Below are 1,086,827 nucleotides of genomic sequence, written 5' to 3'. Positions count from 1 at the left end.
AATAGGATTGGTATCAAGATGCTGACGTCATTAGTTGTATGCAATGCCAATCACAGCAACTTCCTACCAAGAACTGACCTTCTACGGCATCTTTCCCAATCTGCCTATCAAAATAAAATCCACTTCTCAGTGGTCCTTTTATCCCAAAAGCTGCTGCCTCAAAAGTAGAGAGCTTATTGCCCTATTAGATTACCTCCTCCACAGGCCATGATGGAAAAGAAAGGTTTCTAGCCCATGGGCAACAATATCTTTTTACTTAGGCAGATGCTATGGTCTGAATATTTTTGTCCCCCTCAAATCCATGTGTTGAAACCTAACCCTCAAAGTGATGGTACTGAGAAGTGGGGCCTTTGGGAGGTGATTACATCACGGGGATGGAGTTAATGATGGGATTAGTGCTCTTGTAAAACAAGGTCAAAGGAAATGCCTTGCCCCCTTCACTATGTGAAGGTAGAGGTACTGTCTATGAGGAAACTGGCTATCATCAGAGACTAAATCTGTCTAAGCCTTGATCTTGGACTTCTAGTTTCCAAAACTGTGAGGAATACAGATGATCCTCAACTTACAATGGGGTTATTTCCCAATAAACCCATCAGTAAGTTGAAAATATTGTAAATCAAAAATGCATTTAATACACCTAACCTACTGAGCGTTATAGCTTATCCTAGACTACTTTAAACATGGTCATGACACTCAGCCTACAATTGGGCAAAGTCGTGTACCACAAAGCCTATGTTAGAATAAAGTTATAAAGAATTTTTGAATCAAAAATCAAAATTTGAAGTATGGTTTATTGTTAATGTGTATCACTTTTGCACCGTTGTAAAGTTGGAATGTCATATAGGTCAAACCATCATAAGTCGGGGACTGTCTGTAAATGTTCACTGTTTATAAGTCAACCCATTTTTGGTATTTTTGTTATGGCAGCCCAAATGGAATAAGGCAGCAAGTAAGTTACCAAAGTAAGAACATACTTCTGAGATCCTGTTGATCACTGCCAAGTTAAAATTTGATATACTTAACTTTACAATGACCCCATGAGATAGAGGGCACTGAGGCACAGATGAATGTGTAAGTAAACTTTCCACTGTCACAGGGCTAGTAAGAAGCAGCTGTGATTCGTACCTAAGTAGTGTATCTTAATGAGAACTAGATGAAGACTCAAAGTTATTAGTAGCAGGATCATATAATTTATGTGAATCGGGACATTTTTGATAGTGGAATGGGATGCTATTAATAACTTTTTTGAGATGACCGTCCTGAGCAAACTGGGACACATGACCCTCCCAATTGTTGAAGTTATAAATTATTGTTAAATTTCCGTCACTTCTGTAGCACAAGTCATTCCACACAACAGCATGTATCCTTGCTGCTGTCGATAGGTCTGATCCAGGGTGTGGGGACAAGAGTGACTTTGTTTGAAATGCTAATCTGCCATGTAACTTCTGACTAACCCCAAGTCCAGGAATGCTCCCAAAATGTCTAGTCGATGTATTACTCTTTAAGTAGGAACACCTATTCACTGTAAATTTCCTCCAAAACAACCCTTGATGCTGTTGCAGAAATCATAGGCTGTGACACCTGTAGCCACCTAAACATTCCTTCCAGAGTACGTCTATTTTCCCCAAGATATAAGCCCTGGGTTTAGAGGGTTAGCCCTGGGTTTAGTGGTATAGAGATCTACCTGTCTTGCAACCACCCAAGACCACGCTTCTTTCTGTAAGTTACCCTAATGAATCACCCAAGACCAACAAACTCGATTTTTCTGCATTTTTGGGTTCTTGGCTTCTTCAGCATTTGGGGGTTGCTTTGCATATACAGCCCTTTCACAGAACACAGGGAAACAGACTGAGATTCAAGACTTGCCACCTGATATTTATTGCAGAGTGCTCTTTAGGAATAATAACTGTCAGGAGTGAGGAGGCAGGATTCTACAGAGAGATAAATTATGCTGCATCGTTAGCAACAGAATCTTCAGACAATCTTACAAGAAGTACAGAAGCCGGGATGGCCCTCCAGAATTGTCACTGTTGAGGCTAGAGGGTCATGTTTCTATCAATGAATCAAGAAGTCTTTGGATATCACTGAATTAAATCCAGAGAGGAGGGTTAATCTTGGGTGAGGCAGCAGCTCCCTTTAACCAGAGTGCAGTTTTTGAAGTGGAACGTGGCCTAGAGCCCTCATCAGTGAGGGAAGAAAATCCTTTAGTCCTGAACAAGGATCTGGGCAGTGTACCAAAGGTCCTACCACACATACTTTTTCAGTTTTCCAAAGACAAAGAAATGAATGGCCTTCTTTCAGCTTCATGCCTCCTCTTTCTCATCCTCCTTATTTGGTCTTCCTCCTCTAAACAACCTATAAATGTTGGGGCCAGGCCTCTTTGCTGCATTGGCTCTCTAGGTGATACAACATACTCCTGTATTTTTAAAAGCCATCTACCTATAAACCACTTTCTCCCAAATTCAAATCTCCATCCCTGACCTCTTCCTGGAGGTCTAAACTCATATATCAAACCTCCATTTGGATGTCTGATGGGCATTTCAAATTTAATAAGCCAAAACAGATTTCTTGATTCTATCCCATTCCGCTTTGTTCCTTTCTCAGGCCTCTTTATCTCTGTAATGATACAACTATGCAGCCAGAAACTCCAGCTAAAAAACTTACGAATCGGCCGGGCGCGGTGGTTCATGCCTGTAATCCTAGCACTTTGGGAGGCCGAGGCAGGCGGATCACAAGGTCAGGAGTTCAAGACCAGCCTGGCCAATATGGTGAAACCCCGTCTCTTCTAAAAATACAAAAATTAGCTGGGCGTGGTGGCGGGCGCCTGTACTCCCAGCTACTTGGGAGGCTGAGGCAGGAGAATTGCCTGAAACCGGGAGGCAGAGGTTGCAGTGAGCCAAGATCGTGCCACTACACTCCAGTCTGGGCGACAGAGTGAGACTGTGTCTCAAAAAAAAAAAAAACAAAACAAAACAAAACAAAAAAAAACCTTACGAATCATTCTTTACCTTTCCCTTACCGTGCCTCCTGTCTTTTGCTTCTAGCTCCAAAATAGTCCACGTCTTCACCTAGTCCATTTCTACTGACACTTCTCCTAGCATTCCATCATTTATTTTGTAAACTGCAGTAGTATCCTAATTAAGCAATTTGTACCTACCTTGACTCCTTTACAATCTATTCCCTGTCCAGAAGGTGTAGTAATTTACAATTACATTTTTATTTATTATAATCAAATAATACAAATATATCATTTAAAGGGTCCAATAATAAGTTTGTCATGAAAATAAACACTTCCCACCTGACCGTCCCCAGATGCCACTCCCCAGAAGCTACTATTTTCAACCTGTTTAGGTGTTCTTATTGGTGTCTCTTTTCTAATTAAATATTTTTAAATCATATACTGCCATTTCTTGATTTTTAAAGTCATAGACATTTTCTATTGTTATAGATGTAAAATGAGAATTTGTTACTCATAACTGCACTAACCTCCCAACATACACATTTACACAGACTTCCTGATCTCACATCCTCCAATATAGTTCCATCAAAATTATTTTGGTTAAATCAATATTTAATTTTCATGTAAATAATTATATTCCTTGTATTTTTTTTATTGTTCTAAAATTAATTGCCTGTTTTCTGTCATTATCATTTGCTTAGTTTTCTAACTACTCATCACTAACTCATCTTCAAACACACTGCTGGAGATGTGTATTATTGTGTGTGTATTGCTGCTAACTACTCATCACTAACTCATCTTCAAACACACTGCTGGAGATGTGTATTATTGTGTGTGTATTGCTGCTAACTACTCATCACTAACTCATCTTCAAACACACTGCTGGAGATGTGTATTGTATGTGTATTGCTGCTCTAACCAATTACCACAAACTTACTTACTTAAAATAACACAAATGTATTATCTTACACTTTTAGAGGTCAGAAGTCCAAAATGGGTCTCACTGGGCTAAAATCAAGGTGTCAGCAAAGTTGTGTTTCTTCCGGAGCCTATAGGGGAGAATCCATTTCCTTGCCTTTTCCAGTTTCTTGAAGCTACCCACATTCCTTGGCTTCTGGATGCCTTTCAGCAATTACGTCTCTCTGACCTCTGTTTCTGTCATCATATCTCCTTTTCTAAGACTGACCTCCCTATCTCCCTCTCATGAGGACCCTTATGATTATATTGTGCCTACCTAGATAAACCCCTCCTGTCAAGATCCTTAATCACATCTACAAAGTCCCTTTGCCATATAAAGTAAGATATTCACAGGTTCTGTTAATAAGGAAATACAATCTTTTAAAAAAAATTTTTAATGTTAGAGATGGGGGTCTCACTATGTTGGCCAGGCTAGTCACCAACTCCTAGCCTTAAACAATCCTCCCACGTTGGCCTTTCAAAGTGCTGGGATTACACATGTGAGCCACCATGCCTGGCCAGGACATAAATATCTTTGAGGGACATTATTCTGCTTAACAGAATATATTTCTCTCAGTATGGTCATAAACATGAAGTGATCTGTCAGTTGCTTCTTCCCTCCCTCCCTCCCTTTCTTTTTCTTCCTTTCTGCCTTCATTCCTGTCTGTTCTCTCTCATCTAGGTAGAGTTTTTTTTATGGAATTCCATATGTTCCACTTTGTTTTTTGAAATGGAGTCTCAATCTGTCACCCAGGCTGGAGTGCAGTGGCGCAATCCTGGATCACTGCAACCTCTGCCTTCTGGGCTCAAATGATCCTCCAACCTCAGCCTCCTGAGTAACTAGGACCACAGGCACACATCACCACGTCTGGATAATTTTTTGTATTTTTGGTAGTGATGGGGTTTCACCATATTGCCCAGGTTGGTCTCAAACTCCTGAGCTCAAGCAATCTGCCTGCCTCAGCCTCCCAAAGTACTAGGATTACAGGTGTGAGCCACCATGCCCGGCCCCATACCTTCCACTTTCTTTGCTTCTTCCGTCATTTTGGTGGGAACTTCCTGGGGAATAATAAGAAATAATGTTTCAGGAGAAATTATTATTGAGTCATGAATTATCATGTCATTTAATTGATAACAAATTTTCCATTGTTTTTTGTTGTTATTCCTCTCTGTATTTCTTATTAGTTGGATGTGGAATCCAATTTCTCATTTGATTATTTTTCTTTCCTGTTTTTCTACCCCTTGTTCTTTTTGTTCTCTTTTCTGAGAAATTTCTTCGGCTTTATCTTCCAGGCCTCTATTAATATATGTATTTTAAAGTATGCAATATTTTTAATCCCAACACCTATTTCCTATATTGGATTTAGAGATTCAATACATTTTCTTATCTATCTGAGAGTATTAATTGTGGTTTCCATTGAAATATTTTTCTTTCTTTCTTTGTCTGTTTCTTCAGAGCTTACTTTTTAATTTATGATTATTGTTTAGTTTTCCATCTTACTTGCCATAGGCTGTACTCAAATGCTTGGAACACTTGAGTATCTATTCATATTTAAGAATAAGACATTAAAGAAACCTTCTATACACTGTGCATCAGCAGGGCTTGTTTATTCACCAATTGGCAGCCTTTCCACAGAGTGGTAAAATGGGGACCTGGCTGTTGTCATTGGATAACTTCCTTAAAGTTGACATCTGTAGGTTTTTCTCTTGGGACAACTGATTTCTCTGGGGAGGAATTTTCCAACCTCCTGCCTTGGAGGCAGAAATCACATATCACGATGTGATGGAGGAAAAGGAGCAAGAGGTTCATAATTTAGCATTTAGCCTTCGCTATTTCCCATTTTCAGTCCAGTGCCTTTACCCTAAGGATAAGGTTAAGCCTTTGAACCCCCTAGGAAAGGGTTCATAGCTGTTTTTTTGGTTTGTTTTCTTCATGAACTAAATCTGTAGTCTTCTGTCTGGAAAGGAAAGAGGAGTCTCATGGCAACCTAGCTGTATTACAGTTCTTCAGAGACACATAACTAATACTATATACGAGAGGCAATTTATTAGGGAATTGACACATGATCACAGAGGTGGAAGTCCCACAATAGGCCATCTTGCAAGCTAGAGCACCAGAGAAGCTGGTAATGTGGCTCAGTCCCAGTAGCCTCAGAACCACGGAAGCAGAGCGTGTAGCCCCCAGTCTGAGGCTAAAAGCCCAAGAGTTCCTGGGAAGCCACTGGTGCAAATCCCAGTGTCTAAAAGCTGAATATGGTACAATCTGATGTCCAAAAGCAGGAGGGAAAAAGGTGTCTTGTTCCAGAAGGAAGAGCGCAAAGAGAGAGGATTCCCTTTCTTTCCTGTTTGCCCCAGCCTAGCCCTCAGCTGACTGCATGGTGCCTGCCACACTAAGAGTAGGTCTTCCTCTCTCAGTCCACTGACTCACAGGTCAATCTCCTCTGGAAACACCCTCACACAGATACAGCTAGAAACAATGCTTCACCAGCCATCTAGGCATCCCTCAATTCAGTCAAGTTGATACCTAAAATTAACCATCACATTGGTGATGGAGAAAATCTAGAGTTGGAGTTCTAACCGTTCCTTATTCAGACTTTTGGCAAAATGATCCTTTATTTAGTTCCAAATGTCACCATCATTTTTAGAAGTATCTTGTCTTTAATTTCTGAAATTTTCAGATTTCTGGGAAGGAGGAGTGTATTAGGATGAAGTAGGGACCCTACTTAGGGGCCTGTGGGCAACCCCCAAGCATAGAAATAAAGGAAAATATTGAGTTCCTTCAAGGAAAATTCCAGGAACCTAGCTAGTGCTGAGAAATAAATAAGCAATTAAATAAACAAAAAGGTAACAGTAGCTTAAAACAGTAGCCCAAAAAAAAAAGTCAGGAGATGTTTTATTCCTTATAGAAACTTAAGATATTAACATATGACCTTGAGTTGTTTTCCAGAAACCCAGATCCCCCTCCAAACAGATCTACTGTCCAACATGATTTGGCCCCTGTCTACAGATAAGGGGAAACTGAAGACTAAATCCTGACGTCTGTTCTTTGTTCTAAATTTCTTCCCAAGGGGCCTGGAGGAGATCACACCCCTGAGCCAGAGCTAATATTCTTTTCTGCTGATCCCAAATTTTTAGACAAAGCTTTGCCTCCTTAGCAAATCAAACATCAGAAAATCTTTGAATCCACCTGTGACCTGTGCCCCCACCACTTCAAGATGTCCAGCCTTTTAAAATCAAACCAACGTATAGCTTCCATGTAGTGATTTACGATGTCACCTATAACCTCTGCCTCCTCACCTTTAAAAACTCTTACCTGTAAGCAATGTGGGAGTTCAGGTCTTAAGCATGAGACCTGCTCCTTGTTGGTGCCCTACAATAAATGCCTCAACTCTCTCTTGCTGCTTTCCCAGTGTCAGTGTTTGGCTGTGCTGTGCTGGGCAAGCAGAAACCCGTACAAGTCAAGACAGTATGGCTTGACTTGTTTTTTGTTGACATCTGTTCTGAGTTAAGTTCGTTATTAATCATTTATCTTTTTTTAGCTTTCAAAGTTTTGTAAAATCTCATTAGCTGTTAGTAGTATTATTTTTTATTTTCCTCCTATCATTTTAGTAGTTTTTGAGAGGCAGAGAAATATAAATGTACGTATTTGATCTTCCATGTTTGTCCACAAATTTCCAGAATGATTTTTTTTTTTTTTTTGAAACCGGTTCTCCTTCGGTTGCCCAGAGTGGAGTGCGATGGTGCCATTATGGCTAACTGCAGCCTCAACCTCCTGGGGCTCCGGTGATCCTCCCACCTCAGTCTCCCGAGTAGCTAGAATTACAGGCCACATAATCACGCCCAGCTAATTTTTGTTTTTTTTTTTTTGTCGAGATGGGTTTCTCCATGTTGCCCAGGCTGGTCTGGAATTCCTGGGCTCATGTAATCTGCCTGCCTCTGCCTCCCAAAGTGTTGGGATTACAGGCGTGAGCCACCGCGCCTAGCCAATTTTTAAAAATATACTGTTTATCATCAGATAACATCACCCTCCTATTTAAATACCTCACTAGCTTTCTACCAGGTCCTACATGATTTGGCCCCTGTCTACAACTCTAACCTCATCTTGTAATCATATTCCCCCTTACCACATTATGCTCTGGTCAAAAAGTGTTCTTTTTGCTCCAGCCTTAGGCCTTCGTTTTTGTTATTTTATGTGTCTGAAATGCTCTTTCCCCTGTTGGTGCAAGGTTTGTTCATCAGCACACTCAACTCTTCAGTGAGACCTTTTTAAATCTTAGTATCTCTATAATCCAGTTTTTTTTCTTTTTTCCTTTTTTTTTTTTTTTTTTTTTGAGACTCAGTCTCAAAAATCTATCGCTCTATTGCTCAGGCTGGAGTGCAGTGGCACGATCTCAGCTTGCTGCAACCTATGCCTCCCGGGTTCAAGCGATTCTGCTGCCTCAGCTCCCGAGTAGCTGGGATTACAGGCACCTGCCACCACGTCCAGCTAATTTTTGTATTTCTAGTAGAGACGGGGTTTCACCATGTTGGTCAGGCTGGTCTTGAACTCCTGACCTTAAGTGATCTGCCTGCCTTGGCCTCTCAAAGTGCTGGGATTACAGGCGTGAGCCACCGCGCCTGGTCAATCCAGTTTTATTTTCTTCATAGCACTTATCATGATCAGTTAATTAACTTTTTATTTCCTCTACTTCACCAGCATGTAAGCCTCCAAAGTCCTGAATTTTGTGTGTTTTGATTACTGCTGCAGCTCCTGTTCCAAGCAAAATGCCTAATAGACACTCTTTAAATATTTGTTGAATGAAATAAAGGCTGAATGACATGATATTTGTGATTTTGGGCTAACATGGTGGCTCACACTTTGGGAGGCCAAGGTGGGAGGATCATTTAAGGCCAGGAGTTCAAGGCTGCGGTGAGCTATTATAGCCACTGTGCTCTGGCCTGGGTGACAGAAAGAGTCCTCCCCTCTAAAAATACATACATACATACATACATATATACATACACGCATGCATACCAAGATATTTGTTATCTTGTAACCTTGAGGAAAGAACTTGGTATCCTCCACCTTCAGTGCATAGCTGGGAGCTTGATACCTAGCAGCATTATAAGCCCTTCATTGATACTAAAATAGAGTGCTACGCAGCAGGCCCTACAGGGAGTTTGTAGACTACTGTTTGCCCCAGGACCTGCCCTATGAACTTATTCAGATTAAGTCTGAATGACCTCAGAGCCCAGTTTTCTCTCCTAGCAAATCAGGAGCAGGAAACCCGATGGAAGAAGGAAAAACTCGGAAATGGGAGGAATGCAAAAATGACTACATCTCCCAGAATGCACTGCACACAGACCGGCGTCGAGCGGCGCATGCTGGGATTCTTTCTTTTCCGTGGGCGTAAGGAAGTGCTTTTTGAATGAGGTACTGCGGCCCGAGGTGTTGGAAGTTCCTAATTCTTTCCTCGTTAACTGTGAAACTCTGCGTGTTGGAAAGGACTGGCCTCAGTCATCAGGCCGGGAGAGGTATTGGACGCCGCGCACGCACTCCTCTGCCAGCGAGGCCCGAAGGGGAAGCCTAGCGACGCGCAGTGTGGCAGCTGCTGGCCTCTGGGCCGGTAAGAATTGATGGTCCCCTCCCTCATTCCCCAGGCCCAAAACCTTGACCCACTTAGTGCCTGCTAGTTTCGCGTCCCTGGCTTGTGCCTTTGGCGCGGAACGTTTGGGAGACTCGGCCTTGCGGCATTCTGACTTCACCCACCAAGTGCCTAGCCTGGCACTGGGTACCTTCTTGTCTCTCACTCGCTTCCTCTGAGGCGCCTGGGTACCCTCTTGTCTCTTACCCGCTTCATCTGAGTCCATGCCCAAGTGCATCATTCTGTGTCTGACCGTGTCCCAGCCACCGGAAGAGAATAAACTCCGGGTGTGACTTTAATCCCACTGGGGGCCCGGGAGAACTGCCTTCTAAAATCAGAGACTATATCCATTTGTCTGGAGAGAAATGAGAAAAATAAGGACAATGTAGGGAGGTATTTTAAAGGTAAATTTGTTTAAATGAAGGGAATAGTGCCATTACTTTTCCTGTTTGATTTTAAATAGTCTTTAAACACTTTTATGTCAGTAGTCAGCACTTTATTTGTCCATAAAATCCAAAAGTAACTACCTTTGGATTTTACAGTAGTCTTTGACAACCTCAGAGAGATGAGATACCTTGCCCAAAATGACGAATCTGAAATTATTACCCAGTTCTCTTGACTCTGGAATAAGTGCTTTTTTCTACTATACCACTTCTGCTTTTATTCTTGGGGCTGAGGATACAGGCTGCGGAGCATGACGGGGTTGGCATTTTGGCTTCCACCTTTTTCTGCTTGTGGTGACCTATCTGAGCCAGAATTTCTTTGTGTAGAACGATAATAATAGCACTTAAATTAGTGTGACACATTTAAGGCTGTTTAAGTGTTAAACTCTGCTATTAAGATGTGTTTATTTACCCTCCTCAATATAATCAGCTTCAGTGTTCAGTATTTAGATATATCAGTTGATAAATAGGTTTCTTTTCTTCATTTTTTCTTACCTGATTTATCTTACCTGGACAATTTTTTAAACGTTATTTTTTCTCTGCCTTGGGCCAGAGACATTTTTTTGAAATATTTTATTTTAAAAATTACTTGTTTTCATTATTGCCTTTTTTTTGAAAACATAAACTTGAAATTTTGGTTGATATTTATAAATAAGTTTTTGTATTTGAGGAACAGTAAGTACATTGAAAACTTCTTCATCAAAATAATTCAGCGTTAAAGACCAAATAATTGTCTCAAATCATTTTATGAAACACATTTTTCCTTCAAATCTTACTTTGAAATTTAAAATAATGTTATGTTCTTTTCTAGCTACTTGTCATACCATGCTTTCCTGTGATATTTGTGGTGAAACAGTAACCTCAGAACCAGACATGAAAGCTCACCTAATTGTTCACTTGGAAAATGAAATTGTATGTCCGTTTTGCAAGTTGTCAGGTGTGAGTTACGATGAAATGTGTTTTCATATTGAAACAGCTCATTTTGAGCAGAATACACTTGAAAGAAACTTTGAGAGGATAAATACTGTACAATTTGGAACTTCAGATAACAAGAAAGACAACACCCTACAGTGTGGAATGGAAGTTAATTCAAGTATTCTTTCAGGTTGTGCATCTAATCATCCAAAAAATTCATCTCAATGCCTGACTAAAGATAATACTTTAAAACATGAAACCTTTTATTCAGAGAACTTAACTGAATCTAGAAAATTCCTGAAAAGTAGGGAAAAACAGTCTGGCCTAACCGAAGTAAAAGGATCTATTTATGAAACAACGTACGGTCCTCCCGAATGTCCATTCTGTGGAAAAATAGAGGAGCATAGTGAAGATATGGAAACTCATGTGAAAACAACGCATGCCAATCTTTTAGACATTCCATTGGAAGGTAAAGTTTTCATTTCAATGTAAATTATTATAAGTTTACAGCCTCAATTTAATATGTGGTGGTCTAAAAGTTGGTTTGTAAGTCAGCTTACCACAGATGTGTTTTGAAATCCATTTTATGTCTATAGCATTTTTCATTTGCCATTATTGAAATATAAAAGTACATTATGGAAAAGAATTTTGATGCAGATATAAAATGTTTCAGCTACATTGAGAGTAGTTTTGGAACTTTCTGTCTAGTTTCCAGAGGGTATTCTTTTTATTGTCACTAACCCAATAGCATCTGGACTGTCCTGGACTCTCTGACTTTGCATTGAGTTCTAGTTTGACTCCATTATTCTGTTATGATTGGAGAACAAACTGTCTGTGATATCAGTTCTTTTAAATTTGTTGAGGCCTGTTTTATGGCTCAAGACATGATCTGTCTTGGTCATGTTCCATGGGTACTTGGGAAAAAAAAGTGTATTCTGCTTTGTTGGGTGGAATGTTGTATGTATGTCACTAGATCCTGTTGTTTGTGTTCAGATTATTTATATCCTTGCTCGTTTTTCTATAGTAGAACTGTCTAGTAGTTCTATCAATTTTTGAGAAGGGGTTGTGAAATCCCTGATTATAATTGTAAATGTATCTATTTTTACTTCCAGCTCTGTCAGGTTTTGTTTCATGTATTTTGAGGCTCTGTTGTTGGTGTGTACACATGTAGGATCTTAGGTCTTTTTCTCATTGTTGGACTTTAAGAATTTGTCGGGCCAGGTGTCATGGCTGTTGCCTGTATTCCCAGCAAGTTGGGAGGCCAAGGTGGTCAGATCCCTTGAGCTCAGGAGTTGGAGACCATCCTGGGCAACGTGGCAAAAGCTCGTCTCTTCAAAAAAACAAAAACAAAAACAAAACACTAGCCAGGCCTAGTGGCTTGCATCTGTAGCCCCAGCTATTTGGGAGTCTGAAATAGGAGCATCACCTGAGCCTGGGAAGTGGAGGGTGCAGTGAGCCGTGATCACACCACTGCACTCCACTCTGGGTGACTGAGTAAGACCCTGTCTCAAAAAAAAAAAAAAAAAAAAAAATTGTTCTGTATTTTGGATACAAGTTCTTTTTTGGATGTGTATTTTGCAAATATTTTCTCCTAGTCTGTGGCTTGTTTTTTCATTCTTTTAACAGTGTCTTTCATGGAGTAGAAGTTTTTAATTTTAACAAAGTGCAACTTGACAATTTCTTCTTTCATGGATCATGCTTTTGGTGTTGTGTCTAAAAACTCTTTGCCAACTTCTAGAAGTTGGATAGTTTTGCATTTTACATTTAGATCTGTGAATTATTTGAATTAATTTTTGTAAAAGGTATGGAGTCAGTGTCTACATTCTTTTTTAGTGCATTTCTCTGATTATGAAATATCTTGTATGTAGTTGTTTTAATTTCCTCTATTATGAACTGCATGTTACATTTTTTGTACACTTGAGTTACATGGATTTTTCACCTGGATATTGTCAAATATTTTTTGAGTTTTTTTCAGTTGCTTTTAAAATATATTCTCAATACTAATCCTACAGCTGTATTCTATAAGATGTTGCTTATCCTTGAATTTTGTGCAGTATTTGAATTTTGTTTTTGTTTTCTATGTATTGTCTAAAAAAGTATTCTTTACTCTGAGTTCAAAAAGGTATTCTCATATATTCTAAAAACTTTAATGTTTTATATTTTCACTTTTTAAAATTTTTTCTGGAGTGTGTGTGTGTGTGTGTGTGTGTACATGTGTGTATTTCGTGAACTTGGGATCTAATTTTTAGGTTTTCTCTGTACAGAAACCAGATTTATCTCTGATTTATAATATAGTTTCTGTCTTTTATTACATTTTCATATCTGTGTGGGCCAGTTTCTGGTCTCTTACTTCTGCTTTATTTATGTATGTGACTTTTGTTTCCTTATTACACCACCATTTTAATAACTATTTTGTAAAATGTCATCAACATCAGATAGGACAGTTTTTCCCTTGTTCTTCATTTTCATTATCAACTTAGACTTTCTCATTCTTTTGAGTTTTATAGCCATATTGTCAAGTTTCATGAAAACTGTTGTAATTTTGTTTTAAATTAGATCAAAGTACATCTCCCCGTTAATTCAGGTCATCTTTTGTATCCTTTAATACAATTTTGTGTTTTTTTGTTTTTTTTTTTTTTTTGAGATGGAGTTTCGCCCTGTCACCCAGGCTGGAGTGCAATGGCACGATCTCTGCTCACTGCAACCTCTGCCTCCTGGGTTCAGGCAATTCTCCTGTCTCTGCCTTCCAAGTAGCTGGGACTACTGGCACCCACCACCATGCCCAGTTAATTTTTGTATTTTTAGTAGACAGGGTTTCGCCATGTTGGCCAGGCTGGTCTGGAACTCCTGACCTCCGACAATCCACCTACCTCGGCCTCCCAAAGTGCTGGGATTACAGGCATAAGCCACCACGCCCGACTTTGTGTTGATTTTTCATTGTACATTTGTGTTAGCTTTATTTCTGTATAGTTTATAGTTTCTGTTGCTTTTGTAAATTAGATTTTTTCCCTCTCATCTAAGAAACTTTTGCAGTTTTATAGAAACACTGTCAATTTTTATAGATAGTTGAGGTATCTAGTCTTATTCAACTATTACTAATTTTATTTTATTTTATATTTTTTGAGACAAAGTCTCATTATGTCACCCAGGCTGGAGTTAAGTGGCATGATCATGGCTTACTGCAGCCTTGACCTCCTGGGCTCAAGTGGTTCTCCTGCCTCAGCCTCCCAGGGAGCTGGGACTACAGGCCTGCACCACCACGCCCAGATAATTTTTTTTTTTAGTGGAAATGAGGTCCTGCTATGTTACTCAGGCTGGTCTTGAACTTCTGTGCTCAAGCAGTCTTCCTTCCTCAGCCTTCCAAAGTGTTAGGATTACAGATGTGAGCCACTGCATCTGGCCTGTTACTAATTTTAATAATTCTACATTAATTCCCTTGAATATTCTAAGTAGATCATTTTATTATCTGCTAATAATGAAAACTTATGGACTGCTGCAAGGAAAAAAATAAGTGTATTGATTAAAAATGCCTGAAAATCCTTTGCTGACACAATGTTTCCTGTAAGTTTCTCAGGACCAGTAAACTGGTGAATTATGGTAGTCTTATGAGTCTGAATGTTTAGTTGAGTTTAAAAAAGACCTGTTGTCATTAGAAGTACAGAAGTTAAATAGGAAAATAGCTAGGTTTAACCAATGTTCAGTTATAGTAAATGGAACAGGTGAATTTGCAGGTGGTTTTTAGGGAATGATTATCATATAGAGAAGATGCATGGAATCTGGACTAGAAAGTAAAGAAAAACATGAGGGTGGTAATGAATGACAAAAAAATAGGGTTTGTATATTCTATATAGGAGGTTTTAGTTAGGTCAAACAGTTTTTAGAGTGGTAGAATTAAAAGAAGTGAGATGGAAGGATAGGTGGTCGGGAGTGATATTTGAAATTGAGATTTCAGAGGTGGTTCATTTATTAGTGATAACAAATTATGGGTATAATTTTTGTCATTCCGTGGGTAAATTAGGGTAAAGGAAAAGATTATTGGAAATAAAGGCATAGAACTATCCCTATGGATATTGAAGTTGCTAAGAATGATCATAGTATAGGGGCTAGGAAAAGAAGATTTTGATCCAGGTGTTAAAATTGCTGCTAGTAAATGAAAGGAGTGTCTAAGACTTCAGAAAATATTAGGCACTAAGAAAGGTAGGCAATGCCATATTATGGTGACATGAATTATTACAAAAATGGGGCCTAAAACAGGTTTGACAATGATGAAAGGGAGCAAAGGGGATGCCTCTTCTAGTTCTAGGGCCCTGAATTGGCAAGAAAAGTTGCCTCTGTGTTAGGGGGCTGTAGAGAAAATGGGATGTCATGAACCAACCAGATTTTAGTTAAGAAGGTGAAGTGAATATTCAGAGAAAGATTGTATGTATAGAGAAGCTGACTGATGATAGATGATATTTCTGGAAGGCATTGGGTAGGTATTGGGAGAATAGGAGGGGTAATAGCTTGGGTCAGATCAGTGGATGTCCTTCAGATATTTAAAGATTGTTAAGACACTGCCACTGAACAATTAGATTGGATTCATAGACAGAACAGTGTTGGTGGTTATGTCAACCCTAGATGACTCCACCGGACGATGATGGCTAACCTCTGAGGCATAGTTTAGATTCTGGTGGTAAAAAAGGTATACAGGGATATGAGGTGTAGTGTGGTCTAATGTTGAGGAAGGTTGGTTATCACTTAAAACTAGAAGGGATGGAGGGTTTGGCTTGCAGTAGTGTGATGATCAAAGAGATAAGCAAAGGCCTCCTTGACATTGGCTCTGACTCTAAGTCATATTATGGTAGAGAACTGGCTGAAAGACTTCTCTTATATCCCCCAGCATTACTTATGGAAGCTGTAAACCATTATTTCTTAGTGCAGATTTTGGAAATATTTTTTGAGTGCTTATTAATACTTCATTTTCTCTTGAGCTTTGCCATTGAATTTTTTATTCCAATGATTATATCTTAATTTTTCATTTTTTTCATCTTTCTATTTTTGCTTAGTAACTTTCTGTCCTGGTTTCAAAGATTCAGTTCCCTCCTTTATTTCAGTGAGCATTTCGGACATACTTATTTTACTGTTGATAAGGATGACTGTAGCTCCATTTCTTCACAGGTAACTTTTTCAGTTTATAGATTTCTGGGCTATTTTTCTTGGCATTGCAGCCCCCAATGAGTTTATCAATTCAAATTTTAGTGTTCATCTGTTCTGGGAGTTTTATATGATCCCTTCCCTGTGAAGCAGTTTCATGGTTCCTTCACCCTGGCTGTTCACAGTCTCTGCTTTCAGACCAGGCCTTACATATACGGATTGATCCATGCTTTCACTCTGCGTTATACACACAATTCTGGGTCCCTCTTCTATGTCCCCTATCTGCTAGGTCTTGGTCTTATAGATGGACCACTTCTGTTTTTGGCAAGCTAGACCTGTCTGCCTGCAGTGCTATGTGATGGATGTAGCTCTTTAATCTCCTGCTCCTGTGTAGACAGTATTACCCTAATTCCCAGCTTTATGCTGAATGTTTAAGTTCAGCACCTTAGCACTCTGGTGGGTGCTGAGAATTTAGCCCTAAAAACCCATATCTAGACTGGGCCCTACTTACCGCTTTGGTTTTCCTTTCTGCTTCTCTTGTTTTGACTACAGATCTGAATATTTATTATTAATATTTCCTTTTTTTGGAGTGGTGTGAGAGGTTTTGCTATGCTCAGCCTTCTATCTTGACCCTAGAACTAGAAAAATAGCTTTTAAATCCACTACAAAGAGCTTTTACTTATATAAGGTTAATAAGTGGTAGACAGTCTTTGACATGGGGTGAAATACCTAAAAGTTAAAAAAATAAAACCAACTTGGTTGGGCATGGTGGCTCATGCCTGTAATCCCAGCACTTTGGGAAGCTGAGGCAGGAGGATCACTTGAATCCAGGAGTTTGAGACCAGCCTGAACAGCATAGTGAGACCCCAGCTCTAAAAAAAAAAAAAAAAAAAAAAATTAGCTGGGCGTGGTGGCGCATGCCTTTAGCCCCATCTAATTGGGAGGCTGAGATGGGAGGATTGCTGGAGTGAGCCATGATGGTGCCACTGCACTTCAACCTGGGCAACAGAGCAAGACCCTGTCTTAAAAAAAAAAAATTGAAATTAAAAAATAAAAACAACTTAATTATGTCTCTAATACAGACTGTGATCAGCCACTCTATGATTGTCCTATGTGTGGGCTTATATGTACCAATTACCATATTCTTCAGGAACATGTTGACTTGCATTTGGAAGAAAACAGCTTTTGCCAAGGTATGTTTATATGTTTAAAGATAAAAATATCATTTAATTTCTACTTTCCAGGACACATATCTAATTTTTAGATTTGTGACATGGAAAAAAATATTTAAAAATACATCTTTTCCTTTAAAAGTGTTTTATTTACAAGTTGAGGCCATTTCTTTAGCAGCTAGAAGTAACTGCATATTGTATTTGGTCAGCAAAAATTGTTGAACTAGAAAACTGCCATATGGCACCTAAAATTTGACAAATGAATGTGAACTATATAACCAAAACATCTTTCAATGCATCTTGAGCTGCTTGAGCAGGCTTCTAAATGACTTATTGGTTTTATTGTGATTCTATAAAAGTTTTCCTTTCTCCCCTACGTTTTTTAATAGTGGCTTTGTTTAAGTAATTATTATGGTGTCTTAGAAGTGGAAAAATTCTATATGAATTTTAGAAGCCCACTGAACGAAAATAAAAAGTAGATCCCAAGAGAAACCAATTGTATTTTACCCTATTGCAGTTTTTTAAGGTACGTAGATAGCTTCTATTAAGACAGAGGTCTTTAGTGTCCAGCGTCAATGATCTTAGTGCCAGTATCAGTGTTCATGGACAGTGTTACTGCTCACTCACCCTAACCCAAAGTTGAGATTATTGGAGCAAAGATGGAAAAGTCCTCTGCTCTGGTGGTTTCTGAGTGCCTGCTAATTCTTACTCTTATTTATGATAGGCTTTGTATGAGCACATATATTACACTGTAAACGTATAGTGGGTAATAAGAAAAAGATATGGTCTAAGTAAATCACTGTAGATAGCCTCAGGGGACACTAAACATTGAATGTGACTTGTATATCTCCAAGAATGGAAGGGTGACCAAATAGGAAGATGTAGCAGCAGCTGAGAACTTTGAAGGGAAAGGAATAATATTCAGTGATATAATTAAAACATCAGGTCGAGGGGTTAAGGAGACAAGATAGTGGCCAGAAGCCACTGACAAATGGATCTGGGGGACACTGAGTAGAGAAGATGCAGGGTGACTGTTGCAAAGTTTTACCATTTTCAGGGGCCAAACAGTAATTAAATTATTATCTAACACCTGTACTTTATAAATGTGTATTTTTATGCTCTTTATTATTTTCTTTTTCTCCCCTAGTATTTCTTGGAAAAATCAATCTGCCTTAGTTATGTTAAGGAGTATCAATGAAGGATGTTACTTAACCTTTTAAAATTCCGGTTTCCTCAGTAAACAATAATATCTACTTCATAAGATTGTTATAAAGATCAAATGATATAATTAATGAAAAGTGCTTGTCACAGCTTAAACACTCAGTGAGGCTGGACATAGTAACTCATGTCTGTAATCTCAGCACTTTGGGAGGCCGAGACTGGTGGATCACCTGAGGTCAGGAGTTTGACACCAGCCTGACCAACATGGTGAAACCCGTCTCTACTACAAATACAAAAATTAGCGGGGCCTGGTGTAAGGCACCTGTAATCCCAGCTACTCGGGAGGCTGAAGCAGGGGAATCACTTGAACCCGGCAGGCAGAGGTTGCAGTGAGCTGAGATCGCACCATTGTACTCCAGCCTGGGCAGTCAGAGCAACACTCCGTCTCAAAAAAAAAAAAAAAAAAAAACAGTCACTATTAGTTGTCATTTAGTTGGAGGTTATTCCTTACTGAAGCAGTTCTAAGTTTTGCTAGATTTGTACTCAGTTCCAAATCATCACAGTCATGAATAAATGGCAAATAATAGCATTTACTCTATTTTAAAAACATGTATTAAATAATAAATAATCTTTGATTATAACAGTTATTTTATTCTGAACATTAAAAATACCTAACAGGCATGGATAGAGTCCAGTGTTCTGGTGATCTACAATTGGCTCACCAGCTTCAGCAAGAAGAAGACAGAAAGAGGAGATCTGAAGAATCAAGACAAGAAATAGAAGAATTTCAGAAGCTGCAGGTACAAAGATTAATAAGAATTATAATATTTTGATTTGGTAAAGTTATTTTTCAAACATGCTTTCAGGACTCCAGTATATTATTTTTGTCCTTGTTATTATTCAAAAAAAAATTTGAACATGTTTGTAACAGCCACCATTTATAAATATTCATTCTAGTCGGGCACAGGAGTAATCACTTCACATATAATATCTCAAAATCTTTACAACAAATTCATGGTTATTTTAGGCTCCTCCACCCCACCTTTTTTTTTCAGATGAAGAAATGGAGACAGAATGGTTAAGTAACTTGCTCAGTGTCGGGCAGCTAATTAGTGATAAAGCTTGTACTCAAACCTGTGTAAGCTGATGGGACAAATTAGGAAACCAAGACTCAGAATTTAAGTGTTTGTATAGATACTTGGAAGTGAAATTTATACCTAGAATTAATGTCTCCTGAGTCTTAAATTATTTTACAGATCGCAATTTCAGGCATTTAGAAAGAACTATTTTATGGGAAAATGCTTTTTTTATGATATTTAAGGCTTCATTTATCTTAGGTGGGTGATTTTACCTGTTGGACTAAACTGGCAGCATCTGCTATATTTTTAATGCATTTAAAATTTTAATGTCTGTTTTCCTTTTTTCAATCCTAATTTGTAGACTGTAGTGTTATCTGTGCTAATAATGCTCATAGATTTTGTTGTTGTTTGTTTGTTTGTTTTTTTGAGACGGAGTTTCGCTCTTGTCACCCAGACTGGAATGCAATGGTGCAGTCTCAGCTCACTGCAACCTGCGCCTTCTAGGTTCAAGTGATTCTCCTGCCTCAGCCTCCCAAGTAGCTGGGATTATAGGTGTGCACCACCATGCCCGGCTCATTTTTTTGTATTATTAGTAGAGACGGGATTTCATCATGTTGGCCAAGCTGATCTTGAACTCCTGACCTCAGGTGATCCCCCGCACCTCCCAAAGTGCTGAGATTACAGGCCTGAGCCACCGTACCTGGCCTATTGCTCATAGTTTTTAAATGTTCTGTTTTTAGCGATGATAGGATAGTGCATAAATAAAAAGGGTTTACAATTGAATAGGTTTGAAAGTGTTCAGTTAAACAGGTTTGTATACTTTGGGACTTCTCAAAACCTTTAATATACTAATGTGCATGTACATATCACAATTTTTCCGGACGTATTTGACCTCTCTTTTTTTTCTCAAACATCTCACATGGGTATTGTTGCTTAGAATGTGCTTTGGAAGACCTAATGTAGGATTTTTTTTCTCACTGGTGACTCATAATACTTGCAAAATAGGAAAGAAAATTGGCTTTTCTTAAGACCTTTATGCCTTATGTAATTTAAAACATGATCAATACAAAAAGTTTCCAATATTTAAGGAGATTATGTAACTTTGCAAGTTAGTCGTTTAGGTCTCTGAAAACTTTTCCATGGTTTTATACATACTATTTGAGATTCTCAGTCCAGTGTACAAAACATAGTTCATTTATTGTGTAACATGACTGACTAAATGAATTATGGATTAAGTAGGCCTTTGTGGACTAGATTGGGAACCAAATAACAAGGACTGACAAGTTTCCTTGAAAAAATCAGTAATGCATTCAGAACTCTTCTGCCTCTCCCAATACCTGAGGTAGAAAGACAGGATCCACGAGGTCAGGAGATCGAGACCATCCTGGCGAACACGGTGAAACCCCGTCTCTACTAAAAAATACAAAAAACTAGCCGGGCGAGGTGGCGGGCGCCTGTGGTCCCAGCTACTCGGGAGGCTGAGGCAGGAGAATGGCGTAAACCCGGGAGGCGGAGCTTGCAGTGAGCCGAGATCGCGCCACTGCACTCCAGCCCGGGCGACAGAGCGAAACTCCGTCAAAAGAAAGACAGGATCCTCTGCTTTCCCTACTTCAGGAAAAGCAAATCTCTTGCCCCTGAGATTGATTATAAAGAAGTGGTTGCTTATTAAGTCAATACTTTTTTTGTGTGTATGTTATTAGTTTTTGTAAAAATCTTTAAGTTACCTTGTATAAAGTCTATAAACTAGAATGTTTCAACATGTTTCCAAATAAAATTATAATAAGTTTCCATCCTCATAGAGTTACAGGGATGTAAAAAGTCATTTATTTTTATGTTCAATAGAGACAATATGGTTTAGATAATTCTGGAGGATACAAACAACAACAACTACGAAATATGGAGATAGAAGTAAATAGGGGAAGAATGCCTCCATCTGAATTTCATAGAAGAAAAGCTGATATGATGGAATCATTAGCTATTGGTATTGATGATGGAAAAACAAAAACTTCCGGTGAGTACTTAAACATCAGTCATTGTTTTAATATTGCTTACACCACTGAACTAATAATGAGAATCATTTTAATTTTGCCTAATTTTCATAATCCATCTGTGCACATTATTTTTTTTAAAATGTGTCATTTTAAAACCTCTGAATTATTTTTACAGTAAATAATTCACTTAAAAATTTACTTTTATATTGTGTTACTTGACATTTAAAAAACTGCTCTAGACAGTGCTAAGAAAAATATAATGTGAGCCACATATATAATTTTAAATTTCCTGGATCCACATTAACAAAAGTGAAAAGGAACAGGTGAAGTTAATTGTAATAGTTTAAACCAGTGTATCCATTACATTATTATTTCAAAACGTAATCAATATTAAAACTATTACTGAGACATTTTACATTCTTTGTACATTCTTCAAAATCCATTGTGTATTTTCTACTTTATAGCACAACTCAATTTGGCAGCCACATTTCAAATTCTCCATAATCACAAATGGCTGGTGGCTGTTTTATTGTTTGTACATTTTTAGACACTGACAGCTCTATATACATTGTATCCTTTAACTCAAACATCCTCTCCTGTACTATTACATATTCCAAATAAGGTCACTGTTGCTTAGAGAAGTTACAGTGACTTTGCCAAAGCAAGGTTACACAGCTGGTTATTCCTAATCATATCTTCCTTGCCCCATAATACGGCTTTTTTCTGACAAGTATTAAAATTTTTTTCTTTGTATATATTAATATATAAACAGACTTTTTATGGAAACAAACTTTGTTACTGCCACCCAGATTTTTTGAATCTTAGTGTTTTGCCATATTTACTTAAAAGTTTTTAAAGCTTCAACACCTTTCATAGGTATTCAAAGCCCTTTATGTACCCTTTTACTGATTCTAATTTGCCCTCCCCACAAGGGAACTATTATCCAGAGTTTGATATTTATCAGTCTCATACATGCTTTAGTACTCTTACCGTGTATGTACACTTGCATAAAATATTTTGCATGTGTTTATATATAAATGGGATACAACATGTATGCTATAAATTGTTTTGCTCAAGTATGTTGGTTCTTACAGTTCTACTTCATTCATTTTAGCTGCTGTATAGTATTTCCTTGTGTGAATTATAGCTCATTTACCTTGTTTTCATATTGATGAACATTTAGATTGTTTCCAGTTTTCTACTCTTATAATTTATTAGCATGTCTCCTCCAGGAGTTTCTCTAGTATTGCATCCAGAACTGGAATGCTAAGTTAAAGGGCATGCAAATCTTCAACTTTGTTAAGGTTATTGGAGAATTGTTTTCCAAAGTGCTTGTAATCTACACTCACACCAGTGTATTTCACACACTGTATGGTGACACTTTTAAATTTTTGCTATTTAACAGGTTATGAGATGATACATGTTTTAATTTGCATTTCCTGGATTACTCCTGAGTTAGTTTCCTCTTGAATGAATTACCTATTCTCTTCCTTTCTCTGTTCTCTATTGGGTAGTTTGTTCTTACTGATTTATAGTAGTTCATTAAGTATTCAGAACACTATTCTTTCATTAGTTATATGAGATGCAAATATCTTTTTCAGGCCTATGGTTTGTGTTTAAATGTTATATATAGTGCCTTTAATTAGAAGTTTTGAATTTGAATATAATCAAAGTTCTCAATCTTTCTATTTATTATTTGTGTCTTAAGTAACTCCCCCATCTTTAAGATCACAAATATATACTTTTACGTTTTCTTCAAATATTTCTATTTTGCATTTCACATTTTGATTTTTAATCCTCCCAGAATTTATTTGTATGTATATGTTGGAGGGAGGAGAAAGAAGATAGGAATCTGATTATTTTCTCCTTATTTATAACAGTCCTTATAGCAAGTATGTATTATTCTTATTTATTTCACTACCATTTATTGAATCTATATTTTCTCCACCTATTTGTAATACTGTATATTATGGATTTTCATATATCCATGAGTCTGTTTCTAAAGGCTGCCTTTATATTTTTTCAGGGGTCTCCACGTAAAAAAGTTCTCACTATGGCATAGAACATCCTCCAGATGTGTGATATGATTCATTAGGGTACAGGAAGAAAACATATCTGTAGAAAAGCACACTGCCCTGTAATATAGAAGTGATTTACTGCCAGAGATTTTTATTTTTCATTAATTATGCAAGTGTTAATTAAGCAGCTATCATTTAAAGAGCCTTCACTATTATACTGCAATCTCATTATAATTTTAACAACAGAATATAACTGAAGATAAGTTTACTGTGGAAAATGTCTAAAGAGATTTAGGTGCTAAGGAATAAAAAGTATAAGGAAATTTCCCCCTAAAGCAGTTGTATGATGTTGCTAAGACAGTGTGGCACTCCATCTGATATGTAACATATATACTTAAATATACTAGAATGTTTATTACTTTTCTTTCTATTTTTTCTGTCTGCCACCCCACCTCATTATTAAAGGGCTGTCTCAAATCTTGATCTCTTAATCAAAGTTCTATATATTAAAATCTACATTTAGCTTCCTTTTTCTGAATTCCTAGGGTACCCATTCATTCCATGCTACAACATTTAGTACTCAGTTATATAGTATTTTAATTGTTGTTTTTCTTGAATTCAAGTCTTTCTAAGTTCTTTGGAAGTGGTTATAGTGATCAGTATTTCTCCTTTTCATGGTGCAAGGCACAGCTACAACTATTGGTTCATTTAATTGTTTTTATTTATTGATCTTTTATTGTCTTTCTTAAAGCTAGAAACCCATTTGCTTATAGGAAACCATTCAAGCAAAAAGGATTTAGTTATTGTCTTTGGTGCCACAAGCTATGAGAAAGTTATGGGGAATATAAATAAGATCTCCCTACCCATATAGGCTTCACAGAGTCTGTAGAGCATGTAAATATACACAGAGAACTATAGTATTCTGTGACTGAATGTGGCTAGTACCTTGGGGACACAAAAGCAAGGTTAGAATCAGAAAAAGAGTCTATGAAGACAGTAGCATGTGAAGGATCTATAATTTTGAAACATAAGGAGAGTATACTAAAAGCAGGAAAGGAACAAAGTCAGATGTCCATTGTCCTAACACCTTGTTTTTCCATATTATAGCACTTGTTATAGTTGGGGTCCATGACATTTTAAAGGATATTATCATATTTATCTTTTTGTACTTAGCACTTAGATAGTGCCAGGTGTATAAAAAGTACTTAGCAAATGCTGAATTTGAAAATTATAGTTTAAAAAATTAAATTGAATTAAAACTCCATGGGCCAAATTATGTTTAATGTGTTTAGTTAGGCCACAGCCAAATTTAAAGCAAGAAGAGTAATGTGAAATAAAGGTAAGTCGATAGATAGCTTTCTGTGGACTTCATATAACATAGATTAGAACTATTCTAATTAGGTTTATAAGGCTGTTAATAAGATTCCTAAGCCTATTGTTCTGCCTGAAGAAAAGTTGTCTTCTGTTGTCTCAAACAAATTAATTCATCTCCCCAAATAGCAAAATGGAATAAGTTACTAAAGGGTTGAAATTTAGTGTATTGGAGTATGGGATATGTTTATTATTCATGAAGTTGAGTTTTTAAATGAAAACATTTGTGTTATCTCATGCTTCAAAAATTACAGAATAATCTGCAAAATAAAATCTTAAATTACAAAAAAATTAAAACTGTTAGTAATAGAAAGCTATTAATATTTTTTGATCGGGAGCAAATTGATTAAGACTGAATGATCTCCTGTAGTCTATACAATAAAATGGAGAGACAAGAAGAACATTCATTCAACAGTTGTACTTTATGTGCTGGGCCCTGCAGATGCAGAAAATTTCAATGAACTGTAATAAATAATATGCTAGTGTGAGGAAACTTGGACTATAGTAACAAGCAAGGGCACAAACTAAGGTTATAGCAATAAGAAGGTGAAGAAGATGGAATTGACAGGATTTAGATATGGAGTGTGAAGGAGAGGTTGATACTAAAAATGTATGACATAGTCATATAAAAGTGATAATGACTGCTTCTAAATCTCTTTTCTACTTTAGGAATTATTGAAGCACTTCATAGGTATTATCAGAATGCTGCCACAGATGTGAGGCAGGTGTGGCTTTCTTCAGTGGTGGATCACTTTCATTCATCTTTAGGTGACAAAGGTTGGGGTTGTGGTTACAGAAACTTCCAAATGCTACTTTCATCATTATTACAAAATGATGCTTATGATGATTGCTTAAAAGGTATGTGAAATCTAGTACTCTGAACTTGTCATCTGATAAAATACATATGATATAGAATGATATAGCATACATAATTAATAGCTTTAACAATTAGCAGATATTTATATAAGAAACCTGAATTCTGGTTAGAAGAAGAGAAAATGATAGAAGACGTCAGGAATAACTGTCTTAAAAACTGTAAAGTTCCCCTAGTACATGATGCACTGCTAAATGATATTATTCAGTACTTTATTAACAGTCATGTAATATGTTTGCTTGTGTAATTTTAGGTATGTCGGTTCCTTGCATTCCAAAAATTCAATCTATGATTGAAGATGCATGGAAGGAAGGTTTTGATCCTCAGGGGGCCTCTCAACTTAATAACAGGTTACAGGGAACAAAGGCCTGGATTGGAGCATGTGAAGTATATATACTCCTGACCTCCCTAAGGGTAAAGTATGTACCTTAAAACCTAAATAAATGTTATTTCCTTATCTGGGAGCTTTGTTTTTTAAAATTTTATTTTTTATCAAAGAGATAGTTTAAAAATAAAATTAAGTAGCACTGAATTAAGTAGTATTGAAAATCAGTAACCTATTCACTATCTTGTGCTCTCCTCTACCCTCAAGTCCTGTCTCTCAGAGGCAACTGTCACTTCCATTGTTTTTAAATAGTATGCTTTCATAGCTGTTTCTTGGTTTATGAGTTTTAAGTATTGTCTGTTTTAATATCTTATACTTGTTTACCTTCAATCCTTCTAATATGATTAAACCTCAGTTTTTATTAAAATCAGAGTTTACATCATTTTATAAAGTCAGATTTTATTACACAATTGCATAAATATTGCTTATTGCTGATTTTGTTTTCTAAAATCATTTATAATTTTTTCTTGAGTTAATAATTGTGTTTCCTTTTCTCTTTTACTATAATATGTGACGACATCATGGCCTCAAGTTTTTGCACCCCACCTGTCATGTAATCTGAGGCTCTCCTTATTCTTGAACACATCCTTCTTGGAGCCTTCTGTCCTCTTTGCTCCAATCTGGACTTTTTGCCTTCTAGATCTACAGCTATTATCATGTAGCATTTGTTCACTCTGTGTGTGTGTGTGTGTGTGTGTGTGTGTGTGTGTGTGTGTGTGTGTGTGTGTTAGGACCTGGATTTGTCTTGGATTTCATGTCTCTTTTTTAGGTTACTTCCTTTTGCTTGAGCACTTCCTTCATTAGTTTCCTGAGAAAGGGTGCCTAGTCATTATTACTTAAATGATAGTTTGGATGGCTATATTATTCTTAATTCTACAATCATTTTCACATCAAATTAAGTTTCTATTCTTCTGATGTCTAGCGATGAATATTACTATTGAGATGGTAAGATGTGATCAGATTCTCATTTTTAAAATGTATAACCTATTTATTTTCTATGGAAGTTTTTCCAGTCTTCTCTTAGCCCGTCATAATTTCATGATATTATGAAATTTCATTGTGGGGTGTAGGGCTTTGATTCATTGTGTTAGGCATTTGTTTTTCTCTTTGAATCTGGAATTGTGAGTTGTCTAAGATCTTAGTTCCATCTAGGATAGTAGGTAAGAGCTTGAACTTTGGAGTGAGACTGCCTAACCTTGATTCATACCTTTCCTACTTAATAGCTGAATGAATGAGCTCATCTGTACCTAGGTCTACCATTGATAAAAGAAGGTATTAATAGTAGTTAGACAATTAAATGGAATAATAAAGTGCTTAGAACTGTGACTGGCACACAGCGTGACTTCAGAGGTTAACTATTGTTGTTTGATAGTTATAATCCCTCCGTTTTCTTTGTGGAACCGTTGATAGATGGCCACCGAACTTCTCTTTTTTTTTTAATTTATTTGAGACGGAGTTTTTGCTTTGTTGCCCAGGCTAGAGTGCAGTGGCGCGATCTTGGCTCACTGCAACCTCCGCCTCCTGGGTTCAAGTGATTCTCCTGCCTCAGCCTCCTGAGTAGCTGGGATTACAGGTTCCTGCCACCATGCCTGGCTAATTTTTGTATTTTTAGTGGAGACGAGGTTTCACCATGTTGGCCAGACTGGTCTTGAACTCCTGACCTCAGGTGATCCATCCGCCTCGGCCTCCCAAAGTGCTAGGATTACAGGCTTCAGCCACCGCTCCCGGCCTGAACTTCTTTACCTTCTAAGTTTATCATGTCTTTTTCTTTAAAATCTTTGCCTTTTGTTTTATTTTCTAGATTTACTCAAATTTATCTCCCAATTACTGTATTGAAATTTTTATTTTCACCATTATGTTAAGGGGTAATTTCACAGCATCATTTTCTTTATGGTTGCAAGATTTCTTCCAATGTTTTCTTTCTATTGCCTGCATTTTGTTTGTTCCATATTAATTTATTTTCATGTCTGTTACTTTAGTCTTTTCTATTTTGAAAGCTTTCTTTTAACTTTTGGAAATCCTTAGTTGTCCATTCAGAGAGTGAAGAATGAACATTAAAAAGCTGATTTAATGAAACATTAAAAAGGACTGCATAGAGCTTGCAGATTAGCAGATTTCATTTAAAAGTCTTAGGTGGAAGGTTACTATTTGATTGGGGTACTCTCAAAGATCATTATATAGAGAGATCTTTTCCCAGAAGTTATCCAGAGAAGAGTTTTTCACTTTCCTCCCTAGAGTTCCTGCATTAGTGGAGGGGAGAGTTAAGGTGTGATTTGCCTTCGAAGCAAACTTTCAATTAATCTCATATTTTTAGCCTCACTTTTCTCAAACCTTGTGCTTCTAAGCTTTCAGCCTCTCTCTGATTTTGAAACATACAGTCTCCATTTTCTTTTCTTTTTTTTTTTTTTTTTTGAGACGGAGTCTGGCTCTGTCGCCCAGGCTGGGGTGCAGTGGCCAGATCTCAGCTCACCGCCTCCCGGATTTACGCCATTCTCCTGCCTCAGCCTCCCGAGGTAGCTGGAACTACAGGCGCCCGCCACCTCACCCGGCTAGTTTTTTGTATTTTTTAGTAGAGATGGGGTTTCACTGTGTTAGCCAGGATGGTCTCGATCTCCTGACCTCGTGATCCGCCCGTCTCGGCCTCCCAAAGTGCTGGGATTACAGGCTTGAGCCACCGTGCCTGGCCCATTTTCTTTTATTTACTTGGATATGTTCTCTGTGCTGCTTTTCATTTTCTGAAGATGTGAGCTTTTTTCCTCTCTATTCCCATTCTCTTTGTCCTTGGATGTTTAAATCATTTTCTCCTTCAGTATTGTGTCATCGGGCTTTTAAGAGGAAATAGAGATAGATGTCTGTGATCATGTTTAATGGAACATTTGCCTTAAGCTTTATGGCTTTATATTTTCTTTTATGTTTGTTTCTAAGTTATTTAACCAGTGTATCACATTCTTTTTACCACATTAATTGATTAGATTCAGAGGTAAAAATATTTCTTTCGTTTATATAGAAAAACTAATATTGTGTGTATATATAACAACTTTCTTGAATTATTTAAATTTAAAGAACTATTTTAATGCCCTCTAAATTTATTTCTGCTTTCCTCCTTTTTCTTTTTGCCAATCTGTTCACACTTTCAGATTATATATACTCTGTCATGTTTTGATGTTTTGAGTTTTAAAGTAATTCTTTTTCTTTTTCTTTTTTTCTTTCTTTTTTTTTTTTTTTTTTTTTGAGACAGAGTCTGTCTCCAGTTTGTCACCCAGACTGGAGTGCAGTGGCGCAATCTTGGCTCCCTTCAACCCCTGCCTCCCAGGCTTAAGTGATTCTTGTGCTTCTGCCTCCTGAGTAGCTGGGATTACAGGCATGTGCCACCACACCTGACTAATTTATTTATTTATTTATTTTTATTTTTAGTAGAGACGGGGTTTCACCATGTTGTCCAGGCTGGTCTTGAACTCCTAGGCTCAAGCAATCCACCTGCCTTGGCTTCTTAAAGTACTGGAATCACAGGCATGAGCCACTGCACCCAGCTGTAATTTTTGTCCAGCTTCTTTCTTGGTACCTTAAATAATTTAGAAAGCTTTTTTATTAATATATTGTGAATATGTTTAACAGTTATTTACATGTCTTTTTGTTGCTCTCTATATGAATTATACTCTGTAGGGTACTGTTTAATTAGTATTCTAAATGTAAATATGCAAACTGCTAACCCCAAAACATTCTTTTTACTTATAAACAGTTTATCCAGAAGTTTATTTGAGCACTTAAAACCCAGTAACCAGCATTAAATTTGCTGAGGCTGAGGTTAGCAATTTGAATGTTTTAGAGATTTTATTGCCAAGAGAAACAAGGACAGGATATCTGTGCTGTAGTTTAAAGTGATGATAAAGCTGTCAAATGCTTTTTAGTTGTACCTGACCTTTCAAAAACAGTCGTTGAGTAGTATAACCAGTGTTTCTGGTTAAAAAATTGTTTATTCAAGGGTGACTTACTCTTGAAGGAAGAATACCGCAGTGGTCTGGTGGAAAATAGGAGATACATGTATAGATGTGGGTACACACACATTTTTTATGATCTTTGCAATTATTTTCTGTTACAGAGATTTGAAGTATTTTGGGTCTATTTGATATATACAAATGGCTAATGAATTAAAATCAGAAATCAGCTTCTAACTGATCATCAGGGTTAGAAACTAGAATAAATACTGTGAAAAAATTATGTGTAGATGACTTTTTAAAAATCAAGTATGGTCATTATTTACTATTCATGGAGATTTTATTTATCAGAAAATGTTTGTAACCTTTAGGTTAGTCAGCAGACTTAATATGAAGTTCTTTAAATAGGTAGCTAGTTAGAGGAATAGTTAAACAGGGAGAATTGTTAAATAGTTATCCCCCACAAAAAGGAGTTTTTGAGAGAAATAATAAAAATTTGTATTTACTTTTCTTTCTTCTTTTACAGGGAAGTAATGGCTAGAAAAAGTTAGTTCTAAACTAAGAATTTGTTGTATTTGATAACTCCATCAATGAAAATATTTTAAAATGCCCTTTAAATATGCATTTTGTCAATTTTTAATAGGTGTCATATTGTTGATTTTCATAAGTCAACTGGTCCTTTGGGTACACACCCTCGCTTATTTGAATGGATATTGAACTATTATTCTTCAGAGGGGGAAGGGAGTCCAAAGGTAGTGTGTACATCTAAACCTCCTATCTATCTTCAGCATCAAGGTTAGTATTAATATAACTCATACTTGACAATGTTATTTGTAAGATAACAAATTGTTGCTTTTAGACAGGTTAAGGTTTCTGTTTGTTTGTTTTTTTAGAGAGAATTTCGCTCTATTGCTCAGGCTGGAGTGCAGTGGCACATTCTTGGCTCGCTGCAACTTCCACCTTCCAGGTTCAAGTGATTCTCCTCAGCCTCCTGAGTAGCGGGGATTACAGGCGCCTGCCATCATACCTGGCTAATATTTGTATTTTTAGTAGAAACGGGGTTTCACCATGTTGGCCAGGCTGGTCTGATAATAGCAGAGAGTGTTATGACATTAATCTGTCTAATTTTTCAGAGCTCCTTTGACAGTACAATACTGTCTTAGGAAATTAAGATGATATTTCTACAGTACTTTGTTGGGTAATGAAGGTTGATATTCCTGACATCTTCAGGACCTTTTGCACTTGTTGTTTTCTGTTTTTGGTTCACTTGTCCTTCATTGTTCATCCCTTATCTTCTTGGGTCTTTACCCACATGTCACTTAAGTGAGGCCTTCCCTGACCTTGCCTTACCTTACTTAAAAGTGGAACTCAAGGCCAGGCATGGTGACTCATGCCTGTAATCCTAGCACTTTCAGAGGCCGAAGCAGGAGGATTGCTTGAGCCCAGCAGTTTGAGACCAACCTGAGTTGACATAGTGAGACCCTGTGTCTACAAAAACGTAAGAAAATCGGCACATGCCTATAGTCCTAGCTACTCAGGAGGCTGAGGTGGGAAGGTCAGTTGAGCCCTGGAGTTGGGGGCTATAGTGAGCCATGATTCTGCCACTGCACTCCGCTGTCTCAAAAAAAAGTACAACTCGAGGCCGGGCGCGGTGGCTCAAGCCTGTAATCCCAGCACTTTGGGAGGCCGAGACGGGCGGATCACGAGGTCAGGAGATCGAGACCATCCTGGCTAACACGGTGAAACCCCGTCTCTATTAAGAAATACAAAAAACTAGCCGGGCGAGGTGGTGGGCGCCTGTAGTCCCAGCTACTCGGGAGGCTGAGGCAGGAGAATGGCGTAAACCCGGGAGGCGGAGCTTGCAGTGAGCTGAGATCCGGCCACTGCACTCCAGCCTGGGCGACAGAGCGAGACTCCGTCTCAAAAAAAAAAAAAAAAAAAAAAAGTACAACTCATCCCAACATCCCACCACTGGCATTTTCTTCATTTATTTACCTCGTTTCTAGAGTATCTCTTCCTATTAGGATATAAGTTCCAAGAAGGCAGGCACATTTGTCTGTTTTGTCTGCTGTTATATACCTTTGTGCTTGGAATAGTACTCCACACATAGATACTTGGTAAATTATGAATGATGGTTTGGATTGACAGGAATAAACAGAAGTAAATATTAGGAATTTCATTGTTTAGGGATACAAACTATAAGAGGTTAAGCTTCCTCCACTGATTTCTAGCATTTATAGATTTACTTTTGTTTACCTTTTGGAATCATGAGAATTTTGTTCTAGAACAGTTTTTGTTCTTTCATTTGAGATAATTTGAATAAGAAGGATCAAGGGATTGGGAAAGGAAAAGTAAAATATTTGGCAGAATAAAAGCAGAGTTTTTTTTTGTAATGAAGCCTTTAGAAAACTAAAGTTAAATGAAAAAACTGAAGTAGAACTAAACTCTTATGTCTTAGGAGAACTCAGATACATATGTGTCAGAGAGTCCGACTATATATTCTAAACACACATATGCTCACACAGCATATATACAGAGACTATTTGTATAACTGTAAGTAGATGTGACATATGTATAACAAAAAAAAAATCTTTTGATAGGTCACAGTCGAACTGTTATTGGAATTGAAGAGAAAAAAAACCGAACATTATGCTTACTAATACTTGATCCTGGATGTCCTTCTCGAGAAATGCAGAAATTGTTAAAGCAAGACGTAGAGGCTAGCAGTCTCAAGCAACTTCGAAAATCTATGGGAAATTTAAAACATAAGCAATACCAGATAGTGGCAGTAGAGGGTGCTCTTTCTCCAGAGGAGAAAGTTGTAAGTATCTAAATATTTATATGTGAAGTTTGAATGAGATGAACTTAAAAGTTTAAAACTTTTAGTTTAAAATCAATGTTATCACTTTTTTCTTTTTTTTTTTTTTCTTTTTTTTTCCCTCTTTTTTTTTTTGGAGACAGGGTCTCACTCTGTTGACCAGGCCTGAGTTCAGTGGCATGTGATCATGACTCACTGCAGCCTTGACCTCCCAGGCTCAACCGATCCTCCTGCTTCAGCCTCCCGAGTAGCTGGGACTACAGGCACATGCCACCACACCCGGCTAATTTTTATATTTTTTGTAGAGACGAGGTTTCACCATGGTCCCCAGGCTGGTCTCAAACCCCTAGGCTCAAACGATCTGCCCACCTCAGCCTCCCAAAGTGTTGGGATTACAGGCGTGAGCCACTGAGCCTAGCCCACTTTGTATTCCTTAGTACCTTACTCTGTTTCATTAAGTTTGAAAAGACATTTGGTTTTATATGTTTTTAGTTTTCTGGAATGAACATATTTATATTTGAAATGGTACTTTAATGACTTTCTATACTTAGAGCTTCATAAAAGTATTTAATGTCAGGTGAGCAATGAATAATAGAAACATATAAGAAAATCTAACTTAATCCAAGGAAACCTAACTCATATTGGTCTTATAATTATGGTTTATTAATATATGATTCTTGTGATTCCTAAGGCTCTATTTTATGCACTTGGGCTTATTGGATATTCACATTTCTAGAATTTAACTTCATTAGAATTTCCTCTTGTCTTTATTCCTTGCAGTTAAGTGATGCACACAATATTACAGAAAAATTTCTAGGAATTGAATCCTAGCCACTACACTGTCAGGGAGGGACATAATATTATAGAAAAATTCCTAGGAATTGAAAATTTTCCACTTGATATGATAGCACATCAAGTCTAGAAAATGTGTAAACCCTAAATTAAGAAAAAAAGCTCCAGAATACTTCACATTGATGTATTTCCCTCTAAAGATAAAAGACACTGAAGACTAGAGACAAACAGTTATGGAGAATAATGGGATCATGGGGGAAAGGACTATAAGTTTTTGAAATAATGGAGCTAGAGTAATCTTTTCAGCCTCGTAACATGGGATGTAAAAGCAAGGATTGTTTAAGAGGTTCTTTAAGTTACTTATGATACATTAAAAGATTTCTTTGTAATGATTTAAGTATAAAAATTGCATTCATTTTTTTTAACCCTATCATTAAATTGTCCAGAGAAAGTTAAAGTTTTGTTTTAATTATTTTAAAATACCAAGATGCTTACTCACCAATGTACACATTGAGAACATTTCATACATTAATTTTTTTTTTTTTTTTTTGGAGACCAACACTCACTTTATCACCCAGGCTGGAGTGCAATGGCTTGATCCCAGCCCACTGCAGCCTCTGCCTCCCTCCCCGATTCAAGTGATTCTCCTGCCTCAGCCTCCCGAGTAGCTGGGATTACAGGCATGCACCACCACGCCCAGCTAATTTTGTATATTTAGTAGAGATGGGGTTTCACCATGTTAGCCAGGCTGATCTTAAACTCCCAACTTCTGGTGATCCACCTGCCTTGGCCTCCCAAAATGCTGGGATTACAGGCGTGAGCCACCATGCCCAGCCACATTAATTTTTTTAACCCTATCATTAATTTGTCCAGATAAAGTTAGAGTTTTGTTTCAATTATTTTAAAATACCAAGACACTTGCTCACCAGCGTACACATTCGAGAGCATAGGTGTGGTTAAATATTACTATGGAGTCTTGCTGAACATTTTAGTTAGCTGTTATCTTTCTGGTCTTGGAAATGGAGCTGTTTATGGTGTTAGAATACTAAAAATGTGCTCTCTGCACTGTACATTTGATGTTCTAGTTTTCTGAGTCATGAACAGTAGCTGTGCTTTAACTGTAAGAATCGTAACTTGGCTAACAATGTGTAACACTGCCAGATAGAAAAGGAATAACAATAATAAATATAATAAGATTTTAATTATAATAGATTGAAATAACACTTGTCTAATGCTTATTCTGTACTATGGGCTATCCTAAGCACATTACATATGTTAACTAATTTAATCCACACAACAGCCCTATAAAGTAGACACCATTATTAATCTCCATTTTATAAAAGAGGATGCTGAGGCAGAGAGAAATTGTATTCCTAAGGTAGCACAACTGCTAAATAGAGAGTCAGGATTCCAATTTAGGCAGTTTGCATCTGGAGCCCTGCCCTATATTGCCTTTTCTGTAAGGATACAAAACCTCATAGTCATGTTTGCTGAGCTTTTGTATGAACAGTTTCACATTTCTTCTTGAAAAGATATTACATTTTGAAAAATGAAAAAAATTTAATCTTACTAGTTTAATATAACTTATTTTTTTTAGCATCTGTTTCTTATAGTGATTCTGTCCTTTTTAACAGTACTTTATACTGTAGGAATTCAGCCAATATTAATGTGCCAAGTGTTTTGCAGATCATCAGGTGGAAGTCTGCAGCTTTATCTAAATTAGGGCAGAATAGTAATTTTACTTTTATTTCATATTAGCTTTTATAACTAATTTTTTAAAAGTCTATTTCTTCAAAGCAATAACTACAATTTTTTAAATTATAGGATTAAAAACAATTTTGATAGTTTGTGGTATCCCAAAATATATTTATAACTGCATTTTATGTTTTGTTCTTCATATTTGTACTTATGATGAGTTCTGATCTTTTAATAATCATTCAACTATTATAGAAAAAGAGTGATTGGTTTTCAAAAATTTTTTTTTTATCTTGGCCACTGTCTTATAATTACCATAAGACATTTCTACCATAGATATGTTTTGAGTGTCTACTAATTTTAAACCCTGTTCTAGATGTTGGAGCACTTGTTTAGGTGAAGGGATTTATTTTAGACTATATCACCTAATGCAGTTCAGTTAAATAGTAAATACAAATTTATGCAATAGCCATGTTCCTTAATTCTTTTTCACATTATGATATGCAGTTTTATTTTTATTTTTATTTTTTATTTTTATTTTTTTGAGACGGAGTCTGGCTCAGTCACCCAGGCTGGAGTGCAGTGGCTCGATCTCGGCTCACTGCAAGCTCCGCCTCCCGGGTTCACGTCATTCTCCTGCCTCAGCCTCCCAATAGCTGGGACCGCCGCCACGCCTGGCTAATTTTTTGCGTTTTTAGTAGAGATGGGGTTTCACCGTATTAGCCAGGATGGTCTCAATCTCCTGACCTCGTGATCCGCCCGCCTCGGCCTCCCAAAGTGCTGGGATTACAGGCGTAAGCCACCGCGCCCGGCCGATATGCAGTTTTAAAGTTACCCCACTATATTCTTAATTTTCCATTGTGTCATTCTTGTATTCTCAGCTTGATTTAACTTAGTTTTAATTTAGCTTGGTTTGACATGTCTTGATTTGGAACTCAGGTTTTGAAAATAGCACAAACATTGAAAATTTTTTTGAAGTGACGTTTTTAAGACTATAATGAGGGATATGCATAATGTTTATAAAGTTTCTCTCTGCACAGCCCTGTCTTCCTCTAGCCTCCTCTGTTTTTGTTCATCTCTCTCTGACTTTGAGCCAGCATTTTACTTTTGACTCATTATTCCATAAAAAAGTGACATTTTCTATTTTATACTGTTTTGTCTTTATCTCGATAGGAATTTTCTTTGTTTATGTCTTGACTGGAAAAATGTTTATTCCTAACTTTATAAGTTTGAGAATACAATTTTTCTTTAGGAATTTTCATTATTATCTTGAAAAAAAAATCCAGATTTTATTTTTTATGTTAGAATGACAACACATATTCTAATTAATTGACTTATAGCTTAAAATTGTTTTTTAAAATTTCTTTTCAAGGTCAGGAGACAAGATTCTCAAGTCTTTACAGCCGAGAAGATTCCTTGAAGAATCAAGCATTTCAGTACTTGAGAACAATGCTTTGTTTTCTAAATGTAGATATTGAACTCCTTAACACAATTATGAATCTGTGAATTCTCTAAGTCTTAACATAATTTAATTTCTAAAATGCCTGTGTTAATTAAGTTATACCTATCATACTTCATTGTTTGGTAAGTATTTCAATAAAATGTCTTGTTTTTGCATTGTGGATTTTGTTTTTCTTATCTATGTTTCAGAAACCAGTTTTATTTTATAGCTATAAGCTAATATGCATTGGGTCCTTACTTCTGTTAGGTACTCTTAGTATGTTACATATATTACTTAGTTTAATCTTCAGAATAGTTCTGTGAGACAAGTACTATTATTAACCCCATGAAGAAGCAAGCTAAAGCCCTGAGAGGTTAGTAATATGCCCAAGAAAATAATCTTGATCCAGGGTATGAACCTAGGCTATCTCACTTCCAAGCAAACTCTTACCATTAAACTATTTGGCTGTCTTCCATTAGAGAACATATATAATAAAATGTCTTCCTCACTGCTTAGAAATAATATTTAGCAGGCATAGTTCTATAAACAAGGATTTGCTTTTATTGTTTAACTATACAACTGTGATTTAGAGTCTTGTGTTTAATGTGTTCTGTAGAAAAGAAACTTTCCACTTCTTGTTGGATATGCCATGTGTGGTTGCAACCAAGAATCCTGGCCAATGTAATTCATCAAAAAATTACCAGAAGCTCACAGTCCATGGGTAGAACTTAGCTGGAACCAAACCAACATTGGAAACTAGAATATGGTCTAATTTATAGAAGGAACAATCTGGTTAGGAGCCCATAATTTAGATCCCAGAGAGGCTACATCTGATTGGCATGAGGCTATCTAATGGGACAGAGGCAGTTCCTCAAAAGGAAATCAGGGTAGATAAGGAAATGGATATTAAGCAACAAAAAAGAACATGTCTACTATGTCGTGAAAATGAATAACAACCAACATGAATGAAGTCTTGTGAATTTTAGGTATGCCAACAAAGATTGAAAGTTGCACTTCAAGAATGAAATAGTATTGCCAATTTAATTTTGGAAACCATCTTTCCTGATGTTCTGTCCTTCAGACTGGTAACCAGTTTTCTTTCTTTTTTTTTTTTTTTAATTTTTTGAGACATGGTCTTGCTCTGTCACCCAGGCTGGAGTGCAGTGGCACGATCATAGCTCACTTGACCTCCTGGGCTCAAGCGATCCTCCCATCTCAGTCCCCCAGGCGCAGTTTTCTACTTTATATCCCCTTGCAGTTATCCTGGGTTTTTTTGTTTGTTTGTTTGTTTTCTTGAGATGGAGTCTCATTCTGTTGCCCAGGCTGGAGTGCCAGTGGTGCGATCTTGGCTCACTGCAGCCTCCACTTCCTGGGTTCAAGCGATTCTCCTGCCTCAGCCTCACAAGTAGCTGGGATTACAGGCATATGCTATGATACCCAACTAATGTTTGTATTATGTTTGTATTTTTAGTAGAGATGAGGTTTCGCCATGTTGGCCAGGCTGGTCTCAAACTCCTGACCTTAGGTGATCCACCTGCCTTGGCCTCCCAAAGTGCTGGGATTACAGGTTGAGACACTGTGTTACCTGATAATGTGATAACCTCCTAACTGGTCTTCTCTCTCATCCATCTACACTGTAGCAAAATGTTCTCAAATACAAATGTTTGTGTGACTTTCTAGTGTAATCCTCTTCACTGTTCATGGGTAAAATCCAGACTTCCTACACACTATAGCCCTGCTTTGCCCCTGCAGGCTCATCTCTCACCACTTCTTGCAGTTGAAATTTCATTCCTTTCAGCCAAAAGTCCTTTGGCAGGATGCAGCTGATGCCACCAAGAACCTTCTCCCATAGCACTCCACCTGCTGGCTCTTAGAAGTGCTTCCTGACTTGCTGAAGTCTGAAGTCAGTCATCTTAAGTGTTTGACAACAATGTTACTCCAAGTGCAGATCTGTGATCTGCAAACTGAAGGTCTGTGGCAAGGTAAGTACAGATGTTGAGAACTGCTGTGTCATTTTATTTTTAAAAAACAACAGTAATGAATTGGAATTTTTTTTTAACTTACCAAAATTCCTTTATCATAGAATTTGAGAAGCACTGTTCTGTGTTACCTGTAATATTTGTATCATAACACTTGCTAAATTGCAATTGATTTTACATTTCTATTTACCTTTTTATAGTTCTCTCTTCAGTGAAAGCTCTATGATTTCAAGAGTAGTGCCTAATTTTTAGTCATAGCCACAGGTATATCTGGTACATATAGGACTTAAAAATGTTTTTTTAGTGAGGGAAAATAATGTTTTAGAGAAGTAGTGCTAGAGAATATAAGTCAAGTCTCTGGCTGTATCCAGCTAACCATATCTGTGCAAAGCAAATCATTTTTCCCCAATCAGTTCAAATCAATTTCTGTAGGATGAAAGAGGAGTCTGAGAAGACTTTGAGAAGTAACAAAAGGGTTAAAAATTTACCAGCCTGGCTAACATGGTGAAACCCCATCTCTACGAAAAATACAAATAAAGCCAGGCGTAGTGGCGCGCACCTGTAGTCCCAGCTTCTCGGGAGGCTGAGGCAGGAGAAACGCTTGAACCCAGGAGGCAGAGGTGGCAGTGAGCCGAGATTGCACTACTGCACTCTAGCCTGGCGACAGAGACTCTGTCCCAACCACCTCCCCACCAAAAAAATAAAAATAAAATAATTCAGTGTTCCCTACAGTTTTAAGCAGGTGATGGAATTATGATACTATCTCAAGCAGGAAAAATGAATATATATGCTATACAGTGTTTGCACACAATATCACAGTCACGACCATAGGTAATTACAAAGGTTTAAGAATACATGCTGAGATCAGTTCTTAACAAAGGTTAACAATACATTACTTTAGTGACAATATTTTTTGTTTTCATACCCCTTGACACTCTTTAAAAAAGTATTGATGTTTCCAAGAATTTCCTGTGGGTTGTATCTTCCAGTGTTTGTCATATTACAAATTAAACCTGAGACCATTTATTTATTTATTTTAATTGTTTTACCTCACCTGGACCATGTGAAACCTAAGCCCTTTTAAAAACAAAAATGTACAAGCACATATTCCATTATCCATAACCCTCAGAACAATGATGTGATTGCATGTTATTTAGCCTCTGGAAAATCCCATGAGTATCTTTCAATAAAAATGTTAGTATTTCTACATATGAAATTTCAAGCTTGATATTTTCAAGATTGACTTTTGCAGTTGAATAATTTCTGACATGTGTATGTATATACACACACAGAAAAGTGTAAGATTAGTCTCATATAAGGGGTATGTGTGTATCAGTGTCACATAAAACCAGGCTAATTTTATGTTTATTAGTCATAATCATCTTCCTCATCTTCATCTTCCTCAGATTCTTCATTCTCAGCTGCAAGTAGAACTGCTTCTTGTGCAGCCCTGAAAGCTTGCTCCTCCTCCACACTGGGGTCATCCATTTCTGTAATTTCTGGTCCACTGGGGTATTCTTGATAAACTGGTGGTGGAACTGGGGGTGTATAATTGTCTGGACTATACTTATGACCCCAACCTATGTAGAAATTTTCAAACTTTCTGTAAGTAAAAAAAAAAAAAAGGAAAGAAAAAAAGATCATTATATAATTTCTCAGAAAAATGGACCCTTCTGTAATATTAAAGTACTTAGAATATCATGGTCCTATAATTTAAAAAGCAATACATGTAAAATGCTAGAAGTAAAATATTCCTCAATGATTTTTCTACCACAGGGAATTGTTTTCATTCAAACTGCTTAAGCTGGTTAAAAAAAAACTGTGGGACTAGACACTGTTAAAATGTACCCTACACCTAGACCACAAGCAAAAAAAAAAAGCCTTTCTTCCTTCAATTATTTTCAGGGGAGGAAAAAAAAAGTCATTACCTTCCACAAAGTTAGAAAGATTTAAAAATAGCTAACCCTGCAGACTCCTGCCTGGGCAAAGAGTTGGGCTTGTAGTTAGAAACCTATGTGTTACTTTTTTTAGGTATGACCATAGGCAATCACAAAGAGTTTACCTGGCACACCAGACTTGGAGTACAATGCATTGCTGTCTTTATGGGAAGTTGCAGTCAAGGATGCTGGCCCCTTTGGCTAGTCATGCTCTTCAATGTTTGCATTCCTAGACCAAGTGCTTCCATTCCTAGGTCTCTTTATCTGAGGCCTTCAGCAGAGACCTTTCCAACCCCTCCTTTCTCTGCTCTCTGTGCTCAGCACTTTTTCACTTCCAGCCCCTCTCATCCTCCTCTTGGTCTCCAGGTCTGTAAAACTGCAGGAGCCATTTGAGGATTCCCTTGTCAATGAGATGACCCCAGCACCTCCACATCTATGATAGCCATATCTGTGCTGATCCACCTGACTCTCCACTAGAGGGTCATTCCATGGGGGAAAATGGAACGGGGATGTCAAAGCTTTCTCTTGCTTATACTATCACAGTAAATGATTGAAGGCTTAACTCTCATTTTTAGCTTGTTGTGCTTTAATGGCTACTCTAACACCTGGCTGCTCAGCTTTCTCTCCAGATAAGCTAAGCTTCTGACACTGGGTTATTAGGAAAGAAATGGAAACATAAGACAAATAGAAGTATATGTTCTAGGTAAGGGATAAAATTATTTTCAGTGTCCTCTTGATCTTAATTCCTTTGAAAGCGATAGCCTATTTTAATTATCTTTTATCAAGATTTCCAACAAAAATGATCTGAGATTTAAACTAATTTAAATACAGCTTAGAAATACCTCCATTAATCTTCTAAGTGAATGAATAAGTCATTACCCAAATAATCATTGATGAAAAACCATATTTTATTTCAACAAACTGATAATTAAGATGAAAGGGTAGAAGTCCGAATTACTACTTAATGTCCTGAATTTGATGTTTTATTGTGTATCACAGATGTTATTTTAATAAATTTTATGCCAAACACACATAATATGCCAAAGATGCGTTAAAACGATAGTAGCGGCCAGGCATGGTGGCTCAAACATGTAATCCCAGCACTTTGAGAGGCCGAGGGGGGGTGAATCATGAGATCAGGAGTTTGAGGCCAGCCTGGCTAACATGGTGAAACCTCGTATCTACTAAAAAAAAAAAAAATACAAAAATTAGCTGGGCACAGTGGTGCATGCCTGTAATTCCAGCTACTGGGGAGGCTGAGGCAGGAGAATAGTTTGAACCCAGGAGGTGGAGGTTGCAGTGAGCTGAGATCATGCCACTGCACTCCAGCTTGGGTGACAGAGCAAGACTCTGTCTCAAAAAAACAAAACAAAACAACAAGAAGAAAACAATGATAGTAACTTAACATTGTAGTGGTTATTTATAATTTCCAGAGCTTAACTAATCACAGAAATGGCTTTATAAGTGGTCAGATACTTACTTGCCATTGGAGAAGGCATATGCTCCAGGCCAAAGGTTGGATTGAAGGACTGCAATAGCATATTGTGGAATGAGATTTGAGGATAACCGTGTTGTCCAAGGGGGTATATTCTGAATCTCTGGAACCCAAAGAGAAATGCAAAAGCTTAATTCCTGACTAGACAAGAATCTACTGTGTAAGCTATTTTTTAAATCCACACATGCATGCACAAACACAGATACACACATATTTGATATAGACAGGAAAAACAGCAGCAGCTTAACAAAATCAGGAGGGTACTTCATGAATGTTTTGGAACAATGGAATTTGAAATATATATCTCCATTTTTGCAACCAAGACAAGAAGTTTTATTAAGGGAAAGGAGGCTTGTGTGGTAGAGTGAGTAGTATTTGATGGCCTAATGAAAGGTATATTATTATTAATGAGATCAAGGGTTGCAAGCACAAATACTCCAAAACTGAAGGGAAAGAAATAATATAGGAATGAGAGTAGAGTTTTTAAAAACCAGGACCAAGAATATTTATGCCATTTGTTTATGGTCTGCAGAATGCAAGACAAGAATAATAAAGGAGACAATTGTCAGCATTTCCAGAAAGCGCTACAGCCAACTTATGTTTCCTCTCTACATGACTCCTTCAACCTCTGTCAGACAACATTGATGTGGCCAGCTATATTCTTCACTCCCTATCATCCCAGAACACGAATGGGAAGAGGATGAGACCTTGGCTCTTGTTCACTTTTTAGAGCTTTCCAACTCTCATATTTACTATATAACACACATAGTATATTATGTTGTTTGTGTGTCTGTGTGTGATAATAGTTATGTAAAATAACCTAAATCTTCAGAGATTGGTGTCAAAAGAGGAGGTCCCACTTCCTGTTCTATGTAGTCAGGCTCTTCTTTTTCTTCATCTTCTTCCTCTCCTTCCTCCTCTTCTTCCTCGTTTTTTTGTATGGAGTTGAACCAATTACAGCGACCCTAGGAATGAATGTTGCAAGATTTAGTAGTCTAATGGGGACCTTAAAATTTCAGAACATTCATTTGAATTGATCAGGATGAAGCATCACTCTGGGAATTTAATCGATTATTCATTCATTCAATTCTATGTACATTTTCCAAGTGCTAGTTTCATCTAGGTTGTTTCAAGGAAAAAGCCATGCTATTTATTTTGAGAATTTGCCAAATTCTTGAAGTCACAGAATGTGTATTTTAAAATTATCACTTATATTTTAAAATTAGCAGAACCTTAGTGAAAAAGGTAAGAGTGTTATTTTACTGGTTTGTGGTAAATAATCTATGAGAGAGCTGAAGCTATTATGATAATTATTATTAACAATAACATTTAAATGTGGTAATAAGATTATTTATGGAGGTTTAGGGTTTATAATGTCTCATTTAGTTAACTCTTATGTAGAGAAAGCTAAGAGTATCTCTTATCTAGATCAAAGTATAATGAAGATTTTCTACCTGCAGATGAGGTAGTATAGCACAAGGGTTAAGTGGATGCACTGGGTCCATTCTGTGCAGTCTCACATCTGATTCTGTTCCTTATTAGCTATGTTCCTTTTGTCACATTTCCTAAACTCTCTGTTTCTATGTCCTCATCTGAAAATTGAGGATAATAATACTGTTTCATGGGGTTGTTGTAAAGATTAAATCTTATACACACACACACACACAAACACACGCACACCTGGAACAATAGGTGTTACATAACTGCTATATAGCACTGTTACTTTGTTTTTCGTTTTTGTTATAATCCCTTACTGTTCTTGACATAAAAGCTACATGTATTATAGAGATAAAATTAAAGAACTGTTTTCAAAATTAATGTACCCATCTATATTAAACATATAAAAAAATTGCGTAATTGCAGAACACACAAATCTAAATCTGTACATCATTTGTCAAATGTTCCACAGAAGAATGTGTTTTATTTTCAAATAGAAAATAAAGTCTGCTTGGAGATCCCTGGGACCTTCAGTTATATAGACAATTATATAGACACCGGAATTTTATATTACTCTGCATTTTTGGCTGTGTTTTTAATTATCTCTTTTCCTGCCTATTAAATAGAATCCAAAGGCCTTTATTTTGTGTATCTTCATGCATTATAGTGATAATTTAATGAATATTTGCTTAATTACCTGATAAATTGAGAACTGCAAAGCTCCTACCTGAGAGAGAATATGCTGTACATGATGAACCCAATTGGATAGGGATTCTACTAGATCAATCACTTGGATGCCTTCGAAATCAGGGTTTTCCTCAAAGCTATTTTGCCCACCTTCTACCTCTTCTTCTTCCTCTCCTTCCTCTTCACCAAACTGATAAAATCCTAGAGGACTGACGTGGGTTCCTGCTGAAATTCGGGCAATTTGCGCTCGTAAATAATTACTCTCATTTCCTGGGAAAGGTGGGTAGCTTATGACGGGAGCATCCAATCGCCCAGTGAAAAATTTCTTGATTTTTCTTGCAATTACAATTTGTGCAGGTATAACTGGTGGTAACTTCACCCATGGTCTTCCTGGTTCATTGCAAACAAAATAGACATATTTGTTGGCACCTGTTCTACTTTCTTCTTTTGGTATAGCCTGTGGGGCCTTGTAAAAGGATTTTGGTAATTCATCTTCCTCATCTTCATCAGCTTCACTTTCTCCATTGTCCCTCTCTTCAGCCACATCTTCCTCTTCCACTTCCTCCTCATCTTCCCCCTCACGAAACTCCACTTCAGCTACAATATAATTCATTTCCAGACCCAAGATCTTTCCCCAGAAGCGGCATCTTTGGATTGGGTGGGTGTCAGTAAGCTGTTTGAGGGCAAGAAATATGCGGTATGTCTCATCTGTGCCCAAACCAACTCCAGCTTGTTCAAAATAAAAAGCTGACTCCATTACATTTGGAAGAGCGTTTTCTGCCTGCAGAAACAAATGCTGTGGTTAAAATTTATCGATAAGACAAATGCTTGCTTCCCTTGTCTTTTTTATGTATCTTGATATTCTACTTTCTCCACCACTTCTTTGACATTTCTCTCAAGATTTAGATCAAATTGGCTGGGCACGGTGGTTCACACCTGTAATCCCAGCACTTTGGGAGGCTGAGGTGGGTGGATCACCTGAGCTCAGGAGTTCAAGACCAGCCTGGCCAACATGGTGAGACCCCCGTCTCTAATAGAAACAAAAAAATTAGCTGGGCATGGTGGTGCCTGCCTGTAGTACCAGCTACTTGGGAGGCTGAGGCAAGAGGATCACTTGAACCCAGGAGGAGGAGGTTGCAGTGAGCTGAGATTGCACCACTGCATTCCAGCCTAGGCAACAGAGTGAGACTTCATGTCAAAAAACAAAAATACTTAGATCAAAGTATGATAATTCCTGAATATCGGTTCTTCTCTCATTATTTATAAATGTAGCTTCTCTTGTATCTTATACTCATTAATGTATAATAGCTACCTTGTTTATGTGCATATCTTAGGTAGAGAAAATTTAATAATCAGTATGAATAATAAAAATTCAACATTCCTGTTTTATAAAAAATATTTAAGTGACTCCCTTACTATCCTAAAATAAGATGTAGAATAACTATGTACACATATATTTAGAACAAAATATGGTTTTACATATGTCTATATTACTATATATCTTTAAAAATAATAAACATTTATTAAGTGCATGGTTTTATATATATAGGACCACTAAAAATTAATATAGTATCCTGTGTAATGTAATGTATGGAATAAATAAAAGGAACATATAATAAAGTACTCATGTCTATACTTGAAGCCATAATGTAGTCAGATGCTCCTCCTACTTATAATAAATTATTTTGAATTTAAAATGAGAGAAATAAAAAAATTCCACAAAAGAAATACAGAGAAATGAATAAGCAGAGTCTCAAATGAACCATAGAAACACATTTGTGAAGGCTGGGCATGGTGGCTCACGTCTGTGATCCCAGCACTTTGGGAGGCCGAGTCAGGCAGATCACAAGCAAGACCATCCTGACTAACATGGTGAAACTCCATCTTTACTAAAAACACAAAAAATTAGCCGGGTGTGGTGGCGGGCACCTGTAGTCCCAGCTATTCGGGAGGCTGAGACAGGAGGGTGGCGTGAACCCGACAGGCAGAGCTCACAGTAAGCCGAGATCACGCCACTGCACTCCAACCTGGATCACAGAGAGAGACTCCATCTCAAAAAAAAATAGAAGAAAGAAAGAAAAAGAAACACATTTGTGAAAAAGTAGGAAAGAACTTCAACTATAGGTCAAGAAAACTTGCAAGACAAACCTTGACCCTCAAGATGAAGAACTTGAGAGCTCTGCTATTCTTACAAATGATATGCTATTATTTATATTATAATTGTAGTGTCAAAATAAGTATAATGACTTTTTTAAATCCTCATCGCCTTGATGTAGGATTGCAAAAGTCTTTCCTTGACATTTGCTGTACCTATCCTATTTGGCCCTTTAGAACTATTTCATCTTAAGTCTCTTTAATTGCTCCCTTATTTCTTGAGCTCCAAATGTTGATGTTGTTAAAATATCCTTTTCACTTATCGCATCTCTCAACACTTTATGCTTGGAAGAGTTCTCCACACCACTTCAAGTGATAAGTGGCTGTTTAAAGTTTCTTTAACTCTGATTTTCTTCCATATTCTACACATATTTCTAGCCACTTCTGATAAATTTCACTTAAGTATTCTAAAAATACCTCAGTTTAATATTTAATTCACGTTTCTCTCAAAGTTTTCTCTTTTTTCTATGTACTCTTTCTTCACCAGTGACATCTCAGTTTCTCACACCAGAAAGTTTGGTCATCTTTGTTTCCTCTGACTTCCTTGACCTTCAATATTTAAGTAGTTAGATTCCTATTGATTCTAGCACATAAAAATTTGTTGGCATTATGTCCTCCTCTTGTATTCATTTATACTGCATTAGTCACCATCCTCACTACTTGTGCTATAGCAGAAGGCTTCTAACGCTCTCCTCCCGGCCCCATTCTACCTTTCTTTTTTCATTATCTTTCATATTATGATCAGAGTTATCTTTCTAAACCAAAAGTCAGACCATGCTATTCTCTATTTAAAAACTTCTTACTGTTTACAAGAAAGAAGTTACTTATCAACGCACAAAGAACAGTCTGGCTTTAAGCACTCTGTTTGCTTCATTTCCATCAATCACTCCCTCAAACCCACACTTGACTTTTCCAAACATCAAATAATCTTTCCTGATTATTTTATTGTTCTTTTTTCTAAGAATTTAATTTCTAAGAGTCTTCACCTGGTGAACTCCTGCTTATCCTTCATGGCCCAAATGAAATATTACCTCCACTAAAAAGCCTTGCCCAATTACCAATAGCAGAGTTAGTTGTTCCATTCTGTCATTTATCATGTTGTCAAAACAATATAATAATAATTGCTACTATTAAGTTCCTATTATAGGCCAAATCCTTTATATATACTACCTCCACCCCTCAGGTTTTTGCCATTTGATTGTCCTTAAGGCTTGGAAAGTTTAGCCTCTTGCTCAAAATCACACAACTAGCAAGCTAGTTGAACTAGGATTCTAACTCAGATCTGGCTAACTCCAAAGCCCATGTTTACTCCATCAAATGAGGCTAGCTCTTTATTGCATTAATCAAATGGCTTTCCAGTCTTTTTTTGCCTTTTTCTAAATTGTAAGCAACTTAAAGTCAGAAAAGTATTTTTCCCATGTGTATCTCAGTACTCGGAATGCAGTAGTCACATTGTGTATCAATAAATGGGTGAATGAATAAATGAATGCTGAAGACTAAGCAAATGAATTCTGGTGTGGTTAAAGGCAGGAATAAAAACATGAACACTCTAAACGTAAGTCAGGGACAGGGTTGGTCATGTAGTTCATATTTCAATGCATCGGAGAGACCTCTCTGTCTATCTGTTCCTGCATCTTTCTACTTTCTGAGGTGGAGCTTTTAATCTTCACCTGATGACTCAGCTGTTCCAGGCTGTAAAGCCAATCTTATCCCTTATGAGGAAGATTTATGGAATCTAGTTAAAGGGCCCAGGTCCCATGATCAAAACAGCTTATTTGTATTCTCACCCCATATCCTAGTTTTAGGACGCAAAGTCCTACCTTGTAATGCTGTGCCTATAAAGGGCACCCATTCTTACCCTGAAGTCTGAAGTTTCTTTGATTAACTCCTGCATGAGAATGCCTGCCTATCTGCCTCATCTCCATATGCTGTTCACTCCCAGACTCATCATCACTGGATATGGCTACAGAACCAACTGCCACCTTGTTGAAACTGTCCAATGTCAACTCCTTGACACCTATCACCTGTTCCTTTTGTATGAGTACTACAGATCTTACTGTCAGTTAGCTCTCTCCTCGTAGGCTGCTTAGCCTAGAGACAGCATCTACTGTCTCTCTTCTCTCTTCCCTGACAGAGTGCTATTTTGAAAATACCTTACTCCAAACATCAAATTTGAAAGTATATAGACACATCTTAAATAATCTAGTGGTAACAGAACGTAAGTTCAGCAGATGTGTACAAATTACAAGTATATGAGTATTTAGGAAACAGAATAGCCAATACTATTATGAAATATTTGAAATTAAAATTTCTTTGATATATAAGATTTTATTCTCTAATTATAGCTTTTTTCAATCTCTGTCACCAACTCCAAATATTTTCAACATTTTGTCTATGACGATTTAAAAAAGCATTTTACTCCTCTCCTCTTGTATTACGTCCCATTGATGTAATATACATAATATCAAGTCATAACATAAGGAGCTTGTCTTAAAAGAAAATACAAATGACATTAGAAGTGCTTCTGAATTTTCTAATAAATATGCAACTGGATTTAAAACCTGATTTTTAATTATCTAACATTTATTCATTATTCAACAAATCTTTAGCAAAAGATAGCTGTACATCTAGATCTGCACCAGGCACCTTGGAGAATATAAAATGTGAAGAAATGCTTTTCTCTAATATTAAGAAACTTAGCATACAAACCTATAACAATCTGTTTTAGCTTGCAAAATACTAAAACACAGTATGATAAAACAAGAAATCCCTAATCAAGGAAATGACTAGTGTGAAATGAGGTTGACTAAAGAAGGCTTGAAATACTTTCCAAAAATAAGATGCAAATACTATGTAAGAAGCTATAAAGGCCAGGTGCAGTGGCTCACTCCTGTAATCCCAACATTCTGGGAGGCCAAGGTAGGCAGATCACTTGAGGTCAGGAGTTTGAGACCAGCCTGGCCGATATGGCGAAACCCCATCTCTACTAAAAATACAAAAATTAGCTGGGCATGGTGGCACGTGCCTGAAGTCCCAGCTACTCAGGAGGCTGAGGGAGGAGAATCGCTTGACCCTGAGAGGTAGAGGCTGCAGTGAGCCAGGATCGTGCCATTGTACTCCAAGCCTGGGCACCTGTCTAAAAAAAAAAAAAAAAAGCTATAAAATACAGTTGGTATGAATTTAAAGCCACAGCTATTCATCCCAAATAAAATCCTAAGATTTAATTATTAAAATTTATAGTAGTGACTTACTATTTCATCTTCCAATTCTTGGTCAACTCCTTCCAAATGTCCCTGGAGAAAAAGAGCCTTTTGCTTTTCTGCTATTTCATATGTTGGAAGCATCTCATTCTCATTGTGGAGTGCATCAAATTTTTTACTAAAATGTGCCATCTTCACATCTTGGCTAATATTTTCAAAGATGTCGACAGCATTTTCAGGACGCTCATTTAATATCTTGGTCAACATATTAGAAAGATGATCATATCTATCCAAACAGAAAATTCCAGATAATATACATGTCAAGAGCATTTGAAGAAGCATTTTTCTTTGACATTTCTGAGGTCATTAGATAAATATAGACGTTAAATGAAAAACAAAAAAAGAAAAAATATAGCTTAGGTCAATTAATATAAAGTAGGCAATTATTGAACAGCTATTTGCAGACTCAGTTTGTTTTTAGGGAACTTCAACAACTGAAAGTCTTCAGAGATTTTCAGTGGATAACACTTAAGGTAATTTCTACTATGCCAGAAATAACTTATCCTAGAGTTTTCCTCAGGAAATGATTCTAATATAATAAGGATGTTTAAGTTATTAAGGAAAAACATTTTAGAGCATGATACATATTCCACATCAGGTACATTTTCACATTTTATTTCTGAAATTACAATCTTTTGGTTATATATTTAAAAGTGATTAACATTATTTTTCACTGTTTACTATAACTTCTTTTCCATTCCCCTTCCCCTGCCCTCACCCAATCCAATTTGATTTCTAATCCTGTTGACTCTGTCTTTAAGATCTGTTCTCTTTCTTTCCATTTTTTTTTAAAAGCCAATTGGTACTTCAGTGTTTCTCAGAGCATCTTGCATTTCATATTGTAACATCCACTTACACACAACAAAAAAGTGCCATTAAATATTACTTACCTTTATTGAAATGTGATACAATCTAACATTTTGTTCTATTCTATTACAAACACTGCCCTAGATTTTTATTTCACAACTGAATTAGTGAAATTGCCTCTATCCTCTCAGTAATTTATTACATTTTATATAGAACTGCTAGTGTTTGCTTTTTCAAATACCAGAATTACAAAGTGAATGTTAAGAGGCCAAAATGTCTGTCAAAGTGTTCCTGTGTCCTGTCAAAGTGCTCTTTTCTTGAGAAAAAACTCCTCTGTTCAATGTGGAAATTTGTATAAATTCCTTCTATGGTGGATACGCATTGTATCTCTCCAACTTTGTTTCTAATTATTAGTTCATTTAGACCTTCTAATAAAATTACTTTCATATATTTGCTAAGTTCTACCTGGGAGCTTTTGCTTGCTGTGAACCATATATATAATTTCTCTAAAAAAATAATTTAAAACTCCTTTCATTCTTAGGGACTTAGCACTCAAGTCATTCCCCAAAATCATCCTTCCCTGGTTCAGAGGGGTTCTTCCTGAGAACAATGATATGCTGCTCTGAAATGTTATTACATTATATATTTCCTATTCAGCAACTGCAGTAGGTTCTTCACGGCCAAGATTAGGATTTTGTATATCTCCTCTCTTATTATAGTGAAACAAAATAAACAGTTGTTCAATAATTGCCTACTTTCTATTAATTGACCCAAGCTATATTTTTTGCTTTTTCTTTTTCATTTAATGTCTATATTTATCTAATGACCTCAGAAATGTCAAAGAAAAATATGTATATTATATGGGAGATCAATGTAAAGGGCAGTTAAAAATATTATACAGTATTTGAAGAATATAAAATTCCTTCCTCAAATAATTCTTGTAAATGAACAGAAATGTTTTGACTAGGAGTTTCTTTAAAACTTCATCAAGCTTCCTTAATATTCATGCACTGTTGAAACTCATGGAGAAGGCTGGGCGCAGTGGCTGCCTGTAATCCCAGCACTTTGGGAGCCAGAGGTGGGTGAACCACCGGAGGTCAGGAATTTACGACCAGCCTAACCAACATGGTAAAACCCCGTCTCTATTAAAAAAAACAAAAATTAGTCAGGTGTGGTGGCAGGCACCTGTAATTCCAGCTACTTGGGAGGCTGAGTCAGGAGAATCACTTGAACCCGGGAGGCGGAGGTTGCAGTAAGCAAGATCATGCTACTGCACTCCAGCATGAGTGACAAAGTGAGACTCCGTCTCGAAAAGAAAAGAAAAAGAAAACTCATGGAGAAGACTCCAGACGAAAAACACTGTTGGTTATCGGGCAATAGCTGGGTTAATAATGAAAGGGTTTGATCTGCTTCAATAGCAGATGTGGATGGCATCAAATTAGGGACTCTCAATCCAAATTTTCATTTTATTTTTCAGGTTTCAATATAATGCATATATGTGTTTTATTCAAGTCCACACCTGAAAATGCCTTTGTGTCAAATTATGAAATATATGCATTAGGTTTTCATTTACAATTATAGTTTTTTCTATTAGGGAGGATTAACAATTTATTTTTTTAATGGAAGAAAAGGAGCAAGCAATTCTTTCCTATAGCCTTTTAATTCAATGACGAAAAACCATTTTCAGATTCCATATTTCAGTCAAAGATTGTTTAAATTGCCATGAAAAATAGCTTTTATGGCTGTCAAATTAGATCTGCATATAAGAGATGGAGTTAAAGTCATCTTTTACTAAACAATTTTGAACTGCAGGCACTAAAGTACTTAGAGGATAGCAGTGAATATTATGGAAGATATTCACTTATTACCTCAGAGACAGCATTTGGAAATAAAATTAAATTTAGATATGTAAGTAATATCAATTATAAAATATAAAATAATTCAATAAAGAAAAAGTTCTCATGTTTTTGCATTCAGTTTTAAATTGTTAGTGAACTCACAAGTATTTGTAATGTATTCCTTTGCAATTTTAATAGTTTGTAAATTCATGCTTGTTATCTAACATAGGGCAATATGTCAAGAAGTTTATATCAGAAATTCAAGTAGAATCCACTACAGGGTAGCAAATTACATTCTTGCAGCTTAAGTAAATTGTAGTTTAAAATATTAACTAATAGGCTGGGTGTGGTGGCTCACGCCTGTAATCCCAACACTTTGGGAGGCAGAGGCAGGCGGATCATGAAGTCAGGAGATCGAGACTATCCTGGCTAACATAGTGAAACCACGTCTCTACTAAAAATACAAAAAAAAAAAATTAACTGGGTGTGGTGGCGGGCGCCTGTAGTCCCAGCTACTCGGGAGGCTGAGGCAGGAGAATAGCGTGAACCTGGGAGGCAGAGCTTACAGTGAGCCAAGATCGTGCTACCGCACTCCATCCTGGGGGACAGAGCGAGACTCTGTCTCAAAAAAAAAAAAAAAAAAATTAACTAATAAATAGTATTTCAAACTGATCTCACATTTCATGAGATTTCTCACATCATACATTAATGTTTTTATTCATTAGACTTTACAATTTTATCTCCTATATCTTAAAGCCTAGTAATAGCTGCAAATATTTGCCACAATGTATACTCAGTAGGCATTTAATTAGTATTTACTGATTAATCAGGAAGCACCCCAATAGATTATGGTGAAAACTTGGGAATTATGATTTATATACATTGGTTTTCATGCATAGTTTCTGACTTGTAAGTCTCATACCACTTTTCATTTCTCCCCAAGATAGGCCTTAGAAACAAAGTATACTCTAACCTTTCTCCATGTCTGGCCATAATGAAATTCTCTAACCTACTTTGTCTGATTGACGGTCATAAGACCCGCATTTCAAAAGAGGTCCTGCTCCATATCAAGGAGGAAAGAATGCTCCACAGAGAGGCCAAGAAGAATCTGGATAGGCCTTGCTGGGTCTCCCCACTCAGTCTCTTAGCATTAGATTTTACCCCTGTAAGTCACATTTCTACACAGTCATCAATCATGCCTATCCAATAACATCTCCATAAAAGACCCAAGAGAACAGGTTTCGGGGAGCATCTGCCAGCTGAACACATGGAGGTTGCTGGAGGGTGGCCTTCCCAGAGAGGGCATGGAAGCTTTGCACTCCTTACCCAATACCTCTTCATATGCATCCTTTGTAATATCCTTTATAATAAGCCAGTAATATTAGTGTTTCCCTGAGTTCTGTGAGCCACTCTAGCACATCAGTCGAACCCAAGGAGGGAGTTGTGGTTGGTCAGAAGCACAGGTTAATCAGCCTGGGGCTTGTGATTGGCATTGGAAGTGTGGGGAAGTCTTGTGGGATTGAGCCCTCAACCTGTGGGATCTGACGCTGTCTCCAGGTGGATATGTCAGAATTGAATCAGAGGACACCTAGTTGGTGCCCACTGCAGAAGTGATTGCTTGCTTGTGGATAGGAAAACAGAATCCCAAACATTCTGTCACAGAAGTCTTCTGTGTTGAGGCTGGGCGCAGTGGCTCATGCCCGTAATCCCAGTTACTTGGGAGGCTGAGGTAGGAGAATCACTTGAACCCAGGAGGCAGAGGCTGCAATGAGCCGAGATGGTGCCACTACACTCCAGCCCGGGCGACAAAGCAGACTCTGTCTCAAAACAAAGACAAAACCAACAGCAACAACAAGAAGTCTTCTATGTTGGTTGTTGTAGAGTGAAAGAATATAAAAAGCATTCATTTCTTCTTACTCGATTAATAGTTGCTGGCATTGTGCTACCACTAAGTATATAGTGGTATACAAAATTCCGAGTCCCTACCCTCTGGGGGCCTGCAATCTAGTGGGAGAGTCAGATAATCAAATATAAGTCTATCTCTCTGTATATACAATTATAAATGACATTAAATGCTATGAAGAAAAAGAATAAGCTTTTTAGTAGTGTTCCATGGAAGTTGAGTTCCGAAGAATGAGGAGCCAGCCAGACAAAGACTTAGAAAAGAAGCCTTCTGGGCCCAGGGAACAGCCATGGGGCTGGAGCTTAGTGATGGAGGGAGAGGTAAGAGTCCCTAAGTGTTGTCAGCCACTGGAATCTTGAGCAAATTAGGTTCTCCATGACTTGGTCTCCTCATTTACAAAAACAAGTGAGTTGTATTAGATGTTTTCCAAAATCCCTTCTAGCCCTAAAATACTATTGACCCCTATCATTATGTAACTCTGGAAGCAAAAATCTATAGCAATCTACATTGTCGTAAGTTCTAAAATTAAAGCTATAATGGGATGGGCAGAACATATGTAGACTATTGATCATCACATTTTAAGAGACTTGGATAAAATGGCATGTGTTCCAGGTGGCTTGTATAGTGACCAGTTCTCCTAGTTTGTGAGGACTAAGGGGTTTCTTAGGATAAAGAACTTTCAGCGCTCAGCCAAACTGAGATGGTGGTCACCCTAGCACAGCCTGGGTTGGGAACTCAAAAGCCATGCAAGCCATAGCATCTACAGATGAGAGACATATGATTGCTTTCACTGGTAGACAGTTATTTTTCACAAGTATCCTGGAGAGATGCTTGGACTTTATGGTCTTTATGATATCTTTCAAGCCCGAGACTCCATAATTCCTAAGTTTTATTTTTTGTGTATGCCTAGGATCTTTGAAGAAGCTGCAGGAAAAGCAAAAAAAAAAAAAAAAAGGTTAAGAAAAAGAAGGCATAAGAATCTCCATTAATGACCTGTTGAGTCATGTGATCCAGACTTATGTCATTAACTCTCTTTTACTAATACAATCTTTTCAAATATATTTTGATTCACTCACAGAAACACACTCTCACACAGAGATACTCACACACCCTCTTGCTTTGCCAAACTTTTATCTTTTTTCCCTCTGAGACTTACAGATTAAAGCCCGACTTGCTATTAGTCTTCAGCAGGTAAGCCTTAGCATTCTGAATGGCGGTCTCAAGCATGCTGGGGGCCCCTTCAGAGCCCCCAGGCGCAGGCAGCTGTAAATCACAGTCACTGTTTGAGTCTGCCTCCTGAAAAACGTCAAATCTCAGCTCTTTCTGTTTAGCATTGTTATAGCTCACGTCCCTTGGTCCACACGGGTGGGGTTTGGGTTGCTGAGACTGTTGAAAGGTGTTTCGCTCTGACTGGCTTGTGTGAAGAGGAACTGATTCTCTTTTATCAGATGATTGTTCCAAAGGATCAGGATAAGGTGTTCCAGCTTCAGGAATCACACTCGTGGTCCTGTGTGACTGAGGTGGTGCCGCGAGGTCTTGTCTGGCCGGAGCCGGGGGAGAAGGAGTGGAAGAGGGCTCCCGCCGAGAGAGAGGAGCGGGTGATGATGTTTCTGGCCCCGCGGGGCCACCCAGAGGCGTCCTGGCTCTAGACTGGGGGCTCCAAGGACGGCTGCTTCGGGACTGGCGTCCAGTTTCTGGCCCCTGCTTCGCCTCCAAGGGCTCAGACGACTCAGGCTCAGAATATTGGGGAGAAGCTGCTGTCTTTCCTTCCCATGACCGCCTTGCTTCCCCTAGTTTTTCTTGGTTTTCTTTTTCTTGCTTCGGGGAGGTTGAGTCTTCCATGGAAGCAGTTCGAGAAAAAATGTTCTGGATGAAAGGGGCGTGAAAATATGGAAGAAGGCAACTCAGTTCAGTTACTTTGCCGCGGTCTCTTAAGCGATTTCTGGGTCCTGGTTGCTCTGTAAGTTGCTGCGTCCTATCTCCATAGCAACCCCAGGCCGGGTTCCTCTCAGAAAAACACACAGCGCCCTGTTGCCGGGATTCGAGGGCGGAGACTGAGAGAGAGATGAAAATCCTAGCTTTGTGATTTGGTATAACCTCGTTCTATCGCAGCCAATCCGACTTAGACTAGACCAGTCTTGCTTGGAAACTGAGAACTCCAGGTCCTGCGCCTTGAGCACAAAGCAGGAAGAATGGCGACCCCATGCGAGAGATCTTCAGGGGTCTGAGACTTTGATCCAAGTTGTGCTGTGAGGAGCGAGTGGTGCGTTAGTGGAGAGACAGTATATCCATGAAGCGTGTGTGTGGAGGGTGTGTGTGTGAGAGAGAGAGAGAAGGAAGGGAAGAAGAGAAGAAGGGAGGGCGGGAGGGAGAGAGGGAGAGAGAGGAGAAGAGAGGGCGGAAGAGACCGACCTTGGTAATCTTGGAGATGCAGGTGACAACGGGACCCCAGTGAGCTGACCATGAGAGCCCAAGCCTCACATTTAGCGTGCATCACCTACAACCAACCAACTCTAAAGACTCGGAGAATTGACAAAGCAGTCCTGAGTTTTGTTCTTCCTGCTTATAAGGAATCTCCTGATGATTAGGCAGAATATTATACTTGAGGATAAGGCAATACAGAAAACTTATAAATAGGCAATTCGTGGGTTACTCGTTTTCAAATTAACACTAAACTATATTGGCATAATATAATTTTTATTTGATAATGTAAATGTAAATGCATAATTTTGCAATGATTTAAGGTCAAGATTATGACTATTCATTTCTAGTATGCAGTCTCCAATATGAAGAAGGTATAGAAGATTGGATCATATCTGGACTTAATTATAAACCATACATTAATTAAAGTATTTAATGTTAATTATTTGTTTTGTACTTCTTTCTCTTTTTAAATATACCAACAAATACTTGGCATTTGACAGTTTACATTGATATAACTTATATTTAGCAAGATGTTGCTCTAAATTCTAACTTCATGGAAGAACATAATACTCTCCTCCATTCGGTGTGGTGAGGGAATCACAGACTAAAATAAATTTGATAAAAACTGTGTGCCCACATACAAAATGTTGAATATAACTTCTGCTGGCACAGATTCTTTAAAGTCAAATGTCTGGGATTTAGAATGCTCAAATTTCTAAAAACAAAACATTAAAATATACCAGAACAATAAATTCTGAGGTCTTTTGGTAATTGGTGCAAGAAGTTAGCATTTTTCCCCCTTAATTTCTCTCCCTTGCAGTTGGCAAGCTGTAACGGAGGCTTTTTTTTTTTTTCTTTGAAAGACAAGCCAGAGGGCCAGGTGTGGTGGCTCATGACTGTAATCCCAGCACTTTGTCTTTTTTCATGCAGGTAATCCCAACACTTTTGTCTTTTTTCTTCGAAAGACAAGCCAGAGGGCCAGGCGCGGTGGCTCACGCCTGTAATCCCAGCACTTTGAGAGGCCAAGGCAGGTGGATCACCTGAGGTCAGGAGTTTGAGACCAGCCTGGCCACCATGGCAAAACCCCGTCTCTACAAAAATACAAAAATTAGCTGGGCATTGTGGCTAGTGCCTGTAATCCCAGCTACTCTGGAGGCTGAGGCAGGAGAATTGCTTGAACCCAGGAGGCAGAGGTCGCAGTGAGCTGAGATCGTGCCACTGCACTCCAGCCTAGATGACAGGCCTGGACTCCAGCCTGGGCAACAGACTGGAGTCAAAAAAGCCTGTGTCAAAAAAAGAAAGGAAGAAAGAGAGAGAGAGAGAGAGAGAGAAAGAGAGAGAGAAAAGAAAGACAAGCCAGAGAAGGGTAGTAAGGCCAGGAGAAAGAATGCATGAAGGAACAGACGTAGCTTGCTTATCTCTCCAGTTTAGGAGTGAAGAGCAACTGAAAGGAAGAATATAACTGTCCGTTATTATTCCTGCTTCATTTTCAGTCCAGAGCTTTATCTTGACTCTTGACTCTTGACAAAGCTTTATCTTTGATTTGACTTTGACAAATCCTAAATTTGCTTCTTACTGTTCTTAAGATAAAGACTAAAGCTCTTAGCCTACTTATGTTCTCAGTTTTGTATTAAGCTTCATATAATGCTGACCTCATAAAAATGGGTTGAGAAGTGTTTCCTCATTTTCTGTTTTCTGGAATAGATTATCTAGAACTGGTGTCATTTCTTTAAATGTTTAGTAAAATTTACAGTGAAACTGTATGAGTTTGGAGACTTTTATTTTAGGTGGTTTTTAAACTGCAAATTCAAACTTTTAAGTTGTTATAGGACTGTTCAGATGATCTCTTTTATCTTGGATGCATATTGGTAGTTTGCAATTTTAAAGGATTTTATGCATTTCATCCAAGTTGTTGAACTTAACGTTTGCAGAGTTCTTTGCAGTATTCCATTCTCATCCTTTTAATGTTTCCGGGATCTATAGTGATAGCTCCTCTTCCATTCTTGATTTTGATAATTTGCCCTCTTTTTTTTTCTTTGTCTTATTAGAGGTCTATCAATCTTACTGGACACTGTTAAAATTAGCTTTGGGTTTTATTTATTTTCTCTATTATTTTTGTTTTCAATCTCATTGATTTCTGTTCTTATTTGTTTGCTTCTCTTTACTTTGTATTTATTTTGCTCTTGTTTTGCTAATGTCTTGAAGTGGAAACTTGGATTATTGATTTGAGATTTCTTTTTTTTTTTCTGATGTAAGTGTCTAGTGTTTGGTGGTGGTTGTTGTTGTTGTTGTTGTTTTGAGACTCAGTCTCACTCTGTCACCCAGGCTGGAGTGCAGTGGCACAATCCTAGCTCACCGCAATCTGCATCTCCCGGGTTCAAGCAGTTCTCCTGCCTCAGCCTCCCGAGTAGCTGGGATTACAGGTATCCACCATCACACCCAGCTAATTTTTGTATTTTTAGTAGAGATGGGGTTTCACCATGTTGGCCAAGCTGGTCTCAAACTTCTGACCTCCAGTGATCCACCCACGTCAGCCTCCCAAAGTGCTGGGGATTACAGTTGTGAGCCACCGTGCCTGGCCCTAAGTGTCTAGAGTTTTATATATTCCTTTTAAACATTCATTTTTACATTTTTATTTTTATTTTAAGTTCTGGGCTACATGTGCAGGATGTGCAGGTTTGTTACATAGGTAAACATGTGCCATGGTGGTTTGCTGCACCTATCAACACATCACCTAGGTATTAAGCCCAGCATGCATTAGCTATTTTTCTTAATGCTCTCCTTCCTTACCCTCCACCTCCTAACAGGCCTCAGTGTGTGTCATTCCCCTCCCTGTGTCTGTGTGTTCTTATTGTTCAGTTCCCACTTATAGGTGAGTGCATACGGTGTTTGGTTTTCTGTTACTGCATTAGTTTGCTGAGGGTAATTGCTTTCAGTTCCATCCATGTCCCTGCAAAGGACATGATCTCATTCCTTTTTATGGCTGCGTAGTATTCCATGGTATATATGTGCCACATTTTCTTTATCCAGTCTATCACTGATAGGCATTTAGGTGGATTCCATGTCTTTGTTATTGTGTATAGTGCTGTTATGAACATACACATGTATCTTTGTAATAGAATTATTTATATTCCTTTGGGTATATACCCAGTAATGAGATTGCTGGGTCAAATGGTATTTCTGTTTCTAGATTTTTGAGGAATTGCCACACTGTCTTCCACAATGGTTGAGCTAATTTACATTCCCACGAATAGTGTAAAAGCATTCCTATTTCTCTGCAACCTCACCAGCATCTGTTATTTCTTGACTTTTTAACAATTGCCATTCTGACCGGCATGAAATGGTATCTCATTGTGTTTTTGATTTGCATTTCTCTAAGGATCAGTGATGTTAAGCTTTTTTTCCTATGTTTGTTGGCTTCATGAACGTCTTCTTTTGAGAAGTGTCTGCCCTTTAAACATTATTTCAGCTGTATCCAACAGATTTTGACATGTCATTTCCTTTTAATTCAGTCCAATATACACTATTTAAAATTTCCGTTAGACTTTCTCATCGAGCTGTGAATTATTTTTAAGTGTGTTATTTAATTTTCGAGAGTTTGGAGATTTTCTTTTTTTTATGATTAATTTATATGTAATTCCATTATTGTCAGAGAATATACTTTGTATGATGCTATATTAAGGTTAAATTTCTGATTTTGGATTTATTTTCTGTGGCATTCACACAGCTTGTTAAATCTGTATGTTTATGTTTTTCACCAAATTTTAAAATGTTTCAGCCACTATTTTTTTTAAAACATGTGTTTCTATTCCACACTCATTCTTTTGCTTTTTTGCCCCAGTGGCATAAATGTTAGATCTTTTGTTGCCTTTCCACAGATCCCTGAGTTTCTGATCATTTTTTTCATCTATTTTCCTTATGATGCTAAATTATATAACTTCTATTGACCTATCTTCAAGATCATTGGTTATTTCTTCTTTTGTTTTCATTCTGCTTTTGAGCCCATCTAGTGAGTTTGAAAAAATTTGTTATATTTTTCCATTGTGAAATTTTTTTAATGATTATTTATATCTTTAATTTATTTGCTGAGGCTTTCTATTTTTCCATTTGTTTTAAAGGTGTTTATAATTGCTTCTTGGAGTATTTTTATGATGACTGCTTTAAAATCTTTGTTAGGGAATTCCAACATTTGTGCCATCCTGGTGTTAGCATTTGCTGTCATTTTTCATTCAAGTTGAGGATTCCTGGGTTTTTGGTATGACAAATACTTTTGGATTTTATCCTACATATTTATATTTTTGGAGACTGTGGTTCCTACATAAATCTTCTATTTTAGTAGACAGTCAATTTTCCTAAACTCATAACATATGTCCAATCCAATTTTGTGAGCTATAGTTTGAAAGTCCATTTAGTTTTCAAAACCTATGAAATAAAATTCTGGTCTGCCTCTCTATGTGCTACTCAGAGGTCAATTTAAAACATGAGCCGTATTCACCCAGTCATTCAGTTCTCATACCCTTTGTTGTGTTGATTCTTTTTTATTTTATGCATGAATCACTTAGGGTTTGCTTAGTAATTTATATACAGGTTTAAAAAATTCACCCTCCAAACCCATTGGGACTCCCCGGTGTACTCTTTACCTCATTCTGTAATGGGGAGGGGCTGGTGTGTGCAACCTTTTTGCAACCGTTCACTTAATGCAGAATGGGAAAGAGAGAAACAGACGCTGCCTCTGCTCCTGTTAATGCAGGGTGGAGACAACTGACAGGACTCTACCTCACAGTCTTAAAAAGGCTCAGTGTGTGTGGCAGGGGATAGGATACCACCTCTGTTTGTGCTCATGTAGAGTAGGGACAGTTAAACAGGCTGAAACACATTGGCTCTACAGTACCCAGTGTGCAGGAGGCAGAATGTGGCTGCTTCTTTGGGTTTGACTGTAGTAGAGTGGGTAGAGTACAAATAGATTCGGTTCTGTAGGGCCTTCGTATTCCTAGTCTTTGTCTAGGGAGAGAAGACCCTTCCTAAGGCTTTTCAAAGTCTGGGCACGCTGGAATTTCCACGTGTAGATTTCTCTAGTGCCATATTTGGATATATAAGGTGGGGGGGGAAAATCCCAGAGAATTCACCACTGGGTTATTCCTAAAATTCTGTGATCTCTGGCCAGTCTTCCTTCTTTTCTCCACCTTTCGGAATCTTCTGATAGTTTATTTTACTTGGGGTTTTTAGTTGTAATTAATGGGAGTAGAATGGTATGTGCTTACTTTATCCTTCAGTGATCAAGGGGCTAAAATCTTTGAGAAACGAGAGGATTAACCTAGGAGTTGGTCATTAATTACAGTAAGAATAGATAATGAAGGCTGGGTCCTGTGGCTTATGCTTATAATTCCTGTGCTTTGTGGGACTGAGGTGGGAGGATCACTTGAGCCTAGGAGTTTGAGACCAGCCTGGGCAACAGAAGGGTACCCTGTCTGTACACAGTAAAAAAATTAGCCAAGCGTGGTGGCACATGCCTGTAGTTCCAGCTACTCAGGAGGCTAGGGTGGGAGGATTGCTTGAGCCTAGGAGTTTGAGACCAGCCTGGGCAACATAACGGGAAACTGTCTGTATAAAATAAAAAAAGTAGCCAAGCGTGGTGGCAAGTGCCTGTAATTCCAGCTACTCAGGAGGCTAGAGTGGAAGGATTGCTTGAGCCTGGGAGGTCGAGCCTGCAGCGAGCTCTGAGAGTGCCACTGCATTTAAGCCTGGGCAACAGAATGACAGAGTAAGACCTTGTCTCAGGAAAAAGAGGAATAATAATAACAGTAAATAGATAATGGGTGATACGAATAGATGACATGAAACTCAAAACTGAGTGTTTTTATGGAGGAGAGTGGGCTAATAATCTGAAAGGAGCAATAAGTAAAAAGGAAGGCAAAACCCCAATAGCGAGAAAGAAAATAGCCACGACTTGAGTTATAAGGGAAGCATTATCTTAGAAATGTTCATAGTAGCCTCTGAGGATCATTTGTATTTCTGTGGAATCTATTGTAAAGCCATCTTTGTCATTTCTGATTGTGTTTTTTTTGGATCTTTTTTTCTTTGTTAATCTAGCTAGCCATCTATTGATTATTTTTATCCTTTCAAGGGACACGCCTGTAATCCCAGCACTGTGAGACTGAGGCAGAGGATGGCTTGAGCTCAGGATTTCAAGACCAGCCTGGGCAACATGGTGAAACCCCATCTCCACCAAAAGTAGAAAAAATTAGCCCGGCATGGTGGCTCAGGCCTACGGTCCCAGCTACTTGGGAGGCTGAGGTGGGAGGATTGCTTGAGCCTGAGAGGCAGAGGTTGCTGTGAGCTGTGATCACACCACTGTACTCCAGCCTGGGTGACAGAGCAATATCCTGTCTAAAACAAAAACAACAACAATAAAATAGAATCAACCTTTTGTTTAGTTGGGTTTTATTTAATTTTGTTTTAGGTCTCAATTTCATTTAGTTTTGCTCTGATTTTAATTATTTTTGTATGCTAGGTTTGGGCTTACTTTGTTTTTGATTTTCAAGTTCTTTTAGGTGTGATGTTAGGTTGTTGAGATCTTTCTATCATCTTGATGTAGGTGTTTAGCACTATACATTTTCCTCTCAACACTGCTTTTTCTGCATTCCAGAGGTTTTGGTACTTTGTGTCACTATGTTCATTTGTTTTGAAGAATTTTAAAATTTCTACCTTTATTTCATTGTTTACCCAAAAGTCATTCAGGAGGAAATTGTTTACCTTCCATTACTTGGAAAGTATTTGCGTGGTTCTGAGAGTTCTTCTTAGTATTGATTTCTATTCCTATTCTACTGTAGTGCAAGAGGATACTTGATATGATATAATTTTGTTTTGAATTTCTTGAGTTTTGCTTTATGACTGAGCATGTGGTCAATTTTATAATATATTCCATGTCTAGATGAGAAGAATGTATATTCTGTGGGTGTTGGGTGGAGTATTTTGTAGATATCAAATACTGACTTTAAGTCCAGAATTTCTTCATTAGTTTTCTGCCTCCATGATCTGTCTAATGCTGCAATACGGTGTTCAAGTCCCTCCACTATTACTGTGTGGAGGGAATTCAAAAAAGGCTATCTAAGTCTTTTTTTGGATCTAGGAGTAATTGCTTCATACATCTGATTGCTCCAATGCTGGTTGTGTATATTTAAATTTTTTTGTTGCATTAAATCCTTCATCATTACGTATTTTCTTTTTTTGTCCTTTTATACTGTTGCTGGTTTAAAGTTTGTTTTATCCCATGTAAGAATAGGGATCCTGGCTGGGCGCGGTGGCTCAGGCCTATAATCCCAGCACTTTGGGAGACCGAGGTGGCCAGATCACAAGGTCAGGAGTTTGAGACTAGCTTGGCCAGCATGATGAAATCCTGTCCCTACTAAAAATACAAAAAAATTAGCTGGGTATGGTGGTGCGCGCCTGTAGTCTCAGCTACTCGGGAGCCGAGGCAGAAGAATTGCTTGAACCCGGGAGGCGGAGGTTGCAGTGAGCTGAGATGGCGCCACTGCACTCCAGCCTGGGCAAAAGAGTGAGACTCAGTCTCAAAAAAAAAGAAAAAAAAAAAAAGAAAAATAAAAGAAAAGGGATCCTGCTCTTTTTTTTGTTTTTCATTTGTGTGCTATTTTCTCCATCCCTTTACTTTGAGCCTATGAGTGTCATTCCATGTCTTGCTAAGACAGTAGAAGTTTGGATCTTGTGGTTTTTTTTTTTTGTTTTTTTTTTTGAGACAGAGTCTTGCTGTGTCGCCCAGGCTGGAGTGCAGTGGTGCGCGATCTCGGTTCACTGCAACCTCCGCCTCCCTCCCTGCGTTCAAGCAATTCTCCTGCCTCAGCCTCCCAAATAGCTGGGACTACAGGCGCCCGCCATCACACTCGGCTAATTTTTTTGCATTTTTAATAGAGACGGGGTTTCACTACATTGACCAGGCTGGTCTCCAACTCCTGACCTCATGATCCGCCCGACTCGGCCTCCCAAAGTGCTGGCATAATAGGCGTGAACCACTGCATCTGACCTGGATGTTGTTTTTTAAATACAGTTTGCTAGTCTGTGTCTTTTAAGTGGAGTGTTTTGAATGTTTACATTGAAGATTAATATTTTTATGTGAGGTTATGGTGTTGTAAGCTGTTGCTTTGTAATCTCCATTGTGTGGTTGCATTGTTGCATCTGTGGGCATTGTACTTATATATGTTTTGATGGTAGCAGATATTGTTCCTTCATTTCTGTGTTTAGAACTCCCTTAAGCCTCTCTTATATGGCCGGTCTGGTAGTAACAGATTTCGTTAGTGATTGCTTACCTGGAAAATACTTTATTTGTGCTTCATTTATGAAACTTAGCTTGGTGGAATATGAAATTTTTAGTTGGACTTTATTTTCTTTAAGATTGCTACAAACAGGCCCCCAGACTCTTGTGGCTTGTACAATTTCTGTTGTGAAGTCTGCTGTTAGACTGATGGACATCCCTTTATAGGTGATATGGCTCTTTTCTCTAGCTGCCTTTAAGATTGTTTCTTTCATGTTCACTTTGGAAAATCTGATGACTATATGCTTTCAGGATTGTCATCTTGTGTAATATTGACAGGAGTTCTCTGAATTTTTTGTGTCTGTGTTATTTAATTCTCTAGCAAGCTTGGGGAAATTTCAGACTATATCCTTAAATATGTTTTCCAAGTTACTTACATTCTCTTCTCTCTCATGAATGACAGTGAATCACAAATTGATTGTTTTATGTAATTCCATATTTCTTAAAGGCTTTGTTGATTTTTTAAAATCTTTTTTCTTTATTTTTGTCTGACTGGGTTGATTTGAAGGAATGGTCTCTGAACTGAGAAATTCTTTTTTCTGCATGGTCTGGTCTGTTGTTAAGGCTTCCAACGGTAATTTGAAATTTCTGTCATAAATTTTTCAATTCCAGAAATTCTGCTTAGTTCTTTCTTAATAAAAGTATGTCATCTTTCAAAACTTGGATCATTTTTCTAGGTTCTTTTTGTTAGATTTAATTTTTCTCTTGAATCTGGTTGAGTTTTTTGGCCATCCATATTCTGAATTCTATGTCTGTCATTTCTGACATTTCTTTTTTTAGGATCCATTGCTTGGGAGCTAGTGGGGTTCTTTGGAGGTGACAAAATGCTGTGGCTTTTTTATGTCCAGAGTTCTTGCACTCATTTTTTCTCATCTGGGATAGCTGATTCTTCTCTCCTTTTTAATTTGCTATCATTTGGATGGATTTTCATTATTTTTTAATCTTTTTCCCCTTAGGGATACAACAGTGGTGTGTATGATGTCTGATCAATTGGCTTCATTTCTAGGTGCTTTTAGGGTGCCAAGGCTCTGTATAGGTTCCTTGTTTGCAGCTAGGTTCATGCAGTGACTTTCTCAGACGTTGCTTGTTGTAGCAATGTAATTTTGTTTTGTGGTATAATTTAGGCTGCCTTCCAGTTGGTAGCACTTAACAGTGAAGGCCAGGGGATAGGCTCCTACTCACTGTATTTGCCCATTTTTATTTTAGTGCATCTGAAGCAGTGTTCTGGTGAGGAGTGGTGGAAGACAAGACATGACTCTCTCTCTAAGTCCATTCCTGGGCCTTGGTGGTGTCTCCTTCAGCTACTGGCACTTACACTCATGTTACCTTTGTCCTAAAGGGGGCTTTGGCAAGCTGTGCTTTCTGTATTCCCTTAGGGGCAGTCAGCACCAAGGGGTAGTCACCAGGCAATCCATTACTACCTGGGACCCACCAGTTCTCTGTGCTTGCGGAAGTCAGAGGGGACTGTGGGGTTGTCTGTGTGAGATCTGGTGATGCAGTTGTTAGAGATTTTCAAACCGGAGTGACTCCATCTTGAATAGGGGCTGGGTAAAATAAGGCTGAGACCTACTGGGCTGCATTTCTAGGAGACTAGACATTCTTAGTCACAGGATGAGATGGGAAGTCAGCACAAGGTACAGGTCATAAAGACTTTGCTGATAAAACAGGATGTGGCATAGTAACTGGTCAAAACCCACCAAAACCAAGATGGCGATGCCGGTGATCTCTGGTTGTCCTCATTGCTCATTATACGCTAATTATAATGCATTATGCTAAAAGACACTCTCACCAGCACCATGACGGTTTACAAATGCCATGGCAATGTCTGGAAGTTACCCTATATAGTCTAAAGAGAGCAGGAGCTCTCAGTTCTGGAAAATCTCTGCTCCTTTCCCAGAAAACTCATGAATAATCCACCCCTTGTTTAGCATATAATCAAGAAATAACTAGAAATATATTCAGTTGAGCAGCCCATGCCACTGCTCTGCCTATGAAGTACCCATTCTTTTATTCTCTTATTTTCTTTATTAACTATCTTTCACTTTGCTCTATGGACTCAGCCTGAATTCTTTCTTGTGGAAGGTTCAAGAACCTTCTCTTGGGGTCTGGATCGGGACTGCTTTCCAGTAACACAGTGGCTCAAGCATGGGGGATCCCCAGAAAGGGCAGTGGTATCACGGGTGTGCAACTTCTATGACACCTGCAATCTGCAGTTTTTTAGCCCAGTAGATGGCTGTTAAATATGATCTTTTCTGTTTACCCCAATTGCTTTTTAAATTTATTTTCATAGGCTTTTGGGGCACAGGTGGTAATTGGTTAATGAGTAAGTTCTTTAGTGGTGATTTGTGAGATTTTGGAGTACTACCACCCTAGCAGTATACACTGAACCCAGTTTGTAGTCTTTTATCCCTCACCCCCTTCCCACCCTTTCCCCTGAGTCCCCAGAGTCTATTTTATCATTCTTATGCCTTTGCATCCTCAGAGCTTAGCTCCTACTTATGAGTGAGATCATATGATGTTTGGTTTTCTGTTCCTGAGTTACATCACTTAGGATAATAGTCTCCAATTACATACAGGTTGCTGTGAATGCCATTAATTCATTCCTTTTTATGGCTGAGTAGTATTCTAGTGTGTGTGTGTGTATATATATATATAAAACAGTTTCTTTATCCACTCATTGATTGATGGGCATTTGGGCTGGTTCCACATTTTGCAATTGCAAATTGTGCTGCTATAAACATGAGTGTGCAAGTATCTTTTTCGTATAATGACTTCTTTTCCTCTGAGTAGATACTCAGTAGTGGGATTGCTGGATCAAATGGTAGTTCTACTTTTAGTTATTTAAGGAATCTCCACATTGTTTTCCATGGTGGTTGTACTAGTTTACATTTCCACCAGCAGTGTAAAAGTGTTCCTTTTTGCAACACATCCACACCAACATCTATTATTTTTTGATTTTTTGATTATGGCCATTCTTGCAGGAGTAAGGTGGTATCTCATTATGGTTTTCATTTGCATTTCCCTGATAATTAGTGATGTTGAGGATTTTTTTCATATGATTGTTGGCCATTTGTATATGGAGTCAAAGGAGATCATCTCAGAGCTTTAAGATTTGACTGCCCCACTGGATTTTAAACCTGCATGGGGCCTATAGCCCCTTTGTTTTGGCCAATATCTCCCATTTGGAACGGCTATATTTACCCAATTCCTATACCTCCATTGTATGTAGGAAGTAACTAACTTCCTGTTGATTTTACAGGCTCATAGGTGGAAAGGACTTGCCTTGTCTCAGGTGAGACTTTGGACTACGGACTTTTGAGTTAATGTTGAAATGAGTTAAGACTTTGGAGGACTGTTAGGAAGGCATGATTGAGTTTGAAATGTGAGGGCATGAGATTTGGGAGGGGCTGGGGCAGAATGATATGGTTTGGCTGTGTTCCCACCCATACTTCATCTTGAATTGTAACTCCCACAATTCCTATATGTTGTGGGAGGAACCTGGTTGGGGGTAATTGAATCATGGGGGTGGGACTTTCCCATGCTGTTCTCATGATAGTAAATTTGTCTAATGAGATCTGATGATTTTAAAAATAGGAGTTTCCCTGCACAAGCTCTCTTTGCCTGCTGCCATGCATGTAAGACGTGACTTGCTCCTCCTTGACTTCCACCATGATCGTGAGGCTTCCCCAGCCACATGACACTGTAAGTTCATTAAACCTCTTTCTTTTGTAAATTTCCCCTTCTTGGGTATGTCTTTACCAGCATCATGAGAATAGACTAATACACCTGGTCTTGATGAATCTTCCTATTTATTTTGATCCTCTAAATTCTCTCACTAATGTTTTACATTTTGTTGTGTAAAGATTTTGCATTTGTTTTGTTAAGTTTATTCTTATATGTTTTATTTTTTGGTGCTAAGTGCAAATTGCATTTTATCTTAATTTGTTTTTATCATTATATAGAAATATAATATTCTTGTACCTCATGAACTTACTAAGAATTATTTCTAGAACTGTTTTTGTAAACATCTTGAGAATACAATATTAAGTTTTTGAGAATAAAGAGAGTTTTATTCCTTCCTTTCTAAACTGGCTGGCTTTATTTTCTATTTATTTTATTTATTGCACTGGGTAAAACCCAATGTTAAATAAAAATGATAGGAATGATCCTTACCTTGCTCCCTACTTTGAGAGGAAAGCATTTAGTCTTTCTCCATTATGTGTGATGTTATCTGTAAGTTTCTTGTAGATCTTCTTTATCAGGTTTATAAAGTACCTTTCTATCTTAATTTGCTGAGAATTTTATATCAAAATTGAGTTTTGATTTGGTCAAGTAACTTTTCTTTGCCTAATATGATGCTATTATGATATATTTTCTTCATTGTATTGTGTATTTCATAAAACTAATTTTTGGATATTTAGACCAACTTTGTATTGATGTGATTCATTGCATTTAGTCATCCTGAATAATCCTTCATTTAAATAGCTGGATTCCACTTGCTAATATTTTGTTAGCTATTTCACGAGGTATATTAGTGATATAATTTGGCTGTGTCCCCATCCAAATCTCACCTTGAATTGTAGCTCCTATAATTACCTTGTGTTGTGGGAGGGACCCAGGGAGAGATAATTGAATCATGGGGGCAGTTTTCCCCATACTGTTCTTGTGCTAGCAAATAAATCTCCTGAGATCTGTTGGTTTTATAAGGGGAAACCCCTTTTGCTTGGCTATCATTCTCTTCTCTTGTCTTCCACCATGTGAGAAGTGCCTTTTACCTTCCATCATGATTATGAGGCCTCCCTAGCCATGTGAAACTGTGAGTCCATTAAACCTCTTTTTCTTTATAAATTACCCAGTCTTGGGAATGTCTTTATCAGTGGCATGACAATGGACTACAGTAAATTGGTGCCAGTAGACTGAGGTGCTGCTGTATAAATATGTGCTCCCACACATTTCCAAGGCCCACCTAGAATCATTTTCTCTAGCAAGACTTGGGGTCTATGGGCACTAGCCAAGGGCACTAGTTCAAGACTCATCCTTCCAAAATCTGCCCTCAGCTAGTTCTGATCTACTGCTATGCTGCCACTGAGTCACCTTGGTGATTTAAATATTTTATAAGACGTTTTAGTTTTGGCTCCCCCAGGAAGCAGTCTAAAATCTACATGAAGATGAAGTACTCTTAGGAACAGTCTGTGAGGAAATGAAAGCAGCACGATTGGGCAGAGTCAAAAGTTGAACTACACTGTAGTTGTAACAGAGACAACAGGTATTTGAATAGGAAGCTAAGGAGCTGGGATGCCCTTCAGAATTGTTCTAAATTGAGAACGTTTTGTTGCTACAGATGTGAATGCATGACAGCATTTATGCAGTTGTAACTGAGGGAGGTATAGTCTGCACATCGAAATAAGCTTTTATTTCTTTTCTTGAATTATATATTTATACATATGTATATATTTTTAATAATGGCAAAAAGAAGATGAAGGATTATACTTCTTCATTGTAAATTAATTGTGTAGGGTAAGTGGAATAGGTGAAATGTGAAAGATAAGAGATTCATAGACGAGTCTCTTGAAACACTTCCTTCCCTGGTAAGTCACCAATTTGGAACATGTTGATCAATTTTTCTAAGTTATTTATATTAAGGAAGTATTATTATCCTAATTTTACAGATGAGGAAATTGAAAATCAGGGGTTCAAGAATGTTTTTCAAGCTCTCACAGTTAAAGAGCCTATTATTCCAATTCTCACTATTTTTTCACAAGTCTGACCAACTGTATCATATATCTTCATACTAAGCAATGTGTCAAATTTCAGTGATGAACTAAAATATTAAGATTTAAATACTAAATCTTCACTATCTTTTTTTCTCTTGTGCTCAAGCTCCCTAGGGCTGGCTCAAAAGCGTGGAGCTTCATTATCAGTTGAGTGTCAATGTCGGAAAGAGAAAACCCCAACCCTCCTATATAAAAAGTACACGTGCACAGAGATACTTCCTATCTCAAATAGAATCCCATAAAATTAGTTGATAGTAGCAAGGAAAGGAACAACACATTAAATGCATACCTTTGAAGATTTGCCTAACTCTCTCCTTTAACATTATTTTCATGGCTTTAGGGTCAATAATTACCTTTTGTCTTTTAAAAGGAAAATAATTATCTTGTAAACAACTTTAGTAACAGATCCTAGTTTCTTACAAGGAACTTTAGAGATTAATCCATCTGACATCTTAAAAACAAAATTTAAACATCAGAAAATATATCCCAAATAATATCAAGAGTGATCAAGAAGGTTTCCAAAAAACTTTATCCCAAAAATATAGGTGAAACATGTTCTAAATCTGTATTTTCAAAACAGCCTAAGTTCCATCATATAAACAAAACCACCATATATGGAGTATAATTCGATTTAATTTCATGATTCTACCACATTTAGATATGTTTGGACTGCGTGTGACCACAATCAATAACCTATTTTTCAGTGTCTTGGGCTTGTAGCAACAGCTCACATCCCAGTGATTTCCAGGTCCTTTTATCATACAGATAGTTCGTTTAACTATCTCTTTGGGGCCAGCAATAACATGGCTTCATTTTGTTCATCCATTGAGCACTATCATTTCAGCAATGAAGACTCCCTTGCCTGAAACCCCATGTGGTTTCATTTACAGGCCTTTCTACCTAATGGTCTTGGAGATTGAGGTCACGGAACCTGAAAGCTGCCTTGATCTGCTGAGGACTATGGTGAGGTGAGTGAGGCATTGGTCTCAGGTGCAAACTTTAAGGAGGCACTGAAACTCACTAATGAAAAGAAATAATATTTTAATGCAATATATATAAAAATCAAAATTAATGTAAAATCTATGATGTACAAAATAAACATCAAAATGTTAAATAACACAAATTTTTCCTTTGCTTCAGGCTCCAATATGGCTCTGCACTTCACTGTTATTTAAATATGTGATTTAATAACCCTCCCCACCTTTGTAATAATCTTAAACCTTGAACTTTTGCTGGCATTTTTCCACCTTTTAATACTGGAGGGGATTAGGTGCATTCCCAACCCAACTCACTTCCTTTCCTCCCAACTGCAGATGAAGTGGCTTGAATTCCACATTCTGACTGCGCCCCTCCCCCTGCCACCGCCACACACACACACACTCACACACACATTTTTATCCAAGATTTCTACCATTAGAAAGAGCCCCAAGGCCACTTCTTTGCTTCAGTATCAAAAGATCTCCTAAGCAAAATTGTGTTTGAAGTAGAAAAGCAAGTTATTTCAATGTTTAGATGAATTAATTCAGGATCATTTTAATCCAGTATATTTAAGAAGAAGTCTAGTTTTTATTTCTAAGGACATATTTAGCGTAAGCATTCACACTGAGACCACTACCTGGGCCAGGTCACCTGCACACACAATTCGTCTTGCCACCTGCACATGGAATTCATCTTTCCAATAAAAGTATAAAAAATAGTTTTTTTTCTTTTTTTGTACAGTTTTAGCCGCAATAGTCTCATGTCTTGAAAAATCTAAGTTTTGTTGGGATTTTTTTTCTTTTCTTTTTCTTTTTTTCTCTTTAAATATTAATGCCATTTGGGAAGCATCTAATCAAAATAAACCATTTCTGAGTCTTTGAACTCAGTATTCCATCTTTTAAATCTGGTGCAAATTACAGGAATATAAGACTATGACTGTCTTTTTACCTTTTGAGTTAAGACCAACTAACATATCTGAGTTACCATATCTTTGGCAGTTTCAGTGTCCTCTGTATAACCTATCCTTAACATTCTAACCTCATAACTTATTAATATCACTAAATAACTATTATTTTTGCCCCACTTCACCCATCTCCTACCTCATAGAACCACTCTTGAACTTGTCATTATCTGAAAGAACTTCTCAGAAACCTAAGTCTCTTATGCTTCTTTCCAATCTCAATCTCCCAGGATTCAAATTTTCTCTCTTTTCCTTATTTCCCATTAGGAATAATCTTTGATTTTAAAAAAGAGATATGTAGCTTCCATTTCTCCCCACATAAATGCTTCCTTTGACTTATTTTTTCATCCAGCTTAAATTCCAAGATACAACAGTTTAAACATGTTCCCATGCATCTTCAACTTGATTTCATTTAGTCATCCAATAAATTACTACATGAATAATTATTTCAGATTTCAATGATTATTTCATCCAATAATTGTTTAGTATAGATTCTCTACAAAGCTATAAATATAAAGCCAAATAAAACACAGCTCCTGCCCTCCAACTGGTCATTTCAAGCACTTCTTTTGAGAAGACTCCTTGGGCCATCCCAATCCCAGGTTAACTTGGATGTCCCTCCTTTCTGACCCTGGAGCACCCTGTAAGTTTTCATTCAATACTGTATTTATGTGCACAGAAATGTGAGAATACCTTAAGCAGACAGACTACATCTCTTGTCTTTTATCATCCCACTGGCTAGCATGTGCGCATAAGGTTTGGCTGAAAACAATTTGACTAAATGCAATTTGACCAAATGCATAAAGCAATTTGGCTAATAGATAAATTTTAGGCAGAATGGTATTGTAAACAAATATTTGTTACTGGTTTTAAAATTTGTAAAATACTGGTATACTGGGGGTAGAGTGTGTGTATGGCAATTACCCAAAGCTTCGTGTATCTTAAGTATTTTTATCCATATTTCTAAATTGGCAGAGGGACGCTCCTTTTGTCACATTTTCGTTTATCCCAATCTATATATCTAACAAATTATGTATTTTAAAAATTACAGGGGCCAGATGTTGTGGCTTATGCCTGTAATCCCTAGCACTTTGGGAGGCCGAGGCATGCGGATTGCTTGAGCCCAGGAGTTCAAGACCACACTGAGCAACATGGTGAAACCCTATCTCTACAAAAAATACAAATAATAATAATAGTAAGCCAGGTGTGGTAGCACATGCCTGTAGTCCCAGTTAATTTGGCAGCTAAGGTGGGAGGATGGCTTGAGCACAGGAGGTCAAGGCTGCAGTGAGCTGAGATCACGCCACTGCATTCTAGCCTGGGTGACAAGTGAGACCCTATCTCAAAAAAATAAAATAAAAATTACAATGTTACAAAAGAGTAGTACAAAAGGACTTATTCATGTATACACTCAACAAGTATTTACAGAGTGCCTGCCCTCTGCTAGGCATTATTCTCAGAGTAACAATAAACTGGGGAGCAGACAGACAAGGTCCATCATCACATGTACATTCTGGTGGATCCCACTTTTGAACAGAAATGACTAGAAAAACCTCTGACTAGAAACTTACTCAACCAGATACCAATATCGTACATCTTTAAGTTGAAGGACTTATGTTTTCTAATGTACTTTTCCATTTTGATTTTCCAATATAAATGGGCACTGTCAAACAATAATAGGAAATAAATAGGAAACTGGCCATAAACAAGAAGAATGCTATTAAAAATCTGAGATTTAGGATTGTTGAAAGGTTTCTTTTTCTCTTAAATAAACCCAAATCAATTTTCAGGTCCATCCTTCTACTCAAAGGTATATTTGAAGAACTGGTACATTATCTTATAATAATAAAAGCAGGAATATTAATGATCTGGCAATTTTATTGGCGTTTTTAAGATATAGTTGTAATAAGAAAAATTTTAATTTATAAAAGACATTGATAAATAGCAAGCAAATAATTTTTCAATAATATATGTGGTAGGAAGGGATTAGTTTGCATAGAATATAAGCTTAGTATATAATTGACATGACCTTTGCTCCCATCCCACTTCCTTAGCCTTCCACAATATGGCTCCAACATGACTTTCTAGTCTTATTTTCTGGTAGGCACCTAACAACTATTGTTCTCCAGGAAATCTGACTGAAAAAATTATAAATATAATTTAAATTATACATATATAACATAAACAAATAAAACTAATTTGTTGAAAGCAATTTGGAAATTGGCCTAAAGCTACTGAGAGAATGGTGGCAAATATGACTTTGATTGAAATGCCAAGTTCATCAAAACTGTAATTTCCTAATCACTAATTTTGTTGTTGTAAGTTTTATTTTAGTATTGGTATAAGAGCGCATCGTAAGGTAGCTTTGCAACCCTTTATCTTTGGCAAATATTTTGTGTTTACCTTTTTTTTTTTTTAAATTTAAACTTAAAACTTCTTTTATGTTTTATGTTTCCTATTTATTTGCAGCCAATAATCTCGTGATGCATTGTTCATTATGTAAAAATTGAAAACAATCTAAATATTCAACAGTGAAGGATTTTCAGAGCTAAATATCCTTCATCTTTGTGTAGGGAGATGAAGAAGTCAAGAAAACTAATAGAGATTATTCTGTAAAGGAGAACAGCTGCAAAGGTAGAGATAGGTAGTAGCTGTAAGAGGAAGGTCTAGCAAGTACTTTTTAAAATAAGTAAATATGTAGTAGAAATGGCCAAAAGGTGGAAAAACAAAACTAAACATAACAATTATTTAAAAATTCATCATGTTAATTATGTAAGGAAATTAAAAAGCTTTGGTGGACTGGGTAGAACCTCTTCTCTCTCTTTTTTACTTCAATTATTTAAAAACATCACCACTAGTCTCTCTTTTTCTCACTTGCTCTCTCTCCCCTCCCCTCACCTCCTTTGCAGCAACCCACTGCTATCTTTGTCCTCACTTGGTTCAGTATTCCTGGAATATGTAACTGCATGACAGGATGAAGATCAACAACTAAATACTATTTAGCATTGATGGTTCAGGACCATGGACAGCACTCATGTTGGGAATGGGGCTTGCTGAAATTGCAATGACTTTGTAAGTTTGGTCTATCACAGAATAAATTTGTTGGCGTGGCTACAAATGGATAAGGTGCTCACCAGAATATTAAAACTCATGGCTGAATTAATTTTTTTTCTTCCCTTCATGGAGGGGAGGAAAAAAAAACATTAACGCAAAGAAAGGCTGGCACATAATAGCACTCAAATACCTTAACTGAAATGAACTTTTCACCTTAATGATAAAGAGTGGCTCAACATGTAGGTGTATTTGATGGCTCTTTTAAAGTGATCATTCCAAATCAATAACAGAAAAGGAAATTTGTGTATTTTTTTTTTTACTGTGCTGTCCATGGTGTCAATGAAAATAAGGTTGTTAAAAGTTGAACTAAAAAATGAGAACTGAGTTGAGATTCAGTCACTAACACAGGATAATGCAAATTCGTTTTAGACATAAAATTAAAAACATCATTATTTTTATGACAAAATTTTAAAATCCTTTCATGACTTTGTCCAACAATTTAAATGACCCCATCATCCATCCTCTGACACAAGTAACTTAAGTGAAAGGTTACTTGAAACTTCACCAATGGAACCCTGAAAATTTAATGATATACCTTTCTGGCAGCATTCTTTCATCTTTGTCACCTTGATACAGTTCCTAAACAGAAAACAAACTAATGCTACTCAAATCTACATGTTTACATAAACTCACATTTTATGTGTCATCTGTTCTGAAGAGTCTTTTTCTAAAATTAGTCCCTACAGGTCTTGAAGTGTGTGACTCTCATTTTGACACACAATCATACAATGGCTCCAACTTTTGCTGCCTGACTCATATGTCCTCTGAAAGACAAACATTGAGAGCTATTTGAAGTAGTTCATTTACTTTTCTGTTACACATCATTACACCTAAAAGGGCTGCCACACAAATATTGAACACTTACAAATCATCGTTTTTCTGGAATACAAGAGTGTATCTCTTTGCTTCTTGGCACATGTATCTCTGGAGTATGACAGTACAATCAGTGAACTCATCCTTTAAATTGATGAGATGTTATTATCATTCCTCTTAGTTTTACCTCAACTGGGAAATGTTCACATAACCATTTAGATGTGTTGCCTTAGATCAGCATTTATCCAACTTTTTCCCCAAGGCATCCACCTCTGCTGGCAAAAGTGCAGGAAGCAGGATCTAGGAACATTATTCCAAGTTGTAGATGGCAAATAGAACATTTCTTTGAACTCTCATGCTTTACTTTAAAATACATTAGAATTAATTTTGTACTCTATTCTATAATTCATTCATTCAACAAATATTAGGGGCCTACTGCATGCCAGGCATTATTACAGGGATACAGTAGTGAATAAATATATTTGTGTTTGTTTTTAACCTAGTAATATTTTAATACAACTGGCACAAATAGAAAAACAAAAACTTTGCCAAAGCAAAGAGCAAAACTGATAATCCAAGATGGAACAAATATTGCTTCAAATACTACTAGTCATGCTATTGCAACCTGAGAGTATATTTGCACCCATTTGAGCAGCATAGTCTTGGGCTAATTCCCAGAATACAAAGCCAATGGTAAATATTTACTCTAGATGAAAATATCTGAGTTATTAGAACTAACAAGGTTGTCTTCATTTTACCATTAGATTCTGCCTTTAGGTTCTGAAATGGCAAAGGTAGACATCCACTTTAATACCTGGAGAAATATATAAAGCTAATTCTTAAAAATCACATGAAGGGGATGGGGCGTGGGGTATCATTCTTGACACTTCAAAGTTAAGTCTTGATTTCAGCACCACATTGCTAACAATTGCTTTTTTTTTTTTTTTTTTTTTAACCTTAATTGAGCAGCTTCTTCCAGGTTCTTATGTATCTGCTGATCAGCTTCAAAAATATGGGAAAAGCAAAATCTTACATAGGACAAACTTTTGGATTTCTCCCTGCATCGAAATGCTGAACATTCCTGTTGTTATTCCATTCTATTGGTCTGGGATCAAGGTTGACGTGAAGATTCCTTGAAAAGTATTAAACTCCTCAATGGTAATTTTATCTTAAATCATTTGCTTTTTGATTATAAGGTCTAACTCCAATAACAAATGATTAATATTGCTGTCTGTGGGTATGTGGCATATGTATTTTTTACTGGAGGCAGCTCTTTATAATAGCTTTATAAATTTAAAATAGCACAAGTGATTTCCTGTTGGGGTTAAGAGTCCTCCAAAACTGTAGTGACTGAATAACTTGCACGAAGCCTGGCTTTCCTACCTGGAGCCACCAAGTCAATCATCCGAAATTACTACAAAGAACTCTATGTGCATAGATGTTAATGTGTTTCTCTTGCAGACGATGTACGACCACCAAAATTCAAACTCCTTCAGACTGGTTAATTAGAGAAAAGGTAAAGAAAATACCAAAATATATAGACTTCACAACTATAGGACAGTGGTTCTTAATCCAGATTGTGTATCAGAATCATCTGTAGAACTAGTATGAGATTTTGCTGTTTTAAAATTCAGATTGGAGATCAGTGTTCGTAAATCTAACCTGAGAGGGGCCTAGGAATGCATACCTTTTAGAAACTCCACAAATGATTCTAATTTAAATACTCTAAGACTGCTATGGTTTAGATATTTGTCCTCTCCAAATCCCACATTGAAATTTAATCCCCAGTGTGGTGGTGTTGGGAGATGCGGGCTAGTGGGGTGTTTGGGTTATGGCAGGTAGAACCCTCATAAATAGACTAATGCCTTCCTGTGGGGAGCAGAGGTAAGGGAGTTCTCACTTTACTAGTTCCCACCAAAGCTACTTGTAAAAAAAACCAAAAAACAAAAACAACCCTGGCACTTCCACCCTCTCTCTGGCCATGTGATCTCTACACACATAGTGCCCCTTCCCCTTCTACCATGAGTGGAAGCAGCCTGAGGCTCTCACCAGGTGCAGATACCCAATCTTGAACTTCCTGGCCATCCAGAATTGTGAGCCAAATAAATCCTTTTCTTTATAAATTACCCAGCCTCAGATATTCCTTTATGGCAATACAAAATGGACCAAAACGAAGGCTAAACTTCATTTTATTCCTGATCATAATATGGGCCTCCTGGTTTTGTGAAGACTTAAATTTAGTGTGCCTAGAGGCTAGAATCTAGATGGTTTAATGTGCTAGTCACCTCAGTTTTCTCACACTTCATATAAAAGACAATGCTTGAAAACCAGAAGTAGCCACAGTCTCCAGCACAGAAATTCCAAGTTACTCCAGTTTCCTGTGTATAAACTCGCTCATGTGCACAGCACCAGCCTACCTTCAAGTCTTGGTGTTATAGGCAGGTTCTCTCTCAATATTAGGTGATTTTAAATACGTAACCTTGTGCTCACCAGTAAGAAGCCTTGAACATTTTATATTTGAAATTTTAAGGTCAGTTTATTAAGTTCAATGATGAAAGCTATCAGAAGAATATTCTCCTGAAAATAATTTTTTCTTAGAAAAAAGAAAGGAAAACGAAACCCTCTGAGCATAGCCACAGATGCTGTGGCAGTCAAGCCTCTCTGCAGATGGGGACAGTTCATTAGTCAGCTGAGTCACTCTCTGGGTCAGCAGGATTATAGTCTGGATCATCTTCATCATCCTCCAGCTCCAAGTCATCCATTTCTTGGAACAAAGACTCATCTACCTCCACGTTGTTTCCAGCTGGAAAAAAAAAAAATCACCTTTAGTCTTATACTCAGAAATAAAAGATACAACTCATTGGCACTACCAAACCGAAATCTCTAAATATGCATGTGAGGTAGGAGTGATGAAATCCCAAACTATAATTACTATATATCATACCAAAAGTGATTTGTATTGGTCAGTAGAGACTCTGAAATTTAAGAGCAACTTCATGTTTCCAGTTCATAATCTAAAAATCCAGTTATTAAAAAGAGCTTACTAGAATTTATAATGTAGCATGTTATAAGTTGAAGACAAGGATGATATGTTCTCATGGTTATAGAAAATTATCACTGACCATGGGACCTGTATGAGGAGTTACGTCTTCCAGTAGTGGCAGATAAGCATTGTTAAAGCTCAGCCATACTTGTTAATTAATTGATTTGATTTGATCTTCATTCTCACCCAGTTCCCCTTTTAACCAATGGTATGCCTTCAGTTACAATGTCTAAAGCCTATAGGAAACAATACCCAGGCTCTGCATTAAACATCTTCACTCTTTAGTGTGTCTGAAGTAGATAATACAATTAAGTCCTGGCCAAAGAATAACCGGCTCTGTCTAGGAGACATAGCAAAGGCATCATGGAGTAAATGAAGTCTGAAATATCTTCATGATAAATTTGAATGCACCAAGAAGAAAAGGAGCCAGGAGGAAGCAATTTTAGGTAGAAGTATATGCAAAGGGAGAGAGAAAATATAAGACCTTGAATAATTCTAACTGGAAGATGAAATTCCTGAGAAAAAACACCTGAAAGTAACATAGATGAAGGCCAGACTGAGAAAGACTGTGTAGGTCATTCTCTCCCTATAAGCAGTGGAAACCATCAAAGGATTTTAAGGAGAGAAATTTTATGATTAAATGTGGGTTTTAGAAATACCATCTCACAGGGAGTGACTATAGAATAGATAATGGCACTAGAAGGAGGAAGAGATTTAGGGAAATAATTTAAGAAGCTACCACAAAAATCCAGGTAAAAATGACAAAACATTTAAATCAGAAAAGGAAAAGGTATCAAAAACTTTAAAATGTTGCCTGTCAGTAAAGGCCTAGCTTAGATTAGAAAGCATTTAGCAGTAAGCTGTATCAATACTGCCTCTTAACCTTCTTCAGCAGGTAATTCAGAACAAGGCTGAAAGGCCAGAAGCTAAAGGATTCCCAACTGGCAAGACAGACACAACAAAAGGTTAATGAAGTACAGAACTCTAGAGTGCTATCAGAGGTGTGACTGAGTATGGAGCCCAGTTTAAGAAAACACATGTAGGCCATAAGCTCCCAAGGGGAGAGAACTGGCCCATACTGTACTCTGCTGCATCCTCGGTGGCCAGGACAGTACAATAAATATTTCTGAATGAATGGATGATGGATAGATGGAAGAGAAGAGGATAGGTGGTAGGAGAAAAGCACAAGGGACTAGATGCTCCAAATACATTAAGAGTCATATGAAAGGCTGGTGAGAGGGAATGCTAGACGTTAAACATCAGGTTTTTACAAGCTCCATGACAGACCATGGAATAGTTTTCACAGATCTGTGATACTAGAAATTTGAAGAAAACAGGTCACCTGAGTCACAATAACCTGGTTTACTAGTTGTGAGGATAGTGTGATCATCATTGTTTATCTATTTCTATCTTTGATATTGCTTAAGTTATCAAAAAATTTAAAATAATGTTGCTATAGAATTACAACATTCATTTAAAATGTATAAATTGGTCAACCACTAGAATTTATTCTCCAAAATGTATTTTTTAACAGCCTTGGGAGGAAAAAATGTACAATAAATAAAGTTCAGTTTGATTTTCATGGTTCAAAATTAAAGAGACTACATTATATATATGTGGAATTATTATTATTATTATTATTATTTTAATAGAGTCAGGGTTTCACTATGTTGCCCAGTCTGGTCTCAAACTCCTGGGCTCAAGCAATCCTCCTGCCTTGGCTCTCCAAAATGCTGGGATTACAGGTTTGAGCTACTGTGCCCATCCTACATGTGGAATTCTAATATTATCTTACCATCCTCCAAGAACTGGATATCAGATGTGTCAAGATTATGATCCGTTTCAAATAGTTGTTTCCCTTAAAAAAAAAAGTATGTTTAATTCAAATGGCATAGTTTTTCTCCATTTTCACCACGACACTTAGAAAGCAAGTTTGAAAACCTCTTTTTTCTGTGAATTTCAATAAATTTCTGAATGTATTCAGTAGCTGAGTGGCATATGAAACGTATCTGCATTAAAATGGAACAAGTGAAAACTCAGTCTGCCTCAGGGTACTAGAAAAACAAATGGGTTTGACTCTACTACTTCTAAGACATGATCCTGAATGTCCTTCTATCATAGGATCTAGCAATTATAACACTTAATCAAAGATAAGCCATAAAAATTAATTACAAATGATGAGTAGAGAAATATCATCTGGTAGATATGTTTTCTCTTTTTGTCCTAGATGCCTATGTATATTATTTTCTTACAGAAATCTGACCAAATGATCCTCTTGCTATGTAAAAAATGATACAGGAGGGTTTAGGAAGAACAGGAATGGCAGGGAAATCATACCACTTAATTTATTTTTTCCTGCTTGTTCTTCTTCTTTCATCCTTTTCTTTTTAATTTCCAAGAGTTCTGCATCAAACTTGGCCTTCCAATTTAAGAAATTCTCAATTGTAACTGGAGTACCATGGAATAATTGCTTAGAAAATTAAAAAAAAAAAAAGTCACCAGATTAATGAAACAGCAGTTTAACAAATAAATCCTAATAGTATCTTCTAAATAAATAAACATAACCATTTATAAGAAAAACAGAAAAATTAATGTTTGAGTTTTTGAAATATTTAAACTGATTTCTGCCTGCACTGGCTACTCTCACTGGTTTTGGCAACATACTTTGGAGTAGTCCTTTTTTTTTTTTTTACTTATTACAAAAAACAAAGATAATATGCAATGTATTCACTGTATTTACCACCATAGCTATTCATTGTTAAGAAGAAAAGTTGTTGCTGTCTGATATGGTTTGGCTGTGTCCCCACCCAAATCTCAACTTGAATTTATCTCCCAGAATTTCCATGTGTTGTACGAGGGACCCAGGGGGAGGTAACTGAATCATGGGGGCCTGTCTTTCCTGTGCTATTCTCATGATAGTGAATAAATCTCATGAGATCTGATGGGTTTATCAGGGGTTTCTGCTTTTGTTTCTTCCTCATTTTTCTCTTGCCACCGCCATGTAAGAAGTGCCTTTCACCTCCCACCATGATTCTGAGGCCTCCCCAGCCATGTGGAACTGTAAGTCCAATTAAACTTCTTTTTGTTCCCAGTTTTGGGTATGTCTTTATCAGCAGCATGAAAACGAACTATTACACTGTCAATAATGACATGTTTTGAATACACATCAATTTCTAATACTAAATCATTGCTTTGTCACTTTATTTCAAAATATGAGGGTTTCTTTACATTTAGTAACTATTTAATTCACTGTAGTATAGGGGATTTATAATTCTAAACTCTATACCAAGCTTGTCCAACCCATAGCCAGAGAGCCACATGCAGCCCAGGACAGCTTTGAATGTGGCACAACACAAATTCGTAAACTGTCTTAAAACATGTTTTTTTCTGCAATTTTTTTTTTAGCTCATCAGCTATTGTTAGTGTATTTTATGAATGGCCCAAGACAATGCTTCTTCCAATGTGGCTCCAGGAAGCCAAAATATTGGACACCACTGGCTCTATATCATAGGTGAAATCTTTATACTTCTTGGTCTTATCTGCATGAGTTTTACTAACTTTTACTGATTATCATTCATTACTCACGCTATGCCACCAACCAAATGAAGGACTTCTACAATTTTACTCTTAGTAAAACTTTACTAAAATTTACTTTTATTTATTTTTGTGATTTCCAAAAAAAAAAAAAGGCTGCTATTGATTAAAAAAACCCTCAAAACCCAACCAAGCAACCAAAAACCGATTTAAGAAATAATAAAAGAAAACAAGGCTTTTAAATATACCTTTTCAGCTTCTTCTGCTTCTTTTTCTTTTTGTTTCTTTTCTTCTTCTCTTCTAGTTTTTATCTGATCTACTATTTCATTCAATTTTTCTTGCACAGCTGTCACTAGAGTAAAAATCATCACCATACCAAGATTTTCTTCAGCCTATGTAACGCAAAAACGTGATGAGGAATAAACTCTCAGAAAAATAAAAGTCTATACATTTATAATGATTACTAATTTGGTTATACCCTATGTTCATACAGTTCAATAAAAGATCATTTAAGTGAGCATATATATAAATAATAATATCTTATTTGAAAAGTCATGTAAATGTGCCATATCCAACCTGAAATAGATACTGTATTTCAGCAAATTCTGTTTAATAATCATATAGGTAAAATTCAGAAAACTGTTTCCTCTAGTAACTAGCAACATCCTTTCTCCAGCATGTTTTCAGTATTTTAGATCTTTCTATTTTAAGAGCCGTGACAATGAACTGCATTTTGAGGCCAGAGTGATTTCTAAAATAATAGAATAATAAAGAATGTAAGAAATACTGTAGTTTATCTATATCAACCTTTTTTTCTATAGATTTGAAATGGTTTAAAACCAAATATAAAAGCATCTCAAACTCATGAAAAGGATATAACTCAAAAGGCTATTAGGAAGGTGGTCATTTGAAGGCAGAAAAAAGTAACAAGATAGGGTTCCAATGAAGAAGACAAAAATAATTTCAAAATATACTAGCCAGAATCTCAGTGCTAGAAGCAGAGATTACTAAACATTTCTTTGACAGGGCTGGCCTCAGCAGTATCTGAATAGGTATTGCATCTCCTGGGCCCTCTAAGTACTAGGCTTCAAGCTAGCTCCTACAATGCAATTCATTGGGGCTTCTCTGTGGTGTTTCTATGCTAACCATCCTATATCTATGACTAAACAAACTTCTCCTGAGTGACAAACCCATATTCAAACTGACTATTTTGGGGCAGTGACTTGATGTCCCACCGTCATCTCAACACAAAACCATCATCTTCTCCTCAAAACTTATTCCTGGATGATCAATCTCCGCAAATCACACAACCACCCACCCAGCCTGAACATCCCCATCCCATCATAAGCTCCATCACTGCTACTGATCTATTCTTAAAAGTCATTTAAGTCTGTCCATCAACACTGTTATAAGCCTAGCCCGGAGTACCAACATTTTCAGCTTGGAATACAAGAAACTCCTAACTGGTCTTCTTAAAAGCTATGATCTTAAAACCTAACATCAACCTCCCCTGACCACTCAATACATACATACGTAAACACACACACACACACACACACACACACACACACACACACACACACACAGAGAGAGAGACAGAGAGAGTCACAGAGAGAACTAATCAATTTATAAACTGAAGCACCACAAAACTGATCTAGTCAGTCTCTTGCTTAAAACCCCTTCATAGCTTTGCAAACCAATCAGGACCAAATCCATATTTTGTGAACAGTTTAGAAGACCCTTCAAAGAAGACAGTAGCCTCTTTAGTTACGCCACTTATCACCACTAACTTCAAATCCTAAGTTCAATAAATTTTGTGTGACTAGAAGTTCTAGGAGAAATAATCAATCACTTGCTCTCTCTTACCTCAATATCCTTTAACAAGTTTGTTCGTCTACCCTGAAATTCTTCTACTCTATTTCCTGGCCAACTCTTCCTACAGCTCTCAGCTACTCCTGGAAGCTTCTCCAGAACTTTGTGTATGTCAACCCATATAATCTTATATTTCATAAGATTCCATCATAGCATTTTTCATACAGAATGGTTTCCAATTTGCTAATCCACACTGCTCACTAGAGAAAAAAAAAATTCAATGAGACCAGGGATGGTGTCTTTCTTGTTCACTCAACCTAATGCTTGACACATTTCAATAACAAAACTTTCATATCCAATAAAAGTAGGATATCTTTTAGAAAAGTTAAGTATTCCAATAGAAAAGCAAAAAAATAATCATTCACATGGAAACTGGACAACTCAGAAGTCATACTAGTTTCACATCACTAGTATTTTTTAAATGCAAATTATAATTACATTCCATTTTCACCTTGTCATCATTTTATGTCCAAATGAAAATATCTGGTATTAGCAGATGTGGGAAAACAGATACCACAATGACTACAGTGAGATCATAAATTGGCACAACCATTTTGAAGGCCAAGTTAGCAGTATGTATGAAATTATTAAGTATGCATTCCCTTTAATCCAGCAATCCTACTTCCAGGAAACACTGAACTAGTATACTCATCAGCAATTCTTTCTTTTCATTTATTCAACAAACATTTGAGTGTCTATTATGTGCCAGGCACTAGGAGTACAAAAGAGAACCTGCTCTAAGGACTTACAAGTAGTGATACATAAGAATGCTGAAAGAATTATATACTAATTTTTAATTATGTGTTAATTATATATCAGGCAAAAATGAGAGACAACTGTAAATTGTTTTAGAAAAAGAGTAATTACATATACATACAATGAGATTCTATACAATAACCAAACATAATGACTCATATATGTTTAACTGAAATGAAAAGATGCTCACATATATTATGTGAAAAAGAGGATGTTATAAAACATTACACATAAAATGATCTAACTTGGATGGGAGAGGGGGACTATGTATATAAGCATAAGGAAAAAAAGTCTCACACTAGATCACACCAAAATGTTAATAGACAATTAATTATACATGGTGGGTACAATTAATAATAATCTTTATTTTCTTCTTCTTCATGATTTTTTGTATCTTCTGAGTTTCTGTAATATGAATTTATTATTTTGATACCGGAAAATTATAACAATTATTTTCTGGAAAACAAAGGACAAATATTCCCTGAACACACCTGAGGCTCAGGAAGGTGTCAAAGAAATCAAAACAGCCTTTTTGAAAAGAGACAGTTTGAGTACAAACAAAATATTAAAAACATGGAAAAATTCACTTAGACTATATAATTTACATTAAGGTGTGACTGACTGAATATAGCATAACCATCCCAGGTTCTCTGCAATGTTTTAGAAGATGTTTGAAGAGCTGGGCAAGGTGATTCATGCCTGTAATCCCCGCACTTTGGTAGGCTGAGGCAAAAGGATCACTTGAGCCCAGAAGTTCAAGGCTGCATGAGCCATGATCATGTCACTGCCCTGCAGCCTGGGTGACAGAGCAAGACTCTGTCTCCAAAAAAATAAAAATATTAAAAAAAAGATGTTAAAATTAGCATAACTTTATGCTAGGTCACAAGGTGAATAGGGTCCAAGATCAGCAAAAATTCCTATCTGATACATCTTCTTTCACTCCTCATTGTACAACAGCTCCAGATATTTTTATAACATCAACATTTTGGTGACCACTGGTCTTTAGAATATGTAAGTCATGTCTAAGGTGGAGATATGTTTTCTGTCAATTCTTCTTAAACAAATAAAGGTAGAACTTCTAACTTTAAGATAGTGGTATAAGAATTTTACCCCCCTCCCTACTCTCTACTCTGAAGAGCCCCATGAAAACTCTACCCAAGCATGAGTATATTTTAAATACCTGCCAAGCCCAGATTATGGGTAGCCTATCCCACAATAAAATTAATCCAGTAAAACGTTTTTTAATATCCATTTTTATTTCCACACAAGCCTCCCCTCATAAAGGGGTCATAAGCCATTACTATTGTTTGTAAGCTTCGGGAGGAGGAGAGATGGGAGAAAAAAATCAATCGCTAGTACTTCTCTCAGACTATAGGCAACTAGCGTGTAACAAGTCAGAGAGGGAAGAAGTTTTAATTTTTTAAAAAAGTTGAAAATTGTAGCTACATATGGGACTAGGCATTCTAAAAACCAAATCAAAACACTGTTTACAACTTAAAGTACCCATTGGACTTTTTATCACTCATGACATGAGCGAAAAAGCCATGGGGCTGACTGAGTTTCAAGCAGGGGCACTGGGACAAACTCTATTACTCAAATTTTAAAGGGACAGTAGGAAACAAAAATAAAGATGTTCTGTGATTATGTATCATGAATTCTGCTTGGTCAATGTACTATTTACACAATAGCATTTTCTAACTCTTGAAATTAATATGTAATATTTAAGGCCAACAAATGCTGCTACAAAACATAAAATTATTATTTCCTTACCTGTAATGCTAGTAATTTTAAAATGTCTGAGACATCATTATCTTCTAGGTTTTCCTGGGAGAATATTTCATAAAGGGGAGCTTCATCTGGGTATTTTTCACTGTATGTAAACTTGAGGGTAGTCTGGACAGCTAAGACATAAGATAGAGTTTGATGTGAATACCTTAAAAATATACAGGTAGATATCTTTGTTGAATCAGTAAAAAGTAGCACAACAGATTTTCCTATGAAGAAAAAGGTAAGAGGCCAGATGGATAATCACTAATGTAAACAACACATACCACAAAGAGATAAGTGAAACAAATCATGGGATTACCAAAAATCACACTTACACATGAAGCACATTTACCACTTACTGGTATTTTACCAGACTGCATGTCTGAGAAAGAGGATGAATAAACACCACTCATTAAAGACCTTTCCTAAGATAAACAAAAGGCACTGAATACAACACATTTTTAAAAACTACTACCGTATGCTGATTTTCAGCCTCTACCAGAGCCAGTTCCTACCTGCAGAAGATCTGGCTGTAGCCCTGGAATCTATATTTAAATCCACACAATGTCAGCAGGGCTAATTAGTGGCTGGATGGCACCGTTTTGACCTCGACAGTATAAAAGGTTGTATGGGAAACTTTTAACCTAAGTCATCTAGATATTTATTCTCACTCACTCTTTAAGACTGTGTCAATTTACGGATCTCACACTTGTACGGAAGTAAAACTCCTATGGGCATGTCAGTGCAAGGTGCCTCTCTGCAGCGCAGGCCACTGAGTTCTCAATTCCACCAGGCAGTCTGCGACTAAGGAGTAGTACGAAACATTTTCTGTTAAGACTTTTTATTACAATGATCTTTTTCCCAGAGTGCCATCTTTTGTGTAACTCACATTTTATATTATTAAAACCTACTGATTTTGATGAAGCAATACAAATTTATACTGCTCTTCATGGACGGGGAAAAAAAGCACCTTAAAATTTGCAGGTTGGATATTTTATTTTTCATGTTATGATATTAACAAGGAATTTTATGAACCAAAAATTGCAAAAGATTATGTGTTAGACGTCAGTAAGAAACAGTATCTTCTGGCATTTTCCTTTCTTCTTTTATTAGCACATTTTTAGTTTTATTGCTGCAACAAGATTTTTTTTTTTCATTTTATTTCTTCCCCAGCTTTCTTGAGGTATACTCAACAAATAAAAATTGCATATATTTAAGGTGTACAATATGATGTTTTGATATACATATATATTGTGAAATGATTATCAGAACCAAGCTAATTAACATCACCTCACATGATTATGATTTGTGTGTGTGTCTATGTGGTGAGAACACTTAAGATCACCTCTTTTAGTAAACTTCAAGTATACAATACAGTATTATCTATAATTAATTACAGTCATATGTTGTACATTAGATCCCCAAACTTACTCATCTTGCATAACTGAACCTTTGTACCCTTTGGCCAACATCTCACCATTCCTATTACCTCCCAGACTTTAAACAATCAATGCATTAAAGAAGAAATTTAAAGGGAATTTTAAAAATATCTTGAGACAAAGGAAAATGGAACATGGCCAGGCGCTGGGGTTCATGCCTGTAATCTCAGTACTCTGGACAGTCAAAGTAGAAGGATGATTGCAAGTCAGAAGTTCAAGACCAGCCTGGGCAAGAGAGTGAGACCCCGTGCCTACAAAAAATTAAAAAATTGAGCTGGGAATGGTAGCATGTGCCTGTAGTTCTTGCTATTTGGGAGGCTGAAGGTGGAAGAACTGCTTGAGCTCAGGAGTTGGAGGCTGCAGGGAGCTAACAGCACCATGGCACTCTAGCCTGGGCAACAGAGTGGGACCCTTGTCTCTAAAAAATATTTAAAATTTTAAAAATTAAAAAAAAAAAGAAAATGGAAACACATCATACCAAAACTTATGGGCTGAAGCAAAAGCTGTTCTAAGAGGAAAGTTAATAGCAATAAATGCCTACATCAAATAAAAATAAAGTTCTGAAGAAACAATTTAACATGCCCCTCAAAGAACTAGAAAAAGAAAAAATGGCATGAAATCAGCACAAGGAAGAAAATAATAAAAATCAGAACAGAAATAAACGAAATACATTAGAAAAACAATAGAAAAAGTCTAACAAAACAGCTAGACTAGAAAAAAGGGAGAGGACTAAAATAAATAAAATCATACATGAAAGAAGATATTTTATAACTGATATCAGGGACGGGGAGATACTAGTTATAGGATAAAAGGGTTAAGACAAGATGAGTAACTTCAGGTCTACTGTAGTGCATTATTATTACAGCTAACAATAATGTACTGTATACTTAAAAATTGCCAAGAGATTAGATATTAAACGTTCTCACCAAAAAATTAAAAAGTAAATTTAAAAAATAAAGTTTATCATTGTGGCAAGTTAGTTTCTTCCTCTTTTCTATCAACAGAATTTTATACTTGATTTGTTTCACGTGCATTATATCCTGAGAATATTCTTTAACACTTAGTGTACATAGTTAAAAATTAATTTTCACCATGCAGGTATATTAAAATGCATTTAACCATTTAAAAAACTAAGTTTTTTTTTTTTAAGTAACATTTACTGATTCTAGTATAAGTAAAAGACATTCAGTAGAGAAAAGTTAGGAATAAAATAAGGGAAAAATAAAATCACAAATAATCCCATTATCAGGAAGAAATCGCTATGTCCATTTTGGTATATTTTAAGTATCTTAAAAATATTTCATAAAACTACATTTTTTTATCTGCATATATCTACATTTTAGACAAAATTTTATTTATAGATGGATGAAATTTTGCTTAAAATGTACATATTCACATATAAATATAAAATCTCAAAAATGAGAATACTTCCAAGTCTTTATGCAATACCATCATATTTCCACTTTATGTCACTGTTTATTAGTTAAGAAAGAAACAATGATATTACAAACATCCTTGTATGTATTATTTTGTATTATGATACTGTGCTTAGAATAGATATCCATAAATACAGTAGTCATTGTATCAAAGAATATGAACATTTTCAAAGTCTCCTGCTTCATGAGTCCAACAGTTCTCCTGAACATGTGTATTGATTCGTATTCCAAAGAGCATAATGCTATCTGCCAATACTAATAATTTACTGGATATATTATTTCAGCTTGCATTTTTAATTACCTGTGAGATTGTTCTTTTAATGCTACCTTTAGAAATTGTACATCAATGCCCTTTGCCCACTTTCCTACTAGTTTGTTCACTAAAAAGGAGTTTTCGGGAAAAAAAAGTACAATGCAGGATTTAGTTTCAAAGAAATAATTTTGAAAGTATGGAGGATAATGCACGGAGTATACTTATTTTATAGAGCTATTACTAGCTCCTAATAAAGCTATTACTCAGAATATGGGAGCTCTCACAAGACATTTTTATATTTTAGTTTTCCATTTCAGCATAATCTTAAAGAAAATTTTATTTGGATTATTTACCCGTGAGCATCACCGCACCATTCTGGAACCTACAGTGGCATCATATGAAGCCCAAATCATGCCACTGGCTTATTTACAAAGGAAAATTTTAAATGGTTTGAAGAGCAGTCAGTATAGTATTTACTTCATGCTTTACAGCATTATAGAAAATTTTTTAGATACCAATCTGCAAAAGCATATTGGTTATCAATTTGGTAGTAAATAAATGTATTCAATATCCTTTTAATTCAGATTTCAATAACGTGTGAATGCAAACCTCATTTTCAAGTACACTAAACAGATTTGGAGTTATCAAGCAATACCATAAAAGTTGGCTATTAACGACTGCTCCTGGCAGAATTTAGGTTTCTAGCTTCAAAGGGGGGGAAAAATGTGTAGGGTTGTTAGTTTCAATTTACATAACCTTTTTATCAAATTATCAACTAATGTGACTAAAAATAGAAATAAACTTCAGATACCATTCCCCCAAACAACTCCAAATTTAATTTATTTAATATTAATTTATTGGTTTTTATAGTTATATTATTTCAAAAGAAAGAGACAGAAACTTGCAGATAGGTGTATATCTAGCCCCATTTATAACAGCAAATGTCCAGTGAACAATCTAAATGTTCAGAGAAGAACAGCCATGAAAAAATAAAGGAACCACACAACCACTGAAATATGTTTGCACGCAAAGTATTGCTTTGAACAAAACAAAAGTCTCCTACCTTTTCTCCATCTGCTATATTGTTAATATTACTATTTCACTTTTAAAAACTAAGCTTATTGTGCCAGACTATATTTCATTAATTTCCTCTCTATTTCCCTAGAAATCATGTTCACACAGTAAATTCTGACTAGAAATATACAACATTCATAGTAGATTCGTAACAGCCCCTTAGCACCTCCACACTGGCAATATCCAGCATAATGCCTACAGAATGAGTGAAATTCCTGAGAAGCTTAGAAAAACCACAAGTATTTTTTATGAGACTTACTTTCATCATTTTCTCCAGCCTCAGATGTCACAGTAATGGTGAAGCTGGGTGGATTTTCTGATAATACTGCAAGAAAATACACACAGAAGTTATTGAAATGCCTTCTAAGGCAGATGCTTTTCCTTATTAGCAAATTATCAGTCCTGGAAACTGGTCCCTAGGCTATATTTCCATTTCCACAAATACAGACTAAACAGAACACTGAAATGATAAAATTACCGTCAACTTTCTATTTAAATGCAGGGTTGTCTTTAATCTGGAAAGAAATAACTATTTTATAGTTATATTATGTTAACATAATATAACTATATTATATTATATATAATAATATATAATATTTTTAATATATTTATATATAATATATATTTTTTATATATTTTTATATATAAAATATATATGTTTTACCAAGTCAACTAAAATAATTAAGTAGTTTACCTTTTATTTTAAAATCTCCACCTATACATGGAAAATTACATTCTTAAAAAAATCCCAAACATAATGGCAAAGTTTCATGTTTCCCATCTGAAACTACCCACTGATATTCATGTTTCACTGATTTTTATACTTAGGTATTGTGAGATATAACTCAGAATCTCCCTAACAAACAGTAAATACTGATTTGTTAAAATTAGTGTCTTCTTGCTGTCATTCTCTACCACATCATCTCTAAAACCAAACTTTCTTTCACACATGCTTACTAAGCCTCTACCATCTTTCACAGAATTATAAATCAATTAACTATGAATGTAAACATCAGATTGCACGTAATTTACTCAGCAAGACGAAACATGTAAAGCAACATTTATATAAATAACAAAGTTTTGTATGTCATTTTATAGCCTATTGTCTATCTAATACTAATCTCTGTTTATTATCTATTCCTCAACAAGAACGCTGTAACAACTCTATGAGAGCTCCTAGATCAGTATCTGGCAGTATCTAGAAACTCAATTAATATTGCCCCAATAAAAGAACTAAATGAATAGAATGAAAGGAGGAAAAACAGCAACGAAGAAAACTTGTACTCAGAACCATCTGAAAAGTAAACAAGGAAACTTCAAGCCACCAGGAATGGCTGCTAAGCCTATGAGAAAAGCCTATGTCTCATTTGCTGTCCAGGAAGCACTGGTACCTGTTAAGGCTGGCAGCAGCTCTGCAGGCTTTTTCAGAAATGAAAGAGCAATAGATCACTGAAGAAGCAATCATGGAAACTATTCAACTTTTCCTACCTAGGAACTTTCTAAAGCCATTATAAATATATACTATCAACAGTATTTTCTGGCTGGGCACAGTGGCTCATGCCTATAATCCCAGCACTTTGGGAGGCCGAGGTGGGTGGATCACTTGAAGCCAGGAGTTCGAGACCAGCCTGGCCAACATGGTGAAACCTCATCGATATTAAAAACAAAAAATAGCCAGGCATGGTGGCGCATGCCTGTAATCCCAGCTACTCCAGAGGCTGAGGCACAAGAATTTCTTGAACCTGGGAGGCAGAGGCTGCACTGAGCCAAGATTGTGCCACTGCACTGCAGCCTGGGCGACAGAGCAAGATTCTGCCTCAAAAAAAAAAAAAAAAAAAAAAAAAAGATAAATAAAAAACCCCAAACCAATTATTTTCAAGATAGATGTCTTCATTTTAATTGAATTTAAGGTACTTTAAGAAATGATGAACACCTGTGATTACTAGAAAATTGTTAGATAAAAGACTCAGGAGATTCATATTTTAATAGGTCTTGGGGAGTCCAGCCCATGCTGAAAAAAGTTTCAGCCCACCGAAAGGTTATTATAATAGAGCCATAATATAGTTGGCCTCGTCTATATTTTAACAAATACATGTAAAATATAGTTGATGTATTTCATTCTTATTTCCTTTCATGACCAACTTTAGCAAGTCATGAAATGTAAACACTGCAACTATAGAAATAAGGGATCAGCCCAATGACATTCTAACTTATTACCACTTTCTAGAACTCCCTGAAGCTATAGGTCAGGGGTAACCAATACTCAATTACAACAGGTAACATTTATTGAGCATCACTTTGTGCTTGTGCTATGCTATGCATTTACACGAAAATCCTGTACTTCTAGCACAAGACCATGATTTATACTATTACTATAATTCACTAAATTTTCAATGCCATCAAGTATGAGATACACTTTACGTACCACTAAGAAATTAAAATAAGCTGCCAACTAAACCGACATGTAACTGATTATAAGACGAGTCCATATTTCAGAGATGTTAAATGTAAAATATGTCTTAAAAATAATTAAATGTGGCCAGGTGCCGTGGCTCAAGCTTGTAATCCCAGCACTTTGGGAGGCCGAGACGGGCGGATCACGAGGTCAGGAGATCGAGACCATCCTGGCTAACACAGTGAAACCCCGGCTCTACTAAAAAAATACAAAAAACTAGCCGGGTGAGGTGGCGGGCGCCTGTAGTCCCAGCTACTAGGGGAGGCTGAGACAGGAGAATGGCATAAACCCGGGAAGCGGAGCTTGCAGTGAGCTGAGATCTGGCCACTGCACCCCAGCCTGGGCGACAGAGCAAGACTCTGTCTCAAAAAAAAAATAATAAAAAATAATTAAATATACTATCACCCCAATTTTACAGATGTGGAAACTGAGATACAGCGCTTTTAAATAATTTGTCCAAGGTTATCAGGTAGTAACTGAACAAACAGAATGAACTATATAGAGCATCATTTAAAAAGAAAACATATTTCCAGCTGAGAAATTCCAAGGAAGTCATTTGAGCTAGGCTGTGAATCATGAGTGGCATACTGGCAAGCAGAGATGGAGAAGGGAAATGCACTTGAGGGCACCGTGGAAGCAAGGGCCTAATGGTGGGAAAGCTAAAGATATATATACGGAATAAGAAATTATTCCGTTTGCTGAACTTTTATGTGAGCGAAGAAAACTAGGTGAAAATACAGTTGAAAGTTTAGTTGTACACAATCTTTTTTTTTAGCAATAATCTGATCAGAATTGTTCTCAAAACATAGGAAGACAAATCTAACAACAGTGCATAAAATGAAAGGAGGGAAACGACTACAGGCAGTATGAAACTAGGTCACTATTGCGATAATCCAGGCAAAGGTAATGAGGTCCTGAACTAGGACGGCAGCAATGGGAATAGCGGAAAACGGTGGTGATGATATTTTAAGTTGGCAGGCTGCAGGCTGAGCATGTGATGCAACTAACAAATATGAGTAATAACAAAAAAAGTCAGACATGATATATTTTAATGACACTTCAGGACTTTCAGTTAGAAGTGTTGAACATGCAATCAGAAATGGGCGAATGGTGGTAAAGAGAGCTGGGCTTTAATTCAATTTGGGATCATCTACACAGAGGTGATAGCTAAAGCCATTAGACTAAATGAGATCATCAGAAATGTAACACAAAGAAAAAAAAGCCAACATAAGCTTTGTAAGGAATCCTCAATTTGGAGAACAAAGTAAGAGGAAGTAGTAACAAACTCAAGAGGTAACAGTGTTATGAAAATCAACGGAAGTGAGTTTCAAGAGCAGGTGAAGAATGATTCTCCTCATTCTACCCCATCCTGCCCACTGTCTCTTGTCAGTTTCCTAGCAAGCAGATTTCATCACATTGTTACCTGCTTACAGCAGCAGTTCCCTATCCATATACAGTGTGTTGGAATGAATTGTGAGAAAGGGGTAGAATCACAGCCAGCACGCTAAAAAATACGCATAACTCAGTCTATTTCATTTGTGAAGTCACCCCACCTATTAGAATCTGAGTCTGATGTGGCAGTGTCTACAATATGCACTATATGGTCTGTGTGGGAATAAAACGGGCAATGAACTATTGCCCTGTCAGATCACATCTAAGTCCCTGACAAAGCCCTCTGTGATGTGGCCCCTGCTTATTGGTCAAGTCTCATTTTCCCTAACTCTCACTTCTCACTTCATGTTCTAACAATACCCAAATAACTTGTCCTTTGAACATATTCTGATCCCTCAGAGTCCTGCTTCTGCATATGTGCGTCCCAGGCTGGAATACCCTTTCCCTAGTCTCATTTACTTGTTAACTTGTCATTACACCTAAATTTTCCAAAACAACTCATCCCCTCTCCCTAAATGTATCTGATGTCTGTTTTCCCAAGCTGAGATCCTAAAAAAATGCATATAGTAAGTATCTGGTAAATGAGGAAACCAAAAAATATGGGAATGTTAGCAAGAATATCAGTGAACTGCCAGACCTGGGGAGCCAGATAGAACAGGGAGGCAAGATGGACCAGAAAGAAACTGATGAACTATCAATCCATGAGAAATCATGAGATGCATGTTCAATAAAAGCATGGGAACAAAAGAACTAAAGTGTACAAAGGTTATGGGAAGGAGTAATTTTCAGGGGCCAAAATGTTAGAGATGGCATTTTCAAGGTGTGGCAATGCCCATGTGCAGCTAAAAAAAAGTGGAAATCAAAATCATTAGTGGAAAGAGACAAGAAATTATGAAGCCATATTAGTGGAAAAATCAACTAAGATGGTATTTCTAGTAAAGAGTATCATATGTTTGTTTTACAATTATAAGGTATAAGGTATTTTCACTCACATTATTTCTCATTAAACAGATATAGAGACTAAGGCTTGGAGAGGCTAAGTGATTTGTCCAAGGACACTACATAAAGTTGCCACTATAGAGAAAAAACGTGAAGCAAGTACAGCAAAGAAAAAAGATTTTGGGAAGTACTGCTAAAAGTCCCCCAATATCCACTCTCCCCTTATTTAAGTTATGCCACTTTTAACTCAGCATACTGACTACCCAGAATAAAGACTACATTTCCCAGTTTCATTTCCAGCTAGCCCTCACCAAATGACTAAGTTCCCACTAAAAAGATGGAAGTAGATATGCCCTCTGACAGTTTCCAGGAAATTTCCTTAAGAAACTTGCCTTCTCTCACTTCTCTCTGTTCTTCTTCCTTCCTTTATTCATCCTACTTCCAGGAAAGGGAATGTTACCATCTTGGCCATGAGTGTAAGACTACATCTTAGGGATGACAGAGAGCTACATTAGAAGATGGGTCCCTGAGGAGTTCTTGAAATAGAGCTGCCACAACTCTCTTGCATGTGCAAGAGCACATAAGCAAGAGCAAAATAAGTTTTTACCTTTTTAAAAACCAATGTTATTGGGGGTTTTCTGTCACAGCTGAATCTAATCTTATTAAAATAAGTATTTTTTAAAAACAGAAAAAGGGATATTTCAAAGTTGGGCAGTAACTAAAATAGGGATGGGAAAGTTAATTAATTGAATTCACAGAAATAGATAATTCCTAAGTTCTGATAAAAGACTAATCCCATTACCATGCATTACTGTGAGTTAGGGTAAGTAGAAGAAAGATTAGTCTTCAATAAGGATGCCAGACTTCCACCACTGTAAGTAATTAAAAATACTTTTGAGGGCCGGGCATGGTGACTCATGCTAGCACATGATGACTCAATCCTAGCACTTTGGGAGGCTGAAGTGGGTGGATCACTTGAGGCCAGGAGTTCAAGACCAGCCTGGGAACATAGCGAGACCCCAATCTCTCCTAAAAATACAAAAATTAGCCAGGCATGGTGGCACATATCTGTAATCCCGACTACTTGGGAGGGTGAGGCAGGAGAATTGCTTGAACCTGGGAGGTGGCAGTTGCAGTGACCCAAGATGGTACCACTGCACTCTAGCCTGGGTGACAAAGGGAGACTCTCTAAAAAAAAAAAAAAAAAAATTGAGAAAAAGAGTAAGCTGGGCCAGATGCAGTGGCTCACGCCTATAATCCCAGCCCTTTGGGAGTCGGAGGTGGGAGACTTCCTTGAGGCCAAGAGTTCAAGACTAGCCTGGGCAACAGAGCAAGACCTCTGCTGATACAAAAAATGCAAAAATTAGCCAGGCATGGTACTGCGAGCCTGTAATCCCAGCTACTCTGGAGGCTGAGGTGGGAAGATCACTTGAGTCCAGAGGTCCATGGCTCCAGTGAGCTGACTGGGGCACTGTGCTTCAGCCTGGGTGACAGAGTGAGACCTTGTCTCAAAAAGGAGAGGGAGAGGAGAGAGGGGAGAGGGGAGGGGAGAAGAGAGGAGAGGGGAAGGAAAGGAAAGGGTAAGGAAAGGAAAGGGGAAGAAAGGAAGGAAGGAAAGAGAGAAAGAAAGGAAAAAAAGAAAAAGAAAAGAAAGAGAAAGAAAAAAGGAAAGAAAGAAAGAAAAAAGAAAAGAAAAGAAAAGAAAGAAAGAAAGAAAAAAGAAAAGAAAGAAAGGGAAAGAAAGAAAGAGAGGAGAGAAGGAAGGAGGGAAGGAGGGAAGGAAGGGAAGGAAGGGAAGGAAGGAAAGGAAGGAAGGAAGAAAGTTAGCTGTTGGCCATAGAGGAAGGGCAGAGAGACGTTAGGGGACAGATGGTGGTGAAACTGATAGAATTAAAGATTTGTCAAAAACAGGGATAAAGAAGTAGAAGCTAAAAGGTACATTAAGAGATACACAAATCACCTTTAGTTTCCACAAAATACGAGAGAGCCCATATTAAAATAAGCACCTCTGGTTGTTAGGGAGTGTCTGACCTTTCAAAAAGTATCACTTAGAACAAACTGCTTTTACAAGATGACTTCTTACCTATCTCAAGATACAATTATAACTGTCAAATGTGAATGGCTGCTGCTTAGAGGTACTGATAAAGAAATACAGGATTATGTACTCCTCTTTGTAAGGCAAACAGAATTAAGGAAACTTGGCTTTTGGTTAACCTGATGCCAACAAATTTGTTTCAATAAAACTCCCCACAGCCAGAGATTTCAATACATAAATTGAAATAACCAAATTCTACTACCTTAGCAGGACCTTGTCAAGTGAAGAACTACTGAAGGAGAATGTGGTATCAGGAGAGTCCATTTATATTTTGGAAGACTAGTTGTTAGGAGGGTTGGATCAATGTGCAATCAAGCTACAGAATAGGCAAAAAGAAGAAATTGTATTATGATTTGTTATAACCACAACAAATGCAACACTGGACCAAAAGTACTTTGCAAATAGTCAAAGCAATTAATTCTGAGGTTACGCTAAATCTATGTGCCTACGTCTATGGGCTGGACTGTGCCTCTTCAGCATTCACATGGGGTTACGTGTACTTAACAAATGCTTCTTTGTCAGGCACTCAGTCATCCATTTAAAAAAAAAAAGTATATTTCCTTCATCAATAGCATTGAGTATTAACCAAATTTAATAATTAAATGTGATTCAAAATGAAGTTACAAAACCTCATTTAGTGTTCCTTGGCCAACTGACACAAGCAAGATCTCTTTCTTAAACCTGGCATGAGAATACAAAAGTATGGAATCATAAATACAAAAGAAGGCTTTAAAACAGCAAATCTTGCAAATCTCCAAGATTTTAAAAGATCAGACATGGAAACATTTTATTTCAAAATCCTCTGCCTTTTCCCCAAGAGGTTTCATAAAGAACTTGATCACTAGGAAGGCAACGTTCCCTAAGAACTATAAATAAAGACATCTCATTTTAATTTATTTATTGCAAAGCTTGTAGAACTGTTGACAGGAGTTACAGACAGATGGCTTATCTGATAGTGCAGAATACCTGAATGCATCAAAAGATTCATAAATTGTCTTTTATTACCCTGGCTCAGAATCCTCAAGCACTTGGGCATCTGAGAAGAATTTCACATAGTGAACTATACCAGAGCTGTCAGGGCCTAGTACAATTTGAAATACCCACAAGATTATTTCAGGGTTAAAAACCAAAAAAAAGGTATCAGTTTTATAAATGCTTATATGCATAGGATTTAGTGAGGGATAGCTTATGTCCAAAGAAATGAAAAGAATAGCATATCCTGCTTTCTTGACTCCGCCTACAGTGTTCATATCTATTATGTTTCCAAAGTTCTGGAAATGACCAAACATGATTAAGAATATATCCAACAACTGACCCTATATTCTATTTTAGACACAGACATATAAGCAAGGATAGAGAAGGGAGCCAGACTCCATACACACTCACCCAGTTAATGACACTCTCAAACCCCTCTTCACTCATCCCCTTAACATCCTCACAGCACAGATGTACTGCTGGTGAGAGAGAACATGAACAGGACTGGAGCTATACAGGGATAGCTGAGAGACATCTGCCTGTTGGCAAAGCAGAACAAAATTTGCTACCATTGCAAGCAGTGATCAAAAGGTGGAACCAAGAAAACTAAGCTAAACGATGAAAGGGGGAGGGGTTGGAGTTTATGAGTTAAAGTAATATACCTTCCACAATAAATTCTGACTATCAACCATAGGCAACACTCAAAGGAAAGGATGGCGAATGTAAATGCACACACCTAGTTTCTACTCACTCATATTGGCTTTATTTGGCCGCTTCTCAAATCTCAGAGGAGCCATATTGATATAGTTATGTAGCATTTTTATAATCATCCGAAACATGGCTTAATAGAGAAATCTCATCCTCTAAGTTATACCTAATGAACTTCTCATTACAATATTTTACATCAGCCCAACCTATCAAGTAATCTTCTGCTCTCCCCAATCTCAGCTGGAGCTGAATCCCAAGTCCCATATGTCTGGAAGGTGAAAGAACAGGCAGGCGTTCCGGACGTAACTCTTAGTACCAGCCCTGCCGCTAACTCGCTGGCGGACAGTCCAGAGCAAGCCACTTAGCTTTCCTGAGCCCCCAAGACCTTGACTTGTAGCAGGATCCCCAGGCTAGATGATGTCTAACCTCCCTTCCAATCTAACAACCTATGAATTTATAGCGGAACGAAAATTTGGGCCACATTATCCATTAGGCATTCTGCTGAATGCTAGATTTTTTTTTTTTTTTTTTCGTAAGAAAAGAAACCCGACAGACTTCAGGGACTATACTACTCTCAAAACCTATCTGAGTAACTGAGAACAGTACTCTGAATCCCATAAACTAAAACAGCATCGTATGAAAAACAGTTTCTACCTTAATAAAGGTGAAAATGTGAAAACTAACATCCTTGCAGCTGTGGAAAAACGAATCTCACTTGGAGTATCTTTTCTCTTAATGTATTATAAATCTCAGGTTGCTGTAGGTTACACAGAAACCAAAGTAACCCCGACTCAATTTTCAGGCCTGACACCTTCCAGCATCACCCGGACTTTTAGATTTCAGGGACAAGCAGAGAAGGGGGAAAAAGTCACTGGGTTGCTGGTAAGTGACTGAAGAACTTGAGAAGAGTGGAGGGCAAGGTGGCCGCGCGGCCTCACGGTCCCCTTCTCCACCCCAGCCTAGGAGGCCCAGAGCTGCGGCGGCTCCTGCCCGTCCCACTCCACCTTGGGGCGGCTGCAGGCTTGCGGCCGCGGAAGTCACCTGTGAAGGAGTCAGGGTAGATGGACTCCAGAGCCTCCAGCTCGTTGCGCTGCTCCTCGCCGTAATCTGTCATCGTGGCCCTTGCTCTTGCCCATGGATTGCCCAGACACCTAGGCGGCGCGCAGCAGCCCAGACAGCTGCAGCGCCGGGAGAGCGGGCGGCGGCCAGGCGGGCGCAGGCGCAGAGTCCCCGGCTGGAAGGCCCAGGGCCCAAAGCCAGACCCGGCCTGCTTAGCTACAGTTAAGCGCCGGCCTCTGCCTGCTCTCTACTTCCAAGTTCGACTAGTTCTGCCTGGCCAGGGGGGCACTGATTTGCTGCCTGTCCCACACTCGCTCGGGACTTGCTGGGACGGTGCGCGCGGTCTGGCATTTGCTAAGGACACCTACAGCCGGCTGCTGGGCTTTGCAGGCCCTGAGCCTTAGAAACTTCTCAGCGCGGCATCCTCGCTCGATGAGTCTGGGCTGAAAGGCCGGCATCGTGCGCCAGGGAAAGAAAGCGTCGCTGGTGGCCGAGACTGGGCGACGGGCATCGGGTGCCTTTTCTGGTTTCCGATTTGACCCTGTGGCGTAGGTGCTGCGGTCTTGCTACCTAGTGTGGACTAGTGGGGGTCAGGAGATTCTGCGCTTCTTGAACTCCGTATTGCGTGGCGTCCCACGGGAGTTGGACGAGGGGCTGGGACCAGGGTAGATTCCACTGGGCGGGGGAACAAAAGCTCTGCACTGCCTTGAATGAGCACGGAAGGGTCGGCCTAACTGCTTAATAAGTCGGGGTGGATCCGGGGGGGAGAAATAGACCCTAGGTCCGGCTTCTCGGTTCAGATCTTTAGGTTTAACTTGTGAATTTGTGAAATGAACGCGGCTTGACGTTTTATAGATCTCAAGATGTCCGTGACTGTGTATTTGTGAATTGGTGAGAGGAATGTCGATCTCAGTAATAACAGTTTTAATATGCAATTAAAAATTGCAGTACCCCAGGAAATATTGAGAACCTTTAATTTGGTAATACCACTTCCAAGAATAAACTTGAGCAGGTAGCATGCATCTGTGATCTCCAAGGTCATTGCAGCAATTACAAAGAAAATTTTCAAAGTGCCATGATGGCAAAAGCTAAGAAAATGGCTAAATAAACATGGTTAACTTTATGAAAAGAATATTAAACAACTGTGGTAACAATAATAAAGGATCCCATGTTCCTTTATTATAATATTGTGCAAAGTCGAAAAAATGGAAAATTTTAAGAAAATACTCAAAAGCTGTTCCCCACTTTATTTTTCTTTGTTTTGATTTCTCTGTATTAAAGCTGGTTTCACTTGTATAGTGGGAGGAACACTTTTTAAACGAAAGCTTCCTAATGAAGCCTCTGAAGTTTTCTCTTGTTGAAATGGTGATGTCCCATGGACCAGAAGGCACCTTGATCTTTTATTGAGGAGTGCTGCTTACCTATGACAGAGGAACGCTTTGGTACTCATTATGTGTTTACGGTATTAAGGGTTGATTTCAGGCATTCTTTTAAACTTTAAGGAAAAGAGTGGAGTCTCCTAACTATGATGAGAATCAAAATACATAAAGTAACTTTGCAATTATAAGTTGCTCATTTTTTTTTTTTTTTTTGGATCGCTTCAGTTCAGAGGAATTATAATGATTTGTTATAAGGAAAGAGCTGCCAGAGGAAACACTAGTGCATAAGTTCCAAGGGGGTGTCAAGGCTGATTTTTGGCTACAAGAACTGGAAAGATGAAGTTCTGTTGACCGAAATAAGTGAGGAAGACAGAATCAAATTTGGCAGGGAAGATGGCATTACATCTTTAAATGACTCCTAGATCAAAGAAAATCAAGCAAAATTAAGTTTTTTCTCCTAACAGAATAATAAAAACAACCTACCAAAAGAAATGAGATGCAGCAAAGCAACAAACATAACAAGGTTTACGTTAGAAAAAGGTTCCTTTTGGTTGCCAATTGCAATCTAGTAAATGTAGTACCTCTTTATTTGCATTCCTATTTCATTAACAAAACTTTTGGTAAAGCATCCTTTTCAAACCTTATGTATCACTGTAAATAAACCCTACATGCTTCAGAATGCTCAAGAGTGTTACTTTGATACTGGAGATGGCTCTCGTAATCAAGGAAACACATCTGCAAATCTTTGTCATACCTACATATGCATTATTAAGCATTTTTTAGTGGATCTCTAATTTCATTTTGACCATAACACATGCTTAACAGAACACAGCAAGTCCCTTAACTGAAATTGTGGAAAATTCTCATGAGGCAAATTGACTTTCTTTTAGTGTTTCGTTTTTAATTGGTAGTTAAAGATGTTATAGACCAAGTGTGTTTTAAGCTCTGCAGGTAGGCAAACGGTGTGAGCCATTGATATGGTTTGGCCGTGTCCCCACCTGAATGTCATCTTGAATTGTAGTTCCCATAATCCCCACGTGTCACGGGAGGGACTAGGTGGAGATAATTGAATCACGGGGCCGATTCTTCCCATCCTGTCCTTGTGATAGTGAGTTCTTACGAGATCTGATGGTTTTATAAGGGGCTTCCTTCTTCCCTGGGCACTCGGTCTTCTTCCTGCAGCCATGTGAAAAAAAAAAAGGTGTGTTTGCTTCCTCTTCTGCCATGATTATAAGTTTCCTGAGGCCTTCTCATCCATGCAGAACTATGAGTCAATTAAAAGTCTTTCCTTTATAAATTACCCAGTCTCAGTTATTTCTTCATTGCAGCGTGAGAACTGACTATGATAGTCATCATAGGATCTGGAACCAGAAGTAATAAACTCAGCCTTAGTCATTTGCAAGATACGTAAGCTTATAAGATAATTCCGATGACATGAAATAATTATAAGCATGTTTGTAAACTCCATATCAACATTATTTCCTGATAATTAAATTCATATATCATCTTATAAAGCATTGCTATTCTCTGTTCATCTTTATTGCTAATGAAGTATGTCCCTAAGAGATTCATCTTATTTGTATTCTTCTTAGTTTCTTCTGCAGGTAATACAAATTAGTAGTTGCTCTTTACTAATACTATAAGCCTTTAAAAATTACTTTGATGTTTATTTTTACTTTTCTGTGCCTGTGAGTTTTCTAGCAATCACACTATCAGAAGCTCAGTGTTGAGAATTCCCTATTTCATGCTTAATTTTAATTATTAAACAGTTCATGTGGCTAATGTTTCATTTACTCAGGTATCTCAAAGACTTTACCAGTCACAAGCACAAAGAGCCATATAAAATTTTAGTTTTGTGTGCTCACCTGAGTAGATATCTCTTCAAGGGTAGTGAATCTTAGTAATACTTTCCAGCCTAACTCAGTTCCCTGGCCTACAATCTACTCTGAGTCAACACAGAAGCCAGAGTGGTTCTGTTACAATGTAAACCAGTCCATATCACTCCTTTGCTCATAACTGCCCCATCCTCATCTCAGATTAAAACCATGTATTTATAATATAGGTCCTAGAATCTGGCTTCCTGATCCTCATCCTCACAGCTCTTCTTTCTGTGTCTTAGTCCATTTTCTGGACTAAGCTTATAACAGAATACCCGAAACTGGGTAATTTTATTTCTTACAGTGCTGGAGTATTGGAATTCCAAGGTCAAGGGGGACATTTGGTGGGACCTTCTTGCATGTGGGGACTCTGCAGAGTACTGAGGTAGCACAGGCCATCACATGGCGAGGCGGCTGAGTGTGCTCACTCAGGTCTCTCTTCTTCTATTCCATTACTCCAGCCATACTAGCCTCTTTGCTGTTCCTCAAGCATGCAAGGCAGGATTTCCTCCTAAGGTCTTTGCACTTGCTGTTCCCTTTGTCTGGAATGCTGTTCCTCCCATACCCATATGTGTCACCCCCTCACTTCCTTCAAGTCTTTCCTCAAAGGTCACTTTCTAAATGGGGTTACCCCAACTAGACCACCCTACTTAAAATCACAACCCTCCTAGCACTACCTATCCTCTTTAACTCATTTTATTTTTCCCATGCTACTTTAAAATTACACTATTTATTATGTTCATACTCTTTCTCCCTCTAGTAGAATGTAAGTTCCATGAGGGTAGAAATTTTGTTTACTATTGTATTTTGGCATGTAAGGCAGTACCTAAACAGACTAGGCACTCAGAAAATATTAACTCTCTGAGTGAATGAATGAATCCAAAAGACTGGTAACATGGTACAGTTCTAAAAACACTGGACTGGGGGATTATAAGGCTAGGTTACAGGTCTTTACAATGAATTTGTCATATAAATTTGGGTAAGAAACAATCTCTCTGGATCTAAGAGCTTCCCCATCTATAAAACGAGGGAGTTGGGTAAAACGATCTATGAGATTCCTTCCAGATGTAAGAGCGTATGATTCTCAAGATCATGTTTATATTGCAGTCAATTTTGTGTAGACTTCAGAGGTAGCAGTTAACTTCTCTGACCCAAGGTGCCTTGGCTAAAGGAGTAGTGGTATGGTTTGGCTCTGAGTCCCCACCCAATTCCCATCTTGAATTGTAATCCCCATGTGTCAGGGGAGGGGCCTGGTGGGAGGTGATTGAATCATGGGAGTGAACATCCCCTTGCTCTTCTCATGATAGTGAGTTCTAGTGAAATCTGATGGATTAAAAGTGTGGCACTTCCCCCACCCCTCACCACTCTCTCTCTCCCCACCATGTAATACGTGCCTTGCTTCCCCTTTGCCTTCTGCCATGATTGTGAGTTTCCTGAAGCCTCCCAAGCCATGCGGAACTGTGAGTCAATTAAACCTAGTTATGAATTTCCCAGTCTCAGGTAGTTTTTTTTTATAGCAGTGTGAAAATGAACTCATACAAGTAGTATTTATTCATGGAGTTGTTTTTCTCCTAACAGCCTTGATGCTAATGTTCTTGAACCATATAACATATAGGGGCCTCAATTCTGGGTAACAACAAAGCAGGGACAACGCTAGGTGTAAGTCAGCTACACTTCCAGCATTGCCTCGCATGTAAGAACAAAGTAGAAGGTGGGAAGACAAGAAATAAAGTTTGTACATGTTCCTTTCCTCCTACCCTAGTAATAACCATTTTGATGTTCTTTGACTTTCCTCCTCTTCCTCTTTTCCTCTCCCTCTTCACCACTCTCCACTAACCCCTACCTTTGCTTTGGATGTGAAAAGGATTGAGACATGGGGAGAAGAAAACAAAGGAGCAAAAGAGATAGAAGATAGGGTTAGTGAAATGCAATATAAATGACTTTAAATGTATAGAAAAAACATGAGAATTAAAATGAAAAATTTAAATGTAAGTCATCAATTCTCTGGCTTCCTTTGAGAAAATACAGTGAAGGGTTGAGTTGGGGTTACCCCTAAGGTATGTAGTGTCCTGGTGGCAAAATTTTTTTGTACAGTCCCTGTCTCTATAAACAATCTTATATAATTGTATTTAAAAATGTATTTTTAAAACTCATGGGCCCTTGTAAGATATAATGACTTATTGATGAAGATTTGGAATAAATAATAGAGAATTACTGATGGCAGCGGGAGGTAGACAGGTTCCTAGGTGGGAAGGGGCAGGTCCCCAGTGAAACTCCATCTTCAAGCCAGGGACAGCCTGAAGCCTAGGGGCTGGGCTATCAGTTCCAGGTGAAGTCTCTAACCTGGAGTGAGATTTTCCTTGATACCTTTGGACCAATTAAGTGGTGCTTTTTCTCAGCCCACCCATGGACCGATCAGCATGCACTTCCTGCATTCTGAGCCCATAAAAGCCGCTGGACTCAGGCCAGCTTAGACACTCATGGCTACTACCTGCCTGCAGATGGTAGCCACACACTTTGGGTGTCCTCTGCGCCGAGCGCTGTTCTGTCCCCAATAAAGCTCTTCTCTGCCTTGCTCACCCTCCAGTTTTCTGCATAACCTCATTCTTTCTGGATGAAGGACAAGAGCTCAGGACCTGCTGAACAGCGGGAGCAAAAGGAGCTGTAACACTTTTCTGGTCCTTGCTGAACAACAGTCGGGAGCTAAAGGGGCTGTGACATGTTCCTGGCCTGCTTGCCGAGCTGTGGGCGGTGATATGCTCCCAGACTGCAGAAACGAAGAGGGGCAACCCTTCCAGGGGCCTAGATCTTGGGATTCCCCAAGCCAGAGCTTTAACACTGTAGTCCTCCCACCTTCTGCTAGGGCTGGGCGGCTGCCCCACATGACTGGAAGCAGCCGCAGGGCCGGGCCAGAGTGGGGTGGTGAGACTGAAAGACCTGTAACACAAACGGGCTGAAACACACTCCCTCAAAACATGCCCCCTATCCCTGCTGCCCACACTGCAGGTGACAAGAGGGAGAGAAGAGCTGTGGCCATTCTGGAAGCCCAGACCTCGAGGCTCCTTGAGCCAGGGCTGTGACACATTGTAATACCCTCTTTGGAGCTCTGTGGTTCCTGGAATCTCTGCGTTTTGGGGTGCCACTGCATTCGACTCATCCAGACGTTGGTTTCCACAGTGGAAGCTGCTTGCGGTATGTCTGGTCGAGCCACAGTCTCGCATGGTGACGGTGCCAGGAGCTACCCGCCCTGCTGCAGCAGCTGGCATGCTTGCTGTGTACAGTGGCCGGACCCCGTACTTGCTCGCTCACACACCCTTTGCCGCTCCGCACCTGTTTCCCTCTGGGCAGGCATAGGATCTGGGCCGGTAGCGCAAGCGAGCACGGCCTGCTGGGCCAAGTGGGCTGAACGAGCCCAGCAGGAACAAGCAAAACTCAAGTAGAGGTACCACTGGCCACAGAGGTGTCCAGCCGGTAAAGCAGCACCTGAAGGATCATGTGACAATGCATATACATTTCTTTTTGTTTAATCTGTTTGTGTGAAGATTCTCCATGGTGTCCAGGCACCATCTTTTCCTATTCAGGAAGAAAAGCCATCTCTTCATGTTCTTTTCTTCTATTAGTAAAGAGCAACTACTAATTTGTATTACCTGCAGAAGAAACTAAGAAGAATACAAATAAGATGAATCTCTTAGGGACATACTTCATTAGCAATAAAGATGAACAGAGAATAGCAATGCTTTATAAGATGATATATGAATTTAATTATCAGGAAATAATGTTGATATGGAGTTTACAAACATGCTTATAATTATTTCATGTCATCTGAATTATCTTATAAGCTTACGTAAGTCAAATGCACTGCTGTCTAATTTCATATCTCTCACCATGATTTAGAAGAAAAAAAATAAGCAGTGCTGCTACACACAATCCCATGGCTGATTGTCATTTCTAGCAAAACAAAATCGTTCTTCTTGCCTCTGCAGTATTTTGTACACCTTATTTTGTAATGCTGGTCACATCATTACTCATTAAGCTGCGTGATTCATCCTGCTGCTCCTGAATACTGGCTTCCAAAGTCTTTCTGAAAAAATGTTCTTTATTGATGACCACAAATGGAAATTTTACCCAAAGTATGCAGGAAAATGGGAATGGTTATTTTCTAGTCAGTTAAATTTACTACACATCTTCCAACTATGTCTTTTCTTGAATGCCTTAGGCCATAATCACTACATTCCTAAAACAGTGTCTCTTTTAATATCGCTGCACCCCACCTTCTACACTTGGCCACCAAGTGGGAAGACGGGAGAAGGTCCTAGGGGTGATGCCAGATAAATAGTTCCATTTCAGTGCAGGGAATGTCTTTGAGCAACCCGAGAGAACACAGGTTCACCACACTGATCTGAAGCCAGAGAGGACAGCAATCTAAGACCCCTCAAAGCCATCAGCGCACTGGTAGTAGACACACCACCCCAGAGGATGGCCTGATCCGCGGCACACAGTGGAGACCACCCTGGGCCCAGTGCAGCGGCACACCAAGGAAAGGACCTGCTGCTGCCACCACCTCACTGGCTCCAGGGCTGCGTGTGGGAGTTGGCACTTACCCCTGGCATGCCACACTGTGGGAAGAGGGTCGAAGAGTGCAGGGATGTGGGGAAGGGAAGAAACGAGTCCCCGCAGTCTGGTCTGGCTCAGGGCACCCCATGCCAGTGAGCCCCAGACAATTTCCCAGAAGGAGCTCAAAACATCAGGCTCCCTGATGGCGGGCAGTACTGAATTGCCTATTAAGTTATTATTCTAGCTCTGCCGGTAATAACTTGGATGAATTTTGCTTTTTGCATTATCTTCCCCATGCAATATAAACCTGTCTCACAGGACAGCATAGGATCTATTAAATCATCATTGGACTAAAGATGCTTATTTTGCAGGCAGCTTTTCCAAATTCAAGTTATTTCAACATGAAAGAATGATGGCAGGCATAAACTTATCAATAATAGGCGACCTATTACTGATTTATGAAATTTGTGAAATCAAAACACCATGTAGATCCAGAGATTGATTGATTGTGCTTTGGCATTTGCTTTCTCACATTTCAAATGCTAACATATGTCGACATTATGAAATAATTTATAGTAAATCTGTTGATGCCACTAACTGGCAACTACAGAAGAAAAATATATTTAAATGTTTATTTGCAGCTTAAGGTAAAACATCTATAAATGCATATAAAGTTTATATTCAGGTCTTTCTGCACTTTAGCACACTTTAAAATATTAGAGCACATTGAATTGTATTCATAAAATGTTATGTTATAGATATATTTGTTTTCCAGGAGCAATAGTTTTGCCCAAGGCAGAATGTCAGCACATATAGAATCAGTTTGCTTGTGTTAGAAATGACCTAGAGGTCTTAATCCAGGGAGTCTCATTCAACAGGCTTGTGGGTTCATAAGCTCCTGAAGTGTATTGGTTTGTATATTAGCTTCCTATTGCCACTGTAACAAATTACGACAAATTTAGTGGTTTAAAACACTGCAAATGTATTACTTTATAGTTCTGTAACTAAAAGAACAGTATATAGTTACTACTTTTCTGGCACAGGTCAGACACAGATCTCAGTGGGCTAAAAGCAAGGTGTCAGCAGAGCTGTGTTCCTTCTGGAGGCTCTTGGAGAGAGTCCATTTCCTGGATTTTTTCAGTTTCTAGGGACTGCCCACATTCCTTAGCTCATGACCCCCTTATCTTCAAAGCTAGCCATGGCTGATCGAGTCTTTCTCAGGCTGTATAACTCTGACACTTTTTGACACTCCTTTTCTGTTGTCACTTTGCCTTCCCTCTGACTCGGATTCCTCCTGCAACCCTTTTATAAGCACCCTCGTGATTACATTGGGCCCACATAGATAATCCAGGATTATCTCTCCACATCTCAAAATCCTTACCTTGATCCATCTGCAAAGTCTCTTTTGCCATATTGAGTCACATTCACAGGTTCCAGGGATACGGACATCCTCTGGGAGCCATTATTTAGCCTACGACAGTATTGAGAACTCTGAGGTATGTGAGCTGGTGTCTGTGTGTATGCACTGGATATGTCCTCAAAACAGCTTCCCCAGAATGGCTCTTCAAAGGGGTCTGTGATTCAAAATGGTTTAATCAACCACCTTTGCAATTTAATCACCCTCTCCTTTCTCGTAGAGGGGAAAATTGAAGTCCCAGAGAGATTGACTTGTGCAAGACAACATAAATGATAGGAGATGGTATTTTCCTGATCCCTGTTTTGACACTTCATAACTATGGCCTACCCAAAATAAATGGACAGATTACAGTAGTGCCATGCCTATGCCATGCATGAGAAAGAGAACACCTGAGACTCCAGAGCAGGTGTGTGGTCAGTCTGCAGCGAATAGAATCATTGCCGCTGGCTGTTGGGGAGATTGGGTCCAATGTGATGTCCCAGTGAGAGTGGACAGCTGACTTTGCTAAGAAGCTTAGTGCCTTGAAAGTGGGCCCTGATGTATGCAGGTATGATTTAGGTGGAAAGAGAGCGGCTTATGTGATATGGCAACACACAGAACCCAGGATGTTTCAGTTACTCATTGACAGAAGTATTAGGAATATCCTCCTAACACCTACAAGGCCTTGGAAGATTGATAACATACCTCACTGCTGTATTCCAGCACAGTGCTGCAGAGTGCAGGATCCAGGGCTGGATTCTGGCTTCAACTCTTACGTGACCCTTGGCACATTGCTTAATTTCTCTGTATCTCAATTACTTCTCTGTATCTTAATTACTGAATGAATTAATAAAGAATTAATGTTATTTAATGTCATTTCAGCAACTTACTGTCAATAGGTGACTATTTGTCACTGTGTCGAAAGGTGTAACTAGGATAATTTGTTGAAAGTAACTGGCATACAGTGAGCACTACATATTATTTTTACTGCTACTGCCATCACCACAAATGGCGCAGATACCTGTTTTGACCACTAGGTGGCAGAAGAGGAAACCATACTTGAAATTCATGCTTTTTGTTTTGTTCCTGAAATTCCGGTATACTGAAATTACAGAAGCTTAATCATACTTGGTTGTTAGTGCAGAAAAATAATTCAGGTCAGGAATAATACAGTTTGCCTCTCTGTATTCATTGCTCTTCGGTCCAGACATCACATTTATGGATTTACGCCCCCTAGCTGAAGAAGCCAGTTGTGTAGCTGTCTATGCTCCTCAGCCTGCCAGTATCTGTTCTTTATTGACTGGTACTAATTTTCCATAGACTCTATTTAGAAGTTAAAGTTGTATTTCCACACCTTATGTTTTCGAGATAGCAAAGACCTACCTAGCCTTGCATTCAGAAGGCCTTTGGTTGGCCATGATACTTCAAAGTTTTATAGGATTAATGTGATTTCCCTTTGTGCTACAAACCGAATGCAAGAAAACAACTAGTAAAATCTCACTGTTGTTTATTACAATCATGCATTAGAATTTGTACAGAAAATGAATGGAAGACTGAGAACAGAGAAAAGAGACACAGAGAAGGACAGAGTATAAATTAGGTTCTACAATTCAGCTTTGGAAAACAAAGTAAGTTGAGTAAAACACATCTACACATTGGTTTGTATTTGTCTCCTGGGAAGGAGGCAACTTAAGTCATGGTGGCACTGTGGAGGAGCTAATGAAATTAAGAAAGGAGCAGGTTTATATATGTCAAGCTCCAGGTTTGATGTAGTAGCCAAAGGCATTTGGTAGCAAAATATAAAGTAGTATTAGCACATAATTACTTTAATTATATGTTTTGTAATTACATAAATCCATTAAGCATGAAGGGGAAGGAGTACCATGTTCATAATGAAAAAGTTTCATTTAACTAGCTGTGGAATAAAAAATGCTATAGACCATAGCCCCCCACCCCCAAAATACTAAAAATTCAATTTATTTGATCTGAGATAATGTACTGTATGATGAAATCCCAGGGGTATGTACTACCTTTTAAGTGTTCAATAGATGCTATAAATCATTCTGAAGCCATGTAGAAGGGCCAATGAATACTTAGAATCCTTTGCCAGAAAGTTATAGGAGAAGATCATGATTAACTGGCTCAAAATATAAAATTTTTATATCATGCACTAAAAGAGTTTGATGTAGAAAGGGCTTCAGAAGCTAGTGGATATAGTTTCCTGGTATTAGGGTATAAACAACTATTAATATTCTTTCTGATGATGTAATGCTATAACTTCAAATATTCTTTGATTTTGTTGTTAACCGAAAATCTTATTGAAGAGTCTTTACTGTGGTATAGTTCCTGACAACTAATAAATTAATTCTGAGCGTGGTTGAAAGTGTCCATTTAACTAGTATGTTCCAATACAGAGGGATATAAAAAATTATCAAGTATATAGAAACAGAATTTTAGAACTGGAGCATTAGAACTGGAGCAGACCTTAGGGAACAAAATGGAAGTGACATTCCATATTTACACAGCTCATTTGTATCAGAGTGAAACTAGAACCCTAGTTGCCTTCCACAACGTACTTCTATTTGTATTTTTAACATCCTTCATGTAATGTCATGGCTTTCCTTGATGACTTGAAAAAGGTCAGTACATTAACATTCTTTTAAAAGTGGAATGCCAGTAAATGTCTTCAGAGAAAGCTCAGATTCAGAGTTGGGGATATTTTCCTTCCAAGAGAAGTAACCTGGGTCTACTACCATTTCAGAAAGCTGTGTGCATGTTGACCTGTATATACATAAACATAAACATAAAAATCATACTTGGTGTAAAAGAGACCTTAAGCACTTATTTAGTTCAGTTATTTTCTTCCAAGAGGTAAAACATTATCATCCCTTTTTATTGAATAGATAAAAAAGTCCAGGCCCCAGGGAGATGGACTGATTTTTCCTAGGTCAGGTGACAGATGAGTAATGGTGAGGGCAGGACAGTTCTCCCAGCAAAGAACTACAATATGCAGTCTCTTGTTGGAATACAAAACAAAACCTGAAAACATATCAATTTCTTTAAAAATCATTTTCTGCTTCTTCTTCTTAAGTTCAAGGACCCAGAACTTTATACAAAATAGAACCTTCCATAATTGTGTAAAAGTAGATTACCAAGTAATTGATTGCATTTTAGATAGTATAGTCAAGTTCCTTGGTCTCCTTGAAAGTGAATCTTGAAAACTGGATTGACTATTGGCAGTTGGTCCACTGTCCCGTAAGTATTGTTTTGACTAATGAAATAAATAGAAGCCCTCAGATAGCTTGTTTTTGCTAATCAGCAAGTTGCTTCAGTGAATGTAGCAAAAATCAGGCACGAGTCACTATATATCACAGAAATAATCGAGATAAATTAGAAAATTGTCCAGATACTGTAGGCTGCATTTAGTAAAGCCAGGCAGAGCAACGTCAGGCAGAAATTACTCTCTTTTGGAGTTACAGATAATGGATATACAAGTACAGGTTGCAGTTTTGGTTTCACAAATGGAATTTGAGGGCAAAGGTGCAATTTGGTAATGAAAAGGTACAAATGGTATCTCTGTAGTGCAGCACAGTGGAGAAGCTTCTAGAAGAAACTTTATATGTAGTGGCCATAAAAATGCTCCTAGTACGGAGGTGCTACAAATAACACAATACTAATAATGATACAATAATATATCATTGTCCCCAGGTTGTAGTAGGATAACTCAAAACCTTCCTGCATGGGCTTCTCCCTCACATGTTACCGGATTAGAAAGGGGTTTCTGTCCTGCTTCCCAAAAGGTCAGATATTTAGGTCTGAAGAAAGAGGCGGAGGCTATGAAAAGTTCTGGATATTATATAAAGGTAGAAACTGATAAAACCAGAAAATAGAGGCAGGAAAAACAGTGATAGAAGACATGGAATGCAAAAGAAAAAGAGAGAAAGTAACATTTATTGGCATCTATTTTGATGAAAGACACTGTGCTGAACACTTTGTATTCTCATGTTTAATTCTCATAATAACTCTAGGAGGTAGCTACAATGTGCAGATGACAAAATAGCACGCAGAAATATTAATTTTCACACAGCTACTAAGTAACACAACTAAGATGCAAATTTCCACGTGACTTCACATTCCACTCTAGGCATTACCAGACCATTGGCAAAATTTCAAAATGAGAGATTGGCACAATCATCTAATAAATTGATTTTAGAAATAATATTTGAGATGGACTTACATAAACAAATATCAGAAGAGAAAGAAAAAGATGAAGAGATTACTTTGAAACACCCTGATCATAAAAGCCAAGTATCTGCTAAGCAATCTGACTTGAGAAGGGTGCTGTAATCAAGGTTTTAATTCAATATCTCTTGATCTGTCTTCCTCATTATCCTCATCCACCCTATTTCCAAGGGAGCTATAGTGACCTCGCAAGTCATCACCCATGCATAAAAGAGTGGGTACTGAAATATCTTTCCAGTCCTGACAAGAAGGAATGCGGATGTGTTTGACATCTTCACTCCCAGGAATGAAGCCAAATAGCTGCTTTATGCGATGCATGATGAGGAGCCGAGAGTGCTGCTCGGCTGCTTGTTCAAAGAGCTCTCTCTCATTCTGGAGGTGGCTGGTCCAGTAGCAATGTTGCAGAGAGGTGAAGGGAGAGCAGCACCTTGCCACACAGCAGGAGACTAAGACAGCAATGGTTGCCAAGGTGATCAAAATCCAACCCAGCATCTTCACATCATTATTAAAAAGAAAAACAGGAAGTATCAATACATCAAATATTCAAGCAACAGCCATGGGAGGAGGGATTCCTACAAACTAAAATATGAGCATAAAATTTGCTTTTCCCATCTTTAATATGTCAACAACGTTTTAATGATATGATTTGGAAATAGATCTCATGGAGGGCATAGGCCCAGCCATTTCAATTTGGTTTTTGAGTTACAAAGAAATTTGACCAGTTAACTTGGAATGGATTCTAAATACAGTCCTTGAAGTGACAGATGCTATAACCCACCAATTAACCTTACATATGATACATACCTTTCTTTGCTTTTAGTTCAACCTTACTTCTCAACTCTCAGGTACAGGCCTATGCATTCTTTGAGTGTTTAATAAATATTTGATAATGATGGTGATGAAAATGATACGATATATAATAATAGTAACCTTCTAAGGTGTCTTCAATGATGTACCAACGGGTGTTCATTGATATTTCTTCCTGAGTTGCTCTTTCCTCTTTTGCAGCTAAAAAGCAAGTCAGTGAACAGACTCATGTATCTAAATGTATTCTAAATAGCATAGTTGGCTGGGTATGGTGGCTCATACTTGTAATCTCAGCACTTTGGGAGTTCAGGCAGGTGGATCACTTGAGGCCAGGAGTTCGAGACCAGCCTGGCCAACATGGTGAAATCCTATCTCTACTAAAAATACAAAAATTAGTCGGGCATGGTGGCACATGCCTGTAATTCCAGGCACTCAGGAGGCTGAGGCACGAGAACTGCTTGAACCCAGAAGGCAGAGGTTGCAGTGAACCCAGATCATGCCATAAAAATGCTCTGGTGACAGAGAGAGACTCCATCTCAAAAAAAAAAAAAAAAAAAAGACAAAAAAAAATAAATAGCATAGTCACTGTGCCATGTAGTACATTATTGTTTTCCTTTTCATTTCCCTTGTCCTCAAATAATCATTTGCTGACCAGTTTCATTATGTGTCTTTGAAACATACTTTAAAAGGAAAATGAACTAGTTTTTGAGACTATTTAGAGTTGGCTTTTAAAGATTGACTCAAATGGCTGTTTTTTATTCTTAGAATCTTTTTTTTTTCTTTTCATTTTACTGTTTTCAATATTTTGCACTTCTTATGTTAAGTGAGAGAGGTAAGTTCCACATATTTGGGGATGGTAGCAGTATGCAGTCACAGTCTGGGTATTGAAGGCCTCTTCTGCATCTTATGATTTATCAACAGGCCTGGAGTTTCCAGTGTATGCACAGTGGGATAGTTGTACTCTATGGAGGTTAAAACCTACAAAGTGATATTTATTACCATTTAACTAAACAGAGGCCAGCATGGCGGAGGAAAAACCATCCCAGATGCCCATTAATCTATAAACAATCATTTACTGAGCTCCAGGTTGACCTTCCCCTGTGTGTAATACATATGCTTGGTTATGGGGAACTCAGATGTGAATAATTAAAGATGCATTCATTTTCTCTGTGATTTTTAAGCCTGAAAAGGGAGACAAATGAGCAAGCCAAGAAATATGACACAATGGGATAGTTTTTGATATGAGTAATCAGAGCACCCGAGGAAGCACAATGGAATGAACTCACTTAAGGGAAAGGAGTATCAGGGAATACTTCCCAGAGGAGATAATGCAAAAGCCTAGATTATTAAAAAGAAGTTCACCAGATGAAAGAAGGTAAAGCGAGTTCTAAGAAGGTAAAGAAAAATAGCATGAATAGTTGGCAGAACCTCAAGACATTTGGACTCACATGCTCGTAGGAGTCATGTAAAAGTGGTCAAGGGCAAGATGTTGAAGCCTTGCATGTTATGCCAAGAAATTGAGTTTGTTCTTAGGCTAGTAGAAAATCACTGAAGGGCTTCATATGCAGTAGGGAAGGGATCTCATCATTCAATTTGCACTTAGAAAGATATTTTTGGCATATGTCTAGAAGGTAGATTGAAATGGAGTGAAGTTAATGTCAGGAAGATACTTTAGAATGGGACATAGGCAAAGAAGATAATTGAATTTAAGGCTATTTTGTCTCACAAAAATCTAACTGAAAAAATAACATATATTAATGAAATGTGATTGAAGGTTGAGACAGTCACAGAAGACGGCCTAGTGAAAAGGAAATAGCATGATCTTGGGATATCTTGATCCAGTTTATTAGCCCTGAATTATACAAGTTACATAAACTTTTTGAGCTTTGATTTACTTATCTGTAAAATGGGGTAGTAATATCCATCTCTCAATATTATCAGAACTAGAATTAAGATATGAAATATTTATACAGTATATGAAAAGTACATCAATAAATGTAAGTTTTGTTGTCACAAAACCAAACAACCTACTGGCAATGGTACTCAGAACTGTAAAAGTGTCTTTTCACAGAAATTTGTGTATGCATTTAATAACACATTTTATTTTGACTTTAAGAAAATCTTACCAATGCGTATTACAATTTAGCTTTTCTTAAGCAAGAAAATTATTTTAAGTTATACTTTATTGATTTTCTGAATTTTCACATATTTTTACATAGCTCCTCTGAGCATTAGGGCTAGTATTTTAAAAGTTAAGACAGAGCATATCTAATGGTATTTCTAACTTTTTAAAAACTGGGCCATATTGCAATAACTTGATATTCTGTGTCTTGATGGTAGCTTTTCCCGACTAAATAACTTTAGCATTTCTAAAATGTAGTAACTCTAAGATTACCAGTGAAAAAATATGCATGCCTTTGCAATAAGTAGTTTTAAAAAGCTATGCTTTTACTATATGACAGTGGTTTCAGAATGTGTTTTTTCCTCAAATCCCTTGGAGAAATTGATGACAGCCAATGTCACTCTTTCTACTGACAAAATGCACAATAGCACTTTAAAAATTTAACCTATAAATGTAGTAGGGTTCAGGCTTTCTTCCTACCCCACTCTACTTTCTGACATAAACCTATCCATAGACACCAAATTTAGAATCACAACTGGAATTATTTTTCATTATAATTAAGCTTCCTATAATTTTAGATGAGATAGTAATACATTAGAATGCATATTTAAAGGCCGGGCGCGGTGGCTCAAGCCTGTAATCCCAGCACTTTGGGAGGCCGAGACGGGCGGATCACAAGGTCAGGAGATTGAGACCATCCTGGCTAACACGGTGAAACCCCGTCTCTACTAAAAAAATACAAAAAACTAGCCGGGCGAGGTGGCGGGCGCCTGTAGTCCCAGCTACTCGGGAGGCTGAGGCAGGAGAATGGCGTAAACCCGGGAGGCGGAGCTTGCAGTGAGCTGAGATCTGGCCACTGCACTCCAGCCTGGGCGATAGAGCGAGACTCTGTCTCAAAAAAAAAAAAAAAAAAAAAAAAAAGAATGCATATTTAAGAATATATATACAGAAGATGGGATTTACTAATATAGCAATAATATTCATTATAATATCTAAAATCTATTGTTCTTAATATAGATTCTAGAAATCATATCAAACACTTCCAATATATTGGTAAATGTATTCCTCACAACAACCCCATGTGGTAGGTGCCATTAATATCCCCATTTTACTCAAGGTTTTGCAGGTTAATAAGTGGCAAAGCAAGACTAAAACTCAGTTCTGCTGACTCCAAAGCCCAACATGCTAACTATGTATATTCGCTCAGTAGAACTCACTTTGATGAACAGTATCTAGTATTGTATTCTATAATCAGAGAATATGAGAAGCAGTAGGAATCTGCAATGTTTCCAGTGACTATAGTTCTATGGGATAACATAGCAGGGGGAAAAAAATCTACTTACCTGTGACTGGTATCTGTGCAGAAGAGCTATTTCATCTCTTACTAGGATCACGTCAGAAGGAGCTGATCTGCAACATGGAAACCCAGCTAGGATCTCTTCTCGTTTGCTGGCACTGACATTATCAAATATTGGGTAATGGTCCACAGATGCAAATTCACTTGCTGCACATTCATAGTACGTGCCTGTCAGCAGGGTCACCGCCAGCCAGGTTAAAGGAGCAACAACTGCCCTCCCAGTGATGCTGAAGAACCTAAGGCAAGCCAGCTTGCACTCTAGGGGGCTGATTCTCCTGTATGGAGGGACACAGCTGCAGCAGTATTCACCGGTAATTGTCCACATTTGGCTTCTCAGAGCAAAGCCAGCAATCAGAAGGATCAAGGCAGGAATGACAAGAAAAGCAGAACCATAATAGAAATTTTTTCCAACCTGACAAGGACAGCTGAATGTGGAAGAGGAGAAGAGCTGTTGCCCACCAGCAGTCAAAGCTGCAATTAAAGAATTGATAAATATACCATTTCTCTGCAGAGAAGACACAATACTGTTGAGAGTTGGGCCCATCGTGGGAAGCTCTTACACAAATCAGCTTGTGGCCCTTTCTGATCATTAGACTCCGCCAGCTATAACCATTTTATGGGATCTTACTTGTTTAACTGGTTGTGTCAAGTGATCCAACATCCTTACATGTTTAAAGGATTCTAGCATCTTTCCTTGTGTACTTTGAAAACGCTGAGCTCAGATTGATTACAGCTGAAAGAAATTGAGAGCAAGCTCCTTTAGGTATGAGTGAAGGGAGGAATTTCTTTTTTTTACTATAATTAAAAAGGAGGCTCGCTTAGAAAGCAGGCTGCCTCCATCTTTCTGTGTGCTGCTTTGTATGACACAAAATGCTGAGCACCAGCAAATAGAGCATTGAAAGCAAAACGAGACATTCTTAACCTTGTACTAGACCAGCATCTTGTCACCATAAAATTATCATAAAATTATTAATGGAAATTATTAAATACTAGAGCAATCCAAAATTTAGGGCTGGCTGGAATGTTCCTAAGGGTTCTGCTAGAAGAGCTCAAAAGATTTCCCGAAGGAAAGAACAAGGCTAGATGCCCCTAAAGCCAAATCACAACAAAATATTCTAACTTTGCATAAAAATTTTAAATCTGCTTGCATTCACAGAATATTGCTATGTGCTGCTTAAAATTTTAAGTTGCAGATTTGCTTATTGGTATCTTTTTGTTATATGAAAATATGATTTTTTTTTTTTGAGACAGAGTCTTGCTCTGTTGCCGAGGCTGGAGTGCAGTGGCCCGATTTCGGCTCACTGCAAGCTCCGCCTCCCAGGGTTCACACCATTCTCCTGCCTCAGCCTCCCGAGTAGCTGGGATTACAGGCGCCTGCCACCTCACCCAGCTAATTTTTTTGTATTTTTAGTAGAGACGGGGTTTCACCGTGTTAGCCAGGATGGTCTCGATCTCCTGACCTCGTGATCTGCCCACCTTGGCCTCCCAAAGGCTGGGATTACAGGTGTGAGACACCACACCTGGCCGATATTTGGTTTTTAATAAAGTTATATATCTGAAAACAAAAAGTAAGATGTAAGATGTTTTCTTTGTGTATTTAACCAGTAAATATTTATTATAGAATTTCAATATAAAGGGCACCGAAATAGGTTTGACTGGGTTTATACAAAGTGAATATGATATACATTTCTCTTCTCAAATAAACTTTTAACTGAACATGGTTAAACACATAATTAGTGAATGGAAAGGTAGTACTGAGAAATTCACCCAAAATGCAGTATAAACAAACAAAGAAATAAAATAATTATTTTTGAAAACAGTTAAGCAACTATACAATATGTCTAGTAGGAGTTCTGGAAGAAAAAAGGAAGGAATAGAAAGGCAATATTTGAAGAAGAAATAACTGAGAACTTTGCAGAATCAAAGAAAAGTTCTTATATCCGAAGAATGTTGGGTATTCTGAGCAATATACAGAAAAATAAATGCACAACTAAACACAGAGTAAAACTGCAGAATGTGAAAAATAAAGAGATTCTTTAAAACTATCAGAAAGAAAAAAACAGATAACCTACAAAAGAAGGGCAATGACTGACAGCAGACTTCTCATCAGTAACAGTAAAGACCAGAAGACATTATCTTCAGAGTGCTTAATACCAGCCAAACTATCATTCAAGACTGAGCAAAATAAGGACACATCAAGGCTAAGGGAATTTACCATCCACAGAACCTCATTAGGAGGGTTACTAAAGGATATATTACAGCAAAAAGAAAAATGAGCCCTGAGGAGAGACACAGGAGCAAAAAATAATGATGGGCACAAGTATAATCTTTTAAAAGTCCATTCACTTCAGAAATAACTAATTTTTATTTCAAAAGTAACAACTAAAGCAATATATTATTATAATAAGATGTCACTACATATCTACTAAAATGTCTAATATAAAAAGACTAGCCATACCAAATGTTGGCAAGGAGGCAGAGCAACTGAAATTCTCATATACTCATGGTGGGAATGTGAAATGGAGTAAACAATTTGGAAAATTGTCATTTTATTTAAAAGGTAGCCATACATCTGCCATATAACATAAGCACTTGTCTCCTAGTTACTTACACAAGAGAAATGAAAGCACATGTCCACATGAAAACTTGCACATGAATGTCCATAGCAACCCTATTTAGAATAGCCAAAAGCTGGAAACAACCCAAATATTCATCAACAAAGGAATGAATCAACAAAGTATTATACATTCATACAAAGGAATACTACTCAGCAAAAAAAAAAAAAAAAAAAAAAAAAAAAAAAGGATAAAACGATTGAAAGTAACGGCAAAAACCACAATTACATTTGTGCCAACCTAATATATATTAGTAACATGAATGAATTCAGAAATAATTTTCTGGATGAAATAATTCAGGAAAAGTACATAGTGTATGATTCTTTTAATGTAAAATTTTAGGAAATGTAAATTAATCTATACCGACAGAAAACAGACCAGTGCTTGCCTAGGAAGTCTGGAAGTAGGGATAAGAAGAGAGGGATTATAAAGGAATATGAGAAATATCCCTTTGTAATTCTGGGGTTGTATCAACTTGTGCCGCGGAATTTTAATTTAAGGAGGTGACTGAGTGACAACACAAAGAGGCCAATGCCATTTAAATAATTTATTGCCACATAAGATCATGGGGGCACATCAGGTTTGGTCAGGGGACAAGAGGTGGCAGGGAAAGCCTAGCTAGAGCCTCTATTGGGCACTGTGTGGAAAAGGCAAGGGAGGTCAGGGAAGACACTTAGGGTTGGCTCACTTAAACAATTCTGATTGGCCTTGGGGCACAGAGGCTATCCCTGTGACCTGGGATATTGCCTGTGACCTGGCCATAGTTTATTTAAGGGAGGATAAATATTGGCTTGGTAAATGAAAATTAGATAAGGAAGTGGTTCAGATTATGGGCTTTGATCACAGGGGTGATGTAAGCAACTTGGCCATTATTTGACCTTGTAATTAATGGATGCCGAATAGACAAATACAGAATCTGAGAAAACTCAACTAGAACAGGGATGATGGAAATGTTAATTACATTGATTTATTTGGTGGCTTCCGGGGTATAAGTGTAATCACTAAAAGAATAGAAATCCAACGCATAGATCATTCAAAAAAGAGGAAATACAAAGAGAATATTGACAAGAAAGGAGAGAGTAAACAATGGAAAGAGGCTGGTAAAGAGAAAACAGAAAATAATGGTAGAAATGGGACTAAATATATCCATAATCACAACAAAAAATTTTTTTCAACAGCTAACAATCACGGACACTAGTTACTGCTCTAAGAACTTTATGTTATTTAGTTCCTACAATAACCCTATGATGAGATACTAATATCCTCAATGTTTTTACAGATAAGAGGACTAAGGTGTGGAGAGATTACCCAGGAAAATTGACGTGGCCCTTCCGCCCATCACACACAGATGAGCAGAAGCGCCAGGATTGGGACTCAGGTGGTCTGACACATGCTTTTAACCACTATTCCAGAGCTAGATTAAACTTACCTACAAAGTCACTGGAAAATAGAGTCATGCTGCTTACAAGTGATACTCTCAAAACTGTACCACAATGCTTGAAAATGAAGGTACTGAAATATATATCAATGGGAGCAATAATATTAACAGAAGGCAAAACTTAACTAAAAAGTGTCAAAAGGAATAATTTTGGCAATTGTCAACTTGTGTGTCTGTGACTGCATAACTTTGAAATATATAAAGCAATAACTAATCAAATTATAAAGAAAAATTCTTACAATTATGGATATATATGTGTGTGTGTGTATATATATGATGGAGTTTCGCTCTTGTCGTCCAGGATGGAGTTCAATGGCACGATCTCGGCTCACTGCAACCTCTGCCTCCAAGGTTCAAGCAATTCTCCTGCTTCAGCCTCCCGAGTAGCTGGGATTACAGGCATGTGCCACCATGCCCGGCTAATTTTTTGTATTTTTAGTAGAAACCGAGTTTCACCATGTTAGCCAGGCTGGTCTCGAACTCCTGACCTCAGGTGATCTGCCCACCTTGGCCTCCCAAAGTGCTGGGATTACAGGCCTGAGTTACCATGTCTGGTTGGAGAGATATTTTTAATATGCTTTTATCAGAAATGAATCAATCAAGTAAATATCAGAAAATATATAAAATGTACAAAGAACAAACTTAGCAAGTTTTGTCTGAGATTTATATATATGTATATAAATAATATGTAATGTATTTACATTTCAAAACAGAAAAGAGGTCTTGAAATGTTCTCAACACATAGAAATGATAAATACTCAAGATGATGGATACCCTAAATGCCCTAACTTGATCATTGTATATTCTATCCATGTACCTCATAAATATCATGTATCAACACAAAAATTTTAAAAAGCAAAGCCTGAAGTGTATATAGCAACATGTTTAGTAAAGCTTAATAGTAAATACCACATCTTTCCTTAGGCTTATAATTTAATTTTTATTTTTTACATATATATACATTTTGAGACAGAGTCTCACTCTGTCACCCGGGATGAAGTGCAGTGGCACCATCTCAGCTCACTGCAACCTCCGCTTCCCAGGTTCAACTGATTCCCTTGCCTCAGCCTCCCAAGTAGCTAGGATTACAGGTGCCCTTCACCACGCCTGGCTAATTTTTTTTTTGTATTTTTAGTAGAGATGGAGTTTCGCCATGTCGGCCAGGGTCTCGAACTCCTGACCTCAGATGATCCACCAACCTCGGTCTCCCAAAGCGTTGGGATTACAGACATGCACCACCATGTTCGGTCTCCTTGTGTTTATAATTTTATATTTAAAAATCAACTTAATTAAAGTATAGATGGTCCCCACCTTACAATTGTGTGAAGGCGATATACATTCAGTAGAAACCCTACATCAAACATGCATACAACCAATCTGTTTTTTTATTGTCAGTTCTGTATTCAATAAATTACATGACATATTCAATACTTTATTATGAAATAGGCTTTCTGTTAGATGATTTTGCTCAGCTGTAGGCTAATGTAAGTGTTCTGAGCATGTTAAGGAAGGCTAACTTAAGCTGTGTTGCTCGGTACGTGAGGTATATTAAATGCATTCTGAGTTCTGATTGGTTTATCGGGATATAACCCTATCACAAATTGAGGAGCATCTGTATATGGGGAGTAAGGAAGTAGAGAAGGAAACTGTAGACCATTCTTTCAGGGAATTATGTAGGAAAGGATGGAGCATTGATTGATTAGATGTCATTATTGGATTGTAAAATTCTTGCTGTAAAGGAGTTTGTAGATGATAAATTCCCAAGTTTTACTATTGCTTACTGTTGAAAGAACTAATCACTTCATCTGCAGTGCCAATGTGTAACTTGTCAATGACTGTGAATGATTACATTCATGAGTAATCAATTTTCTCAGTTCTTTTGTGATGTTATAATACTTCAGACTAGTGAACACCAGAAATTTATTTCTTACAGGTCTGGAGGTTGGGAAGTACAAGATCAAGGTGCTGGCATTGTTTTCTGGCAAGGGCTCTTCTCTGCTTCCAAGATGGCACCTTGTTGCTATATCCTCACATAGCAGAAAAGCAACAAAAGTCTAAGCTATTTCCTTCCAGCCCTTTGATAAGGTACTAATTCATTCACGAGGGCAGAGCCTTCATGACCTAATCATTTCCGCAAAGGCCCCAACTCTTAAAACTGCCACTATGGGCATTAAGTTTAAACACGTAAGTTTTAGGGACATTCAGACCTTTGTCTTCTCTGATAGTTTGTGGGTGATCATACAACCCACAGATCAGTGGATGTCCTCCTTTATTAGCACCTTCCCAAGTGTCTACTCTGCTGCCCACGTATTCCCAAAGGACCAGCCTAGGAGCGTAGCACAATTCACCATTTCCTTGGGTTGGTTGACTGCAGTGCAGTTTGACTAGACTGAAGAATGCGTCTTTCTCCTAACCCCAGTTCCAAATTTAGTCCTAACAAGACTAAAGAACTCTTAGTAAAACACGAAAAACTTTGCTTATGCATTATCTTGAAATAATATCTTGAATAAATATCTTTCGTAGTTGGCTGCCAGGGCAGACATTATAGATCATGTACCTGCTTGAAACATCATCTCTGTGCTTTCTTCTATTTAAGAGAGGAGTGCTTTTACATTAAAAAAGGAGTCTGTGGAACACAGGGCTCACTGGCATCCTAAGAGATGCTGAAGAATAGTAGGCTTCATAGTCTGAAAACCAGTAAACCAGTGTTCCCTGTGATAGTGAGTACAGCTGTGGTCGTGCAGGTTGTGCTTTGTACAGTAGCACCTGGCAGGGTCTCTGCTCCTTCCTCAAGCTCTGTGTCTTGACTGGAAGGTCATGGGGCAAAGGTGAACCATGTCAGTCTGAAATACAAGCTGGCTTTTTCTAATACACCCAATGACATCCTGAATTCTCCCGATGGCCCTAATGTGACCATACCACAGCCATTAGAGTTTGGTGAAATTGATTCCAGTACTGCCATCACCTCGCAGCAAGCACACAGGCCCTTTCTATGTTATTCTCTGCAGTATCTAACTCAGAACTCAGGATTGCCCACAAATTGACCCAGCAACATGCTGTCACTGAACCTTAGTAAGCTTTGTGAGTCGTCTCTAAAATAGTTTGCTCTAACATAATTAGAGTGTGTGCAGTACCAAATATATCTGATTTGGAATCATCAAATTTAGTCCAAATCCCTTCTTGTTGCCAACATCCAGATAACCTTGAACACATTTCTCAACCTCTCTACTTTTAGATTCTTATCCTGTAAAATGGCCACAATTACAGTAATATTTCATAGATTGTATTTGAATTAAAATGAGATAAAGAGAATGCAAACCATGTTGTAAACTGTAAATTTGATATACATATAAGTTGCTATTAATCGCTACTAAAAAACTCTCCACCCCTACCCCACAACCAAGTGAAATTAATTTTCCTGAGATCATACTGTCATAGAACATATGCAGTCATGGAAATACCGTAGATATTGTAAAATTCCGTTCAATTTATCCAACTACAAGAATAACCTATCGTAACTAGTCTTTATATAGTGCATTTAATGTGTTTTACGGCACACCTGTGTCTTTGATTCTCACAATTATTCTGTGAGGTGGGTGATATTGTTGCCATTTTGCAAATGTGGAAACTGAGCCATAGAGCAATAAAATGGCTTGCCCGAGGCCACACAGCCAATAAATGGTAGGGCTGCAACAGCCTGAGCCTTCCAAGTCCTCCTAGGTTCTTTCAACTACACCACACTTTTCTTCAAAGTATTCTTGAGTCTGTCCCTTTATAGCAAGAATTTGCCAGAACAAATAGGACGAATGGACTCAAACTATAAGTAGTAGAAAACTACTTTCCTAAACTGAATTTTCCGCTTCTGTTTCTGGAAAGATTTTGATCTTCCTCTGCACCCTGCAGTTGTCAAGGTGAAAGGATTTTTTATTTGAACTTTAAGTATTTCTGCATAAATAAAGAGAGCCTTCAATAGCTAACGTCTCCAGAACTCTCAAAAGAAAGCTAAGGGCTTACTTCCTCTACCAGATCATTATACTTTATTATACTGTAGAGCACCCATTTTGAACAACAGTTTTGTAAGAAAATATTGCCCGTCCTATCACTCCTTAATGTTGTTGATTGCTGCTAATGAAAAGAAAAAAAGGTTACCAGATATATTTCAATACTGCAATCACACAAGATAGGGATCTATGGTTTTGGGGACAATATGATAACCATTGGTGTAATTAAGGGATCAGGTTTGAACTCAGGATTTATTACCTACAGATTGCTGATCTTGTCTCTCTAATTCTTACAACAATCAATCCAAGACTGAATAATGCTAACATTTAGATCTATCTTGGATTGCAAAGGTTTCTGTTTATGATTTTAAAACAATGTATTGGCATGAGAACAAAACACCACTCTTGAACTCCCTTGGGCTAAAGAATTTTTTGTGTCTCAGTGCTTCAGGTCTGACTTCACATTATCAGCTTTTATGGCTCTAGATTACAATTCATCCTTACAAATGAAGCAGTTATTTGATCCATGGTAAGTTACGTGGCTATAAGAAAATCCTGTTGTTATGTTCAGCAAAGAGCAAAAGCAGTAGAGTGCAGAAGTAGCACTCCTGTCTCAAAGCAAGGAAGAGCTTACAAAAACAAAACAAAAAGACCTGGACTGATATACCTTTAAGAAACAGACAAAAGAAGATAAATTGAAGATCACATTCTTCATCTATCAAGCACTATGTCTCACGCTGCACACCGAAGACCAGAATACCATAAAATAGTAAGATCTTTCTACAAAGAGATTTTTTCTACTTCAGAGAAAATGTTTTCTTGAGTGATTTCTGATTTATTTTAAAAAGTGATGCTACAAGAATTTTTAGTGGAGGAAAGAGAGTGTTCAGCGAGGTGAATCATAAATGCCACATCCAGGAATAATTATGATTATCTCCCACATAAAGAATAATCAATTCTTTATACAGACTTTAAGGTCTTCTTTTCTGACTAATTATATCCATACGAGTGTCAATTTTTTTTTGCCTCTGACAGAAGATATGAAAATATTAGCAATTTTTTGTATTTCATACTTCAGGAAATAGGAATTTTTATATATATATATATGTATGTGTATACAGGTATATATATGTGTATATATATGTGTGTACATTTACATATATAGTTGATTATGTGTAAAACTGAATAGAAATAGGTCATCAAAAAAGGATTGCCTTTAAAAATGTTTCCTAGTCTTATTGTAACTTGGTATGTAATATTATCCTTTCTATATATTCCAGGTTAAGAGTTATTTATAAACCTTACTTTTTTGCAGATTAGTTTTAAATAACATTCTTTAATACTCTCTTAGTTTTAGCCATTCAGAAGCTACAGATACAAAAACTCATTGTTAACTTTAAAATTCTGTTAATTATTTCAGGAGACTGACGGGCATTTGATATGATTAAGTAATTTCAGACTTGGTGTTTAGAATTGTAGTGACTAACTGGCATACTTCAGTTTGAAATGCCTGCGGATACCTCCTCTGGCATTCTGGTATCTTGATTTATTTTCCTGTGGGACTCTCAAGTGCTAAAGATAAATGATACATACTTCCTATTATACCAAAATCACTTGATTTTATAACGCAGTTAAAATGTATTTTTATCCTGATACATTCATAACCTACTGAAATAGTTAATGATGTTCTCTCAGATATTCACATGATTATTTTTATTGTTTTAAAAACTATGAAGATAAACTTATGTTGACCTTTCCTAGCATCTGTGGTATGGATTTGAGACCCAGCTGAACAGGCAGTTCAAGGTACAGTCCTTGGCCATGAAGCAGAATAGAGAAAGCTGGCCTTTATGGGTACTGAACCAGAAACTCAGCTGGAAATAAAATAGGTTTCAATATATAATAGTGCCCACCCATCAGGGACAGAGAAGAAATTCCATTATTTCAGTTTGGCCTTAATTATAAATGGACACAATTTTGGGACCATGGCATGTAGGTAGGGTATAATTTTTTTTTACTTTTATTTTTTTCAGATTCTTTTGTTTTACTGGTAGTTACAACAATCTCATTCTCTCTCTCTCTCTCTCTCTCTCCTTCACCTTTGTTTATCTTTATGCTGTAGCATTAGTATATGGCAGCACTTTGTCTTCTGCTGTGGCTCTTATATGTTAGGCAGACTTTTCATTGATAATTTACCAGCATTTCTTGTGATTTATTATTAGGTTCTTGGAAGAATCCTAAGTCAAACCTAAATTGTCTTAAGCTTTAGTTTTCATTTATAATTTACTCTAAAAATGGGACATATTTTGGAGATCTATAAGGAAATATCACTTTCCCCTTTTTTCTCTAAGTAAAAAGAAAAGAAACTCAACAAATTTGCTGCTACATTTGGGTTTATCCTGAAGGTCTCCTTGGCAGATCCGGGAGCCATTAGGGATTGTGCAGACTCCTGAGAAGTCTTATCCAATTCTTCCTTCCGACTGAAAACATGGCTGGCATATATTTTAGAAAAACAGAAATTTATGTTAGAAATTAGTATTTTTAAAAAACTGTCCTCCATGAAAATACATTGCAAGTTATCATGTAAGCAAATGCATAGAAGGATGTTCTCATGTTGAGAAATTCATTTCATTTAACGGCTGTCTCTCCCCCACCCCACATCAATGTATCCAAATGTTAATATAATTTGTTTTCAAAAGTGCGAATTGTTGCAATAATAGGAGGAAGGAAAAATTGTACAGATGACCTCTAAGGCTACTTCAAACCAGATTTTGTAAAAAAAAGAAATACAGTAGTATACTGTCATAACTTGCCTGTAACAAGAAACTACCCCTTTTTCTCCAGAATAAAGATCTCTTTGTCCTTACCTATGGAGCTCTGGTTGCCCAGCTGTGTAAGGATTATGAGAAAGATGAAGATGTGAACCAATATTTAGATAAAATGTAAGTGGAAGTCCTTCATTCTTCTTGAATGTCTGTTGTTTCTTACATCACCTGCATTCTTGCTGCCTCTGATGACTTCCCTTGCTTCATTTCACCAGCGGTTCTTCTATCTCAATTAATCACATCTGAAAGCTGAACATAATTTCTTACAAGTGCCATTTGGGTTGATAGAATAAAGTAATAGGAAGGAATTTTTTCCTACAAATATCAAGTGTGGGATGTTTTCTCTTTAGTTAGAAATCATTTAAGTGACTGAAGAGTTGCTTATAAGCAAAATATGTGGTAAAATTGAAATTGTTCTATTAACAACATGAGGGAACATCAAATTTTATTCTTTTCAGAAGTCTTTTGTTCTAACACAACTCCTTCCAATATAAATATATGCTTACACAAGCACAGACCATCTATTGAAAGATATGCAATAAACTCATAATGGTAGTTTCCTAAGGGGAAGATGGAGAAAATGGGAATTATGAATTAAAGGGAGAGTTTATTGTTTGAGATAGCATTTTTATTGTTTGAATGTTTTTTAATCCTTACTATGCTTTTCTTAAAAACACATTAGGTAGAAAAACTCACTTCTTCCTTTTTAAATGAGACCCATTCTCTTTGTCTTTATTATTGGAGATTCCTCCTGCACAAATTCTACCTTTTGATTTTCTCTGAATGACTATGTGATCATCAGATGATTGCCAAACAATAAAACATCTGTCAATGGTTTTTGAGCTTCTTAATTATAAACTCTAAAGAGGACTCTAACAGAGGAAAGACTGGAAAATATGTACTTGTTAGAAGATTTATCTAGGCAGATTGAAGGGGAAATTTAGTCTAACATTTTAGAGCTTTTTAAAAGGGTTCATTGTATTTTCAGTTGAAATACAGAAAAAGACAACATAAAGATTGAAAATCTTTTTTAAAAACTCTCATTTTTCTTCTTTCTGTATGCATATTATTTTTCTTTTTAAAAAGTTCTAATTTATTTTGTACATATGCTTTTTTTTTTTTTTTTTTTTTTTTTTTTTGCATTTCTACTTAATTAGTCAAGGGCATTCACAAAGAAGAGAACTGTCCAACTGTCCACCTATAGATTTCTCGGTCACTTTGTTAGCTGAACTGTCTATAGCTGTGAGGAATGTTAAGGTTATTTTACACTAAGGTCACACTTAAATATCTGACATAGCATTTCCAGAAATTACTTCATTTTATTTGACTTACGTTAAACTTGCATTGTTTTGTGAAAAAGCTGTGAATAATAAAAAAGCTCACTTATTTGACTAAAAAAATACCTTCGGTTAGCTAATTGAGTATACATTTAACAAACATGAATGAAATATTAAAGAATAAATTTTTGAGAAGCGGCAGAAAGATGTTTCCTTAAGAAAAAAATTCACATTTAGATTTCCTTAATAGCTTCTGCTGAGAGCCTCTTACATTTTTAATTTATAAAATATCTAGTTCGCAGAAACATACCCTTTGACCAAAGCAACATGTGTAGATATAGCACAGCTCATTAACGTTTTGGCTTCTGACCACTATTCCCAGTTGCTGAGCTATGGATATGCAAAGTGATAATTAGAAAACACTGGAAATATTTTTTAATCCTGATACAACTATTTCTGTAGAGTAGACATGTTGATTGTTAAAAGTCTTTGCAGCGTGAGCTTCTTGGCTGAAATTATAAACCATTTTTCTCTAAAGTCAAGGAAGCTAAACTGAATATTTCTATCCACTCAGAAATATAAATAGGATATCTCACAAGATTCATTGAATTCATAAGCACTCTCACATCAAATCTGTCTCCCTCCAACCACCTAGTCACCAAACATTTCATCTCTTTTTAGAGCCTCTGGAGTAATCATTGCCTCTGAACACTGGTGTCTCATTGGGCGTTTTGTGGCTCCACTGGAAATCGTTTCACTTGTCTATGTACATGTGGCTGTGAAATTAAAAGACCAATTTTGTGATAGAGGTTTGGCAAAAACAGTGTTCCATTTGATTTCCACTTGAAGGTCACATTTTCTCAGCTAGATTGCATGTTCTTATAAGACAGAGACTCTGACCTTTCTTTGTATCCTTTTGGGAAATTTAGTCGTTTTTCAGTTTATCTTGTTGAAAGTGTGTGCTCAGCCACCTTAGCTACATATTCAGTGTGTGTATAATCACATCTCAATCGAAGGTTCTCAAAATTGTACTTCAGGCACTACTAGAGCTATTTTCTTGGGGTGGAGATAATACAATACCTTCCCCCAAGTCCCATAGTTTGTTTCCCTGGAATGAAAAACGAGGTTTTTTTTCTTAGTAAACTTCAGAGTCTGAAGTTGCCGAAACTTTCACTGACAACAAAAATTTGTTCTGTTCCTTTCTTCCCCTCCTTCCAGAGCTCATCCTGGAAATGCCTGCCCTTCTACCCTGATAACAATGCTAAGAGAAGAGCGAGCATCCGGGTATCACATATGTAGCAGACACTTTAGCTAGACTCTCATTTGATTTCCATCATAGCTAATGATGAGAAAATTAGTTGCCACTGAGAAACATTAGGCTACAGACACCAGCCTTCCTTAATTTTAATTTACATTGTCAAGTTTGGGCCAGTCTTGATTCTAGGCAGACTATTCTGCTTGTAGGAGACCAGTTAATATTTCCTCGGTGTGTTCCTCTCTGCTTCTGTGGTCTGTGGGACGAATAAGAAGCCCACGGCCAAAAGCCATTTTGACTCTTCATATTTGGTATGATTTGTGATTCTCTTGCACAAGTGCTAAACACACAAATCCCTTCTTAAAAACTGATAGACTTCACTAATTTCTTAGAATTTTCAGACCACACTCTTTCCTTCATCCACAGGGGTTACGGCATTGGAACACGGCTTGTAGAAGACTTTCTGGCTCGATCCTGTGTGGGAAGATGCCATAGTTATTCAGAAATTATGGACATAATTGCCCAGGTAATTATGTTTTTAGCTCTGTCGATATGTCTTGAAAATCTCTGATTATTTTTAAGTTTGGTGGTTTTTCTGCTCAGATTGGACGGGTTCCATCTGCATTCATTGTCAGGTGCTGAGAAAGGAGATTCTAATTGAAAAGCATTTTATTTCAGCACAGAGATAAAGCTACTGTGAACTGAAAGATGCATTTAAGCAACTATAGATTTTCCTGACTACAGGAGTGTGTAGAGTGTATGTCTTCTAGTGGGAAAAGCGTTTTCAGAAGGTAAACAAAAGGGGAGTGCAATAGGGCAACCTGACAACATGCATGCCCCAAACCAGTTTCTCTATGATCATTTTCAGCACATGGAGGGAGATGGTTTTTGGTAGTATCAGAGAATATTGTTTAGTCATTCCCAGAGTATTTTCCCAAGAGAAAAATAGAACTTCCTGTAAATATATTTGTTCTAAGAACTTTCATAGCCCTGATATATAGAAGACAACTAGGAATTATCCAGGATTAGCTCACTGTTATTAGAAATTCAACTGGAAAATGCATCTTCAGCCAGCATTTAAAAAATCTTGGCCTATGGTTATTAATGTAGTGTTGTTAATTTGTAGGAGACTCAGAAGATACACGTCTCCAGGTTTACACAACTGAGCAATTAAGTCAGTCTCATTTTTTTTTTCCTCTCCTAGTCCTTAATATTGTTATATATGGCTGAACTGACTCTGTGCATGAATGGCTGTCATTCTATACTATCATGCTTTCTGAGCCTAAATGCAGTTTTACATACTCTTTGTCTTTCATTGTCACAGTAACCCTCTGAAGTAGGCAGAACTGGAGTTACTATCCCTATTTTCCAGATAAGAAAATTAAGTTCCAGAAATAATATGATGAACAGTAAATAATAGTATATGTGGGGAAAAATTCTACATTAAAAAATACAATCCAAATGAAAGATTTTTCCATTTACTGATATTATTACTTGTATTATTTCATGGCTAGTGATAATGCGGTCGAAACTGTTATCTGAGTATCTTCCAACCTTAGCGCAGTGAGTTTATCACACCACTAACCAGGTTGAGGAAAAAAGTCCCTTTCTATATTGTCAGAATATAAGTAAGATCCCAAAACAGTAGTTTGAAAAATAAAATAAAACATTTTTTTAATGAAACTAATTATATGGGCAATACTACAAGAATAACAGCTGTTTTAATGGAAAGTAAATACTTGTAATATATAAATGCAGATGGTTGTGTTTTGTTGCATTTCTAGTTGGTAGCCCTCTAGGCTCTTTGATTAGTAAGACACAGTCTTTCTATATGAGGATAATTAGATTGGTTTGAGAATGACTCCCTCTTGATCTTTGCCAAAATTCATCCCATTAGCTTAGTGTGGGCAAAACACTTGAGCTCAGGAGATCAAGACCAGCCTGGCCAACATGATGAAATCCCATCTCTACAAAAAAATACAAAAATTAGCCGGGCGTGGCGGCACAGCTATAGTCCTAACAACTCAGGAAGCTGAGGGGTGGATGACTTGAGGCTGGGAGGTGAAGGTTACAGTGAGTCGAGATCATTCAACTGCACTCCAGCGTGCGTGACAGAGTGAGACCTTGTTTCAAAAAAAAAAAAAAGAAGAGAGAAAAGTTTAAGATTTTGTCTTGCAAATTCATACGGCGGTAGAACATTGACCAATAATCTGAAAACTTACAGAATGTGGAAAATAAAACCTGACTCATGTGTTTAAGGTTGTTTGATAGACTTTGAACATTTGAAGAAAATAATTTCAAGGGCGATTTGGAGACTTCATTCTAAAGATATGTTAGCACAACTAGCAAAAATTTTTATTCCTCTGGATATGTTTGTATATGTATGGTACACATCTTTTTCCATTTATTAATGTATTCACTTATTTATTTAAGAAGATGATTAACAGAGCAAAAGAAAAATCTGTTGAAAAAAGAGCAGTAACCAACTGGAAGTAGAAGCATATACAACCTCATTGCTGAGAATCTGGAATTACATTCTATCACACGATGTAGGGTCAGAGATCATCTGAAATATGCTCAATATTGTAAATGCCCTTGGCCCAGAGAATATTGGCTGATCCAGTTAGAATAGTGCAGTGTAATGGGAGGATTCTCTGGTTCTTTCTTACTGTCTATTCTTGGCACTGAGGGCACCATCCAAATCACTGCAAAGCTTCTGAAGGAACTCAGAAGAAATAATTCCACATATTCACTTTAATTAGAGGAACATAAAGGAACAAGGCTTCTCTAGTAGAAAATAAAAACGATAACTTTTAAAAATTAGTGCCATTAAGTTCAAAATAGCTGCTAACAAATATCCCATATAAATCCTTCCTAGAGGTGTCTAAGAAGTTTCATGTAAAACTTTCTTGCTACCTGTGGTCCTCAATCAGGATATTTCTCTATTAGCCGCAGGAAAATTACAGAGCTGAAAGTCAAGTTAAATATGCCAATAGGAAGTACATGTTTATGTGGGGTGTAATGTAGGCCTTCTTACCAGGTAGATACTCAATAAAAATTAGTTGAAAGAAAAGAAAAGATGAAGGGAAGAGGGGAGGAAGGAGGAAGAAGGAATCAAAGCAGTCTTTTGTTCAGGCCCCTTGGGAAGTTGCTTTTCTTCTGCAAGAGGTAGCCTGGGAATGCTCCTCACCTTGCCCAACACATTCAAGGGCTCCTCGGGTCCCTTCCATGAGGAACTCCTCACTTTACCTGATAATGAAGTCTTCAATATGTGGAAATAGAACAAGAGTTCTTTCAATGCTCCAGATTAAAAAAGAAAAGGTTGAAGAGGAATCGAGTAAGAAATGTTCTATGGAGAGCATAAGAAAGAAAATGAATTCGTATCTCAGCAGGAAGAGACCCATGAAAAAAATCCAGAATGTTCCCCATTTAGAAATTATATTCAAAAATCATATTCTGTTTTCAAAAGAGTAAAGAAGCTTCTAATGAAATTTGACCTCCTAATGGTACACAATTTTCACCAAGTTAGAAACAAGTCTGTTTGATTCTCCCCTATTAGAAACATGTACAACATCTGCTTTCCAAATATCCCTTCTCTAAGCTTTTCATGTCTTATCAACCATTCTGATGAATTCCTTCCTGTGTCTTCTGTCCTCAGTGAACAGGAAAAAGATCCACTTCCACTCCTATGCAACATTCTTTCTTGTCAATGAGGAGAATATTCATCACCTTCACCCTTCTCTAGTGTAGGACAGTTGTCCCTGCTCTTTGCACCTTCCTTCAAAGGCCTGATGTCCTTCCTCTTAATCATTTTTACCTCTCCAACAAAATGTTCCTTTATTTGTAGCAATAATGTCACCCATTTAAGGAGCATTTTGACAAAGATGAAAGGTCAGACTTTAGTTATGGACCTGCCCACTGAGGCTTTGTTAATAATTAGCAGCTTTCATTCAAACGTCGGGCCTGTTGGCAGCATTATCTCATTAATCCTTGTAAACTCTGCTCAGAGGAGGCAGATGTCAAATGATACAGTCAGTTTTACAGAGAACTAGGCCAAGTTCAGAAGAAGTTTACTGTAGTCACATGCTGCTCCCAGAGCATGGCAGAGTCAGGAATAGAACCTAATGGCTGTGAAATTTGTTTGACTGCCCTCTCAGACCACACACTTCTACCGAACACCATTATCATCCTTCTCAAGTACTGAGCAGCTAGAGACCATGGCAGCCATAGAACTCATGATCTCTGTTCTGTCTCCAGGGAAGGAAAGAGAGAGAAGGAATGCATTTAAAGAGAATTGACTAGATGAAGAAACCTATGCCCAGACAGGAGAAGTGATCCCTGCCTCTGAGTTAGTAAAAAGACTGCATGTAGGAACAGGTTTCCTGAACTTACGCTGCACTCTGCACACCTCTGCCTTTGTGAGAGAAGGACTGTGTAACTTCAGGTATTCATAACATTCCTCTCTCTTGTTCTCCTCACTTGTTTTTTTCTTCAAAGAGGAGGTTGGTCTGTCATTAGGCCTCTGACGATGTCTTTTAACATGTAGTAGACCTGTAGTTGCGCCGTCTAGTGGTCTGAAAAGAAATCCCACGGCAAGGGCCAAATCATTGAAGGCAAAAATCTTTAGTTGGCCTTGCATTTTATATATAAAAAAAGATGCCAAGCTAATTATAAAGTCTAGTTCCCACAACATTAAAATGCATCCATTTTTAAAACAGAATTTTATCATATACAACAACTTTTTGTGGTGGTTACTTCAAAGTACAACTACAAATATTAAATAAGACTAATTTATTTTGAAAATTAATGTCAGCAGCATTATAACACGATATTGAAAAACTTTAATAGCATTGATATTTTCTTTATAAAAGTTCAAAGTAACTCCTACCTATTACCTGTATTTCCTTTATAAGAACCTTCTGAAATAAAAAGAACATCTATCATCTGTCATTAGCCCCATTTTACTGATAGTATAATTGAGACTTATATGCTATCACCATGGACACAGTAAGAACACCCAGCTTAGAATTTAATTCTTCTGACCTTATTGTAGTTTTTCTCTACGAACTGATTATTTAAAATGTGTCTTTAAAGATTTTTTTCTACTATGATAATTGTTCTGAGAAAAATTTTGTAGTTGGTCTAAATGAAAATGTGTAATGTGCAGTAGAATTACCATAGCTGATTTTAGTTGTAGTAATGAAATATTAGATAATTTAACTTACTTACACACCTGTATATCTTTCTGTTTATTATAAGGGAAAGCAGAAAGTGCAATTGCACCTGTCTCTGATCAAAGAACCAAAAACCTCCTATATTTTAGGGTTTCCAAACACATTTATGATAAAACAGTTTTGTTATTAGGAGAAGCTAATTAGAGATAAACTTGATCATTTAAATCAAGATGATTACAAAGGCTAGGTTTGACAATAACTATAATCATGTTGTCTTTTGAAAGTAATTTGGACACAAGGAGCTGCGATCCTCATCAGTAGATGAGCACTGGCCTAACCATGTCCAATGTAGTGGAGATTAAAAAGGAAGAGTCCACATCCTGCTGATTTACATTCCCACTGCGTGACTCTGAGCAAGTTGCTTAGGCTGTCCAAACGTCGGTTTCCATATTTTTCAGAAGAGACCTCTTTCAGCTGTCACTCTCCTGAATTTCGGGTATTACTTTCACTAGCTACCATCTGCACATTGAATTATAATCATAAATAACTGAGTGTGGTGAATGTAGCTTCCAAAGCCTCCTGCAAAGCATCCATACCTTCTAGTTACTGACAGTATTTATAACTGCTTGGCCTTGCACAAATTATGTTTGTCAAAGTTGGGGAAGCTTTTTGCTCTCAAGTCCATGTCAATATGATGATTACTCTGAGGGACGTGGGGGAATTTATCATTTTTCAGTGTAAATATCACATTACTTTGTTTTCACTGTAAGAGGGGATTTTTAAACACAGCATAAAAAGACTTTAAAAACTTGAAACCCTGACTTTTAGGTTAAAAAAATCAGCATCTAATATACTGTGCTTGTTGGAAATTCTGGAAAGCAAAAGAGGAGATCTTTTCCTTTTATAGTATAAATTGAAATTTTACCTTAATTAAATAATGTGAGCAATGATTTTGGGGGATGAGTAATAAAAAATCAAGGAAATGGTCATAAGAAGCAATATGAATGAGGGTGCCTAAAGCAACGAAGTAAATCTAAGTGGTGAATTTTGTAAGCGAAAACTCTAGGGCAAAAGATTTAAGCACATAATCCAGAGAGAAAACAAAATAGCAGAGGGAATTTTTTTCCCAGTGGATAAATCATTTTTATTTCAATAAAATGGTCCATTTGAGATTAGAGTTGAGTATATGCAGAAAAACTTCAGCAAATCATACTAGTCACATACATTTTTTTCTGCTTCTGATCTGAATGCACAAGACTGCTATGGACTGAATCTATGGGATGAATGAAAACATTTCAAGCCAAAACTCCTGAGCCACTTTAGAATGGAGACAGCACGAGGGCTATGATTGCCAATCTCCAATACAGATTTGTGCTCAGAAGCACTGATTTGACACTTCAACAAGGATATCCAAATCTGATTTTATTAGACATTTTCAGAGGGGAGACCCACAGCTTGGAAGGTGAGCCAGAGAGGGTTCAGTCAGGAGATGGGAATCACACAATTATTTCAAAATGAAAGGTTGAGTAGAAAACATTATTAGCTATTTACAGGGGATTAGTTACTGAGAAAGGGGGAAAAAACCACACTATAGAATTTAGGGGTGAGAATGAGCACCCAAAGGAGGAATCCTTTTTAGACAGAGTTCCACTTCTTAAGGAGGAGCAAGCCAACAAAAGGCATGCTAGAGACAGAAGAAAAGCCCCTTCTTCCTGCAGTGTCCCTGCAACACCTTCTTCTGGCCAAGGACAAATGTTTGCATGATGGAGCTCTAGCATTACAAGCAGGGCAGTGAACAGTAGGTTTTAAGCTGAGAGGCAATAATCTGACAACCAGCACAGAAGCCATGAGCCATCCTGATTGTTACTTACATTTCTATGGCCATCTTAAATTTTGGTGGCCTCGTGTTTGACCCTATTACACCTGCTCTCCCACGCTGGAATGAATCTGGCCGCTCAGTGCAAATCTAGCTGTCTGGTGGAAGGAAGAGATGGCAAAGGAAGCCACCTGCTTTTATTGCTACAGTGGTGTCAACTTCCTGCCACTGAAGACACAAAATAGGCTGAAGAGCACAATTTTCAGTGTGCAAACTTTTCTTCTGAAATAAAGACTTTTTGTTAAATACTGTGAAATTTGTTAAATACAACCACTACCTCTTTTTTCCTATAAATTTCTTCAACTTCTACAACCAAATCTATGTTCCCTTTCTCAATCCCTCCAATGAATATAAATCTACTTTCTCTATTTGATTACTGTTGGAAGTACTGTTAAATGACACTGTGGCCAAGAACTCCAGAATATCACCTGCCAATAATTTGTACTTTCTTCCCTGGAAGCCCAAGGTGGTGATATGCAAGGATAAATGGCAGACTGGCCCTTAAGCTACCACCCAGTGAAAGATGTAGCTGGAGGCTTAGACTTAAAGCCTGCCAGTGGGCCTCATAGGCTTTAAATTAACCAAGTTCACTTTCTGAAATCTTCATTAGGTCTTTCTGTGCCAAAGGGAGATAATTAGTTTTCATTACGTGAGGCAAGAGTTGTAGTGTTAAGTAAGCAAAAATGACAGAGCAACCTTGCACAGGTAAGGGAACCCATGATTAACCTTACTTAAACTATCTTTATTATGAAAGCAGAGCAATGTAAGTCTGCATTTTAGTTTAATGTTTCAATCAGTTTGTGAAGTTCAATTTTATCGTGTTTTGTGCCTGTTGATCTTCCAACGATTTGCTGTTGACCAGCTTATTTTGTACATAATTCCAGTCTCCATCTAAAGAAAGCAAAAATGTTTCACAAAAATGGAAGTAATACAGTTTCCCAAAGTTATGATAATACTAGTAAAGTTTTTAAATTTGATTCTTTATTGTATTAACCAGTGAAGTTATCTTTCATTTACAATTTCATTTCCCCATCAGATCTGTAAGTTTTTCCAAAGGAGGGATCATTTATAGCATTCTTGGGATTTGGTTCACCAGGTAAATCTACACCTGTTGACATTTATTAAATATTGTTGAAGTGAACTTAGAAAATACTTGAAGAACTTTTCACTCATCTACATCCTGTTGCTCCTCCTAGTCTGTCCAGAAGAGGGCAGTGGTCCACATTTGTCTCTAAATGAAAGACTCCCACCCTGTCTGCTCAATACTAACACCACATGCAGAAGCTGCCCTCTTATTTCAAGCAATATTCATTACACTGAAAATTAGCACTCTAAAAGTACCTGGCTGTTCACAATAACAAATCCACAACAACAAGATTTAAACTGCGATAGGATCCTGAACAGGAAAATAACTGATTCTTATTAAATAATGATAGCGAACTCAACTTGATAATTTTATTGAAACATTTGTGTTTTCTATTATTGTTTATTATATTGTATTTTAAAATTAAATATAAATCAAATATAAATAAATTATAATTATATTAAATTATATATTTATTATTGTTTTTCCATTATTATTTATTATATGAGTGTAGTATGTTTCAGAAGAGAGATATTCATTCTGCTACTCTGAGGTCAATTGTGATTTCAAATGCAGATATTAAGTAGGTAATCAAATCATTACATAGTGCGCTTCATATTATTATGGAAAATGCTTGAAAATTATCCTAAAATTCATCATGGAGCCAAATTGTTTTAGGTAGACTCCTTTAGGTTACCAGCATTTAGTTTATGTCAGATCTTTAGGGTTTATCGTAGAGATATTCTGGGACACAATAATCAGACCCCATGAAAGAACAAAAATTGGAAAATCCTTCCAGTTTTAGTCTATCTTGAACCCTCAGCAGCAAGCCTTTGTGGTTCTCTACTTCAGTCCTGTGCCATTTTCGTGACTCAAACCTTCTCTGCTTGTTCTGCTCTTATAATTACCTAATAATATCTTTCCATTTTTCTTTTCCTTCTCTCCACCTCATTGCTTCTGGTGTTTCACAGTTTTGTTGCCTCATGGCTTCTGCTTACTCTTTTTTCTCTGGGTGTCATTTGCATTCTGCCCAATCACCCAAACTGTGACTTTCTCTATGTGTTTCATATTTAAAGTCCCCAAAAGAGAGTCTTTAACCTGTCCAGCCAATCACTAGCCCTGTGTTAGGTAGAGTTTCATGCTAGCTCACTTCCAGGGCCCTAGCCAAACTGTGAACTGACTGTCCAGGCTCAAAATGCCCACCCTAATCCATTAACTGTGGCCAGAATGGCAGGATAATTAGACAGAACATGGCAATCACAGGGAGCCCCTCAGGAGGGGAATCTGGGTATGAAAAACATTCCAAGATTTTCCAAAACAGGACAAAGTAATTGATAAATATCTTGTTCCTTGTCTAGGAAATTAGTAACAGATATATGTGTGCGTGTGTGTGTGTGTATATATATATATATGAGTCTCACTTTATCTATGAATCTTCTGCTCACAGTATTTATCTTACTGATGCTGGTGTTTGTTTTTCTTTGTTTCAAAGCTAGAATTTGGGGCAAATAACTAGTGTTGCAGACTCCATTTAGTATGCTAACTATAAGATATTGAAGTAGAAAAAACTGTCTTTGTTATATATTTGCAGATAATAACAAAGAAAACAAACGCTTCAAAATAAAATACCTCTGCACTTGGAAGCAGTCAAGTGAAACCACATTGTTAATGCAAAGTAAATATTTTAGACCATTAGCAAGAGTGGGGCTAACATTACTCAGGACAGTGAGCTCAGAGGAACGGTTGGTAGAAGGGAGATAACCAAATTCTCCTAAGAAAAATGATGTTGTGCTACAATAGATAGTATTAGGTTTCCCTTTGAACTTCTTATAAAGGAATGAATTACAAAAGTTTGCTCTGGTCATCTAATCCTGTGGGGTTTTTTCTTTTGTTACTCTTTTTTCTAAGTCTTTTTCCGTCATTTCTCTTGACATTCTGTGTATTTTTTTTTTTCAAAGAATGTTACCAGAGATAATCTGATTTTTAATGTGAATAGGGAAAAGTGCCCAGATAAAATGAACTTAAACCAGGGTATTCAAGTCAGAGACAGCAACATATCTTAGGCTGTTTTTACCTTTCTCTTAAAAAAGGGGTGGGGTGGGGTGGGGTGGGGTGGGGTGGGGTGGGGAGGCGGAGTTCCTTATGCTTCTGTATTTTACTTACTTTGCTTTCTTTTTTTTCTGATTATATTTGGCTTCCTTAATTTTCTAAATAACATGTATCTTAAAAACAAATACTTCTCTAAAAGTTACCGTATTTCACAATTCTGGGTCTAAGTCTAGATGTAACACACCCGGTACAATGCACAACACTTGAATTTCGCTGCCATCATAATGCTGCGCACAAAATGGGGAGGCATTTTTTTCCTGTCCTCTGAATGTTCTTTCTTTTACTAGGATGAATATTTAAACCTCAGTTTTAGAGTTGCTTTCCATTCCTCAACACTCCTTCTCTTACACACAACAACTTACTTTAAGGTATAGGCTCAGAAATGCAGCCTGGGGGCCATAAAATAAAAGACTTAGGACCTGTTTATTTTCATGCAATCTCTGCCCTTCACTTGGTTAAAATCTCTCACTGATATTGTGAAGACTGATTTTTGCTCATGGTCCTCTGAAAAAGTGACTCATTCATGCTGCATTCACCTCATGAGGGCTGAAGGCACATCACGGCAACTGCCTACCTGTTAACCTCACCAGATGACATGTAACTTTTGCCTTGCAAGACACAGAGAGGGGATTCTGTGCTCTCCACATAGATACTGAAGGCAGATACGAGTGGTGGACAACTTCCACTCAGCTCCAATCTACTTTACCTCGAGCAACACAGTGCTCTGTCTACCAAAAGCAACCTGACAGGAAATCCCTAAGGGAATCCTGGGAAGCAGGAGGGTGCATGGAGGTTACCCCATATTAACTTCCATCAGACAGCCAACAGTTGTGACTCTGTTCATTACAAAGATGCTAAAATTTTTTGATATCTCACCACTGTCTTATCTTAGAATAACATGTAAATAGATACTTGAGAAATTAGCTGTTATTGTACATGCCTCCCACCCCAGCCAAAAGATTGAAGTAGGAAACCCAGCTATTGGAATGGAACAGAATCCCCAGGGTCTAGTAAGATTTGCAACCCAGGCATTCCTTACAATGCACAGAGCTGAAGGGGTACAGCAAAGCCAAGTGACAGGTTCAGTTATTAACTTGAAGAGTCGGGACAAATGTGGAGAATGCAGGTTCACAAACAGGAGACCTGGTCAGAGAGAGCAGTTCTCAGCACAGTGTAAGCAAGGGAGGACCCAAGGGTTAAAGCACCATATATGCCTGATTCTCAGCATTTTGCTAAGATTACTCATCCCTTTAATCCCTCAACAACAACAACAACAAAGGAAGCTCATCAGATAAGCCTAAATATAAAATCTTTCTTTGCTCTTACTGTTTTTCAAAGGCTAACTCAAACCCTAGTTGTAAGAGCCTATTGAATTGCTTTTCTTTTTTCCACTCTTTTCAACATACTATATTAAAATAAAATAAGTGGGAGCCCTTGGTAAACAGGAATTGAATTCCATGGAAGTCACAGCCCAACACAACACAACATTCCAGAGAAGGCTGGCATCACAGTTAGCTGAATGTCAGACCATTTTCCTATTTAGTAGCAGTTTTGAATAGAGAAGGGAGCGGAAATCAATTAAAAGGAAAGAAAAATTCTTTGTGGTAATAAAATTCTCAATATTTAAAAAATGATGAATATTCATAGCAAAAGCAAAGCAATTTATAAATTATTTTAAGACATCTTACAATTTGGGTCAGAAATATAGCAGAGAGATTATTAAAAATATGATACTTGTTTAAACAAGCATAACCACTTAGGCTTGTTTCTCCCCACTGAATAGGCAAGAACTGCCTTATATAATCACTCACACATTTGTTCTATTCTGTTTTGTACCTCTGGGCGGGATGAAAGAGGAAAAATGTAGGAAATTTTCTTTTGTGGAAAAGCATATGCGTACAGCCACAAGCTCTGTAGATTTTGAGACTGATTGGATCAAACCCAGAAGGCCACATCCACCATTATGGCAGAGTTCCAACATGAAGGCAAAGCACCTGCAAGGGAATTACCCTTAAACTTTTATTATGACTGCATTTGCATTATATTATTTTTTCTTTGGTCACAGAGAATAATCTCTTAGGGCTTGATTCTTACTAATTCTACAAGTCACTAAATAACTTAGCACTGCCTCTCACTTTCCTTATGAATGTCCATCTTCCATTTTTGTTCATAATCAGGACTTACAAGAAATCTGGCTGCATGTAGATGTCATTTTTGCTCTATTACTAAAAATGCTCTAAGGGAGAAGTTTTTTTAAACTTTATGTTCTGGGATACATGTGCACAACGCGCAGGTTTTTACATAGGTATACATGTGTCATGGTGGTTTGCTGCACCTATCAACCTGTCATCTAGGTTTTAAGCCCTGCGTGCATTAGGCATTTGTCCAAATGCTCTCCCTTCTAGGGGAGAAGTTTTGAATCTTCCGAATATCCCAGCACATGAATATCTAGGCTGCCCTGCCTTTGCATTGAAGATTATTGGTTTTATTTCTGCTGTTTAAGTTATTTGGATGAAACTCATGTGAAACTGACTCATGAAACTGTAGGGAAGGCAAAACTTCACCTCTATCCTCTTAGGACTTTTTTTAAAAGTTATCCTGAGAATTAAATTGACAGGAGACAGATCAACAGAAAAAGAAGCATACACATTTACTTAATACATAGCATGGGAATCTTTAATAAAGAAATGGAGGCCCAAGGAGTTGAACACTTACCTACTGAATTAGACAAAGAATAGTAATTTGCAAAAAGGCAACTAAATTATTTGGGGAGGCAAGAAGAAGATAATGATTTTAATAAAATCTGTACAGAATCCTCTCAGCCTCACTTGCCCCTCCTTGATGATAAGAGTGTTGCTTTATTTCTAGTATAGGGAGGATATCCTTCGCACGGGAATTTCTTCTCCTGCCTTTAAGAAACAGCAGGAAGGTCAGAGCAATCTTGTGACTGCTGCTTTTCAAGTGCCTTTAACTCAAAAGAATGAGTATACATGTCAAAGTGGTAATATTTTGGGGTGGCATATTCTGAACTCCTTTAAAACAAACCTAAGTGGATTGAAAATAACAATAGCTTTGGGAACATTTTATTAATGTAACTATTTACAATAAAATTCTTTATTAAGAAAAGAAAACCATGAAGTAAATACCCTGGGAAACAAAACCCTAAAGCAAGGTCTGTCTGGGTCTAAGGATTCAGAGACACATCAGGAACACCAAATTCCAGGCCATCCCTGCCTGGTGTGATGTTTGGTTTGTGTCAGAAGTAAGATTTGGTTCAGACTTGCATTGACCTCTCAGTGATACTCCAGGGCAAGGGTTATCAATTCTAGCTCCTACATAGAATCCCCTGGAGCTTTCCAAAAAAACCTGACGTTCAGAACTTACTTTTGACCCATTAAATTGTGGTCTCTGGGAATAAGGCACAGGCATTAGAACTTTTTAAATGCTCTCCGAGTGATCCTAATGGGCCTCCACTGTTTAGAAGAAGAGTTCCCTAACTGTGTTCTATGGAACTCTAGGGTGATTCCTGTGGAAGTGAGGCTGCAGGTTAAGGCTGCCACTCCTCCAGACCCTCCATCCAAATTCTACCCCTAGTTTCCTCTTATTTTATGTCTTTTACATGCTTCAAATAAATAAAAATCCATTTGGGAAAAAAGTGGAAAACACTAGAGAGATATGATAAAAGTGGAACAGTTTTGATTGAAACAAAGTCCATCTCACCTTTAGTTGGGACAACAAATTTGTCTGTAGGGAAAGAGGTAGGGAAGGAGGCCGTGTTTTTGAGGACATTTCTCAAAAGAAGATGGAAATTGACCAGTTTGTAAGCATATATTTCTTTAATTGCTTGACTTCATGCATAGGGTCGGTGAAACCCACTCACAGTTAGCCAACTGTTTAAGGAAGTAACCCTTCTTAAAACCCTGATTACTATCCCTCGTGCTTCCTCCGTGACACAAATACCAACGAACCCCCTGAGAGAAATAATTGTGTTCTGTTGAAACTATCAGAAATTATTGTGATTGCAGAAGCACATGTCTTTATGATAAAATATAGGCACAGAATGTTTTTACAATGCAACTAGTCACCATTTTATAGGTTATAAACTGCCAAAGAATGCATTTATCTTGTTACTCAATATCATGAGTTCTTATTTTGCTGACTTAATCCTATCTCTTAAAATGACCCAGTGAATGTGATTAGGTGAAGTAATTAATTCATTTTCCCATTTTAATCTCAGTTTTCATTGCAATTTAAAACTTGTGAAGATTTCTCTCTGGAATTGGTGTGGTTGTAGGTTCAGGAAACCTGAAATTCTAAAAAGATAGCTGGCCAGACGGAAAGAAAGGTGCACTCTAAAATATATAAAAATTAAAGTTTGGGGATTATTTGAAATCTTTTATAAACTTTCCACTGCCAAAAATTCCTTTTGTATCAATTGTCATTTTTATCTAAGGAAATTTTTAAAAAATAAAATGGAAAGTTTACTTCAGTGATACAGTAGAAATACAGTTTGAGTATAACTATCCTAAGTATTTAGAAACCCAAGGTGAAAAGCTGTTCAGGATGGGAAAGAATCCAGGGGCCCAGACAGAGGCCAGGAAACTTGGAGATAGACCTCTATTCCCAAGAGGACACTAAGAATCCAATTGACTGGGAATTCACACACTACTGACTGTAAGATTTAGGACAACAGAGTTGAAAGAGACTTTGAGATGTACGAATTCAACATCCTCATTTTACAAATGAGGGAACATGCTTTCAAAAGTTATATGAACAATCAAGAATATACTAAAGTGAGGCAGAATTTGTGTGATGGAAATTAGGATTAGACAAATGTAGGTCCAAATTGATGCTCAATAACTTAACAATGGCTTAACCACCTTAGCCTTTTTGGGCTCTAGCATTATTTATAAACATAGAAAAGGTAATACTTCCTTCCCAGTATGCTTGTGACACTTAGATGAAACAAGAGCCAAGACTTCAAGTTGACTTAGTTTTTAAAATTAAATTAATGAAATTCCGGTAGTAACATAGAGTGGTTTAGTTTTAAATTCAAAACAATATAGTTTCTTGAAAATGATATAGCACAGAAAGGAAAATAAGTTGAAAAATTTCCAACTCTTTTATTGAAATGTAAGAAAATGATTCTCCAGAATGAAAGAGTAAACTTGTAGCAGGAAAAATTGTTCCAAAAAGACCTACCCAAAGGCCTATTTAACATTTTTGGACATGAAAGATAAAGAAACCAATGAGAATATAGGATAAAATGTCATGTTAGTAATAAAGAAAAAATAAAGATGGCATCAGACATCAAGGTGTGGCACCTCAGCAATATTCAATGACAAAAGACAATGAAGTAACGCTTACAATACACTCACGTAGAGAAAGTATGAACCAGACAAGCTGTCCTTCAATTAGAGAACAGGCCAACAGGCTGAATATGTAAGAATTCAGGGAATAGCGTTCCTATGAGCCTTTGCTAAGAATGATACTAGAAGGTAAACTCCAGCCAAGCAGGAGGTGATTGACGAAACTTTAGTAAAATAACTGATTTCATTTATTTTGTTGTGTACCTTATGAAAATTTTCAAACATATACAAGTGTAAAGAGAATAATGTAATGAATTCCATGTACCTGCCATCCAGTTTCAAAAGTTTCCATATTTTGCCAATCTTGTTTCATCTTTCAGCTTTTTCCCTAAACTTTCTTTTTTCTAGAGTATTTTAAAGAAACTTCTAAACATCATGGCAGTTCACATATAAATATTTAAATATACATCTCTAACTGAAGAACTTTTTTAAAACATAAACCAGCACACCATTATCACACATAGCAAAATTAATAATTCTCTAAAAATCATCTAATATTCATATTTTCCTAAATATCTCAAAGATATCTTGTTACAGGTGGTTGTTTTGAAACAAGATACAAATAAGGTCTATATAGCATATCTGGTTATTAAGTCACTGATATCTCCTTCATTCTCCTTTTTTAATACTGTTAATCTGTGGGGAAACTGAGTCATCTGTAAAATGGAATGTTCTGTATCTAGATGTACCTGGTTGTTTTCTTGTGGGGCTAATTGCCTTGTTTTCTGTTACTCACATTTCCTATAAACTAGCAGTAATGTCTAAATACTTGATTAGGTTTAGCTTTTTAGGCAACAATATTTCACAGGTGGTACTGTGTATTTGTTCTTGCCTTGCCTCCTAAGGCACGTAATATCTGGTTTGATTTTTAGTGATGCTAATATGGATGAGTGGCTTCAAATTGCATAGGTCTGACCCCATTCTGCTTTCACCTAATAGTTTAGAATTCATTATTTATTGTCTAGATTGATTATGTCATCAGAGGTTGCAAAATGTTTACTTTCAAATTCTGAAAAGCCCTATAAACAATAAAATAATTAGTAGAGAGATAAAATTAATAAACATAAGACAATAGCTTTTCACATACTCAGATAACAATCACTTAGAAAGATGTAGTGGAAAAAAGAAACCATTTACAATAGGAACAAAGAAAACACCTACAAATAGAGTTTACAAGAAACATGTAAAACTTACATGAAGTAAACTTTAAAATATCCCTAAAGGACAAAAGGTATCCTTGAATGAATGGAAAGGCACCCCAAAGTCTTGGACAGGTTAATGACCAATTCAGTAGATCTGGAGTGCAGCCCAAGATTCTGAGTTTCTTACAGCCTGCTTTCCCCAGAATAGCCTGCTCTGTGCTGTAGAGCAGTTATTCTCAAGATGTAGTCACTAGACCGGTAGCATCAGTATCACCTGAGAACCTGTTAGAAATGCAGATTCTTTTGCCTCACTCCAGACCTACTGAATCAGACACCCTGGAGGTGGAGTTCAGCAATCCACATTTTAATAAGCCCTCCGGATGATTTTTATATGGACCAAAATTTTAGAACCACTGCCTTGGTGTTATCAAATTTAACTTGAACTGGAATCAGCAAGGATTATGTTAAACTGCCGGCTTGACTCAACGGGTCTTAGATACTGTCTGATTCTGTATTTCTAACAAGCTTCATCGTGATGCTGATGTTGACGGTCTGAAGATAACATTTTGAGGGACAAGACTAGAAGAACAGTCTGTTTCCAGCTTACTGAAGGCCAGCCTAGTCTGAAACCCTCGCTTGCTATTTTTTCCTAGATATTAATGACAAATAATAGCTTAATGTGTTTCTCCTCCCAATAATATGTTTGTGTTCCTTTCAAACAAAATTTATTTTAAAATTTTTAATAATTAAAAGTTTAATAATTAAAATATTAAAAAAATAATTAAAAGTGAATCTCCAGCTTTGGTGGAGAAATTTTAGAGAGATACTTATCAGCATCTATCAAATCATGCTATAGATGCTATACTGCTAACTGGAACCTAAGGAAAAAGAAAACATTATTGAAGAAAATGTTCTCTATGCATAGTGAGAATGTATAAATGTATAAATACAATTTGCCTCTAATTTTTGTCTTTTTATAAATTTTGATTTTCATGTTAGTGTTCAGGCTCTATCGCTTCATATTGCCCCAAAATTCAGTGACTTAAAGCCACAAACATTTATTTAAGCTCATGATTTTTGGGGTCATGGAGTTGGATAGGACATAGCAAGGACTTCTCTACAAAGCCTGCAGCCTCCACTGGAGTGGGTCAAATGTTTGGAGATGGCTGCAATGATTTGACTAGGGCCATAGATCTGGGGCCTTTTGTTCTCATTGTTGGTTGGACTTCCTGGTCCTTCTCTATGTCACGTACACTGGGGCCTGAATACTTAAAATGACTCCTTCGCTCACATGTCTGGCTCCTAAGCTAGAATATCTGGGACAATTGGAGCCATTGGGATCTCTCTCTCTCTCTCTCTCTGTTTATCTTTATCTCTCTCTCTCTGCCCCCACCCCCTGCAACTGGCTAGCTTGGGCCTTTTCAGAGCTTTGTAGTCCCAGCGTAATTGCAGTTCTTACACAGTGGCTTTTACCAGACTGTTGAGCATTGCAACATTGTAAGAGACCAAGGCATAAACTGTGATACTGCTTAACAACCTACCTTCATGTCTGCCATAGTTGAATGGTTCATAAGGTCAGATTCAAAGTGAGGATAACAAGACTACATCTGCCAGAAGGAGCCATTGAACCATGTTTAATTTATCACATGTGCTGGTTAATTTTAGATGTCAACTTGATTGGATTAAGGGGTAGCCAGATAGTTATTAAAGCATTATTTCTGGGTATGTATATGGGGGTGTTTCCAAAAAAGATTGGCATTTGAATCAGTGGACTGAGTAAGTAAGGAAAATCTTCCCTCACCTAATCTGGGCAGGCACAATACAATCCACTGAGGGCCTGGGTAGGACAAAAAGGGAGAGGATGGACAAATTTGCTCTCTCTCTCTCTCTCTCTCTTTCTCTGTCTCCCCTCGAGTTGGGTCACCAATCTTTTCTCTGTCTCCTGGAGTTGGGTGACCAATCTTCTCCTTCTCTATTGGCCCTTAGAAATAAAAACTTCAGGTTCCTTTGCCTTTGGCTCTGGGATTTGTGCCATCAACTCCCCTAGTTCTCAGGCCCTCAGACTCTGGGGCTTAAGCCACGCTACTCACTTACCTGATTCTCCAGCTTACAGGTGGCATATCATGGGCCTTCTCAGCCTTCATAATCACATGAGCCAATTCCCACAATAAATCCTCTTATATATATATACACACACAATATATATATAGCACATATATTTTGGTATATATTTGTTATATTTTGTTGTATACAATAATATATATAACAATATATATTCCCACAATAAATCCCGTTTCATATATATTTGATGTATATATACACATGAATACACATACACAGACATACACACACATACACACACATGCACACACATGTGTATGTATGTATGTATATATACTGTTGTACTGTTGGTTCTGTTTCTCTGGACAACCCTGACTAATATACCACTGTTAAACGTTTATTAAAATGAGAGACCCAGGTACACCAAAGATAGCCCAAAATTGCTTAGCTAGAACCAATTTAAATCCAAAAAAAAAAAAAAAAATCTCACTGTAAAACTTCTGAAAGTTCATCCCAGCCGAAGAAAACCCATGGTATATTGGCAAATATGTCATATTAGGACGTCTCTTTTTTTCCCAGAGAGCCAGTTTTTAAATCTTCATCACACTCTGCTGTTTGAAATCCAGATAACATTTCCAATATTTCAACCTCACAGCCCCTCACCACCTTCACTGACTCCCTATATAAAATCAGTAGTTCTTCACCACGACTGCACATTATAATCACTTAGAAAGCTTTTAAAAGAAATTTCAATGTTCAGGCCCTAACCCAGAAAAGTTACATCAGGTTCTTAGGAAATGGGACCAGACATTGAGATTGTCAAAGGGCCCCAGGTGATTCCAGTGTGCAGCCAGCATCGAGAGCTGCTGACAAACACAGATAGATGCTTTCCATCAAACCTCTCACACCAACCTCTTAGCTTTTTCTTAATGATTTTGGGATCTAAAATGAGAGAAGTCCAGGCACTACCCACAAAGGAAGTTAAATATCCCCTGGCTTGTACAACAGAGAAAAATGAGAGGGAAATATTAGAAAATTAAGATAATTACCTTAGAGAATTCAGAACCACCAAAGTCTAAATAGAATAATATAATTAATAGTTGAAGTACCCGAAATATATCATGTGAGAAGCGATAGCAGTTTTCTGCTACCCAATGACTTCTAGATTGCTTTAAGCAGTTTTTAGAGTAAATCAGTGGATCATCAGGCTTTGAAACAACTAATCTGAATCAATAATGTCATGGTTCTCTTGTTAAATGTATACATTTTCAGTGATGCTTTAAAGGTCTCAAATAGAAAACCATGCAAAAGTTTTAAAAGTTGCTTTCGACACATTTATTTTACAATATATTACTTTAAGGTATAATGCATATAATTATGTAGTGATTTGTCTGCCATGTCTTTTTGTAATCTTTGTTAAAGACCTTTTTTCCGCACTTGATATTTGATATGAATAAGCTGAATGTATCCTAAAGCCGAATTAAGTGGTTGAGCCTGAAAAAAGGAAGGAACTGCACAGGAAAAACAAAAGAATCATATATATGTGTACACAATTTATTCATGGGATAAATTGGACAGAATCAGCATTAGGTGCCATGCAATTTTTCCTTGAGTATATTCCTTGTATGGGAAAGCATCACATTCTTTTCAAGAGCATTCTGCAATCCTTTCCTCTTGTGTAATAGGGTAGTGGTGGTAGGGAGAAGACAAGATCTTCAGGGAAAATTAGAAGTATAAAAAGGGAGTCAGCCTGGGCTTGGGTTAACTCTAGCCCAAGGACCCCCTCCATATGCTTCAATTCTAGACCTGGAAGAGACTGTTGTGGCAGACATTAGTATGACCTTTGGGTGCCCTCTCTAGATATCCAAATTCAGGGTGCCAACGTCCCAGTTCTGCGGTGTAACCTCCTCTGGAAGATCACCCTTGGACCAATGGAGACTCCTCACCTGGAGTTTTATGAGGAACGCTCTCTCTTGCCCCGGAACGACTCTCGGCTGCAATGGAAGCCCCAGAGCACAGTTGGGTCAGGAGGAAGCTGACATTCCAGAGCCCCCATAGGTCAAGCTGAGGCTGAAGTCCCAGAATTTCCTGTGGGATTGATTGAGACTCCACTTGAAACTGCATTCTTTCTTGTGTGTATCCTGCTAATACATTTCTCCTAAGAGGATTTCCTTCTTAATAAATCATGTATACACAGCTCCCTGTGTCAGGCGCAGCCTCTAGGGAGCACATCCAAAGACAACTAATGGTCCACACATCTTAAAGTCTCTGCTATCAAAGCCGGCTCATGCTGCTGCCTCCGGATACCCATTCCCTCAGGATACTCAAGAGCAGACACCAATTTGCTCTCCCTATCTTGCTCCACTGCTCCCAGGACAATTCGTGGGACAGATAAGTTTTCTTGGACTTGTTTTGTTCCTGAGTAAAGGACTGTTAAAAAATTTAGGACCAGGAGTCAGGATGAGAACCTGTTAAGTGGCTTCTTCCAGAGGAGGAGGATGAGCTCCTCTGCTACTTATGAAGCTGCAGCACCAAGTACCCAGCCTGCCGGCTTCTTGCCAGTCAGCTTGGAGTTTCTTGAATGAGGCAGTCATTGTCATGAGTGTAAGCTTTCTGAGTGCAGAAAGTCCCTGGAGTTGAGGGTAGCAGAAATATGCCCCAGATATGACTCCTCAATCCTCAGTTTCTCACAACTAACCTACTTCTATAGAATTTCTGTTTCAGCCTCTCAAGCACTGCAAGAGAGGCATGGGCCTTGGTTCCTATGTGTATTTTTCCAGCTCAGAAGACACTTAAAGGCAGACAAACTTCAAGTCAAGAAAGATTAAGAAAGAGAATTCTTTGCTGAATTTTGTCTCCCTTTATTCTGAAAACTCTACTCCTTCACATCCCTAATCCCTGTTCTGTCCCTGCCAGATACACACACAGACGTCTGACCCTGCACCTCCAAGTTCCCAAAGATATTGTATGTAGAAAAAACACCTTTTTTAATTGACATTCACACTCAACACTAAACACTGCTTGCCACCAATTGTATGGGTTTTCTCCCACGCAATTGGCCAATTTCTCCCACACAATTGGCCAATTCTCCAACACCAACTGGATATCTTAAATTCAATTCTGGCATTAATCGGCATTAAGTGCAGACCCCCAGCAGGTTAAGGGCTCAGTCCCATAAGACCTCCCCCAACTTCAGACACCAGTCACAAGCAGTAGCTTCCAAAGTTACTCACATCTTCTATCTGACATGGCTACAAAGCAGAAGTTCCAATGAGTCTCAGGAAAGAGCTTTATTTACTTTCATCCATCTATCATAAAAGAATATAACTCAGAAACGGTCAGATGGAAGAGATGCACAGGAACAGGTTTGGCAGAAGGGGCATGGTGCTTCCACGGTCCCTTTGGGCACACCACCCCTCATGTATTGAGCAACGCAGAAGCTCTCTGAACCCTGTCCTTTGGATTTTTATGGGAAGCTTTATTCTTAGGCATGATTGATTAAATCATTATCCATTTGTGAGCGACTCAACCTTCAGCCCCTCTCCCTTCCCCAAGGTCTGGAAGTGGGCCTGAAAGTTCCAACCCTCTAAACACATGGATGGTTCCCCTGGCAACCAGACCCCATTCTGAGGCCATTCAGAAGCCACTAACCATCAGTCATCTCATTTGCATACTACCAGACACATCACTTGGGAGGTCCCAAAGGTTTTAGGAGCTCTGCACCAGGAATAGGAAGAAAGATCAAACACATATTTCTTCTTGTAAACGACAATAACATAGATATGTTCTGGGTCCTCTACTTGTAGGATTCAGTTTGCCACCATGTTTCATGTTAATAAAAAGTTAATATTCAGTTTTCTCAAACTAGGAGACATAGACTCCCACTGATATAGGTATGAGCCACAGCACAAAACATAGTTCTTTTTTTAAGCACAATTCTTCCCAGAGATTTAAGGAGAATTTATGTACATATACACATACACATATGTATGTATATACTGACGTGGATATAGTACATTGTAGAATGCAAGATTTGCATTATTTCTGATAAATGTAAGACTGCAATACAGTTTTATGCCAGTACTGCTTTGGACAGTGTCCCCAGACCTTTAGTCAGGGTCAGTTTACCCTAGTATAGTCTGAATGTTTGTGTCTCCCCCCAATTTCATGTTGGGGGAGAATGTTGAAATCCTAACCCCCAAGCTGATAGTATTAAGAAGCAGAGCCTTTGAGAAGTAATTGGGTCATGAAGGTGGAGCCTCCAGGAATGGGATTAGTGCCTTATAAAAAATGCTCAAGGGAGTTGATTTGCACTTTCCACCATGGGAGTTCACTGAGAAGGCAGCAAGCAGTTTGCAACCTGGAAAATTGCTCTCATCAGAACCTGACCCACAATACTTGTAAGGGTCCACTAAATGTTTTTAATTTCTTTTAAAATCAGAAGAAAATACATAAACTTTTAGGCTGAAGAAAATGCTAGTCAATGCAGTTATAAATATATAACTTTTATCAATGTTATATATTTATCAATGCAGTTATAAATATATATTTCTATATATATATGTATTTGTTACTACTACTTTGAATGTAGGAAGTGGTTCACAAAGGCAAAAGTACATAAAGCTCACACAAATCATGATGCAGCTCTGCTTCCAGGGATGTATTTTCAGTATACAGTGAAAACGTGAAAAACTTTCAGTTTCAGGCATCATATTCTTGCAACTTTTCATTTTTGAGAACTGAGGTCTTCAGATTCTGAGGGAATGAATTCCAGAATTTCATACATCCTTAAAAGGATAGATTTGAAGGACAAAGATTCCTGCTGATCACACTGCAGGAGCCACTGTGTAAGGCAATCTGTATTAAAAGTAACTTGCTCACTCACAAGCCATTGCTTCTGCCCCTAAATTCTGCAACCAATATTTACAGAGACCAATGAGCCCTCTCACATGAGTCTCTCTGTTGAATGATAAAATCTTAGATCTTGGAGCAACATTTGGGCCTACTGAGCCCAACTCTCCACCAATGCAAGAGTATCTTTGTCACCCTTCAGCATCAATTTGAGCACATACTGATGCTCCACTTAAGACCTTCAAAGCAGTTTCCTTTGTGTTATTGTCTTGTAAAGATACTCCAAATGTAAGAAAATACAGAGATACACAGGTTACTGGTGATAAGTTAGGAGGATCCCAGAATGAGCCTCCCACTCAGCACCATGAGTCAGTGATGGTGGATGAGCTACACATTGTGGGCAGTACCCACAAGGACCATTGTCGTCTCATCATCCTCAGGGCTAAGTTCCAGACCATTGTCCACCACTCTGTGGAGGGTGCTGTAGTGTTGCCGGCTTTGGTGGAAAGAATGCAGCTCTGAAGCAGCCTCCCAGGCAGCAAACGTAGGCATGGGAAAAGGATCTGGCCTCTTGTTTTCAAAAAAGCATTTCAGGTTCCTCTCGCTCAGCTTGTTGGCATAGTCCAGAAATGTGTTTTCCAACTGCTCCTTCTCCTTTTGTGCATATGTCTTCCAAAAACTCAGCTGGAGGTAGCTAACTTTAGATCGGCAGCGAGCATAACATGTGGTGAGCAGAGAGAAGAAAGATGCTGAACAAATCAGGCACCATCCTATAATCTTAACAAGAAAGAAATATTGAGTACACATGAAAGCAAAGTAATTTAGGGAGCTAGGGTGGTATTATTGAGAAGTGTATAGCTAAATTATTACCATGTTCTTTGGCATACCTCATTTGAAATCATTCATCTTAATTTGTAAACACTTTAAACTCACTTTTTGAATTTATTAGGTAAACTCAAAATAAAGTTAGGGTTTACCTAATCTCTATTCTCCTCCCCAACATTGCTGGTGCAAAGAAGGCAGGCAGACGGAAAAGAGTACAAAGTATAGATTACATAAGACTTACAGAAATCAAGCTCAGATAGTATTAGCTCTGAGAGGAAAATATTCTGAGCATAAGTAAATGTGGTCATTTGAGCAAATGACCAGCTCTTCAGCCACGCATTTTTAGGCATTGATAAATGTATATACATGGCTAGTGACTGATTTTTTTTCTGTCATTACTGTCCATGGAAAAGGGAGACAGACGATACAATCAGGAAGCTGAAGCCATAAGAATTTAAAGGCTGAGAAAAAATTAGGATCATTAAAATCTTGAAAATGATTTGTCTTGATTTTTGATAATTAGAAAAAACAAACTGTTTCCTGAATATGAAACGGTTCAGCTTTTCTCCCCTGGATCTTAAAAGCAAAAGTTTAAATAGCTCAAATTATCTTCTAACTTTTTTGGCTCTAATTCTGTTTTCACAATTGGAATTAATTTTATGTTTGGAAAACTAACATTTTTTTCAAGGTGTCTCTTGACATTTAGTTTAAATGATCCTTAATATTCTTTAGCATATGAGCCTATTTGAAAATAGAAATAATCTACAAATGAGCCCATTCAGACCATAACAAAACCACAAATAAGCTTTAAATCAGTGGTTCCCAACTTCTGGCTCAGATACAGAGTGTCTGTGAAGGGTCTCAACCTCTGCACCAATGCCAACTCTGGACTGGCACTACTCAGGTTTAAATCTAAACTTTCCCCTTACTGTGCATATTCTTGTATCTCAGTTTCTTCACTTGTGAAATGGGGGTTACTCACCTTGAAGGGTAATTTGGTGGACCTAATGAAATCATGCTGGACACATGTATTCATTCAGTTTTAGCTAATATTATATGCTGCTATTCTTCAAATGTATATACACTTATGTAATTGTGTTAATGAATTCATAATATCTTTCTGTACTTATAATTAATGAGTGAGGCACAACTACCATCATGTGAAAGTCCTTGAATGGCTTGTGGTTGGCTACCTTGTATCTTCCTCTTTCCTTCATTGTCTATCTTCCTCTTTTTCCACAGCTGAAGCTTCTGTACGCCATCTCATCTCAGTATCGGAGCCAGTTTCAGCTGAGTTATAAACTATTCCATCAGCTTCAGGTCCCCTTCTCCCTTTCACATGACCTTTGCATTGACCGATGCTTCCCCTCAATTCACAGTACCCAGAGTCAAACTAGAGCATGGTGGATGCTTCCATAGCAGCCCTCAATAGTGTCTTATTTTGCATATGTTCTCCCCCAAACCCTGGCAGTTTTCCTCATTGACTTGGAACACCTACTGTGTACCAGAAACTTTATGCCCGTTTATGTCTATCATCTCAAAATCTTCCAACTACTCTCCAAAGTAGGTGATATTACCACCAACTATGAGAAAACTGGGACTCAAAGAGGTCGAACCACTAGTTCTAGGTCACATAGCTGGTGATTGATAGCGTCAGCATACAAACCCAAAGCCAGACAATTCCAAGACTGAGCTCTTTCCACTACTCCATTCTATCTTCCTTAAGAATAGAGACTCATCCAGCTAGAATTTTTGTTTATCTGCCCCACCCATGGATGAATGTTCTTTTCCACCTCCAGGCACATGTCCAACTATTATTGGTCTGGACTATATGTTGCCTCCTGCCTATCTGAACCTCTGTATTCAGCACCTGCTGTTGATACGACTCCTCTTGCCCACATTCCTTATGCATCTTCCCACAGGAATCAGCCCCAGGTCCTTCTCATTCTGACGAAGAATCAGCAAGTCAGTGTGCTCAGTCTAAGTTATGACATGATGTGCATGGTTTCCAAGTGCCTGTGTTTAGGGCGGAGAAGCTCACACAGTGATAGGTGTTTGGGCCTGGCACTGACTGAATGGAGCCTGGTGCCTGAGGACATAAACCATAAATCAATCATTCTATCATAAGAGTTGTAAGTTATACCCTTCTTCAGTAAAAGACACAAGACATTTGGGAGCCTGATATATTTTATCTAAGATGTGCTTTATGCATTAAAGAAAAGATTTTGTTTTGGAGAATTTTTTGACTTACCAATTTATGAAGAGTATGACTTTACTGCCAACCAGCTTTGGAGTATATGATTTTAAAAACAGACTTTGCCTTGATGTGTTGTTACCAAGGCAAATCCTTGTTGAATAATGCTATTTCAGTGCCTTTATTCTGACGCAGATAGCGTTCCTGACAATTTGTAGATCTGCTTATCAACTCTTACCGCTTGTTTTGCTTTTGGGAATGCAATTCTTACTACCTATAAATGGGAGGTCAGTCCTTCCTAAGGCTGTACATCTGGATTTGTGTTCATGTGCCTGGAGGAATGACAGGCTACTTCCCTGCATCAATTAGGTAAAGATATGATTTCTTTCTGTTACATAAAACAATGCCCCAATCTTGAGCTTCTGAAGTAATTAAGAACCTCTTTAGCTGTATAGCACAAAGAGTATAAAACATAATCTCCCTAGAGAGTACGGTCACTTTTTCACAGAAGCTATTTAAAAACTGCTGATTCCTACTTTACAAGGGAAATTCTTCTCAATCTTGGTAATATTTATACACAGAGAGAGCGGTTGCCAGAAATCATTCAAGAGACTCTCTACACTGATTATATTACACGCAACTTTGAAAAGTATTAACTCATTTCATTCAGCTACATTTTAATAGATGAATAATATATGTGTGTGTTTGAGAAACGAACTTGAATATAAATAATTGACAGAAGGCAGTAATTTCCAGTTACAGCTCTGCCATTAACACTCAATTTATGATTTAGTGTTAGACATTATTTATTTACAAAGTCAACCCAGAGAGAATGTTTTAAAGTACTTAAGTATTTACTATTTACATATGGACAATCCAGTGGATATTTTCTTTTCAGAACCGGAAAAGAGATAATCCAGTCAGCAACTTTACTGAACCATCCAGCCTTTCAAAAGCTTTTCCTGAGATAGTCTCAATGCTGCATCAGGTTTCAGTTTCCATTTAGTTTCAAAATATTCGGACAGGACACAGACTCAGCCCTGGCTGAAAGGAGGACAGAGAGAATACTTCAAGCTCATGCTGAGAGAAAATGGCGAGTTTGTGTTTTCTTACCTGAGATTGGGCCTGAAGGGACAGTTTCAGTTCTTCATTGATGGTAGGTAGCATGCTAGTTTTGCCACAAGAAACTTTGTGAAGTTCTTCCCAGCACTCTTTGGGCTTACCCTTGCAAATCAGCTCCAGGAGTCCCGAACTTCTCGTCCCGCTCATGGCACATTCATAGAAAGTTCCATTGAGCAAAGCCACAGAAAGCCACATCACTGGAGCCACCAATGAGCTCAGAGTGATCTGGCCAAGGACGTAGAAGAAACGGCAGCTGTGGCCTCTGGGAAAGATTTTCCTGGGATTCACACAGCAGCCTGTGAAGAGTCTCCATGACCTATTGTTCAGAAAGAATCCCAGGATCAGTAACACCCAGGCAGGAGCAAAGAGGAAAACCAGCCCATAGGTCATATTCTCAGTGCTGCAGGGGCACTTAAAAGCCACAACAGAAAAGAGACGCTCACTTCCCACGGTCAGCAGAGCCATGAAGCTGTAGCCAATAACAGTTTTCTGATTAAGGAAGAATTTTAAAATGCCCTGAAAAGCATCCATGTTGGAGATGCACAAAGAGGGAAAATGCTGTGCCTTTGTTATTGGCAGAGCTGCTGTGGCAGTAGCTGAGAGTGGAGCTCTTTCTTCATCAGAAACAACAGTCCTTCTTCTCAGACTGAATTGAGCCAGATAAGGAAACAGTGTCATTCCTTAGGAATGACTGTTTCTCAACATGTTTAGATAATGCCTCCTACTGGTGGAAATAGGGCTGTGATACTGCAGCCTAAAGGCTGAGAATAAATTCAAAGTGCACAGGCTCCATTTTTACATTCTTTCCATGTGGCTTGGATTGAAAGTCAGAAGAGAAATTCTCACTCATACAAATAATAGTCTAGGAATTTTCCAGTGTAAGGAATCAACATTAACAGAAAGAGGTTTCAGCCGATTGATCAGGAGACAAATCAAATCTGCAAACCTTGAATTTTTTTCCTCTTGCTATGACTTGAGATTTGGAAGACAGGGATTTGCTTTCTTTTTTCATATATATAAATACACATGAAAATTATATATATATATGTCAATAGCTTTGGGGTACAAGTGGGTTTTGGTTACATGGATGAATTATGCGTGTGTGTGTGTGTGTGTGTGTGTGTCTATATATATATAGAGAGAGAGAGAGAGAGAGAGTGCTGAATTCTGAGATTTTAGTGCACCCATCACCGGATATGTATGTGTACCCAATATGTATTATTTTATCCCTCACCCCAATTCCACTCTCCCTCTTTCTGAGTCTCCAAAATCCATTATACCACTCCATATGCCTTTATGTACCCACAGCTTAACTCCCACTGATAAGTGAGAACTACAGTTTTTGGTTTTCCATTTCCAAGTTACTTTGCTTGGAATAACAGCCTCTAGCTCCATCAAGTTGCTGCAAAAGACATTATTTCATTCTTTTTTATGACTGAGTAGTATTCCATGGTGTATATACACTACATTTTCTTTATTCATCAGTTGATGGTTACTTAGATTGCTTTCATATCTTTGCAATTGTGAATTGTGTTGCAATAAATATACATGTGCAGATTTTTTTTTTAAATATATAATGACTTCTTTTTCTTTGGATAGATACCCAGTAGTGAGATTGCTGGATTGAATAATAGATCTACTTTTAGTACTTGAAGTTCTTTCTTTAAGAACTAAAGAAAAGTGCGGTGGTTCATGCCTGTAATCTCAGCATTTTGGGAGGCCGAGGCAGGTGCATTGCTTGAGCCCAAGAGTTCGAGACCAGCCTAGGCAACATGGTGAATCTCCATCTCTACGTAAAAAAACCCAAAAAATTTTGGTTTGACTACATGCACCTGTAGTCCCAGCTACTTGGGAGGCAGAGATGGGAAGATTGCTTGAGCCCAGGAGGCTGAGGTTGTGGTGAGCCAAATCATGCCACTGCATTCCAGTCTGGGTGATAGAGCAAGACCCTATCTCATAGATAAATAAATAGAAGGAAAGAAAGAAATCTCCATACTATTTTTTATAGAGGTTGTACTAATTTACATTCCTACCAGCATTCTACCAAAATTCTGTTTTCACCAAATTCATACCAATATCTATTGTTTTTTCCTTTTTAGTAACAGCCATTATTACTGGGATAAGGTGGTATCACATTGTGGTTTTAGTTTACATTTCCACAGAAAATTAGCCTCTTACAAAATTCTATACAAGTAAAAATAGTATTTTTATTTATTTATTTTTATACTTTAAGTTCTAGGGTACATGTGCACAACATACAGTTTTGTCTCACAGGTATATATGTGCCATGATGGTTTGGTGCACCCATCACCTCGTCATTTACATTGGGTATTTCTCCTAACGCTATCCCTCCCCCAGGCCCCCAGCCCCTGACAGGCCCCATTGTGTGATGTTCCCCTCCCTGTGTCCATGTGTTCTCATTGTTCAGCTCCCACTTATGAGCGAGAACATGTGGTGTTTGGTTGTCTGTTCTTGTGATATCTTGCTGAGAATGATGGTTTCCAGCTTCATCCATGTACCTGCAGAGGACATGAACTCATCCTTTTTGATGGTTGCATGGTATTCCATGGTGTATATGTGCCACATTTTCTTTATCCAGTCTATTATTGATGGACATTTGGGTTGATTCCAAGTCTTTGCTCTTGTGAATAGTGCCATAATAAACATACATGTGCATGTGTCTTTATAGTAGCATGATTGATAATCCTTTGGGTATATACCCAGTAATGGGATTGCTGGGTCAAATGGTATTTCTGGTTCTAGATCATTGAGGAAATGCCACACTGTCTTCCACAATTGTTGAACTAATTTACACTCCCACCAACAGTGTAAAAGTGTTCCTATTTCTCCACGTCCTCTCCAGCATCTATTGTTTCCTGATTTTTTAATGATTGCCATTCTAACTGGCATGAGAGGGTATTTCATTGTGGTTTTGATTTGCAATTCTCTGATGAACAGTGATGATGGGCATTTTTTCATATGTCTGTTGGCTGCATAAATATCTTCTTTTGAGAAGTGTCTGTTCATATGCTTTGCCCACTTTTTGATGGGTTTTTTTTTTCTTTGTAAATTTGTTTAAGTTCTTCGTAGATTCTGGATATTAGCTCTTTGTCAGTTGAGTAGATTGAAAAAATTTTCTCCCATTCTGTAGGTTGCCTGCTCACTCTGATGATAGTTTCTTTTGCTGTGCAGAAACTCTTTAGTTTAATTAGATCCCACTTGTTTATTTTGGCTTTTGTTGCCATTGCTTTTGGTGTTATAGTCATGAAGTCTTTGCCCATGCCTATGTCGTGAATGATATTGCCTAGGTTTTCTTCTAGGATTTTCATGGTTTTAGGTTTTACATTTAAGTCGTTAATCCATCTTGAGTTAGTTTTTGTATAAGGTATAAGGAAGGGATCCAGTTTCAGCTTTCTACATATGGTTAGCCAGTTTTCCCAACACCATTTATTAAATAGGGAATCCTTTCACCCTGCTTGTTTTTGTCAGGTTTGTCAAAGATCAGATGATTGTACATGTGTGGTGTTATTCTGAGACCTCTGTTCTGTTCCGTTTGTCTATATATCTGTTTTGGTACCAGTACCATGCTCTTTTGGTTACTGTAACCTCATAGTATAGTTTGAAGTCAAGTAGCGTGATGCCTCCAGCTTTGTTCTTTTTGCTTAGGATTGTCTTGGCTATGTGGGCTCTTCTTGGGTTTCATATGAAATTTAAAGTGGTTTTTTCCAATTCTTTGAAGAAAGAAGGTGGTAGCTTGATGGGGATAGCATTGAATCTATAAATTACCTTGGGCAGTTTGGCCATTTTCATTATATTGATTCTTTCTATTCATGAGCATGGAATGTTTTTCCATTTGTTTGTGTCCTCTCTTATTTACTTGAGCAGTGGTTTGCAGTTGTCCTTGAAGAGGTCCGTCACATCCCTTGTAAGTTATATTCCTAGGTATTTTATTCTCTTTGTAGGAATTGTGAATGAGAGTTCACTCATGATTTGGCTCTCTGTCTGTTACTGGTGTATAAGAATGCTTGTGATTTTTGCACATTGATTTTGTATCCTGAGACTTTGCTGAAGTTGCTTATCAGCTTAAGGAGATTTTGGGCTGAGATGATGGGGTTTTCTTTTTTTTTTTTTTTTTTTTTGAGACGGAGTCTTGCTCTGTAGCCCGGGCTGGAGTGCAGTGGCCGGATCTCAGCTCACTGCAAGCTCCGCCTCCCGGGTTTAGGCCATTCTCCTGCCTCAGCCTCCGGAGTAGCTGGGACTACAGGCGCCCGCCACCTCGCCTGGCTAGTTTTTTGTATTTTTAGTAGAGACGGGGTTTCACCGTGTTAGCCAAGATGGTCTCGATCTCCTGACCTCGTGATCCGCCCGTCTCGGCCTCCCAAAGTGCTGGGATTACAGGCTTGAGCCACCGGATGATGGGGTTTTCTAAATATACAATCATGTCATCTGCAAATAGGGACAATTTGACTTCCTCTTTTCCTAATTGAATACTCTTTATTTCTTTCTCCTGCCTGATTGCCCTGGCCAGAACTTCCAATACTTTGTTGAATAGGAGTGGTGAGAGAGGGCATCTTTATCTTGTGCCGGTTTTCAAAGGGAGTCTTCTCATTTCTGCCCATTCAATATGATATTGGGTGTGGGTTTACCATAAATAGCTCTTATTATTTTGAAATACATCCCATCAATACCTAGTTTATTGAGAGTTTGTAGCATGAAGGGCTTTTGAATTTTTTCGAAGGCGTTTTCTGCATCCATTGAGATAATCACGTGGTTTTTGTCTTTGGTTCTGTTTATGTGATGGATTACATATGTTGAACCAGCCCTGCATTCCAGGGATGAAGCCGACTTGATCATGGTGGATAAGCTTTTTGTTGTGCTGCTGGATTTGGTTTGCCAGTATTTTATTGAGGATTTTTGTATTGATGTTCATCAGGGATATTGGCTTAAAATTCTCTTTTATGTTGTGTCTCTGCCAGGCTTTGATATTAGGATGATACTGGCCTCATAAAATGAGTTAGGGAGGATTCCCTCTTTTTCAGCTGATTGGAATAGTTTCAGAGGAATGGTACCAGCTTCTTTTCATACCTCTGTGTAGAATTTGGCTGTGAGTCCATCTGGTCCTGGACTTTTTTTGGTTGGTAGGCTATTAATTATTGCCTCAATTTCAGAACCTATTATTGGTCTATTCAGAGATTCAATTGCTTACTGGTTTAGTCTTGGGAGGGTGTATGCATCCAGGAATTTATCCATTTCTTCTAGATTTTCTAGTTTATTTGTGTAGAGGTGTTTATAGTATTCTCTGATGGTAGTTTGTATTTCTGTGGGATCGGTGGTGATATTCCCCTTTATCATTTTTTATTGTGTCTATTTGATGATTCTCTCTTTTCTTGTTTATTAGTCTTGCTAGTGGTAGATCTGTTTTGTTGATCTTTTCAAAAAACCAGTTCCTAGATTCATTGATTTTTTGAAGGGTGTGTGTGTGTGTGTGTGTGTGTGTCTGTGTCTGTGTGTCTATCTCCTTCAGTTCTGCTCTGATCTTAGTTATTTCTTGTCTTCTGCTAGCTTTTGACTTTGTTTGCTCTTGCTTTTCTAGTTCTTTAAATTGTAATGTTAGGGTGCTGATTATAGATGTTTCTTGCTTTCTCTTGTGGGCATTTAGTGCTATAAATTTCCCTCTACACACTGCTTTAAATGTGTCCCAGAGGTTCTGGTACATTGTGTCTTGTTCTCATTGGTTTCTAAGAACATCTTTATTTCTGCCTTCATTTCATTGTTTACACAGTAGTCATTGGAGCACGTTGCTCAGTTTCCATGTAGTTGTGCAGTTTTGAGTGAGTTTTTTGCTCCTGAGTTCTAATTTGATTGCACTGTGGTCTGAGAGACAGTTTGTTATAATTTCTGTTCTTTTACATTTGCTGAGGAGTGCTTTACTTCCAACTATGTGGTCAATTTTGGAATAAGTGCAATGTGGTGCTGAGAAGGATGTATATTCTATTGATTTGGGGTAGAGAGTTCTGTAGATGTCTATTATGTCTGCTAGGTCCAAAGCTGAGTTCAAGTCCTGGATATCCTTGTTAATTTTCTGTCTCATTGATGTGTCTAAGATTGACAGTGAGGTGTTAAAGTCTTCCATTATTATTGTGTGGGAGTCTAAGTCTCTTTGTAGGTCTCTAAGGACTTGCTTTATGAATCTGGATGCTCCTGTATTGGGTGCATATATATTTAGGATCATTAGCTCTTCTTGTTGAATTGATCTCTTTACCATTATGTAATGGCCTTCTTTGTCTCCTTTGATCTTTGTTGGTTTAAAGTCTGTTTTATCAGAAATCAGGATTGTGACCCCTGCTATTTTTTTTTCTTTACATTTGCTTGGTAAATCTTCCTCCATCCCTTTATTTTGAGCCTCTGTGTGTCTCTGCACGTGAGATGGGTCTCCTGAATACAGCACACTGATGGGTCTTGATTCTTTTTTTTTTTTTTTTTTGAGACGGAGTCTCGCTCTGTCGGCCAGGCTGGAGTGCAGTGGTGTGATCTCGGCTCACTGCAAGCTATGCCTCCTGGGTTCACACCATTCTCCTGCCTCAGCCTCCCGAGTAGCTGGGACTACAGGTGCCAGCCACCATGCCCAGCTAATTTTTTGGTATTTTTAGTAGAGACGGGATTTTGCCATGTTAGCCAGGATGGTCTTGATCTCCTGACCTCGTGATTCGCCTGCCTCGGCCTCCCAAAGTGCTGGGACTACAGGCGTGAGCCATCACACCCAGCCGATGGGTCTTGACTCTCTACCCAATTTGCCAGTCTGTGTCTTTTAATTGGGGCATTTAGCCCATTTACATTTAAGGTTAGTATTGTTATGTGTGAATTTGATCCTGTCATTATGATGCTAGATGGTTATTTTGCCCAGTAGTTGATGCAGTTTCTTCATAGTGTCAGTGGTCTTTACAATTTGGCATATTTTTGCAGTGGCTAGTACTGGTTGTTCCTTTCCATGTCTAGTGCTTCCTTCAGGAGCTCTTGTAAGGCAGGCCTGGTAGTGACAAAATCTCTCAGCATTTGCTTGTCTGAAAAGGATTTTATTTCTCCTCCACTTATGAAGCTTCATTTGGCTGGATATGAAATTCTATGTCGAAAATCCTTTTCTTTAAGAATGTTAAATATTGGCTCCCACTCTCTTCTGGTGTGTAGAGTTTCTGCAGAGAGATCCTTTGTTAGTCTGAGGGGCTTCCTTTTGTGGGTAACCCAACATTTTTCTCTGGCTGTCCTCAACATTTTTTCCTTCATTTTAACCTTGGTGAATCTGAGAATTATGTGTCTTGGGGTTGCTCTTCTCAAGGAGTATCTTTGTGGTGTTCTTTGTATTTCTTGAATTTGGATGTTGGCTTGCCTTGCTAGATTGGGGAAGTTCTCCTGGATAATATCCGGAAGAGAGTTTTCTAACTTGCTTCCATTCTCCCCATCACTTTCAGGTACACTGATGGTAGATTTGGTCTTTTTACATAGTCCCATATTTCTTGGAGGCTTTGTTCATTTCTTTTTACTCTTTTTTTTCTCTAATCTTGCCTTCTCACTTTATTTCATTAATTTGATCTTCAGTCACTGATATCATTTTTTCTGCTTGATCCAATCAGCTACTGAAACTTGTGTGTGCTTCATGAAGTTCTTGTACTATGGTTTTCAGCTCCATCAGTTCATTAAAGTGCTTCTCTACACTGGTTATTCTAGTTAGCCATTTGTCTAAATCTTTTTCAAGGTTTTTAGCTTCCTTGCGATGGGTTAGAACATGCTCCTTTAGCTCAGAGAAGTTTGTTATTACTGACCTCTGAAGCCTACTTCTGTCAACTTGTCAAACTCATTCTCCATCTCCAGTTTTGTTCCCCTGCTGGTGAAGAGTTGTGGTCCTTTGGAGGAGAAGAGGTGTTCTGGTTTTTGGGATTTTCGGCTTTTCCGCTCTGGTTTCTCCCCATGTTTGTGGTTTTATCTATCTTTGGTCTTTGATGTTGGTGACCTACGGATGGGGTTTTGGTGTGGATGTCCTTTTTGTTGATGTTGATGCTATTCCTTTCTGTTTGTTAGTTTTCCTTCTAACAGACAAGCCCCTCCGCTGCAGGTCTGTTGGAGTTTTCTGGAGGTCCACTCCAGACTCTGTTTGCCTGGGTATCACCAGCAGAGGCTGCAGAACAGCAAATATTGTTGTCTGATCCTTGTTCTGGAAGCTTCGTCCCAGAGGGGCACCTGCCTGTATGAGGTGTCTGTCAGCTCCTACAGGGAGGTGTCTCCCAGTCAGGCTACATGGGGGTCAGGGACCCACTTGAGGAGGCAGTCTCTCTGTTATTGGAGCTCTAACACCATGCTGGGAGAACCACTGCTCTCTTCAGAGCTGTCAGGCAGGAACGTTTAAGTCTGCAGAAGTTGTCTTCTGCCTTTTGTTCAGATATGCCCTGCCCCCAGAGGTGGAATCTAGGAAGGCAGTAGGCCTTGCTGACCTGTGGTGGGCTCCACCCAGTTAGGGCTTCCCTGCCTCTTTGTTTACACTGTGAGCATAGAACTGCCTACTCAAGCCTCAGCAATGGTGGACACCTCTCTCCCCACCAAGTTTCAGCATCCCAGGTTAATCTCAGTCTGCTGTGCTAGCAGTGAGCAAGGCTCTGTGGGTGTGGGACCTGCCAAGCTAGGCACAGGCTTTGGAGGGAATCTCCTGAGGGAGGGAATCTCCTGAGGGAAGGAATCTCCTGTTCTGCCGGATGTGAAGACCACGAGAAAAGTGCAGTATTTGGGCAAAAGTGTACCGTTCCTCCAAGTACAGTCACTCATGGCTTCCCTTGGCTAGGAAAGGGAAATCCCCTGATCCCTTGAGCTTCCCACGTGAGATGATGCCCTGCCCTGATTTGGCTCGCTCTCCATGGGCTGCACCCACTGTCCAACCAGTCCCAGTGAGATGAACCAGGTATCTCAGTTGGAAATCACCTATCTTCTCTGTTGATCTCACTGGGAGCTGTAGACCGGAGCTGTTCCTATTCAAGAATCTTGGAAGTGATTCACAAGTAAAAATATTTAAAAATTTCACAGCATAGGATCAATAAATTGCAAAGCTAAGGGTGAAGCCATATTTCCTGACTATAGACTCCATGTACTTAACCATTGTGCTGCAATGCCTAGAACAGGGTATTTGTTTAGTCTGCTAATAGTTATTTGTTCTAGACCAAGTTTTAGTAATTTTGTTTTCTTCTTATCAGGTTGCTTTCAAGATGTATCTGGGAATTACACCAAGTGTGACCTGTAACAATTCAAGCAGAAATGAATTTTCCCTGATTCTAGACAAGAATCCTCTGGTGGAGTTTGTGGAAGAGCTCCCTGCTGGACGATCTTCTCTGTGCTACTGCAACTTGCTGTGTGGGATTATCAGAGGTGCCTTGGAAATGGTAAAGTTGAATAAGTGAAGAATGAATGAAGAATCTCTTAGTCCTTCTAAGACTAAAATAAGATAACCAATATGCATAATTCATTTTGCTGGGTACATTAGTTATCTAATAACGTGTTACAAAGTACCCCCAAAATGTAGCAGCTATAAAAACAAACATTTATTTTCTCACACAGTTTCTGAGGATCAGAAATCTGGGAGCAGCTTAGCTAGGTTGTTGTCACTCAGAGTCTTTCATGGCTTAGTACACGTGCAGTCAAGCTGCTGGCCAGGGCTGCAACCTCTGGCAACTTGACTGAGGCTGGAGAATCTACTTCCAAGTTCACTCACACACCCCCAGTGCCTTGCTGGCAGTTGGCAGGAGGCTTCATGAGGTTCCTGGCCACATGGACCTCTTTGTAGATCTAATCACAACATGGCCACTTATGTGGCCAACCCTGGTGCCATGGAGGAGTGGGTTACCTAAGGGTGTGAATAACAGATGGTAGGGATCATTGGCCATTTTGGAGGCTGGATTTTACACCTGAATTATTAATTGGTTTAACTAAAACAGTTATTAGTATCTGCTAAGTGTCAGGCACTGAGTATACACAGATGAACAAGACATAGTTGCTGCCTTTAAAGAATCTTTCTAATGGAGAAGTCAGATGCACAAATAAGTATAATTAAGGCTATGAGAGAACCTGTGGCAGGAAAAACTTCCTAGACTTCCTAAGGAAACTCTAAACTGGCTTTTGAAAGAAAAATAGGAGTTAGATAAAAGCCTTGGGTAAGAGGAGCAGGAGAAAATAATACAATAGGTAGAAGAATCAGCATGTCCAAAGGTACAAAAAGAATGTTTCAATCAAGGAACAAGGAACTTGAATTAGTTCAGTATGACTGACATATAAATTGAGAGACAGATTGTCATGAGAAAGAAGGCTTAAATTCTTTACGGAAGACTGATTTTAAGAAAAGGAGTTCATATGACAAGCTTGGAAATTCAGATTTTTACATTGGAAGCAACAGACATCAATATAGGTTTAAAAACAGTGGAATAATATTTTGAAACTTGTGTTTTAGGAATTTCATTTGCTTATCAACCAAATGAAAGTATATCAGAGGGAACAATGCTGAAGGAAAGGATGAGGGCACTTTGGAAGTTATGATGGTAACCTCAGGTAAAACCAGAACAAAGCCTTGACAGCAGGAATAGGGAGAGGAAGACCATTTGAACAACATCAAAAAGATGCAACAGATAAGGCTAGGTTATGAACTGACTGAAAGGAACAAAATTCAGAAAAAGATTCAAGAATGATTTGTAAGTTTCTGAGCAACCTGTAGAGATGGTTGTGCTATTAAACCAAGAGGAGCAAAACCAAGAGGAGTACATCTGAGCTTGGTAGAGACAAAGTGAGGAGTTAATTTTGAGCCTGCTGGAGTTGAGGTGTTTAACACACGCAAGTGAGGCTATCCAGCAAACTGTTGTTTATCCCTGTCAGGAGTTCACAGAGAGACATGAATTGAAGAAGCATTAGAATTGGAAAAGAATGTCTAGGCAGAGTCTGTAGAGCAAGAAGAAAAGGGAGTAACAGAACCGTAGGAAGCAATAAAATATAATAAGTAGGTTAAATAGATAGCACAAAGGCTGAAAAGGATACCAAGAAAGAGAAATCAGAGGGAGGAAAAGAAGGAGTCATAGAAACAAGGGAGGAGAGCATTTCAAGAAGACAGAGTGATTAATAAGAACAAGTACAGCAGAGAGTCTAAGTTAAACTAGACCTGAAAAATATTCACAACATTTAGGAACCAAAAGACCCAGGAAAGCCTTGGTAAAAGCTCCTTTGGGAAAGTGGAGGGAAAGAAGACAATCTGTCAAAGATTGGTGAGCCAACAACAGCTTAGGAAGAGATGACAGTCATCAAAGTCTCATTTTTCCAGAAGCTTAGCTATTAAGAATGGTGGGACCAGATAGCAACCAAAGTCTTGCCATGTGTTGAGCTACCTAATAATGAGGCATGCATGTGATTTTAAATTATTTGTGATAATTAGGGGAAAACAGAATAACAAGTACTCCAAAAGCATAAAACAATAGAAACAATGTATTGTTCACACAGATTCTCCATGCTTCCACCCTAGCATCTTTTTAGACTTGTCCTATAGTCGGTGGCCATGAGATCAAGGAAGGGGTGGGAAAGCATTCTGAGCGTTTATGGGCAAAGGGAGAAACCATAAAACCAAGTCAAAAATAGGAAAAGAATGTCTTCTACTTTCATAGATAACAGTTGATTATATTTGCTGAATGACAGCTGGCATCAGACCTCATGTGTCCCCAAATATCCAAATAGCTTCAACATTGTCTGCCTGTTAATTTAATTTATTTTCTGTTAAATTTTGACAAAGACTTAAAAAATCTTATGGAAGAAAAAGTTGAGGATGAATTTTGCTTCTGTATTTCCAAGTGCAGTCTGCGTCCTTCTGTTAAATGGTAGGCATTGCAAGGCTGGGCCCAGTATGAGTCAGATAATTTGGTACACTAAGGGTTTAACAAATTGAGGCTGACTAGCTAAGGAATTCTTAGTGAGAGAGGGGAGTGAGTCAGGTAAGATTCAATAAATATCAATTAATTTCCTGCTACACGTGAGCATTTTTCACATATTATTTGCTTTTACTTGGTGCTTTTACTTATTTATCTTATTTTTCCCAATAGAGCAAAATAACTCTGAATAAATACACTATTGGGGGTAGGTCAGCAATATCATGCTGCTCTTATGTGGACACATGTTAATGAATAAAGAAGTAAGCCCTGCTTACTTCAGTGCCTGGGAAATGGGAAATACCTTACAGAGAAAAAGAAGGCCTGAGTATCAAATATTCATGTCTGTAATTTCAGTCTTCAATTTTATATCTATAATTCATTTAATTGATATTATTCTCAAAGCCTTCAAACCATAAGTGACCGCTAAATGTTGTTAGGATAAGTGATTATGTTATTTAGCTAATGACAGAATGATTTATGGCAAATCTGTTTGAGAGCAATCATTTAAGAATCCATTTATTCCTGGAAATTCTGCTGACTAAGCACACTGGGTCAAGGCTATCTTTGAGCAGGGAATTTGTGTTCTTCTAAAGATGGATCCATAATTCAGCCTTGCACAGTGAGCTAAGCTTGGCAGAGTCTGGGTGTCCCAGTCATCCTAGTTGGCCTGGACCACCCTTCTCTTTGCAGAGTCACACCACAGAGCTGACACACAGCTGTACCATCTCTGGAGGACACTCAGTAAAGGGCCCTTTATCCACGAACAAGCTTTTTAAAAAGTCATTTCTTAAGGAACGTAAAGAAAGCTGACAAAAGACTGAGAAAAATTTAGTTGTTTGTTTTTTAATTAAATGACACAGACCTGTATTTTTCTTCTTTCCTAGGTTCATTTGGCTGCTGATGTTACATTCTTGCAAGACAGACTAAAAGGTGACAGTGTGACAGAAATAGGAATAACATTTCTAAAAAAGCGAGACGAGAAAAAATATAGACGGAAGAAATGAAGAATAGCACGGAAAATGCCACAGGGTGGCTAGTTGAGTTAATATTAGCTAAACATGTATAGACATAGAAATTTTGAATTGCTTAATAGCATAAACTTTGAAAGGCTTATAAATCACCCAGAAATTTGAAATGCAGGGCACAAAAATTTAAAGTTTTTTTTTTCCTTTTTCTTATAGATCACATATTTTCAATCTCATGTCCACAAAATTTCATATAATGTGATTTTCTCATGTATTAGCTTGGCTTATAGCTTTAGCCTCCTGATGCTACCCTTGATTTGTAATCACCAAGTCAAGCTATTTATTCAATGATAATTTTGAAACATTATAAATAACATTTAATTTTAATTTATTTTATTTAGTTTTAATATAGCTGATATTAACCAAATTCCTTCCTTTTCTCATAAAATATTGCTTGATGGTCAGGCCAGGAAACCTCTTAAATAAAGGATAAATAATATTCTTTGAAAATACTTTCTTACCCCAAAGCTTATTAATTTAGAATTTCTACTATCATTTTAATCCCCTAAAAAGTCTTCCACAGAATGTTTTCTCTGTGACCAGAACACATTTAACATTCATATGTACTGAATTAAATACACAGTAATCTTCACCAGACCATTGGCACACAAGGGCAGCCTACAAGGCAGCCCAGAATCTACTGGGCTCTGCAGATAACTCACAAGTACAAGTTATGATTGGTGTGATACTATCCTACAGAATTGGAGAAAATATTTGTAAACTACATATCTGACACCCTTGTGTTATTAATAACCAGAATATATAAGAAGTTCAAACAACTCCATAGGAAAAAATTAATAATCCAATTAAAAATGGACAAAAGATCTGAATAGACATTTCTCAAAAGAAGACATACAAATGGCAAACAGATATATGAAAAGGTGCTCCACATCATTGGTCATCAGAGAAATGCAAATCAAAACTATAATGAGATATTATCTCACCTTAGTTAAAAGTGACTTTCATCCACAACAGGCAACAGTGAATGCTTGCAAAGACGTGGAGAAGAGGGAACTCTGGTACACTGTCGGTGGGAATGTAAATTAGTATAACCACTATGGAGAACGGTTTGGAGGTTCCTCAAAAAACAAAAAATAGAATGATCATATGATCCAGCAATCCCACTGCTGGGTACATACCCAAAATAAAGGAAATCAGTATATCTAAGAGATATCTGTACTCCCATGTTTATTGCAGCACTATTCACAATGGCCAAGATTTAGAAGAAATCTAAGTGTCCTTCAATAGATGAACGAATAAAGAAAATGTGGTGCATATACACAATGGAGTACTATTCGGCCATAAAGAAGAATGAGATCCTGTCATTTGCAACAACATGGGTGGAACTAGAGGTCATTATGTTCAATGAAATATGTCAGGACAGAAAGACAGACTTAGAATGTTCTCACTTATTTGTAGGAGCTAAAAATTAAAACAGTGGACTCATGAAGATATAGAGTAAAATGATGGATATCAGAGGCTGGAAAGGGTAGTTTCAAGAGAAGTGGAGACGGTTAATGGGTACAAAAATCTAGTTAGATAGAATGAATAAGATCTGGGCCAGGCATGGTGGCACAAGCCTGTAATCTCTGCACTTTGGGATGCCAAAGTGGGAGGATTGCTTGAGCTCAGGAGTTTGAGACCAGCTTAGGTCATACACACACACACACACGCACGCACACATATATATATTTGGGTTTTTTTTTTTTTTTGGCATACTTGTGCATACCTGTGGTCCCAGCTACTCGGGAGGCTGAGGTGGGAGGATTGATTAAGGCCAGGAGGTTGAGGCTGCAGTGAGCCATGATTGTGCCACTACCCTCCAGTCTGGGCAATAGAGTGAGACCCTGTCTTTAAAAAAAAAGTACAAGAATGAATAAGATCAAGTATTTGACAGCACAACAGGGTGAGTACAGTTGATAATAACTTTTTGTACATTTAATAATAATTAAGATTATAAATGGATTGTTTGTGAGAGAAAAGATAAATGCTTGAGGTAATAGATACCCCATTTACCCGATGTGATTGTTATACATTGTATGCCTGTATGAAAACATCTCATGTACCCCATAAATATATATACCTACTGTGTACCCGCAAAAAATAAAAATTAAAAAATAATCAAAATAAATAAAACTGGTATAAGTGATATGTTAGTAATAGACGTCAACTAGGATTCAGGAGCCTATTCTGAGTCCCTGTCGAGTTCTGTTTCTAGGGGCTTCAGCTGATCCTGAGTAGTGACTGATCCTGGGCAAGGCACATAATCTCTCCATCTCTCTCTCTCTCTCTCTCCTTTCTCTCTCTCTCTCTCTCTTTCCCCACCCCTTTAAAATCAGGACATTGGATGCAATAAAGGTCTAAAACTGTATCAGTGGGTTTAAACGATATAAATGATCACTGAAATTCTACATTTTTGGACTTTAGAACACTGTAGGGAAATTGTTTGTTCTCCACTTACTCAACTGTCTCTTCAAAAGGACATTACAATAGGCATAAAAGAAATAGGGCCATTGGCACACAGTTGAGGCATCAATGGAAGAACTTTCAAGCCTGCTCCACAGAAAACCAGGAATAGAATCTGGAAGAAGATATCTGACATTAGAAGGGGTATCACAATGTCATGTATTTTAAACTGATACCTCCATAAGAATTCTTGCCTACAATCTATCCTAAAGCTTCTTTTTAGGATTTTTTCCATCTTCTGCTCAGTTGCCTCTTTCTCATTTATAATATATGCATTTCTCCCAGGAACCCAAGATATTCATGCCTAAGGCTCTCTCTCTTAAATCAGCACCCAACTAACTATCCTGAAAATACTCCAGGTCTTGGAGTATTCTCCTGCCTGTCTATACCTTCCTCTTCTTTCTCTCCTAACCCAACCATCAAAAGTCCCTTGGCCCAAAGTCTTTGTTCTCCACCCTGCTGAAGGCAGCTTAATCTGGTATTCTCAGTGATGCTGGGTATTGGAACTGATGATGGCTTCAGGATGAGGCTTGTTCCCCATCCCTTGTTTTTCTCACTGTGGAAGGAGGGGAGCCTCTTGGCATTGAATATATTAGAATTATGAGAACCACCAATATAATTTTATATTTTCTTATAGCCATATTAAATAATAAAAGGAAATAGGTGACATTATTTTTATAGTTTTAATAATATATCATTTAACTATCCAAAAATTTTTATTTCAACATAGTAATATAATAATAAATATTATTATCTATAATAATAAATTTCATTATTACTATTTTTGGTAGAGATGGAGATCTTGCTTTGTTGCTCAGGCTGGTCTTAAATCCTGGCCTCAAGTGATCCTCCCACCTTGACCTCTCAAACTGTTGGGATTATAGGAATGAGGTAACCACACCTGGCCAATATAAAAATTATTAACGAGACATTTTATATTATTTTTCATACTAAGTCTTTGAACTCCAGTGTGTATTTGACATTCTTAGCACATCTCAACTCATGGTAAATTTTCAAAGGCTAGAGTGAAATGTAGTTCTACCAAAATAATAAAGTTGTGTTTAATGGTGTTTAATAGCCTCAATTTTTGAATCTAAATTAATTAAAATTAAACTGAATTTAAAATGCAGTCACACTAGTCACATTTTACATGTTCAATAGCCATGTGTGTCTAGTGGCTACTCTAATGGACAGCACTGGTCTAGAATTCCCGGTCAAAGATTTGTTGTGTCTCCTTGACCTTTGATACAAAGAATGAATGGAGAGGATCCAGTACCATGGAGAGAAAGAGAGGAAATGGGTAGAAAAGAAAAAAATAAAAGAAAATCAGGTCAATAAGACTATCAGAGACCCATGAAATGCTCTCTCTCTACCAACTGAGCGGTGACCCATAGAAACAATAAAGAGAGATTACACATCCTTCCCTGGGCTCCAAGTATGTTTTCATCACCATTGTGTAAAGCTGGGTTTCTCTGATAAAGAGCCTAAGGACCTTATACAGCATAACTACACAGCATAACTACAGGGTTATATAATGTTTTTATTTTATATTATTTTATATTTTTATTCTATAAAAGCCTTTAATCTGAACCCAAAACCTTGATTAAAGCAGAGTTGTTTCGTCACCTCAGCAAAGCAAAAGAGGAGGAAATGTTTGGGGCAGAGACGTAGTGCAATGCTCTTAAATGACTACACCAGATATTGCCCAAGCTATTAACTGAGGAGGCCTGCTTTGGTTGTCTATTCACTGATTGCAGTTGCCAGGAATCAGAAATACCTGCCTCAGCGTCCTGTACACTTATTTATTGTCTTCTCAAACCTCTCAGTTTCATTTATTAGCTGTTAGGAGCCTGGATCTCTTTAGCAGTTGGAATGAATGATGGTGAATAAGTGGACAGTTTCCTCTTCTCCCTGTTTATGAGAGACAAAAGGAGAAATTTGGAAAATCACATGCTTGAAGTAAGAGGATGATATTAAAACTTTTGTATCCAGAGACTACTTTAAGAAAAATCTGCTACTACTTTAACGAAGATCTGCTAAATGTTAACTAACACAGTAAATGCTAAATGTCACTGTTAAGTGTCTCCCACTGGGCTGTAGACTCTGGGTAGTTGTTATACTTCAGTTTACTTCACCAGCTTTGGAAGCTAATATCTCTTCAGTAACACTGAAGGAGTCTGTGATGGATGCATCCTCCCAGCTCTGGAAACTTCATATGACAAAAGACTCTGTATCCTTCTTGTTAAGAGAGAAAGCCAAATTTTGTTTACTCCACTTAGTTGCATATTCCTTGAAAAATCTGACCAGTGTCTGCATTTCTTCATCCTAATAAACCTTCCAGAACTTTAGCTGGACATAACCAGTGGTCGACCAGTAGGGTCTATGACAAACCACCAACAGACAGGGAGGGATGTAGCAGGTACAATGTACCAGTGTGTGATCTCAGAAGGAAATGGTCAATTCTTATTCAGTTAGCAAGTGTCACCCTAACATTGAAAACAAGGCACAGCCATAACAATCGTTAGCAAAATTTTACTTTTCATTAGAAAAGAAGAACTAAACAAAACAAATCAAAAGTTGGGGCTCTTTCACAAAAAAAAAAGTTAAGAAATAGGCCTTCTGGGGGTAATTCTTGTTCTTCCTTGAACTCAGGCTCTGTCTTTCCCAATTAAATCTTTATTTGTGTCCCAGGGATGAAGTCAACTTGATCGTGGTGGATAAGCATTTTGATGTGTTGCTGGATTTAGTTTGCCAGTATTTTATTGAGGATTTTTCTATCGATGCCCATCAGGGATATTTTCTTTTTTTGTTGCGTCTCTGCCAGGTTTTGGTATCAAAATGATGCTGGCCTCATAAAATAAGTTAGGGAGGATTCTCTCTTTTTCTATTGTTTGGAATAGTTTCAGAAGGAATGGTACCAGCTCCTCTTTTCACCTCAGGTAGAGTTTGGCTGTGAATCCATCTGGTCCTGGATTTTTTTCGTTGGTAGGCTATTAATTACTGCCTCAATTTCAAAACTTGTTATTGGTCTTTTCAGGAATTCGACTTCTTCCTGTTTAGTCTTGGGAGGGTGTATATGTCCAGGAATTTATCCATTTCTTCTAGATTTTCCAGTTTATTTGTTGAAATCTTTTTCCAGTTGATTTGGGGTGGAGAGTTCTATAGTGTCTATTAGGTCTGCTTGGTCCAGAGCTGAGTTCAAGTCCTGGATATCCTTGTTGATTTTTTCTCTTACTGATCTGATAGAGGTGTTTGTAGTATTCGTTGATCATAGTTTGTATTTCTATGGGATCAGTGGTGATATCCCCTTTATCATTTTTTATCGTGTCTATTTGATTCTTCTCTCTTTTCTTCTTTATTAGTTTAGCTAGTGATCTATCTATTTTGTTAATCTTTTCAAAAAACCAGCTCCTGGATTCACTGATTTTTTGAAGAGTTTTTCATGTCTCTATCTCCTTCAGTTCTGCTCTGATCTTAGTTATTTCTTGTCTTCTATCTTTTGAATTTATTTCCTCTTCCTTCTCTAGTTATTTTAATTGTGATGTTTGGGTGTTGATTTCAGATCTTTCTAGCTTTCTGATATGGGCATTTAGTGCTATATATTTCCCTCTTAACACTGCTTTAGCTGTATCCCAGAGATTCTGGTATGTTGTCTCTTTGTTCTCATTGATTTCAAAAAATTATTTATTTCTGCCTTAATTTCGTTATTTACCCAGTAGTCATTCAGAAGCAGGTTGTTAAATTTCCATGTAGCTGTGCAGTTCTGAGCGAGTTTCTCAATCCTGAGTTCTAATTTTATTGAACTGTGGTCTGAGAGACAGTTTGTTATGATTTCTGTTCTTTTGCATTTGCTGAGGAGTGTTTTACTTCCAATTATGTGGTCAATTTTGGAATAAGTGTGATGTGGTCCTGAGAAGAATGTATATTCTGTTGATTTGGGGTGGAGAGTTCCATAGATGTCTATTAGGTCTGCTTGGTCCAGAGCTGAGATCAAGTCCTGGATATCCTTGTTAATTTTCTGTATCATTGGTCTGTCTAATATTGACAGTGGGTATTAAAGTCTCCCATTATTATTGTGTGGGAGTCTAAGTCTCTTTGTAGGTCTCTAAGAACTTGCTTTATGAATTCGGGTGCTCCTGTATTGGGTGCATATATATTTAGGATAGTTAGTTCTTCTTGTTGCATTGATCCCTTTACCATTATGCATTGCCCTTTTTTGTCTTTTTCTATGTTTGTTGGCTTAAAGTCTGTTTTATCAAAGACAAGAATTGCAATCTTGCTCTTTTTTTTTTTTTTTTTTTTTGGCTTTCCATTTGTTTGATAAATCTCCCTCCATCCTTTTATTTTGATCCTATATATGTCTTTGCACGTGAGATGGATCTCCTGAATACAACACACCGATTGGTCTTGACTCTTTATCCAATTTGCCAGTCTATGTCTTTTAATTGGGGCATTTAGCCCATTTACATTTAAGGTCAATTAAATGTATGTGTTATGTGTGAATTTGATCCTGTCACCATGATGCTAGCTGGTTATTTTGCACAATAGTTGATGCAGTTTCTTCATAGTGTCATTGGTCTTTATATTTGGGTGTGTTTTTCCAGTGGCTGGTACTGGTTTTTCCTTTCCAGATTTAGTGCTTCCTTCAGGAGCTCTTGTAAGGCAGGCCTGGTGGTGACAAAATCCCTCAGCATTTGCTTCTCTGGAAAGGATTTTATTTCTCCTCCCCAAGGCTGGTTCAGTATATGCAAATCAATAAAGGTAATCCATCACACAAATAGAACCAATGACAAAAACCACATAATATCTCAATAGATGCAGAAAAGGCCTTCGATATAATTCAACATCCCTTCATGCTAAAAACTATCAATAAACTGGGTATTGATGGAACACATCTCAAAATAATAAGATCTATTTATGAGAAATCCATAGCCAATATCATACTGAATGGGCAAAAGCTGGAAGCAGTCCCTTTGAAAACTGGCACAAGACAAGGATGCCCTCTCTCACCACTCCTGTTCAACATAGTATTGGAAGTTCTGGCCAGGGCAATCAAGCAAGAGAAAGTAATGGTATTCAGTTAGGAAGGCAGGAAGTCAAATTGTCTCCGTTTGATTGTATATTCAGAAAATTCCATTGTCTCAGCCCCAAACTCCTTAAGCTAATAAGCAACTTCAGCAAAGTCTCAGGATACAAAATCAATGTGCAAAAATCACAAGCGTTCCTATACATCAATAATAAACAAGGAGAGAGTCAAATCATGAGTGAACTCCCATTCACAATTGCTACAAAGAGAATTAAATACCTAGGAATACAACTTACCAGGGACGTGTATGACCTCTTCAAGGAGAACTACAAACCACTGCTCAAGGAAATAATAGAGGAAACACACAAAAAAATGGAAAAATTTCCATGCTCACGGATAGGAAGAATCAATATTGTGAATGGCCATATTACCCAAAGTAATTTATATATTCAATACTATTCCCATCAAGCTACTATTGACTTTCTTCACAGAATTAGAAAAAACTACTTTAATTTTCCTATGGAACCAAAAAAGAGCCCATATAGCCAAGACAATCCTAAGCAAAAAGAACAAAGCTGGAGGCATCACTCTACCTGACTCCAAACTATATACAAGGCTACAGTAACCAAAACAGCATAGTACTGGTACCAAAACAGACATATAGACCAATGGAACAGAACAGAGGCCTCAGAAATCATACCACACAGCTACAACCATCTGATCTTACACAAACCTGACAAAAACAAGCAGTGGGGAAAAGGTTCCCTATTTAATAAATCGTGCTGGGAAAACTGGCTAGCCATATGCAGAAAACTGAAACTCGGCCCCTTCCTTAAGCCTTATACAAAAATTAACTCAAGATAGATTAAAGACTTAAATGTAAGACCTAAAACCATAAAAACCCTAGAAGAAAACCTAGGCAGTACCATTCAGGACATAGGCATGGGCAAAGGCTTCATGACTAAAACATGAAAAGCAATGGCAACAAAAACCAAAATTGACAAGTGGTATCTAATCAAACTAAAGAGTTTCTGCCCAGCAAAAGAAACTATCATCAGAGTGAACAGGAAAGCTACAGAATGGGGGAAAATTTTTGCAAAGTATGCATTTGACAAAAGGCTAATATCCAGAATCTATAAGGAACTTAAATTCACATGAAAAAAACAATCTTATCAAAAAGTGGGTGAAGGATATGAACAGACACTCCTCAAAAGAAGACAATTATGTGGCCAACAAACATATGAAAAAAAAAACTCATCATCACTGGTTATTAGAGAAATCCAAATCAAAACCACAGTAAGATACCATCTCACGCCAGTTGGAACGGCGATCATTAAAAAGTCAGGAAACAACAGACACTGGAGAGGATGTGGAGAAATAGGAATGCTTTTATACCGACAGTGGGATTTTAAATTAGTTCAACCATTGGGGAAGACAGTGTGTCAGTTCCTCAAGGATCTAGAACCAGAAATACCATTTGACCCAGCAATCCCGTTACTGGGTATGTACCCAAAGGATTGTAAATCATCCTACTATAAAGACACATGCACACATATGTTTATTGAAGCACTATTTACTATAGCAAAGACTTGGAACCAACTCAAATGCCCATCAATGATTGACTGGATAAAAAAAAAATGTGGCACATATACACCATGGAATATTATGCAGTCATAAAAAGAATGAGTTCGTGTCCTTTGCAGGGACACTAACACAATAACAGAAAACTAGACACTGCATGTTATCACTCATAAGCGGGAGTTGAACAATGTGAACACATAGATACAGGGAGGGGAACATCACACTCCAGGGCCTGGTGGGGGGTTAGGGGCAAGGGGAGGGAGAGTATTAGGACAAATACCTGATGCATGTGGGGCTTAAAACCTAGATGACAGATTGATAGGTGCAGCAAACCACCATGGCATACGTATACCTATGTAACAAACCTGCACATTCTGCACATGTATCCCAGAACTTAAAGTAAAATTTTAGAAAATCTTTATTTTTCTTCCTTCTGTTTCTTTTGTCTTCCATTTTTTAGCAGACCTGTGGCCACTACAGAATCTTCTCTTTTTCCTTTTCCATGGAATCTTCCTGGAACTCCTTACTTTCTCTTTTATTTCCTCTTCCATTTTTTTAAATTATGCTTCATGTAATAGACATTTGTTAGCTTCCTATATCTTCCCCTCTTCTAATTCAGTGACATTTCTCCTTAGGAGCCACCATTTAATTAAACAACACATCTACTTCAGGTGGCTCATTCTCAGTTTAAAACCACTTCTTTGCCGTCCAGATCTAAGCCAGTCCACACATGGTATTCTCCAGACAACAATCAATAGTTCTGGCATGGCCCAATTGCTGCAATTTTTACTCTATGGTTATGGAAAGAGGATCTCTCTCTCTCTCTCTGTCTCTTTCTCTGACCCACCGCCCTGCCACCCCGCTTCTTTCTTATTCTGTCTGTCTATGGAAATAGTTGGCTCTGGTTCCTGCTGACATAGGGAGGTTGAGGAGGATGAATAAAGAGAAGAAAAGCCTGCCCTGCCTCTGGAATTTCAGTTACTCGCCTCAATAAATTTACTGTGTTCTTAAGAGAATAGAGTTAGGTTTCTGTTACCTGCAATCAACAGGATCCAAACTAATTAATTTTCTGATTCTCTCATCTCTATTAATAGCAATGCAACAAAGTTCATTGTATGACAAATACATGATAGGTCAGATAATCTGTAATATATTTGAGAATACCAAAAATATTAATTACTTATTATTACATTTTCACATGGTTTAATGTTCAATGAAATAAAACTTGTATTTGCATGACTCTCCTCTTCACAAAAAGGAAACGTTCACAGGAGTAAGAAAATAGAAGTTGCATTATGTTGTACAACTACTCAGCACACAAGACCTAGAAAAGGGAGATTCCACAGGGAGAAAACACAGTTTTGAATTGGTGGTACCTCTTAAAATAAAACAGCCAAAATAATTATACATTTCAGGCCCTTGCTACACCTATTTCCACTGGAATCCTAAATCACATCAGGAGTCACTAAGGATTCTAAATTCAGAACAACCCTCTCATTTCAGGAACTATTCAGTGATATAAATCTTTAAAGCCAGAAGACTGTATTTAGTGACTTGCCCTTCTGGTGTAGTGTGTGAATCGCATAGATTTTGATGACATGGAAGAAATGTTAATTCCCAATGGATATCAAACAATTCAAGCACCTGGAAATGCTGATTTTTAAGATTTAGATTCAATTAACATTTTTATCAGATGCCGGGCATATGTGGTACATCGTTTACTTTTCAACAATCTGTGAGGCATTAAGTTTGTAGTGGGGGTAGCTGTGAAATTACAAAGAAACTAAACTTGCCAGTGCTTTAAGCTCATTAAGATGTGCAGCTGGTGAGTACAGGGAGTTGGCAATGGCTCCTGAGGATCTTGCTTAGGGGGCTGAGTGAGTGGAGGAACCACAGGAGAAGTCAGCTAAAAAGAAGAAGCTGATAACCTTGGAATACTTTGAGTTTGAGGTGACTTTGAAACATCCAAACAATACCAGGAGCTCAGAAGAGAGGTCTGAATTGAAGATAGACTTCGGAGTCATCAGCGTATAAACAATAGTAACAGCAGTGGAGATGAATGGTAACATCTGAACAGGATATGGACTTGAGAAAATATAAGGGGCAAAGATAGAATCTTGAGAAATACCACCACTCAAGGGGCAATAAGAAAAGAAAAGAGCAAGTCAGGCTGAACTTTCAGCCAGAGATGTAGAAGGGAGAAACTGGTGAGACCAAAGTCAAATTTCAAGGAAGATAAAGGGGTCAGAGGTGTTAGATGCCACCGAAAAGCAATCAAGTTAGGCCAGAAAAAGGATGTTGGAACTGGTGTAGAGGAGGTCTTTGCATCTTAGCAATTTCAGGACAGTGGTGGAGGCAGAGGCCTCATTAAAGATAGAGGAGTCAACGGGAGGTGAAACCCTATGTGCAGATAATTCTGTTAAGGTACTGGACTGTAAATGGACTCTGAGTGCAAGGTTGGGCTGTTTGCTCTGTTAACTTTAGTTTTGTTGTTGTTGTTGTTGTTTTCCTTAAGAATCCAGGCATTTGAAAACATAAAAGAGAGGGAATAACTTGTGAGGAAGTGGGAGAGGGCAGGATAAAGATGATGGGAGAAAGGTTTGACTCTGAACTTCATAAATATTACCCTTTCTCCTTAGAAAGCCATGATGAAGTTGAAAGTGGGCAGATTAGGGGATTGGATTAGAGACGTGTGGGGAAGACGCTGATCAAGCTCATGACCGCTGGCCTTAATCTTCCCTATGAAACATGATTCAACGTCTTTGTAGAGATGTAGGTGGATAGAGGTTGGATGAGGATACTTTGTGCTGTAGAATGCTGTCCATATTCTCAGCACTTAAGCCCTCAAAGTAGAAAATAATCCAGCCTTCAGAGTGCACGATCATGCAAATGCCTGGGAAGAAAATACACATGACCTTTACTTCCCTGTGCTCTGATGAATGATTCTTTACAAAGGCACTAACATGGGGATGACAGCCTGCCTAGATATACTTACCTGAGATTCCCCATGGATCATAAGTACAATTTCCTGTGTCTCCAAGGAGATGGGAGATTTGATTGTAGGCTGTCTTAGGGAACTCTTCCAAACAAGGAGCAGATTTGTGGCTACACAATTTCCCCAAGTACTCTTGCATCTAGAACACGGAAATGTATACTGTTTTGAGCATTCTAAAAATGCTCATAATACACACATAGAAATGACCACTGAAGAAAGCCATAGAAAGCCACATATTAGGACTACCAAGGCTTGTATAATGATTGTCCCAAAGATGTCAAAGAAATGTGAAAAGCTGACAAATGCCACTATTGAAAAAAAAAATCCCCAGAAAAAGCAGCACAAGAGTTGGAGTCACTAAGTAAATAGACCAGAGATGATTTTTACTGCTGTAGGGGTGCTTAAAAAATGAGATAAAGAAGAAAATTTCTACTCCCACTGTCAGTACTCCCCCCACTGTCAGTGTTCCCCCAGAATCTTATCTGTGATTGTCTTGTGGCTGCCTAAGATGTTTAGACAGTCTGGAAGAACTTCAGGTCAAAACTGTATATTTTTTTGCACCCTAAACAGGTGAAAAAATGCCAATTTAAACCTTTCTGAACACCTGCTGGGTGGTGTCCCTCATGAAGATATCAAATCAAAATGAATGAATGGAAGAAAAAGGTACCAATACTGGTTGCTCAAGTCTAGACAGCTCAAAGGGCAACTCTTTATCAAGAATACCATGTTTCCGGTCCTGGCAATTATGATGGTACTTCCATGCACGAATTCAGCCAGGTGTCTGTTGGCAAAGATTTGTTCTCTACTATCTAAAGTTAAACATAATTAAACTAAGTGTTGATGATATTCCTGGTAGCTACCTTTTAGAGGCAGGAATATTTGTGGCAAATTTAGGTTGGAGACAGAAATAGAAACTATGTAATCTTTGTCAGTTCTTTCTAGTTCTGGGATGGCAGACTTTATAGGAAAAGCTATGAAGATAAAATTTTATGACTAAAGATGGTCTTCGAGATGATATAAAATATTTAATCTTTTTCAGTTAATGAAATTATGAGCCCTGCAGGGTTGATTTGATGTCATGAGGAAAATCTTAGGGAAGAGCAAATTGAATAAATACTTACTAGTATATGGAATTGCTTATTCTTAGAGAGACATGAGTGCTCTAGTTCCTACTAGGTCTTCAGTGACTTTCATCACCTATCTCTCTTCTCTTTCCACTGGCTCCTTCTCCTACATCTGAAAGCATGCTCAAGTTTCTACCATTCTAGAAAGAACATTCCCTTGACAATTCTTTCCTAAGAGTCCACCAGTGTCTCCCTCATCCTTTCACTGGCAAACTTTAAGAAAACATGTTGTGGCAGAAGGATTGCCAGTTTGGAAACTGGACGATCCTATGTTAAAATGCTTACCTTGTCACTGACTAGACCAGTGGCCTTAAGCAAGTCTCCTTCCCTTGAGTAAAATGGCACAATACTATAATACTTCTTTGAAAGATTAGGTACTTAATGACTGGCACCCGTTGTTCTCAGACTTGTTGATTCTTCATTTGCTGACACATCCCAATTGACTGCAGTCTGGTTTCTAATCCCATGTTCTACTGAAACTTTATTTACTGTCACAAATTACATCTTTATCTCCCCAATAAAATCAGCATTTTATTCCTGGTCTATTTTTATCTCTTTACAGTGCCTGACACTCCTGACTTCTCCTTCCTTGGTTCTTTCTTCTTGATAGGCTTCAGAGAAATATCTCCACCTTGATTCTTCTCCTGTATTTCTGCTGGCTAATAATTCTCAGTCTCTTTCAGTCTCCTATAATTCTTCTACCTTCCCCAAATGGTGGTATGCATGTGGCTCTATGGTTGGCATTTTCTCAAGGTAGATGTGTTCCCTGGATAGACTTTACACAGAAAACTTCTTTTCTCTACCTTCTTCACCGATCTGCTACTATTGCCTAATAGTGACTGCAACTACATGTCCCATAAGCATGTATTTAGTGTGCCCTAAACCCAACTCATTATTTCTTTTTCTCCCTGCTAAATCTGTTTTCTCCAAAATTTCATTTCCTAGTTAATGACCCCATTGTCAAAACTAAAAAGTTCTATTTATTTCTGACCGCTTTCTCTCTTTCTATTTACATCCAATCCATCATCGAGTTCTTTTAATCCTACATCTCAAATTCATCTTGATTTTCCTTTGCCCCTTAGTTGAGGGCCTCATCTGTATTCTCAAAGTTACTTCTAAGTGGTTAGAAACCACTGGCAGTTACTCCCACCTCCATTTCACTCTCCACACTAAAATCAAGTGATTTTCATAAAACACCGATGAGATAGTGGTACATCCACACCAGAAACCTCTCAGAAGTATTCCTGTCCATTTCCAGTTCATACTATGCTCCTTATCTATCACATGAAGTCCAACTGATCAACCTCCTGCATATGTCACCTACTCAATGAAAACTATCCTTACTGGCTCATGTCCCCACTCCACCTCTAGACTGAGTTTTCCTCTAATCTCCAACTCCCTTAGTGTCTCTCACATGTCTCTACCCTATATGTTGAGTATTTTCCTGCATGTCTTTCTTCCCAGATAGTCTGTGAGTTCTTTGGCAAAGAGCACATATTATCTGTCTTTGTACTCCCAGCACCTGGCACAATCCCTGACACTCAGTCAAATACTCTATGGTATTTTTATTATGTTATAAAATTGCAGAATGATTGAATAAATGAGACGATAATCTACATGTGTAGTTGCACTATTGCAGAAGATTATTCTCCATTTCATATTATGCATTAGGTTTTCTACTGTTAATGTCAAACTTTTCATAAAAGATTCTCTAACTTACCAATATAAAATCTATGGAATGCACCTTTGTAATTACAGACTCATTTGGTCATGAGGACATCTAGGATATCTTGACTGGTCATGGACAAAACCATATGCTTTGTTTTGCTCAAGAAAGTGGGGATTAGTCTGGAGACCATAATTTTACTGCATATTTCCTGAGTTATATGCTGTCCCCTTTAATTTTCTGGTATCACTAAAGTCTTTGTGACAAATGGGGTAAATGTTCTTATTCTACCTATCTTTTTGTTCCCTCACAGATTCATTTTCGTCAAGGCTCGTGCTTTAAGATTAAAACCATATGGACTATAATAGAATGGAAGTGTGTACGTAATCAAAGGAGTTTGTTTTACCCTCATAGTAGGTAAATTGAAGTCATCTTAAAATAACCACAATAAAAATGCTTATTATATCACAAAGGCTTCCTGAATAACTCCCCTCAACACCCCACCCCTAAATGTCTGTTGAGTAAATTTCCTATTGTCAGTACACACTGCCACTGCTTTAGTTTTGTTTTTTCTCACCACAGTGGTGGCTTTTTCTTCTTGCTCTTTCTGAAAACCAATTGCCACTTTGTTCATTATGTTATGTAGGATAATAGTAGCATGATTACTTAGCATATTATTTTTGAGATATATATTAAGTCGGAAAAAATAACATGTCTGTATTTTTCTTTAAACTAACAAAAAAGATCACTCAAATGTGACAAAATATGGTAGATGTATTTGTATTAACTAAACTAAAAATAAAAACCACCAAACGTCTATCAATAGAAGACTGATTGAATAAACTATAATATATCTAAACAGAATAGAGTGCTATATTGCTATTTAAAAAGTAATGAGTAGCCAGGCACGATAGTGCATGCTTGCAATCCCAGCACTTTAGGAGGCTGAGGCAGGAGGTGACCTGAGCCCAGGAGTTCAAGACAACCTTGGGAAACAGGGAGACCCCCATCTCTACAAAAACTAAAAAAATTAGCCAGGCATGGTGGCACGCACCTATGGTCCCAGAGAGTTGGGAGTCTGAGGTGGGGAAATTGCTTGTGGCCAGGAGGTTGAGCCTACAGTGAGCTGTGATCACACCACTGCACTTCAGTCTGGGTGACAGAATGAAACCCTGTCTCAAAAAAAAAAAAAAAAAAGTAATGAGTAAAATCTTATTTACTGCATGGCATGATGACCACTAGAATATATTAAGTTAAAAAACGAGGTAGATAAAAGTGTACATCATAAACTAACATTTATCTAAGAAGGAGGGATTTTATATATATATTTTAAATGGAAGGCTAACTCAAAACATTTTTTAAAAGGCTGCCATTTGAGGGAGGAAACAGGGTGGATGCAAATGCAATAAGGATAAAGGCCAGACTTCTCAAAATACACCTTGTTTATTGTGTAAAGTGATTTGCACACTTATTTGGATGTATATTGTGGTATAGAGAAAAGTGGTAATTATGTTGATGCTATTAGGACCTGGGATTTTTGGCATGAGAAAGGATTAAGAAGGTGAGTTTGTGCTCCATACCACTGTGGGATGACTATAGCTAACAATAATGTATAGTTTCAAATAGTTAGAAGGAGGAATATTGAACATTCCCAATACAAAGAAATGATAAATGTTTGAGATGATGGAAATGCTAATTACCCTAAACTGATCACTGTACATAATATGTATCAAAACATCACTATGTACCCCATGAATATGTACAATTATTATTTGTTAATAAAAAATAAAATTTTAAAAAGTTTGATAAAGTTAAGCTAAAAAGAAAAAACCTGTAGTGCAGAATTTGAATTCGAAACTGTCAGTATGAACTCTTAACAGTTTTATCCTTTAAAAATTCTGCATATGACAACGAAAGCACAGACAACAAATTTAAAAAATAGATAAATTGAATTACATTAGGATTTAAAACTTTTGTGCATCAAAGGGCACAATCAACAAAATAAAATGCAATCCACAGAATGAGAGAAAATATTTGCAAATCATATATCCGACAAGGAGTTTATATCCAAAATATTGAGGAACTGAGACAACTCAACATAGAAAACCATAATGATTAAACAATAGGCAATGGACTTGAAGAGACATTTTCCCAAAGATCTACAAATGGCCAATAAGCACATGAAAAGATGCTCATCATCACTAATGATTAGGGGAATGCAAATCAAAACCACAATGAGAAAACAATTTACACACATTAGGATGGCTACTATCAAAACACCAAAAAATAACAAGTGTTAGTGAGGATGTGGAGAAATTAAATTCTTGAGAATTGTTGGTGGAAATATAAAGTGGTGCAGCTGCTATGAAAAACATTATACTGGTTCCTCAAAAACTTAAAAAGAATTGACAAAAGATCTAGAAATTGCTCTGCTAATATGTCTCACAAAATTGAAAGCAGAGTCTCAAAGAGATGTTTGTAAACCCACGTTCATAGCGGCATTGTTTACATCATCAAAATGTGGAAGCAACACAAGTGTCCTTCAATGGATGAACGGATAAACAAGACATATACATACAATGAAATATTACTCTGCCTTAAAAAGGAGGGAAACTCTGACATGTGCTAAAACATGGATGAATCTTGAGGACATTATGCTACGTAACACAAGGCACTCACAAAAGGACAAATACTATATGATTCTACTCAAATGCAGTACCTAGAAGTAGTCAAATCCACAGAGACAGAAAGAATGGCAGTTTCCAGAGGTTAAGGAGAGTGTGGAGTGGGGAGCTATTGTTTAATGAGTACAGAATTTCAGTTTGCAAGATGAAAAGAGTTCTGGAGACAGACATTGGTGATGGTTCCACAATAATGTGAATGTACTTAATACTACTGAAATGTACACTTAAAAATGGTTAAGATGATAAGTTTCATGTTATGTGTATTTTACCACAATTAAAATTTTTTAATGAATCAAATGTCTGCAAATAAAGGATTGATTAAACAAACAAAAAAGACATTTAAGGAGCATTTCAATTGTGCAATATATAAACTTTATTTAAATCCCAATTCAAACAGATACCCGTATGAGGTAAGCTTGAACTTAAATGCTGGCAGGATATCTGATGATGTTAAGTAATTCAGGAATGGAAAATAAAATATTGTATGTTCTCACTCGTAAATGGGAGCTGGCCGGGCGCGGTGGCTCACGCCTGTAATCCCAGAACTTTGGGAGACCAAGGTGGGCAGATCACCTGAGGTCAGGAGTTTGAGACCAGCCTGACCAACATGGTGAAACCCCATCTCTACTAAAAATACAAAAATTAACCAGGCATGGTGGCAGGCATCTGTAATCCCAGCTATTCAGGAGGCTGAGGCAGGAGAATCGCTTGAACCCAGGAGGCAGAGGTTGCGCTGAGCTAAGATCATGCCATTGCACTCCAAGCTGGGCAACAAAAGCGAGATTCCATCTAAAAAAAAGAAAAAAAAAGGGTGAGAGCTAAGCTATGAGGACACGAAGGCACAAGAATGATACAATGGACTTTGGGCACTCGGGAAAAGGTGGGAGAGGGGTGAGGGATAAAAGACTACACACTGGGTACAGTGTACACTGCTTGGGTAACGGGTGCACCAAAATCTCAGAAATCACCACTAAAGAACTTATTCATATAACCAAAGAGTACCTGCTCCCCAAAAACCTATTGAAATAATTTAAAAAGTCACTTTCCAAAAAAAAAAAAAAAAAGGAAATCGTTGTTATTTCTTAGATATGATGGTGATGTTGCGGTTTTTATATGGGTCCTTTCTTTAGAGATATATATTTATATGTTTACAAATGAAATGATATATTTGGAATGTGCCCCAAAAATCTGGTAATGGAGGGAAGTGTGGGAACATAGATAAAATCGGCAATGAGTTGATAATTGTTGAAACTGGTTCATGGGTACATAGAGGTTTATTGTCTTATTTTCTCACTTTTGTTTATTCTTGAAATTTTTCTCAATAAATATTATTTTTAAAATGTTAATAATTGTCAAATCTTTATCTATGGTGGTTCATTATACTACTCTATTTTTCTCTGTGTTTATATAGTAGTCATTATATAAAGTAAAAAAAAGTCCTTCATCAGAATGATCCATCTATACTTGATGGTATCACCAGTTTTTTTACTGCCTCTCCATGTTCTCTCCGGCTAATTATCCTATGATGACCGTTAAAGCCTTCTGTCACCTGCCCTCTGCCTTTCACTCCGGCTCTTGCATCTGGTGCTGGGGCAGTGTTGAACTAGTTTGGTTCCTAAATACACAATACTGTTCATGCCTCCGTCCCTTTTCATAAGCCGTTCCTTCTTCCTGAAATGCTCTTCCCCTTCTTTACACCTGGTAAACAATCCATCTTGCAAAAACCTCTTCAGCGTTTAAGTTCTCTAAAACCTTCCCATATCACCCTTCTACTCCTTAATTAACTTGTTAATGTGTATCTTGCTTCAATCCATGCATATCTGAGGCAGGTCCCAGGCAAATTACCACTCTACTATTTCTCTGACATGTACATTATATTAATCTGCACGAATCCCAAAGTGTTATAATTATTTCATTATAGGCTTTTCCTGCCCCCACTAAACTATAATCATGTAGTGAACGTTTGATATATATTTCTGCAATCAAATTGGCTCCTGCTTTAAAATGTTTTAAGTGACATTGTGAATAGAAGCAATGGTTAAAACAAAGGAAATCTTAATAACTAGAATTTTTTTCATACTGTCAATTAGTAGAGGCAAAATACTAACCACCATAGCTGCTTGAAGTGGTCACTAGAGGTTTAGTTTCACATCAAACACTAACAGATTCTTGTCAAAGAGCACATTATTATGACTCCAGTCGTAGGATTATTTTGAATCTGTTAAGAAAACATTGGAAGATCTTAAATGGAGATTAATGTCATGTAGATATGTCTTTCTGTATATGCAATGACCATATTTGGGGGACCCCATGAAGAGAATTAGCAAAAGATGTAAAACCCTGATTAGTAACACTGGTAACATTTACCGATTCTTTCCATACATTTTGGTGATTATTTAAGTAATTATCTTGCTTCCCTTTTCTTTTTTAACTTACTTTTAAAAATGTATTCATGCAAACAGTTTAAAGATCCAGAAAAGAGTAAACATTTGCCTATACCTCTCCTCCCCTCCCTGACCTCCACCACTTCCACATGTGCTGCCACTTCCTGCTTCATAACAGCAACTCTCTCTACACTTGTAACCAATTCTTCTGGTATTTATTGTGTTGTTGTACGTAGCATGCTTATAGCCCTCTCTTGATTTTTCTGTTTGAGCCATTAGTTTTTTTTTTTTTTTTGAGATGGAGTCTTGCTCTGTCACCCAGGCTGGAGTGCAGTGGTGCGATCTTGGCTCACTGCAACCTCTGACTCCCTGGTTCAAACGATTCTCCTGCTTCAGCCTTCTGAGTAGCTGGGATTACAGGCACGTGCCACCATGCTCAGCTAATTTTTGTATTTTTAGTAGAGATGGGGTTTCACCACGTTGGCAAGGATGGTCTCGATCTCCTGACCTTGTGATCCCCCAGCCTTGGCCTCCCAAATTGATGGGATTAAAGGCGTGAGCCACCGCGCCTGGCTGAGTCATTAGTTTTTATAATACTTCCGCATGAGAAAGACGAGGCTTTCTCACACACAACCACCACCTCAACCACACACATAGGGATATTTCCTGATCATCAATCCTACTACTATAGTAGGCTCTGAAAACATATCTCATCGCTTTCAGTTTTTTTCTATTCATTATGAGTCACTCAGTCCAGCACACATCAAGGGAGGGAATTAATCTCTATCTTTCATAGGAAAGAGTTTCAAAGAATTTGTGGGCATGCTTTAAAATGACCACACTCTATCTAAAAGGGGTCTCAGTGATTTTTCCAGTAAAACATTAAGGACTCATAGTTGTATTAAAATTTTAACGTTTTTCCTCTCTAACTCTTGAGATATAGGGCTAATTGTATTACAGAGGAGCTGATTTTGCCATCACGTAGTGTGCTTTCCTTTCACCATCAGCTTAAGGATTTCCTTCTCCTGTATCTTGCATGGGGCCCCTTGTTTCCTTGATCCCATTACTTCCCCTTCTTGAGGGGGAACCTCACTTTTCCAAAAGAGAGCATACTTTACTAACTTCCTGATAAAGAGTGAATAGGAGATAAAGTTTGTAAGTGTATGATCATCCAGCTTCCAATTGTTTTTCAGAATTGCCGTGCCATTTGATTCTTTATCTTGGCCTGTTCTTTCTCTATGGAAACCTTTAGGATTTTCCCCATATCCTGAGTGTTCCAAAACTGCACCATGATGAATCTCAATGTGTCTGTATCCTTCCGCTGTACTGATTAACTAATGGAATTCTTCAATCTAGAAATCCATGCTCCTCCATTTGAATTATTTCTTTGATAATTTCTTATCCTATTCTCTACATTTTCCCTGCTTTCTCCTGGAATCTTATTAGTAGAATGTTAGATCTCCTAGACTGGGCTTCTAATTTTCTTTACTTTTGTTTCTTTTCTATCTCTTTATCTTAATCCTTTCCTTCCTGAGAGATTTCCTCAATTGTATCTTCCAGACCTTCTACTACATTTGTAATTTCTATCATGTTGCTAATTTCCAAGAATTATTGCATTTTCTAAGTGTTTTAAAATAGCATTCTGTTCTTACTTTTTACATGTAACATCTGTTCTTATAACTCTAAAATCACTAATGGTAGTTTAAAAAAAATTTTCTTTAAAATGCCTAGTTTCTGCTTCCTCCAAGTAATTGTCTTTCTGTTTGTTTTGGTCTCTGCCTTTCATACTTTTCCAAATCTCTGGAGGTACTTGGCTATCCACTTATATTGGATAAAATGTAAACTTTGGTGGAGCTTGTAGATTATGGGCTTCGACATAGGATAAATTGGGCGATTTAAATGTGAATTTCAAAATGGTCATTTTTTTGAAGTCACTTTTTTGGGGGCAGTCAAATTTCTGATGAAGACTCATCAGAAGTGAGTCTTCTGATCCCTTTCCTGGAGAATATAGGCTTCATTTCAGCCTTCTGAAAGCCAGGTGGGAAAGAGAATTGCGGAAATAAAATTTCAGTGTGTACATTTTAACTTAATTTCCATTTGTTCAATATGGTGTCCCTGCCTTCAGTTATACCTATTGTCCCTCAGTCCAGAAATATTTTTGAAAACCTATATCTAGAGCTTGAAGCTCCCATCTTCTGCTAGAGTAGGGAGAAGCAGTTGCTTGGCTGCATGGAACAGGGACCAATATCTGAGGGACAATTTTCCTTAAAAAGATTTTCAACGAATTCTGCTTTTAACTCCACCTCCAGACCCATATCTAGAGGTGAATGGTGCTGCTAATTCCTGAGAATTTTACAGATTCCATGGTGTAAATCATATTGCTTATTGTTTTCCACTTCTGGCTTGGGTTTCAGATTTTTTTCCCTCAGGTCTATTAGACCAATTATCAGTTACCATCTATGTTTTTTTGTTTGTTTGTTTTTTGGTTTTGTTTTTGTTTTGAGACAGGGTCTCACTCCCGTCGCCCAGGCTGGAGTGCAGTGGGGAGATCACAACCCACTGCAGTCTCAACTTCTCGGGCTCAGGTGATTCTCCCAACCCGGCCTCCCCAGTAGCTGGGACTAGAGGTGCGACCCATCATGCCTGGTTAATTTTTGTATTTTTAGTAGAGACAGGATTTCACCATGTTGGCTGGACTAATCTTGAACTTCTGGGTTCAAGCGATCCACCCACCTTGGCTTCCCAAAGTGCTGGGATTTGTGTGAGCCGTGGGGCCTGGCCACCATCTACTTTCTAGCTCTCCAAAATTGTGCTTGTTTTTGTTCTCCTTCTTGTTCTCTGCTTGCTTTATGCCATTAAAAAATATCCCCTTTTTTTATTGTGGTAAAATGTGAACTTTCAAATCAACAATTTTGAACAGAAGTACCTTTTCCAAATATTAGTCATTGCCAATGATCGTATTTACCAAGCACTACTTTTAATAAGTCTAAATTGTTGAATCTCAAATCAGAGGGGGAATATGAAGGATATGGAATAAAGGTGTAGATTTTTTTCTTTTCTTTTTCTTTTTTTTTTTTTTTTTGAGACAGTCTCGCTCTGTTGCCCAGGCTAGAGTGCAGTGGCCTGATCTTGGCTCACTGCAACCTCTGCCTCCCGGATTCAAGTGATTCTCCTGCCTCAGCCTCCAGAGTAGCTAGGACTACAGCCTCCCACCACCATGCCCGGCTAATTTTTGTATTTTTAGTAGAGACGGGTTTTCACCATGTTGGTCAGGCTGGTCTTGAACTCCTGACCTTATGATCCGCCCACCGTGGCCTCCCAAAGTGCTGGGATTACAGGCGTGAGTCACGGCGCCCGGCCTGGTGTAGATTTTAAGAAAATAAAACTGACAATTTTAAAGAGTGAGTTTATCATACATCTGCTGGGAAAGTTAGGCAGCTTCTAGCTGGGATAAATGTGCTTGGCAGCCAGGAAAGATTGTGGAATTCTGTTGGTATGAACAGGGGCAAGCAGACTTAAAAGTTAAAGAATGTGGACTTGTTAAAGTTAGTCCTCGTAGATTATATACGAATTGAATAGGAACACTTGTTTCATCAAGAAATATTGAGCAGAACTGGAAGTAGAGAAAGAAGTTAGGATTGTTTTGATTTTTAAGAGGAAAAACATCTGTTTTTGATTTTATGCACTGCCCTCTCTCCAAGTGCTTTTAAGTATCTTTAAAGACGCCTAGATGCAAGATGATCTAGTCTCCAGGAAATAAACCGTGTCTTAAGGAATCCCCTATGCATCCATCTACTTGCTTGGCCAGTGAAATAAGTTGCCCTACAACTTGACCATATCTCAGATATGAGTTTATTTAAGTTGTCTTTTTTGAATTAGACGATGTGATTTAAGAATATCGTCAAGTAAATTAAACAACTGTTGGTGGCCATCTGCCTCTGATTATCTGAGGTACCATTTTCCAAACTGTGTGTTCTGGGAAATATCAATAACCCCTAAGTTGGTGAATACTATATGGAAAAAAAACCTGTTTTTGTTTTTTAAATTTTCTTGCTTTACTATATATAAGAAAAATATGAAATATATTTATATAATTTTATAGTGCTATATATAATCTGCCATTATGAAATGAAATGCCATACAGAAAAGACCAACAAATAACATTAGCAATCACCTGATTTATGAACACATGGATTTATGAACACTCTCACACGGTTTTGAGGTCTAGGAATGATAATGTATTTACCAAAATGCCACATATGATTTCAAATTTATTGTCTATGGTTATATATCTTGTGTCTCAACATTTCAAGAAATATTTGTGATTCTTAAAAATTTTTTTCGTCTTAAAATGAAAACATATTTAATTTTTCTCATGTGTTTTTATCAGTTTTGTTGCTATTTTGTGGGAATTACAAATAGATTTTAAAAAGTCTTCAGAAGTTATAAAATCATGCTGGAAAGAGGAAACATACAGTTTTATTATAATACAACAAGGTTTATGGTCAAGTGTTACAGTAAGTTTGAGAGGTAAAGTCATAGGATTCAGAGGAGAAAGTTACAGTGGACTGATACAGTTGGGGCACACACTGATGAGGAAGTATGATTTGAAATAGGACTTGGAAAATACTGACAGCTGGAAGATTGTCCTTCTCAGTCTCTCACACTTTCACATGTCTTGCCATATGCCAAGATTGCAAAGCTCTGACTGCTTTTTACCCAGGCCATTTCTTAGAGTTGTGTTTGCAGCAAGCAAATTTAAGAGTTGAAGTAAAGTCTCCTTTTTGGACAAAGAGCAGGTTTGGTTATTAGTTCCTATGAAATGGCAGTTCCCCCAAGCTCATTGTTCTCTCCAGTAATACAACCTGCTGTGTGTGCAAATATCCATCTTAGTTATCTCTGTTGCCCCTGTAGGGCTTAGGGACAAGGGGAATCAATGCAAACATGATGCTCATGCTGTTTGTGCTGTTGTGATTAATACAATTTTTGTCACTGGACTAGACATTTCACCTCTTCTGCCAAGTTTCATGATATAGTAATAGACTATTAGCTTGTAAATAGGGTAAAATAAAATTCCAGACCTGACATTGGGGTAATGAGAGAAAAAAGAAATCAGTTGAATGGAGAAATGCGACTGAGCCAGGTATGTTTCAGCTGGTTGAATGATCAGAAGGCCTGACTGAGTCAGAGATTAGATATTATTACATAATATTGAAAAAATAAACATAGGTGAGATGAAGTGAAGGGGCTGCTTGGGGCACTTCCCAAAACTCTATATAAAATTAGCAGATTTGTCTAAAGAGACTGTGACCTAGAAGCACAGCTCTCTTTGGCTTATCCAGCAATAAATGCAGCTTGTGTCAGAAATTGAGTAGTAGTCTCCTTTAATACATGGAGCTTAGAGTCTAGATTTGATAAAACAGATAATGGGGATCTCTCAGTCTGGGTGATAGGATGTGTTTTAGGAAAATTGATCCTGCATTTTCATGAATAGACATGTCTCAAAAGAAGATATACAATGGGCCAACAAACATACGAAAAAATGCTCAGCATCACTAACCCTCAGGAAAATGCAAAGTAAAACCACAATGAGACACCACCTTACTCCTGCAAGAATGGCCATAATTAGAAAGTCAAAAAACAATAGATATTGGCATAGATGTAGTAAAAAGGGAACATTTTTACACTGCTAGTGGGAATGTAAATTAATGCAACCTGTATGGAAGACAGTATGGAGATTCCTTAACGAACTAAAAGTAGGTCTACCATTTGATCCAGCAGTCCCACTACTGGGTATATACACAAAGGAAAGAAAGTCATTATATGAAGAAGACACATGCACAATGCATGTTTATAGTAGCAAAATTCACAATTACAAAGATATGGAACAAACCTAAATACCCATTGACCAATGAGTGGATAAAGAAATTGTGGTATATATACACCAAGGAATCCTACTCAGCCATAATAAGGAATGAAATAATGTCTTTTGCAGCAACTTGGATAGAGCTGGAGGCCCTTATTCTAAGTGAAGTAACTCAGGAATGGAAAGTCAAATACAGTACGTTCTCACTTGAAGTGGGAGCTAAGCTATGAGGATGCAGAGACAATACAGCGTGATATAACAGACTTTGGGGACTCGGTAGTGGGGAGGATGGAAGGGGAGTGAGGGATAAAAGATTAAATATTGGGTACAATGTACACTACTCAGGTGATGAGTACACTAAAATCTCAGAATTCACCACTATAGAATTCATCCATGAAACCCAAACCCACTTGTCCCACAAAAGCTACTGAAATAATAAAATAATAATAAATAAATGTTTTTTAAAAAAGAGAGAGACATTGCAGATATATAAACCAGGTAGGAGACTATTAGAGTAACCCAGGATCAGAGGAGATAGAGTCTGTGAAATTTGGAATTCATCTCAGCACCTTACATCTGACCTTTTAAACAAAGTAGTACAGTGCATTCAGCTATGGCATCAAATATTACTGAAGAAACAAATAAGTGACTTTAAAAGGCGGAAAATTTCTGACAGAAAGAAAAAATAAGGAACCACCTGAGAGCTTCATATATAGCGAGGATTTGGTTTGTTTTGATCCACAAAGAGTGTTAAACTAAAATTATTTGTGGATTTTGGGTTCTTGGTGACTGGCACAGTTTAATACATAAGGAAAGATCACCAGAACACCATGAGCATGCCGAGAAGAGGTCTGAGAAAGTTAGTTTTCCATAGCAACATTGGTTTGAGTTAGATTCTTAAGCTGCCACTATTAAAAAAAAAAAAAAAAATCTATCCAAGGCTGGGAACGGTGGCTGACGCCTATGATCCCAGCACTTTGGGAGGCCGAGGTGGGTAGATCTCCTGAAGTCAGGAGTTCGAGACTAGCCTGGCCAACATGGTGAAACCCCGTCTATACTAAAAATACAAAAATTAGCTAGGTGTGGTGGCGGGCGCCTGTAATCCTAGCTACTCGGGAGGCTTGTTTGAACCTGGGAGGTGGAGGTTGCAGTGAGCCAAGATTGCGCCATTGCACTCCAGCCTGGGCAACAAAAAACAAAACAAAACAAAAACAAAAAAATTCTATCCATACTGAATCATACGGAATGAAATATTACATTGAGAAATATAACAACCCCCTCCTGTACCACCACCAAAAGAGAATGAACTGAAGAAAAGAACATGCCAAAGGGATGGGCCATTGTGGAGAAACCCTGAAATGTCATGTTGGTGGGGAATCCTTTAGGACTTGATACTGATTAGTATGTTTTAGAAAGCACTGTTCAGTAGGAATGTAATGGAAGGGACCTTCATTTGGGGCTCTGGGTAGCCAGCAAGTTTATTAGATTAGATTTTCAGTAGCCTTTTCTTTTCAGCCCTGGTTATTGGAATCTAACTCATTCTCAAGCCTTAGCTAAAATATTTCTTCTTTAATAAAATTTATGTGAATGTTCCTAGGCAGATCTGTATTCTCAAAACACTTTGCTTATTCTTTTATTATAGTTTTTTTTTTTAATTCCCATTATGGCTAATTATTTACATATTTGCCTACTGATTCTTTGAGAGTAGAAGTGACATCTTATTTCTCTCCTTTTCTCATCCCTTTAGCCTACTGCCTTATAATAATAACAATACATTTTGTTTACTGAGCATTTTCTAGGCATTATCTCATTTAATCCTCACAAAATCATCTGGGTAAATAATACGATTATTCCACATTTTACAAATGCTGAAACTGAGATTTGGAGAGGCATTTGAAGTCACATCCTTAGTAGAGGCCAAGCCATAAACCCAGAGTTATCTGCCTCTAATGTCTGAGCTCTGAATCATGGGATTATAAAGACTCCCACATACGGTATCCCCTCTCAATACAATCAGCTCTCCATATCCATGTATTCAACCAACTAACTATAGGTCAAAAATATTTGGAAAAAAATTTCGATAGTTGTGACCGCACTGAACATCTGTACTGAACATGTACAAACTTTTATTCTTGTCATTATTCCCTAAACAATACAGTGTAACAACAATTTGCATAGCATTTTCACTGTAGTAGGTGTTATAAATAATCTAAAGATGATTTAAAATAAACAGGAGGATGTGCATGGGTTATATACAAATGCTACACTATTTTGTACAAGGGACTTGAGTATCCATGGATTTTGTATCCATAGAGGGTCCTGGAACCAATCCTCCACAGATACTGAGGGATATTTCTTGAATGGTTGAAAGTAAATATATTAAGGAGTAGATGGTGACCCTGAGGGTATTAGTTAATTAGGGCCCAAAACTTGACAAGGAGGGTCACTGAAAAGTGAGTTGCAGAGTTTTAAAAGCAAACTGTGACCACTGAATATACAAGTTCACTTATCACCAGTATCAATAATTTTATCACACCAAGTTTCTCACATAATATTCTCCTAGCAAAACAAACTATAAAAAAAATGTACTCAAAGTACCATAAGTAAACTCATGCACATCACGCATGCATGCCCATACACTTACCATCTGACTTTAATTCCACAGTAACACATTCTATTTGGTCTTAGGTATCTTTCCTTAGCTCAAGGGTTAGGGCTACCTACATTCTAAAAGAGAGCATCACTTCCTGTCTTTTAAGTCAGTATGTTCTTATCTTCTGTTGATTATCCCAGAAAGTCTAATGGTCAGCTTCAGTCATCAGATCATTTCAGTGTTGTAGGGCAGTGGTCCCTAATCCCTGGACCATGGACTGGTATCAGTCCATCTCCTGTTAGGAACTGGGTCACACAGCAGGAGGTGAGCAATGGGAGAGCAAGTGAAGCTTCATCTGTATTTACAGCTGCTCCCCATTACTTGGATTACTGCCTGAGCTCCACCTCCTGTTAAATCGTCAGCATCTAAGTTGAGGAATCTAAGTTGCATGCTCCTTATGAGAATCTAATGCCTGATGATCTGTCATTGTCTCCCGTTACCCCTAGATGGGACCATCTAGTTGCAGGAAAACAATCTCAGCGTTCCCACTGATTGTGCATTATGGTAAGTTGTATAATTATTTAATTATTACAATGTAATAATAATATAAATACAGTGCACAATAAATGTCATGCACTTGAATCATCCTGAAACCACCCACCCTGACGCCTGTCCGTGGAAAAATTTTCTTCCAAGAAACCAGTCTCTGGTGCTAAAAAGGTTGGGGACTTCTGTTGTAGGGAATGTGTGAGGTAGCTGTTCAACTCATTCAGAATAAAAGCCAGAGTGCTTATAGTGGTCCAAAGGCTTACATAATCACATAATCAGTCCCCAACCCCTTTATCTCTCTGACTTCATGGCCTACTTCTGTCTCCTAATTCGCCATTCTCAGACCACCCTGATTAACCCTTCACGCCTTCAATCTTTGCTCAAAGTTTGCGTTTCATGAAGGCAACAGCTCTCCATTCTCCAGCCTTTCTAATGCTTCTTGGGGTGCTCTCCTTTTTCTTTTTTTCATAGTATTAATCTTCTCCTTACATACCCAATTATTTATTTATTTATTTATTTATTTATTTATTATTATTTATGCCTGCTCTTTTTTCCTCCTCTTCCCCCTAGAATGTAAGCTCCACAAGGACAGAGTTTTGGTTTTGCTTCATTGACGTATGCTAGAACATGCCCAAATGTATCAGGCACTCAATAAATATTTGTTGGTTTAAGTGAATGAAATAATAACGAAATCCTACGAATTAACAGGAAGAAGACTAAATATAAAAAATCGGCAAAAGGCTTGAATAGGCGTTTCATAAAAGAGGATATCCAAATGACTAGAAAAGAGATTTATAGATGCCTAAAGCCTGTAATGATTGGGGAAATGTCAATTGAAACCACAATGAGAGATACCATTACATATTCCCCTGACAAAAAGTAAATGACTGGAAATACCAACTGTTGCAGAAGTGAGAAGCAATGAGAACTCTTATAGTGGTATAAATCGATATAATCCTTTATATTTGATATGATACAGCAAACTGGAATATGTGCATACTCTCATGCTACCACTGATTCCCAGAAACACACTCTGAAGAAACACTTGCTCGTGTTTCTCAGAGTAGAAGTCCATGAATGTTCATACCAGCAGTGCTGATAAGAGCCAGAACTGGGAACCCAAGTGTCCATCAGCAGTTAAATGGACTACATTATGATATATTTGAACAATAAAACACCACACAGCAATCAAAATAAACAAATTGTCCTAGACAAAACATGGATTACTCTCTTAAAAACAAAAAGAATATCACAAAAAAATTATCAGAGCATGATTGTATTCATTTAAAGTTCAAAAACCAGCAAAACTAAGCATAGATAGTTTAGGAATGTACTCTTATGTGGTAAAACTATGAAAAAAGAAATAAATGATCACTTCTCACTTCCAGGTGGAAAGAGTTGGAATTGTGAAGGGGTGTATGAGGCAGGGGTTGCTGGGGTGCTGGAAATGTACATTTCCTTTCACTCTTTGGTGGTTACAGAGATGTTTGCTTTGTAATCATTATTAAATTGTACCTAAATGTTTCACATACTCTTCTCTGTGGTTCGTATCTCATAATTTTAAAAATGACAATAAATTGCCTGATCTTGTAGGATATGCCTTTCATTTGGAACTTCTTAATATTCTAGTCCTTGTGGCAAACAGTCTTGAAAGAATATTCCCTTTTTTGATTTGGATCTTTTAAAAAATTATTTTATGTATGTATCTATTTATTTAGAGACATGTCTTGTTCTGCCACCCAGGCTGGAGTACAGTGGCGCAATAATAGCTCACTGCTACCTCGAACTCCTGGGATCAAGTGATCCACCCACCACAGCCTCCAGGGTAGCTGGTATTACAGGTGCACAGCACCACACCCAGATAATTTTTTTTTTTTTTTGGTAGAGATAAGATCCTGCTATGTTTCTCAGGCTGGTCTCAGAATTCCCGGTCTTAAGCAATTCTCCTGCCTTAGCTTCCCAGAGTGCTGGGATTATAGGCATGAGACACTGTACCAGCCTGGATTTCGGTCTTTTTCGCTGGATAAGAATATAATACGATCAATTCCACAGTCCTTACATTGCAATTTACAAGAGATATTTCATAAGTAGGTAATGAAGAGAAAGGGACAAAATTAAGTCAACTAAAGGCTTTGCTTTTGGGATAGGCTCAGTGTGTGAAGTGTGCTAGGCACTCAGTGGGAGTGCACTGCTGTCAAAACAGGCCCTGGCTACTGCTGCTGGGGCTGACTCAGAGAGGGAGGGTTTCTCCATCTTCTGTCTTGGGAGGAATAATTTATTGTAGGCCACCTGGTAGATAAGATGCAGGATGCTGTGAAATTTAGAGTTCCAAGATGTTTTTCAGCCAGAGACATTTGAGTATTTGGCAAATTCTATTTTCAGATACTCCCCTCAGGACTTGCTTCTTTAGTTCATTGAGCATTGATATTTCTAGCCACGGCTTTGGATAAAGCAAGGAGGCCATTCTTAATCTTATGCCTTGCAAGTTTATTATCTTGCCAGTATTCAATAAAATGTAGAATCATCTCTTATAACAATGTGGTTGTTTTCCAGCAGATATTAACAGCAGATTCTGCATCTGAATCTCTTTAAAGGTTAAGGGTTCAGGACAGCATAAAGCTGGGGGTGATGATGAAGAATCATTTGGTAAACAAGCACATAAATACATACTGAGTATAGAAATGTTTCTTTAGCCCATGATGCAGCCTGTTTGGGCCAGGCCCAGACGAGTGGTGATTTCTGCCAAATAGCAGTGACCTTGTTCCCACCAAGAAATAACTTACGGTGTCTCAGTCTCACCATGTTTATTCAAAGTGGTCTTTGCTATTAGTAGTTGTTGAGTTTCAAGATAAAATGTCAAATATTGAATGTCACTAAGGATATCCGTATCTCTTCTGCCCACAACGCACATGGGCTAGGAAGGGAAAAATCTGAGCCAGTAACAAAAACAGCCAGTAGCCACATTAAACTACATCATCTGGGGAGCATCCGTACCGTACCTTTGGTTTTGCCTTTATTGACATGTAACTTTGGATTAATAATGTAACCTCTTTAACTTTCGATTCATTGTTTGTAAATGTGAGTGAGGTGTTTCATGGGTATCCTGGAAACTTGTGAAAATGAAATGAAAGATGCAAAACTGCTTTGTTGACTGTAAAACTCTACACCAGAGTAACGTTACTTATAAAATTTTTCTAATTATACATTTAATATTTATTATTCATTACAACAACCCCAAAGATCAAAAGTGCATGAAATTAAAAAAATTCCTGCACCAATCTTAGTCTTCAGAAGGGACCACATTTGACAATTTCGTGCTTACCTTTCTACACTTTATGAATGTATGTGCATGTGTGTGGGGGCTGGTGGGTGGGGTTAACAAAAAAGGGATAATATCCTACTAACCAGTAAAATACTATGTAGCAATTTTTCTTTTTTTGAGAAGGAGTCTCGCTCTGTTGCCCAGGCTGGAGTACAGTGGCGCGATCTTGGCTCACTGCAAGCTCCGCCTCCCGGGTTCACGCCATTCTCCTGCCTCAGCCTCCTGAGTAGCTGGGACTACAGGCACCCGCCACCACGCCTGGCTAATTTTTTGTATTTTTAGCAGAGACGGGGTTTCTCCGTGTTAGCCAGGATGGTCTCGATCTCCTGACCTCGTGATCCACCCGCCTCGGCCTCCCAAAGTGCTGGGATTACAGGCGTGGCAATTTTTTTTAATGAAGTAAATTGTCACATGATGACATGGAATAATGATATTTTATGTGTAAAAGTTACAGAACAACATTTATCATAGTGTTTATGCAGACACAGAGTTCATACATGGCTACTTCTGAGAAGAATATATTGCAAAGGAATGAGGTAATTTTATTTTATTTCTCACCATTCTCCACCATTACGATTTTTTTCTTAAGCACATATATTTTCACAATAATTATTAAAGACTGTGCAAGAGGAGGTGGAACATGAATCAACAAAATAGAGACAATATGTTACTACTGAAGATGCAAGTATAAGTTATACAACATTAAAAAATGTTTTGAAAGGGAAGAATGTACAAAAAGATATTGGAGGCTGGGCGCAGTGGCTCACATCTGTTATCTCAGCAGTTTGAGAGGCTGAGGTGAGGAGATTACTTGAGCCCAGGAGTTCGAGACCAGCCTGGGCAACATGGAGAAACCCTATTTCTACAAAAAATACAAAAATTAGCTGGGCATGGTGGCACATGCCTGTGGTCCCAGCTACTCAGGAGGCTGAGGTGGGAGGATCACTTGAGCCAGGGAGGCAGGGTTTGCAGTGAGCCAAGATCTTGCCACTACACTCCAGCCTGGGTAAGAGTGAGATCCTGTCTCAGAAGAAAAAGGAAGAAGAAATTGGAAAATGAAATAAAGGAAGTAAAAATGAAAGTAGGCAGGATATGATTTTCAAAAGCATTCTTTTAGGGAATGAAAAAAAAAAAACTGATCATGCTGTTTCTGCTGCCAACTTTCTTGTTACACATGACTCTCAACAACAGGATATTCTGCCCTGAAGCTTAGTTCTCTTTAATGGCCTTATGCAGGCAAGGTAAACAGAAACCAGCATAAGCGTTTGCCAAAAGAGGAAAAAGGGCTAAATAAGACCAGTGCTCAATTATTTTATAAAGTTTTTGTATATCATTTTTTAAAATTCAGAAAACAGCCATAAATTTGGGGAATGGACAGGAGTGACAAGCTAATGGAAGACAAGGATTGCTGAAAAGTCCTGGCATTATAAAGTTACAGAATTTTATCTGTAGATATAATTGCTCTCACCAAATCTTTAGAGCCTTTCTATCAATAAATCCTGCCACGTCTATGTACAAAGTCTACCCTGAATCTATCTACTTTTTCCATTTTGGTCCCCATCCACTCAGTTCAAGTTCACTCCCACCTATTTCCACTGCAGTGGCCTCCCAATTAGTCTCTCTACTTCTACACTGGCTCTCCTGCTTCCCATGTCATTCCTTTTCTCTCAAGAAAAGCAAACTGTCTTCCTAAAATGCTCATATGATGAAAACCAAAATCCTTCTCTTGGTTTCCAGGCATTGCACACTCAGTCCCTTGCTCATTTTTTCAGTCGCCTTTCAGGTTTCCAACTCTGCTAACATCTTTTTCACCCTAGTCTTTGCACATACTGTTCCTTCAGTATGACTGAAATGCTCCTTCTTGCTACCCTACAGGATTCAGTTTTTAAAAAGCTTCCCCAAATCCCTTCTCCCCTAATCTAAATCAGGTCGCAATTTGCATTTGTTTGTATGGTATTGGTTTTATCTGTATGACTGAAATGCTCAGTGTACTTTCAGAATGACTGAAATGCTCGTTCTTGCTACCCTGCAGGATTCAGTTTTTAAAAAGCTTCCCCAAATCTCTTCTCCCCTAATCTAAATCAGGTCACAATTTGCAATTATTTGTATAGTATTGGTTTTATCTGACTTCCCAACTCTGTTGAAGCTGCGTAACAACACTTGGAGGCTCATAAAACCATCCTCTCTACTTTTGTGTTTATTTTAAATTTACCATAACATATAAGTTTTAACACTTTCCCTCTGATCCTATAAACTAAAAACAACAGTTGTTGCCTGCAATTCTTAACTACTTTTTCTAATTCCATATTTTAAAAAGTTTATTTTCCTTTTCATAATTAATTTATTATTGTAACCCCATTAGAGTCACAAAATGCTCTAATTTTTGAATGCCCACAGCAGGTTCGGCTAGAAGCCCAATGTGCCATCCATTGTGCTATAGAACCAGTTAGAATGCCATAATCTTAAAGTTCCTAACAAGATGTTGTAGGCAAGAAAATGAACTTGAAATTAACATCAGATAACCTAAAAGAAATGTCTGAAGTTCAATTGTTCTGTCACTGTTTTTGCTCCAAAAGTCTTTTATTTGAAAAGGACTCTAGAACAAGGATATAAGACTTATTTTAGTCCTAGTTTTTACTTTGGATGAATCATTTTCTTTTTTTGTTTGTTTGTTTTAAATAATATTATAAAGAGGTTAAGCTCTATATTTTAATTTCATATATAAAATTCCACAATTTGGAAGAAAAAAAGCAGTCCTAAAAATATCAATGTTTATTTTTTCATAAAGCAATAATTCAAAACGACTTTTTTTTCTATTCATTCAGAAGGTCATAACCCAGGAGTGCTGTTTATACTAGATGAATCTACAAAGCCAAGAACAGGAATCACTGTATCTCCTTCAGTAGACCTGATACTCTGAGTCTTCTCTTTTCTGTTAACATATTTGTGCAACATGCTGTAGTACGGGTCCTTCTGATTGAAAGTATACAGTGATGAAATTTGCTGCCACTCTTTAACGCTCGGAGTGTTACATTCTTTCGGATGGGAGCCCTCAAAGAAACATTTAACATTCTCTTTTGCCAATTCAGTTGCATGCTCTGTGGCTTTACTTTTAAGGATCTGCTGCTCCTGTTCCAAATAGATTTTCCAGAATTTCAGCTGCAGAAAACTAACTGGAGACAGGCATCGGCTGACACATGTAAAAATCAGAAGGACGATGATAACAGCTGCTATCAAGATCCAGCCCAACACCTTAAGAAAACACAAAATAGTAATTTAGTTACTTTTTTTTTTTTTTACAAGAAATTTAAAAATGCTCAGATAAAGCTTCAACTACTCTCCAGTTACGACGATGAACAAGCAACAGTTTTAGGTCTTAATTCCTTAAGAGTAAGGTGTCGCAGTAACCTCCCTCGACCCCCAGTACAACTGCTTGCTTGAAAGGTCAACTCTAGTCCAAGTTATGCACTGTGATTCTGCCCAGGGAGGAGCCCATACCACTCCCTTAGAACTCAAAACGTGGAACTTCTGCAAATCCTGGGAAAGAAGTGTTCATTTTAAAGAACTTCTGAGCTTTCTAAGTCCAGATGCAATGTGGGGTGCTGGCTTTACAGCCAGACAGACCCATTTTATTGTATAGACGCCTTTAATTGTAACAATTCTTCTGCTTTCTACTGACTGGGCAAACTACTTAGACTCAGTGAAGTCGCTATATAGTGGAGATATGAAACTATTACTTGTAATGGCAAAACCGCTGTTGTGAGGCGTAAAAATAATGCAGGCGGTCAAGGGCCTAGCGCAATATCTGGCACAGAGTAGGTGTGCCCACTCTCACTCCCACTTTCCACGATTCATGTACAGTGGCAGATACTACAGGAATGCTTTTTTCTCCTTTTCATGCGTTTTATTTAGATATTCGTTTGACGGCAAATTAGATGCAAGGAGCCATTCTAGATTTTCTTAGGCATTGAATATCTGGAGAAAAGTCACCGACTTTTCCCTCACCCCAGACGCCCAGCGAAATCTCGGCCCCTCGGCTCTCCCCAAACGCCCCCAGTGCCAGCGGCAGACCTGCGACTGAGCCTTCAGATCCTTCAGGAGGTCCTGCACGTCCGACGCCTTGGCCTCGTGGCAGGGCACCAGCGGCAGCTCCGCGGCGCAGTTGTGGTCGCGGTCGAGGCACAGGCGCTGCGCTAAGACCGCACTCCCGCTGGCCGCGCACTCGTAAAAGGCGCCCCCGAGCAGCGCCACGGCCACCCAAGTGAGGGGCGCGAGCGCGGCGGCCGCGCTGAGCTGCGCGCACACCAGGAAGCCGCGCAGCCCAGATCCGCAACTCGCGCGGGCTCTGCAGCCGCAGCCGGTGATCAGGCGCCACGTGCGTGCGCTCAGCACATAGCCCAAGAGGAAGAGCGCGAGCGCCGGCACCAGCAAGAAGACCAGGCCGTAGGGCAGGTTCCAGGCGGCGCTGCACGGGCACTGGAACACCACGGTGGAGAAAATGCGCTCCCCGCCCGCCGTCAGCAGGGTCACCAGGCCGTAGCCCAGGGCGCTGTGGTGCTTGAGGTGCAGGTCCAGCACTGCCCGAAACTTCTCCATGAGCCTCGTCCCCCGGGACGTCGCGGACAGGCCCTGATCCTTCTGCCTCTTCGCTGTCCTGCTTGTCAAATGGTTTTGGTGGACTGGGGACCGGGGCTTTCCACTCTGCGAGAAGCAACTCTTTTAAAAGGGAAGAGGGCTTCTCAGACCTTCCTAAAGTTTCACTTTCTCATTTCAGCCACACCAGTTCTGGTTAACGAAGAGAACCAGGCAAACAGACACCCCCTGGACCCTTGACCTCTCTGGCACCCACCCCGTTCCAAAGGCAGAGGCACCAGTTATCTTCCTCCCCCAATTCAGGAACTCTGACAGAAGATTGACCTTGTTCCTTTGTTACCACCAATCTGACAACGAACCAGGAAACTACCTTCTTGACCCACAGCCACCAGTTGGCAAAACTGGGAAATACCAGATTTTCCTCTATTGCAGCCACCCTAGTCACTAAGCCAGATCACAGTAAAACCAAATAATTATCGAAAAACTGACTACTTACGGGAAACATTATTCAAGGACAAATTTCTGGTTCCTCCTTCATAAGCTAAATCATAGCAAAGTCCAGCTCAAGTTCTGGTACTTCTATAACGTGCGGCACGCTTTCCGTCTCCCTCCTGGACAGAACCACCAGCCTAGTTCACACTGACTCTTCTCTCCTCTACCTGATCTCCTTCAGGGCATTAGAGCAAATATACTGTATTGATTTACTCATCAATACAATGTCATTTTCTTTCAGGTATGTCATAACACGGTCAGTGTTATAGGAGGGTAAAATTCTGACTCTGACCACCAAGCTGATCAGCACAGAAGGGGATACATGATTGTTCAAAGAATACTAGTTGAACCCAAAATTGCAAACTGCAGCTACATCTATCTAATGTTGTTGTTTCCTCCACCTTCAGTTTTCTGAAGGCAGCATTGTTCTGACACAAACACTGTAACCACTTTTGTGATATTGACTCTTACTCTGTGTGACTCCAGAGTAGGTTACAGTGAGCTGAGGTGTGCTTGAAAGAACATGGAGTTTGAAGTCAAGCACATCGTGTCTGTGGTGTATTTAACAAGTATGACCCTCTGAGACACAGCATCCTTATTTGTAAAAGAAGGATAACAGTGCCCACTTTTCAAGATTATTGATATGAGTAGATTGAGCAGCATATGTAAAGTGTCTTTACCTATAGGGTATGTCTGTTAAATGAATGCTCAGTGTGAGAGTTTACCCCTTACAATGCAATTTGAGGAATAGACAACAAATAATTGCATTGTACATAACTTAACAATCTTGATGAATACTGAATTTTGAATTTTAAACCGTGGATCCATTCAGTGGGTAGTATTAAGTGACTCAATATGACTCTGCTACCTTAAGAGAATTGGTGTACACCTTAGCTGTCTGCTTCACCACAGGCAGGGTATCTGGATATGGAGCTTGGGCGGGCAGTTCACAATGAAATGGTTCTTATTGGTGCCCATCCACTAGGCTTGCCTTATTTTATCTGGGAAGAATAGGTAGCCCGTGGAACCAAATGAATTGTTAGAGAAGGGACAAGAAATTTATTATTATTTTCTTAGTCTAACTTGCCTTCTTAACTACTCTCCCTCCAACACCACCAGCAGGGTGCCTAGCATAGTGCCAAATGCTGTCATTCCATAGTGGTGTGGTAAATAGATATCTTTTTCTGTGTGTTTAGAGGCTAACCCCAGATGAGGGTCTTCATGGTCACGCAGGAAAGTTGGAGCCCTCTTCTCTGAGTTTAGACCAGATACTACCAGGCTTCCTGTCAACTTGCAGCAAAGTTGCATGTTTGAAGCAAATCACTTCTGCTATGACCATTATCTTTGTAATTTTTCATCTCCCAAGATAAACTTCTTCCCTTGTGCCTTGAGTAACTCTCCTCCTACTGCTGCACTCTTCTTCACCTCTACCATAATACTCTATTGTGTCCTCTCTCCTCCACCCTTCCCATATTCCATCATGCACCAACATCAGTATATCCACAACCTTTGTGCAGATGGCTTTATCCAAATCTCCTCTAACTGAAACCTAATAAAAATGCACCCTTCTGTCTTCTTGAGTGAGATTAATTTATTCTCCCACATCTCTCAAACCAAGAGGGATGGCTGGCATTTTCCTGGTTACCTACTGATAGCCATCCCAGGGTTTTACCACTGTGCTGTAATAGTTTATCATCCACTAAGGCTCAATCTAATCAGCACCATCTCCTCCTTCACCTCATTCCTATGGTCTGGTTTTGTTCCCTTCATTTATTAAGACTCTAATGAAGTCCATCACCTTCTCTTCTCTGGCTTCTGTTATTTAGTCAATGATTTGTTTGAAATATGTTTACTTACAGAAACTTTAATCTATCAGCCCCCTCCCCCAAATAGATTAATTCGTTTGTTGACCAGTTATTAATTAGTTCATTTGTTCATTCAGTCATTCATTTAGATGTTTAATAAACACTCAGAACATGTCAGGTATCTATCAAAAGTACTTGGAATTGCTGGATACAACAAGGAAGAAGACACAGGTATCCAGCCATCTTTGAACTTATAGTAGAGATGATATAGTAAATGGAGAGAAAGGGTTCTGAAGATTATGCACAGGATAAATTGGAGTTAGAGAGTGTCCTGAAAGAGCCTCTATGAGAAAATGACATTTAATCTGAATGAGTCTGGGGTACAAAGGAGCTTGGTTGGAAAGAAGGCCAGAGTGATGGGAGCATTGAGAATGACAGGCAAGTTGGCACATCATGAGGCCAAAGCTGCAGGTTGGAAGGTCAGGTTTAGGTGCTTCATAGACCAGAATATGTAGTCTGAAATTCTGCCTCTGAAACTTATCACAAGCTGAGCTGCATCCTGACATTGTGAGCTTCTGTCTCTAAACACCCCTTCCTGGGTTTGCTGTTTTTGTACTCTCCTAAACACAAATCTCCCAGATGCAATGATCATTCAGAACTTAGTACACGTTTCTATAATTGAGAGTCCAGGATTTGCCTGCCAGCCTGAATGTTTCCCCAGCATCTGGCTTTGAGTCTAGTACCTTGCCATCCACTCCCACCTCCACTGGATTGACTGGTTCTAGCTCTTGGTCTATTGAAGATTCCCAGCCCTCCATACCCAGCTCTGTTCTGAGAGGATATTGCTCAGAAGTTCAGCCCTTAGTGGAAATTGACTAACACCCTAATGGTGTGGAGAGGTTGACTAAATAATATTTTAAACGTCTTTACACTTTTGAAAGGCTGTGATTTGCTTTAGCTGTTAAGAAATGAGTAGTAGAATGTCGTCAGCAAAGCCTGAATCCTGTCCTCTTGCTCTCCTCCCTGGACAGCATGAGCTTCACCACTTGCTCCGCCTTTTCCACCAACTACCATTCCCTGGGCTCTGTCCAGGCACCCAGCTTCATCGTCCGGCTGGTGAGCAATGTGGCCAGTGTCTATGCAGGCACCAGGGGCTCTGGTTCCTGGATCTCTGTGTCCCGTTCCACCAGCTTCTGGGGCGGCATGGGATCTGGGGGCCTGGCCGTGGGGATGGCCAGGGGTGTGGCAGGAATAGGAGGCATCCAGAATGAGAAGGAGACCATGCAAAGCCTGAATGACTGTCTGGTCTCCTACCTGGACAGAGTGAGGAGCCTGGAGACTGAGAACTGGAAGCTGGAGAGTAAAATCCAGGAGCACCTGGAGAAGAAGGGACCCCAGACCAGAGACTGGAGCCATTACTTCACGACCATCAGGACCTGAGGGCTCAAATCTGCGCAAATACTGTGGACAATGCCCGCATCGTTCTGCAGATCAGCAGTGCCTGTCTTGCTGCTGATGACTTCAGTGTCAAGTATGAGACAGAGCTGGCCATGTGCCAGTCTGTGGTGAGTGACATCCATGGGGTCCACAAAGTCACTGATGACACCAATGTCACTCAACTGCAGCTGGAGACAGAGATCGAAGCTCTCAGAAAGGAGCTGTTCTTCATGAAGAACCAACCGCGAAAAGGATGTAAAAGGCCTACAAGCCGAGACTGCCAGCTCTGGGCTGACCGTGGAGGTAGAAGCCCCCAAATCTCAGGATCTTGCCAAGATCATGGCAGACATCCGGGCCCAATATGACAAGTTGTCTGGGAAGAACTGAGAGAAGCTGGACAAGTACTGGTCTCAGCAGATTGAGGAGAGCACCACAGTGGTCACCATGCAGTCCACCGAGATTGGAGCTGCTGAGATGACACTCACAGAGCTGAGACATATAGTCCAGTCCTTGGAGATCGACCTAGACTCCATGAGAAATCTGAAGGCCAGCTTGGAGAGCAGCCTGAGGGAGGTGGATGCCGCTATGCCCTGCAGATGGAGCAGCCCCATGGGACCTGATGCACCTGGAGTCAGAGCTGGCACAGACCCAGGCAGAGGGACAGTGCTAGGCCCAGGAATACGAGGCCCTGCTGGACATCAAGGTCAAGCTGGAGGCTGAGATCACCACCTGCCAATGCCTGCTGGAAGATGGTGAGGACTTCAGTCTTGGTGATGCCCTGGACAGCAGCAACTCCATGCAAACCATCCAAAAGACCACCATCTGCCAGATAGTGGTTGGCAAAGTGGTGTCTGAGACCAATGATACCAAAGTTCTGAGGTATTAAGCCAGCAGAAGTAGGGGACCCTTTGGGGAGCAGGAGGCCAATAAAAAGTTCAGAGGTGAAAATAAATAAATAAATAAATAAATGAGTAGTTGAGTCTCACATTAAGCACAGTGTAAAGCCAATGGTTATGGGTTCTCTTTGGTTTCCTTTAACTGTAGTACTTTGTTTTTCAGCACTATCATTTTCAATGTCAGGAATGGGTTTCAGAAACCACAGAGCATTTCTTGGAAAAGAAACTTCTTGAAAGGAAATGCACATACCCACTGTGAATCTGAAAGTGTCTTGCATTTGTCTTCATGTGTGCTAGTTCTCAAACATTGTTCTCTGCAGCTTTCATAAGAATGCAGACTAATGGCATGACCCTGCTTGGAATATGACTGCTAGATTCTAATACAACATTAGTCTTGGCCCCAAGACCTTCCAAAAGGAGTAAAATCAAATTAGGATTCAAATATCATAGGTAACATGTGCAAGAAGAAATGCCAGATGCCAAATTAACAAGTTAGTTTACAAAATCTGACACTCCTACTCTCAAAGGGAATATCTTTCTGAATGTTAAAATTTGTGGATGTATTGCTCATATTAGATAACATATTTGAAAATCTGGAACATGCTGTTATCTTGACGTATTTCACATGTTTATAAAAGTTTTTCCAATGGAAGTGTAAAGCAGAAGGAGGGAAAGATCAGACTCTTTCCTTGGCACAGAGCCGTCATTTGTTAAATGGCAATCCCATGACATTTCCAAAAAAATCTCTTTAAAGATTTTTATTCCTCTCTTAGCATGAATTTCCTACGCCTATCACAAAAGTTTTAGTATTTAGTGATTAACACACTAATTTTTTTTCTTGCAGCAGATGGTTATATTAACTTTGTTAAAAGAAAAACCATAGCCACATTAAATTTAACAGAGTTTAATTGAGCAAAGAATGATTCATGAATCTGGCAGCCTCTTGAGCCAGAGTAGGCTCAGAGAGAATCCCGTGGAAAACTTACAGACAGAAAAAGGAAAGTGACGTATGAAAAACGGAAGTGAGGTATGGAAACAGCCTGGTTGGTTACAGCTTAGCGTTTACCTTGTTTGAATACAGTTTGAACAGTTGACCCCCTTTGATTGGCCAAAACTTGTTGACTGGCACAACAGTAGGTTGCAGTCTGCTTACATTGCAGAGAAACCTTTAGGCTGAACATGAAATACGTAAGGAGGCAGCTTTAGGCTAAACTTGATTTAACAACTTAGAGAACCTAGATCTGGCCAAGTCTCTGTTGACATCATCATTGCTACTATTGTTGTTGTCACTGCCATCATCAACATCATCTGATACTCAGAGGCTATTAAAGGTCCTAGTTAGTTTTCCCTCTGTGCTTTTTACGACCTATGTCTATTAGCAATTTTGGCGAAATAATGTTTGCTCATTGTCTTAGTCTTTCAGTCTGCTATAACAAAATACTTTAGACTGGGTAATTTATAAACAAAGAATTATTTCTCACAGTACCGAAGGCTGATCAAGATGCTAGCGGATTTGGTGTCTGGTAAAAGCCTATTCCTCATAAATGGCAACTTTCCTGTGTCTTCACATGGTGGAAGAGACAAGGCACCTCCCTTCAACCTCTTTTGTAAGGGCACTAATCCCATTCATGAGAGTGAAGCCCTCATGATTTAATCACTTCTCAGCAGGCCTCACCTCTTAATACTATCATATTGGATATTAAGTTCCAACATAAGACTTTTGGGGGGACACCAACATTCAGACCATAGCACCCATCAAATCAAATTGTTATTTCAAAGGTGAGAGAGAGAGACACAGAGACATAGAGAGAGATAGCCACGATATATATCCACAAATTTATACACCCACAATATATATCCAGAATATATCCACAAATTTTAACATTCAGAAATATATTCCTTTTGGGATTAGGAGTGTCAGATTTTGTAAATTAACTTGTTAATTTTGGCATCTAGCATTGCATCTTGCCCATGATACCTAAGATATTTGAATCTTAACTTGATTTGACTCTCTTTGGAGGGTCTTGGGGCCAAGATTAATGCTGTATTACAATCTAGCAGTCATATTTCAAGCAGAGTCATGCCATTAGTCTGCATTATTATGACAGCTGCAGAGCACAATGTGTGATAATGTGTGATACAGCATTTATCATCACAAGCCCAGCTCTCTTGAACTCAAATTTCCTTTACTAATTTATGATATATGAGCAGAGATATGAATTTCCAAAGAAAACAATCATAAATAACAAACAAGATTAAATAATAAGAATGAAGAAAATTAAAATAATTTAATAAAACAAAATTTTTAGTTCTTCAAATTATAGATGACACTATTATAAAATCTCAGAAACTTAAATGAACTCTATGGAGAGCATAAACTCTCATGGAAGAGCTTCCCAAAAAGAATGCATCACTTGAAACTTGCTAAATCGTCAAGTTGTAGGGTACTATTTAAATAAATTATGTAGTATTTATGCACAGAATACAAAGTAGATCCATACCATTGAGGTAGATCTGTATGTGCTGGTATGGATGAAAAGACATGGAAGACGTACTAATTGGAAAAGATAAGCAAGAACATTTCAAGCAATTCATTTGTATACGAAAGGAAATTTACTTTGCAAGAAAGCAGAAGAATGGAATCATGTCTTGGAAAGTACTGTGGCTATTGACAAATATAGCTTGGAACTGTGGCTATTGACAAATACAGCTTGCAGCAATCAAAAAGATAAGGAGCTTACTAAAATTTGGGAGAAATTTACAGTCAAAGAAATCACAAGCCCAAGTAGACCTATGGTCTTCTGACATTACATAAGTAGGACACGCACTAAGAGAATTACACAGTTCCCAAGACAAATATATGCCCATTAGTACATGACAAAGGAAGATAACAGAAAACCCTCCAGAGGGTGGAGTCCTGAAAATCAAGGAACATTTCTGTATACTCAAGGTAGGGACTTTTATGGCTTTTGCCAAGTGGTAATTTAGTAAGCTTCTTATTTCTTTGATTCCAGTAAACCGTATTTGCCAATATCCACCATTCTTTCCAAGACATGGTTCTCAGATATACTCTGTCATTTTGCTTTCTTGCCCCATCCTCCGTGTCTCTCTCTCTCTCTCTGTCTCACGCTGTCCCTCTTTCCCTGGTCCTCCCATCCACCCTACCTTCCTCTGTCTCTTCCTCCCTCTCTATCTAGATCTCCATGTCTCTCTATCTTTATCTCTCTCTTGCCATTACTGATACCCTGAATATACATGAGTCTATGATTTCCTGTGGAAAAGCCACAACTTTAATTTGATCTTTGCCCTGTGTATTTATCCAATTGAATACCTTAATTTTATCTGCCCTGAAATTCCTTAATCTATTGAAAGGCATTATCGATAGGTGGAGACACCATACTTTTAATTTTACCTTTCCACAGGTTATTTTAATGGGCTTCATCTTTCAAGGCTTTCTCAATTTCTGACTTGGTATTTGGAGTTTAAAGCCTGTTCGGATTTCCAATTTTGCAAGGCCCCAATTTTCTGAAATATCTCCATTCTTTCTCATATTTATTAACCAATCAACCAATTCTTTTTTTTTTTTTGAGGTTATAAAGCCTTGCCAAAAAAATAGCTAGTAGTTGCCAACACATAGTAGACACATTATTTTCCAATCCTTTCTCCTAGAGTCGTATTTCCTTTAGCTACATAATCTTCCTCCAAGTTAATACAGAAGTTGGCTTTGCCAACCACCACATAACAAGAATTGTCATCTATCTAGCCTCCATTATCAATTTATATGCTGTCCACCACTGAACTGCCAAGGCCATGCCACATATTTTAGGGTTTTTTAATTAAGAAAGCACCCTGCTTCAAATACCAATATCTGTTCAGAACTATCCACAAGGTTTCACCTAACTGCAATGGAAAGAGGAAGTATGGTTCTTTCCCATGCCTTCAAGGCAGAGAACCTGACATGGACAAGTACAGGAAGTCTCCACCACATCTATGACCAGTCTTTCTAAATAGTTCCCCATCCAACCCTTCACTTTTTTTAGCTGCATTTTTTCCTTATTACATGTAGCAGTTTGATCTTTCATTTGTTGCTTGTTAATTTTTGTTCATCTCCTCCACTAGATTATATATTCCAAGAGGGCATGGGTAACACCTGACTTAATCCTCTTTTAGTTACACAGGTCTTGGCATAGTGCCCAGGACATTGTAGATGTTCAGTACATATTTGTGGGAATAGTGAGTGAATCAATGAATAAATGAATGAGAAGCGGGCTTAGATTTTCTCTTCTCTTACTGCAGAGCCAGCACCATGCCTATTTTATTCAGCTCAGAATGTGAGCCCTTCTGCACAGGCCACGCCGGTCTGAGCACATCACATAGCTCACAATAACATTAGGAATCTTGAATTGCCAACCCTGTGAAAAACAGTAGGTAGCCTATCCATGGAGGAACAAGGCAACACCAGGAAGAAACAGGGTCATGGGTTAAGTTCCAAGTGCAGCTGAAGGGCCACCTGGACACCTACTCCCACCCACTTTGTAATCAGAGTTACCAAGCCACATTGTGGGATGGTGGAGGTGCAGGCCTGGGCAGAGCAGGGACTGTCCCAGACTTCTTCCTGTTCTCCTTCCTATTCAGCTCAACTGCTTTTGTCTTGTTTACTCAGTACAGTTCTCTTCCCCACTAATTCGACTCCCCATTGTCCACCATCTTTCCATACCCACACATAACTGAATTATTTATGGGAGAGATTTTTCTTTTAACTTTAGCTGAGAGAGCAACCCAAGGGCAAGAAATATTTTTCTGTATTTTACTTTTAGATTTCTTTAAAAAGTTAAAAAAAAAAAAAAAAGTTCACCTCCTTTCTTGGAAGCAATGAACCAATCTTGAATAAGTTTCATTCACAGGTAGATTCAGAGCTTGACTATCTGTGACTGTACTTTGGCATGATACCTGACCTCCTCTGGTAGTGCCAGGCACCTGCAGTACTTACCTTATTAAGGTAATTTAAGTTTGACTGCTAATGACACTCTCTGGCTCTCCTCCAGACTCCATGACTATTCATCCAAGTCTCCTTCATAGGCTCTCCCTCCTTCTCCCAACCATTAATATTGGTACTCACTAAAATTCAGTACTTTCCACATACACACTCTGAAATAATCTCCTTTTGGCACCACCACCGATTAGACATGTGACCTTGAGCAAGCTAATAGATCTCTCTGTGCCTCAGTTATCTGTAAAATGAAAATAATATTACCTGCCTCATTGGGTTGTTGTGAAAATTAAGAGTTGAAGCATACAACATTCTTCTAATAGTGCCTGGCACATAGTAAACACTCAAAAGTGTTGGTAATGATCATTATTCTCTTTTCCTACGGCTTCAACAGCCAACCTCTATGTTAACATTTCCAAATATTCATCTCCCTTTCCTAAGTTCTACATGGGCATTTCTAACTGCCTAGAAGATATCTTCACTTATTTGTCTAGCAATCTCTTCAACTAAAATAGAACTTAGCTTATGTTACAACTTATTTTTCCTGAGTTTTGATGTCAGATAAGGATACCAATCTTTCAAGCTAGGAAACTCAGGGTCACTGGTGATGCCACTCCATTTCTTGTGCAGCTTAAGTGTGCTTCAGGTCCACCCCTCAGTGTGGACCTCTCCTCTCCAACCTCACTGAATGTGGTCCACATTCTCATTACATCACCTCACTGCAGTATATGCAACTCAGTCCTGTCAGAATTAACTTCCTGAAAAATGAATTTGTCGTTTGTTATTGGTGGGGATGCAAAATGGTGCAGCCACTTTGGAAGGCAGTTTGGTAGTTTCTTACAACACTAAAATACTCTTAGGATACGATCCAGCCATCATGCTCCTTGGTATCTATCCAAAGGAATTGAAAACTTATGCCAACCCAAAAACTTGCAAATGGATGTTTATAGCAGCTTTACTCGTAATTGCCAAAAGTTAGAAACAACCAAGATGTCCATCAGTAAGTGAATGGATAAATGGTAAATAAACTATCACATATCCAGACAATGGAATATTATTCAATGCTAAAGAGAAATGAGCTATCAAGCCATAAAAAGACATGAAAGAAACAAATGCATATTACTAAGTGAAAGAAGCCAATCTGAAAAGGCTACATACTGTATAATTACAACTATTCTGGAAAAGGCAAAACTCTAAAGACAGTGAAATAATCAGTGGTTGCCAGGAGTTGTGGGGCAAGAGGAATCAGCAGGCAGAACATAGAAGATTTTCAGGGCAATGAAACTAATCTGGATACTCTAATGGTGGACAAAGGTCATTACACATCTGTCCAAACATGTAGAATGTACATAAGACTGAACCCTAATATAAACTGTGGACTTTGGGTGATTATCACGTGTCAATGTAGGTTTATCAGTTGCAACAAACATATCACTCTGGTGGAGTGTGTTGATAATGGGGGAGGATATGCATGTGTGGGAGCAGGAGGTATGTGGGAAATCGCTATACCCTTCTCTGAATTTTGCTATAAACCTAAAAGTGCTCATAGAAAAATAAAATATTTTTAAAAGTGAATTTGAGTATACCCTAGAGACTGTTATGCACCATGTGAACGGGATGCAGAGTACAAAAGCTCGTATTGTTCATAATTGCTATTTTTAAAAAGCTGGTATAAAGGAACTGTTAGTAAACATAAAAACTGATCAAAGAAACATAAGAACTAATTTTAAAAACCAAAGAAAAATTATACAACAGCAGACAAGATAAACTGTGAAATAGTCAAACAAGAAAATACTACATAGCAATGTAAATAAATATTGCTACAGGAACAATCAACGAAGGTGCATCTTTAAAACAAAACATTGAGGAATAAAACTTAAACACAAAGAAGATGTTCGGCATGATTTCACTTATAAAAAGTTCAGAAATAGTCTAAATAGACTATCTTTTCTGAGTATGTATACATAAGTGAAAAAACTAAGGAACAAAAAATAAGTGATTAAGAATCAGGACAGTGGTTATCATTTTTGGGGCTTTCATGATGTATGACCGGGGAGGAGATGAAGGGTTTTCACAATGTTATATGTTACAGAGGTGTTTATAATTATGCTTTATACACTATATCTGTTTTAATGTTTTAGTATTTTTTCCTCATTAAGGATTATACTTCTTAATTTTTATGGCAGGAGAAAGAAAGCAATCCAATTACATTATTTTCCAGTTGAAAACCTCCGATACTTCAGTTGTCCAGAGGACAACTTCCGTATCCCTACATTGGCAAAGAAGCTTGTCCCAGACTTGTTCCACACATCTCCATCCCACTTCATCCCATGCACCCCGGTTTCCAGCACCACTGACCCCCTTACATTTCCTGTGCATACACATCACAGTCTTCCTCAATACCATGCCTTCTCACTTCTTTTTCTGACTTTCTTGAATGGCATTTCTGTTTTTCACCTGGCAAACTACTCTGTTCTTTCAATACTCAGTCTGACGTAACTTCTTCGTTGAAGTTATCTTCAAAACCCCCAGAATTAACATTTCTTTCTTTCTTTTTTTTTTTTTTTCTCTCATACCATTTAAAAAGAAATAACTGTGCAATAGTTCTTGACATGCCTATTGCAACGTTCCTTTCCAGGGATCTGTCTCTCCTACTATGCTGGGAGCTCCCAGGGATTCAGGGCCTTTTCTCATTCATCATTGCTTCCCTGGGTAGAGTCAGCTGCTCTCTGCCCACAGCTCTCTTCCCACACACGAAGCAGCCCTCACTACACTGCATATTATCTTTATCTACTTACAGAGCTGTCTCAAGTTATGTTGTACAACTTTATGAGAATTAAAAATGAGATAGTATGAAAAGCCCAGCACAGTGTTTAGAATGTTTTAGTTTCAGTTACATTGTTGTAAAGGTTTTTTTAAAAAGTAGTGACTCAGAAATGTGCTAGAGGGCGCTGATTCACTGTTTTGTAATAGACTATTGTACTCAGGTTGTTAACATTTGACTTGCTTATCCAACCAGGTGCCAAAGAAAGAATCAGATTTTTAATAAGCAAAATATCAGCCATTTTTATTTAATAAATTAATTAATACAATTCAAGTGTCTATGTCTATAGTTGACTTGAAATTATTTTGGGGAAGAATAACACAACAACCAGATTGATGGCCGATGGCATAATGTTGCTTGTTTTAGTCCCTGTTTGTCTATATCCCCCAACGTAGTGTTTGTCTGTCAAGCAGTGAAAAGTCAAAGCAGGCAGTGTTAATTTTGGCAGTGCCCCAACTTTCCCTAAAGTAAATAAATGCCAAACAAGGTGTTTCCTCAACTGTCAAATGGGAAGGGTGAACTAGATCATCTTCGGGGTCCCTTTCAATTCTAACATTCTATAATATATACTTCTAGTTCATTAAAGAAACAGGCATGACCTCTTTAAAAAACACACACATACATATATTTGACCAAGAACTGACAAAATTCATTGAAAAGTAAACAACAAAAAATTAAAATCTGCCTTAACAGAAAAAAAAAAAAAAAAAAAGAAGCAGCAAAACCAAACTGGAGTTCCATTTATTCCTTCCATGTAATGCTGGGTTTGAAAAAGCAATATGAGTGACAAATGATTGGCTGCCTGAAAGATGTATTGATTGTGAAATATTTTCTAGTTTCGTCTATATCTCCACATCTTCCGTTAATAATTATTCTAGCTAAATCTTCTCTTCTTTAGGAGAGGATGATAAAGTAGGTTTATGTTATATAAAGCATTCATCAGCTGATTGAAAGCGTTTTACAATGACTCCATTCACTTCAACCACCTGAAAAACCACAAACATTTATGACAAGAAGTCTTAAAAGTCCAGGAAACAATACCAAATTAAGAGATGGAGACTGTAGATACATTTATTAGTAAATGATTTGTTTTTATGTTTATGAAGCTCAATCGAAGTGACTCACAGTTTGGGTGCAAGATGAGAGTAGACACAAAAAGCGGAAGTCTGGTTTTGCAACTGATTATCTTATGATGTCTGTAGGCTGTGCCGCAGGATCCTAAACTATGACAAATAGTTGTAGTATTTTCTAAAATGTGAGGATGCTCAGTAGTCTATTTTTTGTTTTTTTGATACAAGATCTGACTCTGTTGCTCAGGCTGGAGTGCCGAGGCCTGATCTTGGCTGACTGCAACCTCTGCCTCCTGGGGCTCGAGCAATCTTCCTACCTCAGGCGTGCACCATCACACCCAGCTAATTTTTGTGTTTTTGGAAGAGACAGGGTTTCATCGTGTTGCCCAGGCTGGTCTCGAACTCCTCGGCTTAAGCTATCTGCCACCTCAGTCGCACAAAGTATGGGATTACAGGCGAGAGGTACCTCTCCTGGTCCAGCAGTCTATCTTTAACAAAGATGATCTACTTTGACAATTATTTTGCTTGTTCATTTAAGTTTCATGAGATTAAAGGTAAACAATTATGGTGAAAGTTTAATAGTTTTGATGTAGCTATGCTTATAACTCAATATTTCTAATGATTATAATGTAGCATTTTGAATACTTTAAATAATTAAAATTCAAGTTTAGAACATTGTTTTATTTTGAGCTTTATGCTCTAATCCATAATTACTGTTGGCTGTATGTCTCTTACAGTTCTTAGCCTATCTGAACCTAGCTTCCTAACTTCTAAGATGCGGCTGTAGCTATTATCTTCCTTACAGTATGCAGATGTGTACAAATTTCTTCAAACTTTGCTAGGCTTCAGTAAGACTGCTATTATCATTGCTCTCCAGTAAGCTTTAGCATAATAATGGTGTAAACTTGGACTAGGCAATGTTTTTATGAATTATAGCACATTTTACAAAATAAGCCTTCATGTGGGCTCATTACATACCATTTAAGAAACAAAACTTCTTTTACAGAATTATAAAATATTCTTTCATTCCCTACTTCTTCCTCTGACATCCAAATTTTTTTTTAATTAAAAATGACCTCTCTTCAGTAGTGAATTCACAAAGGTCCTCTCATCATCCATAAGACTCTTAAAACATGCACTAGGCAACACAGAAACCCTATTTAGAAGTAGAGAAAACATGCAGTAAGTTATATAAGATATTCTCCCTGCCAGGGTCTTTTTCAGGAGATCCAGTGTACTCTGAGGTGCCATGGTTGACTCTCCACGTGTGCAGGTGTGGCAGAAAAGCCAGCTGAATAACCAACCCTCCCAACCACACTGCTTGCCCACACCCTTTACACCCACACCACATTGTCCTATGTTCTCTAGGAAGTCTGCTTTGCTGGCATGGCCATGCTTTCTGGATTGCACAGTGTCATGAACTCAGAAGGCATTCTTATGGGCAATGGCTGAAGTTTAGCAACAGTCTGTTGATTACTGGTGGTTTACAACATCCCACACAAGTGGTGTGTTATTTTAAGTTGTGCTTTGGAAACTGGGCTCTCTATCCCACTTGGGACCACCCTGTGTTTAGCAGTCATATAAGCAGCTGCTTGCTTACCTTGTTAACATCTGTCTTTCACATGTACCCTGTCCTGGAGATTGAATTTTAGGGCCTCCCCATAGCTCAGAGGTGACAGTGTTGAAACAGCTCCAGGATCTAGTTGGAGCATCTCTCAGGGCCACAGTTCACAGCTAACTGAGAGGTTAGTGATGTTAGCTCATTATAAGAACTATGTTCTTTCTTATCTCATTCAGGCTGCTATAACAAAAACACCATAGACTAGGTGGCTTACAAACAGAAATTTATTTACCACAGTTCTGGGGACAGGGAAATCTAAGATCAAAGCACAGCAGATGTGGTACCTGGTGAGGACTCACTTCCTGGTTCACAGATGGCCATCTTTTCACTGTAGCCTCACATGTTGGAAGGGACAAGGGACCTCTCTGGGGTATCTTTTATAAGGGTACTACTCCCATTCCCGAGGGCTCTGCCTTCATAACCTAATCACCTTCCAAAGACCCCACATCCTAATACCATCACATTAACGATTAGGTTTCAACATATTAATTTTGAGAGGAGGCAAACATTCAGTCTGCAGTAAACTCAATGTTAAGGTCTTCTGGGACCAGAGTCTTCTGTACTCCATTCAGTCATTAATCCACCAATTTATTTATTCATTCAGGCAGTCAGTCAGTCAATTCATCAAGCATTTTTTGATTACCAAATTTTTTTGAATGCATTTTTTGAATGTCAGGCACTGTGTAAGAATCATGTATATACAACGAGCAAGAGACACAATCCCCGCCCTAAAGGACTGTAGTCCAGTGACTTTGTGTCTTCTAAGAGTGAGCCACCTAAGGGCAGTGTTCAGTAATAGCAATCAGTTTTCAGTTGTTACTGCAATTGATATTTCAATTGTGATAAAAAAAAATTCTGTGAATTAATCTTTCAAAAGAATCACGACTTCCTTAGTCCTTTTTGTATCAAAAAATATGGAGGTTTCAATATATAGAGTGCTCTAAGAATTCTCCTCAGAACTCCATTAAATGGCCTGGATTCATTCCTTTGTCAGTAAAACAAATTCCTTCAAGAGAGGAGTAAAGGAGTTTAGAAATCAAGATTATTAAGGAGATAATAAATAGAAATTCCTTTTATTTCACTGGAGGTCTCTGATCCTGGAGAAAAGTGGTAAACAATAGACACTGAAAAGTACAAAGTGAGGAAAACTGACAAGATTTCGCTTTACACAGAAAGGTACTTCTAGTGCTTCAGGTGTCCTGTTACTACCATTTCTTTGGAAGAAGAAAGGAGTGCCTAGACCATTGAAAACGTTTTTTGTTCAGAAAAGAATTCCTAAATAAATACTAAAAACACATCTCATTATTTAATTTGGAATGTGCTGGGCTGGCTGACTGTTTTTAGAAGCCCCTTTCTTCAGAAATTCTACTGAAATCATGTGAACATTCTTTGATAAAGACTTCCCCATAACAAATTTCTAGAGATATGTTGAAGGAGCAGCACTTTTACTTTTCTGATTTAGAAAGTACTCCAACTGTCTGCATTAACCACAATGCTTATATAATTGGAACTATTTCTTTTTTAAATTAAATGGAGCGAGGAAGAGACCCTCCTGCCCTGGAGCCTGGTCTACTTCTCCAGTCTCATTTTCTATCACCCGCCACTACATATACACCCTGTACTCCAGCTATACCATTCCAGGTGAAGTCCCTAAACAAGGCAAGCTGAAAATACAAATGGCAGAAATATTTGAACAATTTCCTGGGCTTATTAAGGGATAGCCAGGATGACTGGAGCAGAGCCATGGCAGGCAAACATGCTCTTCTTATAAGAAATAAGACTCAGACACCTATACCATTAGGGATCCTTGACTCATTATCTTTCTGAGCAATACTTTCACAAAATATGCATTCCTTTGGCCACACATTTTGCCTGTGGGCTAGGAGTTAAACATTCCCTCTCCAGACTTATTCAAGGAGCTAATTGTCTTCTACCCAGACTATGAAAATGGCCTCCTAACCTCTTCCCCATTGGGCTCACCCTCTACACTGAAGCTAAAATTGCCTTTCTAAAATGCAAATCTGATTATTTAAAAAGAAAATTCTTTAATGGCTTGCCATTGCTTGCAGCAATTTCTAAGTAGAGGGTACCCCTTCCCCGCCCCACCTCACCCCAGGGAGTAAACATATGGAATATGGGGGCATATCAGAACCATCTCAGGGATTTTTCAAAGCTTCACACACACAGGTATGTGTGGCATCATCACCACCCCTCACCCATGTCCCTTTTGCTCCCATACACATTTCCCATCCCATGAAAATTGCTGCCATGCTTGCTGAGTGATGGGTGTTATGTTGTAGCCCTCAGTTACGCTGAGGCATAAAAATGGTTGAGCAGCCGTCATGGCAGAATAAAGTCCAGATTCCTTAGCATGTCCTACAAAGTCCTGCACAATAGCCTCCCTGCTTGCCTCTTCAGTTTCATCTTCACCCATTCGCCATCACACACCCTGTGGGCCAACATCACCAGTCTGGAGAATTCCTGAGCCAGGTTTGCTTTTCCGTATTTGTTTCTTTATTCTATTCTATTTACCCAGAATGCACTTTTCCTCTCACAGCTAGTAAATTTCTGTTTAACCTTTAAGAAGGCATCAACAATTGTATCTTCAGCCAAAGTCTGCCCCTGGATTCCAGGCTTGTACATCTCCACTTGGATTTTTAGAAAGTATCTTAAACTTAACATGGCTAAAACGGCCTCCTGGACCCACTTCCCACTACTTATTGCTCCTGCAGTCAGCCACATCCCCAACTCATAATCCAAGTCTTTGTTGCAGTCTGTGAGGGTATGTATGATCTGATCCTACTCCTATCACCCTCCCCTCACCCACTCTGCTCTAGCCACACTGGTCTCCTAGTCCTGAACACACCAAACACATACTGAGCTCAGGGCCTTCGAACTGCTGTTCTATCTGGAATGCTCCTCTCTCTTAGATGTCTCTGTGATTCATTCCCTTATTTCTTTCAAGTGTCTGATCATAAGTAATCACATCAGAAACCACTGTTTATGGGACAGTATCAATTCACCATCACCTTACATCCCCTCCCCTTGCTTTATTCTCCACGGTACTTACCACTACTTGACATCCTGCACTATTACTGTTATTATTTGCTCCCACTAAAACATAAACTATATGAGGGCCAGCTTTTATTATTTCTATTCTCTACCATATCTTCAGTTCCTAAAACAATACTTGGCATATAGTAGATGCTCTGTAAACATGTTACTGTCATTCTTGTTATTTGTTAACTCAACTGAAAAGTGATGTGGGACTTCCATTTAAACATACTGCACTCAATATATAAATTTTCTTCAGTTCCTTTCCAAAACCCCATTAAATTAACAGCAAATAGATTTTCAAAATGACACATAGAATGGAAGTGGAGACATCAATAAAGGCTAGCCTGATCACATTTAAAATTATGGCCCCCTCTTCCCAGTCTCCTTACCCTGCCTTTTCCCTCTATAGCACCTATTATCTTCCAATAAGTATAAAGAAAGAGGGGAATGGATAAGAGAGCTAAATCTTCATTAGTAGGTAGTTTTAGACCTTACTGTAAACAAGTACACAATAGATGTAACAGCCAAAAGATTTAGAAATTGGTTATTTCTGGGAAGTACAAACTAAGAATGAGAAGGGAAGGGACAGAGAATTTATTGTTTTGTTTTTTAAATAAGCTGTCTAGTACCATTTTACTTTTTCAATCATGTATGTTTACAATTTATGCCAAATAAAAATTCAATTAACAAAATCCCAAAACCAAGAGGGAAACTGTATATCCACGAAGAAAAGTCATAATACAACTTTGTCTATTTTTATTCTTTACATAGTGACTACATGTCTTGTTGAACAGAATTTGAACATATTAAAATAGATGACAAAAACTAAATATTTAGACTATGTAGTGGAACGTATGATTTATCACAGTCATTTCTTGAAAACTTATGAGTACTTCATTGACATTACATGCATAAAGCAAATATCTAGCTGAAACATTGCTGAAAAAAAATACGTCATTTGGTCAGTAAATTAAATAAACTGCAGAAAGAAACTATTTAACATGAAGCTAAAGAGAAGAGAATCAAGCCAATGGGCTTTGCCACAGACAGGGAATACACAGGGAACAGGGAAAGGATCAGGCTCCCCCTGCTTGAGCCTTGCTTTCCTCATCTGTAGATTTAGGGGTCTCAATCAGGTCATCTCAAGTTCCTTAAACTTGCTTAAAAAGCACCAAACTTTGAGTTAGACCTTGACAGACTTCCCTAACTCCTTTTTCCCCAAATTAAGCTATGACAAAGATGACCGTATGTCCCAGTTCACCTAGTATAATCTCGGTTTATATCTGTTGTCCTCGAATAACAATTAATTGCTCTTCCTTTAACTCTCAAATGTGCCTCCACTTAGAAGATAAATTACATGCTCCTCATACCCATGACTATATTCATTTTAATCTTGTTTTATATTTGTAAGAAATCACACGAATTTACTTTTAAGCTTACACATATAGCACTTCACAGCTTGCTTTCTCTTAATACTTGGAGAAACTTCAGATTCTTTTGTGAGTGGTTTGTGAACTACCAAAAGTTTTTTTTTAACTTGGCTGGGTGTTATGACTTATGCCTCTAATCCGAGCACTTTGGAAGGCTGAGGCAGAATCGCTTGAGATAGGAAGTTTGTGGCTGCAGTGCGCTATGATCGCGCCACTACACTTCAGCCTGGGTGATGGAGACAGACCCTGTCTCTAGAAATAAAAATAATTTTTTAAGAACTGAGTAAGTCAAATGTAAATTTTCCTTCTCAAAAACAAATTATTCAGTATGCAAAACATTCTGTTAAGACATATTTTCTGATAACCTTAGAATATGTGGTACTAAAAACTATGACTAAAATATTTGCGGAAGAATTCATTATCTTAGGTGATATATTTTAATAAAATAGTTCCAGAACACGGCCTTCTACCTGACTTTGACAATAAAAACAATGTTCTCAAAAGAATGTTCTCTCTGAAGATTCTGGGTCTCATCTACCATCATAGGTCTCATCTACCATCACCTGAAATAAGCTAATCAGTTACAAACAAGGAAATATACTTAAAAAAAGAAAAGACAGGTTCTCACTCTGTCTCTAAGGCTGGAGTGCAGTGGCACAGTCATGGCTCACTGCAGCATAGAACTCCTAGGCTCAGGCAATATTCCCACCTCAGCTTCCCAGGAATATACCACTTTTACTGCACTGACAAGCTCTGTATGCTAGTGATTCTCAAATTTTCTTTAAGGCTAGGACCAAGAGTCCTGCCAATCCCCTGAACAACAGCTCACACATTATCCAATGAACTTGAAACACTCCTGTCATAGTGAGCAGCACTGAAACAGATTCCATAATTGATTACTCAGTTTCAAGGCAGATTCAACATTGCTTGGTTTTCAAGTTACAAAAAGTTGCCTAGTTTTACTCAAATATGCACTATCCCTGATAAAAAACATGTTTCATTATGAAGAGCTGTGATTTATTTCAGCATTTTTTCCCCACTTAACCACTTAAGTCACTGCCTGAGGAAATTTCTCTTTAAGGAAATAAATACCAGGTTCATTAGAAGAAAAAAAACCACATAATTTTAATTCATTTTGTTTTAAAGATGCATATCTTTAAAAAACTACTTTAAAATGAACTAATATGTTAGACTGGATCATGCTGTGGTGACTAATGTATTGTCTAGCCTTAACCTAATGAAAACAAAAGAAAAGCGAGTTTGGCACTCACTTGCACTTTTCATCTCTGTTAGAAAGTATGTCTCAGTTTGGATCTGAGATCAGGTTTGCTTGGTAACCTCAAAGAGTAATTTTCCTTTTTTTGTTTCTTTCAAAATTTCCTTTTGATCATTTCAGACAGTTCATCCTTTTGAGTGAGAAAGAGTAAAAGAGAGGAATGTTGAGTGAGGTTAAGTAAACGGAGAATCTGTCACATAAAGCAAGTTTAAATCCTAGTAAGAGCATCCATGCAGGACAAACGGAAGCATTATTCTTTTGAAAACATTATTCTTTTAAACAGTGTGTAATGACATCCTCCCTAGAGACTTTCCATGAGAGGGGAAAAAAATTACTTCCTCAGAAGTCGTTTTCTGGATTCCAAGCATAATAAGTGAAGCACAGTTAAAAGTCAAACTTGTGTTTTCTTTATGCAAGAAGGTTCAAAATTAGAACTGCAGAAAGGTACTTATAAGTTTCTCCAACTTGTCTTTTGGTTACATACTGGTATGGCTGTGAACTAAAAGAGCAAATAAGAGGAAAGGTTACTGTTGTTACTTTACACCTATAAATCAGTGAGTGTGTCCTTACTGTAAAATTTGAGCTGAACATATTTTCTGTTTCAAAGGAGAAATATATGACTCATATATGCTGAATGTATGATAATTTATTAAGTTCCTTTTAAGTATATCATTTTCTTATGCTCAAATGGAAACTATGGATTATTTTTCTAGTATTGTATGCTGCTGTTACCTTCTGAGGAGCTGATTGAAAATTTTATGCTTTTGAAAGTTGGGTGCTACTTAAATATCAGAAGTTGGCTATTGTTTTAAATATTTAAAATGTGTTTAAACAACAATTAAGGTTAATAAGCAGAGAAAATACTTTTTTTGATTCAAATACTATTTTACACATTTAATGAATATACATCCAAAAAAAGATCTCTCTTCAAAAATTTTGGAAAATGTTAATGCATTTTGAATATAATGGAACAGAGAAGAAAAACACTAGAGAAAATTCACAATTATGATGTTTATTTAGCAAAATAAACTTGAAAAAGTTTTCCTATTAAAAAAACATAAGAATCATATCCAAGTTTTAGATTCTCCATCTTCTTTGGTATGAAAATCAACATTCATAATAGAAAATATTTTATTTTGAAAGGTTTAGTCATTGGGTGTACAACAGTTTTCCATATAAGGAAAATACAGTATTATCTGTAATCATTTTACTTATTGAACCACCAATGAATGCATACAAGTAACCAATTATATGTGTGCAGAGACCAGCATCAAGGAAATATTCATTCAGATAAATGTTTTCTAATAAAATATATTTTAAGTTTTTAATGATCTTCTGCTATCATTTTTTGCTATATTATCTGAATAGCCATCCAGACCTGTAGTAAAAGATCCTATTAGTTACGTAACTCAAGAAGTACTTCCCCAAGGAAGCTGACACCATCATACCAGGACTTAGCAACATTTATCTTTCAACATGACTGTGCCATTAAAATTTTTTTATATTTCTCAGAATTGTATTCTTCAGTCTTTTCCATAATATAGTATAAGGAAATTGCTAATAGCATTAAATTAATATTAATAAAACCCAATTCTATCTAAACCTTTTTCTCATAAGAAAAAACATTACTTTAAAAAACAGACTTTTTGTTTCTTCTAAAAGTAGTCCTACATGGATTGCTCAATTAGCAATGACAAACACTTCCAGAAACACCATAGGACCACCAAGCTATTTCTACTGCTTTGATAAATTCTTTGCCTGCTCCAATTTCTCCATGTTCCTGCTTTTTTGTGTCAAAATATCTTCCCTTAATTTGTTAAAATGAATCTAAGGGGAAAAAAAATCTGATAATCTGGGGTAAAGACATTTTATTTTGTATAGCTTCTTGTGATCACAAAATGGCCAGGGAATTTATATCTTCAGTGCTAACACTGTGATTGGGAACAAGAAGAGTACAACCACAATAAAACACAGCTATCTATTAGAAGAACTGCATACAGACATCTTTGGCCATGTAGGCTCTGGGCCCTCTGGAAATAAGTCAGTTGCATTGCCAACATGACAAAGAAAATAGCAATGTTCAGGATCAAGAACAATCTGGTATAGGAAGCAGACAGTGATGGGGCCCTGCTGTGAATAGTTGTCATCATCCGTGCCTGTCCAAACCGGCCTTTCATCAAGCCCCCATTTTTATGTTTTTCATATGTTACGTCTGCAAAATCTAAAAGGTCTTTCATTTCTTCATCTTCATCTATGGGTAGTTCTTTCTGTGCCAAAATCTGAGCTTTCTGTCTAATCTTTTTCTCATTGACTTCAATCTGTGCAAAAATATCAGGGACAGCATCCACAAATTGATAGCGCTTGCCTGCCCTTCGGTGTTTCTTTGACTTGCTTTGCTGCTGCTGTTGCTGTGATATGGCAAAAATCCTGTCAATGGCCTCCTCAGTCTGTCTCTTATCTGAAAATCTCAGCAGGCGCTCAGCAGTCTTCCTAAAGCTAGCTGTGTTCCGGACTCGGGACAGTATCTGCTTCTCCAGCAGCTGAAACACTGGCTTAAAATGCTGCAGGTTCTGTTCCACAATAGCAGCATAGTCCTTCACCTCAGGGACAATGCTGCTCTTGATGGCTGAATTCCGGTCAAAGAGAATTTTGTGACGATCAGCAATGACCTGTGCAAAGGCAGACTGTCCTGTGGCCTCACCTGTCCACAGGTACGTTGCGTAGGCATGTTTGCTGGTGGCTACGAACACATCCAGTTGCTGAGAGTCTCCGTGGATAGTGAAGCTCTGAACATCTATAGATGGCCCTATGAAGAGGTAAGCTGCCCTGGTGATGGGACTTCGGAGGTGCATGGTGACATTCACATAGTTTGTCCCATTGTAGGGATAGCCCCGAGGATATGTCACTGAGGCAAAGGTTGCTTTCTCGCTGTAGCCAGTATCGTCCATCCAGTACATTTTATAGAGACCATCTCTCTGCCTGATGAAAGCCCCATGGACACCATCTACCACAGTCTCCTCAAAAGGAACATCCACATTGTGGAAGAAGCTTGCTGCTGTCTCCAGGGGACTCTCCTCTCCCAGGTGTATTTGGTCTACAAGGAGAAGCAGCTGTGGATGTAGGAGGATGAGATTCCTCTGAACATTCTTCAGGTTGAGCTGGGGGTTGTAAGCTCCCACACCTTCTCCTCGGATGAAAACCACCCCATTTTTCTCCTCTGCTGCAACCACTCTCCCCTGACAACTAGCTGCCAGGTCATGCTTGTATTTAGACCATTTTGATGAGCAGTCTTCTGTGACCTGACCCTCCCAGGGAGAAAAGCAGCTCTTTGACACAGCTGGGGAAAACATCAAAACATTGTTGAAGAAGGTGTACTTTGGCCCGTACAGAGCCTCAGTAATGAAAGGCACACCATTGGGAGCAAAAGTAAATGAGTTTTGATCAGGATGTTCATGCCCTGCATTAAAATTTCTCCATCCTTTGATCCAATCTTTGTATTTGTTTCTGTGGACAATGTCATATATTGCACGTCCTCCCAGTTTTCCAGACTTGAAGGAAAGGAAAGATCTATTGATTTCTGCAGGTAGTGCACTTCCATAAGTCACGACACCCCAGTCTTCAAAATAATGCAGTGTAGGGGTGCCAAAGTCTGGAGGAGGAACCGATTTCAAGCTGGCATCATACCTGAAATTAATTTTAAAAAATTAAATGGTTTTCTGATGGAAGTGAAAATAACACATAACATGGTAATGTGGAAGATGCGACACACAAATGCTACCCAGAGCACTGGCAGCACGGAGTGGATTAGGGACAGTTCTGAAAATATCCAAGGACAATCAGTATACACAAAGGGAAACCCTTGGTGACTGGAAGAGGAATATTTCTTTATCATTTGTGATCCTTGGGTTTGGGCCCAAAATGATTTCTGCTCTCATCTCTACATGGACCATCTTCATTTGATGATGTCAGAGTAACCATCCAATCTACTGGGCCTCGTGGATTTAGGCATCTCATCCAAATTTCTGGCTGAGGGGCTCCTCTTCTAGAAATGCCATGTTAGAATCTGGACTCTAACAAGCCTTGAGCTGTAATGAAGTATAGTTCTGCAGTAACTGATATTACTGAATGTTTGGCACTGAAAGCAGTTCTCCCTCAAGATTTTTTTCCTTGAAAAAATAAACTGAAATAGAGAAGGACTTCACATATTAGATAAAATGTATCACCAACACCACATCTCAGAATATAAACGAATGAAGTTTCAGCCAACTGACTTATACTGGGGGATTTATAATTGTGCCTACCACTGACTAGCCAGGACCAAAGGTTTGGTTTTGTTTTAATCTGCAGATGATGCCATGCTTCTTGGACAATAAATCACTTCTTATTTTTATTTATGATAAATGTTTATTCTTAGTACTATGTACTTTTTCCCTAAAGTGAATCAATCACCTGCAGTAGAGTTAATCTTATTAGTGTTTGATTTTGACTGCTTCATCTGTTGTTCTACAGTCTCAGTTTCAAGACATCAGAAATTATATCTCTACTTAGGTCTAGTATAATGTTGGCTTAATAAATGTGATTTCACAGGTGTAGATGTAAGCTGAATGGGCCATCTTACTCTCAGTTTTTGGTCAGTTTGCATATTGCCATAAAGGCAGATTTTTAAGTTAGACTTAGCATTAAACTGACCTATTATATTAATCCTGTAGTTAGCTTTATAGAACTCTCTTGGTTGGATATTTACGGGTAACTTATTTACGAGTCACACTATTAAGTAATTACGTCATACTCCTGAGAGAACTCAAGGATGGTTGCATCTTAATATATTTAGTTTATCTATGAAAATAATCTTAAATTGTTGGTTAAACTATAGCCAGTTACCATTTTACTAATATTTTTTCCTCAATTTTTTATATTTTGAAAAGAAAGAATAAAGAGAAGCAAACCACAAGAAAGCTTGTTTTGGAGTTGAATGCAAATTTCAACAGCTTGAAAAGACATCAGGGATTAATGACTAATCAGTTCCCTCTAATTTTGATTTTAACTTATTGGATGCCAACAACATATTTGGCAATACTTTAAAAAGGAGACCCAAGCTTCTCTTTCTGGGCTTAAAAGATTAAGGCAAAAAAATTTACACGGTCCTTTTATTATCAAAGTGAAGCTGTCAAATACTGTCAAACACTTTTAAACACTTTTGAAAATTTAGCAACAGCTTTGCTATTAGAAGATTATAATGCTCCATTTACCAAAACAAAATATTTTACTACCTTTTTTTTGGTGTGATTATCAGAATAACCTAAATTTTGTGTTTCGTTTTATATGATTTCAAAAAATAATGTAAAATCAAAACATGTTTATTTATGAAATAATGCAAGTGTAGGACATTTCTAATATGAGAACCAAAAACTGAAAACAGTAATTAGATGTTAAACATAAAGAAATGTTTCTAACACTACCTATTAGGTACTATGCTCACTACCGGAGTATAGTGCACACGTACCACTGCATCTAAAATAAAAGTTGAATTTTTTTTTTTAAAAATAAAAGTTTCTAAGAGTTTCAAAAACTGTGGTATGAGTTGAATTGAAACTTCATATACTCAGGTGGCATGGAGAAAATATTTAAAAAGTGCTTTAGTTTTTCTTTTTAAATGCAAAAAAACAAGTGCATAGCACGAATAGTACCCTTGGGTACCATTTCTCTTTAAAGCTAGCCCAGTGTGTCATACCAGAGAAATTCCGTGTGCAGAGTGCACCAGCGCTGCCCTTTGGACGGTGTTCCTGGACCTTCCACCGCACGGTTCCTTCTGATTTGGTCAGCTAGCCAGTTACCACTGCCATTACGCATGACAAATTTATCAAGGAACACTAACTGGCTTTCTGGACCATAAAACCAGTTGTAATTTGAGTCCGCAATAGCCACAGTCCTTTGAAACCCTAGGGAAACAAGTTGGAAAGAATTAAGATACATTAAAAACTTCATACTCCTATATAGGTCTAAACAATGATTTTTCAAATCTAGTTGCAAATTAGAATTGCGTAATTGAGGGGATAAAATAAAAGAAAAATCACAATCCTCTGATTTTATTCCAGACCAGTTAATTAGAATCCCTCAAAAGGTCTTCATGATATGTTGTGTGTAAGCTTGTATTTGTTATGTGGTACCTGTCATTGGTAACAGAAGTGCTACACCTATTGTCTGCCTTTCTCATTTTCCAGTGTTCATGCTATACATGATTATATTTGCATATATACATGGGATATCCTCTTGCGCAATTTGGGTTCCTGAACCTGGAATGAACACTAGCTCTCCCACAACTCAACATGCATTCTAGGCCAAGATAATAAAATAACATGCTTTAATTTGGCTTCAATAAAGTCTAAGTTATACTACATATAAAGTTCAGGGGAGAGACTGAGTTTCTACAGGAAGAAAATTTAATTCCCAGAGTAGCTCTGCCAGTATGTACTGCTGGAAGTTAAAGGAGAGAAAATGCAAGGATCTTAAAGCCATATATCATTTTTGGAATAGGGAAGAAAAATAAAAGCAGGTAAGACTGGATACGCTCCATGTGTTCATGAAAAAAGAAGCAGCATGGGAGAAAACTCAGCCAGACAAAAAAAAATGCTACTAGAGTATCAACTGTAGAAAAAAAAAAAAAAAAAAGGAGAAATGTAGTTGAAAACAGATTGCTTTAACATAGAACCTCTTCTAAAATGTTACCATGATTATATTTATAATTTACAGCTAATGTTTTTGTTCCTAATAATTTAGTAAGTGATCTTGTAAGTATACCCTATTTTAAAATGATATTTTCTGAATCTTCTACTAGTCTGTGAATTCCTTGAAAGCAGGAGATGTGTTTTATTCCTCTTTGAATCCTCTGCCTAGTACAGTGCCTGGCATACAGATGTTCAATAAAAGTTTGTTTAATTAACACAAACATATAAATGCGGCTTTTAGACATGTTCATACTGTCTTTTCCACTTTAGGAAGTAGCCACAGACACAGCTCACAGCAAATACAATTTCTGATGTTGTTAGCCTTTAGATCTCAGCTTAAATTACAAAGCACTGAAACCTCTGAAAGGCCCCTTGCTTTAGGTAGCCTTTGTTTACTAAGATGAATTGCAAAACAGTCCTCTCCTATATGTCTAAGAAAAAGCAACAAAGCAAATTTTTTTTGAACGTAAGTCTAAACTAAATCTTAAAATGGTTCTTATGCTCTGCAGTATTTTTTGCACTAGTCCAATAATGGAGATTCTATTAATCTGTATGTATACTACCAGAGCCAAAAGATTTAAATACTGAATTCTTTGTTGTAGGTCTAGAATCACCATTTAAAAATTGCATTTCCTTGGGGAAGGAGGAGGAAGTAGGGGATATGTATCCTGATAAAATTTTCCTTTATAACTTGTTCTAACATCTTGGTCCTGTTTTAGAAATAAAAAAAGGTTACAAAGTTCTCTAGAAATGAATACATTATTAAATCATGTATATCTTTTTTTTTTAGAGCTAGTTTTCTTAGAAGGCTAAATGTCACAGCAATAAGAAATTACAAGTTTTACAGCAATTTTTTTTTACTTTTCTATACTATTTACTTCAATAAAATATTAAAATACTAAAGCTCCAACTTAAATGTGTAGGTGTAATCCTTCATTTTGAATCGTGTCTGTGTAGTTTGAAAGAAACAACTGAAAACCAAAAATTAAAAATAGGATTGATCAGGGATCACATATAAAGGAAAACTGACAGGTAATCACAAATGTTTATATTTTGCTTTCAATGATGAAGATGAGTCTGTATATGTACTCAAGTTTGGATCTATATATAAAAAAAAGTATTGAGGGGCCTAGAAATTATATTTAATCCATAACCCTCCAAGCTTTGTAATACCTAAATCATAAATACATTAGCCTCCAAAATGTTCTGGCTATAGGCAACTCTTGAATTCAATTTTTCTTTGATTAAAAAAAACTATTTAATTTCAATATGACAAACTCTAAGGACCTAATTTCTCTGCTTAGTCTAGCTCATTTTCATAATCAGAAAAAATTACAATAGTTTAATGTTTTCACACTTCTGACTCCTCACTGTACCTGGCAGGATGGTTCTATACATAAATGCGAAGTGTTGTTTAAGCCACGGATGGCCAAAGTGGTTGATGTTGAAGTGCCTCTGGACGAGAAACATGTATTGGAAGAGTGATCTAGTGGTGTAGCTGCCATATGCAACTCCTTCATAGAGGGAGCCATCCGTCACCTCCCTGAGCAAGATCAGAGATTTCTCCATGATGGTCAGAACTTGTTTGGTCCATAAGTAGGCTTCTTGAAGATATCCTGAAGGATGAAAACACATGGAAGCAATGACTAAAGGCTGTGACAAAGCATAAACAAAAATATGGCCAAATAAAACCCTCTGAGTTATCTAACTCGTTTATATTACAAATTGCATTTCGTAAAACTCCAACTTGTCAGTGTATAAATAACATCCTGTAATCTAGGTTTGTGATGGTCCCTGGTATAAGTTAAGAAGTTCTTCCTGGCTAATATGGTGAAACACTGTCTCCACTAAAATTACAAAAAATTATCTGGGCGTGTTGGCAGGTGCCTGTAGTCCCAGCTACTTGGGAGGCTGAGGCAGGAGAATGGTGTGAACCCAGGAGGCGGAGCTTGCAGTGAGTGGAGATTGCGCCACTGCACTCCAGCCTGGGTGACAGAGCGAGACTCCGTCTCAAAAAAAAAAAAAAAAAAAGAAGTTCTTGACTCTATAAATGAAGATAAACCCTTAAATGAGTATCAGTCACTTTCTGATCTTTAATAAACTCTATCACATGTAAGATCACAAATGCATATAACTTTATGTTGGCAAGAGAGGATTTGTATATTAAGATTTTAATCAGTGTTCCTAAAAAACAATACTTGAAAATATTTTTAAAAGTTTATCTCTTCACAAAACTTGCATCATTATTTTATAGAATTTGTAATAGGTTGCACATACTATAAATGCTAAACAGACAGTCTTCAATTCATATTGTCATTAGACAGCAACCTCTCATCCTTTATGTGCTTTAGATCCCACAGGATCTGAAAAGGCAGCAAAGTGGGGCTGAGAAACCAATGGAAAGGCAAATTAATAATGAAAAAATCAACTAGGAATCCTGAAACCACCAGAAAATGAGCTACATGATTTTGTCCAAGCAATTCTTCCATCTGTCACATTTTAATCTCCCCACTGAAAATCAAGTCTATAAAAATTTATAAAACCTTTTAACTCAGAAATGCTCGCTTTCTAGAATTGCTGCACTTAGTTGACAATAACAACTCCTCACATTTCTGTAACATTTATAATTTATATAGCACTGAGCAGAATCTTAGTTAATCCTTTTAATAACCCAATTATGTATTATTGCCCCAAAACAGAAAGGCTCACTTGTTCAAGACCTCTGGCACATGACTAAAAATGAATACAACTTTAATCTCAACCTAGGTCTTTAGATTTAAGGGTTCGCTTAAAAACACGCCACCCTTGAGAATAAAATTAAGCCCAATGCTTCCTGGTGTGGATGTAGCCACACTGCTTTACTGCAATTTGGTCCAACCAGCTCTGGGCCTAAATATAGGTCACAGGCTAAGACTTGGCTCCTGACTAACGCGGGCAACTCAGCTCTCAGGCTTGGGTACGCAGAGGTGACTGTTCATCATACCCTGGCCTCTTCTGCCACCTATAGCTGACATGTCAATATTCTGGATAGTTTTCGATTTCCATTCTCTACCATTCCAGTTTAAAATTCTAATTATGTTCATTCTTTTCCTCTGTGTCTTCCATCTCCCACCAGATACCAATGTGACTGATGCCTAAAATCAGGCCACTGTCCCCAGGATACCAACATTACCTAATTTTCCTTATTTGTTCCTTACAACAACCCTCTTCAGAAGATATGAGGCCATGTCTACCAAAATATTTTGTAAATTGCAAATCTCTGTCAATACAAGGTACTGATATTGTTGTTAACTGAAGCTATGCCCTGTATTTTTTTTCTGCCACCCGTATACCTTGCCTGGAACGTTCTTTAACTTCCCCTTAAGTTCTCCTATCTATCTTCAAAGTTACAGGAAGAAAATTACCGAAAGAACACTGCTCTCTTGAATTCCAAGTTAATATACTCATTTTATATTTAACCATAAGGCTTTTCATGGTATCTTTTATTTTACTCTCTGTGGTTATTGTAACTACGGTGTAATCATTTAAACATTTCACATCTGTCTTCTTTCCAACTGATTTCTACCTCCTTCTGTCCAGTCTTGTCATAAATGTGTGTACTTATGTGGGGGCTCTGGAAGAGTGTCTGCCAGGGCCACCATAACTTTAGTCAGAAAATAAATGCATAGGAAAATTCCTGCCAGGGCAAAATGACATATTTTGATTCAATCTAAACCAGTATTATTTTGGGTCACTGCTTATTATTTGGAATAATGTTATTTAGAAAGACTGAAGAAAGAAACTACTCCTCTTGTTAAATAAATAAAATTTTATTTAAGGAAATAAAACTATAGTAGATTAAATTTAAGCCCTGAGGCAGAAATTTGGCTCACCCAAGAGATCCTTTCACCATTTCATGATGGTGTTGTTTCACAGGCCTGGGGGTTTATAAATGGTTTGTTAGTGGATTAACACATTGTTTGCATTTTGATGTTTTACTTTTCTTTTCCTTTCTATTTGTTTGTTTATTTATTTATTTATTTATTTATTTATTTATTTAAGACTGAGTCTCACTTTGTTGCTGAGGCTGGAGTGCAGTGGTGGGATCTCGGCTCACTGCAACCTCTGCCTCCCGGGTTCAAGTGATTCTCCTGCCTCAGCCTCCTGAGTAGCTGGGATTATAGGCATGCGCCACCACGCCCATTTTTCAGTACAGACGGGATTTCCCCATGTTGGCCAGGCTGGTCTCGAACTCCTGTCCTCAAGTGATCTGCCTGCCTTGGCCTTCCAAAGTGTTGGGATTATGGGTGTGAGCCACCGCGCCTGACCTGATGTTTTAATTTTCTTTATGTTTTTGTGAGAGTAGGGGAAAAGGGGAGCTAGCATGAAAATTCACTTTCATAATTAAATTTTGCTTAAGTTATTATAAATGAAATTTCCCTTCTGAGAGAGATAACAAAATACAGTTGAAAGAGATTGAACTTTATGGATGGCCAGAAGTGGGTCCAAATCCCAGCTGCCTTATATGGTTGATGTGAAGATTGAATAAAATATGGAAAAAGACTAGCACGTGTCATATGCTCAGTAAATGTTAGTTTCTTTTCCTCTAAGACCCAATTAAAAGTGAAGGTTGGTTGATATGACAAGGGAGAAAGCTAGATTTGGGTAAAATCTGATGTTGGATAATCAACAAAATGCTTAATAATTCTTATGGGGAATATAATCGAGTTAAATTCTGTTAGATTTCCAAGCCCCAATTATATATTTAATATTCTAATAATTCCCTGTGATCTTAGAGCTGCTTTTCTTAAACACAATCTTAATCATTTATAGATTTCTACAGAAGTTGTAATTTAGAGTTAAAAGAACAAAGAAAATGTATTATTGGCAATTATGCAATATGTTAAGGCAAAGTAGCTACACAATCCACAAAAGTTGCTTCCAATTTGGATGTAAATAATCCAGATTGGTTGTTTTAAATATTAAGAGGGAAAAATAGTAGTGGTGTTATGATTCCCATCTGTGTGCTGGAAATCTTCATTTCAAATAACAAACCATCTGTTTAGCTTTTTAAAATTTCGTTTATTCCAGGAGGGCTGTCTTCACTGTCAAAATTCTCTGGAAAAATGAATATTCATCACTGACCCTGAGTTGTGAAGATTTGTTCTGGGATAATCACAAGCCATAATTAGATAACATGCCGGCTAATATACTAGCGGAAAATAAGGAGGAGATGTCCCTCAATTAACTAAGAGACACTGTAGGGACTACTTCATCTCATGGGTTTAGTTAGGATCTAAGTATGAACACGTACTAAGAATGGTTATAAAAATGCTTTGCTCACAACATGGCAACTACGACTTCTGTCAGCTCAGGCATCACCTCGGCTGTGTCCACACACACCTTGATTCATCAGGACTAGGCTTCCTGTGAGCAAAGCCATGCAGTTGGTGGGCTGATGATTGTGCAGGTATTGAAATCCCCATCCTCTCCTGTATGAAGTTTCATACATATACCCTGAGGCATTGGCAATCACTTCAAGAAACTTCTCCTGTTGTGTCTTGCTCAGGTAGTTGTACAAGAAGTCATAAGCAGTGGCAAAACCAACCAGGGAGTGAGCAAGCGGGACCTCATCCCAAGGAGCATCTTTCACCAACCTGTAAAGGAAAATAAATCATGGAAATGAGTTCATCAGACTCACAGCTTTCATTACACTTCTAAAGTGTCTATTTCTCAGAACTAAAGGGCACAACTGAAGATACAATCCAAGGGCTTAATGACACACAACTGACTTCCCTCCACATTATAATGAAACATATAGCATAGCTTGTCTAAAATGTGAAAATTATACAGTTAACAGTTTTCTCTCTCAGGATTCTGGCAACATCAAGATGTTGAGAACTTTTACTTTTGATTTTTTTATTCATGACAAGAAGTAGTAGAATATATTCAAAGAGATCTAAAGCATAGAACATGTGTTGGCAGGGCAAAATTCTCTGGAGTACGAATTTAACCAGTGCTCACCCCATTCCTCCTTTTTGCTTAAATAAGACACTCTCAGTTCTATGCTTATGGCCACCTTGCTAAGACAGTTGAACATATGTATTTCCTCTTATTTGCCATAGCTGGTCAATGCGAAGGTATCGTGGTCCATAATCCATGACCTCTCAATCTGCACAGACCCACTTGGTCATCACCATGGTGCGAAGCGTGACTAACGTGAGTGGGAGCTGATTCTAACTCAGAATTTTTATATCCCTCTTTCCCATAAACTGAACTGCACTGCCTTAAAGGTCTTTCAAATATCTTTGTAAGAAATCTAAAAGTTGATCTTCTGTTAAGAATTACATTGTCATTTTCCAGGAAGCCAAATTTCTGTTTGACTAGTTATATTATTCTGCAAATTAGTGTGTGGCTTGCATTAAGCAGGAAGCAAAAAAAAGGATCTTTCACAATCAGAATTCTAAGGAATTATCCAGAAAACCCTTCCCATCTGTTCAGGATGTATTTGAGTAATCTCCAAGTGAGGGAAACAAATCAAAAGTGTGCTGTACCTGTGGGAGGCAGAAGCAGCACTTAATTAGGGATGAAGCTAAAGCTTAACATTTTTTATGCCACGAACCTCTTTTGGCAATCTAGCGAAGCCTTGACCTGTTTCTCAAAATGTTTTAAAATTCATAAGACATAATTAAGGATACATGGAAATCTATTCTTTTGAAATATAATTATCAATACACATATTTAAAAAATAGTAATACAGCTAGCTTTTTTATTAAGACATGAAATACTAACATTTAATAGCAGGGATAATAACTACCATAATTTATAAGTGGTAATAAACATAAATTTTGAAATATCTATAACAACTGTAATGTAGTATGAAAATATCTGTGATAACCTGTCTGTAACTTTGTTCCAGATTCTCCCAATACCATCACAATTAGTTATCTCTACTCATGACTGGAAGAAATGTTGGATTTCAGTTAAAGTTAGTAAAAATTAAGATGTATTAGTTCTCTCAAACAAACCTTACAGACCTCAGCTTAAAAATACTTTAAAATGTTCTGAGAGACTACCTCTTCCAGATTATGTTTCTCCTTTAGAAGTTTATGCTAAAGAAATGGCCTAGGTGAGAGCTTCCCTGGTCACCCTATCAGAATTTCATCATCCTCCCAAAATAATATTTAATTCCCCCTTTTTTTCCCTTTAGCAAATATATGTATGAATATGTCTATGTATATGTATCCCCTCCTAGAACTTAAGTTCTACAAGGGCAGGACTTTTTTCTTCACTATTGTATTCGCAATTGGATCCCCAATCATAGAACAGTGTGGCACATGGCAGATGCTCCATAAATATTTTCAGAAAGAAGGAAAAAGTGGAGGAACAAACCTATAACTCACTGTCAGCCACACTGCTGACAGTGATTATGTGATCATTATGAAATCAGGAATTTGGAGAGATCCCTTTATATTTAGTAATAATTTCAGCGTTTGGTTACCATTCAGTGTTTGGTACTAAAAAGATTGAGCAGTTTCTTAGTAATCTAGTAACAGACAAAGCTGCCTTGCTCTAGCCAGTCAGCTTGCCGGTGTGTGTACTATTTGTAAACAGACGATGAGTGTGTGAATGAATTCCCAACTTCTAGGAAAAAACAATTCATACTGCACACACATTGCCAGGGAGTTGGCAATATCATCTTCACTGACTCATGGTGACTGGTGGGCCAGGCAGGGAAGTCAGGTCATTTGTTTCCCAACTTGTGTCACTGTACCATGTCATGATGCATCTATAAATGGCAGTATATACACCGACTCATGATAAAGCTGATGTCAATGAATCGCTACCAGCCATCAAACCCTCACATGTGTGATTAACCAATAAGTTTATTTTTATAGATAAGCAGAACATTTGATATAATTCTCATCCTTCAGGAAATGTCATGCTAATTTCTGTGAAAATGTCTAAGCCCCAACATGCAGTTTGTTGATTTCAAACAGTTTCAAATTCAATGAAACATTGGCATCCCAAAAGAAAAAAGTTTATGGCACCTTCAGGTCTGTCCCTCTATCATTAGAAAAGCTGACCTGTAATAGTTGTATTTCTAAAAAGTTATCTAAATCTTTTACCAACATGGTCTTACCCAGCCTTAGATACAAAGTGAAATAATGGAAGAGACTATATTTTACAGTCACAAAAACCAACGGAAATTTGCTCTTAGTTCATAGATGGCAGCTGAGAAACTATCTTATCCAATGTGATCCTGACCAGTAATAAATCAGTTCACTGTAAAAGGTGGTTAAGTGGGAAATCATTTTTTTAAAAAACCAGACAGACATTAATTTATGAATTGTATTTCAACTTAAAATATATCCATGTGTCCACACATTCACCAATCTTTTGAAGGTGAGCCAAAACCTATTCTCTGAATATGGGTCTACAGATGGAGTTTCATTGTTCTTTCCTGCCAAGAACACACATGACACATCATCACAATTTCCAGCTTTGGTTTCTTTATAATATAGGAAGAAATTAAAGATACCTGTGAGGGAACGCAGAAGCCTTCTAGATTTTTATGAGTTTTTCCCTAATCTTCTACAAATCTCATTCACACTATATCACGACAGCAATTTTTTACAGTAAGTTATTCCAAAGCTTTTAAGTTGGTTCTAGAAATATTAGCTTTTTCTTTTTGAACTCACACTTTATCTATTTATATTATTAAAACTGTCTCATTACAGGTATTAGGGAAACTGTGTTACCTGGTTTGAGAACAAATACAGCTGACACTTGCTCAGCAGGTAACTGTACTAGGGGGAACAGAAATAAATGTAAAGGGCAACCTACAAGTCCTGACATTCAGCTACCGTGTTACATAAGGAATGGAAGCTATGTTCACTGGCAAGTTAGTTAAGGGAGGTTAATTAAGGAAATATTTACGCTATTCCTCTTTTGTAAACTACACTTTCACCCCTTAGAGCAGCTGTTCTCAAAGTAAGGCCCAGGGAGGGGGCTTCCGAGACTACTATATTTTGGAGAAATCACAAATAAGAATTATTTTCATAATAACATAAAGATGTTATATGTTGATATTTGCACTGATGGTACAAAAGCAGTATTAAGTAAAACTGCTGTAACCTTAGCAGGAATCCAAGCAGGGGCACTAAACTGCCCTAGTAGTCCTTGTATGATTTTGCACTGCCATGCACTCATGTTTTTGTTGTTGTTGTTGTTTAATTTTTAAAGCCAATTTTATTTAAAAATGTCTTTGATGAAGTAGTAAAAATGATAAATTTTTATAAAATCTCAACTCTTTGAGTATAAATCTTTCTAATATCCTATGTGATTAAATGGAGTACTAAATTACAAGACTGTCACAAATAAAAGAAGTCATGCACTGAGTTGAGAGCTGAGCTAGCTGGGTTTTGTCATGAAATGTGACAGAATGATCAACTGACAAATTATAATTATTTTGTCATTTTTACGTGACAGAATGATCAACTGACAAATTATAATTATTTTGATTTGGGTGTTAGAATAGAAATTTTCTTGAAAATAAACAAGGAAGGCCTGCCAGTTCAAGGAAAGCTGAAAGCCTTTGTTGCCAGTGACAAACTTGGAGCTTTCAACCGGAAATAAGAATTTTGGAAAATCTGTATCCATTACCAAGAGCTTAAGAGCTTACCAATACTTAAAGATTTTTCTGATGAAATCAGTGAGAACATCAACAAAAATGATTTTTATATTGTATAAATAAATGTGTTAACATTCGGTAGACTGAAATAACTCAGTGAACAAACATGCAAAATAACAAAGGCATGATGTTATAAAACCATGCACGGGTAAGACAGCCACTCCTAAGTGTAAAATACGTCAATGGATTTTAATGTAAAAGAGTATGAAGAGTTCATTCACATGGCTTCAGATTCTATACTGCAATTAATTTTTATGGAACCACTACCAGTCAAGTTTTAGTGTAGTGTCAAAGAAGAATATTCACAATTATTTGAAAAGATTATTAAAATACTCCTCCCTTGTCAATCACATATTCCTATGAAGCTGGATTTTCTTCATATACTTCAACCAAAAAAACACATAGCAACAAGCCAAATGCAGAAGCAGACACATAAGATTTGCAAAAACGTAAGACAACACCTTCCTTCTATTTTTTGTTTTAAAAAACATAGTTTGGCTGGGTACAGTGGCTTATGCCTGTAATCCTAGTGCTTTAGGAAGCCAAGGTAGGAGGACTGCTTGAGCCCAGGAGTTCCACATAGCAAAACTGTCTCTACACAAAATAACTTTTTAAAAACTAGCTGGGCATGGTGGCATGCACCTGAAGTCCCAGCTTAGGAGGCTGAGGCAGGAGGATTGCTGGAGCCCACAAGTTCAAAGCTGCAGTGAGCTATGATTGCACCACTGCACTCCAGCCTGGGTGACACAGTGAGACTCTGTACCAAAAAAAAAAAAAATATATATATATATATATGTGTGTGTGTGTATGTGTGTCTATATATAGTTATTTTTTCCTAAAAATGGTTATTTTAATATGAAATGAGCTGAACAAACAAATGTTTCAAACTTCTCAGTTTTAATTTCTAATATGGTAAACTTTGATAGACACAGCCCGAATAAACAAAGCTGTTTGAAGGCCTTGTTAATTTTTAAGAGTACAAAGTACTTCCAAGTCCAAAAAGTTTAAAAAATGATGCTTTGAATATTTGCAAAGGTGAATTTATGTGAAATAAATTAATCTGAATACAGGAGAGAGCTATTGATTTTCTGAGGGTAAGGGTGGAACGTTGGTGTGGAAAGGCATAGAGTTGGTCATGATGTGCTGTGTCTATGAATGAAGCTGTGACTCTGAAAGGAAGAATGAGCCATAACTGTTTTTCCAAAGTTGAGCAGTCTCATTAATCCAAATTTTTGTACCAATTTTAAATGGATAGTCTGCTTCTATTATCATAAATGCTTTTTAAACGATTATGTAAGGAATATAATAGTAGGCAATCTAAGAAGTCTGTATCACTAAAAATGTGACTCTTTATTTGATTAAATAACCATTAAAAGGAACTCTAAAAACAATGTTGGTATCTATTTTTATTGGTATAGATTTGAACTACAAGTGATTAAATGCTTCCATTTTTAAAATTTTCATATAGTTTTGATATATACAGTCTATAGAAAATAATTACCTGTGAAAAGATTAAAATTTAATATTACAAGGTTCACAGAATATTATTTAAATTTGTATACTGTTGTCTTAGCCCAGGCTACCATAACAAAATGCCATAGGCTGGGTAGATTAAACAACAGAAATTTATTTTTTACAAGTTCTGGAAGCTGGATATCTGATATCAGGGTGCCAGCATGGTCAGATTTTGGTGAGAGCTCTGTTCCTGGCTTTTAGAAGGCCACCATATTTCTGTGTGCTCACCTGGCCTTTCCTAGGTGTATGGTGTGGGGATAGGGCAAGTGTGAGAGAGACTGCACAGGAGTACAAGCTCTCCGGCACCTCCTCTTATCAGGGCACTTATCCTGTCATGAGAGCCCTGCATTTAGGACCTTCATCTAAATCTAATTCTCTCCTTTAGGCCTTATTCTCTAAATACTTCCACACAAGGGGTTAGGGCTTCAATATGAATTTTGAGGAGGGTCCCATTCAGTCCACAGCAACTGTCTATTTCATTTACACAAATATTGCTAAAATAAACACTTGGAATAAAAAGAAATTAGGTCTTTGAAACCAAAGATGTGCCAAGAGATCACTCATACTTATTTAAATTAATCAACAGTATACAAGAAACAAATAACTAGGAACAATAGCAGAACTCATAATTCCCCTTATAATTAATCCTATTTCCTAGTACTTTTCAGAATCTAACAATTTTATAGTGGGCTGTTCCATATGTAGCTATGTTCCAAAGGTCACGATTTGATCCACAGTATAGGCAAATCTACATATTTTTTGAAAGTGTATTTAAATGAGACTTTATGATTTGTCAGACCTTTCCAACAAAGGAGGAGAACTCCATTAAAATGATCCATGTTCTTTTTCTCATTTTCAGAATAACTATAGTTTTACCAACCTATAAAATATTTACTTAGTAAATCCATAAAGTAGAAGATTCACGTTTAAGATCTGGTTTTATACAGTAGATAGTTATGGAACTACAAATTTAAGTTAAAATGAAACAAGCTTTACAAAAATTATAAATTTACATTCAGAACACAACGGTGAACTCCTTAGAAATTGCAAACTCTAAAATTACCAGGGTAGTGCACCATCAGCTTCCCATTTGCCAGCTTTGCTGCAGCTGTGTCTGCTGTACATATGCCACACCTCTGTCCACGTGCACTTGGCCACACCATCAAAATAGGCCAGAATTAGGTCAACTCTATTTTAAAAATGTAAATTAGTCTATTCATTCTAAAAGTCTCCTGAACACAGTAACTTGATAGAAAACCATTTAATATTCAACCAAACGCCTTTGTGTGTTTGGAAACAACCTCCAGTAAGTTAAGACAGTCATGTATTACCACTCCTTTTAAAAACATGACTAATGCAGCAATGATTCATCATTTTTTTCCCTCCATTTTAAATGCAAAAACTAACCATGAATGTTAAATGTTAGTAACATGTTAAATTTGGTATGGAATTCCTATAAAATGTAGCTAAAGGGAAGTGGATTTCTCACCTCTGTGGCCTCATCTGTAAAGCACATTGGGCCTTGGCAGACATTTGCCAAGAGGATCAGAGTAAGCCTAGAAGATAGAGACTTGATCTAGGAGGCTCTGAGTGGGTAGTCAGCAATCCAAGGGGAATGTTCAGCTAATCTCTGGCCTGGCTTGGCATCCATATTCTAAGTGTTTGATCAGGTGGCTAAAGGTTAGCCCTGGCATTGTGAAACAAAATGCACAGGGAGGGAAAGGAGAGGAGGGTGTACTTCATATTAATTAAGCACATATTATGTGCCCAAGCCTCTACATACATTATGTCATTTCATCTTCTCAAGTCAACATTAGGTATTCCATCCCCATTTTATAGATTGTGAAAAGGCAATTTGGATAGGAGATTACTTGTTCAAGGCCACATAGTTAAAATGGTGAAGCTGAGAATGGAAACCAGAATTATCTGAATCTAGAATGGGTTTTACTTCTTAGTGAGGGGGAAGAACGGTGCTTTCAAAGAAAGTCACCAAGTTTGCAATAAGAACTGAGTCAGAACATGCCAGAGTCAGTGGCTCTACCAACAGCTAGGCAGAAGGGTCTATATGCTGAAACACAACACAGGGTTCTAAGCGTTGCCATTTTCATGACACCAAGACAGAACAAGGCATGAGATCTGAGAAAAGGGGCACACAGTAGAAGAAAAGATACTACAATGCTGTGCTCATGTGTTTGCTCAGGGCCCACCCAAGGAACATGAGACACCAATCATCTAGAATTCCTGAGCAACTCTTTCCCTCCCTCATGAGCCTGTGCACCTAATGTACTACTCTAAGGTAGAGTTGGTCCAGGGGATGGTGGTTCTGGTTTGCAATTCAGAACCTTGGGCCCCTTAAGGTAGTAACAAACACTATCTTCTTGATCAAACCCTAGCCAGGCTCCTCTGTGCCTTCTTCTTGGCTAGGCCTCAACCTCATTCTATGAAGAGTAAACACTAACATGTTTCTAATAGCTCAAGGTTATATCCCTGAGATGACCCTCTCCCTGTTGAAAGTGTCTGCCTAAGAAACTCAGGGCTTCCAAAAAATTTGTTTGTTCCAGTCAACATTTGAGGATAGGGTCTCTGTCTCCCAGTCTCTGTGGGAGGATAGAATTCTACCTTCGATAACTGCCACTTAGCAGACATGTGATTAGTTAGCCTAATCACATGTACATTGACTACCCTTTGTCATTTTTCTCTTTCCTGGCTCTACTAAGCCCCTGCTTGCCCTCCTCCCTTTAAAATACCTATTCACCTCTGTACAAATTGAAGTTCAGTTCAGTTTATGCTGAACTCTTTCCCTTATTGAAATAGTTACTACTGATTAAAACTTATCCTTGCCACTTTAGTGTCTGGTATTGTTTACCTTTGACACTGGCCAGGGCTAGAGTACACAGAAATGGACAATGAGCTTTCCTTTTTCAATATCTACTTTGGGAACAAAACTACTTTCCGTTTCTGGAAACAATTGCTAGAAGGGTGAACAGTATGACAGAATGGGAACTCATTGTATGTTAAGACATTTTCAGGGAAAATAACTTATGCGCCCTGAAATGTAAAAAACCATTTCCTCTCACAGTCTGTATTTCTATATTAATTAAATCACTGGATTTAATATAGCAGCATATTACCACTTAATTTCATTTTAATGCTGTGAATTCGATATTCCAAATATTAAATTCTAAAATATAAAATTTAAGTCAACTTGGCCCCACTCAACCAGAATACTGAGGAGTCAATTATGCCAGAGCAGAAACTAAAAGAAACATATTTTACTCAAATGAAAAGTATTCTAGATGATTTGTAAATAAAAAGAATTGAAGTGTCGGAATATACCAAGTTAATGAAAATAAAATGTAGAGTAGTGCTGTTAAATGGGAAAAGGCATTTCCATGTCATTATCTCAATGTTTACTTCAATGACATGAAGTATTATTACCCAAATATCCAAGCATGCCACCCAAACATAATATATTTAAATGGAATCAAACAACATTTATAATTGTAACCCCTTTTAACTGAATAAGTATGCTTTGCCCTAATATTCAACCTACAAGAAGTGAGAGGAAGAAACATATAAGTAAAAATTATTCAAATTTAGGAACAAGACCTCTATTTTGGTAGAATGGCAGAGCTCAAAGGACTACAGTTAAAAATACACTTACATATCAAATTCTAATGACAAATTCTGAAAGAATCTATTATAATGGAGAAATTTTAAAACCTGGAAAGGCAATAGGAGGGAATAACCAGGTCAGGTCTGCCTATATTGTTCACAAAAAGCATGATTTAATGATATTTACCCATTTTAAAAAGGAGCTTCATATTTTAAATATCTAACGTGTTTTACAACTATATGTGTAAAATATGTTTCAAAAAGTTCAGTTGGACAACTTATTGATGTTATCACTCGGTCAATGTCTATGCAAGCATCCAGTGATCATGTGAGAAGTCATACAGACAATTGCCAGTTAACAACTGACAGTAGTCAGTATGATTTTAAGAAAAAAAAATAAACATGCAAGAACAGCCAGGATGATGGACAGTGGCCAGCCCTGTCAGAGAAGAAAACATAATATATAAATGTTGGCTTGGGCAAGAACTGAGCAGTTATAATAACTGTATGTAGTTGACACATTTATTTACCTTATAAAAGTTTAATATAAATTTTATAAGACACATCAAAAATATGCCATCTATTTTAAATATAACATGACTCCGAAGGGCAAGAAGTCTATAATGAAGAATAAAAATCTAAAGATTCTGAACACTAAGTACTTCCCAATGAAAAAGATTTAATCAAACTATCAACCTTACAGTGCAGTCAAAAAGCTCCTCACACACACACACACACACAGAGGCCAATTAGCTGTTTAGAACCTGTGACAGGCAAAATATCAGTCCCCCAAGAGTCTATGCATACATTACCTTCCATTGGGGCAAAGGGACTTTTGTAGATATGATTAAAAACCTTGGGGTGGGAGATTATTCTAAATTACCCAGGTGGTCCCAATGTAGTCATATGGGTCCTTAAAAGCAAAGAACCTTTCTTGGCCGTGGTCGGAGAGAGATGTGACCATGGAGGAAGAATCAAAGAGATGCAAGGTTGCTAGCTTTGAAGGTGAAGGCAGGGAGCCACAAGCAAAGGAATATATGTTAACTCCAAAAGCTAGAAAAAGGCAAAGAAAAGTATTCTGCCCTAGAGCTTCCAGAATAAAATGTAGCCCTGCTAACAGCTTGATTTTAGCCTTGTGTTATACTTTTACAACACTGTAAGATCAATCTGTGCTGTTTTAAGCCATGGAGTACATGGTAATTTGTTACAACCTTTGTATGCATTTTTAGGCAGTCAAGGACTACCAGAGACTTGAGGAAATCCCATAATAGGACAAAAGAGACCCAAACGAACAAAGTGATTAATACAGCTTGGGAGAAATTAAATCATGCAGGTAGAAAGAAATTTCAAGACAAAAGAAGTTCTTGAAATGGAAAACAAAATAGCAGGAAGGTAAGTGCAATAAAAGGGCTGGGGCGAAAGTTGAAGAAACCTTGAAAATGCAAAAAAAAAAGTAAGAAAATGAAATAGAAAACAGGAGAGGGGAAAAAAAAGAAGACTGGCCCAAGAGGTTAAACATGTGAAAAAGAGGGAAAAAAAAAGAAAAAAGAAAAAAAGGAAAGAAAAAGAGATCCAAATATATCAAGGAAAGTCATTAGAACTAAAGGGCATGGGTTTCCATATTGAAAGAATCCATGAAGTACACAGTACGTGGATGAACACAGACTCATCTCAAAACAAGATACATCATCTCGTAATTTCAAAACACTGGTAACATAAAAAGATCCTAAATGCTTCAGAGTGGAATATTAGGTTTCATTCAAAGCATCAGGAAGAGTTGGGGTCAGACATCTCAACAGCAACACTAGACACCAGTATACAATAAAACGATGACTCGAAAACTCGGAGAGACAATTTCCAGACTATAATTTCATACCTAGCCAAGCTACCCTTTAAACATGAGGGAAGAAAAAACACACACAGACATCTAAGGTCTCAAAATTTACCTCTCATAAATGCTTTCTCTGGAAGCCAGTGGAAAATATCTCCACCTAAATTAGGATGTATATCAAAAAGAAGACATGGCACAAGGAATCCAATACAAGAGAAAAAAGAACAAAGATGGCTGTAGAGCGGACCTGGCCGCAAGCAATCTGCATCCTAGCAAGTCAAAAAGCTGTAGCATTACTTCTTCAAAAAGATGAATTATTTTTTAAAAATGTCTTATTAAGAATGTCTTGTTTGAATAGATAGAAAACTTACACAACTGGCTGATAGTCTGGCTAGTCATTAGAGATAAATAAAACAAAAAGCTATTATGAATCCAAGAGAAAACAGAGTTGTACACACATTGAAAGGTCATTACAGTATACAATATAGTTCAGTTGTCAATAACTTTTGCCTTGTTAAAATATGCAAACAGGCCGGGCGCAGTGGCTCACGCCTATAATCCCAGCACTTTGGGAGGCCAAGGTGGGCAGATCACCTGAGGTCAGGAGCTCAAGACCAGCCTGACCAACATGTAGAAACCCCATCTCTACTAAAAATACAACATTAGCTGGGTGTGGTGGCACATGCCTGTAATCCCAGCTACTTGGGAGGCTGAAGCCGGAAAATCGCTTGAACCCAGGAGGTAGAGGTTGTGGTGAGCTGAGATCGTGCCTAAACTCTGTCTAAAAAAAAAATATATACACACACACACACACACACACACATATATACACATATACATATATACATACACACACATACACACACATATATACATATATATGCAAACACTTGATATTCCTCATTAAAATTATGGCATATTTATAAAATATGACAGATCTATATTATAATGCAAATAACTTATCTGTGTCAGAGTGAGAGGGAGAGATGATGCAACTACAAGCCAAGAACACCAAAGATTGCCTACAACCACCAGAAGCTAGGAGAGCAGCTTGGGAAAGTCTCTCCTTCAGAGAGCCTCCAGAAGGAATGAAGCCTATTGATATCTTGATTTCAGACTTCCAGCCTCCAGAACTGAGAGAGAATAAATTTCTGTTGGTTTAAGCTACTAGTCTATGGTATTTTGTTACAGCAGCCCTGGCAACAAATACACCGACACTAAAAAACCTGATTGGCCATTGCTGCCATCTCGTACCCTCCCCATCATCTTCCTGCTGCCGCTCGAACGCTCAGTTACTCCTGTTTACTTGAAAGAGCACTTGCCTCACATTCTGAGAACATGACACGCAAAAGGGCAAAGAATTACTTGAGGAATGAAGTTTCAAAATATGAGGGACACTTTTTCACAATGGCAAAAACTGTAGTCAAATTGCCAATTTTTGCTGCCCTCATGGTGGGAAAATGTCAAATCCAAAGTGAGGTAGGCCTGGAGGACTAGCATACGTGAAATGATATTTTGCCATCTCTTAGAGTAAGGTTAATATATTTACCCACTGCTCCTGCTTTTAATGTTTTATCAAAATTTTTCTTTGATAATTTGCTTTTTAAAGGTTTTGCTGAAATTATGCAGAGCTTCATAAAATCCAGAGGCCTTTTTAAAACAGTGAATGAACTGTGGCTGATTTTACTCTGGGTGCAGTAGGAAATAATGCTCTGCACAGTTTATTCCATTCAGCCCTGGAAACCCAACATGTAATCATTAATCACAGGCCTGTACTGTTTCTTAATGAAATAAAGATGCTTCCCAATATATTTTGAGAATAAGCATTCTAAACACTAGAATTATAGAATAAAGAGGCCATCTCAAAGAGTGGAATGGTCTCCTCAGTGGAGATATCCAAGAAAGGATATTGAGAAGGGATTCTCTGGAAAAAAATTTGTATTTATCACAATGTTAAGCAGGGCTTTCAAACTACAAATATACTGTGAAATGAATAAAATGGGTTGTAATCAGTGTATTTTTAATGGAATGAAATAGAAAATAGAGGACAAGGCATAATTTAAATGCAAGGGCTATTTCATGAAACATTTATTTATATACTTATATATGTAAAGTTGAAGTTATGTGTGCATCAGCTTGTGTGTCCACTGCACTACTATTTACAACAGCAGAAACACAGAATCAACCTAGGTGCCCATCAACGGTGATAAAGAAAATGTGAGGCCGGGAGCGGTGGCTCACGCCTGTAATCCCAGCACTTTGGGAGGCCGAGACGGGCGGATCACGAGGTCAGGAGATCGAGACCACCCCGGTTAACACGGTGAAACCCCGTCTCTACTAAAAATACAAAAATTAGCCGGCCGCGGTGGCGGGCGCCTGTAGTCCCAGCTACTCGGGAGGCTGAGGCAGGAGAATGGCGGAAATCCGGGAGGCGGAGCTTGCAGTGAGTGTATATCGCGCCACTGCACTCCAGCTTGGGCGACAGAGTGAGACTCCGTCTCAAAAAAAAAAAAAAAAAAAAAAAAGAAAAGAACATGTGGTACATATACATTATGAAATACTAGGCAGGCATAGAAAAGAATGAAATCACATCCTTTGCAGCAACATGGAGCTAGAGGCCATTATCCTAAGCAAAGTAATGCAGAAACAGAAAACCAAATACCACAATACCGCATGTTCTCACTAGTAAGTGGGAGCTAAACATTGGGTACACATGGACATATAGGAACAAAAGAGAGTGGGGACTACTACATGGGGGAGGGAGGGAGGGGAACAAGGGTTAAGAAACTTCCAATTGAGTACTATGCTTACTACCTGAGTGTCAGGATCAACTGAGCCCCAAATCGCAGCATCACACAGCATACATACTATGTAACTGCACATGTACCCACTAAATCTAAAAGATGAAATAAAAATAAATAATAGAAAGAAAAATAAAATTAAAAACTAGAAACAAATAAACTAAAAAAGTTATGTCTGTATTGGGTTGTTTCTTACTGTAGGTCACAGTGAAAAAGTTTCAAAGCCACTGTCTTAGAGGGTAAATGTGATCCAAAATAAGCCACCCATCAGAGGCATACTGCTGGCATGGAGGGCTGCTTCAGTGGGAGGAACTGTGTTGAAATCCAGGCTGCCCAGGCACTTCCCAGCAGAGGGTAGGGAGCCAGGACTAAGACAAAATTCTCACCGTGAGATCATCAGGAAGGAACCCAGGAGACCAGAGAAGTTCGGAATGTTCAAAGTAGAAGGCAAATGGTGCTCTACGAAGGGAGCAGGCATGGAGACACTAAACCGGTTCACTCAATTCAGGAAGGAAAACATAATTTGTCATGGTGTGGGAAAAAAAAAAAAAACAACAAGAAAAACATCCCTTGCCCTCCAAAACAATTTTGTTTGGCTTTGAAGCCATTTACATTCAAGAGAAATAATGAAATAATGCCTGTGACAACACTCTGAACCCATAATATTTATTTTTTTGTCCTGGGAATACAGTTTCAAAGAATATGTCTTTAAAAAGTAATTGGGCAGTAGAGTGGACAAAAGTCAATTTAGAACTTTTCTTTGTGAATCGTAAAAATTGTTCTGGGATATAGTTATCTCCTACGTTGCCAAAAAACAGAATAAATAAATTTAAATTATGAGCCAAACTTGTGATCTGTCTTCGATATGCCCCAGACATTAAATACATTCCCCAGTTTTAGATCTAGAGTTACTGCCATACTGAAAATAAAAGTTAACCCCAGATGCTGAATGTAATCATATTGTCCCAACTTCTCTGACCAAGTGACAGGTTATAGTAGAAAAGCAGAGGGCAAAAGACTCAAACTGGATTCAGTAATACTTTAAAATATTTCTCACATCAACAGACTCTTGGAAGAAAGTAAAACAGTAAACTTCATGTGGTTTCTAGAAATTAGGATTTAGAATGGGAAGATGCTGAAGTTAATATAAAATATTAGCAGTACATACATATTTGATTTATTCTTATCTCATTTCCAATTTTTTTCTTGTAATAGTAAATTCACTGTAAATGAATCACAGATATGAACTAAAAATTGCTCACTAAGTTGTTACAAGCCCTAATAGCTATCCACACTTCATCAGGAACCTTTTTTCTTTTTCAGCTTGAGAAGCAGCAGCACGACTCACTCAAGCTGATGCCCTTCTCCCAGAGTGCAGCCTGCACAATGTTTCTTTGGATTCAGCTCCAGAAAGTGATTTGAGGACACCCACGTGGCTTTAGTGCTGTATCAGCACCTCAACTTCTCATTCTTCCAGCTATTCTTCATTTATTTATTGTAGTAGGACAACTTGAACTAAATATGATCTTCTTTGGATTTTCTTTCTACATTTTTCTATCATCAACAGAAAGGATATATATTGTACCTGAAAGCATATTTCATATTGGATACATTTTTTTTCCTTAAGACTGAGACACACACACAACACACACACACACACACACACACACACACACACACACACACACACACACGGTCTTAAGTTACAATGTACCACTGGCAAACAGGAAGCAGCTAAAAATAAAGCTTGAGAGAGATAAATTGGACATCTCCTCTTGGGCCCAAAGGCACTTCAATTCTGTATCTCCAAATCCAAACCTTCATTAGCATTCCTCAATAGCTCCAAGTGTTAGAAGCCCACTGAGAGATCCCACCATCCCATAAAGAAAATTCTTTGTCTCCTTCGGCCCTCAAATACAATTGTCAAGTCTTATGAATGCTAATTATTTATCACTGGAACCTAGCAATTATTTCCAATTCTAGGCTTTCATTTAGATAAACACAAAAGGCCTACTTGACTTCCTGGTTTCACATCAGCAATCTACTCCCACAACGAGATTCTTCTTCCTTTTTTTTTTTTTTGAGATGGAGTCTTGCTCTGTCGCCCAGGCTGGAGTACAGTAGAGTGATCTCGGCTCACTGCAAGCTCTGCTTTCTGGGTTCACGCCATTCTCCTGCCTCAGCCTCCCCAGTAGCTGGGACTACAGGTGCATGCCACCACGCCTGGCTAATTTTTTTGTATTTTTAGTAGAGACAGGGTTTCACCGTATTAGCCAGGATGGTCTTGATCTCCTGACCTTGTGATCAGCCTGCCTCTGCCTCCCAAAGTGCTGGGATTACAGGCGTAAGTCACCGCGCCGGCCTGCAGACTTTTTAAAAAACCTTAAAAGACTTTTAAAAAATGAGCAAGATTAAATGATGATGCCGAGAGATGCACACTTGGATGAACTATAAGGGAACACAAGGACACAACTACTGTAGGTATCATGGCATCAGGGTAGTCTTTGTGGGAAGGGAGGGAACTGGGACTGGGATGGGGCCCGTGAAGGGGCTTCGGGGAGTGACTGGCAAAATTTTATTTCTTGAACTGTGTTGTACTTACCAGGGTGTTTGCTTTAAAATACTTTATTAAGCTACACATTTTAGTCATATAATATTCTACTTTTATTTTTCAATGAAAAGATTAACATACATACATAAATCTGATCACATCACTGCCCTGTTACACCTTTCAGTGGTTTCACAGTACTTGTTAAAAAAAGGTCCAATTTCCTTTAAATGGTAGACAAGGCCCGGCAGCATCTGGCTCTCTACCCGAAGCCTCAACACTTGCTAGTTTCCTCCCTACACTGAATTTTCAGTTCCTCAAAAGCACGCTGCTTTCTTTTATCTCCAGGCCTTTGCGCAGCTACTTGTGCTTGAACAGTCAAGCACAGCTCCTTTTTCCCCTTGACGTGGCTGGTTCCTATCCGTCCTTCAGGCCTCAGCAGGAAAGCCTTCCCTGATGCTCCAATGTTGGGCAAAGTACTACTATATCTTCCCACTACACACTGTACTTTCCTAGTCATAGCATTTATCCCACTACTAGTATTAATATGCTAACAGTACTAGTATTTATATCTTCCATAGACCAACAACTCTAGGCAAAACAGATACATAACATGTCTTGAAATCCTTGTATCTCCAATGCCTAATAAAATACCAAGAACAGAGTAAGTATACAATAAACTTATATAAAGTGAATATGTGCATACATTTATCGATAAGTGAAAATTGCCTTTGGCATCAATTTATAAGAACACAAAATATAAGCGAAGTAATAAAGATAACAATAATAGTTAACACATTATGCTATGTACTGTTTCATTAACCAATCCTCTATAGTATGAAGTATGTATCATATATATCCCCAAGTTACAGATGAGGAAACTGAACCACAGAGAAGCTAAGTAACATTCTCAAGGTCACACAGGTCTTAAATGTGACTGGAACACTGGCAGACTGGCTCCACAGTCCTTGCTCTACAAACTATCGCCTCCCCTTGCTTAACAGCACCACCATTCATTTCAAAGACTGAAGCACGTAGCTTTAAAGTGAATAAAAACAAAACTCTGTTGTAGTTACCTGAGAAGGAGCACACATGGACATTACATGCGTGTAAGAAGATGAACATCAAAATTCAAGGGATCAGGGAGGAGAGAAGGCCAGGTGCAGGAGGAATACTTCAAAGACCAGGTAATCTGAGATTCTCTGCTGAGCTATGCACCAAGATGTCAAATCCTGACATTCTTCCTACTGGCCTGCAAGTAGGTCAAAGGTAAAGTGTCTCTGTGATTACAGGCTGACAGACAAACGACTGATGACAGGCGGGTCTTCAGAGTGAAAGTGAGATCAGATAAATATGATCAGCCACAGTACACAGGGCACCAAATCAATTTCAAAGTTGTATACAGATCCAGGATTTCTGCTCTCAGTAAGCTTAGACTCTCAATAAAAATAAGACAGATCATTCATTCATTCATCCATCCATTCATTCAAGATAATTAATTAGTGTCTTTGTGGCAGGTATACTATATGTGGCTCCTAGAACCACCAAAAATGCTGGGGCTACCCTCACTAAGCTCACGTACCAGTAAGGAAGACTAACAAACCAAGAATTGCAGTGCAGGCAAAACAACCTATAACAGTTTTGCATGGGTTCCTTGGAACATATGAATCACACTGGAGGGCAGGTATAGAACATGGAGTCTGGAAGGTTTCTAGAAAGAAGTTTCTTTGGAGCTGAATCTAGAAGATGTACACTCCTGGTCAGAAAACCAGGCAACCCAGTTATGACTGCAAACCAATGAATTAAATAAAAAGTAACTATAGGAATTGAGATGGATGAGGGGCTAGAGAACATGTAATGGTGGAAGAAGTTAAGGTGGATCATACTGTCTGGATGGGGTTGGAGAGAAAGGTGGAAGACAAGGTATAAATGAGTCTGGCATACTTGTAGGCAGAAAGGCCAGCTCAGGGCTGGTCTGTAAACTCATTACTGCCTAAACTCAAGGCAGAGTTGAAAATACCAGTGCCACATGGTCCACTGGACCACTGGGAAGACCACACATAAATACCTATCAGTTAAAAGCTTTAAAACAATAAAAATCACAAAATTCTAGAAAAAAAAGTAAAAAATCTCTAAGCTCTGGATGCGTGACAATAGACTGATCTTTTTTGATTATCAAAGGTACTTTTTCCTGAAGAGCTCACTTACATTCAAAAATGACAGAATCACCAACAGCAAAATGCATTCATAGAGTAGCAAGAGTGAAGAACGGAGCAAGGGGAGGGAAGAGAAAAATGACTATGGGTAAATAACGAGCATAGGAACAGCAGTGCAGAAGCCACAGAACAAGCAGAAGTGGGAGATGGTGAATTTGTAAGAATGAGCAGACATGGCCAGGAGGTCCTAAAAGTTACAGTAATAACTATACACCAAGATACCTGCTAAGGGTATCTATGAGCCCTTGCAATGTAACAGGGACAGAGAACTTTGAAAGTCATCTGTCCACACAGTTGGCAATATCAACAAAGTGAGACAAATAAAGTAGACAGAAGAAATAGAGTGACACAAAAAGATATGTAAAAAAGTGAACCATCTTTTCCCTCCCACAAACCACTCTCTCCTCCCCATATTCTCCATCTCATTTGGGTATCAAGATGCAACCCGTCACCCAGGGCACTCATTATGCCTCCCTCTCCCTTACAATTTAAGTTTTAGTACATCTAAGAATCATTTGGGGGACTTGTTAAAAATACAGGTTCTGTGGCCTACTCCAAGAAGACACGATTCAGTGAGTCTGGGCGAAACCCAGGAATCTGTCTTTTTAAGGATACTCAATATGCTGAAAGACTCACACTTTGAGAAAGAGTGTCCTATATCTAATCAATCTCTGTGTAGATTTTTCAGTCTTACATGTCTCTTAAATTTATGCTTTCTTCTCCCCACTCTCACTGTTTTAACTGTGGTCTTCATTTCTCTCCTACACTAATATTATAAGCTTCTAACCAGTTTCTTTTTTCCTGAGTCATCCCTTCCAAGCCATCCTAAACACAAAGCTTTCTAAACCACAGGCTTATGTGGGATAAGCAATGATCTGGCCCCGACTATGGTATCTCCTCCAGAACTAGCATGTTAACACTGGAAAGGAAAAGGAAAGATGGATGAGAGACACTGTGGTAAGCGTGGCTGAAATGTGTTCCCTTAATGGACATGGCAGAAGGAGACGAAGCAGTAAAAAAGCCATTCTTAAGATACCTAAGGTAAAAGGAACTACCCGGCTTTATAAAGGGCTGCATGAGCGTATATGTGTCATTATTACTCTCAAGTTACTATATACCTATAGAGCATTAGCAAGAAGTTAATGTCAGCAAGACCCTACATCTTAAGTGGTGTTAGGCATGAATATTTTATCCAAAAGATAAAGCCAACTTTTTAAAAAGTGATTATGAAGTATCAATGAAGAATATAGACATATATGCGGCGCTTGCCAACTAACATTTTTCCTTATGGTATGAGGCAAGACACGCACAAAATTCAAACATCATGCTTGCCAGATTTTTATATTAGAAAAATTTAAGACCAGATTGTAAAGACTACATGGAACTTAATATATTCATGTCGCCTTTGTTCATATGGGGTGAGGGACACTGATTTACGCCCCAATTAAAGAGGGATGAGAATTCCTCTGGCCTTGAGCACCGTTCCCTCTGACAACTCTGAAAGCCTGCCCATGTTCCATTTAAAAAGGTATCAAATGACACTGAAAGGGTGGGAGGGAGGCGAGCAAGTGAATCACTCATCACAGAGATGACTTGAGGGTCATACCAATACTGAATCTTAGAGTCAATAAACAAATCCTATAAAGAAAATTAACTGCAGATTTCCTTTCAATCATGTATGATTTATAACTGTCATAACATTTTTAAAGTTATTGTTAGAGAGAAGCATTATTAGAATAACTTTATCTTCACCTGCATTTGAAATAGATGGGGAAGAGTCGAAATTAGTTAAGCGCTAACAGTTTAGGTGAGCAGAACATCCTATTTAGGGTGTGATTGTGCACCACACAACTGTCCAATGGCACTCTAACCGGGCTGCTCAGCTAATCTGCACACCTGCCTATGCCTCTCCCTCGGCTCCTCTTCATCTGCTTCCTCCCACCACAGAGCACCTGACCTTGATTCCTGCCCAAGAATCCATCTGTAACAATGATGGCAACAACCTGTTTAATAAATGGCATTCAAGAAGTGAATTCCCAATGGCTGTGTGTTTCTGTAAATTTTAAAGAAACTGATCGTTGTAAAAAGCCTCATAAGTTATTTTACCCTTCTATAATATTTTTAAGTCTCTGCAGCAGGATAAAAGGGAATAGCTTCCCTTACGTCACAGAATGAAAAGAACAGAGAAAAAGACAGGCAGAAAGAGTGAGGGGGAAGGGTAAGAGAAAGGAAAAAACATGAATGAGAAAAAGCCAGGGGAATTAGGGGCTGGGTTTTCTGACAGCCCAGCATTTGTCTCCATGAGTCCACTTTAATGGGTTCCAGGTGCGTTCTGGGCTAAGCCGGCCAGCCTTCCTCACTGTAAGGTCATGAGAAGAAAACCTGATCTTTTTACTCACAGGGCTGTGGCTCCACATGTTGAGGCCCAGCTACATCCTCCCGGCTTTTGATTCTCAGTCTTAAATTGCAATTTTGAGAAGTAAAAAACCCGAGAAACAGCTGCAGAGGACTGCATTTGAAGCCCAGCAGGCAACGCTGAGCAAGGCAGGCACACTCTTCATTTTCATACATACAGCAATGAAACTGGTTAATTTCAATATGCTGAAGATTTTTCTTTTTTCTCTCTTTATATTTTATAATTATATTTTATTTTTGCAAATGCACCCTCAGATGACACCATCCAGAAGTTTGCAATCACAGGCAAGAATTTAATACTCAGTAAAAACACAATTACTTCTCTGTCCAAAAGTTCAACTTTCTTTGTTTCCCTCACCAGTTCTCCTGATTTCCTGTAGCTAACTGGCTCCAATGCAAGAGTGAAGTAATTTCTTCCCTCTGTGATTTATTTTCTGTCTGACGATAAGCAAGGAAAAATACTATAAAGAAAGAGAGAACTAATGAGTCACAACAAATACTTTTCAAAAACACAACTCCAGAGTGACAACATAGGTAAAATGGAGTACTGTGTGCCAAGAAACTTAGCAAGAATAAAGTTATATATTCGTACCTATTTCTGTGTAATAATAACAAACCTTTTAGTAAAACTATGTGGCAGGCACATAATGCTACGAGCTTTATATGCATTACTTCATTCAATCCTTGGGATGACCTTGTGTGGGAGGAATAATCCATATTTTACAGACGAAGAAACAAGTTTACAGAGTGTAAGGAACCTGTCAAAGGACATGTGGCTAACACAATGGCAGAGCCAAGATGCAAGGACAGATCCAAAGGCCACTGGGGCAGATCTGTTCCTCAGGGTTTACAAATTAAGACAAGGAGCCGCAAAAAGCCTGCTGCTTGGAAATGGATGCTGGATAATTCTATGTTATCAACCAGGGCTTGAACAGTAAGTGCTCTCAGTTACAATCCTATCCTAAATCTCTTTTAAATGCATTCATTCATCTTCCCATATTATTAAGTGAAATATGGTAAACTTAACTGCACCTTTCTTAAGTGATTCAGGATCTGTAGTGTTTTCCAATAATTATTTGAGTACATTTTGTTTGTTTTGTTTTTAGCTCTGGAAAAATCACTAAGAATTTGCTGAGGAGTGTAATCTTAAGCTCATAGCAACCCATCTACCAAGAGCTTGGCTAAGACAATGTATACGGATGCTGCCTGGTGGACATGCAGCCATTTCATTTTTCCACACATGCAAAATCTACCAAAGGATTAAGCTAGATTAGGAAAAAAGTGGCCTGGGCTAACCCATATATCCATCCTTTTCACCACCCCCACTCCCTCCCTGATCAAGGTTTTAGTAAACTTTGCTTTGGAGATCCTCTATCGAGGGATACACACATGAGCAAAAGAGGCATGGTCCCACTCTCAGGTCAGTCTGGTGTAAAGAAATAACACTGTGCAATTCATCATACATGCACTGCAAGGATGAGAAGGCTGCGAGGGTTCTTCATAAAAGCCCTATGGGAAACTTCCTTCTGATCCTTGGGCCAAGAGTAGTCAGTTCTACAGAGTAACTGATCCCATGGTCACTGTAAACTTCAAAACTGACTAAGCCTACTTTCTTTGCTGCTAAAACCAACCAACCAACAAACAAATAAAACCTCTCAGTGTCCACTTGTGGCCCACTCATGGTGCGTTTCAGATGCCTTTTAGCAATTGTCGCATTCCTTGTCTAGTCAATGTCTCCAGTCTTTCCCCCCTCTTTTCTCTCTCAGCTACTTCTAATTTGAAGCATAGTATTTTATGCTTCCTTAACCTTCTAGGGGAAAAGTTATAGTAGAAATAAGTTATGAGAATTTTAGAAAAGTAGAATAATATGTGCTGACCCCCCAAAATCCTGAAAACTGATTTTTTAAAAATCCATTTTAAATCTCTACTAAGCACTGTTTTCATTATTTTCCTACCTTATCATTTAGGCTCTTGAGAAAAGAAAAACTGATGGATGATTTTCAGTTATTTAAAATTCTGCTGTTTTTTTTTTTTTCAACTATCTAAGGATTGAATGCAGAAAGCAACCATTAATAATGAGGATAGCCCCCTATGCCAATTGGCATATACAGAACTTGTACGTTTTATATCGAAGTGATACTATTTCAAAAATAGTGAACTCACTTTAAGTATGAGAAAATATTTCCATTGTTTCCAGCCCTAGATTTATGATCTTAGTTCATTAAAGCTTTCTAAAAGTAGTGCATGTTAAGTTCTAATAAAGCTTTTATATAACACAGAGCCAACTGCAACTTAAATTCTAGCTTTCATTTGGAAGGCAAGATTTATAGAGGGAAAAAGACCTAATTAAAAGGGTAAAAACAAAGACATTATTGGTGATATCTTTGGCATTGTAATTTTTAAATTAATAATATTTTGCCATTATATATTGGATTAAAATAATGTATTTTTATATTTTATTTTATTTTATTTTTTATTTTTTATTTTTTTGAGACGGAGTCTCGCTCTGTCGCCCAGGCTGGAGTGCAGTGGCCGGATCTCAGCTCACTGCGAGCTCCGCCTCCTGGGTTCACGCCATTCTCCTGCCTCAGCCTCCCGAGTAGCTGGGACTACAGGCGCCTGCCACCTCGCCCGGCTAATTTTTTGTATTTTTTAGTAGAGACGGGGTTTCACCGTGTTAGCCAGCATGGTCTCGATCTCCTGACCTCGTGATCCGCCCGTCTTGGCCTCCCAAAGTGCTGGGATTACAGGCTTGAGCCACCGCGCCCGGCCTATATTTTATTTTTAAAACTAAGTTCAGCACAAGCTTAAATTACTCTGTTACTTTTACTGTAATGAAGAATGTATGTTCCCTAGCAAAAGGGAGAGAAACGGGGGAGGGCTTCTGAGAGAGGATGCAAGCACCTCTGAAAAAGCAGATATAGCACATAGATTAGTCTCATCATTCTGCGGTGCCCAATCGTCTGGATACTCAGAGACACACACAATAAAAATGCATGCTGTTATTTTTCAACCACCAGTATCATTATAAATCTATGAGATTCCTGTTTTACTTTGTAGGATATTAGACGGACAGAGTACAATTGAATATTTTCCATTTAACCTTTCTTCTTCAGGATGCTTAAGTGAATCTATAGATGTGAACTTTAACCTCTTTATTTACTAGATAGTCAAATAATATGAACCCCATTAATAAATCTGTATGCATGTATATCTCATAGGTACTTCTTTTTAATACCAGACAAATGACATATCATTGTTACTTTCCCCTAAACCTTCCTCATTGGTGTTAACATTAGATTCTTGTATACATTTTAAAAAGGGCCCAGGGGAGCATCAATGAAAGTTTTAATGGAACAAACCCAAGGGGAAAATTTTATGAGTTAAACAGATGTTCTAGTTTTGAGAGCAATTAAGATTAGTAAAATCCCAAAGGATACTATTTCCTTGGAGCCTACATATACCAAATTACAACCAAATAGGGTCTAAGTACTAGGTAGATAAAATAACAGCATCAATAATTACCATTATTGTCATTATTCTCATTTACCGAGGGCTTACTATGTGACAAGAACTGTGCTAAGTACTTTACATTGATTATTGCACTTAATCCTCCTAGCAACCCTATAAGGTAGATAGAGTTGTTACTGCCACATTATACATCAGGACACTAATGCTCACACAAATTAAGAAAATTAATCTGAAAAGTTAATTAACTAAGAGAATTAACACAGCTGAAGAGTGAGGGAGCTGGGATTCAAAGGCAGTGTGACTCCAGAGTTGGTGCTTTTCTACCACACTAGAGTGCAGCATGATACAAATGTTTAAATCATGAATGAAAACTAAGTCATGAATGAAAACTCCTTAGTGTGTGGAAATGATCCACACACTCAATTCTAAGCAGAGAAAATACTCCTAGCTGAGGCTTTAAGAACCCAATGTTTGCAACCTTTGCCCTAGGTAAACATTATAAAATTACTGGGCTATTTCTTCATCTTTGAATCCCCAGCACCTTAGCACAGTGCATGATACACAGTAGATGCTCAATAAATGTTTGTTGATCAAATGAATCAGTGAATGAACATAATTTAGTAACCGGCTTTCAAAAGAGTAGAAATGCTCTTCAAAGAAAATGGCAAATGCATGCAGCCTGATGAAACTATTGTAGAAAGTTTTTTTTTTTTTTTTTTTACTTTCATAATATTAATTATTGATCTCTTCTGTAAATAACAGCTAGTTTTTTGGGTTTTTTTCTGAAATCAAATATAGGTGAACTACATCCTAAGATAATGATAACACTCATTGTATACTTCTTGGTACGTAGTGAGGACATGATTTAATGGAGCAATTAAAACAGAGGTAGCTGAACTATAAAATCACTGAACATTGTTTTAAATTATTACAACACATAATTGTGTTGTAATTGTGCTCAATCACAAATCTAAATTAAAGTTTAAAAGTCTAAGGGTTGGGTGTGGTAGTTTTTAAGAAGTTAAAATTTCTGTGAAGTCATTACACAACACAACTTAATAATAGTACCTGCCAAAACAAAATGCTCAAGTAGCTCAACTTTCTAATTCAAGATCACTTTTGGAACTAGAAACCAGATGTAAGCGTAAATTCTCAAGATTTTACCTTGAAGGTCAAGAGAAAGAAGTCAACTGTTCAGCTCTATTAAGTCAAAAATTGGCTTTTAGTTTACTAGATAATGGCCTAGAGTTATACCTATTTCTATCAATATTGCCATGAATAAAGTGCTAGACTCCTAGTAAATTTCTATACACCTCCAGGGATCAATAAATCTGCACTTGTGGAAATTATGTAAAAATTATATTTCTTTTAAGTTATTTATTTCTCTTATCATAGAAGGAGTCTCATCCTAATGGCAGCATTCATTCATTGGTATTTATATACCTGAATATTTTACATTATAATGAGGAAATTATACTAGTCTTGTACAATTCTCATAATGTTACTATATTGTGCTAAACAATCTCCATCAAAAATGGTATTTCACCATCCATTACTTTCTTGTGAGATTAAATACATGGTTCTCTATAGGTACTATCTCTGGAATATTTACATCGATTTCTTAATTTGCCAAAATCCACTTATCTAAAACAAAAAGGACTTTAAAGAGAAAGTACCCTTCTAGATGACAAAGGTTTCTTTCTAAATAATGTCAATATGGTTGCCATTTTAAACTAAGTAATTGAACAAATCAATTAGTGGGTTACTGTAGCATTTGACAATGTAATCTGGTAATTCAAATATCAGAAAAGTTTTCATACATCTTTTCTTTCTTGGCGTCAAGAATAGAATAAGATCAGTTAATATCAGTCGAAGTCAGAAACAACTACATACGTGGCTAAGCTTTGAAATAAATCAAATAAAAAATTCTTTTCAACCTACAATATTGTAAACTTCAAAATAACTACATATACTTAGCAACAGGCCTAAAATATCAGCTCCGATATGGATCTAATGCCAACTCTTGCCTAATACTTTTCATTACAAAATTCCAGAAATTTATCGGAAAGCTTGCAAACCACCATCCTTCACCCTTGTGATATGTTAAGATGTAATTCATCAAAGTATTAGGTGCATTCACAGATTTTTCTAAGCATTTAAAATGAGCTCTCTCTAGTCCTATGACAAGAGGCAGCTTACATAATTTTTAAAAGCATATTTCATACAATCTATAAATTCTTTTATTGCAACTGAACCATAAATATATAATTAAAAACTGCATGAGTAAAAACATCTGTAGAATTCCTTGTTTAATCAACTCATCACATATCTGTTTGGAAGCATATGAAGCATTAACTATAAATTAATAAAATAAAATTAAGCTTATCAAAAAGACAGGAATTTGTTCTCAAATCTTAAAACTTCTGAAACTAAATTATTATGTAATTAGAATTCCTCACACAATTACACAATAATGTTGGTTTTCCTACAGGTCTCAGAAATCTGCTGGTTATTGGAGGGCATGTGTTTATAAATTGCCAGTCAGTCCCACCCCATTCACCTTTAGTTCCTTACGATCATAAAATGCAAGTAAGTCTTAATTACTAGAAATGTCTTGCTGAAAAAAGTTTTAACCACTTGGGGTCAATCAAACCTAACACCAGATGATAGTAATATATGCATGTTGAATATGGAGGAAAGAACTCTCAACAATCAAAATGATACTCTTTAATCAATTCCGCAAATTAGTTTTTCTTTAGATTAGGCTGCATCTAAATATTTTCCCTCTAACTTTAAACATGGAAGTTACTACATCTTTTGAAACTAAGGGCCATTCATAAGACTGGCAACACAAATAACATCTTCCTCCACACACATACACAAAGAGGTATATGAAGATCTGGCCTCTGAGATTTCATATGGATTTGTTTCTTTCTAATGCAGAGTTACTACAGTAAGAAGAAAAAGACAAAAATCTACCAACTAGGCTGCGCTGCCATCCTCTCCATGTAGTCTTTGGCCATGTCTCGGGCTTCAATGTTCTCAGGATACAGCACACAAAACATTGCCAAGGCACCTAAGTTGTTTCCATAAATTTCATTCCAGCGGGCACTGTAGTCCTTGGGATCCCAGGGAGGGAGGTATTCCAAGGGGCTGGACAGCATTGTGTGCACAGCCTCCGTGAGGCGGGCTGCAATGTGCTCGTGCGAGCTGGCAGCCCTGCGCTGCAGCTCCGCCACTTCTGCCCTGGAGAAGTACAGCATGGGATGGCTGTCATAGTTGGCATTGGTGAAGGGAATCATGACTTCTGGGTTCTCGTCGGTGATGTAGGCTGACACAAAGCGAAGCAAATATATGAAAAACACACTGGGAGCCCCCCGTGTGTGAGTCCTCATCGTGGCATCAGATCTCCAAATCTCCAAGGCAGCCAAACCATCTTCGAAAGATCCTACACGAGATAAAAAGGAAAAAAGCGTCTGTCAGCCAAGGGAACATGGCACAGGTGTGGAAACATATGAGAGGTAGAAACCATATTTGAAAATAAAGCTTATGAATTCAGATTTTTAAAAATACAGCAAAAAAATGTAATTAGGAAGAAAATAACTAAAACAAGTTCTGATTTAATAGAGTTAAACATACTACCTCAGAATTGTGTTCATTATGGAAAACAGAATTTTGGACTTAGGGAAAATGTATAATATTTGTTCAAGTAAGGAAAAAATTATTCTTGGTATTCTTCTCACATAGTATCATGAAAACAAATTAGACTGTATTTTTTTTTAGACATTAATACATAAACCACAATAACCAAAAGCTGGTAATGAACAATCATCTGGGAATCTGAGTAGACGTTACAAAAAACCAGAAAATCCTGTATTTCTTACTACAGCCTCTTTCACTGTAACTTATCTCCTTTTCCTAACATTTCTGAACCAGGGATTAGGATCAATACATCTGTAAAACTGTAAGCAGACAAAATACTATGAATAAGGTTAAATATCCTCTTTATGTGAGCAGAAGGTAGACAGAGAGAAGACAAAGGCCATGTAACCATCTACCAAGCCCCTGTATTTCCTCAGCTGACATCAGCAAGCACGTATTAAAGACCAAACACAGCGCCACTGGGACCAGCAACTGACATGCCTTCATTCAGAGAATAAAATCCCAGAATTAAAAGGCTGAAATAACATGGGTGCATTTTCCCCTTATTATCTGAAACTACTGTCTACTTTTTCATTTGGCATATGGGATTTTGGTGTCATTCAATAAGTGAGAAATGTAAACAAAGTTCACATATTTTCTTAACTACTTGATTTTTCTTCAAAGCCCCTTTTTTCAGTGGCAGATTTGTGCACTGGTTAAAAGAACGTCTTTCAAATGTAGAAACACTAAAAAAAAAAAAAAAAAAAAGAAAAATCCCCAAAACCTCAGCCTAGTCAATGTCCCACATCTGGGATAAAGCAGGCAGAAAATCCCCCAGAGGAGAGTCAGGGAATTCTTAAAATTCTTAAGAGGGGAAAGGTTATAGAAAGCAGACCAGAAAAAGACAGTTTTATGTAAATAATGAACAGTGGTTTTCAATTATTAAAGGGAGAAACTGATGGTGGAAAATCAACCTCCCAAGCTGAACACAAACTGTTTTTCCAAGGAAAAACTGCCTCATCATATTCAGAAGGAGAAAAACTAGTAATTTAACAGATACGGAAGATCAATCTACATTTTCAACTTGCTGTGTGTGTTTCCATGAAAAAGGCAATGAGGCATCATTTGAGGGTGCTACCTTATTCTGGAGTTTTTCATATTTCTACATATATGTGAAACTCAATGGCAGTGGTTTTGTAAAACGTTTTACATTTATTTCAAGAGCAGAACTTCTGATGAGTAAAAAATTAATATAGCCATACTAAATAAAACATATGAAATAGAAATAACTCTTGGACTCTGCCAGTATTATGTCTAGCACCCAAAGTCTCAAGGCGGCTGGCAGGCTGGATCCTTCAAGGTCAGAGATCCAGCCAAAAGAAATAGTCCTCTGTGGTTATGCCTGAGGAGGGGTGTGGTCTCTGGCAGCACAGAGAAATGGCTGGGTCTGAGGTAATGCTCAGTTCCCCCCAGGGGCTTATTCCTTGCTCCATTTAGAGAACAATATACCGGACAGGCACGGTGGCTCATGTCTGTAATCCCAGGACTTTGGGAGGTGGAGGCGGGCAGATCACTTGAGGTCAGGAGTTGAAGACCATCCTGGCCAACATGGCGAAACCCCGTCTCTACTAAAAATACAAAAATTAGCCGGGCGTGAGTGGGGGGTGCCTGTAATCCCAGCTACACTGGAGGTTGATGCAGGAATCACTTGAACCCGGGAGGCGGAGGTTGCAGTGAGCCGAGATCCGCCACTGCACTCCAGGCTGGGTGACAGAGCAAAACTCTATCTCAAAAAAAAAAAAAGAAAGAGAATAATATACTGCTAACAATTAAAAAAAAAAAATCCTGTATATATTAAGTCCCTAAAATTCTAAGTCTGAATGCTTTCATCAATGCAATCAGCACTGTGGGGGTTTTAGACACTTTCTCCTTTAATTGAACCCCCCCACACACCCAACATACATGCAATGAAAGATCCCTCAACTACTGGCTTTTGAATGTGTGGGAGCTCAGGTGGATAACGGAGTGGCTCCGGCTATGAGCATATGGGTAAGTAGGTATTAATATATGGAAACTAGAAATTTTCCATCTCACATTCTGTACAAACTTCCTCAAACGTGGGTAAGGTTAATTCATCATGTTCTTTCTCCTCCCCTGTGCAACCACACTCCCACCCAGGCACAGAATCACTGTATATTCAGGACTGCTCCAAAGAGTCCCTCACACTGCAGGGCCTACATGCCTAACTCAGCAAAACTCACAATATGACCCCTGCCACTTCTGCCACAGTGCTTCCAGTTACGTAGGATATGCCTGAATATATTTAAACCAGAAAAGCTGATCCTGAAGCATAGAACCTCATTAAGATGTTGTTTTGGGAAGGATGCCATCTCAACATGCCAACTGTTATTGAAGGTTCTGTAGCTATTACTTCGAACTCGTGCAAGGGAGTCAGAGCAGCAAAGTTGTGCATTACTGTACATTTAAAATATTAATTTTGGTCAGAATACCACGTTAGCCAATGCAGAACCCACAGAGATTCTGCAGAACAATCATCTGTGAAGACTGAGGAGAAAGAACCGTGGCATTCTCAATACCACAAATGGTGTACTACCTTCCCCAGGCCCCACTCAGTGTGCCCAGCCCCCAATGCTCTCCCAGCTATTAAGGCTTTTGTTGATTCACCCAAAGAGTTGATCTCTCCTGTATCTGACACATACCTGTATCACACTGGACTATTTCGGTTGTTTACATGCAATGCCTCACAGAAGGTGGGAACCTTCTTCCTCTATGTATCATGGAGCTTAGCACTGAATCTGGCATTTAAAAGGCAGCATGCTGGCTGCGCTGAACTAAACCCCTGGACTTAGGAGTTGGTAGAGCAGACCTCATCATTAAATAAGCATGGAGAAACTTTGTTCCCCCTTATTTAAAGCCAAGGCAAGTTTAGAACTTTCCAGAAAAAAGTCCCTCTAGGAAACTAATGGGAGAAAACACGTATGAAGTCTAGAAACTTATGTAGCCTAAAAACTATCCACTAGTTTAAAAAGAAAAGAAATTAAACCTAACTAAACTCTAACCCAAACTTGTTTTAGGCTGGTAACCTAAAAGAGGAAGTAATACCCATCCATCATTTTAAATCTGTCTAGAAAATTTCACTGAAAAATCTCTATTTCCAGTCATTGAGTTTTCTCTTTGACCTTCCACTCTAGACATTGTGTGTGCTCACTGTACAAAGTGCCAAAATTAAAGGAAAGGAATATTTCAAGATAATTTTAGGTGGACCAAAAATGGACAGGCTTTATGTTAATTTTATGTACTTATTTTCATGTACATTATGAAAAACTATACCACATCAAACCTGAGATTTCAACAGATACGCAAAACTCCTGTTTAAAATATATTTAAATTTAAAAGTTAAAAAAAAGCAAATGAATATGGCAAAAATTGTTGAAAGTAGTACCCAAATAACTATAGTTTGAGAAATGCCAAAAATGCTTACTGAAACAAAGGGCATTAAAGGCTAATGAGTTTACAGAGATGATCAGCCTCAACTCTCCCACTTTCAACACTATGAAACAAACACAAACACAAACACAAACACAAACACACACACTATCTTGAAACGTGCCTTCTGTCCTGGAGAAATAAGTCTGAACTTTGAGATGTTTGTGGATGATCTCTCAAGCTATTCACCCTCTATTTCATTATGTTTCAGAGACAGCAGAGCACTTCTAGCCCCTTTAAATCTTTAAGTTTCACTTGGCCCAGTTCAAGGGCATAGCATTTTCAACATGGAAAAATTACCAGTGACTCTCAGGAGCTGATGCTACTAATAAGTAGCTTATCTACAATTCAATTCTCAGGCTATTTCTGAATAATTCTATTGAGCATCATGTCCTCTGAAATTCTCTTTTTCCTCTTCTAACTCTACAACTTTCATGATCCACCTTTTCTTCCCATTCATTTGTCTTATGCCACACAACTTGGATAGTAAAACAGTCCTAAATCTATGAGGTAGGAGGATCAGTTGAGGTCAGGAGTTTGAGACCAGCCTGGTCAACATAGTGAGACTCCATACCCACAAAAATAAAATAAAATAAAATAATAAAAAAATTAGCCAGATGTGGTGGCATGTGCCTGTAGTTCCAGCTACTCGGGAGGCTGAAGCAGGAGGATTGCTTGAGCCCAGAAGTTCAAGGCTGCAGTGAGCTATAATTGTGCCACTGCACTTCAGCCTGGGTGACACAGTGAGACCTTGTCTTTAAAAAAAAAAAATCACGCTGTTACTGCTATAATTCAGTTAGCAATTTGATCATCTCTCTGCCTATATATATTCAGCAGTCCAAGTTTAGCATTACGTGTAGGCCAAGCCACATGAATTATGAATTATAATTACCTTAAGCAGATCTTCGTAAAGCAACAATAGGCCCCAAATTATTTTGCTTTAATTCTGGTTCCAATAATCCACTGCAGCTATTATGATTCAGCAGTCACACAGAAAAACTTTGTTTCTGTGATCCTAAATGCTTTTCACATATTTGATCTTTTACTCTTCAATAACTTAATATAGCAAAATAGTATTATTTGTTCCACAATAAATTTCAGAGAAAGAACTAGAACTTGCACCTCCTAAATCCTAAGCCAAGATTCTTTCCTTTAACCAAACTAATTTGTGAGAATGTTCAATAACATTAAAAGTTCCATTTTTTTTTGCCATCTTTACACAAAGAAAGCATAGACGAGTACGCCGAGAAGAAAAAACTGAACATTAAACTAGTACATCGAGTTTCAAAAAGATGTGGGTTTCAAATGATCTGGGACTGTTTATAGAATGAAACAAATGGTAGTACAAAAGTTCTTTCAATTCCACAGGTTTTAGAAAACAGAGAAATTACAAGGATGGAAGAAAGAAATCACCCTGTAGAAAGTAAAACATGCTCCAAATCAAGAGGGATTAAAAAACCCTTTTATAATATGTGCCAAATCTGAGGAACACAACATAATGATTAACAGTATGGGGCATGGAGTTGGGCAGACAAGAGCATAAATCTCAACTCTGCGGCCTCCTAGCTTTGATCAACTGACATCCCCTCTCAAAACCTCCCTTCTGTCATCCATAAAATGAAATATGCTTCATGGGGTGATCAGATATGTGTGATGCACTTACCCTAGAACCTGACATGAAGAGCTCAATAATATTTATAAAAAGGAAGATGTTTCAGACCTGCAAGATTATATTAACCTATTGATAAAATATTTTATTTGAAAGAAACTAAATCTTCACACTTTACAGGCAAAATATAAGAACCACAGATGTTAACTGACTAGGGCCAGATCATACTGCTTATTAGAGACTTAGCTGAAATTGGAACACAATGCTTCTGACTCTTCAACACATCACTCATAGTAAGCTCATCACTCACAGGAAAGGAAAGCATATGACCCTTTAAATTTTTCAAGTATTTGTTAGAGGTTTTGCCCCAAAGAAAATAATAATAGATTAAATGAGCTATTATCTAAATTTTCTTCCCAAGGTCAGTAATTTAATTCTTCATACACTAAAGGCGACCACTTCTTACTATATTCTGTTGGGAGAAAGGCCTGCCGATCTAACAGTGGCTGGGAAACACTGTCTCTGACTGGAAAGCTGTTTCTTAGTAACACACTTATATTATGGAAGGAGTACATGAAAATTTAGGGGACACTTGCTGCCACTGCAAGGCGGATGGGTTAACCTCAGTCCAGGATCTGTTCCTGGCTCCATCACTGCCATCAGTATCTCAGCTGATCATCCTGGAGATGAGATGCTACTTAATGTTAAGCTTCCCCACCTCTCACATATGTAAAACCAGAATGTCAGCATATTCGTTTACCATCAAGCAGATTGGGAAATATTTTCTGGCTTCACAGGAAACCAACACAGGAAGTGAATTATTAGATAATTGCCTGGTGAACAAGCAAAGAATCAGAACAAAGGCGATGGGAAAGGCCCTGAGCTTGGGGGCAAGTCGACCAGTTAAGATCGCTACCATAACTTCATTTGAAGGAGGCTGCTGAAATTGCCAGCAGCCGTCACAGATGCCCTTGGGATATCATTAAAGACAAAATTTTAAAAACTGAATTGTAATCATATTTAGAAAACAAGAGTGAAATGTACATCCCCTATAACTCCTGCCACCACACCTGCCAAGCTCAGCCAAAGAGCAGCTGCTCCAGTTTGCTCAACTTAATGGATGGGCCTCATAGTTAGTTACATGATTAGGAATAACCCCCACACTAGAACCAGTGTGCCCATATCTTTGAAGAGGCAGACCCGACAAATGAATGTTCCTGATGTTGCACCCTCTCCTGTGGAAAACAGGCAGACGTTGCCGAGGTTAGGCACTGTGACTCGCTTGCTCATGCTTCCGTTTAAGTCCAAGTTCCCCCCTCCTTCAGGCCTCCAGTGAAGTTTTAGGAAAACCTGATTGCCTGAGAACATTAGGATATACTAGACAGGGCTGCATTGCCTTCTCTGATCCATTTTAGGATTTAACTCTCAGAGAAACTTATTTCCAAGTGCCTTGGGAAACATCTTGTGGTGGTCTCACATACTACTTCACTGTTGCCACATATTTTAACTATAGTAATAAAATGCATATATTTAAAAAGGTCTCCTTACTTTTCTATTTCAGTTTTATTAAATGCATAATTAAAATAATTTTTTGAAGAATGTTTCCTCAATACCAAAATAAAATCTTACATTTTCTTGGTAAATTTCTGTAGTGAAATAAATCTAACCTTATTCTTAAATATGTCAAATCCTAAGAAATCTATGGCTTTGGTACTGCACAATCATTCCCTAAAATTATACTCCCTGATGTGTAAAGCCTGTGGACTCAGACAAAAAGGAAAAAATCTTAAAACCGAGAGCCCTGTTTTTTTTTTGATACGGAGTCTTGCTCTGTTGCTTAGGCTGGAGTGCAGTGGAGCAATCTCAGCTCACGGCAAGCTCCGCCTCCCGGGTTCAGGCCATTCTCCTGCCTCAGCCTCCTGAGTAGCTGGGACTACAGGTGCCCGCCACCACGCCCAGCTAATATTTTGTATTTTTAGTAGAGATGGGGTTTCACTGTGTTAGCCAGGATGGTCTTGATCTCCTGACCTTGTGATCTACCCGCCTCAGCCTCCCAAAGTGCTGGGATTACAGGCGTGAGCCACCGTGCCCGGCCAAAAGTGAAAGCTCTTAATCAAAATCAAGAATACTTTTGCTCCCTAAAAGGTAATGTCCAAACAAAAATCCATAATATGAAATGATAGTATATGGACCCTCCAAGAATTTGCACACGCTGCTGAAGGAGTAATTAGAAACCTGAGGCCACACAGCAAAACCACACCATGTATAATAACGGTGTTCACTGCCTTCAAATACAACATTAAAAAAAACTTTAGGTCAGGCTTTTATTAACTTCAGCTCTGTACAGTCAAGGAATATTTCTATCATTGTCCCCTGAAAGGTTTTCATGAAGATACTACATTTTTTCATTAATGTGAAGCCCACTTTATTTGTTATACCAGTGGATGAGAATTGTATAACTTCCTTATATTAGAATAATTCATGTAAAATATGTTTAAAATGCTCACAAACATTTTCTGATGTCAAGTCTGAAGGCTTCTCCTCCATCCACCAGAGACCACCTGAGTGAGAAATGTAGTGGCTATCACACTAAATTCATAATTTAGTGGTAGAGGTTAGCCTGGTGCATGTTACTACCAAACTGCAAACCATTAGTATCTAGCATTTCAGAGCGTGGCTATCATTTTATATGTAGAAAAAAAGTAAAATCTGTATTATTTTCATGGAGAAAAGGGAAACTAGGGTAGAGATATGAGTGTACAAAAGTCACTTATGAGACTACTGGGGCATCCAATTTTGCTTACAGAAAGGCCAAAAGAAACAATGAAATGGTTATACTTTCTAAGATAAGCTATAAATAAATTCTAGTTTATCTAGCAGTCTAACAATTAAAAATCTTCTGATTAATATTCCTTTATTACAATTTTAGTTGCTTTTAATGATGGTTTTAGAATACGCTATCAAAGTATTTTCAGAATTTTTTATTTTGATATTATTTTCAGAATAAGTTAATATTGAGCATAATTAAGTATATATTTTTAAGCTGAATCACTTAAAAAATTGTAATTTTTGCCTGTTATGCTTTGCAGTGCATTGTGATCCAGTATTAGAATATCAATTCCTTACCCAAGTTGGGGATAAGAATTTCTTATAAATACCAATCAATTCTACTATGTATTGAAAAGCTATTAAATCCACGAATTATGGGCCAGGCACAGTGACTCATGCCTGTTATCCCAGCAGTTGGGAGGCTGGGGCAACTGGAGTGCTTGAGCCCAGGAGTTAGAGACCAGCCTGGGCAACATGGTGAAACCCTGTCTCTACAAAAAAATACAAAAATTATTTGGGCATTTTGGCGTGTACCTGGGGTCCCAGCTACTTGGGAGGCTGAGGTGGGAGGATAGCTCGAGGCTGGGAGGCAGAAGTTGCAGTGAGCCGAGATCGCCCCACTGCACTCCAGTCTGGGTGACAGGGTTAGACCCTGTCTCAAAAAAAAAAAAAAAAAAAAATTAAATCCCAGAACTATGTTAGGCATTGAACATACAAAGTGGGCAAGAAAATCTATGCCTTCCCTAAATAACTATAGAATAAAAATATAAGAAAATTATGTCTCTGAGGTTTTTTTTTTTTTTTAAACTGTAGTACTGTATTACTCTGCCTGAAAATAAACATGAATAGTCAGTCTCCCTTAGTCCAAAGCAATTTATTTAACCTACTGAACTTGGCCACTAAAGAAAATTTGCAATGTTTTTTTAAAAAGTTTCTCTGAAGAGTAAAAGATTTTCTGTAAGAGTCTGAAGGACAAGCTATGGCTCTCTCGGCAATAGCTTTAACCATGAAAACACTTTTGTGGCATTACTAACTAAAAAATAAAGTATAGAAAAGAGGATGAATAAAAATAATGAAGCCAACAGCTAAATCCCAACCCTATACAGTTTCAAATAACAGTTAAACTAAACCACAAAATGCTCCTGAAAACCAAAGTAAAATTTTTCTTCCTGCAGTAGATTCCTGAAGGCAGACTGGCGAGATGGTTAAGAGGGCTGGCATGAGGTCACAGTTGTTTGTCACTGTATGACTTTGGACAAGCTATCTAAACCTATTTCTTCATTTAAAATAAAATGCTATTTGTCTCACTGACTGGTTGGGAGATATTAAATGAGGTAGCACCTATAAAGCCCTCACCACTTCATAGTGAGTGTTAAAAAAAAAAAAAAAAAAAAAAAAAAAAACCAAAAACGCTAGTTATCATTCATCTCAAAACACTATCAGTGGTTGAGAGTGCAAGCTGAAGCCAGACTTCCTGGGTTTGAATCCTAGCACCATCACATCCTTACCTACGTTCCTGTTTCCTCCTCTGTAAAATGGATAAAATAATAGTACCCCCCTCATAGGGTTTCTGTGAAGCTTAAATTAGCTGATATACTTAAAGCATTAAAATGGTGCCTAGGATTTAGAAAGTGCTCAATAAATAGTAGCAGCCATCATCATCTTCTCAATGAGAACATCGAGGTCAGTCCAACTGAAAGGAAGTGCACCATGACCCCAGGAGGAAACACTCACAAAACTATCATTCAGAGAATGCTATTTTAAAAATATGTACGATGCATTGTTTATTCTCAACCTTGCAGTCTCTTCAGGAGACTAAAAATATCAAATACTTTGAGAAATATAGAGTATTTGATGCCAAAAGGTTTCTTCTTCTTCCTGCTCAACTGCACATTTGTAACATTCAGGCTAAATATTCCAAGTAACCAAACAGATCTGAGGAAAAAAGCAATTACCAATCGACTTCTTCATCAAGCAAAGTCTATGTATAGATAAAGCTAACTGATTCACCATACTGATAAAAACATGTTTATACAGTCATGAAAAACTCTAAATGCAGAAATAGAAGTACTGACGAAATGTAACAGATGAAAAAAATTACTTATAAAACTTAAATATAATTTTCTAAAATTTTGATATTTAATCAAAATACATTTTCCACTTTCCACAAATCCTAATGTGTATTATCTTTCAACCGGCAATGTAACTCCTTGAATCTGTAGATTAAATATCTTTAATTCTGTACCACCAATTATCCCCCTTTGATTTGTACATATGAGACTTTTTTTCTTGCCAGTTGTGATGGTTAATTTTATGTATCAACTTGACAGAATCATAGGGTACACAAATATTTGGTCAAACATCATTTCTGGATGTGTCTATGAGGGTATTTCCAGAGGAGACTAAACTGAGTAAAGCAGACTACCCTCCCAATGTGGGTGGGCCGAAATAGAACAAAAAGAGAGGGAAAAATTTCTGTCTGCCTAATTGCTGGGGCTGGAACATTGGTCTTCTCCTGTCCTTCGGCTGGGATTTACACCAACAGTGTTCCTAGTTCTCAGGCCTTTACATTCGGGCTGGACCTATTCCATGTGCTTTCTTGGATCTCCAGACTGCAGATGGCAGATTGTGGGACCTCTCAGCCTCCATAATTGCATGAGTCAGTTCCCATAATCTAGCCAATTCTAGATATAGATAAACAGATGTAGGTGTAGACATGAATCTACTGGTTCTGTTTCTCTGGAGAACCCTAATACACTAATTAAAGCTGCTTAGGCCAAGCCCTTTTTCAAATTCCCGTTAGAAAAACCAAGTATCCCTTTCCTAGTGCTCACTCTCCAGAATCTCACCACCTAGGATAATACACCACACTCTTCCTCTTCCCTGACACTTTGGGAAGTTAGTTTCTGGGATACCATATTCATTCTCCTGCTTCTCTTAATACCTCTGTGGGAAATCCTTCTTATGCTTTTTTCCCAGAAAATTTTTACTGCTTAAAAAAAAAAAAAGAAAATTTTTACTGCTTTTACTGTACAAAGAATGTGTATTTCACTATCATATTTAATCCTCAAAATTATTTTATGGGTAATTTTGTTGGAAATAGATGGGGAAACTGAGATTTAGAATAGTGAAATAACTTACCCAGCGTTGTTCAATGAGTGGTCAGGTTTATTTTTGACTTCAGGTGTGTCTGAATCACAGTCAAGATTTTAGCCATTATGCCTCACTTCCTTTCTCCCTGGGGGCTGCCTGCAGTGTCTCAATCCTGGGACTTCCCGCAAGAATATGGCCGCATGGCCACACGTGGTCGTTTGCTCACTCCCCCCCCCCTCCTCGTAACCTGCTAAGGTGCTCATTTATACATCTAAAACTAAATTCTTCCAATCAGAACTTTCTTAACTTCTTCACTACATTTTGTCAAACCAATTATTTGGAAATCATCTTCATTTCTTCCTTGTCCTTTTCCTTCCACTTCCAATTTTCTCACCAAAGTCATGCTTTTTTTCCTAAGTACTGTTTCATTACTCTGCAGTTTTTCAACAGATTCCTGAGACTGTCCCAGAATTCAACATCAACCTCCAGGGTAACTTTCCTCCCTTTTACTTCTTTCCTGAATCCAATAAATATCATATACACTTGCGGGTTAGTTTCTCCATTCCTCTAGCCCTTTGTCTGCAAACTCCTATGGATAAGTCATGACATCGATTACAGATTTTCAGGGGAAGTGCCCCACAAAAAAAGTACTACTAACCTCACTTATGTAATCTAATCTGGTTCACTCATTTATGAATTTAGCTAAACCCTTCTTGACATTATGTATATTTTTGGTATGTCCTTATATCATATCTTCTAGCATAAGGTACTGTAAGTTTACTCTCTAATAATAATAATGCTTCTAAGAAGCACTAATACAATGTTCAAGGATCTACTATGTTATACGGGAAAGGGTTATATTAGCAGACCTGAGTTGCTCAAACCATACACATTCCCAAGAGAAGTCTTCAGGACTGGCCCTTTACCAGCTCATGAGAGACGAGCCCTTGGAATATTCTGCCTGATAAAGAGTTTTTTATACACTCGAGGCCTTGGGTTACATGGCAGTAACAGTTTAGTTACCTAGGTGATTTATGATAAACTCCTATCTTTGCTCTAGAGAGGCTGGAGTCTTGAGTAGCTGAAGTCAGTCACACAATTGAACTACAATAAAAGCCCAGGACACCAAGGTTCAGGTGAGCTTCCCTGGCTAGCAATGCTTTGCATGTGTTGGCACACATTGTTGCTGTGAGTACAACTCCAGTAGGAGTGGACACCTGGAAGCTTATGCCCGTTTTCTCCTGAGCTTTGTCCCATGTACCTTTGCCCTTTGGTAAGTTTAATCTGTATCCTTTGGCTATGTTAAAACATAACCAGATGATAACAAATGTTGTAAGTCCTTCTAGTGAATTGCCAAGGCTGACAGTGGTCTTGGGGACTGCTTCCCTATCCATATGCCCTTTTTCTTCTTTTTAGTTAAATCATCTAAGTTCCTGTTAGAATTATGAGTGGCTTGCCATAATACTTTGTCCCATTATAAAAGAAAATGTGATACTTTCACCACATCTTTCTCTTTAGTCAACTTTTGCTATTTTTCTCTGACTTACACCCAGAAAAATGACTAAGAATATTGCTGTTGAAATAAAGGACAAAGCAGCATATACTGGACTGACACTTTTTTTAAAAGGCTTTGGGAATATTCCAAAAATGAAATATATGGATGGTAAGCAAAGGGCTAAAAGGAAGTCCATGGGAAAGTAATTTATGGGCATTAAACCTGTAACTGCAGTATATCTGATTAAAATAAAAATTGTATACACTGGATGAGTATATATGGAGTGGTGCTTTTATTACTACACATGAAGTTCTTTTACATTCTTTACTTATATACAAGCATTCCTCATTTTTCCAGACTTCAACTACTCATCAGTGATAAAATTTACTTTTTTTTTTTTGCTATCTTTAACATTTCTAAACATTTTTGTATGTACTTATTTTGATTCTCACTTTGGTCTCACAGATGAAAACCTGTGAGTTCTTTGCCATTAAAATTCCGGCATACTTTTCAAACGTCCTCCCATGAATCATAACTCAGAATACCACAGACTTGGTTTGTAAAACAATGATACATAGATGTAGTGAACCCAAAGACGTAGGCACTGCCTTCTTAGACTTCCCCATCTCAGTTACTGGCAACCAATCCTGCCAGTAATTGGGACTCAACCCCACCCCCTCCTTTTCTCCCTTCCCTATTTCACTCTCCATATCCAAACTATCAGCATATTATGTTGGCTCTACTCCAAATCCGTCCAGAATCCAGACACTTTCACCACCACCATACAGCCACACCATGTCTTGCCTGCAACAGTCTCCAAATTTGTCTGCCTGCCTTCACTCTTACCTCCCTAAAGTCATTCTCCACATAGGAGCCAGAGTGATCCTGTTCAATCCTAATTCAGAGTATGTCACTGCTCTGTTTAAAACACTCTAATGGCTTCCCACCTCATTCAGATAAGCATCAAAGTCCTAAGCATTGCTCTCAAGGCACTAAGCAGTCTGGCCATACTGCCTCTCTGCTTTCACGTCTGACTGTCCAGTCTCTCTCTCTGCTCCAGTCACACTGGCCTCTTTATTATTCCTGCACACACGAGGTGTGCTCCCTCCCCAGCGCCTGTACATCTGTTCCCTCTGCCTCGAATGCTTACCCTAGGATATCCATGTGGCTTGCTCCCTCACCTCCCTTAAGTTTTTGCTCAAATATCACTTTCTCAGTGAGGTCTGCAATGACTACCTTATTTAAATGACATCATTACCACGTCCAACCATCACTATTCTCTAATTCCCTCCTGGGTTTTATTTTTCTTCATGGCACTTATGACCTTCTAATCTACTATATAATTTACTTATTTATTTTGTGTGCTTGGCTCTCCTATCTAGAATGTGAGCTTCAGGAAGGCACTTTGCTTTCTGCTACATCTCCAGCACCTAAAAGTGTACCTAGCATTTAGTAAACACTTAAAAAATATATATTAATTGGATAAATTTAACTGTGTCAAGATGTAAACTTTCAAATCCTCAGAGATAACTAAACATATAGTTATACAGCTACATAAATATAATTACATGAAAAGAAACAATAAAAATTTGTGTAGGAAGACAAATCATACGGAGATAAATATATTACAATGTTTAAACTCTGAAGGTTACTCTGAGTGATTATCACAGAGTTTACTGAGAGCTGTGATCATGGCCAGTGCCTTCCCAGCCTCCCCCAAGGTGCAAAGCTCCCATTAAGTCCACCTCAGGCTGCTAGGTGGCTTGCTTTACCCCCAACTTTCTTGCCATCCCATTATTAGCATGCCTAACTAATATGCCTCTAATCGCAGTCCACTGCCTGAATGTCTCTTGTTATTTCCTGACATTCCAAGGATAGTTTTCATGAGTCCTCTCTGGGTCTTTTTCTAAATGCCACCTCAAAATTTTCGGCCCATCTTGCATGGGATTAGGCACCTTACACTCTCCCTAGTCTATCCATGTCCAGACCAGCCAAACCTTCCTTTCTGCTGAATGACGGTTTCTGTGCTGACTTTCATTTAGGTTGCTCTGTTTTGAAATTTAAAGTGATTCCCTCATGTCCCCATGTCTAATCACATTCCCAAGGATTGTAATTATTATTTAATGGTTTGGTATAAGGACTTGATTAGTGTTACTGTCTGCAAATTTAAAAAATCTTTCTGTACTATTAACTTTTCTCTAGAGAATTCAAAAGAATACTCTCGAATTATTATTTCTTCTACATCTATACCATTGCTATTATTTTCTGCTAAAAAAAAACTTACTATGGCATATATTTAAGTCTATGAAATGTTACTAGTCAGGAAATAATTTTTGAGGAAAAGCAAAGCTCTAGTAGACTGCTGGAGACTACATATACTATGTAGAGCAAGATAATAATTTCTGAATTGATGGCCATGGATACACAGGACAAATAACATGCTCCTGCAGAAATATTCCAACTCAGTTCCACATCTGTAAATTGGGGATAGAAATATCTATGTCCCAGGACTGTAAGAAAGATGAAAGATAATATAAGCAAGGTGCCCAGAGCAATGACTATCATATGAACGGTGCTTAATAGGTATGATTATTTAAAAAAATTAAAAACTCCAACTGAGGGCCTGAAATATGGCCAGGTATTTAATGTCCATGTCTGTGTGCACGTACAAGTTCATGAACATTTAGTGTGGCATCTATATCCTCATCTGGGTGAATAAGTTGTCCTTATTTCATTCTGTCTTAGCATCCTGCTCTGAGAGTGTTAGCCTCATTCTTGGCATCTCCTAATCTAGGCATATACTTGTCTCTTGCTTGCATACTTCTCTACCCAAACTTTCATACCCACCCTACCCATTTTTACCCCATATCTATTCACAGCCAGATTCCCCCTAGCTACTTCTCTTCTGATCAAACCTAATGGAATTCCTCTTTGTCCACGCTGGAAAAAAAATCTCCCTTTTTTACTAAGCTTATTTTTCAAACTCTCTTCTTCTGCCTAGCCCTAAATGGATGTGAAAACTAGATGATCACCTGTCAGGTGATTCAGAATTTAAATAGGGTGTCAGGTGGTTCAGAATTTAAATAGGGTGTCAGGTGATTCAGAATTTAAATAGGGTGGGGTTGGGGAACACTTAAGATCCTTCCAAATTACAGATTTTATGAAATAACTGAGTCTTTCAACAACAACTTGTCTCCAGTTGTGCTCTCCCATGCAGGCCAAATCTCACATCCTACCAATTCACAAGCAACACGGAGACAGTCTCTTCAATTCCTGAGACAGCCTAGTTCTCTAAATGACTCTAGGTGTGACCCTCCCGGCACTTTTATCATTTGAAATCACCATTTGTCCATGTACTCTTTTAAACCTTCACCAGTAATTTCTATTGCTCTGGGGATATTTCTAACTTTCTCAGTGACTTAAGGAACCTTGATCCTATTTGTTCACTTACCTTAATTCCTACCATAAGCCTGGGGGTAGCGGGGGCATCAATTTATCTCTTGCCACACAGCTGCATACCTACTCACTTATCATCTGCAACTGATTCCTCAGTAAAATCCTTACCATTGATACTTCAAGAGTTTTGCCCCTTTCCACAAGCATTCAGTTCTTCCTTTGTCACCTATACATTTGGACAGTGACATATCCAAATTTAGAGAGAAGACAGAAAGTATGTGTTGTAAGTATAATGTCTCATTTATCTTAATACCCTTATCTCTATTCCTAGACAGAAATAAGTCACAGCGAATGTCTTGCTGGAAAGAAGGAAGAAAACAAAATATCCTTTCAGGAAACAGGGGCACACAAAATCCCAAAGTCCTTTATGGCATGTCCATTAATGTGGCTACGTAGGGAATGTGTAAGCCCAGGCAGAAAGGAGACAGAAGAGAAAACAAGCTCATTAACTGATTATCATATAAACCTACAGATTCTTCCTCTTTTCTACAATCCTTTTGGCATACCATGGCCATGTTATGGTAGGCTTGAAAGATCTGACTTACATTCTGTTATAGGTTAAATTTTGTTCCAAAAAAATTCGTATGTTGAAGTCCTAACCCCCAAACCTCTAAATGGGACCTTATTTGGAAAGAGGGTCATGCAGATTTAATTAGTTAAGATGAGGTCATATTGGAATAGGGCAGACCCCTACTCCAATATGACCAGTGTCTTTAAAAAGAGTGGAAATTTGGAGACACACACACACACACACACACACACACACACACAGAAAGCCATGTGAAGATGAAAATAGAGACTGGAGTGAAGCATCTACAAGATGGGCATGCCAAAGATTGTGAGAAGTCACCAGAAACTTGGTAAAAGGCTTAGTACAGGTTCTCCTTCATAGCCTCAGAAGGAAACAGTCTGCTGACAGATTTTAGATTTTAGATGTCTAGCCTCCACCACTGTGAGACAATAAACTCTTATTGTTTAAGCCACCTTGTTTGCAGTACTTTGTTACAGCAGATAACTAATAGAGTACTAGCTCTAGAATTTTCTCATTTCTAAAGTAAGCACTGTAATTCTTATAGTATCTATACCAATGAACATTACAGTGCCTTTATTGTGCTTGCCAAGTGCCAAGAACTATGCTACATATTTCACGTAGATTGACTAATTTAATCCTTACCACAGCCCCATAATGCAGTTACTTGTATAATTTGTATCTTCACCTTTTGAGGTGATGGAACCTGAGGCACAGAATAATTAAACTACCCAAGGTCCCATAGAATGTGAAGAAGCCAAGACATAAATGCAGGCAGTCTGATCAAATTACCCAGGAAATAACTATCTTTACAAATCATAAAGTCACCACTGTCATATCATTTCCCTACTCAAGAGCCTGTATTTCCCTCAGCAAAATGAGCAACACTCTTGTTCAAGAGCTTTCATAATCTAGCTCTGGCCTATCTTCTCAATCTCATCCCTCATTTTCTCTCTACATAAACTCCCCCTTCAGACTTACCTGCACATCTTTGCTTGAGCATCACTCAGATTTCATTCCTTTATTCCCTATGTTACTTTCTCTTATCTGCTTCACACCCAATGTGGTACTTTTCTCATTCAAAGAACACAATACTCTTTAATGAAGCCTTCTTGGCAACTCCATCCATAAGCAATCTCCCCTGGGAACCCACGTATGCATTGTTCAATATTCTTTTGAGAATTCAGGGACGGTGCCAGCCATGAAGGTGCTTATATCATCTTATAAAGTGATAGAAGAAATATTTATACAAACACTAAAATAAAATTAAATTTGCATAAGAATGACAAAGTACACTTGAAATTTACAGAAGAGCTGACACTCCTGGCAGAGGTGAAGAAGGAAGGATGCACTGAGGAGGTAGTATCTGAATTGGGCATTAAAAAGGGGTCGGTAAGAATGTGTACAGATTTCACTGTCTCTACTATACACTTAGTACTAACTATGTGCATACTGAGTTATGTGAATATACACGTTATCTTCCTGTCTCACATCTATTGTTTCAGTCCTCTCTGGATCCAAAAGGGGTTTGATTACCAACTCAGATACAAGCTGCTGGGAGGCAGGGTCTGAGACTTCTTTGTCTTTCTTGTAGTGTCAAACACCCTTGTGGAAAATAATAAAGAATATACAAAGAAAGGAAGGAGAAAAAGAGAATGTCATCGACGGAGATAAGTGAATTCCCATGACTTTTCCCTGAAGTTCTCCTTGACCTGGCAGCCGCTCCATATCTGCTTGCTCCTCTTCTTGTGCCTTTGCTCTGCTGACTGATCTGCTTATAGCGCTTTCTCCTTTCCTCTTTTTTGTATAAAATCCTCGGAGACCCAATTCATTCCCCTTCTTTTGCCCTTGGAACCTCTTCCTTCCTGCAATCCTACTGCATTTATGTCCATTCGGCACCTAATTGTTCTCACAAAGTTTCATATTCAGTTATTCTTCTCCAACCAGATTCTATAGCTCCTCAAGGCTGGAAATTATGTTATATTTATTTTGCATGCCTTCCCCTCTTCCCTCCACCTAGACATCCCCTCAAACACAGAAGTACCTGGCACAGAATTACTCAATGACTAAATCCTTTTGGTATTTCTATCACTAAAGTAAAATGTCCTTTCATCTGACTCTCCAAGTTCAAAAGTACATTGGGAAAAGTTATATATCAAAGCATTCATTCTCAAGTAACACAGATTTATCTTTTCTAAAACTTTCAATCACTAAACCAAACATCAGTGGCTTCACCAACAAGAAAAAAAGGTGTAAGCACACAAAGAAGGATCTGTAATATAACCACCCTAACACCACTAACTCCACTTCCTTATGTGCAGGGTTTATCATTTTATGGCAACTTGTAGTCTAAACACTGCCATACATAACCTTTCTTAAGAAAGAGATATTGGAAGTGGTCCAACAATCTGAAATTTGCAAGATGAAATTTAACAAGTTGAGGTGAAATTCACCTTTTAAAGTTACCATAGCAGACACTCAAATGACATTTCTTAATTTAAATTTTATACAGAATAATTCTATGCAAGCCACATGAAGTCTAGAAATTTTAATGGTGAATATCTTGGGACTGTAACAAAGCACATAGATAATGGGATGAATCCACCCTGAACAATCCTTGTTTCCTTAGAAAAAAAGGTGGATCTTAAATTTTCACGCAATAGTTTAAAGGAATAAACTGAACTTACACAAAAGCAATAGATCAATTCCTATTTTGCTCCCTATTTCTCCTGGGTTCTCATTAAAACCAAAAGCTCTAACTTACGGAAGAATTAAGGTACAGATAGAGGAGGAAGAGAACAAGAAGTAATCTGGAAACTGAATGGGCCAGCAAAGACATTCTTACCTAAGGTAACTTTGGAGGTTTTCAGTGCTCCCAAGAATCAGCTTCTTTTGAGAAAGGTAATTTTGAAAAGTATTTTGAAATTACTTTAAAACTACAGCATATAAGACTAACCTGAAACAGAACTCCAAATGCCTAAGACATTAACTTTGCTGAGCTCCATTTCTTGGCATTCTTCAAGCCACTGACCCATTATCAGCTTAGAGTGCATTTTCCAACACCTTATGCTGTATCAACATGAACTTGTTGTTAAGATACTTCTATCTTAATTTCAATAAGCCTAATTTTAATATTGAGAAAAAAACAGAACCACAGGCCTAAAACCATGGGATCAATTCTGCTGGAGATTGCATCTTCCTAACAAAATAAAATAAAGTTAGCATTCTATTTATAAAAACACCATTATTGTTTTTAACCATAAACACTGCAATAAGAAGCATGGTATGACAGAAGTTTCCAGGTTCTTTCTGACATGGGCAACATCCATATTTTAATCACATGACTGATGGATGCCCCCTACATTCATGCAGCCACTGAGATCCTTTCCCTCTCACTACCAGTCTGGTTTCAACCACAGAAAATGCTGTAGAGAAAGGTAAAAGACAAGACTTAAAAAAAATAAGGTTATCTAGAATAAAAAAGAAATGTGGATGGGGACTTAAGGTACAGTAAGGTGGTGATGGATGTGTTAATTAATTTGATTGTGACAATCATTACATTATGCATATGAATATCAAATAATCAGGTTGTATACCTGGAATGTAGATAATGTTTACTGTTCATTGTTTCTTTAAAAATTTTAAAAATAAAAAAGAGAAATATGGAGGAAAAATGACCTGTTTGGGAGAAAACAGATTAAGCAGGGAATGGAGGAGTTTTGCAATGTTTACCTGAATGAAAGATTGATCTTATATATGATCAATATTTAACCAGTCAATAAATACTTTGTTCCTATAAAAATACCAAGTAGAAAATGTAAAGGCATCTTTTATGTAAAACATGAAAATGTTTTCTTCTATATTCACATATTTAAATCATTTCTAATTGCGAAGATTTTCAACTTCAAATGAGTAGAAGTCATAAATCAGAACCCCAGAAGATAAATTTAACATCCCTTCAAGACAACCCCATTTAAACCTTTCTAAACAGAGAAGAATTCAAAGGTCTTCTTCAGAAATCCATCCTAAAGGATAAAAGCATTCAGAAAAACTTCTCTGTATTTACCATAAATCCTTCTTGATGCTTGCCTTAAGTTAATTTCCCCCTTCTTTTCTTCAGGGAAGATGGAAAACAGCTGTTCAACATTCCCTTTCAGGCTACTTTTTTCCTTCCTGACGGGTCCCTACCCTCCTTGGGAGAAATGTAACCACTGCAGGTGATTCCAAAATCCAGCTGGCCCAAGCCTGATTATCCATGGGGTTGGTGAGCCTGCCCCCGTTCATACCACCTGGAATGATATCATCAAACTGCAAAGGCCCCAAGAGAAGATTTTTCCCCAAAATTTGTGAAATTCTACAAATCCATTGGATATAGTCTGTCCTCAAATGTATTAAAATGACAAAAATAGCACAGCTTCAAGAATAAAAGTTTAGTCAGACTGTCTAGAAGGTAAACAAGGTTGTATTGCAGCTGGGTACCTTGGTCTTCACTACTGCTCTACACCGTATCGGATATTGAGTGTACCTTGGCATAATGTATTTTTAAATGACTTACTGATTTCTATCATGAAATTCCTGAGCATTTGTCACTGAGGCAATTTTCTCAGTGACAGAAACTGTCATTTCTCATTTCTAAAACTGAAAAATTCTAGAAATCCCTTTCAGTACCCCAGTCTAAAGGACTAATCTGTAAACAAGTGTCCATTTCTAGTCAGTTATTGCTTTAAATGAGCAACGTATATGGATTCATGACTTCATCTGCAGATTACCACATTTTACCAAAAAAAACTTACACAACACGAATGTTGCTACCTGCTTCAGGAATTGCTAACAAACATCATTTTTCTTGCAACAGCCATTTGACAGCAACAATAAGGCTGATATACTGCCTTCGTACTTCATCAATAAAAACATTACAGACCCACAAGCTTGGTGAGCCTATTTCCTTTACAAATTCCTTTTTAAGAGTTAGGAGGCCGGGCGCGGTGGCTCAAGCCTGTAATCCCAGCACTTTGGGAGGCCGAGACGGGCGGATCACGAGGTCAGGAGATCGAGACCATCCTGGCTAACCCGGTGAAACCCCGTCTCTAGTAAAAAATACAAAAAAATAGCCGGGCGAGGTGGCGGGTGCCTGTAGTCCCAGCTACTCGGGAGGCTGAGGCAGGAGAATGGCGTAAACCCGGGAGGCGGAGCTTGCAGTGAGCCGAGATCCGGCCACTGCACTCCAGTCTCCGCGACAGAGCAAGACTCCGTCTCAAAAAAAAAAAAAAAAAAAAAAAAAAAAGAGTTAGGAAATGCTGATTCAACTCTGTTGCCATATAATGTTTGCATGCATTAAATGCCTATTATTTAGTAGCTAAGTTTGTTATTGTTACATATGAGAAAAAATGCAAAAGCCCTGATTTAAGCAACAAACACAACTTTACAACTCTATTAATATTTCAAATGGAAAGATTTAAAGGACAGCTTCTTAAACTGACTGTATACCTTTTCAATTTCTACTAAAAGAGCACGAATGCTAATTTAAACACACACTGGGGATTTCGATATGATTATTCTGCTATCGTTCACACTAACAAGAGACAAGAGAAACTATTAAGTCTAGAAATAAAACTCAAAAGGTGGGGGTTGGCATGCAGACACATATATTCAGTTGCAAACTCTTTCTGACTCTGTCTTGGACAAAGCAGATGAGCATAAATAATCTACAATGGATATGTTACATATATGTAATTGAAAACCAACTGCCTATATGTCTTTTGTTATATTTTCTCTAACAAAACTACACTTACCTAATAGGTGTAACTATTCCCAAATATAAAATGCCAAAGCAAATTATGCTTATTTGTCAGTATTGTTCATAGCTTCTACATATTACTGAAAGGCAAATTCTGTTCCTTCAGGACTTGTTTACTAACATTTGATGACAACACTACCAAAATCATCTTTACAAAATATTCCAAGGGAGTTGAAGCAAACAGAAGGAAATCCAGTGGTAATCAATACACATTAAAATTCATATGTTATTCCGAATTAAAGACTGAACTACTCCATTCAAGAAATAAACAGATCGCCTCAATAATCTTTTCTTTTCTTTCCAAATTAAAATAATTCCCTTCTTCTTTGTAATCTCTAACAGGCTCTCTGAACACTTTTCCTCCAGCAGGTTTACACTCTTCTGGGCATCTGAAAGAGGATCTGGAATCCACACCCTCAACAGGCTGGAGCTTGCCTACACATGGCAGAAGTAAGCAACACAATCCGTAAAGGTAAAAATCCTGAAGCTAGCTAATGAGAACTGAGCAATCAGCCCAGGGCTCTGCAGGAATTAGAAGTGGCCCCACAGTGGAATCCTTAGAAGGCATGAGAAGAGATAGAGAGAAGTGGAAGAGAAGGGGGCTGCGGAAAGGGGCTCTGTAAATAGCCAGTTACATTAGTCTAGGAAGCACACAAGCATTTTAGGGAGCTAATGGTTCATGGGGAGTAGTGAGTAGTAAAAGGGATAATAAAGTAGACAATAGGAAAATAAAATGTTAGAGTCTTTAATAATATGAATTTGAAGTCACAAAGGATAAAAGTAGAATTAAATGTGTAATTTAAGTTAATCTTCTATTTAAGGTATACCACTAATGATCTGAAAATGAATGACAAGTCTTTTACCTTTAGTATCTCCATTTCCACACCCCTAAAATGAGGGTAAGACAGTAGCTCTATATCACTGTCCATTTCTACCAGGCTAAAATATTAAAATATTTGAATTCTTTGAAAAAAAAAGTTAAAAGTACTAGGCAATTTCAAAATGCAAGTATTTATGTAGCTGTATGTTGAGGGATTTTCCTTTACTGCAATTATCTAAATGCATATGAATTTATAAGCAAGAGTTTATTAATAGTAATGGTCACTCTATCCTATGCACAATACCTTCTATTTCTCTTTCTAATTTGATTCTTTTCTGCAAGACTTCACCACCAACTAATCAAGCCACTCTTCTATGCATAACTAGAAGTTGTGAAACACTAAAATGGGATGATAAGAATTTGGGATACATTTATTTACCATACACATAAAAAAGACCTTAGGCAGAATCTTGCTCGCCGCCCAGGCTGGAGTGCAGTGGTGTGACCATAGCTCACTGCAGCCTCAAACTCCTGGGCTCAAGTGATCCTCCCATCTCAGACTCCCGAGTAGATAGAAAGAAAGATTTCTCTTTGAAGAGAAATTATTTCAATTAAAAATACTATCCACTTAATGAACAGTTTAATTTTTAAAAGCACATTTCCTATTAGAATGGGGCATTAGAGTTGAGAAGACTTTGTGAAACATACATCCTTAATTATTGTTATCATCAAATGGTAGCATCAATCAGTACATCTCAAGAGTTTGGGATTTTAATCTCTACTTCCCATTCTAATTCACCATATGAATTTCATAGGAAAATAATTTTTCTTTTCAGTACTCTGGGCTTATATATAACTTGCCTCATTGCCATGTGGGCACCAACTTGAGGTATAAAGAATTTTGCTGTGTCACCCAAACATTTGCTGGTAATTTGGTGCTCCCAGAGAGTTTTATTCTAGCAATCACTATAGGGGAAGATAACATAATCCCATGAGAAAACCTTAACATATTTGCTGTGGTTTGGATAACTGCCACCTCTAAAACTCATGTTGAAACTTCACCTCCAATGTGGATGCGGCAGTATTGAAAGGTAGGAGCTAGAGGCGATTGGGTCATGAGCCTCTGCCCTCATGAATGATTAATCCATTCATGGATTAATAGGTTAATGGATTCATAGGTAATCACGGGAATGAGACTGATAGTTTCATAGGAAGAGAAACCTGAAATAGCATGAACAACCTTCTCACCATGTGATGCCTTGCATCACCTCGGAACTCTATAGAGTCCCCACCAGCAAGAAAGCCCTCCCCAGATGCAGCCCCTCAACCTTGGACTTAGGCTCCATAACTGTAAGAAATAAATTCCTTTTCTTTATAAGCTATCCAGATTCAAGTATTCTGTTATAAACAATAGAATATGGAGTAAGCATTTAAGAACTGTCTTATCCTTTTCTTAGACACATTCTTTTAGTAGGGTTATGTCACTGAATCTCTTCAGGTACCCTACCCACTCCTTCAGAATAGTAAAGATCCAGCCCCACTCAGAAAACAGAATAATAATATCCACTATAATGAAGTTCCCTCTGCCATAGATTCTGGCTCTCCTCAAAGGCCTGCCACAAACACATCCCAAGTCAATAACAGTATTTCTCTTTTTTTATTTGGGGAAGGGGCAGTGGGTGGTGAAAAAGAATAATATTTACTATATTTAGGATTCCAGTATGCTAATGGTTGCGTAATATTTACTATATGCTACAACCACAAAATGCTAGTCTTTTGGGAATTTCTTCTGAAAGAGGATCTGGAATCCACACCCTCAACAGGCTGGAGCTTGCCTACACATGGCAGAAGTAAGCAACACAATCGGTAAACGTAAAAATCCTTTAAAAGTTTCAGGTTATATAATATTTAATATACGCTACAACCCACAAAATGCTAGTCTTTTGGGAGTTCCTTTTTGAAAACAAAGACTACCAATATACTAACACCCAAATTAAAATATTTTTTCTTTTTTTCTCTACAATTATTTATTGAAATCATACTATTGAGTGAAAATTATGCAATTTCTTTCATGCAACACAGTGTGATCCAAGTATAAATAAATACCAAAATATTCTATCACAAATAACATTAAGAAATGTATAAATATTTTATTAACTGCAAAATGTACTTTCATCAATGATCTTAAAGCACTTTTTCAGAAATTAAAGAGACTCTTTACAACGAGGCACTGGGAAGCATCTGTGAAGTTAAGAGCTTCATTTCATGGATGACCACCGGGTCCTCTCAGGGCAATTCTGCCAGATATTGAACTGGAGAGCCCATAAAATCTCATTGAAAGGAACTGTATTAGCTTGTTTCTGAACTAATTTCGTAAATTAGTTGTACTAATTTACAGATGTACACACAAACATTAGTCACTAAGATGGTCCTGATCTCATATAGCAAACCTAGCTGATGTCTTACCCAGTGCTTTTTCAATAGGTCCCCAAGATCAGAAGGAGGGACAGCCTCTATCTAGCAGGATCGAGAATGGAACCTAATAAACCCATCATGGCAACTGCCTATACTGTTATCAAAGTATCTCTTGGTCAAAGTTTCTTTTCTTTTGTTTTCATTCATTCATTCTTTTTTTTGAGACGGAGTCTCGTTCTGTCACTCAGGCTGGAGAGAAGTGGCACGATCTCCACTCACTGCAACCTCTGCCTCCCGGGTTCAAAAGATTCTTCTGCCTCAGCCTCCCAAGTAACTGGTACTACAGGCGCGTGCCACGATGCCCAGCTAAGTTTTTGTTGTTGTTGTTGTTGTTGTTGTTGTTGTTGTTTGTATTTTTAGTAGAGACAGGTTTCCCCATATGGGCCAGGCTGGTCTCTAACTCCTGACCTCGTGATCTGCCCTGGGCCTCCCAAAGTGCTGGGATTACAGGCGTGAGCCACTGCGCCCGGCCTTTTTTTTTTTTTTTTTTTTTTTAGAATTCCCCTTTACTTGGTGACTGTACTTTCAGTATTTTTTAATTTGTCAAAATGTACTTTGTAGGCCAGTGTTTTTATTTAACAAAAACTTCATAAAAACTGATACTGACATCATATACATGTCAATGAAAAATAACTCTTCCCAAGTTCAAACTTGGGAAGTGCTGCTTATTGATGTTTCTCAGGTTCTGTATTAGTAGCTCCAAGAGAGCTAAGGCTGATCTCATATACCTCTGTATGTAAGCACTATCTTGCACATTTTGCTGAACCCAGAGGGGTCACTAGGTGATGGAGACATCAAATTCAATCTGTTATCTTCTCCATTTTTACTAGAACAGTCCTTACCAACATACTTCAAAAAAGAACTTGTATCTGTATCCTGACCGTCAAAGGAAGAGGTCACGATACGGAAATCTAAGTATTTGCATGAAACAAATACTCAGATAATCCTATATTTTCTTCCATGCACATTAGGGTTTTTGTGATCCCATTTAGCAATATAGTTAGAATACACTATACAATATTGTATATCACTTTCACATAGAGATTATCATTGAGAATTTTTTTAAAAACTTGAGAGAATTACTGAAAGTTTAAATTCCATAATGTGAAAAATACTGAAAATATGTATAAGTGAGAAGATCTTTCACACATTTAACAAGGCTAAACCATGACTTTCTAAACCATGACCAGTGAAAACTTTAAAAAAAAAAAAAACTTTATTACACGAAGATTCCTAGAACTAAACGCGTCATTGCCTGACCTAAAGAATTTCAGGTAAGTGAGGTTCACCATCCTGATTTTAACCAAAGGCTTCGGTTTCCATCTGAATGCCAGCCAGCTTAAGAGGAGGCTGCTGCCTTAAAGGAGCGATGAAAACGAAGAAGTTCTCAGGTCACAAACTTAGCTCAGATTCCAGCCCCGACAGATCTTGAGCCCATGTGGTATCACTTTCAGAGCTTCCCAGTCCGTGAGTCAAGCCCCCGCCCCCTCCTCTCCCCGGGACTGCCTCGGGGGCTGAGGTTTACTAACAATTTCTCCGAGTGCCGGCGGAGCCAAGGAGCGCTGGAATCCAGCGTCTGGAGAGGCTTGGGAAGCTCTTCCTCGGCTTCCGCAGCCGCAAAGTAGGGCTGCCAGCGCCAGGATCGGCACACACGCCACCGCCACCTCCCCCAACCTCCAAATGGCTGGGGTACGGAGGGAAAGGAGGACGCGAGGGTGTGCCACCCAACCCCGCAGAGTGAAGTCGAGGCCCCGTGGACCGTCGAGGAAATCGCGGCTGGGCCGCCCTGATCCGCAGCACGGAATGCGATCTCCAGGTTCTCATCGTGTTCCCGGCTCAGTGCTCGGCGTTCAAGGGGGTGGGGAGGGGCGAAAAGCTGCCCCTCGAGGCTGCTCAGCCGCTGGGGAAGTCCGTGGCTCAGTCTTCACGCATCAGGCGCTCTCTCGGAGCCCAGCCGAGCCGGGCCCGGGCGCGCAGCCCGCGGCGCTCCGCTCTCAGCCGGGGACGTGGCTCTCCGTCTCCTGCCCGTGCCGGGCCAGCCCCACAGGCTACCCGCCCGAAACTCCAGAAGAAAGTTGCGCCGCGCGCCCCAGCTCGCCCCTTGCGCGCCCCTCCGCTTACCGCTCCCCGCCGAGGCTTCGTTCTTTCCGGCGTCGCCTCCGCAGCCTCCAGAGCCAGCTCCTGGCCCTCCTCACACCAGGGCGCCCGGGCTCCCGGCCCTTTCCGAACCGAGCCTTCCGCGCCACCGCCGCGCCATGGGTGCTGGTGGGCGCCGCGCCCCGGGATGCGCAGCTGTAGCCTCGGGCGGCGCTACTGAGAGCCGGGCCGGCGCGGGCGGGTAGGTGTGGGCGAAAGGGGCGGAGGGAGGGACGCGGCGGGCGCTGAGGCTCCGCTGGAGGGGGGAGGAAACCGCAACGTCACCAGAGCCCGAGGAGGCGAGGATGAGGAGGGGGAAACGGGGACCCCCTCTCCCGGCCGAACCCCGACCGCAGGCCCGCCCCGCTTTCTCCCGCTCCTCCTCTCCCGGGACTCACGGCTCGCAGCTGTGCTCGGCCTTCCACGCCACCCGGCCCGGACTCCACCCGCACCCCTGCCCGCCAGGCCTCTTTGGCTCTAACTTGTTCTAGTTTCTTAGGACTCAAACGCTTCAGGTTCGAGAATCACACCCAAAGGAAAGGTAACTTTTGGAGGCCCAGGGGGAGGAGCTGATGCTTACACACAACTCTGGGAGAGGAAAGCGAGGAAGACGTTAAGAATCTTACTACCCGGGCTGGTGCCCACTGCAGTCTGCTCCTCCCGAATAGTTAGTTACTGCCTCTTTTCTCTCGAATTTGAGTTTACTCTCTTCCCAAAGAGAAGTTAGTTGGGGGGCGGGGGGGGAGCAGGGTTTGGAGGGGGATCGCCTATAGAGAAGCAGTTCTCTTTTTTACTTTACCAACAAAATACACTAAATCCAAGCGCACCGAGCCCTGCAAACGGAACAGATTTTAATCATAGAAGGTCAGGAGCAAAGCATTTAATGTAGGCAGCTCACAAACGGAAATTTATCTTACGCAGTGGGGGGTGTGAGAGAGAGAGAGAGATCGCTCATGCACCCAAGTTCAGGTGGAGCATTTGCAACCTTGGTAGTCACAGCCTCTTGGAGAAGAGTCCTCCTGTTTTCCAAAAATCAGCCACTGGGCTCAAACACACTCAGCCAGGTCCAACCAGGCCCCAAGGAGATGACAGGTATGATCAGGGCCATTACCTCAGGAATACTTCCCCCACCCTCCACCTCCACCCAGTGTGTTCATGTAACCTACCAGACCTAGATTGTACCGAAGTGAAAGATTTGTAGGCTACTTACCCATTCATTAGAATGGGAGATATTTTACTGGGAGCGGTGCTTTCCTCCATGAATTCTGAAGGGTACCTCCATCCAATTCCCCTGACCTCAGAGGTTCTCACTTCTATTTGGCCAAATACAGAAAAAATGTGGATGTCTCAGTTTATGCTTCTCTTTTTCAGAAATTGCATTTAAGAGGAACTCCTTACAAACAGGCCAAGAGGAAGTGATACTATTAAATTTTTTAAATGTTCGCTCAGGTAAACCACTAATTTGCATAAACTAGATGCTTTAGGGAAGGTCTGTGGAGGAGAGAAGAGGACTCTGGAAGCTGGAATTAATTTTTGGTTCAAATCCAAACTTTGCTTTTACTACTGTGGGCCTTGGAAAACTAACATCAGAGCCTCAGTTTCCTCATCTATAGTGTAACGATATAATACCTCGTTTGAACAGTTATGGAGAGGATACAATAAAAATAGCTAATGTTTATTGAGAGTTTACTACATCATATCAGACGGTCACTGTGCTAAGAGATTTACATATACTAATGCAATTATTAGAACAAATTGTGAAAGTGTCTAACTATACTATGTAATCCGTGTTAATTTCCATTTATCTTCTCAAATTTGAAAGAGACTTTAGAAAAAACATCTGGTTTAATTTACTTAACCTCTCAGCAAGTAGTAGTCTAGTTCAGTGATTCTCCAACCTGGAACTTTAGAATCAGCAGGGGAGCTATAATAAATTCTTTCTAATGGGAACCCCCACCCAAGAACAACAAATCAGAATCTCTGAGGTTAGGGTCTAAGCATCAGCATCCGCATTTTAAAATCTCTTCCCAGATGATGACAGTGTACAACCGGGATTGAGAATTCTTCAAAGGAGGCAGTACTCACTGTCATTTGCTCCCCTTTACCCTCACACCCCCACAATTTTGCTTTTGAGTGACCTGTGAATTGGCCTCTGGATGACATTCACTTTGTGCAAAGCACACCCCTCCCCCGCCCCGCTCACTCCATTACAGTAAGTCTCAACAGATCTGCTATTCTGCTTTCTGGAATCTACAGGATACACCTAGCCTTGATTCCACGGGAGAATACTTCAATTTACCTGGGTACATATTCACTCCATCAGCTTTTCTTCATCCATTAAGAAAGCTCTCAGGAGGAGATTTACTTTGCCAACATCTCTCTCAAACCTTGATGCCAATAATTGAATTCAAGGTTTCACCCAAGTGACAAAGTAGAAAGATGTTTAATGGCTTTGTTGTAATTACTGTTTTTCCCTAAGTATATCCTTGGAGCTTCTATGGCAGCAATATTACCCAGCTGACTCCATATTACAATCTACGAAATAAAACCTTAAAGTGTTAAAAGTTTAGTTGGAGACTCACTGAACTAGACAACTACACTTAATGCAGTGTTCAGTACTTAACTTGTGATTTTACTGAATTTTATTGTGTTAAATTAGGCCTCTTAGCTTGTTGAGCTTGTTGACATGTTGGGTATCATTGATATAACTGAGTAATTCTACCTCTCAATTTCATGACCTCTAAATCCGGTCTGTGCCATACCATCATTTAAGTTCTCATTCTCAGGTACCCTCCTCTGCCAGCTGACACTGGATTTGAATGCTACTGATGAACATTCTTATCAGTTGAGGACCCAGATATTACCTTGGCCTGTTTTTGTCTGTTGTCCCAGGGTAGCACCCTGTGTATATGGGTATATGGCACTTTTGCAGGATTTAGAAAAAGGTACCCCCACTCTCACCTTAGCTGAAGGATTAGGAAAAAGTGACCCCTTACTCCTAGATGCAGCCCCAAACAGCAGATGAGCTTTGTCTATTGGATGTCTTTGCTCTACTGTAATATTGTCAAAAAACAAAGGAAATGACTACTTACTGAATTCTGGTTCATGTCTACAAAATTGTGTCTTCCTTTTCTAAGTACCCAGATGTCATTCTAATAATAGGTTTATTCATTTTGTTCCCTATCTGTGAAAAGTTTCTTGCCTTGGTTTCAGACTAAGGCAAAAACTGGAACTCCATTTGTCCACCTCCAGTTTTTTAGTGTTCATCTCCCTCTGTGCTGATGCTAGCTGAGAGTCCTTGTTGGTAAACTCTCCTTGCTGAGATGGAAATTTACTAAGCAAGAAGTTAAGCTTTAGACAGCTAGGACATATTTTCCTACAAGCTTCTCCACCTATCTTTTCAGTTAACTCTTTGAAAGTTTATTTTATCCCTTACATTTAATGGTTTATTTTTACATAATAGAGAAGACAAAAAAAGGGAATTAGTTTTGTTTAGTCATCCATTTTATCTCAAGCAGAGACATCCCTTCCATGTTCTTGTCTGAACAAAACAAAATGTATTTTTTGTTGTTGTCGTCCTTAGTTTATTCCTGGCTTTAGCCTAAAATAACAGAATAACAATATTACAGGGCTGTTACAGGTATGCAGCTGCTGTTCTCCTGTTGAGTTTAATTCATTAAACTAAATTTTAATCTGCCTTTTATGTTTTACTAACCAGTCTGGTCCTTGACTATACATCTGCTTCCATTCTTGAAATGCTTTTCCTTTTCCTTCCTCAGGTCAAAATTATTCCATTTGTAAAACTGCCTTAACCTGCACCTATAGATTCCCTCATCTTCAGATCACAGAAGATCATTTTGGTTTGCTCAAGCCATACTGCCCTCTACTTGTACTTACTGATTCAGTGATAATCTCCTGAGCTTTCCCTTCCATTTCTGAGCATTCAGCCCTGGCCAGGCATCCTCCAGAGGCTTCTCCAACCTTCTGCTCAGGCCTCCCTCCCTGCCTTTCTCGCGCTGACATGCTCTTCTCCATTACCAAGAATGCTCTGCTGCGACTGCTTCATCTCCACATGACTCTAGCTTCCTGGGCTTAGTTTTCATCTTTAAAGCAAAATGAAACATTTACCTACATTCTCAATCAGAATTGAGAACTACCTCTACTGCAAGTAACAATTTGAGATTTCTGCAGGTACATACTTCCTGGCCTCACAATCTTCTAATAGGTCATGAAGTGTACCAGGCACGTCCATATGTGTCTCCTTTTATCCTCACAGGCACTGACTGATGAGGAAACAGAGGCTCTGAAGTTTAAAGTGAATTTCCCAAGCCATAAATGGTTCACATCACATATGATTATGTTTTCTGATATAAAATCTAGAATCCTTCCACTAAACCACTTGGCCTAGACTAACTTTGTATGTCTAAAGCCTCATTTACAGTTTGAGTATCCTGGCCTCAGTTGAAGGCTATTCTTCATTCATTGACAATTGACTTGAAATGGATGATTTTATATCACCTCTTATTATAAACTACCTAAGGTGTCCCAAACACCTTCCAAATTATAATATTGTTCTCTGAAATTACAAAAATTTTTGATATTTGCTATATGAGTGAATGAAATTAGATGTTTATTCTTTTCCTCAGACTTACTGAATAGACCAAAAGGAGTGTAACATTTAATATTATAAGTTCCTTCATGGTAGAGACTCTATTCTTCATTTCTATAGCCATTCCTCATATTTCCTGGCAGAGGGCACGTTTATTAAATTAGAATTAGAATTCAATTTTCAGATTGTGGCTGTGTCCCAGGCTAGATACAGTGGTGGATAATTTAATGTGTCCATCAAATAAGAGCATGGACTTTAAAGTTGAACAAAACTAGGCTGAAATCTAGACTGTCTGTCACTAACTGTGTGACCTTAGGCAGGCGAGTCATTTAACATCATTAAGTTCCACTTTCTCATCAGTAGCATTTTGATATGCATACTTTTCTCATGCAGTTTCTGGAAGGAGCAAACCAAACATTGTATATAAAATACCTGCCAAGGAATGAGAACTCAATAAACAGGTGTTTATTGTCATAACTTAGAATGGTTCTAGGGGCTATCAATGAGAGATACACCCTTCGCAATCAGTCTTGGGTGGACTGTAACATGCCTGGGCATTTTTCAGGCAGGATCTGAACCAATTAAGGTGAGTGATACCCTGCCTCTCACAACCCTGCTAAAAGTAGTTGAGGTCATGCCAATTTTTGCAATGGTTTGGAAATCAAGCCTTCTGTGCTCTTCAGGAGGAGATAAGGATTGTCCTGGCAATATTCTATAATAGTAATTCTAACCCCTGGGTGCATATTAGCATCACTTGGGAGAACCAAAAACACACCAACGCCTAGTCGCACTCTTAGAAATTCTGATTTAATTCCTTCTAGGATGAAGTCCAGATGTCCTATATGCTTTTAAAGGTACCAGATAGTTCTAATGTGTAGCCAGAGTCAGAACCAGTGCTACATAGTGGTGCTTCCCAAACTTTGCTGCACATTAGAACCATTTGGAGAGATTTAAGAACTTCTGATTCCCCAGTTATAGTCTGTACCAATCAAATTAGAAAGTTTGAGGTGTTTGAAACTGTGTGATTCCAATGTACCAAAAGTTTGGGAACCACTCACTATTAGAGTGTTACTAAATAGGCTGGGTGAGGTGGCTTATACCTGTAATCCTAGCACTTTGGGAGACCGAGGCAGGCAAAGTGCTTGACCCCAAGAGTTCGAGATCAGCCTGGGCAACATGGCAAAACTCCATCTCTACTAAAAACACACACAAAAAAATTAGCTGGGCGTGGTGGCGCACACCTGTAATCTCAGCTACTCAGGAGGCTAAGACACGAGAATCGCTTGAACCCAAGAGGCAGAGGTTGCAGTGACCAAGATCACACCACTGCACTCCAGCCTGGGCAACAAGAGTGAAACTTGGTGTCAAAAAAAAAAAAAGAAAAAAAAAGCATGTTACTAAGCAGGTACTTGAACCAAATGAAGTAGACTTAGAGAATATATTTGTCACATTTGTTCTGGTTTATTATTATATAAAATATTGTAAAGATTCGTTTTTATTAACCCAAGCTCACTAATGTATTTCTTTCTAAATACTTTTGTTGGATATGCAGTTTGGGAAAAATATTTGATGTCAATACTGGCTGAACTATTGAAGTGGACTTCATATTGCAGTTAATGTTTCACTTCAAGTTTCTGCTGCCTGAGTGTTACACATAATGAATTCCAAGAAAACATTTTAACAGCCAGGCCATTCAGACTTCTTCTGCTCAGGCGTTTTCTTCTGCTGATGAGATCACCTGTGTCAGGCAAAGAAAATCTGGGCTATTGTGCATTTATAGTATCTTTTAGATGGGAAATGGTCAACAGTTTGCTGATGTTAAACTAAAGTATGTAGTCCAGTGACATGTTTCTATATCCTTTCTCACCAAACTCCATACACTGTTGTTCTTTTGCGCTGTTTTCTTTCATTTTTTGATTTTTTAAAAGTGCCATTTTGAGTTTGCCATTTTTACTCATCTTGGCTAAATGGAAAACACTTCCATTTTTTAAAAATGCTAACATAACAAAATTTTAAAACCCAACAACAATTAAACAAATAAACAAAAAACACAGCATTCCTTAGAAGTATTTGTCATCTAAGTGAGAAAAGTAGAAGGAAACTTGGAATAATTACATTCTAACCATTTCATTTTATGAAGAAACTAAGGTTTTTTTTAAATATCTATTCTTTTTTTATTTTATTATACTTTAAGTTCTAGGGTACATGTGCAGGTTTGTTATATATGTATACATGTGCCATGTTGGTGTGCTGCACCCATTAACTCATCATTTACATTAGGTATATCTCCTAATGCTATCCCTCTCCACTCCCCCCTCCCCACAATAGGCCCCGGTGTATGATGTTCCCCCTCCTATGTCCAAGTGATCTCATTGTTCAGTTCCCACCTATGAGTGAGAACATGTGGTATTTGGTTTTCTGTTCTTGCGATAGTTTGCTAAGAATGATGGTTTCCAGCTGCATCCATGTCCTACAAAGGACATGAACTCATTCTTTTTTATGGCTGCAGAGTATTCCATGGTGTATATGTGCCACATTTTCTTAATCCAGTCTGTCACTGATGGACATTTGGGTTGATTCCAAGTCTTTGCTATTGTGAATAGTGCCGCAATAAACATACGTGTGCATGTGTCTTTATAGCAGCATGTCTTATAATCCTTTGGGTATATACCCAGTAATGGGATGGCTGGGTCAAATGGTATTTCTAGTTCTAGATCTTTGAGGAATCGCCACACTGTCTTCCACAATGGTTGAACTAGTTTACCATCCCACCAACAGTGTAAAAGTGTTCCTATTTCTCCACATCCTCTCCAGCAACTGTTGTTTCCTGATTTTTTAATGATTGTCATTCTAACTGGTGTGAGATGGTATCTCATAGTGGTTTTGATTTGCATTTCTCTGATGGCGAGTGATGATGAGCATTTTTTCATGTGTCTGTTGGCTGTATGAATGTCTTCTTTTGAGAAGTGTCTGTTCATATCCTTTGCCCACTTTTTTGATGGGGTTGTTTGTTTTTTTCTTGTAAATTTGTTTGAGTTCTTTGTAGATTCTGGATATTAGCCCTTTGTCAGATGAGTAGATTGCAAAAATTTTCTCGCACTCTGTAGGTTGCCTGTTCACTCTGATGGTAGTTTATTTTGCTGTGCAGAAGCTCTTTAGTTTCATTAGATCCCATTTGTCAATTTTGGCTTTTGTTGCCATTGCTTTTTGTGTTTTAGACATGAAGTCCTTGCCCATGCCTATGTCCTGAATGGTATTGCCTAGGTTTTCTTCTAGGGTTTTTATGGTTTTAGGTCTAACATTTAAGTCTCTAATCCATCTTGAATTAATTTTCGTATAAGGAGTAAGGAAAGGATCCAGTTTCAGCTTTCTACTTATGGCTAAGAAACTAAGGTTAACATAGATGTGGAACTGTTACCAGTTTTTGCTGCTAATTAGTTAGAAGTGGAAGGAGAAGTCGAGCCTCCTGATTACTAGCCAGATTGTCTTTTTCTCACTTCTCTTTGCTGAATCATTGGCCAAAAATGTACAACTAATTTATCCTTTTGGGAAGCGCATATTTCATATTAACTCTGGCAATTTATGAAAAAATGTAGATTCACTTCCTCCATTAACAAAATGTCAGTGCCTAAGAAGAAATAAGGTTTATTTTTGGAGGAAATCAAGTGCCTACTCAGAATGTGCAGGGGATGGCACCTTTCATTTAGCAGCGTTAAGCTTAATGTGTTATGTTTTACTTACGATGTAATTTCTCCAATATATGAACAATGTAAGTTCACATCACTACATATGTGAAATCACTAACTAAATGCCTGTCCTTGAGGTGAAATCTTTAATAAACTTTCACCCATCTTGAGTTATTTTTCCTCTCATTATACCTGGGAATTAAGGTATTTAAAAATTCTAATAAATTGCATCTTTTTATTGCATGAATCAATTTTCTGAATTTCCTGTTATTCTACAAGATAGCAGTGCTTCTGTTCATGGTGGGCAGATTAATGTTGTGGTGTGCAGCTCAGCTAAATATCATGTATGTATACACACACAAGCACATACATATATGTGTGTGTATATATATGTATATTTTAAAATCTCACTTTCTGATCAGTCATTAAACATGTGGCAAGTATCTATCACATATACACACACACATAAGCACACACATATATGTGTGTATATATATGTGTGCGTATATATATATTTAAAAATCTCACTTCTGATCAGTCATTAAATGTGGCAAAAAAAAAGCAACTGTTACAAAGTAAAAATAGACATAGGCTACAACAATCTTGGATTGTAGTATAATGGAAAAGTTACTTTAAATGAATCTGCCTGAAATTGACAAATTTTAATGTTGTCTATGGGAAAATTAATGGGTTAATTCTGGAAACTGAAAGTTACAGGTTCTGGGACTAAATTGACCCTAGAAGAAATTCTTTCTGTTTTTACTTCCCCTATAAATTTGGAAAAATCAGCAGTAGCATAAACATGATAACTTGGGCAAATCACAACTTCTTTTGAGTCTTAGTGTCCTTAGCTATAAATAGAAGAAACCATCCTACTTCGTTTGTTCTCAAGTATGGTTATACTTTAGGACCACCCAGGAAACTTTGGGGAAAAAATGATGCTCTGTACTACCTCCAGACAAATTAAAATGAAATTTCTGGGGTATGTGGTCTAGGCTAGAGGTGCTCAAAAATATGGTCCATGGACCACTGCTATTAGCATCACTGATTCATTAGTCAGCCTGGGATGCCATGACAAAATACCATAGACTGGATGGCTAAAAGTATAGAAATTTATTTCTCACAGTTCTGGAGGCTAGGAAGTTCAAGATCAAGGTGCTAGCCAATTCTGTTTCTGATGAGGGTTCTCTTGCTTGCTTGCAGACAGTAGCCTGTGTTCTCACGTGGCCTGCACATGGAAACAGAGTGATCTCTCTTTCTCCCTCTTCTTATAAGACATCATCCTTATGACCTCATTTTACCTTTCTTTAATCCTAAAAGCTCTATTTCCAAGTATGGTCACATTGGGGGTTGGGACTTACGTATGAATTTTGGGGAACAAAATTCAGTCCTAAGCACTTGAGATCTTGAAAATTTTCAGACCAATCCCAGATCTACTTAATTAGATTCTCTAGGGGTGAGGGCCAGAAATCCATGTTTTAACAAACTGCAGGTGATTCTTATGTACATTTGAGTTTGAAGACCACTGGCCTAAGCCAATAGTTCTTAACACTTAGACTGTATATTGGAATCACTTAAGGAATTTATAAAACTTTGATACCTGGGGCCCTATCACAGAGATTCCAATTTACCTGTTGCAGGATGCATAGTCTAAACAAGTTTTACAGCTCCTGAAAGTGAATCTCATCTGAGAACCACTGGTGTAGAATATCTCTGAGGGTCTTTGCAGTCTAAAATGGTGTATATTTTAATATAATAATATATACAAAATATGTATATATACAATACATAGTCTAGATAATTTTCATCAGAAGGAGGATGATAGAGTAGCTCTTTCTGTTTTGTAGCTTCAGCTATGACTCACATTTGTTGTCAGTCCCTTTTCATTAATCACTTGATGACATAATGCATTAAGCAGGAACTTTTTGAGAAGTACTATTGTGATAGTATATTTGCTAAATATAAGCTTCTTTATTTTTCAGTAAAAATCAAGGATTTATTTGATGATTAATGTGTTTCTACTGGATAAGACTAAATAAGGGTTTGGAGAGCAGCCAGAGGCTTATGAGACATACACACACATACACACACACACACACACACACACACACATATTTTTTTTTTTCCAGAGATGGGGTCTTGCTCTGTTAGCCCAGGCTGGAGTACAGTGGCAGGATCATAGCTCACTACAACCTCAAACTCCTGGGCTCAAGTGATCCTCCCACCTCAGCCTCCTGAGTAGCTGGGACTGTAGATGTGCACCATCACACCCAGCTCTCTTGAGATATTTTAAAAGAATCTTACAAATTGTGAGTCCAGGAATAATTCTGAAAAACAATCTAATTATTTTGTAAATCTCAAGTTCATTAAGCCATATAAACTAAGAAGTTATGGGTATTTCTTGATGTTAAAACTTATATTCAGCCGGGTGCAGTGACCCAAACCTGTAATCCCAGCACTTTGGGAGGCCGAGGCAGGCAGATCACGAGGTCAGGAGTTTGACACCAGCCTGCCCAACATGGTGAAAGCCCACCTCTACTAAAAGTAGAAAAATTAGCCAGGTGTGGTGGTGCACACCTTGTAATGCCAGCTACTGGGGAGGCCAAGGCAGGAGAATCACTTGAACCCAGGAAGCGGAGGTTGTGGTAAGTCGAGATCACGCCACTGCACTCCAGTCTGGGCAACAGAATGAGACTCCATCTCAAAGAAAACAAAAACAAAACAATAAAAAATCAGTTATATAATTTTAAAATCTATCTTGATATTAGAATATAAATGGCTCTATGATAAAAATTATAGATGTCGTTTTCCTCAAATTTTACAATAATAGTTGTAAAAAATGGCATCTTAAAAAATGTATCCCAAATCATCAGAACTCTGACCAGTGAATTTACTTGTGATGCAATCAGCAAAAATATTAGCACATAAAAGCAGAAAACTCAACTCATAGTTTTTCTTTTCTCCCGAAAGCACACAAGCCATTAAAAAAAATTTTTTTTAAATGTCAAATTCATCACAGGAATAAGTAACTGAAGAATCAAAATTAACTATCATCTTTAAAGTGCTGGGGCTTAATAGGAAAGTTATTAAAAGTGGTATTTGAGCATTCGACTTCCTTAGAATTCTTTTATGATGCAGCCAAGGTGGCAACCTTTTCCAAATTTATGTACATATTAAGTGTCCATACTAATGTCACAAAGGGACTGAGAGAGTTAACACTAAATTGTTACATTCACCCAAATATTCATGCTCTATTTAAAGAGGGATAATGGTGTCACCTTTATTTTCAAATCTTTCAAAAACTAGCTTTTGAATATTTTCCCCATGTTTCAATAAGTAAAATTACCAGTAAATTACAAACAAAATATTAAAATATATGTCAAGATATGACTTTTTTTTTCCAGATGCAGATGCAGAGAAATATTCCTTCCCTTTAAAATTTTTTTTAAATTTTAAGTTCCAGGGTACACATGCAGTATGTGTTTTGTGACATAGGTAAACATGTACCATGGTGGTTTGCTGCACCTATCAACCCATCACCTAGGTATTAAGCCCAGCATGCATTAGCTATTTTTCCTGATGTTCTCCCTTCCCTGTCATCCACAGGCCCCAGTTTGTGTTGTTCTCCTCCCTGTGTTCTTATCATTCAGCTCCCACTTATAAGTGAGAACATGCGGTGTTTGGTTTTCTGTTCCTGCGTTAGTTTGCTGAGGATAATGACTCCACCCATGTCTCTGCAAAGGACATGATCTCGTTCCTTTTTATGGCTGCATAGTATTCCATGGTGTAATATTCCTTCTCTTTAAGCAAGTTTTTAAGTCAAACATAATTTTGTGGGGAATCATTTGAAAAGAATGTTGCCATATGAACTGTGCTTTCTTTAGATGCTACTAAGAATGACTATGGATGAAGCTAACCTAAGAGATCTTGCCTCACAAGTCAACAGATGCCATTTTGTGAGTAAAATGAGCTATATCAACACTTAGAATGACAGATGAGCTAACATGTGCTTGAAAAGTAAAGGAAGTATTATAGATTCCCAGTTTGTAATAATAATGCGAAGCCTATCTGTTTCCACTTAATCACATCACCTGTCCTATACACTGTACTGAAATTAATGATCTCTATTACAGTTTTTATTCTGAGTGTGAAAGAATAATACTAAATTTTCTTTGTCCCTGATCTATCAGCTGTTGTTCTCTGAAATTTAAACCTGGACAAGAAGCTTCTAAATTTTACTAATATTAAAACAGTATTTGCCATATATAGGAAACAAAAGCTATATAACTACAGTAACTGAACTAAAATTATAAATAGGAAGAAAAGTATATTTAAATTTGATCATAGATGGTTGACAGTTACTCAAATCCTTAAGACTTATGATGACTCCCTTTTCTAATCTCTCTAAAGTTAAAAAATAATAATATGGAGATTTAGAAGGAGGAAGTTGTGAAAGATATCATATATGCAAACCTACAAATGCTTGTATAGTAAGTGTTCCCTATTTAGTCTAGCATGAAATCATAAGAATTGTCATGTACTCTAATAATCTATTTCTGATAGTTCCCTTAAGGCAAATGTTCTTCAAACCTTTTCTTTAAACTAAAACTAATATGGATAGGCAGATGATAAATAGAAAGCTAGATGATAAAGATATAGAAATATAAAAGTTTCACAAATCAATGTTTCTATTTTTTATTTTAGTCTATTTCATTAAAAAAGAAAGAATTTGATCAACTAAATAGATTTCAAGACCCACTAATAGATTGCGACTTGAAACTTAAAAACATTGCAGTGAGGTTACTGTGTATGTGTAGAGAGATACTGTTCATGTTTACTTTCAAAGTTTAAGGGTATAGACCTCTAAGAACTATGAAACTGAAATAATGACTTCTGAATGCTTTCTAACCTACATAAATCTGACTGATAAACACAATAAAGCATCAAGAAGATGGCTTGATGCTTTAGCCAAACAAAAGGCAAAAGTAGAGCCAACTTTGATTAAATTGAAACACTTTGTGGCATTTAGAGGCATGCTCATATTGGCAGAAGGAAACTGTAGCAAGTAGATAAGGTTTAAAGCAAGACACTATCTCTGTTTGTCCAAGGACCACGTAGCTCTTCCAATAGGAAGATCACATGTTTATGAGGTACAACAAGAAATTTTGCAGTAGTTAGAGTTGTAAGGCACCAGAGGTTCCCCACAGCCTAGAAGCTATCAGCTCATCAATGAAAAGGTCCACCTGGTTGATCTAGAGTCTTCAGTTCCTGCCACTGGGAAGGATACTTCCAAGAACTGCATTTTCTACCCTACACCTGGCATATTCTGTCACCACCTTGTCTTAGATTTTTATTAATTAAAGAATAACTCTTCCCCTCAACAAGGCTCCATTTATAAATAATTGTATGGCACTAGTATTTATGCCAATGTAGGCTGCAGTCTGCTATTACAGATGGTACTGATATTACATCTCCAAACATGACATTTTCATTTATTACTATTCACAAAGTGAATGTCATTGCCCTAGATCTCTATGATCAGAAACAATCAATAGCAGAAAGAAACAAAAAACAAACAAACAAACAAAAAATCACCTACAAGTGATGTAGGAAACAGAGTCATGATCAGGAATTTTTGCTGCATTGGATATCGGGCTTTGAAGAAAGGCAAAGACTTGCCTGCCTTCTTCCAGCAGCAAGGATTCAACTAGACAGTAAAGGACTGAAATTGGAAAGTATTTTTGTGACCTGTTCTAAGAAATCATTAAAAAATCAGATTTATTCACATACTCTTATTTGCCTGGGGACATTTTAATTGATCAGTGACTTGGGTTAATTATTCCCTCTAAATTCTACACTTGACAGCTCAGCTTAAACCTGAGGCATTCAGAAGGAAATACATCAAAATGCAACAGACATGGGTAGGGGGCATTTCTATGCATCTGCACTGACTTTGAAAAACACACACATGTGCACGTGGATTTTAACACATTTTGGGACATACGTGCATGAATTTCAACAGGCTGGGAATCATTGGGGAAAGTAGATCCTTTGAATGCACCCTTCAGAGCAGCAAATATTTCTGTGGCAGGGGAAGTAGTTTCTAAATATTTTGGATGCTTACCAATAACACTATTAAAGTTCTCACATATTTTATTAAAAGATGAGAGAGAAGAAAAACTATTTTTTGGCTTAAAAAAACTGTTATATAAGCAAGGCTCTGTTGATGGCATGCAAAAAGATAACTTGTTTTTATGGCTAAAGGGCAGGAGCCAGGGAGGGGCTCATCACTCATCAACACTTGATCCTTCTAACTAGTACTGGAGAAGAAGAAACATTGTTCTCTGGATGCAGAGAAAACCAGAATGTTAGTAAACGTGAAGGTGGGAGAAATATTATTAGTGAATGTCACACCACTCAAATAAGTAGAATTTATTTTTTGGAAACATGTTAGAAAGATACTAAGGCCTCACTAAAACCATAGCTCCATGTGGTTTAGGCAAAACTAATAATGTGAGATGGTGAAAAGAGGAGGCATCTGCTTAAGGGTGTGACTATGGATCTGTAGTAATGAATTTGGACGCCTTAGTTATTCAGACAGAATCTGGTGAGCAGAGACTACAGCAGGGGCTATGAGTGGTGAGGCTTTCTATGCCTCAGAATTGTAGGAATCGTAAAACACTCGGTGTGGCTACTATCGCTCAAGATGAGCAGCATAGGAGGGAGAAGCTAGCATCGGATGGAAATCCAGAGTTGTGGGATTCGGGAACATCCTGGCTCTACCAACAACTCAGGTTACCAGAATAAGTCACTTTACCAATGGGGTACCTGTTTACTCATTCTCAAAGTGAGAGAATTGTTTCATCTACAAGATTCCTTTAACTTTAAAATTCTATGACTCAAAGTTCCTGAGCTATGGAACTATGCCTTCTAGATCAAAATTGTCTAGTAGAAATATAATGTAAGCCATTTTTGTAACTTTAAATGCTTTATTGCCACATTCAAATATGTTTTTAAAAAGGTGAAATTAGGTCTTACAATACTTTTATGTAACACCCTATGTCCAAAACATTATCATTTTAATGTAAGTCTTTGAAATCTTGACTAGCTATGCATACTTCAAGTGGCCAATAGACACATGTGCCTAGTGGCTCTGTCTACCATATTAGATAACATAGCTCTAGCCAGTTGTGTAAAGTTCACAGGATACATTTCTCTTTGATGCTCTGAGCCATAGTTCCAAAGACTAGAACTATTCACCAAAATTACTAGAGGATCTTAAAAATGTCTGAGCCCCCCCCCGATTCCTTGGCCATGGATCATGTCTTATATCTCTCCAGACAAATCTGAAGTGCAGCCTGTCCATACCAGTCTACAGGACAGCGTTTCAAAGCCTCTTTGCTGAGCTAACAGCCTTCATGCCATTCAGGGGTGGGTTGAATCAGGGAAGCAATAGTCATGTGGTTAGCATCCTCTTCAGGGATCCTCCAGATAGTTATTGGGAGAACTATGTTTTGTCTAGTATGTGAGTTGGAAGATTTCAACACTAATTCTATGACACCATAATTGTCTTGTTATTGAAGGCTATTTAACTTTTTCAAGTTAAAATGTATTAAAGAACAATGAGCTAATGTAAAACAAAGGAGGTCAGATTGCACTTTGCCAGGATGTGTCCACTTGTTGCCTTGATGGAGCTGCAGCTGTAGTTACAGATCTACTTTTGAGCCTGCTTAATATTTGCATTGTAGACTGGTTGCGCATAATCTTCCTAGGACTGATTCTCACCTTTGAGTGTCTGCAATTTAGTATTAACAGACTAGTTGAGATCACATATCAAATTGAGGAGTCCTATAATGCTTTTATTTTACTGACATGAAAGAAGCGGGTATGTATTGGAAAATTCCCTTTTAGATTTCTGAAATCGTTTAAGCATGGACCAAGGAGGCTACTGTACTAGGGCAGAAAACAGAAATTAGGCTAAATGAGCCCTAGCCAGCATTATCCTAAAAGGAAAGGAAATAGGAGTCTGTGGCCTAACTGGAGCAGAAGGCTTAAAAGTATCAGCTGAAAAACAGTTGGTAAATAAGTAGTAACCTGAGGCTCTACAGTCTGGTCATACCTAAAGTGTTCAAATTAGAAAAATGTGAAGGTTTGAGGAAGGTACACAGAAATAGTGAGTCTCATACAATGCTGGTGGAAGTATAAATTGGCACATTCCTTTGAGAGAGGATTTGGAGGACAAATCTTTAAAAGGTATGTAAATTTGCATCCAGCAATTCCACTCCTTAGAATATATGCACATATGTGTGAAACTGTATGTATGCAAAGTTGTTCAACATGGTATTGTTTAAATTAGCAAAATACTGAAAACAACTCAAGTGTCCAATAATAAACATGCTTAAATGAATTATGCACATAGGTATGTGTGCCTTTATATATGTATGTGTATATGTAAAAATGTGTAGTGTGTGTTATATTTGTGAACAAGTACAATGGAATTGACACCAGTGTCAAGTTTGGAGTATTTCCATGGAAAGCACATTAAAAAGCCAATTACAGATTATTATATAAAACCTGTCACTATTTTATTATAAAAAGTAATGTAACCAAAAAAATGTAACTACAGCAACAATTGTGGGAAAATAAACAGAAAATTATAATTTTTATATAGGTGTTACAAGAATGCAAGTAATTTTCATATCATTTACAGAATTATGAACATGGATTTCATGTTTCTGCCCAGTGGGGTCTATTTTCAGATTAGACCCATTCTGAAGATAAATGGTCTCACCAAAAGCTGAAAAATACCATCCTTTCCTTAGATGGGAAGAGCAAGTTTCTTGAGCCACTTCCCATTTTGACAGAGTTGTAACTGAAGTGCTTGTAAGGCCAGATTATATGACAATTCCATGAGCTTCCTGGTTCCCTTACTATACAAACCCTCCACCCACTCTCCCTTAAAATAACTCATGCCTTTTGAGACAGCATGAGGGGGCAACTCTGTTACTTATACCAGAAAAAAAAGCCTGACTCAAGAACAATGACTGACCTCCAGAGCAGTTGTAAGGTCCACGTGAGGTTATGTTGTCTAAGCTCCTAGTAGCATATAACATAAAACAGGCTTTCAATAAATATTATTTACTGTTCTCCAATCTCCTAAAAAATTTTAAAGGGATTTTGATCATTAGATTTATATAGTCTGGGTCAACATTTACTTAACAAATCTCTAATCCTTGCCTCATATCTCAAGGACCTGAACTAATATTATTATTTTTTTCTTTAAGAGAAAGACTGTATTTCAGGAAATATTATATCCAAGTATTGCTCTAGGTATAGGTGTACTTTTGCAAGCCATCTGAAGTCTAGATTCTTGAAAGTGTCATATCATTCTTTAAAAGTGGATGGCATTATAATTCAGTATCTGAAGACTGCTCACCTCTACTCTAAAATATTTTCTCAGAGTCTCAGTATATGACATAGGAGTATGTTTAGATTGATTATAAGGTTTTTTTAAATTAAAAATAATTACCAAATTGTTTTACATCAGCCATTAAGGCTCACAAAAACCAAATATCTTTGTAGACAATCTCTCGCCAAATGAGAACAGTTATAAAATAAGCTAGATATCTGTCTGAATCCCCTTATGTGACAACATTAAGTGTCCAATGGTTGGAGCCAGTCAGATCTATGATCAAGTAACAGCTGTACAATGCATTTGTTCCATAACCTTAGGCAAATTTACTTAGCCTCCCCAAATCTCAGTTTTCTGGGAATATCAATGTCCCATCTTTTGAGAGTATAAGGATGAGAAATAAAGAATGTAAAGTGTTGGACCCAATGCCAGGAAGTGTAAATGCTCAATGGTAGCAAGCAGTATTATGATTGAAACATAGTTTATTTAAAGAACCTTACTGAGAAACATTTGTAAGATTTTCTGGAAATTAAGAGGGCATTCATGAAGAAAGATATTTATTCCAAGTAACTATCTATGACATAAACAGATTTATTTGGAATACTACAAAGGAAAATATCCCTTAATTTTCCACCCAATATTACCTAACACACACATGCACAATTCCATCATGACTACTCCCCCTTAGCAGTCTCTTCATTTTTCCAGAGCAAAAGTAGGACATAAAGTTCCTTCTCCTGAACCACAAGTTGGAGGTCATCATCAGTTCATTTGGAAAAATAGCCATCAGTGTTTACACACACACAGACCCACACACACAAACACACTACTCGTATGGATATTTGAACTATAAATTAGTAAAGACCTAGATTTTGATAGTTAGCTAACATAAACGAATGAGGTAGTGGGGAAGCCCAACCACTTATGTTGACCACAAGACTCATATCTCTCTCTTACCCTGTTAAGGGACTATTAAGTCCCTGATGGACTTGTCTGACAAACACATTACACAGTCATACAAATCATTCATTCTGGAAGAGAGAAAGAGAGAGAGGGAGGAGGAGGGGGGAAGGGGAAAGAAAGGAAAGAAAGGAAGACTTCATGTGTAGGGTATGTATGTGGGGTGGGCTGGAAAGCTAGGTGAGTTTTGGAAAGCCTATTTTTTGCCCACCCAGAGCTTGCCCAGACTTGTCCTAAGGCTGTGTTGCAAAATGGGTAATGATTTCTCTGCCAGGTCTGTTATTGGAATGAGTAAAGTCTCAGACCTAACATTTTTTTTTTCTTGGCCATCTTACTCCTTCAACACAAACATCTGAGGCTGTGGTGGTTTTAAGTATGCTCCTCAAAGCATCCCAAAGTTCCTGTTTCTTATTTCTCAATTTCTTGATGTTTACTATCCAGTTCAAGAGCTACTGACCTCTGCCTCACCCAGCACTAACCCTGTGGATTTTAAGTCCTTATGCATTTGAGAACCACTATTCCAAGCACAATTAACCTCCATTCAGAGTCTAGAAATTAGGATCAATAACCTATGCAAATTCAGCACCATATTGAGAGATTCTTCTGGAACAGGTGTTTTATCATTTGAGGAAGCTTGGTGTTCGGAGAACCCTTGTGATCAAGAGAAAAATGGTTCTGACCAGCCATTTCAGTTGAATTGATTCTTGGACACAGGACCGGGGTAAGTTAAGGTCTAAAAGGATTGGTTGTACCAAGGAGGCCATGAGTAGATATATAGAGAATAGTTGATTAGCTCACACAAATATATGGAGAGTGGTGACTCTAAAAACAAACACTTAAAATCAAGAAATGTTATAGCTAGGCATCTAATTGGTTCCTTTCATTTTACATATTTACAGGCAGAATTGAGGTTCAGAGATATTAACTAACTTTTCCAAGGGTTTGAGCAGAGACTGAAATGAGCTTTGTTTACAGGCCAGTGTAACCAAGGAGGTTACAGAAATTAATAAGGATTTAATATCAGGACTTAAATTTCCCATAAACTAAAGAGAACCACTGTGGGATAGAAGAACTGCAGTTACTAGAAAGGTGCATGATAAAATGTAAAAGACAACTCCCCAGGTTCTACCAAAGTTGGGATAAATCTTCCTTAAGGCCTTTGTCACTATTCATAGTTCACCAGGGTGCTTTCTGATTATAAACTGAAATTCCTAAATTTTCTGAGTTTAGAATTGGAATACTCTGATAGACAGTAAAGACTATTTTAATCAACAGAGACTGCTTATTTGAACTAAGTTGATTAAGTTGAGTTTCTAAAATCACTTACTGAGGACTCTGAATTCATGAAAAACAATCCAAGATGGTCAATATCCCTTATGCTTTTTTTTCCTCTTTGCAGAACATTATTAAACATTTCATTATTATGTAGCTATTTTATAATGAGGTAAAAATAATAAAGGTATTTATAAATAACAAACATCACTATAACAGAGTGGAATAGAATGTAGTTGTGATATATTTCACCAATAAAAATATAATCAACTATAAAGATGGTTCCTAGGAATTTAAATGTTAATGTTACAACTTAGCATATTTCTCAAATAAAAGTTTTAAGATGTGAAGAAGTATCAGGTTCATTTTTTATCTTCTACTGTACTCAAAACAGACCCTTTGTTTTCTCTCTCAGGTACCAGCAAGGGTTACTCTGTTGCTGCCAAGAGATTTTGGTAAGAGACAGCCAAACCGAGTCAGATGACTGTTCTGTTAAAATAAGAGTTTCAAGACTGTAGACTGATGAGATGGGGATTCAGTGAAGGCAAACATTCCCATCTCTGTTAGAGGAAAGTTATAATGGCATTGAACTATTTGGAAGAGAGGAGAAAAGGAGACAAAGAAGCAATCTTGCTTAATCACAACAAATGTTCTATTGAACACTATGTAAAAACAAACTATAATAGCAATAATATTAGTCAATTTGGGAGCTTTTAAACAAATGAACATTCTTTTTTAAGACTGTAAGTTCTATGTAAAATAATATAATGCAGAACAGAGACTAGACTAGAATATTTCATAAAACAGAAGAACTTTCAGGACTTTTTTCCAAATGGAAGATATGCCAGGAAAATCTTTATACAATTAAATAGTCTATGTTCGTCATGTCTAAAGGCGTGGAAAACACCCAAAAGCTATTTTTTTATTACTTGGAGTCAGATTATTTGGTACCATACACGTTTAGTGAATAGACTTGCATGGAACATAACTCATCTTTGGGAATATCATCATAGCAGTCCGGACTTGCCTGACCTTTAGAGAGCCATATACTTTTCTGTCTAAGGAATAGTCTTGAATATCAGAATTACTAAATGAGTACAAAACAGTGCCTGCCTGACTGGGTTTTTTGCTACCTCAAAGAATAGACAGTTGTGTCAGTTGGCCTTTTTTTAATGATTAATGGGGTAATGATGCTTCTGTTTAATACCTTTTCCTGAGATAATCTGGGTAGAAGCTCATGACCCTGCAAATTCTAAATTTAATTCTCAGTTCGCGTTACTCAGAATTCACTAGAGTAAGCTTTTGTGATATGAAAAGAAGAGATTCAAGTTCTTTTCTCTGAAGAGTTCTCATGTAATCATGCTTTAAAAAAAAGAATTTATTGCCACAGAAGTTAGAAGTAGAAGATTTCCACTCTATGGGGAAATAAGTCAGTCCTAGAATAATGTAGACCCATGCACATTGATCTGCATACTCTTCCTCAATCATATCATCTTGAGCAGTTTTTATGAAGGCATATGAAATGGCCTGATCACTTTTCAGTTTTCTTACTATCCTCTTATGAGATAAGTCATTTTGACATAGGAAAAAAGCAAGATATAAAATTTAAAAATGAAACTAGATTTGAGCTAATTAGTCTCTTAAAATTACAAGGTCAGATTCCTAAACACTATAAAAGGGAGTAGTATATTTAGGTATTTTAAAAAAAATATTTGCATGTAAACATGAAACAGAATTAATATGTAAGTGATTCTTTTAAAGGTGGTAAGTGGTGAGCTTTTGGTTATGGCCAAGTGAGACAAATTCTCTCTGTAAAAAGCAACTATAAAGCTGGATAAAATTGACAAAAACAATCATTTTGGCACTCTGAAAATCAACCAAAGGCACACAACAACCTGAGAAGCATTTAGGCTTGAAAAACTGCTGAATATAAGAATAATGAGAATCTGTGGCATTCTAGCCTGAAGCTACTCGCATATCCTCCCTCCCCTTACTCCTCACTTCAGTAAGGACAGAGGATTTGTAGAAGCTGGCCAGCCCATGAGGACGGGCAGCTTCTCTGTTATGATCAATGAGAGCTCACTCAATCTAGAGTGATGAGAAACGACCACTCCCAGCAGCATATTTGGTAAAAATGCTGATCTCTGAGGCAGGTAAACAGGGAAAGCCAATGGCTCTACTAGTCTGAGGCTGTAGTCACAGTTGGAGAATATTACTCTGGCTTTGTATATTTCCTGGAGAAGGCCTGAGCTAGTCACTCAATCCTGGCTACCCCTGAATTTGTTTGCATAAAAGAGAGGATAAGAAAAGATCCAGTGGTAAGTAAAAGCTGGAGCTTGAGTAGGCTTGAGAGCACCTGAACTCTTGAGTGAGTTCCCTTACCACATAGAGATCCTTTGGCAAAAGACAGAAACTTCATTGGCTCAGGGGTTTCAGCACAACCTCTATCCAATCACTAAGCCATACTGGCATGGGAAAACCTTTAGGAATCCAGGTTTAGAGATGTGTATGTATGTATATGGGAGTGTGTGTGTAGATATACTGTAGATATACATATATATGTATACATATCCATTATATATTAGTGTATATATTGTTACATATGTATATGTATGAGCATGTATATGTATATGTTTTATTATACTTTAAGTTCTAGGGTACATGAGCATAACATGCAGGTTGGTTACATATGTATACATGTGCCATGTTGCTGTGCTGCACCCGTGAACTCGTCATTTATATAAGGTATATCTCCTAATGATATCCCTCCCCCCTCTCCTCACCCCACGACAGGCCCTGGTGTGTGATGTTCCCCACCCTGTGTCCAAGTGTTCTCATTGTTCAGTTCCCACCTATGAGTGAGAATATGCGGTGTTTGGTTTTCTGTCCTTGCGATAGTTTGCTCAGAATGATGGTTTCCAGCTGCATCCATGTGCCTACAAAGGACATGAACTCATCCTTCTTATGGCTGCACAGTATTCCATGGTGTATATGTGCCGCATTTTCTTAATCCAGTCTGTCATTGATGGACATTTGGGTTGGTTCCAAGTCTTTGCTATTGTGAATAGTGCCACAGAAAAACATATGTGTGCGTGTGTCTTTATAGCAACATGATTTATAATCCTTTGGGTATATACCCAGTAATAGGATGGCTGGGCCAAATGGTATTTCTAGTTCTAGATCCTTGAGGAATCATCACATTGTCTTCTACAAATAGTTTACAGTCCCACCAACAGTGTAAAAGTGTTCCTATTTCTCCACATCCTCTCCAGCACCTGTTGTTTCCTGACTTTTTAATGATCACCATTCTAACTGGTTTGAGATGGTATCTCATTGTGGTTTTGATTTGCAGTTCTCTGATGACCAGTGATGATGAGCATTTTCTCATGTGTCTGTTGGCTGCATAAATGTCTTCTTTTGAGAAGTGGCTGTTCATATCCTTTGCCCATTTTTGATGGGGTTGTTTGATTTTTTCTTGTAAATTTATTTAAGTTCTTTGTAGATTCTGGATATTAGCCCTTGGTCACATGGGCAGATTGTAAAAATTTTCTCCCATTCTGTAGGTTGCCTGCTCACTCTGATAGTAGTTTATTTTGCTGTGCAGAAGCTCGTTAGTTTAATTAGATCCCATTTGTCAATTTTGGCTTTTGTGGCCATTGCTTTTGGTGTTTTAGTCATAAAGTCCTTGCCCATGCTTATGTCCTGAATGGTATTGCCTAGGTTTTCTTCTAGGATTTTTATGGTTTTAGGTTTAACATTTAAGTCTTTAATCCATCTTGAATCAATTTTTGTATAAGGTGTAAGGAAGGGATTCAGTTTCAGCTTTCTACTTATGACTAGCCAGTTGTGCCAGCACCATTTATTAAATAGAGAATCCTTTCCCCATTTCTTGTTTTTGTCAGGTTTGTCAAAGATGAGATGGTTGCAGATGATTGGTAATATTTCTGAGGGCTCTGTTGTGTTCCATTAGTCTATATCTCTGTTTTGGTACCAGTACCATTCTGTTTGGGTTACTGTAGCCTTGTAGTATAGTTTGAAGTCAGGTAGCATGATGCCTCGAGCTTTGTTCTTTTGGCTTAGTATTATCTTGGCAATGTGGGCTCTTTTTTGGTTCCATATGAACTTTAAAGCAGTTTTTTCCAATTCTGTGAAGAAACTCATTGGTAGCTTGATGGGGATGGCACTGAATCTATAAATTACCTTGGGCAGTATGCCCATTTTCACAATATTGATTCTTCCTATCCATGAGCATGGTATGTTCTTCCATTTGTTTGTGTCCTCTTTTATTTCACTGAGCAGTGGTTTGTAGTTCTCCTTGAAGAGGTCCTTTACATCCCTTGTAAGTTGGATTCCTAGGTATTTTATTCTCTTTGAAGCAGTTGTGAATGGAAGTTCATTCATGATTTGGCTCTCTGTCTGCTACTGGTGTATAAGAATGCTTGTGATTTTTGCACATTAATTTTGTATCCTGAGACTTTGCTGAAGTTGCTTATCAGCTTAAGGAGATTTTGGGCTGAGATGATGGGGTTTTCTAAATATACAATCATGTCATCTGCAAACAGGGACAATTTGACTTCTTCTTTTCCTAACTGAATACCCTTGATTTCTTTCTCTTGCCTGATTGCCCTAGCCAGAACTTCCAACACTATATTGAATAGGAGTGGTGAGAGAGGGCATCCCTGTCTTGTGCCAGTTTTCAAAGGGAATGCTTCCAGTTTTTGCCCATTCAGTATGATATTGGCTGTGGGTTTGTAATAAATAGCTCTTATTATTTTGAGATACGTTCCATCAATACCGAATTTATTGAGAGTTTTTAGCATGAAGGGCTGTTGAATTTTGTCAAAGGCCTTTTCTGCATCTATTGAGATAATCATGTGGTTTTTGTCTTTGGTTATATTTATATGCTGGATTACGTTTATTGATTTGCATATGTTGAACCAGCCTTGCATCCCGGGGATGAAGCCCACTTGATCATGGTGGATAAGCTTTTTGATGTGCTGCTGGATTCAGTTTGCCCGTATTTTATGGAGGATTTTTGCATCGATGTTCATCAGGGATATTGGTCTAAAATTCTCTTTTTTTGTTGTGTCTCTGCCCGGCTTTGGTATCAGGATGACGATGGCCTCATAAAATGAGTTAGGGAGGATTCCCTCTTTTTCTATTGATTGGAATAGTTTCAGAAGGAATGGTACCAGGTCCTCCTTATACCTCTGGTAGAATTCAGCTGTGAATCCATCTGGTCCTGGACTTTTTTTGGTTGGTAGGCTATTAATTATTGCCTCAATTTCAGAGCCTGCTATTGGTCTATTCAGGGTTTCAACTTCTTCCTGGTTTAGTCTTAGGAGAGTGTAAGTGTCCAGGAAATTATCCATTTCTTCTACATTTTCTAGTTTATTTGCATAGAGGTGTTTATAGTATTCTCTGATGGTAGTTTGTATTTCTGTGGGGTCGGTGGTGATATCCTCTTTATCATTTTTTATTGCATCCATTTGATTCTTCTCTCTTTTCTTCTTTATTAGTCTTGCTAGTGGTCTATCAATTTTGTTGATCTTTTCAAAAAACCAGCTCCTGGTTTCGTTGATTTTTTGAAGGGTTTTTGTGTCTCTATCTCCTTCAGTTCTGCTCTGATCTTCGTTATTTCTTGCCTTCTGCTAGCTTTTGAATGTGTTTGCTCTTGCTTCTCTAGTTCTTTTAATTGTGATGTTAGGGTGTCAATTTTAGATCTTTCCTGCTTAATCTTGTGGGCATTTAGTGCTATAAATTTCCCTCTACACTCTTCTTTAAATGTGATATGTTGTGTCTTTGTCCTCATTGATTTCAAAGAACATCTTTATTTCTGCCTTCATTTCGTTATGTACCCGGTAGTCATTCAGAAGCAGGTTGTTCAGTTTCCATGTAGTTGAGAGGTTTTGAGTGAGTTTCTTAATCCTGAGTTCTAGTTTGATTGTGGTCTGAGAGACAGTTTGTTATAATTTCTGTTCTTTTACATTTGCTGAGGAGTGCTTTACCTCCAACTATGTGGTCAATTTTGGAATAAGTGCAATGTGGTGCTGAGAAGAATGTATATTCTGTTGGTTTGGGGTGGAGAGTTCTATAGATGTCTATTACGTCTGCTTGTTGCAGAGTTGAGTTCAATTATTGCATATCTTTGTTAACTTTCTGTCTCATTGATCTGTCTAATGTTGACAGTGGGGTGTTAAAGTCTTCCATTATTATTGTATGGGAGTCTAAGTCTCTTTGTAGGTCTCTAAGGGCTTCCTTTATGAATCTGGGTGGTCTTGTATTAGATGCATATGTATTTAGGATAGTTAGCTCTTCTTGAATTGATCCCTTTACCATTATGTAATGGCCTTCTTTGTCTCTTTTGATCTTTGTTGGTTTAAAGTCTGTTTTATCAGAGACTAGGTTTGCAACCCCTGCTTTTTTTTGTTGTCCATTTGCTTGGTAGATCTTTCTCCATCCCTTTATTTTGAGTCTATGTGTGTCTCTGAACGTGAGATGGGTCTCCTGAATACAGCACACTGATGGGTCTTGACTCTTTATCCAATTTGCCAGTCTGTGTCTGTTTATTGGAGCATTTAGTCCATTTACATTTAAGGTTAATATTGTTATGTGTGAATTTGATCCTGTTATTATGATGTTAGCTGGTTATTTTGCTCATTAGTTGATGCAGTTTCTTCCTAGCGTCGATGGTCTTTACAATTTGGCATGTTTTGCATTGGCTGATAGCGGTTGTTCCTTTCCATGTTTAGTGCTTCCTTCATGATCTCTTGTAACGCAAGCCTGGTGGTGACAAAATCTCTCAGCATTTGTCTGAAAAGGATTTCATTTCTCCTTCACTTATGAAGTTTTGTTTGGCTGGATATGAAATTCTGGGTTGAAAATTCCTTTCTTTAAGACTGTTGAATATTGGCCCCCACTCTCTTCTTGCTTGTAGAGTTTCTGCCAAGAGATCCACTGTTAGTCTGATGGGCTTCCCTTTGTGGATAACCCGACCTTTCTCTCTGGCTCCCCTTACCATTTTTTCCTTCATTTCAACTTTGGTGAATCTGACAATAATGTGTCTTGGGGTTGCTCTTCTCAAGGAGTATCTTTGTGCTGTTCTCTGTATTTCCTGAATTTGAATGTTGGCCTGCCTTGTTAAGTAGGGGATGTTCTCCTGGATAATATCCTGAAGAGTGTTTTCCAACTTGGTTCCCTGTCACTTTCGGGTACACCAATCAGACATAGATTTGGTCTTTTCACATAGTCCCATATTTCTTGGAGGCTTTGTTCATTTCTTTTTACTCTTTTTTCTCTAAACTTCTCTTCTCACTTCATTTCATTTATTTGATCTTCAAAAACTGATACCCTTTCTTCCACCTGATCAAATCGGCTACTGAAGCTTGTGCATGCGTCACATAGTTCTCGTGTCATGGTTTTCAGCTCCATCAGGTCATTTAAGGTCTTCTCTACACTGTTTATTCTAGTTAGCCATTTGTCTAATCTTTTTTCCAGGTTTTTAGCTGGTGAGGAGCTGCTTTCCTTTGGAGGAGAAGAGGCCCTCTGACTTTTAGAATTTTCAGCTTTTCTGCTCTGGTTTCTCCCCATCTTTGTGGTTTTATCTACCTTTGGTCTTTGATGATGGTGACGTACAGATGGGGTTTTGGTGTGGATGTCCTTTCTGTTTGTTAATTTTCCTTCCAACAGTCAGGACCCTCAGCTGCAGGTCTGTTGGAGTTTGCTCGAGGTCCACTCCAGACCCTGTTTGCCTGTGTATCACCAGCAGAGGCTGCAGAATAGCAAATATTGCAGAACCACAAATGTTGCTGCCTGATCTTTCCTCTGGAAGCTTTGTCTCAGAGGGGCACCACATGTTCTCACTCAAAGGTGGGAATTGAACAATGAGAACCCTTGGACACAGAGCCAAGAACATCACACACCAGTGCCTGGTGGGGGGTGGGGGGCTGCGGGAGGGATAGCATTAGGAGGAATACCTAATGTAAATGACGAGTTGATGGGTGCAGCAAACCAACATGGCACATGTATACCTATGTATCAAACCTGCATGTTGTTCCCAGGTACCTTGGAACTTGAAGTATAATAATAATGATTAAAAAAATGACAGCAATGAATCAACAAATAGAAACTCTCAGGTGATAGAAAAAGGAATCAAATGCATATTCTGTATTGGAAAACTGAAGTGAATAATTCACTAGAAGCACTAAATAGCAGATTCAAAATGGCAGAAGAAAGAATCAATGAACTTGACAGATCAGCAGAAATTATCCCAGCTGAAGAAAAGAGACCTGTGGGACATCAAGTATACCAATATACATATAATGGGAGTTCCAGCACGAAACAAGAGAGAGAAAGGGACAGAGAAATATTTTTAAAAAGAATGACTGAAAACATACTAAATTTGACTAAAAACATTAATCTGCAGATTTAAGAAGTTCAACAAACCACAAGCAGATAAACCTTCTGCCTGAAACTCTTCTCCCTGGCTTTCTGTGATTCTGTACTCTCATGAGTCCCCTCACACTACTTAACTATTTCTTTACTTTGTTGCTTCGTCGATCCTTTTTTCTCAGTGACTTTTAAAGTCCCATGCAATTCATATATTTGTATACTCCACACTCGCACACAGAAATTCCGTCTATTTTCATAATCTATCAGTAAAGAGACATTCAAAACTTACAATAGGGTTTCTATATTTCTATTGCCCGGTTAATAACGTCTTTGTGGATGTTTCACTAGCATCCTAAATGCAGAATGGAGATTCTTCTTCTGTTCCATATTTCTATAATTTTATTAGCACCAGGAATGGGCAACAGACATCTCAAAACCTGTTACCTTTAACATTTCCTTTTTCCGCCGGGCGCGGTGGCTCAAGCCTGTAATCCCAGCACTTTGGGAGGCTGAGACGGGCGGATCATGAGGTCAGGAGATGGAGACCATCCTGGCTAACATGGTGAAACCCCGTCTCTACTAAAAAATACAAAAAACTAGCCGGGCGAGGTGGCAGGCGCCTGTAGTCCCAGCTACTCGGGAGGCTGAGGCAGGAGAATGGCGTGAACCCGGGAGGCGGAGCTTGCAGTGAGCTGAGATCCGGCCACTGTACTCCAGCCCGGGCAACAGAGCGAGACTCCGTCTCAAAAAAAACAAAAAAAAAAATTTCCTTTTTCCTCAACTATGTATTCAGTTGCCAAGTCATATGAATTCCACTGACCATTGTCTCCCTCCTCTTCATTCCCACTGCTGCTTCACTAGTTCAGGATTTCATTACTTGCTCGCCCAGATTGATCCTACAGCAGTAACTGGATTTCATGACTCTGTTTTCTCCTTTTTTAAATTCATTCAAAACATAGTAGTCAGATTAATATTCCTAAAGCACAGCTCTGATCATTTCACATTAAAACAACAACAAAAAGATATGATGGTTTTCCTTGGCTCATAAAATCTGAATTTCTTAGCAGAACATTCCTTTCCAAACTGTATTTACCACTTCCCTTCACCAACCCCCAATTCCAATTGTGGAAAAAATTGGCTACTTTTTTCTATTCCACTGAAATAAACCATAAGGTTTTAAAAAAAGAAAGAAAGAAAAGTGGGGGGAATGTTATTACTTTTGGGTGGGTACATGTTCCCTGAAAACTTGTAAATGTTCTAAGATTTAATATTATGTAAGTTTTTGGAAGCATAGAGCAGCCACATCAGCTATGGGAGATGAAAAGATCAGGACACGTGGTCATGGAATATGATGAACAGATGGACAGGACTGCGGTGGAGGAGATCTCACCCTGCACTTTTTCAGCCAGTTACAGACAAGAAGACAAACTCATTTATCTGCTGAACAGGAGCATGTTACCAGTAAATGGATACAGATGAACAGAGCTTCTAGCACAGGGTGCATGAGACAAATAAGACAAAGATTGGAGCAAACATTTCTGGGACACTGTTTGGCTATTTGGAGGCATAGAGGAACTTGTAGTTCCATATGGACCTGGGCAAAAATGTCTGGGCAAGCCCTCAGAGGTCCAGAGACTCTTGACAATGGGAAGCTTGATTAACTGTCATGAAGTTGCTTCGTTTTTATAAACATGCTGCTGACACCCTGTACAACACTTGGTTGGAAAATGGAAAAAGCTTTCTATCACTTTACAACTTTGTAAATAGAATAAGCTGTGTGGATTTTGCACATTAGGTAACAAAAACTGCAGTTGCTGATTGGGTGTGGGTCAAGTTGCTTAGCTGAGCCTGCCACTCTGTCTCTCTGCCTAAGCCAAAGGTAATCTTTGGTTCTGTCTGTGAATTATAATGAATTCTAAATTCACAAGATCCACATTTAAAAAATTTAACTGTGAAAGGATGCATAGTAGGCTGGGTGCGATGGCTCACACCTGTAATCCCAGCACTTTGGGAGGCTGAGATGGGTGGATCGCCTGATGTCAGGAGTTTGAGACTAGCCTAGCCAACATAGTGAAACCTCATCTCTACTAAAAATACAAAAAAGTAGCTGGGCGTGGTGGCAGGCACCTGTAATCACAGCTACTAGAGAGGCTGAGGCAGGAGAATTGCTTGAACCCGGGAGGCGGAGGTTGCAGTGAGCCGAGATTGCGCCACTGCACTCCAGCCTGGGCAGCAAGAGCAAAACTCCGTCAAAACAAAAAAGAAGAAAGAGAAAGAAAAGAAAAGAAAAAGAAAGAGAGAAAGAAAAAGAAAGAGAGAAAGAAAAGGAGGGAAGGAGGGAGGAAGGAAAATGAAGGTTATTCAGAACATCAAACACAGACATGAAGAGTAACAAAGCTCCTGTTAGAGCAAAGAACTGATGAAGTTTATTCTCTGTGGTGGTGGTTCTTTGGCTTACCTGACAAAATCAAGGTAACTGCAAATGTCTTCTAGTTTCTGAAGTTATAGTCTTCATAATCATACCAAATTTCATAATGCCCCTCAAAACTGCTAAGGGTGTTACTGAATGCAGGAATACAAAGTCTAAATAAATTAGAATAGACTGAACTTACAGTCAATGTCATCAGTGCCATTTTTTAAAAAGAAAATTACACATTTTTGCTTACTACTAATGGTCATAAGAAGAATGTAAAACCATTTCACTGTAACATATCTGAATTCTGTCTTCATCAAAACATAATTTTTCTAAATCTTTTATTTGACCTCAAGACTCCTTGTAATCATCAGTAATATCAACGCTTTTCAATTTATCTGGATGAATTCTGCAATTAGAGTGTTTCTAGTTTTATTTTATTTATTTATTTATTTATTTATTTATTTATTTATTTATTTATTGAGATGGAGTCTTGCTCTGTCACCTAGGCTGGAATGCAATGGCACAATCTCGGCTCACTGCAAATTCTGCCTCCCCAGTTAAAGCGACTCTCCTGCCACAGTCTCCTGAGTAGCTGGGATTGCAGGCATCCACCACCATGCCCGGCTAATTTTTGTAGTTTTAGTAGAGACGGTGTTTCACCATGTTGGTCAGGTTGGTCTCGAACTCCTGACCTCATGATCCTCCCACCTCGGCCTCCCAAAGTGCTGGTATTACAGGCGTGAGCCACCACACCTGGCTATTTCTAATTTTAAATGATAAATAATGATACTGTAGTAAAAGTTAGCTAAAGCAAATCTCACACAAAGCAACTTTTCTTGTGTATATTTTCCTCATGTATATGAGGTACTGTAGTATGGCAGTGAGGAGCCAGGGTTCTGGAGTCAGCTCTGTATACCAGTTCTACCACTTATAAACTCTGTGATATTCAGCTAATATTCAATACTCTCTGTGCTTCAGGTTCCTTATGTGTAAAACAGGGATAACGATAGTGCACTGTACTTACAGCACATGGGATTATTACATTAAAAGAGATAAAATGTAAACACTGGCATTATTAATAAATCACTATGATTAGCTATTCTCATTATAGTCGTGCTGTTTTATTGAATCTATAGTCATGAAATGTAGCCTTACATATAGTGCTGACAATAAAATTATTATTTAATATGACTCTTGAAAGCTGAATTTAGTAAGATTAATATTTTTTACTACAAAGACTATGAATCTAGCCTAAAATACATAGGCAGATATTTTGAGCACAATATAATTGTAAAATTGGAATTTGATGTTACCATTTTTTTTTTTTTTTTTTTTTTTTTTTTTGAGATGAAGTTTTGCTCTTGTTGTCCAGGCTGGAGTGCAATGGCACAATCTCGGCTCATTGCAACCTCCACCTCCCAGGTTCAAGAAATTCTCCTGCCTCAGCCTCCCAAGTAGCTGGGACCACAGGCATGTGCCACCATGCCCGGCTAATTTTGTATTTTAAGTAGAGACAGGGTTTCCGCATGTTGGTCAGGCTGATCTTGAACTCCCAACCTGGGGTGATCCACCTGCCTCGGCCTCCCAAAATGCTGGGATTACAGGCGTGAGTCGCTGTGCCTGGCCTACTTTTTTCTTTAAAACATGCAAGCAAATACATCAGACCATGTGTCACTCAGGTAGGTGGCATTATAGTACTAATTTTTAAATAATACTGCCTTATTTTTAACACGACTCTTAGAAATTATAACTTATATTCAGATGAGCAAGACTTTGGCTAAAATTAACTATATCACATTATCTAGCATTCTGTAGGCTTGCAGACTAAATGCTAGATAACTATTTAGATTCTGTCTAGGTCATCAAGAACTTTTTCAATAGGAGTATTTTCTGTTCATATACTGCAAGATATATATTTTTAAATTCTTCTTCTGTAAAACAGATTTACATTAAATACAGTCAAAATAAAATTCTTCCTGGATTCCAAAGGAGTTGATATCTGACTACAAATGGACATCAGGGACATTCACATGCTGAACATAATTCTGAGAGAGGTGTTTATGACTAAGTGCTGTTACAGTTTATGGGAATCCATTGTTTTGGACCAGCCTTCTGCACCCAGACTCCCACAGATCAAACCAAACCAAAATAGTGTCACTCATGCAAAGTGCCTCATAATCAAACTGAACTTTAAGGAAGCTGGTATAGCCCCAAACAGAGCAGTTTTTCCTGAAAACAGGAGATTCAAAGCAACTAGTCAAAGAGCTCAATCTTCCTAAGTCAGCATAATAAAGAGGTCTTCTCTGTTTTAACTCTTACAAGAAAAGTGACTTGTTGTAACTTACATTAACCAACACACTTTTATTTATCATTCTGTTGTCTTATTCCCACCTTACAAAAACCAACCATTCTATCATATCCAGTGGATCACTAATTCTGTTTTATAGAATGAAGTGTTGCCTGATTCTAGAATCACAAATAAAAGCCAATTAGATCTTCAAACTGTATTTGTTGTATTTTTTTCTTTAACAGTACAATCAAACAAAAGAGAATAAAACAATACCTTTTTAAAAATCTAACTTTTAAGTTCAGGGGTACATGTACAGTTTTGTTACATAGGTAAACATGTCATGGGGGTTCGTTGTACAGATTTGTCACCCAGGTATTAAGCCTAGTACTCATGAGTTATTTTTCCTAACACTCTCTCTCTTACCACCCTCCACCCTTGCATAGACCCCAGTGTGTGTTGTTCCCCTCTTTGTGTCCATGTGCTTTCATCATTTAGCTCCCACTTACAAGCGAAACCATGTGGTATTCGGTTTTCTCTTTATGTGTTAGTTTGCTAAGGATAATGGCCTCTAGCTCCATCTATGTCCCTGCAAAGGACTTGATCTTGTCCCTTTTTATGGCTGCATAGTATTCCATGGTGTATATGTACCGCATTTTCTTTATCAAGTCTATCATTGATGGGCATTTAGGTTGATTCCATGTCTTTGCTATTGTGAGTAGTGCTGCAATGAACATACATGTGCATGTGTCTTTATAACAGAGTGATTTACATTCCTTTGAGTATATACCCAGTAATGAGATTGTTGGGTCAAATGGTATTTCTGTCTTTAGGACTTTGAGGAATCACCACAGTCTTCCACAATGGTTAAACTAATTTACACTTCCACCAACAGTGGGAGGTTCCTTCTCCGCAACTTTGTCAGCATCTGTTATATTCTGACTTTTTAATAGCCAGTCTGACTGGTGTAAGATGGCATTTCACTGTGGTTTTGATTTGCATTTCTCTAATGATCACTGATGTTGAGCTTTTTTTCATCATTGTTGGCTGCACTCATGTCTTTTGGAAAGTCTGTTCATACCCTTTACCAACTTTTTAATGGTTTTTTTTTCTTGTAAATTTGTTTAAATTCCTCAAGATGGAGTAAAGACTTAAATGGAAAACCCAAAGCTATAAAAACTCTGGGAGATAACCTAGGTAATACCACTCTGGACATAGGAATGGGCAAAGATTTCATGACGAAGATGCCAAAAGCAATAGCAACAAAGGTAAAAAAAAAAAAAACCCAAAAAACAAAACAAAACAAAAAATGAGATCTAATTAAAGAGTTTCTGCACAGCAAAGGAAACTATTAAGAGTGAGCAGGCAACCTACAGAAAGGGAGAAAATTTTTGAATACAATATTTTTGGCAAAGAGAGCCTTATTCTCTGGATATAGTTTGTGAAATGTGGGCTTTATGTGAATTAAGAGACCAACAGGAAGTAGAATTATTGGTGAATCACTTCAAATGGAAAAATGAGGTAGAATCCTTTATCTTTCAGAATATAATTTGACTTTAACTCTGCTAGAAGGTAGCAGAGTGCTTTCAAGCTTTCTTTAAAAGGATTGAAATAGGGACTTGCCTACTCTGAGTAAAAGCCTTGAGAATAACATCTCATCTAGTCATTCAGTAGACAATTGTGTGATATGCTGAAGACACAGAGGCACAAAGATAAGAACTTGTCCTCAAGAATATTATAATCTAATGGTGGGAAACAAATGTGTAAATAGATTAGTACAACAACGTTCACTAAGTACAATACATTAAAATAAAGCAGCTAGGATAGAGACTATAGCAAAGAGTCAAACTTCTTTCACATATTGCAGAATTTTGGAGGGTTGTTTGTTTTTGAGAGGGGTTCTTGCTCTGTCACCCAGGCTGGAGTGGAGTGCTGCAATCATGGCTCACTGCAGCCTCGACCTTCTGGACTCAAGGATTGCAGTATTTTGTAAACTGCATTGTTTTACCTCTGAATAGGGAGCAAAAGGCATCAAGTAAAGTAATTAAAGTGACCTTTTTAAATTTAAAGGGAAATTTATAAATGTATAAGGAAAAACAGGATATATTTTTAGAGGATGCTTTTATAAACATGGTGAAAGTATATGTGGTTGAGAATGAGAGAGAGCTTGTTTAGGTGGTGGCTCTTCCACTTAGTAGATTCATGGATTTATTAAAAATCTTTCTCTTTCTGAAGCCTCACTTTTCTCATCTGTAAACTAGATATGTACATACCATAAAGATCAGTTGAGACATGCTATGGTTTGAAAATCCCCTCCAAAACTCATGTTGAAAATTAATTGCCAACATAACGGTATTGGGAGTTGGGGACTTTACAAAGTGATTAAGTCATGGGGACACTTTCTTCATGGATTGTCATTATCACAGAAATGAGTTATCTCAGGAGTTTGGCACCCTTTTTCTCTCTGTCTCATGCTCTCACTCTCTCTCACATTATCTCATCATGTGATGCCTTCCATCATGTTATGATAAAACAAGAATGCCTTCACCAAATACAGTCCCTCAGTCTTGGACTTCCCAGCCTCCGGAACCATAAGCCAAATAAATCTCTTTTCTTTATAAATCACCCAGTCTCTAGTACTCTGTTATAGCAGCAGAAAATGGACTAAGACAAGGCACAAAATAGGTCAGTGCTTTCCACTGGGATGCATGAATTTATGTGAATATATGTAAATTCTATTCTCTTTTCATTGAAAATTTTATCCTGAGGAAGTACATTTACCAATTTTCACATTAGCAGTGAATGAGAATTCCTATTGCTCTACATTTTCTCCCACAGTTGGGATTATCAGTATTCTTAATTTTAGCTATTCTAAAAGAAGTCTGGTGGTATATAACCATGGTTTTAATTTGCATTTCCCTGAAACAAAGAAATTTTATTTCTTTTACCTTTTCTTATACTTGCTGAAGAAATCAAAGACCTTTTCTTATACTTGTTGGCAATTGGGGTATCTTTTTTTGTGTGTGAAATGCCTGGTGAAGTCTTTTTGTCCATTGTTCATTAGATTTTCTTATATATTGATTTAATTTGTAGATGTACTTTATACTGGGCACAAGACTTACATATGTAATATATTCTACCATGTAGCTTGACTTTTTACCAATTAAAGGTGTCTTTTCATAAACTGAGGCTCTTAATTTTAACTCACTCTAAGTATCAGTCTTTTCCTTTATTGTAAGTACCTTTCTTTGTATCCTACTTAATATATAAACACTTAATTTAGTTCAAATATGTGTCTTTTTCTAAACTCCAATTTGTTCCAATGATTTTTTGTCTATTCTTACACCAATACTATACTATCCTAATTATCACAGACATAAGTATTAATATCCAGTAGAGCAACTCCTCTTACCTTTTCCCTCCTATTCAAGAGTGTCTTGTCTATACCTGTTTCTCTTCATTTTTGTTCATATTTTAAAGAATTGAGTTTCAAACTCCTTTTCTCCCTGTGTGTGTCTCTCTCTCACAAACACACACACACACACACACACACACACACGCACACACACCCCAACTGGGATTTTGATTTGAATTTCTTTGGATCTAAAGCTCAGTTTCAGGAAAATTAACACTTTAAAAATGCTGAGTCTTTCAATATATAAATGTAGTATAGGTATTCATTGATTTGTGTTCTTTAATGTCTCTTGGGAATGTTTTATGTTTCTTTTACAACTGCTAAAATATTTATTTTTAGGTTTTAAATATTTTTGATCCTATTATGATTATTTTCAGTTTTATTTTCTGTTGTTGCTCATCATAGAAATGAAATTTTTAAAATCTACAAGTCGAGATTAGAATTGAGTTTAACAAGGTTGCTGGGATACAATCTTATTAAACTCAATTCTAAGAACTATTGGTAGAGTCTTTGAGTTTTTTTACATATACAGTCATAGCAAATAATGACAGTTTTACTTGTTCTTTTACTTTTAGATGGAGTCTAACTCTGTTGCCAGGCTGGAGTGCAGTGACGCGATCTTGGCTCACGGCAACCTCCGCCTCCCGGGTTCAAGGGATTCTACTGCCTCGGCCTCCCAAGTAGCTGGGACAACAGGAACGTGCCACCATGCCCAGCTAATTTTTGTATTTTTAGTAGAGACGGGGTTTCACCATGTTGGCCAGGGTGGTCTCGATTCCCTGACCTCGTGATCTGCCTGCCTCTGCCTCCCAAAGTGCTGGGACTACAGGCGTGAGCCACTGTGCCCGGCCTACTTGTTCTTTTCAATTCTTCTTCCTTACCACACTGATTAGGACTTTTAGTAGTAGGTAGCCTAGAAATGTTGATAACTATTGATATGGTTCTGGGTCCTCACCCAGAACCTCATCTTGAATTGTAATCCGAATTGTAATCCCCATATATTGGGGGGTTACCTCGTGGGAGGTAATTAGATCATGGGGGCATTTCCCCCATGCTGTTCTCATGATAGTGAGTGAGTTCTCATGAGATCTGATGGTTTTATAAGGGGCTTTTCCCCCACTTCGCATTGCACTTCTCCTTGCTGTCACCATGTGAAGAAGAATGTGTTTGCTTTCCCTTCCACCATAATTGTAAGTTTCATGAGGCCTCCCCAGCCCTGCAGAACTGTTACTCAATTAAATCTCTTTCCTTTATAAATTACCCAGTCTTGGGTGTTTCATCATAGCATCAAGAGAATGAACTAATACAACTATTATCTTATTCCTGATCATAGAAAGAAAGCTTTCAGTATTTCCATGGTGTTTATTATTGGTGTTTTGTAGATACCCTGTATTTGATTAAAGAAGCTCTCTTCTATTCTTCATTTGCCCAAAGATATATTTTAATCATAAATAGATGCTTACTTTAACCAACTGCTTTTCTGCATCTAGTACAATGATCATATACTTTTTTCCTTTATTCTGTTAATGTCATAAATTCTCAGTTTTCTAATGTTAAACTAAACTAACATTGCATAATTGCAACAAACTCAACTTGTGTCATTTCATAGATACATGTTGTATGGTTATCTAATATTAAGAATTTAAGCATATCTGCTCATGATTGAGGTTGCCTGCAATTTTTTCCTCATTATTTAATGTTCATGTTCTCATATCAAAGTTGTGTTGACTTTATAAGCTAAGTTGGAGAACATCTTTGGTTTTCTGTTTTCTGAAAAGGCATAAAATCAGGGTTTTTGCTAGACTGGAAGGTTTAAAATGAGTGATTCAACTTTTTTGATTCATAAGGAGATTTTCATAATTTCTATTTCATCATGTTGAGATTTATGCAGTTGTATTTTTTGTATTTTTCTTATCCTACTAAGCTTATAATAAAATAATCAAAACATCAAATATATTTACTAGAAATACAGTTATTACCAAAATCAGTGGTAGTTGAGAATTGTATTTAAGGGTAGTTCTTTCTATTTCTTGATTATTAAGAGTTTGCCTTATTAAAAATTGCTTTTTGGCATAATTGTCAAAAACATATGTAATACTAAAATGATTAAGAATGCATTTTGTTGGCCGGGCACGGTGGCTCACGCCTGTAATCTCAGCACTTTGGGAGGCCGAGGCGGGCGGATCACAAGGTCAGGAGATCGAGACCATCCTGGCTAACATGGTGAAACCCCATCTCTACTAAAAAAATTAAAAAAAATTAGCCAAGCGTGGTGGTGGGCACCTGTAGTCCCAGCTACTCGGGAGGCTGAGGCAGGAGAATGGCATGAACCTGGGAGGCAGAGCTTGCAGTGAGCTGAGATCGCGCCACTGCACTCCAGCCTGGGCGACAGAGCAAGACTCCATCTCAAAACAAACAAACAAAAAGAATGCATTTTGTTTTGAGTTAAAATGAATAGATGCATGCAGTGGCATAGCTAGTGTACTTGATGCCTGAAAGGGATCATTTTTAATACCCCTTCCTCTGTATGATAAAAGTATTTTCAGTAATAATTTTGAAATGAAACAAATAATAATTATTATGTCCAGAAAAGAAATGCAGAGAGTGAAAGTTTTCATTTATTCAATTTTGAATATATAATCATGCTAATAATAAATTGATAAAGTACATATTTTAGTTTAAAATGCAAAAAGTTAAGGTTTAATACTTTTTAAGTACATTAGTATGGGCCAGGTGCAGTGGTTCACGCCTGTAACCCCAGCACTTTGGGAGGCCGAGGTGGGTGGATCACCTGAGGTCGGGAGTTCGAGGCCAGCCTGGCCAATATGATGAAACCCCATCTCTACTGAAAATACAAAAAAATATCTGGGCGTGGTGGTGGGCACCTGTAATCCCAGCTACTCGGGAGGCTGAGGCAGGACAATCACTTGAATCTGGAAGGCGGAGGTTGTAGTGATCTGAGATCGCGTCATTGCACTCCGCCTGGGGGACAGAGCAAGACTCCGTCACAAAGAAAAGAAAAATATTTATACCTATATACTGGTTTGCCTCAGTGAAGAATAATCACTTTATGTTTTCTAACTTTGAGCATTAACTTTTGCAAATTTGTTAATGCTTTGTCAAATTAATCTTTACATAGCCATGGTCAGTAAAATCAGTATGGTCAGATGTGTTGACTTATCTTCACTCATAGTTGATTGAAGAACATTTTTTATTTTAATTTCAAAAAGTTTCTTTCAGGTGAAATAACAGATATGCAAATAGTGATGAAATCTTTAAGAATAAATGTATCAGATTCATACAAATCCCACTTCACAATACATTCCAGAAATTATAGTACTGACCATATCCTTTTTCCCTTGGGATCATTTCCAGCTGTTTTCAAATATTTCCGCTGTTGAAAAATTTCCAATAAAATAACTTCACCAGAAAATTCATCATAAATTTCTATCATATTTGGTAAAATTCTCCAAAGCTTGTAATGATTGTGAATTATTTGAGCTTGCTTCAGGCTCAGGTCACATCTCCAGTCCCTGTGGTACTATGTAAGCCTGTATTTAAACATAGACTAAAAATAAACAATTATAGCAGAGTGATTATAAAAATGAAACAGAACTTGACTGCTTATTCTTGAAATAAACCAGTATAGCTGAGTCCATGTGCATTTGAGAGTTAGAATTACTTCCACATAGAATGCAATGTTTATTAATAATAAGTAATAATAAAAAAGTGGTAATATTCAGCTTACATTTGTTTTGTTAAATTTCAGCAACTGCAGCAGCAGTTGTTTAGAACTTAGACCAACAAAAGCTTTTTCATTTTTCAAAGAGGAGTAGTATTGTTGATGTTGCTTGAAACTGCCAGGCATGGTGATAATAAAAAGCAGAACTGGCTTTTATTATTATTTTATTTTATTCCTTTTCAATTTTCTACACACAAAGCAGCCCTTATTGCCTGTACTAGGGGTGAACTACTCTCCCTATCCCGTCCTTGGTATCCCATACCAGTGACTGGATGAGAAAAATAGTGAAGCAGGCTGAAAGGGAACACTCACTTCCTTTTAACCAGCAGGCCAAATAGTCTTCTGGAATTAAGAGATTCCAAGTAATTATAAGAAGAATAAAGTGGTTTGTTGATTTATTTCTGGAAACTTTCACAAAAATAGATATTACATTCCTTCTTGCTCCTTTACTGGGCTTGCTTGAATCATTACAATGTGTGTCATTTTTCATTATCTGCTGATACTGGCAGTGGAGTACTAGAACTTTCTTTGATGTAATGGAATGGATATACCAAGATTTTAAATTTTGGTCAGTCTCTACAGTGCCATTTGAGGTATTTCCTGGCCGTATCTGAAACTCTTCACACCCTATCACAAACTGAAGGGAGGCAAAATTTTTCTGCTCAATATGTGCACAGTCTTCTTAGTCCAGAAAGGAAATGTATGAGAAATTTGATTAAAATCTAAGTGACTCATAATGTGAATCTCAAAAAAGTGCAGCAAATGTTAATTAGTTTTAAATTCCAACACCCTAAGAACTTATTGTATAAATTGTAGTAAGTGAAATAACCAGAAAAAAACAGCACTGAATCCTTTTACAATCAGACTTTCCCCTAACCAAAATGACTGTACCTTGTATGTTTTCTGTTTCATTGACAAATTTGGTTGAAGGAACTAAACTATGTCTTTCTTAATAATGACAAAATAAACCGAAGAAATGCCCATTTGGTGCTTCCTGTTTGGTTCTGTTGATGGACTAATGTTCCCTCCTGCTGTAGCAATTGAGGATGTTTATATTCTTGACCCCTCTGCAGGGAAGCAGGAAAGAATCTGAACTCGGATGACTTGCTGTGCTTTTGGCTTTGATGTGCTCCTCTGGCCTTTGTGGCGGAAGCTCCATGTTAAGTAACAGACCTGAATTTACACTAAAAGTAGTGAAAATACCACAACAGCTAAAAGAGACACTTTTAGCTGTTGTGTCTCTAAATTTACTTGTGTAAGAACACAGTTTCTGTAGTAACACACATAATGGCTTCAGCTGCCCTCAAAATTAAGCAGGTAAAATATATCATAAAACATTTTCTAGAAAATATATAGAATGGCCAGTGAGGTAGAAAGCATAAAATAATGGGCCCACCGATAACAAACAGAAATATTTACCAAGAGTAGTTTGGATTCGAGTATTATGGATAATACTTTAAAGTTTTGACCTCCAAATATCCTGTAATACCAGTGACTTCTATCTAACAACCCCTGGACTCCAGCTGTGTGGTTCTTTCAGCATATCATTTGCCCAAGATCTTGACAAGAAAATCCATCCTCCTCCAATTCCACCTTTTCTGAAATCCCAACATCATAGGTGGTGGAAAGGCAGTTGAGGGTTAAAGTTATGATTATCCAGGTCATATCTAGGAGCTCAGAAGTTTATCCTAACCCTGTCCCTTAAACTCTCCTCTTTCTTTACTTACTGTTCACCTTATGATGGAAGAGATGGAGAAATCAATGAGATTTTATTTTAATTTTCTGCTAGGAAATAATCTTGTAAAGTCTTTGGCTCACTTCTTTTCTGTACCTCAAGGGTCAATAGCTTAGTCTCTCTGATGTGCTGTGTAACTAAGTAACTGAAGAAAACAGGGTTTGTTCTGGAGGAGAATGGAGCTCTATAAGCTGGAGATTCCAATCCTCGACTTTTTCCTGTTTTTCCCTCTTTACTATATGCACTGTAAGTATCTTTAGACCCCTTAATTTCCCTCTAGGAGAAAGCCATCTATTTCCCCTCGAGTTAGAAGGCTTCTATAGAAGGCCTGAATATTTGAAGATCATACAAATGACCCCAACAACAGCCTAATGAGTGAAGGTTAATAAATGTGAAGCATCATGAAAATCTGACTGCCAGGCGAATCATTTTGAAGAGTCTACTTACAGTTATATTTTTAACTTAGGCATTCCCTCTTTATAGATTGTTCTACTAGAATGAAGTAAGAAAAATATTTTACATTCTCATCTCTCTAGTAATTTTTCTGCTTCATTTTGCCCTTACGCACTCTTTTCCCCATTGAGAGATTTTGATACATTTTGCCTTTCTTTCCATTAAGTCTTCACCTAAATTCATGCTTTGTACCTCAGCAGTTAAGTTTCAGGGAGTGCCTAATATCCTTACATTTGACAGATGAAGAGAGAACCTAACAGTTTTCTTGGCCAAGCAAAAGAGACATGGTGTAGGACTGTAGTGAGTCAGGATTTGGCTGCCTCAGTATCCATTCAGAAGATGCCGGTGGTGCTGCAACATGGAATAAATGCACAAAACAGTGAAAAGAGACAGATGGTCCAACAGCGTTATGTTGGCATCATTTAAATCTTATCAGCAAGATACCCTAAGGAGGTGAACTGGCACAAAGATCACAGTAACTGCCAAAAAATTTCATCACTCTTGGCATAAGCAGCTCCTAAGATATTTCAGAGTTTTTTTGTGGGGGTGGGGGAGTTAAAGAAAAAGCTGAAAAGAACCCTTGCCTCAGATTTTCCTTTCATCTCTAAAGGCTCCTTAGGACTCCTGGCCTCCTCCCCTCTGAGCTCCTCTAGGATGAGGCCTGTCTTCTGGTTACTATAGTGATAGGTCAGGAAAATATCTGAATGCTTGCTCTAAGTCAGATAGCAAACTATACATGGGTTATGTATTTGAGAAGGCAGAAATGGTCCTTACGTGGAGGGCAGAAGAGAATTCCACAGCATGCATTAGTGTGGCAAACAGACGTTCTATAAACATCTTAACTTGGCAGGAGAACACCTACCTACTACTCCAGTTGCAATGCAGGACATTAGATTTTATTAAAAATGGTGATTGTTACAAGAAATCTGGGGATGAAGGCAAGATAGAAGATAAAAACAAATCATTTTATACAATTTATCTAATCCAAAAGGGAAAGAGCCCATATGTTTACGATGATACCTACCTCAAGAACTAAAGAGCTGATGGGACCTTGGAGATTATGCATTATTATGCAGTACGCACCCTGGAGTGCACATCACAACTTGTGGTGGACATTTTTCAAAAATCAAGCATGGTTTCACCCCAGACATGGGGAAGAAACATCTGAAAGTGAGGTCTCGGGACTTACAAAGTTTAGGCAACCATGAGTCTCACTCGCCAGGGTTTTTCTTTGGCAGAAAATCCAACTTTCCCGAGTGACTTGTGGGTTTGGAGGCTTTGATGTCTGAAGGACTCCTATGATGCCACCAAACATGATTCGGGGTTAGTAGCCACGTGGTTCCAGCCTTTCCTAGAAGGATTGTTTCCACCCTGGGTGAACCAGTTAAACTCTGCTGCTTCCAAAAACACACATAACCCCAGAGTGGGTGGTCTGTGTCTCTAACTAATTTCCAGTTGTCATGCAAATGAGTCATTAGCACTCCTTATTAGTGCCTCATAGTACAAATATAAAATGGGACAAATTGAGAGAAAACTTAAAAGCACAGACATAGGAGAGTGCACACAGGCAGAAATGAACTGCATGCATCCCCAAAAGGGTGAAACTCTCCCCCTATAATATTCTACTCATTATAGGGAACAGAGAAGTGCAGTGAACATCAATGCAATGGAAACAAGTAGTTGAAATGCAAGCCTGTTCTTTCCTTAAGCTAACTCAGGATCGTTGAGCTACCAATGAGAGGGGATAATGAACTTCCGGGTCACCTGGGTTGTTCTACCATTGCTGTTTAACAAAGCCAGCTCTCTTTGTATTTTACATATACCCCTGCATACAACCCTCAGAATCTCATGTAGGTTCCAAAGCTACATAAGCTGCAACTATCCTATTCTAAGGCAATTGTTCTTTCCCTGTCTTTTGTGTTGATGAAGATCTAAAACTCATGGAGTCAATTCAAACAGCTACAAGGGGGTGGAGTTGGGATTTCACCTGTGACTATTTGACTTCCAAACTCACATTCTTGTCAATAATCTAAACTGCTGCCTCCCAGCAGGTTACTTGTCCTAAGCTATTAAAGCAAACTGGGAAAAATAGTCAAAATACCTCTGCATCCCTGGATCTTGCCTGCTGTTGCATCTATCTTGGAGTCAGGCCAAACACTGGGGAAAATCTGCCCACCTGCCAATGGCAAGCTGATGAAGTAAGATATAAGTGAAGTCGAATAAAATGATGGTGAAATTAGCAGGAAAGCCTACTAGCGGACATAGCTTTGGGACTTGTGTTTCCCACATGTTAATACAGAGAAAACCCCTTTGGAACCTGGGGTGAGGGGTAACAGGGGGACCTACTAACTGCGGAATTCAGATCCCACAGGTGGGCACTTCCTTTTCTCTTTTGTCCTCTTGCTTTGCCTCTGAGGGGTGTTAATGAGTTGTGCTTTGACTGTGTGGGGGAGGTTTGACTATGCAGCCCAGAAAAAAAGAGAAGAGCTGGATAAATCAGTCATTAAAAACATATCCTGGCTGAAGAAGGATGGTAGTTAGAGGTGGAGAGAAGATAAAGGAAGAGGGAATGGGAAGAAAGGTATCATGAAAGATGCACACGATCAAGCTAAGGACCTGCTTTTCCCTTATACAAACCATGTACAAAATTAACTATAACTTATTGCCAATTTAATTTTTTTTTTTTTTTTTTTTTGAGACCGAGTCTGGCTCTGTGGCCCAGGCTGGAGTGCAGTGGCACGATCTCAGCTCACTGCAAGCTCCAGCTCCCGGGTTCACACCATTCTCCTGCCTCAGCCTCCCGAGTAGCTGGGACTACAGGCGCCTGCCACCACGCCCGGCTAATTTTTTGTATTTTTAGTAGAGATGGGGTTTCACCTTGTTAGCCAGGATGGTCTCGATCTCCTGACCTCATGATCCGCCCGTCTCGGCCTCCCAAAGTGCTGGGATTACAGGCTTGAGCCACCGCGCCCGGCCAATTTTTTCTCTCAGTATATATTTTATACCTGAAATGCTGTGCTATTAAACATGTTTCTTATTTTTCTGTTAGATTTAAATTTCAAAACTTTCTTCAGAATATTCAAAAATCTTTGTGTTGTTCATTACAAATGAAATGACATGAAATTCCATTACCCTTAGAACGAAAATGAGTAAAATAGATCATAATAATATAAAGGCTTTTCCTGGACACACTTTTGTATAAGAACATTTAAAAGCACATTTGTAGACAAAGCACACTATAGCACCTGGCTGCTAAACTAATGTCCAAGAAATAATTATTATCCGCATTGCTGCCATTGAAATGTTTTTTTATTTTTCTGGCAAGTCAAATGTGAATCTCACTACTCAATAAAAAAATAGAAATCCAAATTAATTATTAGCTTAACAGTAGAAGAATCTAATAAGATTGAGTACAGTCCTGAAGAAACACAGTGAAAGATGTTCAACTCTTATATTTCTCAGTATAGGATTTCTTACACGGTAAATGACATGACATTGCTACAACTGAAAAAAATATATAGTTTAAAGAAATCTGTTTAAAAGCTGGCTTACAACTGATGTGTAATTTTCACTTTACAAGGGAACTGGGAGGGAAAGTTTTTCACTGACATCTTCAAGAACAACATTAACAAAACCAGACTTCAAACAATTGTTATAAATCTGGGATTCCATAATCACAGACCAGTAAAGTGCAAAATACTCTTCTGCTCCCTGCATAGATAAATTATTTTCTGCAGGTGGTTAGGGGAGGACTTCCCACAGCCAGGAAGCAAAAAAATGCCCTCTACACTAACACTCCAATTTGTACTACATGGAGTGCAGTGTCAAATCAGGGAAGTTAGCCTTCTGAAACATCTTTCTGCAGTCTCTTCTCCCCTGCCTCTTCTCTCTCTTCTCTCCATATTTAAATAGGAAATCTTGGTTGAGAGTCATTTGTATGTGCATATGGGCTGATTACATTTCAACAAATTGAAATCTCAGCTTCAATCACAGGTTTGCATTTAAATCTTTTATCACTGGTCGAGGAAAGAAATACTTTATCTTGTATTTACTTCAAGCATCAACGAAATGATGTGTTTTAGGAAGAAGGCAATCAGAAACCTAAAAAATCACTCCAGGTTTATGCAACAGGTCCCAAAGGTAAATCTTATTTAATTGGGGTGGAGGGGAAGTAGTAATTTTGGGGATGGTGAGGAAGGAAAGGTTTGTCTAAAGACTCTATGGCAGAGGCTCTGCTCTCTCTGGGAGTCTGGCTGAGGCCTATAGACCCTTGGGAACATCCAGGACTTCATCTCTTTTATTTAACATCATATTCCACTTTTTCTATCATGTGAAAAAATTGTGGCACGTTGATCGTCAGGCACTACACGTACAGTAGTGAACAAAAAAGACAATGTTCCTGCCCTTATGACACAGTATAGGGGAGAAGGCAGACACTACTTAAGGAACTGTAAATATTTGTTTGTTTGTTTATTTATTTGAGATGGAGTCTTGCACTGTCACCCGGGCTGGAGTGCAGAGGTGCGATCACGGCTCACTGCAACCTCCATCTCCTGGGTTCAAGCGATTCTCCTGCCTCAGCCTCCTGAGTGGCTGGGATTACAGGCACCCACCACCATGCCCAGCTAATTTTTTGTATTTTTAGTAGAGACGAGGTTTCACTATGTTTGCTGGGCTGGTCTCCAATACCTGACCTCGTGACCCATCTGCCTCGGCCTCCCGAAGTGCTGGGATTACAAGCATGAGCCACTGTGCCTGGACAGGAGCTGTAAATATAAAAAGTTTTTGTGGACTGGGTGCAGTAGCTCAGGCTTGTAATCTCGGTGCTTTGGGAGGCTGAGGCAAGAGGATTGCATGAGGCCAGGAGTTGCAGACCAGCCTGGCTAAGATAGCAAGACCCCCATCCCTAAAAAAAAAAAATGAAAAATTAGCTACAAATGGTGGCACACACGTTTAGTCCCAGCTGCTCAGGAGGAGAATCACACACCTTTAGTCCTAGCTACTCACAAGGAGGATCACACCCATGTAGCACACACCTTTAGTCCCAGCTACTCAAGAGGAGGATCACTTGAGTGCAGGAGTTCAAAACTGCAGTGAGCTATGCTTGCATGACTGCACTCCAGCCTGGGCAACAGGGTGAGACTTTGTCTCTAAAATAAATAAATAAGTAAATAAATAAATAGATTATTTTAAAAATAAGGATTTGAAAGTGTGACCTGGGGAGCAATACCAGGAGGATGGAACAGAGACAGGAGAGTTGCAGAACTGCTTTTCTAAGGAAGTCATGTTTCAGTGACCCATTCAGCAATCTCACATAGCACACACCAGCCTGCCGACATGTGCAGCCTATCTCCACCTCTCCATCGCCTTTGCACACTCCTTCCTTACTTTCTGTTATGAGCTTAGTTGTGTATTCCTTAAAATACATATATTGAAATGCTAAGCCCTAGTACCTTAGAATGTTTCAGTATAGTTGGATATAGGGCCTCTAAAGAGGTAATTAAGTTAAAATTAGGTCGTTAGGGTAGACTCTAATCCAATATCACTGGTGTCCTTATAAGAACGGAAAATTGGAACACAGGAAAGAGACACCAGGGATGTGCATGCACAGAGAAAAGGCCATGTGAAGAGGCAGCAATAGAGTGGCTATCTCAAGCAAAGGAGAGGAAACCAGTACTGCTGGTACCTTGATCTTGACTTCCAGCCTCCAGATGTGAGAAAATAAATTTTTGCTGTTTAATTCATTCAGTCTATGGTATTTTGTTATGGTAGTGCAAGCAAACTAATACACCTCCTTCCCTGAAGGAGGACCCCTTCATCTGCCCCAACCTGCACTGTTCTCTCCTTTGTTTGTTTTGTTCTCCTCAAAGCATAGTTTATATTTTCTGACTTACCTAGTATCTAATAAGTTATTTATCTAGAAATACATCCTAGACTCTTGAAAGAGGATAAAAAAATTGACATATTCTTGCTAGAAAATCTCACTTTTACAAAAGGAGAAAACAAGATTCAGAAAGTCCCACAAGTAGAACTAAGCAGGAACACATTCTGATGTTGAGAGTAACCTTTGCGATAAAATATATACCTTGCGATAAAATATATAGGCATCTGGCTATGCATCCTCTTATGTAAGCAATCCTGGTATCGGTCCCTTTCCTAACAGCTCTGCTGGTAAAGCTGTCTATTCTTTCTGTGAAATCCGGTAATGTAATCTTTGGGCACTAATCCAAAACCCATATTTGGCCAACAAATATTTGAGTATTTGATTATGTGCTGGGTATTGTGCTGTGGGTGGTGAGTTAAACAGACACAGTTTATATCTGAGAAAATGCATCAGGTGCTATGAGAACACATAACAGGGGATCTTTTCCTAGAAAGTCAGGGACATTTACCAAGAGTAAGTCATGTTTAAACTGAGTTGTAAGGGTGGGGGTAGGATTCAGCTTATGGAATAGTGGATAGACTGAATAGAAGTACAAAGATGTGTAAACAGGAGGGAGAAAAACATATTTATGAAAACAACATGTTGGATGAGTTGACCAACATGACTGTGGTTGTTATGCCCAGACCATTTATTCCCCGAAGAAGATCACCAGAGTCCAGAGTCAAAGCTAAGCAGCAAGGATCTTTATTACAGGTTCGAACCTGGAACTCTCCCTCGCTCGTGAATCGAGACGGGCAGGAGAGCTCCCCCACTGAGCTCTGAGCAGTGTTATATAGTCTAAGAAAAGTGGGCATAGAGTTATTATACAAATCAGATATATGATTGGCTAGTGTTTGAACAAGGCGATTTGGCTAACTATGATTGGTTCCCGCCATTTCTGATATTTTGGTTCAAACTTTGAGGCGGGAGAGCAGGTTTATGGCAGCAAGAGTTTATCTTACTTAAACACGTCTTGTGACCTTGCCTCAGAACTTACAAAATCTCTGGTATGTGCAAAACAAAATCTCTGGTACGTGCAGAAAACCAGGTACTCACAGAACTTACGAAATCTCTGGTATGTGCAAAGATTAGAGAGCAGAACAAGGGTGTAGCGGGTGGGGGGCGGGTACACATCTATCTTTGTGTCCTTTCATGGTGAAGAAAGCGAAAAGGGAAGAATAAAAAGCTGAAGTTTTTTGGTTTTTTTTTTGAGACATAGTCTCGCTCTGTCACCCAGGCTGGAGTGCAGTGGTCGGATCTCAGCTCACTGCAAGCTCCGCCTCCTGGGTTTACGCCATTCTCCTGCCTCAGCCTCCCGAGTAGCTGGGACTACAGGCGCCCGCCACCTCGCCTGGCTAGTTTTTTGTATTTTTTAGTAGAGACGGGGTTTCACCGTGTTAACCAGGATGGTCGCGATCTCCTGACCTCGTGATCCGCCCGCCTCGGCCTCCCAAAGTGCTGGAATTACAGGCTTGAGCCACCACGCCCTGCCAAAAGCTGAAGTTTTGAAGGTGAATGTCAGATAAACAGAGCCTCAAGGGCCATGTCAAAGATCATATTTACCCCAAGGGCCATTGTAAGGCACTATAGTATAGGATTTTAAGTAAGACCAGAATATGACCAGATTCTCATCTCACATTGTATTAGTTTTATGACATCCATTAGGGTTTTTCAACAAATACGTCCACTTCAGACCTCTTCTAAGTTGTACTTTCCTGCCTCTTCTTTCCATATGAGACGTGACCATGTGATTTGCTTTGGTCAATGGGATGTAAGCAGAGGCTTTAAGGGTAAGTGTTAGACTCACCATATTTCCTCATCCCCTATAGCACAATAATTGGTAAACTTGAATAGCTTGGCTGCTTGTTAGCATATGTCCCTGAATAACTACAAAAACAGAGTTCCCCTGCTTACAATGAATATGTATAATTAGCTAAAAATAAGCTTTGGTTGTCTTATATCACTGAGCATTAAGGGTTTGTTTGTTACTACAGCATAACCTATCTACTCCCACTAATACAAGGGTATATGTTAACTAATCTGTGAGAAATCCTCTAAGTAATTAGCCATGTTTATTCATCTATCCTCTACAATATTTATTTTTCAATGAACATCTTGAGAATAAATGGATAGTACTACATCAAAGTGCTTAGAAAAATTAAAGAATAAAGAACCTTAGAACTGAAGGGAGTTTAGGGATGATCTAGCCTATTCCCCTCAATTTCTAGAAGACACTACTGAAGGATTTTTTTCAATGGTTTCATCCTAAACAGAAAAAGAGCGTTTTGGGTATTCTGTCCTCTATTTTAGTCATCTTTAAATCACATGTAAATATGTTAATACATATTTACTATGTACACAGTTTTCTCAGACGTTTCTGCTATGTGCTTTGTAGGATATGTTAGCATGATTCAAGCAAGTAGAGAAGAAGATGATTTAATTCATTTTACTCTTTGGGTATTTCCTTCCAAAAAATATTTTAAAATTTCTCATTTTCTATTTACTCTTAACCCTTCATTTCTAAATTAGCCAGATAATTTGATGCTGAAATTTAATTTCCTTCATTTTTTAAAAGACACATATAGCTGAGAAACACAAACTGGAGCTTTGGTGTCAGTCAGATGGTTGTAAAGTTGCTAGTTTTGCCACTTACTAGTTGAGAGCCATGGAGCAAGTTAGTTTTAGTTTTGCTTTTTCAGTCTCCTTCTCCACCTTTCTTTTTTTCTTTTCTTTTTTGAGACAGAATCTCGCTCTGTCACCCAGGCTGGAGTGCAGTGGCGCAATCTCGGCTCACTGCAAGCTCAGCCTCCTGGGTCCATGCCATTCTCCTGCCTCAGCCTCCCGAGTAGCTGGGACTACAGGCACCCACCACCATGCCTAGTTCATTTTTTGTATTTTTAGTAGAGATGGGGTTTCACCGTGTTAGCCAGGATGGTCTCGATCTCCTGACCTCATGATCTGTCCGCCTCAGCCTCCCAAAGTGTTGGGATTACAAGCATGAGCCACCACGCCTGGCCCCCACATTTCAAATGTACATAATGACACCTAGCCAACTGGCTTGTTGTGAAGCATAATAATTATAATGCTACAAAAAAGGAAATCATGAATGTCAAATGCCTCAGCATGGCATACAGCAAGTGCTCAATATATATTTGTCCACTCCTTGTTTGATCAGAGAAAAACAATGAATAAAACTTGGTTTGATTATACTATTTGGGGTTTAAAAAACCCTTAAGTAGTTGTTCTGATGGTGTATAATGTCCAAGGAAATAATAAAAAACCAAATTGACCAATAATAGTAAATGACAATTATTCTTGTTTTCCTGATATCTGCTACCAGTTTCTACTACCTCTGAGCTTTGAGTGAACAACTATTATTTCAAGAGGTAGAAATCAAAAAGGACCTATACTGAGGTAAAAGCCCAAGTGAGAAACTCACAACACTCATAAGCACAGAGTACACAAACCCAAACAACCGTACACTTTATTTAGATATGGCAATACAATTCCTTTCACGGTCTATAATAACCAGTTGAGTAAATTTGTTACTCAATACTATGTCTATGTGTGCATGTGTGTGTACATATACATGATACAAACACACACACAAACACACACACACACACACCCTTTTTGTTTAGCTTTAAACTTTATATAGAAGATTTGGAGACTAGCAGTGTGGATTTTATGTTTTGAAATTACTAAGCATTCATACTAAAAATTATCCACATGGGTTAGAGAGTTCAGCACAAGACTGATAATAACCAGGTTAAAGAATGTGTAAAGAGAAATTATTCTGGAAAGGACACATCTTGGACACATAGCCAAGAGTAACTTCCCGGAATCTCTAGAACATAATGTCTAAATATGAGAATATTGGCTATAATAATATGCCTCCTAGATTTCGACTGCAGGGAGTAGAATTGACTGAAAGCCCCAGCTGCTCTACTCTGAAATCCACTGAGGTCCACATTTTCCCACAGGCTGCTCCTGACCAATAACTGTATATAACAGAAATACAAAGGCAGGCCCAATCCCATGAGACAAGGGACGCCTCTAATAGTTGGCTTTGGCTTGAGGATTCCCCAACCGCCTTGCTAAGTTTTCATGGAACTGAACAGCAGTCTGAAATGCTTACACCATTCTTCCCTTTCTCTTTCTACCTTTTCCTCAGGGTCAGACTTGCATTAAGGGCTCTTCTTCTTCTTTTTTTTTTTTTTTTTTTTTTGAGACGGAGTCTCGCTCTGTCGCCCAAGCTGGAGTGCAGTGGCGCGATCCTGGCTCACTGAAAGCTCCGCCTCCTGGGTTCCCGCCATTCTCCTGCCTCAGCCTCCCGAGTAGCTGGGACTACAGGCGCCGCCACCACGCCCGGCTAGTTTTTTGTATTTTTAGTAGAGACGGGGTTTCACCGTGGTCTTGATCTCCTGACCTTGTGATGCGCCCGCCTCGGCCTCCCAAAGTGCTGGGATTACAGGCGTGAGCCACTGCGCCCGGCCTGCATTAAGGGCTCTTCTAGCGTCTCTGGGATCCCTTCACATTTTTTTCTCACAGGCATTTATTCTAATAAATTTCTTGCACATTTAATGCTGAATCAGCATCTGCTTCTTGGATAACCCATGCTAACATAAGCTCACAGAATTTGAGTTAAGGTACCTGCACAGCACATTAAAAGTAGTAGTAGTAGCAGTAATAATAGGAGTAGGAGGAGGAGGAGGAGGAGGAGGAGGAGGAGGAGGAGGAGGAGGAGTAGTAGTAGTAGTAGTAGTAGTAGTAGTAGTAGAAGAAGAAATAAGGAAAAAGAAGAATAAGCTTAATCAATTTCCAAGGCATTTGTTAAATATCTTCCTTTCTGTAATTAGTTTCAGGATAAGGAAGTAATCTACAGCACAACCAAATACCAATGTTTCTGGGCTAGCTATAATTTCAGGTCATTCTGCACCAAGTCCCATTATTGCCCTAGTAAAGATTATTTCATGACTTGAGGGGATAATGCTTTGACAAAATTATTTAAATCTTATTCATCTAGTATAATGTGGTTCATTAATTGAAAACTGGAACTAGTTCCCAAGGTCCAGTCCCAGGAGTTTAGACTATCCACCTGTTAAACACCAATGTCTGAAAGGGAAGTATACTCTTGAAATTACACTGTGGTTAAACAACTGATTTTAAATCATATAGATTATTATGAGTTTACTGCCAGTCTATAGTAAGGTCTCTAGATCTCAGTCACAGGCCAATCCTATTTAACATTTAGAATCAGCTGGAAAATCATTACAGAAAGATCCATGAACTCAACCATAAACCCAACCATGAATCAATGTCAGAAGGAAACTCTGATCCTACTATCTTCCATCTGCCCCTTTAAACAAAAGGTTCAATCTGAACTCCTTTTAGAATACATTTTAAAGATTTACAAAATTAAAGGTGTTATTGAGATAAACTTAAGCTATATTTTTTAACTTTATCTCAGTTTAGGTGCAAACTAAGTTCACTTGGGAATTTTAGGACAAAATGTTGTGACTCCAAACTCACTAAATTCCTTCAGAGTATGTAATGGGGAAGAGTAGAGAGCAGCAGGCATTTGTAGTTGGTTTTCGTTTTTTGTTTTAGATGGAATCTCATTCTGTCACCCAGGCTGGAGTGCAGTGGCACGATCTTTGCTCACTGCAACCTCTGCCTCCCGGATGCAAGCAAATCTACTGCCTCAGCTTCCTGAGTAGCTGGGATTACAGACATGCACCACCATGCCTGACTAATTTTTGTATTTTTAGTAGAGATGGGGTTTCACCATGTTGGTCAGGCTGGTCTTGAACTCCTGACCTCATGATCTGCCCACCTCAGCCTCCCAAAGTGCTGTGATTACAGGCATGAGCCACCGCGCCCGCCCCGCATTTGTAGTTTTTAAAACACCACATATAATTCTGATGTGAAACCAGCATGATGAACCATGACTTGAAAGCCATTGGTTGCCTAACTTTAGTCAGTATAACATGGTGCTTTAGAGTATGGGATCTGGAGATAAACAACCTGGGATCAGTTCCCACCTCTGCCCCATTACTATCTTGGTGAACATTAATAAATTACTTAATCTCTGTACTTCATTCATTCAACATTGATTTTATAATTGTTGCTTGCCAGGCTCTGTTTTAGAGGTATACTAGTAAAGGAAACAAATGGAAATTCCTGCCCTTATGACATTTACATTCTAGAGCAAGGAGACTGACAAAACAACAAAAATATAATGCATATATATATATATATATATATCTCAGAACATGATGAGACAATAGGAGGGAAAAGCAGGACAGAGAGAATCAAGAGAGTACGTGTGTGTTGACTTTTTACCCTCACAGAGTTCTGAAGATTTAACAAATTTTACATGCAAAGTACTTGGAGCTGTGCCTGGCACATAATGTTCAGTAAGTGGTAGTGGCTATTCCCTCATTGTACTGATGAGGAAACTGACTTCTAGAGAACTGGAGGAAGCTGCCCAGGCAACCCAAAGAGTTAGGAGGTGAATCAGGCCCAGGACTTCCCCCATCTCTTCCCACTCAACTTCCTCCTACAAGAATTTCACTCTGGGGCTGGAAGACAGAAGGTAAAACAACGGGTCCAGAGCCCACCTCCAGACACAGATTCCTGTACCTGAATGTAACTCTTGCTGGTGCCATACATCAGAAGCAAATGCTGCTAAATGGAGCTTTTATTTAGCATCCCTGAGAGCATGGATAAGTTAAAAGGCTAAAGAAACTCACTTTGCTTGTAGCTCCAGCCAACTCCTTAAACACCTTTCCAGAATGTTCACATAACAGGTTATCTACTGGTCTCCACTTATATCATGAATAAGTAAGCAATGGCTAAGGAAAAATGTAAAAGAAACTATAAAATAAATCTTTGACATAATTTAATATGTAATAATTTCCCTCAAAATAACACTACCTGATGAATAAAGCAAATCTGACAATTTCCTCAAATATATTTAGTCCAGAGCATTATTTTAAAGCATTTTAGAGTCAGATGAAACTTAGAAAACTTATAGGAGACCAGAAGTCAGGAAAGCAAAAATGAAGGCATTTTCTTGAGAAAATGTATTAATGGAATAATTTATCTGAGCCAAAGTCCTATGAGAGGTCCAAACTATTCTTCTAACCCTTTATCAGAATGACTAATGTTTGTTTGGGTTACAAGATAACTATAAAGGTTAAAACCCATATGATGTGACTAACCTCAAACTTGTTCCCATGACCCTCGAGTAGAAGAAAAAAGAAAAACTGAGTTAATTAAGAATTAAGTTTGAGATTGAGTAAAGGAAGGGGGAGCAATCAATTTAAACATGTTGCAAACCATACTAGAAATGATTTTTAAAAATATGATTTTCTCTATTTATAGTCCTCCATATGGTAACAAAGCAAAATCTCTTATCCTTATTGTGAAAGCACATGGACCAGAAAAGAAAAAGACAAAACATTAGATATTGGTTTAAGAGACAGCACTGACAGAAAAAAAAAAATGGGGGAAAGGAAACCATCAAGGCAGTGGCTGAGAGCCTTGAAAACAAAGATTAGTAAAATGTAAACTTGATGTAAGTTGATTTTCTCTCTGTAAACAACAGAGAACAACTATCTGCCTAGGTGGTTTAAGTTTATATATAATTCATTTCTCTATGAATTTTCTTTCTGATTCAGGACATAAGTTAGCAAGATTATTGGCACAGTCCTAAATCTCTTGTTACACTTAAATAGGCATAATAAGTGACTATATGATAGGCATGCTCACGAACTTAAAACCAAAAAAGTTAAAATCTGTTCTTTATTCTTTTTTTTTTTTGAGACGGAGTCTCACTCTGTCGCCCAGGCTGGAGTACAGTGGCCGGATCTCAGCTCACTGCAAGCTCCGCCTCCCGGGTTCCCGCCATTCTCCTGCCTCAGCCTCCCGAGTAGCTGGGACTACAGGCGCCGCGACCACGCCCGGCTAGTTTTTTGTATTTTTTTAGTAGAGACGGGGTTTCACTGTGTTAATCAGGATGGTCTCGATTTCCTGACCTTGTGATCCGCCCGTCTCAGCCTCCCAAAATGTTGGGATTACAGGCTTGAGCCACTGCGCCCGGCCGTGTTCTTTATTCTTATATGAACAGATTCACCCAATGATTGTTAATCATGTGATTAAAATTAAATATACATAGGAATTAATGCTTTCACTAAAATCAGAGAAAAAGAATGCCTGTTGAAGACTGAGCTTTTAAGATACAAAAATGAAAACAAAAGATCTATGTGTGATTCTACTGGTGATTCACTCAGTTTGTGGCTTGAGTTACTCCAGCTATGCTTGCAATTAATTTACAAAGGACTATGTACAAAGAATTTAATGATGTTTGCATTTATAGGTATTATGTAACCAATCATTATTACTAAATCAACAAAAACATATACAAAGTTCTAGTCAAATTTACCAAACGTTCCATAAACCCAGTTACAAAGCAAGTGATGGTTTTCTTCTGTTTGGCTTCATTTCAAAATTGGGTTGTAAAAGCAGAGTTTCTGCATTAGTTTCCTAAGGCTGCCGTAATAAAATACCATAAACTGCATGGCTTAAAATAACAGAAATTTATTGTCTCACAGTTCTGGAAGCTAAAAGTTAGAATTCAAGGTATTGGCAGGGCCATACTCCCTCTGAAGCCTACAGGGGAGGTTCCTTCCTTGCCTCTTTCAGCTTCTGATAGACCCAGGCATTCCTTGGCTTAAGGAGCATAACTTCAATAGCAGCCTGCATCTTTACATGGCATTCTCCCTGTTTAGCTCTGTCTTTACATGGGATCTTCTTATAAGGATACCAGTCATATTGGATTAGGGGCCCATCTCTCCAGTGTGACTTCATCTTAAGTAAATATATCTGCAATGACTTTACCACCAACTAAGATCACATTCTGAGGGACTAGAGAGGATATATATATATATATTTACGCCCCTCACTCATTAATCTCTTGCCTTGCTCCATTTTTCTGCATGGTAGTAATCACCATCCCAAATTACATTAACTCATATGTAAATGTAAGGCAGGGACTTGGCAGTCTTATTTCCTGCTGCATTCCCAGGGTCTACATATTTATATATATAAATATAAATATAAATATATATATATTTTATGCAACTCAATCCATAACAATGTGTAATTACTGTTTCACTTACATTATCTGTCTATAGAGAAAATAATAATATCTTTAAAACGATACTTTTTAAGAAAGTAAGTCTTTCCATTACAGGCTGTAAGGATTACAGACTGATGTTCCAGTTCCTATTTCCAGAGCTAACTATATTATGGGTAACAATTAATTTCTTGTTAAGCCCTTATAGGTTTCTCCTTCAAGGTCTCCCTCCTATACCTGGACCTCTCCCACCAACTGTTAACTGCTGCAATGCTTTCCTAAAATGCTCCTTATCCTTCCTCACCATTAAATTCCTTCTGTTCTTAAGGGCCAGCTGATGTCCTTCTTCAGGAAGCCTGCTCTGATTAATGACTGTGTCCACAGTGACTTAAAAGTAACTTATCTTCCTCCAAACCCCTGAGTGCTTGTGCCTGAATTATTTAACTGGCTACCATCTCACTGATATTTTTCAAAATATATTTATGGAGGTTATTTTTAAATTAAGTAGCACACTACATAACTCAAAGCTCAAAAAGCATAAAAAGTCATCCTGTCACCACTGACTTCCATATTCACTGGACCTTCACATATCACCTAATACCTTTCTCAGTCCACTCTTTTGCAAAATCTTGGCTTGGACTAGATGACCTCTAAGGTCCCTATCAGCCTGAAAACACAAAGGTCCTAACACTGAGTTTTTAAAGATGAGGGGTAGCATATGGTGGTACTTTTACTCTCTTATCCAAAAGAACCTGATTGGAAAACTAGATATATCTCTCTCTTTTTATTTCTCATTGTTGTTCTCAACCTTACTCCAGGCACTGTTGTAAGCCCTGGGAATGCAGTGGCAAATAAGACTGTCAAGTCCCTGCCTTACATTTACATATGAGTGAATGTAATTTTGGATGGTGATCATGCAGAAGAATAGAGCAAGGCAAGAAATTAGTGAATGAAAGGGGTAGAAGATACTTTTTACACAGGGTTGGAACATTCTCTGGGAGGTGCTATTTGAGAGAGACCTGAAAGATCTGGAGAAGAGCATTCCATACACAAGGAATAGCAAGTGCAAAGGCCCAGAGCAGGAAAGCAGATGGTTGGAGCACAATGTTCTGCAACAGGCCTTTTCACTTTATTTTAGAGCTAGTACATTTTGATCCTCTTCATTCGTTGTTATTGGTGCATTTTATTCTATTATATGTAGGCTTCATGATTTATTAATGGTCCTCTATTGAAGACATGTAGGTTGTTGCCAATTTTTTGTTGTTACAAGCAAACTGTTATACACAATGAAGAGTCAGCATAGCCTGGTGGAATCAAACAGAATTAGAACTGGAAACAACTCACTTTCTTTCTTTCCTTGTGTTATTCTTTATTTCTACTATATTTCACTGATTGTTTTCAGCACTAGAGATATAGAAGTGAACTAGGCGGTTCATCTTCCTGTCCTCAGGATGCTTATATTCTGGTGGGAGAGACAGGCAATCTGAAAACGAACATGTATATATGTATATTAAAAGATATAATTTTGGATAGTGATGAATGCTGTAAAGAATACTAAAGAAGGACAAGGTCTTCCTAGGACCTTGGGCAGAGCTGTGGGTGCTGTTTTAGATATGTTGGTCAAAGACAGCATTTGAGGAGGTGGCATTTGAGCAAAGTATGAATGATGAGAGAACAAGCTATATAAAAGTCTGAGGAAGTGCATTTCAGACAGAAGTGCAGCATGCTTGAAGAGCTGAGATGAGGAGGAACATGGAACACTGGAAACACAGCAAGAAAGCAGAATGGTCAGAGCACACCTAGCCAGATATTAGGAAATGAGTTGAGGCTGGACGCACAGGCAAGACAGGGCCCAGAGACCTTGTGGCCATACAAGACATTCTGATTTATTTAAAGTGTAATGGGAAACTGTTAGAAAGGGCCTTTGAAAAAGAAAATTACATGTTCTGATTTTATGTTTAGAAAGCTTGCTCTGTCTGTATGCAGAGAGGAGACTATGAGGAGGATCAGTGGAGCCAGGGATATGAGTCTTGCTCTAGTCCAGGTGAGATCTGATGGTGGCATATACTAGAGTGGACATGATAAATACGCTGAAAAGTGTGCCGATTTGGGATATATTTTGAAGGCAGAACCAAAAGGAGTTGTTGGTAGACTGAACATAGATAAAGAAAAAAAGGAAAAAGAGGGAAATGAAGGATAACTCTAAGGTTTTTGTCCTGAACTGAATGAATGGTGGAGCCATGGATCAAGATGAGGAAAACTGGAGTAGGAGCACAGTGAGTGGTTACGGGAGAAGATGTCAAGAAGGACATAGTAAGAGTTGAAAACCTGTTAGGCATCTGGATGGAGATTATCGTGAATGGCTGGATACGCAGAAGATACAACCAGCAATTGAATAAAAAAGAATTATTTTGCCTACACATAATTTATCAGTATATTTAAAAACCAATTGATTAGGTTTAACAACCTAAGGAGGGAGCATACACAGAGAAAAGGAGAGGACCACAGTCACACCCTTCCACATGTAGAGACTGATTAAAAAAAGGACTAAGTAAAAGAGATGAGAAATAGGTGGAACAAATAAAGAATGTAGGGTTCCAAAGTTACCTACAAGTCATAGGACCCAGACTTTGAGCTCTGGCTTCCTCATCTGTAAAACAGTACTTTCCTGTAAGAATTTGTAGGGATTAAATAAGATTATATATGTGAGATGCCTAGCAGAAAACCTGGCCACAATAAATATTCAATAAACTCTAATAGTTGGCAAAATTTTGAATGTTCCTTATGTGCATGACTGCTATGGTTTATAATGCTGCTTTTTTTTTCTTTCCAAAATTTATATGGAAACTTAATCCTCAATACAACAGTACTGGAAGATGAGGGCTTTGAGAAGTGATTGAGTCATGAGGACTTTACCCTCATGAATTGGATTAGGTGCCCTTTTAAAAGGGCTTGATAGAGGGAGTTTGCTCCCTTTTTGTCCTTCTGCCTCCTGCCATATGAAGACACAGCATTCCTCCCTTCAGGAGAACACGGTGTTCAAGGCACCATCTTGAACCATCTTGCAGTTCATGGCCACATCTTCACTGGATAATCAACCTGCTAGTGCCTTGATCTTGGACTTCCCAGCCTTCAGAACTGTAAAATAAATATCTGCTCTTTATAAATTACCTAGTCTCAGATATTTTGTTATAGCAGCACAAACAGACAATAACTATTGTGTTATTTTTATATTTGGGTTAATATAAGCAAAGATGAATAATTCATGTATATCTAAAAACAGATATATCTACTAATATATAAATACTATCCTCATCCATGTATGAACAAAAGTTAATACCATCATAGTTAAACATGTAAAGGAGCAATAATAGAACCCATGCTAGACAATAGATAATAGGTAATTGACCTTTTTCATTTTAGAGTGGTGTGTGTGTGTGTGTGTGTGTGTGTGTGTGTGTATGTATGTATGTATGTATATTCCAAATATATAATGACTAAGTTTAAAAAAATTATTTTCTAGACCATCTTGGAAGAAATTCACCTAAATAGTAGAGTTGTGTGTATACAGGTTAAGGAAGAGGGAATAAAATGAGCACATTGCGTGCTTACTGTGTGTCATCTAGTACAACAGATGATTTTAATTTTATTTAATTTACTCCTCATAAAAACATCATGAGATAATATTAATAAGTTCAATTTACTAATGGCTGTTCTAAACAAAATAACTTTTAGTAAAAGTAATAATCAATTAGAAAATTTAATTGATCTTATTTGTCCTCTTGATTTAAAAAATATTAACCATAAGAGCCACTATTTATTAGAATATCCATTATGAGTATCTATTATGCTCAAGGCACTGTAAATCATAATTTATATACCTTTTTTATTCATTTTCAAAAGAATGCAACAAGGCCAGGTGCGGTAGCTTATGCCTGTAATCCCAGCACTTTGGGAGGCTGAGGTGGGCGAATCATGAGGTCAGGAGATCGAGACCACCCTGGCTAACATGGTGAAACCCCGTCTCTAGTAAAACTACAAAAAATTAGCTGGGCATGGTGGCGGGTGCCTGTAGTCTCAGCTACTCGGGAGGCTGAGGCAGGAGAACGGCATGAACCCGGGAGGCAGAGCTTGCAGTGAGGTCGCGCCACTGCACTCCAGCCTGGGTGACAGAGCGAGACTCTATCTCAAAAAAACAAAAACAAAAACAAACAAAAAATGCAACAAAAAGATGGGTGTTATTATCACCCTTTTATGGAAAGTATACTTGAGGCTCAAGGGTTTATATAAATTGCTTTAAAAATATAGCTAGTAAGTCGCAAAACAAGAATGTGGACCCTGATCTTTCTCATTAAAAAGCCCTCATTCCATCTATTATGCCAGGCCATCATCATAATACTTTGACTTTAGTCTCCATGTTCAATATTCCTGATGTTTTCATTCATATATATCAACAAATATTTCTGTCTAAACAGCTCATGTCAAAATATATAAGGGTAAACAAGGTCACATCAGGTTCTATGTTACCTTATACATTTATGAGATTTACAAATCTCTTACAAGATTGAAGCCAAGCTTAAAACCAAAACAAAAACACTCCCAGAATTTCTGAGTCTAATGATTACCAGGAAACAACTTGCCTCCAACTCTTACAACATACAATATAACAGGCAGTGTTAGTGTTAGTTGAATAAATAGTAAGTGGAAGCAGCCAGGTTGTCTGATAGCCAACAGGAGAAATAAATCCACTCCATGACATAGTTAACACAGAGCTATAGTAATATGTGGTTCAGGACATTCAAAATTAGGCCAGCTGGTTATCCAAAAAACACAGGATGGTGATGGTAGATTCTGCAGTTACCATAAATTGTCACTGAATGGTCAAGGCCTTGTACAGAATGAAATAAAAAACAAAAAAAAAAACAAGCAAAAGCAATCTCTGAGTTGACAGAGATTGCTATTGAATGACTTGGAACTAAGGAATATATTCACTGCTCACACTTTTCCAGTAATTTCTCCTAATTTTATCTGAACTTGACTAAACAGTTCATATTTACATAACCCTCCAATTTTTGACTAGAAACATGTATTACCCTTTGGAATGATCTTGTACACACTTCTTTCATTGTGCAGCATGGGCTGCACAGTGTTTTGCTTTGTTTTCAATAAAATATCTGCTGAAATGCCTCTGCTTGAGAGGGTAGAGAGGGGACTGTATAAGAAAAATATTTGTAATGAAAGATGAGTTGGAATAAGGATAACAAACAGAGACCAAGATTCCTACCATTGTTTAACTTCATACTACCTCTAGAGAAAGAATTAATCATAATTTATTAGTAACAGCATCTGATTTTTAAAAACTTCTCAATTATTACAAGCATACATTATTGTCTAGTTCATATCCATATAAAATGTATGAAGAAAAGTTTCTTTTCAGAATGTTTTCTTTTTGAGACAGAGTCTTGCTCTGTAGCCCAGGCTGGAGTTCAGTGGCCGGATCTCAGCTCACTGCAAGCTCCGCCTCCCGGGTTTACGCCATTCTCCTGCCTCAGCCTCCCGAGTAGCTGGGACTACAGGCGCCCGCCACCGCGCCCGGCTAGTTTTTTGTATTTTTTAGTAGAGACGGGGTTCCACCATGTTAGCCAGGATGGTCTAGATCTCCTGACCTCGTGATCCGCCCGTCTCGGCCTCCCAAAGTGCCGGGATTACAGGCTTGAGCCCTCAACCAAATGCATTCAAAATTCTTTATTATGATATTCTCTTGAGGTCACTGAATCCATCACTGAAGATATAGGAACAGGCAAATAGGAGCATATACAATGCTTCTGCTTGACTAGAAACTAGCTATCTGTCAACTGCTGAAATTATCTTGTCACAAATTCAAACGAAGTAATGATCAATCCACACCCAAACAGTAAGGTTAATGAATGATTGGAGTGGTCAGGTTCAGATTATGCCGCATTCATTCAGCAAGCCTGGACTTAAGGTCTCCATGGGTCAGGCAGTGTGTTAGGGACAGGAAGATGAAACACAGAGCTGCTGTCTTCAGGACTCACATGCCAGTGTGAGAGAAAGGGTCATCAACAACCCAATATAAGATAGAGTTATAACTGCTATATTTTACCTCTGTGTAAAATTATATGAATACACAGAGAATGTATATTAATCTGCTCGTGCTGCCCTAACAAAATAACATAGACTGAATAGATTAAAAAGACAGAAATGTACTTTTTATTTTCTCACAGTTCTGATGCTGGGAAGTCCAAGATCAAGGTGCTAGTCGATTTGGCTCCTAGGGAGGGCTCCCCTTCTGTCTTGTAGATGGCAGCCTTCTTGCTGTATCTTCCCAAGACAAAGAGAGCACTTAGGGCACAAATCCCATCATTAGGGTCCTGCCCCATAACTTAATCTAACCCTAATTCCTCCCAAAGGCCCCATCTCTAAAGAGTATCACATTGAGGGTTATGGCTTCAACATACAAATTTTGAGGGAACACAACATGCAGTTCACAAAAAGCGGGAAGAGTTGTATCCGCCTAGTGCTGTAAAGAAGGGTACTATAGAAGCAACATTTGAGCTTGGTCTCAAAACCGGCACAGGAGGTCACCAATGGAAGAGCTGGGAGGGTTTACCTTGTAGAGTGAACAACAAGAACAAAAACACAGAAGGAGAAACAAACATAATCATTTCAGCATATAAAGAGTAAGGAGTGTCTTAGAGAAAGGAAAAAGTGAGGCAGGAAATTAGGATGAGACCTGATTGTAGAAACTCCCTGAGCGTAATGTTTATGAGCTTAAAATTTCTTTATATGGGCAGTGGGAAGTTTATGAAATTGTATGTGTAGGCATCTGTGTGTGTATGTATGTTATAATAAAGTTTGTTGTTTGGATAACAGATATAAGTTCAATATCTAAAAATTGAGTTTTTAAAAGTTTCTATGTCAAAACAATTTTAAACTTATAGAAAGGTTGCAAGAATAGTACAAAGAACTTCTGTGTACTTTTTTTTTTTTTTTTTTAGACGGAGTCTCGCTCTGTCGCCCAGGCTGGAGTGCAGTGGCCGGATCTCAGCTCACTGCAAGCTCCACCTCCCGGGTTTATGCCATTCTCCTGCCTCAGCCTCCCGAGTAGCTGGGACTACAGGCGCCTGCCACCTCGCCTGGCTAGATTTTTGTATTATTTTTTAATAGAGACGGGGTTTCACCGTGTTAGCCAGGATGGTCTCGATCTCCTGACCTCGTGATCCGCCTGTCTCGGCCTCCCAAAGTGCTGGGATTACAGGCTTGAGCCACCACGCCCGGCCTTCTGTGTACTTTTTACCCAGATTTACCAATTATTACTCTCTTGCCATATTTATTATTCTCTTTTTATGTATATATGCATGTATTATTTATATAAATATATGGATGTGTATGTGTATCTATACACACATACACATACTCGCATGTACATACATACTTTTTTTTCTGAACTAGTTGAGAATGGGTTCAAACATTAATCCCTTTATCTCTTAATAATTCAGTGTGTACTTTACAGAAATAAAGATACTCTATGCTGGGCACAGTGGCTCACACTTGTAATCCCAGCACTTTGGGAGGCTGAAGTGGGTGGATCACCTGAGGTCAGGAGTTCAAGACCAGCCTGATCAATATAGTGAAACCCTGTCTCTACTAAAAATACAAAAATTAAATGGGCGTGGTGAAACATGCTACACTGTAATCCCAGCTACTCAGGAGGCTGAAGCAGGAGAATTGCTTGAACCTGGGAGGCAGAGATTGCAGTGAGCCAAGGTTGCGCCATTGCACTCCAGCCTAGGCAACAAGAGCAAAACTCCATCTCAAAAAAAAAAAGGATACTCTATAGCCATGGTATAATTATCAAACTCAGGACATTTAACACTGATACAATAATTTTATCTATTCCAATTTTATCAATTGCCTTAATAGTGACCTGTATACTATGTCAATTGCTTTTCTTGTATAGGACCTAATCCAGGATCATGTATTGCATTTCACTTTCTTGTTTCTTTTGTCTCCCTCAATCTGGAACAGTTCCTCAGACTTTTTTTTTATTTTTCAGGAAACTAACCCTTTTTTTAATAGTGAGGACTTTCAAAGCAACAATATGTTTTAAAATCTTTATTACTGAAAAATAACTAAGGTCTTCAAGAAAGAAATGGATAGACAAGACAGAGTATTAAATAAGGGGCAGCAGGCCGGGAGCGGTGGCTCAAGCCTGTAATCCCAGCACTTTGGGAGGCCGAGACAGGCGGATCACGAGGTCAGGAGATCGAGACCATCCTGGGTAACACAGTGAAACCCCGTCTCTACTAAAAATACAAAAACTTAGCCGGGCGAGGTGGCAGGCGCCTGTAGTCCCAGCTACTCGGGAGGCTGAGGCAGGAGAATGGCGTGAACCCGGGAGGCGGAGCTTGCAGTGAGCTGAGATCCGGCCACTGCACTCCAGCCTGGGTGACAGAGTGAGACTCCATCTCAAAAAATAAATAAATAAATAAATAAATAAATAAATAAATAAGGGGCAGGGAGGAGCCTTGGGAGATCAACCCAGCTAAGATGCTATTGGGATGGGAGAGGAGGAAGGACACTTATGTGGGAGACCCAACAGGATTCAGTGCAGGTTATATACAAAAAGAAAAAAAAAGGAAAGTTTGATTCCAATTTGGGCCATTTAGTGAATAGTGACAAGGATTATAGGATAAGCAGCAGATTTTGTTTTTGTTTGATTCTAGGTTGAAGGAGATGACCAGTTTTGATTTTGAATGTTAAGTGGATCTGTGTACTAGGCAGCTGGAAATAAGACATGGAGCTCAAGTGAGATATCTAGGATAGAGATGGATTACCTAAAGGAGGATAACCCTAAACAACCCAGCTTCTGCTTATCTTTCGATTTCCCAACTGAACTCTGAACACAGCAAATACTTAATAAAGATAGCAGAATTACAACCATTTCACAGTAGCCTAAGGAAAAGGCAAGGGGTGGCAGAGTTTCATTCTAGGCAGATGAGGGCTGGGGGGACTCTGGGGATTTCCCTGAAGAATTGAGGAACCCCTGAGTCAGTCAACCAGGGCAGCTCCTCCCCTGTGCTGGGAATCAGTCAAACAAGAATTAACAGGGCACCAGAAGCACACAATGCTTTGTACCAGTGCCACAATCCCCCAACCAGCATTTCCAAACCCCAAAAGCTCTTCTAAGCAAAAAGCATTCTGGTATCTCATTTGGCAGCAAAACCTGACCTGAAATGATGTGAGGCTATTGATAGTTTACATATCCCACACACTGTAAATATTCACGTTTCACTGCATGGCTACTAATGTGTTTCATAACAAATGCTGCCTTAGAACCCACTGGGGATGGTAGTTTATTCATGGTAAATGTATTCTGGGATGACACTCTATCCCCTGTCTAAACTCCAAAACAATCTGAATTTCAAATTCATGTGATGAAAAATTTCAGATACGGAAATGTATTTGAAAAGTGGGCTAAATACTTTGCAACCTAGACTGGTCCCTTTAAATGAATATTTTGCTCATGAAAATGTGAGTGGCGCTCAAAGAAGCTTCCCCAGTCTTTGACACTTCATATCTGGAACTACTAAGGAGACCTTCCTTTCACTTCCTCTGACCCAGTTTTTTTTTTCTTTTTTTTTTTTTTTGAAACAGAGTCTTGCTCTGTCATCCAGGCTGGAGTGCAGTGGCGCAACCTCGGTTCACTGCAAGCTCCACCTCCTGGGTTCACGTCATTCTCCTGCCTCAGCCTCCTGAGTAGTTGGGACTGCAGGTGCCCACCACCACGCCCGGCTAATATTTTGTATTTTTAGTAGAGACGGGGTTTCATCATTTTAGCCAGGATGGTCTCGATCTCCTGACCTCGTGATTTGCCCACGTTGGCCTCCCAAAGTGTCCGGATTACAGGCATGAGCCATCGCGCAGGGCCCCCACTGTTTCTTATTGCAGGATATTTGGCTCTTTATTTCTGTCCCTAGGCAATCATTACAGGACTGGCTCACCATTCTGATCCAAAGTCTTCATTCTTCAGGATATTGTTTTTGCTATTTTATCTATGACCCTTCTGAATTGTAACTACTTTTAAGAATAGGGCTTACCAGCCCCCTTCCTTGACCAGCCCTCCCTTACCCCTATGGTCACCTGTCTCTTGCTTTCCTGCCCTGAGTTGTTGGGGGAAGGGGGAGTGGATGGCCATTCAGCTATCCAGTTGGTCATTTGTTTGCTTCATTTATTCATTCAAGAAATATATATCAATCATCTACAACATGCCAGATGTTGTAGATGTCTTTTCCTCAACTACACTAGGTACTTGACATACAGTAATTAACAGACATATTTAGTGTCATCACTGAGCTTATAATCTGACAAGGGGAAAGGTTATTAAATATCTACAATTGTATTAAGTGTGGCAAATGGGGATTGCAGAGTGCAACAAGAGTGTGTAAGGGGGCAGAAGTGGCCTAACTTTGTGTAAAGATTCAAGAAGTCTTCCTGAAGGAAGCAACTTTTGAGTTGAAAAGAGAATGACAAGAAGGAGGTAGCCAGATAAAGAGGGTAAAGTTGAGGGGAAGGGTGGAGGTAAAGAGAAATTCAGGCAAAGCACATAGCATAAAAAGAAGCCAAGGCAGGAAGGAATTTGTACTAAAGGCAGAAAAGAAAGATGTAACTGTGGCCAGAGAAGAGAAAGAGAGAGCACACTGGATGAGATAAAAGAATGCTGATTTTGCATGGTACAGGTACCAAAACAAAACAGAGGCCTCAGAAATAATGCCACACATCTACATTCATCTGATCTTTGACAAACCTGACAAAAACAAGAAATGGGGAAAGGATTATTTAACAAATGGTATTGGGAAAACTGGCTAGCCATATGCAGAAAACTGCAACTGGACCCCTTCATTACACCTTATACAAAAATTAACTCAAGATGGATTAAAGACTTAAATGTAAGACCTAAAACCATAAAAACCCTAGAAGAAAACCAAGGCAATATCATTCAGGACATAGGCATGGGCAAAGACTTCATGACTAAAACACCAAAAGCAACTGTAACAAAAGCCAAAATAGACAAATGGGATCTAATTAAACTAAAAATTAAACTATGCACAGCCAAAGAAACTATCATCAGAGTGAACAGGCAACCTACAGAATGAGAGAAAATTTTTGCAATCTATCCATCTGACAAAGGGCTAATATCCCAAATCTACATGGAATTTAAATTAAACAAATTTATAAGAAAAAAACAACCCCATCAAAAAGTGGGCAAAGGATATGAACAGACACTTCTCAAAAGAAGACATTTATGCAGCCAACAAACATGAAAAAAAGCTCATCATCACTGGTCATTAGAGAAATGCAAATCAAAACCATGCTAGTTAGAATGGTGATCATTAAAAAGTCAGGAAACAACAAATGCTGGAGAGGATGTGGACAAATAGGAATGTTTTACACTGTTGGTGGGAGTGTAAATTAGTTCTACCATTGTGGAAGACAGTGTGGTGATTCCTCAAGGATCTAGAACCAGAAATACCATTTGACCCAGCAATCCCATTACTGGGTATATACCCAAAGGATTATAAATCATTCTCCTATAAAGACACATGGACACATATGTTTATTGCAGCACTATTCTCAATAGCAAAGACTTGGAACCAACTCAAATGACCTTCAATGATAGACTAGATTAAGAAAATGTGGCACATATACATCATGGAATACTATGCAGCCATAAAAAAGGATGACTTCATGTCCTTTGCAGGGACATGGATGAAGCTGGAAACCATCATTCTCTGCAAACTAACACAGGAAGAGAAAACCAAACACTGCATGTTCTCACTCATAAGTGGGAGTTCAACAATGAGAACACATGGACACAGGGAGGGGAGCATCACACACTGGGGCCTGTGGGGGGTTGGGGAGCTAGGGGAGGGAAAGCATTAGGAGAAATACCTAATGCAGATGACGGATTGATGGGTGCAGCCAACCACCATGGCACGTGTATACCTATGCAACAAACCTGCACATTCTGCACATGTACCCCAGAACTTAAAGTATTTTTTAAAATGCTGATTTTTATCCTAAGAGTACTGCTCAGCCATTGAGGCAGTTTAAGTAAGGATGTGACATAATCCGATACTACTCAGCAGATCACTCTGGCTGTAGTGTGGAGAAGGCATTGGAAGATGAAGAGTGAATGTAGGAAGAATCAATAAAAGGTAAAATGGTTTTTCCCTCTTAAGACACATACACATCTAATAGAAGAGAGAATACAGAATCATACCCAAGGAGCATGACTCTGAGGAGACAGAACCTCCCTGCTCTAGGGAGGATCACACAGCCTAGTTGCACATGGGTAAGGCCAAGGCTTCCAGGAAGTCCCCGTCATCTCCAAGGAGGAAGAGAAACAAAACTGTCTCTCCAGATGGGTGCTCAGAACTGCCCTTCACCTCTGAAGGAGAAGCCCTGAGGGAGGTTGTACTCTGCATGTGCATAAATGCCTATGTTTGTGTGCTTTCTGGCTCTCTCTCTGTCTCTCTCTCTCTCTGTCTCTCTCTCCCTCCCTTCCTCTCTCACTGCTCTGCCCGTATAACCACTCTAAAATCTTTCAACCTGACCACCTCAGAAGTCCAACCACTGTGCTACAACCAAAGAATTCTCTATCTCTTAGGACCTTCTTCCATGTTTTGTATATGAATAATATCTTATTGGGATAAAAAACACAGTAAGATGATTTCACCCCTAAGTTTGCTGTCTATAAATACTGATCATTTAGGCTCTTAAGATGGCCATGAAGTTTGCATTAAGAATCATAATCATATGTTATCATATATAAATGACTTCACTCAAATTGAGAAGAATTTATTCTGGCTTACTTCCACACTCCAAGACCTTTATGCTGCCTGCTGGCATTGGGAACACTGCTGGAATTCATTCTCGAACAGAACTTTCCCTGAACTGAAACTTTACACTAAAAAGCAGCGAAGAGAACTTGTTACCATTCATTTATTTTGGACTCAGATTCAAAGGGTGAAAGAAAGGGGGGAAGGACAATAGTTCTTTGACACCAGCACTGGTAACTTAGCAAAAGGCCAAAAATGTCCTCATTAGACTTGATTGCCTGAGGCAGAAGTCAGGAAAATAATTATGCAAAGTAGAGCTTGAGCAGAAGGAGAAAGATAACATATGTCATGAAGCACATCAAGCCATTACCAAATATTATGCATGGTCCCTGTGAATTCTAAAAATTCCCAGCTCTTCAATACTGTGGAATTTTATCAACAAGCAGGATAAAATGATATATTCAGAAATTTAAGGAACTTGTCCATTTAAAGCAAGGCTTTTCTTCTTTCATTTTTGCATTTGTATGAAAAAATACTCAAATATGGAAGGAAATGAGTATTGTATTCATCAGAACTATTCAGTGTTCCAAGAAATAGTAACTATCACCTAAAATGTACTATTTGAAACTTACTATTTGGACATGACTCTGTTAGTGCCTATTATTCCTCTCATTGTGACTTTGGGTCCTGAAGTACTATGGCAAACTCTGAAAGTACAAATTCAGTAGGTTGGGGCAAAATAAAATCTCTTTCTGGAAGATGTGAAGGCCTGTCTTTTCTTTATTCTCTTACTACTATACACATCTTCCTAAGAAAAGTTGACACTTTTTTCTGGACTGAGATTTATTAATAACTGCCAAATTTAAAAATGGTTTGAATAAAAGCAAATTATTGACAGACCAACAGTTTATTAAAATTCCACAACTATATTTCCATCTAATGTTGCATGTTATCCTTGCCCACAGCCAGTCACTGCCAAAACACCATCAACGTCAGAAAACAGTAAAATGTGTTAGGTAACATTCTTTTGGACCATATTGATTTTACTTTCTCAGTTTCAATTCACAGTACACTGTAGAATTAACTATTTCAACATTAATAACTGTTAAAGATGTGCCCTAAAAAGTCATCTTGGCCTCTTAGGTGACAAAATAAAAAGCTGTGAATAGTATTGTTCAAACATTAGAGATTCTATGTGGTACAAGTTGAGTGCAGAGGAATGTCCATCATCTATCTCTATCTCTTTAGCCATACCTATACCTATACCTACCTACATACATACACATACATATATATGTATGTGTGTGTGTGTGTGTGTGTGTGTGTATATATATATAATTCAAGAAGCCTTTCAGGATGAGAATTTACTTACATTTCTAGTTCACCATACCTTTGGGGCACTTTCTTCCCTTATAGCTTTCTAAACTTATAATTAATTATAGATAACTTCTAATTGGTTCAAATTATTCTTAAAACCATTAGACAGAGAGACTGCTCATTGTTCTTCAACATTCAGTTCTCCCTTTTTTCCCCCAGAATTTTCGGTAAGCACAAAACTATGTTAACTAGAGACAAATTTCCCTCTGTTTCTCTTGCAAACCAAGTTTTGCCAGTGGCATGAGAGTGGACAAAACTGTGCAATTTCTAGGTCACATCAGAAAACTGCTTGCCTTCACTTCCTCTTTTCCCATACTTATTACTTATTAATATTTAATGTACATTGGCTACGTTATGCAAATTGATAACATCCTGAGAATAGAAAAGTGAGTAAAAATTGTTTCCATGTTCAACTTCTTTATAAACTAAGAGAGATAAGTAAAATCACAAATAGCTAGAAACGAGGTAAAACAAGTATCGTAATAGATATGCACACAATGCCTATGGGTTCAAAAGAACAAGATAATATATCTAGCCTGAGGTATCCAAAACGATTTTTTATTTAGGAGTTAATTATTAAGAAGTGTGTTAATGAATGACTAGCATAGGAGAGGATGGCTCCTTTTTTCATGTCCCACCTATCAGAATGCAGAAAAGACAAAGGCTTCCTGTGAGTTTCAACACTGGAGCTGAGTTAACTGACAGTATTACATGAACACTATATGTCAGATAAGGTGTTAATGTTTTATATGTTGAGTTTTCTATAGCTGCTGTAAAACATTATCACACATTTAGTGACTTTAAAGGGCACAAATTTATTACCTTACAGTTCTGGAAATGAGAAGTCTAAAATGTGTTTCATGGGGTTAAACTGAAGGTATCAGAAGGGCTACATTCCTTTCTGGAACTTCTAGGGGATAATCCATTTCCTTGACCTTTCCAGCTTCTAGATGCTGCCCATATTCCTTGGCTAGTGGTCCCTTCCTCTGTCTTCAAAACTAACAGTGGCTGGTTGAGATCTTCACACATTGTGTCACTCTGATTTCTTCTGCCTCCCTTTTTTACTTTAAAGAACGCTTGTGATTACATTGGGCCCACTTGACTAATCTAGGACAATATCCCTATCTCAAGGTCAGCTGATGAGAAACCTTAATTCCACCTGCAACCTTAATTCCCCCTTGCTATGTAACAGCATATTCACAGGTTATAAAGACTAGAACATGGACATCTTTCTGGGGGGAGGGCATTATTCTGCCCACCACATATGGATAGCCTCATTTAATCTTCACAACAGATTTATAGATTTGGTACTAGCATTAACTCTACAGATAAGCAGTGAGGACATATAAATGTTAATCCATTTGACTATAATCACCAAGTCAATAAATGAGAATTCAGGAATTAGAACTCAAATATTTCTTACCCCAGGGCCTAAACCCTGACAGGGTGACCAACAATCCTGGTTTGCTTGAGACTGGCCAGTATTAACACTGAATTTCACAAGCCAGGAAAACACTAGCCACAGGCAAACCATGATGGTTAGTCATTATGTCTGAACCTTTAACCCAAATCCTGGTAACAATAGTTTAACAAGATTTTATTAAGAGCCTAGTGATCATTGATCACAACTAAATTCCAGAGAGCTCTATTGTCATGGTAGACATTGCCTAACATGGCAAAGAGATGCTAGAGAAATGCCACCTCTTTCTACAAATCACTTTTTCCTGGTTTGACAAAAGTGAATTTGCTGAAAATGGTCAAGATAATTTATCCTCAGAAGCTTCATAAGCAGAACCTTGGAAGTAGATAAAAGAATGAATTTGAAGTGGAAATGCAGTTTTGTCTTCTTGTAGTATGTCTAACAAATCAAATAATCCCAAACCATTACCTATTATAGGTCCTTATTATAGGCCCTGCTGATTAATTACTTAGAATTCACTAAAATTAGTGTTTCAGATTGCATTTCCCTAGAAGCTGATGTTGGGTCAGGAATTGGAGTGTAAGTTGCTTCTTTAGGAGGTGATCCTGGGAGGCACTCATGTGGAGGTAGGGAAAGGAGAAAGGAAGGAAGGGAACCAAGTACAAAGTGTGAGGATGAGCAGGTTACTGACAGGGGCCAGCTGGGACCTTTGAGAGATAGTGTAGAACATGTATTGGAGTTGTTCTCTCCCCAAGAGGAGAGGAAGCTGGAATGTTCCTCCTCCAACTCCCATCTGATTTTGGCTAAGGATGGCTCCTAGAGTTGACTTTGGCTAAGGACAGCTCCTAGGGTATCAATTCCCTAGCATTCTGGCCTGGCAGTAGGAAGCCTTCAGCACACATTGAAACAGTGCATGCAAAGGGATATGGACAGAGCACCAACAGCTCTGCTATACTTTGCCTATCCAAATCATATTCTGAATCTTACCACTTCTCATAGTGTCTACAGCTACAACCCTAGTTCAAGCCACTTTTCCTGGACCACTGCAGCAACTACTTCAGCAGTTTTCCTGCCTCAACTCTTCCTCCCTACCTAATCCCCACAAAACAGCGCAAATGATTTTTCCAAAGCATGAATTCAATTACGTCGAATCCACCCTACCAAAAATTCAGATTCTCGCCCTACCAAAAACTCACCCTACCCTCACCCTTCCAAAAATCCAAACAGATTCTCATTGTAACTGGAATAAAATCCAGCTTCCTTATAGCCTTTAAAGCCTCACATGATCTGACCACCTTCATCTTTCTGACCTCATTTCCAAAATAAGGATGTTCACTACTCAGCCACACTACTCTTCTTTTTTGTTAACTAAACCTGTCTCAGGGTCTTTGCTCCTTTGTTCATTCTGTTTATAAAGCAATTCTTAGTGGATCTTTACATCTGACACCTTCTCACCACTTAGGTCTAACTTACATATCACCTTCACACAAAAGCCTCTCCCACTACCTTAGCCCCAGTCACACTTTTAAATTACTTTCTTTAGAGCATTTCTTGGGTCCTTTGAATTATTTTTTTACATGTTTTCATATTTATTATCTTTCTCCCCACATCAAAATATAAACTCCTAATAGGCAGAGATTTAGCATGTCTTGTTCAACCCTACAGTCCACCCTTCATATCCAAGGGTTCTGCATCTGCAGATTTAACCAACCATGAATTGAAAATATTTCAAGAAAATATGTAACAGTAAAAAATAATACAAATTAAAAAAGAATACAGTATAACATTGTTTATATAGCATTTACATTGTATTAGATATGATGAATAATGTAGAGATGATTTGAAGTATAGGGGAGGATGTGTGTATGTTATACACAAATACTACATCATTTTCTATCAAGGACTTCAGCATCCATGGATTTTGGTATCTGAAGGGGTACTGGAACCAATCCCCCTGGATACCAAGGGACAACCATATATCCCCAGTACGTAGAATGCCAAGCACATTTTAGGTATTTCAGAAATATTGATTTAATGAAAAAATAGGTTTCCAAGATTGATGAGGTTGAATGAAAAGTGCTGTCTTTCATACTGTAAATATAATTACAATATGCCTAGTTTATTATTGGTTTATGATAACCATAAAATGATGATTTGCTAAGCAAAGGCAAAACTAATGAGATTATGGAAAAATTTTCTCAGTGGAGTCCCAATTAATGAAGTTCTACTTTCATAGAGGTGTCTATGAAAATGTTACACCTATTTTTGGAATGGAAGTAAAAACGACATCTTGCAATTTTCTTTTTCCCCTTAAATAAGCCTACTCAAACTATAAATTAAGACTGTTCTCTTCGAGGGTTTAGTGATGCCTTGAAAAATAACTGAAACTAACAGTGTCAAAAAACGTATCAGTCAATTTCCAGGAGATAAATTATTGCTTTCTGAAAATCTAGACAGCTCCACTTTAAATATTTAAATTAAGGCTGTTTTATTTTATTTTCTGTATTGTGGTTTCTGCCTTGTCATTGCACATGTGGGCTAGTATAGTTGTTGGATCACATCTCATCTTACATAAAGACCTTGAAATTAAAAAATGTTTGGGAGGAAATATTTTAAATAGGAAATTTTAAATAGGAAAAAAATCAATAGATGTAGTCAGGGTTTAATAGGATGATCACAGCAGAACATAATACTCCACAGTGAGTCTGAAAGTCCTTCAAATATAAGCCAAGCCACTTTCAAGCCTTCTTTCCTCATCCACTCTCCCCCTCTCTCCCCACACCCCTCCATACCTTTGCCTAGGCTGTTCCCTGAACCTATCTCCTCCCATCCTCTCTGCTCCCACCTTTCTTCTGCCTTCAAGTCCCAATTCAAGTGTACGTTCTCCTTCTAGGAAGCTCCTCCAACTGCCACAGCAATCAGTAGGTCTTTTTTTCTGCATTCAGCTTGTACTTCGTAGAATATACCTAATATTCCTGTTTTCACACTGCAGTATGATTTATTTCCACATCACCCTCCACCCCACTGTGAGCAGCCTCTCAAGGGCATGAACAGTGTCTTTTACCCTTAAATCCTCATCACTTATCATACTTACTATAGGAAGTGCTCAGTAAGGAGTTGTGAGCAGTTTGCTCATTTAACCACCTTTAGGGCTTTGAGATGGTTTGTTCTGCATATATCATTTTGCTTTCCACTGGTAATGGGTAATACAGATGGGGTGGGAGGAGATTGGTGGGAAGACTTGTTATTCATATCTCCTCTTTTTCCTTATGTTCTTTCTGGCTTCTGGATGGGACTAGAGACTAGATGGTGAAACTCTGGGCTGAGGTTCTCATATGTTAAACCACTGGTAATGCCACGATTCAGGTACCCACTTGCAGGACTTTCCTGACATCTTCTCACTTCCCTTTACAAATACCTCCCCTATCTACCCTTCATTCCAAGCGTTCTTGTGCCCACAAGCTTTAAGAACCCTGTTTATGGCTTTCCTATCTTCCCTGACCCTTCTGTTAAACTGCTTTGACCTCAGAATTCAATCTAAGAAAGTTGGTTTACAGATTATTTAACTTACTTACTATCAATTAACTTGTTACTGTCAATACAATTCTAATTACTAAACTACTTTTAACTTGAAAACTGTTTTTTGCTAATTCCAGCACCCTGCTTCTAAGTGTTCCATATCAAATCATTTTTGGCCAGGCACAGTGGTTCACTCCTGTAATCCCAACACTTTGGGAGGCTGAGCCAAAAGGATCCCTTGAGCCCAGGAGTTCAAGACCAGCCTGGGCAGCATAACAAGACCTCATCTCTACAAAAAATTAAGAAATTAACTGGCATGGTGGCACATGCCTGTAGTCCTAGCTACTTGGGAAGCTGAGGTGGGAGGATTGCTTGGGCCCAGGAGGTCGAGGCTGCAGTGAACTGTGATTATGCCACTGTATGCCTGGGTCACAGAGTGAGACCCTGTCTCAAAAATAGACAATAAAATAATAAATTTTTCTAAAAATAGCCATTTATTAACTATTAGTTAGTTACTAACTAGTATATATATTTTAAAAACACACTTTAGACAAAAGAAATATTACCAGATAGATCACCAAGGTCACTTCTAGCTCTTTTTACTTCTTTTTGAGGCAAGGTCTCATTCTGTTACCCAGGCTGGAGTGCAGTGGCATGATGATAGCTAACTGCAGCCTTCATCTCCCTGGCTCAGGTGATCCTCCCAGCTCAGCCTCCAGACACCATCATGACTAACTAATTTTTTTATTATTAGTACAGTCAAAGTCTCACTATGTTTCCTAGGCTGGTCTTGAACGCCTGAGCTCAAGCAATCCTGTTGCCTTGGTATCCGAAAGTGTTGAGATTATAGATGTGAGCTACCATGCCTGGCCTCTAGTTCATTTAAAAAGCAACCAATACTTCATAATAAGGAGGTACAACCCAGTAAATTAAGTTTTTTACTGAATTTCAGCTATTTTAAATCACTCTTCAAACAAACACTCATCTTCCAGAATTAAGAAAAACAAACCTTCATGGTGAAACCCTGTCTCTACCAAAAGTACAAAAATTAGCTGGGCGTAGTGGTGCACGCCTGTAGTCCCAATTACTCCAGAGTTTGAGGCAGAAGAATAGCTTGAACCCAGGAGGCAGAGGTTGTAGTGAGCTGAGATCATACCACTGCACTCCAGCCTGATGACAGAGCAAGATTCCGTCTCAAAATAAATAAATAAATAAATAAATAAATAAATAAATAAATAAATAAAATAAAAATAAAAAAAGAAAAGAAAAGAAAAGAACAAAAGGAAAACCTTTAATTCACCTTGAACTCAATATCACATCTGAGCAAATGTTTTTGCTTCAGCCTTTAAATACAAGCCCAGAAAGTTATTAAAGCAAATGTTTTCATTTATGTTATTTCTTCTTTGAACTCTGTAGTTAATTATATAAAGTTAAATTATCTCATCGTTGTACGAGAGGTTTTTCTTTAATGTTTACCTGAAAAATATTTTAAATCCAAAGTGTAAAAGTCATTCCTGATGTCACCACCTCTCTTTAAAATTGTAAGAAGCAATAAGGTAAAGTCCCCTTCCCATCCTCGTCCCCTTGGAGATCACCACTGTTGGCAACTGGGTATACATCCTTTCTTAACATTTCTTGCATTTATATAGCTACATGGGTGTCAGTTAATATTTATTAAAATATAATCAGCATATACTTATTGGTCTGCAATGTTCTTTTACATCTTTCTAATTGACATGGATGTTTTCCAGGTCACTACTTTGCATCCAATGTATTCCTTTTAAAGGTTATGTAATATTCAGTTGTATATACATGCCATAATTTATCCCACCTTTCTTCTACTTACTGACATTTCATTTGTTTTCTTATTATTATTTTTTTTGTTTGCTTCCTCAACACTCCCAGTATAATAATTGGATCCTTACTCTGCTCTCAACAATGCTGCTCCCTACAAACATTCTTCCCTCAACCCTGCATCTCCCTGAACTTGTCACCTGGTCTTTCCAAAAGAACTGGCCTCACACACTATCTATATATTCATTTATCAATCATTTTTCTTTTTTTTTTTTTTTTTTTTTTTTTTGAGACGGAGTCTCGCTCTGTCACCCAGGCTGGAGTGCAGTGGCCGGATCTCAGCTCACTGCAAGCTCCGCCTCCCGGGTTCACGCCATTCTCCTGCCTCAGCCTCCCGAGTAGCTGGGACTACAGGCGCCTGCCACCTCGCCCGGCTAAGTTTTTGTATTTTTAGTAGAGACGGGGTTTCACTGTGTTACCCAGGATGGTTTCGATCTCCTGACCTCGTGATCCGCCCGTCTCGGCCTCCCAAAGTGCTGGGATTACAGGCTTGAGCCACCGCGCCCGGCCTATCAATCATTTTTCAACTCTGCAGTTTTTCTGTCTTGCTACTCTTCTGAAATTGCTCTCACTAAAGACATCCATGCTGTATAGCTGCTGCCCAATTCAGAAACTTTTCTTCCCAGTCTTCAACTCACTCAATTTGACTGCTTCTCTTGAACCTTAGCTTCCTGAAGTCCATTCTTCCCTTGCATACTGAAACAACATTCTTCTGGTTCTTTCCCTACCTCTAATGGCTATTTCTCAGTTTCCTCTACTTGTGCCACCTCACCTGTTTCTTTCATGTCAGTGTTCCTCAGAACTCTACTTTTGGCCTTCCTTTCTTCTTCCTCTGCATGTCTTCCTGGTGTTCTCGTCCATTCTGATGATGTCAACTACCATCTAAACACTAAAGATTTCCAAGTCTAACTGTAAACCCCACTCTTCTCCTGCTCTACAAATACCCAAATCCATCTGATCTACAAATACCCACCATCTCCCTAGAGTCACATGAATCTCTCCTTGTCTGTAGCTGAACTGTTGATCTCTCCCCTCTCACTATAACCCAATCTTCTTCCTGTATCCCATAACTCAATCACATTTCCACCCATCCTTGTCACCCAAACTGAACAAATCAGTCTTCCTTAACTTCTTGCCTACTTTCATATCTAGTTTTTCAATTGGTTCTACAATTTATCTGAAAAATTCTGTTGTTACTTACCACATTCCTAAAGATATCATCTACCCTTGCCTGCATTTTTATAATACTTCACAACTGATATCCCAGCCTTTAATCATATAACCTTCATATCATTTTCCATATGGCAATTAATATTTTCTGACACAGTCCATGCCAATCCCCTGTTTAAAAGCCTCCATTATCCTCTAATACCCATAGGATTAACAAATATTTATATATATAATTATATTTAATATATCATAAACATATAATAATGTATAATAAAAAGCCTTTAACTATCAGATTCCATTTTACCTAACCATTACCTCCAACTAATCTCCCTGTCTTTCAGCCATTTCCCTATGCTGGCTGGACTTCCACTTGTATTTGAGTCTTTGTTCAGGGTATTTTAGTCAACCTGGAATTTTCACCCACTCTCTCTTATTACAATTTTATTTTTCTTATTAGGACTCATCTCAAAATTATCACTTCTGAATTCTTACCCAGCTCTCTTACCAATTATAGGAATACAAATTTCCTATTCTGTGCAGCCAAAGCCCTTTGTCCACATCTCTCTTGCTGGGACAACACTCTCCTAGTATTATGATTATTGGTATCATCTGCTATTATAATGGTTTCATCTGGTATTATTTGTTTCTGTGTCTATCTTCTCCACAACACTGTGGTACTCAATGAACAAAGTCCACGTCTTTCAGATTTTTGTATGTCATCACACAACTCTTGTGTCCTGCATACAATAAACACCAACAAATGTTTTGAATTTAGAGAGTTTGGAAAGAACAGATGAAGTGGTCTGGTCTCAGGTCTATGTCTCCAATCTTCTGTGCTACAGATGATGCTGCAGAGCACAGTGGTGGCTAGAAAATTGAGCAAACTTAGAATGGTTGCTTTGTTTACTTTTTTGCATTCATAATGAAGTTCTAGGATCAGCATTCAATCAATGATTTCACTGAGGTTGGCTGGAAAAAGTTTCTCCCTTTGGGAGAGAAGTTAGCAGTTAAGAGGATTCCTTTCTGCTTTTGGAATTAGGGAAATATTTCCAATTATGAGAGACCACAAATGGGTAGATGATATACTAAGTGGGAAGGACACAGACTGTGTCTTCTCAGGATGAGTTTTAAGGAATTATTCCCAAATAGGACTTCATGTATTTCCTGATAACAAACCTTAATTTTCAATAATTGCTCCTGAGTGTAGAACAGTACAAATTAATAAAATATTTATTCGCTAGAGCTCTTATATCCTTGAATTAATCAGCAAGTGAAATCTCTGAACCCCAAGTATAAGAATCTAGAAATACTGTTAATTTAGAAATATCAGCAGTAGCAGGATATATTATTTTTTAAATCTGCCCCACATTTAGTAAATGCCTCCCCTGAGGGCACTTATCTCCTAAAAACCATATGTCCTATTTAGATTAACACATTATAATTAAAGTTTCCATGGCTGTTTAAGCTAGCCATCTGTGTGGAATCATTCAATCAATGCAGCCAATACTGCCTAAGAATCTTCCAGGTGCTAGGCACTAATGATACAGATCCAAGAAAATGAAGTTATTAGAAAACAGGTGGCAGTAACCTTTGAGTTTCCTGGTTACTGCCAAAGATTTCAAGAAATCAGAAAAGCAACATGGCATAGTAGAAAGAGCTTTGAAGCCAATAAACTGTGTTTATATCCCTACTCCATTACTTCTTAGTCATGTAACTTTAGGCAAGTCACCTGATATCTCTGGGATTTCTTAATCTTCACAATAGGGTGAATACTACCTATGTCATGGAGGGGTGAGGCAATTAATATATGAAAAGCATTTAACACAGTGTCTCTTACATAGTAAATACTCAATAAATATAGGTATTTCTATTTATGATGATGAATGAATGACGGTATTTTTCAAATCAGCCTTTCACATTTTTAAAACAGATGTGCATAGAATGGCTTGCTTACAAACCAAGTGAAGTTATGATATAGTCTTAGAGCCAAAGAATTCACAAGGCAGAGTTCTCACCTAACGGATGATGTGTTATGACAACCAAAGTATTAAGTTGGATACCGTAATATGAACTTTTCATATTGAATTAATTTGTATGTGGAAAGTAGTAAATGACCTTGATGAAATTTTGTTTTAAAACAAGAGACCTGGTTTTCTTTATTTTTTAATTTTTATTTTTTATCATGAAGGTCTAGTTGTTCTGAAAAGGTTCTTTGACCCTAGGACTATATTTCCATTTAAAAAACAAACTTCTAGTATTTTTGTAAGATGATACATGAGCTCTGGAGTTTTAAATGAATGGCAACTAACAAAATGTTTAAAGAGTTTTAGCTGCAGATCTAAATATCATACTACCTAAAAAATACACAGAAATATTTCCTTTGTGTGAAATTGCTTAATCTTAGGATACTGAGATGCTTTTACATATAACAGTCATGTTTATTAAATGGCTTGACTGTCAATTTTTGGTATAGTAACAAACAAATCACTATGATTCATAGTGACTTTTGAAAATCTATGCAAGCATTTTCATTGTTTCATGTACATTATTTTAAAATTTTCTTTTAAATTATTATACCTTGCCATTTTACCTTGCTAAAAATACAGTAGGGATTTGTCCCACCAAGCACACATTTTATTGACTATTTACATAACCAATTTAATTACACATATTTTCAACTAACACTTCCTGAATTTGACCCATTTAGCTTCATTCCTCTCTCTCTCAGATGCTTTTGTAACTTATTTTAAATATGTAAGTTTTATAGTGAAGGAACATAATATTTGGATTAGCCTTTTTATGTTATGTGAGCTAGTGGATAAGTACTTCTACTTATTTACTCCCAATTATAAACACACAAAATTTTTGCTCAAAAAATGCTGCTAGCATGAATTTTAAAAGGCATTTTTTTCCCTTCAGACTCTTATAAAGTGTGTGCCTGCTACCTCTGTGGTATGGCATTTTAGTTCCAGCAACTACACCTTTTTCCACCACTTGAAGATACTTTATGTCTAGAATAATGTTGTCCAACAAACTTTTTGCCATGATGAAATGTTGCATGAGATCCAGTATAGCAGCCACTAGCCAGACGCTGCTAATAAGTACTTGAAATGTAATTAGTGTGACTGATAAACTGAATTTTTTATGTTTACTTAATTTTAATTAATTTAAATCAAAATAGACATATATGGCTAGTGGCTATAGTATTGGACAGAACTGAATTTTTTACTTTACTTAATTTTAATTAATTTAAATCAAAATAGACATATATGGCTAGTGGCTATAGTATTGGACAGTACAGGTCTTGAATGCACGTTGAAATAGCTGGAGCAGTGGACAAATGTGGTTACTATGTCCTCACACCCCACTTCTTTCTCAAGCTATTCAATGCTCACCCATAGCAGAATATAAGTCAAGGCTCATTTCTACCACTGACCACTCTAATCCACAGGGATTATATTCTTCTCTGAAATTCTACATAGTTAGCTGTGTACAGGAAATTGAAAATTTAGTGCCAGATTATACCTTGCACAATAGTCTAACTTTAATATGCCTAAGTTTTAGCATAATATAAATAATACTGCCATCTTCTGTTCATTGAAAGCTAATAGTACTAAACACTTTATACACATCTTATTTCATTGTCATAATAGGCTTGTGAAGTATGTATTATAATCTCCATTTTTACCTGTGAGGAAATTGTGGCTCAGAAAGATGAAGTGACTAGCTCCAGTCAAACAGCTAGTGAATAGGAGAGCTGGAACTTGAAATCAGATTCATGACTGGGTAGCGACCTTGTAGGCAGGCTCCTATGAGATACGTAAACACAATTTGAGTATTGGAGCCATCATAAAAAACCTAAACCTGTCTGAGAAAAATACATTGTAACAATTACAACTTAGTGGGAATAAAAGTTTGTGATTCAGTTTAAATAAAAAAGTATTTAATTTATAGTGAAAGATCAATTCCATAGTTCTTCCATCACAGACTAGATACATCACTTTCTTAAAGACCAGTTGCTCCCTCTAGTGAGCATCAATAGGAATGACATGCCTAGCATGTATTTAAAAGTGACAACCTCAGCAGGAGCGGTACCATCCTTAAGGATCTCTTGGAAGTTTGTAGATGCGAATTTTAGTAATTACAAAAAATGAGAGTTTCTACTTTTATTAGGTGGGGTCATGGATGCTAGATATCATACTATCCAAGGGAAGTCTCCCTCAACAAAAAATGTCCTCCTTCCCAGAGGGAAAACCTATTTATATTTATCTGAGCCTGGAATTTAACATCATTTTACATATAACCACTAAATATGTTTACACTGATTTAATGTGCAATAAGCTTTCCAGGAAGGAAATTATGGTATTTCATCTAATTTGAGACATCAATTGTGAAACATAGTATTATTTAAGTATCACCAAGAAAGGAAGACAAGGAGAAAAACACTGCCAATTAAACTGTGACATGATGCATTCTTATACATAATTATTTTATGTTTTTAAAAAGAACTCTTTTAGGCTTAGTTAGACAGAAATAAAATATCATACTTGGAAATATATGGAAGGAAAGAGAAAAGCAAAATAAACTGTTAAGGTATTCTTAAAACTTCTTCATATTCAGAAAATTTACTGAAAGTTTGGCTCAGAGTTGTCAAATTCCATATTTTTTTCCAAACAATACTATCCTCTCTGCTATCAAGTGTTTTAATGATGCAATATTTCCTAAAACAGTGCTCAACTCTTCTGTCTAGAAGAGTTTTCATTCAAGCCACAAATTACGTAAGTTTTGATGTGGATACTCTTTTGAGTCTTCCAAGGAGATTAATGGAAAGTTTTAAGACAACAAACAGCACATATTCTTTCTTCAGATGGTCTTTAGTTTGTCCAGAAATGAAATTGGTAACAATAACCGGGTTCACACATGCTCAGGCAGTGATGATGGCAATGATGTAATGACTGACACATGGCTGACTGTGCTTGTAAGACACATCCTGATTTAAGAAATGTGAAATGTATTTCCTATAATGGAAGAAATACATTAACATGTACCAAGGGGAGCTTTTCCCTTTTCTTTTACAGAACTTAACAGAGATTGGGTCACCATTTCAGAAAACCTCATCACCAAGGTATTTGAATCACAAGTAGAACATACCCATACTCCATCCATGGTGATTATATCAATGAGTATAACTTTCTAATGACTTTGCTATTTCTTACAGTGTAGGCAATGTTAATGTCCTTACATATCAAAATAGGCACTATTATAAATTGCTTTTATTTCTCTTTTATGATGTCATTATATTGATGTTTTTCTATTTACATGTGTAGGTGGGTTATATTATCTATAAATTTCATTTCAGGAAAGTAAAGACTCTTTCAGAAGATATCTGTTACAAAAAGATGGCATTCAGTGTGATAGAGTTAAGAAAATACTGAATTTGGGGATCATCAATAACTGCCTCTCCTCTGAAAATAAAGAAAATATTTGGGTACTTTCCTTACAAATATTATATTAATATGCTGGTGGATAGGGGAAAGAGGGAAGAGAGAAGAAAATTGTGTATCAATTTAACATCAAGGATCGTTACTCATTTTAAGAAAGTGAGTTCACCTCCCATTCACAATTGCTTCAAAGAGAATAAAATACCTAGGAATCCAACTTACAAAGGGTGTGAAGGACCTCTTCAAGGAGAACTCCAAACCACTGCTCAACGAAATAAAAGAGGACACAAACAAATGGAAGAACATACCATGCTCATGGATAGGAAGAATCAATATTGTGAAAATGGCCATACTGCCCAAGGTAATTTATAGATTCAATGCCACCCCCATCAAGGTACCAATGACTTTCTTCACAGAATTGGAAAAAACTACTCTAAAGTTCATATGAAACCAAAAAAGAGCCCGCATTGCCAAGACAATCCTAAGCCAAAAGAACAAAGCTGGAGGCATCACGCTACCTGACTTCAAACTATACTACAAGGGTACAGTAACCAAAACAGCATGGTACTGGTACCAAAACAGAGATATACACCAATGGAACAGAACCAGGCCCTCAGAAATAATACCAATCATCTTCAACCATCTGATCTTTGACAAACGTGACAAAAACAAGAAATGGGGAAAGGATACCCTATTTAATAAATGGTGCTGGGAAAACTGGCTAGCCATATGTAGAAAGCTGAAACTAGATCCCTTCCTTACAACTTATACAAAAATTAATTCAAGATGGATTAAAGACTTAAATGTTAGACCTAAAACTATAAAAACCCTAGAAGAAAACCTAGGCAGTACCATTCAGGACATAGGCATGGGCAAGGACTCCATGACTAAAACACCAAAAGCAATGGCCACAAAAGCCAAAATTGACAAATGGGATCTAATTAAACTAAAGAGCTTCTGCACAGCAAAATAAACCACCATCAGAGTGAACAGGCAACCTATGGAATGGGAGAAAATTTTTACAATCTACCCATCTGACAATGGGCTAATATTCAGAATCTACAAAGAACTTAAACAAATTTACAAGAAAAAATCAAACAACCCCATCAAAAAGTGGGTGAGGGATATGAACAGACACTTCTCAAAAGAAGACATTTATGCAGCCAACAGACACATGAGAAAATGCTCATCATCACTGGCCATCAGATAAATGCAAATCAAAACCACAATGAGATACCATCTCACACCAGTTAGAATGGCGATCATTAAAAAGTCAGGAAACAACAGGTGCTGGAGAGGATGTGGAGAAATAGAAACACTTTTACACTGTTGGTGGGACTGTAAACAAGTTCACCTATTGTGGAAGACAGTGTGGCAATTCCTCAAGGATCTAGAGCTAGAAGGACCATTTGACCCAGACATCCCATTACTGGGTATATACCCAAAGGATTATAAATCATGTTGCTATAAAGACACATGCACACATATGTTTATTGCAGCACTATTCACAATAGCAAAGACTTGGAACCAATCCAAATGTCCATCAATGATAGACTGGATTAAGAAAATGTGGCACATATACATCATGGAATACTATGCAGTCATAAAGAAAGATGAGTTCATGTCCTTTGTAGGGACATGGATGAAGCTGGAAACCATCATTCTCAGCAAACTATCACAAGGACAGAAAACCAAACACCGCATATTCTTACTCATAGGTGGGAATTGAACAATAAGAACACTTGGATACAGGGCGCGCAACATCACACACCAGGGCCTGTGGTGGGGTCGGAGGGAGGGGTAGGGATAGAATTAGGAGATACACTTAATGTAAATGACAAGTAAATGAGTTAACAGGTGCAGCACACCAACATGACACATGTATACATATGTAACAAACCTGCACATTGAGCACATGTACCCTAGAACTTAAAGTATAATAATAATTTTTTAAAAAGTGAGTTCACGCTTATTCAGAGAGTACAGGCTTTTGAGACAAACTTTCTGGGTTCGAATCATGGATCTATTACTTTCTGTATCATTTTGGCCAAGTGACAGTCTCTCTTTGCCTCGGTTTCCTATTGAGTAAAATGAAGGTCATAAATGCATTACTTCATGGTGTTCTTATGACAACTAAAAGATGTGACATACTGGATGTTGTTTATAAAAGTGGCTGGTACATCAGGAGCAGTAAATAAGTGAAAGCTATCATTAATTATAATGGTAAAACCTACCTTTCTGCAAAACAAAAATGTCTGAACTTCTGCTAAACTCCTTGCTACCCAAGAAATCATTCCCAAAGAATCTATGATTCCTTGATATTATGGAGAAAAACCTCAGGGCTTTTTGCAGATGTTTTCCCATAGAACCGTATTAGAAAAGATTCAACTATCTTTGGGGGTGTGAAGTTTTTTTGTCAATTGCCACAGAAATGCTCTGTCATGGGCCAGTTTATCCTATATTTTAAAGTGCAAAAAGGTGATATATGAAGCATAGTCAAAATATATTTCCTCTGCAAATAAAATATAATGCTGGTACAGATACACTGTTAGTTTTTGTAAGATAATTCAAAGTTTATTTTATTCAAATCAACAAATATTGTTAAGAATCTACCCAAATCTATCCGGGCGCGGTGGCTCATGTCTGTAATCCCAGCACTTTGGGAGGCTGAGGCAGGCGGATCACCTGAGGTCAGAAATTCGAGACCAGCCTGACCAACATGGTGAAACCCCGTCTCTACTAAAAATACAAAAATTAGCCATGCGTGGTGGCCAGGGTCTGTAGTGCCAGCTACATGGGAAGCTGAGGCAGGAGCATTGCTTGAAACTGGGAGGTGGAGGTTGCAGTGAGGCAAGATCACGCCACTGCACTCCAGCCTGGGCGACAGAGCGAGACTCCATCTCAAAAAAAAAAAAAAAAAAAAAAAAAGAATCTACCCAAATCTGAGCCCCATGCTATGAAGAGTAAAGGCAAAAGAAGCTGCAACTGTGCTCTCATCCCATGAGATGATGCTGGAATGCTGGGATGATGAGACTGACACATGTGAATCAACTAGTCACTAAGAGGAAAAGCATAATTAAGTGCTAAATTGCATGTGCAGCTCATAAAAGAGTTGCAGGAATTCAGGTGAGGAAGATTAAGCAGCCATAGGGTACTTAGGAAAGAGGCACCCAGGAGAAGGGAGAATTTACCAGTTACTGTATGTATGACTTGTTAGTTAGCCTCTCAGTGTTACTGTTTCCTCTTTTATGAAATTTGACAATTTAATGCACGTAAAATGCCTAGCACATTCTAAAGTAAGACAGGTTTTTGGTAAGCCTTAGAGAATGTGTAATATCTACCTAGAAAGAGAATTCTCAGATAGCAGGATAACCTGTGTCATGTAAAAGAAACAGATATCCTTTTTAAGCCTTTTAGATACAAAAAGGTAAACAAAAAATCCACAAGTAATAGTCCTACTATAATAAGTACAATATTCTGTGTTGAATAGCAACCACAGCTTTGCCTGTATGGCAGAATAACTCCCTGAGCACGTGAGCCTTGATGCATGTTGACATTCCTAGAGAGTTCCTCCTTCTAAGCAAAGATTCTTTCTTTAAAAAAAATAGGACATAAAGTATGCGTATTTGCTTTTCCCTCTAAAATCGTTGCCCTTTACTGACCCTTCTCCTGAGCACTTGTCCAAAAGCAATCGTAACCTGAGCTTTCCATTACCTACAAGGAATAGTTTTAATCATAATCACTTCTCTAATGTGGTTTTCTTCTAGTATATAGAGAACATGAGATATAGTACTTCTAATTTTATCTCACATTCTCTGTATATTCAAATATTCCTTATCACAGCTTTACAAATGTTCTGACAAGAAGAGAAGGAAGAGTTTCTTTAAAGAGTCTCAATGCTATTTGGGGGAAATTACATTCAGCAGAGTCCTGATTATACTTACATGATCCTAATTAGAGTTTTCCTAGCATCATTGGTAAGAGTGTTAATTACACTAATTATATAACGGCTTCTTTGACAAAGTCATCTACATTCTAGGATTGGTCCAAGTCTGACACTCTTTTCTGCTTAAAAAACTAGAAGGCTTATTGGAATAATAGAAGTTTCCACTTTAGGCCGAATGAAATTATACCAGTTCAATATAGAAGATGATTTCATGGCAATTAGAAACAGGCTTTGTGAAAAGTTCCATTATTGCTTTTTATTTATACCAAAAGTAATTCCAGCCATGCATAACAGGCTCCATCACTTGTAGAGAAGAAAGCACTCTATATTTCTTTCGACAGAAAAGAAGTAAGGCCTGAAATGATTACCTTGACTTTTCCAGAAAGGAGAGAAGAATTGGAAATACAGTATTGGTAGTCCGAGGTTTTGATATGTAAACTCACCTAAATATACTGGTCTTTTCAGAGTTTGTTTGTCACACAGTGTGACCACAGAAACTTAAATTATTTGTAAAATAAAATTGTTTTCTCTGTGTTTTTCCTATCCTTTTAGAGCCTTTGAAGCATATATAGAAATTTATTCTCCTGAGTAAGAATCTATTACTATATACAGTAGAGCAGCTCTCTGTTTTGCCAGTGGCAGATAGGAAGGAGAGCAGGTGACAACCCATATGCCCCTTACTTGTCTTCTGCAAGCAGCAAGTTGTAAGCAAGAGAAACTGTTTTCTGCTCAGTTGCTCCTTTATTTAACATTTTAATAATCTATGGGATACTGTGCAAGGTAGTGTGCTAGGCACTCGATAAACAGAGGGAAACAAAACCATGATCTTGTCCTCTTGCAGTTTACGGTCTCCTCAGATATCATTTGTGGTATGTTTAGGCTTTAATTTTGTCTCTGTGTATTGCCTAGGTGTATATCTGGTCTTGATATTGAAAGACAGATTCAAGCTGTAATACATCACAGCTGTTGGGCAGAAACTCATGGGAAGCAATGAGCAAGGCAGAAGGGGCAAATTAGAAACAATTTGAGGCACCCATAGATGCAACCAAACCTTAATCCAAAGTGTATTCATTTAATATTGCTTCTGTAACAAATTATCACAAATTTAATAGCTTAAAATACACAAATTTATTATCTTATAGTGCTGGAGGTTAGAGGTAATAACCTCAAGGTGTTGGCATTCCTTTGGAGGCTCTAGGATAGAATCTATTTCCTTACCTTTCAAGCTTCTACAGGCTGCCTTTATTCCTACGATCCTGGCTCCTTCCTCCATCTTCAAAGCCTGCAACATAGCGATTTCCCTTTCCTCCCTCCCCCTCCTATTCTCCACCATTCTTTCCCTCTCTCTGTGCTTTCGTCCTCTCATCTTCTCTGACCCTCCTGCCTCCTTCTTATAAGAAATGTAATTCCATAGGGCCCATCTGTATAATCCAGAATCATCTTCTCATCTCCAAACCTTTAACTTAATCATATCTGCAAAGTCCCTTTAGCCACATAACTAAGACTGGTACATCTCTGAGGGCCATCAGCTTACTACCACACGAAGCAAATTAAGTAGAAAATAAGGTTTGCCTCTTTTACGCCTTGAGTCAACCAGCTGCATGTTGCCCTTTGCAAGTTTGTTTTCTACTTCAAGGCCATCTTTGTTGTCCATTTTAACTAGCCTTTCCTCACAAAATGGTGGTATGTTGCTCCCCCTACTGATATTTCTCTGAGGCCTTGTAACTCTCTAAGATAGCACCAGTTTAACTCACAAGTCAAAAAACTGGAACACTTCAACCAGAGACATTAACATTCCTCTCTAATGAACTCTTAGCTGATTGCTAAAGACAAATGCTTCATTAGAGCCAAACATTCCTATCTTACATAACTAAATATGATAACAAATTAAGTTCATGGGGCTGGAAATAGTTATTATTTCCTCTTTCTTGCAGTGAGGAGGCATGAAACAACATTTAGCAAACTGATCCTGGCTTAATTCCTACAGATATTATGCAGCACAAACTCTTACTTGATGCAGATCATACATAAAAAATTAGCAATGAATAATAAGCATCGCTTTAGTGGTAAGGAAGCTGAGTAGCTTTTTTTTCCCCCAGTAATCGTAGAGGCTAGACTTGACATTTTTATGTCACTTTTACTTAGAAGGGGGGAAACATTAGTTACTCCACGTAACTAGGAGCAAAATACTTCTTTTTAAGATTAATAGCCTCAAAAAAGTGAAGACCAGAAAAACATTTGTTTTCAGACACTGGAGAGCAGGCACTGTTACGGCTGTGATTTTACAACCGCTCCTACATGCTGGGAGAAGTCTCCAGATGCATCTCAAGGGTGGGTCGTCAGTGCTTTCAGACTCAGCACAATCTACATATATTTACGTAGTTAAAATTACTGTTGCTATGGGTAAATTCACAGAAGTAAAGCCCAGAGAATCCGGTTGGCTGGCAGGGAGCGGCGGAACCAATCCCGGGCTCAGCAAGTTCTCGCGATACCGTGAGATCTGCATCCCTGACGACACCGCCGCGGAGATGTTAGTGAGACTGGCGGGTGGGCGGTGCGAGCGGCGGTTAGCTCCGAGCTCGGCTTCTCTGAGGAAAACGGGCGTTCACCTGCGGTTGGTCCGACTGTTACCAACATGAGCGGCGTGGATGGGGTCGAGAGGACCCCTCCCCTCCAAACCCACAGCATCATTATTTCTGACCACGTCCCGAGCGACCCGGACGCACACCAGTGCCTGAAGCTCCGCGACCAAAGCGAGACGACACAGGTGATGGCGGAGACGGGTGAGGGAGGCTCGGAGACCATCGCGCTCCCGCCTCCACAGCCTTCAGAGGAGGGGGGCGTACGTCAGGATCCCGCGGGCCGTGGCAGTACTCCCCAGATCCGAGTTATTGGGGGTCGCGGTCATGTGGCGATCAAAGCCGGGCAGGAAGAGGGCCAGCCTCCCGCTGAGGGCCTGGCAGCCGCTTCTGTGGTGGTGGTGGCAGTGGACCGCAGCTTGAAAAAGGGCGTTCAGGGTGGAGAGAAGGCCCTAGAAATCTATGGCGCCGAGAGATCCGCGTCTGAGCTGCCGGCGGGGGCGGGGGCCGAGAACGACACCGAGGAGGTGAAGACAGGAAAGTGCGCCACTGTCTCAGCAGCCGTGGCTGAGGGGCAGAGCGCTGAGGTGGTGGTGAAGGAAGGCCTGGCGGAGAAGGAGGTAGTGGAGGAGCAGATGGAGGTAGAGGAGCAGCTGCCGGAAGGTGAAGAAATAGAAGTGGCGGAGGAAGATAGAGTGGAGGAGGAGGCGAGGGAGGAGGAAGGGCCCTGGCCTCTGCATGAGGCTCTCCGCATGGACCCTCTGGAGGCCATCCAGCTGGAACTGGACACTGTGAATGCTCAGGCCGACAGGGCCTTCCAACAGCTGGAGCACAAGTTTGGGCGGATGCGTCGACACTACCTGGAGCGGAGGAACTACATCATTCAGAATATCCCGGGCTTCTGGATGACGGCTTTTCGAAACCATCCCCAGTTGTCCGCCATGATTAGGGGCCAAGATGCAGAGATGTTAAGGTACATAACCAATTTAGAGGTGAAGGAACTCAGACACCCTAGAACCGGCTGCAAGTTCAAGTTCTTCTTTAGAAGAAACCCCTACTTCAGAAACAAGCTGATTGTCAAGGAATATGAGGTAAGATCCTCCGGCCGGGTGGTGTCTCTTTCTACTCCAATTATATGGCGCAGGGGGCATGAACCCCAGTCCTTCATTCGCAGAAACCAAGACCTCATCTGCAGCTTCTTCACCTGGTTTTCAGACCACAGCCTTCCAGAGTCCGACAAAATTGCTGAGATTATTAAAGAGGATCTGTGGCCAAATCCACTGCAATACTACCTGTTGCGTGAAGGAGTCCGTAGAGCCAGACGTCGCCCACTAAGGGAGCCAGTAGAGATCCCGAGGCCCTTTGGGTTCCAGTCTGGTTAACATTTGCCCTTGGGAATACTCCTGCACAAGGTCTCCTACCACCTTCTGCTGGACTTGTGCTTGGGCATCAGCAATGGGTATGTCTTCTACTGTGTTTTGTTTTTGCTGACTTTTCTGCACCCTCTTTCCTTTGGATATTCAGTTCTCTCAACCTCAAGATTGAGACGGTGGTGGGTATGCGTCTCCACTTCCATATGACCTTCATGCTGTTCTGGAATATCACATGCTACGAGGTCATCCTTCACGCTACTTGTAAGCCAAGCAAATGATACTGTAGATTGTACTGCCTTTATCTGCACTGCTTGGACGCTGTTTATTCCCAGGGCCTCTGAACTGGTTGCTATCACCTGGATTTCTACCTTTGGGAGCCTATTCCACCTACTCAGCTCTGCATCGTGAAGTAAGGGCGCATGCCCTGTGGACAGTTACTGGACGTTAATGAACTCAGAGGAGAAAAGCAGTGAGCCGCTTGTTCTGTGTGATTTATGCTACTTTATTGCTCTTCCTTCACCTCTAGTCACTTTCTATTGCTACCTGCCCTGCATTGGCTCCTGCCAAGGTCCCTCTCTCCCTCTTTTCCTCTGCCTTTTTTTTTTTTTGAGACGGAGTCTTGCCCTGTCGCTCAGGTTGAAGTGCAGTGGTGCGATCTCGGCTCACTGCAACCTCCACTTCCCGGGTTCAAGCGAGTCTCCTGCCTCAGCCTCCCGAGTAGCTGGGACTACGAGTGCGCACTGCCATGCTGGGCTAATTTTTGTATTTTTAGTAGAGATGGGGGTTTCACCATGCTGGCCACGCTGGTCGCGAACCCCTGACCTCGTGATCTGCCCGCCTCAGCCTCCCACTCCTCTCTTTTAAGTATTAGCTCAGAAATATTTGTAAAAGCAAGCTTTTAATTTCATTTTGGTTCTGTCATTTTCAGAGACAAGTTGTCCTGTAAAATAGAGTGCTAAAGCTCTTATGCCCCCACCCCTTTCTTTCTTCCCAACTTCCTACTTCCTAGCCCTTTTATCAGCTCCTAGAATATTTAAAGGGAGACACGTCTAGATGGGATGAAAGGTGAGATCTAGTTTATAATGGGTGGAGGAACTAAAGAGATTGTGATGGGTGCCCTAAGCAGGGGAAACTTGAACAAAAGGCTAGAGGCATGGGCTAGGTAAAAATTGGGCCTAGAATGAAGACTGTGCTGATGTTAAGAGCCTTCGAGGTAGGAGTACTTACTCCTCAATGGTGATGAATGGAGAAATTCTTTTCAGGATTGCTAAAGGAGAATTGAAGGGGTTAAAGTGTTAAATATGTTGCCTAGACAAGGGTTCTTTAAAGAAACACAACGCAAGTTTGAATGCTTGCTTGCTTGTTTTGTGACCTGATTTATGTGGGTGATTGTTATTTCATTAGGATTTAGTAAAATCTTATTTTTTTTCTGTTTCTAAACTTATTGTGAAAATTGAGCTGTGCAGACATTCTTTTGATTTCAATTGGGAACATTTGGTAGAACAATAGTCTTTACTTTCCTGTACAATATAGAGACATATGAATATTCATAACAGTTTTCAACTTGTTCTTGTTTCTGTTAAACTATATTCCTAGAAACATAGTTTGAACAACTTGGTCTTTGTTAGGCTTGTCAAATTGCCTTCGTGGAAAAATAATCTACAAAAGTGTGGTTTAATTGATTGTCTTACATGATAATTTTCCCTGGTAACAACTTAGTAAGTGATGTGTCTTTTTTCCTAAATTGCTTAAATACTGTGAAATTGCTCTGACAAATTGGAAGTGTACCATTGGCATATTTGTCTTCCTTTTTATGCATGATGGTAAAATAAAAGCATGTTGTTCTGCTAGATTTCTTATTTTTCACCTTACCCATAAATGTTATGCTTGAATGAAATTGTTCATGTTAATTAAAAATTATGGAATCATTAAAGTCCTTAAAGGGACGCAATAGACCTTATCCCAAAGAGAAGAAAACGGCATGGTACGTTTGGTACCTTCCAAGGTAGTTTGCTTTAAAATGTTAGCAGTTGCAACTGCTTACTCAATCACTTTTTTCCATATAGCTTATGCAGCACCACCTCCCCTTCAGTTGCGCAAATCCTCCATTTCTATCTCCATAAATTACATTCTCAGGTTATTCAGGCTCTTCTTTTTATTAACTTGTATGAAGGGAGTACCTATCATATGTGATGTATTCCTCATTTTCATACTTTCTCATCTGTGAAAACTTCCGTTTTTTTCCTTCAGACTTCCTCACCACTCTCTTCTATCAGATCCTTCAAGGCCTGCCCTTGGTAATTCCTCTGCCTTTTAGTCTTTATATTCCCTGTAGAGGAGATAAATGTTTCTTTATGCACTTAGTGTACTTTGCAGCGACCTCTGTTCCAGAAAATAACACATAATTATTCATTACAGTGAATTCCACAAATAGAGAAAAAGAGTAAGAAGATAAAGTCCATTTCCTTCATTGGGGAACTGGGGAAGGACTGATAAAGAATCGACAGAGTGATACAGTAAAATAAAATACAGAGATTTATATTTTTATGTTTTTCACATGTTTACTCTTTTCCTCTCAGCAGTTTGGAAACTTTGTGAAAGTGGAGATGCAGTGTATTTTACATGGTTCATTGCATCTAGCATAATGTTTTTTCTTTTTTGAGATGGAGTCTCACTCTTGCCCAGGCTGGAGTGCAGTGGCAGGATCTGGGCTCACTGCAACTTCCGCCTCCCTAGTTAAAGCAGTTCTCCAGCTTCAGCCTCCCGAGTAGCTGGGACGACAGGCGCGTGCCACCATGCCTTGCTAATTTTTTGTATTTTTAGTAGAGATGGGGTTTCACCATGTTAGCCAGGATGGTCTCCATCTCCTGACCTCGTGATCCGCCCGCCTCAGGCTCCCAAAGTGCTGGGATTACAGGCGTGAGCCACCACGCCTGGCCCATCTAGTATAATGTTTTGCACACAGTTGTCAGCAGATAAATATTGAATGACAAAATAACTCAGATGGGGAAAAAGAACAAAATAACCTAGTGCTCAGAAAGACTTAGTGAGCAAATGGAAAAATGTCAAAAAGATTTGCAAAGGCATTCCTAAATAACAATATTTCCCCTTTTAGTCATTAGAAAAGGTCCAAACACTTGACATTTAATCTTTCACTTGCATTTTAACAGAGCACTACTTAATTTTGGCTCGCCTTTTATACACTTGGTACATTTTAAGTTGATTATACTGGAGATAGAAGGGGATTAGACTCTCGATGTGTGTTGTCCAATACCGTACCTTTAGCCACCAGTGGCTATTGAGCACTTGAAATGTGATTAGTCTGAATTGAGATCTATAAATAGAAAATTCACACTGGATTTTGAAGACTTAGTATGGAAAGAAAAATGTTAAAATATCTCAATTTTTTTCATATTGATTGCATGTTGAAATATTTTTGACATTGTGTTAAAATATATTGAAAAATTATCCTCATTTTGCCATTGTTTAATGTGGCTACTAGTAAATCTAAAATTACATAGGACAGCATGACTCTTGACTTCCTGAGGAATAACTGAAAGCATATAAAATATCTAAAAATTAAACATGTTAATACTTTCTCCTCCTGAAACTTCTTGTGACTAAGGGTTATCTTGCTAAAATTCAAGGCCAATGGGTAAAAAGAAGGTGAGTAAAATTTCTTTAATGAACTGTTCTTGAGTACTTCAGATGCATTGAATATTTTGCAAAATGTACTGTGCAACACTTTCTTGATATAGGTAGGGTAGATTTGGATGCCAAATCGACACAGTTATATTGTTTTAATTTTTAGTAACATTTAAGACCCATATATTCATATTTTCTAAAGTAAAATGCTCTTTTTTTTATTTTTTATTTTTTGAGACGGAGTTTTGCTCTTGTTGCCCAGGCTGGAGTGCAATGGCATGATCTCGGCACAAGGTGACCTTCCGGCTCACTGCAACCTCCACCTGCTGGGTTCAAGGGATTATCCTGCCTCAGCCTCCCCAGTAACTGGGATTATAGGCATGCGCCACCATGCCCGGCTAATTTTGTGTTTTTAGTAGAGATGGGGTTTCTCCATGTTGGTCAGGCTGGTCTCAAACTCCCGACCTCAGGTGATGCGCCTGCCTTGGCCTCCCAAAGTGCTGGGATTACAGGTGTGAGCCACCGTACCCGACCAAATGCTCTATTTTTAGTTTACAAATGTACATGATGTTCAGAAAATATTTTCAGTTGTATTTTAACAGTTGGCTAGCAACAGAAAAGGAAAATATCTGAGTCTAGCTCTGCATTAAGTCGGTTCAATTAATGTGTACTACTTGAAGAAGCATACTTTTTGAAAATTAGTGGTCTGTAATTGTAATCTTGCAGTAGTTGTTTATTGAATACTAGCATAAGTAAGGATTGAATGGGATAATAAAGGTTGTCTTTGCCCTTGAGGAACTCAGACTCATTGAGGGGGGTACCATTCCTTGAATGTTTCCTCTTTTTCTCCAGCAAATATACACATTCAAAACATCAACAAGCAAACTCAGAGAGGACCAGCCTGGCTGAGAGGAGTTGACCATCCCCCTCAGGACTGACTTCCTTTCCTTCAACATTATTATATAATTAAAATCCTAGACTATATAGAAGTGACAGGTATGCTCTCTCTGCATTTATTATTATGGGAGGTGTTTTACTTGGAAGCAGTACTTCCTCCATGTTAAGTGCTTTAAGCTCTGAAGGGCCATCTTAATCCATCCCTCTGACCTCAGAGGTTGTCAAGACCTATAGAAGAGTTTCTATCAAGCCACATTAGGAAAAATGTGGATGTCTACTTTTTGGCTTCACTTTTTTTAGGATTTGTATTTAAGGTAATTTCTTTGAGAACAGGTAAAAGGAAACGGTTTAATTAAAAAGGAAAGGGTTATTCAGACAAGCTACTAATTTTTGTGAATACCTACATGTATTATATATGACCTGATGGGCAGAGAAGGCATACTAGCTGTAAATTAGGATTAAATCCCGGTTTTATAATTACCACATATGGCGTTTGCCAAAATAAACTACTCTGAGTCTTGGTTTCCTTATCCATAATGTAGGGTTAATAAAACTTGCAGTATAAGCTAATGTTTTAGGATGCATTTGGAGACTGCATTATAAGGTTACAGAGAGGATAACAACAGAAACATTTGAGAGCTGACTTTGTGCCTGACACTGTGCTAAGAGATTTCAAGTATTAATATAATAAAGAGGTTAGACAAACAGCAAGCATCATGTCTAGCATATAATATGCAATCAATTAAAATTTCCATTTATCTTCCTCTCAGTTTTAATTTCTCATTTAATTTACTTTCAGACAAATAGTCATGTAGCTTCATGGTTCTCAAACCTGGCTGATCATTTTATATATAGCTTTGAACTTTCAAAAAATACTGATGCCCAGACTGTACTCCAAACCAATTAAATTACAGCCTCAGGTGCAGCCGAGTTTGAGAATCATGGATTACCTTTTCTTGAACTCCTTAAGTTAGGGAATACATACTGCCTTCCTAGTTTTGTCAAATTGACTCCAATTTGCCAACTTATAAGCATCCAGCTATTGCAAAGAGCCTGGTATATCGTGGAGTTTCAGGATATCTATTTCATAGTTTTCCCCCTGTGGTCTTGCAGAATGGAATTAACCTGAATTCAGCAAAAGAGCTCTTTAAAACTCCTAACAGCAGGTGTCATCTTTGAAATTCCCTTGTCAGAAAAGGAAATGATTTCTTAGTGATATGCTTGACTTCTGTTGATCACTATTTGCTCTTTTAAAGTGTCCAAGGATGTTTTAATAGATAATTGGTATTTGTTGTTTTCTTTATTAAAGTATAATCTACATGTAGCACAAGAATGGCCATAGCAGTTTTATTCATAACAGCCCCAAACTAGCAACAGCCCAAATGTTCACCAACAAGCAAGTGAATGGACAAATTATGGTGTGTTCATACAATGGAACACCACTCGACAATAAAGAGGAACAACCTATTGATTATCAACATGGATGAATCCCAGAGACATGTTAAGTGAAAGATGTCAAAGGAGTATATATTATATGATTCCATGCATATGAAGTTTACTAGCATAGAAAACTTTTCTATGGTGTTTCTAGAAATCCCAGGGATGGTAGCCTCAAGGTTGAGGGGAGTAACGGTAAATTTTGAGCACATTTGCAGGGGTAATAGTGCTCTATATCTTGAGTTGGGTGATAACACAGATGTATCCACTTTTCAAAACTTGACCAATTATACATTTTAAGATTTATGTATTTTAGTGTAAGTAAATTATACCTCAATAAATAGATTTTAAAATATCGTTGAGAGTTTAAAAAATGGAACTTCATTTGCCCATCTCCAGTCTTTTGGCTTCTCTTCCTCTGTGGTAAAAATTGCTGACTCTACTTGCAAGATCTTATTTGTAAGTTCTTACTGTTGCATGATTTTATTTATAATTCTAATAATGAAATTACTTTTTAAAAACTTATTTCTCTTTCAATTCCAGGCCAAAATTGATCTTTCTCAAGATTCTCTTAGTTTACAAACTGAGGTCTGTCATCCTCTGGTCATTGAAGTGAAGTCTGCTAAGGACATGTCCTGTAAACAGGATTGACATTCCCTGGGGCCCTCTCAAGAATCTCTCTGAGCTTCCCTTTCCATTTATGACCATTTAGATGCTTACAAGATGCTTTTCTCTGACTTCTTCAGCTCCAACTGCTCCTTTCCATTACCCTAAAGCTGTGGATCACAAAGTGTTCTCCAGACCAGCAGTATATGCACCACTTGGATCTTATTAGAAATGCAGGTTTTCGAACCCCACCCATGACCTACTGAAACAGAACTCTGAAGGTGAGGCCTAGAAACCAGGTTTTAACCAATGTGCCAAGTGATTCTAATGCTTGCTATCAATCATTTGGGAACCATTGCCCTAAACTCAGTTGCTGCTTCTGCTTCATCTCCTGTTGAGTCAATTTCCTGAATTGTTTCCATTATAAAAACAAAGCAAAACAAGACATTTACCTATATTATTAATCACAAATAAGTTCCCTACCCTGTGGGGTCACAATTTGGGCTTTGGATATCTAATTCTGCATCAAGTACATATCTCTGTCTTCATGATCTCAACAAATTATTAGATATATCAGTAACTTCCATATATGCTCTCATTTTGTAGTTTCAGTGTCACTATTTCCATTTAATGGATAGGGAAATAGGGGCTCAGGAAAGAGAAGTGTATTATCCAAGACAAAAGTAACATGGGCTGCATTCAATTAGGGCTTCTCATTTCCAGCTAAGACACCTTGCACCATAATAAAGCAGCCTGTAACTAAATTTGCCATAAAAATATATCTAAAATCTTAATTAAGTTTGAATAGCTTGGTCTTAGTTGAAAGTTATTTCTAATTCATTCACAAGTAGCTTTTAAAAGGGATATGTTTATGTTAAACAATAGGTCTCCAAATCCTATCAGATAACTGTATCCTGTCTTTAAAAATGTAATTTCTGATATCTACTGCCTGAATTAAATTGCTTTGTTGTACTTTCCCTCAGAGAAATAGAATGGACCAAAGCAGTTCAAATATTTTAATATTTCTCTGGAGTTTGGCTGCTGCGATGTAAACAACTATTGATATCACTAATAAATAAATAATGTATATTTATTGAGGTTTAGTCAATAGAGCGATTATTTATAAGAGGCATGTAGTACTTAATTATCATCCTCTTCACCAAACGCCAACTTAACTTTGGACAATACAATTAAGAGTTGTGTTCAGATGACTTTAAAAACAGGTGCATGGTACATGTTCTTGTTGTTAACCATTTTATTTAATGGCCAAACTTCTTTTGGGTCAGTTTTGATAACTCCTCTCCAATTTCATCAACAATGAGGGAAATGTAATTTCAAGGCAAGCATTGAGCACTAAGTATATTAGGCAAGAGTGGGCTTGTTTATTTAAGGCCTTACAGCTCCCAGAAATAGAATGTTTACAAGGTGTAATCACCTTATATTTCAGGACCCTGTTTTTCCAGAATTGTTTTCTTTTCCCAGAAAATTTTTACTCTCTATTTATTTGTATTTAGCTGTTCTTTACTAAAGTATAGCTCTATCATAGCAGAAGATTGTGCCTTCTTCATCTCTGTATCTTACATTTCTTAGCATGGTAGATGTTCAATTGGAATGTGATTTCAGAGAGTGCCTGTGTTCCAGTCTTGATCCAATATTGATGAACTTAATGTGTTAATCTATTATAAGCAAAGATTTTCAGGTCAAACTTGGTTTGAAATACAGACTGTATGTTCCTCACAGAAAATATGACTTTGAACAACCAAGTCTGCTTAAAGTCAGCTATTAAAAGTATATATTTGATGCAGCTAGTTTTTTCTTAAGATATTTTATAAAGTCTTTAAAGTGATACGTGGAAGAATGTAGTAAAGCACTTTAGTTAGAGCAAAAAGGATTGTTTTCCCTATTAGCCCAAAATACCATATGCCTAGAATCATTAGGAATTAACTGCAACATAGTGGACAAACATTATTACTATGTGCCAGTGTTTCATGACTTCCTCAGATTATTCAAATGGTATCCTACTTGGTCCAATTCAACTCTTCTTTTCTTCCACAAACCTTTCACTTATTTTACATAGATGACTTTTGTTTCTGAACTGAACTTTTATACAATTACAGTTTCATAATAGAATTTGACATTGATTTTATACTGCCTACAATATTGTTTATTTCTTAGCATAAAAATAATAAAAATGAGCAAGTCAGCTTCTATTTATTGAAAGCATACTGTGAAAAACACTTCATATATATCTCATTTCACCTTCAAAATTCTGTAAGTTGTTTTATTATATTCATTTTGTATAGGAGTAAATTGTGGCTTAGAGAGGTGAAGTGACTTGCCCAAATTAAACAGCTAGTAACAGAACTGGGACTTGAAGTCAGATCTGTTTGATTTCAAAGGGTGCATCTTTAACCAGCATACAAAGGTGTGGGGTCATTCAGGTCAGGGCCTTTGTCTCTGGTTTCTCTTAAGACTGGTGAAAAAGCAGGAGCATATGAGTTTTTTTTTTTTTTTCTTTTTTTTCAAAGTATTATCACAGGCAGTGATCACAACTAGATAATTAGCCTGATTAAATGTTAATTTTTTAACAGTGATAGCCTAAATAGAGATTGTGATTCCACTGTAATAATACACAGAGTACCAAATGTATGTTGAGAAACTATGCAACAGTCATTTTATTGAAATATGATCTATTTTTGCCAAGCTGATCTATATTAGCTTAAACTTGAACTTTGAAGGCAGACAAAACAGAATCATATTATCATCCTAAAGACTACTTCCTCCCTCTAGTGACCGGGAATGGGAATATCATAGCTACAGGCATTTAGAAAACTTGATTCTCAATGTATATGCATACCTCCCTCTAGGGGGTATTTGGGAAATTTCCAGGAGTAATTTTGGTTATTACGATGAATAGGGCTGCGGCTGGTATTCATTAAGGGCGTTAGGGATGCTAGACATCGTGAATGTGAGGGATAGTACCCTATATAAAATAATTTTCCAGCTCAAAACATTCATGTAGATGAAAAATTCATTATTTTTTAAGTCTAGAATATAGCAGTTCAGTCATGTTTCACTTAACAATGAGGATACATTCTGAGAAATGTGTCGTTAGGCAATTTCGTCATTGTGTGAACATCATACAGTATACTTACACAAACCTAAATGCTATAGCCTACTACACATGTAGGCTCTATGGTATAGCCTATTGCTCCTAGGCTACAAGCCTGTGCAGCATATTACTGTACTGAATTCTATAAGCAATAGGAACACAATGGCAAGTATTTGTGTAACTAAACATATCTAAACATAGAAAAACTACTGTAAAAAGATAGCATAAAAGATTTTAAAATGGTATACCTGTATAGGACACTTACCATGAATGGAGCCTGCAGGACTAGAAGTTGATCTGGGTGAGTCAGTGAGTGAATGGTAAGCGCATGTGAAGGTCCAGGACATTACTGTACACTACTTGATACGGTTTGGCTGTATATCCCCACCCAAATCTCATCTCAAATTGTAATCCTCATGTGTCAGAGGGGCCTGGTGGGAGGTGATTGAATCATGGGGGCAGACTTCCCCTTTACAGTTCTTTTGATAGTGAGTTCTCATGAGATCTGGGGGTTTAAAAGTGTGTGGCTTGCTCGCTCTCTCTCCTTCTGTCTCTCATGCTTTGTTATGGTAAGATGTGCCTTACTTCCCCTTCACCTTCTGTCTTGATTGTAACTTTCCTGAGGGCTCCCCAGGCATGCGGAACTGTCAGTCAATTAAACCTCTTTTCTTTATAAATTACCCAGTCTCAGGTAGTTCTTTATAGCAGCGTGAAAATGGACTAATATGCTACTGTACATTTTATAAGCATTGTACACTTTGGGACACTAAATTTATAAAAAAAATTTTTTCTCCAATAATAAACCTTAGCTTACTGTAAATTTTTACTTTATAATGTTTTAACTTTTTAAAACTTTTTTACTCTTTTATAATACCATTTAGCTTAGAACACAAATATTGTACAGCTGTACAAAAATATTTATATCTTTATAAGCTTTTTCTAATTTTTCTTTTTTTTAACTTTTTAAACTTTTTTGTTTAAAATGAAGACAAAAACACACCCATTAGCCTAGGCACACCCAGGCTCAGGATTATCAATATCACTGTCTTCTACCTCAACATCTTGTCCCAATAGAAGGTCTTCAGAGGCAATAACACACAGAGTTTTCATCTTCTGTGATAAAAATGCCTTATTCTGGAATACCGCCTGAAGGATCTGCCTGAGGCTATTTTATAGTTAAGTTTTCTTTTTAATAAGTAGAAAAAATATACTTTACAATAACATATAGTAAATACATAAGCCAGTAACATAGTTGTTTATGTTTTATCAAGTATTATGTACTGTACCTAATTGTATGTGCTATACTTTTATATGATTAGCAGTGTAGTAGGTTTGTTTATAACGGCATTACCACCAATGCATGAGTAATGAGTTATACTATGACATTGTGAGGGCTACAACATTACTCAGGCTATGATGACACTAAGCAACAGGAAATTTTCAGCTCCATCATAATTTCACTGTTGGATATGTGATCCGTCATTTGCTGAAATATCATTATGTGGCACATGAATATTTCACATATGAAAACGAAAAATTTGCACTTTTTAGATATGTGTTGTATTTTTACAAGTGATTTATTTCATCTGCTCTCAAAGTATTGAATGTAAGATAAGCCATTAGTAAACACTAAGAAAGAGAAAGAAAAAGAAAGAAAAGAACTTTCAGTTAAACTGTGACACATAGCTTTCTAATTCTTAGGATTTTTATTGCATACATATTGAAAGACCTTTTGATTTTAAAAATGTAGTTTTAAAAATATATATATCACTCATAGGTATATATACAAAGTAAATTATCAGTGAAATAAACTAGTTTCACTATAAACTAGTTTCACTATTCTAGTTATTTTCCCATTTATAATAGTAATCAATTTCTATTCAAAATTCTTGAATAATTTTGATGATGACAATATATCTTAGTAGAATGTTCTAGTACTAATAACAGTATGCTTCTGGGATTTTTTCCCCCTAAGCCTCCAGTACTCATTCTGCAAGTTTTGGTACTGGCACTTTCTTGATCTTACCAGAAGATATCAACATAATATTTTCAGGGAACAAATAAGACTGATTTTCCTTCCTCGAATGGCTCTTAAAGAGTTTACTGATTGATTTTCCTTCCTCGAATGGCTCTTAAAGGGTTTACTGATTGAAACGTCAAGAGGTTGCAGTTGTCCAATCATGTCGGCAAGACTAATAGCCAAGTTCACACCTCCTGGATGACTAGTATGCCATGACTGCTGTTCTGCTGGTAGCAGTTGTAAGACACCATTGATTATATCATGGATAGTCATTTCAGAGACGTTAAAATGTGGAAGAAGAAACTGGGTTAAAAAGGGAGAAAGCTGGGAACCCTGCATGGGGCTACTGCATACCAGGACTCATTCCTGATTTCCACTGGCTCCAGGGGAATGGGTGAGTTGAACTGGCAAGGAGCAACCTACTCTCACGCAGCCTCTGGAACCCTGGCAGAAGGGAACCCCTTGACCACCACGGACACTCAAGTTGGCAGAGAGAGCTATTTAGAGAAGGGTTAGGGGCAGCAAGTCGGCTGATGCAGAACCCAGAGGGTTTGATGTGGGAGCATCTGTAGCAGAGTACAACCAGGGATATCCCCTTTAGGCTCGACTTGCTCCCATAGGAGATGTTAACCCTAGAGGAACTGTCAGATCTGAACTCTGCAGAGTGGTCTTGCCTGTCAGACAGGGCAGGTCTGACCTGAGCACCCCTTGATTTGCTGGCCTCTCCTGGGGCCCCAGCCTGGCTACTCCTGCTTGCAGAGTGGTCTCGGGTTCCCTGGGGGCCCATACCATACCTTCTGTGCTGGCGGACCATGCTTAACCAGCAGAGAGCTCCAGTGGGGTGGCCACTACAGCCATGTGCCAGCCTGCATGCTGTCTCCTCATACTGCAGCTTCCCCTGGGCTCACAGCAACTCCCCACATTGCTTTGCTAGCATGTCTGTATGGGCAGATTTTGCTTTCATTGCCCCCCAGGCATGTGGGAGTGCTGTTTACTCCCCTCCCCCTGATGACTACCATTGTAGACAGAGCCTTGGTGGGCACAGAGTCATAACAAAAAATCTCCTGAACCCAGCAAAATCAAATTAGAAATCAAGACAAATAAATTCACTCAAAACCATACAATTACATGGAAATTGAATAACTGCTCCTGAATGACTTTTGAGTAAATAATGAAATTAAGGCAGAAATCAAGAAGTTCTTTGAAACTAATCAGAATAAAGATACAACATACCAGAATCTCTGGGACACAGCTAAGGCAATGTTAAGAAGGAAATTTATAGCACTAAATTCCCACATCAAAAAGTTAGAAAGATTTTAAGTTAAAAGCCTAATTATCACAAGTAAAATAAATAGAGAACCAGGAGCAAACAAATCATAAGCATGCAAAAGACAAGAAATAACCAAAATCAGTGCTGAACTGAAGGAGATTTAGACACAAAAAGACATTTCAAAGATCAACAAATCCAGGAGCTGGTTTTCTGAGAACATTAATAAAACAGACCATTAGCTAGACAAATAGAGACAAAAAGATAGAAGATTCAAATAAACACAATCAGAAGTGACAAGGAGGATATTAGCACTGACCCTACAGAAATACAAACAACCATCAGAGAATATTATGAACACCTCTATGCTCATAAAGTAGAAAATCTAGAAGAAATGGATAAATTCCTGGATACATACAACCTCCTAAGACTTAACTAGGAAGAAATTGAATCCAAGAACAGACCAATAGTGAGTTCTGAAATTTAATCAGTAATAAAAAGCCTACCAACCAAAAAAACGCAAAAAACAAAAAAACCCAGAACCAGAGAGATTTACAGCTGAATTCTACCAGATGTACAAAGAAGAACTAGTATCATTCCTACTGAAACTATTCAAAAAAAAAAAAAAAAAAAAAAAGAAAAAAAAAAAAAAAAGGAGGGAATCCTCCCTAATTTATTCTATGAGGTCAACATCATCCTGATACCAAAACCTGGCAGAGATACAACAAAAAAAGAAAATTTCAGGTCAATATCTTTGCTGAACATCAATGCAAAAGTTCTCCACAAACTACTAGCAAACCAAATCCAGGAGCACATCAAAAAGCTTATCTACCATGATCAAAACGGCTTTATCCTTGGGATGTAAGGTTGGTTTAACAAACACAAATCAATGATGTGATTCATCACATAAACAGAACTGAAGACAAAAACCATATGATTATATCAATAGATGCAGAAAAGGCCTTCAATAAAATTCAACACTCCTTTCATGTTAAAAACTCTCAATAAAGTAAGTATTGAAGGAACATACCTCAAAATAACAAGAGTTATCTATGACAAACCCACAGTCAACATCATAATGAATAGGCAAAAGCTGGACACATTCTTCTGGAAAAGCAGCACAACACAAGGATGCTCACTCTCTCCACTCCTATTCAACACAGCATTGGAAGTCCTGGCCAGGGCAATCAGGCAAGAGAAAGAAATAAAGTACATCCAAATAGGAAGAGAGGAAGTCAAATGATCCTGCTTTGCAGACTACATGATCCTGTATCTAGAAAACCCTATAGTCTCAGCCCAAAAGCTCCTTAAGCTGATAATGTCAGCAAAGTCTCAGGATACAAAATCAATGTGTAAATATCACTAGCATTCCTACACACCAAAAACAGTCAAGCTGAGGGCCAAATCAGGAAGGAAATCCCATTCACAATAGCCACAAAAATAAATAAATAAATAAATAAATAAAGTACCTCGGGAGGCTGAGGCAGGAGAATGGCGTGAACCCGGGAGGCAGAGCTTGCAGTGAGCCGATGTTGCGCCACTGCACTCCAGCCTGGGCAACAGAGCGAGACTCCATCTCTAAATAAATAAATAAATAAATAAATAAATAAATAAGCATCTAGGAATACACCTAACCACGGAGGTTCAAGTTCTCTACAAGGAGAATGACAAAACACTGCTCAAAGAAATCAGAGATGAAATAAAGGAAAAACATTACACACTCATGAGTAGGAAGAATCAATATTGTTATAATGGCCCTACTGCCCAAAGCAGTTTATAGATTCAATGCTATTCCTATTAAACTACCATTGACATTCTTCACAGAACTAGAAGAAACTATTTTAAAACTCAAATGGAAGTCAAAAGAGCCCAAATACACAAGGAAATCCTAAACAAAAAGAACAAATATCGAGGTATCACACTACCCAACTTCAAACAATAATACAGGGCTACAGTAACCAAAACAGCATGGGACTGATACAAACACAGACACGTAGACCAATGGAACATAATACAGAACTCAGAAATAAGACTGCATACCTACAGGTATCTGATCTTCAACAAACCTGACAAAAACAAACAATGACGAAAGGATTCCCTATTCAATAGATGGTACTGGGATAACTGGCTAATCATATGCAAAAGATTGAAACTGGACCCCTTCCTTATACTATATACAAAAATTAAATCACGATGAATTAAAGACTTAAATGTAAAACCCAAAACTATAAAAACCCTGGAAGACAACCTAGGCAATACCATTCTGGACATAGGAATGGACAGAGATTTCATGACAGAGACACCAAAAACAATTGCAACAAAAGCAAAAATTGACAAATGGTATCTAATTAAATGAAAGAGCTTCTGCCCAGCAAATAAAACCATCAACAGAGTGAAAAGACAATCTACAGAATGGGAGAAAATGTTTTCAAACTATGCATGTGACAAAAGTCTAATATCCAGCATCTATAAAGAACTTAAATTCACAAGAAAAAACAACTCTATTAAAAAGTGGGCAAAGGACATGGACAGACACTTCTTAAAAAGACATACATGCAGCCAATATTCATATAAAAAAAAAACTCAACATCACTGATTATTAGAGAAATGCAAAGCAAAACCACAATGAGATACTATCTCATACCAGTCAGAATGGCTATTATTAAAAAGTAAAAAAATAACAGATGCTGGCGAGGTTGTGGAAAAAAAGTAATGCTTATACACTGTTGGTGAGAGTACAAATTAGTTCATTTATTGTGGAAGATAGTGTGGTGATTCTTCAGAGACCTCAAAACAGATATATTGTTTGGTCAAGCAATCCCATTAATAGGTATTTACTCAAAGGAATATAAATCGTTATATCATAAAGACACATGCATGTCTATATTCACTGCAGTGTTATTCACATAGCAAAGCCATGGAATCAACCTGAATGACCATCAATGATAGGCTAAAGAAAATGTGGTACATATACACCATAGAATACTATGCAGCCATACAAAAGAATGAGATCATGTCCTTTGCAGGAACATGGATGGAGCTGTAGACCATTATCCTTAGCAAACTAAAGCAGGAACAGGAAACCAAGTATCACATATTCTCTTACAGGTGGGGGCTAAATGATAAGAACACATGGATGAACAACACACACTGGGGTTTATCTAAGGGTGGAAGGTTGGGAGAGGGAGAAGATAATGAAAAATAACTCATAGGTACTAGGTTTAATATCTGGGTGATGAAATAATCTGTACAATAAACCCCAATGACATCTTTACCTATATATCCTGCACATATACCCATGAACTTAAAAGTTAAATAAAAAGAAATGTGGGGAAAAAAGGTGTGTCTTATAATCAAAGAGATATAAATGTGAATTGGGGAAATTCTGTCCTTTTCCTCCAGAACTTTATCATAAAGCTGCTCAAAATTTCAGAAAATCTATCTCAGAAAATCATTGCTGCTTATGTCTTTAGTACCTTACACCTATATCAAGTTGCATTAGTAGTTTCATACACTAGTGAGTCTACAGGTATAACCATCTAATTTATCATGCCATAAAGTGTTGGCATGTCAAAGCATTTATATTTTAAAATAGATATTTTAAAAATTACGTTCCTTTTATTTTTCCTTTAAATTACAGCTAAGTTATTATAATGACTTTAAAAAATGTGCATGTTGATATACAATATGAATTTCAAGAAAGGAAAACATGTTATAAAAAGAAATGTTATATCTAGCCAGGCCCGGTGGCTCACAGCTGTAATCCCAGCTCTTTGGGAGGCCAAGGCGGATCACCTGAGGTTGGGAGTTCGAGGCCAGCCTGGCCGATATGGTGAAATCCTGTCTCTACTAAAAAAAAAAAAAAAAAAAAAAAAAAATTATCCGGGCATGGTGGCAGGTGCCTGTAATCCTAGCTACTTGGGAGACTGAGGTGGGAGAATCACTTGAAACCAGGAGATGGATGTTGCAGCGAGCCAAGATCTTGCCACTGCACTCCAGCCTGGCCACGACAGAGTAAGACTCCATCTAAAAATAAAATCAAATAAAAATAAAAGTAAAAAATAAATGTTATATCTGATGAGTTGAGAACTATTAAGGTATTGAAACAGAGAATCATGAATTCTTGTTTCTCTTTAGTAACTGGGCACTTCCTCAACAATTGTCACTAATTTTATGGATGGGGCAGGCTATAGACTGAATGTCTTTGTCCTCCTCAAATTAATATATTGAAACCTAATCCCCAATGTGAGAGTATTTGGAGGTAGGGTCCTCTGGGAGGCAATCAGTGCCCTATAAAAGAGACCTCTGGTTAGAGCCCTATGAGATTAGTGCCATTATAAAAGAAACCCCAGAGAGATCCCTCACTCCTTTTTCCATGTGAGGACACAGCAAAACAAAACAAAACAAAACAAAACACAAAAACCAACAAACTATAGTCTAAGAACCAGGATGCAGGCCCTCACCAGACACCAAATCTGCTGGTGCCTTGATCTTGGAATTCCCAGCCTTCAGAACTGTGAGAAGTAAATTACTGTTTACAAGCCACCCACTCTATGGTATTTTGTTACAGCAGCCTGAATAGACTAAGACAGGTAAAGGAAAAGAAGATAAAGAAGAAAGTTCAACATTAAATTGGGATGGTCATGCAGTCTTATTTCTAAGAAGGTGGTTTTTCATGTTATAGGTTGTGTAAGGTTGCAGAATAGTATGGTGAATGAGTGCACAGGCTCTCTAGTCAGATTACCTCATTCAAATTGTGGCTCCACTACTTGCTGTGTAATCTTCGATAAACCACTTTATTTCTCATTGCCTCAATTCCTTCTGAGGCATAGTGAAGTGGAGGTCATAATATCACCTCACAGGGTCCTTGTAAAAATTAAATGAGATACACATTTAAGCGCATAAAAGTATATGGTATATAGAAAACACTAAATAAATGTAAGCTATAATGAACTAGAAATTATATCATTCTGAAAAAGAAACTGCTGGCCAAAGATGTAACAATAGGGGATATTTCACAAATTTTCCAATCTTTACTGTATACTTTAGTAAAGTCATTCCTGTTAGACTGTATTAATTTATGTTTGAACTTCCAGTAAATCTTTCCTCCTTGCAAATAAAAACTACCTCATGGATTTTCATGGCATTTTCTATCGTTATTTTTCCATAGAATCATAAGTCACTGATGTAGTTTTTTCTGTGTAGTAAGGTTTATTGCCAATTTCCAGTAGAATAGACTTTACTGTGTACAAAATATATATTATTCTAATATGCAAAAAATGTAAAATATAACTCATAGCTACAATTATATATCCACACACCTCAAAATGAAACACAAGGATAGTCACACTATTCATATTGGTAAAATCTTTCAAAATTTTTATTTAAATTTAAATTTTCACTTAAATATCAAGATTCATTAAAACGTTCTATGAGACAGTAACTGGGCTATACTATGGTAGATGCTACAGAAGCTGCTATGCAGTCATCATTATCTAGCTGGGATAAAATTGACCTTAATGAAACAACCAATAAAGTTAAAAAGTAGAGGATAAGTAACTACGGTCATTTGCTGTATAACATTTTGGTCAAAGATGAACTGCATATACAAGTGTGGGACCATAAAATTATAATACTCTATTTTTACTGTATCGTTCTTATGTTTAGATACAAAAATACTTACCATTATGTTACAAGTGCCTACAGTATTCAGTTCAGCAACATGCTGTTCAGGTTTGTAGCCTAGGAGCAATATGATATACTATTTAGCTTAGATGTGTAGTAGGCTATTGCAGTTAGGTTTGATAGATGTACTATATGATGTTCCCATAATGACAAAATCCCTGTCTTTAAGTGAAACATAACTGTACTAAGTTGGATGGTAAAAGTCATAAGGGCTATACAGAAATCAGAAAACTGTCAAAATGGCAAGTAATCAAGGAAGGAGGTAAAGTAATTAAAGTGGGAGGAGGCAGTTTGCCAATTAATATATATGTGACCACGGGCATGTTAACTTCTCTGTGCTCACTGGGTCTTTGTTTATAAAATCTAATGTATTTAAACTGCCTAGTACAATCTACATGAACTGAGTGTTAAAGAATGGCCAGGTGGTTATGAGTGAAAAATGATTCAGGTAACAGAGCTAATAAAAGCTGGAGATGGGAATGCTTTGAGTAGTAGAGATATAAATCTTTAAAAAATTTTGGCACACATAGAAAGAAAAATAAGTTCACATGTAATTTTATATTTTTCTATAAATTTATATAATAGCAAACTTCTTTTTTCCTCCTGCATGGAAAAGTAACTTTCATTCAGTATTCCCTGCTTCTCTTCAACTTGGCTCAGGTTATAATGGAAAAGAGTTACTCTTTCAACAGTGCAAAGATTCTTTGGAAAAGAAACAGAGCAGTGTCAATAATTCAAAGTCACAAAGTCAATTATAACACACTGTTTACTTGTTTACAAAGATGATACCTCAACAGATTGACTTCACCACACAAATAAAAAAAGAGCATTTATTAAGACAAAGAGGAAAGAGGGAGAGAAAAATAATTGCTCTCTGTTGTGTGAATCTTGTTTGCTATTTCTTATGGGATAACTGATTAGCTGGCAGGCAGTAAAGAGGTCATTCTGGACACATTGTCCTTGGTAGGCTGACTAGGCATACAAAAAACCCTGCAAGGTAGGCTGTTTCTCTGTATTATCTGCCAGTGACCTTCCATCAGTACTTTATCTTAGTTGAACCAGAGCTACACTCCTTCCCTCGCTAGAAGTCTTAGTATATATGCTGCATTCCTCTAAATCCTTTTTTTCTAAACCTGTACTTCTGAGTCTGTATTTGAAAGTGATCATAATCTGGGGTGCTCAAAATGGAGTTTCTTTTACAAAGAGTTATAATCATAACCGTTTATTCGAATATAAATGTAAGACATTAAACATAAATATGCAAAATTTACATTTCCCTTTGGTCTTGCATTTTTCCAAGGATTAACACCATTATTCTCACTCCAACAAACTAACATATTGTACTGGTAATCACTATCAAATGAATTGTAAGGGCTAACTGACTTGAACAGACAATAACTAACCTTACTTTTAAAGTAAATATTTTAAGAGACAATAGCATAGATGCCCCGGCACATAGCTGATTATTGCTCCTGTGCTGCAGTGAATTACCACATGAACACATTTTGGCAAAGATTTGTTAGCTTCACGTCTACAGGCATTATGAAGCAGGAAACACTTTTAGATTAAGATTGTAACCTGAGGAAAAGAACATATGCATCAGTTTAGAAATTAAAATCCCCTGAGATATTTCTTTCAGTACCGCTTAAAAGCCTCAATTTGTGCTCCTGTGCCAGTCACCTCTACGTAAGGAAAAACATTTTGCTACTCTTTATTAGTTAAAAGTGAAGAGGAAATATTGTCCACTTGCTTTGTAGATGTTGGCCAAATTATATAAACTTTAAAATCTGTAAGACAAATTGAAATATTCCTTTATTATGTCTTGTTAGGAGGAGAGAAGTTTGCCTTTCAGCTGCTCCTTAATTTTAAAAATAACACTAAACATAGTAACACTTCTCTTTAAAAATCAAACTCTGCTCATCTAAATTTTTTGGTAATAGCCAAGAATCCATACCTTAAAGAAGGAAAGCCTGTGAGTTTGTGAATCCACTTTCCTACTCACGAGAAGCCCTATGAACTGACTTGAATAGACAGTAACTAACCTTATTTTAAGAAACAATAGCTTAGGTGCCTTAGAAATTCATTCAGAGGCTTATAAATCCACATTAACACAGTTCTCACATGTTTGAGTCTGGTCTACATCCATTTACGTAAGTAAAACTCCCTTTCCAGATTGATGAAATTCTTTTTGTGACAAGAAGACAAAGGAATACAACGGATTGATAAGCGTAGTCACCGGCGCAGAGTTCTCGCGCGATGTTAGGACGCTACCGCTCTGACATCACCGGTTGCCATGGTAGCACCGCGGCGAGTAAAAGAGGGGTGGCGCTAGACGTTTCGGGCAGAGTGCGGCCGCTGCGGAGACAAGGAACTCTCCCTCTACCGCCAGTCTGACTTCTACCAAAATGAGCGGCCTGGATGGGGGCAACAAGCTCCCTCTCGCCCAAACCGGCGACCTGGCTGCTCCCGACCATGCCTCAGGAGATCCGGACCTAGACCAGTGCCAAGTGCTCCATGAAGAAACCGAGGCGACACAGGTGATGGCGAACACAGGTGGGGGCAGCCTGGAGACCGCTGCGGAGGGAGGTGCATCCCGGGATCCTGTTGACTGCGGCCCCGCGCTCCGCGTCCCAGTTGCCGGGAGTCGCGGCTGTGTGGCGACCAAAGCCGGGCAGGAGGATGCTCCACCTTCTACGAAAGGTCTGGAAGCAGCCTCTGCCTCCGAGGCTGCTGATAACAGCCAGAAAAATGGCTGTCAGCTTGGAGAGCCCCGTGGCCCTGCTGGGCAGAAGGCTCTAGAAGCCTGTGGCGCAGGGGGGTTGGGGTCTCAGATGATAGCCAGGAAGAAGGCCAAGGAAGTGACGACTAAAAAGTGCGCCATGTCAGCAGCGGTGGAAAAGGAGGGAGAAGCAGGGGCGGTGATGGAGGAAAAGAAGGTAGTGCAGAAGGGAAAAAAGGTGGCAGGAGGGGTGAAAGAGGAGACACGGCCCAGGGCCCCGAAGATCAATAACTGCATGGACTCGCTGGAGGCCATCGATCAAGAGTTGTCAAACGTAAATGCCCAGGCTGACAGGGCCTTCCTTCAGCTTGAGCGCAAGTTTGGCCGCATGCGAAGACTCCACATGCAGCGCAGAAGTTTCATTATCCAAAATATCCCAGGTTTCTGGGTCACTGCCTTTCGAAACCACCCCCAGCTGTCACCTATGATCAGTGGCCAAGATGAAGACATGCTGAGGTACATGATCAATTTGGAGGTGGAGGAGCTTAAACACCCCAGAGCAGGCTGCAAATTCAAGTTCATCTTTCAGGGCAACCCCTACTTCCGAAATGAGGGGCTCGTCAAGGAATATGAGCGCAGATCCTCCGGGCGAGTGGTGTCTCTTTCCACTCCAATCCGCTGGCACCGAGGCCAAGATCCCCAGGCTCATATCCACAGAAACCGGGAAGGGAACACTATCCCTAGTTTCTTCAACTGGTTTTCAGACCACAGCCTTCTAGAATTCGACAGAATTGCAGAGATTATCAAAGGAGAACTGTGGCCCAATCCCCTACAATACTACCTGATGGGTGAAGGGCCCCGTAGAGGAATTCGAGGCCCACCAAGGCAGCCAGTGGAGAGCGCCAGATCCTTCAGGTTCCAGTCTGGCTAATCTCTGTCCTGTGAGAAGCTTCTGCACAAGTTTCCTTACCACCTCCTCTTGGACCTATGCTTGGCCAACAGCATGCAGTCTTCTGTCTGCTTTCTCTTCATACTGCGGATTATCTTTTCCTTTGGTTCTTCTAAATCTTCAGTAATCAGTTGCAAGATTATTGGCTTACCTGCCCATGCCATTCTTCCTCTGGACCTTCATGCTTTTCTTCATTGTGTTAACATGTTTCAAGTGCATGGCCTTCTACGGCTTCTATGCCAAACATGATACTATAGATGTACTGTACCATACTGCCTTTCTTTGCATGGCTTGGACCCTGTCTGTGACCGTGGTCTTCTCCCAGTTTAAGTGGTTCTGTACCACAAAGAATCTTGATACATCTTCACAAATAACTACTGGGCTTCATACTTTATGCTGGCTGTGTACCTGATACCCATGTACTTATGGTAAGCTCTTTAGGTATTACCACTGCAAGACAAAACTGATATCTCAACCCAGCCATCAACCCAAATTGGACATTCCAGACTACCACCAACTGGATCCCAGCTGCCTTCCTGGGCTTGTGCCATCCACCCTACTGGTTATCTGGTAGAACAAGCTGGTGGCTGGTGGGTGACTGCTAGGCATGAATGAGGTAATAGATGAAAAGTGTTCTATGATATCACATTGGTGTTCCTGTACCTTTGGTTACTCTACATCATGACCAGCTACTGGTAAGTATGAAGCCTGTGCTATAGCCCAGCCCTACTTGCTCTCACCTTCTGGTTGAACTTTGCTTAGGCCACCATTGTCTGCCTTCAGGAACTATCTGTAGACGTAGCTCCCAGGGAGCTCACAGGAACACCCCCTACCACCAGGATGGGCAGTCATATGTGACAGTGCCCAAAGCAAGGCTGGAACGCAGTCCCTTCCAGCTTAGTCTTTCTGATTGCTAGCCAACAAACCATCCTTAATCTGAGCAACTTCTTTAGGCATTTCCTCTTTTCCCCGCCTGCTCCCACTCTGAACACGACAAAGTTGCCAGAGTTGGGGCATTGAGGAAGAGATATTTCTGGAATGTGAGACTTCTTATGCCTCTGTCTCTGTGTCTCTTTCTTTCTCTCCCTCCCCCTTCCCCTCTCCCTCCCATCCCTTCTTTTCTTCCCTTTCACTCTGAAGCAGTTTTAGCTTATGAACAGAAAACAAAACTGGCAAAGCAGACTTTTTGTTTAATTTGCTCTTTCCTTGATTGTGTTCAGAGAGGAAAGGTATGATTAAATGGGTTCCAGATCTCTTATTGCCCTTATTCCTCCACCCCACTTCCTTTAGCAAGGTCTGACAATTTCAAAGGGAGACCTATAGGTTGTTTAGTTATAGGCAGTGTTCTTTTAGGCAGGTTTTGACATCTTTATCTTTTACCCTATCCATTCTACCAAAACCTGTGTATTTCTTGAGCTTTTAGTTTGAGAAGCTGGAAAGAGAGAGAAGGGCCTTACAGTGATGGGTTCAGGACAGGTCCTGAACAGGATGTGAGCGAAGGCAACCAAAACTTAGCTTCACTCCACTTTTCTAAAGATGGAAATGCTTTTTCAGGCCTTGGACTGCTTGGAAATGACCCAAGGGTAGCATTTTGTAGGTCATTCTTCTCCTTTGTACTACTTTGTTCCTGCCCTGATGTCCCATGTGTCTTCATCCTACTGCCTGGCTTTCTTGGCCCTCATTTTTCAGCTTCTGCATTTCCTTCCCTGCTCCTAACAAATGAAGAAGCAGGCTGCAGCCTGCATTCTGGAAGATCTCCAGCCTCCTTGTAGGGGATAAGGGGAATTTTTCCCTTTCGATTTTGAAGGCTTTGACCTAAGCCCCTTTAGGGTTGAGGAGGTCTGAACACACACAGTGGAGAGGTTAGTCTAGGTTGGGAAACTGAGTAAGTCCAGAGCAGAAATGAGCCTGCTGTGGAGTGGGTTTGGAAAGGCCTACAGGAAAGACCCTGCAGGGTCAGGGGTGGGAGGGTAGGCCCCTGAGGTGCGCCCCAGGGAAGAGGAGCTGGTATTTAAATCGTATGCTTGGAGGAAGATTTTCCTTCAATTTTTCCTAAGTCCTTGAATTCACCAGTAGATTTTTGTAAACAAAACTGTAAGGGTGTTTCCTCTCGATTATCCTAGGAGTGACCTTTATATGTGTGGAAGATTAATGGTATATGCTCCTTATGTCACTGTTTTTGAGTAAAATCTATTTCCTTTCTCCGTTTCAGCCTATGACAAAATTGATGTTTACAGGCCTGCTTTTTGCTTATAATTGACAACATGTGCAAAAATACCAAATTTGTGTCCTGTGCAGTATGAAGACTTCAGTGAATATTCATTAATGTATTAGCTTGTTCTGCTCTCTGTTCATATATGGCTCTATTCTTAGAAATATAATTTGAATGTGATCTTTCAGTAGTCTGAATATTTTACAAATTGTTGCTATGTCTTGTGAAAATAACCTCAAAAAGAAAAATATGACTCTGTTGTCCTACTTGATACTTCTTGCCCTAGTAATGTACTTGACATTTATGTTCCTAAGCAGTGTAAGTACTAGTAGAATTTCTCTGTCAAACTCAATGATGATTATTAGTACTTTTGTCTTCTCCCATGTGCTTGAAGGAAAAACAAAGTGTCACTACTGTATTTCTTGTTTTCATCAAAAAATAAAAATAAATAAAAAATTCTGTTGTCTAGGTTAATTTAAGGTTGGGAAATCATTAAAGTTATCAAATGATACCAGTAACTATCATCCTGAAAGTTAAAAAAAAAAAAAAAAAAAGCAACAGCCACCAAACCTCCTAAGATTTTTCACTTGAAAAATGCTAAATAGAAGCCCAACTACAACTGCATACTCATGAGCATTATTTTTTCTATATAACAGTGCAGTTTTTGGTGGTAATTGAAGCACCATATAGTATCACTTAAAATACTGTTTTCAGTGGAAAACTTGTCTATGCAGCATCCTTGTTCATTACATTTATATTAACTGTGCCTTCCGAGGTCTAACTCTCAATAAGCTTAAGATAGACTTTTGGAAGAATTAATTATTGTGTATTCTGAGTGCTACTTACATTATTTTCTTACACCAGTGTGTGGCTTTAAAAAGAATACCAAGAAAACATGAAATAAAATGTCTAGAGACAAATGATATCAGGTATCACAACTTTAATTACCAGTAATGATAGTTTTGCTGTATAGCAGCAATGACATGAAGTTTTATTGGATAAATACCTCTGCATTCTCTGCAGTAAGGAGGGCTTTACGGATGCTGCAAAATCTGTGAAAATGAATTGCCAAGTATTTGTAGCCATCTAAGCAAAAATTTGACAAAAATGGCCCAAAATTTCTCATTTGAGTTAGAAACTTAATTAAACATACAGTTAGATAGATGCTGACTCCTGGTGCAATTGTTACTTGCAATTTCTTGCTGCAGTATTTTTTTCTAGGGCTGGAGAACTTTAAGTATTAGAGACCTAGGTTTTCTTTTGCAAGCTCTACATCCATCTTACTCCTAAATTCCCCTAACAATGTTCATCTTACCTTTTCAGTTCAGTGACTGATTTCTGCATTGTCAACCACCTGTTTCAAGCTTTATTATACATTTTCTGTGCCTGTTCTGGATGTAATCAGAAAATGTCATTTTCCCTACACTTGGCTTATTATCTGCTTTAGTCTAACCAATAGCATTCACTCTAATAGGCTGGCGCCACTTATTTGTTACAGATTAGCATGGTTTCTGTTCCGTTTAGTCTAATAAAATTAGTCATTAAGTTACTCAATTAGGCATCTTACAGGTTTCACTTACCAACCAATTGGTTCACTGCTATAGCCCTGCTCCATTTCTTTGTATTGCTTTTTCTTCCATAATTCTAGACCCCAATTATTCTTTATGTGGACCTCCAAACCTGTTAAGAGGTTCTCCCATCCTCTGGTCACCTAAAAAGTATTATCATTTTAGTCTTCTCAGGCGATAATCTCTGTGAGTAGTCGTGACACTGCATAATTTCCTGGTCCTCACACAACATTTCCTTGGGCTTCCATTTCTGGGCATTCAGCACAAGCCAGACACTTATAAAAGGCTTCTCTGACCTTCTTATCAGGCCCTTCTCCCCATTACTCCTGGTGCTGCTGCTTTGTCTCCAGCTAACTCAAGCGTCCTTAAAAGTTTTCGTCATTAACGAACAAAAACTAAAACTCTTACCTGTATTTTTAATTTTTGAGTTCCTGTCCTATAGAATCACAATTTAAGACCTGGATATTTGATCTTGTTTCAGTAACATATTCCCTGGCTTCACAATCTCCTCAAAAGATCTGAGGTATGTCAGGCACTTCGAAGTGCAGTCTCATATTACTTTGATAAACCTTGTAACAAATTTTATTCTTTCCATTTAAATAGTTGAGAAAACAGAGGTCCAGAAAGTGGAAGTAAACTGCCTAAGATGCAAGTCTCACTGCTGAGTTTTCTGATTTCAAGCTAGCATACCTTCCACACTATCACAGCTATGGTAGTAAATTTGGCATACAAATGTTAAACCCTATTGACATGAGTATTCAGGCCTCAGTTGAAGGTTATGTTTAATCATTCATGAACAGCCTTTGACAGGAGTACATTTTATCCCTTGATTTAATACAGGATTCCATACAGTTACAGATGAACACATTTGAATTTACTTACGTAATCTTGATGTTTGCTGCACATGAATGAAATTTAACAGTTTGTTCCCTTCATCAAAGGCATTGAACATTTAATGTACCAAAAAGACATTAAATGTTATACTCACGGAATTTAGCTGCTAAGCATTGTAAAGAACTGCTGACATTTCCGTTAAATTAAAAGAATATTTTTTAATTGATTAAACTTGGTGATTGCTTTTAACACATTTAGATAGTAGTTTATTCCTTTTCTTTATTAAACTTTGTTAAGCTTTATTAAACTTTGATCTTTACAAGGAAGTAACATGACCAAAGTACCAAAAAAAGTAAAACAAACTTGTTTTTTGAAAAGTCTGTGAACAGGTACGTGGTTCAAGAAAGTAATTGTCAAGCAGTCTATGTAGTTTTCTAGTTGTCATTGTAAGTAATGACCCAACTTCTCTATAGGCCCAGATATCCCATTTCCCACTAAGTTTACTCAAAGATGAGTTTTCATCACTCATTCTCCATTTTGGTTACTTCAGCAACTGAGGGAAATTTACCAAGCAGTCAAGGTGAACATTAACCCAGAATACGAAGAAAGAGTAGGCCTGCTTACTGATGACCTTGGTGTGTGTGGCTTCCAAGAAGAGCAAATTCATTATATACTTTAGGACTCCTATGATTCTTGGATCTCTATTTTACTCTCCTAGGTAGGTTTTATATTACAGATATTTAATATATTTGGCTAAATTATGAGTTACTTAAGAATAGAGACTGTGTCTTCACTTTTAATCCCTCTTATGTCCTAGAATGGCATTATTGCTAAATTGAAGTGTGGTTTTGGGCTGAGAATTTGCCCCAGTCTAGATTCAACATTGGAAGACATTATGTATCAAGTAATTAAAAGTGTGATTTTGAGGATCAAACCTGAGTTCATGTATTGCTCTCTTAGTAACAGTGTAACGTAGAGCAAGCATTGTATTTAATCACTCTGAATTTCAGTTTTCCCATCTGTACAATTTAATAATTACATGCATCTCATATGGTTGCTGTAGAGAGTAAACAAGACAACGTACATGAAGTAGCCTAGTGAGGAGTCAGCACTCATGACCACTATTTTACTGTTATTTCTGAGGATAGTTCTAGAGACCAACAAGAGACACCTTTCTGAATTCATTCCATGTGAACTGGACCATGCCCAGGGATTTTCAAGGATGGCCATACGACCATACTGGGTGAATTACTTGGTATGCTGTCATGGCTTTAACAAAAGCAGTCAAGTGTATTCCAGTCTTGCACCAATCTGGGAACCAACTGTTAGGATAGTCTTCTTGTGCTCAAGAGCCTGAAAAGATGTAAGGGACTGTTACTCCAACACCGAATATTTTAAAAAGCTATCCATGTATTTCTACCATTCAGTCAAGGTTACTATACCTAGAGAGGCAGTTTGATTTTCCACTTTATGCTGATTTGTTATATAAAATAATTATATAAATTTATTTTCATTCAAACCAGTTCGCTAAAAGTGTGTGTATTTAAAGTTATTTTTGGATATGAACATTGGTGGGGAAATAATACTTGATTTCAGTTTAGAGTTTAACAAACTCAGTTGAGTTTAGATTGCAATTCATGGTTCAGTTGAAGTTTTTACTACCTCAGTATTCCAAATACCAGATTCTGACAAAACATTTGGTCACTGAGTCATTCAGATCTTTCCTCTGCTGATGCGATGAACAGTGGCCAGCAAAGAAAACCTCCGCTCCCTTAAATCTATTTTTAGGTGTCCTTTAGATGATGAATGTTTGCCTGTATGCAAATATGACATGTCTTCTGCCCATTTATACAATTTTTTTGTTTCATATAACTACTTTAATATTTTCTTTTTAATTTTTTTGGTGCCACATTTGGATGATTATTTTTAATCTTCATATCCAATCAGAAACACTGGCACTTTTTAGAAACAATGAAATACAAATTTAAAAAACCAAATTATAGTCTTGCTAATTATAGAAAAAAACATTCATTAGAAGAAATACTGACTGCTAGAAAGGAAGGAAACTTAGAAATAAACTAAACCTCTCCTTTTATAAGATGGAAAAAACCGAAGCCAAATTTGGTGGTAACTTGTTCAGGGTCTTTAGGTAGAATGCTAAAGGGGCGCGTAGAACTTCTGACAACCGAATTCTGCCTCCCGAACCCCCGCCACTAGTCAGTGGCCCAAAAAGTGCAATTATTTCTTATTTTGGAGTTCTCATTTTTCATATTAACAGTAGTTTATAAGTATTTAAAGATGTATTATTTGCCATTTACAGAATAAACATGGATAAGGAAAAATAGCTTTATTTTTAAAAGAAATCAATTTTCTATTTAAAGCATATACGAGATAGCATCTTTCATGTAGTCCTAAGCTTATTTATGCTCATTGTAATATTCCAATGACATTCTGGACATAAACTTCAAGTATATCACTATATACTTATTGTTAAATATCAAAGAAAGCTACTGACTGTGAGGGAAAAATTTTAGTAATTTTTTTTTTTTTTTTTAACCTACCCTGAGATAACTCATCCCACAGTATATCTGGGATTTAGCTGAACATTTCCAAATTTCAACAAAATTTTTTTCTTTCCAATGCATGCATTGATATGCTCAATTCTCCACTACAATCCAGGTAAAATAATGATAGTGTTTGAAAACCAGATAGTGAAAACCAGTATGTTTTCTAATACTGCCCATGATAGACAGAGTGAAATCACAGCTTAAAGAGTAGCCAGGAACCTATACTGCAAACATTTGGCTTCAAGTATCTTGCAACAAATAGCTACTAATATGACTATACATAGCACATAGAACACCACAGTCCTGGACTGTAGTATGCCTGTAAAACCCCTTAAAGCATTTTTTCTCAAACTTTTTGTTCATTATTACCCTCCTTCCCAATTACAGAAATTAAATTCAAATTAAATTAAATAGTTTCAACTACAAATTTCTTCCCAATGAGAGGAATTAATACTGAGGAATAAGATTTTGTTGGATAGGGTGATTTTGGAAGTCCTAGGGCATATAAAAGGTAACAATGTTCAGCTATATTTAGCCAGACCAATTAAGCCAAGTCTCTGGAGGATATGTTCTAGGTCGGTGGGTCTCAAACTGTAGTGTAAATTAGAATCACCTGATGGGCTTGTTAAACCACAGATTGGTAGGCCCCACTCTCAGAGCTTCTGATTCAACAGGTTTTGGGTGGGGCCTGCAATGTGCATTATCAAGTTCTCAGGTAATGCTCTGCTATTAGTCTATGGATCACACTTTGAGAACCACTGAACTAGGCATATGTGTAAGAGTGACTGTGTGTGGGAGTGTGTGTCCCCAGGTGAATTCTAATCACAAAACTATTGTATAGAAAATATCAATAAGGTTCTAAGTTTTAGGATACTAAGATTTTAATATAATAAGAGTTGTTAAACGTCAAGATGATTTATAGAAAGGAGACCTATGGGCAAATATCAACTTCTTGGTCAATAAAACTCGTTCCTTAAAGTCTTTTACAGTATTTTTTGATTTTTTTTTTTTTTTTTTTACTGCATATATGGGTCTTCACTTCATTTTCCAATAAAGACAACTTATTTGGATATCAGTGTCTCATCGCTTGTTAAGACCAGTGGAGGATTTGGATAGTAGCCAGCTGTTTTTGAATTGCTTGAAGAGAATCTTGTAAATTTGTAGTCCAGAGGTAATTCTGGGGAGGAAAAAAAAGTTTAATTATTGCACAGGCCTCTGAATGCCTTTCATAAACAAATCAAAACTTGATATTCACTGATAGTAAAACTTATTTTTGAAACCTGTAAAATTTTAACATTTCTTTTGCTCCTTCAGTAGGTCTCTGTGTAGCTATTATTATAAGGTTAAAAATGTGTATAAACCATTCACCATTGTAACATATATATGGCTAATAAATACAAACTTTTACAACAGCTATAAAAAAGGCTTCTAGGCATTTAAATGTGAACGAGATAACCATGTCTAACAGAATATCCACAAATACAGAAACATTACTTGAATATAAGGTTTTAAGAGGCAAAAGGGATGTACTAAGTTATTTTTCACTTCCTATCTCATTTAAAACAATTTAATTTTATTCTTTCTCCCATATTACAGAAAAGGTCTATCAAAGGTCACTTAGGATGAAGAGTTAGATATCTTTCCCTATACAATTTATAATAATGCTTAAGGCAAATCACATTTAGAGATATCTCAAATCATCCCCAGAGCTCTAACTAGTGAGTTTAATTTTAATACTCTGCACAGAAGTTAATACAAAAATATGAAAGCTTATCTGAATAAAAATTTAAAAAAAAATCTCCCAGGCCCTCCTCAGAGGATCATGTAACTGGTGAATGAGACCTAATAATCTTCTTCATGGTCCCAGGAAGAAGGTTACTAAGAATACTCTTCAAATGCTTAGCTAACTAAGAATTTTAATACATACAACATGGCAACTTTCTTCAATTGAAGGAAGAAGAATCTGAAGTTCAAAAAAATTAACTAGACTTCTAACTGCAACTAGAAAATCTGGATAAAATACAAACATGAGACTGAAGTCACCAGAAAGCTAAAGAGGCAACCAAGACTTAAGATACAATTCCTGGGAAGGAGGAACCAGCGGAGAGAGGAGCTAGCACTAAGCTTCAGCTTTTCTCCTCTTGTGCTGGGATTCTGGCTGGTGGTAGGGGTTACTATAAGCAGCAGAAAAACCAGTAGAGATTTTGGCAGTCTTGCAGGGCTGCAGAGACAAAAATTGAGGGGCTAGGACCACTGTAAAGGAAGGGTTAGAGAACTGGACTCTGCCGGTTTTCTCCTCAAACCCTTTGCCAAATGCTGAAGGAAACTTGGAAACGAAGAATCCAAGCGGAAAAGCATAGGCCTGTATAAAGGAGAGTGGATGTTTTCTTTCTTAGGCATTTTCTTGGTATTGTGAAAATGGAGAGACTAAGCTCTGACCTGAGAGAGGACAGGGGACTTTGTGAGTATCTTAGACTGGCAGTTATATATTTCTGAGAACTAAGAGTTCGTATTTATGAAGTGATCTCTCTCATGCTAATCATTTTTCCCCTTAATATCTACTGTGTTTCATATTAATGCAGTTACTCTCTCTTTTGGTTACTGTTAGCATGGTATTATTTCATCCATCTTTTGATATTTAAACTTTCTGAATCCTTATGTCTTAGCTATATCTCTTATAAACAACCTTGCACTTTGGGAGGCCGAGGTGGGCAGATCACGAGGTCAGGAGATGGAGACCATCCTGGCTAACATGGTAAAACCCCATCTCTACTAAGTGCAAGGATTACAGGTGTGAGCCACAGTGCCCGGCTGAGTATTGTTATTTTTTAAAAATCAGCTATTAATTGGAGTATTTGGTCACATATATTTAATGTAATTACTTCAGGTTTAAATTAAACATTTTACTAAATGCTTTCCATTTGTCTTGCTGATTCTTAATATTCTCTCATCCCCTTTGTTTTCTTCTGGATTCTTAAATTATTTTACATAGTAGGTTGGTATATGTATATCATCACAATTCTTTTGACAGTTATTTTAGAGATTACAACATGCATTTCCGACATCAATATTGAACATAGTCTTATCCTTAATTGTTTAATTCTAGCATGTTAGAACATGTTAATTTTTGCTGCCCCACTCTGGCATATACATGCCATTGTTGTCAGGCATTTTAATTCTCTATTTATGTAAATCCCATGGGACTTTAATTTTTATTGTTTCAAACACTAAGCATTCATTTTTAATTCATACACTTACACCATATACTTGTATCACATACATTCTTCTTGCATTTCCAGTCTTCCAACATGAATTATTTTTAATTGTACCTGGAGAACAATAATCTTTATTTCCTCTAGTACAGGTTTCTGGATATACATTTTCTTTATTATTCTGTCTAAAAATATTTTACTTTTTTTTGTTATTTTTGAGACAGAGTCTTGCTCTGTTACCTAGGCTGGAGTGCAGTGGTGTGATCCCAGCTCATTGCAACTTCTGCCTCGCAGCTTCAAGCAATTCTCCTGCCTCAAATTCCCGAGTAGCTGGGATTACAGGCACCCACCACCACACCTGGCTAATTTCTGTATTTTTAGTAGAGACGGGGTTTCACCATGTTGGCCAAACTGGTCTCAAACTCCTGACCTCAGATGTATCGATCCACCCGCCCGCCTCGGCCTCCCAAAGTGCTGGGATTACAGGCATAAGCCACCAAGCCCAGCCAATATTTTACTTTTATTCTTTAAAAAGTTTACTGGGTATAGAATTCCATCAAGATTCACAGGATTTTCTTTCAGCAATTTAAAGTCATCATTCTATTGTCTTTGACTCTTCTCTGTTTCTGATGTCAGATGTCAATCTGTTATTTAATCTATATTTATGCTCTCGATTGCTTTTAATATTTAATTATCTTTGGCATTTAGCAGTTAACTCTGAATTTCTTTTTATTCATTTTGTTTCATTTCTTTGGGCTTCTTAAACCTTTGGCTTATTTTTTTCCCATCACTTTTCTCTCATCTCCCTTATTCTCTCATCTCCTGGGACTCCAATCACAGATGACCCTCAGTATCTGCAGGGCACCCCTGTGATACCAAAACCTGCGCATGCTCAAGTCAAAAAATGGCATAATATTTGCATTAAACCTACATACATCTTCCTGTATACTTTAATTCATCACTAGATTACTTATATCGAATACGATGTAAATGCTATGTAAATAGTTATACTGTATTTTTAAAAATTTGTAACATTTTAAATTGTTGTATTATGTTTTATTGTTTTTTTCCTCTGAATAATTTTTATCCACAGCTGGTTGAATCTGAAAATGTGAAACCCGAGAATACAGAAGGCTGGCCATATAGAAACCTTACTCCTTCTCACTATATCTTTTATGTCTCAGTCTCTCTTCTGTACCTTTTATGATTTTTCTCTTACTGTTTCATTCCAAATATGTTCTTTTGACCTAATTTCCAGGGCACTAAGTGACTTTTCATCTCTGTCTAATTTGCTATTAAATCCACCTGTTAAGTTCTTAATTTCATTTTTTAAATATTTAAATTCTGCAATCTCCATTCTTTTTATATCACAGTTTATACCATAGTTTTTGTCTCTACCAAATTTCTTACTCCTTCCGTTTCTGTATTTGACTATAATAAGCATGGTTATTTCTGTTAGTGTGGTCTCATATGTGCCTGGCTATTTTTCATTATGTGCTGAATTTTATATGAATTGTTTTTAGAAATAATTTGAGTCCTAGAATGATGTTATCCTCCTCAAAAGAGAATCTATATTTGTTTCTACTAATATATTGGGGCACTACTAATTTGGAATCTCCTCAATCCAATTTTAGGTATTCAGCTGATTTCAAGCTGAGTTTTAGTTCCTGTGAAAATGGAGATTTCTTCTCAATTCATCCTTATTCTAAAGTAAAGCACTTCAGGGCCTCAACATAGATTGAGGGAGTTCACCAGACCCACTCCTCCTCAGGCAGGCCCTCTCCTCCAGTTCCTATTCCTGTAGATTCATGAAGTTACTGAAAGGCCCACTCACCCTCTGTGGTGCCCTCTCCAGAATCAGCAAACACCCAGGGGGAAAAGTAGCCTCAAATGCGAGGTTCACCTTACTGGGCCTCCTCAGCTTGTCCTGGTAACTCTTCCCTAAATTTATAATATGCCTCCAAGCTGAATTAAAAAAAAAATAAATTGTCGAGCTTTTGTAGTTGCCTCCCACAGAAGTGCTGGTCCTAATTACCTAGGTTCCATATCTAGAAGATGTTTTCCCCAAAGATAAATCAATGTTGTGGGAAGATTTCTTTTTCTTAAAGACAAGAATTCTAGTACTGGTCATTGTTGTCTAGTAACAGATGAAGCTTTATAGGTATGTTCCCCCTTACCTGCAATTGCTTCAATACTTGGAATTGCAATAGTGCTGTAAGTACTGATTCTCTTACAAGACCATGTATAAACCAAGGAGTCTTCTGTGTTTTCCAGTCCCCAAACTGAATCAATAAAAAAAGAGCCCCATTTTTTAGATGAAGTATTTAAAGGCTTTGTTTTTGGTCCCTGAAACAAGAGAACAGAATAATTAAAATGGTGATTAACTAATGTTCAATCTCATAACTTTTTTGTCTATGAAGTAAATAAAACCTTTGAAACCCTGTAGGAATCTACAAATAGGCTTTGGGCACACATTAAGTTTTTGGAACAGGAATAATATTTCCTCCTTATTATGAAGTATCCTTTATTTTAAACAGAAACTAGCTTTTTATATGGTCAGTTAGTTATTATCTGAAAACTAGCCCAAACAGAGCAACCTAGAAAGAGAATTTTTTTCCCTACAATAAAAATAACTCTGTAATTCTATTATGATGATGATGATGTGTAAAGGGTAGTTAAAAAACAACTTGGTCTAATTTTCTTATTTAGTATTTATTTTTTAAAAAGGAATGAGGACAGGATTATTATTTATTGCTTTCAGTATAAATAGAACATGAAGTCAATAAAATTGGTACAAAGTTTCAAATTATTAGTCTTTTTTTTTTTTTTTTTTTAAAACATGATGGCATTCAGCCTGACCAGGACAATTTTGGAGTCAAGTAGTATAAAGATACTTTAGCTTTCAAACATAAATATTTTTCTTTCAAGGAAAGAGATGTAGGGAACCCTAACCTCATATTTTCCTTTCTTCTCTAGAGGCTCTGACTCCTCAGGCTTCTGACTCCTTGCGCCTTCATCCCCTCTGAGTTCTTCCAGGATGAGGACTGTCTCCCAATTACTATAGTGACGAGCTGGGAAAATGTCTGAATGCATGCTGTCACCAAAATAAACAACCTGTAAGACAGATAGCAGATGCTGTTTGAGGCATAGAATTGTGAAAGAGAGTGGCATTTATTTCATATAAAGAAGAAGAAAATTTCTCAACAGCCATCAGAGTATGACAATCAAAAACTGCATAAACAGCTTAAACGTCTTTAATAACCTCACAGGTGACCATCAACTTGTCTCATTTGATTCACAGGGTGCCAGATTTGTCTTAAGAAGTTATACAACACATTCACAGGTGGAAGAGAGCATAAGGTGAAATAAGTGATTTTATTCAATTTTCCTAAAGAAGAGAACCTATATGTTTACATAGATGTTTACAATTACTAATAAAATGGCCCCTGCAGTTGAAGGGCTGGTGAGGTATTAGAGACAACTTGTGGATTAGAGATTATTAAAAGTGCAAATCACAACCACTTTTCAAGAGAGTTTCTGGGCCCAACTTCAGATTGGTTGAAACAGAATCTGTGAGAGTGGGGCTACGCATGTTGAAGCTGGAAGGTTCCCTAGGTAGTCTGAGGCAAAACTCCATTGACTGAGTCCATACCTCTCAATTTTCAGATATGAAAACAGAGTTAAGGGATATGAGAATCAGCATCTGCAAGTCAGACTGCTCCATCCATTAACCCTCAGGAGTCCCCAGGGGACTGTGGCATGGTGACAGCCAATGGAGCAGGGCTCTGTTACCCCATGATCTCTCAGCTCACAGAAATTCTGGTAAATATTTTCTTAGAAGAAAGGGTTCTGCTGTTAGAAATGCACCAGTGTCCAACATGAACAACGTGATCATGCTGTCAAAAACAAGTGTATCTTTAAGTTAGTCTGTAGCAAAATTTCAGTTGTTTGTTTTATATATGAAAACTTTTTGGATGGATTGTTATCAGGATTAACATTCCACAGGCATCCTACACACTCACACACCCCCTAAATCTGTGGTGCCCTGCCTGGAATCCTTGCTCTTCTCTATCACAGATAGACAGCCTGTCTACACTGACAAAGGAAAGGCTTATTTAAGCAGAAGAATTAGGAGAGGTTTGGCAGTTCACAACTGCTTATGTCTGCCAGTGGGCGCTGAGGGCTTCTCCTCAACTGGAAAATACCTTGGGTTCAGGTTTGCCAGTCATTTTCTTCAGAAGTTCATAGAGGTGGACAGCGTTCCCTTGGGAGTACCAGCCAGGTTTATCCAGAGATGGCAGCGCCTCCTGCTCCTCATCATTCTCTGAAAATACAGTTTGACAATCATATACTTTTTAATCAAGTGAGAGTAGCCAGTTGGGCAGACCACACTTAGGGCATGGCTGCAGGACATGTACAAACAAGAACCTTGTGGGGAAAGGAGCTGACATTCAGTGGTACCTACATATTATAAGGCCCTTAAAGGTATATACTTTTTAATCCTATGGCCTTCTTAATTGGGGAAAATAAAGTTCCGGGAAGTTATTTTGCCCAGGATCTCAATGCTGGTAAGTGATTTATTCGGTGATTAGATAGACATCTGCTTGACATCAGGCCCCTACTACTACAAAATGGTTTACCAAATAAACAACACAATGAAAGTCATTAGGTGTTAATTTTTTAGAATTGAGGGTGAGGGAGATAAGTTTTTAATTAGTAGTCTATCATATTCAGATGTAAATTTTGCACCCTTGATGCCTCAAATGCTTTACCCTAGTACCAGCTTGGGGTGGGTGGGGAATGAAAGGACTATCTGATGCCAAAGCACAAGTTTGTGGACCATTCCAAGTTGTCCTCTCCCAGCACATTACCTTCCCACTCCTGTTAAAGCAGGGCTGGTGAAAGAGTCTGCCTCTCTGAATTTTGCCCACTATTCTATTACTTGTACACGAGCTGAAAAGCTGAAGAGAATCCGCCTACCAGCACGATGATAAAGGAAGACTGAGTAAGGTTTTACGAAATACATGACATATCAGCAGAGACTTTGGTAGCTGTTGATACAGCTTTGCAAACTGTATGGAAAAAAATAACCTCCTTTTTCTCCCATCAATTATATGATTTCTGATTTTAAACAGGTTTATTCTCCCCACTTTTTTGGTCCTCTCTGCTGTGCCACTAAGAAGAATCTTGTAAGATACAATCCTATGTTGGATACAGAGGTTGTGTGTATACAGAAGCTTATGTAATTAGAAGGGTCCTCTTTAAGAGAACAAATACAGTATTAATACAAAATTACCATGGTCCCTGATAGGATTTGGAAGAGATAAATGAGGGGGTCTTAAAGCTTAAGCTGCATTGGCTTTGTTGTACATCAGCCCTGGAGTAGGACAGGGAGAAAACAAAGGGTTTAGAAAGGAGGCAAAGATGGGTAAGTCAGTCATTAAAAATACATCTCTGGCAATATTAGTACCTTTAACTAAAATCGAATTTTCCCTAAAGAAACTATATGTAAAAGTCACAGACAACAACATTAAATCTCTGCTTAGTTTATAACATAAAACATCTTGAATCTGGTACTAGAGAATTTAAGATTTACAAATTAAAGATTGGTCATTATAACTGAAATGAAATATAATTTATTAATTCTACTACAAAATGAGTCAAATGTATCACAATATTAAGGTGCATTTCTGCATAACCTCAGATATTTTAAACACAATTCTAAAACTACATTTATAGATAATTAAAGCCAAATCATAGCAACTAGCAGCTTATGTTCAATAAATATTTATGCTATCCTGCTGCCATTTCAGCAGCCATTTTAAAATTCTTCTGCAAAATTAAATGAAAATCCCACTATTCTTTAAAGAAAGAATAGATAGGAAGCCAAAATCATGTACTAGCCTAACAATAAAAGGGTCTAAGAAGATTCAGCATATTCCTGGAGAAACACAGTAAAAAGTGATCACTTCTGATGTCTATTTATTTACTGAAATGTCTTACTATGCAAGTAATGTGGATTTGATGGCAATTGGAAAATGAATAATTTACAGCAATATTTCTGAAAAGACTCAGTTGATATGTAGATGCCTACTTTGCAAGGATAATGGGAAGATAATCTTTCTACTACTTATGAAAAAAATTTTAAAAATCCATAGTATCATAATTTCTTAAATGTTGAGACTCAGTAATCTAATAGGAAACAAAAAACCCCAAATCAAGTCAAAACAAAAAATTCACTTTATACAAACATTACCTCCCCTCCCTGTTTCCAGCCCCTATACTGGAGGCTGCCTTAACGAATAATTAATCTACAAGGGCAGCTGAAGCTGAGGGTTTTGGCAGAGCCTTCACAGCTAGGAAGCTGCAAGACTCAGAGAAGTATTAATTCCTGCAGTAGAGAGCCTGTTCGGACTGTGAAAGCCACAGAACTGAGGTGAAAGCTGTACAGTGCAGATGAACAAACTCAGGGAAGTTTCAAGCACAGTGTTTATAAACCCAAATAAACATTTTTTACATTATTTAGATAGGGCACTGTACTTCTTTATAAGGTCAATTGAAAATAGTTACATAAATCTCTATTTTTACATAATATTTTAAAATGTACGCTGGGCAGGGTGGCTCACACCTGTAATCCCAACACTCTGGGAGTCTGAGGCAGGCAGACTGCTTGAGTCCATGAGTTCAAGACCAACCTGGTCAGCATGGTGAAACCACAGTCTCTTCAAAAAATACACAAATTCACTGGGTATAGGGTTGCACACCTGTAGTCCCAGCTACTTGGGAGGTTGAGGTGGGAGGATAGCTTGAGCCCAGAGAAAGAGGTTTCAGTGAGCCGAGATCACGTCACCACACTCCCTGCTGGATGACAGAAGTAGACCCTGTCTAAAAACAACCCCCACCCCAACCCAAAAAACAGTGTCCTGCAAAGAGTACAATGAGGATATTGATTTTAAAAAGTTTAATTAAAAATATGTTAGGGCCGGGCGCGGTGGCTCAAGCCTGTAATCCCAGCACTTTGGGAGGCCGAGACGGGCGGATCACGAGGTCAGGAGATCGAGACCATCCTGGCTAACACGGTGAAACGCCGTCTCTACTAAAAATACAAAAAAACTAGCTGGGCGAGGTGGCGGGCGCCTGTAGTCCCAGCTACTCGGGAGGCTGAGGCAGGAGAATGGCGTGAACCCGGGAGGCGGAGCTTGCAGTGAGCCGAGATCCAGCCACTGCACTCCAGCCTGGGCGACAGAGCGAGACTCCGTCTCAAAAAAAAAAAAAAAAAAAAAAAATGTTAGAAGGGCCAGGCACGGTGGCTCACGCCTGTAATCCCAGCACTTTGGGAGGCTGAGGCAGGTGGATCATGAGGTCAGGAGTTCAAGACCAGCCTGGCCAGAATGGTGAAACCCTGTCCCTACTAAAAATACAAAAAATTAGCCGGGCATGGTGGCGCGTGCCTGTAGTCCCAGCTACTCGGGAGGCTGAAGCAGGAGAACTGCTTGAACCCGGAAGGCGGAGATTGCAGTGAGCCGAGATAGCGCCACTGGACTTCAGCCTGGGTGATAAACGAGATTCTGTCTCAAACAAAAACAAAAACAAAAAAAGTTAGAAGATATAGAAAGATAATGTTAGAAGATATAGAAAAAAATGAAGACAAAGGGGATAGATGGTGATGATAATTTGCTTCCACAGTTTTAAAATGGGGCTAAAAACAATGCTTACCTCACAGAGTGGTTGTATAAATAAATTAATGCAGATAAAAATAGAGCACATGGAAAAATGTCTGCCACGAAGTAAGTGTTTAAGAAGTCTTAGCTATAATCCCTTCAATTTACAGGTGAATAAACTGATATCTGAAAAAGTTAAGAAATCTGCCCAAAGTCACTGAAATGTTATAATAAGAGCCAGGACAAGAATGCACTTTGCCTCCTTATTCCAAAGAATTTCAAATTAGGGCTAGAAGACAAAGTAAGATGATACTCCCAGAGAGCATTTCCGAATTTGGATTCCTGGACCTGAATGTGTCCCATGGTATTGCCACAAACAGGAAACAACTATAGCACAGAATAAACCTTTATCTGTTATCCCTGAGAACACCCGCAAACTAACAATTCTCACTTAGGATGGAGCCTCAGCCAACTCCCTATGACATCTTTATATAAGGCTCAAATTTAATGCTGTTACAATCTTCCATTTATATTGAAAATAGGTCAGCAATGAATGAAGAAAAGGAGGGCTTTAGAATGCCCTTTGAACTGAATTCAAATATCTCGTGAAAAAGCAAACCTGTATTATTTTCCTAAAATTCCACTGTCCCAGTTTTAATTTAAAGCAGTCTTAACAGTTAGGTAAAATGTATTAATTGAAAACATTTTTCTATAAAAATATATTATTAGGACAATTTTCTATACCAAAGTTCTACAAGATATACAAATTATTCCTCAAATCCTTTAACTTAATCGCTAATAGATGTTTGGGTTATAAAATAACTATAAAGGAGAAAACTCATAGGAGAACAAAGCTCAAACCCTTTCTTTCAGCCTACAAACTACCAAAAAACTGACCTAATGAAGTTAAGAAACAAATGAAGTTGGATAAAGACATGGAGGAGCAATCAATTTAGGCAAATAAATAAAACTAAAGCTGTCTTAGAAACTGTAATTTATTCCTAAATATAGCTATGTTTTACTACAATGAAGTAAATCTTTTTATTTTCTTATTGTAAGAACATACGGACAAGATGAGTTTAAAAAACAGTAAGGTTTTTGACAGTACAACAGTTACAAAGTAGATATGGGACAATGATACAGTCAAGGCTAGACTGACAATCTTGAATAAAGCTAAGCCAAACTTACCACAGAGAGCAGAACCTGTGATAAGTTTTGTAGGCCAGAATCTCTAACCTCAACTCACAGTGACTGCTGCCTCTCCTAAACTCCCAAAGCGCTTGGTGTCATTACTTTATTAATGTTTAAAAATATGTATTTATGAGATTTTTTCTGAATCAGTAATATATTTACATATTTTTAAAAAGTCTTATTTTTGAACGCTATCTGGTATGCACTCACCTTTTCTGCAAAAGGCAGTCACTCTTTTATGCACATAAAAGCAAATACGAATATGAGCATATTCCTTTCCTCCATGTTTTTACACATTTGTTGAGACATAACCAACATACAATAAATTGAATGTATTTAAATCATACAATTTGATGAGTTTCAGTATATATATATATACCTGCTATGGCCTGAATTATGTTCCTCCCCGAATCATAAGTTAAAATAATAACCCCTAGTATATCAGAATGTGACTATTTAGAGATGGAGCCTTTAAAGGCTGGATTAAATTAAAATGAGACTCTCAGGGTGGACCTAATCCAATACGGTCTCCTTATAAGAAGATGAGATTAGGACACAGATAGACACAGAAGAAAGACTATGTGAAGACACAGGGAGAAAACAACCATCTACAAACCAAGAAGAGAGGGGCCTTAGAAGAAACCAATCCTGCTACAACCTGGCTTCAGACTTCACAGCCTGCAGAACTGCAAAGAAATAAAATACATTGTTCAAGCTATCTAGTTTGTGGTATCTTGTTATGGTAGCTCTAGCAAACTAATATAATACTAATAATTTTAAAATACTTTTAAATGCTAATATTAGAATAATCTGCATGAGGCTCTGCAACTTGCTATTTTTAAACTATTTTATAGCTAGCACAGTGTCATCTACCTCCTTTTAAAATATGTGCATTTCATTCTATTTTATACATGTTCTATTATTTATTAATAATAGTCCTCTATAGATAGACATGTGGGTTGTTGCCACTGTTTTTCTGTTACAAGTAAAAAGTCACAAACATGAGTGGATCTGCACAGCCTGGTGGAGTCAAACAGAATCTGAGCTAGAAATACAGTTCATTTTCTTTCTCGTCTCATTCTTCGTTTTTACTATATTTCACAGACTGTTTTAGTCAGTCGGGGTATAGCAGTGAATGAGATGGCCCAAGTCTCTGCCCTAAGCATACTTAGGGTCTCTTCTTTAAGGATGCTTATATTCTGGTGGCAACCTCTGACTTGTTAGAGGTTACTAAATAATGAATTATGATTAAAATATATTTACAATTTTTATTTCTAGGATTCCTTTCTGTATATATGTAAATTTGACTAAACAGTTCATTTTTACTTTTATAAATCCCTTCCTCAATTCTGGGCTAGACTTTTTTTTCTCCAGTTGTACATTTTCATATATACATTGTCTGTTTCTTAGCATGGACAGGTAAGACATTTTTCAAGTAAAAGGTCTCATAAAATGCCTGTGTTGGGGGCTATAACAGGAAAATTATACTAGTAAAGAAAAAGTGTGATTCTTACCCTTATCTACTTTGGTTTGTGCGGGGGTGGGGGGGTGTGTGTGTGTTTACCATTCATTCATAGTTCTTGTTTTTTTCCTTTGAAATGGAGTTTCGCTCTTATTGCCCAGGCTGGAGTGCAATGGCGCCATCTCAGCTCACTGCAACCTCTGCCTCCTGGGTTTGAGCGATTTTCCTGCCTCAGCCTCCCGAGCAGCTGGAATTACAGGCACCCGCCACCATGCCCAGCTAATTTTTTGTATGTTTAGTAGAGATGGAGCTGACTAGTTCGCTGATGGATTCAGCCTCTTTCATTCTGGGAGCTTTTAATGTTGCTGGAATTGTGCTAAAGACAGAAAGATTCCTGCACACAGCTGCCCCCCTCAGCACTAATATCCAGTGACAAAGTTCATCAGACAATTTCCCAACTGTAGCCAAGTGAAAACACTAAACAATACAGAGAAAGAAACAGCTCTGACTGGAGCTGCAGAAGGAAGGTATTGCAAAGAAAATGTGATTTGTATGTTTGACCTTAAATAAGAGGTAGGAAGTCACCAGAGAGGAAAGGGAGAAGGCATTCTACACATATCTATGCCACTCAAAGTGTGGTCTTCCAACCAGTAGCGTCTGCTTCACCAGACAAGTTATTCAGAAATGCAGAATGTAAGGTTTCACCAGGGCCTCTGAATCAGAATCTCCATTTTAACAAGATCTCTAGGTGATTCATGTGTACATTAAAGTCTGAGAAACACTGATGTTGACAGAATAGTGAGAACAAAAACTTGATATAAGAATAAAAGGCAATCATTTCAGTAGGAGTAAAGAAGAATACTTTTATGGAGTAAGTTAAGGAGGATGGAAAGGTAATTTAGGAACCAGATTGTACAATTAGCCTTAGGATGCTACAAGGAATGGAAGCCAATGAGATACTGTGTGCATGTGATTAAATATATTTGTGCCTAAGTAATTAAAAAAGATGTGGGAAATTTTAAAGAACTCAAAAATAGAAGTCTGTGCTAATGAAAAGTGTCTGAAAAGAGGTTAGGGAGGGGTTAGATAGCCTAGTGGAAAGGGAAAGGAGGACAGAGATGATTTTCCAGGTATATTAAGCAGGATTTAATGCATAGCATACTGGAGGTAAAAGGGTGAAGACAACGGAGGTTATCAGCTGGAGAATTCTAATAGATGGTTAGGTAAGGAAGACACACAAGGTGACCAGCATGTTTGGTTGTTTGTGGTTTCTAGGCGGAAGGAGAATCTCAAGCTTGATTTCAGAACACTGAGTGGAGCTGCCTACTGTGGACGAGGAACTGCGTATGAGACTCAGGAAAACAGGTCTCAGGGAAAGAATTGGGAGTCAGAGTCAGTGTACTGGTGACAGCTAAGGCCGAGAGACAGAGAGAGAGAGAAGAGAAAAGACAGAGAAGAGAGAGAGTTGGATCATGATTCTCCCAATGGCGGGCAGGGGCAGGAACTGAGCTAAGCAGCATTGGCGACTCTGCAGTGAACAAGGCAGACACGTTCCCTCTCCAATAATAATTTAATCTTGCAAGACAGAGATTCCCCGTATCCCCGCCCTCAGCACTGGCGAGGATCTGGTGACGCAGTGATAGAGAAAAGAGAGGAAGAAGATTTTGCTTGGAAGCCGCTTCTCCCCTCCATACATCTTAAGCACTGGCAGGAATCAGACTGGCGGGAGGAGCTCAGTCCTGGTATCAGCAGCTTCGCCCCTGTTACCATGACAACCGCTGACGTCAAACCTGTGCAACTCGCTAAGGCCATGCTGTGTTTCGTGATTGGCTCGCTGTGCCTTCCATCCCAGCAAGCTCAATTGTATTAACTCTACTTTAACCATTTGGAGCAATGACTTAAATATTGTGCCATTTCACACAAGGGATGATACGGGCAGTGGTGGCAATGTAGTAAGGACAAACCTGAGCAAACGGAAGTACAACTTAAAAGGGAGGGAAGGAATGAGGATGACTGATTTTTTTACGTTAGTGCAAAAGTAATTGTGGTTTTTGCTTACTAGCTTGGTTAAGGTCTGTGCTTGGAAAAGTAGCTAAAATGTAATTATGGAATATGGGAAGAGCGGCATGCTAAAATGGGATGGGGATTTAATGAGCTGTTGCAAGCATATCAAGTTTCCTGCGACTCTGGGGCTGTGGGATGTGAAGATTTTAGAAGACAGATGGAAATAGGCTTCTGAAGGTCAGAGAAATGTGAAGCCCAGAGATAAGGAAATGTCAACTATCAGTATACAGATGATAGTTAAAACCTTCCCAGTGGTAGAGAGCTGAAGGACAACAGAAGAAAGGAGAGCCAAATATAGAATGCTAGGGAATATCAACATTAAAAGGGAAAGGTAGTAGAAACGGAGGTAAAGCAGTTAGAGGTAGCTGAAGAATCAGAATCAGCAGCAGAATAAACACATAGCATGTAATGAAGTAGGGATTTTAAAATATGTGCAGTACAATCCTGTAATTAGTAATAGTTCTGGCAATCTTTTTTGCATTCTAAATAGAATAAAGTATTTTGGTTTAATTCTAAAAAATATTCTTCCACTGAAATATTTTAAATCAGAGGCCCAGAAAACAAAGGCTGGAAAGAACCATAGACATCTAGCCCTCCTGGATGTTATAAAAATGAGGTAAACTTTTCTTTTTTTTTTTTGAGTCGGAGTTTCACTCTTGTTGCCCAGGCTGGAGTGCAATGGCGTGATCTTGGCTCACTGCAATCTCCGCCTCCCAGGTTCAAGCGATTCTCCTGCCTCAGCCTCCCTAGTAGCTGGGATTACAGGCATGTGCCACCATGCCTGGCTAATTTTGTACTTTTAGTAGAGATGGGGTTTCCCCATGTTGCTCAGGCTGGTCTCAAACTCCCGACCTCAGGTGATCCATCCGCCTTGGCCTTCCAAAGTGCTGAGATTACAGGCGTGAGCCACCGTGCCCGGACAAAATGAGGTAAACTTTTCTAAATATCTGCACAAAAAGCATGAAATCCTATATATGCTGAGATTGCTAGGCACTTCACAGTCTTCATTACAGAGACTGGTAGGACTTTGGGTCCTGCTACATCAATCCAGAATTTTCATCTCTAAAACCACAGAGGAGAATGAAACACAGTAGACTGCTAGTTAAAATGAAATTTTTATAAGACTTTCTGGCTATATCCCCAAATGCACAGACAACAAAAGCAAAAATAGACAAATGAGATTACATAATACTAAAAAGCTATGCAACCGCAAAGAAAACAGTCAACAAAGTGAAAACAATCTGTAGAATGGTAGAAAATATTTGCAAAGCATACTTCTGATAAGGGGTTAATATCCAAAACATAAAAAGAACTCAACTCAACAGTAAGGAAACAAATAATCCAATTTAAAAAATGAGCAAAGGACCTGAATAGACATTTCTCAAAAAGATATACAAATATCTAGCAGCAATATAAAAAAGTGCTCAATGTCACTAATCATAGGGGAAATACAAATTAAAACCACAATGAGCTATCACCTCATACTTATTAGAATGGCTATTATCAAAAAGACAAAAGATAAGTTTTAAAGAGCATGTGGAGAAAAGGGAATCCTTGTATATTCTTGGTGGGACTGTAAATTAGTTTAGCCATTATGGAAAAAAGTGTGGCAGTTCCTCAAAATAATTAAAAATGGAACTACCATATGATCCAGCAACCCCAGTACTGAGTATATATCCAAAATATATGAAATTGGTATGTTGAGCTATCTGCACTCCCATGTTCATTACAGCATTATTCACAATAGTCAAGATATGAAATCAACCTAAATGTCCATTAGCAGATTAAAAGATAAAGAAAATATCGTATATATACATAATGGAATACTATTTGACCTTGAAAAGAAAGAAATCCTGTCAATTGTGACAACATGGATGAACCTGGAGGACACAACGTTAAGCAAAATAAGCTACGTACAGAAAGACAAATACCATATGATCTCACTTACATTTGGAATGTAAAAAAGTCAAACTCACGGAATCAAAGTAAAATGGTGGTTATCTGAGGCTAGGGGTAGGGGTTTTGGGAGATGTTGGTCAAAGGACACAAAATTTCAGTTAGGAGGAATAAATCCATAAATACAAGAAATATATTGTATATAACGTAGAGTTAAAAATAATACATTGTATATTTAAAATTTACTAAGAGAATAGATTTTAAGTGTTCTTACCATACACAAAAAAATGATAATGTGAGGTAATACTTATTTAAATAGTATCATTTAGCCATTCTACAATGTATATATATATCAAAATACCATGTTGTACAACATATATAATTTTTACTTGTCAATTAAAAAATAAATGAAATACAAATTAGAGACAGTAGAAATTAAAAAACTAAGTTTTTATACAACCCAGAATGTAAAACAATTTTTTAAAATGGTATATTTATTATCAGGATGTGCTTATTTTTAAAGTTTAGATTCCTAATATTTCCATACCATAAATTCAGTCAAAAAGACTTTCGAGTCTTTTGATGAGTATAATATTTAAAGATGTAGTTTGAATAAACATCATTATGTCAGCCCTCAAATCCAGTTGTACTGTACAACTAACAGAAAATACTGCACAGAAGTCTTAAGATAGTTACTTCTAAAGTAATCATTTTTTAAACACTCCACCCTTTTATCTCAGGATACTCTCAATTACATAGAGAAAAACTACATAAAATGCTGTAAATTATCAACATAGTTAATGCATTTATAATTTCCAATATGTTAAAAAAAACTTGGTATATTTTTAATGTGCAGTTTCACATTATTTGTATCTTTGTGTGAAATTTTAATAAAAATCTTATGGAATGGCATAAATACTACTATAGGTATACAAGGGGGTATAGATTTTCTTAGAACAAAATATGCAAACCCCACAAAAATAAAAATAAAAGCAAATTTTATTGGGTACTTACATATTTAAATGTAAGTTTGTAAAGTGGGGAAAAACATTTAAATTTTTTTCTGGTTTAATTATAAGAATACTATCAGAATCCTTGATAACAGATTATTCCTTAATATTAAGGATTTTATTATATAAGACTTTAAACCAATATATAAAAACAACACCGACCTATTTCTTTCTACTAGACTAGGGTTTCTTAGCCTTGGCACTACTGAGATTTGGGGCTAGATAATTCTTTGTCGTTGGGGGGTGCTGTCCTGTGTGTTGCAGACTGCTTAGCAGCACTCCTAGCCTCTACCCCCCTGCCAAGTTGTGACAACCAAAAATGTCTCCAGACATTGCCAAATTTGCAATGAAGGGCAAAACTGCCACCTTTGAAAACCACTGTACTAGATCATTCTCATCACCACATATGCATATTCCAGTATCTTCTATCTTAAAAAAATAAAATATGCCCTTAATGCTACATTGTCTTCCAGCTAAAACCTCAATTCTTTGACTGCATTCAGAGCTAAAATTCTAGAAAGAGCTGTACATATGCCCTGATTCCATACCTCCAATGAACTACTCAAGATACTGCAATTTAGTTTCTATCCCACCACTCTATGGCAACTGTTCACTGAGGCGCTAGTGATCTCCATCTTGCCCACCCCAGAGAAGATTTCTCTTTCCTCATTTCAGTGTTGTTTTTCTGTAGCATTTGGACTAGCTGGCTACCCTTTCCTCTTTCCTCTGACTTCTGCATACGTATTCTACTATTTTCCATACTATAATCTATGTGCTGCCACACTGCACTCTTTCTTCTCTATCCTTAATATTAGAGAATGTCAGGGCTTGGTCTAGGCCTTTTGCCTATCTACATTCTCTCTATATTTGGTTTCACATAAGCCCCTGGCTTCAAATACCTATCTATGAGCTGATTACTCCGAATATATATCTTCAGCCTAGACTTGTTCCCTTGGACTCCAGGCATATTTATACAATTTCCTAATTGATAATGACAGTTACATAACTCATAAGCATCTCAAAATTAACATGTTGAAAAACGAGTTCTTAATAGATGTAACCCCTGCTCCATATAACTTTATCCTCGTATTTTTCCCCAAGTCTGTAAATGGTACCACCACCTACTCACTTGCTCATTTCAGGAAAAAGAAAAATCAACCACCTGGAAGTTATTCTTTTATTACTCCTTTCTTTTCATCTGCTGTTTCTTTAAGTATCATGGAGCCCTGTGTTTTCCAACTCCATAATGTATCTTAAATGTATCTACCTCTCTCCATCTCCAGTACTGTCGCTCTGGACCAAACCACCACAGTATCTTACTAGGGACACTGCAGTTGCCAGGTCTTCCTCTTTCCTTCCTTCCCCACATCCAAACCATTCCCCACCCCGCAGCCAAAGCAGTCTCTTATATCACTCTTCTGCCTCAAACAACGGAACAGCTTCAGGTTACTTGTGGAATAAAATTCAAACCCCTTTCCACTGCTTATGAGGGTGCCTGCCTCCCTAACTTCACCCCCCTCCCACCCTATGACCATGTGCCAGAATGGCAGGTCTCTTCTTTGTTACTAGAATGTGACAAAACTAATCTCCTACTGGGCCCTGGCATTCATTTGATCCAATGAATGAAGAGTGCCAGGAACACTCTTCCTCTGCTCTTCTCATCACTTGTCCCTCAGGGCTCACCTTGCAAGTCACCTTACCTAACCTTTTTGGACAGAGCACCCCTGGCCAGCCACTCTAAGGAAGCCTGCCCCATATACTGTACCTCATAAGGTGGTTATTACCTTCATGACACGTACTAAAATCCATAAGCATCCCTTGCACTTGCTGATGTGCTCACATGTTCACATATCTGTCTGGTGCACAGAAAAAGGCTTGGTGCTTGACACGTGCTACAATGAGCCTCACTTAGATTTCACTGTTCATAAGCCCAACACTGAGTACTGAGCTACTATCAAATGCCTAGAATTGAATCAGGCTTTTGAATAGTAAAAATAAGTTCAAAGTAAATAATACTGTATTACCATATTAAATAAATGTATTAAATGTGTCTGATTCACCTGAACACTTTTCTGAAAAATTTTAAATTTTATTTCAGAACAGGGTAATGTGTGGCCATGGGAAAGTAAAGAGAAATGTATATTAAATATCAGTACAACCTGGCCCAGGTTGTTATATAATGCCAAGCATATTAATCAAAAGTAAAATTATAAATCATATATTATGGTAGATGCTTATATATATTATGCATACAATATGTATGTATGTTAATTTGATCATTCTCTTTAAAAGACAGCTAGATTTCTAGGTAGATCTATAAATTTTATTTCTTAAAAATCTTTTATACATTTATGTGCATTTACAACCATTAACTGTGTTTCAATTTCTAACCATCCTGGATTTATTTTAGATGGTCCTCTCCTAAGAGAACTTCTGAATGGTCCTCAAATGTTAATATATCATTGAGCTTACTTGAAACTACTTCAATAGAAATAAAAGATACAACAGATATCAAAACTAAACTCACTGTCTTTCACTCCCCAAAAACTATAACTTCTCTACTACTGATCAGGTTCTGCTTTTTATTCATTTATGTATTTATTTAAGAAGCTTTCAAGAGCACCTACTATGAGTACCTCACTCTGTTATCATTCTTTTTCACCTGTAAATCCCTTTCATTCCACCTCTCTCCCTATCAGTCTCTTCTACATGAATGATAATTCTAAATACCCTTTCAGGAAGGCCTTCCCTTTCCCCAGAGACAGGAATGTTTCATTTGTTATGATCCTCATGTGTTCCGCAGGTGCTTTTGTTCTAGAAAATAACTCAACTGATTTATCACAAGTAATCCATCCTTCAAACATTTATCGAGGCATTTATTTAGGTCCTAAAAACTAAGGTGAAGTTCATGCCCTTCATTTTTAAAGTCAGGGAAAGGCTGACATGCAAAGAAATAATTGTGATATAAAGTGGTAGCATAAAATTTAATACAAACATAGGTTTATTATCTTTTTTCTTCCCCATGAGAGGAAAGAAGACATGGCATTGCATGTAACAACAGTGCTCTGCACAAGGTTGTTAGTCAACTGTATACAGAAGAAAGAAACCAAATGTAACTTACCGAGCGTCCGGAAAGGTCTCTGACTTGGTAAGTGGGAGAAGAAACCAGGCTTCAGTGCATTTGTAATCACAACGTCAAAAAGGTCTGTAAAATCATTCCTAAAAGCAACACAATTTTTCATAAATTTATTTTAAGAATTAGAATAGGTCCATATAAAACAGAACTTGATTTTTGCTTATCTATTTTACAACAGCATCATTTATCTTTTGATTAACTTTTATATGCTTTATATTTTTCTCACACTTTAAGGTGAACATTCCATTGGAAATAGAAGGTGGTTGAGTACTAGTCTTCCTGACAACTCTTTGAAGTATAAACATAATCAGGAAAAAAAGAAAGCAGCACATAGACTCTAGGTACCAAGCTGGCTTTGGCAGTGAAGTCAATAGTTTCTAACGGTTGGAAATATTTGGAAAATCTATCTTCAAATTTGGGGGCCTGCAATTGGCTGGCTTTGTTAGCTTGAAGAGTTAACAATTTTGCGTGTTACATGGGTCCCACAGAAAGCAGCATTATAGCAAGTCATGATCATCTTTCAGAGAGTGCTTCAAATATGAAGAAGATACTTTATCTGACAATCAGTGTAGTCTTATAATGTGGTAACTTTTATATGATAATAATTAATGATTTTAAATCTGTACTTATCATTATATTAAGGATTATTTCTGATGGCAAAGGAAAGGTAGCCCTTCTCCTGAAGGACTCACTATTACAATGGGGGAAACAATATTTATGCAACATTCCAGAATACTTTTATGAATCAAACAGCAATAAATAGAAATTGAGATGAAGAAAGACTACAGCTATCTATGCTAATAAAAAAGGAATTAAAATCTCAATTGTTCATTTTAAAGTTCATTTTTGTTCATCTAAATTTAGTTAGTGGGCCCACTACTAAGATAGCAAATGTCTCTATGAGCGGCACCTTCCAAGACATCCAGGACTTTGGCCTTAATTCACCCAAAGAATGCATTATTATATATCAGCCTATATATTATTCAAAAAGCAGAAATTCTACTCACAGATTGTAAGCATATCATAGAACAAACTAAAGTCACACCTGCTAAGAACATGGAAATCATGATGCTAAAAAAGCTAGTGAAGGTAGGTTTTAAGGCTCAAACTTGCTCCATACTCACGGCAATTCGGTATTTGATGGAACTTGAGGAAACATTAGGGGAGACCTAATAGCTCACTGTGGAATCTTGCTTTGACCATAGATATTTCCTGGTATTGCCCACAAGAATAAGTATTTACACACTGAAGTCTATCAACTATTCCTATCTAATTTTCTACCTGTATTATGCTATTTGAATATCCCCTCATACTCACAAGGCATTACTGTACCATTTTATGATCACAAAATTGAAGCTTAAAGAGGTTATAAAACCTACTACAGTAAACTGCAGAGTGGGGCTTGAAGTCAAGTCTGTCTTACTTTAAAGTCTATGCAATTATACTGCCTTCATTTTCACGAATTCAATCCCATCCTGGTTGTGTTAAACAGTAAAGTACATGGCTCCACACTGAAATGACTAAAAAGTGGCTGTACTCCAGGTATCTGTGGAGGAGTATAACCTACAACTCAGTGTCCCTCAGTCATCATCCAAAGATGAGAAACCAAATTCATGGAAAACTGAAGGATATACAGTTTACCACCTTCTAGAAAACCTAAAACCCGGACATTCGGTGAGCTATGAGCATACTGGTCCCCAGTAACATTGCTTTGCTAAAATGTACTTGGTTGGGCTGCTGTCAGCAGATATTGAGGTATGTCATCAGAAAAAAAAAATCAACTTGTCACTCAGCATTGCTTAAAATAATGATATGGTCATGGCTGACACTTTTAAAAAAGCCCTGGTCTAATCTGCTATCTGTATTTCATAAGACAATGAAAACCGAATGACTCATCACTCACCCAAGGATATATTCACAGAGAAGTCTACAGTAATCACTGTGAGAACTGGTAATTAACAGAAGAATTTTCCCAGCATTCTTTAGCTGTCGAAGCCACTTTTTCACAGATTCAGGACAACTGTGTAAATATCTGCCTGGATCTCTTTTTATTTCTGGAAAATATATTCCACAGTTTTCTGAAAAATAAAAATATCATTGAGGTTTCTCTTTTTAAAGATTTTTTAACTAAATGTATTCTCTAACAAGTTAATCTCTTTCAAATCTATAGATAAAACTAAAAGGATAAGAACAAAGTTTGACCAACCTAGCAATTATGCCAATACTACTTGCTTTTTAAGAATAGTTCTTTACTTGAAAACATATTATTGTTTGAAAATGTTAGTTGATAATATTCGCTGGCTATTTGACAAGAACTGATAAACTGTTAAAACAGGTAACACAAGAAACACAATATGATCAACATTTTCAAATGCTGTAAGAGAAAACCTTACATGTGAAATATCAATTGGTTACAAATATTCTTTTAATTATTCAATGAATATTTGCTGAATACAGATAAGAAACAAATTAACATTCAGATATTGCACCAGGATCATGTCTTTGGCATAAATAGCCAAGAAGGGCGATGAGTTCCTCAGAGTCACAGTTTGCTATTTCAGATGGAACCTATACTAGGGGAGCCATTCTATAGCCTCTGAGAAGTGCTGAGATATCAAATGGAAAAATTGGTGTAAAATAGGCCAGAACAGGCCAAAAGGCACTGTAGTTGACAGGGAACATTGAATGACTCGCATCACTGAAGTGGGACTGCTTACTCTGCCCTTTTAGAGTGTCCATGGGGTCTGGCTGAGCTCCAGGGCAGATGGTGGCAGTGTTTCCAGATGTCTTGGCCAGACTTACCCATAGTGCTTGACCCAGTGCTTTTTAAGTTGTGGGTACTCAGCAGGCAATTGCAGATTTCGTTGAAATGCTACTAGATTCATAACACCTTTTAGAGATATTGCTCTCAGAGCATGATAGAACTAATAAGCAGATAAAAATAATCCAAGATTTTACTTTCTCTAATTGTTACGAAAAGGACACATGCATAGACAATAAAAAAATAGCTTAAACAGCTTGTACTGAATGATAGAGTCTGCAGTAGCTAGATATGGGATACATCTGTGACTCTGTCCAGTGTGATACACTTGAAATACTTGAAAGTTATATTTCAAGAACATCAGCACATCAGGAAGAAGAGTCTTTTTTTTTTTTTTTTTTTTTTTTGAGACGGAGTCTCACTCTGTCACCAAGCTGTAGTGCAGTGGTGTGATCTCTGGCTAACTGCAACCTCCGCCTCCCGGGTTCAAGCGATTCTCCTGCCTCAGCCTCCTGAGTAGTTAGGACTACAGGCGCCACCATGCCCAGCTAACTTCTGTATTTTTAGTAGAGACGGGGTTTCACCATGTTTACCAGGATGGTCTTGATCTCTTGACCTCACAATCTGCCTGCCTTGCGCTCCCAAAGTGCGGGAATTACAGGCGTGAGCCAGTGCCCGGCCAGGAAGAAGAGTCTTTAGTGCAACAAAACGAACAAATAAAAACAAAAATGGTAGCAAATGTTGTGGTCTGCCTCCCCACATCCATCTCCCTCTTTGCTGGGGAGTACTCTGATATTGTTTCAGGTTTCATCTTCCTCTGAGGGGGTCTGTGATGCTAGCAAGGGCAAGGGTCTCTATCAGTCTACACCTATCACAGTTACTCCCTTCTCCTGTCATTGAATTGTTTAGGAAGTGCTGGGGACCCAGGCATGGCAAATGAGACCTGAAGAGAACTCTGCTGCAGGATCCTAAAGTAATATATACCACCGATAAAAAGAAACCTATAAAGGGGGAAATATCCCCACTTCTACTACTGGACTTTACTATTATTATAAATTCTATGTAGAACTGCAGTGGTTATCATCAACACAAAGCACAAGTCTGATATATCAGAGATAGCGGAGTGGACATATGAAAGGAAACAAACCTGGGTCCCTGATGATATCACTGGGTTTCTGCTTTTGTTTCTGTTTTTGACACAGGGTCTCGCTCTGTTGCCCAGACTGGAGTGCACTGTGGCACAGTCATGACTTACTGCAGCCTTGAACTCCTGGGCTCAAGTGATCCTCCCACCTCAGGCCTCTAAAAGTGCTGTGATCACAGGTGTGAGCCACTGTGCCTGGCCACCATTGGATTTCTGATTAAGTCACTGACGAACTCTAACCACCACTGGAAGTACTGTTCAACTTCTGGACAACTTCTAGTTGTACAAAATAACTCATTTTAATAATAGCTTAAACATTAAGGATATTTATTATTTGCAACCTAAAGCATCGTGACTCAGAAATGTATTGCATGAATATCATAACCAGACCAAAAATTACAAAAGAAAGAATATGTTGCAATATGAGAATATTTAGAAGACCAAAAACAAAAACAAAGTTTTTGCTCTTTTTATATTTTGCCCTACAGGAACTTTTGTGTGTGAATCTCTAGGATCTCTTTTTAACATACCAGAGGCTATATAATACTCCTTTAAAAAATTAAAATATATTCTCTGTTTTCCAGGGAAGAGGAAGTACTAGTAAGAAAAGGCCAGTTTAAGAAACAGATGATAATAATAAATGCAAATGGCCAAGAACAGAAAAGTTTGATGAGTGGATGACTGCTAATTTCAGAGGCTGTGTCTCTCTCGGAACTTACTATACCTAAGGGGGTCAGATGTGAGATTATCTCACTTTGTAAAACAAAGCTTTTGTAGCAAGAAGAATTTTATGGGTTACATAACAAAAAAATTTATAGTGTGTAATGCTGAAAACAGGCTTGTTTTCAGAAAACTTGAGAAAAAGTTATTTTTTCTTAGCTATATGTGCTTAGTGCCATCTAGTGATCAAAATATAAATTACTATTAAAAAGCTGCTGTTAACATTTCCAAAGGAATAAAAATATAAGACGTATGCATTTAAATACAGTATTTTAAATTTCTTACCTAGGCTAATTTCATTAGTATCTCTTAATTAGTAATGTCTGATTGAAAAGAGTACAAATATAATAATTTAATCAGATAAAATTATTCTCTGAAGTCATAACGGAGATGTCCTTGGTTTGTTCATAAGCCAGACTGAAATGGACAAACTAAGACAAGCCCTGTACAAACACATACCCAGTGGTAGATAATGAGTTGCTCTTACTACAAAAGATCACTGGCTGCCATGGAGAAAATATTTTTGCCCCCTTGTAACCTCCAATTATTTAAGGAATAGGAGACATAATTATACAAATAGAAACATCTTTTTATTGAAATAAGTCAAGGTATTAAATCAAATAAGAGTTATGTTAAACATACTACAATGGATTATAACTGTCTATTAAATTATATCCCCAAAGAAACTATAAACTTCTAAAGGCAAGAAATATATCTTTCTGCTTGGCATGGAGCAAGTATTCAACATATGAATACCTAAATTAGTACAGGAGCAGACACAGGAACATTTATATTTCCCTACATTCAAGGCAAGAGTTTGATTAGTACCAGAGAGCCAAACTGAAGTGACAAAAATAATATCATTCATGTACAATTAAGGCAGCCTATGAAAAGTCATGTTTAATTATGACACTAATTAACACTGATTGAACAAAATGGAATTTAGACCTAAGATGGAAAGGAGTGGTATTGTTTGTTCGTAACTCACAAAGAAGCCTGTGTTTTCACTTAACCTCTAAAGGAATTCTATTTCACTGCCACTTTATGTAACTTATTTTCCTGGTTTTTCCACCGCTCTTAGATCCTTCGATGCTGGTATTTTCTAGGTCCAGAGGAGATTTAAAGGACATTCTTTTAAAAAGCTGATTCTAAAGAATAAAAGTTCAGCCTCCTATGTTAGAAAATTGGTTAATGTAGAGTGACAGAAATAATACCAAAGTGTTGGCAACAGTCTGATATGCACATCAAATGGCCTGAATACACCAAAGAGGATTTAGGGACCTCTCGTGGTAAAAAAATATAGTACAACCTGAATATTAAAAATCCCTTTTTTCAGTTTAACAGACAGTTGTGCCACATCACTATTTCTATCATCACTGAATAAGCTTTTTCTTGCTAACTGTATCACTACTGTTTGCATGATTTTTGGCCAGAATTTTCCAAGCTGCTGTCCGAGGGGACTAGAGATGCCAGGATGCTAACACTTCCATGGTCAGCCTCCAAATAAGGTCTGTTGTTGTTTCCATTGCATAGTATAATTTAGAAGAGATTTAAATATTTATAATCTTTACAAGTTATATAAGAGTATGCTAGTGAACAGCTAAAATGTTTAGCGATGAACTGTTTAAATGTACTTGCTGTAGAGATGATATAATTAATTTTCTGTAAAAAAGAAACTTTTTTCTTTGCTAAAAGACGCTGAAATATTTGTTGGAGGATAAAAGAGACATTTATTTTGTTTATTTATAGGTGGCAAAAAATAAAATTAAAATTTATTAAAACATATTTGCTGTTTATATAACAAAATATATGGTTTATATCTAATTTTATAATTAACTAAAGAAATCTAGAATAGATTGTTTAAATTGAAAATCTATATGCTAAATATAATGCTTGGAAAGTCTCTCAAATAAAAACTGGGAAATGAAGTACAGAATATATGAAAAAAACATAATATATAAAATTTACATTTTAATAGGATCTGATTTCCAGCTCTGTAATTTAATTTGCATATCCTGGCCCTACTCCAAAAATTCTGATTTAATTGGTTTGGGGTAGGGCCACAACATTGGTATTTTTTTTTTTTTAAAGCTTCCCAGGTAGTCCTAATGTGCTACCAGGATTAAGAATTGTTGCCCTAAAATATAAAAACTAGAATTCTTTCTATTATTTTCTTTGTATTTTGCCTGCTTCGCTGGAAATCACAGGCTCTCAGAGGGCAGGGACTTCTGAGTTTTGTAGTGTCTTCATTACCTAACGCATAGCCTTGTACATATTAGGTAGTCAACAAATCATAACTGTTGCCAATTATCTTAAATGTTATTGTGGTTGATGATCTTTAAAATGTTTACTCTTATCCTATACCAATTAAGCATGGTATTCTAGATTTAATTAAGTATTGTGAATACAGAATAATGGATTTCATTCCTCCTATGAAAGGAGGATTCCTGGAAAAAGGGTATATTATGAAATTCTTTGAAAAAAAAAATCATTCAAACAGTTTAAATGAGTATAGACAAGCTAAACAGACTCCTTTATCTCTCCAAAGCCATCAAACTGCCTGACGCTGGGCTGAATACAGTCTATCAATATGATTTTGGGTCAGCGGTATTTTAAAATTTTTGGATGTTAATGTCCTTGGACAGTATTACATATGTATTCTAATAGTTTACCCACAATCCCACCATACCATATTGTCTACACTTGGCCTAGTCAACTCCCCTGTTGGCATCAGAGTTCACAACCTATTTTTTCTCCTATGATATCGGAATGAATCATTCTAAAAGAACCTAGTTTCCTCTTTCTGACATGGTTACTGGACAGACAATGTAAATGCGGAGAGAGGTTTTTGAAGGTCTGCCTGGTTTTATTCAAAATATAACAAATCCTTTAATGAGGATGCTGACAGCTGGGAGGGTCAGCAGATGGATCTGATGACAGAATCACATACAATAACAACTGGACAGGCTGTAAGGTCGACAGGGTGACTCAGTGAGGTAAAATTTCATAGGGAGAGATGTAATCTTACCAGGTTGAAAGCTCGGCCATACAGGCATAACAATGGAGGAGGTGTTGTTTGTCAGCAACTTCAAAATACAGAGCTTACAGTTAGCTTAGGCTCCACAGTATAGACAAAGTATAATAAAAAGTTTAGAGACCATGTTTTGCAATTTATTTAGTTACTACTATGTACTTTTGATATCATGTTTCTGGAAAAATATCTGTGCTCCAGAAAGCTGGGTAAGAAGCATGTGTCCTCCTTTATAGCCCTAGGCATCTTATCTTCATGTGCTCTGTGTTATCCAATTAGGTGATTAGATTATAGAGCTACATTAATGTCAGTACAATGTTCAGAACCAGGAAAGCAATAATTTCCACTCTTTTAATCATTCTCAGACTAAACTTTGATAACTGGGTTCTATTCTACGTGACACTTTTCACAAGAAAGTGTGTCCGGAGGAGAATGATGATGTTAACAATTCCTATGCCCCACCCTAGAGATCTCTGGTGGAGCCCCAGAAAGTTACACCTGGCCAATCAGACATTTGCAAACCTATGAAATAGGCAGCTTCGAAGGACCATTTTAATCTTAGGGTTGCTTGAGTCTATGCCTGCATGGTGATGTCCAGCCAGATAACTCTTTAGCCACAATGAACACCCATTTCCACAGTGTTTCTCCTCCTCTAAAATGTCTTTGCATTTTGAATATGATCTTTCTAAAACAGACTTTCGGCAGAGTAGTGGGTCTCAAAATGAAGGTAAATTAGAATTATCCAGAATGCTTTCAAAAATACTCCTAGAGTTTCTGATTCAGTAGGTCTGGGGTGGGGCCTGAAATCGTGCATTTCTAACAATTTCTCAGATCAACTGACAGTCCAAGAATCATACTTTGAGAATTACTTCAGTAGAATACCCCTACAAAACCAGACAGCTTTTTGAAAGTCTTTTTCTACTGGCAGAACATGGTCCTCGCTATTTCGACTAGAAGTACAAAACCAGATTACGCATATTTAACGTTATCTGATAAAAATGCTCAAGTCTGTGTCTATGTTTAAAAACATTTTAAGTAAAAATCTTTTAAGTAAAATAAAATTTATTTTTATTTCCTTTATAAGAAGGATATATGTGAGGGTAAAGACTTAATGATGAACTGTGTTATGTTTTTCACTGTACTATTTCACATTCACTTTCATTTCTCAGCCTTGAGAGCAGTACTTTTGTATGTAAAGTAGAAAAAGCACACACTTTGGAGTCAAATGGCCTAAGTTTGAATCCCAGGTTTGCCACTTACAATATCAGGATTTTTGAGAAATTTACTTAAAAATTTTAATTTTAATTCTTAATTTCTTCACCTATAAAATCTCATTAAATGACGGAGAAGAAAGCCAGGCACAGTGATGTGCGCCTATAGTCCCAGCTACTTGGGAAGCTGAGGTGGAGGATCACTTGCGCCTAGCCTAGGCAACATAGAGATAGCCCATCTCTTAGAAAACAAAAAAAGTAGTGTGGCTAAAGTATCCATCTCATAGTGCTTGGCACAAAATCCCCAATAAGAATTCCCTTCCACCCCTTCTACTTACTTAGACACAACTCTGTCTGATCCTTTTGCAGGGAGCCTATCACTAGAGGTGAAATAGCCAGGATCCTGTGCCTGTTACTGCACTTCTCAAAGTAGCATTAGGTTTTAGTAGCTCATTATAATTGAAGGGGCATTTTCATGTTCTCCTACATGTGATCTACACATAGAACAGATGTTAAATTTATTGAACATAAAACATAAAAGATGTGAGGTGGACTGAGTTTCCAAGATGCACACAACAATATCTCCCACCTCACATGTCTAGAGTTGGGAGTTAATTGTTCCATTATTTTATATCTGGGCAGGTTATTTTACTGCTTTGACCAATAGAATGTGGTGCAAATGACCCTGTGTTAGTTCCAGGTGTAGCCCTTAAATGGTCTGGCAGCTTCAACTCCTTATCTTTTGGAAGCCATGTGCCATGTTAAGATGTGCAACCAATCTGAGGCTACCTGAGATGCCGTGAGGAATAGGTTACATGAAGAATTTGTGTTGTAGGTGTTCCAACTGCCAGCCCCAGCTGAGTGCTGAGCTAAAAGCTTCAACTGCAAGACATATAGTGAGCCCCTTGGACATCCAGCCCAGTCATGCCTTCAGATGACTACTGTCCCCGCTGACATCTGACTGCAACCACAGGAGAGACCCCACATGAGAAGCACCCAACTAAGCCCAGAATCCGTAAGTGACATAATACTGTTTTGTGTAGTGGTATCCTATGGAGCAATAGATAACCTAAACAAGATGCTTTGGAATAAAGTTCCAATTTTAATGATTATCTCTATGCAATTCAAGATAAAATATTTACAAATCCTTTTAGAAACAGCTGAAATAAAAGTAAACAGGCTCTAAATTGTTTTTCTTCACCTCCAAAAAATAACTCAAAGGTTTCTATTGCATATAAATTTACAAAATGTAAATACATGAAGAGCTTATGTCAGCATAAATGTTTTAAACAGTTTAAAGAAAACCAAAATTAACAAGTATTTAAAGCAAATTCTACATACTTATCACTTCTCATCTAGTTCAAATACGAAACACTTAGAAACTGAAAATAATAATCAATTGCTGAAATATGGAGTGAATATAGCAGTAAAAAATGATTATCCTGGGATGTTTGTTCCCCTGCCTCCCTGCTACCCTTTAAATCTCAACTCAAAAACTTTGGATTTTTCTTAAAAAACTAGATTGGTATTCAAAGGAATATGCATTTTAAAGATCAAATTTTATCATAAGAGTGCACTGTTTCCTTAATTAATTTAGTTCAAATATCCTCAGTTTCTTCATAAATATCTTTTCTTAATAATAAAGCCAAGAGTATGCAGAGCTATATTTCACTTAGAAGCAATCCATTTCAGAACACACATAAAGATTATAATCACAGAGGATTACTTGTTCAATGTCCAGACAGTGTATTATATAAATAGGAAAGCCCTCTCTAGCCTCCTAGGTCTGTGCCACATCTATACCTTGCATAGACACAGTAGTTAAGCAGCTATTTTAATGAGGCATTACTCTGTTTTTCACTATACTTTCTACCTATATCTGTATCACATCAGTCATATCTTCTATATGTCTTCATAAAATATCACCTGGTTAGTTACTCCACGGTAACAAAAGAAAAAGGAAAAAAAGAACATACTAAAGTTTCAAATCGGTGAGATTTTAACTCAGATAATTGTTTTGACAAAGTTATTAACTTTTTAATATAAAATCTGAAACAGAATTGATGAAATAGCATTAGAATAATGAAATAATTTCTTTGATATAACAAACATAAATATATAGGATAGTCTATGTGTAATACTCTGCAACACTGTTTGAGGAGTAATAATGCCCTAAGCCTGGGTTCTTATCCTAAAATCCATACATGGGCCTCGGTGCGTGAATGAAACCTCAATACTCTTTGCAACATTTTGTTCATCAGTGTGTTGTGTGTGTTGGGGGATCACAGCAGGTGTAGGCTCTCTACCTTTAATTAGATTCCTGAGGCTAGGGACATGAAGAACCACAGACTTAGATTCTCCTAGACTTGTACAGTACAACAAAGCAAACATTCCAATATCCCTCCCTTTGTTCTAGTTAAGAAAAATCTTATAAAAATGTCTTAGAAAAAGGAAATTCTCTGTAATAGGTAGTACAGAATTTGTACACAATTTGTTGAGGAATAAATATACTTCCTGGACTCTATATTTTTTACATGTAAATATTCTAAGTCCAATAAATTTATATTTATTTAGCATGGCTAATGAATGGGTGTTCTAGTAAAATTAATTTGTAGCTTAATTAAGAATAACCAAATATATAATATAAAAACATACATAAAATATAATCAACTCTTACTGTTGAACCTATATGGAAAAAAGAAGTATTTAAATAGATTAAATTATTGCTTTTCTTATATATGATACACTTTTGCTACAGAAAATTCATTGTATTGGGTTTTTTACTGCTGCACAACAAACCACCTCAAACATGATGGCTTAAAATAACGGTGTATTATCATCTCCTGATTCTGAGGGTTGACTGAACTCAGCCAGGCATTTCTCACTTGGAGTTGTGCCTGGGGATATGGAATCATCTAAGGGTTTCTTCACTCACTGTCTGGCACCTGGGCTGGGTGGGCTGGAACGGTGAGAGCTGGTGAAACAAACATCTCTCCACTTAGCTAGCTTGAGCTTTCTCACTGCATTTGGGTCTCAGGGTAGCTGGACTTCGTAAGTGGCAGTGGGTTTCCCTCAGAGCAAGTGTTTTAAGACAAGCAAAAGCTGCAAGACTCCTTATGACCTAGTCTTAGGAATTTTACAGTAGCACTTCTGCTGAATTTTACTGATGATAGAGGTCCAGGTCATTTTCAAGGAGCAGAAAACAGAAAAGTGTGACTTCTGGGAGGCATGATTCATTAGGGAGCTATCTTTGCAGACTAGCTACCAAACATACTAATACTTCTATGTGATTCCTGCCAGTGTATTTTCTGTTCATATCTAACTCTGTGGGAATTTTAAGGATACCATATATAGTTTTTTTACCTGTGTTTCTGTTCAGCATTGTATCTGAGGAATTTCCTATGGCATTAACATTTATTTTAAAACATTTCCATGGTTTTAATTTAATATCACACATTTTAAAATAGATTATTTATAATAATCATCCTTATAATAACTGACATACTCTGAGTGCTTATTTTGCCAAACACAGTTCCAAGACCTTTATAACTATTAATGGAATTAATCCTCATAACAACCCCATGAACAGGTCCTATATGATTCCTCCTATATGATTCCCATTTTGCAACTGAAAAATCTGAGATACAGAGAGGCTAAGGAACTTGCCCAAAGTCACATAGCTACCATGTGGCAGAATCGGAATTTGAATGCAGCCAGTCTGCTTTCAGAGCTTGTGCAATACTGCCCCTCCAGTTACAAGGCATTTGGGGACTCTATGGTAACTACAGGGTCACCACAAATCCTTACTCTTTTTTCTTTCCCATAGTACATTATGATGTAGTATTACAGTTCAGGGGTTTGGGTTTTAATCAGAATTTTAATAAGTGAGAGCTCAGAATTTGGATAAATTTAGACAAATCAGCTTCTTTTTGAACCTTACACATAAATTTATTTAAAATCTTGCAATGTGGAAAGCCTTTTAAGCATGGCATTGAACTCGAAGCCATAAAAGAAAATTGAAACACCAAATTGGATTTCTGCAGAGGAAAAAAGTATCCATCAATATGCATTCCAATTATATCTAGAACTGAAAGGAGCCTTAGAAATCACATCCTTCAACCTTGTCATATTAAAGATGATTAAGTAGCCACCACATATTTTACTCAAAATTACAGTTAGTAACAAACTTGGGTATGGAATACAGTCCTCAAGAATCCTAGTCCACTAAACCTCATCATTTATGTGTCTAAATCTATATGTTTGAGATCTAATTTATTTGGTGACCATTATCTGTTAAAGAAAAATAACTTGCGTTCCGAAGCAGAAATCAAATGTTTTAAATGGTATGCCTGTTTAGCTATATAATTATTGGATAATAATTATAAAATTCAATTCTGCTTTTCCTCAGGATTTCTGTAGAAGTTCTTTGTAGTCGCTGAACTGATATTGTCTCTGCTATTATCTGAAAACTCAGACCTTCCACTGAGATGGGAAAACAAACTCCAAATAAACGTCTCAGGTTAAGGCATAAATATTATCTCCCTTCCTGGAATACACTGCCCTCCCTCTGCCGCCTGGTGAACCTTGGAGGCTTGTCACAAGGTTACCTTCTATGAGGAGCCCTCCCCAATACCCACTCTGCACATCAATGATGGCATTCATCATGTTACACTACAATCAACACTTATAATAACCATATTTATGTATTTTTCTTTCTTCTGAGACTCTGAGATCTTTTAAGAAAAGAACCATCTTAACATTCATGCTTATACTCTTAATATCAGGCAAATACCAGAGGATTCCTAACTACAGAAGTAAGTGTGTGTGGGAAAAGCTACCAGGCAAGACTTACCAGGTGACCATAAAGACCAGAGGTTGGCAAACCACAGCCCACAAGCTAAGAAAGGTGCTTACATCTTAAAATGGTAATATAAGTATCAACATAATAGCCTTGATTTTGGCTTTTGGTGCCCAAAGGCTTTAATATTTACTATCCAGCCCTTTAAGAAAAGGTTTGCTGAGTCCTGATATGTAGTATTTAATAACTACAGGACAGTAACATAATAAAAATATAATTAGTTATATATAACACACTATTATTAGAAAGTACCAAAAGAGTAATAAAATCATCAATTTAAGAGACTTTGTTTAAAGGCTATGCAGTCTCTGAGCAGAGTGAATATTAAAAAATCATTTGTGATCAAACTAATGAAAGACAACATAAATACCTTTATGTATCTTTTAATCACAGTGGATACCCACCATGATGTAACTACTCCTCAATTATTCTCTGGCCTGGGTTCTCTATTAGTATATTCTGAGCCAGATGATGGCTCTCTTTACTCTGCCGTCTCTTTAAAACCTATCTATATGTGCCTTTGCTATTGCTTTTATGATTTTAGCACACTTTAGTTTTAGTCTCTGAATAAGATGTTCTCAGGCTCACTTGGTCTGCTTATTAAAAGAGGAATTGCAGGGGCCACAGAAAGACACTACAAGTCTAGGGCTGAAAGCTACCACTGGCAATATTTTCCCTCATGAATGTCAAAGGAAGTTGAAAGATCCAAAAAATGCACATGATGACATGATGACATCATCAGAAAGAACTAAAAAGCTTGTAGCTTGAGATGAATGAATTAAAGGCACTATTGCCTAAGTACAGTCTTACAAATTAACTGTGCAAGAAATAGGAATGTTTTCCTTGGTACAGAAAAATAAAGATGCCTCCAGGTGAAACCCGGGACAGGTTTTAGGGGCTAGCTTCAAAGAGATACACTGAAGGTTTCATTTCAAATGGTTTTAAAATGTATTTGTGAAGCACAAAACCATTTTGGGAGGGTTTTGTTTTCAACAGAAGTCAGTCCACTGACATTATCCTTACTTGAAATCTTCTACCTCCTTCAGAAGAGAGAAGCTGGAAAAAATTAGGAGAACTAAAATGGGATGCCTCGGGGCAAAGCAGACTCAGAAATGTGGCAATGCTTATTCCTTTGAAAAAAGTCACAGTTGACTTCTCTAGCTCTGAGGCACAAAGAGATAACAGCAACAAAGAAATCATAAGCTAGACATTAGGGGTCATTAACTATCAACGTCTTAAGGAAATCTGCCCCACACTGAGGACTGAAGTGCTCAATTATTTAACAAACAAAAGACCTGGAATAGAACTTTCACTGTTTCTTCTAACCTGGTTTTTCTTCTGTAGTAGGTAGCCTAACAGAATGCCAAGACAGCATTTCAGTATGTATACACTATGCTAAATTCAGCTCCCAAATCAATATAAGTAACGAAAATAATCTGTGATGGGAACCCAGTACTCATTCCACAATGATGAGTAATGAGGCTCAGAGTAAAGAAAGCCTGGGGGCAGCTCTTCATAGCCTCTGTAAGGAGTGGGCAGAGACTCAGGTAGAAATACAGTGGGAACCTGGGCATGAGGGGTTCATAGTTGAGTAATGGCTGGGTTCCCAGAATATTCTACTCTAAGCAGGACTTTTAACCATCTCAATTCCTCTTTTTCCTTCTCTGGTCTTATTTTTGCCTCTTTCACACTGCCTCTTTCCAATCTAATCAATGCAACAAGTTTATGTATTTTGGTTATTTTTTAGAATTAACAAACATAATCATAATAAAATAACAATCATATATACTTTTCAAACATAAAGATGAAAGACTTTTTAAACAAAAAATTAAGTAACTCTTTACCCGGTTAACATGAAAAAAAAAATAAAAAATAAGGTTATAAACTTCGTCTTTACCTATATAATATGTATATATGTATCTACCATCTATCTAATTAAATATTTTAAAGGATTTTTTTTTTGCTTTCTCTCTTTAGAATACATTAAGTCCACAATAAAAAAGAAAACATTTACTTCTATAGCTATAGACTTTATTGATCTTAAAAGGAAATGTAGGTACAGAAATATTTTTTTCCCACGATTTCTTAAGATACATGATCAATCTTTCAGAATAAAGTGGAAGAAATCTGCTGTAGGCAGGGAATAGGCATAGTTATTAATGCAGAGATATCAGCTCCCAAAGGATCTGAATAAAACAATATTGTAATAATGAAACTATTTTCTAATAAAAAATTACATTCTTTCTTTTGACCTAGGAAAAAGTTTGTTAAGAAAGCATATGACATAAGTGATCAGACTATTTATTTTTAAAAGGAAAGATGTCCTTTTAAAAATAAAAGGAAATTTAATTAAAAGGAAATTTAAATGAGACAAATATTTTGCATACAATTATTTGGCAAATGTTAGCAATAAACACTAAATACCCTATATGTGTTCACTGAAGAAAAATGTGAGTAAAGAGAAAACTGCACTAGACTTTGACCAATTAAGATTTTATCTAAAAACTATGGCAAAGAAAATGTTTTGCCCTCCAGATAAAAAATCAGTTTAAAACATCAAAAGGAACTTAATCTAAATGTCTCATGCCAGCAAATTAAATGATTATGGAGCAGGGTACCAGGGATGGCAGAAAGAAATTCATAATTTGCAGGTGACTTCATTAAGAAACAGCTGTTGCTGTTGATGTAAGGAGAGTTGCTATTCCATTTCTACTGAAAAGCTTCAGAGGACAAAGTTCTGTACCAGAGTAGACACACAGATAAAGTATATTACAGGATATGGTCTCCAGTGTTCCTGGGTGGTATGGACCCAAATCAGACAGTCTTGAGTCAAGTCTTAGTTGTGCAATCTCCTTGGGTAAGTGCTTTAGTCATTCAGAGACTGTTGGCTTATCTATAAAACGATCACAGTCATAACACTCACCCCATTAGGTAATTATATGAATTATATGCAATGATATATGTGAAACATTTAGCACAATGCTTTACACATAGTAAACATTTTGTGTGAGAGCTATTTTTACTTTACCAAGTTCCTCTGGCTTAAGTACAGGCAGTCGATTAACCACGAAATGCTATGGGACACACTGCATCACAGAATTGCCCTGCATGGGTACAAAATTCAAGATTTCCCTTATCAAAATGCTACTCACCTTCAAAACATATTTTGAAAAATATGCTATGAAAAAACCCTAGAAGTCCTACTGAGCGGGAGGCAGGGTGGTTCTACTTTTTGTTACTTCCAGGACAAAACACTGGGCCACATGGCCCAATGGTCTATTAGATCATTCTCAGAGGACTGAGCGGAGAAACTTGGGGTAGCTACTAAAACCGTAGGGACCACAAAACCTAATCTCCTCATTGGGCAGATATGAAAATGAGGCCTAGAGAGGCAGACTTGCCTATCATCATGACGTAATGAGGAAAATAGCAGGATAGAATGAAAATCTTGGTCTCTTTGATTTTTTCATTACACAATCCTTACTGTCATATCTACTAATCTTATTGTTTTACCCCTTTATTAAGACATTTTACAGCCTTGTTGTAAAGATTTAAATACAATTAGTGAAAAATTTAAAATGTACACTTTTAATACAAAATCAGAATAAAGCCAGAAACTACACAAATAGCTGGTTTATTCTTAAAGAAATATGTAAAATATCTGAACAGCCTTCCCCCGCCCCAATTTATTCCACACATTTAAGGAATTTCCTTTGGGAGGACTAGTACACATTTTGTGCAAGATCAGATGCTCTGTATATCTGTGTAGAGACTGTGGGGCTCCACAGGGAGAAGCTCCTGACTCAGTAAGTATCAACCTACCAGATAACACGGAAATTATCTTTCTAAGGTTAAATGTTATTTTAAAGTTATCTTGTAATTACTCAAGTAATATATGTGAACACTTGCAAATTTCCAAATATATGTTCTAAATTTTGAAACATAAAAAAAAAAAAATTCTGAAGTCTTCTCTAAATAGTACTCTCAATTTCTGGTCCCTAAACCCTAATGGGTATCATTGTTGTCATTTTAGTGTCACACCAAGCTTGTCCAACCTGGCTTATTTTTTTGTTGTTGTTCTATTTTGTTTTGTTTTAGGCTTTTAGCAGCCTGAAGACATGGTTTTTAGTTTCTGTCTGTAATGATAAGCAGAAAAGAGGGATGAGGAAGGGGTTTTACCGGCCTAATCAGAAAGAGAAACTAAGAACCCATGACTGCATTCTTTCCTTGGACACTTCTGCACTGTATACTTTGCAGATAAATTTCTAGGGACTTGCATACACACATATGTGGTTCACATTTTGGTGTGTATCTTTCCAATAAGGTGTTATGGACTTACACACATATATGTGTATTTTCTAGTACACATTTTGTGGAATTTGCTTTCTTCACCCAACAGAATGACTTCAAAATCTAGCCATGTACTTCAATCTAGCCAGGTAATTATAACAAATAATTACTGAGCACCTACTACATATTATTCATTGTTTGACTTGTTGAAAACATGGACAAAGTTTTTTCTCTCATACAGCTTACATTCTAGAAACACTTCATTCTTTTTAACCACAACATTGCAATCTAGCATATGAATACAACAGTCCTTTGGTGATTTTTTTCATTATAAATTCTGGAGTAAACAACATTGTATATGAGTCCATGTACCCATGTGAGTACTTCTTTAGGGCTTACAAGTGTGAAATGGCTGGCTCACTGCATATCTGCATTTCTAATCTTAATAATCACACTGAGTTTGCTTTCAGAATTGTTGGGGACAATAGTTTTTAACATTGTTAGCAGCATATATGTGTGCACACTTACCCCACGCTCTCATCAGGTCATACTGTCAGATTCTTAATTTTTGCTAATACACTAAGTGAAAGTGGACATCTCAGTATTGTTTTACCTTGCACTTCCCTGATTACTAATTAGGTAGGGCATCTTTTTGAATCTTTCTTAGTCATTATCTCTCATCCGTTTTACATTTCCACATTCAAGGCTGAGAATGAAATAATTACCAAAAAGCAATTTGTTGTATTCAACTGAGTAAACTGAGGGCTATTTATGAAGAATTACTTTACTATAAAAATTCAACAAACACACTCTGAGAGCACTTGGCAAACTTGGTAGTATTAACTCCTGAAGTATTTCTTACCCCACCAAAAGCCTCAGGCTCACAGCAGTGCATCGCCTCCTCTCCCTTACCCAAGTGTTTCACTGCAGGACCAAATTCCAAATTATGCAGCCCAAAGTGAGCTGGGTCAGAGGCCACTGTCTTCATGAGTTTTTCTCAGCAGGTCTATGGAGAGCTGGGAATAGGTATATTTGATGATCACCGTGTGTGTGTCAGGACATCTGTGGTCTAAAACTACTGGTGTTCTCTAAAAGGTAAATTATGATAATGATTATAGATATCAAGTGGCAAAAAATATTTCTGACAACATCGAGTACTGGTGGGGATATTAAGAATATAAAGTATCTGGAACTCACACCGTGCAAGTACTTTGAAAAATTATTTGGCAGTTCCTACTAAAACTGAACTCACAGATACATTCTATAATGTGGCAATTCTAATTCTAGGTATAGCTCTAAGAGTAACACGTAAATAGGCATGAAAATCACATGTAAATGATGTTCATGAGGCATTATTTGTAACAGTCCCCAATTAAATTAACCCATGTCTACCAAGGGTAGGATGAATAAATAAAATGTGGTGTACTTATATTAATATAATGGCATATTGTACAGCAATGAAAACTAACGAATTACTGTGACATTCAGCACAGGGACACATTACAGGAGCATAATGTTGAGGAAGGGACACTAGACGCAGGAAAATATATACTGCATAATTACGTATATAAAATAAAAAATGAGACAAAATTAATCTGTGGTGTTAGGTGTCTCTCCAGGAAAGGGACATTGGCTAGAAGGGAGCATGAAAAGAGCTTCTGGGGGACTGCAGGGCTCTGTTAGCTAAAAATATGTTCACATTTAATAACAATGTATAGTAAAGTAATAATAAAGAACTGACATAATAGTTTCATGACCATGAAAAAGAATCCAAGAAATAGAATAAAAACAAGTGTTAAATCAGAAACTCACATTAAATGAGAATTTAATACAACACTGTAAAACTGTTTAGTATAGAAAAGCAACCAGTTGGTAATTTTGTTTGTTCAAATTTGCATTAAGTGACATTTCACATTAACTTCACTATTTCCTGTATCCTACCATAAAAAGTTTTTTTTAATATCATAATCTGTGGGAAAAAATTGTGTATTAAATTAAATTAAAATTAAATTTAAAAAGCACTTGTATTAAGAAGTGAAAAACCATGTTTAGAGAAGAAAAAGTTTCTTATGAGACAGCTCCTCCTTCCCTTTTTGCATTACTGTATTACCCCTAGTAATATTTGTTGCCTTTGTACTTTCCTCACTCCTTAAGATTTTCTAGTTAAGGAAATGTGAGATAATTAAGAACTGTCACTTTTCTGATTCCTTCCGTAGAGCTTCTGAATTTATTTGCTCAAGTTAACAAGAATAATAAAAATAGTTGTCATTGTCTTAATATTTTAATGTTTATCTGCAATGCATTTATGAAATCATATACTGCAGTTCCTCCTTTCCTAGACTATAATCTCGGAACGCCATTCTTAACCTAACAAACATCATGTGACTGGATTTTCATATGACTCTGTAAATATCACTCAATCTGAACTTAAAGTGTCATTGAACTTTGTAGGCATCAAATTAATAGATTTGCATCTGTAAAAGAAAATAGCCTTTGTTTTTAGAATTAAAGACATAAACCTATTGCCAATAATAATTTTCTAAAGGTTCAAACTCTTAAAGGTGGAATCAAGAACACATGGGATCGTTGTTTCCTCATTTCCCCTAAAAACAAGTATGGTGAACAAAACTCAGTGAATTTTATTTTTTAGTGATGAGTCTAAGAACTTACAGCTTTAGATTTAAGTGTGCCAAAATTGAGAAGGAACTTTGTTCTGCTAGTGATCTATATATTCCAACCATGCTAAGCATAAGAAAAAAGGTACTACAGAAATGTTTTCTCGAAAATAATAGCCAAGTGTGTGCAAGCAAGGCCCAGAGCTAAGGTAGCAGGAGAGCCTGCATCACATGGAGGATTCCTAAACTGTCTAGACTGGTGCTGTAGCAGGTATGGGCCACAGGTGGCTACTTAAAGTTAAATTAAGTAAAATTTAAGTCAGTTCCTGCAACTCCCTGCCACATTCCAAGTGCTCAATAGCCACATGTGGTTAGTGGCTACCACATTGGACAGCCTGGATATAGACTATTTCATCTCTCCAGGAAGTTCTATTGGTCAGCACTCCTCCAGGTGTAAATTAACTTTAGTCCACGGTTCCTAAAATTATCAGCTGTAGGTGCATAAATCTACAAGTGTGGCATTTGGATCCAAATAATAAGCAAACCTGATTTGGTCCAGAAATAGAGCATTTAAAAAAGTACAGGTAATAATTATAATCATGAAACCATGCCAAGGCTTCAGTGCAGGCTAGAAGGGGAAATACTCTGCCGAGAATCAAGTGGCTTAGGCTGTACACCTGTGTTTCTTTCAGCTTCATGTCCTTGCCCATGACCTCACCTGTCAGAAGTGGCCATATATTACCTTCCCAACTTCATGGGTGCGTCAAACAAGCCTAAATAATAGTAAGCACATGTTGTTTGCGCTATTATCATTATATTAACCAATACTTTTAATATCATCAGTAAACCTGACTCTGGCAAATGCTCACCTCACTGAAGTTCTCAGAACTGGAAAGCATTACTGAGGCAGTCCCATAAATCACTGATCCCATTAAAGAAATTTGATTGGTCAATTTTTCTTCACCAATGGATTACAGAACACTACACTATATACCGGAGTGATTCTAAATTCAATTTCTATAACAAACTATGTCAAAATACATACTTTATACAGTGCTATATGCCCAGAATGAATAAACAATACTGTTCACTGAAATAAAGGTGGTGGGAATGACTTCCAATTATACAGTTAGTTATAATGGCTACAGCCAAAAAGGCAAGAGTATCATAGAGGTAACTAATTGTAGTTACCTATATTAAATTTTTTATCTGCTTATGTGTTGTCCCTCCAAGATTTTACATGTGGTGACTCATTCTGAAGGATCCTCTCATCTTACCTTCTTATTCTGTACACATCTAGTTGCAGTACCTCCTGGGCAAGTTGGTGCTTCATTCCTACTGGGCAAGTTCGTGCTGTGGGGTGCTACCATAGTACCTTACTGCTTTTTTCCATTCCCCTTGAGAACAAAGAAACTAAACAACCTTTCAGACCTTGGTTAGAAAAAAGCACTGGTAAGTTGTAAAGGCAGCTGTATTTCTGAGTGGATGGGAGAAGATGAAGGGAACATATGTGGATTTCCTCATAAGAAAAAGTAAACACGATCTGCCACAGGATTTATGCCAAGAAGGTGAAGAACTGTTACATGATATCCTTCAGCTTCTTTAGTTGGAAACCTAAAACTGCTCCAAGCTACTGGGAGAAGAGATGAAGTACGATCCATAAGGACATTAAACATCACCCAGAGAGGGAAGCTGGTGAATGACTCCACGAATAGACTTTTAAAACTAAGGGACTTACACACTAGAGCTCAACAATATCCTTCTGGATAAAATAATCATTACTTATAATAGTGTCTTACCTTTATTTAGCTATGCTTTTTAAAATAAATTTTTAATTTTAGTATAGTTTTACATGGACAGAAAAATTACAAAGATAGCCCAGGGTTCCCATACACCTCACACTCAGTTTCCCTTTTAATATCTTTCAATATTACGGTACATTTGTCACAACTGGTGAAGCAATACCGATACATTATTATTAACTAAAGTCCTCATTTCATTTAGATTTCCTTTATATTAGGTACATTTGTCACAACTGGTGAAGCAATACCGATACATTATTACTAACTAAAGTCCTCACCTCACTTCATTTAGATTTCCTTAATTTTTACGTAATGTCCCTTTTCTATGCTAGGATCCCATCCAGGATACCATATTATGTTTACTGGTTATGTCTCCTTAGGTTACTCTTGACTGTGACATAGTTTCAGACCTCCCCTGTTTTTGGTAACTTTGACAGTTTTATGGAGTACTAGTTAGACATTTCATAGAATGTCCTTCAATTGGGATTTGTCTGACTTTTTCTTCATTAGACTAGGTTATGTGTTGTTGGGTGGAAGACCATGGAGATAAAGTGCCATTCTCATGTTATATTAAGGGTATATCCTATCAAGGGTCACTGTTGATGTTGACCTGGAGGATTTGGCCGGGACAGTATTTGTCAGGCTGCCCCACTGCAAAGTTACTCTTTCCCCCCTCTTTCCATACTGTACTCTTTGTAAGAAGTACAATGCACAGGCTACCCGTAAGGAGTAAAAATTCATGCTCTGCCTTCTTGAAGGTAAAATGTGTGCATAAATTATTTGGGAATCTTTTGAGTGGTAGATTAGTCTCTTCTCCCCATTTATTTACTTGTTAATCACTTATTTATAGCAGACTCATTGATGGTTATTTTATACTCTGGGTTATAATCCCATACTACTTTATTTATTTTGTTCTCAAATTGTTCCAGCATTAGCCATTGGAAGCTCTATCCTTTAATTCCTGTGTCCCTTTTACATATCCCCATCATTATAATTTTTTAAAAGCATTTATTTACTTTCTGGCACTACAAGATGCTCTAGGTCATCTTGTATAATTCCTGCCCCAGGCCTAAAGTCAGAGATTTCTCCAAGGAGCCCTGGCTTCTAATACTAGAGAATGGTGTTAGAAACCAAGATCTGAGTGCTAGGTGACTGTTTTGTTTTTTAAAGATGCTTTTGTACATACATATTTCTCTTTCCACAACCTTGATAACAGATAGGTAAACTAAGGTTTAGAGTAGTTAAAGGATTTGCTCAGTGCCAAGGCCAATAATAGCAGTGTTGGAATAAAACTTAGTCTTCTCATGATAGTTCCCTGTCCTTTGATTATCTAATGTCTTCTGGATTAAGAACACAGCAGCAAAGACCAGATTAACAACCTATAAGAAAAAGAAAAAGGCACTTCCAGAAGATAGTCCTTTCAGGAGGGAAAATTTAATAGGAGTAACTGACAAACTCTCTTGTTTATCTAGAAGAAACAACTGGAGATTCTGTCTTTCATGGAAAGATATTTTTATATATTACGGCTATTGACTGAGGGTGATTTAGCTCCCCTCACCCCCAGGGACATTTGGCAATGTCTGGAGAGATTTCTGGTGGATGGAGGGTGCTGCTACAGAACAGCTCCTCCAACAAAGAATTACCCAGTTCAAGATGACAATAGTGCTAAGGTAGCTAAAGGAGTAAATACTAGAAGATTCTTAATCTAATTTACACTGTTCACATTCTCACTGAATTACTTTTCTATTGGTGGCTATGAGGGATCACCATGGAAGACTCTGTCTCATTCTGTGACCTCATGAGTTAGCCTATCAGAAGAAAAAGTCCCCACTTTGGTTAAGAAACATGGCTCTCAAATCAGATAAGAGACTCCTGTGGTACTTTTACAAAATACATATATTGTTTAGAGATAGGATATTCCCCTGTTGCCCAGGCTGGAGTGCAATGGCGTGATTGTAACTCATAGGTAACTTTGAACTCCTGGGCTCAAGCAATCCTGCCTCAGCCTCCCAAGTAGGTAGGACTGCAGGTGCACACCACCAGATCTGGCTAATTTTTAATTTTTTTTTCTAGGGATGAGGTCTCATTATGTTGTCCTGGCTGGTCTCGAACTCATGGCCTCAAGTGATCCTTCTGCCTCAGCCTCCCAAACTGCTGGGATTATAAGCATGAGTTACTATACCCAGCCACCTGTAGTTCTTATGTATGGGACAAATAGAAGGAGGCATGCTCTTTAAACAAGCTGCTTAAGTCAAGCAGGGCATGAGCACAGTTACATATAATGGTCCTGAAAAGGAAAGGCCTATCTCCATATAAGCCATCATTTACTGGCCACATTGACTGCTTCCTGTTTCAGGAACAAGTTGTGTGGAACAGTTAGGTGGCTTTGAATGAATGCGTGAACTTTACCAAGTAGATGGCTGTTACCCAGAAACTGTCATTCACTACTTAGGGACCTCAATTTGGAGAGGAAGTGAGTGACTGAATCCCTGTTTGTTGATGTGGTGACCACCCAGCACTTTGACAGGAGAAAGAACCCTTTTATTTACCAGGATCTCTCTTGGAAGATTTAGAAAAAGCTTGCTCACTCTTGGCACTAACAAGTTGATGAAGGACATTTTTCTGAGCAAAGCTAGGTGCCCTGGGGCCATCAATTGCCACTGCCCTCTATGACAAAATTCAGAGAGCTTTGGCGGCAGCACTATCTGGGGTGAAGCTATTTGTGGAGCTCCTAATGAAGTAGATATGTGCATATAAAGTAGTCAATGCACTGCCATATCTGATACATGTAAACTGCTTCTCAATGGTAGCAAAAATAAAGAAGAAATGTTTACCTAGTGCTTTCAATCCATCAGTCTTTGTGCTAAGTTCTTTATACATTATCTCACTGAATCTGCATAACATCCTATGAGATAAATACCATTATCAGGTTTATTTTCATATGTGGAACTTAAAAGTAATTGTGTCAATTGGCCAATGCTAAACAATCAAAAAGTAGAGCTGGTATTTGAATCTGTAACAGACTAACTCTGACACTTGGGTGCCTTCATTATTGTATTATACTGTCTTCTACCTGTACTGCAGCAACTAAAATTATTATTATTAACCACTGTACCTGGCTGTTTCTTTTTAAAACTTGGGTAGCAGAGGTAGAAGGTGGTGAAGGTCAAGAATGTTGAGTTATCCTTTCCAGTATCTTCCAGTGATTCTGTTTAGTATTTTAAATCAGACAAGATGATAATCAGAGACCTAGCAGAGAATCAAGGACTTTTTGTGGATTTTGTAAAAAGTTCAGTTGTAAGTCTCAGTTGGCCCCCAATAAAGGGAATGGTGTCTATAAACTATGGGTGGTATGTGGTTCAGGACAAAGCTGACATCAACATCATTAAACAGGCAAAGCAGATCTGTGGCCAGATGCCCATGAAGACTTATGCCTCTTCAGACCCTAGGTAGACAGCAGAGGACAGTAGAGGTGAGGAGGGCAGCTGGCCCACTACAAATGGAGAAAGGAGGTGGGGGTGGACAGGAGATCCTGCTTCCCATGACCCTCTGGCTCTGAGGCTATGGCTCTGATGGACACACACAGCTGTAGAAGAGTGAGGAGCCCCCGGACACTAGTTCTGCCAGAAATGAAAGGAAAAAGAGCTGGTCAGATGCAACTAGGTAGAACTCTGGAGAAAACATGGCTATTCCATTTGAGGATATCTGCAATACCAGAGTAGAAGAGGGGTGGAAAAGGAAGTATCTCCTTTCCCTGTCTAATGAAGAACGGTGCCTGGCTCATGGTAAGCACTATGTGAGTGTTAAAAACAGCATACACAAGGCCACACAAGTAGAAGAGGAAAAGGTGGAGAGAGTGAGCCAGCACTCCCAACACTGCAGAGTTAAGAAGCAGCAAACACGACCCAGAAAAAGTCAGCAATGCTGGTGAAATGCTCATAAAATGTCATAGCAGACAGAAGGAAACACTATTTTGTTTGGTGTAATGAAGCTGCTACTCATGTTCCCCTGACCTCAACTTTCTATGTACTATATATAATTTGACAAAATAACATCCAAATAGTTTGAGTATTTTTCTAATTGATATAATTTCTTTGTGCTATTAAAAACCAAATGGAAAAGAGAAAACTTTTTTTTTTTCCTAGATCAAACTAATCACTAATAATGGGTTAATTTATAGTTTGGGGAAAAATTTAGAAAAGATTTAAATGCTATTATGTAAACTGGCTTAAATTTTGATTAACCGAACTCTTTCCCATTGCATATATTTTGTTGTTGTTGTTAGAGAGACACAAAAATTCAAAAACACTTAAGGATTTAAATGTACTTTTAGGAAATAACAAATGTGGTATGGAAAATATAAATAATCTATTAGTTAAAAAATGGAATTCCTGAAAGTCATTGCTGGGTGATTTGAGGTTGAAGCCATCAAGGAAGTTAGATGCTTATGGAGTATATGATTAATAAGGAAAGGATGACTGTCCTTTTGAAATACAATCTCACTCTTGTAGATAGCATGATGTCAGGAAGTAACAGAATGTCAGGGATAACAGAATGCCAAGTTTAGCCCCTTAACATCCCGACAATACCAACCAATAAGTGTTACAGTAGGTATTCAAACAAACACTAGACAGATGGGTGGAAGAATGAATGAATAACTGACCAAAATGTTCATTATCAAATATGGTTACAGGCAGGAATCTGTCTCCATCTTCACCTTCCCCCTTCCAACTTGTGGCTTAAAATAGCTTTTTGGTCTCTTCTAAAGTTAATGCTAGAAAATAGCATCTCTTTGGCCTTCAATCCCCACCCACAATCTCACTATCGTTCTGTGCACATCAAATTTGCTTAATTGCTACTAGTTGCTATTGTTGATCTAAATCTGCCTACACTTCAATCTTAATCAGTGAATATATTTAGCTAATTAACAAGAGAATCTACCATATTCCAAAGATGCACCTTTTCCAACCAAAAATTTAAAAGCTGTTCTGACAGCCAGCCATCTTTCTAACCCCTGATTATGTACATTTGAAGGGGGGAGCAGAGAAATGATACGCAAGTAATCATTTCAAATACAATCATACATAAAGCAGAATATATGGATTATCAATGGAATCCCTGTATTGAACTATTCTTAAAAATGAATATTTCAGTAATGATTTGGTCACAATTTTGCCATGACCAAGCTAATCTGGTAAACTACTATGACCTCTTGAATAAAAACATGTTAATTTAAATAAAAAAGTTAAGGTAAACTTAATAGAAAAATACAGAAAACAGGGTTTCCAAAAAATTTCCAGTGTTCGAGTCAATTAATATTCTCCACGGCATAATTTTAATAGTGAAATCGTGATATAAAGTATTGGTATAATGCAAGTTATTTTCTAAGCAGTAGATACATTGTTTCTCTTACCATCATATGCCTATATTATAACTTCAGTATGTTTTATTTTATAGAAATTAACCAGATTGACATTTCAGTGAACAAGAGAACTAAGAATGAGATGACATAAAATATAATGTGACACAGGCTGATCCTAGACTGGCAAGCAAAAACAATTCATGCTACCTAGAAGTCAAAGCAGAATATAGAGAGAGCGGCAGAGTATGGATGGCAGGAAGGCGAGGTAACTTTAGGTTTGAATAATCACTGTATATCTTCCAGATTTGGGGATGGCAGCAAATATGCCACAGTATCCATCTATGACTTTTGGTTATCAGTAGTTAGAAAACTATGTTTGTATCAAACTAATAATATAAACCATAAAAATATTGCCACAGTATATAGTGTCTTATAATGGAAAAGAATAGGTTCCAGCCCCATACCTGGCCCACTTCAGCACTGCTTCTCAAAGCCACTACCTTTAGTCATTTGTTTATAACTCTTCTGATAATCTACATTCAAAACTCTACATAATATAATTATACTTGTAGTTCTTAGTTCAAAAGCCATAAACAACATCTACTGACCTCCCATTAAGAAATAAGGACTTAATTCACATTATCTTTTATTATTCTTACCCCCTCCTCCCAGTTGTTATAGTTTTATTCTTTTACTGGCCACTGCTAACTTTAAACAATATACTTCAGGTTCTAGCTGTTGTTCGATCAATTTTTAACTCCATACAACATAAAATAGGCTATCAGTGATTCTCCCCTTCCCACCAATTCTCCAATCCCCTTCTATATCTTAGCCTCTGACTGCCATTTTTACCCCAAATTGTCAACTACCCTTTCTATGCTTTGTCTCTAAGTTGTTCCTAAGAATTAAAGGTAAATAATCTGTTTACACTATTATGAATATAAATAGAATATAAATAACATTTGTTGTGAAAACAAGTAATGTGCTAGAATTACATTTCTATTTTTAGAGTTCCATTTTTATAAACTACATCATTTGAAAGAACACGTTACTAGAATAAAGGTCAAATAGATTTCCTTTTCTTAATTTTCATAATTGCTCAAAATCATGTCATATTTTTTGTGCATTTTGACTGGACCATGACCTCATTCTACAATTTCTTACTTTACCTGGAGTTCCTAATTGCTTTTACTTTATTTATTGTTGACCAAATATTCTTTTTTTTTTGAGACAGGGTTTCACTCTGTTGCCCAGGCTGGAGTACAGTGCAGTGATCATGGATCCTGGGCTTAGGTGGTCCTCCCACCTTAGCCAACCTAGTAGCTGGGACCACAGATACATGCTACCACATCTGACTAATTTCTGTATTTTTTGTATTTTTTGCCATGTTGTTCAGGCTGGTTTTGAATAACTGGGCTCAAGTGATCTGCCTGTTTCAGTCTCCCAAAGTGCTGGGATTATAGGCATGAGCCATTGTGCCTGGCCCAATTCCTCTTTTTTTTTTTTTTTTTTTTTTTTTTTAACAGTATAACTATATGTTTAAGTCCAACAATAAAGATGAAAGATTCAAGGTTTATTACAGCAGAGTTAAAATTAAAGCAAACTTTGAAAATACTCTTGATTTAAATGCTTACACAAAGATAACCATTTGCTCATGTGGTCCCTTAGCACAGAGACGAGATATATTCTCTTTATATTAGTGACTTTCAGTTTATGAAACACTGCTTGCATATATCATTTTATTTTCTCAATCCATAAAGTAGGAAATATCTTCTCCATTTCACAAAGTATCTTAAAGTTGGAGAAACAGAGAGATTTAGCCAAGATCACACAGCAAGCAAGTTGCAAGTTCCAGATTTGAAATCAAGTTTTCATTTTTAAAAAGTCAGTGTTCTTTGCTTTCACCACAGCTGCTTAACACGTGGGCTCTTCCTGCCTTTTGTTTAAAAGTAAAACATCATAATTTTTTATTTATAGGTTTTGTTATCACAACACTCCTATAAGGAAAGCACGATACCTCTACTTCTTATTTATTACTGGATATTAGGGGTCAAGATTTTAAAAAATAAACAGTTGAAAAACTGGCAGAACTAAGAGTAAAACACAAATAAACTAAAAGGCCATTACACAAACAGTTGCTAATAACAAACTGAATAGTCAAGAAAGGCCAAAGGTTTATAAGCATATTCTCAGGTAATAAATGAGAGTCTGTAAGGCACGGAGCTATTCTGTACAGCTTTAGTAATGTTGCATTCATATAAAAAGGAAAAGTGATCCCAACAATACTCTGACAAACTGAGGATATCTCACACAAATAGCTTCTTAGCAACAATCCTTGCTTTTGACTTTAAGCTCAAGGCCAACCAGAGACCACTCAGGACAACTGGGGTCTGTGGAAGATGCAATGTGAAGAAGCAGGGGAAGTTGAGCCTAGAAAAGATACACCTTCCAATAGTAGGAGGCCAAAGAAGCAGGTTTCAGCTTAATACCAGGAGGAATTTCTAATAGAGGAAATGTTTACACAGAAATAAAGACAAAATATTAGTATTCAGACCAGGTAGATTCTGGTTAGTTGTAGTTTTACACTCTCTATACAGGTGTAAGGCAAAACCTCAAAATTCAGTTACAAAGTTTTGAACTTCATATTGACTTTTTATAATATACAAGTAAACATTCCTTAATGTACTTTAAGATTTGATTTTTGACTTTATATCAAAAGAAAATAGGAAATTTTGCTTTTTAAAAACAATACCTACTTAACAGAAACATAGAATCCAATTTGAGCAACACGAAATGTCCATTTCAAGTCTTTCATCTGTATACAGTTAAACCCTAGTACTAATTTTCTCTTTTTAAAATAATGGAGGGGAATGTGTATAACCCTTTAAAGTAGAAATGACATCTTAAAAGAACATTTGAGTATACCCAAAATGGAAATTATGCCTTTTCATTAGTAATATTATCTGCTGATATTTATTGAGACCTCCTCACTATGTATTAGGTACTGTGCTTAACATAACACATGTATTATCTCACTCATAATACAATTTATCCCAATTTTAAGAGCAAACAGAGACTTATAAAGGTTAATTAACTTGCCAAAATTACACAATTAAGTCTGATCTCACATCATTTCTTAAACATCACACAAACTACCACTGTCTCTAACCACCTAACTAAGTCCACATGACAAATTCTTACCACGATATTAATGATTACCAATTTTCACTTAAGTAATGGGCTAACCGGAGATTAACTGGATGAGTTTCGTAAGCCTGCATCCTCATCCTCACGTTTGCTCATAATTTCCACCTCATCTTTGTTCCATCCAAAAACACGCGGCAATCAATGTAGCTTTCAGGAAGCAGCAAAACTGATTTGGTTTATCACCGATAATGCCCCCTGTTCCCTTGTTGGTGGGGACATTAATGAGCAATGAGAACCAGGCAGCCGTAAGGTTTGGGGAATACAAACATATAAATACTGCACATCAATATACACACTTTAAGGACTGAGGTATTAGGAGAAACACCTCATTAGATAGTAATCCTAGAAACTTATATAAACTACATTATTACACAGAAATGTTAGACAATGTTATTGACTCTTTTTAGCAATGGATTTTCTTTACAGTTAGTTTAGACAGACTGTATTTTCCTATTGCACTACATTTCATATAAAATTGGTGGTATTACGTACCTTGAGGAGAAAAGGTGTGGCTATTTTAAGGTATAATTTATTACATAAAAAACTTGTTTGAGTTAGACAGTGATGGTTGAAGGCTATTTCATCTATCAGTAAATATTTATGAAGCACTTACTAAGTAGAAACCTCTTACACTGTAAAACATTTTTCCCTCCTCTTCTTTCCCTTGAATCTCCTCTCCTTCCCCTTCCAGAGAGAAAAGGGGGCCATCACACAGTAAGTACAGTAGGGTTTCTTTTGTTTGTTTACTATGGTTAACATTTTTTAAAGACCTCAGACGCTCTTCCTTGTTTTGCATCTTGAAGCAACTTGTCCTTGGAGTTTGGGTCAGAGGTACAAATTCTTGCTAAACTACAAAGGAAGGGTAGGAGTTGTTTATTTCTCTTTCTTTCTTTAGGATATCAACTTCCAGAGCTGAATAAGGTTACATGAGGAGAATCCTACACTACATTAAAAAAATGGTTTTCACAGATATTTGCATTTAACTCAGGAGTTCAGAGACTCGGGTGTTGGCTGTAGTTCTAACACTAACTCACTGTGTAACTTTGGGGAAGTCACTTGAGGCCTCTGAGCCTGTTTCCTCATATAAAATAAAGAGCTGGAGTTAATTTCTCAAGTCTTTTCCAGTTTTGGAATACCAGGATTTCCTTGTATTCATCTTTATAAACAGGGGTAACTACTACTGAGAGCCATGTAGAAGCACCACACAGAACCCATCCCAATGAAACCGAGAACTTGTCTCTGGCACCTTCTTGGATTACTGAAATCCAGCAGACCTGTCACTTGCCCCTCAGCAGAACAATTCTTTCCAGACGTTTTACATACCACATGACTCTCACAGTTCAGTTGTCAAGAATCCAGAGACCACTACATTTTTGGCAGCTTTGCAGGTCTGAAGTCTTTCCTGTTTGATTTTATTGACGATCCAATAAAGCAGAGTTGTGTAAAAGTAGAGGCTTTCTGCATGGGGTGTTTACCCCCACGACCATTGTCATCTTTTTCCCTCTCAATTTAATTTTAGCTGTGTAAAAAAGGGCAACTAATGTGATGGGGGGTGGGGGCATGCTTGTTTTGTTTTCTTCAGATACCACTGCTGCTAACTTCTGTAACCTATGTACTGTCTTCCTCACCTCTCATCCCTCATCCAAGTAACTATCCACATTTACCCTCTGTTTCTAAGTCTACTAACAAAACAACTTATTTTGCTCTTTCAAAATAAGAAATACAAACAATTACTTCCTTTTATCATATGGTAACAATCTTATTTTCTAAGGAAAAAGACAGTATTCATATATAGATAAAAGAAAAAATACATAGATAATTAAAAAAATACTATGTATTTTGGCTCAGGGAGTGCTGACTTTCTAAGGTTGAGAACTGTGGTGATGAGAAGAGGAGAAAATGAACATATGTTGACCAGCCACTATGTAACAGGTATGATACAGACACTACATCTTAAGTAATATCTACTATAAGCTCTGTGATAGATATTGCTATTCCCATGAAGCTGAAAAAAGTATTGACAGTGATTCAGAGAGATGAAATAATCTGCCCACATTTAAACTGAGCCAGTGTATTTCCATTATATCATTATTGTGCCACTAAAAGGACAACAAACATTTCACTTCTTTATTGAAATCAGTTAAAAATCTTAAAAGGCAAAAACATACATACAGCATGGTATACAATAAGAGAATTATGTGCTTCCCCTGAAGTGATGGTATTAAGCATTTAGCTGTAACTAGGTAACTGCTCTCTACCATTACTTCATTCTTTTCTAGTTCCTATGTATGAATGGATTTTTGTATCCATCTTCCATTAAGGATGCAGTTCTATTAAAATCATTTTTTTTTCATCCTCAGAACATTTCACCATGGCCAACTATAAATATTTACTCTCATTTGACAGGCAAGGGCATTTTTAAAATAGAAAAACAGTCTGCATAACTGGTTTAAACTTTTGAACTTTATTTCGTACAAAAGAACTATAGAGAGCCAATAGTCTCAAGCACAACTCAATGTCATCCAATACTTGTTCATTTGTGTCATCTCCTCCTAAATATGAAAAGTTTCTAAATTGCTTGCAAAATAGTTAGAAATGAGAAAGAGGTATATAAAGCATAAGTATCCCAAGCCAAAGAAAATCAGAATAAAATGTGAAGACTAGGAAGACAAAAAATAAATGTAAACATACTGCAATACTGGAACTATATGTAAGTCTCAAACTGGGTTGTGAGCTTACTAGCACTCAAAATGAGGGAAAAAAAATACACATGCACAATCAATTATATAATTCTAAAGGTTTACAAGAGAAAAAATTACCAGTTAATAAATAGAAGTAAAACTTCTATGAGAATTTGTACCTAAATTTCTCAAGAGTGGTCAACTAAAAAAAAAGAACAAAATTCAAGTAGGAAAGGTATTACTACTAAACATCTCATTTCAACATGATTAAAATAATTATTAAAAAATCAACTGTAATGAGAAAACTGATAAAGACTTCTATAACTGTGAATATACAAGGACACAACTTTAGAATTTATAAAATCTGTTTTAAATACAGTGAAGTTCTAATGTGGGGCCAATGTTAATGTTTTATTTATCCATTCCAATTATAAACTTAGACTCCATTCTGCAAAATGGTAGTGAAGCTTAATTATAAATAAATAGAACAAAGTAAAAAAACCCAGAGTATCAGGTATGAAATAGGCCTTCTCTCCTTAAATCAGAAGTTATACATAATCTTAAAAATTATAAAACATATACATACATAGAAAAGACAAAAAACATAAATCTGTACTTTAGTTGAAACATTATAAACATTCATGTAATTGCTAATCGGGTAAAAAAAAAAAAAAAAGTAGAAAATTTCCAGGATACCAGAATTTTGGTTGGACTTAACAAAAATACAACCAAGGACCCTCACAGAGTCCACTTCACTCTCCTGCTACCTTTCCTGGAGCAGGTGCTGGTAGCCACAGCTAAGAGACCTGAAGACAGATCACATCACAGGACTCTATGCAGACACTTCCCAGTACCAGATCGAAGCCCAGTAGCTCTGCTGGCTGGCTAGATTCGGAAGAGAAATGGCATCACTGCAGTTTGGCTCTCAGGGAGCCATTTCTAGGGGAAAGGGGACAGCACCACATCCAGGGAGCACAAAAGAATCTGAACAGTAGCCCTTGAGTCCCAGATCTACCATCTGACATAGTCTACCCAAATGAGAAAGAACCAGAAAAACAATTCTGGTAATATGATAAACATGGTTCTTTAACACCCCCAAAAGATCACACTAGTTCACCAGCAATGGATCCAAACTAAGACTAAATCTCTGAATTGCCAGAAAAAGAATTTAGAAGGTCGACTATTAAGTCAATCAAGGAGGCACCAGAGAAAGGTGAAGTCCAACTTAAAGAAATAAAAACAATTATACAGGATATGAATGAAAAAATCTCCAGTGAAATACATGGCATAAATAAAAAAGCAATCACAACTTCTGGAAATCAAGGACACACTTAGAGAAATGCAAAATGCACTGGAAACTCTCAGCAATAAAATCGAACAAGTAGAATAAAACTTCAGAGCTCAAAGACAAGGCTTTTAAATTAACCCAATCCAACAAAGACAAAGAAAAAAAGAATTTAAAAAAACGAACAAAGCCTCCAGAATGTTTGGGATTATGTTAAATGACCAAACCTAAGAACAACTGTTGTTCCTGAGGAAGAACAGAAATCTAAAAGTCTGGAAAACTTGTTTGAGGAAATAATCAAGGACAGCTTCCCAGCCTTGCTAGAGATCTAGGCAAATACAAGAAGCTCAAAGAACACCTGGGAAATTCTCTGCAAAAAGATCATTGCCTAGGCACATAGTCATCAGGTTATCTAAAGTCAAGATGAAAAAAAAACCCAAAAAACCTTAAGAGCTATGAGACAAAAGCATCAGGTAACTTATAAAGGAAAACCTATCAGATTAACAGTAGATTTCTCAGCAGAAACGCTACAAGCTAGACAGCAGTGGCGTCCTACCTTTGTTCTCCTTAAACAAAATAATTATCATATAAGAATTTTGTATCCAGTGCAGCTAAGTTTCATAGATGAAGGGAAGACACAGTCTTTTTTAGACAAACAAATGCTGAGAGAATTTGCCATTACCAAGCCAGAACTACAAGAACTACTAAAAGCAGCTCTAAATCTTGAAACAAATCCTTGAAATACACCAAAATAGAACCTCCTTAAAGCATAAATCTCACAGGACCTATAAAACAACAATACAATGAAAAAAAATCCAAGGTTTTCAGGAAACAACTTGCAGGATGAAGAGAATAGAACATTACATCTCAATACTAACGTGGAATGTAAATGGCCTAAATGCTGCACTTAAAAGATACAGAATGACAGAATGGCTAAGAATTCATCCACCAAGTATCTGCCGTCTTCCAGAGACTCACCTGACACATAAAAACTCACATAAACTACAGGTAAAGGGGTAGAAAAAAATATTCCACGCAAATGGAAACCAAAAGCAAGCAGACGTAGCTATTCTTATAGAAGACAAAACAAATTTTAAAGCAACGACAGTTAGAAAAGACAAAGTGGGACATTATATAAGGATAAAAGGACTAGTCCAACAGAAAAAACATAACAATCTTAAATATACGTGCACCAAACAGTAGAGCTCCCAAATTTATAAAATAGTTACTACTAGACTTAAGAAAAATGAGATCAACAGCAACACAATAATAGTGGGGCACTTCAATACTCCACTGACAGTACTAGACAGGCCATCAAGACAGAAAGACAACAAAGAAACAATGGACTTAAACTATACCCTAGAACAAGTGGACTTAATATTTTTCATATTTTCAGAACATTCTACCCAACAACTGCAGAATAGACATTCTTTTCATCAGCACATGGAACATTCTCCAAGACAGATCATATGATAGGCCACAAAACAAGTCTTAACAAATTTAAGAAAACTGAAATTATATCAAGTACTCTCTTAGACCACAGTGGAATAAAATTGGAAATCAACTTCAAAAGGAAGCCTCAAAACCATGCAAATACATGGGAATTAAATAACTTGCTCCTGAATGATCTTTGGGTCAACAATGAACTCAAGATGGAAATTCAAAAATTCTTTGAACTGAATGATAATAGTGACACAACCTATCAAAACCTACAGAATACAGCAAAGGCGGTGCTAAAAGGAAAGTTCACAGCATCAAAAAGTCTGAAAGAGCACAAATAGACAGTCTAAGGTCACACTCAAGGAGCTAGAGAAATAAGAACAAACCAAACCTAAACCCAGCAGAAGAAAACAAATAATCAAGATCAGAGCAGAGCTAAAAATTGTAACAAAAAAATTACAAAACATAATATAACAAAAAGCTGGTTTTTTGAAAAGATAAATTAGATTGATAGACCATTAGTGAGAATAACCAAGAAAAGAAGAGAGAAGAACCAAATAAGCTCCATTAGAAATGGAACAGAAGATACTACAACTGATACCACATAAATACAAAAGATTATCCAAGGCTACTATGAACACCTCTATGTGCATAAACTAGAAAACCTAGAGGAGATGGATAAATTCCTGGAAATATACAACCCTCCTAGTTTAAACCAGAAAGAAACAGAAACTCTGAACAGACCAATAACAAGCAGTGAGACTGAAATGGTAATTAAAAAGTTACCAAGTATCAGATGGATTCACAGCTGAATGCTATCAGACATTCAAAGAATTGGTACCAATCCTATTGATACTATTTCAAAAGATGGAATCCTCTCTAAAATCATTCTATGAAGCCAGTATCACCCTAATACCAAAACCGGGAAAGGACATAACAAATAAAGAAAACTACACACTAATATCCCTCATGAACATAAATGCAAAATCCTCAACAAAATACTAGCTAACTGAATTCAACAGCATGTCAAAAAAATAATCCACCACGATCAAGTGGGTTTCATATGAGGGATGCAGGGACAGTTTAACATATGCAAGTCAATAAACGTGATACACCACAAAAACAGAATTAAAAACAAAAATCACACAATCATCTCAATAGATGCAGAAAAGGCAGCTGACGAGATCCAGCATCTCTTTATGATTAAAACTCTCAGCAAAATTAGCATAGAAGGGACATACCTTAAAGTAATAAAAACCATCTATGACAAACCCACTGTCAACATTATACTGAACAGGGAAAAGTTGAAAAAAATCCTCCTGAGAACTGGAAAAAGACAAAGATGCCCACTTTCACCACTTCTATTCAATATAATACTGGAAGTCCTAGCCAGAGCAATCAGACAAGAGAAAGAATAAAGGGTATCCAAATTGGCAAAGAGGAAGTCAAACTGTTGCTTCTGCTGATGACATGATCATATACCTAGAAAACCCTAAAGGCTCCTCAAAAAAGCTCCAAGAACTGGTAAATTAATTCAGCAAAGTTTCAGGATACAAAATTAATGTACAAAAATGAGTGGCCCTGCTATATACTAACAGTGACCAAGATGAGAACAAATCAAAAACTCAACCCCTTTTACTGCAAAAAATAATAAATAAAATAAAATAAAATAAAATAAAAAAATAAAATACTTAGGAGTATATTTAACCAAGGAGGTGAAAGACCTCTACAAGAAAAATTACAAAACATTGCTGAAGGAAATCACAGATGACACAAACAGAAACACATCCCATGTTCCATATAACATGGGATATTATAAAAATCCCACAAAATAAAATATCCATGTTTAAAAAATGACCACACTGCCAAAAGCAATCTACAAATTCAATGCAATTCCCATCAAAATACCACCACCATTCTTCACAGAATTAGAAAAAACAGTCCTAAAATTCATATGGCACCAAAAAAGAGCCTGCATAGCCAAAGCAAGACTAAGAACAAATCTGGAGGCATCACATTACCCAACTTTGAACTATACTATAAGGCCATAGTCACCAAAACAGCATGGTACTGGTATAAAATGGGCACACAGAAGAATGGAACAGAATAGAGAACCCAGAAACAAAGCAAAATACTTACAGCCTACTGATCTTCAACAAAGCAAACAAAAACATAAAGTGGAGAAAGGATACCCTATTCAACAAATGGTGCTGGGACAACTGACAAGCCACATGTAGAAGAATGAAATGGATTCTCATCTCTTGTCTTACATAAAAATCAACTTAAGATGGATAAAAGACTTAAATCTAAGACCTCAAATCATAAAAATTCTAGGAGAGCACATTGGAAAAACTCTTCTAGACACAGACTTAGGCAAAGACTTCATGATCAAGAATTCAAAAGCAAATGCAACAAAAACAAAGATAAATAGATGGAACTTAATTAAAGTAAAAAGCTTATATACAGCAAAAAATATAATCAGCAGAGTAAACAGACAACCCACAGAGTGAGGAAAAAATCTTTACAATCTGTACATCCAACAAAGGAGGAATATCTAGAATCTACAAGGAACTCAAACACATCAGCAAGAAAAGAAAAACAATCACATCAAAATGTGGGCTAAGGCATGAAGAGACAATTCTAAAAAGAAGATATACAAATGGTCAACAAACATATAAGAAAATGCTCAACATCACTAGTGATCAGGGTAGTGCAAACCAAAACTATAATGTGACACCACCTTACTCCTGCAAGAATGGCCATAATCAAAAAATAAAAAAATTATAGATGTTGACGTGGATGTGGTGAAAAGGGAACACATTTTCACTGTTGGTGGGTATGTAAACTGCACAACCACTGTGGAAAACAGTGTGGAGATTCCTTAAAAAATTAAAATTAGATCTACCATTTGATCCAGCAATCCTGCTCCTGAGCATCTACTGAGAGGAAAATAAGTCATTATACAAAAAAGATGCTTATACACACGTTTATAGCAGCACAATTCGCAACTACTAAAATGTGGAACCAGCCCAAACATCCATCAATCAAAGAGTGGATAAAGAAAAAGAAAATGTGATACACACACACACACACACACACACACACACACATATACACACACACCCCATGGAATACTACTCAGCCATAAAAAGAAATGAAATAGGCAGAGCAAGATGGCCTAATAGGAACAGCTCCAGTCTCCAGCTCCCAGCGCCAGCGACACAGAAGACAGGTGATTTCTCCATTTTCAACTGAGGTACCGGGTTCATCTCACTAGGGAGTGTCGGACAATTGGTGCTGGTCAGCTGCCGCAGCCCGACCAGTGAGAACTGAAGCAGGGCGAGGCATCACGTCACCTGGGAAGCACAAGGGGGAAGGGAATCCCTTTTCCTAGCCAGGGGAACTGAGACACACAACACCTGGAAAATCGAGTAACTCCCACCCAAATACTGCGCTTTACCAAGGGTCTTAGCAAACGGGCACACAAGGAGATTATATCCCACATCTGGCTGGGAGGGTCCCACGCTCACGGAGCCTCCCTCATTGCTGGCACAGCAGTCTGTGATCTAACCGCAAGGCAGCAGCAAGGCTGGTGGAGGGGCGCCCGCCATTGCTGAGGCTTAAGTAGGTAAACAGAGCCACTGGGAAGCTCGAACTGGGTGGAGCTCACAGCAGCTCAAGTAGGCCTGCCTGTCTCTGTAGACTCCACCTCTGGGCACAGGGCATAGCTAAATAAACAAACAAAAAAAGCAGCAGAAACCTCTGCAGACGCAAACGACCCTGTCTGACAGCTTTGAAGAGAGCAGTGGATCTCCCAACATGGAGGTTGAGATCCAAGAACGGACAGACTGCCTGCTCAAGTGGGTCCCTGACCCCTGAGTAGCCTAACTGGGAGACATCCCCCACTAGGGGCAGACCGACACCCTACACCTCACACAGTGGAGTACACCCCTGAGAGGAAGCTTCCAAAGCAAGAATCACAGGTAGACTCGCTGTTCAGCAATATTCTATCTTCTGCAGCCTCTGCTGCTGATACCCAGGCAAACAGGGTCTGGAGTGAACCTCAAGCAATCTCCAACAGACCTACAGCTGAGGGTCCTGACTGTTAGAAGGAAAACTAACTAACAGGAAGGACACCCACACCAAAACCCCATCAGTACGTCACCATCATCAAAGACCAGAGGCAGATAAAACCACAAAGATGGGGAAAAAGCAGGGCAGAAAAGCTGGAAATTCAAAAAATAAGAGCGCATCGCCCCCTGCAAAGGAACGCAGCTCATCGCCAGCAACGGATCAAAGCTGGACAGAGAATGACTTTGACGAGATGAGAGAAGAAGGCTCCAGTCCATCAAACTTCTCAGAGCTAAAGGAGGAATTATGTACCCAGTGCAAAGAAACTAAAAATCTTGAAAAAAGAGTGGAAGAATTGATAACTAGAATAATTAATGCAGAGAAGGCCATAAACGAATGGACAGAGATGAAAACCATGACACGAGAAATATGTGACAAATGCACAAGCTTCAGTAACCGACTCAACCAAATGGAAGAAAGAGTATCAGCGATTGAGGATCAAATGAATGAAATGAAGCGAGAAGAGAAACCTAAAGAAAAAAGAAGAAAAAGAAATGAACAAAGCCTGCAAGAAGTATGGGATTATGTAAAAAGATCAAATCTACGTCTGATTGGGGTGCCCCAAAGTGAGGGGGAAAATGGAACCAAGTTGGAAAACAGTCTTCAGGATATCATCCAGGAGAACTTCCCCAACCTAGTAAGATAGGCCAACATTCAAATACAGGAAATACAGAGAACGCCACAAAGATACTCCTCGAGAAGAGCAACTCCAAGACACATAATTGTCAGATTCACCAAAGTTGAAAGGAAGGAAAAACTATTAAGGGCAGAGAGACAGAAAGGTCAGATTACCCACAAAGGGAAGCCCATCAGAATAACAGCAGATCTCTCGGCAGAAACTCTACAAGCCAGAAGAGAGCGGGGGCCAATATTCAACATTCTTAAAGAAAAGAATTTTCAACCCAGAATTTCATATCCAGCCAAACTAAGTTTCATTAGTGAAGGAGAAATAAAATCCTTTACAGATAAGCAAATGCTTAGAGATTTTGTCACCACCAGGCCTGCCTTACAAGAGACCCTGAAGGAAGCACTAAACATGGAAAGGAACAACCGGTACCAGCCATTGCAAAAACATGCCAAAATGTAAAGACTATCGATGCTAGGAAGAAACTGCATCAACTAACGAGCAAAATAAGCAGTTAATATCATAATGGCAGGATCAAGTTCACACATAACAATATTAACCTTAAATGTAAATGGACTAAATGCTCCAATTAAAAGACACAGACTGGCAAACTGGATAAAGAGTCAAGACCCATCAGTTTGCTGTATTCAGGAGACCCATCTCACATGCAGAGACATACATAGGCTCAAAATAAAGGGATGGAGGAAGATCTACCAAGCAAATGGAAAACAAAAAAAAGCAGGGGTTGCAATACTAGTCTCTGATAAAACAGACTTTAAACCATCAAAAATCAAAAGAGACAAAGAAGGCCATTACATAATGGTAAAGGGATCAATTCAACAGGAAGAGCTAACTATCCTAAATATATATGCACCCAATACAGGAGCTCCCAGATTCATAAAGCAAGTCCTTAGAGACTTACAAAGAGACTTAGACTCCCATACAATAATAATGGGAGACTTCAACACCCCACTGTCAACATTAGACAGATCAATGGGACAGAAAGTTAACAAGGATATCCAGGAATTGAACTCATCTCTGCACCAAGCAGACCTAATAGACATCTACAGAACTCTCCACCCCAAATCAACAGAATATACATTCTACTCAGCACCACATCACACTTATTCCAAAATTGACCACATAATTGGAAGTAAAGCACTCCTCAGCAAATGTACAAGAACAGAAATTATAACAAACTGTCTCTCAGACCACAGTGCAATCAAACTAGAACTCAGGACTAAGAAACTCAATCAAAACCGCTCATCTACATGGAAAATGAACAACCTGCTCCTGAATGACTACTGGGTACATAACGAAATGAAGGCAAAATAAAGATGTTCTTTGAAACCAATGAGAACAAAGATACAACATACCAGAATCTCTGGGACACATTTAAAGCAGTGTGTAGAGGGAAATTTATAGCACTAAATGCCCACAAGAGAAAGCAGGAAAGATCTAAAATTGACACTCTAACATCACAATTAAAAGAACTAGAGAAGCAAGAGCAAACACATTCCAAAGCTAGCAGAAGGCAAGAAATAACTAAGATCAGAGCAGAACTGAAGGAGATAGAGACACAAAAAACCCCCCAAAAAATCAATGAATCCAGGAGTCGGTTTATTGAAAAGATCAACAAAATTGATAGACCGCTAGCAAGACTAATAAAGAAGAAAAGAGAGAAGAATCAAATGGACAGAATAAAAAATGATAAAGAGGATATCACCACCAACCCCACAGAAATACAAACTACCATCAGAGAATACTATAAACACCTCTATGCAAATAAACTAGTAAATCTAGAAGAAATGGATAATTTCCGGGACACTTACACTCTCCCAAGACTAAACCAGGAAGAAGTTGAATCCCTGAATAGACCAATAGCAGGCTCTGAAATTGAGGCAATAATTAATAGCCTACCAACCAAAAAACGTCCAGGACCAGACGGATTCACAGCCGAATTCTACCAGAGGTACAAGGAGGAGCTGGTACCATTCCTTCTGAAACTATTCCAATCAATAGAAAAAGGGAATCCTCCCTAACTCATTTTATGAGGCCATCGTCATCCTGATACCAAAGCCTGGCAGAGACACAACAAAAAAAGGAATTTTAGAGCAATATTTTGATGAACATTGATGCAAAAATTCTCAATAAAATACTGGCAAACCGAACCCAGCAGCACATCAAAAAGCTTATCCACCATGATCAAGTGGGCTTCATCCCTGGGATGCAAGGCTGGTTCAACATATACAAATCAATAAACGTAATCCAGCATATAAACAGAACCAAAGAAAAAAACCACATGATTATCTCAACAGATGCAGAAAAGGCCTTTGACAAAATTCAACAGCTCTTCATGCTAAAAACTCTCAATAAATTCGGTATTGATGGAACATATCTCAAAATAATAAGGGTTATTTATAACAAACCCACAGTCAATATCATACTGAATGGGCAAAAACTGGAAAAATTCCCTTTGAAAACTGGCACAAGACAGGGATGCCCTCTCTCACCACTCCTATTCAACATAGTGTTGGAAGTTCTGGCTAGGGGAATCAGGCAAGAGAAAGAAATCAAGGGTATTCAGTTAGGAAAAGAAGAAGTCAAATTGTCCCTGTTTGCAGATGACGTGATTGTATATTTAGAAAACCCCATCATCTCAGCCCAAAATCTCCTTAAGCTGATAAGCAACTTCAGCAAAGTCTCAGGATACAAAATTAATGTGCAAAAATCACAAGCATTCTTATACACCAGTAACAGACAAACAAAGAGCCAAATCAGGAATGAACTTCCATTCACAATTGCTTCAAGGAGAATAAAATACCTAGGAATCCAACTTACAAGGGGATATAAAGGACCTCTTCAAGGAGAACTATAAACCACTGCTCAGTGAAATAAAAGAGGACACAAACAAATGGAAGAACATACCATGCTCATGGACAGGAAGAATCAATATTGTGAAAATGGCCATACTGCCCAAGGTAATTTATAGATTCAATGCCATCCCCATCAAGCTACCAATGACTTTCTTCACAGAATTAGAAAAAACTGCTTTAAAGTTCATATGGAGCCAAAAAAGGGCCCGCTTGGCCAAGACAATCCTAAGTCAAAAGAACAAAGCTGGAGGCATCACGCTAGCTGACTTCAAACTATACTACAAGGCTACAGTCACCAAAACAGCATGGTACTGGTACCAAAACAGAGATATAGACCAATGGAACAGAACAGAGTCCTCAGAAATAATACCACACATCTACAGCCATCTGATCTTTGACAAACCTGAGAAAAACAAGAAATGGGGAAAGGATTCCCTATTTAATAAATGGTGTTGGGAAAATTGGCTAGCCATAAGTAGAAAGCTGAAACTGGATCCTTTCCTTACTCCTTATACTCCTTATATGAAAATTAATTCAAGATGGATTAGAGACTTAAATGTTAGACTTAATACCATAAAAACCCTAGAAGAAAACCTAGGTAATACCATTCAGGACATAGGCATGGGCAAGGACTTCATGTCTAAAACACCAAAAGCAATGGCAACAAAAGCCAAAATTCACAAACGGGATCTAATTAAACTAAAGAGCTTCCGCACAGCAAAAGAAACTACCATCAGAGTGAACAGGCAACCTACAGAATGGGAGAAAATTTTTGCAATCTACTCATCTGACAAAGGGCTAATATCCAGAACCTACAAAGAACTCAAACAAATTTACAAGAAAAAAACAACCCCATCAAAAAGTGGACAAAGTATATGAACAGACATTTCTCAAAAGAAGACTGCATACAGCCAAAAGACACATGAAAAAATGCTCATCATCACTGGCCATCAGAGAAATGCAAATCAAAACCACAATGAGACACCATCGCACACCAGTTAGAATGGCAATCATTAAAAAGTCAGGAAACAACAGGTGCTGGAGAGGATGTGGAGAAATAGGAACACTTTTACACTGTTGGTGGGATTGTAAACTAGTTCAACCATTATGGAAAACAGTATGGCGATTCCTCAAGGATCTAGAACTAGATGTACCATATGACCCAGCCATCCCATTACTGGGGATATACCCAAAGGATTATAAATCATGCTGCTATAAAGACACATGCACACGTATGTTCATTGCAGCACTATTCACAACAGCAAAGACTTGGAATCAACCCAAATGTCCATCAGTGACAGACTGGATTAAGAAAATGTGGCACATATACACCATGGAATACTATGCAGCCATAAAAAAGGATGAGTTTGTGTCCTTTGTAGGGACATGGATGCAGCTGGAAACCATCATTCTTAGCAAACTATCGCAAGAACAGAAAACCAAACACCGCATGTTCTCACTCATAGGTGGGAACTAAACAATGAGATTACTTGGACTCAGGAAGGGGAACATCACACACCAGGACCTATTATGGGGAGGGGGGAGGGGAAGGGGGGAAGGATTGTATTGGGAGTTATACCTGACGTAAATGACGAGTTGATGGGTGCAGCACACCAACATGGCACAAGTATATATATGTAACAAACCTGCACGTTATGCACATGTACCTTAGAACTTAAAGTATATATATATATATATATAAAAGAAATGAAATAGTGGCATTTGCAGCAACTTGGATGAAATTGGAGACCATTATTCCATGTGAAGTAACTCAGGAATGGAAAACCAAACGTTGTATATTCTCACTCATAAGTGGCATCTAAGCTATGAAGACACAAAGGCATGAGAATAATACACCGGACTTTGGGGACTTGGAGGAAAGGGTGGGAGCAGGTGAGAGATAAAAGACTATACACTGGGTATAGTGTAGACTGCTCGGGTGATGGGTGCACCAAAATCTCAGAAAATAAAATAAAATTTTGGTTGGAATTGCACTGAATTTATATAATTAATTTGAAGAGGTGGCATCTTTAAAATATTGTCTTCCACCAGGAACATAATATAGCTCCTATTTATTTAGGTCTTAGTTATTTCTCTCAATCTTGTACACTTGATTTTTGCACAGAAAGCTTGCAACAGATTTTGTTAATTTATCCCTAGGTACTTGTATTTTGTAATACTACTGCAAATGGCATTTCTTCAACATTTAGTTTCCAATTGATTGTGTTGGGATCTGGATATACAACTGATTTTTATGTAATGAAACAAAGTGGTGACAATAAGCCTCCTTGTCTTATTCTCAGGGTCAAAGAGAATACTTGAGCCAAGAGCGTGAAACTTTGGAGATATCCTATAATGGGATTAAAGAAGTTCTTTTCTATTCCTAGTTCCCTACTATTTTTATTATGAATAGACGCTGGGTTTTATTAATTGGGATTTTCTGCATCCACTGAAATAATCATAAATTAAACTGATATTCCAATGTTAATTTTGCAATTTTTTATATATTCTGAATTTGCTAATATTTCTGTAAGATGCTTTTGTATCTATATCACGTTGTATTCTTATTATAGTAATTTATCTAATGTTTACTATATTTATTTATCTGATATTCCTAAGTTTAGTTTTTCATTCTTATGGAAATTTTCAGACACATGTAACAGTAGAGAGGTCAGTATAACAAACTGCTATACTCATCACTCAACTTCAATAATTATTAATCTTTTCATCTATGTATCTCTCCTGTACCTCTGTTAGGTGGTCTTTGTTTTGTTTTGTTTTGTTTTGAGATGGAGTCTCCCACTGTCGCCCAGGCTGGAGTGCAGTGGCACGATCTCGGCTCATTGCAAGCTCCGCCTCCTGGGTTCACGCCATTCTCCTGCCTCAGCCTCCCAAGTAGCTGGGACTACAGGCGCTTGCCACCTGGCCCGGCTAATTTTTTTTTTTTGTATTTTTAGTAGGTTTCACCATGTTAGCCAGGATAATCTCGATCTCCTGACCTCATGATCTGCCTGCCTCAGCCTCCCAAAGTGCTGGGATTACAGGCTTGAGCCACCGTGCCCGGCTAGGTTGTCTTAAAGTAAATTCAAGACACCATATGATTTAATCCCCAAATACTTTAAGTATGTATATCTAAATAAGAATTCTTAAGCTACATGACACCCGAAAAATATAACAATAATTCTTTACTATCATCATATACCAGTTAGTGTTGAAAATGTCACCAGCATCTCCCAAATAGTTTTTTAAAAGTTGGTTTGGTTGACTGAAAATACAGGACTCACAAATTGCATTTGGTTGATACATCACTTAAATGTCCTTTAACCTATAGTTCTCCTTCATTCCTTTTTCTTTCCCTTTATTCACTGATGAAATTGGGTCATTTCCCCCACAGAACTTCCCTCATTCTGGATTCTGCTTATTGCCTTTCTACAGTGTCAACTAACTTGGTACTCTAGTTCCCATGAACTGGTAATTACAGAGGTTTAATACAATCTGGGTTTGATGTTTTGGCAAGACAGAATGTATTTCTTACTGCATCACACCATGAGGCACAAAATGGCTGAATGTTTCTTTCTTTGTGATAAGATTGATCAGTAAGTTCAGGTGTTATCAGCCTTCTCTATTCATTAAGTTTCACCTAAGTTTTAGCAGTTTTAGCAGCCATCGATGATCACTGCCTACGTCCATTATTTCATTAGGGATTATAAAGTGTGACATATCAATTCTATCATTCCATTTTCATTTTTTAAAAGCTGGAATTCTTCTATAAAGAGAAAGTGTGCTGCATCAACTAGTTACCTTGCATTAGAATTTGTAAAAGACAAATAAGATAATTGTTTCATTCTTTCCTTTTATGATTTTCAGAGTTGGTTCTCTTGCATCCTCTAAACATTGACAAATAAGACATAACACACTTTTAAGAAAACATTTAAAGTAAAATGAATCTTTTACTTATATACTATCTCTATAATTAAAATAATATATGCCCTTAATAATTTAAAATAAAAAATGTAAACACTTATCCTTTGGGGATAAATTCCTCTCGATTAGATCATTATAAATTCAACACAGTTATATAGAACATCGTGGTATTTTGACATTAAAAAAATATTTAATTGTAATAATAAACTTCTTGGTATTTTATGCTGCTACAACTAAAATTATCCACATTATCTACACTGTTCTGAAATTCTAATAAATGTGAACTTGCTTCAGAGGCATCACTGGCTAACAAATCCTTTAGGATGACAGTGATTTTCATGACATCAAGAATCTTGGTAGCAATGTTTATTCTTGTGCCTTTCCAAAAGAAATAAGATTACTCTAAGTTATCCTCAGTATGCCAGAGCCAAACCAGGACATCAAATATAGGTGTGTGTCTCAATCAAACCAGAATCTTACAATTTATTGAGTGCATCACTGAAGCTGATTTAGATTCCTGTCATCAAAGTGCCAAATGCTTGCTCAAAACCCGTTATTCTTTTTGATAACATTGGGAATGATGAAAACAATTTAATTTCAGTAGGTTAATTTTTAAAAAGGTCTTTGTGGTTTTGATTTGCATTTCCCTGATCATTAGTGACACTGAGCATTTTGTCATATGTTTGTCAGACATTTGTATACCTTCTTTAGAGAATTGTCTATTCAGGTCCTTAGCCCACTTTTTGATAGGATTGTCTTTTTCCTGCTGGTTTGTTTGAATTCCTTGTAGATTCTAGATATTAGTACTTTGTCAATGTAGGAAAAGGAATGAATGCTAAAATTCCAATTCTCTGAAGAAAGTATTAACGTCTGATCAGAGTAAGAATGTAAATCCTCCTGCCACGATGCAGTTTTCAGAATTTTTCATTTTAATGTAATATTAATAAGATAAGGAGTATTTTCACATTAATAGTGAAACAAATACACTGGAAGAATATCTACTATATGTTATTTAATATTTTAAGCTAGAATTATGCTATAAAGAGAAACAAATAAATTGGTATCCCTACCCTTACAATGACACTTCCTGAAGCTAAATATCTCTACTTATATTAAATAAATAAGAAGAAAAAAACAGCATGAACATATCTAATTTTACAAATTTACTTTGACTATTTTAGGGTCAAGAAATTATCATTTGTATAACCATGAAGATGGATACAATAATCTTTTCTTTCTATTGTTCACTGTCTTTGTGCCTTCAGACTCATAAAGAAAGAAAAATTAAAGGGCTGGAAATGCATACCAAGTAAAATAAATTTTGCTTACAGCAAGATTTTTATAAGGCAAACACTGAAATACCAAATTTATTGGGAGTTGGGGGCTTTTTCTGCTTCTCACCTAAGTCAATTAATCCATGAGTTCCCCTCCCCTTCTGAGATGCTCACATTTTGGGGGGCATCAATCAAGAGGTTTTATTATTACAGGGAAGCTGCTGTATATTTCCAGAAGTACAATAACATTTTGGACTATTCGGTAAAATTGCCTTTACCAAAACTATAGTTCTTTGCGCTGAGTTTGAAAAGTCCATTCTTCAGAGTAAAAGGTGGGGACACTTGGTAATTTGGCTTTCACATACCAGCTCACACTAGTTATAACTGCTTTAACAACAAATGACTGGAAGTAGGTTAGTTTTCTGCTTCATTGCAGTAATCTCTTTTAAGAAACTGGTCCACGTTTTGACCACTCAATTTAGGATTCTTATACCTGACCATAAAACATAGAGATGTTTACAGATTCTTTCTATCCCCTTTATGAATCAAGAAAGGCTGACTTCAAGTTAAAGAGTTCAGAAAGGTGTCCTAGAGTCTATGGCCATACCACCCTGAAAGAGCCCAATCTCACCTGATCGCAGAAGTGAAGCAGGGTCGGGCCTGGTTAGTACTTGGATGGGAGAAAGATCCCCTAGGTATGATCCTCAGCTTAACACATGAGGGGTTTCAAGCAAATTAACTTTCACTTAGATCACATAAATTTAGACCCAGTCCCACTAGTACACACACACACACACACACACACACACACACACACACACACACACACACACTTTCCTCTATGTAAAATTTACGAAAGCTGGACATATAGAGTAAAACAATCCCACTGAGTAAAGTCCTTGATGCTGCAGTGAAAGGTAGTGGTATTTTTATACTGACTATGAAACTAACCTCCAATCTCTAAGGAGTTAAGTGTATTTTAGCAAAAGTACAGCAAAAAGTCCATTTCCTTTCCAACCTCCCTGCCCTTTCAGTAGGCATTTCGGAGCTGTAATCTAAAGTTTATCAGTAGAAAATAAACAAATGGGATGCTTTAATGCCCTTTCACATGGTTATGCTTTAAAATGTCAGAAAACATTTTAGAGTATTATTTAATTACTTAGATTATTTAGTAATAAACTAAGAGCCATGATTTTTTAGATAAATTCGTTTAATTAAAAAGTGTAAGAGCACTGGAAAACACAGGGCTTGAATGCAACTGTTAATATTTTGCTTCTAAATACATTTTATCATGTAATTTTATTTACTTACAGTACATTTTACATTTAGCACTGTGGCTCACATTTAAGTAGAAAATTTATATCATTAAAGAGAAGAAAGCTCATGCATATATTTTTACCCATTTTACAATGAAACAGATGGAAGCCATTTCTAATTTAGAGTGGTGAGTTTCAATCACAAAAATAATAAAGTCTAGATTTTACAGTGGTGCCTGCCTTTGAATAAATTCTATCAAGTTTTTTCTTTAAAGTCTATAACGCCCATGAATAAAAACACAGTTAATTGAAAAGTATGTCATGAATGTTTTAAACAGTCAAGGGATATAGCAAAGAAACATAATCTATGAGAATAAACTTAATTATTTGTATTGAGAATTTGTTGGAAGTGAAAAGCTCATGTAACAAAAGACTTAGTTTTTATAGTCTTATGCATCAACTCACTCTATGAGACACTAGTGAGTATTTTTACTGAAACCAGTCCACATATTACAACAGAAACTATACTATAAATCGAAACTTCACATTTTAGTTGTAGTTCTTTGGACATTTTGTAGCACATATGTGCCCTAGTATTCAATTTAGTAAGATAAAGAACTGTATTAAAATTATATCTAAAGCTCTTATAAACGTTCTAATATTACATGGGGCAAGAAAAGGGCCCCTTTCATAACTGTACTTGGAGAAGTGAGAAGATCACAGGACAGTCAGCCAGGCAAGAAGAAAGTAGACTTTGGATGTATCTGTCCCTCCAGGGGGAACAACAAATCCTCCTAGACCACAGTGCTTCGGTGCTACCTGCTCCTCAGACTCTTCATGTTAATGAAACAAAAGGCTTAAGCAGCTGGAGGAAGGGGAGCAAGTCCCATAGGGCACCATAAAGGACAATATGTGGTTGGGAAAAAGGTGGAAGAAAAACTGTATTATGCACAAGACTGCTTTGGGCCTAAGATCCTATATCAATACCAAGTAGATGGTACTGTGTTTGATATCTTTCATTTTTTTTTGAGAATTCTTACTGCTGTAAGAGGGGCAGAAAGCTTCTGCTAATGTCAGTTGCAAGTAAAGGCAGCATTCAACTGCCACAGGGAGGAGAACCAGTAACGCAGAAAAAATCCCCAAGACCCAGGTGTACATGGCTTCCCTAAGGCTGAGACTGAGCCAGAACAGAGAACTATACCCTGCCTCCAGCCCTAACAGAAGCAAACCACAGAGTGCTAAGCAACAGCAGTCTTCTGCTAGGGGAAGAGCAAGAGTGTGGTACTATACCATCTCTGTGGTACATGCATGCAGGGACAGTTGAAAGATTAGCTGGAGCAGTAATCCTGAGGAAAACTTAGGCAGCACAGCATCTCTAAGCACTAGGCAACAACACTCTAGCACTCGAAGAATTTGAAGCCTTTGGTCTACCATAGGTAGCAAAACCCAAATCCAGCTCAGCTACTGACTAGACTGATTCAACCTCACGCAATTACAGCCTAGTAGAAGAGGCAAGTCCATTTTGAGGTGTAAATACTGTTTGCCTCAGTGCCTAATGTTCACACATGTCCAGCATTCAATCAAAAAGTATAAATCTCATATACAAAACAAACAAACAAGAGACCCCCAAACAACCCAGTGCTAAGAGACAAGTTAATCAACAGACACAGACTCACAGATAATCCACATATTGGAACTATCAGACGGGGACTTAAAAATGACTAAGATTGAAGTGTTAAAGGACCTAGTGAAACAACATGAATGAGTAGATAGGATATTTCAGTAGATAAATGAAAACTATGGAAAATTAAAAGTTTTAAAAGACCGTATCTGAGATGAGGAAGATTACTTTGGTGTGCTCATCAGCTTCTGACACAACAAAGGAAATATCAGTGCACTTGAACAGTAGTCAATAGAATTTACCTAAACTGAAACACAAGGAGAAAAAAACCATGTCAGGGGAGAAGGAACAGGGCATTCACTAACTGTAAGACATTATCAAATGGTCCAACATACTCATAATTGGGGTCCCAGAGAAAGAAGAGAGACAATGGAGCAGAAGAAATACTTGAAGAGATATGAACAAGAATTTTCCAAAAAATAATGAAGGATATCAAACACAGATCCAGTAAGTTCAGTGAGATAAATACTCCCCCTATTTCAAAATCTACCACATCATAGTCAAACGGTTAAAAATCAAATACAAAGGGAAAATCATAAAAGTAGCTAGAGAGAAAAAATGTGAGTAATATAAAATAACTGCTTTCTAAAACTAACCTATAATGGCAGAAATCAGATCATTAGTTTTCTTGGGTGGGAGGTAGAGATGGGGAGGACTACCTCCAAAGAAACTTACTGGAAACGCTCTGTATCCTGATTGGAATGGCAATTATACAAACGTATATATGTGTCAGAATGCATCAAACTCTACACAAAATATACACATTTTATTGTATATAAATTATATCTCAAGAAAATTAAATTTCTGAAGTTAATAAGACTAATTCCTTAATTTTTAAAACAATGAGTAGATAATCCTGTTCATGGATATATTCTATATCCCTTATTAAAGATTATCATGGTCATTCAATAACCTACTCATTAAGAAAGGTAGACAAAATGGTTTATTATAAAACGCGACTTTTTAGATGTATCCTTAATACTACAAGAAACCCTTGCTATCCTAAAATTGCTTATGTAGTGTTTGTAGGGAACTATTAATAATAGTTATTGAAAATAGTAAAGGGAAAACACCTGAATTCTCTAGTCTACCTAATCTTCATACAAGTTTTTCTTTTTCATTACTTTTAACATGAAACAAAACAAGAATAGGAAATATTTTATTCATTTAACATTGGCACTCTAAATTTTATATTCGGTGGTGAAAAATACATTTAATCTAGTCATGAGCATAATTTAAGTTGGTTATTTCATTAAACATGCATGTCATCTTTTCCTTCAGGATGGAGGGAAAGAATTAACACTGCTGAACAGACTTATTAGTAGGGTCAAAACAGTATGTCTATGATATTTCTTACAAAGATTTCCAAATTAGTATATTTTTTTCTACTCAGGCAAGGGAATTTAACATCTACCCCCCTACCCTTGAGAGTGGGCTGGACTTAGTGACTTGCTTTCAAAAAACAGTATGGAAAGGGGAATAACAATAACTACAGTATAGAAACATGGCAAATGCTATGTTGCTCAGGTAATCAAGATTAATATTAGCAGTGATGTCATGTTGACAGTATGTACCCCTGATATGATGTGATAAAACTAGTTCTTCACTTTCGTGAAGTGAACCCACAACTGCAGTCTAGTCATGGAAAACCATCAGACAAAACCCCAAAAAAAGGACATTTTATAAAATATGTGGCTGGCACTCCAAGTGAGAAATTGTCATGGACCAGAAAAGACTCATTGAACGTGATGATTACATGCAATGTGGTACCCTGAATGGGATTATGGGACAAGAAAAGGACATTAGTAGAAAAACTGGTAGAATCCAAATGAAGTCTGGTGTTTAGTTAACAGGAATTTGCCAATGTTGGTTTCTTAGATGTGACAAAGGTATCATGATAATGTAAGATGTGAACATCAGGGTGATATTCAGGATCACTCTATATTGTCTTTATCATTTTTCTATACATTTAGGGATTATTCTGAAACAAAGTATACAAGACAACCAAAAAACTAAAAAAATTACAAAAATAATATGTGCAGGAAAATAGGAGCCCAAGGAAATTTTCTGAACTCGGTCTGATTTTTACCACAGTCCACAGCTCCTCATACCCTGAGGAGCATACTTGCCCTCACTCAGCTTCAGTGTTGCTGTTGCTCAGCTGGAACCCTCTACACGAAGTGAACGAAGCTCTCTGCTGTAAAGGGACTCAAAGGCTGCCTACCTCTCTCATTATACCATTGGAGGATTCTGTTCTGTGTCCAAAAATCACACGGCTAGAAGGAACCTTCAGTGTTTTCCCACCCCAGATGGGAGAAGGTATTTTAATTTCAGATTGTTAAAGAGTAAATGTTCTAATTTATTTTTTAATCATATTTTTCTAAGTTTTAAATTTTGCAGCCCTTAAAACGTGGAGTGGCTCCATGTGTATTTCAAGTTGAGTGGTAAGGAGTAGCCACTGACACAGTTATAGTTTACACCTTAGATGAACACTGCCAGGGGCTGTGGTTTAGACACATACAATGTTTTTAGCTATCATTTTTAGTATATTGTGTTTAATTTATCTCCATAATGGATCACTGATAAAAGACAGCACAAGAACCACAAATTTTGAACTTTAAAAAGTTATAGAACACAAAAATGACAATTTCACAGGTTCGCTCCAAAATAATATCTGTGAATTGCATTCCTCTGATCAAATTTCTTATGTAAAAAAACTAAGATAACTCAAGATATAAATATAATTTTATCCTAATTGGTTATCCACACCTGTAATGTGAAATTGTAGAAAAGTGCCTGCAAAAAGAATCCTGAAACATCCTATCTTATCTCATCATTTGGAAACCAAATAAGAACAAGGAGAGTAGATTTTCCTAAAGGTCAGATTTCAAGAATTCCAAACATCCAGACGTGAAAACGGTTTTGACTATTTTTGATGCCTGAGTACATAAAGATAATAAATACTTTAACATTTCTCAAAAAATAATCTTTTCTTATGTAAATAAATAATATATGTTATCTGCTATACAGATAAAATGTAAACATTTTCCTTACAAAGTATATATGTTACTAAAGGTGTGGCTGGGCACCACCGTGGCTCACGCCTGTCATCTTAGCACTTTGGGAGGCTAAGGCGGGTGGATCACGAGGTCGGGAGATTGAGACCATCCTGGCCAACATGGTGAAACCCCGTCTCTACTCGAAATACAAAAATTGGCTGAGAGTGGTGGTGTGCGCCTGTAGTCCTAGCTACTCAGGAGGCTGAGGCAGGAGAATTGCTTGAACCTGGGAGGCAGAAGTTGCAGTGAGCTGAGATTGTTGCACTGCACTCCAGCCTGGGTGACAGAGTAAGACTCCGTCACAAAAAAAAAAAAAAAAAAAAAAAAAATTGTACTAAGGGGTTATACTAAAATGAACTTGATAATCCAGTATTTAATAATACACTTATCTAATACAACCTTAAACTTAAAACCACTTATTATATACTATGTAAAAATGAAAAAAATAATTTTCAGTCTTTCTATGAGGAAATCATGACATTGTATCACGTAGGAAAGGGTTCACAAATTTACAACGGGTTAGGAAATGCTCAACTACTTCAGTCATCTTGATTTACAGATGGAAAAAGTAGTGAAACCCAAGATGTGTGGATGGAAGTGATAGTGTTTTCTCTAGCCTCCTCTTCATCTTTCTACAACATAATTTCTCTTTTAAGATGTGGTGGCGGCTTTCATACGGCTGGCTATCTGTCAATAAAATCCTAACCACTAAGCAAAGTAGGTCAGAAAACTCTCACTCTTGAACTTAAACTTCCCTGTATATAGAAATCAAATTTAAAGACAACTCTTTAAGTACCTCTTTAATATCAAAACACTAAACTTACAAATTGCATATTCATGCAAATGGTTGTACCCAGTTGCTCAACACAGCCCTACTGTTCTTACCATGGGAGAAAACTCAGCATTCTGGAATAATCTTTAAATTCAAAAATAGAATAGAAACAGCAGAGAAAAGTATAGAGGATACCAAGGAGAGAAACAAGCCAAGTCAAATATAGAATAAACTGTCTTCCTGCTTTTCCTACCTAAACCACATTATTGCCCTATTCTTAGTCCCCCCAAAAAGGTAGGCTCTTAAGTTATATGACATATGGTTTAAACAAGTATTTTTTAAGTACAAGTCTGAAATCTGATTATGATGATGATGATAATAATCATCTTTACCATCACTAACACTTGCACAGCCTGGCTTGTTTTATAAAGTATATTCCAAATTTCTGACAAATAGATTATAAATGGCCTTTTAGAACAGTGTCTACTTGTAATTCCTGGTCTCAAAATCCTTGCACAAAATAATGCTTTTCTAGTCAAAGCAAAAACCATATATTTATTTGATTTTATAATGTGTACTCTTCATAAAATAATAATCTTGGCAATTAACAAATAAGCGATTACAAACATTAAAATATGTAAAAGGTAGTGGTGACAATAATATTAGTGGGTCATTTAACCTTACATATATTCATTTATTCAACAATCACTCATGGAACACCTACTATGGATCAAGTACTATGTCAGAGATTTGAAAAAAAAAAAAAAAGATGACTTCTAAGGATATTACAGGCCGGTAAAAACAGACAGATGTGTGAATCATCAAGTCTAATGAAGAGGCATGGTAGGGTGGTAATAGGCTAAATAAAATGAGACCAGAGAGGAGGAATGGGCAGGTCAATTACAGAATGAGGTTTGACAGTTTAGGTGTCAGGAAAAGCCTTAAGGGAGGAGGTGACCTTAAGCTGTAGTTTGAAAGATAAGTTGGCCCCAACAGATAATGAGGATAGGCTACATGGCAGGTGGGAGTGTGAACTGCAAGATCTTCTAAGGTGATCACCTGAAGGTACTATGAAGTATTTTCAGTTGATTTCAGAGGTACTTCCTAGAACCAGCAAGCAAGTACCAGCAAGCAAGCAGTTTGCTAAGGCTGAATTTTGGGATAGGGAGGTACAGCAATAACCAGGGTTATGTATGCTATGCTAAGAAATTTGGCTCTATCCACAAACAGTTCTTAGTAGTTTCTGAACATAGACCCTATTTAGAATTTAAAGGTGACTAAAACAAATAAACAAACAAACCCAACAGCTAAGGTGCGCTGATTACTTATTATGAGTCAGGTACTTTACATACTTTTCTGATTTAATTATATATTCACAACAACCCTAAAATAGGAACTATGTCTGTGAGAAAATGGTGGCTATGAACCTGGTACTTTCCCTGTTGGAAAAAATAAACGGTGGCGAGATAATCTGCCTATAAGCACACCAACTACGTGGCAGAAAGGACTTCAAATTCAGTTTAACTTAAGTCTGTACTCTATGAACTCTTCCTCTTGAATTAAAAAAAAATTATACACATATACACCACAATTATCTTCTTAATCAGGTCACGCCCCCCAATTACTGGTGGGGACACAAGAAAATCTCCTTTCATTCCATATCATCCCCTAGCTACGACTCCTTTTGTCTCTCCACTTCACAGCAAAACCAATAGAGTATTTATATAAAGACACTGGCCGTATCCACTTTCTAATTTCCCTCTATCCTTCTAAACTTGCCTTCCTACTGAAGAAAAGAGGAATTAGCTATGGACAATGTCACTTATGGTTCCATATTGCTAATCCCATGGCCAATTAACTGTCCTTCTATTACCCAATGGCTCAACAGGTGACTAATTCTTTTTGTTAGTTCTGGGAAACCCCTCTCCCCTATGTCTGTTGTTTTTCTTTCTTCTTTATTTACCCTTCCTCTCAACTCCTCTTCTGCCCTAAGGAACTATAAATGCTGGACTATCACTTGCTCAATCTGAGTTTTTCTTCCTTTCATAAATACCATCTATACACACTTTTAATCAATAGGTTTTATTGATAATCCTCTGAACTCCAACTGTCTGTCCAATTGTCCACACATCTCCTCTAGGACATCACATGGGTATCTCAAACCCAAGAGGTCCAAAATAGAACTCTTCATTCCTCATGTTTTGTCCATTTGTTAAAATTTCTCAATGAAAAATAAAACTTAGCAGATGGCAGGTACTATAGGCTACCCCATAGCTAAAGAGCTCATGCAATGCTGCATATAGTTGATCAGTATGCAAAACAGATAGCTAAAATCCTCAAAAGCCTTGTTAAGAAATATATTTTCCTACCGTATAGTCTTTCACACAGAACTTACAGCATGTAACATATGATATTCTGGCTAATCACTGTGCTTATTGAACTTACAGAAGTGGCAACATAATAAGCACAGACACAAAATATTATAACAGTCATAAACTGGAAACTATAACATGTTTTCATTTTTTAAATGTTGCGGAAATTGGTCTCCTGCTTCTGACAGTGGAGAACTATGCCATTTGAACAAACTATCTTACTGGGGATAACTAGAGAAGTTAAACAAACTTTAAAAAATATCTGCTTAACAGCATTGAAGAACTAAAAAGTCAATGAAGATTTAAAAGGTCAAGTTAAGGAAAAGAGAAACCCAGAAAGCTGAGCCTGGAATCTGGGGATTCTGCCTGGAATGAGCAATAACACCAATTTCAAGAAAGTAAAAGAGAGCCTAAGAAGTCTCAATCTTCAAGAGGCTTGGAGGACAAAAAATGGAGGCCAGTGCCTACCAAGGTTGGGTAGAGGCCAATAAATTCTCCATGGTTTATTAGAGGTTAATAAGCTCTCCACCTTGACCCAAAAGGCTATACTATGGAAAGAAGTCTGAACCAGATATAATACAGCTCTCAATGGCCTGAAGCACAAGTTCACATCACCTCAATCTCTGAAAATTGATGACAGGTGATTCAGGAGTGCTAGAGCCCTAGCTGCCTGCCAGAAGCAAACCTAAGTTCTCTCTGTAGAAAGTTATCCTAGACCTCAACATTTTTCTCTGTAGAAAAGTACTCTCTGTAGAAAGGAATCTTGACCTCAACATTTTTCTATAAAATTTAAAAAATACAATAGCTGGTATCAATAAAAAATTATCAGATACTCAAGGAGACAATAGAATATAAAAACAAAACAAACAAACAAAAAAGGGGGAAAATACACAACAGAACCAGATCCACAGCAGCTCCTATGGCATAAAGACAGACTTGAAAACTATAAATAATAAATTCAGGAAGTTATAAGATAAAATCAAGATTTTGTTAGAGAACTGAAAAATAGAAAAAGAACTAAATGGAATTCTAGAACTGAAAAATACAGTAACCAAAATTAAAAGCTCAATGGATAGGTTTATAAGCAGATTAGACACAGTTGAAGAGAGAATTAGAAAAATGGTTAGAAATGAGATTAAAAGAAAAGAGATCAAAAGGCAGACAAGACAATAGAGAAGAGAAGGTGAAAGATCATAAATGATCAGTAAAAATATCTTCTAAAATATGAATAACTGAAATCCCAGAAAGAAAAGAGAAAAGGAGCAGAACAATATTTTTAGAGATAATGGCTCAGAATTTTCCAAAACAAACCAATAGTGTTAAGTGAACATCTGAGAAGCCCTCCAAGGAGAATTAAAAAAAAAAAAAAAAAAAAAAAAGACACCAAGGTACATCATAAATCAAAGATGAAAAACCAAAGACAAAGATAAACTAGTAATTAGTAATCTCAGCAAAACAGATTATCCTTTAAAGAACAATTATACTGATAACTGAATTTTCAACATAAACAATAGAAACTCTAGTGCAGAAAATAACCATTAACCTAGACCTCCATTAAAAACATTCTTTAAGAATGAAGAGGAAATAAAAAAATTTTCAGAAAATAAACATCCAATACACAGATATGATTGTTTAGCTCAAATGTTACACTTCATTTGAGCTAAACAATCATACATATTCATAACAACTTGAGGGTTATGCAAGGTAGTTATCCAACAATGGCCATGGGTATTGACTTTTCCAGGAAACCTCTATTTCCCAAGTCACTGAGCTGAAACATTGCCTATAAACAATTCAAATAAATTAAAAACTAATGGAGGGTAGAAGGGTAAGAAAAGAAAGAAGTAAAGAATACCTGCTAATTTATAAAATACTGGAATTTTATCAAATGAAATCAGTACAATTAATTGATGTCAAATGATGTATATTTTTGCCTTAGAAAGTTCTATTTGGGCTGGGCACGGTGGCTCACACCTGTAATCCCAGCACTTTGGGAGGCTGAGGCAGGTGGATCATGAGGTCAGGAGATTGAGACCATCCTGGCTAACAGGGTGAAACCCCGTCTCTACTAAAAATAAAAAAATTAGCCGGGCGTGGTGGTGGCACGTGCCTGTAGTCCCAATTACTCAGGAGGCTGAGGCAGGAGAATTGCTGGAACCTGGGAGATCGTGCCACTGCACTCCAGTCTGGTGACAGAACAAGACTCCATCTCAAAAAAAAAAAAAAAAAAAAAAAAAAAAGTTCTTCTATTTGAACTAATTTTACAAACACCTTTTAAGTACAAAGTACGCCACTTTTATATCTATGCATTTGGTTGCACATATACAAATCATCAGTGATAAAAGATAATTCTAAGGATGTCGCATGCTCTGAATAGTCTTAAGTGTGATTTAATTTTCTTGGGGGCAAAAATTTATCAACCATCTTTATAAGTGCTATAATAGGCCTAATATACAACTCTGTACAGAGTAGTCTCCCCAAAACAATTAACTTAATAAAGACAAGAAAGGCGAGATACTTCCTTGGCTCAATTTCTTGGCTCAATTCTGAATAATGAAAAATTATTCTCATTTCAAGGTCAGATTCCAGATATTTCAGAATTTCAGTTCTTTCGTCTTTAAATAGAAACCACTGTGATGAAGTTTACATCAGGGAACCACTTTTATCTCTTACATAATTTAAGTAACTACTAGATATAAGATGGAAGGTCTCTGAAACTTTAGTAGAAATTTCTCATGGATTTAGATAATAACTGAATTAACTTTTGAAACGTATTATTGAGTTGGTTTTAAGAGTGTTTTATATCAGCATGTAGAAAAGGATGTCAGCAGTGAAAACCTCAAGGGAATATCTGGGAAACTGAGTAAATGGAGATCGATCCCAGGAGGGTCTCACTCTTTGATGGTCCAACACTCAGTCTCTAGCAATTCATCACAATTACTAGTCAAATATCCACTATTCCCAATACCATTTACGGAAGACAAAATCCTTCTTCCATTGTGATATCTTAGCACCTTTGTTGAAGATCAGTTGATCCATTCCTTTATGTTTTTAATTAAAACTGAACATCCAACAGCCATGTATCAAAATTGTTGATTAGGAGGAATCTGGATGGCTGACTAGGGATTTTGGATGTCAGTTATCCTCAGAAAGAAGACCAAAGACATAGGTGAATGGTCATGATCTGAATGGAAAGCTTACAGAAGACAGCCAGGATCTGTTGGAGACCCCACTGGTTGATGTGGGGTTGCAGAAAAGGAAAGCAGCAGGAGTCTGGCAGAGATTGACTCCCGAGAACCTCTGAATCCTGCATAAAGGGTAGGTTGGGGCGCTTCTCTTCTCTCTTCATCCCTGCGATAAACTGCTGACTGCCAAATTGTCAGGGAGCCTTTCACCCCTCATGTACCCAGGCAATGCTGTCAGTGGGGATTGAGGTTCTTCCTGGGGACAGAGCACACAGTGGCTAGCTTGTGTAGGTATGCCCTCACTCCACTACTACTGTTATGGATGTAGGAGAGGCATGTTTCTAATTAACCCAGTCAGACAAAAATAGAAAAGAGAATTTTAACAAACGAACAAATTCTTTGTAAAATACAGGACTATGTAAAGTCACCAAATCTATAATTTATAGGTATTCCTGAGAAAGACGAAGAAAAAGTAAGCAATTTGGAAAACATATTGGTGGAAAGAATTCAGGAAAATTTCCCTGATTTTGTTAGAGATATAGAAATCCATATACAAGAAATCCAGAACACCTGTGAGATATGATATAAGGTGAACATCACCAAGGCATATAGTCATCAGACTATCCAAGGTCAATGCTAAAGAAAAAATCTTAAAGGCAGCTAGAAAAAAGAATCAAATCACCTATAAAGGAAATTCTATCAGACTAACAGCAGATTTCTTAGCAGAAACCGACAAGCCAGAAGAGACAGGGAACTAGTTTTAGATTTCTTAAAGAAAAATAATGCCAGCCAAGAATTTTTTTTTTTTTTTTTGAGACAGAGTCTTGCTCTGTCGCCCAGGCTGGAGTGCAGTGGCGAGATCTCGGCTCACTGTAAGCTCCGCCTCCCGGGTTCATGCCATTCTCCTGCCTCAACCTCCCAAGTAGCTGTAGCTGGGACCACAGGCACCCGCCACCACGCCCGGCTAGGTTTTTTTTTTTTATTTTTAAGAACAGACAGAGTTTCACTGTGTTAGCCAGGATGGTCTCGATCCCCTAACCTCGTGACCTCGTGATCTACTTGCCTCGGCCTCCCAAAATGTGTATCTTTTTAAACTAAGCTTCATAAATGAAGCAGAAATAAAATATTTCCCAAACAAATGCAAAGAAAATTTGTCACCACTAGACCAGTACACCAAAAATGCTAAAAGGAAACAAAAACGTGATACTTGCTAAAACAAAAGCACACATAAGTACAAAGTCCACACATCCTATAAAATAATTACATAATTGAGGTTACAAGCAACAGGCTAACAATACTAGGACAGGCATAAAACCTCACATATGCATATTAACCTTGAAAATAAATACTTAAAACATATACATTAGCAAATTGGGTAAGAAAAACAAGATTCAACCATCTTCTGCCTAAAAGAGACCCACATAATGTATAAAGACATACACAGGCTTAAAGTAAAGGGGAAGAAAGATATATCATGCAAATGAGAAACAAAAAAGACCAGGGGTTGCTATTCTTATGTCAGATAAAATAGACTTTAAACCAACAAAAGTAAAAAAAGACAAAGAAGGGTATTATATATGATAAACATTTCAACTCAGCAAGAAGATTTAACTATCCTAAATATATACATAACTAACACCAGAGCACCCAGATTTATAAAAGAAGTACTACTACCCCTAAGAAAATAAAATAAAAAGCCACACAGTAATAGTGGGAAACATCAACATCCTACAGAAAACACCAAACAGATCACTGAGGGAGAAAACTAACAAAGAAACTTGACTTAAAATGGGCTCTGCCAAATGGGCAGACATCTAAAGAACATTCTACCCAACAACCAAAGAATATACATTTTTTCTCATCTGTGCATGGAACTTTCTTAGAAATTGACAGTATGCTTGGCCACAAACCACATTTCAATAGATTTTTAAAAATCAAAATCATATCAGGTATCTTCTCAGACTACAGCAGAATAAAATTAGAAATGAATGCCAAAAGGAACTCTCAAAACCAGTACTTTGGGAGGCCGAGACGGGCGGATCATGAGGTCAGGAGATCGAGACCATCCTGGCTAACACGGTGAAACCCCATCTCTACTAAAAAAAAAAAAAAAACCACATAGGTACATAGAAACCAAACAACTTGCTCTTGAATGACTTTAACAAAATTGAGGCAGAAATAAAAAAAATTGGAAACAAATGAATATGGACATGTAACATATCAAAACTTCTAGGATACAGCAAAAGCAGTGTTAAGAGGAAAGTTCATAGCACTAAATTCATAAATCAAAAAGACAGAAAGATCTCAAATTCACAACCTAATGATATACCTAACAAACTAGAAAAACAAGAACCAACCAAACCCAAAGCCAGCAGAAGAAAAGAAATAAAGATCAGAGCAGAACTAAATGCAATTGAGACTAAAATATCATACAAGGGACCAACAAAGTAAAAAGTTGGTTCTTTAAGAAGATAAACAAAATTGATAGACTACTAACTTGATTAAACAAGAAAAAAGGAGGATTCAAATAAGCACAATCAGAAATGATAAAGGTAGCATTAAAACTGATACCACAGAAATACAAAAGATCATCAGAAACTACTATGAACATCTCTATGCACACAAACTAGAAAACTTAGAGGAAACAAATAAATTTCCAGAAACATATAACCTCCCAGATTGAACCAGGAGGAAATTAAAATCCTAAACAGACCAATAACAAATTATAAAATTGAATCAGTAATAAAAGATCTACCAACCAAAGCAAACAAACAACAACAGCAAAAAACCCAGGACCAGAGGAATTCACAGCCAAATTCTACCAAATTTGGTATCAATATTACTAAAAATGTATTTTTTTTTAAACTGAGGAGGAGGAATTCCTCCTAAACTTAACATTCTATGAAACTAGTATCCTGATAACAAGATCTGAGAAGGATAACACAAAAAAAGAAAACTATGGACCAATATCCACGATGAACGTAGATGCAAAAGTCCTCAACAAAATACTAACAAACTGAACCCAACAGCACATCAAAAAGATAATTAATCATGATCAAGTGGGTTTTATTCTGGGAACACAAGGATGGTTCAACATATGCAAATTAATAAATGTGATTCACCACATAAACAGAATTAAAAACAAAAAACACATGATCATCCCAATATGCAGAAAAAAATGCAATAAAATCCAACATCTCTTCATGATAAAAATTCTAAATAAACTAGACATTAACAGAACATAAATGAAAACACTAAGAACCGTATTTGACAAACCCACAGCCAACATCATACTTACAGGGAAGAATTGAAAGCATTTCCTTTGAGAACTGGACCAAGACAAGGATGCCCACTTTCACCACTCCTATTCAACACAGTAATGGAAGTTCTAGCCAGAGCAATCAGGCAGCAGGAAAAAATTAAAGGCATCCAAATCTGAAAAGTGGAAGTCAAATTATCTCTGTTCACTGAGGACATAATTTATACTTAGAAAACTTGAAAGATTCCTCTGAAAGACTCCTGGACCTGATCAATAACTTTGCTAAAGTTTCAGGACACAAAATTAACACACCATAATTGGCTGCATTTCTACACCCCAACAATGGTCAAGCAGAAAACCAAATAAAAAACTCAATCCCATTTACAATAGCCATACAAAAACATAAACTAACAATCTAGGAATACATTTAAGAAAGTGAAAGACCTCTACAAAAGAGAATTACAAAACACTGAAACTGTAGATGACATAAACAAATGGAAAAACATCGCATGCTCATGGACAGGAGAATCAATGCCATTAAAATGACTATACTGCCCAAAGCAATCTAGAAAGTCAATGCAATTTCCTATTAAATTACCAGTGTTATATTTCACAGAATTAGAAAGAGCAATTATAAAATTCATATGGTACCAAAAAAAGCCTAAATAGCCAAAGCAATCCTAAGCAAAAAGAACAAAGCTGCAAGCATTACATAACCTGACTTCAAACTACACTACAAGTCGAATGTAACCAAAACAGCATGGTACTGGTACAAAAATGGACACATAGTTCAATGGAGCAGAACAGAGAACCCAGAAATAAAGCCATACACCTGATCTTCAACGAAGTCAACAAAAATAAACAATGGGGAAAGGATACCCTACTCAATAAACAGTGCTGGGAAAGCTGGCTATCCGTATACAGAAGAATAAAACTGGACCCCTGTTTCTTACCACATATAAAAATTAACTGAAGATAGATTAAAGTCTTAAATGTAAGACTTCAAACTATAAATATTATACTAGAAGAAAATCTAGGGGAAACTCTTCTGGACATTGTCCTAGGCAAAGAATTTATGACTAAGACTTCAACAACAAATGCAACAAAACCAGAAGTAGACAAATGGGACTTAAACTAAACAGTTTCTGCACAGGAAAAGAAATAATCAACAGAGCAAACAGACAATCTACAGAATGGGAGAAAATATTTGCAAACTATGCATCTGACAAATGACTAATATCCAGAATCTGTAAATAAGTTAAACAAACCATAAAGGAAAAAAAACCAAAAATCCCATTAAAAAGTAGACAAAGGGATATGAATAGACACTTCTCAAAATAAGACATACAAGTGACCAACAAACATATGGAAAATGCTCAACATCACTAATCATCAGAGAAATGCAAATTAAAACCACAGCGAGATGCCATACAGCCAGAACATATGCTATGAAAAAGCCAATAGATAACAGATGTTGGAGAGGATGTGGAGAAAAGCAAATGCATATACACCGTTGGTGGAAATGTAAATTAGTTCAACACCTTTGGAAAACAGTATGGGCATTTCTCAAGTAACTAAAAGTAGAACTACCCTTTGATCCAGCAACTCCACCACTATGTATATACATAAAGGAAAATAAATCATTTTATCAAAAATATATCTGTACTTATCTGTTTACTGAGCACTATTCACAACAGTAAAGACATGGAATTGACCTAAGTGTCTATCAAAAGTTGACTGGAATAAAAAAAAATGTGGTATATATACACTGTGGAATACTACACGGCCATAAAAAGTAATGAAATTGGGTCCTCTGCAACAACATGGATAGAGCTGGAGGCCATGATCTTAAGTGAAATAACTCAGAAACAAAAAATCAAATATTGCATGTTCTCCCATATAAGTGAAGTACACATGGACATAAAGATGGAAATAATAGATACAGGGGACTCCAAAAGGTGGGGGCTGGGGGAAAGCACATGTTGAAGTTACCTATTTGGTACAGTGTTAACTATTTTGGTAAGGGGTTCACTAGAAACCCAAACCTTACAATTATGCAACATGTCCACATTAACAAACCTGTACATATACTCCTTGAATCTAACAGAAAAGGGGAAAAAGATGACAGCAATGCTGTGTGTGCTGCAGGGAGCATAAAGAAAATTATAGGCTATAGCTACATCATATAGATTCAGCAAGTTGGCAAATTATTCACATGACATCCAGAATACCTGACAGACAGTTATAATGGTGAAAAAAGTCTGCAACATTTAAGACATTCTACAATGCATGGTACATTTTAACTTGGAGGCAATAAAGAATAAAGGAATAGGTAGAAAATGAATAATCATACATGTGTAAATTGTCAATTATGATAAAGCATATGAATTAAAAAATTGAATTAATGACTTGAAAGTGTCTTTTTTCTCTTTATGGAAAAAGAAAGTTATGCTTCTCTGGTTTTTGATAAGAATAAACATACAGTGAAGTCGATTTTTAAAAGGAGTATTGCAGAATAAAAATTGACTGGAATAAAAAATGTGGTATATATACACTGTGGAATACTACACGGCCATAAATGGTAGTGAAATTGTGTCCTTTGCAACAACATGGATACAGCTGGAGGCCATGATCTTAAGTGAAATAACTCAGAAACAAAAAACCAAATATTGCATGTTCTCACATATAAGTGAAGTACACATGGACATAAAGATGGAAATTACCAAAAAGTCACATAATTGTATACTTAAAAAATAAAATAAAATAAAAACACTGATCCCAGAGCAATGGCATAAGAAGGCATCCTTCTGTGGAATTCCATAACATTGCTAGTTAGTAGGTAGGTAGGAAGTAATTTTCCCTTAAAAATGTACATATCATTTAGATTTATTAATTAAAACTACTGAAGAACTTGTATTTGAGCTATTCTAATGCAAGCATTCATGCCAAGGTGTCATTCCATTCTTGCATTTACACATGGGATCAAATAAACGAAATTCCCCAATCCCCATCTGCGTCTCAAAAAAGTCACTGACTGCTGGAAAACAACAGATATTCTCTCCTGGAAATGAATCAGAAGGCAGACCATCATTCAGTAGCCAGCATATGATTCAGCAGAGCTTTGTATAACAGTATAAAGTTCAAAAACAACCCCAAAAACGCTCGAGAAGTAGTGGACTGTTTTTACCCCTCCTGGAATCACCACTGACAGCATCCATGAAGTTCTGACAGAAGAACACACGAGGATAATGACTTTTAAAGAGCAGCCAACAACAAGCATATAGGGAATCTTTCAGCAAATACAGGTAGGAGAAATTCAAATGTGTGACAATAGGTTTATGTAACCAATAATGTTATGAGATGAAAAACAGGGCATAAATACTGGCTGTGACTATTTAAATAATTTCTCTGAAGAGATAAAATATATTTATAGAAAATGATACTTTGTTCTGTGCCTCATAAGATTGCTATGTTTTTATCTTCTTGTCTTCACTAAGCAAAGGTTAAATAAAAAGCAAATTATTTATAAACTCAATCCTTTTTTTTTCTGGATTTGAAGAGAAGCTTGAGTAGGCGATTTAAAAAGAAGGAGGAAAGCGTCCATGTAGATGTACAGGACTAACAAGAAAGTTATTGTTTGAAATGCCATGTATCTTCACTGAGGTAGCACACTAAACTACTCCCAAATCTGTACTCACTTGTAATACTAAACATCTCCCAACAATGACAGATAACCAGTATTGTCAATTGCAGATTTACTTGTAATAAAAACTGTAGTAATTTGAACTCATAATATTAATAGCTATTGAAACTAGAAAGTTCTTGCAGTTCAGAGAAATGGACTTTTTGAGACCTCAAGCTGTCAATATGTGATGCTTTTTCTTTTTAAAAAGCGGAAATGTCAAATGATGAAAGGAGAAAAACTGCGAAGAGAAGTACTAAAAGATATAACTGGAAAATATGCTGTTCATTTTTCTGGATGTTACTGTAACACGTGTGAGACATTTTGTTTCTGTACTTTAATGATATTATTACTAGCCTAAAAGACGTACATACAATACATGGGATGAGAGGCTTTCAGAGGATCCTGAATAGGTGAGTCAGGTCATCTGGGTGGTCTTATTATCAGTGTTTGATTTCCCCATTAGAGTCCGTTTGAAGTGAAGTGCCTTTCATCTTTCCACCCACTCTCACCATTTCAACATGCTAATTTAGTTCAACTCTTTTTATTCTGTTTTGTTAAAAAATGAGCCCAAACTCAGGGAAGGCAGGGAGACACCCTCTCTTGTGGTTTCATGTAATTTTTTGTTATGGTCTACCGGAAAAGAATAACTTTAAAAAATGCAATTTCACATACACTTGATCCCCATTGGACTCAAATCTCTTCAACAATTCATGCTAATATTTTTTGAAGTTAAAAAACTATTTAATTTTAAGACTTCACTGATTTTTGGCAGGCAGTGTTTTCAACATAGTTTCAACTCTTTGAACCTGTCCCCATAGCTCTTTTCCCACTGCCTGAGCTTCCAAGACAGCAGTGGCCAAAGGACTGTAATAAGGTGGACGTCCATACAGTTACTTGTCTAGGGTTCCACTAACCAAGTTACGCTAACAACTGACTGGTGCCACACAATCTGACATTTTTACAGAAACTCAGAGCACTCTAGTTAACTCAAGAGATATGGGGGGAATCCTCATTTTTAAACCAAATTAATAATGAAAACATGAGGTAGAGGGAAAAGGAGCAAATATCTGGGATACACATATTCCCAAAGGTTAGTTTTGCTTTGTTTTCCATATTCTTCTACCCAAATAATCCATGTAATTGCAGCCCAAGACCTGGTCTCCTCCCCTCCATGTCTATTTGGTGGAAGGGAGGCAGTGCTATGAAGTGAGCACGCTTAGGCAAAGAGAAAAAAAAAACAAACATCCAAATAAACAAGCTATGATGAGGAAAATGCATCTGGCCTTCTTGCCAGGGAGTGAGTGGCTGGTCAATGCACCAGGGGCTACTTACACATGCTGGGCTCCTGAGGAGAACAAAAGGGGTTGTGGCAAGAGTTGTGATGTAATGTGGCCGTGGGGTGGCCTGGGGAGAGGACATGAAGCACAAAGTTATTGCTATCTGATCTCTACTTTCTTCATATCCATGGATATCTTGGATATTACTCTTAAGTGTACTTCTTATTCAAGATATGCTGAAATTTAGAAGCAAATATTATGAAAGTACAATAAGAATATCTGCAGTGTCATTCCATCTGACTTCTCTCCCCTATCTCTACATGACCAACGTCATCTTCCAAGGCAACTCTAAATTACCATTGCCTCCACGAAGACTCCCTTTTGCCCTCTTTCATATATCTGCAAATAGCACATGTAATCAGCCTCCTTTTCCCTTACTTTGCCCACGTCTTCTTTAAGACACATTCCTTTTTACTTTGCACTAACACAGCATGGTAATCCCTTATGAGGCAGACTACAATAAGCTAAGTGAAAGAAAAGATAATGGAACACATTTTTTTTTCAACCCCAAAGTGCCTACATAGTATTAAACCAACAAACTAACTAATGAAACACAATTAATTGAATGACATCTACAACCTAAAAAAAAATTTTTTAAACTCTAAAAACAAAGCTCATTAGTTTTGCCAGAAAATTAGAGAAATGGGTGCAGAGGAGAAAATAACTACAGAAAGTGAAGAACAAACACAAGAAAACAGGAGACAAATGGCAAATATTTTACATATTCCTCCCCAAAATAAAAGATGATGGAGAACAGAAGACTGAGGATATGCTTTCAAAGAAAATACACATTATTGACTTTCACATAACTTCAAAATTTTTAAGTGATGGCATGATTAGGAAAGTATATTTGTCACTATCATAATATTTTATTACAGGAGATAAAAGCTACTCTTGAACTTGATTCAAGTCAACATAATTTTTTTCTAGCCCATTCCCAACCCTAAATGCCTTTAGGCAACTGTATACATTTGTCTCTTGTATATTCTCCCACTGTTTCTTTGTATAAACACTTACCTATCCCCCTCCACTTTCACTTATATAAAAGATAGCATAAAATGTATAAGCTCTGTATCTCTTCTTTAAAAAACATACACCCTGGAAATGTTTCCATTTCAGTACACACAGAACTTCCTCTCTCTTTTTTTTTTTTTTTTTTTTAAGGAAAAGTACATTATTTCTTTGTGTAGATGCAGTGTTGTTTATTCACCCAGTGCCCTTTATATGGATACCAGTCTTGGTTCTAATCTTTTGCTTTTACAACCTATGTTGTAATGGAGTAACCTCACTCATATGTTATTTCATTGACGTGCAGAATACTGATAGGCAAATACACATGTGATTTTAGATCGATTCAAAGTCATTTTAAATTGTTTAGATTGTTTGCTTTAGTCAAACTTCTTAAACTGGATTCAGTACGTATTACATGATATTCTTAAAATATGATTTTAGGCCATGTTAATTCACAATGGTCCTCTAAGGCACCCAGAAAGTGGCCACTGAATTCCAAACGAGATGTTTGTGTTGGAGAGTGACAAAAACCAAAAAATAAAAACCACTATTATAAAGTGCTAAATGAATTGGTCATTAATAATAAGAAAGATTTATTATTTTTCTCAGATTATCCCAGACATCTGGAGCAGTTTGGAGACATTAGGAAACTATATAACATGTAACCATCACAACAGTTGTCTAACAATACTTATAAGCACTAAACCCATGCAAACTATTTGTAACCTTAACTAATCCGAATGTAGAAATATTTCAATGCCACATCATACTCAGCCACATATTTTGCCATTGAGAGTAATGGCAAAAACCACAATTACTTTTGCACCAGCCTAATATAAAGTCTGTATACTCCCTGTCAAACTAAAGTTCTATTCTGTTATAACAGCCTCACTTCAAATCAGCAAAGGGAGTACAAGTAAAACGGAAAGAACGATGTGGTTGTATATGGTTATTTATGGCTTTTTTTTTTTTAAATCCTAAATGATTTTTTTATTTTTATCTTATGAAGAAAAATGATATTAAAACAATTCATTTTTTTTACTCACCTACAAGGAATCATAGGCAAGTCAAAGAATGTAACAAGATGCCTCTGCTAAGAGTTACTAATCCTGAGGCATAAACAAATCAAACGGTGCTTTGTTTTTAGTTTGATGAGTGAAATAAAATAGAATGAATGAGAAACTATTTAATTCCATCATCAAAACCATCCCAATATTTCTCAGGGAGAACCTCTCCCTTTCATAATTAAATTAACCTGTAAAAGTTTACCAAATAAACACCATGAACTGAACAGTGTACTTTCAAACTGGTTTAAACACCACCTCACTGTTCTAGCATTTTTTAAAAAAGCAAATACAAAGTTTTGTGTATTTTTTTTTTCATCAGCATTTGTTGGAAGACTTAAAATAAGGTCAATGCAAAAATTCCAGAGCAGGAACATTATCACCTGTAGCAAGGAGTATAATGTGTTTGGGTGAATCTGTTGTCAGAGGCCAGGTAAGAAACAAGTCATAACCATGTCTCCTTCTGAGGGGAAACTGGGTGACCATGGACAGTGTTAGGATATAGGAACAGAAAGAAATCCAGGCCTCAGTGACAGCATCTTTTAATCTAGACAAAACATTACTCCAGACATGTTGCTATTTTGTTAAAATATTGAACATATTTACCAACTATTTTTAAATCTCACAAATTTTAATTAAGTGTTAACACTACAACTAAATAGCCAAAAGTAAAATCAACAGACTCTTACTGCTATTCTGAGGGGGAAAAAGTACACTACAAATCAATGATGATTTGGGAGCCATGTTTTAACATCTCTTTGGTCAATCACTGCAATTAGCCCATCATCAGACTCTGTCTCAAAAAAAAAAAAAAAAAAATTCCCGTTAGGCATGTATTGTACATTCTATTTTCAAAGATGAACCATGCATTTTCCAAATGCAATACATACAGCTTTCTACTGCAATGGTACTTGAAAAAATTTTCGGCATGTAGTAAGACTTACTTTTCCTTTTGATGCTTATTTTGCCAAATTGCATTTCCGCACATATATCTTCAATAAAATCCACAGAGAAGGTAAGGAAACAATACTTCAAGGTCAAAACTTTAGTTTATCAAAACTTAGTCCCACAGGACTATTCATATCATTGCATAAAACATAAAAATGAATATGACTAAACCAGTAAGAAAGTTATTACACTGAATCATATGAAACTGCCAATATTTGACTGTTTCTGACAACAATGGCAATTTCATATGTAACTTTTATATTTCCAAAGCCTAACTAGGTACCTAATAGAGGTAACTATATTCCTGAAGCCTAACTAAATACCTAATAGAGGTACTTATGACCAATCCTTGATTCATGGAGACTTAAAAATTAGAATAAAATGTTTACAACTAAAAATTTAAATGAATAAATGGCACATTATCTTCTATTATTTTGAACCGTAGTGGAATAGAGATTCTATAAAACACTACGCTTAAAGATAACTGAATGTATCATCTGACAACAGATATTACATCTAAAATAGAGTTAAATTCGCCCTCAAGATGTTTGTGAAACTTTTAGAGCTGATGTTTATGGATAGTCTGTGTAAGAACATGATGTGAAAATACTATGATCTTTTATGTGTCTTATATAACGTATCTTATAAATACAGCTAAAATCAGACAAGGTTATACGTTTTATGATTTAAAAAAATTCTTAATACTAATTAACCCTACTCAAAAATTACGCTGTATATTTGTAGCATGTGTGAATATGTATGTATATACATATATTTGTGTATATATTTTTATACTAATATATCAGGGATTTTATTAAATGTTATACATTAGCCTACCTCAAGTGATTAAGATTTTACCTCTTTTCCAAAAACAATGTAGTTCAGCCATCTAGTGGTAAAGTATAAAGGAATCATTCCTCTGTATTTTATTATACTGTAAAAATAAGACAGGCAGTATGGAGAAGGATTATAGATTATTTAAATTTACTTTTCCTCTTCTCTGGTGACATCATAGAGCACAATCAAGAACTCAGAGGCAATATGACTATAGAAAATACATCACTGGATTTAGTAATTTGGAGTTTCTGGTTGACTTTAGCAAGAACAATGAATGCTGCTAAGAACTGTATTAGAGTTGTAAAAGGAAACAGAAAAGTATGGAACATTCTAACCAAGAAGTATGGCTGTAAAAAGATGGAGGAAAAGAGGAGAAGAGAAGAAACAGTAGGGCTGAAGAAGGGTTCTCTTTTTGTTTTATAGCATTCAAAGTCTTCATTATGTTAAGGGGTTAAATAAAGACCTGGTAAAGAAAGGACAGAGGATAAAATTCCCATGTGAGATAGAGAGGAATAAATCAGTACACAGGAGTCAGACTGCCTTGGAGACAGCATGCTGCCTCATTCTCTGGCACGGTGGGGGAGATAATCACCATAATAGAAGAGTTTAAAGCTAGAGGACACAGGAGTTCAAAAGTTGCTTTCTAATTTTATTTTTTTTCTTATTTTTGAAACAAGAGACAAGGAAATCTACCTTATGGTGAAAAGCAGAGGCCAGGAAGAAAGGAATGGGAGTTAAATGGTATGATAAATTGAAGAATCAACTGTTGTGTGCACCTTTAAGGTGTTAAAACTTTAATCACTATTAAATGAAAAAAATTAAATAGATAGCTTCTGTATTTTCCAATCCTATATTCTCATTTAAATTCCAAATCTTCAAACTAGTTTAAGAAGTCAACTACACTGAAAGTATAATGAAAATGAAGGCACTGCATTCTGTTAAAATAGATTGTGACATACAAACCTCACTCCACCTCCTCCAAAATTTCCATTTCACCTTCTCCTTTGTAAGGAAGAGTGTAGCAGATTCAACCAGGTTACTATAATCCTGCATCTTAGTCAACAGAATTAGCTAAGTAAAATAAGTGTTTTCAATAAAGTTGGCATCAATACTCCCCAAATAACATGTTCTTATAAAACTTCAGAAGCCAAAATAAATGCATCAGTGTTCCAGAACAAAAGAATATTTGATGAGACAAAACTATCAGTTAATATCTCAATAAACCAAGAAAAGAGTATAGTGAAGTATTTTGTTATTGCTGCTTTTTAAAAAAAAAAGTTTATTTGCTGTGGTAGACTAAGCTGGTATTTATTATAGACAAGCTAAAATGAACATATTTAATTCCCATTATAAGTGGGAAAGAGAAATATAAAATAATGGTTTTTAACATATTATCTATAAATGTAACCCTAAATCCAATATCACATTTGTCATTATTTGCATGTACTACATTCTCTAGATAATACTGTGAATTTTAAAAGCATACCAATAGACCACATATATACATTACTTACTAGTCTTATATTCACAAATTTAAACAAGGAGCAGCATGTAAGCGCTCAATGTATTTCAAGTAAATAAATAAATGGATAGATAAAATTTTACTCTAGAAATGCCTTTTAACTATACAATCACTTAGAGGGTAGAAACCAAAAACAATATGAGTTGAAAACATAAAGAATCTTTCTTCCTGTGCAATTTTGAGAAAAAAATTAGTCAAGAAAAATATATATAGTAAAAATGCACTTGCATGTATGAATGTTATCAAAGATGGTTGATATGCTCATCAGAGGCCCACATATTCTGATCTCAGAGTCCTTAAAATGAGGGGGTTTGGAAGATGGGATTTTATAAGTGATGGTGCAGGCACTGAAGTTGGCAGGAATATGGGCTGGATAGTGGCCCGGAAGCAAAAAGAGGGCTGAGCAGGTGATACAAATTGCAATTAGGAGCTGCAAATTCTAATCCATGAGCAAATTCACAAAAATATAAAAACTCAGAGATGTCAAGATTTCTATTGATGACATAACATTTTAAATGCCACAAAGAGTTGTTAATGTTATCTTATTCACTCACCTATCAAAAAATCATAAAATATACAGTCTGCCATGCTTTACTTATAAAATCTGAAAGTCAATCATAGTACCTAAAATCAACCTATGTAATGGTTAAATATGAACACTGTATTTATTACACAAAATTTGATGTGACATTCTCAAATCCACATTTGATATTCACTAGATATATAAGACTCCAAGGTTCTCCAGCTTCCTTACCTTCAGATATTTTATTAGATTACAACCTTATATGACAGATAGCAATAATAGCAAACAACATCAAATAAAAACTAGCTTACAAAAATACTGCTAGACTAATGCTCCAATCTCTAAAAGTTAGGTAACGTACCTGAAACTCACTCTTGCCCAGGGACTTCTATTTCCACTGCCCCATTCTAATCTAAAACACCATTTTCAAGGCCAGGTGCAGTGGCTCACACCTGTAATCCCAGCACTTTGGGAGGCCGAGGCAGGTGGATCACTTGAGGTCACATGTTCGAGACCAGCCTGGCCAACATGGTGAAACCCTATCTCTATTAAAATACAAAAATCAGTTGGGCGTGGTGGTGGGCACCTGTAGTCCCAGCTACTTGGGAGGTTGAGGCAGGGGAACTGCTTGAACCCACGAGGTGGAGGGTGCAGTGAGCCAAGATAGTGCCACTGCATTCCTTCCTGGGTGACAGAGTGAGACTTCGTCTCAAAAAATAATAATAAAAAATTAAAAATTAAAAAAAACATTTTCTTAACCGATCTCTCAGTGGCCATGGGCTCCCTCAGTATGCTCTCCATATTAGAGCCATAGTAAAAAACACACATCTAATTAGGTCACTTGTAAAAATCCTTCTAGACTTAGCCTCTCATTGCCCTTGTCAAAGATTTGACGTTTTATCCGGGCCTACAAAACAACATGATCTAGCTCCTATTCTCTAAGCTTCAACACTTACAGCCCACAAGCCTTCTCTCAGCTTCTCAACAGTACTTTGCGGGGCAGATGTCAAAGGGAAACATCATAGGCAATAAAGGTACACGAATGTAGCAACACTTTCAACCCTACCTACCTGTGAGTGGGGGAACACTACGCTTTAGATAAAAAGCCATAAGTCCTAATGCTGGTTCTTTGTGCAAATCAAATTCCTTATCTCAATGTCCTCACCTTTAAAGAAAGGAGACTCGCTAAAAAGAGTCCTATTTGAATCTTCAAGCTGTCTGATTTCATAACTCTTTCACCACTTATTTTACATGGAGATTCCAGATTCAAAAGTTCTACCCTAATCTCTAAACTGATTTGGTGCATCAACACTAACTTCAAATATTGCCTTTTTAATTCAGGGTCTCCACCAGGCATTTGGGCTCTTTTGGAAAAACAGTTTCTCCAATAAAGTCTAGATACCCTTTCGACAGTCATCCTTTGGTTCACCTTTGTTAAAAGTGTTATGTACTTCACTATTCAAACACCATTCTGTTTTGAAAGCTCTGTCTCAGACTCAAGTTATTTATCCTACTAAAGTAGCCTTTGAATAGGTTAGTGTTCTCTTAGTACTGGCAGGGAAATAATTTAGAAGATCATAATCCTAAAAATGCAGAGTCAGTCTGGTAAAGACACACTGTCTATTTGATTTCCTGTCATACGTACTGGAAGAATAAATTAGTATATAGAAATGGCTTATAATACTCTGAAATTTTGCAGCGATGAAAACATATACTTAAGCTATTAATTATTTTAAAAATTCCTGATTTAAAATTTTAGAAGTCACCAAGTAACTTAAATTGTGTCAAACAGCTAATAATATCACCCACACCTTCAAATTCTGAACCAAATGTATAATTACTCCAAAATGTCCTGCCAGGCAAAATATATTTTGAGAACTTTGTTGACTTACTGTCCACTTGAATTTATCCATGGATTATGCACCTGTCTTATAGTAAAGAAAGAAAACGTAGAAAACACATGGAATGGGCTAAGAATCCAAACATCTAGGAAAGTCTAAAAAGAATGGTCAATTCTCATCACTTAAATGTTTAGTATATTTCTAGAGACTGAAAACACAAGACTGACTTTTCAGAATAAGCTGTAACTTACAAATTGATATCATGTAATACATATATTTTAAAAACATTTCTTTGGCTAGATCCTTATTTTCCCTGTTACGCTTTACTTTTGACTTAGAGAAATGACTACCTGTAACCCATTCAAAATATGGGTTTAAAAAGTCAGTACACTCACATATTATCTGAATAACAAACAGTATTTTGTTTGATTACTTATCTCCTATAGAGAAAAACAAAAATTTTCTCAAAAAACCATTTTAGTTATTAGTGACTTTGTTATACAAAGCATCCAACTTTTAGTCATTTCTTAACCAAAAAAAAAAGGATGCTCTAAAAAAATAAACTGTTATCATAGTAATACCTCTATTAATTAACACATCCACACGAATACAATGAAAATCAATATTCACAATGATGATCCTAATGCACTGCAAGACTGAGTAGTACCAGCACAGGAATATAAATTAACTATAATTTTAGGATCACAGTTGTCTATCACTGAATTCAAATGCTCCAAAAAGTAGACAATCTTTGGATGGCATGTATGGCAAACTGCAATGAAAACAAATGCTACAATATTTTCTATTTTGCTTTTTATCTTTTTGTAAGGATTTTTAAAAATATGATGTGTTTTGGAATAGATTATGCTTGGTGCAACATTCAAAATGTAAAGGCTGGCATACAATGAAAACTAAGTCTCCCTCCCACCCCTGTCCCCAATTTCCTCAATGAGATGCAAGTACTCTTACTAGTTTGTCTATCCTTATACAAGGAATATGAGATATTCTGTGCTACATATGTATCAATTATGTATTTTACACAAATGCTGTATACCATCTACTCTATTCTATATACTTTTTTTTTTCTACTAAATATATTCTGGATGTCTTTCATAGTCCATAACAAGGTGCCTACACCTTTTTTTTTTTTTTTTTTTTTTTGAGATGTAGTCTTGCTCTGTCGCCAGGCTGGAGTGCAGTGGCACGATCTCAGCTCCCTACAACCTCCACCTCCCGGGTTCAAGTGATTCCCCTGCTTGCCTCCACTTTTTTAATGACTGCTAATGTAACTAGTTCTTATGAATGAATATTTGAGCAGTTCCTTCTTCTGCTATTACAAATAATGGTATAATCAATAACCCTGTATATACATCATTTGCACATATGCAACTGTATCTGTAATATAAATTCTTAGAGATATAATTCTTGGGTGACTGTGCATTTGACATTTTTAAAGTTTATATTAAAGTATTGTAACAGTTTCTATTTGCAATCTCTCATTACAAATAAAGCTACATCTTTGCATAGGTTTAAGGTCATTTATAATTCTTTATCCATTATTCAACTGGGTTATTGTTTTGCTTTAAATACTTTTTAAAATAAACTTTTTATAACTTTTTATATATTAAGACTATTAGCTCCATTACATGAGCTGGAAATGTTTCTCCCAGTTTGTCATTTATCTTTTTTTTTTTTTTTTCCTTTTTTGAGATGGACTCTCACTCTGTTGCCCAGGCTGGAGTACAGTGGCAGGGTCTCAGTTCATTGCAACCTCTGCCTCCCGGATTCAAGCAATTTCCCTGCCTCAGACTCCCAAGTAGCTGGGATTACAGGCACATGCCACCACACCCAGTTAATTTTTGTATTTTTAGTAGAGTTGGGATTTTACTATGTTGGCCAGGCTGATCTCAAACTCCTGACCTCAAGGTGATCTGCCCACCGTGGCCTCCCAAAGTGCTAGGATTACAGGTGTAAGCCACCTTGTCTGGTCCCAGTTTGTCATTTATCTTTAACTTTACTTGTATTTTTCTTTATATGTAGTTTTTTTTTTTTTTTTAATGTTGTCAGATTCATACATCTTTTCTTTTATAGTTCTGGGTTTCAGGTCGTACTTCAAAGGCTTTCTGACTACATGATTAAAAATATATATATATAAAAAATATCCCCCTACATTTTCTACTAATAGTTTTATAATTTATTTTTTAATCCATAGACCTTTGATCTCTGTAGAATTTATTTAGGTATTAGGTGGGAGGTAGGGCATAACTGTATTTTTTTAGATGGCTATTCATAGGCCAAACACTACTTATTGAACAATCTGTCTTCCATTGATCTGAAATGCTATCTTTTTCATACATTAAATTTCCCAGTCTTTTTGGGTCTATTTCTGAACTTTCTATTCAGTTTGAATACCATGAACTTAAACAATGTAGATCAAAAAGATTTATAGCATACTTAAGTTTAAGAAACATAAGTTATATCATAACTATAGGAAACTATAAGATACAGATAAAGTATTTCCTCTAGATTTATTCCTATTTAATTCATTTAACAATAATTTATTTAACCTTCTCTTCCCCTGGCACATACTTTCTTTTTTTAAGGAGAAAGTTTCAAGTGGCCAGCTAAGAATTTCTCTGGCTTTAATCGAAAGGGATTTCTTTCACCCATTTTGAGTAAAGTGACTCCAGTTATTTACTTATTGTCATGGAGCTTCTGAGAAATTCGTTCTTACCCCTTTTATCTGAAGTTGGGAGGTCAAAGTGTGATAAAATCTATTTAGCAAGCTGTCTAAAAATAACAGGTTGACGCCACCTACTCAAAAAGTACATAGCCACCATTGTTCTGCAGCCTAGATAACTTTTTATTTGCTTGATTCCCTTTTAACCACATACTGGACTTAAATCTCAGGTTATCTATATTCCTTTATCAAATCCCCAGGGACTCTCCCTGCCTTAAACTGCCCACCACACCCAGCACACAAAGCATGAAAGTCTTTTTTTCATCAGTATTAACTGTAACCATAATCAACAAGTCAGGCTGTGGGACATATGGCTGGTAACTGTGCACATGCTAACTGTGATAGGAAAACGAGGAGGACATCCTTTTACTTCTGTGGTGCTCTCCAGAAGGAAGTAAGGGAAGATTTCTGCCTGGCACAGTGCTCTGTACAAACATTAGACTGCATACCAAATTGAAATAGTTACCAACGACAAAACGAGTGTTTGCTGCTCTCAAATACCATCACATAAATGTTAAAAGAAGTTCAGAAAGTATCAAAAATTTGGTTTCATTAGTTTACAATTTTGAGCTAAATTACTGTTAAAAATAAAATGGTAAGTAAAAACTAAAAAAAAAAAAATGAATTGGTAAGCATCTGGAAATGAACAATTCAAAAAATGAAACAAACTATTTTTTACTTTATGGGACAGAAGATACAAATTTGATTTTCAGATCACTGGGGATACTTTAAAGAAAACTCTAAAATGTTAAGAGGAGATTATGTAACTTTGGTAAATAAACAAATATTAGGTAAGAGATGAAAAGAAAACAATCTCAAGAATAATCAATAAGATGACAATAGCAGGACAGGACTTCTAATGAAATAATACAGGACCCATTTTAACCTCTTAAATAAGTATGAAACTTGTAGATGTACCCTGAAGTAAGGATGTGGCCAATCTTCTTAATAAGAGATAATAAAGAACAGAAAAATTTTGCATTTTGAAAATCAGCATTTCTTCTTACCATCAATTTAATGTTGGTTTTTTTCAGCATTTCACAGTGTAGAGTTACTGAACTCAGATCTTATGATCTGACAAAATTTATGATAAGGGAAACACTTTGTTGCCCATTCTTTTTATCATATCTCACCTTTCTAAACAAATTCTTTTGGGGACATTTAACAGTACGCAATTACCAATTGTCCTCTGTTGAGGACAACTGTCCAACTTCTCACTGTAGAGTGAGAAGAAGAGTTTAAAGAAGCTTTCAATCTATTATAATGCTTCAAGACAGAAACTAGAAGTTCTTATGTCCTGTAACTTTGCTCATATATTATATTTAAGAGGCATTCCATTTCTCATGCATCAATCTGATGTACGAATCAAATCTATAACTGGCACATAATACATTCTCTAATTGAGCCCTTTTCCCTCAGATCACTTCTTCACTGCTGGCAACCGGCACATTTCAGAACAAATCTAGTAACTTTCAATGCCATCAACCTAAGATCCCTTGTTTGAAAATGTCTGTTTTTGAACTATGTGCCAAACAGAACTCTCATTCTCCTATCATGCATATTTGTGGCTGGGATGTGGTGAACTAACTCAAAGTTGTCAGGGACAAATACCATTGGCTCACCACTCCTGGTTTACTTCCTGCTATCACACCCAGTCCCCTTAGGGAGTTTCTTACTGGTGTGAAGTCTAACAAACAGTTGTCCCAAAGTCTGGTGTGGATTACAAACAAACCCTAAGAGTCCGTTTACTAACTCATTAAAACTCAAAGTTAATTTAAATACACCTAAATATTTGAATTCTAAACTTAGAGTTATATATTTAAAGTAATATAGAAAACCAGGAGAAACAAATTTAATAGAGTTAGCAACTCAGTATATATGAATGAAAGTTGGTGTTCTCCTTTTACACTTTTTTTTTTTTTTCAGACTGAGTCTCGCTCTGCTGTCAGGCTGGAGTGCAGTGGCACAATCTCAGCTCACTGCAACCTCTGCCTCCCGGGTTCAAGAGATTCCCCTGCTTTAGTCTCCCAAGTTGCTGGGACTACAGGCATACACCATCACGTCCAGCTAATTTTTTGTATTTCAGTAGAGACGAGGTTTCACCATGTTGGCCAGGATGGTCTTGATCTCCTGACATCGTGATCTGTCCGCCTTGGCCTCCCAAAGTGCTGGGATACAGGTGTGAGCCATCGCGCCTGGCCTCCTTTTACACTTTAATATTGTAAGAAGAATATGTTTGTTTTCATACTATCTGTTATAAGAAGAATTCCAATTATATAAATTCCCAGGATATCCAAATATCTGACTGCAGAATACCCGGCACCACCAATACATGAACTCTGAATATCCTCATTACAAAAATATAAATGATTGTATTTATTTGGCAATGAGTGTGAAAAATGATAAAGCTCCTAATCTTTGTAAGTTTTTTCTCAAGTCATAAAAAGGTTTAAGGCATTCTACTCACACCTGTTCTTTATTACAAAGCATTACAAATATTTTGCTAATTGATATAGATTAAAATCTAACAGAGAAAACACAACACAACCAAACACTACTACAAATTTGACAATGTTGCAATAAATGACGGTCCTAATTTTTCCTGATTTGATTATAATAAAATGAATTACTATAGCTAATTTTGTTGACTGAATAACTTACTTCCTAGGCTTATCCATAAAACAATCACGTATTTTTAAAATTATACATCAAACAACCAAAATGCAAAAAAAAAAAAAAAAAGGAATGCAACAAAATATTAAATTGACAGCAATAAAAAATGGCACACTCTCATTTCTTAACTATAGCTAACAAGGACAGTGTGACTTGGAAGTTTTCATAGAATTTAAAAAAAATTTTAAGTAATAGAACTAATTCAACCTGAACAAAAACAATTAAAGAGGTGGGAAAGGCTGGGCCCGGTGGCTCAAGCCTGTAATCCCAGCACTTTGGGAGGCCCAGGTGGGCGGATCACAAGGTCAAGAAATCAAGACCATCCTGGTCAACATGGTGAAACCTTGTCTCTACTAAAAATACAAAAAAAAAAAAAAAATTAGCTGGGTGTGGTGGCGCGTGCCTATAATCCCAGCTACTTGAGAGGTTGAGGCAGAATCACTTGAACCTGGGAGTCGGAGGTTGCAGTGAGCTGAAATCGCACCACTGCACTCCAGTCTCGCGACAGAGCAAGACTCCATCTCAAAAACAAAAACAAAAGAGGTGGGAAAGTGTAGTACTATCTCTTTTAATATGATCTATGTTTCTTAAAATTCCTTTATTTTAATATTATTTCTAAATATTATTCAGAATAATAAAATCCTATCTCCAGGAATTTCCTAGTAACAGCAAAAGGACAGAATCATAGTCTTCTTCCATATAAGACACAAACCATAATGTCTATAATTGTATCCATCAAATTTTCCCACCATGAAACACAGAGAATAGTTAATCCAGATCTTTGGATTTTATTTAGGAATTTGCTTGATTTCCATGTATTCAGACAGACATATATGTGAAGAAACTGGGACAGATGTAAAGAAGGCATTAGAACACGAAAATAACTTTTAGAACTGATAAATACAGAACCTTACATCTTCAGTCTGAACCAGACAGTTCATAAGAAACAAAAAGAAACAAGAAAAGCAGTGCCAAATTCTACTTTTCAAGGTTGGAAGAACACTATTAATGTATTTCACTGCTTCCTGTTTATCTCAGCCACTGCCATCGACCCCTTTAAGCTATCATTCTATCAAGATGCCCAGCTCGCTGAAGACATTCCTGACTCTAAGGAAAAAACACAGTTTTTGCCACATACTATAAATCAAGTATCTTATTTTCCTGTATATGTTTATTTTCAGATGCTAACACATTTCAACCAAATAATCAGAAGTAAATTATAAACTCATTTAACATGTTTTAGGAGTGAAACATGAATTTAAGAGCAGAACCAGCATTGATGATATATAAAATAATTAAATGTAAAATATGAAACCTGAAAGAGGTGCTTTCAAGTTTGAGTATATGTGGTTTTTGTTTTCATGTTATTAATTTTTTTTTTCCAACTTGAAATCTCTACTACCTTTTCCTAAATATATGCCAAGTAACAACTTTTTTAAGTTAAAAAAAAAAAAGCAACAATAGAAATCAATCAAATAGTTTATGGTGTTTTGTCTTTTACAATTACATTACTAAATTTGGTCCCACAAATTCTCAAAAATAAAATGGAACTGTGAACTATACTAAATTAGTTTCATATTTTAGAAAGAGTACCCATTTAGTTCCTACAAAAAAGTGGTTTTGTAAATATCAAAGGAGTAAGATCCTAATAACAATTACATTTGTTATCACGCACAAATCAGCTATTAAATGAAACTGAGAAGTAACAAATCTGTTTTTGAGTTTTCATCTAAGTAACTTCATCAAAATTTTCCTGAAATAGGAATTCCTATATATTTTCTAGACTAGAAACATCTCACATCTACAGTGTGTGTGTGTGTGTGTGTGTGTGTGTGTGTGCTTTGGCAGAAAATGATTTACTGAAATAAGACTCTATGTAAGGATTTTCAGTAATTAAATGCTTATCATAATCCTCGACTGGAAACATTCTCCTGTTGGAAAAAAAAAGGAAAGAAAATGTGGTACTAGTTTTTATCACATAAGAAACAAAGTAACCTTTTCTTGAATTCAAATGTTGAATATAAACTTCTGTTAATGATTTGCACGAACCTTTGCAAGTAAACCTAGAATTAGAAATTCTATAAAAATAATGGTCACCTAATTCCACTAGAGAAAGGAAGGTCATCAAAAGAAATTAATGAAACATTCTCTACCGTCATTCACAAGGGTGCCAAGTTTTTCTTGAATATACAACGACTTGGAGTCCCACTGGAAAGTTGGGAAAAGAACAATATAAGTAATTTACTGAATCTCAATGAGTTATTTTAAACAATGGAGTCTTTCTTAGATAGATGATAGCTGCAGATAACACATAAAATGCCCTAGAGAGAGTGAACATGTCACAAACTGAAAGAAAATATCTGCAACACATATAACTAATGAAAATCAATATCCAAAATATGTAAGAATAATAAAAAAAACACACCACCAAAAAAAGAAAAAAAAAATCTGGCAAAAAGTGGGCAAAGGTACAAACAGGTATTTGAGAGAGAAGTAAACACAAAAAAACACAATCAACATATAAAAATATGCTCACCATCATTAGAATCAGTATCATACAAATACAATAAAATGAGACAGCATTTTACAACTACTGGTTGGCAAACCTTGAAGTTTAGATGATACCAAGTGGGTGTACCCTTATGCCCTGCTGGTAAAAACATGAAACAATTTAGAAAATAATTTGGAATTAGCAGTAAAGCAGAAAAATATATATACTTAATATTCCACTCCTAGGTATACTTCCTAGAAAGATTCTTTTGCATGTAGCCAGGAAACATGTACAAGAATGTTCAGAGCAGTATTATTTTGGATAGCTAAATATCCATTACAGATAAAAAAAATTCTGATAAACTTATACCATTGTAAACTACAGGGCAGTGAAAAATGAATAAACAGCCCCACATATCAGTACGGACAAATCTCAAAAACACAATGTTACATCAAAAAAGTATGTTGCAGAAGCAGATACACACAGTATAATTCCTTTTAAATACAGAATTTAAAAACATGCAAGAAAAACATTATTGTGGGTGGGATGCAGAGTGGTATACTTTCTAGAAGGACAGAGGGAATAAGAGACTCAGTATAATTAACTACATGAGGAAACACAGGGAATGCCGTCAGGGAGATGGCATAGGGGTTTCAAAAAGAATGGTAATGTTAAGTTTCTTTTGCTGGGTAGCAGATACACATACATGTGTTCAGTAAATTAATATTCCTCACCTTTAGTATAAAAGAATGCTATATACTATACACATATCCAAGTTTTCCCAATTTTAAATATTGAAAAAAATGGGTACCTGTTCTTGAAAATTGTGGAAACCAGCAATGTAAGGCAGAAAGGAGAGGTGTGATGTGCCCAGAAGAGCAAAGGAGGTGCTCCCACTCTGAGAAAGTATATTAACGAAGTGATGTGTAACTGCTACCACAGCATTTCAGCTAGTTTATAAGGGATGGAACATAAGCATAAGTTGATGGCTTTAGGTAACAATGAAAGGAAATTAAACAAAAGAGGAATACTTTCAAATACCTGAGAGCATGCACTGGTGGAAAAATGCCAAAGTAGCCTTTGAAACTGGTGTTCATAGGAGGGCAGCATTCAACTCTCCGCTCTGCCACCTACTGGCTTTATGAACCTGTGGAATTCCTTAACCTCCTGGGCTTCAGTTTCCTTACAAAATACAGTGGTAATATCTATCACATAAGTCTCTTCTGGATCAAATAAGAAAAGCAAAACACCTGACACAGGGGAGACTCTCAGTAAACACAAGTCCAATCTGAAGACAAAGTTGAATCAGACCTAACTATCATGATAATCATGGAATGCTATTTTTAAAATGAGGGGCAGAAGACTCAAGTGCTGTACTAGGTCTCAAAGACACAACTTTCATACAAATGGCCCTCACCTTGAAGAAGATGTCTTAATATTAGTATTTATAATGCCTTTTAAGCAAAAAACTGTCTAATTCCTATTTCTCTCTTTCCTCCCATGACAAGAAAGATCTAAAGAACCATAGCTCATAACATGACCCACATGTGTAATTTGCAAATCAAAAAACTAGATTGTAAAGTGTCATAAAGTAAAACAAACAAAGTTTAAAAACTGGAAGTGCTCTTTACTGTCTTATAAATGTTTTTTAAAATTCTGATAAACTTATTAAAAACCACAAGTAAAATGCATTTTGAAAGCACTTCAATATCATTACACTGTAGTATACAATGTATATTAAAATGCACAAGAATTTTGTGGTATCAACACTGAAAGTTAAAAAAAAAGTATACAAATAGGTGGATTTCAAATATAATTATTCTTAATACTGCTTTGGAGTCAGCTTTAGACTGTATTATTCAAAATATAATAATTGTATTATCCAAATTCTACACAAGAGTTTAATCATCATTTGTACCAAATAACACAGAATTTATTCTTTAAGTTAATTACCCACAAATTGTTACTAGTAGACTGAGAGACTTTTTTCTCCCAAAAAACCCCACACTTTGGTAAGGTCAGTTACTTCCCATAGGCTCCAAAACTCTTAACATTTCCCCCCAATATTCTTCTATTAGAATTTTTGCCAAATAACTCTTTATCCTTTTTTCTGTATTTTTAACAGCTGTGCTATAAATGATAAGAATACATCTTTTTTTGTAGTTGCATTATTTTGTCATTTTCTAAGTCATGTATGATCAAAATATCATTTACTAAATTAATCTTTAAAAGTTTTACTCTGCTGCAATTATACAAATCCTACTGGTCACAAAACTAATAATGCAATTATAAACTAACACTTACCAATGTGAGAAATCAAGATTCATGGGGAAATCAAACCAAAAGTAGGACTGAAAAAATATTCACTATCTATTCTTACTCTCTCAACATCATAGCTGTAATCAAGGGCATTCCCCTGCCATATTTAACTCATGCTAAATATACAATTCTATACAAATATAAATACTACAAAATGAAGTTCTACATGTACCCCATTAGTAAGAATTCATATATTAGTAATAATTCAAAAGTCTCCCAAAACATTGAGAAGTTTTTAGTTACACCACTCTGCCTTTTAATCATTATAACAGGCCATGATGTCCTAAAAAATAAGCATGTTTGACATGTCTTCAAAATAAAAACAAATACATTGACATTCACACTATTTGCTTTTCAATTAGCTTCTTTTTTAATTAGCAAATTCTGAACTAGCCCATTTTAGAACTGAAACAACACAGCTCTTTCAATTGTAAAGAATTAAAAACAGTGTTCACCGATTTGAGATGGTTTGGAAAGCAGACATAGTGGGATTATGCTTTCACACAAATCTTAACAAGGAATAGCCAACACAGTAGTTCCTAGTTAAGTAGTGCTATTCTCGGAATTACTCTGTTTCTCATAAATCCTAAAGAAATATATCCATAGAAAACAGTCACTTTACCATGGTGATCTTGGCTAAGATGCTTAACCTCTAGGCCTCAAATTCTTTATCTCTAAAGATGAGAATAATAATAGTACCTACTTCATGGGGCTGCTATGAGAAGTAAATGAAATAGTATATGCAAAGTTGTTAGAATTAGATCTAGCACATAAGATCTTAAAATGTCAGCTATTGAGCTGGACATTTTATTTATTTACTTATTTTTATTTTTTATTTTTATTTTTTTGAGCAGAGTCTTACTCTGTCACCCAGGCTGGAGTGCAGTGGTGTCATCTCGGCTCAAGGCAACCTCTGCCTCCCAGGTTCAAGTGATTCTCCTGCCTCAGCCTCCTGAGTAGCTTGGATTACAGGTGCACGCCACCACGCCCGGGTAATTTTGTTTTTTAGCAGAGATGGGGTTTTTTCCACCATGTTGGTCAGGCTGGTCTCGAACTCCTGACCTTGTGATTCGCCTGCCTCGGCCTCCCAAAATTCTAGGATTACCGGCATGAGCCACTGTGTCCGGCCGAGCTGGACATTTTTCTAATAGATTATCACAACTCTAAAAGATATCTGGTTTTCCATATAAACATCTAAGTATTACACACATTCATTTTATAAAAGATGTCTTGGTTCAGTATATAATTGCATTTGTCTAAGTGTCTGTTGATGGCTGAAGGGATAAAGAAAACATGGGACTTCTGTTTCCCACTACTGAGGCACGAGGATCCAGTGTTCCAACCCAGTGAGAAAACGCAGCCTTTGACTGAAGAGGAGACCCATGTAATATTTGAGAAGACTGTGAAATGCATTAGGGAGAATTTCTAGCTGCTGGCTGAGAGGCTCAATGGCACCTACTGTTCTCAGCTGCACAAAGACCAGGTGTACTATGTGAGTGAGAAGATTCTGAAGCTGGTGCCGATATCTGATTTCCCTGGGACCTGCTTCAGAAAATTCACCAAGAGCCACAAGTTTCAGTTGCACATCACAGCTCTGGATTATCCTGCACCCTATGCCAAGTATAAAGTGTGGATAAAACCTGGAGCAGAGCAGTCCTTCCCATATGGGAACGATATGTTGAAATCGGGTCTGCGTCAAATCATGAAAAATACTTCTGGCCAGGAAGTGGTGGTGGCAGACATCCCTTTGGGTTTTGGGGTGGCAGTAACATCCGTGCAAGACTGCACAAAAGGAGACCCCACCAATTTGTGGTATTTCTTCAAGCAAACATGGGTGAATATGTGCGGCACAAAAAGACGTTGACTTAAAATGAAGTCACTGCAAGGACTCACAGTGGTGTGGAAAGGCCCAGCTTCGTTTCCTGTGTTTGCGTGGATTCCACCAACGGGTTGAATTTTGTCAACACTTTAACCTCTTTAGGTCTTCTTGGCATCACTGACAAACACAGGCTGGATTCTTCTTGTACAGAAATGGCTCAAAATTGGGGTTTCAGATCTTTGTGTTTGTGACTAAATATTCTGTTTCGTATCTGAATCTGAGGGCTTCTTGTTCTGAGTAACAGATTCCAAACTGTTGGAACTAGGGACAAGAATGCTTATTGTTATCTGTGATAATACTTTGTTTTCCAAACTCACGATAACAGCACATGGGTTTTCTCTGTTGTTTATTAATATGAAAGATAGATATTGCCATATTAGAGCAGTAGGTCACATCTGAGATTTCACAAATGAAGTTTGACTGAAATAATAAAAGCAATTTATAGTAAGTGTTATGTGGTATGGAAGAAAAACTTGGTTTCAAACCCCAGTTCTGCCACCTACCAGCTAAATGACCTTGGATGAGTCATTCAACTTTAATAAACTTCATTTTCTTCTTAAAAAAAAAATAACCCACAAAACTTAAGAAATAGCTATAACCATCTACCTAAGAATGGTTTTTAGAATTAGAAGAATCATGATTACAAAGCATGTAACACAGTGTCTGGAAGATGACAGGTGTCAGCCCCCTTGTCCTTTAAAAAAAAGTGTGCATATTACATACACATACACAAACACATTAATATTATTCAGCCGTAAAAGAAGAAGAAAATTCTATTTTTGACAACATGGATGAACCTAGAAGGTAATATGCTAAGTGAAATAAACTAGACACAGAAGGACAAATACTGCATGATCTCACTCATACTTTGTAATCTAAAAAAGTCAAAATTCATAGAAGCAGGGAGTAGAATGGTGGTTGCCAAGGGCTGCAGAGTGGAGGGTCACAGGGAGATGGTGGTCAAGGGGCACAAAGTTTCAGTTACGTAGGATGAATAAGTTCATGAAATCTAGTGTACAGCATGGTGACTATAGTTAGAGATACTGTATCATATACTTAAAATTTGCTAAAAGAGTAGGTCTTAGGTGTCCTCATCAATGTGATGGATATGTTAATTAGGTTGATTATGGTAACCACTTAGCAATGTGTGTGTGTGTGTGTATATATACACACTTATATATATATATATCTGAAAATATATTGTATACCATAAATATATATGCTTTTAATTTATCATTTATAACTCAATAAAGCTGGAAACAATTTTTTAACCTGAATATTTGTGAAACTATGACCAGGGATGGGTATGTTGATCCACAGTTTACAGTACTGCCAGCAGCATATATATCAGGGAAAAAAAAAGTTTTTTAATTGAACTAAAGTCCAATGAGTCTAGAGTAAATATTAAATATAGCTTGTGCAAAATGCTTTTGGCAATAGAAGTTATATTGTTCATCAAGTAACGAAATGGAATACTACCTAAGATTTTAATGAGAAAAAAGGTCATTCTGTCCAAGCATAACTTTGCTGAGTAATAAGCAGAACTGAGGGCTCTACCAATATCTAGAGAACTCACAAGGAGTTGTTAAATAAAAAGTGGGGGTTTATGGATGCTGCAGAAAAAAATTGAAATACCATTTTCTAGTACTTACTCGGATTAGTATCTCTTTCAGCTCTTAATATTTGTATTTTAATGATACTGATGCAATTCTCAAATTTTCATTTTATAAACTTGAGTGTTCTAAAATATCTATCTAATACTCGCAACCCGAATAATAACATCTTCCCCCTTTAAGGGTCATATATGTATTTCCATTCAAGAGAGAAGATGCTAACAGGTAGGTTGAGCAGGGAAATAATTAATAAATGGTATCAGTAGTCTGTGAGCCCATTTATTTCCTGGAAGATAATATATTTTTAATACATTGAAGAGTTGAATAAATCAATGTATCAATAAGTAAATGGGATATAGATGAGTAAAAGACAATGGGAAAGTGAAGCATAGCTATGTCTAAAAAGTTATTTGTTGCTCTGAAACTGCATAGTTCAGGTTTCTGAGATATTTAAAGAAATCTCTCTAAATTCCAAAGATTCTGGGCTCTTCTTCTTTTTCTTTCCATCTCAGGCCCAACCTGAACCTACCTCTTACATCAGTATCTTCCTACCATGCCTATTTTCAGAAAAAACTATATTTGAAAAATCTTTGAAATTCTAACTTAGTAGCCAGTAGAACAATTTAAGGTACACACTTACTAGAACAACAATCACAGTTATTTTCTTTTGTGAAAACTACTTTGGGAAGAAGTTGTTGATACTAGGACCTCTACAAGAATTCCGGGTTATTATTTTAAGGTAAGGAAAGGTTTGGAAAGACTCAGGTCCAAACCAGCACCATGCAAATGGCCCTATCCTTGGGCATTCACAAGCATGAGGCAAACCATCCACCTCAATAAACATGGAAATCTGGTGTCCTGACACTCTTAGTTCCTTCATTCAGCAACATTTATAAGGTCTAGGCCTTATAACAGGCACTACTTGTATAGAGTGGAATTTCAATAATAAATAACCCATAGTCCTTGAGTTACATTCAGGAAAGAGTATAAAGTATGAGAAAACACCATTACATGATTTGGAAGATAGATCCACACAGACACTAAAGAAGCCAGAGGCCGTAAGAGGCGTTGGTGTCTGGCGTTTATCTCCATGAATCTACAGCAGGAAGTAGCTCCTGCTCCAGATTCCTAGAATCCAGCCTGGCAACTAGTATACACAGAGGGTCAGAAAAAGTCTGACAATCATTTGAGAAGGCTGTCTGATATCAGAGATATTTACTTCTTGGACACCAGTATGGTCATCATCACCAATCACAACTATGGAGCATTCCCAGACACTGCTTTGCCACTTGACATGCGTGTCATTTAACTTTCCAAAGTTCCTAACATAAAATTAAGAGAAAGCAGGGGAAGATGACAGCATGTCTAAACTTCCGCCTGATTAGCATCGTAAGTGGCAAGAGTTATTTTTGACTCATAATTTATTAAAGATAGTAAGAATTTCAGCACTAATAAGATCCCTGGGGGAAAAAAACCACTATTAATGGTTATTATATCTCTATGGTATATACATTTTATTTTCTATTTGTTACATTTTTCCTAAATAGCAATTACCTTTAAAATATGAAAGAAAGTAGGCAAAGAGGAAACCAGGGTGCAAAAAGGCCAGGCGATCTGGTCAGCATTACTGGTGGGCAAGAGGCAGGAACCAGGGACAGCAGGAAGACTCAGTAAGCATCTTTGCACTGTTAGGGGAGAGGTTTTTTGGGTGAGGTAACACAATTATTTGATCAATGGCTAAACAGACAAGGGCCCAGCATTACTGGGATGTATTTTCATTGTTAATATGATTAAGTTAAATAGCTGCATGAGTATCCATTTTGGCGATGGGTGTCCTGGTGGTCTGTGTTGCCACACAGACCCTACAGGTACTTAGGTGCCCTACGGGTACATAATATTCTACAGGTACTCATGTACCCTACAAGTACTTTACTTTGTACACTATAAATGGTGACTGTGGAGTTGTTCTCAAGTATGATAGTAAAGAGAGGAACAAAGAGATCTAAATAAAAATGGTTACCCTGTGACTTCTCTAATTAACACTTTAATTATCTATTTTATTTCTCCTTCCAACTTAGCAGAAACTGCATGTGAAAGCCAAAGTTGTAAATAGAGTAGGAACATGTGCGAATGGTTGAGAACCCATTGGGTGGCCAAGATCCTTGAAGATCTTAGGTCAAGGGGCCAAGACATTCTATATTTTTAACTCAGCTGGGTTACTATGGAAAGCAGGTGATGTCATTAAGCGCTTGGCACAGAAAACTATGAGCTCTTCAAGTAATGTAGCAATTTGTGTAAAACGGAAAATAGAATATAAAGCCCTTGTTTAAACTTTGTAAATGACTCTCAGTTTTTCTTGACCTGACCTGACGTTTCAGGGGTTTTTCATAAACACCTGTTTTTATGCATGAATTTCTCTTTTCAAACCCTCAGCAGGTATCTAACCACTAAACCACATTAGACTATTTACACAAATAGATCATTTTTAGCTTCTGGACTCTATAATAGCAGCTAAGAATGTTCTTTTAAAATTTTTTCAAGAGGAATGAGGTACAGCAAGGTGGTGGTGGAAGGTGCCCTGACTAAACTTCTTGGCACTTTTCCCATTTCTACTCTAAAAGGATGAAGGATTAGAAGAACAGGAAAGTCAGTATCCTGCCAGACCAGGGGGTGAACACATTAGCTCAGTCGCCGGTGTTTTCCCTCAGTGGGCTCTCTCGCCAACAGCTTGTCACATCAGAAATGTAACTCAGTTAAACATTAGGCCAGGGGATGTGCATAATAAACTAGTTTCCTTGCCTGAAGAATAAAACGATTGATGTGGATGACCTTTCCTGCCCCTTACCGCTGAGTCTATGAAAGAACAATAATATTCTGAATAAAGACGTATGTACCTTAAAAGAAAGTTTTGCACGAAAAAAAAACTCATAAGCAAATTAAAAACACAAATAAACTGGGAAAAATATGTGAAACCTGTATCACAGAACAGAGGTTTAAGTTACAGAAAATGTACAGGAAAAGTAGGCTAGAGAAATGGTCTAAGCTAGATACTCAACCATGCTTTTAGTAAGAAGAATGAAAATTACAACTAGACTGAGGTTCCAATTTTCACCTCTAAGGTGGACAAAAATTAAAAAGCTCAACAAAATCTAAAGAACATATCCTGTTGGTGATGCTGAGGGGAAACAGGGCCATGAATCCCCATTCCATGACTCTCTCTGAAAGATATTCAGGCTATATATACACCCACACACCCACAAACAAAGTTATTCACTATGAAGTATTTGTGTTAAAGATATGGAATCAACCTAAATATCCATCAATGATAGACTGGATAAAGAAAATGTGGTACATATACACCATGGAATACTATGCAGCCATAAAAAAAGAATAAGATAATGTCCTTTGCAGGGACATAGATGGTGCTGGAGGCCATTATCCTTAGCAAACTAACACAGGAACAGAAAACCAAATACTGCACGTTCTCACTTGTAAGTAGGAACTAAATGATAAGAAGCCATGGACACATAGAGGGGAACAACACACACTGGGGTCTTTCAGAGGGTGGAGGGTAGAAGGAGGAAGAGGATCAGGAAAAATAACTAATGGATACTATGGTTAATACCCGGGTGATGAAATAAACTGTACAATAAAGCCCCATGACACAAGTTTACCTATGTAACAAACCTGCACTTGTACCCATGAATTTAAAAGTTAAAAAAAAGTATTTGTATTAGCAAAAGACAGGAAATAACACAGATGTCTATCTATAGGGCAATGGTTGAAAAAACTATGGTGAATCTATACAATGGAGTACTATGAAGCTGTAAAAACGAATGCAGACTATCTTTACACAACGTTATGCAGTGATCTCCAATATAAACTGTTACATTCAATAAAACTTCAGGTTGGGTCATGAAAAACTGAGTCATTTACAAAATAAAGTATGTACATTGTGATGCCATTCACTTAAGAAGCTGGGAGGGATATAAATGAATGATACATTTTTTAATAAAAAGGATAAATCAAACCAATTAAAAAAAAATAGTTACATACAGAAGGAAGGTGAAACATAGGATGGATAGGTCAGTAACAGAGGCTACCCTTCTCTGAATATTCCTTGTTTTATAAATTTGACTTCAGAAATATACAATGTTTGCTGGAGCTGGTTTATATTGGCCCTTGGTGAACGTTCAGGTATTTTGTGATCGGGTTGTCTGGAAACGGACCACACCACGGAGATCAGCAAACACATTTCCTTCACCCTGAAGTTGGTTGTTAAACATTTATCAGAACACCACAGAAAACATATGTACTTTAGGAAAGTATGAAACAAATTAAATTTAAAAAGAGCATTCCTAAAAATCAAAAGCAAAATGAAACAAACCTAACAGTGCACTGAGTGGGTAGTATTACCACATTGAATCAACTGTGTCACATGACTTCACAGTACAGTAATGCACCTCTAGTGAAAATATCAAAAGTATTGCAAACATAATCAAACAGCTTCCATTTTTTTCAATGTTCTGGTATGAATATTAGTATTTTTATTTTGAGAAATTGTGAGCATCATGGAATAAACAAATGAACAACTATGTTACTGGCATGAGTACGGGGTTTTTAGCATGGGACCAAGGAGCTACAGATACAAGATTGAGGTCATTAAGTAAACACCTGTGGTCCTGAATGTGCATTGGCTACATCAGTAAAAAGTTATCATGTCTCTTATATTTAATGAACATCCTGTGCATACATTTCTTATCTCTGTTCACTAGAGAGAATGACCAACCCAGAAGCAATGTGCATCCCTAGGACCCAGACATCTAGGCACTCAGATTGTGGTTTCTATTTCCCACAAAAGAAACCAAGAGTCTGTGGAGAAATGTCTTATTGTAGATCTGGGCCAGGAAAGGTATAAAATATTAGAAGGAAAGAAGCTATTAAAAAAAAAAAACTACTGGGACTATGGTCAAAAGAACTCACAAGCCAACTGGAAGAGGAGAGGTTCTCACTGGCCAAAAATGGGTAAAAAATTCTGAACAACAGTAAGATTAATAAGTGCCATGAACTGAAACACATATAATACATTATAAACTCAATGTTTATAATGATACTCAAATACACACACCTCCCTCACTACACCTGTGGAGGATGCTAGGAGCAGCTTATTGTTCTAAATGCTGGTAAAGGCATTTCTCCTGCTTTTTCTATACACACTGTACTTCAGGGTAACCAAATAGTTGATGAAGGGGTGTTTTTCTTTATAGAAAATATCCTAGCTAATAAATAAAATACAAATGATAAAATCAGAATATCGCCATTTTATAACCTACAATAAAATGTTGACTCTAGGCAATTACCAATGTCTGGTAACACCAAAGAGACACCAGCAATTAAGGGCCTCCTGACAGAAGTATATCATTGACTCTCTATAAAGCGTTCTTGACAAAAAATGTATTTGTGTGTGTTGTGTCTGTGTGTGAGTAAATTTGTGTATCTCAAACCTGAAATCAGGTGAAAACTCTAGATTTGCCTACCAATCTCCAGAGCAGTAAATTAAGTGATAACAAATTCTAGATAACAGGAAATTGCATGAGATAGATGACAGTTTTTCAACACATGAACTGTAAGGGAGTAAAAAGTGGCACAAGACACCTAGCGTAACAGGTACTTTAGTCCATTTTACACTGCTATAACAGAATGCCACAGACGGGGTGATATATGATGAACAGAGCTTTATTCGGCAAACAGTTCTGAAGGATAGGAGTCCAAGAGAACGGCACCAGTATCCGGAGAGAGCCTTTATGCTGTAGTATCGCATGGCAGAAGGCAGAAGGGCAAAGAGGGCAAAAGTGTGCAAGAAAGCAAAAGGGGGCCGAGCTTGCTTCTACATAAAGCCCACTCACAACTACTAACCCATTCCCACAATAACAACATTAATCCACTCAGGAGGACAGTCCTCACAACCTGATCAACTCTTAAAGATCCCACTTGCCAAAACTGTTACATTAAGGATTAAGTTTCCAACATATGAACTTTGGGGAATATATTCAAACCATGACCACAGGGATATATGAATCAATGGCAATTCATGAACCTAATTTCAACGAACAATTTATCAATCAATAAAAAATATACGTGGATATGTATGTTTCTATATATATAATATAGACATGTATATATACATGTTTGTGTGTATACATGTCTATATATGTATGTGAACTACAGCATTTGATGATATTAAGAAATAGCTGATTTTTTAATATGATGATGACATTGTTTTAAAGGAAAAAGACTCCTTATCTTCTGGAAAAATATACTGAAATATTCACAGGTGAATTGATACAATATATGGGATTTACTTCAAAATCTGGAGGCGTGGTGAATGAAAGGAGAACTGAGTGACAGTGAGTTGAGATCAGTTTGAATGATAGGCATATAGGCATTTATTGTAACTATCCTCACTACTTCTATAAAAGACTAAAGTTTTCTGTAAAAAAGTTTAAAAAGCATATGAGCACAAGGAACAAAAAACAATGTAACTAATATTAACAAGCTGATGACAGAACACTGATATCAGACTACACATTCTAACTTAGGAGGCCATCATGATCACCTCAGGAGCTTTATAAAAATACAGTCTTTGAACCACCACTATCTTAATGAACCTCAAAGGCTGAAGGAATTGTGCCATTTCCCTCAGGACTGCAGAAGCGAGGAAAAGAGGTTGAGAACCACTGTGTAAACACTTTAAGGGTATAGAATATATATTATTCACCCAATATTTATTTCAACGCCTAACACTTAAGAAGCACTTAAGAAACATAAGATGAATTAATTAATGATCCACAGATGTGCAAATGAATAGGCAAGCTTAACAGTAGCTAATTGATAGATGTGAAAAAAGTCATCAGTCATATTTGATATTTTAAAAAATCACACAGGTTATAGAGTTTAAAGAGTATGGCTCTCTGTTTTGAGTGGAATGGGTTTCCTTCACAAAGCCACAGACTAGTCACTTCAAACAGCTACAAGTAAACACCCAGAGTAAAAATAGTTTTAAATACACAATTGGGTGGGGTGTGGCTAGAAAATATTCTGATTCTACAATCTGTTTTGGACAAGACAGGGCTTCTTATGTGACTAACAAAGCAAACAGCAGTCAGATTCCTTGTGCTGAAATAAGTACACTATTTGCAAAAAGGGTTGAATGTCTAAGGCTTATTCAATAAGGACACCGCATTTTCCAAAACTAAAGGGGAGTATAGAATGACAAATACCCACATATATTTACATATCCCTGAAAGAAGACATACAACCTCCCAGTATGGATTTTTCTGTGTCTCTAGTAAGTACTAACTGGAGCCAAGTCTACCGTCTGACCATGGAGAACAGTAGAATACCTCAAGCACAAGAATAATCTAATTTTAAAACTTGGAGGAGCTTAGAAACCACCTAGTCCAAACTTTCCATTGTGTTGATAAAAAAACAGACATCCAGAGAGGTTAAAGTAAAAGGCTCTGAAAATTGTTGCAATAGCCACAGATGAACAAATGGTATACATGGGGGCATAATGCTATGTATTAAGAGCTGAGAATCAGTCTTCTGAATGTTCACATGAATGACAATTAACAGGGTATCGCTCTCAATTATAAGCAAATAGGAATATGTGTGTGCATGTGTGTCACCATATATACACACAAAATACTAAAACATATGTTTTCAATAATTCCTTTCAAAACAAATTCTCCAACCTAGCATTCAAAAGCATCCACAAAGTTACCTCACCTACTTTTTCAAAATTGTGTCCAAATGAACCATAAGCCAGTAGAAGGCAGGTGTTTTCTCACACTTATCTTTTGTAGTCTCCGACAGATGTAGCAGAGTACATATTATAATTACAAAAGCTATTCCATATATAATTTCCAAATGACAAAAGAATGATTATAATATAAACTTTCCTATTCTGTTATTCTGAACTGCTATAAGAAACATCTTACACATATCTATGAGTATTATACAGAGACATATATAACAGTGTAGATTTTTTTAAATATGGCAATCAATAAAAGGCTTAAAAGTGACAGGACAGAGGCAATGAGATGCCTTATCCATTTACATTTCCACAAAGGGCTATACAAGGCTTTGTTTAAAACACAGAAAGTTGCTTGCAGGGGAGGGAAAGGGAAAAGAAAAAGGACAAATCTTTATTTCATTCACTGGTCAAACTTTCAATTATTTCAATTATTGATGAGTCCTGAATTCATGCTACTTTAATTCTGCGGAGATAGAAAAATGATGTGGCTATGCCTGTGTAAGGAACTGTCTTTCTCAACCAGTTCACCTGTATAGTCAATTTGATTTTGACTCAAAATGATGAAATTTAAACAGATAAAAAATTTGGACTCTCAACTTCCCATCTTTATTAGACTTTTTAGGATCCTAAAAACTTATTTTAAAGGTTTCCCAACATTGTTAAACAGACTCTAACTACCGAAATTGACAACAATAATGTTTACTTCCATCTTTGAGGAAAATATATTTCTTTTTTTTTTTTTTTTTTTGAGACGGAGTCTCGCTCTGTCGCCCGGGCTGGAGTGCAGTGGCCGGATCTCAGCTCACTGCAAGCTCCGCCTCCCGGGTTTACGCCATTCTCCTGCCTCAGCCTCCCAAGTAGCTGGGACTACAGGCGCCCGCCACCTCGCCCGGCTAGTTTTTTGTATTTTTTAGTAGAGACGGGGTTTCACCGTGTTAGCCAGGATGGTCTCGATCTCCTGACCTCGTGATCCGCCCGTCTCGGCCTCCCAAAGTGCTGGGATTACAGGCTTGAGCCACCGCGCCCGGCCATGGAAAAAATATTTCTAATTGGGATGATTCCTAAAGGAAACTGCAAGTTAAGCCAATATATATATTTTTTTAAACTGAAAGCCAAGTTTGAAGATTTTTTTCCCCTGAAATAAACACAGCAATCTTATGTAAATTAACATAATATGAGATTATCAAATTAAGGGGTTTTTGCAAACTCTACTGCAACTCTAAAGTAAATCCGAATTTAAGCAAGAAAATCTGAAGTCATTTACTGAATATAGCGTAGTGTTGTGAATGACGGATTTAAATCCTTCAGGATAATCATATTGCTAACTCAACTATCAAATTCACTCTACTATTCAAATTTTCCCTGTCTGAAAAATTTGAAGTATTTAATATGCTATCATATTTTAAATTTCTCTTATTAACTTCTGAAGGCTTACACTAAAATTCTGATATGCAAAACAGCGTATCTACATTTTCACCATTTTCTTTCTTTTGCGTAAGCCTAAAAGTAATTACGAATTGGGGTCAGTTATTTTCACAAAAATTTATGAACATTAACAGACACATTGATAACTTTATGTAATAACTCAATAATTTAGATGACAGTTTAAATCCACTACCCCTTTCAAGGAATTTTTTATCCGCTTTTGCGTACTACCAATTATATAATATCAACCAAACAACATAAGAATGTGCTTTTCAAAAATAAAAAGGGGGTATCATCATTCTATCATGAACCAGCCTAAACACTAGAGTAATAACTAATAAAATAAAATCACAGAAAAAGATAGTCTCTGGTTAAAACGATTAATATATATTTAAGACAAAGGGTTTATTTTTCAGTAAGAAAACAAGGAAAAGGAGGGCCCAGCCTGATCTTGTGTGCCTGCCCAACAGAACTTTCCACCATAATTAGTGCTTACCACCTTTGAGGGGAGGAGCTTAAGCTCAGGGTAACCTCATGTAGCAAGAGAAAAACAGTATAAATACCACTGAGAAGGTCTGGAGAGGTACCTTCTGCACTGCTCACCTGGGCAGAGGAGGCTTCAGAAAGCTGCCAAGGCACCATCTCCAGGAACTCCCAGCACCCAGGTAAGTGTATGCTCACTGGCGGACTTTCATGTTAACTTGCTTGGAAAGAAACTTCAGTAATTTAAGTACTAGAGTTTTCTCAAGCATTAGAAGTATTAAAGTGATTTTAAAAAATGGGTTTCTACTAAAATGCACTCAGAAACTTCTTATTGCATCAGTCTATAGATAATAGTCCTAATAAAACCAAATTGTAAAAATTTGCCCTAATCTGAATTTCAGTGTATTTTGAAACTATTAGATATTTCAAGCTGTGTCAAAGATCCTGGATTATTTAATACAGACATCCAATCCTAATTTCTGTTTCTTTTGCTTTAGGTACATCATTTTATTTTTACTTGATTACCTGAGTATAGCTTCCAAAAATAACTAAGACATATATTCACATAACTAAAAAATGATCTCTCATTTATTTATGGCACATATTAAAAACATATAGGATAGGTTAAAAAAGTAGATAACTGTATAAAGAACTCATCTGTGAAACACGAGAATAACAAAATAGGTTAATAACAATGCTGTATGAAGTTATTCTTTTCTGTTTTTCAGAATCCATCTGAGAATATGCTGCCACAAATACCCTTTTTGCTGCTAGTATCCTTGAACTTGGTTCATGGAGTGTTTTACGCTGAACGATACCAAACACCCACAGGCATAAAAGGCCCACTACCCAACACCAAGACACAGTTCTTCATTCCCTACACCATAAAGAGTAAAGGTAAACTGAATTGTATATTTTGTTCTATTAACAAGTTGGTTGCTGCCTTCTATAATCTTAATAATCTCTTTTACAAAATGTATTTAACTTCGGTGTTATTTTCAAACTTCTGAATTAGCCCAAATTATTACAACAAAGTGATCTGTGAAAAAAGTAGAATAAGAATATCCAATAATTGCAGTAGAAAGGATATACTTGAAAATACAGTAGAAAGATATACCTGCAGAAAATTAAGAACTTTTGTGTGTAGAAATCTTTTTCTCAGATGCCGTTTTTGCACAAATAACTGCACGTAATCCAGAAATCTTGATCTAATCAAAATTAATCAAGTTTAAACATGTTAAGCTAAAAATAACTGCCAATTGTACAAAGAAGATAGCTGGTTTATTTAGCTGAATACTTAAACATTTACTTTAAAAACTAATTCAACTAGCTCACAAACAGACATAAAACTGAGTCTTATCAAAAATATTTCATGCTCACCCCAACAATGAACAAATGTAATTATGAGAATTGTCAAGCAGGCAAATGAAACTGCAATTCTCATAATTACTTACATATTTTTAATATAGTTTAGTGGTAAAATGCAGAGACTTAACTATAATGTACAAGCTGTGTGACCTGCCTGAGGTAAGTTACTTGTCCTCTCATGCCTTAGTTTCCTCATTTGCAAAATAAGGAGCAGCTATCTCAAGGACTGCTGCGAAGTTTAAATGAATTAATACCTGTAAAGTGCTTTAAGCGTTGCCATTACTTCTACTACTATTTCTGTTACTCCTAGTTTTACTTCTACTACTTTTAGCTACTAATATAGCCTTCAATAAGTTAACTTTCTTCTTGAATCTGCTGCTTATCTGTCCAGCTTTCTTGGTTACTCTTTGAAGAGTACTGAGATAATACATGTAAAGCACTAAGGTTCTCAAAGAAGGGCAACTTCTAGGCCTCATATTCACTAATTTTATTTAATAGCAAATGACATGACTGCCTATAAAATATCTACTGAATGATATAAACTAACTGTAGGCTTCAAATTCCCTTTCCATAATATTTTTAGTTATATATTTTATATTGTAAACAAAGCTAAGGATATTTGTTACAAACTTTAAATATTATGCTTTTGGGAACAACCATTTTGAGCAAATGAAACTTATAGAATTATCTTTTTAAGAAGAAAGATGGAATTTAAAATATTTCACAAAAGGAAACAAGATTTGAAAATAAATGCATAGGTATACAACAGATACTTTCGAATGTCTCAAAATATAAATAAAAATTTTAAAAATTAAAAGCTAGTAGAGAAAAAATAAAAGACACAGGGACTTTCTGCTTTACTTGAAGCAACAAACACAATTTGAAATGCTATGACAAACAGCACTGCACTGGATTCAATAGTTTCTATGATCACAAATTCAGACTTTTTAATACCTTAATAAGAGCATAATAAACAGTCTTGAATTAAAAAGAAAATGCACTATTTTAGAAGGTTAAAAATACTTTGATCTTCTCTTAATATACTCCGTTATCTTGGCTATTTTTGCAGAACAAATGAAAATATCTTAACAAATGAAAAGTTCAGGAGTTGTATTTAAACTACTAAATCCACCTTAGTCTCTTTTTAGATGGCCACTCAACTACATTATCATCCATTGGCAGGCATTAATGCACTGTAACAAACACAAAAGCCCACAGTCTACACAAGTAAAACATTAAGTTGATAAAAGAAATTCAAAGAGTTACTATATAATTCCTAGGCATATCTATCCAACACAGGTTAAAAAAGAGTTCTGTCAAAACATACTAAATTATGCTGCAGAGGATTCCACAGCTGCTGGGCAGATGCACGTGCCACATTCTGACACAACCAATCACGATTTCACTTTGTGGCATTTAAACAACTTAATAGTAGTAAGTAGTCATTTTACCTTGAGGATTGTGCCACCCTAATCTTGAATGAAGAAGAATTTTTCAGATGACAACCTAGAAACAGGGGCTGTTCCCCAAGCACTCAATAGAAGTCAAATTCTTTCTTGCACTGAGAAGTTAAGGACCCATTAAGGACAATCTTCCAAGTGACGAAGTTCGCCCTGTCACTGGAGTTCTAGCCTCGGATGATGCCCAATGCACTCATTTCCATTGACTTGTTTCTCCTCTTTAACAGTAAAACAGATTTCCAATCAGACTAAGACATCTATTTTTAGTGTGAACATGACCCTTATAATCAGATTCTGAAGCAAACCTCAATCTAACATAGTGGCATTTTAAAAAATGCACTATTTTATTCCTCCAACCCATTAAAAATTCCATATTTGCAATATGTCAACATCCACTTATACATAATATAGTCATGTATGTACTCTACAATCAGTGAAATATTTGTTAACATATGGAAATCTTTTACATAAATTAATTTTTCTCACAGTCTTTTTCCTGATGTCATTTTCTGAAAATCCGTGGGGAAAGCTCTATGTTTTCAAATTGAAATATAACTCTAAGTAGTACAAGAAAAACCTACATCTAAAACAATTATTTTTCTATTTCGGCATATCTGTTTTAATGATTTGCTCTGCATTTATATACACCAAATGTTTTCCAAATCTCAGAAACATCTTTACCCTGTGCTTTCCCCATACTTATGGCCCAGTAGCATTTTTCACATCACAGGCACCATGATTTTTAGTTTAAGTTTAGTTTATCAGGTCAAGTGAACTTACAGCTCTATGAAATCAAACAATATATATTTGTATTTAGGTAAGTACTTTAATATTATTTTATGTACTTCACCCATTATGTCTAATTCTCTAGTTCTTTGTTTCAATTTTAAGTCAATAATGGAGAGTAGAAGAGTTCACAGTATATTCTGAGGCAAAAGTAAATCAACCAAAATCTAACTTGTGTTCAGCAGGGGCATGGCAGATATAAATCAGAATTAATTCTGTTTCTCTTTTATGTCTGACAGGGTAGCTTTGGCACGGAAAATTTTTATAGTTCTTAAACATTTTCTCACTTATTCTGCACTACTCTTTTTCTGCCTTTTCTGTACATGATTTTCCCAAAACAAATGTACTAAATTTACCTCCGCTGCATTTATTTTAGAGGAATTCTTCAATCCCAGCTCATTTTCATGAGTCACTGTCATGGGATAAAAGTATTATGGTGGCCATGGTTTTGTGAAACCATCTTCTCCAGCAGAGTTTTTTAAAACAAAATAAAACATATAATCTAAAACCATTTCAGACTGTTCTGTCTACATGGAATAAATGACGCTGAAATATCATGCCCCAATTCATATTTAATGTCACTAACCATCCCCTTCTATGGGTGGGTGTGTTGGGTGTGTCTTTTAGGTATAGCAGTAAGAGGAGAGCAAGGTATTCCTGGTCCACCAGGCCCTGCTGGACCCCGAGGGCACCCAGGTCCTTCCGGACCACCAGGAAAACCAGGCTACGGAAGTCCTGGACTCCAAGGAGAGCCAGGGTTGCCAGGACCACCGGGACCATCAGCTGTAGGGAAGCCAGGTGTGCCAGGACTCCCAGGAAAACCAGGAGAGAGAGGACCATACGGACCAAAAGGAGATATTGGACCAGCTGGCCTTCCAGGACCACGGGGCCCACCGGGACCACCTGGAATCCCTGGACCAGCTGGAATTTCTGTGTCAGGAAAACCTGGACAACAGGGACCCACAGGGTCCCCGGGACCCAGGGGCTTTCCTGGAGAAAAGGGTGCACCAGGAGTCCCTGGTATTAATGGACAGAAAGGGGAAATGGGATATGGTGCTCCTGGTCGTCCAGGTGAGAGGGGTCTTCCAGGCCCTCAGGGTCCCACAGGACCACCGGGCCCTCCTGGAGTGGGAAAAAGAGGTGAAAATGGGGTTCCAGGACAGCCGGGCATCAAAGGTGATAGGGGTTTTCCAGGAGAAATGGGACCAACTGGCCCACCAGGTCCCCAAGGCCCTCCTGGGGAACGAGGGCCAGAATGTATTGGGAAGACAGGAGCTGCTGGAGCCCCGGGTCAGCCAGGGATTCCAGGAACAAAAGGTCTCCCTGGGGCTCCAGGAATAGCTGGGCCCCCAGGGCCTCCTGGCTTTGGGAAACCAGGCTTGCCAGGTCTGAAGGGACAAAGAGGACCTGCTGGCCTTCCTGGGGGTCCAGGTGCCAAAGGGGAACAAGGGCCAGCAGGTCTTCCTGGGAAGCCAGGTCTGACTGGACCCCCTGGGAATATGGGACCCCAAGGACCAAAAGGCATCCCGGGCAACCATGGTCTCCCAGGCCCTAAAGGTGAGACAGGGCCAGCTGGCCCTACAGGATACCCTGGGGCTAAGGGTGAAAGGGGTTCCCCTGGGTCAGATGGAAAACCAGGGTACCCAGGAGAACCGGGTCTCGATGGTCCTAAGGGTAACCCAGGGTTACCAGGCCCAAAAGGTGACCCTGGAGTTGGAGGACCTCCTGGTCTCCCAGGCCCTGTCGGCCCAGCAGGAGCAAAAGGAATGCCCGGACACAATGGAGAGGCTGGGCCAAGAGGTGCCCCTGGAATACCAGGCACTAGAGGCCCTATTGGGCCACCAGGGATTCCAGGATTCCCTGGGTCTAAAGGGGATCCAGGAAATCCCGGTCCTCCTGGCCCAGCTGGCATAGCAACTAAGGGCCTCAATGGACCCACTGGGCCACCAGGGCCTCCAGGTCCAAGAGGCCACTCTGGAGAGCCTGGCCTTCCAGGACCCCCTGGGCCTCCAGGCCCACCAGGTCAAGCAGTCATGCCTGAGGGTTTTATAAAGGCAGGCCAAAGGCCCAGTCTTTCTGGGACGCCTCTTGTTAGTGCCAACCAGGGGGTAACAGGAATGCCTGTGTCTGCTTTTACTGTTATTCTCTCCAAAGCTTACCCAGCAATAGGAACTCCCATCCCATTTGATAAGATTTTGTATAACAGGCAACAGCATTATGACCCAAGGACTGGAATCTTTACTTGTAGGATACCAGGAATATACTATTTTTCGTACCACGTGCATGTAAAAGGGACTCATGTTTGGGTAGGCCTGTATAAGAATGGCACCCCTATAATGTACACCTATGATGAATACACCAAAGGCTACCTGGATCAGGCTTCAGGCAGTGCCATCATCGATCTCACAGAAAATGACCAGGTGTGGCTCCAGCTGCCCAATGCCGAGTCAAATGGCCTATACTCCTCTGAGTATGTCCACTCCTCTTTCTCAGGATTCCTAGTGGCTCCAATGTGAGTACACCCCATAGAGCTAATCTAAATCTTGTGCTAGAAAAAGCATTCTCCAACTCTGCCCCACTCTATAAAATGCATATGGAGGTAGGCTGAAAAGAATGTAATTTTTATTTTCTGATACAGATTTGAGCTATCAGACTCACAACCTTTCCCCCTGAAAAGTGAGCAGCAATGTAAAAATGTATGTGAAGCCCCTCATGAATTTCTAGTCAGCAGTCTTAAGGCTCTTTAAGGTTTTCTCCAATATTTATCACCAAAGAAGTCCTGCTATGTTAAAAAACAACAACAACAGCAAAAACAACCAACCATCATTAAAAAAAAAACAAAACAGAAATAGAGCTCTAAGTTATGTGAAACTTGATTTGAGAAACTTGGCATTTCCTCTTTAAAAAAGCCTGTTTCTAACTATGAATAACAGAACTTCTAGGAAACATCCAGGCGGTATCATATAACTTCATAGAACTTAAATACTTGAATATTCAAATTTAAAAGACACTGTATCCCCTGAAGTATTTCTGATGGTGCATTACTCTGAGGCCTGTATGGCCCCTTTCATCAATATCTATTCAAATATACAGGTGCATATATACTTTTTAAAGCTCTTACATAAAAAAGCCCCACAATATTGTATTGAAGTTCATCTGAATTGCAAGGTGCTTTCATCAATGAATCTTTACAAACTTTTCTATGATTGCAGAGAAGCTTTTTATATACCCAGCATAACTTGGAAACAGGTATCTGACCTATTCTTATTTATTTAACACAAGTGTGATTAATTTGATTTCTTTAATTCCTTATTGAATTTTATGTGATACGATTTTCTGGATTTACAGAACATTAGCACATGTACCTTGTACCTCCCATTCACGTGAAGTTATAATTAACACTAAGGGTTTCAAAATTCGACTAGAAGTGGAGATATATTATTTATTTATGCTCTGTACTGTATTTTTATATTGCTGTTTAAAACTTTTAAGCTGTGCCTCACTTATTAAAGCACAAAATGTTTTACCTACTCCTTATTTACGACGCAATAAAATAACATCAATAGATTTTTACACTGAATTAATCTGAAAGCAGCAGTTTGCTGTTCTCAACCATTCTTTCAAGGCTTTTCATTGTTCAAAGTTAATAAAAAAGCAGGACAATAAAGTGGTGGGTGGCTTTTACAGTTGTCATGGATATGTCCCTCTATTGGGGATGCATCTTTATTCCCACAGACCCAACCATTCAGTGTTGACTGTGAAGAGGTACCCACAAAACCACATGCAATCTGAGTCAGGGTCAAGGGCTGATGACTAGGGATAGAAAAATGACACAATCACCCCAAAGTTGTAATTTTCTCCTGGGAGGGAAAGCAGCAGGTGACAGAGAAATATGCAGTTTGAACAAATATTCTGCAGTTACTATTTATTGTCTTGACATGTTTTTAGTTATAATATTTAAAATTGTTTTGATGGCTTAAATTATACTTTAAAAAGGCAAGCAATTTTTTATGTCAATCAAAAGGCAACATTTTTTCTAAGCTGAAAAATACTACTTTTGAGCGTCCATCATCCTATTAGTTGAATCAGGACAATGTGGCTCAAGTCACTGAGGTAACATACTATAAAGGCATCTATGTACTCCTTAGAGAAGCAATCTTGTATAATCCAGGCAAAGTTGTGATTGGAAAGGCAAAACTCTGGGCTCAAGATTGATGACATCTCTGCCCTCATTCTGGGTCAGCCAGTTTTGTTCCTTAAGCAACAAGAACAAAACTTCTGCTGGCAGACATTTTGTCCACCTGTCTAAAACTACTACACTAATGATGACAAGTCACCAACCCTCATGCCCAAACCAGGAACAAGCAAAACTGGACTTCGATTCTAGGGAATTCACAGAATGACCCTCGTGGCAGGCATGGTAAAAGAGAGTGTAACAGCATAGCTTGGAATATGGGCAACTAGAGCCATGAAATGAGCACAAATAAAAGGACCTCTGAAAATGTAGGCAGAACCAACTTTATAATAATATTTAAGCTCAAATTAAATCCTAAGTAAGATACACAGCAAAGTACCTGCTTTCCAACTAATTCACTAGACAAACATAGTTTAACAAACATGTATCAGAAGGCCCCTGTTCACGATACTCACCCTTAAAAGCTGACATTTTATAATTGTGTTGTATAGCAGCAACTATATCCTTCCAAAAATCAAATGTTTTTTGACCATTGTTCTGCTGAAAAACAATTCCAAATGTAACAAATGCAATAATTCAGTTTTTAAGCATAGTGAAAAATGCTGGCAAACAATTACAATGCAGACAGTGCCTGACTTAAGATGGTTAGACTTATATTTTTTTTATTTTATAATGGTGCAAAAGTGATAAACATTCAGTAGAAACTTAACTTCAAGCACCCATACAACCACTGTTTCTCACTTTCAGTACAGTATTCAATAAATTACATGAGCTTTTCAATACTTTATTATAAAATAGGCTTTTTTTTGATGACTTTGCCCAACAGTAGGCTAATGGAAGTGTTCTGAGTATGTTTAAGATATGCTAGGCAGGCCGGGCGCGGTGGCTCAAGCCTGTAATCCCAGCACTTTGGGAGGCCGAGGCGGGTGGATCACGAGGTCAGGAGATCAAGACTATCCTGGCTAACACGGTGAAACCCCGTCTCTACTAAAAATACAAAAAACTAGCCAGGCGTGGTGGCGGGCGCCTGTAGTCTCAGCTACTCGGGAGGCTGAGGCGGGAGAATGGCATGAACCCGGGAGGCGGAGCTTGTAGTGAGCCGAGATCATGCCACTGCACTCCAGCCTGGGAGACACAGCGAGACTCCGTCTCAAAAAAAAAAAAAAAAAAAAAAAAAAGATATGCTAGGCTAAGCTATGATGTTCAGTAAGCTAGGTGTATTAAATGGATTTATAGTATTTTTGACTTAACGATGGGTTTATCAGGAAAAAACCCCATCATAAGTTAAGGAGCATCTATATTACTATATTTTGATAGAAGTTTATATTTTAGAAAACATAATAAAGTTATCATTCTTCTAAATGTGATTTTTAAAAAGAAATCTTCCATGAAAATGACTGCTACATATACACATACATATCCCTAAAAATTAATATAGCTCATATAGCCCAAATAAAATAAAAATTTCCACTCACTATAAAGCCTAAAAATTATAGAATATTTTTTAAACACAGCAAATTCACAGTGTTATATAACTTCTGGGACATCAGAATGTGTTATATAACATACTATGGCATCAATGGGACTAAGAAGACTGACATTCTAAAACCCCAAAAGCTAGTTACTGTAGAATTCAGTGCACACTTAACCTGAATTTCAATGTGAAAGAGCTGTAAGTCTCAATAGAAGAGATGAATGAGGTTCCAAATCCAAAATGTAAATTGTTTTCATTAAGATTTTTTTTTTAATCAGAAAGCAAATAAACATTACATTAAAATAAATGACCCTATGATCCTTTACTTCCTTGGAAACATTAACCAGTGACCTATCTAAACAAAGACAGACTACTAGATATTTATATCTAATTATACAAACTCCAAAATATTTAAAGACTGATAGCTCTGCTTGTAGTAACTACCAAAGGAGAAACTGACTCCATCTTGTGTTAATAAAGAGTTCTATAAACATACCCAAACTACTGATCAATGGAAACTTTCACAACACATAAATGTAATTCTGATTCATAAATAAAGCATTACTGTGCTCTATTATCAAAATGATAATTATTATTATTATTATTTTTGAGACAGAGTCTCACTGTGTCGCCCAGGCTGGAGTGCAGTGGCGCGAACTCGGCTCACTGCAACCTCCACCTCCCGGGTTCAAGCAATTCTCCTGCCTCAGCCTCCCTAGCAGCTGGGCCTACAGATGCACACCACCACGCCCAGCTAATTTTTGTATTTTTATTAGAGACGGGGTTTCACCATATTGGCCAGGCTGGTCTTGAACTCCTGACCTCATGATTCACTCTTCTTGGCCTCCCAAAGTGCTGGGATTACAGGCGTGAGCCACTGCACCTGGCCCCGAAAGCAGTTATTTTTAAAAGACATATGCATAAAGGAAAGTGATTCTGACAGATAAATCTGTTTTATGCTCATAGGTCTTCAGTTGTAAGTATAAACTAGTATAACCAGAGATCTATTTAATCTTGATATACAGTACAAAAGAAAAAATTTATATTCATTAAATGATGTTCAAAATGGTGAATTTTAAAATTTCACCCAATTTTTCTGCTTTTATAGTATTTAGAATGCTTAAAGACATGCTGAATTTTCCTAATCACCTTTAACTTTTTATTTTGCTAATGAAACTATTTATTTTGCTAAAGAAAATGTTTTGTCCAGATGCAAGTTCTGTATTCATTTTCTTTTCCTAAACTTTTGCACCCTCTGCTGGAGAACAGGTTTATTTTTCCTGAGAGAAAAAAAAAAAGGTCACTGCTATTTAATTTTCCAAAAATATTTTAAGCAAATTCATCATGTTTTTCTTTCCCAGTCACCTCTGAAACCACAAAGAAGAAACTAAGCAAAATGACAACTCAGAAGCAATATATAATTAGGTCCTCCAATTTATGACTGACTACATATCATAGTTTTAAAAAATGAGTCCCCACTTACTTTTGTTAAATAGTCCACCACCCTGGCACATAGAAGAGCTCCTGGCAGGTCAAAGTAGTTGTCGTAAAAATAATACTTTCCTGAAAAAGAACAAAAATTTAAACTAGGAACAACATAATGCTACGTGTATGTGAAATACACAAGAGTATGGCTGAAGAGACACTAGATTTTGGTTTAATTATCTGAAGAAGCCTTCATTTAAATTCAAAATGGCACCATTATTTGCTGTCACTGTTTTTTAAGAAAGATTTAAGCTCTGAGGGCACCACAAGAAAGTTAAAATATGGTATCTTGAAGCATTGTATTCGAAGATGTTTTAGTCATCTTAAAGAACATAAAAACTAAAAAGGCTATGTGCAAAAAATAAAATAGAATATGAAAAAGCCATATGACGTTATCTACGTCACTGAATTTCAAAACAATCAATTAACCTAACCCTGGAGTACCACGAAGTACTCCACACAATAGTGCTTTTTCAGATTGGTTGGCTGACCCCACCTACAGTACTGCATTCTATTTGTATGCCATTTAAGACAAATTTCAGTATAATGTGAAAATAACTGTGGTGAGAAGTAGAATATAACCATGCCATGTGAAGACACAGTGTGCTTATCTTATAAAAACTGTAGAATGTAGGACAGGTACATTCCAAGATTTCGTGGAAGAGAGGGATTTGGTTTATTCTGTATGACCGTAGGGTAGAATTACATTTGAGCCCTTCTTTGGCACATGTGACTTTTGGATCTGCTGTCCCTGAACAGACACTTTTGATGACCCATGTCACATTCCCCTGGCCCACATCTGATTTCAACCACCACTATGCTAACAGCACCATCCCACCTTGGCACAACTGTGTCATTCTCTTTCTCCTAAAGGCTCTGGAGTCCATGTGGCCAACTTCACACTTGGAACAGGTTCAGAAACCAGTAAATGAATGCCTTGCTTCCTGTTCCATGGACAGACAACTTTGGGAGGTATTCTTTGCACTTCTCCTTGGAAGTCCCAGTGGAGTCCAGCAACTATTGTTCCTATTGTCCTACCCTCTCATTCCTTCACTCCTGACTACTGGGATCAAGAATAACCACTCTGCTTTTGAGGGAACCCAACCTCATAGAGTTCCCTAGAGAATACCTGACACAAAGAAGAATCAAACAAAACTAATAGGTAAAGCCAGGTTTTATATTACATCATTATAATCGCCTGATTTTGATTCCCCCGTCCTCTCATTTGTAAGCTATGTATATGAGGTGACGGAACACACTTGGCTTGTTCTTTAGTGTTGACTAGGCACAGTGTTCAGCATATTCTAAGCACTCAAGATGTTTGCTGAATGAATGAATGAGTAATCCAATAATCAAATAGATTACTTTGGAATGCAGAGGTATTATAAGGAAATTAGAAGAAAACCACATGCAGAAGCCAGGGTTCTGTTCCTCTGAATATTATTTTGTGCCTCTGACTTCTCCCTGTAAATTTATTTTAAAATGTATAAAAAAACCCAAAGTTTTCTTTTTGTTAATTCACAAAATGGCTGTGCCAGTTTGTGTCCATTCCCTCAGTTAAAAACATTTTGGTTGGTACAGTCTTCCTGTTTTTCACTCTTTCACAGCTTATATTGTTAGGGGAACCTCTCAGGCTCTTTTTAATTCCTAAGAAAGGTTAGCATGGCTTTGCCAGTGTGAACAACCAGTGATCTGGAAGAAAAGGAAGACGATATGCCATGTGCTTTTCTGCCTCTGCTTTGCTATGCGGTAAGACTATATGACACTCCAGGACTCCCAAGACTTAGGACAGTGGGCAAAGCTTCCCAACGTTCATTAATCTGCACTTTTGTCGTATCTCTTGGCCTGACACTAGACTGACCCAACTTCATGGCCAGCTATCTCAAGCACTGTTGAAGCAGGAAGCTTCCCAGCATTGCCAGTTACATAACCTTGCTTTTCTCCTCCCATTCTTCTTCCTTTGTGGGTACTAATAGATGAAATTCAGTCTAAGAATTGAACTGCTGATGTTGAGTAAGGGTTGAGGTCTAATCAAATAATTCAGGGGGAACCGAATGAGAAGAGCTCATTGGTTTTCACCCACAACGCAAGAGGCTAAGGTTATTTGACTGTTGAACTTGGGCAGAATGTCCGCTGTGTGGACACAAAGGGGCTTGTTCAGCCTTGAGCTGTTAACTGGGCCAGGCTGCTTGCAATGCCTCACCCAATACCCACACTCTGACACTATACCACACGGAAGCTTCAACCTCTACCTCTGTATAGAAGAGACAGCTCATTGCAAATGAAGTGATTAGTGAGCCCAGTTCAACAAAACAAGCCTCTGAATCAAGATCAAGTCCCATAATCATGAAGTTTTACACAGAGAAAAACTGTTCCCCAAGAAGCTACTACCAACCCTACTCCCTTTGTCTTAGTGGCCATGGTAGAATGGCAAATGAAGGACTGAGGGGAAGGGAACAATTTATGTTAACAAAGGTTCTCACTTTTGCAAAGGTGGTATTATCTCTGCTCAAAGATGAGAAAACTGATGCTAAGAGTGACTTAGTACCAGAGTCACTTTATCCATCAAATAACAGAGCCAATATGATCCAGGACTGTTTGGCACCAAGCCCCTTGTGATTTCCACTAGACCAAGCTGTTTCTGCATAATCTACCATTTGGGGAAGATAAGTTCAAAGGGACTTGCTCTCTGGAGATCAGCTGGCAAGGAACACTATTCTTATGTTAGGTCAACAACCCGGAAAGAGATTATTAAACAAGTTGTCATTAAACATCTCTACATCCATCAGTGCTTTAAATTTCCTAAACGTACTGATACGGAATGTACTTTACAACTCTGTTCTTAACTCTGAGGATTAACATACTTAAATGTAGAAGAAAGCTACAACTATAGAATCAACTGAAGTTCCTGAAAATAAAAGACTTATTTGGCAATGTTTATCAAAATTTTAAACCTGCATATCTTTAGAGCAAGTATACTTCTAGGAGTTTATCCTAGATATATGTATGAAAGTGAAAAATATACATTCATGAAAACATCACTACAGGCTTGTCTGTAATTGTGAAATACCAGACACAACATAAATGTCCACTGCTAGGAGCCTGATGAAAAAAATCATGATACAGGCACTGAATTGCAGAGCATCCCAGCGTTCAGAAGAACTAAGTGTACCTGGTGTGTCTGTGCTGATGCCAGACTCTCCAAGATGTAAATTGAAAAGAGCAAGGTAAATACATAATCCCTTTTGTATGCCTTTAAAAAATAGGACACGAGTTGAAGACAATTACTCTTCCTTCTATTCATTTCTATAATATTTACATTTTCTAACCATGTGCTCAGATTAATATTTAATGTAAACAAACTTTAACTGGGCTGTGGAATCACAGGCCATTTTTTTCCTTCTTTCATACTTCTCTACATTTAAAAAAACTTGTATTATTCCTAAGTGCTAATCTTTAAACCAGAATAAGTACAGGTAAAAGGAGTGCCAATAAAATCTTTTGTGAACAGTATTTTGAACCGTCTGCCAAACAGAAGTCAAATACACTTGGAAAAAATACATCCTATTGCTATAAAACTGAAGCTGCTCCCTTTTGCATCCTGCCCAGCAGGGGAAAGGGGGGTCTTCTTTGTCCTGACATCGAAGGTTTAGGGTACAAAACAAACAGGAAGTGGATGGTGGAGCTGCCTCATTTGAGTCATACCTGAGCGGCAAGCCATTCCAGTGTCCGACAAGAAGTGCTTCCATTCTTTCTTGCCGTATGCCTCTGCCAGTACCTCTGGAGCCATCATCTTGGTGCCATGGCTTGCCCTGATTTTGGGAGAGGATGTACATTGCTCATTAATGGTTCCCTTGAATGCCCCTTCCTCTGTCATTGGGACTGTTGATCCCTGTTGCCACTGCAGCTAACAAATACATATAGTTTTTCTGTTTTCAACTAGGTGCCTCCCTGTTTAGGATTCTGTAAAGCATTTCTATGGACAGCTGTAGCACTTCACCGCTTTAATCCACCAAGTAGCAGGTGATTAGGAGATGCTCATTCTGAGGTCATCACTGGATAAGATACCACCCTTTTTTAGAGAAGTTGTCATTTAACTATACAAATAAGATGAACATACCTGGAACAATTAGAAAACAGCCATGTGGATTAGTGGGAAGCTGGTTCTGGAAGCACTAGAGAAAGAGGAGTAGGTACCAGAGTCAAAGCATGAGTCCACCGGGGCCACAGGAGGCACAAGAAGCACCTGGCACCCACAGGTGGATGACTGTGAGTACGCAGGACTGTGAAGACAAGAGGAGGAGCAACCTGCCTACTCAAGGACACAGCATGGCTAAAACCACATGGGGAAATCAAAGAGGAATGTGGAAAAACAGAGCAACATGACAAGAAAGTAGGCATTTTCTGTGCTCAAAATACTGCTTTTGCATCAGTTAGGTCCAGCTAAGAGAATCCTACGCTATAGAGAAATATGGTAGTTTCCCCTTATCTAGTTTTGCTCTCCCACAGTTTCAGTTACCTGTGGTCAACCTGGGTTGAAAAGGGCATAGTTCCAGAAACAAACAATTCATAAGTTTTAAACTGCATACTATTCTGAGTTCTACTGTTATATTTTATATTTTCTTACTCTATCTACTAAACTTTATTGTAGGAAAAGACATAGTACATATAGGGATATGTACTATCCGTGATTTCAAGCAACCACTGGGGGTTTTGGAAGATAATCTCCAAGGATAAGGAGGGACTACTGTAGTTGAAATGTTAATGTAGTTTATCATGAGAAATTATAATGATTGAGAGTATTATTCGCTTGGTGTTATAATGTGGTAACAAAATAATATGAAGGAAAAAAGAAATAAAATAAGAAAAGCAAATGGGGGAAAATCACAAATGGGCTCCCTTTTATAAAGCGGTTAACATTTTAGAAAGCTATATGTAAAGATCAAAGGATCCTGAATGGGAAATATGATCAGAAAAGGAATCTACTATATTGGTTGAAAGAAAGCATCAAGGAGGTATGCTAATAAATTCAGGAGAAACTAAAGGTTAGCCAGGACTTGGATGGAGAGAGACAGACCTTGTGTGAGGGGTACTGGGACAGGGACAGACACACAGAACAAAGAGAGAAAGAAACAAAGTTGTAGAAAGCTTTTCATTCTTTTAACTGTGGTTGAAGATAGCCAAGAACACTGTGAGAATCTGACAGTGAAGTTAAAGGTCAAAGACAAAGCTGCATTTACACGTACCCTATCTGTCAATGCCTGAGAAATAAACATGGAAACAAACTACAAAATACCAAAGGTGGGGCTACACCTGCTGTAGTTAGATGAGCCTTAGGGGAAGGTCTGGGGGAAAATGTGAAGGGTGTTTACATCATGCAAAAAGAATGATGCATCAACAGAGAGCATATATTAGGGGCCTGGGAGTTCTCTCCTTTGATTCTGATCCTGTTTGTATATGTAATAAATGATATAGCTTCATGGCCATGTTGACTTTCCTGTACTATTAGTACTGGAAAAAAAAACAGATGCTCCCTCCCTGGTGCCCTGTGAGAGACAGAGCAGTGACAGCAGCTGCTTCTGGACTGCTTGTCATACCCTTAGCAAAAGTTGAGAGGCTGGGCCCACTCAGAGAGGAGAGAAGTAAAGAAACTCAGCCTGGAGTGTGGGAGGAGGAAGAGGTTGATGAGACTTGGAACAGTCCAGAAAATCTTCCAGAAGGAGCTAGGACACAACAGGTCCCCCGCATGACAGGGCCAAATTTGGATAAATGGAGAAAGAGAGGGTGGAGGGTACGGACCACCAACCCCTACCCAATACCCATTCTTTCTTCCTTAACCAAAATAACCCCAATTTTATTTTAGGCAGCTACATACTCAGCTAAAACAGTGTAATTCCTGGGCTCTTTTGCCAGAAGGAGTGGTCAAGCTAAAACAGTGTAATTCCTGGGCTCTTTTGCCAGAAGGAGTGGTCAATGAGATGTAGCAAGTTGTAAACTTTCTATTGTATGTCCTACAAATATTTCTAATGAGGTAAACATAAAGGAACTAGACCTTTAAATCTAATGCTCACAAATTCATATTTAAATGGCTCAAACAATTCATACAAAGACATGCAGGCAGACAGATAATCTGTCATCTGATTAATTAAAATATTTGTATTTAACCCATACTGTAAGGGTCATACGCCACTCAGTAATAAAGTGTCTCAGAGAAGATACAATTTTGACTTCACAACTAAGTTTTATTACCTGAGAACAGTGCCATTATCTGCAAGTTTAAGGAAGTTCCCATCTTCTAGATCCAATGCCAAACCTTTGCAACTGAAATAGGAAAGTTTGATTATCAATCGATTCATATATTTAGCTAACCTAAGAAATGACAACCTATATTTTCCAAACATCATAATGCTAAAAAGGTATTCTCTCACCCAGGGGAATGGTATGTTAATCACACAATTAAGAATATCTAAGAACCGTAAAATAAAATATCTATCACTGAGCAGGTATAAAAGGAAAATTGTTATGTAGGCAAATAAGGACAGCATATTTAGTTTATAAAATCTTTAGGCTTTTCAAAACATAAATCTAAAACTCAGAAGAGAAAAAAAGAACCTGAACATCATCCCATGACTTTGTTAAACATCACAAATGTTTTCCACTAAACACACACACACACACACACACACACACACACACACACACACACACTTATATTCTACAAGTTAAGCACTTCGCCAGTCTTTCCTACACTCTAGAATTCGTCTCATTTTAGGTCAGGTTACAAGAACTTGCTCTCTGGACAAGGCATATTATTGAAAACCACTAAAAGAAAGTCAAATACTAAGTTTTATCTCCTTTACTGTAAAAGACTTGTGGGATTTGGGGAGAAAAGTGAGTACAGATTCATTATTATGAATAATAAAAGCAAAGTGGTATAATGGCTACCAAATACTAAGGGAATTAAACAAAAAATGACAGGGTACTTTAGAAGGATTATTTACTTTTGTTCAGGGTAAAATTTCCAGAGTCAGTAATTTAATACAGTAACATATTACTGTTTCTTCCTTTTACAAAAATGATACATCAAAAAAGACTAACCAAATATCAAAAGAATGTATACTAGATCAACATAATGTAGGTATTTTTCATGTGGTTTAGGATTGTTATTGATTTTATTTATTTATTTATTTTTGGAGACAGGATCTCACTCTCTACCCCAGGTTGGAATGCAGTGGCATGATCAACAGCTCACAGCAGCCTGGACCTCCTGGGTCCGGGCAATCCTCCCACCTCAGTCTCTCCAGTAGCTGGGAATACAGGCATATGCCACCACTGGCTAATTATTTTTTATTTTTTGCAGAGTTGGGGTTTTCTCATGTTGCCCAGACTGGTCTCCAACTCCTAGCCTCAAGCAATCTGCCCACCTCAGCCTCCCAAAGCGCTGGGATTACAGATGTGCCACCACGCCTGCCTGGTCTGATTTTAAACTGAACAATTTAAAGTGGCTTAGGATATTTGTTTGTTTTGTTATCTAAATGAGGAAGACAAAGGAAGCTTTGGGAAGTTGGGAGTCCTAACCCAGGAAGGGAATTCGCAGTAAGAGTCTTAGGAATGTCGATCTAAATGACAGAAAACCAATGGTCTTAATTCAGACTTACTCAAAATGTGATGATTCCTCCTTTTCTCTTATAGTTCTTAAAGGATAGTAAGCCAAACCTTTTTCTTAAAGACGTAAATTTTAGAAACAGTTCTCACTAACCTCTGAAGCTATTATGACAAACTTAAGCTATACGAAAATATCCAAATTAGTCACATAACGTCTTAGCTTATTTTCACATTTAATTAGGCAAGTCTAATTTTTTTAGTGTTTAAAGTGTTTAAAGCAGAAAACACTTTAATTCATTAAATACAAAACTTTTAATATAGAAGACATGAGTCCTTTGACTCAATTTCACATTTCACATTCTGTCTTCATAGAAGAGAAAGCATTACAGTTTTATCAGTAACAGTTAGAACCACAGGAGATGTACAGACTTAAAAAACAACAACAACAAAAAAGAACTTACCAGAAATCCCAATCCTCTGGGGTCACACTGAGCAATTCCTTATCGTACCCTTTCTCCTTAACTAGGAACTGGGCAAAGCTATTATAAATGAGCTGCAAATAAGGGGAAGAAAAACAGATTAAATATAACACCCACTACTCATTCTTAATGTCACAGACCTAAAACCCTAATGGAATTGCTGATGGGGGCAAGTAGGAGGAAGGAAATATCTGTAATTGCGAAGTTCCGCAGTTTAATTCCTCACAAGCAATTTATCAACTCCTGCATGCCCCAGGTAGCTGTCCCGTTCAAAATTATACCATCGGCAGACAATTATACAACCAAAGACAATTATTAGCCCTACTCCTGAATTCTATTGGGTTGGAGATCATAATTTAAGACTTGACAAAGCTTTTTAAACTTATTTAATACATCACTAAGATAATAAATATGCTGACCACTCTATCCATCCATCCTTGGTCCATTCTGGCCAGAAAAGCCCCAGGTTAAGGAAATCTCAGAGTGAAATACATATGGGGACCAGGCAGGTGATCTAAACAAGTCACGACGCCTCTATCAGATGTAGGAAATCATTCTTGTTTCTCCATACACACATACACGAAAACCATTAAAAAAAAAAATACCTAAAGAAAAAGGACAAAGAAAGCCTCTGGAAGCAAGTACAGTAATTACAATAATAAATACTCTGTTGATTGCTGACAGATCTTATTTCTCAACAACAAAAAATGCTAGGTTTTTGAGTAAAATATCTGGTTTTTAAGTGCTGGCTAACATTAAAAGAACTGTACATACCAAACAAAAAGTGCACAAAAGGTAGATGGCCCAACCTTGTTCTACCTCGAAGTGTTCTTTGGCCAGTGTCAGGGACACTCGAGCCTGAGCAGAACAGAGGTCTGAGTCAACCTGCACAGTGTCCAAAAGGACACACTGAACAATCCGACCCTTCTTCTACAGATATTAACCCATGACAGGTTTTGATAACATGTCATACTCTTAGGGAGAAGATGGAGTCAGAGGAGTGGGGGAAATCTCTCCTGGGTGGTGAGATTTACACTGATACTTAGATGTAGCAGTTTGCTGGGTGAATGCAGAGGGAATGGGGGGTGACTCAGGTTCAGAAACTGAGGGGACCTGCACACAGCTGGAGTAGCGGTATCAGGGTCTGAGTGTAAGGATATGAGCATGGAGAAAGCAAAGGCTCCTTGTCAAATGTCAAACTGAGTTGCTCCCTGTCATAAAGCTAATTAAAATCAGTATACATGTACTTCCATCCAGTGTAATGTGACCTTATCCAGGTCAACTGTTAATCGACCCACATTATGTTAACACTATATATCAACAGTTCTCAACCCTGATGGTGATTCAGAACCATAGGTGACACTTCTTAAAACTACCCAGAGTTTCCAAGTGTACATGGTAGAGAGGGCCCCCTCTGAAGCACAGAGAACACTGAAAACCACTGACCTGCGTGTTTTACAGATTTTCATTTACTCATTAAAAGGAAAAAACAATAAAAAATACACTGAGTCACTTTGTGGTACAAAGTACTATGGACAATAAAAAGTCCATATCATGATCCTGCTTATAAGAAACCAGTGCTGCAGGGCTAACAGATGTGAAGTGCTTAGAGCAGAGCCTGGCACACCAGCAAATCCAATTTAAGTATTTGCTATTATTATGTCATATGCTGCTAAAAACAAAACAAAACAAAAAAACAGAAACAATGCCCTGACGTGTGGCGCTTGCCCATCTCCACGGTGTAAATATTCCCACCATGGCCTGTTTCAAGCCACTAACAGCAGTTTACCTGCTTGCACAATTCCTGAATAGTTAACAACTGGCTTTCACAAGCCCCTAAGAGTCAGCTATTGTACACCTTAGATTTGCCTCTGGTTGAGGCACTTTTGAGTTTCTCCAGTTATCCAAGTGATTAGTTTACGATATGGGCATGTGATTCTAAAACACTCGAAATCTCCTGGAACGAAGGAGCCCTTTCCATCAGAGATGCCAACAGGGACAGCCACAGCTGTGTTCCTTACCTTGTGGAGGAGATTTTTATGTAACAGGAGAGAAGGGGCCAATAGACAAGGAGAGAAGCAGAGAACAGCAGTGTGAAGAAAAGCAGGGGCATCTGTACTCTGAAACCCCTGGTCTAAGCAGAAGGCTTCTTGCAGTTTGTCCTGAGTCTCTCTAGAAACCTTCATGGCACAGGGCTCTCTAAGACATTCCTCTCCCAGCCTTAGCTGTCACCACCTCACAGTCTCTCAGGACTCATAATAATACACACTCTACAGCAGTTGCCAATTGGTACCCTGTGGTCCGTATGCAGCCTACAAATTATGTTTGGTTCCCACTTAAGGTTGCCAGATAAAATTTTAAAATGCCTAGGTAAATGTGACTTTCAAATAAACAACAAATACTTTTTGTTGGTATAAGCATGTCCTATGCAATATCTGGGACCCTGCTCTCCCACTCACACATTTACGTTAACTGACTGGCATCAGACTTCTGAGTCTGCAACCTTAGGAGAAACCACGTGTCATCCTCTCTTCTACAATGCCTTTCCGAGGCCTCATGTGAATGCCTACAAAACTGAAAGGAAAGGCACTCGCAGCTCTCTGTGATGCAGCCCCCACTGACTTCTCCACCATCTTCTCCTGAAACTTGCCACCTTTTGCTTGCACCCAGCAGTTCCTGGTGCTGTTGCTCACCTCAAGGTCCTGGCCTTTATTATAACTCCTGTGGGTGAAGCACTCCTCTCCACCTCCTCACCTTGCCAGCTCCAGGCATTCCCTCTGTGTTTTAGGGCACCATACAGACAGCAAGGTGGGAAGAAGCAGAAATCCACAGCCAGACTACCTTGCTCGGTTGCCCTGGATACACTTTCTTTCTGTGCCTCATTGCTCAATGCTCTCTTAACAGTGGCTGTGGTGATGATATCTACCTCACAGGGACGTTGTAAGGATTAAATCCATTCATAGAAGCAGCATGCTTATTAGAATTATGGCTGTATCATATTGTGTTATTAAAATACCAATTACCTATTCAGTCTATTTATTGAGCCCAGTATGTGCCCAGTACTAAGTTTGGCACATAGAACACACAGGAAACTGTCACAGATGGAGCTCTAGGGGAAGTCCAACAAGTAAACAGGAAGTGTTAATATCATGTCGTATGTGCTCTGAGGAATGAAGAAGGGTTTTGTGGAAAACTGAAGGTGGGCTTAGAGTGGAAGGGCAAACTTTAGAGGGCCAAAAAAGCTTCCTAAGGGGAACCATGTTAAAGATGAGGCCTGATGGGATGAAGAGCTTTAGTGCAGAGCAAAGAGGCCCTCCAGGCACTGGCAGCGTGCAGCAAGACCCAGGTCATACTACCCATCGCAGGGGACCAAGACTCTTCAGCATTTTTGCCTGCTGTGTAAGGCTGCCTGGAGGCCTGCGTGTTGATCTCTGTATCCTCAGCTCTAGCATGGTGCTCAGCACACTGTGGGACTTAAAAAAAGATTTTCCACACCAAACATGATCCAAAACTCATAGGTTACCGTTTTCAAGCTTTAAACATCACTATTCTCCAGGTTTGCAGTTAAAAAAACTCTTGTCTTTCAGAATCTTATATTCTGAAATTTTATGATCACCTATGGACAACACTAGCTCTAACATGACAGTGGTTTAAAAATATTCTCTCCAAATGAAGGTAACTAAAGAGGAGACCCACAAAACTGTGATTCAGGAAGGATTTAAAAGGCACAGAGGGAAGGAAAACATGTATCAAAGACCTAGGGGAAGCAGTGACCGAAGAACCAAGCAGTAAAAAAGCCTTCTTAATTCTCAATGTGACTAAGGAAACCAGACCTGGAAGGTAAGAAAGCAGGAAAGTGTAACAGCAGAAAAAGGACATTAAAAAAAAAAAAAAAAAAAATTAGCATCTGGGCATAGACAACACACAAGAAATTCCAGCAGCCACTCTTTTTTGACCTTTAACGTGTACCTGAACTAGCGGGTGCAGGGACATCACCATAATGGGGTACAGCCCTGGCTGGATGTCTGCACCAGTGATCTAGAGTTCTACCCATAAACTGAGGTTTCCAAATGGTTTGGGTGGTAACCATAAAAGCAAACACTTGTCTTTGCCAAGGTACTATTCTAAGCATTATACATCTCTTACTCATTTAATCCTTGCAACAATCTTGTGAGGTAAATCCAATTATTAGCTCCATTTTACAGATGGGGAAACTGAGAAGCAGCACAGGTTAAGTAACTTGCTCAAAGTCACAGAGCTAGTAACAGCGGAGCTGGTGTCCTATGTTAGGCAGTCTGGCTGAGGAGTCCTCGCTTTCACTACTGTACTCATAACCAGCTCTTTTTCTGTCTGGATGCTTAGATCTTGGACTAAAAAAAATCTGGTAACTTTTCAAAATTAGTTTCCTTGGGAATTGGGAAACCAAAGGAATAGTGGAGGGAGGGCAATTAATTTGAGAGTACAGGTCTGGAAGCATGCATACTCCATGTACCCCTCCGTTAGGGCACAGTGAGGACCTAAACTTTGCAGGCTGTTGGTAGGACTGGAATGTATTCAAAGTGCACGGGGCACGCAGTCGCTGCGCAATAAATATTTATTTTCTTCTCTTGACAAAAGGTAAAATGAGGGCTAAGATCTTAATGACTTCTCAACTAGTGTTCCGTCCAATACACTACGCTATATACTACGCATCTCTCCCAGATTGCAGTTTAAACACTGATGGGTGGTTGATCGTGCAAATTGAAAAATGCAGCCAAGAAAAATGCAAGTCCCAAATCAAGTGGCTGTGTCCACAATCAGCTTGTGTCCAGAAAGACATGCAGAGAAGTTTCACGACGTGGGATCTTCAAGGACAGCCCCAGTGCTCCTGACCCCGCCCCTCCTCTGCTCTAGAAACCGATTCCCCAGCACGATCTTGCGCAGTTTGCCCCTCCTTCGTTCTTCCCTACCTCTCTCAACATTAGCTAATGGCTGAGCTAAATGTGCCGGTCCCCAGGGCACTAGCGCGGAGCGGAGGCTGCACACTTCCGCCCCGTCTCGCCGCTGGAGGCCTCGCTCTGCGGAAAGACTCGGCCGCCGCAGGCCCCCGACAGCGCCCGCCGCTGCCCAAGCCTGGAGGAAACTCAAGCCCCAGCCGCCATGGAGGTTGCGCGCAGTGCGCCCCGGGGAGCCCGCGCCACTCACCGGGGCGCTCTCGGGCAGGTTGTAGCGACACAGAGTGTGGTCCAGGTCGAATCCGACCACGTCGCAGGCGGCCAGGGAGAAGTGCTGAGCCATTGCTGCGCGGGGAGCACCGAGGAGCCCCTCGGCCGGGGAGGGTGCAAGGAGCTGGCTGGCGGGACGCTGCGGGACAGGACCGGGTCGGACGCGGCGGGGCGGGGCTGCGGCTGTCAGGGCACCGGCGCGGCAGCCTCTCCCGCCTCCCGCGCCCTGCAGCACCGCCCCTGGATACGCTTAGCCCCCGCCCCTCGCGCGGCCGGCGTCCTGCGCCGCCGTCCGGAGTCAGGTAGTCAGCTCGCGTCCTCCTGATACCCCAGCGCCGGCGACCTCGCTCTGTCCCGCAAGCCTGGGAACCCAGAAGGCAATAGGAGCGGTGCCGCTGCTGCACAGCTGAGACCTGTAGGCACTTAGCCCTTCCTACCACAAAATTAACCGGGAGTCTCCATCGCCTTCAGGGCGCCTCGGAAACCAGGAGATCCTGAGGTTAGACTTGACCTTTTACCCCTGTGTGCGAAATAGCGTAAGATCATGGAAAAAATTCATTCTCTAATATCCCTCTGACCCAGTTAGCCTGCGATTTGGAAGGTCTTTTCGCCCACGTGATCTTTGACAGTGGTTTAAACCAAAAACTTTGTATTCCTTGGTTTCCTAAGTGTAAAATGAGAGAGAGACCTTTCACCATTTCATACCCTGGAGTGCGTTAGAAAATAAATGTATCAGACCTCGTGAAGAACCGTTTTGCAAGATGATACTGGTTATGGAAACCAATATTGGTTATTACTTGATCATCCTATTTTGTTATTGTAATGAAGAATTTTCTATGAAAGGACATCAGACACTTCATAGAAATATATAGAGTATGCTACAGAAAAAAGAAAACTTTTGTAAACCGGGTTTAAGGTTTATAGAGCACAAAATGATTTGAGTGACATTTGCTTAATTCCCTCAAAAACTGTATAACTACTACCATTTTAGATGCAGAGAAAGTTAATCCATTACATACAATGTATGCCTTAGGGGATTTAATTCTCTTCCGGATTGCCTGATGTGAAGGACTAGCACTTTGAGATCTTTATTACATAGTGCCTCATTTTAAAAAGAAAATACAAATCTATTATGTTTATATTGCTTCAGTTTTAAATTTAAAGGAACAGTGTGTCTAATGGGACAAATCAATAGTCATGACATAATGAAAATATAATTGATTAAGAACTGCATTTAACCCTTTCAAATACTAATCCTTTTGAGGCTAATAGACCAGAGGATTAATTTAGTGCAATAGATAGTGCAATTGAGTAGGAGGACACTTATACCTAGTAGACCCATTTGAATAAAATTGATAACTTGTTCCATTATGATACTTAAAAGCCCCAAACAAATCTCTCTGGAATAGGAAAAGTAAAGAATCTTCAAGAAGATTGAGCTGTTCACTGATGAGTTCAACAACCATGTCTTCGATGTCTGTGAACCAAAAGAGAAAAGGCTGGATTGTTGGAGGAGCTGGAAAAAGCTTGTTGGCCCTGGAGCATTGACCTTGGCATTCTTCTCTGCCCCTTGCAATAGAGTGCTACCAAAGTCACACTTCCAGGTAGATGCCACGTTGAAGGGCACACGTTTCCTTGGGGAATATCTTGTTTCATGTGGGAGTAGGTGCTTTAGGTGCTTTAGGGACTTACCTTAGTAATACAAATGTAATAGTACATTCATTTTAAGAGGGAAGAGTAGAAAAGGATTGTTTTTTATTGACTTAGCCAAAACTTGTCCTTACAAAACCTCTTGAGTGTGCTGAATTGTGAACAGGAAATTGGGGGTGAGGGGAGAGAGGGAACCAGGGCACTCTTAAAGAGAAAAAGACCCCTGGGTGTATAGTCAAGTGGTCCTGGGACTGAATCTTGCCTTTACCTGCACATCTAACAAGTTATATATATTCTGCATGTTTACACAAACAGTTCTTGTGCTAGAGAGTCCACATCATTTAAACTTTGTGGGAGAATTTTGCAAATGATCCAATCCTAGAGGCTTGTACTTTCTTGAGCCCCACTCACCTTTCCTTTCTACCTCAAACCTCAGTCTGACTCTTCCAGAAATATAGGGGATGGTTCCCTTCTCTTCTCCCATTCCCTACATAACCCTGAGTTTAAATACAAACACACAGTTTAATGGTTTGATAAGGTTATTTCCAGATAAGGATATTTCATTTTCCCTGCACATTAAACTTCTATCACATTTACTGATAAAATGCCACAGCTCTTGTATTATCAACTACAAGTTCAATCTTCTACTCAGGTACCAATTAATTTCTGTTTCTTTGAGTATCATGGACTGAATTTTGTCCCCCACTCATTCATGTGTTGAAGACCTAACCTACAATGTGTTTGTATTTGACATAGGGCCTTTAAGGAAGTAATTAATGTTAAATAAGGTCATAAGGGTGGAGTCCTAATCCAACAAGATTAACATTCTTAGGAGGAAGAGACACCAGCGTCTGCAAGCACAGAAGGCCATGTGAGGAGCCAGAAAACCACGGCTGTCTGCCTGGCATCATGCCAAGGTAGGCGGATCGCTTGAGGTAAGGAATTCAAGACCGGCTTGGGCAACATAGCGAGACCCGTCTCTACAAAAAATACAAAAATTAGCAGGGTGTGGTGGCAGGCACCTATAGTCCCAGCTATTCTAGGGGCTGGGGTGGGAGGATAGCTCGAACCTGGGAGGAGGAGGTTGCAGTGGGCTGGAATCAGGCCTTCGCACTCCAGCCTGGGTGACAGAGTGAGAACCTGTCTAAAAAAATAAAGGGCTGTCTGAAGCCAAGGAGAGTGGCTTCACCAGAAACCAACCCTCACAGCATCTTGATCTTGGACTTTCAGCCTCCAGAACTGTGAGAAAATAATGTTTTGTTGTCTAAGCCACCCATTGTGTAGTATTCTGTTAAGGCAGGCTGAGCCGACTGAGGCAGTTAACAAGGATAGTTGAATCAGTGTTGTGTTAAATGTAGGAAATATTTGCCATTTGAAAGATCTGTAAAGGACGTGAACTTGGGTTTATGTTATTTGTTGACTTCTTAAAGTTGGGTACTTTTGCTTATGTGTAACATTAATACCATGCTGTGAAGTTTTAGAAGTTTTAGTTTTTTTTTGTTTTCAGTATTTCATGTACTGTTTTTTCTTATACTTGTGAGTCATGTAATAATTTAGAAATATTCAGAAATAGGAAGTTATGTTACAACTGATTTTCTAGAATTGAATTTCATTATTACAATGAACCTGCTTTTAATTGAGGTGGTACTATAATTTAGCAGTTTTAACCTTAGGTGTGACTTGTGATTAACTAGCTTAAGCTTTAGACTTCATAATATCTCACTAACTGATCTTTTGTGAATTGATAATACTGTATTTTAACATCTATATTGTAAATATGATTTGCCAAACATTTTGGGAAAGGAGGGAAATGGACTGTTTCTTTTTTCATTGGTTTAAAATATGCTTTTCTAAATATTCCTAATTAAATATTGTATGTTCAACTTTTTGTATAACCTAAGCCAATCTACATATCTTCTGTGGCACATATAATTTCTTTAAGGGGTAAGAAAAAAGTTCATTTACTAAATTGGAAAAAAATAGGAAAAATATAAGTTTCTAAAAATAGAACTCTGTGGCACTTAAATATTAGCCTTTTAGCTACATAGAACCAAATACTTATTTGTAATATTGTGCTGATGCCTTTAGATGGCAGTAGTTCTGCATGAGGAATATTTTTCATTTTTTAAGTAATCTTAAAATCTTTACATTTCTTAATTAAACATACTTCATTTTCTAGTCTCTTGATTTTCTACTCTGCTCTTACCACAAGAAAAAGAAGCCTACTTAGAAATTTCACTGTGTTTTTTTTGTGTGTGAATTTATTTTTGATGATAGAGAGGGAGGATGTAATGGGACAAAGTCCTTTTAAGTCCAGAGTTGGTTCCTTCCAGTGGGTTCTTGGTCTCGCTGACTTTAAGAATGAAGCCACAGACCTTCGCAGTGAGTGTTACAGCTCTTAAAGGTGGCACAGACACAAAGAGTGAGCAGAAGCAAGATTTATTGTGAAGAGTGAAAGAAAAAGCTTCCATAGCATGGAAGGGGACCCGAGTGGGTTGCTGCTGCTGGCTGGGTTGGCCAGCTTTTATTCCTTTATTTGTCCCCACACGTGTGCTGCTGATTGGTCCATTTTACAGAGTGCTGATTGGTCCATTTTATAGAGTGCTGATTGGTCCATTTTACAGAGTGCTGACTGTTATATTTACAATCCCTTAGCTAGACACAGAGTGCTGATTGCTGCGTTTTTACAGAGTGCTGATTGGTGCATTTACAATCCTTTAGCTAGACACAGAGCACTGATTGGTGTGTTTTTACAGAGGAGTGATTGGTGCATTTACAATCCTTTAGTTAGACACAGAGTGCTGATTGGTACATTTACAATCCTTTAGCAAGACACAAAAAAATTGCCAAGTCCCCACTTGACCCAGGAAGTCCAGCTGGCTTCACTTCTCAATCTCCCCTCTAAACAGGACACCCAAACTGCTATTGGGAATTGGATGATGACCGTTCTAGCTACTTCCTGCTGGATAGGGGCGAAGAAGGGGCCCTGCAGTTGTAGTGTCCTCCAGAGGGGAAATTTTTAGGCCAGTCAGAGGACCAGCAGGTTGGTATAGGGGTCCTCAGTAGAAGTTGTTAGTTGAGCTCATTTGGGGTTCCATTTGTAAGACCATCTGTAGCTTGATGGCCTTGATCCTAGAGGAAACAAATTTGACACGGAGGTTAAAAATAAAGGGCCCGAAGGCGAGTAATACCAAGATGGCTGTCACGGGACCTAGAAAGGGGAGAAGTCATGTCACCCAATTCCAGAGGTTGGTATAAGAGTTTGAAAGGCGTTGTCTGATTTCAGAAGCCTTTTCTGTAAATGCTGGGTGGCATCTCTTATTATCCCTGACTGGTTAGTGTAAAAACAACACTCTTCCCCTAAGAAGCTGCAAAGTCCTCCTTTCTCAGCAGTGAGGAGGTCTAGGCCTTGGCGGTTTTGGAGAGTCTCTGCTGCCAAAGAGGCTATTTGGGATTGTAGTTACTATCCTTACTGGATATATTTTGTTATTTCTTGCAAACTGTCTGAGAAATCCGTTGAGAGTGTGTGGTAGTAGGATCATGAAGTAGATAAACCTGCTATTCCACTTCCTGTAGCAGTGGCCATTTCTAACCCTATAAGTAGGGGTATTAGTTGTATGGCCCTGCGCTAATGGACTTGAGCTTTGAGGGGCACTGATAGGGTCTGATTTCTGTAAGATTAGAAGTTAGGATAATACATGTTACACTGTTAACTTTTAGCATACTTTACTTTTGTTGAAAACCTTGTAAGTTTGGGATTTTAATTTTTCTTTGCTAGTAATAAAACATTTTTCAGTCCATATTAACTTAGAATCGGTATAGATGGCTCCCTCCTGATTCTGTAAGTACTTTAAGGTTTGGCTGAGTGCAAACAACTTGCAAGTTTGAGCAGACCAATTACTGGGCAATTTTCCTAACTCTGCTTCTAGAAGAGTGCCTTATCACTTACCGAATACCCATTGTATCTCTTTCCCTTACTTGCCTGGGAGGAACCGTCTATTGTCCTGTCCTGAAGCGAGTTCCTCCTAGGTCTGGTCGGACATTTGTATGATAATTAATTAAGATTTAGATCCCCTGTTATGAAACCTGCTGGGTTAAGGATTTTTGATAGGAAGACTATGGGTTGTCAGTGGCCTCAGTATTTTCGGGCTATGCCCTTGTTTACACTGACAACAAGGTGGTATTGGAGTGTTATGGGGTTACAGAGAAGAACTCAATTATCAATTATAGGTTTTAAATTTACCCTGGCTTTTAAAGGAATAGGATATACTGTTTTTTCTTTACTGCTTCCATCTCTCTTTCTTTCTCTTTGACTTCTTTGTCTCTCTCTTTCTTTCTTACTCTCTCTTTGTCTCTTCCTCTCTCTCTTTGACTTTCTGTCTCTTTCTCTCTGACTCCCTCTTTGTCTCTTCCCCTCTCTTCCTCTCTCTCTCTGACTTTCTGTCGCTTTCTCTCTTTCCTTTCTGCTGGTCTTTCCCTGCCTCTGCCAGCTGCTTATGCTGCTGTTCTCCCCTTTCCTTCCCCTTTTGATGGCTTCGGCAGTGTAAGACTGCCACCTCTTTGGATTTTTGCACTGCGTGCAATAACTCCATGGTTTCCTTGTGATATGTAATGGGAGTTCCCCCAAAGGTTAGGAACTCCCTTTTTTCCATATTGCAGCATGAACACGTAGGATTAGATAAGCATACTTACTATCTGTAGCAAAGTCTTCCAATTACAACTGGAGAGGTGGGAGAAATACCTGGTTACAGGCCGTCCCAGGATTCCTCAACTGGTAACGGACCTTACAGGCGATTAATGCTGAGAAAGCCACATCAGTATCCAGGAGGAAGTCAATTTCCTGGCCCTGAATGGTTAAATGTACCCGGGGCTCAGTGAGAGTGATGACATGAGCTGGTGCTTGCTCCGGGAACCCTCAGTCCTGTTGTTGGATCATCTTGTTGGGGGATTCTGGCCCAGAGAACCTTTGTCCTCTGGGGCTGTGTGCCTTCCAGTGATTGCCTTGGCATAGTGGACATGGGCAAGGGGGCAGCTTGTTTCTCGTTGGACAATATTTTTAAGGTGTACTTGCAAACCACACTGATAACAAGCCCTACTGGGTGATGGCCTGCTCCATTTTCTGTCCTCTCAGAACCACCAAGGTTTGTCTGAGGGCCATGACTAAGGCTGCAGCCTTTCTCTTATCTCACTTTTCCTTTTTGGCCTGTTCCTCTTGGTCCCTATTATAGAACACCGAGGTTGCCAGGTTTAATAATGCCTCCAGATTTTGTTCAGAGCCCAGGGCTCACTTTTGGAGCTTCCTATTGATATCTGTGGCTGATTGGGTAATAAACTTATTTTTTAGGATCAATTGAACCTCAAGTGGGTCAGGTGACAGGGGAGTATATTTTCTTAAGGCCTCCCGTAGCCGCTTGAGGAAGGCAGAAGGATTTTCTTCCTTTCCCTGAGTTATGGTGGACATCATTGAATAATTCCTTTTTCCTAATTCTCCTTAGTCCTTCTAGAACACAGGTCAACAGATGTTTGCAACTCCAGTCCCCATGATCTGAGTCAAGGTCCCAGTGGGGATCCATACTGGAGATGGTTTGCTGACTGGTAGAGAATTTGTCCCTTTTTTCAGCTGTCATTCTATCATTTACTTGACCAAGATACCAGGTATCTCCAAACTCTTAGGCTGCAGCTAAAGCCACATTATTTTCACTAAAGGCCAGCATTTGACTTAACAGCAACATGACATCTCTCCAAGTGAGATCAAAGGTTTGCCCTAGACCCTGTAGGACATCTGTGTACCTATCAGGTTCATCTGAAAACTTCCCCAGGTCTACCTTGATCTGCTTTAAATCAGAGAGGGAGAAGGGGACATGTGCCCAGGTTGGGCCAAATTCCCCTCCCCCTACAGCTTGAAGGGGACATAACCGATAGCCTGGGGGGTTTGGTGGTCCCTTGGAGATTTCTTTGCTTGTTTCCTTCTGGGCAGGGGAGATTAGAGGAGGCTTATCATTAAGAGGAAGGGGAGCGATAGGGAGGCTAGGATTTGGGGGTAAGCTGAGAGGACCTCCTGTGGGATGTAAATTGCAGGCTTTGCATAGTTGTGGATTCACCTTCAGTGAAAAGAAAACTTGGACATAAGGTATTTCACTCCATTTGCCTTCCCTATTACAGAACAGGTCAAGCTGCAGGATAGTATTGTGTTTTATACCTTCCTCAGGTGGCCATTTTTCCCCATCAGAGAGAGAATATTGGGGCCAGGCCATAGTGCAGAAAAAAATGAGCCACCTCTTTTTCAGGGTTTGTGGGTCAAACTGGTCCCCATGGTTTAGGATGCATTTCAAGGATAAGCCTGTTGATGCCTGAGTGTTTCCCATCTGAAAGAAAAAACCGCCCACAGTTTTGGTTTGTTTGTCCCCCCGCCCCCCAACTACCCAAGAACCTGTAATGGTCCCCAGACCCTGCTGATCAGAATAGTTGTGCTCACCAACGCAGCAGCAGAAACCCCTCTTGCTCAAGAACCTGCAATGGTCCCTGGACCCTGCTGACTGGAATAGTTGCGCTCACCGACGCAGCGGCAGAAATACTAGTTTTCCTCCTGCACCACAAGGAGGATTGAGGAAGGTCGGATGTAGTGGTCCTTACCGATGCATTCTTGAAAACCTGCACCTTTGTCTGTCCTCATAGACCACAAAGAGGACTGAGAAAAATCGGATTTAGTGGCCTTACCAACACATTCTCAAAAACCTGTTAGAGTCCTAAGCATTCTCCTGTTAGTATTGGGACCTTACTACTGTCCTATAAAGATATTATGCCCCCAAAATGAAGTGGAGGGCCATACTCTGAGGGAGGGAAGGGATCTCCACGGTTGGAAGAGTGATGCCTTTTGTTCTCACTTCTCATCATTTGGATAGGAAGGATATCATTTCTGAGGCTCCCCGTATCCTAGCTTCAGGAATAGCTTTTATCAGGCCTTCGAGTCTGAGGAGGGATCCTAAAATTCCAGATAGTCCCGACCCCCTGCCCCCTGCCGACAGGGCTTTGGGCAAAAACTATGTCTCTGATTCGTAAGCCCAGGTACCTAAAGAAGGTAACAGAGTCCTGAAGTTTATACTAGAAATCATTCTGATGGGAGAAGCTAGAAAAGCACCAGAGATGGAGTGGTTTTTAGAAGTGGGACTAGCCTCGGAGAAGAGAGGCAAGAGGTGAGAGAAAGTTTGTCTGACAGGCGTTAGGACCCAGGAGGGGAGGGTCAGGATAGATAGGATAGATGGGCGAGTCTCGCTTGGGTGATGTGACTTTGAGAGTTTTGCACATGGCTACAGGGTCAACCAACTTTTTGTCCGGACCCCAGAGCTGAATGGCTTTCCTCTCTATCGACCCTTGGCTCAGCCCACAAGTACAGGAAAAGTGGAAGCTGGTTCCAGGCAAACCAACACTCCCAACTCCAAAGAGTTGGGGTTTGTTAGAGAGCACTTTCCCAGAAAGCCTGATACCTGTGTCTTTAGTTTGACAGCCACGCTAGTCTCTTTTAACTGGCCGATGGTTGTCTGGTGTTTAGCCCCCGAATTCTAAGGAAAAATAGGACAGAATAGCAAGCAAAAGGGGTCCAATGGTACTCACTGCTTGGCGACAGGCGATAGTCCCATTGTGGTTGCCAAAATGTGTCTGGAGTTGGTTCCTTCCAGTGGGTTCTTGGTCTCACTGACTTCAAGAATGAAGCCACAGACTTTCATGGTGTAACAGCTCTTAAAGGTTGCACGGACCCAAAGAGTGAGCAGAAGCAAGATTTATTGTGAAGAGTGAAAGAACAAAGCTTCCACAGCGTGGAAGGGAACCCAAGTGGGTTGCCACTGCTGGCAGGGGTGGCCAGCTTTTATTCCCTTATTGTCCCTGCCCATATCCTGCTGATTGGTCGATTTTACAGAGCGCTGATTGGTCCATTTTACAGAGTGCTGATTAGTGCATTTACAATCCTTTAGCTAGACGCAGAGTGCTGATTGGTGTGTTTTTACAGAGTGCCGATTGGTGCATTTACAATCCTTTAGTTAGACACAGAGTGCTGATTGGTACATTTACAATCCTTTAGCTATACACAAAAAATCGCCAAGTCCCCACTTGACCCAGGAAGTCCAGCTGGCTTCACCTCTCACTTTTGTAGGAAACTTCTTATAAAGTTGTGTCTAGATTAAAAAAAAATGTTTACAATATGAAATGAGTTCCTCTTGGATAAATATTAAGTGGCAGGATTACAATTTTTAAAAAAATCTCAAATGGTAGAGCAATGAATTGAAATTTAATTAAATGTTAAGTTTTGCTTTAAGGTTCAAATAATCAACTTTAATGATATTTGATAGGGAATGTTGATTTGCCAGCAACTGAGATGGAAATACAATATGGATAAACTCAAGGTAAGCTCAGCTAGTTCCAGGTTAAACTTAATGTCTCTTTGACTGTCACTTTATAATACCTCTCTTTGACTTTGACTGTTCTTTTGGGGGTGTGGGGCTTCTAAATTGCAGAAGGGCTAACACACTATTGAGAGGTCTGGAGAGAGGATTTTGATCCTTGGTTAATGGAATCCATATACATGGCCTTTCCTGGACTAGACCATCCCTGGTGATTTTGGGTTTCCTCTGGACTCAATGTCTGTAACCACCACTGCTGCATAAACTCTAAAACGCTTCAGTTTCAGTGTTGTCCAAAACATGTTTAGTTTTGACTGAAACCATGAGACAATTTCAGACCTGCCTCTCCACACTCAGCCAACCTCTATACTTATCTTGCAATCACAGGAAACTTTTGGGTTTGGAATCACAGAAAAAGAAGATGTATGTGCTATGATGCGGGAAGGTGAGGTCACTACCTCAGACCCTGTCTCTAGATGTGACCCACTGTTCCTATTCTAATCACTGTCCCATATCATCACAGGACACTCTGCAAAACTGTTTTCTCTCAGAATTCCAAATGCGAATCAGGACCTAGTTTTCTCTGCTTTGGGATCCCCAAGCTCATGTTGGGGGTGCTGTTGTTTCCCATGGAAGGGATTTAACCTTGCAGTGGGACAGAGTGTAGGACCCGTGACAAGGCTCATTATCATGCTCTTCATCCTGTTTATCTGAGACTAACATTGACAGACAAAATCCAAAATGCCCAATTAAATTTCAATGCCCAAAATATTGTGGAACTTCCTAATACTAAAGCATTATTTGTTTATCTGAAATTCAAATTTATCTGAAATTCAAATTTAAATTGATATTCTATATTTTTATTTGCTAAATCTGGCATTGTGAGACAGGGACTCTATATTCTTTTGAAACAAACTTCTTGGAAACCTTTTTGTAATTAGTATTTTTTTTCCTTGAGAAGGAAAATCTGATGTGCCTTGGGGTTTGTTATAGGCTGAAATGTGTCCGTCCAAAAGTCATGTTTTAAAGCTCTAACCCTCAGTATTTCTGAACGTAATTATACTTGGTGATACGGCCTTTGAAGAGGTGATTAAGTTAACATGAGGCTTTAAGGTGGGCCCAGATTCAATCTGTCTATTGTCCTTATAAGAAGAGAAAATTAGACATGTAAACATACAGCAGGGATGCATAATCAAAGAGTATGTGAGGACACAGCGAGAAGGCAGCTATCTACAAGACAAAACAGGCCTCAGAAGAAACCAAGCCTGCTGACACCTTGATCTTGGACTTCCAGCCTCCAGAACTGTAAGAAATACATGTCCTTTGTTCAAGCCACCCAATCTGTGGCATTTTGTTATGGCAGCCCTAGCAAACTAATATAGCATTCAAGACTATTTCTTTACTATTAGAGTCTAGAGTTCATTTTGGGAAACAAAACCAAGAATTGTCTCTCTTTCCTGCTCTAGAAGATCTTCCTTTAAGGGCTGGGTTCAGAAAACTATTGCTGCTTTCTGAGTGGGAGGAAATTTGAAGCAAAGATATCTCAGTCAATATCTTAATGTTATGCAGCATGGGCAAAATCTACAAGCAAAGATATAATGGAAGCATTTAAGCCAAGCCTTCCTATCTAGGGATTGGTGTCTCTGAGGGATTATTGGAAATGTGTGAGATAGTTTTGGAGTGTGGTCAGCATTTTGATGGTAATAGCAGTATAAATAATATGTAAGAAGACTGAAATGATTCTTACACTCATGTCTGCCTTTTCACAAAACTCTTTTGCCTCATGTATTGATTCCAATTTTTCAAATATCTAAGTGAGTTAAATTTTTGATTCTTTAAGGGTATTCCAAATATGAACATATTTCAGGAATCCCTTATAAACTGTGATCCAGTCAATGTGGGGCTCCCCATGGCTCAGTCTTCTTCGTCTTCAGACCTCTTGGGCCCCTTTCAGTCAGTTAGCTCAGAAAGTGTTTACTTTCATGACTTAACTGACTGAAAGCATCCAAGGAGAGCTAATCATATTAAAAGACCAATCAATCATTCGTTCATAAATTATTATAGAATTTGTCAGACATTGTCCCTGACTTTGCTTGCTCTGAGCACCAGAATCACATCTGCAATATTAGCTAGACTTGAGAAATTGAACTACGATAATACATATGAAGAAACCTCGAACCAGGGATGTTAAGAAGGTTTTTGTGGTAAGAGAATGCTCTTAGGTCTGGCTTTCTCTTCCTCCAGGGTTAGCTTGTTTTATAGTTCTTGTCCTACACCATTGTGCACTGAGGTATTGAGTTCTCTTGTCTGTTTTTTTATTACTATTTGCAGAAAATTTATAGTTTCTCAAAAGTTACTTTACTGACTCTTTCTCATGGATGGGTTGCCCTAAAAGCAGAGCCCGTGACAAGGACTTAGCTGTAGGTGGTATATTAGGAGATGATCCTAGGAATAAACAGTAAAGTAATGGAGAGTGAGCCAGTAACAATACCAAAAAGCAACATCAAGATCACTGTTGTAGGCAACGGTGGTTCAATTCTGCTGGCATGTCCCACGAAGCACAGAGGATCCTTCCTGGAGTTATCCACTGGAAGGAGGAGAGGCTGAATGTTTACCCTCTGGCTCCTGTTGTCATGATTGAGGGTTATCCACTCATTCAGGCCGTGCTTGCACTTGGGCTCCTATGGCCTCAGAGAAGGCCATTGGGCACAAAGGAGAAAGACTTTGCAGAGCTCTGTTGAGGTGGGTCATTGCTAGTGTGCCATAAGTCTGTACTTACATGAAAATGAGTATGTATGAGCTGTGGTTGAAATCAAAAGTGGGCTAAGGGGATGTGAAACAGGGTACCAGTGCCATCTGCTACAGTGGCCATTCTTGTAAAAGCTCATTCACTTCAGTACAGTCCACAAAATTTATTCCAATCTATAGGAATTAGTCTGGGAATGGTGTCTCCATCTGTTGGCCAGTCTGTCTCTAACCCCCTGTTCTATATCTTCTCTTTCTGTTCCATCTGTGGGCTACTCTGTGTATTCTCTGCACCAAGGAAAAGTAATACAACTCCGTGGAAATTACCATAAATAGTTTAGTGCTTTCCAAACGTGTTCATGTCATGACTCACATAGAAAATGGTAAAGTTTATTTAGCATGCTGGAACACACAGAAAAAGCTGGTCCAGGTAGGTGGGGCAGCCTAGGCTTTGGGCTTACTCTAGGGTGCAGAGGGCAGGGCTGATCAATATCGTAGCATAAATATAGCCTGGTATGTGTTGAGCACATTGGTTGGAATATTTTATTGAATCAACTTCTATTTTTCTCTTTTTAAATGCTAGTAAACTCTTGGCTTCTTACTTCTCAGTTCACTTTAGCAAATGTTTATTGAGAATGTACTGCGTGCTAGGCACTATGGTAGCTACCATAAAAAATATAGACAAAGTAGTACCTTGTCTAGAGGGGCCTGCAGTTTAGGGAAAGAGATGGCACATAATCTGATAACGACAATAAAACATTGTATGCACAATAAAGAGGAGAGGTTAGTTTGGCAAGGCATCTTTCATTCATGCTGTGCACTCTGCTCAAAATATTCTTTCCCCCTTGATTTCCTGATTTCCATTCCCATGCAGGATATCTCCCACATTACCTTCAGAAACGACATCAAGTATTTTGCCTAGCTGCAGGAACCTGAAGTTATCTTTACAACTTTTTGTTGTATTATAACCTGTTTTCATGTCAATCTTCTCCTCCAGCTCTAAGTTATTTCAGATGGAGACTTTGTCTTGTTCATTTTTGTGTCTCAGTGCCTAGCACACAACCTGGCACATAATGTCCATTGAATGAATGAATGAATTCCCATTTATTCATTTCCATCTTTTCAGTTGTGAAGTTATCAATGGCTGCAAAGAAGCTCTTACTTAGAGGCTGGAGGCACCCATATTTCACTGAAACTCTGAATCCCATGTCCTTGGTAATCAATCAATCAGGATCCGCATTTCACAGATTTAGAATAAAGATTTTAGTTGCTTGGAGCCAATGTCAGGAAGTGTTCTGACAACCATTAATTTTTAGTTCTGTCAAATACTGGTATCAGTGCATGAGCTACTACCTTTAATTTGACCTTTGGTAGACCATTGCCCACACCAAGAACTGACATGCAGACTATATAAATAATTACAGCATAAAGACAGCCTAAGCTAACATTTTAGCAAACTGAGAATGAGCTTACCCAGCAGCAATTACTTTTTAAATAGTACATCACATAGAAAGAATACTTATTTCAGGAACTTAGGTTTATGCATTTTATCACGAGATTCACAGTGTTCCCTTATTTCCTATTAATAGATTTTATCTATATTGAGATAATACTACCTACTAAATTATTTTCATTGTGACTTTTGACTGTTGGAAAATAGTGCTTTTTGTCCCCTGCAACTTGTTTTCAAAGCTGTATTTTTAAAATGTCATTTGGAAATACAAAAAATTAGCCAGGCGTGGTGGCGGGCACCTGTAGTCCCAGCTATTGGGGAGGCTGAGAGAGAAGAATGGCGTGAACCCGGGAGGCAGAGCTTGCAGTGAGCCGAGATCAAGCCACTGCACTCCAGCCTGGGTGACAGTGTGAGACTCTATCTCAAAAAAAAAAAAAAAAAAAAAAAAGTCATATGGACATATAAATAGTAATGAGAATGGCTGAATAAATGCTGCTTACAGCTTACAATGGAAGTATCAATATATGCATAGTTTATTGTTACTACTATTCTCTTCTGGAAATCAGCCAGGTAACTGTTATATAAACAAAAACGTGTCCATTTTATTTCTTCCTTTTCATCTCAAAATCTGAGAGTACCCCAAGGAGAATACAAAAGTGCTACAGAATCTCCGTGTTCATATGTGTCCTTCTCTATCCCATCTCTCCCTCTCTGTGGCATGCACACACACACACACACACACACACACACACAGAGCCTGTGCACGTGGTGCATGTGGTAATGGGGAGATTTGTCAGTGGGTAGAGGAATAGAAAACATTCTTGAGCTCCTTCTAATATGTCAAACGTTGTATTAAGAACAGCAGATAATTACCTCACTCATCGTAACAGCATGGAAGTAGGTAAATGCATACTCATTTTACAAATATAATTCAAATTCCAATCTTTGTGACAAGAAGTTCAACACTTTTGCTTTCTTACTTGAACATTTTCTTTAGATTAAGTCATTTATGCATAATACATACGTGTTATGAAACAATGAAAAAGAGAAGCAAATATATTCAAAGTGAAAATCATCTTTCACTACTTCACACATTTATCATCATTCTTCTTCCCAGAAGTAACTGCTGATAGCAGTTGAGTGAATGTCCTTAAAGACCTATTCCAACACGCAAAATGCAGACATATATGCGGTATGTACCTGCCTATCCTAGTCATCCCTGAACTCCCCACACTTCCCATTTCCTTAAGATTTTAGCTCCTACCTCATTGTAATTTTTTCCATCCTACTTATTTCTTAATTTTTAACGATTCTAATACTCTAGCCTCTCAATTCCTTTTAACTTCTATGATGTTCTTGTCACCCACACAACCTCAACCACACTTTCACACATCCTTCATAATCTCAAAAGCAGGCATACCACTCTCTTAACCACCCCCTTCTATCTTTCCCGCTCATGTTCTCAAGTATCCTACTCCAACAATCCTTAGAGGCCACTGGTATCTAAAATCTAATGATCCCCACTTCCTTTTCACTGTGTCCTGCGCTGCCATTATCTTCTCACTTCTTTTGGCAAAGCTATGAATATTCATAGACAATCATTATAATCACTTCATTGATATATCCTAATTTGATATTCTTCTCTCACCTCTTTGTAGTCCTAGAAAAAAATCACAATCAAAAATAGGCATTATTGTTCCTTTCCCTGTATCCATGCCCCTTACAATACAACTTTGCAACCCTTCTCATCAAGGCATAGAATCTGTTTCTTTCAATCTTAAATATGATCTAGCTTTGTGATCTGTTTTGGCCAATAACATCAAGTGGAAAGTGACATCTTGCCAGTTCTGAGTCTGAGTCACAAGAGGCCATGAGAAATTCCACAGTATTTTGGGAACTCTGCCACTGCTATTTGAATAAGGCTGAACTAGACTGCTAGGAGATGATTATCACAGTCACCCCAGTCATCACAGCCTGTAATCACTGATCTGCCAGACATGTGAGCAAAGCCACCTGAAGACACTCAGTCCCAAGCTGACCTGTGAACCGACTACAGACCATGAATGAGTCCAGTCTGGACCATGGCTGGTCCAGATCAACATGACTACCCAACTGACCATAGACTCCTGAGTAATAATAAATACTGTTTTAAACCACCAAGTTTTGGGGTTACTTGTGTAGCAATACTTATACACATTGGTTATCTTCTTTTGGTTAACAGATATATAAGTTTGACTCTTTTTGTTCCCTGCATTCACACTTGAGCAACTGATCCTACCTAAAGAAAATATATGCAACCATTTGATGAGTACTTAATGCTACTGGGTAATCATATTTTATTGCCTTGGTGCATTTGCTGTGCTGGTATCCTAGCAATTATTTCATATTTTTCCTTTCATCAAACTGCTACCACCTTCAACCTCATCTTCACTCTCAGATATTGACCAAACTTTTATTTTTCTGGGAATATATAAGCAGTCAAAAAAGCTTCCTTAGGGCTAAGCACTATGGCTCACGCCTGTAATCCCAGTGCTTTTGGAGGCCAAGGTGGGACAATCACTTGAGTCTAGGAATTTGAGACCAGCCTGGACAACATAATGAGACCTCATCTATCCAAAAAAAAAAAAAAAAAATAAGCTGGGCATGGTGGCTCCCACATACTTAGGAGGCTGACATGGGAGGATCAGTTGAGCCCAGTAGTTTGAGTTTGCAGTAAACTATGATTGTTACTATAGGCAGTGGTTCTTACCTTGTGGTTCCTAGCAGTAAGTACCTGGGAACTTGTCAGAAACAAATTCTTGGATCCCACTTGAGAAACCCTGAACCAGAAACTCTGGGGGTCAGGCCCAGCAATCTGTACTTTAATAAAACCTCTAGGTGATTCCGACGTACATTAGAGTTTGAGAATCACTGCTATAAATTATCTGCATTTTTAGGTAAAGCCAACCCTTCACTTAGGCTCTAGACTTATGCATCCTCTCAAAATACTGCTTCTCCCCCCATCAATGATATTTTAAATTTCCACTAAATAATTCTCATCATCATAAACATGCTGTTAATTTTCTCATCTTAAAACAAAACAAAGCTTTTTTTTTTTTTTTTTTTTTTTTTTTTTTACAAACTTGCTTCTCTGCTCCCCTTTGATGAAAACTGATTGAAACTGTTGTTTGTCTCACTGTTTGCAATCTTTTTGCTCCCATTCTCTCTTAAGCACATGAAGGTGGACTTTGCCCTTCAATATTCCACGAAAACTGTAGGGTCACTGATGTTATTTATTTGTTAAATCCAATGGTCAATCCTCAGTATTATTTTATTTTATTTTATTTTACCCGTGACTGTCATTTGACAGAGTTGATCTCTCCCTCCTCGGTAAACACCTTTGGGCTCATAGGAACCCTACTCCTTCTTCATTGGCTGCTCCTTCTCAGTCTCCTTTGCTGGTTCTTCCTCATTGTCTTGACGTCTAAACTTCTGCGTTCCTTGAACTTCCCGATCTTCTTGATATCTTGATGGTTCCTCCTCTTCTTGATGTCTAAACGTTCTGTGTTCCTTTCCCTCCCCTTCCTTCTGCCTCCTATTTTCTCTCTTTTTTTTTTTTTTTTTTTTTTTTTTTGAGACAGAGTCTCGCTCTGTCGCCCAGGCTGGAGTGCAGTGGCCGGATCTCAGCTCACTGCAAGCTCCGCCTCCCGGGTTTACGCCATTCTCCTGCCTCAGCCTCCCAAGTAGCTGGGACTACAGGCGCCCGCCACCTCGCCCGGCTAGTTTTTTGTATTTTTAGTAGAGACGGGGTTTCACCATGTTAGCCAGGATGGTCTCGATCTCCTGACCTTGTGATCCGCCCGTCTCGGCCTCCCAAAGTGCTGGGATTACAGGCTTGAGCCACCGTGCCCGGCCTATTTTCTCTTCTTTAAATCTGATCTGATGACTTAAAATATATATCTATACTTTGAAAACTCCCACATTTTTATTCCTTGCCTTGACCTCTCTCCTGACATTTAGGTTTATAGATCTAGTTGTCTACTTGACATCTCCATTTGGAGATCTCATAGACCTGTTAAGCTCAACTGTCTAAAAGTGACCTCCTAATTTTTCCTCCAAAACCTGCTGTACCCGTAGTCTTTCCCAAGCTAGTTAATGGAAACTCTATTTTTTCCAGTTTGTCAGGCAAAAATGCTTGAAGCCATTCTTGATTCCTTTCTTGCTCTTACATCTCACATCAAATTCATGATCAAATACTGCACCTCCATTTTAAACATATATCCAGAATCTAGCCATTTCTAACCACCTTCACTGCTACCACCTGGATCCAAGTCACCACCATCTCCAGCCTGGAATATTGCAGTAGCCCCTAATTGGTCCTCCTACATCTACCCTCATCCCTCTCCATCCCAATTCTGTCTTCAACCCAAGGCAGAGAGCTTCTTTAAGCATAAAATAGATTTTGACTTCTGTTTATATCCTTCCAATGGCTTTTAGCCTCACTCAGAATAGAGTCTAAGGTCATCCTGGTGCAGCAAGGTGTACACTGTCAGGTCTCTGCTACCTTTTCTTATCTCTTACTATGTCTTTGCTCTCACTCTGCTACAATCAAACCAGCCTTCTTTTTATTCCTTAAATGTGCAGTACAAGCTCCCACTTCACAGATCTTTCAGCAGTTTATCACTCTGCCTAGAATGCTTTTTTCCTAGATATCTGTGTAACTTCCTTGTATTTTCGCTTAAATTATACCCTCTTGGGTGATTAGATTTCAAATTTTCCACACACCATTTATCTTTCCTGTGCTCTCGCTCGGTACTTAACCATCTTTTAATAGAGCATGTTATTGATTTATTATGATTATTGTTTATTATTATTATCTCCCCTCCCACTATAATATAAATCTCCATGAGGACAGAAATTTTTCTTTTTGGTGTGTGCCTATACTGAAGTTCCAGCGTCTAGAACAGCATATGATGCATAATAGGGATTCAATTAAAACACTTGATAAATGTGTAGATATTTGCTATTTTCTCTTAATAATATCAATTGACCCATAACAAGTGCTCAGTAAGTGTAACCATTATTATTATTGTTATGTATCTATAGAATAATTTTTTAAAAAATATATATATATAGCGTTGCACTCTGCTGCCCAGGCTAGAGTGCAGTGGCATGGTCTCAGGTCATGGCAATCTCTGCCTCCCAGGCTCAAGCAATTCTCCTGCCTCAGCCTCCTGTGTAGCTGGGATTACAGGCACCCACGACCACCCCCGGGTAATATTTGTATTTTTATTAGAGACAGGGTTTTCACCATGTTGGCCAGGCTGGTCTGGAACTCCTCACCTCAGGTGATCCGCCCACCTCGGCCTCCCAAAATACTGGGAGCCACTGCGCCTGGCCTATAGAATCATTTTTTCACAAGTAGAATTATGGAATCAAACAATGTATATCATAAATATTGACAAATTGCTCTCCAAAATGATGGTACTGATTTGCACCTCCACAAAAAGTGTTCGAAGATACCTGGTATGGTTTGGCTGTGTCTCCACTGAAATCTCATCTTGAATTGTTGCTTCCATAATCCCTGCATGTTGTGGGAGGCACCCAGTGGGAGGTAATTGAATCATGGGGGTGGGTTTTTCCTATGCTGTTCTCGAGATAGTAAGTCTCTCGAGATATGATGGTTTTATAAAAGGGCAGTTTCCCTGCACACGCTGTCTTGTCTGCCACCATATAGGATATGTCTTTGCTCCTCTTTTGCCTTCCACCTTGATTGTGAGGCCTCCTCAGCCATCCTGAACAGTGAGTCAATTAAACCTCTTTCCTTTATAAATTACCCAGTCTTGGATATGTGTTTATTAGCAGCATGAGAACAGACTAATACAACATCTGTTTTCTCACATCCATTATCAAAATGGATATTGTCAATATTTATAATTTTTGTCAATCAAGGGCAAACAATAGATCTCATTATAGGGTTAATTTACATTTCTCTCATTATTAATGACGTTGAGTATATGCTATATGCTTGGAAGTCCTTCTATGTTTCTTAATCTATGAATTGTCTGTTCATAGCTCTTGCTCATTTTCTTAGGGGTTATTTCTTTTTTTCTCTAACGTGTGGAAAGTTTTCATATAGTACAAATATTAATCTATTGTCTGTTTTCTAGACTGCCATTATTTTCAACTTTGTGTTGTAGCTCTCCTTGTATTATATAAATGTGGTATGTTGTAGAAGTTTAACATTTTTGCGTAGGCAAAGATGTTGGGTTCCAGCCTTCTGGGTTTCATACTTAAAAAGGCTTTTTTGGCCGGGTGCAATGGCTCACGCCTGTAATCCCAGCACTTTGGGAGTCTGAGGTGGGTGAATCACGAGGTCAGGAGATCGAGACCATCCTGGCCAACATGGTGAAATCTCGTCTCTACTAAATATACAAAAATTAGCTGGGTGTGGTGGCAGGTGCCTGTAGTCCCAGCAACTCGGGAGGTTGAGGCAGAAGAATTGCTTGAACCTGGGAGTCAGAGGTTGCAGTGAGCCAAGATCATGCCACTGCAGTCCAACCTAGTGACAGAGTGACACTCCATATCAAAAACAAACAAACAAAAAGGCTTTTTCTCTACCTAGATTTTGAAAACATTTTTCTTATATTTTCTTGTAATATTTTATGCTATCGTTGCATTATGCTTTTAATCTAACTTGAATACTTTTATTATAAAAAGGTACATATTCACACTTATTACTATTTTTAAAGGATAGTCAATTGAGTCAATACCCTTTATTTAATAGGTCTTCTTTTTTTCATTGATTACATTTTAACTATTCATTTTGAGCTGAGGTAGGGTAAAGGTAACATAGGAGACTATTTTCATAATCTTAGAATAAGAAGAGAGTTATGGCCAAGGATGGTGGCTCACACCTGTAATCCCAGCAGTTTGGAAGGCTGAGGCAGGAGAATTGTTTGAACTCAGGAGATTGAGACCAGCCTGGGCAACATAGTTAGACCCTGTCACTACAAAAAATTAAAAAATTAGCCACGTGTGGTGGCATGTGTCTGTAGTTCCAGCTGCTCAGGGCACTGCAGTGGGAGGATTGTTTTAGCCCAGAAGGTCAAGGCTGCAGTGAGCCACGACTGTGCTACTGTACTCCAGCTTGGATGAGAGAGCAAGATCCTGTCCCAAAAAAAGAAGAGATTTATTAAACAATATAATAAATATTATCCATAAAAGAAAAACATTTTAAATATACCTACAATGAAATTAAGTTTTCTTTTTATTAAAAGACACAATAAGATAATGAAGAAGTAGGCCTCAAAGAAGAAATGTGTATTTTCAACATATATAACTGATAAAGAGCTCTTATCCAGAAAGAACTCCGAAAAATAAATTTAAAAAAAATACAGAACCCCAATGCAGAAATAGGCAAAGGCCCTGAATCAAAGAAGAGGGCATATAAATAGAATACAAATTAAGATGCCCAATATCATTGGAAGCCAGAAAAATGAAGATTAAGATCTTCAGGGAACTATTACTATAATCCATCAGATTGGCAAAAATTAAAAGTCTGATAATTTAAGTTAGGCAAAGATGTGGAGCAACAGGAACTCTTATGAATAATCTCTTTGGTAATATCTAGTAAAGTTGCCTATAATCTACTACTCAGCAGTTTCACCACTAGAGAGAGAAATGTGCACATTACACACCAGAAGATATGTGCATGTAGATTTATAGCATTGTTCAAAATGGCCCCAAACCGCAAATAACCCAAAAGTGCATCCCAACAGAATACACAGTTATGGAATATCCACACAGAGTTACAATACACAGCAATGAAAAGGAAGGGACTTTTGATATGTTACAAACTAGATGAATCTTAATGTCATGATGCTAAGCAAAAGGAGCCAGAGGCACCAAAACGGGAACTGCATGAACAAAAATGTAGGCAAAATTAAAGTATGTTTTTAGGGATGGTTAATTCTGTTGCGAAACAATAAAGAAATAAAAGGAAGTTGAATTCTGTAAAAGTCAGGAAAGTGTTTGGCACTGGGAGAGGGTAGATGGGGCTATGATGCAGACGGTCCTGCAGGGGACTTTTAGTGTGTCAATAATGTTCTCTTTCTTTATCTGTGTTATAGTGCTTGAGCACACATCTGACAACTTGTTAAGCTGTACGTTTAAGTTTATGCACTCTTCTGTATGCTGGCTGTATCTCACAATTTTGAAAATTTAACAAAACAAGGTATTTACTTCACATGGAGTGCTTTCAGAATTAAAATGACTAACACTAACCCTGACCCCATTGAAACAAACAAACAAACAGACAAACAAAACCCTTAACATACATTAGCTATTAGGAGTCTATGTGTCCATCCCAAGCTCTTTAGGACCTCAGATATCTAATAACTGGACACCAGGCTAGTTAGACTCATTTTCCCAGATTGGTCAAGGGACATTGGAAGAAAAACAAGACTGTTCCCAGGAGACTATTGTATTGTCTTTAGTCCTAGTAATAAAAAACAATATTATCCAACAAGCTAAACACCTCTAACAATTCCACCCATGTTCATAACTGTTGTCCAGAAGATGGGACACTACTCCTGAGTAAAGAAGTAATTTTGCTCATTTTCATTTTCAAATGTATGTATGTTTGTTTGTTTGTTTATTTATTTATTTATGAAACAGAGTTTTGCTCTTGCCGCCCAGGCTGGAGTGCAATGGCACGATCTCAGCTCACTGCAACCTCCACCTCCCGAGTTCAAGTGATTCTCCTGCCTCAGCCTCCTGAGTAGCTAGAATTATAGCCACCTGCTACCATGCCCGGCTAATTTTTGTGTTTTTAGTAGAGATGGGGTTTCACCATGTTGGCCAGGCTGGTCTTGAACTTCTGACCTCACGTGATCTGCCTGCCTTGGCCTCCCAAAGTGCTGAGATTACAGGCATGAGTCACTGCACCTGGCCAATGTTCAAACGTTTAGACTGTCTTGTAAGACATGCCAACGTCCAGTTGCATAACTGCTGTATAGTATTAGTTGATCTGGCAGGGTTGGAACAAATAAAGGAGTCTGGTCATAGGCATGATGACATCGAGATCTATAATAAAGCAAAGGCGATTCCCCATTTTCTCTGAAAGAAAGAAGCACAAGCTTTCTCTGGTACCTAGCATAGTCCCTGGAATTTAAGAAATACTCAAAAAACTGTTCAATGAGTAAGGTAATGTACACATGAATATGTGATCAAGAAAGAAGTTAAGGGTAATTACAGTTTAAATAAATCAGAGGAGAGAAGCCATATTTTAGAGAAAGATCATACTGAATTAGCACTGTGCATATATGTACACGGATCAAATTACAAATTTGAATGAGTTGGGTGGGGAGCTATAGGATTTAAAGTCCACTTTACCTGAGGAGCAGCTGAAGTCAACTGTAATCTTTGTGAAAGAAAAAGCAACCCTGGGTCCTTCAAGGTGGGGAAGGGCTGGTGTCCTAGGGTGCATTTTCACAGGCACAACTAAGCCCTATGCGAAATATTCCTTCCATAACATCATAAAGGAGTGAAATCTTTGGCACTGGATGCGTTGGGAACTAATTCCTGCTTGGTCCTTGATATGTGACCTCAGTAAATAACCTAAAGCCTCTGTTTTTCTATTTTGTTGTAAAGTTGACTGACAGTAACTACATTACAGGTAAAAACATGCAAAATGGAGTTTGTAATGCACCTCTATTTCTATGTGAATTACTTTATTAATCTAAATGTGGTAAGAACTTACAACTTTCTGATTTTCATTTCTTTCATCTTTTGGTTAGTCAGTCTGATATATGAATACTTCAGAATTATTCTTGGGTAACTGAAAATGTTTATGAATTGGGAGATGGATTTTTCAAGATAATGCAGATACAGTACAATAAAAATAATCTGTAATATTATCATCCTTCTTTCCTTGATCTGCTAAACACCTTTCTTAGACAAGTTCAGAATCAAACTGATAGCAAAGTGAAAGATATTGTTACTATTATTATTTTAACTTAGAGAATGAGTGCATAGGGCACTCATGGAACAACAGAAGGATAAACACTGCCTGGGTCAGGATGGCCATTTGTGCAGCCAGCCCACTGCAGCACCGTAGTCAAAGAAAAACACATTTGGAAATGTGTGACCCTTGAACAGTTAAGCTCACTTAACAGCTTTCATCCTCAGAATAAGTGCAACAAAGATGTTAGACATGTCAGTCCGTGACCAACCAGAAACGATTCAGCATGGTGTTTATAAGCTATTTCATACCCTTTGCTTCCTTATCATTGCTATAGTTTTACAAAGGCTGAAATGGATGAAAAAAATCATAATTTCTCATTTGTTAGAAAAAGGTAGCAAAAATCTAATGGTGGAATCATTTTTAAAATCCAGAAATTGACACAATAATTGAAATTAAAATATGTGAAATACAAAAGGAAGTGTGGTTCAATAGAACAGGATACTTTAAAATAATTTAAAGAAAATAAATCATTTTGAACTTTGCTGTTTAGTATTTATATATTTACATAAATAAATTTGACATACAACGTTGCATAAATATGACATCCATCATAACATACTGTAAGAAAAAAATGAATAATTTCCTTGAAATAATTTCAGATCTTTTATCATCTGGCAATCATATAAACTTTTGGTGAGAGTTTTCGTAACAGAAACAGATATGCAAGACACTTAGCAAATGGACATATACAAATGAAGTGACTCAATTTAAAATACTTAAAACAAGAAGAGCACTAAGAAAACAATAATGAAGATGAGAAATTCTGTGTTGCAGAAGGAATTTCCAGGAAGGAGTCAATGTCAAAGAATGTCAAGGAATCAATGTTAAGTGAAGGGTTGATATGTGCCAAAATTTTCCATTTATTATCTCATTACATTTTTGTGTTCTACAGTCTACAGGCTCTGCAGATCTCATCCCTCTTTCATTGTCACCTCTTGTCACTCCCCTCACTTTGTTCAGTCCAGCCTCAACAGCCTTCTTTGAGCACCTGTAAAGTGTAGGGCTCAGAATTTATGCCACTTGCCAAGGTCACACAGCTAGCAAAAGACTGTAATATCATCCTGGTATTATTTCATCCCTTTACTCCTTAATTTTGGGTGGTGGGGGGAGCACTTTTTTACTGTTAAAAACAGAGCCAAAGACTGAGGTCTAGGTGTCTAGGGAAAGGAGGGCACAAAAGAACCCCAATAAAGATTATTAATTTCTTACCTGAGTTTCACAGGGGCCTTTGAGGCTTTGCCTGAAACAATCGTCTTAAAAAAGAAAAGTCTTTATACCAAGTTCTGGGAGGAAAAAAGTTCCAGGTTTTTTTTTCTTTTTTTTTCCCCCCAGTTCTAAAGCTTACATTTGAATAATCACACCAAAATCAAAAATACTATTAGCTTTTTGGGGGGCTTACTTTGTGTCAAAATTTTCGTAAGACTTTTATACCTATTAACTCATATAATCTTCACAATGATCCATATGGTGTAGATGCTATAATTATCCCTATTTTTGCAGATGAGGACATGGGCATAAGAAGATTAAAAAGAAATACTTACTCACAGTCATATAAATAGAAAGTAATTATAGAGAAGCCAAAGCCTGGGACCTAGCATAGAATCTATTCATGATTCACAGTGGAGAAAGAGTGGATGGTGACATGTAAGAACTGGTTTCTCTTCCAAAAGGAGAGAAGAGTTCAACATGCAAGTGGGAGAAAGAGAATCAGAGGGACCTTTGTGAGAGCTGAAAACCCCCTTGGATGATTGAAATGACCCTAATCTCTGCCCTTCTCCTTCTCTCCGAGCACTCACAAGGGAGGGGGAATCGGGTAGCTCCCAGAGCAGTATATATTGCTGCCTGGATTCCCAGACTGTAACCCTAGGAGGCATAATGTCAAGGTGTAAAGTCAAAGGGAACACAGCGTGGCACAACAGAGGGACAGGCATGACATAGAAAGCTAATGGCAGCCCCTCAGATTCTCTTGTGCCCTGGTATGGCACTGGAGAGCATTAGGAAGTTTTTCACATCCTTCACAGGGCTGTGATGTAGGTTGACTGAGGGCCACATATGAGAAGTGGACCTGGGATGGTACAAAGGGAATTAGACTCCTCCCGTCTGACTTCTATGCAAGGAAATAATCTCAAGACAAGTTTTTGGTATAGTCTTTGATATATACGGGTGGTCTTACCTCATGGCAGTTTGAATATTGTTAGTGAAATTTTGCTATCTATGAAAACGTAGCCATAACTCACTAAAAAATATTTTTAAATAAATAATTTAAAAGTGTTTGCTTGAATTTAATTTTGTCCCATATATATCTGGTTACTCGAAGAAATAAGACAACTGATTACATTAGTTTCACCAGTTACATAAAATGAAGAAGCATGGCATATTTCATTACCCAGAAGAAGGGTGAACAACCATTTGGGTTTGCCTGGGAATTCCTCAGCTTTAAAACTGAAAGTCCAGCAGAGCTGGAGACCTCAGTCCCTGGTAACCAGTATGCCATGTACAAATCACAAGCTTCCTAACATTAAATGCATGCAAACAAAGGTGTTAGTCGTTATGAAGACAGAGGAGTCACCCTCAGTCTCCTGGTTTTAGCTTTAGGATATAACAGTATTATTTCTTAAGTTCTAAGTCAGACCTGTGGAGGACTTCTTGACCCAGGTCATTGAATTGTGGATTTGAAGATTTTCTCAATCTTCTCCAAGTGAAATACCTAACTCTGTGAGACACCAAGAACTAAGATAGAAAGAGCATCTGCAGTAGCTTTGCTGATCACGCAGGTATAATGTACAAGCAGGTGCTCTTGGCTCCTTTGTGTCAATGTGGTGGGCAGAGGACAGGATAAGTTAACTTTCTGACAGCCTCCTTCACCCTGGCAGCAGCCAGGAGCCAGAATTTGGAACTCACGTGTCAGCTCTTATTAATTCCCCCAGCAGTCTTAACATTATAGTCAAACATCATTTCAAGCTCTCAGTCTGTCAACTCTGGATAATTCTTAGCTATCTCTGTGCTATTATGGGAATTGATTAATACTTATGAGCACATTTTAATGGAAAATGCAGTATAAATATTATTGCATGAACTGAAAAATAGTTTCCTACATAGTATGTACAAGGAAAATAAGTCATGGGCTGTAGTGGCTTCTTGGGAGAGTTTTAAGTGGTGATCACTTATCTGCTGCTTCCCTGTTCATTTTTAGTACGTTTAGTGCTTTTGTTATTTAATGTTCTTAACAGTAATTCCTGCTAAATTAATTTTATTATTGTTGTTACATATTGATGCATTTTGTTTGCTGTTAAGTTCAATACACTTCTTTGTTTCCAGTTAAAATTTGTAAATCACTGTGATTTTCCTCCATTGAAATTTGTCTGGTGTACTAGGGAGATGTTTCATTACTTAAGAATAATTGCTGAAACTCATCACTTAAAAAAATAAATATTTCTCTAGTCAAGGTCATTGCACATCAAATTTCTGTTACATGAATTAGTGCTCCGTTCTTGAATTTGTGAGTATAAAATTAGAAGTATACTTGGCAGAACTGATAAGACACATTTGGAAGTCCAAGACAGAGAAAAGAAACTTACTTAGAGCATATAGAATCTGAGAAAAGAAACTAGGTGTACCAAGCAGATGATCTTCTCACCTTAATATATCAGCAGGACCCTTTCTTCTTCTTACCAAAATTCTGCCATACTAACTCGTAATTAAAATCAGGGTACAGTGGAGACATATTGATACGTTCTTCTGGTGCCACTCTTCTCTTTCAATATTTTAAATGTCACACATACACATAAAGCCTTTTTATAATTACATAACAAATGTCCTCATGACAAACACGTTACATTTTCTAGCATCCATTTCAGAGGGATATTTTATTTTCCAAGGAGCACCCCAAGCCTTTTGCTAATCTTACCAGCAGTTTACTTACTATTTCTTTGGATGTTTTTCTTCCTTGTTATACTTTCCACAGATATCTCACCTTATCTAGGTTATCAGTTAGTATGGGTTAGGTTAAACTCCCACAAGAAACAACCCTTAACTCTCTGAGGCCTAAAACAACAAAGGTTATTTTTCTATTAGGTTATATGTACCTATCAGGTCAGTGGAAGCTCTTCCATGTTTTGCTTAGCCAACAATGCAGGCTAATAGATCACCCCTCATCTGGAACACTGTCATCATGGTAGGGGAAGGAAACATGTGTAACTGCACATTTCCTCTGAAAGGCATCGTGTGTGTGTGTGTGTGTCTGTGTTTAACCTGGAAGTGAAGTAATCAGTTCTAACATTTCATCAGTCAAAGCAAATCATATGTCTTTGCTTATCTTCAAAGGGATAGGAAAGTACAATTCTACCATATTTTAGAAGATGAGAACTGGAAATACCTTTGAACAGCAAGAATGAATACCATGTCTAGTCGTTTTGATTAATATTTTTATTTATAAAGAGTGACTTTTTTTACCCCATCCTCAAATTCAGTACTCAATCACTTAACATATATTTATTTAAGCATCAATTTTTCAATGTTCTTTTCCAAGCTCTGTGGGTGATACAAAGATGAAACCAGTATAGATCTAAAGACTCTTGTGTATAATAGAGAGTAATAGCCCTCCTATAGTACCTGATACTTCTGCTTCACAGCTCTTAGCAGGATGGTTATTAATTATTTCTACAACTATTTGTCTAATGCTATCTAATGCTCTACTAGTTTTACAAATTCTATTTAGGTTACAGGTTGTACCTCTTTTCATGACAACATCCTCAACAGCAAATACCCTGCCTGATGCCTAGCAGGGGATGTTCGACAATTATGTGTTGAATAAATTATAAAAGAAGAAAACTACTATGGTAGTCAGAGAGGGAGACACTGTTTCCAAACAAATGTATGCCTTCTTTAGATTTGTACCTCCTTTTGCACTGACAATATTTATCTGGTCACATTTTTGTTTGCAATGAGAGAGACTCTCCTTGTATAGGAGACACTATGCTTATTTTATTTAATTTTATATCCCCATGCACTAACCTAGTGCCTGACACATAGTAGGAGCTCAATAAATATTTGTTGAACCAGTGAAGCAAAGGAAGTAAGCCTCAAGGACTGCTGAAATAAATAATTTTTAATAGGCACACCAGAGTGTGCTTCCTTTAATTGGTCTATTAATAGCATGTGATTTAATCTTTTTTTTAGAGCACTGACAGACTAGCTGATAGGTGTTTTTGTTATCAAACAAATTCTGATTGCATCTGTTATGAAGTGGGCAATGAAGTTTCAGCAGATGACCTCCAGTGGCTGAAGATGGCACATTTGCTGGAGGCAAAAGTGGAGAATGATGAGGTTTTTCACATTCTATTAATGTAGGGCTAGGTTTGTTGAGTGAATTTGTAACTCAATTCATGTATTTTCTTTTAAAGTTGATATTCTGAAATTTCTGTTAACCGTGAACGTGTAAAAATGTGTACAGTCAACCATCTGTAATGAATACTTTCCTTTGTGAAGATGAGTAGAGCACATATTACAGATTTTCTGTGCTAAAGCGAACCATATGCATACATATCACTATGTACAAAGGGGACAAGGCATGACTTGTGGTTTAACTTTGAGGAAGAGCAAACTGCCTTGTAATAGGCTCTTATTATATACTGACCATATTGACTTTGATGATTCACCAAAAAATAATAAGCTCCTAAGACTCAGTTACTTTTCCAAAATGAGCTACTCTATCTTCCAAGGCCCAGGACACCAATTACATGTGTGCCATACATGACAGTATGTATTATAAGTTTAACAGATTTTCAATAAAAACATTGCTAAAACATCATTATTATCAACTTAGTTATTAAAATACCAGGTACTTAAAAATGTCCAATATCAAAATAAAAAATGCCAAGTATACTTGTTATGTATCAAGAGACAAAGAAAAGGCCTAGCTGGACAAGAAATTCTTGAAGCTCTATCCAATTACTTGGCATGGACATAGGAAAAATCTTAATCTGGAAAACTTTGGCATAAGAAATTTTTTCTTTGTTTCTATAAAAAACCATGTATATATAAGTAAGAAATGGTACATTTGTTGTTGTTATTGTTGCTAATGACTAAAATTTTTACAACATGGGTGATAGAAATTAACCTATTACATATCTCTTTTAACTGGAAAATACTGATTGGATATATGACTTTTTTCTTCTTCTTGCGTTAGGATTTTGTTAATACTATTGAGATTTTGCAAAAACTGCATCCTAAATGCAGCATTCTGAGAAAGGAAAGCCCACGGTTCAGGTTATATGATTTGTGAACATCATAATTCAAAGGATACAAAATAAATTGTTGTTAGCACAAGATAAACCTAGACTGAGAATCAGGAGCCTGGGGTCCTAGTCCTGGGATCTTGTTTGGGTCACATTATACGTAAAAAAGTTCTTTGGCCACATACTTTTCTTCTTCCACTCCCTGAGTTCTTTACCCATGCAGCCCCCCAACCCTGCCACCTATGCTAGCCAAGAATTGTCTAGAATATGCTTTTGACTGAACTTTTTGAGAAGAAGCAGCTGTGTAGTAAAGAGAAGATTCTCTTGTACAGGGTTGGTTATTTCTGATTTTATCATCACTAATAGCTGTGACCTAAAACAAGTCACCTTAGCATTTTTTTTGTTTTGTTTTGTTTAAATAATGGGCTGTTTTCTTCCTTCTAAAATGAGATAATTAGATAAGTTGGTCTTTAAAATCTTTTTTCAGAGTGAAAACTCCAAGGGATTAGATGACCATGCTTTCAAAGGTGGGTGATAGTCAGTGAGGATTTGCTGATATCTCTTACTCAGAGAACCAAGCTATAAATTGAGTCACTAAATTCCTGCCACACAAACTGTGGCCCTAATATCAGCAGTATAGACATCATCTGGGAGCTTGTTAAAAAGGCAGACTCTCAGACTTCACTCCAGATCTACTGAATTAGAATCTAAGTTTTTACAAGATCCCTGGGTGGTTCATGATGCTTTGTGTCAAAGGTGAGAGAGACAGGAGGAAGCTCAAATCCCCAAGGAATTTCCCCTGACCATCTGCAGGTCTCACCACCCTGAATCCTTTTTGTTTTCCCCTGCTCTAGTGCAGAATGACATTTATCCTTTTTTTTTGATCTATGAAACTAAGCAGAATTAATCCACTTTTATACCTGAATAAGACCGTCTAGGAAAACCAAGTGAGATTGACTTTTAGTTTTTAAACTGGTTAGAACTCTTGGCCTCAAGTGATCCTCCCACCTCAGCCTCCCCAAGTTTTGGAATTACAGGTGCAAGCCACCATGTCTGGCCAAATGCACGTTTTAAAAATATTTTTCACAGTAATATTGAATAATATTAACCTTTTAGTAGGAGTTAACTGCAAGAGAGGCATGACTCCGCTCATCTTACTTTACACATAGAGTTTGGAATTAGCCAAGAAACTTGAAGACGAACAGTGAGAACTGTGCTGTCATACTACATATCCTCATGTTCAGTCAGCCCAACCACAAATTTTGTATCCAAATTTGGTGAAATATCAAAAGAGAAGTGCCAGAGAAAAAAAATCCCCAGAGACTTCAGGTGCTTCTATTTTCTGTTATTTTGGGGAACTTTGATAGTGTCTAACAGATTAGAGTGGCTCTGTGGCATTGAGCCTCCTAAAATAATATTGCTGCTAAGTAGATGTGAATCTTGATTGATGACTTATCTGCTTAATAGGCAAGAACAAATCACCTAGGTAAACCATGGATAGCTATATTTTAGGAAAGGCTTATCGGCTGCTTCTGGGAGATTGTATATACAAGAATATTCAGTCTTTTTGGAAAGCAAGTTCTCTAATCCCGTTTGCGGATATTGCTAGAACATTTTTTTCAGTATCTTACTGAAATCTAGATATACTATGCCTGTTTTGTGTCTTTGACAGTGCCAAAAATGAAACAAAAAGCTTTAAAGAGTTTTTTTTTTAAGCTGAATTGATATACTTACAAGTAAGGGAACTCAGTTCAGTAAAGACATTTACTGAGTAGCTGTGGTTCATTGAGGGTAAAATTCATGGGTTTTCAAATATAGAAATAGGGTTTCATGATTATGCTCTTTAAGTATTGAAAACACACCTTCTGTATAGGAGAGAACGGGTCCAGCATCCCAGGTTGGCTGGATGTTTAATGTAGTCCATCATCATTGGTCAGGAAAACTGCTACGGTTATGAACATTAAGGACGTGGCATGCCAACACACCTCAAAATTCATGTTCTTCAACAGTTTCAGCTGGTTAGATAGAACCAGTTGTAAAATACAGCATTTGGCTTTGACGTCTTCTAAGTTCTGAAGAAATTAAACAATTTTTTATTTACAATAGTAATTCTATATGAAAAAGGAAATTGAGGTTAATTCGGCATCTTTGTTTTCTTTGTAAGCCCATATTGGCTTCTAATAATCGTTGCTTCTCTTTAAATTCCAAGATATACTCACATATATCTGGTCTTCTTTCTCCAGTCTGAGGATTATACTCTTTGTCCAAGAAAACTAGAATAAATTTAGAATTAAGTTGTTGCCATCTGCTTCACATATTAAAGGTCATCTTTTCATCATCATGATGATCATCATCATTGTTTTCCTCTGATTATAACTTAAGAGCTCCATATTTCATTTCCTTTCATTCGTTTTAACAGATTCTTGTCATTTCCCCTAGTGTTAGGCTAGTGTTTGGTCCTACAAGAGATGACTAAAAGAGGAATTGGTGAAGGTTAAGATGAAAGAGATGGAGGATCTCAAGGTACCAAGCTGTATTATAGCCAAAGGAAGTATCTAAATTTTATCTGGAAGAGAATAAAAGATTAAGCTGATGCCAAGACTCTAGTACAAGTGATAAGATGAAATTGTTTGGGATCTGCTTATTTAATGGCATCAGGGAAGATAGCTGAAGCCTGAAAAAGTTTCCATTAAACCTCAGAATAATACACATCCCATCATCAGCCTCTCAGCAGTAATAACCAGACATTGTCATTCAGCCTTTGGTATAAAATAATCTTTAGAGACATTTCACTTTGTTCTATTATAGAAAACGACAACAACAAGACTCTTACAATTAGTATAAGTGGCCCCAACTTTCCTTCTAGAAATAGGAATTTTCCACTGAAATAGCAGTGTCTTTGTATCTACTGCATTTGTAGTGATATTATTTTATCAATAAAAATATGTTTTTTTGGTATTTTTACCATTATGTAATGATTATTGGTTGTCTATTATAGGTTAAGCTCTAGGGACATAGCAGTGAAGAGGGTAGAAGAGGCCTCCATCTCACTGGAACATTTTCTAGTAGAGGAGACTGTACTCAGAAGGCAAATAAATAGAAGACGTAAGTACAGAGGGTGATGAGTGCTGAAAAAAACAAAACAAACAAACAAAAACCCATAAAAATAATGACATGCTATAGTAGTTCTCTTGGGCTGCTGTAATAAAGTACCAAAGACTGGGTGGCCTAAAACAACAGAACTCTATTGTTCCATAGTTCTGGAGGCTAGAAGTCTGAAATCAAGTTGTCAGCAGTGCCATGGTGTATAGCTAGCCTCTTCTAGCTGCTAGTGTTTGCTGGTGTTCCCTGGCCTGCAGATGCATTACTCTGTTCACATGGCTGGTTTCTCTCTGTGTATCTTTGCATGGTGGTGTTTCTGTGCCTGTCTGTGTCCAAATTTTCCCTTTTTATGAGGACACCTGTCACACTGGATTAGGGCTCACCCTGATGAATTCGTTTTAACTTAATTACCTCTGTAAAGATCCTATTTCCAAATAAGGTCACATTCTGAAGTGCTGAGGGTTAGGATTTCAACATATCCTTTTGGAGGACACAATTCAACCCACGAGACATGCTAAGAGAGAAGCTAAGTTGGGCAATTTTGCTACTTTAGACAGAGTCGTTAGGGGTAACCTTTTTAATGATATGTTATTTAGATTGAGAACAGAAAGATCCATCCAAATGAAGAATCTGGACAAGAATGTTGTTGATTAGAAGAATAGTGAAAGAATCCATGGTCAGAAAAAAGGGCTTGGCTGTTGCGTTGTTGAACAGAAAGGTAGCCACTGTGGCTGGACCATGGAGAGCCAGAAGAGTGGTATAAGATGGAGGGAAGGGACAGGCTGGAGACAGCCCCAGCAGAGCCTTGTTCCCGAAGATAAGGAATTTGGAATTCATAAGTGCAATGGGAAGCTATTGAAAAACACATATCTGATTGATATTTTACAAAGATTATTTTGGCTGCCATTTGGAGAATAGGTTGCTGTATTAGGATTCTCTAGGGGCAGAACTAATAGGATACACACACACATATATATGTGTGTGTGTGTGTGTGTGTGTGTGTGTATATAAAGGGGAGTTTATTAAGTATTAACTTACATGATCACAAGTTCCTACAATTGGCTGTCTGTAAACTTGAGGAGCAAGGAGAGCCAGTGTGAGTCTCAAAACTGAAGAACTCAGAGTCCAATGTTTGAGGCAGGAAGCATCCAGCACAGGAGAAAGATGTAGGCTGGGAGGCTAGGCCAGTCTCGCTTTTTCACATTTTTCTGCCTGCTTTTTATTTGCTGGCAGCCAATTAAGTGATGCCCAACAGATTAAGGGTGGGTCTACCTTCCCCAGCCCACTGATTCAAAGGTTAGTCTCCTTTGGCAACACCCTCACAGACACAGACACACCCATGATCAATACTTTGCATCCTTCAATCCAATCAAGTTGACACTCAGTATTAAACATCACAATTGCAATTGAACACGAGTGAAAGTAGGGAGGGTTCCTATGCATATGTCAGATTCTAGATTTTCCTTGTGATACAGAGAAGTAAAAGACATAAACTTGTCTTCAAAGACAGGGCGATATGCTTGGGGAAACAACACAATTACATATAAGCAGATATTAGACTACATAAGATATAATAAACTGTGTTCTAGATGAATGATATTCATTAGATTTCACTCAACGTATATTTATTGAGTGCCCATTAAGTGTTAGGCATTGTGTCAATATAGGAACACAAGAACACCACATTAAGTGTGTAAAGAGATTAGAATCAATTGGTAAGACAGACATGGAATAAATGACAAGAATGGGTATAGGTTATGCTGGGAAGGCACAAATGAGAGAGTGGTCAATTCTGTCTAATGAAGTGATTGGGAAAGAATTAATAAAGACAGAGACATTTTCTTCTATTCTTAAAAGACAGACAAGAACCCATATTTATCTGGCAAATAAGTTGGAAGTTGGTTAATGTAGGAAAAGGGAGGGAAGTTGGGGTTATCACATCAGGCAAAAGAAGGGGCTTGAGCAAAGGTCAACAGGTATGAAGAAGTGCATGTTTGCAGATTATATGGGTTCGCAGCCAGAGTTTGGAGAAAGACTATGTGGTGGAGAGTTTTGTTTTTATTTTTTGTGGCTGCCTAGGATATAATCCTCTTTTCTGTGTGTGGGGGAATATGTCACTGTGTGAGTTGGGGAGACAGAGTCCGATTTTCCTTTATGATCGCTCTCTCCAAGGCCTAGTGCTGAGGCCTAGCAGGAGTTGGGATGATTAATTTGTCCTACTGTAAAACTGAATAGCTGTGGGATTTTCTGTAGCAGTATTCAGCATACCAGGTATAGGAGTATGGTTCAATTCATTTAATATTGTGTATATTAGGAGTGGGGATTGTGGGAGCTAGACAATTCAAGGAAGACAGAAGTGATTTTTTGACTGGAATGGTTAAGGACGGTCTAAGGAGGTGAGGGATTTTTATTCAGACCTTGAAATGCAGGCAGGAGTAAGTAGACTTACTGGGATGGGAAGTTAGCAGTGGAAAGAATACTGAGTAAAAGAATGGCAAAGGATACAGGATCAGATGTGGGAGCAGATGAGGCATATGGGAGATCTAATAAACCAGTCTGGCTAACATAAAGCCATAGTGGAGGGGGTGTTGAAAGGGTACATCTGATAAAGTTTGGATAAAGTACAAATTCCTTAGCCTTGAATTCCAAGTCATATCTTCCAGGCAATGAGGATCTGTTGAAGGTTATTGTGTAGGAGAGTGATTAAGATTAATGTGGTGGCTGTAAGAATGAGAAGAAAATTGACTCCAGGCAGGAAAACTGGTTTAGGAGGCTGGCAAAGGAATCTAACATTCAGGGAACAATAAGAGAGGAAAGAAAAGGACTGAGAAGCAATAGACAGAATGTATTCTCTCCTCTGTGCTTCTGGCTCTTTTCACGCTATAGAACTTTCACTCTCAATCATGAATATTCACATAAATGTTTATCTCTCCCCAGTGGCTTCTTCCTCCCTCCCTCTATTTCCTCCCCGCTTTTATCTCTGTCTCTCCCACACTGTTTCTTTTTATTTCTGTGTTAATTATTTAATTCATCAAATATTTATTATTTACATGATGGACATTGTACAAGACACTAAAAGTTCAGAGAAGGGAATTCTATTCTCCTTGGAAAACAAATACGGAACCAAGAAGGGCTCAACAACAAACCAAGTAGAAGTTTCTGCCAGAATTTAGGGGTACACAGAGGCCTTTCATCTATTATGACAGAGAAGGTGATGCATGAACCCAACCTGAAAAATGCAAGGAAGTCATCAGGGGAGAAGGTGGAGGAGGATGCAGAGGTACAGCAGGGAAGAGGACCTCAGGAACTGCTGGTCATTTGCACACTATGTCACAGGACCTGTGTGCAGGAGTGATGAACCGTGATTGGAGAAGTTAGCAGGGCCTTATGTGTCATGCTGTAAAACTAAGGTTTATTCCAAATGTGTTGGAGGTTCTTCCAGAATTTTACATAGAATAATAATATCAGATATTTTTAGCATCAGCAAAACTGAGGATTTATATACTCTCAGGCTCTGGAGTCAGATTGAGAACAGAATGTTACTCATGGTTAGCCACTTGGTGGCTCTGTGACCTGGGACAAATTACCTAGCCTCTGGGTCTCAGTTTCTTCTCCAAAATACTTTTTTTTTTTTTTTTAAATACTACCTTCTTCGTAGGCCTTGTTTTTTATTTGGTGAGAATTAAATGATATATTATTTGTAACATTCTCTTATTTTTACCTGATATTGACAAATTATTACTGTATATTTTATGGAGTACAAAGTAATGCTGTGATACATGTATACAATGTAGAATGATTGAATCAAGCTAATTAACATATCCATGGTCTCAAATGGAATACTTATCATTTATTCCTCCTGTCTAACTGAAACATTGTAGCCCTCAACCAACATCTCCCCATTCCCTTGATTCCCCAGCTTCTGGTAACCATCATTCTGCTCTCTGCTTCTATGTGTTGGATTTTTTTAGCTTCCACATATAAGTCAGAACATGCAGTATTTGCCTCCATGTCTGGTTTATTTCATTAGCACAAAGTCCTTCACATTCATTCATGTTGTCACATATGGACAAGATTTCCTTCTTCTCCTTCATCTTTGAGGCTGAATAGAATTCCAATGTGTATATATACCATATTTTCTTGTCCATTCATCAATTGATGAACACTTAGATTGATTCCATAACTTGACTATTGTGAATAGTGCTGCAATAAACATAGGAGTTCAATATCTCTCAGGCTTCCTGATTTCAAATCTTTTAGATACATACCCTGGAGTAGAATTCCTGGATCTTATTTCTAACATTCTTAGTACAGTGCCTGGCACATAGAAAGCTTACCAAACAGATATTTACTTTTACCAGTAATGACTAGGAATGTCTTATCACCGCAGTCATTGTTACTGTTATAAAAACTGCTCAATAAACTATTATGAACATCACTCATCTTGGTGTACAGGAACAGCCAGAGACGGGAATAAGCTGGAGGAAGTGAGATCAGTTAGGAGGCTTCTGGAATAATTTAGGAAAGAATATTCTGTTTTCTGTCTGGTGCCCAGCTGTCACTCAGAAGGAGCTTAAAAAAAAGTTTGTGGAATAAATGAAAAGGAAGACTGAGCAGAATTCAGTGATTGATTAGCTCAAAGAAACCAGGGAGCAAATAAAAGATGACTGCAAGACTTTGAGATTGGGTGACTGGAGGATTCTGGTACTATCGACACAAGGAAATCCTCTCTCTTTCCACCCCTTGGCTCTGCGTTCTCAGGCCATTGCTCACCTGACATCTTCGGATGGTTGGCCGCTTTTTGAATTTCACTCACTTGCTCAATGACTGTGGTGTGCAGGTCTGCTGCTTTGTCTTTTTCCAGAATGCCTTGTCATAACTATAGCAAAGACATGTCTGAATTTAGAACCCCCACAATTCAAAAATCTAAAACCCCACTTACAAATTGGGTTTCAATACATCTCTCAGGTTGCTTCTAAATCTTTTTTTTTTTTTTTTTTTCATTTTTAGATCGTGTAGATGTCTCAGGAAAGACTTCAGCAATGTGTGCCTCTGTCAGGGGCACTAATAAAATCCTATGCTTTTACATCCATTATTGTATTTGGAACAAAATGTCCTTTATGGTCATTTGATATTATATATTTTCTGTTTTGTATATAATATAAAATTACATATACATTCTATTTTAGGTCTCATCTCATTAAAAAACAAAACAACAACAGCAACAACAAAAACTTGGCTCAGCTTTTGGCTTTTCTACTTCTGTCAACTTGTTATTTGTACTCTGACTCCAAAGACGATTGGAGAAACTTGGGAGCATAACACAAGATTTTATTTTTACCAATTGATCTGTCCAGTGCTATGGACTGATTTTTGCACAAAGTAGTAGCAGGTTGGGCTGATGCCATGGTTCTCTGATTTTCTTTCTTTCTTTATTTTTCTTGAGTTTGATTATTCTGATTACTAAATGCCTTGCAATTTGACAAAGAACAGAAGTTATGAGCTCGTACTAGGAATAGGTTAGCCAGGTTCAAGGATCTCACAACATTTAGAAAGATTGTTTTTAAGGAAGAAATAAAAAAAAAAGTCTTATAGGGAAATCAGTGACATCATAAACAAGTTTGCAATGCTGTCTACTAGTATAAATGACTGCCAGACTCATTGCCCAGCTGTTTTTGTGATCCAGGGCACATATTTGCGAGACAGCTGCCCTGAACTAGGGAAGGTCAAGCAAAACCCACTGCCTGTCTAGAGATGGCTGTCCTGATGTCAGTCTCATTAGTTCCTGAGTTCTTGCCAAGGAAATTAGCAAGAACTAGTATAGATCTGGAGGTCAAAGTTTAGCAGAAAGAGCCCCCACAGCAGTGCGCAAAGAGCGCTCTGCCCTACTCTTTTTTTCTCTACTGGTCACCTAGTTGGTGTGGGGGGTGTGTGTGTGTGTGTGTGTGTGTGTGTGTGTGTGTGTTTCCAAAATAGTACTTGAAGGATAGGAAATTAAATGTCTGTGGGAAAAAGCAACGTTTTGGGTTCTCAGCATTTTAGTCAGCTGCTTTCTTACTTTTCCAGACTGTGACTTTTCTTTGAAGCTATTAAAATCTATTCTTGGTAATGAGAAAAGGGAGTGACTTGATGGTTCTTTTCCAATTGCTCTGTGTCTAACAAGAAATACCTAAATAATTTGCCGTTTTAAATTTCCCCTAGTGGTGGCAAAACAATTCTACTCCTATTTGTGGGGGAAAAAAATCTCTGCCGTGAATGTCAGTGTTGGGAACATAGCGAGACAAAAAGCTACCTGGGCTAGCCTGTTTCTCCAGGATGAAACAAAAGGAATATAGATTTTAGTGGCTGCTTTAACAGTTTGGTAAAGGATCTGGTCTATCTTGGGTGTGGGAGATGGGAGGGGTAAAGAAGTCAGAATCCCATTTAGATCACAGAAAGAAACCAGGAAGTAAGGGGAAATTATTACAGTCTGTTCATAGCTCAGAATGTTAAAGGCAACAACCTCTGCTGGTTGGTTATTCATTAGCAAAAAGGAGAGAGCCGTCCAGATCCAGACTGGTCCAAAGACAGGAGCAGACTTGAAACAGGGGGAGAGCTCCTGGCGAAAGCAAGGTGTGTAGGTTTTGCCAGGGGTTAGTAGCTTCCTCTTGCTAACTTTTTATTGGGACAAAAGGCAAGATGGCACCATTCTGTTCTCAGATATTTGTCTAAATAAAGCCCTTTTAATTTAATTTTATTTTTGTTGTGCGATTCTTAAGCAGATACGAAGAAAAGATACCTTCCTACTGAGCAGCTGCCCAGCTCCTGCTCAGTTTTGCTTGGGGGTAGCAGCTCCGGCCACAGAAAGCAAGCCGGTAAGTCTCTCCAGGTAGGACTTGCTGCAACCAGCTGCTGGACTGATTTGAAATGGGACTTTGCATACTCTCCAAAGTATGGTGAGTTGGTGCTGACTTCAAAGGTGCCTGGTGAAGGAAGAGAAGGTGGATCGCAGAGACTAAGGGGAGAGGGAGAAGCCCTGCTCCTCTTCTCCCCACCAAGGCACGATGAGCAACATCTGTCAGAGGCTCTGGGAGTATCTAGAACCCTATCTCCCCTGCTTGTCGACGGAAGCAGACAAGTCAACGGTGATTGAAAATCCAGGGGCCCATTGCTCTCCCCAGTCACAGAGGCATGGCCGCTACTTTGTGGCTTTGTTTGATTACCAGGCTCGGACTGCTGAGGATCTGAGCTTCCGGGCAGGTGACAAACTTCAAGTTCTGGACACTTCACATGAGGGCTGGTGGTTTGCCAGACACTTGGAGAAAAGGCGAGATGGCTCCAGTCAGCAACTACAGGGCTATATTCCTTCTAACTACGTGGCTGAGGACAGAAGCCTACAGGCAGAGCCGTGAGTAGTACAAACTTCTATTTAATTTCTGAACTGTCTGAGGGCTGGGTAATGAGTTTTCCTTTCTACTTCTCTACAACCCCCTAATGCCCAAAGAGTATGAGGAAAGTATGAGGAAGTACTGGCAAGAAACCACTAATTGAAACACACCTCCCCCGCTGAGTGAGAGTGAAACTGGCGGGTAATTGTTGTTGAGATGACTTCAATTACAGTATGTACACCCACAGGCCCAGGGTGTATTTTCAACATTAAACAAATGATGTGTTTAATACTCTACCTTCTTTTTGGCTGTGAAATAACTCGTGCCTCACTTTAACAACAAAATTGCATTTTGTTTGAAGGTATATTATAGGACTTCCCTTAATGATGCTCTCAAATCTAAACTTCAGATTCTTTTTTTAAAAAAACTTTTGAAACATTCCAGGGTTATATATATCAACTCTAGCCCTAGCTCTCATCCTAATCCCTTTCATTCTGATGGGAATACACAGGGCTAACGTAGAAGATAACACTTAGAAGATACTAATGTTCTCAGTGAAATCATGATATAGACTTTTTAAAAAAAATTCCCAGGTCCTGAGATATGCTACCCAAATGATGATATCTTTTTGTTTTTATTATAATTAGAAACTGGCCAGCTACAGACATTTACTAAGTTTTGATAGGAAAAATGACAACATCTCCTTAGAAGAAGAGATTAAGACTTTATCATGGTATTTGAATGAAATATGAATTATAGTGGAACAAAAGAGGAAAGTTTTTACGTACTTATTCACTCATCCATCTATCCATCCATCCATCCATCCATCCATCCATCCATCCATCCATCCACGCATCCATCCATCCACCTACCACCCCTCTAAGTGCCAGGCATAGACAGTAGTGGACTGAGTCGGGGAGGGTAAAGGAGGTTATTCTAGTGGTGACTGAACACAAAGTGAATAAAGCATAGTCTTGACAATGTATACTTGGGGTCTGGTGGGTTGGGAAGCAAATGGAGACTCTTATTGGTCCTGATCTCATTGCCGCCTGGATCCAGTGAAACCTTAGGCTGGGAATGTCTCTCAGAAGATGGACTCATTTTATAGAATGGTTTCTTAATAGGGAAACCATTGGAGATTCTCTTATGTAAGTGTTTCTTATTTTTATGTGACAATCCCTTACTGGTCCAGGGAATAAAATAATAATAAATAGCCATAGAGCATTGTTGCTACTTTCCAAACTCATGCGTCACATATGAAGAGAGGTTGGATGATTTTTGATTTTTGAGATTCTTTTCAACACCAAGAGCCTATAAATGTTTAGAAGGGTCTTAATTTATGCTTAAATAGAAAGGAATTAAATATACTTTTGATGAATGGAATTGATCTATTATCAAGTGGGAAAATCACCTGTGTGAACATTTGCTTTCTGTTATAATCTACAGGAAATATCTTTATACATTGGATACACTTATGTGCATTTATGTGTTTTCACTACTATATGATTTCTATGTCCTATATGGCATTATGCATATTTTATATTTGGCATAACATGTATAGAATAATAATAATATATTAATGTTTCATGCCTTGAATTCATAATCTGTTAGTTTTAAATATATACAACTCATATAACTACTTAGGACCTCAATTTCCTCATCTGCAACTCTCTGGGGTTGCCAAGACCAATGGATTTCCTGACTATCTGGAAACAGGAGCTCTTATGTTCATATGTAGTGGTTCAGTTACATTCATGCTTGACTGTATTAGAAATGCTGAGGAAAGCAAGTTGACTGAAACAAGTCAAGCAATCTGAAGGTATCATATTCTGGGTAAAAGGCTTAAGAGCAGTGTTCTTATTAATTTAGATTTTCTTTGCCTACAAACACAAAATAAAGCAACTAAATTATTATGGTTATTTTTGATTCTCAGGGCCACTTGTAGCCAATAATATTTTTTCCCTCTGCACATTACCTTGACCTTTCTTCTTGGAATTGGTTCTCAGCAGCATTCCTACTTGTCACTACCATTCTAGATCTCTGTAGTTAGCTTTCCTTGGGATCTTCACATCACTGGAATAAAAACATGATGCCCAAAAGATGCTGATACTCTGCCTCCTGGCTGGAACAGGCTACTTCTTTTCTTTTAAGTGCACACCACGGTCTTCACCTGTGAACCCAGCTTACTTCTGAAGTTTCTTGTCACCGTAAGGCAAAATTGCTTCAATATGCTTAGTGCAAGTAGCTATAGCTTCTAGAATTCCCCTCCATCTCAAATAGAAGCGATTTTTACTGAACAGCCTTCTGTGTGAGCGTGTCCAAGTGGCTCACACAGTACTTTAACACTTGAAATATTATAAATAAACACCTTATTTTAATATTTTTCTTCATTGAATTTTTTCAAAAGTGTATTTTTTTCTCATGAATGTGCAAATTAATGTAATTTTTTAAAATCATGAGCTCAGTAAATAGACTTAAGGAAACATTATTGTTTATATCCACATGTATGGGATGAGTAGGCAATGGGAAACCAATGAAAGCTGTCGTCTAATTCCTAATTAGACCAGTTTAATGCAACGTATGTTAGTATTTGTGTTTCTATGTCTATTCTTGACTTGGATCTGTAAGAAAAAAACTGCAAATACTTCTGGAGTTATTGGTGCCAGGGAAAATTAGTTGAAGGCTTTAGTTTGCAGTTTGTTTATTTGTTTTCTTTATACTTGGAAGTAGAGATGCTGAAAAACAAACTATTGTTTAAAAAGTCTAATTTACTAATTCTTACTCCACTTAGAAATGCTTTTCACTTTTACCGAATATCTTACACTCAGTGATATAGTAAACTGATTCTTGAAGATTTATTTTGTCCTTATGAAGAATCATTGAATTTATCTTATCTTCAACTTGAATTTATTCCTAGCTCATTTTAGAGATGAGTCTTTTCCTTTAACATCTTCGATGTGAAATCCCTCAAAAACCTTATCCTTAAGGTCTTATTAATCAGAACTTTCTTTAATATTTTATTCATGGTGTTTTTAAAGATATAAAGTTCACATAAAAGTAATCATGTGGAAATAACATATAAATATTAGAACCAAAAGTCATGGCTTTAAATTTCATTGCTTTAATTATAAAAAATTCAAGTATTACAAAATATTGATAAAAAGCAAAATGATCAGCAACAATATTACACACAGCATCATTTATCTGCAAAGAGTTTAAAAAGTTTTTTGCCTAAGGAGGATCACCTGAGTCCAGGAGCTCGAGACCAGACTGAGCAACATAGTGAGAACCAGTCTCTACAAAAAATTTAAAAATTAACTAGGCATGATGCCGCAAACCTGTAGTCCCAGCTACTCGAGAGAGTGAGACTGGGGCAGGAAGATTGCTTGAACCTGGGATGTTGAGGCTGCAGCGAGCTATGGTTGTGCCACTGCACTCCAGCCTGGGTGACAGAGCAAGACCCTATCTCGAACCCCCCATGCACCAAAAAACAAAAACAAAAACAAAAAAAACAAAATGAACAGTTGTTTGCTTAATTGTTTAAGTGTACCTTAGGCGTTCTCTAACATCCTTTTGTGTTAAATTGAACTAGGATCAGAGATGAGATCCGTTTAATCTCCCAGAAAGGGGATTGGTAGGAGGGGAATGGGGTGGACATAACCACATAAGCCAGCCACTGATGATTTCTGCTTTGCCAACTTGATCACGCAAACCAAGGGCAGCAGTTGAGATAACTGATTTGACTCCCCTTTGGATGTTAAGTTTAAGTTATGATAACAACAATGAAATGTGCTGCTGAACTTCTGACTCCATACGCTTCTCAAAGACATAAATGAAGGTTCTATTAAGAAAATTAGATCACTAGGATGATCTCTAAAGTTTATTGTTTATTAAGCTCCACATTTTTCTAGGTCATATTCTTATGTATATTCTTACTTCTGAATCAATAATTTTGTCTTAAGTCCATTCTATAGGCCTAGTATTGTGCTAAGTGAATGACTCAGCAAAGTCAAAGGAATTAGTATTTGCTTTGTTTATATATAAAATTTGGCTTTATGTTAAGCAATATTTCCACACTTATATGTGAAACAATAAAGGCCATGAAGTTTATTTCTGTAGGAGGGCTAGAGGAGCCACCCATACTGACCTACAATGGTGTCTTTGTATCTCTTGTTAGCCCTTTAGCAGGGGAAGAAGCAAAGTACTGGATTTTGTAGAAAGTTTTTCTTCTCCTGTTATTACTGTGAAAGGTAGATAATTTCCAATTTCTCATCTATTCATCGTTTCAGTGGCTTCCTTGAAAAAGAAAGCAATAATAAATATTTGTAACTTGTAGTTTTGTTGGTAGTTTATAATTATGGGATAAAAATGCTAGAATGTTCTGAAGTATAAAAGTAATAGGATTTTCCTCCTTGTATTTAGGCCATATTTTCCTACTTGTGTTCCTCTTTAGTGTGTCAGACTAGAGTTCTTTGAAGATTTTATCTAACCTATGATGATTGCCATTGTCGTGCTTGAAGAAAGCAGCATGGTGAAATAAAGTGGTATATTCTTGGAAAGATTCTTATATCACTGTTTTAAAATAGAGTGAGGCTTTGCTCTTTTGTCATTTGAATACTGTGGAATTTAATAATTATTGAATAAAAATTGTACATAGTGTTTCTAATCATTTTCAACTTAAATGTCAGCAGATTTCTTTCTCCGCTGGGATATGAGACCAGCTTTTGAATCTTAACTTAATTATAGATATAGAAACAATGTGATTTAAAAATTAACATTACCCTTAATACATTTAAAAAGTCATCAGAATATTCATAATCCACTCGACATATAGATGTTATCTACTTTGAGAAGTTTGAATCATTAAAAATCACCTGTGTGCAATCAGTTCCACAATTGTTCTTTATCTAGATCATTTATTTTGTTCCCTTTGTGTAAGTTTTCAAGGAAGACTAAATGCCCATGTGTCAAAGTGAAAATAATACCTAGTAACAAATGCCTGAAAATAATTTCTGGCATTTCTGGGTTCTCTCCTCCAAGACAAAGTATACTTACTATAATTTTAGAAACTAAATAAAAAGAGATTTATATATATAAATAATAAGTAAAATACATTATAAATATACTATAAATATCCAACTATGGTTGTCTATCAAGTGTTTTGGATGAATCAAGATAAAAATTTTAGCACAAATCATTTAAGTCAACCAAAAGCATATTTAAATGCCATGAGATTAATTAGCATTACTGTCCCCAGCCTTTGAGTTATTTCTCATCATATGTTATTTATGATGATGTAAAATAAGACTATGACAAATATGTTTTTAAAATAATTTATCAAAAAATTTCATCTCAGGTATAATATTACATGACTTTTCATGTTAATATAATTGTACTGTTTATGTTAATATAACTCTAACTCAATTTGTTATATAATAATTTTTGCATAAATTGCCACTATTTTTAAGAAAAATAATAATTAACTACTAAGTTAGAATATATTTTATAAAAATAATAGCAAAATCATAGATGTGAAGAAAGGAGCAACCAATTCAACTATGTTAAAATCCCAGTTGAAGTTTAATTGATAGCTGTGTAAAGTAATTAATAGCAGTAAAACTTGATTACGTGCATCTCAAAGTACCTTTGAGAACCAATGAAGTGACATAGTATGGCATCATTAAAATGAGTTAGGAGTCTTTGCTAGGAAAAGTAGCAACATTGATAATACTTTAAAAGTTCCAATTGCAATATGTCATTCAGAATCACTCTCTCTTTAGTAAAAGTATTGATTAGTTTTGCTTCTCAGGTTTTCTACAAATTACTAACAATGGAAAAAATTTCATGTGAGTGAAATAAATCATTAACTACTGAGCTCCAGTCTTCAAGATTAGAACCCAAGTTTTAACTTGATCAGATTTATTCTTTGAAAAGAAAATGTTCTATTGGATTCAAATGGTTTACTCTTTTTTCAAATGAATTAATTTAAATCCATGGTTTGTCTCTGCAGGTACATCCTAGTGTTGCTTTTTGATGAATAGAAGTCAAGAATCTCACCAAACTGACACTGTCAAAGTAGACAGAACCTTCTATACAGTAAAGTAGGACTAAATTCTGTTAGCAGCTACCATATATGCTGTGTACTTTCATTGCTCTTGTTAATGTAGCTCTTGAGGCTATCAAAAGAGGAAAAACAAACAAAACTTTGCCTCAATTAATTCTTGTTGCAGCTCAGAAAATTCCCTTCAGATTTTTTAATGATCAATACAACCGTGAGAATCTATATGGACAATATAAATCAGAGAAGTCTTTGGGTTCTTCTGCTGAATGTTTCAACTAGGTCCAAACATTAGTGGTATAGAGTTTTACTGAAATATAATGCTGGTTACCCTTTTTGACCTAGCCTATGTTATGCCTAAGAACATAAAATATAGGCTCAGATGATCTAGATTTGAATTTGACTCTCTAATGTCTTAGCTGTGTGAGTCTGAGCAAATTACTTGACCCCTCTGCCTCAGTTTCTCATCTGTTAAATAGGAACCACAGTGACACCTATCTTATAGGATCGTTACGTGACATAAATAAGACTGTGCAGAAAGGGTGCACTGTAGAGAACCTGACACATAGTAAGGTTTAATAAATATTATGTTTCATTTAGTTGGCAGCTCCTCTTTTACTTCTGTCTAAATGGATCATACTTTACACCTCCATTCTAGTCTGAGCTCACAATATTCTTTCTCTATAACAGATGTCCTGCGCATTGAGTGTCTTTCAGTCTTTGACAGTTCTGCACCCTCCCTCACCTGCAGCCTTGGTCTTCAGATGGGCTGTTCTCTCTGCCTGTAACCCTCTCTTTCCTCTTTTTTTTCCTGACCAGCTTAACTTATCCTTCAAGTCTCACCCTATTTGTTCCTCCCTCCCCACGCCTTTCCTGACATGCTAGACTACATTAGGTGTTCCTGCCTAGAGTTGTTAGCACCCTTTGTCATTACTGCTAATTTATTTTCTGCAGTGCTACAAACTATGGATGTGGGTAGTGGAAAGGTGAGCAATTGCTCCTCCCAGAGCTTAGTGTGATGCCTAAGAATAATAAGCACTGATTGGATAGATGAATAACTAAATGAATGATTGCTTATCTACAAATCTCAGGTCTTTTAAAGAGCAGCCCACAGAGCCACCTCTTCTTTAACTGTTCTCTCTGAATTGCATTTTTACCTACCAGAAAATTCTACATTAAAGGCATAAGATGTTTTTTATTCATTTCTCAATGAAATTGCTCACGCCTTAATTTTTGGTTAGACTCACAGTCATAAAAGCATAATTCCCAGGTTCTCAGAAACTAGTTGCTCTAATCCACCCCAGGGAGAAAATACTTAAGGGTCATAGACCAATTCAAATATTCTTTGTAATGTAGACTGAATATCAAGTCAGGAACAGACTGTAAATCTCATTGAAATGGCATCTAAAAATCACATATACACATATTAAACCATAGTATGGTTATATTTAAAGTAGAGGATTTACTGGCCAGAGCTTTTAAATGGACAGCAAATCTAAATCCAATTTACAAAATTAATGTTGTGGGGCCAGACTTGTAATTTCAGTTTTTATGCTCAATATACATAATTTTAATTATTATGTATATGAAATATTTTTCAGCTTACATAAGTTGAAAGCCTGACTCTTTACTGAATATTAATAGTTTTTACTGTATATTCTAACATTACCAAAAAATAATTTTATCTTTTTTTTTTACTAGTTTTCTCACTAATTAACTACTAATTTCTCTGCAGCATTCTCTGACTCCCATTTTAAATATGGGTTCTTAGCTCTTCTTAGCATTGAAAGGATTGAGCCAGTTTCCCTAGGGAAGGTAGTTATACAGATTAATAGCAGTTTTAATGATATTGCAGGGTTCCTTACAGCTATTTTCCTAAAGACTACAACTTTAGTATTAGTTTATATGGCTGTTCCCTTGAAGATTAATGTAAGAGAAGAAATTTGCTAAAATGCATAGATGCAAATGTAGATCATATACTCTGGATCACCTACTTTTCTGCTTATTTGGCTAAATTCAGATACTGTCATAGACTGTCCCTTGTGTAATAAATATCTTTCTATCATGATGCCATTTTTTTCTAGAAAGTTTTTTAGTTGAATATTGTTCTGTTTAGCAGTTGAGTTGATTGCATGTCAGATTCTTTAATTTTTTAATGTCTTTTTAATATTCAGATGGCACGTTTTATAGTGCCTTTAAATTCAGACTAAATTCTCAATCAAATACTTTTTTCATGATTTCTGTGCCTTTTTATGGGTAAAATAAAAATGCAATTCAATAAATTAATAGGAACTTTTGAACTTTATACTAGGTATCTTACTTGAAAGACATTTAGAATACTATTTCACAGTAAATATTCCTGTTAACATAAATGTTGCATACCACATTGGCAGCATGATTTGGATGATTCAGAAGAATCTCACTTTAAGGTTCCTCTAAAAGGCCAGTATTGTTGATAGATATAAGGTAACTGTAATGCTAGTTTGATCTCACATATCTCTTTTTACCATTTCTGAATAATAATTAATTCTGACATACCAAGACACCACCCTGCAACTTCCAGCATTGTGCTGCCTGCAAAGTCACTGCTAGAGCATAATTTCTGGATACTCCCAGTTGCACATCTGAGAAGCAGGATTCAGGACACTTTCTCCAGTGTCTTTTTACCATTTCTGGTCATTGAAGAAAATAGTTTCTATGAGATTCAGTTATCCATTCAACAAACTTTTTGTATTTACTCTATTAAAGATACTGTTTTTGTATAGTGGGAGACATGAAAATTAATAAGACAGTGCTATTCTCCAGAGAATTTTACAGTTTCAGCAGGTAAGATTAGCAAGCCAAGAATGTTGTGACAATGCCCTTTGTCAAAAGTGCATCAGGAACACATCTGTAGTGTTTTATTATTCATTGCAGGGAAGGAGAACACACACATGGAGAAGAGTAGAGCGCCTCAGTAAGAGGGTGTTAGATAGGACCCACTATTAGATCTGGGGATGTGACTTTGGGGAGATTTTAGGAAGCAGGCATTGCTTTGTTTTGGATACTGTTAAGAAATGGGAATAACTGTATAATTAGGTATTTAATAAATCTTATTGAGAAAGATGGAAGACTTTGGGAATAAAGCTAGAATTGGTCAAGAGACATCAGTCACTCAGGTTAGCCAAGATAAGTAGATGTTTGGTCATTTTTTAGGATGGACAATATCCATGTTTTTGTGGGTGTTGAGACTTGATTATGGAGTGATCTGGTCTTGTTTTTGTCTCAATCCATCATAGTCACAGCATGGCCTTGTCTGAAGTTGATGTTTTGTGAGATTGTTTACATTCAACAGAAGACAGCAAGGTCCAGCCGTAAGTGCCAGTCTAGGTCCAGGATGTCAAGAGCTAATTTTCATTTCCTCAGTTAGCATAGACAGATGCTGATAAATGCCATGAGTATCACAAACTGTCTACCATGTAGTATGCACGTAAAAAACAATGTTCAACTCATGAATGAAGACACAAATAGTTGGAAGAATGAGTGCAGAAATAGAAGAGATCAGTCCTGATTTGGGGGAAATCATACCTTCCTTTCAGGGTTCAGCTCATATGACCCTTTTCCTAAAAGTTTTCTAAGCTTCATGGAAAGAATTCATAATTTGTTTTGTTTTCCCATGATTTTGTATTTATTGTTAGTAGAGCAATTGTCACTGACAACTGACATTTACTAAGAGCTTACCATTATGTGACCTACTATACAAATAACTTCACTTGCATTGTCTTATATCATAATCCTATGAGACAGATGCTTTTATTACCCCCATTTGCAGATGAGGAGACAGAAGCTGAAAGAGTTTAAGTAAACTGCTTAAGTCCACACAACTAGTAAATGATGGAAGTGAGATTTATCTGCATGCTCTCAGAGCCTGTACTTTTATCATATAACAGCTAGCTATAAAAATTCTGTCTTATGAGGCTGAAAAGTCTTTGATTGCCTGGGAAACAATGCAAGACTGTTTCTGCCCCAGAGAATTTATAATCTCAGAAAGTGAGACTATCTATTTTCTCCCGAGATTGTAAATTTCCTGAAGCAGAAAGACCGTCTTATTTAGTTTTACTCAATGCTTACCGAACTGAATTTCTAAAAGTTTAGAGAGATGAACAATTCAATACAACTCCTTGAATAATATACAGGAGGGAAAGTAAAAGTGTATTCAGGGAATGGCAAGTTGTAGAGTTTAGTTGAAGCATTCATGGAGAAGAGCAATGGGAAGCAAATCTGGAAAAATAGCCAGGAACTAGTTTTGGAAAAGAGCATGTATGATAGTTTAAAGAGTGGGTTTTATCTAATGCGAAATAGAAATAGATAGAAAGCAGGGCTTTGAAAAGACTATGAGGAGGTACGAATGGATTAGAGAAGAGATGAGCTAGTCATAGAAGTATTGAGAAATTATTTCAAAGGTGCATGGCATGAGATTATAAGGGCTTAATTTTTTTGTGGTACTGTTAAAAAAAAAAAAAAAAGAAGTGTAGGGATGTTACCAATCCCAAGAATGAAGAATCAAGAAGACTTAAGGGGAAGAAAATGATATTTTTGAAAACATTCAATGTGCTAAGCATACAAAACTAATTTAATCCTTCTAATAGCTCTGCAAGGCATATTCTCTTATCACTGTTTTTAGGGTAGGGAAATTAAAGCTAAAATTTAAATAAATTAATGTATTCTTATTTGGTAAATAGTAGAAGTAAAACTACAAATTAGATGTAGAAGAGGAGAGGAAAAAGAGACTGACATAAAAAATATGTACATTGGGGGCTCAGCACAGTGGCTCACGCCTGTGATCCCAGTACTTTTGGAGGCTGAGGTGGGAAGATCACTTGAACCCAGGAGTTTGAGACCAGCCTGAGCAACATGGCGAGACCTCATCGCTACAAAAAATACAAAAATTACCTGGGCCTGGTGGCGCTCACCTGTAATCCCAGCTACTCAGGAGGCTGAGGTGGGAGGATCGCTTGAGCTGGGAGGTCAAGGCTACCGTGAGCTGGCATCACACCACTGCACTACAGCCTAGGTGAAAGATCAAGACCCTGTCTCAAAACAACAAAAAATGTAACTTGGGACCAGGTGAAACATTAAGATAAAGACATGTTTCATATGGTAATTTTTATTGAAGCAGACAAGGAGGGAATGACTGAAACAGAGAGGAAGATAATACATTCAATTTTAGTTCATGTAGAATTTGAAGCCCTAGTAGAACATCTCAGTGAAAATGTCCAAAGGAAATTTAGAGACACAAAAGGCAAGGCAAAGAGCCAACTCTATTCTGTAAAAATTGATTTTGAAGTCATTCACACCAAGGTGTTGTAGATGTCACAGTAATATAAGAACTGCAGAATATTTTAGACTTCACAAGGATTCTAAGAACCAAACAGTGAGAGTCTAACAGGAACAATGAGGCAAAGATCAAATCTTTAGATTTAAATAGCTATAGTTTAGGTGAATAAGTGGTGTGTAAGTTGTAGTAATTATCCCATCTTTTTGTGCTTCCTTGCATCTGCATTCTTGGGGTAGTCTCCTCTCACATTTATTCTTGGCTTTGCCAAATCACTTGCTTTGGCCAATGGGACAGTTGCAAATGTGACAGAATTGGAGACTTAAAAAGCACTTGCACATTGGAGTTTTCTTTCTTAGTTCTCTTGGAGTCCTACAACTGCCATAAAAATCTGAAGCTAACCTCCAGGAGGATTTGAGACTATGTGAAGAGATGTCCTACTGGCCCAGCTGACTCACCAGCTGACTGAGCAAGCCCAGATAAGATCAGTAGATACTATCCCGAAGTGGTAACCTTTAGACTCATGAGCTGATTAAATAGTTGTGATGGAGCAAAGCCTAACTAATACAGGGAAGAAAAAGGGCCACTGAAGAAAACAATGATGAAAAATTCATCAAAGTGGAAACAAATCAAAGCATCTTTTTCAAAGCAAGGAGATAGAATGTCAATAAAGAGTTTTTGAGTTAAATGCTAAAGAAAGGTCAAGGTACTGAGGAGGAGGGAAAGACCATTAGGTTTGCTGGATAATTATTTGATAACACTGAAAGCAGTTTCATAAAGTAATGATGGGTGATAGCCTGTAGAAAAGAGAGTTATAAAGGGCAACTGCCTGCTCTGTCTGGAACTCTTCAGTGGCACGTTTAGGCTGGGTTGAACCATGGGAAAATAATTGTATGGGAGGGCTTCACATGTGGAACTTAGGTCTATCCTGATAATCAAAGCTGAGAGAAAACAAAAGCAAAAGAGTCAGTGGCTCCCAGCACTTTGGGAGGCTGAGGTGGGTGAATCACTGGAGGTCAGGAGTTCGAGACCAGCCTGGCCAACATGGTGAAACCCCATCTCTGCTAAAAATTCACTACAAAATTAGCCAGGCATGGTCCACATGCTTGTAATCCCAGCTACTTGGAGACTGAGGCAGGATAATCACTTGAATCTGGAAGATGGAGATTGAGTCACTGCACTCCAGCCTGGGCAACAGAGTGAGACTCCATATCAATAAAAAAAAGAAAAAAAAAAGGAGGCAGTGGAAAACAGCTGCCTCCATCTCTGTGTAGAGTCTGCAGGTTCCTAAAAAAAACTACACATGTCTGGTTGTGATTTATCAAAGGCTTGACCCTTTCTAGGGCATCAGATTTGGTAGGTATTCAGTATCCCCTGGTGGGTTGGATATTTGGAGGTTGGAGTAGAGTGAGGCTCCTTTGAAGGTTCATCTTTAGCTCCATGGATTTGGCCTTCCCAAATGTATTAGAAAAATCCATCAGTTTTTCTCATGGGTGACCTCTCACATTTTGAGATCATGTTGTGGGAAGAATGAGTTCAGTCCTAGGTCTTAAAGTAGAGGTAGCAAATGTGTATATATATAAAATTCATGAAGAAGTTTGTTAAGGAAATTTCACAATACAGATATAGGACAGTAGATTATGGGGGCATCAGACCACAACTTGGAAATACTCAGTCGGGGTACTTGAATATTTAATTATAAACCTTGTATCTACATTTTTAATATCTTTCCCTCCCTCTGGTATACTAGTACTATGATTTAATAAAATAAAAAAAATGCACTCAGATATATCTATTCAAGGAATTTTTTTTTTTAAAAATTATTATACGTTAAGTTCTGGGATACATGTACAGAACGTGCAGGTTTGTTTCATAGGTATACACGTGCCATGGTTGTTTGCCGCACCCAACAACCTATCACCTACATTAGGTATTTCTCCTAATGCTATCCCTCCCCTAGACCCCCAGCCCCCTACAGGCACTGGTGTGTGATGTTCCCCTCCCTGTGTCCATGTGTTCTCATTGTTCAGTTCCCACTTATGAGTGAGAACATGCAATGTTTAGTTTTCTGTTCCTGTGTTAGTTTGCTGAAAATGATGGTTTCCAGCTTCATCCATGTCCCTGTAAAGGACATGAAGTCATCCTTTTTTATGGCTGCATAGTATTCCATGGTGTATACGTGCTACATTTTCTTTATTCAGTCTATCACCAATGGGCATTTGGGTTGGTTCCAAGTCTTTGCTATTGTGAACAGTGCTGCAATAAACATTTTGTGTGCATGTGTCTTTATAGTAGAATGATTTATAATCCTTTGGGGATATACCCAGTAATGGGATTGCTGAGTCAAATGGTATTTCTGGATCTAGATCCTTGAGGAATCACCACATTGTCTTACACAATGGTTGAACTAATTTGCACTCCCACCAACAGTGTAAAGCATTCCTAGTTCTCCATATCCTCTCCAGCATCTGTTATTTCCTGACTTTTTAATGATCGCCATTCTAACTGTCATGAGATGGTATCTCATTGTGGTTTTGATTTGCATTTCTCTAATGACCAGTGATGATGAGCTCTTTTTCATATGTTTGTTGGTCACATAAATGTCTTCTTTTGAGAAGTGCTTTTGGTGTTTTAGTCATGAAGTCTTTGCCCATGCCTATGTCCTCAATGGTATTGCCTAAGTTTTCTTCTAGGGTTTTCATGGTTTTGGGTCTTATGTTTAAGTCTTTAATGCATCTCAAGTTAATTTTTGTATAAGGTGTAAGGAAGGGGTTCAGTTTCAGTTTTCTGCATATGGCTAGCCAGTTTTCCCAGCACCATTTATTTGATAGGGAATCCTTTCCCCATTGCTTGTTTTTGTCAGGTTTGTCAAAGATCAGACAGTTGTAGATGTGTGGCATTATTTTTGAGGCCTCTGTTCTGTTCCATTGGTCTATATATCTGTTTTGGTAGCAGTACCATGCTGTTTTGGTTACAGTTGCCTTGTAGTATAGTTTGAAGTCAGGTGGCATGATGCTTCCAGCTTTGTCCTTTTTGCTTAGGATTGTCTTGGCTATACGGGCTCTGTTTTGGTTCCATATGAAATTTAAAGTTTTCTCTAATTCTGAGAAGAAAGTAAATGGTAGCTTGATGGGGATAGCATTGAATCTTTAAATTACTTTGGACAGTATGGCCATTTTCATGGTATTTATTCTTTCTATCCATGAGCATGGAATGTTTTTCCAGTTGTTTGTGTCCTCTCTTATTTCCTTGAGTAGTGGTTTGTAGTTTTCTTGAAGAGGTCCTTCACATCTCTTGTAAGTTGTATTCCTAGGTATTTTGTAGCAATTGTGAATGGGAGTTCACTCATGATTTGGCTCTCTGTTTGTCTGTTATTGGTGTATAGGAATGCTTGTGAATTTTGCACATTGATTTTGTATTGAGACTTTGCTGAAGTTGCTTATCAGCTTACGGAAAATTTTGGCTGAGACAACGGGGTTTTCTAAATACACAATCATGTCATCTGCAAACAGGGACAATTTGACTTCCTCTCTTCCTGTTTGAATACTCTTTATTTCTTTTTCTTGCCTGACTGCTTTGGCTAGAACTTTCAATACCATGTTGAACAGGATTGGTGGGAGAGGCCATCCTTGTCTTGTGCCAGTTTTCAAAGGGTATGCTTCCAGCTTTTGCCCATTCAGTATGAGATTGACTGTGGGTTTGTCATAATTTACTCTTATTATTTTGAGATACATTCCATCAATACCTAGTTTATTGAGATGTTTTAGCATGAAGGGGTGTTGAATTTTATTGAAGGCCTTTTCTGCATATATTGAGATAATCATGTGGTTTTTGTCATTGGTTCTGTTTATGTGATGGATTATGTTTATTGATTTGCGTATGTTGAGCCAGACTTGCATCTCAGGGATGAAACCAACTTGATTGTGGTGGATAAGCTTTTTATATGTTGCTGGATTCAGTTTGCCAGTATTTTATTGAGGATTTTCACATCAATGTTAATCAGGGATATTGGCCTGAAATTTTCTTTTTTTAATTGTGTCTCTGCCAGGTTTTGGTCTCAGGATGATGCTGGCCTCATAAAATGAGTTAGGGGGGAGTGCCTCTTTTTCTATTGTTTGGAATAGTTTCAGAAGGAATGGTACCAGCTTCTCTTTGTACCTCTGGTAGGATTCAGCTGTGAATCCGTCTGGTCCTGGGGTTTTTTTTTTGGTTGGAAGGCTATTAATTACTGCCTCAATTTTGGAACTTGTTGTTGGCCTGTTCAGGGATTCAACTTCTTTCTGAGTTAGACTTGGGAGGGTGTATGTTTCCAGGAATTTATCCATTTCTTCTAGATTTTCTAGTTTATTTATGTAGAGGTGTTTATAGTGTTCTCTGATGGCATTTTGTATTTCTGTGGGATCAGTGGTGATATTCCCTTTTTCATTTTTTGTGTCTATTTGATTCTTCTCTCTTTTCTTCTTTATTAGTCTGTCTAGTGGTCTATTTATTTTGTTAATCTTTTCAATAAACCAGTTCCTGGATTCATTGAATTTTTTTGAAGGGTTTTTCATGTCTCTATCTCCTTCAATTCTGCTCTGATCTCAGTTATTTCTTGTCTTCTGCTAGCTTTTGAATTTGTTTGCTCTTGCTTCTCTAGTACTTTTAATTGTGATGTTAGGGTGTCTATTTTAGATCTTTCCTGCTTTCTCCTGTGGGCAGTCAGTGCTATAAATTTCCCTCTAAACACTGCTTTAGCTGTGTCCCAGAGATTCTGGTATGTTGTGTCTTTGTTCTCATTGGTTTCAAAGAACTTATTTATTTCTGCCTTAATTTCATTATTTGCCCAGTAGTCATTCAGGAGCAGGTTGTTCAGTTTCCATGTAGTTGTGTGGTTTTGAGTACGTTTCTTAATCCTGAGTTCTAATTTGATTGCACTGTGGTCTGAGAGACTGTTTGTTATGATTTCTGTTCTTTTGCATTTGTTAAGGAGTGCTTTACTTCCAATTATGTGATCACTTTTAGAATAAGTGCAATGTGGTGCTGAGAAGAATGTATATTCTGTTGATTTTGGGTGGAGAGTTATGTAGATGTTTATTAGGTCCGCTTGGTCAAGAGATGAGTTCAAGTCCTGAATATCCTTGTTAATTTTCTGTCTCATTTTTGTCTGTCTGATATTAACAGTGGATATTAAAATCTCCCACTATTATTGTGTGAGAGTCTATGTCTCTTTGTAGGCCTCTAAGAACTTGCTTTATGAATCTGGGTACACTTATATTGGGTGCATATATATTTAGGATTGTTAGCTCTTCTTGTTGCATTGATCCCTTTACCATTATGTAATGCTCTTCTTTGTCTTTTTTGATTTTTATTGGTTTAAAGTCTGTTTTATCAGAGACTAGGATTGCAACCCTCCTTTTTTTTTTTTTTTTGCTTACCATTTGCTTGGTAAATATTCCTCCATCCCTTTATTTTGAGCCTATGTGTGTCTTTGCACATGAGATGGGTCTCCTGAATACAGCATATCAATGAGTCTTTAATCTTTATCCAATTTGCCAGTCTATGTCTTTTAGTTGCAGCATTTAGCCCATTTACATTTAAGGTTAATATTGTGTGAATTTGATCCTGTCATTATGATGCTAGCTGGTTATTTTGCCCGTTAGTTGATGTAGTTTCTTCACAGTGTCAATGGTCTTTACCATTTGTTATGGTTTTGCAGTGTCTGAAAGCAGTTTTTCCTTTCCATATTTAGTGCTTCCTTCAGGAGTTCTTGTAAGGCAGGCCGGGTGGTGACAAAATCTTTCAGCATTTGCTTGTCTGTAGAGGATTTTATTTCTCCTTTGCTTATGAAGCTTAGTTTGGCTGGATTTAAAATTTTGAGTTGAAAATTATTTTCTTTAGGAATGTTGAATATTGGCCCCCACTCTCTTCTGGCTTGTGGGATTTTTGCAGAGAGATCTGCTGTTAGTCTAATGGGCTTCCCTTTGCTGGCAGGCAGGAATGTATAAGTCTGCTGAAGCTGCGCCCATAGCCGCCCCTTCCCCCAGGTGCTCTTTTCCAGGGAGATGGGAGTTTTAGCTATAAGCCTCTCATTGGGGCTGCTGCCTTTCTTTCAGAGATGCCCTGCCCAGAGAGGAGGAAGCTACAGAGGCAGTCTGGCTATAGCAACTTTGCAGAGCTGTGGTGGTCTCTGCCCAGTTCGAACTTCCTGGTGGCTTTGTTTACACTGTGAGGGGAAAACTGCCTACTTAAGCCTCAGTAATGGTGGATGCCCCTTCCCTGCCCAAGCTCTAGTGTCCCAGGTCGACTTCAGACTGCTGTGCTGGCAGCAAGAATTTCAGGTCAGTGAATCTTAGCTTGCTGGGCTCCGTGGGGGTACAATCTGCTGAGCTAGACCACTGGGATCCCTGGCTTTCAGCCCCCTTTCCAGGGGAGTGAACAGTTCTGTCTTGTTAGTGATCCAGGTGCCACTGGGGTATGAAAAACACTCCTGCAGCTAGCTCAGTGTCTGCCCAAACGGTCACCCACTTTTGTGCTTGAAACCCAGGACCCTGGTGGCATAGGTACCCGAGGGAATCTCCTGGTCTGTGGGTTGTGAAGACTGTAGGAAAAGAGTAGTATCTGGGCTAGAGCGCACTATTCCTCATGGCACAGTCCCTTACGGCTTCCCTCGGCTAGGGGAGGGGGTTCACTGACCCTTTGTGCTTCCCAGCTGAGGTGATGCCTCATGCTTCTGTTTGCCATCTGTGGGCTGCACCCACTGTCTAACCAGTCCCAATGAGATGAGCCAGGTACCTCAGCTGGAAATGCAGAAATCACTCACCTTATGTGTTGATCTTGCTGGGAGCTGCAGACCGGAGCTGTTCCTATTTGGCCATCTTACGCAAGACTTGATCCAAGATGTTTCAAGGAATCTTTTATACATAAGAACAACACATGATCCTCTTTGCACTTTCCTAGAAGACAGATAGGGAATGAATTAGGAAGCCCTGGTTTTCTTTTCTGGTATACAGTGGTTATAGAGTATTCCTCTGTTTAGCTTTAGGCTGTTATAATCCAGAGAATACAGTTATATTTCAGATAAAAACAATAAAAAAAGCAACTCAATACCTTGCATTTGTGTTATGCAATAGTTCACAGCAAAACCAACAGGTACTTGTTTTGATGCTGAATCACTTTGAACTCTGTGCTATCTCTTATCAAAGTCTAACAGGGAAGTGGTAGTTTAGGAAAATGGAAAGTCATGCTATTGATTTCATAGGTCCTGGGAAAATGATAGAAAACATTGTTACATAATAATAAGTGAAGACCAAAGAATCCCCATAGATAATTTTTCACTTTTGAAAATTTTGGTGTTTAAAGAAATTTCTACCATCTTTTAAAGCATGAATCTCCATTATCCAAAATTTTTAGTGTTATCAAATATTCTAGTTTATCAATTTTAACTTAACTTTAATTTTAACTTAAAAATGTATTTTATAAATACAAAATAATATATGTAACTTTCAGGTAGGTTCTAAAGCATAATAATTAATGAACATCCATTTGACCAGCTAGCCCAAGACTTAGACTATTACTAGTAGTGAGCCTATGAGTTCTTCCCCTGTTTCCCCTGTCGGAGTAAAACCTTTTTCCTAGAAGATGTTGATAACACCTAAATTTCTAATAGCAAAATACTAGAATCAATTCAAATTTCTATTAATGGGTGAGGAATAATTTATGGCTTATTTATTGAATAAAATATTATACAAGATTAAAATAATGACTTGAGTGATATATAATAACATGAATGCAATTTGGAAGCATAATGTTGGGTGAAAAAAGTTTCAAGAAACTACATGTAACATGATTCTATTTTTATAAAGCCCACAAATAAGGAAAACCAAATAATATATTGTTTGGCAATGTATGTTAGTAAACTATAAAATATAGTAAGAGAATTATAAATGGATTGCTATTAGAATTACTTATTCGAGTATTATAGATTCTATACTTCCATAGGACATTATTAGAAGAAATTATTAGATGTCACTTATGCCATGAAAAATAAAGGTAGCTAGTATGCTGGCCATAAGGTCAAATATAAACATTGTGATTGCACATATGTAGTTCATAACTTTACCTTCTTTACACAATTATTTTCACTAAATTATCCCTTAATATTATGCTCTCAACATAAATAAGAAAGACATAAAAACAGATTTTGCAGTTTCTGCTGTCATTATTCACTATGACTTTTAAAACTTCCCCCATGTCCATTCTAATGACAAGAATCCTTAATATGTAGATCATGGACTCCTAGAGGTTCCAAGAATAGGCTTGAAAGAGTTCATGAATCTCTGAAAATGTCTATAAAATTTCTGTGATTTTCTTTTTCCTTTTTTTTTTTTTTTTTTTTTTTTTTACTGCCAGGTGTTTATTCTCTCACATGTGGGTGGTTCACATACACAGCACACACAGGTGCGGGCACTGGGGAAAAGGGCAGCACTCTTGGCTTCGGAGGGGAGGATCTTAGCCTCACTGTGTAAGAAGGGAGAGGATGGTTTCTCTCCTGCCCTCACTAGGGCCTAGGGGACCCAGCAGCAAATTCCACCCCTTCCACCTCTCAGCCAAGGAGAAGCCACCTTAGTGACATCTAGTTCCAAGGTTATACTAAGCGTAGAAGGGAGTGGCCTGGTCCCAGCCATTACAGGGTGAAGATATAAACGGTAAAGGAAGGTATAGTTTGGATGAGGCCACAAGAAGGGGCAGATGACACCATCAGAAACATGCGTAGGAGAGGGGCAGTTACTGGGTTTCTGGGCTGCATAGTCCCTGGCTTGGGAGGAAGGATAGGGAAGATGGATGGGGCTCATTGGCATTGATGATGTCCACGAATTCGGGCTTGAGGGAAGCATTACCCATGAGGAAGCCATCCACCTCAGGCTGGCTGCCCAGCTCCTTGCAGCTTGCCCCATCACAGAGCCTCCATAAATGATACGGGTGCTCTGAGCCACCGCATCAGAGACGTTGGACTTAAGCCATTCTTGGAGCTTCTCCTGTACTTTCTGGGCCTGCTAGGGTGATGCAGTCTTGCTGCTACCAATGGCCCACGTGGGCTCATAGGCCAGGATGACCTTGCTCCAGTCCTTCACATTATCTGTGATGACCTTCTTCTGCTCGAAAACAAACTTCTCAATGATGCCACTTCCCTTTCAGCTAGCTTCTCCCCAATGCAAGCGATTACTCTGAGTCCCTCTGCCAGAGCATGGGTCACTTTCTGCTCAATCAGCTCATCTGACTCCCCAAAGACATGCCACTCTCTGAGTGCCCCGGGACCCCAGACTGGCTTCGCAGTCTTTGATCATTCCAGGGGTGATCTCCGCAGTAAAGGCCCCGTTAGTTACTTTGTAGCAGTTCTGCGCAGTCACAGCAATCTTCAGCTCTGGCTTCTGGGGCAAAGTCGATATAGGCAGCGGGGGTAGCGCAAACCACCTCAGTGTCGGCCGGCACCTTGGCCGCGATCAGAATGCCGGTGAGCTCCACCACTCTTCTTCCGTCCGTTCATCTTCCAGTTCCCCCATAAAGAACTTCCTGGAGGGCGCCATGGCGCTGGAGCTGAGGCGCTGAAGGTCAGTGTCAGCCTTCTGTGATTTTCTAGGCTGGGGATTATAGGTTTTATGATATTCTAAAAGGAATCATGTTAAAAAAATGTAAGAACCTATGTTGTAAGATTAGTATAGACAAAAGTTTAAGGTTCGTTTCTCTTGAAAGATTGATTTGCTTCCTCATAGCAGATACTAAAAATGTATTACACATCACAGTTTTCTTTATTCTTAGCCACTAGGAAGGTCAGAGTTCACCTAATGCTTATTCATAATAACCATATTTGTCTTTAAGTCTGGCTTATTTTCTTCCTTTTCACACTCTCTTTTTTTGAATTCTTTTAAATTGTTATTCTATAGAATATATGTAGCGTTTTATAGGCATCTGCTATTTTAACCTGCTCTAATACATGAATAATAATGATCAGTCTTGACATGTTTTACATTTTAGAACCTTAAATTATAAAGAAAAAAGAATATTATATCTTAATCTATATACTAATTAAAAAATACATTTTTAAATTGTCTTTCTGAGCTTGGTTGGAAGACTAATTGTAAACCAAACATGACAGGCTGCTTGATAGAATTGTAATTAATGAATGTTGGCCAGAAACCTCCTCTAGCTACTTCCTTACTTGGTTCCCATTTTGCTTCTCTGGCTCTCATGCTGGTTGGTGCTGTCTCTTCTGCCTCTTACCTTGTTTATCCCATTGCTTTTCAATTCTAACTGTGCACATCTTTGCTAGAGAATTTGACGCTAGCTCCCTGCGCTTTTCCCTCATTTGTAGGTTTGTACACATGTGTAGCGTTCATTCTGTTTTCCTCCAAATCTGCAAAGCGAGGCAGGAAAGTGCCTTCAGTTGGGCCTTTCTTTACTCTACCTGAATGAGACCCAGGTGCAGTAGAGGAGAAATACGAAGTGTAGAGAAAACAATCAAGACAAAGAAAAAGAGGAGACACATTAGTTTAAAATGTGATTTAAAAAGGCAGGTGAATTTTTAATAAACATCAGAAAAGAAGATGTTTATTAAACAAATGACCCCAAAGGTGAAAATAAAAGAAATAAGCTAATGTTTAAGGAAAACAAGTAAAGTGAGAATGTGTGAGAAACCATAGAGGATAAGAAAGGATTTACTAGTAGACAGATAATAGTATGCATTAGCTGAGGGAAGATTGGATATGGATATTGTGCTCAGTATGGAAATAAGTCAGACAAATATGGGCATGCCAGAAAGTTCATGATTCTGTGCTTATATTATTTTAATTATATTTTCAAAATCCCTGGAGCTTTTGCTCCTTTACTATTGGGTCTGTAGTGTAGAAAATGAAATTCTAATCATTGTCAATGAAAGTGAATTAAGCCCATTTCTTTCCTCATTCTACTTTCTTTATATCAACCAAATTATCTATTACACTTTGGTGTTGTTTATCTTTCTCAATGTAAAAAGAAAGCTATGCACAAAAATATAGACACCTATTGTCCAGGCAGTGGAACCAAGTAAGTGACTTTGGGGACCTAAAATTGAGTTTGTTAAAGCAACTTAATAGTAATATAAAATCTTTTACATTTGCTAATGGGAAATTGGCTGTACAGGCATTTTAAAGGTGGTAAAACTAAAGACTTCTGTAGGGAATTAGAGTAAGTTAATGGCTTTGCTTGGCTGAGTGATTAAGAAAGTCTACAAAGAAAGCACTGATACATTTGGGTGTGCCTGACATTCTCCATTAGGACAAACCTGAAATATGTGTTTTTTTGCTGATATTCAAAGAAATACTTGATATTCAAAAAATACTATGTTAATAATACTAAAAGTAACTTTTTTTCCATTGGCATGCTCACATGTACAATATGAAATTGCTTTTTGAGGAGTTAAAGGAATACATAATTGAACTCGGATTAGAGAAGGTTTATATGTTTCTGCACAGTTCCAATGTTGACATAGGACAGTGCTCATTGAATTTGCTCAATATATCTGTACATTTACATTTACAGTTAAGTACATTGATATCTATGTTTTAACATTATTTTACTTGTTTAATGAATAAAGTATTTTTTTTTCCTTTTCAACAGAATATTACCACCTTGTTTGACTTTGAAAGTCACTTCCCAGAAGCTAATTTTCTCAAATGCAAGGGAAGACTATCTCCTAGGAATCTTTGCTCAACAGTTTTGGGATGATATCTCAAAAAGGATTTTGTTTTACCATTTCTATCACATCATTGTACACTGACAGATCATTGAGCACACTTGGGTGATTCAATTTGCTACAGAGGATATTATGAGAAAAATGATCCCAAATTATTTTTCAAACTGATGTTTTTTTGTTATCCACGTGACATTATATTTTACCAACTTTTGTTTGCTATAATTTTGTACCACAGTACAGAAATAGGGGTATAAATAATGAATATTTTAGTTTGATCCAGCAGTAAGTAAGTATATTTGCTGAGGGCAACCCAAGTAATTGGCTCACTGCATTCCTGAAGCTTATCTTATCAAACAGATATCAGACACTGCTGAAAGATGGAGGCGGGGGGAACTATCCCTGTTACTCAAGGATTTGTCATAGAAAGAGGCTTTGTCTAAGCAAAGAAGGAAACTGTCATTTCTTCTTAAGTTGCTGATCTAGTTTAAGAAACAAAGTATATTTGCTCAAACTTATTTTTTTAAAAACTGCAGGCAGCTCTCCCACTGTTTGTTCCTTTTCTGTCCAGACATTTTTCCTAGAATGGAAAACTGAAATTAAATCACTTTTAATGGAACTTAGGGTAATGGTGATTAAGAAAGGGAGCCAGATGAAGAGAAAGAAAATAGATAGCATTACAGGATGGAGGACAAGAAGGATAAGAATAGGGAGAAGGCAATACTTAAATTTCTGTTATAAAAGGAAAGTAGCAAGTGTTAAACAATCACTCTCTACTGTAAATAGAAACCATAGAAACAGACATTCACCTGCTGTGTATTTATTTGTGGGTAGTTGTTGCAACAACTGAGTACTTGTTAGCCAGCAACGTTGAAAAAAAAAATTAGCCAGCAACGTTGAAAAAAAAATGAGTACACTCGTGATTAAGGAAAACATTTAAGAATTAACTCTACTAATAAGCCAATGAGTTGATAGTTTGATTTTAAGGAATAGCTACATAAAGTGTATGACAATTTTCCTTGCTTCTTCATTTTTTGATTTAGGCATTGGTTATATTTAATCCAAATTTATTACCTATCATGTGCTAATACTTTGCTAGTGAGTTATATTAGCAGATTATAAATTTGAAACAGAATTTTCATTCAATGTTATGTAGAGAGTTTCTGAATGTGTGTTTTTGATGGATATGTAGGTGTGAGTAATGGTTGTAGTTATATTGGGAAAGAATAAGACTTAGAAATTTTATAGTGTGGATGATTAAGCATTCTGTGAGGTCAACTGAAGTTGGATATTTGTGTATTGATTTCTTAGAACAATTTTTGACCTCTCTTAAAGTCACCACTATAACTTAACTTCTGATTAGTACTGATTAGTAAAGAATTAAATTATTTGTCAGAACTAAATTCTTCTTGGAAGGCCAAGCAGCAGCAAACAAAATCAGTATTCTTAACTCTTAAAAACAACTCTTGACTCTACTTCTCCTCTGATTACTGCAGAATCTCTACAGCAAAATTCTGAAAAAGTTGCCTACACTCAGTGTCCTTTTTTTTTCTTCTCTCTCTGATCCCCCACACCACAATTTAAAAATTTTTATTACAAAAAAGTTCAAACATATAAAAAGGATAGAGAACAGTACCACCAGGTGCCATTACTCAACTTCAACAATTCTCAACATATGGCAATCTTATCCCATCCTTATATTAATATTTCTTCTTCCCACCCAATCTCTACCCACTATGGTGTTATTTTGAATCACATCCTAGACATCATATAATTCTATCTGTAAATCCTTTTGTAAGTGTATCTAAAATACATGAAATAATCTTAATAAACAAACGCAATTATAAAACAATCACCCCTAAAAAGTAAAAAAAATACCCTAATATTACCAAGTATCCAGTATAAAACTTCTCACAGTTTTATAGTTTGTTTTTTATGATTTGTTTGAATCCACATTTTTGTGGGTATATCTTCTTGTTGCTTGTTCATCCACATAAAGTCCATTTGTTCTAATTGGTTGATTTGTCTCTTTTAATCTCGTTTAATATGGATCTTCTCTCTGCGTTAGTTTCCTTGCAATTTATTTCCTTTGCCTGTGGAGTTTCCCACAATCTGAATTTGCTGACTCATTCTCTCTTGAACACACTGCAGTTAGACCATTCTTACTACTCTGGGAAGCTGCTCTTATCAAAAGTCACCAAGGAAATTTCACATTGTAATACCTGTTGGTCAGTTTTTAGTCCTCATTTTAGTTATCTACATTATTCTTGATGTATAATAATTATACATATTTATGCTATACATGTGATATTTTGATTGATGCATACAATATGTAATGATCAAATCAGGGTAATTGGGATATCCATCACCTCACTGATCGATTCTCCATGTTGGGAACATTCCAAATTCTCTCTTCTAGGTATTTTGAAATATATAATTACTGTTAAGTATAGACATCATACTGTGCTATTAAACATTAGAACTTATTCCTTCTGTCTAACTGTATGTTTTTACCCAATAAACCTCTGTTCATACCCTTCCCCACTACTCTTCCCGGTCTCTGGTAACCACTGCCAACATTGTTTACCACTTGATAACTCATTGTCTTTAATAAACTTTCTTTAATTGATCTCCAGTACAGCTGATCTCCAGGTTTCCTTCTATACCACTGGCTGAGACATTTTTTGCTGATTCTTTCTGTTTTACTAGTAAATGTCAGAGTGCCCCAGAGTTCTAACTCTGGTTCTCCCCTCTCTCTGTCCTCACTTTCTTGATCATCTCATTCAATTTGAGACATGTATACTCAATGATCTACTTGACATTGCCATATGCAAATGGAAGTTTTCAAATTCCAGACATTTCCAATAACTCTCAAACTGAGCTCTTACATTCATTCCATGACCCAGTCCCACAAAGTTTCCACCAGCTCTGTCAACAGCAAATATCCTCCATTTGCTCTGGTCAAATACCTCGAAATCATTCTGATTTCCATTTTCTTTTCATGCCTCATTTCCAGACACATTGCTTTGCCTCTTCCTTCGGCAGTATCCACAAATGAACCGTCTCTCACCAGCTCCTGTCCCCATCTGGTCCAACCCACTTTGAACTTTCAATCTGGCTTAGAGTGATAGTTTCTGTAACCCTTACCTTAAATACAGACTATGCTCAACCCAGCAGGCAGAGTGACCCCATTAAAATGCCAAAAAATTAAAGTTACTTCTCTGTTCAAAATCCTCCAGCAGTTTTCTATCTGACTTAGAGCTGAATTCTGAGTCTCCTTGCAGGGACTTCCAAGGCCCTAATTATCTCTCATTTACACCATCACTTCTCTGACTTAATTCCTCATTTCTTTTTCCTTGGCTTTTTCCACTTCTGCCACAGGACTTTTATGGCGCAGAAAAGTAGACACCAAGTTGAAAAATGATTTTTATAAAATTTGTTTAGACCCTAGATTTTAAACTTTATTGTTCAATAAATTTGTACAAAATAAAGAGAAAAATAACTGGCTCAATTAGAATTTAAAAGCTGAAGAACTGTTCTCATAGGTGTAATACCTTGCTCTATCCTGAACCACTGATCTATGGGCTTAGGCCAAATTATCCTTAAGTAATTTACTTTTATATTAAAGGGAAAATGTCTTTTTTTGGTCCATGTATATGTACATTTATCCTGAGGATATTGGTGAACATAGCCAGTTTCAAAGTCTATTGGTATTGTGGGAATGGCTATTATTCTTACTTAGATATTAGAATTGAAATGTAACCTTTTAATTAACTTGTGCTGATGTTTCATCTCTGCCTGGCAGTTCAAATTGATTCTTATTAATAAGTGGCTGCCTGTGTTCCATCATACAGCATGGAGAACACAGTCTTTCTTGCTCAAGGATGCCGAGTGCAAGAAAGGACAATCTGAGAGGTGAAAATAGTCTCTAGTATTTCTAAAAATGCCAACAAAAGGCTATGTTATTAATAAACAGATTTCTAGATTTCAGTCCTAGGCATTTCCACAACCCTCGATTGCATTTGTTTTTCTCTTATTTCCGTATTTTTTAAATTTTTATTTTTATTTTTGCTTATCACAGGCAAGAATTCCATTTATGTCTGCAAAGAAGAAATTTTTTTCAATGAATTGAATGCAATATATACACACCTAAAAAAAAGCTGTAAACATGGAAAAACAATGTGAATCAATTCTGCGGTGCTATTACATGAAATTACTCTCTGTATCTCAAAGGTGTTTCTCCCTCCCTCAAGAAATTAAACATAGCCATGAAATATAAATGAATATATGTTTGCGATAATGCTACTTGACATTTTAGTTATAATTAACAGAACTTCCAATATTAACCAACATTAATTAACAATATAAAGTGTTTAAACATGGATCGTAATAACAATGCTGAGTGGATTATGCACATTCATCAATACACCTCATGTTTATTAAATATTTCTCTTCAAATTCTGTATTATTAAGCAAACTTATTAAACCTGCCATGTGAATCTTGATTTTTTTCTATACTTATTCTCTAATGATCACTCCTTCCTTAGGATATCGTGGTGTTGGAGATAGACTGCATGTTTGCCCCTTTTTCTCTTAGATGTTGATCTTTTCTTATTTACATGTAAGAGAACATTGTAAAGAAAGCATCTCTTTTTTCTGGCGTGTTGTAGATAATGTTTTTCAGTTTTAGCTTGCCTTTTGTCTTTTATTATTATTGTTTTGCTACACAAAATTTTAAAGTATTTCTATAATGTTGTCTATTAGTCTTTTACTTTATGATTTTTACCTGTGTTGATTTTATCAGAAAAAATTTATTGTCTTCTGTGTGCTCCATATATGGAAGAATCTGAGAAATGATATACAGTTCCTGACACTGTAGGCCTTAGAATACAGTGAGGGATTCATTTTATTAGGAAGGAACCTTATGTTGGAAATTTTTCTACAGCTTCCTCTTGTGTATATTTTGGATATGAATTTAGTTATAATTTCAGAATTATGGTGATGGTTTGTTAGAATGAAGTAATGATAAATCATTGTCTGTAAGTCTGGGAATATATTTTAGGAATTTAAAAATATCTGAGAGCTTGGGACAGTTTTCATGTGAATGATCATATTGTTTCTCAAAATAAATTTTATTCCTAATCTATTGTTTCATATTTCACAGGTAAGTTGGTTAAAGATAACCAAGTCATGGTGTATTTTTATAACACTTTCATCTTTTAAGAAACAAATGGACAGAAACCTAACCGAATCTATTTCTAGCTGATCTTAATGTAATTTTGATGTCAGACTTGGAGGTCATATGGCTTTGTGGGAGTCCATGGACTCTAATTCTGATTGGCTTAGACATACACAGATCCATTGAGTTTATTTCTTACTCCAAATTGGGTGATATGGAGTTTGGAGCATAAATTAAAATTATTGTTCTGAATGTGTACTCGTTTCTCTGCCATCCAAATTGTTCAATGTCCAGTTTAAACCTAACTTCCTGCATGACATCTCTTCTCAACCATTAGAGCTAGATGTGATTTTCCTCCTCTCTGAAATTCACTGAAGTATTTTTGGCACAAGGTAATATGTTGTGTTATAATGACATTTTTGAATGTTACTAAAATATATTTTTCAGGCGATATATGTATAAGAAATTTATTATACAAAAGTAAAATATCTTAGTTTGCATATGCACATGTTTTCTGCATGAAAGTAATCAGTGTACATATTCTGCTTTTATACTTCTATGCGTTTTAAGGTGCTACCAAGTTCTCAGATTAATTTTTCTAATTTTCATATTTCTGTCAGTGAATGAATCATAATTTATTTAACCCTCATCTTAACAGTTAGCATTTAGACTTTCTTACACTTTTTATTTTTCTAATGTTTTGAATAGCATAGCAACAAATTTCCTTCCATATAAAGATTTGTCCATGTTTTACATGATTTCTTAAGGATAGAGTCCAAGAATCTGAATTATTGAGCCAAAGGATGAATGATTTAAGGCTCTTACTGCTTATTGCCAAATATGTTTGTAAAGGATCTTACTGACCCCTCAGGTCAAGGACTTAGTCCCACAAGAGTGTCCTCTACTGCAGATACCAGCTACAATCCCCAGGTTGTGACCTATGCTTCTGACCAACTAGCTATAAATTGGGTGCTTCCCAGGACCCACTCTTGGCATTTAATTAGTTTGCTTGAGTGACTCACAGAACTCAGGGAAACACGTTTACCAATGTATTCCAAAGGACATTGTAAAGGATACAGATGAACAGCGTGATGAAAGAGATTCACAGGGTGAGGTATGGGCAAAGCAGTGGAGGGTTTCCACACTCTCCCAAATGCACTACCCTCCAGACACATCCACGTGTTCAGGGATTTTTTTATGGAAGGTTTATCACTTGGGTATGATCAATTATTGGATCTCCAGCTCTTCTCTCCTCATGGCTTGTTCTTTCTGGTGACCAGCCCTGATCCAGGAGCCCACCATGAGTCACCCCGTTAGAACAAAAGATTCTATCACCCAGGAAATTCCAAAGGATTAGGAACTTTGTGTCAGGAGTTGGGGTCGAGGACCAAATATTAAAACAAAAGATGCACCTAGCACTCCTATCACTCAGAAAATGATGAGAGTTTTAGGAGTTCTCTGCCAGGAACTGGGCCAGAGACCAAATATGTATTTCTTATTACATCACAATATCACAGTTTCCAAGGTAGGGGCTATGCAACATAATATGAGAAGATTGTCTGCTAAGGTACAAAGACATTCAAGCCACAAGTTACTTGAATACAAATTAATGGTACAGATACTGCGAGTGAACAGGATCCATAAACAGCACCACTTGGGAAATGATTTGGGCTGAGTTCTCGGATTCCCTGAAGTAAGTTGGCAATACCGTGAGTAGTCAGGCATACTGGACCAAGGGAAACAGCATTTTATGGGACATCTGAGGGATCATCCTCTCCTCTTTACCCCTGTCCCCAACTAAGGGTCAAAAAGAAATTATTTGAGAGGGTCTGAACTGTGGAGTGGCTGGCTCATTATAATATCAAACTCTGTTCTACTATGAAGCCAGGAAAACACCTGGCCTCATAGTTTCAGATACCAACTCTATACCACAGAAATATGGATTATACTTTCTTCTGAGGGGTCTGTGGCTCATAAATAAACACTGATCATTGTAGGCCATGAACAAATTCAATTTCAAAGAGTAAGAATTTATACAGTACTTATTGAGATGGCTAGAAAATAGGATCTGGAATTAATAAACTAAAACAAACAAAAATACCAAATAATTGGAAAATAAAGTTTTCTCTAAAAATTGGGCTAAAAAAGGAATTAAGGACACAATATCAGAGTATTTTGATTTTTAGATAGATGATGAATGAAAGAATCTTTAGATAGGAAACGGGGTGACTGACAGATCTGGATTTGTATTCTAGCACTGTGGCTTGCTACTTTGACCTCAGAAAAGGCTTAAAACATCTCAGTTACCTTGTGTAGGAAGTGATTGTAAGAGTGCTTCCCTTATAGGGTTGTTCTGTAGAATAGATAATTAATGTAAATAATTTGCACAGTGCCTGGCCCTTACCTTATGCAATAAAACAATATTGAATTAAATTGATGATTTAGGAAGCTTTTATTCTGAAGAACAAAGAGAGAATAAAAAAAGAAAGTGAATTTGGTATGAATCACTACTACACAAGCAGTACCTAAATAGGTGCTCAATAAGTGTGTGTAAAATAAATAAGAGAATATTGAACTTAAACCTTAACACTGTAGTATCTCTCATAGCACTTAATCCATTGCATCATTATCATCTGAGCATGATTTTAGGCCCTGGGGATACAGCAGTGTGCAAAACAGACAAAAATCCCTATCCTCAAGTTGTTTAATTCTAGTGAGGAGGCAGACAATAAATGAAAAAAAGAAGTAAGTTATAGACTATATTAGAAGATGTGAAGAATTTTTGAGAAAATTAGAAGGAGAAATAGGCAGTGTGAGATGAATGATGTCACTATTTTAAATGGGATAGTTAGGGAAGGTCTCACAGAGGTGGCGAATTGAAGGATCTAGTGAAGAGCGTTCCAGGCAGAGGAAAGAGAAGGCACCAAGTCCCTGAGGAAGGAGCTTGCTAACTGTGCCTAGGAACATGGAGGAGCTTGGTGTGGCTGGAGCAGAGTAAGCAAAACAGAGTGGCAGGTCCCACATCTCAACTGTCTGCTCAGTGAGGGCAGGAACTGGAAGTTTCCTCTCTCCTTCCAATGGTTAGCATGAGGCTAAGCATTGTAGGATTCACAACATAAATGTTCTCTGCCTAAATATATTGATACATGAATTACTGAATGCTATGAGTTGAAGTATGTCCCCCCAAAGTCTTTATATGGAAGTCCCCAACTGCTTTTACCCTCAGAATGTGACCTAATTTGGAATAGAGACATTGCGGATCCAGTTAGGAGGAGACCATACAGGCACAGGATGGAGCCCTAATATGTACTTATAAAAAGAGGAAATTTGGAGACTCAGACATACACACAGGAAGAATGCCATGAGAATGTGAGGCAGAGATTGGGGTGATACATCTATAAATTAAGGGATGCCAAAGACTGCCAACAAAACACCAGAAGCTAGGAGAGAGCCATGGAATAGATTCTCCCTCACTAACTGCAAAAGGAGCCAACAGGCTGACATGTTGGCCTCAGACTTGTAAGCTTGAGAGCTGTAGGAAGATACATTTCTATTAAGCTAACCCATTTGTAGTGCTTTGTTACAGCAGCTACTAGCTAACTAATACACTGAATTAATGTTTTCTTTTGCCTAGACTCTTTGCCTAGACGGATTCCACACCCTATGTTAAGAAAAAAAAAATCCAGTTTTTAAATAATTAAAAGACTGAAATTTTATTGGATAAAAATGTGATTAGTCAAGGAACATATGTGGAAAATGTAAATTTGTTGGTATAGGAAATTTTAAAAAATAAACTGTGATTTCCTGTTGGACAAATTAATGATGGTACTGAGTAGTGACAAAGGTTTTGTGACAATATAATCAGTTAACATCAGAACTGAGTTAAATTGTAGAACACCTGGTTGGTGTCTGCTGGTGAATTGCTTGGTGTGTGGGGAAAACCTCCTACACATCTGGTATCAGAAGTGGTGTATTTTATTGAGTGTTGACTGTGCAGTAAAAGGAGTCAGTTTCCACCTACCATATAGACACTTATTGTGAGCGTCTTAATGACTCAGTTTTCTTTTCCTGTAGATACTGGATGACTTCTCCTCTGAACCCTGACTTTGTCTCTGAACAGTTCCTCACTTCCCTTTGGCCAGCATCTCTAACTGACCTGTCCACTCCTGTATATCAGCTTTTTGTTTTTTTAAACTCAAAGCTCATGTTTCATTTTGCATTTTTCTTTTAATATCTTTTATCATATACTTTCTAATCATATCATTTTTTCTTCTTTAAGCCCTTTTATAATTTTTATTTACTGAATCTGTTGTAGACATATAGGACTGGATTACAAATGTTCTGTTTTCCCTTTTACTTTCGAATAGTTCTTACTTTATGCTATATTTATTTATCCTATTTTGCACATACTAACATATTTGTGAATTATGAACTATCAATTATAATGACCTTTTACAATTTGATACTTTTAGAAAAACTCCAAACCCCAATTTTTCTAAATTTACATTGTTGTGCCTAGTTTTAAAAAAGTTAAATTGATAAAAATTTATCTAGCACTGTGCTTTGATAATTTCTGTATCTTTTCACCTTTGGTGCCTTGATAAGAAATATACACTCAGATTCGATTTTTTAAACCAATCTTAAATTCTATGACTTGATGGGCGCATTTAGGCCACTTATATTCACTATTATAAGTATTTTCATCTGTCAACCTATTTGACAGTTTAAAAAATTATGGTGTCTTGTCTCTTTTCTGTTAAGACTCTTTATTTGCGACTATGTTTTTGTTTTGTTCTAGTAGTATAATGGGAGGAAGTTATTTCATGTTAAAGAACAACAGTTTGAACATTGTTGGATGATTTAAATATGCTCTCTCATTAGCCCTCACAATCACTAGGTAAAGTAATTAGTAACAATTACTTTCAACTCATTTAACAGTTTTCCAACACATCTAACATATCTTTCCTAATGCATTTAACAGTTTCACATGGCCCACAGGCAACTCTTTAAGACCTGATCCTATTCCTGTGTGTGCCAAATTATACATAAAGCAATAGCCAATACTTCAGAGATTTATTATAAATTCCTTATCATTTCTCCCCTACTTTATACCTTATTCCTTGGCCAATTTTGACACATCTTTCTTCACTATTCAGTTTGCCCCGTTTTGGTATTCAGCTGATGACATCTCCAGGTGCTGGTTACTTGCATCATTCACTGATGCTGCATTTCCTTCCTTCTGGTAAATTCTTTGTAGAATTAATAAGTCACCTTTTGGCTTCTCAAAGCCTTTCCTTGTGGACAAAGCAAACAGCTCTCTCTAACTTGGATCCCAAAGAATTTTATTTTATTTTTTATCATCAGTTAAAAAAAACAAAAGCGAATGGTGGGTGGGTGGGTGTGTTATGCATGTCTTTCCTTCCTTCCTCCCCTCCCCCTCCCTCCCTCCCTCCCTCCCTCCCTTCCTTCCTTCCTTCCTTGTTTAACTTATCATGGTTTTCTCTCGTAAGTCATACTTTTGGTGTCAAGTCTAGGAACTCTTTGCCTAGCTGGAGATCCTGAAGGCTTTTTTCTTGCTTTTTACATTAGTACAATTTGATTAGAGAATTATTTGCTGCACACTTCTCAACTGAAATCAGAAGTCTTGATTCCAAAGTTCGAAACTATGTAAATGAACAAATGGATGACAGACTAACCATAGTCTATACAGCTAGAGTCTTTCCTTTTAAAAAATATTTTTATGGCATTTAGCATTATAGAAACACAAAATTCCTCTTCTGTGGGTACTGTCATGAAGGAGGGAGGAGCATGAAAAGATAGGGCCACTGTTCTCTGTGCTTTATTGAGTTATTGGTAGATTACTTTATAGAGTTATTGGTAGAATCCAATTGAAATGTCAAGGAGATATTAAGGTGCTGAAATTGTTTCCATTCAATTCTACTTTACTCTTTGAAATAACCCTGTGAAGAATGTACTATTAATACCCCCTTTTTAACAGATGAGGAAACTGAGGCCAGAGGCCATGCAACATGTGGAACATACTCCTTTACAGTGAGTAAATGGCGAACTTTGGATTCAACATAAACAGAGAACTATAGCTTGTTTTCCTAACACTGTTTATCATTCTGTATTATGGAACCAATGACAGATAACTCATATTATTAACAGAGGATTATAACACACAAATGTAAGTAATAGGAAGGACATTGTTAAGAAATAGGCTATAACAAATAAAGATATAACCACATATGTTGGGTGCTTTTAGGTCTTCTAATAAGTCTAGCTTTGTAAAAGGTCAAAATGACAAGAGTGTGGTTTCAAGCTTTATCATTTCTAGAAAAGACTTATTTAATTTGAAAATATATTTATGGTCTAGGTATAAGTTCATGATGATTTCACCATTAGTGGCAAGAATTTCCTTTTACTGCTGAAATTCAATAGAATATTTCATAAATACAGAGTAGATTCCTTATTTTAAGATTTAAGATTTTAAGATAAAATTTTAGTCATTTTTTGAATAAAGTGAAAGCAAGCAGTACATTTTTATTGACTTTTCAATCTGAATATCTTTTCCAAAAACCTCAGCTAATTGGGAGCATAACTTTTTCTAACAAATATTGCCAATTAGATATTTACTTTCTTGATTCCAGGATTTAAGCTTCATCCAGCTGGTCTTCTGCAATATGTGGCTATCTCTACACCTTTCTAAACAAAGAAGCAATGGCAGTCTATGTGATATCTTTTGACAGATCTTCTGGGGCCTCACTAATTCTAATTTCTTCCTTTCATGGGGCCTGCAATTCTTTCTATTCTTTGCTTTAAAGCCCTCTCTCCAGAGACCTTTTTTAAAAAGATAAGTATCTTATCAGGAAAGCAGATATTCTCCCCAAGCAACTCACTGTCATTTCTATACCCTCCTTGATGGTAAGGAAGCAGGAGTCAGGAAAGTTATATTCACATGGGTCAGTCTTGTGTGTGTGTGTGTGTGTGTGTGTGTGTGTGTGTGTATGTGTAGGTTCTCAGGATTCTATAGCAGCAGATTAAAAACTTTATGAAAAGATTTCTGTGATCAAACTTTTCAATGGAATTTTTTTTTCCAAAAGTCAACCTACTTATTTTCAAGTGTAACTAAGAAAATATTAGGGCTATAAAATTAAATGTAGCTTTGAAAAATTATTTTTTCTTAAGTACAGTTTACCCACAGTACAATAAACAGATTTTAAGCTTACATTTCAATGGAATTTGATAAATGTATATCAAGTGACATAACAATAATGATGTAGAACATTTCTTGGTTATATAGATGAGAGGTTTCTATGTTGCCCAGGCTGGCTTCAAACGCTTAAGCCTCGCCTCCTTATGCACTAGGACAACAGGCCTGAGCCACTGCGGCTCCCAATGTAGAACATTTCTATTACCTCAGGAAATTCCATATCCCTTTCCAGATACTCTCCCTTTCCCTGTCCCTGTGATTCCATCGCCATAGCTTAGTTTTGCCTATGCTGGCCCTTCATATAAATGCCATCATATATCTATTTTCTGTGACTTGCTTCTTTGGCTTGACGTAATGGTTTTGAGGCTCAATCATATTGTTGTATCATTAGTTTGCTGCTTTTTGGTTCTGAGTACTAGTTCACTGTATGACTATATTGTAATTTGTTTCTTCATTCTCCTGTTGATGAACATTTTGGCTGCTTCCCATTTTTGTCTATTACAAATAAAACTCATATTAACATTTTTGTGCAAGTCTACTTGTGGACGTATGCTTTCATTTTTCTTAAGTAAATACCCAAGAGTGGAATTCCTGCATCATAGGGTCAATGTATGTTTGACTTTATAATATATTGCCAAATATTTCTCCAAAGGCCTTGTACTATTTTGACTTTACATATGAGAGATGCTCCACATCCTTGCCAATACTTGCTATTGTTAGTCTTTTTGTTAGCCATTCTATTTGTTATGAAATGCCATCTCATGTTGGTTTTAATTTGCATTTCCTTGAGGACTAATGATGTTGAGCACATTTTCCTGTCCTTACTGGCCAGCTTCATATTTCCTTTTGTGAAGTGTCTCTTTAAGTCTTCTGCCCGTTTAAAAATTCAACATCTGAACATACTTGCAGTTTGTTTCTGTTGACTGCTTTTTTGCCTGAGTATGGGTTACTCTTCAGTTTCTTTGCTATGCTGCTATTTTTGTGATTGGATATAGGACATTGTTGTTGTTACTCTAGATTCTGTCACATTCTTTGAAAATTACTGTTCTTTTGTTTTATTAGATAATTAAGTTGCCTGAATCTAACTGCAGACTTTGTCTGCATCAATGTATATATAACTGCTTGTAGCTCTTGTCTGTTCTTAGTTTACCGTTGCGTATGATGTTAGGCGAAGGGTATATTGTTGCCCCTTTTCAGAATGAGGAAGTTTTCTTCTGTTTCAACTTCACTAAGTGTTTTTGTTTTTAAATCATGAATAGATGTTGAATTTTTCAAAACTATTTTTCTGCATCTATTGAGCTGCTGATTATATAGTTTTTCTTTTTTTAATTCATCAACATGGTCAATTACAACTGATTTTCAAGTAGAAAAATCAACCTTCTAAATGGGATAAATCCCATTTTGTTGTGAAGTATTTTTGATGAATTTGATTTACCAGTATATTTTAAGGATTTTCGAATCAGTGTTCAGGAGAGGTATTCATCTGTAGTTTCCTTTTCTTGGAAAAAGATGATTGCCTATGATTTTGGTATCAGGGTAACTCTGGGTGTCATAAAACAAATTGGAAAACATTTTTTATTTCTGTATTTTCTGAAAGAGTTTATATGTAAAACTGACATTATTTCTTCCTTAAATTTTGGTAGAATTCACTTGTGAAGCCCTGAGGGCATGGAGTTTTCCTTGTGCGGAACTTTTAAATTATGAATGTAATTTCTTTAAAAAATATAGGGTTATTAATATTTTCTGTTTCTTGTGTTATTTTGGGTACTATATATTTATTGGGGAACCTGTCAATTTCATCTTAGTTGTCAAATTTATTATCATACAGTTGTTAACAGTATTTCTTTATTATTATTTTAATATCTGAGAGTCTGTGATGGTCTCCTCTTTAATTGCTGATATTGATAAATTATTTTTTATTTTTTTCTTGAGCAGCCTTGTTAGAGGCTTATGATTTTTATTAATCTTTCCAAAAATATCAATTTTTATCTTTATGCATTCTTCCCATTGTTTGGTTTTCCTTTGACCATTTTTTACTGTTCTCCTTACTATTTGTTTCCTTCTATGTCTTTTAGGTTTACTTTGTTCTTTTTTCAGAACATGAATTGAAAGGGAATATATGGCTTTGAAAAAGCAATAGAGAGATTTGCATTAGGGCATGCTAAGAAATTTTATGTTGAACAGATTTCTTAATCATCTTATTTTTGTTATCAAGAGATTTTAAAGTGACATGACCTTTGCTGTAAATTTAATTTTAGATAATTACATACAATGGGCATGAAGACTGCAGGCAGCATAAAGAAATCATAAGGCAGAAAATTCTTGCTCTCTACTTGTCAAGCCAAACTCCTATTAATAGCACTGTAATTTGAAGGTGGAAGTATAGTTATGTATTCCAGGCAATTATACTGTATCGGTCTTTTTACTCATAACCTTTGAATGATCAGCCATTATATATGAAATTTTGTCTGCACCATTTGACATATTTATCATATATGTCAATTATGAAACATCTCCTCATGATACATTTCTCTTAAAATATATTTCTCCAATTATCTGACATCAAAATGATGTATGGCATGCTTAGGAAGCTTATATTTTGTGACCCTTCTTTTCTGTTTATACTGATCTATGTTTGTGTTTTTCCAACTGTAATGTAAACTTGTAAGCAAGCATGGTCTTGTGTGTTTTTTTTTTCTTCAGCTTATAGTAGGCCTCCATAAATATTTATTTATTTTCAATATATTTTTAAAATGTTTCTCAGCATTTAAAACATTTATAATTCATCTTTTTAGTTTCTAAAGAACAGAAAGAACTTGATTTTAAAAGTTAATGGATCATAAAATATTACATTTAAAAACAAACATGAAGCCACTGAAATTTTATTAGTCCTTTTTTTCACTTCAATTTCCCAACTGAGGTTTAGAAATCAACCACAGTTTAGAAATCTGTATTCATGTTAAAAGTAAACCACAAGAAATACAATTAGAAAAATGATAATTGTTGCAGCTGGATGTTGGGTAAAGTGATTATACTATTGTCTCCACTTTGGAATATATTTGAAAAGTTTTATGGGGCAAAGTTAAAAAATACCTATTATGAGCTCATGTATGGAAACTCAAGAAGTTGGAAAAATTAGTCTTGTCATTGAGATTTCCTGTTTACAAAAATATTTCTGAACACAGGTAAATCTAGAGGGCCTACAGAATATATAATTTGTAGAGGGAGCTCTCTTAAGGAAAAATAACACAAAATGATGTTTGCAAAATTTGTTGAGAAAAGGAATATTGGCCTAGCGCAGTGGCTCACGCCCATAATCCCAACACTCTGAGAGGCTGAGGTGGGTGGATCACCTGAGGTCAGGAGTTCAAACCAGCCTGGCCAACATGGTGAAACCCCATCTCTACTAAAAATACAAAATTAGTAGATGTGGTGGCATGCGCCAGTAATCCTAGCTACTCGGGAGGCTGAGGCAGGAGAATCACTTGAACCCAGGAAGTGGAGGTTGCAGTAAGCCAAGATCATGCCATTGCACTCCAGCCTGGGTGTCCGAGCAAAACTCCAAAAAAAAAAAAAAAAAAGAATATTGATCTAGGACAAAAGAAGAGATCACTTTAAATTATTTAGAGAATAATAAAATATTAATGAACTGTTTTTTATAAATTTTTTTTATGGTAGTCTTTGACTTCATTCTCTTTGGCTCTTCATGTCACAATGACTTTGTAATACTATTTTCTATAGATGGAATAAATATTAATTTGGTTTTATTTTTGAAATGTTTGATCAATTATGTTGTTGATAGTTTAGAAAAGTTTCTTTAAGATCATAATTCATTATTGATAATATCTGCAAATTTAGGATTGCTTTACTTATTTAAATATTTATTTGCATCTCATTTTACTTTCTATTTTCAAATTTTAATCCTTATGCAACCACCAAGCCTACTTCTAAATAACAAATAGGAGTTAATGTTTAACTTCATAAACAGATATTCTGTTGTTCTACAGGAATATTTTTAGAACCTGAAGTTTGGGTCTTAATAAGTCATAACTGTTGGCTTTTTCTGACCCACTCTGTAGTGTGGTATGATTTGAGGACAAGTCTATACTCCCCACTTTCTATTCTGCACAATTTTAGTGAAGTCACATGTAACTGCTTTGCATATCTGCCAACACACTGGTTCTGCTTATTATTTCTGCATGACGAATCGTGCAATTTCTTTCATTTCTAGTTCCCTTCTCCACAAAGTAGGGATTTTGAAGCCCTTGCTCTGACTATTCCCAAGAGTTGCTATGAGAATGAGTGCCATACTCTAGGTGATGGCACTCAATTATAAAGTGGAATCCAAATGTTATTCTTTTCATGATTGTTATAATTGTCATCTTCCTCACAGGACTGTGATCATCTGATTGGCTATGAGATTATTCATTACTGGTAAAACTGGACTTGTTCTTTTGCTTTCTGTACCAAACCTTCAGTATATTCTCTCTATATTCTTGTCCTACATTTTGAAATTACTTGGTCAACTTTTTAACTTTCAAGTGGAAGACTCACATCCTCAAATAATCATCTGTTTATTCATTCAACAGTATGAATGCAAGTTTATTTAATACCAGGTGTTGTGCGAGGCTCTTGGAATTCCAGTGATAAATAAAAGATAAAGTTCCCACTCTCTTGAGCTTACATGTATAACAGGGAGTAGGAATTAATCAAATAATACCCAAAACAAAGTAAACTAAGGAAAGGGGTCTGAAGGAAAGGAACAAGGTGCTCAAAGTCATTTGATCTGGAGAGGAAGACTTTCTTACCACAAGCCCCTTGCCTTGTCATCCAAAGGAGGCATTGGAGATAAGTCAGAGGGGAGCTGGCTTGTGTATTGAACCTATTATCACTCACCTTCAGATAAATATGCTCCTCAAGCTTACTTGAGGTTCTAATTCTAAAGTTTTAGGATGTTCCTTTACTGTGCCCTCTTTCCAACAGCAAGTCTCTTCAAATATATAAGATTTTAAAATCCTTTCCTGAGTCACAATGAACGGGTCAGAGTTTATTATGCTCTGAGTATTTCAATGATTAAAAAAAATTCTCCCAGGCAAAGAGCATGGTGGAAATGTCTTTGTATCACTAAAATTCTGGAAAAAATAATTTATTTAATTGCAATATGCTTATTAGTAAGGCAGTCATTGAGGCAGGGAGTATTTCAGTTTCTCAAAACACTATGTAAGAGAGCAAACATTTTAGTCTAGTTCAAGACGTTTATAATTTTAATAAACTGAATTATGTAAAACACAAATATAACTGGAAGGACTCTGCCTTTCACCCTTACTCCAGGGTATAGACTTGTTCTGGACCGCGAGAGGGTGCATAATTCTGTTGCTACCATCTGCTATGGATAATGGTGTGAGAGGCGCTTTGCCTAAGGATTTGATGTGCTAAAGAAAATTCTATTTTCAAAGCTCTGGCTGTTCATGCTGCTGAGAATAAAGACATGGAGTAGATGGGCCTTAATTGAGCAGAACAATTTAACAAGTGCTAGGGTATGCAGAGGGAGACACGGAATCTAGTTCGGAGTAAGGGTTGGGTAGAAAGTCAAACTGCTTTGCATACAGAAACATGGAGAATTTTGTTGTAAAATCCCTGGCACAGAGGAAGGAGGAAGAGGAGTGGATTCTCAGCAACCTGTTAGGGGACCCTAGGCATAAGGAAAAAAGTTTTGGGAAATTCCCTCTTCAGAGGAAAGGGCATTACATTTCAATGAACAGAAATTTCTGGTATCTGTTTGAATTTGTTTTCTACTCTGGATTGTACTTAAAGCTTTGCTCTTCACAAATTTTATACAACATTTGGATTGAATTTGTAATGTTTTGTAAGGGTTGAAAATAAAGGAGGGGTGTCCAGTGTGAGGCAGTGTGGGGCAGAGTAGACCGGAGAGAAAAAGGTGCAAGGTGGGCTATGGCAGGATGACTCATGATTTAGGAGAAGATGTTAAGAGAAAGTCCCCCTCTTCCAAAAACAGCTGTGCTTTTCAAACTGCAGTACCTGGGTTACTTGCCTCCAAATTTCCTGTGGCACTTGGGAATCTACAGCATCCTGAGCTCTACCTCCGACCTTCTCAGAGTATTTGCCCTGTACACACTTCCTGGAACAGTCTTCAGAAACTGGAGTTTGAGAACTGAGGCCCTAGAGAAGGTTAATCCTTAGGTGGTGTTAAAAGAAAAACCTCAGACAAATTAAACTTAGCAGAGTTTAACTGGGCAAAGAACTATTGGCAAATCAGGCAGTCTCCTGCACCAGAGTGTGCTCAGAGAGTCCAGCTTGTGGAAAGGGACTTATGGAGAGAAAAAGGAAAGTGATGTACAAAAATTGAAGAGAGACACAGAAACAGCTGGATTGGTTACAGCTCAGTGTTTGCCTTATTTTGAATAGGGTTTGAACAGTTGGCCACCTTTGATTGCTCAAAACTTGGTGATTGGCACAAGAGTAGGTTACAGTCTGTTTGCACATCCATTTAGGTTACAGTTCACTGTGTACAGAGAAACCTTTAGGCTGAACTTAAAATGTGTAAGGAGACAGCTTTCAGCTTGATTTAACAGTAACACTGGTGTGTGCTGGGGGGTAGGAAGGTGGGGGCTCTTTCTTCTCTCAGTCTACCTTTTTCCACAACAGTTCTGAGGAGTAAGCTTGTAATATATTTGTGCAACTGCCTCTTCCTGTAATTCTAAGCAGGAGCAAGCAGTAAACTAATTTTCAGATTTCAGAAAAGTCCACCAGTGCAGGCAGAACTTTCCTTTTGTTTCCTGACAAATAGTTTGTTGACACTGAAAACAAAAGATGTGTTTTCTGGCACTGTTTCGGGCTGTCTGAGAACAAGCTGCTCTGTGGAAGTGTTCAGTTTCTACTATTTCAAAGTCCAGTGGGTGGCATTTACATGGGTTTTAAACAACCTTTAGTTATTAATATTGGTGCTATTATCAATAATCATGATAGTAATGCTTAGTGAGTATCTGGGTATACAGGGCTAAATTATTAAAAAGAAAGAAAGAAAGAAAAGAGAAAGGAAGGAAGGAAGGAAGGAAGGAAGGAGAAAGAAAGAGAACATGTGTGCTTGTTCTGACCTTTAGCAGACCAGGTCTCACAGCTTGCCTCCCTGGGGGCACTTGCTTCATTTTAATCTCCCAAAAGCAGTAAAACTAGTACATATCTGTACATCCATGTTTGTATGTGTAGCTACACACACACAAACACACACACATCCATCCACTCATTCATATATATGTGTGTGTGTGTCTCTGTGTCATGTATGGATTAAGATTAGACAGTATAGTTTTCAAAATTATTTTTTATTGGTACATAATAGATGTACATATTCTCTGGGTACATGTGATAATTTCATACATTAATATAATCTGAATTGGAATTGGAATATCCATTACCTTAAATATTTCTCTTTTCTTCACGCTAGGAACATTCAAATTTTTCTTTTCTAACTATTTTGAAAGGAACAATAGATAAATGTTAACTATAGTCACCCTACTCTAGAGATAATGCTCTGCATTATACGTTTGCCAAAAGTGAAAGATAATTTCATTTAAACATTTTGATTTTTATATGAATTTAAGAGTTATCTATGAAAAAATTCTCCCTTAAACATTCCATAATAATTGACAATATTATTTCTTTTTATATATAACTATTTTCCATAAAACATTACTCTATTAAACAGATTCTTGCCATTTCTTTGGCTAAAGAACTATAGCCCCACTGAAGAGATTCTTGGAGAATAGTTGTAGCTTCTGAGTATTTTGCATTTTCATGAAATGAGTAAAGCTGATGGGCATTGTTTATTTCTACATTAGAAATAATGCTAATTAGAAATAATTGCTAATAGATATTGGGCAAACTACAGTTGAGAAATCTAGATGTTGGCTCCAATCCTAGAGCAGAGTATGATCCTCACTTATCTCCTCCTTTCAAAGATTTTGTCCAATTTTTCTTTACATCTCTATTCTGCTGTTTACTTTGACTTTAGGAACTCATAGGAAAATCCTCTGGAATTCCACCTGCCATATACTGCTGCCTACTAAGAGCAATTTAAAAAATTCACTCTTTCTCCTCCTTACTTTGCTTTATTTTTTCCACTTTGCACCTTTGAACATACAGTATATTCATTTATTTTATCTGTCATCTGTCTTTCTTCATTGGTATGTGAACTTCACAAATAAAAGACTTTTTGTTCATTTTATTTACTGCACTGCTTTATTTCTACCAACTAGAACTGTGCCTGGCATATAGTAGATGCTTGATAAGTGTATTAGTCTATTCTCACACTCCTATAAAGATACTGAGACTGGGTAATTAATAAACAAGAGGTTTAATTGACTCACAGTTTTACATGGCTAGGGAAGCCTCAGGAAATTTACAATAATGGCAGAAGGTGAAGGGGAGGCAAGGCACATCTTACATGGCAGCAGGAGAGAGAGAGAGGGTATAGGGGAAACTGCCACTTTTAAGCCCTCAGATCTCATGAGAACTCCCTCACTATCATGAGAACAACATGGGAGAAACTGCCCCTATGATGCAATCATCTCCTACCAGGTCCCTCCCTTGACATGTGGGAATTATAATTTGAGGTGAGATTTGGGTGGAGACACAGAGCCAAACCGTATCTTTCTGCCCTGGCCCCTCCAAAATCTCATGTGCTTTTCACATTTCGAAACACAATCATGCCTACCAACAGTCCCCCAAAGTCTCAACTCATTCCAACATTAATCCAAAAGTCCAAGTCGAAAGTCTCGTCTGATACAAGGCAAGTCCCTTCCACTTTTGAGCTTGTAAAATAAAAAATGAGTTAGTTATTTCCAAGTTACAATAGGGGTACAGGCATTGGATAAATGTAATTGTTCCAAATGGGAGAAATTGGCCAAAACAAAGTGGCCACTGGCCCCATACAAGTCCAAAACTTGGCAGGGCAGTCATTAAACCTTAAAGCTCCCAAATCTCCTTTGACTCTACATCTCACATCTGGGCACACTGATACAAGAAGTATGCTCCCACAGCCTTGTGCAGCTCCACCCCTGTGGCTTTGCAGGGTACAGCCCCCATGGCTGATTTCATGGGCTGGCGTTGAGTGCTTCCTGCTTTTCCAGGCATGTGGTGCAAACTGTCAGTGGAGCTACCACTTTGGGTCTGGAGGATAGTGGCCCTCTTCTCACAGCTGTACTAAGCAGTGCCCCAGTGGGAACTCTATGTGGGGCCTCCAGCCCCACATTTCCTTTCCACACTGCCCTAGCAGAGATTCTCCATGAGGGCTTCACCTCTTCTGAAGACTTCTGCCTGGACATCCAGGCATTTCTATACATCCTCTGAAATCTGGGTGGAGGTTCTCAAACCTCAATTCTTGTCTTCTGTGCACCTGCAGGCCCAACACCATGTGGAAGCCACCAAGACTTGGGGCTTCCACCCTCTGAAGCCATGGCCTGAGCTGTATTTTGGCCCCCTTTAGCCACAGTTGGAGCTGGAGCAGCTGAGACATAGGGTGCCAAGTCAGAAGCTGCACAGAGCAGCACGACCCTGTACCCAGCCCATGATACCATTTTTCTCTTTTAGGCCTCTGGGCCTGTGATGGGAGGGGCTGCCATGAAGATCTCTGGCATGCCTTGGAGATATTTTCTTCATTGTCTTGGCTATTAATATTTGGCCCCTGGTTACTTTAGCAAATTTCTGCAGCTGGGTTGAATTCCTCCCCAGAAAATGGGCTTCTCTTTTCTACCACATGATCAGGCTGCAAATTTTCCGAACTTTTATGCTCTGCTTCCCTGATAAGTAAAAGTTCCAGTTTCAGATAATATCTTGGTGAATGCATATGACTGACTGCTTTCAGAGTCAGTCAGGTTACATCTTGGATGCTTTACTGCTTAGGAATCTCTTCTGCTAGATACCCTAGATCATCTCTCTCAAGTTCACAATTCCACAGATCGCTAGGGCAGGGACGAAATGCCACATGTCTCTCCAGTTCCCAATAACTTCCTCATTTCCATCCGAGACCAACTCAGCCTGGAATTCATTGTCCACATTACTATCAGCATTTTGATCAATACTGTTCAACAAGTGTCTAGGAAGTTCCGAACTTTCCCACATATTCCTGTCTTCTTCTGAGCCCTCCAAACTGTCCAACATCTACCTGTTACCTAGTTCCAAAGTTGCTTCCACATTTTCAGTTTTTCTTTATAGCAGTGCCCCACTCTACTGGTATCAATTTTCTGTATTAGTCCGTTCTCACACAGCTATAGAGATATTACTGGAGACTGGGTAATTTATGAAGAAAAGAGGTTTAATTGTCTCACAGTTCTGGATATCTGGGGAAGACTCAGGAAACTTACAATCATGTTGGAAGGGGAAGTAAAGCACATCTTACATGGTGGCAGGAGAGAGAGAGAGAGTTCGGGGAAACTGCCACTTTTAAACCATCAGCTTTTGTGAGAACTCATTATCATGAGAATGGCATGGGAGGAACCATTCTCATGATCCAGTCATCTCCCACCAGGTCCCTTCTCCAACACATGGGGATTATAATTAGAGATTTGGGTGGGGACACAGAGCCAAACCATATCAATAAGTAAATGTTGAATAAAAAATGAATGATAAGTGATTTTCAAGGTGGTAGGTTGTGGTTATAGCCTTGGCACCAGCTCTTGTAAATACAGAAGAAACACTTGGCCTTATTAAAGGAGTTGGTTAGTTTCTTTCACAGGCATTTCTGAGAATTTAATAAAACAATGGATTATCTCCCCAGAAAAAAATGCATGTACTCATTAAAGCACCTTTGCCTGTAGATCCTTATGAAAATTTCTTTTCACCTCTAAAGTTTGGACCAAGTCTCTTTTTTGTTTCTAGTCATGGAATAATTGCTCTTTGCTTTCACCCTCCACATCTCCATCTCATATTTGTTTGTGAAAGAATTTTTAAGGAACAAGTCACATTTTTCCCCCTCATATTGCCGGTGCATGAGCTCAGGCCTTAAAACTCCTTTTGTGTTAAATATTAAATGCAGTATCTTAAAACCCTTCTTTGTAGTTTTCAAATTCACCAAAGGTCTACTTCTTCCATGGAGTTAGTTTCCACATGGAATTATCTGTAAACATCAACGGCCCTTATTTCTTTCTTTTTTTTTTCCCCCAACCACTGCTATTCATTAAACCAACCTTCTCACAAATACCTTTTTAGTTTCTTCACTTGTGCACATACCCTTGTCTTTCATTTTTTTAGATTTCTTTATCTCTTTCAAATCCGTTCAAAGTATATTTTTTTAAAGAAGACTTCCATCCTCCTTACAGCCTACAGTTAATTTCCTACTACACACAGTTGATGATTAAATGATTTTTAAATTTCTCTTTCATCACTTTTTTTGAATTGGTTACTTAGTTAAAGTGGTCTTTTATCTCTCCCTTGATGCTCTAAGATTTTCAAAGGAAAAGTTATATACCCTTCTTTTGCTTTGTCTTTTCTCCATATTGTTAGTATGAAATTAATGTTTCTAATGTATTTCAGCACATAGAAAATGATGTAATTATTACCTTGTAGGTAATGAGGTTAAGATACCTTCAAGAGGTTTACAATATTTTATTTGAGATAAGAGATTTAATGAAGCTCAGTGACATCATAATGCATCACTGAGTGGTAAAATGATAAGCCCCAGGGCTGAAACTTAGACATAAGCCTCTAGTTTTGCTGTTGTCTTTTCTGATGGTGGGTGTGTGTGCTATATCAGTCATAAAATATTTTGAATATCACCTCTAGTATAGGAAAAGAGAAGAAAGATGCTCCCTGTTTTTTACTTTTTGCAAGAGAAACCTGGATCCAGGGAACACAGAGCAGGCTGCATTTGACATTATTGACCCTTGAATGGTTTACACCATTCAAGGTTGCTGTCACACAGATAGGTGAAGTTATCAGCAATTACTACTAGCTGACTAAACTCAAGTTTGGTATTTGAGTTGGGACTTGAGTTTGGTCTTTGGTCTTTGGGACTGTCATTTCTGAAATTAGTGTCCTGTATATCCATACGGTGTCCCATATAAGAAGTATACTACTGCCCTAAAGCTTATTCATGTAGAGAATAGGAATGAACATTTGTGGTATTTTGTAAAATAAAGCATTTTCCTGGGCATCATAAGTCAATTGCATTTACTTTCTTTGGATGTGACAAAGATAGAAATTAATGATTAATGCTTTCAACTCTAACCCATCCATATTCTTCTAGTTTCTGGGACAAACATTATCATAAATGTACAAAATCAAAGCAGATGGGTTAAAATTTACATTTTTATTTCAGGCTTGATGATTGGGAATGTCATTATATAGGCACACATTTTGTTTTTTATTTTATTTTATTTTATTTTTATTATTATTATACTTTAAGTTCTAGGGTACATGTGCATAACGTGCAGGTTTGTTACATATGTATACTTGTGCCATGTTGCTGTGCGACACCCATCAACTCGTCAGCACCCATCAACTCGTCATTTACATCAGGTATAACTCCCAATGCAATCCCTCCCCCCTTCCCCCTCCCCATGATAGGTCCCGGTGTGTGATGTTCCCCTTCCCGAGTCCAAGTGATCTCATTGTTCAGTTCCCACCTATGAGTGAGAACATGCGGTGTTTGGTTTTCTGTTGTTTTTTATTTTAAAAGAAAAATCAATATTAGCTGTCTTTTCCTTTTCCCCAAATAGAGGATAGTTGTGAAACAAAAAAAGTGCCCTGAGATTGAATACTTATATGAACTTTGTCATATTCTTTGTAAACTGCTTGTGAGGAATTGCATACTTTTGATTACCAGACTTGGGGAAGTGGATTCAGACTATAACAAGATTCTTTTATAAATAGTCACCTCCCCCAGTGAAGAAAGCATAACTTAGTTCACCTTACTTCCCCTCTAAAGAAATTCCTTCAAAATTTCCCATTTTTGATGACTATAAGGGTGAACAAAAGCAACAAAAAACTATCAAATGACCCAAGCAAAGGATTTCTATGTAACTACAAGTCCTACCTCTGATACTTAATTTAACATTGTCACTTTATCACAAATTTTTTACATGTGTGCAGCCCTGATATGCTTGTATTTTAAAGGACAGAAAAGTCAATTTCATTTTTGATCTTTACATTCATATGAAAGTGTTCTCTTTGGGGAAAGAGAGAGAGGTCAGATTGGAATCTGTGATCTAAGGCCAATTAACATTAGAAACTGTGCTGCAACTGGCCCCTAGCAGATAAGCCTTCTCTCATTAACACTTTATACTGCAAGCTATGTAGCAAGCTCAAATAGAAGATTACACGAAACACAGCATTATCTAAAGTTCAATGTTCAGTATAAACCAGAAGACTATATAAAATGCCCACATTGAAGGACAATGTATTAATGTTTCATCAACAAGTATTTATTTAACAGCTCCACAGGGCATGTGGCCAGTGCTTCATGCCACAGATAGGTGAAGTTATCAGACTCTGTCCTTATGCTGAGGAGGTCTGTAGCCTCAAGTGTACACAAAGAATAATCTAAAAAAGAATTTTAAATGCAGCGCTAGCTTTTGTATTGCTACATATCAAAACATAGGAGTAGTCACTGAATATTGTAGGAATTCTGAGCAGGCAAGTTTTAGTGTTGCCAGTATAAGTAGTGATAGGAATGTGAATTAAGCTAGAACAGAGAGCTGATACAGGGAAGATAAAGTTGAAGAAATGGCTTGTGTCCAGATGGTGGAAGGGCTGAATTTCCAGGTTAATAGGGGTTTTATTCCATAAGCAAAATACCCCTTATTTATATGTATGTGGTGAGACGATAAATCTAGTGGTGGTGATATGAGCAAGGGGGAGAGACTGAGATAAATGCATTTAAAGCTTGTAGCAACAGTGCCTGCCTCCTTTTATGTGATCAGTAAATAGAAGTTGTTAATGTTAAAGAGAACAGGCAGTAAAATATTTACATAATCCAAGAGGCGATGTTGAATTATACAAGGGTTATGGTGAGGGAAATGGAAAGGAAGGAATGAATAACAAAATAATTGCAAGCATTATTTTTTTTCTTTGTTCTTATCATTCCATGTGAGTGGGAGTGGCAGGGCTAACTTCCTGGGAGCCAAGGGGGATACTGAGCCGAAGAAGGTTTTGCGGAAAGGGAGGGAAATGATAACCTTGACAGGAAGAACTCTCACAGAGATTTTCTTGGTAATGTTGTGGAAACACAGGTAGATGCAGGTGAGTCATACAGAACCATAATAGTTCAAGGGGCATGAATCAAGCCTTTCATTTAGATACCATAAATGACTAAATGTGATTATGAGTGTGCCCTGCAAATTGAAGATGTTTTGCCAATGTGGGTGACACCGATGCCTGCCAAGTCACATTCGTGAGGACAATAGGTGGTTTTACCCATTATAACATGTGTAACTGTGATGAAAACATGAAAGACACTGCCAACCCTGAGCTCCCACAGGGAAATCATCCTAGCTTAATTTCCCCATGATTGGTCAGGCCAAGTTGATTGACCCAGTTTCCTTTCTGCATTTTCTAGAAGGATGTTTTTTTTTTTTTTTCTCCTGGAACTAGTCTTAAGAGTTTATTTTTTCAGGATCTGTCTATAGTACTTGAAGGCTGACTGCCTTGGTCTTAAGGAGACATTACAAAAAGAAGTCATATGTTAACTTTTGTAAGTCCTAGCCAGCAGTTGCTGGGCATGAGTTTTCTCTTTAAAAAATGTAAGAGAAAATTATCTTCATCTGATGAGAATTACGAGTTACCTAGGAACCTACTTTGTACATGTCACTGAGGCACAATAAGATTCTATTAGATGAAATGACAAAACCTTAATCGAGGTACCACATCTATTTACATGTTGATTTCCCTAGATTTTGATTGATAGTTAAGATATTTATCTTATGTAAATGTTGGTATTCATTTATACTTTTTTTTTTAAGGTTAACTGCTTTTTTCATAAAATAAAGTATGTACAGTTAATCACACAACAGTTCTCCTTTGCCTTTTTGGATTAGTAAAATGGCCTACTGCCACCTGGTGGCAGCATGTCCTAGTCAAGAACAGCAGGCAGGACAGAAGAGTCACTTGGGATGAAACTGTTAATACAAACAAAGAAATAAGGTCATGCTCACATATTCGCATATTCACATGCTCACATATTCACCTCAAATCCAACATGCCTAAAACAAAATTGATAACATCTGCCTTCAATTAATTATCTTAAAATCTCTACTATTTATTGAGCATGAATGTGTCGAGATATCAAGCACTTTACATGCGTCATTCTTCTTAATCTCAAAACAAGGCTATAAGGAAATTTTTATTATTCTCACAAATGAGGAGATTGAGTCATAGAGAGGTTAAATAACTTCGTAATGAGATGCTGTCACTCTTAACTGTTATTATACTCTGCCTTCTGACATGTTGCAGGGCATACTGTCCTTTAGTCATTCAGATTTGAAATCCTGATGTCACATCATCTCTTCCATCTGTTTCGCTGCTCATTCATAATCACTTGTTTCATATTCCTTTGGGATTTTTCCTGTATCTATCAATTCTAAGTGCCAAAGTTTCTAGTCCAGACATTTACAACATGTAAATTTTTGTAACATGTTCCTGATTGACCTCTTTTAATTTTTTATATTTAAATACATTTTGAAGTAATCTGCAACTACATCTTATCGTAAACAATCCAAATTATAGAGAAGAATGCAGAGTAAAAAGTGAAACTTCTCTGTCATTACTTTCATAATCTCTCACTAATCTCTAGGAAAGTAAGCACATATAATTTTTAGTTTGTGGATTTTTTTTTGTTTTGTTTTTCGAGACGGAGTCTCGCTGTGTCGCCCAGGCAACGGCACGATCTCGGCTCACTGCAACCTCCACCTTCTGGGTTCAGGCGATTCTCCTGCCTCAGCCTCCCAAGTAACTGAGCCTACAGGCGTGTGCCACCACACCTGGCTATTTTTGTGTTTTTAGTAGAGACGGGGTTTCACCGTGTTAGCCAGGATGGTCTCAATTTCCTGACCTTATGATTTGCCCACCTCGGCCTCCCAAAGTGCTGGGATTACAGGCATGAGCCACCACGCCCGGCCAGTTTGTTGATTTTTTAAAATATAAATACACCTGTAATACTCCTAATGTTTGTAATTTACCTTTTTATATACAACAATGTCCTACAGATCTTTCTGTGTTAGTGTTACATAATTTACATACAGTAGACACTTGACAATATTTACATAATTTTAGACTTAAATTACTCTTTTCATCTATAACAGAAATTGTATTTTTTGTTTGTTTTTATCTAATTGAAGTATTTGTTTCTTCCAGGATTTCTTTTCATATGATGAGTCTAATCTTCTTCTTGATTATTGTTAATAAAGGTATTTTTCACAGCATGGTATGGCAATAAAGATTATTTCTTTAAATATCAATAAACTGTGTGTGTGTGAATATGTGTGGTATTATTTTACTGGATACTTTTTTGCATGTAAGTGCCAAACTCAAACATTCTCAGCTGCCTTGTACAGATTTCTAATTGGTTTCCTATTTTTATACCTCAGTAGTTCTCAAACTTTAATGCGCATTAGATTCAGCTGGGGGACTTAATAAACCCCAGATTGCCGGGCCAACCCCCAGAGTTTATGATTCAGTAGGTATGAAGTGATACCCAAGAATTTCCATTTCTAACAAGTATTAGCCTAAAGCTATCTCCTTGCATATTTTAAGTTCAGCTTAAAGGTTTCTCCGTGCATAGTAAACGATAACCTTACTGGATGTATGAGCAGACAGTAACCTACTCTTGTGCCAATCATTGAGTTTGGCCAATCAAAGGGGGCCAACTCTTCAAACCTTGTTCACAATAAAGCAAACACTAAGCTGTAACCAATCCGGCTGTTTCTGCCCCTCACTTCTGTTTTTTTTTGTTGTTAGTCACTTTCCTTTTGCTATCCATAAATCTTCCACCAAGTGGCTGCACTGGACTCTCTGAGCATACTCTAGCTCGGGAGGCTGCCTGATTCGTGAATCATTCTTTGCTCAATTAAATTCTGTTACATTTAATTTGTCTAAGGTTTTTCTTTTAACACAAGTTTCCATGTGATACGGATGCCCCTGATCTGGGGACCACAGTTGGAGGATGACTGATCCGTATGACTCTTTTGTGATGCTTTATACTCCTAGGATATCTTGATCCCTTCTCAGCACTCTCTGTTTACTGCACATAAGAACTGTAGCTTAAAGAGAGAACAAATGGCTGTGGTGGACATCCAGGCCTAGGGTGTTTCTGCCCTTCCAGAATGGTGCCAGCAGAGGCTCTAAAAGGCAGACTTGACCAGAATGACAGTCCTGCCAATGGTTCAAACCTCAATATTAAGAAACAGTTTTCATAGATGCAAAGGGTGGAACAAGCTATTGTTTGTCCATCAGTCTCTACAGCAGCACGTGCTCTAGAGACTGCAGTCCGCAGCAATTGCATCACCTTTGAGCATGAAGGATGATGTTATAAATGCCAATACATGCAGAAAACATTTTTTAATTTATATTTTTCACCTCCTGATCAGAACTCAGCTAAGCAAAATTCTAGGAATTAAGTGAATTGATGCATTCAGTCAAATATTATATTTATTTCATGGTTACTATGGATTCAACTGTAGTGTGATTTGCCTTGTAAAGTGATTGTACCAATCTATTATACAAAAGTTCGAAATTGTTGAAACAAAGAAGGACGAAAAAATTTTGCTATAGGATTTTTCTACAAATGTAGTAAAATTGCTTTATCTTTAACCATTTGATTTATAAAAACTGCCTGTTTGTATATATATACTGGACAGAGGAAACACATCATTTATAGACTTGATTAGCCAAAATACAAATGTAACATGTATACATAAAACTTATGTAGTGGAGTATTTGGTTTTGAGAATGATATATAGGAGATATAATAATAATTCTGGGGAACTTAATCTGCTAGATACATTGTAATTCTTGCAAAGGCTTACATATTTGTATTTTGTTTAAACATTTTATTTTTATTTTTGAACCATCATCCCTTTACTTTTTCAAATAAAAACATACTTAGAATTAAATTAAATATATTTTCTAAATACACGCATTAAAATTTATGTACCCCAACTTTCAAATGCTGTGTTACGTTTCTGAACATATATGCATTACTATCACCTCTAGAAAGTTATTGAAACCATTAAATTGCCTGGATGATTGAAGATTAGAAACATTATAGTCTATTAATAGGACAATGCCATTCTGAGTGATCTTTGGAATATGATAATTTATATACTAATTCAGCTTTACAACCTGAAGGTAGAAACCAATTATATGGGACAAAAACTGCTTCGATGTATTATTTCTTATCTAAGACACTGTTAAAATGCTCAAATCTTACTAGTTTAAAATAAGAAATGAGGACCAAAATACATGGTGTTCTTTATCCTAAATTCCCTTTGCCTGGTGCAAAAATAATGGTTCATATTTTATCTGAGTGTTCCCAAGCCATCCTCTTCACATTACACTTCGAGGTATCATGGTGTGCAAAAAAGAAGTTTGGCTCAATTTCAGACTCAACCATCACCTCTCCATGTGGTCTCAAGTTAATAAACTTTCCTGGGCCTGAGTTTCCTCATCTCTAAACTGAGAGCATGTGAGTGCTCATAAAACATTATTTGAAAACACTGGAGAGCAAGCATGAGTGAGTAGTGTCCATTGAAGGGTTTGTCCCAGTAACTAACTGGAGAGTGTTCATGCCTTTCATTCTGTGAGCTAGCAAAGATGGAGGGAAATGAACTAATGAAAGAGATACTTAGATGAATAGGTTGCTTAAACATTTTAGTGTTGATGCGTAATCAATGCACTTTGAATCAGGAAAATGCATTGAGTTGATCAAGATATTTCATCCATGTTGCTTCTTTGCTTGAAATATTTCTGTGAAAAAGTATTGCCAGTTCTGGAAATAGTTAAAAGAATGCATGAGTACTTTATTAGCTTTCCCTAAACATGCATGTAGTCATAAAAATTATGTACAGTTTTCTAACGTGTTTTCTTAAGCTGTATACAAATGCTATTACAATAGTATGTATCATTCTTTTCATTCTTTAACTTACTTTCATCCTTGAACAATTTATTTTTAAAAATTTAGTTTATTTTATGAGAGATGGAATCTCTCTATGTCACCCAGGCTGAAGTGCAGTGGCTATTCACAGGTGCGATCATAGTGCACTACAGCCTTGAACTCCTGGGCTCAGGTGATCCTCCTGCCTCAGTCTCCTGAGTTGCTATGACTATAGGTACATACCACCATGCCCAGTTATTGTTTTAATTTCTATATAGTATTCCATTTTATATCTATAACTAAGTTTATCTTTTCTCCTATGATGGACAGTTAGGTTGTTTCCAAATTTTCAATGCTAGAATTCTTTAATGGATGTTCTTGTAGTGTATCTTCTTGAGCTCATACAACATGTAGTCTAGAAGTGAAATTGAGTAGTACATAAATACTCAGCTTTATCAGATAGTGCCAAATTGCTTTCTAAATTATTTGTGCCAATTGTATTACCACTAGTACTGTATAAAAGCTCTTGTTTCACATTTTCCTTAATAACTAATAATGTGAGCATTTTAAATTGTAATGTGAAAGTCTAACGTAATATTTCATTGTGGTTTTATATGTAATATTCCTAACACCAGCACGTGTAGAGGCCATGTTCCTGTCATTTTTATTAATTATTTGGGGTTTCTTTTTATGTGAACTGCCCAATTATATCCAGGCATCTTTATATCCTATGCCAATTTTTCTACTGTGTTGTCTTTCTCTTATTGATTATCGGTCTCAACATAACATGAATACTAATCCTATTTTGGGTTATATACTTTGCAATTATTTTCTCCAGGTTTTTGGCTTATATTCAAATTTTATTTCATGGTGACCTTGTTGGTATAGAAGATTTTAACTGTGATGTAATAAATATTATCAATCTTTTCCCTAAGGTTTTTATGTCTTTTTGTTTTTGTCTTGCCTAAGAAAACTTCCCTAGTCCAATGTCCTCAGGAAGTTTTGAAGTTTGCGTTTTACAGTAGGCCTTTAATCTATGTGAAATTATGGTATATGCTGTCGGTAGTATCAGTTTTTTTCCCATATGGATTATTAGTGGTACCAGTGTTATTTATTGAATCATCCATCCTTTCATCACTAATTTGTATATTTAGGTCTCAGTTTTTTTACTATGTTCAAGTATTCTATTGACTTGTTTCTGCAATAATCAAAAACATGCATTTCTGTTTTTCTGTGAATTCATTACATGTCCACTTTGGAATGTTTCCATGAGTTGCATGGTTTCGGTTGCATAAACAATAGTCCATGGACATCGATTTGCTCCTGATACTGACTCAATGCAGAGTCACTGGTATAGTCTACCAAATGTTTCCAATTTTCTACCTTCTGGGAAATGGTGGGATTGGCTCTTTCTACTCTCTTTATATTTAGGCATGACTATGAGACTTATTGCCAGTGGGTTCATTCCTGAGTAGAATCTTTAAATAGAAGCTCTAGGAACCAGCCTGTGATTCCCCATGTTTTCCAATCTGGCTCTGCAATCATGGAAGCATGGAGATAGAAGCTCCCTGAGTGAGACTGACAGCAAGCAGAGCTCCAGATGACCTTCAATACCTTAATAGACCTGGAACTGAGTGAAACCAGTTGTCTTAAACTACTGGGATTTTTGGAGTTGTTCATTACTCCAAGATGATCTGGCATATCCTGACAGATACAGTTAATGTCTGTAATTTACAATTTGATAATTGGGGAAATGATAAACGAACACCCTGCATTTGTTAGAAGGTAATATTTATATGTTAATGTCTCACTTTTCAATTCCTTCCCCCAAATGCCTTTCAATGGGTCATTCTTAGGGCACTCATATTCTCTAATACCCATGACCTGTCAATCAAATTCAAGTTAAATTTTGATAGCACACATTTTTTTTTTTTCTCCCAGCCTGTATTTCTTCCCTCAAGCCTGCATTTCTTCTCTTGGAGTGTTTACATTTTTAAAGAAGTTACCTGAAAAGATCAATGTTTTACCTAAAATCTTTAATGATGATGATCATCTTTATGGCCCTACAGTGAGGGGTAATTTGTATAAAGCAGGAATTCACAGCTTCCTCTTATTAGAACAATTGGTTTCTATTAACGTGATATACATGTGACAGTGGCTTTGATATTAATGATCCATAATTCCTTGTTGATGATGATTGCATTCACAAACTTGTGTGTTCAATATCTGACTTTTATATTTCTGGAATGGTAAAGATAAGAGGGGAAAAGATAAGAAGTGGAGGTGTTACTAAAAGGGTATTTCCTGGACAGACGTATCTTTTTCAAATAATCTCTCCACTGCTTAAATATTCCTTTATATTAATAAATTCCTTCTAGATAGGCAAAATCATCTCATCTTATGGCAGGGTTGGACAGTGGCGGAGGTGGGAAAAGAAAGGAACTGATATCCGGAGAACTACATTTTTAATCCGTCATACTTTAACATAAAGTACATGAATCCTTTGATTGGAATATTTGCCTCCTAACAGCTAGGAGGTGTTAGGGGAGGCAGTGGACGGTTGGATGGAGATGATGAGTCATTTTAGAGCCTGGGACGTGGCACACATACATGGCAGGCAGACAATGGGGCTTTGGCTTTGATGGAGGGAAGTCTCAGGACCTCTCAGAACATAGCTGTGAGAAGGCATGTGGTAGTGGGCATAGTCAAATTCCTGCTTTGTAGTTAAGAAAAAATAAACGTTGGTGTGGGTTACAGGCATTCTGAAAAATCATCTCAATTGTCAGAAGCTACCACTTATGCCTGTAATAGTTTCACTAAAGAATGCCAAACATTTCTGATATTAGAATACTATCTTGCCAGGCTTTTTCCTCCTTAAAAAATGAATGTTAATTGGTTAATTAACATTTACGTATCTCTCTTTTAGGTGGTTCTTTGGAGCAATCAGAAGATCAGATGCAGAGAAACAACTGTTATATTCAAAAAATAAGACGGGTGCCTTTCTAATCAGAGAAAGTGAAAGCCAAAAAGGAGAATTCTCTCTTTCAGGTATGGGTATTGTTTTGTGTCATTCAATATGAGCTTGAGGGTCTGCAGTCATGAGCTTTCTGTGTGAACATGGACATGATAATTTAAAATTTGCCTTATTTCTTATCTTTACAGTAGCACCAAAATTAATACTAAACTACTGAAGAGTAATATAAAAATTAGCCAAAAGATACTGTCTATGGCTAGAAGTCTCTATAAACAGTTTCAAATATATATGCTCTAGATATGAAATGGAGAACATTTCTGGTGACATTTTCTAACTTTTGCATTATCTAGGATTCTTTTAGGGAAATGATAAGGAAGAAACAAAAACTACACTGTTGTCAAAATTAATCTTACTATAATATTTTTTTTTCTTCTTCTAGCATTTCAATTGTCTTTGGTAAACACAAAATGAATTGAAATGATTAATACAAATATATGTAGTTAACCCCATATTATGTAAAATTTGGTCAAATGTAGTTTTTCACCTAAGGATCAAGTACATGTTTACACTGCCCTAGGAAAAAAGAAGCACAGGGGACCTGAAAATGTACTCAGTAGTTACACGTACCTAAATAGATGTCTTTGCTTTGAAAAAGCTATATTTTTAGGTATATTGCCAGGTTGCAGAATATCTTTCCTTAAGACTCTACACTAGGTCATCTCTAAATGTGAGGCTTTATCTCTTCTTGCCCTGTTCTGTTCTCTGTATTGTCTAGACCTGTCATTTGTGTTATCATCCCCTGTAAACACATATTATTCTGTTTCTCCAATTAGATGTGAACCTTGTGGAGGGAAAGGCTTTGCTTCCCTATATTCCTATTGCCCTGCAACAAATGCCGATTAAACATGATGCCCATTTACCTCATTGCGTCTGCCTGACTCACCGAGCTGGAAATCAGGGCAGCCATCATGATGCCACATGAAAGCAGGCTGTAATTCCACGTGTATTGGGAACTTTGATTTGACCTGAACTCTAGCCAGGCTGTGTGTATTTGGTACACATTATCCTTTTCCACACCTGGTAGTTCCAAATATCAGGGCAGATGGGTTGGAGCTGGAGAGAATCAGGGGCAGTGGTTTTGAGGCAGGTGTTGCAGAGTTTCCATACTTCAGGTCCTGACTATGCTGACACTGAGTCAATGTGGTACTCCAGAACCACATGGATTCAACTTCACTACTACCTAATTCCACGGATAAGAGGTTAGAGAATGCTAGTTCTTATGCTCATTCTTGAAATATGATTATGTGTGATGTGTCAATTACCCCCCCTTTTTTTTTTGAGACGGAGTGTCACTCTGTCGCCAGGCTGGAGTGCAGTAGCACGATCTCGGCTCACTGCAACCTCCACCTCCCGGGTTCAAATGATTCTTCTGCATCAGGCTCCCAAATAGCTGAGACTACAGGCACGCGCCACTACACCCAGCTAATTTTTATATTTTTAGTTGGGACGCGGGTTTCACCATGTTGGCCACGATGGTCTCGATCTCTTGACCTCGTGATCCACCCCCCTCGGCCTCCCAAAGTGCTGGGATTTCAGGTGTGAGTCACCATGCCTGGCCTGTCACTTACCTTTTAAATGTTGTTTATACCCAAGATGATAATCAAAATATCTAATGACTGATATGGGATAGGCATTAGCCACTCAGAACAGATGTCCCACCAGGCTGGGACTTCACACCAGTCCACATCTGTATATCCAAGTGATATAAGTGAATATCTCATATAGCATTTTTTTCTCATTATGAAAGAAACATAAAAAATTTTTCTATAAGCAAACAGCTTAAAGAAGAAGAATCTAGAATAAGACTTTCTAAAGATGCATTTTAAATATCGAAATGCTTTTCCTGGCAGGATTTTTAAAAATTCTTGACCTATAAGTATATTTTTATGGACATATACTTATACATACATACTCAGACCCCTATACACAGAAAACCAAATTTTTGTTTTGAAAAATAGTGTTCTGAAGATGAATTTTCAGAGAGATTCTGCATCAAACATTAGCTTGTAAATAATGAAATACATGTGTGTGTTTTGTAAACAAAACTGAGCAAAAAGGAATTTGAAAGAAAGAGACTTTATTCCAGTGAAGTTTGCAGACCCAGAAGATGCAGCCTTCTGTGTAAAACAAAGGTGCATTCCAGATAACAAAGGGAGGATTATGGTTTCATAAAAAAGTTACCACCCAAGTTCCCAGTCAGGTTCATTTATGCAAATGAGGGATTAAAACTTGCTTAGTTCTGAGTGGTTAATACAGCTGACCCTTGATTGATTGTTAAAGTTGAGTCCTGATTGGTTGATACAGCTGAGTCCTGATTGGCCAAGGCAGGTAAGTTCTGAAAGTCCCAAAGTTAAAGACGTGTGGATTTTCAGGAAACTCAGAGTATGTGTGTGACCTCTATCAGCAAATGGACCCTTGGTTCTATTTTAAATTTAGGACCAGTTAGCCACTTGGGATCCATCTTGAAGGACTGACTCTTTCAGGTTAACTTTTGTTAATAGTGTATATATCTATAAATCTATGTATATATAGATAAATATACACACATATGTATACACACATATGTATATACATACTTGTGAGCATGCATGTATGCATGTATGTGTATAACATGGATCCAGGCTCCATTTTTCTTTTCTTTTTTTTTTCAGACAGAGTCTTGCTCTGTCACCCAGGCTGGAGTGCAGTGGCGCCTTGTCGGCTCACTGCAACCTCCGACTCCTGGGTTCAAGCAGTTCTCCTGCCTCAGCCTCCCCAGTAGCTGGGAATACAGACATATGCCACCACATCAGGCTAATTTTTGTATTTTTAGTAGGGACGGGGTTTCACCGTATTAGCCAGGATGGTCTCAATCTTCTGACCTCGTGACCCACCCTCCCTGGCCTCCCAAAGTGCTGGGATTAGAGGCATGAGCCACCACGCCCGACCCAAGCTTCATATTTCTTATTTCTGTCTTGCAGTATCTTGTGAACATTTTTGCATGCCCTTTAATATTCTTCTACCCTATTACTTTTAGAAGTTGCATGGGTATATCATCATTTATTTGACTTATTTTATATTTCATACATTTTAATTATTTTGCTGCTATAAAATATGATACGGTGGATATCCTTACAGATAAATATTTGAATATTTGAATATTTTCGTGGTAATATATTCAGAGGAGGAAAAATCTTTTTGAAATCTTTATGCTTAATAAGAAGACTTGTAAGAGAATTCCTTGTTTAAATACATCCCTGTTTGTTTATTTGTCTTTGGCAATATGTATCAAATTAGGTGGCAGTTATTTAGTCAAAAGCTAGATCAAATGTTTTTAGATTCGCATTAAAAATACAGAAGAATGAGGCTGGGTGTGGTGGCTCATGCCTGTAATCCCAGCACTTTGGGAGGCTGAGATGGGTGGATCACTTTAGGCTAGGAGTTCGAGACTAGCCTGGCCAATATGGTGAAACCCTGTCTCTACCAAAAATACAAAAATTAATGGAGAATGGTGGTGCACACCTGTAATCCCAGCTACTAGGGAGGCTGAGGCATGAGAATTGCTTGAACCTGGGAGGTGGAGATTGCAATGAGCAGAGGCCATGCGATTGTACTTCATCCTGGGTGACAGAGTGAGATTCTGTCTCAAAAAACAAACAAACAACAACAAAAAAGAATGATACTTTCATGAGGAAAACAAACTCAAAGCAGAATTACCTGAATTATGTCTTTGAATAATGCCCAGGCTACAGTGACTGTTCAGAATACTCTCTAAGTAGAATATTATGGAACAAAACAGCTTTATAGGCTTAGAACAAAATTACAAGGATATTGGCTGTTATGTGCTGTGAATACTCTAGAGCTTGCTTATGGATTTAGGAAGCTCTGCAGGCCTTGCTTAGAAACCAGCATATCATTATAAGTTTCTTTTCAATGAAGTCAAACAATTTAGTATTTTAAACAAATTATCTGATTGCTGTGTATTCACTGGGGGACAAAGTAAATGCATACCATTATGATCTACTGAAAGGAAATTTTTCTTATTAGGCAGAGGGAAGTCTTTACGGGAGAAAAATGGAAAGAAAAAGGGCTTTCAGTATATCCACATTAAAACAAACAAACAACCCAATTGCTGACTGCTGATTATCAGTAAGGATCTTCAGATATACCACTCAGATTTATTTCTTAGTGCGATTGTCTTCTTAATCAGTTTGAATTGATGGTCTTCAATTTTGCTGACTGCTTTGCTGCTAAAGGAAGGCAAATAATATCCCTTTTCTATCTCTTTCTTACCCACGTGGGTTTCCTTAGAAGTATTGTCTTTATTCCTTGAGCAACAATGGCTTGGAGCTGTCAGAGAAGAGCTTCATGAGGGTGCATGATTTATTGATGCTGAGTGGGCTGAGAAGTAGCAGCCCAAGGTTGGGTGGGTGCTAATTGGGTTGTTGTGATCCCTGCATGGCTGTCTGCTCTTGTGAGGTCTGAGTAGATCTGAAAAGAGAGTTAGGGCCATGACACCTCTCATAACGCAAGACACTAATTAGCTGTGAATTACAGCAGCGCTTTTGGATATTACATATTATATGTGGTAGCCAGAGAATCTGTCTTCATTAGATGCATGACAGGTAGTTTTAGTGACCCTACTCTTATTTGTCATTGGCAGTGAATTGTTTTTCTGATGAAAAATACCAAATTCTAACTGCATGTCAACTGGTTTGGCTATTTCTTGACTTCAATCAATTACTTTAAAGGAAACTATTATTGTTACTACCATTAATATTAATTTGCTGGTTGGTATCCTATAAGCAATAGTATTATTCATTGTTTAACATACACTTTAAAGAAAATGCACTTTATGGTCTAAAATTGAGCTGAGTTTTTCAGAGGAGATTCTGCATTGAATACTGTGATTTTACTTGAGGCAACTATGCACGTAAAAGCCTACAGAGTACTAGAGCTTTCAGATTTTTCATCAGTGAAACCCATTCAGCACCAAGTAATAATATATTGAAGATAATTGAAAAATGACTACATTGAGGACATAAGGGAAAAGAGCTCATTAATAATATTCAGGGTGATGCATCTAGGAGCTGACATTTACTTATACCTTTGTTTATTTCTTCAATGGCGTTCAGTATGCCCACTGTGTGCCAGGCCCTCTGGTAAGTGAAAGGCAGCCAAGACCAGCAAGGCACAGTCCCTGAACTCAGTCTAGAGAAGAATTACAATACAGTTATTTTGTTGTGAGACAAAAGAGGGCAGGGGCCAAGTCTCTGAGGGAAGTCAGGGAAGGTATCAATTTGTGTTATAAGGCGGCTGTGTATAAATGATTATTTCTGGCAAAGACAAATGCACAGAGTTGTGAGTTTTTCTGGTGTTTTGTGGAGTAGTTGGAAGTGTGGTGGACTGTGCAGGTGTGTGGGTGCATGTGGGGAGTGGATGAAGGCGAGGAGGAATGGTAGAAAGTAAGCGTGGAAAGGAAAGTTGGGGCTAGACTGTTCACAACCTTATATATCACTCTGAGGAATTTGGACCTTGTTCTACAGAGCAAAGTTTTAGGCAGAAAGTAATTGGTGTCATCTGTCTGTTGGATATTGCCTTTAATGTCGAAAATGGATGAGAGATTTATAGGCAATAGCCTGTCGGGAAATGAGAGGAACACACACAGTGGAATCACTAGTTGCTGTTTGAAATTATAGGTGCAAGATGAGCAGAGTCCGTCAGCATTCTGAAGAGAGAAGCAACCGACCCCAAGCTCAGCTGGCTGCACTGTCTCTGCTGTAGCAGAGGGTACCCCCAGAAGCATAGGGCCCCTCTGTTGCTCTTTATTTTTTATGGGCAAGTATGGGAGTCGCCCAAGGACTGGGGATAAAGACTGCTTTGGTGCTAAGCAGTCTGAGTTTAGTTATCAGTTATTTGCAAAGCTCTTTGGAAAGCCCAGCACCTATGAGCTTCAAGTGCTGTGGGAAATGGCAGCTCTTTTTGCTCAGAAGAGGAAATCACTTGGCCTGTGGGAAACAGAGTTCAGGTGCAGTCCCTCTGGGGTGACAGTGGGACAGGCCTAGTGAACCCTTTGCTTTGCAATCCAGAAAGAGTTCCCAGGGTTCTTTTCTACAGTCTCCTTTCTCTATAAATGAGAGCCTGAACCAGGACAGAGTTATGAGGAATGAAGAGAAAAGAATAGAGGTGAGAAATATCTAGAAGATAAATCGGACAGGAACTGGTGACTAATCAGAAATGGGGCCAAAATAAGGGAGAATGAGATTCTAGAATGGATGTCAAATCTCTGATATGAGGGACTGGGGGATGGTGGTGGCTTTGGCCAAATGAGGTATTTAGGAGGGGATGATTTACAGAGAGAGGGGAGGGAACCAAGGGAAATAATCTCAGAGGTGCTTGAGACACATATGAGTGAACATACAAGTAGCCATTCTCTTTTTTTTGTTTGTTCGTTTTTGGTGAGGGAGACTTGTTTGTACTGATTTTGAGCAGAGTATTTTCTATGATAAAATTTCCTCACAGTGAACTCGGAGTTCCCATGGAGTGTGCAGGACTTTTATAATAGAAGTTTGTGATCACTGTGAAGTCAGTTCTTGAGAATATAATAGGCCTCTCTAGTGACATAATTTAATTGAAAAATAAGCATATTAGAATTTTTAGAACCAAATAAATGTTTTGCTCTTCAAAGTAATTGATTACCGTTGTTCAAAATATTGCACAAATGGTAGAATTGCCTTTTTAGAAAGACCACTGCTTTATGTGATAATTATTTGATATCCCTTAGCTGGGGTAATTATGTGTTCATTAAGGGCAGCTTTGATACTTGGAAGTAGGCAGAATAATCCAAAGCAACTTTCTGAATAATATAGATGATTAACTTGAATGATACTGTGGACTTGTAACTTTGTAAGTATTTCTGCATGCCTTGTGATTAATTCTAAAGGCAATTCAAAAAGTAATGAGAACAGTAACAGCTTCCTTAGGAAAATTGTGTCTCCTTTCCTGTGGACCTTGTATATCCTTCATGTTGAACTTACAAATTAAAAGACTCATTTAAATTTGAGAGGCTTTTTCACTGTAGGTAAAAGTGTGCATCTCAAACTAGATTTTAAACTCCTTGAGTAGAAGAACACATTTTTATTGCTTCTATTTCATGTTTCTTCTCTATCTTCATAGTTTACAGTAGAGTTGTGTAAAATCAGTAGCCACAGAAACATCTCTTTACATTGTAGTCTACAAGGCGCAGAGATAATCAAGGTCATTGTCACTGCCTTAAACCTTAGAAGTCTAGGCCATGTAAGATCACAAATAATCCTCCTATCTGTTGTGTTTCAGATTTATTTTAGAAAGACAATTTCACACCTTGACAGGTCAGTTTCTTCCAGGTAATAAGACTTTTGTAGAGGAAACACACTCAGAAAGACATATCACTTGTTAGTGTGACCCTCTATGTCTCTGCCAGGCACAGAGTTCAGTCCCAAACTCACTTTATACAGACTCTTCAGCTACCACGATTCCATTCAAACTTTTGAGATCTTCAGAGTCATTCTAATGTGACTCAGTCCAATCACAAAATGTTCTAAATTTCATCATCACTTCCTTGAGCCATTCATTCATTCTTCATTTAAAATTAATGCGAACATTATGGCCACTAGTGTTTGTCAGCAATTCTATTACCATTAACTACAGATGTAAATACAATTGTATGTCCCAAGTAGAGACACGTATTAAATGACTGGAAAAACAAAAAATATTGCTGCTTGAATTTATTATGTACTGAAACTTCTATGGATTCTGGGAGCATTTTGATATTGGTTAAAGATGTTTTGCTTTTTAAAAAGTGCACATGCTGCGGAAAGAGAATGTTATGTTAATAACTCCAGTATCTCATATAAAATGTATTAAATTTTAAACATGTTGGTGCCATCTTAGAAAATGCCTTTTAATTAAAGTCATAATTTAGTTGTGTTCAGCTTAATTGCAAATATCATTGCCTATAATTGCAAGTGACTTTTTCTGTGAGTTATGGTATGTACTGCCTTTTCTTAACATTACTAGTGATAAGTTATATTTCAAATGTTTTAAATACTCTATAAAGTTAAATTAACATTTTATTATGTGCACATATATCTGTGTTTGCATCTGTGTACACACATATACACTCAGATCCACAGGCAAAGAACCTTTTTCTCTAGGGCACTGGTTCATGAAGAAATCTTATATCTTACTGAAAATTCAAAACTAACATCTCTAGAAATATCTTTATAAGGCTTCTTTTCTTTTTTTTTTTTTTTTCGCTCTTTTGCTTGTCTGTGAACCCCTCATATTGGCTTGTCTAAATTTTCTTTTCTTGTTTTGCTTACTTTGGTTTGTTAAAAAGACTTTTTTGTGTTGATATTTTGAGCAATTTGGAGGAAAACATAACAAAGAAATAATGCCTATTATTACTCTTTGGATGCTGCTTTATAATAATCCATTTCAGATATTAAATAAATAAGTAGGAAGTTGATAAGTCATGCGAGAAATTGCTATCTTTTTGTAATTCGTGATATATTCTACCCCCTTGATTTTTTGATTTTATTAACAGCTAAAGTAAATTGACCCTTTATTTACATTTTGTACTTTTAGATTAAGATGGTGGCTGGAGTTAGCATCCTCTTACTTCGTATTCAACTATTCAAAACATACATAAGAGATGCAGAATCATAGTAGCTCTATGAACTAAGTCTATCGACCAATGGTTTGTTAGAATCTGGGTAGATATTCTCACACCTTCAGTGTGAATGTAGGTTGAGATGTTAAGTGACTGGAATAGACTTTGACCTATGCATCAGATCAGTGCTAATCAAGTTGAAGATAGGAGGATGCTTTCACTCATGCTCTGTTTTAGAGAGGCAAGATGTGCAGTTAGCAGAAAACCTGGCAGCTTCTGCCCTCGTAAGTGGAACAAATTCAATGATCTGACCCTTCCTTGGGCACCATGTAGCTCCTTTCGCTTCTATTTACAGATTTGTTATCTGGTGAGGGCTCTCTTCCTGGTTTGCAGGTGGCCACCTTCTTATTGTATCCTCACACGGCAGAGACAGAGAGAGGGCTTTGGTCTCTTTTTCTTCCTATAAAGGCATTAATCCCATTATGGAGGCTCCACCCCTAATGATCTCATTTAAATTTAATCGCCTCCCAAAGTCTTCACCTCGAAACACCATCACATTGAGATTTAAGGCTTCAGTATATAAATTTTGAGCAAGGAGCAAGGGACACAATTGCAATTGCAGGTCATAACATTTGCAAAGTATTAAATTCTGTTTCTTTTTTTTTTTTTTTTTTTGAGACGGAGTCTCGCCCTGTTGCCCAGGCTGGAGTGCAGTGGCGCGATCTCGACTCACTCCAAGTTCCGCCTCCCAGGTTCACGCCATTCTCTTGCCTTAGCCTCCCGAGTAGCTGGACTACAGGTGCCTACCACCACACCCGGCTAATTTTTTGTATTTTTTTTTTTAGTAGAGATGGGGTTTCACCCTGTTAGCCAAGATAGTCTCGATTTCCTGACCTCGTGATCTACCCGCCTCGGCCTCCTAAAGTGCTGGGATTACAGGCGTGAGCCACTGCGCCTGGCCTAAATTCTGTTTCTTATTGTCAGTGGCCATGCCTGTAAAGTAGGGGAAGATCCACTCTTTTTTGGGCAAAATCATAGGGATTGAATATTTGTTAGACATTGCTAGTATGTTTAGAGACTTAATGCATTTGCAGCCCTGCTGTGTATGAGTTAACAGAGGAAAGTGTAGACTCATCCAAATGCATAGCGAGGAGGACAGGTGCATGTTTTTCTAAGTACCAGGTTTCTTTTCATTCAAAGATGAGTATAATGACAAAAAAAAAAAAAAAAGTCGTGAGATCCTGGATACCCAATAACAGAATTTCCCAACTTATCTTCTAGGACCCCAATTCTTTGATAAGCCAACAGTGTTTCATTGGAAAGAGGGTTCAGCAGTTAAGTGCACTTGAAGGTATCCCGTGTTACATTATCTCTGCTTTGACTTGACAAAGCATATTAAAGTCTCTGATAAGTCTTATGACAAAGAAATAGAACTTTTTCAACCCTGAATATCTCAGACTACTTGGTTATAGAACCGTTAAGTTTTCTATAAAACATTTTTTGGGAAAAAGAGTACTATAAGAGATGATAATAACGTGAAGATAGACAGAAAACTCCTACATTTGGGATATAATTCACTGAAAGGAACAGTAGATAAGTTTTGAAATCATTTGATTTGAAATCTCAAAATACAAGAAAGCACAAGTTCTATGAAATTAAGCATAAAAAGCAGCATAAAAAGGCAATTGATGAGAGATATCACTTAGTGATAATAAAAAGCATACTTAAGATGCTCTTTGGGGAAAAAGAATAACAGATTAAAGTTTGTGAGGACAGACGATGCACAAAGAGAAGACATTTCTTTGAAATTTATTAGAATAATTAAATGCAAGCAATAGTTAAATATGTGGCATAAGAAAGTTTTCCTGAGTTCTTTTTTATTTTTCAAGAAAGCATGCTTACATTTGCCCTTAATTTTTTTTATTTGTATAAATTATGGGGTACAAATATAGTTTTGTTACATGAATATATTGTGTAGTGGTGAAGTCAGGCCGAGCCCTCTTTTATATTAATATTTAAATTTGTGTTGACAGATTGAAAATATGCACAGTATTTCAAGCAAAGTAAGTGGAAATATTTATACCTAGGGTATCTTTTCAAGATATTATAATACCAAGGAAAAATGAAAAAAATTCTGTGAATAACCAGGGAAAAATAAGTTAATCACAAAAGAATGAAAATTGAATTGACTTCAGAATTCTTCACAGCATTAAATACCAAAACATAATACAAACATATAAAATCTTGCCTATTTTTCTCATAACTTATTTAAAAAGTTGATAAGTATACATTCTGCCTGACTGTGGATAAAGTTGATAACTGCATACTTCCTCCTAAAATTACTAAATGTTAACACTTTGTGACATTTACTTTCTCCCTCTCTCTCCTTTATTTGTATATCTACATACATCTATGTATAGGTTGCAGATATCATGTCACCTCAACTTTAAAAACTTTAGCATTAGTATTTATGTCCTATGAATAAAGACACTCTCCTACATTTTTACACTAACATTATTAAACCTAGAACATTTCAGATGGATATAACAATATTATCTATTATAGAGTTCATACTCAAATCTCTCCAAATGTCCTTTCTGGTTCTCTATTTATTTGCTTTTTGATATAATAGATAGAAGTTTGTGCATTGCTTTGGTTACTGTATCTCATTCTGTTTTATTTAGAGGAGTCAAAAGCCTCCAATAGCTCTCCTTTACAAACCTCATACATTCCTATTTACCTTGACATTTAAGCTGTTCATAGCCTTGCTAAAAGCCATTTCTTGCCTAATCGTTTGTATTACTTTAAGTCAAATTATGCTATTCTATGACATAAGCTATTGCATGATTAAGACTTGCACTTCCCATCTTCTAAACCTTTCTCTTTACTTTCTTTGAGCAAGGTACTCAAGACATAGCATGGTGTTTTGCATGTTGAAGAGTTTTTCTGACAACTGTTTTCTTATAAAGGTTGAATTGTTTTAATAAGAATAGTACTGTTTTTTTTTTCCTGGCCTCAATTTGTCTTTATATAGAAAAGACATTTTCAAAAACATTTGGAGAAACACTTTGAACTATTTTTAACCATTCATTTAATCATTGATTCATACATTTACTCATTTATCGTAGAACTTTCATTTGTGTTTACAATGTGACATAATTGTGTAAACAAATAAATAGCTCACACTATGACAAGCATAATAATCCAGTTATATGCAAAGTGATTTAAGACCCAGAAAAGAGAACAATTACTTCTTTTGAAGGAATTAATAAGGGAGGGCATTACAGGAGATGAGACAACAAACGCCACTGTACTTAGTAGAGAGTACAAGCAAATGGAAAATAGTGGCACGTAATTTGTTTTTCTGTTAAGACAATGTTTATTATTAAGAACCTTTCTTACTCTGAAATAGCAAAGGATGAATGAAATGAAAAAGTTATTTCTTTGAAAGGGTAAACAAAATAGATAGACTATTAGCTAGGTTAACTAAAAGAAAGAAACAAAAAGAGAGAGAGAGAAGATTCAAAGAAGCACAGTTGGAAATGATAAAGTGACATCATGACTGGGAAATAAATTTTTTGGGAAATAAAATTCCCAAAATAGACCAATAATGCATACTGAAACTGAATCAGTAATAAAAAAATCTACCACCAACAACAAAAAAGACCAGGACTGGACAGATTCACAGCTAAGCTATACCAGACATACAAAGAAGAGCTGGTATCAATCTTACTGAAACTATTCAAAAAAATTGAGGAGGAGGGATTCCTCTCTAACTCATTCTACAAAATCATTATCATCCTGATACCAAAATCTGGCAAGGATAAGAAAAGAAAACTGTAGGCTAATATCCCTGATGAACATGGAAACAAAAATCCTCAACAAAATACTAGCAAACTGAATTCAACAGTATACCAAAAAGATAATTCATCATGATCAAGTGGGTTTTATTTCAGGAATAAATGGAGGATGATTCAACATAAGCAAACTGATCAATGTAATTCACCACATAAACAGAATTAAAAACAAAAATTATGCGACCATCTCAATAGATGCAGGAAAAACATTCAATAAAATCCAACATCCCTTCATAATAAAAACTCTGAACAAACTATGCATCAAAGGAACATAACTCAAAATAATAAGAGCCTTAGATGATAAACCCACAGCCAACATCATACTGAATGGGAAAAAGTTGAAAGCATTCTTTCTAAGAACTGGAACAAAACAAGGATGTCCACTCTCACCACTCCTATTCAATATAGTACTGGAAATTGTAGCCAGAGTAATTAGACAAGAAAAATAAATACAAGTCATTTAAATTGGAAAAGTGGAATTCAAATTTTCTCTCTTCACCAATGACGTGATCTTACACCTAGAAAACCTGAAAGATTTTTCCAAAAGACTCCTAGACTTGATAAATAACTTCAGTAAAGTTTCCAGATACAAAATTAGCATATAAAAATCAGTTGCATTTTTATACACAAACAGCACTCAACCTGAGAACCAATCAATAATTCAATCTTATTTGGAATAGCCACAACAAAGGTAAAATACTCAGGAATGCATTTAACCAAGATGGTGAAAGACCTCTACAAGGACAGCTATAAAACACTGATGAAAGAAACTGTAGATGACACAAACAAATGGAAAAACATCCCATGCTCATGGATAGGAAGAATAATATCATTAAAATAACTATACTGCCTAAGGCAATCTACAAATTCAATGCAGTTTCTGTCAAATTATCAATGTCATATTTCACAGAATTAGAAAAAAAATTCTAAAATTCACATGGCACCAAAAAAGAGCACAAATAGCCAAAGCAATTCTAAGCAAAAGGAACAAAGTTGGAGGCATTACATTACCCAACTTCATGCTATATTACAAGGCTATAATAAGTACAACAGAATGGTAATGGTACAAAAGTAGGCACATGGATCAATAGAACAGAATAGATAACCCAAGAATAAAGCCACATAGCCAAAACCAACTGATCTTCAACAAAAGTTGACAAATTCAACAATAAGAAAAGGACACCCTATGCAATATATTGTGCTGGGAAAATTGTGTAGCCATATGCAGAAGAATAAAACTGGACCCCTCTCTCTACATACAAATATTAAACCAAAGTGTATTAAAGACTTAAATGTGATACTTGAACCTATAAAAATCCTAGAGGAAAACCTAGGAAAAACTCTTTCAGCCATTGACCTAGGCAAATGATTTATGATTAAGATCTCAAAAGCAAATGCAGCACAAACAAAAATAGACAAATGGGACTTAATTAAACTAAAGAGCTTCTGCACAGCAAAAGAAGCAATCAACAGAGTAAACAGGCAACCTGTTTACTCCCAACCCTACAGAATGGGAGAAATATTTTCTAATTATGCATTCAACAAAAGACTAATGTCCAGAATCTATAAAGAACTCAAACCAATCAACAAGAAAATAACAACTCCATTAAAAAGTATGTAGAGGACAGGAGCAGACATTCCTCAAAAGACACAGAAGCAACCAACAAACATATGAAAAAATACTCAACATTGCTAATCCTTAGAGAAATGAAATTTAAAACCATAATGCAATACCATCCCACACCATTCAGAATGGCTACTATTAAAACATCAAGAAATAACAGATATTGGTGAGGATGCAGAGAAAAGGGAATGCTTGTGCACTGGTAGTGGGAATGTAAATTAGTACAACTCCTATGGAAAACAGTGTGGACATTTCTCAAAGAACTGAAAATAGACCTGCCATTTGACTGAGCAATCCCACTACTGGGTATTTACACAAAGTGAAAGAAACGGTTATCCCAAAAAGACACCTGCACCTGTATGCTTATTTGCAGCAGAATGCACAATAGCAAGGTCATGTGGTATCAACATAAGTGTCAATCAATGGTTGATTGAATAAAGAAAATGTGGTATGTATATACCATGGAATACTATACTAAGAAAGAATGAAATCATGTTCTCTGCAGCAACATGGATGGAACTGGAGGGCATTATCCTTAGAGAAATAACTTAAAAACAGAAAACCAATTATTACATGTTCTCACTTACAAGTGGAAGCTAAACAATGGGTACCTGAACATAAAAATGGAAATAATAGACCCTGGGGACTCAAGAAAGGGGTAGGATGGGAAGGGAGTGAGGGTTTAAAAATGTATCTATTAGGTACAAAGCTTACTATTTGGGTGATGGGTTCACTAGGAGCCCAAACTTCACCATTATGCAATGTATCAATATAACAAACCTGCATATGTACCCCCTGAATCTAAAATAAAATAGATTAATAAAAGATTTGGGAACTGTTTTCTGTGATGCACTTTTGAACCATTTAGGAAATAAAATGGAGATCTGTAAATTGTTAGTCTATTACCACCATTATGCTTGAATAACTAACAAAAGTACTGGATTGTATATATTATCAACGTGGCCATGATAAATCCAATATGGATAGTTTTTGTGGATAGCTGGAAAGTGCCAGAACTGAGATTGACTGGTCTCTCTGCTTCTCAGGCCTAGATATCATGTAGACATAATGATCTCAAACTGAAAAAAAGGGGAAGAATTTTAAAAATTGAGCGGTGGAAGACAGAGGGAGATGAAGAGATTCTTTGCTTCCTTCTGTCTGAAGAACGTTTGAGAAGAACTGGTGTCGGGTTTTGGATTGAACAGGAAATTAAAAGTCTTTGACCCTGGTGATGAAAGTCGGTCAGAAAAAGGGCGTCCAGTTCTTCTTTCTTTCCACTGGGCTTAAGAAATTAAGTCCAGTTTGTATTTCAGGTAAATAACAAATAAATAAATGCTTGAACCGTAAGGCTGCCTGATTCTTAAATAAGGTATGTAAGAAATTTATTTTTGTTATTCCAAGTGGCAAAAATATCTTATTGAAAAAATATTGTGAAATGAAGTCCAAGTAGCATATTACATATACAAACAGGGACACTGTGATGTTGAGTGCTACTCAACTCTTCCCTCCATACTCTTGATTTACCTCTGTGGGCCACTGGAGGGCTTTCACTCAGACATGTGCTCCCTCTTGTGGCATATCAGAAATAACATGCCATCATGTAGACAAAACACAGAAGGTTTTTGTTAACTTTTTTTGTTTTTAGTTTTTATGACCCATTAATTCATAAAAAGAAGACTATCTGATTTTAGTTGAAGACAAATGTACAATTTAAAAGCATTTTTAGTAATTTATGCTATAAACGAACCACTTCCATATGGTAGCAGTTTTGCTTTATGAACGTCAAAAAATTGACCATAGCTTAATTTTTCTTAATGGTTTAGGCATCTAGTTTTTATATGGTGATAGTTATACAAAATGTGTTCATGATATAAAAATTAATGCAATAAACACAATCCAATTTAGTAAGTTATTATTTCTAATTTTAAACCATGTATCTAAAATGATATATGCACATTAGCTGCTTTAAAACTATTTATCAGCATCCTGTCAATCATGAAGTCATTTCTAATGCATTTTAGAAACATGCCTTGCATTATATTATTAGAAATTTGGCACAGGAACTGCAATCTGAGAAACTATTTTGTTGTCTTAAAAGCCTATGCATTGCAGAAATTTTATTTTCCTATTTGTTTCAGCAGAGCAGGGACTTTCTTTCAATCCCCTCTCCCTGCAGAGCTATCTCTTTACCACCTGCAGATGTTTGTAAAAAAGTTTTTGTGAAAAGTAATGTAAGTAGGAAGCACAAGCATAAAAGAAGGAAAAATAAGCAAAAATTATACTTTCATTTTTATGTAATTATAATGAACAGCACTTTCTATATACCTGTTGTATGTATAGTCTCGAACAAAGAGATGATCCATACCTTAAAGAACTTGTGATTCATTCACAAACCCATCCATTCATTCATCAAATATTTATTTAATGCCTACTAAGTACCAGTAAGTATTCAGAGGGCTGGACTAAATGGCCAGCGACAGAGTTCCTGCATTGTGAAGCATATGTTCTAATTGGCAATGGAGGGGAAATGCCAACTAAATGAAAAGAGGCACTCATATAGGAAAGATATAAATTTGTTGTGTTACTCTGGTTTTTATAAGATAAACTAACGGTCAAAAACAAGGAAAACACTTAATTTTATGTATATAATAATAATGAGTTAGAGTAGAAATGAGGATTGCTTTCTTATGTCTTCAATTTGTAAGAAATCTGAAAGCAGAATTTTATGCTAAGATTATCTTGGTTGGAAGGATAAGGTCATCAGAGCTCCAAATGGATTCTGCTATTTAGAGTATTGCAGTTTATGATAATGAACTCTGCAGCTGGGGTGCTTGGGTTTGGGTTCTTTCTATTACTAGAACTGTGACTTTAGGCAAGTCACTTAGCCTCTCCATTCCTCAGTTTCCTTTTCAGTAAAATGGAAATAAAAAATAGTACCTACCTCTTGGTGGTGGTGTTTGGATTAAATGAGTTAATGCATGAAAACTGCTTAGAACACAACCTGGCACATAGCGAGCAAAACAGTATTTGCTATTAGCGCTCAAGCCTGAGCAATAAAGAGCCTTCAAAGAGCTTGTCCCATGATTGTAGCTTGGCATTCGCGGCCTATGAAGAGATTGAGATGATATGATAATTGCCTGTGGGGAGGAAGGAAGAAGGTACTGGGTTTGTTCTTTTCTTTCTGAAATTTGTGATGTAGCTTCAGCATTTTGTTTTGTTTGTTTGGATAATTTAGTTTGCAAAAAAATGAGAATTAGGCAAATTAATGGAGCTGCTATCAGGGGTAGAAGGGATGCCCACAGAGCAGAATCCCAGTGTCAACACACATTACTCCATGTATAACCCACCACACTTCCCTGGATGTGCCTTGTCACAATGATGAGTCTCTAGAATTTTCAGATTTCATCTAAATGTTTGTGGTTCAGTTTTCTCTCTCAGAAAGTAGAGATCATAATTTTTCTCCCCCATGTTTGAATGTTATAACTTTATTTCTGTAAACTTTCTTGCTAGAATCTTAGAAGTAGAGAACTTGAACTGGAGAGATCACGTCATTAAAACACTGTTTTCATAACTGAAAGAATTAAAGGCTAGATAGAGTGTTACTCATCTGTGCTAACATGACTAGATGTGAGCAGATAGCTCTAAAAGAGGATTTGTTGATTTTTTAAAACATTATTCAGAAGTCACAGTGCTTTCTTTGAAATGTCCTGTATTAATCACTTTTGCCCGTAAATCTCAGTGGTTTAATCAAGCTATATGATGGCTGCTGGTTTGGTCATGGCTTGACTGGGCTCTGCCTAAGGTAGACAGGCCTATGATAACCTACATGTATCTTTCATTCTGGAAGTCAGGCTAAAGGAGCTGCTGCTATGTGAGTCATGGGTTTCTCATGGCGGAGAGCAGAAGACTAAGAAGAAGCAAACCAAATTAGTTAAAGCTTCTGCAAAGACAGCCATCTGTCATGGTTGCCCCTACTCAATTCACCAAAGCAAGTCATTTGGCCACATCCTGAGTAAGTGGGATGGAGAAGAATGTTGCATCTAATTGAGTCATGACAGAGGCTAGGAGAGAATGAATAATTAACCCCATGTTTCACATAAATAGTCCCAGACATAAATTTGTACACATATTAATGGTATAAAAATAGCCTCAAATAACTTTTCCCCCCACCAAAAGGCAACATCACTATATTGAAAATTTGTCTACTATAAAATATATGTATAATATAAGCACTTAGCATTCTAATCAGAATGATTTTGCTGCTTGTTGGGAGAAAGTATTGATACTTTCCTCTTTATCTTTTTTCTGTATCTGAAAATCACTCCAGATTGGAAATCAGAAGCTGTGGGCATCCACTGCGTGAACCTCAGTTTCATCATCTATAAAATAGGTGTAGCATCAGTCCTGTCTACATTATTGGTTGATGAGAATAATATCTACAGAGTGCTTCCCTTGTGCTAGACACTGTCCTGAACATTTCTACGTGTTTTAGCATATTTATGTACAGTAGGTACTATTATTACCACTAATTTACAGTGGAAGAAACTGCGTCATGGAGTAGCTTGTCCAAGGTCACACAGCTAGAAAGTAAAGAATCTGAGGTTTATAGCCAGGCTATCTGACTCAAAACTTACATGGACATCCACTCCATTGTACAATAAAAAAGAGTATGTGAAAATTCTTTGCAAACTCTAGCAAAGAAATATAAGATTGAGATCTCATTCATCATTCTTTTTACAAACAAACATTGTAGCATTTAAATATTTGAACACATTACTAAAAATTGTAGTTGCAGTGTTTTGCCCTCACCCCATCTCTATCCTTGTCTTATATCCTAGTCCCTGAAAAGAAAAGTAACCACCCAAAGAGAGCTTATGAAAGGGCCGGGCTTAGTAATGCCATTTGTGTGGGGTTTTGGAAACAACAGTAGTTACTATGCATGGAACACTCACCCTGATGTAGGTGTATTTATTATAATCTTCATCATGATCCTGCAGGGAGTATTCTTTTCAGCTTCACAGTGAGGAAACTGAGGCTTAGAGAAGATGAGTTAATTGATTTGCATGTAAGTAGCTGATCTCATTTCCAATCCAGCTGTCTGTGACACCACACTCAGGCTTTTCCCCACCATGCGCCTTTCAAGTACAAGGCTCAGGATGATGTCATTATAATCGTCAGATGGTATTCCACCCACAAGGATGTGCTTATTGAAGCTTTCTTGAATTGTGATAGAAAAATGCTCTGTGAGCTTCCAATGAAGATCTCTAAATTATCACCGAATCTGCACATCAAAACAAATTTGTTTCAAAAAGTAGGTCAGATTCATTCACTGAGCTTTAGTAAGTTCACAACAGAAGTGGATACTGATCATGTGATTCAAAGTCTAATTCAGAAGCTATTGGAGTTTTTTTGTTTTTTGTTTGTTTGTTTATATCTCCCCTTAGACTTTGTATGAATGGGAGAGGGAAACAGGTATAGAATATTTCAACTGAGATTTCAGGGAAAAAAAAAAAAAGAGGAATAAACATCAAAACTCATGGAACAGGCCATGTTCTGCTTGGGACTTACTTCTGTAGATTCATTATTAGTGCATCCATTTGTTTATCTACTTATCCATCAAACATGTGCTGAGAACTTATTGAGCCAATAGGTTGCAGAGTACAGACATCAAACTATTTGGATTTCAGTCTCAGCTCTGTCACTTAATAGTTGAGTGGTCTTGAACAAACTGTTTAAGCCATCTCAATTTCACTTCCCCATATCAGGACTGATGTGAGAATTCACTGAGATAATGTATGTGAAGGTCTTGGCACCATGTTTGACATACAGTAAGAGTTCAATATATATTAGTCATGATGATGATGAGAATGATAATGCTGATTTGAAAATTGCATGCTAAGTACTAGGATAATAAAGAAGACATGGTCTCTACAATCAAAGGACTCAAAGTCCAGTAGGAGAAGTACAGGGTAAATATATAAGCAGTGATGTGGAATGAATTCAATAACAGAGGTAGATACACAATGGATACTAAAGACGAAGTGAGCTACTCTGCTTGCTTACACCAGGTGGTTTAATAAAGGAGGAGATGCGTGAGCTGGGCCTTGAAAAATGAATTACCCTGTAATATGTAAATAGAATGATATTCTACTTTAACAGTTTGTGAAAATGCAAAGAGATAGAATACACCATAGTACATTCAGGGAGCAACAAATAAACATTTAAACCCTGAGGATAAGATGCAGTGGAGAATTCTGTTATGGGGTCTGAACTTTAGGCAGTAGGGAAACACTTGAAGAGCTTTAAAGGGGACAGTAACAAGGTCAGATTTGCATTTTAGAAAGATGATGTTGGTGACTGGAAGATGGACAGTGAGGCTGGAGACATGGAAAACAGACTATGAGCTACTGAAACACTCTAGGCAGAGAAACAGCAAGGTGGTGGTAGTGCAGAGGACAAATGGATAGAGTATAATGCCGAGTCAGAGGTAAGAAGGCAGGAAGAGAGGAATCCAGCTTTAATGTCTGGGTTTCAGAATAGTGGTGCCATTTACTGAGAGACAGGAGTCAAGATGGGGAGGACACTTGGGGCATAAGATAATGTGAACTGAAATTTTGGTTTGTATCTGTAAGACTAAGGAAAATGGAGTCATGGTATTAGATGGAGAAAAATACTATAAGAAGGTAATGTGCAATCTAGTATTTCCCTTTAAGAGGTGTCGGTTGTGGAATAGACCTTATCCAAAGCATTATCATCATCTTGTTAAATAGTAGCTCCAAGGTTACTTGCTTTTGGAGCTGTGAGCAGTGCCTTGTGATAGCTGCCTAAAAGTACTTGCTGGTTGACAACAGAGGGAGACATGTAGGGATTAAGAGTGTGGGCTTCAGAGTCCCACTACCTGGTTCGAACCATAGCACTCATGGTTATTTGCTCTGTATCCTGGGAAAAATTACTTGATCACTTCATAAACTAGTTTTCCCCACTGTAAACTCAATCAGGTTGTTATGAGGATTAGACAAAATATTACATAAAAAAGCACTTAGCACAGTGCTTACTTAGGTCAGGTGCTCAATACAAATTCAATAATTTTTTTTTGCTTTTTTTGAGATAGAGTCTCACTCTATTGCCCGGGCTGGAGTGCAGTGTTGCAATCCTGGCTCACTGCAACCTTCCCCTCCCATGTTCAAGTGATTCTTGTGCCTCAGCTCCCTAGTAGCTGGGATTAAAGGTGCATGCCACCATGCCAGGCTAAATTTTGTATTTTCAGTAGAGATGGGGTTTCACCATATTGGCTAGGCTGGTCTCATACTCCTGACCTCAAGTGATCCATCCACTTCAGCCTCCCAAAGTGCTGAGATTACAGGCATGAACCACCCCACCAGGCTTCAATTGCTTTTATTATTACTCATAAAGAATGCTATGTTTTGTACTGAAAGATGGAGCTGTTAGCCCATCTTTCATTGGAATGTGTACTTTGAACTGTTTTTCTAGCAATAGTGATGGATAGGACTGCGTAATTCACAGTTGTTCACCTGGTTCACCCCTGAATGAGTAAGGGTCATTAGGAAGATGATTAGCCAGCCTTCAATGTGCAGGCTGCAACTAAGGGGTGGTTTGTCTTTATGTGAAGTGTTTACTTGTATGTGACCTGACCTACATTTTCAGCAAACAATGACAAATAAAAGTAAACAGAGTCTACCCTCTTTAATTGTATTAGTCAGGGTTGTCTAGAGAAACAGAATTACTAAAGTATATATATGTGGAAATTTATTATGGGAATTGGCTCACAAAATTGTGGAGGCTAAGAAGTCCCATGATCTGCCATCGACAAGGTGGAAACCCAGGAAGGCTGGCTGTGGTGTAATTATTCAGTCAGAGGCCTCTGAAGGCCTGAGAACTGGGAGAGCCAATGGTGTGAGTCTTAGAACCCAAAGGCTTGAGAACCAGGAGCTCTGATGTGGAAGTGCAGGAAAAGATGGATGTCCAGGGGAGAGAGTGAAGTTGCCCATCCTACTTTTTTTGTTCTATTCAGGGCTTCAATGGATTGTAGGATGCTGGCCCACATTGGTGAGGGAAGATCTTCTTTACTAATTCAAATGCTAATTTCTTCTGGAGACATCTTCACAGATACTCCCAGAAATAACACTTTGCCAGCTATGAAGGCATTTCTTAGCTCAGTCAAGTTGACACATAAAAGTAACCATCACAGTAACCTTTGTCTAATCCTTGTCTGAAATAAACAGCAGGAACATCTTATATCATGGGTCCTCATTAAATATGATGAAATTTCCAAGAAAGAGAGCTATCTGCTTTTAGAAATGAGAATTAATAATTATCAAATTACCAATAGTTGTCTTGAATATGTAGAAACAAGGTGAAAAAATGAAATACAATAATCTGCTGTGAAAATAAATTAGCTAATACAAAAAATACTCCTTTGTATTTCCAAAGGAGACAAAAATTGATTTCAAGGTATTTTAATTACCGTTTACCTTTCTGTATGACTTTCATGTTTACCCTGTTCAGCATGTCTACTAATTACTGAAATTGGGTGGGGAAAAAGAGAAGAGGAATTGAGTACTGAGATTTTCCCTCATTATGGGGAAGGCTTTTTGAGAGTTTTAGGAGAGTTTTGAGAGAGAAGGGAAAGATTTCACTCAGAAAGCTTTGGAACATATAAGATCCTACTGAGAAAATAATAAGTTATTCCCTTTTTTCTTTGATCAAGAAATAGGAAATTAATGGTTAAAGGTTTCTATTGTTTCTACTATCACTCGTATGGCTAGACTTAGATTCCAGCCCTGAAAACAACTAAGAGTGTACTTCAGACCTCTAGACTTTGTTTTTCTCATCAGTAAAATAACAAAAATTAAATCATCTTTAAAATTTCTGATAGTTCACATATCATATTCTTTTCTCTCCATTTCTTTTCATTAATAGAATAAGAGAAGTTGTGAAGAATGTCTAGTCTACTACAGTATTGTCTTTGCTGAGGAATCTCTCATAATTCGAAGCCTCAAACCTCCCATAAACAAAAATCAGCCTATTTTATTGTTGGGCAGTTCAGTTCATTAGAAATTCTTTCTTATGTTTAGTAAGTGTGCTGTGTCATTTGATTATCATTTCATTTGTGCATGTATTTCCATATATCTCTAAAAGGTTTTAAGTCAGCATATAATGCTGAAACATAATATAAAATATAGCTAAACATAAAAAGGACAAAATCAATGAAAAAGAACAGAGAAATAGATCCTGCTGAGCCTCTAACAGAAGATAATTATCACAGTTTAGAAATCAGTTTAGCCAGGGGTTCTCTGGCAGATAAGGCAAAAAGGGAAACCCATCGTGCTTCTCACTGGCTTATATATATGAGAAGACACATTATAATTTTAAGCATTAAGCTCAAAGAGAAATGAGTTCATGAGGTCTTTATGTAAAGACTATCAAGTATCATACCAGACAGTGTCTTCAGCAAAATGTGCAGACATTATCTTTAGATTGTTAATTCTCATACTGCTTTTCTAAAAAAAGCTGAAAGCATTATGTGTATGTTTTTATTTTAAAGGCAGTATAACATTATTACAGTTGGCTTGGAAAGCAGAGGGCAGAAAACATCCACAAATCTGCCAATCTAACGCAATTATTTTCATGTTGGCAAATTTAATCATCTTTGCTCATATGCAATTATGGTTTCCACAAGGAACCTCAGCTGGATTCCTTTAGCAGTAAAGAGCTCCAGGACATGTGAGCTGCCAGATGTATCCTCATGTTTCCGTATGATAGTCTCTTAATTTTGTATCCCACCATTTCACTTAATACATTTTACATATTTTTCTTGCCGCTAGATAATTTTTACAATTGTATAATTTTAAAAACCAACTCTCAATTTTCCGATTTACTACATTTTAACAGTCATTTAATCCAAGAAAAATACTGCAGTGAACATTCTTGTGCAAATTGCTTTTCCTCTTCTGGGTGGCGAACTGCGTTGTTGGAGTTTCCCATACAAATGCCTTTATTGAATTCCCTGTTGGTAACTGGTCCACATTAACGGACATTATAAGAGTCAGTTCTTTGAAATGTACTGGTGTATTTACTTTTTTTTTTTTTTTTTGAGACGCAGTCTCGCTCTGTCGCCCAGGCTGGAGTTCAGTGGCGCCAAGTGGGCTCACTGCAAGCTCCGCCTCCCGGGTTCGCGCCATTCTCCTGCCTCAGCCTCCGGAGTAGCTGGGACTACAGGCGCCCGCCACCTCGCCTGGTCAATTTTTTTGTATTTTTAGTAGAGATGGGGTTTTACCGTGTTAGCCAGGATGGTCTGGATCTCCTGACCTCGTGATCCGCCCACCTCGGCCTCCCAAAGTGCTGGGATTACAGGCGTGAGCCACCGTGCCCGGCTCTTGGTGTATTTACTATTAAGAATGTTAATGATAATATTTCTCATTGTATTTTCTGTGTTTTCGTTATGAGGACATATGTGATAAATTTCTATTTCATTTTAATATCAGAAATACAGTCATGCATGACTTAACAACCAGGATCTGTTCTGAGAAATGTGTCATTAGGTGAGTCCATTGTTGTGTGAACATCACCAAGTGTACTTACACAAACCTAGATGCTATAGCCTACTACACACTTAGGCTCTGTGGTACAGCCTATTGCTCCTAGGCTACAAACCTGTACAGCATGTCACTATACTGAATACTGTAGGCAACTATAACACAATAGTATTTGTGTATTTATATCTATACGTATAAAAGACCCAGTAACAACATGGTTTAAAATTACTAGAAATGTTACACCTGTATAGGCCACTTGCCATGAATGTAACTTGCAGGACTCAAGTTGTAGGACTCTGGGTGAGTCAGTGAAGGCCTGTGATGTTACTGTGAAGGCCTGTGACGTTATTGTACTTTATGATAAATATTATACAGTTAGACTACATTAAATTTATAAAAAAATTTTTCATTTTTCAATAGTGAATGAACTTTAGCTTACTATAACTTTTTACATTATACATTTTTTAATTTTAAAAAATATTTTGACTATTTTGTAATAACACTTAGCTTAAAACATGACACATTTTACAGCTCTACAAAAATATTCTCCTTTGTTGTGTCTTTATAAGATTTTTTCTATTTTAAAGTTATTCCATTTTTTACTTTTTAAACTTTTTTGTCAAAAACAAAGGCACAAACACATACATGACCCTTGGACTAGACAGGGTCAGGATCATCAATATCACTGTCTCCCACGTCCACACCTTGTTCTACTGGAGGTCTTTAGGGGCAGTAACACCCATGGAGCTGTCATCTCCTATGATAACAATGCTTTCTTCTGGAATGCTCCTGAAGAACTTGCCTGAGGCTGTTTTACAGTTAAATTGTTTTATAAGTGGAAAGAGTATACTCTCTGTTTGTTTGTTTTGCATGTATTTTTTTTTTTTTTTTTGAGACAGAGTCTCACTCTGTTGTCCAAGCTAGAGTACAGTGGTGTGATCATGGCTCACTGCAGTCTGGACCTCCTTGGCCTCAGATGATCCTTCCACTTCATCCTCCCGAGTAGCTGGGACTACAGGCATGTGCCACCACACCCAGCTAATTTTGTTCATTTTTTGTAAAGATAAGATCTCACTGTGTTGCCCAGGCTGATAGAGTACACTCTCAAATAATAACAACAAGTATAGCATAGTAAATACATAAACCAGTAACAGTCGTTAATTATCATGACCATATATTATGTACTGTAAACAATTGTATGTGCTATACTTTTATATGGCAGGCGGCAAAGTAGGTTAATGTACACCAACAACACCACCAACACGTAATAATGCATTGTGCTACAACTGATAGCACAATGAGGTCACCAGGCAATAGCATTTTTCAGCTCTACCGTAATCTTATGGAACCACCATCACTTATGCAGGCTGTTGTTGACTGAAGCGTCTTTATTTGGCACATGATTGTAGTTGTGTGTGTGTATGTGTTTTGATTAATAGTTGATTAATATTTTCTTCATGGAATTAGGTCTCTGAATGTGTTTACTTCTTTACTGTGAGAGCTAGAAAGGCACAGTGCCAAATCTGGCCCACATCGCTTGAACATGGATTGGCATCTGAAGATATCTGTGTAAAGCATACTAGCCGAGTTCCTGGAATCATCGTCCGTTTCTTTACCTTTTGTCTTATTTCCTTCATCTACTTATTTTAAATTTTATTATATTTTGAGACATTTTATAGTTTATGCAATCCTTCAAACATTTTTAGAACAAGGTAGGGATATGACTAAATAAATGCATGTAAATAGTTAGATTATTTCCTTAGAGAAAGTTTTGAAAAGTAGATACACTGGGTCTCATGTCTCATTGTATCTTTACCCAGTGAAAGATTTTCTGTAGGAAACTGACATAATATAATCCAAGTGTGTTAATTCCTGGTGATTTATTGCATATATAATACCAAGTGAGGAGTTGGAGTCTCGAGAGGAATAAAGAGTCAAGTTATTTCTTTGAGCATTTCCCTGCAATATCAGATGCTGCAAATACTGTTTTCAAGGGAAATTGTACTTTTCATGGGAAATTGTAATTTTCAATTAAATTAGCTGACAAAATATTGAATGTTACAATTATATATTGTTAAAGAGCTACTCATCTGCTTTACATACCGAATACATAAACAATAAAATTGACATTCTGTACTGAACACTTAATAGCCAGCTTTGATAAGGAGTTGATTTATTTCCGTAAGGGGTTGGACTGTTGGGGTCTTTAGAATAAGACTAATTTTTCTAAAAAAATGTGATCAGTATTTGAACCAACATATGGTTCAGGCTCACAATTTCTGTGCTATGCCATATGGAAAAGGTAGTGAATTTTTGCCTACAAAAGTTGTTGATTGTTGCCTCTAACTGTAAAGTAATCTCAGCTGGGCTTCTTGACCAGTAACAACCCTGACAGACCCTAGGACCTGGGAGCTATCAGATGTATCCTCAAAAAGCTTTTTTGGTAAGCTTTCTTGAGTCAACTAATATAGACACTTTCTTAATGGGTCATCATCTAATTCAATCCACAGTTTAACAGCAAAACTTACTGACCAATGTCCGCAGCACACAGAATTTTCGTGGTTGGGAGCTAAGTGCCCTTTGAGACCCACAGGTTGAGTTGTATGGACAAAATGAATCAGCTGTGTTTGTTCTCTTTCGTCTTAGCGGATGTTTTTCCCCAGGGAAGGAGAGAACAACTCTTCTACATGATGCCACTTTAATAATTTAGACAGATGTACTTTCTTCTCTCAAAATAACTCGTGCTGGAATCCTACTCTATTTGCTGTAGAAGAGAATTCAGTGTAAAATGAGCATGTGTCTTGAATTGTGTTTTAATGGGAGATACAACATAACAAATCAATTAATGTTATTCACTTATTGGTGTAGAGCTATCTTAGCATGATTTCTGAGGCAGTGGTATAGGGAGAATCATCATGGTTGTCTTGTAATGGTTTTGAAAAGTATAAAGAAATCTAAAAACAAACCAAATAAACAGGAGTTTACAAGTGCCAGGAGTTTTTCCACACAGAATTAATATCAATTTCTTAGCTTAATATGCTTGGTAGCCACTATGTTAAGTTGCCATTACTCTGTAAGGAGTAGAAAATGTTACTGTGGAACTGCCTCTCTTTTGTTGACAATGCTATTTGACAATACTGATATTGTGATACAGTATTCACACATTGTACATTAGAAATATCTATCATCCTTTGTGAACAATGACACTCAAACTATCCCTGTGGGAGTATATAGATAAGATCATTATTCTCATTTTCTAGATAAGGAAACTGAAATGAAATTCCTTGCCTAAGGTCAAAGAACAAATCACTGGCAGAATAAGATTAGGGGAGTGAGTTCTTGATTTTCATTCCATTGCTCAATCAATGAAGTCATATTGTTTTACTCAGTATGGGAAGAGATTATTATCAGTCAGTAGGAATAAGACTATGCCCAGATGATGCCAGAAGACCAGCTGAAAAACAAAAATCTGCACAATCAACCATTTGTTTTTCTGTAAAACACCAAACTAATTGTTATACCAACATTTTTCACTGAGCCGACTCGACGTCTTTGTGTCTTGCAGACACAGCCTCTGACTTTAGGTTTGTGTTATATTCCAAAGTTAGTTTCTGGAACTTCTTTTAAAAATCTAATTTTGGAATATCCTGAATTTCATAATTGTTTAATATGTTCTGAATAATATGTTAGACGTGTGATAGAATTGGGGCAGAGTTCTTTGAAAGTGCTTTATGATAAAATCTCACAGCATTCCTTATATAGTGACAGAGAAACCCTTTTCTACCTCAAAAGCTCCAAGGTGAGAATTACTTAAGTTTTATGAAAGGACTGCAAAATAAGACCTTACCATGTTAGAAGAAAGCTGGGCTTCTATATCTGTCACCAACTATATATTACATAAATGCATTTGCGTTTGGCAAATAGGACGGAAATCATCAGATGCCATCTAGATCTCTCCTGAATCAGTTACTTTGGATGTGAGGGTTGCCAAATAATCAGGTGACTTATGGTATAGTCCATATAGAAGTTAACATGCAGAATAGCTGAGTTATTTCAACATGCAACCAACATTTATTGTACTCCTCATACATACTTACCTACATCTCCGCAATCTATCCTAATTCTTCGACATTTTCTGCTAGATTAATCAGTTGACAGGTGAAACATTTCTCCCTAGGTCAAATAGCATGTAAACTCAAGATCTTTGATCTTTTAACTCAGTTCAATCACAATGCCAGCAACTTTATTGATGGATGGTTCCAGTTTATTTTAGTTAATCTTATATATATATTTTTTGCGGCTGAAATACTAAAATACTTAACAAGTATGAACTCATAGTATTTCACAAAAAGAATGGCACAAGCATTCACTCATAGTCTGTAGGAATTGGAATAGGCTTAGTTCAATAATAAAGATCACAAGCCAGAAAAGGAATGGAAAATTCATTTCTCTCTAGTTCTGAGACACCGGAATTCAACCTTCATTAAGAATGACAATTTGCAAGCATATGAACTCACCACTAACAAATGAAAATACTTTTAAAAAATAGTTTACATTCTCTATTTGATTATTTATGAATATATGCAATATTAAAAGTGCCTTCATCCTGACTACAATGTATTGAATTTCCCTGGTGTAGCTTTTGTGGTCTTATTTTTAAATAATACATATCTTCCAGTTTTGTTCAGATTGAAAACTTGAAGGAACCACATATAAATGCTCATGATGCCAGTAAGAGATGAAAAAAATATTTCTGCATTATATTTTAAAAATCAAGAAATTAGATATTGACTTGAATGACTATTTTCTAGTAGTGTTTATATCCTGAGGTTGGTTTTTTTTTTTTTTTTGCCATTTTAAAATAAGATTCTAGGGAAGTCTTGTAAGTCCCAAAAGTATTGCTATAATTACCTATTTAATATTGCAGCAGACATCTCAGAAATTTATATTTCACTTAACATCCAAGAGTTAGTGATATCATTCATTCATTTAGTAGATGTTTATGTTAGTTATTACCCTGTGCCAAACTCTATTTATTGGATGAAGACAGCAGAGCCCCTGCCCTCACAGAGATAATTCTACTGTGATAAATACTATCACAATCAAACAGGTTTATGTGATAGAAAGGAGGAGCTCAGGTGGATAGAGAAGGCTGGCTCTGAGGATTTAAATTGAAAGGAAAGGAAGGGGCCAGCTTCTAGAAGATTCACAAGAAAAGCATTCAAATGGGGTTCAAAAGCTCCAAGGTAAGAATTACTAAAGTTTTATGAAAGGACTACACAAACAGATCAGAATTTAGGGAGAGAAAGCAATGGTCATCAGAAATCTTTGAATGCTAAGGTGGGAACATTTGGAAATTTGGAGATTTTTTAAAAAGCCTACTCTTTTATTTTAATAATAAAGAAATCAAGGCCCATGAGACTGGCATGTTTTGGGTTATATACTAATTAAATTGTAACCTGGGTCTGCCATTTCCCAGTCTGTTGCTTTTTCTGTTAAACAAAATACCTCTCTTTGTGCTTGAAAACTCTAGGTGCTATTGCCAAGCATTGGGTTTTACAGTTGAGAATTTAAACCTGCATCATAAAGATCTGGCAAACATTTATTTAGGCTTTTTTTATATAATCAGTAGCAATTTCCAAAGCCATATTTATCACTGTGATTTGCATCCCTTATTCAGAAAATCACAAAGCGCACTTTAACCCCTCTGCCATCTATTGACTTTAGTCTCTAGCTTGGAGATGATTAGATCTTTTGTGGTGCACTACAAATTAGTAAGTTTGTGTTTAATTTCCATGTAGTCCATTTCCATTTGGAACTAGTAGATGGTTCATCTTGTTTATAAAAGGGGAATTCTTTTTATTGCTTCCCATCATTTCCAATTACAGACCTGTTGGCTTGCTAGATATCTCAGCTTTAATTTATGGACTTCTCTTTTTGATAGAGAAGTTGTCAAGGCTTGAACATTTAGGCCAAGAATTTATATAAATAGCAAGTATATTTTATATTTAGATATCCTTCTACTTCTTATATTTTTATAACTTTTTGGAGAAATGAATTGGGACTAACATGATACTGTTTACAGCTGTCTTTGACTTTTTGTTGACTTGTTTTTTTCTTCTGAGACTGAATCTCACTCTGTTGCCCACTAAGTGCAGTGGCACAATCTTGGCTCACTGCAACCTCTGCCTCCCAGGTTCAAGCAGTTCTCCTGCCTCAGCCTTCTGAATAGCTGGGATTACAGGCACATGCCACCACACCCGGCTAATTTTTTGTATTTTTAGTAGAGACGGAGTTTCACCATGTTGGCCAGGCTGGTCTTGAACTCCTGTCGTCAAGTGATCTGCCTGCCTCAGCCTCCCAAAGCGCTGGGATTACAGGCATGAGCCACCATGCCCGGCCCTTTGTTGGCTTTTTTTTTTTTTAATTTTTAAAAATTATACTTTAAGTTCTGGGATACATATGCAGAATGTGCAGGTTTGTTACATAAGTATACACGTGCCATGGTGTTTTGCTGCACCCATCAACCCATCATCTACATTCGGTATTTCTCCTAATACTCTCCCTCCCTTAATCCCCCATCCCTCAACCGGCCCCAGTGTATGATGTTCCCCTCCCTGTGCCCATGTGTTCTCATTGTTCAACTCCCGTTTATGAGTGAGAACATGCAGTGTTTGGTTTTCTGTGCTTGTGTTAGTTTGCTGAGAATGATGGTTTCCAACTTCAGGAATATATTATGAGCTAAGTTCTATATCCTAATAGAAGTCCTCTATTTGATGATTATTATATAGGGCAATTGATGCTGGCCTAAGAGTCATAGCCAGTAGGAATGGTAGCTTCTTGACAAATCAGAGTACAAGGATGTGTTCCAGAAACACAAAAAAGTTTAAGAAAATGATATTGCTCTTGAAGGAACTAAACGGACTCTTGCCTTTTGTATTTTAATGTAAAGGAAAATATTAAAATGAATGAATGATATCACTGCTGAAAGTAAAACATTTTCCTGAATACAGATGACATAATGTTATTGTCATGAACTGGAGGTGTGTCTTATTAGACATTTAGATCTGCTATGTGAGATCTGCTGGTTATAGAGCATCTTAGAATCACAAGGCCCCAAGTTGAATCCTGGCAGTGCCATCTACTCACTTTTATGAGAAATAAAATGGACCTAATAACTACCTTATATAACTGTTATAAGATTACAACAAAATAATGTAAAATAATGCTTTGCGTGGTGTTTGGGTCAATACATGTGAATATAACACTGTTAAAATTGAGTTTTTGATTGAGGTTATGAAGACACAATAGAAGTAAAATTTCTAAGTCAGATCTCCATACTCACAGTTGACAAGGGAATCAGTCAAAGATAGGTATGGCTGCTCTTGGATCTCTCAGCTTGTTAATAATTTAGAAAGGATACGTGGAGTGGAATGGAGGAAGAATTTGCTGATGGCATTTTGCTTTTGAAGAAAGCTGTTGGCACACTATGGGACCCCCTTTATTCCTGGGCTAATGAATGGGACCCCAAACCTAATGAAAGGGCGCTTCAGGAAGACCACTCTGAGGGCTAACTCTCCATCCTCTGCAGTTGGAAGGATAGAACACAGGAGCCTGACTTAGGTTGAGAAGGCTAAAGCATCCTGTGGAAGTAGGATAGAGGTGACTTAGGGCACTAGCCTCTGTCTCCTCCTGGTAATTGTCAGGGCAAGGGATGTGTAAATATTATCTTAGGACCATAAGTGGGTCTCCTAATGAGCAAAAGTGCCACAGCACTGTAGATGGACGGTCTGGAGGAGTTCTGGGTTTTGCCCAAGAAAGCTTCTGCTGGAGGATAAGAGGAGACCTGTAAGGGAGAATGTAGTGGGAGAACTGCCCAGGAAACAGAAGCTGAGAGGCGACTGGGTGCAGGCATCCTAGAAATGTCTATGTCTTAGCAACTGTAGTGAGGGTTCCTTTAGAGATGGGGAAGCCCCAAAGGGCCTGCATGAGTGTCCCAGAGAGGAGTCAGCTTGAGTTTCTGCCAGCAGGCTCAGAGTGGGAAGTCGACTGAGTGTGGCCTCCTCATCTTGACTCCCTCTTCTCTTTGCTCTTAGCCTGAATGCTCAGAACCCAGCTGGGAAGGAAAAGTGGGGAAGCAGCTATAGTAGAGAAACAGAGAGGAATACCATGTTTCCACTGCTGCCTTTTGGCCTGAAACGGGCCTGAGCTGGGGAAGGAGAGAAGATTTGACATCTGATCACGTAGCAGTAGAGTATTTTGGTTATCATCTGGGACTGGGCATCTAGGCTTGAATTGAGACTGTGTTTGTGATTGATTTTTTTTTTTTTTTTTGAGACGTAGTCTCGCTCTGCCGCCCAGGCTGGAGTGCAGTGGCCGGATCTCGGCTCACTGCAAGCTCCGCCTCCCGGGTTCACGCCATTCTCCTGCCTCAGCCTCCCGAGTAGCTGGGACTACAGGCGCCTGCCACCTCGCCCGGCTAGTTTTTTGTATTTTTTTTTAGTAGAGAGTGTTTGTGATTTTAAGTGGAAATAAGACTGTCTAATACCTAAAAGTGGGCAGAAAAACTTTGCTGGAGCTTTCATCTAGGGACAGGGGAGTGTTATTCTCACAGACTACAAATTAAAGACCACTGGGAAGAACATGAAAAGTGTATGCTTTAATTATTCGTTGCACTTGTCTGCTGTATTGGTTGCATTACTGTGGTTGATGTTGTGTTAGGAAGGCCAGGCGCGGTGGCTCACGCCTGTAATCCCAGCACTTTGGGAGGCCGAGGCGGGCGGATCACGAAGTCAGGAAATCGAGACCATCCTGGCTAACACGGTGAAACCCCGTCTCTACTAAAAATACAAAAAATTAGCCAGGTGTGTGGCGGGCGTCTGTAGTCCCAGCTACTCAGGAGGCTGAGGCAGGAGAATGGCGTGAATGCGGGAGGCGGAGCTTGCAGTGAGCCCAGATGGTGCCACTGCACTCCAGCCTGGGCAGCAGAGCGAGACTCTGTCTCAAAAAAAAAGAAAAAGAAAAAGAAAAAAACAAAGGTTACCTTCATATTCAGTGTTGTACACCTAAAGTCTTGATTTTTGTTTGATATTTCTCTGCATGTTTCTGGCTTATAGCAAATACTCCTATACTGCAAGTCAACTCAGTTATTTAGGAGGGCATTTTGTAGCCAGGTTTCTCACAGTCCTTACTAGAAAACTTATTTGCTTAAAGTTAATATTCTATGTGTATATTACTGAATATTTTTATATCCAAGGTGAAAATTAGGTAACATTTACTTTGATAACCTTCTATAATTAAATAATGCAGCATGAACCATAATATAGCAGTTTGGAGACTTGATGTCCCATTTGCTCATAAACAGAAGCAAAACACCGATATTTTAAAAGTATTATTTTAAATTGAAGTGTGATACACGTAATAAAAATGCACAATTGATAAAAGTTTAGTTTGGTGAGTACAAAGTGAATACACCCAGGTAACCAGCACCAAATTAAGAAACAGAATAAGATTAACATCCCAGTCACTGACCCCTCATATCAATAGTTTTGCTTATTTTTATTTATTTATTTATTTATTTTAGAGACAGTCTTGTTCCGTTGACCAGGCTGAACTGGAGTATAGTGGCGCAATCATTCCTAACTCACTGCAGCCTTGACCTTCTGGGCTGAAATGATCCTCCTGCCTCAGCCTCCCAAGTAGCTGTGACTACAGGCGTGTGCCACCAATAGTGGTTAATTTAAAAACAATTATTTTTGTTATTATTTTTTGTTGAGACAGGGTCTGCCACCATTGCCTAGAGTGACCTTGCACTCCTGGCCTCAAGCAATTCTTCCATCTCAACCTCCCAAAATACTGTAACTAAAGGTGTCAGACACCACTGAGCCCAGCTCAGCCTTGCTTTTTATTAATGAGATTATATATTTGAGTTTGCGAGATTCATTCATATTGTTGTGTGTAGCTGCAGTTGTTGTTTATTTACAAGTCTGCATTCAACCAGATGACAATATTTTAGCTAATTCAATTGTTTATTAGTTGATAGACATTTGGATAGTTCTATTTATTGGTTGATGGACATTTGGATTGTTTCCAGGTTTAGACCCTTACAAATCAGGCAACTAAAAACATTGTTAAACACATGTTTTGGTGAATATATTGTGCACTCTTATTGATTTTATGCTTAGGAGTGGAATTACTGTATTACATGTATGACTATGTTCAACTCTAGTAGATAAGGAAAAACAGTTTTCCAGAGTGGTGGTAAAAATTACTCTTCCATCAACTGTGTGTGGGAAGTCACTCCACTTCCTTGTTAATACTGTCTTTTTTCATTTTAGCTTTTCTGGTATGTGCCAGTTCCTTTTTTTGAAAAAAAAGAAAAAATTTGTCCTAGCTATTGGCATGCCCTCAGTAAATCTCCATATGGGAAGTGGGATGTCTTCTTTCCTTTCATAAGACCATCGCACCAGCCTGACTACTCATTGAAGCATGAAGTTCTATATTTAGCAAGGAATGCAGAATAACATTCTGGTGGTAAATGCTGCCCAATATTTATCAATAACTATGCTAAGTGAAAGCATAGGTATAAAGTGTGTTAGTCAATATTTTGAATGTAAGTGCAGAAATCCCTATTCAAAATAGTTTCACCAAAAAGGTAGTTAATTGACTCTTGTAGCTGAAAAGTCAGGCTTGACTGGCTCCTGGGATTAAGCTTCACTTTCCAAATCAAGACTGCCTCCCACTAGGCTGCTTCTCTTCTAAGGCAAGCTTGCTTCCTGCCTAGAGGCCAGGATTCTGCCAATAGCTCCAAACTCCCATCAGTAAACCAAAACCAAAATAGCAGCCACAGCAACAAAACTCTTCCTGTCTTTCTGGAACTATCAAGTCCGGAATTGGGGTTCCTTGGCTCTTATTGCACTAATTATGTCTTTTTTGGCTCCAGGTGGCTATCAGGTCCCTTTGGACCGCATGCTTTTAGAGAAGCAACAATTCTCTGAGGAAAATTGGGGGTGCTGTTAACAGAAGAAGGGTCAATGGTAGGTGGGCGGCAAGAGTAACAAAATAACCACTGCAAGTCAGACTAGATAAATATAACACAGTCTAGTTATTCCTGTAGATCCTACGGGACTCACCCTTGGATTAAGCAATACTGCTGGAACATTGCATATGTGGATTGCATCATTTTAAGCTCTGTGGAATTGCTTTTATTGAACTGTGTTAGGACATTCTGTTACCAGACTGCATTGAGGTACAATATAATGAACAGTCCTGAGGAATTCCATGCATTATTGTAAGACGGTATTGAGCACACTGTTTATTTCCATTGCCACATTATAGGATTTCATGGGAGAAATTTCTCCCTGGTCTCTACACCAGGAAGAGTCAAACTGTTCCTAAAAACCTTTCATGATTTTATCTTATGGATACTGTGATTCCTCAAAATGGTAGGGTTTCCTTCTTTGCATTGCTAGAGTGATAGAGTCAATTTTATGGCTTGTTTTAATCAAGTATGCTAGGCTTTGAAGCATGGATTCTTTTAGTGCTAGCCTCACCCCTTTGTTTTTATATTTCCTTCAGTATTATTTCCCAGTTCTCACACTCTCTCTTTTGTTCTATATTCTTTGGAAACTTTCTCAAATCTTTTCTGAGACGAAGTTGAGAAATACGTATAATTTTATGTATATTTCATTTTATGCATTGAAAATGTCACCACAAAGTAAATAAATCTGCTGGGCTTTAGGAAGAAGTTTATTAACAGGAATTATTTTGGGTTCCAGTTTTAGATGGAGGAGTTGTAAAACACTACAGAATTAGAAGACTGGATGAAGGGGGCTTTTTTCTCACCCGGAGAAGAACCTTTTCAACACTGAACGAATTTGTGAGCCACTACACCAAGACGAGTGACGGCCTGTGTGTCAAGCTGGGGAAACCATGCTTAAAGGTGAAAATGCTTTCAAGCTGTGTTTGCTTATTGAAGTTAACTTTTTTCCTTCAGCTATCTGAGTACTTTTCATGGAATATCAGTTCAGGAAAAAAATTGTCATTTTATTACCTGAGGCAGGTATAGGCAAACCATGGCCCATGAGCTCACACTGACGTATGCTTGTTTTTGTAAATAAGTTTTATTTGCTCAGATGCTCATTCATATATGAGTTTTCTTTGGATTCTTTTGTGCCATAACAGCAGAGTTTAGAAGCTGCCACAGAGACCATAGGGCAGGTGGTAAACTAGAATATGAGTTCTTGGAGGGCAGGGGTCTTGCTTGTTTTGTTTATAGAAAAGCACCTAGTCAATGCTTAAAACAATTTTACTTACTAAACGAATGAGTAAATAAATGAATGAACAAATAAAGAAATGAAAAAATGAGTTTGAAAAAATAAAACATTTAATTATGCAAAATAGATGATACATATCATAAAACTATAGCCAAAGAGTTTGGGAAGGATTTGTGGGTGAGATGGAACTTCAACTGGGCCTTGAAACTGAGAGGATTTAGGTAGGTGAAGAGATACAGAGAAGTCATTCCAGACCTGAGTGAGGATGGCATTAGGTATGGGATCAGACAGGTTGACAAGAAGGTGCCTGACTTCCCAAGATTTGGAAGATCAATTTGAAGAGTTAACAGTGCAGATTCTCCCACCATACTTTTTGTTTTTGAAGCAATAATAATACAGTTTACAATATTTTGTTTCAAAAAATGTTTTATTTAAAAGTACCTAGCCTATTATTTTCAACAAAATAATATTAAATATACCCCCCCTTTTTTTTTTTTTAACAATTGCTCTTATTATTCTATGAAACAGATCCAGGTCCCAGCTCCATTTGATTTGTCATATAAAACCGTGGACCAGTGGGAGATAGACCGCAACTCCATACAGCTTCTGAAGCGATTGGGATCTGGTCAGTTCGGCGAAGTATGGGAAGGTCTGTGGAACAATACCACACCAGTAGCAGTGAAAACATTAAAACCAGGTGCGAGAACAATAAAGGTTAAATGCATATGTTGATTTTTATGAGCTCAATTTAGCACCGTAAATATCTAAGAGTTCATGGGGTGCCTAATACTGGCAGCAAGCAGGTGTTGTGGTCATTCTCTCTAGCCCAGGTGACCCAAACCTATGGATAAGGCATTAAAATATAAAAACAAGAGCACACTTCCTGGTTCAACTGAGTCTTAAAATATCACTGATTGAAGAGTCTGACAACTCATCTCTTCTCTGGAGTTAGGATTCAGTCTTCCAATGTCCTTCTTCCCATTTTGTTCTTAGCCTTAGTTAACAGATACTGACTTAACTGAAAATATTTAAAAAATCAGAAGGAATCTTGATACTATTCAGGAAACAACTATTTCTAAAAGTATTACTTTTCTATGATTCAAAGGCAAAATGGTCCATCCAAATAAACTTGTATTTGAAAATGTAGGAATTTTTTTTTCCCTTCCATCTTCCTTTTTCCTGTGATGGCAAGTAAAATTATACTGAAATCAGTATTTATTCAGCCAGGCTTTATTCCCTCTATTTAAAAGAGAGACTAAGTAACTTCCCACATACTTTCTAGTTATGTGATCTTGAGCAAAGTTTTGAACTCTATGCTTCACTTTTGTCATTTGTGAAACAGAAGTAATAATAAGGCCAGCCAAGAAGATAAATTAGGTCATTAGTGGAAACGCTTTGTGTAGTACCTGGTTTACAGTAAGTGATGGATAAAAACTATTATTATAATAATGAAAAAGTCAATAAATGGCATAGCTGGGATTTGAACCCACATCTATTACTATTGCATCACACCCCATGGAAGTGACAGTCTGTAAAAGTGCAACATTGCTGTAGTAACCTCATGTGTACCTTTATAACAGAGGTAAGAATAATCAACATAGGCTAGATTGTAGTTTTCTGGGAGACCTGCATTATTTACCTAGCCCAGAATTCTTAGAGGTTTGGTAATTCTTAGAGGTCTGGTGGCAGAACCTGAGCACTTGGGATTTGATTGCTGGCAGGATAGGGTAACACTGTGGTTCCCAAACTGTGTGCCAAGGCTCTTGGGGGCACCACGGTGAATTCACAGGAGTGCTGTGGAATACTTAAACGTTTTGAAGTTAACATCCTGAATATTGTACAAGCTGCTACCTTTAAGTAGTTCATGGTTTCAACTTTAAAACAACATTCGTTTTGTTGACATCGTATCTTTGTAAAGCTGGGTTTTTTGATGGTTGCTATGGTCAAATGCAAAATCCACACAAAAATCAATACAGACCAGAAAATGGGGGTAGCAGTGCTCCGTCCGATTCTAAGATTGGAGAAGTTGTGCAGTGTCCCAGGAATGCGTATATCACTTTAGTAAGCACTTGTAGTTAAGAATTAAATGAAAAATGGTCTTTTCCTTTCAATTTACCTGTGTTACTTTTTCAAATGGCTATTACATTGTTAGGATAAATACTTCTTAACTTGTTTGGATCTAACCCAGTAATCAAAAGAACTGTTAGTTTTTTTTGTTTTTTTTTTTTTGTTTTTTGTTTTTTGTTTTCACGTAGAGACATCATGAAAAAAGTTATGGAGACACTAAGGGTTCCATGAACTGAAAATGTTGGGATCCTCTGGTGTAACAAGTTAACAGTGTCAAATTTGATATAACATAAATCTGCGTTTACACTTGGCTCTGCCCTCTGTGACTTTGGACAATTTTTTAACCTTTTGGAATCTTCTGGTCTGGAAGTGGGAAGCATAATAGTTCCTACTTTCTAAGATTTTATGAGGACAAATGGAGCCAATGTACGTAAAGTATATGCAGAAAATTCTTAATAAATGTTAGCCTCCATGGGGCTGCTGACAGATGTGTCCACTGAAGTGCAAACTTACTAGTGCAGGAATTCAGTTTCAGCATTTTCATCTGTCAGATGAAACAAGAGACAGGCACTTTTGAGTGGCCAGGTGCTATATGAGTGCTCCAGGTGAGGACATTCTATTCTAGCACCTGAGATTTTCACAATCACTGTGTGTATATGCTTTTAAACCCTAATCTTGTTAATAAATGGTGGCTAAACTTTATTGTCCAACCTAATAATTCTTTTCTAAGAAGAGGCAGCTAGCTAGCCTTCCTTATACTGTTCTCTAAGGAAGCCCTTTGGGAAGTCAAAAGACAACAAAAAAAGTCAGATTTCTCATATTTAAAAAAAAAAAAAAAACACGATAGCTTTCTCTCCAACAGGAATAATTATTATTGATTTACAGTGTAATAGCCACAAACAGCTTTTGTGATTGGTTAAATGTCTTCACTTCACTGGGGCCATTAATCAATCTTAGCAGCTATTTATTGCTTAGCAGGCTACTACGCAATAAAGATGAGCCTGAAATGAACTCCTACAGTAGCTTTGACAGGAAAAAATTAATATTTAATGTTACATTACTAGCTGAGTTGAGATTGGGCTTCCTTTACTCTGCAGCTGGTGAGCTATAACCAGCATGGCCATGAAGTAGTGGCTCTGAAACAGTCTTCACCTGAAGAAGCTTCTGACCTACTGGGATTTCAGTTCTTGTGCATAGTCTGATTTGGGAATGAGTTTGAGTGTCCTACATTGCTTGAATCTGATGGCTACACAACATAGAAATTTCAGTAACATAAATATATATTGTATATATAATTTTCTTTTTCTTTTCTTTTCTTTTTTTTTCCCAGGCTGGAGTGCAATGACATGATCTCAGTTCACTGTAACCTCCACCTCCTGGGTTCAAGTGATTCTTCTGCCTCCAAGTGATTCTCCTGCCTCAGCCTCCCGAGTAACTGGGGTTATAGGCACCTGACACTACGTCTGGCTAATTTTTGTATTTTTAGTAGAGACGTGGTTTCACCATGTTGGCCAGGCTGGTCTCTTAACTCCTGACCTCAAGTAATCCGTGCCTTGGCATTCCAAAGTTCTGGGATCACAGACATGAGCCATTGCGCCCATCCTCATTTTCTGTATAGTGATCATAATTGCTGCTATCACTGGAAGCTTATATTTTTTGGGTGGTAGTGGGGGGAATCCCCACTGTGTTGATATTTGCCCATAAGCCAAACTAGTTGTAACAATCAAGAACAAAGTCCTTTATTATGGTTTAGCTGTCTCTTATTCTCAGCTCCATTTTGCGACTGTGATTCCAAATTTTAATCCTATTTGACTGTGTGGAGTAAACCAGTGGTAGAGATGGAATTGATGGAGCTCAGAAATATGTAACGGAAAAGAGAATCGGCCATTTTCTCCTATTCTCTCTCTTTAAGTCCTTGTCCCTTTTCTTCCTTAGCCTGTGAAATATACTTACAGCTGGTCTGTTTGGTTTTTCCAAGACTATGCATTATCAGTGATAATATAAATAATGATCAACAGTCACTGAATACATATGTGCAGGCATTGCTATTATCTTTTTAATGATCTTATGATGTCAGTAAAATTATTAGCCATGTTTTACAGATGAAGAAACTGAAGTTTAGAGAGGTTTGATAACTTGCTCAAGATCACACAGAGCGCTAGTGGCAGAGAGCTGAGATTTGTCTAGAATGCAGAGTCTGATCAGTCCAGTTCTGAACTTCTGGGTTCTCAAAGAGGAGACTGCTCAAATGTTTTATGTGAAATGATGTGCAGGTCACATGTAACTAACTCAACTTCACATTAATAAACAAGTCACAGTGTTGTCTTACAATGTCAAAGCTTATCCATGCCTGGGTTTAAATATCAGTTATAAAGTCTTCAACATCGAGAGGATGATGAATGTAGTAGTCTCTTGGAGCATCAATGGAAACTATATTTGCATTATTCATAGTGAATACTAAGATGTGAAATGACAGTATTCCTTTAATTACAGTAATGCCTCTGAAACATCATATTCTAAAAGAAAACATTTTAAAATTACTGGTGAAATGTAAACTCCAGATAATCTTCCTCCTCTTAGATTTTATTTGATGGCAACTACTTGACACTTTGCATGGTGAGTCAGAGTGGAGCCATTAAAATATGATTTAATTGCAGACAAGTCTTCTAAATAGGCCTTAATATTGTCTCTCCTCCAATAGCCATGCTATTAAGGCTCTGACTGTGGAAGCAGATAGTACAGGAGAAAATATTAAATATCAGTTTCAAGTTGAACATATAAAACAGGTGAAAAAAAACCCATTAACTTTTGGGGATGGTCTTGGATGTTTTCCACTTGGCCTACACACTATATTCCTACAGAATTAAAGATAAAATTATGGCAGAATGTCACTGTTTTAGGATTTTTTCCAGCTGTTCCCACAGTGGGCACCAAGGACAGGGCAGCTATCAGACTCTGGCTGCAGTAATTAAATATTCAGTGACCTTCAGTGCTCATGTTAATAGAATGTTTTCCTTTTGTGTTAAGATGCCTTGTTTTATCAGTTAGATTATCAGTCTCTCCTTTTTCCTTCATTTTTCATGTAGACCTGAATCTACCTCTCTTCACCTACAGGTCATAACATATAAACCGTATACTCCTGATGCACCAACACATCCAGTTATTAGGTTGCTCTGGCTGAACTGATTCTCCTCTTGCTAACTCTGAAGATTTGTGACACTGATGCTCTTACTCTACTGAGAAGCAGGAGGCAATCTTGATGATTCCCACCAGGCTGCTGTGAGGATAGGAATGCCTCAATAACATAAAGTGATTTCTGCCTCTTCTTGTTTCAGGTTCAATGGATCCACGTGACTTCCTGAGGGAGGCACAGATAATGAAGAACCTAAGACATCCAAAGCTTATCCAGCTTTATGCTGTTTGCACTTTAGAAGATCCAATTTATATTATTACAGAGTTGATGAGACATGGAAGTCTGCAAGAATATCTCCAAAGTAAGCAAAGACTTAATATAAGGAAAAAAAAAAAAGAGGAATTTAGTTTAGCTAGTCCTATAAATGTCAATTTAGCAAGCCTTCTGTAACCCAAAGGATATTTACTATGTGTATGTCTGTGAGAATGAATGTCTTAACATTGAATGGCTCAGCTACTGTTTAATAGGTTATATATTGTATACTCAAAAGGTGGAAAATACTTATGCAGTGGGAGAAAAAATTTTTCACAACAGATATATTAGAGTAATTGAATGTAACATGGGAAATTAAAGAATGGATGTTTTGCATGATGCTTTATTTCCTACACTAATTGAACATTATCAGTTATGGACCAATATTTTCTATGGCACAGAATTTGGGGACATGGAATACATTTGGGGCAAAAGGGAGGGAAGTATCCTATGTTTATTTTCTTTGCCAGTAGTTGACAACATTGTACTTGTTGCTGTTTAAAATACATCCACTGCTAGGCAACATAAGAATTGTCACGCAAAAAAGCAGCAATATACTATTGCTTTATTTCTCTATTTGTTTCCTGTAGTCAGAGAAGACTGAAGGGCATTGTGAAATTTTGATGTTTATTACAAATGGATAATTTAGTAAACAACAATACAGTATAATGAGCATTAAAATGAAATGTTCAAAGAAGGTGAGATCAAGTACTGACAGAATAATTCAAGCTTGAAAAGGAGACTTCTATAATTTCTTGAAATGTCAGGGTGGGAATGATAGAATGTATAGAGGTAAAGGGAGGTGAGAATGATGAAACAAAGATTTTAGAAACATAAGAATATCCTCTGATTTCAGGATGCCTTGTGAAGCTGGTAACATTAAACTATAAAACAAGATAAGAACAACAAATAACATAATAAGGCCTGTTGAATGCCATTAAAAACAGAAATATGCTCAGCTTCATTGCAGAAAAATATTGAATTTAACAGCATCAGAATATGTTACCCACCATAGAAAGATTAAACTCATCTATTAAATAACCACTTTTGCCTTATTCCCAGGAGGACAAAGTGCAAACGTCGTCTTGGGTCATATCTAGCAAAAAATGCTTTATAAAGGTCCCTAATAGTATTCACATAATTACATCTAATGGCCTATTCCCCATCCTCAGATCTACCGACAGCATTTAATTCAATAGACGCTTTCTCCTCTTGGAAACATTTCCTTCATTTGGCTTTCAGGACACTTCACTCAATGGCATTTCCTCCTTCCTTTCTTGGTGATTCTTTTCAACCTATGTGATTTCCTTCATTCCCAGACCTCTCAGTATCTTGGAGTTCACCAAGACTGTTCACAACCTCACTAGTTCCTTTATTAATTTCATCTAACCTCATTGTTTAATTTTTTTGTGTCCTGACAATTCTCCAAATTTTATTCCCCCTTTACTTGAGAATCATACCCAACTGCCTTCTTAACTTCTCCACTTGAATATTGTATCAGTCTGCATAATGTAAATATGCTGCAATAACTAACAGTCTCCAAATCCCCAAGGGCTTAACACACATGTTTATTTCTTATCCATGCTACGTTGCAAAATATGTTGGCTGGTGGCTCAGTTCTTTTGATCACCCTGGCAGAGAAAGGGGATGAGACTAATCTCACCCTGATTCTTAAAGCTTCTGACCAGTAGTGACAAAGATAATTCTGTTCCCTTTCCATTTGGACAAATCAAGTCAAAGAGGGTAGGGAAGTACAATTCTGTAAAGTGCTTGAAAGGATGAAAAAATCATTGTTTGTGAACAGCCCTAATTTCTACTATAGTAGAAATGTCTATTAGACATCTCAAGATGACATGCCCCAAACTGATCTCCCTGTATTCTCCCCAGTAATCTGCTACTTTTGCAGTCTTTCCTTCTTTGACCATATCAACACTCAGGCCTAATACCTTGGCATCGTCTCTGCTTTTCATGTTCCATCTCTAACCTGCTAGCAAAATCCCATTGGCTGGCCTTCAAAATATATAGAGGATTTTACCTCTCCTCAATGCTCCTACCCTGATCCAGGCTGCCATTTCCTTTCTCCTGAATTCTGCAGTAGCTCCCGGCTAGTCTTCATCTTCTGGTTCTTGTCGCCTTCAGTTTTGTCTCAACACAACAGCTAGAGAGATACAGTTAAAACGTAAATCAAAGCATGTGTAACTCATGAAGTCCTGCATGGCCTGGCTCTCTATTCCCTCTCTGATCTCATCTTCTACAACCTTCCCCTTGCTCAGTGTGTGTCAGCCATACTAGCCCTCTTTGCTCTTTTTTTCCTACCCTCTGAGCATGCTTTTGCCTCACTCATTATTTCCTGTGCCTGAATTTTTTTGTTGTTTTGACATTTATCCACATGCTCACTTCTAATTTCCTCAAAACCTCTACTTAGATGTTTCCATCTTGGTGAGTGCTTCACTGGTCACCCTCTGAATTTTAAAATTTAATCTCTTTCTACTGACTCTTAAAGTATTCCTTTTCCCTTGTTTTTTATTTTATCCTCTTGGCTTCTTACAGTGTGTATCTTATTTATTTGGCTTGTTTTTAGTATCCTCTGAATATAACTCCACACAGGCATATAGTGTTTTCTTTGTTTCAGAGTTAGAACAGTGTCTGGCACATAAGAGAGCATGTACTAATTAGGTATTGAATAAATAGATTAAGTTGGGACCATCTTGAACCTAACAAGATTGGGACTTGGAGTCAAGCTTGTTTTGAGACTCTTGTATCAGCTTGAAAAGATCCACTTGGTACGTGGCCAACTCCTCTGGCATTGAGGAATTTTGTGGCTTGGTAATGTGGTTTACTCGGGGCTAAGTATGAACCCTATCAGCTTCAGAGTTAGGCCATTAGGGTCAAGTTTACCAGTGCCTTCATTTGTGAGGATGATGCTTAGCAGCCAGGAGGAGTAATGAACATGTGCTCACTGCAGACAGCTCTTTCCCCAATCAAGAGGGTTCACATTCAATAAAGCGATCTTAAAAGTGGATGTGCCACTCTTAAGCAGCCCATCATAATGAATATTATTAAGCTGAAAGATTCTTGAGTAATGGAATATAGTTGAAAATATTTTCTTGCTGCAAATGTAAATTGTCATAGATTTGTGAACTTTTACATCAGTTTTGACCTCTGTTGGTTGTATTAAAAGTATGTGTTGAGGTTTACTTAGGCAGTACTGAGGTTACTGCACACTTCAAAGTAGGAAATGTGTGTCACTCAGTTTCCTCCAGTATTATGCCTGTCAGTGCAAACCTTTTTCTATCCACTGTAATAGAATTAGGTGTCATATGTGATAGCTGAAATAACATACGCATTTTTTCTATATAACCATTTTTGTAGTTTCTAAGCTTGGCTGGATAATTTTTGTAATACATTTCTGCAAAATGAGAGAGATCTGTAAAAAACCTTTAGTATTGAGGGTAATTAATGACAGGTACATCTTGTTACAATTTAAAGAGGATAAATAGCTCTATTTTTAAAAAGTTTAGTTTGACTTGTTTTTTCCCCAGTAAATACTTAGAACATCTATTATATGTCAGACAACTTGTTACCTATTCCTTTGAGTAATAGGAATCCTCATGAAATGGGTGAGAATAATTGCAATCCTTACTTCATATAGTTGTTCAGAGTATTAAATTAGGTGATTGACTGGAAATGAACTATACAAGATAGTGATAGGAGAGGATCATATATATACTTTTTTCCTTTAAAAACACTGTAGTACTTTGTGACAGGCAATTTATAAGTCTTTTATAAATATTAACTTAATTCATTTTTCTTTGTTTTCACTTACTTTTATTTTTTAAAATTATACTTAAAATTCTGGGATACATGTGCAGAATGTGCAGGTTTTTTACATAGGTATACATGTGCCATGGTGGTTTGCTGCTCCCATCAACCTGTCATCTGTGTTAGGTATTTCTCCTAATGCTATCACTCCCCTTGCTCACCACCCCCCAACAGGCCCCAGTGTGTGATGTTCCCCTCCCTGTACCCATGTGTTCTTACTCTTCAATTCTCACTTATGAGTGAGAGCATGCGGTGTTCGTTTTTCTGTTCTTGTGTTAGTTTGCTGAGAGTGATGGTTTCCAGCTTCATCCATGTTCCTACAAAGGACATGAACTCATTCTTTTTTATGGCTGCATAGTATTCCATGGTGTATATGTGCCACATTTTCTTTATGCAGTCTAACATTGATGGGCATTCGGGTTGGTTCCAAGTCTTTGCTATCGTGAATAGTGCCGCAATAAACATGCATGTGCATGTGTCTTTATAGTAGAATGATTTATAATCCTTTGGGTGTATACCCAGCAGTGGGATTGCTGGGTCAAATGGTATTTCTAGTTCTAGATCCTTGAGGAATTGCTAGACTGTCCTCCACAATGGTTGAACTAATTTACACTCCCACCAACAATGTAAAAGCATTCCTATTTTTCCACATCCTGTCCAGCATCTGTTATTTCCTGACTTTTTAATGATCCCATTCTAAGTGACGTGACATGCTATCTCATTGTGGTTTTGATTTGGATTTCTCTAATGATCAGTGATGATGAGCTCTTTTTCATATATTTGTTGGCTGCATAAATGTCTTCTTTTGAAAAATGTCTGTTCATATCCTTTGCCCACTTTTTGATGAGGTTGGTTTTTTTTCTTGTAAATTTGTTTAAGTTCCTTGTAGATTCTTGGTATTAGACCTTTGTCGGGTGAATAGATTGCAAAAATTTTCTCCCATTCTGTAGGTTCCCTGTTCACTCTGATGATAGTTTCTTTTGCTGTGCAGAAGCTCTTCAGTTTAATTAGATCCCATTTGTCAATTTGGGCTTTTGTTGCCATTGCTTTTGGTGTTTTAGTCATGAAGTCTTTGCCCATGCCTATGTCCTGAATGGTATTGCCTAGGTTTTCTTCAGAGTTTTTATGGCTTTAGGTCTTATGTTTAAATCTTTAATCCACCATGAGTTAATTTTTGTGTAAGACATAAGGAAGGGGTCCCATTTCAGTTTTCTGCATATGACTAGCCAGTTTTCCCAACAGCATTTATTAAATGGGGAATCCTTTCCCCATTGATTGTTTTTGTAAGGTTTGTCAAAGATCAGATAGTTGTAGATGTATGGTGTTATTTCTGAGGCCTCTGTTCTGTTCCATTGGTCTATACATCTGTTTTGGTACCACTACCATGCTGTTTTGGTTACTGTAACCTCGTAGTATAGTTTGAAGTCAGGTAGCGTGATGCCTCCAGCTTTGTTCCTTTTGCTTAGGATTGTCTTGGCTATGTGGGTTCTTTTTTGGTTCCATATGAAATTTAAAGTAGTTTTTTCTAATTCTGTGAAGAAAGTCAATGGTAGCTTGATGGCAATAGCATTGAATCTACAAATTACCTTGGGCAGTATGGCCATTTTCACAATATTGATTCTTTCTATCCGTGAGCATGGAATATTTTTCCATTTGTCTGTGTCCTCTCTTATTTCCTTGAGCAGTGGTTTGTAGTTCTCTTTAAAGAGGTCCTTAACACTCAATAAACTAGGTATTGACAGAACATATGTCAAAATAATAAGAGTTGTTTCTGACAAACCCACAGGCAATATCATACTGAATGGGCAAAAGCTGGAAGCATTACCTTTGAAAACTGGCACAAGACAAGGCTGCCCTCTCTCACCACTCCTATTCCACATAGTATTGGAAGTTCTGGCCAGCACAATCAGGCAAGAGAAAGAAATAAAGAGTATTCAAATAGGAAGAGAGGAAGTCATATTATCTCTGTTTGCAGATGACATGATTGTATATTTAGAAAACCCCATTGTCTCAGCCCAAAAACTCCTTAAGCTGATAAACAACTTCAGCAAAGTCTCAGGATACAAAATCAATGTGCAAAAATCACAAGCATTCCTATACACCAGTAATAGACAAATAGAGAGCCAAATCATGAGCAAACTCCCATTCACAATTGCTACAAAGAGAATAAAATTCTTAGGAATACAACTTACAAGGGAGCTTCATTCATTTATCTAACCACCTTATGAGGTAAGTATTAGTAGTCCCACTTTACAGTTGAAGAAAAAGGTATGGAGAGATTAGGTAACTCATCCAAGTCAGAAGTTTGGCTTCATAGTTCATGTTTTTAACTATATTCATAGCATTGATGTTATATTCGTAACATCAATCTGTATTAGTTGTCTATTGCTGCACAAAACAGTACCACAAAACTTAGTGGCTTAAAGCAGCAAATGTTTATTACCTCACAGTTTCTGTGGTTAGGAATCTAGGCATAGCTTCGCTGGGTCTCCTAGTTCAGGGCCTCTTACAAGGCTGCAGTCAGGGTGTTGGCAAGTACCCAGTCATCTGAAGGCTCTGATGGAGGTAAATCCACTTCTAAACTCACTCATTTAACTCTTGGCAGGAGTCGTTTCCTCTTGGGCTGTTGGACTGAGGAAATCAGTTCCTTTCTGGTTGTTGGCTGCAAGATGCCCTTTGCTGCCTGCTACAGGGACCTTTCCATTGGGCAGCTTGCAGCATAGCAGCTTGCTTTATTAGAGTGAGCAAGCGAGAGAACAACAGGGTGGAGATTATCTGTAAGGCAAAGTCACAGCCTTTTCTAATTTAATCTTGGAAGTGATATCCCACCTACTTCTGCCATATTCTGTTGTTAAACATGAGTCACTAGGTCCAGGCCACAATTAGTAGAAGAGGCTTTCACAAAGGCTTGAATATCAGGAGGTACAGATAACTGGGAGCCATTTTAGAAGATACCACATAACTCACGGTTAGTAACCAGCTTGTCTTAATTTCCATACATTTCTTTTCTTATTGAGTGAATTTGATATCAAAAGGCCCAGCTATTTTGGCTATCATAGCAGCAATGTTTTGCCATTATGCTGCATACTAAGTTATAATTTATTTTCATGCTTATATCTTGTATTAGACTGCATAATGTCATCTGCTATAATATAGAATTCAAAACTCTCTATGACTTAATACAAAACAATAGGTATTTTTTTTTTTTTTATATGGGCCAGACTGCTCTGCTAGGTGACTTTCTCTAAAGGATAATACAGGGATTTAGACTCATGTGGCTCTACCATTTTGAAATGCATCCCTCTAGCCATAAAGATGTGGGAGATTTTAACAGCCAGGCTTGTGAGTGATGTTCATCATTTCTGCACACATTGCATTGCCCAGAACTAGTGACAGGGCTCAACTTAACTCTAAGGGAAGATGGGAAATGTAATCTTCTGTCTGTGCTCAGGGATAAAAGAAAGGACGAAAGGATTGGTAAGCAGTTAATTTCACCTCACAACTTATTGAGATATGCTACTTGCCTTAAAAAAATAAATATATATGTACACACACACACTGCTTAAGTGTTTCCCTTAAAAATTCTTTTGGCTCTATTTATTTCATTTTTTATTAAAAATAGCATATATGTAGAAAACACATAATCATATAATATCATTTAACATGTAATTGTAAAGCAAACAAATAAGCAACCATTCAGTCACTGCCCAGATCAAGCATTAGAATGTGGCCAGCACCCTAGAAACCCCCTGAATACTTTATCAATTACAACCCCTCACTATCCCAAATTTTATGATAATTGCTTTCCCATTATTTTATGTTTACCTCTACCAGAACCTTCTTGTTTTCCTTCTTGATTAGGATTTTGGAATTTGCCACCTCTTTCTTCTGTCTCTATGTCCTTCACTCGTATTTAGCCCTCAAATCCTTATACCCACCTGATCTCCAGTCAAACTGCTCTTCCTATCCCCAAGATCACCAGGGACTCCCTTATTATATTCGACAAATGTCTTAGTCCTTTTCTTCATGGACTTATTTGTGGAATTTGACTATGTTGGCATTTTCTCTTTCTCAAAACCTTTGACATGTTACAAGTTTCTCTAGTGGTTTTCTTCTCATATTCTTTTGGCTGATTCTTCACAGTTTTCTTATAGGTTTATCTTCCTCTGCCCACCTTCAATATTGGTGTTTCTCTGTCATTTCCTACCAATCTCACCCACTTTTACTGTTTTTAACTCCCACTTATAACTTATGATTGTTAAATCAATATCTCTTGCTGCATATTCTCCCCTGAGTTCCAGACCCATAGCTTGTCTTCCTTCAGTCATTTCCACATGGGTAATTCATATGTATCTCTAACTTAGCAAGTTCTATGTTTTATCTTGATTAGATAGGAGGAATGATAATAACAGATAGGATCTACTGAGTTCTTTCTAGGTGCCAAGCACTGCTTTAAGTGCTTTACATGAATTAATTCATTTTAATTTTCATTTTAACAAGAAATACCATAAAGTAGTTACTATTATCATTGTACAGATGAGGAAACTGACACATAGGAATGTTAAGATGCTTGCCAAGGTCACAAAGAAATATCAGGCATATCCTTGATTGAAAGTCTGGCCCTTTAGCTTCAAACCAGATTTTCTGACCCCTGTAATGCATACAGCTGCCTCTCAAGTCAGGGCTTGTGTCTATGCTTTTGACCATGAGTCTAATGGACTTTGTGTAGTATTCAGCTTATTCAGACAGGGATATATAAGAGGAATATTAGTTTGAGTTGATGTGATATTATTTTAATTCTCCAGACATCTGAAAACATCTGTCAACAGTATGGCAGCTAAATCCTACCCAGGGATGACTCACCCCATTTCAAAGTAGAAGGAGTCAGTATTATTTTGTGTACAAATACAAAATAGGTAAGTCAAATGCAAATACAAAGAGTCAGTCACCACAAAATAATGCTGACCCCCCTCTACTAATAATAATCAAACTGATTGTACTATATAAATTTTTTAATACTTAGTTATAAAGAATTCCCAGTAGGAGAAACTTTGCCTATTGAAGGTATGTCCATGTCTGGAGAGATGAGCAACCTATTCTAAGAATAACAGACTAAGGCAGAGAAAAAAAAATGTATCAATCTTGGTGGTACAAATGTAATATACATACTTTATAACTATGGATAGACCTTTCATTTGTGTTAGTGAGCTAGTTTTTAAAAACAACATGATGGAAGAATGAGAATTTTTCATTGGTTCAGCCATAAAAGTTAGTACTGTTTTATTGGCTCAATGACTAAAACAAAGTACGCAATGCTTGAAAGAAATTCAGTAGCAGTTAAGTAATAATTTCCATGAAGAAATTAGTTAGTGACATATGGTATTGAAATCATGTGAAAAAAAAATGCTCAACAGCACTTATGATTAGACAAATGCAAATCAAAACCACAATGAGATACCATCTCTCACCAGCCAGAATGGCCATTAAAAAGTCAAAAAATAACAGATGCTGGCAAAGTTGTAGAGAGAAAGGAATGTTTGTATACCGTTGGTAGGAGTGTACATTAGTTCAATCATTGTGGAAGACAGTGCAGCGATTCCTCAAATATCTAAAAACAGACCTACCATTTGACCCAGCAATCCCATTACTGGATATATACCCAAAGGAATATACATTGTTTTATCATAAAGACACATACACATGTATGTTTCTTGCAGCACCATTCACAATAGCAAAGACATGGAATTAACCTAAATGCCCATCAGTGGTAGAATGGATAAAGAAAATGTGGTATGTATATACCATGGAATACTATGCAGCCATAAAAAATGAAATCATGTCCTTTGCAGCAACATGGATGGAGCTGGAGGCCATTATCCTTAGCAACTAATGCAGGATCAGAAAACCAAATACCACATGTTCTCACTTATAAGTGGGAGCTATGTTCACCGACACAGAAGGGAACAACACATATTGGGTCTTATGAGAGGGTAAAGGTGGGGAGGAAGGAAAAGATCAGGAAAAATAACTAATGAGTACTAAGCTTAATACCTGGATGATGAAATAATCTGTGCAGTAATCCCCCATGACACAAGTTTACCTATATAACAAACCTGGAAATGTACCCCTGAACTTAAAATAAAAGATAAATAAAATTAAAAAAAAAGAAAAAAGGCAAAATAGCCACAGTCTCAGATAATTGTAGCCATGTTTGAATCATGTGATGACTTGTTACTTGTAATACTTGAGGAAGAGAGGACCTTGGAATATGTTTGGACTCTGAAAAAATTGTTGCCTTATTAACCTTTCACAGCAAACTAAGTTGTGTTAAAGATATATATATATATAGAGAGAGAGAGAGAGAGAGAAAGAGAGAGAGAGAGAGAGAGAGCTCAACAGATCAGTGTCATTGTACTTAATCTCACTGATAGCTCATTCATTCAAAATTCTCAGAATTCACTTTAATAGTTCAAATGTTCTCTAAAGTAACTTTCTTTTCTCTTTTTGCTTAGGCGATGCTGGGTCAAAAATCCATCTGACTCAACAGGTAGACATAGCGGCACAGGTTGCCTCTGGAATGGCCTATCTGGAGTCTCGGAACTACATTCACAGAGATCTGGCTGCCAGAAATGTCCTTGTTGGTGAACATAATATCTACAAAGTAGCAGATTTTGGACTTGCCAGAGTTTTTAAGGTGGATTTAGTTTTGTTTTAATTAGTTTTTGTAATAGGTCAAAAGTCTAACAGTTAGTAAACCAATAGATATACTGTTATTCTTTAAAACAATGTTTCTCCAAGTTCTGTAGTCCATAAACTACTTCAGTAGTACAAAACCTTACAAACTGCCTGCACATTCCTATTTCTTTATCAAGGAGAAACAAAATAGAGAAAACAGTGACCAACCAGATTGGAAAGTGTGTACTTAAGTATATAGTTGAATTAATGATCTGTTTTTCAGTTAGTACCAGTCACCTCTGTTCACCTCTGTTTCCTTTACAAAAGCTGTACACTTTGTGCAGTGTTAACCTAGCCACCATTACTCACTGTATGCCAGACTAATTTGCATGCCACCAGAATTCTTCAGCAATCATTGGCTTTTTGATTTCCCAATTTTTACATCAGTCTGAAAGATACTCTATAGGAGATGTAATATTAGGTGTTTTTCTCTTAAATTAATTTGAAATTTCCATATTGTACCCTAAAAATATGGATACAGGGCATGAAACAACAAATAAATGATTCCCTTTTAATCTTCATGAATTCATCACTTTTTTTTCTTTTTGTAAATTAATTAGTACCCCAGTGAGTTTATATATTAATTTAAAACACTTAGATCCTACTTTTCATTATTAGCAAGTGGTTACATGGTAATTATCAAAGTCAGTGGCTTTTCAATATCATCAGTAAATCAAACAATAGACTTTGCTCCCTTGTTTTTTCGCTCAGGATCAGATGTGAAGCCAGAATCATGTATTAATTCTCCAAATGTAGTAGAATGTTTCTTTCAGTGCTATTCTTGGCACATAGTAGGCTCTTAAATAATATTTTATTAATGACTTCCCACATATTTTTCAGTCTTGTATACCAGATTCAGAATTTGCTAAGGTAATTGTCAATAGAACTAAGCTCATTTTGAATCTTTTTTCTCTAAATTTTGATGTGAAGCAGATTATAGATGAATGAGGGTAGCAAAAAAAAAATTACTTTAACTTGGCCTGGATTCCTTAATGCATTAACAGGTAGATAATGAAGACATCTATGAATCTAAACACGAAATAAAGCTGCCGGTGAAGTGGACTGCGCCCGAAGCCATTCGTACTAATAAATTCAGCATTAAGTCCGATGTGTGGTCATTTGGAATCCTTCTTTATGAAATCATTACTTATGGCAAAATGCCTTACAGTGGTGAGTAATTAATTCTGAAGTGGACCTTTTTGCTGCAGGTCACTTACTTAGGTGTGACTTTAACTGCTTCTCCCAGACTTAGAGGGCAGAGTTATGAGGCTGACCATACCAAGTACCTGCGGGAGCTTGATAGATAAAATTTGATGATGATAATTTGCATTAATGAGGTGGTTTATTACTTCCCTCTCCTTTGCTAGTGAATTGCAGTCTTATAGACATCGCTTGCCGCAGGACTTAGTTTAATCCGTGTAACCTGGGAAGGGGATGGTAGACCTCAAAGCTTTGCCAAGGAAATTGACTTACTTAGTAACCTAGAGTATAAATGGCTATAAGTTTAAGACTCTGAGCCTTAACTTGGTTTTTTGTTGTTGTTGTTGTTATTGTTTCCGTTCTGTATTTTCTAGGTATGACGGGTGCCCAGGTAATCCAGATGTTGGCTCAAAATTATAGACTTCCCCAACCATCCAATTGTCCACAGCAATTTTACAATATCATGTTGGAGTGCTGGAATGCAGAGCCTAAGGAACGACCTACATTTGAGACACTGCATTGGAAACTTGAGGACTATTTTGAAACAGACTCTTCATATTCAGATGCAAATAACTTCATAAGATGAACACTGGAGAAGAATATCAAATAATAAAGTAGCAAAACAAATTCAAATAGTTCCAAAGTACAATGTTATCAACCAACTCCACAATCAGTTTATCCTGACGTATTCAAGTGATAGGATAAAGTTGGCCATGTATTATAAAAAAGATTATTTGTGCATTTTATTGACTGGGCCACACTGAAAGACAATCAAGGTGATATGTAATTTCCTCACTGCCTGGTAAAATTAAGCACACTAAACAAAGTTATTTTTCTTTTTAAGAGATACTTACATTTCAATTTATTGTTTGAAATGCCGATCAAGAGAATCAACAGATGATAGTCAGTTTTTACTCAGTGACTGTTGTAGCGTCTTCCTGTTTACTGATTAGAGTGGTTATTCATTATTCCTCAGATTGCTGAATCCCATCAGGCTGTTATTATAAAGGAATTTGATTGCTTTGCTGCACAGCAGGACCTGTGCTTTGAGATTTTTTTTTTCTCTTTTAAAATATCCTGTAACTACAATGATGGTAAAGCCATGTTAAATGACTTGATTGTACTTGGAGTAATTGCACATTTTTTTCTATGCATAAAAAAATGATGCAGCTGTTGAGAAAATGAATTAAAATCTTTTTTATTTTGCAGAAGGAAATGATGGAATTTTTCTATACCTCAGTATGTGTCAACTGAGAGTCATATACATTAGTTTTAATGTCTTAATATTGAGAATCAGGTTGCAAAACTGATGAGTTATTATCTATGGAAATGTGAGAAATATCTAATAGCCTGTAAAGGCTGAGAAATAAGTATCAAAATAGTTTAAGAAAATGAGAGGAGAACAGTAGGATTGCTGTGGCCTAGACTTCTGAGTAATTAATAAAGAAAAAGAAATACCCTTTGGCCTACAGATCAGAGTTTTATTTATTTTTATTTTTTACTTTTTATTATAGTTTAAGTTCTGGGGTACATGTGCAGAAAGTGCAGTTTTGTTACATAGGTATACTCGCGCCATGGTGGTTTGCTGCACCCATCAACCCGTCATCTACATTAGGTATTTCTCCTAGTGCTGTTTCTCCCCTAGCCCTCCATCCCCTGACAGGCCCCAGTGTGTGATGTTCCCCTCCCTGTGTCCATGTGTTCTCATTGTTCAGCTCCCACTTATGAGTGAGAACATGCAGTGTTTGGTTTTCTGTTCTTGTGTTAGTTTGCTGAGAATGGTTGTTTCCAGCTTCATCCATGTCCCTGCAAATGACATGAGCTCACCCTTTTTTATGGCTGCATAGTATTCCATGGTATATATGTGCCACATTTTCTTTATCTAGCCCATCATTGATGGGCATTTGGGTTGGTTCCAAGTCTTTTCTATTGTGAATAGTGCTGCAGTAAACATGCATGTGCATGTGTCTTTATAGTAGAATGATTTATAATCCTTTGGGTATATACCCAGTAATGGAATTGCTGGGTCAAATGGTATTTCTAGTTCTAGATCCTTGAGGAATTGCTAGACTATCTTCCACAATGGTTGAACTAATTTACACTCCCACCAACAGTGTAAAAGTGTTCTTATTTCTCCACATCCTCTTCAGCATCTGTTGTTTCCTGACTTTTTAATGATCTCCATTCTAACCAGTGTGAGATGGTATCTCATTGTGGTTTTGATTTGGATTTCTCTAATGATCAGTGATGATGAGCTTTTTTTCATATGTCTGTTGGCTGCATAAATGTCTTCTTTTGAAAAGTGTTCAAATCCTTCACACACTTTTTATGGGGTTGTCTGTTTTTTTCTTGTAAGTTTGTTTATGTTCCTTGTAGAGTCTTGGTATTAGCCCTTTGTCATATGGATAGCTTGCAAACATTTTCTCCCATTCTGTAGGTTGACTGTTTACTCTGATGATAACTTCTTTTGCTGCCTAGAAGCTGTTTAGTTTAATTAGATCCCATTTATCAATTTTGGCTTTTGTTGCCATTGGTTTTTGTGTTTTAGTCATGACATCTTTTCCCATGCCTATGTCCTGAATGGTATTACTGAGGCTTTCTTCTAGGTTTTTTATGGTTTTACGTCTTATGTTTAAGTCTTTAATCCATCTTGAGTTAATTTTTGTATAAGGTGTAAGGAAGGGGTCCAGTTTCAGTTTTCTGCATATGCTAGCCAGTTTTCCCAACACCATTTATTAAATAGGAAATCCTTTCCCCATTGCTTGTTTTTGTTCGGTTTATCAAAAATCAGATGGTTGTAGATGTGTGGTGTTATTTCTGAGGCCTCTGTTCTGTTCCATTGGTCTATATATTTGTTTTGGTACCACTACCATGCTGTTTTGTTTACTGTAGGCTTGTGATATAGTTTGAGGTCAGGTAGCATGATGCCTACAACTTTGTTCTTTTTGCTTAGGATTATCTGGGCTATGCAGGCTCTTTTTTGGTTCCATATGAAGTTTAAAGTAGTTTTTTCCAATTCTGTGAAGAAAGTCAATGGTAGTTTGATGGGGATAGCATTGAATATATAAATTGCCTTGGGCAATATGGCCATTTTCACAATATTGAGTCTTCCTATCCATGAGCATGGAATGTTTTTCAATTTATTTGTATCCTCTCTTATTTCCTTCGGCAGTGGTTTGTAGTTCTCCTTGAAGAGGTCCTTCACATCCATTGTAAGTTGTATTTCTAGGTATTTTATTCTCTTTGCAGCAATTGTGAATGGGAGTTTACTCATGATTTGGCTCTCTGTTTGTTATTGGCATATAGGAATGCATGTGATTTTTGCACATTGATTTTGTATCCTGAGACTTTGCTGAAGTTGCTTACCAACTTAAGGAGATTTTGGGCTGAGATGGTGGGGTTTCCTACTTATACAATTATATCATCTGCAAACAGAGACAATTTGACTTCCTCTTTTCCTATTTGAGTACCCTTTCTTTCTTTCTCTTGCCTGATTGCCCTGGCCAGAACTTTAAATACTAGGTTGAATAGGAGTGGTGAGAGAGGGCATCCTTGTCTTGTGCCAGTTTTCAAAGGTAATGCTTCCAGCTTTTGCCCATTCAGTATAATATTGGCTGTGGTTTTGTCATAAATCTGTCTTATTATTTTGAGATACATTCCATCAATACCGAGTTTATTGAGAGTTTTTAGTATGAAGGGGTGTTGAATTTTATCAAAGGCCTTTTCTGCATCTATTGAGATAATCATGTGGTTTTTGTCATTGGTTCTGTTTATGTGATGGATTGTGTTTATTGATTTCTGTATGTTGAACCAACCTTGCGTCCCAGGGATGAAGCCAACTTGATCGTGGTGGATAAGCTTTTTGATGTGCTGCTGCATTCGGTTTGCCAGTATTTTGTTGAGGATTTTCGCATCAATGTTCATCAGGGATATTGGCTGAAATTTTGTGTGTGTGTGTGTGTGTGTGTGTGTGTGTGTGTGTGTGTGTGTCAGGTTTTGGTCTCAGGATGATGCTGGCCTCATAAAATGAGTTAGGGAGGAGTCCCTCTTTTCCTATTGTTTGGAATATTTTCAGAAAGAATGGTACTAGCTTTGTACCTCTTTGTACCTCTGGTAGAATTCGGCTGTGAATCTGTTTGGTCCTGGAATTTTTTTGGTTGGTAGGCTATTAATTACTGCCTCAATTTCAGAACTTGTTATTGGTCTATTTAGGGATTAAACTTCTTCCTGGTTTAGTCTTGGGAGGGTGTATGTGTCCAGGAATTTATCCATTTCTTCTAGATTTTCTAGTTTATTTGCTTAGAGGTATTTATGGTAATCTCTGATGGTATTTTGCATTTCTGTGGGATCAGTGGTGATCTCCTCTTTATCATTTTTTATTGTGTCTGTTTGATTCTTCTCTCTTTTCTTCTTTTTAGTCTGGCTAGTGTTCTATCTATTTTGTTGATCTTTTCAAAAAATCAGATCCTGGATTCATTGATTTTTTTGAAGTGTTTTTCATGTCTCTATATCCTTCAGTTCTGCTCTGATCTTAATTATTTCTTGTCTTCTGCTAACTTTTGAATTTGTTTGCTCTTGCTTCTCTAGTACTTTTAATTGTGATATTAGGATGTCAATTTTAGATCTTTCCTGAGTCCTCTTGTGGGCAGTTAGTGCTATTAATTTCCCTCTACACACTGCTTTCAATGTGTTCCAGAGATTCTGGTACATTGTGTCTTTGTTCTCATTGTTTTCAAAGAGCATCTTTATTTCTGCCTTAATTTTGTTATTTACCCAGTACTCATTCAGGAGCAGGTTGTTCAGTTTCCAAGTAGTTGTGAGGTTTTGTGTCAGTTTCTTAATCCTGAGTTCTAATTTGATTGCACTGTGGTCTGAGAGACTGTTTGTTATGATTTCTATTCTTTTGCATTTTCTGAGTAGTGTTTTGCTTCCAATTATGTGATCACTTTTAGAATAAGTGTGATGAGGTGCTGAGAAGAATGTATATTCTGTTGATTTGGGATGGAGAATTCTGTAGATGTCTGTTAGGTCCACTTGGTCCAGAGCTGAGTTCAAGTCCTAAATCTCTTTGTTAATCTTCTGTCTCATTTATCTGTCTAATATTGACAGCAGGCTGTTAAAACTTCCCACTATTATTGTGTGGGAGTCTAAGTCTCTTTGTAGTTCTCTAAGAACTTGCTTTATGAATCTGGGTGCTCCTGTATTTGGTGTATATATATTTAGGATAGTTAGCTATTCTTATTGCATTGATCCCTTTACCATTATGTAATGCCCTTTTTTATCTCTTTTGATCTTTGTTGATTTAAAGTCTGTTTTATCAGAGACTAGGATTGCAACCCCTGCCTTTTTTTTCTGCTTTCCTTTTGCTTGGTAAATATTCCTCCATCCCTTTATCTTGAGCCTATGTGTGTCTTTGCATGTGAGACAGGTCTCCTGAATACAGCACACCGATGGGTCTTGAGTCTTTATCCAATTTGCCATTCTGTGTCTTTTACTTGGGGCATTCAGCCTGTTTACATTTAAGGTTAGTATTGTTATGTGTGAATTTGATCCTGTCATATGATGCTAGCTGGTTATTTTGCCTGAAATTTGATGCTGTTTCTTTATAGTGTTGATGGTCTTTACAATTTGGCATGTTTTTGCAGTGGCTGATATTGGTTGTTTCTTTCCATGTTTAGTGCTTCCTTCAGGAGCTCTTGTAAGGCAGGCCTGGTGGTGACAAAATTTCTCAGCATTTGCTTGTCTGTAAAGGATTTTATTTCTCCTTTGCTTATGAAACTTAGTTTGGTTGAATATGAAATTAGGGGTTGAAAATTCTTTTTTTTAAGAGTGTTGAATATTGGTCCCCACTCTATTTTGGCTTGTAAGGTTTCTGCAGAGAGATCCTCTGTTAGTCTGATGGACTTCCCTTTGTGGGTAGCCCGACCTTTCTCTCTGGCTGCCCTTAACATTTTTTTTCCTTCATTTCAACCTTGGTGAATATGACGATTGTGTGTCTTGGGGTTGCTCTGCTGGAGGAGTATCTTTGTGGTGTTCTCTGTATTTCCTTAATTTGAATATTAGCCTGTCTTGCTAGGTTGGGGATGTCGTCCTGGATAATATCCTGAAGAGTGTTTTCCAACTTGGTTCCATTCTCCTGGTCACTTTCAGGTACACCAGTCAAACGTAGATTTGGTGTTTTCACATAATCTCATATTTCTTGGAGGCTTTATTAGTTCCTTTTCATTCTTTCTTTCTCTAATCTTGTCTTCTTTATTTCATTAAGTTGATCTTCAGTCTCTGATATCCTTTCTTGCGCTTTATCGATTTGGCTATTTATAGTTGTGTATGCTTCATGAAGTTCTCCTGCTGTGTTTTTCAGCTCCACCAGGTCATTTATGTGCTTTGCTATACTGGTTATTCTAGTTAGAAATTCCTCTAAACTTTTTACAGTGTTCTTAGCTTCCTTGCATTGGGTTAGAACATGCTTCTTTAGCTTGAAGGAGTTTGTTATTACCCACCTTCTGAGGCCTAGTTCTGTCCATCTGTCAAGCTCACTCTCCATCCAATTGTATTCCCTTGCTGGCGAGGAGTAGTGATCCTTTAGAGGAGAAGAGGCATTCTGGTTTTTTGAACTTTCAGCCTTTTTTGCTGGTTTCTCCTCATCTTCTTGGATTTACCTACGTTTGGTCTTTGATCCTGGTGATGTTTGGATGGGGTCTCTGAGTGGACATGGTATTCCCTTCTGTTTGTTAGTTTTTCTTCTAAGAGTCAGTCCCCTCTGCTGCAGGTCTTTTGGAGTTTGCTGGAGGTCCACTCCAGACCCTGTTTTCCTGGGTATCACCAGCGGAGGCTGCAGAACAGCAAAGATTGCTTCCTGTTCTTTCCTCTGGAAACTTTGTCCCAGAGGAGCACCCACCAGATGCCAGCCAGAGCTCTCCTGTATGAGGTGTTTGTTAGCCTCTACTGGGAGATATCTCCCAGTCAGGATACACGGAGGTCAGGGACACACTTGAGGAGGCATTCTGACCCTTACCAGAGCTCGAGCACTTTGCTGAGAAATCCGCTACTCTCCTCAGAGCTAGCCGGCTGGGATGTTCAAGACTGGTGAAGCTGCATCCATAGTCACCCCTTCCCCCAGGTGGTCTGTCCCAGGGAGATGGGGTTTTATCTATTAGCCCCTGACTGGGGCTGCTGCCTTTTTTTCAGAGATGCCCTGCCCAGAGAGGAGGAATCTAGAGAGGCAGTCTGGCCACAGCGGCCTTGCTGAGTTGTGGTGGGCTCTACCCAGTTCCAACTTCCAGGCGGCTTTGTTTAGACTGTGAGGGTAAAATGCCTACTCAAGCCTCAGCAATGGCAGACGCCCCTCCTCCCTCCAAGCTCAAGTGTTCCAGGTCGACCTCAGACTGCTGTGCTTGCGGTGAGGATTTCAAGCCAGTGAATCTTAGCTTGCTGGGCTCCATGGGGGTAGGACCCGCCAAACCAGACCACTTGGACCCCTGGCTTCATCCCCCCTTCTAGGGGAGTGAACGGTTCTTCCTCACTGGCATTCCAGGTGCCACTGGGGTATGGAAAATAAAACTCCTGTGGCTAGTTTGGTGTCTGCCCAAATGGCTGCCCAGTTTTGTGCTTGACACCCAGGGCCCCAGTGGCGTAGGCAACAGAGGGAATCTCCTGGTCTGCGGGTTTCGAAGACCATGGGAAAAGTGCAGTATCTGGGCCAGAGTGCACCGTTCCTCAGATACAGTCCCTCATGGCTTCCCTTGGGTGGGGGAGGTAGTTCCCTGACCCCCTGTGCTTCCTGGGTGAGGTGACACCCCACCCTGCTTCAGCTGGCCCTCCATGGGCTGCACCCACTGTCCAACCAGTCCCACTGAGATAAACCAGGTACCTCAGTTGGAAATGCAGAAATCACCCGCCTTCTGCGTTGATCTCGCTGGGAGCTGCAGACCAAGGCTGTTCCTATTAGGCCATGTTGCCAGCAATCAGACTAGAGTTTTAAATGGACTACAAAATAGGTCAAACTCTATTTCAGAACTAGAGGCTAGGAATAATGTCTAAACTTGGTTATGAAACTTTTTATTTTGGTCTGGTAGGATAAGAGTGTTTTTATTCATCTTAAGTTTGCATTAACCTTTGTAACAAAGTTGTTGTTTTTTTAAACAATGAATGTATCAAATTATCTGTCTCATTAGATAACTAGGTAGACTTTTCCAAGGTGGTTTCAAAATCAAATATATATTCAAAAATCTTCCAGTGTAAAGCAATAGGAATGAAACAAGCCATGAGAAAGCAGGATATTTTGAGTATATTTTCACACCTTTCTTTAAAGGAGAAGTGCCTATCTAAACAGTTACGGAAACCCAAATTCAAAGTAGATTAAACAAGAAGTAAATTTGTAAACTCTTTTAACTCGGAGACAGGAAGTAGGGAGGGCTTCAGGCGCAATATCATTAGCAGTTCAATGATGTCAACAAAGACCCGTGTCCTTTCCAAACCTCCCTCTGCCATCAGCATTGCCCTCCTTCCCAGGGTCACAGATGGTTGTCAATGGCAAAACAGGGGTTCTGCGTTCTCTTCTCCTCATCTGGCAAGAGAAAATGGGAAATCTCCATCCCAAGCTTGGATTAAAAATTATTTTCATTTTTGTGTTCTGGCAAACTTGGGTCCTATGCCCAGCCATGGACCAATAATAGGCTTAATGTGAATGCTATGTGCTGACTGGATTGGAATAAGTTCTGACTCTGAATCTGGGAATGTGGTCACCTTCTTCAGAGATAAGTTGGGAGGTTGGCTTATCTGAATAAAAGTAGAGAATATGAGATGCTGGAGAGGTGTTCATTAAGGAGAAAATTCCCTGAGATGAATTAACAATTAGAATTATCTATCTCTGTATCTATGTATCCACCCATCTATCATCATCACCTCATCTCCCTTCTTTCTCTCTCTAAATATATACATGCGTGTATGTGAGTCTGTATATATTTATTTTTGTGTGTTTATGTGGTGTGTGTGTGTGTGTGTGTGTGTGTGTGTGTATTCCAGGCAGATGTGTGCATATATACCCAAACTTTCCTGAAGACCTTGGAATGAAATGGGTCATGCGAAGCTAAAGATTATAGAACCCCTTGATTCCTTTATAAACAGAAACTCTTTCTAAGATAAGATTAAGACTAATCTTTTAAATGAGTTGACTGTGTATAGAACAACTTGTTTATTTAAAGTCATCTAGTCTAATGCAATCAAGGAGTAAATTATAAATAACCAGTTAGCATAAATGGAAAGAAAATAGTTCTTTCCCTTTGGATTCATTTCTTCATGTTTAATATTTCTTGTGCACATATACAAATGAATAGAAATATTCCCATTTCAGTGTGCAAATTCAGCTACTATATAGTTTTTTTTTTAGTAGCTAATAATAATAAATTTTTTAGTAATATCTGATTTTGAAATATGAAAAGAAGTTTATCCTTTCCTGTTTTAATACCACCTGAAACCCGTTTAACTTGCTGTGTTTGATTCTTGGAGACATTTATGTTCAAGGTTCTGTCAAAGCAATCTATTATTCTTGTTTTTACCTGATGGATCATGGAGAAGAATAATGGATTCAGTTATGAGAAACAGTAATAGATTTTTTTTAACTGCCATAAATTTCTCTCCCTATATTAAATAAAAGGATCAGGAAAAGATAAGTTGAATTTTCCTACAATGAGCCAGCTCTTCTTAAATTTACCTCCCATAAATTGTAGCAAAGCACTTTTCATATAATGTTTTATTTATGTAATTCAGTTATTTGGAGATGGTGGTGAGGAATGTGAGTACATCATTTCATGTTGTATTTCAAATCTCTTTTGACAGAAACCCTAAGAATTTGCAATAGAGGAAATTCAAGGTTCTATTAAGTTTTTCTTTTTATTTTTTTTAAAGAGGCTAAAGAAGGAAATAAGGGAATAGATTTAAGTTACCTAAGGTCAAAAGAGGCACAGGGTTGACTCTGAATAGTTGTGGAACCTGAATATTTTGTCATCAAAAACAAACTTAAAGTCAGAGTGACCAGGAATCTGCGAACTGGCTGTGGGAATGGGTAGACTTGAAAGACAACAAAGAACTAGCCTGTGGGGTAACATCAGACTAGGATCACCCTCAACTTTTACTCACAATATCTGTCTGTATGATGACTGTGCGGATCTAATGAACCAGGAGGGGCCCAAACTCTTCCGACTCTGTGGAAGCCTAAAGGAAACTGTTGCCATTGGAAGGATGCCATACCACTACCTAGCTGGAGCTTCTTGGAGGAAGCAGAGCCCAGCTGGTGTTCCATGGCTTGTCAAGCATATGCCATTTTTACAATCACTTTTTTCATGGTCTGGTTGAGCATATGATTTCTGAACCAAATAGCCTTTCTGGTATTGTGTCTTTGGTGACTCATTATGATCCTTTACAAAGACACATTATGTGAGCTAGAATGGTGATGATTTGGGTACCTTATTCAAATCACAATATCATTTTATTCGAGAGAAAGGCTGTTCTTAAAGTAAATGAGGTTTGTACACCTGGGTATTGGAATTGCCAGTGGGCTGATCTGACAATGTTTGATTCTTGTTTTTTTCTGGAATTATTATGTAGAAGATTCAGTCTTTAATCTTCAACATGATGCAAATATTCAGTGTCATAGGATCAAAAAAAAAACATGCTGGAAAGTATCTAAAAATCTTTTAAATTCATATCTTAATTTCCAGTGTTATCCTTTTACTGCCTACATTCCCCCACTAAACTATTTTAGATTTTTCTCTGCTTTTGTTGAGAAAGTGATGTTAGTAGGCCTCTCAAGTTATTTATGAAATTTAGAAATATACTAGAGAACAAAATAGTACATAAACCCTGAATTTCAGAACCCTCAACAAGTTTAGCTTCAATATACATTCAGATGACAGACACTACAGAGATGTTATAAGATTAAATTACAAGAAAAGAGACGCCGAAGCATTTCCATGTACTCTTCTTGCCTAGGTAGTTCATTTATCTATCATTCATTTGAAGCAACAGATGTCAATGTAACATCTTTTTCATTTTCATGGAGAATAATCAGCTCTTCCAGAAGAGGGTACTATATCTCAAACACACCTCAGGTGTCCAGTTAGAAGTGTTACCATGCAGGGTATTCAAGTCATATTACCTAATAACCATGAAATTGTATGTTGGGAAAAAATGGTTAAAAGCAACTAAAACTGCCCTGTTTGGAAGAAACTAAATATTGCTTTATAATGATTTTCAGATATTTTAGAATAGAGGCTTCAATTATACTATTTGTGAAAAAGAAAACTGCTTGGTATTAACCAAGTTACATTTAATTTTTATGGTCCACAAAATTTCAGAGTAAAAATATATCATAACTTTTAATCAATTTTCAAAATGTACATTTAATTATTGATTTAAAAAATAAGAAATAAAATCAATTAGCCAGATTTGTATAATTTAAAGCTACCACAGTGAGATTTTTGTCTCTTAAAACATGCATATTTTTATATTGTATTCTTTAATATTTATATTATACAGTTACATGTGACACATATTATATATGACTAACTTATATGTAGCAAAGGGATTAAAGAAGACCTCTTTTAATTGTACCACTTATTATAATGCTATTATTTACCCTGATTCAGATGTAACTACTTACAACTTTTAAACATTTTTATTTCTGTATTCTTTAAAATATTAAGGCAATAGTTTTTCTTGAAATTATATTTTACCCTATGTATTCTATTTTTATTCACACTGGATTTGTTTATTATGATACTTATATCAAAGTGATTATTTTTACCTTGACTTTTAAAAGTTGACTGTTTCAGAGGTCAAGTTGGTTGTGGATCTAAAACATAAGTTCAATGTGTTCACAGCAAGTGAAATGTCTCCTCAGTTGACTGTTAAGAGTTTGCATTTGTATGATGAGGAAAATAAGTCTGTGAATCCAGGGGATATGATCTTGCTGATGCCACTTTACTGCAGGTCATCTGCTTCATGTCACCTTTCTCAGAGTCCCAGGCTAGAAACCTCCAGCTTGGAGGTTGTTGGTTGCTGTGGCAGTAGGAACGAAAGCTCTAGCAGATCTCATGTTGGCAGTTACATCCTTGGGCCCAAAAGATACACATGTCACTTTTGCTCCCACTCATTGGCTACAATTATGTGGCTTCACCCAGACACAAGAAATGATGGATATACAATCTTAACACGTACCCAGACATAGAGCTCTCCAGAAATACTCACTAAGGAGCACTAAAGCCTGTTGCACTGTGTTAAAATATCAAGTAAACTCTAAGTGAGGCTGAGTGGTGGAAGGTCACAAGTACTCAGTTATCCATTCTTTCTTCATTAATTATTTTATTTATTCATTTAGCATATATTGATTGCTTACTAAGTAGAAGACATTGAACTAAATGTTTGGATATAATTGTTAACAACAGAGAAATACACTCTGTTTTTCTCTAAGCTTATGATCAGGGGAGACCGACTGGGCATGTGAATCTTAGCTCACAAACCTACATGCACACTTTTACCTTCTTGTTTTCCTCCTAAGAATTTAATTACTGTCTAAGGATCCATTCTCACTTTCCTCCTTAGTAGCAGAACCAGCTGAAAGATCATACTGCCCTCCCTCTTTTACAGCTAGAGGTTGCGAAAGATACGTAAGAGAAAGTTGGTTTGCAGGACTTCTAGGAAGTATGTATGGTAAAAAGAGAGCTGGCATGGGCCATTCTTTGTCTTTTTCTCCTTTGTTAAGTTTTAACCCTTAACCTCGGCAGCCATCTTAGATCATGAGGAACACGTAGAGATGGAAGTCACTTCTTTTTTTTTGTTTTTTTCTTTTGAGACGAAGTCTTGTTCTGTCGCCCAGGCTGGAGTGCAATGGCAGGATCTTCGCTCTCTGCAACTTCCGCCTCCTGGTTTCAGGTGATTCTCCTGCTTCAGTCTCCCAAGTAGCTGGGATTACAGGCGTACGCCACCATGCCCGGGCTAATTTTTTTGTGTGTTTTAGTAGAGATGGGGTTTCACCGTGTTGCCCAGTCTGCTCTCGAATTCCTGAGCTCAGGCAATCCACCCGCCTTGGCCTCCCAAAGTGCTGGGATTACAGGTGTGAGCCACTGTGCCCGGCCCGGAAGTCACTTCTAAACAGGATGTGGGTCATTTATGAAAGGGAAGTTGCCATGCCATCCTTGGATTGCTGACCTCAGGAATTCTCGTATAGGAGGGCGGAAATGCTATGCTATTTAAGCAACCTTGATGTCTAATCTCTATTTCTAGAAACTGGAACACCCAATTTCTGAATAACACATTATCTACTTAAAACCTTAATTCTGCCAGGTATTGGAAAATAAATGTTATTTCTAGGATTTTTCTCTAAGTGCTATGTTAGGGCTTTGGGGCAGGAGGAATTGTCTGGTGCTAGCATCAGGTCATTACCTGTCTATGTGGCTATCTGCTAAGATGTCTTCTCTCCCAACTGAAGTGAATGTGGTCTCAACTCTTTCTAATCCATTTCTATATCCTTCTCTGGTCCAAAGGAAGAATTCAACCCCTCTGCCTAAATGCTCCCACAACCGGGAGCTCTTCTTCCCTCTACCATGCCATATGTGAGGAAGTACTTGGGAGCTTTCCTCCTCTCAGTGTCTACTTGGGAATGAACATAGGTACTCTCTGCTCTCAGATTCCCCCAGCTCACCCGGAAGTCGTCCTATTCTTCTTCTTCACATTATAGAGCTGGGCCTACCAAACTGTGAATGTTCCTTTAACTCCATTCTTCCCTGTGTACTTGAAATCTTCAGTCTTTTATGATGCTGAGCTTAGGTGGAGTGGACCAGAAGACTGATAAATTCATTTCAAAAGCCTTGGATTTTAAAACTCTCACGACAAGAATTTGACTCGTGTTTTCTATTTTTCAACTGTAATAATCCTCCCTTTAGATGATAGAGCCTCATAGTCTAGTAGTCCAAAGTGGGAACACTAAAGCATAACAGCAAATACCTGGGAAAGACTTTAGCTAATATCTTAAAATAGTATCCTGCAACATATGGAAGTTAAACAAAAGTCACACAAAAAGTACTTAAGTAGGTTATGCTGAGTATTATAGAGAAGAAATGTGGGATGCTGTGGGAGTGAATAACAAATACTCCTAACTGGATCTGGGGGTTGGGGAAAAATGAAGAAAGTGGTGTTTACCTGTGGTCTTAAGGATGAAAAGTTTATAAGTACCCCTAGTCCAAAGGTAGGCATGGCAAAGACATAGACCCAGTTTGACGGGAGTGTGGGAATAAGGGGGAAAGGACTCACATTAAGGCTGGCCAGGCATGTCCAGTCCCAATCATAGAGGTTCGTATAGTTGGGGTTAATAATCAGAATCTTAATCCCACTGGGCAGTCACTGAAAACCTTGCAATTGTTAATATGACCCCATTTTTACCTTAAAATGTTATTTTCTTTAAAGTATGGCTTCAATGAGGATAAGAATGGATATGGAGAGATAATTTAGGAGGATGGATTGTCTGGTTGAGAGGTAATAGTAGGTCAGCTTAGTGGAAGGGAGGAGATAATGAAAACAATGATATACGTGAGACATTTGGAGGTGGAACTAGCAGAACTTGCCAACTGTTAGGCTATGTGGGCCAGGAAGAATTATGTATCAAGGATGTCCTCCGGGAGTAATTAAAATATGGGACTATAGAAAGGAAGCTGGTGGGTAGCGGTGATCATAGGAACTTGTTAGTTAATCAGTTTAAGATGTCGTGAAACATTTAATTTGAGATGGTCACTGAGGAGTGCTATTAGCTTTTGGCAATGTTGAGGCCCTAAGGAAGAGAATTTTCACCTGAGAAGTGGGACCAACAGTAGACTGCCGTGGGTTGAGGCACAAATGAGAGATATGTGGTTGGGGGCAACATTTATTGGACTGGCAGCTTTTTCCAACATGGAGCTGTGAAGTTGAGAGGAGACATAACAACTAACTGTGAATGTGAAATTCAGAGAATGTGTGTGTGTGTGTGTGTGTGTGTTTCTAAAAATGGGAGAGACTAGGTCTTGTTTAAATGCTCTATAAATGGTTGCCAGAGGTTATTTCAGCCAAAATAGAGTACATAGAATAATGTAGGAACCTTTGGTGACTCAAATCTGAAAGAATAACCAACTGCTATCTTGCTTATTGAATTTGTATGGATTGCATAATATAGGCCTTCTTTGTTAAAAAATATGTTTTTGCCTTAGGGGAATTTAAGCCTGAAATGTAGTAAAAACATATTTTGAACACATACATCTCCTATTCCAGGACTAACCATACACTGAGTTTCATTGTGACATTTTCCTACCTGTTTCCCCAAGATTGATCTAGTTTGTTAATATTCTGAGTGTAAGCAATTTGCTTTTCTTTAGAAATATGTTTTATCTAGATTAGAGAAACAGGTAAAAAAAGAAAAATTTCAACTAAATTCAAGTAAAATATCTTTTCATTTTTCTTGAATATGGATGTTAGGTCTAATTGAAACATTATGGCTTATGGCAGATGAAGTGTGAAATCCATTTAAGAGTATGTTAAAACAGTGTCAAAGAGGTAACAAGAAGCTGAAGTTTTAATGTGTCAGAGAGAAGATATTTGAATCATCTCAAATAATATAATTATAAGAAAAAATAAAAGGGAAAAGGAAGGAAAAAGAAAACAAAGAAAAGCAAGGCTATTTTAAGAAAACATATCATCAAAGTCTTTGGAGAAATGTTTCTTCTTTTATCTGGTTAATTGGCTTATGAATAATGCAGAAGTGTTCTTAGTTGGCTTTAAAATATCCTTAGTTCAAACCCTAAGTTTTAGGGGCTGAGTCAGACAGAAGTGATTTTGCAATAAAATCTTCCTTGGTCATTATCTTCATCAATCTATTTTCATAGAACTGCAGAATTGTAGAACTGATAGGAACCTTGGAGATCATGTAGTCAGGGTATCAGGAGCGCTTTCCTCTTATGGAATGAAACTCAGAAACAAGAATAATAACAAGCAAGGGATATTTAGTAATTCAAGAGACATTTTTCTTCAAATGAGTCTGCTTCATAGACTCTCTAAATCCTAAAGAAAAGGCATAAATAAGGTTGTCTCAAGTTGTTTTTTCCCTGTATTTTAGAGAAACGTATGGTGCCTAATTTGGAGAATTGTGAAGGTAAAAATTCAAGATTTGATTTTGTAGCTGCAATTACAGATACTATTGTAAAATACGCATGATGTGCAATGTTGTGCAAGGGGGGATGGGTACTAACATCAAGTAATAGCAAAAATTAAAGCAACAGATAAATCAATTTCAGGAGTTCTCAAGCTGACCAGCAGATGGGGGCCCAGATTGCTGCCAAACACTTATGATCAGAAGAAAAAAAAAAGGACCTTAAAAATAATCTAAAATTCTGATATAATATTCAATGTATAAAAACAATACTGAAAATGCTCCCTTAATTTTAAGTACCTAGGCTCAGATCTGCAATGAAGGCATTGATTATAGATTACAACACAGTGCTCTACATTTTAAAAAATGCAAAATTACGTAGCTCATGACTCACCAAACTCTAATTATCAAAATAACTGAGTATTCCTCACCAAAGCAGAGTTAATAGCACATAGCCCTCATGGATTTTCCTTTTTTACTATATAGATTCTAATATTTCGGCTTTTATTTTTATATGTGTTTTTATGATGCACATTGAATATCTTCCCACATGCCCAATTATATTTCAAATGCATTGAAATGCTCTTTATAAATCTTTGCTCTCTTTCTTTGGTTATTCACTCTTTTAACAAAGAAATATGAATAGACCTCTGTGAAATTAATTTTTTAAAATTACAGGTATTTGAATTATTATTAACACAAAAAGTAAAACATTTTTAATACTAACTCAAAACTGACAACTAATCATAGTTCATTTTTTCAATCATAGGAGTCTTAAATTATTACACCACTGAAAAACTGCACAATTTTTTTCCCACTGTGCTTTAGAACTTTTACATCAGGAAACAGTGAAAATGATATGTTGTTTGTGGCATTAACTCTACTTAATTTGGAACCTTAGAATAATTTTATTTTCTTCCATTAAGCCCTTAATGCATTTCAGCATAAAATTTAAGTATATTAATATGTCAAATATTGATTTTGTGTTAACACTTTAAGGTTGTCTAAATTCCATTGATACTTTTTGGTAGATCTGAAAACTAGTTGATTTGTACTTTATTATCTGCTCAATATTAGGATTATAAATCAATGTGTCCAATAAAGAAGAATTATGTCCTTCAGGTTCATTCTATTCTGATAAACACATTTCTAATGAGATGAAGATGTAGAAAGATTTATGTACTTTTTCTGCACAAATGATACAATTATATTTTCTCATATTTTTGACATTGCTTGGTTAAATTCTGGCAGTCTCATGTCCATGTGTCCTCATAGCAAGAAGATTTTAAGAAAGAAAAGTACTACTTGGGTAATTCTGGAAAAAATGTCGATGGAAGGTTGACTTCATGTCTTGTTTGTCTTATTTTTTCTGGGGGTAAAAATAGATGCAAATATATGGAATGTTAGAATCCAATGTGGTTCTGAGACACTGCTGGGCAAAGAAAGTTTTGGTTTTGAGTCTATTTAGGAGAACATTTTATTTACCTACAGAGTAAGCTGTCAGTAATACTTGTATAACTACTAAGTAGTTGCAGGGGAAAATGAAGGTAGCAGAAAAGGAAAGTGTGACTGTTCTCTGAGGAACTGAGGAATTTTCTGCTTTCTGACTTCTGCAGAGATTGTTCCATTTTCTCTACTTCATTCTTTTCTATGTTTGGCAGAGGGTAGAAATGGGATCACATGAAAAAAGAGAAGAAAGGGAACCTGGATAAAGAAAAAAATGAAGCTAAGCAGAGAGATAGTGAGGTTGTGGGAGAAAACTCATTCTTCCCTGTTGAGACTACAGAGTTAGATTTACAGCATCTATTTTAGTCTTAGCCAGAGATTTACTGACAGGCCTTTGTCAAATCATATCACTTAATTTTATAAGCATTTTTTTTCTCTTGGTAAAATATTGTTGTTAGCATTTATGAATTGCAATGAGGATTTTGTGAACATAAAGCTATGAATATTTCATGAAGGTCTTGAGATATTTGGATCTAAGTATGTGTTATCAAATATAGCCAACTCTCAAATACCACTTAGTGGGTTATGTGTGAGGAACTTAGTTCTGCACTGATATTCCCTTGCCACATAGCATATTTCTGAGCTGTCTCCTTTCACAAGTTCGTCAGTGTGTAGTTAAGAAAAGCAATCTAATTTAATTTTAGTCTGGGCAGTAAATCTCCTGCTGTGAAGGTTGAGATATAAGGAGGTGGGTGAGTGCCGGTGGTGGAAATGCTTTGGGCTTTCAGGCTTCAATCTGACACCTATTGAGCATCTGCTCTGTGCTAGGGACTGGGTAGCATTGGAAATAAAAATATGAATAACAGAGGAAGACAGTGTGGTTAAGTGGTTAAGCTTTGGAGCTAGATTTATTGGATTTAAATTCTAAGTTTGAATTACGAGTTGTTGGTTTTGGTCATGTAACCTAATCTTGTTTACTCCTTGTCTCTTTGTTGTTGTTGTTGTTTGTTTTAATCTATAAAATGGGGATATTACCTAGACCACAGACCTGTTTTGAGAATTAAGTAAGAAAAGCACTTTGAGCAATGTCTGGCACTGGGCTATATTCTCAAAACATGTTAGCTCTAAAGATTCAGTTTCTGTCCTCCAAGGCTGTCATCTACGGGAACAAGGATGAATAACCAATGACTATAATATAGTGTAAGTGCTACTACCCAGACATGCATGGACCACTATGAGGGCTCAGGAGACACAGTGAAATCAGATTTGAGGGTTGGTCCAAGTTGGAAGAAGAAATCACCACCAGTTTTTGAAGGGAATTGAATTTTATGCCAAGGACCTGTATTCTATCTAGCCTGAAAAATAATTGGCATACGCATATGGGCTTCCAATCTGAGTTTCAAGTTTATGGGACTTATCCTAGAAACTTTAATTGGGGTTTTCAACTGGACCTCTCTTTTAGGACATGAAATAACTTGACCCTTTAGGTTCATCAGAGATTCTGTTTAGTTTGTAGGCATCTGTTTACATTTAAAAAGTTAGTTTTTGGTTAAATCTATTTTTAATCTACCTTCATTTGCCATATTTCTTGAAATACTATAATTATTCTTTGAATTTCATTCCTATTTTAAAACTTTGTAGAGAATTTTGAAATTTCTTGGTTCTCATAAAATACATTTATTTGCCTCACATTTTTCTTCAAGTTTGGCATATATAATGGAGAGTAAACACCAGTGCAGTGGAGCTGACTCCACGGTGGTAAACGTGGCCCATAAAAGTGAGTTTTCGTAGAGAGAACTCAGTGTGTGAAGAAGGAGGCTTACTTACTCCATGACTCTGTGATCTGGAGGTGACTAATCTGGCTGTCTCATTTTGAAAAAATTTTAAATGTGGGTATCACATGCAATAATTAATATAAGAATGCCCAGCACACAGAAGGTTTCTGAACAATCTGAGTTGAATTCCAGTTCATGATCATACACAGAACCTGCTTGTAGTTTAAAATGATCTCTTTCTCCTAGAGGTAGTTAGCCTCACATCACATAAGATCAACTATTAGCAGAGTGCCTGGCATGCAGTAGGCAACCAGGACATATTATTTTCTTGAATAAATGAAAAAGAGGACAGTCCAAACCTTCACAACTGAAAACACAGTTTTTGGCTTCTTGGCAGATGGCAAGATAAACATTTTCTTAAAGGGATACTGGAGATGGTGTGGTTTGCCTATGTCTAGATGAAACTTTCTGCCTCTGGACAAGACATCCATAGAGCTGGTGCCATGAATGAATGTGAAGAATGCAATTTGAGAGCCAAGTCAAAAGACATTCTTCATTAGTCGTCTATTCACCGCTCTGGTTCCATAGATAGTCAAGTGGTGCTGAACCTTTCCTTGAAAGCTTTCTGCAGAGAAGCACTGGAGAGAGCTCCCAATTCACTAATTAGAATACCTGTTTCCAAAATAAATAAAAACAAGTGGATTAAATTCATTTTTCTTTAGGGCTAAAATTTATAAGGATTATTTATCTCCACTTCTCTCTCAATGTGAAGGGTCGGGATCATAAGAGACTGGATTTAGGGTGAAGATGGGATCATCTCACTTACCTAACTATATAAAAGAACATTGTTGTGTCAATTTCCAATCATGCAAAGAACAAAAATTCACAAATATACCTAAAATACACATGAAACCTGATATAGTTAATATCAGTTTTTAAGGCTTATGACTTAAAAATGTGAGGAGACTTGGCTGTCAAGAGAGAATTGCTCTGTTAAATCTTAAACTGAGAAGTTTCCATGTTATGGGAAGGTTCTATAATGAGGGCTTCCTGAACCATAAAGGAAAATTTTAGGTTAAACAAATGTATTATTATAATAGAAATTCAGCTACCCTCAGGCTGTCTTCACTCAAGGTTCCAGGATGATTCACTATTTACTAATTTTCTCCATCTCGAGATGAGTGTTTTAGATCAAGTTAAAGTGATGATTCATTCATTCATTCATTCATTCATTCATTCGTTCGTTTTTATTCAGCAGCTATTTATTGAGTGCATATTATGTGCCAGATATTATCTAGGCCCTGAGGATAATGGGACTAGAAAAATCGACTAAGTCTCGGCCCCACATTCTAAGGATGATTCACTCTGACCAAGTATTTCTGCCTGAATACTGCAGTTTTTGTAACCAAAAGGGCAATATTATGGGGATATAAAGGTAAAATGGTGCTAAAGTTCTAATTATGTCATTAATCTTCAGAGCTCTAAAATACTTTCAAATTGTCTGCTAACACTGCTATATGGTTGAGGTTTTTCTTAAACCAAATTCCAAGGGCTTGATGATTATTTGAAATCAGTCTCAATTTCCCTGGACCTGGAAAATAGAGAACTGACAAACCTATTTCCTTGTTAAATAAAAATTATCAGATTTATTTTCATCCTAGAAAATTTCTAGAGATGTTTCAAATAGAACTCATATGAAATAATCTGAGTGCCTATGTTTAAATCGTTTTATAAAAAATGAAATGTTTCGGGTTTTAGTTATCACCGTTTATATCAGGAGAGCTATGATGGGGCACTGTTGGCAATTTTACGTCTTATAAAATAGAAACTGTGAAAGTATAATTCCTAGTAATGCCTGGACAAGCATTTCACTCAGTTCTGTGAGGGTCCACCTGATTTTTGTCAATTGCAGTGTTTCTGTGTGTGTATCACCACCACCACCATTACCACCACCACCATTACCACCACCACTGACAACAAAAACAACACAATCTCTGTCCTCTTTGAAACATCTCATCAACAGACCACAGCTTCAAAGAGCCTGATGAGTCCTGTTGTTACCAAGAAACTTAGATCTTATCTTGGGTTGTGGGTTGCCAAAGTTTTGCAAACATTCTGAGTAACTCTATACAGATATTCTACTTTCTGTAGGGAATGCACTCTATAAGTAAAATTTGCTTAGAATGGCTCAGTGTGTAGCCTACTCCACGTCCAAATATGGAAACTATCTCCTTAAAATCTGCAAGTTAGAAACTGACCTCCCTTTTTCATCTGTTATATTTTTTTGTGATTTTTCACTCTTCTGCTTTTCTGACTTCTCTGAGAAGGCAGGACATTTTGACATCTGCTTAGTTCACCTTTTCTAAGTCTTATGTACTTCATCTTTTCTAAGTTTATCTTAAAGTTCCTGAGAGTAATTTGCTTAGAGATATGGTGACTGTAATCAATTGGCAAATTTTATTTTATTTTTTAAAGACAGTAGTAGAAATCAATTGACTTTCTCCTCTTTTTTTATTATATTCATCTTTTTTTTCCTACCAATAGACTATCAAAGGCAGAACTCTACATTTTAAATAGGTCAAATGAACACCATAAGCCTCAAAAGGAATGGGAAATTTGTCTCAGTCAAAATGTGGGAAAGGAAAATTGCTTATTAAAAATATTTACTTTTAAAGTTTTAACCCATGGAAAATAGTGATGGAAAACTGTAGTGACCCTCAGCAAATGTCATATTTTTCTCTTAAACTTACATTTTTTCTCATTCCCTATATAAGGGCATTTTTTAAATAGTTGCTTCTTGATTTCTTGTTCATATCTAATCACACTTTGGTAGAGTTCTTGTCTATTCCTTCCCTACGTTAACGCTCACGTATACGTAGGTTTAACAACCACAAGTATTCATTGAGTGCTGTGCTGGTCATTCTCTGCTTGCTGCAAATCCTTCTTTGCCCTGCTTTGTGCCACGGGAGGATGACTTCTGCAGCTGCATCACTCAGCTCCCTTGTTCTCTGCTATTGGGTTGAACTTGGATAATAGAAGGATGGGAGGAAAGTGAGTTGGGGTAATTATTTCTCCTCTCATCTCCTCACTGTTGAACTGAGATCCTGGCTTTAGCTCTTGTCGTTGGTCCCTTTTCTGCCACTCTAGAGCTCAGGTAACATCTAATATCACTTCCTCCTCCTGCTATTTTTACCTACAGTCAATGTCACCTTCCATCTGTTGCTTTTGTGTGTGCCTTTCTATTCCTTTTAAGTCCCTTATTCCTGCACACCCTTCTGATTTTAACAGAGGCAACTTCTCATTGGGTATCAGGAACCATATTAAGTGCCAGAGATTCAGTAGTGAGCAAAACAGTGAAACTATGAAAATATAAATCCTAGTAATGCCTGGATAAGCATTTCATTCAGTTCTGTGAGGGTCCACCTGAGTTTTGTCAATTGCAGTGTTTCTGTATGTGTATCACCACCACCACCATTACCACCACCACTAACAAAAACTTTTTGTCGTTTTGGTGCTCATATCCTAGTATGGCATCCTAGTTTGTGGGAATAGTAAACTAATAAACTAAAAACAACAATTACCATTGGGTAAGATTTCTGATAACAATAGGGTGGTATGAAGAAAAACCGACGTGGAGATTTTGAATCTGAGCTAATTTAGACATGGAAATGTTTCTGTAGGTGTAACAAGAGAGATAAGGCCTGAATAATGAAAAATAATCTAGTCACTTGAAGGACAGGAGAAAAAAATAAGCAAATACAAAGAGCTTGAGCCAGTAAAGAGGTTGATGATACTCAAATCTATATCGGAGTTGAAAGCCTCAGATTTAAATTATCTTCTTACACGTGAAACTGTCTATAGAGAATGTATTTACACATTGGCAAAGACTTAGGTGATGCTTAGAATGTCCCAGACACTGTTCTTAGTACTTTATATTAACTCGTTTAATCTTCATTAAAATTTGAAAAACAGATGCTATTTTCTCCACTCTGTGGAGAAGGAAACTATGTACAAAGAAGATATGTCCTTCTGTCATCTAAGACTAGGCAGATCCAGGGGCAGTTTAATTGTTTCTAATATTTCTATCAATGGAATCTTCATTAGCTCAATCATACAAAGTAGAAACTTTGATATTGCACTTTATCATTTTTCTTTCATTCTGTCAGGCATGAATCCTTATTACTTGCAACTTCAGGACATCTATTCTATGTGTCACTGTCTCTATTCTCACCAGTAATGCCCTAATGTAAACTCATGTCCTCCCACCTGGATCTTTGGATTACATAAGGTGGTACTGGTATGGTTTGGCTGTGTCCCCTCCTAAATCTCATGTTGAATTTCCACGTGTTGTGGGAGGGACCTGGTGGTAGATAATTGGATCATGGGGGCAAGTCTTTCCCCTACTGTTCTCGTGATAGTGAATATGTCTCACGAGATATAATGGTTTTAAAAAGAGGTGCTCCCCTGCACAAGTTCTCTCATTTTTTGCCTGCTGCCATCCATATAAGATGTGACTTGCTCCTTCTTGCCTTCCGCCATGATTGTGAGGTTTCCTCAGTCATGTGGAACTGTAAGTCCAATTAAACCTCTTTCTTTTGTAAATTGCTCAGTCTCGGATATATCTGTATCAGCAATGTGAAAATGGACCAGTATAATTACATAAGGTAGCAGCACCCTCCCATCATTTCTCGTGCTTCAGAAGGGGAGAGTCTGAAGAAGCGGAAAAATTATTTTTATCTAGAAAACAGATTCATCACATTATTTCTCTTTACAAAAATCACCAAAGTCTTGCAATTCCAACAAAAGGAAGCATCATGAGAATGCTTTGTAATTTAACTTTGGGTTCTCTTTATCCTTTATCTCTTGTTTTTTCAATGTGAGTCTTCTGTCCCTGATTTCTGATTACTCCACAGTTATCTGCACATGGATGAGTTAGAAATTCTGTGTGTATCTTTGTCTTCAAGTATGAATTAGGTGAACACAGCTGTGGGAGAAAACATGTTAACTTAGGAGTCTATTAATACTTGGAAGATTTAATTAATATGCTTTGCAAAGTAATTATGCACCTGTGACTGAGAACACATTTATAAGTTTGAGAATTGACTCCCTCTTCTCACCTTTGCCATGCAGATTAAATAACAGCAAGGTAGGGTGGTGTTTTAACTGGTGTGTGTGTGTGTGTGTGTAATTATCTATAAAAATTTTATTTTCTTTACTCAGTGGCTCCTCAGCTAACATGACTGTTGAATTTAACTATGAGAAACATATTTAAGGAAATTAAATTCATTCATTTAGTGTGTATTTGTTGAGCCATTATTATATGAAAATCCTACTTAAGAGCCATGGGGAGTAGAAGAATATGATATGCTTTTTTTCCCTAAAGGAACTTTAGAACTTCGTTTTCTACCAGAGTGCAAAATGAAGCTTATATAAGTTTACTTGGGAGGTTACCGGTGAGTAGTGGAAGGAAGTATTAGAGGATCCCAGGCATCTAGGTGTGTAGAAACCACTTGTTAATTTATTCAGTACTTGGATTTCACTACTTTTGTAATGGAATTTGAATTTCTTTCTCTTTAGCCCAAAGTTGCTCTCTGGCTCAGCGCTTAATCTTCACTTATGCCTCTTAGCATTAAGGAACAGTCAATATTTGTCTGAAATTAAGGATTGAGAAATCAATGTTTTTAAAAGCACATAGTAACCAGTGTCCTTGGGTATTTACTCACTTTCAGAATCAATTCTATTCCAATCAATGCAAAAGCTCTAGAATTTATTGTTCTGCCTCAAGATCAAGCCCCTTTTCCCCAACACTACATGTCCCTGTGTCTGCATAATTCAGTCTAGAATAATGCCCCAGGAGTTCCAGTAAGACAGTCTGTGGTGTCCTTTTGCAACTCTCTGCATCTCAGGGTAGCCAGGGGATAGGAAGAAGGGATTCTGGCGTTTCAGATCCTTTAAAATTCATTAAGGTGGCTATGTGCACTTTTGATTTCAGTTCCCCTTGAAGGACTGTCCATTATATAAGTTGTGTATATGTCTCTTAGTTTTTCTCATTGTCTCAAAGATAATAACTATAGGAACACACACACATTTATACATGCACAAACCTCTCAAAGACCAACATCAACTCTAATTAACAATACAGCTTCAATTGGGAGGTTCCAGATTCAGATGTGTGCAGAGGCCAGTCGAGAAAATCAAGTGAGAGCAGGGCACAGTATCATAGGATGGGGTGAGGATGGTGGCAACCTCTATCTTCTCCACCTTTTTGTTACTACATAGCAATGAATCTCCCCTGCTGTAATATTTGAATTATGTCAAGAGGAACCAGAAATGCATATTTTAAAAATGAAAATAAATGAATTTTAAAAGCCTTAATGGTTAATTTCATGTGTCAACTTGACTGGGCCATGGAGTGCCCAGACATTTGGTCAAATATGATTCTGGGTGTGTCTTGAGGGTGTTTTTGAATGAGATTAGCATTTAAGTCAATAGATTGAGAAAAGCAGATCGTCCACCTAATGCGGGTGGGCCTTGTCCAATCAACTGAAGACTTGAACAAATAGGCTGAGTAAAAGGGAACTTCTCCTGACTGACTACTTGAGCTGGAACATTAATCTTCTTTTATTATATATATGTATATAATAAAAATATGTAAAACTATATATATATATATAGTTTTAATGTTGTGTTTTGGAACATTCATCTTTTTCTGCCTTTGAAATCAAAGAAAAAATCCACTTTTGGGTTTTGAGCCTACTGGTTTTCAGGCTGGAACTTATACCATCATCTATTCTGACTCTCAGGCCTTCAGAGCCATACTGAAACTATACCATTGGCTTTTCCAGGTCTCCTACTTGCTGACTGCAGATCTTGGGACTTTTTAACCTTCATAATTGAGCAATAATAAGTATATGGTCCATTACTGGATCATATACTTGTCAGTGACTGCTCTCCTCACAACATGAAGGCTTACTGGGGCAAGTAAATTCTTAGGACAGGGGCCTCGTTCTCCCTGGCCCCCATTGAAGGTGGTATTGAGGAAACTGGGAATGGTGGGGATGGTAGTCTCATTATTCCAGTTAGGTAAGTAAAGAGAATCTATTTTTAAACAAACCAAATCATATACATTCAAAGGGATGTTGATTTTCAAGGTAGTCTCCTTAAAAAAAAACTATATGTATTTTAATAAACATGCTGACATTATTCAGATAATATTTTTAATTTCTTTTTGCAGATTTGCCTTAAAACAGTTTCACAGGAAAATTAATCTACACTGTAAATTGCTCTCTGTTTTTACTAAAAACATGATTAGTCAAGTTAAACTTTTACTTTTTCAAATAACTTTTGGCTAAAGTGTGGATTTAAATACACTCTTTAATGGAAAAATATTTTCTACCCCTAAGATTACATAAAAGGATGCATTAGAGACAGATTTTTAAAATATTTTGAACAATGGCCATACTCTGGAATAAATGCATATTATGCAAAGACAATTGCTTTGAAGGGGTCATGTGGAGGTGGTTTTGGATAATTTGTCTAGAACTCAGTCTTGTTTACCTTAAAGCAGGGGTCACAAAATCAAAAGCTCTCATTGAGTGTATTGGTTTGGAAGGAAGGCAACAGGAAGTATGCTAAGTCTGTCAAGATCAGGCATCCACTACTTAGCAACAATCAGAGGTTGTCTGCAAGATATCTGAGCCTTGTGTTGCAAAACTGTTGATGTTTCAACATCCATGGAGGATGGATGAGTTGAGGGTGATTGGTGAGTTGAGGGTGATTGGTACCATTGGTGGTCATGTGGTATCCAGAACAGGAGAGAAGGAAGTAGAAACCTTGAGTACAGACCTGCATTTGAGAAATTTTCCTGTGAAAGAAGAAAATAAATTAAGAATTTAGCAGAGTCCTGTGGAATTTAAGGTGGATGTAAAAGGAAAGGGAAGTATTCTGAGGATAGCATATGAGTGATATGAATAGAGAGGGAAAGTGGAGGTGTTGTGGAAAGCAGGACTAACTGAGGGAATATGCAACCAGTAAACTTTGAAGGGATGAAATCAAGGGTGTAAGAAGAAGGATCTCCTCCTCTGGGAAAGAGATTTATTCTGGCAAAAAAAGATCAATTATTAGGATAAAAATGGAAAACACGCTTATCAAATTTGTATATGCTACCAATCTGCGAGGAGCAGCAAATATGATTGATAACACAGTCAAGATTCAATAAGTCATGTTGGAATGTGAAAATGATAAATTGAAACAAACAAAAATGAAGTTTAGTAGGTGATACATGTAAAATTTCTCTTTTATACTAAAATCAATCATTTAAAGTAAAGAATGGAGGAGAAATAACTTCATACTATTTCATGTGGAAATGAGTAGCATTTTCTCATAAAAGCTTGCATATTAATGATGCCAGCAGGGTAACACAGTTGCTTTAAAGCTAATGCAACCCTAGGTTTAATTGGGAGACTATAGGGCTGCAGCAATAGCCAAAAATTGGGATACCAATTTAATAAACTATGATATAGCCTCAAAATGAAATAACTGCTGTTATTAAAAAATGAATGAGAAGGCTCTCTAAGTACTAATTGGGAAAGATTTTCAAGCTATATTGTTAAGCACACAAAAAAATGAAGGTGCACAATAGTATATACAGAAAGTTACCTTTCATTTATTTAAAAGGGGGAAATAAAATATATGCATTTGTTTATTCTTTATTTGCATAAAGAAATCCCGAAATAATAAAAATGAGTTTAAAATATCAGGTTACCCATAGTAGGCAGAGTGAAAATAATGTAGACAGAGACAGGGATAGGAATAAGGTTTCTCAGTGTATCCTGTTTAATTTTATTTTGGCTGTTTGAATTATTATCAAATTTAATAAATATTTGTTTAAATGGGATTGATGAGGTGTGGGGTTGGAATTTATAAGTGAGAAGGGAAAACCCAGGAAAAGTATCCAAAATTATAAAATTTTTAATGGCAAGGTTTATTCTTTATTTATTCTTTTCTATAGTAGCTACAATTACAGTTTTCATGTAGCAGACTATTAATCAAATATTTGCTGATCAAATGAACAAATGAGTGAATTACTACATGAGATATTTGTCTTCAGATGTATGAATGACTTGCCAAAGAGGAAGAGTCTTGTTTTTAGTTCTATGTGATCAAACTTGTACCAAAGAATGATAGTTACAGAAGGAAAAAAATGAGTTTGTTCTTTCAGCAAGCATTTTTGAGGGACTATTTTGTAGCAGGCACTGTCAAGGTCAAGTGGAATAAGACATGGCTTACACTTTCAAGAGGGTTACAGTTTAGATCGGGGTGTCAGGTGCATAGATGATCACAACAACCTGAAATGGGAGAGTTAAACACTAGGGATAGGCATAGAAAATTTGGGGAGTGCTGAGCAAACCTTAAATAAGGATGTAGGAGTGGGTTTGGGGTGATGAGTTTGCTGGGTAATCTTTGATTAGGCTTCTGAACCTACACCTATGCTTACCTGTGGACTCCCTTGCAAAATGCAGTTTTGGCAAAGAACCCTGCTAAAGTAGTTTAGCAAGAACCCTCAACCCTTGATATCTGATCACCATCCATATCTGATTGAGTTCCTCATCCTCTACCATCCACCAGGTCATGTCTGACCACACTGTCTTATTTTTAGGATGTGGTTAAGTCGGTTTAGCCAGAATCCCCCTTACCCTTGGTGTTTCCTCCTAGTAATTTTCTATTACTGACCCCTATCCTGTTCCTTGGCTATAAATTCCCACTTACCCATGCTGTATTCGAAGTTGAGCCCAATTGCTCCCTCACTGCAAGACCCCTTTGCAGTGGTCTCTATACCTATGGCAGTGGTCCTGAGTAAAATCTTCCTTACTGTACTTTAACAAGTACTATTGAACAATTTTTTTTTTCTTTGGGATGGTCATGGTTGGCTTCCATGCCTGAGATCAATCTTAAAATAAGCAAGGAAGGAAAGGGGAGAAAGGAGGGATAAGCTAGAGGGAGGGACAGCAAGAGCAGAGTCTTGGGGAGAAAAGAGGAGAGTGGGTTGTGAGGGGCATCAGGAAATTTGTCTTGGTGGAACATTAGCAGGTTATGTGACAAGAAAGGCACAAAACTGACCTTGAGCTCAGTATAAGGAAGAGGTTTATAGCAGTCTGCCTGAGCTAAAGAGGGAATGGTGCTTAGTGGAAGCTGGCATGTTCAAGCCCAGGCAGGCTACATGACCACTTGTTAGTGCTGTGGAAAAGAGAGCATGCACTCAGAATTTCAAACAGAAGCTGTCCTTTATAAGAACCACATTGCAGGAAGAAAGGCGGATGAGACCCTTACACCAGAGCTGCCTGACAGATGGAAATTGCAGATTTTCTCTCTTGCAAGTGCTACTTAAGATTACCTCCCCCAATGCCTAGTGGTTGGCAGGGGAGGAGCGGCATCGTGACATTCAGAGAAAGGAGAGGAGACCTCATGGTACTGAGCAGTAGGGGAAGCACTGAAGTGAAAAAACTTGAAAAAGACTATTTGAAAAGGGTGCGGATAACATATATTTGAAAAGGGTCTTGTAACCAGTAATGCATTAAGCAGTAATCCTTTTGTGGAAGCTTGAAGTTTCTCTAACGATGGTCATTTTGAGCTATCTTACTATAGAGGGTGTTGATATTTTTTCCTTTGGTAAGGATGGTAAAGAGAAGGAACCTAAACAGTGTAAAGGATTGCACCAGATGGTCATTTATGATGCTCTGTAGCCCTACACTTAGTAATTGTGAAAGATTGTTGTCAAAACCTGCCTTACGACTGTATAGTTTCATATCACTCCTAGAGAAAGAATTTCTTTGGAAAGAAGAAAGGTTTTTTGTTTGCCTTTTCTCTCTAGGATTAATACAGGGGCTTACTAACTAGTAGGAACATTAAATAAGTTCTTTTTATGAATGAATGTGCTAGAGGAGCACTCAGTTCTCTGGTGTCTGATCTGTGCACTCAGAGTTCTGTGATTCAAGGACCTTCTATGAATCTTAATACACAACACACACACACACACTCACACACACACACACACACACACACACACACACACATTTACAGATGCAAAATCAGAGGAACAGCAAAGGTAGGTAACGTGCCTGAGATCAGTGATGAAATACACAAGTCTTTCTAACTCACAAGTTCATGGTTTTAGACTACTGTATTGAGAGATTTATATGGCTTGTTTTATTATTTGGTCTGTTTCTATACAAAATATAAGGATATATATATACACACACACATATATAAATGAATTTTAAAATTTCCATATATCTATATTATAGATATGTATATGTACATATGAATTAAAAAATTTCCAAAAGCTACCCAGAGAAAATAAGGTGACATTTGTTTCTCCCCTTAAATTTAGCGATGAGGTCCTGATGCTTGTTAAGAAGAAATTTCAGGGTAGCAGCCTACCTTTCCCATGGGAAGCCCATGTCTGCTTTAGAGATTTGTTCTATAATTTGGAGAACGAGTAGAGGCTGACAGTGTAGCGAGAAGGGTGCAATCAGCTTCCTGACATGGGAAGAAAGCCCCTGAAGCGGTCAACTCCCTGGAGACCCTGGGAGCCAACTATGACACAGAGCTAACAACCTCCAGAGGGTGTTGGGCCAGCCTTTCTTCTCCAGATGGCTCGTCGCAGGATGGAAGGCCCCACGGTGGGGGGCCTGTGGAAGGGGCTGTCCCGGAGGCAGGAACAAGCGATAACAATGAGGAAGCCTTCTGATACCAACTGGGGCACGCTATCCCTGAAAAAGAAGGATCCAAACTACTGTCACCTCACCGTGGGGAGCTGCCTCTCACACTGCTCAGCTGGGCTCACCCTGGCACTCCTTTTGATGTGAATAATTATAAACACACTACGTACGATCTTGCATATGTTCCATTCTTTGGCAAAAGCCATTATACTAATTACCAGCATTTTGAGGGTGTGTCAAACACTTGAAGTGAATTTTTTTTTTTTAATCTCATAAGAGAAGCTGCAACGCTGTACATACGGTTCTGTATTAATGAGTTACCATGAATATAATTTAAAACTTTTGGCTGTTTTCCTCTTACGTATGATGTTTCCTCCCTACTTACCTGAGCATTTATGCTTGCAAATTCTGCAGTAAATGTAACCTTGTACCCATGATTTCTTGAACTTCTCTCGCAAACAAGAAGCAAAAGCAAAGATAAGAACCACAAAGTTGATTTCCCATCACATAGCTATGATTTTCTTTTAAAATAATTATTTATTTCAAATCAGTGTACTTGGGACATCACCTTATACATTTGTCTTTATGCTGGAAACATTTGAACTACTATCTTCTAGCTATTTTGAGATACACAATAAATTCTTGTGGACTATGGTCACCCTATTGGTCTTCAAACACTAGGTCTTATTTTTTTCTATCAAACTGTATATTTGTACCCATTAATCAACCTTTCCGCACAATTTTCTGTTTTTCTCTTATGTGTCTTCCTTATACCGACAAAATGTACGACAACATTACTTTTCAAGAACATTTATTGTAGTTTTGCTAAAATTGTGATATGACAGCATTCAGATTTGTGTGTGTGTGTATGCCACTAACCTCAAAGGCTGTATGCAATTGCTAAGGCATTAAAGTTAACCGCATTTGGAAACCGCTATTTGACTCATCATTTCATTATTGCTAATTTGTAAAATTGCTATCACATTGCATACTTTTAAAACAGCTTTTAACACAGAAGTCATTTGTTCATTAAAATAATTAGTTCCCTTTTACAGCTAAATTTTACTCAGGGAGGTTAAGTGACTTGCAGGTGGGCAGGTGGTGGGTTAAGGATTATCAGCTGGCCTCTGATGTTTAGTCCAGGGTTTTGGCCATTGGGTTAATTTGCCTCTCTAAAGTAAAAAAAAAAAAATCTCAGTTGCTAAGAATCCCAACACAGGCCACCTTCCTGTCTCTCCACAGCTGCTTCATGTACTGCTGTTTAAAATAGACAGGAGAAGAGCAATAGGTGCATCCAGTGGGGAGGAAGGGTACATGGGTATCTGGAGAGGTCAGTCCTTGACTGATATCTCTGCCCCTCAGGAATACTTTTTTGGTCACTGCCGTTCAGTTGGAAGCATTATTTCCTTCAAATATTGCTCATTTGGTTATTGTAGAAGAAGTGACAAGGATAAAGGGGAGCTGAAAGTTCAAACAACCTACCTCCTAGATGAATTGGGGACGTATCAAGACAAGTTTACTCAACCCTCCAGAATTTTCTAGGTCACATATACCATCTTCTCTTCTACAATCTCTGCCTCCTCTCCACATTCTCTTCTCTCTTTATCTTTCCCTTTAGTTCTACACACCTTTCTCTCCTTCACCTGTTCAGTGAGTCTTTCACTCTTTCCTTTTCTTTCCAGTCTTTCTGTGGTACTCACGGTATATGTAATTTGTTCTTGGTAGAATCAAGAATCTGGGTCCTTGTTTAAAATGTAGTGAAGTAGCCAATAGCTTAGTGGCCACAATATGTCATGTCATATTTGTCTGTGTCAAATCATGATGGCCATTAGTACCTCTTCCTTTTACCAACAGCCTGTTTAACTAGAGTGGACAAGGTAGTAAACACTTATCTATCTCTGTCTGCACTGGCTTCTCCACTTCTATTTCTGTATCTTCATTTCTGTGTCCGTATACCCATGTTTCTCTTTTTCTTCTTCAAAATGGAAAGGAGAAAATTATCAGTTATATTTTGATTGTACACATCCAAATAAAAGTTATTTTCTTAATTCTCCTAAGAGCTTGTAAATAAGAGTCACACATAATGACACCAATAAGCAATATGTAGAAAATCAAAACATAATATTTAATAAGAAAATTGGAAACTGTTACAGCCAGGCTGGGGAGGCTGAGAGATGTCTGATTCCCATTAAACAAAATTCATCTCAGGAGATCCTAATTACAAATGTCCAGATACCTGGTAGTCACTGAACTGGAAACTTTGCCCCATTTTAACAAATTTCCTGTTCAAGTTTCTAGAAAATTTTCATAAAATACAAGTGATACTTATTGTTGAAATCAGTTATACATTCTATAGATAGTAATATGATTTTTTCTTTTTTCCTGTAGCACTGCTATGAACTAAATGTTTGTGTCCCCCCAAACTCATACGTAGAAGTTTAATCCCCAATGTGATGGTCCCACCCTCCTATTAAGAGATAATTGGGTCATGATGGTGGAGCACAAGTGGATTGAATAAGGACTTGAAAAGTGCAGCTAAAGTGTCAGAGAACTGGATGGCAAGGAGGACCTTGAAAACATTAGAGTTGCTTAGTTTTGTCAGCCAAGCTGAAGGAGAAATAGTTAAAGGAAACATAAAGGAAAGCAATAAGTGTCATTCATGAAATTCCAATCCCAAGTACAAGGAACTGTCCATTTTAACCTGTTAGAGGTAAGTTTCATGTAAATGTAAGGATGTAATATAAAGATGTCAATGGTATCTATTTAAAACTTACAAGCACATGGGTGCTAACACCAAATCTGAGAAGTCTAGGACTGAACAGAGGAATCCTCTCGGCACAGCATTAGGGTGGGGTTTAGCAGGAGATACGAGGTGAAATTATGTTATAGATGATTGAGTCTCACATTACTTCAAGGAGCTACTGGCAGAGACAATACAGAAAGAATTATGAAAACTAAGGTTGAGAAACAAGACTGTAGCACCAAGACAGAACTGGAAAGGAGTGAGGGGAAAAATGGAGAGACAGGGAGGCAAGAAAAGGATGCTGGGAGGCCTATCCCAGGACCTTGGGCCTAAGGCAATTACTTAACTGCTGCTAGAATATGACGTAAGAATAAAAGAGAGGATTAGCTGTGGATTCAAATGTTGGTTTAATAGATGATCATATTATTTCTGCCCTGGAGTCAAATTATTCTTAAGGCTTGGACAAGGCTGAACATATAGGTATGCAGTATATGGCCCCAACTCTAGTTCTTGGAGTGCCATTGTAGCAGGAAACCAAATCCTGGAAATGACATAGAAAACAGACTCCAGAGTGAAATGCATAGCCTATCTGCATCTATAATTTGTCAACACTTCTGTTTATTTATGCTTATTAAAGCAGTGAGAAGATATGAAATATAAATAACTCCACAGAAAGTCTAAATAAGTCATTTTTTGATCCATAATAAGTAATTTAAGGAAGCTAGGCTATTTGAAGTATATCAATTACATTTTTTTAGTTGATTTCTATGGGACATTCACATCTCCCATGAACCTCTCTTGGTGTCACTCTCAGAAAAGGGTACTAAAATGGAGGAACCATGAATCTAATCTAGTTTGTCAGTTTTAGTTTTTAGTTACATGAGCTTGTAAAAATTGCAAGAAAGAAAAAATTTCACTGTAGGGTGTTAGCATTTAGAATCACAATAATGGCTAACCTACTTATTTGTAATTTGACTTTCTCCTTTGGCTTACTTTTTATATAAGGAGAATTTGAAGAATCACATTGCCCTGCTGCCCATTTTTATACCAATGTGGCAGAACATTTGTCTACAAAATTGTCTCACCACATCTTGATGTTTATTTCTATGAATGCCCTGATTTTGCAAATTTTCTAGGCAATACTCTAAAGAAAGATATTTTGACATTAATAAAACTTTCCTGTGAGAAAGTATAACATGGTTGAGCTACATTTTAAAAATCCCAAGTGCTGTGTATATATGTATAGATTGTTTTTATAGAAATGGGCCTAGGGGCCAATGGATTCACACTCAGAGAATTAGGGTATATTTACTGCAACAAATGTGTTCTCATTAAAGATGGGGACTTCTTGGAACTTCAGTACCTACATCCAAAAAATGATTCTGGTTTCTAGGGGTGATTATTTGGTGAAGGACACATTCTGTGGCAGGTGGTCTTTGGTCGATATCCTTCATGATGTTCTACATGAAATTTAGACTAGCCTTGCCTATAAACCAGTACTGAGAAAAATCTTTTTTTTTTTTTTTGCTAGCTAAGGAAACTAACACTTTTTATCCTGTATCCTCTCTAGTCACAATGAATAAACACATTAATTCATTGTGTACAAAGGACATGCAGCTTAATTATTTTCTAGGGGCATAAATTAAATGTTGAGCATAGTTTAGGCGGTGGGGCATCTTTCTCGAAAGAGAAAAGTAGGGAAAAGCCGTGGATGCTTCCAATCCTGCCTGTTCATAGTATAGTGAACAAATCAAGTTTAATCCATTTCAGTGCTGGGCTTTATATTTTCATGTTTTCTTCCTGTTTTTCAGTGGAAGCTGGCATACAGACCAGCCATGGTGGTTGTTTGTTTTTATCTGAACACATGTCTCCATTCCCACCAAAGGGCTTGTGTATTTTTTACCCTTTCTTTTCCAAACAACCTGTCAAAACTCAGAAATGTCATGTTAATGTTTTTATGGACAGACTATCCCAGCTGCTTCAGGAAACGGCAGCACCACTTCAATAATTTACATTGTTTTTCTGCTTCACTCTTTCTGGTTTCTGTAAAGTTTCAGCAGTGAGAAACCAAACAGCAATAGGGTTTCTAGGCAGCATATGTGTCTCTAGAGCTTTGTCCACTGCTAATCCTGTTCCCTGACCTCCTCCTTAAATGAAAGAGTCAAACAATTTCCATTTTCCAGTGCTAGTGGGATCTCACACGGGAGCTGTGTTTCATGTTGTGGTTGAACTTTCACATTTGTTTTTACCTATTACGTTTATTGACCATACTCCATGATTAACAATCTATTCTATATTTACTTGTTCACTAAGAATTCTGTTTATAAATGTCTTGGCTTCTTACCTCAGTGAAAATATCCTGGCTAAGAGTTGAATTCATACTTCTTTTGTGCCGCTTTGATATAATCATATGAAATCTGGCACAGACTTTATAAGATCTGACAAGACTCTTAAGTTCTCGTCAAGTTTTAAAAATGTTATAATGAACAAAATTTGCCTTTTGTTTAATATATGGTGTGGTGGAAAGAGAGGCGTGACAGTCAGAAAGCTTAGAATTGAGACTCGGTTTTCCCTTGGCCTTTATTGGAATTATAGTCAAGGAGTTCTTTTTTCTCATCTTGAGGCAGGATTTCTGGTACTTGCCTGGTACTTTACCTCGCAGGGTCATTGTGAAGATAAAATGAGATGTTGTATGTAGATGTTTCATCAATAGACAATCTTTAGCCTGATGCTCACAGTCTGTAAATGACTTTAACACATTTTGTTTGAGTTTTAACACATTTTGCCTCTACATCAACCTTTTGAGACTTCCGTGCTCTGAATCAGCAAAGGTCCAAGTGGCAGTGCCTACTAGAAGCAACACAACCTCTTGTCTTCTGGAAGTGTTAAAACACTTCCCAACAAAGGTGTTCATCCAGGAAAAGTGCCTATTGGTGCAATCCTATGTCAGAGAATGTGAAAGGGGTTTGTGTAACAGAAAATCATTTCTGGGCCAGGCTCAGTGGCTCACTCATATAATCCTAGCAGGTTGGGAGGCCAAGGCAGATGGATTGCCTTAGCTCAAGAGTTCGAGACCAGTCTGGGTAACTTAGTGAAACCCCATCTCTACTAAAATACAAAAAATTAGCCGGGCGTGGCACTGTGCACCTGTAGTCCCAGCTACTCTGAGCGGAGATCACACCACTACACTCCAGCCTGGGCGACAGAGTGAGACTCCGTCTCAAAAAAAAAAAAAAAAATTATTTCTGTTGGTTCTCATCTAATAAAAAGATGCCCTAAACAAAGGCCTGGTCTTTTGCTAAACTCTCATTGTGAGAAAGTAAAAGACACATAATTTATCAAACAACCTTAGGCTTACAGATATTTTTGTAAAAATGTTTCAAATAAAGAGCGTGTACTTTCTTTAGGGATCAATTTCTAGGACAAGTCCACTTTATGCATAATCTAGCACCTTGGAATTTATAAAACAAAAATCCAGCACCCATCAAGAGGGGTATTCTTTTTATCTTGAAAGTGGATATTTAGAATTTATGTGTAAATTATTTTTAGATATTGTACTAAGTCCCTGTAATGGAAATTGTTGAAGAATTTGAATACAATATAATATCTTGAGTTGTGTTTAATTGACTGAATCTAAATGACTTGTATATAATAGAATCTCAGAGATTTCCCAAATTTATATCTCATATTCTATTGTTTCCCTTATCACATGGGTTATTGCCTTGATATAAGAATGATAAGTAGTGAGTTTTAACTTACATACATCTTGGGTTTATTGTGTGTCTTATATTTTAGTTGTTTCCAGGCTTATCTTCTCTCTCTTTTGATGCAAGGGACTCAATTATGTTTTCTTTTCATAAGCCACATAATTACTTGAACATACTAGTTGCTCAAGAGATGCTAACAGAAGGAGTGAGTAAGTATATTATATATTGTCTTGAGAGAACAATTTTTCCCAAATGATTTCATAAAGTTTTCATTTCAGCTATTGACTATGACATAACTTAATGATCCAAACTCTTTGGCCTGTTCAGTGTGACTTCATGAAGCAAGTGATGTTATGTCTGTGGGCATCAGTTTATCACCTGTGGAAAGTGAAGATGCTGACGTGAACAACTCCCAAATTATCATAAGCTGATCTTTGTGTCTTTCTCATCGCTCAACTCAATCCAAGCTCTCTGATTCTATATGCTTTTACTCCCACCTGGAATGTCTCATGTACTTTAACACACAAACACAATCACATGAAATTAATGACATTCTTATTGTGTGTCTAATTTCCCTAGAATTTCCTCTCTCTTTTGAAGCAGAAATTAGGTGGAAGCAAGTGTGTGTGTGTGTGTGTGTGTGTGTGTGTGTGTGTGTAAGTAGAAATGGAAAAACATTTGTAAAAATAGACATTCTTTATCTGTATGTGGACAGATTTCTTCTTCTTTAACCAGAGAAAAGGAAATTTAGTTTATAGAACCAGGAACGGATGATTTGCAGAGCTCAGGAGAATTCTCCTACTGTTTGCAAATTGGGATGTTGGGAGAGGGAGACTCAAAGCATCTTGGAGAAGAGACTAGAAGGGAAGCTATACACAATTTGGGGGAGGATATTCTTAAATACCACATTCTTTATTCCAAGGAAATGACTTTTATCAGCCTAACCTAAATAATGTTAGTAAGTAGAAGCAAGTGCCGTGACTTGACTTAACATGTTTGTGTGGAAACTGTAATTATATATGCAGCTTATTATTTTTCACTGATGGTTATTCTTTACCCATAGCCCATGGTGATGTTTTACAGCACTACCCTCCTTCCCACATTATGGTGGAGAGGGATGCATCCCTGGCAGGCAACACAAGGATGTTTACCCTACAGTGTGTGGGTGCCAAGCCTCTTGTGCTGCAGAGTTCCAACTGCTCACTATCAATTTTGATCTTGGCTTAAAGAAGGACCACCCTCCGTCTGCTACTTGCAGACAAAAATGAACCGCTTACCACTGCTGCACGTCATCAGCCAGCAGATGTTAACACTCTCTGTAACAGGATAACAAGAATGCATCATAAAAATAATTTAATGTACTAACTAGCTTTGGAAAATAGCCGATTATTTGATTTTCTATATTATGATTTATTAAAGAAACAAGCAAACAAGACAATTCTCCTTTCCAGAGGGAAGTAAAATGGATACAGTTACCACATTGAGTATCTGTTATACTTAAAAAAATCAAACCTGAAAGAATAATATTAATGGTCACGATTACATACAGTTGGACATAAATCTTAGGTATCGAGGGCTTCTTGAATGCTAAAATATGTGGTACAACATCCCTCTTTTGAAGGAAGCTGGGCACTAAGAAATGTGTTATGTTTTTGGCAGGAAGTCACTGGCTCTATCACTGAGTGGTTCTTCGGTCCCAGCTGCAGGTTGATTGATGGCATCACATCGAAGAACACTCTGGGGGGAGCTGTTTATCCCTATCTTCCATCTGGAGCTGCTGGGATATAGTTCACTGTGATGATGGCTACTGAATGAGCTGCACTGGCAGGACCTCTGTGACAAGGAAGGATTGTGGCTAGGGAGCCAGGCCCAAATCAAAGGATGTCAAGGAAATGAATGGAGCTAAGCAGAAAACAGCCAACTCTTCTCAAACATGATGGGACAGCAATTCAAAAAGAAAGACAGTGCACAGCTTTTAAAACTACAAAATGGGAGAATATTATGTTCCTTTGTTCTTTCACTTACAGAGGTTACTTTATAGATATTTGTTTCAGATCACATAAGCATGCTACTTACAACTGAAATATAATGACTCTGTTGACTGCTATGTACTGTTTAAAATATGTTTAACCACATTAGATTATAAGCCTCTTTTAGGGAAGGTATCCACTATTTATCTGGGCACATCAATAACCAGTACAAGAGAAGCATTCTTGATCCACAGGTCCTCTCAGAATCTGCAGTTACTACGTGTTTAGAAAATGGCAGAACAGAAAAGTCATGCACACATGTGCAGACACACACACACACACACACACACACACACACACTCCCTTTTAATGGGGGATAGTACAGAAAAGTCCATAAACAGCACAGAAAAGCACCTGCAAAGAATGGACAAATGTAAGCACACATCCCACCAACCACAGTCATAGCTGGATAAGTGCTAAGTACCGCAGGGGTGGGAGGCTTCACAAGAAGTGAGGGCATGTCTGGGAACACAGCCAGTGAGAGAGTGTCTAGAAAACCTCTGTGGAAGAGAGTTGTAAGCAGATCTTGAAGGGAAGACATGTAATTTTCTGGGATTTTTTTTTTTTTTTTTTTTTTTTTTTTTTTTTTGGTTTTTACTCTGCTGCTTATGGTGATGAATTACCACTTTGGCAGTCTAGTTTTGTGCAATGTTATTGTAAAACTTTTATTCTTTATAATAAAATCCATTTCAAAAACTATGCTAATAGTTATAGAGCATGAGATGCAAAAATATCCCAGAGATAAAAATGGAAGAATTCTAAGAAGGGTTACTACTCAGGCTAGATTCTGAGTTGGGTTAGAATTGGGGCCGTTCTGGCTGGTGGGTTAAAATTTGTGAGCATTATTTGTAATTTGACAGAAAGGATAACTGCAGTGATGAGATAAAAGGACCATTGAGGAAAGTACAGTTAGCTGTATTATTGCTTCAGGAGGTTTGACGGAGGGAAAAGTGAAATAGAGAATACACACGAGGCATCTGCACACCTTATTTCTGACATAAGCAAGGAAAAGACCAACCTGAGAGAATATATTTATTAGTCACCATAATTCTTTCATGAACATCTTGTTCATTTTGCTACATGGAGTTCACAGGTTGATTCTGTGACTCTCACTCTACTGGTTATGGGTAGGTATTATCACTTTGCTACCCTGTTTTTACACACAGTTAATGTAATGTTTCTATTTTTTGCAATAAAATCCATTTATTCAACTATGCTGACTAGATTAAAAGTGTGCTTTTTGGAATCAGAATTGCATTGTGTATTCTTTTGCTTTATAGACAATATTCATTTAAGGTCTGAGCTGATAGACACCGAGATTCTTATTAACTGAGGCAACCACAAAAAGGCTTGGAATGATTAACACTTGGAATCAGGAGAAAGCACTCACTAGGCACCTAATTCGTGCCATTGCTTTATATTTGCTTTTTCTTTAATGTTCCCACAATAAGGATTAAAATGATATAAGGATATAAGGATTAAAATAGATTAAACAAATTGCTCAAAGTTATATAGTTAATGAAAGAATGAACAGGGATTTGAACTCAGCTCTAAGTGGGATCTCACTGTTTCAGTTCATTCAGTGTTCCTATAAAGAAATATCCAAGGCTGAGTAATTTATAAAGGAAAGTAGTTTACGTGGCTCACTGTTCTGCAGGCTATATATGAAGCACGGTGCTGACATCTGCTCAGCTTCTGGTGAGGGCCTCAGGCTTCTTCCACTCAAGGGGGAAAGCAAAGGGGAGCCAGTTTGTGTGAAGATCACATGGCAAAAGAGGAAGCAAGAGAGAGAGGTGAGGTGCCAGGCTTGTTTTTTCACCAACTAGCCCTTGCAGCAACTAATAGAGTGAAAGTCACTCTCCCACTATACCCAAGGAGGACATTAATCTATTAATGAAGGATCTGCTTCCATGACCCCAAACACCACCCACTAGGCCCCACCTCCAACATTAGGGATCCAATTTCAACATGAGATTTTGGAGGGACAAACGCCCAAACAGTATCACCCATCCTTTTTTCATTACTCAGTTTTGCTTGGATTTTCATGGAGCTTGATTATCTAGATTTCAAGTTGCTCAATTTTTTGACATCCTATCAGTTTTGTGTTAGCAACCCGTCCCAGGGAAAATTAAAAAAAAGTGAAGTATACAATTTATCTGTCTTGTTAGTCTAGCTCTTATAAAAAGTTTTGCTGAAGAGGAAATTGAATCAAATGCCAAAAATAAGAAGTCTGGTTAGTAACTATGATTTTAATTTTTAAAATTCTCTCTCTGATGTAGAGCATTGTGACTCAAAAGCAGGTGTCATTATGTAAAATCTATGTATCAAAAGTCAACATATTAAGGGAATGGCATTTTAAAAATTCCTTCTTACGCCATTGTAAACTGTGACTGGCACAGTTTTATAAGCTACATATATTAATTTATTAAACATTCTAAAGTATTTAGTTCACATTACAATGCTTTTTTAAACAGACATTTTCTTTATTAAATGAGCTGCTGTCTCAGTTAACTTCTGGAAAATATTTTAAAATATCATTTTAAGTTGAGAAGACCACTTCCATTAATGGATAAGTTTAATTGGGGGTCTATGTAGTCTTTTGGGGGTCAGGTATTTTGGTCTGAATTGTCACACCTCAAAATACATGGTCATGTTCTCAGCCCTGGCACCTGCTCATGCCTTTATTGGGAAATAGGGTTTTTACACATGCAATCAAATTAAGATGAGACCACACTGGATTAGGGTTGACCTTAATCTAATGACTGATGTTCTTATCAGGAAAGGGAAATTTGGACAGAGGCACGTAGAGGAGAATGCCAGATGAAGATGATGACAGAAATTAGAGTGATGGGTCTATAGGCCAAGGGACATCAAGAATTGCCAGCAACCACCAGAAGCTGTAAGAGAAACATGGAACAGATTCTCCCTGAAAGCTTCAAGTAGAAACCAATCCTGTTGACATCATGATTTCAGACTTCTAGCCCCAGGAGTGTGAGAATACATTTCTGTTATTTCATGCCAACCAGCATGTGGTAGTTTGTTCTGGCAGCCCTAGGAAACAAATACCGATAACAAAAAATAATCAACCACAGAAAGTGCATCTTTGTCTTCTAGTGGGTATTTCTTTTCTTCCAAGTTACAAGTTTTCCCTGTGGATACCGACAGACTCCTAATAGACAACAACTGAACAATATATGTACATTCCTTAACATTTTTTTTTTGACGGCAAAATGTTTTCAAGTATAAAGTCACATCCAATTTCAGGGTTTGAGTCTTACTGGAATATATTTTTATTTAGTAACGGCAAAGAAAGATTTCTGGTTCAAGATCAAAGGATTTGAACAATTCCTGTAGATTCTTGGGCTTCCAATGACATCTTCACAATAATATGTAGCAGATGTGCTGCTGTTATGAACCAATGTGTCATCATCCTATCTCTGAAAAAAAAAACAACAAGAACACAGGACAGTGTTTGGGAAAGAGGGGATGGGCAAGGACTAGCAAGGAGACACACTCATTTTTAAGTTTCTGGGTGCCTGCACTAGACTAACTTCACTCTCATTTTATCATAATAACTGGGAAAAAAACCCTTTCACTTTAATATTTGTTAAAGAAAAAACTACTAGGTAAAACTCAAGATATCTATGAAAAAGGAGAAACTTATCAAACATTAAAAAAACACTAATTGGGTACTATATACCTAGTGCTTTTGCATAAGTAAGTGATCTTGTAAATCCTTCAGTAAACTCTGAGGTATAACAATCATGGATTATTTCCCCTATATTTTTCAGCCAAGGAAACAGCTTCTAGGATGATTTTTTTTTACTCCATCAAGGTCACACAACTTGTCATTTTTAGAGTTAGGATCCAAACCTCTAAGTCAAGTCTTCTGACTCAAGAGGAATAACCAGCTGCCTGTCATGCTAAACTGCACTAACAGAACCTCTCCCGACTAATCCGGAATATGAAATATATTATGAAACACATCTAGATTAAAATAAAACTCAGTAAAAGAGATGCAAAAATTGTTTCTTTCCTGGGAACCTGAAAATTGATATTGAAGAGTCAAATCCGGTTTTTGTAATTCAGACACCTATTTGTATTAAGTTGATCAATTTACAAAAAAATTTTGAAAGCCTGAACCTATATTCACTAAAAAAAGTAGAAATGATAACAGACATTTAAAATGAGCAGATATGCAGTGGGTTTTGATATTAATCTGCAGTTTTTACTTGGGAAAGGGCTGCTGATAATGCTTCATTCATGCTGAGAGCTTTGTCTGTAGCTGGTCCTGTGGGATCCTGCACGGTGTGCCCCAGAGAAATCTCATTCTGAGAGTGTGGTCTGTGCTGCTCCAGAACGCTTTGCTACATCTCTGCGTTAAGTTTTTCAATGGCCCCAACTATAGACATTAAGTTCTGGGTCTTAACTCTTTGACTCCCACAATGGTGGCATAATATTGGATTTGCTCATGGATCATGTTGCAAATTGTGTAGGAACGTGTTCACAATGGCCTTCAATCGTCTATCTGAGATAGAACTATTTATAGACTCATTTCTTTTTAGCTTGTTGGTGTATTCTCTAATCTACCGACCAAGGAAAACTCATCTGGAGTTTTTGCTGTAGCAAAGATGTATTGACAAAGGAAAGATACCTTCCTTTTATTCTTTCCCTTTCTTATGCAGCCTTTTTGATTTAGTGGTGTTTATAACAAACTTTTCCTTGCTTTTACTTTAAATGTATCTCGCAGGAGGGGTGCTTCTGGTCATTGCAGTCAGGTTGTATTGTCAAAACTATCCTGGGGATTCTGAGTGGGGCATTACAGTTGAGGAGGAGTCTTCTTTTGCCATTCTGAGGTCAGTTTGCTTTTGTATACTTTTTATGATTCTAAGTTCATCTTAGATACTCAATTTCTGTTTTTTAATTCAGTCTTTCACTGAGAACACATTAATCATTAAATCACATTTTTCTTATGAAATGTGCAAATTCTCAAAATGCCATTTATTTAAATTGAGGATAAAGTGGAAACTAAGAGCAATTTTTTCCCTCTCAAAATTACAGCATGGAGACTACCCACTAGAGGGTGTCATTGAGCTATTATGGTATGAAATGACCTGCTCCCACAGAGAGTTTCCTTCCTGGCAATTTTGCATCTTGAGTGGATAACGTGGATTGTCTGGTGGGTAAGGGAGAAAGCAGTGATGCTTCACGGATTCCTAAGGAATCCAAATGGATAAAAAGAAAGAAAGAATATATATATATATGAATTTGATAAACACAACATAAATACTTTCTTACAAACAGGCACATACAAATACACCTTAAAACAAAACTCCATCTTTAATGACCTAAAGATTACTGCCTTTAGTAGAAATATTATTTTTTTCCAGCATTCAATAAACTGAAGACCTATAGTACTGCTTTTGATCTTACAGATTAATGTGTTTTTTTTAACCAGAAGATTCATGGGACAAAGCATTTCCTTTAGCTTTACTGGGTTTTACTTGCCATTACCCCTGAATATGAGATTGGGCTAAAAATTCCAATCTAGAACCACAGCATAAAATCAGATCAACACCCACAGGACTCCAAGATACCTACAAGCATTACCATTTGCTCTTTATATGTTCACATTTAAGATGCTGGTTTGTTATTCTCCTTTTCATCTTTGGGGGTTGTTAACTTTATAATATTTCAGCGTGTCAATACAATTTTGTAGCTGCTAGCCTGAGTCCTTTTAAATATTTTAGCATGCTTCCTTTAATTAGGTTTTCAAATAAAATCAAATCAGTGTGTCCTTCTTAACGCTGGAAGACTGTCATTAGAAAATAATCCAAGTTCTTCTACCTTTGCTTATAAAGGTTATTTTCAAATTCTTTATCAATTAAATTATCTGTTCCATTTCCATATTGTCTACTTCTTGGCTTGAGTTGTCAGAGCAAATTAATTAATGCCACAGTCTTTCTGATTGGTTATTGTATATTTTATCTAAGAAACTCAGAAGTATTTAATTGGCCTGGAATATGGTCATTTGGATCAAACTGTTCAGTTGCATGTCTTTGCTTGTTCCTACTTTGACCATGAAGGGACATCTATTAAAAACCAAGTTTGACCGTAAAGAAAATAGTGAAATTGATGTCCCTCAATTATCCCTTCAGTTAGTTTCAAATGTTTAGAATTTTCCTATCTTCCCTGACTTTCAAGGAACTGTATTTTATAATTCCTTTCTTTTAATCCTTTTAACTATTACCACTCACAGGTTAGTAATAGTTTTAATTGACTTCTTATTGAAGATTACTTAAAATAATATTCTCTCTTGTCAATGGCTTTAGTTACCATATGTATTCCGATTAGTCTTACATATATACCAGTTCAATATACCAGTTCAGTGGTTCTCAAATATTTTTTTCTTAGTAACTCTTTACACTTCTAGAAACTATTGAGAACACACCAAGAGTTTTTAATTATGTGGTCATATCTATTGATACTTATTGTATTAAGTATGGAAATTGAGACGGTTTTATAACATTTACTAATTAATTTAAAAGATCCACTACTTATCCATTAAAGTAATAGATCCATTACTTACCAATGTAAAAGTATTAATATTATCTATTAACATAAGTAATAATTTTTTAATGAAAAATAACTATGTTCCCAAACTAAAAAAATTAGTGACAAAAATGACACTGTTGTGCATTTTTGCAACTCTCTTATGCCTGGTTTATAGAAGACAGCTAGATTTTCATCTGCCTCTGCATTCAATCTGTTGTGATATTCTGTTTTGGTTGAAGTATATAAAGACAATTTGGCCTCTCACAGATATATAGTTGGTAAAAGAGGTATTTTTTACCAACTATATATCTTTTCATGTAACTATGAATATTCTTTACCAACTATATAGTCTTTTCATGTAACTATGAATATTCTTCTTTGATACTATACCAAATATCAATGAGATAGTTTCAAAAAAAGTAATTGCAAGGTAGAATCAAAAACTGTAGTAAATAACTTCTCATACTTTATTGCATTAAAATCCACTGGTCTACCTTGCACTTTGAAAGGATCTTTTAACCAGGCGTGATATTATAACATTATGTATTTGTTATTTGGAAAAATATTGATTTCTTGGGTTACACATTTTCCAAATGTTGACAGCTTTTATTGTATAACATCAAAACAAGCCAACCAATCACATTTGAAACATCATCGCCTATCTTCTCCAAAAAGTCTTAAAGTGTTTGAAAGCTGCCAGGCTCCCGGTAGTAGGTGCTACTGCCTATACATGTGCTAAGGCACCAGTAGTATTATCCACCATTGTTTTCACATCATCACTGCAAATACCAACACAATGAAAAAGGCAAATATGTTCACGTCTTAGTGATGTTATTTAAATAGCTTTGACCTCAGGAGTTTCTCAAAAGGGTATCAGGGAATACCCCTGGTCTGTGCACCACACTTTAAAAAGTCCTGTACTAATTAAAAACCTTTCTTGAACCCTAGATCAATATATTCAGCGGTCTACTAGGTGTGCTATATGCACTGCCAACTCAAGAATCTTTTTTTTTTTTTTTTTTTTTTGAGATGGGAGTCTCGCTCTGTCGCCCAGGCTGGAGTGCAGTGGCACGATCTCGGCTCACTGCAAGCTCCCCGTCCCGAGTTCACGACATTCTCCTGCCTCAGCCTCCCGAGTAGCTGGGACTACAGGCGCCTGCCACCATGCCCGGCTAATTTTTTTGTATTTTTAGCAGAGACAGGGTTTCACCGTGGTAACCAGGATGGTCTCCACCTCCTGACCTCGTGATCCGCCCGCCTCGGCCTCCCAAAGTGCTGGGATTACAGGCATGAGCCACCGTGACTGGCCCAACTCAAGAATCTTGACTGGATAATAGTCACATTCTTCCCTTCCTCCAAGCTGCTTCTCTTTCGTATTTCATCTCAGACACCTTCATTTTCTAAGCCACTCAAGTCAGAAACCTGTGAGTCACTTTTATTTACCCTTGACCTCTTTTGACGAATTACTCACCAAGTTCAATCTCTTAAATACACTTTTCCCGACCAACTTTGTTAAGATTGGGTTCAAGGCTTCAGTATCTCCAACAACTGCCTGTAACTAGTCTTTCCCATCACTCCCTTGCCCAAATCTCCCTCTTCTATTCACAATGCACATGCCTTCTAGATTTAGTTTATAAAGAGCAATTCTAGATAATGCAAAAGTAGAATTAGAGTCTCTATGTCATACAGCCCTGGCCTCATTTCCTCTGTCACTTCTCCGGCTGAGTGACCTTGGCAAGTTGCTCAGGCTGTCTGTGCTAGAGTATCTTCGTTGTAAAATAATTTTTAATTAAAAAATATTTATTGCATTTGGCTGTAAATATAGGTGGATCACGCAACCTGGCATTTAGCAAGTTCTTAATATATGTTTATCATTGTTTTTGGTCAATTATCTCCCTGCAAACCCTCACCATTTTATTATAAGCATTAGCTGATGTATTAGAATTATTGTCTTTAACTTATTCTTCATTTTACTCCCAGGGCATAGCACAATATCTGAAACATGGTTGATACTTAATGAAACATAGTTGAGTACAGAAAAGATATGAATTATCTATAAATGTAGACTTTCTTAGTTTTATTACTGTTCACATTTTTAAGCCATGTGTCTTAATTCTTGAAGATTCTACTAATTATCAGGCAAAAATATACTATAATAGTTTAACATATATTACCTTAGAAGAATTAGTTTGTGAACATGTTGCCCTCAGTTGGCAAAATATCTCAGACCATTAGAAAAACACACGTTTCTTCTGACGTCCTAAAAGAGCAGCAGTTTTAACTTGCCTGTGGGTAAAATTGATGAACAGTGAGGAAATTCCCCAAAATTCCTAAAAGTATTCACAATATTCTGTGAATGTCACCTATGCATTTTTTTGGTGGTGGGGTTATGGGGAGGATCTATTTCTTTGATCAGATTCTCAAAAGAGGCCTGTGACCCAGACAAGCAGTAACCACCGTCATAGAAGATGTCAGGGAATATAGGACCAGGTTCCAGATTGCCTAGGGAACATAGTACTATAATACCAGATTGTCAGGTTCCATGACAGACTCAATCAGATGTATTTTCCAGTGGGGAAGATTTTTAGAACATGCCAAATCACACAATAAAGGCAATTGTCCCAGACTTAGGATTGAACTCTCGAAACAAATTATCTGAAGTCCATGACCTTAAACCCAAGTACCTGACCCCTGTGCAAGAGCCAATAAATAACATCATTAACTCACAGTGCCGACTATATTCATGTTTCTTCCATGTCCCTTGGGTTTGTTGCCTGCACTGCTGTGGCTTACAACAGAGCCTGTGATGATCACAGCCCTGGGTTTAGTTTCTTTGGTGTAAATCTCCTGAATGTTTCTTTCATTTTTTACATGTTCTCAATGTGGTGTCTTTTATTTTTTATTTTTAGAATAGAAATCCAAATGGCTCTAAAAACAGAACATCATGGTTTCTCTTTTTTAAAAAGCCCAAGCAGAGAAAAAAGCCATTCTTTGGCCTTATGACATCTTTTGAAAACATGTTTATTACTAGAATTTTTTATCATGCTCCTTTTGAACTTTAAATTGACTACACTGAGATTTTAACTAAAACTCAGTAAAATATTGGAAGAATCACTTGGAGGAAATATAGTGTCTAAATATAAGATCACAGCCAGACAGTATAGGAATAGGTAAAGGAACAGGTAAAGAAAGAAAGTGAGAGAAATGCCAGAACTATCCAGAATAGAAGTTTTAACTGGCTTTTTTTGATCTGAAATTTCATATGTTATATTTGGAAGTACAAGACGATAATAGGGTCTGGGATCCAGTCCCCTCTTTATAGGCCACCAAACATCCCCAGCTGTCTGGGAAAATCTTATTTTGCGCCCATTGCCCAAGAATCTTAGTAGTCCCTCTTTCACTCTGAGAAGTATCTGTTTGGGCAACAAATTATATGGACCTGCTCTTTGCCACTAACAATGTTACATGTGAGATACCTCTAGAATTAGCTACATACACAGTACTCGTTAAAATCAAAGAAGCAAAGTGAGCTATTCAGATGGCCAGGCATTATACTCTTTTATAGAAGGATAAACTCATAGCCTATGGGAAAAGTCCACATATTGTGTTGCTGGAAAGATTCAGGGCTGTATCTGCAACGTGAAGCATGCCTGCATCGAATAATCTGACCTCAACATTCAGTATATTCTTGGTGGACAGCCCTTAGCTCAGTGTGTGTGCAAAGAATTATAATCAAGATCTTATCAGTAGAAAATGGATAAATGCCTCAAAAATACTATGGTCATGTTTTTCACCCTGTGATTTTTTTTATTACTGCATGTGTGCAAGTTTGCCTAATTAACCCACAAGGGCTGAACCTCCGATAAGTGTGTGGGACCACAGATGACGCCTGATGCTTGGGGCCATCTGATTGATAAGAAATGTGTTTTAATCTGAATTCCTGACTATTCATTTTTTACATTTTTAGTTTTTGCAATAAAAAGTAGAACTCTCTTTTTAAATGTATCAAAATAAAATATGCCTTTGAATAATGCTATGAAAGAGGTTGATGAAAATAGCACCTTTGTATAGTTTGATACTCCCCTCTCTCCAACACTTACCGGTCCTTAATGAATTCTGGTCCTTTCCCTTTTCTCCATTTAAGGTTTCAAAGAGACACATGTTGGGCTTTTCTCTCTCTCAATTTCTTACTTATTAAAATCTTCTGGTGTATGCATGACCTATATTTGTGAATGTCCTTAGATCATGTCTCACTCTGATGACACTCATCCTTCAGCCACACAAGTCAGGCATATGGGTGAGTAAGAAGGTTGTGGTTACTGCTTTGCTGGAAACACTTTCTTAGACTCACTTTATTTTTTTGCCATGAAACTAGAAACAAAATTGATACATCATTTCAAAGAAACTCTACCTACCTCTCAGAAGTTTCACTGCAAGTTTTCTTTCTGTCTTCCTTTTATGAAGAGAGAAATATGTTCCCACTCTTCATGTTTTCTTTTTTTCCTTCACTGTCACTGGAGTTCATGTACATTGAAATTGAAGTTCTTTGCAATAATCTTAGTCACTGACTGTTTTCAGGAAGTTTTTGACACAGAGCTTCTAGTTATAGGAACAAGATTTTTAAAATAAATAACTTTAAAAATTGTTTGACTTAAATATATGTTTTGAACAGATTTCATACTGTTTTCATGATACTTTGTTTTCTTGAGCTATTCTGTCCATAATTCACATTCTATGAATAGCTAGAATATATTCCTTTCCTTTTTTCTACTTTTGCTCCACTTATTCATCTTAGTACGTAACGGCTATAAAACCTGTGATTTAGCATTGTTCGTGTATCCAAAAGTGTTTCAGGAATAGAAGGAGTAGAAGAAATTAATAAATAAACGTGGGAAATATGGAGTGATACTAATTAACGTGTTGCTTTAATGAAGGGCTGGCTAATGCACATTGAGAAACTCTAAGAGGTGGGGGTTATTGCACAGTATTCCCTAGTATATTTGCTTGTGGGAAGTGTGTCCAGTGGACATTTCTTTGGCTTTAAATATTTCATGGGAACAATGGTCCGTGGAAGAGATTTCGGGAAGTGCTATTCTTGTCCTATTGAATGAAGACAGGTGGGGTTGCACATGTATGAATATCTCTGCAAGTATCAATATGCGGCTATATGTGTCCATGAATGTGTATATCTATCTGCGATTAAGGCCTGGCTGTGGGAGGCACTATTCTATCAACACTCTGTCTGTATGTAGGATTGATGCCTGCATGGGGGATGTGCCACTCCATGGATGAATGTGCAGGTATGTGTATATGAATATACTTTATGTCAGTAGTTCCTACGTAAGACAATGTGAGAATCAGTTTTCAGCATGATTGGTTTCAGGCCAGCATAAGGTGGTGATTGGCTTTAAGCCAAGATTACTATTTCCTTACCAAATTACATACACAGATCTGCCGGCATAAAGAACTTACGTTTTAAAAATTGTGAGAAAGTTAACTGTGAGCTTAAAGTAAAAATTGGAATTGCTGATGAAGGAACCATGCGTAATTGAGGTGCCAGGGGCTCCAATATCATGGGTAATTGTAGCTTCATTGCTTAATGTATGCAAAATTTGTGTAGAGTAGGACAGAATTATTTCTATTTGTGTATTCTCTTTTGCTTGTATTGGGCAATGACACACCAATTATCATCGTTCAAATCACTTAGTGCTCCAATTACCATTTACTCCAAAGTGTGTGCTTTTGATTTCAGCACCTAAGATCAGAGAGGATAACTCGGAAAATTATGTTTGGCTAATGGCTAAGAGCTCCCCCACCCTCTTTTGATAACAATGCCACCCTCATGGTATGCTTTTGTCCATGAATAAAAATACGGAATTTCTTCTAAGAGGGAAGCATGGAAGTTATTTGACATAAGGGCTTCCAATGCCTTATCCCTGGTGAAATCTCAGTGTCCACCTGTATTTATAATTCCTTCTGGTCTGTGACAGATTATATAATCACAACTGAATCTCAAGAGGACCACTTCTTAGATTATCACCGTTTTAAAAGCAGATTCGTGTCACAAAGGAAGCAGAGTTAAAGTGACCTGAGTGGAAGCTGACAGGTTGTGAAGGTGAATTAGCCACTCTGGTGTCAGTGGGTGCAAATCACTGCAGGGGGCGGTGACCGTGGCAGGAAAGGTCTCTTCTGGGTTAGCTGCTGGGTCAATTAGGTATTAATGGCAGCAGAGAACTATTCTTTTGGTGTCGAAAAGGCCCGCTGAGATCAGTGTCAGTAGAACTGCAAAGATGAGCATTTTGTCATGATATGGAAACAATAGTTACTTTATAAGTTTCTCCTTATACACCACACTACAAAAGCACACATAAGCTAGCCCTTTAGTGAAAGTTTTATTTTCCTAAATACTTTTGCCTTCATTGAATACAAAATATTTCAGCTTTTTGTTGTATCTTTATGTGTTTTCCTACTTTTATCATTAGTCTATTCTGTAACATGCAATTCAGACATGCCTGTGAACGACTGGCTTTATGGTAAGATTCTGGTTTTGAACTATATTTTTCTACCGATCCACTCAGAAAATTGAAAATGCCTTCTTCTAGAAAATGAAGTGTGCTCAAATCATAAAGAAATAATATAAATGTGATTAAAATGTACCTAATCCACTTAAAAATTGGGAAGATCAATTATTTTATTTTAGTAAATTAATGTCTTATGGCATTAGCCAAATAAAATAATTATTATAGGCCGGGCGCGGTGGCTCAAGCCTGTAATCCCAGCACTTTGGGAGGCCGAGACGGGCGGATCACGAGGTCAGGAGATCGAGACCATCCTGACTGACACGGTGAAACCCCGTCTCTACTAAAAAATACAAAAAACTAGCCGGGCGAGGTGGCGGGCGCCTGTAGTCCCAGCTACTCAGGAGGCTGAGGCAGGAGAATGGCGTGAACCCGGGAGGCAGAGCTTGCAGTGAGCCGAGATCTGGCCACTGCACTCCAGCCTGGGCGGCAGAGCGAGACTCCGTCTCAAAAAAAAAAAAAAAAAAAAAAATAATAATAATAATAATTATTATTATAGCATAAACAAATTCCACAACAAAATACTGTATTTAAATTAAAACTTGTGATATTTGCCATTCAGTAACATCAGTTAGAAATCCTTGGAAGTTTGCTTCCAGGGACAGCACTGAGCAAGGGAGTAAATATTTTAATCTCTGATTTACATTGAGTATCTTTTACTTTTGCATCATTTTGGCACTACATGTCCCACAAAAGGAATATGACAAGCATATTAATCTGACAAGGAGTAAGTAGATCAATGTATAAAACTGAGATTATTTTGAATGTTAAGTGGAACCAAAAGGAGGACGATGCTTAGGCCAGAGGAATGAATCAACACAAACACTATTGGGTAAATATATTCAATCTTTTTAGTAAGCTTGGGATATATTGTTTAAAAGGCATCTCTAAATCTTTGAAATTAACCATCCATCAATATATGTACTCTCTTCTAATACAACTCAATTATAGTAGTCCCAGGAAAACTCAAGTTATTAAAACTGCATTATAAAAAATAATTATTTCAATGAGAAAAAGCGGGAAAGGTCTAAGTTCTATAACGTGACAATATGAAGGTATTGTTTTCTGTTAGAAATTTCAGTAAATTTCTGAAGCGTCTTTAAATAGTTGTAAGTGCAAAGCTTTGAGACCTAAACATCAAGGAACAAATCCAGGTTTTGATCACATCAATTTCTGCTCAAGAGTTATAGGTAACTGCTATTCATCTTTAGTACCTGTATCACTCATTGTTGGGAGAAACAAAACATGTCACCTTAAATTCAGCAGCCCCTCTGCAGCAGAACAATTTTTTAACTAGCCCCATTCTTAGTGGAATTGCATTCTAATATGTTGTGCTTAGCATAATGCAGAACATCCCTAATTAATATCTTCTGTTATAGTCAGTTCTTGTTAAGAAAGTTTAAGCTGACAGAGACATTATTAATATTTTTTAATGGAGAAGCATTCATGATAGACAACATGTGGTAAGTCAGATCATTCCAGAAGGTACATCAGGACTTGGCAAAGACCATCAAAGAAATTCCCAGTTTGGGCTCAGAAAACTGAAAATTTATGTGTCCTGGAAGTGGGGTCACGGTTTGTGTAAATTATACTATTATACTTCCTTTCACCTGGAAGCAGGAAAGGGAAAAACAAGCCTCCTTTTGTATCTTCTAGCAAGTGTTCTGATTGTGTCTTGTGAACTCCTCTTATTCATTTCTGCTCTGGTTTGATTTTTGCCTTTGAGAGGAGGGTATGTGAGCATGTCTACAGCTTGGTAAGAGGCGTCCACAGGCTATGAAGAGAAACATGAAAGCAAATACAGGAGAACCATGACATTGAGAAGAGAAAAAGAGAAGAATAGGTCTGGAAAGAGAGAAAACAAAAACAAAACACAACCAAGTTGTCATTTCCTTTGCATATTGTGGTGAAGAAATTGGGGAACTCTTGTGTTCAATTCATTACTTGCTATCTATGAATAACTATTCCTTTTTTTGTATGTTTGACAATTTTATCCTGATCTTTCTGATATATTTGTTGCTGGAGGCTCCCCAGCTCACTCTGCTGGTCAGCACACAGCCTGCTGCTTCTGTCACTTGCTTGTCATCTTCATACACAGTGCCATGAGCATTCACATCTTGTCAGTCATGTCATTACTCTATACCTGTCAGCATTAAAGGTGTCACCTTCTTGATAGACACTTTTAGAAATTGGTTAACATTTCACTTTTGCTTTAAACCAAATAAAAGCATCCCTTTGGACCAAGTAGAAAAATATAGTTGAGAGGAAACCGGGAAAATGAAGATGACTGGAAATAAAATTTTGCTATTACATGTTGAGCGTTATTGAAACCAAACTGGATAGATAAAAAGTGACCCCAATATAATGGACCCCAATTAAGTCTCTGAAAACGTATTCAATTACATTTCCATAAAAACTACCATCTTGTGTGTCTATATTCTACTCCATACAATCAGGTCATATGTTCCCTTCAAGAGCATTTATATTTTTCATTTATCCAGAAGAAAAAGAATTAAGTATTAACCATGATTGCCTTGTGTTGGTAAAATTATGGGTAATTTTGTTTTTACTTTTATTTTCTTAAGTTTCTAATTTTCTACTCTATAAGCCTTAAAAGAGTACTGTTCTATGATTATAGAAGTAATGTTTGTAGTCATAGGAAATTTTACTAAGAAATGAAAGTGATAGAGCAGCATATATACAGTCCACTATCAATGTCACATTCTTGTCATCCACACACGCAGTACCTCGGGCATTCATGTCTCCTCAGCAATGTCGCTATCACTACTCTATGCTTTTGGCTGGGCTAGAGGGTGGGGTTATGGCAGCAGTAAACTGTTTTGCAAATGGCTTGAATCTTTTTGTCAAAGATCGTGCATTATCCATCTCCATAATATTTGTAGAAAACTATCAGTTTTTCCACCTACATAATTTGCTATTCACTGGACTGTGATCTTCAGGGCAATAATTATTTTATTTGTCTTTACTTTTAACACCCTCAGCGTCTCAGATATATGGAAAAATAGTTGTTAAATTATTGAATGAATGAATTTAACATGCTTGAATTACTTTGTAATTACAGTATAGGATTTTGGCAGTCTGATGTACTTTTACAGAAAGAATCTGCATTCTTGAATTAATAGAATTCACAGATTTTGTAATACTGCCACAAAATTTATCATCACCTGGATATTATATGCTTTTCTTACGTATTTGTTATCTCTTTCTCTTCTACCCTCACTAGAAGTCAACTTTCAAGAAGGCAGAAAGATAATCTGTTTATGTGTTAATTGCGCCTCAAATGACACCTAGCCCAGCGTAGGTACTCACTATATATATATGTACACACACACACACACAAAATACATATATACATATATGCATATAAAAACATATATACATATATACACATATTAAAAATATATGGATATATACACATAAAAATATATGTGTATATATATTTTTGTATGTATATGTATGTGTATGATGAATCATACATATGTGTGTATGATGAATCATACATATGTATGTATGTATGATTCATATGTATGTATATGTATTATGTATGTATATATGTGTATATGTACATATATACATATATGTATATTTATGTACATATTATATATATATATATTTTTTTTGAGACAGAGTCTTGCTCTGTCACCTAGGCTGGAGTGCAGTGGTGTGATCATGGCTCACTGCAACCTCTGCCTCCCAGGCCCAAGCAATTTTCATGCCTCAGCCTCCTGAGTAGGACTATAGGCGCATGCTACCATGCCCAGCTAATTTTTTGTATTTTAGTAGAGATGGGGTTTCACCGTGTTGCCCAGGCTGGTCATGAACTCCTGAGCTCAGGCAATCCACCTGCCTCAGCCTCCCAAAGTGCTAGGATTACAGGCATGAGCCTAAATATTTGTTAGATGAATGAATACAGTATCTTTTTATAAATTTATAAATGTAAGGAATGTTTATGTGAAAATAATTAGCATATACAAATCACCTACAATTATTCAGAGATAATCATTGTTAAACATTTATTATATTTTCTTCCAAGATGTTTCCATGTGTGCAATACAAAAATGCAATTATATGTATTTTAATGTAAGCTAATTTTCCCCATTTTTGGTGTGAGAAGAACATCATCAGTTGTAATGGCTTCTTAATATTTTTCTATTCCTTTTTTCAAAATTTGTGACATATGCTTATACTTTGTGGAAAGAGCAGAGACTTTGGAATTAGCCTAGGTTTGAATTCTGGCTCTTCTATTTATCACCTGTGTAATCTTGGATATGTCCCCAACACGTCTGTGCTTTTGAAGCAGTGTAGGAGAAGAGATGAGAAACGAATAGCAAAGAAACCAAGAAGGGAGAGAAGACAGAGTCCTAAAAAGGAGGCAGAACCCCCATGCCACTCGCTGGGTTCTGATGCTATGCTCAGCTCTCTCAGTGTAGAATGTCTTCCTCCTTTGCATTCAGCTGCCAAAGGTACGACACCATCACAAGGGAGATGGGAATGTTTTATCCTAAGTCTCAAAACCTTTTCTGCCCTCAGCTCTCATGGCCAATAATAAACACATCACAGATAAAAATTTAAGCACAATAATCTTCCTTGAAGGAGTGGTGTGTGCAGAGGCTTCAGCATCAATATCTCACTACACGAACCTCGTGCTGAGATGAAGTGTCAATGTCAGCCAAGAGTGATTTACAGTATCCCCCAAAATGCCATTTTGTTTTACACCAGTTTGTTTTCTGCCTTTATTATTCAGGTTTTGAAAGAACATCATAAGGTTATTATAAGTTATTTTCATTTGTCAAGGGCTTAATCACTTCCTACATATCTTCTCTATTTCTCCTTTCTTTTGTCATTTAGGACCCCGTGTGTTTTTAGAATCTATTTTTCTGGGGCATTTTTAGTAGGTCATTTATTAAGAAACTTGTACAAACTTCCTAGTAGGCATAGTTGATAGTGGTGACCTTCATGGTGTAATTTTTTTTTTTTGGAAGTTCAACCCTTCACCCCTGCCCATTTCCTAAAATATCATTCTTCTACCTCTGCCATTCTGATTTATAGTCCTCGCTGAGTTTTCATTCTTTGGGATAAACATTATATTAATCAAATAAATATTTGCCATTCCTACTTGGTGCCAGTATATATTTTAAGGGTAATATGTGCATGATTCATCAGGAAACAGGTTATTAAAGTGGGGCCTCACTGAGGTTCTTTTGTGATTAAGGTGTTAGCTGATGACAGGTTCTCAAAATATTTTGTACAGAGAATTTTAGAGTAAAATCTCACTTGCCAATGTTTCTGAGAGATTGAAAGTTTTTTCCTTGAGAAAACCCTGGCTTTTCCAGGAGAGGCCAGGTGCTTAGGCCCAAAGAGATCACTGTTTTATTTGAGAGAAAAAAGATCCAACTCTCAGACTTTCACAATGGAAACTTTCTCTCTCAGTCTCTTTGTTTTGGTTTTATTCTCAGGAAGGAAAGCTTCTTCCCAAGAGATGGCCAAAAGGCAAATGGCCACAAGTAACTCCTGGTTTATATCCTACCAGCTAGGTGATCTCAGTGGAGAGAAGACCTTTTCTCCAAAAGCTCTGAAAACAGTTTTGAACTTGAGTCCTTTTGGTCCAGCCTGAGGTACATTTCTATGACATGAGTGGTGTGATACACACACACACACACACACACGCACATGCACACTCTTTCACACACACACATGCACATGCACACTCTTTCACACACACACGCACATGCACACTCTTTCACACACACACACACACACACACACACACACACACACACAGAGAAAGAGAGAGAGAGAGAGAGATTGATTTTCCCTGGTCAAAGAGAAGTCTCGTGACTCAAACTGGGCCAACCAGTATCTTTCCTGGGAATTTATATCTTCTGTGGGGACACACAACACAAATGTGCAAAATGATAGAGGATGATTCATCCTGGATAATGATACCCTAAAAATGGCCCTTTTGTTCCTGCGCTGTTAAAAGCCAAGGGCTGCTTGGTTACAGCCTTCTGCTGTCCCCTGTGCAATTATACTAAGAGAAAACGGAGCATTTTCATTTTTGGATACCTGGTAGCCTTCCTTCATAACAAAATAGTTTGGAAAAATCGAACGACAGTGCTTAAAGTAAGAGAGAAAAAGAGCTTCCTAAACTTCAGTAGACATGCTGACAGAATTTTTTCAAACCTGATTGCTTTTAGGACTTTGGACCCAGACAGGATGGTTAGAATTACTTTTCAGGGTTGGATTTAGAATATTTGTATCAAATTCAAACCAATATTATTTGATTAAAAATTATGTAATTATTAAGAATTGTGATAAAAAGCTCTATACTGATAAATTTAAAACATTTTCTCTGAAACTGAATTAAACCAATTATGTAAAAATAATGTGATAGTGGGATATAGTATAATTCATTGCAATATAATTGTATTTCTGAATCTCTCATATCAAACTGACTGATATGGAAGATAAATACAAACTCAGTTTGCTATTATAATATTAATATATAACCAAACCCATCTGAGAGGTTCACTACAAAAAAGATGATGCATAAGAGAAAAATAGCCCTGAATGGGAGGTTGTTATATTCTCTGTTACAGAAGAACAGTATGACACAAAATACAAAGTAAAAGTCAAGACAACCAGTTCTCTTGCAAAGGAAATACCAAATTATTCTATGTCATTTCTAAATTTATTCTTCAGTCTGATTGCTTCTTTCTAGGTTATTCATGAACCATCAAACAGAACACAGAAATTACTACATATACTAACTCAGGTATCATATTCTATTATCAGCTAAGGAAGAGGGTTTGATATACTGTCTCCAATGGCACTGGAAGAGATGAAGCCAATCCATGATCCTTTTGCACTCTCTTATGTCTGACATGCACGGATCTATTCAAACACTTTTACAAATTACTTCAATAACTTACAGCAAAATTTACATATATAATAATATGTTTATTATTCTGCATATAAAGTAGGACTCTGTGTTTTATTTTTAGTTTAGTTTAACATTATTTGAGCATCTCCTATGGGCTAGGCATTGTGCTAAAAGCTGGGATGGCAAGATATAGAAGATGTCCATGTAGTTTGGTTCATAGTCTGATAAGGAAGATAGACAAAGTAGGAGATAAATCTGGTGTAGTGGGATGAGGGTGGTGATGATAGTGGCAAAGTTTTTGAGTGCCTAGTGCCACAAAGCTGGTAGGTTATACAGCCAGGAGTCAAATGTGGTGTGACCAATTCTGCAGTCTATTCTCTTAACTACTGTGATAATCAAGCAGAGAAGGTGCTATGGATATGTATGGGAGAACAGAGGAGTGGCATCTACCCAGCCTATGGGGTCAGGGAAGACTTTTTTGTACAGTCCCCCAAACTTAGGATAATTAGGAATTAGCCAAGCACAAGTGAGAGAAGGGCTTTCTAAGGCAGATGAAAGAGCCTATGGAGATAAAAACATACCACGTGTCTGGTGTGAAGCACCAGCAAAAATTTAGTAAATTAGAAACCTAATATGTAATGGCCCTGATTTCTGCAAAAACAAAAAGCAATTCTCCCAAAGCAAACCAAAACCCAAACTAAAATGTGTTGGAAACACTGTTACAGGTTCAGAGGAGTTATTGATAGTTTTAGAGCAAGGGAGTAATGCTTTCAGATGCCTATTTTAGAAGGTGTAGTGAGACAAACGGGTTTGAGGTAAATTTGAGGCAAATAAACCATTTAGAAAATTCCTGCAGTAGTCTGGATAGGAAGTGACACATATTTAACTAAGATATAACAATGGTGATGAGGGAATGGAAGAAGGAATCAAGAGATATTTCAGCGTTCTAACTGATAAGCATTATAAAGATGTCATAAAATAGAGTCAGACAGGCTAGGTTTAAAAACTGATTCTGCCACTTGTTAGTAGGTGACCTTGGGCAAGTTGCTTAACCTCTCTGGTTTTCAGTATCTTAACCTGTCAAATGGGGGTCATAACAGAACCTACCTCATTGGGTTGCTGTGAGGATTAAATGCAAATGTGTGGAAAATATTGAGAAGAATGTCTGCCATGTATTATTATTTCTGATTAGATGTGAGTGATACAGAGGTACTCATTGGAGATTTGGTGGATGGTGCTACAACCATTTAAAATAGAGAATACAGAAAAAGGAGCTGGCTGGGGAGGAAAATTTATGATTTCAGTTTTATATTTGTTGGATTTGATGTGCTTGACTTGTATTCTCAGGTTGAGATGTGTAGTAGGCAGTTGCAGGTATTAGTTGGGAACTCAGAAGTGGCTTGTGAGAAGCAGATGCAGATCTGGGAGTGGTTAGTATTTCTACATAGATGCCACTGGAAGCTATAGATATTGAAGAGATTGTCCATAGAGAGCACTGACGTCAGAAGAAAGGAGAATGAAGAGCAAGACCTAAGAAAATCAGTAATTAAACTGAAGGAAGAAAAGCTGATGGGAGAATGGAGGCAGGGCCAGGGAGAGATTGGTGTCTTCGTGTGTAACTAGAGACACCTGATGATCCTTAGATCCTCTAAATCTCACTTTTCCTTTAGAGGGAATGAAGAAAAAAACCCATACATCTCTGAGCATCTGTGGCTGATAGGACAGAAACGTTTCATTTTCAGAAAGTTCTACAGACATGAGGGTGAGCAAAATTCTCATTTTTTCATCTACCCCATGATTTAACCCCACTTTCTGTTTTTCATTCTCTGCCTTGCTTCTCTTCTTTCTGGTAGGTAGTCTCTACTTTCACCATGTACTTTTTTTCACAGCGGCATTAAGAACTAACACAACTATTTAGATATAGAGGAATCACAGCTTTGTGTGAATAAAGATAATATTTTCTGTTTATTTCCAATGTTCAAGACTTTTTCAATCTCATTTAATGCAAGGACACACGGTCATTCTGATTCTGTAAGAATCTAGCTTTCTGCAGTGACTCATGATTCCTTTACTAGGAGGTAAAAAAAAAAGCTCCCAACTCTTTATTTTACATGCCCTTTGCAGCATAGATAAAAAACAAAAACAACAAACTTCTCCATTGCCTCTCAGGAGAAATTCTTTCTCTTGCAGAGCTTCCCTCCCTGGTTTAGGATTGCAAACTTTCTTATCTATTTGAAAAGTTTGAACAATGACCAGATAATTTCATTTTTATTTTTCATGTCTTGTGGATTACTTAGATAAATGAACAAATGAAAATGGTTTGGTTATGTACTCAATGGTCCAAATTATACATAAACCATATAATGGAATGGGACATGTTTCTATTAGTGAATACTTCGATAGAGTTTGAGTTCATTGTTTTATTTGTATCACTAAACTGAATCTTTTGACTTCAACTCAGAAACGTTTGATTTAGTTTCCATATTGATTCAAATACTATGAAAGCTGTCTGCAATCTCAGTGAAAAGAACGTTTTAATATAAGGTAATGTCATCTTTGTGTCTAAACTGTTTTTCTTCTTCGTTAGGTTTTATTTTTGAAAAGGAATAAGCCATAAAACAAGAAAGTATCCGGGAAAAACTGTTTAACGGCAGTTTCAAAAAAAGGATTCTTTTCACGATATAAAAACATTTTTCTTTCTTTTGTGAGAACTATTGAATCCATGTGCTTTTCTCTTGATTATATATGCTTTCAACCTGTGATGTAAACTTCAAAATATAAGATTGTCAGATGCTCTTTCTTGTTTACCATCACTGAGCAACTACCACAAATACCGCTTGTCTTCCTTGAGAGACTAGTGTGTGTACTTACACTATAATTATTAAGATTTTGGCTCCTGCAGTTTTTCTACAATGATGGTTTGTTTTTCCACAGTGAGAAAAATGAGCCCATAACAAAAGACTAAAGACTGAGCAATATTAAAAGTAGCTTCAACTTGTAAAATGCTGAAGTTGGCTATAACTTCAGATTCCTGAATGTTATGAAAAATCCATTATCTCAAATATCCATTTTTACTTTATTTCTTTCACTTAATATAGTTCAATTCTATGCTTTACTTGATATTACAAATAAATGTTTAAAAGAATATAAATAAGAGCTTTTTCCCCATAGCTTTTTAAAATTCAGAGTTTAGATTTTTTTGGGCTTATTTGGATAATTTCTTTCTTTGACAAAACAAGTTTTTTGAGTTAGAAAAATAATTATAATACTGCCAAAGAAACCAGTTGGTAATCAAATGATATCATTATAGTCAAATTATCAATAAAAGAACCATTTATATGTTCACATATAAATAGAGAAAATTATTAAAAATTACATGCTTATTTCTAGTTCAATGATAAAAGCAGGCAGGGAGAGTGGAATATGTTTTCTTCAAAGACGATAAAAATCTTGCTACATCTTCTTTACATAAAGAAAAAGAAAAGAGTAGCTTATTAACCAAGTGCTAATTTAATTCTTTTGATAAATAAGATTCTTTAAATTTTGTGAGAAACAAAGTTTCTAAAAAAGAACGTTTTGTGGCCTGTTGAGTTTAAGGTAACTTTGGTGATACTTGTAAGTACAGTGAGTGCAAAGGGGCAAATGAAAGAGTTTCTGTCATTTTAAACCTTATTCTATCTGAGTATGCTGTTTATTGCAAAGCAAGAGTTTTGGTACTGCCATGTTTCGCCTGTAACAGTGAGTAAATAGATCATACTGTAAATAAATTACCCATAGGATCCTTGGTCCAGGAACTGATCAAGATGCTAAAATATTGTGAAAATTAGGCACGCAGAAGACTGTGGCTGCCTTAACAAAAATCAAAGGTACCATCAATTCCAAACTTGAGTTCAATCGTATTATGCAAATCTCATTAACCGCAACTGTAGTCCGATATTTCATCCAGGTTTCATCCTCAAGTATACTACTATTAACTGTGGCATATATCACATTAATATTACCATTACCTACTCTCACTATAGATGAAAAGTTATTCTTTCTTGAACATTCATTTAATACTATGATTTACCAGTTTTACTATTCTAAATTCATTTTTAAATGGTTATTTCACAAGTATTTCTGTTGATTAAGGTCACTTTCCCCATGGATACATACTATACATCATAACTGGATAAGATCTGTAATATGGCCGGGCGTGGTGGCTCACGCCTGTAATCCCAGCACTTTGGGAGGCCGAGGCGGGTGGATCACAAGGTCAGGAGATCAAGACCACGGTGACACTCCGTCTCTACTAAAAATACAAAAGATAACCGGGCACAGTGGCGGGCGCCTGTAGTCCCAGCTACTCGGGAGGCTGAGGCAGGAGAATGGCGTGAACCCGGGAGGCGCAGCTTGCAGTGAGCCGAGATCGCGCCACTGCACTCCAGCCTGGGGGACAGAGCGAGACTCTAAAAAAAAAAAAAAAAAAAAAAAAAGATCTGTATTATGAACTTCCCTCCCTTAACAGCTCTTCAAATTTATTGGCTAAATGTAATGACCATTTTTAGGGCTATCAAGTAATTTCAATTTAATGTTCCCCATCTTTGTGCACTATTTTTAGGGTTAGATGTTATAGAGTTGCTCAGGAAAGAGCACAAGTTTAGAAGACGTAAAAGAAATATATTTATATTTACCAATTCCTTCATCTGAATAGCTTGGCATTAAGATTTTTCCAAGATCTCACTGGTAACTGCTCAATAATCATCACTGATGAATTGGGTAGTAATTTCACCCCAGGGTCTAGTCTCATCAGCTGTCATAGGTTAAACAGAATGGAACTGGCCACAGTCAATAAGGCCGGCAAACACCCTCAAGGCCCTAACTAAAATGCTGTTATTGATTCTGTAGGTGGCTCATCTTTCTACAGTTCAATATCTTTAACTAGCATTCCAGTCTAATAGTTTTAGATAACACATCTTTTCTGGGCTATTTTACTCAAGGTAAAAAGACAACCTATTAACATTATAATTTAATATGGCTGCATTGGTACAATCCTAAAACAATTAGATGTAAAAGGAAATATCCTAACAGTTTGAGTATGTGCTGGTATGCTTGTTTGATTCCTTTCCTCTTTTCTATTTCCTTATAGTGTGACTATAACTGGCATGATTGTTTTCTTTTTGTTGACTTGACCATTTGATGGAATTCTCCTTCTCTTTGAATTTTGCCTGTACTTATGATCTCTAACATAAATGGAATTCTAGAGAAGGTGGGGAATTTTGAGTTCATTAAGTCTGCAACTTCACAGCCTAAGCAAGAATTCCCTCTGTGACATTTTGGAAAATGTTCTTTGGGCTCTGTTTAATGCTTTCAGTAAGGTGGTCTTCATTTCTTAACAGGGCAGCCAATTTTGTATGTATGCATTCTTTCTTATTATGAGCCAAGTTCCTCTCCTGTATTCTCCCCATCTCCCACTGCCAGCCCACTGCTCCTTGTTTGGTGCTCTACCACACATGCGAAATGTGTTTACTTTTTCTCCCATGTGACAGCTATTTCAGTGATTTGGGATTAGCTTTATTTAAGACTCTTTTATAGTCAAGACATCAAAAATTCTTTTAACCATTCCTCTCACCTCCTGGTTATCAATATTTAAGAATCCAGGTTATTTTCAAAATGATTACAGGGTAGCTCTCATACTTATTAATGTTGTCCATAAACAGTTTTAAAACACTCTACTTTTTTTTTTATTATTATACTTTAAGTTCTAGGGTACATGTGCATAATGTGCAGGTTTGTTACATATGTATACTTGTGCCATGTTGGCATGCTGTACCCATCAACTCGTCAGCACCCATCAACTCGTCATTTACATCAGGTATAACTCCCAATGCAATCCACTCTACTTTTTAGTAAAGTTCTCAAGGGCAGTCTCCATGTCTTTCTTGAAATTTGTCTGAGAGTCTAGCACAGTTTGTGTCTTTTACATAGAAGTAAGTTCAAAATAAATAATTTTTTTTAAAATGATGTAAACAATATTACTAAAATAGAATTGATAACTTTTCAAATCAATGAGTTGTCTAAAGTAGGGGTCCCCACCCCGCAGGCCATGGACCGGTTAAGAACCAGGCTGCACCTGCAAAGCTTCATGTGTATTTACAGCTGCTCCCCATCACTCACATTACCGCCTGAGTTCCACCTCCTGCCAGATCAGTGGCAGCATTAGATTCTCATTGGAGTACAAACCCTATTGTGAACTGTGTATGCAAGGGATCTAGGTGGCATGCTTCTTATGAGAATCTAATATCTGATCATCGTTCACTGTTTCCCATCACCCCAGATGGGACCATCTAGTTGCAGGAAAACAAACTCAGGGCTCCCAGTGATTCTACATTATGGTGAGTTGTGTAGTATTCATTATATGTTACAATGTAATAATATTAGAAATAAAGTGCACAGTCAATGTAATACACTTGAATCATCCCAAAACCACCACCCCCACCCCAAGGAAAAATTGTCTTTCACAAAATCAGTCCCTGATGCGAGAAAGGATGGGGATGGCTGGTCTAAAGCAACTGGTTGTTTTGACATCTACTCTGATGTATTCTCATAGTATATTCATAGGCTTAGAGAGCTGGAAGAGAACTTGGAAATGTATGTGGTCCAGGTCTGTTATAACTGGAACCCGACATTGGCTGGAAGCCTTGTTTACATGGAGGACCACTGAATCCCTATGGATTTAAGTGGATCTTTCTCTGCCCTTCTTCACTGGGTTTATAATTTTAGAAGGACAAGGATCTAATTGTATTGAAGTTGTTATGATTCCATGTCTTCTTACTGTTATTTTTATAGCTTGAAGTAATTTGTTTATATTATCATGCCTAATCCTCCTTTTCTGATGCAGAAACTGAGGCACATGCAGGGTTAGACTAAGTACCCAAGTTCAAACAACTATTAAGGGCAAAGATGGGTCACTCAGGATTTACGGTCTTTGCATTCCTAGCATGATATAGCACTTGTCTTTCAATATATGCTTGTTATCTCATAAGGTGGTCTCCCAATAATTGAAGAAAAAATTTATTGTTTTTAAAATGAATTAAATTTGTAGTTATATTATAGTTATTTATATACAGAGCCTAAAGGCCAAATAGTTCTATAAAACATATAATGTAAAAGTAGTTTCTCACCTGTTCTTCTGTATCCTTAATCTATAATTTACAAGGACAGCATGCTTATTTTGTTACATTTGAATTTTTGGTGTAACTTCTTATTACAGAAGATAAGGATTTAGCTTTCTCACTTCCTTTTCACCACATATGGGTATTCACTTCCCCTCCCTCATCTCCCTTGTGTAGGTGTATCACAACTTTTATTAATTCTCAATGGAATTACATAATAAATTCATTACTGTATTATGGCAATGTTAACTTTTTTTTTTTTTTTTAAATAACTGAGCCACATATTACACTAGGGTTACATTTACTATCCTACACAACATTTTTGTTTTTCCAGGAGTCAGCAATTTCCTTCCACATAAGAAATGCTCAGCTTGGTTTTCTATGTATCACCATTTCATCCTCAAACTCTATGGTAGAACTGAAGGTCCCTACAAATACCACCAATTATCCCGATGATCATTTCCGTTTTTTCTAAGAAATATTCTGTCAGAGTCTTGTTTACTTTTGTTCCAGTTTGGACTGGTTTCTATCGAGGCTTGCAACACACATGCCATGTAGCAATGTCCCTCTTATCATGTGGGACTCTCATATCTTCTATCTTGTGTTGAAACTCCTGATTCTTGCATCCCATGTTTTATTTTTTATTAGTTCGCTCTTTCCTTTTGTTGGAGCAGTTCCTCCAAGAGATTCCTTAGGAAGGATGCATGGGGAAGTATATTTTTCAGATTGATTATTTGAAAATATTTTGTTCTCCCCTTTTCTACTTGATGATAGATTATATATTACATTTGAAATTGGAAGATATTTTAGAAATTAGATTTTTGAAGGTATTGTTCTATTGCTTATTAGCTTCTACAATTGCCATTGAGAAACACTATCCTTGTCTTGTAAACTAATTTCCTCCCCTTTGGAAGTATTTTGAAGTTTCTTTTTGTCCCCATTGCTATGAAATTTTATGAAAATGTATTTTAGTGTTATCTCATTTCATCCATTATACTGGGAATTTGATAGGCATAGTACTTAATTCAGTAAAGTTAATTTTTTTGGATTATTTTCTTTATTAAGTTTTCTTTCATCTTTGTTTCTTGAGCTCCTATTAATTGCATGTTTGAATTCTTAATTTAATCCTCTAGTTTCTTATGTTTGTTCTTTCTTCTGTGAGATTTCCTTATCTTTATTTTGTATAATTCATTTTTAAAAATTGTTTTATTTTTAATTTTTAAGAGTTCTTTTGTGTTCTCTGAATGTTTATCTTTGATATACTTATGTTTTTGTTTTATGAATGAAATATTTTCTATTATCTCTCTGAGGATATTCTTACAGTTTTAAAAATAGTTTTATTTTCTTCCTTGGAATTTCTCCTATCTATGTCTTTGAATTTTTTTTTTTTTTTTTTTTTTGAGATGGAGTTTTGCTTTTGTTGCCCAGGCTCTGGAGTGCAATGGCATGATCTTGGCTCACCGCAACCTCTGCCTCCCATGTTCAAGCGATTCTCCTGCCTCCGCCTCCCAAATAGCTGGGATTACAGGGATGCGCCAGCACACCCGGCTAATTTTGCATTTTTAGTAGAGATGGGATTTCTCCTTGTTGGTCAGGTTGGTCTCGAACTCCCGACCTCAGGTGATCTACTTGCCTCTGCCTCCCAAAGTGCTGGGATTACAGGCATGAGCCACCACACCTGGCCCTTATGTGTTTTTTAAAACTTGTTCAACTTTAAGTTTATCCAAATTGCTGATGATCTTGACTATCCCTTTATTTTTAAGATTATAGTGCTGAGAGGCTGATTTGTACAATTATGTGGGTAGAGCTGCCCACTGATAGACTTTCCTGTAAGATGAGTGATCCAAATGAGACTTTTTTTGTGTGGTTTCCTAGATGATTGGAATTTGTGTGGCTTTTCTCCTGGGTTTGTTCTTTTCCTTAGAGAGAAATCCTTCATTCATCTGACAGGGTGTATGGTCTTGGTCTTCTCACTGTTTGATGTCTCACTTTCCTTAATCCGCCTGTGTTTAGTATAACATCTTCAGTATGGCTGAGGATAGTACCTTTAACACAAAAATCTCTCTCCAGAGAGAAAATGCAAATCATCAGGGAGGGTAGAAAGAGAGGTAGTCACATAAACATGAAAAGTGGAGGATTCTTGTGGTCTATTTGCTTCTTATTGTAGACTTACAGTCAATTTGGTCTAGAACCCATTTTGCAACCACTGTCTGAGGTAACTGCTGCTTTTCACTTTATCCCTTCTGGAGCTCTGTGGTGTGAATCAAGTGGCCAGGTCACAAATGCTTTGAGTGAGGAAAAATGGGGAGGAGTCTGTCTGAAGAATGTTCTAGGCCCAGATAATTGCTTCTGTAATACAACGTCAAATATTCTTTTTATGTATTTTATTGGCCTCATAATATTATATCTGTTATATCATTTAAGCAGACACTTGTTATTGAGTATTTACTTGGCTTCGAGTTTTTCTTCATTGTAAACACTACTGTAATAAACATCTTTTTACATATACCTTTGAGCATTGTTTGATGATTTTTTGCGCATAAGTTCCTAGAAGTAGAAAATCTAAGTTAATGGCTATGAAACATTTTAAAGCCTGTGGTAATGAAATGAATGGGATGAAGTGAGTTTTTCTTTCTTCTAGATGCCCTTTCACTTCTTATACTGAGCAGGGATCTGAGTTGTTCAGAGAGGAGAAAGTGAAGTAGGTAAAATTATATTCATAAATATTTTAAAGGGGACGTTTGGAAAATGGGAGCCTTCTTGCTGCATCATTTCTTATGTTCCTCTAGAGAAGCTTTCAGGTGAGGCAAGAGTGAATTCTACTGAGGAATTTTGATACAATCAACAATATCTTATTTTTTAATTGAAGTCTTTATTTGGAATTAGAGATTATGATAAACTTACTTCTTTCAGATAACACAGATGAACCAGCACCAAACATTTTATTTCTTTAAAATTACTTGCTGATTTCAACTGAAAGTAGATGATAATTCTTGTTTATTGTTACAATTGGTATTCTCAACTAAAATGACTCTTATGAAGTGAAATGTTATTTGAACAAATTTAATTCAAAAAACTATACGGAAAAATTGTCCTTCATTTAAAAATATTTTGTAGGTATAAGTACCTGGACAATTACTGTACCTGGCCAGGTAGTCTTGGCACTGTTTGTGGAGGTGTTTTCAAATGCTCAAGTCTTTGATATACAGCCTACCTGGAGCTTCTGCTTAGATTCAGAAATCACTTATTTTCATGAAGGAATATTTCAAAAATTCCCTAGAGTCAAAGAGCTTAGATTTAAACTTGTGGTGAAAAAGAAAAAAATGAGTAGTTGCTGAGTTGGTAGAAATGGAGGTGTTTCGTGTACATGAAAATATCATAACTGACTTCCTTGGTGAGGCTGAATTCTTGGAGACGTCTGGAAATTTACACCAAAAAAGATAACATGTGATAAAAAATACAATTAAATAAAACAATAAATGTGGATTTAGTGTGTGCTGTATCATATCTTGAAGTAATGCTGCAGCTTAAGCAAAGTGATTGTAGCAGCATCATTTGCTTAGAATAAAGTTGTTTAAAAGTGCGTGTAGAGAATATGCTGGCATTTGTGATGCATAAATAGAATGTTCCCTACAACATCATAATATCACATATAAAAAATGTTCTTTCTCAGGTGGCCTTCACTATTATAGACTTTGACTGTATTTTTCCCCCTTTTCATTCTAAATTGATTTTGACATTCTGCCTCTCAGGGACAACTCTGGGTAGCTGTCAAAGCAGACAATTCCTTCTATGATAACCAAATCTAAATAGAGACAAAAACAAACCCTTCAATATCCTGATGGATTAATGCTTCTTGGAGATGGTTCCTTCAATAATTGATTATTTGCTACAGTTTGACCATATGGGTTGGGGACAGCATGTCTGTTGCCATAACAAACTAATTGAGCAATTCAATTGACGTGGCTTCTGGTTCCTGCGGCGTGGTGAACTTCAGGCATGTCGGCTGAGCACAACTGTCCTCTTAGAACAATACGTCTGGGAATTTTGAGACTTTTCCAATTCCCTTCACCTGTGACCCACTTTATGGATTTTAGACTTGTGCGAATCTGATCCCAGAAGGGACAGCTCACTTCAGTACCCTGTCCCGTAGGCAAAGGGAGTAGACCATCCATTACCCTCTCCTTCTCATTCTTAGGTTAATGACTACATTAAATATTAAACGGGTTTCCGTCTCCAGAGTGCCCATGTAAGTGATTTTACATTAGCTCATCCACTTTTGGCACTGTCCCTTCTTTGATTTCTGATAAAGCATGTTGCTTCTGTGTAACATAACTCAGAGGAAATCATGATTGATTTGACAACCATTAATGTGATGCTTAATATTAACCTTCATCTTTAGAAATGGAGTAGGATGGTGAAGGAGGAGGAGAGGGAAAAGAAAGAAGAGTTGGGGAGGGAAATGTGTCTTAGACTTTTTTAAGGCAACAGGGACCAAATGATCTCAATGACCTACTACAAAAGATTTAACACTTTTCCTATCTTTTTTTCCCCCTTTTATTTTCTTTGAATCATCTCAGGATTTCTGATTGCTTAGATACTGGTTCTAACTCCTCCCTACCACTGAGCAGGAAAGTTTCATTTGGAAGCAAAAATATCTTGGGAATAAAATCTGCTACAACTTTTCAAAAAGGGTTAGAGTTCCACCTTTAACTAGTGTATAGTTTAACATTTAAGGAGAACAGGCAATGTAGTGGAGGTTGCAAGAAGAGCAGAATTCAGATATAATCTTTAGCCATTGAGATTGTTACCAGAGTGGCCAAACAGATAAGACCCACAGAAAGCAGGGAGCGGAGGTGGAGATAGCATCAAGGAAAGTGGTTCCCTATGTGACTGTAGCTGAGGGAGTCTAAGGCGTCTGTCAGCAGCTGTTTTCAGAGGCTACAGCCAGTAAAAGAAAGGTTTCTCTGAGACTTTTCTTCTGAGGGAAAGCTAATCTTAAAAAAAAAAAATCTAGCCTCTTTTTTATACGTATGGGAGCATAGTCACCTCTTTTGGCTATTCTTTTAGGTATAGGACTAGATTTATATATATTTTTTATTTCCTCTCAGTGGACAGAGAAGAAATCCCTGGGTAACTGCAGAAGTCTGTGTTTTTTTGCATTTCATTCTCTGCAACGTGGCAAAAGTCCATTCTCATTCTAAGTTGTCAGAAAGACAGTAACAGTGATTTGGGGCTTTATGACAAATTTATCCTTTCTCACTTCTCAGAGACAATTTGATACATCTTTTAACAGGGTTGGGAAGATGGAGCATGGGTCCAACAACGTTCCATGCTATCTTTCTCTTTGTTAGGGCTTGATTATTCAATGAACTAGGTGTGGATATAAACTTTTCTTGCATTTGTATAAATATTACTCCCAAAAGAGACAACATATTAAAATGTTACTTAAGTATTGAATATACATGTAATATACATATACGTGTGTATATGTAACATACACGTGTGTGTACATGTAACACACATGTGTATATGTAACATACATGTGTATATGTAACAAATATCCATGTGTGTATGTAACATACACATACGTGTGTATATATAATTATATTAACTTTTAAGACAGGAAAAGAGCTTTAACTAACTCAACTTCCCCACTTAGCCCAAGAGGAAAGTGATATCTTTATTGGTAAAGTCATCATCAAGGCCTTTCCAGCTGGTGGTAGACGGTTGAGGAGGATCCAACCTCAAGACCCCAGTTATTGCAACATCATCCTGGAGATGAACACAGATCAATTAACATAGCAGGGAAGAGAAAATGCAGTCAAGGGCCAGCTAGCCAGCTTCCAGCTTGTGAAGGAAAATGTTATAGATATTCTAGTAAAACATAAAGAATCAAACTGCATTTTGTAAAAAAGTATATATCACCACCGACCCCACAGAAATACAAACTACCATCAGAGAATACTATAAACACCTCTACGTGAATCAACTAGAATATCTATAAGAAATGGATAATTTCCTGGACACTTACACTGTCCCAAGACTAAACCAGGAAGAAGTTGAATCCCTGAATAGACCAATAGCAGGCTCTGAAATTGAGGCAATAATTAATAGCCTACCAACCAAAAAAAGTCCAGGACCAGACGGATTCACAGCCGAATTCTACCAGAGGTACAAGGAGGAGCTGGTACCATTTGCTATTTATGACAAACCCACAGGCAATATCATACTGAATGGGCAAAAACTGGAAAAATTCCCTTTGAAAACTGGCACAAGACAGGGATGCCCTCTCTCACCACTCCTATTCAACATAGTGTTGGAAGTTCTGGCTAGGGCAATCAGGCAATAGAGAGAAATCAAGGGTATTCAGTTAGGAAAAGCAGAAGTCAAATTGTCCCTGTTTGCAGATGACATGATTGTATATTTAGAAAACCCCATCGTCTCAGCCCAAAATCTCCTTAAGCTGATAAGAAACTTCAGCAAAGTCTCAGGATACAAAATTAATGTGCAAAAATCACAAGCATTCTTATACACCAGTAACAGACAGACAGAGAGCCAAATCATGAATGAACTTCCATTCACAATTGCTTCAAAGAGAATGAAATACCTAGGAATCCAACTTACAAGGGATGCAAAGGACCTCTTCAAGGAGAACTACAAACCACTGCTCAGTGAAATAAAACAAATAAATGGAAGAACATACCATGCTCATGGATGAGAAGAATCAATATCATGAAAATGGCCATACTGTCCAAGGTAATTTATAGATTCAATGCCATCCCCATCAAGCTACCAATGAGTTTCTTCACAGAATTGGAAAAAACTGCTTTAAAGTTCATATGGAACCAAAAAAGAGCCCGCATTGCCAAGACAAAACTAAGTCAAAAGAACAAGGCTGGAGGGATCATGCTACCTGACTTGAAACTATACTACAAGGCTACAGTAACCAAAACAGCATGGTAGTGGTACCAAAACAGAGTTAAAGACCAATGGAACAGAACAGAATCCTCAGAAATAATACCACACATCTACAGCCATCTGATCTTTGACAAAGCTAAGAAAAACAAGAAATGGGGAAAGGATTCCCTATTTAATAAATGGTGCTGGGAAAATTGGCTAGCCATAAGTAGAAAGCTGAAACTGGATCCTTTCCTTACTCCTTATACAAAAATTAACTCAAGATGGATTAGAGACTTAAATGTTAGACCTAATACCATAAAAACCCTAGAAGAAAACCTAGGTAATAGCATTCAGGACATAGGCATGGGCAAGGACTTCATGTCTAAAACACCAAAAGCAACGACAACAAAAGCCAAAATTGACAAATGGGATCTAATTAAACTAAAGAGCTTCTGTACAGCAAAAGAAACTACCACCAGAGTGAACAGGCAACCTACAGAATGGGAGAAAATTTTTGCAATCTACTCATCTGACAAAGGGCTAATATCCAGAACCTACAAAGAACTCAAACAAATTTACAAGAAAAAACCAAACAACCCCATCAAAAAGTGGGCAAAGGATATGAACAGACATTTCTCAAAAGAAGACATTCATACAGCCAACAGACACATGAAAAAATGCTCGTCATCACTGGCCATCACAGAAATGCAAATCAAAACCACAATGAGATATCATCTCACACCAGTTAGAATGGCAATCATTAAAAAGTCAGGAAACAACAGGTGCTGGAGAGGATGTGGAGAAATAGGAACACTTTTACACTGTTGGTGGGATTGTAAACTAGTTCAACCATTATGGAAAGCAGTATGGCGATTCCTCAAGGATCTAGAACTTGATGTACCATATGACCCATCCATCCCATTACTGGGTATACACCCAAAGGAATATAAATCATGCTGCCAAAAAGACACATGCACACGTGTGTTTATTGCGACACTATTCACAATAGCAAAGACTTGGAATCAACCCAAATGTCCATCAGTGACAGACTGGATTAAGAAAATGTGGCACATATATACCATAGAATACTATGCAACCATAAAAAAGTATGAGTTTGTGTCCTTTGTAGGGACATGATGCAGCTGGAAACCATCATTCTCAGCAAACTATCACAAGAACAGAAAACCAAACACCGCATGTTCTCACTCATAGTTGGGAATTGAACAAAGAGATCACTTGGACTCAGGAAGGGGAACATCACACACCGGGGCCTATTATGGGGAGGGGGGAGCGGGAAGGGATGGGGGAGTTATACCTGATGTAAATGACGAGTTGATGGGTGCTGACGAGTTGATGGTGCAGCACGCCAACATGGCACAGGTATACATATGTAAGGAACCTGCACGTTGTGCACATGTACCCTAGAACTTAAAGTGTAATAATAATAATAATAATAATAATAATAATAAACGAAAAATCTAGCATTTGGTGCACAGACTGGGAAAATCAAGCAGTAGGATTTAAAAAGAAATCATTTAACACAGAGATCCCTACCTGAAGTTTCAAGGTATCTAATTTACTTCTCTTCCCAGGAGTTTTAATTGTTTGCATATCAACAAATAAGTCTGTAGTGAAACTCAAGTATATCCAAATGAATTAATGAGAATTGTGTAAAGAAATTAATGACTATGGGCAAGACCTTAACCATGTGATCACCATCAACAGCTTTAGATCTTAAGAAATCTTTCTGTGACCTGTAGTAGTTCAAAAGCTACAGAAAGCATCCAGCAGTGTGAAAATGTTGGGTTTTATATCATTAAATCAGTTTCTCAATAACAGTATTATTGACACTCTTGGCTGGATAATTCTTTACTTTATAGGAAGATTATCTTATGCATCTGTAGGGTGTTTAGCAGCAACCCTGGCCTCTACTCACCAGATGCCAGTAACACCTCCGTCTCTCTTGCAACAATAAAAAATAAATATCCCCACACATTGCCCCTAGAAGCAGGAGTGAGAAAAAATATCCCCCAGTTGAGAACAAACACAGTAGATAATAAATTCACTTCAGAATCAAACCGCATGATCTATTTGTTCTAGACCATAGAAATCTGTGTCTGTTTCTTTAAAACAGGAGATAGCACCTGGAGTGAAAGAGTATGTATGTATGCATGTGTGAAATAAGGCAAGCTAATCAGGCACTTTCTAAATCAATCAAATGAAAGACAAGAAGAAAAAGGGATAAAGAAGATCACTGGGCCAGTCAGGATCTAATTAGGAAATTAGAAACTGCAGACGAGTAAGTGCAGGGAATTGCTACACTGGTGATGTGTTGAGCTGAGTTATATAAGAAACTTCAAGTAATCCCAGAAATTATTAACAACTATTACTTATGCTAGAGTGACAAAGGAGGGGACACTATTACCTGGTACCCGAGGCCAAGATCACTCCAAAAGAGGCTGGGAGTAGGATGGACCTCTTTGGTGGGAATCAGAACCATGTAGGAGGCATAAACGTGCCCCAGGCAGAAGGAGGGGAAGAGATACCCTGGCTTCTCCCTTCAATCTGTTGTGGCATCTCTCCATTTCAAGAGCTAGTCTTCTAACCACCAAATGATGCATGGTATTGTGTGCACATGATTTATCTATGCATTGTTCCATTTCAACCTGCTCCATTCAGTGCCAGGCACTTTCCTAGGCCTTGATCCATGAAGATGACAATGACACAAGTGGGAAACTTATCATTCAGTTGAACTTATCATTTAGTGGAATGCTTACAAATGCATAAACAACTGATGATGATTTCATGTGACAGGTACTGTCAGATAAGGTCACCCTTGGAAAAAATGAAGACAGAAAGGAAGATTGGGAATTTTCTCTGCATGAGGTGGAAAATGGCAGCTCCATAAACAAGAGCTCCATAAGAAAGCCAACTCATCAGATGTATTTTCACTGCAGAAGTTGTACACTTGTAAAGTAGGAGACAAGAAAGAAAGTGGAAATGGAAAGAATATTCATTGGCTGGAGGGTGGGAGTCTAGCATACAGAGGAAAGAGGGCAGAATAGACAAGATCCAGATCAAGAAAGGTCTTACATGATCCAGTAGGGAGCTGGGAGACTTTCCTTTTAGAGTGCCTTTAAAATTCTTTACGGAATGTGCTGATTTATTCTACGTTCTCATCTTCTACCAGCTATTAAATTACATTCTCTGAAGTCTTTACACTGCACATTGCTGGAGAAAATGAATGAAGTCTTTCTCTGACCATACTTTGTTGTAGCTGTTTTGGAAGTGACATGTGAAAGCTCAGAGCACAGTCCAACTGGAACTTAGGAGACTCTGGTGACCTGAATTTGGAGCAGGCCTGACCTAAGGCAGTAAAAGCCCTTATGGAAAGATTGCTGTGAGTGAGCTGCTGAAATGTCACTCTAGCCTCACTCCCTGCTTCATCGCTGTCCAGTTATTTCCCAAATGGCTTTCTTTGGTGGTTGGTTTCAGATCGAATATTCAGGCCCAATAGATAAAGTGGAAACCTAAAATTTGTGATTGAAATGCATCGTTGGAATTTTAGCCTGAAGATATCACAGTTTTCATTTTTAGAATATGCATAACATAGAAAGGTAATTAAATTTCCCCATCATGAATGCTGTACTTGGCTCAGCATTTGAGGAGGAGCTGCCCTGGGCAATGTAGCCTCTGCCTTGTCCACTGGGCATTTCTGTGACTTCTCTAGCTTTCCAAGCCCTGTGGGGACTTGGATAGATGGGAAAGTGGGGGAGGCAACCTTGGCTTGAATGAGATTTTAACTGGATGTCATTGGCTCACTTTTGACAAGTAGAGCAATCTGATGAGCACTATTACTTCTTTCACAAACTGTAATGCTTTTGTTCCTTGGTGACTGATAATAATATAGTGAATTAGAGAGAAGTATTAGTATTTAAACAGTAGAGAGTACCGATGGAAGTCAGTCAGAAGATGGATTTGAGTATGTCAGCTCTCCTGCTTTTCTGTTGTATTACTACTGGAATATCATTTAATCTGTAAAATCTGTAAATTTTAGTTTTCTAATCTATAAAATAATTCCTGTCTCCTGCCATTGGTTTGAGGAGTAAATGCTTTTATGCATATGACAATGATTTGTGAACTATGAAACATGTATTTCTATTAACAAATTGGCAAGGTCAATAGTCTGTTAGCACTATTTTCATCACATTGTGACTTGTAAGCATAATATTTTGAAAGTAGCAAATGCATCCGTTGGCAGTGTGTCCTTTTTCGTAAGAAAAATTTTTCTAACAGCCTGCCCTTTGTTCTTTTGTTTGTAACCATGGTCCAGAGTTGGCCAAATCACAGAGAGTATAGGAACTGTTATTGAACTCCATTAATCTCACCCTGTCAGGCAAATGATGTGGGAGTACCTTGTAAGACTCTGCATCTGCAAAAGGATAATATCTACTGCAGGGTAGTTTTCAAAATTAAGGAAATTAATTCTTGCAAAACCTTTAGCATAACATATGAAACAAAGTATTCAATTAATGTTAGCATCTATTTTTATTATCATTATTACAATGCCCACAATCTGCAGGCTAATATAAGAAATGTTTAATTTCTTCCTGGGCATAGTGGTAAACCACTAAGGGATTTTAAGGCATTTTTGAGTCAGTAGTTTGTATCTTGAAAATCACCTTTATTTTGCGCAGCACAGGGTATAATTCTATCTGAACACTATGTCTCAAAAAACTGCTATACTTTGTTTTTTGTAGAAAATAACGTGACTTTGTAAATCTACTGTAAAAAATAACATCATGAAGATAATTCATATGTTAAATAATGAATGGAAGCTGATAATTTACAAGAGTCCTATGAGGAATTTTTAGAAGCTGTTCATAAATTTTTTTATAAATAATCTTCTGCCAACTTATTTGAGTATGTTGAAATTTTTATTGCAAAATCAATCCATATTTAATATAGAAAGATTAGAAAGAAAAATTAGCAAGGAGAAGGAAATTAAAAATCTCTCATTATCTCACCGTTCAGAGACAATCATTGTTGATATTTCAGTAAATAAAATTTTTTGGTTCAAATTTTCAAAATTGCACTTACATGAATTGGGCACATATCCTTAGCATTTAACTATGAGAAGATAAAAGGCATGCCATGAGAACTTTATTTCAATATCAAAAGAAATATGATTAGAATTTTAAAAATCCAAATTCAATCCAGAATTCCTTTTTTAGCCCCATTTAAATATGTAATTCATATGAGAATGTTAGAAATATTTTGTGGATTGCTTTTCAAACCTGGAATAACAACTTTTCTGTTTTACCTTCTTTGCATCACAAGCAATAAATCACAAATTGCCACCTCTCTATATAGGGCTTTCTAGATAAATTATCCTGAAGGGAGAGCTATTCAAAGAGTGATTTAAAAGAGGAGAGTATATACGAGTTAAAGATATTTCATAAAATGATTCACAGAACACATATTTGGTAATGCTTGAATATTATTTTGAATATATTTTGTCTCTATCTTGTTTGTTGGTTTTATCCCTGAACTCTTCCAAATTGCTGAGGATTAGTATTAACATGCCTGGTCTGATAACTTAGTATTTGCTCTTTGTTTGATACTATAGACATTGGAAAAAAATGGGTTAGAGTATCCTAATTTACTGTTTGGGGAAATACAATTTAGGAATTATAGAAAATCACACAAATATGCTGTTTTGTAAATTAATGGTGTCATTCTCTTCCCCTAAACTGTAAAACCCAGTTAAAAGTAAATCAAACATGCTTTCATCAAGCACTCAGAAATAATCAATTATTACGGCATTAGTATAAGAAAGAGATAGTTATATTTATAGACAGATTCTATGAAAAATTAGAGGAGAGAAGTGGACTACAACTAATTCCTTCAGCAAAAATTACCATTTTTATTTTTGAAACCATTTTATTCAATTGAATTTAATCTCCAGAAACAATAAGGTAGGGTTCCTTTTTTCCCATTTATCCTTTGCATATAGTCATAGGATCATAGAGGGAATGAACATTAACAACCTGTCATTCCAATTTAACTCTCATCAAAGGATAACAGAGGATGACACATTAAAACTCTTCTCACTTAACTGGGCAGCAGCAGTGCACTGGCTTGCTCAGCTTGTCATGTCAAGAAAAAATTGCACTGGACAAGTGAAACAAGCAAGGAGGACTTTGTTTAAGACTATTACAATAGGGTTCAAGACTTTCAGGAGGAAAGAGATTGAACTGAACTCCACTGAAACAAAATTTCTGAGAGTTTCTAAGTGCTGGGGTGAGCTGTGCCACCAGGCCTGGCTCATTTTGTATTTTTAGTAGAGACGAGGTTTCTCCATGTTGGTCAGGCTGGTCTCGAAATCCCGACCTCAGGTAATCCACCCGCCTAAGAATCCCAAAGTGCTGGGATTACAGACATGAGCCACTGTGCCCAGCTTAAATGTTTTAAAAATTCAAAATAACAGCAGTCCATTTTCAAAAAATGATGGTTGGACTTGTGGATTCCCGGAAAGTGACTGGAGAGTTTTGACAATGGGGGCAATGAGGAAGCTATGAGTGTATTCACTGTAAGAGGTGTGGTCTAACCTAGGGAAAAGGATAGCACAGATCTCGGAAGATCTAGACATGATGATCAACAAGTATTGACCGAATGTAGGAATGTAAGAAAAATTAAACTGGGTATAGAAAATTAATAAAACAGAGAAGTGAGAAAAAATAGCTCAGGTGTGTTTTGCCAGAACTACTGAGGTGATGGTGATATAATCATTACACAAATTTAATCAAGAGTTTGTAACATGCTATGGAACATTGGAGGAAGTAGCAACTCCCTCTGCCTGAGGGAATCAAGGAGGATTCAGTATGGAGGAGGGCACATGTGGCCAAGGCAAGTGAAGGAGTGGGCACAAAGGTGATAAAGCAGAATAAGAAGACAGGTGATAGGAGTACAGGGTTTGTTGTTAGGATTGGTCAAAGATGGCCTGGAGCACAGCTGTATTTCCATGCAAAAGAGCTTTGTAACAAGTTGTTATTATTACTTACTATTTGCTTAACTGAATTAAGCCTATTAATTTACTAAATGTCCTTTAAAACTTCATAGTGAGGGAGAAATTCTCCAAATAGCTGTGTTAGCACATAATAATCAATGTTGCTACCTACTCCGCTACCCTGTAACTCCAGTTGACAAGAAAGTAATTGACTTTTTTTTTTTCTTTTTTTAAATTATACTTTAAGTTCTGGGATACACATGCAGAACGTGCAGGTTTGTTACATAGGTATACACGTGCCATGGCAGTTTGCTGCACCCATCAAGCCGTCATCTATATCAGGTATTTCTCCTAATGCTATCCCGCCCCTAGCCTCCCACCCACCAACAGGCCCCAGTGTGTGATGTTCCCCTCCAGGTGTCCATGTGTTCTCATTGTGCAACTCCTACTTGTGGTTTTCTGTGAAGAAAGTCAATGATAGCTTAATGGGGATAGCATTGACTCTATAAATTACTTTGGGCAGTATGGTCATTTCTACGGTATTGATTCTTCCTATCCATGGGCATGGAATGTTTTTCCATTTGTTTGTGTCCTCTCTTATTTCCTTGAACAGTGGTTTGTAGTTCTCCCTGAAGAGATCCTTCACATCCCTTGTAAGGTGTATTCCTAGGCATTTTATTTTCTTTGTAGCAATTGTGAATGGGAGTTCACTCATTATTTGGCTCTCTGTTTGTCTATTATTGTTGTATAGAAATGCTTGTCAGTTTTGCCCATTGATTTTTTTATCCTGAGACTTTGCTGAAGTGGTTTATCAGATAAGGAGATTTTGGGCTGAGATGATGGGGTTTCCTAAGTATACAAATATGTCATCTGCAAACAGAGACAATTTGACTTCCTCTCTTCCTATTTGAATATCCTTTATTTCTTTTTGTTGCCTGATTGCCCTGGCAAGAACTTCCAATACTGTTTTGAATAGGAGTGGTGAGGTCATCTTTGTCTTGTGCCAGTTTTCAAAGGGAATGCTTCTAGCTTTTGCCCATTCAGGGTAATATTGGCTGTGGGTTTGTCATAAATAGCTCTTATTATTTTGAGATACATTCTATCAATACCTAGTTCGTTGAGAGTTTTTAGCACCAAGGGTTGTTGAATTGTATTGAAGGCCTGTTCAGCATCTATTGAGATAATCATGTGGTTTTTGTCATTGGTTCTGTTTATGTGATGAATTATGTTTATTGATTTGCATATGTTGAATCAGCCTTGCATACCAAGGATGAAGCTGACTTGATCGTGGTGGATAAGCTTTTTGATGTGCTGTTGGACTCAGTTTGGCAGTATTTTATTGAGGATTTTTGCATCGGAGTTCATCAGGGATATCGGCCTGAAATTTTCTTTTCTTGTTGTGTCTCTGCCAGGTTTTAGTATCAGGATGATGCTGGCCTCATAAAATGAGTTAGGGAGGAATCCCTCTTTTTCTATTGTTTGGAATAGTTTTGGATAGAATGGTACTAGCTCCTATTTGTACTTCTGGTAGAATTCAACTGTGAATGTGTCTGGTGCTAGACTGTTGTTTTGATTGGTAGGCTATTAATTACTACCTCAATTTCAGAACTTGTTATCGATCTCTTCAGGGATTCTTCTTCTTCCTGGTTTTGTCTTGGGAGCATGTATGTATCTAGGGATTTATCCATTTCTTCTAGATTTCCTAGTTTATTTGCATAGAGGTGTTTATAGTATTCTCTGATGCTTGTTCATATTTCTGTGGGATCAGTTGTGATATCCCCTTTATCATTTTTTACTGTGTCTCTCTGATTCTTCTCTCTTTTCTTCTTTATTAGTCTGGCTAGTAGTCTATCTATTTTGCTAATCTTTTCAAAAAACCAGCTCCTGGATTCATTGATATTTTGAAGAGTTTTTTGTGTCTCTATCTCCTTCTCTTATGCTCTGATCTTAGTTATTTCTTGTCTTCTGCTAGCTTTTGAATTTGTTTGCTCTTAGTCCTCTAGTTTTTTTAATTGTGATGTTAGGGTGTTGATTTTAGATCTTTCCTGCTTTCTCCTGAGGGCATTCAGTTGTATAAATTTCCCTCTAAACACTACTTTAGCTGCGTCCCAGAGATTCTGGTACATTGTGTCTTTGTTCTCATTGGATTTAAAGAACTTATTTATTTCTGCCTTCATTTCGTTATTTACCCAGTAGTCATTCAGGAGCAGGTTGTTCAGTTTCCATGTCGTGGTGCGGTTTTGAGTGAGTTTCTTAATCCTGAGTTCTAATTTGGTTACACTGTGGTCTGAGAGACTGTTTGTTATGATTTCTGTTCTTTTGCACTTGCTGAGGAGTGTTTTACTTCCAATTATGTGGTCACTTTTAGAATAAGTGCTATGAGGTGTTGAGAAGAAAATATAATCTGTTGATTTGGTGTGGAGAGTTCTGTAGATGTCTATTAGGTCCACTTGGTGCAGAGCTGAGTTCAAGTCCTGAGTATCCTTGTTAATTTTCTTTGTCATTGATCTGTTTGATATTGACAGTGGGGTGTTAAAGTCTCCCACTATTATTGTGTGGGAGTCTAAGTCTTCTTGTAGTCTCTATGCATGACAATGGGGTGTTAAAGTCTCCCACTATTATTTTGTGGGAGTCTAAGTCTCTTTGTAGTCTCTATGCACTTGCTTTATGAATCTTGGTGATCCTGTATTGGGTGCATATAAATTTAGGATAGTTAGCTCTTCTTTTTGTATTGATCCCTTTACCATTATATAGTTCCCTTTTTTTATCTTTGTTGATTTAAAGTCTGTTTTATCAGAGACTGGGATTGCAACCACTGCTTTTATTTGCTTTCCATTTGCTTGGTAAATATTCCTCCATCTCTTTATTTTGAACCTATGTGTGCCTTTGCAAGTGAGATGGTCTCTTGAATACAGCACACTGATGGGTCTTGACTCTTTATCCAATTTGCCAGTCTATGTATTTTAATTGGGGTATTTAGCCCATTTACATTTAAGGTAATATTTTGTGTGAATTTGATCCTGTCATTATGAATGCTAGCTGGTTATTTTGCCCATTAGTTGATGCAGTTTCTTCCTAGTGTCAATGGTCTTTACAAGTTGGTATGTTTTTGCAGTGGCTGGTGCCCATTTTTCATTTCCATATTTAGTGTTTCCTTCAGGAGCTTTTGTAAGGCAGGCCTGGCCATGACAAAAATCTCTCAGCATTTGCTTGTCTGTAAAGGATTTTATTTCTCCTTCGCTTATGAATCTTAGTTTAGCTGGAGATGAAATTCTGTGTTGACAATTCTTTTCTTTAAGAATGTTGAATATTGGACCTCACTCTCTTCTGGCTTGTACAGTTTCTGCTGAGAGATCTGTTGTTAGTCTGATGGGCTTCCCTTTGTGGGTAACCCAACCTTTCTCTCTGGCTGCCCTTAACATTTTTTTCCTTCATTTCAACCTTTGTGAATCTGACGATTATGTGTCTTGGGGTTGCTCTTCTCAAGGAGTATCTTTTTGGTGTTCTCTGTATTTCCTGAATTTGAATGCTGGCCTGTCTTCCTAGGTTGGGGAAGTTCTCTTGGATAAACACTCTGAAGAGTGTTTTACAATATGGTTCCATTCTCCTTATCACTTTCAGGTTCACTAATCAAATGTAGGTTTGGTCTTTTCACATAGTCCCATATTTCTTGGAGGCCTTTTTCCTTCATTTTCATTCTTTTTTTCTCTAATCTTGTCTTCACACTTTATTTCATTAAGTTGGTCTTCAGTCTCTGATATCCTTTCTTCCCATTGATTGATTCAGCTATTGCTAATTGTGTGTGCTTCATGAAGTTCTCATGCTGTGTTTTTCAGCCCCATCAGGTCATTTATGTGCTTCTCTATACTGGTTATCCTAGTTAGCAATTCCTCTAATCTTTTTTACAAGGTTCTTAGCGTCTTTGCATCGTGTTAGAACTTGCTCCTGTACCTCAGAGGAGTTTGTTATTACTCACCTTCTGAAGCCTACTTCTGTCAATTCATCAAACTCATTTTTCTTCCAGTTTTTTTTCCTTGTTGGTGAAGAGTTATGATCCTGTGGAGGTGAAGAGACATTCTGGTTTTTGGAGTTTTCAGCCTTTTTGTGCTGGTTTTTCCTCATCTGTGTAGATTTATCTACCTTGGTCTTTGGTCTTTGATGTTGGTGACTTTCAGATGGGGTTTCTGTGTGGAAGTCCTTTTTGTTGATGTTGCTATTCCTTTTTGTTAGTTTTCCAGTTTTCCTTCTAACTGTCATGACCCTCTGCTGCAGGTCTGCTGGAGTTTGCTGAAGGTCCACTCCAGACCTTGTTTGCCTGGGTATCACTGGCAGAAACTGCAGAACAGCAAAGACTGCTGCCTGTTCCTTCCTCTGGAAGCTTCGTCCCAGAGGGACACCCACCAGATGCCAGCTGAAGCTCTCCTGTATGAGGTGTCTGTCAAGCCCTGCTGGGAGGTGTCTACCAGTCAGGAGGCACAGGGGTCAGGGACCCACTTGAGGAGGCAGTCTGTCCCTTAGCAGAGCTCAAGCACTATGCTAGGAGATCCGCTGCTCTCTTCAGAGCCTGCAGGCAGGAACGTTTAAGTCTGCTGAAGCTGTGCCCACAGCTGCCTCTTCCCCCAGGTGCTCTGTCCCAGGGAGATGGGAGTTTTATCTATAAGCCCCTGACTGGGGCTGCTGCCTTTCTTTCAGAGAAGCCCTGCCCAGAGAGGAGGAATCTAGAGAGGCATTCTGACTACAGTGGCTCTGTGGAGCCGCGGTGGGCTCCACCCAGTCTGAAGTTCCTGGAGGCTTTGTTTACATTGTCAGGGGAAAACTGCCTACTCAAGCCTCAGTAATGGTGGACGCCCCTCTCCCCACTAACCTTGAGCATCCCAGGTTGACTTCAGACTCCTGTGCTGGCAGGGAGAATTTCAAGCCAATGAATCTTAGCTTGCTGGGCTCCATGGGAGTGGGATCCACTGAGCTAGACCACTTGGCTCCCTCACTTTAGCCCCGCTTCCAGCGGAGCGAATGGTTCTGTCTCACTGGCATTCCAGGCGCCACTGGGGTATGAAAAAAAAGTCCTGCAGGTAGCTCAGTGTCTTCTCAAATGGCTGCCCAGTTTTGTCCTTGAAACCCAGGGCCCTGGTGGTGTAGGCACCTGAGGGAATCTCCTGTTCTGTGGGTTGTGAAGACCATGGGGAAAGCATAGGAACTGGAATGCACAGTTCCTCATGGCAAGGTCCTTCAAGGCTTCCCTTGGCTGGGGGGAGTTCCCCGATCCCTTGTGCTTCCCTGTTGAGGTGACGCCGCACCCTGCTTTGAATCACCCTCTGTGGGCTGCACCTACTTTCTAATCAGTCTCAGTGAGATACGCCAGTTGGAAATGCAGAAATCACCTGCCTTCTGCATTGATCTCTCTGAGAGCTACATACCAGAGTTCTTCCTCTTTGGCTATCTTGCCAGCCTCTGTTGAAACTTTCTGACTTTTTTTTTTTTTTAAGGCATCGTTGTGCATAGTTTTCGTTGCAGAGTTATTGGCTATCTGTCAATCATCTGTGAACCTTATGATGCTGTCTCATTTGATATATGAATAATAACACTTTTTACTACGTTGGTTTCTCTAAACCATTTCTTCTACCCTCTTTCTAGAAACAAATGTCATGACTCTGAAGACAGCTTTGCAAAATTACAGTACTGATACTCTTACTGTATTTCTAGTATCATTTATGCAAGAAATGAGCACACTGAACTTCTCAATCTCCATAGAATCTTTTAGCATTGGCTAAACATGTCACATTATGAATTTAGAAAGAAACAGGTGGAACTTTTACACAAAAAGTGCTCTTCCAGATTGATTTTTTTGGGGTGTGTGAATGAACAGTAACTTTTGTCTGGGTAAAACTTCTTAAAGGGCCACATGGTAGGGGATTCACTACGAGGCTGTTAAAAGTATTTTGTGTTAGCCTGCCTCTAGAATAAAACTAATCAAATTGGTTTATGTTGCTCCACTAATTCAAAACTTGAATGTATTTGTTTTCAGGTGTTCTCCTCTCCTTAGTCATTTGTTTCTCAAGAAAAATAGAAAAATTGTCTAAATTTTAAATTATATGCCACATGTTATTTTGGACAGAGGTAAATGTAAAGTAAAAAGGCAGACCACATGAACCACAGGGAATCCTTATGGTCGCAGGGCTTGTATCCCATCTGGACATACCCTGGCTCCCTGGCAGGAGTCTCATGAGTACATGGACTCTGAAGGGGAAGGCCTCCTATAGTTGCGTGCACACCCTCCTAAGGAAGAATAAGAGGCTTTTACATGCGGTTTACATCTGCAAGTTAATTTTAACATGACTTCTTGCAACTTCAGGGCATCTTCACTAACCAGTATTATTAAATAATCTGTTTCTAAATCCAATGTTCAATCCAGGACTTACACCTTTGAAAACACTGAGACATTTCTGCCACTGCAATTGCTTGGTACCATGTAGCTTTTCAGTGTGACTGCTTCCTCATCACTCCTCCAAACCTACTCTCTTCTCTCTTCTCTGATATTCCAGACCTTCAAGATGATCTCAATAATCTTCACCTCATCCAGTCTTATTCTCTACAGCCACTAGTTCTTATGATTCTTTGTCATGGACTGACTCCTCATGTAATCCATTCTTTCATCAGATAACCTGATATAGAAATCCCATACATTCTGTAAGAAGAACTTTAGATAAATTACTTTTGTTCAACAATGATAGTATTAAAAAGCCAGCAATTATGAAATGATTTAACCTGGAGTCCTTGAAATCATATGATTGTATTTAACCGGATGCCGAGAATATTCTGGGACATACCTCCTAATGACTAATTCTTTTTCTTGGATGAGGGATTTAAAATCACCCATTTGCTATAGCTCTGACTTTTAAAAAAGAAATTTTGTCACTTCCAAAGCTTCTAATTACTTCTGATTCTTATGAAAATTTAGTATCACAGGAAACAAACATGGATACGCTTTTCTGATTGCAGATGATATAGGAGAAATAAGTTCTAAACTACACACCACATGTGATAAAATGTTTTTCTCCTGATCTTAATCTTGCTTCATAATTAATTCACACACACATACAGATGGAGCAATATCTAGATATCTACTTTGATGACACATGTATGGACACTTCTTTTTTTCTTCTTAAACTCTTATTTTAAGTTCAGGGGCACATGTGCATGATGTGCAGGTTTGTTACGTAGGTAAATGTGTGCTATGGTGGTTTACTACACAGATCATCCCATCACCTAGGTATTAAGCCTAGAACCATTAGCTATTCTTCCTGACACTCTCCCTCCCCCTGATAGGACCTGGTGTGTGCTGTTTCCCCCAGTGGGTCCATGTGTTCTCATCATTCAATACTTGCTTATAGATGAGAACATGCAATGTTTGGTTTTCTGTTTCTGTATTAGTTTGCTGAGGATAATGGCTTCCAGCTCCATCCATGTCCCTGCAAAGGACATGATCTCATTCCTTTTGGACACTTTTAAAGTAGCTTAGTTTAATTTTTTTCTGTGATTTCTATATGAGATGTTCTATGGTTTTTCTGAATACTCAGACTTTGCAGACTTCTATTGAAATAAAAGATTTAATATTAATTCACCTTTATTTGGCAATATCTTCTTAGTAACCTGTCTTCTTCTATTGCTTTAGGTACAGTCATTGAAAATGGTTTATGCTAGTTTACATAGTTAAATGGTTTCAGAGTATGTAGACAAGCACATATTCTCTGGGAATATGTGCAAATGCTTTATGCAAAGCAGCATTATTATCTAGTGTTAAAATTATGGCTTCATGAATTTTTAAGACTTTTAAACATCTTTTCACTATCTTATGTTTGTTCTCTTTTATTTTGTTCCATTAGTTTCCTCGCAGCAATTATTAATAAACTCCTAGAAAGAGAATATGTGCTCTTAGAACACAGGAAGAAAAACAGGCTTGGAAGAAGTCTCCCTCTTCCCAGCTAGTCTATGAATGGGGCAAAAAGAACTCTGAAACTCTGATAGTGGATTTGGTGTGCATAGCTTTAAAAGATGCAAAGAAGCAGGTTGGGCTCATAAGTGTGTCTTTCCACAGTGGCGGAACTAATTGACATTCCCACCACCACCAAGTGTCCCCTTTTCTCTGCAAACTCATCAGCATCTGTTATTTTTTGACTTTTTTTTTTTCTTTTTTGAGATGGAGTCTCGCTCTGTCGCCCAGGCTGGAGTGCAGTGGCACAATCTCAGCTCACTGCAACCTCCACCTCCCGGGTTCAAGCAATTCTCCTGCCTCAGCCTCCCAAGTAGCTGGGACTACAGGCACCCACCACCATGCCCAGCTAATTTCTTTCTTTTTTTTTTTTTTTTGTATTTTTAGTAGATACCGGAGTTCACCGTGTTGCCCAGGCTGGCCTTGAACTCCCGACATCAGGTGATCCACCCACCTTGGCCTACCAAAGTGCTGGGATTACAGGCATGAGCTACCGTGCCTGACTTTTTTCTGACTTTTTATTTTTTGTTTTTTATTTTTTTTTAATTAATTTATTATTATTATACTTTAAGTTGTAGGGTACATGTGCATAACGTGCAGGTTTGTTACATATGTATACTTGTGCCATGTTGGTGTGCTGCACCCATCAACTCGTCATTTACATCAGGTATAACTCCCAGTGCAATCCCTCCCCCCTCCCCCCTCCCCATGATAGGCCCTGGTGTGTGATGTTCCCCTTCCTGAGTCCAAGTGATCTCATTGTTCAGTTCCCACCTATGAGTGAGAACATGCGGTGTTTGGTTTTCTGTTCTTGTGATAGTTTGCTAAGAATGATGGTTTCCAGCTGCATCCATGTCCCTACAAAGGACACAAACTCATCCTTTTTGATGGCTGCATAGTATTCCATGGCGTATATGTGCTACATTTTCTTAATCCAATCTGTCACTGATGGACATTTGGGTTGATTCCAAGTCTTTGCTATTGTGAATAATGCTGCAATAAACATATGTGTGCATGTGTCTTTATAGCAGCATAATTTATAATCCTTTGGGTATATACCCAGTAATGGGATGGCTGGGTCATATGGTACATCTAGTTCTAGATCCTTGAGGAATCGCCATACTGTTTTCCATAATGGTTGAACTAGTTTACAATCCCACCAACAGTGTAAAAGTGTTCCTATTTCTCCACATCCTCTCCAGCACCTGTTGTTTCCTGACTTTTTAATGATCGCCATTCTAACTGGTGTGAGATGGTATCTCATTGTGGTTTTGATTTGCATTTCTGTGATGGCCAGTGATGATGAGCATTTTTTCATGTGTCTGTTGGCTGTATGAATGTCTTCTTTTGAGAAATGTCTGTTCATATCCTTTGCCCACTTTTTGATGGGGTTGTTTGTTTTTTTCTTGTAAATTTGTTGGAGTTCTTTGTAGGTTCTGGATATTAGCCCTTTGTCAGATGAGTAGATGGCAAAAATTTTCTCCCATTCTGTAGGTTGCCTGTTCACTCTGGTGGTAGTTTCTTTTGCTGTGCAGAAGCTCTTTAGTTTAATGAGATCCCATTTGTCAATTTTGGCTTTTGCTGCCGTTGCTTTTGGTGTTTTAGACATGAAGTCTTTGCCCATGCCTATGTCCTGAATGGTACTACCTAGGTTTTCCTCTAGGATTTTTATGGTATTAGGTCTAACATTTAAGTCTCTAATCCACCTTGAATTAATTTTCGTATAAGGAGTAAGGAAAGGATCCAGTTTCAGCTTTCTACTTATGGCTAGCCAATTTTCCCAGCACCATTTATTAAATAGGGAATCCTTTCCCCATTTCTTGTTTCTCTCAGGTTTGTCAAAGATCAGATGGCTGTAGATGTGTGGTATTATTTCTGAGGACTCTGTTCTGTTCCATTGGTCTATATCTCTGTTTTGGTACCAGTACCATGCTGTTTTGGTTACTGTAGCCTTGTAGTATAGTTTGAAGTCAGGTAGCGTGATGCCTCCAGCTTTGTCCTTTTGACTTAGGATTGCCTTGGAGATGCGGGCTCTTTTTTGGTTCCATATGAACTTTAAAGCAGTTTTTTCCAATTCTGTGAAGAAACTCATTGGTAGCTTGAGGGGGATAGCATTGAATCTATAAATTACCTTGGGCAGTATGGCCATTTTCATGATATTGATTCTTCCTATCCGTGAGCATGGTATGTTCTTCCATTTGTTTGTGTCCTCTTTTTAATAGTGGCCATTCTGACTGGTGTGAGATAGTATCTTCATTGTGGTTTTTATTTGCATTTTCCCAATGATTAATTACATTGAGCATTTTTTTGTATGCTTATTGGCTGCATGTATGTCTTCTTTTGAGAAGTGTCTGATCATGTACTTTGCCCACTTTGGGTGCTGTTTTTTGCTTGTTTGTTGATTTATTTACATTCCTTATAGATGCTGGATATTAGACCTTAGTCTGATGAATAGATGGCAAACAATTTTTCCTACAGAAAACAAATTTTCTGTAGGTTGTGTCTTCACACTGATGAAAGTTTCTTTTGCTGTGCAGAAGCTGTTTAGTTTAATTAGGTCTCACTTGTCAATTTCTGGGTTTGTTGCAATCGCTTTTAGAGTCTTTGTCATGAAGTCTTTGCCAGAATGGTATTTCCTAGGATATGTATGCATGTCCAGAATGGTATTTCCTAGACTTTCCTTTAGAGTTTTTATAGTTTTATACTTTACATTTCAGTCTTTAATTAATCTTGGTTGATTTTTGTATATGGTGAAAGTTAGGGGTCATGTTTCAGTCTTCTGCATATGGCTAGCCAGTTTTCCCAGCATCATTTATTGAATAGGGAGTCCTTTCCTCACTGCTTGTTATTGTTAGCTTAGACATCTTTTTTGTTTTTTGTTTTTTGTTTTTTTTTTCCTGTGCATCAGGAAGACCCACAGGCAGCAAATAGAATATCATCCAAACATGAAACAGTACAAAACAAAAGTCTCCATGCAAATGGGAACAAAACATCTACCCAGGCCGGTAGAGACGTCCATTTGCAGGTGTCAGGTTTTAGCAGACTCTAGAGCAGAATTTGGATAGAACGGGCTGAGGAAGGCAGCACCATTACAAACACATTTAAATCTTCTTAGGATACAAGGAAGGTCACTATTACAAGTTTACAGGCACGAAGGATGATATACGGTTTAAATCCCTAAATTTGGCTTATGATACTTCACTTCTCAGAATTAGGGAGAAGGTGCAGTTAATCTGTGAGGGTTGTCAGAGCAGAACCAAAATAGCTCTAGGTAGAACTGAAAGTGAATTTTAGATCTTTTCACATTGTCACACACAGTGATGTTTATTAGTTGCAGAATCTTAAGTTTTCCTAGGAGCTAAAAATGAATGTAAACTTGAAATTAGGGAAACATAATTTATCTTGATGAACATACAAGTCATTTCTTCAGACTTAATAGATGCTGGTTTTTTTTCTCATTACACCTATAAACCTCTAATTCCATATAAGATTTTCCACTATTGAGAGTCCTGTCCACATCCTCCCAGCTATCTGCCTTCATTAGGCTGACTCAGAGGCAGGTCCTCCTCTGTTTTTCTCCTCTCTGCTCTCATGAAATATTCTGCTTTATGGGACTTTTTAATGCTATTTGACCACTTTCTAAAGTATACTCGCTGAAGCTGACATATTAATAGGTGCTATACAAAGAACATTTTTCATCAAATACACCTGGGGATTTGTAGGTTAATGAAAGTTCCTTACTGCATATTGTTTCAGAAACTTTAATTTGCTATTGTCATCGTGAATCTCTAAGATACAGTATTGACCATTTTCAACTCTCATTCTCACGATGGGATCACATTTTATGGGCAGGAGTAATATCTGAGACACTGGTGTTCTCTGGAACAAACATTAAGAAATGTTCCATATTACAAGCATCTTTTATTTCCTTTAGTAGTTCATGTGAGTTATTTTGAAGATCAGGAGCATCTCTTACTCATTTTTCTTTTCCCCAAACTGAATACACGTACTTAATTATAGAACAACTTAGTATTTTTTGATTAAATTATTGAAAATTAATTCACAGTTAAAGAGGATACCTGAGAGTGTGTCTGGAATTGGTGGGTTCTTGGTCTTGCTGACTTCAAGAATGAAGTCATGCACCCTTGCAGTGAGTGTTAACGGCTCTTGAAGATGGTGTGTCCAGTATTTGTTCCTTCAGATGTTCAGATGTGTTCGCAGTTTCTTCCTTCTGGTGGGTTCATGGTCTCGCTGACTTCAGGAGTGAAGCTGCAGACCTTCGTGATGAGTGTTACAGCTCATCACCAAAAAGGCGGAGTGGACCCAAAGAGTGAGCAGAAGCAAGATTTATTGTAAAGAGCAAAAGAATAACACTCCCACAGTGTGGAAGGGGACGCAAGCAGGTTGCGGCTAGCTGGCTCAGGCAGACTGCTTTTATTCACTTATCTGGCCCCACCCACATCCTGCTGATTGGTCCATTTTACAGAGAGCTGATTGGTCTATTTCACAGGGAGCTGATTGGTCCGTTTTGACAGAGTGCTGATTGGTGCATTTACAATCCCTGAGCTAGACACAGAGTGCAGATTGGTGCATTTACAATCCTTTAGCTAGACACAAAGTGCTAGACAGAAAAGTTTTCCAAGTCCCCACTAAGTTAGCTAGATAGAGTACTGATTGGTGAATTTACAAACCTTGAGCTAGACACAGAGTACTGATTGTTGTAACCCTGAGCTAGACACAGAGTGCTGACTAGTGCGTTTACAATCCTTTAGATAGACACAGAGTGCTAGACAGAAAAGTTCTCCAAGTCCCCACTAGGTTTACTAGATACAGAGCACCTATTAGTGCATTTACAAACCCTGAGCTAGACATGGAGTGTTGATTGGTGCATCTACAATCCTCCAGCTAGACATAAAAGTTCTCCAAGTCCCCACTAGACCCAGGAGCCCACCTGGCTTCACCTAGTGGATCCCACACCAGGGCTGCAGGTGGAGTTGCCTGCCGGTCCCTTGCCCTGTGCCCGCAGTCCTCAGCCCTTGGGCCATCCATGGGACTGGGCCCCTGGTGCAGGGGGCTGCACTCCTCAAGGAGACTTGGGCAGTGCAGGAGTCTCCGGTGGGGACCTGGTGCACCCTCTGCAGCTGCGGCCCAAGTGCTAAGCCCCTCACTGCCTAGGCCAGTGGCAGCAGCTGGCCACTCCAAGTGCGGGCTATGGAACCCACGCCCACCCGGAGCTCACGCTGGCCTACGAGCGCCATGTGTGGCGTGGGTTCCTGCCCGTGCATCTCTCTCCACACCTTCTCACAAGCAGAGGGAGCTGGCTCTGGCCTCCGCCAGCCCAGAGAGGGGCTCCCACAGTGCTGTGGTGGGCTGAAGGGCTCCTCAAGTGCCGCCACAGTGGACACTGAGGCCGAGGAGGCAATGAGAGCGAGCGAGGTCCACCAGCACGTTGTTACCTCTCAAGAGGAACACTGGGGATGAAAAATATTAACACTTTAATTTGAAAAATATTTATTTATACATATGGTATAGTTACTTTCACTTCACTTTCTTTCATTTATGGACTCAGTGAACATTCATTAAGCCCTTCATAAGTTCCATGTATCTAGCTCAACCCTGATCTTCAAAGATAAATAAGATAAAACATCTGTTTCTGAGGAATAGTTGCAAAGAGGAGTTTATTACTTTTCTAGAAAGGATATTTTCTTGCCAAAAATTAATAACAAACAAAAATTTCATTATTTGTTTAGAGATTTTTTTTAATTTGCAAAAATGAGCCTCTCAATCTCAAATCTTTCATGAAGAGTAAGAAAGTTTTAAGTGCATCAGTTCTCCTGTTGACCGTTGTTATATCACTTTATCTTTCTGTGAAGTCAATTAAAATCAAAGGAAGACTTTTTCTCCATTGATCTGATATGTATTGCTGATTCCACAGAAAGTATCTATGCTCTAAATCCTATGCTCTCGTATGGAATAATTTATACATTTATTTCAACTCCTATTCTAAATTATTGATAGATAATCTGTATGGATAGGAATAGTCTTCAATTTTAAGTGCAGCAAATGATTATTTTGTTCCAGTTTGTTGTGTTTTAAACACATATATAAATGTCTTGGTTGCATTTTAGATGAATTGGATCCATGCCCTTCGGCTAGGGAAATTTGAAATAAAATAAGTTTGCTCTATAATGATTATATTATGTATGTGTTTGTTTTACAAGTGTTTATTGAGTAATTAATATTGCAACGTACTGCAGAAAAAATCACAGTTAAAAAATATATAATGTTCAAGCACCTCACATTTTATTGGGAGATAGCAACCAGTAAAATAGAATGATGTTACTTTAAAATACAAAGCAATAAAGGAGGTGTGGGCAGAGTGCGGTGAATGCACAAAGGAGGAATAATGAAGACTTTGTAAGGAAAAGAAGACTTCATAGAGTTGTTAGCATTTAGTATTTTTAAAGATATGAAAACTTGCTATGTGGCCTATGCCGGTCTTGAACTCCTGGCCTCATGTAATCCTCTTGCCTCAGCCTTTAGAATTGTTGGGATTACAGGTGTGAGCCACTGTGCCAGCTTAGTTTTTAAATTAAAAGTAGCAATTTTCAGTGACAACGAAGTGTATGAAAAGGTGCTCAACATTACTGAGCATCAGAAAAATGCAAATTAAAACTACAATGAGATATCATCTTACCCTAGTTAAAGTGGCTTTTATCCAAAAATACAGGCAATAACAAATGCTGGTGAGAATGTGGAGAGAACAGAACCCTTGTAAACTGTTGGTGGGAATGTAAATTACTACAACCACTATGGAGAATGGTTTCCTTAAAAAATTAAAAATAGAACTACTGTGTGATCCAGCAATCCCACTGCAAGGTATATGCACAAAGAAAGGAAATCAGTATGTTGGAGAGATACTTGCACTCCCATGTATATTGCAGCAGTATTCACAATAGCCAAGGATTTTAACCAATCTTACCGTCCATCAACAAAGGCATGGATAAAGAAAATGTGGCAAATATACAATATTTAGCCATAAAAAAGAATGAGATCCTTTCATTTGCAACAACATGTATGGAACTAGGAGTCATTATGTTAAGTGAACTAAGCCTAGAACAGAAAGACAAACTTCACATATTCAGTCTTTTTTTTTTTTTTTTTGAGACATAGTCTCACTCTGTCGCCCAGGCTGGAGTGCAGTGGCATGATCTCGGCTCACTGCAAGCTTGTTCTCCTGGGTTCACACCATTCTCCTGCCTCAGCCTCCTGAGTAGCTGGGACTACAGGCTCCCGCCACCACGTCTGGCTAATTTTTTGTATGTTTAGTAGAGATGGGGTTTCATCGTGTTAGCCAGGATGGTCTTGATCTCCTGACCTTGTGATCTGCCCACCTTGGCCTCCCAAAGTGCTAGGATTACAGGCATGAGCCACCATGCCCAGCCCACATGTTCTCATTTGTTTGTGGAAGCTAAAAAATTAAAACAATTGAGCTCATGGATATAGATAGTAGAATGATGATTATCAGAAGCTGAGATGGGTAGGTGGGGGGAACTGGTGGGGCAAAGTGGGGATGATTAATGGATACAAAAATAGAATGAATAATATGTAGTATTTGATAGCACAACAGGGTGTCTACAGTCAACAATAATTCATTCTATATTTAAAAATAACTAAAAGAGTAAAATTGGATTGTTTGTAACCCAAAGATAATTGCTTGAGGTGATGGATACCCCATTCGCCCTTATGTGATTGTTGTGTATCACATACCTGTATCAAAATATCTCATGTACCCCATAAATACATACACCCACTATACACCCATGCAACTTTTTAATAAAAAGTAGAAATTTTCCTACAAAAGAAAGAAAAGGAAAGACATTTTAAATAGAGGGACTGGAATATGACCAAAGCTTGTTATATGGCTGGGAAAAGTGTACTATAAGATTGAAGAGGCATGTCAAAAACTGATTGTGAAAACTCATATGTAGCATGATAATGCATTTTGGACAGAGTAAAAAGAAATCAAAGAAGGACGATATGTGGGTAATTAACCAGATCATATTTATATTTAGAAAGATCTTCTGATGGTTGGGTCACAATGTTGTTACCATAGTAAGAGATAGTAGAGATCTGAGTCAAGGCAATGAAAGTGAAAAGGAAAGAATAAGAAATTTTGAGATAGGACCTAAAGGTTGATTGAGTGTGATGGTTGTGGAAAGGTAAAAATAGAAGAAAACTAATGAATTTCTACTTTGGGCAAAGGTGATAACATTAACCCACATTTGTAAATGCAGAAATGAGAAGAAGGAACAGAATTTTTTTTCTTCGTGTCTTCATTAATTGGTTTTGAATGGGGGGGTGGATTGAATAAACTTGATGTTGGTGAAGTGTATGAGATAACTAGAGTGATCATGGAAATTAAAAGTGAAGCAACAAAGTGTGGAAAACTGATGGTGAGAGTTTAAGATATGTGCCCAGAAATAGGAATCAAGAAGGAACTGAAACATGAATATTTGTGGAAGTAGGAAAAAGAAGACTATAATAGTATTCCAGGAGCTGAAAAAAGGAGAAAGTTTTAAAGATAACAGGAAGATGTAGTAGCAGATGTTGAATAATGTGAAGTCTGAAAATACATCATTGTAGTTTTTAGTCAAGTGATAATTGGGGATATTTGTGGGGAAATTTCAGTGAACTGGAGGAAATGAAAGATAAAATAGGATGGGGCATAAATGGAATTGAGAAGGTAGACACACTGAAGGAGCCTACTTCTTCAAGAGGGGTTTTAGTAAATAAAAAAGAAAGAAGAAAGTAAATTGAAGGAGATATTGGGGCATGGGTAGAGTTTGTTTTTTTCCCTCATATAGTGGAAAATTTAGTTTGTTTCTGGGCACAGAAAAAGGATCATGAAAGAATTCAAAATCAAATCAATCTGTTGGCTTATCAGAGTTAGAAAGAAGAGCTCAACATCTTCTAAAAATTGCTTTTTACAGCTATCTTCTAGTATTCAAAAGGAAAATAATACATAAACCTATTCAGCATGTTAATATTTTCAGCAGTGTGGGTAAATATTCTGCTGTGCTCAGATTTGGAATAGTAAGCAGATGTTCATCAGGAAGAAAATATAAGCCCATTCATTGGTCTGGACTACAAGAGAAGGACCAGAGGAGCCTGGAAACTATGGAAACTGAGGTGTGACCGAACTTATTTCAGAGGGACAAATAACTTCACTGTGGGGTGAGGAAGGATGTAGAGACTAGAACTGCAAAGCAAAACTGACAAGAATAAACTGGTTTACACACGTATTTATAAAACAGTAGACTACTCTTTAATGTGATTGACATCTAAAGATACAAGATACAAGTGTATTTTAATCAATAGCGCAGGATATCTGCCCTTTTAATAGATAGTTGAATCTTCAATTACCTGTTACTCAGCTCTTGTTGAAAGTGGGTTTGATACACTAGATATTTGAGAGAGAGAGCGTTAAGACAGGGCTCTCAACTGATGGTGATTTTGCCTGATAAGGGAAATTTGGCAATGTCTGGAGACAGTTTCAGTTGTCACACCTTGAGTAGGAGGCTGCTCTGGTATCAAGTTGGTAGAGGATAGGGATACTGCTAAATATACACAGGACAGCCTCTTTCACCCTGCTCCAAACAATGAATTATTAGGCCCAGAATGTCAATAGTGCTGAAATTGCTCACAGGTATTGTTCTTCTAGGTTCTCTAACTTTTTTCCTTGTATCAAGTTAGATTATGATAAAGTACTTACTCTAAGTAAGCTTAGCCATTAATGAGTTTTTTAAAATTAGTATACTTTTTTTAGGTTTACAGAAAAATTGAGTGGAAAGTACAGAGATTTCCCATATCTCTCCTCAATTCCCTCTATTTCTCACCCCCAACTAATTTCCCCTATGTTCAGCATTTGGCATTACTGTGGTCTATTTATTACAATTGATGAACCACAAACAATACACTATTATTAACTAAAGTCTACAGTTTACATTATAGTTCACTCTTTGTGTTGTACATTGTATTGGTTTTGACAAATGTATAATGACTTGTGTTCACGATTACAGTATCATACACAATAGTTTCACTGGCTTAAAAATCCCCTGTGCTCCACCTATTTATTCCTCCTCACTCCCACTTCCTTCGTGAAACCCTGATCTTTTTATTGTTTCCATAGTTTTGCTTTTCCCAGAAACTATAAACTAGCTTTTTAAGATGGGCTTTCTTTGCTTTATACTATACACATAAGGTTCCTTGGTGTCTTTTTGTGGCTTGATAGCAAATTTATTTTTACTGATAAATGATATTCCTTCATATGAATGCAATACAGTTTATTCATTCACACAGGTGTATCGAAGGACATTTTGGTTGCTTCTAAGTCTTGGCAATCATAAAGCTGTTACAAACATTTGTGTTCATGCTCTTGTGTGGAAGTTCTCAGCTGATTTGGGTAAATATCAAAGGACATGATTGCTGGATCATACGGTAACAGGATGTTTAGTTTTGTAAGAAACTACCAAACTGTTTTCCAAAGTGGCCATACCATTTTGCATTCCCACCAGCAATGAATGAGAGTTCCTTTTTCTTTCCATCCTCATCAGCATTTGTTGATATCAATGTTTTGAATTTTAGGCATTCTAACAGATGTGTAGTGGTATCACATTATTGTTTTAATTTGCTGTCTCCTGGTATCATATGATGTTGAATATCTTTTCAAATGCTTATTTCCTATCCTTTCCTATCCTATCTTATCCTATCCTATCCTATCCTATCCTATCCTATCCTATCCTATCCTATCCTATCCTATCCTATCCTATCCTATCCTATCCTATCCCATCCCATCCCATCCCATCCCATCCCATCCCATCCCATCCCATCCCATCCCATCCCATCCAATTTATTTCCTATATCTTCTTTGGTGAGGTGTCTATTCAGATCTTTTGCCTATTTTAAAAACTGGGTTGTTCATTTCCTTATTGTTCAGTTTTAAGAGTTCTTTGTATATTTTAGATCCTACTGTTTTTTTTTTTTAATTAGTTTGTGTCTTGGAAATATGTTCTCTTCAGCGTGTGGCTTTTTTTACATTATTTTAACAGAAGCTTGTAATTTTAATGAAGTCAAACTTTTTTTTCTTTCATGGGCAGAGTAGAAGTTTGTAATTTTTTTCTTTCATGGGTAGAGCAGAAGTTTGTAATTTTAATGGAGTCAACATTTTTTTCTTTCATGAGTTGTGTTTTTGGTTTTTACCTAAGAAATCATTGCCAAACCTGAGGTTTTTAATCTAGTGGACTTTGTTGTCTTTTGTCAAGCCAATACATAGAATTAGCACTTGAAGTATGTTTCTTCAACTTCTGCAAACCAGGTGTTGAAACAATGTCTTAATATTTTATTCATTTTTAAAAATAAGAAATCACCCTGTAGATTCCTCTTATAATTTAATTCTGGGGAAATATTTGCTTCTCAGGTGTCTGTTTAGGCTTTCCTTTATTTATTAATGTCATTTAGGTTACCCGTTACTGAGAAATTCCAAATCTATAACTTTTTGTTTTGACTTCTCAATGACAGTAATTATTTCATTCTTATTTTCATAGACAACCTTTTCTTCATTTCTCTATATTTACTCTTGGCTTCTTTTTTTTTTCATTGTTTTAATGTAGCAATCTATAAGAAATGTTTTTAAGTTATTTAAATTATTTCTGGAAGAATGGGAGCATAATATTACTTATACATAAATAGAATAGTATTAATAGCAAGATATAAAACTTACTATTTTTCTCGAACTATATGATACCCTGGAATGACTGCATAAATCAGTTTAATTGTTTTGACCAGAATACCAAATTTTAGGTCAGAAAAAATGGTTGAACAATAGATTTTAAAACAGCGTAACTCTATTTTAATCAATAGCTTATTGCAGCTGTCTGACTGGAGACCTAGGTCATATTTGCCTGTCAGAATGTGTGATAGATGAGTGCTGTTGTGATGGATCTGAAGCCGGGAAATCCTAACCTGTGATGAAGGGATTTGAGACTCCTTTTGAGGACTCACTAAAGGAAGCAATTTATGTTATTCATCTGTTGTATGTGCTCCAAATAGAAAGTATTCTCTAAGAGCTTCAAAATATGTATGTTTTTGGTTAATATTTGGGCACATATATTTATTTCTTTCCCTTGCTCAGATAGTTCTGAATGGGGAAGATAGTGTTAGACAGAAAATAAGTAAGGAATTTTAACCAATATCCTAAGTTCTACAACAGGGTTAAGCAAAGATGCTAGCACACCTTTTGCTAGAAGCTTGAGATGTAAGAAAAGATCTATGAAAAGATATAATCCCTATACAGAACTAACAATCTGTGGAGGAGATGGAAAATTATAATAAAATGTGAAGATTACTATTATATAAGAAAGAGAAGAAGAAATCCTGAAAACCGTAAAATAAAAGAGTACATGTGATTTCATAACCATGGGCTGAAAAGGAAGCATCAAGGCTTTAGGTTAAAGGCAAAAGAAAATTTCCTGATAGCCAAAGCTGTTAACATTTCATGTGCGTGGAGGGAGTTTGTTAAAGCATCCTGGCTGTAAAGTCTTCTAAAATCAGACGGATTGTCACATGTCTGAGAGGATAAGTGTGGACCTGCCTGCAAGCTGAGGGATGAATTGCATGACCTCTTAAGAGCCCTGCAGGGCCAAGAGTCTCTGATTCTATTAGAGAATTTAAAAGTGGAAGATTCATCTTGTGTATTAGAAGTTACATTAAAAATGTTAAATCTGTCACCAAGCGATAATCAGGGAAATATTTCATGCTCTGTGAGGCAAGAGCAACCTTGAGGCTCTTTGTGAGCCTGAAGACATGGAATGATAGCTTACTCAAGAGTCGGATGCACAGCTCCGGGGTCGTTCAGACTAGTTAGAGAGATAATAGTTTCTGCCTTGGAAGCTGAAAATTTGACATTCAAATGGCAATTTGCTATTTGTGCTGTTCTGGGTCATTCATCAACATCAGTGGCATTGATATTTCTGCATAATAGGCTTGCATGATATGGTATCACTGTGTCTTCCATGATGATATTTTTGTTTGGATCGTAGCTCGTGAGTTCCACATTGTATTTTGATCTGGAGGCTAACTTAACAATGTACTGGATATGTGGCCTTTCGCTTGTTTAGGCGTTTTTGCCTTGGAAAGTATGAATACTCAAATAGCAAAAAAGGTGTTAAAGTACTTTCATATTATGTCATCCCATTATGGGATATAGGCAACATTGGATAGGCAGGATATTTACCAGGGGCAAGGCAGGAACTTGGCCAGTCAATAAAGGCCTCTCAGGAACTCCTTTCAAAGAACCAGAAGTTACAATCTGAAGAATGAGTAGGACTGGAATGTGGTGGCCACTACAGGCTCACATAGGTAGGTTTATTCTGAGGAAACCAGTCAAGGCAGGAGAGGTTGTAGGCAGGTAGTAGAGTAGTTGTCTGGAGAGTTCAGGCACAGGAAGGTAACTGTCAGGAGATAAGTCACAGAACAGCAAACTTTGAGGCAGGAACAAGGGCCACTTTCTCTCTCCTTGGCTGAGGCAACCCAGAGTTTAAACTTAGCAATAGGCAGATGGAGGCCAGAGCCTACAGGTGATTGAGGGAATATATGCTCTCAGGGTCAGGCTGTGATAATGAGAGGCCACTGGGATCAGCAAACTTGGGCAAAAAGCCAGCTGTGTTGTTTGCTACTATGTGACCTCAGCCAAATAAATTGACCTCTTAGGCTTACAGTTTTCACATCTGCAAAGTAGGGAGAATACAACTCGCTTCATTTGGTTGCTGTGATAAAACAAAAGTATAGTGCATATCATATTCTAAGTGCCCAATGAGTGGTAACTGTACATATACACACAGACACATACACGCACATTTAGTAACGTAGTACATCAGTAAAAGCATAAAATGTAAAGTCAATGAGTTATAGTTTGAGACCAATATATGGCATATCTTGTCCTGGCAGATTACTTTAGAATCTGAATTTCAGCTCTGTTTTATGTTAGAATGAGATAATAATTTAAATTGCAGAGTTGGCATAAGGATTAGGCCAATAAGAGTAAAGGGACTGGTGTAGTGCCTGATAAGTAATAGGTGCTCAATAAAAGACACTGTTGCTTCTGGTGTTATTGTTATTATTGTTTAGTGACCATGAGAGGAACTGTTAGACTCTGTCCATTGGAATCACGCGGTTGACTGAGTGCCAGAGTTACCATTTTTGAATATGCAGTGTTGTAGCAAAGCAATGCTAAACTGCAGGCCTGACGAATTTGGTCAGAAAGAGTTTGTCCTGTGAGGCCACAGAAGCTTTATCTGTGTTATCACCACTTAGGAAAAGCAGGACACTTATGCCCAAAGTGGCTTTATAGCAAAGTCCCCTCAGAGCATGCAGCTATGGCAAATTGCACTGGTCTTTCTAGGCTTCTTCTAAGAGTTTTAATTAAAATGTTTTTTCTGGTGACATATATATATTTTCTAGTGGCATATACATATATATATATTTATATATATGTAGCATGCTTGATAAAAAGTATAAAGAAATAATACATAATCTCCAGTCATCCCACACCAACAAAAAATTATCACCATTTAGATGCATGTATCCTCACCATTTTTTGAATCATATATATCAGAAATATGATAAAGTTCTATATTTTACATGATTTTCAACTTCTAATACATCATGAATATTTTCCATGTTAATAAATAATCTTTTATAATTTGTAATAATTGTGCAATATTTCATTGTATGCTTATAATAGAATTTACTTAAATTCTTCATGATTGGAATATTAGTATTTTCTAATTTTCACTTGTATCCTTTTTACAAATCTCTCGTTAGTACTGTAAAATACAGAATTATTCTGAAGTGAAATTCTATTTAATCATGTGCAGATAATCACTAGTAAAATATTTTTACCCTCTTTATTCACACACACACACACTCACACACCGAAAAATATTGCGAGAAACGAACTTAGAAAAGCTGTGTAAGCAGAATGCCATTTGTTTGATGCTCCCTGAATTCCATGCTGGGTGAGCAAGATTCCCTTGGATCACCTTGCACTGCAGAAACCGGAACACATCACAATGTTACAATTTGATGAATATAGCACATTCAAATTCTAAAAATGTAGATTCGTTCCGGCACAGTTTTTTAATTATTGTTCTCCAGTTGGAATAGACTGCATGTTAGACCTCGCCTGCTGAAAAACAACAGACTCAGAAGTTGTGATTAGGGGCAGGCCATCCCCTGACTTATTCATGGTTGCCTTTGGCCAAAGAATCAGAGGTTTCCCCTACAAAGATTAGATACCCAGAATCCCTGTTTTTTAGAACCTTCTTTATCAGTTTTTATTGCTGCTGTCACAAATTACCATAAGCCTAGTGTCTAAAAATGATCCGTATTTATTATCTTACATTTCTGGAGGTCAGAAAACCAAAATCTGTCTCACTAGGCTAAAGCCAAGGTGTCAACCTGGCTGGTTCTTTCTGGGGGCCCTGGGGAGAATCCATTTTTCACCTTTGCTGCTTCTAGAGGTGGCCTGAATTCTTGGTTGTAGCCCTTTCTGCATTTTCAAAGACAGCAGCATGGCATCATCACATCTCCTTCCTCTGACACTCCTCTTTCCTTCTTACAAAGACCCTTATGGTTACACTGAGCCTACCTGGATAATCCAGGCTACTCACAAGAGCCTATCCTTAGCCATATTGGCACTGTTTCTTAACATATTCCCAGGGTCTGGGGATTTGAACCTGGACATCGTTGAGGGGCCAGTACTCTGCCTAGCACCCCTCTTCTCCTTGGCACCCATTTTGTGACCACATGCTCAACAGACATTTACATTTTTCCAGCAAGGTGAGAACATCTTTAATTAAAGAACAAATAGAAATTACGTCATTAAAGCACAATTTAAACTGAGAGTCATTTTACCGTCTGTGATACTTCTTAAGTAAAACAGAACATGTTCTCATAGCTCTCCTGTCCTCTTAGGAATGAAGGTGCTTTCTGTCTGAGCCTGAAGTATATCCTTTGACTGTAGGCCAAAGTGATTTTTTTGCATGCAAATGAACCCCAACTCAGTAGCTTCTTTGTCATCTGAACATAGTAATTTCCAATCTTTGGGCTCCTCCCCTCTCACAGCTCCTGTGTTTGTGGACCCTCAGATATCAACATCTCCTCTGCTTTAAGCTGCTGCTTCTTTTAAAACTCTGTCAACATTCTGTGGCACACCAGCTATATTAAGTAACAGGTTTCTTCTTGTTTCTTAATCTGAAATTGTCTCTAAAATCTTCTAGCATACCCAAAATGATCATAACTTTTCTACATTGCTGAGGATTTTGCTATCTGAGGTTTATTCATAGATTTATACATGGTTTTTGGTGAGAGCATTTCCAAGAAGTCTCCCAAATGCTGTAATGGCCACTATTGACAGAACACCTGCTCCGGGACAAGCAGTTTACATGTCTGTTAGGTGATGGAATTCTCGTCATCTCGTTGCAGGGGCAATAGCATTTTATAATGATATAATTTTATGAATGAGTCAACCGAGGCCCAGAGAGATTAACATGAGCTTGAAAGTCTTGAAGGTCACACAGACTATGTCAGGGGTGGGCTCGCTATGATTCTGAACTCCATGCTTTTTTCACTAAACCACAACTCTTCTGTTGTCCACACAGATGTTCGTCCCCTCCAAATCCTCCTTTTACTTGTAGGCTGTACCACATTTTGGCCCTTTGATCTCAAATGTGCATGTTATCTGTTCACTTTTCATTCTGTTAAACCGTAGGTCTGTGGCAGTCAGGAGCCTGTTGTATGCTTCTTTTGTACAGACTGTACTGGATGCTATACTAGAAAGACTATGTATTCCATAAACACTGGGTGGTTATTAGAACTGCAACTTCTGACAAAACTCCAACACTCTAGTAAATAAGCATTTTCCTGCTGTTGTGTATACTATGGAGATGTTTCAACATACATTAAAACTTGCAGGAGAAATTGATGCCAGCCCCCTCTTCCCTTTATGTGTTGACTGTACAGCCAAACCACACAGAGTAAACATTATCTTACTCAACCTTCACTTGGCTGCTGTGAGTGAGCAGATGTAGAAATTCGTTGTGAACTGTCAGTGCTCTCATAGCACACTCCATAAATGCTAGTGCTCAAGATAATAACAATGTCTTATTATTAAAGAAGTTTGGAGAGAGTTAATTTTAAGAAACAACACAGAAGTGCAAAAAGGCTGCATTACAAATAAGAGGATTTTGGATAAGTCTCTCTCATTTCCCAAGAGATTTAAGGCGAGGCATTTAGTCTTTCTGATTTCAGAGTGCTCATTTATAAAACAGATATTCTCTCTTTATTAAGGAGGTAAAAATAAGTAAGAATACCTGAAACTACATATAGGCTGCTTAGTAGAAAAGTGTTATAAATTTCAAAGTCTTATTATCATTATTAAAGTGATACTCAAAACTGCCATAATATGAGGAAAGTGTTAAACTTGATCTTATTTCTGGGAATGCTGCATTAAATCTTCCTAGAATTTGCAGGGAGTAGTTTAGGGAAGCTGATGGATAAGATGTAAAAGAAATGAACTGGATCCTCAGCCCAGACCTCCATCAACCCCGTGAGGTGTCTGCACCACAAATAGAGCTGTCACTAACGTGGTCCCACCATTAAATCTTTACAGCCTGCAAATTTATAGCTCTGTCAGTGAGGTGCAGGCTTAGCCACATACACCAACTGAATATGGAAGGAAAATAATTGGTACTGTTGTCAGTAGTTGGCAGAAAATGTGAATGTGGCAAACAATTCTTTCTTAGGGTGACTAGGAAAGGACTGCAGACTTGCTTCTATCTGCTGGTTTACTGTCAAATTGAAAATTCTAGCATAAAGTATCTTATATGAATGCGCAATGGTCATTTCAGAGCTTGAGTCTAGGTTTGTTGGCTTTAAAATCTACATCCAATTTTATAGTTCTTTTTGCAATTTTGAGCTGAATATTTGAGAAATCTAGTAAAATGATGCAAATATATGCTTCCTGGTTTCTTCCATGACTTACATTGTTCCTATGCTTACACATACATGCGAATTTAACAGTTTCAGTGAAAACAAACATGTAAACAGATATTCCTGGCTTGTCAGCTTGCCAGGTAGAGTTTTAAAATCCCTTGGGTTCCGGTTATAAAGAAAAGTTTTAAATTCCTTTGGGTTCTGGTTATGAAGAAATTGTGGACTTGAAATTTTGGGATCTTACCTTTGATTGTTTCTATTCTAAGATTAGGCAAACTCCCAGCAGTCTCAGCAAATTGATCCTTATCGGAGTAATTGACAGACATTTTTAAGATTTGTTTTCTCTTTATAATTTTCAAATTGCTTAAGTTTATTAGTGGTAGCAGGTTGGATAAACTGGGTACATGATATTTCTTGTTAGGAAAAGTATTAGGTAGGGTTTGATGAAAGAGGCAAAACCTCTCTGAGTGATATAGAAAAGAATTTATCATAGGGAGTAGACATTAAGCAATTGTGTGAGTAGGTTAAAACTTTCATGAAAGGAAGGCTATTGTCTCTGCATGTGATGTGGCCTAAAGTGGCTGTGGGCCTGCAGGGCTGGTGGTCACACTCAGCTTAGTGATTGTGAAGATGAGGAGGGCAAGGACATGCTGGAAGCCCATGAGGAGGGTAAGGACGGACTTGAACCTTAGTGATGCAGGTGACCACTAAGAAAAGTTGGCATCCTTCACCAGATACATAGAACCTGGAGAAGTTGATGAGATCTGGCAGGAGCTGGAGGGGCTGCCCCATACCGTCAGGGCGAGCTATCAGATCATAACAATGTGATTGTGTTGCAGTGGGACCTCACACCCTCCACAAACTGCAGAACATAATGGCTATTGCTCCCCTCCTCACATTTCTCTTGTTACCAAGCTATGACACAAGGAGTGAGATTCTAGGTAATATAGTTCCAGCTTATCTCAGTTGACACAGTCAAAACCACCACAGGGAATTTCCAAGATATCATGGACTGATGACTAAGATCATCAAATAGTCAGAATGAGTTACATGCTAGACACCATATTAGGTCTCTCAGAGACAGCAGTGAACAAACAGACCTGTCCTCTGCCATTAGGGAACTGACAATCTTGTGGAGGAGACAGATAATGCACAAACCATAAGCAAAAACACCAAATGGTTATGTGCACCAAGGGAACTAAAAGAGTGCTGTGATAGAGAATAATAGAGGGGTGGTTATTCTGGAGAACAAATTAAGTGGGGCTAAGAGTCAAAATTTGGGGAACAGAAAGGAGGCTATTGCTGGGACTATGTCAGAAAAGGTGGTGACTTGGATTAAATCAGTGTCATTGAAAATAGGATGAAGTGGAAAGCCCTGTGTATATTTCAGAAGAAACAACAGCATTTTCTATTGGACGCGGAAGGCAAGGGGAATAAAAATTCAAGGACGATCTCCAGGTCTTTGGCCTGAGGTTATTATGTGGGAAGTTCAGAAGAGGATTGGTTTGGAGAGGTGGAATTAAGCATTAAGTTTTGTACATGATAGTTTAAAGACATTTAAGTGGAAATGTGATATATGATTATCTACAAATTCTGAAGCTCAGAGATAAAAATTTGGGAGTTAACCTTATAGAGGTAGAACTTAAGGCCCTGATAGTAAATATGATTGTGTAGGAAGGCAGATATAGAAAAACAGATGATCTTGCCTAGAGCTCCAAGTAACGCTACAATTTAGAGAATTAACAAACAAGGAGGATCCAGTGTGAAAAAAAAAAAAAAAAAGAGGATTAGTGAAGCAGAAAGAAAATAAGTAGAGTGTAGTGTTCTAAAAGAAAAACAAAAAACAAGGTGAGTTAGACCAGAGGTAAGTTTCCAACCATTTTGAATTGAAGAATCTTTTACACTCCCAGACATTACGGAAATACTAAGAAGCCTTTGTTTATATGGGTTATATCTAATCAACATGTATCATATGAGAAATTAAAAGTGATAAAATTTTAAAATATGTATTCTTAGTTTAAAAATAGCAAAAATTTTCTAACAACATAAAGACATACTTTTATAAAAATAACTTTATTCATCAACACAAAAATATTGAAAATAGTGACATTGTTTTATATTTTTTGCAATCTCCTTAATTTCTTACTTAATAGAAGACGTCCAAATTCTCATGTCTTTCTGCATTCAATCTGGTGTGCTCCCTCGTTTTTGGTTGAAGCATAAGAAGAAAATATGGCAAGCCTCTTTAAAAACAAGGTTAGAAAAGAGAGTAATATTTCAGTAGCCTTTTAAGATAATTGTGGATATTCTTTTATACTGTATCCAAACTTGATAAGAGACAATTTCTTAACAATTAATTGCAATATGGTATCTAAACCTGAAACCATAGCCATAAACTTTTAATACTCAAATACTAAAAATAGACTTTATTTCATGAACCCATAGAAAGGTTGTGAGTACCCCAGGAACTCCTGGACCACATTTTGAGATTAGCTGCTTAGACAGTGATAGAAAAATATTCACTGGATTTGGCAACTTGGTGGCCATTTGGTGATTTTGGTAAAAGCAGTATTAATGAAATGATAGAGACAAAATAAAGACTGGAATGAATGAAATGAGGTAAGGAAGTATAGATTTCATTAGAGATTATTCTCCAGAGATATCTATTTGTTAAAAGAAACAAAATATTAGGACATTAGCTCAAAAAGAGGTGTGACTAAAAATATTTGCTTTGCTGTGTTTTGTTTTTAAAATACAACCATGTATTTGCATGTTGATGGAAATGTTTGAGAAGACTGGAAGAGATAGCTGGTGTAGGAGAAAGAGATAATTCCAGAGATAAAGCCCTTATGAAGACATGAGGGGATCATATTTCATAACATGGATTTGCCTTTAATAAAAGGACCTAAGAAGAAGAGAGTGGGTTCAGACACAGGTAGCCTTGTGGTTGTGGTTTTAGATGGCTTTTATTTTCTCAGTGAAGTATGAAGTGATAGTACCAGTAGAAATTTGGGCTAAGAGGAAAGGGGTTTGGAGATTTAAGAAAATATACAAAGTATGAAATGTTTTTCTTGAAGGAAGAACATAAGCTTATAAGAGAAACAATAAGATTGCTTGGTTATCTGGACAGGGAAGGATTGCGACCATAAGTTTGACGTGAAATCAAACTACTTGCTTGTGTGTGATGTTTTTTGTCCAGTGGTGTTCAGCTATTTGGGTGCTGGCACACATAATGGGGTATTTGAAGATGGTGGAAAAACAGTGGAAGGAAAGTAACCTGAAGATATTTACAAATGGTTAATTATGATGATCTGTAGTATAATCTAAACTGACCAATGAGGGAATTGAAGCTAGGAGGAGGTTGATAGAAAGTGATAAAAGACGGAAGTCAGTGGATCAAATGTCACAATTGGAGGAGAGCCCTAGAAAAAGAATAGGAGAAACAGCAATGGTCAAAGACTAGGTTGTCTAAAATTTAAATTTAATTGATGTTGCAATTATTGATGGTGATGAGTTCTAAGGTATGATCATGAAAACTGTTCAGGAAGAAACTCCATAAAGAAACTGAGAATCCAATATATTTTATATAATCTATGTAGTTCAATGATGATGATAGTATTGGATGAGAAAGAAGACTGTGTGCCACGTTTTGGAACCAATGAAGGATTAAGCAAGATTGTGCTGAGACACCAGTCAAGAAGGAAATATTCAGAAACTAATGCAGAAAGCCAAGAAACTCAGCAGGTGAAGAACCAGGGACGGTTGACTAGAGATAAGAATTGGACAGCTTGTTTAGATGGGAGAAAAAGGGAAGCTATTGAGAACAGCTTGGCAGAGGTGACTCAGATAATCACAGTAGAGCTAGTTGGAGCCAACAAAAATAGCTGGTTTCATTGTAATGGTATCACCGGGAATTTCTAAATGAAAGTTATCCCTATAGACGAATCAACCTAATTTGTTCCCATCAGCTGGAACTTACCAACTAGATTTGCTTGTCTTCCATGTCTTACTGTTTGAAGCTTAATGCCTTAAATTAGTAATAAAGACAAAGAAAACAAATTCAGCTGGCAAATCACTTCACATTTCTGGCTTCCAATTTCCAAATCTTAAAAGGGTTAAAATAGATGATTTGAAGCTTTCAGTCAACTATTAAGTCATTGGAATTTAAGGAAAAAGCACTGGGAAAACATAGGGTGGAAGATCAAATTTAGAAAAAAATAGCTCAAAAACCATTTATCCTGCTTATGTATCACATTATAAAGATGTTTAGAAATCGATAATACGCATGACTAGCAAGCTTACGCTGACATTTTGAATGTGCCACTGAGAATGGTTCAGTGCTTATGGAAATGTGTTAATAGCTATTAAAAACCCTAAAATTACTCACTATCTTTGACTCTGTTCTGGAAATTTATACTAAGAAAATGATTTTAAATATGGACAATGCATTATTCAGCACTGTGTTAGGATATATAGTGTACTATTTTGAAAAAATTAGAAACAGATTCAGTTAATTTCTGATGGAAACTATGGTAACCCTAGTAAACAGAAAGCAATGTCTGCAAACAATATTGTTTATTATAGTATTGCTCACGAAAATAAGACTGTTACAGAAAATATTTGAGATGGTAAATTGAAAAGGCAAGATGAAAAATTAGGCAATAAGATTTCAACCACATATAAAGCAAGACCAATGTATGCATAGAAAACAAAAGACCAAAAAAACCCTCAGAATATCCAGGGTGTTTATATTTGTTAAGGGAAGCTACAGATTATCTTTCTACTTTTCTGCACTTCTAAATTTTCTTTAATGAGATGATGGCTGTAAATTGGTATTTAAAACAAAAGAAAATGGAAGCTCTTTTAAAAAACCATGTGTCTGTTCTGCAGTCAGAAGCAGAAGTTCTTCTAGGTAGGAAAAGTCCTTTATTCTTTGCCAGGGATTTAAGGTGACTCACTCTAGTTGACAGGTGGCAATTACATATTATTTCTCTTTGAGGGTTCAGATAAATACTCCTCCTTCCATTTAAAAGCAATTCATTGCAAACTCAATACGTCCTGTTTAATTGAGCAGGTATAATTAATAAAAAGCAGAGGGGACTTCGGAAATTGGAATGTGTGCTCCATTTAAAGACCTTCAAACAGATTTCCTTTTTTTCCCCCCAAAACACAACAGAGTTCACATAAAATAAATCTGACATGCAAGCGGCTTTTGACTTTCCAGTTTGCAGTCATAGATCTAGAATTCCCTATTTCTTTTGTTGGCTATTTAAATGGTTCCAGGATCTTTTATCGAAGATGAAAACTCTGATAAGCCAACACAGTCAGCCTATGTATATGCAGGAAGGTTATTCAAATATTTCTATTCTTCTTTTGGATTGGAAGAAAAAAGTTAAACCCATATTTTATTGAGTTCCATGTTATGTCTCTCCATTGGAATTCAGGTTGGGGCCAAATAGAAAGGGCTAGCAACAGGATTATGATTCAAAATTGTCCTTTTCTTCAAGGAACCCAGGTTTTATGCTTGGGGAGTTAAATTTGCTTTATTATTTGGAGTCAAACTCTGCTCTGTGCCCATGGGCTGGATAATTATTCTTTTAGAGAGAATTAGTCTTCTGATGACACATTAAGAGGTTCTTTTAGGAAAAAATACATTTTAAACATTGGACTAAGTCCCAGGATATTTGAAATTAGTGTAAGTAATGGTTGGAATGTCCCCAAATGATGGCTGTAAATGACACCCAGGGTGACAGGCTCAATGGAGGCAGAGACTTAATGGGCACAGAGACTGATACCCTCTAGAAGCAGAATACCATGCTGAAGGATTAAACGACCAGTGTCTAACTGGCTGGATACTACCATTTGAGATTTATTTTGGCTATTCTAAGATGATTTCCTCAACATCAACACTGGCATTTCAAAAAGTGCTTCCAGGGGATTGACTTACAATGATATTACACTCTGATTGACCAAAACATTTTAGATTAATGCTGGTTGGAAATACACTTACTTTATATTATTCTGTGTGTGTGTGTCTGTGTGTGTGTTTGTGTGTATATGTGTGTGTGTGTGTGTGTACTTTCTTCCCTGAGGGGTAGATGCTGTGATACTAAGTAAGCATTATTGCTAGATCTATGAACATGAGTTCTATATTAATGGAATCCTTGATAGGTTGCGAGAATGCTTGTGAGGAATGTAGATTAGAAAAGTCCTAAACTGTTCTTATGTTGAGGGGTGTTTTACAAACATTAGGAAGTGTTGTATTATTTTATATATATATATATTTAGCTTTTCATATTAAGTGCCATATATTAACATGTGAGCTAGCAACTGATGACTGGGTAAAACCATGATAAATATATTCTGCTAAAAATATGATGTTAAAATGGGACCCCAAAGGAAGCAATAATTCATACAATCATTGTATAATCCCATTTATTCTTGGGTTTGCTGAAAAACTATCCTCTGTTCCTCAGAATAACTCCTTCCTTCCCATTTACTCATTGTGAATATTCATTCCCCAAGGCTTTAGCCATCATTCTGCTCTATTTCCTTCTCTGTCTATCTGCTCAGCTAATGCTGCTAACTTTCCATTACAAAAGGGTAAATAGTCATAACCTAATGTTTTGAGACTCTGGTGCCATACCTAAGGGAAAAATGGAGAGGTGATGGATTTTCTGTGAAAGTCATAACTTTTGTGCACTTGCTTATATTCTCTGAAATATTTTTTCTCTAATATGCATATAGTTCAAACAAGTGCATAAATATATATTTATGAATTCTAAATGGATCTAAGGGTATGAATTAGGATATAGGGAAGGGACCTGAGAGATTGTTGATTCTAGATTTAGTTGAATCTCTTATGCTAGTCTTATAAATTTTTTGTAATAGTTCTCCATTTGTATTTATTTTATAGTATAATTTGGCTCAATAAATAATATTTACATCCAGCAAAAATTTAAATGGCCTTAGAGAGTCATATTTTCTACCTCTTCATGTCTTGGTGCTATATTGAGAATATTGTGAGTTTTAAGAAATGAGGGTGTAATTAATAAATCAATACTTCCTGAACACTTCACTGGGTTCTAACTGGGAGGAGTAAAAGGGAGAAAGACAGGAAAGAATGGCAATGATATCCGAGGTATCCTTTGAGTAATTCAAAGCTAAAAACTTACAGGTACAAAGTTGCATCTATGAATGCAGATGAATGTAAAATTGAGGGACCAGTGAGATCTTTTGGAGATGAAAATTTGATCATGTCATTCCCTTTGTAAAAATCACAGCAATATGTTCCCATAAGTGATCAGGAATATCCCAATTTTTTATTTGACTTATAAGGTCCTTCATAATCAGCTATTTCCTTATGTATGCAGTCTAATTGTGTCATCCAATTCTTAATTTGCTCTAAGGTGAGTGAATTAAAAGCCATAGGAGAAATGAAAGTTATTGGCTCAACAGATCACAGAAGGTGTCCTCTTAGGTAGTATTTATTTATAACCTCTTTCCTTTCCCCTCCCCTCCCCTCCCCTCCCCTCCCCTCCCCTCCCCTCCCCTCCCCTCCCCTCCCCTCCCCTCCCCTCCCCTCTCCTCTCCTCTCCTCTCCTCTCCTCTCCTCTCCTCTCCTTTCCTTTCCTTTCCTTTCCTTTCCTTTCCTTTTTCTTTCACAGGGTCTTGCTCTGTCACCTAGGGTGCAGTGCAGTGCTGTGATCATAACTCAAGGGAGCCCTGACCTGCTGAGTTCAAGCTCATCCTCCTGCCTCAGCCTCCTGAGTACCTGGGACTATAGGCATGTGCCACCAGACCCAGCTAATTTTTAAATTTTTCTGTAGAGAAGAGTTCTCTCTATTTTGCCCAGGCTAGTCTCAAACACCTGGGATGAAGTGATCACTCTTCCAAAGTGTTGAGATTACAGGTGTGACCATGCCCAGCCTATTTATATCTCTTCCACTTAAAGGAAAAGCATACATACCCAATACGTTTTCTTAATGAAGGTATGACTTCAAAATTCAGTTACTAGAAGTAGATAAGGTCACACTTGGCATTTAAACACGCTTGCAATTTTAACTATACCAAACAATTCTCTCAGCTATCCAGGATCATAAAACAACATAATCCTACCCTGTCCTAAGGAGAACTGGGTTGCTAAGTTCGAATTGAGATAACGGATAAGCTTCTGTTAATAGGATCTTTGTCTGTGTCTGAGTCTGATTAAATTTCCAGGGTCGTTAGTCAACTGAGTCCTGGAGAGGGGATTGGAACTGGGGCAGAGGTATTTGAAAAAGGAGCTTCAAAAGGACTGATTGAGGCCTGACATGAATAGACCTGAGAAATTGCTGGAGAGAACATAGAGAATACCAGTAATGGGTTAGGTTTGTTTGTCTGCATAAACAGTCTAGACTTAGAGTCAGAAATTAAATTTTGTTCTGACAATATTAAAGCTTTTTCCACCTCAATCAGTAAATAAAAATTTAAAACTACGTAAATACTTAACACTACATGCTACATAGCTTTTTACTTAATGCTTTCTAATAGTGATAATAATAATAGCTAATATTGAATGCTTACTATGTGTCAGGCCCTGTTCTACATTCTTTATGTGGATTAACACATTATACACCACAACTCTATGATGTGGTTATTATTCCACCTTTACAGTTGAAGAAACTTAGACAGGTGAAGTAACTTATTCAAGCAGCAAGGAGTGAAACAGGATTTCAACCCAGATGGGCTAGCCAAAGACTATACCCTTAGCTATGACACCAAACCCCCTTTAGTGCAACAAATGCTGTTTTTCATTATAAATCAGTATTCATTTACTTATTTATATTAGTAGAATTAGAGAGCATTTAGAATGGAAGTAAATTCAAAGAAAATCTAATTCAGTTCTTTATTTTACAGATGAGGAAACTGAAGTCTTGAGGATGGAAGGGTGTTTGTTTATTTGACATCACATTGAACTGGTAGAAGTGTGCTGGAGTTCACTACTTTAAGCCTTTGCTGTTTTACTATATCTGAACACTGTATGCTGAACATTGTTTTGCTAGGGTTAAAAGAAAAAATCTCTAAGTCCTGATTCTAGTGATTTTTAATTTTATTTTATGTATGTGTGTGTGTGTGTTTGCACATATATGTACAACTGACCCTTGAATAACAGATTTGAACTGTGCAGGTCAATTTATATGCATAGTTTCTTCTGCTTTGTCATCCCCAAGAGCAAGACCAATCCCTCTTTTTCCTCCTTCTCTTACTCAACGTGACAGTGAAAGGATGAAGGCATTTATGATGATCCACTTTCACTTAGCAAATAGTAAGTATACTTTCTCTTCCCTGTGATTTTCCTAACATTTTATTTTCTCTAATTCACTTTATTGTAAGAATACAGTGTATGATACATACAACATGAAATATGTGTTAATCCGGTGTTTATGTTATCTGTAAGGCCTCTGGTCAACAGTAGGCTATTAGTAGTTAAGTTTCTGGGGAGTCAAAAGTTATATGTGGATTTTTGGCTGTGTAGGGGTTGGGCCCAGCACTAACTCCCAAGTTGTTCAAGGGTCAACTGTATATGTACACATACATATGTGTATATGAAAAGTCATATATGCATGCACATGCAATAAATCTTATATATTCGTTAAGACATGTAGATACACATACATTTAAAATATGGATTTTTTTCTAGAAGTCATTATACAAGAAAGATACTTGCACATGCATGTTTGTAGTATAACAATTCGCAATTGCAAAATGCCCATCAATCAACTAGTAAATAAAGAACATGTGGTATATATATATACCATGGAATACTACTCAGCCAAAAGAAGGAATGAAATAATGGCATTTGCAGCAATCTGGATGGAATTGAAGACAATTATTCTAAGTGAAGTAACTCAGGAATGGAGAACCAAACATTGTATGTCCTCACTTGTAAGTGGGAGCTAAGCTATGAGGATACAAAGGCTTAAGAATGATACTATGGCTTTGGGGACTCAGGGGAAAGGGTGGGAAGAGGGTGAGGGATAAAAGACTACACATTGGGTACAGTGTACACTGCTTGGGTGATAGGTGCACTACAATCTCAGAAACCACCACCAAAGAAGTCATTCATGTAACCAAACACCACCTGTTCTCCAAAAACTTATTGAAATACAAAAAATTAATAAAATATATGTATATTTTTCTTAAGACACATGTTTTTAAGGTAGAAGAATGCTTTAACACTTTCTAATTCCTCCACCCAGCCCTCTCTCCAGAAGTCCAAGCATTCATTCTGTCATCAGGCTTCTGGGTGTCCTTGAAGACCATTCTGAGACTCTATATCTTCAGTGAAGGGACTCTATATCTTCAGTAGCCTCAGGGCTATTCAATCATCTGTATTTCCTTGGAACTGATGGAATTAAAAAACAGAATGACACATTATTTTCCTTTTATTTTAGTGGTTTGTACCCTGCTTTGCTGCCTAGCACATTTTTAGTCAAACACAAATGATCAATGAGTTTATATAGGATTATCTGCTTTTAGATCTTTCTTTCACATATTAGAAGACAAAATAAAAACTTATTTTTTTTTTCATTCTGGCAAAGGAAAATCTATTTGTTTTTTTGGGCACTATTATTCTTTCTCCAGCCTACTGCAAACATCTTTACTTTTTTAATGATATATTTATATGATATCAGGTCCTCACTTCTCTCTGTATTTTAGGTTGTCAACCTCTTGAAAACTACTGTACTCCCTTGTCTCTCTTTCCTACTATCAGACTAGTTGAGTCAAACTTTGACCATGGTTAAACTCACTCACTAATCTGCAGCCAGGAGAAAGAACTACCAATTCTGCTGATTGTTTTTTATTTAAGATCATGAATGCGGCCGATTTAAGGCCTGTAATCCCAGCACTTTGGGAGGCCGAGGCGGGCAGATCACGAGGTCGGGAGATCGAGACCATCCTGGCTAACACAGTGAAACCCCGTCTCTACTAAAATACAAAAAAAAAAAAAAAAAAAAAAAAAAAAAAAAATTAGCCAGGCATGGTGGCGGGCGCCTGTAGTCCCAGCTACTCGGGAGGCTGAGGCAGGAGAATGGCATGAACCCGGGAGGCGGAGCTTGCAGTGAGCCGAGATTGGGCCACTGCACTCCAGGCTGGGTGACTGAGCGAGACTCCGTCTCAAAACAAAACAAAACAAAACAAAACCAAAAACAAACAAAAAAAACCATGAATGCAAATCTCAAAGGGCACTGAAATTCACCTGCATTTGCAGTTTGCTTGCCTAACACACTTTGACTCTTCTACTCCTCACAAGGTCCACATTACACATCCATTCAAAGGTCTTATATGCCTTGTGTCTCACATCTGTGAAAAAATAGAGGCAATCAGACTTAAACAAACTTTCTCATCTTTTCACCGCCAGATTTACCAGTCAACCTACACCTGAACCTTCAACTTCTGCCTTTTTATTATTACAATGCTCCCACCAAAGGCCAATCCCTTTGTGTTCTGCCTTCCCATTCTTTTTTATTTTATTTTTTATTTTTTCAAATTTCAATAGCTTTTGGGGTACAAGTGGTTTTTGGCTACATGGATAAATTATATTTTGGTGAATTCTGAGAGTTTAGTGTACCTGTTACCCAAGTAGTGTATATTGTACTTAATGTGTAGCTTCTTATCCATGGCCCTTCTCCCACCCTTCTGCTTCTGAGTCTCTAAAGTTCATAATATCACTCTGTATGCTTTGTCTACTCACAGCCTACCTCCCACTTAGAAACGGGAATACAGTTTTTGGTTTTTCACTCCTGTGTTACTTAGAATAATGGCCTCCAGTCATTCAAGTTGCTGCAAAAGACATTATTTTGTTCCTTTTAATGGCTGAGTAGTATTCCATAGTGTATATAGACCACATTTTCTTTATCCACTCAGTAAATGGGCCTTTAGATTGGTTTCCACATCTTTGCAATTGTGAATTGTGCTACTATAAACATATGTGTGAAAGTGTCTTTTTCATATAATGACATCTTTTCCTTTGGGTAGGCACCTAGTAGTGGGATTTCTTGATGAAATGGTAGATCTACTTTTTGTGCTTTAAAATGTCACCATACTGTATAAAATAAAAATGAAGCAGGCTAAAAAAAGAAAAAAGAAATCTCCATATTGTTTTCCACAGGGGTTGTACTAATTTACATTTCACCAGTAGCCAATAAGTGTTCCCTTTTCCCCACATCCACATCAGTATGTATTTTTTTTTGACTTTTTAATAATGGCCATTCTTGCAGGAGTAAGGTGATATCTCATTGTGGTTTTAATTTGCATTTCTCTGATTAGTAATGATGCTGAGTATTTTTTCATAAGTTTGTTGGCCATTTGTATATCTTCTTTTGAGAAGTGCCTATTCACGTCCTTTGCCCACTTTGTAATGGGACTATTTGTTTTTTTCCTGGTAATTTGTTTGCATTTCTTATAGATTCTGGATACTAGTCCTTTGTCAGATGCATAGTTTGCAAATTTTTTTTTCCCATTCCGTGGGTTGTCTGTTTACTCTGTTGGTTGTTTATTTTTCTGTGCAGAAGTGTTTTAGTTTAATTAGGTCCCATTTATTTTTGTTTTTTACTCATGAATTCTTTGCCCAGGCTGATGTCTAGAAGAGTTTTTCCAATGTTATCTTCTAGAATTTGCATGGTTTCAGGTCTTAGATTTACATCTTTGATCCATCTTGAGTTGATTTTTGTATATGGTGAGCGATAGGGATCCAGTTTCATTCTTCCACATGTGGCTTGCCAGTTTTCCCAGCACCTTTTAATAAATAGGGTGTCCTTTCCCCAATTTATGCTTTCATATGCTTTGTCAAAGATCAGTTGGTTGTACGCATTTGACTTTATTTCTGGGTTCTCTATGTTCCATTGGTCTATGTGCCTACTATTATCATGCTGTTTTGGTAACTACAGCCTTCTAGTATAATTCAAAGTTCGGTAATGTGATGCCTCCAGTTTGTACTTTTTGCTTAGGAATGCTTTGGCTATTCGGGCTGTTTTATGGTTCCATATAAATTTTAGGGTGGTTTTTCTAATTCCATGAAAAATGATATGTATTTTGATGGGAACTGCATTGAGTCTGTAGATTGCTTTGGGCAGTATGGTCATTTTCATGATATTCATTCTTCCAATCCAGGAGAATGGATGTATTTTCATTTGGTTGTGTCATCTATGATTTATTTCAGCAGTGTTTTGTAGCTCTTATAGAGATCTTTCTGCCTTCTCATTCGATGTCATCTAATCAAGGACTTTACTCCTATAATTATTGTATAGTTCTTTAGTATCATCAATTGCTAGATAATTCCCATTGGCTTGTGTACTAGTTAGCAGTTCTACAGGAAGAAGATGGCACATTTAATGGGCTAATTTGAGAAAAGTTTAATAAAGGAACTATTTACCCAGGGTGGATAAAGTGTAGTCGGGACGTCATGAGAAACAGTCCAGTGCCAGGGAAGAAAGGCTCTTCCACCTGTCCATTTCCACTTTTTTTTTTTTTTTTTTTTTTAACCTCCTAAGCCTGAAAGGTGAAGGGAATGAGTGATTTCCTGCTGGAGTCAGGGATATCTGTGTGGAGAAAGCTCCTGAAAGCAGTCCTGCCCTCTGGTTGAGGAGAGGGGCAAGCCAGCTCTCCGCAGCTTCATAGGGAGGGACTGAAGTAGGGAGATAAAAATCCTCTTTTTGCCTTCCCTCCAGGATCTCTTGCTCATGTTCCCCACTGGCTGAACTCAAGGAAAGAAAAGACAAGAAAACACATCAAGTAGGTGGAGGATGTGGACAGAACATCAGGAGAGCCAATCAGTGTCAAAGCAAGAACTGTACTGTACAAAGTTAAACAGGCAAGGAAGAATTTACTCAATGCTGCTGCAACTGGGGAGTGAGGCCAGAATTCAGTGTCACCAAAACAAAGAGCAGTGGGATTTCTTTTTTCTTTTTTTTCTTTTCTTTCTTTTTTTTTTTTTTTTTTACACAAGATAGAAGTTTATTTCTCTCGCACACACATTGTCCAGAAGTGGGTGATGAGGCTGGAGGGCCCATGGGCATCAGGATGCCAAGCTCTTATCTTCTGCTTCACCGTCTTCAGCACGTGGCTCCCTCATTATTTAGTCCTAGAGGACTAACAGAACCTCAGCCAAGACCTCCACATTCCAGGTGACAGAAAGGAGGAAAGACAATCAATCCCCTCTCATCTCAGGCAGCTCTTGTAAGTAGCCTTCCTTCCGTAAGCTCCACACAGCACTCCACTCATGTCTCAGTGGTCAGAACTTGGTCTCATGGCCATAGGCCATACTTAACTGCAGGGAAGCCTGGAAGTAGTCTATTTTTTTTTAGTTAGTGATGTACCCAGTTGGGGTTCTGTTACCAAGGAGGGAAGGGTTAGTGTAGTCAACTAGCAGCTTTTGCCACACTAACCCCATTTGAGAAGCTCTGAGGAATCCACTTGGATTATAAAGTTAACCTTCCTTAAGATTCTGCGTCTCTCTCCCAAAAGGGAAGGAGCGCCCGAGCTGCAGACAAGTCTTGGACTTTTGGGGGAGGTGGGGCATGGCAGAGCCATGGAGATGTGCGGTTAGGGATTTGCAAACTGGTTTTTAATGCTTGCATTCTGATACACACCCATTCTCCCTGCCAAGACAGAGTGAGAAACACATAAGAACATACCAGATCCTCCTCACTCCCAAGGCAGAACTCCCTGGTAAAACTGAACAGCTGAATGTAGCTTTAGTCCAGGAGACCTCACTGATTTCTGCTCCCCGGATCCAGAATGGTCTGTCGGGAGTAGACGGGACTGGACGTAATCACCCAGGCTTGGAGGCAGAGGACTGGAAAGAGAGCCCATGTATGGGTATCCTCCACATTTCATTCAGTGACTACCCATCCTCTTGTCAAATTCGGCCCGATGAATTTCTCAGACTCAGATGCATCAATTAGATTCTCAACCCCTCCTCTCTTCGGAATCATCTCATGAAGGTTTCAATAATTCCCTGACCTTCCTGGCTGAAGTATGGGGAAAGAAGGAAAAGGATTCTGCCCTGTTCCATGAGGTGTGCTAGAAAGGGCACTGGACCAGAATGCTTCAGCCCTGGACTTGTGTCTTTTTTTTTTTTTTTTTTTAAATTATTATTATTATACTTTAAGTTGTAGGGTACATGTGCATAACGTGCAGGTTTGTTACATATGTATACTTGTGCCTTGTTGGTGTGCTGCACCCATCAACTCGTCATTTACATCAGGTATAACTCCCAATGCAATCCCTCCCCCCTCCCCCCTCCCCCCTCCCCCCTCCCCATGATAGGCCCCGGTGTGTGATGTTCCCCTTCCTGAGTCCAAGTGATCTCATTGTTCAGTTCCCACCTATGAGTGAGAACATGCGGTGTTTGGTTTTCTGTTCTTGTGATAGTTTGCTAAGAATGATGGTTTCCAGCTGCATCCATGTCCCTACAAAGGACACAAACTCATCCTTTTTGATGGCTGCATAGTATTCCATGGTGTATATGTGCCACATTTTCTTAATCCAATCTGTCACTGATGGACATTTGGGTTGATTCCAAGTCTTTGCTATTGTGAATAGTGCCGCAATAAACATACGTGTGCATGTGTCTTTATAGCAGCATAATTTATAATCCTTTGGGTATATACCCAGTAATGGGATGGCTGGGTCATATGGTACATCTAGTTCTAGATCCTTGAGGAATCGCCATACTGTTTTCCATAATGGTTGAACTAGTTTACAATCCCACCAACAGTGTAAAAGTGTTCCTATTTCTCCACATCCTCTCCAGCACCTGTTGTTTCCTGACTTTTTAATGATCGCCATTCTAACTGGTGTGAGATGGTATCTCATTGTGGTTTTGATTTGCATTTCTGTGATGGCCAGTGATGATGAGCATTTTTTCATGTGTCTGTTGGCTGTATGAATGTCTTCTTTTGAGAAATGTCTGTTCATATCCTTTGCCCACTTTTTGATGGGGTTGTTTGTTTTTTTCTTGTAAATTTGTTGGAGTTCTTTGTAGGTTCTGGATATTAGCCCTTTGTCAGATGAGTAGATTGCAAAAATTTTCTCCCATTCTGTAGGTTGCCTGTTCACTCTGATGGTAGTTTCTTTTGCTGTGCAGAAGCTCTTTAGTTTAATGAGATCCCATTTGTCAATTTTGGCTTTTGCTGCTGTTGCTTTTGGTGTTTTAGACATGAAGTCTTTGCCCATGCCTATGTCCTGAATGGTACTACCTAGGTTTTCCTCTAGGATTTTTATGGTATTAGGTCTAACATTTAAGTCTCTAATCCATCTTGAATTAATTTTCGTATAAGGAGTAAGGAAAGGATCCAGTTTCAGCTTTCTACTTATGGCTAGCCAATTTTCCCAGCACCATTTATTAAATAGGGAATCCTTTCCCCATTTCTTGTTTCTCTCAGGTTTGTCAAAGATCAGATGGCTGTAGATGTGTGGTATTATTTCTGAGGACTCTGTTCTGTTCCATTGGTCTATATCTCTGTTTTGGTACCAGTACCATGCTGTTTTGGTTACTGTAGCTTTGTAGTATAGTTTGAAGTCAGGTAGCGTGATGCCTCCAGCTTTGTTCTTTTGACTTAGGATTGTCTTGGAGATGCGGGCTCTTTTTTGGTTCCATATGAACTTTAAAGCAGTTTTTTCCAATTCTGTGAAGAAACTCGTTGGTAGCTTGATGGGGATGGCATTGAATCTATAAATAACCTTGGGCAGTATGGCCATTTTCACGATATTGATTCTTCCTATCCATAAGCATGGTATGTTCTTCCATTTGTTTGTGTCCTCTTTTATTTCACGGAGCAGTGGTTTGTAGTTCTCCTTGAAGAGGTCCTTTACATCCCTTGTAAGTTGGATTCCTAGGTATTTTATTCTCTTTGAAGCAATTGTGAATGGAAGTTCGTTCCTGATTTGGCTCTCTGTTTGTCTGTTACTGGTGTATAAGAATGCTTGTGATTTTTGCACATTAATTTTGTATCCTGAGACTTTGCTGAAATTGCTTATCAGCTTAAGGAGATTTTGGGCTGAGACAATGGGGTTTTCTAAATATACAATCATGTCATCTGCAAACAGGGACAATTTGACTTCTTCTTTTCCTAACTGAATACCCTTGATTTCTTTCTCTTGCCTAATTGCCCTAGCCAGAACTTCCAACACTATGTTGAATAGGAGTGGTGAGAGAGGGCATCCCTGTCTTGTGCCAGTTTTCAAAGGGAATTTTTCCAGTTTTTGCCCATTCAGTATGATATTGGCTGTGGGTTTGTCATAGATAGCTCTTATTATTTTGAGGTACGTTCCATCAATACCGAATTTATTGAGCGTTTTTAGCATGAAGGGCTGTTGAATTTTGTCAAAAGCCTTTTCTGCATCTATTGAGATAATCATGTGGTTCTTGTCTTTGGTTCTGTTTATATGCTGGATTATGTTTATTGATTTGCGAATGTTGAACCAGCCTTGCATCCCAGGGATGAAGCCCACTTGATCATGGTGGATAAGCTTTTTGATGTGTTGCTGAACCCGGTTTGCCAGTATTTTATTGAGGATTTTTGCATCGATGTTCATCAGGGATATTGGTCTAAAATTCTCTTTTTTTGTTGTGTCTCTGCCAGGCTTTGGTATCAGAATGATGTTGGCCTCATAAAATGAGTTAGGGAGGATTCCCTCTTTTTCTATTGATTGGAATAGTTTCAGAAGGAATGGTACCAACTCCTCCTTGTACCTCTGGTAGAATTCAGCTGTGAATCCATCTGGTCCTGGACTTTTTTTGGTTGGTAGGCTATTAATTATTGCCTCAATTTCAGAGCCTACTATTGGTCTATTCAGGGATTCAACTTCTTCCTGGTTTAGTCTTGGAAGAGTGTAAGTGTCCAGGAAATTATCCATTTCTTCTAGATTTTCCAGTTTATTTGCGTAGAGGTGTTTATAGTATTCTCTGATGGTAGTTTGTATTTCTGTGGGGTCGGTGGTGATATCCCCTTTATCATTTTTAATTGCGTAGATTTGATTCTTCTCTCTTTTCTTCTTTATTAGTCTGGCTAGTGGTCTGTCAATTTTGTTGATCTTTTCAAAAAACCAACTCCTAGATTCATTGATTTTTTGGAGAGTTTTTTGTGTCTCTATCTCCTTCAGTTCTGCTCTGATCTTAGTTATTTCTTGCCTTCTGCTAGCTTTCGAATGTGTTTGCTCTTGCTTCTCTAACTCTTTTAATTGTGATGTTAGAGTGTCAATTTTAGATCTTTCCTGCTTTCTCTTGTGGGCATTTAGTGCTATAAATTTCCCTCTACACACTGCTTTAAATGTGTCCCAGAGATTCTGGTATGTTGTATCTTTGTTCTCATTGGTTTCAAAGAACATCTTTATTTCTGCCTTCATTTCGTTATGTACCCAGTAGTCATTCAAGAGCAGGTTGTTCAGTTTCCATGTAGTTGAGCGGTTTTGATTGAGTTTCTTAGTCCTGAGTTCTAGTTTGATTGCACTGTGGTCTGAGAGACAGTTTGTTATAATTTCTGTTCTTGTACATTTGCTGAGGAGTGCTTTACTTCCAATTACGTGGTCAATTTTGGAGTAAGTACGATGTGGTGCTGAGAAGAATGTATATTCTGTTGATTTGGGGTGGAGAGTTCTGTAGATGTCTATTAGGTCTGCTTGCTGCAGAGATGAGTTCAATTCCTGGATATCCTTGTTAACTTTCTGTCTCGTTGATCTGTCTAATGTTGACAGTGGAGTGTTGAAGTCTCCCATTATTATTGTATGGGAGTCTAAGTCTCTTTGTAAGTCTCTAAGGACTTGCTTGATGAATCTGGGTGCTCCTGTATTGGGTGCATATATATTTAGGATAGTTAGCTCTTCCTGTTGAATTGATCCCTTTACCATTATGTAATGGCCTTCTTTGTCTCTTTTGATCTTTGATGGTTTAAAGTCTGTTTTATCAGAGACTAGTATTGCAACCCCCGCTTTTTTTTGTTCTCCATTTGCTTGGTAAATCTTCCTCCATCCCTTTATTTTGAGCCTATGTATGTCTCTGCGTGTGAGATGGGTCTCCTGAATACAGCAGACTGATGGGTCTTGACTCTTTATCCAGTTTGCCAGTCTGTGTCTTTTAATTGGAGCATTTAGTCCATTTACATTTAAGGTTAAGATTGTTATGTGTGAACTTGATCCTGCCATTATGATATTAACTGGTTATTTTGCTCGTTAGTTGATGCAGTTTCTTCCTAGCCTCGATGGTCTTTACATTTTGGCATGTTTTTGCAATGGCTGGTACCGGTTGTTCCTTTCCATGTTTAGTGCTTCCTTCAGGATCTCTTGTAAGGCAGGCCTAGTGGTGACAAAATCTCTAAGCATTTGCTTATCTGTAAAGGATTTTATTTCTCCTTCACTTATGAAACTTAGTTTGGCTGGATATGAAATTCTGGGTTTAAAATTCTTTTCTTTAAGAATGTTGAATATTGGCCCCCACTCTCTTCTGGCTTGTAGAGTTTCTGCCGAGAGATCTGCTGTTAGTCTGATGGGCTTCCCTTTGTGGGTAACCCGACCTTTCTCTCTGGCTGCCCTTAAGATTTTTTCCTTCATTTCAACTTTGGTGAATCTGGCAATTATGTGTCTTGGAGTTGCTCTTCTCGAGGAGTATCTTTGTGGCGTTCTCTGTATTTCCTGGATTTGAATGTTGGCCTGCCCTACTAGGTTGGGGAAGTTCTCCTGGATGATATCCTGAAGAGTGTTTTCCAACTTGGTTCCATTTTCCCCCTCACTTTCAGGCACCCCAATCAGACGTAGATTTGGTCTTTTTACATAATCCCCTACTTCTTGCAGGCTTTGTTCATTTCTTTTTCTTCTTTTTTCTTTTGGTTTCTCTTCTCACTTCATTTCATTCATTTGATCCTCAATCGCTGATACTCTTTCTTCCAGTTGATCGAGTCGGTTACTGAAGCTTGTGCATTTGTCACGTATTTCTCGTGTCATGGTTTTCATCTCTTTCATTTCGTTTAGGACTTTCTCTGCATTAATTACTCTAGCCATCAATTCTTCCACTTTTTTTTCAAGATTTTTAGTTTCTTTGCGCTGGGTACGTAATTCCTCCTTTAGCTCTGAGAAATTTGATGGACTGAAGCCTTCTTCTCTCATCTCGTCAAAGTCATTCTCCGTCCAGCTTTGATCCGTTGCTGGCGATGAGCTGCGCTCCTTTGCCGGGGGAGATGCGCTCTTATTTTTTTAATTTCCAGCTTTTCTGCCCTGCTTTTTCCCCATCTTTGTGGTTTTATCTGCCTCTGGTCTTTGATGATGGTGATGTACTGATGGGGTTTTGGTGTAGGTGTCCTTCCTGTTTGATAGTTTTCCTTCTAACAGTCAGGACCCTCAGCTGTAGGTCTGTTGGAGATTGCTTGAGGTCCACTCCAGACCCTGTTTGCCTGGGTATCAGCAGCAGAGGCTGCAGAAGATAGAATATTTCTGAACAGCGAGTGTACCTGTCTGATTCTTGCTTTGGAAGCTTCCTCTCAGGGGTGTACTCCACCCTGTGAGGTGTGGGGTATCAGACTGCCCCTAGTGGGGGATGTCTCCCAGTTAGGCTGCTCAGGGGTCAGGGACCCACTTGAGCAGGGAGTCTGTCCCTTCTCAGATCTCAACCTCCGTGTTGGGAGATCCACTGCTCTCTTCAAAGCTGTCAGACAGAGTCGTTTGCGTCTGCAGAGTTTTCTGCTGCTTTTGTTGTTGTATAGTTGTGCCCTGTCCCCAGAGGTGGAGTCTCAGTTGAAAATGCAGAAATCACCGGTCTTCTGTGTCGCCTGCGCTGGGAGTTGGAGACTGGAGCTGTTCCTATTCGGCCATCTTGCTCCGCCCCCTCTTTTTTTTTTTTTTTTGAGACGGAGTCTCATTCTGTTGCCCAGGCTGGAGTGTAGTGGTGCGATCTCAGCTCACTGTAAGCTCCGCCTCCCGGGTTCACGCCATTCTCCTGCCTCAGCCTCCCAAGTAGCTGGGACTACAGGCGCCCACCACCATGCCCGGCTAATTTTTTGTATTTTTTAGTGGAGACGAGGTTTCACCATGTTAGCCAGGATGGTCTCGATCTCCTGACCTCGTGATTTGCCCACCTCAGCCTCCCAAAGTGCTGGGATTACAGGCATGAGCCGCCGCACCCAGCCAGAACAGTGGGATTTCCAAAGGCTGGGGTGAGCTAGTGGAAAAGTACTGGAAGATGTTAGGGGGAGGCTATAGGCCATCTGTGTTTGCTGATAAACTTCACTTATCTTCATGACAAGAGGTGGCTTTGCAACTTGGAGCAAGGGGCCTGCTGAAGCTCGGCTACCACCCCCGCACTGAAACTGGGAAACAAGCGGCACTATCTTCCCTGATGATTACATTTTAAAGAGATGGCATCTGGGTTCTTCAGAAAGACACTCCTGGGTTGTGAAAGTGGCAAGAGACCTTTAAAAAGATTTATGTTTCAAAACGACAGAGAAAGAATTTATAATTAAATGTTGTTTAAAATAAATGCTTTAAGAAAAGAAATGTTAGGGGTCTAGCGTCAGGAAGAAGCCTGAATAAATTTAATTAAGCTGAGGGCATTTAACATCTTGGTCACCAGGTAACATCAGCATGGCGTATGCTAAAACAAATAAAACAAAACAAAAATGTTTTTCCTGAAGCTACTCTTCTAAGCTCTGCTTATCTTTAACGCAAAACTGGTTGAATAAATTACCTCTCCTTCTGTCTCCAATCCTTTGCAATCATTACTCTACCTCCAATATTCTCCTATGACTGATCACAATGTTGCCAAATTCTAGTGGTTAATTTCCCTGTCCTTGTCTTACCTGATCTCAGCGGCATTCCACAGAGTTAACCATTTCCTTCTTGAAACTCTATCCTTGGTTTCTGTTACTTTTTTTTTCTTTTTTCTTTTTTTGTCCGTGTCATTACATGCTCCTTCTCAGATGCTGATGGCTCCTCCTCCCTGATATCTAATATGGAGTGGCCCGGGGCTTGGTCTTGGCCCCTTTCCTTCTTATTTATTTATTTCTAATTAATTAATTAATTAATTAATAATTTTTGAGACAGAATTTCTCTCTTGTTGTACAGGCTGGAGTGCAATGGCATGACCTTGGCTCACTGCAACCTCTGCCTCCCTGGTTCAAGCGATTATCCTACCTCAGTCTCAGGAGTAGCTGGGATTACAGGTGCCTGCCACCACATCCAGGTAATTTTTTGTATTTTTAGTAGAGACAGGATTTCAACATGTTGGCCAGGCTGGTCTCTAACTCCTGATCTCAGGTGATCTGCCCGCCTCAGCCTCCCAAAGTGCTGGGATTATAGGTATGAGCCACTGTGCCCGGCCTTCTTTTTTATTTTTAAACCACACATTTAAAAAAAAATCATCCTGCTCCATTATTTTACCATCCTTATGCTAATGACTCCCATATTAATACCCTAGTTTTAACATCTTTCTACAAATACAGAATCCTATATTAAACTTCCTGCTTCTCATTGAATGTCCAAAAGACATTAGAAGGTAACTTGTCCTAAAACGGAACTCTATTTCTCTTCCCTTAACCCACACTCGTTTCTCCCCAATTCTTCCATCTCATTAAATAGCAGTATTACCTATCTAACTGCTCAAGCCAAAAATCTATGCAGTCTGTACTTCTTTTTCCCTTACTTCCCACATTCAAATTATTAGTATATAAACTGATGCTGCCTGCAAAACGTATCCCCTCTACTTCTATCACATCATCCAACCCGTCGTTACCCTTCCCTGCAATACTTAATTTCCGTTTGCATTTCTGCCTCCACATAATTCATTCTCCACAGAGTCAGCAGAGGGATCTTTTAAAAACAGATGCCACTATAATTAGAGTAAACACAAACTCCTTCATGCCCTGTAAAGCCCCACAGGAACTGATCTCTGCCTGTCTTGGATTTCGTGTCTCAGGAACCTACCCTTGCCCACTGACCCTTGCCACATTGGCCTCCTCTCTGTTCTTGAAATTCTCTTCCTCTTGATCTTTTCATGGTGGTGGTTGTTTTTTTTTTTTTGGCAATTCCTTAGAGAAGATTTTCCTGGTCTCAATCTAACGTGGCCCCTCCAGCTCTATTTCATGCCTCTAATTGTTTGCAGAACATTTGTTGTTCTCTAACACAGCCTTGTTTATTTTTTGATATCTGCCTCATTCTGCCAGAATAATAAAATGGGATCCTTCCCGTTTTCCACTGCACTTGGAACATGGGCTAGCTTGTAATAGTTACTATATAAATGTGTGTTTAATTAGTATCATTGAGTAGTGAAGGCTACACATTCAAGAAGACTTAATTTTCTGACAGTGTCTAGATTTGAGATTAAGTCTGTTTCTATAATCTGCCATCACTTTTTTTTGATTGGCAGCAAATCAGCCTATGTTATGGTTAATTGTATGGGTCAATCTGAATAGGTGAAAGGGTACACAGCTGGTAAAACATGATTTCTGGGCATATCTGTGAGGATGTTTTCAGAAGAGATTAGGACTTGCATTGGAAGACTAGGGAAGGAAGATCACCCTTACCAATTTGAGTAGGTATCATCTAATCCACTGAGGAACTGAATAGAACAAAAAGGCAGAAAAGGGGCAAATGTACTCTCTTCCTTGACCTAGATGTCCCCTGTTCCAGGACATCAGTGCTCCTGATTCGCAGGCTTTTGGATTTGGAATGAGACTTAACACCATTAGCTTCCCTGGTTCTCTGACCCTCAGACTGAATTACACCATTGGCATTCCTGGATCTTCAGTTTGCAGACAGCAGATCCTGGGACTTCCTAGCCTCCAAAATTACATGAGCCAATCCATCACAGCAAATTCTCTCTCTCTTCTCTGTCTCTCTCTCTCTCTCTGTCCATTTGTCTAATCTATCTGTCTATTTCCTACTAGTGTTGTTTCTCTAGAGAACCCAAATAGTAATACAGTGTATTTCAATTAAATCAGAGAAAGAAATTAAATGATTAACCAACAATTGCCAGATTGATGGACTGTTTCATGTGACACAGAATTTCCTATTTGTAAGGTTTTATGGTGATGATCTTTTCTTTATGATACATTACATAGATTTAAATATGTATAAAGTGTTAGGCCATGAGATTTATGTACTATGTTAATTCATTATCTGTAGTATTTCAAACATAGAAATAAATAGTTAATAAAACCACTGAATGGTAAGCATCTATTTTAAGTGACTAGGATACAATAAGCTAACATTGGTAGGATTTTTTTTTTTTGGAGACAGAGTCTTGCTCTGTCACCCAGGCTGGAGTGCAGTGGCATGATCTCGGCTCACTGTAAGCTCCGCCTGGGTTCATGCCTCAGCCTCCCATGTTGCTGGGACTACAGGCGCCTGCCACCATGCCCGGCTAATATTTTTGTGTTTTTAATAGAGATGGGATTTCACCGTGTTAGCCAGGATGCTCTCGATCTCCTGACCTCATGATCTGTCCACCTTGGCCTCCCAAAGTGCTGGATTACTTGTGATAATCCAGCGTGATCCACCGCGCCCGGCCTAATATTGGTAAGATTTAATTACGTTGAACAAATAATTAAAAATTATTGGCCGGGCGCGGTGGCTCAAGCCTGTAATCCCAGCACTTTGGGAGGCCGAGATGGGCAGATCACGAGGTCAGGAGATCGAGACCATGCTGGCTAACACGGTGAAACCCCATCTCTACTAAAAAATACAAAAAATTAGCTGGGCGAGGTGGCGGGCGCCTGTAGTCCCAGCTACTGGGGAGGCTGAGGCAGGAGAATGGCGTGAACCCAGGAGGCGGAGCTTGCAGTGAGCTGAGATCCGGCCACTGCACTCCAGCCTGGGCGACAGAGCGAAACTCCGTCTCAAAAAAAAAAAAAAAAAAATTATTTTACCTATTTTGAGATCATTGAGGAGGAATATCCCAGAGACTTATTTATTCTTTCTGACTTGATTCTTGATTACATAAAATTGTCTAGTAAATATTATCAATATGAGAGTGTTGTCATAATAACACATCCTCTTCCATATTGGTGAATAAAACTTTATATTTATTTTGTAACATTTTCTGATTACAAATATATGTTTCCAGTAGTAATATTAACCTTGATTCTTGATAAGCAACAGTAACTCACATAGTGATAAATATCAAAGTGTTTTGCAACTATAAATTGACCATATGAACAGTTAGTTTCTACCAAGTAGAAGGCAGGGTTTGTGAAAATCTGAGTGGGCAAACAATTGTTATGGCAACAAGTGTAAGTGTACCGGAATAAAGTACATTTGAAATACTCAAGTCTAGCATTGATTAGAACAGTTCAGTCTAGAGGCTGCAAATGGGTATTCCATGAATTATACTATATCAGCATACTTGTTTTTACTTGATTTATACAGTACTTTCAAAACCTATAGATCTCAACTGAAAATCCTGATTTTTATCTTCTCTCAAAAACTGTCCTTCAGTGTGAGCCTTCACTGCTGTATGGCAATAATCAGCTGAACAGAGTCGTTTCTGGTTCACTCTCCAACACTCCCTAATGTTCAATACTTTCTCAGCTTTTTGCTTCACACGTTTATATTTCCTGCATGGGCCCTGTACATATTATATTGCCAAATCTGTCAGTTAGTTCCAGTTGATAGCCAGTCAAGTAATACCTAATATGTATGGGGGATATATCAAATTGTTTTACCTGTCTTAATTTAATAAAAATTATATATGAAATGTACAGCTGGTGGATTAAATCAAAAGTTAACTAAAAATTTGAGGTACTTAACTGTAAAATAGTGTTATTAATTTTGTATTTTTTCTGGAATCAGCATATTTTTATGTTAAATTGTATTCACTTAATGAATTCTTTTGCATAAAGTTGTCTAGCAAATATTATCAATATGAGAGTATTATCATAGTAACATATCTTATTCCATATTGGTGAATAAAATTTTGTACTTATTTTGTAACATTTTCTGATTGCAAATATATGTTTACAGTAGAAAAAAATTATATATAGAAAAATTACCCAAGAAAAATTTATCTATAACCCAATTATATTATGATCATCAGTGGTATGTGTGTGTATATGTACAGCCAAGTATGTACAAGAATTATGTATTTATATTGTATAGATTTTTAAAAGCAAAACTAAAATTTGAAATTTAGACTGAAAATTAATGTAAAACAAAATTTAAAGTTAACATTTTGAATAGTAATTTTTCTACTTTATAACATATTGTCAACAATTTTCCATGTCACTAAATTGCATGGACATTTCTGAGAGTGGAAATAGGCTTTTATTTATTTATTTATTTTATTTTTTTGAGATGCAGTTTTGCTCTTGTTACCCAGGCTGAAGTGCGGTGGCGTGATTTCATCTCACGGCAACCTCTGCCTCCAGGGTTCAAGCGATTCTCCTACCTCAGCCTCCTGAGTAGCTGGGATTACAGGTGTGCACCACCATGCCAGGTTAATTTTGTATTTTTAGTAGAGACGGGGTTTTACCATGTTGGTCAGACTGGTCTCCAACTCGTGACCTCAGATGATGTGCCCGCCTTGGCCTCCCAAAGTGCTGGGATTGCAGGTGTGAGCCACCATGCCCAGCCAGGTTTTCATTTTAATACAGATAAAAAATAAGGATTTTTCATTTAATTTAAAAACTAATCTGGTTAAAACCAACTAGTTTTGCTCAGTTAATTTGAAAGGGGAAAGATCTATAAACAAAGCAAAAAGTAAAAATTAATAAACAAATGTTTAAATATAAAATGAAAGATTTATTTTCTTCAGTTTTATATTCTTTACTAAGTTTCTGATTTGATTTGGCCTCATACTTCAGACTTAGATTTTTACCATATGAAAGGCAAGACATGCTATTCTAAGAAAACTGCTTCTAAGATCTGAAAAACCCTTACTTTTTAGTATTTTATTTTGATAAAAATAGAACAGTAATTGAAAATGAATAATTCAAAGAAATAATGTTATCTTTTGCTAAATGGGAATTTCTTTCTTCTTTCATTTGATTAAGCATAAGAACCAGTCAGTGGGATTTGAAGGAACATTTAATTATTTTGTGCATGTTTGGAACTAAATATGGGCCCATTTATATTTCATAGGACTGAAATTCACAGCTCTACTTTGTTTATCACAAATAATGGTGCCAACTATGAAATTAATGACTTTTATTCAGTATATCCAATAAAATCTATGTGAAATTCCATTTCTAACCAAACTTAATAAGCTTTTTATTTTTTATAATTTTACTTCACAGATGAGAAAACGGATTCAGAGAAGCAAATAACTTGACCCAGTATAGTAATATGATAAGTTAGCAAGAGGTTGAGGCTCAGAACTTACTGACGTTTATTTTCCTTAACCACTGATTCATCATGTTCCCAGAAGCTCATCTTGCCTGCTTTACTAAACTCAAAGAATGGACAGACCATGTATTTTCCAAATTGGCATTCTTTGGGCTTTTTATTCTATTAAACTCTGTTTCATTTTTTCCATTCATTTTCTTTAAGTGCTATGGTTTTGACCTGACTTTATATACCTGTAAAGCATGATATCATCAGCATCCAATATTTTGGATTATTTTCTTGGTTAACTATACAAAGATTGAGCTATTAAAAATAAAAATAAAGATAAAGGTATTTATATACTAAGAAACAGTCATCTATTTAAAAAGCAGAAAAATAACTTCTTATCCTTGCTTCTTTTTTATTTTCTATTTTTAATGCAAATAATTTAAAAATACTGAATATTACAACTAACAACCTATTTAAAGCAAATAGGATGGAGAGCATACAACAATAATTTTTTCTTTGCAAATCAGTGGTTCTAGGGACATTATACTTAGGAAAAGTACTGTACAATAACAAGCATCAATTACCATCTCAGATATATGATAATTGAAGTGCACATTTCAGTCTATTTACACCCCAAACAATATGTCAGGCAATGCAGACATTTCTCTATTTTAAAATGGTCATTTTTCGTGATCCTATCATTTGTTATGTGAGATCAGAGTAAAACATATTTTAATAGAATAGGTTAAGTTGCAGCCATCAGACTATTAGTGATTCTCTAGAAGTCATTCTTCACAGCTCCCTTTCCCTATTCCACTCCCCCTTTCCTGCTCTTGTCCCCATTTTCAGCAGCTAGTTATTTAGTTGTTTATTATGTTTATATCAAAAGTTCAGTGATCCCGATTGAGCATTAGAAAGTAAATCACAGCTGAGGTCCAGCAGGGCTACCTATAAAGTGCAAGGTACCATTTTAACTTTCCCATGTAATAGGTTATTTTGTCATTGGCATTACTGTGCTCCCAAGCCTTAGCAACAAAACTAAAATAACTCCATTTGTTTTAGCCACCTTCTGACTGTTGAACTGCAGAACAATTTTCCTTTTGTTTCCTTCTAACACTTAAAAAAAAAATAAAGTTATTTAAGTATAGCTCTGTGATTCTTCTTATCTCTAAAGGTCATCTGCTCTGGCCAGAAAGGTTTCTAGACAATGAGAAATTGATTTACCCAGAAACAGGGAATCTCGTTTTTAACTTTTCCTAATGGCCTTCACGAGGGAATTAGAACATCCTCCTCAGAAAGGTTGACATGCTCTGGCATAGATGGGGGGCGAGCTGCACTATAAACATATTAGTGTCTTGACTATGAATTGCTTGCCACCTAGATGAATGCTCGTCACACTGTCCGGGAGACACTTGTCACAGCCTTGTGAAGACCTGCTTATCATTCATGTGGTCACTTCCATTACCTCTGCTCAGACTGTGCTGACCTGCTATTAGTGACTCTAATTTAATTTCCCTCACCGGTGTCATGGGTTATTTCTTCCATTACTTGAGAGATTTAATTTACAGGGTAAACTCCATCACATAAGAGAAGAAATTTTTCATGACGGTAGGAACAAGTACCTTTGAAGATTAAGATGATGCTGGTTATTTATCTTGGTCGTCTCAGTAGCTGGCAGTTGAAACTTCATCAAATGGTAATATATTCGTATATTGATGGTGTCTTTGACAGGTATTAAGCATTGTATGTTTTACTGATTTTCTGGTGTCACTTTTTGGTGCTGTTCATTCAGAGAATCTTAACAGGTACAGTATGATTTCTGGAAACCAGAGAAAGAATAAGAGAATATTCTTTCCCTCTTAGTCCCCTATCGACTTCAGAATTCAACTTCCCTAGATGTTATTAAGTTAGAATATTTTAAAAGAACAATAGTGGGAAAAATGTCTCAATTGTTGAAGATCAGACTAAAGGCTTAAAAGGTGTTATTTTCCTGGTTCTTAGATTTGATTTCAAGAACTTCCTGACAAAGAAAGAGCTCCCTTTAAAGTACAAATGATGAAGGCAGAGCTGTGGCACAGCACTGTGGACTATGAAAAAGTTAAAATGTATTTATTATTTGTTTTTCTGTTTTTGATCACTAATTGCCAGAATGTTTAAATATTTTCACTCACTTTTTCTTTTTTTTTTTGAGACGGAATCTTGCTCTGTCACCCAGGTTGGAGTGCAGTGGTATGATCTCCGTTTACTGCAAGCTCTGACTTCCAGGTTCACACATTCTCCTACCTCAGCCTCCTATGTAGCTGGGACTACAGGCGTCCGCCACGATGCCTGGCTAATTTTTTGTATTTTTAGTGGAGATGGGGTTTCACCATGTTAGCCAGGGTGGTCTCGATCTCCTGACCTCGTGATTTGCCCACCTCAGCCCCCAAAGTGCTGGGATTACAGGCGTGAGCCACGGCTCCCGGGCTTCACTCATTTCTTTCCTCAATTATCAATTTTAAGATTTAATTATCAATTGAGACCTTGTCTAAATGATTTATTCTTTTCTCTAACTTGGGTTATAAACACTCAACAGTATTTACAAATGATCGTCACTGTCCTTGGTTTTAGTTTAGCCCCCAAATGGCTAATGCCCTGTGAACTTTAATAAAGAAAAAAAAATCAAACAAACCAATCTTCCTGCTTCTGTGAGTATAGATATTGAGAGAGAAATGAATGTCTACACATCTAATTCTTCCCATTTTGGTTGTTGGCTTTGTTGTCCAGGCCCCAGACTTGGGCTTTTCCTCAACTTTTCTCTTTTGCTCAGACCCTAGATCTAATCCTTCAGGAAATACTTTGCCTTTAAAATGTATGCAGAATATGAGCACCTCTGTCAAACATGATTTCTCTAAGGGCCAGTGTGCTGGACCTCATGGTATAACAAGAGGTGAGTGTGGGGAGGGAGGCGATAAAAGGGGTGAGGTTGCTAAAGTCTATTTTAAAATTTTATTCTTAAGAAAGGAGAAAGGAATTCTCTTTATGTCCTTTTATTTTTCAATCCTGATCTCAACTCTTCCATGTTCTCCTCTAAGGGATGAATAATGATTAGTTTAAATCGGTTATGGTAATTTCAATTCCCCTTTTTAGTTGTTGCCGTGAGGTGACCATGAATCTTCATTCTGACCAATGAGACAAACAAACTGTGGTAGGGGAACATCATTCTCAAATTACAAAGAGAAAGCCTTCCCCTATCACTTCCTTGCTGCTTGAAACTAACATGGTATTTGAAGCTAGGACCAACACATTGTGGCAAGGTAAAAGCACGGAGGCCAAGCCAATATGAGAGAGGCAGAAAGAACCTGAGTCTTGCTGATATTACTGAGTGACTGAATCTGCAGACTAGCTACTTCTGGAATCCTAGTTAAATAGATAGTAAAAGAAGCCACAGTTCATTTGGTCTAGTCTGCTACCTGTTGCTAAAACCATTTCAAATTGATGTATGCCCGTGTAATTTTGCCATGGATTTCCTAGCATCATGCTCCACCCATAGGTAAATGAGTCCATTCTTTTTACTTGGAACCTCATGCACTCAATTTGTCTAAACCATGACTGAAAAGTGCATCATTGGTTACTGTGTCTTGTCCCCCAGATGAACTTAGACCAGATCTTTTAGACTTAGTGCTTTTCACTTTTCCTGAGTCACAGGTTAGGGTTTTGTTTAGTGTGTTACAAGACAAGGTCTTCAACTGTTTTCTGTCTCTGATTCACCAGCATGTACTGTTATGATCCACCTGAATGTCCAAAGTAGTTCTTTGATTTATAGTTATATTTTATTTCTCCTAAATGAGATAATATATGTGAATATTTTTAGTCAATTATTAAGAATTAAATGTATGTAGTACTACTATTGCTGTTGTTACTATCCTCATTTTTATTATTACTCTTTGTTATTTTTTTTCTTCTTCTGCACAATGGCCTCTAAAACCAAGGACGCAGAATTCTGACTAGTGTTTTACTGTCCTGGTCAATGTGGGGATTCCAATGCGGTGTTTCTCATATGTTAGAAATATGAAAAACATGGTTGCCTTCTGACAGTTTATTTGAAAAATTAATGCTAGATAGACCAGAACATGGAAGCATAAAGAATAACCAAGACTATGAGATGTAAACTGACTGTATTATTAACATATATAAAGAAAAAGTTATCAATGGAAGTCATGAGAGGGCTTGCTCTGCCAAGGAAACATAGATACGAGAGAGTTACAGAGTAAAACCTTGCCAGGGCTCTTTGGACCATCCAAGGAAGAGCAAATTAACTCTTAGACATTTAATATTCTAGCACATCAAACTTCCTTGGATTCTGTAATTCCCTTTTCTTCAGGGAGTCCCCAAATCTCATAAAAGGATTTTCAAGCTACTTTGACAAAGCCAGTTTCTTTCTTAGGAGGCATTCTAAATGGGTTTTATGATTATACAGATCTTACTTCTTCTTGGTGGTCGAGTTGTTTCTTAGAGTATGATTTCTTAACAAATTTCAGGAACAATATATTTTTATTCTTCTATTTGGGGAGAAAGAGAGTTGGTCTTTGGGATGATAGAGTGGACTGTACCTTGAGAGAACTGGATTTCACTCTGAAATTGGGCACATGGAGTCACTGACCTTCAAACATTTGAGAAATTGAGGAACTTCTGAATAGCAGCAATTTTAGACAATTTTAATAAACTCATCACTTAGTTATATACCTATAGCTAGAATTTGTAGATGTTTAAGATGTTTAACATTGTTGCAACATGCAATTTTTGCTAATTCTTTTCTATTAATGTCTGTACAATATATTATTTAAAATGAATAATTCATTGTGGGTTTGTTTGATTAATTCTTCTGTGCACTCCTTTGTCCTTGGAAACCCAGAAGAGTAAAATATTACATCTGCTCTTGGGCTTGTTCATGAATGAGTAGATCTAAATGCCTAGTTGGGCAGTGATTAATCAGATCCAGCCTGCCTTGGAACAGCTGTGTCCAGGACGTTGTCCCCCTGGAGTTAGTCAGAAGTGTAATTTACCTCTAGGGATGGCATATGTCTCAATTTATTTTACAATTTAGCCCAGTGATTTTTTAAAGCTTTCAAATGCAGGTGACATTTTGGTAAAAAACCAGACTTGTGGTCAAAGATCAAGGTTCTAGGTCTGTCTCACCCCACTGATTAACAGACTGACCTTTGGGAAATCACTTGTTAGCCCCACATTATGCTCTAGGGTACAGTTTAATACTTTCTTCCTTAATTATCTTGCCATGTTGTCAGGAACAGCAAATAAAACAGTGTGTGTATACACACATATGCATATACATACATAGAAAGAGAGATGAAGCTTTGAAATAGCTAAAACGTTTTACTTTTCTAATAATCAGATTCATTATTATCATATAAGCACTGGGCTACAATTTTCACAGTGTGTCCTCATGTACAAATTATAAATTTTTGTTTTCCCATGCCTAAACAATTCTACTATGAGATCTCATTTCATATGATGCAATAACACTTGATCTATGATTGCCTGAGGAAATTCCAACATTTTAAAATTTGTCTTAGTAATTTCTAATTTAACTCAGACAATTAGAATTTCTTCTTTCCTTTTTCCCTCCTTTAAACATTCTGCCATACAAAACTGTGTTGATGGGTAAGGGCAGGGCATCTGGTTTGTGGGTACCCTTTGCCTGCTCTGGTCATATACCAAGATTTTAATCATCTTATCTTCTTCTTCTTTTTCTAGTGGTTTGCACAGGGGCCTGTACCTCTACCAGTGCTTACACTGACAGTTGACACCAAGTTCCACTGCAATGTCTCTTTGTACCTACTATGAGATCTTTGCTTTTGTCAGTGCTCAGTGTCACTTCTCTGCCGTTCTTGGTCATGTAGGGGGCAGGACTGCTCCCTAGGTAGCCCTCTCTTTCCTTCAGTCCACACTGGGGACTCTGAGGAAATTGCCATCCTGTAAGAAATTAAGATAGAAAGGAGAAAATTGTTTTTTTGTACTGTTGATTCCTCAAACTCACCCGAGGGGTCAGCTGCCTCCCTGTGCTTCCACCTCCACATTTTGTCCTGAGGGACCTGTCAAGGTACAGCTCTGTCCCTTCTCTTATTAACCAACTCCATTTAAAAAATCTTCTTTTCCTTCTGCTATTAATAAATATCTAGTAGAGTAACAAATTGTTAAGGGAAGTGGCTACTGATTATGACAGATCATATACCATTCAAATCTTTCTATCTTAAGCCTGGACTGTGGCACTTTGAACTCAACGATCAAGAATTTGTAGTCTCCTTATGTTACTTTTTCCACTGTGATTTCTCTATTAGTGCTGGGCAAGTTCGCACTTGGTAAAAGTGAAGAAACTCAATGAACAAGGTAAGCAGGGGTGCAAAACATACTCATTATAATCTGGCATGCAAATTCATGTTTTCCCAATTTCCTTCTGACAAAAAATCTCATAACATTCCACAAAAATAATGATTTCCAAAAAAAGATGGAAGCTTTAATATGAACATTTGGCATTTGGGTCTCCAAAATACTTTAAAAATATTCCCAGAAGTATAAATTACACATATGACATACCCCGTGGTAATTTAATTCTATCTTAATAGATTTTAATGAGCTGTATTTTTCTAGTATCCTTACAAAACTGTTTGTTGGGTGACCGCTATTCTTTAAGGAAGTATACATCCTTACAAAATAAAGTGGTATATCATTTAGTGGTGGACGAAAGTTCCTTGGAAAGTGCTTATGGACCTCATTGAGGTATTGTGGGTTTCAATTAATGCCAATCACTTGCTTGCATACTAGGGGGGCTTAATGAACAGTAAATAATTACCTTTACTTATTTGGGGAAATATGAAATGGAGGTGAGGATGTAAATTAAATATAATTTTAAAAATTCTTAGAATTAATAGATTATGTTGTTACTTGATACCATGTTTGTAGAAAAATAAAGATCTTGAAAAAGAAAGATCTAAATTATTTCTCTGTCCCTTTGAAATGTGTGTAAAGCTTCCAGCCTTTTGCCAGTTTTACAGCTAAGGGAGGTCTTTCTCAAGGAGCTCGGAACCATCCCTTTGAGATATAAACATGGGAGGAGATAGCACCCCTTTCTACCAAGATCTTACTTGATACTGTATTTGTAAAAAAAGAAAGATCTTGAGGAATAAGAAATAAAAGAGGAAATAGGTCAAAAAGATTTCAAGAAATATTAAATATCAAACAATTTTTAGCTGGAACACCATTTTTATGATTTGGCCTTAACATATATATATTTTTTCTTCAATTTTTATTTTAAGTTTGGGGGCACATGTGCAGGATGTGCAGGTTTGTTACATAGGTAAACAGTAAACATGTGCCATGATGGTTTGCTGCAAAGATGGAACCATCACCTAGGTATTAAGTCAGCATCTATTAGCTATTCTTTCTCATGCTCTCCCTCCACCATTCTGACCCAACAGGCCCCAGTGTGTGTTGTCCCTCACCATCTGCCCACATGTTCTCATCATTCAGCGTCCACTTATAAGTGAGAACGTGTGGTGTTTGGTTTTCTGTTCCTGTATTAGTTTACTGAGGATAATGGCTTCCAGCTCCATCTGTGTCCTTGCAAAGGACACAATCTCGTTTCTTTTTATGATTGCATAGTATTCCATAGTGTGTATGTACCACATTTTCTTTATCCAGGCAATCTTGATGAGCATTTAGGTTGATTCCATGTCTTTGCTATTGTGAATAGTGCTGCAATGAATGTATCTTTATGATACAATAATTTATATTCCTTTGGGTATGTATTCTGTAATGGGATTGCTGGGTCAAATGGTATTTCTGCTTCTAGATCTTTGAGGAATCACCACGCTGTCTTCCACAAGGATCGAAATAACTTACATTCCCACCATCAGTAAAGTGTTTCTTTTTCTCTACAACCTCGCCAGCATCTGTTGTTTCTTGACTTTTTTTTTTTTTTTTTTTGAGACGGAGTCTTACTCTGTCGCCCAGGCTGGAGTGCAGTGGCGCGATCTCAGCTCACTGCAACCTCCGCCGCCTCCCGGGTTCATGCCATTCTCCTGCCTCAGCCTCCCTAGAAGCTGGGACTACAGGCGCCCGCCACCACGCCCGGCTAATTTTTTTTTTTTGTATTTTTCATGGAGACGGGGTTTTACCATGTTTGCCAGGATGGTCTCGATCTCCAGATGTCGTGATCCGCCTGCCTCGGCCTCCCAAAGTGCTGGGATTACAGGCGTTAGCCACCACGCCTGGCGTTTCTTGACTTTTTAATAATGACCTTTCTGACTTGTGTGAGATGGTGTCTCATTGTGGTTTTGATTTGCATTTCTCTAATGATCAGTGAGGTTAAGCTTTTTTTCATATATTTGTTGGCAGCATGAATGTCTTCTTTTGAGAAGTGACTGTTTAAGTCCTTTGCCCACTTTTTAATGAGTTTGTTTGTTTTTAGTTTCTTGTAAATTTGTTTAAGTTTTTTGTAGACTCTGGATATTAGACCTTTGTCAGATGGATGGATTGCAAAAATTTTCTCCCATTCCGTGGGTTGTCTGTTCACTCTGATGATAGTTTCTTTTGCTGTGCAGAAGCTCTTTAATTTAACTAGAACCCACTTGTCAAGTTTTGCTTTTGTTGCTATTGATTTTGGCATTTCTGTCATAAAATTTTCACCCTTGCCTGTTTACTCAATGGTATTGCCTAGCCTTTCTTCTAGAGTTTTTATAGTTTTGGGTTTTATGTTTAAGTCTTTAATCCATCTAGAGTTAATTTTTGTATAAGATGTAAGGAAGAGGTTCAGTTTCAGTTTTCCCCATATGGCTAGCCAGTTCTCCCAGCACCATTTATTAAATAGACTATTATTTCCCCATTGCTTTCAACAAACATATTTGGATTTTGTGTAGCAGTTATTTTGTGAATGAAACAGTGGCCTTGATCCTTGAAGTTAGTCTATTCAGAGCAGGAGGCAATAAATTAAAAGTAAATAAAAGAAAACAAAGAAAAACCCTCCCACAAAATATAATGGTGTAAGTGCTGTAATCAAATTATGACCATGTAGTATCAGAATTCTATAGGAGTAACACTAAAATATCAATCTCTTTATGAAATTGCATTATATCCTTATTAATTTTTAGACTCCAGTAATAATATGAAAATATATCACAATGTCTTCACACTCACAAAATTTAACTCACTAACACTTTGCAATTACCATCAACCAAACCCCCTTCAATTAAGAGCATCAAAGTTTCACATTATACTGTCAGCAATGTACCCTTGAGAGATGACGGTAGCATAATAACTCTTTAAAAATATTAGCTTATGTGTATACCATTTCTTAGAAGAGGAGTTCTGACAGGTAAGATGTGGTGTTACTTTGAAAAACAAAACAAAACTGCTCTGAAAAATTTAGCTGATGTAGCCCATCTGTCTATGTTGGCCTTTTCCGGTGATTAGTAGGTGACTAAATCAGAAGCTCAGAGGCCCAGCCCAGTATAATCCAGACTATGCTAGCCCAGGCTAGGTATTTTATGCAAATACCTATTAGCTTATTCAGCTTTAGACATTATTGTCAGTTGCGTGCCCTGTTTTTCTTAGTTTTCTCCTAGTATAAATACAGCTGGCTACTAGAAACATAATCATCTAGCAACATAACATAGCATCTCTCTGGTTTCCCTTAGTCAGTCTTACTTGAGCTTCCTAAATCTCAGTCTTTGCCTTTCCTAAAGCTGAAGCTGCTGGTATCGCTTTTGCATCAACATGGGTGGTATCCTTGGTAGGGGTCCCTGGATTTCTGTCCTTAAGGCAGGGTGAATGGTAAAGCAGCATATGGACAATAAAACTCTGGTTTGCCAATACTTGACCCCAATATTTAACAAACTAAAAATAGACTGATACCCTTCTTAGGATGGTTTATCTCTTAGTGATCACTGAAAACAAGGCTTCACCAATTCTTCACATAGTCTTCTTTCTCTGAGCAATGGTTTCCTTTCAGAGCTCCTGCTTGTAAAACAATGATACGACGCCTGCCACATTTAGAACAACCCAGATTGTTGTGTTCTGTGGCTGTCGTAGTTATAACTGCCATAAAACAAATGTATTATTTAAACAATAAGAAAATCAGGTCCAGAGGCCCAGAACAAGAAAGAGCTGTTATTTTGTAATAAATTTTTAATTTTGGATGGTCTCAGAATTACAGAATAATAGTGAAGGCTATAGAAAGAGTTCCCATAACCCTATAGTCATTTCCTCTGTTGTTATCAGCTTATGTTACCCTACATTTGTTATAAATAATAAGCCAATCTTGATCAATCATTAATTAAAATGTGTACTTTATTCAGTAGATTTTACCCAAGTTTCTTGATATCCATTTTCTTAAATAATTTACTTCAGAAAATTTTCAATTGTAAATTATTTCTCTGTCCCTTTGAAATGTGTGTAAATCTTCCAGCCTTTTGCCAGTTTTATAGCTCAGGGATGTCTTTCTCAAGGAGCTGGGAACCATCTCTTTGAAATATAAACATGGGAGGAGATAGCACCCCTTTCTGCCAGTCTCCGTGGAAGGGTAGGAGCCTAGTTTCAGTGGGCTTCAATTAGTAAACACAGATGGCTTAATAACAGAGAAAAACATTTGCAAACTCAGAAAAATCTCAACGTGCACAATTCATCCCAGTGATTAACCTCACCCTGATGTTTTCCATTACTCTTCCACTAGGTCATCCAGTGCTTAGAAACCCAACAGACATTTATTTCAATGGAGCTAAGTTTAATCTTTCTTTCTTATTGCAATAGAGTTGAATACAGTTTTTCCTGCCTGTTTTAACTTCGTCCAAGGCAGTTTTCACTTTGAAAACATTTTCTCAGATGGATATTCCTCTTTTTGGATGCCCTTGAAACTTTTGAGAAGTTCTAGTCAGGTATTTCATAGAATGTCTCTCAGTTGGGATTTGTCTGACGTTTTTCTTATAACTCGACTGTGTTGCAAATTTTTGGGAAAATATCACAGATGTCAAGTACCATTTTTATCACATCATATCAAAGGTAGATAATATCAACATGACTTATCACCAATGATGTTTAGTTGATTACCGGGTTGAGGTCACTCTTTTCAGGTCTGCTGCCTCATTTTATACTGGACTCACTATCTGCAGCTCACACGTAGGGGGACTAATGTACCCCCATCCTTTGGGAGTGCAGTATCTGCATACATTACATGGAGTCCTCCTGCACGAAAAAAATGCATTTATTCTCTCCTCTATTTATTAACTTAGTCAATCTGTATTATATTTGTATGGATATATGGATATTTCTTTTACATTATGTGTTATCTAATGCTACTTTATCTATTTTGTTGTTCAGCCACTGGGAGTTTCTTCAGTTGGCTTCTGTGTCACTTTGACATACCCCCATCTTTGTAATTTATTTATTTAGTTTTGAGTACTTACTTTCTGACAGAACAAGATGCTCTGGGCTCCTTGTATATATTTTTTGCCTCTGTCCTGGATTCAGCTATTTCTCTAAGGAATACTAATTCCTTTTATTTGAGAATGGTATCAGAAATAAATATCTGGGCATTTGGTGTGCTAGTTTCTATTGGAGTAGGCTTGGTTCCTCTCAACCCACAGGGTAATAAAATATATGTATATACTAACATTTGTATACACATATCTATAAATATTTTTATATGTAATCATCTATGCCTGTAATAAACTAAAAAAAGCTATCATAAACTAATTCAGTTCATACTGGTATCTCAAACTCTAATTGGTTAGCACATTGATTTTTCTAGCCTCCTCCTTCGGCTTATCTATAAATTCTCACTCCAACAGTAAAAAACCTGGCTCCAACCATTTGCTTTCTTTTTACTTTGTTGTTCAATTTTAATATAGATGTATAGCAGTATCAGAACTTTTAGCTGTTAATTGCCAATTCCTATGGGAAATAAATTGATCATCTAGAGTTCAGTGCTTATGCACACTTTCTTTTGTCTTTAGTTTTTCAGAACCCACTCATTTCCAAAGTTACTTAAGTCAGCACTCTCCTCCATTTGCTTTTCATTAAAGGTGTTTCAAACATTTGTAATATAGTCAGATTGTTTTTATACATTATACATTCTATGCTGTAATTCCCTTGCCTCCTAAGTGATTTTTTTTAAATTGCATGCATTGTTTCACTCTTTGTGACTATTGATTTTAGATCTTTATCCTTTTTAAATATATGTATTTAATGCTATAAACTTCCATCTAAGCATTGCCTTTTTGCATTCCACTAATTTTGATAAACTGTATTCTCATGTTAATTTAATTCAAAATATTTAACATTTTTCTGGAGATTTCTTCTTTTACCCTTGGGTTATTTGAAAGTGTGTTGTTTAATTTCCTGATATATGAGAATTTCCTAGTTACATATCTGTTATTGATTTCTAGTTTAATTTCAGTGAGAATGAACATGCTTTATATAATTTCTATTCCTTTAAATTTGTTAAGGTGTGTTCTCTGGCCCAGAATCTGGTCTACCTTGATGAAAGCTCCATGTGAGCTTGAGAAGCTGTGTATTCTACAGGTGTTGACGGAGTAGTATATAAATGTCAATTAAATCAAATTGATTGGTAGTACTGTTCAGGCCAACTGTACCCGTAGTGATCTTCTGTCTGCTAGATATATCAATTACTAAAAGACAGATGCTGAATTCTACAACAATAATAGTGTATTTGTCTATTTTTCCTTTTGAGTCTATCAGTTTTTGCCTCAGATTTATGATGCTCTGTTGTTAGGTGCATACACGTTTAGGATTATTATGTTTTCTTAGAGACTTCACTCCTCTATCATTATCTAATGTGCCTCTTCATACCTTATAACTATTCTTGTTCTGAAGTCTGCTTTATGTGAAATTAAAATAGCTACTTCAGCTTTTATTTGATTAGTGTCAGTATGGCATTTCTTTCTCTATATCTTAACTTTTAACTTAACTGTCTCTCTCTATAGTGTGGGTTTCTTGTAAATAATATATGTTTGGTGTGTTTTTGTTAACCACTCTGGCACTCTCTGCCTTTTAGTTTGTTTCCTTAGATCATTCACATTTAAAGTGATTTACTGATATAGTTGGATTAATATTTACCATGTTTGTAACTTTTTTATTCATTGCATTTTTCTTTTTTTTATTTCTCCTCTAGATTTAATTGAGAATTTTATGTGATTACTTTTTCTATCCTTTATTAACATATCTATTATATTTTTTATTTTTTATTTTTAGTAGTTGCCCTAGAATTTACAATATACATTGTTAAGTATTCTAAGTCCATCTTCCAATAACATTATACCACTTAATTAATAGTGTAGATGTCTTATAACAGATTATTCCAAACTCCTCTTTCCTATCTATATGAGATTGTTGTCATCACCCAATACATTGTTACTACTATTATTGTTAAATTGTCTTAATTTATTAAAATATTAAAAATGAGATAATTTTTACCTCTTTAATTCCTTTTCCAATGCTCTTCTTTTCCTTAAGTAGATAGATGTTTCTCATTTATATTATTTTTCTTCTGCCTGAAGAACTTCTTTAATATTTCTGACAGAACAAGTCTGTTGGCAATAAATTCTCAGTTTTTTTTTGTCTGATTTCTTTGTTTCTTCTTCACTTTTGATGACTAATTTCTCTGGACATATCATTCTAGGTCAGTGGGGTTTTTTTTTTCCTCCTAGTTTTACACTTATATAGTTCACTCGAATACCTTCTTACTTGCATAGTTTCTGAAAGAAAAAAAAAGTTCTACAAAATTTCTACTCTTGTTCCTCTATAGGTAAGACATTTTTCTCTTCTGACATTTTCCAAGATTTTTTGTGTTTGTTTTTCTGAACTCTGAAGATGACACCCTATGTGCAGTTCTTTTTGGTATGTATACTACTTGTTTTTCTCTGAGTTTTCTGTATTTGTGGTTTGATATTTTTATTAACTTTAGAAATCTCTTGGCAGTTACCATCACAAATCTTTCTTCTGCTTTTTTCTCTTTTCTCATCTGGCATTCCAATTATGCATATCTTATACCTTTTAAAATTATACCTCAGGTTTTAGATGTTTTGTTCTGTTTTGTATTATTTTTTCTTTACATTTCAGTTAAAGATGTTTCTGTTGATGTATCCTTAAGGTGACTGACTTTTTCCTGTGTTGAATCTACCAGTAAGTCCATTGAAGACATTGTTTTTGCATTTCTGTTGCAGTAATACTGATTTCGTGTCTTTATTTTTATTTTTTTCTGAGAATTTTCATCTCTCTGCTTATATTATCCATCTATTTTTGCATGTTTTCTATTATGTTTCTTACTAGATTTTTAACATATTAATCACAGTTATTTGAAGTTCCCTGTTTAAGAATTATATTGCATTATATATCTGAGTTATGATTGCTTTGTCTCTTCAGTCTGTGTATTTTCCTGCTTTTTGGCATCCCTTGGAATTTTTTGTTGAATGCTGAATATGTTGTCTCAAGAATAAAAACTGCTATAAATAGTTCTTTAGTGTGAGGATTTATGCTAATCTGTTAGGAGTTGGGCTATTTTAAATATGTACTGAAGCTTAGGTGCCAAAGTCTTCAAATATATATTTTTTCTTTTTTTTTAAATTATACTTTATGTTCTAGGGTACATGTGCACAATGTGCAGGTTTGTTATATATGTATACATGTGCCATGTTGGTGTGCTGTACCCATTAACTCGTCATTTACATTAGGTATATCTCCTAATGCTATCCCTCCTCCCTCCCCCTACCCCAAAATAGGCCCCGGTGTGTGATGTTCCCCTTCCTGTGTCCAAGTGATCTCATTGTTCAATTCCCAACTGTGAGTGAGAACATGCGGTGTTTGGTTTTCTGTTCTTGCAATAGTTTGCTGAGAATGATGGTTTCCAGCTGCATCCATGTCCCTACAAAGGACACAAACTCATCCTTTTTTATGGCTGCATAGTATTCCATGGTGTATATGTGCCACATTTTCTTAATCCAGTCTGTCACTGATGGACATTTGGGTTGATTCCAAGTCTTTGCTATTGTAAATAGTGCTGCAATAAACATACGTGTGCATGTGTCTTTATAGCAACATGATTTATAATCTTTTGGATATATACCCAGTAATGGGATGGCTGGGTCAAATGGAATTCTACTTCTAGATCCTTGAGGAATCGCCACACTGTTTTCCACAATGGTTGAACTGGTTTACAGTCCCACCAACAGTGTAAAAGTGTTCCTATTTCTCCACATCCTCTCCAGCACCTGCTGTTTCCTGACTTTTTAATGATTGCCATTCTAACTGGTGTGAGATGGTATCTAATTGTGGTTTTGATTTGCGTTTCTCTGATGGTAAGTGATGATGAGCATTTTTTCATGTGTTTGTTGGCTATATGAATGTCTTCTTTTGAGAAGTGTCTGTTCATATCCTTTGCCCACTTTTTGATGGGGTTGTTTTTTTCTTGTATATTTGTTTGAGTTATTTATAGGTTCTGGATATTAGCCCTTTGTCAGATGAGTAGATTGCAAAAATTTGAGTATTCTTTTCTCCCATTAGGTGAGACAAGAAAGAGAAGGCTGCAGTAGGAGATATGCCTTTCCCTAATATGGAATAAATCTCTGGTCAATTCTTTTCCCTTGAAGAGTAGGCCTTTGTTATGGAGAACACGCTGGGTGTGTTTCATCATGATTACTTTTTCATTCCTCCTGCTAGAGTTATGAGGTTGATTTTTTTGGATCTTTACTATAAGGACCTGTTGGAATTCTTGAAGGTAATAGCCATGAAAAGTATAGGGGTTTCCATTGAGACTGTGATATCCAGGAATTCAGCCTCCAGCAGTTGACCAAAATTACCATTTAAGTGTTTGGACCAGTTTATGGCTGCAGCAGTTTTGGCTCCATGTAACAGATCTCAGTGTGACTCTGTAGCTGTCCCCATTTCTACAGATTTTGGGGTGGCAATTGTTCTGCAGCCTTAATTCTCTAATGAGTCCAAGAAAAGTAATTGATTTTTAGTTTATCCAGCTGCTTCTTGTAACCATGGGAGTGATGACTTCCAAACCCTTTACATTTCAGAACTAAAACTGGGAGTCCAAGGATTATTTTTGTGTAAATGTCCTGACCAGTGAAGTTCAAGGTGAGACAGATAACTCATTCTTTCAGATATTTCTTATATCTGTGGCTCTAAAAGTTTAAGTGGCATCTTTCTCCTTCTACACTTACTCTAAGAAGTAGAGTTAAGAAAAAAATGTCTTAACTCTGCAACAGGGAAGATTTTGGGAACAAAGAAGCTAAATCACTTGCCAAAGGTGATATAAAAGCATCACAGCAAACATAGGTTCAGTACTTAAATATGTCAGGTGTTCCTGTTTTTTGACCCAGTTTTGTGCTCTTTCTTTACTCCCACTAGAAGTGAAAAAAATAGCTCTATATTTCACTCTGTAAGTGAGAGGTAGGAACTTCTTGGCTAAGTGATCCTCCAGCACCTGTGATAACTTTAACACACATAGCACCACTCATTCTAGCCGATCATTTTGGCTCATATTGAAAGCACAAATGACCCAGTGCTTCTCAACTACTCCAAAACAGCACAACAGTGAAATCTTTTAAAGCAAGGTCTTTATACATCAGGGATTTGATGAACATGTCTGTAAGAAAACAGAGCTAGAAGCTTTACAATATGTAGGCAGTAATACACTCTGTGCATCTTACACATCGTCTAATTTCTGGAGATAGCACTTACGCATTGATTTAGAAAATTAGGTGTACAAAGTGAAGGACAAGAACCAAGCAACTTGTTTGAGGGGCAGGACGTTGTGTCTGTAGCACTGTTTTGCCATCGAAAGAGGCCACGTCAGGGCAAATTTGCAGCTCACAAGCCAAACCTGGTTTCCTAAATCACACAGTGTTCTCCACTTAGCTAGGCTCAGCCCACTGGTCCCAAAAGTGAGATAGGGAATGTGATTTCTATTGTGATGCTGACCCAGCAGGGTGAAAGAGTGCTGACAGCACGCAGTCTGGGAGCCTGCGGCAGAAGAGCAGCTTACTTGACAAGGTTCAGCAGTCTTAAGTGATATGCAGGACTTGTCCTGTCTCAGCTGCTACCAGCCACAGTACAGAGTGTCAGCAAAAACAAAGGCAGATGAGTCTCTTTATTTTCTATTGCTATCTTGGAAGATCCCATTAACTGCAATCAGCTGTCATGCTGTACTAATTCTTTTAAACAGTAAGTAAAGAATATCATTAACTTATTAAAAAACCATTCCCAATTGGCAAAAAGGTGAAACAGGAGTGTGACGAGTGACATCTTTTGGTTAAGAATGATTATCCAGGGAGAAAAAGGCCGTGAGTCATATATGTTATAAGTTTTGGAAAAAGATTTTTTCAAGGAAGGCTAAATTATTAAATAAAGAGCAAGTATATATGCAAAGAAAATAATCTACTGAGAAAAAGTCATAGAAGTTGAAAATCATAGAGTGCTTTTATATTGGATATGAGAAAAATCTGTGATATGGTGACTGAAATAAAAATATAGGAGAATGCCAGGGGTAAATAATTTAAAGTATAGAGGGAATACACGCACACACATGCGCGCGCGCGCACACACACACACACACACACACACACACACAGTTAGAAAAATAAAGCTCATGCCCATCATTTGCTTGTTTTTTTTTTGCCCAGTATTCTCTGGGAAGGATGAATCTGAAGGATTCATTGCTCTTATAAAAAACAATTATTGAATTCCTACTATGGAAAAGGCACTGGGGAAAGAAGTTTTATGAGTTGGTGTAAAATATCCTCTCTGCCATAAAGATACTCCTGTCTACCTGGGATGCCATGGCTACCAAATCTGCAAATCAGAAAGCATTCAGGTTGAAATTTGTTGCCAGATGAGCAGCAGAGGCACGTGCAATAGGAAGCAGAAATTTGGTGGTGTGCAGGAAAAGATTTGACAAGTGGCTATTTTCTCTTTTTTTAGATGGAGTCTCACTGTGTCACCCAGGCTGGAGTGCAATGGTACGATCTAGTAGGTTAGTCTTTATTTGTACTGTTTGCTTATTTCGGTGGTAGAAATACTCCCACTGTGGCTAATTTCAAGCTGCTAATGTGATGTTGACTATAAAAATCCCCCAAAATCTGCAATCGGCTATGCAAGTCTATACAGGATTACTCTAGCAGGCCACTGGATAAGACATTTGAGCAGTTCTAGCTAAGAAATGCATTTTAAAGAAAATGGAAATTAGGTTGTATGTTAAAGGGAAGATAATATAAAACTAGGTTTTGAGGTGGGGTGAAGGTCTATTAATTCCAGATAGAGAACTGGTCATGAGTCCAGACCAGACCTGGAAATTAATGTGAGTGAACAGAACACAATGACAGGTCTGAAAAAAGGGATCTAATATAGGCGTACAGAGTGGGAAAGAAATCACCACACTCCAGATAGTGTCTTAAGTGATACAAGACAAAGATAGTGTTTTTGCGCTATGTAATGGGAGACTATTGAACGTTTTAGTTGGATCTAAGATAAGATTATAAGGTAGCAAATTATAAAGATTAGGCTAGAAGAGAGTTAATTGAAGGAGTGAATTGAGACCACAAGCAGGCTCCCCAGGAAGCATATTCTGAGACAGAGCATGCACGTCACTTATTGGGAAGTGCTCTCAGAATCAACACCTGTTGGGAGAATGAAGGAACCAGGTTTGGGCAAGGACAGCAGTTGAACTGTAAGGCAGTCACAACAAAGACCTCAGTCAATCCTCTGGGAACTTGAGCTGGGATGACCCTGTTACCAAATGTCTCAAACTGGGGTGAGGACAGTTAGTCTTTTTATTCTGACAGCAACAGGTTATTAGATGTGAGCTGCTCCCAGAAGGATGTGACCTTCAGAGGCATCGTTCTTTAGTCAAGTGCAAGTCCCAGAGAGGGACTAGCCAAGACTCGAGACTACCAATACCCCAGGCAGCTGGGGGAATTAATTCTGCAGTCTTGAAACAGGGGATCTGGGTTGCACATCCTAGCACTACATATCTTTTTCTTAAAATACAGGTAAATTAATGAGAAACTTGTACAAGGTAGAAATGGAATTGGAAAGAAAGATATACCAGTGAGATACATTTCTAGGGCAGATTTTTATTACAATATTAATTTTTCACTTTTACAAGTTCTATTTTATTCAAAGTAATTTTCACAGCCTCTTGGTTGCTCATTTTATGATTCTGCTTTTATTTCTATTCATTATATTTTTAAACATCATGTTCCCTATCTGATATTTCAAATATCCAAAGTACTTAGTGCATAAATCTGTTGTTTATTGTTTCCCCATAGTCTCACTAATGATGAGTTATTTCACTGTGTGTTTGGTGATATTTGATGATGAGGCCATGTTTACCTGAATATAATCAGTGGGAGCCTGGGGGCTATTACAGAGATACCTTCCTCAGAGAGGATTTGCAATTGATCTCATCTGGCAGCCAGGTGCTCTCTGAATCTGAGGTTCTTTCCAGGAATCCAGATCAGTGCAGGTCTCTCAGGTTCAGCTACCTTTACTTGTACCTTTTGACAGTGCTAGTCTTCTGTTTTGTCCAGTGTTCATTGTTATCTGGTCTCCAATCTCTTCTATGATTCAGATTAGTGTGGTTTTGTTTTGCTTTGTTTCTTTTCTTTTCTTTTGAAGTGGGTAGGGATAGGAGTTTTGCTCACTTTTGGGGAATCCACTGATGCCCTAAAGAATGTACTGTATGGAGGAAGTACTTGTTCTAAACTATGACGGTATAATGAAATATCTAGTCTATCATACTCCTGGAAGCCAAAATGGTTGGAGACATTGTCTGAGGAAGATAAAGCTTTGAAACAGGAGTTTCCAATTTCTGGAATAGAGTACTGAAATCATGATGAACTGAAATGGAAGTCAGGAGAGAAGATCTCTTTTGAATTGTTTCAGAGGAAGGTGATGAGCTCTAATGTCTTCCACTATATTCTATACATGCTATATAAAAGTTTAAATACTCCAGTGTGAATCAATGCTAAATGTATATTCAAAAATCTTTCAAATAAAAGCTAGCACAGCTTTCAGGGTGATTTGGTAACCTACAAATAGTACAAATGTATTTAATTTTAGAGTTTTTAATCATTATTTGGGGTAAGATAACATTAAATTTAGTAAGAAACACTTGAAATTTGTGATATTTCAGTGCATTGTATGTTAAAAATGTGATCAGCTGTGAATAGAAGGGCTTAAATTAGCCAACATTAGCTACTTACGTGAAGAAACATATAAATGAAATTTCAAAATGAGACACATGTCACAAATATTTTGTATCTTACACAGGGTACTCCCAAGTAAAGCAAGTTGACTTAATTTACATGAGGTGAAAGTTTAATTTTATAAACCAATTGTTTGTTAGTTATATATTAATTTGGGTCACTTTATAATATGTTTTAATATTTTGTAGGATAAAATCTCTTTTACCCTTTGATTTTATTTTCCAGATTGTTTTACTTGGCTATTATTTTTTAATTTCACATAAACTTTAGAATGAATTTGTTTAGGTTTTCCCCTCTGAAATCTTGTATTTTTGTTATTGTATTAAATTTATGAATTAACTTGAGTGGTTTATATCTTTATTATGTCTTCATACCTGGGAACATGACATGACATGACATGACATGAGTTTTTCATTGATTAAATATTTGTTTTTGTGTTTCAGGAGGGCTTGCTTTTTTGTCGTTGTTGTATAATGGGTCTTCTTGCCAGTATAATGCTAAATTATTGTGATGGTAGTGGGCATCCTACTTTATTCCCAATTTTTTGGTTTTTATGGGGAATTCATCTGAGGAACATAACTATTGTGATTGGGCTAGAATTTTTATATAGTTTCCTTAATACAAACTATAAGTTATTTTGGCTGTGACATACCAACTCAGTAAAGTTATATCCTTAGATGAAAATGATACATTTCCATAAGTTTATAAAAACATATATCTCTGTAAAATACTTTATACAATAACAATAGAAATAGGAAAATAATAAAAATAATTGAATGCAACTTAATATTTACCTGGGGTATTCAAATTGTCTTTATAAATTTTGTTGAGTCTAAGGTAAAAGACATTGCATTTTGTAATGGTCCTTATTTCTCCCAATTCACTTAACATGCCACTTGCATATTTTAGCCATAAATATCCCCATGATGTATATATAATAGAGATTTGATGAATGTGGCAGATCATATTTTCTAAAAGGTAACAATAAAATCTCCCTTTCTCATGCTATTACACAATGTACCCTCACCCCTCCTTCAATAAAAGGTGGCGAATTTGTTTCCTATTGAATCTGGGTGGGCTTGTATTTGCTTTGATCAATAGATACTGGAAAAGTAACACCCAGTGACTTCTGATGTTAGATCATAAAAGGCATTGCAGCTCCTGTCTTACTCATTTGAACACTTGTGCTTGGTGTCCCTAGCCACCATGTTAGGAGTCTGACTACTTTGAAGTTGCCATCATGTGAAGAAGTCAAGCCACACAGAAAGGCCATAGAGAGGTTCTCCACTTGGCAGTCTTAGTCTTCAAGTCACCCGACCCAGGTACCAGACATCTTAAGATGATTGCAGGTCCCAGCCACCAAGCTGTTTCTAGGCTTTGAATCTTTCTACCTAGGCCTCAGGGATCATGGAGCACAGACAAGCCATTCCCCACTGTGTCTTGCCCAAATTCCTGACCCATTGGAGTCCATGAACATGGAGAATGTTGAACTTTACTGAGACCTGTTTTTCTGGAAAACGATGGCAAACAAATATTTCCACCCCTTTACGTTCTGAGAAATAGCTTACTGCAAATAAGCATCCTTCCCCGTGTGATGCAGATGTGACTTATGGATGCTTCTCTTGTTGACTTATGACCAGGCTGGACATAGCCTCCAAATTCCCATTCTTTGTTTCATAAATGATCAACTGAACTGTTTTGTCGGTGTTAACTCAGGAATTAAACACTATAGGTGGGATTATTTCATCATAAAATTATCAAAAATGTCTTCACTCAGATGTTTACTGGATGCTATTTTGAATAAGGTCTTTTTAGAAATTCATTAGAGTAAGGGGAATATTTCATGTTATATTCAAAATTACTTAATTTCACTATAGTTGAGCATGGTATTGATTAATTTTATCTAGGTTCATCTAAAGTGTTATCAATTAAATAAGGATAACATGAAATAAATTGTGTAATTAGTATGTAACAGAAACTTGACTTCTAACACATTGATACATATTAAGCTAAAGAAGAAATACACTAATTGGGCATCGATTGTGCACCAGGTCTTTCATATCCATTACCTCATTTAACCCACAAAGCAATCCTGAGAAAGTGTTTTTAATTACATTTTTATAGGTGATAAGATGCTCTTTCTCATGATAATTTAATTCATCCTTTGAAACTTTAATTCTCTGTAAAATAAAACCCAATCCTTCACATAATAGATGAAGACAAAATCAATACTATGGAAATGAGAAAACATTTCCTTAATGTTTTCATGGCAAAGATAAGACATGACTTGATCTCATCTGCCTACTTTCCTCTGGGTAACAACTAAAATTTTAGGAATAAACAGGATTGTGGTACACATATACTTAGCTAGGTACGGAAGCAGCGATAAGGAGTTTTAATATGCTTTGTGCACTCATTAGCGTGATGACCTTTGGCAAATTTTCTGTCCTCTTTGAGTTTCAGTTAGGCTGGGCTACCAGTTGAGTATTTGTCCCCCACAAAACTAATGCTGAAATTTAATTCCCACTGTGGCAGTATCGAGACATGGGGCCTTTAAGAGGACATTAGATCATGACATGATTGGTTTATCCATTCATGGATTAATGGGTTATCAGGGGAGGGGAGCTGGTGGCTTTAAAGGAGGAAGAAAGACCTGAGCTAGCACCTTGGCACACTCAGCCTCCTTGCCACGTGATGCCCTGCACCCCTACCAGCAAGAAGTTTCTCACCAGTTGTGACCCCTTGACCTGGTACTTCTCAACCTCCGTAAATACAAGAAATGAATTCCTTTTCTTTATAAATTACCCAGTTTCAGAGATTGTGTTATGAGTAATGGAAAACTAAGATATTGTGTCCAGCTATAAAATGGAAATATGAATTCTTGACTACATACAATTCCTGAATATTTTAAGGTTAAAATTAGACATGAACTAAGTAGTTCCTGGAAACTGAAGTTTCCAAGTGCTCTTTGAAAGCAATGCACTTAAAATTAGAACTTTGCAAAACCAATGCATGTAGAATCGGAACATGTTCATGTATATTATCTCACTTGAACCTCACTTCCAAACCAAATTTGCTGATATGATCCATATGCCTGCAATGTTTCTCAGTTATGAATACAAAAATCTTACCCAGACTTTAAGACACTTCAAATACCATTTAACCCAAACTTTCCCTGATCCTAATAATTGTGTGCATTCCTTCCTTAAACAAACAAACAAACAACCTTCCATGGCACTCTGCGCCTTTTGTTTATGACATTGTTAACATTCAGAGTTTTCTTTTCTACAAGTTCTTTCCCACTTCCAGGCTGCAGGCTCCTGGGTAGTAAGGACAGTTTATTTACAGAAGCTCCTGCACCCTGTCCTTTGCAGAGAGTGGGAAGCTCAATATGTATTTTTTTGTCAATTGAATTCTGTAAAACTGTGTTAATATTAATAATCTTTCTCTGAGATATTGTGATAAAAACAACTTTTGATTTTGCACATAAAAATGTAGGGTAAATAATAAAATGAAGGTTAGTAAGCTTCAATGTCTGATTTATCACTGTTGTGAATAATCTCAATTAATTTGATTACGTCCATAGTCTTTGACATGTTACAGTTTTTCATGTCCTTGTTAGTGAATTTTCATCTATGCAAAGTAATTTTAAGGGTACTCTATAATCTCAGGGTATATGAGTAATGTTACTCTTTAAAGAAGATCTAAATTAAATAGTTTCCTTGATATCAGTAGTATATTTTGTGCAGTTTCTATATAATATCTTCAGGATTATTCTCATCAAAAGAATTGGTTAAATTCTTTTTTACCTTGGAGGATCTTGACAGCCTTTGGTGCCACTGGTGGATACTCTGTGGTGTGTTCTCAAACAATGTTAATTTCTTCAGCATCCAGTCAGTGTGAATTACCTGAGGACTGAATACAAAAGCTAGCTTTTTTTTTTTTTTTTTTTTTTTTTTTTTTTTTTTTTTTTTTTTTTTGAGATGGAGTTTCGCTCTGTCACCAGGCTGGAGTGCAGTGGCGCTATCTCGGCTCACTGCAGCCTTTGTCTCCCGGGTTCTAGCTATTCTCCTGCCTCAACCTCCTGAGTAGCTGAAACCTAGATCTTTTGATATGATGCTCATTCTTTTTATCTTTTATTTTCAGATAGGAAACTTGGAAGAAAATTAAATACATTACAATTTTAGTTGCTCATTAGCTGCTGATAATAATATAGCCCCCCCCTTTTGTTTAAATGATTGAACCTTTTTCCTCCACTGATGGCTGAGGTATGAGGTCTCTTAATCTGTATTTAACCTAATCGATTTGTGCAGGACATGACTGACTTGTTGGCATGATATGTCACATAACATTTTTTATGAAACTAATATAACTATGGTCCACCAACCCTGTGGTATGTGATATTTGTATATGACATTATTTATGTTTTTATGATATGAGGAACTCAGAAGAAATTCAATATTAAATTTTTTTTTTCTAAAAAATGTATGCATGGGAATTATCAGGTAAAACATAAAGAGGGGTTGGTTATTTTATTATTCTATGTGAGTTCCTCTATGGCAATAAAAGTAGAAGTTATTTTGTAACTTGCGGAAGGATGCAAAAGTGCACATGTTACAGAGTATAGTAACACCTTCTACTGTTAGGTAAGACAATTTAGATGTTTCATTTATCCAACAAACATATGTTGAGTTCCCATCATATTCCAAATACTGTGCAGTTTTCTGGGGACACAACACTGAGCAAAACAGATGAAGTTCTTCCCCTCATGGAGCCTATAATGTAGTTGGGCGTTAGTTTCTTCATGAAAGTGATAATCCTCTTTTTGCAATTTAAGAAGAAATAAATTACAATCTTCCATCTTTTATGATAGTATATAAGTTCCATGAGGGCAGAATCTTTGTTTTCTGATCACTGACTTATCCCAAGTGCCTAGAACAGTGTTTGACACATATTAGATTGTCAATAAATATTTGTTGAATGATAGATAAATAAGTACTCTCAACAAATGCTTCATTTGTTTAAATTTCTCTTATGTGTTCAGCATCTCATGGGACCATGCAGATGTCACTGGGTGGGGGTGGGAGGTTGGTACAATTTTATCATGGGAACAGTAGGAAATTATATTTTCTTGACCTGAGCTCTCATCTACATAAACTGAGCCTTCCAGTGTCCCTCAAAATTTTCCTCATCTTTTGGAAATTCCTCCGAGTATTTCTCAACATGGACAAGTGTACAATTACCACCCACATCTGGCTGATTTTTCCCTTCAGGTCCCAGTTCTGCTCATCAGCATCCTCCAGCAATGAAGCTGATGGAGGTGTTCATCATTGACCTCACTGCTGAGCAGTGGGTCTCCATCAGGACAGTGATGTGGTTTGTGCCAAGCACACCATCTCTTTCTGTTTCTGAAGTGCATTCTCATTTTCCCCACTTTGTTTCACCCCAGGAACTCTGAAGTGATGCTGCTGATGCTCTGTGTCTCTGAACCCTCTTTTGAGAAGAACATTGTAAGCAGTGCTCTGTCTTCAGAGCTCTAACATAAGTTGCTAAGTCTGGGAGAAGGCACAGGTAGTCCTTGCTGCTCTCTCGCTTTCTTTTTCTTCCTTATGCAGATGGATGCTCAGAAATGGTGGACTCAGCATGGCCCAAGCTTAAGCCTCCACTATAGAACAAATTTGGTAGCAACATGAGATTCAAGGACTAAAGAAATTGTCCAGTATTGCAAAACTGGAACATGACAGGGGACTCTGTTGTTCCCATCATTAAGATAGCAGCTTCAACTCTAAATCCTATTATTAGATCTGAACATCTCAAAACAATTTTTTTTTCCTAACTGTAGAAAACTAACCATTCATATCCTCAAATAAGCAAACTGCATTCATGGGTGAAGAGAATGTAAACAGGAGCATACATTTGTAGATTCTAGGTGCATGTTATTCTATTAAAAGTTGGGCTGAAAAAACTTGGTAAGAATTTATTAGGCATTTACTTGTGTCTGGTACTATTGATCATAAAGGTAGAAGATAAAGTTTTTGTTAATCTCAATTTTTTTTTTTTTGGAAAAGGGAGAACTCCCAAGTTAAAGGCAGATATTAGTAGATTGTACAGCTACATATGTGGTATGATTTTTTAGTTTTTAAGAAGATCCTCTGAACCTCTCAATTCCTTACTCTGTATGCTTATCCAGGAAACTGTATTAGGAGAGATGCACTTTTTATTTTTCAGTCAATTCAATGCAAGGAATAATCACATTCAACTTTTCCTTAAAGCAGGTTTTCATGGGTTTGTCACAAAAAGGGCTGGAGCAATTACCGTCAGCACATAGGTTTTCTGAAGAGATGAAGCGGGGGAGAAGGGTAAAGTTGAGTAGGTTGATGGCAAGCTGTGGTTACCACACAAATTCAGTAAAAATTATTTCAATGAGGATTATATCTAAACTGTATAAACATTAAATCAAGAATTAACATCATGCAATGGAAGCCCTACTGAACTAGAAATCAAAAGACCTTAGAATAGAAATATTTTATTTCTGACTTTGATCCTTATTGGCTATGTGATCCTGGACAAGTCATCGAAACTCTGTGGGCTTTCTCATTCTTACGTGTAAAATGAGGAGGCCTCCTAGTCCAGTTCTAAATCACTGTGATTCAAATGGCTGGGTTGTGTGAACAGACTTGGAGTAAAAGCAGTGTTGGTTGGAACTGTAAGTTTTGTGGGTAAAATAAATCTAGAGTTGGACCATCAATTTAGTCAGGAACTAAATTGTTGGAAAGAGAAGGGGAAGGAATTCTAGTAAGAAGGACATGAAGGCTAGAACAAAATGCGAATTGTGGATTTCAAAAAAAATGAACTGACTGACAGGAGGTCAGATTGGTTGTAAGAAACTCATGTACTAAATTTCCTAGAATGATCTTCGTGGTTCCAATCACAATTAGTCTTCTGCAGTTGTGTCGTGAAATATTAAATCCCTATTTTCTTTGCTATGGCTCTTATGTGCCAGCTCTTTAATTCCATTAAAATGCTCAGCCTACTTGTAAATTTATTTCAATTACAAATATCTGGATTATTATTGTTCTAGTTTCAGTGACTGAGGCATTCTTTCTCCTGTACAAAGGCAAGGATCTTTAATAGTTTCTCACTTTTTTGCAGCAAGGAATCTTAACTTGGGAAGGGACTTTGGGTCGTGTACTGTATTCTGTGCATGTGTATTTTTCTCCTCTTTCCTAGTCCAGGCTAGGTTTTTCTCATCTCTTCTCTCATAATATCCTTCCATACCTCTATTGTTTCACTGATATTTATATATCTACCTATGTGTCTTCTCACCAAACTCTTGAGTTTCCTCAGAACAGATTTGTTTATTTAAATCTGCAGATTTAATATAGTGAACAGCACATTGACACATGTGGGTGAATGAATAAGTTACCTATTGCTAAGCTATATGCCCCATGTTTGAATAGAAAATGTGATCTTGGTGTTGGGAATTGAAGGAACTTTTGAACCCAGGTATGTTTTAATACAATCCTGCCTTCTAGTTATTTCCTTAATATTCTTTGGAATCCAACTAAATCTCTTAGTGACTGAGAAAAATGTGAAGCTCTATTAGCAAAGAGAAAATATTCAGACCTAAAAGACCTCAAATAGAAGATCAATAGGCTATGAAGGCAATTATCTAATTCATCTGGGTCACCCTCACCTTTACTGCTAGAACTGGCTTTATTTCAATCAGTCATAAAACCAGTGGGTTATTAGCAAGAAAACAGGCAAGCAGTTCTTCCACTATAGCTACAGTTAAGAACAATTATGGCATTAAATTCATGGATACCAAAGAAATTAATAGACTTTTCAAGGAGTTTTATGGACGATTATATATGAATGATAACTGCACTATGTGTTAAGGGAAAAGCCCATATATCTGCATTTCCTTAAATGTGAACAAATTTTGGAAGGAAAAGAAACCTTCTTGAATAAAGCTATTCTTCCTACTTAAAACTGCCAAAGTCTTAAAAAAGATTCGGTAAGGTCAGAATGCAGCCAGCTCCATTAATGCTTTGCATTAAAGGCTTCATTAATCTTTTATAGATTGTATGATAATAAGACTATTTTATCTCAAATGATCCTGGCCTGGATTTGCTTGACACGTGTTTTATTAAGTGCTCTTATCTGCCATCTTAATAATACAGAGCTAGTATTTATTAAAATTTTTTGTTAAATCACATTTTTCCATGCAAGTCCCCATTTGCAGAAGTTGAAAGTGTTTTATCGTTTCTTTATTAATATGTACTGTCTTTCTCTGCTGGAGATGTGTAGATAGTATTTATCTTTCTATTATCCTAGCTTGTCCTCCTACTGTGCTTCATTTCTGCTTGTTTCTTCCCAAGGCAGTGTCTATAGAGGCAGGTTGAAGACTTCTTTTGTTGGGTGTGGGGAGCTACTCAACACTGATTTCTCACCTCAAGAAAAATTAAGGGAATCGTACAATCCACAGAGAATTGTCTAAAAATGAAATATGCTGTTACCCATTTTACAAAGTGATAAAAAATCTAAAATTTTTCATGTATAGGCTTTATGTTATTGAAAACAAATTGAACTTTTCTTTTGAAAGGAACATTTTGTAAAAGATAAATAGGATAAAAGTATTAATACAGTCAGTGGGGTGGTTTGAGTGGTTTTGAATGATGGTTGTATTTAAGAGTTCACCTTCCTATAAGGTAGAATCATCAGCTTTTAAGGGAGTGTTTAGGTCCCAAGGAACTGATTCACTTTTCACATTCAAAAGATTGATCTTATAAACCATTATGACTATTTATTAATCTGTAATATGTAGTATAACATTGCTGAGCAGAATATGAAGAGATATGTAATAATGCACATTGTCTAGAATGTTGCATGAAATAACATATATAAAACACCTTAGTAGAATCCTTGACATTTAAAGAGTACATAAGAAATGTTAGGTGCTTCTGAAATAACAAGGTGCCTAGGGAAAGGACTTTAATATCCTGAGGTTGTATTTGAAGGGAGTACCTATTTTGAGGAACCCATGAAGGACCCTGTTCTAATTCAAGTCACAAATCACCACAATATGAAGGACAATTAAAAACTTTTGATACAGTGCCTTTAAAATTACAAAATATTTTCATGTATATTGACACTGTTCTGATGATAAGAATATTATGTAAATTAGCTGCTCAATGTCTCTCTTTTGGGCAGTGTTATATAAACATCGATGAAATTTTTGCTCCCAATTCTCATCATTGCAACATACAAGGAAACATTTCTGTGTTTTTTCTTCGTTTTCATTTCTTATTTTCTTTGAAATTGTTAGAGTGTTGGAAATGTTATTCTCAGTAGTAAATTATTTTCAATTTCAAATAATATATTACTTTTGGGAACTTTTCTATTGATAGGCAAACATATTCATGGGCCATGCTTTCTTTTTTGCTTCAGTCATATGTAGAAACACCACCTAATTGCTTGAGCCCCTTTCCTTTCTCCCAGCCTTCTCTTTACATTGGGGATAAAAGTTTGCTTTTGGTTCAGAACTCTTTCATCATTCCTCCAGCAAAGACTTATTTACCACCTATCTGCCTCTGGATAGCCCAGAAGCAACAAAAATAAAACATTTATACCTTACAGGTATAGCCATGTCCAATCTCTGCACCAGAGGAAAACAACAGTGCCTGATTTTCTATTAGGAGCTCCACCTTCATTAGCAAGGTGAATTTTGAAGAAGTCAGTTGTTGTATGTCACTACCCCTTGCTGTCTTCTGAAAACAGATGTGATCTCCCTGTTTAGTCTTCCCCTCATATAACAGACTATCTACTTAGGCTTCTTATTGCATTTGGACATGAGGCTGTATACCGGCTCCCTTTCATCCAATTCCTGCTATCAGTTTTATTTCCTCTTTAAGGAAATGGGCCTGGAACTTTGCTCATTCATACGTTAGACACCTGCCTGAAGCTGACAACTGACTCCAAAAGCTCCACTGCACAACCCTATTTCACATCAGATCCAGCAACCATTGGTGCCACCCCACCTCGGGACAAGGTTCACGTAGCATTTTTAAAACTTACCAATATGAACTGCTACTCCTTTGTAAAGAGGATCCATCCTATCCCATTTTCCTAAATCCTGTCTAACCTGGCCCATGCAAGCTTTAGATTCTACGTTGCTAGGGCCCTGGGGACGCTTTGTTCTATACAAGCAATGCTACCACCTGTCTGCTAACCTAGGACAATAGCACTCATGTTCTCTGAGTTTTTCTTTTCATTTATGCATAACTCTCTACCTCACTCTCACACAGAATCTGTGCTATTGACTAACTGGAAGACACCATATTTTCTTCAACATCAGCTTGCTTTCTTCTATTAACTAAATTTTTGGTGCTAGCTCTGCTAGCTCTGGTATGTGATTTTACTCTAAGAAATGAAATTTCAATTCAATCTGGTGTCATGTCTATTGTCATATTTTAAAGAGAGACTCTTACAAAATTTTCCCTTATACTACTTTCTCTAAGCAATGTGACAGAAGCATAGAGTTATAACATCATTATAAAATTATGTTTCCTTACAAGTGCAAATAAAGCCTTTTCAAATTTCAAGATCTTTTCTGGTTAACCCTATTTAAGACTAGATGGTTTAAGGAAACTGCTGCATTATATATCTAAGCCTCAAATTTTAAGAAGGGATTAATTGCTCATTTAATCTGAAAGCTTCTAAGTGAAATAAAGCCCTTGGGTATAACAAGCTGATCACACAATTCTAAAAAATTGTAAAATGTAGAGCATATAATAATTATCCAAGCTGCTCATTCATGAGCCAAATTCCAAGGCCCAGCCTGGGATTCTGAGCCAGCAGCTCAGAGTGGGACCCTAGAGTCTGCCTATTTTACAAGTATCTCTGGAGACCTGATGCAGAAGGTTCTGGAAACTTCAGTTATAGAAACTGTGCCCAAGAGTGTGTGGATGGTAGGGGAAGACAAAGCAAGACAGTCTTTACTCTGGGGTAGAGTGTTTGAGAGGGAGTGGAATGTTTTCAGAGGTCAGTTCTCTGGCCAGCTCTCACATTCTCTGGTCTGAGTCTCAGGGAAAGTGCAAATGAAAGACGGCTTTCACATTCGGTATTTGGAGAAAATTTTGCCTTGCAGCTTAACATTTGGGATAATTGTAACAGAGTGTGGCATAAAGTCATTTGAAGGGTGAGGAGGGAGTGTTTCTCCCCTTATCAGTGGGCCAGCTTCCGTGTCTTAGGGCACTGGCACAGTGTGACATCAGCACCAGCAGCAGGAGGGCCAATGCAAAGTGACCTTGCTGAGGCATGTTCTCTTTTTCTGATTGTTAGAGCAGAAAGAGTAGAAAGAGTCCAACACTCTGTTGAGGATGGAAAGCATTTAATGACTTCCAGAAGTTTTGTGCAGGTTTCCTTGACAAGGAAGGGACAAGCATGAGTTTGGGGTCCACAACTGGATGAGTTAGAGTTGGACAAATGTTATGCACACCTTAGGCTATTGAGCATTGTGTTTTCTAAGACTATATATGTCACTTCCACAATGGCATGCTTTTACACTAACTCAAAATAAGGCAGCATGCATTTGAAGCTGTGAGAATGGGAACATTTTAAAGCAAATTTGTGTGAACAATTTCTATGTATGAAGTGATTTTCTCACCCAGCTTAGGTGATTTCTACAGATGCCTTATAATAGATGTGATGTAAATGTTAGGAAAATTCAAATCCTTTACACCTTTACCTAATTCATTCAGATATTTATATGATTGTAATATTGAATAAACTCAAAGCTATGTGTATTAGTCCATTTTCACGCTGCTAATAAAGACATACCTGAGACTGGGAAGAAAAAGAGGATTAATGGACTTAAAGTTCCACTTGGCTGGGGAGGACTCACAATCATAGCAGAAGACAAAAGGTACTTCTTACGTGGCAGTGGCAAAAGAAAGGATGAAATCCAAGTGAAACAGGATTCCCTTTATCAGATCTTGTGGAGACTTATTCACTACCACAAGAACAGTATGGGAGAAACTGCCCCCATGATTCAATTATCTCCCTCCGGGTCCCGCCCACAACATGTGGGAATTATGGGAATACAATTCGAGATGAGATTTGGGTGGGGCCACAGAGCCAAACCGTATCAGTGTGTGTATCGAGTTTGTTTTTTTACAAATAACTGACTTAGGTCTATGTGTGGACATGGCTTCCTTGCCCTCTCTTGTCATTCTGTGGCTCTACTATGTCTCTTCTGCTAGCATGTGGTGGGGAAGGGGTTGTCATATCGTTTCCCTTTAATCTGTGCTTCTCAAAGTGCACTCTGTAGACCACCTCATCACAATTCCCAAGGAAGCTTCTTAAACATGTGAATTCCTGGAATCTATCACATTTCTGAATGACAAACTCTGGGAATAAGGGAGGGAATTTACACTTTTAATATTCTCTCAACTGAATCATGCATCCTAAAGCTGAGAAAAATGATCTCAAATGAAAATGAGGTGGAAATAAAATAATAATCTCTAATGCTTATATATCATCTTATGTTTCCTAAAGTCCTTTCACATGTACAAGTGCATTTAATCTTCGTGGTATACCAGTGTGGTGGGTGGTATCATCTCCATTTCACTGATGATGAAACTTATCAGTGATTGGTGGACTGCCTAGCCCAAAGTAGTAACCAAAATCTTTCTCACATTTTCTCCGAATCTTAGGGAAAAATAATTTCCTTATTTATTGTTTCATTATTTATTTTTAAATTCATCCATCCATTCACCCACTCACCCATCCATCCTTTCCTTTATTTATCTACCTATCCACTTCTTCAATAAGTATTCACTGAAGATGTACCATGTACCATGTGTCAGGTAATCTGTCATATGCTACAGATAGAAAGATAAATAAGTTGTGTCTCTGCCAGGCTTTGGTATCAGGATGATGTTGGCCTCATAAAATGAGTTAGGGAGGATTCCCTCTTTTTCTATTGATTTCAGAAGGAATGGTACCAGCTCCTCCTTGTACCTCTGGTAGAATTCAGCTATGAATTCATCTGGTCCTGGACTTTTTTTGGTTGGTAGGCTATTAATTATTGCCTCAATTTCAGAGCCTGCTATTGGTCTATTCAGGGATTCAACTTCATCCTGGTTTAGTCTTGGGAGAGTGTTAAGTGTCCAGGAAATTATCCATTTCTTCTAGATTTTCTAGTTGATTTGTGTAGAGGTGTTTATAGTATTCTCTGATGGTAGTTTGTATTTCTGTGGGGTCGGTGGTGATATCCCATTTATCATTTTTTTATTGCATCTATTTGATTCTTCTCTATTTTCTTCTTTATTAGTCTTGCTAGCAGTCTATCAATTTTGTTGATCTTTTCAAATCTTCAAGGAGTTTATAGTCTTTTCAAATCTTCAAGGAGTTTATAGTCTAGATAACAATGGAGTACAGTAATAAAGGTGGAGTTGAAAACAAATAAGGACAAAAAAATAAAGTCTAATTGCTTACTTCATTGAGTGTGTTACTGGGGGACACTGTATGGTCTAATGGAGTCTGTTTTTCACTACTCACTCTTCTTGTCCCTGCCCCCATTGTGTGTAAGTGCTGGGATCTTCCCCTTTTGTATCACTGTAACCTCTTTAGATGTGGAAGGACATCCTTATTACAAGGATCTGAGGAGTGTATCCTGGGCTTCAATTTATCAGATGTGGCCAGATATAAATGAAGCTTACTATTGCTGGACAATCCTCAGGCAACTTGCTATTGGCTGCCCTTCCTGGATGACAATGACAAGAGAAGCAAACATTGCTTCTTAGCACAGGTGACATCTGGCTACTATATGTACTGCAGGTCCTGAATCAGCGATTGCATGATTCCCTGTTGCTAGTAGTAGCTAGTTTCACCAGGCAGAGAACTTGCAACCTCTCCATACCAACCCTTCTACCTCCTTCGTGTGCTCTCTGTTCTCTCTATCACCTGCATCTGGTGAAGTCAATTATTTCCTTTAGATGCAGGGCATCTTCTATTTTCCCCGGTCTATTAAACTAGGTCAGGCCATGGGGTCTTGCTGGCATTTGCAGATGGGCAAGAATATTATCTTGTTCTTGAAGCAGCAAGGAAGCAAGCTGATTTTACATTTATAATTCAACCTTATTAGTTAAATTAAGAAAGTAAACTTTGTACTATTTATTTTTAACCTTAAAATATATACAAAACAAGTTCCCCTAGATTTTTTTTTTTTGTCAAAAAGATACATCTTTTCTGAATGTGGCAGAAGTGCTAGACAGAATGATGATGATAGAAGTAGTTTCAAAGAAATTAAAACCACACAAATTTGTACTGTGTCTGTGTGGAAGTATAATCTTTCATATCGAATTTAGTTTGTAACTAAATTTGGTAGCAAAGTGATAAACACTAAGTATCATATGCGTAGTGGTACTGGCTGATGAAGAAATGAAACTTCTAGAACTGAAATGGCATTTACATATAAAATAAGTTGAAAAGCAGAATTCCTTGAAAAAGAAGAGATTGAATAAAAAGCCAATAGAATCAAATGTCACATGTAAACAGTTTCGTATGTCACATGTAAGCAGTGATTTGTGGGCTTCTTTTAAAGTACACTCCTATATTTAGAAGAATACAAGACCAGTGAAGGATGTTTGCTTGCAGATGTTGGCACATCTATAGCAAAGAAGGTAGTTCAAGTACTACTTTCCAAGGACACCATGAATCAATATATTCAGGACCTTGCCAATGATATGGAAAACCAAGAACAAATAAAACTGTCAAATATGTTACCAAAACTTGATTATTTTCACAGGTATTGCTAACATGGCAATTCTTTTACTATATATGCAATGTAAACATTATGGTGATATGAAGAAATAATTCTTTTTTCTACTTATTGCTAATAAATAAACTAGCTCTGAAATGTATAAGACAAAGTTGAATTGCACTGTTAACAAATATATTTTGAAGCTTAAGTTTTATGGGGAAAGGTATTCTGATAGAAGAGCTGAAATGTTATGAAAACATCCTGGAGTAGTTACTCACACTAAAGAGCTTTGCTGGAGTATAAATCAATATGGTGCTTCCTTTATCAAGAAAGTCTTACTATAAATAAGAAAAAGTCTTTACTATAGCAAGATTGCCAGGTGCACCTATACTCCCAGCACTTTGGGAGGCCAAGGTAGGTGGATGGCTTGAGCCCAGGAATTTGAGACAAACCTGGGCAATATAGGGAGGCCCCATCTCTACAAAATTTTAAAAATTAGCCATGTATGGTGGAGTGCACCTGAAGTCTCGCTACTTGGGAGGCTAAAGTGGGAGGATCACTTGAGCCTGGGAAGTGGAGGTTGCAGTGAGCTGAGGTTGTGTGACTGCACTCCAGCCTGGGCAACAGAGCCAGACCCTGTTTAAAATAAACAAAAACAAAAACAAAAAACCAACAGCTGAACTAAATAGTTTGCATAGTGACATAATAAAAAATGCACTAAATTAGATACCGTTTCTTTATTATGTGATAATATGAAAGTCAGTCATAGCCCACTGTTATTGAATGCTGAGGTGCTATGGTTACAAAGGGGAAAAGTTATTTCAAGAATGTATGACTACAAAGTAAACTTCTAGTGATTCTGCTAAGTTAAAAAACTCTGTTCTCAACTTTAAAATAATTTTAATTTGGCATTTGCACTTGCTTATTTTTCTGATGTATCTGGTAATTTTAATGATTTTGATACTCGTATGCAAGGAAAGAAGGCAACTTTTTAAAATGGCAGATAAGTTGAGGAGCAAATATGAAAATTTAGAAACAAACAAGAACAATTTCTACAGATCATTATGACATATTCCAGCCTTCATTGGTATAAATAATGATCTTGATTTTGCACATCTATGAAAAGTTAAAACTAAAATCCTTACAAATTTGATAAAACAATTTGAATGGTCTTTTCCTTTTTTCTATTGTTTTGAGATGGATTCTCACTCAGTATGTTGCCCAGGCTGGACTGCAGTGGCACAATCTTGGCTCACTGCAACCTCTGCCTCCTGGGTTCAAGTGGTTCTGCCTCAGCCTCCTGAGTAGCTGAGATTATAGGTGTGCACCAGCATGCCAGGTGGTGGCATGGTGTATTTTTAGTAGAGAAGGGTTTTACCATGTTGGTCAGGCTGGTCTCAATCTCCTGACCTCAATTGTTCTTCCCATCTTGACCTCCCAAAGTGCTGGAATTACAGGAGTGAGCCACTGCACCTGGCCTCAATTTTATTTTTCATCAAAAGAAGAACCACACATAAAAATTACAAACCCAGAATCCAATTTTTTCACTAAAAGATAATTCAAATTAAACCTTAACTTTATAGGATAAATTATTGGAACTGGCTACAATGAAGGATTGATCATGAATTTTGTAAATACAATACTTCTTTCTTTTTAATAAGAGTTAAAAATAAAGACTTGCTTTAAAATCTCTTCCAAATATTTTCACTAATATTCCTCTATAATGCTGGTTTCTCTACTCTGAGAGATTTTTTTTGTGCAACTCTTTTTTTATTTTATTATTATTAATATTATTATTTTTTATTATACTTTAAGTTCTAGGGTACATGTGGATAACGTGCAGGTTTGTTACATATGTATACCTGTGCCATGTTGGCGTGCTGCACCCATCAACTCATCAGCACCCATCAACTCGTCATTTACATCAGGTATAACTCCCAACGCAATCCCTCCCCCCTCCCCCCTTCCCGTAATAGGCCCCGATGTGTGATGTTCCCCTTCCCGGGTCCAAGTGATCTCATTGTTCAGTTCCCACCTATGAGTGAGAACATGCGGTGTTTGGTTTTCTGTTCTTGCGATAGTTTGCTAAGAATGATGGTTTCCAGCTGCATCCATGTCCCTACAAAGGACACAAACTCATCCTTTTTTATGGCTGCATAGTATTCCATGGTGTATATGTGTCACATTTTCTTATTCCAGTCTGTCACTGATGGACATTTGGGTGGATTCCAAGTCTTTGCTATTGTGAATAGTGCTGCAATAAACATACGTGTGCATGTGTCTTTATAGCAGCATGATTTATAATCCTTTGGGTATATACCCAGTAATGGGATGGCTGGGTCATATGGTACATCAAGTTCTAGATCCTTGAGGAATCACCATACTGTTTTTCATAATGGTTGAACTAGTTTACAGTCCCACCAACAGTGTAAAAGTGTTCCTATTTCTCCACATCCTCTCCAGCACCTGTTGTTTCCTGACTTTTTAATGATTGCCATTCTAACTGGTGTGAGATGGTATCTAATTGTGGTTTTGATTTGCATTTCTCTGATGGTAAGTGATGATGAGCATTTTTTCATGTGTCTGTTGGCTGTATGAATGTCTTCTTTTGAGAAGTGTCTGTTCATATCCTTTGCCCACTTTTCGATGGAGTTGTTTGTTTTTTTTCTTGTAAATTTGTTTGAGTTCTTTGTAGGTTCTGGATATTAGCCCTTTGTCAGATGAGTAGATTGCAAAAATTTTCTCCCATTCTATAGGTTCCCTGTTCACTCTGATGGTAGTTTCTTTTGCTGTGCAGAAGCTCTTTAGTTTAATTAGATCCCATTTGTCAATTTTGGCTTTTGTTGCCGTTGGAAAACAGTATGGCGATTCCTCAAGGATCTAGAACTAGATGTACCATATGACCCAGCCATCCCATTACTGGGTATATACCCAAAGGATTATAAATCATGCTGCTATAAAGACACATGCACACGTATGTTTATTGCAGCACTATTCACAATAGCAAAGACTTGGAATCCACCCAAATGTCCATCAGTGACAGACTGGAATAAGAAAATGTGGCACATATACACCATGGAATACTATGCAGCCATAAAAAAGGATGAGTTTGTGTCCTTTGTAGGGACATGGATGCAGCTGGAAACCATCATTCTTAGCAAACTATCACAAGAACAGAAAACCAAACACCGCATGTTCTCACTCATAGGTGGGAACTGAACAATGGGATCACTTGGACTCAGGAAGGGGAACATCACACACCGGGGCCTGTCATGGGGAGGGGGGAGGGGGGAGGGATTGCATTGGGAGTTATACCTGATGTAGATGACGAGTTGATGGGTGCAGCACACCAACATGGCACAAGTATACATATGTAACAAACCTGCACGTTATGCACATGTATCCTACAACTTAAAGTATAATAATAATAAATAAATTAAAAAAAGAGAAAAGAACAATAGAAAAATGAGCAAATAATAGGCAATTTACAGAAACCGAAACCAAAATTCTAACCCACATAGAAAGAGATACTCCATCTCACTAATAATCGATGGAATGCAAATTAAAATAATGATGGAATACACTTTATACATATTATAGTGGCAGAAGTCAGAAAGCTAAATTATACCAGTTGTTGGCAATGATATGAGGATACAGGAACCTTTATATACTGCCAGTGGAAATATGGACTGGGTACAGCTCTTCTAGAAAGCAATTTCATACCATTTAGTAAAGTGAAGTGTTTCCATACACATTGACTCAGCAGTTCTGTTCCTGAATAATAATCCCAAAGAAATTGCCACATTGACTTATAACGTAGATGTTTCCTATGTTTTATCTGACATTCTATTGGCCTTATGGGTGTCCGGGGCCTCCGGTGCACCAACAACTTCCCTTGCAACTTATCCTATGTGGGATTTGTACCCATGACTGCAGTAAATGATCCTGCAGGCCTGCTCAGTTCAGCCATCAGAGGCCACCAGGATTTCTGAGTCCTCCCACTACTGCGGGGCTCAGAGGGAGGTTCATTTCCAATTAACTGATTTAGTGGATTGGTTGCCTTTTACCCCAGTGCCTACTCTTTCCCCTTTCCCCATAGGCAACATTTCCCATGTGCTTAATATCCATTTATTGTCTGTGTTTATGTTCCTATACACTTCGTATTGTTTTAAGTATCTATAATTAAGCAGCAAATTACTAATCCAGGGACTCTCAAGACTCTGTCCTGAACCTCAGGAAGCTTCTTAGACTGTAATGGAAATCCTTCATCCTTCATCCTTTGATAAGTTATCTCCTCTATTTAGCCTCTAAAATTATTCTCCAGTCTCTGATCTTAATTAAGCAATTTAATCTTTGGTAATTTAATCCCCAGTTTTCCCTAATTTGTTAACATATTTCTGTTTCTTAACCTCTCCTGTCATGTTTATATGAACTTCTAAAACTATGTGTTGATACTGACAAACTACCATTCTTAAGGGTCTTTGTAACATGTAACATATATAAAATGTGCAGAAAGACAAATCCCACATGATCTCACTCATACATAGAATCTAAAAATTTGATCTCACAAAAGTCGAAAGTAGAATTGTGGTTACTGGAGTCTGGGGTAAGAAAGATGATATGGGGAGATTTTGGTCAAAGGATATATAACTACGGTTATATAGGAGGACTATTAAAACAAATGTTCAGAATAGGCAGAGGCAAAAGTAGAGAAGTGATTGCCTGGGGCCAGTGGAGGAAGGGAAGAATGCATGAGTTGAGAGTCATAGGGAATGACTACTAATGGTTATAAAGTTTCTTTTTTGGGTGATCAAGATGTCCTAAAGTCGATTGTCATGATGGACGCAGAACTCTGTGAATACCATTGGATTGTGCATGGTAAATGTGTGTATTATATGATATGGGAATTATATCTCAATAAAGCTGTTAAAAATAATAATGTAGTAAATACATTAGTAATTGACAACAAAAACTGAAAATTAAAAAAAACTAAAATTGAAAAAAAGTGGTTTCAAGTTCAATATACAAAAATCATCTGCCTTTCCATATACCAGCAGATAAAGAAAAATAGAAACGGAAAAATTTAAACAATATCTTTTTTTTTTTTTTTGGACAGAGTCTTTTTCTGTCTCCCAGGCTGGAGTGCAGTGGTGCGGTCTTGGCTCACTGCAAGCTCCACCTCCCAGGTTCACGCCATTCTCCTGCCTCAGCCTCCCAAGTAGCTGGGACTACAGGTGCCCGCCACCATGCCCGGCTAATTTTTTTTGTACTTTTTAGTAGAGATGGGGTTTCACCGTGTTAGCCAGGATAGTCTCGATCTCCTGACCTTGTGATCCACCCACCTCGGCCTCCCAAAGTGCTGGGATTACAGGCGTGAGTCACTGTGCCCAGTCAACAATATCATTTTTAAAAGCATTTAAAAAGACAAATAAATATGAATACATTTAACAGTCTATTCTCTGGGGGAATATATATTATACATAATATATATTTATTATTATTTATATTTATATATTTATTATTTATGCAGATGTAATGGCAATTTGCTCTATAGCAAAATAGTAGCATAGTTAATGCACATTTAACTGGAGAGAAGATTATGTTAAAACATTCTGTAATCAATATACATACATGAAATACTTAGAGCAATAACGTAACTGTAAAGCAAAACTCACTTTACTAGTTGTTCCAATTCTGCCATAGTAATTCAGCATCTTCTTAGCTTTTCCTTTCCTTCAGTGTCATCTGTGCTCTGTGCTACTCATCCTCTGGTCTTCTTATTTTTCATTGATATTTCTTCTTATATGGCTCAGAACACACAAAAGAGGATTACTGGCTTTTTAAGGTCCCTCTCTACCCTAAGATTCTATGAGTCTGCGATTGCTATGGATCGGTGAATAACAACTGGAATATAGTTAGTTTAGAAGAAAAAACAACTCAGAAAAACACAACAGATAAAAAAAGCTTTTTCATGCTGAAATGACTCCAAGTCACCGGAGACTGTAGCAAATCATTTTAGGGAAAATGACTTAGAGAAAAAAGTCAAAGGAATTGTATTGTTCAGTTCAAAAAAAATAATTGTTCAGTTTTTTCAGTGTTTAGTTAGCAAAGTTGGTATGGGAACAAACATCAAGAGAAATTAGTATATGCCTTGTCCACTTCTCTGTTTTGAAAACTCTTTTTCTTTTTTTACAGTGTGAATTTTTCTTTTTTATCAACAGACTCCATGAAATTATGTTGTAAATTTATGTAAATAGGTCTTATATCTAATGAAAAACATTCCAATGCTTTGTGCTAGTAGATTCTATCACAGAAAAAACACTAGCACCCAGGTTAAGTCATATTATGTGATGTGTTAAAACGGAAGTAAATGTCTTTCTCCAATACCTTGTTTCTCTGCTATTCTTTCCTTTTAGTTTTTGTTTTTATTTTCAAAAAGCGTCTTTTCCCTAAATGGACTCTGATATCACATCAATGTGAAGAAATAGTGCATAGCCTGGTGATGGAAGGCTATTCTTATCCCAGTCTGTTGGGAAATACCCTCTGACCTGTCACTCTTCTCTGTAAAACTGAGACTAATTTAAAGATAAATTGTCCAGAGCTACTGTGAAGCAGAAGCAAAGATAAAGTTAATGGGAATGTGATTCGATTTATAAAAATCTGATTTACCCACAACTTTTCAGTAGCACATTTATAACATCAAATGAGGAACATCTGTACTAAAGGAAACAACAAATTCCTTGAGCTTTCATTATGAAAAGAAATCAAATTGTGAGGAAAGACAAGATATATAGGCAATTACTCAATATCAACATGGCTGACATGTTCAACTATAGCTGGTTAGAAAAAAATAATTAAATTCCTTGAACCATAAGCTTGTTCTCTTTTTTTATCTCAAGACTGACTGAGGGAAATAGAATAGTGATTGGTATATTGTGAAGTAAGACAGGAACGTCATACATTTTAGAAGAGTTGTGATGGTGAGTGTTATACTTGACTATTTGATAACAGCTTCTTAAACAGAGACAGTTTATAAGCATCCTGCGCTCTCTTGAAATTTGCAGATCCCCTATAATTACTTTTAATCATTTGACTTTCTTGCAAATAGGTTGGGATAGAAGCAACTTGTGGGCCAACACATTTACAAACAGGTGTAAGCTCCCTACTCTACCTTTCTCTGTCACAGTGGAATCTTTATCTGCCAGGATTGCTGAAAGAGTACATGGGAGAGAAGCTTCACTGACCTGCACTAATGTGTAGATGAATCAGAAATAAACCCTTTTTTTGGTATTAAGTCACTTAAGTTTGGGGGTTAATTTGCTTCCATAGCATAAACCAGTGTGTATTGATGAATATGACTCCATAGATGTTGCTAATCTAGTCTTCAGACTAATTTTATTGCTCTATCATCTTTTCAAGCATTTCATTTTACTCTTTGAAAACAGAAATGTCTTAGGGAGGTAAAGCGAGTAGAAGACAAATTCTCATTGTCCCTAACTTTTCACTCCATTTTAAAGCTTTCGTTTTTGTTCTAGAAATGGTTTAATAGGATCATATTCAATACCACTAGATATAGGTAAAAATATGAAGGCTTGTGCCAGGGCACTACTTTTACCAGTAATTTCATCAGTTGACTATTTTATATCTATAGGTAGAAACATCTTTCAATCAAATCAATCCATGTGCTCCAAGGTTGATATTAAATTTACAAAACAGATATATACACAAATGCTTAAAAATGATCTGACAGTTTATAAACAGGCACTAGGTTGTTAACTTTGAGTCAAGTAAGAGAATATATAGCCCTGCTAAGTTTTTTTTCATATGTTCTAGGAGCATACATACTGTTCAAATGTGAATTTTTATTCTGCTCTTGATAGGTGCTAGAATTTAGGAAGTGATTTTAAACACAAAATCTATTATGAAAGGCAAATTTTTGCACAATAATTTCAAATGCAGATACAATGTGCTTGCATTTGCTAATGTTAGATTGCAAATTGTGCATTTAATTCATTAATTAACAAGTATTTAATGAAATTATCAAGATTATTATTATTGCTGTTTGAAATTATCATTAAATTATTATCAGGGATTTATGTGCAATGATTCTTTCAGTTCCACAACAGCACTATGAGAGATTTACTGTCATTATCTCTAATATCAAATGAACTTGAGAAGCAGTAGAAGGAGTAGTAACTTGCTTGAGGCCACATGGCTAGGGAGAGATGTAGTCAGGCTCTGAATCCAGGATACCTAGTTCCAGAGTCTTCCCTCTTACGCCCTACATTTTACTAAATCTATTAATACTTGTACTAAATCTATTACTACTTGTTAGTATTGTGTTAAGCACTTCATGGATGATATTTCAATTATATCACTCTAACTATAAGGTATGTATTAATATCCTAATTTTTAAAGGTAAGAATACGGGAAAGAAAAGTGTGGAATAACTGGACCAAAATCCCACTGCAAATCAGTGGTGCTGGGAGTTGACTCCAGACCATGCTTAAAGAGAAATCAGTTTGATTTCCAAATGATGGGGTAAACAAAACAATGGTTCTAAAAAGTATAGACGTGATACAGTACAAGATCCTGTACAAATGATAAATGTGGCAAAGCCTTCGTGGCCCTCTAATATACAACAGAATAGTCTTCATTCATATTTTGAAGGGTTGTTAGATTTAGGAAACACAAACAAACACATATACACACACACACAGGACTCTCAGTTAAATTTGAATGTTGGATAAACAATTAATTTTTTTAATATTGATAGAGACAGGAGGCAGAGAAACTCTAGGCAGACAGGGGTGGGTCCCTGGCAAAACCTCACCTTCAAACTGGAAAGTCTGAAAACAGCGGCCCAAAGTGAAAAATTCTATACTTGTGTGCCTGCTGTCTCCTGATTAATTCTTTCTGAATGATGTAATTTTAGCAATTGAATGTTGCCTTTTCCAAAACTACCTATGACCCACCCCTCTCCCAACCTGTGTCTATAAAGACCCCAGACTCAGCGGTAGAAAGAAATGGCTGGACATCAGGAAGAGGTGATTTGACTTCAGAGACAGCAGCTGGACATCGGAAAGTGGCAACGTGACTTTAGAAGAGAGAGATGGAAAGGTGGCTCAACTTCAGGAAAGAGTAGCCTGCCCTTTCTATCTCATCTCCAACTCTCCTCTCTGCTGAGAGCCACTTTCATTGCCCAGTAAAATTCTCCACATTCACTGTCCTTCAATTCATCCATGTTACATCATTCCTCTTGGGCACTGGACAAGAATTTGGGATGCACAAAGTGCAAGTACCCAGAACAGCTGTCACATGGCCCTTTGCCCTTTCTGGTGGAGGACAGCTGCGCCACATCATGAGGAGGCAAAGGGCCCACTGAGCTGATAACACACGCTATGTGTAGATGGTGGAGCTAAGAGAGTATTGTAACACGCCCTCTGGGGTCATGGGGTTGCAGGCACCCCCATCAGGATGCTGCTGTGAGACCTGCACGGAGTTTGATCCTGTTAGCCCTGAAGTGGCCAGTGGGTTCCTGTACTCACTCACTCAAGTTCCCATACTTGTTTGCTTGCATGCTCCCTCTCATGAGGGGTTGAGCAGGGCAGGCTGAGTAAACTGGGCACCCTTGTCACAAGTTCCACGAAGGGGTCAAGAAAATGTCCTGCATCAGTATATTTATGTCCTATGCAACACTTGAGACATAATTACACTAAAAAATCATTGTTTATCTGAAATTTATTGTAACTGAGTCTACTGTATTTTATTTGGCAATCCTATTTACTAGATGATTCCTCATGTGTACTTCTATTTCATACATATTTACCACACTCAAGGCACAACTCCTTTTTGTTGTATCTTTGGAGTAAAGGGAGCATAAAAATCTACAGTCCATTATAGCTATTTATTTACCTAGAATTGGCTGGGAAGATGGGATGAGATAGTTTCTAATCCTTCTTCCAGCATATGGGATACATAAACATGGGCAGTCATAGAAATTGAAATTATTTTTTGCATCAATCTCTAGTAACAATGTGTCAGCTTCTCCTGCTTATAAATGTAGGCACATATGCTCATAGAGCAAAAAGTCAAATGTTTACCACTATTTCACACACATGAACTTGAAAGATAATATTAACCTTCTTAAAGTCACACACATACAACCCATAGATATTGCTGGATTAGGCTTCTGATAATTGAATTGTTGATTTGTTAACATCACTCAAGAATTTATTTATATATTAGATTCTAAGAACATCTCTCAGGTTGAATATAAATTACTGTGTAAATCTCAACTGCGTCATCATATGTTCATCCCTTCATCCATAACAAATCACAAAGTAGTTTGAATATGAAAGTACTTCAAAGATTTGATTAAAAGTAGTACATTATCATTGTTTTATCATTTTTATCCATTTAAAAACTTTCTCTACTTATTCTCTATTTCTTCCTCTCTTGGGTTGGGGGCTATACAGAGCAGTAATTGCTATGTAACAAACAATAACCTCTAATGACAAAATGTCTGTTCTGGGGTGAAATGTCTGCTAAACGAACATTAAATACAATTAGAGACTTGTAGTTGCTTTGGAAAATTTTTCTAAGATGTACTTTACCCCTCTCTGTTGAGTATTAAAATCATCTGAATCACCCCAAGACTTAGTTCAGTCATTTCCAATTTTCATTCGTTCTGTCTCATCTTCTCTGAAGTTCCCTGTTAAAGTGTGAAAATAACTTGTAATGTTTTTCATCTTCAGTGGAATGGTTAAACTCACATATATTGACACAAAATTTGTAAAAAGGAATACATGATACTGTAAATATGAATTTTATAATAATAACAATATATAAAGAAAAAAGGACCAAGCATTTTTTATTACAGAAATAGGATAGGGAAGGACTGAAGTAATCATTTGATTGCAACAGATCACATCTCACTCTGTTCATCATTTTGGCTCCATCCAAGAGGTCTGAGGGCTGTGAGGGACTAATAATAGAGTTCCTACTTATCTGTACAATATCAAAAATTCATAAATTTTAAGTCTTGTGATCTTTCCCCTAACTTTCTTTCTGGAGTTTTCTTGATGAATTATGAAATGGACTGAGTTGAAATCAGAACCATGGAAAGTTGATTATTTACTTATAAAAAATCTAAAAATAATATTTCTTTTAAAATAAAATGCAGAATAAAACATATCTAATGAAATACATTTTTGTTTAATTTGAATATCACAATGGTATACTTTGAGAACGTTTCCCAATAAAAAGGCAGAAATTCCTAGTAGATACAGTGTTTAGTCATCTTCAGTAGGAAAGTGTGTCCTACATTCCTCACTTTACTAATTCTAGGAAAGCTATCCTGGAAGGAGGTTAAATTGCATGGATATACATCTCCATCAATATCTTTATCATCTGTATATAGATTTTGCCATACTCATGTAGGTTTATGTACAACTTTTAAACTCTGAAGGTATTCTTAACATTAAGGAAGAAGTGCAATAAGTCATCCTCATTATTACTTAGGAGATCTCCTTTTATACTTGTATGACCCAGTTAGTGGGCTTCATTGTAGCACTCCAGAGAATGACAGAATTCAGGAAATTCAATTCCAGATGCATGGACTCAGAGTAATCTTTTCAAGTCAGAGTACATTGGTACCTGGGGAAACATTACATGAAATCATGTGCACTGGATAGCTTTTATGGAGTTCATTATCAAATGGGAACATTAGGCAGGAATCTGGCAGAGAAAATGTAATCAGGATTTATAATTAAGTGAGAACAGAATTTACAAACTTGATTATAATTGTAGGGTTTCTAGGCCCTTTTCCAAATATCAACCACATGCATTGCAAATATAAAATAAGAATTTGTATACTAAGAATTATTTCTTATGATTTCAGTAGCAGTCCTGGAAGCTTTGACAGATTTAATCTCAGATTAAAAAAAAAAAGAATGTTTAGTTAAAGGGTATTTCTGGTAGATCCAGTCTAGAAGTATTTAAAATAATTGACATAATTCAAAACAGCTACTGAAGCTGAAATTCATTGCTTTTTTTAAAAAATTGAAACTGTTAGTACTGCCATCTTTAGATGAAAGAATCTTTGACAGATAGTCCCAGAGCAAAAGTTCACATATTTTACAGGTACCTCTTTTCCTGGTAGAACTAAAAATAGTTTTTTCATGTCCTTTTATTTGTTTCGCTGCTGATTCTCTTAGGAGTTTGCAAACAATACAGTTTTTGGAACTGGCAGCCAAGGGGCTGTAGGCATTTCAGCTGCTGAGAACAACAGATAAGTGTAGCAGTCACTACCTGCTGTAGAAGCAAAGGCTTGAAATTAGGGTGACTCATTGCTTAATGATGATAAAATATATATAACATCTAGCCAACAAGATGAAGGAGAGTATAATACATAATAGTTCAGAGTTGGGTTTTATACCTAGACTAATTTGGATGTATAACCTGGCTATGTTGCTTACTAGCTATGAGAACATGGCATTATTATACTAAACCTAAGACTCAGAGTCCTCATGTATTAAAGGGGCTAATAGAGCCAAATTTTTATGAGGTTCAAAATTAATATGTAAAATATATTCCTGATACATAGTGGATGCTCAAATAATGTAACCTGTTTTCATTTTTTTTATTTTACTGAAAAGTTCTTAGCTGAGTTTTTAGTCATCTATATAACCGTGCATTCTTTTAAAGGATATTACAATTCTTCTCTGACTGCACATAGTATATATGTGTACCTGCTTGCTAAGACATATAAGTAGGGACTAGGGTTTTATAATGGGGATAGAAAAATAAGTACAGATATTAATTATAGTGCTATTTTAAGGTTAAATATAAGAAACACTTCAAAGACTTGAGATCTCTGATTTTGGTTGTAAATAAAAATCAAAGTTATTGATCACCTCAAAGTACCCTGATTTCATGGGCCTTAAAATCTGTTGAGTGAGGCAGAAGGTACTCGCTCATGGAAAGCTGGGCCAGGAAAAGACTGATGGCCAGAAGGGTAACCCAGAGTGAGAGCTGCATGACCAAAGATGAAGCAACCTGGGCTAGAGGAACCTGGAGGCACACACACAGCAGCTGTGTGGTGAGCCTCCCTGAACTTAGGTCTCTTTTGGGAAATGTGGGTAATCATGTGGAAATCAGGCCTCACAGAGCTCTCACAGAGAACTGCCGACCCACAACAGTGAACTAAGTAGGACATTCATTGTAGGAACAAATAATGTAACTGATCATGAAAATCTAAATGAACGTAGTGGAGAATGAACAAAAACGGATCCGCCTTCCCTCCAAAAAGGAATGTGCAATTATTCCTTAAAAAAGATTCTTTAAGGCTTTTCTTGGTAATCTGAGAGAATAATTTTTGAAAGAGAGTTCTGGCTGCTCCTATTGCAACTGGCAGAGCAGAGCCATAGGGATCCCTGTGCAGAGCTGCAGGAGCTGTGATCCCAGCAGGAAGATGCTGGCAGGGATAGTGCTGTGGGTTGTGCTATCTGTCACAGTTCACCAATAGGATTCTTTTTACCAAACAGATAAAATTTCATGGTGTATGAGTTCTTTGTTTGGTTTTGTACAGTTCCTAGGAATTTAATGTTAAACATATAAAACACATTGTTGCATTTTGGGTTTTCCCTTCTTATACTTCTAGGGTTGTAATGATCTCTATCTATTATAATGGTAACACATACACACACATATATGGAAGAGACATAATAAGAATAATTTATTAGACAGATATGTGAATGTGAGGATGGCAGGAGTAATAAAAAAGAGCTGCTGAAGTTTTGTTTAATCTGTGTTGGAGCCTGAGGAATCTGTCCTTTGAGTTCTTTCTGGAAAATACTGTCTTATTCAATGCTATATTTTGGCACCTAACATAGGCCTTGAAACATGGCAAGTACTCAATAACATAGCGACAATAATGAAAATGCATTCTGACATGGTGAGCCACACATAAATGAATAATAAAATATTAATTAATGTTCACTAAATGCTGACTATAGGTTGGGTACTATTTCAAATAACGTGCATATATTATTTCATTTTATCCTGAGGAAACCTCTATAAGGTTTTTGACCACACTTAAATTATTAAGTAACTGAGTCACAGAGTGGTTAATTAACTTGGTTCTAGAAATGTAATTAAGATGTGACAGAGGAAGATGGGAATTCAGCCGGATCTACCAGAAAGTCCTGGATTTAACCAGGCAAGCCTTGCCACTCTCAGAGAATAAAGTGATTGGATTAATGAATCTGTTGATGCTGAGAAGGGGCTTATTCCTATAGCTGTAATTCTCTAAACTAAATCCAGGTAAGAGTCCAAATATAAAAAGGATAATTTTACAAATTATATACGTTTCTTTTATAAAACAGAGTTATGCTTACTATTGTTACTGAAGAGACAAACTTTGAAATATTTTGTTTAGCATCGGACAAAATACACTTCAATACACTATGTAGTCTATTTATTCTTTGAAATAAAATGCTTTTTACTTTAATCTGTCTGAAATTTGTGTTGTTCATGTTAATACTATTTTTTTCCTCAGTGTGTATATGGCATGAGTGTGAGTGTGAGTGAGTGTATTAGTGTATTTGTATTAATACCTTTTCTAAAAGAAATACAGAACCAAAGATTCCTCTTTAGATGGCATTAAAGTTGGAAGAACAATAAAATAGGAAAAGTGGAAGTAGGAATTTGTGCATGTTATTCCGCTTTGGTTGCTTACTTTTTAATTGACTCTTTAGAGATGTATAGTTATAGCATGATAGGCTTGTCATTATTCTTTTCTCTGTGTTTTTCGACGTAGACAGAAGTGAAATTACAAGACAGTCTATTTCAGGCTTCAAACAGAAGAACGAGTACCGCAGTAAAAGGTATATGATTCTTCCATCAATCAGATGAGTATGTATAGCATTTTCTCTTCCATGCAGTCCCACCGCTAAACTGGTCCAAGGCCAGTTTAATGACCACTCACCCTATGTGGCCCAGTGGCTTGAAATTGATGCCAGATTTTCTTTCTCCACTGGATTAGCATGACATCTTATTCATATTTTGTATGCCATGAAGTAATTCTACTCTGTGTGATACACACCCTATGTTTCTTGCTTATTCCCTCTGCTTTTGCTCACTGTGCTTTTGTCACACTGGTCTTCTTTCTATTCCTCAAGCATGCCAGGTCTGTGCCTGACTTAGGGCCTTTATTTTGCCTATTTCTTATGCCTGGTATGCTATCACCCTTACCTTTGCTTGCTCAGCTTCTTCTTGTCATTCAGATGCCACCTTAAATGTAATTGGTTCTGAGAGGGCTTTCCTGACAACCTGTACTAGGGCACTCCAAAGAGACAGAACCAATAGAATATATAAATAGGTAGATATATGAGATGGGGTTTATTAGGGGAATTGGCTCATATGATTATGAAGGCTGAGAAGTCTCAAGGTAGGCCATCTACAAGCTGGACAACCACAGAGGCCAGTAGTGTGACTCAGTCCAAGTCCAAAGGCCTCAGACAGGGAAGCCAAGGCTGAAAACTTGAGACCTGGGACAAGTCATGTAATCCAGAGGCTGAAGATCCTACAGTTCTGATATTCAAGAGCAAGAGAAGGATGTCCCAGATCCAGGAAAGAGAAAGTGAATTCACATTTCCCCTGCTTTTTTGTTCCATCTGGACCCTTGCATAATTGGATCGTGATCACCCACATTGAAGGCAGATATTCCCTACTCAATCCACCAACTCACATGCCAATCTCCTGTGGACACAGTAAAAAATAATGCTTTACCAGCTATCTAGGTATCCCTTAATCTAATCACATTGACACTTAAAATTAACCAGAACACCATCCAAACTCAAGTATGCACCCACTAACTCCCACCTTACCTTAAGTTATCTTCACAAGTAACACTTTCTAATATTTGAAAATTTATATTATTTATATGTGTATTTGTTCATTTATCCTTCATTGCCTCCACTAGAATGTAAATGAACAAATACTCATATAAACAATATAAATTTTCAAATATCAGAAAGTGTTACTTGTGAAGATAATTTAAACAAGGTAAAGTAAACCTTATCTATCTTGATCACCATAGTACCACAGGCCCAGCACATGTCACAGAGTTGGCCCTTAATACCCACATATTAAATGTTGATAGAATGAAGAATGAATGTGTATTGAATTGAGTTCTTTCAGAAGGCATCCTTTGCAGCTCCAACCCTTTAAACTATGGATCTTGGCTTATAAAGGAATATGTAGATTTGGGTGCTTCTTTTGGCAAGTACTGATCATCCTACTGAGTGATGCCATAGCTGGAGGGTAATAGTTTGCCTTATGCCAGATTGAAGTGTTTCATATAATCCTCACCTGATCCACCCATAATTCTTGGCATGCGAAGAGTAGAGTGAGGACGTAATGATATCAGAATTTATATTTACCAACTACCATGCACTAGTATAATATTCTATGGAAATTATACTGATAACCTGATCCAAAATTCTCTTAATCCACCTTTCTAGAAATATAAACGCAAGCAAGCAGGCAAGAAAAATAAAAACAACAAAAACATAAACCTCACTACCAAGTTCTTGATATTGAAAAGTCTATAGTCACAATTTTCTAGTCATCAATGTTATTCAATCAATAATGTGATCTAAAAGCTATTCTCAGTAAGAGTTGATTAAAGTGAAGCTCTGTCGCAGGTGGAATTTGAAGTAGACTTTGCCACTGCTATTAGTCCTGTGATTATGTTGCCTTACATACCAAAAGGGATTTTGCAGATATATAGTCAGTGGACCTTAAGAAAGAGGGATTATTGAGGTGGGCCTAATCTGATCATATGAGCCCTTTAATGGCATAGAAGTGTTAGCAGAAGTTAGGGAGATCCAAAGTGTATGTAGGACTTGCCCCGTTGTGGCTTTGATGATAAGTGCGTAAGAAGAAATTTTAGTGACCTCTGAAAAGAGAGAGCAGTCCTCAGCAAGAAAAGGGGATCTCAGTCCTACAGCCACAAGGAACTGGATATGAATTATCTGTTCCTCATATCATACTGATTGCAATTCCTTTGGATATATATCTGGTAATGGGATGGCTGGATAATATGACAGGTATAATTTTTGAGGAACTTCCATACTGTGACACCACACAATGGCTGTACCAATTTAAATTCTTACCAACAATGTGTGAGTGTTCTGTTTTCTCCATATCATTGCCAACACTTATTTTTTGTCTTTTTGATAATATCATCCTAACAGCTGTGACGTGATATCTCATGGTGGTTTTAATTTGCATTTTTCTGATAGTGATATTGAACAACTTTTCATATACCTGTTGATCATTTGCATGTCTTCTTTTGAGAAGTGATTATTCAGGTCCTTTGCCCATTTTAAATTGGATTATTTGTTTTTTTGTTATTGAGTTGCTTTTGTTCCTGATATATGTATGATAATAACCTCTTATCAGATGTATGGTTTGCAACTTTTTCTCCCATTCTGTAGGTTGTCTCTTCAGTTTTCTGGCTATACAAAAGCTTTTTAGAGGGACACATTCTCACTTCCCTGTTTTTGCTTTTTTTGCTTATGGTTTGGGGTTCATATAAAAAAAAATCATTTCCTAGACTATTGCCATAGGCTTTTCCCCTTCATTTTGTTCCAGTAGTTTTATAGTTCCTGCTCTCATGTTTAAGTCCTCAATCCATTTTGATTTGGTTAATTTTTGGTGTGAGATAAGGGATTAATTTTATTTTTCTTCATGTAGATATCCAGTTTCTCCAACATCATTTATTGAAAAGGAAATTCTTTGTCATTGTATGTTCTTGGCATTTCTGTCAAAAATCAGTTGACTGTAAATGTATAGTTTATTTCTGGATTCTCTATTCTGTTCCATTGGTGTATGTGTGTAAGCCAGGCATAGAAAGACAATCATCAGCCATGCTGTTTTGAATATAATATGTCTGTAGTATATTTTTTAGTCAGGTAGTTTGTTCTTTTTGCTCACTATCACTTTGACTTTTTGAGCTCATTTGTAGGTTCATACAAATTTTAAGATTGTTTTTCTATCTTTGTGAAAAATTTTTCTGGAATTTTGATAAGGATTGCATTGAATCTGTAGATTGCTTTGGCCAGTATGGACACTTTAACTATATGAATTCTTTCAATATATAACATGGAATATCTTTCCATTGATTTGTGTCTTCTTCAATTTCTTTCATCAATATTTTGTAATTTTCAGTGTACAGGTTTTTCACCTCTTTGGTTAAGTTTATTCCTAAGAATTTTATACATTTTTTGTAGCTATTGTTAATAGAATTTTAAAAATTTGTTTTTTGAGTAATTTCTTGTTAGTATATAGAAATGCTACTGTTTTTTGTGTGTTGATTTGGTATCCTGCAACTTTACTGAATTTCTTTTATTAGTCCTGACAGTTTTTTTGGTGAACTCTCTCCATAAGATTTGGGTTTTCTCTCCATAAGATTATGTCATCTGCAAGCAGGGACAATTTAACATTTCTCTTTGGAATTCATAAACCTTTTATTTCTTTCTATTGCCTGGGTTCTCTGCCTGGTACTTTCAGTGCTATGTTGAATAGAAATGGTGAGAGTGGGTATCCTTGTCTTGTTTCTTAGAGGAAAATCTTTCCATTTTTCGCTGTCGAGTATGATGCTAGCTGTGAGTTTGCTACTCATACCTTTACTATGTTGAGAGCCAGTCCTACTTTACCTAATTTGTTAAGGTTTTTCTTTTAGTCATGGAAGGATGGTAAATTTTGTCAAATGCATTTTTTCCTGCATCTATTGAGATAATCATATAGTTTTTATTGTTTATTCTGTTAATGTGGTATATCACATTTATAGATTGACGTATGTTAATCCATCCTTTCATTCTGGGATAAATCCCACTTGATCATGATAAATGATCTCCCAGTAACAATTTTTACAACATCCCTTTTCTCTTGTTCTATCTGTTGCCCATGTCTACTTCTTCTACTTCCAATCTCTCCTCAAAGTGTCCTAGCACTTTATCAATGTTTACCTCATGTTCTCCTTTCCTCTGTCTTTCTTCCTGATTCTCCATTCAAGCAACAGATAACCTTAGTGGAGGATGGGAAGGGACAAGAGACTTGAAGCAGAGCAAATCAGAATTTTCTTTAGTAGTAGAAGTTTACTGTAAGGCTGGGAGATCTTATTTGTTCTTAATTTTTAATTCCATCACAGTTGTTTACCAATAGTACCAAATCCAATAAAGGAAAACCACAAAGTAACTTTCAGACTCTTTGTGTAAAATTTTAGAGCAAGGAGGCATAATATTTCTAAAACTGTGGCCACAAGTAGTATTCCTTGGGAGTAGGACGTTTATTAAAGATGGCTATGCGGCTGTGAAAATGAGGAAGAGGAAGAAGAATTGGCTAGGGAGAAGTTGTACCATGATCACTCCCTATAATTGCATTAGTTGACCCTATGAGGAGCTCTGGAGCTGACCGTGATGGTCTTTTAGAGCTTTCTGTAGGGCTAAAGGAGCAGGATTTTAGCATTCCTACATTGATGTGTGAATGTCAGCCATTGCTGGAAGAAGGTGTAACTTTGAGCAAGGCAGCTTTCTTCAGCTAAGGCAATCTTTAAAGATAACTGATGATTGAATATCATCTTCTGTTAGCATTCCCAGTAGCTGGGGGAATAAGTTCTTATTTCCTAAAGAGGGATCTAGGCTGTGCATCAGTGCATCCACTACATACTATGTCATTTGTCTGCCAGAGATGTACTCAGAAAATATGTTATTAACTGCCACTTGCAGGGAATCTCAACAGAGCTTTATTATGGGATACTCTTGAGAACTCAGACTGTCAAGGGAAATTTGGAGGACAGCTTACCTCTGCTGATATAGAGAGGCTACTTGAAGGTCAGAATGGGGAAATTAGCAAGTTAGGGATGTAAATAAATGTGGCCTGGGTCTGAAGTTCAGGGACTTAAAAGCCATTAAGGAGTACTACTTCTGCAGCTGGAAAGGTCACAGAAGATAGAGGGGAATGGCCCTAATATTGGAGAATGTTCTTTCTTTCATGGCTTCTCAGGTGATTCCTGTGTTTTCACTGCAATTTCCCATTAAAATAAGCAAGGATTTGTGTTCAGGTGAGGTGTCTATTTGTCATCACCATTAGCTGGAGTAGTGGGTGCTGAATAATAAATATATCCTCCTCTGCTCTATCCCACTTCCCTGAAAGATTTGTTTAGAACATCGAATGACTTTCATTGTTTGAAAAATTGTGTGTGCCTTAGAATATTGAGTGAAAGAGGTCTAAATATTTTCTCACAGAACTATCAGAACACATGCCATAATTAATGGTTCTGTTAACTGATTTCCTTGTTCAATTATGAGCTGCATTGGGGCAGAGAGCAGGCCTCTGTTATTTTCCATCTGTACTGACCACCATTCCAAGCAGAAAATAGATTCTTGCCAATGTTTGTTGAATGATTGCATGAGTTAATGACTGAATAAACAGATATTCTGTAGTGTTGCTATGATCTAATTGTATTTTTTTCATGAGAATTTAAAATTATTTCACTAACTGAATCCTAGCTTCCTGCACAGCAGACACAACTATATTAGAGCTTAATACCATAACAGACCATGTCTGTTGTGTATATAATTTAGTTGGGAGTGGAGTATCTTTCCTTAAAGACCATCTGCATATTTTAAGAGCAGGGGTAGCTTGTGTAGTTTAAGCCTCCAGATTCTAATTCAATTAGGTACCAGCATGAAAGGTGCTGTAATGGGAATCTAATCAGGCCATCAATATTGGTAAAAGTGGTAATCAGTCAGCACAGCCACATCAGCCTGAGGAACAGAAAGTGCGTGTGTTTGACATTTATTTAACAGGAAGGCAATCATGTTGCAGTAGCACATGATGGCTGTAGCTCTGGGGACCACAGTAAAAAAGGAAGATTTGAATGTGAAAATGGAAAGACCAAATTCTTCAGGAAAGGACTGGCAGCAAAAATAAACTAGACCAAAATGAATAACCATATGTAAGTAGCATTGGAATTCTTGGGACTAGAGTGATGGTAGTGTGGTGGCTCTGTAACCTCTTGAGAAAAGATTGATAGCTCTTTAGAAAAGGTTGTAGACACATGACCATAACACATAGAGAAGTTCCCTCTACTGAGAAGGTGGTCCTTCCTTTAGAAACTATTTTCCAAGGAATATAAAATATGTTAGATGCTTATGTCTTTCCCTCCCACTTTATAGTACACTGATGAGATGCTGTTTGTATTTGTCTATATATTTCTACATAACATGCTTATTGTATTAGCCCATTTTCACACTGCAGTAAAGAACTACCTGAGACTGGGTAATTTATGAAGAAAAGAGATTTAATTGAGTTACAGTTCTACATGGCTGGGGAGGCCTCATAAAACTTAACATTAATGGCAGAAGGTGAAGGGGAAGCAAGGAATGTCTTACATGGCAGCAGTAGAGAGACAAAGAGAGCCGGCGGGGAACTGCCAAACAATTTTAAACCATCAGATCTCGTGAGAACTCACTCACTATCATGAGAAAGGCATGATGGAAACAGCCCCATGATCCAATCACCTCCCACCAGGTCCCTCTCTCGACACATGGGGATTATATTTTGAGATGAGATGTGGGTGGGGACACAGAGCCACACCATATCACTTATATTCCTCCCCTGTGGCCCCCCACCCACTGTTAAAGTTTTAATTCCTATCTACTTACTTTCAGCTATAGAAGATGAGGAGTTAAACCCTTTTTCACTTTTCTGGCCCATCACACACAAGCATACATGTATACACACTTACTGTAATTTTGGTTAGAATAATACACAATGTTTATGTTATTTCAATTATGTTACAAAATTCACAATTAAGCCAAAAGTAACTACTCAATGGCAAAAACCGTAATTGCTTTTGCACCAACCTAATAGTACACTATGATAACTTTTTATTTCCTGCCTATATTATGGCCCCACCGTCTCCTCACCATGATAATATTTGTTGAGTTTTTCTTTCATCTACCAGTTTTCTTTGCAACTGTTGAAATCTCCTGCCAACATATTCAAACACATTAAATATCCTATCAATTTCATTTTCTTGAAAGTATTTTCACCTGGGACTTGTGACCTGCTGCAAATTGGCCAATTGGTTCCCAGTCTGCTGAAGAGTTATCTTGCAATTTTTCTTAATATTTTCCCTTCCTTCTTGGCTTAATCTCCATTTCCTGGATTCCATGTCTTACTCTTCTTAGGTTCACTTCCTCATTTTGATAGATCACATCCTCTAGTAACTTCCTAAGAACAGATATATGGGAGATGAATTTTTGGAGAACTAGAATATTTGAAAATGTCTTTATTTTAACCTTAGTGTTAATTGTTGATTTCATTGGATTTGTATATTGGAAATAATTATCATTCAGATTGCTGTTGAAAAGTCTGATAATCTGATTTTTCATTCTTTGCATAAAATCTGTTTTACTTTCTCTAGAAGCATATGTCGTCTGATCTTTTCCCTAAAGTTATGAAATATCATGATGATGTGCATTGGTATAAATTTATTTTTGTTTTTTAGACAGGGTCTTGCTCTGTTGTTCAGACTGGCGTGCAGTGCACAATCTTGGCTTACTGCAGCCTCGACCTCCTGGGCTCAAGTGATCCTCCCACCTCTGCCTCCCAAGTAGCAGGGAATACAGGTGTGTGCCACAGCACCTGGCAAAGGTTTTTTTTTTTTTTTTAGTTTTTAGTTTTTGTAGAGACAGGGTCTTGCTATGTTGCCCAGGCTGGTCTTGAACTCTTGGGCTCTTGTGATCCACCCACTTAGGCCTCCCAAAGTGCTGGGATTAAAGGTGTGAGCCATTGCACCTGGCCTGAATCCATTTTTAATCATGGTGCTGGGCTCTTGGCAGGCCTTTCCACTAAAGCAACTTGGATCCTCATTTCTGAGAAAATTTCTTGAAATGGTTATTTGACGACTTCCTTCCCTACATTTTCTTTGTTCTTTCCTTTTGACACTCTTTGTATCTGGATATTGGTCTTCCTGAAGTGATCCATTAATTTTATTGTGTTTTCTCTATTTCTATATTTTTGTTATGCATTCTTTATCTTCTAAATGTTCTGTTAAAATTTTATTTTCATTTTTGCTGTCATATTTTGCATTTCTAAGAGCTTTTTTTGTTCTCTAAATACCCTTCCCCCTTTCTAAAATAGCTTTCACTTCTTTCTTCACAAGTCTAATGCCTTCTCTTATTCCTTTCTAGCTAATATGGATAATATTTTCAAACATTTTAAAAAATCTGTATAGTTTCTGTTTCCTTCATGTTGCTGTGTCTGTTCTTTAATTCTTTTGGTTATCATCATTCATATTAGATGTTTCCTCATATATCTGGTGGTTTCTGCTTCATATTTAAAAATCAGACAATAACAAGTGGATTGAAGCCCTGTGCATATGAGCGGGCCTTCTTAATTGTGGTCCTCACTTTATCGTGATCAGGCTGACCCTTGCCTTAAGTAACTCAGCAACCCAAATGTCAATTTCTTTCAGTGTTTTCTCTTAGACTTCTCAGATTTCCAAAACAAGTCTTTTCCAGCTTCTTGACTGGAAAGTTTATATCCGGTTGCAGCATTCTGAGAGCCTAGAGGTGGGAGAAAGCTGGGGGTCTGAACACTGATATATGAACACTGTACACTCCCTTAGACAGAACCTTCCTCCTTCCCCAAATTGAACTATATCTATCGTTGGTATTTGGCCAAACTGAGACTTTCTTTTACCTTACCAGAAAATACAACTCTGGTCCAGGGGCGGTGGCTCATGCCTGTAATCCCAGCACATTGGGAGGCCGAGGCAAGTGGATCACCTGAGGTCAGGAGTTCAAGACCAGCCTGACCAACATGGAGAAACCCCGTCTCTACTAAAAATACAAAAAATTAGCTGGGCGTGGTGGCACATGCCTGTAATCCCAGCTACTTGGGAGGCTGAGGCAGGAGAATTGCTTTAACCTGGGAGGTGGAGGTTGTGGTGAGCTGAGATCGTGCCATTGCACTCCAGCTTGGGCAACAAGAGCAAAACTCCATCTCAGGAAAAAAAAAAAAAAATACAGCTCCAATCTTCTGCCAGGGTTAGAGAGTGACAGTGACTTGCATTTGTCTGGAGTCTTGTTTTTCAGACATTCAACCAGAACTTGTTTTAGCTTCATCTTTATTTTCTCATCCCAGGATACCTGGAACCACCCATTACTGAGACTTCATGGGTTCTGAAATAGTTTTTCTCCTTAGCTTTTCTGACTGGTAACTTGGGATTTTTTTTTAACCTCAGGTTTTCAATGCCAGTTACCACTCATCCATCTGCTTTTCAGTTTTCAAAACTCTTCTGCTTTTATATCTTCTTCCTTTCTCTTTGCCCTAGTGGGTTTATGCCTTTTAAGATATTCACTTGCAGTAATTTTAGAGCTAAATTGCTGTGGTCAATACACATATTTAGCAATAAATTTTCAGCTATTTTACTACATCTTGTTGTAAGTTATTTGTACAACTACAACTAAGGTAACTTGTGAACAAAATTTATAATCCATGATGATGTTAGAGATCACTGAGGAAATAAATGAATTCCTCTTTGCTTTTATTACTCTACAGACAAGGGAAAGAGAATAAAAATGACTTTATATTTCTCCTATGATGCACCATACTTGTATTTCTGTTGCTTATATATTAATTCTTTTTTTAGTGAAATAAAATATCTAAGTCTCACCTCCTATCCACATTAGAACCAAGACTATCTTGGGTGGGGTCCATGTCAGGGGAGTTGGTGCTTGGAATTGAGTCTTAGAGGCTGCAAATTAAGGTAAAGTATTTTAATTTAGGTAACTGGCATCAAAGGAAAATAAGAGAAAAGGCGAACATGGGAGCTAAAATTCTTATTACACATTAAGGGTCAAAGTCAGATAAGCTAAAGGCTAACTTTGAGTCCATGGGTAGAAAACTAGTCTAGGAATATATCAAAAATGCTTTAAGTCGTATTATAAAGTTTAAACTTTAAATATAGACAAAGGGTGCATTTAAAAAATAGGGTCAGTTGTTAATGACATTTAGCATATGAAACTAAATTTCCAAGGGTCATTCAGAAAACCCTGGCCAAAAAGCTTAGTATTTGGAACGAGGCAGATCTCAAGCCTTATAGAAACAAAAAGATTGTTGTGGATGAATTTACAGAGTTTGAGATTCTCTTAGTATTGGCTATTGGATGCACAGGAGGGTTTGCTTTAAAAGCATACAGGAAGACATATTATCACTTCTCAGATGCTTCTCAATGCTTATCTGAGTGAGAACACGTTCATGATGTCTCTTTAGGGCACTCTTGAACATAAAATGTGTTTAGATTTTAGCATCACAGCTGGTAGAAATAGAAAAGGAACACAAGGCTGGTAGAACAAGGGCAGGAGAAACCTATCCTGGCTCTGAAGGGTAGCCTTTGAGGGACTGTTGAACTATACCCTGCATACTTCATTTATTTACTTACTCATTAATTCTTTCAGTGAATACTTATTTATTCACCTCTACCTGCCAGACACTATACTAGATACTGGAGATGCAGTCGTGAGCAAGATACACTCTTCTTTCTTTGAAGACCTTATACTCTTTCAAAAATCTCAGACACAGATCAAGCAAGGATTACATTGGAGATTCAATCAGCAGATAGGAAAGTAATAAACAAAGTCCAGGGAAGAAGTGATATTTGAAATGACACAAGCTGGTGGCAGCATCATGAACTAGGAGATCATTCCATTCACATCAGAATGGATGCTCAGAGAGTAGGCTCATTCACTCATTTCTTCATCCCTTCACATGTACTTACTGAACATCTTACCGTGTACCAGGCAGTATGCTAGGGATCAGCGTATCAAAGATAGGCTGTTAAGTAAGATATACATGAGATAACATGGTTCTACCCCCAAAGAGCACGCAGGAACATAAATAAACAATTATAATATAGTGTGAGAAGTGCTCCAATAGAGTTAGTACAGGCTGCATGTGAATATTTAGGAGTGACACTGAAACTAAACCTTGGAAGTCAGGGAAGATTTCTTGAAGGAAATGGCATTTATGCTGATACCTGAATGATGCAAAGTTCTGAAGAATGTTTCTCTCCACCCAAGATGGGGTGCTACCAGAGTCAGAAAGGAATACAAATTCTGGCCAGAAAATGGTAGGTGTTCATGTGCAGTTTCAATTGTGGTGAAAACTGAGGTTAATGTAGGAAAATTGACGCAAATAGGTGACATCAAGCATGTTACTTTTCCCTTCTGTGCCCCACTTTCCTCATTTACAAAATGAGAACTATAATAAAATCTCTTTTATGTGGTTGTTGTGAGGATCAAAGAAATGATATATGTAAAACAGAACAGTAGCGGGGGGTCTTATAACTAAATTTTAGTTAATAATAATTATTATCACTAGTAATATCAACTGGCTCCAAAACATGTGAGGTGAGGACAACCTATGCCTCAAAGATTCTGTGGATGCCCAGAGCTTGGTCCTGGAATGCTGGGTGCCACAGCCAGGCTGGTAAGAGTAATATTAGATCTTCTAAGGTTTCAAACTAACATGACTCATATTTTGTTTCCTTCAGGATTGGCTTAGAACAGACAATGGAGGCTCAATATGACAACATTAACCAAGAATAACATACCACTGTGTCTTTGTCAGCTCAGGATACTATAACAAAATATTATAGACTGGGTGGCTTAACAACAAATATTTATTTTTCACAGTTTTAGAGGCTGAGAAGCCCAAGGTCACAGAGTCAGCAGATGTATTAGTCTTTGCTCACACTGCTAATAAAGATACACCCAAGACTGGGTAATTTATAAAGGAAAAAGGTTTAAATACTTGTAGTTCCACAAGGCTGGGGAAGCCTCACAATCATGGTGGAAGGCAAAAGAGGAGCAAAGGGATGCCTTACATGGTGGCAGGCAAGAGAGCTTGTGCAGAGGGATTCTCATTTATAAAACCATCATATCCCATGAGACTTATTCACTACCATGAGAACAGTGTAGGGGAACCATCCCCATGATTCAATTATCTCCACCTGACCCCTCCCTTGACACATGGGGATTATTACAATTAAGGTAAACATGGCACAAGTATACATATGTAACAAACCTGCACGTTATGCACATGTACCCTAGAACTTAAAGTATAATAACAATAAATAAATTTTTAAAAAATGGAGAAATAAATGATAAAAGACAATACCATACAGTTTGGCAGTAACTAATAAATTTAGAAATACAAAAAAAAAAAAAAAAAAAAGATTTGGGTGGATACATAGCCACAGTGTATGAGCAGAGTTTGTCCCTGGTGAGGGCCCTCTTTTGGCTTGCAAACAGTCACCTTCTTGCTGTGACCTTACCTGGTGTCTCTTCTTATAGGGGCATTAATCTTCTCTTGGGGGTTCCACTCTAATGATGTCATCTAAAAACCTAATTACATTTCAAAGGCTCCACCACCTAATACCATCATATTGAGAGTTTGAACTTCAATATATGAATTTGGGGTGACAAAAATATTTAGCCCATAACAGAATACCATTGTGGGCCAGGTACCATTTTTGTTGTTGGGATACATTGAAAAAAAAAAAAAAAAGATGTGCAGAGCTATCCCTAAGAAAGCCAAATTATATTTCCAGGTCAGGGCATGAGGCTGATGAAATACTCATTGACAAATAAATATATAAAAGGGAACATAGGTATCTTAATGTGGAGAAATTGGAAAGGGAGCGCTGCTCAGCTAGAGTGCTGTATGCCAGAGAGAAAGAGCATTGCAGACGGAAGAAAGAATGATTGTGCCAAAGATCTTCAGATGGTTAGTTGTTATTCCTGATGATCACAGGCAAGGAAGGAAGACACAGGCCTCAGAAATTTAGTTTTTGTAGTGTTGTTCAAAGGTTGATTGGATGTCCCTTTGAGAAGGTAAATTAAATGCTTATGTAGACTACCTTTGCAAACCATGACACATGCTCTGCTCTACTGGGACTCCACAGAATACACCTGTCTCATGCCTCAGAAATTTGACAAGTGGTGCTGTCTCTGGGATACGCCTTTCTTGTCTGCCATATAGTTTGATATTTTGTCCAATACTTAATTCATGTATTTCTTGACAATTTTTTACCTAGACCTATACTAGATCGTTTAGGATGGTAAGAATACAAATAACACCAATTCTCTGCTTCCAAAAGCATACAATCTAGTTAGAGAACAATATAGGGCACATTACTGAAAAGAGCAATGGAAGTTTGGGCAAGAGGATTCTGAAATTTCCCTTCTTCTGCTCCTTTTCCCAACAGTAATGTAGTCATTTGGTTAATGTGGCCCTGGCAATGTAGTATAGTTCCTGGAAAAAAATGAAACCGATGCTACCCAATATACTTTTTAATTTACACCTCTCAAACTTTCGTAAACAGAACATGAGACTTTCTAGATTTCTTAGGCAGTACAGTGCAAATAAATCTGTTATATGCTACAGCATTTCAATATAATGACTAAAAGACCAGGTCCAGCCAGGAGTGCTGGCTTATCCCTATAATCCCAGCACTTTGGGACACCAAGGTAGGAGGAACACTTGAGGCCAGGAATTCAAGACCAGCCTGGGCAATGCAACAAGTCTCCATCTCTGTAAAAAGAAAATTTTAAAAAGTAAAATAAGAGACTAGGTCCAGAAAAGGTAACATTGAATAAGTGTACTTTGTGAAAATTCTAAGTGTTTAAACAGGCATTTGATGAGACTTTTGGAAAACAACTACAACAAAGGAAAATTCTATGTAAATGATGCTAGCCTGGCCTGTTTGAAAACTATAAAAACAAGTCTGGTCTATATCAAAGTGATGTCAAAGGAGTTGCTTGGGGGACTTTGATAAACTCTGCTTTCCCCATAACCTTAATCCTAACCCTAACACAATTCCCAAATATACATTTGCAGTAATGTGCTTATTAAAGTCCTGCTTCAAATCAAATCCCCAGCTTCCAACTAAATAGCTGTCCATAAACTTTTTATGTAGAAATTCTGGAGCTGACACTGAGCCTGCACAACATAAAACTTATGAAAGGATTTGTCTCAGCAGAAAACTCTGCAGTGTTTCCTGAAGGCGAGGATTCAAAAACCAACTTACCTACCAAAGCAGGTTTTGATGGATAAGTCTAGTTTGGTTTGGAAACAAGTGTCTTCTACAAAGTCTGCTTACTGCTTGAAAGTTGTATTTATTGCCATTTTATTGTTTTTTTTTTTGTTAACCCCATACTTCATGTAAGATCTTTGTTTTGCCAAACAAGTTTTGCTGACCGTGGTGCTTTTTAGTCATATATTGTAACTTTGACAATAGAGGAACAATTACTAAATTTCCAACTTTGTCCAGATAATTTGGGAAGTACGTAGGGACAGATTTACAAGTATAGAGTAGCCATGTAGAACAGCTTGTGCATAATTAATATGGCAGCTGACCCCCAGCCCTCTTCTTTGAGTCTTACTCAATAATTCTATCCTTTTGTCAAAGTATTAGTAAACAATATAGAATAATTTAAAATGGAGGACAAAGAGGAAGTGAGTTTACCTTGTACCCAACACAGCAAATAATTTGAAAAAATGTCTTAGACATTTTGGTTTTCATGAAGAACCTCTGAAGCTGCGTGACTCACTAGGGATTCTCCCTCTCAATCACTGACCACCCCTCATCTCTCCCACACCCCTCAGCGTTCAGTTCGGTTCTTTCTCCGTTTTCTTGCTTATGGATTAAGTCTTCTATCCTAGGAAATCCAGGCAAATCCTGGAGTGGCAGGCACTTATCCTACCTTCATAGTGTGACATCTCCCCTGCCTGGTTACCTAATGGTGTATGGTAGCTGCTTGAACTCTGACAGCCTCGTAGTGAGTCAAGGCCATGGTGCCCAACCAGGGAACACATGTGCCTTTGACATGACTTTGATATAGACCATGCTTCTTTTTATGGTTTTCAACAGGCCAGGCTAACATCATTTACATAGCTCCCAGAGACTATGAAACTATCAAGGGAAACAATCCCATGGCACCCACACAGTACACAAAGAGCCAGAAAATTAGCTCAAAAGCAGCCTTGAGATGGGAGACAGCCTGGATCTCTAGAGTCATCCTGCTGCCACCCAGGAGTGCCCCCATATGTAAGTCTTAATAAAGTCATCCACTTATCCAGCTGGACTTGTCTGAGTTATTATTCTGACTCTTGGAAACTTCCTATTTTGGTTGTTGGGAAGGATATTACAGTCCCAAGTTTTTCTTGTTACAACCTGGAATGCAGGAAATTTTTTCCATAAAGCTCTTCTCTTTGCAACGAAATTAAGTCAAACCAGATGCTAGGATGGTTATTGATGAACTGTTCATAGGGAGAAGTTGAACTAGAAAGAAATCTAGAGAAAAGTTGGAACTTTAATCAGATAGGCAAGCAGTGTGTTTGCAAATCTTACTCTGGTGTCTTTATAGAACATCCAGAGCAATGGAGACTATCTGATCTTAGTGAAAATCCCTATTTATTACTGTAGCCCATCTTTATAGTCTTTTTTTGCATGCTTTTGGTTTTGTATTTTAGTAAAACTGTTCATGTGAACTTTTGAGCTGAATGCAGTTTTCCTAAGGAATGAAGTGAGCATTTCTTCGCCCCATTAGGAGTATCAAGTTTGAGCCCAGTATAGAACATCAGAAAATTGAAGCTGAAGAAAATAACCCAAGGAGCACATAGGGGGGTGAATTTTATCTCTTTTCCATTGTGATCCAACATCTCATATCCAAAAGAGTGGACATTTTAAATAATATTTCAAGTAACAAAATAAGGCTCACTCTTAAAGATTCTAAATTTGGCTTTTTTTTCCCCACAAGACTTTCCCTTTTGATTGTCCTGCTTTGATTATTATTTATTGAAAATTACTTTTAGCAATTTCCATTTATCTACTCTCTGTGCTTTTTTTGGTGCATTACTTAAATAGCTCTGAAATTATAATATATTGTGCTGAAAGAAAATGGCAGTTTACATTTGCCCACAAAATGACCATAAATTCCAAGGACAATAAATCGCTGTAATTATCTGAAATTCAGGAATGTAGACGTTCAACAACAGACACTTTTCTGTGACATAGATAGTTTTTTTTATTATATAGATATCCTTAATGCTAACATCAATTTGGAGATGAAGCTATCTATGAGAATATGTGTTTGCATGCTTTTACTATCTTTAAGCCTATGGCATTAATTTACAAGAAGATGGAGAGTTTCATCTGCTTAACGAATGGGCAAGGAAGGAAATACTAATAAGCAGCATGAGTCATGTTACTAATTTCATATTATCTTTATTAGTTTTGTGTTTAAGAAGTTTTACCTAATGACATTTTAGAATTCAAAATTATTGAAGAAACTTTATCTGACCTTTCTTTTTTATGTCAACATTAGCAGTTCAATAAAATAAATCAACATAGGCCAGGGTTCTGGCAATATTACCATTTTCCTATTTCATTTTCTTTATTGTTACAAATACCTAACAAGTTTTTGTTACTTTTGACCTTGAAATAGTTTTAAGTGCAGCACTTGGAATCCACAGGCTATCATCAGCTAGAATCTATGAAAGTGTATTGCTTTGTTGCTTCTTCAATTTCCATTTTCTAATAAAGTATATGTGCTTATGTAAGTGTCTACTTTGCAAAGGACAAGTAGTCACTCTAACATTTGGAAATTGAAGCATTTTCCAAATGTTCACATAGAGTGTTAACTGGTTAGATATCATAAGTGAAGTGGTGATCAAATTATGGCTCAGAGGTAAAAACAAAAACCAAAAACCAAAAAAGAAATCCTCATTACTTTGTGTGTTTGACCTTGACAGGCTATTTTTACTCCATGATCTATGGCAATAATAACAGTATTTGACTTATGTTTCCTCAGATTCTCACAGCGAGGTTAGTGGAAATTTTAAACAATTTGAAGTCAGCAGATACAGGTTACACTACTGACAGCAAACTTTTAAAAATGATCATTAAATAGATGAACCCCAGTGATTTCATTTTTAGATCAGAAATAAAACATGGAAATCCTTGCAGAGCTTTAGTGAAAATCTAAGGCCATAGAAATATTTTAAATCTCCAGAGTATTATAATACACAAAGAGTGCTTGATATGGTTTGGCTCTGTGTCCCCTGTCCCCACCCAAATCTCACCTTGAATTATAATACTCCCCAGGTGTCAAGGGTGGGACCAAGTGGAGGTAATTGGATCATGGGAGTTTCCCCCATGCTGTTCTTGTGATAATGAGTAAGTCTCACGAGATCTGATTATTGTATAAGCATCTGGCATTTCCCCTGTTGACCTTTCTCCTTCCTGCCACCTTGTGAAGAAGGTGCCTTGCTTCTCCTTCACCTTCCACCATGATTATAAGCTTCCTGAGGCCTCCCAAGCCATGCTGAACTGTGAGTCAATTAAACCTGTTTCCTTTATAAACTATCCACTCTTGGACAGTTGTTTATAGTAGCATGAAAAAGGATTAATACATTGCTACTCTGTATATTTACTGACTGTAAATATTTCTATTAACCATTTTACTCTATTCAAACAAATCATTAAATTTTAAAGTATAATAAAGCGCTATCATTTCTAGAACATAAAAGCACTATACTAGGCACATGGCATGCAAGATTTGTCTTTAAAATAATATGACTATACATATTACGATTAAAAATCAAAAGACAAAAGTATGTTGAGAGATAACTAGAAGTTCTTTGTTACAAAATATTTTTGTGATAAACTCTAATGTATTTTTTTTTTTTTTTTGAGATAGAGTCTTGCTTTGTCACCCAGGCTGGAGTGCAATGCCGCGATCTTAGCTCACTGAAACCTCAGCCTCCCGGGTTGAAGCAATTCTCCCACCTCAGCCTCCCAAGTAACTGGGACTAAGGCATGCACCACCATGCCCGGCTAATTTTTGTTTTGTTAGTAGAGACAGGGTTTCACCACGTTGGCCAGACTACTCTCGAACTCCTGCCCTCAGGTGATCCGCCCATCTTGGCCTCCCAATGTGCTGGGATTACAGTCATGAGCTACCACACCCAGCCACTAATGTATTTTTTAATTGAGGTAAAATAAATATTGTAAAGTGCATAAATCAGTGTATAACTTGAAATTGTACCTATATACATATACCATGTAAACACCAAAAATCACTTTTCAGAATGATGCCTTATATTTTTCCTGAGTTCCTGTTCTCACCTCCTTCTGCAATATCCAATACAGTGACTCCTTCACCACTGATTTGTTTTGCTTATTTTTGACTCACAAACATGATATGAACTCCTTTGTATCTGACTTCTTAAACTCACCTTTGTCAGTGAGATTATTCATGTCATTACATTCAACATCAGTTTATGTTTTTTTAAATGCTATATAGTATACCATTTTATAAAGACACCAGGATTTGTTTATATTCTCTCTTGTTTATGGATTTCTAGATTGTTTCCAGGTTTTGGTTGTTATGAATAAAGCTTCTATAAACATCCTAGTGTTCACATTTTGATGGATGTATGCATTCATTTTTCTAGAGAATTATGCTTTTTAATCTAAATAAATTTTAGAAAATTCGATCTTAAATTCTATTTAATATTATTACCCTTGCCTATTTCTTATCCTACTTGTTTTCTTCTTCTGGAATTTCTGCAGTCACGTTGGAATTCTGCCTTTATCCCCCCATCCTTTTCTTTTTCTCTTATGTTTTTCATTTCTTTGTCCTTCTGCATAGCTTTTCTGAGAGAATTCCCTGATTTACATTTTCAGATCTCTAATTAAATCTTCAACTTTGTAAAATCTACTGTTCAGCCTATATCTATTAAATTCTTATATCAGTACTTACGTTCTAAGTTTTTAAGTACTCTTCTATTTTTTTTCAATGCAGCTTTTTCATCAGTTTTTTTCAATGATTGTACCATTTTCTTAAATACCTCTGAAACTGTTTTTCTGGTCTTAATATTTCCTTTTTTTCTGTATTAATATTTTTCTTATGATTTCATTTTTCTACTTAAGATTTATTTGTCTCTTTCATGTTACATATTTTCAAATGTCTATTGATTCTTGATTATTTGCATTTATAGATGAGGATCCTTGCTGATCAAAATTATTGGCCAGGATGCATTTTCTCTATCCAAGTGAACAATTGTTTCTCTTGGCAGTAAATACGAATATAGAATTGGATTATAGTAGCTGTAGCTCAAGTAGTTGAATGTGTGGGGGGTGTGTGTGTGTGTGTGTGTGTGTGTGTGTGTATCTATTGGGGAAAGAAGGGGGCACATGACCAGATTATGAAACTTTTTTGACTTCTGAGCAGGCAGTCCTTGTCTCTGGGAGCACTTTCATTTCTTTCTGGCACCACTGCCTACTTTACTAATATTCAATTGCAGAATTTCCAGTTTGAAACCTATTGCATGATTATATCCTCAGGGTAGAACCAATAGTGAACTGCTCTGTTCTTCAACTAATTACCTGGCAAGAGGCCCATTGACCATTCCTTTTCATAATCACTCTGCTTTAATCATGATGGAGTTTATTCTTGGGTTCTGTTATTAGGATTCATTTGTAAAAGGTCCTGTTCTTTTATTGTATGACTTTGCTATTTTCTTGCCTCACTTGGATTTTCTTGTCCTGCTGTCATTTGCTTTATATTTTCTACAAAGTTGACTATTCTGATCAACTGGTGACACCCTCCCAGACATTCAGCATTGCCATAAATTTATTTGCATTTGTGTTGTACCATTTGAATGGAATTTGAGATTGAGGAGACATACTTGACCCTACTTACTTATTTTGAACCAGATAGCTCTTGTAGGTTACTTCCAATATTTTCACCCATCATACAACCTCAGAAATATTAAATAACATACCAAAATTTATGTAGCTGTTATATACAGAAGTCTGGTTAATTTTAAAATCCAAGTTATTTTCAGTACCTCCACCTTATTTTAAGCTAGAAAAACAAATGCCCAAAGGATCATCAGGTCAGTGTGCTATTAATTTAGGATTTTAAGTATTATTTATCTCTTCATTTCAGTACCTTTGAGTTTGATGCCGGACTTATTAAAATAAAAAATAATTACAGATAATGGATCTGACAGCATGAATGGATTAGTGTATTCAATAGTGGTTTGATCATTAGAGGGAAAATACTAATTTAAAGCTCTACATTCTATTCTTTAAGCCCATTTTTCATTTTTGTAATAATATAAAGTTTATTTCCCATTACGTGTAATTTAAAGATTTAATTCTATCTTTGGATAGAGGAAGGAGAGAGCAATATTATTGTGCTAATAGTTTTTCATGAAGTTTTCCATTTAAAATTGTAATGTTAGAATATTGAAAATAGGACTCATTAATGTTTAAGTATAAGAAGAAATTAGTTGTTTATCTAAAATAGCACTGCTTTTGACTAAATTATTTTTTTAAAAAATTACAGTTTTTGGAATGCTAATTGGTAGTTTAATTTAAGCTTTGAATATTCCTCACATTTTTCTTTGAGCAGAAGACCCTACAGTTGAAAGAACTAATCACATCAAATATAAATTTATTTTAGTATAGTTATTCAAATAATAAAATTTTGATTTTAAGTTAGAATATTAAAGTTATATTAGACATATTACCTGGTGCACTGATATTGCAATAAAATTGTAACATTGGTTAGCTTAATTTAACTTGAGAAAAGAACAAAGAAGCAAATGGGCTTTACATTAAGAAAGCTAAACTCTGGCTTTTCAAAGGACACGGATTGCAAGAGGATAATGTTACTGTAGTGGATTGGAGCTTCCTTTTTAAAGTAATACTGTTCACAGTGTCGGTTTCTGGTGATCACCAGTGGTGGCGGTAATTACAGTGAGGGGTATTACTGACAATGAGACAAAGATGTGTAAGACTACAGCTTTTTTTTTTTTTCTAAACCTGGATTCTGAGTTAAATCTTTTTTTCTCCCTCCTGAATTTTATATGATGACATTATTGAACAGGACATTTTTCCATGACAATTTGAGCTGTTATTAATAAAACATCTCCTGTTACATAATAATTGAATCCATTTAATTAAAGTTGATGCAATGAAAATAATAGAAAAAGGTAAGACTTTCCCCTGATGAGTCATTAATGAGTGATGGTAATCAGCATGGATTAAGCCAAAAAGAAAATAATTCCAGGAGATGAGCTTGATGGCCCTTCTTCAGTATGTCTTGGTTTCCTTATAATAAAATTTTAGTAGGAAATGCTAAATTATGCATCTTTCTCTTAATAACCACTGACATCAACTCAGTATGTCATAATCTTCTCCATTGTCTGACACATCTTGATGCAGATTAGCATATCTCTGACCTCCTTTCGTCTCTCTATTGGCTCTACTAGAAAAATTCTAAAATATGTCTTTCTGCATCTGAAACAACCAACTATGGACTCTCAAGCCCCCCACCTTTTAATCTCCACAGTTAATATATCTACAAGGGATGATTTTCACTCAAAGGTCAAGAAAGTATATATGGAACAATTAATGAATACATATTATTAAATTATCTGTTCCTAATGATTATTCTATTAGCTGGAAAATGATTGTGGTAATTATAAGCAGAGCAGATATATGAGCTCATAACAATTGTGTAGATTTAAATTTTCACTCATGGTCTCTCTCATAAAAAATTCCAAATGATGATTGAGTATATTTCATTTTCTATGTTATTAGCATTTAGCAACTGTTTTGCATAGATATTGAGAAATCAAAATTGACTCACAGTTCAGGAAGGCTGAATTCTCCAAAGCATACAATGATGACCCATATAATGAGTTCTTGGAGATTTGATGTTAAACGGACATTGCTATTAACTCCGAAGCAAAGAGAATGAACTTAGAATAAAAGGAAAATGCTGTGTCAGGAGATAAATAAAAAGGCAAGGAATTAGTCCACATTTTAAAAGATATTTTAAATATTATAAAATGATTTACATATAACTTTCTTTCTTACTTTTTTCCTATCATGCACACCCATGACAAACTACTATGGAACCCACTATAGAACTCTACTGGATGTAAGCAGAAACTAGGGTGTTACACTGTTACTCCTTGTATACTCTTGAGGGACATGATCATTAAAATAATTAAACAGCACCATTTTATGAGACTAAAACCAGGCTATACTAGTGAATAAAGCTTGGGTCACTCCACTAGGTAAAGAACCATGACCAACTGAGGTACTTACTGAAGACAAAGGGTATACAAAATGGAATCACAGAAGAAGGCAGTTGTAAATACTAGTTACCACCATGTGGCCATTTACAGAAACAAGGACTGTAACTTATTTCTTCTTTATTTTATTATGAATATTGTGTATGTATGAGTGTGTATGAATATAGGAAATTGCTTTGTTTTCTTCTTCCTCTTATTCTCTTATCATGTAACATAAAATGTATTGACTTGATATCATAGTATCTAAGTATTGTTAATTTTACATCATAGTATTTAAGTTACAGAATATCAAGGAGAAGAGTAAACATCATTTAAGAACTTCACCTCCTCTTCTGGGAAGAAATTAGTGTATTTCTGGTTGTATGTAGAATAGTTGTATTATGTTAGCTTGAATTATTATCTTGTTACTGTCCTTTTTTGGAGATTAAGCATGATTTAAGGAAATGTGTGAGTGCCAATTTGACAAGGGGTGGTAAATTTATGATGTGTCAATTTGACTGGGGTACAGGGTGACCAGATATCTGATTAAATGCTATTCTGGGTGTGTCTATTAGGGTGTTCCTGGATGGCATTAACACCTGATTCAGTAGACTGAGTAAGGCAGATTGCCCTTATCAATATGGGTGGGTCTTATCCAAGCCATTGGAGGCCCAAATAGAACAAAAGTTGGAGTAAGAGAGAATTTTCTGTCTACTGACTTTTCTTTTAAGCTAGGACACCCATCCTCTCCTATACTTGGGCTGAACTTACACCATTGGTTCTGAAGGTCTCAGTCTCAAACTTGAACTATGCCCTTGGCTCTTCCAGGTCTCCAGCTTACCAGCTGGAGACTTCTCGGCCTTTATAACTTTCAATATTGCTCCTCTAGGCTTGTGTGAGCCAATTCCTTAAAATAAATCTCGTGTGTGTGTGTGTTTATGTGTGTGTGTGTGTCTTCTATTCCTTTTGTTTATTTGGATAAACCAGACTGATAGCGGGTGAAAAATATTTGATTTGTCTCTTGATTATGCTAGCCAGAGAACAGTTATGATTTATTTCATTTCATAGCTTTCATTTTTTAAAGGAATACAGTCTTCAAATATATTAAACAATACCAATTGGATGGGAGATGCTTCTAATATTTTGTGGTTGGTAAGTCTATTTTTTTGTGCTTTCCATGGCAATATCACATTTGTCTACTTGTACCTTGCATGACTTAGATATCAAATGGCCAATTGCAGCAGTTCCACTTTGGCCCATCATGATAAATATTAGCAAAGAACAATTTGGTGGTATAAATGTGTGAAGTGCAGCACGGATATGTGTATTAGTCTGTTCTCATGCTGCTATAAAGAAATACCTGAGACTAGGTAATTTATAACGGAAAGAGGTTTAGTTGACTTACAGTTCCACATGGCTGGGTAGGCCACAGAAAACTTACAATCATAGTGGAAGGCAAAAGAAAAGCAGGCACCTTCTACATAGGGTGGCAGGACAGAGTGAGTGCAAGCAGGGGAAATCCCAGACACTTATAAAACCAGATCTCATGAGACTCATTCACTATTATGAGAAGAGCATGGGGAAAACTGCCTCATGATCCAATTACCTCCCTCTGGTCCCACCCTTGACACATGAGGATTATGGGGATTATAGTTCAAGAAGAGATTTTGGGTGGGGTCACAGTCAAACCATATCATTCTGCCCCTGGCCCCTCCCAAATGTCATGCCCCTTTCACATTTCAAAACCAATCATGCCTTCCCAACAGTGTCCCAAAGTCTTCACTCATTCCAGCATTAAAGTACAAGTCCAAAGTCTCACCTGATCCAGGGGAAGTCCCTTCTGACTATAAGCCTGTAAAATCAAAAGGAAGTTAGTTACTTCTTAGATACAATGGGGGTACAGGAGTTGTGTAAATACACCCATTCCAAATGGGAGAAATTGGCCAAAAGGAAGGGGTTACAGGAACCATGTAAGCCTGAAATCCAGCAAGGCAGTCAGCTCTTAAAGCTGTAAAATGGCCTCCTGTAACTCCATGTCTCACATCTGGGTCACACTGATGTAAGACATGGGCTCCAACAGCCCTGGGCTGCTCTAGCCCTGTGGCGTCACTGTATCCTGTGAAGGATACGGGCTGGCATTGAGTGTCTGTGGCTTTTTCAAGCTCATGTTGCAAGCTGCAGTAGATCTACCATTGTGGGGTCTGGAGAACGTAGATCCTCTTTGCACAGTTCCACTAGGCAGTGCCACAGTGGGGACTCTGTGTAGAGCTCCAGCCCCACATCTCCCTTCCACACTGCACTAGCAGAAGTTCTCCATGAGGTCTCCACCCCTGCAGCAAACTTCTGCCTGGACATCCAGGCAGAATCATACATACATATATCCAGGCAAACACATACATATGCATTTCCATACCTCCTCTGATATCTAGGCAGAGGTTCCAAAACCTCAGTCCTTGACCTCTGTGCACCCACAGCCTCAACACCACATGGAAGCTGCCAAGGCTTGAAGCTTGCACACTCTGAAGCCATGGCCTGAGCTGTACCTTGGCCCATTTTAGCCATGGCTGGAGCTGGAGCAGCTGGGGCACAGGGCACCATGTCCCCAGGCTGCACAGAGCAGAAAGGCCCTGGACACCGCCCATGAAACCATTTTTCCCTCCTAGGCCTCTGGGCCTGTGATGAGAAGGGCTGCCCTGAAGGTCTGTGACATGCCTTGAAGACATTTTCCCCATTGTCTTAGTGATTAACATTTGGTTCCTTGTTACGTATGGAAATTTTTGTAGTTGACTTAAATTTCTCTTCAGAAAAGTGGGTTTTTCTTTTCTATCACATTGTTAGTCTGCAAATTTTTTAAACTTTTATAATCTGGTTTCTCTTGAATGCTTTGTCATTTAAACATTTCTTCCACCAGATACCCTAAATCATCTCTTTTAATTTCAATGTTCCACACATCTCTAGGGCAGGGGCAAAATGCTGCCAGTCTCTTTGCTAAAACATAGTAAGAGTCACCTTTGCTCCAGTTCCCACGAAGTTTCTAATCTCCATCTGAGACCACTGCAGCCAGGACTTCATTGTCCATTACTATCAGCATTTTGGTCAAAACCATTCAACAAGTCTCTTGGAAGTTCCAAACTTTCTCACATCATTCTGTCTTCTTCTGAGCCCTCCAAACTGTTCCAACCTCTTTCTGTTACCCAGTTCCAAAGTTGCTTCCATGTTTTCAGGTATCTTTACAGCAGTCCCCCAACTACCTAGGTATCAATTTACTGTATTAGCTCATTCTCACGCTGCTATGAAGAAATACCAAAGACTGGGTAATTTATAAAGGAAAGAGGTTTAATTGACTCAGAGCTCCACATGGCTGGAGAGACCTCAGCAAACTTACAATCATGGCAGAAGGCAAAGGAGAAGCAGGCACCTTCTTCACAGGTGACAGGAGAGAGTAAGTACAAGCAGAGGAGATGCCAGATGCTTATAAAACCATCATATCTCATGAGAGTCGCTCACTATCACAATAACAGCATGGGAAAACTGCCTCCATGATTCAATTACCTCCACCTGGTCCCACCCTTGACATGTGGAGATTATGGGAATTATAACTCATTATGAGATTTTGGGCAGGGACACAGTCAAACCATATCAATATGTTAATATCCACTATAATGTTTGTGTTGTCTTAGTGAAGTCTGAATGAGATATTAACATATATTGCTTCATTATAAACTCAGCAGGATTGATTCAATTTGTTTAACATGAAAAGATAAGTTGAAGGTTAGTCTGGCTGACTGTACAAAGAGCTGGACTGAAAAGATCTGGATTCACCATCTGGCTTTGTCTATTACTGTTCTAGCCTCTTCTTTTTTCTTTGCCCAAATACTTAACACCTGAAGTTCAGTTTAATCCTCTTAGATGTCTCATTCTCAAATTTGTTTGGCACATTTATGGTCATATTTTATAGTATAAACTGACTCATGTATAAGATAATAAAAATAATAATCATCATCATTATAATACCTACATAAATTTAGAAAATTTTCACAATACTTTCTCCAAAAACAAGCCCCTATGTTTCAGGGGCTTCTGAATAGCCCTTTCATCTGCTCTACCACAATCCTCCACCTGTGCTGACACAGTAGGCAGGACTGGTGTCAGGCTCTTTCCCTTCTTCAGTGTCTTGTTCTGGTACTACTTAGATTAGGCACCACTGACAAATTGAGATCACCTGAGATAACACTGAATCACTGTCGGTAGAACATAACTATAATTATTGCAGTAGTAGTTTGATATAAAATCAGAAAGCCTTTGAATTTTGAAACATAGTCAATAAATTTCTGTTCCGTATGGTTCTTGATTAAAGTTTCACATCCTCTTTCCATAGGAACATAAAAAATTTGGTGAGTTATGGTGAGTTGCCTAGAAATTTATGAATCTTTCAAATATTTTCTGAATAAAAATAAATTCTAGTTTTTTCCTGTTATGTTCCTGCAAGAAACAGATTCTAGTGAATGCTTTGATGGGACCAATTCTGCAAAGAACAATGGGTTCATTGGTTATGATATGGCAATAGCTACTTTCTAGAAGAACAATAAGATTTTACTTATTTTTCTATTAACTAATGTTGATAGCTTGTGATCAGTATGAAACCCTTAGTCACTCACTGTCTTCTGTTATCAGCGATCTACCATAAGGTGCAAGTCACTTTGATTTGATCAGCCAGAGAGCCTGGTCAGGGAGATCTTGTAACATCAACTTCTAATGGAAAGAGTAAAGCATAATATGGAATCTGCAATAACAGATGGTCCAAGGCATCAGCTTTCAACATTGCTCGTCTAGGCTTGTAGATAATCATGTGGTTGAGTGCACTGAACTAATCAAGACCCAAGAGCAGCATATGTGCTGTCATAATTAACTGGTAAAAGGTTAGACATTATTTCAGACCTTTGCGCATGCTCTAAAGCTTTGCTTCTCATAGTGTGGTCCTCAGACCAGCAGTATGCAACCCCGAAGAGCTTGCTGAGAATGCTGACTCTTAGGCCTGACCCCAGATGCTAAACCAAAATCTACATTTTATCAAGATCCCCAAGTAATTTGTATAATCACTAAAGTCTGAAAACACTGCTCTAAATTTGTGGCAGATGGTGCCATCAAAATAGGATTTTTAGCCTTCCTGGTGTGTCATTTTAATTTATTGTTCTGTTTTCTTCTCTAGCTTGATTTTTGTTTCAATAATGATGGATCTGCAGACATTCCTCCCACAATATATAGATGTCTTAATTTATTTGACGTTAAAGCTTCCTTCCTAAAAACCTTTCTTACGAAGATTTTCACCACACTTAAGTCATATTGTGGTAGAGTCTAAACCAGCTCTTAACAGAATCTTTTGTCTTTAGAAAAGTCAGAGTAACTAGAACACGTTGATGCCATCATTCTAATAATCCACTTCAACATTTGGCATTGACGTCTGCAACTTAGACAAATTGGGGACTCTTGTGTGGAGCTTTACATAGGTTCTGCACACCTGAGAAGATGTACTAACTGGGACAAATTCCCACCTATGTCACACGTTATACTTTTTATGCTGGCAATGTGCAGTTAAGTGGTATCTGCCCAAACTATATATCTGCTGTGTGTACTAATGCATACAGTCAAATATAAGCCAGGAAATCCAGAAGAACTTCCTAATATATTTTCACTTACAGGTTGTATGTGGAGGGAAGGGGAGGATGTGAAATAGCAGTTTTGACATGGGTGACTTCAGGAACTGTGGGGTGGGGGTGGAGATTGCATTTTTTATTCTTGAATAGACTCTGGGCTGCCTGAAAGGGGAGCAGCACCATACAGATAGAGTTCTATGGCCTTGGGGGAAGGAATTTTGGAGCATCACCCTGTCATAGATCAATGACTTAATGCATCAGGACGGATGACTGTTAACTAATGGACTGTAGCTCAGTCATTGCTGATTGTGGTGGTTTGAAGAAATTTGCCATAATTGCAATATTTGTATATTTCTAAAGCCTGAAGAGAATTATTGAAGTCTGAAGACAATGTGATATTCCAAGTTGAAGGTGTCTTTCTACCTGTTGGGTAGAAAACCAGTGATTCTCTGTTTCATTTAATGTATTTCTATTCAGAGAGGGAAAAGGAAGAACAAATCTCCATTAACATTAATTTTTCCATTTGGAGGTGCTTCCACATATCACTGATGTCCCCACCCACTATCCCCCATCAGGAAGCATAAACTGTTTGCAAGTACTGGCCAATTTGGATGAGGTAATTAATTGTAGATGGCAGTTGTGTGTTGAAAAGTCTTCTAAAAACATGAAAACTCTTAATTACCTCGAAGGGTAATGTCTATGCTGTCACTGGTCAAATGTTTTTTCTAATATTCTTAAAGGGTATGAAACAAAATATCACTGAACAAGGTGTGGACACAAATCTAGTAAAGATTTGTTATCCCCTGTATTAATTCCCTGTGGCTGCTGTAAGAAATCATAAAAACTTAGTGCCTTAAAACAACAGAAATTTATTATCTCATAGTTCTGGAGGCCAGAGTCTGAAGTCAAGGTTTTGGCAAGACTGTGCTACCTCCAAGGTTCTAGGAGAGAATTGGCTCCTTTTCTCTTCCAGTGTCTGATGGCTGCCTCAGCATTCCTGAACTATGGCCTCATCACTCTAATCTCTGCCTCCATGGTCACATTGCTTCCAGCTCTTCTCTGTCAAAACTTCCCCCATCTGTCTTTTATGAGGATACATGTGATTGCACTTAAGTCCTACTTATATACTTCAGGATAGATGATACCTCCTCTCAAAATCCATACCTTAAGTTCATCTTTTGCCTTAGGAGCTAATATTCACTCTTTTGCTATTTATGGTAATATGTAAAGATTCCATGGTTATGGCATGGATATATCTTTTTCAGGGCCATTATTTAACCCCATACGTCCCACTCCTAGTTCTGCTTAGAAACCTTAGATAATTACAAACTTTTTTTTTTTTTTGGAGGCAGAGGAGGGGGAGTGCATCAGTTTCCATAAGTAGAGAATAAACAATCAGACTTATATCACCAAACCTCTCACTTTTTCAACTTAAAATTTATGTCCTGGCACCAAGATCCTTTGACAGACAAGAAATCACTAGGAACAGCCTCTAGCTTAGGAAGACAGAAGTTGCACTGACCTATTGACCTGGGAGAAGTCATCATTCAGAGAAACCTAGTATCCCAACAAGTCATTCCACAGCATGTTGATACCTATGTGAGGCTATATTAGGAGTTTTCTGAGGAAACAAGTCTAGCCACCAGTTATAGCCTGCTTGATAATGTAGTTTGATATTTTACTTATAAACTTAATATTTACCACTGAAGTGCTTTATTATTCATAAGTTAAAGGACTTTGTCTAGAGGTTTTCTTGCAGGTGAGGTCTGATATGCCCCTCCCAAATGTCTTTGGCTAATTTGGATATTATGAGTTAGGGTGAGTGGCTTTCTTAGTGGATTATATTATATATATATATATTTTATATAGTATCCCATATGGATCCCAGATGGGTGAAGTGTTAGAGGTGTGCATGGTCTGTCCAACAGACCACCCCTATGTGCACTGAAATTGTAGCTGGTGGAGAGATATATGCCCTCTGGGGTAGCAAAAGGGCTACCTATGGGAGAGAGAAAGTGTGGCTAGGAGTTTTGAGCCGTCTCTTGAGTTGTCATCAAAATGCTACTGACTCATGTTTCCTTACTGCATTTGTCATTGCTCCATATGTTGAAGGAGACAATGGAGAGGGGGTGTTGGAGATCATTGTGGGATAATTCACAGCTGCATGGTAGGAATACATCATAAGAGATGTCTCCAACATCAGGAGAACTCTGAATTCTAAATGCATGAAATTATCACAATTTGAAAGTGAATGACATGTGGTAGTGCTGTGGAATGCTTTTGCCTTAGGAAAAACATGCGGTGGGAACTGTATCAGATTTTGAACTTTTGAAGAAGGAACAGAAGTCAGAGTAAATGAGAGATACATTTTCCTCTGACCCAAGAAGGTGAAGCAGGTTCAAGCAAAATATATTGCCTGTACCTAATGCATTCAGCCACATTATTAGCCCCAAAGCAGCATCCTTAGAAATGACTCACCCAAATTTCATTTCTTTCTCTTAAAGTAGACATTCATATTATGAGTATCATTAGCAAGAGGTCACTTTACGTTACATTAGAGCGTTTTCCATCCAGAACAGAAAGCACCACTATAGGTGTTCTGGGAAAACTCCTCATTTTTGAACAACTTGCTCACATCCAGATTTACAAAATTTTCTCAAGTCTCTACTAAACAAGGAATGAAATTGGAGAGTATGTTGTTACAGTAAATTATTTCATTTAACAAAAATTACTACAAAAACTCTGAGAGACTTGCCAGAAGATGAACTAAGTATATGCATGTGCTATTAGCCATGTGGAAATACCAAAGTAATTTTTGGAAAAAAATCATATCTTATATTTGAAAAGGGCCAAAATAATAATAAAAATAAGATTGAATTGAAATATATAGTGTATTTATCACTTTTATTTTAACTTATAAATGGGTATTCCTATAATATTTGTAGAACTTAGGTCCTTTTCTGGACACTATGTTCAAGTCAAGATGCAGTTGAGAATGGGCTATGATGGGGGTGTCTTGAGTCATGCCTACAGTACTACTAGACTATATTACTACTTCCCTTTTTGTTTATTGATCTTCAAGATGGATCCAAAGATACTCATTGGCCAATAGAAGAAAGTTAGATGGATAGTTTTAACAGTTATTTAGTTAAAATAAGATGCAAGGTAAAATTGATGGATAGGAGGCAGGACTAACTTGCAGCTCCTACTTGGACGGACAGAGCAATAAGTAGAGACCCCTACTCTGAACTTTTGCTCCAAGAACTACTGCAGGAAAATACCAGGAAAGCCAAGAGAATCCACAGACCCTCTGAAGCAGATAGATTGCCGCTCCAGGCTCCATGGGACAGTGAAGAATTGTGAGTCAGTTTGCTCTTTCAGCTGGGAGACTGGTAGCCTGGGGCAAGTTCTCAGCCCTGCTCACCAGCTGCCTGGAAATAAACTCGGTGCTGTTGGTGGGGCATGGTGGTAGTGGCTGTGGGATGGCATGGGGGTTGGGTGAGGTCTGTGGCTGCTGGCTTTCTCCAGCAGGCTTTTTCCCTGGTGACCTGGGTGACACAGCGGAGGCAGCCATAATCCCCCTGGGAACATAACTCCATTGGCCTGGGAACCACACTCCCATCCCCCACAGCAGCCACAGCAAGCCCCGCCCAAAGAGAGTCTGAACTCAGACATCTATAATCCTGCCCCTACTTCATGGTCTTCATCTACCCTCCCTGGTAGCCAAAGACAAAGCCCCACCTACCACCTGATCCTCCCTATGCTACTGCAGGTGATGCACTCTTGAAGGTGCCACCTCCTGGCTGGAGGCCAACCAACACAACACTAGTGCACTTAACAGAAATACAGCCAAGTGAAACAAGAAAAGTTCCTTGTCCCCCTCGCAGGGTATGTGGCAGGTGAAGTGGCTCTCTTCTTCAGTGTCCTGCTGCCCAAACCTCTAGGGGACCATACAGATGGGCAGGTTGTGGGGCTCTGTACCCACGGCAGTTTCTAGAGGTGGATGTTTACAGCTCCTGAAGCCTCAGTGGGCATGTATTATAGGGTGCCCTTTGAGTTTTGCTGTCTATAGGCAGCTTGTGTTAACCAGCTCAATTAGACCCTCTACCTTGTCGCAAGGACAGAGGGCTTTCTATATCCCAGGTTCTTGCCTTGCTGTACCACAAGAATTGGATCACAGCTGGGCTTGGAGAATGAGTCCAAGGTTTTACTGAGCGGAGGTAGCTCTTAGCAGATGGGGGAAGCCAAAAGGGAGATGGAGTGGGAAGGTTTTCCCCTGGAGTCAGGCTGCTCAGCAGGCTGGGCTCTCCTCCAACTGCTCCAGCCAACCTCTGCATCGTTCTGCCAGTCTGTGGCCTGCCGGTGTGCCAGTTCCTGCTGATGTGCTTCTCTGGATGTGTCCAGCCACCCATGTGTTCCTCCACTGACGTGCTCCTCTTGATGTCCAGCTGCTTCTGTTTCTGCCTTGCTAGGGTCTTGGGTATTTATAGGCACAGGATGGGAGCATGGAAGGCCAGAATAATCTTGGGAAATGCAACATTTGAGCAGGAAATGCCTGTCCTCACCTAGGTCCGTGGGGATAGAGCCCTAGCCAGGGACCATGCCCTCCTTTACCCAGCCCTTCTCTTCCCCATTTCCGTATAATTTAAAGGGACCACACTCTTCCCTTCCCAGCACTTCCATATCACAAGGACCCTCACAGAGTCTACTTCTTTCTCTTGCTATCTCCACCAGAGAAGTTGCTGGTATTCACTGCTGAGAGATCTGAAGATGGATCACGTCACAGGACTCTTGGCAGACACTCCCCAGTAACAGCCTAGAGCTTGGTACCTTCACTGGGTGGCTAGATCCAGAAGAGAAATAACAATCACTGCAGTTCAGCTCTCAGGAAGCCCCATCCCTAAGGGAAAGAGGAGAGCACTACATCATGGGAGTACCCTGTGGGACAAAATAATCTGAACAGCAGCCCTTGAGTTCTGGATCTTCCCTCTGACGTAGTCTACCCAAATGAGAAGGAAACAGAAAAACAATTCTGGTAATATGACAAAATAGCGTTCTTTAAAACCCCCAAAATATGCTAGCTCATCAGCAATGGATCCAAACCAAGAAAAAGTCTCTGAATTGCCAGACAAAGAATTCAGAAGTTCAATTATTAAGCCAATCATGGAAGTACCAGAGAAAGGTGAAGTCCAACTTAAAGAAATCAAACAAATGATATAGGATATGAATGGAAAAATCTCCAGTGAAATAGATATCATAAATAAAAACAATTACAACTTCTAGAAATCAAGGACACACTTAGAGAATTGCAAAATGCACTGGAAAGTCTCAGCAATAGAATCAAGTTGAAGTAAGTAGAAGAAAGGACTTCAGAGCTCAATGATAAGACTTTCAAATTAATCCAATCCTAACAAAGACAAAGAAAAAAATTTTTAAAAGTGAACCAAGTCTCCAAGAAGTTTGGGATTACATTTAACAACCAAACCTAAGAATAATTGGCGTTCCCAAGGAAGAAGAAAAATAAAAAAGTTTGGAAAACCTATTTGAGAAAATAATTGAAGAAAACTTCCCTGGCCTTGCTAATGATCTAGACGTCCAAATATGAAAAGTTTAAAGAACACCTAGGAAATTCATCACAAAAAGATCGCCACCTAGGCACATAGTCATCAGATTATCTAAAGACCAGATGAAGGGAAGAATCTTAAGAACTGTGAGACAAAAGCATCAGGTCATCTATAAAGGAAAACCTATCAGATTAACAGCAGATTTCTCAGCAGAAATCCTACAAGCTAGAAGGAATTGGGGTCCTGTCTTTAGCCTCCTTAAACAAAACAATTATCTGTCAGGAATTTTGTATCCAGTGAAAATAAGCTTCATAAATGAAGGAAAGATACAGTTGTTTTTCAGGCAAACAAATGCTGAAAGAATTCACCACCACCAAGCCAGCACTACAAGAACTGCTAAAAGGAGCTCTAAATTTTGAAACAAATCCTTGATACAGCAGAATAGAATCTCCTTTAAAACATAACCTCACAGGACCTATAAAAGAGCAATATCATAAAAAAAAATCCCAAGGTATTCGGACAACAAATAGGATGATGAATAAAATAGTACCTCACATTTCAATACTAACATTGAATGTAAATGGCCTAAATGCTCCACTTAAAAGATACAGAATTTGCAGAATGGTTAAGAATTCACCAACCAAGTTCTGCTGTCTTCAGGAGACTCGCCTTACACATAAGGACTCATATAAACTTAAGGTAAAGGGGTGGAAAAAGAAATCCCATGCTACTGGAAACCAAAAGTGAGCAGGATTAGCTATTCTTATATCAGACAAAACAAACTTTAAAGAAATAGCTGTTAAAAAAGACAAAGAGAAACATTGTATAATGATAAAAGGACTAGTCCAACAGGAAAATATCACAATCCTAAATATATATGTATCTAATACTGGAACTCCCAAATTTATAAAATAATTACTACTAGACCTAAGAAATGAGACAGCAACACAATAATAGTGGGGAAACTTCAATATTACACTGACAGAACTAGGCAGGTCATCAAGATGGAAAGTCAACAAAGAAAAAATGGACTTAAACTATACCCTAGAAAAAATGGACTTAATAAATATTTACAAAGCATTCTACCCCTTAACTGCAGAATACACATTCTATTCAACAGCACATAGAACAATATCCAAAATAGACCATATGATAGGCCACAAAGCAAGCCTTAACAAATTTGAGAAAATGAAATTTATATCAAGTACTTTCTAAGACCACAGTGGAATAAAATTGGAAATGAATTCCAAAAGGAACCCTCAAAACCATGGATATGGAAATTAAATAACCTGCTCCTGAATAATTGTTGTATCAACAATGAAATCAACGTGGAAATTAAAAAATTCTTTGAACTGAATGACAGTAGTGACACAACCTATCAAAACCTCTGGGATATAGCAAAGACGATGCTAAAAGGAAAGTTCATAGCATTAAATGCCTACATCAAAAAGTCTGGAAGAGCACAAATAGACAATCTAAGGTCACACCTCAAAGAGCTAGAGAAACAAGAACAAACCACACACAAACCCAGTGGATGAAAATAAATAATCAAGATCAGAGAAGAACGAAATGAAATTGAAACAAACAAATAAAAAATACAAAAGATAAAACAAAAATCTGGATTTTTGAAAGGATAAAAAAATTGATAGACCATTAGTAAAATTAACCAGTAAAAGAAGAGAGAAGATCCAAATAAGCTCAATTAGAAGCAAAATGGGAGATATTACAACCAACACTACAGAAATACAAAAGATCATTCAAGGCTAATATGAACACCTTTATGCACATAAACTAGAAAACCTAGAGTAGAGGGATAAATTCCTGGAAGTATACAACCCTCCTAGATTAAAGCAGGAAGAAACAGAGGCTCTGAGCAGACCAATAACAGGCAGTGAGATTGAAATGGTAATTTAAAAGTTACACACAAAAAAGTCAAGGACTAGGCACATTCACAGATTAATTCTATCAGATATTCAAAGAATAATTGATATGAATCGTATTGACATTATTCCAAAAGATAGAGAAAGAGTGAATCCTCCCTAAATCATTCTATGAAACCAGTATCACCCTAATGTGAAAACCAGGAAAGGACATAACGGAAAAAGAAAACTACAGACCAATATCCCTGATGAAAATAGATGCAAAAATCCTCAACAAAATATTACCTAACTGAACCCAACAGAATATCAAAAAAGATGATCCATCATGATCAAGTGGGTTTTATGCCAGGGATGCAGAGACGGTTTAACATCCACAAGTCAATAAATGTGATATACCACAAAAACAGAATTAAAAACAAAAATCACATACTTGTCTCAATAGATGCAGAGAAAGCATGTGACAAAATCCAGCATCACTATATGATTATAAACGCCATCAAACTCAGCATAGAAGGGACATAACTTAAGGTAATAAAAGCCATCTATGACAAACCCACGACCAACATCATACTGGATGGGGAAAAGTTAAAAGTATTCCCCCAACAACTGGAACAAGACATAAATGCCCACTTTCACCACTTCTATTCAACATAATACTGGAAGTCCTAGCCTGAGCAATCAGACAAGAGAAAGAAATAAAGGGCATCCAAATCAGTGAAGAGGAAATCAAACTGTCACTGTTTGCAGTGACACTGTTTCTAGGTATAATCGTATACCTAGAAAACCCTAAATACTCATTCTAAAAGCTCCTAGAATTGGTAAATGAATTCAACAAAGTTTCAGGATACAAAATTAATGTACACAAATCAGTAGCCCTGCTACACACCAGCAGCAACCAAGTTGAGAATCAAATCAAGAACTCAACTCCTTTTACAACAGCTGCATAAAATAAATTAAAATAAAATAAAATAAAATAAAATAAAATAAAATAACATACATAGGATATACTTAACCTAAGAGGTGAAAGACCTCTACAAGGAAAACTACAAAACACTGCTGAAAGAAATCATAAATGATACAGATAAATGGAAACACATCACATGCTCATGAATGGGTATAAACAATATTGTGAAAATGATCATGCTGCCAAAAGTAATCTGCAAATTCGATGCAATTCCCATCAAAATTCCACCATCATTCTTCACAGAACTGGAAAAAACAACCCTAAAATTCATATGGAACCAAAAAAGAGCCTGCATAGCCAAAGCAAAACTAAGCAAAAAGAACAAATTGAAGTCTTTACATTACCTGACTTCAAACTATATTATGAGGCCATAGTCACCAAAACAGCATGGTAGTAGTAAAACAAAACAAAACAAAACAAAACAAAACTCACAAGCATATAGACCAATGGAACGGAGGAGAGAACCCAGAAATAATTCTGAATACTTACAGTCAACTTATCTTCAACAATGCAAACAAAAGCATAAAGTGGGGAAAGAATACCTATCCAACAAATGATGCTGGGATAATTGGTAAGCCACATGTGGAAGAATGAAACTGGATCCTGATCTCTTGCCTTATACAAAAATCAACTCAAGATGGATCAAAGACTTAAATCTAAGACCTGAAACCATAAAAATTCTAGAAGATAACATTGAAAAAATGCTTCTAGACATTGGCTTAGACAAAGAGTTTATGACCAGGAACCCAAAAGCAAACACAACAAAAGCAAAGATAAATAGATGGGACTCAATTAAACTGAAAAGCTTCTGCACAGCAAAAGAAATAATCAACAGAGTAAACAGACAACCCACAAAGTGGGAGAAAATCTTGCAATCTATACATCCAATAAAGGACTAATATCAAGAATCTATAAGGAAGTCAAACAAATTAATGAGAAAATAAAAAAGAATCCCATCAAAAAGTGGACTAAGGACATGAATGGACAATTCTCAAAAGAAGACATACAAATGGCCAACAAACATAAGAAAAAATGTTCGGGCAAATGCAAATCAAAACCACAATGTGATACCACTTCACTCTTGCAAGAAAGGTCATAATCAGAAAATAAAAAATGAACGAAAAAAAATTAATGTTGAGGCGAATGTGGCGAAAAGGGAACACTTTTGTACTGTTGGTGGAAGTGTAAATGAGTACAACCACTGTGTAAACTGTGTGGAGATTCATTATAGAACTAAAAGTAGACTACCATTAGATCCAGCAATCCCACTCCTAGGTATCTACCCAGAGGAAAAGAAATCACTATATGAAAAAGATATGTCCACATATATGTTTATGGCAGTACAAATTGCAATTGCAAAAATATGGAACCAGTCCAAATGCCCATCTATCAAAAAGTGGATAAAGAAATTGTGCTACACACACACACACACACACACACACACACACACACACACGTACATCATAGAATGTTACTCAGCCATAAGAAGAAATGAAATAATGGCATTTGCAGCAACCTGGATACAATTGGAGAACATTTCTAAGAGAAGTAACTCAGGAATGGAAAACCAAACAAAATACTCTCGCTCATAAGTGAGAGCTAAGCTATGAGGATGCAAAGGCCTACGAATGATTCAGTGAACTTTGGGGACTCGGGGGAAAGAGTGAGAGGGGGTGAGGGATAAAAAACTACACATTGAGTACAGTGTACATCAGGTAGTGGGTGCACCAGTATCTCAGAAATCACTACTACATAACTTATTCATGTAACCAAACACACCCTGTTTCCCAAAAACCTATTGAAACAAACAAAAACAATTTAAATACATGTTGTAGCAGAGCAGTCTGTAGACGTAATTTTTAAATCTGGAAGATTTGAGAATTGGGATATGATAAACAGTGTTTTACAGATTCAATTTCCCCCAAATAGTCTTTTCAAAAGTGACTAACTTTTGGACTAACCCAATTATTAAAGGTTAACAAACCCTGATGATGTTAGAAGTTTGGAATAGGGCATGCACTGGTGCAGCCTGGAGGTAAGCAAAGGACAGTCAGACTCCATGTGCTTGGCTAATACATTAACTAGAGAAAGCAGCCCTATTGTTCCAAGTGCCATTATGTCTCAGCCAGTAATAAACAAAGAAAACTAAAAATAGTCACTCAATACCTTTGGATACTTAGCACAGAAAGGTCAGCCTAATGCTATCTATGTACCAGCAAAGGCACCTTAACTCCAGTAACAGACAAGGAGCTGTAGCTCGGAGATGAGTGCTTAGTGCAAAATTGGGATATTTTTTCGTAGATATAAACTAGTGGACCAGAGTAGAGGACTCTAGTGGTGAAATAGTTAAGATCCTTACTAGTTAATAATGTGAAGTAGGTTTCCAGAACTGAAGCTGCTGAGGTAATGGATCTGAAACACTGTTCATAAATTAGGGAGCTGGTGGTGGTGGTGGTCATGAGGGTGGAGGTAACCATGGGAGGAGTAGTCCTCTGTCTCAGCTGATGCAGTGTTGCCTCCTCATAGTGACAGCCATGACTGGATGAGCTGCCACACATAATGGAGAATGTTAGGAGTGATTGTTATCTGGAGGAGGTAGCAAGGTCTAACAATGAACACAATGAGGTGGAGAGCCAATAATGCTATAATTTTGAATAGTTTACAAAGCGGGATGAATGTTTCTTTAAAAAGGAGCACATTTGTTGTCAAAGATGGTACAAAAGGGGCAACTCTCCCCAAAGGATGCAAGGAATTCCACCCATTGTTAAGGCTGACAACATGTCAGAGAAGATGCTTTCCATGTAGTTAATACCCAGGGTGTGAATTGCTGTAGTACTCTTCAGGGTGGGCAGTCTTAATTGAGAATGGGTCCAGGGTAATTGTATAAAAAGGACTGCTTTTTATGAAAAGCTGAGATAAGTGTTGAGTAATGTGTCAGTGAGAGTTCTCTAGCAGCAAGTAACAAAAAAACAACTCTTGTTTTACTGTTAAAGGAATTAATTTTATTAAAAATACCTTCCATTTCTGAAGGAAAAGCTTAAAATCCAGGCCAGAGAAGGATCAGGAATCAGGAAGCTCTGGAGAACTAGGGAGGAGAAACTGATGAACAGTCTTTTTAGGGTTCTTCCAGTAAAAATGAATGAAGTTCAGCTGGTTTCCAGCTGTGTGACGTTATATGACAAATGCTCAAAGTATTCCATGTCTGATTGCTCCACCTGGGGCATATGTGTTCTGTTTGTCTAGGAGAGGGAAGGGCGCTCCTCCTCTCTGTTTTTTCTATTTGTCTAGTTGTGTGAAAAAATGGCAATTGGCCAAATGGCAGTTTGAAGAATCCAAGTGAGTGGAATGATGATGAACCTCAGGTGAAAGCAATTTTATATTTGGTACCAAAACTTCTACACACCAGTTAAACTTTAAGTAACTGGCATGGAAAGAAAAACAAATGTGAGGGTTATTATGTAACAACTTGAAAAGGGTCTTTTCCACCTCTTCCCCTTGCTTCCTAGCCCCATACAATCTGGTTATGAGACAAACAGCACCATTTATTGGTCACAGATTCACACATTATCCTAAGAGTCTTCCTGCTGGCCTCATTGCTATAGCTCACGGTAATAATGCTAATAAATTAAAAAAGCAACAACAGGGAATTATTGGGAGAATGAACTAATTGCCTTAATGTTTATTATAAATAAGTTTCTTGGTTAAAGGCCATGATGTTTAATATAAGGGTTTGCAAAGTGTTGAGGAAGCCCACAGATGAGAAGTCAAGAGTACAAGTTCCATTGTTCCATTACAGAATATGTATGTTCCAGTGAAGACAAATTGCTACTCTTTTAATTACAGAAAAGTACACTATAATATGTCAATGGACATTGTGTGGACTTCTCAAAATATACTATGTGGAGGCTGGCTCATGGCCACTTACTGCTCCTAGAATATTGTTTGTCAGAAGTAAAGTCAGGTCAGCCTCAGTAAAGTCAATGTTGCTAAGCTCATGCCAAGCTACTATCACATACATAGCCACTGTTTTTAATGAGACTCTTGAGAAAATCCTGCATCACCTGGAAACAAGGATGGGATAAAATCCAGACAGGCTATCTCTCCCACCTTGCCATTTAAGGGCCTTTTCAGCAGTGAGGGACTTTTGGTTTTGTATACCTTCACATGGGATAAAAATAGATCAAACTATGGGTCCATGGTAAGAGACTCACCTATAAATTCCTTCTTCAGGTATTATCATCAACCTTCCAATCATGCTGCTTTGTCCGCTGATTTTCAAAGCATCTCCAGAGTGAGAAATTTACCCCACCAAACTGAACTTCTGCTTGGTTCCAGCATTTTGTTGAGAGTCACCTTTCCCTGTTATCTCCTGTAGAGTACCCTCCCTGAGGCCACATATGTTGTTAAGGGGAATGAAAGTGTGTCTGGAGTACAGTTGCTAAGAGTGGGAACCACTTGCTCATCCATTTTGTTAGGCCTTCAGAGCCTCCTCAGTTCTGCCTCATATATATCTGGACTTGCACAACTGAATGACAAGGCAGAACTGATAGCACTTAGTTTATGGACAGCTCAAATGCATGATCACCCAGCAATCCATGGTGGCCTGTGTTCAGTACCCATCGGACTCTAGGGAAAGTCAAGAACTGTTTTCCAGAAGAAATAGATATTTGTCAAGGGGAACATTGTTTCATTCTAAAACCCAAGATGCCTATGCTGTAATTCTTTTCTCAGAGCTTAATATAAGTGCCATAAATAATTCCATTCTACACAGACATTTTAAGCACCATAATACTTGCTATGTCAAAAAAGGTGGCAGTATAGACAGATAGGCGGTGTTTCCACATAGGGTGTAAACGGGTCATAACAGAACTTCCAAATGTGATTTACATTCCTTTCAAATTCTGAATGAGCATGGTCTTCTGATTTATTATTTATTTGTTTCGAGTAGGAAGTGAATGGCGAGTGGTGCTGGGACTTGTTTTTATTTTAAAGACATTCTTCTGGAACTGATTGTATTCATTTTCTATTGCAGCTATAATATGTTAACACACATTTAATGGTTTAAAACAACACAAATATATTATTTTACAGTTGTGTAGGTCAGAAATCCAACACAGGTCTCACTGAGCTAAAACCAAGGTATCAGCAGGGCTGTATTCCTTTCTGGAGACTCCAGGTGAGAATTTTCTTCCTTGCCCATTCTCGCTTCTAAAGGCTGCCTGCATTTCTTGGCTCTTGACCCACTTCTTCATCTTCAAAGCCAATAACATCAAATCCCTTGGAAGCTTTTCTGTCATCACATCTTTCTCTTTCTAACACAGCCAGAAAAGTTCACTCCTTTTAAGGACTCTTGTGATTACATGGGATCTGCTAAGATATCCTGGAGTATCTTTCTATCTAAAGGTTCATACTCTAAATGACATCTGCAAAATTTCTTTTGCCATAGAAAATAACATATTCACAGGTTCCAAGAATTAGAATATAGCTATTCTGAGGCGTTGGGAATATTATTCTGCTATGTTATTGATTAATCCTGACGGTGAGGCCTTGAAGAGATAACCCATAACATCCAGAAGTCAGATACCCAGAAACTGTCTGGTTCCTGTTTATTTGAAAGCTAATGTTCAGCTATTCCTTCAGTTTTTTTGAGTTACCATCCAGCATTCAATAAATTTTTTACAAATTAAATTAATAAGACTTAGTTTTGCTTGCCTAGCCGATATGGTTTGGCTCTGTGTCCCCGCCCAAATCTCATCTTGAATTGTAATCCCCACGTGTGAAGGGAGGGAGGTGATTGAATCATGGAGGTGGTTTCCCCATGCTGTTCTTGTGAGAATGAGTGAGTTCTCATGAGATCTGATGATTTTATAAGTGTTTAGAAGTTCCTCCTTTGTTCTTCTTTTTCTCCTGCTGGCTTGTGAAGAAGGTGCCTGCTTCCCTTTTCACCATGATTGTAAGTTTCCTGAGGCTTCCCCAGCGATGCAAAACATTGAGTCAATTAAACCTCTTTCCTTTATAAATTACCCAGTCTTAGGCATTTCTTTATAGCAGTGTGAAAATGGGGTAATACACTACCTAAGAAATTTATGTCATGAATTGGAAAAGGATGCTGTACTTAAAGAAAGGGCAGCTCTCCATTGAGACAAGTTGGCAAAGTTTATAAAGCAGGCCAGAGCAGATGAGGAGCTGGGATTCACGATAGTTGTTGACATGTAACAAACAGAGCGAGACTGAATTATGTGCTAATGGGAGTTAATGACCTTTGACTTAGCTGGGAGGTAGCTATAACCAGAGACTGACTCAAAGCAGGAGTACAGTAGTTGCAGTTTGGTATACACGGGGAATTGAGAATCAAGACAGCAGCTTCTGGAAGAGTAAGCTTTATGGCAGCTTTAAAGATGTAAAAATGGAGGTTATAGATTTGTCTGATGCAAAAATAAAGTTGTTCAGAAATTCCTGTCAAAGACAAGGGGCAGAACAAGACCTCCAGGTAAATGAGAGCTAACATAAAGCAAATAAGGACCAGTTGTCAGGTCAGGGTATAGGGATCAACAACGTTCCACACTTTGACTACAGAGGGCAGAATTGCCCCACTGGGCATAGCAGTGACTAGTAGAGCATCTCATTACTCTACACATATACACAGAAGTGTATACAGTCCCTGAGACACAAAGCTTCAACTTTAGGCTGAAAATTTGTATATCATTTCAAAATATGCTGCTATTTGGATGGACCCAGTGGCTCATGCCCCTAGTCTCAGGACTTTGGGAGGCCGAGGTGGATGGATCACTTGAGGTAAGGAATTTGAGACCAGCCTGACCAATATGGTGAAACCCCATCTCTGCTGAAAATACAAAAATTAGCTGGGCATAGTGGTGGGTGCCTGTAATTCCATCTACTCAGAAGACTGAGGCAGAAAATCACTTGAACCTGGAAAGCAGAGATCGCAGCGAGCTGAGACTGCAACACTGCACTCCAGCCTGGGTGACAGAGTGAGACTCCATCTCAACAACAACAACAACAACAACAACAACAACAACAACAAAGTCAAATATCTAGGGGAAAGATTCTTATCAAATTGAACTGATATTTTCTCATGCACTGCAGGAGAGGATTGTGTGGATGGCTTGCAAATAAATGGGCTCTTATTAGGAATACATTAAGGATAAGTAAGATAGGTTAGAGAGGAGACAAAGACTGTCTTCTGGAAGATATCACTTTCCCCTAGCACTCTGCTTTTTACCAAAGTAGTTAATGAGAATGATATCCACAAGTACTTGATTTATTTGAGTAGCATCTTTCACTACATAGCTGCATAATTTTAGCTGGCAGAGCAGTTCAATCTGTACACAAGAAAATGACATGCTACAGATATTCTTATTTCTAAGTTGGTGATTTTATCATGTTTTAGCTTCTAGATTAGTCTGCCTCTGCTCTTAACTATCTGTTTGATCTGAGGCAGGTCTCATAGCTTTTTGGGGTCTTATTCTTTACATCTGTAAACATAAATAGCTATTAAATGTACTCAGCAAATCATTTCCTCAGTAGATATTTATCTAGCATCATGGTTAGAGATGCAAAGCCGAAAACACTTTCCCCACCCCCATGATTCAGACAAATAAGAATTTAGTTTAAAAAGTCTGATGAATTTCCATATAAAGCCGTATGAAGGGAGCTACGGAGGTATGGGTAGAGGATGGAGGAGTGAAAAGGATGGAAAAGATGGGCTGTCCCTGGAGGTCTTCAGCATGTGTGGCACCATATGAGTCCATTGGATGCAGGAGTGAGTAGGGTAGAGTTGGCAACATATTGGGAAGCCTAGTGGCTGGCAAGAGCTTGGTGCCGTCTGGGAAGAGAAAGTGCTCCGGTGCGGGTGCAGCCTAACCATGAGAAAGTGAGAGTTGCTGCTAGATGAGACTTGAAAACTAGCCTAGAAAAGCTGTTCGGTTAACCATCCCCCCTTACCCAAAATGCTCAGCATAAACATACACAAGTTCTTACCTCTGGAAGGCAACAAACCCCACAAATCTATACAGAGATGTCTCCGTGGCTTCACCTACTTGGTTCTGTTCAAAGGTTCACTCTTCATGGAGGCCTACATCGCCTTTGCATGTAATTAAATCATTTATCTAATTGATAATCAAAACTGTCATCTTGCCTTCCTGACATTATCAATTCCTCTTATTCACCTCTATTTCTTTTCTTTTCCCCCCATAGTACCTGTCATATTCTAAAATTGCCATAGAATTTACTTCTTTATCATGTACCCTGTTTGCTCAGTCTCTCCCCAGCTGGAATAAAAAACTCTGTAAAGACATGATTTCTTTCTTCTGATTTTCTCTATAGCAGTACCAGGCACATGGCAGGTGCTCAATAAATATTTAGTAAATGAACGAACCACACAGGAGTTCAAACTTAAAGGCCATGAAGTATTTATAGAACCGATAGATAAGAACAGCAGGATGAGAGATGTGGAAGTAGATAAACACTCACTGAATCTGGAACTGTGATTGAGCAAGGAAACCTAGAAGAATAGTGGGAGATGGAAAGGGTTTGGTACCTAAAAATTGGGACTTCACCTAAGTCCTTGTGGTTATGGGTAAGAAAGAATCTAAGTAAACATTTAAAATTAGGCTTCCAGTAAAAAAAATTATGTAACTGTGTACTTAATCTGAATTATCAGGTAGCAACACCAATGGTGAGACCCTTCCAGAATGCTGGATATAATATAATTTTCTTGCAATGTTAGAGCAAAAGAAAAGAGACATACATGAGATGATAAAAATGTGACCCAGTTGATGCTAGAAAAACAAAATCGGGTATTTTGGAGGAAAGAAGATCTAGACATATAAAATCATCTTAGGAAAAAAGTAAGAAAAATGCAAAAAAAAAAAAAAGAGAACATAATTGAACAAAGAAGAAAAAGGTTTTAGGGAATGCACATTGATGGACAGTGTAACGGTACATGAGAAATCTAGGGAAACGGTTGGAAAATGTTTGACATTCACAGTATGACAAAACCTATGAGGCAAATTTGATTAAAATATTTTGAAGGCCATTTTATTATCTTTTGTCCATATTTTTTCTACTACACTCACTAGAAAAAAAATGTCACTTTCTTTGATCTGTATGTTGTTGGAATTATAAAACCCTGGGGTGACAAAACTCATTACCCCTAACCCTTTCACTTGTTCAGCACAACACAAGCTTAACATTGGCAACATGCACAGAAGATTCCCTTACTAATTATAACTACACTGTGAGTTGGAAAGAGCTGGGATGATAATCCAGTAGGTTGGTGATTAACCCAGAATTCATAAACTAAATGGAACAATGACCTTCTAAAATGTTGTGGAACATTTTGTGAATGTGTATTTTTCTGAAGGGAGGGTCCACATTCTCCATTACTGTCTTAAGAATTCATGACACCCAATACGTTAGTCACTTCTAGAATGACCAACTGTCCTTGCTTTCCTGGGACTGAGGGGTTTCCTCAGAGGCTGACTTTCAATTTTAAAACTGGGAACGTCCTGGGCATACCAGGACAAGTTGGTCATCCTAATCACTGTTGTAATCCTTTTATATATGTGGAAACTTAAACCCAGATGGTTAGCACAAATGCCCAAGCATTCAAAAGTTATTGAAAAAAGCCGAGGCCTGATTTCAGAGTTCTTCTCTTTTCCATATATATAGATAATTCACAGGTTATAATCTTTGCCTCTCTATAGCTATGTCATTTCTTCCTCTAAACTGTCGAATGTGAAGCAGTTACCGTTGAAAACAATATAAGTTCTAGTTTTCTTTCTTTATTTATTTACTTTTTTGTGACGGAGTCTCGCTCTGTCGCCCAGGCTGGAGTGCAGTGGTGCAATCTCCGCTCACTACAAGCTCCACCTCCTGGGTTCACGCCATTCTCCTGCCTCAACCCGAGTAGCTGGGACTACAGGCGCCCGCCACCACGGCCGGCTAATTTTTTATATTTTTAGTAGAGACGGGGTTTCACCATGTTGGCCAGGATGGTCTTGATCTCCTGACCTCGTGATCCGCCTGCCTTGGCCTCCCAAAGTGCTGGGATTACAGGTGTGAGCCACTGCACCCGGTCAAGTTCTACTTTTCTTTATGTAATTTCTCTCTATAAGAACATATTTGTGCTCTATATGCTCTCTATATAAATACAGAACTACAGGTATGTAAGGAGAAAACTGATATAAATTGATAGATATGGGGAAATACAGTCTGAAAAGAAAGTTTTAGCAAGGTTCTGACATGTTTGCTCTTTCAAATTCAGCTGCCTAAATGCTGGTTTATTGCAATGTTAGTTACAGATGAACTAGGAAATGGATCCTGCGCTTTGCTATTCAAACAGGGTTAAATGCCTACTTTGACTAGATTTTTTTGCAGAAATGTCCTTTCAACTAACATGTAAGTTTTAGAGCAAGTTTGAGCACTGTGTAATTGATTGCTATTGATGGACTCATCTACAATGGCATCCTCTAAATCATATTTAATGGGATATAGTCTACGTTTTTCAACATGTGGTTTTTTTTTTATTCATAGAGAGGCTGTATCATGATAAATATTATCTTAGAGTAGTAGTTTGGTTGTTAGGCTGACGTGCATGTGACAGTACTGAGGTTTCAATTATCCACTTGCATCAATCAATCTTTTAGTTTTCAGCACTGTTGCCTGCAGTAATGTCACAGCTTTTCTGTCAGACAGAAGAACTTTGCGGGAAATGTTATTCATTACAGCTGCAAAGCTGTCACTGTGCCTGGCATGGCTTGTTAATGACAACATTTATTTCAAAAGAACCATGTTTCGCTTTGTTGCAGGAGAGTTGACTTTGAGATCGTAAAGTATAATGAAATGCCAAGAAGATGAAGTGAACAAAGTTTTCCAAAAATATACCAAACTGATCCAAATCTGTTTTAAAAAAGAAGAATATATTTGCATTCCTATTTTTATGCCCTTACTTGCGTTTGCAAATGAGCACCCTTGGAAACTGAAGAGCTGTGTTTGGGTGGTTACAGAGAGATCCAGAGATTTTTCTTCACCTCTCTTGAAATCAGATTCCAGGTGTACAACAAATTAATTGACCAGTCTTGGATGAAACACAGAAAATGTTTAGTAACATGTTTTCTTCTGAAAACCTTTGTGAAAGCTGAGCAGTGATTAATAGCAGTGCATAATGATTCATGAAAACAAAGATTCTTACTAATTTTTGTGTGCTATTTTTAAAAAGTGTGTGAGAAAAGGGATATGAATAGCTATGTGAGGGACAGAAAAAAGTAGAGGGATATAACTCTGTTTAAACTAAGAAACTTAATTTTTAGTTTTGTCAATGGATAGATTGACAAATAAGTTGCTTAGAAGTAAAAACAGCACTGCTGATCATAAAGCTTCTGTTTGGCAGGCAGATTGAAAAAAAATCATAGTTCTTTGTATCTCCTCCTATCCAGGGATGGGAGGTGAAGGCTCTTTCTCCAGCCCTTGAATCTGAGCTGGCCTTGTCACTTGTTTGACCAATGGAATAGGAGAAGCAAGGTTGCACTGATTTCAAGTCTGGGACCCAGAAGGCCTTGCAAATTACCTCTGGCTTTCATGAAGCCCAGCCACAAACCTAGGGGCTGACCTGCTGGAGATGCCATGTGTATTTGAGATGAGCTATAGTGCCAGCTGATGGTCTTAGACCCACAGCCCCATCATCCTGATACCTGACCATAGAGGCATGAGTGAACCAGCCTAGATCAACATTCAGAGCAGAACTGCCAACCCACAAATTCATGAGTTAAACAAATGCTGATTGTTGAAAGCCACTAAATTTTGGAATGGTTTGTTATTTTAGCTTCTTTATTTGGGAGATGAGTATATTAAAACAAATGATCTTTCAGTTTGCTTCAAGATCTTTCATCAATCATGTGAATCAAGGTGAAAGACTATAAAAGATGATCAAGTATGACCTAAACATTCATTACATTTTTGTAAAAAGTTAAAATATCAATATGCATATAAGTGCTATTGTCTATCCCATCTATTTTTCCTGATTTTTCTATGTATACCTCTCTATCATACCTAGTTTCTGAAAACCTTTATTGGCTTCTCTATACTTATAGCATAAATTCTAAGCTCTTCAGCAGGACATATTTGGATCCACCAGAATACTAGTTTCTTTCTGAACAGGCCAAAGTTTGCCATTTCTTATTGGCTTCGTATGCTTTCACTTTGTTTTTAGGTATGCCTTTTTCCTCTTCTTTACCTGGTGAACAGCTCCTCATTCTTTAAAGCTCACTTGAAATGTCTCGCTCTCCATGAAGTCCCTCCTAACTGTCCCAGTTGGAGATATTGTAACATTTAACATTTTTATTATAACTTCTACTGCATCGGATCATAATTTTTTTATTAATATGGTTGTGTTTTCTCTTAGAACATGAGATCTTGGGAACCTCGAAATACTAGATAAAACAGATAATAAACAACCATACTATCCTAGCATGAAGATACACATCTTAATCACATGGGGAAAAAGAAGGAGTAATTTATTTCTATGCTCACTATAGACAAAATTCATTCACCAGTTTTTTTTCCCAATGATCTCACTGGTCTGCCTTAAGTACATTACTAAAGCTAAACGATAGGAAAAAAATAACAATATCTTAAAGAAGCAGCTCATCCAGCATAAACAGGTGATTCCCCAGGTTCTTAAACACCAGATATTCTTCCCATTAATAGAAAAATACAAAAGACTAAAGGAAATTTAAGGTAGCAGCCTCATTGGTAGTAATGACTTTGTACCTGCACATAGGCTACCTTGAAGCTGTTAAAAGTCAGAAAACTTGTCATCTTCCAAAGGCTTGAGCTACTGAAACTCTGGAAGCTTCCCTTGCAAAAAAATGGACAAGCTGCATAATTGTTGTTTGCTAATTTTCCTGGGAGAAAAACATGAATTCACTTTGTCTAGACATGCTGATTATAATCCATCAAGCAATGATTAAAGAGTAATACTCTTCTTCATTATACAGAATGTTAAAGAGACCCTTGAATAACAATCAGAATTCTTGAAACACAACATAAAGGGTCACAGCCCATAATATAGTTTCTGTGAAACAAAGGCTTTATAAACACATCTAGGCAGAAGAACAGTGATGAGAAATTCTCCATTCTTGAGAAAAAGATAATGAAGAAACAATCATGAACAATCATGTAAGAAACTGGTTCCAATAATTTAAAATTGGATAACATACAATCCAATCTTGAGAATAATTTAAATGTAATTATTTCAAGTAAAACCTCAATGTATAAAGTATAACCTTACCTGGATTAACCCTGGCATTAAGTCCAGCACTGATACTATGGGTTCCATATTAACATACAGATTTTTATGTAATCATTATTTCATATTTGATTCTATTTGTATGTCTTTTACATATGTATTTCTTTGCTCTTTTCTGTAGGGTTTTACTCTCTTTAGAAGACAGAGTATTTCTTCTTGGCCTTTCATTGTTACCACAGCTGAGTAAATGTCTGTTCAATTCTAGTCAATACTTTATTGATTGATGAAGGAATGTTGGAGAATGTAAATGATCAGTTTCTATTAGTCCCCACTCATATAATTTATCATTTCATGAAGTTATTCTGCCCCCTAAAACTTGCTCAAATAATTTCTCTCCTATAAAAATCTTCGCACATATCCTGCCATATTGATCAAACTCAGTCTTCTCAACTCATAACTTTAACCCTTTATGAGTCTTCTTTGGCCAATCATTTTGTGCCAAAGATCATGTATTCCCATATTTATTGTATTTTCTTTCACCATTAACTTTCTGAGTGTTTATCTCTTCTTTCTTTTCATAGTTTGGGAACTTTTGGAGTGTAGGGAATGTTTTATTTATTTATCATTTATAGTGCCTTCCTCAAGTTCTCTGTAAGTTGTGCTCAAAAATTTATTGATTCTTAAAATAATTACTAATAACTGATGTATCAATTTATTGAACTTGGCCATGTATGCCTCTGCCAACCCCTTCAGAAGTGTCACCCTCTCCTCATCTTTGTGAGAGTAGGTTTAAAATGAATATTATAGGATGAAATATGCACTCTCCCCACTACATTAGCTGGTATATGCTTAGGAGACCTAAACAAGGTCAAAGTAATGAACCTATGGGTTAAATTATTAATAGAAAGCAGGATTTTCAAAATATTTAACATATTTTAGTGAATGACACATCAGACTAACACTCTCAGTGATATCAGGAGTAACACTCAGGTTAAATGATCTGTTCATTATCTCTGGATACATCCAAGAGTCTGTTGGCCAATTCCATGGCCTCAGTTTTGAGCTTGTCTCATTGTAGGACAAGGGATGCAGTCAGGGTCTGACTAAATGAGAGTTATCAACTGTCACCAGACCATTTGAAAGTGAAGTACACTTTCTGCCAACTGTCAGTGCCAGACGTAATGGAAAATCATTTTAAAGATTGCTCACAAATTGCATTAATACAGCTACCGAAGAGCTTCAATAAGTTACACTAATTGGGTGGGGGCCAGTCTAAAAAGTCAGACACCTAAGGCCCTTAGGAATTCTTCATAAGAAATGTAATTTCTTAACTTTTAGGTTTCTAGAGTTGCACAAACTTGATTAAAGAAAGGTTTTAGCAGGCATCAGCTGTGATGAGAAAATGAATGATTGATTAGAATTTTCATTGCGTGTTTATAAACAAATGGAGAAATGAAGCTGGAGGAATGACCAATATGATAGAATCAGAAATTTAAATGATCTTCAATAGGCTGAAATAGTGAGTTAGTGTAGTAAAATAAAATTATTTCAGGTAAATCTGTAGTTCTCTAACCTTCTTGAAAAAGGCCCCAGATAATTGACATGTAGAGGTTGGGTAAGTCACAGCTGAACAGTAATACTATTAAAAAATAAATAGAAACACAAACAGACCAAAGACAAAAGAAAAGATAATACACACACACCTTAAGGGTTTTTAATAAACTGGAAGCTCAATATGAATGAATAATATCCTTCACAATAAAATAATAAATTGTGTTAACAGAATACTATCTTTAATGCAGGAGTAATAGACTTCTCGGCACTGGTAAGACCTTGAAACTACAGTATTGTCTCAAGTTTGAATAGCACAGAGTAGAAAAGATATTGGCAGATGAGTTTGGGCCCAGAGGAAATGAATGGACAGGGAGAAAGCCAGAAACCATGGCTTACGATGTGGAAAATGGAGACATTTTAGTCGAGGTCAGGATAAATTTAGGACTGACTTTAGTATCTTGAACTCTCACATTAAAGAGTTGATCAGATATCTTATCTTTGTCTCCATAGAACAGTACAAATGAGTAAAGGAAGTGAGAGCCAGATAACAGTGCAATGTAAATAACTTTCTAACACTTTGTGCCATTTGAAATTGCAATAGAATGCCTTGGGGTGTGGGTGGTAGGTAGTGAATTGTCAGTGATTGGAGTAATTATATAGCATGAATGCGCAAAATAATATAGAAGACTTTTAGCTATGAACTTGGGGATCTTTTCCAACCATGAGTTACAGTTATTATCACATTCCCTTAATTTTTATTTATTAATAAAACCATATTTATCTATCAGACACCTCTCCATCATTGTATGTTTACACCGATCTTAAAAAAAGAACTTCCATCTTTCCCTTCTTACTCTGTCCTGATTTGCCTGCTTGCAGGCTTTCTGCCTCTTCACTCCCTCCTGGCCTGAGGGTGAGCCCTGTAAGCCGTGTAGAATAGGCCTTACTAAAAGCACCTCTTTCTGAGTATGATGCAGGTTAATTTACCAAAGAGTGGAAAGCCCATTTCAGACTTCAGTGGCAAGTTGTTTTTCAATCCAGCTTTACTCATAATCTCCTTGTTTTATTATTCAGCTACTATTGAGTAGGAGAATGGCAGAATGATTGAGTGCAGATCTAGAATGGCTGGATTTAAACTCCTGTGACCTTGGGCAAGTGACTTAACATCTGTATACTTCTGGTTTTATTTTTGTTCTTTTCGCCTGTAAACTGGGCATAATAGAAGTACTTCTCTCATAAGTTGTGATTATAAAATGACTTAATTTATGTAAATTGTATTGAATCATCTTGTCACATGCTAAGTGTTAACTATTATTAGTATTATTTTGAACTCGAAAATTCAGATTTCAGTAGGAGAAACAGTTACAGATAGAAATAAAAGAGCTGTATCTCTGTTTTGGGTGTGGTGTGGGAGGCCAGAGTTAGTTCACAGAGAAGGTAATACATTTTAAATCCCGAGTAGGAGTTTTTCAGACAGATAAAGTGGGGTTAGGGAATGTGCATTCCTCCTACATAGGGTGGAAAGTATGGGCAAAGGCTTGGAATGCAAAAGAATAGGACAAGCTCAAGGTAAGAGCACAGAGCAGGAGTTGACAGGGGCAGGAGATGACACTACAGGCCCAACAATGCCAAGCCCTGGAGGGCTTGCTGTACTTGCTTTTAGGGAAATTGGTCCCCGACTGCCCCAGTGGTGCAGAGCAAAGTAAGATAGAACAGAAGTTGGCAAGCTTTTTCTGTAAAAAAACAAAAGTAAAAAAACAAAAACAAAAACAAAAACAAAAAAACCGATAGTATTACTTTAGGCTGTTCAGACCCTTTAGGGCTTTTCTGTGAATTTTTAAGAAATCCGTTAAAATGTAAAAATTCTTCTTAGTTCAAAGGCTACACATAAAAAGGTAGTGGGGAGCAAGAGGATTGCTTGAGTCCATAAGTCTGAGTCCAACCTGGGCAACATATTGTTGAGACTCTGTATCTTTTTTTTTTTTTTTTTGGCAGTGGACCAGATTTACTGACCCCTGATCTAGAGCTTAGATTCTACATAACGTCTCCACCTTTAAAAACCTTGGCTGGAGCAAAATGTGTATGTCAGGAAATGCCTTGAACTGGACCACAGGTCAGGCAATATTGATACTAGCAGTCAAGTCACTGAAGGATTTCATGCAGGGAGAACAATGCTGTAGTTCTGTTTGAGAAAGAACACTCCGATTGCAGCATCATAGATGGACTAGATGACAAATGACTAAAGTGGCCTATTAAAGGCTTTGGATGATGCCACCAAGCAGTTTAAGAGAGTCAGTACTCCCAGCATTTTATTGAATGAGGACCAGGAGGTAGGAGGAGCTATGTAGATAAATTCTCTTTCTTCTGTGTATTACTCTGAGGAAAATTTTTAATGTGTCTGTAGAGAAAACTGCTGTCTGTCTTCCCTGCTAATAACACCTTCTGTTTTTTAATTTAGTAGTACTTTAATCCTTGCCTCATCTCTGCTATCTAAAAAGCCCAGGGTATGGCACTAGTGGATGAAGAATCTGTAATGAAGTGTGAGAAAACAGGTCAGCAGGGAAGGAGGAAAAGTAAGAGAACATGTATGGTAGTCATAAGAGAGAATTTCAGTGTGGGAGTGATCAGTGGTGACAAGAGCCACAGAGCTCTTGTCAGGTAGTCGGGCCTTGGGAGGCCAGTGATAATCTTGCTGGAGCAGTTTCCTTGGTGAGATGGGGATAATCACATTGCAGAGATTCTAAGAGGGAATGGGAAGTGAGGAAATAGACATGGACTATATGTGGATTTGTATTTATAAAACCTGACATTGAAGAAAAGGAGAGAAAATATGCCATAAGCTCAAGGAAATGGAGCTTAGAGATAGGGTTTTCTTTGGAGTTTTTAATGTAGAAGAGTAAATTGTGTTTATATATAAGGAGCAAAACTAGGGAAATCATCCAACCATTTTTTTAACCTCTCAGTGATCACTGTATCTCAAAATATAACATTTGGTTCTCACTCTGCCCCTGAGTTTTGGCATTTCTTATCACCTTTAACTTGTTTTATTTTTCACTGTTTTATATTCAGTCTACATATTTGCAAGCATATTATTTATTTCACATCCCTTACCTCTCAAATGTAAGGTACCTTGGGGCAAGGACTCTTACTTGTTTGTCTATTTTGTTTATTCTCAACACCTGGAAGAGTACCTGGCTCACAAGAGTACACAATATTATTTTTGTGGAGTGAGTAAATCTGACACATGTAAGATGTACTATGCTGGCACTTTTACTGACTTTCAAAAAAGTTTAAAATGTTAAAAAAGATATAAGGTAAACCAATTCTATGTTTTAGATAGAAATAACTAGGAACAAAGGCTAAGATTTTAAATAGATATAAGATTTTTTTCAGCTAACTCTGATCCTCAGAATTATCAAAAAAGAATAAAAAATGAAGGCCAGGTTGTACTGACATCAGCAAAATGGCAGAATAGGACTCTCCAGTGCTGGTCCCCTCACAGAACCATTAATTTTAACGACTATCCATGCACAAAAATACCTTCGCAAGAGCTGAGGCATCCAGGTGAGAGATTGTAGCACTTAGGTGTAGTATAGAAATTTTTTAAAAGATATATTGAAGGATGGAAAGGGTAGTTTCACATTGTGGAAAGGGCAGTTTCACATTGCTCCTCCCCCAAACCCAGTTAGCACAATACAGAGAGAGACAGACACTCTGAGTAGGGGAGGGAGAGCGAAGTGAGCGTCTGACTTTGCTGTGGACACCAGAACCAGGCCTACCCTTTGAAACCTGGTGCCAGACTGGCCCCCACCACTCCAGGCTCCAGACTGGCACCTTCAGATTAAACCTCCAGGCCTGTTCTGATGTGACATCTCATGGTGGGCCCTGCATACTTCAAGCCTGCCCCAGGCTCGAGGCAGGCCCTGCAGTCTGAGTCCCCAGTTGGGCACCCTTGGCTCCAGGCTCCAGATCAGCTTCAGCACCAAGTAAGCCCCTCCAGTACCAAGATCTAATCTGACCCCCACAAAGACCTAGGCTCTAGCCGAGCTTGTCCAACCAGCCTTACTTTGTTGTTGTTGTTCTGTTATGTTTTGTTTTAAGCTCTTAGCAGCATGAAGCCATGGTTTTTAGTTTGTCTCTAGTGATAAACAGAAAAGAGGCATGAGGAAAGGGCTTTGCTGGCCTAACCAGTAACAGAAACTAAGAACCTATGACTATATACTTCTCCTTTGGATACCCCTACTAGGCCTTTCCCTGCAGACCCAGTAGAAAGCTACACCCCCCCAAACCCCTGGAGTTTGAGGTTTCAACTCAGGATGCAAGAGTTTGGGATTCTGGAGTTTGGACCCAGGATTCAGGCTCACCCAAGGCTCCAGACTGAACCCAGAATCCAGGACAGCCTCTGTGACAACAGACTCTGACTCTACCCTAACACCAGCCCAGAGCCCAGCCCTAGCTGCCCAAATCTTCAGGCCCACCTCAGGCTCCAGACCAGCTCAACACCATGTCAGTTCCTCTAGCCCCAAACTCCAGCTGTAATCTGGCCCCTATGGATACACATTCTAGGCCGACCTAGTGCTAGGTTGGCACCTGTAGCCCTAGGCTCCAGGCAAGTTCCTGTGGTTCCATGCTCCAGCAGATGCCGGTTTCAGGCCTGTACCAATATACCCTGGCATTGTGCCGGCCCCTAAAAACCCAGACTCCAGTATCACCCCCATGGTCCTGAGCTCCAGGTTAACATTTACACAGCCAGCCTCTAGTCTGGCCTTCATGAATTCAGGATCAAGGCCTACACCAGTGCTGGTTTGGCCCCTATGGATCTGGGCTCTAAGACCATCCCTGCAGACCCAGTGGACAGATCCACACCAGTGGACTCTGAATCCAGGGTGGCTCCTGTGGAGAGAGAATCCAGGGCCATCTCGGTAGACTCAAACTCCAAGACTCCAGGAGTGTCCAGTGGAAATAGGCTATAGGCCCAACCCTGAAGACGCAGGCATCAAGCAAGACCCAGTGGACTCAGGCACTAGGCCCACCCATTTCCTGATTCAGACACCAAGTCAACCTACCCAAAGACTCCAGCAGCAAGCCTGTCTGCAGGTTCTGCCAGATTGTCCACCCAGAATCTCTGGATAAGCTGACTTTTCATGCTGAAGCAAGTCTGTAAAGACTTGAATAGGCATCTATATCAAATGTGCGGACATCAATACATGTCTATAAGGATCACTAAAAATCGGGGAAACATGACATCACCAAAGGAACAAAATAAAGCACAGATAACTATATTAGGCCATTCTGACAATGCCATAGAGAAATAACAGAGACTGGGTAATTTATAAAGAAAAGAAGCTTAACTGACTGATGGTTCTACAGGCTGCATAGGAAGCATAGTGGCTTCTGCTTTTCAGGAGGCCTCAGGAAGCTTCCAATCATGGTAGAAGGCAAAGGAGGAATGAGACATCTCACATGGCAGAAGCAGGATCAGGAGAGAGAGAGGGTGGAGGTGTCACACACATACTTTTAAGTGACCAGATCTCATGAGAACTTAGTAACTGTAGTGGGGACAGTACCAAGAGGGATGGTACTAAATGATTCATGAGAAACTGCCCGCATGATCCAATCACTTCTCACCAGGCCTAACTTCCAACATTAAGAATTACAACTGGACATAAGATTTGGGCAAGGACACAGATTCAAACCATATCAGTAACCAATTCTAAAAAAATGAAGATCTATCAGCTGCCTGATAAAAATTCAAAATAATCATCTTTAAAAGCTAAAGCAAGGCTGGGCACAGTGGTTCATGCTTGTAATCCCAGCACTTTGGGAGGCTAAGGCAGGTGTATCACCTGAGGTCAGGAGTTCAAGACCAGCCTGGCCAACATGGAAAAATCTCATCTCTACTAAAAATACAAAAATTTGTCAAGTGTAGTGGTGGGCACCTGTAATCCCAGCTTCTTGGGAGGCTGAGACAAGCTAATCGCTTGAATCCAGGAGGTGGAGGTTGCAGTGAGCTAAGATTGTTCCACTGCACTGCATTCTAGCCTGGGTGACAGAGGGAGACTCCATCTGAAAAATAAAATAAAAAATTAATAAAAAATAAAAATAAAAAGCTAAAACAGCTGCAGGAGAACATAGATAGATACTACATGATATCAGGAAAACAATGCACAAACAATATGCAAAGTTGAACAAAGAAATAGAAACCATAAAAAAGAAGCAAAAAGAAATTCTGGAGCTAAAAAACTCAATGACTAAACTGAAACATTCCATACAGAGCTTCAACCACAGGCTCAATGAAGCAAAAATAAAAAGAATCTATGAACTTGAAGAGAGGTTATTTGAATTTTTTCAATTAGAGGAGCATAAAAAAATAAAAGGGTGAAGAAAGCTTATTGGACTTATGGGGCACTATCAAGCAACGAATAGACACATTATGGGAGCCATTGAGGGAGCAAACAGAAAAATAAAAAGAAGGTAATATTTTTGTCATTAAATTAATAATGACAGAAAAATTTTCACATCTGAAGAGGGAAAAGAATACCAATATTCCTGAATCCCAAACGATCCCAGAAAGATTAAATATATAAATAGATCTTTTCTGAGACACATTATAATGGAATTCTTTAAAATCAAAGACAAAAAGAATTTTGAAAGCAGCAAGAGAACAGCAACTCACCACATACAAGGGAATCATCATAAGATTCTATAAATGGATTTCCCAGCAGAATTTTTTTGCAGGCCAGGAGAGTGTAGTATGATGACTTTCAAGTACTAAAGAAAAAAAAATGCCAACTCGTAAGTGGGAGCTAAATAACATGTATATGTAGATATAGAGGGTGGAATGATAGACAATGGAGACTTGGAAAGGTTACAAAGTAGGATGAAGACTCTTGATAAGAGGTTACTTAATGGGTACCATGTACATTAACAAAATTGCACTGGTATCTCATACATTTATATATATTTTAAAAAGAAAAAAAAAAAAACCCTGCCACTCAAGAATACTATGCCCAGCAAGACTGTCTTTCAGAAATGAAGGAATGATAAAGAGTTTTCCAGACTGAAAGAACCTGTGAAAATTCATCACCACTGTAGCTCTTTACAAGAAATGCTAAAGGGAGTTCCTCAAGTTTAAATGAAAGGATGATAACTAACAACATGAAAATAAATGAAAGTGAAAAACTCATTTTAAAAATAAATAGTCAAAATCACAACACTATACAACTGTGATGGTGGTGCATAAACCATTTTTAACTCTGGTAAGAATGTTAAGATATTAAATATAATTTTAACTATAGTAATTTGTTAATGGATATGCTTAATACATAAAGACATAAATTGTGACAGCTATAAGAAAAAATAAGGGAGAAATAGACTTTAAAGTGTACAGTTTTTGTATGTGGTTGAAGTTAAAATGTTACCAGCTTAAAATAGACTGTCATAAACTATAAGATCTTTAATGTAAGCCTGATAGTAACCACAAAGAAAAAATGTGTGGCAGATATATAAAAGATTAAGAGAAAGAAATCAAAACACACAATTACAAAAAATTACCTGTAGAGACTAACAAAAGAATTTAGCAAAATTGTAGGATACGGAATCGATATACCAAACCAGTAGTGTTGGAATACATTAACAATAACCTATTTGAAAAAGAAATAAAGAGAATCATCCAATTTATAATACTATAAAAATGCTTAAGAATAAATTTAAGGAGATGAAAGATTTGTTCACTGAACTATAAGATATTGATAAAAAAATTAAAGACAACTCATCAAATGAAAGATATCCCATGTTCATTGATTGGAAAAATTAATATTGTTAAAACGTCCATACCACTCAAAGTGATCTGCAGATTCAATGCACTTCCTATCAAAATTACAAGAACATTTTACACAGAAATAGAAAAAAAATCTAAAATTAGTATGGGACTACAAAAGACCCCAAATAACTAAAGCAATCTTAAGCAAAAAGAACAAAGGTGGAGGCATCACACTATATGATTCAAATATACTACAGAGATATAATAGTCAACATAACATGGAAGTGGTATAAAAACATATAGATCATTAGAACCAAATAGAGACCCTGGAAATAAATTCATGCATTTTTGTTCTATTGATCTTCAACAAAGGAGCCAAGAATGCACAATGAGTAAATAAGTCTTTTAAATAAATGGTGTTAGAAAACCAGATATTCACAGGCAGGAGAATGAAATTAGAAGCTCATCTCCCACCATATCTAAGAATAAAATCAAAATGGATTGAAGATTTAAATTTAAGTCTTACACAGTAAATAAACTAGAAGAAAACATAGGAGAACATGTTCTTGATACTAGTCTGGACAATGAGTATTTTTGGAGATGACCTTGAAGCGCAGCAACAAAGGTAAAAATAGAGAAATGAGATTACATCAAACTAAAATGCTTCTACATAGCAAAGGTAACAATCAACAAAGTAATGAGAAAACCTTCAAAAGGGGAACATACATTTCTAAACCATATATTTGATAAGGGATTAATATTCACACTATATGGGAACAAAAACAACCCAGTAGCAAGAAAACAACCTGATTTAAAAATGGATAAAGGACTTGAATCAACACTTTTTAAAAGAAGACATACAAATGACCAACAATCATATGAAAAGAATACTCAACATCACTAATCATCAGTGAAATGCAAATGAAAACCACAGTGAAATATCACCTCACACCTTTCCGAATGGCTGCCAAAACGACAATAATAAAGGTTGATAAGGATGTAGAGAAAAGCGAATTCTTGCACACTGTTGATGGGAATGTAAATTAGTACAACCATTATGAAAAACATATGGAGTTTGGTTAGAAAATTTAAAATAGAATTACCATATGATTCAGGAATTCCACTTCTGTATATTTTTATGAAGAAAATGAAACCACTATGTCCAAAAGATATTTGTAATCCTATGTTCATTGCAGCATTATTCACAATTGCCAAGATATGGAATCAACCTGTTTTCATCAACAGATAAAATGGATAAAGAAAATGTGATATATATACACAATGAAATACTATTTAGCTTTATAAAACAAGGAAATCCTGTCACTTGCTAAAAATGGATGAAGCTGGAGGACATTATGCTAAGTTAAATAAGTTTGGCACAGGGAGACAAATACTGCTATGATCTCACTTACATGTGGAATGTAAAAAAGTTGAACTCATAGAATAATAGAACAGAATGGTGGTATCGACGTGCTGGGAAGGGGTGGGTGATGGTAATGAAATAGGGAGAAGGTGATCAAAGTGTACAGAGTTTTAGTTAGACAGTATGTGTAAGTTTGGGAGATCTGTTGTACAGCATGTGGCTATGGTTAATAATAATACATGCACATCTCAGAGGTATTGTGGGTTTGGTTCCAGACCACTGCAATAAAGCAAATAGCACAAGTCAGTCCCACAAATTCTGGTTTCACAGTGCATATAAAAATTATATTTAAACTATAGTCTATTATGTGTGCAATAGCATTGTGTTTAAAAAGCAATGTACATACCTTAATTAAAACAAACTTTATTGCTAAAAAATGCTATCATCTTATCCTCAGCAAATCATAATTTTTTTTTGCTGGTAGAGGGTCTTGCCTCAATGTTGATGGCTACCAACTGATCAGGGTGGTGGCTGTTGAAGGTTGAGGTAGTTATGGCAATTTCTTAAAATAAGACAACAATGAAATTTGCCACATCAATTGACTCTTCCCTTTCACAAAAGATTTCTCCATAGTGTGTTATGAAGTTGGATACCATTTTCTCCACAGTGGAACTTCTTTTAAAACTGGAGTCAACCCTCTCAAACCCTGACAGTACTTTATCAACTAAATTTATGTAATGTCCTAATTGCTTTGTTGTCATTTCAACAATGTTCACAGTATCTTCACCAAGAGTAGATTCCATCCCAAGAAACCACTTTCTTTGCTCATCCATAAGAAGAAGCTCTCTCATCTGTTTAAGTTTGATCATGAGATTGCAGCAATTCAGGCATATCTTCAGACTCAACTTCTAATTCTGTTTATCTTGCTATTTCCAACACATCTGCAGTGACTTCCTCCACTGAAGCCTTGAACCCCTCAAAGCCATCTGTGAGGATTAAAATCACCTTCTAAATTTACTTTAATGTCGATATTTTGATATCCTCCCATGAATCACAAATGTTCTTAATGTTTTCTAGAATGGCAGCTGCTTTTCAAAAAGTTTTCAATTTACTTTACCCAGATCCATCAGAGTAATCACTCTTTATGGTAGCTATAGCCTTATGAAATACATTTCTTAAATAATAAAGCCTGAAAGTTGAAATTATGCCTGTATTCATAGGCTGTAGAATGGATGCTGTGTTAGCAGGCAAGAAAACAATATTAATCTTCTTGGGTATCTCTATTGGAGCCCTTGAGTGGCTATATGCATTGTCAATGAAATGAATAGTAATATTTTGAAAGAATTTTTTTTTCCTAAGAAGTAGGTTTCAACAGCAGGCCTAAAATATTCAATAAACCATTTTGTAAACAGATGTGCTATCATCCAGGCCTTGTTGTTCCATTTAATAGAGCACAGGCAGAATAGATTTAGCATGATTCTTTATTAAATTTTGATTTGTTTATTATACTTTAAGTTCTGGCATACATGTGCAGAACGTGCAGGTTTGTTACATAGCTATACACACGCCATGGTGGTTTGCTGCACTCATCAACCCATCATCTACATTAGGTATTTCTCCTAATGCTATCCCTACCCTAGCCCCCGACCCCTGACAGGCCCCGGTGTGTGATGTTCCCCTCCCTGTGTCCGTGTGTTCTCATTGTTCAACTCCAACTTATGAGTTGAACATGCAGAGTTTGGTTTTCTGTTCCTGTGTTAGTTTGCGGAGAATGATGGTTTCCAGCTTTATCCATGTCCCTGCAAAGGATGTGAACTCATACATTTTGTGGTTGCATAGTATTTCATGGTGTATATGTGCTACATTTTCTTTATCCAGTCTATCATTGATGTGCATTTGGGTTACTTCCAAATCTTTGCTATTGTGAACAGTGTTGCAATAAACATACGTGTGCACATGTCTTTATAGTAGAATGATTTATAATCCTTTGGGTATATACCTAGTAATAGGTTTGCTAGGTCAAATGGTATTTCTGGTTCTAGATCTTTGAGGAATCGCCACATTGTCTTCCACAATGGTTGAACTAATTTACACTCCCACCAACAGTGTACAAGGGTTCCTATTTCTCCACATTCTCTTCAGCATCTGTTTTTTCCTGACTTTTTAATGATTGCCATTCTAACTAGTGTGAGATTGTATCACATTGTGGTTTTGATTTGCATTTCTCTAATTACCAGTGATGATGAGCTATTTTTAATGTATTTGTTGGCTGCATAAATGTCTTCTTTCGAGAATTGTCCATTCATATCCTTCCTCCCGCCCCATTTTTGATGTGGTTGTTTTTTTTTTTTTTCCTTGTAAATTTGTTTCAGTTCCTTGTAGATTCTGGATATTAGCTCTTTGTCAGATGGATAGATTGCAAAATTTATCTCCCATTCTGTAGGTTGCCTGTTCACTCTGATGATAGTTTCTTTTGCTGTACAGAAGGTCTGTAGTTTAATTAGATCCCATTTGTCAATTTTGGCTTTTGTTGCCATCGCTTTTGGTGTTTTAGTCATAAAATCTTTGCCTATGCCTATGTCCTGAATGGTATTGCCGAGGTTTTCTTCTAGGGTTTTTATGATTTTAGGTTTTATATTTAAGTCTTTAATCCATCTTGAGTTAATTTTTATATCAGATGTAAGGAAGGGATCCAGTTTCAGTTTTCTGCATATGGCTAGTCAGTTTTCCCAACACCATTTATTAAATAGGGAATCCTTTCCTCGTTGCTTGTTTTTGTCAGGTTTGTCAAAGATCAGATGGTTGTAGATGTGTGGTGTTATTTCTGAGGCCTCTGTTCAGTTCCATTGGTGTATATATCTGTTTTAGTACCAGTACCATATTGTTTTGAGTACTGTAGACTTGTAGTATACTTTGAAGTCAGGTAGCGTGATGCCTCTAGCTTTGTTCTTTTTGCTTAGGACTGTCTTAGTTATACGGGCTCTTTTTTGGTTACATGTGAAATTTAAAGTAGTTTTTCCTAATTCTGTGAAGAAAGTCAATGGTAGCTTGATTGGGATAGCATTGAATTTACAAATTACTTTGGGCAGTATGACTATTTTCACAATATTGATTCTTCCTATCCATGAGCATGGAATGGTTTTCCATTTGTTTGTGTCCTCTCTGATTTCCTTGAGCAGTAGTTTATAGTTCTCCTTAAAGAGGTCCTTCACATCCCTTGTAAGTTTTATTCCTTGGTAGCAATTGTGAATGGCAGTTCACTCATTATTTGGCTCTCTGTTTGTCTATTGTTTGTGTATAGGAATGGTTGTGATTTCTGCACATTGATTTTGTGTCCTGAGAGTTTGCTGAATTTGCTTATCAGCTTAAGGAGATTTTGGGCTGAGACGATGGGGTTTTCTAAATATAGGGCCCTAGGATTTTTGGAATGGTAAGTAAGCATTGGTTTCAACTTAAAATCACCAGCTGCATTAGCTCCTAGTAATAAAGTCAGCTTGTCTATTGAAGCTTCGAATTCAAGTACTTACTTCTCTCTAGCTATGAAAGTACATTGAAAATCTGTTTAGTCTAGCCACCTTCTTTAATGATCTTAGCTAAATCATCTGGATAATTTCTATAGCGTCTACATCAGCATTTACTGCTTTACCTTGCACTATTACGTTATGGAGAAAGCTTTCTTCCTTAAACCCCATGAATCAACATTTGCTCACTTCCAACTTTTCTTCCGCAGCTTCCTCACCTCTTTAAAGAGAGTGACGGCCTTACTCTGGATTAGGCTTTGGCTTCAGGGAATAGTGTGGCTGGTTTGAGCTTCTATTCCAACCATTCAAACTGTCTCCATATCAGCAATAAGATGTTTTGCTTTCTTATCATTTGTGTGTTCACTGGAGTAGCACTGTCAAATTTCTTTCAAGAACCTTTTCCTTGCATTTGCAGCTTAGTTAACTCTTTGGCACAAGAGGCTTAGCTTTTGGCCTATCTCGGTTTTCAAAATGACTTTCTTATTTAGCTTAATAATTTTTAGCTTTTGATTTAAAATGAGAGATGTGTGGCCCTTCCTTTCACTGGAACACTTAAAAGCCATTATAGGGCTATTAATGTGCATAATATCAATTTTTGTTGTGTCTCAGGGAACAGGAAGACCCATAGAAAGGAAGAGAGAAGGGGAAGTGGCAGGTTGGTAGAGTATTCAGAACCCACATAACATGTATTGATTAAGTTCTCTGTTTTATATGGGCATGGTTTGTGGTGCCACCCATAACAGATATAATAATAATGAAAATATTTGAAATATGTGAGAATTACCAAAATGTGACACAGAGAACTGAAATGAGCACATGTTGTTAAAAAAATGGTGCTGATAGATTTGCTTAATGCAAGGTTGCCACAAGCCTTCAATTTGTAAATTTGCAATATCTGCAAAGTACAATAAAGTTAAATGCAAAAAAATAAGGTGTGCTTTTATATTTTATACTTGAAAATTGCTAAAAGAGTAGATCTTAAATGTCTCACAACAAAACCTGGTAAGTATATTAGGTGATGGGCATATCAATTAGCTTATTTTAATCATTTGACAATGAATGTGTGTGTATGACAATATCACATTGTATACTATAAATATATACAATTTTTATTTGTCAGTTATAGCTTAATAAAGCTGGGGAAAACTGGAGGTCATTTTGCTAAGAATATTCTTATAACCACATTTCAGTGACAATAAATGTCACTCATTTGTAGTCTATTATAACCTATTTTTCTTGCCCAAATATGCATACTATTCTGGTATCTTTCCATAAAATCTTTAAAATGCAAAAGCCTGTATACCTAACTTCTATCTAAAAAAATAAGGAATTTCTGGAAATGCTCTATACTTGGGACAAAGGGTCAAGAAGCATTTATACATATGTATTGTGTTTTCAAAATTATTTTGCAGACTCTGCATTAAAAACTCTATTAAACATTGGTAAACTCCATGCTTCAGGTGCCAGGTGGCAGTTATGGTTGCTGCAAAATAAAGGATGAATGTTAAGAAATTGAAGGTTGGGGGGAAGTGGGTACATAAAATAAGAACAGATGCACAATCCCTAATTCCACAACTTCAAATTAAATGACCAGGCAGACATTAGTCAATGAGGAGAGAAAAATCAATGAGGTATAGTCTTCCTCAGAAAGTGAGTGAGGCAAAATGGACTATTTTTCCTCTATTTTGGTGCTGTTGGAGTCCTGTTGATCTGCTGATGGTAATTTTATCAACTTTCAACATAGATTGATTTATTTAATCAGAGTCCGTGTTTTTCACATGCCTGAGGATATTGTCCAGTGCATAAAATAGGCAAGAAGCATGACTGATCTTGATCAGAGGAAAAACATATGTATTATAATAGGAGTTATTGATATTTATATTAATTAATGTTTTGGCAAATGCCCTTCTAGATGGTTCCGTAGGTGGTGATACAAACTAGGAAATATACTGTTTTAAATTTTATATTTTGTTGTGAGAACCGGAAGGGGTTGAATCAGTAGAGTCAAAAAAACATAAATTACTCATTAAGAAGAGTTTATTTTTGGTTATCAAACTGGAAACATAGATATGGTAAAGGAGGAAAGAACGGGCAGACTTGAAATTCTTGAGACTATAAGAGGGAGAGGAATTAGAGGACAGTCTGTGCAGAGGGTAATGACTGAGGTCCTGTGGGGAAGAATTTAGTTTGAAGGTGTCAGGCTGGTGACATTCAGAGCATTGATATGCTTACTGTTTCCACCTGGCGTTTTCACTGAGCATAAAGCAAACATTTCCTTACCTGTCCTTCCTATTGACCTATCTGGAGGAAATCCAGGAGTGGGAGATGGTAGAGGTCACATTATATTGCACTTTATCGTATAAATCTTTTAATATTATCATTTTATGTCATAAACATTTTTGTTTTAAATGGTTGCAAAGAATATCATTATAAGATGATACCTTGTTTATTAAGTCAGGCCATTGTTGATAGTCTAAAAGACCTGCAGTGGACAGAATAATGGCTTTGAAAGGTATCTGTCCTAATCCCAAGGAAGCTGTGAATATGTTAGGCTACATTGCAAAGGGAACTAAGGCTGAAGATGAAATTAAGGTTGTTAATCATCTGACCTTAAAGTAGAGAGATTACCATGTATTATCTGGGAGGGCCTAATGTAATCACAAGGGTTATTAAACATGAAAGAGAATCAGAGAAGTAGTAGGGACCTTGATGGCTTCAAAGATGGAGGAAGGGGACCACGAGCCAAGGGAAACAGGCAGCCTCTACGGAACAGAAACATTCAAGAAATTGTTCTTTCCTAGAGCTTCCAGAACAAAATCCCATAACTTCATCTTAGACCATTGAGATCTGTGTTTGATGTTGAACTGTGAAGTTTTAAATCTGTTATTTAAGCACTAAATTTTGCCTAATTTGTCACAGAAACAATAGAGAACTCATACAAAGTATCTTTTTAGCTAATATAGAGGCTTCCCAGATTTCAATCTAGACCTAATCTAATTTTCCCGGTACAGTAGCATTGTAAAGTGTAAATCATTTCACTTCACAGCTCTTAAAACACTTAAGTGGCTGAAAATTGCATTTCAGGATAAAATTTAAACCCTTTATAAGGCATATAAGGCAATGCAATATCTAGTGTCTGCTTACCTACTCTCTAAGGCCCCTCAAGCCGTTCTTTTCTTAACTCTCTTATTCCATACTACTCTTCTTTAAGTTCCTTAAACAAGTTGAGTCCTTCATATCCATAGGTAGCAGGCTTAGTGGCTAAGCACACAGACTCTAGAACCAAAGTGCTGGAGTCTGAATCTTTGCTCTCCTGCTTACTAGCTGTGTGACCTTGGACAAGTCACTTCACTTCAACATCTCTTTCCTTATCTATAAAATGCTATTAAATATATATCTATATTTAGAGAATGTAGAATAGCTCCTGGCACACAAGCACTATATAAGTATTGATATTGGCCAGGCATAGTGGCTCACACCTGTAATCCGAGCACTTTGGGAGGCCAAAGCGGGTGGATCACCTGAGGTCAGAAGTTTGAGACGAGCCTGGCCAACATGGTGAAACCCTGTCTCTCCTAAAAATAGAAAAATTAGCCAGGTGTGGTGGTGAGCACCTGTAATCTCAGCTACTCAGGAGGCTGAGGCAGGAGAATCGCTTGAACCGGGGACACGGTGGTTGTAGTGAGCCGAGATCACGCCATTCACTCTAGCCTAGGTGGCAAGAGTGAAACTCCATCTAAAAAAAATAGTATTGATATTATAACATAAAAAGGTGTATTCTTGGAGGACTTTGCTCTCTGCCCTTTGCATAGCTAGCTCTTCCTCATCCATCAAGTCTCGTCTTGAAAGTCTCCCCAGATAGCTGTGTGTGGTATATTCCTTCCGCTCTGCTGTTCATTATCAAGTGCACTGTTACTTTCTTTCAAGGCACTTGTCACCATTTGAATTGTTTCTGCATTAAAAAAAAACTGTTAATTATTTATTTGCTTATTTATACCATTATTATTTGCCTGTATTTGTGCTTCCTCCTTTATATCATACTTCCTGTAAGGGTAAGGAGTCTATCTGCTTTTTTAACTTTCATATCCGTAGTACTAAGCATGTAACTGTTTTATAGTGGGTGTTGTTAGTTGTTCTGCCCTTCTTGGACATAGGATGCCTATCTTTACCAAACCTCTTGAAGTTAGAAAAGGCGTGGTCTAGCCGATAGCAGAAATGACACTTATTTTCCAGGGTGAGGCTCTTCAGGGCTGTCTTCCCATAAGAGAAAATGGAAAATCTTAAAGTAGTGTGTTGGCATGGAGGTGCCACAAGACAGATGTACCCTAAAATGCTGAGTCACTGCGTGGAGGACAGCTGCCTCACAGTTCTGGAGACCAGAAGTCTGAGATGAAGGTATGGGTAAGCTTGGTTCCTTCTGATGGTCGTAAGGGAAGAATTTGTTTCAGGCCTCTCTCCTTGGCTTGTGGACAGCCATCTTCTCCCTGTGTATGTGTTTCTTCACCTAATTTTCCCTTCATGCTTGTCTGTCTCCAAATTTCTCCTTTGTAAAAGGATACTAGTCATATTGGATTAGAAACCCACCTCATTCCATTATGATCTTATCTAAATTAATTACATCTAAAACAATCCTATTTCTGAATAAAGTCACATTCTGAGGCACCAGGGGTTAGGAGTTTAAAATACGGGTTTTGGGAACCACAACTTAACCTATAATGGTAATGACTATATACACACATTGAAGGGATAAATAGGTGAGGATTTTTTTTTTTTAAAAGATCTTTGTAACTCTTTGCCTAGTATCTTTTACTGCATATTCTCCCTCATAACTGAACTTTCCAAAGAACTGAAGTGTGCCTCTTCAGGAGTCAAAAACAAAACCGAAAACATTTATGAGAGAAGCTTGCCCAGCATCTAGGGTTTCTTGTCTCTAAAGACTTTGTTCTTAACCATTATGTTTACCACCCTCTGCATTTCTATGACTAATGTTTAGTTGTTATCTCTTCCTCCATGTTTAATTATTGTTAACTTACTGAGTCTGAACTAAGGATGAGGACTTTGAATTCATTTACTAAGACTTTGGGCAAGTTTACTGTGATATTTACTAACTATGGGCAGGTAATTTATCTTCTGGAATCTCAGGTTTTACATCTATAACAATGTAAAGACAGTAATATTCACATCATAGGATTTCTGTAAGGGTTTAAAAAAAGATAGCAAATCTAACATGTCTAGCACAGAGGCAGACACATGATGGATGCCAGAATGTTGGCTATTAATATTAACGACTAAAATTTATTGAGTACTTATTATGTGCCAGGAACTACACTAAATGCTTAATAAATATTAGCTGATTTAATCTTTACAACTAGCATGAAGATGTTGGCACCTTTATTTCTCCTAAATCTAAACATTTATCTGAGGCACAGAACGTTTGAGGAATCAATCCAATGACACACAAATAGTAAGTGGCACAGCCAGGATTTGAACTCATATGGTGTTTCTCTAAAGAACAACAACAACAAAAAAACATAAACTTATTAAAAACAATATTTTCTAAAACCCAGAAATAACCAACAAAAAACTGAAGAACTCCTGAAACAGCTGCAGAAACCTTGGGAGGGAAACACGTTTAGAATGCCAAGGTTTTGGCCTTAGAGGAACTTTTTGTTTTTATCCAAGTAGAGTTCTATGCTTTTGAAGTTAGAAATAACCTACGCTCTGACCTCAAGGAACATGGACTTTTACTCTCTGCCTTTCTATTAAAATTTTAAATCCAGGTCCCATCTTCCAGGTAACTGCAGAAAGAGAGAAGAGAGAATAAATGGCGAGGCATTAAATTAAAATCACAGGAATTAACCATCTGGGAAAGGTCTCACTGTGGCAGAGCTAGCCTCAGGCAAAACTTTGAGGAGGAGATACCTACTGGTGGGTCCTGAAGGTCAGGGTTGTGAGGTTCTTTCCTACAGCTCCTGAGCGCAGCCCAGAGCCTGGTTGCACTTGGTGAATGTTTGTTGAACTGATTTAAGCTGAAGTTTGTCTCTGTGTCTCTGTGACCTCCAGGCAGTCCTCTCCGTGCTGACATTTCTCATCTTCACCAAATGAACCTAGACCCAATTTTTCCTTGTGATACGGGTTTAAATCCCTGTTACTGGATAAAGTGTATCACCTCCTAAGAAATATGAACATCTTCACAAGGCAATCAGTGATTCTCAACATCAGACAGTTTTGTCCCTAGGGGACATTTGGCAATATCTGAAGACACTTTTAGCTTTCACTACTGGGTATAGTGGTGTGCTCTATTTAGTGGATACAGGATAGGGGTGCTGCTTAATATCCTACCATACACAGGACAACTTCTCCCACCTCACACCCCAGCAAAGTAAGAGTTAAATGTCAAAGAGTAGGACTGATATTTTAAAGATAAGTGACTTTTGAAGACAGTGCCATAATAATCAGTTTCTTTTTTTGTTAAATCAGACTCCAGACAAGAGAAAGAATATGAGGTCCTCTGCAACCCCCCATTAATTTGATCCATGTGTCTATTGTGATTGAACTCAATAACTGACAAACCTAGTGTGGTTGTAACAGAATAGGAGACAGTAGTAAGAATAGTTAAGAATTTATGCTTTTTAAGTAACATGTTGTGTGTTCAAATCCCTGCTCAACTTATCCTAAGTTGTGTAATTTTGATTAATGTGTTTAGCGTTTCTGGGTTTCAGTCATTTCATTAATAAAATACAGATAAGTCTACCTCATCCGATAGTAGCAAGAATTAAATGTGCTAACATGTATGGAAGGTTTAGCTCTCTGCTAGACACATTTTAGAACTAAAAGAATATTAACTATATTAGTAATAATAATAGTAATAATAGCTAATATTAACAGCATGGTATATCAGAAAGAACACAACACCCACAATTAGAAAATTTCAGTTTTCTCATCTGTAGTACTGGCATAATAATCTTATATGGGAGTATAAAAACAGCTAATATTAATGGCAGCAATAATATTATCATGCATAATACTTACATAATAATACTGGCTGTACTAAGCAGTGTTCCAGGAATTTTACAAGTTTTAACTGACTTAATTTAATTGCAACTCTATTGTGTAGGCAACATTATCATCACTGTTTTGCAGAAGAGGAAGGGTAAATGCATTCTAAGCTGTAAAAATCTCACAGAAATGTTGATTGCTATTACTATTCATGCATCTCAAAGTTTTCTCCCAACATTATGTCATTATTTCCATGTGACATCTCATGACACTCTTAGGGGCTATTTGATGTCCCTACTTCAAAGGTATTTACATCATTCCTACAATATCTTTGTCCACTGAAAAATACACGTAGTAATTATTTAACGAGAGCAGAAATACTGCCAAATATTTCTCGCCATTAACTTTCTTCCTAATGTCAGAACCAGATCCAGCTCCTTACTGTGTTACCCCATGTCCAGGTCCTGGCTCAGCCTGAGACTTCAGACCCAAAGGAGTCTTCCTAAGAGAAAGCACATAGAGGCCTCAAGTGATCCTTGCCAAATCAGGGATTGTGAAGAAAGGAGTGTGGATAACCTGGGATTTTGTGATGCTTTTGTTATTGCAGTCAGAAGGGTCAGCACCCACCAGAGCCCCACTTCCAACTTGATTTCAGTTCTAAGATTTTTGGAGGAGGTGGGAAAATAAATCTATCTCACTCTACTCAGATGATGTCTTCCAAGGTGACTCTCTTATGTTGTGGGTGGCTACCTGACAGAGATAATTAATGACCAGAACCCAGGTTCCTTGGTTTTCATGCTGGTGACATATTACACAGCTGTCAGACCACAGCTTTTTATTTTTTTAAATTTTATTTTAGAAATGGGGTCTTGCTGTTGCCCAGGTTGGAGTGCAGTGACACCATGATAGCTCACTGTAGTCTTGAACTACGAAACTCAAGTTATTTTCCTGCCTCAGCCTCCTGAGTAGCTGCGACTACAGGCATGAGCCATGGAGCCTGGCCCATAACTTCTGATTTGACACATTGATGCGCTGATTTTTCTGGAAGTTGTTTTGTGGGTGAATTCTGTGACTTGGCAAGAAACTATCTGCCAGATCTGAGCAAATGTAGCCTAGCTCTTGGTGGAAGTGGAAATAGTTTTCTTTTTTTTTTTCACTCTGTAGGTCCAGGAGAAAGTGTTGCTTATACTTCCTTTGAAAGCTGAGAGGAAAGTTGTACTGATGTTATTTAAAAGTATTGTGAATAAAGTGAGTGATGCTTGACTCAAGACAGAGAGAAAATTTTACTACGCCAACTTTTAACATTCTTTGCACACTCTCATTTGATATTTCCTTAATTGCTTAATGTGGCAATAATGCATTTTCCTCTCTCATTTTCTTATTCAAGAAGCAGTCATAGATTAGAAGACAATTCTGGGAATCTAGCTTCATTACCATATATTGTCTCTGATTGTAGTTGATATTTTTAGCAGGATTTCTATTAGGAAAGAAAATATATTGAGATGAAAAGAAAATATAAAGTCATATAATTCTAAATCTAGAAAGGTATATATGTTTTATTCTTCTAGTAACATCTATGTTTTTGCCCTTCCTCTGACATAGATTATTACACATTTTTCTGATGTATATTCTAATGCTGAATCTCTTCTTTTGTTTTAATCTGGAATGATGCTGTCTTCACAAGCAAGGTCAGAAATATTGCTAAAAGGTCATACTTAATTTTAAATAAATATATTTTAAAGACTTTGGGAAGATTTTCCTTGTAATTGGCTTTCCTTCAATTTCAGAAAATATATTGATTTTCCAAATATAACGTACAATTTTGCGTCAATGTTTAAATAAGAGAGTTGAATATTTTTTTCTTCTGAATGAATAGTGTCTAATGTCAGTTTAGGATTTGTTGGTTTAATGGTAATTTTCAAATTCTACTTTTGGTGTATGGCTATTGTACAAAAAATTGTTTTGCCTATAATTTGTTCCAGATAATAATCCCTGATATCACACCAGGAAACTTCTGTGTAATGTAAATTTCAATGTTAAATTATTTATTGCATATAAATTTTCTATCTGAAGGGGATCAACACACTGAGTGCACTAATGCTAGTTTAATAGAAAGTTAATGGCTTATTCCGACTGATTTTGCAGGAACAAAGGGACATGCTAACCTTGATGACAGTGTTCAATTAGCCAAATGCCTAGGGAATAGATTTTCTATAGTCCACATTAAGTCTACAGAACTACAAAGGTGGCAACTTCTTCCTAAACCATATTTCTTATTGGATTTTCACCATTAAACCTGCGGAGACATGGAGCTGAAATAAGTAACACACTTAAGTGAATAGTGGTCTTCTGAGACAGGTTGTCTATTCAGAAGTGAATGCCTAATACTAGCATGTTGTTCAGGCTCAGGAAGTGTACACAGTACAATGCCTTAGAGAAATCATTGCTCTACTTTTTTAGTTTGAAAAGTAACTCTGAGAGGGAAGTGTGGTGCCTAGTGATGCAGATTCAAGTTTCAACAATGACTCCACTACATTTTGGTAAATCAAAAAGCAAACAACTACCCAGCCAGGCAAAATTCTCCACAGCTTCTTCAGTGTTTAAGCCATGACTCCGGTTTCATAAAAATTAAAAACTCCTGCTCATCAAAAGACACTGTTAAGAGAACAAAAAGCAAATTAGATTAATTGTACATTTTGTAAATCATTTGTCTAATAAAAGACTTATTTCCCAAATATATAAAGAACTCTCAAAACTCAATAAGAAATAAAAATAATAAAAAAGGGAGAAAAATATTTGAAGAGATTCTTCACCAAAAATTTATGGATGGAAATACGTACATGAAAAGACATCCAACATCATTAGTTAGCAGGAAAATGCAAATTAAAACCATGAGATACCACCATATACCTATCATGTGTACCATTCGGGAAACCGATCACACGAAGTTTTGTGAGGATGTGGAGCAACTGGAACTGTCACAAATTGTGATTGGAAATGTAAAATGAGATGACTATTTTAATAAACTGTTTCTTAAATATTTAATTATACAAATATATAATACATATTTATGCACACATATGTGTGTATACACATATAAATACACACGTGTGTACACATACACATATGTTTTGTATACATACATGTGTATGTATATACGTATATGTATATACTAACATTCAGACATTCTACTTTTGAGTTTTTTATGCAAAAGAAATGAAAGCATATATCCACACATGACTTACATACAGTTGTTCATAGAAACTTGATTAGTAATAGCTAAAATTGGAAACAGCCTAAATATCCTCCAATAGGTAAATGTAAATCAATTGTGATGTAGCCATATAATGTAATACTACTCAGTAATAAAAAGGAATGAATTATTAATATGGGTAACAACAGTAGTAATTTTTAAAATAATTATGCTGTGTGAGAAAAGCCAGACAAAAAAGTACATGCTGTATGATTCCATTCATACAACATTCCAGAAAATGCAGACTAATCCAGAGTTATGGAAAAGACATCAGTGATTGCCTGGAGACTAGAACCCAGGGAAGAACAGGAAGAGGAAATTACAAAGGGTCACAAGGACAATTATTTGAGATAATGAATGTCTTGATTATCGCTGTGGCTTCGTTGGTATACACAGATGTCAAAACTTATTAAATTGTACATGTCAAACATATGCAGTTTATTATATGTCAATTATACCTCAATATGAATATTATAAACAATAAAGAAAGATCTTTAAGAAATCCCCATCCAGGAGCTGAGGGGAGGGGATATTGGGAAGTTTGTTGCTCAATGGGTATCAAGTTTCAATTATGCAAACAAAATAAGATGTAGAGATCTGCCGATCAACACAGTACATATCAACAATACTGTACTGTTAGTATTATAGTCATAGGGATTATACACTTAAAATTTTGAGGGAATATCTTGATATTAACTGTTTCTCTCTCGCTCTCTCTCTCTCACACACACATACACAAACACAGGGAACTTGGAGGTGATGGATGTATTTATTACCTTGACTGAGGTGATGGTATCATGGGTGCATGCATAAGTTCAAAGTTCATCAAATGGTATATATTAAACATATATATTTTTAAAATCAGGTATACATCAATCAAGCTGTTTAAAAATAACTCATTACCCTTTTTTTTTTTTTTTTTTTTTGAGACGGAGTCTCGCTCTGTCACCCAGGCTGGAGTGCAGTGGCCGGATCTCGACTCACTGCAAGCTCCGCCTCCCGGGTTTACGCCATTCTCCTGCCTCAGCCTTCCGAGTAGCTGGGACTACAGGCGCCCCCCAACACGCCCGGCTAGTTTTTTGTATTTTTTTAGTAGCGACGGGGTTTCACCGTGTTAGCCAGGATGGTCTCGATCTCCTGACCTCGTGATCCGCCCGTCTCGGCCTCCCAAAGTGCTGGGATTACAGGCTTGAGCCACCGCGCCCGGCCTCATTACTCTTTTTAAAGACACAATTTAACAATGTGTGATTCTGAAAAAAAGAAATCTTTCCACTCCCTTACCAATTAGACATATAGCCATCTTTCTGGTTTCTTACATTATCTCTCTTGCATGCCTCCTTATTATTTTCTTAGTTTCTCACTCTTTTTTTCTTTTTTTCAAGGCAGAGTCTCACTCTGTCACCCAGGGTGGAGTGCAATGGCACAGTCATAGCTCACTGCAGCCTTGACCTCCCAAGCTCAAGCGATTCTCCCACCTGAGCCTCCCAAGTATCTGGGACTACGTGCGTGCCACCATACCCATTTTTTTTTCTTTTTTACTTTTAGTAGAGATGAGGTCTCACTACACTGCCCAGTCTAGGCTTGAACTCGGGAGCTTAAGTGATAGTCATGCCTCGGCCTCTCAAAGTGCTGGACTACAGGTGTGAGCCACCTTCTACTCTCTTTTATTGGTATTCATTTGTCTAGTCATTCTATACATAATTATTGAGCACATTTTCTGTGCCAGGCACTGTTGGAACTTCTGGAGATTCATTGGTGAACAAAATACAGTGACCTCCCCGATGAAGCTAATGTTCTTGAAGAAGATAGGTATTGATTCATTATACAACAAATTACTTGGAGGCATCTTTACAAAGTTATATAAAAGAGAAGAACAGGGTGCTGTAAGGAGAGTTACAAGAACCTAATCTGGCCTGCAGGGTATTGAAGTCTTGCTTGAGGAAATGACACTTGATATAAACTTCTTGAGAGGACATATGAGTTCCATTACTGAGTCAAAGCCCATCTCGAGGTAGTTGCCTGATATATGTGCTTTTGGTTTGTTTGTTTGTTTGTTATCAAGTGTTTTCTTTTTTAGTTGACACATAAAATGTGTATATATTTGTGGGATACAGAGTGATGTCTTGACACTTGCATACAATGTGTAAATGATCAAATCAGGGTAATTAGAATATCCATCACCTTGAAGACAGAGCAAAGTTTGAATGCTTATATATATATATTTTTTAAACAGACCATTTCCTTGTACTACATGAGTTAAATATTTTGTTAGTAGTTTGTTTCCCACTTTTCAAGTTAACCTTTGAATTCTTAAAGCACTATTTAACAACAGCAACAACAAAACCAGTCTGGTAAGATTAAAGTCACTTTTTTTTTTACATTTTATCTTGCCTTTAAAAAGAAAATCTACCATAAACCCATAACAAAAGGTACTAATTGAAGAAAGATAATTGTACAAGAAATGTTCACCCTATTTTAAAAGAAGAGTGCTTAAATTGCTTGTTCATTTCTGATGGTTGCATTAATTGATTATTATTTTTCTTTGTGGATTGATATTTTCATTTAACATAAACTATTTCCCACTAGACCTCCAGAAAGGTGGTACTTGAGAATCAAAGTGATCATAGTAGCTTAGACTCTCTGAATACAGTGAATCTTCTCAAACTCAAGCTTTTTTGAGCAGTTGGCCATCTTCCTTGAGCCAATGCTCTTGCATTTGGAGGCTTGATGAAGCAGTTCCTGGATATATTTTTTCCTCATTTAATCTGCTTGGATCCATGTCAGATGTTTTTCAAATAAATTTCAATTAATATTTACTTGGGATCAGTGCTCTATATTTGAAATGCCTGTTTGAAAATCAGAGCTAAAGCTATTTTAGATATGACAACATAATACATGTAATAATGTATTTTTATAATTGCCTCGAAAATATTATTTTTCTTTTTTTTTAGCATTCTTAGATACACACTCTCAAGTTGTAATTCGTCAGAAAGATAAGGTTACAGAACACTTTTGCTGTGTAAGTTCTGCAACAAATTTTGGCCAAAAGCAATAAAACCAGACTTGATCTGAAGATGGACATCAAAGAAAGCAAGGACCCTTATTTAATACAGAATGATGTCATGTGGAATTAGACGTTACTTCTGTATTACCAAGGAGAAATAAAACATCTTGATGAAAGTCTGTGACCATCAAGGGGGTTGGAGATGAGAAATAGCTGCAGAGATTTTTTCAACCCACACAAGTTTTCTAAACTTTTCCCTCCTAATGAGATTCTGATATGCTTTCCTAGAAGATATCTACTTCATTGCCCTTGTGAAGTACTCCCTTGCCCCCTTAAATGCTTTAATGAGCCTCTGTTACTAAAAGAGGTAACTTTCTTAGTACCCAATCATGTTGGATGGTGAAAAAAGGGATGTGAACAGATGAACTAGGGCATGAACATAGAGGGATGACCAAGGCACAATTTAGCAATCGCAGCTCTGGCAGCATAGTTCTTCACTTGGGGAGCTTTGAAATGTTGTAATGCCTATTCTGAGCCCTTGAAATTCTGATTTAAGTGGCCTGGAGTGGGCCCAGGTATTGGTAATTTAAGAAGTTCCCTTTTGATTTCCACTGTGCATCAGGGTTGATAATCAATGTTATAAATTAATCATTATCCTATTGTTCAGATTTTAAATGGAGGTTTTCCTAGTTTTTGTGTTCAACCGTTTCCAAACAAGACATTCTTCTAAGTGTCCTTCCCTTTCAGTTCTCAAGTATAATATCCTTCCTAGACCAAAGAAAAGAACTTCGTAAACCTCTTGCCATCACTAGGGACACTGGCACAAGTACCCTGTTGGTAACTGCCATGAGGTTGAACAAATGCTAAGTCCACACACCCCTTAAGGGCTGCAGTTTGAGTAATGCCAAGCAGAGTGGCCCAGCCAAAGACGTTTTTCTGAATGGCTAGTCTTTATCAAGGACCTTTGTTTATTGAAGACAGATGGCATTTCTTTTGTCACAGCCTTAAGATGCTTAGAAATTTGGGGGTGAAGATGTCTATGAGTTTACCTTATAAAGCTATAGCTTTGGATGCTGATGGAACATAAGTGGGAAAGAAATATCATCAATTTTATGCACATTTATAAGTTAGGAGTCCAATAAACCAAGCTAAGTGCAGCACGATGGAGAGAGTTATGGCCACCAGCTCAGAAGGATCACAGCGCAGTGAGTGTACAGAGCATGGCTGAGAAAAATGAGACCGGGGTTTCATTTTGGCTGTGCCATAAAAAGACTCATTACCTTAAAAAGTTCCTTCAACTTTTGGTACTTTCTTTTCCTTCACCAAAAGGGTTGTGGGATGGGATTAGATGATACTCAAGGCTTTTATATCTCTAATATTATATAACCCTTCAAAAGCTGCTGGTGGATATTTATTGTAAACATATGAAAGACATTGGAAGAAACAGGAATTTTTTATTTGTTTAAAATGGTCATAAAATGGTAGAGCTATAATTTAGTCAGTCACACTTTTAGTGACTGTGAACAAACGGCTACATGAAGGTTGGAGGTTGAGGATCAAAAGAAATCAATTATAGTCTTTGCCTTTCCCATGCTGGCACACCATGAAAGGGCAGAGAAAATCATACTAATGACTGATAAAATCATTCAAAAGAATAATTTAATAGAGGTGTGAGGCTGAACAGGAAAATCAGAGGGTGAGGTAAAAGTCATTTGGATCATTTTAACATCATTACTAAGAATGGGTTTACAAAATCTGGTTTTCTTCTTTGGACTTGTTGAGAAGACGTTTTGGTTGTGGTGGTAGACGTTTATGTCTTCTTCGGTTGTAAGCCCTGTGGTGTTAGCTGGGCACCTGTACTGCCTGGTTACACAGTACGTGCTGCATTTGACAAATTGTAGAATAGAAGTTATTGTTGGTATTGTTTTCAAATGCACTGCATCCAAGAGCAGCATTAGCAATGGCCTGATGCCCGCTGTATAGATTTGTCATCTTATTATGAGGAGCAAAGCCATTTGGCTGTGCCTCACTCTAGGGCTCTTCGCTGCTCTGCACTGTATTCTCAAATTAGGAGTGCATAATCCTGCCAACGTGTTCAGATGGCACTTTCACAAGTTGCTCGGGCTGTAATCGGGATGTGGTGATAATCAGACTGCCGTCTGGATGGACATCCTGCTGCACTTCATACAGCTCCTCTCTCATGGTGACAGCCACGGAACACTGGGGCAATGAGCTCCATCACTGGGGCATGATGACAGTGCCAGGAAGGATAACAAACAGACTATACCCACAGAAGCTGGTGGTGCTTGTGAATGCCAAGAGGAACAGATTGTACTACAGAGGGTGTTTAGGAAGGCCATTAGGGCAACTTAAGTTATCAGAAGACCATGACAGGAGACTTGTGATGCACAACAGTGATAGGCTTAGGTAGTGAAAAGACAAAGAAGTGAAGTTGGCCACAAAGTCAAGATGAAGATAGCAAAGGACATATTCTGTATTTGAGCTTTGTGTCAATGTTAAGAACTCATAGAAATGATACACATTGCTGAAAAGCACTCTGAGGCAAGAAGGAATATAATGTCTGTATAGGAAGTCCCTTCTCCTGGCAGGGCTACTCAGGGTTATTCCAGCTAATGGGGATAGCTAGGTGTGGCATGCAGGCGCAAACATCGCACCCAGGGAAGTGGTTATGACACAAGTTTGTGATAAATAAGAAGCTGTCAAAGGCCTTATCCAGAGCTTGTGGTTGTAGCCAGCTGAGACCCAGTGTATGCTCACTTCTCAGCTGATGCCTGAGGCTCAGACATGAGAGCAGAATGTCCATAGACTTGTATGGTATTAGCTCCAAAAGGCTGGAATCTGAATCTTGTTGAGATTATAAGACAGAAGATGCAAATGAATTCTGGAGGAACCAGAATTAGTACTCCTTCTTCATAAGGCTTTAGTTCATCTCTTAGCTCTGGATCTGAGGCACCCTCTGTGTGCTTCAGAGAGTGAACTCTGAGCAGATGACTTCACAGCCAAGATACTGATCCAGGTAACTATGTGAGTATTTTTATTAAGAGATGACAGAATTTACCATGATGCTAACTTTGAAATTAAGGAATCAGAGAATGTTAGAGTTGGAGGTTAATCAGATACACATTCAGTGAACAGTTATTGTGAGCAAAGGGCTGTGTGAAGGGTGGGAGTTGAACATAAAAATGACCCAAATCTGGTCCCTGCCTCTTGATGATGGAAAAACTGTGACTGGAAACCAAGAATTTTTCAGGGGAGTCTGTGAACATGACCATCACATGGCCACTAATTGGACATTATGGACTTTCAGAAGTCATAGTCATTCACTATATTATACCTTAAGTTTGTATTGAATGCAGTCATTTTATTTTATTATTTTATTTTGTGAGACAGAGTCTCACTGTCACCCAGGATGGAGTACAGTGGTGCGATCTCAGCTCACTGCAAACTCCACCTCCCAAGTTCAAGTGGTTCTCCTGCCTCAGCCTCTTGAGTAGCTGGGATTATAGGCACATGCCACCACGCCTGGCTAACTTTTGTATTTTTAGTAGAGATGGGGTTTCACTATGTTGGCCAGGCTAGTCTCAAACTCCTGACCTCAAGTGATCCGCCTGCCTGAACCTCTCAAAGTGTTGGAATTAGAGGCGTGAGCCACCAAGCCCGGCCTCAATGCAGTTATTTTAAATGGAATTATTTTGTTTGTGATTGATTAAGCTCAGATATCCTTATTGAGTCACCATCTGGATGATGCAAAACAAAACGAAGCTGTATTAGGTGTTATACTATATTTTTCAGTGTAAGGACCACCCTAGCTTGTCTATATCCGAGGCTTATTTCCTCACTTTTTAGGAACCCTATTTGAACAGGTTACTCTTCATGTTAGTTAGAGCCTTGCTGTTAAAAGTATCATCCCTGGACAAGCAACATTGGTGTCACTAGAGAGATAGTAAGAAAGGTGAAAGCTTTTGTCTCAACACAGATCTACTAAATCACAATTTGCATTTTAACAAGATTCCCTCATGATTTCTATGCCCAGGAAAGTCTCAGAAGCTCTCCCTGAGAGTCCCCCCAACTCTAGATTTGTAGTTCCGGATACCAACTTTATAAATCTGGATAAATCATAGGCACCTCAAACTTATCCCACTGGAAATGGAATTTATAATCGTTCACCTAATTGACTCTTTCTATGGATATTTTTCTCAGACCATTCTCCAAAATAATCTTCCTATATTTTGAACTCAGCTGATGGCATCACTCCTCTACCTAAGCCTAAGCTCCAAACACCAGGGTCATTCAACTCTGTCCTTTCTTTGCACTTTCCACATCCAGCAAATTCAATGGGATTGAGTCTGTCTCAGAAATACCTCTCTAGCATGCCTGGAACTCCATTCTCACCTTATTCTTTTGGTTCAGCAACAGTCTTGTTTTTCAATGTTTCCACTATTCTCTCCCTCCATTTCCAACCCATTCAATATCTCTTTGAAAAATATTTTCATTTTTTCCAACTGTGAGTAATTAGCCAAAACTGCTATAGATGTTTTGTGAAATAAAGTCAGTATGTGTTTTTTTTTTCTTGCAGAGCCTACCTTTATACACTTTCCACCACCCCAACTCCCTTCCACATATATACACACCTTTTCATCTGCTTAAGATTCAAGTTAGAGTAGAAAAGCAATTGCCAAGTCAGTTACACTGGAAATTGCAAATTTGTCTCTTTTGCTCTAAAACTATCAGAATATTTCAATCATGGTTGTACCATTACATTAATAGAAATAAGTTTGGTTTACCTCTGAACGTAGAAGTTTTAATAAAACAGAATGATATTTTCTGACCAAAAGAATACCCCAAATAGTAACTTTTCTGTGTCCTCATTTTGGAAGAGAGGTTATTGAAAAATCACCCAGGCCTAATAACATTTTAAAAATGTAGTTATTCATTTAATAAATTTTAATATGTGAATGATGAGCTGTTACTGAGGGCAATACATTTACAATTTTTTTCTGAAGAAGTTGCGTAATGTGTTACGTGTATGTCGTTGATTTTAATTTTAAAGTGATTTTTCAAATTCTTATAAGGCAAAAATAACAATATAGTGCTCCCTGGGATATCTTGAGGGGGTTCTTACATAAATTATGCTACTTTTCTAGCTGTGATTTACCTACAGTTTTCAGCTGAACCTCCTTTTTGTATGAAGCATGTACTGGAGGAATTATGTTTATTGCATTACAGGCTTCAGAGGAGAAAAAGGCAGAAATGGTTTTCTTTACTTGGCATGTCAAGGATTTTATCCACTCCATCTGACCTTTTCACCTTCTCCATATAAGTCATGTCTATAATTCTTACCTGTAATGACAACATTGGTTTATTTTCTTTGCTATATCATATCTGATTTTAAATGGTTCTTTTCTTGCTCCAGTTTGGTGCCTATTTATTTATCTAATGAAAAACTGCACCCTTTATTGTGGCATTCACATATTAATGTTTAATGCAGTGAACATGAAAAATATATCAAAGGTATTGCTTGCGATAAAACCTGAATCAGAGACTGATCTGCTCAATATGGACACTAATGACTCCACGGTGGTTTTGTGAGGCCAGAGTGCTTGCTCCACAAGACTTTTAGCCTCAAGCTGAAAACCTTGGCCAAATGAGTTCAGCACATCCCTCAGGATTTAATATATTAGGCTGGCTGACAACGAGTAAGGGACAGATTTGTTCAGACCAAGAAGGGCACACTGTTCCAATGCAGTTAAAAGTAGCCAAACGCTCCCTACTTCAAATCTCTATTTCCACTTGGCAGGCCTTTTTTCTGCTTTAAACCTAAGTGAAATTCCAATTTCCGTCATACATTTATCATTTTCTAACTGAGAAAATACTTTTGTGTTCTTTCCCTATAATAATGCCTTTTATTTGCATAGCAATTTGCCATCTGCACAGTTTTCACTTCCGTTATTCTGTTTAACCCTCATAATAACCCTGGTAATTATTATCTTATTGTTCTCATTTTTATAGATAATGGAGTTGAGGCTCCGAGAGCATAAGTGATTGTCCAAGGTCACACAGGTGGTACTTAAAGTCAGAACTCAAACCCAGGTTTTTTGACTCCAAGTATAGCTAAGGGCTCTTTTGACTATAGACCATTGTACAATAGTGTGAGATGTCTTCACCATACAAATTGTAAAAGGTTTTCAGAATTTATTTAGAAAGTGGATTGAAACACAGGAACATATTTGTCATGAGTGTTCTTCTTTCAACTAGACCCAACAGTGAGTTGTTTCACTGTTTTCCCTCACAGCATTCTCATTTTTCATTCTATATACACGATGCAGTGTTCATTACACTTGACAGTATTTTGGGAAAACTTGTTTTTAATATTAAATATTGCACTAGTGAATATTCAAGGGGCTTATGCCTGGCTTTGTTGATAGCCTGCTGTGTGACCTTGATAAGGTTACTTAACCTTTTTTATGTCTTTGTAAATTTAGGGTAAAATCTTTCTCTTACTTGGCAATGTTAATGCATAATTAATTAGTGCTACTAGAATGAAATCAAAGGCTTTGCCATTAAAAGCAAGGGAAATACACCACAAAATATTACCCCAGATAATCACTGAGGCTCATTGCCCCGAGCCCATGATTACAAATTTGGAGCTGAGATCCATTTGCTGTCGTAGATGACAGTAGGTAGCACAATGAGGAACCAGAACTATTTTTACCATCTTGTGCCCCTCCCGATACATCGCAACACATAAAAACACTCCAAGAGTGAATCTAAGAGTTTTCTTTGTGCTCAGTCTATCTTTCAATCTTTTCTATAAGTTGGTATTTTATATATGGTATACATGTTGAAAAATGTCAGTCTCCTCAGAGGGACATAATTACAGTTTTTGCTATTGTTATTTCTTCGTTTTTGGTCAGGTAATTGATGGTTTTATAGAGGTGTTGTTGGTAGTATTATTTATTGTTAGTGAAATACCTTAATTAAAGAATTCTCAGCAGACAGAGCCTGTTCCAACCTGGAAATCATTTGGAAATACCTTTTCCCAAAGTGCTGTTCTAGCTTCTTGTTGGGTAGGAAGATATTGCAGAAATTGTAGTAATGAAGTTAGGGACTGAGATCATATGAATTATTGTCTTGATTTTAACTGATAAAGAAACTAAGAAACTAAGGTTAAAGAATATTTTTACATATATAGAGATAATAAATGTCAGAATCAGAATTTAAATTGAGTTTTGTCTGATGACAAAGCCCTTTCGAAAGATAAAACAGAATAAAAACAAAGCAAAACAAAAAATAGAGATAGTCACAGGTTTTATGGAAGGTCAGCGGGCAGGGTGGCTTATCTGTGTACATTGCTGGCAGATGTTCACAGTATGTCACATTTTTATCTAAGCTGAGTCTAAAATGATGAGTAAGCATTGAATAGGCCATGAGAAGAGCAAACATTTGGCATTGTCTGTCTTTTCATTTTGGCCATTTTGGTTGGTGTACAGTGGCGTCACATTGTTGCTTTAATTTGCATTTATTGGAGGAAAAGATTGATTGCAATTTTGTATGTTTATTTGGCTCTTTTGTGAAATGTCTAATGTCTTTTGTCCATTTTTTCAATTGAGTTGTCTTTGTCTTATGGCTTTGTAGGTATTTTTTGTATATTCAGTATATGAATTCTTTGTTGATTATGTTATATTGCAAATATCTTCTGCATTCTCAGTTGCTTTCACTCTCTTAGCAGTGTCTTTGGATGAATAGGCATTCTTCATTTTAATACAGATCAATTTATCTTTTGTTCCTCTTTGGCTACTGATTTTTGTGTTCTGTTTAAGAAAATATAGCTTACTTTAAGGGCATAATGATGTCTTCCTCAGGATATGTTGCTGTTTTAGCATTTACACTTATATATGTGATCCTTCTGAAAATAAATGTGTGTGGTGGCAAGTTGTAATATAGATACATTTTGGATATATATTATGTGTACAGATACACAACTAGATCCAACACCGTTTATTGAAAAGATAGTTCTTTCTACATTTTCACTGCACTACCAGTTTTAAATAAAGCAGACAACTGTGAGCAGTTGTGTTTCTGGACTCTACTCTGTTTTATTTGTTAGTTTATCTATCATTGCTCCAGACCATATTCTGTATTAACTAGTACTTCTTAATACATGTTGTTACCATGCAGTTTTATTCTTCCTTAAGTTTGCTTTGTCTTTCTAAATTACTTTCATTTCTATATGAGTTGTTACAACTTCTTCTACTTACACACACAAACCTTTATAGACTCACATACAGAAATTTGCTGGTATTTTGACTGGAATTAGTTTGAACATTTAGCTTAGTTTTGAGGGAATTGATGTCCTTACAATACTGAATCTTCCAATGAATGTTCATGGCATATCCCTCCATTTATATAGATCTTCAATATTTCTTAATAATGTTTTATAGTTTTCAGTATTTTTTTGCACTTTTTTTTGGTTAAATTACCTCTTATGTGCAGTCTTATGACACTTTCTTTTGATTCCCCTCTTACTTGTGCTCTGATCTGCAAACTGTCTAAATATTTTCCTACTTAGAGTGGGCTCTCTTTTTCTGGGGGTTATTTTATGTGTATTCTTCTATGCTCCACCCCTTCTCTCTTTTGTGTTCTGTGAAGTCTCCGCCCTTCTCTGAATTACCTTGGTTTCTGAAGCTGACTCTGCTTGTTAGATGTTAACTACCATACTTAGATGTAAGTTGAAGTCTGTAGTATTCTCTTTATCCTAGAAACTCTGTAGTTATGCATTGTGGGTGGTTTCATTTGCTCTCTTTTTTTGGTCTGTAGAGTGTTTTGGAGGAAGTATTGAAATACAGATGTTTGCATTCACTATTACCCTATTGAAAACCAGTGTCTCCGTTCCATTTCTTCTCTCTTTGCAAACATCCAATACTTCCTCTAACCTCTTTTCTCTCAAATAGTAATCCTTAATGTTTCATCATTAACAAAATGTAATTCATCAGAAGAGAGTTACTACATATTTCTCCACCAGTCTTCTCATTGGTACTGATATACTCTCATTTCCTTCCTGTTACAAAGGATGAACAGTTCCTGCTTCTGTCTAAGAGCAAACCATACAATTATGCATTTCACCCACTTTCTAGTCAATTAGTTTGCAAAATCTCTTAGCTAATCCTTCTTGTCGTCGGTGTCATTTTCTTTTATTTATTGGAAATTAACTTTTAGAATACAAACATGCTTCTCTTTTATAAATAAACAACAAGAAAGAAACAAAACAAGAAAAAACTCTTTTGCTCTCACTTTCCTCTCCACTTACTGCCTCTTTATCTTTATTGCTAAACTCTGAATATTCTTTTATTCTATTTCTTCTCTCAATCTATCTTAAACTCACTTGGCATAAGATTTTTATTTTCATCACCCCGCCAAAATTGCTTTCTTCATAGCCTCAACTGCCATCCAGTTGCAAAATCCAATGGGTATTGTCTCAGTACTCATCTCACCCAACCAATCAGCAGGATTCAGCACAGCTGATCACTTCCCACTTCTTGAAGCAAGTTCCATTGCTTTTTAGAACCACTGTCTCTTGGTTCTCCCTCTACTTCAATGCATGCACCATCAGAATCTCATTTTTTTCTTTTTCCTTTTTATATTTTTAAATTCTAATAAATGGAATGCCATAGGGCTCAGTGCTTTGGGCCTTCTTTTATTTTATATCAACATTTATTGCTTAGTTTCTCATCTACTCCCATGGTTTCAAATGACACATAAATGCTACAACTCTCAGAGTTATGGACTCATGAAGGCTAGACTCATATAAACAATTATCTTCTGACCTCTACCCATGGAGATTTAATAATAATTTCAAACTTAAGATGCCCAAGATAAATTTTTTGTCTGCCCCAGATCCTACTGTAATCTTCCTTGATTTAGAAAGTAGCAACTCCAGTCTACTTGGTGGTGCTCAGGTCAAGACTCTGGAGGCATTACTGACTCCTGCATTCAATCCATCAGCAACTTCTGTTTGTTCCACCTTTGAAACACATCCATATTTACTATTTCCACTACTACCACACTATTCCAAGCAACTGCTATTTTGCTTTGAAATTATTGTAGTAGTCTCTAACTGACCTGCCTTCTTCACTTTTGCCTCCTACAATCTATTATCCTCACAGTAGCCTGATTGATATTTTAATATAAAAGTTATACTATGTAACTCCTCAGTTCAAGATCCTCTAAAGGCTTTTCATTCTATTTATTATAAAATTCAAGATCATCCCACAGCCTTCCCATTTTGGCTCCTGCTGTCTCTATGAATTCATCTTCGACCTCATTTCCCCTTGATCACTGAGCTCCAGGCACACTGGCCTTCATTCTGCCCTTCAGTCACACCAGGCATACTTGGCTTCAGAACCTTTGCGTCTTATATTCTCTTGGTTTATCATGCTTTTCTAGAGACATCATCATGAATCATAACTTCACTTCATTCTGGTCCCTAATCTAATGTCTCATCAGAGAAGTTGAAGAGGCCTTCCTTGACCATCTGCATCTACCTAATTAACACTCCTTACAACTGTTCCTATCTATGCTTGTACATGCATAAATAATTTATTGCCACTTGGTGTGCATGTGTGTGAGTGCTGTGTGTGTCTGTGTATCTGTGTGTGTGTGTGTGTATAAAAGCAAGAACAGTGCTGTCAAAGAGTAAGAACTTAGTAAATATTTGTTGGATGAATAAAATTGCTTCATTGAAATGTATATATTTTCATTAAATTTTAAAATGTTGTAATTTGAAAATGCACATTTACCAATCTAGGTGTGGTGTTTTATGAGCTAGATTCATTTTTATTTGGGCTGGACTGAGTAAAACCACTAAGATCCAATAGAAACTGCATTTGTTTCCTCAGAACACTGTTCATCTCTTATACAGATGCCACATTAGGTTAATATGAAAACCTGGGTCTGTACTGAGAAAGCTAATCTTACTACTTAAATAAGAATACCTAGGAGCATTGTGCTCACTCCAGTAGTAATGACAAGATTTTCAAAACAGCAGCTTGCTCTGGGAAAATACTATTTATATTAAGAGACTGTCAATTTTGAATTTAAGATAACAAGTGGAATCAGATTCTTCTTTTTTTAAAATTTATTTATTATTATTATACTTTAAGTTGTAGGGTACATGTGCATAACGTGCAGGTTTGTTACATATGTATACTTGTGCCATGTTGGTGTGCTGCACCCATCAACTCGTCATTTACATCAGGTATAACTCCCAATGCAATCCCTCCCCCCTCCCCCCTCCCCATGATAGGCCCCGGTTAATAACTATTCTTTAGTTTGGATATTACAGAGATCCTATGCTTTGGAAATATATTTAACTTTTGCCTTTCTTTTCAATAAAACATTATAGTTCATTTTTCCTTTAACTTCATTTTCTGTAGCTTTTATATTTCCTTAATTTGAAGTTCTTTTTGTTCATCCTACATTATGATTGTTGACCTTGTAAATATAGATGAGAATTGTTATACATTTTGCAGGAATGCTGATAGTAAGTCAGGCTGATTGCAGTCTGAGTCATATATATGAAAATTCTGCATAAGTCAAAACATGCTATATCAGTATTGTTAAGCTTGTTATGATGACAAATATTATTGCTATTATGGATATGAATTTTACTCAGTAAACTTAAGAGTGCAAGAAATAATATTTCTATTTAAAAAATCAATTTAAACTTAACTCAGAGGTCCCATCTTGCTTAGCTAGCAGAAAATTCAATTTTGTCATTGTTATTCAACCCCTTCCCTTACTCAGACTTGTGCGAAAGTTCTCAGATCTTCTACAGCATCAGCACATTGAGCTGCACCCTCTGGTCAAGGGCAGTTAACAACAAAAACTAAAAACAAAATGCAAAACAAAACAAAACAAAACACCGTTGGTTAGTGATCGAATGCTTGTCCCAGTCCACAGACTTTTCTGTTTTGGTTGCTTTTCTGCTTCCATGCCATACTTGGAGGAGGGTACTGTTTAGTGAGGCTGGGACTGCAACATTTCCACCTTGCAAAACATAAGAAAATTCCATCCCTCTGAGATCCTGGTTTTTGGTATCAGGTAGGGTTCAGATTTTCTTGAGCAGAAGTGGCTGTAGCAAGTTTTAGCAAAATGGGCAACTTACATGGAAATAAGTAGCTTATAAAATTTCCAGAGCAGTCAGGAAAACAAATTTGGATGCTTTGCAACTGGATAAATGCTCAACCACCTCACGAGATCATTCTAGAATAACAGGAAAGAATAACACTACCAGGCCATAGAAATTGATCTTTTGTTTTACTGTTTCCTGGTGGCACAATAACGCTTTAGGACACAGTCATCTGTTGGTTTAATAGGGAAATTTTCAATAGTTGATTTTGTATTTTTGAGCAGAATTGAGGCTCTCATCCTTCTGGTTTTCAGGGTACCCTCATCCACACCGTCATAGGTTTCTACCTATTTGGGAGGGGAATAGAAAAATCTCTGAGAAATATAGTCATGTTAGGTTTACTTAGTAATTTGCTTCAAGTCAAGCAGACTAAAGCCTTTACTGTTGCCTTTAGTGATAGGAACATAATCATTATTTTATGCAGATGCTCTTTATCACTTACATGGGCGATTGCGAATAACTCCATTTCATGGTTCAGTTCATAGTGTCATCTGAGGGAGCATTTTGGAGCTAGTGTGATCTTGGTTGGTCAATCAGCATAAAGTCTGCTCAAGAACAAATGTGCCATACTAAGGCCTTCTAAAGGTTGAAGCCACTGATTTGTAGCTACTGTCTTCAGGAATTCCCAGACTAAATGTTTTTCTCTGTGCTCATCTGTGGCCTTCATGGTGCACATTTTCATATTTTAAAGCAGACCTAAAGCTGCTTCCTTGGGAAGTCTTGCCTTATCTTCAGGTAATGCTATAGTTTTCAGCCAGTGAAGGTAAACTGGAAAGATTTTTTTAGCCAGTTAGTTTTTTATGAGAAAATACCAGCTTTTGCTACTGAGTACTTACCAGTATAATTTAAATCTCTTTTTAAATACACAAAGTATTTATGTTTCAGACATTTGTCATTCAGCTATAATTACAATTATTTTATTTTGTTTTCTTGGTATTTTTCTTTCTGCATAACATTTTAAACAAATTTGAATTAGCCACTAAAACTTAAGCATTGAGACATTTTACAAGAAAATCTAGACTTGAGTTTTCTCTTGAAAAATGGAAACTTTGGCAACAGCACCAAAGCCACACTGAAACATTGAAAATAGAAGGCAGGAACTGAGTAGCTGCTGAACAGCTTCTCTGCTTAGATGCAGTTCTGGTCCAGCTCTTCTCAGGCCTCCCACCTTCTCATCATATTCCTCCCAGCCCACTTCACTCTGTTATCTGCCTGGTCTCCTAAGTAGTTGAGTTTGCAACATCTGGTCTTGGAATGTATTCTCTTTAATCAGGAATTTTGAGGAGTTTTTCAATGTTTGTGATTTTTTTTTTAAACCTTGTATGTCTAAATGTTCAGTCTGTATTTTTTTTTTTGATGTGGAGAAGATTCATAGCTTTTATTAAACTGTCATAGAAGCTTAAAAACTATCCTTTTGGGTGAGTCTCTATTCTAAATCTTTATTCCCCCTAAATGTTAATAGGCTATGTATGTGTTTTAATGTACTGTAAATGTTTTGGAATCAGGTATAATATAAATAATGTAAGAGAATTAATGTTAATAATTAATAATGAATAAAAGAATACTGTCTAGCAGCTAGCTTGATCTTAAAGCATGTTCCAGTCTTGTTCCACTTCTGTAAGTTACATAGGTCTTGGATTGCTCTAGGACAGTGGTAAAGAATCGCAGAACCTGAAGTTTAGCAATATCAGATTGTGCTCACAGTGACCTGGGGAGTTCCTAATAGTTTAGCATTTTTACCTAAGTAAGTGTCACCATAACAAATTGTCAGAGGATTGATTGCTGAAGAGAGAAACATACTCTCATGGAGTGGCCTATCTGCAGCTGACTAGCCAGGAATAAAGCAGGCACTTAAGAGTAGAGATTTGGGGTGTATAACAATGAATACACCTTTCACAGAACACCTGGCAGGAGAACCCTATAGGAAATCGAAGTCTGGTGAGGAATACCACCACCCATTGTCTCCGACAGCACTTGTGATTTGTCTTTCTCAGGCATTCCATTATCTTCATCAGTTTTCCTTTTCAGAACACTTTAGTGGGCAATAAGGATTCTTCATTTAGAATTTCTAAGAGGAAAATAAATTAGAGCATTGTAAATTAACTGCTTGTTATCACTGTATATCATTGTAAATTAATGATATACAAAACCTTGAAAATAGTTTCAGAAAAGGGCATTGGTATATCTAGAGAAAAAACACTGGGAGTTGCTCTCTGCCCTATGGGTATATTAGAAGCATTAGAATCACTTATTTTTTCACATGAATGAACACTTGGGGTCTGTGGTAAATGATCTGGAATTTTGCCAAACTCCTGATATGAATGTAGCCCTGATACACCACCATGACAGCTTTTAGTATTGTGCTTATGGACTGGAAATCTATACAGTTGTACAAAGAATGAGTGATCTGGTAAGATGCCCTCTGGTTTATTTTTGATTAAAAAAAAAAAGCTACCTTAGAAAAAAAGAATTTTGGGAAATTGCTTCAAAGGAAAGAGCAGGAATAAGAAAAAGGACGACATATTGTTCTTTTTCCATAAATCATCATGTAAGTTCGATAGTTTTTATTTTTGTAGTTTTGTTGAATGCTGTTTTATTTTTGTGAGGCAATGTTATAAATACAGTGATAACTGGGGCAGTAATAAGCACCTGTAAATGGTGTTTCCTCAGTGATGGTTTATACCTGAAGGCGTCATTCTGCTTCAAATTCTCCGCACCCTGTGAACAGACTTGGCTCGGGCAGGGAGGGAATGGTTAGGCACGCCATAAGCAGAGGGTTTTGCTATTCAGCATGGATGAAGGGCAGTTGGGCAGGGTAGTGAGGCAAGCACTCTGGGGTGAACAGAGGGGCTGCTGCAGGCTGAGGTGGGGGCAAATGGGGCTCCCAGTAGGGAGCCTGGCTCTAACTTTGTGTGGAGTTGGATATCTTAGCGAATGCATTCCTTCCCATGTCCTCTATCACTGCTGCTTCCTTACCTGGCCCTGTGCCTGGTACCGGGGAGCAGGAGGAAAAGCCCTTTTCCTCATCTGTGAAAGCAGCTGAGCACCTGCTCTCAAACTCCAGATTAATTCTAGGGTATGCAATGTTCTGGACTAGGTTCAATGTATAATGCAATGTTCTGGACTAGGTTCAATATTACTTAGTGACAGGTCTCACATTTAGATAAGCATAAACTTTCTCTTGCCATCTTGAAAAATATCTGTTGTTACAGAATTTAAAAAGGATTCATATAAGATGGCCTTCTTTTACTATGTTTTATAATAAGCAGGATATACATGCATATATATAATATAAAAATGAAGCATAGGGCATGGAAAGAAACTAAACTGGAAACTATATTTGCTTTTAGTCTTACTTAGCTGCTAAGTTACCATACTATTAGGCCTTTTCAATCATTAATGTGCACACAAATGCCCTGGGGATATTATGAAAATGCAGATTCTGATTCAGGAGTTCTGGGGTAGGGCCTGAAATTCTGTATCTCTAACAAGCTCCTGTTTGATGCTTCTGTCCATGGTCCCCAGACCACATTTACAGTTAGCAAGGCTCTCTATGAGCTACGTGAAACACTTGACTGATCTCTGTTACTTTCCACTTCACATCCTTCAGGTTTCATGTCAAATGTCACTTTCTCCCTTTGGTCTTGACTATGTTAGCTAAAATGGCAATTCCCACTGTCCCTCTATCCCCTTAACTGGCCTCATTTTCTTCATTGTGTTTACACCATAAATTCTAACATAAATACTTATGTATCTGTAGTTTGTTTCTTCCTCGTAGAATGTAGGCTTCATGTGGAAAATGGGTTTATTTACCTATTTATTTTGTTTTAGTATTGTGCCCTCAGTATATAGGGGAATATGTGATATATAGAGGAGAATAGTATTGAATGAATGAATGGATGGATGGGTGGATGGATGAATATATGAATTTTCTTTTCCATCATGGAATGTGTGACATTTTCTCTGGAGGCAAGGGTCTCAGACTGAGTATGGGCAAGAGCAGTGTGGGTAATATGTAGATTCAACTTGTCACAGACTTGGATGTAGGCTAAAGGGAGTTTGGAACTTTTTAACTGGTCTGGCTCTTGGTATTTTGCAATTTCCATATCTTTGCAATAAAAACAACCAGAGTACAATCTTGCCCAGAGAAATGAGGCATTCTTAATTTTTCTAGGCTTTGAAAGATATAGTTACTCAGGATTACATGGGTAATTAAAGATACTTCAGGGATCCTTCTTCCAAATTATTTCAGCTATTACCTGGAAACCCTTCTGCTCTCTTCCTGCTTATATTTACCTTGTCTCAACACAGAAGACATATTGTGGGGACAAATTGAGTTTCAGTTCTAAATGAGGAAAGCACCTGAGGACACACTCATAACCGCAGCTCCCAGGAGTGGAAGCCTTAGGAAGCAGAGGTCAATTCCAATTGTAAGGTGTGATTTGTAAAACACCAGCACAAGCAATGCAATTGTAATAGCAAATCAAGAAAGTATTGTTTTATTCTGGGTAGAAAGGAGGCAGAGGGCACTATGGGAGTCTCCTCTGCTACATCACATTGAACAATAGTAACTTGCATCAAAATTGTCATCTTTACATTTTATTTATGTATAAAATAATGTATGTCAAAAAAATATTAAAATAAAAATTTCATTTTCATGACTAAACCTCATATTTTAACACAACTCCTCAATAAATGTTCTGTCTTCTATGTGTATCACAGAACAGCAGGCCATAAATGCACAAAAGCCATAGATCACCAAGAGACTGTTTCCCTAATTGAGGCTTCCTGCAATGTTTTAACCCCAAATTTAAAATGAATTATTTCAATTAAGTTAACTAAGTTGCAGACCATTAAGAAAGGAAAAATGTGATTTCAATTGGTCTTTGTTCTTATGTCTTGTCAAGGGTAAAAAAGTGAGTAACTAATGTTGATTCAGCTAAAAACTGATTTAGGTAAATTAGTAAAACAATACTTTGAGGCAAAAGCTTTGTTTTCTCTCTTTAATTTTATAACCTACCTGCTAATTTTCTCACTTGTGGTGCAGCAAATCATAAGATTTGTGGATGATTGTTTCTATAACAGAAGACCATAAACCATTTTGACAAGAAGCTCGCCCTCATTTCCAATTATTTCAGGAACACTGCAGGGAAGTAAAAAGAGCATCACAATGAGATAGCATGCTGATGATAGGACTGCTGGGGAGGGAGGACTTTCCATTGAGAGTCTCTTTGTTTTTATTTTATTTTATTTATTTTCAATTTTTTTTAAATTTTCTTATTATACTTTAAGTTCTAGGGTACATGTGCACAATGTGCAGGTTTGTTACATAGGTATACATGTGCCATGTTGGTGTGCTGCACCCATTAACTCGTCGTTTACATTAGGTATATCTCCTAATGCTATCCCTCCTGCCTCCCCACCCCCCACAATAGGCCCCAGTGTGTGATGTTCCCCTCCCTGTGTCCAAGTGACCTCATTGTTCAGTTACCACCTATGAGTGAGAGCATGCGGTGTTTGGTTTTCTGTTCTTGCGATAGTTTGCTGAGAATGATGGTTTCCAGCTGCATCCATGTCCCTACAAAGGACACGAGAGTCTCTTTAAACCACAAGGTCTGGAGAGCTCTATCAGGCAACCTCAGGATTTACTTGCTGTGGAAGCCTAGTCTATCTGCCAGATTGAAAAATTCCCATACATAGAGCTTTGTTGCCTACAAATCCGAGTTAGAGATGACATAGTACTGACATTTTCTTTGGATATGCATTTGCTGAGAAATAGAGAAATAGATATTGGATTCTCATAAAATGACCACCAACCATAGTCATTTTTCACATCTGTGAAGCATGTAATTAATGGGAGGAATTAAATATGTCAAAATAATAAAGCAATTAATAAATTAATAAGTCTTCCCATTGTGAAAGCCATCGGCATTATAGATTTGTGTGAGGTGAGTCCTCTTCAGTGAATGAGGTGTAAAATTAAGACCAAGGCATGGTCAATGGAGAAGAAAGTGATGTTGCCTACATACATACATATAGACACACCAAAGCATTTTTCATGATTAATAATGGCAACTTTTTTTTTCTGATTGATTTAGTTTACGGAAAACTATTTTCTTAGATTCAAAGTATTAATGTAAGAACATAGCTGTTGGTCTTTACCAGGGGTTACACCTTTCACCATACAATAAATATTACAGAAAATAAAATAAAGAACTTACAAAAATATTTAAGGCTCATTTATCTATCTTTCTAGCTCACTTCATGCAGTTAATGAAACTTGACAAGAATATTGATTTCCTTGAGATATTTGGTTAATAAAGCTTTCCTCCAGTAGTGGTGGTTATATAATCTTATGCCGTTGGCATAAATCTTACTGTGCATACCAGGAATAAATAACTTTTGGAATTTTAAAGGTATGGTGCTAGGTCATTATCATATCACCTACATTTATAGGTCACAAAGAAGGAATTCTACTGGCAAAACAAATAATTTCACAATAATGGAATAACTATTAGCTAATGGATAACCACTAGTCAGCAATAGTGCAAAATATTATTGTGTAATTTAGTTTTTGCCATTAACTGAAATGACTATGCTATTTCATTTTGTTTTTTAATATCAACTTTTATTTTAGATACAGAGGGTACATGTGCAGGTTTATTACAGGGGGTATATTGTGTGATGCTGAGGTTTGGGGTATGGATCCCATCACCCAGGTAGTGAGCATAGTACCCAACAAGTAGTTGCTCCATCCACAACCCTCTCCTTCTCTCCCTTCTCTGCTAGCCTGCAGTGTCTGTTATTCCCATATTTATGTCCATGTGTGCTCAGTGTTTTGTTCAGAATGTGAGCAGCTTGTTCCCACCAATAGTGCCCTCTCAGAGCAGAACAAAGATAGTTAAATGTTTTTCAATATGGCAACAATGTTACTGGATTAATATGCTATCTTGCACTGAGTATACAAAAAACATGGCCAATATTTGGGTATATGGAATGGTAAAATGAATAAAAATTCCCTTTTAATCAAATGGGAAGACACTCTGGTAGATTCTTTTTATTAAATGATCAAAATCAAATGTCATATCTGCCTATTGTTCAGTCGCTTTCCAGTCAGGGTTCTTAAGTGATTCCATAGTGTTATGAAATGCATGTTGAGTGAGGTCCTTTCCACTCTGCTATGGCCTCTCCTCTCGAACTGACATTAAACAGTGCACATCACTGTCACTGTCACAGCATGAGCTGCATATTTTGGGCAAAACTGATTTCACATGGATGTCAGATACTACAGCCAGTGCTACATGTTCAGAATTTAGAGCTCCTATTTTAGAAATAACATTTTTCAATTGCTTGTATTTTTTCTTTAGGTTGTGATATTAGACCATCTTCAGTGGGCCCTTTTATTGACCCTTGCAGAAGTTTAATATAAATATTTGCATTTATAGCAAATGAACTAATGATGGCTTGGCTGAGGAAAAGGCATTATTTTAACATCTTCATTTATACACTGTGTGTGTTTACATACATATGTATACGTATGTATATATATTTTTGACCCCCATTTTCTACATAAGCATCTACATAACCATCATTCTACATAAGCTTACAAAGATGCTTTCTTATAGAGCAAATACCACTTTTATGCTATTATCTTGTACACAGACTAGAAAAATATCAGATACCTATGAGATATCTAATCAGCTGTATATAATCAATAGATACATTGAGAATAATTTTTACCATCTATCTGTTAATGTTCTGCCCCACAAGTAATAAGACTCAGAAATTTTTGTAAATATGTTGACAGGATTTTTCTGCCAGTTCTGATATTTTAGCACACAAATCAGTCTTAGGCGTAAGGAAAAATATTCCATTGTTAACATTAACTAGCAGTATGTGACCTTGGAAAAGTCATTTGAATTCTTTGAGCTTTTCTTTTTCCACATTTATAAAAGGTTAGCTTTGGGAAAGTTGAAGGTAATATTTTGAAAAATAAGCATTAACTATTATTTAGACCAATTATGAAACAAATTAAGGGAAGAAAAAAGTTAACTGGCGTTTCTGACTTTTTATTTAGATTCAGAATAGAATTTTGTTCTGGGTAGAATTTCCTTCTATGAAGAAAATGACTAAATGAGAGATAGTTATTTCCCACACCCAAACTGCCCCGAAAAGGATGGACTAACAGAGACTGTCACAAACAAAAATGGGTTATAATCCAGGAGAAGCCATGCTGGAGTGGTGAGTTCGTTGATGCATGATATCTTGAAACATAAGTGGTGAGTAGCAGAGGGAAGTGTGGACAAACAGTGGTTATTAATGATGTCCATCTTTGTGTGTCCATGATAGAAAGATGCTCCACAAGGCATATGAAGCAGTTTCTAAGATGAGGCCATGTTCTGTAATGTAGACAGGGTGACACAACATGAGTATCAGGAAAGTTACTCAGTAGGCATTAGGGATGAATATGTGGCAATATGATAGGTTCTAGACTGTGGTGACAGAAATATATCAGACAGAATTGCAGACTTAGAGCTGATACAACCTAGGCAGATTATGAAGGTTGCAACAGAGGAAGGGAAAAATAAAATCCTCTTCACAATTCTGGGAACTTCTTTGTGACACAGATTAATCCATGAATGTCATCCTTGGATCCCTGGCTCCTACTCCAGTGCCTGACACACAGTAAATGCCTAAAAAACACTTGTCATTAAAATCAACATCAAGTTATGGATTAAAATGAGTGGTGTAAATTTTATCTTGATAAATAAGAGTTATAGAGGTAGGCCAGTTTTTGTGTTCTAATTTTTTTGGTTGGATTTACAAAAGCAGTCAAATGAAAAAATATATATTTTAATATAAAAATATGAATATTATTTATTAGATAGGAAAATATTAAAACTTTAAATACTTTGTTTTTGACTTGTACTACCTAAGACGAAGTTTTATATTGTGTTTATAGCAATTTGTGAGCTTGTTGCAATTAAGTGTTGGTTTTGATGCTTGGCACAATGTAACTACATAATAAATGTTGATAAAATTAAAAAATGCAATTTATAATAAGCTTTTTTGTAAACATCAATTTAATTTATAAATATGTGAAATAATTATATTAATGGAATCGTTGTGGAAGAGATGGGACACATAATTGACAATGTCTGAAGAAAATACACTCTTATCTTAATTACAGGGTCAATAACATACTTTGAAAATCATTTTGGTCATTTCATCAATTTTAGGCAAAGCTTAGATGTTTATGGCTTCTTTTTAAGAAGGTATGGAACTTTTTATAGTGTAATTTTTGTAAGTGGTACTCATAAGTTTTGGTCACACATAACAGATTTTAAGTAAAATTATATCCTCAAAAAATATGGGGTATAAAACAAATTTTTCTGTTAAATTTGGCCTCTGAATATAATAAATATTTATAGATAACATGAAACAATACACTAAGAATGGAAAATTTAAGGATAAAAATATTTTGTAATAGAATATAGATAATAATGGGCACAAAGTTCAAATATTCTATTGACATTAGAATACTGTAGATGAAGTTTGTATTTCTTTGGGACTGAGTCCTTGGAAGAAAGATATGTGATCTATGTGTTGTCTGATTCTATTTTGTGTCTCTTTTATTCAGGGCACTTAAAACTTTTTGCCCTTTCTTCTAATTGGGTTTGTTTATCTGGTATGACATATTTTCATGGTTTATTTAGTAGTTTTTATGTAGCCTGGTAGAGGTTTTTGATTTGTTTGTGTAGCATACTTTTGGGAAGAGAAAAGCAGCTATATTCCAACATAGAACACTGGTACCATTAAAAGGACAGTTACTGCAATATATTTTTTTCTTAAAATATGGGTTTTCATTTAGTAACTTTGCTTTTTAAAAAGCATAACTATAAAATTAGAGGATAAGGAAACTTTTATCTATAAATTTCTATTTTTAATGTTGTCTAATATGAATCGAGCATACTAGGCACAGGGATTAGAAATTTTGCTCTCCTGCCTTTTCTTATATTTGCAGCATGGTTACATTAATCTCTTTAGTGCATGGATACCAATATCAACTGACTAATTAATATTTCTGATTACTTCGTGCAATATAACACAGCAATATACTAGTCACGGGAGGAGTAGTACAAGACTATACTCTGAATTAAAGATATCGATAAAACCCAAAGATGTTTGAATGGGTCTATTTGGCTGTGGTTAACTCATTTGCATATTATTTCTTTTTCACATATTCTTTTCCTTTCCATTTTCTCCTTAAGTATAATTTTCTAATCTGTAAAAGTTTGAGTTTAATATAGAGTTCTAGTTTCTAGCTAGAACTTTCTGCAATTCCATAAATCCGAGATTTCAATGCTTTTTCTCTTCACTGACTTAAATTTTTAAATTATTATTATTATCATTATTATTATTATTATGTTACTGAGGGCTTTGCCATTCTCTATTATTTATGCTACCCCAGGTTGTTTCTTCCACAAGAAAGCAGAGGTGATATTGACCCCTTCAAGGTAACCAGGCTCAATCTTGTTCAACTTGTCACTCAAAAAGCACATACCAAATAACTACTGATATATAGCTTTGTATTCCATCCTGGGTAGGGTATAAAGCAGCAAGAGTTTATACTGCCATGCCAGTCCTGTGAATTCCATCCTTTTAAAGATGAGAATCCCTTTACTTTAAGGTTATGTGAGTCCTTGTGTGTTAGGTGAGTCTCCTGAAGGCAGCAGAGTTGGTTGGTAAGTTCTTATCCATTCTCTAGTTCCGTATCTTTTAAATGGAGCATTTAGGCTATTTATATTCAATATTAATATTGAGGTGTGAGGTACCATTGCATTCATCATGCTATTTGTTGCCTGTGTACCTTGTTTTGTTTTTGTTTTTACTTTTTACCTTGTATTTTTGTTTTCATGAGTCCTGTGTAATTTATACTTTAAAGTGGTTCTGTTTTAATGTATTTCCAGGATTTGTTTCAAAATTTAGAGCACCTTTTAGCAGTTCTTGTAGTGGTGGCTTGGCAGGAAAAAGGCATTTCATGCAAATAGACACCAAAGGTAGCTATTCTTATATCAGGCAAAACAAACTTTAAAGCAACAGCTACTAAAAGAGACAAAGGGGGACATTATATTAATGGTAAAAGGCCTTGTCCAACAGGAAAATGTCACAGACCTAAACATATATGCACCTAACACTGGAGATCCCAAATTTATAAAACAATTACTAATAGAACTAAGAAATGAGATAGACAGCAGCACAATAATAATGGGAGACTTCAATATTCCACTGAAAGCATTAGACAGGTCATCAAGACAGAAAGTTAACAACGAAATAACGGATTTAAACTATATCTTGGAACAAATGGACTTAACTGATATATACAGAACATTTCATCCACCAACCGCAGAAAACACATTCTATTCAACAGCACATGGAACTTTCTCCAAGATGGACCATACGATAGGCCACAAAACAAGCCTCAATAAATTTAAGAAAATTGAAATTATATCAAACACTCTCTCAGACCACAGTGGAAGAAAACTGGAAATCAACTCCAAAAGGAACCTTCAAAACCATGCAAATACATGGAAAGTAAATAACCTGCTCATCTATGAGCAGTAGGTCAAAAACTAAATCAAGATGGAAATTAAAAAATTCTTCAAACTGAACGACAATAATGGCACAACCTATCAGAACTTCGGGGATACAGCAAAGGCGGTACTAAGGAGAAAGTTCTTAGCCCTAAATGCCTACATCAAAGAGGTTGAAAGAGAAAATACTGACATTCTAAGGTCACAACTCAAGGAACTAGTGAAACAAGAACAAATGAAACCCAAGCCAAAACCCAACAGAGGAAAAGAAATAAACAAGATAAGAGCAGAACTAAATGGAATTGAAACAAAAAAATGCAAAAGATAAATGAAACAAAAAGCTGTTTCTTTGAAAAGATAAATAAAATTGATAGACCATTGGCAAGATTAACCAAGAAAAGAAGAGAGAAAATCCAAATAATCTCATTAAGAAACAAAGCAGAAGATATTACAACTGACACTACTGAAATACAAAAATCATTAAAGTCTAGTATGAACACCTTTATGCACATAAACTAGAAGACATGGATAGATTCCTGAAAAAATACAACCCTCCTAGCTTAAATTAGGAATAATTATATACCCTGAACAGACCAATAACAAGCAGTGAGATTGAAATGGTAATTTAAAAATTACCAGAAAAAAAAAAAATGTCCAGGACCAGAAGGTGTCACAGCAGAATTCTACCAGACATTCAAAGAACAATTAGTATCAATCCTTTTGACATTATTCCACAAGATAGAGAAAGGAGGAACCCTCTCTAATTTATTCTATTAAGTCAGGACCTACCTATTACCCAAATCAGGAGTTTTGGTATTAAGAAAAAAAAAAAAAAAAGAAAGAAAAAAACAAACCAGACAGATATCCTTGATGAACATAGATGCTAAAATCCTTAACAAAATACTAGCTAATCGAATACAACAACATATCAAAAATATAATTGACCATGATCAAGTGGGTTTTATACCAGGAGTGCAGGGATGATTTAACATTTGCAAGTCAATAAATGTGATAACCACATAAAGAGAATTAAAAGCAAAAACCACATGATCATCTTAATAGATGCAGAAAAAACATTAGACAAAAATCCAGGATCCCTTTATGATTAAAATTCTCAGCAAAGTCGGTGTAAAAAAGACATACTCAATGTAATAAAAGCCATCTATGACAAACCCACAGTCAACATAATACTGAATGGGGAAAAGTTGAAAGCATTCCCTCTGAGAACTAGAACAAGACAAGGATGCCCACTCTCACCACTCCTCTTCAGCAAAGTACTGGAAGTCCTAGCCAGAGCGATCAGACAAGAAAAGAAATAATGGCATTCAAATTGGTAAAGAGGAAGTCAAACTGTCACTGTTTGCTGACGATATGGTCATTTACCTTGAAAACCCTAAAGACTCCTCCAGAAAGCTCCTAGAACTAATAAAAGAATTCAGCAAAGTTTCTGGATACACGATTAATGTACACAAATCACTAGCTCTTGTATACATCAATGGCGACCAAGCGGGGAAGCAAATGAAGAACTCAACGACTTTTACAATACCTGCAAAAAAATTAAAATAATTAGGAATATACCTAACCAAGGAGGCTAAAGACCTTTACAAAGAAAACTACAAAACACTGCTGAAAGAAATCGTAGATGACACAAACAAATGGAAACACATCCCATGCCCATGGGTGGGTAGAATCAATATTGTGAAAATGACCATACTGCCAAAAGCAATCTACAAATTCATTGCAATTCCAATCAAAATACCAGCATCATTCTTTACAGAATTAGAAAAAAAGCAATTCTAAAATTCATATGGAACCAAAAAAGAGCCTGCATAGCCAAAGCAAGACTAAGCAAAAATAAAAAATCTGGAGGCATCACACTACCTGATTTCAAGCTATGCTATAAAGCCACAGTCACCAAAACAGCATGGTACTGGTATGAAAATAGGCACATAGACCAATGGAAATGAATAGAGAACCCAGAAATAAACCCAAATACTTACAGTCAACTGATTTTTGACAAAGTAAACAAAAACATAAAGTGGGAAAATGGCACCCTTTTCAACAAATGATGCTGGGAAAATTTGCTAGCCACATGTAGGAGAATGAAACTGGATCCTCATCTCTCACCTTATACAAAAATCTACTCAAGATTGATTAAGGATTTAAATCTAAGACCTGAAACTATAAAAATTCTAGAAAAGAACATTGGAAAAACCTTTCTAGACATTGGCTTAAGCAAGGATTTCATGACCAAGAACCCAAAAGCAAACACAATAAAAACAAAGATAAATAGTTGGGACCTAATTAAACTAAAGAGCTTTTGCATGGCCAAAGGAACTGTCAGTAGAGTAAACAGACAACCCACAGAGTGGGAGAAAATCTTCACAATCTAAACACCTGACAAAGGACTAATATCCAGAATCTGCAGCAAACTCAAATCGGTAAGAAAAACAAAACAAAACAAAACACAATCCCATCAAAAAGTAGGCTAAGGACATGGATAGACAATTCTCAAAAGAAGATATACAAATAGCCAAAAATGTATGAAAAAATGCTCAACATCACTAATGATCAGGAAAATGCAAATCAAAACTACAATGTGATACCACCTTACTCCTACAAGAATGGCCATAATCAAAAAATCAAAAACGGTAGATGTTGGCGTGGATGCCGTGATTGGGGAACACTTCCACACCACTCATGGGAATGTAAAGTAGTATAGCCACTATGGAAAACAACATGGAGATTCCTTAAAGAGCTAAAAGTGAAACTACTATTTGATCCAGCAATCCCACTACTGGGTATCTATCCAGAGGGAAAGAAGTCATTATACGAAAATGATACTTGCACACACATATTTATAGCTGCACAACTTGCAGCTGCAAAATTGTGGAACCAGCCCAAATGCCCATCAGTCAAGGAGAGGATAAAGAAACTGTGGTATACAGATATACAATGGAATACTATTCAGCCATAAAAAAGGAATGAATTAACGGCATTTGCAGTGACCTGGATAAGACTGGAGACGATTATTCCAAGTGAAGTAATACAGGAATGGAAAAGCAAACATCATATGTTCTCACTGATATGTGGGATCTAAGCTGTGAGGGTACAAAGGCATAAGAATGATACAATGATCTTTGGGGACTTGGAGGAAAGGGTGGGAGGGAGGCAAGGGATAAAAGACCACAAATAAGGTTCAATGTATACTGCTCAGGTGATGGGTGCATCAAAATCTCACAAATCATCACTACAGAGCTTACGCATGTAACCAAATACCACTTGTACTCCAATAACTTATGGAAAAATAAAAAATTAAAATAAATAAAGATGAGAATTCTTCTTTTTCCCCTTTGAAAGCAACCCAGTGTTAGGTGAGTACATGACACATGCCAGATATGTGCATTATCTCCATACTAAGTGCTCAATATGCATTTTTTTCCTGCTATTTTTGACTGATAGCCCCTTTATCATCCCTGCCCACAGTATGGCCTTTTCTTGTAAAATTCTGATAAAATACATATAAAATTTGCCATTTTAACCATTTCAGTGTACTACTCAGTGGAATTACATTCTCAATGTTTTAAAAACATCACCATTCTCTACCAATATTTTTCATTAACTCAAACAGAAACTCTGTACTCATTAACCAGTTACCTCTCATTCTTTCCTCCACAAAGTTCCTGTGAACCTCTAATTTGCTTTCTGTCTCTGTACATTTGCCTGTTTTATACAGTTCAGATAAGCAGAATCATATAATATTTTTCCTTCTATATCTGGCTTATTTAATTTAACATAATCTTTTTAAGGTTTTTCCTTGTTTGTAGCATATATTGGAACTTTATTCCTTTTTATGTCTGAATAATTTTTCATTGTATGCATACACCACATTATGTTGATTTATTCATCTGATGATGGAAAGTTGGTTTGTTTCCACTCTCTTCTAAGTTTGTCATGATTCTAGCTTTTGTAATCATAGATCTGACTGGTGTCTTGATTTCTTATCTATTTCTAGTGCTAAATGCTAATATTAAAGCATGCTGCCTCCATGTTTCCTTGGTCTTTATTCAATTCAGAATTAGTTTTTAAATGCCCCATTTCATTCCTTAGTTTATTTTCTCTTTCCACTAATGACTATCTTAGCATATGTGTGACTAATTTTTTCAGAAGGTATAATTTCCTTGTGCCAATGTGTTTATATAGGAGCCTAAATTATTACATAATAAGGACATATCAAAACCACTATTAATGTTCATTTGAGTTAAATTTCTCCTAGTAACACTGTAGTGAAAATGAGTCTTTTTTTCATTTCATTGATGTTTCATGACTTCACCCTAAAATAATAAAGGGAAATTTAATTATTTTGTTTAGCAAAACACTGGCATCAACCCTCAAACAGTTATTTAATCTCATTACTAATTTAATTTTATTATGGATATATTTTTAAATTTTTATAAGGTTATTTATTGTATCTTAATACAATGTACAGTTGACTCTAACAATTGGGGGCTAGAAGCCCCAATCCTTGTGCAGTTGAAAATTCATGTATAATTTTTGACCTTCAAAAAATTCAACTATTAATAGCCCACTGTTGACCAGAAGCCTTACCAATAACAGTCAGTTAACATATATTTTGTATATTATATGTATTATTTGCTGTATTATTACAATAAAGTAAGGTAGGGAAAAGAAAATGTTATTGAGAAAATCATAAAGCAGAGAAAATATATATTTACTGGTTCATTAAATAGAAGTAGATTATCCCAGAGGTCTTCATTCTCATCATCTTTAAGAAGGTTGAGGAGGAGGAGGAAGAGGAGAGGTTGGTCTTGCTGTCTTGGGGTGGCAGAGGCAGAAGAGGTGGAAGGTGAGGCTGGAGAGATCTACTGGAAATTATCCATGTATAAGTGGACTCATGCAGTTCAAATCCATTTGTTCGAGGTCAACTGTACTTACAAAAGTCAAATTGAAGCAGAAACTACTAAGGCCGTGCCCATGTACAAAATTGTTCCATCGTTGCTGAACTTCATATAAACACTTTCTACCTTACTAAATTAATTTTTTTATTGGTCAGATATTAGTAAATAGGAATTAGAAAATAAGTAATCTATGTACTTTATTCTTAGGATAAAAAAAATAGTTTGGACCAGGCACATCAATGAATTAAATTTAACAAGAAAGTTTGTGGCAATTATGATGGAGTGTAAATGTCTCTAGAATGCCACATGCTAACTATTTTTCATGCCCTTTAATTTACACACGAAGGCTTAAAGAGCTGTGAGCAAACTGCTTCAAAGAAAAGAACATCACTGCTGAACCAAAGCTAATGCAAAATTATTTGAAAACTAAAGAGTATGTTTAAAACACAATAATGGAAGAATGCAGAGCTTTTATGTAACAAAATATAAGCCTTCACGAAAAGGATTTTTCCTTCTTTACTGTTCGTATCAAGCACACCCTATTCATTTTTTATTCAGTCTTCAATTTTTTAAGGCTGCATGGATGAGTTGGTCATGTGAGGATTTGGATGGAAAAAAATTAAAAACAACTTTATGTTAACATAGACAGGCTGAATTTAGTTTAACACTTCTCATATTTCCATTTATTTTAGTTAACAGCATGCATGGAAATGCATACAAATGGTATATTTAACAATCTTTGGATGAAAAAAATAAGGAAAAAAGGAGAGTTTATGCTACTCTAAATTATAGTTGGAAAGCTGATGACTGAGATTTTCCAGATGTGGTAGGAAAGACGGCACAAAGAGTTCATCCTTTAGTTCATCCTTTTGATTGTCTTCACAATCAATACTGATTTCTGTGGTTTCATTGATCTGGCCACAATCCACATTGAGTCTTAGCTTGGAAAGACCCAGCATTTTATCTCTGTCTCTCTCTAGCTGACTGCCTTGAATCAAGGAGATGCTCCCTAATTGTTGTGAGAGAAAAAAGTGAACGAAGGCCTTATTACCCAGTATTTCCCAGAAAAAAGTATGGCCAAATAGCACTTTACAGTCCAATGCCATTTGGACTTAAGTATTCCTTTTACTTCTTTAGAAAAAAATGCAATAAAGCACAAAACAATATAATAATACTTCCGCACTCATCTGTCTCATATTCTGAGGATGCTCAGCAAATATCAAACTAAAACTAGAAACATTGTGTGTTTATAAGTTTAATTCAACTTTTTAATGTACTGTTCATGATAAAATGTGTAGCACAGGAGTTATTAATTGGGGCTTATTGACCCCAGGAATATATGGGGAAATGGGAGTTTTTTGGTGTCTGTGAAAATTCCAACACTATATACACATTTTTGAGTGCATTTTTCTCAGATGATATTAGTTCATAATAAACAAACAGGTCCTATTTGTTTGGAACTGTTCCAAGAGTTTTTACTCATTTGATCATCATGGCAAACTAGAATGTAAATATTCACAGTATCCTTGTATTACAGTGAATAAAAAGACATGTATTATACAAATATTGTATGTAATTTGCCTAGGGCATCACAACCACCAAGGGGTCAAGCCAGCACTTTCTTTTCTTTTCTTTCTTTTTTTTTTTTGAGATGGTGTTTTACTCTATCAATCAGACTGGAGTGCAATGATGCGATCTCAACTCACTGCAACCTCCGCCTCCTGGATTCAAGTGATTCTCCTGCCTCAGCCTCCCTAGTAGCTGGGATTACAGGCACCCACCACCATGCCTAATTTTTGTATTTTTTTTTTTTTTTTTTTTTTTAGTAGAGACGGGGTTTCACCATGTTGGCCAGGCTGGTCTCGAATTCCTGACCTCGTGATCCACCCGCGTCGGCCTCCCAAAGTGCTAGGATTACAGGGGCGAGCCTCCGCACCCGGCCTTGTACTCTTAATCAGCACAAACACTGTGCTGTCTTTTGATAGGAAATGGGTTTAATAACTTTTTTTTCCTCAAATTTTAGAGGAATTTGTGACCAAAAGACAATAAATATCTACTGGAGTCAACTACACCACAGACATGTAGTTTTTGTTAGATATGCTATTGCTTAAAGCGATACATCTCTTCCACATCTCAGAAAAGTCCGATGAAACCACCTGTGGTCACGTTATCAAGCAAAAGAGGCTTGCCGCCCCGTGCGATAGAAACTAATACTATGATGCTGGGTTTTTGAGAAAAGAAAACATTTTACTGCAAATTGACTCACAAGGAAATGGTAGTCCACCTCAAATCTGTCTTCCTGTGCTGGCCTTAAGGTAGTCATTTTATTAGAAAACATTTAGGAAGTGGATTCTGGGATTGGTAGGTGATCGGTGGAAGGAAAGAAAAGAGCTGGAAAGTGTTTGGGAATGCGCAGTTATCCATTCATGCTACCTCATGGGTCCCAAGTGCAACTTCGGGGAGTTAACATGAAAAGTATGGGTGCTGACGAGTTAATGGGTGCAGCACACCAACATGGCACAAGTATACATATGTAACAAACCTGCACGTTGTGCACATGTACCCTAGAACTTAAAGTATTAAAAAAAAAAAAAAAAAGGATGGTGGAAATGTGAAGTCAGCAAGCTCATTCTGTACAAACTCCAATCGGCCATACTGGTTCCAATGGCTTTCAGCCAGTTTTGTTATCTTACAAACCTGGGAAAAGGGAGTTTCAGCATTTCAGCAAGTGGTTTTTCTGCAAGCTCAAGAATTTCCGTTAGTCATGTTTCTTTAACTGTTTGGTGCATAGTTTCAGCCACTTGTATGTTAGATGTTTTTCAGGTTTGCTTTATTCATATAATCTGGCCATACAGGGTGTCATATTGCATACAGCACACAAGAAAATGGATAAAAGATAAGAATCAAGATTCTGGCAAAGCAAGTAAATGAATTGATCAAAATCGAAGAGAAAGTTAAAATTTAAGTGTTTTGTAAAACGCAGTTATTTAAGTCGATCTTAGGGTTCCTGGTGGCCAAAGCAAAATGTGAAACATTATTTACATGATTTGCACTATTTAAAAACCTATCACTCCATAAAGAGAACAATAAATTGTTTAGTTCAAAGGCGGTAGTACATCTCTTTCCATGATTATATGGTGAACACTTTTTAAAGTAACATATCCTTAGTAAATGTAATAGCAGTCTTATGGACTTAATTGTGTTCTCCCCCAGTTCCAAATTCATATGTTGAAGTCCTAACACCCACTAACTCAGAATATGACTGTATTTAGAGATAGGGTCTTTAAAGTGGTAATTAAGGTAAATGAGGATGTATGGGTGAGCCCTCACCCAATAGGACTGCTGTCTTTATAAAAAGAGGTTAGGACACAGACCTCTGTGTGTGTGTGTGTGTGTGTGTGTGTGTGTGTGTGTGTGTGTGTACACAAAGGAGAAACCATGTGAAAATACAAGAAAGTGATGAATTGCAGGCCAAGGACAGATGCCTCTGGAGAAAGCAAGTATACTGACACCTGGACCATGGACTTCTAGCCTCCAGAACTTGAGGAAATAAATTTCTATTGTTCAGGCCACCCAGTCTGTGGTATTTTGTTATGTTATATCTAGTGAACTCATATAAACAGCTTCCTTGTAATACTTTACCATCATTTATGCTATGGCATCCTTTTACAATATCCATCATGATAGCTGAGGAAGCAGGGCAAGTTGATTGAGGACACCTCACTGCAATTCTGAGGACCCCAAAACAATGTAATTCAAACACAGCACCTTCTCTCTCTGGGCAGCTTTATTCAGAGATGAGATATAGGCTCTTCAGAAGTATGGATGGAGTGTGTGTGTGTGTGTGTGTGTGTGTGTGTGTGTGTTTGGGCTGTTCCTAAAAACCTTTGCTGCAGAGGGCACGTAAACTTCATGGTAAAGCATGAAATAAACTATTGTTTCTGTGTTGCTAATTAAGGATTAAAAACAGACTATTGGGCAGAAGACTTGATGACCTCTGATGATAAAGAAAAGGCCCCACCAATAGTTGGGTCCTTGTAGTTCTTGATCATCATAGTTCCACACAAGAGAAATCTTGTTCAGGAGCAAGAATTTTACTAGAGGGAATAATGGCTTAAATATGACATGTGAAAAAAATGAATGGCATGATGTTAAAGCTGCACATCATAGACTTGTACAGAGTATTTTCAAAGCATACCTAGACAGAATCCCACTATAACCAAAGAAAATCTCATTAACATAGGCATATAAATGCAAATTTACAAAACAATTAAACTTAATGGTAATTAGCTGTACAAAATGATTCACTATGGAAGTCTCATCGTAATTTATGAAAAATACAAAGAATTAAACTTTTTGAACCTTTTTTGTAACATATGTCACCAGGATTATAATTATTTGTTGAATCGGTTGTGTTCTCACTACTCAGTCACATCTTTGAGATCATGAACTCACTTAATTTCTTATTATCAGTGAGGCTTAAGTGTGTGTTGAGTGATAAAGGAAATAAAATAAATGAATAAGTAAAAAATGAACACAAAAACATTTGAATTTGTATAGCAATTGTATTATCAAACTTCGCAAACATTATGCCCTTTAAAAAATTTTTTTGTATTATACTTTAAGTTCTGGGATACATGTGCAGAACGTTCAGATTTGCTACATAGGTATACATGTGCCATGGTGGTTTGCTGCACCCATCAACCTGTCATCTACATTAGGTATTTCTCCTAATATTATACTTCCCCTAGTCCCCCACCCTGCCAGGCCCCGGTATGTGATGTCCCCCTCCCTGTGTCAATGTGTTCTCATTGTTCAACTCACACTTATGAGTGAGAACATGCGGTGATTGGTTTTCTGTTCTTGTGTTAGTTTGCTGAGAATGATGGTTTCCAGCTTCATCCATGTCCCTGCAAAGGACATGAAATCATCCTTTTGTATGGCAGCACAGTATTCCATGGTATATATGTGCCACATTTTCTTTATCCAGTCTATCATTGATGGGTGTTTGGGTCGATTCCAAGTCTTTGCTATTGTGAATAGTGCTGCAATAAACATACATGTGCATGTGTCTTTGTAGTAGAATGATTCATAATCCTCTGGGTATATACCCAGTAATGGGATGACTGGGTCAAATGGTATTTCTGGTTCTAGATCCTTGAGGAGTTGCCACATTGTCTTCCACAATGGTTGAACTAATTTACACTCCCACCAACAGTGTAAAAGCATTCCTATGTCTCCACATCCTCTTCAGCATCTGTTGTTTCCTGATTTTTTTAATGATCAACATTCTTTTGTTTTTGTCGTTGTTAAGATGGAGTCTCACTCTGTCACCCAGGCTGTGCAGTGGCACGATCTCTGCTCCCTGCAAGTTCCGCCTCCTGGGTTCATGCCATTCTCCTGCCTCAGCCTCCCGAGGAGCTGGGACTACAGGTGCCCACCACCACGCCCAGCTAATTTTTTTGTGTTTTTAGTAGAGACGGTGTTTCACCAGGTTCGTCAGGGTGGTCTTGATCTCCTGACATCATGATCCGCCCACCTCAGCCTCCCAAAGTGCTGGAATTACAGGCATGAGCCACCACGCCCAGCCAATGATCGCCATTCTATCTGGCTTGAGATGATATCTCTTTGTGGTTTTGATTTGCATTTCTGTAGTTACCAGTGATTATCAGCTTTTTTTCATATGTTTGTTGGCTGTATATAGATGTCTTCTTTTAAGAAGTCTCTGTTGATATCCTTTGCCCACTTTTTGAGGGGGTTGTTTTTTTCTTGTAAATATGTTTAAGTTCTTTGGAAATTCTGGATATTAGCCCTTTGTCAGGTGGATAGATTGCAAAAATTTTCTCCCATTCTGTAGGCTGCCTGTTCACTTTGATGATAGTTTCTTCTGCTGTGCAGAAGCTCTTTGGTTTAATTGGATCCCATTTGTCAATTTTGGCTTTTGTTACCATTGCTTTTGGTATTTTAGTCATGAAGTCTTTGCCCATGCCTATGTCCTGAATGGTATTGCTTAGGTTTTCTTCTAGGGTTTTCATGGTTTTAGGTCTTAAATTTAAGTTTTTAATCCATCTTGAGTTAATTTTTGTGTAAGGTGTAAGGAAGGGACTCATTTTCACTTTTCTATACATGGCTAGCCATATACAGTTTTCCCAACACCATTTATTAAACAGTGAATCCTTTCCCCTTTGCTTGTTTTGGTCAGGTTCGTCAAAAATCAGATGGTTGTAGATGTGTGGTGTTATATCTGAGGACTCTGTTCTGTTCCATTGGTCTATATGTCTGTTTTGGTACCAGTACCATGCTGTTTTGGCTATTGTAGCTTTGTAGTATAATTTGAAGTCAGTTAGCATGATGCCTCCAGCTTTGTTCTTTTTGCTTAGGATTGTCATGGCTATGTGGGCTCTTTTTTGGTTCCATATGAAATTTAAAGTAGTTCTTTAAAAATTCTGTGAAGAAAATCAGTGGTAGCTTGATGGGGATAGTATTGAATCTATAAATTACTTTCAGCAGTATGGCCATTTTCATGATATTGATTCTTCCTATCCATGAGCATGGAATGTTTTCCCATTTGTTTGTATCCTCTAATTTCCTTGAGCAGTGGTTTGTAGTTCTCCTTGAAGAGGTCCTTCACATCCCTTGTAAGTTGGATTCCTAGGTATTGTATTCTCTTTGTAGCAATTGTGAATGGGAGTTCACGCATGATTTGACTCTCTGTGTGTCTATTATTGGTGTATAGGAATGTTTATAATTTTTGCACATTGATTTTGTATCTTGAGACTTTGCTGAAGTGGTTTATCAGCATAAGGATATTTGGGGCTGAGGCAATGGGGTTTTCTAAATATACAATCAAGTCAATGCAGAGACAATTTGACTTCCTCTCTTCCTATTTGAATACATTTTATTTATTTCTCTTGCCTGATTGCCCTGGCCAGAACTTTCAATGCTGTGTTGAATAGGAGTGGTGAGAGAGGGTATCCTTTCCTTGTGCCCATTTTCAAAGAGAATGCTTCCAGTTTTTATCCATTCAGTATAATATTGGCTGTGGGTTTGTCATAAATAGCTCTTATTATTTTGACATACCTAGTTTATTGAGAGTTTTTAGTATGAAGGGCTGTTGAATTATGTTGAAGGCCTTTTCTGCATCTATTGAGATAATCATGTCATTTTGTCATTTGTTCTGTTTATATAATGGATAACATTTATTGCTTTGTGTATGTTGAACCATCCTTGCATCCAGGGATGAAGCTGACTTGATTGTGGTGGATAGGCTTTTTGATTTGAGGCTGGATTCGCTTTGCCAGTATTTTACTGAGTATTTTTGCATCGATGTTCATCAGGGATATTGGCTTGAAATTTTCTTTTTTTGTTTTGTCTCTGCCAGGTTTTGGTATCTGGATGATCCTGACCACATAAAATGACTTAGGGAGGAGTCCCTCTTTTTCTATTGTTTTGAATAGTTTCAGAAGGTATGGTACCAGCTTTTCTTTGTACCTCTGGAAGAATTTGACTGTGAATCCATCTGGTCCTTGACTTTTTTGGTTGATAGGCTATTAATTTCTGCCTTGGTTTCAGAACTTGTTATTGGTCTATTCAGGGATTGGGCTTCTTCTTAGTTTAGACTTGAGAGGGTGCCTGTGTCCAGGAATTTATCCACTTCTTCTAGACTTTGTAGTTTATTTGCATAGAGGTGTTTATAGTATTCTCTGATGGTAGTTTGTATTTCTGTGGGACCAGTGGTGATATCCCCTTTATCATCTTTTATTGTGTCTATTGATTCTTCTCTCTTTTCTTCTTTTTTAGTCTGGCTAGTGTTGTATCTATTTTTATGATCTTTACAAAAAGCTAGCTCCTGGATTCCTGGATTCATTGATTTTTTTGAAGTGTTTTTCATGTCCTGCCTTCAGTTCTGCTCACATCTTAGTTATCTCTTGTCTTCTGTTAGCTTTTTGATTTGTTTGCTCTTGCCTCTCTATTAGATATTAGGATGTCTATTTTACATCTTTCTTGCTTTCTCTTGTGGGCATTTAATGTTATAAATTTCCCTCTAAACACTGCTTTAGCTATGTCCCAGAGATTCTGATATGTTATGTCTTTGTTCTCACTGGTTTCACAGAACTTATTTATTTCTCCCTTAATTTCATTATTTTTTTGTAAGTAAAATAAATGGTGCTTGTTTAATTTGAAAATACAGATGAAAACTTAAAAATTTAATGTGAGGAAAATTATAGTATTTAAGTAATTATTTTATTTCTTTTATTTTTTATATTTTATTTTATTTTATTATACTTTAAGTTCTGGGGTACATGTGCACAACAGGCAGGTTTGTTACATATGTATACATGTGCCATGTTGGTGTGCTGCACCCATTAACTTGTCATATACATTGGGTGTATCTCCTAATGCTATCTCTCCCCCATCCCCCAACCCGACAACAGGCCCCAGTGTGTGATGTTCCCCTTCCTGTGTCCAAGTGTTCTCATTGTTCAATTCCCACCTATGAGTGAGAACATGGCATGTTTGGTTTTTTGTCCTTGCGATAGTTTGCTGAGAATGATGATTTCCAAATTCATCCATGTCCCTGCAAAGGACATGAACTCATCCTTTTTTATGGCTGCATAATATTTCATGATGTATATGTTCCACATTTTCTTAATCCAATCTATCATTGATGGACATTTGGGTTGGTTCCAAGTCTTCACTATTGTGAATAGTGCCACAATAAACATACATGTGCACGTGTCTTTATAGCAGCATGATTTATAAACCTTTGGGTATATACCCAGTAATGGAATGGCTGGGTCAAATGGTATTTCTAGTTCTAGATCCTTTAGGAATCACCACACTGTTTTCCACAATGGTTGAACTAGTTTACAGTCCCACCAACAGTGTAAAAGTGTTCCTATTTCTCCACATCCTCTCCAGCACCTGTTGTTTCCTAACTTTTTTTTTTTTTTTCAGGATAAGCTATTTCTTCTTCTTTTTTTTTTAATTTATTTATTATTATTATACTTTAAGTTGTAGGGTACATGTGCATAACGTGCAGGTTTGTTACATATGTATACTTTTGCCATGTTGGTGTGCTGCACCCATCAACTCGTCATTTACATCAGGTATAACTCCCAATGCAATCCCTCCCCCCTCCCCCCTCCCCCCTCCCCATGATAGGCCCCGGTGTGTGATGTTCCCCTTCCTGAGTCCAAGTGATCTCATTGTTCAGTTCCCACCTATGAGTGAGAACATGCGGTGTTTGGTTTTCTGTTCTTGTGATAGTTTGCTAAGAATGATGGTTTCCAGCTGCATCCATGTCCCTACAAAGGACACAAACTCATCCTTTTTTATGGCTGCATAGTATTCCATGGTGTATATGTGCTACATTTTCTTAATCCAATCTGTCACTGATGGACATTTGAGTTGATTCCAAGTCTTTGCTATTGTGAATAGTGCCGCAGTAAACATACGTGTGCATGTGTCTTTATAGCAGCATAATTTATAATCCTTTGGGTATATACCCAGTAATGGGATGGCTGGGTCATATGGTACATCTAGTTCTAGATCCTTGAGGAATCGCCATACTGTTTTCCATAATGGTTGAACTAGTTTACAATCCCACCAACAGTGTAAAAGTGTTCCTATTTCTCCACATCCTCTCCAGCACCTGTTGTTTCCTGACTTTTTAATGATCGCCATTCTAACTGGTGTGAGATGGTATCTCATTGTGGTTTTGATTTGCATTTCTCTGATGGCCAGTGATGATGAGCATTTTTTCCTGTGTCTGTTGGCTGTATGAATGTCTTCTTTTGAGAAATGTCTGTTCATATCCTTTGCCCACTTTTTGATGGGGTTGTTTGTTTTTTCTTGTAAATTTGTTGGAGCTCTTTGTAGGTTCTGGATATTAGCCCTTTGTCAGATGAGTAGATTGCAAAAATTTTCTCCCATTCTGTAGGTTGCCTGTTCACTCTGGTGGTAGTTTCTTTTGCTGTGCAGAAGCTCTTTAGTTTAATGAGATCCCATTTGTCAATTTTGGCTTTTGCTGCTGTTGCTTTTGGTGTTTTAGACATGAAGTCTTTGCCCATGCCTATGTCCTGAATGGTACTACCTAGGTTTTCCTCTAGCATTTTTATGGTATTAGGTCTAACATTTAAGTCTCTAATCCATCTTGAATTAATTTTCGTATAAGGAGTAAGGAAAGGATCCAGTTTCAGCTTTCTACTTATGGCTAGCCAATTTTCCCAGCACCATTTATTAAATAGGGAATCCTTTCCCCATTTCTTGTTTCTCTCAGGTTTGTCAAAGATCAGATGGCTGTAGATGTGTGATATTATTTCTGAGGACTCTGTTCTGTTCCTTTGGTCTATATCTCTGTTTTGGTACCAGTACCATGCTGTTTTGGTTACTGTAGCCTTGTAATATAGTTTAAAGGCAGGTAGCGTGATGCCTCCAGCTTTGTTCTTTTGACTTAGGATTGTCTTGGAGATGCGGGCTCTTTTTTGGTTCCATATGAACTTTAAAGCAGTTTTTTCCAATTCTGTGAAGAAACTCATTGGTAGCTTGATGGGGATGGCATTGAATCTATAAATTACCTTGGGCAGTATGGCCATTTTCACGATATTGATTCTTCCTATCCATGAGCATGGTATGTTCTTCCATTTGTTTGTGTCCTCTTTGATTTCACTGAGCAGTGGTTTGTAGTTCTCCTTGAAGAGGTCCTTTACATCCCTTGTAAGTTGGATTCCTAGGTATTTGATTCTCTTTGAAGCAATTGTGAATGGAAGTTCATTCATGATTTGGTTCTCTGTCTGTTACTGGTGTATAAGAATGGGACTTTTCAATGATCACCATTCTAACTGCTGTGAGGCTGTGAGATAGTATCTCATTGTGATTTTGATTTGCATTTCTCTGATGGGCAGTGATGATAAGCATTTTTTCATATGTCTCTTGGTTGCATAAATGTCTTCTTTTGAGGAGTTTCCATATCCTTCACCCACTTTTTCATAGGGTTGTTTGTTTCTTTTCTTGTAAGTTTGTTTGAGTTCTTTGTAGATTCTGGATATTAGCCCTTTGTTATATGAGTAGATTGCAAAAATTTTCTCCTATTCTGTAGGTTGCCTGTTCACTCTGATGGTAGTTTCTTTTGTTGTGCAGAAGCTCTTTAGTTTAATTAGATCCCATTTGTCAATTTTGGCTTTTGTTGCCATTGCTTTTGATATTTTGGACATGAAGTTCTTGCCCATGCCTATGTCCTGAATGGTATTGCCTAGGTTTTCTTCTAGGGTTTTTATGGGTTTAGGTCTATCATTGAAGTCTCTAATCCATCTTGAATTAATTTTTGTATAAGGTGTAAGGAAGGGATCCAGTTTCAGCTTTCTACATATGGCTAACCAGTTTTCCCAGCATCATTTATTAAATAGGGAATCCTTTCCCCATTTCTTGTTTTTCTCAGGTTTGTCAAAGATCAGATGGATGTAGATGTGTGGTACTATTTTTGAGGGCTCTGTTCTGTTTCACTGGTCTATATCTCTGCTTTGGTACCAGTACCATGCTGTTTTGGTTACTGTAGCATTGTAGTATAGTTTGAAGTCAGGTAGTGTGATGCCTCCAGCTTTGTTCTTTTGGCTTAGGATTGTCTTGGCAGTGCGGGGTCTTTTTTGGTTCCATATGAACTTTGAAGTAGTTTTTTCCAATTCTGTGAAGAAGATCATTGGTAGCTTGATGGGAATGGTATTGAATCTATAAGTTACCTTGGGCAGTATGGATATTTTCAGGATATTGATTCTTCCTATCCATGAGCACGGAATATTCTTCCATTTGCTTCTGTCCTTTTTCATTTCGTTGAAGAGTGATTTGCAGTTCTCCTTGAAGAGGTCCTTCACATCCCTTGTAAGTTGGATTCCTACGTATTGTATTCTCTTTGTAGCAATTGTGAATGAGAGTTCACTCATGATTAGGCTCTCTGTGTTATTGGTGTATAGGAATGCTTGTAATTTTTGCACATTGATTTTGTGTCCGGGGACTTTGCTGAAATTGCTTATCAGCTTAAGGAGATTTTGGGCTGAGATGATGAGGTTTTCTAAATATGCAATCATGTCTTCTGCAAACAGGGACAATTTGACTTCCTCTTTTCCTAATTGAATACTGTTTATTTCTTTCTCCTGCCTGATTGCCCTGGCTAGAACTTCCAACACTATGTTAAATAGGGGTGGTGAGAGAAGCCATCCCTGTCTTGTGCCAGTTTTCAAAGGGAATGCTTCCATTTTTTTGCCCATTCATTATGATATTGACTCTGGGTTTGTCATAAATAGCTCTCATTATTTTGAGATATGTCCAATCAATACCTAATTTCTATGGAGTTTTTAGCATGAAGCACTGTTGAATTTTGTCAAAGGCCTTTTCTGCATCTATTGAGATAATCATGTGGTTTTTGTCTTTGGTTCTGTTTATATGCTGGATTACATTTATTGATTTACGTATGTTGAACCAGCCTTGCATCCCAGGGATGAAGCCCACTTGATCATGGTGGATAAGCTTTTTGATGTGCTACTAGATTCGGTTTGCCAGTATTTTATGTATTGAGGATTTTTGCATCAATGTTCATCAGGGATACTGGTCTAAAATTCTCTTTTGTTGCTGTGTCTCTGCCAGGCTTTGGTATCAGGATGATGCTGGCCTCATAAAATGAGTTAGAGAGGATTTCCTCTTTTTCTATTGATTGGGATAGTTTCGGAAGGAATGGTACCACCTCTTCCTTGTACCTCTGGTAGAATTTGGCTGTGAATCCGTCTGGTCCTGGACTTTTTTGGTTGGTAGGCTATTAATTATTGCCTCCATTTCAGAGCCTGTATTTGGTCTATTCAGGGATTCAACTTATTCCTGGTTTAGTCTTGGGAGGGTGTATGTGTCCATGAATTTATCCATTTCTTCTAGATTTTCTAGTTTATTTGCATAGAAGTGTTTATGGTATTCTCAGATGGTAGTTTTTATTTCTGTGAGTTTGCTGGTGATATCCGCTTTATCATTTTTTATTGCATCTATTTGATTCTTCTCTCTTTTCTTTTTTATTAGTCTTGCTAGCAGTCTATCAATTTTGTTGATCTTTTCAAAAAACCAACTCCTGGATTCATTGAATTTTGAAGGGTTTTCTGTGTCTCTATCTCCTTCAGTTCTGCTCTGATCTTCATTATTTCTTACCTTCTGCTAGCTTTTGAATGTATTTGCTCTTGCTTCTCTAGTTCTTTTAATTGTGATGTTAGGTGTCAATTTTAGATCTTTCCTGATTTCTCTTGTGGGCATTTAGTGCTATAAATTTCCCTCTACACACTGCTTTAAATGTGTCCCAGAGATTCTGGTATGTTGTATCTTTGTTCTCATTGGTTTCAAAGAACATCTTTATTTCTGCCTTCATTTCGTTGTGTACCCAGTAGTCATTCAGGAGCAGGTTATTCAGTTTCCATGTAGTTGAGCGGTTTTGATTGAGTTTCTTAGTCCTGAGTTCTAGTTTGATTGCACTGTGGTCTGAGAGACAGTTTGTTATAATTTCTGTTCTTGTACATTTGCTGAGGAGTGCTTTACTTCCAATTATGTGGTCAATTTTGGAAGAAATGTGATGTGGTGCTGAGAAGAATGTATATTCTGTTGATTTGGAGTGGAGAGTTCTGTAGATGTCTATTAGGTCTGCTTCCTGCAGAGATGAGTTCAATTCCTGGATATCCTTGTTAACTTTCTGTCTCGTTGATCTGTCTAATGTTGACAGTGGGGTGTTGAAGTCTCCCATTATCATTGTATGGGAGTCTAAGTCTCTTTGTAAGTCTCTACGGACTTGCTTTATGAATCTGGGTGCTCCTGTATTGGGTGCATGTATATTTAGGATAGTTAGCTCTTCTTGTTGAATTGATCCCTTTACCATTATGTAATGGCCTTCTTTGTCTCTTTTGATCTTTGATGGTTTAAAGTCTGTTTTATCAGAGACTAGGATTGCAACCCCTGCTTCTTTTTGTTCTCCATTTGCTTGGCAAATCTTCCTCCATCCCTTTATTTTGAGCCTATGTATGTCTCTGCGTGTGAGATGGGTCTCCTGAATACAGCAGACTGATGGGTTTTGACTCTTTATCCAGTTTGCCAGTCTGTGTCTTTTAATTGGAGCATTTAGTCCATTTACATTTAAGGTTAAGATTGTTATGTGTGAACTTGATCCTGCCATTATGATATTAACTGGTTATTTTGCTCGTTAGTTGATGCAGTTTCTTCCTAGCCTCGATGGTCTTTACATTTTAGCATGTTTTTGCAATGGCTGGTACCGGTTGTTCCTTTCCATGTTGAGTGCTTCCTTCAGGGTCTCTTGTAAGGCAGGCCTAGTGGTGACAAAATCTCTAAGCATTTGCTTATCTGTAAAGGATTTTATTTCTCCTTCACTTATGAAACTTAGTTTGGCTGGATATGAAATTCTAGGTTGAAAATTCTTTTCTTTATGAATGTTGAATATTGGCCCCCACTCTCTTCTGGCTTGGAGAGTTTCTGCCGAGAGATCTGCTGTTGGTCTGATGGGCTTCCCTTTGTGGGTAACCCGACCTTTCTCTCTGGCTGCCCTTAAGATTTTTTCCTTCATTTCAACTTTGGTGAATCTGGCATTTATATGTCTTGGAGTTGCTCTTCTCGAGGAGTATCTTTGTGACATTCTCTGTATTTCCTGAATTTGAATGTTGGCCTGCGCTACTAGGTTGGGGAAGTTCTCCTGGATGATATCCTGAAGAGTGTTTTCCAACTTGGTTCCATTTTCCCCCTCACTTTCAGGCACCCCAATCAGACGTAGATTTGGTCTTCATAATCCCATACTTCTTGCAGGCTTTGTTCATTTCTTTTTCTTCTTTTTTCTTTTGGTTTCTCTTCTTGCTTCATTTCATTCATTTGATCCTCAATCGCTGATACTCTTTCTTCCAGTTGATCGAGTTGGTTACTTAAGCTTGTGCATTTGTCACGTATTTCTCGTGTCATGGTTTTCATCTCTGTCCATTTGTTTATGGCCTTCTCTGTATTAATTATTCTGGTTATCAATTCTTCCACTCTTTTTTCAAAATTTTTAGTTTCTTTGTGCTGGGTATGTAATTCCTCCTTTAGCTCTGAGAAGTTTGGTGGACTGAAGCCTTCTTCTCTCATCTCGTCAAAGTCATTCTCCATCCAGCTTTATTCGTTGCTGGCGATGAGCTGCCTTCCTTTGCAGGGCGCGATTCACTCTTATTTTTTGAATTTCCAGCTTTTCTGCCCTGCTTTTTCCCCATCTTTGTGGTTTTATCTGCCTCTGGTCTTTGATGATGATGACATACTGATGGGGTTTTGGTATGAATGTCCTTCCTGTTTGTTAGTTTTCTTTCTAACAGTCAGGACCCTCAGCTGTAGGTCTGTTGGAGATTGCTTGAGGTCCACTCCAGACCCTGTTTGCCTGGGTGTCAGCAGCAGAGGCTGCAGAAGATAGAATACTGCTGAACAGCGAGTGTACCTGTCTGATTCTTGCTTTGGAAGTTTCCACTCAGGGGTGTACTCCACCGTGTGAGGTGTGGGGTGTCGGTCTGTCCCTAGTGGAGGATGTCTCCCAGTTAGGCTACTCAGGGGTCAGGGACCCACTTGAGCAGGCAGTCTGTCCTTTCTCACATCTCAACCTCCATGTTGGGATATCCACCGCTCTCTTCAAAGCTGTCAGACAGAGTTGCTTGCATCTGCAGATATTTCTGCTGCTTTGTTGTTGTTGTTGTTGTTGTTGTTTTTTAGCTGTGCCCTGTCCCCAGAGGTGGAGTCTACAGAGACTGGCAGGCCTCCTTGAGCTGCTGTGAGGTCCACCCAGTTCCATCTTCCCAGGGCTTTGTTTACCTACTTAAGCCTCAGCAATGGCGGGCGCCCCTCCCCCATCCTCGCTGCTGCCTTGCGGTTAGATCGCAGACTGCTGTGCTAGCAATGAGGAAGGCTCTGTGGGCGTGGGACCCTCCCGGCCGGGTGTGGGATATAATCTCCTGGTGTACCCGTTTGCTTAAAGCGCAGTATTGGGGTGGGAGTTACCTGATTTTCCAGGTGTTGTGTATATCTGTTCCCCTGGCTAGGAAAAGGGATTCCCTTCCCCCTTGCGCTTCCCAGGTGAGGTGATGCCTCGCCCTGCTTCAGCTCTCCCTGGTCATGGTGCAACAGCTGACCAGCACCTATTGTCTGGCACTCCCTAGTGAGATGCACCCAGTTCCTCAGTTGATAATGCAGAAATCACCTGTCTTCTGTGTCGTTTGCACTGGGAGCTGGAGACTGGAGCTGTTCCTATTTGGCCATCTTGCTCTGCCCCCCCTCATAAAATTTTTAAATGCATTGTTTTTATTTACATCTATGATGACTTGTGTCTTTTACTCCTGGGCACTGCTTTACGTGAACCAGTGCTTTTGTCCTATCTGTTCTTGCAGACATCTGTTTTCCTTTGATTTTGAACTATGTAGTTGCTCTGGGTCCTCAGCTCTTGGATAGGGTCAAGAAAAGGTTTGTATGGGTTGTGTCTATACAAAAATAAATTAGAAAATAATTTGCTTTTCTTATGTTAGGCAAAACCCAACTGTTTAGTGATTGACTGGTGTCTAGAAATTTATAAATCAAGAGTCATCTTGTGTCAAATAAAATAGAAAGATTTTTTTCACTTTTGGTATTTTTTAATATATAATCTGTTTCATCTTGCTCTTTAGTCACCCAGTAAATATGTTCTTGTTACTGATTTAAATTTTGAGCAACACAGAAAACATTCTTTGATGCTACTCTTTCCATGTTTGGAAAGGAAAGAAATCAAATATTCATTAAACAAAAATATTAAATTCATAATATTAGTTCAAGAAATACTATGTACTCTTAGCTAATTAGCAGAAAAGTACACATAGCTCTTTTTTTCCCACCAGAGGCATTAAGATCTGTAGGTTTATTAATGGAAATATTTATTTGGAAAATAGAACTCAGATTTTTTTTCAAATGCTAAGACAGAAAAGTTACGCTGACCATGGGTGATTTTGTTTCTTGCCTAAGTGCCATCATTCATTATATAATGTTCTTCAGGTTTATTGCCATGTACCTTAAATACCATTATTTTATTTCTTAAATATTTCATTTGAAATATAATATTCAAGTATTTGGATAAAAATTATATTTTTACTTGATATTTCTGGCAACTTCATAGTTTCTTGCAGTTTTGGTGGGATTAATCTGTCATTGTTTCATGATACTTCAAGTTACAGTCAGTCATACAGTAATTTCTTAATGATAAGAAATATGCATCTTCAGTTTATCTTTATGTTATATCTTTTCTGGGGGGATTTTGGAAAAGTCTTTCTGTTGGACAGTGTAATTAAGCAATATCTTTTTAAAAATCTTTTGCGATGACTTAGACTTTCTTATTAATCAGATAAATCAGCAAATCTTCAGTTGAATAGTGAAAATAAAGATGAGAGTAATATAAAATACTGATTTAAGTTATTTTATTAATGCAGAGGATTTCTTCAGATGCAAATACTATAATTCTGAACCTTTATGTATTTTAGGAATTTTTCAGTTTAGACCATCACTTGGGAGGTGGGAATTTGATATTTAAGAAAATTATTATCAGTTCACTACATTTGGCATTGTAGCACTGTTCCCTTTTACATAAATGTGGTTCATGGTCCCCTGTGTGGTTAATGACCAGTCAACAACCAATGGACTCCTGCACATTGGGCTTGGCTATCTCTCAACTATGCCACAGGTGATATAAAAACACAAATGTGTGCCAGAAAATTTAAAAAGACTCCATTCCAGCAGGAAAGAATATTGAGTCACCTATGGAAATGAGAAATGTGGGTTAGATACAATATCTAATTAAGAAAAATGTTGGTTAAATGGATGTTCACATTCAGTAATTAATTCAAGTATAATAGACAAACCATGTTCTTTTTGAGTTGGTATTATATCTGAAATATATATATGAAGCATACATATATATTATGCTTCATATATATATATATAAATTCAAGAAATACTGTGTACTCTTAGCTATTTAGCAGAAAAGTACACATAGCTCTTTTTTTCTTAGGTGTTTCAGATATATATATCTGAAGCATATATATATCAGAAGCAAATATATATATGCTTCATATATATGGTTCATTTATGTGTATATATAAATATGCTAGTTCTCTACTCTGGCTTGTCTCTTGAGAAGCAGGCTTTGGGCAGCAGAAGACTTTAGGCAGAGGGAGAAAAGAGAGGTTTCTTTGGGTAACTGGCATGGTGTGGGAAGAATAAAAAAGAGAATGTGGAAGACAGCACATGTGACCTCAGATAATTGTCACTTGTCCCTGGTCCAACACACTAGATCTGTGTCTGAGATCAGAGAGACACAGGCCATATTAGAGGATCCATAGGTCATCAGGTACATGGAAAGGTGCTGGTAGGGCTGACACTGCATTTCTAATCAATTGGTATATAACATTTATAGAATCAAATGTTCTCTCAGAAAGATCTGCTTGAGGAGTTGCCTCTCTCAAGGTTTTTTTCTCTGGCAAGGATGTCAGTGCAGCTTGTCAGAGCAGAAAACAGGAATTCATAAATAACTCAGTTAAGACACTACTGGGAGTTCTAGAAATGACTCAGTGAAACTTTAGGGTAGTACAGACTAGAGGATCTCCATTATTCCACTGAGGGTTATTGCAAGTGAAATTGGAGTTATTAGTGTGAATGAACCTCGGTGGGACAAGAAAGCCTACTTATCCATCAGATTTGATCTCAAATGTAATTTCCTCGTAGGAGACTTCTCAGAATTCCCAGTACAGATAGGATATCCTATGTACATTTTCAATGTCATTTTGTTTCTTGGTGCTTGTAAGAATTTCATTTACGCTTTATTTCTTTGGTTAATATTATTCTCTCCATCAGGCTATAAGCTCCAAGAGGGAGAGGACCACAGAAATGGAGCATAATAAGTGCTCAATAATTTTTATATAAATACATAAGCAAATAGATGAATGAATGATATGTGTGATAGAGCAGTCTCAAGTAAAATTCATTACTTCTTTTACTAAATATTAATTGGTCTTTGAGGAACCTGCCAGAAACTTCTTTGGTCATTTCTTCTCTGATAAATTTTGTGTTGGTTTTTGGGCTCATACTTATGATGGGGAGAAGCTTCAGCCAGATCCCACTGAAGAAACTATAGTTTGACTACAATATATCAAAGCAACTGATGGAAACAGTGAAAAATTTAATCAATAGATTAATTTGAATAACTGATGGCAGATAGCTAGTTGGTTTGATTTTTATCCCTTATTGAAGTGACTTAATAGCTTGTTTTCATGCTGTGAAACCATCCCGATGCCTATTGACACACAATACTATCATTTATTGTTAGCAAATAATCTCCCCTAAGAACTGGAGTTTGACTGCTGTATTACTCTGTGTACTTCTGATTAGAATTTCTTTTTTTCTAATAGTATGACTTAATGATTTTGCTCTTGTTGTATACCAAAAGTTTATCAGTTTAAACATATATTGGACATAGAATATTTTGTTTTAAAATTTTAACATATATGCAATTTTAAAACATGCATATTTTAAAATGAACGTTAGTAATTCTGGATATCGCAAAAATTTATAAGTGGGCAGCAATATGTTGGGAAGAATTCTTAATTCTGATAGCTTTATAAAACTTGATGCAATTTTATAGACTACTAATGTCTATGAAATGATACTGGGTGATAAAATTACTTATCTTGATATAACTTTTCTGTTTTTTATGCTTCTTTAAAAAAAATTTTTTAGTACTAATACTTGAGAATAACTTCACTACCCTTATATAGGTTTTACTTCCCAAGAAATTATAATAATAGACTAGAGTCATGTTGTTTATCATCTGATAATGCTTTTGAATTTTTTTTAATGTTATTCATTTGTAAGCTTATGGTGTTTTAAATTAACATAGACCATGAGTTTTGTATCATAAGTTTGTATGAGGCAGTATAGCAGGACTGCATATTATGCAAATTGACATGTTTCTGCCTCTAGCGGAAGCAAGTGACCTAAATGAAGGCAGCCAGCTAAGTGTGGCAAACAGGAGAATCTTTGCCTTTCTAAGTAAAGTGCTATTACTCAATTCCAGCAGGAATGCAAGATGCAAAGGCTTTCAGATTTTCTGATTCTTGTTTCTCTTCCCAACTATAAAAATTGGGTGAGTTTAAAAAAATCCTCCTCCTTAAAATTAGACAGACAAATGTAAAAATTCTGGCTCTTTCACTTAAACCATTTATTGCAAAGTCCATTACTTTCTAAGCATTCAGTAAATAACAGCTATTATATTACAACTAGAAAAACTCTAAGTTGAATTGCCCTCCAGTTTCCTCATTTCTTAAAACGAAATGTTTCAATAGCATACTCTGGCCTAACTGTGGGCATACCTGTGTGCACATGTATGTTAGAAAATAAGAAAGAAGTCACTGTAATATCTGCGCAAATATAGGTAGAAATACACATGTTAGAAAATAAGAAAGACATTACTAGAATTTCTGGTTAAATATAGGTAGAAATAGTCAAAACCAGAAAGATCAATGACACAGAAGTATATTTTCTGCCAATTCTATAAACTTCATTTCTCAGAGATGAAATGCTTCATTCCTATTTGTTTTCTTAGATATAGATTATCTATTTACTACCCCATCAAAATTCATTTGTTATTTACCCATGCTTGGTTCTCTCAAGGGTCTTTCTAAGTGATTGAGACTAATCTGATGAATTAAGGTTCCAATCGCATGTAATTGCTTAATGTCTTATCTTTTCCTGATAGCTTTTGCATTTTAACACAGGTCTTCAGTGCCTCAGCCCAGTGGGGTTAGTAATAAGATAAGAATGACCAGACCATGCAAGCCCTTGCAACTAAAGGATGCAGAAGTTAGTATTTGTGGATAGGCTTGATAATTCCAGCTACTGACAAGATCAGGTCAAAATATTTTTGGGAAGGAAGATGTTTCAGTCTCCCTCAAGACTATGTTGGGATAAGATTTAATAGTTGGAAAACTCTCTATTCTGGGTTGCATATATCAAAAGTAATTAATAATTTGACTTATTTGAAAATGGTTTTAACCAGTCATGTTGGAATTATATAAGCAGATCATTAGAAGGCAAAAAGGGGATGAATGGGAAAATCTCTCTTTTTTAAGCTGCATTTGTGCTGACAAATTGTGCTTGTTCTAAACACATTATCCTATTTAATTAACTTTGAAAAGCAGCATTTTGGTATCAATGTCAATTCCTATAGAGCCTCCCACTTTTTTTCAGAGTTCTTAGGAAATGCCACATATGTACTCACAAATTAGTTTTATGAGACTTACACATTTCTGTTCTCCTCTGCTCCAGGTTTATTTCTGCTGTCAAGGTCTAAAACAGCCATGAAGTTGTGTCTTGCTATTTCTTCCAGTGGCCTGCAATCCACTGGGAACTATTTCCTCTATTGTCCAGCAAGCAGTTTAATTGAGTACTGCAGTCACCTCATGCCCCAACCTTGCCTCTCCTGTGCATCACTATCTTTGACAGGCACAGCTAGCATTTTTGCCCATGAATTGAAGTTTCTGAGATTCTAGTGTTTCCATGCTCTTTAGAGTCTTTGGACTTCCAATGCCAGGTCACATTCTCAGCAAAACATGTAGATCACTTCTCCTCTCTTGTCTGGTTTACTTTGTGGTCCAACTTTTTGTAGGGTTTTAGATGAAATAATTCTTTCAATATTAATTATAGACTCTTCTTGTGGCAATACAAGCATAAGTTGAGGAATAAACTCAACTAAGTTGTCATGTCCTGTTTAGAAGAAACAATCATTTTAACAGTAAAGAGTTTGTTTTGACTACTCCTGGGTACATGACTTCACTTCTTTTAGATAAGCATCCCTCACTGGAGACTATATGTCATAATTGGTCCCCTGGATTCCACTCTGCTGACTGTCATATACAACCACACTCCTTTGGGACACAACTTATAGTGCAATAGGGCTGATAAACATCTTCAACTGTGACTTTTCTTGGGACCAGAATTCAGTCTCTGTACTTAGATTTTCCAATTTATACTTGTTTAAGCTTAGAGAATTTGTTTTGAGAATATAGCTCTAAAAAGTGTAGGCTTTTTAAAAAATTCCATTTATCAGATCTACAGTAATACATTTCCCTGCAGATTTTCAGATGGATAAATTACCAGCAAAATAAAATTATCTGCTTAAAGTCTGTGCAGCCTAAGACCAGGCATAGAACTTTAATGGAGAGGTCAAAAGACCCAAAGGGTAACTATGGGGTCATTTTTAATGATTCTACACATGAACCAAAATAAAATCTGAAACATTTTAAATATATCATACTTTAACCAATTAAACCAAAACAAGGAAAATATCGGTATTGTTTGTGTGGCATAGTATTGATTGATTACACAACAGGCCATTCTGTCTTCATCTATGTATCATAACTGCCATCTTTTTCAATGGCAATGAGATCAGCCCCAAAGAATAAACTGCTTTCATTTAATTATGCAAACTCCATTCCCTTTTGGCAATGATTGGCCTAGGAGTAGGCATATGACCAGAACTGACCGAGATAAAAGGGAAGTACAAGAATCTTCTGCGAAGTTTTTTGGTTTTTTTCTCCTTATCAAAGAAGGGAAGCATGTGAGGAAGCTCATTCTCATTGCCCTGAAAACACTCATGCTTCTTGTTTAGAAGTGGACCAAGTATTTGGAGCTATAGCTGCCATCTTGGAATTATGTGAAGTAGGCCTAGAGTAGCAGAAGGAATAAGACCCACTCCTTAGACTCTTAAAGTTGTTGAATCAACCCTGACTGCCAGCCTCTAAATTTTGCTTTGAATAAACAGTATATGTCCTTGTGGATTAAATCATGGGGTGACAAACAACAATCTGCAGGCCAAATCCAACCTACCACCCATTTTTGTTAATAAAGTTTTATTGGAGCACAGTCACCAGGTTTATTTATGTATTGCATAATAGCTCCTTGCACTACAATAACAGAGTTGATAGTTATGAATGGCATAATTGAGTAGTTGTGACAGATACGGTAGTTATGGATTGCAAAGCTTATATTTACTCTCTGGCTCTTTGCAGGAGAAGTATGCCAACTTCTACATTAAGCCAGCATAGTAGTCCCCCTTATCCACAGTTTCACTTTCCACTTCTCTGTGGTCAACCATAGTCCAAAAATATTAAATAAAAAATTTCAAAAATAAATAATTTATGTTTTACATTGCATGCCATTCTGAGACAACCCTCTCTTTGTCTAGCATATCCATGTTGTATATGCGAACCCTGCCCATGAGTGCTTAGTAGCCATCTTAGTTATCAGATTGATTGCTATAGTACAGCAGTACTTATGTTCAAGGTCAATAGTAACCTAACACTACGTTATAATGCTTACATCATTCACCTCACTTCATCTCATAGAAATTTTATCATTTCACATTATCACAAGAAACAGGGTGAGTACAGTACAATAATATATTTTGAGAGAGAGTACATTCACAAAACTCATTACAATATATTGCTGTAATTGCTCTATTTTATATGTTATTTTTGTTAATCTCTTACTGTGCCTAATTCATAAATTATACTTTATTATATGTATGGATGTACAAGAAAAAAATAACGCATATAGGGTTTGGCAATATTCACAGTTTCAGGCATTCCCCAGGAGTCTTGAGACATATTCCCTTGCAGATGAAGGGTGATTACTGTTAGAATTTTTATTATTGCCATATTAGTGCATCTGAAGTGATAAAATTCTAACTCTAAACATCAACATTTGTTGGCATAACAACCACATTTTACACACGATATGCCTGTTAAACCTTGATAAATTCTTTTCTAAACAAAAAACAGATTTTAAAAAGAGATGAAGTGTTGAGAAACTTATGTCTATGTTTTAATTTACCCCTAAACTCCAGCCAATATTTTGCACTGAGAAGAAATCATCGTCTTAATTGTAGCCTAGTAAGATTTAAAATAACTTGACTTTTTTTCTTTTAGGATGAGATGTTTAATGGAAATGCTTTAAAGGCCTAAGCTAGTGAGTGAAGCACTATTGTTACAGCTATTTCAAAATGACATTTATGCAGACTGTGTAAAATGTTCAGAGTCATTAAGTAGCATTCTGTGGCCAGTCATTTATCCTTCCTCAATCATGTAATAAAAGAACTAATCATGATCAAGTCCCAGCTTTAAAAAAAAAATGCATTTTTTTGCATACTGCCCTGAAGCTTAAATAAGTCAAAAAGGATTTAACAGCAATTGCAATACCTGTGAGCTAAATAGTTGTAAAGTGGAATGAGCGTGTGATGTTTCCTGGGGGTATTCTTTCATATGAAGATTATTAACTGGGGCTTAATGTCTCCGTCTTGTTTCCTAATATATATGACACAGAGATATACATTTAAGATTAGCATTATTAACGTGTTCATCTACTACAGAGTTGGGATTTAGCCTTTCCTCTGCTAATCATAGAATGGTGAAATTGAGACAGCAGAGAGGGCCACCTCCTTCCATACACAGGCTTCCTCTGCTGATCTCACTTCCATCCTGCATGATTAAACTGCATTGAAAAATTTCTTTCATGATTCAAGAAGGTGGTTTTTTAAATATTTGTTTTAATATGAAAGAAGGATATACTCATTCATCATCGGAAATGTTGTTAAAACAGCACTTCTGATCAACCGCTAATGATGAATGGGAGGATCTTTTCTTCATACAGGGGAGAATGTTACACAAATCTTCTTGAGACTTGCCACAAATCTCTCTTAATAAAATTCAGCTCATCAGTTTTAGAAGATGAAGAGGTTTCCAGTCATAAAAGGGATAGTGACAATGGAAGATTGTTCAAAGGCCTTTTTATACTATGTTAATGCTTATGAGTAGATACAGGCATAGCTGATATTATACTTGTTTTCAAAAGAAAAATCTAGGCTAATAACATTTATTACGAGAGGAAAATCTGTCATATTGTCATATAGTCTTTGATATTTAATTACTATCAATTGAATGTGGGAATAGTACTAGACATTGTGAGACATTACAATGAAAAGGAAACCAATAAACAACATTCGTTTAGGAACTAGAATAAACATGTATTAAATGAAAGATAGGGCTATGCCCATTAAAATGACTATATTCATGCAGTCCTTCAGTAGTTACTGAGAACTTGCTATCTGTCAGGCTTGAGAGGCCCAGTAGTACATCTGTGCACAGAGTAATGCTCCTGTTGTCATGGAGCTAACGTTTAACTTGTCCCAGGGGTCTTCCATTTGCCATTTGAATTCTAGTCAGTAAACTGGGTCATATTTTCAAGCATTTAACAATTCTTTATAGCTTGGCAGAAAGTATGCCTTATCATTTCTATTAAATGTGTCATTATTTTATCTTCAGGATAAAGTGATGAGCAAATTTGAATCAGATACTACAGTCTAAGCAGTTTCATTGGCTGCTAGGTCATCATAAAAGAAAGATCTAGAAAATGTGTCTTGGGCCTTAGAAGCATTACTGTCTCATGAATCAATTCGGTGTCAGAATTTTTGAACGTATCAGTAGATCAATTTTGCATCATTCATTCCATTGATCTCCCATTGCCATTATTATGCAGGTCAGCCATGCAGCTGGCAGACATGCATTGCAAAGTGAAGTTTATCCACAGTGCAGATAGAGAATAAGTAAGCGCAGTCATCACAGAACTGAGCTACACATGATCTTTGGTCACCAACACTGGCCTCCAAAAGACTGCATATCAGTTCATTTATCAGAGTTCAGGGTTACAGACTGAAAACTCAGAAACTTTTTTCCTGCCAGCTAAGCATATGTGCTTGAAAGCATAAAAGATGGAATATTTGAATGTTGTTGCACTTACTGAGGAAATTTAGGTAGCTATAATTGCCTTTAAATTCAAAGTACAAAATGTCTCTGATGCCTTGGATCATCATGAATTCTCCATTGTAAGAATTCATTGTGTTCTACCTGTGTCTCTAATACCTCCAGTGCCATTTAGTTGAATCTGGATGTTACCTAAATCTCCAGGTCTCCATGGATATAGCATTTTGTCTTAAAATCTACCTTTATAACAAGGAAATAATAAAGGCTTAAACCAAAGATTGCAATGAAACATTTAGTGTGGCAGGAGTCTAACTGGATACACTATCAAATTCTTTCCCTTGAGCTAAACAATTTGCAATTGAAAGGGGCACCTTGGCCAGAAAATAGCACAAAATCTACTGAATATAAATGATGAAATGAACATGATTTTAAAAAGTGTATAATTAACTTTGAATTGTGATTGACATTCATGTTTAAAACTCACAGAGCATTTATGAGGGATCTCTATTTACAGAAATGGGATCTATTTACCTTGCATTGTCAATGATAAATGGAAGTTCTTTTGGACCAAAACAGCATACAAAAACGTGTGAAGTAATGTGAATCAGAATATGTAATGTGTAACCATAGCTTACTACTTAAAATTTAAATACATATCATAGTTAAATCATCCAGATATAAATATTGGTAAATATCCATAAATCATTCTAGTTAATTCTGGCTTTCTTAAACCTAGCACTTTTGTTTTGGGCAACATAATCCTTTGTGGTAAGGGGCTATCCTGCATATTATAGGCTGCTTAGCAGCATCTCTGGCTTCTACCCACCAGACACCAGTTGTACAGTCTCTGGGATGACAATTCAAAATGTCCCTGGATATTGCCAAATTGGGGGAACTACTTGTGGTTGAAAACTACTAAGTTAACTACACCTTTTTTATCCTACATTATTAATCAACATAGCAAGTTGCTATGCATTAGTATGTTAACATCTCAAACATAAAAGACAAGAGGAGTTGTGAATGGACGAAATGATCAACCATTTGCATTTATAAAAAATAACTACTATCTGAAGTATGTTAGCGATTTTAAGAATAACAGTACAACAAACTGTAGTCTAACATTAAAACTAACAAGAGCATAATTAAGTCTTATTTCTATCCTTGGGAAGGCATTTTAGGTTCTTGCAGACTTTGGAGACATTATTAGTGATATTATCATCATACTGTAGATATTCAGGAATAAAGTTAATACAATTATAGAATTTTGTCCCAAAATAATAAAGATAAAAGTTTCACTGTCTTCAGCACTGATCAGAAGATATATAGTCCGTTGTGTAAGATTCTAGAAATTCAATTTATAGGAAACATTGGCAAGTATATAGAGATTTCAGGGGAGAGCACCAAGTTAAAAAAATTAATAAAAAAAATTTTGGAGACATCAGATTGAAGAAGGAGTAGGCCATGGCACAACTATTTACATTAAAAAATTAAAAGTTGGAATATAATAATTTCTGTCAATAATTTGAAAGTTGTCATGTAAAAGTGAAAGTTTACCTATGCTCTTTTTCTCCAGAAGGTAAACAGTTTGACAGATGGCATTTTAATGATGGTGCATAAATTCGTTCCACTCAAGCTGACTGGTTCCTCATCCTTCAGGTCTCAGTTGCAGTGTCATTTTAAAATCAAGTCCTTCCTTAACCCCTTTATTTAATTTGAATCTCCATTATTGCACCCTTTTACTTCATAGTGCTTATCACAAAGTACAATTAATAATTTATTTGTATGTTTAACCTTGGTTGAGCCACTTGAGTAAGTTCTAAGAAGAGGTGTGCTGTCTCATTTGCTCACTATTACATAATTGGCACTTAGGTTGGGGTCTGGAACTCAGCATTCACTGGTTTATGAGATACATGTTCAGTTAGTAACTGAGGAACATGAGTAATATATTTAAAACAAGGTTTTCAAAAATAAAATAGTAACACTAGCACAAGGGTGATTTCATACTCATTGTAACAATTTTGTTTTGTCCTCTAGACCTGAGATGTGTTTGATCTGGCTTACATTGGCTCATGAGAGCAAACTGTGCAAATTTCTTCCAAACTACAAATTCAGTAAAACCATGAAAGTGGCTTCAAGTTAATTATGATGGGAGATTTATGCCACGAAAAAAGGAAATACAGATGTTTAGCTGGTTGTTGACCATTAACCAACATATCTCTAATGTTCAATATATTTCTATACTGGTAAGAAGGTTGAAAATGAGGCCTCTAATTACACTTTCTACTCTGAGTCTTCACCTCCATGTAAGAGGCAGTGCGAGAATAAAACTACAGAAAGTGGAGGACTGGGTTGTTTGGAACAACTTTTCTGCTGAGAACAATCCTAAAAGCTGGACATGACATTTAAAGAAATAGTTTTTAATAGTAACAGAATGCTACCAAGGCAGTGAGAATTTGTGAAAACAAGACCTGAAAGAGCAAGGAAGCCATGAATAGTGAGTTGACATTTGGTGCTGATTTTCTTCTTGAGGTTGTTACCAGTTCCAAACTTTTAGCTGAGGAGTTGCAAAGCTGAGCAGAGCACTGGAGGTATGGAAATTAAAGTCAAAACCTACCAAACAGAAGGATCTCTTGTTATATGCAAGATTTATAGTTGACAAATAGGAAAAGATGAACCTGAAATAAAGCAACTTTAACAAAAATTGAAGCTCACTTTTGAATCAGCTTAATCATTGATTCAACTAAGGTGATCTGCCTTTAACTTATCTGCCTGCTAAAAGCAAAAGTTAATCCCTGTGGGAGCTTCAAATTATTTGTACACTTTTTATACACAGTGCCAAGTACTTAAACAAAAATGTCTTCCTAAGCTTATAGGAAGACAACATTTGACTAAAATAAAATTAAAAAAAAAAAGACAGTAGAAATAGACTTACAAGTTGTATTGGTTTTCTATGGATATATGGATGTGGTAACAAATTATCATAAATTTAGTGACAGTGTGAATTTAGGAACTATAATCCTTGAGGTCAGAGGTCTGAAATGAGTCTCACTGGGCTAAACTCAGTATCAGCAGGATTGTGTTGTTTCTGGAGACTCTAGAAGAGAACACATGTCTTTTCCTTTTCCAGATGGTGGAGACTATCTGAATTTCAAAGCTAATGGCTTCATTCCTCCATGTTTTACAGCCAGCAACCTCAGGCAGAATATTTCTCACATTGCAAATCTCTGGTTCTCCTTTTTCTATTTCCTTTTTAATTAATAATGACATTTATGATTATTTTAAACCCTTCAGGATAATCCAGAATAATCTTTTCAGCTTAAAATTAGCTTATTCATAAACTAAATTCCACCTGAATCTTAATTCCCATTTTTTTTTTTTTGTAACCTATCATATACACAGGTTTCAAGTGAGATGTGGACATCTTTGGGGATTCATCTTTATACCTAACACACGGGTTATCCAGAAAATTAAGTTATATGGCACACTTAAAAATGACTATGTGGTTGTGCAATTCAAAGACAAGATGGAGAATTTTAGCAGATAGATGGAAACTATGAAAAATAATAAATGAAAACAATAGAAACTTGAAGAAATAATGGTAGAGAATTTAAAAAACTGAAGAAAAATATTGAGCTATGGTTTTGAGAAGGCCTAAAACTCTAAGCATGGTAAATATAAAAGAAATCACATGTAGGCACATTGTAGAAAAACTGCTGAGAGCAAAAGACAAAGACATTCATATTAAAGAATCAGAATAAAAAGACACATTAAATCTCAAAAAGGAATAATACGAATGACAGCTGACATGATAAACAATGGAAACTAGAAGATGATAGAATGATATCTTGAAAGCACTGAAAGAAAATTATTTCCAAACTATAATTTTATATTCAGTGGAAATATATTTTAGAAATTCAATTTTTTTTCACAAAATTATTCAAATAAATTATCTATATCAGTGCTACACCAAAAGAAACACTTGAGAAAGTTCTATAGACAAAAGGAAAATGATCACAGATTTGTCTGGAGATTCAGTAATTATATTTGTAAATACAAATAAATATTCACTATACAAAACAATAATAATGTGTTTTAGGTTTCAAATATATTTAGAATTAAAATACACAACAAATATAACACATAAATCAGGATGAGGATAAAGAGAGTTATTGTGTTCTAAGGTCTGTGTATTGCCTGGAAAGTAGTAAACATGTGGGGTGACTGTAAGTTCTGGTTTGCATTAGGCCTCTTATCAGACAAAATTAATGATAGGGTGCTGTTTCACTGTTTCACTCTCAGAGTGTCCTGTGTTGTATGATAAATTACATTTTCATTCTTTAACAGTATTAATTTTTATTAGAGTTTAATAAATCAAGAAGTCACATTCTAATTTTATGAGTAAACACTAAAAGAATAGTAATATAATTTAAATAATCTAATAGATGAGAAATAAAATTAAAATGACAAAGAAATATTTTTAAAGGGAAGAAAGGAGAGAGAAAGGAACATAGAATGTGTACAAATATAAACCAAATAAAAATATGGTGAATTTAAGCCAATATTTATTGGTATTTTGATTAAATGTAAATAAACTACATACTCCGATTTTAAAAGACAAAGCTTGTCAGACTGAATAAAAATGTCAAATAACTTCTACATAGAAGTTGCTTATAAATGATATACTATAATTAGATATACAGATATATTATAATTAGACATACATCCCTCAAAATAAAGAGATGCAGGAGAAAGTAGATGAAGCTACAATAATATATAACAAAGTAGATTTTAAGTTAAAAACATTACTAGAAACAGAAAGGCACATTGGATAATGATAAAATGTTTTATTCACCAGGAAAATATCATCATTCTAAATATATATGCTCTTAATAAAATATAGAATAAAAGTATAAGGTAAAGATGATAGAACTAAGAGAATTATAGAAATGCACAATTATAATGGAAGATGTTAACACACTTCTTTCAGTAAGAGATAAGAAAAAAGATGTAAAATTAATAAATTTATAAAAGTTTTAAACAATACAAAGATTAAATTTTGCCTAACTGACCTAGTGAATATCACATACAATAATAAAATAATACATATTGTTTTTAAGCATATGTAAAACATTTTTTAAAAAATTGACTATGTTGGGCTACGAAACAAATCATTTCAAATCGCAAACAACATAAAATATGCAGAACATTTTCTCTGACTATAGTGGAATTAACTTATAAATTAATTACAAAATGATAATTGGAAATCCCCATATGTTTAGAAATTAGGCAATGCATTTCTTTTTCTTTTATTCTTATTTGTTTTTATTTTCATAGGTTCAGGGGGGTACATGGGCAAGTTCGTTACATGGATATGTTGCGTAATGGTGAAGTTTGGGCTTTTAGTGTACTCAGCTCCCAAATAATGAACATTGTACCCAATAGGTAATTTTTCAACCCTCATCCCCCCTACTTCTCCCTCCTTTTGGAGTCCCTAGTGTCTATTATTTCTCACTGTATGTGCATATGTACCCATTGTTTACCTCCTGCTTTTATGAGTGAGAACATGTATTTGATTTTCTATTTTTGAGTTATTTCACTTAGAATAATGCCCTTGAGCTCACCCGTGTTGCTGCAAAAGTCATGATTTCATTCTTTTTTATGGCTACGTAGTAGTATTCTGAGAGGTGGATATGACACATTTTCTTTATCCAGTCATCAGTTGATGGACACTTAGGTTGAGTCCATGAGCTTGCTATCGTGAATAGTGCTGTGATAACCATACGAGTGAAGGTGTCTTTTTGACACAATGATTCCTTCTCCTTTGGGTAGGTACCTCGTAGTGGGATTGCTAGGTTGAATGGTAGTTCTATTTTCAGTTCTTTGAGGAATCTTCATACTCTTTTTCTTAGGGATTGTACTAATTTACATTTCCACAAACAGTGTGTAAGTGTTCACTTTTCTCCACATTCACACCAACATCTGTTATTCTTTGACTTTTTAATAGTAGTCATTTTGACTGGTGTGAGATGGTATCTCATTGTGATTTTAATTTGCATGTCCCTGATAATTAGTGATGTTGAGAATTTTTTGACTTATTTGTTTGGCATTTGTATGTTATCTTTTGAAAAATGTCTTTTCGGCCCGCTTTTTAATGGAGTTGCTTGTTTTTTCCTGATTTCTTGATTTGTTTGAGTTCCTCATAGATTCTGAATATTAGTCTTTTGTTGGATACGCAGCTTGCAGATATTTTCTGCCATTCTGTAGTTTGCCTGTTTACTCTGTTTATTGTTTCTTTTGCTGTACAGAAGCTCTTTAGTTTAATTAAGTCCCAATTGTCAATTTCTGTCTGTGTTTGATTACTTTTGAGGCCTTAGTCATAAATTTTTTCCCTAGGCCAACATCCAGAAGAGTTTTCCCTAGGTGTTCTTTTTTTTCCCATAATTTATAGGTTTATTAGTCCATTAATTGATTGATTAATCTGACAAATATTTATGAAACATGTAGTATGTCCAAGGTGTATATATATACATATATGTGTGTGTATATATATACATATATATATATATATTTTTTTTTTTTTTTTTTGGAGGCGGAGTCTCGCTCTGTAGCCGCGGCTGGAGTGCAGACTCGCGATCTCCGCTCACTGCAAGCTCCGCCTTCCGGGTTCCCGCCATTCTCCTGCCTCAGCCTCCCGAGTAGCTGGGACTACAGGCGCCCGCCACGGCGCCTGGCTAAGTTTTTGTATTTTTTAGTAGAGACAGAGTTTCACCGTGTTAGCCAGGATGGTCTCCATCTCCTGACCTCGTGATCCGCCCGTCTCGGCCTTCCAAAGTACTGGGATTACAGGCGTGAGCCACCGCGCCTGGCCGTCCAAGGTATATTTTGTTTCAAAAATTCCTAACCAGTAACCAGTCAAATAGGGGAAGAGAGAAAAGCCAATATTTAGGGAATAATACACAGTTTAATTAAATCATGTATTCTTTCATTCCAAAGCTATTTCCTGAATTCCAATGACATGACTCACATATATTTAGCAAAAGAGGATTAGATTTTACAAAGAGGGAACTCATGGAGAATGTATTGAAAGAAGTGAGAATATAGGAAGAGAAACCAATTTGAGAAGCTGAAGGGTGCCTACACCTTTTGTGGGGACTTAGGTTTATCTAATTGAGAGGGAGAACTGTTTACGAAAAAAAAAAAAAAAAGCCAAATTATGTCCATAAGTAAATAGCTATTTTCACGTAGGGGAAAATCACAATAAATTATTCCATAGGTGTTCTTATAGTGTATTTAGAGTTTCAAGACTTACATTTGTCTTTAATCTGTTTTTTCTAAATTAATGAAAAACAACATCGGTAATTTCACAGACTTGCGCTGAATATGTAGACTGCATTGGGCAGTATGGTCATTTTAGCAATATTCATTCTTCCAATCCATGAGCTTGAGATATTTTTCCATTTGTTTGTGTCATCTATGATATCTTTCATCAGTATTTTGTAGTTCGTCTTGTAGAGATCCTTCACCTCCTTGGTTAAATGTAGCCCTAGGTATTTTATTTTGTGTGTGTGGCTATTGTAAATGTGATTGAGTTCTTGACTTGGTTCCCAGCTTGAATGTTGTTGGCACATAGAAATGAAACAGATTTTTTTTACATTAATTTTGTCTCCTGAAACTTTATTGAAGCCATTTATCAAGTTTAGGAGTCTTTTGGAAAAATCAGAGTTTTTCTAAATATAAAATTATGTTTTGAGCAAACAGAAATAATTTCTCTTCCCCTTTTCCAGTTTGAATACCTTTTATTTTTTTCTCTTGCCTAATTGCTCTGGCTAGGATTTTCAGCAGTATGTTGAATAGGAGTGGTGGGAGTGAACATATTTGTCTTCTTCTAGTTCTTAAGGGGAATGCCTTCAACTTTTGCCCATTCAGCATGATATTAGCTGTTGGTTTGTTTTAGATGGCTCTTATTATTTTGAGATATGTTCCTTCAATGCCTAGTTTTGTGAGGGTTTTTATCATGAGGGAATGTTGGATTTTATTGCATGCTTTTTCTGCATCTATTGAGATATTCATATAGTTTTTCTTTTTAATTCTGTTTATGTGGTGAATCACATTTATTGATATTCATATGTTCAACCATTCTTGCATCCCTGGGATAAAACTCATTTGATTGTGATGGATTGTAGTTTTGATGTACCATTGGTTTTTTTTGCTAGTATTTTGTTGAAGATTTTTGCATCTATGTTCATCAGGGATACCGGCCCATAGTTTTTGTTGTTGTTGTTGTTGTTGTGTCCTTGCCAGATTTTGATGTCATGATGATAATGGTTTCATAGAATGAGTTAGGGAGGAATCCCTCTATTCATTATTTTGGAATAGTTTTAGTAAAATTGGTACCAGTTCTTCTTAGACCATGCACTTCTAAGTAATCTATGGGTCAAATTAGAAAACACAAAATATAATTTGAAATAAAAAATAATAAAATATTGCATATAATAATTTTAAGATGCAACTAAAGTTATGCTTAGTTGGAAGATTATGTCCTTGTTTAAGTATTATAATTAAAAAGTGGCAAAAAATGGATGAACTGTACTTCCAATTTGAGAAGCTAAATCAAAAATCAATTAAGCAAAAAGAAAGTTGAGGATGGACATAATAAACTAAGAACATAAATTACAGATAGTTATAACAGAAAAACATAGAAAGTGTCAACAAAGCCAAACATTGTTTTAATAAAAATGCCACATCCTAATGATACTAAGCATAAATCAAAATGAGAGAATGCACAAAAAATTAATATGGATGATTTAAAAAGTGACATTATTACAGATAGTACAGACATAACAAAGATAAAAGGAGAAATTACTTGCAAACTCAAGCTCTGAGGAAGCATAACATATACCCGCAAAAAGCTGACAAGTAGATTTACAAGAGGGAAAATTAAATGCCAATATTTTTCATAAACAGGTTCACAAAAACCCCAAACAAAATATTAGTAAACCAAATAGGTTAATGTATAAAAGGGAAAGTAAACAGATTTGTGTCTATTTTAGTAATGCAAGATTAGCTTAACACTTGGAAATCAATGAAAATTACCACATTAATAGAATAAGTGAGAGAAGATAATCATAATAAAGTGAATTTTAATAGTTAACAACAACAAGTAGCTTAAATGTTCACTAAAAATAGAATGAAGAAATAGATTGAACTATAGTCATACAATGTGAAATTACACAGTGAGAAAATTAGTAAATTACTTCCACGAAAAAATCACATGGGATAATCTCAACACTATAATATCAGTCAAAAGAAACCAGACACTTATCTTCCATTTATACAATGTGCAACAGCAGACAAAACTATAGTATTTTAAATGATACTGATAAGTGACTTCTGTGGTGTTTCTATTTTTTTTTTTTATTTTCTTGGGATGTGGCTATATGTAGGTGTGTAATTTTGTGATTAGAATAAGAATACATTCATCTATAAATGTTACACTTCCGTAAAATCGTCTATTTTTTTTAAATGGCAGTCTCATAGACTAGTTTACTTCTCATTTGTTTTTGACAGAAACGGCCCTTTGACTGATAGTTTTTTAACCGGTTAATCTTCTGTTATTGAATTACTCTAATCATATCTATGAAAATGATTAAACTGGTTAATTTAGGTAGGTATGGCCTTAGGGGTTATATTCCGTCTTTTCCGATCAGCTAAGAGTTTTATAAACATAAGATATGGCAATGAGAGCAGTAGATAGGGAGATTCATATACCATATAGATATACAAAATTATTCAATAAATGAAATGAATAATAGGACAAGTACCAATTTTAGGAAGGACATTTGTTATTGAAAGGTACTTATCCATCCCTAAATAACTTCTGTGTTATTTTGGATGACCCTCAAGCAAAATAAACATAATTGAATATTTGTGAATTCAGTGTTGATTTCTGACAATGGGGTCCATTCACTATTTCTCAGGAAGTGTTCCAGTTTCTGGACGTGAACACTGATCAGCAAGTTAGCCTTTGCAAATTGGTGCAGCTACTACTATTAGTACTTCAGCCACCATTAAGAAAATATTGTGTGTTCTTGTAATAGCAGCACATATAGACATCTTTATTCAAAGGTCTATGTGCTATAACATGCTTTCTATTGAAGTGTTTTCTGTTATATGCCTTTTTTTAGCCTGTTTTTTTTTGTGTGTGTGTGTGTGTGATATTAGGGCTAGGGACTAAATAGGTTGATGGTTAAAAACAGCAGGAATAATAGAAATCAAGTATTTGTTCCTTCAAGTAATATTGAATAAATCCTTCTTCTTTTTTTAAAAATGACTTTTTTTCCTTTTTGTGGCAAAATGAATGCTAATCTTATTTTAGCAGAGAAGAGCAGGTATTGCTTCAGAATTTCAAACTTCTTTATTTATTGTACCAAAGGGCAATTGTTGAGAGCTATTCAGCAGATTGAGCTCAGTTCACACCTCCAAATATGAAATGACATCCCTCCAAAGCAATTTCAGTGACACAGAGTCTTTCTACCCACCAAAGGGAAGTATTTTCTAGGTCACAAGCAGAGACAGGCGTTTATTAGTTTGGGCTTTCAGATAATCTTCCCACTGCCCGGAAATCCCATTAAAGAGCTCAGTAGTCCTTTCAGCTTTATGACTGAGGCAAAGATGTACCTGTCTGGAAAGTAGCCTCTTTTCAAGATGTCAGTATGCTTGATTTTGTGAGAGATGATGACTGAAGGAAAGGCAAGCATTCTTCACAGAGGGAAGAAAGCACCTTGAACTTTTTAAGCAATAGCCTTCTTCAAACCATTGAGCATTGCTGATAATTATTTCCCATTTGCCAGAGTACTACAATCATAGTTTATGATATTTTGAAAGTATAAAGCCAGGATCAGAACCTTTGAGGTGGAAACTTCAGCCTGCATCAGCAGGGTGCATGTTATAATTTACTCCATTTTTCATGACAGTGGTTCTGGAAACAGGCACCAGAGGAAGCTTTGACACTGGGTAACATAACTGAGGCCTCTCCTCTGAAGCTCACATCTTTTAAAGATCTATAATGTTTTGAATACCAATCCAACATCATTTTCATCTAAAGAAATTTATAACAAACAAACAAAGTTCCTCTAATGAGAAGATGTTGAGGTGTAACCTATGGACTAGTATTTTTACAAATGTCATTTTTCATTATCGTTTAATGACCTAATCCAGACATGGGTTTGTATCTTGGTTCTTCATTTGGTGGTCTTTTCTTAGAAGTGAATGCCCATGTCTTGTGGCTTGGTTTTAAGTAAGATCATGTTTAAAAAATATCTGCCACACAGTGGGTGCATAGTAAATATCAGTTGCTGCTTGTGGTAGCTAGAAAGATTTCCTTAAGTTGGAAAAAGCTATCAACAATGCATTTGTGGATCGGGCACGGTGGCTCACTCCTGTAATCCCAGCACTTTGGGAGGCCGAGGCAGGCGGATCATGAGGTCACGAGATCGAGACCATCCTGGCTAACGCAGTGAAACCCTGTCTCTACTAAAAATACAAAAATGAGCCGCCAGGCGTGGTGGTGGGCACCTGTAGTCCCAGTTCCTCAGGAGGCTGAGGCAGGAGAATGACATGAACCCGGGAGGTGGAGCTTGCAGTGAGACGAAATCGTGCCACTGCACTCCAGCCTGAGCGACAGTGCGAGACTCTGTCTCAAAACAACAACACCACCACCAACAAACAATGCATTTGTACATGTGAATGAATGTATCCCAAACACCTGAATTTAGACAGAACTCCAAAATGAGGAAGATCCATTCCCATGGTTTGTGTAAGATTTAAGAAGTTGAAGGTATAAAAGACGTATTTCTAATTATGCCACTGGCCTTTGTCACAGTAGAGAAGCAGCTAAAAACTTCAGAACAGAAGAGGGAAGGGAAAGGTGTACAGTCTGTGTCAGGCCTCTGAGCCCAAGCCAAGCCATTGCATCCCTGTGACTTGCACGTCCGCATCCCCTGTGACTTGCACGTGTAGGCCCAGATGGCCTGAAGTAACTGAAGAATCACAAAAGAAGTGAAAAAGGCACTGCCCCGCCTTAACTGATGACATTCCACCACAAAAGAAGTGAAAATGGCCAGTCCTTGCCTTAAGTGATGACATTACCTTGGGAAAGTCCTTTTCCTGGTTCATCCTGGCTCAAAAAGCTCCTCCACTGAACACCTTGTGACCCTCACTTCTGCCCGCCAGAGAACAACCCCCCTTTGACTCTAATTTTTCTTTACCTACCCAAATCCTATAAAACGGCACCACCCTTATCTCCCTTCACTGACTCTCTTTTTGGACTCAGCCTGCCTGCACTCAGGTGATTAAAAAGCTTTATTGCTCACACAAAGCCTGTTTGGTGGTCTCTTCACATGGACGTGCATGACATTTTGGTGCTGTGACTCGGATCAGGGCACCTCCCTGGGGAGATCAATCCCCTGTCCTCCTGCTCTTTGCTCCGTGAGAAAGATCCACCTATGACCTCTGGTCCTCAGACCAACCAGCCCAAGGAACATCTTACCAATTTTAAATTGGGTAAGCGGCCCCGTTTTTACTCTCTTCTCCAACCTCTCTCACTATCCCTCAACCTCTTTCTCCTTTCAATCTTGACACCACCCTTCAATCTCTCCCTTCTCTTAATTTCAATTCCTTTCATTTTCTGGTAGAGACAAAGGAGACATGTTTTATCCATGGACCCAAAACACTGGCGCTGGTCATGGACTGGGGAAGGCAGCCTTCCCTTGGTGTTTAATCATTGCAGGGACACCTCTCTGATTACTCACCCACGTTTCAGAGGTGTCTGACCATGCTGCAGGGACGCCTGCCTTGATCCTTCACCTTTAGCGGCAAATCCCGCTTTTCTTGGGGAGGGGCAAGCACCCCGAACCCTTCTCTCTGTGTTTCTACCCCTTCTCTGATTTTCTGGAGGAGGGGCAAGAACCCTGACCCCTTCTCTCCCTGTTTCTACCCTTTCTCTGCTTTTCTGGGGGAGGGTCAAGAACCCCGACCTCTTATTTTTGTGCCCCAACCTCTTATTTTTGTGCCCCAATCCCTTATTTCTGTGCCCCGATCTCCTTTCCCACTTTTCTGGAGGTCAAGAAACCCGAACTCCTTCTCTCTGTGTCTCTACTCTCTCTTTTCTCTGGGTTTGCCTCCTTCACTATGGGCAACCTTCCACCCTCCATTCCTCCTTCTTCTCCCTTAGCCTGTGTTCTCAAGAACTTAAAACCTCTTCAACTCACACCTGACCTAAAACCTAAATGCCTTGTCTTCTTCTGCAACACCACTTGGCCCCAATGCAAACTTGACAATGGCTCTAAATGACTAGAAAATGGCACTTTCGATTTCTCCATCATACAAGATCTAAATAATTCTTGTCGTAAAATGGGCAAATGGTCTGAGGTGCCTGATGTGCAGGCATTCTTTTATGCATTGGTCCCTCCCTAGTCTCTGTTCCCATTGCAACTCCTCCCAGATCTTCCTTCTGTCCCCCCACCTGTCCCCTCAGTCCCAACCCCAAGTGTCGCTGAGTCTTTCTAATCTTCCTTTTCTACAGACCCATCTGACCTCTCCCCTCCTCGCCAGGCCAAACTAGGTCCCAATTTTTCCTCAGTCTCTGCTCCCCCACCCTATAATCCTTTTATCACCTCCCCTCCTCACACCCGGTCTGGCTTACAGTTTTGTTCCTTGACTATCCCTCCTCCACCTGCCCAGAAATTTCCTCTTAAAAAAGTGGCTAGAGCTAAAGGCATAGTCAAGGTTAATGCTACTTTTTCTTTATCTGACCTCTCCCAAATCAGTTAGTGTTTAGGCTCTTTTTCATCAAATATGAAAAACCCAGCCCAGGTCATGGCTTGCTTGGCAGCAACCCTGAGATGCTTTACAGCCCTAGACCCGAAAAGATCAGAAGGCCGTCTTATTCTTAATATGTATTTTATTTTATTACCAGTCTGCTCCCAACATTAAATAAAACCCCCAAAATTAAATTCCAGCCCTCAAACCCCACAACAGGACTTAATGAACCTCGCCTTCAAGGTGTACAATAATAGAGTAGAGGCAGCCAAGTGGCAATTTAATTCCTTGCCTCCACTGTGAGACAAACCCCAGCCACATCTCCAGCACACAACTCCAAACACCTGAACCGCAGCTGCCAGGGGTTTCTCCAGAACCTCCTCCCCCAGGAGCTTGCTACAAGTGCCGGAAATCTGGCCCCTGGGCCAAGGAATGCCCGCAGCCTGGGATTCCTCCTAAGCTGTGTCCCATCTGTACAGGACTCCACTGGAAATTGGACTGTCCAACTCGCCTGGCAGCCACTCCCAGAGCCCCTGGAGCTCTGGCCCAAAACTCTCTGCCTCCTTCCCAGATCTTTTCGGCTTAGTGGCTGAAGACTGACGCTGCCCCATTGCCTTGGAAGCCTCCTGGACCATCACAGATGCTTTGGGTAACTCTTACAGTGGAGGGTAAGTCCATCCCCTTCTTAATCAATATGGAGGCTACTCACTCCACGTTACCTTCTTTTCAAGGGCCTGTTTCCCTTGCCTCCATAACTGTTGTGGGTATTGATGGCCAGGCTTCAAAACCCCTTAAAACTCCCCTACTCTGGTGCCAACTTGGACAACATTCTTTTATACACTCCTTTTTAGTTATCCTCACCTGCCCAGTTCCCTTATTAGGCCAAGATATTTTAACCAAATTATCTGCTTCCCTGACTATTCCTAGGCTACAGCCACACCTCATTGCCACCTTTTCCCCCAATTCAAAGCCTCCTTCGCATCTTCCCCTTGTATCCCCCCACCTTAACCCACAATTATAAGATACCTCTACTCCCTCCTTGGCAATTGATCATGCACCCCTTACCATCTCATTAAAACCTAATCACCCTTACCCCACTCAACACCAATATCCCATCCCGCAACATGCTTTAAAAGGATTAAAGCCTGTTATCACTCGCCTGCTACAGTATGGCCTTTTAAAGCCTGTAAACTCCCCTTACAGTTCCCCCTTTTTACCTATCCTAAAACCAGACAAGGCCTACAGGTTAGTTCAAGATCTGCACCTTATCAACCAAATTGTCTTGCCTGTCTACCCCATAGTGCCAAAGCCATATACTCTCCTATCCTCAATACCTCCCTCCACAACCCATTATTCTGTTCTGGATCTCAAACGTACTTCCTTTACTATTCCTTTACACCCTTCATCCCAGCCTCTCTTCGCTTTCACTTGGACTGACCCTGACACCCATCAGTCTCAGCAAATTACCTAGGCTGTACTGCTGCAAGGCCTCATGGACAGCGCGATTACTTCAGTCAAGCCCAAATTTCTTCCTCATCTGTTACCTATCTCGGCATAATTCTCGTATAAAAACACACATGCTCTCCCTGCTGATCATGTCCAGCTAATCTCCCAAACCCCAATCCCTTCTACAAAACAATAACTCCTTTCCTAGGCATGGTTAGTGTGGTCAGAATTCTTACACAAGAGCTGAGACTGCGTCCTGTAGCCTTTCTGTCCAAACCACTTGACCTTACTGTTTTAGCCTAGCCCTCATGTCTGTGCACAGCAGCTGCCACTGCTTTAATACTGTTAGAGGCCCTAAAAATCACAAACTATGCTCAACTCTCTGCAGTTCTCGTAACTTCCAAAATCTATTTTCTTCCCCCAACCATCACTCAAGACAACGCTTATGCTGATAAGGTAGCTGAAAAAGCAGCCATCAAAAGGCATCAGATCCCATCACTCAGGACAATGCTTATGCTGATAAGTTAGCTAAAAAAGCAGCTAGTGTTCCAACTTATATCCCTCACGGTGGTTTTCCTCCTTCACATCGGCCACTCCCATCTACTCTCCCGCTGAAACTTCCATCTATCAATCTCTTCCCACACAAGGCAAATAGTTCTTAGACCAAGGAAATTATCTCCTTCCAGCCTCACAGGCCCATTCTATTCTGTCGTCATTTCATAACCTCTTCCATCTAGGTTACAAACCGCTAGCCTATCTCTTAGAACCTCTCATTTCCTTTCCATCCTAGAAATCTATCCTCAAGGAGATCACTTCTCAGTGTTCCATCTGCTATTCTCCTACCCCTCAGGGATTGTGCAGGCCCCCTCCCTTTCCTACACATCAAGCTCAGGGATTTGCCCCTGCCTAGGACTGGCAAATTGACTTTACTCACATGTCAGAAAACTAAAACACCTCTTGGTCTAGGTAGACACTTTCACTGGATAAGTAAAGGCCTTTCCCACAGGGTCTGAGAAGGCCACCGCGGTCATTTCTTCCCTTCTGTCAGACATAATTCCTCAGGTTGGCCTTCACACCTCCATACAGTCTGATAATGGACCAGCCTTCACTAGTCAAATCACCCAAACGATTTCTCAGGCTCTTGGTATTCAGTGAAACCTTTATATCCTTTACTGTCCTCAATCTTCAGGAAAGGTAGAACAGATTAATGGTCTTTTAAAAACACACCTCACCAAGCTCAGTCACCAACTTAAAAAGGACTAGACAATACTTTTACCACTTTCCCTTCTCAGAATTCTGGCCTGTCCTTGGAATGCTACAGGTTCCAGCCCATTTGAGCTCCTGGATGGACACTCCTTTTTATTAGGTCCCGGTCTCATTCCAGACACCAGCCCAACTTAGACTGCACCCCAAAAACTTACAGCCTAAAAACTCACCAACCAAGCAAGTAATTATGCTGAACCCCCTTAAGCTCTCTCTAATTAGATGTCCTAGGTCCTCCCAATTCTTAGTCCTTTAATACCTGTTTTTTCTCCTTCTCTTATACAGATCTTATGTCTTCCGTTTAGTGTTTCATTTCATACATAACCGCATTCAGGCCATCACCAATCATTCTATGCAACAAATACTCCTTCTAACAATGCCACAATATTGCCTCTTACCACAAGATCTCCCTTCAGCTTAATCTCTCCCACTCTAGGTTCCCACACCACCCCTAATCCCGCTTGAAGCAGTCCTGAGAAACATTGCCCATTCTCTCTCCATACCGTCCCCCCAAAATTTTTGCTGCCCCAACACTTCAACACTATTTTGTTTTATTTTTCTTATTAAAATAAGAAGGCAGGAATGTCAGGCCTCTGAGCCCAAGCCAAGTCATCGCATCCCCTGTGACGTGCACGTGTAGGCCCAGATGGCCTGAAGTAACTGAAGAATCAGAAAAGAAGTGAAAAAGGCCCTGCCCCGCCTTAACTGATGACATTCCCCCACAAAAGAAGTGAAAATGGCCGGTCCTTGTTTTAAGTGATGACATTACCTTGGGAAAGTCCTTTCCCTGGCTCATCCTGGCTCAAAAAGCTCCCCCCTGAACACCTTGTGACCCCCACTTCTGCCCGCCAGAGAACCACCCCCCTTTGACTCTAATTTTTCTTTACCTACCCAAATCCTATAAAACGGCACCACCCTTATCTCCCTTCACTGACTCTCTTTTTGGACTCAGCCTGCCTGCACCCGGGTGATTAAAAAGCTTTATTGCTTACACAAAGCCTGTTTGGTGATCTCTTCACACGGGCACGCATGATAGTCTGGAGCTTGTGTCAGGAGAACTGGGCTGAATTCTTGGCTTTCCTGCATAGTGGTTGAATGATTTTGGTAAATCACATAAATCTGTGTGAACCTTCTTTGCTTTGTGTCTTAAAAGTGGATGATGACATCTCCTCTGGCTTTCTCACTGGAATGTTGTAAACAGAAAATTGGATAGTATAGGTCTGCATGCACATTGTGGTTTGTTTGCAAGCTGCAGTGGAAACTTTCACGCTGACCACAGCGTGGTCACAGCGAGGGGGTTCCTCTCCTTTCACTGAACTGAATTGCAGAGCCCTCTTCTCTACTAAAATCTGCTCAGAGAACCAAATTTTCTGTAGGAAGACCACTATCTCCCTCACCCCCACCCCTAGGTTTCAGGTTTGAGGAAGCAAGCTTTGAGAGGAGAACTCCAGATAGGGAGACAGAGAATCAACTCTAGAGTAGCAAGTTCTGCCTTTGATTTATATTTATTGACCATCTGTTATCCCGTGTTCCTCTATTAATGATATAGCACCCAAATCAACAAATTCTTTTGTTGGCTTCCCTTAGCATAGCTGGAAAAAAAAAAAAAACCTGCCATTTTCAAAAGAAACTTTAATAAATATATTTTGAACACAGAAACAAAATCACTTAAAAAATATCAATGAAACCAAAACTTTTTTCCTGAAAATCTGTATTAACTCTACAGGGTTGATTGACCTTGTTTATGTATGCTGGAAAATGCCACAGACAAATACTGAAGAGGAGCTGTGTACTTTTTTAAAATCACAATATCACAACCCCTTCATAAAAAAATGTTTATTAATTTATAAAGAATTGCTCATGTGAGGTAAAAGGGAGCACGTTCTCTTATAAACCTGTTGTTCCTTAAAATTACTGCCCCTTTTCTTCCTTCTACATTTGTCAGAAATCGAGCTCACCTTTACTAATTCACTTTGTCACCACACTTTTGTCCTTAACCTTGACATCTATTTTCTATTGCCAACAATTTTCTGATTCCAGTTTCCTTCAGGTTACCTACAAGCCACAAGTTATAAAATCTTGCAGCTTCTCATTCCTTTAAGTAATCTCTCCTTTAGTCAGGATTCTTAGTTGTTTGTGGCAAAAACCTTACTGTGAAGAGATAGAACAAGGTTGAAAAAAAAAAAAGACAGGAGGGGTCATTTATTACAGTGATTCTAGGGAATTGTACAAATTAAAAGAAAGTAGTAGTAAAAAATCAGTCATAGGAGAGCAAGAATCAATGCAGAAATAGGATTCTGGGATTTGAACTGTCAGAAATCTCTCTTCCAATCTCTCTTTACTTCTTTCTGAATATGCTACTGAGAACTAGATTTTCCAAATTGTGGAGGAAAAAACCATTAGTCACCACCAGTCACACGTTTCAAGCTCATATTTTTACAACTTTGTCAACCTTAAGGAGAATTCTTCCTTATCCCTGCCTTCCATGTATAGGGGAAGGATTCAAACAAATTACACTTTAATTCTATGAGGCTCAGGACTTGTGGTCAGGGGTTGAAGTACCATGTTTGGCCACATTTGGGACTCTCAGTATACTTGTGTCTCAGGCGAGGGTGGGAATAGTATTAAAAGGGATGGCGCCAATTGGAACCACAATTGGTATTGAGAAGCAGGTGTTCTCTAATTGCAAGGAGACGGGAAAAAGTGCTGTTATCTGAGGACAGGAATGTGGGCAACCCAAAACAATGCATATCCACTATAGTCTTCTGAATTTGAATACATTGTTGGCAATCTCCACTTCTTTGGTTTATTTTTTCTAATATTTTGAGACAGGGTCTCACTATGTTTTGTAGGCTGGTCTTGAATTCCTGGGCTTAAGGAATTTTCCCTTCTCAGCCTACCAAGTAACTGAGACTATAGGTATGCAACACCATGCCCAACTCCACTTTCTTGGTTTCTGTGAGATCACACTTCTGGTTAATCTCCTACCACTCTAATATTCTTTCTGTGTCTCTCTTCCTGGCTTGATTTCCTCTAAATGTAGGCATTCCCTTGTAGTCTATTCTTAGGCCAGTTCTCTTTTCTGTCTAAATACTTCTCTCTTGGAATCCTCATTTACTTTTGTAGCTAAGCAATCCTCCCTACTTAGAGAATTCCAAAATATATATCTCTGTTTTCTTTCTAAGTCATAGACCCATATTTGGACTATACTCTTAATAGCTAAATATGGATGAATTCAAAATCAGATTTATCTTCCCACTCTTTTATAGTTCATCATCTGTCTTGCTTTCATTTTTACCTATTGCCTTCAGAAAGAAAGCCAGGAATAGGGGATTGCTGAGAAGTCTGAAGTTTTGATCCATATTCTCAGAGGAAGGAATGTGAGGAGACAGCCATTAATATTACAAAAGTTTACTAAAAGTTTAGAAACTAGCAAATAATAGGCAAAAATCTTTGATCCAATGCTGAAAATTTAGAGCATGAAATCAAGGTTATGGGACACAGGACTGAAGAAAGCATTGTGATTAATATTCTTTTCCAGTGTGGGTTTTTGGGCTGCCTTTGGGTATGCCTTTCTATGCCCTACAACTTTTTTAAGGTTCCACATAATATGTTATTTATATCATACTGGTCATCCTGGCTCAAAGTTTCCTCCCTCCCCTTTTTAACCTTCTACATAAACTTAACCATCAGATTCCTTCAGTTTTAGTTCTACAACACCTCATTCCTGTTTTTTGTTTCTTTTAAAAATTACTGTTGCTATTCCTGTAGTTCAGACCATTTTTAGTTTTCTAAACTACTGCAATAGCTTCTGAATTGGGCTCATTTTCCTGGTCTTTTCCTGGTTCAATCCAACCAACTTACTGATGATGCAGAAATCTGCTTAAAGCATAGCCCTAATGATGGCACTTATTAGAGAGAAGGAACTGGAATGGGAAGATAAAGGGATATGTGAAGTTGATGGATTATCAGATATAGACTTTTTGAAATCTGTTTTTTTGGAGATTTAAAGATTACTTAAAGTAAATATTCTTAAGAATTTTGGTTAGATGTTTGTGTTTGTGTGGATGGGAAGGTAAAATGTTTGGCTAATAGAACATCTCAAATGATGTTAACACAGATCTAGTTACTGCCATGTAATTCATCATCTGGAGAATATTGATGAAATGCATTTATTCCTTGTTATGCTAATCTAATTTTATTAATAAAGCTGCTCAATGAAGAAAAGAGTGGTGATGAAGAGTACAGATTCTAGAGTCAGAAGACTCTATTGCAATCTTGGCTTTCTAACCCAGTAGGTGTGCAACCTTGTAAAATTATCTAATGTCTTTGAGTATCAATTACCTCTGCTATAAAATAAGGATCGTTGTGAGGAGTTATTTATTGAATAGTTAATATTAAATTATTTTGTTAATTTATTTTGTGGATAATGTCAGATAATATATAAAGAGCACACCAAACAATAAGTAGTACATTAAAGTAATGCTTATAACTAACATTTATTGAGTGATTACTATGTATCAGGTGCTGTTCTAAGCACTACTCATCAGTAGTACTTAAGATGGTATTAAATCCTAATAAGATGTTTTATATAACATGCCATTATTATTCCTTTTCTTAATACATGAGGAAAATGATGTGCAGAGATGTAATAGCTTGCCCAAAGTCATACAGCTAATATGTAACAGAATTAGAATTCTAAGTGATAGTCACACTTAGTCTGGGATTTTATACATGATGCCACACTACCTCCGTGACCATGGTAACCATTTCATACTTTTCACATCTCAAGCATGCAATCATTTTGCATCTCTAGAATGTACTGAGGCTGGAGGTAGGAATAAGCAAGTCTCATTCTCATAATTCTTCAATGGTCTTCCATTGCCTGTAGAATAAAAAACCCAATACTTATATAAAGCCTTTGATTATCTTATTTCATTGACCCTTTTCAGCTTTACTTTTTACTGTTTACCAATGACAACATTTTGCTACACTTAATCTCCTCAATTCTGTAAGAGAATCAAGAGTCCACTTTTATGCCATAGCCATTTCTCTAGAGCTAACATGTGTTGGAATACTGAAGCAATACTGAAAAGTCTTACATTTTTGTTAATTATTTTTACAGCAAGATGGACCAAAGCAAAACTGTGATCTATTGAGAAATAGTTGTGCCTAAAACATCTGCTTACTTCTTAGAAAGCATATTAGATTTAACAGCTCAGTTTTGAAATTTGTTGGAAAGAATCCCAGCATGGAGTTTTAAAGGATCGACCAGCTGACTAATGCGACAGTAATTTGGGGGAAATTAGAGAACTCACCTTTTAGAAGATTGGGTAGAAAATACTTTTAATTCATCCTGAGGGAACTGTACATGCGGAGTTAATTAGGGTAAATACTTTGGTGGTGATTGTGGTCCACCACTTAAGAAAAGATTCAAACATTTCTGGTAAAAAGAGATTTTCTCCTAGGTCCCTATTTAGCTTTGAGCTATTGATCAGATGTTTTAGTGCTGCTGTAGTTATTGAACTACAGATGGGTAGATCCTGCAATCTCAAAAATGCATAGAAATTATCTTTAGAGTTATGTGAACTCACTGGTTCAGTTACTGATAAATATGTAGGCTCTTAATTTATCTTATTGAAACTGCACAGTTGAAAACACCTCAGGTCTGCGCCAGTCATTGCCATTCATATAAAACTCAGAACCAGCTGTTGTTACATATCAGCATTTGAGTTTTGCTTTTGAGTGGATGATTTGCTTATAAAAGAACTGTATTTAAAATATTATTAGATATTTTCAGATAGAAGTTTTCAAAGAGAATATCTCATTATGTCCCCTTGAACAGACTGGTCCTCCTGAATTAGGGAGATCTGTTTGTCTTGTCAAAATACAGTGCTTTGGAAGAAACACAGGTTTAGATACAAGTAAGGGGATTTCTGTAGCACTTACCAGGGAAGCAGAATCAACTTTGTTGATGAATGGAACCATGGTTGTTCCAGCTGTTTCTGATCTCCTCTGGCATCCCATGCTATATGTTTATCACTTGAAATAGCTAGGTGTTCTTTCTCAGGTTTATTTAGCTTTCTATCTCTCTTTTTTCATTGAGCTAATAGAATGACCAAAATTTTGATTGTCTAAGTGTCATGAGACTATAAATAATCTATGGATATTAAGAAGAAAAACATGCTTAAAAGTAAGAGTAGATGAATGCTATAAATTTGATAGATTTTTAGAAAGTCACCTATAGAATGAGATAACAAATAGAACTAACAACTTGGCTTTGTATTTGTCCGTAATTTTGCATTCTATATAGATATCTGATTAGATACAGGGACAACAATGTTAGAATACGTTTATACTTAGCCCTCTCTAAAATGGAATTAAGAAAAAATGTTCCATTAATTAGACATTTTCTAAAATTGTTTTCTAAATAATTTTCCTCTAGAATAATATGTAATTTAATATGACTCTTCCTGTGTCTGTGTTACTAGGTACTTTTGAGGCCACATGGAGAATGGGAGTGCTTTTTGAAACCCTTGAACTATTGCTCAAGATGTTGCAAAAGGTCTCCCTCCATCAGCATTTCTTAGGACACTAAATAAAACTGCACATTTCTAAAACCCAACTCAGACACACAGACTCAGAATTAAAAAGGTGAATGTGGGAAATAAGCATTTTTAACAAGTTTATTGAGAGAGTCTTGTTCTGAAAGCTTGAAACACAACAGAAACACAATATTTTTTAGTTGAAGAGCAATGAAATGAATCTCTTTTGGATTGAGAATCTTAATTATGCTTTTGGCAAACTTACAAATAGAAAAGGTAACCCCAAGAGGCCAAGAGAGGAAAATATAAGTGATATTGCTTGTGCTGAGCTTCAAGAGAATTCTCTTATTGTGAGGCAGGATTTAGAAGAGAAACTAGCATAGTTTTGAAGTAGCAACTATTCTATTGCCCCTTAATAAATAAAACTCTGTGCTAGGTACTAGAGATACAAAGATGACTATAATATCTATTCTCAAAGCTTTTACATTATTTTGGCAGATTGATCTGAAAACAAATAATGACTACAACAGAGTTAGTCACAAGGGCAGTCACAAAGGAGTCAGGGAACAGGGAAGGATCTATTAAATGAATTCTTGAAGGAAGAGTTGAAATTTTCAGCTTATTGGTAATGGGAGAGTGTAGGCAAAAATACTGACTTTTAGACCAAATGATGATATGTATAAAATCATAGACATCTGAATCAATAATGTATTTGCTGAAGTATAGATGAATTGATGTGATCGAAGTGTTTAGACCTGTACATTTTATATAGAGGTTTCAAATTGTAGCCATACAATGATTATAATTCAGAGTAGGTTCTGTAAGCATTGTCTAAAGTAAATAGGCCTAAAAGAAGGCTTAATTATGATCTTCCCCTTTATTTATTTTATAACTATTGCTGTAACTATTTTGTAACCATTACTGTAACTATTCCCCTGTAACTATTTTGACCTCTTTTGTTTATCTACTTACTTTCCCTAAATGACCATATCCTGTCCTATGTCTTTAAATACCAATTCTGCTGAGGACTTCTAATGCATATTGTTAGCATAAACTTCAGATTTGTATCTTATTTCTTATTGATTTGACATCTTAATGCCATTTGCATCTTAATGACAACACATTTAAGATTTAATTCTTGATTTAACCATTACAAGCTTATGCCTTTCTCAGTTTTCTCCATCTCAGTCAACAAGTTCCTAAAACCAAAGTCCTAAGTCTCTTGCTTAATTTTTCTCCCCCATCCACTCATCCATTAGTTTTTATCTGCAAAATTTTCTGGAATATAGACTATTCCACAGTTGTCTACCTCTTGCCATTGCTCTTTATCACAAGGCCATCATTATGGGTACTCCCTTGCTTTTTCCTTACAATCCGATAATCTGTATTCTTGCATTAGGAGTTATCTTTATGACATGTAAATCAGAGCACTCACTTAGGCCTTGAAACGTTTACTATTTCTCTAGAATAAAAGCAGCTGTTCCCTATGATCTCTAAAGCCCTGACCTAACTTCAGTTTACTTCTTTTATCTCATTCTTCTTTTCCGTCCTTTATTGAGTTAAAGTGATGCTGGCCTTTCCACTTCCCTAACATGCCACACTAAGTTCTGCTTCAGCATTTGTCCTTGCTCTTCCCTTTTTCCTGGGATTCTTTTCCTTGGCTGTGAACAGAAGTGGCTTTTCCTCATCATTGAGGTCTCAGTTCAAATGTCCTTGTTCCAAAGAGCACTCACCTGATAACGCTATCTAAAATAGCATGTTTAACAACCAGCTTGTTAGTACTCTTCACATTACTGTCTTGTTTTCCTTTATTACATTTATGCTATTTCTAATTATTTTGTTTATTTTCCCCCCACTAGAATGTAAGTTTTGTATGAATGGAGCTATTTCCCTTTTAGTCTCAGATGTATTCCTTCTACCTGGAACTGTGTCTGGCACGGAATACACTCCATTTATAAAGGAAGGTTCCCTTATAAATGTCTGTTGAACAAACAAAAAAGTGAAGATAATATTTTTAACTTAAAAAATGATGAACATATTTTCTTGAATTATGCACTGTCCAAAAGACCAGCCACCAGACATATGTGGCTATTTATGTTCACTTTAAAATTAAACTTGAAATTCTAAATTCCGTTTCTCGGTTGCATTAGCCACAAGTGTTCAATAGCCACATGTGACTAGTAACCACTATATTAGAGTAAGATAGAACGCACCATTTTCACAGAAAGTTCTATGAGATAGCACTCTATTCTATATAATGAATGTGTAAGCCCCATAATAAGAGAGTAGATGTTAAAGGAAGAAAGCTTCTAACCAAGACAGATTATATATATTAAGGAGGAAGCAGGAAGAAAGTCATGGGATTTTCATGTTTAGAGCTCTTTTAAATACGCTAAATTCTCATCTACAGAGAAGGCTTGGCAGCCACATAGCCTGAAGGTGGGTCTTTGAACTTTTGACCTCCCAAAGTCCCTTCTGAATGTACACATAATTATTCTTGTGATTATAATTAAACTTGTATTGTGCTAGCCAAATGCTAACCCTTTCACAGAATTCACAGTAGACATGGTCTTTGATCTTAAGTAATTTTTTCAAGACTCTTTTCAAACTGTATGTAAGAATATATCACATTTTGTAAGAGCTTTAATGAAAGAATTCATGATGATTGATGATTCTGAGAAAATGTGAGTGACAGAGCCTGGGATTTCAAAGCATTTATGTGTCCTATTTAATTTACAAATTAGAAAAAATTGACTTGTTCTATTTAATTTGCAAAACTTCAGAAACTCACCAGTTTAAACTACTAACAATTGTAGCCATGTTTTATTTGATCGTTACCTAAGAGCTTGTCAGAATTCTAGCAGGCTTGTATATCTTCTACCTCATTCCCAGATTACATTAAGTCAGCCTCCCATGTTAAGGTAACCAGTCAGAACTCTTCAGAATAATCCCTGAGACAATATTACAAAGGAGTGTTTTACTGAGTCTGAATACAAATGTATCTGTGGGGCTTGTTTGGTTTCAATTCAAGTCAAGTGACAAGAGAGGACATTGCTTGTCTGAGGAAAATGCGATCATGGTTCAGAGATTTTTTCTGTTCCATATGCCGTGAGCATGCTGAGAGTGGAGCAAGAAGAACAGACAGATAGAAAACTCTTGGGCTTGGAAACCCAGCTCCAGCCTAACTTTACAGAATGGTGAACCTGCATGTGGCTCCCACCTGGAGAAAGGCAGCTTACTTGATATTCAGAGGAGTGAAATAGCATCAGAAAAAGCTTTCTTGAGCTGTTTTCATCTTTGTTGGCTTGCAATGTCATCATGTATTTTGGGCAAACAGAGTTTGCATCAGTTCAGTTGACAGGACTTCATGAATTTTAATATACTAACTCCATATTCATGTTAGTATTGATGCATCCTTGCTCCTTTTTTCTTTCAATTTTTTTTTTTTTTTTTTTTTTTTTTTTTTTTTTTTTTTTTTTAGTAAAAAACTGGATTTCTGACGGAAATACAGAGCACTGTCACTCTGTAAAGAGTTGAAACCATTAATGCAGGTTAAGTGAAAAATTGCATGAGTTTGTGAAATTTGCACCAACAAATTCATAAACTATAGCTCAGGTTTAATGTGATGAGTAAAATATAACACGCATTTCATCATTCTGCTTCTAGGCTTGTGAATTTGTTTAAATGTGGATTCAACAAAATCTTTTGAAAACCTTCAGTCTTAGGTTTAGACAACCTAGGAGCCAGTCAGGTCGCATGAGAGTGTTTAAACTTTGTATGCTTGCAGAAAAACTCTTACTGCATTTTAAAGATTATGTTCACACATAAAAGTTGAATACAAAATTGTAGAACTACTACACAGTTATTTATTGTCCAAGAAGACTGAGTTTGACACTTTGGAATGATGCATTCACATGAGTAACTATGGTTCTCCCAATTTACATATTCAGAGTTGGTATTTGGTCACCTTCATGTCCAGTTACCAAAGAGGGAACATACAAATTGTAATCTGAGGTGCAGAGAAACATAGCACAAAAGGGAAAACTTATGCTAGCAGACAAAGATACACAAATTTACAGTTGCATGAATAAACAGTTCAATCAGCATATTTGTTTTCCCAATTCTGCAGCATATTACTGTGGGAAGACAAGATTTGTTTCTTGAATAGGCAAAGCCAGAACAAATCCCTATTCTTGCTACATAATAGATGTTATTTAGAGACACAGAAGTATATAAATAGCTGAAAAGTTGCAGTTCTAGATACAATAATTCAGAAGACATGAACACAAGTGTGTCACTGCTCTGCTTGGTATTGTTACATTGTTATCATGTCAAATTCAAGTCCATCCTAGAAAATCCAGACAGAGCTTATATCAGCTTTCACTGAATTCAGCTAGTTGTTAGATTTCCTGTGGATTGCACCCCCTTAAAAGTTAGCTCACCACCTCAATGTTGCTCTTTTAAAACGTGTTGCTTAAACAACATTAACAGTGAGAATATAAAGCTTCACTTTTTGAATTTTTATTTAGAAAGAATCAGAAGAATTTCTGATCTGGGGGCAAGAGAATTAAGTTCAAGTATTTAACCACATATTAGAGAATATATAAACTTAAATCCTGACTTTCTTTCAAAGAATTGGAATTTTATTTTATTAAATTTTATTAAGTAAAATATATAATTATATTTTTCCTTAATTTTATTAAATAAAATATTTTTGGCAATGACTTCAGGCATTTGTTCCAAGTGGTCACCTCAATCCCAATGTCAAGGAAAAATAATATTTCTAAGATCACAGATAACATATTTATGTTGAATAAAGAAAAGCTGAGCAAGCATCTTTCCTTTAGCTCATTACTTCAGGAATGAGAATAGCTTTTATTTGAGACAATGATTCCACATTTATAAGAGTTTAAGCCCATAGAGAGGGAAGGTAGTTAGCAAAGGGCAAGGTCAGGTTGCTAAATAATGGAATAAGGTCAGAGTAACCATAGGACTTTAAAGTTGAGTGGGGCTTTAACAATCATTTATCTAGTTAAATGTAAGCCCATGATGGTGGGGGCTATCTTATTATTTTGTTTCCCTCGTAGCTTAGCACAGTGTTAGCAAGAAACAGGAGATTAATAAACATTCGTTGAATAAATAAATACAGCAGTGAGTTATACGGTAGATCCAGTATTCAAATCGAGGCCTTTTGACTTCCAATCTGATTCTTGTTGATTAATCTGTTACTTTTTTCATTTTCACAAGCAAACTCTTAGTTACTTGAACATAGTGAAATCAGTCAATGATCTTTACAAGCAGCACCATTTTTATTGGGTGTTACTATTTGAATATGTCTCCCAAATGTCATGTGGTAGAAATGGAATCCTCTAATTTATATGTTGATAGGAGGTGAGGCCTTTGGGAGATACTTGGAATTAGATAAGTTAATCAGAGTGAGTCTCCTATGATGGGACTGCAAGCTTTATAGCGAAGGGAAAAGAGACCTGAGCTGACACACATGCTCTTTCTCTCTGGTCAGGTGATGTCCTTCACCATGTGGTGATGCAGTATGAAAGCCCTTGCGAGAAGCTGTCACCATGCCCTTGAACTTCCAGGTCTCTAGAACTGTAAGCAATACATTTCTTTTCCTTATAAATTGCCCAGTTTGTGATATCTGTTTTAACAATAGAAAATGAACAAAGACAGTAGGATAAATGCTTTCCTGGAAAAGATGAACTCTTGTCACAATAAATCTAACTCATTTTTTAGTAAATTTATGGGAAAACAAAAAGTCATCCTTTAATATTCATTCATGAAAGTCTAAGATCTAGGGCCACCATTTGCTTTCAGTTTGTCTGGCGCTTTACTAGCTTTAGCACTGAAAGTCCCATGTCCCTTGAACCTTCTCAGTCCTAGGCAAATCTGAATGGTTGATCACCCTAACCAGATCTGAAAAGGGTATTCTAGGACTGGGAAGGAATCCTGAGGATATAAGAAACTCATAGGAGAAACGTGATGCACATTTTTTTCAGCTTACCAATCTCATGGTAATATTTTGAGAAATAATATCATTTATATATTTACAGATAAACACAAAATATCAAAGAAATATTCAAAATATACCATAGAAATTTCTGAGGGCCTCTGGCATGTACAAATTACTTTGGTTGAAAGGTATGAGAAAGTCTGACACCTTGGTTAGGATGGAGGCGTATAGGTAGATACAACATCTATACAAGGTTATAGAGTTGAAAACTCCCACAGGACTCACTAAGGTCTGCTCCTATAGGGCTTTAATAAACATAAAGTGTGTGGTATAGCAAGAGAAAAAAAGTACATGCAGTTACTGAAGGGTCCAAGACTTCCCGGTACAACTCCCCAGGGTCTTTTTTCAACAGGTAGAAAGGATGTGCTTTATCTGGATCGTGAACCACAAATGTATGTGGAAAGTATTTTGGTTTCAAGAGTGATCAGGCACAAATGTATTGAATGGGGGCAGAGGCGGGAATTTGTACTCTGCTAGTGACACAGCTAAAATTAGACTGAGTAGCCAATGAAACCAGGTACAATCCATCAAGGTCTATATCCTAAACCTTGTCAATAAGCTAATAGGTGGTACTTACAGGGAAGTTTCAAACTTTAGATAGTGTACTATGCCTAAAATATCTCACAGTACACTATTTGAAGTGCACTATGAGATACTGATCATCCTCAGAGATATGCATAGAGCTACTCAAGTCGAGATATCCAGCTGTAAGGTATCTTATAACATAGTGGATAGTTACTGGAGGTTATTCCTTAGTGTTTTCATAATAAGATGAGTTTAAAATGGAGTTATGATCAACCTCCATAAAGTAATGAAATTAATTGGCTTGGAGGTTGAATCTCAATGTCTAAAACTTGGAGATTATTTTTAATATCTTAATGTTATTTTAGAATCAATAAAATAAAGTATTACCTTGTTATTTAGGTAGTAAACCTATGAAACTTAATTTTCTATGAGAAGATTTGAGAGGACTATATCAATGGCTTCAAACATGTTTCAGTGACTCGTGTTGACCTGAACATGATGAGCTTTTTAAGGAAATGAGGTTTGCAGATATCCTAGAACTTTCAGATTGATATATACAAGGCTTAGACATCTCTTCACCATAATTCCAGAGATGCCCTGATAATTAGCTTTCTGCTCAGGGATCACACATGTTACTCAGGGTGACATTTATCATGTTCTTAGTTGAGTCATTCTATCAAGGCTCAAGATTTGAGAGATGACAGCTAGAAAATTTGGTAAGCTAGTCTGTGCTAGTGGGTCAGGTCCCATGATCAGGCCCTGCTTATTAATTTTGTCACATTCTCCACTGTTCTCCATTATCCTGCATCCCATATACCTATCCCCTATTTGTCCACGCTGAGCTAGTTACTGTTTTCTGATCTTTCAGTTTCTTTCACAGTAACATTCCCTCAACGTGTCCTTGCCTTTAATGGTTGGGTTCCCTCTACTTGGAAAACTGACAATATTCAGGCATTTGTTGTCTTTCTCTTAATTTTTGCATTTTTTCTTTTTGTGGGTCAGAATCACATACCAATGTGTCTATTGTAGATGCTCATAAATATTTGCTAAATAAATGATGGAGTGTTAATGCATTTACCTCCTGATACACATTTATGTATTTCAGTGGAATAATGCCTTTACACATATGAATGGTCCAAATATATTGTTTAATTAAGAAGGAGAAAAATATTTCTCTTTAGATGTAGCCTCACACTAAGCTTCAAATTGTACCCTTATGGGAGATTTGCTACACACAGTTGTCCTACCCACTTCCCATATTGATGTTTAGGAGAATCTGGCGGTCTTGAGTCACACCCAGCTCTAGATGTACCCACATCTAGCATCATGGAAAGTGTGTAAAAAAGAGATAGAAATAGACTTCAGTACCTAATAAGTATAATTTAACAATCTAGAAAGTAGTAGTGAAAAACAGTCATTTCTGAAGAGTGTTATATGTGCATGTATATATATGTACATGTTATTTTCCAAACTCAGGTGAAAATGTAAATAAAATAGAACCATAAAATTATAAATTTAAGTACTTAAAATATAAAATGAGGTAAGTATAAAAATAAAGAGTAAAATACTATTTCAGTTTTAATTTAAAATTTGTTTTTGATCCTAAGTATCATTTATAGTTTTTTCTTTCAAAAAATCTCATAAGAATATATTCATTTCAATTAAATAATATATTAGTTTATTAATGGCTATATATAAGCAAAGAAGTAGGACACATTTTCTAAAAACAAAACATCACAAAACAAAAGCACTGCATTTTCTCCCTTATAATCATATTAGTTCATCCACATAGAAACTTCTGTGCAGCAACTGATTTAAAAAAAAAAAAAAGCTTTTTATCCAGATGTAGTACACACTGGACTGGACATTTTAAAAGGATATGCAGGTTATTTTCAGTTCAGTCCAATTAATTTTTTAAATGAATTTATTCAGGTATTCTTTCATGTTTATTTCTTTTTGCAGATAACTTACCTTTGAGCATAAGCCATGTGGATATCTTTTTGCAATGATGAAACATCCCGCCAGCATTTGAAGTTAATTTTACTAATATAACTTTAGCTTGGTTTTAGTTTTGTTTCTTACTAATTCATTGTTTTGGAGGGGAAGGTGGGGAACTCGGCAAATTCTTTTGATTATTTTATAGGCCTGTTTCCTAAACCATAGTGAGTGTTACAACCCTTGAAAAATCAGTGATTCTTTCATTGCTTGCCCCCATGGCTAAAGTCTGCCAGGATCCTCTCAGTAGGCACAATCCTTTGAATTTAAATTTGGACTCGTTGTCACCTATTATGCTTATAGCTCTTCTTAGTCCTCTCTCTCTCCACATAACTATAGACAACAGTTATGAATCAATCATAATCAATTAAGTTTTTTGTTTCTCTCCTAGTTCATCACAAAGAAAGTCATGAGTCCTACAAAGCTTTAATCTCTGTGAATTATGGGAAGGAGAGCAACTGGGTACAGGGGAGGGCTTCTGACATGTTGGTGTATCAAACAGAAGCCTGATGTTGAAGCAAGAAAAATCCTGCATGGGCTATTGGTGCAATGAGAAAACAAAAACAAAAAGAAATGTTTATTATTTTTCTGAGCAGAAAAGTAACATATCATCATCACTGAACATTCAAAAAATAGAAGAGAATGGTAAGAATATAAAATCATCATTTTGCAAAGAATGTTTTTTAAAAGATCTTTATGTATTATAAGATCGAAACCATGTTATATTTAGTTTACTTCTTTTTTTTTCTATTATAGCATCCTAATAATTATTAGTGTGATTTTGAATAGCTATATATTCCATTGTGTCTGTGGTCTGTAATAACCTGGAATAACCTTGATGGAAAATTTGGAGACCACGTCCACTCTTCAAATTTAATTTTCTATCTTGCTGAATTTATATTTGTTTATTTTTTTCTGTGAATTTTAATTCCTTCAATTGCAAAGGAGACACGGTGCACAAGCAGTGGCCACTGAGCTGTTCAGTACAGTGTAGTTCACAGGATACCTATGGAAGCATTGATCCAGAAGGAGTGTGACAACTTCCTAGAAAAGAGCTCCAGCAACTTGTCAAAGGGCACTCAGTAGATGCTGGAGTCAGACTTTTGAAATAGCAGTTCTTGATCCTAAAACTTTTACTCTCTACACGATGCCACATTGTAAATCAAAGAATAAACCTGGCAGCTCGAAGCATATACAAGGGGCGAGGGGGAAAACAAAAGAAATTAGAAATGTGTAATTGAGAAACTAATGATTTGGTGTTTTGTAAGACATTCCATGGTTTTTATTTTTCCCTTCAAACGGAGGATTTGATCAGAGAATCCATCAAAAAAAAGATCAGCCTTTATTAGAGCCATTTGCATATACCTAGTCTCAAGTTTCCCTCACTAACACCAGGTTGGCTAGATATGCTAGTTGCGTGAAAAACAAAACAAATTAGTGGCTACATCAGTATAGCACTTGCCTTAGACAATGAATGTTTTTTTAAAGCACGATTCCTCTTACATTAAGTTTCTCTGTTGTTTTTCCTACAAATTCTTTTGTGCCATATTTGTCTTTCAAAATTTATTTGATTGATCATTAGGAAAACTGGGAAACTTGTTAAAATTCAGATTCCTGTCCTTATCTCAGACTGTTTGAACTGTAGGAGTAAGGGAACATGATTCTTCAGTTTTAAAAAGTTCTGCAGGAGTCTGTAATGATCAGTCTAAAACATAAGACAAAAAAGCTGTTTGATCACACTGACGGAAAGTGCTTTATTATAATTACAATTAATAATAGTTGCTTCTTTATGAGTACTTAAATAAGCCAAATGTATTTTATCTATATAATCTTGTGCATCAGAAATATAGATTAAAACAATACTACATCTCTACAGATAAGAAAATTGATAATCAGATAATTTAAATAAGATTAAAATTTAAAAATTAAGATAATGACACACAAACATATAAACACACAATACAAAGAAGGTGGAAGGCAGATGTAGGGTTCTAATTAGCGTGTGAGTAATTTCAAAGCTCACTACACATAATCTTGGCCAGAACAGTCAGACAGAATTCTGAAACTGTTTTTTGTTGTTGTTTTATCTTGACAATGAACTCCCAAGAAATATTTTGAATTTCCAAGGTTAATTTTGACCGAAAATTTTATCACAAATAGTCTAGAATTTTTGACTTTCATGTACAAAACCACACCCAAAGTGACTTGGATAAGATGAAAATGCCATAAAACAGAAAATATGTTAAAAGAACTCTCACGTATTATTATTCCAAGAATCACACCAATCTTTTCTGTGCATTGCAGATAGACCATAAGCACAATTAAAACTTGGCAATCTGTGATTGCTAAATTTGCCACTATTACCCACACCAGAGCTGTGTCCTTTGTGCATAAGTGTAATGACACTGGCATTCATCATCTCTGATGTTTCTACTCATGGCACTTAGTCACTGTAAAAGATATTTCAAGGGTATGCTGAAAAAAAGGACTTCATATCAAATGTGGTAACTCACGTGAGTTTCTGAGTCTCAGTTTGGTTTGGACTGCTCTTCCGAAGCAATTTCTGAACAGGGCAGTGTTTTAATGTCATGAAATCCTCCAGAGACAAGAAACAATGCATTACAAATCTGCATGAAAAGGTAGCTAGATGAGAGCTGAATGTAATTCTTTTGTAGAAGGCAGGGCAAATTATAGCAAGGTGCCACTGCAGCAAGTTTTTGAACAAATCCATTTAAAAAAAAAAAAAAAAAAAGCTCAACTGAAGATAACATTGCAGCTGAGACTTGGCCAAAGGCCGTATTTTTCGAAGCCCAGGAAAAGCCATATATTTCTCACCTTCAAACACAGCAGTTTAATTGATGATCTCCCTTTGTTTCTTTCTGTTTTCATACTCCTTACCCCTACCATGACTCTCATTATATGCCTTAGATGATAAATTGTCAGTGTTTACAGATTTTCTTATATGATCCAAATTTCATTACTTGACCCACAGCCTAAATCACCTTTATTCAGTATAGTCCTTGATCATTCTCCTTAAATTCATAGTTGGTTGGCACAGCCCTGGAAATGATTTCCAGAAATTACACACCTCCCTTCCTACTCTCATCCACAAATCTCCTCCACCCACACCCACACATCCGGGCACATACATTTGTAAATGTTTCAAAAGTTGCACTTCTCTCTCAGCTTCTTAGTATTTTTATGTCACCCACTCCCCTTACCACTCTCAACTCTTTCTCATCTCAGAGAGCTAAGAGGCCACAAACCCAGAGACAGCAAATCATGTCAGACACTGCCTAGGTCTGATATTCAGGAAAACTACTTTATCTGGCTGCATCCACTCTTAACTAGGGGTGTAAAATTGGGCAGCTTGTGTTATTTTCGCAACATTTTTTTTTTCCCAAAAAGAAACAACAAAAAAGCGTATATCTGAAATCCTAGATACAAATGACTTCATAGGTAATAACATATTTTTAATGACTAAAATAACGAAAACAACCTGGTGTAAGAAATCAGCAAGTCCTGGGAACTGCAGAAGAGTTGAAAATTGTATGCCCAGTATAAAAACATAAAAAAATGTGTGGCCCAAATTAAACAAGGAAACAATACCACAGTATCTGCTTCCTGGAACAGCAGTGCGCAATCACTGTTAGATCATCTCTCGTTCTTTCTCTCTATTTTCCACTGCTAGAATTATATGACCTTCCAGTGTGAAAATCCTCTACAGAAATAATTTCCAACAATAGCCGAAGATAAAGAAGAAAGAGAAACAATGGCATTAAATTATTTTTAGGCTTCCTAATTCAGACCTCATATTCTGAACCTAATGACAGCCCAATAATAAGGCACGATGGTATTAATGAAAGGCACAGGCTTGAGAGCCAGACGTAGTTCACACTCAGGAAGAATAAGCTTTGTTAACATCATGTTAGAGATAATGAATTCATCGACTTTTGAAGAAAAAAACAGGCTATGTTCAGGGCAAACTATATGTACACTCTATAATGAGAATCATATACCACTGGTTGTTTAACATAAATCATTTACAAAAACTAGCAAATAACATGCAAAAGATTATCACTTATAAAATCGGTGAAAACCTTTAGCTAAGAAGGATAAGGTAAATGTTTCTGGCCCATCCCAGTCCTCTCAGCTGTTCTTCTGGAGCCAGCTAAGTTTTTTTCAGTGAACCACAATATTTTATGTCACTCCAGCAAATGTGGAGGTTTTGCTTCCTTGTTTAATTTTGTCTTGGTTTTTGCCCATGTTTTTCAAAGTTCAGAGTAAGAAATACGTCTTCATAATTGTGTTTGAAGGAAGTTGCTTCTCCCTGCTAAGTGCTGAAAATATTGGCTTCCCACTTGTTTCCCCTTAAATAAATGTTTAGATCTGAATGCAAGGTGTTCTGACTCACAGAACAGCATTCTTCTTGTGTTACTTTTGACTGCCTTAAAAAATAAATTTAACTTTCAGATTGGAGTCTAACCTTCAGTTCAGTTCTCCACATATTTTGTGCCAAGAATGAATACAGAAGTAGGAATTAAATATAGAAAGAAAAATGAGCACATTCTTACTCTTGAGGGAGTATATTCATTGCAGAATGTAGATATATATAATAGATAATTTCATTACAAGGTGATAAGTACAATAATACACATCTCCAAGGTGACTTAAAGGTTCAGAGTAGAAAAAACTCACCCAAACTGGATTTGGGAGTTAGAGGAAGTACAAATTTTCTGAATGTTAAGTATTTTGATTGTCTTACAGAGTGATAAGCAATGAGCTGGAAGTGGAGATATTCAAAAGCTAAGTGTGTTCAGAAAATTTCAAGTATTCTATATTTCTTTTGTGTAGTATATGATTCAGAGAATACTGAAATAAGAGCTTGGGAAGAAAACGTTGGTAACAAAGGGACTTGTACACTATACTAAAAAATTTAGACTTTGACCACTAGACCAAGGGGAACCATTAAATGTTATAATCTGTCATTCTGATAGATCTGAGTGGCATAACATGGAATTGGGAAAGGAGTTAAGAGGCTACTGTAGTACAAAATAGAGAAGAGATATTTAAAAACCAAAAAAAAAAAAAAAAAAAAAAAAAAAAAAAGAAGAAGAATAGTTAAGACCTAGTTGGGATTAAATAAGACAGCCTAAGTGATTGATTGGATCTTGGGAGTAAAATAAACAGTTGAGGCTAAATTTTAGATATTCATTTTGTAATATTGAGTTGATGATAATATCAAGTAGGAATAGAAAATCATATAAGGAGGGGGGCGGAGCAAGATGGCCAAATAGGAACAGCTCCAGTCTCCAACTCCCAGCGCGAGCAACACAGAAGACCGGTGATTTCTGCATTTTCAACTGAGGTACTGGGTTCATCTCACTGGGGAGTGCCAGACTATCGGTGCTGGTCAGCTGCTGCAGCCCGACCAGCGAGAGCTGAAGCAGGGCGAGGCTTGAAGCAGGAAAGATCTAAAATAGACACACTAACATCACAATTAAAAGAACTAGAGAAGCAAGAGCAAACATGTTCAAAAGCTAGCAGAAGGCAAGAAATAACTAAGATCAGAGCAGAACTGAAGGAGATAGAGACACAAAAAACTCTCCAAAAAATCAATGAATCCAGGAGTTGGTTTTTTGAAAAGATCAACAAAATTGACAGACCACTAGCAAGACTAATAAAGAAGAAAAGAGAGAGGAATCAAATCGACGCAATTAAAAATGATAAAGGGGATATCACCACCGACCCCATAGAAATACAAACTACCATCAGAGAATACTATAAACACCTCTACGCAAATCAACTGGAAAATCTAGAAGAAATGGATAATTTCCTGGACACTTACACTCTTCCAAGACTAAACCAGGAAGAAGTTGAATCCCTGAATAGACCAATAGCAGGCTCTGAAATTGAGGCAATAATTAATAGCCTACCAACCAAAAAAAGTCCAGGACCAGATGGATTCACAGCTGAATTCTACCAGAGGTACAAGGAGGCGTTGGTACCATTCCTTCTGAAACTATTCCAATCAATAGAAAAAGAGGGAATCCTTCCTAACTCATTTTATGAGGCCAACATCATCCTGATACCAAAGCCTGGCAGAGACACAACAAAAAAAAGAGAACTTTAGACCAATATCCCTGATGAACATCGATGCAAAAATCCTCAATAAAATACTGGCAAACCGGATTCAGCAACACATCAAAAAGCTTATCCACCATTATCAAGTGGGCTTCATCCCTGGGATGCAAGGCTGGTTCAACATTCGCAAATCAATAAACATAATCCAGCATATAAACAGAACCAAAGACAAGAACCACATGATTATCTCAATAGATGCAGAAAAGGCTTTTGACAAAATTCAACAGCCCTTCATGCTAAAAACGCTCAATAAATTTGGTATCGATGGAACGTACCTCAAAATAATAAGAGCTATCTATGACAAACCCACAGCCAATATCATACTGAATGGGCAAAAACTGGAAAAATTCCCTTTGAAAACTGGCACAAGACAGGGATGCCCTCTCTCACCACTCCTATTCAACATAGTGTTGGAAGTTCTGGCTAGGGCAATTAGGCAAGAGAAAGAAATCAAGGGTATTCAGTTAGGAAAAGAAGAAGTCAAATTGTCCCTGTTTGCAGATGACATGATTGTATATTTAGAAAACCCCATTGTCTCAGCCCAAAATCTCCTTAAGCTGATAAGCAACTTCAGCAAAGTCTCAGGATACAAAATTAATGTGCAAAAATCACAAGCATTCTTATACACCAGTAACAGACAAACAGAGAGCCAAATCAGGAATGAACTTCCATTCACAATTGCTTCAAAGAGAATCAAATACCTAGGAATCCAACTTACAAGGGATGTAAAGGACCTCTTCAAGGAGAACTACAAACCACTGCTCAGTGAAATAAAAGAGGACACAAACAAATGGAAGAACATACCATGCTCATGGATAGGAAGAATCAATATCATGAAAATGCCCATACTGCCCAAGGTAATTTATAGATTCAATGCCATCCCCATCAAGCTACCAATGAGTTTCTTCACAGAATTGGAAAAAACTGCTTTAAAGTTCATATGGAACCAAAAAAGAGCCCGCATCTCCAAGACAATCCTAAGTCAAAAGAAGAAAGCTGGAGGCATCACGCTACCTGACTTCAAACTATACTACAAGGCTACAGTCACCAAAACAGCATGGTACTGGTACCAAAACAGAGATATAGACCAATGGAACAGAACAGAGTCCTCAGAAATAATGCCACACATATACAGCCATCTGATCTTTGACAAACCTGAGAGAAACAAGAAATGGGGAAAGGATTCCCTAGTTAATAAATGGTGCTGGGAAAATTGGCTAGCCATAAGTAGAAAGCTGAAACTGGATCCTTTCCTTACTCCTTATACGAAAATTAATTCAAGATGGATTAGAGACTTAAATGTTAGACCTAATACCATAAAAGTCCTAGAGGAAAACCTAGGTAGTACCATTCAGGACATAGGCATGGGCAAAGACTTCATGTCTAAAACACCAAAAGCAACGGCAGCAAAAGCCAAAATTGACAAATGGGATCTCATTAAACTAAAGAGCTTATGCACAGCAAAAGAAACTACCATCAGAGTGAACAGACAACCTACAGAATGGGAGAAAATTTTTGCAATCTACTCATCTGACAAAGGGCTAATATCCAGAACCTACAAAGAACTCCAACAAATTTACAAGAAAAAAACAAACAACCCCATCAAAAAGTGGGCAAAGGATATGAACAGACATTTCTCAAAAGAAGACATTCATACAGCCAACAGACACAGGAAAAAATGCTCATCATCACTGGCCATCAGAAAAATGCAAATCAAAACCACAATGAGATACCATCTCACACCAGTTAGAATGGCGATCATTAAAAAGTCAGGAAACAACAGGTGCTGGAGAGGACGTGGAGAAATAGGAACACTTTTACACTGTTGGTGGGATTGTAAACTAGTTCAACCATTATGGAAAACAGTATGGCGATTCCTCAAGGATCTAGAACTAGATGTACCATATGACCCAGCCATCCCATTACTGGGTATATACCCAAAGGATTATAAATTATGCTGCTATAAAGACACATGCACACGTATGTTTATTGCAGCACTATTCACAATAGCAAAGACTTGGATTCAACCCAAATGTCCATCAGTGACAGATTGGATTAAGAAAATGTGGCACATATACACCATGGAATACTATGCAGCCATCAAAAAGGATGAGTTTGCGTCCTTTGTAGGGACATGGATGCAGCTGGAAACCATCATTCTTAGCAAACTATCACAAGAACAGAAAACCAAACACCGCATGTTCTCACTCATAGGTGGGAACTGAACAATGAGATCACTTGGACTCAGGAAGGGGAACATCACACACCGGGGCCTATCATGTTGAGGGGGGAGGGGGGAGGGATTGCATTGGGAGTTATACCTGATGTAAATGACGAGTTGATGGGTGCAGCACACCAACATGGCACAAGTATACATATGTAACAAACCTGCACGTTATGCACATGTACCCTACAACTTAAAGTATAATAATAATAAATAAATTTAAAAAAAAACAAAATCATATAAGGAATATGCTTTGGCAAGGAAGAAAATAAAGAAACAATATATTCTGTACACATTGGGGCTGTGATACATGTAGGACAGCTAGGCAGAGAGTATAGCAGGGAGTAGGATTTAGATTCACAACTTGTGGAAGAAAAAAGCCTAGAACTATAATATGAAGAATCATTGTCATGGAGGTGATAATGAAAACCATGAATACAAATGAGACAATCCAAGAAGATCATACTGTTAGAGTCATGAGTACAATGGGAGAAAAATGGAAACGAGGACTAGGAAAGACATATAGGTAACAGGAAATCAAAGGAAAGTATTAACTGTTCAATTATGGTTGAACAAAAAAAGGATAATTTGTGATGAACAGGTAGTGTTTATACCAGAAATGCAAAGTTGGTTTTACTTTTGAAAATCAATGTGATTCACCATGTTTACATCATAAAACTGTCTTATGATCTTTGCAATGAATACAGAATATTTAGCAAGATCTGGCATCAATTGATGACAAAAACTCTCAGCAAATTACGGAGAGAAGGGAACCTCTTCAAACTAATAAAAGACATTATGAAAAATCTATAATTATTATCAAACTTAGTTTCAAAAGACTGACTAATTCTCCCCTAAAATCAGGTACAAAGTAAGGATATCTACTCTTACCATTTCTAGTTAATATTGTATTGGAAGTCCTAACCAGTGCAGTAAGACAAGAAAAATAAATAACATTATGCAAATTGGAAAGGCAGGAATGAAATCGTCTTTATTTGCGTTGACATGAGCACATATATAGGAACTCATAAGAAATATACACAAGATACTAGAACTAATAAGTCAATGTAGCAGTGTTACAAGTCATAAGGTCAATATACAAAAAATCCTTATATTTTTATATAGAAAATAACTGAAAATTGAGATTTTAAAAGTTCCATTTATAAGAATACCAAAATTCATTAAATATGTAGAGATTAGTTTATAAAACATGTGCACTACCTATATAAACATTTTAAGGTAATTTAAATACTTAAGAAATAGATATACCATGTTATTGAATTGAAAGATTTGGTATTTGATGCAAGTAAGATATTAGCTCCGACCAAATTGGTCTATAGATTTCATGCAGTCCCATTAAAATTTTCACTTAAATGACTCAGCAATTCGGTCCCTAGGTATAATAAAAATTTAATGCATATTCTAAAAAATTTTATAGAAATTAAAAAGAAAACTAAAATAATCAAAACAGTTTTGAAAGAGGAAGAACAAAGTTGGAGGACATACACTACCTGATTTCAAGACTTATTGTATAACTACAATTATCCAGTTGATGTTCCATTATCTATATATTAAAATTAAACGGAATATAGGGTCTAGAAACAGGCTCATTATAAACGGTTGATTTATTTTTGTTCTGCCATTCGAAGGACACTATTAAGATAAATATTTACACCTAGTACTGGGAAAATATATTCACAATGTGTATATATAAAAATGACTTTGTAAGGAATACATTAAGACAAAATATACTTCGATAATAAGACAAGATGTACCTCAATAATAAGACAAAATGTACCTCAAGAAAAAATATGCATAAATAATAGGACAAAAATTAATTTTAAGGTGAAAAAATATTTATATTAATGCTTCACAAAAGACAATACAAAAATAGTCAATAAGTAGGCAAAAGGAGATGGAAAAATGGCCAATAAAAAGATGTTGAGCATTGTTAATCATCAGGAAAATGAAAATTAAAATCATAGTGAGATAGTAGTACACATCTATTTAAAAGATTGGCAATACCAAGAGTTGGAGAGGATTTGAGGCAACTGGAGCTCTCATATATCGTTGGTTTAAATGTAACATGGTACAACTGCTTGGGATCATTTTGGAAATTTCTTTATTATTATTATTATTATTATACTTTAAGTTCTAGGGTACATGTGCATAACGTGCAGGTTTGTTACATATGTATACTTGTGCCATGTTGCTGTGCTGCACCCATCAACTCGTCAGCACCCATCAACTCGTCATTTACATCAGGTATAACTCCCAATGCAATCCCTCCCCCCTCCCCCCTTAAAACATCTGTTCACTGAGATAACTGAGCAATCCAGTTCCTAGGTATTTAGTCAAGAAAAATAAAAGCATAGATCCACACAAAGACTTATATTTAAATATTCATAGCAAATATATTCATAATAGCTAATAATTGGAAGTAGCCAAAATATCAATTGATAAGGAATGACACATTATAGTATATCAATGTAATGAAATACTACTCATCAATTAAAAAAGAACTAACTATAAACATACACAACATGAACACATCTCAAAAATATTATGTTGAGCAAAAGAAGCCATGCACAGCACATGTAATGTGAAATTTTTAGAATAGGCGAAATGAATTTATAGTGACAGAAAGCAAATTGGTGGCTGCTGAGAGGTTATGTGGATTAGTGACTGCAAAAGGACATTTTTGTATTGATGGAAATTTTCCATATCTTGACTGTTAAATGCATCACTCTTCACACTTGAAATGTATACATTTTATTGTACCTCATAGAATTTGTTAGAAAAAATAAAAGGTATGTATTATTAATGTAGAGATAGAGAGTTTGAAATGTTTAAAATCTGTTGTCAAAACACCAATGGAAAGAAAAAATTGAAGATCCTGGAGGAGATAGATTAAGTAGATTAATGGAGCAGTGCCTTCCATTGAAAACTGATTTTTACACTGGTCAAAGACTTTCTTGTGGAATTTTAATGTTAGAAACTAATACCTTGAATTGGAAACCATTAAGTATCAAATTTCAGTTCCACAATTGACTTCAATTTCTCTTCCCTTTAGGGTATTTATTTAGATCTCCGTTAAGTCTTGGCTTAATAAATCTCTTTACTTAGAAAAGAATATATGAAATAACTCAGATTATTGGCCAAGTGCGGTGGCTCAAGCCTGTAATCCCAGCACTTTGGGAGGCCGAGATGGGTGGATCACGAGGTCAGGAGATCGAGACCATCCTGGCTAACACGGTGAAACCCCATCTCTACTAAAAAAAAAAAAAAAAATACATAAAACTAGCCGGGCGAGGTGGCGGGCGCCTGTAGTCCCAGCTACTCGGGAGGCTGAGGCAGGAGAATGGCGTAAACCCGGGAGGCGGAGCTTGCAGTGAGCTGAGATCTGGCCACTGCACTCCAGCCTGGGTGACAGAGGGAGACTCCGTCTCAAAAAAAAAAAAAAAAAGAAAGAAAGAAATAACTCAGATTATTGAAGAAGTATCATGGACATTATTAAATATTTAAATTTTAAAAATCATAATAGAAATATCAAAATAGACTTTGTAAAACATTTAAAATTGTGAAGTGTATGAAAATCTAAAAGGGACAATTTTATTTCAAGGTTTTTAATAATAAAATATATGCTAAAAACTAGCTTATTATTTAACTAACAACAAATATCTTCACACTTTTCTATTTTCTTGGTTTCATGAAATAATGTGTAATCTAGAAACATATATCTTTCTTTTTGAGTATAAAAAATTTTTGTCAAAATGATTTTCTTTTAAAAAATAGGTGTGTTCCCACCTTCAGGCTGTTTAAATGGAAATTCATTTTGAAACAGAACTTTAGAACATCAAATTCAGACATTACAAGAGAAAATAAAGTTATATAATAAAAATACTGCAATTAAATCTGCCTAATTTCAATTTCCAAGGTCATAAAGATGTTCTTTTAATTAAAAGCCTTAGCCAAAAATGCCAAAAAAGAACACCCATTAAGTGGTGCTGTAAATAGAAATTGAGATATGAGGAATCTGAGAAGTCTAATATTAAAGGCAGGGCCTCAGATTTTAAGCCGCAGCTGGTGTAATCAATAAATAAATGAAGCAACAGTCATTAAAGAGAGTGCCAAATGATAATACTGTAAAACAGCCTCAATGTCACATTTATGTAATAGGGATTCATCTTCTAGAGGCCTTCTAATGACTATTTGTATGCTGTCCAAGGAGATAACCTTATACAAATGTAATGCAGTGGCTATTATAAAAAAAATTGCAACACATGCTGGGAAAATAGGTTCAAATGTCATATTCTCTAACACACAATAGAAAACATGCAAAAAAACACAAGATATATATTTATCAGAACTGATTCCTATATAGGTAGGACAATAATTTTTTAAAAATGGATTAGGTATGGACTCTAGCTTGCAAGTTGCAGACACCCAGCTTGAACTAGCTTAAGCAATAGGATGAAACTTTTAAAAAGGATTCTAGCATCTCAGATAATCTAAGGGAAAAGTTGAACAATAAAGATATAGAAAAGGAAGTGATGGATCTTGGCCTCTGAACTAATAGGATCAGAACTTGGAGATTATTAGAGCTTATCTATTTATCTTTTGTCTGCCTCTTTTCTTTGTTTTTTCAATGTTTTCTCTTGCTGAAGACTGACTTTCAATGGAAAGTATGACTACAATATTTTCTGTAACTTCTCAGCCTCATATGGTAAAGACTGTACCTTCTCTTAGTTCTGTACCCAAAAAATCTATGGCTGAGGGGTGCATTATTTGGCTCTGCTTAGGTCAGATGCCTACCTCTGGACCAAGGACTTAAACCAAGTGAGAAGGATTGCATTGTACCATGGCTGCTCATGCAGCATGTCTGGAGATAGATTAGACAAAGGGAAAAAGATTTCAACTGTGCAGAGAGTTCCTTAGGTGACCATGCACTTCCCTTCTTTCTTCAAGGTAGTATGAGAAAGGTTTTAATGAAAAATATTCATACTAAGAAACTAACAGAGTTCAAGTAGCAATCTGTAAAACTAGGTATAATTGAACCAATTTAAATTATTTTGTTTAGATTCCAGGAATACATAGGGCTGTTGCATTAGTCTTATAGAGGGTGCTTAATTTTCCAGATTTGTGGTCTTAGAAAAATAATTTGAATTATGTTTTCTATTTGAAAATGTAAGTTAATAATTTCTTTTAAAAAATATTAGTCTTGTGAGAATTAATAAATGCATTTGTGATGTCCTAGAATTTCAATCTCTAAGGCCAGTTGGTTGGGAGAATAATGTTATCTTTTAGTCAAGGGAATGCACAACTCAGGTTCAGTGAGGTCTCTAGTAAGAGAGTTTGTGGGCAGTAATATATGGAAAAAGAATATACATATACACATTTGCCAAGCACTTCAATATGTGTCACTGCTTATCAGTCATAAGTGATCAGTCATCAGTGATAAGCAGTCATAAGACTGCTTATCAAAGATGAACATACTGTCCCAAAATATGGCATAATCAATATAGGAAAGAAAACACATGCAATTAATTATAGTTCAATGTTATATAATGTATACCAATTTCTCTTGTTTTTCTTCCTCTCTGTCATCTTTTGTGGGATCCTGTCCTGCAAATTAGTTATTAAAAAGAGAAATTATCAACTTATTTAGAACATATATAGCTTTTTAAACATTAAACAAAATTCTAATGCTAAACTCTAGAAATTCTTATTAAATGATGTGACTTTGTCCTAGGAATCTGTATTTTTATAAATCTCTCCCAGATATTTCTGATATGCATACGTAATTAGAAACCAATGATATTGATCCTGAGAGTCTGCCAGTGTCATTGTTTTCTTAAATTCTGCATATTTTCCCTATATAATCTCATAGAATCCCATGTTTTTATCTGTTTTCTCATGATGAAGCAGCATAAATTTATCTTTCCATCACACACCTGGTATTCAGACAAGCACATTCAGCTGCCAACTAGATGGCTCTACTTGCAAGTTCCACAAGCATTTCACAGTCAACCAGTCCAAAATTAAATTCCTTAACTTCACTCAGCTCTCCCAACTAGTTCTTTCCATTTTACTGTCAGGACAGTATCCACCACCATTCGCCTACAATTGCATGTCAAAAAGCTGGCATGTTTTTGACTCCTCTTTCTTCTTCATCTGTCTCTCTCCTTCTTCACTCTTCCCCTCAGTTCAGATGCTCATCATACCTATAATAATGCAGCTGTCTATTAAGTGGCCCTGCCCACAGCCTAAACCAGAAGAATGCCAGAGTGACCTTTCTAAATGGAAACAGACTCACACAACACCCTTGCTTAAAACTCTTCACTGGGTCCTCATATCTTCAGTAGGAAATTAGAGTATAATACACAGGGGTCCTTCTTCATTTTATATATAGTTTTTGTTTATTATTTGTTTCTTTCTTTAGAATATAGGTTTCTTTAAGGCATCAACATAGCCTGCCTTGTTGATTATTTAATGCCCTAATCCTGAAATAAGCTTGGAATATTGAAGTTGCCAGCTACACATTTGCTTAATGGATGATTGTGTGAATGAAAGAATGAATGAATCTAATCTCTACATACCATTTAGGCTTCATCCTTTGCTGTACTCATACTGAGTTATTGCAATTGCATAGACAGACTGTGATGCCACATAACAACCTGCTTCCCAAACTGCTTTCTCATCTTTTGCAAATTCTTCCTATCCAATATTTTTTCTTCACTCCCTCCCCACGGTGTAAACACACACACACACACACACACACACGTGCCCACATGTATGTTCATGCATATATTCTCATATCTACACCCACTTTTCCTAATTCCAGCACTTTCAAGCAGTCTCTTATCATCAGTTTTTTGAGGAAATATTTTCTGGCATCTTTCTCACGGTGTCTCTTATCACTTGCAAAGATCATCAGGTGTACTGTCTTTATTTCTACAGCAGACTGTCCAATTTCTAAAAGAGTATTTACCGCATGATGTCGTAATTGATTTTCTTTGTTGTTGTTTATCTTCTTTAACAAATACAATGTTTGAAAACTAGAGCCATGTCTTCATTTTATGAATCCTATTGTCTGGCACACTGTTTAACATATACTAGGTGATAAATGCAGATGAATGGATGTATGAATAAATGAAGTACCAAGGAAACATAACAGGATGAGTGACAAACACTCTAAGAATGTTAATAAAAACTATGATGTAAAAGGATGAGTGATATTAAAAATTCATTAAGCAAAAGAATTTCACACTATTAATCCAGAATGAGACACAAACCATCTGTTGAGTAATTTAATTATACATTCTAGTCAACACCACGTATCTGTAATACTGTAAATGATAAGATCCTATAACCATTCTCCTAGATTTTAGACTCCTTCAATGTTGGTGTCTGTTAGTTATACTGCTGTTTCTGCAGAAGACAATAATGGAAATAATAGAAGACACAAAGTTAAGAAATTACATATAATGAAAGCACTAATAAAGTCATTGAATTAAAGATTTCTCAAAAATTTAAACAGACATGCAAAAGGCATGTAGATTAACAGGAGTGTGAGAATCTTTCTTATGTACAATAAATTTTAAAAATATTAGGTAAAATGATGAAAGGTAATAATGATAACATAAGGATATTAGTAATACTCCATATTTCTTTATTGAGAACTTATGGTGTGCCAAAAACTGTGCTTAGAAAAGTTTTTAGACTTTATTAGAAATAAAATGAAAATGGATTGTGGTTTTTGTTGCCAATTGAATTATGTATTATTTATTAAAGCATAAGATTAGTAGAGTGGATTCTGGAATTGGTTCATTTGGCCTCAATTCTGGGCTCACCATTCATTCAATGGGTGAATTCGAGCAACTTATTTAACATCTCAGAACCTCAGTTGTTTCCTCATTATGAGACAAAAGGAGTATCAGAGAGATATGAGGATTCCATGCATTAATGTAAATAAAACCATGAGGAGAGTGCCTTTACATGTAAAAGCTTAGTAAATATTGTTAATATTATTGCTATGTCTTCCACCAGCAGAGTACCATACTTTCTCATGGTATTTTGCACTATAAAATATAATTACTATCTTAGCAGCCAGCTTTCATCATAGTCAAGTGGAAGAGGAAGGCAAGATATCAATAAAGAACATCACAAGGTTAGTTATTAACATCAAAAATTGAGAGCAGATATCAGATTCTACTGGCTTATTTTGAAACACAAGTTCTCTGCTTAAAGTACATAATAAAAATAATGCATAAATGCCTATATTTTCTGATTGTAAAATTACATGCTTATTACAGAAAACATGAACAATATTATGTATAAAGGAAAGTTATTAATATTTGACTATACAGTGTTAACCACTCAGAATCTTTGTGCAGTATTCTCTGTTACATTATCTGCCCCGAATAATTTATATGTTTAAAAGCTCTCACATCCATAATTTTAGTTATTCAGTGAGTCTCAGAACGTATGCTGTAAATTTGTGTGTTTGTGTATGTGCATGTGTGAAGGAAGATGGTTGGGAGAAATGAAGTTCTTAATAGAGATTCATGTTACTTTTTCATTTGTAGGTAGTGGTGGCTTGGATAGCTTGAAAAAGACCACCAAATATTTTAATCTTTAGAAAAAAATTATCTTATCTAAATAAGTTATGTAGGAGAAATCTATATTATTATATATCTTTCCATCTAATCATATTATCTTATATAACTGGGATCAAACTCTCTTTCAATTTTGTTTCCCTGTTTTCTCCTCTAACATTTCCTTAAGTATTTCCTTCTTTTCAATGAAAACAAACAAACAAACAAACAAAAAAACAAACAAACAAAATTCCTTATAAGCATAACTTTAAATAGCTTCACTAAAGACCATACTGTGCTGGGAAATTAAACATATAGGCTCTATGAGTCTAGAGCCCTCAATCTGTGATATCTGATATGCTCAACCTTCAAAAACCTCATATGTCTGTGTGACTTAGTCCTACAAAAATCTACCACTTCTTCAATGGTGGGATCTCAACAGAAGGTAATATTAATGAATTTAGTAATAATCATTTTAGGGCCACCAGGTATGAAAAATAGAGAAAAGGATGAATTTTATCACACCTTTGTCTATACCAGATAAATTCTCAACAAATGCATCTGGCTTGTAGTATTTAATCAGGTAGAATGACTGTGCTGATTATCTCAGTGATACTATTTGTGATGGTTAATATTGAGTGTCAACTTGATTGGATTGAAGAATGCAAACTATTGTTCCTGGGTGTGTTTGTGAGGGTGTTGACAAGGGGGATTAACATTTGAGACAGTGGACTTGGAGAGAAAGACCCACCCTCAAGCTGCGTGGGCACCATCTAATCAGCTGCCAGCGTGGCTAGGATAAAAGCAGACAAAAGAATGTGGTAGGACTGGACCGGCCTGAGTCTTCTGGCCTCCATCTTTCTCCCATGCTGGATGATTCTTGCCTTCAAAATGTTGGACTCCACATGTAACCACCAGGGATTCACCTTTCCTGCTGCCTAGACAGAGTTAATTTATCAAGGCAGGGGAATTGCAATAAAGAAAGGGTAATTCACGCAAAGCCAACTGTTTAGGAGACCGGAGTTTTATTATTACTCAAATCATTCTCCCTGAGCGTTCTGAGAGCAGAGTTTTTAAGAACAACTTGGTGGATGGGGGGAAGCCAGTGAGCCAGGAGTGCTGATTGGTCAGGGATGAAATCATAAGGAACAGAAGCTGTCTTCTTGCCATAGAGTTAGTTTCTGTGTGGGACCCACAAGATTGGATGAGCCAGTTTATCAATCTGGGTGGCGCCAGCTGATCCAT

The 1,086,827-nt window shown here is 37.4% G+C and overlaps 14 protein-coding genes, 3 long non-coding RNA genes and 3 pseudogenes across 36 annotated transcripts; 11 read left to right on the top strand and 9 right to left on the bottom strand.

Annotated features, from left to right (window-relative positions):
- The first annotated feature begins 9,239 nt into the window (after positions 1-9,239).
- On the top strand, positions 9,240-36,944 carry ZUP1 (zinc finger containing ubiquitin peptidase 1). 2 transcript variants are annotated; one of them, XM_011713925.2, is made up of 10 exons: positions 9,256-9,522; positions 10,795-11,367; positions 17,114-17,224; positions 19,043-19,164; positions 21,286-21,454; positions 25,493-25,681; positions 25,951-26,116; positions 30,661-30,812; positions 32,618-32,838; positions 36,695-36,944. In XM_011713925.2, exons 2-10 carry the CDS (start codon positions 10,809-10,811, stop codon positions 36,740-36,742), a joined length of 1,737 nt encoding a protein of 578 aa, XP_011712227.2. In that variant the 5' UTR covers positions 9,256-9,522; positions 10,795-10,808; the 3' UTR covers positions 36,743-36,944. The 2 variants fall into 2 exon arrangements, with proteins under 2 accessions (XP_070952447.1, XP_011712227.2); XM_071096346.1 differs by lacking the exon at positions 17,114-17,224 and having other exon boundaries at positions 9,240-9,522.
- Positions 36,945-38,743: 1,799 nt separating this feature from the next.
- Positions 38,744-56,246, bottom strand: LOC105465476 (radial spoke head component 4A). 2 transcript variants are annotated; one of them, XM_011713923.2, is made up of 6 exons: positions 55,417-56,246; positions 49,704-49,938; positions 44,339-45,079; positions 42,995-43,139; positions 42,160-42,277; positions 38,744-40,345 (listed from the first exon to the last, which is right to left on the bottom strand). In XM_011713923.2, exons 1-6 carry the CDS (start codon positions 56,100-56,102, stop codon positions 40,111-40,113), a joined length of 2,160 nt encoding a protein of 719 aa, XP_011712225.2. In that variant the 5' UTR covers positions 56,103-56,246; the 3' UTR covers positions 38,744-40,110. The 2 variants fall into 2 exon arrangements, with proteins under 2 accessions (XP_011712225.2, XP_011712226.2); XM_011713924.3 differs by lacking the exon at positions 42,995-43,139 and having other exon boundaries at positions 40,203-40,345; positions 55,417-56,237.
- A 32-nt stretch (positions 56,247-56,278) lies between these two features.
- LOC139363286 (uncharacterized) lies at positions 56,279-77,690 on the top strand. The gene is made up of 4 exons (XR_011623314.1): positions 56,279-56,523; positions 68,605-68,712; positions 71,675-71,752; positions 77,620-77,690. It is a non-coding gene; the product is annotated as an uncharacterized lncRNA (long non-coding RNA).
- A 1,469-nt stretch (positions 77,691-79,159) lies between these two features.
- LOC105465472 (RWD domain containing 1) lies at positions 79,160-101,657 on the bottom strand. Of its 3 annotated transcripts, XM_011713917.3 has the most exons (9): positions 101,430-101,630; positions 100,092-100,219; positions 98,908-99,021; positions 92,084-92,149; positions 87,626-87,756; positions 83,476-83,619; positions 82,031-82,163; positions 81,489-81,551; positions 79,160-79,453 (listed from the first exon to the last, which is right to left on the bottom strand). In XM_011713917.3, exons 6-9 carry the CDS (start codon positions 83,599-83,601, stop codon positions 79,332-79,334), a joined length of 444 nt encoding a protein of 147 aa, XP_011712219.1. In that variant the 5' UTR covers positions 83,602-83,619; positions 87,626-87,756; positions 92,084-92,149; positions 98,908-99,021; positions 100,092-100,219; positions 101,430-101,630; the 3' UTR covers positions 79,160-79,331. The 3 variants fall into 3 exon arrangements, with proteins under 3 accessions (XP_011712219.1, XP_011712220.1, XP_011712218.1); XM_011713918.3 differs by lacking the exon at positions 100,092-100,219; XM_011713916.3 differs by lacking the exons at positions 98,908-99,021; positions 100,092-100,219 and having other exon boundaries at positions 101,430-101,657.
- A 67-nt stretch (positions 101,658-101,724) lies between these two features.
- LOC105465475 (trafficking protein particle complex subunit 3L) lies at positions 101,725-202,286 on the top strand. Of its 3 annotated transcripts, XM_071096349.1 has the most exons (6): positions 101,725-101,995; positions 130,080-130,177; positions 133,019-133,118; positions 169,633-169,818; positions 173,220-173,265; positions 202,252-202,286. In XM_071096349.1, coding segments are annotated over exons 2-6 (348 nt in total). In that variant the 5' UTR covers positions 101,725-101,995; positions 130,080-130,175; the 3' UTR covers positions 202,266-202,286. The 3 variants fall into 3 exon arrangements, with proteins under 3 accessions (XP_070952450.1, XP_011712224.1, XP_070952449.1); XM_011713922.2 differs by lacking the exon at positions 202,252-202,286 and having other exon boundaries at positions 173,220-175,452; XM_071096348.1 differs by lacking the exon at positions 202,252-202,286 and having other exon boundaries at positions 101,725-101,999; positions 173,220-175,452.
- Positions 114,943-129,666, bottom strand: CALHM4 (calcium homeostasis modulator family member 4). 2 transcript variants are annotated; one of them, XM_011713919.2, is made up of 3 exons: positions 129,608-129,666; positions 119,168-119,234; positions 114,943-115,387 (listed from the first exon to the last, which is right to left on the bottom strand). In XM_011713919.2, exons 1-3 carry the CDS (start codon positions 129,664-129,666, stop codon positions 115,001-115,003), a joined length of 513 nt encoding a protein of 170 aa, XP_011712221.1. In that variant the 3' UTR covers positions 114,943-115,000. The 2 variants fall into 2 exon arrangements, with proteins under 2 accessions (XP_011712221.1, XP_011712222.1); XM_011713920.3 differs by lacking the exon at positions 129,608-129,666 and having other exon boundaries at positions 119,168-119,835.
- CALHM5 (calcium homeostasis modulator family member 5) lies at positions 151,631-161,050 on the bottom strand. Of its 2 annotated transcripts, XR_977537.3 has the most exons (3): positions 160,391-161,050; positions 154,641-157,035; positions 151,631-153,495 (listed from the first exon to the last, which is right to left on the bottom strand). XR_977537.3 is itself a non-coding variant. In XM_011713921.3 (2 exons), exons 1-2 carry the CDS (start codon positions 160,928-160,930, stop codon positions 156,646-156,648), a joined length of 930 nt encoding a protein of 309 aa, XP_011712223.2. In that variant the 5' UTR covers positions 160,931-161,050; the 3' UTR covers positions 153,504-156,645. The 2 variants fall into 2 exon arrangements, 1 of the variants encoding a protein (XP_011712223.2); XM_011713921.3 differs by lacking the exon at positions 151,631-153,495 and having other exon boundaries at positions 153,504-157,035.
- A 6,087-nt stretch (positions 202,287-208,373) lies between the features above and the next one.
- Positions 208,374-210,411, bottom strand: CALHM6 (calcium homeostasis modulator family member 6). The gene is made up of 2 exons (XM_011713915.2): positions 209,688-210,411; positions 208,374-208,868 (listed from the first exon to the last, which is right to left on the bottom strand). Exons 1-2 carry the CDS (start codon positions 210,210-210,212, stop codon positions 208,446-208,448), a joined length of 948 nt encoding a protein of 315 aa, XP_011712217.2. The 5' UTR covers positions 210,213-210,411; the 3' UTR covers positions 208,374-208,445.
- Positions 210,412-213,538: 3,127 nt separating this feature from the next.
- LOC105465774 (keratin, type I cytoskeletal 18 pseudogene) lies at positions 213,539-214,829 on the top strand (annotated as a pseudogene).
- Positions 214,830-225,514: 10,685 nt separating this feature from the next.
- On the bottom strand, positions 225,515-390,364 carry LOC105465466 (dermatan sulfate epimerase). Of its 5 annotated transcripts, XM_011713911.3 has the most exons (8): positions 390,350-390,364; positions 389,557-389,620; positions 382,640-382,760; positions 270,897-271,365; positions 243,215-243,468; positions 239,209-239,448; positions 236,839-237,046; positions 225,520-234,791 (listed from the first exon to the last, which is right to left on the bottom strand). In XM_011713911.3, the coding sequence occupies exons 4-8, from the start codon at positions 271,310-271,312 to the stop codon at positions 233,033-233,035; spliced, it is 2,877 nt and encodes a 958-aa protein (XP_011712213.2). In that variant the 5' UTR covers positions 271,313-271,365; positions 382,640-382,760; positions 389,557-389,620; positions 390,350-390,364; the 3' UTR covers positions 225,520-233,032. The 5 variants fall into 5 exon arrangements, with proteins under 5 accessions (XP_024643613.2, XP_011712213.2, XP_011712211.2 ...); XM_024787845.2 differs by lacking the exons at positions 382,640-382,760; positions 389,557-389,620; positions 390,350-390,364 and adding an exon at positions 299,291-299,380 and having other exon boundaries at positions 225,515-234,791; positions 270,901-271,365; XM_011713909.3 differs by lacking the exons at positions 382,640-382,760; positions 389,557-389,620; positions 390,350-390,364 and adding an exon at positions 299,291-299,380.
- Positions 298,693-306,214, top strand: LOC112423807 (uncharacterized). The gene has a single exon (XM_024787846.2). The coding sequence runs from the start codon at positions 298,850-298,852 to the stop codon at positions 299,465-299,467; it is 618 nt and encodes a 205-aa protein (XP_024643614.2). The 5' UTR covers positions 298,693-298,849; the 3' UTR covers positions 299,468-306,214.
- LOC105465467 (uncharacterized) lies at positions 306,282-337,657 on the top strand. The gene is made up of 3 exons (XR_977534.2): positions 306,282-311,556; positions 319,660-319,699; positions 336,329-337,657. It is a non-coding gene; the product is annotated as an uncharacterized lncRNA (long non-coding RNA).
- Positions 390,365-390,860: 496 nt separating the features above from the next.
- On the top strand, positions 390,861-394,142 carry LOC105465468 (TSPY like 1). The gene has a single exon (XM_011713913.3). It carries the CDS (start codon positions 390,974-390,976, stop codon positions 392,297-392,299), a length of 1,326 nt encoding a protein of 441 aa, XP_011712215.2. The 5' UTR covers positions 390,861-390,973; the 3' UTR covers positions 392,300-394,142.
- A 162-nt stretch (positions 394,143-394,304) lies between these two features.
- On the bottom strand, positions 394,305-413,052 carry LOC112423809 (uncharacterized). Of its 2 annotated transcripts, XR_011623313.1 has the most exons (5): positions 412,914-413,052; positions 410,958-411,016; positions 410,019-410,140; positions 406,744-406,852; positions 394,305-394,619 (listed from the first exon to the last, which is right to left on the bottom strand). It is a non-coding gene; the product is annotated as an uncharacterized lncRNA (long non-coding RNA). The 2 variants fall into 2 exon arrangements; XR_011623312.1 differs by lacking the exon at positions 406,744-406,852.
- Positions 413,053-413,239: 187 nt separating this feature from the next.
- On the top strand, positions 413,240-417,299 carry LOC105465470 (TSPY like 4). Its single transcript, XM_011713914.3, has 2 exons — positions 413,240-415,322; positions 416,840-417,299. Exon 1 carries the CDS (start codon positions 413,365-413,367, stop codon positions 414,607-414,609), a length of 1,245 nt encoding a protein of 414 aa, XP_011712216.1. The 5' UTR covers positions 413,240-413,364; the 3' UTR covers positions 414,610-415,322; positions 416,840-417,299.
- A 5,500-nt stretch (positions 417,300-422,799) lies between these two features.
- On the bottom strand, positions 422,800-568,697 carry LOC105465463 (5'-nucleotidase domain containing 1). 2 transcript variants are annotated; one of them, XM_011713907.3, is made up of 12 exons: positions 568,505-568,697; positions 563,303-563,394; positions 561,486-561,557; positions 558,942-559,048; positions 555,235-555,314; positions 552,733-552,817; positions 445,344-445,518; positions 443,426-443,523; positions 429,226-429,344; positions 427,973-428,134; positions 427,198-427,366; positions 422,800-422,985 (listed from the first exon to the last, which is right to left on the bottom strand). In XM_011713907.3, exons 1-12 carry the CDS (start codon positions 568,595-568,597, stop codon positions 422,870-422,872), a joined length of 1,368 nt encoding a protein of 455 aa, XP_011712209.2. In that variant the 5' UTR covers positions 568,598-568,697; the 3' UTR covers positions 422,800-422,869. The 2 variants fall into 2 exon arrangements, with proteins under 2 accessions (XP_011712209.2, XP_011712210.2); XM_011713908.3 differs by having other exon boundaries at positions 552,733-552,814.
- Positions 511,409-551,766, top strand: LOC105465462 (collagen type X alpha 1 chain). The gene is made up of 3 exons (XM_011713905.3): positions 511,409-511,566; positions 545,197-545,365; positions 548,710-551,766. Exons 2-3 carry the CDS (start codon positions 545,212-545,214, stop codon positions 550,596-550,598), a joined length of 2,043 nt encoding a protein of 680 aa, XP_011712207.2. The 5' UTR covers positions 511,409-511,566; positions 545,197-545,211; the 3' UTR covers positions 550,599-551,766.
- Positions 532,523-533,226, top strand: LOC105465461 (60S ribosome subunit biogenesis protein NIP7 homolog pseudogene; annotated as a pseudogene).
- Positions 568,698-568,832: 135 nt separating the features above from the next.
- LOC105465460 (fyn related Src family tyrosine kinase) lies at positions 568,833-722,764 on the top strand. 6 transcript variants are annotated; one of them, XM_071096344.1, is made up of 11 exons: positions 568,833-569,023; positions 569,934-570,128; positions 571,007-571,109; positions 608,874-609,499; positions 666,976-667,097; positions 703,530-703,693; positions 704,556-704,724; positions 709,430-709,588; positions 719,874-720,055; positions 721,101-721,266; positions 721,671-722,764. In XM_071096344.1, the coding sequence occupies exons 4-11, from the start codon at positions 609,156-609,158 to the stop codon at positions 721,880-721,882; spliced, it is 1,518 nt and encodes a 505-aa protein (XP_070952445.1). In that variant the 5' UTR covers positions 568,833-569,023; positions 569,934-570,128; positions 571,007-571,109; positions 608,874-609,155; the 3' UTR covers positions 721,883-722,764. The 6 variants fall into 6 exon arrangements, with proteins under 6 accessions (XP_070952445.1, XP_070952446.1, XP_011712200.1 ...); XM_071096345.1 differs by lacking the exon at positions 568,833-569,023 and having other exon boundaries at positions 569,877-570,128; XM_011713898.2 differs by lacking the exons at positions 568,833-569,023; positions 569,934-570,128; positions 571,007-571,109 and adding an exon at positions 602,009-602,115.
- Positions 629,618-630,417, bottom strand: LOC139363091 (triosephosphate isomerase-like; annotated as a pseudogene).
- Positions 722,765-1,086,827: the final 364,063 nt, after the last annotated feature.

Source organism: Macaca nemestrina, chromosome 5 (assembly GCF_043159975.1).
Source record: "Macaca nemestrina isolate mMacNem1 chromosome 5, mMacNem.hap1, whole genome shotgun sequence".
In the NCBI taxonomy this organism is placed as follows: domain Eukaryota; kingdom Metazoa; phylum Chordata; class Mammalia; order Primates; family Cercopithecidae; genus Macaca; species Macaca nemestrina.
Note: the sequence above shows the minus strand (reverse complement) of the source record. Positions and strands in the feature narration are given on the sequence as shown.

Coding starts and splice junctions, on each gene's coding strand:
- ZUP1 (XM_011713925.2), top strand. CDS start 10,809: ATGCTTTCCTGTGATATTTGTGGTGAAACAGTAACCTCAGAACCAGAC. Junction 11,368..17,113: donor TTTAGACATTCCATTGGAAG/GTAAAGTTTTCA, acceptor TCTCTAATACAG/ACTGTGATCAGCCACTCTAT. Junction 17,225..19,042: donor AGAAAACAGCTTTTGCCAAG/GTATGTTTATAT, acceptor AATACCTAACAG/GCATGGATAGAGTCCAGTGT.
- LOC105465476 (XM_011713923.2), bottom strand. CDS start 56,102: ATGGAAGACTCAACCTCCCCGAAGCAAGAAAAAGAAAACCAAGAAAAA. Junction 49,939..55,416: donor AGCAAGTCGGGCTTTAATCT/GTAAGTCTCAGA, acceptor CTGTTTGGATAG/ATATGATCATCTTTCTAATA. Junction 43,140..44,338: donor TACAGCATATTCTCTCTCAG/GTAGGAGCTTTG, acceptor ATTCATTCCTAG/GGTCGCTGTAATTGGTTCAA.
- LOC105465472 (XM_011713916.3), bottom strand. CDS start 101,502: ATGACAGATTACGGCGAGGAGCAGCGCAACGAGCTGGAGGCTCTGGAG. Junction 87,757..92,083: donor GGCTGGAGAAAATGATGAAA/GTAAGTCTCATA, acceptor CTTATGTCTTAG/CTGTCCAGACTACCCTCAAG. Junction 82,164..83,475: donor AAGCAGAAGAAGCTGAAAAG/GTATATTTAAAA, acceptor TAATTTTCTAAG/CAATTATTCCATGGTACTCC.
- CALHM4 (XM_011713920.3), bottom strand. CDS start 119,725: ATGGGCCCAACTCTCAACAGTATTGTGTCTTCTCTGCAGAGAAATGGT. Junction 115,388..119,167: donor TGCACAGATACCAGTCACAG/GTAAGTAGATTT, acceptor AATGATGTGAAG/ATGCTGGGTTGGATTTTGAT.
- LOC105465475 (XM_011713922.2), top strand. Junction 133,119..169,632: donor TTATGGACATAATTGCCCAG/GTAATTATGTTT, acceptor TCTTCTTATCAG/GTTGCTTTCAAGATGTATCT. Junction 169,819..173,219: donor TCAGAGGTGCCTTGGAAATG/GTAAAGTTGAAT, acceptor CTTCTTTCCTAG/GTTCATTTGGCTGCTGATGT.
- CALHM5 (XM_011713921.3), bottom strand. CDS start 160,930: ATGGATGCTTTTCAGGGCATTTTAAAATTCTTCCTTAATCAGAAAACT. Junction 157,036..160,390: donor CCCTTCAGGCCCAATCTCAG/GTAAGAAAACAC, acceptor TTTCTTGTTAAG/ATTATAGGATGGTGCCTGAT.
- CALHM6 (XM_011713915.2), bottom strand. CDS start 210,212: ATGGAGAAGTTTCGGGCAGTGCTGGACCTGCACCTCAAGCACCACAGC. Junction 208,869..209,687: donor ATCTGAAGGCTCAGTCGCAG/GTCTGCCGCTGG, acceptor TGTTTTCTTAAG/GTGTTGGGCTGGATCTTGAT.
- LOC105465466 (XM_011713911.3), bottom strand. CDS start 271,312: ATGAGGACTCACACACGGGGGGCTCCCAGTGTGTTTTTCATATATTTG. Junction 239,449..243,214: donor CCTAGTCCTGATGAATCAAG/GTGTGTGTGGAC, acceptor TTCATCCTTCAG/GATATCTTCAAGAAGCCTAC. Junction 234,792..236,838: donor CTGCACACGGAATTTCTCTG/GTATGACACACT, acceptor AATTAATTTCAG/GTATGATGCCAGCTTGAAAT.
- LOC112423807 (XM_024787846.2), top strand. CDS start 298,850: ATGGCTGGGGTACGGAGGGAAAGGAGGACGCGAGGGTGTGCCACCCAA.
- LOC105465468 (XM_011713913.3), top strand. CDS start 390,974: ATGAGCGGCGTGGATGGGGTCGAGAGGACCCCTCCCCTCCAAACCCAC.
- LOC105465470 (XM_011713914.3), top strand. CDS start 413,365: ATGAGCGGCCTGGATGGGGGCAACAAGCTCCCTCTCGCCCAAACCGGC.
- LOC105465462 (XM_011713905.3), top strand. CDS start 545,212: ATGCTGCCACAAATACCCTTTTTGCTGCTAGTATCCTTGAACTTGGTT. Junction 545,366..548,709: donor CTACACCATAAAGAGTAAAG/GTAAACTGAATT, acceptor TGTGTCTTTTAG/GTATAGCAGTAAGAGGAGAG.
- LOC105465463 (XM_011713907.3), bottom strand. CDS start 568,597: ATGGCTCAGCACTTCTCCCTGGCCGCCTGCGACGTGGTCGGATTCGAC. Junction 563,395..568,504: donor ACCTGCCCGAGAGCGCCCCG/GTGAGTGGCGCG, acceptor CCTTATTTGCAG/CTCATTTATAATAGCTTTGC. Junction 552,818..555,234: donor TGGTGGACTATTTAACAAAA/GTAAGTGGGGAC, acceptor ATTGTTTTTCAG/CAGAACAATGGTCAAAAAAC.
- LOC105465460 (XM_071096344.1), top strand. CDS start 609,156: ATGAGCAACATCTGTCAGAGGCTCTGGGAGTATCTAGAACCCTATCTC. Junction 667,098..703,529: donor AGGAGAATTCTCTCTTTCAG/GTATGGGTATTG, acceptor TTTGGGTTCCAG/TTTTAGATGGAGGAGTTGTA. Junction 703,694..704,555: donor TGGGGAAACCATGCTTAAAG/GTGAAAATGCTT, acceptor TCTATGAAACAG/ATCCAGGTCCCAGCTCCATT.